Source organism: Lemur catta, chromosome 8 (assembly GCF_020740605.2).
Source record: "Lemur catta isolate mLemCat1 chromosome 8, mLemCat1.pri, whole genome shotgun sequence".
NCBI lineage: Eukaryota > Metazoa > Chordata > Mammalia > Primates > Lemuridae > Lemur > Lemur catta.
This window is the reverse complement of record NC_059135.1, coordinates 27,196,455-28,349,887: the sequence shown is the minus strand read 5'-3', so window position 1 is coordinate 28,349,887 and position 1,153,433 is coordinate 27,196,455. Positions and strand designations below refer to the sequence as shown.

The 1,153,433-nt window shown below is 37.8% G+C and overlaps 1 protein-coding gene and 1 non-coding gene across 2 annotated transcripts; both read left to right on the top strand.

Annotated features, from left to right (window-relative positions):
• The first annotated feature begins 76,323 nt into the window (after positions 1-76,323).
• LOC123644218 lies at positions 76,324-76,427 on the top strand. The gene has a single exon (XR_006737040.1). It is a non-coding gene; the product is annotated as a U6 spliceosomal RNA (small nuclear RNA).
• A 106,859-nt stretch (positions 76,428-183,286) lies between these two features.
• PARD3B (par-3 family cell polarity regulator beta) lies at positions 183,287-1,126,194 on the top strand. Its single transcript, XM_045558633.1, has 23 exons — positions 183,287-183,789; positions 309,352-309,453; positions 546,565-546,736; positions 616,854-616,963; positions 672,368-672,456; positions 680,558-680,644; positions 686,150-686,275; positions 688,480-688,838; positions 691,226-691,365; positions 692,496-692,624; positions 720,078-720,263; positions 736,673-736,843; positions 740,987-741,119; positions 747,971-748,073; positions 755,674-755,789; positions 789,412-789,456; positions 844,352-844,558; positions 845,299-845,536; positions 936,911-937,021; positions 975,761-976,063; positions 1,027,595-1,027,730; positions 1,070,915-1,070,994; positions 1,121,481-1,126,194. The coding sequence occupies exons 1-23, from the start codon at positions 183,670-183,672 to the stop codon at positions 1,121,836-1,121,838; spliced, it is 3,621 nt and encodes a 1,206-aa protein (XP_045414589.1). The 5' UTR covers positions 183,287-183,669; the 3' UTR covers positions 1,121,839-1,126,194.
• The last annotated feature ends 27,239 nt before the right edge of the window (positions 1,126,195-1,153,433 follow it).

Sequence of the window (1,153,433 nt, the reverse complement as noted above, 5' to 3'; positions counted from 1 at the left end):
CTTGGTACACAGTCAGTGCTCCATAGATGCATCTATCTGTTTTCTTTACTGAGTGCATTACCATGTGCCCAACATTCTTCTAGTGCTGGAGATTGCACAGAGAGCAGGACAGACAATCCCGGCCCACAGCAGGACACAGAGTGTGCCATCTGTGGATCCTGCGTGGCCAGTGGATGCGAAGGGCACGAAGCCCAGGAACTGAACCGAACTGAGAACTGTGTGGTGCAAGACAGTCTTCCACTGTTGTCCCCGATCCAATCTCCAGAAAGCCCTGCAAGAAGGAGAAGGAGACTGGCGGACAGATGCATCCAGGACGTGTGCACATGTGAGGCCACTCTGGGCTGGATGGTGTCCCCTCAGACCTCACTGTCTCAGGAAGGGCCCTAGGGAAGAGTTCAGGGATGAGGGAGGACATACAGTGGTTGCTGAAAGTCTAGCCCCCAGAAGCATTGTAAGCAAAGGGGGCAGAGGAGGCCTGGCCAGTGTCTCTCCAAAGCGGCCATGAGGAGGGAATTATGAACCACCAGGAGGCAGCTTACGAGACCAGGAGGTGAGCGCAAAATGACAGTGACAAAAGTTTATGAGGAAAGAAACACACTGTAAGTTTGTGGGTTCAAATGGAGCCATTGAACTGAAGCCTTTAGTAACTTTGGGAGGTGACAAATGCTTCCTTCCTCCAGGACCCTCGTGGTTCTCTCCCCCGCTCCAGGTCCAACATAAGGATCAGACACTATGAGGAACTGCAGCACCTTCTCACACACACACACATTCGTGAGTTCTTTTTTCCCCTCAAATTAAATATTATTGTTCCTGGTGCATTTGTATAACAACATTGCAACCTGTATGTGGTTGAATACTTATTTCTCACTTTGAACAGCCATGCTATGTTCATCTAAGTCCAAGAAAGGCAAATTTGAAGTTGTGCCTAGGAAAGCACTGACAGAAGACAGGAGACGTACAGAACAAAGCAGGGTTTAGGAAAAAGGACAATATTGGGGTGGGGGTGGTTTGTAAGACACGGCTCTCTTGCCCAGTTGGTATGGTGCCAAAGAAACCAAACCAAAACAAAAAGCCTTGGAGAGATGCCAGGAATGAGCAAAGACAAACCCAAACAAATAAACAACAACAACAAATCCCTACAATAAACAACAAGAAAACAAAGAAAAAAATGCTATCAGGTTGTATAAGAGAGGCCAGGCGTGTCTGTGAGATGCTCTGGAGAGAGCAGGCCACACCGGCTGCCCTGTCTTCCACCCCAAGGCAAGTCCGCACCTCCCAGAGCCCAGCAGGGGCCGGGGGAGGCAGCAGGGAGAAAAGAGTGGGTGATCTCCCATATTTGCAACTAGAATGCCCGCTCCATGAGAGCGGGGATCTTTGTCTCTCTTGTTCAGCGAGAACCACAAGTGCTCAGAACACTGCCTGGTACACAGCAGCCTCTCAAAAATCATTTGTTGAATGCATTTTGTCAGTTTCTAACATGACCGTATCATGCTTCCAACAGCTCACAAGTTTGGGATATGGGGCATGAATGTGTCATTTTCATAGGAGTAAACACTGTTTAAGGTTTCATTTCAAATGTGGGTTACGATTCCAGACTCTCACCGTAGTCAACACCTTTATACCTAACATTCGAGGGAAACACATCCAGGCCGCAAGGATGAGATTCTGTTTTACAGATTCTAGCGAGGCCCCACACCGGTGCTGATTATTATTACTTAACATTTAGAGTGGCCCAGTAGCAATGACAAAGCCCTTTTCCTCTGAGCCAACGACACACACGGGACTCTTTTGAGGGTCATGACAGAGGATGTCCCCTAGGGGGCAGTGTGTGCATATGTTTCAGCCGCGCCGGGCGAGCGCTTTATGGCCGCCGAGGTAATGGCGAAGGCAACAGGAGCTCTGGGGTCTCAGAAACAAATGCGCTCTATGAAGTTGTTTTAGGTAGAGCAGAATGAAGCCGGCCTGAAAGAATCGCGCCCTAGAGGAAAGCCTGGTGACACAGCAGAAAATTGGGGGATGGTACTTTTCAAGGCTCCAACCACCAAATAATTGCTTAAGGTTCAACACAGGAATCATTTGACATGCTCCTTAACATTTGCTAAAGGGTTTTTAATATTTTTATTTATTACCTTTTATGTCTCATGTTTCTGAAATCCATGCAGAATTATGTTTCATTTTCTTGTCTATTCTAGGTGGCAGTTCAAATTCAATTAAAGTTGACCAGTTTTAATTGAGTAATAATAATTGATACCATATTATTGGGTGATTGTAAGTTGCTAGTGTTTCACTTACATGATTTTAGTTAGTGCTTCCACATCGCCATGTGGCGAGGACTATTATTATTCTCATTTTATAGACGGGGAAACTGTGGCGTAGGGAGTTGACATAACTCACCCAGGATCGAAGCTTAAAAATCGGAGTCCAAGACTCATGCTCTTAATTATTTCACTCTTTCACCTTCTGAAGCAGTGCATCTCTAACTTTAATGCTAACACACATCACCTGGGGATCTTGTTAAAATGCAGATTGAGTCAATAGATCTGGTAGGGGCCTGAGAGCCTGCATGTCTAACGAGCTGCAGGTGATGCCAAAGCGCCTGTCCGTGGACCACATTTTGAGTAGCAAGAAACTTAAGAGAAGCATGTGTTGGGGTGGAGCGGGGTGTGATGTGCATGGCATAATCCCTACACTCAAGGTTATACCTGTGACTCAGGAGCCTGAGGCAGGAGGATCACTTGAAGCCAGGAGCTCCAGACAAGCTTGGGCAACATAGCAAGACCCTATCTCTAAAAAAAAATTTTTTTTTAAGTTAGCCAGGTGACACGTGCCTGCAGTCCCAGCTACGTGGAAGGATGAGGGGGGAGGATCACTTGAGCCCAGGAGTTCGAGGCTGTAGTGAGCTGTGATTGTGCCACTGCACTCCAGCCTGGCTGACAGCCATGACTGTGGGAACAGGAGGGAGGGACAGAATGAGGGAAGTGAGAATTTCAGTCATGACTGGAATTAGAAAGAAATGCATCTAAGGAAGCTCAGGCAAGCAGAGCTCTCAGCTGGCCGTAGACCTTAGAGAAAGGCCTCATGGAAGAGAGCTTGAGAAAAAGCATGAAAGACAGATGGGGTTTTGACCGTGGGTGGAGAAGGTTATTTCAGGGGGAAAAAATAGTTTAAACCAAAGTTCCAGAATATAACAATACAAAGCAAATTTGGGGATGAGCAGCGCATAGTCCTATTTTCCCTTCTGGATGCTGTATGGAAGTTATTCTGGAAGGCATGTTTTAGAGCAATGATTCTCAATCCATATTAAGAAATCACTTAAGGGGTGGAAAAAGATTTTGATGCTGGGGCCCCATCCGCAGAGATTTTGATTTCATTAGTCTGGGATGGAGCTGGGAATCCATATGTTCTAAAATCTCCTCATTTTGAACTAGATGATACGTATGTGCAGCCAGATTTGAGAAGCCACCACTCTAGAGCAATGATTGTCAAGTGTGCCGGTGGGGCCAGCAGGTCACCTGCGAACTTGTGGGAAGTGCAGATAGATTCTCAGGCCCCACCCTGAACCTCCTGAATCAGAAACTCTAGGGGCAGGGCCGAGAGAATCTCTGTGTTAACAAACCTTCTGGTGATTCTAATGCAAGCCAAAGTTTGAGAACCAATGATCTAGAGCCTTTGCTCCTCCCAGTGTGGCCCATGGGAAGCTGCTACACACAGAGAATCTCAGGCCTCCCCTCAGGGCTGTTGAATCAGAGCTGCAGTTTAACGAGATCCGCAGGTGATGGGTGTATGCACGTACGTTAAAGTTTGGGAAGCACATTGAATTTCAGGGTGAGAAATTTAACCTTTTTTGATAGTAATGGGGAGCAGCTGAAGGTTATAGAGGGTGGCATAACTGATTAGGGCTCCAGGAAGAACAATTTGAGAACTAAATATAAGATGGATTGAATACAACAGATCTTGCACAATATACCTTGTTTGATCCTGCAAGACTATCCTAGAAAGAAGTTCCAGAGAAAATCCACTTGCTGCTTAGACCTCCCCAGACCTTCTTTACCTATTCTTTCCTTCTTCTAGGCTCCAGCAGAGACCAGCACACTGGGACCTTGGATATAAGCCTGCATCACTGCTCGGGGCTCCTTTAATGGTGGAATCCTGCCAGACATTGATCCAACAGTGGGAGTTATCTCAGCAGTGCAACTGCACTCAGGCCTCAGTTCCAGCTTGTATAATATTTCTGATAATAAGAGAGCCTAAATGAAGCATCCTTTAAAAGGCCTTCACTGTTAATTTGGCACAGGGAAAAAAGCCAGCACATTATACTAGGTTTTCCAGTCATTCTGCCTGTGCTATATAGACTCTTTGAATAGATGTCCATAATGAGATTACTCAAAATGGAATTCATTACCTGACTTAAGATTTATTGCTTTTTAACTAGAAATATAAGGCTACACACACTCTGCTCCCGGAGTTGGCTGTGTGACCACTCCGCTTCTCCATTCCAGGATGGGTACGGGAAGACAGAGCACAGGAAATGCTAAGTGAGCGCAGGGGTCGCGGACAGTAAGAATGGAGCTAACAGCGTGGCTTCATTAGGACAGGTGCATTGGAGCCCCAGGACTCTGTTGCTAAGTTCTGCTTTCACAGTCTCACCGTGGGGATCACAGGCCAGTCCCTTCCCCGCTAGCATAATTGGAAAGACTCTAAGGGGCCCCGAAGTGCTGAAGTGCTGTAAATTAGCAGCGTTCAATTCTGATGAACATTAAAAGGAGTGTGCAGCTAATTCCTCTGCACATGCTGATCGCAAAGTCCTCCCACTGGGGGCTTTTGGCTTGGAGCTTTACAGGACCATTTGTTCTGCCTGGCTTCTCCACCAGGGCAAGGACCTCAAGGTGAGTTCATAGGCTTGGCTTCTCAGCACTGCATTTTAATCTGTATTTACCATCATCATATCTATTTTAATAAAACCTCTGGGGCATGACACGCCATTGAACACTGCACAAGACAGATAAGAGGGACAGGGCCCTGGTCTCATTGGCAGAGGGCAGCAATTGCATTCACAGGGGTAGTTTATCATGCTACCTGGTACCTTCCTGTCTGCCACGTGTCTTCCTAGGTCTTCATTTCTTTATGGGGCCACCTCCACTGCACTGGCAGGAGGAAAGTAAGGTCATGTCTACGCAGTCACCTCTTATGACCACTGTAACCACTGCCCATTCTATTTTCTCTGCCCTCTTTCTCCTTTCTTCCTCAAACACTCTCCCACGCACTGTAAAAATATTGCTGGTGGTGGCTGTCCATGAGATAATGTTAAATAGATGATACTTACATGGATAATAGGATAAAGTAAAACAGGACAGGCAAATTGATAATTGCAGATTAGGAGGAAATATAATCAGCAAACAAAACAAAAGCCAAATTCAGGAGGTAATAAGCATGATGTGTTAGAATTGTTACGAGAGATATTTTCATATACAAGGCTTTATCCCTGAGGTAAAACCCAAGCAGCTTCTTTATGTGCTGTGGAAGTGTATCTGAAATGGCACGTTCGATTCGTTTGCTTAAAGATTTCACATTTTAAAAGCAAAAGGAACTATTATTACAGAGATTTTTCTCCATTGCTTTAGGAGCTATCGGGGGAAAATGTCATCATGGGTTATACAATAATATTGCCCTGGACAATCGCAGGGCAAGCCACTAGCCTGAATTCTCACTATTATTTTAATTTGTATGTAAACCTTGTCAGACAAATATTTAGACATATTTTCAAAAATGCAAACTAATAGCCATCATCGTCTGATGTTCCTGAGACAAATATGACAATGACAATGTGTTTTTAAAGGCCATGTTTGCACTATCAACATAACGAGACCATGGCCCAGGCTGTCTGATAATTTCAGCTTTCATTTGGGCAATATGGGTCGTCACTAGGGTTACACTCTAGACAGATCTGATATCAGCTGTTTATAGAGTTAGAAAAAGTCACATTTTCCCCTTCTTGGTGAGTGCCAAACGTACAACTTTCTTTGTGTCCCACGATCTTCCAATCTTACACAGATTCCACCCCCAACACCAGCCCCCAAGCTTACTGCAGTGCTAGGGACGGGCCCACGTGGCACAGTTCCCCTGGCTTGAAGGCAAACGTTCACCATCAGGTAGATCTTCCCTAATATACTGAACGCCCATGAATATGGATTCTGTTAATGCCCAGGGGGGCGTATTTTACGACATGGCGTTTCTTTTAGAAAACTGTTCTGCTTTCTACCTCCTCATAAATTTGAGGCTCCTTGGAGACAGGATGGGTACTTTTGGAATCCCTAGTGAATTTTCAGTACTCTCCTGCTGAAATCTTAAAATAGAGGCCAATGAGTTCCCCACTTGCTCTTGTCTGGGCCACTGGCCTCCAGAATTATCAATATGATGCTCCCAAATGGCACATTTATTTTGTGAAATTATCGAACAGGAGACCTAAAATTGCTGATTTTTGTTATTGTTTGCTGATGTGGTTGTTCCTTCCTTGTAACATACCACAGAACAGAACCAAGACTCTTATCTGGAATAATTATTAATACAGTCATGCATGGCTTAACGACAGGGACATGTTCTGAGAAAGGCATCATTAGCCAATTTTGTCATTGCGTGAACATCATAGAGGGTACTTACACAAACCTAGATGGGGTAGCCTACTACACACCTAGACTGTGGTACAGTCCATTGCTCCTAGGCTACAAACCTGTGCAGCATGTTCTTGTACTGAATACTGTAGGCAACTGTAACACAGTGGTAAGTATCTGTGTATCTAAACATAGAAACGGTACAGTAAATATATGGATTATAATTTTATGGGACCACCATCATATATGCAGTCCATCATTGGCCAAAACGTTATGCAAGTGTACAACTGTATTAACTATCCATGGCTGGAATATGCTTAAATTGCAAAAATTGGCTCAAGATTGCATGGGATCACGCCTGTAATCCTAGCACTCTGGGAGGCCGAGGCAGGTGGGTCACTCGAGGTCAGGAGTTCGAGACCAGCCTGAGCAAGAGCCAGACCCCGTCTCTACTAAAAATTGAAAGAAATTATCTGGCCAACTAAAATATATATAGAAAAAATTAACCAGGCATGGTGGTGCATGCCTGTAGTCCCAGCTACCCGGGAGGCTGAGGCAGTAGGATCACTTAAGCCCAGGAGTTTGAGACTGCTGTGAGCTAGGCTGATGCCACGGCACTCACTCTAGCCTGGGCAACTGAGCGAGACTCTGTCTCAAAAAAAAAAAAAAAAAAGATTGTATGGGGAAAGGGCTGAAAGGATTTAACAAATTCCTAAAAGAGAAAACATCTTGTACACTACGTATCTTAAAAGTTTATGAAAACACAAATACACTTTTGCCAGATGACCATAGTTGCTAAAATGTCCACTCATTTTTTTATTACATAAACAAGTAATGACTCCTTTCTCACTATAAAAAATTAAAAGTTATATAAATTTATAGAGCAAAATTCGAAAGTTTGGAAGTCATTCCCACCCCCTTTCTCTATCTCCATCCTTTCTAAACTCTCATATCCTTTCCAGGAAAGTGGATGCTCCTTCCACTTCTTTTCCTGTAATTCTATAATATTCATGTACATATGTACAAATCTTTATAAAGTACAAATGGGATCGTACCACAATGGGATCGTCCCCCTCCGCCTTGTTCTGCAACTCATTTTGATCATTAAATATGACTTGAAGGTTTTTTCTGTGCCAGTACATATAGTACTACCTCATTCTCTTTAACAGATGCCCAGTGTTCCATATTAGGGATAATCATAGTTTATTTACATATTATTCTATATTATTATTACATTACTTATATATTGTTATATATATCATATATAAAATTTATATTATTATGATCTTATGTATTTTTCCTATTTCAAGCAAGTCTGAACATTCTGGAACCCATGTGCAGGCATGTCTTTAGGATGCATTTCTGGAGTAGAATTCCTTTTACAATTTTAATAACTACAGCCACTCCCCTTCCAAAAGGACTCCTCAGTGATACTGCAGTGATATTGCTGTATCCCCAGTGGTTTTGCAGGTTCACAGGCAGGGTACTATTTCGAATGTGTTCTCCAAGAGGCAGTAGACTCAGTACTTTGAAATGAAACAAACCTGAGTTTACATCTGAGGCAGTTCTGACAGTTGGCTTCCTGGGCAAGTGACTTAACCTCACAAAGCTTCAATTTCCTTGCCCACAAAATAAGGATAATATTACTGATCCTTGGGGGTTGTTGGGAGGATAAATGTGATAACATCTATAAAGCACCTGGCACATAGTAGGTGCCTGAGAAGCCATAGGCATTATTAATGAGTCCAGACATGACCTGAATTCCACAACTTGAGAGAAGGAATACAGTAACCAGCAGTGTGAAGACAGAGAAGCAATTTCTGGAGGAGAAAAATATTCAGATGAATATATATACACCAAATTTTGTTGGTTTTTAACTTCATTGGCATTTCTATCTCCTTATTAAAAATATCAGGCAGGCATGGTGGCATGTGCCTGTAGTCCCAGCTACTTGGGAGGCTGAGGTGGGACAATTGCTTGAACCCAGGGGTTCGAAGCCAGCCTGGGCAATATATTGAGACCCCATCTCTAAAAAACAAAGTATGAAAAGCCACTAATTTTATTTGCCTCTTCAATCTTTGATCTATGTCTGAATTTATAGTTTACTTCTGTATATTTTATATAATATAAAAGTTTATGCAAGGAGTTATGCTTTGTTAATTATATTTTTCCAAGTTAATATTAACTGCATTTTCTGAGCACACACTGATGCAGATATCCAATATAATTTATCACATGGTCCTGACTTAACTAAGAAAGTTCTCTTTCCCTGTCCCACCTCCTGTGGCATCTGTGGCCAGGTTTGTCTCTGCAACTGGCTCTTCCTCAGCTTCTTGGCTTTATATCATGGTGTGGTTGCTGGCACCAGTTGCCCTTCATATTTTGGGAGCCCTTCTAAGGGAAGACTTTTAGTTTTAAATTAACTGCTCTCATTTGATATCCTAATTTTCAGCTGTTGTAACAAAACTGTTCATGCACCTGATCACTCAGACTTTGATGGAAATATTTGTCATATCAGCCTAAGTAATAGCTAAGGCAGGACACTCATTTGTTGCCAGGAAATCATCTGGGACTTATAAATGAGGGATAGTTTCAAAGTCTCTGTGTCCAGTAATATCCCCATTGCCCTAAGCATATCTTACCTGTTTAATTCTTTTCTCTCTGCTGGCAGCTGACAGCCACAAAAGAGAAGCAGAGGCAAATAAAAAAGGGATACTTATGGGTAGCCCCTTTATTAAAAAATGGCTTCTCATGGTTTTAATAAGAAAGATACAGAAACAGTGCTGAAATTCAAAACCAGCAAAATGTGGACCAAGCAGACCTTTGGCAGAGGCTGGCATGGTGTAGAGAGGAGAATAGCAACGTCATTAAAACCCATTCTCTGTCCCCCTCCGCCTTGCCAGGTATGTGACCTTGGGAATGTTGCCTGACCTCTGTATACTCATTCCTCTCACCAGGAAAAACGAGGTTAGTTATAGTATCTACCTAATGAAGTCAATGTGAAGATTAAATGAGTTTCAAAAATACAAAGCACCTAGTGCCCCACACAAAGTAAGTGTTATAGACATATTGGCTACTGATATGAGAATTTAAGAGCGTAGGGTCCAGAACATGTACTCACCATCAAAATGGTTTTAACTGATCAACACTTAAGTGCACATTTAGTAATAATATTCATCGGGGGTCGAGCAGGTGGGAAGGGGGAGGGGGGATGGGTATATTCACACCTAATGGGTGTGGTGCGCACTGTCTGGGGGATGGACACGCTTGAAGCTCTGACTCGGGTAGGACAAGGGCAATATATGTAACCTAAACATTTATGCCCCCGTAATATGCTGAAATTTAAAAAATTAGAGAAAAAATAAATAAATAAAATAAAAGCAGTGATGGGAAAAAAAAAAAAAAAACAGAATAGGCTGCCTGAATTCAAACCCTGGATCTGCCACTTATGACCTACATGACCTTGAGCCTTAACCCTTCTGCATGTGCTTCCTCATGGGTTAAGTGGGAATGATCACAGTATGTCAGGGGATTCTTTTGAGAAGCAATGGATAATATTCACAGTGTTTGGCATTTAGAAAGTGTTCCTCATAAATATATTATCAATTCATATTATTTTTAGTAAACTATATTGCAAGGTATTTGTGCCATGTCCATAACAAATTCATTCTGGTATGAGTGGACCATGGATTTCTGCACTTTTTCTGCTTTTTGGTTTCTTGCAAAGTTCAGTTTTAAAATACATCGAGGTCCACAAAGCACTGTCTGGCAGCAAAGAATGCCATTCCTTGTTAATACATCATTATTCTATGGATGAGGCAACATGCAACCAGAGGACCTTGGGCCTCAGCCAGAGCCATCATTTCTGAAATAACAAATGGACCTAATTATAAGGCGGTTTTACCTAAAAGGTCAGCCTCTGCCATGTAACTGGAGGCTGGCATTATAGGAAGCTTCTAGTGTATTATATTGCACATCAATATTAACACGTGTTCTATTACTGCTATGTGAATGTTATTTAGAGGCCTTAGCTCTCCACTCTGTGTGCAAAATCATGCACATGCACACACACTCACACAAAGGCTTTTAGTGGGTGCTGGGACCAGTAGTCACCCCAAGTGCCATAATTCTGAAAGCTGACTTTGTTGCTTAGGGACTCTGATTTTGCAGGCTAGTTGCACCATTGAAATGAGTCCTTGCTGCTTGTAAGTCTTGTTCCATAATTTCATTTGGCTGAGGCAAGAGACAAGTACCTCATTTTAATTAGAATTTCAAGCAAACTGCATTATGTTGTTATGTGTTATTCCACAAGAATATACCACATCGAGGACAGCTGTTGATGGAGTAAAGCATCCTGTTTACTCTGCCTTGGAAATAAAAATCACTTTCATTCACTTCACAAGCACTCTCACTGTGCTGCTCCTAACTCATCCCATGGAACAAAAAGATGTACCCCGGAGCTCTTCAAGATAGTAAATGTGTTAAACAAGATGCTGGGTTATAATCCCAGGGCCCATGAAAATACGACGTCACCATGTCATTAGAGGGCAAATTGCACGTCCTAATCTGCTGTCTCTGCTGGCTTGCTGCAAATCACAGCACCCTCTGAGGGATCCACTTTCTGCCTGTTGCCCTGAGGAAGGTCCTAGATTGTGTTCAGGAAAAACGGAGGCTGTGCTGTTTCAGACCTGCAATTAAGTCCCTGCTGCTCTCAAACCAGTGAGTCCTTCCAAGTAGTAATCTAATTTATTTTTCCCATTTTCTAAGTAATGCCAGGGTAAGCGTGTTCATCATTTTAGACTCACTGATTCTAATTCCTAATTCAGACTTGTTTGTTCAGTAGAAGGTAAACAACCCCCAAGCTGTCACCCACCCTCATTTATTGAGAAAGAGAGAGTTTCAGTGGAAGAAGATAAATAGCATGTCAAACATGGTTTGGAGGGGCTGCAACTGAATAATTTCTAGTTTCCTATGTCTGTCTCCAGCTGTTGTGGCCCAGTGTGACTCTGGCAGCTGTGTGCTGGCTTGGCTGAGCTGCTATTTAGTCAAATCAGATCAATACTTGTAAGCATTTTTTTGATATAATAATCTCAGGCTTGTCCAAGAATTCACACATTGAACCACATGAGTAGAGATGACTGGTTTCCAGTTATCTGTCTGTGCATACAAGATCAGCTAGTTGATGCCTGTAATCCTAGGATCCCTTAGAAAATAAAAGGAAGGCTACATTTAAAGGACTGATAGATTCAGATAGCCCTGGGGATGAATCAATTCAATTTCATAAACATTTATTGGGTGCTACTATATACAAGGAAATGTAGGATATATAAAGTTCAGCAAGACATAGTCCCAGTTCTCAAGTATAATTTAATACAAGATTATAAAAACATCAGTAGTTAATTAATTATTATTTAGACTTGGCCTTGTTCCAAAAGGATTTAAGATATAAGAATACTTGTAAAAATACATATAACAGGTCAAAATGAAATAAAATATGATTATGTGAGAAGGGTTTAGGGAAAATTAAGGGTGGGGAAGTTCAAATGAAGCTAGAAGTGAAATTAGTTTGGAAAACTTAGACCATAAGAAATAATGCTTACCAGTGGTAGGGCATAAATTTGTCTCAGAGCTTTCTGGAAGCCTGCACAAAACCAGAAACAAAATTGATTTTTTATATGATTGACAATGTCTATGTTGATCTTGCTCAGGAAAAGGAGGGCTATACCAGATATGAAAATGATGATGACCTTTGTGTAAACACTGAAAATGCTAGATATTGGCTCTTGCAGACTACCCTGAAAATGTGATCTGATCATGGTCAATGAAACCCAAACAGAAGGATGCTGAGAAGCTCCTGGTTAAGGTTTTTCTCTCTGATATAAAGAGATGCTGAGGGCTGGGCGCCGTGGCTCATTCCTGTAATCCTAGCATTCTGGGAGGCCGAGGCGGGAGGATCACTTGAGGTTAGGAGTTCTAGACCAGCCTAAGCGAGAGCGAGACTGAGTCTCTACTGAAAAAAAATAAAAAAAATAAAAAAAAATAAAACAGAAAAAATTAGCCTGGCAACTAAAAATAGAAAAAAATAAATTAGCCGGGTGTGGTGGCAAGTGCCTATAGTTCCAACTACTTGGGAGGCTGACGCAGTAGAATAGCTTGAGCCCAGAAGTTTGAGGTTGCTGTGAGCTAGACTGACACCACAGCACTCTATCCCAGGCAACAGAGTCAGACTCTGTCTCAAAAAAACAAGAGATGCTGGGAGAAAAACTGCCTTTCCTGCCTCTGGATATGGTTGTAAGAAGACACATACCCTGAGGTATCTTCTGGCCAGGAGGGGATGAGCCTCTGGGCCAAGCCAATATGATGAGTGGGAAAGGAGGGCAGTTCTTTTATGAAGCCTCAGAAAAAATAAAAACTCAAATTTCTGCTCTAAAACTAAGATGGGCAAGAAAACTCATGCCAGAATCTAGGAGAAAAAATGATGCAAATTATAATGAAATAGAGCTGGATGAGAACTGTCTACTCAGGTTTCATAGAGATGGTCTTGCAAAGAGAAAGATATTTTCTTTGGCTGAGTCAGAAGCTGTGTGGTGTGACTGTGAAGTTAGCAGAGTCCTGTTGGCTCTACCCCTCCTTTCACCTCCTCCTTCCTCATCCATATTGAGAATGAAAACTGCGAACAACTGCATGTGTGAGAAGAAATGGACAGAGGTGGGAAGAGAAGCAACAGGGCAGATGAGCTGACAGGGAAATCTGTATAAGTAAAGTCTATAGGAGGAAACAGGTAGAAAATGATCATTGCAGCAGTACACACTCTCATTTTTTTTTTCAAGCACTAAGCCCATTTGGATATCAGAGAACCAGAAAGTAGATGATGGAGGAAACAACATCTTCATAGAGCAGTGGAACACTAAAAACTTGGAAAGAGACTGAGAATTAGACTAGAAGCTGTTCATGTCAACCTTCTCTCCAGCTTGAGATCTGAGAAGGGAGTTCAACCATAAAACCGCTAGGCAAAGAGAGGAATTCATGCACTCTATCGATAAACAAGAAATCCGGATATATTTATTCTTGTTCCAGAATGAGTAAAGATACTAGAAACGCAAATGAGACTTGTGAAAAAATAGTAGATCACAAACAAATGGAAACATGTGACTCAAAAGTAGGAGCTCATCTCTGAAAATGATGCATGGCAAGATTTAGAAGATATTATCAGGAAACCATTGGGGATCCTTAAAAGAATGCAGAAAGACAGGCCAGGCTGCTAGAAATCAGGAGTTTAAGGAGAAAGAAAGCTGAGATTAAAGGTGAGATTAAAATTCAAATCAGTGAAATTAACAAGGAATTCCAAAGATCTAAAAGGTGCTGAGACTCCCAGGTAAAGATGGAGCCTTGAACAAACATGCCTAATTTTGTTCCCTCCCCAAACCTTCATGAAACTACAATAGAGAGGGTTTTTTTTGTTTGTTTGTTTTTGGTTTGGTTTGATTCTAACATAGAAGACATCACAGGTAGAGAAAATGGAAGAGAAAATAGTGGCACAGTGTTGATGCTGGAAAGCAGACAATTAAGAAAACTGACTTACCATATCTGAGAAAGCCCAATCGTTAACTGTAGACAGAGAAAGCTGAGAACTAACCCAATTTATACCACAGACCCTCTCAGGTGACTCAGGAATTAGCACTAGTACTTCTAGAAGATAGGATGCAGGAGGGCAGGACAAAAAATTAGCAGGATTGAGAAAATTAAAAAGCAACTAGATCTCTATATTTTTCCCCCCTGCTCCCTTTCTGGATGCTGTCTCTTCTCCCAGCTGAAGCCTGGAGATTCATGTTATAAACAGGGTAAAACAGAAACTCTCTAGGCTTGAGAACAATGGAGAACCCTCAGGACAACGATGAAAACCCCCTCCGAAAAGAGGAGAGTTACAAACGTGTTTGCATACTGACTGTGGAGCAGCCTAGTAGCTTCTTCCATTGGCTCCCAGAACGCAGACCTTTATTTTCCAGGAAAGAGATGGATGAGTCTTCTCTAGGGGATATGACCATCCCATGGTGTTGAAAGCCCCCAAAATACAGTGGACTATCTGTCTCTGCTGGTGTCTCAACTTCAGATTCAACCAACTATGGACAGAAAATATTCAGGGGAAAAAAAACAATAAAAATAATGTAAATTAAAAAAACAGATACAGTATAACAACTATTTACATAGCATTTGCATTGTATTAGGTATTGTAAGTAATCTAGAGATGATTTAAAGTATGTGTGAGGATGTGCATAGATAATATGCAAACACTGTGTCATTTCATATAAGGGACTTGAGCATCCATGGATTTTGGTATCCACAGGGGTTCTGGAACCAATCCTCCCTTATACCAAGGAACCACTGTACCGCAATGGGGACAGTAAATGCTCTCCAGTGATTCATAGAGAACAGGCCATATCCAGGCACTCAGAGCTATGAGGCAGCCCCTTAGCCCCCCACTCTTAAATGTGAGCAAACAATCAAGCTTTTCCATAAATCCAAGAAAAGCAAGTAGTATCAAAGAAAAAGGATAAAACAAGAAAGAAAAAAAAGGGATGAAAAAGGCAATGTGCAAGGAGCAGAGAATATTTTAAAAATGTAAACTGTGATTAAGATCTTTTGAGATATGAAAGATTTGCATACATGAAACAAGAGCAGAATGTGCTAAAAATAGAACAAAGAAATAAAAACCCATAAAAGAGCCTTTGGAATAAAATGCACTGGAAAAATGCAATTCACATGAGTGGTAGGAAAAATCTGAATGATGTTGTGAAACTCTGAATCAGTCATATGAAAGGTAAACTTGAAAAGCTTTCCTGGGTTGCAGAAGCAAAATCAGAGAGATTTAAATAGCAGGCATAAGTTAGAAATGGAAGGTATATAATGGAGAGCAAACGCACCCATTGATGTTCTCAAAGGGGAGATCAGTGTAAATAGAAGAGAAAACAAACTGAAGCTAAGAAGAAAAAAAGCCTTTCTGAGCTGAAAAAAGCTCTGTACTTGCTGATTGAAAGCACCTACTGCATGGAAGCAAAACAAATTTTTAAAGACCCAAACCAAGGCACATCCTGGACAACTTTGAGAATTAAAAGAATGAAGGGGAAAATTTCTGATCCCCTTGGCAAATTAAATAAATAAAAATGAATACAAATAAGACTGGCTTCAAACATCTTTTCTGCAACTTGACATCAGAAGACAGTAGACTAATGTCTACAGAATTTTAAAGAGAAATGATTGTTATCTAAGAACTTTGTACTTGGCCAAATTTTGTGTGTGAAGGCAACAGAAGAAAGTATTCTCAAATGAGCAATATATCACTCACATGAACTTCCTGAAAAAAATTACTTGGAGCTGTAACTGTAATGTCTGAGAGAGAAAACAAAATCTTAAAAGTTTCAAAATCTGAAAAGAATTGCATAAAAGATCTGGCTGCAAACACTGAACCACTTAGAATTGACAGATATCCAAATTAATTTTTGTAAATGTGGTCATAAAAGTGGATGCCAATTTCAAAACTTATTTTCAAATTAGAAGGTATGTAATGGTTGGAAGGAAAAAAGGAAGAGAGAGGGAAGATGGAAGAAAAGGAAGGAAAGGAAGAGGTTGAGGGAGAGATCACTTTCATTTTGATTACATTAACAGTGACAAGAGAACTGGGAAGAGAAGGCTTAAACTACTGAGTTTAAGCACAACTTAAAATTGTGCTTTAAACTTAATAGTTGTAAAATTTTGTTGTACATTGGACTTTATGACACACCGATGACTGGCTTCTGTCTGCCCTCAGACATTGTCATTGAATTAGTATGGGCTCCAACTAAAAGTTCCTCTACTATTCCCAATGTGCAGCAACATTTGGAAACCACAGACTTAACTCTTTAAATAGGAAAAAGAAAAGATAGCAAGTAGATTTCAGCTTATGTTCCAGCCCTTGTTCATCAGCAATGACTGTCTGAGGGCTCTTTGAGGTCATGTGCGGCTCAGCAAGAAACTGCTCTGATCAATTTATATTGTCTTCAGGGGAAGAGGAGAGAATGACATCACACATTGGCCATCCCTGGGTTGAAGCAGATTTTGAAACTAAGGTAACAATTAGTGGATTAAGAAACAGGATAGATCCTTTCCAAAATATTAGAGGAGGTTAAAGTAAAAAAAAAAAAAAGGTATCATGTAGTAAAAAGCAGTAAACAAAAAAGTAAGCAAACAGGCATAGGGGGAAATCACAAAATAAGATGGCAAATTATGATCAGATATGTTAAGACTAGAAATGCAATTGGGAAAAATCTCTTTCATTAAAAGAGAATATATTGTATAAGAAGAGAAATCCATCTATGGGACATTTTCCAAAGACCTACCTGATACAAAATTACTAAATAAAAAGAATTAAATAATTAAAAAGTGGCTAAATATATTGGATAAATACATTAAGAAAGAATCCTAATACTAATAACAAATATAGTAAAAATTAAAGTAGAAATAATAAATGGGATAAAGATGTCCATTCAGAAAGGATGCTTCACAATGAATATAAAACTGTCATGAAATTTTATGCATCAGATAACATTATATCAAAATACAAAAAGTGAAATCTGCTATAAAGTAAGAGAAATGGACAGAAGTACAATATGAATGGGAAGCTTTAACATACCTCTTTCTCTTTTTGACAGCCTAATAAAAAATATAAATCAAAGTTTCTGTCATACAACCATAGAATATACCTTTTTTTCTAATACTAATAAAACATCTACTAAAAAATAAAGATCATGCATCAATAAAATTATAAAAAAACAAAAGTGTACAGTTCACACTCTGATTAGAAGGAACTCACTTATTGAATCAAGGAAAAAATTAACACTTTAATTTTTTCAAAATTAGAAATTAACAACAATAAGAATAGTATATATTATAAATGCCCTACAACTGGTGCAGCTATGAGAGGAATGTCATCATAATAGGAAAGTTTAGGTTGATACTGAGGCCCATAATGTTTTCATTATATGAATCCTGCCTATGTCTCTTATATTCCTTCTTCCAAAGAAAATGTCTCAGATTCAAATTCTACCCCTACAGCAGCACTGATATTTCTCTGTATTCTTCTTCATTTTGGATTTTTTTTACATTTTAAAATTTTGCTCTGTGAAAGCAATGTTAACAGAATGGGGAAAAAAAGCCACAGACTGGGAGAAAAATATTTGCAAAACATATGTCTGATAAAGGACTTGTGTCCAAAATATATAAAAACCTCTTAAAACTCAACATTAAGAAAGCAAACAACCCAATTAACAAATGGGCAAAAGATATGAAACAGATACTTCACCACAGAAGATATACAGATGGCCAATAAACATATCAAAAGATGCCCAACATCATTTATCATTAGGGAAATGCAAATTAAAATAAGAAATCCATACCAGGACATACTTATGGCTAAATGACTAAAATCCAAAAAACTAACAACCCAACTGCTGGTGAAGATGCAGAGTGACAAGAACTCTCATCCATTGCTAGTGGAAATCCAAAATGTACAGTTACTTTACAAGATAATTTGTCTGTTTCTTGCAAAGCTAAACGTAGTCTGAACCATACAACACAGCAATTATGCTCCTAGATATTTACCAACTGATTTGAAAACATATGTCCACATAAAAACCTGCATGCAAATGTTTATAGCAGCTTTATTTGTAATTGCCAAAAACTAGAAATAAGCAAAATGTCCTTCAATAGGTCAATTGATAAACAAACTGTGGAACACCCATACAATGAAATACTATTTGGTAATACAAAGTAATGAGCTATGAAGTCATGCAAAGCTATGGATGAATCTTAAAATGCAAATTCAAAGTGAAAGAAGCTGGCCTGAAAAAGGTTTTATATTATATGATTCCACTTATATGACAATTTTGAAAAGGTGAAACTACAGATATGGTAAACACATCGTTGGTTGCCCATGTTGCAGGGGGTGAATGCAGAAGGGTTGAATAGGTGAAACACAGGTGATTTTTGAAGGTGGTAAAACTATTTTGGATGATACTGTAATGGTAGATACATGGCATGATGCATTTGTCAAAACCCATAGAACTTTATAGCAAAAAAAAAGGAACCTTAATGTATATGAATTTAACAAAAAGGCTTCATTAGGCAGTTGGGGCATTCCAGAATGGAATGGAAAAAGAATCTAACTATATGTCAAAAGAACATAACTGCATTACAAATATGCGAAACAACCTCACTGAAGAGGGTAAGGGGAAAAGTTACTGACCTAAGTAACTCTGGAAATGAGCAGAGTCTGTAAGGCAAATGAAACTGCACAAAAACACTACACTCTAGTTGATAAAGTTGTTCCCCATGGAAGTATGGAACAATATACATGTATATTGGAATTGAACAATAAAAGTAAGTGGATGAAAGATGGTGGGAGCCAAGTTTCTCACTGTGGGAGTGGGGGGGGCGGTTCCAAGGAAGCAAAGGAAGGAGGCTAGACTAATCCATGTGGAAGTGGATTAGAGTTGGAGACATCAATATGAACTCCGACTGAGAGAATGAGAGAAATATTTATAGATATGTGTATATACATGAGTTAGTATACACACATGCATTATATTTATAGATATGGGGATATACATGAGTTAATATACACCCATCTATTTCCTTGCTCTGTCAGTTGAGAAGCACTAGAAACAATGACACCCTGGTAGCAATAAGCATACCTAGCACCCAGATTTAGTTTCTAACACCATTCTTCAATAAAAGGAACCAGGACTCCTTGGAGAAATGGCTAGGCTATGGCTGGCCTGAGAAAGGAAATTTACAAGATGGGTTCAGAGTATCTTACCGAGAAGGTAAAGAAGTGCTCAAACACAGTAATGGTGGCATGTCAGAGATACAGAGGGGCCAGTTGAAAGAAATCTCAATGGCCGAAACTGGAATAATTTTAGAGCAACAAAATAAATGAAGTAGTATTGGTTATAACCAATGGGGAAAGAGACAAATCTCCAATTCAGAATTCCAAATAATCTATGTACATATTCTGCTCCCAAGGAGGTGGGGTAAAAATCCACTTCCTAAGTGTAGGTTGTGTGTGGTGACTTTCCAACAAAGTGTACATTATGGGTGGGACGGGGAAAGAACAACTTTAAAGTGGAGAAACCTGACAAACACAGCCTCAGCGAGGCCATCAAGGTTAACATCAGCAGTGATAAGTTATGTGGCTAGAAAGTAGCCTTGCTAGGATGTGAAGAAAATGGCACTTTCTGAGTCTTCCTCCCTCAAACCCACATTCCAGTAATCATGAGAAAAACAGCAGATAATTCCATCTGAGGGAAATTCTACAAAATACCTGACCTGCACTCCTCAAAACTGTCAAGGTCATCAAGAACAAAGTCTGAGAATCTATCATAGGCAAGAGGAGCCTAAGGAGACATGATGACTAACTTCAGTGTGGTATCTTTCACGAGATCCTAGAACAAGAAAAGAACATTTGCTAAAAAGTAAAGAAATCTGAATAAAGTATGGGCTTTTAGTTAATGATATATCAATATTGGTTCGTGAATCATGACAAATGTCCCCGACTGAAGTTAGATGCCAATCGGAGTAGATGGGTGTGCAGTATATGGGAACTCTCTGTATTCACAACTTTTCCGTAAATCTAGATCCATTTAGAAATCTATTCTAAAATTAAAAGTTTATTTAAAAACCTTTAATAAGAACTAAAGTCTAAATATTTGTAGTGCAAAATCTCTAGATTCCATCACACTGATGTCACTTTGCTAGTGGTATCTGTCTTCTCTAGTGTTGCCTAACCACGGGCCAGAATGAACCCACTCAGAGCCTGGGCCCCACATGCCTGGCTCTGAACCTGAGCCAAATAGACTGAGAACCTCATTCCACCCATGTTGAATGTTTTCAACATTCCTTGCAGCATCAATCCTGAGTCTCCGAAAACTAAAACTAAAACCAGAAACTGCTGCTGTCCCAAAGTGCCTGCAATTGCTCCTCACCCCATTCCCTCCAATCAGACCCCTCAGACTTAGGCAGCAGCATGAATCAGACTCAATGGGACATGATGATCAGTTAATTTCCCCTATTGCTAGCTTCCTCCTTCTTCCCTGCTGGGAGCTTCCAGCATGCTGAGTAGCCTGGGCCAGGCTACTTATGACAAGAGTTGATTAACCAAATTAACCAAGCACTTTGCTTGTGCACATTTACTTCCTACTGTTTATTCTTTGGCCATTTTAGTGCTTGTAAACATACACCTAAGGCAGTAATAGCAACCAGCCCTGAGCCTTTGACATGGCACCATATAGCAAGGAGCACACATATGTATACTTGTCTATGTGTCCAAAAGGTCTGCAAGAAATTCCATTAAACTATTGATGGGTGATACCTCTGAGAGGAAGAAAGTGAGGGGGTAAGGAGAGAAATTTTGCTGCATTCTTGTATTTACTTTTTACTTACATCTATAGGTTTTTGTGGGGTTTTTTTTTTATACATTTCTACACAGAATTTTTTTTTACAATGAACACATAGCAGTTTTATAATTAAAAACAGAATTTGAATGGGGAAATGTACACTGTTAGCTAAAATTGTCAATGCTGACTTTTAAGAAAAAATGTTTCTATTATACAATGTGAATGGAATTCAAGGATTTTATTGGGGTTTCTTATTTCATTATGCCCAAAGGTAAAGGGTAATGGAAAACTGGTATAACCTACAAATAGGATCCTTCAGGGCTCAGAACTATACCAAGCAAAGAAACTAGGCAAGATAAGGTTTTGGCTAAAGGTAAGATGACGATGGACTAGACTATGGAGGAGGAAGGTCATAAATTGCACTCGTGGCATCAAGAGCTATAGCTTCTTCTATGCCATTTGCTGCTAGAGTGTTCAAAGACTTAATAATTCCATTCACTTTCACTTTTCTCTTTTCCCTTTGGATTAGGAGTTATCATTGTTTTTAGTATCTTTTTCCTTTCCTCCATACTATTATATATCAAGTATGTTGATATAATTATTTAATTTACTCCCTGGTTGAAGAAAAGAGTGAAGGAATCACAACAAAAGTACAAAAGAAATGCACATCTCAGGGAGATCATGGTTTTTGAAGGCAGTGGCCCGTTGACATGTCCTGTATATACATGTTGCCATTCGTGTGACTTTGGGTTGCTTCTTTGGAAAGTGTTTATGATTATGTGAGGGGTACTTCAGAATTATGTGTGGTGATGAAATATGTGTGCTCTGGGCAATCAAAGGGTAAGATAACAGAAAATGTGGGTGTTTCTTTCTAGATACGTATGAAATTCTAGAAAAGTCATATATCAAAAGTCAAAAGAAGTCATTTATTTCCTTTAAAGGAACTTTCCCAATCTATGGTGTTAGGGCCCCTTAGTAGTCAGGGTTCCATCCTGTGATCCTGTCCTTTTGGCCATAACTAACTGAAACAGACCTAATCCAGCTAATTAGATATGGTCAGGAGGGTAGAGTCATGAGACAAAAATACAGCTGCTGGGGACACACTTTTAAGGAACGGGCAAGGAATTGCTCAGTGACTGATCAGGAGTCTCCTAAATTATCTTTACAATCACAGTAGAAGATATTCAATGGTATATGGAAAGACCAATACAGAATTTTCATTTTCAAAAATATAAGAAAATGCAGCAGTAATGTAAATAATGATTTCAAGTTCTCCCAAAAAGAATGTCCATTTTAATGTATACCCATGTGTAATATACATAATATTTTTATAGCTCAAACAAATATATTAGCTATATATTAAAAAAATGGATTTCATACAGAAATAAACACAGAAAAGGACTAAATTTGGGAGGGTAAAAGAATATTTCCTTTTTTTGGTATTTGAACTTCAGTGAGATATAATTTAGATACAACAAAATGTACCCATGTTAGGTGTTTTATTTGATGCATTTTAACACATAAATATACCCATTTAATAATCTAAAACAATCAAGACAAAGCATTTCCATCACCCCCCAAAATGTATTTGTGCCCCACACCCCACCCTGGCCCCAAGCAACCTCTGAATCATTTTCTGTCTCTGTAAATTAGTTTTGAGTTTTCTAAAATTTCATACAGTCATATATTAGGTACTATCTTATGTTTGGCTTCTTTCCCTTAGCACAATGCTGTTGGAATTTGACCAGATTGCTGTATGTATCAATAATTATTTCTTTTTTATTGTTGGTTGGTATTCCATAGTAAGGCCATCATAATATGGTTTTCCTCCCCTCTATTGATGGGTTTCTGAATTATTTTAGTTATTGGTTATTATTTTTTAACAGCTGCTATGCACATAAGTTTGTAAGTCTTTGTATGGATATACTTTTTAAATTTTTCTAAGGTAAAACCTTAGAAGTAGAATTTCTAGGTTTTATGGTAAATGTATAGAAACTGCCAAGCTGTTTTCCAAAGTGTCTGTACTATTCTACATTCCTACCAGGATTTTATGAGTTTCAGTTGCTCCACATCTTTGATAACACTTGGTATGGCAGTCTTTTCAATTTTAGCCACTTTTAATGAGTGTGTAGAGGCACCACATTTTGCTTTTAATTAACATTTCCCTGATGACTAATGAAATAGATGCTTTTCATATGATTATTGTCCAGTCATTTATCTTCTTTTATAAAATGTAGGTTCAAATATTTTGCCCATTTTTTGTTGCATTGTCTTCTAATGATTGAATTGTAAGTGTTCTTTATATATTGTGGTTACAAGTTCTTTTTCAGATATACGTATTTCAAATATCAGCAACCAGTCCACAGCTTCTACTTTGACAATGCTTTCTTACGAAGAGCAAAAGATTTTAATATTAATAAAGATCAATTTATAAATATTTTCTTTTATGGCTAGTGTGTTTTGTGTCCTATTTAAGGAATCTTTGCTGATTCCAATGTTGCAAAATTTTTTGCCTATATTTTCTTCTAAAGTTTATAATTTTTAGGCATTATGTTTAGAAATATGATCCATTTAGAGTTAAACGGTAAAGGTGTGAGGAAGGGATCAAAGTCTATTTGTTTCCTTTAAGGACATCTTGTTTCCAGTGGTCAATCATTGTTTGAAAAGACTACTTTCCCCGTGGAATTACTTAGGCATCTTTGTCAAAAATCATGTGGGGGTCAAAATCTGTACTCTCCGGTAGCAGCCCAATTACAGAACGGGGGATGAACACAGAAAGAAACACACAGACACACGAAGACCCACAAAGACGGTACAAGACTGCAGCGCCGAAAAGCACTAGTCGCTTTATTTTTATACTCCTTTTGTCCAGCAGCTACTTTCTGGTACGTGACTATCTTTAGAGTCCTGAGGTGATATGTTCCATTTCTTATGGAAATTGCTCAAGGAAGGTAGACATTTGCATGTTAACCTTTGGACCTCATTACAGCGTGCAGGACAATGAGACATGCCTTGGCTTATGTGCAGGACCTAAGGCCCTTGGCTATTTTCCATAGGGAACAGTTTGTCTGTTCAATAGGCCATTGACCTCTAGCTCCAGGGAGCATTCAGCAGTCAATAGGGCGCGTCCAGACCTATTGACTTCTGGCATCAAGGAGTGTTCTGGACCTATTGACCTTTGGACCCAAGAAGCACGTCCAGCTTCCCTGACTCTGAGCTCAAGCCAATTCTTGCCCAGGGATGGTCCCTACACTCTCCATTCTGTGTTATTGATCTATATGTTTATTCTCACAACAGTATCACTGTGTCTTGATTACTTTAGCTTTATAATAAGTCAAGGAGTGTCCTCCAAATTTGCTCTTCCTTTTCAAAATTATTTTGGCTATTCTAGATCTTTGTATGTCAATATAAATTTTAGAATTAACTTGTCAGTTCTACATAAAACCCTGCTGGGATTTTGACTAGAGTTGCATTAGATGTAAAGATCAATTTAAAGGGAAATTTTTATTTGATCTTTGATATACTTCTACATTTATATTATGTTTTTAATTTCTCTCAGCAATGTTTTGTAGTTTTCAATGTACAGGTCTTACACATAATTTGTTAAATTTATGTCTAAGTATTTCATGTCCTTGATATTTTAATGGTATATTTTAGTTTTTTTCAGTTGTTTATTGATATATATATATATATATATATATAAATAGGAGTGATTTTAACATTGACTTTGTATACTGTGACCTTGATAAATCGACTTATTAGTTCTAGTTGCTTTTTTTAAGCTACTTTAGAATTTTCTATATACATGATCTGCAAATAAACAAGTTTTTTCACTCCTTTTCAAATCTGTATGCCTTTTATTTTTCTTGTCTTACTGCATTGGATAGGTCTCCTAGTACAACCCAAAATATAAGTGGTAATAGTAGACAATCTTGCCTTCTTCCTGATATAAGGGAAAAACATTTTATTTTATCACTAAGAGTGATATTTGCTCCCTTTTTTTGGTAGATGCCCTGTGTCATATTGAGAAAGTTTTATTCCCAACTTGCTACAAGATTTTATCAAGAAGCAGTATTGAGTTTTGCCAATTTTTTTTGTGCTTCTATTGAAAGGCTCATATGGGTTTTTTCCTTCTTATTTATTATGTTAATGGAGAATTGCATTATGGATTTTCAATGTTAAGCCAATCTTGCTTCCTGAGAATATCCTTATTTTGTCATAATTTACTTTGTAAATATTGCTTTTGCCCTATATCAAGAATAAGCCAAGGATACATACTGTAAGCCTTAGAGCAATCACTAAAAAAAGTAGAACAAAGAGGCTAAGAGAATAAGACAATAGTGGAGATAGCATTGGCTGTTGGAGCTATTTCTGTTTTTATCTTTCTCTGCTCTAGTACTTTGTCTTACAAGACAAAGCCCAGCTGCCTAATCCTGCCCAAACTCAAATCTCTTTAGAGTCTTTTTAATTTAGTAAGACCACTGAGGTCTGCTTGGATTTCCCCTCCCTGGGCCACCATCTAAAAAGTACCTTCACCTAGAAAGCCAGTGTGATTCTAGGGCTCTCCTTGTTTGTTTGCCTTCTATTATGGGTCACAGTCCTATATTGCCTATTCTTCAATGTCTGAAAATAGCTGAAAAAAATTCACCCTGCTTTCTATTAATAGTTGTTTACATTGGGAGGACAAGTCTGATATAGTAACTACAATATTGCCCCAAACAAAAATCATATTATAGTTATTTTTCCAGCAGTCCCCAACCTTTTTGGCACCAGGGACTGTTTTCATGGAAGACAATTTTTCTACAGGCTGGAGAGGGGGTGAATGGTTTTGGGATGATTCAAGAGCATTACATTTATTGTGCACTTTATTTCTATTATTACTACATTGTAATATACAATGAAATAATTATACAACTCACCGTAGGTTGGGGATCCCTGCTTTTAACAACATAGTTGTTCTACAAGTGTTAATGCACAAGTAGATAATATTAATACATAAGAAGGTAATGTTACTATAATCTGGACTATACCACATCAATAATTCAAACTCTTTTTTTTTTAACAAAGGTAATTTTTTTAAATGGCATGAAATTAACTATCTTTGCCCATATATTTGAGGCCTAGATATAAAAATAGGATAGGTGAAATGATGGCCTGATAGGAAAAGTTCAACTTTGGGTAAAGTTGGGTAGCCATCCTTTAAAAACCAGTAAAAAGAAAAATCCAGTTGAGAGAGGAAACATAAGTAAGCCAATTAAAAAAATATATACTAATTACTGAGAAACAGTGACAAAAGTGGTATATTTTAAAAGATAAAAGTAAAATAAAAGTTAACTACTTTGAAGCAAGTCATTGAGGGGAAGAAATGATGATCATTAGTCTGAGAACATTTAAGTACAGGTAGAGGAGTAGAGCCTCAGACCCCATCAGAACTTTTCTGGTTTAAGGATTCTATGATTAAAAACAAAAACTTTAAAAGCTATTACATTAATAGGCCTCATTTATAAGCCATAGACTAAAATATCGCCTATCAACATCCTGTTTCTTGTTTTTAAGAAAAGGAAAAGGAAAAGTCTTTCCTTCATTGTATAGTGCATTTATATCCTTGTGATATGTAATCAAGGGATATAAATGTAGATTGGACAGGAAATACCTTTTGTATGACATTATAAAATTACATTATTATAAATGCTACTTTACTTAGTTTAATATTTCCCATCTCATTAATTCTTCTCTATTTTCCCACATTTAAAGAAAAATAAGAAAGTAACTTTCTCCATAATTCTCTATGCCTTTAATTTTTACTTTTCTTACTTCTAAACAGCTATCAGCACAAAGCTAATGATGTGTGCTCTATCCTTAAAAGAGCAAAGAGTTAAATTAAAGACTATTTTACATTTATGCCTTGATTTATTCATTCTACAATCATTTTTTTTCAGCTGGGTCAGGAATGACAAATAGAGTTCATATTTAATGTCCTCTCCTAGTGACTGATAGTAGCTGATTGGAGCACTGTATTGAGAAGGAACATGCTTTTCTGGCTCAGCCAGATTGATTTTCAACTGAAGCCTGTTCCAGACAAAGAAGAAGGAAGCAGCACAAAGTTGAATTGCTATCTCCTCACGGTCACCATACTTGGTTCAAGGGAATGATGTATAAGACAAAATCCTATTCCTAAGACTAATGGGGAATAATTCTAGCAATAATGAGAACTATGGAAAAAAAATAGTGTATCAATCAGGGCTAGGTCAGAAAAGCCAAAATCAGCTCCAGGTATATCAAGTAGAAAAGGGTTTAACACAGGAGATTGGGTAATTATAGAACTATTGGAAAGGCTGGAGGAGAAGACCAGAGAAAGCCACCACCTAATCTCAGGTTTGCTATGAACTTTCAGCAAGTGAGGAAATTGCAAGAACTTTTGAGAAATGCTGGACTGGATCATAGCTGCCTACCATACTGAAATACGTGCTACTGAGCTCCAGAGAAGTCCAGTGATTCACCCAGAGTCACACATTTGGTAACAGAGCCAGGAATAGAACTCAGGTTTTACTATCAGTTTACCAATCTTTCTGCAATACAGCCTTATTTCTTCTCATTAAACTTGTACTGTCATTGTTCTGATATACATATTCATGTCTCTATCATGGTTTTGCTATGTCATTTCCTCTTAAGTCCTGGGCTTGTTTTTTACAAAAAAAATAAAAAGAAAACCCTGACTGTACTATTAAAAACTTTATAGGCCCTTCCAGAACTCTTACTTCTGGAAATTCCACCCTATACAAAATCAAATGTATTAACATGCATCTACTTTGTGGGTAAAAAAGTATAATTTTGCTTTTGAAATAATTTGGCTACAGATAACTAATTTAATTTGAGATTGGCTATGATTTCTTGGCAATCACTTTGTATAGTTGGAAATTCTTGTAAAGTGAGAAAAATTTAACCTTCAAATTGTTTTGAGTGTAATGAAATATTTAAGAGTAGTAAACATGACAATTAATGAAGTTGGCACAATGTTACATTTTGTAGATGTTTAAACATTTATGAAATTCAATCTTGCAGTTTTCTTTTTGGAACCAATGCTTTTTTTTTTTTTTTTTTAAGTCTCAAACACTAAATTCCAGCCTCTCTAGTGCTAGGTGGCAAAAATGGCCCAGGGCTCTGTATATTCCAGTCTTAGCTCCTGCTCTCTCTCTCTGGACATCACCAAAGACTGCTTTTGGAACAACTATGAGCCTCCATGTACACTGCTCACACTGAACAGAATGGCCTCCACTATTCCAAACTCTCCCAAGCCTGGTACACATTCGTCAAGGTTTACCCTCGCATCAGGTCTTTCTTAAATCCACCCACACCATCCACCTTTCTGTAGAGTTGACCCCTCCCCTTCGTCTATCATGGAAACTGTAAAGTTTGATTGAGAATATTTATTTACATATCTGCTTCTCTTCTCAAGACAGGAATAATTTGAATGTTGTAAATTTATTTTAGCACAGGTCTTCATTGCATCTGGAATACACTACTAAAACATCGTGCATTACTATAAATTCATTAAGTAGCATTCAAGCACCTTTTATGTTCAAGATGCTATAGGTGAGATCAAAGAAGTGTTTAATACCATTCTCATCTTCAGGACACTTCCAATTTTCCTTTAAGAGTTCTAACGTAGGAGATAAGAATGATAAATTTCATTCCTTAATTAATTTTGTCCCTAGACTCAAAATTCTGTCGGGATTGTTGTAAGTGTAAACATTGCTAGCTTATTTTCATATGGTTTCTTTTTAAAATTCAATATCCAAGAAATGTGTGGACAAAAGAATATGGTGAAGGAGTTAAATTATGTTATTGTGGCATATTGACTATTTAAGTTAACAACACTTGAAAAACAACAGGTGCAAAAAGATCACTTTGACTTCTGTGCTGTTTCTTGAAAGCAGAAGATGAAATTCTCACGTGAAAGATGCCCTCCCTACAAAAGAAAGATGCAACATGCTTACCCTCCAAGACGAGAAGTTGAAATGGAGAGATTAATCTACAGACCTTGTTAGAATAATATCTTTTAAGCCTTCCCACACGGTTTAGTTGCTTCTTCAAAACTACTCTTTGTCCAATTCAGTACGTAAGTAACTGACTCTACTTCTTTGGTTTTCATTTCTTTATGAGGGCTCCCATGCCACATAAAACTTATATTATGCTTTTCTCCTGTTAATCTGTTTTATGTCAATTTAATTCTCAGATTCAGCTGGGACCCTAAGAGGACGGAGATGGATTTTTTCCTGTCCCTACAATGGTACAATATGTTACATTCTAGTAGGTTCTAGAATATCAAAACATGTTGAGATACATAATTTTATTTGATTCATACAACCATGTGGCAAGAGCAGACCTGGTAATATCATCCCCACTTTGCAGATAAAGAAACAGAGGCTCCAGAGGCTAATAAAAGGCAGAGTCAGGTATTAGGTCAACATCCAAACCTAGCTTCACACTCGCACTACACACGTTGCCCCAGGTTCCAGAATGTTAAATTGAAGGCAGAATGGTTATAAATTAGCAAGTTGGATAATTCAGCAGTGAATGTAAATGAGAGTTATAAGATAAATGACATTTAGTGACATTAATTAACTGATTAAATTAAACCTGATATTTTAATCAGAATTTGTTTGTGCAAAGTGCTAGATAAAATGAAATGTAGTTTAACCTAGTTACTTTTCAAAATTCCAGTTACCATAACAACTTCTTGTGATTTCAATTAAAGGTGGTCTTTTCTTTATATTATTTTTAGAACTTTAGTTACCATAACAACCAGATGCCATGTGTTTGATCAGTTAAATCATTCCCAAAGAGTTAAAATATGGTGTTCTCTTGGAAACAATCAAAATATGATAAGTGGTGTGTCAGGAATTAATGCCCAAATGGCGACGCAGACTCAATTTTTCAAGGAGCTCACATGTGAAATAAAAGACCAATGAATCTTCCTCTGTATGTGGGCTTATGATGTTTCTCAGTTACAGAAATCAAAAAGAGATTATTTATCAATTGGAGGAAAGTGGAGATGTCAGGTTCTGGGGTAATATGAATTGTCAGAGCTACAAAGAGAAATGATGTAAATGATAAATTCATTTTCACTGGGTTTGGGGGCTTTGCTGGAAACAATATGACCAGGGCTTTGCCCAGGCTGGGGGTGGGGAGAGGACTCTGGAGTTATACAATAGGAAACGGCTCTGCCTTTCTGTGTTCATTTCCTCCCCCAGGCCTCTCCCCACAGAGGAGGATTTTTGAAGAAGTCTCTTCCTACCTTAAGAAACTGGTTTTCTAATATCTATGAGGAGAGCCACCACATACTAATGGGCTCTGCAGTTAGGAATCGGGAGCAAGAGAGCTCAGAAACAGAACATGGCAGACCAAGAAGATGACGGACAGACCCCGCGGAAGGGGCAAGCAGGGGACACCGCAGCCCAGGTGAGCAGGGCAGACAAGGCTGAGGGGCAGGGTAGGAAAACCAGCCTCACCTGGGGCCACATGTCCCTGGCAAGAAGTAAGAAGGCACGAGAAGTTAAAAATGCCGATGGCTGTCTACCTAAGATCATGTGAAAATACTTCTGACATATTGGGCCCAAATGCGGGGCAAAATCAAGTCAGGAAAGTTCTCTTGGTCTCGGAACCAAAGTCCTCACCTGTTTGTGTCTTGCTTTATTTGATGGGCAGCCATCCACTTGGAGGTGGTTGAGGACAAAAGACACATCTGGCTGCCCGGAGGGAGGGCCAGGTTGCCCATTAAGTGACAAATAACGATGGCCTCTCCCTGTTACCGCCCTCCAGCGCCTTCCCGCCCGCAGCCTGCGCAGACGGACAGACTGCCGGTGGGAGTCAGCCGCGGATTCCAGGTTTCACTGTAGTCCTCCTGCTTAATGAGGTTTCGGGAGGAGGAGGTGGAGGGGGATCGGTGTGTGCTCTTGTGGCTGGGGGTTATTTAATTAAAAAACAATAAAGCCGCCAGCTGCCGCTGGTTAACAATCTGGAACCTTCGTTTTCCTCCACCCGGACGTGAACAGACACAGAGAGATAAAGCCCCTCCGACCCGCCTGTGCGCTGAGGCTCTGTTGGGCCCCCAGATGGAACCGCCCCGTTTCTCCCCAAGCTCTCTGGCCGAAAACATCACTGTCAGGTAGATCTTGAGTTAAAGAGGCCCTCGCAGCCAAATGACATAAAGAAAACAGGCAAAAACCCTACCTATCCTCTTTCCTAGGTGGTTGCTTGGAGATTAAAAACGTGCCTCTGCAAATGGAGGCAGGGACTCTGATGCAGAAAATGGCCTTCCGGCTCTGGCTCCCGCTCCTCTGTGGCCCCCGACTGTGAGTGGAACCGGGGGGAGGGTCTCCCAGCTTCTCCTGGGAGGAGGATGGGTGCACGGCCTCCTGCGGGGGCGCCTCCCGGTCCTGAGTTTCCAAGGCTTGCCCATTTCTAATAATCGCCTGGGGAATTTGTTTTACAAAATGCAGCTTCTCATGCTCCTCCCTGGAGATTCTGAATGAATTATTCTCCATATCTGTATTTTTAACAAGGGCCTTAGTTGATTTGTGTGATCGGAAAAATTTGAGAAATTCTCTTTTGTCATTGCTTGTTGATGTGAGGGACTTAGCAGGGACTCAGAGAAGGGAAAAAAACAGAGTGTTTCTTCCATGGGGTTTGGACACAGTTCACAGTTACCCACAAAGGACCAAAGCCTGTCTGTGATTTTTACATTTAGCGGGATCCCCCATTTCCTAACACCTCTAACTCAGCTAGGGAGAGAGCAATGTAACAAAACTGCAGTGTGTGTTTCTAGGGGGTAAAAACTATGTCCTGATTAGGTGTGTCATCTTACAGCATTCTTATTTTCACCAGATGTGGCAGGATCCCTGGGGCAAATTATTGACACAGTATTGTGGGACTTATTGTGGGACTTAAACCAGGAACCCGCTCCCCAGCCCACCCCACCCCCGCCTTAATAATCAAGTTCACAACAGACTTCCAAGTTTCACTCCCTAGTAGGTGACAACCATCCCTTTTTGCCTGGAACTGTCTGGGTTTTAGCATGAAAATCCCATTCTGGGAAACCCCTCATTCCCCGGCAAACCAGGGCTTTGGTCACCCTACCTCTAGCATCAAGCTCACACTATTAATGCCCCTCTTGGAATTATTCAGTCTTTTTGCTGTTGTTGTCGTAGCCTAGGTGCACCATGAATTCCACAGAAAAGTTGTTCATCTTGGGATACTCAAGCCTCCCGTGTGCATTCTCTGCACCCCACTTAGCGCCCTGTCCCCAGTTTTCTCTTCTTTAGCACCTATCAATTGGCTGACGAGTCAGTTTCTTCCCTTCCCAGCTTCCAATCACCTTTTCCCCTGCCTAGTAGTCTCACATGCCTGAAAGCCCTGTATTCTCCAAATCAAGATGCTCCTATGACTTTTGCATGTCCTTTTAAGTCCACCAAGTAGGCTGGCCCAAGATTAAATCATCGTTGTAATTACATTTTATTTGTATTCCTAATGTACAATTTGCATGACAATTGCTTAGGCCTCAGTCAGATTGACTCTGATCTAATCCACATTTATTTGGGGAAAGGGAAAGAATAAGAGCAAAATACTGGGGGCCCCGGTCAGAAAAGCTGACTCCAGCTCCTGGCCTTGACATTTATAATCTTAGCAACCTTGGATCAATCAGTTTTGTTATATGAAAAATGGAGATGATGTTATGGGTTGAACTGCATTCTCCCCCGAGCCCCCACCAATTATGATATATGTTGAAGTCCTAACCTTCGGGACCTCAGAATCTGACCTCATATGGAGATAATTAGTTAAGTTAGGATGAGGCCATACTCACCTAACTCAATCTTCACCTGCAGTAGGCAGGCCCCTACTCCAAAATGACTGGTGTTCTTATAGAAAAGGGAAATTTGAAGACACATGCACGCAGGGAGAACACCATGTTAAGACTGGGGTTATATTGCCACAAGTCAAGAAATGATCAGAAGTCAGTGCCAGAAGGTAGGAGGAGAGGAATCTGGAAGGAACAGATCTTCCCTAGCGCCTGCAGAGGGAGCATGGCCCTGCCAACACCTTGATCTTGGACCTGTAGGCTCCAGACTGTGAGATTCCTCTTCTGAAATAAATTTCTGTTGTTTAAGCCATTCAGTTTGTGGCATTTCCTTTTGACAGCCCTGGCAAACTAATGCAGATAGTAAGACCTACTTCAGAGGATTTTTATGAGGATTAAATCTATAAGAATATTTCTATGAAAATACTTGGTAGGTACTTAGGAGTCATTAATGAATAATAGGAAAAATAACACAGAGGGAGCAGCGGTTACCAGGAAATGGCACACTTGGAGTTACAGCATCGGGGTTCAAACTCCGTTTTGGGCTCTGTTATAACTTACATAGCAACTACAAACCCCTCCACCTTTAATCTCTTTGATCTTCATTTCCTCATCTGTAAAATGGATATAATGGTACAAACTTCACAGGGTGGTTGTGATGATTAAATAAGAGAACACGTGAAAGTGCATCAACCAGCTGTATGGCTGGAGGCCACATGGCTTTTGTCTTTGCAATGTAGAAGGCACAAAAATCTAAGCCCCGTCTTCTCTCAGCGATTGCCCCCACCTTTGCCCCCTTAAGCCCTTGTCTGAGGCCAAGAGCTAAGAGAGCTGACAGATGGATGGAGCTTGAGATCCTGCCAACCCTTTGTGTGTGGGGGACGATGGGACCGTAAGGACGTCCCTTTTCTTTCTTCCTCCCTCCCCACCCCCAAGTCAAGAGCAAATTTCATGCTTCTTTCCTGAGGATCAAAAGAGCTATGACTCTGATAGTTAATGGTTTAAACCCCCTTTCCTTTCTTTTTCGGAAGAAACAATTTGATAGCTATAATTATTCCTGCAGACCCAATTTTTTTTCACAGGAATTAAATATGTGGTAGTATTTCAATAGATCAATGTGTTTGCTACACTATCAAAACCACTTTTTTTTCCTGCTCTGTTGAAGAAATGAACAATTGAGTGCCAGATTGCAGAACTGAGGTTTTGTTTAATATTTACTGCTAGCAGGCACATTCGTTCTTGAAAAAGCATAGAGCTGAGCCACTTACACCCAACAAAACCCATGACTGCAATTCTCACACAACCTTTCCCCAAGATTAGGCATATACATATTGAAATATTTGCTCCAAAATGAATATCTAAGGCCCTAAACTTTAAGTGTCCTTTTACTCAGTGACTCTATTGGTAGAAATTTATCTTAGGCAAATAAATATTCAAGTGCACAGATACGCAAAGATTTACATAACAAGTGTATTCAGTGGAGGCTATTTATAATTTTTTAAGCAAAACCTTAAATTCAATAACAGAGAATGGATTCAGTGAGGTATGGCTCATCTTATTAATTATATAGCATTATTGACCATTTAACTAAGTCTTTGTTGCTATGTTATGAAAGTACTAGTTAGTAACAGCATCAGATCCATAAGCAATTTGCCATCAATCAGTGTCTCTTCCCATGTTTTTCTATTTCCTACTGCTTCCTGGGCTGTTATAGAATCCATGCCATGGAATTCCCTGGAAGTGCCAACAATCTAATAGAAAATGGAAGCTATGAAGGGACACATTTCTTTTCTTGGCTTGGATTTTTCTCCAACAACTTCCATCTCATCAGTCAAGTGACATCTGCCTCAAAATGTTGCCATTAAATCACCAGGAAGAATTTTGCTGAGAACTTAATTGGAAATATCAATGCTGGCATTCCAACCCCTTTTTCAACACGATAAAAGTCCCCCTAAAAAAGCATCCATGTTGTACCTGTAAACCATGTCTCAAGAGGCCTGAGATTCCATCTGCTGGTGCGGCATATAATTTCTAGCTACAAATAGATCTTGTGTATACATAAGCATGGTTGGATACGAAGGGCTGGTTGAGCCTTGATACTTTAGCAAAATCAGTCAAGAAACAACAGATACCAACCTGGATACAAGTCGCTAAGGGGGTGGGGAAGGGAGTCAGAGAAATACAAGAAATGATTCATATCATTTATGGACTTGCAACCAAGTTGCAGATAAAAGGTATGTTAAGTACTTTTCTTTTTAAAGTTAGAGCCTTCTAATAGCTGTGTGTGACAGGTGCCAAATGTCCTGGGCATGTGCTATATTCTCAAATGCAGACATATGCCACTAGTTCCTACTACTAAATAAACCTAAGCAGTGGCTTCTCCTTGCTTTTTGAGCTTGAAATGGAGACAAAGTTTGAACAAGACTTGTTTATAATTGGTAGTCACACCAAATCAGAGTTTTTCAACCTTTGCACTGCTAACATTTTGGGACAGATAATTCTTTGTGGTGACAGGCTGTCCCATACATTGTAGGATGTTCAACAGTATCCCTGGCTTCTACTTACTGGATGCCAGTAGCTTCCTCCTAGTTGTGGCAACCAAAAAATGTCTCAAGACACTGCCACATGTCTTCTGGAAGGCAAAATTGCCCCTGATTGGAATCATTGCACTAGATTATTCTTATTTTGTCACATTGTGCTTTATCAATACAGTTAAGCTGGTGTGAACTAATTCCCTCCAGAATTTCCTCCCTTGTGTGGTTCCAGGTTAGCATTGACCAAAAGAGACATTTTGCATGAGATTTGGAGGTTAGAATGAAGCCTCAGCTGTTTCGTTTTGCTTGGAAGTTTGGTGCAGAGCCCTTGGCACTGTGGTAGCCCACGCACATTGTCACTGGTTTAATGGCTCACCCTGTTGGCATGGGTGGCACCCATGGGTGGCAGCCTGCACCAGTGCCTTCCAGTGAATACAGTCTAATCCCTATAATAAGTCCTTTATTCTCGGTCTTTCAGAGCAGCTTTGCTTCTCTGACTGAACCCTGACAGATATGCTTGTAAGTGGGGATTTCAGGCTATAATGATGTTTTACAGGAGACCTGTAAGACTTCCCAATATTTATTCCACCCCAGAGTTGAAGTCAATTTAAGCCAATGAGATGCAAGAAGAGGCTTGCTTAGGGATTCTGGAAATAAAAAGTCAGTCTATCTCTACCCAACTGAAAATAAACACAAAAGTATGCTGTACCAGTTGCTGCTGGCAGCCATCATGTGACCATGTGGGGAACCAGCTTTAGGATAAAGCTGATACCACTAACAGCAAAGCAAAAAGCCAAAAAGAACCTAGGTCTGAAAATATCTTTGAGCTGTGGAATCAATAAACCCTGAAGCATTCCCCACTTCTTAACTTCCTTTTGCATGAGATAATAAATTTCCCTATGGTTTTAAAAAAAAGTCTAGCAGGAATTGCTGTATTCTTGAAGTAGCTTTGGAGTCTGGTTTACACCTTGGATACAAATTATTCTCACATATTAAAGATGAATTTGACCTGATTGCCCTGAGATGAAGACTTCATTTCTTTTGCAAATGTGCTGTGCTCTAGTCACCTCAGAACTGGATGTCTGGATCATCTTACTTTGCGGCTTCTACCAATTTTGTTTGAGTCCTAGGTAGGTAGGAAGGGGAGTCAAGCCTCTCTTTTGGCCCCAAACTTCACATTCCTGAGTTAAAATCAAAGGACAAAAAAACTCAACAAGAACATTCTCCAGGAAATTCAGGCATGTGTGGTCTTGCTTCCATCTGGACCAGGATTCACCCGAAAGGTTTGGTCCTTCTCTAACCATGATCCATACCTAACAGTCCTGGGCCACCCACACCCAGCAGAAAACTAGCATGCAATAATAGAGGCTGCGCGGTAAACCCCTCCCTAGAGGATCTGGGCATCCTCCTCTCTGAGGCAATGCCTGTTGTCTGCTCTTGGATACAAAGAGTGGATGCCCTGCCCTTTGGATACTCAGTCCGTGGGGATAGTTGCATAAAATGGAAGAGCTGTGCAGGGGCTCAGAAGTTACCTCTGTCTCCAAGTGGATGGTGTGGCGACGAGGGCCCTGGATGGCCATTTACGGTTACTCCCTCTGCCTGGCACCTCTGCTTGAGGGCAGAACTGGCATGGCCCTCTGTAATGCCCTGGCCAAGAATGTTGGAATTAGTCAAACTAAGGCTCAAAGCCTTGTGCTTTGACCAGAAAGTGGGCATGTCGTGCATCCTCCTAAACCTCACTGTCTCATCAATGGAATGAGAATAAGAAAAACCTCTTATCATGCACAGCGCATGGTAGAAATGCAATAAATATCATTTCCTTTGCCTTCTCCTCTCCCACCTCCTCACTGCCTTAGCTGACCTCTCTGACTCATCACCGCCTCCTCCTGGGCATTCAGCAGATCCTGCAGCTTAGCTGGACGCTGGTCCTCCCTGCAGCTGCCCACACTATGACAGCTGGAGAAGCTCATATTAGGAAAAACCTACTGCCCAGGTTCAAGGCAAGCCACAAACACTTACTAGATCTGTAAGTAGAGGGAGACACAGAGCCCACGCAGCCAGAGTGTCACACTGCTCAGGGAAGAAATGGAGTTGTCAGGAAAGCTTGCTGCCATGCACCAGTGGTAGCTTCGCCACATATTCATGTCATGCCTGACTCTGGGCACCTAAGCCTTAATGTTTCAACTCCAGTCACACCAATGATTGTCAAGTTCGCTCATGGACTAATGGCTTGAAAGAAGTATAATATGAACATGGCTGGGATCCAGCAACCCAGAGCTTAATCCTGCGCTAGTGTTGATTAACTGTGTGACTTCAGATAAGCCATTTCAGCTCAGTTTCCTTCGGAACCTAATTGGGGGATTATCTCACACCATCTCAGATCCTGTATCATTTGAGGGCAGAGGTGGAATGAGCGCATTATGAAAAGTGCCCTCCTCTGGCCTGTTTTCAGGATTCAGTATCTTTTAGACCGGATAATCCCATGAAAGTCTTGGTTTCCCCAAGAGTCAAACAGAGTGTGTGTACTAACCCACGCCACTGAGGTGTAGACCATATTTGGTTAATTGAATATCATTATGTGCTTTGAAATTGTCTCTGCATTTCAAAAAGCCTGTTTCTTATTGAGAAAATGTATATTTATATAATTATTCAAAAAATGTGCTATAAGAAAGCAGCTGCCTTAAGAGTCTTTCTGCAGAGAAGCCAATTATTTGGGAATCGGGATGCATTCTGCCACTTGTGAAAAGAGACAAAAAAAAGAGAAAGACAGCGACGAGAGGCACAAATATATTGACAGATGAGAAGAATAAATGTTTTTGTTGCGTGCGCCGTGCAGAGGTGTCACACACACCAAATTATGACATAACTGTTGGAGTAATGGCTGCAGCTGTTGCCTTTGTAAAGTGATCCACAATACCCCACTCTAATAAGCACAGCAACATGTCCAAGTCACTTCACACAATGAGAACAGCCTAATCCCATGCCACGTGAGCTCTGTGCCAAACGTGGTCATATCACAGCAGTAGGATCAAGCCGGGAATAATCACATCCTTAGGAAAAAAATCCCCCGTGTAACACACTGAAATCCCTCTCAAACAAAGCAAGCATGCGAATCTGCTAGTGAACAGGAAAATTCCTTGATGAATTGCCAAGTAACGGTACAGGGTAAACATTCCATTTGTCGCCCCCATTTCCATGGGGTAATAACCATTAGAGTGAAAAATTGATGAACTAGGAAGATGCTGCTGAGCTGTATTCATTCATTCATTTATTCATTCATTGATTCAACAAATATTTCTTGAGCATATACTGTGTTCCAGGCACCAGGATATGCACTAGAAAGACAGTGGTGAGCTCAACGAGAGTGGTAAACATTGAATGAATAACAAAACAAATAATTAATTTACTGCAATTATGATAACTGCATTGAGAAAGAAGAACCAGGTACTGAGTGCAAATCAGTCTGTATTTTCTCTTTGGGAACAGGTTGAAATGTACAAGCTTGCAATCACTCTAAGCCTCCTTTGAATAACAAGAGACTTGGCAGTTAGTACCCAGAGAACTAGAAGTTCCATAGAGGATTTTAAAAATCATCTTTTAACATTTTATTTCATAACATGTTCCTGTCATTGAATATTCAAAATTTGGCAGTGAATGTGTCAGAACCATCTTCTCAATTCAGGAAGTGATAAGCACTTAAGGTAACTGCAGATATAGAACAATCCCCTTTAACACAGATAGGCATACACGTTCCTATATCTGAGTAGCGCATGTAACAGCCAAGATCATGGGCTCTGGAAACAGCTTGTCTGGATTCAAGTCTGTTTCCACCACTCACTAGCCGCAGATGTCAACTTACTTTAAACTCTCTGAGCCACAGTTGCCTCATCAGTAAGATGGGAATAATTCTATTACTTCTCTTACAGGGTTATTGTGAAGATTAGGTAATTAAACACACTCAAAGCATTTCAAATAGCACCTGGGTCATAACTAAATGCTACCTTAGTGTTGCAATTATTAGTATTACTTGAACCTAAATCTAGGACCTAGTACTGTAGCTGAATTATTATGTCCTCTCTAAATATTTTCTTATTATCTGGGAACCACTTAGACTTGGGTAGTTCCTTGATCTCAGTCCTGGATCTCTGCTTCTTCCAGATGTGAAAATCTCTTGACCCTTATACCACTGTTAACTGTTTTCATTTAATTAATCAAAACATGCTGCCAGATACATAGTCCATCCATGAGTGATCCTTTTCCTGCTTCTCAGGTTTTGTCAAGAATGGTTTAGCAAAACACACCATCTTTTGCATGGGCCAGTGGAGGTGCCCCAGGATATCTGCCATATCATCCTTTGAGAGTTAAAACTAAGCAGCAGACTGCAGCACCTAACTCCCCTGAACCTCACCCCTTTCCCGAGCCACATGGCTCTTTTCAAAGAATAGAAACAATTAGGAGGAACATGGGAAGGTCAAACATCAACATACACATCCTTTGTCCTTGGAGATTGCAGCCAGATATTTTAAGCCCCCAAAATGAAAGGAGAAATCTTAGAGAAATTCAGATAGATCACCAGTTATTTAGCCTTGAGCTTTCATTGTTCACAGAGGGTCAAGGACATCTTTGACATCTTGAAAGGCTGTTGGAACAGAAGATTGGATTTTGTGAGTGGATGAAAGAGAAAATTTTGCTGAGTTTTGATCATTTGTGTATTCCAAGTTCCTCCACACAAGCAGACTGTGAATGAAAACAACTCTAAGGATGTGCAAGTACTATGGTTAATTGTGTATGCAGTAAATACAATTTACTCCTGAAGAAACAGTTTGCTGTTTATTCACTGGGGGAAAAAAAACCCAACTTGATAACACTGACAGAACAGGAATACTGTGGATTAGGTTGAAGAAACATCCTCTCTAAAATGCTTTTGAAGGGACAAGTAAAAGCAATTTTATTTTTTCTTCCTTGGCAAATTCCCACTCCATTCCCTCATCTGCTCTCTCCTTTCTCTTTTTCTATTTCCTCTCAGCTTATCCTTCTGCTGTGTTGCAGACTTTTCCCAGAGAGAGTTATTCTGAGAGCATGTCAGCTAATTAATTATTTTTCAACATTATCGCTATACCTGACCTCTGGCCTCCTGGCAGCCCTACAAAATATCTGGCCGCCTTTCTCATTTACCCAAGAAAGATTCTGGGAGAAGGTGATTAATTGAAAAGTAGGGAAGACAATGTGGTCTTGAGAGAGACAGCATATCGAAACCATTCAGACTCAAGTTCTTGAGCCTGATGCTGCTTCCCTCCCATGGACAGAAGCCCTGTGGGAATCTGCCACATCTTCTGACTCAGCAGGAAGCCTCCTGTGAGGAAAGGTGGCAAGCGGAGACTGTTTCCCCTCTACTCCACTTGGCGCATGCTAACATCCACCTCTCCTCACTTTTACTCTTGGCTTTCCAAAAAAAAGGCCTGGTGTTGCCTGACAGGCACCATCTAGGCTGAGCAGGCTGGTGATGATTGGGGTGGATTCTTGCCCATTGCTGACACTGTAAATTCGTTCCACCTGATGTTCTGAAGGTCATGCCTGCTGCCTTCATTTGGTGATCAGAGACTTGTCTTCCAAAATATACCACCTTCCCTCTTGTCCTCCACCCATCTAGAAACATACATTCTTTCCATTTCTAGGGGTTTCTCTAATGCGGTGTGTTGTTCGACATTTTGCTATCCTGGTTTTCCATTTGATAAAATAATTGAAGTGATAGCAATGCTCCTTGGCATGGGGGAGGGTGGATAATTTCCTTTACAGGGATGAAAAATACAGCCTCAACCCCTCCAACTCACCACAAGTTATAGGAAGTGGTATCCTTTTCAGTGCAATGAAATTCTACCCACATTGGGGAATGATTGTCAGCAGCCACCAGCAATGGAAAAATAAAGAAGCTGGGTTGAACTTCATGTGTGCCTTTCAAGGCCACATGCTATAATAATGACAGTCTCTCTTTCTGTGGTGGGCCTGACACCGTGACCAAAACTCGTCACATGGATAAGGAGCTGGGACCATGTTTGCTGTGGACAAAATCTATCATAACCGTATCTCTTGCACATTCAGTGCATACTGACTCTACACACATGCCCAATCAGCCCAAATTAACTTGCACACACATGACACTCAGTGTCACAACAAACTGAGCATGTCAGTTGAAGCCATAAGGGGTCCACCCTTCAAAAATTCTGCCTTCCATGTCCACCCAGAGCAGGATGTTTCTCATTACAGAGTTATGAAATGGGAATCTTTCCTTTCTTATGAATAATAAATAGAATCTTGAAAACTAAAAAGAATATGATGGGATCCCATAAGTGGAGCTGACATTTAGTTAGCAGAAGTAAAATTATTTTTTTAAAAAAATCGGTATGCTTTGTGAAACTTCCCATATTTTAAATTCATTTGCAACAGATAATTAGCTCATATATTTAAATTAGCCTGCTGAATTTTATTCAGAAACTTTTAAAGGAGATCACATGCTATCTTACTCTTGCATTAGTTCAGCCACTAATATACTACACAAAGACAGCCCCTTCTCTCCTTAAAAGGCTATTTAGGACTCTGTTTTTAGCCAAGTGATGTGGATAGTTTTCGCTCAATGCCATGCACCATTTTTTCAGTGAATCTTTAACTTACCTGAGGGAGGAGACAGAAGATGAGAGGAGGAAGGACAGAAAGACAAGGGGCCAAGGGTACATTTGGAATCAGAAATTTTCATTTGGCTTCACCCTGATTGACTGTGGGTGACTTTTGGTGAGTGTGCATGGGCTCTTTTCTTCCTTGTCAAATGGGAATACCGCGTATGATGGGTAAGTCTTCCCAGGCAGGAATTCTTTTAGGAATGGAGGCATTAGCATGGAGAGGACATAAGAAGCACCGTATCTCCCGTTTAAGATCCAAAAATATACCACTTTTGGTGGTGGAGGGGCAGGGTAAATTTTCTTTATTTCGTTTAATGTATCAGAGCATTCCGTGTAGGAAAGGATCCGTCTCATTGAGGTGCTGGCCTCACCTTTCAGTCTTGCACTTGGTTGTAAGGTGCAGAGAAACTAATTATGGATTGTTAAAAATACCGGGGAATATTTTATTCACATTTAAAGGGGTCTTCTTTCCCCTTTTGTTTCTCTCCAGTGAGTTTCAGGTCCTTCTCTCTTCTTACCACATTTCGTTCCTTTATTTCAGTGCTTCTCTGTGCCCCATCACAGAGCTTGCCTTCTTTCCTTTTCTGCTTCTGGTCAGCCCTTCAGGAACCACCCCCCACCATAGCCCCCCCGGCTCAGATGAGGATGATCTTGCCGGCACATTTTCAGCAGGCGAGGCTCATCATGAGTATGTCTGTATCAAGGGAGGGAGGACCAGATTGTTTACTTTCTCAGAAGGCTAAACATCTCAGCTGGGAGTCCTTGACTATGCTTAAGGACACAGACAGAAAGGACAAAGGGCAGCAGAAAGTGCTCCTGCCACTGTGATTTGCATCTGAGTTCAATTCAACTCTGCTTTAAAGAGTCTCATTTGAATACACAGTACATTAGCTCCACTCCTGCGTCCTAGCCAATATGGGAAATACATTCATAGCTCAGTAACCTCTCCCCCACCTAGTCCAGACAGTTGGGGAGGGGGTGGGGAGGGGGATCCAGCAACTGCAGAGAAATTGTATTTCAAATGAATGTCTTTTCATCAACTGCTTATGTATCCTTCAGCTGCACTCTGATGTGAGATTTGCATATTTTTTTCCTCCTAATGGAAATAAATATAGGATGAAGATTTTGTTTTGTCCATTTAAAAATACTGCTTTGCCCTGTGTGCTTGAAGGCTTCTAAATATGTCATGGGAAGAAATGACTTGTTAGACTAAAGGAAATCATAAGAATTTTAGATGACATGTCTGCCATTATCATCTGTGTGAAGAACTCAGGCTACAAATCATCTCCACGATACTTTCTGGCAAAAAATTAATAAGTAGATTTATAATGTAAGGATATGTGAATTTAGTCATGTGAAAGACCACTGATCTAAACCAAATCAGCCTACGGAAAGCCCTAAATTATGCACAAGGCTGAAATGACATTAATGCACATTGTCTATTCCCTTTCTTTTCCATTTTCATGGAAATTCATATATACCCTGGGATCTTTGTATATATTTTCTTAACCCCTTGTCTTCTTTTAGCCTGAGAAAGCAAGAGGATAACTAAAGAATGAGTGTATTTATAAGGGTGATATTGTCAAATGTTTGAATACTGTCACAGTACTCTAGTTAGTGCCTATATATTTGAAATGTACTAATAACAAGGTAATAGTACTGACTTTTTTTTTAAGCAAACATACCAGAAGTAGTATATATAGCCCAGACTCTTACATATTGATGCTTTAAAAGTACACACCTTAGGAGGCTAAATTTTTGTCATTTTAGCTTTTAGTTTTCAACAGTAGTTTGTGTTTTGTTTTGTTGTAGCACCACAGTTGGAATTGCTAATAAAATCCATAGCATTTTCTATTGAATATCATTAATGGAGGAAAATTTTTGTCATTTGAGTGTGTTTGATTTTTGCAAATAGTCAAATATGTCTGGATCCAGGACAACTGGTGAATGAACAGCTAAGTGTTAGTTTAAGTAAGATTTTTTTATGTCTGTGAGCTTGGTTAATTTCCTGCAGAACACTGTAAGGTGTGGAAATACACACTTACTGTGCCTGGTAATCTCCCGTGCCATTAACCAAAGAACAGTAGCACTAGAAGAAAGAAACCTTAGAGGTTACAGAATTCAACCCCTTAATTGAGGGAAATAAAAAGGCCATAATGGTGAGATTTTACTTAAAATGATATGCAGGGTGTCCCAAAAGTCTCCATACAAAGGAAAAATTTTGTAAAATTTTGTAATGAATATTTTGTAAATAAGGGTACATTTAGCTACAATTTCCCATTTTCCCTGTATATGGCAACTTTTGGGACACCTTGTATTTTCTTGATTGTAGAAGTTTAAGTAATTACAATTTTGTTTAACTAGTAATTAAATATAGGGGACACTGGATCTCATTCATGTGTGTGTGTGTGTGGTCAGTATGATTATGTTTGTATTTGTAGGACATACTTTCAGAGTTTCTACCCAGCTCCCAACAAAGTCCCGTACTGTGGGACTGTCTTCCTCCGCACGACATCTGATCCTTTAGGTCACAGGTGTGAGACCCTGTCAGTACAGTGGGAGTGTGACACCTACCCTTGGAGATGTCTGATTGGACCAGCAGTAACACCTGACCCAGGGCAGTCCAATCAAATCCTCTCCTGGGACTTTTGAATTGGCTCTTAGGCAGTCTATGTGGCTGCAACTGTAACATAGAGAGTTGAGAATTAAAATTTTCTACATGATTTCATATGAACTGGAGATCCAAGAAAGTTTGTCTACAGAGAAAGAAAAAAGTTGTACAGGAGACTTAAAGAAAGATAAAAAATGAGATAAAGGAAGAGAGTATTGCCTGTACATCTGAAGGCTCTAGTTCCCAGTTAGAGTTCTTCTTGAAGTGTAAGTGTGTTACTGTACTTAGGTTCCTTAAGCAAACATTGCATCCTTAAACAAAATACTTAAAATGCTTATTTTTATTTATTAAGCTAGAATGACTTGATTTTGTTACTTTCAATCAACCATATTATAACCAATAGATTATGTATACATATTTTAACCCCTAAGAGGAAAGTGAACAAGCCAACTTTTCTCAGGAACCAAAGTTCTTTTCATGAGGACCTGAGGAGTTCTCTGAGAGAAACAGGAATGGGACAAAGGCTCAGGTCCTAGGCCAGGAGGTTTGAGTCACTTGCCAACTGCAGCTTTTCAGAGAATGCCAGGGGTGAGCAGGATGCCCTCTGATGTACGGGAGAGCTAAAGCATCTGGACCATGGCACGTTGATTGATGATTGTGGGAAAGGGATAACTTTGAGTGTGGCCCGCATGGTCCTATGCCCAGGTCCTTATCTGACACTGTCCCAGGGAAACTGAGAAAAGCAAATGTAACATTGTCATCCTGTATTCAACTCATTTAGCAGGAGTCCCTTCAATGCCTACAGTAGAAGATACAAATCCAAACTCTAAGCAGACAAATAAGGACCCTCACCCTTTTCTTCTAGCTCACCCAGCGTCATGTTTTATGATCTAAAACCACAACACTACCAGTATCCTCTTCCCCCACTATGTACCTCCGCAGCTTTGCACAAGTTCTTCCCTCTACTTGGAATGCCCATCACACTCCTCCTGCCCCCACTCCATCTTAACCTTCCACCCCCTCGGCCTAGAAAATTCCTGTTCAACTTTTTAAATCCTCTTCAAGAGTATTTGACTCTGGGACACCTTACCTGGCCTTTCTCTGTCTGGGATAGAGTTAATCCCCCATTTCTCTGCACTACTTTAGTACCTTATAAATACTTCCATTGGTATCCTGTATTGTACTCTATTGTAATAAGTTGTTTATGTGTTTTCTTCTCAGCTAAACAGTGAATAATGTGAAGGCAAGAACCACATCTTGCTCACTTTTGAATGTACAGCAGTAGGTGCTCGATTACTCATCTAGAGCAGATGCTCTGGTAGGTAACATCATGTATGTGTTCAATAAATATGGAAAGAAATTAGCTCAAATTGAATAAAGTCATTTTCCGAGGAAGTTCTAAGGTATTTGTTCTAGAATTGTCCCCTACTTTAGTGAAAGTAACTGTTGGAACTTCCCCAGGAGGTTCAGTAGATGTCACATGCAGGAGAGCTATTAAAGGCTATGCTGCTTGCCAGGGACTTTTCTGTATAAGGAGTTCTTACCAGTCCAGGGACCCATAATAGAGAATGAAAATGTCAATTATTTTTCCCTGATTTACCTAGCCCTCCTTAATATGACTAGAAGAGGTTTTGCATGGGCCCAAAATTTCAAAAACTTAATGAAGTAGTGACAATGTCTGATTTTTTTTCACCATTGTATACACAGCATCTAAATATAAACTAGGCAGCCAATAAATATGTGTTAAGAGAGAAATGGAAGGAGGGATTGGGGAGAGATGAGAGAGAAAAAGTAGAAGGAAGGAAAGACTTTATAAGGAAATTTAAAAATTACATAATAAACACTAAATTCACCCTTGAAAGAACCACATATAGCAAAATCACAGTTAAGTGTAAACACACAGAGCAAAACATAAATATTGTAAAATGCAATTCTGTTGTTTGCTATGCATCATTCCTTCAAGGCCTTGGAGATGGTCTTAGGTTAAGTGGTAGCATCAGGCTATGATCAAGATCACTGTGTGGTTCTACATCTCCAACCCAACTCCCTTCCTTAAAGACCTTGCTTTGGCATTGGTGATGTGTTGATTTCAAAAGCCTTTCAGTTACTCCACCTGAGTAACTGAACAGTCAGCCCGTAAGCTTCAGCCTTTCTTCCTCAAGAGTAGAAAGTTCAGTAATGTTAATTCTGTTACTCACACTATGGCTGGTTTATTCAAAGTTGTTCTTACCCCAAATTATGTAATGCTGGAGCAGTGGGAGTCCAGTAGAGTTTTATGTTTGTGTGAAAAAGCTCTCTTCCCTCAAAATATCTCCTGCCTTTGTACCAAAGGAGTGGTATAGATAGATATTCTTGGCTGCTGGAGCACATAGGCCCATGAAGAATATTTTTTGAGGCTGAGTGTATCCTCTTCATTAAAATTCTCTTTCTTCTATAATTGTTTCCTACCTTACTTTTGAATCTTACCTTGGCTTTGGCTCAATGGTTTAAAAGCAGCAACTGTTCAATAAAATGTTGCCATGAGGCTTTTCCAATTAAGAATTTTGTGGGGCTGGGTGCGGTGGCTCATGCCTATAATCCTAGCACTCTGGGAGGCCGAGGCGGGCGGATCACTAGAGCTCAGGAGTTCGAGACCAGCCTGAGCAAGAGTGAGACCCCGTCTCTACTAAAAATAGAAATAAATTATATGGACAGCTAAAAAAAAAAAATATATATATATATATATATAGAAAAAATTAGCCGGGCATGGTGGCACATGCCTGTAGTCCCAGCTACTCGGGAGGCTGAGGCAGAAGGATCACTTGAGTCCAGGAGTTTGAGGTTGCTGTGAGCTAGGATGATGCCACGGCACTCACTCTAGCCTGGGCAACTGAGTGAGACTCTGTCTCAAAAAAAAAAAAAAGAATTTTGTGGTAACTATAGATACATTAAATCATTAAATGAAATAATGGAAGATTTGAGCTAAAAAGATGATATGAAAGATAATCTAATATAAAACCTGTATTTTACAATTGACAATGCAGTCCTTGAGAAACTGAGGCACTTGCCTAAAAGCACACATGAAGCCAGAGGCAGAGCAAAGAGAAGAATTTTAATCATCTATCTTCCAGGTCAGGCGTTCTTTCTATAGTCTATCTAGAGAAAAGGTGAGTAAGGCCAAATATTACATGGCATGATAGTGAATGAGGCTAAGGTCAAGTCCTTCTGATACCTTAGACTGAAGAGAACTGAAGGCAAAAGGTAACACTGTTGTAAGGTGGTGAAGAGGAAGGTCTTTGAACTCCCGTTGGGATTCTCCATTTTAGGATTAGTTATGTGACCTTAAGAAAAATGTACATTTCTGATTCTCAGTGTTCTTTTTTACTAAAAGAGCATAATAAGGATGCCGACATCAGACATTTGTTGTGAAAACTAAATAGAAATGTACATAAGCAATTCTTAGCACAATGTCTGCACATAGTAAGTACTCAAGATCGCAGAGTCATATCTTAACACATTTAACTTTAGCTAATTCAGCTTGACATATGTCCTCAACAGATAAAGAAAAAGATAAATATCTATTTTATTTTTGCAGTCAGTAAATGAGTGTTTGACTTGTAGTGAGCATGAGCAGGGAGCTATGAGTTTGTAGGTTCCTGAGTCAGTGTCAGCCTCTGCATGCCTCTCATACCATGAGCATCTTCCTCCTCCCAGGAGATCTTTAAAGTATGCATTTGTTATACACCCAATCCTTTAAACATAAGCCAGCTACTTCATCTGGTGCACACATGAAGAAACACCAATCTGCTCTAATGATGGAAGGAAGAACAATGAGATGTGTTAGGCTGATGTAGAGCTGTGGGTTTTTTGGTGTTTCTGTTTTTGTTTTGTTTGTCTCTAGAATGACTCTCTAAGATACCAAAAAAGAATTTGATGAAATGTCATTTTTGCCTTAGGCTTTGACTTAATATTCTAAATCCTTCATTAGATACACTGGCACTTTAAATACCATCACTGTCATCATCATCATCATCAACATCATCTCCTCTAATGGCCATCGAAACTCTCTATTGTCAGTCTGAAAATCCCTTCTTTTGGCATTGTGCTCAGATTTCTCCCTAAAAGATTACATTTAGAGCATCTCCCTTCTTCACACATTGTGTGATCAGAACCATTCCTAGAACATCTTGGAGAGGAATTCAGCAAACAAGATTATGCAAAAAAAAAAAAAATCCATGGTGAACAAAATATCAAAGTGTTAAGTAAAGACCAGATCAGTTTTACTGACTTTTTCTTTCATATCAGATGCAAAATGCCTTGGCCTGACATTGGCGTTGCATTCCTGGGCCCCTCCCACTCTTCAGAGTGTACCCCCATATGTGTGATCCTTGAGAGCCCTTCATGTGATTGTGGAATCACAAGCTCAGCTCAGTTCAGACATTTATTCCGCAAATTGTATTATCTGTGCCAGGCACTATTCTAAGTGCTGGAGATAGCACAGTGCACAATCAGACGAGGTTTTTACCTCGCCTCTGTGGAGCTTGCATTTAAGTAGGGGAAACAGACAAAAAAGAAATAAATGAATCAAATATATAGTATGTCAGATGCATTAGACAAGGAGAATATGGGATTCTATAAGTGGAACTAAGAACTGAAATTTTAAATAGGGTGGTCAGGGAAAGTCTGATTAAGAAAGTGACAATTGAGCAAAGACCGGAAACAGTGAGGAAGGAAGCGATGGATGATCTGGGGGAAATCACCCCATGCAGAAGGCCCAGCAAGGGCACGTGGTCCAGGATGGGACCACGAAAAACAGCAGCTTTACTGCCAGAGAGGAAAGTGTCACGTAGGTGGAGGGCAATTCGGCCGCACCTGGCAGAATTGGCAATAATGAGGTGGATTCCTAGGAGAAGCAGCATCTGTATGGAGGTGATAGTACTGACAGAGAAAGTGAGAAGGAATACAAAACACCACTGAGTTTGTGGGAAACAGGAACCTCTTCTCACTTTTTTTGGCTCTTTCTGGTGATTAGAAAGCAGATGTCAGGCCAATGGCTAGAGCAAATAATTTCTGATCTGCACTTCGATTTCATAACAAGAAAACCATTAATTATTTCAATGACTAACAGAGCTCTTCTTTGTCCATATCACACCTGCTGTAAGATCAAAGTGTAGAGTAATAGGGCAAAGAGTCCAATTTAAAGATCTCAAGGCTTATATCAGCGAATTGGTTAGCACAGGCAAAGCTATGGCTGCCACTCAAGCTTCATTAAGCTGGTAAATGCCAAATTCCAGACATATGAGTGATATAGATTACAGCAATGGAGACCCAAACATCGTTCCAGACTTCTTTATAGGGCAAGAACTGTAGCATCCTTCTGATGACTACTCTTTCTTCTAGTTTTCAATCAAGAAATGCCAAAGATGTTGATAATGAAACTAACAGAATATCTAAAACAGAACTGCTATGCCCAGATGCTTGGTGTTGGATTGACATTATATAGTTACTTTACATTATTTGATAATAAAATATCCAGAATTCCAGGTAGGAGTGTCAGTCTACAGCACTGTCAAAAATTTTGAAGATATTTACAGTTTAAAGAATGCTACATTGTTCATTTTTGCTGAACATGATGCTGTAATTCCTTTTGAGCAATTCTCTTCCCTGACCCAGAAGATAAAAGAACACTGCTAAAAATTTTCTAGGGCAAACTTGTGAATTTGTGCATTGGAAGAGAGAAGGCAATAAGCATGAAGACAAACTTTATGTCGAAGAGGCAAGAGAAATCTAATGGAGTGGCCAAACCAATACTCTTAGCAGTGGCAGAGTGCAACGTTTTTCAAAATAGCTTTTCTCCAAAAATTGTTTGGAAATACTTATACCTCTGGATTTAATTTTCAGTTTATATAAAATGTCATTTGATAGAATTCTAAAATCTTATTTTATTTTATACATAATTTCTACTATGAAATAAAAAGAACTCTGCCTGCCTTCATTTCAGATTTGCTTAGGGTCACCTGTCTGTGTAGCCTCAGCCTCTCGTATGGGCAGCAACAATGCTGCAAAACTATTTTCCTAGCGTTAAAAAGTATCTCAAAATTCTCCATATTACTAATATTCTCTGATAGAATAGAAAAGGATATTAGTCAGAGTAGGCTAAACTATGATACGGTTACAAATAAATCCTAAAATCTTAGTGGCTGAATTGAATAAATATTTCTTTCTAGCTCACACCAAGTCCAATGTGTGTGAGGCAATCTTCTTTCGTCCTGTCTACACACCATCAGGCATGTGAGGCCTCCAAGATCACTATGACAGAGGAAGAGAGAGCTATAAAATCACGTGGAGGGATTCTACTTACATCCAACGGTCACCACCCAGTCACATGACCTCAACCTAACTACTAGGGAGGCTGGGAAGTCCAGAGGGGCATACGCCTAGCTCTGCCTAGCTCTGCCTCAGTCTGCTTCGCGGTAACTGTTAAAAGAAAAACTTTCGATAAATTGAATTTAACAGAGTTTAATTGAGCAAAGAATGATTTGCAAATTAGGCAGCCGTCAGAACCAGAAGAGGTTCAGAGAGCTCCAATTGCAATGTGGGCAGGCAGCAGTTATGGACAGAAGATGGAAGTGAGGCACAGAATACAGCTCCGCATTTTGCATTATTTGAGCACGGTCTGCAGTCGGCCACCTGTGGCTGACTGAAGCTCAGCTGCTGTGATTGGCTTAGATTCAGCTGTTTATTACAAAAGTATACTCCTGGTTAGGCTTTCAGTTAGGTTGCGGTTTTAACTACTAAGTTAGGTTGCATTTTTTTTTTTTTATTTTTATTGAATGTAGACACTTGAAGTACGGATGCAGATTTAAGCCAAATTTAGTTTAATTTAACATTTCCCAAAACCCCTTTGCTCCTCCCTCCCACACATAAAAGGTAGCGACTGCCTGCCCCCACGGAGAAGTAATCCCAAATCCACTGCATTCAGTTTAAAGTTCATGATCTCTGAGTGATACACATTAATCTCTATCAAGTCTCCTGTCCCATAGACTTACAAGCTTTAAAAAGATGAATGATCTGTCCCATCCAATGTGCAGTGGTGGAATGGATACAGAACCTCCACAGTAAATGCTCCTATTGAGCAAAGGGAGACAAAAAGTAATCACAGACCTGTAGTTCTGAAATCCCGCTGAACACATTTTAGAGACCCCTATCCTGGGCGAGGGCAGTTCTTTGATTAGCCCTGATTCTGTCCTCTAGGAGGGTCTTTTCTTATTTATCGTCTTTTTCGTCATGTCTGAAATGTGTGAGGAATCCTCTCCTCCTCCAGGCTGTATAACCTTTAACTCCTGCTTCTGCTTATGGAGGTTGGGGACCAAAGGCTGCTGTCTATATCAAAGTATCAAAGGCCTTTTATACTCCATGCTCATAGTTTTCTGTGGGGAACACCAGTCCCGCAAAACTTCAGTTGACTTTTGATCTCTTTGATTCCAGTCAGTTCTATGTGCTAATAAACACATCTAAATTTATCTTCTAGATATAGTTATCAAATATACTCTGTTTTCTTACCTCTATACCTGTTTCTTTCAACTTAATGGTGGCTACATTCATATTTCAAGTGTGGAGGGGAAGGTCACTCCTTTAAATGCCATCTGTGCTCAGAGTCACTTTATCCACGTTTTACTGGCTGTTTGCTGCTCAAAATCTTTAAAAATTCCACCTTTTATCTTTTGGAATCTAGAACCAGTGGGCTTTTCCAACTCTGCAATGCTTCAAGTTTCTGGACTTGATATCTGTTTGTAAATTTGTCAGTTATCTTCTGAACTTGTTTCCTCTATATCATACCTTGCCAAACACAGTAAGAGCCTACACACAATACTAACATGGTGTTTTCCAACCTTTTCCCCTAAAGATGTCAGCTCAGTAAGGACATGGTCCATCCTGCAAATGATTGCAGGTAGCAAATTTTCCAGATGTGCTCCCTCTGCATAACATGAATCAATTTTTTTTCCAGCCTCCATTATTAGTTTCTTCATTACCTACTGGCTACCTGCTAATCTAGTGCTACATACTGGTACCTTGAGTTTCAGGGCTAAAATAAAAAAGACAAAACCAAAAATTAAAAAAAAAAAAACACCCCAGTTTTCAGAATAGTCAATCTCCCAACTTTCAATGACATTAAAAAACAAAAATTATTTCCAGCTCACACAATGTGTAAAGCACTACAGGTAACGCTCCCCCATTTTATAGTTGTGTCATTTTGAGTACCTAGCTTCCAAGGTTGCTGAAGTTAGAGCCTAAAAGGGCTGGATAACCACACTGGAAAACTTTAGGGATGGGCTGGAGGTGGCTTCCATTATTTCAACTCATTCCTCATGGGCCAGCACCCCGGTTAATTGGCTCCAGCCTAACTGCAGGGAAGTTGGAAAACATCCTGGAACATATAGATTTAAGGACAGAGCACTCAGTCTGTCATATATATCCCAAAAGATATTATTAAGGTTTGATTGTTTGTTTGCTCTGAAACTCATGTTGAAACTTAATATCCACTATAGCACTATTGAGAGGTGGGCACTTCAAGAGGTGATTGAGTCATGAGGACTCCCCCTTCATGAATGGACTAATCCATTCACAGGTTAGTGGATTAATGGGTTATCGTGGGAGTGGGTAGCTTTTTAAGGGAAAGAGAGACCTGAGCTACATGCTCAGCCCCGTCACTATGTGATGCCCTGTGCCATCTCAGGATCCTTCCGAGTCCCTCACCAGGTGTGACCCCTTGACCTTGGACTTCTCAGCCTCCATAACTGTAAGAATTAATTATTTTTCTTTACATATTACTCAGTTTGGGGTTTTCTGTTGTAAGTAAAAGAAAACAGACTAATACAAATATCAAATCCAAAAGTACCCACAAAAGGAATATAAAGTTTTGGGCAAGTTACTCTACCATTAATTCTTTGTTTTCTCAATTGTAAAATGAGTTGAATTTTATTTGCTCAGCATGATTGTGAGGATTTAATACCATGACATATAAAGTCCTAGCATAATGCTTGATATAGAATGGCCTCTCCTAAAAAAGGTTTATACAAAGTCAATAGAGTGTTTCTAATTTGTGCTAGGTTTTATGGATATTCTTATTCAAGACTTAGTATTCTTTATAAAATAATCACAGGAAGCAGTTTTGACCATCAGGAGCCATGCAGGCTCCCTTTCAGAAGTTGGTTGATTGTAACCTTAGCATTAAGGTTTTAGTTTTTCTGTGGTGCTCTTGGCATTCCTTCTTGATATTGCTTTCAAAGGCTCTAATTTAAGTGTAGGTTTGATAACCACTAAAGGATGTGATGGGAAGGGCTGACCGGTGGGCCAGAAGGAATGATATTGTCTCTGGATTGGTTTTCCCCTAAGGAAGTACTTGGGATAAAGAATTCAGCACAATTAGTGCATTTGGGAGGTAATCTCAGGAAGCATGGTGAAGGAGTGGGAAACTGAGACAAGGAAGCAAGGAAAGGCAATGAAAGGTATGCTCATGATTGGGTTACCACTGTGGGCAACTGGAAGTTGCCTGGGACTTTCTAGGACACTGTAGAAGATACTTTATAATTGTCTCATCAGAGCTGGAAGAACCTGGGTGGTTATCCATCAGTTCCTGCCTCTCAGTGGTTAAGGTTCTTTCCTCAGTCCTTACTCTCCAGCACTCCGGCCTGCCTTGTGCACAGTGAGCATGCCAGGGACACCTACAGGCAGAAAGAGGCATGATGACGTCTGCATATCCCGTAAATACCTGCAGGTGACTTCTGGAGTAGGCCTGGGGGTGACAGCATGGAACCTGTGTTTCAAATAATTCTTCTGGGAATTTCTGAATCACTGGGCCCATGTATCCACAATTATTTATTATTAATAGCATTGCTTTTTATTATCACCAACTCTTGAGTATACCTTATAAATTGCAAATTATGATTTCCGACTAGGAATGAAAAAGTTATACATTAGAAAATTTGCTTATTTCCTAGTCCATTGTTACGTTCTCTCTCGGTACTAGGTTCTGTCATTCTTCTCCTTTGTGTTCTATATTTTATAAGTGCCATATTCTCTTTCTTTGGATGGAGGGTACGGAAGGGCCCAGGCCTGCCCAGCTGGTATGTTCGCCCATCTGGTGCAGGGGTGAGCCACTGAGGCTGTGAGTCCAGCATGTGGCTAACAACAGAACTCTCTAGCCTTTTGTGCATTTCCCTCATCCCCCAGCCTCAATGCCTCTTTCCTGTTTATCATTTTTATTATATTTTTAACTCATTTGTTTGCTTTTTTTTTTTTTTTTTTGGCTTAAAATGTATTCCTGGGTTAGAGTTCCCATTTTAATCTGAATTAAAAAGTTATACTCTTTATAACTCAAACAACAACATTTTGGCAGGAAGTTAGCAGAAACATATGGACCTCAGCATTTTGATGCCCAGACCAGCGTCTGCCAAAACATTTCTCTGCTGTCATATAGATAGCAGCGACGTTTGGGAGTGTGAGGGAATCATCCCGCAGAGCTGAGGCTGCGGATGCTGCTGCCTCACAGCCTTTGTGCCTCCTGAGGGACTTCTCACCCCCGACTAGGAGCATTTCAGGAGTGAGAGGGAGGTGGAGTCGGTCAACATGCCCTTCTGAAAGCCACACAAGCTCCAGGGAAGGTCCCTTAACTTCAGTGGCTCACAGACAGTGATAGGATGGCCAGGACAGGAATGGGGAGGGTATTGGTCAGAAAACAGAAACCACTCTATTTTTATTATTAATTATTATTATTTTATTATTAATTAATTATTATTAATTTTTGAAAATCTACAACCTTGATTTCATCAAATTTGTTTTCCCTCTACTGTTTTTAGGAAACTGATTATAGACAGCATTTAGAGGTTTGGGGAATATAACCTAGTGTTTTACTAGGTCTAAATAACCTACATAGGCCGGGCGCGGTGGCTCACGCCTGTAATCCTAGCTCTGGGAGGCCGAGGCGGGTGGATCGCTCAAGGTCAGGAGTTCGAGACCAGCCTGAGCAAGAGCGAGACCCCGTCTCTACTAAAAATAGAAAGAAATTATCTGGCCAACTAAAAATATATATACAAAAAAAATTAGCCGGGCATGGTGGCTCATGCCTGTAGTCCCAGCTACTCGGGAGGCTGAGGCAGTAGGATTGCTTAAGCCCAGGAGTCTGAGGTTGCTGTGAGCTAGGCTGATGCCACGGCACTCACTCTAGCCCGGGCAACAAAGTGAGACTCTGTCTCAAAAAAAATAAATAAAATAAATAAATAAATAAATAAATAACCTACATAGAACACATAGTTGGGCAAATCACCTACGTAATAACCTACAAAGAACACACAAATTACCTTTTGATGTACACATTCTCTGTTTGCCACCCTGGATCTGGGTTTTTACTTTTTAAATTTTTTTGTGGTCACAAATTATCCTTGTCTATTATCAATAATGTGAAAATATTAAAAGTGAATTCCTTTTACTAATACATAGTGTTATTATTAGAACATAAATCGGATGTCACATGATATCAAGAACTGTGCTTTCTTTTGAGTCTAGGGCTTTCTTTTCAACTTTACAGTAAAAGGATGAGAAATGTGCCCACTATGCTATGTCAAACAAGATAATGTGAGGCACTTTGTGGGGGGGACCATTAAACCCCCTTTCCTGCTGTTGTCGACACAGTACTAGTTATTCCTTATCAAAAGTTTACATTTCATTCATATGAAATGAATGTTCTGTTTTTTCTGTTTAGTTCTTCTCCTACTCTTACCTTTCATGCATTATTGGCAGTGCTCATAATCCTTGAGAACATTTTTTTTTTTTTTACTTTAAAATATTTCTTACTTGAGACTAATTTCAAATCAAATCCAGTGGTTGGGAGCAGGACTTTATTTCCCTAGAAACTCATGTTTCTTAGAAATGTGATCCATGAAGGCATGGAATGTGCCTTACTCTTTGTGTTTCTAATACCTAGCACAAAGCTTAGAATATAATAGGGTTCAGCCACCTTAATTCCTTGCTGATAGGGCAAACATATATTCATGAAATAAAGGAAAATTACTAGGTGTTCAATAAATGTTTGCTGGAACAATATTGACCCTGAGACTCTAAGACTACTTAACCCTCACTTATCATCAAAAAAAAAAAAAAAGACAATTTAATGCAAGGCACTGGTTGCACAGGTAATGTAAGAACTAAAAATCAAATAGGAGACAGTAAAGTAACCCAGAGTAGGAAGCCACTACCACCTAGGAGTGGAAGGGAAAAAGGGAAGGAAGAATTTCCAGAGCTCCATGGAAGTTGGAACCGTGATGGGCTTGTCCACTGAGACCTGGAGTCAGAGAAGAGACTCAGCGTCTGTCAGAGACACCTACTGAGCAGACAGGGGAAGAAACACCCTGGCTACCCTTCCTCCCATCCCTCGACTTTCTTCCAGGGCCTCACAGAATCAGAAGGCAGCAGACATGGGAGCCTGGGACACCAGCCTATAACATAGACCTGAGATGGATCTGAGCAAATAGGCCAGGACTGACTTGTGCAGGGTGGGAAGAATGAAATAGCTGGGATGGAACAAGCCATCCAACACTGCATTTTTTTTTTTCCACAAAAGTGGCATAGTTAACTTTATTGGACAATTTTTAAAGGAATTTTAAGACTTACTATTATTTTTAATATACATGTAGCAATTGTACATATTTATGGGGTCCAGTGTGATATTTCAATACATGTATACAATGTGTAATGATCAAATCAGAGCAATTAGCATATATATCACCTCAAACATTTATTTGTGTTGGGAACATTTAAAATAAAAATCCTTCTAGCTCTTTGAAAATATACAATAGAGAATCGTTAACTATAGTCACCCTACAATGCTATAGAACACTAGAACTTATTCCTCCTACCTAGCTGTAATTTTGCATTCATTAACCAACCTCTCCCTATCCCCTCCTCCCCTTACTTTTCGTGACTTCTAGTAACCGTTATTCCACTCTCTACTTCTATGAGATCAATTTTTTTAGTTTCCACATATGATGAATGAGAACACGCAGTATTTATCTTTCTGTGCCTAGCTTATTTCACTTAACATAATGTCCTCTAGGCTCATCTACGTTGCCACAAGTGACAGGATTTCATATTTTTTATGGCTGAATAGTAGTCCATTGTGTATATATATCACATTTTCTTTATCCATTCATCTGTTGATGGAAATTAGGTTGATTCCATATCATGGCTATTGTGAATAGTGCTGTAATAAACACAGAAATGCAGATATCTCTTTGTCATACTGATTCCTATCCATCAAATATATATTCAGTAGTGGAATTGCTGGATCATGTGGTAGTTCTCTTTTTAGTTTTTTAATGAATCTCCATCCTGTTTTCCATAGTGACTGTACTAATTTACGCTCCCACCAACAGTGTATGAGTTCCTTCTTCTCCACACCCTCCCCGGCATTTGTTATGTGTTGTCATTTTGATAACAGCCATGCTAACTGAAGTAAGATGATACCTCATTGTGGTTTTGATTTACATTTCCCTGGTGATTAGTGATGTTGAGCATTTTTTCACATACTTGTTAACTACTTGTATGTCTTCTTTCAAGAAATATCTCTGCAGACCATTTGCCCATTTTTTCCTCTGATTATTTGACTTTTTGTTTTGGTTTGGTTTTTTTGCTGCTGAGTTGTTTGAGTTCCTTATATGTTCTGGATATTAATCCCTTGATGTATAAATAGGTTACAAATAATTTCTCCCATTCTGCAGGTTGTCTCTTCAGTCTATTGATTGTTTACTTTGCTGTGCAGAAGACTCTGAGTTTGATATAGTCCTGCTTTGTCTATTTTGCTTTTATTGCCTGTGCTTTTGAAGTCTTGTACATAAAATCTTTGCCCAGAACAATGTGCTGAGACATTTCCCCTGTTTTCTTCTAGTAGTTTTATAGTCTCAAGTCTTACAATTGTCTTTATTCCATTTTGAATTGTTTTTTGCATTTGGTGAGAGATAGAGGTCTAGTTTTATTCTACTGCATGTGGATATCTAGTTGTCCCCACACCGTTTAATGAAGAGCCTATCCTTTCCCCAATTTATATTCTTGGTGCCTTTATCAAAAAGCAGTTGACTGTAAATAAGTGAATTTATTTTTGAGTTCCAAATTCTGTTCCTTTGGTTCATGTTTGCTTTTATGCCAGTATCATGCTATTTTGGTTATTGTAACTTTGAAGTATTAATATATTTTTAAGTTGGAAGTGTGACTCCAGCTTTGTTCTTTATGCTCAAGATCACTTGGGTTATTCGGGATCCTTTGTGGTTCCATACAACTTTTAGGATTGTTTTTTCTACTTCCGTGAAGAATGTCATTAGTATTTTGATAGGGAGTGCATTGAATCTGTAGATTACTTTGGGTAGTATGATCATTTCAATGTTAAGTCTTAAGACCCTTGAACATGAGATGTCTTTTCATTTTTTTGTGTCTTTTCACTTTTTCCATTTCCTCACCAGTGTTTTACAGTTTTTAATGTAGAGATCTTTCACTTCATTGGTTGTATTGATTCCCGGGTATTTAATTTTTTTTGGTAGTTATTGTAAATGAGGTTGATTTCTTGGTTTCTATTTCAGCTGGTTTGTTATTGACATATAGAAATGCTGATTTTTGTATGTTGGTTTTGTATCCTGCAACTTTACTGAATTTATTAGTTCTAAAAGTTTTCTAATGAGGACTTTAGGGTTTTTTTATACATGATCATTTCATCTGCCAACAGGGACAATTTGACTTTCTACTTTCAATTTGAATGCCCTTTATTTCTTTCCCCTGCCTAATTGTGTTGGCTAGGACTTCTAGTACTATGTTGAATAGGAGTGGTGAATGTGGGCATTCCTGTCTTGTTCCAGTTCTTAGAGGGAAGGTAAGATGTTAGCTATGGGTTTGTCATATATGGCCTTTGTTGTGTTGAGATAGATTCTTTCTATACCTAGTTTCTTGAGAGTTTTCATCATGAAGGACATTGAATCTTACCAAATGCTTTTTCTGTATCTAATGAAATGATTATATGGATTATGTCCATTTTGTTGATATAATGTATCATATTTACTGATTTGCTTATGTTGAACCATCCTTGCATCCCTGGAATAAATCCCATCTGGTCACGGTGTATCCTTTTTTAGATGTACTATTGGATTCAGTTTGCTGGTATTTTGTGGAGGACTTTTGCACCTCTGTTCATCTGGGATATTGATCTGTTGTTTTCTTTTTTTGTCATATCCTTGTCTGGTTTTGATATTAGTACAATAAGTAGTATTCCTTTAATTTTTTGGAATAATTTGAGAAGAATTGGTGTCAGTTCTTCTTCAAAAGTTTGGTAGAATTCAGCAGTGAAACCATCCAGTTCTTGGCTTTTCTTTTCTGGGATATTTTTTTTTTAACTGATTCACTGTCATTGCACATTATTGGTATAGTCAAGTTTTCTATTTCTTCCTGGTGAAATATTGGTAGGTTGCATGTGTCTGGGAATTTATCCATTTCCTCCAGGTTTTCCAATTTTTTGGCATATAGTTGTTCATAGTGGTTTCTAACAATCCTTTGTATTTATGTGGTATCAATTGTAATGCCTTCTTTTTTGTCTCTGGTTTTATTTATTTGGGTCTTCTCTCCTTTTATCTTATTTAGCCTAGTTAATGGTGTATCAATTTTATCTTTTGAAAAAACCGTTTGTTTCATTTATCTTTTGTATTATCTCCGTCTCAATTTTCTTTATTTCTGCTCTGATCTTTATTATTTCTTTACTTCTAATTTTGGGTTTGGTTTGTTCTTGATTTTTTACTTCCTAAATGTGCATTGTTAGATTGTTTATTTGAAATCTTTCTACTTTTTAGGAGTCTATTGCTATAAACTTCCCTCTTTGTACTACTTTTGTTGTATTACATAGGTTTTGGTATTTGTGTTTCTCTTTTCATTTATTTCAAGAAATTTTTTAATTTCCTCCTTAATTTCTTTATTGACCCATTGGTTCAGGAGCATGTTAATTTCTATGTATTTGTACAGTTCCCAAAGTTCTTCTTATTACTGATTCCTAGTTTTATTCCATTGTAGTCAGAAAAGATATTTGAAATGATATTGATTATTTAAAATTTGTTGAGACTTTATCTTAGTTTATTTTGTGTTGCTATAAAGGAATACCTGAGGCTGGGTGATTTATGAAGAAAAGAGATTTCTTTAGCTCACAATTCTGCAGGCTATACAATAAGCATGGCACTGGCATCTACTCATCTTCTCATGAGGGCTTTTGTGCTAAGTCAAAACATGGCAAAGAAGGTCAAAAGGAAAGTGTGTATATGCAAAGAAGTGGAGGTGCCAGGCTCTTTTTAACAGTAAGTTCTCATGGAAACTGATAGAGTGACAATTCACTCATTCCTGAGGGAGAGCATTAATCTACCCATGAGAGATCTGCCCCTATGTCCTAAACAACTCCCACTAGGCCCTACCACCCAAAACCACCACATTGGGGATTACATTTCAACATGAGATTTGATGGGGACAGACAAATCATATCTGACTCATAGCAGACATGTTTTGTAGCCTAACATATGCTCTAACCTGGGAATGCTCCATGTGTTAATGAGAAGGATGTGTGATTTTTGCAGCTGTTGGATGAAATGTTCTATAAATGGCTGTTAGGACCATTTGGTCTATGGTACAGTTTAAATATGTTGTTTCTTTCTTGATTTTGTATCCAGATGATCTGTCCAATTCTGAGAGTGGGGTGTTGTAATACCCAACTATTATTGTATTGGAGTCTGTCTCTCCCTTTGGATTTAATAATAATTGCTTTATATATGGATGCTCCAGTGTCGGGTGCATACATACTTACAATTGCTATATCTTCTTACTGAATTGATCCCTTTATCATTGTATAATGACCTTCATTGTCTCTTTTTATAATTTTTGACATATAGTCTATTTTGTTTGATATAAGCATAGCTACTCCTGCTCACTTTTGGTTTCCATTTGCATAGAATATCTTTTTCCATCCCTTAACTTTCAGTCTACGAGTGTCTTTACAGGTGAAGTGAGTTTCTTATACGCCACATATAGTTAGGTCTTGTTTATTTATTTATCTATTCAGCCATTGTATATCTTTCAGTTGGGAAATTTAGTCTGTTTATATTTAAGGTTTTTATTGTTAAATGAGGACTTACTCCTATCATTTTGTTAAATGTTTTCTGATTGGTTTCCATATCCTTTGTTCCTTTCTTCCTCTCTTATTGCTTATCTTTGTGATTTGGTAGTCTTCTGTAATGATAAGTTTTTATTCTTTTCTCTTTCTCATTTGTGTGTCTGCTCTACCAGTGAGTTTTACACTTTTGCATGTTTCCATGATGGTAGTTATCATCCTTTCACTTCCAGATATAGGACTCTCTTAAGCATTTCTTGTAAGGCTAATCTTGTGGTGAAAAATTCCCTCAGTTTTTGCTTCTCTAAGAAAGACTCTATTTCTCCTTTATTTCTGAAGGATGTCTTTTCTGGTTATAGTATTTTTGTCTGGCATTTTTTTTCTTTGAGTATATCATCCCATTGTCTCCTGGCCTGTAAGATTTTTGGTGAGAAATCTTGTGTCAGTCTAATGGAGATTCCCTCATATGTGAGGGGCTCTTACAACTTAACAACTGTCCCAAAGTTACTTCTAGGAATATTCTAGTGTGGTATTATGATACACACACACACACACACACATACACATGCATTGGTTTTCATCCACAGTTCCTGGCTCATAACTCTCATAGCCCTTGTTACAGTCTTTTGTTGTAATGTTGGGTGTTTTAGGCCTCAGGAGCAGGCCTCAGGAAACAGAATCTCTCTGGCCTCCCCTGCCTTTCTGATTTTGGGTCATAAGACCCTCATTCCAGAGAGAGTCTCACCCCATACCCTGAAGGCTAATTTTATCTCCACAGGGTTGTACATAAAAACCCAGGAGGGGCTCAGTGAGCTTCCAGAGGGCCAAACACGTGGAGGCAGAGAGGCACACGTGGAGGCAGACAAGAACAAGGTAAACAGGAACTCACCCACATGCCAGAAGGGTGGCACATCCCAGTTCCACAGGGACAGAAGCTCCTGTGCTCAGGACCCTTCCAGACCTTGCCCTATGTGTCTGTTCATCAGCTTTGTATCCTTTAAGATATCCTTTATAATATATAAATAATAAGCCAGCAAACATTAAGTAAATGTTTCCCTGAGTTCTGTGAGCCCTGCTCTACAAATTAATTGAACCCAAAGGAGGAGGTTAGGGGAACCCCCATTTGAAGCCAGTCTGTCAGAAGTTCTGGAAGTCTGGACTTGTGAGTGGTGGGAAGGAGGGGTCCATCTTGGGGACTGAGTCCTTAAGCTGTGGGACCTGATGTTATCTCCAGGTGGATAGTGTTGGAATTGAATTAGAGGACATCCAACTGGTGTCTACTACATGGTGTGTGCGGAAAACCTCCCATTTCATCACAGAAGTCTGTGTTGTTGATCGTTGTGGTGAGTTTAGAGGAGAGCATGGTTTGAGTGTTTTTCATAAACACCTAGTATGAAATATTTCTTGGCTCCTCTATTTCTCCACTGCTTGTTGTCTTCTATGTTGCATATTCATTCCTGGCCCCTCCCTCCTTGTGACAGAGAAACATGGACAGGTTCAGTCTCCATTTGCTAATTATAAAGCTACCATATTTTCTCCTTTAATTTGTGCCAACAATTTCTACCAGATATGTACCTAGGTAACAACCCTAAATTATACATTAGTAACCATTCAGCTATCTCAAACCCTCAGTATGATGATCTTGGTGCTGTTTTAGTTTTAGGCAGCTGGGATTGTAAGGGTCAATTATTATTAAGCTCAAAAGCAGAGACCAGCAAGTGGCAGAGGATAGTTCTTTGGGAAGGTTCAGCTTGTAGGTAGGGGAGCTCTAAGCTAAAATAAATTGGATGTAGAGAGTGCATGAGATGGAGTCCTTTCTACAAAGAGGCCCAAACTACAGGCCAATGCCTAGGTCATCAAAAACAGGACGTCTGATGTCAGGGAGTGTGGTGATAGAGTATCCCATAGGAACCACAACAAGACTGTTTATATACAATGACACCAGTCCACTGAGAATTGGGGAAGAACTCAAATATTATATCAAGGCCTAAAAAGCCCCAGACAAAAACCAAAAGAGGCAGTCACAGTCATCAGAGCAGAGAGCTCAGCTTTGAAGAGGGGACTTCATTCACTCACCCGTTAAGTAGGTGCCAACCAAACTACAGAGTCCAGAGACGCTAAAGCCAACTTGAGCTTGCCCCCAAGGTAGCTACAGTGTAACAGGGGAGGCCAGAAATAAACATGTAATTAAAATAAAGTGCAATAAATAACATACCAGGGGATGATGGGGGCATAAAAAGGGAGCATTCTAATTCCCAGGAAAAAGAAATAGTACATGAGAAGTTTCTTAGGCAAGAGAGAGCTTGGCTCACTTAGGGAAATAAAAATGGAAGTCATGACATTAGAGAGCTGAATCAGGGCTTGCCTCCTGAATGCTTTGGAAACTGTGTAATAAGATGTGTTTTCTTTTGCCCAAGGCCAGTGGGATGCTTTTGAAGGGTTTTAACTGGGGGAGGCACTCGAGCAAACGTGGCCTTAGAAAGATCATCCTAACAGCATGACAGATGATGGATTGGAGAGGAATCAGGTTAGAGGCAGGAGAGAAGTTAAGGGATTGTTTCAATAAATGGGCAAGAAATGAGAAAGCTCTGGAACCAGATATTAGCAGTGGGAATAGATGCAAGGGGTATACATAAGAGATTAATTAGTGACTGTTTGAAGATGGGTGTGGGAGAGAGTTAGGCTTATTTTCAGGATTGAGAACTTTTCAGGTAGTTCCATTCTCTAGTGTAGACAACACAAAAGATAAAGTCAGTTTTAGGTAGATTGGGTTTGAGCTGATGTGGAATGTTACAATTCAGATGGAGCTCCTGCTAGGCAACTAGGAGAAATATCTGAACTACTAGTAAATATTTTGGGAAATATTAGCATTGGTTTGGGCCACTGGAATGGAGAAATATCATCACTCAGGGAAGGCATTAGTGAGAAGAACATAGAAACTGAAACCATGGGGCATATCAACAACTAAGGTGATGGGAGAAGAGAATTGAGAAAGAAAGGCCAGGGAGAAAAGAGGGAAAAGTTCAGTGTCATGGGAATCAAGGGAGAAGAATTTCAAGAAGATTATAGTTAACATTGCCAAAATGTTGCCAGTGAGATAAGAGCTGAATTATTTCTGTTGATTTTGGCAAATGGAAGGTCATTGGTAATTGTTTCATTTACTCTGCACTACTGCACTAGTGGGAATTGGGCTATGTGGCTATGGGCAAGTAATTTAATAATAATCCCTACTTCACAGAGTTATTGTGAAGAGTAAATGAAATCTCTACCCATCTAAAAAGGACTTGTCCCTTTTTGGAATGTACTTCCCATAGACTTATTTACATACACAGTAAGTACTTTAGTATGTTTTCAAAAATTATGACCTCAGAGGAAAGATAGTCTTTTCAACAAATGGTGCTGGGGCAACTGGACATTCACATGCAAAAAAATGAACTTAAATGCAGACCTTACACCCTTCACAAAAATTAACTCAAAATGGATCATAGATCTATTGTAAAACACAAAACTATAAAACTCGTAGAAGACAACATAGGAGAAAACCTAGGTGACCTTGAGTATGGAGATGGCTTTTTAGATACAACATTGAAGATGTGATAAAAGAAAGAAATAATTAATAAGCTGGACTTTATTAAAATTTAAAAAAATATGCTCTACAAAAACACTGAGAAGAGAATGAGAAAACAAGCCATAGACCGGGAGAAAATATTTGGAAAAGACATCTGATAAAGCACTGTTATCCACAATATACAAAGAACTCTTAAAACTCAGTGGTAAGTATGTTAGTCTGTTTAGGTTGCTGTAACAGAATACCATAGACTGGATCTCTTACAAACAATAGAACTTCATTTCTCATAGTCTGGAGGCTGGGAAATCTAAGATCAAGGCACCAGAAGGTTTGGAGTCTGATAAGGGCCCATTTCCTGCTTCCTACATGCCCGTCTTCTCACTGTATTCTCACAGGGTGAAAGGAATGAGGACTCCATCTTCATGGCTCAATCATCTTACCTTCAAAGACCATCACATTGGTAATTAATTAGTTTTCAACATACAAATTTTAGGGGGACACAAACCTTCAGTCTATAGCAAAAAGAAAATGAACAATTTGTCTTAAAAATAGGCAAAAAGCTGAAAACATCCTCACCAAAGAAGATGCACAGATGGCAAATAAGCATATGAACAGACATTCAACATCATACGCCATTAGGGAGTTGCAAATTAAAACAATGAGATACCACTACATACCTATTAGACTGGCCAAAATCCAAAACACTGACAACACCAAATGCTGGTGAGGATGTGGGGCAACACGAACACTCATTCATTGCTGGTGAGAATGCAAAATGGGACAGCCACTTTGGAAGACAGTGGCACTTTCTTACAAAACTAAACATACCCTTACCATACAATCCAGCCATCACACTCCTTGGTATTTACTCACATAAGTTGAAAACTTATGTCCATACAAAACTCCACACAGATGTTTATAACAGCTTTATTCATGTTTGCCAAAAGTTGGAAGCAACCAAGATGTCCTTCGGTAGGATAAATAAACTGTGTTACATCCAGAAAATGGAATATTATTCAGTGCTAACAAGAAATGAACTATCAAGCCATGAAAACACATGGAGGAAACTTAAATGCATATTACTAAGTGAAAGAAGCCAACCTGAAAAGGATACATACTGTATGATTTTAATTATATGACATTCTGGAAAAAGCAAAACTACAGGGTCAGTAAACAGATCAGTGTTCAGGGCTTGGGAGAAAGGAGGAATGAATAGGCAGAGCATAGAGGATTTTTAGGGCAGTGAAACTATTCTGTACTTCAATAGTGGGTGCCTGTCATTACAGATTTGTCAAAACTCATAGAATGTACAACATCAAGAGTGAACACTAATATAAACTATGAACTTTAGTTGACAACGATGTTCCAATGTTGGTTCATAAATCATAACAAATGTACCACTATGGGATGGGATGTTGATAGTAAGGGAGGCTGAGGGGCATACAGAATAGGGGCTATACGGAAACTCTCTGTACTTTCTGTTCATTTTTCTATAAACCTAAAACTGCTCTAAAAATAAATCTATTACAAATAGGACTTTATTAAATTTAATTTTTCATTTTCACAATAGGAGCAATGATCTGTCAAAGTCTATACACTAACTGGAAGCAGAAACCTAGACAGCATATATCACATTTGGGAATTGCTCCAAACCATTTCCTGGATGACTCAGAAGGGCGATAGCTTTAAGTGGGGCCAGCAATTTTCCCAAAGTTTGGGAAAGCATTGCATATTTTAAGTATGACATTAGCTGAAGATCCCTTTACAGGTTGGTAAGCCTGATAAAACTGGGAACAAGGCCATGATTTTCACTATCTCTATTTTTATTCAACCTTGTACTTGAGGTTCTAGCCAGCATTATAAAGCAAAAAAAAAAAAAAAAAAAAAGAAAGAAAGAAAGAAAGAAATAGATAAATAGATATATATTAAAAAGACATAAAACTGTCTTTGTTTTCAGATGATATGATTGTGTACATAGAGAATCAAAAGGAAACTATAATCTATTAAAATAATATATTAAAATCACCAAATTGACCTATAGATTTAATATAATCCTAATTGAAATCCCAGCAATATTTACTTATGTTAATTGACAAGATAATTTTAAAATTTATATGACTGTGCACAGGACTTAGAATGGCTGAGACAATCTTGAAGGTGAAGGAATTTGCCATATGTGTACTGTCAGAGTTTAAAACTTTTTATAAAGCTATGCAATTAACACAGTGTGGTATTTGGATATGGATAGATAAATAGATCTATGGCACAAAATAGTCCAGAAATAGACTCACATGCTTTCAATCACTTGATTTTCAACAAAGGCCCCAATACATTTCAATGAAGAAAGAAAGGTCTTTTCAATAAACAATGCAGGAACAACAGGATATCCCTATAGGGACAAAATAAATTTATTATTTTATTCCATTTTAATTGGTTTATAGTTACATGCGGCTAGTGGCTATTGGTTTTGACAACAGACATCTAGAAGCAAGGGAAGGAGTCAGGAATCGATAGACAGCTCAAGGAGTACAAACATCATCTTGAAGGGCATCCATTTCGTAGGTATTTTGCTTGGTCTCTAAAAAATGGAAGGTTGCTTCCTGCTAGCCAGCAGGAGTGGGTCACCCTTGCTGGTCCAGAGAACTCAGCAGAATCTCCGGGCCTTGGCAGTGCTCAAACACCTCCACCTAGAAGTCCTCATCATAGGTTCAGGGTCCTGCTTTTAGTGTAAGAGACATTGAAGCTGTGAATTTACCTGTGAATTTTGTGATTCTACCACTCTTACACTTAAATCTTGGGACTGATTTTTAGCACAGCCTTCTGAAAGCAGAAGATGAGGATCTCTGTAAACACTATCATTGAGACATCCTGGCTTTCATACCATGCCCTGAATTGATAAATCACTGATCTGACTCTGTTAGTTTCTTTCCTCCTGTGGATGTTAGTAACAGCCAACTAATTGCCCAATCCTCATAATTACTCCTGCCCTCTATCTTTCAGACATTTAGGTATATTGTATACGCCAGTACATCTCCTTCCACATGTTCCCCATCTCAGTCCACCACAGGTGGAACCTAAGAAACCGTGATGCTATGCCATGCTGGAGGTAACATCACCCCATTTACCAGTAGTGGCAGCCATCCTCTCTCTCCAATCAGCAGCACTTTCTGAGTTTCTGCTTCTTATAACCACTCCTGGATCAAATTTCTTGGGCTGGGTTGCCCCCAAAAGCAGACCTGGAGACAAGGATTTGATTGCATTTGGTTTATTGGGGAATGATTCCAGGAGAGAGTGATAAAGTACTGTCAAAGCAAGACAGAAAAGGGTAGGAAGCCAATATAAGGTGTGTTAATAAGCAGGTTACCGTGGAGGGTAACTGGGGCTTAGTCCTGCTGGGACTCCTGGGAAATGGTGTGGAACACACCTCTGACTTGTCCTCCTACACTACTGACTGAGAGATACTCCCAGCGTGTTCTTGCCCTGTGCATAGGAGAAGGTAAAACTCTTAGGTGGAGAATTTCGGGTGCTTGCTGTCTTCATATTCAGGAATAGTGAGTGTTGAGGTGATGTGGGCAGAGCGTCAGCAACATCTGCTACATTGAATACATAAAAAAACCATGAGTCCGTTATGGTACATAAACATAGAGGGGTGGCCAAAGCAATAGAAGAAAAATCAAAATGAAACTCACACAACCTCCTTGGTTCCCCACTGGAGGTAACTTGTATATAATACTTCACTCTGAGACAACTTAGGGGAAGAATTTAACCTAACTTTTCTGTATGAACTGTATTTCAGGGCAATCAACCCTGGTTGATGTGGGAAAGGTCTTCTTTAAAGAGAAATTATGATTTTTTATCATCATTTTGTAGGGCTGAAATAACGTGAAGTCTTGCTTTAATGTACTTCAGGATAAAAAAGGAGGGATAGATGAAACAAGTGAGGGAAAATCTTGATAAATGTTGAATCTGGATTGAATCTGCTATGTGGAGTTTCACTACACTATTCTCTTTTTATATTTAAAATTTTTTACTAAAAGAGAGGAAGTCCTTTTCTTTTCCTACCCCCTCCAGCACTATCATTAGCCTTGGGTTGCATACACATTCTTAGAATCCTGGTTACCTATTATTAAGATAAACGAAGTTAAACTGCAAGTGACAGTTTTTTCCCTATGATTCAAGTTCCAAATTATGGAAACTGTGCCAGTTCCTGCTTTGATCACATTACAACTTTAAAGTTTCCCTAATAAATTGACCCACTTATATATTAATATAACTAATGCTTGTTATGAAATCTTGCACCTATACATACCTCATAGGTTTGTTGTGTGGATTTAAAAAGCAGTGAATATGGAGTTCTCATCAGAGTGTCTGGCACGTGGGAAAGGCACTAAGTGTAGACGTGTTTCTCGTCTTCTCCTTCCCTTCCCAAACCTAAGTAGGAAAAGCTCCTGTTAGTTCCTTCCCAATGTACATATATTACCCGAAATGACTACTGAGTTAACTCATGAGCACCCACAGCACATAAACAGTGTTTGGTCTATGAGATTAACTGCGCTGGTGTGTCTAAGATTTAGTTTCTATATTTGTCCTCCTCTTATTTACATTGAACTGCAGAACAATTCTCTTGTTGACCTGGAATGGCCTAATGTCTCATCCTCAAACAGGTTCCCCAGAGTATTCACAATTGTGTTGTTTCTACACACTGAGCTAAAAGCACAATAAGATCTCACTTCAAATTTTCTTAAAAGGAACTTAAAAATTATAGCTATAGAATATGGTATGATTCTTGAAAAAATCTAGCTTCATTTTTCCTCCTCTCAACTACATATACAATGTTTGATATTTTTTCCCTTGAAAAACTATTGATAATTACCCCTGTTTTGGTTATTGGAAACCCAGGGCCACAGTAAATTTCAATGGCAAAAGGTAGCTTATTGGTACATCGCTTCCCGTGGAAAACACGTTAAAAAAAAGGAAGGATTCCTATATATTTTGCTGATTTTCCGAGTAATACATATTTGTAGCTTTAAATATTTTGATGTTAGAGAAGGTTATGAATTATAATAGACAGTGAAGTTTCCCCCACAATCCCATTTTTCAGCATGAACCACAGTTTACAGTTACATGGCTTCTTCTAGACTTTTTATTTTACAAAGTACTTTCACATACTTTATCTCATTGAAACTTCACAACAGTAGTATTCAATTATAAATGTGAGATTGGGGAAATTGTTTTCCAGTGAACTTTAGTAACCTTCTCACAAAAGGGAGCTCCCATGACTGACTACCTTCTATTCACATTTTTGCAAACCTAGGCCGGGATTGATTTGCTGTGACCTTTCATGCTCAATTCATATAGCGAAGAGCGGATGGGGCCGTGGAGAGCAGAATGAATCCAAAGTCTGCTAAGCATTTTGGTTCTATCAGCTACAGCCTTAGCGAAACACAAAACATTTGCATGGGTAATAGATAAAGATGGATCAGTCTTCCAGAACACTCTAAACTGTGCTTCCTCGAGATCACTAACAAAGAAAGATGTGGGACTAGCCAGTCTAAACTGTGATACAATATTTAGTTCAAATTAAAGTGTGGTATTTCCTCCTATAGAAGTGGGTAGAGATAGACCTATGCCAATTACTGCTGGGTATAAAGAAGCAGCTCTCAAATTAATGGGATAAAACAAGTCCCCCCAGGCTAACAGCATAGTCTTGGCGTTAGCTGCTTAAATAGTGGGCTCTTTGTTCCAATATATCTTATAGATAAGATCTTGAAATCAAGTTTGGGTAGGGGAGGAGGTTTTAGAGTTGGTGTCTTAGGTGAATCTGGTCACCATATTTCTAGACTAAACTAATGGAAAGATAAGGACCTTGATTTCCAAGAGCCAAATCAACCTTATCTCTTGAATTAGTTTGTATGTAATGAATTGTTTATTTTGGCCAAGAAGTTGCTTCAACAACCCATGATGATGGCTCAGTACTAACCATGATTACATTTCTCTCCAAGGACAAACTCAAGGACCCTTACAATTTCTCAGTCTTCACCCATTTTCCAAATCAAAGTGTTTACTAGGTAACAACAAAATTGTTGTGGTAAATTGACCATCTTTATTATTGTAGCTTTAACGTTAGATGCTTGTTATGTTTCTCATAAAGTCTTTGGTCTCAACCTGAAGCAGGTGGAAGTGGTATGGCCACATAAGTGGATTTTATTCCCATGCAAACAAAAAGGCAGCAACAAGTCTCTGAGCTCCCATGCCTCTGAGCAAAATGCAGAGTGACTTGGAGTACTGTGACCTAGCTTGAAATGTTGTAATGGCCCTGATAGTGATTCATGTCCTCACAACACAAACAGCTATCTCTCTAACCTCTCACAGCTTGGGCGGAGCCTCCACCACAGAGCTGCCTTTGGTCGGCTCTGCTGGCTTTGATGATGAGACTCTGGCAGCCAGTCTAAGAGAAAAGGACATTCAGGGAATTTTAAGTGGTTTGGATCAGCAGTTGTCATGTACAATTGATGTTCATTTATATTTCACTAGCCAAAATCTAATGCTGCCCAAAATCGGGAAAGAAATATTTCAAATACTAATCAGACCCAATCTTGCTTTAATGTAAAAAATGAGCTGTCCTACCTTTTTTTAATCGTAGTCTCAGAAGGGAGATTTAATATTTCCTGACAGTGCTTTAAATACTTTGCTGTTCAGACTTCAATGAATCCACAATAATTATATCAGTTAAACCAGCTTGGCTTTTCTAAAGCTGTTTCGAGCTTAGGGTGCTTTTGAACTCCTTATTATGGCATTCACCCTTTGATATTAGGTTTAACAGAGAAAGGGGCAATACTCAAATGGATCGCCACTTAGCCATTTAACCCACTTACCTGTTAGTTGTTGTTTTTAATCTATTGATTCAGTGGTCTTCCCAGCCCCCTCTTTTCCAGGAAGTTTAATTACACAGAATCTAGGAGCCATATGCTATTCCCAGGGGAGAGTTTCAAGGAAGACCCAGTGGCTTTTAATTCTCAGAAGATCAAGCCATAAAGACTTCAGTAGATTATCATCAAGAACTGACTTAACATTTAGCGTCTAACTAAGCCTTTTATAGGAGCTTTTGTCATTTCTATAAAGGAGACTAAAAAAATTATCTTTGTTTTACAGATGGAGAAAATATATCAGTATATCATTGTTTAGGAATAGGGAGGGAGGTACCGGTTTCTTTAGGTAGAAATTAATTCTACCCATCCTTCATCATCCCCTAAAGAATATCCAACAATTTTGTCATAGTTTTGGCTTCAGTCAGTGTGCTCATTTTTCCTGAATCAAACTCTCCAGTAAAATGAGATCTTGATGTACTCTGTTGGCAATATACAGACTTCACCTCTACAAGCATTGAACAAACAAAATAGTGTAGTTGAGAATGATTTTTCTTCAGAAGAATGGCCAAAGAGCACTAAACGCGTTTTCATAAAGCCATTAAGCAAATGTAGGAATAAGAAGACTTCCTCTCTCTGTGGGTGTGTGTGGTGGGGCAGCTTAGCCCCCTGAGGAGCATGGTGGGCTAAGGAGAGGCATGGGCACGGCAGGTGGAGACCCTCTTCGTTTCTCCAGATAACCACTGAATCCCCAAATCAGAATCTGTCTTAGCTTCTTTGAAAGTATAAACGATGTCATTACAAACCAGTTATCACATCTGAGAATTCTTTGTTTTTTCATAATTTCCTATGTAAAAATAAATTAGAATTCATGGAGTGGATGCATATTAATAAAAGAAAAATTATCAAAGAGATGAATATAAATGGTTAAGAAATTAGAGCAGGCCTGATACAGACATGGCAGGGTCGAAATGGAGGAGGGATCATAACAAGACAAGGTTTGCTTTGAACTTTTAATCAACATTTATCATGTTTTCTCTTAGTTTTCTAATAACCAGCTTTGTTATTTTATATTCGACCACCTCTTATAAATCCAATCTTTATTATTTCATGCTGTTTTTTAACCTGCCTTACCCTATCTACATAGTTCTCCCAGATAAATATTAGTGACTAAATTTGTTATTTTTACTCTAAGTTGTAACATTTTTGATGATATTAATAGTCTAACTTACAAGAGGTTACCTTAAGGCGATAAGTTTGGACAGTTTGTAGGATTAACACCAAGCTGGGTTGCTATAGTGGTAAGAATTTCAAATTTAGGAGTCAGAGGATGCAAGGTCTACTTCTAATTTTGCCTTTTACTAATGACATGAACTAATTAATAGAATGTCTGTAATTTATACTTTCCCTATACTTTATAGGAAATATAAAATTATGTAAATGTCAGTTAGCTTAAGCCATACCCAAAGGGTGGTCATTTGCCCAAACCAAAAATTCACACCCTAGGTGTCATCATCTAGACAGAATTCTAATCAGAAAGCTCAGCCTCCAGAGGTGATTCAGCTATCTTAATCTCCCAACGCCACCAAAGTATTATTAATTAGCATAATGCATGTTTAAAAATAGGATTTCATTGGTAAAATTAATGGCTTGTCAATTAGCATTACGGATGCTAGAAATGGGGTTTAACTGGTGGAAATAGTGATATTAAAGACATGTGGATTATATAAAATATTCTAGACTCCCTCCCTGATTTCATAAACAGAATAAAAATGTAGAAAACCCTGTGTCCTGTACCTTTAGGGATATTATCTGGAGACTGATTTCCAGATTGTCCTGTGTCACCATTGACTTAGTACTCAGTGCTCGAATGGCCTGATATCTACTATAAGATTAATTGAACTCTGCCTTTAGGATATGATCGTATCTGCCTCAGGTGAACACTACATGCACCAGTGCAGTCAGAATACCTGAAAGGCCAAGAGCTAGAATTTTATCAAACTTATAGAATAGGTTATATGAGCTGTTTTGTGACTGTTTCCTAATAAATATATATCCGATTAATATACATCTTTATCTGTGGCCAAATTTGATCAGAAATTTATTTTCAATATAAACCAGTGAAGAGGTTGTGGGAGAAATAATTACTTATTGCACAATGCTAATTATCAGTGGTTACTGATATCAACAAAATAATCTTTGCAACATCATCCTTCATTCAGCATTTGATCTCTCTTTAGCCCCATCCCAGATATTCTTAATGTCACCCAGGTGCCTGTGGACAATTAAAGGATGATAAACTCAAAGATCTCCAAACTAAAGATCCAGAGGGCTTCAGTGTATGCACAGGACTCTCCTGAATTAGCAATCATTTTAGGATCCTGTGACTATTGCCTGGTCCTTTAGGAGTTCTATTCTCTCCAGGGAACTGAAGACACTGGAATATTTCTGATCAATACTTCCTGCTAAGTTTCTTTCATGGAGCCATGATCACACCCTTTGGTAATTGCCCATAAGAACAGAACACAGATATGGGTATCCAAAGGCCATGTCACAGATAGAGGCGATGGCGATGATGATGATGATGATGACTCTTAATACAATCTCCACATGACAAAAATCTGTTTCACCATGGGATTATGTTTGTTTGGCTGCACATAAAATAAAATTCAAGAAATATTGGCTTAAGACAATAAGGTTCTTTTCTTCATATGATAAATCTAGATTTGGGCAATCTGAAGCTCAGTGATGCCATCAGGGACCCAAGGTGTACCTTTCTGCTCTGTTATCATTTGTTCTTGGCTCTTGTCCTCACACTTTCGAGATGATGCAGCAACTACAGGCATACAAGGGGAAGCAGAGAGGAGAAAGGGCTTTCACAAAGTAAGGGTTTGTGTTTTTATTCAGGAAAGAAAGCTCTCTCCAGGGAATTCCACTTATATTACATTGGCCAGAATTTTGTCATCTCCCAGCTGCAAGTGGAGACAGAGTAATTTTAGCAGAGCACATGACCATCCTGAACAAAATGAAATTCTGGCATTTAGGGAGAAAGAAAATCAATATTGCTAGGCAACTAGTAGAGTTTACCATTCCTGCTATTCACCAGTCACTGTATCAGGTACTTTACATATCTGTCATCTATAACCTTGCACAGTAACAATTTTCCACATGATCCATTGAGGATCAAAGACTTTTAGTAACTTGCCTAGGAAAAGGGAAGATCCATTATTTTAATCCAGGTGAACATGACTAATAGTGATACAATAATAATAATAATAACAGTTAACATTGCCCCAGTGCTTGCCATGGTCAGGTATTCCTCTAGGTGCATTATGTGCATTGACTCATTTCCTACTCATAGAAACCTCTGAAGAAGGTGTTATTGTCTTCATTTATCAAATGAGGAAATCAAGGTTTAGGGAAGTTAAGGAACTTGCTGAGAATCACACAGGTTATAAGAGGTGATGCTCGAGTTTGAACCCAGTTCTGTGTGACTCCCCAGCTCTTGACCACTGTGCTACACCCGTCTGCTCAAACTGTGCACACTGCCAGCACCTCACTAGGGGTACCCAGCAACCAGGCCAATGGTCCAATACCCACCAGGCAGCCAATCAGTACTCCAAATCAGAGGGATTAAACACAGGGCCTGGGAATGGAAACTGAAGATTCAAGAAAATGAGAAGTGTCTGGCCGGCATCTAACCAGGTGCCAGAATACGCACTTAGCATTTTTTCTTGAGGCAGAGGGGCTTTTCCCCTACTTCAGTCTGTATTCTTGATGAAGTCACATGGAAATGTCTGTCACAGAAGATGACCACTGCTCATTGCCCACCCAACAATCATTCTCTAATTCTTCTTTATTAGCAGAACCTCCAGTTCACTAAGGGCAACATTAGTTACAATGACTCGCTTCACAGACTTCCTTGCCTCTAACGGGCAGCTATATGACACAAGGCTGGCCAATGACATTTAAGTAAGTACAGTCTTTTGGTTATTGTTTATGGCTAAAAGGAGATGAGCTCATACTCAATTTTGTGGCACATGTACTAAAGTTGGAATGATACAGAGATTAATATGGCCCTTGTACAAGAATGACACAAAAATTCACCAAGCATTCCATATTTTGTGCAGTTCTTGGAGGTCGTTTGACACTGAGGAAGCGAAACAGATGATGTGAGTCAGAGCACACTGTCTGGCGTCCAATATTGAAATTGAGATTTTCACTACAAAAGAATAAAAGGAAGGAAGGAAGAAAGGAAGGTAGGAAGGAAGGAAGGAAGAAAGGAAGGAAGGAAGGAAGATATATTTATATATATATGTGTGTGTGTATATATATGGCATGGGATGGGGGGCTAGAAAGAAGCTCAGGTGGCTCAAGCATTTGTCTTTGTCCTTTGTTCTTTCCTCTTCATCCAGCCTGAAATGCAGGTGTGATGTCTGGTGGAGCAGCAGCCATCTCATGAGCATGAAGATTATTGCATGACACTAAGGATGGCACACTGGAAAGACAAGCAACTTGGGTCACTGATAGCATTGTGAAGCCTCCATACCAGCCCAAGCTTGCCTACCTCTGGATTTAGTCAAGCCACCATAGTTGTTGTGTTGTTTTTGTTTTGTTGTTACATGAAGCTAAAATAATCCCTACTGATAAAGATGGCCTTGCTAGTCTTCCCTCTAATCATGTTAATTCACAGAATAGTCATCTTCAGCATAGGGCAAATCATTGCTATTGCCCCAGCTTCTACTGTATGGGGAACAAGGTGTGATATAAATTAGCCTGGAAATAGTGCTCATGGCTCTGGCACCTCACATTAAAGAAGGCCTCAGGTTAGAAACGTGACATTGTGGAAAGAGAATAGGCTTTGGCAAATCTAACCTTCGTGACTAGTTGTTTGACCTTGGACAATTTTTACTCACCCACTCTGAGCTTTAGCTTCCTTATCTCTAAAAGGAAGACTATAATATCTACCTTAACTATCTACTAAGAAGATAAAAAATAGATGTGTGTGAAATGCCTAACTCAAATGGTATGTATGTGTGGTTATTTTTCTTTCTTATGAATTTCCCTTTCTCACCTACACAAATGGAACAAATCCTCTCTCTCAATGCATCCCTCATGCTTCTTGTTATAATGTACTTTGGAAAACCACCTCCCCCTGGAGTTTGGCCTTGGTTTTCATTTTATCCAGATATTCTGTGGTTAAAAAAGTTGATGGGGAAGAGGGTGGGGAGAAGAGAAGAGGTCCGTAGGGTGAGCACCCTCGGCATGGATGGCTCTGCTCCCAGGCAGAAGAGAATTTACAAGAAGAGGGCAGGCAAACATCTCCCCACTTCTCAGAACTTCCATTTTTCCCACATGAAAAGGAGAACCAAGTTTGTTACCATCTCTTTAGATTCACAAAATATACCTGCATTTTTAATTAGGGTTTTCCTTGAGAGCTAAGTCTTCTGAGACATGCTCATGGAATAAAGTCATAATCATGTATAGTACGTATTTATAATACACACATATATACATACCACATACATATTTATGTATAACATTAGACTCTGTTACCATGGAAACTATTACAGTACTAACAAATTAAGCATTGTGACTCCACTGTAATATGAAATAAGAAATTCAAATGAAACACCAAGCATTTGTTTAAGCACAAATAGCTTTAGTAATTAAATACATAGAGACAATACAGAAAACCACAAATTAATATTTAGAAGTCTTTTCCAGTATGAAAGTCCGCTTTGATGTTGTTTTCCCCTTTTCCACTGCATTACATTACACATCTTTATAAATTAAGTTTGGCATTGGGTTAACATGAATAGATCTGCTACACTGGAGCCCTCACACACACAACAGCTCAGCTCTCATTCTAGATAGTCACACCTTCTATGGTCAGTGAGGAAGATTTTATGGCTCTTTTTATTATTCAGAAAGAGGACTTTTATAAAAGAAAGCTCAAATGTGAAGTTGGTCTTACATCCCCTGTTTCATTCAGACAATATGTAGAACTACCCCTGGGGTTTTGAATATATTAACATCCTTTCACAATTAACCCTAATGGGACAAGTGTAGCATTTTTCCAAGCAGATATATTCAAAGCTGAAAAATACATAGTGTTTAAATAGATCTCATTATATCAGCTACACCAAATCTCTCCTCTTTATATACAGAGGATTGTACCTCTCTTCACTGTCATGCAACATTAAAATAGGAAGGCATACACAAGGATGACATGGATTTGACAAAAAATTAATGATTTGTACATCACTTTAATGCTTCAAATCTGCAATTCATGTATGCTAATTAGTTCATAATGAGCTGTTGAAGAACAGAACTGTCATCCTGCTGCTTCACAGGTTTCTGGAAGCTCCAATTCAGCACAGGCTTGCCTGGTTGGCTGCTGGATTCTGGGCTATAACATGGCAGATCTATGATAGCATCCCCCCCCCCACACACACAATTGTTTCCCGGATGTGGTGCTTTAATCTATCAGAGTTATGATGGCATATCTCAAATAAGTGGTTCCTAGGTGCCGCAATACATACCGGGAGCAATAGCACAGGATCACTATATCTAAGTGATTGATTTCTGGGTTTTACGCTGTCAGGCTATACCTCAGAGGGCAGCTGTCAGCTTCCTAAATGTATGAAGTTGTATTATGCAGCGCATTTTGAAAATGTATGTACAACTTTTTTTTATTTACAGATAAAAAGGGCTGTAAAACTCAGAGCGAGGAAACAAAGGGGACTAGAAAGATCAGATATCTTTTCTTACTGTGAAACCATGTACGTCTCCCCACTGCAAGAGAAGCAGCTACCAGTCTCTTTTTCTGAGCTTTCCTTTGGTCTTTGCGCTGCGGAGACAAAGACAAAGGCTGTCACAACAGCGGGAGAGTGTGAGGCTGAGCTGTTTCACAAACCAAATAAAAACACCAGAACTTATCGGAAGCTGGGGGATTTGAAAACAAGTTGCTCTGTTTTTATTGGATAGCAAACTGATTTTCCCTGATTTCATGATAGAGGCTTGACCCAAAGTATTTCTCATATCACACCTGCTGATCTGTAAATCCAGCTTCTGCGCATGGCCAGAGTCAAGACGACACAAAGGAAACAAGAATGGAATTTGTTTTCAGGCTCAAAATAATCAGTTAGGTTCCTGATGGCTGAAATTTTTGTCTTGAAGACTCCAGAATGAAGATGCATTTATTTTTTAAAATGATTTTTCCACTGGAAAATGTGAACTAGAGATCATAATAGAAAAAGTGATCCAGGCCAGCCAGGAAAAAAATACTCCAAATGTAGTTGAACTATTGAAGGATTTTAGATATTAGAAATAGCCACTTTACAAATAGGCAAAATAATGGTGTGATAAAAGGGAGGCTAAAAGTACTCGAGTTAATAACGATTTTTGTTAAGACATTTATTTAAGGCCTTTAAGCAAGAATAGAGGACAAAATTTATGTTAATAAGAATTGGTACTTAATAAAGGTTGAATGAATGAAGTATGCTCTTCAAGTAATGCTGTGATTTTTGAAAGACATAAAATGACATTTCAACCTAGAGTCTGCACGTAGCTGTCAAGCCAGCAACAGGAAAGCGCATGTTCAAAGTAAGAACACTATTTTATCCACATTAACATTTGAATAATATTGTCTTGTGAAGAAAACCAAACCACAAATTTGAAGCTCCCTCCAATGGTTGGGTTACTCCCATTTGCAGATTTAACGTTGTGTTTTAGTAACCATTTAGGAGTGTGATGACTGGGTCATTTGGTAGACATATGCTTAGCCTTTTCAGAAACTGCCAATCTGTTTTCCAAAGTAGTTGTACCATTTTACATTCCCATCAGCAATTCATAGAAGGCCCAGTTCCTCTTCATCCTTGTGGATACTCGATGTGGCCACTCATTTTAATTTTAGGCATTCTAATAGGTATGTAATTATGTCTTACTGTGGTTTTAATTGCATTTACCTCAAGACTAAATGTTCAGCATCTTTTTTTCATTTCCTTATTTGTCATCCATTTATCTTCTTTGGTGAAGTGACTGTTTGAATCTGTTGCCCATTTTTTATTTGGGTTGTTTGTTTCCTTATTGTGTTTTAAGAGCTCCTTATATATTCTGGATACGGTCACCTATCAGATATATGAGGTGCAAATATTTTCTCTTAGTCTGTGTGAGTCTTCTTTATTTATTCTCATAGCACTATTTTTGCAGTCAAATGCTCTACCACTGAGCTATACCCCCTCTGCTACATAGCACTATTTTTGGAAGAGCAGAAGTCCTTATTTTTTATGAAGATTATATTGATATCAATGTAAATATATATCTTTTGGTGTCTTCTTTCTTCCTTTTCAGATCAGTCTGCCAGAATTTTATCTATTTTATTATCTTCTCAAAAAACAGATTTTGGGGCCGGGCATGGTGGCTCACGCCTGTAATCCCAGCACTCTGAGAGGCCGAGGCGGGCGAATCGTTTGAACTCAGGAGTTCGATACCAGCCTGAGCAAAAGTGAGACTCCGTCTCTACTAAAAATAGAAAGAAATTAGCCAAACAACTAAAAATAGAAAAAATTAGCCAGGCATGGTGGCGCATGCCTGTAGTCCCAGCTACTCAGGAGGCTGAGGCAGGAGGATCGCTTGAGCCCAGGAGTTTGAGGTTGCTGTGAGCTAAGCTGATGCCATGGCACTCTAGCCAGGGCAACAGAGTGAGACTCTTTTCTCAAAAAAAAAACAAAAAACAAAACAAAACAAAACAAAAAACACCAGATTTTGCTTCATTGCTTTTTATCCATTGTTTTTCTGTTTTGTATCTCATTGATTTCTGCTCTGATTTGTATTTTTCCTTTCATCTGCTTATTACACCTTTCATTTGCTCTTCTTTTTCTGCATGTTAAGGTGGACAGTGAGGTCATTGATTTTAGACCAAAGAGAAATGAAATGATATTTGCACCCAAAGACTTTTACACATATGTTTATAACAGCTTTACCTTTAATGACCCAAACCTGGAAACCACCGCCATGCTCATTAACAGGTGAATAAATGCATAATTGTTCCATGTTTACACAAAGGACTACTACTTGGCAATAAAAAGAGACAGATTATTACACAAACAATGCAATGCAATGTATCTAAAAATAATTATGCTAGTGAAAGAAGCCAAACAAAGAGAAAGCACACTATATGATTTTATTTATATAAAATGCAAAGTAACCTATAGTGACACAAAGCAGATTAAGAGTTGCTGGAGTAGGGAGGTATTCAACAGTAGCACCAGGAAACTTGGGTGGTGATAGATGTTTGCACTGAGTGTTTCATGGGTGTATATATATGTTAGAATTGATCAAATTTTATATTTTAAATATACGCAATTTACTGTATGTTAATTATACCTCAACAAAGCCCTTAAAAAAGTTCCATTATAAAAATGATAAAGACCACAAAAGAGAAGAAAATATGTGCAATAATTATATTATGACTCATATCTAGAATATGTAAAGAATTCTTACAACTTGATAATGATACAAATAACCCAATAAAACAATGGGCAAAATATTTCAACAGATTAAAAATATACACTAATAGCCAATCAGCCATGAAAAGATGCTTGAGATTATTAGGGAAAGCCAATTAAAACCACAATGAGATATCACAACACACCTACTAGGATAGCTAAAATTAAAAAGAGCAATAACACATGAAGCGTTGGTGAGGATGTGAAGGAGCTGGAATTTTTATCCACTGCTGGAGGTAGTATAAAATGACAAAAACCTCTCTGGAAAATTGTTTGACAATTTCTTTAATAATTAAATATATATTATTCCTAGGACCTAGCAATTTATCTCCTGGGTATGTACCCAAGAGAACTGAAAACACATGCCCAATAAATATATGAATATTCATGGAAGATTTATTCAAAATTGCTCAGACCTGGAAATAATTCCTCTCTTCCTTTGGGAACTCCAATTACACATATATTTGATATTTGAAGTTGTCCCTTGACTCACTGATACTCTGTTCACTTTAGTTTTCAATTTTTTCTCTCTGGATTTCATTGGATAGCTTCTATTGCTATGTCTTCAAATTTACTAATCTTTTTTTTCCCTCCAGTGTTTAATCTGCTATATTTTCCATCTTAGATATTGTAGCTTTCAACCCGAGAAGGTCTATTTTGGTCTTCCATGTCTCGAGTCATCATGTGCAAACTTTCCTCTAGCTTCTTGAACTTAAGGAATGCTGTAATAATAACTCTTTTAATGGCCTGTCTAATAATTCTATCATCTGTGCAATTCTTAGGTTAGTTTCCATTGATTGATTTTTGTCCTCATTATGAGTCATACTTTCCTGCTTCTAAATGCTAATTCAGAATGTTAATTCTGTTAATTGCTGAACAGATGTCAAACGTTGGGAATTTTACCTTTTTGGGTACTAGATATATTTGTATTCCTGTAAAATATTCTTAAGCTTTGTTCTGGGATGCATTTGAGTTATGGTTTGATCTTTAGAACTTGCTCTTCAGCTTTATTATGAGAGACTAGAGCAGCCTTTATTCTTGGGGTAACTTTGTCTCAATATGCAGCTAAGCCCTTCTGAGGGAATCTCCCTTGTGTCCATGAATTATGAGGGTTCCCACTCTGGCTGGTGGGAACAGGAACTATTCCTGGCTTTGTGTGAGTGCCTGGTACTGTCCCTTTAATCTTTTCAGAGAGTTCTTTACCCAGATCTGGATAGCGTCCTCTCCAACATGCTGGAATCAGTGCTCAGCTGGAGACTGAAGAGCTGAAAACTGAAGCAGGGCCCTCAGTAGATTCTGTTCTCTCCTCTTTGATTCTCTTCCCTGCAAACTCTAGCCACGCACACTCCCACCTCTTCCCCACTCCAGGAGACCACTGTACTCTGCACGGAACCCCACTCTCAGCTCCTCAGCCAGAGACTCTCTCCAGGCAGCAAACTGGGGCCATCGTAAGGTTTGCCGCATTTGTTTCCCATCACACAGAGCTCACTGCTTTTCATTGCTTGATGCCCACAGTCTTGCTAACCATTGTGCCATATATTTTATTCAGTTTTTCAGTGGTAATAATAAATTAAATATAACATCTGCTTTTCCAAGGAGCTCTCAATCTTGCAAAGAAGAAGGAATTTTACAAATAATACTTTGGGTTAAAAGAAGGCAGATGACAGGTTGAGATAAGTGGAGAAAGAGGGGTTAGGTATAGAAATGACCAATAGCTTCTGGTTTGAAAAAGAAAAGGGTATTGTGATAGGCAGAAGAATGCCCTCTGTCCCCCAGAGACATCTAAGTCCTAATCATGGAAACTGTGAATGTATCACCTTATAAGGCAAAACAGTCTTTGCAATGTGATTAAGTTAAGGATCTTGAGATGGGAGATTATCCTGGGTTATTCGGGTAGACCCAATGTAATCACAATGGTCTTTATAAGAGAAAGACAGAGGCAGGAGAGGCAGAGAAGGTGTGACAATGGAAACATAGATCAGAGTGTTGGGATGCAGACTGGAAGGTGGCCATGAGCCAAGAATTGAGGGCAACCTCAAGAAGCTGGAAAGGATAGGAAACATATTTTCCCTTAGAGCTTCCAGAAGGAACAGAGCCAAACTCTTGATTTTAGCTCAGGGAGACCCATTCTGTACTTCTAAACTCCAGAACTGTAAGACAATAAATTTGTGTTTCTTAAACCACTATTAAGTTGTGGTCTGTCACAGCAGCAATTGGAAGCTAACACAGGTATTGAATAGAAGGGCTGCTTGTTGCGGCTGTCCCAACACTAAGGTTGTGAGGGCAAACACTTCCCATCTGTAGGCTTCCTCAGAAAGTAGTGATCATCCTTCCCCTACTGGTGGATGGAGGACTAAATTCAAAATGTATGTCACCTGCAGTCAGCCTCTGTTGCTCTCATAAATGTCTGGGCTAAAATGATGGGTAGTTCTTGGGCAGGTCCTTATATTAATACCAACGCTGGATTCTTGGGAATCAGAAGAATGTCCTCAACCTGTACCCTAATCTCCAGAGGAACCCAAATTATGTAAGGGCTGAAGGGAGACAATGGCTTTAAAAGACCTGGAATTAGGAATTTTATAATATTTTTAGCACTCTAAAAGGAACACTCCCCTCCTCCTTGATAAAATTTAAGCCTATTCCTCAAATATTCTACCTGTGTTCGGAGACATGGGTCTGAATACTAAAAAAATAGGGGGGGGGTCAGCCTTAATTTCTTTTCAGCTTGATTTCTCTTTGCTTGAAGTAATATTTTAGTATTTATCCAGTGAACTTATCATGATGCCTGGGTACTTTTGTGCCCATCTTAGGTAAAGTCAAAATAGTTCTTTATTTAATGAAAATTTCTTAATAACTAGCATAAGTTGTCTGTACACAAACTCCAAGTAACTCTAGTCCTTTGTCCAGAGGATTGCATTAGAGGGTCAGCAGCCAGTGAGATAAAATGCAGAGAGCTGAGCAGCCTCCTTTCTGGCCTTGGTGGGAACAGAGACACGGGGTACATGGTTGTCACTTGGGTCATAAATGCTCTCTCTGCATGTGGGGATACGCACAGACAAGCAATGAGCTGAACATGCACATGCATTGTGTTGGAGGAGAACCTTGCTCCTGGCTAAATAGCAGAGTGCATTGTTGAGGCTAGTCCCAACTCAGCTGGCTTCTCTGTGAGAAGAGAATAATGCTCCACAGTCTCATATGTCCAGACAACGTGCTGTAAGTCCAGGCAGGGCTAGGTGGAGGAGACAATGGGCTTAACTATTGCGCCACTGTTTTTTGTTTTTAGTTTTTGGCCTTCTTTATAAGGTCCTTACAAGCCAAGACAAGATTTCAAAACAGACCAGATGAGACAAGAAGATGTTCATGAGCAGATTTAGGTTAAAGTGTCCTAAATCTGTTCAGCTAACTATTTTATTTACCAGATGGGCAATGTGTGTCTGCCTTGGTCTGCGTTCTGCTGCTGTAATGGAATACCACAGACTGAGTCATTCACAAAGAAAAGAAGTGTATTTGGCTTACAGTTCTGGAGGCTGAGAAGTCCAAGAGCATGGCACAGGCATCTGGTGGGGACCTTCTTACTGTATCATAACACGGCAGAAGGTGTCAGTGGCAAGGACGTGTACCCACTTAACACAGAGTAAATGGTGGCCAGATGTATCCCACTCCCACAATAACAGCATTAATCCATTCATGAGGGTGGGACCCTCATGACCTAATCACCTCATAAAATTTCCATCTCTCTACACTGGGGATTGCACTGGGGATTAAGTTACCAACACATGGACTTTGGCAGAACATGTTCAAACTATAACATGTCCACTTTCATTCAGTCTGTGTCTACATAGGATCAAGACAAATACAAAATTTTTTTTTAAATCAGATAATCAGTTTTTCCTTTCTTGACCAAATGATATCAAGGAATTGGTTTGGCTGAATTTCTTTTCTTTATTTTCATTTTTGTTGATTGGAAGAATTCACTCATTTCACTTATCTCAGAAAGTTTCCAGTTTGAAATGTATTCAGTATGCAGTTGTATTGTGTCTCTGATTTTAACACACACACACACATATTCCTTTTTTCATCTCTTCTTGCTATCTCCTAATCAGAGAGATTCCCGGCATGGCAGAGGTTAAAATGATGCTAGTATAATTTAGTTGCAATTATTCTAAATTTTTATGCTATCACCTGGCTCTCAGAATGCTGATATCAGGTTCTCCATTACGGAGTTGCCAAGGAAATAATGATGTTGAGGTTAGGAAAAGAGTTTGAAGAAATGTGGCTTATAGAAGCACAATAGGAACATAAATCTCTTAGAAGCCTGTGACCTAGACAATGCATGCTGATTCATGTGAATTCTGGAGTTTGTGAGGCAGGTGAGAACACTTTTAAAGCAAGAGGAGTTCAAGAGGATTTGCTCCTCTTGTTGATTAGCCAAAGAGAATTTAATGCAAGAAAACTTGAACAGAATTGGTGAATAACTGATTCATAGTTCAGGTGATTTCTTAGAACAATTTTGACCTGGGACTAGGAAACCCAGGTAGAACAAGCCCTCCTTCCTTAATGGATACAGAACCACAAAAGATGATCTAGTCTTAAGCTTGAAAGTGAAACTGAAAAAATAAATATTAGAAAAAAATATAAGCCATCTGTGTACAAGTGGCCTCAATGCTATTACTTTATCCAGCAAATGAATTATTTAGCACCTATTATGTACAAAGTACCTGCTAGCCAGTCAGAGAAGAGGAAAAGACAGACAAGGTTCCTATTCCTCATAGAGCTTGAAACCTTGGGAGAAGACAAATGTGGCAGGTTCAAGTATACTCCCCCAATACATCCACATCCCTAATCTCTAGAACCTAAGAATATGTTACCTGACACAGTAAGGGGGATTTTTGCGGATGTGATTAAATTAAGGATCATGACATGGAAAAATTACTCTGGATTACCCAGGTGGGCCCAATGTAATCACAAAGCATCCTTAAAAGAGGAAGGCAAGAGGCTCAGAGTCAGAGAAACAAGACATAACAAGGAAGCAGAGGCTGGGGTGGAGAGACGCTGGGCTGCCAGCTTTGAAGACGGAGAAAGGGGCCCCGAGCCAAGGAACATAGATGACCTTCAGCAGTTGGAAATGGCAAAAAACAGATTCTCTGCTAAAGCCTCCATGGGGAGCACACCTTGATTTTGACCCAGTGAAACTCATTTCAGATTTCTGATCTCCAGAACTGTAAGGTAACAAATTTATGTTGCTTTATTTAAGCTACTAAGTTTGTGGTAACTTCTTACAGCAGCAATAGGAAACTCATACAAAACTAAGCAAATAATCACTGCACACCCTGCATCACTGTGGCTGTGATGGTGCTATGAAGGGAGAGCAGAGAATGCTATTAGGAAACATAAAGGAGGCTCAGCCTAAAATGGGGGTGGGCCAGCCCCCCTCAATTTCTCCTCTTCCAGAGGAGACCTAGGAGTAAGCTGACCAGGAGAAGCTGGGAGTGCTGTGCTGCAGGCAGAAGAACAACCTTGGCAAGGCCCCAGGTGTCTAAAGGGATCTGGCCCCGTGGAGACTGGGAGAGAAGGCCGGGGTGGCTGCGGCACAGTGGGCAAGAGGACAGCAGCTGCAGAAACTTCAGGAAGGAAGCGATTCTGTAGGGCTCTGTGGACTGCAGAGATTTTAGACCTATCTAAGGGGAAGAGGGCAGCCACGGAAGGGCTGGTATAAGTGGGTGCCGAGAGCAGATTCACAGTGGTTTTAGATGATTACTCTGGCTGCTGGGCAAGGAGTGGATCTGGGGAGGGAAGAGCAGCTGAGGTGCCAGGTGAAGACTGTTGAATTTCTCAGAGCAAAGGCTGATCATGGGGATGATGCGATGGAGGGAAGCAGATCTATTTTGGAGGCAGAATCCACAGGACCCAGTCATTGACTGATGGAATCAATATTTCTTTTTTTTTTCAAGTTGCTAATTAGTATTCCGTTATGTGACTAAGTCAAAATATGTTTATCATTTCTCCTGTTGATGAGCATTTGGGTTTTGTCCAGTTCTTGGCTATTAAAAATAGCTTGGCTATCAGTATTCCTGTACAGCTCTTAGTATCAATATATACCTTTAGTTCTCTTGAGTAAATACCTCAGAGTGAAACTTCTGGGTCACAGGGGAGGTATACATTTCACCTTTTAAGAAACTGCCACACTGTTTTCTGCAGTGAAGATACCATTTCCCACTCCCTTTGGTGATTTATTGAACTGCGAGTATGGCAGGGAAAAGTCAAACATGGTCCCTCGAACCAAAGAACAATCTGTTGAGCTCTTTAAGCAGCTCCCTGTGTGTTGTGTGTTGAGGGAGACAAAGAGATGACAGGCCTGTTTGAAGATAAGGCCATAGGCCAATGAGCTCATCCTCTTGGAATCAGAATCTCTTGGTTCCTTGGGTAGAGGAGACAAAAAAAAGTCTCCTAAATTCGAAATTATCACCACACCATTCTGGGGAGCATTGAGATTTTTTCTTTTTATAAATCTTTCAAAAATCTTAATGTATGTAAATATATGATGTATAAGATATAACCAGTGTTCAGGCTACATTGCACAAAAATAATCAAGTCAAAATTTCAACCATTTCTCAACTTTTTTTCCTCTTTTTTGCCCCCTTCATTCAAACTGTGTAGTGAGAAGAACATAGGGCTTTAGGGTCAATTAAAACTCACTTGTAGACCTAGCTCCAGCTCTTACTTGCTGTGTGGCCTCAGGCAAGTTACTTGACCTCTCTGAGACATTTCCATTAATTTTCAAACTGAGTATAATAATACCTATTTTGTAAGACTGCTGTTAAGATGCTGAAAGTGATTTTTCTGTTGACTGCTTTTCTCTAAAAGTAAATCTCCTGTTATATGCACACAGCTTCAAATTCCTTATTGCTCCATCTGATAAAACTATAATTTTATGGTGGGCTTTTTTCTTTTTTTTTTTTTTTTTTGGTTTTGTATACATAAACTTTGCCTTGAGTGTACAGACCTGGTAGGATATTGACATTTAAAAAATAAAGACATAGTATCTTGCTAAACTGCAAAGATGCCATATTCTGTCGGTAGTATCCATGCATATACCCCAGGGATTGACCAACGGACATTTTCTGAACACAAACTACTCTCATTTCAGTAACTCTTTGTGTATCTTCAATACTTCTTTCCTTTCTTGTCTTCCCTTCAGTGTCCCCTCTTAGCCTATTTGCTGCCCAGAGACCTAGTCCATCTATTGAGATGATTATATGCTGCAATAAACATGGGAGTGCAGGTAGCTCTTTGATATACTGATTTCCTTTTCTCTGGACATATATTCAGTAGCGGGATTGCTGGATCATATGGTAGTTCTACTTTTAGTTTTTTGAGAAATGCTCATACTCTTTTCCAGAATTTCTGTACTAATTTACATTCCCATCAACAGCATATGAGTTCCCCTTTCTCCACATCCTCGCTAGCATTTTTTTTTTTTTTTTGCTTTTTGATAACAGCCATTCTGACTAGGGTGAGATGGTATCTCATTGTGGTTTTGATTTGCATTTCCCTGATGATTAGTTATGTTGAGCATTTTTTTCATATACTTGGCCATTTGTATGTCTTCTTCTGAGAAATGTCTATTTAGATCCCTTGCTCAGTTTTTAATCGGATTTTGTTGTTGTCGTTTGAGTTGTACTTGTACATTCTGGATATTAGTCCCTTGTCAGACGAATAGTTTGTAAATATTTTTTGTCATTCTACAGGTTGTCTCTTCACTCTTGTTTCCTTTGCTGCACAGAAGCTTTTTAGTTTGATAAAGTCCCATTTGTCTATTTTTGCTTTTGTTGGCTGTGCTTTTGAGGTCTTGTCTATAAAATCTTCGGCCAGACCAAATGTCCTGGAGCATTTCTTTTATGTTATTTTTAGTAGTTTTATAGTTTAGGGTCTTATATTTAGGTCTTTAATCCATTTTGAGTTGATTTTTTTTTTTTATACAGTGTGAGATAGAGGTCTGGTTTCATTCTTCTGCGCATGGATATCCAAGTTTCTCCCTACCATTTATTGAAGAGACTGTCCTTTCTCCAATGTGTGCTCTTGGCAACTTTGTTGAATATTGGTTGGCTAGATGTGGATTTATTTATAAGTTCTCTATTCTGTCTCATTGTTTTATATGTCTGTTTTTATGCCAATTCCATGCTGTTTTGGTTACTATACCTTTATATTATAGTATATTTTGAAATCAGATAGTATCGTGCCTCCAGCTGTGTTCTTTTTGCACAGGATTGTTTAGCTTTTTGGAGTCTTTTATGGTTCCACATGAATTTTAGGATTTTGTTTTCTGTTTCTGTGAATAATGTCATTGGTATTTTGATAGTGAAGATTGCTTTGGGTAGTATAGTCATTTTAAAAATATCCATAAGCATGAAATGTTTTTCCATTGGGGGGGTCCTCTTCAATTTCTTTCATCAGTGTTTTATAGTTTTCATGGCAGAAATCTTTCACTTCCTTGGTTAAATTTATTCTGAGCTATTGTGCCTTTTTTGTAGTTATTATAAAAGATAATGCTTTCTTGATTTCTTTCTCAGATACTTTGTTATTAGTGTATAGAAATGCTACTGATTTTTGTGTGTTGATTTTGGATCCTTCAACTTTACTGAATTTATTAGCTGTAAGAGGGTTTTTTTGGTGGTCTTTAGGTTTTTCTATATATAAGATCATATCATCTACAAACAGGGACAATTTGACTTCCTCTTTTCCAATTTGGATGCTCTTTATTTCTTTCTCTTGTCTGATTACTCTGGCTAGGAGTTGCAGTACTGTGTTGAATAAGAGTGATAAAAGTGGGCATCTTTATCTTATACCAGTTCTTAGAAGAAATATTTTCAGCTTTTCCCCACTCAGTATGATGTTAGCTGTGGGTTTTGCATACATGGTCTTTATTGTGTTGAGATATGTACCTTCTATATCCAACTGTTAAGAGTCTTTATCATGAAGGGATGTTGAATTTTATCAAATACTTTTTCTACATCTATTGAGATGATCATATGATTTCATGTGATTTTTGTCCTTCCTTCTGTTGATGTGATATATCATATGATTTGCATATGTTAAGCCATCCTTTCATTCCCTGCAATAAATCCTATTTGATAATGATGTTATTTGGGGGGTATTTTTGTTTTATTTTTGTTTTTGGTGTGCTGTTAGATTCAGTTTGCTAGTATTTTGTTGAGAATTTTTGCATCTATTATCATCAGGGATATTGGCCTGTAGATTTATTTTTTTGTTGTGTCTTTGTCTGGTTTTGGAACCTGGGTAATGCTGGCCTCTAAGAATAAGTTAGGAAAAACTCCCTCCTTTTCAATTTTTTGGAATAGTTTGAAAATTAGTGTTAGTTCTTCTTTAAAAGTTTGGTAGAATTAAGCCAGTAAAGCCATCCAGTCCTATTTTTTGGTTCTTTCTTTTCTTTCTTTTCTTTCTTTTCTTTCTTTTCTTTCTTTTCCTTCTTTTCTTTCTTTCTTTCTTTCTTTCTTTCTTTCTTTCTTTCTTTCTTTCTTTCTTTCTTTCTTTCTTTCTTTCTTTCTTTCTTCTTTTTTTTTTTACAATATCTATCTCTTTCTTGAATTTCTCATTCAGAACATGAATTTTCTTCCTGATTTCTTTGTATTGTATATCTGTGTTTTCCTGTATCTCACTGAGCTGCCTTAAGATTATTTTGAATTCCCTTTCAGGCATTTCATAGAATTTTTTTTTTCCTTTGGGGTTTGTTACTGGAGAATTATTATGTTCTTTTGGAGGTGTCTTGTTTCCTTGCTTTTTCATGTTTCCTCTGTCTCTCCATTGATATCTGCACATCTAGTGTAATACTTCTTCTGATAACATGGAGTAGTTTTCATAGGAAATGACTTTTTTCTGTAGCTCTATCTATAGTGTTGGTTGGGTACAGAGCTTTGGCTTTGGTTCTAGGTAGGCACAGTAGTGTAGTGTTCATATTTCTTTGGCTATAATCAGCATCAGCACTATCTGTGAGTTCCTCAGTGGCTTAGGCTGTGGTTGTTTGTGAAGGCTGTGGTGAGGCTTCATTGGGGACAGGGACACTGGGTGGGCCTGTTTTGGGCCCCCTGGGGACACATACAGGCACCAGGTGGGCAGGCCCTCAGGATACCTGGCAGTACATATGGGCATCAGTGGTGGCAAGAGCAGCCCAAGTGGGGTAGTCCTCAGTCCCCTGGGTGGTGTACATGGGTGTTGACAATGGCAACAGCAGCAGTAGGCTCAAGTGGGATCATCCTCAGGTTTCTAGGCAGCACATCGGGTCACCAGTGGTGGTGGTGGCAGCTCTGGGTGGGCTGGTCCTTGGGGCCTCGAGTGGTTCATGCAGGAACTGGCAATGGTAACAGGAGGCCCCGGGTGGGCCAGTCTTCAGGCCCTTGAACAGCACACATGGGCAGCAGTGGTGGCTAGCCCTGTAAGTGGGTTGGTTCTCAAGCATAAGTACCACTGAGGAGTGGTATGCTTGTAGACTTGTAGGGACCATATTTCACCACACCAAATAATAAGTTTGAACCTGAGATTCAAACTTCAGAAGAAGTTAATTGCTCTTAGAATATTTTATACAGGGAAACTGAGTCCCCAAGCTGTTAGTAGACGCTCATTCTCCCCTCTCCCCTGTGAGAAGAAGTCTTTTATTAAACTACACTGTGACATATTCTGTATGCCAACTCTCTCCTTTAGATTGTTCCCACGCCTATGTTAGCCTCCAAATTTGCAAGTTCAGGCAAAGGGCTCCCCTCTTCATCACTCATCACTCACTGAACAGAATCCTTTCTGTCACTTATCCCTCAAAGCCTCCCTCCAAAACAGAAAGTGTTCTAGTTAGGGATATCATCCAAAGTAGGATTTTGAGAGTTAAAGGGGGTGCCAACCAGAAAGGACACTAGGACAAACAGGCTTAAACTAGAACTGTCTCTAACAAACCAGGATGTGCAGCCACTGGTTTGGAAAGCTGAATTGATCTACATAGTTAAGTGATGAAGGAAGGACTGTGGAAGGCAGACAGACCCACTAGAATGAGAGCTGAATATATAGAACCTGAAGGCCAAGTAGACTATGAGTTCTGAGGAGTTTACAAGACAATGATGACCTTGAACAGCTTTGGCTTGTAAGGAAATTAGAGTAATATGGACAGGAGATGTTAAAAAATGCCTTGGTAAATTATAAATGTATTCATCTTTGATGGATTACTCTCTTACCTAAAGAGCAAGGGTTTTTGTATTTAGGATAGGGAGTATAGCAGGTTCAGTGATGGCTTCCCCCTAAAAATATGTCCACTCAGAACCTGTGAATATAAGTTTATTTTGAAAAGGGGTCTTTGCAGATGTAATTAAGGATCTCGAGATGAGATAATCTGGGATTATCTGGGTAAGCCCTAAATCCTATGGCAAGTGTCCTTCTAAGAGAAAGCCAGGAGAGGAGAAGGCTGTGTAAAGGCAGAGGCTGAGACTGGAGTTCTGCAGCCACAAACCAAGGAATGCCTGGAGCACCAGAAGCTGGAAAAGGCAAAAACAAACAAACCATAAGAAAAACTGTTCCTTAGAACCTTCAGAGGGAGTGGGGTCCTATCAACACCTTAACTTCAGACTTCTGGTCTCCAGAGAATAAATTTATATTGTTTTTAAGCCACCCAGTTTGGGATTACTTGTTACGCAGCCACAAGAAACCAATTTAGGGTGGAAGGTAGATTGAGCAGATAAATATAAGATGCTTGTTAAGTAGGTCTTCATGGGGGAGGCAATGAACATACAAGTGTGGAAAGATGGAACTGGGTATCAATGGGGTGAAACTCCAGCTAAGACCAGGCAGAGTGGAATCCAAGCACAGGGGGAAAAGAAGAAGAAAATGTCTACGAGGACAGCTCCTCTTGCAGGACCACTGCTAGGGTCACCCCAGGACAGCTTTCTCATGCTGCTTTCCATTATCCACCCAGTTTGAAAACAAAATCCAGTTAGATTAGGAGAGAACTACTTCCTTATCTCTCCTGCAGTTTCCATAAATACATGGCAACTTCTTCATTTAGTTCAGGCTCATTACCAGTAGAGCAAGCCACACAATTCAGTTCTTTTAATCATTTTTCTCATTATTTTTCATTCTCCGTTTTAGTTGTCTCATATTTCTTCACTTCTGTCAACTAGTCCCTTGGTTATACATTTTTCTTGTCATTCGCCTTGGAAAAACAAAACTAAACAGCATAATTAGTATTGCTTATATGAAAGATGTGACTTTTAGGGGAAAAAACGTTGCTATGCATTGCTGATTCATGTTGTAAACAGCTTTGAATCCTCTGAGTGTACTGGATTTTTGGTCCCCACAGGGCCCTTCATGGGATGCATAGGCGCTCTGACTGTCGAGAAATGGTGACTCAAGTGTGGTCGTAACAGAGCAATCTAGATGCAGGGGATGACCAAGGCCAGAGCTTGTGTTGTGGAGAGAAGCCCGTTTTTAGCTAATGCTCTAAAAACCGGGTACTTATGTTTAAATTTTTAAATCCAGGATTTTTACAGAGGACATTTATTCTGAAAAAAATGACAACTATCTGAAATATAATCTCTTTAATCCAGTAGCACTTGATGTTTGAGGATGATTTTCATCCGTGGAGTCTAAGAAAAAATATTTCATATCCTTGTTCTTGTGCTACACCCCCCAGCCTCAGGGGATCAAATCGCTAAGTTTGGCTCAAGATTAAAATTGCGTTTTGAATTGAGAGAGGTGGTGCAATGGGGGTGGTTAAAACCCTGGGTGTTATACTAAAATGATCTGTGTTTACAAGTGCAAATACTCGCCAGCTCCATGGCCTGGTCTGTGCAGCAACAGGGCTGTTGTAGGGATCAAATGAGAAAGTATGATATGTAAGTACCAGGCATATAGTAACTGCTCATTAAATATATTCGTGTTAACAAAACTAGGGTGGGATTTCCACACAGCACGGAGTGGAAATATATTTCTTTTCTCCTTTTGAAGTCATTCATGAATTTTATGGTTTAAGCAGTTCAGAAAAATTCAACTGGGGTCCCAGCCCCCTTTCTGAGCTCTACTCACAGCTTTCACAGCACATGGGGAGGCACATGGCTCTGCCCGCTCTGTGCCAGCCTTCGACTACAGGCTCCTGGCCGAGGATCCCAAGTGTGGCACACAGAGTCCAGTCTCTATAGGTACATGTGCAGCCAGCCTTATCTGAGTCCTTCCCTTCCTGGTGCAGACCCCAGGCCCTCCCAGGGCCCAGAACAGCTTGGCCTCCTGGTCTTTCAATTAAACCCCTTCAACCTGAGAAACACCTTCAGACAACCCAGCCCCATAGATTCAAGGGCCCAGACTTTGGAAAATAAAATTTCCTCAATTCTCTCCTGGATCCTGGGAAGCTTAGGCCACTGGACACAAATCCCTGGCCACCCTTCCAAAGGAGAGAAAGAGAAAACGCTGCTTATTCTTTCTCAAATGGCCTACAGCAGAGAAAACACAACTTGACTGGTGGTTTGTTTAGCCACAGTAGCATCCCGGTTTTCAACGGAGAGGCAGTATTACAAGGTACTTGTGAGCCTGGACCAGAAGGCTACCCTTTCAGGGTTCAAATCCCAATTCCCCACTTATTGGAAGTAAGTCACTAGAGTTCAGGTTGCCAGATAAAATGCAGGATGCCTAGTTATATTTGCATTTCAAATAAATAATTTTTATTATAAGTCCCAGATATTGAATACAATAGTTGGTTTGTTAGCAAGATTTGAGAGCAGATTATACATGGGACATGTTTTTACTAAAAAGATTATCAGTTGCAATTCTGAAATTCAAATTTAACTGGGCATTTGAAATTAACTGAGTATCTATCTCACACTGTTGTTATAAGGATTCAATGAATTAATATTTGTAAAGTGCTTAGAAGAGGACTGACAGTAAGAACTAATAAATAATTGTTAACTAAATGAATAATCCAACCAACCTTTTTTATCAAGCTGTCTATACATGCTTTACATAGACAACTGTACCTTATTCTACAAAAACACAATATTCGCAGTCTCTGAACAAGGTTAGAGAATAAGGGATTGGGTTCTGTCCCAGACACAGTGATTTCAACCATCTTCCCAGCCTCCCGTTTCCCTTCCCACAGTACCTCCTCTGTTAACTGAGACAATGACACACCCATCCCTCAGTCCTGCCCCTCCCTTACCCCAATGTCAGTGCACAGTGGAGTTTACACTGGCAGATGGTAGAGAAAGGGGATGGGAGGAGGGGAGGAAGGCCCCTAGCTGCATCCCTGATCCCTTGTCACCACTGCTCCCCTCCCACTTGCCCCTCGGATGAATGTCAGGCCCAGTCCCATCCCTCACTCATCCTGCCCCTCCCCAAACGACACACAAGCAGGAGAAGCTCACGCTGGACCAATGCCCATAGGGTCAACGCCTTTGTCTTCTTGTACAGAGTTTTAAAAGGGGGCGGGGAGTTGGAGGGTACACAAGGAAGAATGTGCAGTGGGAAGGGTGCTTTCTCCATTCAGGACACACTCCAGGGCTACATTTTTTCCAGTCAGGTGGTCATTTGTCACTAGCACACGAGCCTATTGTGAATCCACACCACGGCATCTTCTGCAAGAGCCTCCAAGCTCAGACAGATGAGCCTTCAAGGAACTTCTCTTTAGCTAATTGGGGTCACTTGGCTTCAGGAATGGAATCTGCTTTATTCTATATTTCTTGTTTTTCCTCACAGTGGGGAACTAGAACCTGAAAAAACTCTGGAATCAAAGACAGGAAGTCAAGAGAAAAGCCTAAGGGCTGAAAAGCAAGTGTCGCACCACTCGCTGGGTGGTCCGGCTGCGCCACAGGATAGCACATAGCATGAGGGCGGCCAAGGTTAAAAGGCATAAAAGGCAGTTAAGTGCCACCCCGGGAACAGGCCAGTGCATGACTCCAAGTCACTGAGAATAGACAAGGCACACAGCAGGCTCAGTATTTACTTAGCGCAAGAGAGGAGAGAGTGTGCACAGCGAGGTCCAGCCGCTTGCAGTGCGTCGGTCCCCAGTGGCCAGGGGGCCCACTCCGCGGCCACGAAGGCAGTGTGGCCGCACACACCCCCGTTGGTGCTGCAGTACAAGGACCCCACTCCTGCCCAGTACGTTGTGAGTGCAGAACGCTGGGGGCGCAAATGAGGGCCATTGGCGCATGCGCCGAAGCAGAACAAAGGAGCATGTGGTGGCCCTGAATAGAGGAAGGAGCTCTCGCTCAGGGCTCGCAGGTGGGCTCCCTGTCCCTTGGTAAAGAAGTGATCCCGGCCCAGCGCTCATTCTTAGATGGCCAAGCAGAGGGTCAAAACACCGAGTGCACAAAACTGACTTTCCCAATGAGAAACTAAACCTCCCAGGCAGAAGGAGAGAGTGAAACCGCTGGAAAAGAAGGAAAGCACGTGTCAGTTACTAAGTCCTCAAAAGATAAAGAGAAAGGACATTCAGACACATGCTGAGAAATTCAAATCAGTACGAGGTCTCAGCAGCCTTTTCTGTAACATGTGTGTCCCCAAACTCTAAAAGTCACCTTCAGCCTTTACTCCTCAGTCTCTGACCTGCTAGGAGACCCTTCCAAGTTGTAGGAGCCATTCAATGGCTGGTAGGTGACAGAGTTTCTGCCTTCTCAGCCCTGAATCTATGATCTCACTGACAGTGCTTCAGCAGGAAGGTGAGAGAGCATGGTGTCCCTGTGCTGCAGAAATGTGGCTGTCCTGGTGTTCCAGTTATTTATGGCTATATAACAAACCACCGCAAAACCTAGAAGCTCAAAAACAACATTTCATTCTCCTCAAAATTCTGCCGGCTGCCGGGGCAATACTGTTCCCTGTGGTGTCTGATGGTTGCAGTCATCTGGAAGGTCTACTAAACGCAGTGCTGCTGGTGGGGGACTTCAGTCTGAGATAGGGAACCAGCAGGCCCTGTTCAATAGTCATTAAGTCCCAAACCAAGGTCCCTGATAAAACAAGAGTTGGTGGAGAAACAATTAAAAACCAGATAAAACCCAGATGATCGTGAAAAATGACCTCAGATTACCCTCACTGCTCATTATATTCTTTCTATAACATATTAGCATACTAAAAGAAACTCTCACCAGCGCCATGACAGTTTGCAAATGCCATGTTAACTCCCAGAAGTTAATCTATATGGTTTAAAAAGATTAGGCCAGGCGCGGTGGCTCACGCCTGTAATCCTAGCTCTCTGGCAGGCCGAGGCGGGTGGATCGTTTGAGCTCAGGAGTTCGAGACCAGCCTGAGCAAGAGCGAGACCTCGTCTCTACTAAACATAGAAAGAGATTATACGGACGGCTAAAAATATATATAGAAAAAAAAATTAGCCGGGCATGGTGGCGCATGCCTGTAGTCCCAGCTACTCGGGAGGCTGAGGCAGTAGGATCGCTTAAGCCCAGGAGTCTGAGGTTGCTGTGAGCTAGGCTGATGCCATGGCACTCACTCTAGCCTGGCAACAGAGTGAGACTCTGTCTCAAAAAAAAAAAAAAAAAAAGATGAGGGACCCCTGGTTCGAGGAACTCACCACCCCTTTCCCAGAAATCTTACAAATAATCTTCCTTCCACTTAACATAATATTAAATAGAAAATATAAAATGAGACCCCAGAAACTCACAAGGTGCTACTCTCTGTTGCTCTGAGAGAGAGCTGCTGCTCTGCCTATGGAGCAAGACTTCCTTCTGTTTCTTTGTTCCATTCATAAACTTACTTTTGTTTTACTCTGTCGGATCACTCTTGAATTCTTTCTTGTCCAAAGCCAAGAACCCACTTGGCCTTTAGTCTGGACCCCAGTTTTGGGGTCTACTTTCCTAAATCAAGTCCTCTTCCACATGGGCCTCTCCACATGGCTGCTTGGGCAGCTCACAGCATGGTGGTTGGGTTCCAAAAGCAATGTTCCAAGAGTGAGGGTTCCAAGATGGAGAAAATAGAAACTTCTAGGCCAAGAACTGGGGCAATATCACTTTCATCATATTCAGCTGCTTAAAGTAGTTATACACTCATCCCAGAGTCAAACTGAGATAAGACTACACAAGGGCATGAATACCAAAAGCCATAGTTCATTGGGGGCCATCAAAGGAACAATCTACTACATCTATTTTTTAGGTTCTATAGTATTCCCAAAACTATACTGTTCAGGCATCTATTCATCTGAAAACATATTTATTGAGTACTTTCAATATTCAACTCACTATACTGTTTTTTTTTTTCGGGGAGGGGCTTGTTTCTACCTTTACTTAAAGGGCTCAGAGTTGAACAGACAGAACAAAAAGGCATACAAATTCCAGTGAAAGGCATAATAAGAACCATTGCTATTTACATAAATCAAAAAATAATAAGATTTAGTGGAGGGGAAAATTATTTTGAACTACATAATTATGGAACATTTTCATGGAAAATTGCTGGGAATGTACTTTAGAAATTGTAAACTACTATAAAAACTAGAAAATATTACCTTGTTGTTTTTTGATGTAAAATCATTGCCTCTTCAGAAGCTATATTTAGGGGTTTCTGTGTCCTCTATGTCTAGTGGGCTAATGCATTCACTTCTTAAGAACATACTGGTAAAGAGCTTGGGCCCTGGAGTCAGCTCATCTGAGTTAAAGTCCTAGATGTGTAACCTTGGACAAATTACTTAAACCTCTCCATGCCTCAATGTCATGACCTTAAGGTAGGGAAAATGTTAACATCTTCCTCGTAAGATTTTTGTGATTTAATGTGTATGAGGTGCTTAGCACGATGCCCGGCACATAAAAAATGCTCAATAAGTGTTAACTGTTGTTGATGATTGTGATGGGATGAATAGTGTCCCTACTCCAAAGATGTTCATATTCATAGCAACCTGTCACTATGTTACCTTACATGGCAACAGAGACTTTGCAGATGTGATTACGTTGAGGACCTTGAGATAGGAGGAAGTATCCTGAATTTCCTGGTGAGCCCAATGTAATGACAAGGGTCCTTATAAGAGGGAAGCAGGAGGATCAGAGAAGAAGATGTAACCATGAAAGCAAAGCCCGGAGTAATGGAAGGAAGAGGCCATGAGCCAAGGAATGCAGGCAGCCTGTAGACACCAGAAAAGTGAGAAACAGATTCTTCCCTATGGCTTTCAAAAGGACCAGTTCCTGCCTATCCATTTTGGACTTCTGACTTCTAGAACTATAAAGTAATAAATCCATGTTGTTTTAACCCACTAAATTTTTGCTAATCTGTTATAGCAGCAATAGGAAATGAACTCAATAATAAGGATGTTGATGCTGCTGCTATCTTCCACACACAATCAAGAAACAGAATCTAAACAACCTAGAGAAGTGTGTGTTCTCCAACCTTAGGGAGATCTATCAGGTAGGGAGCTTGATAAAAACTAAGTAACTTGTGCATTCGAGTCAATCATCCTGTCACAGTTGTTTTTCTTTAGATTTCTAAGCCACTAGTTCAAACATCAAAACAATGCTAACTACTTTGCATTTATATTTTATGACTTGTTTTTGATCATTTTCATCAATATTTTATCATGAAGTCATGAAAACTTTAATTATATGTTTTGTAAAAGTTTTCAGCATGCGTAAGTATGATTTTCGCATGCGTTGAGGCCATTTCAGGGTTCTTTTCCCCTTTGGAGTACATAGCTCTAAACATGTTATAGCAGGCAAGGGAAAGAAGTGTTCAACATGCCAAAATTACTAATAACTCATATCTCCAAAGCGCTTTACAGTTTACATAATTCTTTTGTCAACTTCATCTCATTTTATCCTGCAAACATTCTTGTGAGCAGGCAGACTAGACTTCTGGAGGTTGAGAATAAATTATGGAAGTAGTGTAGATAGTTAAGTGGTAGAGCCAGGTTTTAATGCAGGTGTCTTGATTCTAAATCAATATGCCTCAGAGATACCTTCAAAGATTTTCAGGAAAAATTTCAGGGACTTATCTGTTTGGAAAATAAGGTTGCCCATCTCTCTCTACTTCTTTCTTCCTCTGCTCATTTAAGAATGAAGGACCTAAAATGTTCCAAATGTGAAATATATGCATTACATCTTCCTGACTGTTGTGGTAAGTTCAGGTTTGAACATTGGTCCATTAAACCGTATATATTTCCATGATCCATGATTGGGGGTTGAGTACTAATTTTTTTTAACACTATCAATAGGAGACTTTGGAATATGAGTGGCAATTGTGAAGTGAGAGAAGGTAATACAACTTCTTGTCTAGTAGTCACTCTGTCAGAACAATTCTAAGTTCAATTTTAATTTAGTAAATTAAAACTCTAAAATGTTCGGTAAAACACTTGGCTGTGGACTTTCAGTATATTCCCCAGGAAGAAAATCTGATTTTAGGTCTTAGAGCTTTGGTTTTGTGAACAAAAGGAGATATTGATCACCGCTAAGAAAACTACAAGCAAAGTTGAAGATGTTTTGGGATTTTTTTTTTTTTTTTTTTTTACAACAATCCTTACTCAGCCTGTCATGTCATATCAGCTTTCGGAACAATTGTGGAGTTAGGGATTAAACAATAAAGAAATGCAGAGGGGCCTGAAGGGACCCTAAAAATCCTGGCACTAAAAGTAAACAGACTTGGAAACATTGCCACCAGAATATTGAGACAGCCTTAAGTAAAGGTGACAATAAAATCTCACCTCTTCCATGAAGCTTGTCCTTTGTTTTGGACCAGATATAACTTCTTCCAGTACCAAAGTTCTGTAACACCTAAGTTCTAGCACTTTTACAGCTGAAATAGGATTCTAGAAAGCATTTAAGGGAAATGAAAATCTAACCAGCAGCTGAATACAAAATCAAGGTTAATAAAATATAATAGTTTCACTATAAATTTGCAAAAACCAATTTGACAATACAATGAGAAAAATCTCACTCATAATAATAACCCAAGGTATAATATCTAGCAATAAATTTAACAGGAATGTAAGAATCTATGCAAGTAAAACTAAAAATCTACTGAAGGATATGAGGAAGATCTGAATAAATGGAGAGTTACACTATGTTCCTAGATAGAAATCATGAAAATTTAAAAGATTTCAATTCTTCCCAAAGGAATTCTTAAATTCAAAATAGTCTTAATCAAAATTCTACCTATTTTTATTGAATTTACCAAGCATGTTCTATAATTCATATAGAAATGAATATGAACAAAAATAACTAAGACTTATAAAAAAGAACCAAGAGAAGAGGCATTGCCTTAACAGATTGCAAAGCATACCATGAATCTATAGCCATTAAAATAGTGTAATTTTAACACAGTAATGTATTTTAAAAATTAGTGAGACAGTTCAAGAATAAAGAAAATCATGTATCTATGGGAATTTCATACATGATAAATGTGGTGTTCAAAATTAATGGATATAAATTATGATTGTATTCTTCAATAAGTAACAGAAACCTGAAAAATAGTAACTTGATCAAACAGGGATTTATTTTGCTCATATAACAAGATGCAGAAAATTGAAGCCCAGGGTTGTTGCAAGGCTGAGTAGATCTGCATTCCCTTCAGCTTTCTAATCCAACTCCTTTTTACAGAATCTTGCCTTCACCCTCAGCACCTTGTGGGCAGGTTGTTGCCCCTCCTTCTGTGGTACATCCCCATTTCAGGAAAAAAGAAAACGAAAAACAAGGAGAATGAGAATAGGTATTGAAAGCAGAACTGGGACTTCTGCTGCCATTCCATTGGTCATAACTGTTTCTTGCCATCACACTAGCTTCAAGAAAGGTTAGGGGACAGGTTGGAGGGAATGGTGGGGAGATGTTGTTCAAAGGATACAAAATTTCATTTACATAGGAGGAATAAGTTCAAGACATCTATTATATAGCATGGTGACTACAGTTAATAACAATGTATTGTATTCTTAAAAATTGCTAAGAGAGTAAATTTTAAGTGTTCCCATTACAAAAAAAATGATAAGTATGTGAGGTAATAATGATGGTAATTACCTGGATTTAGCTATTTCGCAACATATATATATTTCAAAACATGTTGTATGTGATTAATTTAGAAAAGTTTTTATTTGTCAATTAAAAAATTAAAAACGAAACATAGGACAAAAGGGATAAGACATGCAGATTCTTAGCTGAGCACAACGACATTATAAACAAATAGTAAGTTTTTCTTTTCTATCAAGAAAGGGAAACTGGCTGGGTAGGCATTTAGTTGTATTTGCCCCAGAGGGCTAGCTTCACAGGTGTGAGACCTATGCAGTCACACAGGCCTCCATGCTTGGTGTAATGCTCTTCTAATGCCATGTTGAAATTCTTAAACATTTTATCTTTGAACTTGTGTTTTATAAGTGAAGTCTAATGGAGCAATGGAGCATGTGCACGAGCAGAGGAGATATGGGCAATATGTCCGTTCCCTGGTCCTTGCTGCTCCATTTGCAATACTTTGCTCATATAATATGCATGGAGCATCCTGAGCTCATATAGTATTCATGGTGCTCCATGAATACTATATGAGCAAAGAATTCTGATGGACTCATGATGCATGGAAATTCCGTGAGATTCAAAACAAGTACAAGGTAAGAATCTTGTACATCTATAACTGAGTAAGTGGGGGTGCTGACAGCCCTGAGATGTGGTGCTTTCCATTCAAGCCAGAACTTACTTCAAATAGTGAATGAATGCGACAATGTTTAAGAAATACAAATGACTTAGGAAGCTTATCATCTCCTTTCTTACTCATGTTACTTTTCCCTGCATTAAGTAAACTCTTAAGCTTTTCAACTATGATTTCATAGATGAAAGGGAATAATAAAGAAACCCAAATTCCTTTTCCTGTCAGATTTTGTTATCAGTAAGCCAAAGGTAGAAAGTGTTGGTAGAATAGTCACGTATCAAAATGTGATATAAAACCAGCTAGGTTAGTTTTGTACGGTATTTTTACTGTTCTGGTAAGAATGAAATCTATATGAATGTATAAGCTATAAGACACAAATTGCACAATTTCAATGATTTCATATCCAAGTTATGCACAAGGCTATGAGCATATCCAGAACTATACACACAATAAGAAAAAACGTGAGAAGACCCCAAGCTTTCATCTTTAGTTAAGGAAATCTCTGTTGAGTCATTAGCTGACCATGAAAGTAACCAAGCAGAAACTTCAACAACTTTGATATGACAAAGAATATAGACGTACAGAATTAGTTCAGAAAAGTCACTAAACAAACAACTACTATTACTACAAAAAAAAAAATAGGCAACAACGAGAAATCCTGGGGAAGGAGGAGAATTTGATTTCCAGAATTGCCATATTACACTGTTTAAAATATCCAGGATTCAAAAAAGTTATGAAAAATTCAAAGAAAAAAGAAAATATGCCCTCTCCCCCATACACAAGAGTAAAAGCAATCAATAGAAACTATCCTTGAGGCAGCCCAGATGTTGGACTTACTAGACAAAGACTTCAAATCATCTATTTTAAATATGTTCAAATAAATAAAGAAACCTATGTCTAAAGAACTAAAGAAAAGTAGAATGATGTCTTACCAAATTGAGAATATCAATAAAGACATGGAAATTATTTAAAAAAGAACAAAATAGAAATTCTGCAGTTTAAAATTACAATAACTTAAAATTTCATTAGCGGAATTCTACAACAAATTTGAGCAGGCAGAAGAATCAGAAAGTTTGAAGATAGGTCAACATAAATGATCCAGTCTGAGGAATAGAAGGATAAAAAATGAAGAAAGATGAACAAAGCCCCAAAGACTTGTAAAACACCATCAAGCATACAAACATATGCATAATGGGAGTCCTAGAAGGAGAGGAGAGAGAGAAATGAGTAGAAATAATGGCTAAAAACTTCCCAAACTTGATGAAAAACATTAACTCACATCCAAGAAGCTCAATGAACTCCATGTAGGATAAATTCAAAGACATTCACACCTATACACATCATAATAAAATTTTCTAAAGATCAAGAAAAGGAAGAATCTTGAAAGTAGCAAGAAAGTAGTGACTCATCACATACAAGGAATAATAAAATTAATAGTGAATTTTTTTTATCAGAAACCGTGAAGGCCAGAAAACAATGAGACAACATATTCAAAATGCTGAGAGAAAAAGGGGTGCCAATGAAGAATTCCATATCAGGCAAAACTACCTTTTAAAAGATGAAGACATATTTAAGACATTCCCAGATAAACAAAAACTGAAACAGCATTAACATATTTTTTGTTTGCAACACTTTTTTTGTCCCGTGTGATTTAAAGGACAACTGCATAAAGCAAAAATTACAAATCTATGTTGATGAACACACAGGATATAAAGATGTAGCTTTTATGACAACAACAGTGCAAAGGAATTTTATAAAAATGAGTGTAATACAACAATAAAAGTTGTATTAATCCAAACTAGACAGCTTTAAATTAAGATGTTAATTGTAATCCCCAGGGCAACCACTAAGAAACTAACCCAAAAATATATAGTAAAGGAAATGACAAGGAAATTAGAATGGTGCATAAACAGTATTTAACACAAAAGAAGGCAGAAATGGAGAAATAGTGGAACAGAAAGACATGAGATACCTGGAAAACAACTAGAAAATTCCAGATGTAAAGCCTACCTTACAAATTATAGTAAATGTAAATGGAAAAAATATCCCTATCAAAAGGCAATGACTGGCAGAATTAATTTTAAAAATCATGATTCAACTATATCCTGTCTACTAGAGAGATACTTTAGATTCAAAGACACAAAAGGGTGAAAAGATATATCATACAACCACTCCAGAGAGCTGGAGTGGCTATACTAATATCAGACAAACTAGATTTGAAGACAAAAGTTATTACTGGAGATAAAGAAGGATATTTTATAATAACAAAAGAGTCACTTCATCACATCAACAATATATAACAATGAAAGCATATATACGTCTAACAGAGCCCCAAAATATATGAAGCAAAAACTAACAGAACTGAAGGGAGAAACAGGCAGTTCAACAATAATAATTGGAGATTTCAAAAATACCACTTGCAATAATGGATAGAACTAGACAGAAGATCAACAAATAAATAAAACACTTGAACAACACTATAAATCAACTAGACCTCATACACATCTATAGAAAACGCCACCCAACTGCAACAGAATAAATATTTTTCTCAAGTGCACATGGAACATTCTCTGTGAAAGGTCCTATATCAGGCCATAAAGCAAATCTCAATAAATTTAAAAGGATTTAAGTAAGACAAAGTATATTTCTCAACCACAATGGAATGAAATTAGAAATAAAAAACAGAAAAAAATTGGAAAATTTACAAATATGTGGAAATTAAACAACACATTCCCAATAAGCAAGGAGTCAAAGGATAAAAAATCACAAAAGAAATAAAATATTTTGAGATAAATGAAAATGAAAACAAATATACCAAAACTTACAGAATGCAGCTGAAGCAGTCAGGACTTACGCTCTCTCTGCATTGTTTGAACTCTGTAAGAATGCCCTCAAGTGCTATAATTTCAAGTTTCTGATCATCTTGTCAATTTCTTCATTTAACAGAGTCCCAGAAGCCCAGAAAAGTTGAACAATTCTCCCACAGTCACACCACTAGTCAGTGGAGACTCAGTGAAACCCAGGATTCCAAGTTCCTTCATTATTTGTGGGACCCATCAAACATCCCTTCACACTTCTCAGCAATTAATCTTTTCTTTACTGCCACAGACTACAGTTAATTGCACGTTTATTTTATCTAATCCACCAGACTATTAGCTCATAAAGTGTGAGGACTTCCTTGTATTTCTCAGGGGGCATTAGCACCATGCTCTGAGTAGCAATTCTGAAAACCCATGTTGGGCACCCATTATATCATAGGCATTGGCTAGGTGGTAAAGATACAAAGTGAAAAAGGCATGATCTCTACCATTGAGGAGGTTGGTCATGGTTCAGTAGGTCCTCAATAAATTCTTCACTGATTAATTAAATAAATTATGAAAACTACAACTGAACAGTCCCACCTACCTAACAGCACGTGAGATATTTACTGAAATACTCTAAAACAGCATGTTGAAAAGCTCAGCGTGAAGGAAGAGCTAACTAGACACCAACTTCTCCAATGATGTATTAAAACCGCTGATGACCATCCCAAAATTCACACTTTTCAGACCAAAAAAATCTAAAATAAGGACCAAGTAAAGCTTTTACCATACAGACAGGTGTTTTCCACCAACACATGAGATCATGTGCTTCCAAGTGAGTAGGTCTTGGGGGACACTCTCTGCATTTGAAGCAGTAAACTTAAAAGAGAGTTATTTTTAAAATATTGACAGCAGCAACGAGAAAACACATCCCTAGTTTAGAAGGTAAATTCAGTTATGGGTGCAGTGCTAAAACGCACACACAAAGGAAGAAACCGGTAAGACACAGATTGCACTGCAGACTGGATTGGTCAGGACTGGGCCTTTCTGAGCTCTGTTACCACAACACACACACACAAGTTCTGGTAGGAAGGATTGTGCCTGGCCTCTGCAGAGCTGGGAAACAAATTGTTTTTATTCTCCATGGGCAGTGAGTTTAGTCCTGCTGGAAAATGTAGCTCTGGGAAGACCCTGCACATTTGCTTTTGGAGTCACTCTGTCTGTTGATGCTTGAAGATCTCTTTAGCTAAGTAAGAAGAAAAGCTCAGTAGAAAAGGATGAAGGCTGGACGGACTGGAGAAGAGTTTCATGGGTAACGGGAGGTTTCAGAAAAGGGACGTAGAGTCAGTGAGTCATGGAGACACAGGGCCTAAAGAAGCATTTTCATTACCAAATTGGTGATGGCCCAAGTCACTGAATTCAGATTTTTTTAAATCTTAACTTAGTATGTACTTGTTAATGAACAGTTGGTGACTGTTTGAATCAGTATTGCATAGGTTATGCTGCCATTTTAAAAACTCAAATAGCGTAGTGGGTTAGGATAAGAAAGTTTTATATTTTGTTCATGGGACATGTCTCTCATGGGTTGGCAGAGAGAAGCCTCTGCCCATTGTAGTTGCTCAGAGGCCCCAGCTAATGGAGCTGCTACCACCTCAAACCCTGCTGGTCACCATGGGTCACCATGTCAGAGGAAAGCTTGCTCTGGAAGGTCTCTTTCTGGCAGTCACATGATCTGGCCCCAACGTACACACATTAGCTCCACTCACAACCCACTAGTCACATGCCTCCACCCAACTTCACAGGGGCAGGAAGTGCAAACCTCCCATGTGCCAGAAGGATCTGGTGAACATCATCAATGACTTTGATTATCACTACAATCAGTGATTATAGTGATAATCAAAGCAAAATAGAAATTCTGGCAGCTTTAGTAAACCTCCACCAAACTTTCAGCAATAAATATTTAAGCTTCTACTATGTGCCAGGCTCTGCATTACCATATTCCAGATATTTATCCCATTATTTTGTGGTTCTGCACTATCTCATCATTTCTAAGTCATCATTTATCTACTAGCAGGCAATTTGGAATCATAACTTCTGTGTCTCCATTGATTGCAGAAACCACCGTTTGCCTAAGCTGTGACTGCGTAATCAGTTCAACTGGAAATTGCAGGTGGAGTAATTTCAGAACAGGTTCTGCTATAATAGAATATCAGACTTAATATGATTCAAAGTTTAATGCCTATAAAGACAGGGTTACAAACTCAAATGCCTTCAGGGGACAGACAGGTAACATAACTGCATGAAGAGGCCAGTTGTAAGAGTTCAGGGATCGTGGGGGCCAAGCTGAACTGGCGAGGACATGGCCTGTCTAAACAAGGCAGAGTTTCTTCTCTGAATTCTTATGTCAAATCTCGATTTTGAATTTTGGCCAAAAAAAAAAAAATCTGTCTTTTAAAATTATACTTTATGAACCAAATAAAGCATATCATAAGCAAAATTTCAGCTGCAGGCTACCAATTTGCACCCTCTGCTGAAAAGGTTTGGGTTATTAACGTACATCCCACAAGGCTGATTATTTCCTGCCAGGCATCATGCTCACGTTTTAGGTAGCTGCTGGGTTAGGAATGGAAGGTGGATAGACGCCCCAGGTTGTGAGAGAGCATGTGGTGTTAGGATGGGGTTACAGGAAGAAATAAGTAGAGAATGCATGAGGCTTTCTTTGATGCACCAACAAACCTCCTATAGAAATATCATTCTAACAAATTTAAAGGATGCTTTTTAGGAATAGCTATTATCTCCTTTTAAACACAGGGAAAATTGAAATGCACATGCACATAAATTATGGCACCCAGTTACAGGTAATGCAGAGCCTATCATTAAATTTCAGTATTACTAAATTGCATTGTGGTAAATTTTAGTCTCATCCAATGGACTTCCTCAAGTTTTGCTTCAGCTCTGAGCTCCTTCTCAGAATATATGTGAGTATAGTTTAGCGGTTTCAGAACATAGACTATGGAGCCAAATCCACCCTTCACCGATGGTGTGATCTCAGGCAAGTTACTTAACTTCTCTCTACTTCAATGTCCTTATCATAAAAATGCGGATAATAACAGTATCTTCCCCTTTGATCCTTGCTATAAGGATCAAATGAGTCAATAATGCCTGTCAAGTGCTTAGAATCTTAACTGTTGCAAAGTAAATATTCAGTGAAAGTATTTTAAATTAGTTTCTTAACATTTTCTTATTAACTAGGAAAATTCCCTGCAGTGGTACTCTTGCCGGAGAGAAAATATTTTCATTCTTTTCCCAACAAACTCTGTCCTTGACCACGATTCTTTGAATATCATTCAAAGTCTTTGAAAATAGAGGAAGGTCTGTACAGCTGCAATAACATCTCCCCAGGACGGTCTTTCTTGTCTTGGGACTTTCATTTCCATGTCACAACATGGTTCTGGCCAGTACTTCACAGAGAGCCCAAATCTTGCTCCCTTTTCCCACACCCTACCCCTTAAACTCCCATCCCACACCCTGCCCCTCTGCAGACACTTCAGAATCTACTTGAGCACCATAGATGAATCATTTAACAAAGTAAACAATAATTTCTTCACAAGGGGACTCCTAGGGAATCTGTGGTGTTTTGACCATCTGTAGCCATGGAAACAACAGATGAAGCGTATGGGTCATTGGAATGCTTTTAACTCATGCTTCCTGTGGCAGAGACTACTAATTGCTTCTCAGTAGCCTTTCTCCCCTTCTTTTTTAGAAAGTTTTAGCCCAGCACATTGCTGCCCTACTAAAACATTTCCCTTGTAGTTTAATGTTGCCATGTGAAAGATTTGGCCAAAGAGATGTAAGCAGGAAGGCCGTGTGTGCCTTCCAGGAATGCTTCTTAAAGGGAGAGTACCAACGTTTCCTTCAACCTTTCCTCTATCATGGTACCCTGAATGCAGATATAATGGCTGGAGCACAGCAGCTATTTTAGACTATTAGGTTTAAATAATAGAAGGTATGAATGTATCTGTTAAAAAAAATCAGCAATTCTCAAAGTGTAAGCTAAAGACATGTAGAGAACAAAAGCTTGGTTTAGAAGGTCCCCAGAATCTTTCCTTTTCCAATCACTTATCTATATGAAGCCTAGAATTTTCTTCCTATACTTCAACCAAAACAAAATGTGCATTGCAACAGATTGCATGCAGTAGCAGATGTAACATTAAAATTGTCTTCTATTAAGCCAGATAGTGGATTTATAAAAAAGTAAAATAATGTTACTCTTCTCACTAATTGTTATTTTTAAATGAATTAAATAAATATGTTAAAAATCGCTCAGTTTTAATTTCTAATATGGTAACTCACATAAAGAAATGTTCTTTGGGGGCCTCAATGATTTTTAAGGGTACAAAAAGATCCTAAGACTAAAGAGCTTGAAGTCTGGTCTAGTTCCACGCTCTAGGAATAGCGGGGAGGTGAGCTACAAAGAAACTGAGTTAGTGTCAACTTCCTTCATGTGAGCAAAAATTAAACTTCTATTATGTGTAAGCCACTATCATCGCAGGTATTTCTATTATAGAAAGCCAAACTAATGTTTTTTTAACAGATACATTCATACCTTCTATTATTTGAGTTGAGACCATGGCTAAGAACACAACAAAGCAATGAAAGCTGAAGATGTTTTGTGAAACTCCCTTGGTTGAGAGCACTGGTTTAAGCAAGACAGCATGAAACACATAATCCTGGATGTTTTTAATGCCTGGAATGTTACAAATGTCTAAATGTAGGTTTGGCAGAAGCTCTGCACCTAGTTAGTCCTTCCTGACTCCATATCTAGTTTTAAGGGAACAGAACTGGCTTCGGTAGCCTGGTATTGCAGTAGCCAGAGTGGGAACAGGGAGGAGATTCCTTTGTGTCTGAGGACCAGGCTTTGTCACACGGCTGCTGGGATGCCCTTGGCAGAGCGCCTAAGATGGGGCCGGGCAGGGTGGAGCAGAGGCTGTGCCACTGGGAACGCTGCCCTCAATCTCCAAGGCACCTCCTCTGTGTTTCCTGCCTTCACAAAAGATACACAGGAACCTGGCAGCTGATCACTGCCAGGAAATAAGGGACACAGATTTTAGGGCTGTGGGAAAGGGGGACATGGAGCTTTCTCCCATTCTGAGCACAAGCCCAGAGAGAATTTGGAGGAAAGAATAGGGAAAGCTTCCTATGAGGTGAAACCACTTTCTGCACCAAAAAGAAGAGACTCTGGTCTGCCGTATAATGTGCACATGATGCCCCTTCCTAACAGAAGACCTGAGCAGTGGGCTGGACTTGTTGCAATTCACAGAGCTTCACCTAATCATTTCTGAAATTAAATTTTCTGCTAGAACTTAAACCTGATTTTTGTTGAACACTCAGTAGAGGTGGAGCAGAATTTTTCCCACGTTTGCAAGTCTGTTTTAAATCATAACTCTCTTGAGAATAATGTAGCAAATTTGCTTTCTTTCAAGGCCCACCTTAAAATACATCAAATTGCTGCATTTTCCTCCAGTCTAGATTTTCTTCACTTTCTTTATGTTGTAAAGAGATGACTGTTCTCTTCACCTCTGTGCCTCCAGCACCTGTAATGGCAGGACGCTGGGATAGGGCGGGAAATGCCCTTCTCTGTATGGTCTGTCATCAGCAAAAGGAGTCATCATTCTTCCACAGAGATACATTTTGTCACGTCCTTCAGTAAGTCTACTGGCCACAAGCAAATTCTTTGGAAGAAATTATGTAAATTGCAAAATGGCAGGAGTTAAATATCCAAATAATAAGTTTAATTAAGAGATTTTTTTCCCCAGAGGATGTAGTAACAGAAAAAGTGTATCAGTGGGAAGGTGTCTGAATTGTTTGGTTGTGAGAATGTACTTTGAAAATATATTTAAATGATTATTTTTTTTCCTCTGGCTCCCCATAAAGAAGGTTCTTTGCTCCAACTGAAATGAAGCTATCACACAAGAGTAGTGAAATGCATCATGGAAGTGTCTCTGAAGGACTCAACCAGAGAGACCTGTCCTTGTCCAAGTTGGGTGCATTCTACCAGGGTGTGCAGAGCCCCAAACTGGAGGGCCCACCTCCTCATTCTTCTGCAGCCTCTGAGCTGACTCTCAGATGGTGATGTTGGCTGTGTTGGGTTACATAGGTTGGTAACCCTGCAACCCCCAATGGATTCCTGGAATGTCCAGGACATAGATGTGGTGGATGGCAAAGACACTGTGTGTGTGTGTGTGTGTGTGTGTGTGTGTGTGTGTGTGTGTGTGTGTGTGTGTGTGTGTTCATTCCTGCATTGTGCAGTGGATTAGAGAGGAAGGACTCCTGGGTTAAATAAGGACAAGTCATTTTTCAGCCATACCCTTTGGAAAAAACTTCCAAATAAGTGCCCGGCATATAGTGGGCTCTCAGAATTGTTAAATAAGGGATGGAAAAGATCGTAGTAATAATGGTTGCAATCCAAAAGGAAACTCAGGTGTTTCCTCTTATGAATGAGGAACTAGAAGCCCAGAAAGGTTTAATGACTTGCCCAATGCCACACAACTAGTTAGTGGTGGCAGAGGCAGCCTAGAGCCTAATTCTCACGGCTCTTAGTGAGGGCTTATTTCCCTATACCACCTCACAAAAGTTAGCCAATAAACAATAAAACAAACCTGCCACGGCATTTTGAACACACTTTCTGTGTCCCTCTAGCTTTTATCCTCATTTATTAAAATTATCTATTGATCTATTTCCTCCACTAAATTATGAGCTCCTTAAAATAGAAACTCAGTGTAATTCATCTTTGCTTCCTCCGTGCCTAAACCAGTGCCTTACATGTAGTGGGCACTTAAGAACTTAAGAAGAAAATTTATATTTATTTTGAATTTGTCCTGACCATTCTTATAGCAAGCTGTACACTGGGAAGATCTATTAGTCAGGGTCAAGCCGAGGAAACGGAAACCATTCTACGTCTTTACAGGCAACATTTAATGTAGGGAATTGGCTACACAGTATGGAAGAGGTGAGAGGACACACAGGGGTGCTGAGGCACCTCAGAGAGTATTAACAACAGGAAGCCAGGGGGAGACTGGGAGGAGGTGGTGTTACTGGAGGTGTCTGATGGGAACTATTGCCGTGGAGAAAATGTTTATCCTGCAGGAACTGGAGCCATGGTGGAGATGGCCCAATTTGGTGATCCCATGAGAATGGAGAATGGACACCCTGGCTTTTCCCTCCCACTTCTTCTCCCTTATGAGTAATGGGAGAGGGGAAGGGGAGGTGGCCTCTGACAATGTGCTTGGCATATCATTTGCAACTAACATAACAGGAGTTTCTGAAGATCATCACTTCCCTTTGCACTAATTCAATATTCACCAAGTAGCCCTCACACCTCATACCTTAATTCTGTTTCCATGTAGTTAGCTCAACCAAAGGGGCGAAGAAACTTTCTTTTTAATAGCCGGTCAACGGATCCATAGGGCAGGGGAAAATGTCAATCAAAGCAACTTAATTTTGTAAGTTCAGCAGCTTCACTTGCTTTTCCCTCATTAAGAATGAGGCACTTAAAACTTTTTCGAGAAACACAAGTAAAGCATGTATTCTAGCACTACTATGTCCAACCTAGATGTCACCAAGAGGTGGGCCCTCGTGGCCTCCCAGGGAGAGTCATGGGGTGGCTTGCATTGTTCCACATTGGGGTCATCTTTCACATCTACATTTTTCCCCCTTTTTAAACAAAAAGATAGAAATAGATTTTGGCCCAGAGAAAGAAAATAAGATATCCTGGCCTAGACTTAGGAAAAATATAAAGAAATAAAAGGAGAGAGAACTAAAGATCCTTCTTGCTGAGATCTTACCTCCTGCTGTCTCCAGCAGTCCTGGCTGCATCCCTGAGAATGAGCTTCCAGAGAAAGAATCCCAGAGCAACTCCCCTTATTGCTGGACTCTCAGATATGTGCACAGTTAATTTGTTGATCTCAACGGTTGCAGCGGAAGCTGACAGATATTGACATTTGGAAAAAAAGCTACAGGCCAGATAAAATTGAGATTAAACCAGAGCAGCTCTGTGGGCCAAAGGTGCCCGTTTCCCCCAAGTCTGCCTGACAAACACACTGCATCAGCGCATGCGAGATGCTATCAAGGAACTATTGCTGGTGTTCTTAGGAATAACAATGGAGAAGGATAATAGGCCTAATTTTAAGAAATGTATGCAGAAGTATGTAAGGGTGAAGTGTTGATGGTATTTGCAATTTATTTGCAAGTGATTCAGCAAAAATATCATATATGTGCATATATACACATACATACAACAGTACGTGGTTAAGTGATACAAATATGAAAAATGTTAATAATTAGTAAATCTAGGGGATGAGTATAAGGAAGTTCTGTTCTCTCAAAGTTTTTATGTTTGAAATTTTTCATAATAAAAATCAGGGAAAAATTACTACTGTCCATTGGCAATTGTAGTTTTATCATCAACTGTTAGTATGGAATTATTTTATTATATAAGCCCATGTCTCTTGTATTTGGTACATTTGAACCAATCAGCTAGAGTCTAAGTGAGATAAAGAATTAACTTTTTAAATCTGATAAGCTTGAATGATTAAGCGTTTGACTAGAGTTGGCCATGATGAAGCAAGTATTAAAAACTTCCAAAATACTGTGACATTCCAACTACCCTTATATGAATACCTATCATACTGACTTTGATATAGGGCAGTATTCTCAGCTGTTCATTCATGCATTTAGCCTGTAAGCACCTGCTATCTGCCCTAGGAATGGGGAATAGGCACAGGCTACTCTCAAGAAGCTTCTGGACTATGGAAGAGATGAACATGGGAACGAACGTGGGCAGTGCCACCAGAGCAAAGATTCAAGCGAGCACAAGGAAAAACGAAGCAGCAGCCACTTCAACTGGCCATCAGGGGAGGGCCAGCAGACTGGACTCAGAAAGGGAACATATCAGTCAGGGTCCTGGCAAGAAAGACACAGCAGGCTTAAGAGGCGATAATGAAAGAGGGATTAATGAAGCGATGACTTAGAAAAGTGTGGGCAGGGTTAAGAAAACCAAGGATGGATGGCCCCCAATTGTGGGGACCCACTATAACCCCTAGGCCTAAAAGGGGCAAGAGGAAGGAGCACTACCAGAACTCAGAGAAAGCAACTGTGGCTTTTGGTAGAAGGATGTAGCCAACCTGCAGTGACCCAACAGGGAGGGAGCCAGGGGAATAAATACCTGACCCCGACTCCCTTCCACCCTCTCATCTCTCACAGATGCCTCCCACTGGCTACACCCAGCTGGAAGCCAGGGGACCAGAGAGCTCAGCTGATGCAGTCCCTAAAGTTCAGCCTCCAGAGCCAGAGGGCAGAGCAAGGGAGGGCAGGCTGAACAATGCTCTTTAGCTAAATGCATAATGCTAGAGATGGGCCTTGGAATAGGAGTAGGAGCAAAGAGGGTAGAGAGGTGTCCACTCTAGTAAAGCAAAGGGCATGCTAAGCAGAGGGAACAGCGTGAACGAAAACTGAAAGCAGCCTCATGTGGTCAGGAACAGCAGGCTTCTCGGAACCAGCTTTGACCTATGTTACCAGTAGGAGAAAATGCATTTGGTAGCTTCTCTTTCTAATCTACAGAATCGGTAGACTTCTCTCTCTCTCTCTCATGTACTCTTCCTTGGGGGTATATCTTTTACCATTTTGTCATTCTTATATATGCAACATAGACGAGTTTTAAATTTCTTGAGAACTGTGGTTGGCAGTTATTTTGAAAAGTTATTTTGACATGTTGGTACATGTGCTTTCTATTCTCCCCTGGATTTTAAGTTTCTTGAAGGCAGCAATGAGGTTGAACTTACCTTAGGATCTCATAGAGTGCTCTGCATATTGTAAATGATAATAAACGGTTAATGACTGATTCCTAGGCAAGGTTAGACCAGCATCCATGTTCTTAGCTCAGAGAAACTTAGCACTTATCAGAACTAATTGTGATTAACTATAGCACAACAGATTGAAGATTAATTTTTTTTTTTTTTTTGAGATGGAGTCTTGCTCTGTTGCCAGGGCTAGAGTGCCTGGCATCAGCCTAGCTCACAGCAACCTCAAACTCCTGGGCTCAAGCAATTCTTCTCCTGCCTCCGCCTCCCAAGTAGCTGGGATTACAGGCACACACCACCATGCTTGGCTACAAGATTAATTTTTAAATAAAAGTATCTTTGATAGTGGTTTCCAATCTGTTTAAATATGAAAATCTGAGTGTAGACTATTTCTTAGAGTCCATACTCATAGGCTTAATATACACTAATTAAATAATGACAAAAATTTGCCCTGAATCTACATACATTTATAATTTATTAACCAAAGCATTCACATTCATTCGAAAATAGTATGTATTATTTAGTAATCATTTAATGCTTAGGGTCCATAGGGGTCTTAGAACTCTTTACAATAATTCCATAGTTAAGACTCTTCCAATTGTAGGTAACAGATACTTCATTGAAATTAGCATAAGCAAAGAGAATTAATTAATAGCTGAGACATTCAAGAGGTGGCACCAGTTTTACATAAGGTACAATCCAGACATTCAAGTGATGTCACTATGCTTTGTCTCCATCTGTTCACTTTGCTTTCTTCTCTGTTGGCTTCATTCTTGAGCTAGTGGCAGAGATGGCCACAAGCAATTTCAGGGTTGCTCTGTCCTCATAGCCAGCCAGGAGAAAGAGCACAACCCCGTTTTCACTCAGCATCCATACTGGTCCCCCTTGTGGGCTTGTGTTGGCCCTGATTGAGTTAAATGCCTGTCCCTCGTCAACCCAAAACAGTCTCCAGGGAGAAAGAAACCTGATTTGTCAACCACGATCATGTGACAATCATGTGAGGGAGGGTGGGGTGAAGGTTTATCTGAGGCTGGACAACATGTGAAAAGCAAAAATGTTGGGCAGATTAAAAAGTAGCAGATGGGTGTTACTGCAATCCACAGGCTATGAATAATACCCCTCCCCCTTCTTTTCTTCCTTTTTCTTATTCATTCATTCATACAACTTTCTTGAACATTCATTATATGTCAGTTACTATAAGAAGAGTAACACAGCAGTGAACTATTAAGCCTAGTAGTATTTTATAATCCTTTGTTTTTGTTGTTGTTTGCAGTGATTCATATACTCTTGCAAAAATAATGACCTCTACTACAATTCTATATTTTATTTTACCTTTCCTGCATATCCATTTATCCAGCCAATATTTATTGAACAATTAAAATATGCCAGATAAAATGATGAATATGAATCCAAAATCTAAAAATTTTTTCATTTGCTACAATCTAAATTAAGGATTCTTTATTCTAAAACAGTGAATAACATTGCGATCACTCAAATTTACATTTCTACAGTTACCTGTTGATATCAGTGCTATTGCAGAAGAATTAATATAATTTCTGCCATAAGGAAAGTGAAAACAGTGATATTTATGTCCATTTTTAGTAACTTTGTGGTTTTTAAAAAAACATTCTCAGTTTCAAATAATATAAAATGCTTAATGGATTATTTTTAATTTTAAATAACTATCTTATACTTTTATCACAGTAATGAGAAGGTTTTAAAATAGGGTTATTTTTTACAGATATGAATTACATATTTTGTTCATAAGTATGAGTTATAGTATTTGAATTTTAATGTCTTCATATATTTTTTGAATTTATAGAAAAGACTGTACTCTGTTGACCTTTTTAATATTCTGCTCTCTCATTGGCTACCCATCCTAAACCTTTCTTCCATATTAGTAGGAGTTGTTTCAGGAGGAGGAGGAGTGGAAATGCCAGCCAGTCAGAAACCAGAATATTAAAAAGGTCAACATCATACAGTTTTCTGCTGTAATTCATAAAGACATTAAACATCCCATATTTCATCTCAGGACCAAGATTGTAACGAGAACAGAAAATGGCACAACATTAATTCATCTTCATGACAAATATTGTAATGAGAAAGGAAGTATACAAGCTACAAATATTTGGTTACCATTTTAAAAATATCTTATATCCTCTGTAATATAATGAGAGTAAATTTATACTTCCTAAAGGTGAATCTTCTCACTAAGTACTTACTACTTTGTAAATTAATAGGAATCCTGTGGGGGTATTCTGAAATTAGGCTTAATCCCCAAGAGAGCTACTAGTATCACTAGGTTAAAATAAAAAAATACAAAAGACATTCATTATAAAAATACAAATAAATACAGATTTTATTTTGGCTAACATTTCACTGTCATTAAAGTATTTGAACTAAGCTAATTATAATGTTTTCACTATTTTAAATGGTTACTCCATTACTATCCTATATCAACATAACTGCCAAATAAAGTAGGATGCCTTAGTGATTAGTTCTTCCATGTGCATTATATGACTAACAAGAAGAGAAAGAAGGGCTCCTACCTATATCCAAGCTTTGAGAGAACTCAGGCCATGAGTCAATTCAAGTCAAGTAGTAAGCTACTTGTTTCAATATAGTTTTGTATCTTTCTTTTTCTGTGTGTGTGTGTGTGTGTGTGTGTGTGTGTGTGTGTGTGTGAGAGAGAGAGAGAGAGAGAGAGAGAGAGAGAGAGAGAGAGAGGTGGGAAGCAGGAGAACCAAAGGGACATAGACTCCACCTGCAGTGGTTTGCCTGAAGGGACTGATTGTAGAAGTTTGAGCATGAATAAGAAACCAGCAAGGGGGTGGTTGCAGTCAGAAAGTAGCAACGGCAGACATCTCTCACTGTCTCTGGGCAAGGAAAGGAACGGTTGTTACCAGAGCCCATTAGGAGCTGAGCTCTGAATGAGGAGCTGGCAACAGGAACTATAGTTATGGAGAGGTAAGGCCATGGCTAAGCCATGGCACACAGCAGGGAGAGAACAGGGAAGTAATACCACCACCTCTCTCTTCCTGCCTCCCACTGGCTCCAGCCAGCTGTCAAGGAAGCCTGGGTGCCGGGGACACCAGGGTGGGTCTCCCTGGCTCAGAGCAGGGTAAAGAAGACAAAGGATGGCAGGGAACAAGTGGACAAGAAGCAACAGAGATGTTGAAGGGGGATTCTGGGGCGCTTTGCTGAGGTCTCACAGCAGAGTGGAAAGGAGCACACTGGGAGGAGAGAATGGCTGGAGGAGGACATGGCGATGGAGGTGGAGAGGATGAAGGACAGGAAATCGGACATAGGTCTGTATAGCATTTGGGTGAAGTTATTTCCCTTAGAACAGCATTTGGAAACCTGCCTTAAATGATGTTAAAAAAATAATAAACCTGCCAAACAACTGTATAGAATATCTCCTGGCACATTCATTTTGAAATGGGAGATGATGCTGACAGATCGCGAATGTCTGTCTTTGGTGTTTTGTTTCCTCTCTCTCTCTCTCATGAGATCTTGGGACCTTAAAAAATATACCCTATAAAATATGCCACTCCAAGTTTTTTTGATAGTCAACCAGATCTTGGTACAGTGAATCCAACAAGACCGTTGAGGGACTTGTTAACAAGAATGTAATCACTGCCTGCCTTTTTACCATAGCTTATTTACTACTAACAAATATCATCTTGTGATGCTAAAGAGTGCCTTTCACCCACTGGATCCTGGAGTGCTTTATGAACTAGGAATGCAGGAGTAGCTGAAATAGAGCTCTCTCTGGGGTGGAATAAGACAGCTGTTAGCCTTGCAAAAATGTTGCACAACAGCCTGAGTGTAAACCAGGGAAGGGTTCTCAATCTAATTGAAACTGCAAGAAGAATTTAAGTTGATGGACTAATTGCTGAGGCTGGCATTTATTCAAAAAACCAGGGCTTGTTTTTCTCAGGCAATGAGTGGCACAGCAACTTAGTTCCATTGAAAAGATCCTATTGCTTCCATTTAAGAGATGAGGAAACTGAAGTTCATAGGCACAAACTATGCTTTAGAGAATTGGACTGTAGTGCACGCCCTTTGAGTTTCTGGTTGCTATTTACCTTTTGAGCCACATAATAAACAGGGCATCAGCTACAAAGCAAAAACCAGGGTAAGAAAAGAGCACACCCATGGTGTGCACATTTTTGCAGAAATTGGACTATGCTGGGAGGGTCGCCATGCAATCCTGACTGGACTTGACCTTGCATAGTTCATAAACTTAGTCAAGTTCCAAGAGCTGGAGGTGATACAAATGCAAAACGCTTTTACGCCTTTAAGAAACAGCAGATCATGAGTCAATGAAACTTTAAACTGATTAGTTTGCAAGGGGTTCCTCTTGCCTAACACTTCTTTCATGCTGGAATGTCACATTAATTGGTTCTTAATTGAACAATGTGCTTCCAATTTTCAAAACCCAGCAGAGTATAAAACAGAAGTCAGACTCTTGCTCTTTGGAATAGAAAGTCATATGGGTAAAGATACAGTTCAGAAGGATTAAACTCTCATAGAGGTTGGAAGCTGTCACACAAGCACTTCTCCACTCAGTTCATAAGCTACAGCTCTTCAGGTTTTCAATTTTTACATGGAAAACAGTCTAATGCTACTTGTTTGGAGGAAAGTATGCTTCTGGAGTATAAGACGATGACTAAAACTTCCTCAGATACTTAATTTCTGGAAAACGGAGATCTCTAAATGTAGCTATGTGCCATATGTGGTTAATTGTCCATTTCCTCTGTAAATAAATAACATGATCTTAATTCGTGTATTTAGAATAAGCCACCATCGGAAGGTAGCTGGTTAATTCCTAGACACAGGAGTTTCTTATCTGCAATCAAATTTGGGCCAAAAGGTCTACTTTTCACCTGAAATTAAAAACTTGTTTGTTCATGTTCTCTCTTTGGAAATGTTCCATGTACAGGCAAGTTTATTTTTCAATTCTGAAGAAATATTATTTTTAAACAGAGGCTGTGTTCTGAATTCATATTATGTGAAAAGTCAGAGATGGAAGGAAAGTTGGATTCTTGCAACAAATCAACCTCAAAAAAAAAAAAAAACTTGTCAAGTCTCTGAGCTGTTCCCCCCCCTCCATATTGCAATGCCTTGGGGGGAAAATCAAGCAGAATTCCTCAGATCAAGATGCTTAAGAGTTAGATGTTTATTTTCTTTCAGTCTTTTCTGTATCATGCTTGCTCATCTTACAAATGAGAGATTTTTCTAATTCCGTGCTCAAACATGGATCATTCATCAAAATTGGGCTATTTCTGCCTCTTGCATCAGAAGTAGAAATTACAGTATTTCTCCCCCTTGCATCATAAAATAGGGTCTCATGAAGCACTTAGTTAGCAACTGATAATGCGATAGAGACTTTGCTGCTTGTTTCAGGGATGCACTGGTCCCCTGGTTATTGTAAAAGCAGATAGAAACGAGAAGAAATAGACCATGAGATAATGCCATTTTAACCACAATCTCTTTGATAATATTGTGTATGTTATAATGATATTAATAAGTTTTGAATTAGGATGCAGTGAAATTGTGATAAAACTCCCTCTATAGTATCAATAAATCAAATACAGCTATTTCTTCTCATTAATAAAGAATCCTTGTGGAATTACCTCCTTTATAAATAGATTCTAGAATAAAGGTCGGCCAAAGGTGTCTAAGGAACACAGAGTGATCTCAAGTGAGCTCCATCGGAGCACCCCCAGCCATGGAAGGCCTCTGACTCCCAATCCTCGTGGCACTTTACCACGCTGACACTCTGATCACACAGCTTCAAGCTAATTACTCTCACTCACGCAACACCCATCCCTTCTGCTCTAACAAGACCTCCTTAAACATCTCTGGGACCGAACCTGGCATCAGAAGCAAGCATGGCAGCAATGCTGCCACAAGAGATAAATGTCTCCCTGGGTACAAACTCAATAATAAGTAAAACATTTGACAAAGAAGAATGCCTTTGGTGGCCCTGCTCAATCTCTCTAAGAAATTGACACTGTAGAGTACAGGCACAAAATCCAGATAATGACAGCTACAAAAAGCTTTTGTAAGCAAAGTAATCAGGCCCGTGTCAGCTAGTCTCTCCTTTCATGCTCTCTTGCCTGGACAGTTGGTAAAATCTGATCAATGAGATATTTTTCAACACATCTATGACAAATCATCAATCAGTGCAAGGTGATATTCAGCAACCTTAAAAAATAAAAGGGTGAGAAAATGGCCCCTGGTTTGAGGCGAGCACTGCATACGGTAGATTAGGACTTCAGGGCCCTTTTGTCACCTACTGCTCATCCAGCAGGATTCAGTCACTCTTATGCAAGCAGCTGTGCTCAGCTCACTCCTGCCCTACATAGTGATGGCACCTGTATCTCTGGCTGCTTCTGAGAATGGGGAGGATCCAAAGCTCCCACTTTAGGTAAATTCTCCCAACCTCAGTTGCTTCATCTGTAAAATAGGGGTAAACAGTTACGGGTAGGATTTGTCATTATGCAATGCAACGAATGATTTGCTTCATCCATTCATTAATTTAGAAGTCTTTCACTTTCACTGTCTACAATGACCAGGCTCCATGTTGGCCACTATGAGCGACCATTACTGTGAGGTCCCTGATGAACACCAGGAGTTTGCTGCTAGAGGGAGGATAAGTCACACACCTGTCACTGCTAGAGGGGGTGATGAGTTCTATAGAATTAGTATAAAGCATGCAGGTGTTCCAAGAAGGAATAGAGCAGAAACTAAGAGGAATTTAGAGGCAGTGACATTTGAGCCTGGCCTCAAAGGAGGTGTAGAATTTAACTGTGTAGAGGTGGAAAGTGAACAATGCACGTGGAAGACACTGTGACAGACAGGCTCCTTGTTAAGATGCTCAGGACAGGTTAGCCCCAGGCAGTGTGGCCGGGCCATGCGCGGGAAGGTTATCAACAATGGATTTCCTGCTCTAACACTTACAAAGTGCTTATATACACTTACTTAGAGGGACAGTGTGGTAAGGAGGAGGAGAGGGAGACTCAAAAGCTGCAGTGCCCAGGTTCATATTCCAACTTGTCACTCATCAGCTGTATGGCTAGGGGAAATTATTTCAACTCTTTGTACCTCAATTCCCTCAGCTGTAAAATGGGTATAATTATAGTACCTACCCCATAGGGTTGTAATGGGGATGAAATGAATTAATCTATTTAAAACACCTAGAGTAGGGCCTACAACATAGGAAATGCTCAATAGATATTATTTTTTCTTTCTAATTCTCACACAGACCTGTGAGGGTAAGCGCTGCATGGCAAATGAGGAGTTAGTGTCGTTCAGAAACCACACAAGGGCCTGGCAGAGTTGGCAATAACAGCTAGTCCTCTATGTCCCAAATGTGTGCTTGATACATCCCAATGAGCCCAAAATGAGAGAAACTTCAGATACACTTGGAAACCACTAATGTTTCACACATAGCATGTGGTTCTCAACCAGGGACGGTTTTTCTCTCTCTCTCTCTCTCTCTCTCTCTCACACACACACACACACACACACACACACACATGCGTGCCACATTTGGCAATGTCTGGAGATGTTGGTTGTCATAATTAGGGGGCATCTAGTGAGTAGAGGTCAATTACGCTGCTAAAAACCTTGCAGTGCAGAGGACAGCCCTCCACAACAAAGAATTATCCAGCACAAAATTTCAACTGTGCTGAGTTGAGAAACCCTGACATAGGGCTAGCCCTCAAAGAGGCAGTCGTGTTTAAACACCTCAACAAGACTCCCTTTAGCATAAAATACTTTGCTGAAAACCATCAAAGCAAAGGGCAAGTCGTGGAGCCAGTAAAATAGCTAACTGTTGAATTTTTGAGAGTTTTCCTCTTGAAAAGAATGCCCGTGTTCATGAAAAATAAAAGCCTACTTCACAGTTTGGTAAAAGAAAAGAGAATCACCTGAAACCACTATCTACCAAAGAAAATTCTAAAAAGCAGTTCAGCTGCTGCAAGAGGCAAATAGCACATGCCTGCTGCCTGTAGTATTTAAAGCATCCAGCTTCTCATACACTCACACTCACGCACAGCTATATACATGTGTAGCCAAGAAAAATAAGTTATTCATTTCTAACTGCAGCTCAAGGCTACTTCAACTGTCAAAAATGCTGGGAAAAAAAATGTCTCCCTCTTTCCATAGTTAATCTTCGTTCACTCTGTAAATATCACTTATGCCGTTGACTGTCCTATGATTATACTTTTTCTCTTTAAATGACCATTAAATCAGGTGTAAAAGAGCCATTAATTTCTACTATAAATAGTCACAGACACTAAATACTTCACTGTTTGAATTAGTCACTAGTTTACGCAGATGAAATTCTCTTCGAAGCTATGGTTTTATGCCTTCTGTCAGCCACTCTCATCTTCCCCGGGTCCTGGGAACAATAACTCAGTTTCCAAACACATTAAATGTGTTGTAAATAGTACCAGCCTCCACAGCGCCACCTCGATGGACTGCTCGACCTCGTTGCGGTGTCATAAATTTGAACGCATGTAATAAAAGCTGCCACATCCAGCCAGATATTTTTGTTCAGAGACTTACCAGGCCGTTCAGAAAAGCACCTCACCTTGCTCGTTTTCCCCACTACCACCCCCAGCTTTGCTCCAGGAGACAGGCCATTATTGGATCTTAATAACAATAAGAGTTATAAAAACAGCATTTTAAACAGTTTAACACTTTCCAACTGTGTGAAACACCTTTAGGTACGTTATCATATTTGAGACTCACCACGATACTTTGAGCCTTGGAGTGGCAGCCGTCACAGAATTATCCCAATTTTGCAGATAAGAGAACCCGGTACTGTGTACTTAAGTCACGTGAAAATGGCTTCCGAGGCCCGAGGTCAGCCAAGAAGAGCAGGACATACGGGAGGGGCTCTCCGGTGGTGCGGAGGCTTAGTTGCATTCATCTGGTTTCCCCCTGAAGCAGAAGCTGAGACACAGATTTGAGTGGTCTGGAAGGTGATCCCAGGAAGTACCAGGAAGGGAGTAGGGAAATCAGGCAGGGAAGGGAGACGTAACGGGGTTACCCTGTGCACTGCGGGGGCTTGATGGCACTGGGGAACGGATCCACTTGCAAGTGGGGAAGCTGGAGTGCTAATCCTCCAACTCCTGCCCCTTATGGTCTGAAAACTGGTCTTTCCTTTGGGGGATAGTGGGGAGTAACTGGCTCCCTGTCCAGACTGAGAGAAAGCCCCCAGCGTTTCAGGTCCTTGTCTGAGGACACTATGACAAGCCAATGGAAGCAGAAGTGCCCAGGGGGGTGCTGACACCTTCTGTCTTCAAAGTCACCAATATCAGCTGTGCTGCTACAGTGCCAAACCTGCTCATGAGAGCACAGAGCTTAGCTCTCTTTCCTGTGCAACTTTGTCTGCAACAGCCTTGAGACTTTCATCTTTGAGTGGAAGCCCTCTCTCCTCTTACCTCTGAGGCTCACTCAGCACCTCCACATGCACTCCTCCCCCACTTCCCAGGGGAACATCTCTTCCTCTCTTCAAAGTTTCGTCTCGGATTATGGATTTACTCCAAAGCATGTATGACAGATAAACTGTCTCGCTTCTTAGGAGGCAAAGCAGATCAAAGTCTTAATCCACAGCAGTCTCCAAAGGTGGCACTAGGCCTTTATATTGTTTGGTTTGGCCCACCCAAAGTTTAAAATTTTATTAAACCAGCTGTCAAGTTTTTGAAATACTAAAGGATTTAACCTAAACATTGGACTTGGGCTCTTCTGCTGAGCTAGTAACCCCAACCCTTGTGAAGGTAAGCCAAGGACGTGCTGGAGTCAAGTGGAGGAGCCCACCTGGGCAGAGCCTTCTCCAGTCAGCCACATCCCGCCACCCCTGCACCCAGCCATCTTCACCCACTGCAGCCACCTGCCTGCTTCTATGGGCTTTTGAATTGATGATGCCTGACTTACATAGCACATTAGACAAGAGAGAGAAGATTCTTATAGGCCATTCGTTTCCTTTAGTTGTTATCCTCTGTCCATGTCCTTGAAATCACACTATCTAGTATGTAATTATTCTTGGCACTTACCTAACCTTCCAGCTCTGTAAGAAAGTAAGATTTTTCTTTTTTTTTTTTTTTTTGAGATCTTGGTAACCCAGGCCATTGTATAAACTTACATTTAATTTTCATTAGAATTTTCTTAGGTAGTGCTTGAACTTTAAATCCTATAAAGTGGAAGCAAATCTGTGTTTGAAACTGAAATTGCCAGAGGAAAGAACAAGGAAGACATTTAGATAATTTCATCTGGGCGTGCAAAGTCCTAGCAAGATCCAGCCTTCCATTATCTGCGAGTCGGGAGCCACCTGTTCCTCATGACTGTCTGATGGTTGGAATGAGAAGCTCTGAGTTTAATTAAGTTACGCGTGTGGGAGGAACATGCTTTGCAGCAGCAGTTAGATTATTAATGGACTCCTATATTGAAGTGTTCACATTTTTGAAAGGCTAATTACCATATAATTTTAGTTTTAAAATATTGCTTTGCCAAGGGTAGGAGTTGTGTCATGTGTTATTAAGTGGTAGGTTTTTTTTTTTCCTTTTCCAATCTTGAGGGAAATATTGGTTTGGTTATGGCAATCTTTAATGTCATTACTTCCCTTGCTTTCATACTTGATTAATCTAACTCCTGGAAAAGGGAAATATGCTCCCTGACTGTCAAGTACCAAAAAGCTACACTGAAGTTTCCTTGGATCTTCCTGATTTTTCTTATAAAGAAAGTCAAACTGCTTATTGATTGAGTAAACTCAGTTTCATGTTTGTCATTGCTACCTGAGACTCATGCTCTTATCAGCTGTACAATTTCAACATTTCTAGGGAAAGATTGAACAGGAAATTAAAGGTTCCAAGAGGTAGCTGTCTAATGAGCTCATTCTGAAATCTATTCTGATACTACTTGGTGATAGATGCACAAGTAGGGCTCTAGCTGATTGTAATGGGAATCACATGATTTTAAGATTCAACGACCTAATTTAGAGTCCTTGTGTTGGAGGCGGTGTTTACTGCATATTCCAAACCGAAATCAACACACATGCCTTCTATACATATATTCTCCCAAAGAAAATCATGGTCACCTCAGTGACATTTTACTTTTGCCAAATCAGAGAGAATAAACCTACAGAAAAGAAAATGAATAATAAGCAATTAGGATTTTTACATGCTCTGGGAGGAGCCCAAGGGAGAGATATTTTTCAGGCAGCACCTCTTCAGAGCAGCCTTCCACTGGGCCAAGACTAGTCCTGTAGCTGGTGGCTGTGATCAGCAAGGCTTATCAGCTTCCTCAAAGCTGCCCAGCAGCATCTTGAGACAGGCGCTGCAATAGTTGGCTGAGTACCTTGCAAGGAACCAAGGTACTCAATTTCCTCCCATTAAATTGCACTGTGTTTTATTTTTTTTTAAATCATTCTGCCTGATGGAAGTGACAGAACTAAGGAGAAAGACCTTGTGTGCCCTGGAAGATAACCAGTTTCCTAGGACAATCATGTCACTCTCTTGTCTAAAGATACACTTTCTCCTGTCCCATGGGTGGGAAAATTGACATGACAAATTCCTAGCAACAAGTTGAGATTCTGACATTTAATCCTTCGCATAGTTGGTTGTACTAAGTCCCATCATTGGGGGACCAGAGGATGCCCATAGAAACCAAAACAACATGAGGCATTCTCTTATGAGTATCCCAAGGGCAAGGGTGTTCCTGCATCTTTTATGAGCCTGTGGCAAAAGTCCAGTCCTGCATGGTCCCTTCTCTCCTCCTTCCTAACATGTTCTGACTGATAGAGAGAGCACACTTCTCCCTAAGCCATCAAGTGCCACACCACTCAGTGTCAAATCTACCCTACAGGCTTACCTCAACCAAATCTGCCCTTAATAATTGCTTAGATATTTTCAGTTCTAACTTGTGCTTATGAGTCAGCACTTCACCCTTGACTTACCCATATGTTTTATATTTTATTATTATAGTCCAATTCTCTGATGTCTCTAGCTTTAGCTGCTTACTTTCTAAGAGAGGAAGAAAAGAAAACTTCAACCACCTCTGTATATCTATTTGCAATATTATGAGGGGTGGAAAGAATATGGGGCAAGGGAACTGCCAGGACTGTACTTATAGGAATCGCCCAAGGCTGGTGACAATATGGTAGTGGAGAAAGGAAAACAGCTCTTGTTGAACACCAATGATGAACTAGACTCTGTGATCTGTTTCTACTTGGGCTTAAAGTTGTTTAGAGTTGGCCAAAGTTAAAGGTGAGTCCTTGACCATGAAAGAGAAGAAAGCCAGATGGCCCAGAAAGAAACTGAACTCAGAACTTTGTATACTAGAAAATATAGCTAGTATCTACAGCTAGAAACTCAGAGTGAGCAAAGTTGCTTGATTTACTCAAGCTGAAGACATATGCAAGTTAATGAAGTACGTGATGAAGCAGTTAGTGGCTTGGTATTAAGGTCTCTGGGATTTTTACTAGAGTTGCAGAGTTTGGGGGCACAGAAAGGGGAGGAAGAAGTGCTAAGTTTTAAAAGGCCTCCTAGTTCTCACACTGCCTCAGGCGGAGAGTGTTAGCTCTGAGGACTGTTTAGTTCACTCAGTCCTCAAGCTCTCCAAAATAAATTCCTCAATGGCTGGAACTTGGTGCTTGAGGGTCCTCTGGCTACCTTCCTCAGGCCTCAGGCTCCTGGGATCTGTGTGCAAAAGACTGTGGCATCCTATAATGACCTCCCAAGGTCCTTTCCTTTGAAGGGCAGGCACCCTCATGCCCAGCTTGAAGCCTTACAACCTATGGATCTCACTACAGAAAAGGTGATCTGGTTCTTCCTTTTTTGCTTCTTTCTGGTTTTAGAATTAGAGATCAATTGTTTGACATCATTTCTTCTCTTTCCTCATTTCCAATTCCACTCCCGTCCTGTTTGCTGTCTACAGCACCAGCGCGCATTATCTCTGTGCGAGGGCAGAGAGGCCCAGGTGCGCAGGGCAGGCTTGCTATGCCTGCTTGCGTGTGAGGATGATGGTATGTTCCACTTCTGACGGCAATTAGTCGGCATAAGCCTTGCCTTACGTGGCTAGCATGGAATCTCTTTTCCCCGGGGCAGTACTCTGTCGCCACCCAGAACACTCGGAGCTGCTAAGTAATGCCCTCCAACCCCCAGAAACTGAGAGGGAGCCGTGGCTCGCCTCCACTTGGCCCATCTCTGAGTTTGCCGTGAGCCAGGGGGATCCAGGTCGGAAGACAAGAGCCTTAGCTCCAGGTGCAAGGGTGTGGATGTTGGCAGGGTGAGACAGAGATGGGGTTAAAGAAGGTAGGAGATGTCTATCAGTTACGCATCACCGTGCGCTCTGGGGCGCCTCTGCCTTCGCAAACTCTGCTCCGTGCTCCTGGGACCTTTTTGCCTTACTCTCCCCTGAGGACGGTGCGTCCCCTACAGTCCCCTCAAGTGGAGGCTATTGTCCCCTTTTCCCCCTCACATGCCACTCATTAGGTCTTGTATCCCCATTGTGGAAAACTTCCAAACCATTTCTCTTCCTTCCCTCTTTTAAATTCTCAGTTCAGATGAAACTCAAGGCTGCCACGACCCCTCCTCAGCCGTTCGGCATCTCTGCCACCCCAACCCTCGCTGTCAGGGTCATAACTTAAATATGACCTAATTATGGTCATAAATTGATGGTCATCATTTAAATATCATAATTTAACCAATTCTCTATTGACTACGTACCATCTTAAAAAATACAAAAAAAAAAAAAAATGCAGCATCTGTGACCTCACATTCCCTGTCCTGCTGCTTCCTATTTCCCTGTTTTTCTTTTTACCCAAACTCCTCAAATGAGTTGCTGCACAAGCTGCATCTTTATCTTTATCTCTCATTCAGTCTTCACTTATCTTCAATCTGGCTTTGTTCTTCGCTGAAATTGTTTTGTTCCGGGTTACCAAATTCAATGACTATTTCTCTGACTTCATCTGGCTTGAATTCTCAGCAGCATTTCGTATAGATAATCACTTTCCCCCTCGTTTCCAAAACACCATACATCTATAGTTTTCTATCTACCAGTTTACCCCTATTCTGGAGCTTTCTCTACATACCTTTACTCCTTCAGAGTACTTGAGGTCCTCTTGTCCATCTACCCCCTGTCCCTAGATGAACTCATTCTGACCTTTGGCTTTAAATCCACATGATGATGGTCTCCAGATTTGTATTTCAAACACAGACTTCTCTGAACTCAGTATTTAACTGCCTGTTTAATGTCTTCACTTGGAGGTTAAATAGGAATCTCAATCTAGATTGAACACAGAGCTGATGATCCTCTTCCTCCTCCTCCTCCCTGAAGCATGTTCCTCCATCAAATTTCCCACCCCAGGAAAGAGCACCACCACCCACCCTTACTAAAGCCAAAATCCTAGGGATCACATTGATTCTTCTCTTTTAGCTGCCAGTCCATATCCAAGGCCTGTTAGTTTTACATGCAAACATACCCAAGCACAGTGCATCAAGCTGCCATGCTCCCTCACTCGGCCTGCCCCGGTAACCTCCTCTCCAGCCCATTTGCTTCAAGGAGCCAAACTGATCTCTTAAAAACGTAAATGGAATCATGTAGATCAGATGAGATCATTCTCCTGCTCATAACCTTCCTATGGCTTTTGCATGTAGAACAAAATCCAAATTATGTATGGTGGCCCCAAAGGTCCCACGAAAGCTGGCCAGGGCCTCCATTCCTGCCCTTCTTCCATTACCTCCAGCCCCAGGCACACTGGCCTCTCTTTATTCCTTCAACTGGCTGTTCCTTCTGTCTGGAATGCACTTCCTTTCACCTGGATGTTGCTGGCTCATTTGCATCCTTTAAATCATAGCCCAGTGTTACCACCTCAGAGAAGTCCTCCCTGATTACTCCCTCCCCCTTCCTGAACTTTCTCAACAGCACCCTGTTTATTGGCTTCACATGATGTATCACACTCTATCATCATCAAATGTATTTGTTTCCTTTTTATTTCTGTCTCCCCCACTGAGACATCAGCTCTAAGAGGGCAGGACCTATTTATGTCTTCTCTAGTGTTTAGGCACTGGCACAGTGGCTGGAATTTCCTGGAATATCAATAATTATTTGAAGACAAAATTATTTCCAAAACTATAAAACTACCAAAAGAATTTTCTTAAATATTCTGATTTTACCAAAAATCTTATAAATACTATGAACATATATTTTTCATCCTACTTAAAAAAATTTTTTTAAGGTGTCAAAATACTTAAGATTAGGACAAAAAATACATTCATTAGTCGTTCAAAATCTATGGATTTTGCTTTACTTCAAGGCTTCTTTTTTGGAAAATCCAAAATTCTACTTGTCTTACAAATTTATACAGATACTTTTTAATTTTTAAAACTCTTGGAATTTTTTCTAGTTTAATTATTTTTACATGCTTTGATGAAAGAAACCATTAAATAAAATTCTGGTATATTGTAGGCACATTATTTCTCCCCAAAATTTCAGAACTTTCAGGAAAAAAATCCTTTTGCGGGGTTGTATAACTGATAGTTCCAAATGCAAAATTTGTAGAAGTAACACACATGAGGCTGCATCTTGTCATCTGATGCGCATTTATTGTGGTCACGCATTAAGGTCTTTAACATTATTTTAAGGAAACAATATCTCTTCCATGATTATCATGGGCCGAATCACCACTTCCAACCGCTTTTTTCCTCCACTTCTGTGTCCATTCCCATAAAATGTGGTGTATTCTCCCCAGAGCTTTCTTAATGCAAAGCCATGTGTTCAAGTCCAGATAAATAAATCCCTGCCTCTTCACTGTTTCCTGTTTGTATCACAAAGCTCCCACTGACCGGCTGGCATGTATGCAGCCTCTGAAGGTTCTGGGTCTTGATTTAGTTTGCAGATTCTTAATTCATATGTATGATGCCACCGCTGTATATTATAGGGGCAGGGCCATCTCTTCTATAAATTATGAAATCTGTTGGAAAGCCTGATTGCCTGTTAGTGAATGTGAGCTCCCTGAACATTAATCCACACCAGGCTACAGTCAACAAAGTCCTGGCATCAAGCCAACCCACCAGCATTGGATCACTTTTGACTGCAAGTCAAGTCCACAGAGTTGGACAAGTGTGGCAGATGGATCGCAGAGTAGCCCACATGCCTCTGGTTAGATGCAAAGGACAGTGGTGACTTTAGACTGAGGAAACTCGAGAAAGATTCAGCAGAATATCTTCACGTAGACATTGACAACTGAGAAGCAGCAGCAAAAGCCAGATCTTTCTGGCGTAGAGGAATCAGAGATAGAGTGACAGAGACATCATGAAAGGGGGACAAGAGGCAAAACAGCTCCAGGTCTACAAAGCATAGGATCCAGGAGACAGAGAGTAGTTGAATGAAGACATGCAGATTGTGCACATCCGGCCTAGAGGAGTATGTATTCGTGTGTGTGTGTGTGTGTGTGTGTGTGTGTGTGTGTGTGTGTGTGGACACGCTTGCACACCTAACCAGAAACAAGGCCACCTTCTTTCCACACTCAACCCATTTGTCAGTGGTGTCATTATTTTTTGAAGTCCTTCATAAATCTTAGAATTACACTTTTTCATCTGCTATAAAATGAATGCATGACCTTTGCTTAAAAATAGTATCTATGCATATGTATATATGTACATGTATATATGTAAAGTTTTCCTAAAATACATAAGATTAGAAGATTAAAGTCTCCCAATACCATCCGCTTCCCAACCCGATTCCCTAGATGTAACCACCATGAACTAAAGATTCCATCAAGTTTTCTCTTATACTCTTTGAAGCATTTCTCAGGCTTCCCCTTTGTTCTCTTTTCCCAAGAAAACCAGCATGCTTTGAACTCATACCCTCATGAGTGAGGGGAGTAATTCTCTAGCCTCAACTTCTGCATTCACCACCCACCCAGCCAGTACCATACTGTTCTTCCTAGAGCACCATCCTCTCTCAGTAAGCCCCACTGACTCCCTGGTGCCTGCCACATTGAGTCCAGACCTCTGTCGTCCATCCTCACCCAGCCACACTCCCTACGTGGGTCTTCAAGCCAGCTGGGCCCATTCCCTACATTCATCTTATCCCTTCTTTCCTTGGGCTTGTGCCCATGTGGTTCCTCTACCTGGTACACCACTGAGATGCACTTCAGCCATCTTCCTCTCATCCCTTATTTGCTCATTTCTTTCCTTCCAATCCTCTACTGCCCACCTTATACCCTATTTTCTCTGTGAAATGTCCCTACTTCAGCCCAGCAGTCTCTCCTTTCCCTAAGTTCCTTTTGAGCCACGTGGTTTAGCATTCATTGTTGTCTAACTATTTTGAGAGTGTTAATCCTACCTCTTCCAATTGGAAAGAAATCTCTTGAGGTTGGAGAACTTGCCTTGATAAATCTGTTGGCCCCACAGAACCCAGGATCAAGTTGAACACATGGGAGATCTCAGTGCACAAATGCATAGGAAATGGCCAAAGTTTACTTTTCACTTAAATGCTCATCTCCCCATTATTTTGCATGTAGGACTGACTTTCACTTTCTTGGTTTTGGTTTATGACCTTATAATCATTCTCTTTTACATGGTCATTAAAATAGATGTAGAATTACTTTCAGGGCAAGGTGACTAACAGGCCTGGTAGATCAACTGCATCTTTCTTTTCAGGGCTAAGAATTTTTTTAAATGTGTCTTAGATATTTGGAAAGATACTTTTACTTTCAAAAAAATCAGCCTTTAGAGGCATATCAGGTAATTAAGTCCTACCTAAGGTTCGAGATCCCCTAGATTTTAACCTTGAACATTTAGCCCATATGCCATTTTAACAAATCATGAAACATATTATTTTTCTCATGTTAGCATAGAAGAAAATTTTGAAGGAAAGGGTAAATCTACTGGTGTATGGCATATGGAGGTTGAGATCGTACATGGATTTTCAGCATTAAGGCAGAACAAATGGACTGCAAGATTACAAAGAAAACAAATTCAGAGCAATAACCTTTTGAGAACTGCCAAATTGCTGGCAAGATGAAAACAGGGTTGCATTTGAGAAAATATGCAGTGTTGTACTTCTTGGATAAATGCACAGTACAGAGAAGTATATGTGTTTTCTTTCAAAACTCTATTTTTAATATTCATAATGACACCAACTGAAGAAAATGTGACTATATGTAGAACATCCAGTAAATGGTAAATGGTGGTGATGGTGAGGAGGTGGGGGAAATTAAATGGAAATAGAGGCTCTGGTGAACCAAGTGTATTTTTGAAATATCAAACAGACACATTCAGCCTGGATTCTGAAGATCACTATGCAGGGTGAGAAGAAAGTCGAAAATTTGCCCAGAAAAAGTCTGAAAGAAATCACAGCACATGGCAGGCTGGATTCTCAGCAGTGTAAAAGAAGGGAATATATGAAAGAAAATGTCTCTCTGCATATCATAAAAATAGCAAAATCTCCAGCATATGCTACTATTTTACTTTTTCATTTGGCAGACCATTTGTGACTCGTTTTGGGTGGGGTTGTTCTTGCATGTATGTTGCAGCCAAGTATGATGAATGCTCAGACTATTTTTCCTGACCTTACATGCATTTACTTCTCCTTTTGTTTTCCTCGTGTGCCTTATCCTCGTGTTTGCTTTCAGATGGGGTTCCCAGGCAGCTCCATACAGGATCATGTCAGAGATATGAGTAATTTCGTTTCCATAAAACTGATCCATTTCTGAAATGTGCTCCTTTATTTCGTTCACCTGCTTTTTCATACATGAGAGAGCGAGTTACAATGAGAATCTATGTAACATGAGAATTATAAAGAGGCAAACACATACTAATAAAGACTCAATTCTTATATCTATCCCTTTTTTCCAGGCTTTAAACAAACTAGACATATATGTTTTTCCACGGTTGCTGTCAGTGCATATATTATCTTGGGGTCTATTTTATTTTCAAGTTCATTTTTGCCACTCATATGTTTATACATATGAATAAAAGTCACATCCTTCTTATTTTTAATACCTGTTTGATGTTCTAGATTCTTAACATACCTTAGCTTGTTTAGCTCTTTCCCTTTTGTAGTGCATCTGAGTTATCAAATTTCCACTATTAATACACCAATGATACAAAGATCTTTGTAAGAGTCACTTATTTATTTCTTCCTTAGTTTATTTTCTTTGAGGTATTCTTCCTAAACTGGAATTCCTGCATGAAAGAGAAAAGAACTATCATTTAGAAGCTCTTATAACCTACTTCCACTTTTTTTCTCCAGAAAGCTTCAATTTGTTTTGCCAACAGCCATTGAAAGCATGTCTGCCTTCCCGTAACCCCTATAACATTGAGCTTTCTCACACTTATGCATTTTTGCTAATATGAGAAAGTCATGAATGACTTTTAATTCCTATCTCTCTAATTTCAGCAAATGTGATTTTTATATAATTATTTATTGAATTTATTTCTTCATGTACTCTCCGTTCATCCTTTTGAAAATTTATTATGTTAACTTATATATTTATGTGCATTCTTACACATTTTTGTCGTAGAGAATAGGGCTTGAAAGCATAGCTCTGGAGTCAAACTCCTGGAGTTGAATTCAGTCTGTGCCCCTTATTAGGTAGTAAACTGGGCAAGTTATGCAATCACTGTGCCTCAATATTCTCACCTGTAGAATGGTGATAATAATAGTACCCATCTCACAGAGTTTCTGTGACAATGAAATGTGTTAATGTATGTAAAGTGCTTAAAACAGTGGCTGGCACATTGTAAATTTATGTGTTTACTATTATAAATAAGTTTTAATTTTAAGTTTACAGCTTATTTCCCACTCTGTGACTTTATTTTTGGTATGTACTCTATGACATTATTTGAATATATGAATATACCCTTACAAATTTTTTTTAGAGACAGAGTTTCACTCTGCACCAGGCTGGAGTGCAGAGGTGTGATCATAGCACACTGTAACCTCAAACTCCTGGGCTCAAGCAATCCTATCTCACCCTCCCAAATAGGTAGGAGTACAGTTGTGCAATACCATACCTGGTTAATTTTTTTTTTTTATAGAGACAGGGTCTCCCTATGTGGCCCAGGCTGGCCTTGAACTCCTGGCCTCAAGCAATCCTTCCGCCCCAGCCTCTTAAAGTGCTACGATTACAGGTGTGAGTCACCACACGTGGCCTCCCAGTATGCCATTTTATTGCTAGGAAAAGTTTTGTTTTATTACAATCCTCTGATGATTTGGAGTTTGTTGACTCTACGGTATTAAAGTATAACTTTAAGTAGAGATAATACTGAAAATATTGAACAATTGCTTCATAAATCAATCAAAATATTTAACAATGGCAGGAATCAATCAACCAGAATAAGATACTCACTAATTAGAATAGAGCCCAACAAATCAGAACTCAATAGCAACCAGTAAGAATATATTGGCTAAATATCATTGCTGGACTCTAGTTAATTCTTTTCTGTACTGTTTGCGAATTGTTCTATTAACATGTATTTAATAGGAAATTCTTTCTGAAGCATGGTATTACTTCTGACTTGCAATATAGTCATTTCTCCTCCCAAAAGGGATATTTAGGTCATTTAACTATGTTCATATTAGCTGTCTTTTGCCATTCACTTTTAACTACTTAAAACATCTAGCTATAGTTAAGTATCATACTATTTGCAAAATAATGCCAGAAATAAGCAAAGTTCAGCTTGCTATGGAACCTTCCAAATGGAACACTTAATGCATACAAGCCATTAAAGTCACAAAATATGGATTCAGATATTGTCTTCATCATGTCAAAACCTTCTGATAAAATATGGGAAAGACATTGCTGGTTCCCTGTTTTTCACATGCTATAATAAATATTGAGATGGTTGGAATGAGCAGTTTGCTTGCCATTGTGTAGGCACAGCTACAGACTCTGGTTATCAAAAAGCATGTTGACAAGCAAATGGGACACACTCCACCAATTGGTACTGACAAAATTCTATCATTGCAAGTGCCTACTCGATTGCTATTTGCTATTTTTTTCTCAGAGAAGTGAAGGGATAGTTGCAAGCTGTCTCTTTGGCTTACGTATGGTTTGTACTCCCATTTCTTTTTCCACCTCTCAGATAGTTCTCAGGTTTTAATACCTGCTTCTTGCTAGCCAGGTCTGCTGAGCATAGTGCCCAGAAAACATTAAATTAAAAGAAGCTGCATTTACCAATCATATTAGCAAAGAGTCCAGGACTATATATTATGAGGAATATTATGATTTTATTCATCACATTTTCCCCTATTCTGTCTCTTCCCTTTTGATCTTTAATCAATGTGTTTCATTGTGGGCATGTTCTCATAACACCTTTGAACAAACCTGTAACTGACACAACATGGACCATACTGTCAGAGAGGCATCCCCAGGACTCTGAGAGGTAGACTGATAAAATCAGCACATGATGGGTAAGATCAGCTACATGGAAAAGGCAACTTGAGAGCTATGGCCCAGGTTAAAAGTAGCAAGATCAGGCCTTGGCATCAACCAGTCAATAGTGTTAACATTTTCTAAGAAAACATGTGTCAACACTATGGCATCAGCAGCTTGGAAACCCAGAAAATGAGTGTGAGAGGCAACGTTTTCAGAGTTGCTGTTAGTCATCTGGGAGGAGAGGCTCATTGATCAGTGTGTGAAAGTGCATTAGGTTCCCAAGGAGCAGAGGGAGTCTATTGGGTAAAAATAGGGATTAAGCCTGTGGTCAAATCCCAATTCCACCACTTGCTAGTGACAAATTCTTTACCCCTCTGGAGTTGTTTTCTCATCTGTAAAATGGGAATGATGATAATAATACTGACCTCCTGGATAATGAAATTAGTATGTAAAAACATTTAGAATGCTGCCTAACACATAAGGACTACAGAAGCTGATAATGAGTAAAGCCTGTAGGATGTGCCTAATATATCATAAGCACTCAGTACATGTTAGCTATTATTGCCTGATACCATTAATCATAAATATCATTCTGCTTTGATGACATAATCACAAAAGTGACCCTCTGATTATCAAGTGCCTTCCCATGTAGATTTGCCTAATGAGATAGGATGTGTGATCTGAGAAAATGACTATCCAGTTCGAGGAGGTGGCTTGAATTTTCATGGAAATTAATATTCTGGTGTATAAGCCATTTTGTTATGAGTCTGATTACTAGTACTCTTCTGAGGATTAGTAGTGCTCCTCTGAGGAAATGAAACGTTCTGCTGTTTGGAACTGCAACACTGAAAGCCTGACTTTGAATAGAAGTGAATCTATTAAGATCCTATCCCTTTGCAGGCTTCTGCCCAAGTGACAAGAAGACTACAACAAGTCATAATCATATCTTCAAGGATATTACTCATGAAATGAAACATGTTAAGCTTGCATGAGAAAGTTCTAACAGAGTCAAAAGGAGGTTAGTTGGTTTGTGTGCACATGCACCCTGTAGGCTAACACTTGGAGACCAGCAAAGTCTCAGGCCATACAAGAGTGTCTTTGAACCTGAGAATCAGATAAACATGCAGAATGACATGCAGTTAAAGTGCCTTCCCACTAGCATTAGTTGCTGCTCAAGAAATTGCTTATTCCAGCAAAAATGTTGTATCCACAAAAATGTACAGTGCTTTTTGTTCTATTAATACTACTTAAATAATTTATTTTGTTGTATCATTCATTATATTCACCAAATGGCAATAATTTGACAAGCATGGCACCCCATGGATGACAGAGGGTCCTATGAAAGGTCGCTGAGTCTGTTGGAGACTTGCCGGGATAGTGAGCTAGGCCTTGACTGAGACTTTTGCTGGCAATCCCCACTGGGCAGATATGTTTTCTATGGTTTTATTGGTTTAAAATTTAATAATTTTTCAGCATTTACTGCTTTGACAGGAAGCTCCCATTAGAAAAGAGAAAAGAAATAAAGATCTTTCCTCTTGCTTTAAATTGTAATACTTTTACAGAATGCTATTGTTCAAAACCAAATGCCAGGACAATGATGCTGTAGCTGGGTAAAAGCTGCTGGCTGAGCTCCAGGAAAAGGGATGAATGGCAACCGTAATCCTCACACCCACAGACCAGACCCATTTCTGAATAATAACAAAACAGCTCGAGGTGTTGAGGATACTGTCATGATCCAAAGAGTCAGAGTGATTCCTCGCCACATGTAAAGCAAAACCTGGCATTCCCACAAACCCTTGAAGACAGCTCACAGGTTCCCTACTGAATCTTTTTTCCCTCTAGATTAAACATCCATAAGTCATTCATCATTCCTCTTAAGAGATGATTTTGGGGTCCCATCTTCATCTTGATGATATTTGCTCAGAAGACCCTCTAAGAGGACCATATTCATTCAAAGGTTGTAATTTGGGGGGCTTGATTTTAATCCCAAAATATGGCTGGATAACCTACCTACATATCTCAACTTTAAAGCTGTTTTGAGCCTAGTCAGGAGCATATAAGAGCTGTGACATATTCTCAGCCTAAAACTGGATCCCGAGATCCAGAACATAGGGGATCTTGACTTCAGGAACCAAAGGGAGAGGGCTGTATCACTTTAGACTCACCCATCAGGGTTGTCAGGTCACTCCAGGAGGTCCTTAGAAAGGACCATGTGCTTGTATGACCCGACTTTGACAAAATAGTCAAAATTCCTCCATGAACCTGTCATTCTTGGAATACACCAAAGTCTTGTGAGCACTTTTTTAAAAGCTGTCAGAATACAGGAGTTAAACTTAGATGGTAATAAAAATAAGAAAGAATAATAAAACTGCCAACTCCTTTTTTCTCTCCAGGTTGTATTTAGGCAAAATTTTATTTGTTCTCTTATGGAAAGAGAAGAATGTCAGATTTAAGGGCCTAAGCCAACAAGAAACAGGGCATATTAATTGAAAGAATCATTGTAATCAAAGTTTGAGTACAAAATTACATCCTTCATAATTTTACACTTAAGTGAAGTGCATTTCAGTCCATGCCTGGGAAAGCCAGAGAATTTTCCTCATGTCTGACACATCAAATACCAATAACCCTGCCATGCAGTAACACAGCAGAGGGTTGGATGAGTTTGAAAGCTTTTTTTATTGTAGTGAATATGAGAATGTGAAAAATGCATTGTCACTCCATTTTGTGGGCATCTAGGTGTGGAATAATTGATCAACACTCCTGAAAGTGTGACTGGAAACAACAAAACACATGAAAAGAAATATTTCAATTCAAAAACAGCTAAATATCTATGCTTCAGAGTTAAAATATTATTGTCTAAAATATTATCTTACAAAATAAACATCAGCTAAATGAATCCAGGCACAATTTGATGAAAGTTATTATACTGTATGCATTTCTGACACAAACACAACAGAGTGTTAGGGTCAGAGACAAAGAAAACACTGATGTTTAATCATCTTAACACATTTTTTTTGGAAAGTTACTAGTAGATACAATCTAGATGTAAAATTCCTCATACCAGGACTGATTCATACAATAAGGGACAGAACTCAAAAATGAGTGAAGTGGGAGAAGGAGCCCCAGGAGTCTTCTCCTCTGGTGTGTGTATTACTCTAACATCAAGCGTTGTACAGCTGGTGTTTCAACTGGCCAGGATCAGGTATAATGGTTACCGGAATGTAAAAAAAGATGTGCAGATTCTCTGTGTCAAGCTAAATAGTCCTGAAGACAGTGTTCCTCTAAGTGGAGATCCAGGCTACCTACACCAGGATTCCAAAAGCCTATCAGACTCTCCCATCTCGGGACTGGATTCAGGCCCTCTTAACAAGCCCTCCAAGTGATTGTCCTGTACGCTACATCCTAAAGACATTAACCCTTAAAGGAATTGCACCTGGGACTTGGATTCAATTAGCCTTATGTAAATCAGCAGTTCACATTCCTGGCTGCACAACAGAATCACTTGGGGATGTTCAAGGCCACAACAACATGTTTGAACTTCATCCCTGGAGAGTCTAGTTTGGTTGGCCTAAGGTAAAGCCCAGGGAGCAGTAATTTTTTAAAGTTATTCTGAATAACATGAATACATGTTATTCTGATATATAACTAGGATTGAATGTTCCTAGCAGCATAGTCACAATAGACCAAAGGTGAAAATAACCCAAGTATCCATTACTAGATGAATGGACAAATAAAATGTGGTATATCCACACAATAGGATATTATTCAGCCATAGAAGGGAATGAAGTTCTTATATATGCTATAATATGGACAAAACTTTAAAAACTTATGCTAAGTAAAAAAGCCAGACACAAAAGGACAAATGTTGTATGATTTTACCTATACGAGGTATCTAAAATAGGCAAATTCATAGAGAGTAAAATAGAGATTAACGGGGGTTAGAGGGTGGAGAGACAGAGTTCTTGTTTAATGATTACAGTTTCTGTTTGGGGTGATGAAAAAGTTTTGGAAGCAGGTAGTGGTGACAGTTATCTGACATTGTGAATGTACTTAATGCCATGAGTTGTACATTTAAAAATGGTTATAATTGTAAACCTCATGTTATGTTTATTGTACCATAAAACTGTTTTTTAAAAAAAGACCAATATTTAATTTGCCCACCCAATCTCATCTCTCACCACCACCCCCATCCTTTGCTCCAGCCATAACATCGCACTGAATAACATGCAGCTTCCCTAAATGCACCATTTGGATCCACACGTCCATGTTTTCCCCACAAGCTGTTCTTCCTTTCTGCAAAGAACCTCCTTTGCCAAAGTCTCCTGGCAAGTACCAGATCATCCCTGAGGCAGTGGTGTTGTGGCTGCGTTAGAATCACCTGAGGAGCCTTTTAGACCTGGGACTGTCTGGGCCCCTCCCTATACCGATGAAATCAAGCTATTTCAGAAGTAGGAACTGAGAATCAGTAATTGTTTTAAAATGTTCCCTGGGTGATATCGATGTGCTAATGTGGTTAAGAACCACTTCTCTATTTGCTATTCAGTGTTGAGGCCTGCTGAACGGCAACCTTGCCATCATCTTGGGCTTCTTAGGAGCCCAGAAGCTCAGGACTCACTAGAGACTACTGACTCGAAATTAACATTGTAACAAGATTGCAGGTGATTTGTGTGCCCACGAAAGTTTGAAAAACATTGTTAAGTTTCATCTTAGGGCTTGAAGAAGCCTTCTCGAAGCCACTATAGCCAGTTGACCACTTGTGCCTAGAACACACTTCTATTTGTGTACTTCTTTCCTTGTACTAGGATTCTGAGATCTTGAAGTTGGGGACAATATTCTATGTTTATATCTTTAGTACCCAGCAGGGCATCTAGCTGCCATAAATAATTGAATTATGCAAAATTTGAAAATGCAACAGGCCATCATATAATTATCATTTCAAAGGTAAGGATAGCACTCTAAAAGTAAAAAAAAATAAATAAAGCATGACAGCAATAAAATAATTTACTTATGGAGCCACAATTCTGTTGCCAAGACCTTCAAACATGACGTGTCCAATCCCCACAGCAGCCGCACAGGGTAAAACATCATCATCTTCATTTTATACATGGAGTAATTAAAGCTCAGAGAAGAGAAAGAAGTTGGTCACACAGCTGATGCTTGGTGGAAATGAGACTGGCTCTATCTCTGTCTTATTTCACAGCCAGTTTTGCTGAGCTGCTTCTATAATAAAAAAACAAAAGGGCTCCCATGTCAGAACATCCTCAGCGGATCTTTGCTCTCTTTTCTGTTGTTCTCTTCACCTGTCCCTCCCATTTCTTCCTCCCACTTTGCCCCGTCGCTCTTTCTCCCTTCTCCTTTCTCTCAGTCTCTACTCGCCTCTCTCTCAATGACTTACCTTGTCCCTCCACAGGGATTGAAGTACATTTTGGACTCTTGTTTTAATTATCAAATGTATTTTCTTTTTCTAAAATCAAATATCAGGTCAGTTACATTTCTCAGTAGGTATTTTAGATTTCTTATAAGTCCTCTTCCAACTGGACTTGAAGTGGGTTATGGATTTTAAAATATAATTTGAAGGCAATTTTCATTGAAAGTAAGAAATTTCATTGTTGCTTCTCTTTGGATTTGTTTTGTGCAAAAGATAGAAATTATAAATCTGAATTCAGTTGCTTTTTGTTGAGAAATAGGGCCACATGGGTAACCCTTCTCTTTCGTTGCCCTTCAACAAAGCAAGGAGCCCTGCCCCACCTCTTTTGTCTCCCATGTGTCAAACACCAGAATGGATGGAAACATTAATTTAAGAAAATAAATGTTTTATTATTTAGCTAGATGTCATGTATAAATAACCATCCTCACAGAAAACTATAACAAATTATGCAATCCAGTTCCCACATTTTTCTTTTGAAAGTATTTTTTTAAACAGAGTATCTCAAAAACTTGCAAAGGAAAAACAATGGTAACATTAACCTAAGCAAAATGTCAAGACCAGAAAAAACCCAAATTTAATATAGAACAATAATTCCTTTGCTGGAATAGAATTTGAACAGAAAAGAAATAGCACTGTGATATATAGCCTAGTATACCCAAATAAAGATTACCATGATATTTTATGATAGCATTGTAAGGCCAAATGGAATAAAATTACTGCAGGGATAAGCCTCTACAATGTCAAAATAACAAATTAGCTATTATAATTCAAATCAAAACAGTAATTCATATGATGTACAGCGTCTTCTTTTTGACACCTTTGGGTGTCTTCTCACACTTCTTGTTGAGAGTGGTGCCCACTGTTAAAAGCTGAGCCTCACTGTAGAGTGACCGACTTGCCTGGTTTGCCTCAAACTTTCCTAGTTTTAGCTCTTACCCCTACCCCCAAAATCCCTCAGTCCCAAGCAAACTATGATGGTTGGTCATCCCATCTGGCAGTCATGTTTGTACCTGACCACACCCAGCTTCTCTGCATGCACATCCAAGGTGCTAGTCAGACTCACACTCAGTCAATAACAAGCTCTCTCCTGGTTATCCTTCCTTTTCTGCTTCTGATTTGAATCGAGGCTAGTGACAGCCAGGGCACTGCACAGTAGAGCAGGTTGTGTACTGCATTAGGACATCATATCTATGGGGGAACCATTCACATTGTCGTTGTTAGAATTTTTTTATGTTCATTCTGACATTTTTCTAGCAGTGAAGAGTCTTGTTGCTACAAAATCAATATATTATGACAATTTTCTGACTGATGGAATCAAAGTGTATTGAGGAAGGAAACCTATTTCTAATTGACATGTAAGTGCCATGTGGGCTGGTGGCAGCCCTGAGGCAACCTATTTGGTGAAATGCATTAGGGGAATCTGAGAAAGGCACTCTGAAGAGAAAAGGGAGGGTGAAGAAGTCATGCAACATAAGCAAAAGCCCATGTGTCTAAAGGCAGGGGAGTCTACCTTCACTCTTCCCTTCAGTCTTCCACTCCTGAAGACTGACCTCTTCCTTAGGAAGATATTCAGAGACTTTATAACAAAATCCTCTGCTTTGTTTAAATCACATTGAGTGGATTCTATAACTCAGAATCAACAGAGCTAATTCTATAATTTGTATCCAAAAGTCAAAGACACAGAAATAAAACAAAGATATCAGCTGACAAAATTGTGCATTTTATTAATTTTTTCTTGAAATGACTGGTGATTTCAATAAAAAGTTAATTTTCTTAGCACATTATTCCATATAGTCATAGCCTATGCAAAAAAATTTATTAGAGAAACTATAGCTGGGAAGAATATTTTGAGCATATATTGCTAATTATGTTTAGTGAAGGATAATAAAAATATCTGGGAATGCAGCATTAATAGTAAAGTACCCTTTGGATCTCTGTAAATACGCATTATTAAATCTTAGTAATCTAACAAATTCTGTATAAGAACTTGGCCTGATGGGTAAGGATGTTGTTACTGGCAGAGAGATTTAATATGAGCATCAAATTTGTTTATCTCTCTCTTTGAGTGATGGGCATATAATGCCATCCTTGAGATAGCGAAATAAAGGAAGTCTTCAATTAAACCTTTGATAAGAAATTGCAGAGTGCCCATGCACTTCAAATTCTTTTTATAATTACAAGCCTTGATACTTTCCAAAGCATATTATTTGTGCTCAATCATATGTAATAGCCAGAGTCCATCATGTGAAATGTAATTCAGTTGTGGGATTGTAAGGTTTCTGTGCTATAAAATACCTAATTATAATAATACTTTGTATTTCTAGAGGACTTTTCTTTAAAAGCAAGTTTAGAAAATTGTCTCGTTGCTCTGCACCTGGGAGATAGGTGCAGCACCAAATGTTGTGTGCAGGAAAGGGAGATGTTTCTAATATATTCCAGAGAAAGCCGCTCTTCAAACCTTTACTTACCAATATTACACACTCCGTAGCAAAACAAAATGAGCTCTGTGTCTCCCGGTATAATTGAAAAGCTTATTTTTAAATGCCATGTGTTGCTATCATTCATGCTGTGTTTTTAATGATTATCGCACATGCAAGCAAAATGCTATATTAGTTTTATACTCATGGAATTCCTGATTATCACAAACACATGCAACGAGAGACAGGAACAATATTAGGGTGCCAGAGATGGAAAGAATCTCAAAAAGTTCTCTAATCTAGCATCTCATCTTTAGGCACAGTTGAACGCAAGTCATTCAGAACATATGGTAGCATGTCCCTTTCAATTTAATAAGTATTTTATGGAGGTTCAAAATATGACCCATACTACAGAGAAAGTGCACGAACCTGAATCTGTCCCATCCATAAGGAATATACAATATTTTTACAAAGAGATGTATGATAAGTAGAAAAAAACATGGTATGTTAGTGTTGCATAACTTAGGATGGCATACTTGAGTGCTTCTCAAACATTATCATGCTTCAAAATCCCCTGGAGGTCTTGTTAAAACACAGATTAGTGGTCCCAGCCTTGTTTGTGATCTAGGAGGCCTGGAGTGGGACCCAAGAATTTGCATTTTCGACAATCCCACGTAATGCTGATGCTGCTGGTTCTCAGATCACACTTTGAGAACTGCTGCAGTAAACTATAGGGTTTAAAAACAAGTTTTGGAGTTCAAGTGTGGAGTTTGAATCTTGGCTTTGCTCCCCACTGGCTGGATAATCTTGAACAAGCTACTTATCTTTATTGCCTCAGTTCATTCACCTGTAAAACAGAAACAATAATAGTGCTTACCTCATGTGTTATTGTGGGCATTAACTGAGATAATACTTACAAAGCAATAGTGCAGTGCCTGGCACACAATAAATGCATAATAAATGTTCATTAATAATTCTATTTCATATCAGTAGCTCCCAAATACCAGTTCTCAGACCAGTATTGCTATGTGAAAAAATTAAAAATATATAAACATTAATAAAAGTCACAAAATGGTGTTTCTTAGGAACAATTTTCCTTTACCTGAGATAACATTCTTCATAATTTTTGGTGTTGAAATATATTTATAGTTGGCTCTCCAGCCAGGCATTTTCAACCAATTATGGATTGAAAAAATATATATATAAATATAATATAAATAATAATACAAATAAAAACAATGAAGTATGACAACTAGTTACACAGCATTTACATTGTACTAGGTATTATAAGTAATTTAGAGATGATTTAAAGTACACAGGAGGATGTGTATATGTTATATGCAAATACTACGCTGTTTTGTATCAGGGACTTGAGCATCCATGGATTTTGGTATTCTTGGGGTCCTGGCACCAGTCCTCTACGGATACCAAAGGACAACTGTACTTCTGTGAAAATCATGGTGAGGGGTATTGTCATTTGTTCATTCGACCGATAAAACCTTGCCGATACCATAACTGTTACCCTCTCCCACCATAATTTGAGGTTAAAATTGAAAAAAGTAAATAGAAGGAAGTTAGGATTGGGCCCTTCCTAAGAGGGCCACAGTGACTGTGTCATCCAGATTGTAGTACCAAGAGACCCACAAATCTCAGAAAGGGTTCAGGGTGCTCCTAGAAGGAGGATACTTGACTGTGGCAAGAATAGCAGTTGTGGGAAGGGAGAAGGAGAGCCACATGTAAAAATAGAGTGCACAAAACACAGTGCAGCTCTGTTCTACCCATTGGATACAGCAGAACAAGAACCCAAGAGATGCCTGGGAGTGGCCTCCCCACGACCTCCCCTAATAGGTCAGTATACAATGCAGCACACTCACCCGTGTTGCCACAGCAACTTTAACACAAATCTATCTTGAGAGCCAACCTGAGAAGCCAGGAACTCCTATCCTGACCACTTGACCGGTGGTTCTGCAGGAATTTAAAACTCAAAACTCAATCTATTCTGCTAGAATGCAAAGGCAGGTAGTCCCCCAGGCTTAGGGGATGAGCCCAGTGTGGCAGTCAAATCTTTCTGTCCTTGCTACACCGGCCCACAGCCCTGTCATCAGGCAAAACACACCTCAGCCATATGAGTCTGGCAAAAATAAAATAGAATATTTCTGTGAATATTTTGACTTGATTATTCTGGCCCTAATTAATACCTTTCTCATGCTATTACAGTAGAAAGAACAGTTCTAAGCAAAGATTTTGAAGAAATATCTTGTTAAGGACCATTCAAATCTGTTTGGGTGGAGGTCAGGGATGGAGAAATCAGGAAGATGGCAGATTCAGGAGTGGGGAAGAGGTAGGGACATCTTTGGGGCCCACTAATAGGTAGTAACCAATTGTTTTGATGATTCAATACTTCCATTTTGACATAAAAATGGCAAGCCAAATCAGCCACATTGAAAGGACCTGTTTTGAGATAGGCAGAGCCCCAGTGACTAGAGGCCATTGAAAAACATTTTATAGTTTGGATTCTTCCAAAAGCCAACCCTGAGACTAGGATCTAGATGCAAGTAGTTTATGTGGGAGGTAACTCCAGGAAGCACAGTGAAAGAGGGAGAAGTCAGACAAGGAAAGCCAATGAAAATGGGTTACTGCAATGGACAACTGAAGTTCAGTCCTGCTGAGGACCCACTGAGGAATTGTGTGGAACACAGCTCAGACCTGTCCTCACAGTTCTTGAGTTTGCACCCTTTATGGCAGGTGTAAGAGTGAGCCACACAGACCAACTGTAGCAGCAAGCCAATTAGCTGAGGGCCCAGTGTCCATGCCTTGAAATCCACCTCTAGCTTTGGGCTGGGCCCTGCCAATGACTGAATGGGGCTGGAACACTAAGGCAGACCTGTGCCTGAGAGACATGGGTCTCCTTCCTTGGCATCTTAGGCTCAAAGCTTGCTGACAGCTTTACTGACAGTTTATATGGCACCATGGTGCAGGATACGTCCACACAAGCTTCTCTTCATCTATTTCTCTCAAGGTCAGACTTGCCTCATGGCCTGACAGCTCCCCTACCCTTTTGGACCTCCCTTCCTCTTCTGTTTTATACAGTATTTCCCCTGTGTGTCCAGTTAATCCACTCTTGGTGTCTGCTTCTCAAAGGATACAGACTAAAAGATCCACGAGAACCATCCCTCCTTGGTGGAGGGTCGTTCCTGGAGGCATTCACTCCCCAGCACTTGCAGTCTGCTCCACTTACTGGCTCCACAAGCTCCCAGCATAAGCAGATGCCCCCAGGCAGAGAGATACAGGGAACCTCGTATGAGGCAACTGTCAGTTAGTGGCCCATGGTGAGCACAGAAGCAGGACATCCATAGTGACAATGTCTGTTACTAGCACTATGGTTTGGTTATCTGCTCAAGTATGGAAATAGATTGTTGTGCTCTATGAATATTTTCAGGAGACAAGGAAGGCTTTAGGCAATGACATTCCCAGACCTCTGTTGGGAAAAAAATAAATATTTTCAACAATTAGGGTTACTTTGCTTTTCCTTTTCCAAAGATTTGAAGGTTTATTTCATTCTCTTCCTACCATTTTTCTCATTATTCCCAATTTGATTAGTTGTTATTGATTAACATGGGAAGTGTTTCAAGTTCATAACAGTTATATCTTCTGGTAACAAAAAGATGTAAAAATACACTTTGAAGATGAGCTCTAAGCTTATAGTGTCTTATAGTAGGCACTCAATAGTGTTCGTTCCCTCCCTACTTAGTCCCCTGAAGATAAAGGACCATATGTATAATAGGTAAAATCCCTTGCATGGTTATAAACAGGATCAAAATGAGATAATTATGTGAAAGTACTGCTGTAAACTGTAAAGGGCAAATAAGAGTTACTCTGAGATCTTCGTAACTCATTAGTACACTGGATCAGATGCACCAGGGGTCAAGGCAAATCCTCAGAAGCAGGAAACCTGCAAAGAGGAAAAGCTTCCTAGAACTTGGTTAGCATATAATATGTCCTTCCAAATGTGTGTTCCACTCTATTAGCTTACTTTAAACACAACTTAAAGCTCCTTATGATATTCAGACAATAAAAGCAATTTTTAGCTATTGAGAAAACATTCTGTTCCATATGTCAGACGATGTACCATTTGTTGTAATTCCAGCATCCCTGAATATTCTACATTTATTTGTAATTTAATAGAATCAGTCTTCTGCCTTTGGGATATTATAAAGCAATTTCATGTGTACCATTAAAAATATAGTTGATATATTCTACAGACCGACTTAGCTGCAAATGTAGAGAAATTATTGATGCTGCATGGTAAAAATGAAGGAACATGAAACCTTGAGAAAAATGGAGAATCTAATTTAAAAGAATGGAAAAGGCAGAGATAAAATCAGGACAGTGACTGATCCAACACCATGCACTAATATATCTTTTATACTTTCTCTTCTTAAACTGAATAATAGAGGTAGGTCAGAATTTGCATTGGTGTGAATCACTCAGATGAGGAGATAGGAGGAAGGAGACACATATATTATCTGGTCAATTTTAGCAGATACAGTTCAATTGCTCAATGGTTCATTTGTCTTTTCTGAGCTAGATTTGAACAAAGGTGACCCTCAGAACTCGTTACAAGATCTTGTTATTTGGAAAATATTTTATTTTTGTGTTTTCTTGAGACAGCCTCAAAGATTAATGTCTAAAATAAACTCAGCTGTTGAAAAATTTTGAAGATACAATCAGAAAAGTAATTCAACATGTCCCCAATGCTTTTAACTCCAGTGATGAAATTCTAATCTGTAACAAACTTAGAAAAGAGCAACAACAATACTCTTGGGTTTCCATACCTCTTTATGTATGGCTTTCAGCTAACAATTTTAGCTGCAATTTCATCCAAGGCAAATTAAATTAAACTTCACTAGAATTCTGTAGGCATTTTTGTTCTCCTTCAATCATCCCAAGGAATGTAGTTGGTACAAATTAAAATATTAAAGATGTTGTAGATTTATCAGAACAATACAGTGTTATTTAAGCAAAATAAATAAATAAATAAAGTGGGGGAGAGAAAGGGTGCTTAACCAAGAGTCAGTGCCATTCCTGGCTCTGCTATTCTATTCAGTGGGTATGTAACCTTGCTTAGCCTCAACTTACTCAGTTGTAAAATGAGTTGTAAAATAAGGATTTGACTATCCTTGAGCTCTAAAATACTGTGTTCATGTACATTCATCTTCTCTTGTAATTGCTTGTTAACTTTTATCTATCTCATCTGTCTTACCACTAGACTCTTTTGTTCTTGTATCTAGCCCAATATCTATCATATAATAGGGACTCAATATATATTTGTTGACTGAATGAATAATCATATGTAAATAAATATAAATATCTCTCTTTGCTTACATGAACATGTTCACTGAGGATATGTTCCCTGGCCAGAATTGATAATTTTTCTAACAGATGCCCAATATGCCTATGACCTCGGGAAACATCATGAAAACATGAAGTAAAAGACATGTCTGGGTGTCTGAGTATTAGATCCTTTTCTTGCATACCTAATAAATTTAAGGGACAGATGGTGAAATAACATAATAATTGCATGCTTCCATATTTCTGGGACAGAAGTACTTCCTACTGAGCATAAATCCACAACACTTTAAAATTTGAAAGACTAGCTCACTTCACTGAATTCATCAAATATTTAGAAACAGTATAATATTACCCAGGAAAGGACTGTTTAGGTGCTACAACTTGAATGTTTAATTAGACATCTTGTTGTAACATCAGAATGTTGTGCTAATCCACCATGTGCTCTTTTGAAATAATGCATTGATAATGGGATTGAGCACTTCAGAGGAACTGCCAAATTTTATAACTGTCTATGGAAAATGACAATGAGGTTCCACAAAAACATATATCCTAAACTAAGAAAGAAAATGCTGATCATGTGCTAAATTAAAATATGTGGCCAAATTTGGAGGACACTTGTGCATTATGTAATTTTTGTCATTGAACATTAATGAGATAGCCTCATAGGAGGTATTAAAAGTGATAAAAATACTACTGGAGCTATCCCACCTAAAGACAGGGCAGTGAAACCATCCCATACTATAGTGCAATGGTGGATACATGACACTGTGCATTTGGCAAAACCCATACAACTATACAACACGAAAAGTGAGCCATGGACTTCAATTAAAAATGATGTATCAATATTGGCTCATCAATTGTAACAAATGTAGTGCACTAATTCAAGATGTTAATAATAGGAGAAATTGTAAGTGAGGGAGTATAAGGGAACTTGCTGTACCATCTGCTCAATTTTCTGTAAATCTAAAACTGCTCCAAATATAGTTCATTAATATTTTAAAAATACTGGGTCAAATGGTAGGTCTACTTATATCTGTTTAAGGTATCTCCAGATTGCTTTCCACAGAGGTTGCACTAGTTTGCAGTCCCACCAGCAGTGTATGAGTGTTCCTGTCTCTCCGCATCCATGCCAACATTTATTGTTATGGGACTTTTTGATAAAGGCCATTCTCACTGGAGTTAAGTGATATGTCATTGTGGTTTTGATTTGCATTTCCATGATGGAACCCATTCTACTAAATGAAGTATCCCAAGAATGGAAAAATAAGCACCACATGTACTCACCATCAAATTGGTTTCACTGATCATCACCTAAGAGCACATTTAGGAATAACATTAATCAGGTCTTGGGCAGATGTGGAAGGGGGAGAGGATGGGTGTATACATACATAATGAGTACAATACGCACTGTCTGGGGGATGGACATGCTTGAAGCTCTGACTCAGGGGGGTGGGAGGGCAAGGGCAATATGCGTAACCTAAACTTATGTACCCCCATAATATGCTGAAATAATAAAAAAAAATACTATTGGAGCTATTCCACCTAAAACCATCAACTCAGCAAATGGCTATATCAACTATGGGCAAAATGTTTCATTTATATCATGAGTGGTGGTTATACCCAAAGATGATGATGATTGAGGATGTGGTATTTTGATATGAAAACTTTTTTTTACTAGCTCCAGGCCTGGGATATAGAATACAAGAAGTATTTACAAAGTCCTACATAATCTTTAGGGAGAGGTCTTCTGATTTGGTACCTTATACTTAGCTCTACCAAATTCTAAATAACTAATGATGGGATAAGAAGAATATTCCCATAATGTCATATTGGCTGATACCTGGGAAGTTATATGATAAACAAAAAGCATAGTAATAAAACAAAATGTCAGAGAATACAAGAGCCAGAAGAAGCCAAGGAGATGACCCAGGTCAGCGTCCCCACCCCCTTCTTAAGTAAAGAAAAAAATAAGGCTGAAACATATGTCCTCTGTGACATGAATAGCCCTATGGAAAAAAAAATTTATCACTAGTCAAGTTATAGGGATACTTGAACTATTTTCAGAGCAGCAGATTAATATTTAACTTGTGAATACTGTGAAGTTTATGGGCAATTGCTTTTCCTTTTTCATCTAGCTGCAAGAACGCTCAGCACCAGATTTGTGGTGCAGTCCCAGCAAGTTTATAGGTTAAACCTTATTCCTGACTAATCTTGCTTTCTTATTCATCTGTGCAATTTTGGGACTTATTGCTATCTTGCTGCATTGAATGTGAGATGGGTGACCTTGAACAGTCCCTTTCCTAGCTCGACTTCTAACTCCCCTCACACCAGTCAGGGAGAAATGTGTGGGTTAGAATAAAACATTTAGAAAAATGGTGATCAAAGAGGAATTATTTTAGAATGGTGCTATGCATCCTAAACGACCTAGACAGAGGTCTGTGTAATCGTTCACCAGAATATGGCAAGTGTTTTTATCTTACAAGGAGTGAGATCAGAGTGACGTGAACTGAAGAATATGCACTCCTCTTGAAATTAAACAAGTGCACATTCTCCCAGGTGGTATACTGATGATCTATTGAGTAGAGAAGCAAAAGTGCTGTAACATCTATTTTTATATAATTTTTATTTAAGCTCTACTAATAATGTAATGCAAAGATGACCATGGCAACATCATTGGGTCAGTGAGACAAAAACTCTGCTATCCCAGAGGGTTTCATGAGGAATTCCCAGTAGGAAGACTGCAAATGTAGTCTGCATTCTTACTGCAGTTTACATGTGCTCCACTTATTCACTGGCTCTCACAAAAGCCACAACACCTATAATGTAGAGTCTCCTTAAGATTGACAAAGTAAAGACCCAATACAAATGTGACAAAGATATGAATCAGCATCTCACAGAACAGTAAAAGCCAAATGACAACAGAAATATAAAAAGAAGCTCAAAATTGCAAACAAGCCAGGAAAATGCAAATTAAACTAACAATGAGAAAGCGTGCATTGGTTTGACAAAAAAATAAAAAGAGCCATTACACCTTGGGCAAAAGAGTATTCTTATGCATTGCAAGTAGAAATGAGAACTGTTACAGGAAAGATACAGGAAATTATGCATAATATGATTCCACATTCATAAACCAACACCAAAAAAGCGTTCTCTATGTGGATATATTTAGTCCATATGAGTTTAGATGTATATGAGCACAGGGAGACATATGGAAGGACATGTGTACTGAATTGTTAACATGGATAACCTTTTGGGGTAAGGAGGTCTAATGTGGATAGAGTTGAAAGGAAGAGAAGGGGAATCCAAAAAGTGAGGAAAATAATTCATACTAAAAACAGCAAGTGTGACATGAACACATTGTGCATATGTGTATAATTTTACACAGAGGAACTAAAAATAAAGTGGAAAATAAACCCCCTAAAACTTCCAACAAGCTCTGTGACATTTGCTCTGGGGAATTCCCAGGGGGAGGGTACTCAAGAACAGGGCACCTTACCTCTGTGCCAATCCCAAGCAGCCAACACCTCCCAGAAGAGTGACCACCACCACCTCCATGGAAGGATGGCAGGATAGACCCTCACCTACATTACTGATCCATTGTATAAAAAGCAGTAAGTCCTTCTAGGATCGAGTTGGGGACATGAATGAGGAAATATTAATACATGAATAGTCCAGGCCACCAGTATAACTCCTACCACCCAACACCCACACCAAAATTGGGTTCTCATGCCACTGAATAATACTTAGTTGTAAAAGTCTATTGGGTTTTGTAGTCTAACCTGCCTTGCAGGGGCAATCATCTCTTCTAGAGTTTCCCTGAGAGTTACCACCATCTCCTCCTGGATATTCCAGTGCTGGCAGTACTAGGATCCTCCTAGACCTGCCTTCCCATGATTCTAGTTCTATCCTGTGGAGCCAAACAGAGCAAGTCCTCTCCCACTTCTGTGCTATAACTCTTTAAAGAGTTAAAAACAGAAAACTATATTCATTTATCTTTCTTTCTCTGAACTAAAGAACCCCGTATTCTCAAATGATGCTTCACTGGGCCTGAGTTCCAGCTGCTAGAGACCCTGGGTAGTGCTCTGGCTGCTAACATGCTTCTTAAAATGGGATCCACAGAACAGAACTGGGATTCCAGCTGTGGTCTGACCTGTCCAGAAAAGTGCAGGACCAGAATGACTCCGTTTCCATGAAAGCAGCCCAGGACAACACATTGATTCTTTTTTTTTTTTTTTTTTTTTGAAGAATCACATTGTTAGCTCAATTTGAACAGTGATCAATTCCAGTTATTTTAAAATTAATTGCTCCCATATTAAGAATTTAACTTGTGCAACTGATTTTAAGTATCTAGAACAGTAACTGTTTTAAACTTTTATTGATTTTGGCCTAGGATGCCAAACTGTCATGATCACTTCACTTATCAATTCTGCTATCTGTTCTATTAGCTGGTATATTGCTGCATGAGAAATCACCCCAAATTTTAGCAGCTTAAAACAACAATTAACATTTACAGTCTCACACAGTTTCTGTGGGTCAGGAAATTGAGAGCAGGCTGGCTGGTGGTTTTGGTGTATTGAAGACGTTGGCCAAGGCTTCAGTCGCCTGAAGACCTCACTATTGGCTGGAAAGAACCACTTCCAAGATGGCACACCCACATGACAGGAAAGTTGATGCTGGCTGTCGGCAGGAATTCTTAGGCCTTGTGGACCTCTCCATAGGGCTGACGGAGAGTCCTCCTATGTTGTGGCTGCTTCCCCCTTGTGCTATATACCAAGAGAAAGAGCTGGAAGGAAGATGCAGTGCCTTCCACGACTGTGTGACCAAAGCCGGTCACTGTTGCAAATTCTCTGGAGAGAATCAGCTCTGCCTTTTGAAGAAAGAGCGTCAAAGAATCGTGGACATATTTTAAAACCACAGCTATCTGATTTATCTACAGACTGAAAAAAGGAGGAGAAGAGTCAAAGAGCACTAAACAGGCTTGGGTTTGAATCCTGCCTCTACTACTTACTAGCTCTGTAACCTCAGAAAAATTATTGACTTTTCTGAGAGCCTAATTCTTTAACCATGAAATGAAAATAAATACATTGGGTTGTAGAGGCAGTTAAATTTGATGAAATACATTAAATGCCTAGTATTGTATCTGGAATATAGTAGGTGTTCACTAAACTGCTGCTATATCTGCACTCAGTTACTTGGTAGAGATGCCAAGAAGACAGAACACTGTGGTTTGAACAAAAGACCACCTTCTCACGTACCACAGGAGGTCGTGGGTACAGGAATGTGGGACCCTGTCTCTCTATGGCTGGAGGGCCGGGCATAAAGAAACAAAACACAAACCTGGTCATCCAGACTGGGAAGTGCAATCAAAGGTATCTGTTGGAGCCAGAGAAAAGGATATGCATTGAATTTACATACTGGGTAAATTTTGCATATATCAAGTAATTTATGCTTAAATCTTAAGTTTCCTTTAAACTTTTTACTGAAAAAATTATCTTTGAAAGAGGAGAATATTGAAAATCATCTATGTTCTTTAAACATATCAAAGAGTAGCATAAAGTGAATTTTTTAAAAATAACAAGTATTTTGTTATCTTTAGGACTCAGTAATAGACATAAGAGCTACTGTTAACCCTAAGCCAAATGAAACATTTGGTAGAGTAAGTTTCGTTTTCTTTCTTTTTTTTAATATGAAAAAACGTAAACAAAAGTGTTGAATAAAATATGTCAAAAAGAAAAATCAAAATTTAGATATTCTCTAGCTTGTTTTCCTAACTTTCATGCAGTGCTTTGCATTTTCAAGGTGTTAAACATGAACTAATTCTTACAACAGCCCGGGACATTGAAACTATTATCATCTCCATTTTACAGATGGAGAAGCTGAGACACCAAACCCGGCACGTCTCAGTTTAAGAGATTCGAATTTGGAATCCAGTGAGAAATGTAGCTTTTCTACTGCCATGTTGACTGGGAAGCTATTGTAATGTCAAGCATTGTAAAATAATTTTGTGTATTTCTAGCCACTTGACAAATGAAAATGAAGGTAATAACTCTTGTATGCTTTGCGATATCCAAACTTACAGGCCATTACCTAAAACTTCATCATCAGATTTATGAAGGCTTTCTTAAATCTGTGAAAATATATCTTGCGTTTCAACCTAGGTGAAAGTGCATTTACTTTCTTCTCTGCAAGACCGATTTTAAGAGTGTCCTAACCATCCTTAGGGGTTTGACAGAGACCTGCCAGTCCTCCCAGTTTTCGTACACTGTCTTTTATTCATTCACGGCTCGGCATTTACTGTGGTAACAGATCATCAAGTACTCATGACAATATTTGGGAGTTCACAGTTCAAGGCAGCAATGTGCTCTGAGTGATGGGGTTTACAATATCTACATGGTTATGATTACAAAATTGTGCATGGGCCAGGGAAAGAAAATAACCCAGCAGATTATATTTCAATGCACCCATTAGAGGATCAGCATGAGACACCATCAGCAGCAGAGGAATTCATCAACTTCATACGCACCCAAGCAGTGTTAAAAGCTTTAACTTTGCTAGAAATATAACAAGTAATAAAAACAGACAAGACCTGAAATGGTCTAATGGACCTAGCACAAATGTGGCAGAAGATTAACAGCTCTAAATTCTCAAGCATGGAAACTTTCTCCAACATTTAGTAAGCACTTTCTAGAAACTCAGGACCTTTCAGTATGAATATTTGTGACAGAATAAATAGGTCCCCGGATGGATAAACTTTCTTTGGTCTACGTGATCACACTGAGTTCATATTCTTAAAAACTGTGTTCAAGTTTTTACCTTAATGTACTGCTGTAAATCCTTTTAAATCCAGTTGTCACCTTTTTATCTACTATCAATGAAAATGTTTTCTTTCTTTTAGTCACACTTGTGTCTAGGGGTAATCTACCCAAGCCTTCCAGAACATTTGTTTTCTTTAAATTTTGTGACAACAGATTTGAAACATACAGAAAGGTAAACAGATGACATAAAAAATTCCATCTCACTCACCACCCAACTAAGAATTAATATATTGGTAGTACATTTGAAGCCATCTATAAACTCTTCCTCAAATGTACTCTACCCTTTTCTCTTTGCACTAATGTGTCTGCTGAGTTTGGGGTTTATCATTCCTAATGCCCAGCTAATATATAGTTAGTGAACATCTAGTGCATAGACACATTATATATATCTACTATATCTCTAAGCAATATTTACTAATATTTTACATATTTTTAAGCTTTATATGAATGGAAGAATTTAAGTGTGCTGTAAGTATGGCCATTGCAACTTGGTTTTCTTGTTCAGCATTATTTTTGTAAAACTCATCCCTGTGGATACCTGTGGCTCTAGTTCATTGATTTTCATCACTGTATAGTATTCCTTGGTATGGTGATATCACAATTTATTTATTCATTCCCCTAAAGATATTTTCTATAAAACAGCTGTGATTATCACATAAACTACAAGCCAATTTTTATAATTTTTTAGTGTGCATTAAAGTTATTGAAGGACAGTACACGGATATCAATGGGATGCATTTCCTAGTGGCAGACTATGAAACTCGCTCTGCCTGCTTTTGAAGATTTGTGGCTATACCATTTATTTTGCTAACCTTATGCAATTATCAGTTTTTAAACATATGGAATTATAAAAATTAAGGATATGTAATTATCAGTATTTTTATTATTACTATTGATATGATTTTTTTCTAAAATAGGTAGCCTATATATCTGCCAAGGCCAGCAGCATTGCCTTCTTCTTCTATGTGTTCTTAACAACCAATTCAGTGCCTTATTGTGTCCATGAACATTCCACGAGTGGTTCTCATTTGAGAGTAGAATTAATGCTTTGTTAGATACATTTCTATTAACCAAAGATTGCTATAGAAGGGGAAACTTCCTCTCCATAATGTAAACCTTAACAGGCATAACAACATGAAATATAAGACAGGAGTAGAACAAAGACCGAAGGGAAAAGAAAGTAGGTGAGTCATATATGTAGTCTGAATTCAGTTTTCTTTTAATACGTCAAACATTGGCAGTTATATTATTTTTCAATACATTAGTACAAAAACTGATAGTACTGTTGTAATCTGCCCTCTCTTAGGTGTTTCAAAGTTAAAACATAGGCTTTTGCAAGTGGCAAGGGAGTAGTTATATAAATACATAAAAAATGTTTAGGCAGAGAGAGAGAATAATCATAATTCTAATTCACAATAAATAACTTAAACAAGAGCAGTACAACTGATGCATAGCTACATAGCCATAAGTGATTCCTGTTCAACAAGTTACTCATTTGAAATAAAATGTATTTTCAATCAATAGATGAAGTGCACATTATCTTACAATGCCTCCGGGAGAACAAAGAAAAAAGTTGAAAGCAAGAATCGGCAACCCATGGCACATATGCTGATTGCTTCTGCCATACTTCTTTTCTATACTTTTTTAAACAAGATTTACATTATTTTATTTTGTGTAAATTAATTTTTCTTACAAAAATAATACATGATCATTTTGGAACATTTGAGCAATCTAAAAAAATGAGAAAGAAGAAAATAAAATTTCAATATTAATCTTATTTTTCACGTATAGCCACTGTTAATATTTTACTATATATGCATTTTATTATCTGTGCATATATAGTCATATTTAAATAAAACATGAATATATTATGGAGACTGTTTTATGACCTTTTTCACTAAGCAACACATCATGCATATTTTTCCACAGCACTATTCTTCTTTATCCTCAATTTTAATGGCTCCATATTATTCTATCATGTGGATGGTCCATAATTTATTTACAATGATTCCATTTTTGAACATTTGTTTCCAGTCTTTTACCCTTATCAGCAATGTTGTAGTAAGCATCCTTACTGATAAATCTTTCTATTCATCCATGATGATTCACCTAACATAAGTTCTTAGAAATGTGATAGCTCAGTCAAATGCTATATATATATGTATAATGTCTTTCTTATGTGCTGCCAAACTGTGACCCAAAAAGTTGTACCAATTTTTACTCTCACCATCACAGTTTGAGAAATCTCATTTCCTCAAACAATAGCTTTAATACATTTTATTAAGGACCTCAGGCCTTCACTACTCCCAGTATCCTTAGCCTTTGCCATGTGACCTTGCAGGGGCCTCCAGCTGTGGCTCTTCCTGACCTTGACCATGGGAATTTTCTTTGGCTGATGGAACTTCAGCAGTCGTGATGCATGAAGAGTCCTCAAAAGTGCCTCTGTGATTGGGCTTGCTCTCTTGTATTTCTGCTATTGCCTAGGCCAGCCCACTGGTCCCAGAAAGAGGATGAAAGGCACAGAAAGAAAGCACCCTCTAGCCAGCCACTGAGTCCAGCAGAGACCAGAAAATCAACTCAAGTGAGCCCAGTGGGGATCAGCCAACACTCAGCTGACCCAAAGACTTGTGAAAAATTATAAATTATTGGTTTATTTAGCCACTGAGTTTTGGGGGAGTTTGGTATGCAGCGATAGCTAACTGATACAGTTGCCAATGCTGCTCTCCCCACATATTTAACAGTTAAGATTTGGATAAAAGTTTACAGATTACGGAGTGTTTTCATTGAATTTTCTCATTTATTATTAACAGAATTTTACAGATCAGAAAACCAGAATTCAGAAAGGTTATGCTTTGCCCAAGCTCTCTCAGTTATTAAGCGGCAAAGTCAGGGTTTGAACAGAGATTGTATAACTATGCCCTTTTCTCTATTCCTAACTTTTTCTGTAAAGAACCAGATAATAAATGCTATAGGTTTTGCAGGAATATGGTCTCTTGTTGTGACTACTTAACTCTACCACTGTAGCACAAAAGCAGCCATAGACAATATATACACGAATGAGTGTGGCTATGTTCCGATAAAACTTTACTCACAAAAACTATCTTGGCTACCCCACCAGGAATATCTGTGGCTGGCACATTCACCCTTCAAGTCAATGGCTAGCATGCTTTCCATCAGTACTTTCCCCGTCATCAGTGCTCATCTGTATTATTCCCCATTGTCAGTACTAAGGAAGGTGCTAAAAGTATGTATACACACACACACAATATATATGTGTGTATGTATGTGCACATATATATGCACATACATATATATGCACATGTATATGTATACTGAGATTTCAAAGATTTGGAAGTGACAAAGATTCATCTTGTTCAATTTCATTTCAATTTCATTTGAAAACTGAAGCTACCAGGAAACCACAGTCAAAAAAACAACTGGCAATATACCTCCTTGAAAGCAATCACAGGTCGAAGGCCCAGTGCTGCAAAGGAGAGGATGGTTGGAAAAATGTATAAACGGCTGCTGGTCAATCATGAAAATAGAAAATAACCGAGCAGAATCCATCAAAATAGGCGATGTGTGAAAATGAGAATTTCCCAACTTGGTTCACAAAGGGGCGATTTGAAATGAAAACCCATGAATGCATGAATGAATGAATGAGTGATTGAAGAGGTGCTTAGGGAGCTAATGTCAACCCAACTCGATCTCAGTAAAGGTTAATTGAGACAAGGCAGCTGTCTCATCTGCTGGGGGGTGCAGCCCATATTGAGAGGCTTGGCAGCAGCAATATTAATATCTTGCACAATTTTAAAGTGATCAGAACCATTTTCAGTGATCTCTGGTTTTCAGAAGAATTCAGCCATAGGGCTGGATACACAATGTAGAATGGAGCAAGGAGTCATACTGAATTTTAGGATTGAATCCCAGCTCTATCACTTACTATTAATAGCTGCGTGACCTTGGCAACCCCACCCCCCCAGCCTCTATTAAAAAATATGGACACAATAATAGGTGCTACTATAAAAGTTTTTTTTTGTTCATTTGTTTTTGCAGATTAAAGGAGACAATGCACTTAATATGTTAGTACAGTCCCTGGTCATGTGGAAGAAATAGATAAATTAATAGCTATTCACTAAGATCAATGCTGGATAATGAGGATAAAATGCAATCCTTGACTTTGACGAACTCAAAGTCTAGTGGGAGACACAGATGCATAAATAGACAATAACTATAAAGTGTGAGAAGTGTCATATCAAGGATATTTATGAGGAATGCTGGAGAAAAAGAGAGGGGAAAATGACAAATTAACTATCTCTATTGAGAGTCAGAGGTACATGTGCCTCTGTGTGTGTTTTATTAGTATTAACACTGTTGTTGTTGAGTTACTACAGTAATAAATTACATTCACTATGCTGTAATCTCCTTGAGGGTAGAGATTAATGATCACCCTCACCCAGCACAGCCCTTGGGACTCAATCATGGTTTGATGAATATTTGTTGATTTATAGATTTTCTTAAAAGCAAATCTTTACTAAATTTTTTTACTAAAGAAAAATGTTAAAAATTATAATTCAAGAGGGAAAGCAACCTAGTTTCTGTTATCTTTATCATCATGTTCTACATTTTGAGGCTCCATTGGGTTTATCTGATGTTATCGTTGAGGGTTTTGGAATGAGTCAAATAAAAGTTTGCATTTCCATTTCAGCCCTAATTACTGATTTGAGACCTTGGGTGAGTGACTTAACCTCTAGGGAAACGTGTGTAAAATGATGTTCGGTTCCAGGCTTAAGAGCATTGGTTCTGCAGCCAGGCTTCCTGAGTCCAAATCCTGGCTTGCCATCAGTTAGGGGTGTGATCATGGACTACTTAGTTGGGGTTCTCCACAAAGCAGGTCCTTAAACAAGGACTTGGGTGCAGGTAGTCTATGTGGGGAGGTAGTCCCAAGAAGCACAAGTGAGCGAGTAGCAGGAGAGGGACTGGGAAGGAGAAAAGGTCCCCCAAAGTGTGCTAATGGGCAAGCTGCTGCTGGGGAGAACTGGGGTTCAGCTGTCCTGGCAGGAGTGTGAAGAACAGGCCTCAGAGTCATTCCACTAAGGGAAGAGAAAGTTGGGTATTCACGAGCTGACTTGTGAACTTTGTTGACTGAGAGTTGTCCCTGGGGTGTTGAAAGCCCCCGCTCTTCCAGGCTGCCCTGCTAAAGACCGAGCAAGCCCTCGTGGCTCTGGAGACAGCCCCGTGGCAGGGAGGCTAAGCAGCTGTGGCCACAGGAGGCAAGGAGCTGTCTTCTCACGGAAAACGTCCAGGGAAGCTGCAGGTGAGCTGCAGAAACAGGAGGCAGGGCATCGACAGTTCTCGCACAACTCTAGGCTCCATCTGCTTTTTTGTATGTGCATTAGAACACAAATAAAATCTACAAAGGAGATTTTACAAATGACAACTAAGTGCAATGCATGATCTTTGATTAGATCCAAGAGTTTTAAAAATACCGCTGTAAAGAACGTTATTGAGTTGAGGAAATTTGAATATGATCTGCATATTAGGTAACACTGTTGTATCAATATTACGTTTCTTAGGTAAGATAATGATATTGTGGCTATTTAGGAGAAAATCTTTGTTCCTCAGAAATACATGCTGAAGTATTTACAGGTAATGTGGATGATATTTGCAACTTGCTTCCAAATGTTTAAAAATATGTGTATACACATAGGCACATGGAAGAGAGAAACAAATATGATGAAATTTCAAAATTGGTGAATCTAGGTAAGAATATACAGGTATTCACTATACTATTCTTTTTGACTTTTACGTAGGCTGTAAAGTTTTCAAAATACAGTAGGAAAAATATAAAAAGTAGCATCTATCTCTGTCATTATTATTATTATTGTATTATAGTATTGTTTGTACAAATGAAAATTAAATGGCTTTACTAGCTCAGATTAAAGATAACAACCAAGGAGATTATTACAAAAACTGATTTCCATTGGGGTTTTACTTTCACCTCAGACGCTAGGGAGTCTAAGGATAGAGAAATGTGTCATTCTGGCATCTGATTTCATATTCATAACAATGCAAAAAATAGATTATGTCCTAAAATGATTGAGAAGCTATGGTTTGGTTGATGAACTAAAGATGATATAGAAGAGAAATCAAGCAACCATAAGGCCCTTAAATGTCTGGGAATAGTACATTTATTTTAATAGCACAAAATGGAAATCAATTCCAATTTCAACTGAAGAATATATATGTGTTGGAATTAAATGCTCTTAAAATGTTTACACCCCATTTTGGCTCTAAAAAGATGAAAAACATCAAGAAGACTATGTGATATAAGAACAGCTATATTAAAAAATAGGAATCCATCCTGCAGTACGAATTTTTTTAATTGGCACCATACAGCCCAACAAGATATATGCACCATAATAAACTAGAGATTAGAAAACTGAGAAATAAACAATAAAAATAAATCTCTCTAAAGATAAATTTTTTAAAGATGACAAAATATGGAATGCATATATTCAGATTCCCTTCTCTCAAGCTATGTTTGATGTTATTTTAAACTTTTCATTTGCTAACATGTACATGAAAACCTAAACACAAGATTGAAATTCTGATAGCAAACGTCCCCAGAGATATAACAGATCCCTAAACTTTTTTTACCTTTTAAATTTCCTAATCTTCAATCATCATGATATAATTTTTTGGTGTGCTTAATTATTGCTCATCAATCTTCTCTTCTGCATGATCTGGCTGAATGCAGCAAGAATGTTTGCAGAAAGGCACTCCCTCTGTCCCTCCCTCCTGCACATCCACCTGGCAGGGTATTAGCACACCATTCAGAGAACACAAGAAACACAGGGAAACATCAGCATAATTAAATGATGCCATCAGCCTCTGAAGTGTACTCCCAACTGTGCTGCTCCATATGAAAGAGCTTTTAAATATAGATCACCTAGGGGTCTCTTGTGCAAATCTAACTTTTCTTCCTTGCATTCCATCAAAAGAACTAAAATAGGATGTAGCATTTGGAAGGCAGAGACCCCAGTTGTTTCTCTTTATTTCAACAATTTTAAGCTCATTTTGCAAAAATATCCAGTACCACTTATGTCTACATGATGTTAATATCTGTATGGAAAGCAGAAAATTCATATAAATTAGTTGAAGAGTGAGTCTAATCATCTATTAGGAATCAAATATTTGATTTCTACCTTGAGCTAATAAAGTGTATTTTAATGCTAACCTCAAGCTACTGTGATGGCCCAGTTCTACCAAATCTTCCCTTTCCTGGCTTCCTTTACCTGTCAGATCCACAGTCTGCACCTGTGCCTCAAGCCAACAGATACATCAAGTATTTTTTGTAAGGGTAGATCTTTTGACTCCAGATTTCCTTTGGTTTTTAAGTGACTTGTGTTTTAATGTCAATAGATGACTTAGCTGCCTTCTTCATTCTTTTACTCCTCCTTTTATTGACTTTTCCTCCCTCTTTTTACCCCCTGGTTCTGTCCTCACACCTCTGTCTCTCTGCACTCATCCCGTCTAGTGTTATTTCCCTGGTGGTGACACACAATAACTGATATCCCCTCTTGCATTGTGTTCCTGATTTCAGGGCAAGCAGCTGAAGTGTGTGCCTTGTCATCTGATTCCTCTGCCACCGGCACAGACATTGGGACATAGGTCACAGTCTATGCCGTAGGAGGAGAGGAGTAGGAAGTAGTTCCATTCGACAGGAAGGGTAATAGCGGTTGGAATGTTTTCAGAGAAAGGGGTGGAGGTCTGTTGTATGGGGAGGAAAAGCATCTTCCCAGTGCATTTCATTTTTCTCATCCTATACTGACATGTTCAGTTGTCTGTCTCAGCCACGGTCTTGGCAGGAAACAGATGGCAAATTTAACAGGGGTAATTAAGAACAGTTTAGTGAAGGGACTGTCTACAAAGCTGTAGGTGTGGTTCAGGGAACTCAACAAGGGATGGTGAAGCTTGCTGGAGCCAGCAAAGAATGAGAAGCTATTACCACCCTAGGCCTAAAGAGGCGAGAGGAAGGAGCAGTTACTCATGTTGGGGAGACCTACAGCTGCAGGAGAGAGCCACCCACGGGAGCTGTGGTCTTTGTTACAAGGACTAAGCCAAATTAGAGTGACGCAAGAGAAAGAAGCCAAAAAAGCAACTGAGGAAATAAATACCCTGACCTCTTTTCTCTTCTCACCCTCCAACTTCCTACTGAGCCTCTGATTGGCCAACCCCAATAGGAAGCCAGAGGGCACTGAAGTTGATGCAGTCCATAGAGCACAGAAGCTTGGAGGACAGTGCAGGAGGGGCCAATATGTGCCACAATAACCAGGTTTTTATCAGTTTGACTTGTGTGTGCAGGTCCGTGCAATGATGTCGATGCCATGAAAATAATGATGAGGATGAGGAGAACAAATATGACGATAGTAGCAGTGTTGGTTGCAGTAGCAGCAATGATAGCACTTTACTTTCATAGAATACCTTACACTTTCATAGTGCTTCCACACAAACATCCCATTGGCCCCAGAAATAGAAGAACAAGCTATAAAGTATGTAGATTGCTTTGTGAATGATCATGTCTTGGTTTAATTGTTGGTCTAGTGGTTTGTATGTAGTGGGAATGTTTTATTAACTTAGTAATGGATGTTGAAAACCTACTATGTGCCAGGCTCTATGTTAGCTGTGAGTGACAGAAAGGGTCTGCTTCCTCTTGAACCCTACACCCTATACATAGCTTTGGATTTTAGACCACTTCCCTGGTGAGAGAAAGACCCGGCCCAGTCATAGCACCACCCAGAGCTACTGCTCAAACTTTGGGGTTCTGTATAAGTTCTGCAGGGATGCTACTGGGGCTGAGTGCACTTTATACCTTTGGACTCTGCCGTGACCCCTACTGGGTTTCTAGTTGGTCCTTGTTCTATCTTGCTTAATGTTGAATGATGAGAAACATGGAAACATCAAGTTAAAAGTAAATACAGCTATTGCAGTCTCATTTTAATCCCTGGAGAAGAATGATAACAGTATTGTTTTGTTTTCTGTGCTTTTAATTTGTTAAAGACCTATGATATCTCTCTGCTGAGGAAGTTTCTTGGGGAATTAAAGAGAACATGGGGCTTACAGCTAGAAGATCAGAGTCTTAAGACCCAGACTTGCCAGAGATTATCTTTTAGATGTTAGACAAGTCATTTGGTTTCTCTACAACCCCATTTCTTCATCTATAAAATTGGAATAGTAGTGTTAAGAGAGCAAGATTATTATGTGAATTAAATGAAGTAATACATACTGAATGAAAGCTTTTGTAAACTACAAAAACTGACTCAAATCTTAGTTTTTGTTATAAGACTTGGCTGGTAAATTCACTGAAATATAAAGATATTTTGCTGCCAAAAATTTGGATATTGAGAAAGATTCAATTACTTTTATTTTTCATCTAGATGTTTGGCATCATGCAAATATAACCACAAGAATACTTTTTAAAATTTCTGTGCAAATTAATTTTCCTGCAAATGAAGTGAATTCTGTATACAAAACAATTATTTCTCAGAGAGTTTGTCTGAACTTAATTGCTCTTTTTGATGAATTCAGCTATAGTGTCAGCCACAGGCTACTCGTTTTTGGGAATTCTGTCTTTTTTGTATTGTTAACCCAGACAATTTGGGCACATGCCTACCCCATCAATCTACCTCCTGCAGAATCCTCCAGAGGCAGTGCTTTCGGACTAACTAGGTATGAAGGTATGAATCCTGGCCCCACCACTTTCTAGCTGTGTGACCTTGAGAAAGTACTTAACTTCTCTGAGCCTTGATTTCCTCATCTGTAAAATGGAAGATAGTGTTGGTTATTCTATTGGGCCCTCACCCCCAAATAGAGCCCATACTTTATTCTCTGCCTGGGGAGTCCAACCCCTACAGATAGCTTCAGTGAGACTTACTTGGATTTAGTCAATGGCAGGTCAGCCTGTGGAAGAGAGAGGGCTTGGAGTATGTCTTAATCCTCTCCCTGCCTCTTAATACTGCCAGTGACCCCAGCCCTCCAAGACCAGCTCTGGTGGTGGCCATTTCTCCATGGTAGTGGCAATCACTGGGCTCCTATAACATTATTCTTCCCATTGCCCCTTCAGACCTAGTGCAGCTCACTCTTTTGCTAGTCCTTGATATCTCTCCATCCCTATTGGTTCCCTAACTCTGCCCACACACCTGTAAATCTCTTCACTAAACTGTCTTCGTGATTATATCTGCACATGCTTTCTGTGTCCTCCTGGGACCCTGACTGATACAGAGGTTGAATAACAACAGGTACTACCTAGGATTGTCAGTTGAGGATTTAGCAAATAGTATAGGTAGAGCCCTGAGAATAAGGAGAGTTAAGAGCTCCATAAACATTCACTATTGTCCTCCGGCTCTCCACCCATCCTTGAAACCCTGGTTTTCTGACTTGCTTTTTAGATATCCTCTGTTTTCTCCCCTTTACTCATGTCTACCCCTGCTCCTACCACCACCCAAGTCTAGTTTTCTAGACTGTCCAGTAGGGAGTTTGGACAAGAGCAAACATTCCTAAAAATAGTTTATTCACACTGTTAAACAAAACCAATCTAAAAAATTACCCACACAATTAGAAAATACATTGAGTGACCATATCATTAACTCCCATTCATGAATTATAGGTTTAGCATATGTTTACAGCAGAGTAATTTGAGGAGAAATAAACTAAAAACTAATTGTTAACCTGTTAACAGGAGATTCATCCTTTGTAAATCATAAAGGGAGGATTGGGCTGAGATAATAACACAGACTAGCAATAGCAATAGTGGTAAATTTCAGTTTGTCAGGTTAATTGAAGAGGCTCATAAAATTCCAATAAAGTCTAGTTTTAAAAACAGTTATTAGATCTTTGAGATTTTTCAGAAATGGATAAACAAATATGAAACTCTCATTTTGACAGAGTGTAAAATAGGCCTTTAAAAATTAGTGGAGAAATTTGGAACATTGCGTAGAAATAGAACCAAAATAACTTTTTTGAAAAAGCAAAGAGTGAATGTTTCAGTGAGATTATTTCCAAACCTAGAGTTGCATAATAGTAGGGATGACTTCCATAGAGACATTTTGGGACTGTGCCAATCTAGGAGTGGTTAATAAAACAGAGTCATCTCAAGCTAGGGGAGTGAGCGTTTGGAAGCCTGTGACTGGAGAACTGGGCTGTATTAGTCAGGGTTCTCCAGAGAAACAGAACCAGTAGGATGTATATAGATGTACTAATATAAGAGGAGATTTATTATGGGAATTGGCTCACACAATCACAGACACCAAGCAGTCCCATAATCTGCTGTCTGCAAACTGGAGAACCAGGAAGGCTGGTGGTATAACTCAGTCAGTTCAAAGGATGAAGAACCAGGGAAGCCAATGGTGTAACTCACAGTGTGAGGTCAAAGGCCTGAGAACCAGCAGGACTCCTAGTCTAAGTCCTGGAATCTGAAGGCCTGAGAACCAGGGGAAGGTAGATGTCCTGCTTAAGAAGAGAGAGAGAATTTCTTTCCTCTGCATTTTTGTTCCGTTGGGCTCTCAACAGGTTGAATGATGCCTACCCACATTGGTGAGTGTGGATCTTCTTTACTCAGTCTGCTGATTCAAATGCTAACCTCTTCCAGAAACACCCTCACAGACACAACCAGAAATAATGTTTCACCAGCTATCTGGGCATCTGTTAACCCAGTCAAGTTGACATATAAAATTAACCATCACATGGAGAAGTACTCATTTCTCTGAAGCACTAGCATGGGTGGCATAATCAGAACACGCAAAAGAGTCTAGCACCACAAGTATCTAGCCATCCAAGTAGAACCATAAACCGGGACTGCAATGCAGGATCTAGAAGAGATCTGCAAAGGGACACATCGAGGAAGCTGCCATGTCTGATCCTTGTTGACAAACTGTAACTCAGCACTGTACTGGAACAGAAAATGTAATTCCCAGACCTAGAAGGGTGTGGTGATGGCAGTGGTGAGATGACCACAGGCAGTCCCACAGATATACCACCAGGCACCATCCTTGTTACTTTACAACATTGTTTTATATAATCCTAACCAGAATTATATGCAGTAGGTATATTTATTCCCATTTTAGTGGGGTCAGAGAGATGTGGTAACTTATTCAAGATCATATAAAAAGACTCACATTTGTCTAGCTTTCCATGATAACATCCTTCTTCTCTATGTGAATTAAAAAAGGCCATGCTTGTTTTATCCTAAGAATGCTCCAAATTACCATTAATATAAGAACTAACATTTTCTATCATGGAAAATAAAGTATATGAGAATGATAAGTGGGATTAGGTTGAACGAGTTTTACAAATGAATGTCAAAGATTTACCAAGTTCTCTTTTTTCAGAGTAGTACTCACTGTGATCTCATACCTGGTAGTGGCTCAGAGTGCACAATAAATCTTACTCCCACAGTTGACTTAGGACTGAGTACCAGTGAAATAATACCTTGTCTTTCAGCTGCTAGAAAGTGATTTGGTTCTCCTAATGGAGAAAAGAAATGAATAAAAATTAGGGGAGCAGAAGCGAATGTTGAGAAGTCTAAGGCTGGGAATGAGTAGAGTGTTCTCTTAATCAGAACTAGAATTTTAATTCCACCTACTGACTCCAAGACCCACCCAAGCTGATTCCACTCAAGAATAGACTCAAACTCTGGGAATTGCCTCACAATTTATTCTTCCAGTACCAGAATTATTTTAAATAGAATGAACCTCCCCAAAATAGCTGCAAGCCTGACATTCATTCTCAAACTGTGTGTTTGAGATGCAGAGAAGAAAAAGGATGCCAATTTCTTCTTGATATTCACATAAATCTGAAAGTGGAAGTATGCAAAGGCTAAATGCAGGGTATAAACTTGCCAGGAAAGTAAATTAATTCACAAGAAAAACAGCAGGGTAGGAAGATAGAGGTTGAGAATCTGAGGGTCAGGATGGGGGTAAAGAGAAAATTTTAATGGCAAGAAGGAGCGGGAGAGGGAAGAGTGTACGAATCACAGTTACAGAGGAATTTCAGATACCAAGAGCTTCAAAAGGAAGCAGTTTTAAATGATATGAAGGTATAATGTATGCATGAGTGGGGAGGTGTCTGAGGTCAAGTTAAATTGAAGGCTGCCAGCAACAAGAAAACTCAGAAATGCTACGGGCAGGCCAGTGAATGTTGGTGGTGAAGTAACTGGATCCCATTGTTAATCAGGTCAATTACACTCATCTCAAGACACTCTGTTTTCTGATCACCCTAACTCTCTTTTCCATCCACCATGCTAATCCTTAGATCACTATAAGAGAAAACTGTACAATCATGCTGTATAACAATTTCCAGAGCATGAGTCTGTTCTTGAGTGGGCTCCCTTGGCAATGCAAGGCTCCTGAACTCCATTGAGTCCCTAGTCATCTTAGCAATCTTCAGGTGGTTAGTTCACTTCTTTATTCATAGCAATAGCTCTTTCAAACTCAAAGCCATCTACTCTTCACGCTGTCACCCTCATTCTCAATAGACAACCTCACTTCCAACCTCACAGAAAAAAATAGAGGCAACCAGGCAGGAACTGTCTTACAATTCTTCCTTTTTATATTCAGACTCATCCACTATTTTACGTGTCCTTACCTCTTTGCACTGATTGCTTAATCTAACCTCCTTCCAACTCCTCTTAAGAACTTGCTCAATGAGTTACACCCCCTGCTTGAATCAACAATACCTGCTTTTCTACTGGTTTCTTCCCCAGGGCCTATAAATGTGGGTAAGTGTACTCCACCTTGAAATGAATATTCCTTTGCCTATGACCACTTAAGCTGCCACCACATCTTGTTCTTTCTTCAACAGCCTCATGTTATGAAGCCTCACTTTCTCTATTCCTCACCAGCCATTCACTCCTGCAATTCACTGAAACATGCAACAATTATGACAACTAAAATCTGGTTTATGCAGCAATGACTCAACTGAAACTCTACGGAAAAGACCACTACCAATTTATCTGCCACATTCAGTCCTTGCCTTTCTTGTCCTTGTTAGATGTCTGTGACCACACTTCCCATTGGAATCCTTTCCCACATTAGCCTCAGAGGCATCCCGCTCTTCTTGATCTTCCTGTTCCCCTCGACCCATCTGTTCACAGGCTGCTTGGAGATTCTGCTCCCTCCTCCTTCCCTTTAAATGTTCTTGCTCCCTAGGATCCACCTGTAACCTTTCTCTCTTCTTGTTTTATACACTCCCTCATCAGTTGCACCAAATCCTGTGAATTCAACTACACCCATGATTCCAAAACCTACATCCAGCCCCAGTGTCTCCCTTGAGCCAATTTTCCCAATTGCCCATTAAACATTTTCATCCATCTGCCCTGTAAGCACTTCAAACTCAATACATTCAAAATAGAACTTATTAATTCCTCCTTTACCAGATCCTTCTACTTTGTAGAATTCCTCCCTAGAAAGGTAGAGAGGGAAGGAGGCTGAATAAAATGAGCAAATTAAGAGTCTTTGGCATGAGGAGCAGGAAGGGAGGAGACGAAAAAGGTTAATAAAAATTATAGCCAACACTTATTGTCTATTTCGTATGTCAGGCATTGAGTTAGGCAGTTTTCATAGATAACTTATTTATTGTCTTCTATGATTTTATAACAATCTCATGAGGTGGTGTGCTAAGGAAAATAATAGTCTCCTAAAGATATCCATGTCCTAACCCCTAGAACCTGACACAGCCCATGGACTTTGCACATGTGACTAAGTAAAGGATTTGAGATGAGAAGGTTACACTGGAATATCTGGATAGGCCCAATGTAACCAGAGGGTCTTTAATACAGGGAGGCAAAGGGTGAGAGTCCAGGAAAAGTGAAGATGGAAGCTGAAGTTGGAGTGATGTGGCCATGAGCTGAGGAATGTAGGTAGCCTCTAGAAGCTGCAAAAAGCAAGGAAGAGATCTTCCTCTAGCACCTCCAAAGGAAGGGAACTCTTCAACCAACTCCTTGATTTTAGCTCAGCAAGAACCATTTCAGACTTCTGACGTCCAGACTGTAAAATAATAAATTGATGTTGTTTTAAGCTACTAAGTTTGCAGTAATCTGGTACATCAGCATGTGAACCATTATTAGCCCCATTTATATACAAGCAAATTAAAGACTTAGGACTTAAATAACTGCTCTAAGGGCATACAACTAGTAAGTGTGGAGCTGGGATTCAAACTCAGGTAGTTTTGACTGGGCACCCCATGCTCTTAACAGCAATGCTATGTGCACTCAATGCCTGCAGGTCTAGGGAGGGCTGGATTTGTTCCCAAGATAGGGCCAGGGTGGGTTTGGTGTCTCTCTGAATTTCGAGCATTCTCACTAGCCAGTGTGCAAGCTAGAAACGTTGTACTCCTTTGTTCAGCAATCTTGATGAGGACTTTCTTGTGCTAGACGATGTGCCAGAGCCTAGAGACAGGAAATGAAAGCGTATGTGCCCTTGAGTCCTCTCTACCCCTCCTCCATAGTCAATGTTTCTCCTCTGGCCTGTTCTTCCAAATTATTTATGTCTCTACTATTGCATGGTTTATTACATTATTCTACATGACTGTGGTAAGCAAAGTTCAATGTTAGACTGGCTCTCTTCAGGAGTTGAGGACTCAGGGAGCTGGGCACGCTTATAACTGTGCTGGCAGAATATAATTTGGCAATATATTGTAAAACGTTTATGAAATGATATGCTCAGGAATCCCACTCCTAAAACCTTCTCCTTTGAAAACAATCAGATTAACATACACAAGCATTGATTTCAATATTACTCACAATAATAAAAAATTAGACATAATATAAATGTTAATGTTAATGGAATGTTGAAACAAATCTCAGTGTGAATACCAAGATGGAAATCCATGGAACTATTTTAAACAATAATTTTTTCAAATACTCTTTAGTGACATGGGGAAATATGGTATCATATTAAACATAAAAATCTGAACCCACAATTATGTAGATAATATGTTAAAAGTAGTTAGCTTTGGGTAATGGGATTATGGGTTTCTTTCATTTTATTTTATGTACTTCTCTGTATTTTTAAATTTTCTACATGAACTTATATTACCTTCATAATCAGGGTAAATGTTACAGAGGAATATGCTGATTATTCTGTTTGCCTTCCTAGGTCCTCGGCCTCCCTGCTCCCTGCCCCAGGAGAAGCTGACTTCCATGGTCAGCATCACCAGGACCTCCTTGCCCATGAGTCCAAACTGGATTTGGCCAAGAGGTTCAAGAAGGAGAATGGAGGAGAGAAGAAGAGAGAAGCTGGGCTTCTTCCAGTTCTAGTGCATTTCGTATCTCTAGAGCCTGGCATATTGGGTGGTGGCTGTGCCACTTCACCTGTGGCCACAGATCCTGTGGGATGGTGCCTTCCCACAGCTGTGGCCATCTCCAGGATCTGGCACCTTCCCTGAGGTCTTGCCTTCTCAGGCCTCCAGGCAGTAGGCTTCTTGCTTGTGAATCTCTGAACACTGTCCCTTGTTGGCTCCCTTCACCCCGCCCACACCTGCAAACTGTCTCCACATTAAACTCTTTTCAATTAACCCTTTGAGTGCACCATCTGTTTCCTGCCAGGTCCCTGACTGGTACGCTGTTTAAGGTGAACATATAACAGCTGCAGGAATGCTGACATGGTGGCATAAGCAGATTCCCAGTATTCAAAGAGCAGACGTGGTCACATGATGGCAGGATTATTGTCTGGGAAACAAGAGCCAAGTCTAGTTAAAGAGTGATTTGGTCAGAGACATTTTCAGGAAGAGGGTGAAGTTACCCAAAAGTCAGGATTCAGGAGGGGTAGACAGAGCATTGCAGAAGTTGAGTTTATAGCATCCCAAATACAAACTTTTTTAGTTCTGCAACTTCTAGTGGGAAATTTGAAGAGAGTAGGCCGACCATTTCAGTTCAGAGGATTTTTTTTTATTAGGCTTATGGACATGGAGGTGCATTCATGGGTGCAGCACCACTACCTTGCTAAGAGTTGTTTCAGGAATTTGCACTCGAGGCACAACACTGCAGAGTATCTTGCCATCTCCCTAGTGTTAGGTGAGTTTGCTTTAGGAGTAGCCCTCGGCCTCTGCTTCTTGCCCCTGTTCAAACTGGATGCCTTCTGCTGTACTGATCAAATACCTAACCCTCATTCTGAGCCAGGACCACTTTTGCTTTCTGAACCAGACCTTGGCATCCTGTCCTAGTTTTTAGTTTCCCTGCCTATAGGTTAGGCCAGGTGATAGACACACCTCTGCCAATGCACTTCCTCAAAGGTTGGACTTTGGCCTTGGAGTGTGAGCCCTTGTGCAAAGAGATTTGAGCAATAAAACCTTATATGGGCACAGCGTATTTTTTTTCCAGTGACTTTCAGCTCTATCCCATTTGAATTTTGATTTTTCCCACCAAGGTGAAGGTCATGGGCAAAAGGTGAGTGGCTGGGAAGCTGCCCCACAGCCAGGTTCAATTTCCTTAATGTCCCAAACTGGAAGATGTGGAGCGGTGTTTTCCTTGGCCAGAAAGTTGTGGGAATTTGCCTTAGGTAAGCAATTCCCTTATACGCCCACACAACAGAATGGTGTATTGTCTAGAGGTACTTTCCAGGGATTCTGTCAGGTAGTCACAGATACCAGGTCTTAGCCTGTATGTCTAGATATGAATCCTTTTCAGTGCCCTCCAATAATGAATTCAGTCTTGCAGAACTGGATCAAGCCAACTAAATGTACAAAATTTGAAGTATAAATCAGAAAGCACTGTTCTGAAGTCTTTTGTCTATGTCAATTCTCATATCAATCCTGCAAGTATGTAGGTTCTATTATTAATTCCCTGTAAGACAAGGAAATTGAGACAAAAAAAAAACCTTGCCCAAGACTTTATAGGTGGTAAGTGGCAGAACCCAGGTCGGGACCCCGGCATCCAGTGCAGTACCTGTGCTCTTTCCCCACGTGCCAGTCTTCAAGGCAGCACTGGGACTAGACATTCATGAAGTGGTGCTTTGATCACATATTTTCTCCCTGAGGCAACAGATGGAAATGTAACCTACATTCAAGATTACTTCGTGAATATTAAGTACAAACAAAGGGGAATTAGGTTTTCTTAATGAAGGGTTCTTCAGCTAAGAGTGCTTGAAAGATACTCTTCCCCCACTGAGGAAAGCATCAGCAGAAGGGATGACTGAACCTACTGGTGAGGGCACATTTTTCTTGGCCTGTGTTAGGGACTCACAGGCCGAGTTCCTGGTGTCCTCCTCTTGTTCCTCACTGTGCCACTCAGAGCGTTTTCTGTTAACCCTTTCTTCTCTTAGCTGTCTTAATGTTCATTTTCTTTGCAGTAGCTTTAAACATGCTAATTGCCAGGCTTTGACTGAAACTACTTTCTAATCTCTTGATTGCAACTTAATCTGGAAGCTCATTAGCCAGCACTTCCTGATTTATGATTCTGGGTTTGCTTTTATCGACTTTGGCCTCACCCTTTTGGGTTGATTTGCTGAGGTTAACTCTGAGTTCTGAGGTGCTTTTCTACCATTCTTAAGCTTCAAAATTGCCCCTTTCTAAAGCTGAATGTTTTACTGTTCTTTATCATGTTGGGAGAATTTCCCAAGTCCACAGGTATCAAGAGTGTCCCCCATTTGGGAATGGAAATGACATTTAGACCTTTGGTGTGTTATTTTATTCTTGTTGTTTTGTTCAAAGCTCCCTGAGATCAGTTGTACAGGGATGAAAGAAGTTTTCCTGGGGATGCTATGGAGAGGATGAGATAATATTCAAACTATGCAGCTCTTCTGTACCCAATAAAATATAGACAGAAGCAGCATGACTTCTTGAGTAATCTTGGAAGTGGCACTTTTTAAAACAAGGACTATGTTGATGTGACTGTTCTTAAGATTACTGAAAAAAATCTTAAAACAAAGAAATCTGAAAGCAAACCTTGATTTTCCACATTTTTTTCTCCACTGTTACCCACCACCAGTTTGGACCCAAGAAAACAAGCTCAGAAAGCAGACTCTCCAACTACCTATTCATAAATTTATGTCATTTGTAAATTGTTCATAAGTTTGAGACTGTTTATGTTCCATTCTGCCTAGCACTTGATTTTAGTTTAATCTTTTAAAAATAATAATATAAATAAATATTAACACTGAAGCAATGCTTAGGAAAAATAACAATGGAAATGCCAAATGGAGTATAAAAATAGTCCGTTCAGGTCAGTGGTCTTATTATAATGATGATACCAAGAGATATTTTGCATGAAAGCTTGGTTACTCTGTGCCACAAAAATTGACATCAAGAAAATAGGTAAAACATTTCAAACACCTGTAGCAGTCTTAATAGTCTGGGAAAGGTGTACCTGGTTCAACAATAATAAAGGGTTTTGTTATCTAGTGAAAGTCATGCGTATTGAGAGATCAAGCCACACCAGCAGCTTTGGAAATCTTTATCCTTCAAGCAAGCTTGATGGATGGAGCCAAATCTAGGATGGGTAAAATGACAAGAGGGGAAGGTCACAGTCTACACCACTGCACAGCTAGAAGGTACATCTCTCATGGTAAATGCTGCACCTCGGAGTCTGATTCTTGATTTTTTTTCATAATGCTCAATAGGATACAGAAAATAATAAATTATGTAAGAAAAAGTTAAAACAACAGTGTGCTGGACACATTCCTTATGCCCCTCCATATCAGATGTGGGAGAGTATGAGATTGGTATATTTATTCCTCTAGCTTCCTTCTTGCTATGTTGCTACAGATTGGCTGCATCTTCACCTGGGCTAATGTCCATGCTATGTCAGGTGGTCCTTCCCGTAACACTCTGCCTATGGGTGGTAACATCTCCCTGTCTTGCTAGCTCTGATGCATTGCACCTGCCATTGTTGAGGTGCCTAAAGCTGCCCACACCTGTAAGTGGTTCCTTTATTAAAGTCTCATCACTTAACTCAGTTCAAGTGGGCCATCTTGCTTTTTCTAGAAACCCGACTGATACCAATATTAAGACTAAAAGCTAATGGTTTAAGGTGAGGTAATTTGTAATGAAATGAGAAATAATTTTGAAAACTTAGCCAATTACACAGATGCACATTGATTTAGCCAAGAAAAGGTAAAGGAAGGATTTCCTCAAGATTGAATTTTTATTTTACCTCACAGAGAAGGATAAAAAAGATATTGGAACTAGAAGTAAAACCTTAGAAAAGAAGAATGAATTCATTGTTCATCTTAACTATAACTTAAAGAGAGGTTCAAAAATTTGGCCAGGCAAGCATTTTTTTTGAAAGTTCTTACTTGCAATCAGTGTCTTCAAGGCAAAACAGTAGAAATTTTCACTGCATATGACAAAATAGTTGAGAGTTGGGTAAAGAGAATTGATTCTGTGGATCACCACTCTTAGTTCTTAAATTTGATGAAAATTATAGACTTAGAAATAAAATAAAAATAAACAACACTCTCATCAGCCATCTTTCATCACTTAAAATATCCCTTGAGTAATTCCCTAAGGCATACATGAAACTTATGAGTGGATCAAAAACTCTCATTGGGCACATGTCAGAAGTGACATGACCTCACAGGAGAAAGACATTGAAATTTTCACCAACAGTAGTATGAAAATTTGTGCTAAATTTCCTCATGGCCACATTCTGGAGATCTCAGTCCTGGATATGACCTCCAGGAAAGCAGAAGTATTGCTTCTCTTGTTTACCACAGTATACCCTACAAGAGAATCTGACACACAGTAGTCACTTAATAAATATTTGCTGAACAACTGAATGGGTGTTTCCTCAGTGATTGCTCTGGGTTAGCTCATAGAGTTGTTTTGAGCTATTATGCAGTGATATCTACACTCCCATGCTTATCGCAACATTATTCATAATAGCCAAGATTCCGAATCAACCTAAGTGTCCATCAATGGATGAATGGATAAAGAAATTGTGGTTCATATACACAATGGAATATTACATAGCCACAAAAACAACAAAATCCTACCATTTGCAACAAAATGTTCTCTTTTACTACATTATTCTTTATCACACAGCCTGCTACTTATACCTTTCATTATACTTTATAATAATCTGCAAATATTTTGTTAATTTGTTTAGTGATTTGTTATCTGTCTTCCTCATTAGAGTCTAACCTTCATAATCACTTTGTGCTCTGTACATTGTAAGTGTTGAATAAATACTGTTGCATAAGAAAATGAATGGCAGATTGAATGAATTAAGCAGGGGCTTCTGTCTGTCTCCCAGGTCCTCTATATTCAACCAAACACAAATCTGATCATGTTACTGTTCTGCTTAAATGGTTCAATGGCTTCTCATTTTCTCATTTTCTGTAATAGTCATTTACACACTCAGTAAACTTTTTTTTTCAGATTTACGATGAATAAGGGTTCAGAATCTTACGTTTAAATTGAAACCGTAGGAATAGATAGAATGAGCACCTTAGCCGCACTTCCTGGCCCAATGGGTACAAAGCCTTCAGCCAATGTTGGTCAAATACCTGTAGTTTTAAATTCTTTTGCCAGGCAGACAGGGAAGTGAAGAATGTGCTGGACTATGAACCAGAGGATCTGGGTCCTGAATTTGGCTGCTTACGTGACTTCCTGAATACATAGTTTCCTCATCTATAAAATTAGTATATTATACCAAATAATCTTCAAGGCTCCTTTCAGCTCTGTAAATCTATGATTCACATGTACTAGACTGTATGTTCCAAGATTAATTTTTGAGTATCAAATGGAATAATATGTGGATTGTGAAGTGTAATTGGTAGTTTGGCTATGAGCCTGGTACCCTCATTATGGAGCTAGTTACACTTGATCTTCAGAAATTGTTGATGAGAAAGCCGATGTGTAGTTTCTATGTATCATTTGAATTGTTTCTTTTTAGAAGTAGTTTCAGGCCCAGTGAAAACAAGAAATGCTAGTAAATGGGATAAAGGTGGAGGAGGGCATTACATTTGCCTACTACGTGCTAGGTGCTTTATGTATGTTATCCCTTAAAATAGGGATATCATCCCATTTTACACAGAAAAGCAGTGTCACCTGCCAAAGATAACATAGCTGATAAGTGGCAGAATCCTTTGGAACATAGTTCAATCTAGCTCCAGTCTCCTAGTTCTGCCTGCAAGCATCCAGGGCCAAATCTCTCTCTACCTTCTGTCAGTTACATGAACTTGTTCACTTCTTCTCCAAGTAAAGCGATAAATGAGCAGCAGAAGGTGGCCTTAGGTAAAGGAAGAGAATTTAAAAGAGAACTCCTGATTACACGTTTACCTCAGTTCAGAAGTATCCTTGGATAACAGCTTGTTGGAGAGCATCCCTGGCCACTGCTGTTGGCCCCCTTCTTAATAGTCTGTTACCGAACAGACTATTAAGGTAAAACCTAGAGGTAAAAGGGCCTGGTGCTACCCTGAGTAGGGCCTATTCTTTGTGGTCAGCATTCATCAGCCCTTGGAAGCTTCAGAGAAGGAGATCACACAATGAGGGAAAACATCCAACAAATAATCAAAATCAACTCTCAATAAACATCATCAGAATAGTTTCCTTGCTTTCAGGGTTTTTTTAATTTTACTTTTTAAAGAGACTCATTTCATAATTCAGGTCCTTTTCAAAGTAAATCAAGGGAGGACAGTAGTTTACTCTGCAGAGGAGAATTCAGTATATATAGGTGTGATCAAGCTGTATCATTTTTGGGGACTTGTGAATCTTACAGGATTAGCATAAAGACGGGCCTTCCAAAAGGCTGGTGGCCCACAATACTCCCCTTAGGGTGTACAGCATTGTTATTTGTGCTTTAAGCTACGGAAACAGTTTTTTAAAAAGTCAACAAATGAATGTCATCAGGTATTTATAGACAAACATCTCCTAAGAATAAGCTGTTCTTGCCAAGTTAAACAATAACCCAAACTCTTTGCTTTTAAATTATGGAAGGAAAGAATGAAAAATCTTATCTAGTTTTCTCTTCTTTTATGAGATCACTCTGACACTTCTTTCAGAAGGAAGTTAAGAATATGATTTTTTTATACTAATGCCCCAAGGGCTTTAGAAACACAATTAACTTAATTAAATTGATTATTTATTGTGATAAATAGTGCTTCTTATAAATAATGCCTTCAAAGGTGAAGTTATGTTGCTTTAATAGTGCAAAACACGATAATAGAATATAGGTCTCCTACAGATTAAAAATTGTCATTATTTAATATACAACTGATAGTACCTGGCATTTTAGTTATACTTTCCACACACAAGACACGGCAGTTTAATAATATTGGTAGGAATTATTGTTCTTGGTATAACATTTCTTCACTGGCTACTCCAAAACTTGCTAAGCTCTTGGATAACAAAGGGGAAAATATCACATCACAGGCAATATTTATCCATCCAGTGTGCAAAACAAGAAAATGGAACCCAGGCTTAGAATACTCTAGTGTTACTCAATCATGGCAAATTATTTATTGTCTTCTTCCCCAGACATCCCATGGGGCATGAAATATTGATTTAGGAATTTGCTGCTCATGAATGACTGTGTGTTGCAACTGTGTTCTTTTATATCACTTTTTAATATATGATACATTGTTTCTATGCGTGTGGTAATGAGGCTGAATAACAAATTAAACCGGGTTGTTTAATAAACATGAAATGTAAACATTAAACTCTTCGTAATTACTAACTTAGGGTCATAAAAGTTCACTCTGTGGTGTGCATCAATGTCTACCTTCACCTATTCCTTCATCTCACGGTGGCGTGGCTTTGGCTGCATCCTATAAGGCCCGATTCCACTCTTCCTGTGAGTGGGATTGGGAGAGCCTGGGTGTTCTTCAAGGTGCACCTGGGGATTCTCAAAGCCAGGACATTGGGTGGAGGTTCTTGGGGAGGAGCTAAAGTTGGGCTGAGAGGGAGTTTCTGGCATAAAGAGGAGCAGGAGCTGTTCATGACCTAAGCAGAAGACAGTCTGGAGCAACTAAGAAAAAAAAAGCCATGAAATATGAAGGATAGCAACACACAAAGTTATTGCATCAGCTGAAAATCCTTACTCTGTACCATTCTACATGTCCATATAATACCCAATATTGAAAGAGAGGGTCACACATTGATGCCTAGCATTAGTATTTGTTTCTTTGATCTACTTATTTGGTACTTTCCATATAAAAAGCAGCAAAGCAGTTACTGGGAAGACTCTGGAGTCAGACTACTTGGGTTCTAAACCAGCCTCTGCTACTTTCTAAAAGTGTGATCTGAAGCAAATTTCTTACCCTCCCTTGGCCTCATCTCTAAAAGGAGAAAAGAGTACCTCTTTTGGGGAGAGTCTTCCTGAGAATGGAGACCACACTTAGGATCATAGAGCCAGCAGATGGAAAGAGATGGAGAGACCATGGTTTGAGCTCTTGCTTTCACCTTGATTCAATGTCGTGCCCTTTCCATCCTCTGATTTTATGAGGAAATCCATTCTGTCTTTGGTTTAAGTACAAATCAGTTTGCATTGGATTTGCAACCAAATTATACTGTCTAATACACACCTCTAAATCGACTTGGTTACATGATCCTCTTTGCCGCCATTAACTTTCTACATACACTTAGAAGACAATCGATACATATTTATTGAAGGTATGAATGAGCTAAGATTTATAAAAACTCTCAAAACCTATTTATTTGATTTCCTGTGCATTATCATACTATTCTAGGCAATTCAAGTTCAATTTAAGTGTGGTCCACATAGGAGCAAATCCTTTTGTAGAGAACCACGTGTTGTGGCCCTGAGGATCTTGTTGGATGAACTGGATTGCTAAGAAGGCAGCTTGGAGAAACCTGAGATTTAATTGGGAAGACCTGAGTTCTTTTCAACATAACTAACTCCGTGGTCTGCTCAGTCCCCTAATCCCCCTGAGCACCACTCTTTATGCACAAAATGGGAAGAATAATATCCACCTTACAGGATGGCTGTTAACCTCAAAGGAGCTCATTTATGTGAGAGCTAAGAATGATACAAATGGTATTTGTCGAAATTTTCTCAGATATCCTGATTTCAATTGCTGATGGATACACACCTGCCAAATTATGAGCCTAAGGGTGTTCAATTTTTCCCCCCTAATGATACGCACAACGGCAGTTACATTTCAGAAGGATATGTGTCGACACACGCGATCATATCTGGGTCTGGGGTGTGACTGTTGGCAGAATATTCAGTGTCCTTGTCTGGCGCGTTATCTCCAAGGTTCCCTTCAGCTCTGCCATCTCAGGGCTCCAGGGAGCAGCTGCAATGCTGTGCTTAAGGCAAGTTCCTAACAGGCCCTTTGGCCATCCCTGAATCTCAGTACCTGCCAGCCACCACTGCTCCATGGGGTGTATTTTTGGTGGGTGTGACCAGAAGCACCTGCTCCTGAGCTCTTTTTGAATCTTGCTCCAATCTCCTCATTTTAAAGGTGTAGCTCTGCAGTCTCCTAGCTAATCCCTCGTGTGTGCTGTATGAGATCCGGTTTCAAGCCCCGTGGGTAGCCCTCGGGTCCCGTTACAATTCCCCATAGCTCCAGGTGTATGCGTGCGAGAGGGAGAGCCAGGGAAAGGCCGGGCGAGGGCCCGAGGCTCCCGGGCTCCAATTACCAGCCCGCACAGCTGGCGCACCGCGACACTGAGTGCGCACGGGGCCGGGAGCGCCGCGGCCCCTTTAAGAGCCGGGCCCAGGCCAGCCCGGGCCGCGGGAGCCCAGAGCGCGGCGTGCCGCAGAGGAGTTGGGAGCCGGCGCAAAAGTTTCCTCCCAACTCCGGCCCCGCGCGCCGCCGCCGCCGCCCACTCCAGCCCGGGGCCTGGGGCCGGCCCTGCTGCTGCCGCCGCCGGGGTCAAGGCAGGGCCAGGCCGGGCCGGGCAGGCAGTTTCGCTTTGGCGGGCGCGGAGCAGCCGCCTCGGCCGGGCCAGAGGAGGAGGAGCCGGGCCGCGGAGCCGTAGCGTCCCGGGCCGCCGGCCACCTGGGAGGTAGCCCTTCCCGCTGCCGCCCTCTCCCCGGTTCCCACCCGACCGCAGCTGCCTGCCGGGTGCAAGGGGCGCCGCAGCGAGCCCCCAGGCCCGAGGGGGAGGCTGGGAGAGGCGCCCCGGGTCTCCGGGCCCACCCGCGCCGCGCGTCCCCCGAGGGTGGGGGCTGCGCCTGCGGGGCCAGACACCTGTTCGGCCTGGCCCGGCGTGGTCGCCTGGGGCCAGGATGAAAGTGACCGTGTGCTTCGGCCGGACTGGCATCGTGGTGCCCTGCAAGGATGGCCAGCTGCGCGTCCGGGAGCTCACCCAGCAGGCGCTGCAGCGGTACCTGAAGACCCGGGAGAAGGTGAGCGCGGCGCAGTGGGCGCGCAGGCGGGGCGGGAGCAGGGGGGCGCGGCTGCCGGGCGGGTGACCCGCGAGCGCCCCGAGGCCGAGGCACCTGCCAGGTGCCCCAAGGCCCCAGCGTCGGCGACGCTCAGGGGGCGCACAGCACGGGGAGACCATTAGGCACTGCCTGTGGCCACAACTTTCCTATATTGCTAATGTAAGTGACCTAGGTGTCTGGGCGTTTGTGGGCCTTGCCACTCGGAGTGGTGGGTGGAATGGCAGTATTGAAATCACTTGGGGAGCCCTAGAAATGCACAATCTGGGGCCCTAATCCAAGCCCACTGACTCAGAATCTGCTCTTTAACAAGGTCCCAGGTGATTGGAATGCCCATCAAAGCTTGAGAAGTACTGGTTTAGAGCTTGTTTGAGGGAACGTCTTAAAAGGTGCTGCTCACCTCAGGTGTGATTTGTAACCCGTTAAGGCCCGCCCCACTTCAGCTCCTGGGAGTTATAAAGTTGATTGGTGCCTGTAACACTGGGAAGTTATAACTGATGGGGCCTTTGGAGCTTCAACTCTGCAAGCTGTTCTCTCTCAGTGACGTGGGCAGGAACTCAGGTGGGAGGATGCTGTTTGCTTACACCAACTAGTCTACACTGAGTGTTTTCAGTTTAATGCCACACATTCTATGAGCATTTACTGTGTGTGGGCTGTGTCAGGTCCTGGGTGACTATTAAAATGGGAAAGTGGTCCCCAGCTCCACCGCAGAAGTCAAGAACAAGTAAAATTTAAGTGACAATTTTTTAAAAGCGTGCAATATATATTCAGCAAATTAATTGGACACCAGAAGTCATGTCAGGTACTTGGATAACATGTTCAACCTGTGACTTCCTCAGTGAAACCTTCAAATGAAGGCATTGAAAAACCACGTTTTAGTTTTTTTAATCCTTACATGCAACATTTTGTATGCCCCAAATCTTCCTCACGTGGTGCAAATTACAAACTCTTGTTTTGGACGCCCATGGTTCTCCTGCCCTGTGACTGTAGAAATAGTGGGTTGGCCAGTTTAGTGATTGGAAAAATGTAATTTGTAATTTCTTTTAAAGTCTTATACAGGCACTATAAACATGTAAAAGTGTAAAAGTAAGTTTGTTTCTTACGAATATATAGTTTAGGGATTTAAGAAAATACCTGCACTTTCTTTGCCTCCACTAAGAATTATTATACAGAAAAAAAATTGACTCTGTTGTGTCTGTTTCTTTGAACACTCAAGAACTGGAGAGTATGGTGAAAGGTCTATTAACATATTAAATATAATACCTAAAGTTGAACTCTTTACCGATGAAATTGAGCTACAGTAGGGAAAAAAAATTAAAGTGGCTTATAAAGTTATATGAGAATCTACTACAATTTTTTTTGCCATTGTTAGAATAGTTGTGCTGCTTATATCATGTAATTCAATCAAAAGTTGAGATTTAAACAACAATTGTCTTTGAAATCCTTTTTCACTAACTTTTGAAAGTGGGCTAAAGTTAATAGTAACATCACTCCAGACAAATTGTTGAAATAGATCTCATTGAAGGATTGTGTTACTGAGATGATTTACTTTTTAACTCATTATTAAAAATAATTGCCCTTAAATCTTGTACATTTAGAAGTTCAGTACAGAAAGCTGTCCAAGTAAAAGACATAAACTACAAGCTTGTAAGTAACATACAGAGAACTAACCATCTGATATTTAATGCACTGTAATTTGAGGTTAGAAGGTGTTAAAAAGCAATTGGTATTCTGGGCTGGAAGCATAACTTATAATATCACAGAATCCAAAGTGTAATTGCATTGACTAGTTTACTATTGTTACCAGACATTATATTTTTGTGTTTACATTTATATATTAGTGAACGTGACATTTAAAGGTCACCAACTTATAAATCCTCCCTCCCTCTTTTGGCTTTGAAAATTTCAATTTAAGAAGTGGCAAGTGATGTTTTTTCCCTTTCCCCAAATATTCTTTTCCCAGTTTCATTTTAAATAATATTGTAATCATAATAAGGCTTAACTAATATTAAATGGTATTCCTAATGGTAATAAAATGTCAAGAAATTGTGACAAATTTTATGCTTTTATGTGTTGAATTTTTTAAAAATGGGAAAAGACAAGAAATGGCAAAATTCAATTTGAAAAACAATTTGTAAAAAATTCACTTTCTGTAAATTAGCGGAAGAGATTTAAAAGGCTTGTTAAATCTGGACAGTAAGGTTTTAAGCCCTACATTCAATAATAATAGCAACTAACATGTATTGTGCTTACTCTGTGCAGGGACTATTTTAGAAGCTTTAAAATACTATGACTTGTAATTACAACAACCCCAGGATGTAGGTACTATTATCCCCATTTTATGGATTGGGGGGGAGAGGGACACAGTCATGAGTAAGTGGTAGAATGGGGATTTGAACCAAGGAGTTGTGACTTTAGATCCTTGCTCTCAGCCAATAACTACACAGCCTAGTACTGTAGGTTATTATGCATTGGAATTTACCCACCTTATTTATATTTTACAATTTTAAAGAGACAATTCTGTTTGCTAATTGCTTCAATACCATATCAACCTAACGATAGCAATTTTGTTTTTAGCATAGTGATGGGACATCCACAAGTTTATAGATTGTATCTTTACGATACATCTTTTATGGCGTAGGTCTACACATTATAGGGAGAGTTCTAATTTCTGAGGCATATATTGTAGGATTTGCAAATCGGGCATGAAAAGTATTCCTCAGTCTAATTACAAATGGAAAAATGGGCAAGAACTCTTAGATGTCCAGGTAGAGAGTGCTGTAAAGAAACAAGTTTGGTGGGAACATGAATGTAAGTTAAGTCTGTTTTTCTGTCTAATAATTCTAGTTGGGAGAAAGGTAGGCTTCAAGATTGAGGATGAAAGTTGAAATTTCTAAAGTTTAGAGGTAAGTGAAGCCCAAGGAGGCCATTCTAGATTTTGTGGACAGCATCTGAGAAGTAACCACCACCTGTTCAGAATAAACAAAGATAACTGGTATTTTTGGAATGTTAGGAACCAGCTAAATCAACAACAAATAAGGTCAGAAGTAGGTGAGATTCTGAAGATATAGGGAGAACTTTTGGGAAGGTTTTAATTATGTTCTGAAAAATGGAACTTTCAGGTTCCTGCCACTATTTGATGAATTCTATTGGAAAGGTGAATTGACTGAGGGGCAAGAACTGTGGGATCGCTTATCTTTGGATCCTAGTATTAATACTTTATCAATGTCCCAGGCTCTAAATCCAATTTAGTGAAGGTAGTTAGTGGAGAGATGACTGTTGTCTTAAGTGCTCATGGTGGGCATCATTGAGAAATTGGTCATCAAGATCCAGGTGACTGGATAATTGAGCCATATCCTTTGGGGGCTCTCAACCCTGGTTGAATATTAGTCACCTCCAATTTTAGCATTTAACATTTTAAACAATACAAATGCTTGGGTCCCTTTCTCAAAGATTCTCATTTAGTGGGTTTGGAGTGGGTCCTGGGCATAGATATTAAAGTACTCCAGGTATTCTAGTGCATAGCAAGGGCTGAGAAGCACTAATCTGCCCCACTAATCTTTTGATGTTGCCGAACTCATTGATTTTTAAACTGTTTTGGTGGCCGTTACTGTGTCTTAGATATCTACAGACCAACCTCTCATTAAGCAACTGTCCCTCTACACCTACCCTGAATGAATTCTTTTCATAGCAGGTACTTAAATAATTGATTAATGTGAACATTCATTTTTATATAAGCAGTTGTCCCTTGGTATCCATGGTGGAAACTGATTCCAGGACTTCCCTCGAATACTTCCTGCTCAAGTCCTTGAGATAAAATGGCATAATATTTACATATAACCTACATACATCTTCCTAGATACTTTATATGATCTCTTGATTATTTATAATACCTAATACAATGTAGATGCTATGTAAATAGTTGTTACACTGTATTGTTTTGGGAATAGTGACAAGAAAAAAGTCGGTGTTCAGGATATATGCAATTTTCTTTCCAAATATTTTTGATTTGTGGTTGATGTTAACCATGGATGCAGAACCTATGGATTCAGAGGGCCAAAGAAAGTGGCATATGTGTGTATGGTGAGGATGAAGTGAATAAGGGAAAGACTTATTTAGTAATGAGGATGTATAGTGGGTTCAGGGGTTCAAATGAAATGAGATAATAACATTAAGTCCATGGGATAATGGGCATGCTGGAATTGAAAAAGGTCAATTTGTGGATCTGACTATATATACTTTTTTTTTTTTAAGCAAAGAAACCTTTGATAGACTTTTCAAAATGAATATTTTCTGCATTCAGGTATTTTGAATAATTTGTTTTACAAGTTAAGACAACTTCCCAGAACTGGTAGTCTGGTAAGACTAACAACTCCATTCTCTGATTAATTGTGGGATCAGAATCTGAGAATTTGTGCAGTAGCAAAATCTGGTACGATAATATGTGGGAATAGCCTGAAGAAATAGGCTAGAACTCTTGAATTTCTGAACTTTTCAGCTTTTGATGCCTTGTTACAGAAATAGATTTCAAGGTTCTTATGTACATAAACCAGCCCAGACTGGATTCCTAAAATGCTTTTCAATTTATTGGGCACTGACTGACTTGAGTGCTGTATCTCCTCTCCAGTCCTCTCCTTCTAATGTGTGGACTAGATGCTCTTCGCAGCGTGTGGACGGAACTGACTCACCATCAGCACAGCACATGCTTCTAACTTGGGTTTGGTTCTGCTACTCAGTTTGCATTGAGCAGCCTCTACGTTTGCAAACAGAGGGTTCGTGGGGCCTGCTGTGACCCGCAGACATATTTTTGTAGGTCTGCACAGTGTTATATTTGGACTAGTTGTCAGTGTTTAAATATTTTGAGATTTTATGTAAAAATCCAGATTTCTATTTTCTTTTGGGGAAAGACAAATTGGAAGCTCTGACAATACAGACTTTCCCACATAGCAACCATCAGTTGGAGCTGAGACACCTGTTTTCTTTTAGAAGGAATTCATAATGCTCTACTCTCCATTATTGGTCTAGATTTTTCATGGCTAGAATGGTTTGCTGCTCCTTCTTGGCCCACTCTTCTCCTGGTACCAGAAATGAAGGATGTACATTCTTGGGCTGTTGTACTAAAGGTATAAACTGAGACAGATCTGGGCTTGCTCTACAGCCCAGCTGCGTTTTGTGTGTCTACATGGAGGATTTAAGATTTAAAGGCTCTCTCTACCACCTGAGGATATCAAAGAGAAAATGAAGATTCCTTTCTGATGGTAAAGTTCTCAACAGAATCGAGTAGTAATATCTATAAGAATGTCCAGTTAAGGACTGGTTGGGTTTTGGACTTTAGACCAGTGATTTCCAAAAGCAGCTGAGAGAAATCATCAGAGGAACATCAGACCTGAACTGTCCGTTAAGGAAGGCCATTTGTGATTATTTAAACGTAAGTTAAAGTTTAAAATTCAATCCTCAGTTGCACTAGGCACATTTCAAATACTTAACAGCCACATGTGTCTAGTGGCCCCTCATTGGGGAACACAGATATAGAACATTTCCTTCATCCCAGAAAGTTCTATTGGGCTATACTGCTTTAGCCTTTCCAAGAAAGGCCCAAAACTCTGAATTTTTTAAAATGGATTCTTGATGATTTTAATGATCAGAAAAGAGTCTCATAAAAATCTGGCAACACTGCTATTTGTCCAATTTCCTCAAAGGGAATCTATAACACAGAATTCCCTGGGGATGAATTCCTGCTTAACTAAGGCATTTGAGCACATGGCCCCAAGCTACAAATTAAGGCTATGGCTCCCAGCCTGACAGTTTCACGCAAGGCAATTAACTTAGACAACTAACTGCAGGCCCAACCCTGGTCAGCAAACCCTATGTGTAGGTCACTGGACTATATACACAGTGTGAGTGTGGGCTGGGTGGCAAGGGAAGAGAAAGTCCAGGGGCACAAACTCAAGTGCCTATCAGCCCGCCAAGCAAATGGCACCAATGCATTAAGCGGGCTGTAAGAGAAAATAAGAATAGGGTAAAAAAATCAAGGATGATAACAATGTATCCTCATCATTGATGAAGCAATAGACCATTTTCAGTGAAATTTAGATACTTCTCAACTATTAGAAATACCAAACATTTTAAGCACATGCCTCTTGGATCCCACACTGTCCTGGCTTCCTTCCCACCCTGCTGGTCATTCTCAGCCTCTTTGACTGGTTTCTTCCTTCTTCCCCCACCTCTCAGTGCTCGAGTGTCCCAGGACTCAGTTCTTAAACGTCTTGTTTCTCTCTACTTAGCCAGTAATACGGCTCTAGCCTATTTATATAGCTCCAGCCAAGATCTCTCCCCTGAACTCCCAACTCTGTATACAGCTGTCTCCTTGACACATTCCCTTAGAAGTCAGGTGGGCATCTTATGCTTACAGCATGCCCCCAAATTGAATTCTTGACTTTCCCTCTCCAGATCCACTTCTCCAATCTAACCATGTCCTGGCAACACCATTTAACAGCACCAGTTGTTCTGGTAAGAAATCCCTGTGATCACCCTTGACTGCTGTTTTTGTCTCATGATCTCCAATCAATCTGCAAATCTGGTTGACTCTGCTCTCACAATATAGTCAGAATCTGATCATGTCTCATCATCTTTCCTGTTAGTGTGCTGGGGCTTGTTTATTATTTTTTCTTTAGGTGGACTTTAGTTTCCCTGTTTCTGTCTCCTATACCCCATACTACAGTCTTTTCTTAATACAAAAGCTAGGGTGACATTTAAAATTTCAGTCAAGTCATGTCATTCTTCTACTCAGGATCCTCTAATGGCTCCCATCTCTCTTAGATGGACTACAAAGTGCTACACAATCTGGCTATCTGTGCAGAAGAGAGTGAACACGGTGGGCCTGGGACAGCTGTCCGTACAAAGGCCGACTTGCAAAGCTGGCCCCTCGCTGGCATCTGGGAACTTAGATTTGTGGAGGGTTCCCACTGTTCCCTGATTAATATGGCTCACTGTGCCAAAACTGTCTATGCAAGCAGTGTGGCTTATGCTGAACACCTCTTTCTCTGGGGGTCTGGAATTTTTGTTATTGCTAAGCAGAGGATGCCTGTGTGACCAGTCCCTAATAAAAACCTTGGGTGCTGAGTCTCGAATGAGTTTCCCTAGAAGGCAACATTTCACACATGTGGTCATAACTCATTGCTGGGGAAAGTAAGCAGGTCGTCTCCACTGGGGGAAAGATCCTTAGAAGCTTGGGCTTGGTTTCCTCCAGATTTCACCCCATATGCCTTTTCCTTTTGCTGATTTTGCTTTATATCCTTTCACTAACAAATTTTATCCATAAGTATGACTATATGCTGAGTCCCCTGAGTCCTCTTGGTGAATCATTGAACCTGGGTGGTCTTAGAGACCCTGACAGAGGATCTTTTACCTCTCTTACCTCATCTACCACTCACCTGTCTTTCACTGTGCTCCAGCCGCACCGATCTGTCTGCATGTTGTTCAGACATCCCAGACAGGCTCCCACCTCATGTGCTCTTTCTCTGCCTGAAATGTTTTCTTCCAGTTATCCTCCTGCCTGCTTCTCATGTTTCCATCTTAAATGATCATGTCCTTCTCTGGGAAGCCTTCCCAACCACCCTATTCATAATTATAACCCCTCCCATCACCCTCTCTATTCTTCCCTGCTTTAGTTCTAGCCACAGAACCTGTCCCTCCTTACTATTCTTATTTTACTGTATCGTCTACTCCCACTAGAATATTAAGTTCAATAAAGATAGCCTTTGGCTATTTTGTTCATTGCTGAGCCCCTAGCTCCTAGAAAAGTGCCAGGTACATAATAGTCTATTGATAAGCTCTTTGTCAAATAATTTTTATCATATGCCTGTCTGTTGCAGTTATTTCTGGCTGTATTACAGACCTCTCCAAGTGTATTAGCTTAAAATACCACCCAACAATATAATTGTGTAGGTCAGAAATTTGGACCAAGCACATGAAGGCTCAGTGTGATGTTTTCTAGGTCTGGGATGAAGGTAAACATGTGGGTGGAGGCCTGTGGGGAGAAGAGGGATAGTATTGTGGAAGGTTTCCCAAGGGTGGTTGTGGGAGGGAGTAGTAAGGAAATGAGGCAGGGTCAAAGCTCCAGAGTGAAGGAAGCAATCTGGGCAGGGCAGAGATAGTCTGATTTGCCTTTTTGTATCTATTGCCCTGGAGAATGGAGACAGGGAGCTGAGACCGGAGGTGGAGGAACTGGTCTAGGTCCTGCTATGGGAGTGGACATTAGACCTATTAAAGCAGCAGAAGAAATAAGCTTTGAGGTTTAGGAGGCAAAGTCATGTGACTTGGGGGTTGACTGTGTGTGGTAAGGGAAGTGTAGGTGGAATTGGGGGAGAGGGAGCTATCTAAGGTTTACATGTTCACTGACAGATACTCCAATAAGACATGGTCTGTGTCCTTAGAACCTGATAGGAGAGGTGGGAGATTGAGGACACATAAAAGGGTTGATGAAGAGTGTGAGGGCCTAGTGACATCGGCAGTCATGAGTTCTTAAAGATGCCAATCTTGTGCATCAATTATTTGGCATTGGATTAGAGCCTTGATTTAAGATTGGGATTTGAGGGCAGATGTAGAAGCAATCTAGTGTCCAGAAATAAAAGTTGTTAGACTAAGTTAATGTATAAACTATACCAGTGGCTTTTAGACTTTTCTGATAGAGTCGTGGTGGCTGGAAATCCCCAGTTCACCCCTCCAGACCCGCTCTGGGCCCTTCTCCAATCCCCTCTGTGACCCGGGCCCTGAGCAGCATGGACTCTCTTGCCCTCTGGCTTCTAGTTAGGCTCAGCCTTTGGGAAGCCCCAGCGAGAGGGCAGAGGGTGGCAGCTTCCTTCCTGCTGGGTCACTGCAGGCCGGCTGCATCCCTTCCTGTGGCCATGTTTCCTGTCGGGCAGCCCTCTTCACATGCTTGTCTCCTCTGCCCCAGTATCACTCCTTTCCCTGGCCCCCCGGGTCCTAGACTGTGGCACTGTCATGAGCACTACCCCTTGACAGTTTCCTGCTGAGATTTGGATTGATAAACACAGTAAGAAATTTGTTTTCCTCCACAACTAAGTACCCATAACACACACACACACACACACAGACACACGTACGGCTGAAACAAGTTTCATAGCAGTACTTACTGTTACTATAAATGATGCCTTCTGATTTTTAAAAATTCCATTTTGTTTTACTTTAAATAAAAAGGCAGTGGGACACAGTAAACTGATTTAACTGCCCACTGATGGGTTAGGACCCATATGTAGAAAACCACTGGAGTTACCTGATAATGTTTGGGGACACTGGATGGACCATCAGTTCAGGTGACTCTAGAAATCTCCATAGCACTAAGGTCTGATTATTTTATGAATCGAAATAAAGTGTAAGGCCAATGTTCAAGTCCTAAAATCAAGTATACATTATGTGTTTAAATGAATGTTTCTGTGGACTTTGATGTCAAAAGCTTGTATGTATCATCGAGCTAGGATTTGGATCATGAGACTCATGAATGGCTAGCACATGAGCTAGGCGTCATCTTGGCCCAGAAGTCCCTGTGACTTGAAAAAATCTTGGAGAAATTGAAAGACTTTAACTTGTCATCTCGTATTTCTTTCATCGTGACATAGTAGTAGTATTGGTAACTTTAAATATTAGGTCTGGATTACTTCCTTTTGTAGCACAGAGTGGGAAATGCAAGATGGATAAATCTTTGTCTCTGTATTTATAGGCACATTTATAGAGATTCAGTGGGCTTGAGTTTTGACAGCAGTGTTTGATCAGAAACATTTTCCCAGAACCTTAAAAAAAAAAAAAACAAAACAAAACAAAACAAAAACAAAACTAACTCCAGTTCAAATATTTCTAGTAAAAAAAAAAAAAAAAAATTGGGGAAAGGGTTGCTGTAACTAGATTTGCATTTCGATTTTTCTCCTTTTTGTTTCACATTTGTCAGTAGGTGAGGAAGGGCCATTTGGAAGTGTGACTATGGAAAGCGAGGGGTCCCTACTGTATTGCTATATTAGTCTTCTAGGGCTGCCGTGGCAAAGTACCACAAACCGGGTGACTTAAAACAAGAGAGATATATTTTCTCACAGCTCTGGATGCTGAGATTTCAAAATCAAGGTGTTTGCGGGGTCATGCCCTCTTAAAGCCTCTAAGCAAGTATCCTTTCTTGCTTTTTCCAGCTGTGGTAGCCCCAGGCATTTCTTAGCTTGTGGCAGCATAACTACAGTCCTTGCCTCTGTGTGTCTCTCTCTTTTCTTATTAGGACACCAACCCTACTGGATTAGGGCTCACCCTACTGACCTTATCTTAACTAGATTACTTGTATAAAGACCCATTTCTAAATAAGGTCACATTCATAGGTATGGGGGTGGGGGTTAGGATCTCACCATATCTTGTTTTGTGGGAGGACATAATCCAACCCACTATAATTGCCCTTCATCTGAATGCATTTTTTTCTTTTATAGTAAGAGACATTGGGAAAATTCTGTTGACTTCCCCATTGCCTTCTCCACGATGTTACTCTCGTTATTTCTCAAATTTTTCCTCCAAAATGGTCCACAGACAATTGCTTTCTGTTTTATTGAGAATTGAAGGTCTTAAGGTCTGATATCACTTATCTGTTACTTTTCCCACTTAAACATTTTGGGATCTGTGCCCTTATCGTCCTTTTCAGGTGACCCTTTTGAGAGACATGTGTGTCCTAAATTCCATCTCATGTCACATTCTTTGTGGTCTGCTTCATTAAGCATTGATTGAAACCCAGTGGCTTGTATGAATTGCATTCCTCTTCAGTCTATAATTAAGATCTCCATAGAGGTAGCTGGTGGGGTGTTTTTCAGCACCTTTCATGTGTCACACACAGCAGTCCCTTTCCTTCAGGCTTCACAGTCTACTTGGAGCAACATGTATACATGTTGAAAATGAAGGAACCAATACCCAGGTGCCAGATGAGTTCCCTGGGCATTCAGAAAGGGGAGAGCTCACAGTAGGCCGGAATAAATGGCCAATAGTGAAAAATGGATAGACTCTAGATAAAGGCAGGAAAGGAGGGAGGAGTGTGTCATGTGTCAGAGATACAGGAAATACTAATAGAAGCCTGGTAGAAGTCCTTAGTTTATTGGTCTCAGCACCCTTTTGCATTCATATTTTAGAAGACCTAAAAGAGCTTTTCATGTACATTATATCTATGTATATTTGCCACACTAGAAATGAGAACTGAGAAATTGAAGATATATTTAATTGATTTAAAATAACAATGAGTCCATTACAAGTTAAAATCACTTAATTTTATGAAAAATAACTATTTTCCAAAACAAAAGAAAAATGTAGTGAAGCATAGCACTGTATAACATATTTGCAAATCTCTTTAATTGACTGGCTTATTAGATAGCTGGATTCTTAAATCTGCATTCTCATTCAATCTGTTGCAGTGTTGTTTTGGTTGAAATATATGGAGAAAATCATGCCTCACACAGATACGTAGTTGGAAAAGGAAGATGGAGCATTTTAATAGCTTTGTCAGATAATTGTAGACATGCTTTTTGTAGATATACTACATGGAAATTCAGTAAGTGATAGTTTCTTTTTTTTTCTGAAAACATATTTATTATACCACACTTTCTCTGGGTCAGGAGTCTGGGCACCCCTTATCTGGGTTCTTTTCTTAGAATCTCACCAGCCTGCAATCAAGATGTCAGTTAGGCTGCATTCTCATCTGGAGGCTTGACTGGAAAAAATCTCCGAGCTCACTCAAATTGTTAGCAGAACTCATTCCTTGCAGTTGTAGGACTGAGGGCTCTGGCTTTTTGCTAGCTGCTAGCTGGAGGCCACCCTTAGCTCCTAGAGACCACTTTCCTTTCCTAGAGGTCACCTGCTGTTCCTTGTCATGTGGGCTTTCCCAGCCCAACTGCTGGCTTCATCAAGCCAGCAGGGAGTCTCTAGAGCACATCGGCTAGCAAGGTGGAGTGTTACGTGACATAACATAATCATGGGAATGACATCTCAACGTGGTTTCTTAAAGGTTAGTTAACGATATGGAGTCTGAAACCATACCAATGAGATTTTCATACTGTTATAATTTACTGGTTTGTGTTGTACTTTGACTAGGTCTATCCATACATGATTTTTTTAGCACCATATGTTGGTCATTTGGAAAATATCGGTTCACCGAGTTGTGCCAATCTTCCAAATGTTGACATGTTTCATTATACAATAGTGAGAGCCACATACATTAATATTACCACCGATTTTACCAGAAAAGTCTAAGTACTGGAGAGTTACCAAGTTCACAGTGGTGGATACAAATTTTGTAAAATTTTAATTTTTGCATTATCATCGATAACATATGCTGTCACTTGTTTTCCTTGAAGTGTCCAGGCTTATGTCATTCATTTTCAAGAAATGTCTGCCAAAACCTCAAGTATAAATAACCATAGTTTTTCTACCAGTCATTCTTTGAAGTGAAAATGGTGCTCCATGGAAAAACCAGTTAGTTCAGCTTGCAACTCAATCATACAAGTGCTTTTCCCTGAGGTGACCATTGTATTTCGGTAGGCAGCAGAAGTGCTTTATGTATACTTTCCATTTCTTCACACACATCAGAAATATGTCAAATCAAGGGTTAAGAGTTAATAAAATTTTACTTTTTTATCAAGGACATTCTTAAGTTGAATTGTTATCTTCTTTTTTTGTAAACTATCAATGAGTGGCAGTGAATAATACAATGAGCTGCTAGTATAGTTTAGTGTCACTGCCTCAATTTAAGCTAAGGCACCAGCAGTGCAAGTGTCAACATAGTAGTTCCAAGGATTAACCATGAGATTCCAAAAGCTATTTGACATGTTTACTATTCCAGCACCAGTGTTTGTCAGGCTTTCTCATTAAAAAATAAATTGGTATCAGCACCAATTAGTCATCTCATAACCTGTTTGGAAGGCAAAGGTACAGTTCTGCAGTTGGAATATTAACATGTTTGTAGCAGAATCTTTTATTTGAGAAGTTACTATGTCACTGGGAAGTAGCACTGCCATGTGTTTTTACTGACTTATCACTCAGCAGGCATTCAGCAATGTCAATTGTACAAAGCTTGCTTAGTGTCTCAGTTATGGTGTGTGCTTCTCCAGCTAATGCAATACGGTAGCTTATCCTGTAAGGTGTTTCAGTGGCTTTTTTACTTCTAGATTGAAAAACTGTAACAATGCTTGTCTTTTTAATGTTTTTATCGTGTCTGCATTTAAAAAATCCAATTTATTTTCCTTTAAATTCATAGTGATTAGTTTCAGAATGTTCTGCAACTTAATTATTTGAAAATCTTCTGTTGCAGAAGACATAAAGTAAATTACTAATATATATAAAGATAACTTTCATCATATTTCTGTTCAGTTACAGTTTTTCCCTAAATTTTTTGAGTAGATTATTCTCTTCCATGAATCAGAGACCTTTAATGTGTCAATTTTATCTTTTTTAGTATATTTAGGGACAGATAGAATAGCCTAAAGAAAAGCAGGGTAAGAAAGGATATTTTCTAATCCCCACTTTTTTATGTTGGATTTTTTCTCTTCAAATGTCCATAACATAAAATTTACCATTTTAATTATTTTTAAGTGTACATTTCAGTGGCATCAAGTACATTCACATTGTTGTGCAACCATCATCACCATTCATCTCTAGAACTTTTTCATCTTCCCAAACTGAAACTCCATGTCCATTAAAGAGTAATTCCCTATTTCCCGCTCCTCCAGAGTCTTGCAACCACCAACTTACTTTCTGTCTCTATGAATTGGACTACTCTGTTATCTCATAAGTGGAATCATATAATATGTGTCCTTTCGTGACTGCTTATTTCATTTAGCGTAATTTCTTTAAGGTTCATTTATGTTGTATCATGTATCAGAATTTCCTTTCAAGGTTGAATAATATTACATTGTATATACAACATTTTGTTTATCAATGATAACATTGGACATTTGGGTTACTTCTACCTTTTGGCTATTGGTAAATAGTGCTGCTGTGAAAATGTGTTTACAAACATCTGTTCTAGTCTCTGCTTTAAATTCTTTTAGGTGTATGCCCAGAAGTGGAATTGCTGGATTGTATAGTAATTCTATGTTTAATATTTTGAGGAACTACTGTACTATTTTCCACAGTGGTTGTACCATTTTACATTCCCATCATCCATGGACAAAGGTTTTAATTTATTTGTATCCCTGATGACAATTATTTTCCGGTTTTGTTTTTTTTTTTTTTTTTTTGATAATAGCCATCCTAGTAGGTGTGAAGTGTCTAGTCTCCTCTTTGGAACCAATGATCCATCTTAAACATAAAAACATTATAAATTTAGAATATTTTAGAATGAAATAGTGAATTTTAAATTTATAGTTTTTATAAAATTAAAATAGTTAGAAGAATTTTAAAGATTTAAAATATTATTGTAAGTTTGTGAAAGGGAAAATAACCTTTTAGAATTGGCGAAAAGTTTGGGTCTTGCCAGACCTCTTGAAAAGGTTTTGGGACTCAGGGTTTTATAGACCACTCTTGGAGAACTGCTTGTTGAATTATACTATTAAAAACATTTTTCAGGCACTATTTCCATAAGTGGGTAAATAGCTATGTCTTTTGATTTACAAATCTATTTAAGAACTTTGAACAGTTTTTTTACAATCTACACCAAAAGTTTTATTTAACAGCCACCAAAAAAGAAGTAACAAACCATTGCCATGGCATTGAAGTTAGGAAGGGAGAATGTTTTGTCAATGACTGGGAACCAATTTAGGACTGGCAACAGAAGGTAGGAATAAGTTGTACTTCTCAGAAATATTTTAAATCTGTTCTCTTAATATTTTTAAGATCATTTTAGGAGGGTTTTGTATCAGTCTTCAAGTTATCAGATTTCTCTGAAGCAACACTTACAACACTTATCTAAAACATTTCAAATGTATCGTTAGAAGACCAGTTGGTATTTGGGACATTCTACTATTAGTACGCTTAGAATAAGAAAACAGCAAAACAGTTTCCATTGGATTAGATCATTACAAGAAATGATTGAAATTTCGTTAATGAAAAAAATACAATGAGAGTTAGATGCATTATTTTACAACCCACATATATCATTAAAATGACATACCAAAAATTTAAAAGAGAATATTTATTTTTTCCACTCCAAATTGGGAGTGATGGTACTGAGGTCAGGGGCTGGCTCACCTTTTTTTATTTTGCCTGCACTGCACAGTTTATATATTTAGGCGTGCTTGAAAGGAGCTCTAAATATCACTAATTATCTCCATGTGTATCTCCATGTATAACTCATATCTTTTTTTCTTAAGAAACCAAAGGTTACAATCACTCATCTTTATTGTATGACATCTTTTTACTTTGATTTAGATGCGACTTAAAAACAATAGTGCCTTTAAGCTCTGATTTACAAAGAGTAGATTTATATAGTATAAATGTTTAAATATTATATATAATTGTCCACCTATAGGTTGAAATTACAAGATAAGGTGTGTAAAAGAGCAGTAACCATCAAATGATAGACATCCATGTGACTATTAGGAAACATGTCTGTTGTAATTGCATAAATTGAATAGCCTACATTCATGTATTCATAGCAGGCGGTCCTACGTGGTGCTACTTGGCATTCTTGGTTATGGCTGTTTCGTTTAGGTAGACAGTTGTATAATATATTTTAAAAGGTGAAAGATTTATATGCTCTGAAGAGAAACCAGAGTATATAATAAGATATTTTAGTGTATATTTTGTAACTAACAATTGAGAGAAATTTTAGTTTGTTCCATTTGGCTTTAACATCATGAGGTGTATATAATTGTGAGAATTGCTTTACGCTGTTTCAGGCAGTTATGATGAAAATCAGTTGGGGGTGGGGTGAGAGCGCTGTAAGAAAACCACATGGCTGTGCAAAAAGTGTGGAGGCAAATGCTTAATGTGGGGATTCCTCTGTGCACGTTGGGCTACTTGCTGCTATGGCCTCAGGGATCATGATGTTAAACACCATCGAGACAGTGCAAAACAAAACCTTTCTCCTGAGCATTCACCACCTATCTCCTCTTTGGACCTTGGGATATTGAGTGGAGATTTAAGTGTGGGGCAAAGTTTATAATGGGGCTGCAAGGACCTCAGGGTAGCGGTTCTGATGCCTGGAGTCTTGTCTGCTGATCAGTGCTGTTAGTCAAAATATTGTGGCCTTTTCTGGGAAGGCAAAGTCAGAAAGAAGATGAGATTTTTATGGATGAAGACTACAGAGCCAAAAATGTACAGTAAAGCTATGAGTTCAAATCGGTATGAGCAAGAGCTTTTTGTACTCTGAGTAAGGCAAGCCTTGCCGCCAAAGTGTCTGGTTTATTATTCCCAAGAGGTGGCACAGGCAAGAAGTATAAAGAATTTGGCTGTGTTTATGAAAGAGAGAGCTTTAAGTTCTAATGGGGTTGGACCATACCCCACCTTTAGGGTTGTTGTTGGGGAGACAAATATGTGGCTTCTTTGTGCTGCCTTCTGTGTTAGCCTGGCGAAGAACAGTGGGTGGGATGGAGCTTGGCAATTCTTTGTCCTTCTGGTCATGAGTATGTCCATCTAGCTAGAATAGGGGGCTTCATTTCTGAGGATAGGTAGTTGAGAACATTGTGGTTTGTGGGCCTCTCAGGAATATTGAGACTCTTACTTGCTAGGATAGGAGCTTTATTCCACAGGCGAGGGAAGGCAGTGATGATGACATGGTAAAAGCAGTCTTTTAGATTGCCCAGGAACCAGCATAAAGGATGGAACTGAAAATGGGAAAAACTGAAGATCAAACAGGTAAGCTGATTATAAATGAGCTTGCTTGTATTACACAGATTTAAATCTTGTATAAATCTTGCTTGTATTACACAGATTTCTGTGTACTCCATTTCTACTACTTCAGGCAATATTTAGAGTAGAAAAATCCACTAACAGCCTGGCTGGCAAAGAAAGTCAAATAGATCCATGTGGGGGTTTGGGAAAAGCACTGGACTTGGCATCTGGGACCTGGGGGATGGCCCCAGCTCTTTGAATATGAACTAGCTCTGAAACCGTGGGCAAGGCTCTTGAACTCTCAAGACCTCAGGCATGGAGTAGCTTATCTCTCAGGCTCATCCTGAGCCATAAAAATGTTTTTTAGTGTCTGATTTATTACTTTCAAGTACATTTCTAAGCACTAACCTCTACACGCTGCCAAGGAGTGGTCTTTTAGGGGCCTATTATGATGAAATATGATGAATAGATGACTCATTTGTAATTAACAGTGTGTATTTCCATGTAAACAATTTCTGAGCTGTAAGTTTGTCGTAATTTTCCCTCTTAAGTAGGGTTAAGCCCTTGAAATTTTGTTTGCATCTTTAATTTGTTTGGAAAATGAATTTTTCTGATATATATATCTCATCTCCCTAATTAGAATGTAACCTTCTTGAAAGCAAAATGGTTTGTTTTGTTCTGTTTGTTTGTTTTAATCCATTTTAATTCCTTAAGTAGCACTATGTACACAGAAAGCACTTAAAGTATATGAGTGAATGAGTAGCTGGAGCATACACTTTAGTTCAGATCAAATTATCATAAACTTTGAAATAATGTAACAGAAATTAATGAAGGTTTAGGTCCATGATATTTTATGACTGCACTGGGTTAACGTAATTATTATTGTTGGTAGCTACATGTATGTGTGACCGAAAAGGTCGGTCACAGTGAAATGCTACAGGAAAAATGGTGGGAGTGGACTCATAATCGTGTCACTTTTATTCTTTACACTGAAAGGAAAGATTTTTCCCGAGATGAGTCTTTGAGTAACTTCATGGATCCAGAACAGTGCCTTACAATAGGGGGAGGGGGGATCACAGAGTAAAGTCAGGAGTTCAGAAGTGATAGTGGAGAACAAAGCACTTTGTCAGTTTTCTGGCCAGAAAGAAGAAACACTTCTCTTGACTGGAGATGATTTCTGAGATGAAAGCCTTCTAAGATGTGGGGTGCCTGGCTTCTACATTTAGTTTCTGTAGGAGCCAGAGACAAGAGAGGATAAAAAAAGAAGCTTGAAGGAGAGTGGAGAGGAGGGGCATGCGGTGGTACTGTGAGGGGCCAAGGAGCAGGCGTTGTTGAGGAAAAGACCCAGGCTGGAAGGGCTCCTTATCCCGGGAGGAAGCCGCCCTCTGCCTATGTGAACAGCTCCCTAGACCTTCCTTATATTTTAACCAAGAACATTAATTGATGTTCATAAGGATAAATCTGGTCTGTAGTTAAAGGGAATGAGGCTACTTGACCTATGTTTTAAGACTTTGTGTCATAAGCCAGTTTCAAGAGATATTTAGATGCTTAATTGATTTATCAGAAATATTTTATAAACTAAGTACATATTTTTTCCTGATAGTAGCTTAGTTATTTGGCCCTCTGGGGAACTGAGCTTAATAGGTGAATACTCTCAATAGCTGTTTAAATTTTGTAAATAAAAATTATAAAGCCAGCTATTCATTCATGAAGCCAGTGTTCATGGGCTGGCAAATGTGTGTCAGCAACTTCAGCAGCCAGTGGAGATACAATAAAGATATTACATAGTTCCCACCCTGTCATAGTAAACCATAATTCTGACAGTACACATCACCTATGAGGCACCGTGTCTAAGAGAGGGCCGTTGGAAATGACCACTCTGCTTGGGGAGTTAGAATTTTAGGTCTCCTAGAAGAGATAAAACTTAAGACTTTTCTGCTGTCTTGAATTATTGACTCAAACATGGTCTATGGATGAAGGCACAAAGACCATGTGTCAACGTAGATGACTGAAGGCAGCCTAACTTGGCTGGTGGCTGTACCATTCCATCCATCTGCTCTTCCATTTGTAGCCCATGTCCTGCTGTACTGCATACTGATGTTGGAATGAGATGTAAGGGGCACTTTGAAATTGACTCAGGTCTCCATGCTCTGCAGTCTTCCTTCTTTCCTCATCTACACTAGTTTTCACGCTTGATATCTTTCCCGTTAGAATGTAAGCTTCTTTGTGGGCAAGATAACAATAGTGATATTGATGGGGATGATGGTGGTGACAACACCTAACATCCATTGAGTATTACTGAACACCAGACAGTGTGTATGCATGATCTCATCTGATGCCTACAGCCTCTGGAAGTGGGGTGGTGGTGGTTGTCATTGTCTCCTGCCTTAGCAATGATGTCATTGAGACTTAGAGAGGTTACATAACTCTCCTGTATCAGTCAGCAGCACCATGGAAGAGAGGGTCACTTATCTGTTCTTTTTTTTGTGGATGTGTCCATACAACTTGCATCCTTCCTCCCTGCCACATGCTTAGCTAGTACAGGTTTTTGTGGTAAGTACTTAATAAGTGACAGATTATGCTCTGTAGGGTGATTATGCTCTCTGGTTTCTCCTTGCTGTGACTGGCATGCTGTCAGAGTGCCCCACATACCTTCAGGTGCTAAGGCATTGAGACCCAGGCCACCATTTGTCCTCCAGCCTTGCCCTTCTGCCTTGTGTTTTGCCATCACTGGCTCCCTTCTTTTGCCAGAGTCTAGGGCTCAGCACTCCTCCTTGGCTTCTGCTCTTAGGCATCACTGCCTGCGTCACTGTTCTGTCACTGTGGCTTATTGCCAGGTCGTTGCTGCCACTGCTGACCATTCTGTTTACTCCTCTTTCTACTCTCTTGTAGTCTCCAATGTGTTTCAGCAGCCACTGCAAGAAGTTGACCAGCTGGACATTCATTTTGCTTGAACTGACCAGTCACTTAGTGTCAGAGCATCCTCCTATTCTTGGCCTTTCTTCTGGGCTTTATCTCTTGATGGCTGTGTGGGCTTAGGGCTGTTACTTTGCCTTCAGAGGTGGTGGTTTGTTTGGTCATTGTGCACAGCTGCCAACTTGGAGCTGTTTAAGAACCATGGTACCAGAAAGATGCTTCATTGCGTTAGTAACTGTTGATTAGAAACAAAACAATCTATTAATCTCCTAAAGCTTTATTTCCATTTCTGTGCTGTTTTTTTAAAAGAAATTATGACAAAGTTCTTTATGAAACCCAGCTAGCAGCTATCTCATACTTTATTCATAAGAAATTTTGCTTGAATACATGTATTTTTAACTCTGGTTTTGACAGAATGACTCTTCCCTCCAATGGGCAAATTGAATGTTTTCTCTATTGTATGGATACTTAATACCTATAAGAAGTTAAGACTCTTGGTTTTACAAAGTGGTCTGAGGTTCCACCCCTGGCATGGGGACATCTCAGTATGGAGAAGCAACATAACGCAGTTGTCATTTGTATGGGCTCTGGAGCAAGATTGCCCAGATTCAAATACAAGCTCTATCATATACCCCTTGTATGGTCTTGGGCAACTTATACTTACTGTGCCTCAGTTTCCTCATCTCTAAGCTGAAGTTATAAGGTTTCTATGTAAGACTAAATGAGGTCACATGCCTAAAGTGCTTAGATAGTGCTGGACACATACTACTTGCCTAAGTATGTCTTCAGTATAATTTATGTTTCTCAAGTAGACTTTGTTGAGACTCATGTTTCTCATGAGACTCAAGTAGAACAGGTCTCACTGTCGAGTCTATTACCAGTACCTATGTGGGACCCAACACATAGTTGCTACTCAGATGTTTGTTACCTCAGTACAGGAATGTATACGTTAACAGCAAACCCTTCACTAAATCTTTATTAGTTCTTTTTTTTTTTGATAAGCCACTCTTTATGGTATTTTATTTTTTAAAGCTATATAATCCTTTATTTTTAATTTTTATTTGTTTCAGAATATTATAAGGGTACAAATGTTTTGGTTATGTGGATTGCTTTTGGTACTGCTTGAGTCAAAGTTATAAGTGTGCCTATCACCCAGATAGTGTATGTTGTACCCCTTACATATGATTTCACCCATCCCCTCCTCCCCACTCCCACCTGCATGACTTCTGTTGTGTTTTACTTCCATATGTACACATGAGTGATTGCTTAGCTGATTGGTTAGTTCCAATTTAGTAGTGAGTACATGTGATGTTTTTCTATCCTGTGGCACTTCACTTAGGGGGATGGTCTCCAGTTCCATCCAGATTGTTGCAAAAGGTATTAATTTATATTTTTATGGCTGAGTAGTACTCCATGGTGTACATATACCATATTTTATTAATCCACTCATGAATTGATGGGCACTTGGGTTGATTCCACATCTTTGTGATTGTGGATGGTGCTGCAATAAACCTTTGAGTACAAGTGTCTTTAATAAAATGACTTTTTTCCTTTGGGTAAATACCCAGTAGTGAGATTACTGGATCAATTGGTAGGCCCACTTTTAGTTCTTTGAGGAATCTCCATACTGTTTTCCATAGAGGTTGCACTAGTTTGCAGTCTCACCAACAGTGTATAAGTGTTCCTTTCAGCATTCACGCCAGCATCAGTTGTTTTGGGATTTGTTGATAAAAGCCATTCTCACTGGGATTAAGCGATATCTCATTGTGGTTTTGATTTATACTTCTCTGATTAGTGACATTGAGCATTTTTTCATGTTTATTGGCCATTGCCTATCTTCTTTTGAAAAGTTTCTGTTCATGTCTTATGCCCACTTTTTAATGGGGGTGGTTTGATTTTTTTTTTTTTTTTTTTTTTTGCTGATTTGCTTGAGTTCTTTGTAGATTCTAGTTATCACCCCTTTATTGGATGTATAGCATGCAGATATTTTCTCCCATTCTGTAGGTTGTCTATTTGCTCTGTTGATTGTTTCCTTGGCTGTCCTTTTTAATTTAATCAAGTCCCATTTATTTATTTTGGTTGTTGCTGTGATTGTCCTTGGGGTCTTCTTGATAAGTTCTTTGTATAGGGCAATATCTAGAAGAGTTTTTCCAACATTTTCTTCTAGAATTCTTATGGTTTCATGTCTTAAATTTAAGTCTGTTATCCATCTTGAATTAATTTTTGTGAGAGGTGAGAGAGATGGATCCTGTTTCAGTCTTCTACATGTGGCTATCCAATTTTCCCAGCACCATTTATTGAATAAGGATTTTTTCCCCTGTATATATTGCTGTATCCTTGTCAAAAATCAGATGGCAATATGTGGATGGTTTTATATCTGTGTTCTCTATTCCATTGGTCTATGTCTCTATTTTTGTGCCAGTATCATGCTGTTTTTGTTACTGTAGCATTCCAGTGTAGCTTAAAGTCTGATAAAATGATGCCTCCAGATTTGTTCCCTTTGCTTAAGTTTGCTTTGGCTATTTGGGCTCTTTTCTGGTTCCTAACGAAGTGTAGATATTTTTTTCTGGATCTGTGAAAAATGGCATTGGTATTTTGATGGGGATTGCATTGAATCTGTAAATCACTTTGGGGGTAGTATGGACATTTTTAATAATGTTGATTCTGCTGATCCATGAGCATGATATGTTTTTCCAAAATAGGCATAGATGGAAATACTTCAAAATTATAAAAGCCATAGCCATATATGACAAACTGGCACCCAACATCATACCTAATGGGGAAAAGCTGAAAGCATTCCCACTCACAACTGGAACAAGGCAAGGATGTCCACTGTCACCACTTCTATTCAACATAGTATTGGAAGTCCTAGTCAGAGCAATCAGGCAAGAGAAGGAAATTAAGGGTATCCAAGTGGGTAAAGAGGAGAAGTCGAACTATTGCTCTTTGCTGATGATATGATCTTAGATCTAGAAAACCCCCAAAGATTCTGCCAAGAGACTCCTGGGATTGGTTGATAAATTCAGCAAAGTCTCAGTGTACAAAATCAATGTGCACAAATCAGTAGCATTCCCATGCACTTATAATAGTCAAGCTGAGAATCAAATCAAAGACTCAATACCTTTCACTGTAGCTACAAGGAAAATAAAATACCTAGGAATATATTTAGGTAAGGTGGTGAAAGATCTCTGCAAAGAGAAGTATGAATCACTGAGGGAGGAAACTTCATACTTCTTTAATTTTTTTTTTTAATTGAATACATTGTTCTTCTGAGCTCCAGTTCTCTATTCTTTGGATGACTCTGCTTTAGTTACTGGATTTTCATTGATTAATTATGATTAGTTTTTTGATGTTCTTTCTGGCTGCCATGGGAGCAGTCATTAGCCACAAGAAGACTCAGCAATTTCACAAGAACTGGTTTTTGGTTTTGAGTTGCCCACCAAATATAACTTAATCTAAGACAGTAGAATGCATGGTTTTATTATGATCTGTATGTTGTTAAATATGCATAATTTCTGAAATGATGGAAACAGTCATTCATTACTATGTCTCCTCATGCTATACTTCAGATGAATTTGTTCTTGGTTTTAAAGAGCATTCATTTAGCAATTGTGGTGAGCCCTTAAACTATTAATTGCATCTTGCCTTTTAAATTGTAGACATAAGACCACTTCTGTGAAAACCTAAGTTATATCATAAAGAATCTAAAATTATTTAAATAGTTGGAAAATGTGATATGTAGGCTTCCCTTTTAGTTCAAGGGAATGTGTAAATTATTAACCCTGTGAAACCCACTGATGCTAAGAAAGCAGTTCAAATTTTCATCTTCCATTTGGGTACTTGTCAATATGGCTGAACTGACATTTTCCTTTCCCTTGTTTGTAGGATGGCCTTAAGTTAGAAATGCTTTTGAATGACATGGTACTTGCCTCTGGTGTCATCTCTGTTGTAGATGCATGACCTTGCCTGCTTTCCTCCTGGCTCTCTGTGAGGCTCACCAGTGCCTCGGACAGCCAGGGCTGACTTTAGTGCAATGGCAGAGCCTGAGAATAGGTGTGCTTATCTGATTTAACACCTTATTCACCTGGTTAGTTCAGCTCCTGGTCTTGGGTGATTCCTGTTGTTTCTTGAGTAGAATCAGTCTTCACTGGCTGGTTAGAGAAAAGGCCCTGTGGAGATCCAAGTCTGTTATTCCTATCCTGTGATTTGATTGCTCAGGTGGTTCTGGCTCTTGCTATGGGGAGCCTTCATGCCTGACTCTTAGGTTCTGCCATGTTAATTGACTGTGTTATTCAAATATTGTATCCTTCTATTAAAAAGTTGACAGGTCATAAACCTCTTATCTCTTCCTTTTGGGAATCTCTTTATCCCCAACCTCTCTTATTTTAGAGTTACTGAAGTAGTGACTAGCATCTTGCAATTAATATCTCTGTCCTGACACCATTCTAGCCTTTGATCTGATTTTTAAATATTTGACTTGAATATTTGACTGCTTTAAAAGTTATACAGTAGCTTGAAGCACTCTAAAGAGAATGATTGGTAGGAACTTGCCTATCACCACTAGCACACTAGCAGCTGGAGTGCTGCTAGCTTTGAAAACAGGGCTACCTCAATCTTGGCTACACCAAAAGTTTCCACACAAGTCCCCTGGGGCATGATGTACATTTGAATGTGTCTCTGATCTAAGGAAAAAGTGGGGGGGGGGATGAGGGGAATGAGAGTTATATCTAAATTTACTTTTCATACAGCAGTATCTGTTTTGTAAATTAATGGATACCTGTATATTTTTGCAGCAAACTTCTTTTTCAATGAAAAACAGTGTTAACTCTTCATATCTGAAGCTGATGCAATAAGCTTATGGTTCTCAACGTGACAGCAGTGTGTGTTTGCATGCGTGAGTGTGGCTATATTATGTAATGGAATCACCGATTATGCTTTTCCACAATATACATGTCTAGTTTCTATCCCCTCCCACCCATTTGGTTTCCAAGGGGTGGTGGTGGGTGTTTCTGAGTCATTCACAAATCCTCATCTGCTTTCTCTTAGAGTGTATTTTGGCCACAGTCATGGGTGGGTGGTAGTAATCGGTCATGGATCATAATAACAAGAAATACAACTAATATACATTGAGCAATTATTCTGTGTCAGAAACTGCAGTGTTTTTTAATGGATATTTTTCTCTTATGCCAAATTAGGGCATCGGCTTCACAATTCTAATGTGATAATATCATTTTATAGGTGAGGAAACTGAGGCTTAGAGGTTAAGTGCCTAGTTCATGGTCACCCACCTGGCATGTAGCAAAGCCAAGTTCCATGCCCAGGACATATGGTTCATGCTGCACAACGACCCTGGGATAGAATGGGGATTTGAACTAGGTCTCCTGCCTCAATGTTTTCCTCTTTTCTCAGAGCTACATTGCCTTCAATTTTTGAAGAGTTTTTAATTTTTAAATGATGGTTAGCAAAGAGTGGCAATTTGCTTAGAACAGTGGCCCTCAAATGGGGGTGGTTTTGCCCCCTAGAACATTGTACAATGTCTGGAGACGTGTTTGGTTGTCACACTAGTGAGAGGATACTATTGGCATCTATTAGATCGAGACACTAGGGATGCTTCTAAGCATCCTACAATGCAGAGAACAACACCATCCACAACAAAATGTCAGTAATGTCCTAAAATGTCAGTAACGCTGAGATTGAGACACCCTAGTTTTTAAGAGTGTTTTGAGTTGTGCCTTTTCTCTTAGAGGAATCAATACCTTTAGTGTAAAGTTATCAAAAAAAAAATGTAGACTGCAGAGTAAAAGGGAAGAGGGGTAAAGCTGATACTTAAACTTACATAGAGAGGGTCTTGGCTCTGGTACTACTCATCTGTGAACTGGATTAGTTCTCATTTTAAAAACTCTGCTCTACATAGAGTCATAAGCTTACAAATTCCATGATAAAAGGCCTTTCACATTCTGGGACTCAGGAGAAGGATATCTTTAAGTCCATCCATATAGCTGGGTTTTGAGGTATTATGTAGAGTGTATCTCTGGGCATCTGTATGGTGAATACTTCTTTGTATATAATTTTTTTGTGTGGTGTACAAGAGTGATTTCATAAAAGATGACATCTGCCAGAATTCAGAATACAGCAGGTAATGTGCTTACCAAAGAGGTAAGAGCATGAGTAATTCTTGTCTCATGAGAAAGATATAAACTATAATAGTTTATTATAATGATGTAATATTTGGGTGCCTGATTTATCATCCTCCATCTCCAGTGATGCAAAACCTTAAGAACTAAAACAGGTCATAAATATTCTAAGCACATCTTTGAAGTCTGGACTTTTCCCCTAAGCAGTTAAAGGTGTCACCTTTGTTCTGTCAGTTTGCTGTTTGTGGATGTTTCCGTAGATCATGGTTAAGAACTTTACCTATGCACTGTATGGTGGGGTTTCTAGATGTTTATTCCATGAGAGAACTCATAATCTGGGAAGATGTGATTCATTCAGATAACAAGGCAGAAAGTGTTGAGCAAAACTGTAGACTCAGGATCATGTTAGCATTGAGATATCTCCTGTGTGCTGAGGGAAGGGCACCTGGGATAGGAAGGATTATCAGGGAAGAGGTGGTCTTTGAACTGGCTCTTGTTTTAAAAGAAACTTAAAAGTGGTCCAGGTTGAATACCAGCTTAGGCAGAAGTGTGACCTCCTTAGGGAAGGGTGAGGGAAGGGAGCTGGAAGGAAATTGTCATCAAAACAGTAATAATCACAGCTACCCTTTGTGAAGTACTACTCTGTAAAGCCACTACTCTAGAGGCTCTATGATATACTCATTTAATCCTCACTGCAATCTCATGGGGTTTGTATTATTTATCATAACTGTAATAGATAGGAAACTGGGGTCTAGCAAGGCCAGTGTGCTGTCCATGGCTCTTGTGGGTGATGGCAGCCCCTCGGGCCACAGTCCCTAGTGGTTAAAGTTTGATGGTTCCCAGCGTGCCCAGGGAGTGATATGAGCAGAGCTATTCTGTGGCAGGAGGAACACGACTCTGGGAGAAATGTCTTTGACACAACTTTTTAAAGAGAAGTAAGCTTGGGCTTCATTTAAGGAAACTGTCTCTGTTATGCTCAGTGTCGTGGGCATTCTTGGAAATGTTGTGACCTGGAAAATTGGAGAGGTATGATTTGAGTTGAACTAGCCAAAGTGATTAATTTGGGCACTTAAGTATGACTATGTAACTACAGATGAAACAAATGGTAATTATTACCACAAAGCTTCTCTCCAACAGAGAGTCAGGGTCAAGCCAATCTGGAATCTTTGGCTCTTTAGCAGTGAGAGTGGAACAACAGCTCATTCTCCCCTCTACTCATAGTAGACCCCGTTGTGCAGGAAGAGGTTGTGTTGTTTGCTTGACCATAATAGCTTAGATTACTGTACACTCATATCTTTCTTAGATTTTATACCTGTCCCCCCACCCTACCTTCATGACAATGAATTGAAGACTAGGATTTGGTTAGGACATTAACAAGTTAATAGTGTATCAAAAAGTGTTATTTATGTTTCCTTAAAAGTGAATCTTCTTTGAAGCTACTTTGTTGCAAGTAATGTATCTAATTTGACCTACTACTCAAAGAGAATTCAATTCCATTTCTTCCTTGTTCATTCATTCCTCAAGCATTTGTAGGAAGCCAGTCCTTGACCTGGAGAGGTTCATCGTCTAGACTCTGGAGGAGAAAACAGACATGGGAACCAATAAGTATAGCTGTGGGTGTGAAATGTGGAGAGCAGAAGGTAGAGCAAAATGTTTATGAGCCCCTAGAAGGAGGGAGTCCTTCAAGAGGGAGGGAGGGGGGAGTAGAAGGCAACTGGCAGTCCTGAGTTCTGGGACTGTTTTCTCTACTTTGTTCCATCCTCTGTCATGGTCTGACACCCTGCCCTTCATATCCATTTTTTTCCCCTCTCTCATCCAGAGTGGGTCTCCTGGGAAACCCTGGAAGATGGTCCCATCCCTTTGCCTTTTTTGTGAGGGCTCCTCCCTCTCCTTCCTCATCACTCATGCCCAGAGCCATACTCATTGCTCCACTACCTTTTTCTGATATTGATGATTTTCTTTAGCCTCTTCAGCCTTGCATTCTTACCTCATTTTTCTGTTATCTGACCCTAGCTGATCCTGTCACTTGTCACAGAGGTGGCCAGAAGCGTATGTGAAGCATATGAATGTATTGTACTGGAAAATAGATAGCAAATACATGCAAATAACCCCACTCAGCTGAGGGAGCAGTTTATTGTTCCTGGCATCACCTTGGGTTTGAGGTACACCTTCTTCCTAGGTGTTGTTTTGGAGTTCTTGCTTCCTTAAAAATACGCTGTATAAGTATTGTTCACATCTGGTCCTGTTAATTCATAGAATGTGGCAGGATCATGGGCTCCAGGGGTTTGAAAGGGCTCTATAAGAGAGGCTGTGATCTTGTCAAAGTCTATAATAACAATCTGACACATGGAATGAATCCCTTCCTTGGAAAGGAGTTGAGGGAATAGAATCATAAATTTGGAAGCAAAGATATCTTTGGTTAAAGTATATTTTTAAATTATAGTGCTCCTGTGGAACACAGGTGACATTTCTATCAGAAGAGTTTCAAATTTATGCAAGACTAGTTATTCTGCTTTGAAAAGCCTTATTTCCTTTGCTAACTATCAGATTGCATATTACAGTTATGAGTCCCTAGTTCTAATAAAATGCAAGCCAATAGATGTATTATACTACATTTTTGTCAAACCACTGACTATTACAGGTTCTATGCACAAGAAGTCTAACCTATTTTAAACCAATTAATTTAATTAGGAGACAGGTTTGGAGGAACAGAAAATTGCTTCTTGTTAGTTCTCTGACTGTGATTGTAGGATTGTACACTTTGTACATGCATGTCTGTTCTTTCTGAGGTCATCTAATTCTCCTAAAAGGGGTTTTAGACATTGAGTTGCATTTATAAGTAAATTACGTCTCTCTCTCTTTTTACCTTCTTAACTTTTTATTCCATAATCATTAAAGCCTTGCTGTGTTCTTGTTATGGTTTGAAAAATGCTTTGTAATTACCCGGTAACTAAAATGTTGAACTTGAATGGACATAAGGTTTTTTATTGTATTTTTTTTTAAAAAAAAACCTCCCTTGAGAAAGACAAAGTGATGGGGGAAAAGTGAATTCTGGTAGAAAAGTATAGAAAACATAAACTCTAGGTATGGTGAGGGGAGGAGTGGTAGATATTCCTGGGTCTCACAGTCCATGTCTTGAGGGTTCACTGTTTGCCAGGTTCCTTTATGTGGATTTGCCATATGTACCAGGGTTTGATATGGATTTACCCACTCAATGCCCACAAGAACCCTATGAGAGTAGTACTATTACTACTCCCATTTTAAGAATGCAAAAGCTTAGGCACAAAAATATTAGTTATCTTTCCCAGGGTTACCTAGCCAGTAAGTTGGATACTGAATTTGAATCCAGGCAGTCTGTGTACAGCCTGCACAGGTCTTGAGAACTAACTTGTTGTTCCCACCCAAATTTTAATCCTACTCTGCTACTTCCAACTGTGTGACCTTGGATGAAGTTATTTTAACTCCTCTGAGAATTTTTCCCAATTAGTAATTGGAGTTAATAACACTTACACTGTAGGGTTGTTGAGAGTCTTAGGTGATGCATGTAAGTGGTTTGAGATGTAGAAGGAGCTTGGTGAACATTGCCTTCTGGCCCTTCCATTTTCTGTCCTGTGGAAGTGGCAGTGACAGCCTGCAGCCTCTATTCTTCCCAGATGTCCCTGAGGTGTGAAGTACTTCTGAGAATTCTGAGCTCTGCACAGGTTGCTTGAACACACAGCCCACTCAACTAGATAATTTCTGAGGTTGCCTCTTGCTCTAATCTTTAGTAATGATCCCAAAGGGGGAAGTGTTACTTTCATAAATTCATGTCTATCTAGTTACATGTTGCAAAGTGTGGGACTGCCCTTGCAGTTGGTCTGTCTGCTTGTGTGTGTACACAGCCAGATAAAGCATGCTTTCCATATACTGGGGGGAAATTGCGTCTAGCACCCTTGACTTTTCTCTGAAGGAAAGATAAAAGTTTATCTCTTATCTTTGCTTTCTTTCTTGGGATTAGTTTTTTCTTGACTACAAAGAAGGACACAAGTTTGAGTGAAAACAGATTTTAGGTTTTTTCTTTCTTTCTTTCTTTTTTTTTTTTTTTGGACTATCATTTCTGGATCCCTTAAGAGTCATAAGAGTAAGATAACACAAACCTTAGGTGTCTCTTCTGCAGTGTGGTGTGAGGATTAATATGTGCACTTCAGAGCTTGAGTCAGGGTTGGGTTATGAAGTATCTCTCCTTCCCCGCTTTCTCCCATTCTGCCCTTGCATTCCCTCAACTAGTCAAGTTGATGTTTATGTTTTCTATACTTTTCTACCAGAATTCACTTTTCCCCCATCACTTTGTCTTTCTAGAGGGAGGTTTTTTTTAAAAAAAATACAATAAAAAACCTTATGTCCATTCAAGTTCAACATTTTAGTTACAGGGTAATTACAAAGCATTTTTCAAACCATAAAACCTCTAGGTGGTTGGAAGAAGGAAGGTTTTTATACAGCTGGAGACCAACATTTAACAGGGTATCTGAATGCTTACATAGATGTCATTTGCTTCATTAAAAAGCAACAGAGTGTATACCTGTGACATTTACTAATCCGTGGTGTGAGGACCACCTGCATGAGAATCTCGTGAGGTATTTATTAAATAGATTCCTGGCCCACCACAGATCCACATAATCAGACTTAGAGTTTAGAGTTTGTGGTTTAAAAATATTCTTATCATATGTTGATCAAAATTCTATTTGACGAGAAGCAGTCATACAAACTTATCGCATCATTTGACCTTGTTCAGATCTTGGTGTACACATTTTCAGGGCTAGTTTTCTCCCACCGTGGCTTATTGCTGCTGGTGAGGCCCTGCTGGCCAGAATTCCAGGTGACCTCATTGGTGAGCTGTGCTGGAAGTGGTAGGTGAGGTTGCCAGGGAGACCAAAGTTTAAGGGAGGTGAGGCTGTGGAGCAAGGCAAGGCTGCACCTAGGAATATATAGCTTATGGAATTAAATCCAGGGGAGAGGTGGTCTGTGCATAGAATTCAGCTATCTTAGGGATCAGAGGAGGGATGTGGGATTCAGGTGGGTAGAAGGCAGAGGCAGGAGGAGGAGGCTTTAATGATACAGGAATGGAGCTGAGGCTATAGAGCCAGATCTTGGACTAGGGAACTTTGGAACTAATTAATCTCAGCCATTTTCCTCAAAGTGTTTATAATATGACCTGCCAGTCTAGCTACTGGGAATTTGTTTGATAATTGAATATTTAGACATTGAGTATAATGCATTCCATGGGCTAAGTGTATATATTGATTACAAGTAAAGAGTAAAATTGAAGGTAGCTAGTAAGGGCACAGTAGAACTACTAAGAACAAACTGAGTTAATTTCTGGAAAGTACCCTTTACTACTCTAAACCTACTATCTTAGGAAATCCTAGAAAATACAAGAATACACAGGTGCATATTCTAGCATTTTAGTGCAGTGGTCCCCAGACTTTGCTGCACAAAGGAACCATCTGGGAATATTTAAAAAAAAAAAAAAAAAAAAGCCTGGCTTCTGCTCCTGGACATTCTGATTTAACTGCTGTGGGCTGTGATGTGCACATTGACATTTTAAATGCTTTCTAGTCCCTCATTTTACGGATGAGGAAATGCTGGTCTAGAAAGATTGTAAATTTTCCCAAGGTTATGTGGTTTAATTGCAGAGACAGTATTAAATAAACAAAGGTCTTCTGATTCTTAGCTCAGGGTCCAGAAACCATACCAGGCCTTAGAAACAAAGGGAATTTAAAACGGGGCATTGTCAACACAGGTGATGCAAGAGCTCAAAAGGCAAACTCAAAACGGTGAGGCAACCCAGAGACCAGCAACAGCAGGAAGCGCACACATCATCCCTGGGGCTGGAGGAGCAGGGAGTGTTTCTGGATCCCAGAAGCTGAAGCAGTCTTGGAGGGATCTAGGACCAACGTGGTGGTGGAGGGCGGTGCCTGGTGGGAGCTGGGACAGGCCAGAGGAGGGAACAGACCCGAGAACAAACCAGCAGTGACTTTCTAATGTGCTGGAGTCTTCTGTTGTTTGGAGCAGAACTCCATTTGGACACTGTGCTCCTTTAGGAGGGTCTCATGGGAATTTCTCAGTAGGGTGTAGGTAGGGGAGCATCTTTGTCTCCTTGTGCTGCTATAAAAAAAGTGGCACAGACTGGGTCATTTATAAAGAACAAATTTATTTCCTGCAGTTTTGGAGGCTGGGAAGTGCAAGACCAAGGCACTGGCAGGTTTGGTTGTTGAGTGAGGGCTGCATCCTTTGAATGGGAGAAACCATGTCCTTATGAGGTAGAAGGGCAAACAAGCTGAGTCAAGTGTTTCACAAAACCTTTTATGAGGGCCTTAATCCCATTCACCAGGACCTTGCTGATTGCTACCACATTGGCCATTAAGTTTCAACACCTGAATTTTGGAGGGGACACAGTCCAACCATAGCAGGGAGAAACCTGCCCCCTCTTGGAATAACCATATTAGAGCAGATAATTTCTTATATCCATTTTCATAAGTGGTTCGAAAGGTTTATAGACTAATACAGGTGTGCATATTTTCATTATTACCTTCTTTCTGTGACAATTCAGGTCCATATCTTTTTCCCATTCAACATGTTTCCATTTTCATAGCCTTTATGTTTAAAAAAAATACATAGGTTTAAAAAGACCTATTGTTAATGTTATCTGTGCTAAATCTTAAACGTTTGTTCCTTTGAGGACTAGTTACTTTCTAGATATATTGCCTAATGCCGGATGATCCCATGTATGCATATGAGATGATAGCCCTTGCTTTACTATATCACTTAAAGGCATTTTAAAAGAAAAATTACATTATAGTACAATGCATTTTATATGTTCTGCCTGATGGGCCAAGTACTTTGCACCCAGCGGAGCTGAGCCTTGTCAGCCTGCTGTTCTAACAGTAGCTCCCCTGTAGAGCACAGCATTCTTTAGACTTGGATAATGAGTCTGATGTCATAAAGGGAGCTTTATTAAAATAAATACAGTACCATATTTCCTTTCTAATGGCATTCTGATGAATCCCATCATAAATGCATACCTGACATTCTTTTAATCAATAGAGATAGCAAAGGGACTTCCCTGAAGGTGGCAAGGGTGTTTGCAACAGCATGTTCCCTCCCTGACACCAGTCTCCATGTTGGGTATTACTGTAAGTCATCATCTGAAGACCTATGTCTATTTTAACCTATTTCACTGAACTGCTGTGCGAGTAATTAAATACTAATGCTCGCCCCCGTTTTGAGGATGTAGCTCCTTAAACACAAAGAGATTAAATGTTGCCCCAAGGCTACCAGCAAGGGAGCTGTAGAGGCAGGGTTAGAATTGGTTTCTAATTTCTAGCCTTTTGCTTAAATTGCCAACTACAGGTCCCAGTAATGTGTTCTGACTTTATTTTCCTTCCGAATTAATCTGCAGTTAATGATAGCTTTCACAATCAAAAAGAACATGCAGGTCTCAAATTTATGACTTCCATAAATCTGTTACTTTCCAACATACCCACAAGGATAGTTTGCCAGGGATGCCTCTTGTGGCACATCTATTATCCTTTAGTTAATTGGACTGTTTTTAGTGTTGGGGAAATTTTATATTTTAGCATAACGTGTGAAATGTTAATGGTAAATATTAAATATAAATTTCAAACTTTAAACATTTTGTGCCATTACCTAATTTTAAAAATACATGTGACTAAAGCTGATGAATATGGCATGTTCCTAATGATTATTTTACTTTTAGGGCCTACTCCTTATAGCGAAATTATAGTGTAGAGAATATAATTTCTTCTTGTGGTATACATGGGTGCTGGATAATTGCACAAACCAGATCTTTCAGACTGTATAAATGCAATATAAAAATGGAATGGAAACATTCAGTATTAGGAAGCTGCTGACTCTTCATGTCCTGTAAAATTGTGTGCGTGCTTGTGTATAATTTTTTTTAAATATGGGAGGTATGCTAACGGGACTGTAGAGGATATGCCAGTAAGATAGAGAAGACATGACTTATATGGAAAAGCCAGAAAGCTCATTATAAGAGAGATGTTTATAGGACAAATCTTATCTTTTACAGGACATAAGGAAGATAAAAAGCTATTTTATGATGGTTAATTCTGCTCAGATTGCTGCATTATTTAAAACTGAGGGAATCTTTAAAAAATTTAATTTTCTATTTCCCATCTACCTTAATTACTTTTAGGGGGCTTTTATTCATTGTAGGCAATCAATTGCCCACAGATAAAGGGAATTGTTGGTAGACACTTTCACTTCGGAGCTCTTCTATAATCAAAATATGAAGACACTTGGATTGCTTTATGAGGACATTTAAATACAAGAAGTAGCTTTTTATGTTTTGGATTGAAAGCAAAGAAAGCCACTTCACTGATTCTAAATTCATTTGTAAAGCCTCAAATTACTGAAATTTAGTTCATTTAGCTCAAATATAACTGATCATTTTCTCCTTTGCTCTGAGGGACAAGAGCAGACCCTGGGCATCTCGGTTGGTTTTTTTATTTGCTCCTCCCCCTTTCATAATACTCTGAGGGAGAATGTGCATTAGAATTGTGGTATTGACTGAGGTAGAAAAAAACACGCCATTGCAAACCATGGTTTCTGACTTTGGGACACAGACCAGTTGTTTCTCACATTGATGCGTAGACTGGCTTCAGTGGGTTGGACCTGGACTTTTTTGGTCATGTCACATTTAAGGCTTTTTTAAGCAGAACAAGCTAAACAATATGCTGGAATTATAGGAACCTATTTATCATACATGAAATGAGATAAAGCTGGCCTGTAATAACACAGTGGGTTTTCTTAAATATTGAGGATGTAGAAACTCCTGGAGTAGGTAGGTAACCTGTGTATTGAATTCAAGGGCTGAATCCTAAGAGCTCATCTTGGGGAAGGTCCTCACCATCATTTAATAAGACTGGATTTTTTACTTCCTGCAAGAAAACTTACTTTCCCACTATTTTAAGTGCAAATACTTCCATTGGGCCTTTGGTTTCTTTTACAGTGTTTCAAAACACTACATCATTATATTTGGTAATTTCATTTACTTTGTGTAATTGTTCCTAATCTTTATTTTTAAATTAAACCTTATCCTAGAATACTTCAGTGAAAGGTGCTTTTATTTTTCTTTTGATATTTGTAATACTTTACAAGAAATCCCCATATTGCCTCGAAAAATGTATGCATTTAAAGAAAATATCCATTCCCTTTTTCCCCAAATGAAGAGCAGTCCCTGGAGAAATATTTTCTTTAGAGTCATAGCATTAAAATCGGAGGTTATATACATCAGTTCCCTTTTGATGCAGAAGTCTTTAGGCTTTGTTTTCTGGAGTACAGAGGGGGCTGGGCTATCTGTACTTCAATCTAAAATCCTGTATTCCTTCAACATCTCTCCCAAAATGTGGTTTCTAGATGGCCTTGGTTTTCTTTCTTAAGAGTTTTAGGATGCCACATTAAAAAACAAATGGCAGATGTGATTACAATTTTAATATGCCAAGACCCGATAAGTATTTATATAGAAGCTTTACCAGTGTGGTTAAGGGGCACCCATGCAAGTGAGACTAGTGGAGGCACAAGACAGAACTCTACCTCTCAAAGAGTTCCCTATAGTTGGAATGACAACACATGTTTATGTGATATAATTAGGACAGAATATAAGAGATCTGAGATTAGGTGGCAAAGCATATGTTACAAAATAAGTGCTAGAAGTAGAGTGGTTGGGAAATCAGAGGAAGGGAGAGGACAGAGCTGAACCTTGACAGATAGATGTTGGAGCAGGTGATCTGATTGAACAGTATTCATGTTGGAGAGTAGGAGTAATAAGATGCGCTAAATCAAATAGGACCAAGTAACCAAGAGGCTTCAAATGTCAATGTCCTGACTTTGAACTTGACACTGAAGTTGCCGGGGAGCTGGTGCAGGCTTTCTAGCACTGGTGAGACTGAATGACAGCAGGACTTAAGTCAGCATTATTCTGTTTGACTTGTCTAGAATGCCTTGCAATGGGAAGACAATAGAATCTAGAAGACCAAATATAGCAATTGCACATCATTCTATGCACGGAGGGCATATTTGATGAACCCAAAGAGGTCCACATTTGGATGGATGGAACAGAAGGAAAAGAAGATATGAAGACTCAAAAGACTGTTGGAAATTGGCAACGATAAGAGGTTTTGAAGCTAAGGTGATGAGGAGTTTCATTGTAGGTGGCATGGAAAATGTTGGTGCCATTGATAGAATTAGGGTAATTATTTTGTTGTCTATTTCAGAGCTGAAGTATAGAAATTTACTGGCCATATGCTTTTGGGCAAATCAACTTCTTTATATTAGAGTCTTCATGAAGGACTCATGTGGTCTACTTACCCTTAAGATTATGGCAAGGACCAAATGAAGTGAGAGATAGGAACATAACATTCAAAACAAAACAAAGTTTTTTTATAAGTGCAAAATGATATTTTTAAAGAAAGTGGGGTGGTATCAAATAGAGGAAATGTGTCTGATATGAAATTTGAGATAAAAGTGCTGTTACCCAGCTGTCTGGTAGTTTGGTTGCAAGGACTGAATGAGGCCCTCCAGATCATCTTTTACTCTTTGCCCCAAATCACCTTTCTAAAAACAAATCTGGACCTTTCCTTCTCAAAAACTTCCTTTTCTCCCCTGCTACTATCCATAGCATGAAACTCTACTCCCTGAGCAAGGCCTTTAGACCTACGGCCCCCAGTCCCCAGCCTGTGGACTGGTACTGGTCTGTGGCCTGTTAGGAACCAGGCCACACAGGAGGAGGTTAGTGGAGGGCCAGCCAGGGAAGCTTCATCTGTATTTATAGCAGCTCCCCATTGCTTGCATCACCACATAAGCTCCGCCTCTTGTCAGATCAACGGTGGCATCAGATTCTCATAGGGGCACAAACCCTAGTGTAAAGTGCACATGCGAGGGATCTAGGTTGCACGTTCCTTATGAGAATCTAATGCCTGATGATCTGAGGTGGTGATGCTAGCTCTGGGGAGTGGCTGCAAATACAGATTATCATTAGCAGAGAGGTTTGCACAATAAATGTAATGTGCTTGAATCATCCCAAAACCATCTGCCTGTGGAAAAATTGTCTTCCGTGAAACTGGTCCCTGGTGCCAAAAAGGTTGGGGATCATTGCTTTAGACCATTCATATTCTGGCACCAAAATACTTTTTTTTTTTTTTAAATCACATAATGAACATTACTAAATGCCCACTATATGCCAGGCATTGCATTGCATTCTGAAGATACAGAGATTAAGAAGCACAGTCTCTCCTCCCAAGGAGGTCATTGTCTGGTGGGAGGCACAGGTTAGCAAGTATGTGATGACACAGCCAGATATACAGGGTGCTGTGGAGAGGGAGGCATCTAATGCAGGCATCTTCTCTGAAGATACAGAGGTGGCAGAATACCAGGGAGGGCTTCCTAGAGGAGGTGCCCTCTGAGCTGAGTTTTGAAGTGGAAGTAGGTATCAGCCAGGGAAAGAGAAATGAAGGGTGGGGGCACAGAAGGGTGTCTAAGAGGGTGTGTTTAATCTCCTCTGAATCCTGTCATCCAACTATTGTTTCATAGAGAACTTCTGCCATGCTTAATTATCCTAAGCATGGGGGAATAAAGGCAGGGGGATGGTCCTGGACTGTGGGAGGAGGAGGAGGAAGGAAGACTAAAATCAGGACTCCCCCAGACGGGTATGGGCAGGGCAACCATATAACTTATTCAGACTGAGGCACTTTGGGGAGTAAGGAGGAGGTGCTGTTAGGTAGTTATGCCTGGACACAGGTGTAAACTGGGACTGTCCTGGGAAAATCAGCCTATTTGGTTGCCTTAGTTCTTTTGCTGTGGTCATGTTGTAGCGAGGCTGCTCCTGGCTCAAGGTTGGCCTGTGAGCTGTGTCTGCACACTCTTCCTGTAGGGATATTCTTAGGGATAGGCCCAGGAGCCAGCTCTGCAGAACAGCCTCCTTAGAAGAATGGGGGGGCTGTGAGCTGGGCGTTGAGCACCACCTCCCACCCCTGCAGGAGGGGCAGCAGCATGCCGGGTGGGTGGTGGTACAGGGGAGGCCCGGTGGGCAGTAAACCCAGCTAGTTTCAACAGTTAAGACAGGGCCTACTACGGTGATTGGGAGGGATGGGAAGTGGCTTCTAGAGAATTAGAGCCCTGGTTTCTAACCTGCAATTGTTTGATTGCTGTGCTGAGCAAATCTCTTCCCTCCTTGATCATTTCTCACATGTGAAATGGGAGGGATAGTGGATCTCTGCTTAGAGGGTGATTGTATCAGTCAGTTATGGCTGCTGTAATAAATATGTCGTTGGCTGGGTGCTTAAAATAACAAACATTTATTTCTCACAGTTCTGGAGGCTAGGAAGTCAAAGATCAAGGTGCCAGCAGATCCCATATCTGATGAGGGCCTGGTTCTGGGTTTGTAGATGGCCATCGTCCTCTCCCTGTGCCCTCATAGAGTGGAGGGGAGAACAGAGAGAGAGAGGAAGGGAGGGGGAAGCAAGCTTTCTCTGGTCTCTTCTTACAAGGGCACAAATTCTGTTATGAGGACCCCACCCTCATGACCTGATTACCTCCCAAAAGCTCTACCTCCTGATATCATTTCATTAGGGATTAGGGTTTCAAACTGTGAATTCTAGGGCAACACAAACATACAGTCCATAACAATGATCATAAGGGATGCTGTGCAAATAGACCCTATCCTTTCCAGAAGCTCTCCTTCATTGTTGACATGGGTGTTAATGCCGATGTTCAGTCATTAAGAATCCTTGCCCCGCTCTCTTCTGGGCATATGGTTAGTGATATTGAGACTTCCATGGCTGGGTTGGGAAGAAAGGAGCTGGAACACGTGGTGAAAGTCCTCTTTGTCTTGTGGCTGTTTCAGCAGCAAGAGAGACGACATTGCTCACAGCCAGAAGAAAAGAGACTGTCTCCAGGAAAATGTAGCTTATAATGCACAGAACTTTCTTTTACAAGGACTAGGACTCAGCCTTTTAAATAAAGTGTCCAAGTCTATGTATTATACATCTATATGTGTATTGAGAATTAGTCAAAATATCTGACCTTTGGCTCTTAGGAAGGACTGAATTGACATTCTTTCTTTCCCTATAAACCCGAGTATTGAGTGACAATAAGAATCAAAAGGTGTTTTCAATGTATATAACATAGAATAGGGTTTTGTTTTAAAGATGTGCAGTGAGACTTTTTCTATATGGTGGTTTTCATTAGCATTTTGTAATAAATTTAGGATCTCCCTTTTAAAAAGGGAAAAATTGCAATTTTAATAATAAGCACAGGTTGATTGCTTACTTTGTCCTTTATATTAAAATAAATGTTGCAATTACTGTGTATTAATACCCAGTAAACTATATTCCTTTTTCATCTGGAACTAAAAAAAATATTACTTCTAAGGAGGCATACACAATTTATCTTGGCAAATAAAATAATTCTAAGTGTGCATGTATATGTTTATTATGAAGCCATCTTTCAGAATACACCAAATGGAAGGAGAGAGAAGCTGATTGTCTTTTATTGTGGGGCTGACAGAATGTTTATTAATGGCCATGGATTTGAAATGAGCATCTCACTAAATGGAAGTCTTGGGCCAACCTCTGACCCTTTTGTTTTAAAGGTTTGAGAACAGATAATACGAAAGAATACCAGCTTTTTTCCAGATGGCTGCATGCCTGATGTTCCTTTATGTTTAGCTGTCATTCAAATATGAATGCCCAGTGATTATAAGTGTCTCTTTCTCTTTTCTGGACTGAAATGAAACCTTTTATGCATTGTGTGTTAAAACAGATTAACTGTTTGGCTCATCAGTAGGGAAATTAGAACAATAGCTGCCAACTGAATGGTATAGTCAACGCATGTCCTTTGGGGCTCAGGGCTAAGGTTCATAAGCAAATGGTGTGTCCAAGTGTCAGGGTTGCGAAGGACAGATGAGTTACAAGAAATAATTCTCCTGAATTTTAATTTTATAACTGTGTCTGGACAAGGGTAGTAGTATCTCTTATAAGCATGCAGGATTTGGATAAATTTTCCCAAACTTTTACATCCTTTTTAGTTTGCTTCATTAATAATTTCTTAGAGCACTGTTTTGAAAATGAATTAAAAATGTTGTTTGTATGTAATAACATGTTTTATCATAAAGGCATAATGTGGAATTACTTTATAATATTTTCCTAACTTTTAGTGTGCTAAAAGTGCCTTTTAAACATATATATTTCATAAAGTACCCATAATGGATAATTTGAATGTAATTTTTCTATTAACAATTTTATGATCTGAAATGGAAGTAAAGGTGGGCAATTATTAATATCATTTAGGTATGGCTGAAATGCAGATCTGCCTGGAGGGCAAGGGGGAAGGTGGTGACCCCTCAGTGACCTCTGCAGTAGAGGCAGTGTAGGAGATGGCTGGAGGCCATGGGTCTGGGGGCATCAGCCACATCCGTTTAAAGAAGCTAGAGTACTTCACAACATGCTGGAGCGACTGGCATTTTTAGCAGTGAGTAGCAAGGTGGCTGTCATTTTCCCTGGAAATCCATGAAATGAGTGAAGTATAGTATTCTTATGACCTAGTGGAAGAAAAAGAGCATGTCTGATCCATTTGTTTAACTCCTATTTAAAATGATTATTTTTGTAACAAAAGGTACTTATTTAGTGGTGTTTATAGAAAAGCCCAGAGGAAAGTCTACCATGAAATTGTTTTACACACCCAAAGATGAAAATAAGCATAAAATAATCAGGCTGGAAACAGTGGCTTATGCCTGTAATCCTAGCACTTTGCGAGGCTGAGGCTGGAGGATCACTTCGGGTCAGGAGTTTGAGACCAGCCTGAGCAACATGGCAAGACCCTGTCTTTACAAAAAATAGAAAAGGTAGTCAGACGTGGTGGCATGTGCCTGTTGTCCTGGCTACTCAGGAGACTGAACCAGGAGGAGCACTTGAGCCCAGGAGTTCCAGGTTGCAATGCACTAGGATCCTGTCATAGCACTGTAGCCTGGGGAACAGAGCAAGACCGTGTCTCAGGAAAACACCAAAAAACAAAAAATCTCGGCTATTCTATTCTTTTAACCTTATTTTCATAGAATATTTTTGATGTTTTAAGTTTTTTGTTCATACTTTTTTGGTGATTTTTGTCACTTATTTTTTATAACAGCTTTATTAAGAGATAATTCACATACCAAACAATTTAGCCATTTATAAATGTACAGTTCAGTGAATTTTATTATGTTCATAGCATTTACATCTATTGCTGCAATCAATTTCAGAACGTTTTCATTTATTACACCCCAAAGAAACCCCACTCCTCTTAGCTGTTACCCTCTAACCCTAGCCCCTGGCAACCACTAGTCTTTTGGCTTCTATAGAGTTATGTGTTGTAGATATGGCATATAAATGGAACTGCACAATCAATATGTGGTCTTTTGTGATTGGCTTCTTTTGGTTGACATACTATTTTGCAGTTTCAACCATGTTGTAGCATGTACCAGTACTTCATTCCTTTTTATGGCTGAATACTATTCTGTTGTGTGGATATACCATATTATGTTTATCCATTCACCTGTTGAGGGACATTTGGGTTGTTTTCACTGTATTTGTACCTTAGTTAAATATTCCATGGAAAACTTTTTAAAATTGTATATGATGTGGCTTCTATTAGATTTTAAAAGATTGATAAGCTTTTGATGTTTTCTGTAAGATTATGGTGACTACTTAAAAGAAAACTATGGAATCATGGGCTGCTATATCAGGTCTTGCATAAAATCCAGTAAAATTCTGTGGATTGCTTAGGATCTAAGCACTCTTAATGTTGACTGAGGCTCCCCAGTGTGGGAGAAGTGCTTCGCTTAGCAGTCGAGTATGAAGTGTTGAGGGGGATGGGTGTGGAGCTATGGTAGATGGGCTATAGTGTCTTGTAGTATCCTCCACAGCACCACATTGTGCCTAGCATGCAGTTGGTGCTCAATAAATGCTTGTTGTCTGAGCCCTTTATGTATAATTCCCCACCAGTTTCCCATCTTCAAAAGGACAATTTTTTAATAGTTTGCAAGCTCCCAATTCTCCCAAGACCAAATTAATGCCCTACAACTTAAATTAGACTGTTATCTTGGTAATAATTATAGTCCCAGAGTACTTAGTGGTTTGTAAATATTTTTATGTGGATTTATTTAATTTTTCTAGGTAAATTCTGGGTAGAGCAGAGAGTAATCTCATTTGCCAGAAAACTCAGGAATCAGAAATGATATCACTTGTACTTACCAGCAGGGTCAAACTTGACTCCAGGGCTTACAGCTGCAGAACTTGTGCTTGTTCTCAAATATCCTGCTGCTTACACACCTCTCTACCTCCGCCTTTATCTCCCTTTCCATTCTGCTAACCATGGCCAACATCCTCTACAACTTTAGTAGGAGCACCTGAGGGTTTTAGTGCACACACAACCCTACTGAAAACTTACAGCAAGGAGTTCCAAAGTCATGTCTTTGTTTCCTTGAATCCAAAACTCTCATAAATACCAACATTAATAGTGATTGTGACATTGTAAGATGCCACACAGGGTTCCATCAACTCTTGTGCCCTGCAACAAAAGTCCAGAACTGAATAAATGAAAAGGTGTCTAAGGTTAAGGAATTGCAGTAAAGCAGATAATGGGCAACAGCACTTTGCAAGGTTATCTTCCTTGATACTTGGGGGTGAGGTCAAATGCTAGTGCCAGAAGGTTCGACTCTTGATAGGCCGTTGCCTTGCCCTTTCACTCATTACCAAGTCTTCTCATGCATTTCAGTAAATATAGTATCTATCTATAATAGCATCTATCTAGCATGATGAATAAACAACGCATAATCCTTCTCTGGAGAGAACATACATTCTCACAATAGCAAAGAATTAAGATGATCATCACTCTAAGTAGGATGTGAAAGAAATTTAGAGAAGGAAAATGGTGACTGTGTGGAGAAATTGCCATGTTCAGGAATGTACTAAGGTCTTACATAGATTTAAGCCTTATAACCATCTTTTGAGGTAGGTATTTTTATCTCTGTCTTACAGGTGAGCACAAGCAAGGGGTAAGTTATTTTGCCCAAGATCAAACATCTAGCAAACGGTGGAGCCAGGCTGTGCCCAGGGTGTGAAACTCCAGCATTGCTACTTTGAATCTCAGTGCTGAATTGCCACCTGCAGTTGATCCTAATCATCCCTTTTCTGTCACAACTGAGTCCTGTGAATAGGCTTCCAAAGCGAAAGTAATGTTTTTTTTATTCTCCATTAGACAGCTGAATTGGTGGTTATTTTATTCTCTGAAAAGTAATGCATACCCTTTGGAGAAAAATTCAGAAAATAAAGTATAAAGAAGAAAATAAAAGATACTTGAAATCCTGCAATGTAAATATTACAGAATTTAAAAAAAAACATAGAAGCCTCAGTTATGATGGTGTTTGAAGTGGTTTGATCAGGTGCTTTCATTCACTTTCTAATGCTATCACTGTTTCTAAGTGCAAAAATCAGAATGTTGCCTCCAGTGACTTGGCTAGAGAAATGTCTACTCCTTAGGGTCCATGTGTCTACCTTAAGAAAGGGACTTGTTCTAAGAAGCTCCTTGAGTTGTTTGCAAGTGTGCCCTTTGTTTTGTAGGGTATTCAGATGCTGCTTCATTTCAGAAAAATCCCATTTGACCCTTGGTGTACCCGAGTTAGACCATGGCAATTCCTTTGTTTCTGTAGGAAATTTCACTCAGAATGCCTTAATGACTTAAGATGCCAAGAAGTCATCGATTCCTTCTATCATCTCCAAAGGACATCAGTCTCCTTCATCCCTATCCCATCCACTGCCCATCCTCCACTAGTTGGACTGGGGCAGTGGGAATGCTTCTCTGTCTAAACCATTGGTAGTGGACCTCATGATGCCACATGTTGAAGAAGTGAAAAATTGAGATGGGGTTTGGTGAGGGCTTTGACAGCGCTGGGCACTACAGGAAAGGGTGTGTTCCAGGCAGCGGTTAACGGTCTCACTCTTTTCCATCCTGTTCATTTTGCACCCCTCTTACCCCCCTTTCCCTCAATGCTGGTAAGATTACTGTCTGCATTTGCAGAACATTGGTGATGGGGAATGAAGATAGCATTGAAGGAAGTTCCAAAGTCATGTTTTTATTCAGTTGACATAACTGAAGAAGTTGGGAGAAAATAAATAAACAGTTTACAGATTACTAAGCATTATTGGTTGTTCATTAAGAAATGAGACATTTCTATATTTTAGCCAATTAAAAACAGAATTTTGTGAGGTTTAATTTTTTTCTCATTTTGGGGCTGAGGAAATGAAGATTCAGAGTCAGGTATGTTTGTATGAAGCTACACGAATAAAATTGAGGGTATAGTTTAAACATTTTATTCTTTATTTTTGTGTTATGTTTTGTAGTAAATTGAGCCTTGGTGAAAGTTGAGACTCTATTTTTAAAGGAAATGAGAGAATGCTGTGCTACTGGGCTCAGTTTGAATTCTCCAGTGAAACAAAGAAATAGGATTTTATTCATTCATTCAGCAAACTTCTTTTTTTTGAGCAACTAATTATTTGCAGGTGCTATGCTCGATGCTGCGAGGGAGACGTGCTCTGTCACCATGCAGCTTGCTGACTACTGGGTATGGAGACAATTAAGTAACAACAATATGGCACTGTAATGAGTCTTGTGATAAATTTTTGATAGAGAATGAGTTTAATAAAAAAATTTGAAATTATGAAATCATGAGATAAAGGAATATAATACCCTAGGTTGTTATTGTCTAATAACCATGATTTCTTCTTCTTTTCCTTTGAAAAAACTTTTCATTGTGAAAAATTTCAAACTTACACAAATGTAGTTAGAATAGATTATGAGTTCCCCTTCCCCTAAAAGTGTCCATCACCCAGCCCCGTAAATCAAACATTGGTCAATCTCCCCCCCATCATTTTTCTTTCATTCTTTTTTCTGTCTCGTTCCTATTTGTTTTTATTTTTGGAGATGCTGAGAGTGTTGGAGCAGGGCATTCTGTGTGATAATGGAGCCATGTTGAAAGTTATTTCCAAAATAATTTCTTGTATCCATTTTTATTTGACCAGTGCAGACACAAAAATGGCATGAATACATGGCTATTTTTTGAGTTGTTTAGCAAAAAGACAATAAAATGCTTGCCTGACTTCAGGGTTCAGGGATGAATGCTGCTGTTTGTAAAGGGATTTTCTTTTGCTGGTTTTAGAGGATTATGTTTGGTAGAAAAGTATATAGTGTGTTGGTTGGGGTCGGGGGAACACTTATGAGGTGCAAAAACAGAACACTCTCCAAATAATCTTTCAAGTAAGCTAAGCTTAACAAGAAAAATAATTGCAGGGAATATTTGTATCTGTGGTCTGTGTATATGTATAAAGACAGTGATTTCAGGCTTTTAGAGAATTAAGCTGGCTGCAGAGTTGGGTGTGGGAAATTTACTTGCCTAATTCATTGGCTTGGTTTTTGTGGTGCTCGTGATCTGTGATGAGGACATTGTATTCCATAATACTGTGTAATGCTTCCACAACTCATTCTGAGAATGCAATAATTTTTCTCATGTGGCAAGAGCTGATGCAGGTTTTTTCTGGTAGAGATCTGAACCATTAATGCCTATAGGATAAATAAGTGGTTCCCATGAATAAATTCTCACTAATAAATATGGCCCTTTAGAAAGTCTCCCGGTGTGCATGTTTTGTATCTATTGCTGAGAAGTGACCTCTGAAAATGCTTTTTTTGCTTATCTGTCCAAGCAAAGTGATGGAAACTACAGGAAACTCATATAAGTGATGTCAACTTAGCCCTAGAATATGGAAAGAAGGCAGTTATTTGCATAGGATTATACTGCTAACATGTGTGAAAGTGCTTTGCAAACTTATTTCACCTCTTAAACATCTTGAGAGAGGCAGGAGGGCAGGTGATATTGACCGTTTCTTACTCTTAAGTAAACAGTCTTGGGTGGGCCAATCAGCAGTGAGCCCAGACCAGAACTCTAGTCTTCTCCATTGTTAGCAAGAGTTGCTGTCCATAGTAGAGCCTAGTGCATTATAGGCACTTGGCAATTGAACAAAGGAGTGAGTGGAAATGTTCTAAATCAGCTTTTTGCAGAGTATGCCTTATAAATGCTTGGTATTATGAGGAGATCTTTGGAAAAGTGTTTTATGGAAAGATAAGTTTGAGAAATGTTAGTCTCTGGGAGAGTCACTGAAGGTTTAAACATGTCCTGCAGCAAAGAAATCACTTTACCTTTGTTTAATCTAGTGTTTAAAAGTAAATGATTGTACCTATCATAGCACATCTATTAATGTCCCATAGAATTACTGTTATAAGATTCTTTTGGAAACAGCTCCAAATGAATAGCTTTCTAGAGTACCCACCAAATTAAAAGTTAAACTCAGATCTTGACTTGCTGCTTTTATCTTACATTTATTTCTTTGGTTTTCACTTCGAAGCTGCAGCTATCATCTCTACGTTGATTTGGACTTTATATTTCCTGTCTTACCTGTTTCCTGGGTAGTTCTTTTATTTGTGCATTTACAAAACCAAATTTTTTTTTTCTCGTAAGAATAATACACGTTCAAGTTAGAAAACTTGGAAATTATAGATAGGCAAAATATGTAATCCTACCCATAATCCCACTATCAGAGATAACTATTATTCTTTTACATGTTTTACATATCCATTAAAACTCAGACTATGGAGCTAGACTGTCTGGGTTCAAATCCCAGCTTTTCATCTTACTGACTGTGTAATTTAGGGTACGATATTTAGCCTGAAGCCTCAATGTCCTTATCTGTAATAAAGGAATAATTATAATGCCTATATAATAGGGCTGTTGTGAGGATTAAATTGATGTTTGTGAAATGCTTAGAACAATACCTACCACATAGAATTTATATAAGAGCTAAATTAATTGTGTATATGAATACATGTGTGTATGTGCATATATCACAAAACTAAGTATTGTTGGATATCTAGGTTGTTACAAATTCTTCACAAATTTGTCATAAAACACTTGTCCCTGCAATTTTTTTGAGTAGCTGTCATTTCTTAAAGTAGAGCTACTGGATCAATGGATATGCATATTTTTCAAATTTTTGTTTAGTCTTTCTAGAGAACTTGGTAGGAGGTACAGTCAGTGCTGCTGATAGTCATGTTTGAGAATACTGTCTTTTTTTCTTTTTTGTCAATATGGAGGGTAAAACATTTTTCCCATTTAGAAGACATTACTAATAAAGTTAATTTCTGCTGTGTGGGTGAATTGGACATTTTTATTTCCCCTTCAGTTATTGGTATTTACAATTCAAAAGGAAAAAATATATATTTTTTCTTTTTGGGAGAACTCTTCCTATGTTAAGGATTTTAATTGCTTGTCATGTGTTGCCAATATCTCCTACCCTTAAACTCTCCTTTTCTCTTGTCCTATTTTTCCCATTTGCTTCATTCCACTGCCTGAATCTAAATTTCTCTGCCTGTTTTATGTTTTGCCGGTCTGGCTTCTAGTTTAAGTTAAGTGAACATTTATAAGACACCTTCACTAACACTCTATTATAAAAATTCTGCAGAGGTGCTATATATCAGTTGTTGAAGGCCATATTTAACAAATCTTTCCCAGTATTTCCCTTTCTTCTACTCCTCCCGGACTCTGGTATCCTCTGTTCTACTTCTTACTTCTATGAGATCACCTTCTTTAAAGCTTCCAAAAATGAGTGAGAACATGTGAAGTTTAACTTTCTGTTCCTGGATTTTTTCAATTAACATAATGTCTTCTAGCATAATGTTGCTGTGAATGCCAGGGTTTCATTCTTTTTTTGTGGTTGAATAGTATTCCATGGTGAATATATATTTTTTAAACATTCGTCTCTTGATGGACACTTGGGTTGATTCCATATCTTTGCTATTGGGAATAGTGTTGCAGTAAACATGGGGAATGCAGATATCTCTTTAATATACTGATTTCTTTTGATGAATCCCCAGTAGTGAGATTGCTGGATCATATGGTAGTTCTGTTTGTAGTTTTCTGAGGAACCTTCATACTATTCTCCACAGTGGCTGTACTAGTTTGCCTTCCTACCAACAGTGTAGAAGAGTTCTCTTTTTCTCTGTATCCTTACCAGCTTTTGCTATTTTTTTTTTTTGATAAGAGCCATTCTAACTGAAGTGAGATGATGTCTCATTGTAGTTTTAATTTGCATTTCCCTGATGATTTAGGGATGTTGAACATTTTTTCATGTATTTGTTGGCCATTACTGTGTCTTGTTTTGAGAAATGTCTGTTCAGATTATTTCTCCATTTTTTTGATCAGATTTTATTTTTTTGTATGTACTGTTGAGATGTTTGAGTTCCTTGTATATTCTGGATGTTAATCTCCTGTAAGATAACTAGTTTGTAAATATTTTCTCCCATTATGTAGGTTGTCTTTTCTTTCTGTTGATTGTTTCCTTTGCTGTGCAGAAGCTTTTTAGTTTGATGTAATCCCATCTGCTCGTTTTCGCATTTGTTGCTTGTGCTTTTAGGGTCTTATTCATAAAATCTTTTCCCAGACCAACATCTCAAAGTGTTTCTCCTATATTTTCTTCTAGTAGCGTTATAGTTTTGGGTCTTACATTTAGGTCTTTAATCCATTTTGAATTTGTTTTTGTATAGGATGAGAGATGAGAGTCTAGTTTCATTTTTATGTATATCCAGTTTTCCCAGCACTATTTATTGAAGGGACTGTCCTTTCCCCCATGAATGTTCTTGGCACCTTTGTTTAAAAAAACAAAGAAATCGGTTGACTGTAGATATGTGGATTAATTCCTGGGTTCTCCATTCTGTTCCCTTAGTCTATGTGTCTGTTTTTATGCCAGTACCATGCTTTGCAGTATATTTTGAAGTCTGCAAGTGTGATGCCTCCAGCTTTGTTCTTTTTGCTCTAGGACAATTTTCAAATGAAGTTTGTCTGGAGAAGAAATTTTTTTGAATTTCCTTTTTTGTGCTAGAACTGAAGTGATAAAGTTTCCATTTTTAAAAGTAACAGCTCATTCATATTTCATGCTTTTGTGACGTTGACCCAGTACTCTTTTCTTCATTGACCAGCTTCTCTCTACCATTTTATTTGTAAAGTGAGTTACATGGAATGTGAGACTCATAATATTAAATGATTGTGGTATGTAAGACTTATTGAGCTAGATAGTTGAATATTTCTGTCCAGTTGTTTAAGATTTTTTTCCTGAATAAATTTGTTAATGATGAACTTGAGGTTTTTGTTTGTTAACCCATTGTATAAGAATGGAGTGGAGAAATTTCTTTCAAGGACTGATCTTTAAGCACATTTCCTGGATATAGACCTTAAGACCTGTATTTTATAATAATGGAAGTAAAATATTTGATGCATTGAATCTTCTCATGCATATAACCTCGTTTTCTACTCCATTTATTTGATAATTGTTTCATCATTTCAGATTCAATTTGTAATAGCAATGAACATTCCTTAATATTTTTCTAATAAGGATTAGTTGGAGAGGTTAATATGGTCAGAAATTTAAAGAAGCCCAGAGTCATCTTAATGAGTGTCAGGTAATTAACCTACATGAATAGATTAAAAAAAATCAGGCAGGCACACTGATGGGTTTTCCTTTCAAGTTCAAATTTAGAACATCGTCTTTGCAGTGGTTAGGTCTTAAACATTAAATGGTGATTGCTATATTGTTTTTTAATATATAAAAAGCTTAATTGTGAAACCTTATTAGAATTCCTCATCAAATTTGATTAATTGAAGAATGATTATGAAATGTGATGAATTTTAAATTCTTATATGTAAATGATTTTTAAAAAAAATAAATAGGCTCCCCAAAATGAATTTCTTTATGAATCAGGAAGAAGTGCTTTAATATATACATCTCCTGTTACAAGGAAAAAATCATAGTGTAGAACTTAAGCAGTTATGAACTGCTTAATTTAGGCCTAAGAAACTTGCTGACAGTGATTGTCACTATTATCCTAGGAATACTATTGTTCAAGTCTAAATGACAATTTATGCTATTGGTCACTGTAAGAATAAAAGGCAAGTTCTGTAAGTAATCCTGAGTGGTTCAAAGGCAAGACTTTAGCTAAATTATTCAAGCAGGTGATGTTTATCATCTTAAGGAATTCTAGAAATTTATGGAACTCTGTTCCTTGTTTAACTCGTTACACTGAAGGTGGTATAAGCTATTTGTTTCTCTGGGCTTGTGAGAGGTAGTGTGCAGTTAGTTGCTGTCCTTTCTTCTGTGATCATGGCAATTTGAGACATGGAAGATGCTAAAACCCCAGAGAATCCTGGGTTTTGAACCTCTCATTGAAGGGAGTTATTTCTGGTCTAGGGTAGATAGTACCATCTTGGAGAACAAGAAAAGTCTGGATTCGTACCTCAGCACTGCCACTTGCTGCGTTTACTCCTTGAGCTTGAATATTCTGTTTTGCTCAGTGGGGCCACAAACAGCCCTCATCACATGGATAGAATAAATGACATATTGTTTGTGAAAGCACTTTTGCTAATCTGATAAATAATACAGATATCAGATGTTTTATTATTGCTTTCTGGGTAAAATGTCTCCTCTATCTCCTAGTTATGTCTCCTCCAAGTTAGACATACACATTTTGTTTGTCTCTTAGTTTTCAATCTTTTAATTCTGTTTTATTTCCACAAACTCTGCCCAAGGACTTTCTTAAATAATAGCACAAAGAAACAAGCAGGGAAAATCTGACTGATATTGAGTTCAAGAGGAGGCAGAATGTTCTTAGTTCTACACACACCATTTCTAATCTGTGGTTAGTAAAATGTCAGTTTAGGTCACTGTTGGTTTTAATCTGCATTGTGGCTTATTTCCTTGTTCCATTGGTCACCCATGTATCACTGACTCTCATTAGTGAGAGTGCCTGGTTTAAAAGAGGAATCAAATCAACACTCCTATTGTGTGAAGGGCTCTGTGCTGATTGTTGATGGTGGTGGGTGAGACACAAAGATACATAACATACAGACCACCCTTATACCGCTTACTATGGTTAGAAGATGGCATGTTACATAAGTGAGTTGTTGATATTCTAAGTCTCTCTCAACCACTCATTTGGTCATTTGGGTTTTATAAAAGCTGTTTCTTTAGCTATCCTGAAGATGGATAAGGAGCTATCTTTATGCCACTTTGTGTGGCCATATTGACCAACACAATTGTTTCCTTAGCAGATACTCAATAACTATTTTGAATCAAGTTGTAGAACCAGGATAAGTGAAATAAATCCCTCCCTACTTTTAGAAAAACAATTCACAAGGTAGGTATTACTGATGCTAGGTAATAGTATTTTTGAAACTCTAAAGAGAGCAAATTTACTTCTCTAAATTATACAACCGTGCGTTCCCTTATTTATCTTTTAAAGTGGTCCATAAAAGCCTTCCTGCTCAGCATAGGAACGATGAAAGTGCAGATGAAATAGTCTTTAAGTCTGAAAAGTTAAAAATACTGAATCCTTATCACATAACCTGAGGCATCTAATTTAATTTTCTTTATGCCTTTCTGACTCTGATTTTATTAAATTTGCGGTCTGTCAACCTCTTTCAGACTTTTCTTAATTTTTCTGTATCCGACTTTTTAATAGCACGACTTTGTATTAGACTTTGTTTTAGCTGTGGTTGTAATAATTTGTAGGTCATGATTAATTCACCAGTGTTATTTCAGGAATCCTCATAAAAAATGTTTCAGTGGTTATTGTTAATTTCTCTACTGGGGTAAGTTAAGTGCCAGAGGTAAAGTAATCTACAAAGTCAGTGGGAATTGTTTGGATCTCTGAGGACTATTGGGGACAGATACTGAAAACATTGAACATATACTCTCCAAACTTCAATGTTACTTTTCTTTAGATCAGAACATAGGACATTTTTTAATTGTCTTCATAATCATCTGTTATGGAAATGTAGAACCTTAATGTCTGTTAACTACAGGCTGATTAAAAACTCCACTTTACAGACTACACTTGATCCACTCCAACCACAGATTAATTTGGCAAAGGGGACTGAAAAGGGGCAAAGACCATGAACCATGCCACATGCCATGTAAACCCATCAGGACTATTGGAAGACTTCCTCCTGTAGGTGTGAAAGATCTTTGTTTATTTTCTGTCTGAATTTTCACTTTAGGAGACAACTTCACACCTTTCTAGGATAATCCCACTTGGGCGCAAGCCAACGTGATATCATCTGGGTCATTCAGCCTTCTCAGGTATTGCCTTTTATCTGATCCGTGACTACCTGGCACATAGTAGGTACTGTTTGCTGGGTGAATAATAAATACACATTGAAGAGTTTCACTTCACACTTGATGATGAGGCTGTGAGAGGACAGCTACTGAGACACTTACGTTTATTAATGACCTCATTTTCTAGTCTCTGAATGTTAACAGTGTTCAGGGAGAATGTTTGTCTTACAGGAAATAAAGCAGCCTGTTCTCCCGTGCATTTGACCTCCTGAGTGCTTTTCTTCACCACTGAGAATTGGACAATGGCAATGCTTTGTCATAGAAGGCCTGAGGGGTTATTAATATTCTTTAGGTTCCATTCTGGAATTGTTCAGATTAGAAAATAAGTTGTAATATTAGCTCAGTAAGAAAATACAACCTGTGTGGTGGTAGGTGTCCTAGCATATAAGCTAAGCTGCTAAGCTTTTTAAAAATTACATTTTCCCTTTAAACACTGTTTAACATCCAGTTGTTCCCATAGATACTTATAAAGCAGAAATAAAAATCTCCTGAAAGTCATATGCTTTAAATTGTTTCCAGAAACACTGAAATTTTAAAAATTTACTTTATGTATTTAAAATTTGTTGGACCAACATGATATACGTATACAGGTAACTTCAGATTTGTTGTTGTTGTTGGAGAAATACTATTTTATTCAGACCTGTTTTACTCAGGTTGTACCTGGAATCATCTCTGCAGTTTTGGGGAATCAAGCTAAAACAATTTTTTTTTTCCTTTTTCTAGGAAGGCTTTTTCATACCTTCTCTGTTCTTAAAGCAGTAGAATATTAATGGTTAACTAGAGCAGTGGCTTGCAAGCCTGGCTGCAGACCGGCAGCACCTGGGCACTCCTCCCTGCCATGGGCTCAGGACTTTGGCAACTTTTAAAAGTTGCCCAGGTGATCTGATGGCAGCCAGCGTGTAGAAAGACTGGAGAGAGGAGACAGGTAACAATGTAAGTTTCCTGTGAATTACTCATTTTGTGGTGAACCAGCCCTTTTGGTTCCATTTTTTTTTATCGTGTCTATAGTTTTGACTTTTAAAATTGAGTAAGAAATACTCAGGGTGGTGAGACTTGCTGAAAATGCCGTTTTTGGGCTCATATGCGTAGATTCTCATTGATTCCGGATGAAATAAGGTGCTGAGTGTCCTGAGTGATTTGATGTAGTTGGTTGTCTTCAAAGTTCCTTTAATAATCACTGTGTTCCAGTTATCTACTCCAGCGTAGTAAACTATCTTAAAACCCATTGGTTTAGGGTATCTACTTTATTATATCTCTCAGGCTTGTGGGTAAGGAATTTGGCACAGTTGGGATGGGGTATTCTTCTGTCCCACACAGTGTCAACTGGGGTCACTTGGTGATATTCAGCTGATGGCTGGTCTGGAGGGTCTAAGATGGCTTAATTGACATGTCTGGCACTTCAGTAGGGATGGCTGGGCCTGGCTAGGGCCCTTTCCATGTGTTCTTGGGGCTTTTGACAGAGCCTCTTAGCAAAGTTTTGTGTGCTACTTACAAGGTGGCTCAGGGCTCCTTTAAGAAAGCCAGGTGGAGCTGCAGGGCTTCTTCTGACCTAGTGTCAGAAGTTCCAGGGCATTGTTTCTGCCACAATCTATTTGTCAAACAAGTCTGAAGGAAAGCCTAAGTTCAAGGAGAGGAGAAATTAGACTTTCCCTCTAAATGAGAGTAGCAAAGAACTTGCAGCCATCTTTAAACTCCCACACACTAATGGGCAGGCACATTCTTATGACTGTATCACAAATTTCTGGATTATTTATTTATAGTTATTAGTTACTGCCTTAATATATGGACTCATTATCTTTTATCTGATTAGCTTTAGTGATTTCTAAAAGATTTATCTACCTACATACCAGTGTCTTTTATTCTTTGATCCATTTTATACATGGCAAAACTGATTTTTGTGAAGCACAATGCTGATTGTGGAACTCTCCTAAAACCGCAAATAGATTCCACCTCCTATTATAGAGGACTATTTAGATAGTGTCAAGTCCTACAGGGGGAAGTATAGTATAGTGGTTAATACCATAGACTCTAGAGTGAGGCTATCTGGCTTCAAGTCTTGGTCTTGCTACTTGTGTGTGACCTAGGGCAATGTACTCTATCCGCACCTTGGTTTTGTCATCTGTGTAATGGGAGTTTACAGTAGTCTCTACCTCAGTGGGTTGTCGTGAGAATTAAATGAAGAGCATATGCAATGCCCTTAAAAGTGTGTTGGGACAGTAATGGTGTTTTGCTATTGTTAATTTTTTTTATGGCAAAGCATTCAAGGCCTGTCATGAACTGTTGCACCCTGTATTTCCTGTAATCCATGCTGCAGCCTCCCTCAACTATCCCCTGTACCGTCTGCATGCTTTTTGTCTTTTACTCATGCTGTTGCCTCTCTATGGACAATGGAGTTCTCTCCCCTTCTCCTTTAGAAAGTGATATTAACACAAAGTGCTGTAGAGGGCTTTGAAAAGATAGAAACTGTAATTTTATACCTCATTTCACTGTTACACGTGGTCATGTTTTCTCTCTCCAACTCTATAGTTCTTGAGGGCAAGACCTGGGTCTGATTTTTGTTTTTGAGTTCCCCACACACATAGCACACACACAGTGCTTTAGATGTTGATGCTTAAAATTAGTTGTAGTATGAGTCAGGAAAGGCTAGATTATGCTGCAGTAATAATCTGAAAACCTCTGTGGCTTAAAGTCACAGTTTATTTGTCAGTCATGCTTAAGTCCATGATGAGTCAACGAAGGGAATCTGCTCATACAATATATCATTCAGGGCCCCAGGCTGGTGAAGGCTTCATCTTAAGACATGTTTCCATGATTTCAGAAGCAGGGAAAAGAGAAGTAGAAATCCATGCACTGGCTGTTTGAGCTTCTGCACAGAGAGACCCATGTTACCCACATTTCATTGGCCAGTTCCATGGCCAATGCACTTAATTTCAGGTAGGTGGATAACTGTGATTCTACCATGTGCTTGGAGCAAGAGAACCAACCATTTATGAACTAGCTCCAGCAGGTAACATAGATGACTCAATGGTCTCATTACCTATTGCCATAAGATGCTTATAGGTTACTAAGTCCACCCTGCCATAAAGATTTCAGCTGTGTGCACCTCATTATGTCATAGCATTCAGTTCAGTTGAGACTACATATATCCTTTATATCCCATTTGGAGGCTGTTCTACCCAAGGAAAGGAAAACAAAATTATGCAGTAGTAGTTATATTTGTCTGTATGGTTTTTCTTAGACATATGAAAGCCTCGAACATCCCCTCCACTTTTTCATGTATTTCCCTTTAAAGAAATTGTCTTCATTCCCCTTCCCTCCACTTTGGTTCTTGCTTTAAGGTAAAAACTGGTTAGCAGCATGTGAGATGTAAAACCGTAGCATCCCAGAACTACCACTAAGTTGACTGCAAGATAGAATCCTTGGCATAGTCACCAGGTTTCTGGGTTTTACCAAATTGAGCATGTTTAGTATTCAAAGTGATAATGATTTTTAGCAAACTGGAAAGATGCTCCATAAATGTGTGATAATGTTCAGTGGCTCAAAGTTTAAGGTACTAACCAAAAGGAAATTATAGGGACAGACTACTACATATATGAAAGATTAAATTCATTTAACAAAGGAATTTGGAAGATTTTTGTTTTATAGTATAACCTTTATGAAGGCTCACCACAGAAGTTTGCTTCACGGAGTTCTAAGAAATATAGATGTCTAGGGAAGTGAAGTAGACATAGGGTAATATGGGAATCGCTTACTACAGAAGGCAAATAAAGGATGGCAAATAAAGGACCTAGAGTCCTAATTGACTGAATATATCAGCAGAGTAGGGCTTCTGTTAAGTTTAAGTTGCCAACATTATGTGTTTAACTGGGCCTTGTGAGAACTGGAAAGCATTGCTTGTGTATCTGCTTGTCATTTTGTGAATGGACAAATACACAGAGGTCAAGAAAAGGGAGAGAATCTTTGAAAATAAATAAAATAGATTATATTGGTGGTAGCAAAGCATTTGGAAACAAAGAAATGAAGGATGTGGGGGTGGCTTAATGGCGAAGGTATCCAGCTGTTCTAAATCCCCAGAGAACTGGAGTTCAAGGTGTAGCCTCACATTCCTGTAGGAGACCTGTGTTGCAAGGCCTTCCTGAGAGCTGGATTAACTGTGAATAGGTTGCCTAGAGTTCTATTCCTTAGGAGTTTTACGGTGGCTGATCTAGATGACTGGAAGAATCAATCTGTTAATATAAGCTGTGATCCTGTTAAAGCCATGGCATTTATTAAGGATTTGGACCCTCTGACAATTTGGGCATTTGGAACCCTCTGTCTAGAAAGATGCACATGTGTATGCCACGCTGTGCTTAATTTTAAGTGTTCCATGGGACCCTCAGTTTAGAATCCTGGCAGAAAAAGCAAGGGAAAGTTTGCAAAATGGTTTGTATCCCCAGTAGTTAGCTACTTCATAAGTATCTGTGATGATAAAGAGCGGATGTATTGGTGGTTTTAGACAGGCAATAAGGGGGGATTTGTTTATTTTTAATTTTAGGCATTTTAAACAGCACATGCTTGTGGATTTAAAAACATTTGCTTTAACACAACACTAAATATTAGAAGGGGCAACGAAAGTTTACAGCAAAGCACATTTGTTTGGGGAGAAGGTTTCCATGGCTCTCCAGTAGCTGTTATATGTTTATATCCTCCCAAACTTTCACTCTGGCTTTTTTCCCAGGAAAGAAATGTCTGCCCTTTCCCATTCTTCTACCCTTAGTGTGTGTGGGTGGCTGTGCATCTCCATGGGGAGGGTAGCAGGAATAAAGCTGTGCAGAATGCTCCTTTGCTCCCACAATCTCAAGCCAAGTGAAATTCTTCTGAATTGGCTGGGTCTTATTTTCTCAGGGTTATGCTTGGAAGGAGACGAGATCAGGGTGTGATGTGTCCTGAAAGCAGAATCTCTTTGTTAGCACACATAAATCAGTTGGTTGATTCAGTGGATTTGGGGAGCGCTGGTAAACATTCATTGCCCAGGGATCTCAATTACCCAGGAAATACTCAGGATACCCAGATGGTAAATTATGGTGCTCTGCCTTTGGCAACACCTGCTTTCTTCACCTCCTCCCCCTCCTACCTGTGCATACAACACATGTGTGTTTGTGTGGTGATGACGTCGGGGAAGGTGAGGGGATTTCAGTCTTTAAGTTTCTCAGAGCAATGGAAGAATGGTAATAATGTGTACTGTGGTGTGGGTTAGAGAGAAGCCTCAAACCTGATTTAAAACGAAAGTATAGGACTATCTGCGTCCTCAGTTATCTGACTTTGTCTCTCTATATCATAAATAATTCTATTTATGACTGGAATTCCATATTATGGTTGTTCATGTAATATGCTGCTATATTGCTCTGGAGTTATACATCTTTTAAGATGTGCTGATTAAAAGTTATAACTTTACTCAGACTTTTGTTTCTAAAGTTAAGATGGGATATTTTAAAGGTATTTTCTTACCCCAGAGGCAGGGGATGCCTTTCCCAGTAGACTTTTGGATCTATTTAGTATGTTTTGATTTTTGAAATTAAGTCCTTGTAAGTATCAAATTAAAGCATAGTATATTCTAATGTCTTTTAATAAAAATCCCCAAATACTTTTCTGGATATTTTGTGGTTGGAAAATGGCATCTAGGAGGGATTAAAGTTTCATATTACCAAAGAATTATCAATCTGGGTTTTTTAGTTTATTGTGGCAAATATTAACAATGATTTTGCTAAGTAGCTTATCAGTATAATTGTGGCTTCTTGTTCCCTTGTCCTCTATAGAACCACTTTGATACATTAGTCTACTTCATGACAGGCTCTTCTCTCTGGATAGGAGAAACATCATCTCCCTACCACCCCTAAGCATTCCAAGAACAATACATGGCCAGTTGGTCCAATCAGTGTGACTGCTGTTTGACAATTTTAAGTATTATTTGCATAGCAATATTTCTGTCATACTCAATTGATACATGTTTGAAAAAATTCCCTAAGAGTTTTGAAGATCTCAAAGACATTTTACAATTTACACTGAAAATGGTTGTTCCAAAACTGCATTTTCTGCTTTTTAAAACCACTTCCCTGTTACCATTCCTCTAGCATCCTTCAGGGGGTAGGGTTAGCACCCTTTTGACAGAGTAATTCTGTAACCAGGGCAGGGAAGCCTTCAGTGAGAGCTTTCTTGTTCATACTTTGATGTTTTTTTGTAAACATAAAACATCATCTTTTTCTGGTTCCAAACCTGTTAGGGGAGTGGTTAACTCAGCATGAGTCCAAATGTAGCAGAGATGAAAGGAAATGGGTTAAGGAGACTTTATTCCTGGGGCCAGGTGAGAAGTAGCTAGTGTCATTCTGAATGTGCTACAGAAGAAGAAATCCTTGTAGCTCTCTTAGGATACCCATTTAGAAACATACTATTAAAATTTGCTACATAGTTAAAGCTGACGTTTTGAACCCTGTCTAAGAAAGTTAGGAAACCCTTGTCATGAATAATGCTATGTAGAGCAGCACATTAGGACTTCTACCTTTTATCTTGCTTTCAATTCTAATGTAGCATTCCATTCTGTCACTTTAGTTAAAATGTTACTTTGGAAGGCAGAGGTCATTTGGAGCTTGTTGTGTGGCATGTAAATAAAACTATTATAAAGTCTTTGTTTTAAAGTTACACTACCTCTCCCCTTCTTCCTCATCTCCTTTATAAGGTTTCTACCTTGCAGATTTTGAGCATGAATAGGATTATAATACATAAGTATAACAAATAAAATGAAGAAAATATGAGAGCAGTCCCATATTGTTTTTGCTGTATTCAGTTATAGATTAAATAGGACAATGTGGGCAATTATTTTAAAATATGCTAATCTACTTTTATAATGCCATTTGCATATATCACATAATATACAGAAAGGAAAAATATATAAAGGCAAGCTTGTAGGATATAGCAATGAATTGAATGGATCTTTGAAGGTTATGAGTCTGTTCAAGCCTATCGTTTAAAGCAGGAGTTTCAGATCATTTCAGGAGTTAGATAACTGGTGAAATAAACATCTATTGCATTTTAGACAATGAGAACTTTCTTATTTACAAATATTTGTGATATTCTGATTATTCTTGAAATAAGAGATCATCTTGGTCCATCTTCTGTTTCTTATTTATAGGGATATGTGCAGAGAAATACACACTATGTAGTAGTGAGATCTGTGGTACTAAGTGTTGTGGCGACACTGGGCTGCCCCTGCTTAGCAGTAGCTGGTGGTTGCCTAGACAGAATGTAGGCTGTCCATGGGCAGACCTTTGCTTGTACAAGAGAAGGTGACAGACAAACTGAGTTCTTTTGTGGTCTGTCTTGATCTTTAAACAACAGGAACAAGAGCAAACACTCTCTATAGCCCAAACACTCTCTGTAGTATAGGCCTATAGGCTGGATCAGCCTGGGGTCTCCTATTTGTGATCCCTGGTGAATCATTAGGGGGGCTATCTTTTCTTCCTAGTTATGTTTAGTTTACAACAAAAATTGGGCAGGAAATTTATTCACACAATTTACAAATTTATTTGATCATCTTAGATTTTCATAGGTTGGTTTGCTTTGTCAATAAATCATAACCTCCACATTTTCTTTGCACTTATCCATATATCTGGTAAATGTGTACCATTTATAAAGTTACATATGTATTCCCCTTTTTGTTATGTATTTCAAATTTCATTTTAAACTCATTGAAGTAAGGCATTTAAAATCATATGTATGACAAAGTTTTTAACAAACATCGGCAATTTCATGCCCCACCTCTACCTACTCTTTGGAGACAACCACTTTCAACTTCCTTAATTGTTTCTTATTTCTCAGCAATATGCTTAAGTGAATGTTGAAAATTTAAGACATTTTTCAATTGATCTATGATGGATAGCAGTTCTTTTTCATTCCTTCCTCCCAATTCACAGCCTCCAGGCTCCCTCCCCATTTGTCCTGCTTCATTCATTAAAAGTTTTGGTGCAGTCAATATTGTTTTCACATTAGTATGATGGTAACATATTGTTCAAAGCTGAGTCACACAGTATACTTGTAAAAATTTTTTGTTCTCTTGGTTTTAGTAGTGGTTTCATTTTGTTTGTTTAGTGATATCCTTTAAATATTTCTGACCTATCTGGGATGGATTTCTGGGATCTCAGATTTCTGGGAAAGGATTCTCAGGAGACATCTAGCTATATTATTTTTGACATTTACATCTGACAATGTCTATTCTTGACTCACACTTGATTGCCAAGGTTTGAAATTCAAGGTTGAGGTCATTCTGTTATAGAATTTTGAAGGCGGAGTGTGGTGTTCTCAGTTTTCAGTGTTAATGTTGGGAAGACTACCTTTTTACCAGCCTTGTACCTCTGAACCGCTCCATTCCCCCCTCCTCCACTCTTGGAAACTTCATGTGTATGGGTTTTTAAATAACTTATTGTGCTATGCATTTTATGCATTTATTAGAGCCTTTCAACTTGTGAACTCATCTTTCAGTTTTTGGAAATATTATTTCTTTATCTTTCCCTTGAACACACACACAATTTTTCAGTTGTCTTTTGGTTCTTCCGTTATTTTTCGTTTTGGACCTTCTGGAGTACTCTTCTAATTTTCTTATCTTTTTTTCCCCCACTTATTTTCCTCTTGTTTGTCTTTTTGTTCCATGCGGTGAGATATTCTAAGGTTTATCTTAACTTTCTATTGGCTTTAACTTCTACCTTCAAAATTTTTATTTCCAAGATCTCTTCATTGCTTTATGAATGTTTCTTTATTCTATTTAAACATAGCTATTGTTTATAGATGCAACATTTTCTCATCTCCCTGAGGATATTTGTTAAAGTCGTCTTGAATTTTCCTTTGCTATTTACACTATCTGTCTTTTCACAGGTTTATTTTATTTTTATTTATGTTGGTCTCTGACTTTCATGCCAGAAGATTTCCACAAATACCTGGTGAACTTTACCACCTGCTTATATTTGAGGGAATCTCTGTTCTGGCCTTATTGATTGGTGGTGGTTTTCCCTGTAGGGTCATTCTGTGTCCTTTTGGGCCCCCTAAATATCACTATTTATGCCTTTGGTTTTCTTTTTTTCTTCCACTTGTTCATATCTCTATACAGAAGCAGTTCTTAAACCTTTAGTCTCATGACCTCTTTGCACAATTAAAAATTATTGAGGACTTACCTTATAGACCAGTGCTGTTCAACAGAATTATAATGCAAATCAAAATTGCAAGCTACATATATAATTTAAAATTTTCTAGTAGGCATATTAAGATAAAAAGGTGAAATTAATAAATTTTATTTAGGCCAATAAATCCAAAGTATTGTTTCAAAATGTAATTAACATAAAAATCAAGATTTTTACATTCTTTTTTATATTGTCTTTGAAATCAAGTGTATATTTTACACTTCGGCATATCTCAATTCAAACTAGTCATATTTTAAGAGTTCAGCTGCATGTGACTAAGTCATTACCGTATGGACAGCAAAGCTATAAAGCTTTTGTTTACTTGGGTTATATCTACCAATGTTTGCTGTATTGGAAACTAAGACTGAGAAATTACGAAAATAATTACCTCATTTAAAAATAAAGTAAGAACCCACTACATGTTAATACAAATACTTCACTTTTATGTAAGATAACTGGGTTTCAAGACAAAATTTAATAAGAGTGGCATTGTTTCATATTTTTGCCAATTTCCTTAATGTCTTAATAGAAGATAGCAAGAGCCTCCTATCTGCCTTAGCATTCAGTCTATTGCAGTATGTTACTTTGCTTTAAGTATTGGAAGGAAATCTGACCCACACAGGTATGTAGTCATAAAAGGGAGGAATATTTTAATAGTATTTTCAGATAATTACAGATAGTCTCCTTTGATACTGTACCCAAACTTGACAAGAGGTGGTTTCTTAAAGGTTAGTTGTAATGCAGAATCTGAAATCATGTCAGTGAACTTTTCATTATGTTACTATGTTAAAATCCATTTGTCTTGTCCTTTTAATGAATCTTTTACTCATCCGTGGCTTTGTAACATTTTGTAACATGCATTGATCATTTGGAAAATACTGATTGAGTTATGCCAATCTTCCAAATATTGACACATTTCGTTATACAATATTAAAACACCACGTTTGCTTATATCACCATCAGTCTCATCAGAAAAATCTTTAAGGATGGGAAACTGTCAAGCTCATCATGGTGTATATAATTTACCCAAATCCTAACTTTTGCTTGAAAGTTTGAATTTTATTATTGGCAAAAAGCACTATCAGTGTTATCCTTGAAGTGACACACTCTCCGTGTTCATTCTTTAGAAAATGTCTGCCAAATACCCAAGTGTGAATAACTATGGTTTCTCTGTCAGTTTTTGAAGTGAAGGTGGTGTCCCATGAAAAAGCCATTGGTTCAGCTTGCCGTGCATCTTTTCCCTGAAGATAACTAGATAACTCTCATACTTCAGTATGCAGCGTAAAAGTGCTGTGTATGTACATCTCATTTTGCCTCATAGAATATTGAAAAGACATGTAATCAAAGGTTGAGACTCAATAAAGTAATTTTTACTGCTTCTTCTAGATCTTTAAGTGAAATCAGCATTTCAAACAACTGTGACTCTTGACAAAAATTAACTCAAAATGGTTCATAAACCTAAATGTAAAATGCAAAATTATAAAACTCCTAGAGCAGCGGTCTGCAACCTTTTTGGCACCAGAGACCAGTTTCATGGAAGACAATTTTTTCCATGGATTGGGGGTGCGGGGTGCAGGGGATGGTTTTGGGATGATTCAAGTGCATTACATTTATTGTGCAGTCAAACCTCTCTGCTGATGATGATCTGTACTTGCAGTTAGTTCCCGGCACTAGCATCACTGCCTCAGCTCCACTTCAGATCAACAGGCATTAGATCCTCATAAGGAGCATGCAACCTGAATCCCTCGAATGTGCAGTTTACAGTAGGGTTTGCACTGCTATGAGAATCTGATGCCACTGCTGATTTGACAGGAGACGGAGCTTATGTGATGATGCAAATGATGGGGAGTGGCTGTAAGTACACATGAAGCTTTGCTGGCTTGCAGACTCTGCTCACCTGCTGTGCAGCCCTGTTCCTAACAGGCCATAGACTGGTATTGGTCTGTGTGGCCCGGGGGTTAGGTACCGCAGTCCTAGAAGATAAGAGAAAATCTATATGACCCTGGGTTTGGCGATAACTTTTTAGGTATAGCATTGAAGGCATAATCCATGAAAAGAAGAACTGATAAACCTGGACTTCATTAAAATAAAAAACTTCTGTTATGTGAAAGGCACTGTCAAGAGAATGACAAGCCAAAGACTGGAAGAAAATATTTGTACAGATATCTGATAGAGGACTGTTATCTAAAAACATACAAAAATATTTTAGAATTCTCTAATAAACGGCTCATATTTTGATCATGTTGTTCAAAGATCTAACAAACTCCTCACCAAAGAAGACATAGATGGCAAATAAGCATATGAAAAGATGCTCCACATCGTGTCATCAGGGAAATGCAAATTAAAATGCGATACTACTTCACCCCTATTAGAATGGCCAAAAATCCAGAACATTGACAACACCAAATGCTGACTAGGATGTGGAGCAACATGAACTTTCATTCCTTGCTAGTGGGAGGGAAAATGGTACAGCCACTTTGGAACACAGTTTGGTGGTTTCTTACAAAACTAAACCTGCTTTTTTACCTTATGATCTAGCGATTGTGCTACTTGGTATTTATTCAAAGGAGTTGAAAACATGTACACACAAAAAGCTGCACATGCATGTTTATAGTAGCTTTATTCATAATTGCCAAAATTTGGAAGCAACCAAGATGCCCTTCAGTAGGTGAACAGATAAATAAACCATGGTACATTTAGGCAGTGGAATGTTACTCTGTAAATGAGAAGTCCTGCAGGTAGTGGTGTGTCTCTCACTGACAAGACATACTGTTTGAGCACAGTACTAACATTATATTTGGTCATCAGTGTTGAATATGTGCTAAGTTTTTTCTTTTAAACTTCATTATCTTTCCGTAAACTATTTGTTTTTATTTTATTTACTTGTTTATTTCCAGATATTTTACATTTATCCTTTTTTAAAAAATCATCTGCCATATTTTTTCTCTCCATAACCTTTAAGATTTCTCAAATATTCCATCCTCCTTCCCAAAATTCCTCTTTTGGAAAGTTTCAGTGCTATGTTCTCCATCCTTCTTGGAAAGCTTGTAGGGTTAGGGCTGTACCTGTAAATCCATACAGGTAAATGGTACCACCTGGAGCCTTCTGTAGACACCAACTGGCCTCTCCTGCTAATACTTTAATTTCAGTTGATTCTTCCAAGCCTCTTTAGCATGTGACTATAGATATACTTAAATCATAGAAGTGACTGTGAACCTTTTCTCTGCCTGCCAACTCTTCTTACTTCAAGATACAGTTCAGATGTCGTCTATTTTCTGATGCCTTTCCAGGAAGAAATCGGTCACACCCTCTTGAAGGCATGGGACTAAGTCTTTCTGGGGGAGATAGGCAGACCCAATCTGCATGCCCGTGTGAACCAAAGCAAGCAACTAGCATAAATGTGTATGCATTTGGAATGCTTTTCAACCTTTTTAACCATACAGTTTTACTTTTTCCAAAATTATTTCATGAACAGAGAAGACAGTGTTTTCTCATCCATTATCTATTTTTGCTGAAAACATTTTTTGTCTAAATTACAGCTCTTACTGAACCTTAATCATGTCTCAGAATTTTCACCTGGGATCACAAACTAGCCTAATAAGGACGCAGTGTGCCTTGAGTGCTGACACTGGAGTACCTGCAGTGGAAAGAACATGGACTCTGGGGTCACAAAGGCCTGGATTGAGTCTCAGCTTCCATATCCGTTCAATGATATTCTATTGGGTTGTAGTGATTAAAGTAAATGAATTAATATGGATAAAATGCTGCTGAGAATGCTTGAAACACTGATCACACCCTTAGTGGACATGGCCACAACTGGGAAGATGATGACAATGATGTCACTTGAAAGTTTGGGTCAGAAAAACTATCTCCTAGGAAAATTTCTATGGGTTAAAAACTCCTTTCTAATCAACTTTTTAAAAACAATAATACAGCTTAGGAGTAAGATATAAAGCTATTAATTTCCTAGCGTGATTTATTCATTAGAGTATTTCTTGCATTTCAGGTAGCTGGAGATACTAGACCCTTTTGACATGAGGGGGACTTAGGAAATGAGTACAACAGAGAGGAAAGAGAAGGTGGGGCCGAATCCCTTTAGTTTTATCTCTGGATATCTTGTGTTGTAGTCTTAGAATTTGTGTATGTGTTTAATTCCTACACATACGGCTTAATGTACTTGGGAATCTATTTTTTTCCTTTATTGTATACTTCTGAATTTTTTCTTTCTCTTATTTTGTGTTCATTTAGTAGTTATACAATCAATATTTTCCTGAAAAAGTAATTCTCTTTGTTTTCTCTTCTTCCAACTGCCTCTATGTTAGTGTTTTGGTTTCTCTTGCTCAGTACTTACTAAGATAATTCCTACCCTAAATCACCTGGATTTCACATCCCATTGGACCCTTTTGCTTTGAGAGAAACTTTCGTCCTCACACCTTTTTATTCCCTTGTACTGGGGGGCTGAATATTGGGTTTGTGGCTGTTCAGCCAGGCTGCAATGCTGAGGAGGGAGAAAGGTCAACTTTTGTACACGGCTTTGCATTCTAAAGGTGTGCTGTCCAGTAGCCTCCCTGCATGACTGCCGCTGAGCTCATGTCTTCAGGTTCTCCATGTAAGCTGAGGGATGGTCTCGAGACTATTAAATGGCAGGCATTTCATCATCGGCTCTTGGTGGCAGAATGCAGAGCTGTCCTTTTCTGGTTTACTCGTTTCTTTTTTTGCAAAAGTACAAAATGTCTTGAGCATATTTCAAGTATGTCGCTAGTTGTCACTAGTATCAAACAGATTTATAATGTGCTTCACAACAGGGTGAGTAACATGACAAAAATGAGAGCAAAAGGGCAGTTTACATAGGAACCATGGTGCTCAGAGTTGACTTATTGATAGGAGGAACAAGCCAAAATTCTTGATTATAGTAGTATTGCTGTATTTCCATGGTAAGTGCAAGCTACCAACAGAATATGACCATTCATTTCTCAGGCCAGGTGAACCAATCTTATTACCATGTCAGGCATGCCCTACACAAGCAATCTGGCTACCACCAAAAATTTATATACCCTTGAAGTCCTTAAATTGCTTCTAAAAACAATAAAAGCTAGTTATACTTTTGAGGCATTACCTTATAGAAATGGTCCAGTTTTGAGGTCTTAAGGTGAGAAAACCTACTTGTAGGTCCCTAAGCCTGAAGCAAGGAAAATCATCATGAAAAGACCCACTGTTTTAACTCTACAAGTGGCTTTCTCATTAGGTACTGGATTTAACTTGTTAAAAACCATTTTATTGAAGTCGGTTTGATGCACAAAAAGCTGTACGTATTTAATGTATACAACTTGATGTGTTTGGAGATAAGTATATATGCTTGAAACCATCACCACAGTCAGTGCCATAAATACATCTATCACCTCCAAAAGTTTCCTTTTACCCTCTTTATTATTTTTTTGTGATAAGAACACTTAAGATCTACCTCTTAGTAAAATTTGAAGTATACAATATAGTGTTGTTAACTACAGGCACTATGCTATACAGTATATCTGTAGGACTTACTCATCCTGCATAACGAAACTTTGTAACATTTGACCAGTACTTCATTTCCCCCTCCCCTTATCCCCTCATAGCAACCATTCCACTCTCTACTTGTGTAATAACACTCTTAAAACTTCCCTCTATCTGTGGCTTGCATGCCATTGCTAAATACTTGGTATGTATTGCTTAAGCAGCCCTGCCCTGTGGGGGTAACTGAAAGATTGACTGGTTGTGGGTATTCAATTAGGTGTGCTTTAAAAATTGGTGTGCAAAGATAATGTACTTTGATTTTCCATTAGATTAACGTAGAGGTTTTATATGATAATTGGATTAGTGTACTATTGATCAACTGATTTTTCCTGAGATACATCAGGATTATTAAAGGTGGAATTTGTATTTTAGGCTCACTTCTGTTTTTCATTTAGGGAAGATATTTCTGAGACTGACCTATGGAGAAGTGAGGCTTGATAAACTATGCTTTTCACTGAAGCTGTCAACAAAAAGTTTGATCACACTTTAGTAGTAATTTATTCATTTGGGTTTTAAAAGAGTTTACATATGTCTGAGTGCCATTGGGGCAAATCTACTGAACATCATGGAGCAAACAAAGGCATTTGATTAGGTTGCAGTGTTTCTGAAGAAAAACCTTTGTGCTGCTAGATCAAGCGTTTATTAGCTGTTTTCTGTTTTACACTCTGCGTTGGGAAGAGGATACACAGTGGAACGTGATAGTCTTCAGGGCTGAAGCCTCTGGAGGCTGTTCTGCATCAAATTTTTACATTTTGGTCACGTGTTATACTTAAAATTTTGCCAACTCATTCCTACTTTGTTTCTAAGAGATGATGTATTTTGAGACCCCACTTATAATTACATTTCAGATCTCAGTTGGCATATAACAGAACATTTTCCAGATTTTCAGATACCATTCTTGAAGATGGCTTTTTTTGGGTCAACTCCAAATTCTAAGTGGAATCTCCACATTTTTAACACTTATGTGACCAATGACTATTTTAAAAGCCCTGCCCTTGCTTGTCAGTATTATCTTTACCCTTTTGTGCCAGTCTGCAATTCCTGTTTTGTCTCATTTCCCTCCTATTTTAGCTAAAAGTATGTAAGCATTTTTAGAAGTGCATCTGTTTGTTAATTCCTTACAAATAGATTTCCATGAATGAAAAAAGAAAACCAGAAGGAAGCAGTGAGCTCTGATTTCATTTGGGCCCATGGCTAGATTTGCTTTAAGCCCGTGGGCACACCTGCAAAAGTCTATCTGCATGGTGGATTGAATTTTATTTTCATTTTTTAAAAGTCTCTAATATTTACTGCGGAAGAATGCTTACTGTCATGCAGAAGCCTTCCAGAACACTTGAGCTTCTATAAGTTCTTTGAACCCTTAAATGGGTGTACTTGTTTCTCCATCCCTCCCACCTGCCCATCCTATCTATGCCCATTCACTCTGCCTTTTCCTCCTTCCTCCCTCTCTCCCTTTCCCCTCAATCCCTCTGAAGAAATAGCTTAAAAACAGTCAACTCTGAAATTTTGGTTTAGCCATGAAAGGCTAGAAGTTGTATCCATTGACTCTGACAGGTCAAGTACTTGTAGAAGAAAAAGAGTCCTCTAAATGATTAGTAATTCTGATAAGGGGCACTTTTTTAATATAAAAAGCTGAGAAAGGGGCAGAAGACTGAGATAAACAGACTTAAAACTTGTAGAATGCCAGCAGTTGGCAACAATTGGCAACAATTTAGAAATAAGGAGGAAGAGTGTTTTATAGGATAGTCCAAGTTAGTTTTAGATACTAACCCCCAATGGCTTAACACAACCAAGGTTTACTTCTTGGTCACACTCAGTGTTCAGTGTGACTGGGGGGAGGACTCTACTTATTGTGGTCACTCAGGGACCCAGCGTGACGGAGCTCCATCTCCATGTTACCTTTCTAAACCCTGGAGCAGTAGTAAAAATGCTATAATGACTCATGTTCCCTCTCTTAAAAGCCACAGCCCAGAAGTAGCACACGTCATCTCTGCTCATGATTCATTGGCCAAACTAAGTGACAGTACTGTACCTTAACTTCAGAGGGGACAGGGAAGTGTGGTGCTATCAAAGTACTCAATCTTAACTTCAGAGGGGACAGGGAAGTGCGCTGGAAAGTAGTAGAACTGGAATATCTGTGAATAGGGCCAACATCTGCCGTATGTGGTATGCTAAAATATTGCCTGCTGGGGTAGAAGACATGAGAAGGTTTTAAAGCCAGGTCTAAACTCATGAGACAATTGTAAAGGCTAATGATAAAAAGCCATGTGTAAGTGGCACAACTGTATATTTAGCCCTGTATTACACATTAGCTATGCAGGGGAGTTTAAGCCCAGAATGCTTGGAGGAAACTGCATACTCCTAGCAATAATGGTGGCTGACTATGGCAAGGATCTCTATTTTGTTTATCCTACACTGCTAGGGGAACAGGGCTGGGAAGGGACGAATTTGAAAAACTTGTATAGGTTATTTGGAATGTCCCCTATGTTGACAGACTTTGATCCACGTTTACAGCACATTACATATGTAACAGTTTTAATTATTTAGAAATGTAAGTACCTGTGTTTCACTGTAATTTAAAAAATACTCTAGTGTTCTGCATATGAAAATAAGAATGCCAAACTTGTATGTACCTCTGTGCATTTTTCCCCCCTAGGGTTTGAAAAGAATTCCAACTACAATAGCACACCATAGTTATTCAATAAATATTTTAGTGACTAGATTACAAAAGAGACTGGTAATGCTCTAATCTAAAAGGATGTTGCATCTCAGGGGTAATTCAATCAGTAGCTATAGAAATATTCAAAGCTATAGGGGATATTAACCATCAAAAGGTTGATATTAGGAGGATAAAACTTGTACTAAAACAATGAAGGACATCCATGGATGTATATTCATTTTTCCTTTATGCTCAAGCTGGACAATGAGTAGTTTATTCAGTTTCTTCTGTGTATTTGTTCTTTCCTACCCTTTCAAACCTCTTGAGCACTATGCTTTAATAAATTCTAGAAACTTATCCTTTGCATAATGACATTTCTACTAAATAATGCAATCTAGTCCCAGATACCCAATTTATAATCTCTTGAATTAATTGTGACTGTGCTCAACATATTTTGGGAATGGAGTAGAATAAAATATTTTCTCTAATTTATCTAACTTTTCTTCATTTTATACATTTATTTATATATTTTTCTATCTATTTATAGATTGATTGATTGATGGACAAGATTTTGCTGTCACCCAGGCTGGGACTCCAGGGTTCAAGTGATCCTCCTGCCTCAGCCTCCTGAGTAGTTAGGACTACAGGCATGGGACACCGCGCCCAGCTAATTTTTTTTTTTTTTTTTTTAATTTTTTGCAGAGACAGAATCTCTGTGTTACATAGGCTAGTCTCAAACTCCTGGCCTCAAGAGATCCTCCTGCCTTGGCCTCCCACAGTGCTAGGATCGCAGGTGTGAGCCACTGCACCCAGCCCTCTTCATTTTTAAACAAACTGATATGTTTCACTTTGTAGTTCTATTCTGAACTATGGTAAAACACTCCTAGAAATCTTTTATCTAGTTTTTCCTAATTAGATTTATGTGGTCTGTCCCCATTACCTCAAATGAAGGCTTTCTTTGAGTCAATGAGAAGAGAGAAAACTGTTCGGTATTCAATCTAAATTAGCCATTATTTAATTTATTTGGGTAGATACAACTTATTTTGTGTAAACAGTGATGAGACCTTGAGTTGTTAAGGTTTGTCTCATGTTCACCTAGGTGGCTATCAATTACTTTCCCATTTGAAAGTATCACTTTGTACAACCGTTCTAATCTCCGTTCATCTCTTGCTACTTTATCAGGGAGAACTGGTTATTTCAACTCTGACGTAGGTTCTAGTGCTTCTTTCTCTAAAGGGGGTGGGGTGCAGAGCGTAAGAGTACACTTGCAGCTTCAAACATACAGTGATACTTTGCAAGGGAAATACTTAGTGACAGCCCAGTCTGGGACCCTGTGAAATACCCTGAGCAGGAACCCTTCAGTTTTTTAGCATCTAGCTTCCTAATTAGCTAGACAGGACAACTTGAGCATGCCTCTCATTTTCCTATCTTCCCAGGACAACATATGTGATACTAACTTGAAAGACTGGTCTAGCATATCTGTCAGTTGAAATCCTATTGTCCTTTCAAGGCCATTCATGTGCCACTTCTTCTATACAAAGCCCAATATCATTCTCTTATACCAAAGTGATCTCTTCTGTAAACTGCATGATACTCGTACTATCCCTGGCTGGCATTTGGTGTTGAGTATTTACAGTTCATCAAATGCACAGACAACCATGTACAACTCTTTCCCTCTATCAATCAGATATTCTAAACATAGCTCACATTTTTGAGCCTTTATATGTTATGGTTGTTAGATTAAGCATGTCACAAAGATTAACTCATTTAATCATTATAGGATTAGACCATAATATTTTATTATTTTACAATTTTTACTTATTCTATTAATATACTAATACTAATGTGACATAATATTTATAATGCATATTATATTTATTACATTGCTATTATTTCACAGATGACAAAACAGTTGTAAAGAGGTTAAGTTATTCAAGATGTATAGTAGTGTCCAGGCCAGATTTTGAATTCACATGACCCAACTCTTTAACCTTAAACCCTGTTTTAGGCTGAATCGTTATGTTCCTTATCCAAAGATTATGGCATACAGTAGATTTTTAATAAATGTGTATATTAGTGCTGGAACTTTAATGTATAATGAGGTAGTGGATAGAAAATCTGTAACTTAAGATTGAAATATGCACACATTCTGTTAAAGTAAGTAAATACATTATAGATACCTCTATGTTTGATTTTTTTCCCTTTATGGTTTATGCCTCTTCCATTTGCTTAGGAAATCCTTTCTCAGAGATGATTGACTATAAATTGAAAGTTGAATTCTGAATTGCTAGAATTCAAATTAGTGAGTTATTTTACTTATAATAGTGGCTTGTGGGTGTATTCTTAGGCAGCAATTCTTATTTTTTTAAACTCTTTATTTTGAAATAATTACAGATTCACAGAAAGTTTAAAAAAATCACAAGGAAGGGGGGGTTCTGTGTACCATTTACCCAGTTTTCTTCCATTGGTTGAGCCTTAAATAGTTGTAGTACAACATCAAAACCAGGAAATTGGCAACTGTATAAGGTATGGACATAGCTCTGTTGTTTTATCACCTGTGTAGAATCATGTGCTCACCAGCACCCACCACAGTCTCCCTCATGCTCCCCCTTTACAGTCATCTGTACCCTGCATCCCCCACTGTCCCCTTTTTCTTGCAATCAATAATCTTTTATTAATTTAAATATGTTGTGGAAATGGAATTATGTAGTATATGGTCTTTTGAGACTGGCTTATTTTTTGGCTTGGTTTTTTTTTTTTTGTTTTGCCTGGCATAGTGCTGTTGAGATATATTTAAGTTGTTACATGTATCAATAATTCATTCTTTTTTTTTCTTTTTTATTGTAAGAATACTTAACATGAAATTTACCCTCTGAATACATTTTTAAGTGTACAATACAGTAGTGTTAACTGTAGGCACAATATTGTATAGAAGATCTGTATAACTTACCTTGCGTAACCAAAACTTTATACCTATTGAATAGCAACTCCCCAATTTCCCCTTCCCCCAGCCCCTGACAGCCACCATTCCACTGTTTCTATGTGTTTGAGTACTTTAGGTCCCTCTTGTAAGTGGAATCTTACAGTATTTGTCCTCTGTGAATGGCTTCTTTCACTTAGCATAATGTCCACAAGGTTCATCCATTTTGTTGCATATGGCAGGATTTCTTTCTTTTTAAAGGCCGAATGAGATTCCATTGTATGTATTAAATATATACCTCATTTTCTTTATCCATTCATTTGTCAATGGACATTGCGTGAAAGGGTAACTTGGGGGTGGGAGAAAATACTCGAAAACCACATGTCTGGTAAGGGGTTATATCCAAAATATGTAAGGAACTCCTACAACTCAATAGCAAAAAACCCGAATAACCTGCTTTTAAAATGGGCAAAGGACTTGAATAGATATTTCTCCAAAGAAGACATACAGATGGCTAACAAGTATATGAGAAGATGCTCAATATCAAAACCACAGTGAGATGTCATCTCACACCTATTAGAATGGCTATCTAGAAAAACTATTAAATAAGTGTTGTTAAGGTTGTGAAGAGATTGGAATCCTGTATGCTGTTGGGGGGATGTAAGATAGTACAGCCACCATGGGAAATAGTATGGAGGTTCCTCAAAAATTAGAAATACCATATAATGCAGCAAATCATACTTCGGGGTATCTATTTAAAAGAATTTAAGTCAGGATCTTTCCACTCCCATGTTCATTGCAGCATTTTTCATAATAGCCAAGATATGGAAACAACCAAATTCTTTCTTTTTATTGCTAAAAAAGTATTCCATGGTATGGATGTACTATAGTTCATTTACCCATTCACCTGTTATAGGACATTTTTGTTTCTGGTTTTTGGTTATTACAAATAAAGCTGTTACAAATAATCATGTATAGGTTTTGTGTGGACAAATGCCAGTGTTTTCATTTCTCTGGGATACATGGCCAGGATGTGATCTCTGGGCCACATATTAAGTGCATCTTTAGTTTTTTTTTTTTTTTTTTTTAAACACAACTGTTTTTTAGAGTAGCTGTACCATTTTACATTCCCATCAGCAATGTGTATGAGATCCAGTGTCGCTATAATACATCCTCACCAGCATTTGCTATGGTCATTATTTTATTTTCTAGCAGGTCTAATAGCTGTGTAGTGACATCTCATTGTGACTTGAATTTACTTTTCCTGATGGCTAGTGATGAACATTTTTTCATGTGCTCATTTGCCTTTAGAAAAATCTTTCTTCATGTCTTTCACCCATTGTCAGTTGGACTTCATTTTTTACCATTGAGTTTTGAGAGTTCTTTATATGGTCTAGACATGAGTCCTTCGTCAGATACACAATTTGTAAATATGTTCTCTCACTCTGTTGCTTGTCTTTGCATCCTCATTTTTGTTTAAGTTAGAGAAGAATCCTCTTTCCAGGGCAATAGTTGTGGGATTCAAAAAAATGTTGAATGGTGCCATGTGTGCACGCCCTCTATTCTGTCAGAAATTAATGGAAAAGCTATGGCAAAGGAAAGAGTGCCATCTACTGAAGCTTGGGCATCCGTTCTTCATCACAATGACTCTAACCAGGGAGGGGCAAGGAGCGTGCTCCTTTAGGACATAGCTGGAGAGGGCCCATCCACCATTCACATAGAGAGCATTACTATTGCTACTAGGAGAAAACCACAACTGATCCCTACCAGGATGGGGGATTATTGTCGTCTTAGTACACTGTCTCTTGAAACATCAGCAATGAAGAAAATAAATAAAAGACTTGACATTGGTACTCAGCTGATTTCAGACATCTTGCCTGCCTCAGCTTTGTTCCTTCCAAGTAATTAAATCCCTCTGTCTAATTAAAGCAATACTTTGCTATTAGCTCTAGGTATATTTATAACACATGCCTTGAAATGACATTTGCAATGAAGACTGTTCTACCCTTTGTTTTTGAACAGGTTATTTTATAGATTTTAGCTTTTATTAAATCTGTGAAACACTGATTTCATAGAGGTTATTTTTTTCTACATATACCATCCTATAATGAAAATTCTCTTTTTGGAAGAAGTATGTGAGGATTTATTGTTATCATTTATAGCTATATTACCTTACTTTCCTGTACCTTTTTAATGTTGCAGAGACTATGAATATGCTTAAAATTACAGAATTTAAGTTGAAATTGGTTCAGAATGTTATTTTGAATTGCCATGGAGTTGAAAGTCCTAGTTTTTTTAATGTGAGGTGTAAGTGGCAGTGTTAACATTTCTTAGCATAAAGACAGTTTTTGGAAAAAATAAAGTATTAAAATTTTTGAGTTTTGTTTTATAGAACTACTTATAATTTAGCAAGTGAACAACTAGAAGTAGTAATCCTCATAGATGGACAATTTGGGTGAGTTTAGATAACTGGGCAGAAGATTTTTGAGATACCCTCATAGAGAGGAAGCCAATAGCATGTTACATGTTTGACACATCAGTTTTCTGCTAGTTACCATTTTCCCCCCAAAGTATTATAGGAAATATCATAAGAAAAAGTTTAAGAATATTCAGATATGAAGTCATTGCTTTTCTCTTTACTCTTCTTTTTTCATGAGTCTATTTACTAAGACACAATGTAACTTTGCTTTCACATTTGGCTGCTACTACTGTGATAAGTGTTTCCAGTAAAAATGTTTGGATTCCTCTTAGACTATTTGGAATACCCATGAATCTAAAGGAAATAGATATTTATGTGTTATTTGGATACAGGTAGAAGATAAATCTGATTTATGATTTTTTGCCCGTATATTAGAAGAACAAGCCTGAGTGAAAAAACAAACCTGTTAGAAATATGAAGCTCTGAAAGAAAACTTTAAAAATCTATGGTAAATATTTTTCCCCAACTCTGTTTTTGGATTCTTAAAAAAAAAAAATCCTCTTTCAAGTTTTTGATAAATCTAACTGAACTTTTTTATAATACTGAAATAAATTTTATGATAAATCCATGTTTCATTTTCTAGCTTCTCCCCCACCCCAAAACCCTCACTTTAGGAAGATGAGTTTTTACCCCGTGACATTTTCTATGAATTTTTTCAAAAGTAGAGCAAAATTAAAAGATTGTAAAGGAATACCCAGATACCCATACCTAGATTCTATTAACCCATCTTATATTTTGATGCATTTCAAAGTAAATTGGAAATATTTAGCATGTAAAACATTAACAGTTCAACATTGTGTACTATTTTAAATTGCTTTTAAATTTTCATAACAAATGTACAAATCTGTTATACACATTAGCAAAGATCTGACAAAAGTATATACGTTTGCAACCCAAACTGTCAAGTTAAAGAACATTACCATCACTCCAGACAATTTCTTCGTGCCCTTTTGCAATTGGTGTACTCACCTCCCAGAGACAAGTTTGCTTGTTCTAGAATTTCATATAAAAGGCATCATACAACACATACTGTTTTATGGCCTGGCTTCTTTCACACAGTTTAGTGTTTTTGAGATCCATCCATATCGTCCTGTGTGTCAGTAGTATCCTTAATTTTTATTCTTAAATATTATTTCCTTGCATGAATATATTATAGTTCATACATTTTCCTTATGATGGGCATCTGAAATTCCAGGCTCTTAATCTCAGGAAATGACTTTTTAAGACTGTGCAGTAGCATTTCATTTAAAACCATACTGCCTTATTATTTTTATATAGTTAACTGCAATTTTGAAAACTCTTTGATATTTGTATGTAAATTTTATAATCTGTATTTTTGTGTCTATGCCTAAACTTGGTTTTCTTGAGCAAAATTTTTGGACTCTAATTACTACTCTTTTGAAGACTGAAGGAAGTCCCTTGCTACCTCTCTTAGGAAGATTATCTGAGAAAATGCCACTGCAGAGTGTATGTATGATGTTTCCCATTATATTTTTAGAAAGAAATGTAAAGTTAGTGTTTTGTGGAACAGGTTCTGTCAGGGCAGTTCGTAGGCAAGTAGGATTAACAGTATTTTTGATAAAAATATCTCATATGCCATGAGGATGATGTATAAATGCATAAACATAAAGGGAGGGAGGGAGAACAACATGAAAATAACTCTTTTCAAGAGTTTTGATGTTTTTCTGCTGAGATTCTTCTCCTGCAATATCATAGTCATTTAATCAGCATTCTTCAATGGCCAAATAGCAACTGCACATAAACATATAACTAATTATATTCAGAACTTATCAGTGGCTTTACTTTTTGACCATCTGATACTTGAGGTTAGGGAAAGTTGAACTTATATAAAAACAATGTGTTAAAAATATTGTAAATGACTAAAACCTTGCCAGTATGCCTTTTCAGGCTACTAAGATCATCTATTTACTTGGGAGACTGCCATTGGACACTGTTCTTTAAAAGTTCGATTGTGCATTATGTGGATAGGGAATGAATGAATGAAGAACAATATCCTGACACCCTTCTGATCAGATTTGGGTGAAGAAGGAATAAATTTTATTATTTAAAATCATGTTTCTTGAGTATAATAGGAAAAATGCAAATGTGCTCTATAGAGTATTACAGTCGTAGAATATATGGTAAGTATGGCTAAGTATCTGCTTCACTAACACTACATGTTATTTGGAAAAGCTTGGAGGAGATAATGCCCAGTAAATATTCACACACAGTTCTGGAAGGATGTGCATCCCATTGCCTAAACTTGCTTCAGAAAGACCTCATGAGGTTGGATATCTTCCAAAGCTTTTACAGAAGAACAAAAGAGATGATCAAACTTGTAGCTACTCAACGGAAAGCAAGAAGAAAAGAATAAAATAATGACTTTGAAATCCTACAGAAAGCTTCAAAATGGAAAGATGATGCCCTTTGAAAATCTGTGAATAAGAGCAACAACAAAGTTAGCTTTCCACGAATTAGACATTTCTCCCCTGCCTGTTGCCTGGTTTACATTTTTACATATCATGTCCCTGCAAAGTGATTTGCTTTTCCCTGTTTGTGTGAGCTATTTTACTACTTCTACCCTTTGCTTGCGTTCTTGACTCCAGTTGGAAGCACACTTATGAATTCAGTCATTTTTCAAAACCTTGTTTAGGCATCACTTCCACAATCAAGTCACAGTGATTACTCTTTCCATTTCTTCAGAATTATTTTTCAATAGATTGATTCGTTTCTCTACCTCCTCTATATTATTTCTGTGCCTTCTAGATACTTTTATTCTCACGAATTACTGATCTCACTAGTTAGCAGTGTTGCAGTTTTAGTGACCATTGTTGTTGTGGTCAGTGGTAGTAGCAGTTGCAGCAGCAGCAGCAGCAATAGTTAACCTGTATGGTGCCACGTAGGGCCCAATGTGGCTTATAAGCTTTTTACACACAATATTAAATCTCACCACATCTGTATAATGTCAGTACTATTATTATGTATAATAATGTGTTTCATTGCCTGAACTGTAGTGATTTTGAATAATATTTTAGATTAAGCTAGTATGTTGTTAAAATTTCTCTCTGAAAAGAGCATATTAATTTATCCAATATTTCTTCTAAAGTTACATTCCAAACACTTTAGACTCTTTCCTGGTCATGTCAAAAAATATTTAACAAATACATCAAAAAATTCTTGATGTGTATGTAGCAGCATATATTGTAGAATATTTCTAAACCTGAGAATGAAGTTCTAGAGTCTAGAGTACATATGCTCCTAGTCTCTCTGTACCTGAAATAAAGAATTCTGCCATTGTTTACAATTTATGCTTTGAAACAAGAGCTTAAATTCTTGACCATACGATTGTAGAGATGATATAGATCAAACTTCATCTAATATTCCCTATCTTTTACATCTTCTTTATCCATCTTAGTCTGCATATGTATATTTTGTTTTGGTAAGAATTTAAATGTGTTAAAATAAGTTCCTGATATTGTAGGTTTAATCAACACTTTCATATATTTGCACGTGTATGTCTTTTAGCATATATTTATAATTTTTATTTTTAGCGGTAGGAAAGGTCATTAATTTTTTTGAACGTAGTAGAATGTGATGGGAAGTGTCCTATTCATTAATGTTCATATTTATATTAATATGTTAATGCTAGGTTTTCTTAGAGAAATTAACTTTTTTATTTTGGATGTAAAAATAATGATCACATTTTAAAAGTCTTCAGTGAAAGGAGGTTTATTTAGTTTCTACTATGGATAGAATAAAGTTGCAGTCTCCAACCCCTGGGCTGTGGACTGGCTGCAGAGCTCCACTCTCCCCCACCCCCACCCTGTAGAAAAATTGTCCTCCGTGAAACTTAAAAACCAGGGGTGGTGTGCACAGGAGGAGGTGCTGCCCTCCCCATTGCTCACATCACCACCTGAGCTCCACCTCCCCGTGTCTACCCCCAATCCCCTGTCCCATGGAAAAATTGTCTTCCATGAAACCGGTCCCTGGTGCCAAAAAGGTTGGGGGCCACTGGAATAAAGGATAAATGGGCATTTATGGTACCTAGAGAACTGTTTTAAATGGAAAAAAAATTGTATGTATTTATGGAGTACAGCATGATGTGTTAATATTTGTATACATTGTGAAATGGACAAATCAAGCTAATTAACATGTACATAACCTCTCATAGTAATTTTTTTGTGGTGAGAACCCTTAAAATCTACTTTTTAATAATTTTCAAGTATAGCATACATTTTTAACTATAGTCACCATGATGTGCAATAGATTGTCTTGAACTTATTTATCCTAACTGAAATTTTGTATCCTTTGATCAACATCTCCTTTGTCCTACCCCCATCATCATGACCATTCTACTCTGCTTCCATGAATTCAACGTTTTTAGATTCCACACATAAGTGTTATCATGTGGTATTTTGTCTTTCTGTGCCTGACTTAATGTAATTCAGGCTCATTCATGTTGCAAATGACAGGATTTTATTCTAAAGGCTGAATAGTATTCTACTGGGTATTCTATTTCATTCCATATATCCATATATACACACCACATTTTCTTTATCCATTCATCCATTGATGGAAACTTAGGCTGATTCTATAACTTGACTATTGTCAATAATGCTGTATTGGACATAGGCATGCACATATCTCCTAATTTCAGTCCCTTTGGCTATATACCCAGCAGTGGGATTGCTGGGTCATATGGTAGCTCTATTTTGAATGTTTTGTGGAAACTCCATACTGTTTAGCTAGAGGAATTTTTAAATAAAGTGTATTTTATAATTATGAACTTCAAACATACAGAAAAGTAGACAAAAGGACAGCATATCTCTGTATACTCAATATTCTACAAAAATAGTCAATTCCTAACCTTGCTTGTTTCATCAATATGAAACCCATACCCTCAACATCCCTGGCTCACTTGGAACCAAATCTCAGATGTCACATTTTCATAAATAAACATTTCTGTATGCATCTTTAAAAGATGAGAATTCTAAAAATACCACCATATCATCAAACCTAAAATCAATTAACAATTTAATATCATCAATTGGTAGGTCAAATTTCACTGATTGTTTTCACTACTTTCTTTTTAATATTCAGTTTTATTGAATCAGGATTCAGACAAGGCCTACAGGTTGCATTTGATTCATGTCTTTTAAGTCTCTCTCACATGAGTCTCCCACGCCTTCCTTTTTGGTCTTGCAATTTATCTGTTGAAGGCACAAGATCATTTGTCCTCTGGTCTCCAGAGTCTGTATTTGCTGATTGCATTCCATGGTGTTATTTAACATGTATTTCGGCTCTCTATATTTATTTGAATGGATATTTAGATCTAGAAGTGTAATCCAATATGTTTTGGAGGGAATATTTCCTAGCTGCTTTGTGTACTTCCAACAGGAATCACATAATGTAGTTATTTCTCTCTTTGGTATCAGTGGACATAGGTGATCATTGCCCAAATCCATTGTTTCATTAGGGGTTGGCAAAATGGTAACACTCACTCCATTATTATTTCTTCATTTACTAGCTAGAGTAGCTTTAAGGAGAAATTTTCATCAACTATTTGCCTACCCTGAGGGACAGGTGTAGAGGAAAGGAAAATTTAATACTCAATCCTTTCCCTTTTATGCTGGTTGATTCCTTAGATAAGTTGATTCCCTGGACTCCTCAGAGGTGACAACTGAGCATCTTTAAAAAAAAAAAATAAAAATGAATATAACATGTTTGGTGAATTTAACAATTATTCCCTTTTCTCAAGTTTCCCAATCCTTGAGCCTCTTTAAATTGGCAGGATCTCAACAGTATTTGATGGTGAATTTACTTTCTGCTATGAAATTTTCTAGGCTCATCTTATATTTTTCTGCCACAGACCAGGATCAGCTGCTTCTCCATGGAGCTCAGGTTTATTTCAGTGAAAAATGGTATTTTGAGAACCATGATTTGGGTGCAAGGAGAGATTTTTGTTACTGGATTTGTTATTGTGTCTAAGTCTTTTCAGTGGACACAGCTTAAAAATAATACATATGTATCTCTTGGGTTGTTACTGATATTTGGACTCAAAATTTAGGATTATATGGTTTTATTCAAGTTGATTTTTATATTTGCATTTCTTTAATTTATCTTGGTTCCTAAAGGATTACCTTGGTTGGTTTGGAAATAGTATCTGTTCTTCCTTAAGAGAGGTAGAACACTGATTAACAAATTTGGAAGCTACATGTGTTGAGAAGGAGCTTCAAATTCCCTCTCAGTGAAGGGCAGACATCTGGGCAGTGCTCCACAAGTCACATCACTATGGGGAGGTGTAAGAGACAAATCCTGGGATACCAAATAGAGGCCTGGCTCCGTCAATTTGATTTCCTTGTCTTGTAAAATGGGGGTAATATTAAAAAATAATCTACCTCCCAAGCTTTTTGTGGAAGATAATATAGGTGAAAATGCTTTGTAAATTATTAATGTATCATAATAGAAATCATTTCCCCATCTTATTAAAAAATAATCAGATAGTCTTTGAACCACTGGACTTTTGATTAGCTTTTTTCTCAAGATTTGTGTACTCTTGTAAGGCATATTTTTCTTTTTAAGTTGCTAGGATAGCCTTCCTAATTATCTTCTTTAATGAATCTTCTTCTCTATAGTTAAATGTATATGTTTAAAGCTTCTCTTGAGGCAAATACTCTTTGGCTTAAATATTTGTTTGGCTTAAATGTTAATTAAATATTTTATTTTAATTAATTTATAATGTTATAGGTATAGAAAAAAGGTTGAAAGTAGAGGGGATTTTTTTTTCCTTCAAAGCCTATTCCTTATTTTTAATGATGCCTTATTTCCCTTATCCACTGTCATGGTGTACTATAGACCCTAGAGTTGTACCTCTGGGTATGTATGTAACTATTTCCCTTTGGTAGGACCTAACCTCAGAGTGTACTGACTTTTTAACATGGCAACAAATGGCAAGTATAGGTCAGGTTATCCAGCTGGATACAACTATTATGTGTGTGGCTGTTCATCATCCTTATTTGGCTAAAAGGCCTTTCTTAGCTAAGACTCTAAAGGTCAGGGTTTTTTTTTTTTTTTATTATTCCTCTCTCTCTACAATTATTCTTTTCAAATCCTAAAAGAACAGGGTCCTTTACTATCTTGGCGCCATATATGCAATGTTTATATACTCAAAATCTAATAGAAAGATGGCGAGCATGTCCTTCCTAACTCCAGTGGTACCTCCTTGGCCCTGCCTTCAGGAGCACTGTTTTTATTAACTTTTTGCCATCTTGTGCTCTTATGGTCCTGAATTTAGTCTTTTCTCTAGTTTTATTGCCTTAGATTATTCCAGCCTAGATTTCTTGTGCTTGGGTTTCTTTCTAACTTTTCTTCTCATGTGTCAATGATAATTTTCTAAAACCTCATACTTTACTGTTTCACAACTATATTCTATCCCTTCCAGGAATTTGCAGTTGGTAGTGACTTTCTCTCTGCAGCCTGGGCTTTGAAAACCCCTGTACGATATCTTTGCATATGGATTTGCTGTGCTTATTTGCATTTTACCAGCAGTTGTGTTTATTCCTGTAAGGAGTTAAACATTGCTATTAAGTATTTCTAGTATGAAATAAGAACTATATTCCAAAATTTTGGGAAATAAGGGAAAACACATAATCTCATTATTCTTTCAGACTGTTATCGTTTATTTTCCCCATTTTGCCCTATCCCCATTAATTTTTGTACAGTTGTTCTAGAGTACATTTTTGTTTTCTGTTTTTACACTCATGCTCCAATAAACTAAGAGGATACTAGGAGAATTTTGCATGCCCTTTCATAGGATTTATAATTAACACTGAAAAATAAATTTTAATGGTTTATTGTATGCTCTCATGGTAAAATGTACTAATAGTTTTTAAAGATAGCTACATTAGTCAATGTTTTATGAAATCTTCAATTATTGCACTCCTGTCCCATTGTTAACAGTTCATTATATTTCCTTCTAGATTTTATATACCTCCGGATTTAATATACCTCTAGATTTAATATAACGATTAGCTTGAAGAATGCATGTTTAACTGTTTATGTATTAGACATGTACTAAATTCTATTAATATTTTCACTATCATAAATACTTATGGTGAAAATTTTTGTGGATGTAGATTTTTTGTATTTTAGCTTCTTTAGATTAGAATCCCAGAAGTAAAATGACTAGGTTAAAGTGATAATATTTTTATTACTCCTGATTTACATTTCTGGATCGCCTTCTATGAGTGTTGTAACCATAAATTGGTTACAGCTTTCTTTGTATAATCTCTCTTCCCCTCCACTCCCATGCACATTTGCTCATTTCTTTGTTGGGGGTTTAATATGTCCTTCAAGCTTCAAAACAGTTAAAGTCTCTCCTTTGGAAGGCCCTTTGGCTTCTGGAAAGGACACCACACCTTGTGCTGCAGTGGGGCGCATAGGGGAGAGATGCTGGATAGATGTGGGGTAACGGAAGAGCCTGGCAGGAGAGGTGAGGGCTGCGAGGGTGGCAAAGTAAAACTGAAATTGATTTTCCAGTTTCTTTTGGCGTTATCCCTGATAAGAAACTGTCTCTAAGATGTAAAAGTACCAGTGTCCTCTGTTAAGGAATAATAAACCTGTGACTAGATTTTAAAAACAATAAAGTTAGACCCCTAGCAATCAAACTGTGCATTTCTTATGGAAGAATTGGAAAAGCAACAAGAAATGTTCTCTAGGTTTATAAAGAACAGATTGTGACTTGTATACTTGACTGAAGATGTTGTAACCCGGTTTCATAGTCAGGAACCTACTGAATATTAGGCCGGTATGAAAGTAGTAGTTTATAATTCCCCAGAAAATCAGGAAAGAACTGGCATTGCCTAGCAACCCCACTTCATAGATAGCGTCTACTATTTTATGTTGTAGTCATTAGGTCCTATAGTGTTTGAATGAGTGAATGTGGCTATGTGCAGATAAAGAACCAGAGAACTATAATCTAGCACTGTGATATGGTGAATTGATTTTCACATGTTGAGTATTACTGCTCTCTGTAATACTGGCTTTAGCTGGCTTTAGCTAAGTGTAATTTTGTTATTTAGAGTAAACTGGACTTTGGAATGATATTGCTTTCAGCCATTCAAGACTGTAGTAAAAACATTTTATAGATCACCAATTAAAAAAGATACCTGGGATGTAAGGTTGAACCATTCCATTATTGTATGGGCTATGTCTTCAGAAACTATGACAAGATTTTTGGGGGGCTTTGAAATGACTATGCATTTATTGTACCTCATGTTTACTATGTATTAATGCTTTATCATATGATATTCAGCCTATAACCTGATGAAAATGACACATAGTTCATAACTGCCTATTTTGTAGAATTTCAGACCCCTTTGCAACTTGACAGAATCATCCTTTAATTCTAGGACTTACTTGGCCCTTCTTTATTAGGCCTTTGGTTTCTTCCCAGACCAGGTGTCCAGCCCTGACTTGGGGGCTCATTAGCTATATGTCCTGGGAAAAAGTGTCTTTTAAGTCTTCTGAGGCTGGTTTTATAATCAGTAAATACTAAATCTCAGTAAATCCCAGCCTGCTGGCACTGACAACTTTCCAACACTACCCTGGGAACTGCAGCTGGAGTGGGCAGGGGGCACCCAAGGACCAAGCTGTAGGGCCCAGAAGTTGGGGAAACAGCAGTTAGCAAATCCTTTTCTTTTGGGGGTAGAGGTTGGAGGAGAGCATTCCAAATACAGTCTTATGGTTCAAGTCTGATTCATATAAGCATTTATTGTGGAAGGTGGGGGAGAACATAAAGATGAGGATTTCTGGAATAAAATTTTTAGGAAAGCATGATTTTAATGAAAAAGAAAATAATTATTACTATAGTTATTATATAGCTTTTGTTCAGGTACTGAATCTGTACCAGGCACTGTCGTAAATACTGTTATCTGTACAGTTGACCCTGTGTATTCATGGGTTCTGTACCTGCATGTTCAACCAATTGTGGATAGAAAATACTTGGGGAAAAATTGGGTGGCTGCATCTGTATTTAATATGCACAGACTTTTTTGTCGTTAGTCTCTAAACAACATACTACACAACTATTTACATGGAATTTATATTAGGTATGACAAGCTAGAGATGGTTTCAAGTATATGGAAAGATGTGTATAGGTTATATGAAAATATGACACCATTTTACATCAGGGACTTCAGCATCTGTGGATTTTAATATCTGTCAGGCAATCTCCTGCAGATACTGAGGGATGACTGTAATCAAATTAATTCTGTCAATGATTTTTGAAAGATATGTACTGTTGTTATTTTTATTTATCAGATGAGAAAATTGATACTAGAGAATGTGTTGTTATGTATCGGCCCAGTGGTGGATATGAGATGGGGGCACAAGCTGTCTGAATCCAGGGCCTTCAGTTTAATTCAACCTGAGTTGTATGTCTTCTGCTTGTCCTTCCTGATGTATTCCTCACCCCGTTTCGTCACACCCATGTCCAGAAAGGGTGGTGACCCCTCAGGAAGCATCAGCAGGTTCCCTGGCTCTGGCATCCTGTGCTGCTCAGCCGTGGGAGGTGTCCTGACAGGGCACAAAGGGCAAAGGGGAAGAGTGGGAGGAGTAGTCATTGTCCTCCCTCCCTGCCGGCTCTGCTGCTATCTCTTTACCCAGGGCCACATCTCCTGTCAGGAATCCCTCTCCAGCATTCTAGTAACTACTCTCTTTCCTTGTCCCTTCAGACCAGGGGCAGAGGAAGTGGTAAATTTTTGCCGTGACTAGACCTGGCATATTGCATCGTCCCTTTTTGGTTTTCATAAGATTTGCCCACACTTTGTATAAATAGCCCCTTTATTAAATTGTCTTTAATAACCCAGTTGGAGTAGGCCATCTCTTCTTGCCAGGACCCTGACTGAGCTACTGGGTCACCTTCTTTGATAAGATGAGCCACACCAAGACAGCTGTTTGAATTTTTGTCAGTTAGTGAATGTTCATTAAGCATCTACAAAATGTGAGGCACTATGGTAGGGTAGCTAATGAAGCAAGAGCCATGGGCCTTGCCTGTGTGTGTGTGTGTGTATAGATACAGCTATCTAGGAAGAAAGTGCATTTAAAATGACAGTACAGGCAGCATGGGCTCAGTGCAGCATGAATACAGAGACCAGGGAGCTCTCTGTGGCCATCGGAAGGAAGGAGGAGCAGGCATTTGGTTGCAGCTTTTAAGGACTGATATGATTCAGTCCAAATAGAAGAAGGACTATGCAAAATGTTTTAAGGATAAAGAGAAGAAGAGTCTAGCTGGGGCTAAGGGTTCATGTGAGGGACTAGTGTGGAGAGGTGAGTTACATATTTACATTGAAAAGCACTTGGTCTTTTTGCAAAAAGTAAGATAAAACTATTTTATGCAAATTAGTGTTATATTTATAGTTCATGCTTATTGTAAATAAAAACTGGATCAAAGTAGTTAAAATGCCTATACTAGCCCTTTTTTGGAGAGGAAGTAGAGTCTCTTTGTGTGCCTGTTTACTCCGTATGTCAAGCCTGCAGTTGTGTTTGGACACACCATGGTTGTAATTCATGCTCTTGGTTTTAACAACACTTCCATATATAATTATCACTACTTTGTAATTACAGGAATAAAATCCATTCTTTGGGAACTATTCCAGTGTTTAGAATACTGAAAATAAGTGTGCTTAGTACCAGTTGTCACAATGATTTTTCCAATGTTTGAATTTCTAAGAAATCAGCTTCCATTGTACTTCAAAACAAAACTGATGTCTAATAAAATTCTCCTTTTAGGGATGGCAGTTCTTTGTAGAACCTGAAAAAGAAAACTTTAAATCAAAAAGAATATTCACAAAAAGACTTCTGTTCTTCTATTTAGAAATACTGAGAAGCAAGGAAGGAATCATAAAAGTACCTCAGGAAAAAAATAGCCTGGAGGCTTAGGGATATACTTTGCCTTGTTTAGAAATTAAGTTGGTTTAAACATAAACCTAACGGTGGGTGAGGCTTTAGGAGGGAACTTGTATGTATGGGACTGGCATCAGCCCATTTCATCCTCCGAACCTCTCTGTTGTGTATATAGAAAGCCATCTGTGATTCCACCTGAGCTTGTTTCTATTTGGGTATCTACTGATATGTGAGTTTCTGCAGCAGAGTCCACGTGGGCCCTGGCATGATGGCCCAGACTAAAGCCATTGGACCAAACCTGGAGGGGAGCAGTGGCACTAGAATATCAGAGCAGGCAACATGGTGCTCAGGTATGCTTTTCCCCGAGGCCATTGCATAAATTGGAAGTTGGTCAGTGTGTTTCTTTTTGTTAGCTGTGTACATAGGAATTTAATGATGTATACTTTTCCTAGTGATTTAAATGGACATCATCACAGGGAACATTGCCAGTTCAGCACCAAGATTACATAGAAAACTCTTTAGTGTTGGTGTCATGATACTAAGGACATTTCTGACTCCTGCCCATGGTGGCATAAGGACATCTATATGAGGCTGTCACTATCAAAACATGCATCATTTTATTAGGAGACTGAGAAATATATTCTACCTGGTGTAACAAAAAGGTCATCCCAGTATTCTTCTATAGAAGATATGATTACATCCTACCTGCCCACAGATGTCCAGGGATTCCTTGTAATGACTGCCCCAGCCCTGTCCTGGACTTTATCCCTCTTCTCCAAATGCTTGCTGGACATTATTGCTTGACTATCTCACCACCACCTCAGATACAGCTTGTCTAAAATAGAACTGGTTATCTTTCTGTGAATTTGCCTCCCTAGATAACTTGAAGTTGCAAAGGATACTGCTGATTGCCTACTTATTCAGGTTAGGAATTGCAAATTCTTTTGGATATATTCCCCAACAAAAGTTTATATGTAAAATGCTTGACATAAAACTCAAGGTTGGGGCCGGGCGCGGTGGCTCATGCCTGTAATCCTAGCCCTCTGGGAGGCCGAGGCGGGTGGATCGCTCGAGGTCAGGAGTTCAAGACCAGACTGAGCGAGACCCCGTCTCTACTAAAAATAGATATAAAAATTATCTGGACAACTAAAAATATATATAGAAAAAATTAGCTGGGCATGGTGGCGCATGCCTGTAGTCCCAGCTACTCGGGAGGCTGAGGCAGTAGGATCACTTAAGCCCAGGAGTTTGAGGTTGCTGTGAGCTAGGCTGACGCCACGGCACTCACTCTAGCCCGGGCAACAAAGTGAGACTCTGTCTCAAAAAAAAAAACAAAACTCAAGGTTGGTTACTAGTCCTCCCAAAGTTAACCTAAAGATACAACATTAAAAAAATAATTATAAAGCCTGACTAAGGGGAAGACGTGGAAGGCCTGTGAGTGTTGAATGTCTGGATGCTGGCGGACTACCACCCTTAAGTGGTCTTCCCGATCTCATGCCACCTGTGAGAATTCTCTGCTTTAGTAACAGTGACAGACTTGTTTGTCCTCTGCAGGGGACTTGTCCCTTTCTCCATGCCTTTGGTCACACATCCCATCCCACCTAGAATGCCTTGAATAGTTCTCCTTGCCCGGTGACCTTTGCCCACCCTTCAAACCCAGCCAAGTTACACCTCCTCTAAAGTTGAAATTATGTCTTTTGGATGCTCATTTTTCAAATGTCTTATGTTTTCATCTGGACACATTTCTCTACTTAGGTATGGGAAGTTTCTTGAGGACAGGGCCAATCATTTCTTTATTTTGCTACCCTGAGTGCATGGTACATATTCCAGCAAATAATCTTGGTTGAGTGTGTGTGTGCATGCACATGTACATCTCAGTCTTACTGATCACTTTACCTTCATGTGTGGTCCTGACAATCTTTTTTTATGTACCAAAATAGACTCTTATTAACATATTATTATGTTAACTGAAAGTGAAAAATAATTCCATTGACTGTTTTAACAATAAATGCAAAGTATGTTGTCTTCTTCAGAATTAGAAATTTTCCCCCAGTTAGGTGGTTAGAATAAGTTTAAATTCTAAAATATTTTAATTTGACATTAATACATACTAATTTATTGATAAAAAGTGTGTGTGTGTGTCCCATAGCATTATTCTTAGGGTAAAGTTTTTTCCCTTAAGAACAGACCATTTAAAAAATACTAGAATATACTGAGTACCAAATGAGGTTTGTTGTACATGGTACTGTAATTCATGGGAAGAGTTGGGTCTGCATGCATTTGCTATCATAGTCTCATGATAAACAAAATGCTCTTCAAAGAATTAGGGAATATAAACAACAGATCTGAAAAACCTTTTAAATATTGGGAACCAGTAAAATTATGTTTTTGCTCTTTGTTGCTGCTTCCCTAAGATAGAGATACTTGGTGAAAATTGTTGACCAAGCATATTTTTAAAATCTTGGGTGGTTTAGCAGGATTTATGCAGAAGTTCTGGTGCCTTTAGATTATTGAAAGAGTCGTAGAGAATTTTTATTTGATATTAAAGCCATGCGAATGTAAATGGAGAAAAGTCATTCTGTGTGTATTTGACAACCACCCATTCTGTCACTGAGGCTGAGATTCGAGCAAACTGAGCCTTACTCACTTCATTGGCTCTACAGTATTTGCTTCACTGTACTAAACAAACATTGGGGAAACCTCAGTTCCTGTGATATAAAATATGCAATTTCTCAAGCATGATAATTTATTAGAAAAAGAAAAAAAGATGAAGTGTGTTTATCGACAGTTCTGTGCAGAATTTAGACAATGACTTACATATTTTTTTAACTGATTCTTTTGGTAACTAAAATTATTTGAGAAAAATATTCATACCTTTATATTTTCTTCCTTAAGCAGTTCACTAATTATACAAAAGAAAAAAACATTTTCAGCTTCATGGGTTTCTTTGACAACAACCTGCACTTTTGCTTAGTGTGACATGTGAGTTAAGGAATTTATTAATACCTGTATATTCCAACTCTGGGACTCTTAAACTTCTGCTTGTGAATATTATTGTTCATCAGCCTACAAGTTAACAGTCAGCTTTTGGTGTTAACTCCCTCAGACTCATGTTAGTATTCCATTTTTCTGAGCATACTTTACTACCTAAGTTTTTCTTAAATCCTGACTAAATTATTTAGATGCAAAAATACAGAGTGATCATTGCACTTCTTTGGTTAACTAGAGTCAAATACATTGCACTAAACATCAAAAGAGGACAATTTCAAATTCCAGAAACATCTGAAGAAAATACTTTTCCCATGTTTTTTATTTGCTTTCTTGACATGGAAGCATAATATTTTTGATACTGTATCTGGATAATCAATGTCTTTTCATGGCTTTTTCAGTGAATTTTATTGTTAGATGTGACTGCAATAAAATTTCTCTCTTCCTTCTTCTCTAAGGATGCTTTCTGGTTTTAGCCAAAGCACTGATTTGTTTGTTAAATAGTCTACTTACCATTCTGGGTTTATTGGTATATTTGGTTTTTGTATAAGTTCCTTCATTTAAACATGTTTTAAAATAGGAGTTATGTCATACGTACATGCATAAAGCATGTGTAGTTTAAAGAAAAACTATAAATTATAAAGTGTACATCTCTATACCTGTATAACTACTTCCCTCGTCAAAAAATAGAATGTTGCTTGAGCACCAGGAGTTCTCAAGTAAGTGCTGCTGCTGAAATCTTCTTCCCCTACCGTAGAGGAATAGACACTATCCTGAATTTTGTGGTGGTTATTACTTGTTTTTTTATTTCTACCTAGATGTAGGACTCTAAACATTTTAGTTTTACGTGTTTTTTTGAACTGCATATGAATGTACTCGTACAGTATTTGTTGTCTGAATGCTTTCATTCAACAAGGTGAGATTCTTCCATGTTATGGCATGAAGCTGTAGTTTTTTAGTTTTCATAGTTATATGAAATTTTCTCATATTAATGTATGAAACTTATCCATTCTCTTGATGAGCATTTGTGTTGTTTCTAATTTGGGGCTATTGTGAACAAGGCTGCAATGAACATTCTCACACATGTACACCAATGGATTCATCAGGTTATACTCATCTTCAATTTCACCAGATAATGAAAATAGCTTTGCAAATTAGTTGTGCCAATTCACATTTCCATCATGAGATTTCTAGTTCCTCCACATCCTGGTCTACACTTAATGTCACAGGTGCTCCTTGACTTACAATGGATATATGTCCCAGTAAGCCCATTGTAAATTCAAAATATAGTAAGTTAAAAATACATTCAATATACATAACCTAGAGAACATCATAGCTTAGTCTAGCCTACTTTGAATGCTCTCAGAATATTTACATTAGTTTACAGCTGACAAAATTATCTAACACAAAGCCTATTTTATAAGAAAATGTTGAATATCTCATGTAAGAGTATCATATTACATAACACCAGCCTGGGAAAAGATCAAAATTCAAAGTACAATTTCAACTGAATGTATATTGCTTTCTCACCATCATAAAGTCAAAAATTGTAAGTCAAACCATCATAAGTTGAAAACTATTTGTATTATTATTTTTGCTATTTGGATGTGTGCGCAGTGGTATGTCATTGTAGTTTTAATTTGTATTTTCCAGGTAAACAGTAGGAGTTGACTACCTCTTCGTAGGTTTTTTGGCCATTTTTTTTTTATAGTTTTTTTTGTTCAAGTATTTTTCTATTGAATTGTCTGTTTTTTTTGTTTGAGTTCATTATGTTATTCTAGATTTCTGTCCTTAGGATATTGTTGTGTTAAACATGTATTCTCCTATTTTGTGCCTTGTTTATATTTTATGATGAGAGGTTTAGTTTAAATTTATCAGTGTCTTTTCTATGTGGTTTATACCTTTTCTAATTTGGAGATTTTTTTTTTCACTCCTTGTCATTTCTAATTCACTAAAAAAATGTTGGCTTCATATTAAGATGTGTGTAATAAAACTGGAAGAAAAATTGCATACTGCACTGTCTCTAAACTACCCTGGAGTGCTACACTATGATCATATTCAATATCCAATAGTAATTTGAATATATATTTTAGAAGTATAATTTAAATGTTTTTAAGGGCTGCAGTCCTCAGAATTTTCTTTAAGAGGAACAGGGATAGAAAATGCAATGGGAAATTAAATAAAATACATACATAGTGCTAAATTATATCTTTTTGAAGGGGTTAGAATGCCAAAATATTTAAAAGTTGTAAAACATTAAAAAGAACAAATATTGTAACTAATAAGAAGGCAGAAGATCTTACCTAAGGAAGATATTAAACTTTGGGTGCTAACACATAGCACTATAATATAAATCTGGAGTCTGCCTTCACATTACTTTGCCTTATTATTTATTAATATTTTGAGCTTTATATATGAGTATTAGTATTAATATAATTATACTTCTTGAAGGGTAGTTTTTGTGTGTATGTGGATAACGTGACTACCATTAGTATGACTGACTTTCTTATTAAATGTGCAGGAAAATGTGCCTCCTTAAGCTTCAAAGTGATTTTTGAGTTTATGCAGGTGTTTGGGAAAATGCTGCTGCTTCTTCAATTTTGAATGCATCTTTAAAATTACATTCACAACCATATAAACTATAGGTACTGAATACATTGGTCAATAATGATAATTTAATCTTTATAATTATTACAATTTACTTTTAAAATAAAATTTATTTAGGTATAATTCACATAGAATAAAATGCACCATTTTAAGTGTACCTTTTGAGTTTTAACAAATGTGTATATTTACAATATATCCATCATTGGATATCTACCAGTGGTATTCCTTTTTTGGATATACCACATTTCAGTTTCCAGTTTTTTGCTATTAATATAGGTGTTATGAATATTTATGCATAAATTTATTTTTAGATGTGTTTCATTTCTCTTGGGTAAATACTTAGTAGTGAAAATTATGGGTTGTATGGCAAGCATATATTTAGCTTTACAAGACAATTGTAGATCATTTTCCACAGTGGTTGTATCATTTTACATTCCCACCAGCAACGTATAGGCATTCTAGTTCCACATCCTTGCTGACACTTGTGATGTCAAGTGGTGTTGAACATGTTCTTCAAAGTGTTCAAATCTTTTGTCCATTGTTTTATTGGTCTGTTTGCCTTATTATTGAGTTTTGAGAGTTTTTTTAAAAATGTATTCTGGATACTAGTTTTTTTTGTCACACTGTTTTCCACGGATAACTTCAAAATTGTTGTAATGATCATGTCATTAGCAGTGTTTGCTTTCTTGTCTGTTTTGGATGTTGTGAGTCCTAAACCACCACTCCCCCAGAAAAGGTCTCATTTTTTTTACTCTTGTGTATGTGAGTGTGTTTGGGAAGATAAGAAAGAAAAATTGCCATTGCAAAAAAGAAGGCTGTTTTAACACTTTCAGTTAGATCTGCATTTGAAGTATGAAAGCCACTTGTTCAGTTGTAAATATGATGTGTTTTTGATGAACATCTGTCACAGCCATATGTTGCTTTATATGGCTTCCAAACTCTTAGCATAACCTCTCATGGTCTATTTCAGCTTTAGGTCAGTCTTAAAAAAAAATTATTGGATTATTCATTCAAGGGGACCTGATGTCTGGGACTAATTTGCCCTCATGCACTGGTTCTTAATTTTGGGAGAAAGTTTGAGAATCTGATGATAGGTACACATTCTCTCCCCAGATAAAATGTACATTTATGAATGTGCATATACACAGACAATTCAGGCCTTCATGAACCCCTGAAGCTCATTGAGGACCCCAGTTTACAAACCTCTGTAATAAATAATCCTCTTTGTGTCTTCATGGGCTACTATATCTTCACTGCATTTGAAGACCTAGCATTTCTTTATTGTATAGCCCTCTTTACCCAGTCTGCAGCAAAGTTCTGATGGGAGGTTAATTTTGTAAAATGTAGAGTTTTGAGAAAGAAAGGTGAGCATTTCCCTGAGACCCTACTTCTTGGCTAATTTATGGTGGGGGGGTACTTGCATTCCTCCAATTCCCTTCATGTAAGGAAGGCAAGGTGATGTATATATAGGCTGAGGAAAACTGTGAGAGCAAGAAAGTGTTATGGCAATCTAACATAGGTTCTTGAATAAAAGGGGTTAAATTCTAGCTTTGACCTGGAACCATAAACATGAGGATTTACTCCTAGTATTATGGGTGAATGGAGGCTTCCATTCCAGAGTATTCCTGAGTGAGGCTCCTTGAGTGCCCTCGTGGGTAACTCTGGTTATCCGGTAATGAAGAGCTCTGCTGGGGAGGAAAACTGAATGCAGTGGTGTTGGGTTATTCTGCCATTTTGGCTAATTCCAGGAGTTGCGCTTTCTACAAATAAGTTCTCCTGCCATGAGGACTAGGGCAGTGTGTTTTATATCCACATAGTGGGTTTTGTATTTCCCCTGAAGCATCGATAATGGGGAGTCAACTCTAAAAGGTAACTCTGAAGTTGAGATTTTAGGAGGGGCCTCTTGAGGGAAGTGATTTATAAGGAACTGGAACTTCAGTGTTGGTCATAAGCTCTTTTTTCTTTGGAGTTTTTATTTCAAAGGATAACAACCATTTGAATGGGAATAAATCCTTTTTTTGTTTATTTCTAGACACAGTGCCAAGTTTCTTGATGGAGACAAATTTATCCCCTAAAGAAACTAATTTCTGAAATGGTAGCTTTTTTTTTTATAGCCTCTGGTGGGCTAAGCAGACTATCCAATACATTGAGAACAGAACTCTTAGGGACCTGACACAAGATGATCTTGAAATGTATTGCTGTGGAATAGCAACTTCAAGGAAGCGAGACCCCCTTCTTTCCCTGAAATAATTAGATTTGTTGCTTTCACTCTTGGTTGTACACACTGTGGCTCTTATCCGAGAGTAGAAGGAGAAGCCTTATGACTCTAGAGACGTGTCATCCTTTCATTTGCTGGAAGTCACATCTCTTGCTGTTGATTCTTCCCTTAGTTCTGTAGCTAAATCCCTTGTCCAGTTACCAATAAGTATCTCCTTTTGGAGAACTTTGTTTTTAAGCAACACTATTACATTCTAGGCTGTAGATTGCTCAGTGCTTTAGTCAACTGATACCTCTCCCTAAAGTAAAGTACTAATGTGGCCTAAATTTCCTCCTTGTAGCTACATTCTTTTCTTTCCTCCCTCAGAACCTGCCTCTCTCTGCTCAACTCTGCCTGTCCTCCAGAAGATGACCCCTTAGTTACCTGAGTCCCCAGTTGCATTTTCTCCCTGCTGCTAACAAAATAGGAAAATCATTCTACCTTGCAGAAGCTTTTATTATTTAGAATATTTCCTGAAATTATGCTTCACTTGTTTATTTTGATTCAGTGTGTGTTAAATATCTACATATAATACATGTTGGGAAATACAAAGGTGAAGATGAATTGATCCTTGAGATCATGACCCAGGACGTGCCTATGTCTAGTAGTTCTATGATGTTATAAGCTCAAGCTGTGTGAACGTGTATTGTGGGAGTGCAGAAGAAGGTGTGTTTAAATCTGTTAGGGAGACTTAAAGGTCAGCATATATTATTACACACCTGCATAATAAAGCACTGCAAAAGTCAGTAGCTTAAAACAATGAGCACTTATTGTTCCTACCAGTCTGTGGATCAGCTGGGCTATTCTTCTGGTGTTGACTGTGTTTACTCATCTGCAGTGAGCCACAGGTTGGGAACTTATCTCTGCTGATCTTGTCTGGGCTCTTGCAGGTATGTAGGGATCAGCAGGCTGTAGGCTGATCTAGAATGGAGTCAGCTGGGAAGACTTCAGAGGTTTCTCCTCCCACAGCCAACTAGTCTGAGCTTTTTCTTATGGCAAGACAATATTCTAAACAGCAAGCAGAAGTGCTAAAGGCCTTTTGAGATCTAGGCTCAAAACTGGCACACTGTCATTTCTGCAGCATTCTCTTGGCTATAGCAAGCCACAAAGCCAGCCAATATTCAGAGAGGATGGAAATAGACTCCATCTTTTGATGGGAAGTACTGCAAAGTTGCAAGGCAAATGCTATGAGTACAGAAAGGGGAATAATTTGGACCATTTTTACAATCAATCTACCATCACACCATGAAGAAGATTACATTTGAATTAGGGCTTTAATAGGTAATTACACTTTCCAGAAGTGGAAAAGTGGGTAGGTAGAAGGCATTAAATATGGACATATGGAGAATTCAGATGATAAAAAATTATGTACAGTATGAGCAATTTAATTTCAAAGTTGTTCCTGGTACAGTAACTTGTTTTACTATCATTTTCAGATCTATTTCACTGTTTAAAGTTTTAGGGCTGAAAAGAGGATCTTGGGCCCATGTCTTAAAAATGAGGAAATACCTAGAAATGTTGCAACCCATGCAGTTCTTAAATCACGTTCTTGACAGAAGTAGAACTATTAACTCAGATCTCCTTTTCCATGGTGTTCTCCATAAGCACTATCCATGTTTCCAACTTTACTTTCTTGAAAGGTAGGGATGTTTCATGTACTCTCTTGATGTTACCTGCCTTCTTCATTGTAAATATTATTCCACAGTGTCTCTCTATCTCTCTCTGTGGGCACATCAGAAAGACTTATGCAAACAGTGAGGGAAAATGCCTAAACCTTCATGTACCACCTCTTTGTCATGTGAAGATTTTGATAAGCTTTACATGATTTAGATGGTAGTAGCCCCTAGGTTCTCTCACTCTGACATCTGTGCCTTTGTGTTTTAGGCACAGTTGTAGAGTTCTGAGGTCACAGCCTGAGCCATCAAGGATCAGATAAAGATGACTCTGGATACCCAGAGTGTGTGCCCTGGTCTTAGTAATTCTAGAACTGTTGCTTCTTGAGGAACAGGGTCAAATGTTTGTAGTAGACTTTGGTTGAGTTTTAGGCCATGTTCTGACCCACAGATTCCATTCCCTGCCCAGTCACTTTCTTCTCTTGTTAGGAATATAGCAAGATCTGGAGGGGAAAGAGAGGAAGCTACTCTGGGTGTGTTCCTTATTATCTCACGTCTGTTTATACTTAACTACCTACTAAGAATTGTGATTCATATTGTAATTTCTGCTGGAGAAACCATGGCAAGATGAAGAGAATTGGAACTGGATCGATAGCTTTATGAAGGCTGTGTGCTTAAATTCTTTTAAAGCCTGGCTTTTCTGAGCCATACATTTTCAGGTGACCATGTAAAATGAAAAAAAATGAAAGTATGATAACTCACATTCCTATGAATATTTGGGTGAAGATTATACTTAGAACAAATAGCAAAATGAATGAAAACACCTCTTCACTTAATTTTAAGTAGTGACTATGGTTATGATTTTTCTCCATTACGTTACTTTGGAGATGTATTTTGGTAAGCCATGGGTGCATGCCACTGAGACTTGAGGAGCTTGTCAAAATACTCTTCAATTTTAAGTAACTTTTAAAAAATTAAGAACTTTTTGTGAATATGTATGCACATTTGATTTTCATATTTCCTGTAGTTGGTGGGTGTTCAGACATTTTACTGACATCTCTTAGGTGCAAAACCCTGTGCTAGAAGCTGTGAATGATACAGTGAGGACTTAGACATGACCCAAACCCATCATCAGGTCAAGAAAGACAAATCTGCAGCTAATATCGAGTGCTCTACTATGGCAGATATTTTTTCTGATTGCAAGATGACATTAATTTTCCATTTTGCATTTGGGATATGCTAGAACTTTATATTTTGACCTTTATTCAAAGACACTTTGAAGACTAAAAGTTAAAAAAAAAAAAGAACTACCTTAGATCCTTCAAGTCAAACTATTGCCTGAGGGAACAGGCAAACTGAGTTGCTTTACATAATAAGTTAGGATTGAGTACCAGGTGTGGAGCTGCTTTATACATTTTCTTCCATGTTCTCATAGATGTATAAACTTCCCACCTTATTGGATTATGCAGCTTAAAGAACATAAAAAGGACTATTAATTATTGCCCCTAAATTTTTAAAACATCTCTTGGTCTTAGAAAATCAGAAGCCTGAACAAAAGATTCTAGGAAATGCTGTCTTCATTGTTTGCAGCCACCATGTAAGATACAAACCTCTTGTAAAAATTGGTGACCATTTCTTTTTGCCAATTACCTCAACATTGAGGGATGGGTTATACAACCTCCAGCACATGCATTCAACAATTTTTTTTTCTTTCCTTTTCAAACTTTGGAGAACTTAACATATAGATGCCATCTTTATGTATGAAATAGATTTCTAGAATTTATGGGTAAAGCTCACATGAATTTTAAATAATTTACATATATTTCTACTATGTCAGCTTCTAATATTAAAAATCTTACCCTGAGAGCCAACAAAAGTCATTATATTTAAGGATCCCAACTTTTATTTCCAGGGTGCAATCTGCTATTATCAATATGTCTGAGTATTTTATTCTTTCCTAATAACCTATGCAAAGAAATAGTCAAGTGCCCAATCAATCCCCGTGATCTTTGCAGACATTTAAAAGCTTATAGATATTAAAATGCACCATCTCGATTACATTTCTTTGGGGGTATACACAGCACATGTCTTTGTCCTTGAAAGTTTAAGTAGCCAGGCCAGCTAGCACATTGTTCCAGGTGTGTTAGCATTCCCTGCCTTATAAGAGCAGTCTAAATACGCTGATCTCAGGAAATGCTAACTCCTCAATTTGCATTCTTAGACATGTTTCTGCTTTATTGAGTGTTATCACATGCTCTTGACCTAAAGAGTAATCAATAGCAGAGATTTTAGCTTTCTGTTACTTAGTTGGAAGAATCTTAGTAATTTTAACATAATTGGACAATTGTGCTGTTTTCCATTACATTCAGATTTGGCTTCTGATGATAGCTCCAAAGATGTCATCTCTTTCTGTATTCTCGGCCTGCATTTTAAGGTGGCAGCACCAGTGAGAGGGGTGCCCTGAGATATTCTTGTATGAAGTAGCTGGCCAGGCTCTAGGGGGTTTCTAACTCAACTGCCAGTGGATCTGGACAGGGAAATCAAATGCCTTGTATGAGGTAGGCTGCATGACAGCAATAAGGAATAGTGTCAACTAGCCAAGTGTGAAAGACACACAAATCGTGGGGGGCGGGTTGGAGAGATGCCATGGGTCAGATCCAGTTGATTTCTATCATGCTGGAATGTAGGCCCACTTTTGACAGATTGCATGCCTTTTTTCCCTAAGATCTGGAAAGCCAGATTTCCATGCAAAACTTCTCACCTTAAAATACTATTCAGTTCAAACAAAACACTTCTGTGTGTCAAGCTGTGGTTAGTACTGTGATCCGGGCTTCCCCCTACACGTGGATGGTGGCATCTGAGACCATGCTCCAATATCATGTGAAGTACTTTCATGCATTATTTAACAGCAGCATTGAAATAACATTAATCTGTCTTTATAAACAATGGATGCTATTTACAAAAAAGATTACAATACAACTACATAGGTCCCAGCCAAACTTCCTTTTCACGCTAAACATAAAGTGGCAACATCTCTTAGGTGCTGTTTAATATAATTCTGGCAGTAATGCCATTCTCTTTCTAAGATGGGGACACTTTGAGCTAAACCTGTTTTGATTCTACCTGGCAGCCTCAGAGCAATGTGGTTCTACTTGAAAAGGCCCCTATAGATAACTCACCTCAACCATAAAGGTCCAAGCATGAGGCAGAGAGGTGTGAAGTGCTTGTTGATAGCTCTCAGTGAGGTCTCTACATGATGTATGTCCTTTTCATCTGTTTTCCTTAGGGAAAAAGCCACTCTACAAATGCTTATTGAGTAGTAGACCTTCTAAATTATATATGTCTATCCCCCATGTCATGTCCCTTGGTCTGAAGGTTTTCTCCTTCAATCGATAGTTTCCATTTCAACCATGTTTATTATTGCAATTAACCATCTCCTTCCAACTGCTCTTTGCAATGTTTTATGAAAACAACCCCAAGATACTTCCAAGTCTCCTAAAGAAAAATGTCCTGCCCACTCCAGCCCCAGCTATTAAACATTTAAAACAAATGAAGTTATTTATTGAGTATCTGTAGTTTGCCAGGGGATGTGCTAAGTTAAGGGGATGGCCTATGAAAATATAAGACATAGTAATGTGTGATCTTTTAAAATAGATGCTAATTTACTGTCATGTCAGTACTGTCTCTGGAAGGAGTTCAGATGATGTCTAATAAATCATCAGTGGACCAAGCCAACTTCTAGTTCTGCACTGACCTGTGTTCCACAGGGTTACAGAAGTGTATTTCTGAGGTGACTCCTGTATTAAATTTTGATCCTTTAATCAACTGGCAGCTTTTCCTGTTTGGTTATTCCTCTTACCTCCCATGAAATTATTTTTTGTTCATTTCCTTTTAGGAACATAACTCATTAACTACCACTAATAATGGCAATTGTATGATTCCTCAAGAAGGGTGCTATCAAAATCTAGTGGATCTTTCCTCTATATAATCTTAATTTTAAACTACTAATGAATGAATTTGTAGAACATGCAGTGCTGCTTTGTGAGTTATGCCAAAAATGGGGCATTAATTCCCAAGTTGAGTTAAAACCCTAATTATCTTTCTTGCCACAGCCTGAATACTTCCATATTGGGTGAGTGGTTGAGTATTGGTGCTTTGCCCAGGGAGCATTACCTGCTCATTGCCCCACTGTTCCTACAGGTCAGGACTCCTTTTAAGTCAGGCTAGCAGTTAGCAGTTATTCTCCCTGGTAAGAACTGGTATTTCCAAGGATGTTTCTGAGGCAGTCACTTCAATTTCAGTTATACATTTTTGTTACTCTCAGGAACAGGTAGTAATCCTTCCTCTTTCCCCATCTTACCCCCAAAAGAATGTCCCCCAAAAGATTACCCAGTGACATGAGTCACAGTCAGTGAGAGTGCTTAGCTTTGCTACCAGCCACGGTTCTGCTGCTGGTTGATTTTTCTGTTCTCCCCTTGCTTGCGTTTCCCACCTGCTAAGCCTGAAGGAGTGTGGGGAAGATGCTGCTGCTGTGTTGAAGGCTTTGGAGTCCCCCGGCCCACAGGAGTGAACCCCAGCTACAATGTACTTTCCCCTTTACAAATCTCAAAACCAGACATTTAGTATTCAAACCAACTATCTCACGACTAGATGTAGAATGACCTACTTCTGGTTGAGATAATCGGGCATTGTTTCCTCATCTCCATTTGGAACGTAGTACTCTGCTACAGGGGTTTTCAGACTTTTGTTCTCAGGGCCACTTTGCTCTCTGAAATCCTTGAGAAGCCCAGTGAGCTTACGTTTATGTGGTTTATGTTTATTAATATTTTGGATTAGACATTAAAACTGAGATATCTAAAATATTTAAAAATTTAGTTAAGAATAAACCCATTATGTGTTGACAAAATAAGATATTTTATAAATAACTATTTTCTTAAAAACATAAGCGAGGAATTGTTTTATGTTTTCATGATGTCTTTAATGTTTGATTTAATGGAAGACAGCTGGATTCTCATATCTCTGCATACAATCTGTTGTGATACGCTATTTTGGTTGATGTAATGAAAACTAGGCCTCACGCAGCTATGCAGTTGGAAGAGAAAGGATCATTTTAGTAGCCTTTTCAGGTAATTGTGGGTATTCCTCTCTAATGCTATACCATAACTTGAAAAATGTTAGTTTCTTTTTTTTTTTCCTTATTTAAAAAAATTTTTTTAGAGCTAGGATGTTGCTATGTTGTCCAGGGTAGTCTGGAATTCCTGGCCTGAAGTGATCCTCCCACCTTAGCCTCTCAAAGTGCTGGGAATAAGGACATGAGCCACCATGCCCAGCCAAAAAATGGTAGTTTCTTAAGGATTTCTTATAAGAAGAAAACTGAAATGATATCGATGAACTTTTTGTACTCTGATAAGTTAAAATACATTGGTCTATCTTGCATCTTGAGTGGATCTTTTACCTATATATGGTTTTGTAATATACATTTGCCCCTTGGAAAATGTTGGTAGATTGCATTGTACAGATATTCCAAATGTTGACACATTTTATTATATGATATCAGAATCATCCCATTCATTAATATTACCACCAATCTTTTGGGAAGCTATCAAGATCACAGTGGCAAATACAGGTTTGCCAAAATTCTAATTTTTATCTGGAAGTTGGAATATTATTACTGACAACAAATACTCTCAGTTGTTTTCCTTGAAGTGATAGGATTACTTTAATATCTGGCATTTTCTTGAAAATAAAGTCTGGAAAACCATAGTTTGTCTATCCGTCATTTGTGCAAGTAAAAATGGTGTTCCATGAAAATAACAGCTAGTTCAGCTTGCAACGTAATTGTACAAGTTCTTTTCCTTTGCAGAACCATCATAGATCAGAAGTGCTTTATGTATACTTCCTATTTTGTCACACAGAATATTAAAAATATGTAAATTCAAGGGTTGTGGTTTAATAAAATTTATAATTCTGACTGCTTCGTCAAAGGATTTCTAGAGGGAAACTGCTTGTTTTGTTTTTGACCTGGTGAATGGGTAGTGGTGACAAACGACTATAGAGTTTGGTGCCTCTGCCATTATTCATACTAAGACACCAGCAGTTTTTCCCATTGTCAGGGCAAATGACAACATAGTAGAGATAAGGCAAAGAACATCATAGTATTCTTATGGAAGTAATTTTGACCTTTTGGACCCCCTGAAAAGGTCTTGGAAACCTCAAAGAGTCTGTGGACCAACTTTGAGAACTGCTGCTCTGTTACATATGTTCTAAATTTCTAGTTTGCATTCTCAAATTTACCCTCATACTATGTATGACACTGTTATGTACCATCAAGACATGGGGATATGCTACTTTTCCTCCCTTATTGAAACACCAAAACTAAGCAAATAGATATCCTCACCTTTGCTGCATTTTAGTAATTCCTCATCCTAGTTTACTATGATAAGTAGGTTGGCATGAGCTTAATCCAGGCCGTAACCTTGGTTACCATTTTCCCCAGTCTGGTCGCACTTGTCAGGCCAGAGCTGGCTAACACATCCCCTTGTGCCCATCTCTTCCTGCCCTGCCTTTCTGATGTCATCTCCAGTCAGCTTTCTGAGGGTCCCCGTGGCTTATCTTGAGCTCTGCCTGGAGACATCCTTCCACTGAATTTATTACTGTGTTGGTGAGAATGTCCCCTGTCCCTTGGTTGCAGTGTCAGTGCTTAAAGGTATTTGCTGAAACTATTTCCATACTGTGAGATATGAATGTTAAGGTCAAACACCCTTCTGGAAGCTAAACTCATACCTATATTACTGATTTTTACCAAAAGAAGGAAATGATTACAATTATTAGTTAGCTTTGATTTTAAAATATAAGATGATATTGAGGGTAGATGGGTAGGGTGTGGAATATTTGATATGTGGGGTTGGACCTGGGCTTACAAACTCCCAGTGTGATGCCTCCACTTACCAGCTCTTTGATCTTACGTGAGGTGTGCTGTCTCTTTGCACCTTATTTTTCTTGTCTGTATGAGAGTGTTAATGTTAAAAGAAAGGTTGTAGGGAAGATTAATCTCATTTTGTAGATAGCAGCTACCACAATGTGTTGCACATAGTAGATAACTATTTTTAAAATTATAATTTATGAATTTGGTAATTAGACATTTACTGATTCTGGTTTTAGCTGTGATATACAGTTGCATTATTCTAGTGTGAAATTGTGCCCTCATGATTTAGAAAAGTGTTTTTTTGGCATATGTGCATTAGCTGAAGTTGTGAAACACATTTTTTAAGTGTATAAGTAATGGACAGCAGATGAGAAACAAAATGCAAGAAATCTTTTTTCAGTATCCAAACATGACAGTAAATAAACTCATGGTATTCAAAGAATAGGGCCCTTAATTGGATGGGATTTTTATTTGATTAATGATCTGAGGCTAATGTTGTGGCTTGGAAATCTTCTAACCCCATTACTGTCTAATAGCTTACATACACATTGGATAGTCATGCCAATGGATAGGTTTTATTCTGAGAATTTCCATTCTTAATTCAAATCCCCAAAGTAGATGACAAGGCAGAAAATATCTGGGGTGATAAAATTGCATATGGAATAAAGCATCAATTGCTTGTTCTCAGATATTAGTCTTTTTTTCAAGTAATGGAGAAATACCTATATTCTTTTCATCTGGGAGTCTCTATTGTGTTTGCGCATACCAAATGAACTGTAAAAGTTGTGGCCTGCAAATAGCATAAAGCAAATAAAATTCTTGCCAGCAGGGGCATAACTAAATGCTTGCCATTCTCTTTGAAAGTTAGTTATTTGTTGATCATTTGTCTAATGTATTGAATGCTGATTTTTTTTTTTTTTTCCTGTTTGACATGAGGGTGAATGGCAATGCATTGTATAAAAGCACTTATTATGAAAGGTTATTTTTATTTTCACATTTAAAAATTTATGCTGGGTTTTAAGGAACTTTTTCTTATAAAGCATATTTTTGGCTCTGGTAAAATCCATTCTGAAGAACTTGTAGGCAAATAGGTTTTGAGAACTTGGGCTCATTAGCAGGGTTTATTCCTTTGGCTATGTTTCCTGATAATAGTTCTGTTAGATATGTGAATGTCAAAGAGCAGCAGAAGTAGTCAGAATTTGTCTTGTGCTCATTAGTGAATGCATACGGGATGAGGTGCAATGAAGCAGGCTGAAGTCTACTCAGTGTCTTCTTACTCTCTCCTTTTCTTTCATCTTCTTCTTCACCGTGTTTATTGGGCATTAGTCTAAAAGTCTCGTGTATAGGAACTTTGACATACGTAAATATTTGAGGTAAGTATTTTCTGGGTTCAGTTGTAGAAAATCCATTGCTCTCATGAGGAAGACTGCAGAGAAAATACTTGTACTGATTTAGGAATGTTAAGAATTTTTTGGGGAGTGGCTCTTTAGAATCCTGCAGTGTGTTAATCATGTTTGTGGCTATGATTTTCTTGTATTTTTTGACTTTGTTCTTTTATCCAGGCTTTTAAAAATCTTTAGAAAGTACAAAATGTTCCCATTTTAGGGTTTTAAAAATGATTCAAATACATATATATGTAGTTATGAAAGGTGTTAGTATAGCCTCGAACAATAGGTTGTGGCTTTTGACCATATGAAAAGTGGGGTCCCTGCCTGGGAATGCCCCACCCTCCAGCTGTTTGGCTCCTATTAAAAGGGCTACAAGGGCTCTGCCAGAGGAACAAAGATGCTCTTCCTGGCATGGTTCTTCTGTGCCATCTGGTTCAGGGCTGTGGCCCCACAAGCAATGTCAGATTTTCTTACTTTAGAGGAAGTGAGCCACATTTTTCAACCAGTGGATGAAAAATTCCAATCATTACAATTATCCATGCCTATGGCCCCTTCCAATCTACACAGATCATTGAGTACTAACTCACTGGACCAAGACTCAGGAAAATTATGACATGATCTTGGCTCTGCCACTGGCCAGTTTTGTGACCTCAGGGCACATGCTTAATCTGGGCCTCTGTTTTCCCATCTGTAAAATGAAGTAATTAGGTGAAAGGCACTTTTTGATGAAACAGTCTGTGACTGCCAACTGATAATTTTCATATATAATCTCACAAGAAAGCCATGTTGCAAGGAAGTAGAAACTACTGGGATAAATGAGGTTTAGAACTGGTGTTGACTGGTTTGCTTCTTACCAAGTTTTAGAGGGCCTCAAAGGCATTGTGGAAATATATGTGTGATGTTGCAAACTTTAAAGAGTTTATGACTGTGTCTTGGTCTTCATACAGAGTGTGAAGTTGTTCACTAACTGTGGAATGATGAATAAATACTGCCTGGTGCCTATTGTTTCTATTTTCCTTTCTTGAACTTACTCTGGTCCTACCAGTTCTTACATTTACATATGATATTCTTTTCCATATGACAATCACCAGGAGTAATTGACTTTGCTGCTTGTTGAGCTCAAGGTGTCTTTATAATGCTGGATTGGGCTCTTGGGTGGAGGAGTAGAGGGAGTATGTTAAGATGAGGAAGGCATTGCCCCTGCACTTGAGAAAGAAACATATAAATGACTAATCATAGCACAATGAAATAACAGATATAATCACAATGTGAACAAGGTCATATGAGGGTGGGGTGGAAGAAGAAATTAGTTCTGATTGGAGGATTGGGGAGGATTCACACGTGAACTGAAGAGGTATCTGAGTTGAGCCTAGGGAGATTATAGCTAATATTAAAATATGGAAAAAAAGATAAAAGGTTTTTTTCAGGCAAAGGAGAGAGAAGGGTTTTTTGGATTGAAGCAGTAGTAGGACTTCTAAGTACATGACTATAGGAAGGATATGGAGTCTTTGGAGAAAAATGAGTAGATGTAGAGACCAATAGGTGTTTATTGTTTTAGTGTAGGCAAGAGATAAGGGTTAACTTGGCTAGAAGAATAATTGTGGAAGAAGAAAGGTGGACAGATATGCGGTAGATTTAGAAGATAGAATCAATAGAACTTGTGGATGGATTTCATATGGGGATGAGGGAGAAAGGGGTATAGATGAATCCTAGAGTTTTGGCTCACACAACTAGAAAAGTACTGCCATTCACTGAGAAAAGAAATACCTAGGGTATAGAATGTCATGCACTCAATTTTAGGCATGTAGGTTTAGGCATCTATGTGAGGATGTCAGCTTAGAGCTTGGTAATAAGTCATGGTAGAAATGTGTTTGGGAGCCATGGTGGTGGATGAGCTCACTGGAGAGAAGAGACAGACACGGAAAGGTAGAGTACTGTTTCTTGGACTGAATGAACATTGAGGGATTTGGACCTAAAAGCTGGGCAGAAGATGCTGATTGACAAAGGAAAGAGAGAATTGTGCATATGCACTTAATGGTATAAATACAAAGGGGAAAGCTAATATACAGGTGCTCATCTGGGAGAGAGGGTGAAGAAATACTGAGAAGGACACGGTAAGGCAAGACAATGGCAGAACGACTCTGTTGTTGACAAATGCTCAAATATTCTTTTTACCTCTAATTCGTCATATATTTTATCTTTTTTTGTCCCTAAATATTACCTCCATACATTTCACTTATAAATGTGTGTGTCCTAAGTCTGACCTCTCTTCTGAGCTCCAATCCCACATTTTTAGCTGCTTGTTAGATGTCTTTACCTGAATCACATATACACAAATACTAGACTCTTTCCACCTTCCCTTTCCCTCACCTATGCTTTTATCTTTGTTACAGATCTTATAATGGACTGTTACAGTCTTGAATTTATGTGTGTGCGTGCACAGCCGTCCCCACCACGTGAAATCACAAGTGGTGAAAAAAGGCAATGCTTTCATAGAATCCTTATATTCCCATTATGCCTTATGCTGGGCCTTTCATGTAATCATACTAAATAAAAGTTTGGCTCAAATCAGTATGTTGTTAACAAGTCACATAAATTTTTGGACTCTGCTTTTTACCATGTGAAAGACATAAAAATTTCAAAGACGAATAAGAAAAAGTATGGTTAATGAGGTGTATATAAAGAGAATTAAAACTTTGGTTATCCTTGTATGGAAAAAAGAAAGCAAGGGATCATTTGATGTCAAACCTCTGTATCCATTGTGAAAGGAGGTGTATAAAAATAAAAAAGCTGCTTTTCAAGTCTATGAAGTCTCATATTCATTATGGAGGCATTCTAATCACTGCCCCAATTTGAAAGGCCTGAATAAGCAGGATGGAGGAGAAATAGTTTGGTTGGAAATACTTTTTTTTTTTTTTTTTTTTGAGACAGAGTCGCGCTTTTGTTGCCCAGGCTAGAGTGAGTGCCATGGAGTCAGCCTAGCTCACAGCAACCTCAAACTCCTGGGCTTAAGCGATCCTTCTGCCTCAGCCTCCCGAGTAGCTGGGACTACAGGCATGCGCCACCATGCCCGGCTAATTTTTTGTATATATATTTTTAGTTGGCCAGATAATTTCTTTCTATTTTTAGTAGAGACGGGGTCTCACTCTTGCTTAGGCTGGTCTCGAACTCCTGAGCTCGAGTGATCCAACCTCGGCCTCTCAGAGTGCTAGGATTACAGGTGTGAGCCACCGCGCCCGGCCTTGGTTGGAAATATTTTCCCAGTGGTGAGCATGGCTCTGAAAGTCAAAGGGGCGGGCTGATACTGTCCACTGGCGACACTCGATTGGCCTTACTCAACTAGTATCTCTTCTGATTGGTTAGTACCTCTGTGCTTTAGGTTAGAAGTTATTGTTGAAATAAGCTTTTGGCTCACTTTGAATTCTTTTTGCCCCAATTACTTTAAATTTCATTTCAATTCTAACTTTTATATCTGTTTTGTATCCCTTGGACTGTTCTAAAACTAATGCTTTTCTTGGGTAAAATTCTGTAGAATGTCAAGCCACAAAGGTTGAATATGGCCCATTATTTCTTGAAGGTCGGGCTTCTAAATTAACACTGAAAGTTTCTGAAGATATTTTTTTACTTACATCATCAGCTTAATTTATCACCCTTTTCATTCCAAATATGTCTCTGAGATAGGTGTTCTAACACAGTGATTTTTATCTGTATTTAATTTGGAATGATTATTATAGCTGTTAAGATACCTTTTTCCAAAAAAAAAAAAAACCAATATATTATATCTGACCTTGTGGTAGGCAGAATAATGGCTTCCCAAAGATGTCTACTTCCTAATTCCTAGAACCTGTGTATATGTTATGTTACATGGCAAATGAGAATTAAGGCAACATATGAAATTAAGATTGCCCAGGTAGGGAGATTATCCTAACTAGCCTGTGGGCCCAGTGTAATCATAGGGTCCTTATATGTGGAAGAGGAAAGCAGAAGAGAAGATCAGTCTTGATTGTCCATTGTTGGTTTTGAAGATGGAGGGGGGTCCTGAGCCAAAGAATGTGGGCAGCCTCTAGGAGGTAGAAAAGGCAAAGTAACTGATTCTCCCCTGGAGCCTCCAAAAAGGAATTCAAGTCTACTGACACCTTGATTTTTGACCCAGTGAAACCCATGGCAGACTCCTGACCTATAGATTATAAGATAATAAACTTCCATTTTGTCAGTCCCTAAATTTGTAGGTAATTTGTTACAAGAGCTATAGGAAACTAGTAGAAATCTTATTTCTTGCTGTTTGGCTGTATGAATTTCTTACATCTCATATTCTAGATGCCAGAAATTTGTGATTTTTTTACTAGAAAAATTAGTCTAATTTTACTGTATGTGATCAAAGGCAACCATGGTCACTCTCATAAAGAATAATATTTCTTACCTATACAAAATTAGATAATTTGTTTTTATGGAATGTGATTATTTCCCTTCTTTTGAATATACATAAATATTATGAAAGTGTATTTTGGGATAATTTACCATATATTTTTGATATTGAGGTCAATTCTGATAGCTTACATATCAAAAGTAATGCAAAATAGCTTTGAGCAAACTAGACTATAAAAAGGAGAAATATGATGGGCCAGGTGCGGTGGCTCACACCTGTAGTCCTAGCATTCTGGGAGGCTGAGGTGGGAGGACTGCTTTTGAGCTCAGGAGTTCAAGACCAGCCTGAGCAAGAGCAAGACCCTGTTTCTATTCACATAGAAAAATTAGCTGGGCATTGTGGCTCACAGTCACAGCTACTCAGAAAGCTGAGGCAAGAGGATGGCTTAAGCCCAGGAGTTAGAGGTTGCAGTGAGCTGCGATGACACCACTGCACTTTACCCAGGGTGACAGAGTGAGACTCTGTCTTAAAAAAAAAAAAAAAAAAGTATGTATGAACATGCTCGATTGAATGCTTAGTAGTTATGGCATTAGCACTGTAAGGAATAATGAATAGTCATTTCCTATTTGGTTTGTTAGGGAACACTATTTCCTTGGTTGTGATTAATATCGATACTGTCTATTGGTTCCCACCTTTTGGAATCAAATTGTGGAGAAAGTACATTTGTCATTACAGAGAAGATATAAATGTCTTCAATTTGGATAATATAAAAGTAAAGGGAGAACTGACAGAAATGGGAGGGGAAAGGGCAGAAGGTGAGGCAGAGAGTAATGTAATGTCTGAGGAATGAAGAGGTGTTGTCTCTGGATGACAGAATAAAAAGTGTCATTTTAGGTTATTCATTAAAGATAAAGGTAACCACTAAATGAAATAAAAATATTTGAATAACTGTGTTAGGAAAAAGGATGGGAAAACTGGTGGACTCTAAATACACTAAGTTCCCATGAATGAGTTCAGAAAGTTGAAAGATGATTTCTGTAGTTGATCCATTCTGACAGAAATGCTTATTTAGAGAAAAGGTGTTAACTTTCAAGAAGACTAAAACAAATATCTTAAGAGTTGCCTGTGGAGAATACAGTTGGGTCACTCTTCTGTACCATTTAATTTTTTATAGTCAAAGTAATTCTTACATTACTTAGATTCTAAGTATTGCTGACAAACCATTACATAGTTTAAGGTAGATTGGCAAACTTTTTTTTTTTTTTTAATAAGGGCCCAGATAGTAAATATTTTAGCCTTTGCAAGGCATGTGATCTCTGTTGCAGTTACTGAACATGCTGTTACAGTGCCAAAGCAGCCAGCCATACACAATATTTAAATTAGCGAGCTTGGCTGTGTTCCATTAAACCTTTATTTACATAAACAGTGATAGGCAGGATTTGGCCCATGGACCAGTTTGCCAATTTCTGTTTTAAAGAGTCAAATAGTGCGAAAAGGCCCATAATAAAAACAGTGGTCAATTGGCACCCTCCTGCCCAAACCACTTCTGAGAAGCACTCCAAACACGTTAGTCATTTTTTTTTTTTGGTATTTTTCTCCATAAATATAAATAATTTATGAATCAAGGGACAGCAGTGCTTTTGTTTCTAAATAATTTGCTGCTATTCCTTGATTGACCAATTTTAGACATTATCTGTTTATATCCTGTTAAGATACTCGATGATACCAGCTTCTTGTTGCTTCTTCACCTTTTCTTCTCCTGATCTTACAAAATTATCATTGGAATATTTGTTTAAATATACATCAGTGTTATTATGACTGTGCAGACTTCGTTCACTCTTGAGCCAATAACTATGGTTGCTTCTTGTGCAAAATTTTTGATTTTCCTGGAGTTAATAATTTTATTGCCTAGTTTTCTTTGAATCTCACACTTTTTTTCCATTCCTTCTGATAGTTGTATAAAATGATTCTCACTGCAGTATTCCATAGAGTTAAAACCATCATCAACTCTATTGATTTTATTTTTTTTTCCTGATAATGTTGTTCCTGGATCCCTTTATTGTCCTGATCCAATCAGGGGTGATTGTTCCTTAAGCTTCTACATGGTTAGAGAACATTAATTGCTGTCCCTATCTGAGAATTCCCTTTTCATCTCTTCTGTGTTTGGTCCTCTGTTTCCTGGGTCCCTCATTTTGGTGGAGCATGTTCATCTGACCACCTGTGAGGTGTGGCTGGGGAGGAGGGTTGGTTGTAAGCCTGGCTTCTAACTTGCTGGGGTTGGGTGGGGTAGTAAGGTTGGTGTGTATAACCCTGTTTTCAATCTGTAGCCTTTTATATTCAGCCCTTCTCTGTGCCTGATGTCTTGGAGTCTGTACTTGCTCTAGTTCAACTTCTCCACAGATTGTCTCTTGCCTCTTGACAGGTGAAATGGTGGGGGGGACACCTACATAAGAGTTTCATCCTTCCCTGAAATTGTCAGGCAGTTTTCAAAATAATTTCTTAATGATGGTATATAATAGTTATATATATTTATAGTATACATGTGATGTTTTTGATACAAGCATACAATGTGTATTAATCAAATCAGGGTAATTAGAGTATGCATCATCTCAGATTTTTATCATTTCTTCATGTTAGGAACATTCCAATTCCACTCTTTTAGTTATTTGGAGGTATACCCTAACTTATTGTTGACTCTAGTGACTTTGTTGTGGTATCAAATACTCATTCTATCTAACTATATTTTTGCACCCATTATGTCAGGCAATTTTTTTTTTTTTTTTTTTTTTTTTTTTTTTTTTTTTGAGATACAGTCTCACTCTGTTACCCGGGCTAGAGTGCCATGGCGTCAGCCTAGCTCACAGCAACCTCAGACTCCTGGGCTCAGGCAATCCTCCTGCCTCAGCCTCCTGAGTAGCTGGGACTACAGGCATGTGCCACCATGCCCGGCTAATTTTTCTATATGTATTTTTAGCTGTCTGTATAATTTCTTGCTATGTTTTTTAGTAGAGATGGGGTCTCGCTCTTGCTCAGGCTGGTCTCGAACTCCAGAGCTCAAATGATCCACCCGCCTCGGCCTCCCAGAGTGCTAGGATTACAGGCGTGAGCCACCGTGCCCAGCCTCAATTTTTATTCACTATTTCCAGCCAACAACCTTCCTCAACCTTTCATGGTACCTGGTGTTCCAGGTTGGCTTGTCTTTCATGCTGGCTATCTCCATCAGCAGGTGCTCGAATTTGACCTTCCTTCTCCCTGAGAAGTCAGTACTTCTCTATCCATCCACTTTTTGCCTTTTATATTGTGCTTTGGTTGTAGATATCTCCTACTTTCATGAAGATGGAGTTTATAGTTGTTAAAATTTCCATGTTCAGGGATGATTTCCAGAGAAGAAGGAATGGGATTGTCTTAATGACTGTGAGCATGGGTGTGTGTTACCTGGTAAATTTTTTTAAATGAAAATTTTTCTATATCTGCAATTTGCAAAACAAGAATTGAACTTATTTTCTCATATAAAGTAAAACACCCACAGTCATCTCAGCTTTTGTATATTAATATGCATGAATGAATATGTACAAACATATATGAATATATGCAGCTGATATTATAATATAACTCAAAACATTTTTCTCAACATTTTGATTTTTTTCCTATAATTTTTGAAATTTTTCTTTGTAAAGTGAACTTTAAAACTATTTTTGTTGCTTGCCTCCTACACAATTGGCATTTCTGCTTGGTTGGGGCTTCCCTCCACTTTATAACTTATTGGTTATAATAATGGTAAAATGGTATAGTGACACCATAATTTCAGATAATACTATATAGTTTTCTGTGTCTTCATGTACATTCTCATTAGCTCTCATGAAGTAGGTAAGGTGTTGAGCCCAAGGGAAGCTGTATCGCAATTTATCAGTAGACAGGTTTCTAAAAAGTTTTAACTAATTGTTTTTGCAGTTTGACCTGCCTTTTCCCATGTAAATAATATTTAAATGGAAGTTGTTCTTGTCCGTAGAGGTCTGCTTTTCATATGTCAACATTTTTATTAATGTCAATGAATGTCAGTTATTATAATTATGAATCATAGCGAAGGCACTAGGTGTCAAGGGCAGATGGCTAGCGTAGCTAGAGTTTCTCAAACTTCGTGGTGGAGGATGACTTTGTTTTGCTTGTTCATCTATAACAAACAGATACTTTTATAAAACACAAAATCATGTACATGGGGATATTGCAACAATAAAAAATTGCCATTAGTATACAATTTTTAAAATGCTTACTTCCAGTTTCTGCATTTCTTTTATTGCAAATGAAAAACAGTCCCATGGACCACATTGCTCTACAGACTATGCTCACAGGCATAGAGAAAATTTGGGAAGAGCATTTTGTCCTAGCCAAAATTTTGACATACTAAAAACTTTCTTAGCATTCTGATACTTCTCTTTCTGGACCTTTTGCTCACTTCCTGTCAACTTTCTTCTCTCTAAACCTCAGAAGGTCTCTTTATCATCCTAAACTCTACCTCTTAGTTTTGAAGAATTACAAAGGATAATAGTAACCGTGGGCACTATTTATTGTACATCTATTGTAAGAAGAGTGCTGTGTCACATGTTGGGATTAAAATAGTATACAATTTAGAAGTGGCTCTGCCTTTGTTGAATTTAAGAGTCGGTTGCCAAGAAAGAAATACATGTGTGTATATATGCATGTGCCTGTACACTTGTATGTGAATGTATGTGAATATGTAATGAATTTCTCATACCCATAAAATGGGAGGGTAATGTTCCCATTTTATGAGTGGTAGAGCTTGGATTTCAATCTAGTCTTTCTGACTTTAAAGCTCACAGTTGTTTCACTAAACGCTTTCATTTTGGAGAGAGAGTAGGCTAAATTATCCTCTTTATGTAAGACATGCCAAGCCAAACCTGGTGTGTCTTAAATCGGCAGTTTGGAAGGCAGCACCTGAGATGTAAATAACACATAGAGCCTTTCTCCTGCCTTTCTGGAAATATTTTCACTTAAAAGAAAAGATACTTTAAAACATCTTTAATGATGATGTAAAACTAGTAACATTTTAGTTCATTTTGTAGTGTGAAGTAGAATTTTACTGGGTGTGGGGCAAGGTACTCTTGGCGAAGGTAGGGAGGTGCTTACTACCATTTGGTGTTTTTGCATCTCTGCCCCGTTTATTCAACCTAACAAGTGAGTTAGTTTTCCCACTCTCATAAGGGTTCCTCTCCTGAGCTTTGACTTATTTTATAACTGACTGCAAACGGACCTGCCCAAGGGCACAGCCATTTGTTAGATCTGATTCCCCCTCTCCAGCTGCCACTGCCTCGCCTCCTCACGTCTGTGCTCAAAGGTCACTTTTCCAGTGAGGCCTGGACTGACCTCCTATTTAAACATACAAGGTCCCTGCACTCCCCATCCTGCTCACTCTATTTTGTCTCCAAAATCACTTACTACTTACATATCATTTGATTCACTTATGTATTATGTTTGTTATTTATTATGTGTCTTCTCCCCTCACTGAAATTTAACCTTTATTCCTTCCAAGGGCTGGATTTTTATCCCGTATTTTTGTCCATAGGTGTAAGAACTCCACACATGTTGCATAAGTGACTGCCACTGTTGTGTAGTCCAGGGCGTTTCTACTTCTTCCATGCTGCTCTTTGGCTATATCAAAAGACCTAAATGATTCAAGCTTTCAGTTAGTATGAATGAAATGGCTCTCTGTTATAATGTGAGGTTCCCCCAACTTTGTTTTTCCTTTCTGATTCTCCTTGTATTGATTCATATGACAAATGCATAATGAATGTCAGAAGTAATTTTAGGTAGTGGGGATGTGGAAGTGAAGAAGATAAATGAAGTTTCTGAATCATGGAGATTATGTTCTAGTTGAGGGAGACCAAGCAATAAAAATTAACAAATAACTGAATAAAGTATTAATATAACATGATACTGACAGGGAATGAGCTTTAGACAGAGGTCAGGATGGTCTTCTCTAAGCAGAGGATACTTGAGTTCAGCTCTTCCTACTTCCTTTGCTATGTTTTCTGTGTTCTTTTTAGCTACACCTGTGATCCATCGGTAGCATTCTGGAGGAATGAACCTGTTGGGGAAACAACTAACAGTAGCAGGCAGTATTATTCCTAATCCTTTTCAAGATCAGTGACAGATAATCCCTTGCTATTGCTGTGACTGCCATGCTGCAAAGAAGTTTTATAAACAGTGACAGGACAGATAAAGTTGATGAGGTCTTTGTGTTTATCTTAGAGTTAACTTATTTTTAAAAACACTGCCACCAGTACCTCCTCTGCTGTAAATTAAAATTCTCCTTTCTATGTCTTGATCTCTTCAGTGATGGAGCCATAAAACTGTGTTCAAGGAAAGAGCTAGAGGCTATGGCTGTTACCTGTAGAATACTTAAAGCTTTCTTATTCGTTCATGTATGCGAAGACACACACAACTGGGAGATGGCATCTGTCGAAGGTGTATTCTTTGGAGTTAGTGTATAAAGATGTCAGCATTATAGCAGTAAGAAAGTTTGCATTTAATTGGCTGTATTAAGTAAAGTGTGAGTTGTATGAATTTGCATTCTCAAATTTATTCTTGTTAAAATTCATTTTGTAGTAGAATACTTTTTTAGGGTTTTATAATGGATGAATTATTTTAAAAATTAATAGCTCATTCTCTTTAGAGAGGTGGCTACTTCCATTCTTTGGCTGTAGGCTTTGCATTCCTTTGGACCACACAGGCTTCTAAAACCTTGGCATCCAGGGCTTTGCACTATAAAATTTCACTGGAAACAAATAATGGAAAACAGGATTAAGAAAATCAGCTGTTTTCTTTCAAATTATTTTGAATCATTGTATTTCAATATTATTAAATTAGTAATAGTGTAGTGTTTTGAAAGCCTTTCATACTGGGAATTTTTTTAATAGATGAATCAATTAAATACACTTAAAATTTTTGTTAATTTAAGACTTTTAATATCTAATTTTCCTGATATAACTTTAGTTTTACGATTATACTGTATTCTGAAGATTTATTATAAGGCTTGTACTTTTATGCATTTGAGAGTAAGCATTTAACTCTTAGATCTACAGGAAAACAAAATTTCCATATTCTTATAAAGAATTACACTGTACTGTGATGATCTAAGCGATAGATTTGAAAATAATTAAAATTTGTCCCTCATTTTTTTTAAAAAAAAAGCTCTGTCTAGGTATCTGGGCCTTTATTCTTCAAATAGCTTTAGATTAATCCCAAGATTGAAAAATGAACCATTAATGCCCTTTATATTATATAAAGAAAATTCCTGAGATTATGGTTACTTCACAAAGCTGAATGAAAGGTGATGTGGGGTGATTAACATTCTTTTTAATGTTTAGTTGATACATGAACTAGAAAGTGAAGTGTATACCTTGAGGCTTAAATATTTTTCTTTCTACTTGGAAAAAGGAATAAGTAATATTATCAAAACTTAGATTATGAGATAAAATAGAAAAATGTCCCTGGAATTGTTAGTGCTTTTATATTGAATTTATTTTTGTTTGGAATTATTCAGCATGGGCAAATGACTGCTTTCTTTATTGATTAACCTTTGTGGATTCTGGTTTCCGCTCTCTTACATGGGAGGGCTGTTCCAGGTGGTCTGTGAGCCAATGAATTCCTGCCAGTCTTTGAAGTCATGAATTGGGGTTGGGGGTGAAAGGAGAGTTGTTTTAGAGTGAGAAAATAGCCTATTCAAAAATAATGTTCTAATCAATATAAAATTCTGTGCTTTTTTTCTACCAGAGTAATTCTTTTATCTTGGAGATGAAAGAATTTTTCTTAAATTTGCTCAAAAATTAATGAATTTTCCGGTTACACACAAGACACTAGAAAAACTGATAGATTAAGTTATTATATGATGTTTTGCTTATAGACTACTGCTTGGAGATGCACAGTAATTGTGGTATCGGGCTGAACTGCCAAATCTATTATTCTTGTTGTACATCAGAGATTTCTTCTTTCAAGAGTTCAAAGCCCTAATAGTCTTCAAGGTTCTGGATACTGTAGGTCTGAGAGTTGGGAGAGATCTTCGGGATCATATAATTCCCACTTCTCCCTATTCTTATAGCATCCTTGAGATAAGGCTACCTAACTTTGCTTGACTTTTGACAGGAGTGGAGAGCTCCTGTTTTGTCACATAACACTCTTAGATAGCTCTTTTTGAAAGATCTTTCTTATGCCAAGCTTCAGTCTACTTCTCTACTGTCTGTGTAATGTTTTTAGAACAGCACAGAACAAACCAAATCTTTCTTGTATGTGGAAGCCATTTAATTTGACGGGAGATCTCATATGGTCATTTTACTTCTACAAATGTACTTGTAAAAAATCATCCAAAGAAAAAGAGGGGGATAAGAATTTGAATAGTAACTTGGGTGAGCAGTGAGCAATCCATCCCAGAGTAAGCATGAAATGAGAGACTCTGCTGTTAGCTCTGTGGCCTCAGTTCCCATGTGCTTATGGCAGTAAGTCTGTGTTTAACATAAAAATTTTTCATAGAACATGGTCTCCAACAGCATCCAGATACTTCATCTGGTGCTCAGCTGAAGAGACAATAAATAATATGTCCAATCCTGGATTAAAAACTAGTGTTGGCCTTATTGAGAAGACGTATGTTCGTTTCCAATATGGTGTCTCCCTAAGGGATTTTCAGGAATAATTTTAACAGTAAGTGATTTTTGCCTTACCTGGTAACTTTAAGAGCTCAGTGCTCTGTAAACTGTAATTCTATGTTTGAAATAGTAAAATGTTTCTCTTTGTATTTTCCAATTTAGACAAACCAAAATTAGTTGCACTCACTCATTACAGAGACATACTTCCATTTCTTTAACCTTTATGGTTACTGTCATATGGGTGTTCTCCAGTTGGTTTTAATGATCATCTCTTAAAATCTGACAAAATACTCTAAATGTTGTCTGACCACTTTGGCACAGAATGTAGTTATTACTTGCTCTGTTCTGACACAGTACTTCTTTTATCATACCCAAAGATGGCAATAATATTTTTAGCAGATTCATCACACAGTTGACTCATTAAAGCCTGTGGTCAACTAAGCCTCTCCTGTGGGTCTTAGAAGTTTTGAATAAGAGGTGGTTAGTTAGTTACACATTCTATTGGTAGGATAACCTGGCCTTCCCATCTTCTAAGGAAACTAGAATCTTATTCCGAACAGCTTTTTGGTGGTCATCAGTTGTTTATCTGTAGAGATGTCATGTGCAAAGGGAACCATTAGGTATTTCAGTTTGAAAAAAATATATTACATTTTTGGAAGCAGAAAAATTACTTTAATTTTTATGTAAACATCTCTGAAATATAACACACAGGAAAGTATGCAAATAAGTGTAAGGGAGCACACGGATCAAGAAATGTTAATGTTCAGATGCTGCCAATTTTCTAAAGTGATTGTAGACATTTACACATTCACCATCAGTATATTAGAATTCTGGCTGGGCACAGTGGCTCACACTTGTAATCCCAGAACTTTGGGAGGCTGAGGCAGGAGGATCGTTTGAGACTAGCCTGGGTAGCATAGCAAGACCTCTGTCTCTCCCAAAAAAAAAAAAAAAAATTATCACGGCATGATGGTGCACACCTGTAGTCCCAAATACTTGGGAGGCTGAGGTGGGAGGATCATTTGAGCCCAGTTCAAGGTTACAGTGAGCTGTGATCACACCACTGCTCTCCAGCCTGCGTGACAGAGCAGGACTTCATCTCAAACCACCCCCTGCCACCAAAAAATAAAACACAAAACAATAAAAGCTGATCCTAACCTTAATCAATTTTGAGCAAGATCAACATCATCACAATATTGTCTTTTAATCTATGATAGTCTTATTTTATTTCTCCAAATATTTTATAATTTTTAAAGCATAGAAGTTTTATATGTTTTAGACTTATCCTAAATATTTGATTTTTTTTAATGCTATTGTAAATGTTATTTTGAAAAATGTCATTTCTCTACTGGTTTTCTTTAGTTAATGGTTTACCTTATTTGCTAAGATTTTTTTAAGGTGAATTGGTAGTACATATTCTCAAATGCTTTTTCTGCATCCACTGTGATGATCATTTGATTTTTATCCTTTTTTATATTGTGAATAACTGTAGTTGATTGTTGAATTTTAAACCACTCTTGCATGACTGAAATAAATCTTACTTGGCTTTGATGTTTTGCCCTTTATGTATGTCGCTGAATTTGATTTACAAATGTTTAAGATTTTTACATATGTATCCAAGAGAGACTGGTTTATAATTTTCTTTCCTTATAATGTCTTTATAAGGTATTGGTTTCAAAATTATGCTATCTTCATACAAAGAGCTGGGAGAATTTTTCTAGTCTCTAGAAGTATTTGTATGAAAGATTGGTATTTCTTGTTCCTCAGATATTAGGAAGATTTTACCTGTGATGTCATCTGAGCCTGGAATTTTCTTTGTGAGGAGGCTTTTAAATAATAGTCAGTGTCTTTAATTGTTACTTTCTTATTAGTCCTAATTTCTATTTTTATTGTCCTGTTTTGGTAAGTTGTATTTTTCAAGAATTTGTTTACTTTATAAAAATTGTTAGGTGTATAGACCTAAAGTTTTTATAATATCCTCTTTTTAATATAAGATCTATAGTGGTATTGCTTGCCTTTTTTCATTCAGGGTATTGGAAATTTACGTTTTCTTTTTCTCTTAATGAGTCCTGATATTTATCAGTTTTATCAAGCTTTTCATAGAACCAACTTTAATTTTTATTTGTTGTATGTTTGTTTGTTTTTTTGTTGTTCATTTCTTTTTGCTCTTCATTTTCTTCCTTTTGTCCTTGGATTTGATTAGCTGTTCTTTTTCTAGCTTTTTGATTTTTAAATTTTTTTCTTGTTAATATATGCGGTAAAGGCCATAACTGACCTAATAAGCACAGCTTTAGCTGCATTCCACACATTTTTGTTATTTTAATCATTAAGTTAAAAGTATCTTCTTATTTCTTTAATTTTTCATCTATGGATTATTCAGAGCTGTATTTCCTAATTTTCAAGCAGTTGGGCATTTTCTAGATATCTTTCTGTGGTTGATTTACTGTGAGCACAGAGCATATTTTGCTAGATTCCAAACCGTTGAACTTTGGTACATGTTCTGTGTACACATATACGGAAGATGTTTTCCAATCTTTTTTGTTACATTCTATGTGTATGTATAGATATATAAATACAAGTTGTTAATTGTGTTAATAAGATTTATAGTTTCCTGATATTTTTGTTTCCTATCAAAAGTCTCCCAATATGTGTGTGGTGTTTTATTTTATTTTTTTTACAATCTATCCATTTCGATAGTATATGTATTGAAGTTGTGTTACTGGGTATGTACAGATGTAGAATTATTTTTTTTCTGTTGGATCGACCCTTTTATCATGAAATGTCCTATTTTATCTTTATTAAAACTTCTTTCTATAATGTCTCCTTTATCAGATTATTAGTATGGCTATACCAACTTTATTTTGATAGGCTCATAGATTGTTTAGATTTGGAAGTAAATTTATGTATGGACTTATTCACCCTCATTTAATACGTAATTAGAAGTTTATAATTCTATTGAATTTGGCAGCCTGAAAACCTTTGGTCTCATCCTAGATAACATAGTTGATCAAAATGGCCCAAGCCCGTGTCCCTGTCCTAGACTTTTCTCTTGAAGTTTGTACTTGGTTGATCTATTTTGGGAAGGTGAAGGCATGTTCTGAAGCTGGTTAGGGCTGGCTCGTAATAAGCTCTATATTCATTACTTGCTTTTCTGGCTTGATTCTTTCTCTTCAGGTGTCGGTGCTGCTCTGCTACACTTTGCGTAGGCTTTGTTTTCCAGAACCTTGTTTTCCCCTACACTGCTCTGTGGCTGACTGCCGAGACTCCTTTTCTCTGTCTGCCTCAGTCTGCAGACATGCTCTGTCACACTGTCATGCCCAGGTGTGTTATGAGGCATCTGATTTTCTTTTGGTCTTGGGTAGAGGGCAGAATGACCCCAGAAAATTATGATAAAAGTAGTTTTTATGTGAATGCACATTTTCATAATTGTCTATGCAATTTCTGATGCCTCAAACTCTCTCTCTAGTCTTAGCACTAAGACCTTTTCCCGCTGTTTCCCAAACCCTCAATTCTTTGATTATGAGGAATTAGATTTTAAAGGTTTCTCTAAGTCTCTCACTTGCCAAGCACTGGACACACACACTTATGTGAAAAATTGGGGGCCTTCTATCATCATTCCCTTGTGTCCTCTACATTTTGACCTCTCTGTGGTGCATTGTGCAAAAGGCCCATAGAATCCCCAGGCTCGCTAATGATGAAGCACCTGAGAACCAGAGTAACGGCAACTTGCCTGGGTCCGTGTGCTTATGTAAGGATAGAAATAGGTCTGATTCCTAGGTAATCGTGATTTGTACTAAGTTATTTAACGAAAAAATGTTTAAAAAACCTCACCTTGACTCTGGTGCTTATTTAGCTTCTGACGTTGGGTAAGTCAATTTGCCTACCCATGCCTTGGTTTTCTCATTTGTAAAATGAGTTAACTATTTCATGAGGCTATTTGAGGATAAATGAGTTAATCATATAAAACAAATAGTGCCTATAGTACTATGGCCCATAGTAAGGACTAAATAAAATATTTGCTATTTATGATGATAATGAAAATGGTGAAATCTCATTTTGTGGTTACATGCCACCAAATTTGTGACACAAATTCTACAAAGAAAATTCTACTTTCCTATTACTTTCCACTTTGTGGTTGTTCTTATGTTCTAGTGGGTAAGATTATTCTAGTAAAAACTTTAAGCCACCAAGAAACCAGTTGCGTTGCTGAGCCCTATAGTTGCCACTGCTAATTACATGCAGCCCTTCTTCAACCATTGGCCTTTCTTTTGCAGCACTCTCCTCACTTTGGGACCTTGCTGCCATTGTAGACTTTCTGTTTCCTTTCTTGCACCACACACATTTGGCTTAGAAACTGTGAAGTTTTCCCTTTCTGTTGATTATTGGCGTGATCTCAGTACTTGGTAGTCTTAGCATTATAGTATGTGGCTTGCCAGTCTACTGCTTTAGATATTGCAGATGGAAAATTATTGTTCTTCAACTCTTTGGTTAATATAAATTTTCAAAGGCATAGGGTCAAATTTCATGTCATCTACCCACAGTGAAGGTTATTTGTTGCAATTGCCTGCTTGGAACAATTTTTACATTTGATCATTAAAAGTACCCTATAACTGTCTTCTTCCTGTAATGCATATGTTTTTGTTTTAGGTTCCTTTTCCAATTCATCCTTGTAGACTAGTTTATTTTAGTTTTAAAAATGTCAGTAGCATTTAACTATGTATTTAAAAAAAACAGATACGATGTTGTCAGAAGTAGAGAAACCATATAGTGTTTTTCCGTACTTTAATGATCCTAGGAGTATAAGTAATAAGACTTATTGCATATCAAAATGAGCACACATGCTAGAGGTATTTTCAATATAATTTAAAAGTTATGTGTATTACAGATATTTGTGCAATATAAAGGTAAATTAAATGTCATGATTATGAAAAAATATAGTAAACTTTTCCAAGTGATTAATTGTGTGAACCAAGACACGTATGTGAACATCTTTTCATGTTTGACCAGTTTTATTTCCAATGGCAATAAAAACAAGTAAATGAGATGCAAAATGTTGACTGCAGTGTAGAAGCTGAAATTTTTACATGCATAAAAGAGTCAGGGCAAATTTATGGTCTTATGATAGCTATAAACTGCTAATATTGTATGCATTAATATATTCTTAAAGTGATCTATAGCACCATGGCCAAAATACCATGGGGACAAAATAGTAGTATGTACTGTGTTGATGGATTTCTATTTTTCCCTCTTGGACATATAAAATATTAACCCTGAGACTGATTTCATATGGCCTGTTTTTGTTCAAGGTTAGGTGTGTACCCATCATTAGCCTGTTCTTTTTAAAATGGCAGTATCAGTGCGGAATAGGGAGTTCAAATCACAAAGCCATTCTGTATTCTGACACCATGTTTTTCCCTTAAATTTTTTTTGTCAAATATGATTCCAAAATGTATCAAATTACTTCTTTTACTTAGCTCTATACTCTTTTGAATCAAATTAGAGAAAAATGTCTTAGTTTCAACTCCTGTGCCTTATTTTCCACAATGTCTTAGAACCCACCAGTGTGTACGAAGGAATATAAGTCACTTAACAACCACATCTTGCTTCCACCTGTTTGTTATTTTCTTTGCCACTGATCAGATCCTATCTTCTATTTTTTGAATTTTTCTATTTTAAATTAGGACTGTATGGTTTTCTTCTCTCTTTTTCTACCTCTAGACAGGAAGAGAGGTGTACTTATACTGCAGTTGTTAGGGGTAATTGTTGATCTCAGTCTTAGATGATAAAATCTGCTTTTACAAACTGAGTATAAGAAAAAAACGGACATGTCTGCTTTTAAGTGCAAATATGCGAAAAACTGTTTAGAATATGTTACTCCTTATAAACATGGTTAAAATCAATAGATTTCATCTTACAGAGCTATAACATATCAAAAACCAACTCAATGGAAGTCACAGAAATTAATTAAATTGAACTCCTTTCATAAGCAGGCTGTTTTTACAAGGAAAACATAATAGTCTAGATTTCAGTCAGAAGTTCTGGGTAGATGTGAAGAAATATGTTGCTTGTGGCATGGCCATAGCAAAAGGATTCTATTTTCAAAGATTGCTGAGGGAGATCTATATAGTCCAGTGGCCATTACATAGTGCTCTGTATATTTCCGGATCCTCCCTATTTGAAGTCTAGCCTCTCATACTTAGCTAGATTATACAAGAGGCTAGCACAATCACTTTGAGTTGGCAGAGATCTCTGGTTAAAGAATTTGAGTGGTGAATGTTCTTCGCTTTTCTTATCTGATTATACTTTCACTGCAGTCAGGCATTTAAAGTTTCTTAGTAAATCATTAGTGTTTCCACCTATAAACTTAGTATTAGACGCAAATGAAGCTCTTTTTATTTTACTTGGAATTAAATTTTAGGTGCTCTATAGAAAATTAATTTTGAAAATATATAAAGTCTAGCTAAGGAGAATTCCTTCAAATTATTTATTTATTTATTTATTTATTTATTTTTTAATTTCAGCTCATTATGGGGGTACAAAAGTTCAGGTTATATATATTGCCCATACTTTCAGGGATCATTTCTATAGTTGCTTCGAATTTTTTAAGACTATCACTTTGCCAAGTTACATTACTGGAAAGCCATGTACTTGGGCCACATTATAGTAGCCCTCCAAACAGATGCCTTAAAAGAATTATTATTTAATAATATGCCCTGACCTTTTATCAGGAGTCAGTTAAAGAGAAGACTATATGGCAACCATTTCTATTAGCTTTTGCAAAATTGCAATTGAATTCTATGGGTTATGTTAGTTCTTACCCTTATAAGATTAGTGTGGTAAATGCTTCGGGTTTTATCTTAGAAGGATTTCCATCTTTTTTTATGAACTGGTATCTGTTCCTTTGTTGTATGCTGAGTGCTTCATATGTCAAAAATTTCCCACTTTGAAATTTTTGGAGGGGCTTTCTAAGAACCACAAAACCAAACTGATGATAGCTCGGGTATTCTGGTAAAATCCTTACTAATGTTCTTTATTCATTGGTTCATGTTCTTGTTCCATTGTTACAATGGTTTACTTCCATATCTTTCCTAGAAATAGGAAATACATAAATAACTGAGCTAAATCATTTAATTCTAAATTCTAGTATCAGAATAAGCAGTTTTTAAAACTTAGCAGTTTTTTTTAAAACAATAGTTGAAAATCTCTTAAATTGCTACCCCACTTCAGTAAACTCCCTATTCAATGCAGATGACAGATAAGTTGCTGTCACTTCAGAAAACGGAAACCAAGGCTGGAGCTCTTACTGTGTATGTCATTGCAAATCTTAGAGTTTAGGATGCACAGAGATTTTAAAAAGGTAAAGAGGGTAGTGGTTACCCATTCCATTCATATATTCCGAAGTGATAGCTATTGTAATCACAGATTTCTGCCTTTTGGGTTTTTTTTCTACAGCTTTGGAATCTCAACTTGGACTTCTCTTCCCAGTTTCAGAAAATACTCTTGAGAAAATCTTTCTATTCCAGAGTATTCTTGGCTTGGTTGTAGGTTATAAAAAAAAAAAAATTCCATGAATATGTTTTTCAAGTTGCTGGGGCAATTTATTTTTGCATTGTAATGTATCTTCCAGGAAAATTGATGAAATATGTTTACTCTGATTCACTGATTTAAACAGGATAAAAATACTAAATATTTATCCAAATAAATAGATAACATTTGTTTTGGTGTTTAAAAATGTTATTACTGGAGCATATTGAATGAGTCAACTTTTTTCTTTAAATTTTATTTTACTTTTTTTCATAGATTGAGTCATGAAACTTGTTGTTTGTTCCACCATAGGATCCTGGTTACTGGGTGAAGATTCATCACTTGGAATACACAGATGGAGGAATCCTGGATCCTGATGATGTCTTGGCAGATGTTGTTGAAGACAAAGATAAGGTAGATAACTCTAAAAGTGTTCCCCTTTGTTTTCCTCTACTGAGCTGCATGTTTTCAAGAGATTGAAATCCTTAACAAACTCATGTGTCAATTACTATTAAAAGATAGCATCTGTTCAGGTTTCACCTGGACAGCCTGTAAGTAAATCAAAGTTCTTCATCAGATGTTTGGAAAAACTTTGTCAAGACTTGAGAATATGTTTGTGGTGGCCTAATTAGGAGATACTTCATTCTCAAGAGTTCCTGATAATGTCTTCATAAATCAGTGTCAGACACTGAGGCTGTCAGAGTTATCATTGCCTTTGCTGGCTCCGGAGTTGATTCCTAGTCCTTGCTAAATATTCAACTTAAATGCCTGAGGTTTGAATGTGTTTCAAAGTAGAGAAGACAATGGGGAGGAAAGTTACATGAAAGAACTATGGTGAAGATTTTTTTTTAAGTAGCTGGCAAACAACTATGTTGAGTGATAGTCTTGTGTTCATTGCTAAAGTAAAAGGCACTAAACTGAATATTTCAAACAGTTTGAACATATCCTGACACCTACCTGGGAATAATCCTATTGCAAATATCTTGTTTTAATGGGATTTTTCTTCTGATACTAAACTGAGAAAGGCGTAAAAGTAAACTATTCCGTTGTAATACACTGGATTATTGCTGTTAAGACACTTTTGTTAATACTACTTCTGTGTTGGGCACCTCTTATAAATGGCTAATGTGTTTGCCAAAATTGAACTGCAACTCTCTGGGAGAGATCCTTCCTTCTAAAGTTTCTTCTGGTGTGCATCTTTACATCCTTAGCATTGTTTGTGCTAGACTAATTCATATTTGTAAACATGTTTCTCTGTATTTTTTTACAATCTCAGGGGTGTGTGTGTATGTACATTTGTGTGTTTTAACTAACTGGACTGGAATATAAATAAGTGATTTATTGAACTCAGGTAAAATTTGCATTTTTCTTTTTCCATGAGATTTTTTCAGACTGTTCAAATTTACATTATTTTTTGCAGACATTCCATAGATTTATTTTTCATATTTTTGTCTGGAACTCAAACCTATTGTGTTTTACCATGTAATTAGCCATTTCATAACAACTTACCTCCCTGAATAGATTGTAAGCTCCTAGAGGACATGGACTAGAGGACTTTTATTTTTTTGTGTGCATTCCTCGTGTTAATAGTATCTGGTACAGTATCTTACACAAACTTGATTCTCAAAAATAATTTACTGAATTAGTGAAAAAAAGCATTATTTTCTATAGTTTGCTCTTGTATATAATTTGATGCACACTTTCTGTTTGTTCAGTTTGATCTCACGGTAATTAATGTTACTGACCTTCAGAACCCTGAAAGAGGGCTTTCACTTGTTTTTCCCTGTTTCACTTTCTTCTGCTTCCCTAGGACCATCTTCTTCCTTTGAAATATTCTAGATAGTGGAATTGTTCATTAATGAAGAAGGCAGTTTCTGTCTCAAATTTCATGGATGTCTAGTGTATTAAAATGAAAAGCTGAAAAATGGCAAGTTTAAGAAGGACCAGAAGAAAATGTCTCACCCCAGCCTCATCCAAGACTTCATTACAGGAAGGATGATTCCATGAATAGGGCCCAGGGAAATAATTTATCCTACAGAGCTCTTCCTTTTAGAGCATTCTTTTTAACTATCTCAGCAATGCACTTTATAACCATAATCCATTTACTAGACTCAGAAACAGCTGTATTATATGTAATCTCAGTTTTAATGGGACTCTACCATCATTACTAAATAAGGTAAAAAAAAAAAAAAGTGAGATAATCAGTTAAAATTCTAGCTGAGAATTAGTACTGTTTGGGTCCATCTTTAACTATTCTCTTAATGCACTTTAATGGTTCTACATGAAGCCTAATTGATATTGTTCTGCAGAGTTGATATGAATTTACACTTTTGATGTTGCCAGAAAAAAATCATACTGCCATTTCTTCTTTTTAAAAATAAGTGAAAAAGAATATTGCTTATTTTTCTGACATTCCCTCTGCAATCTAAGATCTCCTTATAGGTCATACGTCTAGTGTGGAAAGAAGGCCCTGCCAGACTTCCTTTTACCTTACTTTTTGTCAGATTAAGAAATAATTATAAGTGATGTTTTATGGATATTTAATGAAATATCAAATTCACCCAAGATCCTTTGAGGCAGTATTGAGTTCAGATAAAATAACAGTTGACCTATTTGCAAATTGGCTACCTAATAATCTTTTGCATTTAAAAGTATGGATAGAAAGCGAGGCATGGGTGGATACTCATAATCATTGTGCTAAAGCCAAAACAACAACTAGGAAAGACTCTCACTACAGGTGAGAAATGGCACTAAGGAACTGTTGATAGCCTATCTGCGAGGGGTGAGGCAAGAAAAACGGTAATTTAGAATCAGAGCATTGTAAGCTGAGGCCATTTAAGCAGGTGGAAAAGCCATCCAGCAAACTTCAGTAAAGGCTCAAACTAGAGGTTAAATGATATTTTACTTACAATGAGAGAAGAGTCTAATATTAATAGAATTTAGTCAGTTTTCTAAAGAAATGGCTTTAAAAACTTCTGGTACCAAAAGAGATTTGTCCTTGATCTTATCTAATTTTTTTTTTTGAGACAGTATCTCCCTGTGTTGCTGGGGCTAGAGTGCAGTGGTGTCATCATAGATTACTGCAACCTCAAACTCCTGGGCTCAAGCAATCCTCCTGCCTCACCTTCCTGAGTAGCTGGGCCCGTAGGAGTGCACCACCATGCCCAGCTATTTCTTCTGTTTTTTATAGAGATGGGGGTCTTGCTATGTTGCTCAGTCAGTCTTGAACTCCTGGGCTCACCTCTGCCTCCGAATGTACTAGGATTACAGGCATGAGCCACCGTACCCGGCCAGTTGCTTTGCCCAATGTAGTGCTTGGTGCATAAATGGTGTCTCTTTGGGAGTTGCTGGTTTTTTTTTTTTTTTTTTTTCCTAACTTGCTTTCCCATTAGGGCCCCTTCCAGAGGGAACAAGTTTTTGCTGTATTACATTATTTGTATCCTATAGTGTATCAAAATATCACTGGAACATCTTTGGAATTCTGCATTTTATGATAACCTGTACTTGTAGAAAATGTTGTGCTAAAACTTAGTAATTATCCAGTTATGACAATTAGTCTCGAGATTCTTCAGTTTTATGTATTAGTCTCACAATTCAAGATCTTTGGAATATCTAAGAATTATGCTATTGTCTCTTCTCGGGTTGCCAAAAGCCACTGACTTAGTTCTCCCAACAACAAGGTCACGTTTCATCGAGCACTAACAGGTCCAGAATGTCTTTGGCACTTACATATATTTCATTTTAAGCCATCTTTCAGACAGGAGCCATTATTACACCTATTTTTCATTTCAAGAACAGCCACAGAAATTTTAGGTAACTTGTGTGATCATACAGGGAGTAAATGGCAGAATCAAATTGTGGAACCTAGAATTTAAATTTTCTTACTCTATTTTTCTTCTATAATGTACCAAGCAGTGTGTTGGGTGTTTTTATCTATAATTTCTATTCATGAAAATTAATCAGTCATAAATAAGCATGAATTTTGTTTTTACACAGCTACCACCATTGCTAAGAGAAGATAGGTAATAGATCCAACCATGGAGTGTGACACAATTAATTCAGAATGAGTATGTCATACATACTTACTGCACTTCAATTCTCTTTGCCTACAGCCTGCATCTAATTTGTTGTAAAGACTTGTTAATTTGACTTCTTTTGCTTTCTCTTGCATCCCCTTTTCCTGGGACTCAGATTACTCAATTTAGATACGGTTTAATTCTAACTGGACTCTGTAGACTGGAATCTAAGCAGTTTATGCAGTTTCAAAGAAAAATAAATTCTGTATTCCAATAACTACTTTTCAGGTGGATTGGAGCATGTGCATAAATTATAGACTGTGCTGTCTTCAGCAGGCAGAAGAATGACTTCTCAAAAATGTCTTTTCCCTAGTCTCTAGAACCTGTGAATGTATGTGTTACGTGGCAAAAGAGTCTTTGTAGATGTGATTAAGGATCTTAACCATGGAGAGAATATTCTGGGTTATCTGGATGGGCCCAGTGTAATAATGAGGGTACTCATAAACGACAGAGGAAGGCAGGCGAGTCAATATTGGAAGGATACGGCATGAGACTCAACTGGCCAATGTTACCCTTGAAGATGGAGGAAGGTGCCACTAGCCAAAGAATGCTGGTGGCCTCTCGAAGCTGGAAAAGGCAAAGGAAGAAATTCTCCCCTTGAGCCGCCAGAAAGAACACAGCCCTGCTGACACCTTGATTTTAGCCCAGTGAGAACCATGTTGGATTTAGCTCCAGAACTGTAAGATAATAAATTTGTGATGTTTTAAGCCACTACGTGTGTGGTAAGTTGATCCAGCAACAATAGAACACTGATACACACTGCCTCTTATCCTATTTTAAACTTTTAAGGTGATGTTAGTCTTCTCAAGTTTCATACTAACTGGGCTTTTAAGATCCTTCAGGACAAGAGAAACGCCTTGTACTTCAGATCAGTTGGTTGCTCCTTGTATTCCTTCCAAAGTCCATCACAAATTGATTCTCAGTTTATTGGGTGAACCTTCACTCTTTGGGACTTGATCATTAAACATCTCAGTAGTTATGCTATTGTCGTGTATTGCATAGCAATCATTTGAAAGACACAGCCAAACATCTTTGTAATAGTCACTTACCAGTTTTTCAGTGTAGAATGTAAGGGCCCTCAGTCTAAAGACTAATTTTTAGTCAGCCACTGCAAAACTTAACATTAACCCACAGAGTTTTTTAATTGAACATGAGAACCTCTCAGTATTAAGCTTTCTAAATGACTGTTTTCCTTTTTAATTGTCATTTTCATTTTTTGGCTTGGTTGAAGATGACAATTGCAATGTCACACTGAAATATGACAATATGTAACTTCTATTATACCATGGCTGTAATCCAATTTATATTATTAAATATACAAAAGTAAAACTATTATGTAGTAAAGTAACATGAGAAGATGTGTCTCAGAGCATTACCTGTCATAGGGGCTCAGTTTGGAGAGATGCCAGTGGTTCTTGTGGGCTCCAATGAAGGGCAAGTTGACCTCTGGATCACATGTGATATCTGGTACTGAAGTATTACAATTTTAGTTCTGCTCTATCTCCTATTAATTATGTGTCCTTTGGCAAGTTTCTTCATCTCTATTAGCCTCGATTTCCCTGTTTGTAAAGTAATCGTGAAGTTTTTATCTTTTAGGGTCAGTGTGGGAAAACTATACAGGTAAATGATACTAAGCTTTTAGTATGGTATACACTAAGAACTCAAATACCAGCTGTTAATATTATGGTAGTGTTATTACTGTATTTTTTGCCTATGTGTTTTGATTCAGCCATTAGATGCTTTTAATTTAAGTGTTAAAACAAAAAAAACCTATTTTACTATACGCTTTAACTGTTTTTAACAAACCTTATTAAATTTGTTTAAATTGTTAAAATAGTTTTATAAGAAGATACTTGATTATGACAAAACATGTGGATTAATATATTATTTGAAAAATGAAACTGCCAGTATGATTAAATTTAAAATGAAATTCCTTTTAGTAGAACATATTGTTGGGTAATATAAGTAGCATTCAGGGATCTAATAGGGTTTTACAATGGAGAATAGTTTGCACAATGAATGAACTAGTGACCTAAAACCACTCTATCCTTAAGCCCAAATTGCTTTCTGAACACACTCTGTTGCCCTCTAGTGGAGTCCAGAGTTACCTAGGAGCCAGCTCACAGAAGCTACTTCCTGAATGTGAAGTATTTGGTTCTACTTCATTCCAAAGTAATTTTTACTATATTTTTAGTACAACTCTCAGACTCAAACATGGGTAGTAAAGCCTGAGTTTACGTATAGTTACCTGTGCTTTTCTGAGTCTTCTCTAAGAAAGGCCAAAGGGAATTTTCTGCATTTGTAAAACTCTGTATTTATTATTTATTTATGTTTTAAAATTTAGACTTCTTCCCATCTTCCTATTCACTGGTTGAAAGGTTAATGGCTGGTTGTGATGAAGTGTATAACTTTTTCAGTCTGTAGTTGAACAATTTATGAGGTATATTGTGTTTTTGCTGGGGAAGGCGAATGCTAAATTAAGTTAGACTATGTTAAAAAAATGTTGTGATTTATTTCATTTCTGAGCCCTCATTTTGTCATTAAGACTTCAATCGCAAGGTAAAGCACCCATTTTAAAACCCCATTTTTTTTTTTTAAACAGATCTGGATATGGTATTTCTGTTGTTTTTCCCTGAAAGTTTTACTTCGGTTCACAGATGTTGATATTATAAAAGCACATAGAGGAAGTTTGGAGAATGTTTCAGAAATAAATGCAGAGGCCCCCAAGGGACCAAAGGATTACCTTGGCTAAGAAATTTCATCTCAAACTTTTCAGAATCACTGTCTGCTTATAGAATTACGAAATTATAGAATCATAGTATTATAAAATCATAGACCCAAAAGAGACCTCAATAGTCATGTAGCTTAACCTCATCATCTTCCAAAAGAGGAAGTATCTGGCCCAGGAAGAGATGATAGGACTCCATGTCTGTGACAGATTTCTTTCCTCAATCTGTGCCTGCCTTCTCCCTAGGGTCTTGATACCATCTCATGCGAATCCAAACTGCTTATTTTCAAGTTGGCTTCCTCCCTTCGTCATCCTTACTTTTGTTCGTGGGGGTACCTTCTCCTAATCTTCCAGGCTTAAACGTGCAGTTAGTTTTAAAAACTTAGTTATTTAATAAAGCCAATTTATTCTTTCCTTTATCTTGTCCCATGGGTCATTTCCACAGTTAACAAATTTAAATGCATAATATTTCAGGCCAGGGTTACTGTAATTGATAAGGAATTGATCTTCTTGCCTTTAGTCTTTTCCTTGCCCCTCAACTGTTCTATGCCGTGAGTGCAGGCAGTATGGTTAAGAGCTCATATTCTGGAAGGCAAAACCAGTTCATTTTTTGGCTGTGTTACCTGTGTGGCTTTGATCAAGTTATTGAACCTCTTTGTACCTTAGGTTCCTCATGGGTAAGTGGAGCTAAAAATAGTGTTAATGTTATAAGTTAATACATTTAAAGTGTTTAGGACATTACCTGGCTTATGGTAAGTCACGGACAAGTGTTAGGTGGTATTATAATTAACATACTACCATTGATAATGTAGATTACATTAGCCAAAAGTATTGGTTACATTGTGTTACTCCTTCTAGTGTATACTGAATTGACTCCAAACCTCATAGCTAGACATTATACTCAGAGGCCTCAGAAGGCCCCAAAACTATCTTTCTCAAACTCAACTTTCTTAAATCTCAGTGCTAACAAAACTACTGTACTATTTTCTTATGTATCATGTACTTTCTTGCTCCATAGCTTTTTTTCCCTTAATGTTCCACTTGTCAGGTGTGTCCTTGCCCCCATTCTCTGCTTATCTAGGATTCAGCTTATACATTGAATTTTAGCTCCATTAGGAGAGGGTCTTTGTTTTGTTCACTGTATTCCCAGTGTCTGGAGCAGTGCCTGGCACTTCCTAGCTGGTCAAATAATTGTAGAGTGAATAAAGGAAATGTATGCTTTGAGATCTTGTGTAAGCCATTGAACCACTCTGAACTCCAGTTTTTATACTGGTGAAATGAGAGTGATAAAAGATCTTTCTCACAGTGTCATTGGGAAGCTTGAGAAGGTGTGTGTGAAAATGCAATAGAAATTATAAAGCACAATATATGTGTAAAGAATGTATTTATTCCTGCTGCTTAATTCTTATTGATCTTTTAAGATCCAGGTCCAATTGTATTTTTTTTCCTAGTCAATATTTGCAGATATCCCAATCTTAAGAGAATTCTGTGCCCTGAAATTTTATAGAAATGAAGTCGTCTCTTTTTCCTTTTTAAAATTTTATTGGTTAGTAACGTTTATCACTTACTATCTTGAAATTCTTCTTAAGAATTTTTTTTATGGTTTAGATTTTTTTTTTTTAATCCAGGGAGAGACACAGAAAAGTTTAACTTCTTAGTCTTAGTAGTTATATCTTCCAAATGTTTTGTATGCTCTTTTAGGACTGGGATGGACTTCTTACCTGTAGTTTGATTTTCATCAGTGATAGAGTGGAAATTAGAACTGAAGATTTTGAATTATCTACCTTTTTCTTCCACCAAACTATGTTGTCTCTTCTAAATAATTTATTAGGAGACATTTTGTAGGCATGTTTCAACCCCAGAGGAGCACTTTGAAATCAATATCTTTGTGACCTTACTATGGCAAAGACAAATGGTGTTGGGAGATGGCAACTTAAACTACAGTAATCTTGATGATGGCTCGTCATATGTGTTATCCCTGGTGCCTTCGGCAGTTTAATTGGTTGGTAACTGTAGTGTGTGTGGGTATGTGTGAATGAGAGAGAATCTGCACAGATGTTTGTGTGAGGGAAGGTGTATATGCTTGCCCAGTATGTGTGTGTTTATTGTGCACGTCAGTGATGCAAAGGTTTCATCAGCGGGAGCAAAGAAAAGACATTATCAAGCTTGGTGGTATTATTAATTTAGGTAAGCATTTGAGCACAGTGAAGAGCAAACCATAAGAAAATGTTTGAGATATATGTAAATTTTCAAGTTTGGTTGGAGGGAAAAAGCCAATAAAATTTGAGATTACAATAATGCTTGACTTAGAGCTAAAACTGTAATTCAAAAAAAGAATCAATGAACATTTTCATTTTTACAGCATGCCTTTTGCCATATGTTACATTACTGGACCCAGTTCTGCTGATTTTCTCTCTCACATCAGCTTCTTTTGAAACCATTTATATAGGCATATCTATGCCCCAGAGTTATGGGACCATAATTTTTTTTTTACATACATCTTTGTTTTACTTATGTAACTTACAATCTCATTATAATGTCTGAAATCACACCAAATGGAAAGCTACTTAAGCTGTAAAACATCCTCTTTTAAAAATTCAAATGATTATGAGTGCTAATTAGCCATCTGAGTCAGTCACTAATACCTGTGTGTTGATTGGATCAGATAGCATTCCACCAATACCTAGCAAGGAAGGTGTGAACCATAGTACAAGAACAAGTGCCTGAACTTCCCAAGATTCTGGAGCCTTGATAACATCTGTGTATGCATATTTGGTACCTACTGCTTCTTAATGATTAGCAGCAGGTTTTATAAAATGGGAGGGCTGCCTCTTTGAAAAGGTAGGTAGAAGAGGGGAGGGTGCCTCTGTCTTAGGATAGGAGAGGTCTCAAGTAATAAGGTGGGATGTTATGAAAAGAAAAGCAACTGACTACACGAGATCCCATGATTTAAGGGGAGGGAAAAAACAAAAATAGCAAAGGCCGACAGCAAGGATATTGCTCAGTACTGACAAATGATTCCTGAAACTTAAACAAGCAACTCTTTAGTTACTTGATAGATTCACCAAGAAGTGTTAGCTATTCAACAATTTAATGGGAGTAACCATATTTTAGACTTTTAATATTTTACTATGCTGGTTCTTTTATTTCTAGGACCTCAAGCTCACCTTATGTTATTAATTAGACACATTGTGAATCAAACAGACTTTTGGGGAAGCTCTTGGAATTTAATTGATGTTTATCACACTTCCATGTCTCAAACTCCTGAACTCAAGCCATCCTCCTACCTCAGCCTCCCAGAGTGCTGGGATTAGGTGTGAGTCACTGCTCCCAGCCACTGCTGTAACTTTTAAGAACTCTTTTTAGCTTCCCTTCTTTTGATGTCATGAATCAGTTTTGAAGGATGAAGTGACAACTTTCTTAACAATAAAGAAGAAAGCCTTCTTGCACAGACTTTAATCAAAGGAGTAAAAGAGCATAGAATAATCTCTTTGTTAAGCTCAACTACAAACATGTTACTATTGAAGCACACATATTTACACAATACTTAACTATAAATGGACCAGAAAGACTGCAAGAGAAATGATTTGAGATTATTCTAATAGCCCAATGATCTTAAATATGCATATATATGTTGAAGAATCTCGTAGTTCTTCATTGATAACAACGTTAGAACTTGATTTTGTAGACTGCTAGCTTATTGTGGCCACTGTATACCAGTTTGAAATAAACCGAGTATGATAGTATAATGAGGTGTTCTAAATAGCTCACCTTTTAAATGGAAATTTTGCAAAGTTCTTTGTTTACTTTGAGATGGAAGTTACCTAATGTTAAGACTGAAGAACCTGGAATGACAATTGAGAAGAAAGGGTTCAGAGAGAACCTACTAACTGCCCTCAAATATTTGAGTGATTATAGAACAGACAGGATAAATTCATTCATTGTTGCTCTAAGAAATTAGGCCAGTGAAGTTTTAAGGAAGTATATTTTAGCTCAGTATAATGAGTAGCTCCTCAGTGACACACATGCCGCTTTGTAATACATGAACTCTTAGTCATCGAGAGTACAAAGGTAGCAAGTGTTGAGCAAACATTTGCCAGGAATTCCTCTTAGGTTCTGGGTTTGATTAGAGATCTCTAAAGCCAGGTATCAGCCTATAAGACATACAAGGTATGTCCTGAAAGTATCCGGGCCATTTTTAATATGACAAGAATGGTTTGTGTGACGTCAGTGTAACCTGGCATCCAAGGAGAGTGGACTGGAATGTGCATGCGTGAACAATGACCACTTCCCTGTACTAGTCAATGGGGCACTGACCCCGTTGGGTGAGCATGCGTACTGTGTGGTTGTCACACTCTAAATGACTGAGCGAGTAGAATAACAAATCTGTGTCAAATTTAGTGTTAAGCTTGAGCAATCTTCCGTGGAAGCTATTTGGATGATTCAGAAGGCTTTCAGGTACAATGCAATGAGTGCGGTGCAAATAAAAGTGTGGCACAAACACTTCAAAGGTGATCAAGAATTTGTTGAAAGTCGTCCATGTTCTGGAAGGCCTGCAACAAGCAGAACATCTGAGAATGCTGAGTGTGTATTGGTTAGGTTAAGAGACTCTGGGAGAACTATACTGTCAGGTCCCAAGGTGACTACTTTGAATTGTGAAGATGTCATTGTCCTAAGTACAATGTTTCCTGTATCTTCTTCAGTAAACATCTCTACTTTTCGTATTATGTGGCTGGATACTTTCTGGACAGACCTCGTGCATCTCCATCTAGAAATATAGTGTTGGCTTATACAGTCAGTTGCAGCACAGTGTTGTTTGCTTACCCAGCATCCATTCTCCCCTGTCCCCTTTGTATTTTGGTAAGATATCTCTGCCATCAACATACAGTCCATATGGTTAAGTCCATATGACTGCTCACATCCAAGGGTGAGTCGGGTGGTCCTTCATCAGCGACTTTGTTCCTTGTGCCAGTGATTATTTTGGGAATGGTCTCATGGTTCAGTTTGTGCCAAAGATGCTCAAGGAGAGGTTTGCTGAGACCTTCTGGGAAAGATATTTTTTTCATCTTGCAGGAGATATTTCCTCCGAATTTTTTTTTTTTTTTAAGGTTAGCACCCCTGCAGCCGTCTACTTTCCAGCATGAGAAAAGAGTCAGACACGGGGAATCTCAGGAACATGGTGTCAAAGCCAGTGGATTTAGTCAACTCTCGAGTCCATCCTAACTCGGGAGCTCCAATTATATGAGCCATGTGTTTCTTTACATTTGAGTTTTTTTTTGTTTACTTTAAATGTAGTGTCCAGTTTCTTGATGTAAATAAGACTGCATCTAGTTGAAGAACCAACAGTTCTCAAAGATTAGGATCAAATGATTCTTCCAAAAAAAAATTAGGACAGCTAGATCAAAAACACATCCATGGGAAAAACGGCCTCTGTGTTCCTTTGTAAGGTGTAACACACTGACTTAACTACTTACATTTTAAATATCTAAAAAGGCTAAAAACAGAACCCTTTCTGATTGCCCAGTTCCTAGGATGTTGGTTGTCAACATATAATTTTTGAAAGAATAAGTGAAATAAATGCTGTGGTCACATAAATTGCCTTTGCACTGCCTGAGTCAAAGCTACAAGCATGCCCATCCCCCAGAGAGCATACACTGCATCCATTAAGTGTGAATTTACTCATCCCCTCCCCCTTCCCCCACCCAATCCCCAGTGAATGTTACTTCCATATGTGCACATGTAAGTGTTGGTTGATCAGTACAATTTAATGGTGAGTACATGTGGTGTTTATTTTTCCATTCTTGTGATATTTCACTTAGAAGAATGGGCTCTAGTTCCATCCTGGATAATACAAGAGGTATTAATTCACCATTTTTTATGGCTGAGTAGTACTCCATAGTCTACATATACCACATTTTATTAATCCACTCAAATATTGTTGGGCATTTGGGTTGTTTCCACATCTTTCAAATTGTGAATTGTGCTGCTGTAACCATTCAAGTGAGGATGTCTTTTTTTTGCCTTTGGGTCAATACCCAGAAGTGGGATTGAGGGATCAAATGGTAGGTTTAATTTTAATTCTTTGAGATATCTCCATACTCCTTTCCATAGGGATTGTACTAGTTTGCAGTCCCACCAGCAAGGTATGACTATTCCTATCTTTTCATATCTATTCCAACATGTTATGTTTTGGGAGTTTTTGATAAAAGCCATTCTCACTGCAGTTAAGTGATATTTTGTTGCAGTTTTGATTTGCATTTCCTTGATGATTAGAGATACTGAGCATTTCTTTATGTGTTTGGCCATTGGTGTATCTTTTTTTGAAAAGTTCCTGTTCACGTCCTTTGCCCACATTTTAATGGGGTGGTTTGATTCTTTTCTGGCTGATTTTCCTGATTTCTATATAGATTCTAGTTATCAGCCCTTTATTGGATGTATAGCATGCAAATATTTTCTCCCATTCTGTAGGTTGTCTATTTACGCTAATGATTGTTTCCTTGGCTATGCAGAAGCTTTTTAATTCTATCAGGTCCCATTTATTTATTTATTTTTGTTGTTACTGTGATTGCTTTTTGGGACTTCTTCATAAATTCCTTGCCTAGGCTGATGTCTGTATCAGTTTTTCCAGCATTTTCTTGTAGAACTTTTATGGTTTCATGCTTTATGTTTAAGTCTGTTATCCACCTTGAGTTGATTTTTGTAAGAGGTCTGGATCCTATTTCAGTCTTTTACATGTGGCTATCCACTTTTCCCAGCACCATTTATTGAACAGGGATTCTTTTTCCCAGTGTACCTTTTTGTCTGCTTTGTCAAAGATTAGATAGCAATATGAATATAGTTTTATATCTGGTTTCTCAGTTCTATTCTGTTGGTTTATGTCTCTGTTCTTGTGCCAATGCCATGCTGTTTTGGTTACTACAGCCTTGGAGTATAGCTTGAAGGTCTGGTAAATTTATGCCTCCCAATTTGTTCTTTTTGCTTAAGGTTGCTTTGGCTATACAGGGTCTACTCTGGTTCCATTCAAAATGTAGAATTATTTTCTCTAGATCTGGAAAAAAAATGATGTTGGTATTTTAATAGATATTGCACTGAATCTGGTAGATCACTTTGGGTATTATAGACATTTTAACAATGTTGATTCTGCCAATCCAAGAGCCATGGTATGGTTTTCCATCTGTTTACTTGAGCTTGTTTCAGTTGCATTTTTCTGTGACTCACAAACTAAAGTTTCCCAATTGTTACCCACTCTTAGAGAAGTTTTTGCTCCATTATTTTTGGGCTCCTCTTTATTCCCATATATTTTTTCTAACCTTTTTCAGTTCTGTACATTAATTTGAAAAGTTTTCTGAATTTTATTCATGGTTCTGCCAGGTTCCTTAGCTCCTTCCTTTCAGAAGTTTTTGAATTATTGGTGAAAGAATTAAGTCCCTTAAGATGTGTATGGGTAAAATGTGTATTCCAATTGTTTGGTTTGCGTGGCTTAGACTTAATAGGCAAGATTAATTTAAAATTTTTTTATTCACTGAGAAATATATCTTTTTATTTTAAAGTCTTCATTATCTATGACTGAGTTTTTCTTAGAAGAAATAATTCATGCTATTTATGCTATTTAATAGATTTATCATAAACTCTTTATTTCACTTATTCTTTCAAAAATTACATGTTGACAACCAACATTCTAGGAACTGGGCAATCAGAAAGGGTTCTATCTTTAGCCTTTTTAGACATTTAAAATGTAAGTAGTTAAGTCAGTGTGTTGTTTTACAAAGGAACACAGAGGCTGTTTTTCCCACGGATGTGTTTTTGATCTAGTTGTCCTAATTCTTGTTTTAACAACTTGGAATAAGCATTTGATCCTAACCTTTGAATTGTTGGTTCTTCAACTAGATGCAGTCTTATTTACATCAAGAAACTGTACACTATATTTAAAGTAAACAAATTTAAGGAAAAAATAAAAAGAAACCTCAGGCAGTTTAAGAAGTTTCCCAGAACTCAGAGTGAAGTATAATAATCTTTTCAATAATTCTCCAATGGCACGAGATAGTCATGTGGTATTACTCTAGTTCCCCTTTAGCAATGAAGAAGTTTTGTAATTATCAGAGATTTCCCAAATCATCTCAAAAAATAATGAAGCCTTTGACCTGACATACAGTTTTTCTCTTTCTACCCTCTACCCTAGTTATAGAGATGTCTAGGTATCCTTGGGGTAGCAAGGACAGCCCAGAGACCCCCATGGAGCCCTCAGCCCTAGATGGGGCCAGTTGGGGATTTTTCCTGTTCACCGAGGAAGTGGGAATGCTCATAGCTTAGACACTGGAAACATTTTTGTGATATAGTCAATACATTTCATACCCGAGTAATAAAAATGCAGTGTTCTTTTACACCACATTTAAGTCATGATCATTCTTTTCTGAAGTGGTTACATGGCATTCAAAATCAGAGTTCTTTGAACAAAGTGCAGACCTTGGCCCTCTCCCCTAACAAGATGTAGTTTTTTGGTGTATTTAGGAAGTTTGGTGGTTAAGAGAGTCCAAAAGGATTTGTAAGAACACTGTGTAGATGCTGGGGGTGGGAGGATGAATGTGATTGGTTAGAAAAGTAAGCAACTTGCAGATTAAATGTGCTGATGACTTAAAACCTACTGTGAGGAATGTCAAAATTAAAAAAAAAACAAATAATAATACAAATAAGAGGTGGTAGAAAAATGATAAAACAATATTGACATTTCCCTAGACTAAATGTGAAAGGCATAAATACTCAAACTATTTAGATGTCACTTTCACAAATGGAAACTTGTTTAAGGAAGTTAAATATTTAACTGCAATGATTGAACATAATGGATGAAATATTTTTCACTGAACAGAGATTTGAGTCTGAGATGAGTCTTGTACTCATTTATGTAATACATCAAAATATGGAATGCAGCTTCTGGTTGGCCAAGTTAAGTTTAAATTTAGTATCTTTTGTGTTTATATACACAAACAGAAAATTTATCAAGTTGGACTTTTCCAAGAAAATCTAGATTGAAAGCTCGTATATTTCTTGCTACTTTGATACTTGAAGTAAATATTTAAGTAAAAGTAGAATTTTAAAAACCCTCCTAAAGTATTATTCTTTAAATCTTTGTTGGAAATCAGAAGCTGAAAATAAATATTAGATTTATTGAAATGAACACGTATAAAAGTCTGTTTCCTGGTAACTTAATTTAACATATTGCTTTGATTTTTCGAAAGCTAAATGTTTTCTTCTTCAATGGAAAAATTGTTTTTTAAATTCAACTGTAGTATCTGATGGTCTAATGTTACCAAAAGTAAACATGAAAATTTGGAATTTAGAAATATTTTAAATTTTAGTTATAACTTTATTGGAAAATTTAATTTTTGTGCAGTTAAAATAATCACATCTGGACAGCATTTTGACAGGACACTATATATGAAATACCCTGTTTAAACTGTTATATGTTTATACTCTAAACACTATTTTGACTGGTATACTTTATATGAAATAACAACATGGATTTTTAAAAATTTGACAGTGTCTCCATATAAGGAAAGGAATGCAGCTCTAGATTGAATTTTTGACAATCTTTTATTGTGACATCTAGCTGATTAATACTTGATAAAAATTACTGTTTTATAATATCTCCTTTCACTGTCCGTTAGGTCTGGAGCTACAAGCATGCATAAAACCTGGCATCTGCTTTGTACTCCTCATCATTTACTTTGGGGCAATGCCAATATCTTGGTTATAGTGCTTAAAGTATAGTCTAAATGCTTTCAGAATTTCTCTAAGGCAAAAACTTTTTATATGTGACTCTCTTGTATTTGAGTGACACACAGCGTTAAAACAGTTTAAGAAAAGTGGTGGGACTGTACCTTTCTGTTTTTTACATTGTTTTCAAATTATTTAAAACTATTGCACTACTAAAAAAGTTAGTACCCATTACATTTCCAAAAATTTAAAATACAGTAAAATATTAAGAAGGATACCAAAATCATCTGTAATCACAAAAAGCAGAAGTAATTATTATTAAAAGTTTACCGTATAAATTTATTTTATATCTATTCAAACATAAATGTTAATATTTATATTTATAATGTTTAATACAAAATTAGTATAGTGACATGCTTTTCTTATATCATTTTGCTATGTGTTTATTCCTTGAAAGATGATTTTTTAATGTCTATGTTCCATTCTTGTTTGGGGATTTTTAGCTTTCTTCATTTGCTTTCTGTTTGAAAATTTTGCTATAATTCTGATAAATACTAGTTACTATAATTAAAATTTTAAAAGCAAGGTATGTTTTCAGTATGAAAATCTTGAGATGTTTTAGGGAAATGGCTTTGAACACTTTATAGCATAGAATTTCTGTCTTGAAAACTAAGTAAGTGATCATAATAGTGGAAATTACTAGGCTGGTTGCTTACCTAGATAGCAATAATATTAGTTATGATATCTGTTCTGGTATTGGAAGAAAAATTTCCATTTGTTTTATAAGATATCATTGGTAAATTATTAGCTGTAGTTTGTTTTAAAAACATATCTACCTTGAAATACATATATGAAAGGTTAAGGCAAATCTAACTTTTAAAAATCTTAAATGGATCTTATATTGAGTCTTATTTTGTTGTGAATTTTACTGTTTTCCTGCATTTTATTAATGCCACTGAATACCTTTTATTTGCCAATGGAAAGGAAGTGTGTTTGGAGGATGCCTTCTACTGAGGAAGCATTTTTAAGTATGAAAATTGTCATAGGATTGCAAGGTTGTAATTAGAATACTCTCCATGATTCTAATTAGAATTTACTTGACTTTATTGAGAGTTTATTAAGTTTAGGCACAGGGCTGAAAGGCATTATTTATATCATCATATTGAATATTTAGGATTACCCGGTGAGATAGAACTATTATCCCCATTTTACAGATGAGGAAACTAAGGCTTGGAGAACAGAATTAAGTAGTTTGCTCACTGTAACAGAGCCAGTATGTGACCAAGCTAGGAATCAAACCTAGTTCTGTCTGCAATACCAGCATTCTTAACCTCTGTGCTCAGACACAGAATTAGATTTTCTATCCTCGTGATAATTTTTTGGAACTCTACTGAACTGCCTCTGCACTGGCTCATGTAAAAGGTGTTTGTGCATGAGGCTGTATCCGTTAGGCAGTTTATGTACAGATAAGTAAGATGCCTCTTGTGAAAGAGATGGAGAAGGGGAGGGGTTAGACTGGGGAGTCAGAGGAAGTGATAACTAATTTCTTTCTGTTGCTTTATGCTCTTGTAAAAATACAAAAAAGGTTGTGGATTTCTTAACTTTTATGAAATGTTTTAATTTCTGTAGAGTTGCCATGCATTATTCAAGATTATAAAATGATTTGAATTTCAGGAGCAGACAGATTTTCTGATGAGGATTTCAAGCTGTGTAATTATGAAACCCATATAGGTTAAAAGTTCAGAACTCCGTTAGCTTAATCACTAAAAAATAACCAATTTATAAGCATGGCATTTCATTTTAGAGGGGTACAGTTACAATATCATTTCCTAGGGTCTGCCTGGACTCTGCCTCATGTCCCGCCACATACTGAGAATGTTCGTGACTGCACAGCACATAGCTTATCCTACATTACTTCATAATTTATGAAGAAAATTCATATTTTATGGTGGTAAATTGGATTCCATAATGTAAGACACATCTCTAGTAATTTCTTTAACAGTTTTCTTGGCTCCTTAAAAATTCAAGGAAGTTAATGAATGAGTGCCAAATATCAAAAAGGTTCATTGGAACCTGTTACATGGTGTCAGAGTATACATTTAGAAAATGAATTGTAAAATTCCTTCAGATATAGCATACATGTTTTAAAATAAAATATAAGGAAATTAATATTCAGTTATTGATAAAGTTTCTTTTTATTGTGGCAAAGTATATATAAAAAAGTTACCATCGTAACCATTTTTAAATGTAATACAGTTCAGTGGCATTAAGTACTTTCATGTTGTGTACCTATCACCACAATACATCATCCATTTCACTATAAGAATATTTTTTATTTTGAATAAAATAATGCAGGTATCATTGAGAATATGTTTGGATTTATAGAGATTTTTAGAACCTTTAGAGGTTTGACTTTTCAATAAATGTAAAAATGAACTTTGAAATTATAGCTCTTGTTACTTCAGGTAAAACACATGGCATCCTCTGATGTAACTGAAATCTTTGCTCAGCTATTGAAATACTGTCTGAGTCGTGTATTTTCTTTGGGATGAAAGGATAGGATATTGAGAGGAAAACCATATTCAAATAAAAACAATCTTCCTAAAGAACCATCTGAGGTGATTAGAGATACCATGCTCATCAAACAGTTAGAGATGGAAAATAAAATATGGTATTTATGAGATTTTTGACTGGCATGAAGATTTTAATGCATTTTATCTTGCTTTGCTAATCAAGGTGATTGAGATGCACTTGCCTGTTAAATAGAGCTTGTTCTTGGCTTTTGGTTGTCAGAGATTTACATTTATCTTCTCTTCATTTGAATGCTATATAAGCCCTCCCCTATGAATCTGAGAGGGTCACTTTTTTTTTTTTCCTAGAGTACTACTGTTATATGTTGAGAATTTTTTTTCCTAATGCTTAGAGAATGATAACAAAAAAGAATTTTTTATTGGGTTCATTTCATGCTTGGTAAGATTCCAACTGTCAAAACATTATAAAATTTTGAACCTAGAGGCACATTTCATCACCAGAGTACTAATTACTGCAGAGAACTGGAGCGAGTTATTATGTGGTAGTATTTATTAGAGCTGCCCAATTTTAATGTTTTTTGGACCAGAGACACTTAAATAAAAGGTTAAGCTGTTCTGGCACAAAAGGGGGAGGAGAAACTACACAGTGCATGCAACACCATCAGATATAGTTCAGGAAGGGTAGAATTAATTGAAAACTATGCACCTACCTCCACTAAGACTCAGCATCTTATTGTCAGTGATGAGCATGGCAGATGTAACTCAGTTTATTTTCTCTATGTTTAGTGTTGGGTCCCTGTTATGTGCTAGAAACTGGTGAAAAGAAGGAAGCATGAAAGTCAAGTGTCTCCCTTCATGGAACCTATGTTCTTGTGGGGAAAGAGACATTACAGCAGGTATATAAGACATGGAAAAGACCATGAACACAACCATAGCAGAGGCAAATTGGTTTCCCTGATCACCACCTAAGTGCACATTTGGGAATAACACCAATTGGGTATCGGGCAGAGGTGGGGAGGTGGGGGGGGGAGGGGATGGGTGTATACCTACATGATGAGTGCGATGCACACTGTCTGGGGAATGGACATGCTTGAAGCTCAGACTTGGGGCGGTGGGGGGGCATGGGCAATATATATAACCTGAACTTTTGTACCCCCATAATAAGGTGAACAAAAAAGTGAGTGGTTGGGGGAAAGAGGCATTTTAAATAAAGTAGTTAAAGGAAGCCTTCTGAGGATGTGACATTTGAGAATAGCAGTACAGGAATGTCATTTGAAATATTGATTATATAAAACTTTAAGCACAAAGATACCTTTCCAACAATTTTATAGTATGAAATATTTTAAAATGATTCAATAAAATTTATAAAATATAAAATGAAATAAAATAAGCTATGAAATAAGTAAAGTTCCATTTAAGAGATGTTTATTAAGTATTTATCATGTGCAAGGCACTGACTAGGTAGTAGACTAGGGAAGAGAAAAGATAAAGGGTGTCTCTATACTTGGAACAATGACAATTTTAGTGAGTCATTGTGGTTTGATAAGAGTAGGTGAACCGAGTATTCAGAAGCGATGAAGTGTGTGGGACACAGTAGGCACTTCTAGTTAGCCAAAGACATGTGTCAAGTGCATTATAAGGTAATTGTTTACAGTTTTGTTCCTTTTTCTCCATCCCTCTTCCCTCCCCAAGTGACATGAGGTCCTTCAGTGGTGATTGTATTTTTATTCTAAGCCCTCAGTTCATAATAGATGCTCAGTCAAGGCTCTTTCATTGATTAGGTGAATGGATGAGTCAAAGAAGACAGAAGATAGACCTTAAGCTTTCTTTTCTTCTTTTTAAGTATGGTTTTGAAGTAAAAGAGAGGGTAGCTTACATATGTCAGTAAGAGTGAAATTTATTTCACTTGAGACTGTGAAGAAATTTATCCAGGTTTGAGAAGAAAACAAGGGACAATGGTAAGGAAGAAGTCAAAATGCTAATAACTTGTAGAAGATAACTCCAAAAAATTACATGGGACGTGGTCACCAGCCTAGGTAGAGGCTGATCTTGAAAAATTCGGTATAGCATTTTTTCCTTTAAGAAAAGGAGAAAGAAAATAAGTGGGCTTGGATAGGTGATGACTTTTGAGTTGTAGAAAAGAGAAGTCTAGGGGTACTGATCTTTGTCACAGTTTTAGTGAAGGAAAAAGGCAGCCTATCTGAAATAAAGAGGAATTTGAAGCCCTTAAAGACAGATAGGTTTTAGAATTTGCAATTTTCCACATTTTAGAAAGGTAATAGATGCATTTACCATATACTAAGTAACACCCTCATATGGTCGAAGGCAAGTACTGTGTAATCATAGAATTAATATTTCTCTAGTGAAATACATGAATATTTATACTTAGTGGAATAAAGACAAGAAATAGCCTCCAGTCAATGGTCAATACAGTTTTTGCCAAATTTATAAGAAGTAGACACAGAAGAAAACCCTGGGTATTGGAATAATGGGTAAAGGATGTAACCCTGTGCGATTTACATTGCCTGTTTTTCTTTGCAGGGATAATTGAGATGAACCAAAGTGTTTACAATTTTAAAAGTAGCAGGATTTGGGGGGAGAGGGGAGCATTTGGGGTAGCTGCTGTGATGTCGGGGATGGCAGAGTGGTGTCCATGGAACCTCATCAGCATGTTCCGTGCGTTTCTGTACACTCGCCCTACACTTGCACACGTGCACTCTGACCCCCAGCAGCCCAAATGGAGATCTAGAGTGGATGAAGCCAGAGTGAGACTGCACGTTTATTTTTTTGTTATTACACGAAACCAAAATGTGTTCTCATAGCATTGAAAAGCTTAAATTGTGAGAATAGCATATGTTTTAAGATCTAAGGGTTCAGGAAGGTAGGAAGTTAATGATGTTTTTAGGAGACTTTTTAAGGAAGCCTTTGTTACAGCTTTTTGCTTTCATTATAATTCCTTATATGGCTTTCTTCTCCATAAATTGATATATTCTTGAAAACTTTCTTGATAATTTGTTTTTGTCCTAATGGCCAAGCAGTGTTTCTAGACATATCTAGTAGATGGTGAATGATTACATAAATTATAAATTGTTATAAGTGATTTTTTTTAATGACTAAATGAATTGTGTGTCTGTACACACAAACTTTTAGACTATGTTTTCTGAACAGGATTGTGATCCATTTCTCAATATTGTTACAATTTAACACATACAGAATTTCAGTATCTGTGGAGATTTGTGCTAGTAGACTTCGTATAATCTCAAGTGAATACAATATAAATGTGAAGTAATGACCACTTAACGTTTTAAAAAATAGTAATGGGAAAAATCAAATGGTTTTATGGGTTTAATCTTTTGGGCTTTCAATTTCGCTTTGAGTATATTCCATACTGAAGATTGTGAAGCTTCACTGAGAGGGGATTACCGAGAGACCCTGGAGTGGGAGTCTGGGGGAACGAGGGGACAATCTGAGAGATCCCTTGACAGATTTAGTCTCCTGGTCAGTGTCTCCCTGCTCAAAACTCCAGACCCACAATGATGAGGATATAACTCAAGGTTCAAGGTTGCCAAACTGGGAAGAGTTAGTTGTCTTTTGTAACTAGAGAAACCTGTTTGACTATGTACAAAACCAATTTTAATTGAAACAAATTTTAACCTGTATACTTGTGTTTTTGGCATACACGATTTGTGATTATGGAAGAATTAAATATCCTTCATATAGAAGAACTGCTATATATATAGAGCAAGCTACTTTGCTTTTGACATTACACATCATGAACTTAAACACTTTGGTTATCAGATTTCAGGAATGATCTTCTAATATTAGAATATAGACACAAATATATTTGGAAAAATATAAAAATCTTCATAAAACAAAAACATTTAGAGTTGATCAAACGACTATAATAGTGAAACAATATAATTGTATAGTAATGAAATCATGTAATTATATTGCCTTACCTGTATAAAATTCTCCAAAATATTTCCAATATTTTTAAGAACTTTATGTATTAGTCACATCGGATAGTTTCCATTTTTCTTTCTAGGGATTTACTTCCAAAGTCTAATGTAAAATGCTTGCTCATAGAATTGTTACTAGAGCAAGTTTATATGTTAAAATGTCTCCTCAAGGGCACAGTATATCCTTTTATGTTTCCAATATTGTTTTAGGTAAGAAACTATAGTCTTTTTCTGGTGGTATTCAAATATCATTACATTGATAGTCATAGTTCTATGGAAATCTTTGAAAAGATTCTTTTTTGGCATTGTACATATTGAACATAAAAGGAGGCTGAAACACAGTTGAAATATAAATAATGTTGTTTGGGGGCAGGCTACTTAGGGAATGGGTAAATAATAGGTTTGTTGCATTTCTTTTGCTATGTTTTATTCCTAAAATCTTACCCTGAGGAAAAAACTGTTTCCAGAGTTATAAGAGTGTTCTGAAATGCTTGGATAGTCCTCTTAATTTGATACAGTGTTCTGATAGAAGAATTCAAGAACATTTAGAATTCAAGAACATTTAGGTTTGCCCTTACATCATGTGAGTACCCAACAAAATATTTTCCACGTGGTGCAGAACGTATTACCATATTTTATGTGAGGAAAAAAGTGCCAAGAGGCAAAACATAAATGAAATTCTGCCTAATACAGATTTTCTGTGACTTTCAGGCCATCTACTGTGGTTCCAGAGTTAAATTTTCATATGTAAAAAGAACCAGCCTAAAGGATTTTACTGTTAACCTGTTTATATTTTATTCTACTTTATTTTCTCTTTTCTCCAATGACAGTATCTTACAATAATGCTACCTTCATTTATCTTTGAAGCTCAGCTACTGCTAAACAAGTGGACCATCTGCTTAGTGCCTGGTGAAGCAGATAACTTCTCCATGGTAGTGTCGTATTTGAGTTGTTCAGTTACTGAATACATATTTATATAGGTTGGGTCCCAATTTTCTGGGATTCAACACTGAAGCATCTTAAGGTAATTGAAATCAGACAAAATACAACAATTTCCAAGTTGGGATATTATGGAGTTGTAGGCTACTTTACTCTAAGGGTCATTATATTTTTGCATGCCCAGAATTTTATATTTGCTTTAGGATTAAGCACTTACTAATAAATAAAGTATTATTAACTTTAAAATGTTTTAAATGTTTAAATGATTGTGGAATAATAAGTATATTTTTAAAAAGTTTTATCTTTTTATATTTTGCCTTTTTAAAATTTCAGAATATTATGGGAGTACAAAGATTTTGGTTACATGAATTACTTTTGTACAGTTTGAGGCTAAATTATAAGTGTTTCCATCACCCATATGATGTGCATTGTACCCACTAGGTATGATTTCACCCATCTCCTCCTCCTCCTTCCCACCTGCATGATTTCCATTGAGTTTTACCTCCATATTCTTCTAGAATTTTTGTAGTTTTATGCCTTCTGTTTAAGTCTGTTATCCATCTTGAATTAATTTTTGTGAGTGGTTGAGAGATGCGGATCTATTTCAATCTTCTTCTATATGTGGCTGTCCAATTTTCCCAGAACCACTTATTGAATAGGGATTCTTTTGCCTATTTTATGTTTCTATCTGCTTTGTCAAAGATCAGATGGCAATGCGAGGATGGTTTTATATCTGGGTTCTCTGTCCTGATCCATTGGTTTATGTCTCTGTTCTTGTGCCAGTACCATGCTATTTTGGTTACTGTATTCTTGTAGTATAGCTTGAAGTCTGATAAAGTGATCCCTCCCAATTTGTTCTTTTTGCTTAAGTTTGTTTTGGCTATTTCAGGTCCTTTCTGGTTCCATACGAAGTACGAAGCATAGAATTTTTTCTAGATCTGCAAAAAATGATCTTGTTATTTAATGGCAGTTGCATTGAATCTGTAAATCACTTTGGGTAGTATAGGCATTTTAACAATGTTAATTCTGCCAATCCGTGAGCATGATATGTTTTTCCATTTGTTTACCTTGTATTTCCTTCCTCAGTGTTTCGTAGTTCCCTATAGAGGTCTTTTCCTTCCTTGGTTAAATATCTTCTTATGTATTTTATTTTCTTTATTGCTATTGTGAAAGGTATTGAGTGTTTGTCTTGATTCTCAGCTTGATTGTTGTTCATATATAGGAATGCTACTGATTTCTGTACATTGATTTTGTAACCTGAGACTTTGCTGAATTTATTTATCAATTCCAGGAGTCTCTTTGCAAAATCTTTGGGGTTTTCTAGATATAAGATCATATCATCAGCAAAGAGTGGTAGTTTGACTTCTTTCCGTATTTGGATACCCTTGATTTTCTTCTCTTGCCTGATTGCTCTGGCTAGGACTTCCAGCACTGTGTTGAATAGAAGTGTTGGCAGTGGACAACCTTGTGTGATTCCAGTTCCAAGCAGGAATGCTTTCAGTTTTTTTCCCGTTCAGTATGATGTTGGCTGTGGGTTTGTCGTGTATGGCTTTTATAATTTTGAGGTATGTTCGTCTGTGCCTATTTTGTTAAGAGTTCTTATCATAAGAGTGCTGAATTTTGTGAAATGCTTTTTCTGCATCTATTGAGAGAATCATATGGTCTTTGTTCTTCTGTTTTTGTGGTGAATCACATTTATAGATTTGCATGTGTTGGACCATCCTTGCATCTCTGGGAGGAAGCCCACTTGATCATGGTGGATTATTTTTTTCATGCGCAGCTGAATTTGGTTTACTAGGATTTTATTGAGTATTTTTACCTCTGTATTCATAAGGGATATCAGTATGTGGTTTTATTTTTTTGTTGTGTCCTTTCCTGGCTTTGGTATGAAGGTGATGTTGGCCTCATAGAATGAGTTGGAGAGGATTCCTTCATTCTCTGTGTTGTGAAATAATTTCTGCACTATAGGTTCCAGTTCTTTGTAGGTCTAGTAAAATTTGGCCTTGAAACCATCTCTTCTGGGACTTTGTTTTGTTGGGAGATTTTTTTATTACTGTTTAAATTTTGTTACTTGATATCAGTCTTTTCATGATTTCTGTTTCTTACTGATTAAGCCTAGGGAGGTTGTGCGTTTCAAAGAATTTGTCCATTTCCTCAGTGTTTTCAAATTTATGTGCATAGAGATTTGTATTCAGAGATCATATTTTGTATTTCTGCGGTATCAGTTGTAGTATCTTCTTTTTCATTTCTGATTGAGCTTATTTGGGTTCTTTTCTGTTTCTTGTTAGTCTGGCAAGAGGCCTGTCAATTTTATTTGTCTTTACAAAGAACCAACTTTTTGTTTCTTTAATCTTCTGAATAATTCTTTTGTTATCAATTTCATTTAGTTCTCTGACCTTATTTATTTATTTTTTCTGCTAGATTTGGGATTGGTTTGCTCTTTTCCATTTCCTTGAGATAATTCATTAGATTATTGGTTTGTGATTTTTCTGTCTTTTGGATGTAGGCATTTATGGCTATAAATTTTCCTCTTATGATTGTTTTTGCTGAATTTCACAGATTTGGATTTTGTGTCCCCTTTGTAATTTAGTTCAAAGAATCTTTTGATTTTCATCTTACTTTTGTCTTGACCCAATAATCATTCAGCAGTAGACAATTTCATGACTTTGTGTAGAGTTGAGTGTTTCTGCTGGAATTGATTTCTAATTTTATTCCACTGTGATCTGTGAAGATATATGGAATAATTTCTATTTTTTTAAGTTTGTTGAGACATGTTTTGCGGGCTAGGCATATGATCAGTCTTAGAGAATGTTCCCTGAGCTGATGAGAAGAACATATTCAGTGGTACGGGGCAAACCCCTACTTGATTTAAACAAAGTGATGAACAGCAGCATCATAATAGCCGGAGACTTCAGCACCCCCTGACAGACTGGGGCAGATCCTCCAAGCAGAAAATAAGCAAAGAAACAATGGAATTCGATGGAACTCTAGAACAAATGGGCCTAACAGACATTTACAGAACATCATTTTTTTGAACAGGCTAGAAATAATAATAATTAAATATTATTTAGCCTCATGAGGACAGCAGGCCTTTCTAAAAATAGAAAAAATAAAATGTTATTATCTATAGTTTTATTGACTTGTAGAGTGACTTGTTTAATACTTCTATTTCTTACATTAATATTAGATAAGATTTCCAAAACATTCTATTGTAAAAGTAATCAAGGTCTTCCTTCTTAAGTTGACTTAAATGTTCATTAATGGCAGTGTATATTCGGGAAAAGACTGTCCTGCTGGAAAGACATTTGATTCAAGTTCTTTTAGGCCCAAAATTTAGGATAATAGAAATCTATAAGCCCCTGGTTGACCTGAAAACACTGCCTAAGTAGATACAAATGTTGTTTCCATTATTTGGAAGGGGGAAAGATAATGGAAATCACATTGTACCCTACTCTTGAACATGCGCTGACACTGTGGCTATTAAAGCAAGTTCACATTCTTTGCCCTAGAAAGAAATTGTTTGACTAATATATATTTCGAGTTGTATTTGTTAGATTTTTGACAAACTGCCTTTGAAATCATGTGATGATATGTGAGGATGCTCATGCCATAGAGATTTAGATGTGGGTTCAAAGTCCTGGGTGCTTATTTAGGGCTCTGTCTACCAATAATAACTGGGTGGTTTTGACTGGATCCCTCAGTCTCCTTGAGCCTACCCCTTCCCTACCCTAATCTCCAAGGGGTTGGACTAGCTAGCATCACTGCTTCTCAGTTACTGATCTGAGGAGTGAGTGATTCCATTAGAAGAGCTTGGGGAGCTTATATAGATTCTTGTCCTGTTCTCTGGGGTGGGAGTCCTGGAAATCTGTATGGGGTCCTTTTCATTTTTTTGTTCTTCCCTCCCTTCCTCCTTCCCTTCCTTTCAATCTTGGTGTCTAGATTTTGTCGTCGTCCCTCTAACTGCTGTCAGTGACATAAGTGAAAACCCTTGAGCTGAAATGTAATAGTGGTTCTTCAAGTTCTAAATTGCTGGTCTGAGATTTTAGCCCAAAGAATGTTGAAACCAGAGTTGATAGTGATTTTGGTGAATGAAAAGGACCAGTAGAGGAGGATTTTTTTTTTTAACCTATTGCATATCCCTTTATTCAAAGCCTTTATAGAATCAAGCAATCATCTCTCTGAATTTTTTAATTTAATATTGATATTACAGTCATTATGATTATAATAGACAGCTTAACTGGTTTAATTTGTTCAATATGACTAGTTCTCAATATTTCCTTTAGGGCTAAAAATTATAGTATATTTTATATGTTCTGATAACTGGGCATAAACAATTACTTATTTGTTTTATAATACTGAGCCAGTCATTTAACACCTTGTGATTTTTCTCTTCTCCATGTATTTCCAAAATACTGATAATGTTTTTGTACAAAGCACTTTATAAAGAAAAATGATTGAGAGCTTTAAAAAAGACTCTAGATTGATTTTTATTGCCTTTTTCATAGTTCATTGTGTATGTGTATTACATACTAAATGATACATGAAATAGTAAAGTTTTTCTAATGAGGGTGATATTAATAACACCTAAGAGTTACTAAAATTATATGTAGGTAATGGATATATATGACCTCTGTATTCTGTCTTATAACTGCATGTGAGTCTACAATTATCTCAAGTATCTCAAAGAAAAAAGTTAAAAAAAATGCATTTGAAATGCATTACGCATTTTATCTCATTTAATTCTTGTAAAAACTCACTGAGGCAAGTACTCTTACTATCTCTACTCAGCAGGTGGGAAAATAGGTGCAGAGAGGTTAAGAAACTTCCAAGTTCTCGTAGTTACAAAATGGCAGAATTGGGGTTTTAATCCAAGGCACTCTGACTCCAGAACCCATGCCCTTAACACCTATGATTTGAGTAATGTAGACAAGATCAAAAAGCCTGTGGTTGGTGAGAAAATCACCACTCCTTGATCCCTGTTTTATGATGAATTTAGACCATAGAGCAAATTGTCTTTATCATTTTACAGAGGGTAGTTATACCATATCATTTATACATAATTTATATTATATATTCCCAAGTTATATTTATTAAAAGAAAATGATTATTAACAAAAATCATGAATTTATGTGTTCTACAAAGAAGATTTCAAAATTCTGGTTTAAAAATTGTCTTATGACTTTACTGCTTCATCAGAGCTTAACATTAACAGGACCAAGTTAGGCATTCTGACATTGTTAAAATGAAATAATAGGCAAATGACCTGGAAATTGAACGTAGAAGTATTAATAATTTCCATATTCTGTTCTTTTAAGGGAGACCCTTCAACTGAAGGACTTGGGGAAAAGATGGAATAAATGTTTTAGATTTGCTGAACCAGAGAATTTATAGAAGATTTAGGATACTGGGATAGGGAAGAATGAAATATATTTGGAGAAATAGAAGTGGCTTTATATAATGTTCATGACTCGCTACAGAAAAAGCCTTTTTGTGGGGTCGCATGGCAATTGAATTTTCTATGACAAGGAAGATAACATTTAAATAAAATTTGTCCTTTAATAATTTTTTATTAGCCATATACTCTATATAAAAGAATAACTAATGTGATTGATACATACAGCAATAGAAGAAAAATCATGTATCGTATATTTAGTACCCAGCTTAAAAAATAGAGTAAGACTTTCTAAATTTCCTATGTACTTCTCCCCAATTATACTGATCTTCCTCTCACCCTGAGGAGTTTACTATTATGCTACTTTGAATTATAGATTATTCCATATGTATATATCTCCAAATAATGTATTGAGTGTTATATGTGTTAGGCCTCTATGTATGTTGTTACTATATGTATTCTTCTGTGATTTGCCTTTTTCAGTCAATATATTTTTGATATTCATCCACATTCATGTATATAAGTTTGGCTCATACATTTCACTGCTATGGAGTGTTTGTACTATAACTATATTAGAATTTATTAATCCTGATTTATGCTTTTCCCTAATGATGAACATAGGGATATTTTTTCTGGTTTTTTTTTTTTTTCATTTTTTGTTTTTGAGGTAGAGTCTTGCTCTCTTGCACGGGCTAGAGTGCCATGACATGAGCCTAGCTCACAACAACCTCAAACTCTTGGGCTCAAGCAATTCTCCTGCTTCAGTCTCCTGAGTAGCTGGGACTACAGGTGTGTGCCACCACACCTAGCTGACTTTTTTCTATTTTTAGTTGCCGTGTTTAATTTCTTTCTATTTTTAGCAAAGACAGGGTCTCACTCTTGCTGAAGCTGGCCTTGAATTCCTGACCTCAAGGGATCCTCCTGCCTTGGCCTCCCAGAGTGCTAGGATTATAGGCATGAGCCCCACTGCACCCAGACTGTTTTATTTTTGAACATTGACATTTTGTCTTGAAGCACACAGGCAAGACTATATCTAGGTTATAAGTACAGGAAGAAATTTACTATCATAAATATTTTTTGAGATGAGTGTTTTCATCATTTACAAGACAATGCCAAGTTGTTTGCCAAATTCAGTGTGCCAGTTCCCATTGCCTATTTTTTTCCATATTATTATGGTGAAATATTCATAACATTTATCATTTTGAAATGTATCTGTGTTATGTGAGTCAGAATTCTCTTCCTTTTTTAAGGATAAATGATATTCCACTGTGTGTGTGTATTTATGTATGTGTATATATACATTTTATTTACCCATTCATCTATCAATGTTGTTCAAGGATTTTTCTTGTATTTTCTCTGCCCAGCCCTAGAATCAGTCATTTTTCCAAGAAGTTCTGGTTCCTTTTATTGGAGAATTGTATTTGGTAAGATCTAGGTGGCAGCTGTGCTCATTGCTGCTAGTGTTATTGTTTATAGGTCCTCTTAGTGTACAGAGGTAAGAAATATGTGTATGTTTATTAACACATGTATGTATGCACATTCATGTTTATTTAAAAATTTACCTGCCTGTGTATCTATTAAAATCCGTGTAGTTATACTGATATTTATGATTCCAATCCAGTATTGCTAGGTTACTTCTAGCTTTCCTTCTCTCCATAGTTATGCCTGATTTCTCTGACAGTGAGAAACCTGGCTGCGATTATCTGCAATGTATGTACTTGCTTATTTATAGCATATATACAATGTCATTTCAGATTTGCTCACCTATACCCTTGTAAACAAAATAAAACACCAAGTTTATTAACTATAGCATTTGTATACTTAAGTGCTCTTTTCAGATATAACCATAATATCCTTATTAGACCACAAAAATCCCCCAAGCCATCCTAAACATTATTAATATCCACTGTTCATATTCCACTATTTTGTCTTGCCATTTTTTCTAATTTTATTTGTATCAAAATTTAAATAAGGTCACTGACCTTTCTGATATTTAGTTATATGAGCTAATACATACTTTGCCTACATTAGGTTGGGTTTCTGTCACCTACAACCAAACTATCTGACAAAAGCAGTGTGATTATTCAGTTATCTTTGCCTTTCTATAATGAATAGTAGGAGGAACCTCTTCTGCCATAAGGAAATTATCTCAGAAGAGGAATACCAGATATGGTGAGAATATGTGCTAAAGTACTCCAGATTATTTGAGAACACCGCATTATAATATGTACTTATCTCTATGATATCAAATCATATGAAATTAAAGCTCTGATAACTTCATTTCTCACTGTAATTTACAAACACAAATCCCAGAATGAACTCGGGGCAAGTCCTCAGTGTCTACTACCTAATCACTTCGCTTGTGGATTCACCATTCACTTTCCAATTTGACAATATGTTATAGTGATGTGCTGTAATTTTCATTTTAAGCTATACAACAGAAATGATGTTACATTTAATGGCTGAATGGCTTTCATGTTACAATTAGAGGTATCCTAAGCAATGAGAGGTGACAAATTATCCTTTAAAAACAAAATTACAGGACACTCACAAAGAACCAGATTTTAAAAGGCTTACCAATAAGATATCCTTGAAGTGAATATAGAGTGTGCTTTTACTAATCTCTAATAAACTGTTTGTATTAAGGTTATATTTGCTTTTGAAAGGAGTGTTCTTTCGAAATCCTAATGTTCAGAGAGGGAGTGAAGAACTATTTCTGAGATAATGAAATAATTAAAATAGATTAGTTATTACTCAGTTATTAAATTTTAATTTAATATGGGATTCCTGTCTCTAATGAAGACTTTATATTTAATCTAGGTAAAGTTTAATTCCCTGTGGTATCGACAAATTTTAAGAACAAATTCTATTTTAAATGTGTTTTTAGAAACCATTAATTTTTCTAATGGCTAGATTCTTTTTCCTGTAGATTTCACCAGACAGGAATTTTTATATTCATTTTTTAAAAATCAGGTTGTTAGTCTATTTCAGTTTATTCAACTTTTTCTAAAGCAGATGCTGTTTTTCTTTCCGCTTCTGCTATTGTTGACTATGAAGCTAAGTATTTATTTTTGGAACTTGATCAATTAAAATGTAAATTATAAACCAAAACCACTTTCTTTTGTAACCAAATTTCTGTGTAAAACATATAGGAGGACCTTAGTCATGTCTCTCAGCTTGAAATTGGCAAAAGATTTTCAAAAAGAAGAGGGTCTTCTGTGGAAGAGGAAGGTCTTTGGAATGCTTGGCTCTTGGCAGCCTGGTTGAGGCATCTCAGCACCTGTTTTTACTCTCAAGACTTAAAGGATCATGGGTCTTCTCTAATACGGCATCAGTAAGTTTTTCCAACTTGTTTTCCATGTATACGCTCTCACCCTACTCCCTGCTTCATCACTCTGTTGAGATCTGGCTTTCATTCTTCCCTAGGCTCGAGAGCCTTGATGCTCACGGCTGACATTTCCCATGTGCTCCTTTCTGCCTCTGCTGCCAGGCGCCCTCCTGTACATCCTCCGTGAATCTGCCCCTGGTCAGGGTCCCATCCTCTGAGCTCCCATTCCACGGTGCATTGAGTTAAATTCAACCTGTTGTCTAGTTTTGTAATTATCTTCCTGCTCCACTAAAGCAGCATTCCTCAGTGTGAACCATCAGACTTGCCTGGCATGCAGATTCATGGGCCTCAACCCTGACCTACTCAAGCTCCATCTAAGGCAGTGAGACCATGGGTTTACATTTTTGACAAACACTCAAGAAAGTTTTTAAGCATACTAATATTTGAACATTACTCAAAAAGGTGGGGCCAGTTCTTAATTGTATCTGTATCTGAGTGCCTCCCATTCATTACGTGATCAGTAAATGCTTGTTAAATAAATATTAAACAAGATGTTGAGCCTTTTACCATGCCTAAGAGGTAATCATTGTCTCCAGTCTAGCTGCTATTGGCTCACTTATGTCTGGTACTGAATTAAGGGTGCAGTGCCTTGCTAACTCAGCGTGTGGGCCAGAGACCAGCAACACGAGCATCACTCAGAAATGCAGAATCCTGGGCCTTACTCTGGACCTACTAAATCAGAATCTACATTGTAACAAGAGCCCTAGTGATTTGTATGTACGTTAAAGTTTGAGAAACACCGGCTTAGAGAGCCTTCTTGGAATGTAATGGGCGAGATTTTAATCGACTAGACAAGGAGTGACTCTTCAATGAAAAAATGGAACTTTAAGAACTAAAGGATGTGCTTTGGAAGGTTGTGTTCTTTGAGGTTAAGGTAGTAGAAGTGAACTACATATAAAATTATGATGTGATACGGAAAAAGCATGTATGGATAAGGTTACCTGATGTCTTTATATTGAGGTAGGTTGGGAATGGGGTACTTGGCGGAGGTTTCATCCTTCCATATTTTCCTCCAGGATTTGCCACAATGGACGGTGTACCTCATTCCCTTAATTATTGCAGAGGGACCCAGTTAATGGAATTATAGGCTAAATAAGGTGATCTAAGATTTAGAAGCATAAAGTAAGTACTTTTGTGTAAAACTCAAACATCATTTAGCTCTGTAGGAAGTAGATTCAGAGGAACTTGAGGCTTGGTTACTCCAGTCTGAGAATTTTGCCTTGATATTAAAATATTTCTAACTTCTTTGAGTCTAATCAATGTGCCTTCATGAGTAAGTAATTAAAAATTGTTAACGACCTCCATAGGGTTTTCCTCATAATTGAATCAACTTGCAAATGCTAAGTAAGAAAATGCTGTAAGTCTTTGTTTTCTCTGCTTTTTAGAACTATCCTCCTATTTTTTTCCACCTTAATTCTGCTGTGTGAATAGATGAAAGCCTCTCTTTCCTCTTTTGATTTCATTTCAGCCAGTTTGGGGATCTGGTAGAGCTTTGTGTAGCATGGAGAGAAGGGAGGAATTGCATAGGGGCTGGAGAATGAGCAATCCAAAGGAATGATGAACAATTTAAATAAGCATAATATACTATTACAAAATGAATAGTGAGAACTGCAGCAACCCCTATGTCAAGTGAAGGCAGGTGAATAGGTAGCCAGAGAGCCAAACTGGGAACCGGACAAAGAACCTGAAGACAAAGGAAGTATCAGGGGAAATGGCCAGGGTGGTTGACATTGCAAAGATGGCATCTGTACCTTGGATGGCTGGCATGGCAGAAGCACAGATGTGGCTGTGTGTACGTCTGTCAGTCACTGACAACCAGGGAGGCGCAGCTTTAGCTCAGTGGTTGGTTCTCAGTTTGTATGCTCCATGGTTGCAGTGATTGACATTTGTGATGACAGTTCTGCTGAATCACCTCTGATAGAGCAGATTTGCATGTATCATACGTCTTTAAATGTTATGTGAAAGTTCTAATTATTGCTCTTTTTGTTTCAAGGAACAGTCTCACACTAGTTTGGGATATGTTATTATAACGATACACAGAAATTTCAGGGAATTCAACTGCAGAAAGGCAGGTGTCATGAGAAATGAAAGAAGGAAGGGGAATGTTATAAGGACCTGAAGCAATTATGCTCTCAGAGTTTGCATGGTGTTATTCAACTGTTTCTTTTTTTGGAAGGGAGGGTTCTATATTCTTTTTTTCTTTTTCTCTCTTGTTTCATGTCTCTTCCCTCCTCTTTGATCAGTTTTCATTTCTTACTGACCTGGCACGTGGCCTCTAACCTCAACATTGTCATGACTTACTAGGTTCAACATCTACCATTGACTGGCAATAGTCTGTTGTATCTTGGGTCAAGTTCAAAAGGGAGTGAGAAAAGTACCAGCTTGCTTTAGTTTATCTCTATAAGCCAAGCCAAACAAGCCCTTGGCTGCCTTTGAGAGATATGCATCCCTGAGCAATCAGTTGTGTTGAGTTTGAGGTAGGTCGTATGACATGTAAATCTGCTTCCTTCAGAGACTGAAGATAAATCAGGTAATAGCATATATGTATCATTGCATTGTAATCATGGTTACTTATGACATGTTTAGTTAACCAACATTTGTACAGCTTTGCCTCATTTTAAGTCACAGTTGGTGGGATTTGCAACCATGAATAAAATACACCTTGGGAGAATCTGTAATCCAGTTGTCAGACAATGGTTAATTAACCCAAACAGTTTATTTTTGAATAGTTTTGGAAACATAGTGTGTTTATATTAATAGTTTTTCATGATGCCGTTGAACTTCATTCTTAATATCTGGTCTCATTTTGTTAAAGAAATACTTCTAATGAAACTTTTCAAAAAGCACATCTTATAAATTATTTTAGTTGAAAGTATTTTGTTATAATAGTTATAATGGAGTAATTATTTCACAGCAAGCAAGGCTAATGGAGAATATTTTAGACTGAGGTATGTTTTCAAAGACTAGTGGATTAGCAAACAGTTGAGGAATCAGGGGCAAGTGCCTTCAAATGCTTGTCTCTTCATTTTTAAAATTAAAGCTGATACTTGAATAGACAGAAAATATGAGTGATGAAAATCTTTGATCATCTTAATAGTAGAAATCTTTAAAGTGCAAATTAACTGCTAATTTAATTCACTGTAATGCATTCACGTGAAGTGATGTGTCTTTACTTAAAAACTTGTAATTTTGATGAAAATATGTAGATTCTTAACCACGTGTAACCTTTTGGTTATTTCATCTTGCCTTTTCACATAGTTCTTACATGTTAGCAAACTTTTTTCATTAAAACATTTTTCATTATTATAAATTACACTACAACAGTAACTAAAGAGAAAGTAGAAGTACTACTGATACAGTTGCCTTTTTTAGAACCATGAATTTCAGAATGATACATACGTTAATTTTAATATGCTTCTGAATAGGTAAATATACTACCTTTTTAATAGAAGGTAAATTATAGGAAATAATTTGAAACTTTGAATATATAAAAACAACAGGTAAGCTAACTATTTAAATACTACTCTGTAGTTGTGAATAAATCTCAGGAAAAAAGTATCCATTCATATTCTTACCTCCCTGCTTTTTTGTGTGTTAAAATAGGAGTTGGTTTAAGTATTTGCCTCTTGAAGTTACTTCCTTTTCTTTCTTTCTTACTTCTTTTTTAATTTTTGAGATTTCTTTGTCAGTATCTGTAAGAGACACGTGGCCATGCTGTCTGTACAGGATTTTTATAAAGGTCTATTGAGAATACAGTCAACTCTTACTTAGCAGTAGATTAATTTATGTTTAATTATACTACAATAATAATAGACATTTTATTATTAAAATTTTAGATTAGTATGAGCCCCCAAAAATCCATATGTTAGATGGCATCTCTTGTTTAGAGTCACATGGTAACTGATAGGCCACTTTGGGTCTCTTGCCACATGGGGATTCCTGATGCTCTTGCCAGTCTGTTGTGTAGTTTTCATAGTCATGAAATACATCTATGGAACTGCATTTCAAGTGTGGGCTGTACAAATGGGACCCGTAGAATGATGTGGGGGCCTTTTAAAATTTAAATATGATAAAATAACTAAAACTAAAATACTGAAATCAAAGTGAAAACTGCATGTTGCTTAACATTCAAACAATAATTGAAGTCCAATCAATTGGAAAAAGTGTATCATTAAACAGCTTGCATTATAATATGTAAAAGGAATCAAATGGTTCATCATTGAGTATGAAGAAGGATAAATTGATATCTTTTGTATCTCATTGAGTTCTTGAGGCAGAAGACAAAAGCAAAAGGGAAAATTTTAACTTGAAAAAAATTGTCTAATGATCTTGATTAGACAATGCAGGTTTAGTACTGACAGCAGGCAGTTGGCACAAGAACCTTAGCTAGCATCCAGATGATTCAGAGTTGACCAGTCAAGATATTTCAGTGGTACCTTTTATATTGGGTTATGAAGTCAGCTGCTTTGACAGAGGCCAAATAACAGTGACTTAAACAAGACAGAATATTTATTTCTGTCCATGTAGAAGTCTGAGCGGCAGATAGTTTTGGGAGTGGAAACCAGGTATCCTGCTTTCAAAGGGTCTCATCATTCTACCATGCTTCAGCAGGGATTCTTACCCTTACACTAGACTCATATGGGGAGCATAAATGAATGGACTCTTGGGCACCACCCTAGATTAAATGATAATTGAATGAGAATGAATACTACCCCAAACCTACTGCATCAGAATCTGTGATCGTAACTTGGTTCTAAGATCTCACCTAGCTGCAAGGGAGGCTGGGAAAGATAAGTCTGTAGCTGCAAGCAAGTGTGCAACTAAAACTTAGTTGGTTTTATTGCTAAAAAGAACATATAATAGGTACTGAGGGATAAGTAGTTTTCCACCTGTGAATTAGAGTTTAAAGCCATTCAACAGTAATAATTTAAGGTTGTTTGGTAGTGAGAAGACAGTGATGGTGTATGAGGCTAGTTAGCATAAATAAAATTGGAAATACCTATAGGAGGCACATATTGAAGCCTGTAAGAGTCAAGGAAGTGGCTCAAGCCAGTGAAAAGCACCAAGTGTTCCAGAGATTGGGAGGGCTCTTTAAAGGGACAGCTCTACCAATCGTTGCTATATGGGAAAGCAGACTAAATTTTTATAGATCCAGTTAGAAATCTACATTTTCAGTGATATGTGAGCCAAATTTAGCATGTCTTTAAATTGGGTATGGATTAAGAGACACTTATTTATAAATTCTGACCTCAGTGTATGACACAATATTTAGAAGGCAGAGAGCATTTTTCTTGGTGTCTAGTTAATTCTCCTCAAAATTTATTCTAATATTGCAAATAGAAATTTGCTAAAAATGGCAAAGGTATTTTAACAGATAGTTGCCTTTTGGCCATTTTTAGTAAAATATGTGATTCTTTGGTATTTGTAAACTATTATACTTGAATTCATTTTACATTTTTTGGTGATACTTGTAGAACTCTTTGTGGATGAGATTTTAATGAAATAAGCATACAGATTTTGGACATTATTAGCAGCAATTTTGTGTTATTTATGACTCTGTCTACTTTATCTCCAGTTTTTTTAAGAGCTACCTCTATATAAAGAGGCACTTTGTAAACAATAAGAAACTATTCTGATATTTTAGTGCTTTGCACTGTGTCTGACACAAAAACAAATACTGAGTAGATATCTTTTTTAGATAATTATTAGTGTTTACATCCTAAGACAAGACATCTATATATCAGTGGAAAACCACAAATCAAAACTATTTTTAACATTTTTTCTCAATTTTTATGAATAGATTGAAATTTTATTTATTGACAAAATTAGATTAAGTTAGTAGTATTATAATTGAGTTATTAGTTATCTGTATTATACATTGAGTTATTAGTTGATAGAAAGTTAACTCTTCTGCTTAATTAGTGGAATGAAGTACAATTTGTCATGACTTTATAATGGTATAAAAATCAGTTTCTAAAAATCTCTAACTTGTATCTTGGGACTAGTTTATCTGGTCATACCTGGCTGCCTCAAGGAGAGAAATTGAGAATTAGCATAGAAAGGGGGATTGTTTCATCAAAATTTGGTAATAGAGGTGCAATTTTCATAAATGTCTCTGTTTCAACACTTTACCTGTCTCTGAGAAATGATTAGTTGATATTCTATATATAACCCTTTGGCTACTTCTTAATTTAGAAGAAAATATTTCTTAAGTAAGCTGTCTTAGTTTTCTTGAAAGAATTAACTTTAGTTGTTTTAGACTCATCTTTTCACTCTAACATAAACTTTTAGGTGCTGTTGAGTATTTTTAACAAAGTGTAAGTAGAATGGTTTTTAAGATGACTTAGCTATTGATAATGATTCAGTTTATTTTTTGTTAAGAAATGTATTAAAAATGAGACTGATATATTTATGGTAGATTCATAAATTATTCCAAATCAATTAATTTTTAGGTACAATACACATATTTTGTAAGATTTTATAATTTTTGGAAAAACTTAGCTTGATATTATGTTCCTGTGTAAACAAGAGATTAATCTGTATTCTTTCAAATTTGCCAAAAGACAAAAGGGAAGATTTTGTTATTCGGTTTATTGGATTTTTCTTTATTCTCTATGATACAAGTTTTATTAAATATTTTGAAGGGAGTTTCTTTGTTCTATGTTTGGCTTAGAGAATCTCAGTTTAAAACCACTTTCTTCTCTTTAGGGAAATCAAAAGTAGTCTTGTCGATTTTTATGATTGCAAATAGGCTAGGAAATCAGGAATGGATGAAGACGGTAGTATGGCAAGTCACTCACTAGAAGGGGAGTTGAGAAGGCAGAGAGGGGAAGGATATTGGAGTGACAAAGGTCATGGTAATTTTAGGAGAAAGTGGGCACAGTGACAATAAATTGAAGATTGACAAGGTAAGAGTTTTGAGGGAGACTAGCATAATTGTGATCGACATTGGTCTACGTAATTACTTACATGACTTGAGAGTAAATTACAAATTTCTTCTGGCAAGAAATAGTGATTTTTTTTTTCCTATGCAAGTCATAAATTTGCTGATTTTGAGTTCTTATATGCCTTATGGGCACAAAACAAGAACACGAAAAATGTTATTCTTCAAATTACTAAACTTACGTCTAATGTCTTCCTTCCTACTAAACTCTATATTTGTTCTTGGTCAGAAAACCCCATGTGTACTACTTTCAATGGAATGCTTGACGTTACCTTTGATATTTCAAAGCATTATACTCCATTGCCATTTACCTTTAAAGAGCAATAGCTATTGTTGCTTTCATTAAGGAAAGTTTGACTGGCAATCATTCATATTCTTCAAGTATTGTTGCTAATCAAAATCCTAATATTTAGCTTCTCTTCATCTCTTCTGCATTTTAGTTTGCCTTTTCCTTAGAAGATACTGCCAAAAAGTGTTTTAAAAACACAATGTCTCCACATCTTACGCTTGATTCAGACTGAAATCTTTTATGGATTTTATGCCCCACATGGAGCAATATTCAATAATATATTCACAGCAAGAATGTACTTTAGAATTAATAATTTGTGTCATTCATCCAGGTATTCCCTCACTATTAAATTATTGCTTTATTATTCTGTGTAAATTTGCTTTTCACTGTTTTGGGTGACCTCTGTCATCAGTGAATAGTTAATAATTCCCTTCCAGGAATTTCATCTGATTATAACATTTTGGGTTGAATAGGTGTGCTGTATAACTTGGAAGGTGGCCCTTTGATACTCAGTTTATTAATTGTTTATGGAGTATGTCTATTGGAGTGGAGTAGTAGGACACACAAAATAGTACAAAATTCTGTCCCTGTTTTCACAGTGCACATGATCTTACTGTGGAGACAAGGTGTACTTGAAAGTCAAATTATGTTTCTGAAGAAGTAATATAGGCTGCATATGCTGTTGAAGGGGAAAAAAATTACAGAGGATGGGTATGGGTTAACATAAGAGGAAGAGTAGTTGTAGAGAGCTGGGACTGATCCAATCTGTTTACAATTATTAGAATTTGGGCCAGCAGGCAGGACAAAAAGGAGTAGGAATTAGGGAAGTAATAATGTCATGAATAAAAACAGAGCGGGAGACTCAGTGGTTTGATGGAAATTTCTACACTGACTGATAGTGGAGAACAAATTTAAAAACAGTAGAGGAGATTGAATGTGATGAAAGACAAACCTAGGTTTTCTTCTTGGAGGTTTCCCTCTTTTGTTTGAATTATGCTTATTTGAATAATCCATTTCAAAATACCACTTATTCAGACAGGAGAGGGAACTCTTTGTAGGAATGAACAAGGTAGTTTGGCAGACATGATTAAGGATGTTACTTTTAAAGAATAAGGTATCATATTTGAAAGAGGCGTGATCTTTTCTTGGAGAAAGCAAGAGAAATTGCTTTGAACATATATGAAAATATATCTTAATGTTCCCAATTTAATAAATGTAAAATATGTTAATATAAAGACTAAAACATAACAATTTTACTTTTTTAATATGCTATAATTTGTTTAATTGGCTGCATTTTATTTTCCCTCTTAGTCATTTGAATTCTTTGGAATGCCTTGAAACTTAAAAAATACCTTGGAACTATAATCAAATAATAAGTTCTTCTTTTCCTTAATGGTGCCATTTGGTTTGACATCCACTAGCCATCTTCAGGATGTTAGAGTGTATGGAATTTACTTTATATAGTTTATATAGTCAACCAATCAGGTATTATGCATGGGTGAGTTTGAAGCTCTGGAATATATTTACCCAATATTTAGTAAACTGTTTGCCTTCCTTTATTAGGATATCCCTGTGAGAATTTAAAAAAACTGCCAGAAAATCAAAGAAATGCCCATGTGGCCACCTCTGTAAACTTGTGGGAGGTGATAGTAAGTGTTTCAAGGACAATTCTGACATGATCCCCAATGTCACATAGCCACTGACATCTGGGGAGTGACAGCAGCTGACAGACCCTGTTGGCACAGCAGAAATCAGAGATGGACTAGCTCAGTTGGAAGAAAATGTCATGCTGACTAGGAAGCTAAGAAGCAGAACGCAGCAGTGGCAGCCTGTGCAAACAGTGGCCATTAAAATTAACTAACAGACAGATTGAGTCCAGGGAGGGCTGCAGACCACCCATCAGTGGATCTGCCATAATGGTACACATGGAAGTTCTTTGCTGTCAGCAGTAGCTTCTCTCAGTAAAAGGGAAGAGATGTTTATGTTCGGTCTCATGCTTTTGTTGGATGGTGACAGGTAAGGAATGCACCTTTTGTTATAAACAGTAATGCAGCTTTAATGAGAATTTGACCTTGAAGATGAAGAATTGCTGAACCATCATTGAGTATTCACTTCAAACATATTCTCAGTTCAGTTGCTGGTTCAACTGCATTCACTGCTGCTCTCACACATTTTCAAGATGGCAGCTCGGAGGTGGAGTATGTTTTAGGGCAATGGAGTCAAGGCCTATGGACTGAAAATAAAATCATGGAGATATCATTTGCTTTTACTGTTTTATCATCTACACCTTAGCTGCTGAAAACCCCTGGAGAAAATCAAAATGAGCTATTTTAACTTGGCTGGCTTCCTCTGTATCCCCTTCCATGGTGATTCTAAAACCTTAAAGCCCTGGTTACAGCCCCAATCCCATCCCTACCTTTTTAACTCTTAGTTGATAATCCTCCTGGAAACCTTCCAGAAAAAACAAAGACCTTGAGGCATGAATAAACTTTCTCAGTTCCTCATCTTGTTGTCTACAAAATTTATTAATTTCTGCACCGGATATTTGGAATTGCTTCTCCTATGCAAGGCAAATTTTCCCACTTGCCCTTTCAGGTACATTTTGTTGCTTCTATCCTGAGACCTTTTAACTTTACATGGTCCCTTTCCCTCCAGTCTTCAGCCTCTCTCCTTCCCTGACTCATCTCAGTCCATACATATGAAGGCTCTACTTTTGGAAAGCAGGAAAAAACAAACCAACCTCCTTTATATCCTCCTTGTGTTCATTTCTCTGCAATTCCATAATCCTCTCCCCTTTCTTTTCTCAGACAAGTGTCTTAAATGAGTTGTTTCAAGGATAATGTGGTCTCATGTAACCCCTTCCCCATCCTACTGTTTCTACTCTTAAGAGTCATTGAAACTCCTTGGACGATTTGAGAAGTTTGCTAAGGAATAACTTAAGTATTGCATGGCAATGAGATCATTAGGACAGAACGAGTGGGGAGGGGTCAGACTACTAGGACCTTGACTAGCCAGCTAGGTAAGCTCACCTTTGGTGTTAAGTATTTTTTTGCTGTGTGTGTGTGTGTGTGTGTGTGTGTGTATGTGTTTCATTCTGTTTGAATGGCCATACCTAATGATTCAATAAGGGCATAGACTCACATGTTTAATGGGTTTCCAGCCGCTTAGAAATATTTTAAACTTAAAAATATTATCCAGAATTCCTGAGTCACTTATATAGGAAACTAAATATTGGTATAAGATTTCTAAGCACAGATAGGTCAAATGTTTTTACAGTGTTGGTTTTTCTATAATGTTACCATAGCAAATATGTGACTTATCTATGCAATGTGTTTATCCATTTATTTATGGTTTATACTCAACCTAGTTCCAGTGTTGAGTAAATGACTACATTATAACTTTACTACCATAGTGAACAATGATAAAGGAGAAGGAAATTCAGAAGAGGTTAAGGAAGACAAGGGCTTCCTAGGGTGGTGGAACATGATCAGCAATACAAGATGCAGGAAGGTGTGGTGCCTGTCTGGCCAGCCAGGGCAGTGTGATCTGACCCACAGGAGGACGCCTGGTTCCTCCCCTGACCTCCACACCCATTCAGACAGGGAAGTGCCTGAAGTTGGTGCAAAGTTGTGGAACGGGACAACAGGCTCTGGAGAAGAGACAATAGCGAGAAACAATTTGAACTCCCTGGTGCTCTGTGCTAGGACCACACTGGGTGTGGAAGAGACTGGTCTGAGTGGGCACTTCCTGTGACAGTGTGAGGGAGTTCGGAGACAGGCGCCTTGCCTCTTGCGGTCAGCGGCACCAGAACAAAGGAGGTGAATGCTGAAAGAGGGGCCCTACCCCTGGAAACCACTGAAGATTTGGCTGGCTTGGGGTAGGAGGGACAGAGAGAGCAGGACCTTCTACTGAACAGACATGAGACAGCAGGACAGAGATGCAGTGGGGGTAGCCAGTGGCTTGTTGGTTCAGTCTGCTGAACTGGCATCTGCCAACCCCTGAGCACTCGCCCCCAGTGCTGGCTCTTCATGGGTGGGTGGCCACCATTTTTGGGGTCCACAGCCTGGAGATGCTGTGGCACACTGCACTTTTGGGCAGCACCTCTCCCCCAGCCTGGGGGCTTTTCACAACAGGAAGGGTGGGCTTCGTCCTAGGAGATGGGGAAAAGCAAGAAGAGCCGCTTTCTCTGTATGGCTGGCATGAATCTGTGGGACTTTGGTACTAAAAAATAGTCTGCAATCTGTTGATTCACCTAGTTGAGCCAGTGTCGGTGGGTGAAGCTTGAGCACATCCCCCCACCTCAGCACTGGTGCTCTGCAGGGGGGGAGGCTGCCATCTGTGGGATCCCCAGATGCTGGGGCACACCATGGTCTTGGGCAACACCCCTGCCCCAGCCTGGTGACTTTTGAGCCTGGGTGTTGGGCCCTACCCTTGGAGGCAGGGAGAAGTGAGAAAAGCTGCTTTCTCTGTGCAACTGGTGTGAGTCTGCCGGGCTTTGGTACTAAGCAACAGGGGGCAGCCTGTTGATTGGGTCCACTGGACCGGGTTAGGTCATCTGATAACATAACTCTAGGGCTCACTCTCTGTGTCTGGGCAGCTGCCAGCTTTGGGGTTTGTGGACGGGGAAGGAAAATCCTGGCCAGAGTCCTCAGCAATTGCACCAATTGACCCCTCCCATCAGGAGCAGCCTCTCAAGTGGGGTGAAAGCGCCCTGAAAACCATATTAGTGGCTCTCCCTAGCAGCAGATCAAGCAACCATAGAAGTATACACACCAAGGCTTGCAGGCACCAGTTATGATCTGTCTTGCCCTTACCCCACCCAAAAGGGTAACAGGGTTCAAATAACCCTCAGGAGTGGCAAGACCCTTCCCAAAGATTGGAGCATTCGTATACCCCATCCTAGGGACCAGAGCCCAACACACAGGCACCAGATTATCTTGACAACTGGCTCCTCCATGCAGAATACAATCAACAACAGAGAGGGTAATCCTATAGCTTACCACAGTGCTTTCCATCTCAAGCTGTTAGAGGGTAGTGAAGTTATACAGAAATGCAATCCACCACCTGGGAGCTTAACCTGGGGGACAAAACTGTGACTAATCTCCATTGGCAAGAGGTGAAGATAACAGGTCAGAGGTAACCCAACTTGCTAAAATATCTCTAAGGCAATATAGGACCAGCATGCCTCTTCCCAGCACTGTCCTTTGGGGACTTGGAGATACAGCCATAAATCAGTCCTAGCACACCCAGTTCTTGACCAAGTAGCCTGATGAGAAAGAGTCAGCAAAAGAACACAGGAAACATGAAAGATCAGAGAGAAAAGTCACCCTCGACAACAGATACCAATTTAAATGAAATGATTAAAATGATGGAGGAAGAATTCTGAATATGGATTGTAAGAAAACTCAATGGAATTGAAGAGAAAATAGAAACCGAACACAAAGAAGCCACAAGAACAATATAGGAAATGAATGAAAAATTCTCTAAAGAAATTGAAATATTATGAACAAACCAAACAAATTCTGGAAGTGAGAGAAGCATTTAAGGAACTACAAAACACAGTGGAAATCCTTAAGAATAGAATGGATCATGCAGAGGAAAGAATCTCAGAGCTTGAAGATAATGCCTATGTGCTAAACAAATCAGATGAAGAAAAAGAACACAGAAGCAAGAGACAAGAACAAAATATACAAGAAATACAGGATTATGTAAAGAAACCAAATATAAGAATTACAGGCATCCCAGAGAAAGAAGAAGAAAATACACAAGGGCTGGAAAATCTATTTCTTGGAATACTGGAGGAAAATATGCTTGGCCTGACCAGAAATATAGATACCCAGAAATAAGAAGCACACAGAACTCCTGGGAGACTCAACATGAAAAGGCAATCACCACGTCACGTAGTTATTAGGCTGACCAAAATAAACACGAAAGAAGCAATCCTTCCAGCAGTAAGATGAAAACAGCCAGTAACCTACAAAGGAAAACCTATCAGACTAACTGCAGACTTCTCAACTGAAACCTTACAAACCAGAAGGGATTGGGCACCTATCCTCAATCTTCTAAAACAGAATAATGGGCAACCTAGAATTCTTTACCCAGCAAAACTAAGCCTCATCTATGAGGGAGAAATAAAGACTTTCCCAGACAAGCAATCACTGATGGAATTTGAGCAGACGAGACCTGCCCTGCCCTGCAGGAAGTACTGAGACCTGCATTATACACTGAACAGCACAATAGACCACCCACCAAAGTAAAATCACTCAAGAGTTAAGGTCTAAAACCCAGATTCCAAGATGGTTTGAGAGGTAAAACAAAACAATAAGATTTTATCCAACAATATGAATAGTAATCTACCCCAAATACCAATTCTCTCAATAAACATAAATGGCTTGAATTGTCCTCCAAAGAGACATAAACTGGCTGAGTGGAAAAAAATTCATAAGCCAAGTATCTTCTGTCTCCAGGAAACGCATCTAACCCACAAAGATGCTTTCAGACTCAAGGTCAAGGGTTGGAAAACAAACTTCCAGCCAAATGGAAACCAAAAGAAAGCAGGGGTAGCTATACTTATTTCAGATAACATAAACTTTAAAATAGAAAAAATAAAGAAAGACAAATATGGTCACTATATAATGGTGAAAGGAAAAAATCCAACAAGAAGACTTAACAATTCTTAGCATTTATGCACCCAACACAGGAGCACCCAGATACATAAAACAAACCCTGTTTGATCTAATAGCATGATAAACAGTAGGGCCTAGTTGCGGGGGATTTTTAACACCCTACTGACTGAACTGGACAGATCCTCCAAGCAGAAAATGAGCAAAGAAATAATGGACTTTAACAGAGCTCTACAACAAATGGGTCTAACAGACATCTACAGAACATTTCACCCAAATAAAGCTGAATATACATTCTTTCCATGAGCTCATGGCACTTTCTCCAAAATTGATAATATCCTAGGCCACAAATCAGATTTCAACAAATTAAAAAAATATATAAATTACACCATGTATCTTCTCAGACCACAGTGGTATAAAATTAGAGTTCAATTCCAACAGAAACACTCACCACTTCACAAAGAAATGAAAATTAAACAATCTATTGCTGAACGACACTTAGGTCAAGGAGGAGATCCAGATGGAAATCAAAAGATTCTTCAAACTACATGATAACAGGGACACAAGTTATCAATCTGTGGGATACAGCAAAAGCATTCCTGAGAGGAAAACTAATAGCATTAAATGCTCACATCCAACACACAGAAAGCTCAAAAATCAACAAACTAATGAACTGTCTCACGAAACTGGAAAAGGAAGAGCAAATTAATTCTAAACCTAGCAGAAGAAAAGAAATAACTAAGATCAGAGCAGACTAAATTGAGAATAAAAGAAATTATACAGAAGATCAGTAAAACCAAAAGTTGGTTTTTCAAAAAGATAAACAAAATTGATAGCCCTCTTGCTAGATCGACAAGAACTAGAAAGGAAAGGACTCTAATAAAGTCAATGAGAAATGAAAAAGGAGAGGTCACCACAGACATCATGGAAATACAAAACATTATCTTTGAATACTACAAAAATCTATATGCCCCAAAACTACAAAATGTGGAGGAAATGGACAAATTCTTGGAAACACGCAACCTCCCTCAATCAGGAGGAAATAGAATTCCTGAACAGACCAATATCAGGCACAGAAATTGGAGCATCAATAAAAATCTTCCAACAAGAAAAAGTCCTGGACCAGATGGGTTCACACCTGAATTTTACCAAACCTACGAAGAACTCATACTACAGAAATTATTCTACAACAGTGAGAAAGATTGGTATCCTTCTCAGCTCATTCTACGAAGCCAATATCACCTTGATAACAAAGCCAGGAAAGAATACAACAAAAAAGAAAACTATAGACCAATATCCCTCATGAATATAGATGCAAAAATGCTCAAAAAAATCTTAGCAAATTGAATCCAACAGCACGTCAAAAAATAATGCATCATGACCAGGTGGGCTTTATCCCAGAGATGCAAGGCTGGTTCAACATATGCAAATCTATAAATTCACTTCAACACATAAATAAAATCAAGAACAAAGAACATATAATTCTCTCAGTAGATGCAGAAAAAGCATTTGACAGAATCCACACCTTTATGGTCAAAACTCTTAACAAAATAGGCATAAACAGGACATACCTTAAAATTACTAAGGTGTTATATATGATAAACCCACAGCCAATATCATACTGAATGGGGTAAAATTGAAAATGTTCCCGCTTAAAACTGGAACCAGACAAGGTGGCCCACTATCTCCACTTCTATTCAACATAGTGCTGAAGTCCTTGCCAGAGCAATCAGATCAGAGGGGAATTAAGGGCATCCTAATGGGGGCAGAAGAGATCAAACTCTGACTCTTTGTGGACAATATGGTATTATATCGAGAAGACCCCAAGGATTCAACCAAGAGATTCCTGGAATTGATAAATAAATTCAGTAAAATCTCAGGATACAAAATGCACAGAAGTCAGTGGCATTCATATACACCAATAATAGTCAAGCTGAAAGTCAAATCAAAGACGCAACATCTTTCACAATAGCTTCAAAGAAAATTAAATATCTAGGAATATATTTAACAAAGGAGGTGAGAGACATATATAGGGAGAACTATATGAAACACTGAGAAAAGACATTGTAGAAGATGTAAACAGAAAACTCTACCATGCTCATGGATTGGCAAAATCAATATTGTTAAAATGTCCTTACTACCTAAAGTGATCCACAGAATCAATGCAGTCCCTATCAAAGTACCATCATCATTCCTTATGGATCTGGAAAAAATAATTCTATGCTTTGTATGGAACCAGAGAAAACTTCGTATAGCCAAAGCAATCTTGAGCAAAAAGAACAAATTGGGAGGCATCAGTCTACAAGACTTCAAGCTTTACTATGAGGCTATAGTAACCAAAACAGCATGGTACTGGCAGAAGAACAGAGATATAGACCTTTGAAACAGGACTGAGAACCCAGATATGAAACCATCCTCAGATTGTCATCTAATCTTTGACAAAGCAGACAAAAATATACATTGGGGAAAAGAATCTCTGTTCAATAAATGGTGCTGGGAAAACTGGGTAACCACCTCTCACCTCTCACAAAAATCAACTCAAAATGGATAACAGACTTAAACCTAAGACATCAAACCTTAAGAATTCTAGAAGAAATTTTTGGGAAAACTCTTACAGACATTGGCCTAAGCAAAGAATTTATGAATGAGACACCAAAAGCAATCAAAGCAGCAACAAAAATAAATAAATGGGACCTGATCAAATTAAAAAGCTTCTGCACAGCCAAGGAAACTATCATTGGAGCGAACAGACAACCTACATAACGGGAGAAAATATTTGCTTTCTACACATCAATAAAGGGCTGATAACAAGAATCTATATAGAACTTAAGATAATCAACAAGAAAAACTCAAATAGCCCCATCAATAAATGGACAAAGGACATGAACAGAAACTTTTCAAAAGAAGACAGAGTAATGGGCAGCAAACATACAAAAAAGTGCTCAACATCTCTAATCATTAGGGAAATGCAAATCAAAACCACAATGAGATAGCACTTCATTCAAAATGGCCTTTATCAAAAATTCCCAAAACAACAAATGCCAGTGTGCATGTAGAGAGATAGGAACACACTTACACTACTGGTGGGACTGCAAATTAGTACAACTCCTGTGGAAAATAATTTGGAAATGCCTCAAAGAGCTAAAAATAGAAATACCATTTGATCCAGCAATCCCACTACTAGGCATCTACCCAAAGGAAAAAAAGACATTCTGTATTAAAGACATCTGCACTGGAGTATTTATGGCAGCACAATTCACAATTGCAAAGATGTGGAAACAGCCCAAGTGCCCATCAATACATGAGTGGATTCATAAAATGTGGTATATGTATACTGTGGAATACTACTCAACTACAAAAAACAATGATGATCTATCACCTCTTATCTTATCCTGGATAGTGCTGGAGCCCATCCTTCGAAGTGAGGTATCGCAAGAATGGAAAAACAAGCACCATATATACTTGCCATCAAATTGGTACTAACTGATCAACACTAAGGTGCTCACATAGTAGTAATATTCATTGTGTGCCAGTCAGGTGGAAGTGGTGGAGGTGAGTAAACTCACAACTAATGGGGATGCAGCGCACTGTATGGGGGATGGGTACGCCTCTAGCCCTGGCTTGGGTGAGGCAAAGGCATTATTTGTAACCAAAATGTTTGTACCCCCATAATCTGAAATGAAAAAATGATGTAGGAAGAAAAAAACCTATACAAGTTCATGTGGAATATGCCACTGGGCTATGTTTGGAGCTTAACCAAGTGTAAAAAGTGTAGAGGCCAAGGCAGTAAGTATACACAATTTAATAAGTTTAGCTATGAAATATAAAGGAGGTGGATATTTGTTGGAATGAGCATTATCCCATAAAAGATTGTTACGTAGTACATATTTATACACTAAGACTTGCAAAGCATATTCACTTGCATTTTTCTCTTGAAGATCCTAGTAGGTAGGACTGTAAGATGGTTACTGTCATTCCCATTTTTCATACAGGTACTGTGCACTGACTGATTGTGCAACCTGGGCTGCCATTCCTGTTTTTCAAATGAGAAAAATCATTTTAAAGTAGTGAGTTGCATAAACCATGGAAGTAGAGATGGAGATTATCTTAAATTCACTCCTGTGATCTTTATGCTTTATCAGTTGGCTTCCCCTTTAATTTAAGGCTATTAGATAACAATTAAAGACAGAAAGAAAGGAACTTCTGAAGAATGCTGAGAGATACTGGGAAAGACAAAGTCCCTCAGTACAGAGGGGACAGTTTCTAGAACATGGTGGGGGGAGGATGTTACCCTTAAGGAAAAAGAATGATACTCACTCTGTTATTTCAGGAGAGGCTGACAGGTTGAATATAGGGTCTGAGATTTGGAATGTGTTAAGCAAAGAAAGAATCTTGGTGGGTATGTCTGAGGTGGGGACTCCTGGGTGGAACCTGACATAAAACCTTTGAACATTCTCTATTGATGGCGCAAAATAGTAAATTCGTTGAAAGTTTTGACTGGGTCTTCCACAGTCAGGCCACGGTGTATGTGTGCCTACTGTTCACCAATCTTCACAGATCATTGAAATATAAAAAGCAAATACTTGGCTCCTTCTACTGCCAGGTCATCCTCTACATTGATCCTGATGTCTCTCCAGAACTGGCTCTTACGGGATAAGGAACTTAAGAGATTTCCAAGCTCTCGCCTCGCCTTTGATTTTTGCCTGCCTCCTCAAGGAGAAGAGGCAAATTGTGCTTCTGTAGGTGTTAACTGGCTCCTCTTTCAGACTGTCCTTTCCATAATGCTAAAACTCAATCTGACAAACTACAGATGATAATCCATCTCACGGATGTTAAGGTATGTTTTTCAAATAGTGTAATCCTGAGATGTGATACCTAGCAGGCATCTTCTGTGTCTCAAAATGTTAATATTAACTATGTCAATAGCATATTTGTTATAGCTTTGCTTTTAAATTATCCTTTTTAGGTATTATTAAATTGTAAGTTCCCAAAAGATGAAAGGTACACTGTTCTATCATGTAGCAGAGCACCATTTAGGCATTTGGAAAATGCATTGATCTCATTTTTGAAAATACAAAAATACCCTGTTAAATTTTTTATTTCTATAATTTAAGAATGACCCACATTTAAAAAAAATTGTATATTTTGGACAATTTAACCCTTTTGGTAACTCCTTATTTTTTGTGTTCTTTTATTTTTAACTCTGAAAGAATGAATAAATTAAAAAACCAAATTAGTACTTGGTTCTGATTCCCATGATCATTGATTCCTTTTTTGCTTTTTCATTTTACATAATCATCACTTATTTTTTCCTCTCTAGTTACAGACTGTTTGAGGTGCAGAGGTGGGTGTGTGTGTATAGTAGCTATGCCTTGGGTTTTAAATGGTTAATTTCTGTAGCATAGTTATACTGCTCTGTAAGCATATTTCCTGTATGATTGCATTTTGTTATATATAGAAAAATTAGTATGTAGTTTTGCAAGACTCAAATTGATGTTAGAACTAAAAATGGAAGAGTACTTAGCTTTGTTTCTTAAACTTATGCCATCCTCCTAAAAGTAGTATTGTATAGAGATGCAGGGGTGAAAAAAAAAATAGTGGGACGGCCATTGTCTTTCAGAAGAAAAAATTGCATAGTGATATTCTGATAGGCTCTCATCAGAGAATAAAGAATGTAATCTCTGTATTAAACACAGATGGAATATTTCAGTCTGAGCTGTCATTGAAGAATCTCCACATTAGTTTGGATTGCACACCTTTGGGGCATGTATAAATAAAAGTGATGAAACCTCGTTGCTGAGCTGGAGTGCACAACATCCCTTTATCTGTGCCATCTGGTGTTACAGAAGATAGCAAATTCCTTTCTGCCATGATTTCTTTGGGATTTGGAGACATCTTTAGCATAGAATATATTTGGCCCAAGTCAGTCTTTGCCCAGATTTCAGTGACAATAGCTTGAAAAGAGAAATGGAATTCTAAGAGATTGGAAGTGTAGGGAGAGGCAGACAAGTTAGTTGACACACTGAGATATTCTGGAATGCTGTGGTTGATTACAAATATGGTACTTTGTAAGCCTCATTCCCTAGTGATGGCAAGCTGTTCCTAGTTTTTGCCATTTTTACTGTTGCTTGTAGCATAATAATAAACGATGCTCTGGTTCTTACTCATTGAAGCAATGAATGGTTGTTATTCTGCCTTAGGGCACTTACTTTATTGTGGATTCCAAAATTGGTTGATAGTGCTTTATCACCACTGACTCTATTTATCTAATTTAAGACCAATCAAAAGATTTATTGGCTGTTGCCTTGCAATAACCTGTGTTGCTTTATTGTCTATCACTGTTTGTGATTACAATGAAAACAAAGTTGGATTATATTTTATTAACAAAACAACATTCCTCCTATGAATTATGAATTTGTGATAGGTTTATAAATTATTTTTTAATTATTTCCCCAAATTGAGCTTAGCCTATGTAAAAAAAAAAAAAAAAAAAAAAAAAAAATCTAGACCAATTTAGGAGTTCATTTGTTACCCCAAATACCAACACAAGAGATGACTTCTCTCTGGATCAGTAGAGAACTATACTGGGAAGAACTCTGTAGAGTGCTCATTAATAGTATCACCTTTGGATTGATTGAGCTCAGGTTACAGTCATGAGAAATGTGAGTAAAATTTTTAACCAAAGAAAATTTGGAGCTCTTTGAGTTAAAATTGAATAAATTTAAATTATTTAAACTTGCATGTTAAATATACAATTATTTTTGTGGCCTAGCTGTAAAATACATTGTTTTTCTGAGTTCTTAAGGTAGTGCAGGAGGGTTAGAACCTCTTCTGACCAGCCTGGGTTGTAATTCAGCTCCACTGCTTTCTTAGCTCTGAGCACTTCAGCTGCATCACCTGAACTCCCTGATGCCCTTTTAAGTTCCACCAAAATTATTTCTTTCCATTTTCATTAGGGAAGAATAAGTTTAACCAGTAAGTTCTTTTCAGTCTTCACTTGCAGTGAGGTGGTTTGTTTTCTGTAAACATACTAATACAGCTATAACTCATCATCCTCTTTCCATGTAGAAAATAATTCTATTTTAAAATACGGTTTTCTGAATAAAAACATGAAAGTTTTTGTGTCTAGCAATGAATAATTGGTGAAAAACCAGGAGAACACTCTTTTCTTATTGGACATAAATTCACTTCATTGCCACTCATCAGCAGTCATGCAAAGGAGAAGGTATTGCTGGGTTCAGAAACCTGACTGTGATTCTTACACACTCTACCACTTAAAGGATCTACTTGGCAAAGAGCCAGCAAGAAGGTTGGGCTTTTTGGGGGGGGTGGGGTGCAGGCAGTGCTGGAAAAGCAGTCGTGGTAGGGAAGCAGCACAATTTTGCTCTAGCTATGGTTTTCTCTGGACATGATACTCTGGTTCTGGGCTGAAAACCACTGAGTGAACATTAATTTATTACTTTGCAATTTAGTCTAAGATTGCAGCATGTTCTTCACGAAAGAAGAAAATAGTGTTTGCTTTTTCTTTCTCTTTAGAGACTATTCTAGAGTAATTAGTAAAGCCTGAGAACGCATTTGGTTCTTTTTTATCTGATTCTAGTGGCGTGTCATCTTAATTATGGATATTTGGACTAGGTAAATATTGGTATTTGGATGCTCATCCTCACAGAGCTGAGTGAGGTTCATTGTGGGGTGGAATATTGGCAAAAATGCCTGATTTTATTACAAAAATCTTTTTCAATATAGGACCACCTAATTTCTGCCTTTTTGGCTGCACTTCCCAATTTTACGGGTCAAGTTGTACCCTGACTATGAGCATCACTGTCCTTTACATACCACCCCTAGCAGAGTGCCTACCATTATGGTACCTTACACAAAAATATTTTTTAAATGGATGTATGTTAAACATTCATTTAAAATGTTAAAGGAATTTATACAGGGAAGGTATAAGGTGAGCCTGAAGAATCTTGTTCCCTAATCTAGACGATGCTCTGTCTAATGAAATCACTTCAAAAGGAAACAGGAGCCAGCTTGCCAGTACTTGCACTGGTAAATTTTGAGCAGCAAAAGAAAATAAGACTATAATTGCAATATACTGAATAAATAAAAAACATTCAGTAAGTAGCAATATACATAATATGCAGCAATACCACCTACAATAGCATCATAAAACATGAAATATTAATATTAGGGATAAATTTTACAAAATATAGGAAAGATCTGTATATTGAAAACTACCCAACATTGCTGATAGAAACAAAAAAGTCTGACCTAAATAAATTAGGAGATATATAATTTTTATGGGTATGAAAACTATTGTTAAAATGCTCATCTTCCTCATTGATTATGTATAGATTTACTACAACCCCAACAAAACCCAGGAGGTAGGGTTTTTTTGGTAGAAATTGATCAGAATTGATAGAAACAGGTGTAAGCTGATTCTAAAATTTATATGGAAATATAATATGGATTTAGAATAGTGAAAAAATTTTTGGAAAACAAAATACCCCAAAGAGAACTTATAGTACCTGATTTCAAACTGCCTGTAAAACTATATAAGTAAAAGCAGTGTGGTACTGACATTAGGATAGAAAAATAAAATATCAATGACTTGAATAGAATCCCCAAATAAACCATATTTATATGGCCAATTAATTTTTGACAAAAATGTGAAGTAATTAAGTGGGGGAAAGGATAGTCAGGTCAGCAAATGGTGCTAGTAAAATTACATATGTATTGTGTATGCCAAAAAGGGGGAAATAATCTCTATATACAAAAAGTTACTTGAAATGAATCATAGACCCATAACATTTCTGTAAGTAAGCACTGGAGAAACTTTTTTTTTTTTTTTTTGCAATTTTGGGTTAGGCAAATATTTCTTACAACATACTTGAACCATAAAAGAAAAATATTGTTAAGCCACAGACTGGGAGAAAATATTTGGAAAACATATTCAATAAAGGACTAGTATCTAGCACACACATATAACTTATAATTTAACATAAGAAGATTCCCTGATTAAAATCTGGGCAAATTATTCAAACAGACATATTACCAAAGAAGTACAGATAGCTATGTGAAAAGGTGCACAGTAGTATCTCTAGTCATCAGAGAGAGGCAAATTAAAACTGCAGTGATACCACTACATCCACTGAAATAGCTAAAATGGAATGGACTGAAGGTAGCAAGAATTGGCAATGGTGCAGAGCAACTGGAACTCTCATACGCTGCCGGGTGATTTGGAATTCAGATTGGTACAATAACTTTGGAAGTATCTGACATTTTCTTAAGTTAAACCTATGCTTGCTCAGCCATTCCATTCTTAAGTATCTACCCAAAAGAAATGAAACATATGGTCACATAAATACCAGCATGTGAATGTTCATAGCAACTTTATTCATAATAGCCACAAACTGGAAACAATCCAAATGTCCAGCAACTGGTGGATAGAAGAGCAAATTGTGCTATTAAATCTATACAATGGAATTCTGCTCTATAAAATGGAACAACTATTTGTACATGCAGAAACATGGATGATTCTTAGAAGCATTTTGCAAAGTGAAAGAAGCCAGATCCAAGATACTATATACTATAATATGATTCTAGTAAATGAAATTCTTAAAGAGCAGAACTATAATGATACAAATTAGATTGGTGGTTCCTGGGGGTGAAATGAAGGAATTAACTGAAAACGTCTGGAGGGAACTTTTTGGGTGGTGGAAATGTTCTACATCCTGATTGTGGTGATGGTTGCACAACTTTATACATTTGTCAACACTCAAACTTTACCATTGAAATGGGTGAAGTTTATTATATGTAAATTAGTCCTCAATAAAACTTTTAAAAGTAAGACAATAGTGGTATTTGGGGAGGAAAAATAGGTGAGGGGGTGTGTGTTAAAACAATCACAAAAGAAAAAGGAAAACCTTCAGCAATCTGCCTGCTAATAAATTTAGGAGAAATTATACGATTTATAAGATCAACATTTTGAAAAGGCTTAAAGTAATCATTATTTAATCAAGAATCATCAATGACTGATAAAAACCATTTGGGGAAGTTAGAGAACAAGGTATTCACAAAGATTACACTTCAAAGTATTGACTGCTTTTAGTGAGTAAAATGTGCTTCAGAGTATACTCACGCTGGTTATCAAACTTCACGCTACTGCCGATTGACAACCTGACATCATGTGTTTATTAATGTGCATGCCTTTGAAATATTCTTGCCCAAATTAACCTTAAACCAAGCTAAAATCAAAGTCTAATTTTCAATTTACAGGAAATACAAGAGATAGAGGAATGAGTTTAATGACACCATAAGTAAATGATTGGCCAAATACTGAATGTAGGACATTCTACAAGGCTATTTATTAGACTGGACTCCTCAAAAAGTTATGTTACCAAAAAAAAAAAAAAAAAAAAAAAGGAAAGCTGGGGGAACTGTTCTAGATTTAGAGTCTAAAATATCATAACCAAATGCAACGTCTGAAACTTTATTGGATTGTTGTTGCGGGGGGGGGCGCGAATTATAAAAGACATTTTAGGGCAAGTAGAATAATTTGAAAATATGGATGGGCCATTAGGCAAAGTGCAATTTTGTTAATTGTTTTGGTGTGACAGTGGTATTGTGGTTATGAAGAGACTGTTCTTGTTAGGAGAAGCACAGTGTGGTATTATTTTGCCTACAACTTACTTTGATTCAGAAATAAATGAAAAGTCCATATCCACACATAGATAAAGCAACAATAGCAGAATATTGTTAAATCTAAGTGAAGGGTGTGAGACTATTTTATTTGGTCTTAATTTTTCTATGTGCTTAAAAATGTATTATAAAAAGTAGAAAAATAAAATCTGTACTCTTCCATGAAAGATAATTCTGAAAAGTAATATATCCCAAGAAACTCTGAAACTTTTTAGTTCTTAAGTGATATGGCCTCTTTTTCTCTCTTTTCTGAACATCAAATCCTTGGTTTCACTAAAAAATTGTGTTTCCTCATGGGGGAAAAATTTGAGTAGTACAGTTTTTTTGTGTGTCAGAGACTGAAGATCAACTGATTTTTAAATTGGTTTGGATTAATTCAAAAAGAAAATGCCTCTAGTTAAAACAAAGACTTAAAACTTTAAAAACTTATTTTTTATGTGGAACTGATGAGATTAGAGTCCAAGGCTCTAATGTATTAGATTTACACTGTTGCCTAACAAATTACCACAATTAGCATCTTAAAACAAGACCATTTAAGTAGCTAGGGGTTCTGTAGGACAGTAGTCTGTACAGAATGGACTGAGTTTCTCTGATTAGGGTCTCCCGAGGCCAGAATCATAGTATCAGTCAGACTGGTCTCGTATGTTGAGGCTCTGTTCTGAGGTCCCCGCATCTTACTGGCTGTTGACAAGGGGTTGTGCTCTAGAAGCAGAGGGCAGTTTTTTCTCATATGTGTCCTTTGTCTGCAAATCAGTATCAGTTTTCACACTTTATCTCTTGACTTCCCCTTCTGCTACCATCAGGAGAAAACTGTTTTTAAAGGGCTGGTGTAATTAGATTAGACCTACCACATAATGTCTATATAAGATCAACTGTACCATATAACAAAAGTAATTGTGGGGATGATATCTCAACATACACACAGGTTCCATGGGTACTCAAAGCGGAAGGATTATATAAGGGTGAGCATCACTGGAGATTATTCTTAGAATTCTGCCTAGTGATTTCTACGTTGTTTTCTGGGAGACGTTTTTTTTTTTTTGTAGTGATGAATTCATCATCTTTATTTTACCCTTTTTTTTTTTTATGATAAAGAGAAACAGAAGTCTGGACATCGTTAAAGGAAATATACAGTACCCTTCATATTTTTTTGTATTTCATACATATTGCCTGCATTTTAATTCTTTTTATATGTTTACCACATTTCTTATCAAATTGCTCTATATCAAATCAAGTCCAGCCATAACTTTTATGGCTAGCATGCTTCAGTTGCCTATTCCTGTTAACAAGACACCTCAACCTTAGTAGAATAGAACAAAAATCATTTTGTTATGCTCCTAGATTCTATGGTTCAGGAATTTAGAGAGGGCCTAACAACAATGACTTGTCTTGGTTTCTTAATGTCCTTGCTTGGGAAGGCTTCAGCAGCCAAGAGTGACTCAAAAAATTGGAACCTCAAATCCTCTGGAGACTTCTTTACTCTTATGTCTGTATCTGGGCTGGGATGGCTAAAAGGCTGGGCTCAGCTGGGACTCTCATCCACAGTGCCTGCATGCAGCCTCCTCGCATGTCTTGGGCTTCCTCAGAGCATGGTGACTTCAGGGCGCTCAGATTTCATACATGACAGCTTAAGGCTCCCGCTGCAACTGAAATGTTAATCTAAAAATCTTACATCACACTTTAAAAGCAACATATCCCAACATTATTTTCAATGTTTGATTTGTATATCTATCTTAGAGTATGTTCAGAAGTCCTAAGTTATGGTTTTATCTCCAGAGAAAAAGCAGTGATGACTTTGAAATCATGACTCTTGGATGTATGGAACAATAGGATTAAGTGATGCCAACACTCGAAGTCCAGAGGTCTCGGTGTGGTCCTTGGGCCACCAGTATCAGTATTACCTGAGAGCTTGTTATAAATGCATATTCTTATGTCTCACCCTAAATCTACTTCCTCAGACTCTGGGGCTGGGGTCCAGCAGTCTGTGTTTTAACAAGCCGTGCAGGGGATACTGATGCATGCTGAGCTTCAGAACCACTGTCTAAGGATTTGCTGTTGATCTTAGCACTCAACATACATTGTACTTTCTTATTCTTCTGAATAAATATTATTTTTATTTATGATAGGTACTTTTATGTATGTTAAATAGTTAGGCATTTTAACATATATGTGTATGTATATATCCACTTATTTTTCTGGATTTGTGTATTTTCAAAAACTGAGAATGTACTATCTCTGCCACTGTCCCCTCCAGATTTTGAGATAGAAATGAAGAAATAATAATAATAATAAATACAGAAGTAGATGAGGATGACATTCTGTGAAGCTGGAGAGAGATGGTCAAGGGGTGGGACGAAGGTGAGAAAGGGAGAGTAAGTGGGCAGAACCTTGGCATATAACTCGCTCTAGAAGCTCAGTTGAGAGCCTCATCAGGCCAGCTGAATGGGCATAGAGGGAAAGCTGAAGGTCTGGTTTTAATAAGGGCTGTTCCTTCCTTGGGATAGTGGGAGTGTGATCAACACCCTTTTCTCAGTTGTTTCTTTTCATTGTTATCTTTGCCTTTACCTCTGTGTAAACTCACTCCTGTAGTAAAATAAGATTACTGTAAACTCCTACAGTAAAATAAGATTACTTTTTTGATGATTACTCACTTGTCACTAATTTGATCTGCATTGCCATGAACTTGATTATAAAACTGTATTCTGTTATAGTACTGTAATGTAGGAGAGGGTTGTGATAGAAGACAGCTGCATTACTATGCTAGATTAAATGTGGAGGTGGTGTTGACGCAGAGAGCCATCAGTTGCTTTCTCCAAGGAACATTGTATCATTGTTTCAACAAGTAAAAGGTTTCATTTATATTGTTTCCACTTACAAAGCTTTTTCTCAGATTTTGTGCACACTCCCTATTTCGCAGTAGCTTGAAAACAACATGGCTCTGAGTAAGTTAAGCCTGTTTTAAAATTGTTCCTTTCTTTTTGGGGGGAATAATAATTATTAATAATTTCAGTATTATCTTTAAAATGCTATGTTTTTGTTTTATGTACCCACAGTAGATGCTTAGTAAATACTGGTTAAATGAATGAATATTAGCTTTGTTAATATTTTCTGAGAGAGCTACTTCTATGTTATAAAGGGGTTTGCTACTATTCTGGTTTGATTTTTGCATTATATTTTTTAGAGTTAAGTATTGATCTCTCTTTTGAAATTCTTAATTACATATGGATTTTTAAAGTTGATCTTTATTTTATGGTTCTTTGCTTTAAATGTTCCACTTAATTTTAAATGGGAAGGATTTAAAACAAGGTCTAACCTAAGAAAGACTACATGTACATATCTTGAAAAATGACCTGTTATAAACCTGTATTCTGTGGCATTTACGGGTAAGGTTTCTCATCACGTGCACATGGAAGAATAAACACTTGTTTTATTGCTTTAATGGTGTTGTCAAAAATAGCAAGAACTTCACCAGGCTTTTATACTAGCTGACTTACTTGGGTTTCTGACTTTCTTCTTATTACTTCTCCCCATAGCTCCCTGAGTGGCCTCTCAGGTTGTTTTCTCCTTACATTCCCTCACACTTCTGCCTTCCATGCAGCTCTCTTAGTTACTCTCAAAGGTCTGTCACTACTCAGAAATCAACTCTAAGGTTGATCTCAGACCATTCCCAGGCTTTATCTCCTTAACTCTGCTCAGCGGCTGGACACTGTGACATTTCAGGAGGGATAGTGTGGATGGGGCCACAGAGCAGGGAGCCCTAGTTTCCTTCATTGAGAGGTATTTCAACTCTTTGGTTGGTTGGGCGTAATAACAGCTAGGACTATCTGAAGCAAAACCCGACTTCAGAGTGTCCAACAGAACCGAGGGCAGGCAATCGTAAACCTGGGCCTGGTAAAAGGAGATGAAAAACTTCCCAGAAGCTAGATCTGGTCCTTTTTTTGTGTCTATATGTCTGCTCCATTATTTTCTCCACCTCTCAATTGATTCAGTAAAGATGGCTAAATGAGAGCAACTGGATTGTAAGATTATCTTCTTTCTCAAGACTAGACCTGACTGAATTAAGATCTTTGTATTGGAGAGTTAATCAGTTGGGCCCATGTTGGATCATATATTCCCTGCATCCAACAGTCCGTGGATAGGAGGTGGGGTTCACAGTAAAACACAAGGTGGGCCCTCAGTAACCTTGTTCCACTGCGAGGTCAGATCTATTCTGATTCAAGCAGGGTCAGAACAAACAAAACCCAGAATTTGTGGTTTTAATTGATACAAACCATTTTGAATTTTCCATCACATTTTCTTAATTCTTAATTGCCAATTTAGAACTGAGAATTCTTGTTTTTGAGGATGGGAGAGACAAGTGAATGCTTTTAATCAGTATGGAATAAGAAGCTAGGGAGGAAGCAGCTGACAGTATGTTTAAAAAAAAAAAAAAAAAGTTTAATGGCTGAAACAAGGTCTAAGAAGATTCAGGAAGAAAGAGATCCAGAGCCAGTCACATGTAGCTGTTGGCCTTGGACAGAAGAGATACATTGTTCTTTGAGACCAGGGAGTATAAACTTGATTTTGTGTCAGGGTTTGGAGAGTTGAGAAAGTTAATTCCTGAGAAGGAGGCAAGGCTTATCAGCTAAGGGATTGGGTAGGGACCTGGCAAAAAATGGTGAAGTTTATGGTAACTGAGGTGTGGAATGGAAGCATGAGTAAATTAAAGGATTTTTGAGGATGAGACTGAAGTTGAAAGTCCAAGATCTAGATCAAGAGGGACCACCACGACCCATTCTCCCCAGAACTTGGCACTTTCCTTTCAAGGATGGGAAACGCAGGTAATTAATTTAGGGTGGGACAGTCCAATCAGGTGCAGCAGGAAGGACTAAGGGAAAAGAGGCTGAGTAAAGAGAGTTGGCACATGAGAATGCAGAAGTGCTTGATTGTGGGGTCCAGTATGAGTAGGGTTAGAAATGAAGTCAGGGAGAGGGCAGAGCCCTGAAGAATAGGCAAGCTTGAAAGAACATGAAGGTCTTATTGTTCCAGGCTCACACTTTGTGATAGCAAGATGAAATTCCAGAGCTGATGGAATCTTCTTCATCATTTGTTGGAGGTAAACTTATTCTGGGCGATGCCAAGGTCTGAGTTATGGCCACTGAATTTTACAGTGATAGTCACTTCCTTGGAGAAGGTCAAGGAACTTGCATCTTGGGGCTCTTTAAGGGGCTGCCTACATGGATATTGGTAATAATAGCCAACTTTCCATGACCACCTATTCTGTTACCAGTTTTTGCATATATATTACTTCTAATGATTATAATAATCCTTAAGGTAGGTCATTCTTATTTTACTCATGAAGAAAGTTGAGCCAACTTAGTTCTGTACATGTTTATACAAATGATAAATCCTAGATATGGAATTTATATTCTGACATGTCTGATGCCAAAGCCAAGCACTGTTTACTCATTGAATTCCCCCCATGGACTTCCCAAGCCCCATCTTCTGGTTCTTGCATTTTCTCTCCATTCCTTTGTGCCTTTCTTCATTCTATAAAAGGATCTAAAACTAACAAAAATCATATAATTAACCAGTATTTTAAAAAATAAGTGAGAAATAATTGTAAGAGGTGAAAAAAACTTCATAAAAAATAAGATGTAATCAATGGTAGGTTAGTATGCAAACTTACGGTGCTAATCTTATCACATTTACTCGGTTTAGGCTGAAAAATTGGCTCTTAACATTTTAAGACCAAGCATGAAGGAAACAAACAAGTTACCCAATATGTAGGGTTGATAAGAGAAAAATTGAGAGTCCCTCAGAAGAACACTCCTCTCAGTACTGAGATGTAGGAATGACAGGGCTTGTGTAAGTGCAAAAGCAATCCTCATCAAGAACACCCTTTACAAACCATAGCAACACATTTTACTGAGTTTTTGCTGATGATATCTGTCAATGTAGGCAAAGTTAAATTAGCTCTGTGAGATTTAAAACAACATGGTTGAGTACAACTGCTCAATTAAAGAGAGGTCAGAATGTAGATAAAGCTAGCCAGATGCCAGATTTTTTTAAAGATTGGCAGATTAGATGATGACTGAAGATGGGTAGAAAATGTCACCTGGTAATAGCAGTAAGATGAGTTGATGTGGAATGATCTGAGATTTTAAATCAACTACTGTAATTTCGTCAACTGAAAATTCAACTCCTTCTTGAGCCTGAGTTAGGGTGACATCTGTGATATACTAGTACATCTAGTATATAGAGAAGTAGGATGGGAAGTCTGGGGGGATGAGAATGTATTCTGGAGTTGTTTTTTCTTTCTGTATTTGAGTACCTTTTTAATGAATCATGGGGAAATTGTTTCAGCTCACAACTTTAGGGCAGTGGTGGTACAAAGTTGGTGTGCATTTTAGTCGCTCAGAAACTTGTTAGAACACAGATTGCTGGGTCCCACCTCTAGAGTATCTCACTCAGTAGGTCTGGAGTAGGGCCTGAGAATTGCATTTCTAGCAAGTTCCCAAGTGGTGTTGATATGATAGCTGCTGGTCAGAGCCCACACTTTGAGAACCACTACTCTACATGTAGGGAATAAAATGAAGTTATAGAATAATTTAGAAATAACAGTCTAAACTAGAGGAAAACCCTAAATTTTTTTTTAAAAATTCATTTTCCCATGTGCTCGTTAGCAAGCTAATGATTGAAAGTAGGTCCAAAGGTAAATCTGACAGAACTTTCACTTTGTTGAGAAGGATAATTTGTTCCTAGCAAACTTGATCATTTATATGCTTATAATTTTGTGTTTTTGAGCCGACTCCTTTTCACTAATTTCAAAGGTAAATTTTATATAACCTATGCCAAACTCACAATTAATTGAAGTTGTAAGGTATTGCAGGGAGTTTTTATTTCCCCCCAAACTGATCTTTTAGTTATCTGAAGTGCAAAAGGACAAAGATTCTAGCCTCTATCTTTAGAATGGTTATACTACTGAGGGCCATTTGAATAAAAAACGAATAATTTCTTGATTAGCTACAGTGTTTTAAAACCATGGTTTTTAAGGGTATTGAAGGAGAGCACTCATTTTAATGACTTTATTTCCCAAGTATCAAAGGGCCTTACGTGTCAATTTTTTGGTTTAGGAGACTAATTTTGGTATAACAACACTCTTTTTATATAACATTGATCTGTGAGGAGTGCTTTGTAGATTTTTTGTTTCATTTTAAGGATATCTCACAATATTAGTAACTCGAACATTCTCAGTTCATAGACAATATGAGTGGTAAAATTAGATGACTGTTGTGGTTTACCAGTTTCTTCCAATTTGGCATCTCACTAATTTGAGTCAAAGCTAATGAGAGCATAAAATAAGCTTTCTCTTTTTTATTCCAAAAATAAAGCCACTCTGAAAACCTCGTTACAAACAAAAAAGAGCAGTGATGTGAATTACATTTTTCCTTGGTTCTTGATACAGTTTAGAAGATAACCCAAACAACTGTAAGAACATGCATTTATCTGAGAAAAGCATGTGGGTTAACTGTGCTTGACAAGGTTCTAATATTAATAGAATACTTTCTACGCAAATAGCTGGTAGTGATAGAGGAAGTTTCAGAACATAAATATTAATTTGTGTCCAGCTGATTGCCTCATACGGAGTGCTGGCGGCTCTGATTTTTCTTTTTTTAAACATTGTTTTAATGCCTAATAAGATAAAATTCTACATGTGGAAAATATTAAAGTAATTAAAAACATTTGGCTTTTTTGCATATATTTTCTAAAACTGACTATCTTGTTAACACTCACCTCTCTTGTCTCTAATTGGCTTGAAATGTGTGAAAGGAAAAGAGCTTTGATATGGAACTGTTTTACAAAGTATGGTTCAACTATGATACACGTAGAGGAGCTAATAGATGTAGCTTTGAAGAAGTTTGTGATGTCAATGTTTTTACGTAGGTGGCACAAGATTTAAATTAGTTATTGAGATGTAGCAGATTCTTAAGTTTTTCATGTTACCATTTGGAAATCTAAGCATTATCACTTTAGAGCTCTGAGTTGCTAAAAGATGATGCTCCAAAATCTGATACTGAAGAAATAATTTATTTCATTTCTTTATAATGTCTGTCATCTCATTTCCTAATATGAAGGAGGCCTATATTTAGTAACTTGCTTTCCTAAAGGCAGATAAATACTATCATTCCTCATTCCAGGTGTTCTATAGCTGGATTTTTTGTTTGACTTTCTTTAAAATTTTAAAAATTGAGAAAAAAATTTATATAATATCTGAATCAGAGTAAAATAATATAATTTAGGTAACTCCAACAAAGGCTTTACATTAAAAATATAGAGAGAGACCATCCTTGTTCTGCCATAGACAAACACTCAGGATATTGAGACAGCTCTTAACATTTTTTGAAGGTTGAATTTTACATAAAAACAAGGTTATATTGTATGCCTGTGGAAAAGTTAATATTCATTTCTTTCCTATCATCCTGTGAGCTTTATTAAAACTGCTACCACCTGTCAGCAAGAGGTAGAAGAGAATCATAATGAAAGGAATTGATACTGAAGTAAATTTCTGAAGGAAAATAGAAGCAGCCTAGTTTTTTGAATTGCAATATTTGGGGTCTCAGCTAATCAACATTGCAAAAGTTTGACATGGTTGAAAGTCTTAAGGGAAGCAGGCAGGGCCATATCTAAGTTCAATAGGGTCTGAAGCATAAAGAATTTTGGGGATTTTCTTTAAGAGAAAAAAAAAAAAAACATAAAAATACTTTGGAAATTTGCACAACCTCTAAGGGAAAGTGTTGGATTCCCTCCTAGGGCCCTCCTGGCAGGAGAAGCCCTTAAGCTTGAGCTTCTTTAACTTCAAGGTACTTACTGCCTTTTGGGCAAACTTCCTTCTAGATATGGGGCCTTCAAACTTCCTTCTAGATCTAGCCACATTTTTCAAACCCCCACTTGCAACTGAAAAAAGTTTCACTTCTGCAATAGAATTTCCACCTTTCCCTCTTCAGTCCTGATCTTCCAAATCATCTGCTTCTAACTCGAAATCTTAAAGTGAAACTTAACTTAGTAGGTATTTTTTAAATGGTCGATTATGAGTTGACCAAAATGTAGCACTTAACCAAAAGTGCTGAAAATTGAGAGAAACTGTGTCATGGATATGGTTGACAATTCATTGGATTTTTTTTTTCATGTTTTAATGTAGTATTAGGTTAACATACAAGCAAGCAAAGTATCTAAATCACATTCCTGAAGAAATGGAATCAGTGACTTACAAGTTAATGTTGTATGTTACAAAGTCTCCATAGGAGAACCATCTGTTGGAACAGCATATCCATAATTACAATATTGTCCATCAGATCTGTGATGTCAAGGACTATATGTCCATCTTACTAATCACAATGTCTAGTGTATCTTATTAGATATTTGCTTGGCAAGAAAGAGAAATATTGTGTCTAAAAAATGCAGCCTTTGGAACTTAAAATATTTAATAAGCATAATTACAACATATCAGAGTTATCTTCTCATACAAATCATAAAACATTTAGAAAATGTGCTAATTTAACATATTCAGAAAGAAAAATTACCTTTTAATGTATAGCCTTTACAGCTAGGCCCAATGCTTTTGACTATGTCGTTTACTAACTCTGTGCCATGGGGCAATCTTTACACTTCCATTTTCCCATCTATAAATAGGTTATTATGATGATTAAATGGTATAATAAACATGGGGTACTTGTTAAAGTGTCTAGCATATAGTAAGCACTCTCAAGTATTTACCTATTTCTGCAGCTGCTATTTGGCCATTATACAAGCACACGCCTGATAAATTCCTATTTTTCATGAATGAATGAAAACTGGCATCTTTATAAATTTGACTGTTTTCTCTTGTCAGGAAATGAGAACTGTAACCCAACCTATTTTCATTTTTGCCTCAGATATCAGTAAGCATAGAGCTAAATTCATTATTCCAATTGGTGTAATTTATGCAATTCAAGTCTTGGAACAACTAATGCTTTGTTTTCTTCAGTTGATCCCTATTTTCTTTGATACTTTAATTTCTAATTTTATGTCATCTCAATCCATAAATTACTGCCAAGCTTTTTGAAATGGGTGTAATTGATATAAAATGATTTATCTCCCATTCCCCATTAACATCTTTATTGTGTTCAGTTGCATGCAGTTCTCAGTGTGAGGTTGTAGACTCACTTGGAAAAGTGGTCTATCCTGCAAATAACTTAGGACCTTCCATAGTGCACTATGCAGGCTAATTTTATATGGTGCTCACATTTTGTGACACTAGTTTGAAGAATGAAATCTAAGTTGTCATTTGCTCGCTAAATGTATAAATTTAGAAAATGACATTTTTGGAAATCTTAAATTTGGGGTGACTATGTAAAACCAAAAGTCCTGTTCAGTATTTTAGAGCTAATGCCTATACTGATGGTATAAAACACAGTTTTATTAATACTCAGACCATTGGCTTGTTTATCATCTTGTAGTTTATATTCAAGAGTAAATTATCATTAAATGAGATTTTAGGTCTTTGAAAGTGAGAAATTTCCATTGAAACATGTGGCTAGTCATGTTTTTATTGCCTCAGATTTTGTAGGCTAGAAAATACTGTGTTTTTTTCAATCTCTTCACCTTTTCTTCTGCACTATAGCTAGGTGGTCCCAAATGTGTTGAAAAATTTCTAATGTATGGTATTATAAATGATTCATAATTTGAAGAGTCACAAAGTTCTTTGAATTTAAAAATACTGCATGTGGTTACTAGGAAAAATGCCCAATTCTATACTGGCTTGTCTATTATTTGCAACTTAGAACTGTTAAAGGATATTATAAACACACAAAAATACACAATCTGATAATGATATTTGACTGGAAAACCCATGGCCTAGTCCCAGCTGTGTCAATCAACAGCTATGTGATTTTGAGCAAAGAAGTTAACATCTCTGTGCCTTCACTATCTTATCTGTAAAATGGGTTAAATAGATCCACAAGACCCTCCTCAGCTCTAACAGCCTTTGATTCTATGGTCACAAAGCAGCATAAAAATCAAATAGTTTATTCAAAATCAAATGGTACAATATTATTAAGCATTGGTCCCTGGAATATATCCAGTGGTCAGGAATGAGGGGTCATGTTCTGCATAGTCTGAATTATACACTGGACATTGAATACAGTGAACAGTATCTATATTCTCATAGAACTTCTGTCCCATATTCTATGAGAGGGAATTAATAGTGAAGTTGACTACTATGTATGTGCTAAAAGCAAGCCTCCACCCACAGTTAGGGCTGTGCTGACTCAGATATCATGAAGTTACGAAGGCTTTCTCCTTGCCTGCTAGGATACTGGAAGTGAGGGTAACCTCTGGGAAACAATGCCACTGTGAGCCAATTTCAGTTCCATTGAGGGGAAAAATTGATTTGAGAACCTCAAAATGGGGTCAGTGGACTTCTATATTCCTCTAGGGTCCATCAAATACTGCACAGGTGGTTTGGTTGGTGGGGATAAAAAGAACATTGAGACAACTTTGCTCACATACATCCTACAAACTTGAAATGTTAATTATTAATTATGACAAGCTGTAAAACATGTAATTATGAATAATTATAATAGACAGTAGAGCCCATGATGGTTAAGAGAGGAAATTTAGAAACCAATTTCCCTGGGTTCAAATCTAGGCACTACCTCTCAATAAATAGCTAGGTGATTTTGAGCAAATTACTTAACTTCTTTGTGCCTCAGTTCATATAAAATAAGTGTAATAATGGTACATGTTTACAAAGTTGTTAAGATTAATACATTATTAAATGTAAAGCATGTAGAATAAAGTCTGACAGTATGTCCTTTGTAGGTGTTACCTAGTGTCATTACTGTTATTAAATTATTATTTTCACAGAAAATTTAATGTTTTTCATAATAGTATTGGGAATAGATTTGGGTACAAATAACTGAAAATCCTAAAATAACAATAAGTTAGCAGCTTATTTCTCTCGCATACATGAGAAGGAAATCCACAGGTAGGGAACGTCCTATGGTGTTAGGAACCGAGGCTGTTTCTGTTTTGTTTTGACCAGTTTCTGCAGGCTGCTTTCTTCTCAATTCCTCTTATTTCAATTCTAGCCAGAACAAAGGAGTCATAGAAGGGGCATGCCTCTCCCCTGTAAGCACAAGTTTCAGAGGTCGCATATGACCATTTGGTTTACATCTTACTGACCAGAACTTAATTATGAGGCCAGATGTTTCAAAGGAAGACATAAAATGTGCTGTTTAATCTGGGGGGCTATGTGATTAGTCCACAGTGGTGGTTTTATTGAGGATTAAAGAGAGAATATTGGGAAACAACTGACATCTATCCACAAATATCATTCCATTTGGAAGACTAGGTTTTCCTCAGTTTTCTCAATTAAGCTATTAATACAAGTTCTTTGCCAAAACATTTTATATTATTTGCGTATGATTTACATGTTTAAATATTCAATTTCTGTCATTACTGTTGTGTTATTTTAATTCCCTTACAAAAATGGATTGATGTCTCAAAAGTGAATAAATGGCAAATATAGAATTAAAATATTAGCAGTAGAACTCCAGTTCAGGCATTGAATTTAAACTGAGATAAGTTGGTAGAAGGAACTCTGCTAGTGCCATAATTTAGCAGAAGCTTCTCAATAACAAAACATGTGAATAGCAAGTCTGGCAGTGAATACCACTAATAACATTCAGATTTTACTGGACTGGAGATCCATTGACCTCTACTTCCCTGCTATGAAACTATCACGATAAGTCGCTTCAGTGTGAAATTGATGATTCCTTTTTCTCTAAAGGCAGAGATTAAAGCCCTAGAGACATCATTGAGAATTTCAATACTTTGTGTGACATAGTCACACTGTTACTGAGAAACTTGTCAACCAACCCAAACTCGAATGACAAATGTGTGTAGAGGGGAAGCAGATTAATTACTGGCAAAACCCCATTGTTAAAAGACACTTTTTGTTAAATGACACATCACATGTTAGTCACCATCAGTGTGTAAGAACAGTCACTATTGTGTGTTCTAACATTTTCTTCCCAGTGAGGCAAAAGAACTGAGGTGTAGAAACTGAACCACAGTTTAGAATATATGAAATATGTGTATTCGTTCATTCATTCAGCAAATATTTTTTCAGGCCTTCTCTCTATGCCCAAGAATTATTCTAGACATTGGAAATACAGCACTTACCAAAAGAAAAAAGCCCCTGCCCTTATAGAATTTATATTCTAACGAGAGAAACATTGGAAGACTTTTAGTACTATTTATCACTTAAGACCCTGTGCAACAGGGAAAGGGAGCGATTGCTGTGAGAGTTGTGGTGTAGACTGAACAAGGTGGATTGGGATCTATAGAAAGAGTGGAACAGTTTTTGCTGGGGGCAAGGGTAGCATTGCTGTTTAAGAATTTACCTGAATGCTTGTCTATCTTCTGCTATACTCCCACGAGCAGTTGCTAGTAGATATCTCCTGGTTATGACCGAGGGATAGAGAGAGTAGTGAAAATTGTGACTAGGATGGAATTGCAGTCACTGAGTTTATATCTTAGTGTGCTGGGTGGAGAAATAAATACAAGACGGCTTTCTCCCCACTGCTGCCCAGTGACAAGGCGCTTAAACAAGTTTATCTGAAAGATCGAATAAAAACATTTCTTCATGCGCAGTGGATTCGTATATTTATATTACTTTAAGTCACTTGCTCTGCTGGTATTTCTCTATGACATTTAGTGTCTTGAATAGCTCAGCCCTGTCTTTTCATGGCTGTATTATCACAGTGCTTAACATGGAGAGTAAGTTATCGGGGTTTTGAAGGAGACTAAATAGGGATGCAAATGGTTGTTACCAAGAATTTTATTTTCCCATTACTTGATGATTTCCTTTATTTGGATAAAAAATTGAATGGCATATTTAAAAATCAATACAAATGCTATAGCAGAATATGAAAATACATTTCTTTATATTGAAAGAAATGGTAAACCTATGTTTAAATGTGATGAATTTTTCAACTGAAAGTAGACATAAATGAGAAATCTCTCCATAATTCCCAGTCTGCACTTGCCTCAAATATCCTGAAATCTCTGAAAGAGCCACCAAACACTTGATGTCATTTCTAATGTCCTATAATGCTAAAGAAGGACTTTCTAATTTAGATGAGATTGAGTAAGAAGATAAACCGAATGGATATGGAATCCAATCATGTCAGGTAAAGATGTCTTAATGAAAGATTGCAAACAGCAAGTCATCTCTCACTGACATAAAATTATTATTAATTTTAAAACTTTTAATCTTTATTAAAAAATCCCAATGGCTCTTCTTTTAACAACAGATTGCTGTGTATGCTGAACACTTGTTAAATAGTCCACAGATCCCTTAAATTCTAGAAATACTACTTGAAGCAGAGGAACAGAAATAAGATACGTAAAGTGCAATATGATGAAATGAGAAAAATCAGAGTTGAGGATGTAAAACATTATGGAATTGTGGTGGGCCTAGATGCTGTTGAAATACTAAATATTAGGTTTATAAGTATTAACTGTTTTAATTATGTTGGGTAACAAACTACTTCAAAACTTAGTGGCTTAAAATGGCAACTAATTATCTCACAAACCTGTGGGTTGACTTGGTGCTTCTTTGTTGAGTTAGGCTGCGGTCAGCCTGGCTTAGCTGAGGCTACTTGTTCTTCCTCCACATGGTGTCTCATCCTCCAGGGCTTCTCCAAGTGGTCAGTCTCTCTCTAGTTGGACTTACTTTTGAAGCATGGCAGCTGGACACCAAGATGGAGGTGTTCCAACAGACAAGCCCCAAAGCCATAAGTACTTTGGCCCTTGGCTAAAGCAAATCATGTGCCCAAGCCCAAAGTCAATATAAGACATACACAGCTGCATGGATCCCCAGGGCATGTTTTGTTGGGATCCACCAATGAAACAGACTACCACAAGTTTGGAAAGGAAGAAGCCTTTGATTGAAATATTTATATTTCTGATCAAACCTGAAGAATTTAGTATCTTTTTTTTTTTTTTTTTGTATTTTGAGTTTGTCAAAAATTCTAATAAATAATAATACGAACAGTAAATTTTAGTTCATTCCCAGCACAGAATTTGGTATCTTGAGAAATGGCACAGGCTTACACTATGAAGATCCGATTAACTCTATGCATGTGAGAATCAGAACATTCTAAAGCAGTGGCTTTCAACTTTCACCACACATTAAAGCCACTTGGGGGAACACTGAAAATTCCAGATGCTTTAGATTGCATAGGCCAATTAAATCAATTTCTAGGGGTTGTCCCAGGTATCAGAATCTTTTAAGCCTCTTCAGCAGGATTCCAAAGTGCAGTCAAGGTTGAGAACCACTGTTCCAGGGGAATGTTTCTGAGACTGACTTGAGGAAGGACAGCCATGTCTTTTCTTGGCACCACTGTTAGGGATAGAATGCTCTGTTAGATGTGCATTGCACAAAGGATCGAAGATGGCGTGCATTGTGATTTTTTAATGGGGCTCCAAGGTTATGGTTTCTTCCAGTTGTTTCAAGAACAGCTTTTTCTTGAGATACCATCTCATATTTCTCCCCTCCTCAGAACCCTAAAATCGTTCAGTATTTTCTCAAGTGCCATTACAATATGTCTTATGGGTAGGTCTGATTTGAGTTCTTCAGCTTTTCATCTCTGATGTTCCTGTTTCCTATTCATGTCTCACGTAGACTTGTCTTCCTCCTATGTCCATCTTTGACTATCACTCCAAACTCTTCTTCCATTTTTCAGTCAGAGCAGAAGCCTTCCTAATGCCTACATTATAGAGTGGTTTTTCTGATTGTTTCTTCTTGCATTTTCCCAAAATAATTCTTCATGACCACACATTACTCAAATGATTTCTATAATTCAGCACATTTTTTGGTTCCTCTTTAGTACACAAGAATAAAATTTACAGGCATAGACTTATATCTGTGGTTGGCCATACTTTTTGTGATGTTAATTTATTTCAAATGTAATATATATGCCTGGTAAATTAAAACTTTCTCAAATAAGCATAAAATGAAAAGGAAATACGTTTCCATGGCCCACCCACAGTTTCATTTCATAGAAGAAACCATTAGTGCTTTCTTGTGTATCCTCTCAGAAAAGTTTTAGGCAAATAGAAGAATTATACATATTTTTAAATATATAGCTGTGGTTTTTAGCATAATATATTGTTTTGAACTTTTTAAAATTTTAATATATTTTGGAGATTTTTGTCATATCAGCTTTTTTATTCCATTATATTTCACTGTATGGTTATAACATAATTTATTTAAATGATCCCCCTTGTTAATGGTTACATTCTTTCTTAGTTAACTATTATTTCCAACATATATCTTCATGTAAATGTATAAATTATTGGCAGGGAAATTGCTGGGTCAAATAAATTTTGATAGCTGTTGCCAGAGAGGCTTCTAGTGAGATGGTGCTAATTTTATATTCTCACAATAATTTATAACATCTGTTTTCTTACATCCTCATATATACATGATTTTAACCAAATTTTTACTTTTTGCTTTAGGTTAGGCCTTTATTATCTCTTGTCTGATCTACTAGAATAATCTGTTTACCCTGTTTACTCTCTACAGACATTAGCAGAGTCTCACACACATGGAAGATTTCCTTTGAATGTTAGAATAATAGACTACTGAATTGTAGAGCAGATTCAAAAATTTCTTCTTCTGTTAGTGAGTTACAAATATTCAATATGATGTAAACACTCCATGGTATTACTTTGAAAATACACTCCATGATGAAATAAAAGCGGCCACATAGTCTGTACCAGGTATTATATAGTTTTAGAAAGCCTAACAAAGTACTAGAAATGATGCCCATTGGCACTTTTCACCTTAATGGGTTGTAACATATTTGAAGATTACATAAACTTTCATTAGAAAAAGTTATTTGGAGAGTTTATATACATGTAATTAATATTTCATTTTTGAACTGCGATGAAAACATCCTTCCTTGTATTGATTTTTGTGGGGATTTCCTCTTGTGTACAAACAATGGAATACATGACTAATGTAAAGTCTGACACATGCAGTACAATATTTAGGAAAGTCAAAAGAAATTATAGCTTATATAATGAAAAATGGGCATCAAGCAGTATTTTATTATCTAGTGATTAAAAAATCATGACTCTGTGAATCACATTTCATATCTTGCCCTGGTAGTTTTTCTTTTAATATATTGAAACTGTTTTATTAATGAGGAAGTTTTAACTTTTTCTGGAATCTTTTACTTTGAGGCAAATACAGTTTTCCTAGTTTGTTGTTAAACTAATCTCTCCTTCAAATATCTTGCCATTTTTTGAGAATGATGAAAGGTGAGGAAAGCTCTGTGTTCTTTAGAGTTTTAAAAAATATTTATTGGGGTATATTAATAGAAAATTATTTACTTCTAATGGGTGATAAATTTGTCTCCTTTTCAAAATGCATATTATCCATCATTGATGTAAGTGATTGATGTAATGTGGGATCATGAAACTGAAGGTTTCTAATCACATTCTTCCTATTTAGAAGTACTTAATTCTCTTCAAGGATGTTTATTTTTACCTGTTGCAGGGGAGCCTCTACATAGCTACCAAATTTATTGACTACTTTCTGTATTCCAGTATATATGCTAGGCATTTTACAAATGTTCTTTAATCTCACAAAAGCCCCATGTTATAAAGTGTTGCTACCACATTTTATGGCTGAAAAGAGTAAGCCTCCAGCAGAGTAAGTAACTTGGCCAGTGATGACACAAACTTGTCAGGGGCAGAGCTGGTATGCAAAGTTCACTGACCTCAAAGTTCACGATCATTGTATGGCCAAGAATGACTTTCATGGGATTGAATTTTGGCCAACAGATCAAGATTCTAAAGAATTCATTTTAGTGTTCCATTGCCTTTGGTAACCTTTAGCTTCATGATATTTCAGTAGCTAAAAATGAGAATAAGCACATTTTATGATCCTTATTAGAATATAGATCAGTCAAAAGCACACCAATTTCAGTCTCCTGGCTGAAAGAGTAGTCACCAAGATTAAGCTACCCGAGTTGAGAGCAGAGGCGGATATTTATAATGGTAAGTCACTGAATCAGGCCATTCAGTTGTGTGGCTTTTAAGGAATTAGATTCAAGAAAGTGAATTGAGTTGTGTGGCAAGTTCTGGGCTGCCTATATTTTCGCATTTATTAAATTCACCCATAATTTTCCTTTAATAAGGGGAGCTTGAATTTGTATGTAAGAATTACAAAAAATAGATTTTTCATAGTTTCTTTAAAAATGTAATTTCTTATGTCTTTAATTTATCACAGTTCAGATGTATGAGTATTACAATATAAAAAAAACTTTGCTTAAGTTTCTATTCATCTGGCCTTTTTATATTTAAAAAAAATTTCCCTTATTTCACTTTAATGAAAGACTATCAAACATGAGTTTTTCAGACAAGTAAATAGTTATAAGCCCTGTTTTAAACATAAATATAGCATATGGCATAGTTATAACATGCATTACATGTTGCCCTGGTGTTGTAATATCTACATGAGTCAAGCTTTCAATTTCAAAAATCATTTGTTTTCTCTTATGCTGCTGTGATGGATGTTGTCATTGTCTTTAATATCTGAGGGAAATGTCTCATCTTGCCATTGAGCTCTTAATTTTCTTTTTTAAAACATAAAGCAATGCTTATTTATTAAACAATAAAGATTTTCTAAAACTATATCAAATTCATAGAAATTCAAGAAGCAAGATTTATATTAAGGTAAAAGTAAATTTAATATTAAGCTTTAATTCATCTGTAGATAAATATTTACACTGAATTAGGGATAAGGTGGACATAGATTTTTTTTAAGATGTTAATTATAGCAAATGGAAGTTGGAGTTTTAATTTGTTTCTTTTAATTTGTTTCTTAGCCCAGGCAATGACTATTTTCTAATTGTTACTGTTTTCAATGTAATATATGCTTTCTTCAGTATGCTTGTTAGGGGACTTAGCTGTCAACTGTTCCTTTTTCTTTAGCTGAAAGTTAGTTCCCGCGCTAGCTCTTGTCTCTCATATAGTGCGACCCTATAGAATAGCTATATGCCTTCTTCCTAAATGTGCATCTCTTGTCGTGAGCTACCTGGGACATCACGCTCTGCAAACTGCTCTCCAATGTTGACAACACTGATGCTATTCTATCCAGTTAAATCTGATTTAGCTAAAATAAAGGGAAAGTATCCCCTACCTGAAGTTACCATGTACAGATTCAGTTTGCTTTGTGTTTGTTCTCTTAACTTAGTTTTGCAGATTAAAGGTTTGACTCTATCTGAATGCTCTATGTAAATGCATTTTTCAAGTCCAACACATAGGCAACATTCCCTAGATAAATCAGTTTTCTGGCTGGATTAGTAAAAGTCTTAAAACTCTTAAAAATATGGGAGCTCCAAGTAGTTTCCTTGAACTGGAGAACATGAATCTTGAAAAAAGTAAAATTGATGTTTAAAAGATGATAGCACTTTATGAACTTATTTTTTAAAAGGAAATAATAGTACATTTTTACTCTTCATAGTAGAAATTAATGATTGATGGATAGCCTGAGTTTTTTTCTTAAAGAATATTTCATGTGTACATAATGCCAGACAGTTGAGTTCTGAAGAAGATTTGGAGCACTATCAAGGATAATACCCCTGTTTAAATGTTGAGTCTCATGGACTTCACGAATATAGGTAATAATATGTACCACATCATTTACTCTTCAGTGAATATGCACTTTTATTGTGAAAAGATAATGTGTATCATTGTTGATTAGAACAACTTTTCCCCCCATGGTTATAGGATATAATAAAATTCTTAACCTGTATAATACTGAGAAAATGAATACTTGGTGTATACTTAATGATACTTTTCTCAAGACCAAGTTACTTTTACTGGCCAAGATGATTTCTTCACACTTTTGATAGATGTTTTACTAAGAGATTTTTTTTTAAACCTTGGAGAAATGGAGGAAAATACCATGCAACTGAATGTTAATATTGAACTTTACAGTGATATAAATTTGGGAAAGTTGGCTGAATTTGACATGCCAGGGTGGTGTGTTGTGTGTACTGTATAGTAATTTTTTAAATTTGAATTTGAAATATGTTTGAAAAGACATTTTGCAGCTGCATAGTTCCCTGAATCTTCTCTCATGTAACACTGGCTGGCTTCACTTGTTTGTATTATCTCCATGGCTCTTAGAATCATTTGAGTTTTTGACAGTGTTTTGTTTTAATCAATATAGGAAGAGCTGATGGATTTTTTTTCTTTTTTTTTTTGGTAATTCTAGTTAATATTCCAGTGAGATTTTGGGGGATGAGGGAAGGGATGAGGGGAGGTCATCTGGATCATTTTCTGGGTGACAGAAGTAAATGGAGATAACCAGCCAGTTATTTTTTAAATGAGCAAAATGAGTTTTGGTTAGTTGGGGGAAGAACCTACTCTGTAGTATTTAGCTGGCTTGACTATAGGGTAGAATAGAGGTAAGTTCATCTGCTCCTCTGGGTGGATGGTGATTGTGCAGTGGTTCTCAAAGTGTGGGTGCCAGGGCAGCATCAGCCTCTCCTGGGAACTTTTTTTGAAAAATAAGTATTCAGCCCCATCCAAGAAGTACTGAATCAGAAACTCTGGGCAGTGGAGACCCACAATCTGAGTTTTAACAAATCTTACATCACATTTCTATGTTCCCTAAAATTGGGGAATCATTGGTTTATTATTAATAAATCTATCACTGCAGTAAGATCAGTGGAATGGGGGGTGGTGTCCTTGGGATGAAGAAATCTGAGTTCTAGTCTTAACCTAGCCTCTTGTCAGTGGCGTAACCACAGCCCCTATATTTCCTTACTCCCTGATTGTAAAATGAGGAAGTTGTGTTCTTTGACTTTCTTCCAAATGATCCAAGGCATGAATAATTTTTTAAAATCTTTCAATTACATTATTTTTTCAAAACAGCCTATTTCTTTTTTCATTCGTCTCCTATTACTATACAATAAAATTTTTTTAAAGCAGGAAAGAAGTACCATGTAATTTTCCTTTATTTAAGGGGCCATTGGGAAAAAAAGTAGAGCATTTGTCAGGTGCCCTTAGGCTACAAACTAATAATGAAAGAAATGGCCCTGAATCTTCTTCTTAACACCTGTAGGCCTTGCCTTGGAAGACACTTGACAAGGACAGTTGAAATATTTAGTGGTACTTGATGTACTGGAGTATGAAACCAAGTGTAATTTAAGCAATTTAGAGCCCATTGAACTTGTCTAGCTAGTGCAATTGGTATAGGCAACAAATGGTTATGAAGGAAGCAGTTAATAGTAATGGTTTTCTGTGCTACTTGGCAGGTTTTGAAAATGAATGAATTATAAAATTTAACTCTCAATGCTAGCTTGTTTGTGATTTCTTCTCATAAACTTGATATTTATATTTGTATTGTTTTAACTTCTACATATCCTAAAATAATTCTATATATTTTAATTTGTATTATTGCCAGAAAAGACTATCAAATAATAGTTTATTAGGACAATGAAACAGAAGTAAAAGTTCTGCTTTATGTGATCAATACCTGAAAACACCTGGAAACATTTTTCTGCATCTCATTGTTTTATTTATTTGAAATAATATTTATCTGCTTAAAATAACCAGTACTTACCTGTTTCAGAAATACTTAATATTCTGATTATAAAAACAGTAACTATTATAGAAAATTCAAATATTACTGAGGTACACAAAAAAAAAATAAAAATGTCTTGGAATCCACTTCCCATTTTTGTCCAGTATACAAGGTAACCATTGTCACTGACATGAAGTCTGTTATAAATTCCTTTATTTTTTCTAATTTGCACTATTAAAATATTAGGATACTATGTTTTAATGTACTATTGTTATATTTTGTTTCATATTCACAAAGTTTGTTTTTTTGACAAGCAAATAGCTAGTATATTGGTGAAATTTTGAGTTTATATTCATCCTCATGAAAATGAAATGTGACACCAATACCATTAAAAATAAAAACCAAGAGGAATGAAAATAAAAAAATTTAAGGAAATAACCGGTAAATGAATTTGATTTGCCTCTAAAGCTTATGAAGCAGAAAGATGCTCTTTTTTTTTTTTTTTTTTTTTTTTTTTAACAAAAGGATTGATTGAAGTAAATGGTTTTTCAGATTTGGTTTAGAAATTGACTTAATGGTAATATTCCTGTAGGAAGGTCTGGACTGCAGTATGCTCTGTGTTGTTGCTTGTATCTTCAAAACAAGGTGGCAATGTCCCTTGAGAGTATACCAGATTAAATCTCTGAAATGATCACCATTCATTAGATAGGTCAACAAACATGTTTTTGCATATCTGCTATGAGTGTATGTAAATGTTTTAAGAAGTTTGTGTAACACTTTTATTTCCCTGCCCCTTTGTAGTAACAGATCCACTACTCATACCTACTCATGTTGCCTGGCACTTTCTAGAACCAGCTTGCACCGCCCTCCACCCCCCATACTCCTCCCAACCCCTACTTGCATTAACACCTGACAGGCACTTATCTCCCTGTCAGGAGTTTCTGTAGTTGTTTAGCCATTGACCAAGATGTTTAGAAAATTTTTAATCTCTTGTGCAATTTTGGCAAACAGCCTGAGCTCTGCTTTTCCTAACAAATAACTTGCAGATTGTTGTGTTTCTCTTGGGAGAAGGAGAAATGTCCAATCATAACAGAATTGAAATGATATAAATTAGGCTCATTGTTTAGCAAATCGCTGGTGTTAGGTAAGAATTGTAGATAAGAATAGCCTGGTCCCTCTTAAGGATCAGAGCAGGCATGTGTGCATGCACAAGGAAACCAGGCCTTTGTTAGTATCCCTTCTGGAATGGCTATTAAAGTAATTACAGTAATTTATAGATTTTTTTTCCCCCTTCCTTGTCAAAATGGGTTCCATTTTTTGTCTTTTGTCTTGAGTTCCTCATTTGGAGTGTGCGTGTGTTGGGTGGCACTTGTATGGTCTCTGTGAGCTATCTCACACTGAGGTGTGGTACTCACAGACACCCAGTGATGGCTTTGTCACCTTTGCTGTCAGGAAGCCCTGGCCCTTTGAGAATAATAAAAGAATTGGACTAGATAATACTGGATCTTGATGGTTAATTCTAGTTTGCCATGAACCTATTTAAAATTGCTGTGTTTGATTTAAAGAGATATTTTTTCTGATGTCTTTAAGAATATATCCATTTACACCTATGGATTTTATGATTATACATTGCTACATTTTTATGCCATTGATGCTCATGTATAAGAATGGAAATACTTCATGTGTATGACTTTGAGAGGGAGGCTTTAAAAATCTGTTGACCGAATAAGATAGTAAGTGCTCATTGTGCGAGACTTATAATTTTAGTATGCTAGAAAGATGAAAAGAATTTTATGCAGTAGTCTTTTTCTGTATTTGATTTGACAAAATAACTCAAATAGTTGCAAATCCCAAGCCTTCCTTTTAACAATTTATGCTTCTTTTACCTTGTTTTTGCATGAACAAATAAACGGTAAATTTTCTTTATAACAAGTTCATATTGAATGTGGAGATGAGGCAATTTCTAAATAAGCCTTGGTATTATTATTACTGACAACAGTAGTTAGTATTATTTATCTATAACTTAGTTTTGAATTTAATCAAAGGCGATGTTTACTCCTACAAGGACATTTCATAAGGCAGAAGAAGACATAGCATATGTTATTTACCCTCTTAAGCAGAGTCAGTGCTGAAAGAGTTAAGGTTTTCTTATTCTGGAGATCAAGCATTGTAACCACAGTAACCAATTTACTGTTATTTGCTTAGTCCTAGCAGAGAAGGAAAATCAGTGTTTGGAAAAAGTCTAATTCATAGACAAGTACAACTACAATTGATCCCAATATGTTAAGATTCTGAGGCATAATTAACTATTTGTGGTTTTAAGGCTTGTGGTTTTAATAGGATTATATTGCTTTTTATTTTTCAGGTGGTTTAACTCCTTGCAGCCACTCAAGTTTAATGTAAAGGAAGTGGAATATAGTTTATGGTTTGCATTTTCATAACAGAACAGTTGACAAGCATATTTTCAAGACAGCATAGACAGATAGAAGTTGGGATAAATAATAGAAAAATTAAATGTAAATTACAGAAACTTCAGTTTCTCCATAAAATTACAGTAATGGTGAATTTGTAAAAAACATGAATGGTAAATTTATGATTATTCCCATTGAAATGCAACAAATGGAAAATGATTGTATTTTGCATGATTTATATAAAACAATATGTGTCATAGCTATCTCTAAGAAATGTTGTGAAAAATGAATGGGCGTATGCTAGTTAGGGTAGTTTGGGTTGTTTGGAAGAAATATATTAATATCTTCAAATTTAATCTGTTCAAAGCCAATTCCTGTTCCTTCTCTGTTTTCTGCCTCACTTTGAATGCTTTATGGAAGAAGGAGATTTTATTGTTTAGACTTTACATATATGTCAGTGTTAAGATAATTTTCTGGGAAATTTTGGGATGATTGATATGGGTAGATTTATGAAGGATATATTTAAAAATAATCTTTGAAGTCTTTAACAAACTGGTAAAGGATGACTTTCTCTTTTAAAAGGTTTTACTGAATATTTTGCTTTACTTTGAAATATATCCGGAAGCCCAGTATTTCTTGTCATCTCCACTATAGCCGTGGGCAGTAGTCCAAGCCACCATCATCCCTCTGTTGGACCAGTGCAGTAGCCTCCTAACCTCTCACTCATGTCCTATGTCCCTGACTTTCTCTTTCCTTCCATGTTCCCCTCCCCCACCCCAGCTAGAAAGACCCTTCAAAAATATAAATCAAATCATGCCACACCGTGCTTAGAACCACCTGCTGGTTTTGCATCTCATTTAGAGTAGAATTAAGAGTACTTGTCATGGTGTGTACCGTGCCTTTCCCTGGCCTCATTTTTCATTCCTTTTCACTCCCTCCCTCAACTCTGGCCACACTAGCTTCCGTGCTGCACATTGGTACTGAAAGAAAGGTTGGCACTTGTCCCCTATGTCCCCGAGGCTGCATCACAAGGAGGACAAGTGGTTTGAGGAAAAGGAAAGAGAAGTTTATTAATTTGCCAGCAAATGAGGTGGAGGGTAGACTCTCGGCTCTCTCATCTTAAAGTACCAGCCTATCTATAAGCAGAAATACAGAGCTTTTAAAGGGAGTTTTCAGCTTCAGGCTGTGGCTGTTTAAGTGTAGCATCTCTGGTGGAGGCGGTCTCCTGACCTCTGCCAGGACAATTGTGTTGAGCCATCTCCTGTGGTACTAAGAAGAAAACACTTCCCTGCTCCTCTGATTACTGGCCTTGGGCAGGAATGCGGGTTTTAATTCCCAAAATTGGTCAGGGGGTTTTAAAGAGACAGCTTGTAAAACATTTTACCCTTTTTCAGGCTGTTACCTCTGTTAGACTTTGAACTTGTAGCTTCCCAAATTGGAGCTTGTGTTACCCTTGTTTTCTCAGCCTGGAAGGCTCTATTTTCAGATACCGAAAAGCGGCATGGTGTCTTCTGATTTCTGTCCAGAGGCCATGCTGTCAGAGGGGCCTTCCCTCATCATCCTGACTCAAATGGCACCTTCCTCCCTCTTTATCTAGTATACTGTTTTATTTTTCTTTGTTGTATTTTCACTCTCTGACATTATATTGTATATTTGTTTGTTGTCTTCTTTCTATGAGAATCCAAGCTCTGTGAGGATGAGGACTTTTAATTTTGTCCTCTGAATTGTCAGTACCTATATTTATGTAATAGTTGATATAATTGTTTAAAAAATGAAGATTCAAAGAACTAAGCTTTAGTAGGTATAGAAATCACATTTTCAAATAGGTGGTGAAGAGTAGGTTTAGGCTATAAGAGGAGGGAAGCGGTTGGGGCTCAGCAAATGCTGGTTATTTGAAATCCTTTTAGACCCTTGGTGAACACAGACGCCTGTGTTTCCTCTCCCACCTGTCTTTAAACCTTGCTCACCCTACTTTTTGATTGCTCTTTTCTTGGAATCACTTTTTAGAAAAATAATTTCTGATTTATAGCCTGAAAGACAGTAAGAATAACTTTGCATAAGCTCTACTATGAATATATTTACCATTTTATTATTATCATATATTTCTAAAATTCACCCATAGCCAGAATTTGCTCAATACACCTTCTATCTTCTTATATCTACTTCACTATTACTCTTCAGTTATTTACACTTAGATATAAAGGCTAAAAAGTGTACCTAATCCTTCCAATAAAAAATCATGGCATTCTCTATGCTTTTAAAAATCAGCAACTCTTTGTTTACAGTACTTTTAGGAAGAAATATTTCACTGAATGTTCTCGAGACACCAAGAAATGCCAACATATACCCTCAGAATGGATATTTCCTTTCTTCTTGTCAACAGAAATGCTTATTAACCTGAATGTCTGGATTGCAACAACCCTAAGGCCCTCATCTTCTTAATTTTATTTATTGAAAATGATTTTGTTGGATAACTTAAAAATCTGCTTGGAAAACACTAATAAAAAAGCCTCGTACAATATATGAGCTATCAGGAAATGAGGTATGCTGCATAAAAGCATTTTTTGGCTATCAGAAGTCTAAGCACTAACCTTGGATAGTTTCATAAAAAATTACATTATGGATATAGCTAATATTAATAATAAGTATAGGAATAATTAATGTTCATATGACAGAAACTATCCTGGGACTTCATGTAATCTTATCTCTCTTAATCCCAAAAACATTTTAGGAAATAAGTCTTCTTAACCTTATTTTGAGGAAATTAGGATTTAAGCTTACTTAACTTGTCCTTGGTTATGTATTAATAACTGCAGGTGGAGAAGCTAGGATTTGAATCCAGGAACTCCTGACTCTCAATCCCAAGATCTCAACATAAGGAAATCTCCAAGACTTTGCTTATGTTCACAATAAGGAGCCCATTTTCTCTATTATGATACAATGACACCCTCAGAGTCTATTAAAGCATGTAATCCTCTTCCTAAGCCTCCCCACTTTAAGCCCCAGATAGTGAGAAATTCTGCTTACTTGGCTGTCTCTTCTGGTTATTTCTTAGGGCTTCGGTTTCTGGCAGGTGCCCTCAATGTGTAGACTCCGTTAGCTCCCTGTCATCTGAGGAGAGAAATCAAATAAACAACATGGTTGAATTAGTAAGGCTAATTTGTTCTGTTTAACATCTTTCTGGCTTGCATGTTTCTCCACTTGGGAGAGGTTTTATGACAGCATATGAACGTCAGAATAAAGAGGAGCATTGTCATATTTAATTCTTCTATAGAAATTTACTTTTCTTTCACTTGTTTTTTCAGCAGGAACTCTGGAATTTCTGTGGCTTTGCTAGCTAGAAAAATCTGTCAGTAACCAAATAAATACATGGTGCGGTAATCTCTAATATACAATTCTGTTTTTATTTGGGCTTTTCTTTAAAAAAAAAAATTACTGAATGACACAATCTTTTGAAATTTTGCTGAAATGCTGAAATAATACTCTACAGATAGCAATTACAGTTCTTGGTAAGTTTTCTAGCTTTGGGACTAACATGAGTAAGTTGGAAGGGGAGTTGAAAGCCTGGAAAGTTTGTAAGAGTAGTTTGATAGGATGAGAAGCATTAATTGAGTAAGATCTTTAATATGAAGGTGATTTATTGAAAATAGATTGTGGATGAACTTGTTGGCCTCAGAGGTGAGGTAATAGAATAATTTCCTCTTTAAGTTACCTGTATGAACACAGAATTGGTTATTAGGAATGGAATATCTTTATCATTTTGTGGTAGTCTGCCTGCCAGTTGTGATAGTTTATTAGTTCTTAAGTTGGCAAGTGGACATTTTTAAAAAGCAGAATCGTGTGCAATATTTATGACTCCCTTTGCAAACATATTCCTTTCCCCCCCCAGACAGAACATAATTGTAAAACGTGGCCTTTTGTGTAATAAAACTTGGCTACCATTCTATACTTAGGGTTAGGGAAGTGGCTAGTTTGCCAGTCGTTGGCCTGAGCAGCCAACCACAGAGCCACAGTGGTAGGAATCTAAGTTGAACCAAAGGCACCAGATAGAGGATTGGAGAGATTTGGGGTGTTACAGTCAAGGAAAATAATGCCTCTTCTCTTCGCTCAAGGGAAGACATTCTAAGCCCAGGAGAAAAGGATTATGTTAATATTTAATTATGCTTGGGCTATGGCCCAGAGATCCCAAGGAAGGATGGCATCATGGGAGTGTAGGTAAAGTAGGAGTTGGTATGTGTGATATGGAAAAGGGAATGAGCAGATAATAATGCCCCTGAGAGAACAAGAAAGAAGTCAGCCGAAGAATTACATCTGAACCTTGCATGGTGTATCCTTGGCAGCAGCTTTGCCAAGTGGAGGTGATAAATAAACCTAATGATATGTTCATTTGTACTGTGGAAAAAGTTGACTTTCAAATTGGTGAAGACTATGAAGAATTAAAGTCCAGAAAAACAACTGTAAAAAGGTTTCACAGACATTATCACTTTACCCAGTAGTGACCACATAACTTTGATGCTTAGAAAGCATTTGAGATAACAGTAGACAGCTCATTTTTTCTTTGGAGCAAGAACTCATCTAAACATTTAAAGGCATTTGTACCATTTGACTAGCACCCAGGCCTCATGATTTCAGGCCAATATTCTTTCTACTGCGCAACTTTAATGTGTGTGTCGGGGCTGTGGCGGTGGGGCAGGTAGAGTGGACAGTAATGGAAGGAAACATGAAGGTTTATAGGCATTTAAAAGAATGTGACCATGTCTTGTTCTCTACCCTTGAAATCATCATCCTATTCTTTATATCCTGCCTCTTTGTGGTTTCATTGAAATTCAGAGTTGTGCAGAATATTTCTTGCCAAGTTGGATGTTACCGTGTTGTAACTTAATTCTGTTGATGCTTGAGAGCCATTGAACCTTTGGAAACTTGAAATAACTTAGTTACTTCTGTGTTCCAAGAAGAATAACACAGGCTGAAAGGCAGAGATTGAATTAGAATTGAGAGAGACTGTAGAGATGTTCAATATTTAGGACAAGTGCTAATAAAGACCCAAACCAAGGCAGTGACAGTGAACATGGAGAAGGGTAGTAAATCCAAGACATGATTTTGGGTAGAGTGTGCCAGTTTTGCCAAGTGGTTTACTTGGATGAGAGTGGTAAAGTGCAGTGTTGGGTGGAACTGAAATGTCTAACATGGTTAAGTCAGTTCCAGAAACCAGGAATAATTGCCCTGGTATCTTCCCCTTTCATCACCCACCAGCAACTCATTGTTGATGATGGTCCTGAAATATATCATGAATCCTCCTTGTTGCCTCTGCTGCCATCACTCTAGCCCAAGCTGCCATCTCCTCCCTGGACCCCTGCACTGTCTTAATGGATGTCCTGGCATCTGCTGTTCCGCCTTTCCATACGTTGTCCTTATGACAGCAACAGTGATCCTACCTGCACGTCTGATTTTGTCCCTCTCCTGCTTAATGTCCTGTTATGATTTATTGCTCCTAAAATTAAAACCAAAATCTTATATGTGATTTTTTTTCTCCCCCCTTAGAAATGCCTTCCTGAATACCATGGACCAGGCTTGTCCTCTTTCTTCCATACTTTACCTTCCTTATATAATGGTTTTAGTGAATCAGGCTCCATGAAAAGAGGGATTACTTCCATTTTTAAAAAAAATTGCTAAGTCCCCAGTGCCAGTTCCAGCTACACAGCCGCTGTTTAATAAATCTAATGTGGGCAAATGAATGACATTAAAAGAACTGAGATGAATTGGTCACATGGGTCATTGGGTACATTTAGTAAACTCTCTAGTAGTTCAGTTAGTAACCATTTCTTATATCTCTTAAGTGGGTGGTATAATGGCAAGTCATGTTTTAGTTGACAGTGTTTTTGGAGGACCAGAATAATATAGTCGAAGGTGGAACATTCTGATGATCTGATCGAAAAGTAAAATTCACAAATGCTAGAGAACTGGAGACTTAATGTGTCTGGTAGTTTTTGCCTTTTCTTATTTCCTACCACTACTGTATTAAAAAAGTGGAGTAACATCACAATAGAAATACCTCTTAAGGGAGCCAAGGGTCTTGTGGGTAATAAATAAGTGATGGGGTGGGTGGTATTTGAGTCCAGATTGATCTAGCTCCAAAACCTGGCCTTAGCCACCTGCCTATGGGGAGCAGATATCATGAAGTATGCAAAAATGTTCTGTACACTGTGAAACTCCAAGCAAAGTGCAATCTATTGTGTGCATGTGACTTATCCAGCTTATTCTTTCAAGTAACTCTAAACTGTATTTCATTGAATGGTAGAGAGGGAAATGGTGAATTTTGTATAAAAGGCAGCATTGAATGAATTGGGTTGAGCTGTTTTGTGAAGGCTTTATTGTGATTGTATGGCTGCATTTGGCAAGCAGAGAATTCTAATTTCCTCTGCTGTGAGACTCCCAAGGAGACATTTATATTAGTAATACTGAATTTGCAAACCTGCATTTTAAAATTTAGCTTTATTTGTATTCCATGTCTCTCTGGGAGGTGTTCAGTACATTATGAAATTCTGAGCTTTTACCTCCTGCTAAGGATTTGAGTTCTTAGCCTAATTAATCATTAAGTGTTGTCAGTCTATCATGATGTAGTTAATTATCAGAGAGAGTGTATGTGTTTCAGACAGTCATGACCCTTTCCTGGGTAACTATAGAAACCTTACCAGTACTAGTTATTATCTAAAATTATAGAATTTGGTTTTTAAAGCATTTTAGCCTTTGATAGTTATGGGCAAATAATTGGTTATCATCTAGAAAGAAGGAAAAGCTTGCATGAAACAGATTTTTAAATAATTTATACATAATAGAAATGTGTCCTAAATAATTTATAAATAACAGAAATGTGTTCTATAGAATATTTCTGACTATATCTTAAAAGGCTTTTTTCCCTTCACTAGTTTTATATATTTGTTACAGAGCTTTCTCACAAACATTCTTTTTTCTCCCCAAGAATGTTTACAACTATTCTAATACAAGTCAAGGGTAATTCCTAAGACTACCATTTGGTACAGTGATTTTACAGTGCATACAAGCCACATATCTGGGTGGAAAACAGATGAATTTGTGGGCTTATACATATCTGTGTACACATACAGACAATATTGACAATGCAAAGTCTCACTGGTGGATTTTTGAAGCCATAGCTCTTCAAAGACGCAGGAACAGAAGAAAAACATTTTCTCTTTTCTATTCTGAGAAATTCCATCTGAGAAAAGGGGAAAAAAAAAAGACATGTCATTGCACTTCTTAATAGGAAGCTCAGCAAGGATTACAGTCTGAATGGAGGTGACCGTCAATATGGAAAATGGAAATCTGCCATGTTTTGTACTATGCTTTGCACATCTTATTGTTCAGAACAGGTAAAATCCTCTTTGGAGAAGGCAGTGCTTGAAGTGAGTTTTCTGCTCTCATTGGTAGGATGGATTTTAGTGGTATGTAATGACCATAGTTTGCTTTTATGTTAAAACATATGAACAGCTTATTTATAGAGCAGGAGACACGTGATTCTTTCTTATTTTTGTGCATATTTCCTTGCAAGTAGTGACCAAAATTTGAATCTGCTTTTTAGCTCAATGCTAGGTTCTCGGGAATTTGAGTAGATGAATGACTTTTACATACAGTCACAGATAACATAATCAGAGTATCACAATATTGCTAAATAAAAATTTAAGGCCCAATTTAATTCTATTTTTAAAAATTATTTCAATAAAAGTATATGTGTAAACATCTGTACTTGATTTTAATCATTCTGTATTCCCATTTATACTGCACACGCTTAATTCATAGTTAATTTCCATGATTGACTCCATCACCGAATAAAACTAGCTTTTAGTGTTGATGTTTACTTTTCATATCAAAATATAAATTAAAGATTTTGGCAATAAGGATTCAGCCACTAAGTCAATGTACAACAATAGCAACAGTTGTTTTCCGTTGTTGAGCCTCTGCTAAAACACTAAAATATAATTTGTTTTTGACAGAAATGTGAGTAGCTACAGATATTAATGATGTCTTGGTTTGAAAAAGAGATGCTCTTTTAAAAGTTTCCAACCTTGTAGTAACTAAGTTCAATAGGTATGCATAATATATATACCTAGCCAGGACCTAATATTTGTTCTTTGTTGTTAATATATTCTTAGTATGATTTTGCTTTGATGAAACAAAGTGCTTAATAGGCTGTTTTGTTGTTACTGTGGCATTATAAATTGTATCATTTTAAATCCCTTACTATGTGCTTTTATTATCAAACTCTGCTCTTAATATTTATCTTTTTTTAACTCTACAAGTTTTCAAGCTAATTATGCCATTAAAAGTTTGCTTGATGAGAATCAATGAAAATTAAATCTCTTATTTAAAACAATGAAAGTCACAAATTTTGTGAGCTGAGAGCGTGTTAGACTCTGATATGGAGAGTGTAATGTCACTGATTTCCTTATGCCAGAATGTTGATCAGCCTAATTATCTAAGAATCTTCTGGTTCTCTGGCATGCTACAGCTGTGACTTTCCCTTTGTCTCTGAAATAACTATCCTCCACACTGCATATGCATGAGAGAATGTTTTTTTCATATTAGTAATTCACTTATGAGTTTCAATCCTTGTTAAAATGATACTGTTTGCTAAATATATATTAAGACACTCCTGGTTGTTTATCTGCTTGAATAAAGTCACTCTACTCAACCCTTTGTAAAATATTTTGAACCAGCTATATGAAAGTGAAACTTCAGTTGCACTGAATTATTTCTAATATTTTTGTAAAAATGCATTTTTCCACTATATGTTCCCAATTAGGCAATGCATTTTTTATCTCTTTTAACAATTTCTTTACCTTGTTTAGTTACCACCTTTAACTTGTTTATTGATATTTCTGATACAATATTTTGTTTCTATACTCTTGGTTGTTAATTGGACCCACATAAAATGCCGATCAGTTTAAATTTCATCTGACAAGAGGACAAGTACGTTGTCTAGATTTGTGATTCTTTACCACTTTAAAAAGTGCTTGTTTTTTGAAAATTCCTGTTCCACCTAACTAGGAGTATTTTCCTTTAATTTGAATTCAACAGGAAGATGTCTATGCCACAAACTCTACTTTTCGTGCTGAGCTGGTTTGTCAGTGAAAGAATTTTAACTGACTTGGCAACTTGATTTGTCTCTCAGAGGCTTCTGATCTGAGCTCCTCATGCAAGGGAGACAGTGAAGTCCAAAATATGCTTGTGACTTGATAGAAGGATCAAATCTGACCTGAGTGAAGAAACATGGTGTGATCATGTCTGTGTGTGTGTCAGGAAGAGTTTCTGTTGAGGCCTCTCTTCCTGGCTTATCGATAGTTGCCTTCTTGCTGTGTCTTCACATGGCTTCTTTTCTGTGCAGGTAGGGAAAGAGAAATCTTTGTGTCTCTTTCCTCTTCTCATAAGGGCACTAGTCCTATAAGATTTGGGTCCCTCCTCCTTTTCACCCCAATTAACCTTAATTACCTCCCTAAAGGCCCTATCTCCAAATACAGTTACTTTTGGAGGTTAGGGCTTCAATGTGGAATTTTGGGGGGGACACAATTCAGTCCATAACACAGTGCTAATACATATGAAGCACTTACTATGTGCCGAACATTCATTTAGGGATGACCTATTTTACAGAAGGGCAAACTGAGGTCCCAAGTGTCTCACCCAAGGTCACAGATAGTAAGGAGCACAGTTGGAGTTCAAACCCAGGCAGGCTGGCTTCGGAGTCTGTATTATCAGTTATTCAGCCTCTGTCATAGTAGTGACATATTTAGAGCTTTTCCTTGATAAATTTACTTAAGATCTAATCTCAGATGAGATTTCTTTTGGCTTTTTTGGGCATGATATAAAAATTGGTGTTCAGCTTTTTTTCCTTAGTAATTCATTTTTTACCTATTGTAGCAGTTAAGAGGGCAAAATCTAGCCTGAGTTTCTGGGTTCAAAAGTGTCTTTTTCTGGAAAATAGGGATAATAGAACTACCTTTTTGGAATGTTGTGATGATACAAAGAGAGAACACATATGAAGGGCTTAAAACATGGGCCTGGTGCACACTCATTGAGTGATTATTAAAGATAGAGCAGTAAATAAAGGATGATCTCAGGCAAAAGAGTTATCTTCCCTGCCTGCCTTAAGGAAGGCTGACCTTATGCTTTATTATAATTCTTACATGCCTGCTAACTAGTAGAAACACAGGCTTTCTTCACAGGATTTAAATGCTGTGTCAAACTTGCCAGTTAGGCAGATCTTTACAAAGTAATTTTTTTTTAACTTATTTTTCCTTAAATAACTTTGAAGATGTCAGGGGTGTACTTTTGTTTGTTTTTAACTTATAGATTATTGTGTTCTAATTAATTCAGAAGATCTTTATAAGCTGTAATCTTAAAGGACAACCTATGCCTTCCTGGTATAAGAAATAGTACACAAAATAGTATGTACTTGCCCAGTGCAGGAAAATGGCATGGAAACGTTCATATGGTGTGTAAAATGCTAGGGATGGAGAAACTAATTCTATTGTGGGATATTGGAAAGTATCAATAAGAAGAAAAATCATTGTTTTGAGTCCTAACGGTTGAGGTTATTGCCAAGTTCAGTGGTTGCTAGGTACAACTGGATTCATCCTTAGCTGTTTAAGGGGGGAAATAGGTGTTTATTGGCCAGTCAGGGTTTGCTTCTTGTTTCTGTTCTGAGCAACTTATTTGCAAATGTAACTTTGGTATCTAACCCATTTACAAATTGATATGATTATTTTTATGACTACTTATATATGACCCATCCTTTGTTGACTAAGGTGAGATTGCTTGTCAAATTAAAATTTTTTAGCACTGATTTAACATTTGGTTTATACTGCTTCAATAGCATTCTTGCTCAATGTCCACGTTGACTAATAAAATGTTTTTTCAGGACTTGGGGTAAAGGGTTCAGTCTGTGGCCATGAAAAAGATCCAAACTTTGGAGCTTACAAGAAAAACAAACTCCTAATCCTGGTCTAACAAATTAAACATTTAAGTATAGTAATCATAAAACTCTAACAATCAATAGTGGTAGGTAGTACATAAAACAAGTAACAAAACAAATACACTGAGAAAATACATACTGAGACTCTTAAAGTATGATCATGTCTTAGGTACTGCTCATACTAAACAAATTGTATTTCTAATGCTTAATCCGTTTTAACTAATAAGTTTCCATTAATCTATGTTGATTCCTTTACATCTCAAACACTTTTTTCATCAGTTGAACTTCTCTCTAACTTACCCATTTCCCTAGGAATTGTATAAATGCTTCTGTTCTCCATGTGATCTGGCCCCTATTTATCTCTTCAACATACTTTTTCCCCATCCTCTCCCTTGCACTCTAGATTTCCACCATATTGAGTTACACGCCAGGAGTTCCTGAGATGGGCCAGGCTCTCTTACCCCTGCACTTTGCTGTCTTGCCTTCCCCATGCCAAAGTTGGTAGGTCCTCCCCTTTCTGGACTCAGAAGTCAGGTATCCTTGCCATCCTTCCTTGACATGACACTTCAGGGCTAGACTGAAGTTCCTGATGTGCCATACCAAACCTACAAAAATGCTTGCCCTTCTCAGAACTCCTGTTGTAAAGGGTTATGTGTATTTGTCACTTTATTTAGACTACTAGACTGCTTTATTTTATCCCCGTCACTTTAGCCAGGGCTTCACGTGCAGGAGGCACTCAATAAATACATTTATATACATGTTAAATAAATCAGTAGTTTTTATTTTTACTTCTCCTTCCAAGCTGTTTTAATTATTGAACTGATAGGCAGAGTCTTCATTGGGTACCATTAATGTATCAAAATGTGTAGATGGATGGAACCAACAAATTGCTACTTTCTTAATTTGGGCATCACATGTATCATATGGGGAGCAGGTTATCCAAGTGACAACAGAAACTGGTATGACGTATGTGGTGACAGGTGCATTTAGGAAATTCAGGGTGTCTTTTACAGAGACTTAATTCCCTACTCTTTGAGTTCCTTTATTTTGGATTCTGTTGCTTTCCATAAAATGAGTCCCAGTCAAAGAAAGAATGGTTTTCTTGTGCTAAGGTGCTTCAAATGTACCTTCTGTTTATTTGCTTTTGGTCCTTTCCATGAATTACTGGAGCCCAGAGATCCACTGACCTGCTTGCACCTCAGACTCTATACAGTTGCCTGAATTTACTGCCATCTTCTTGGATGGCAATAAGCTAAACATTTGAAAAATTACTGCATTTCAGGGTACCAAAGTAGGTCACTGGAACTTAGTCTGGCTAGTAAGGTTTTTGTCCTGTTTTCCCTTGTCAGTGTTGCCCTGGGCTCCTTAGGATGGCTTTTCTTTTTTTTAAACTTAAAAAAATAATCTATATTGATTTTCTTTAGTGAGCAAATAAAAAAAACACCATCTCTAAAACAAGAGTTATTTCAGAGATGGTACATGACAGTCCCACCAATGCAATGAGAAACTGTATTCATCATGATATAGATGCTCTGAGGATCAAATACTGTGAAAATTGCAAGCATTTTGCTCCCATAATAAAGACAAAAAAATATCAATAACACTAAAAACCATTTGCCAGCCATGCACTCTGGAATGATTGTGACTTAGAGAGCTGCTTAGTTCTCTGGGCACATATGATATCAATGTTTTGTTTCTTTAGAGTCTAGATAAACTAAACATACTTATGTTTTTGTTAACATAGCTTTTTACATCATTTCATCTGAGTTGAAAGGAGAAATTCTCTTTCATGGCAGCCCAGGAGTTAATTAACACATCTCTTTGAATCTCTGTTAAGTGCTATTTAGGAACACTGCTTAACTCATAGTGCCGCCCCACATCCTTCGGCGGAGGAATTGCTTCACTTGGGACATCTTTGATTTGCTTCCTTGAGGCTGCCTTGGAGTTGACTCATGAAAGTGCCTGTTACTCTATTATTTCACTTTGTATCCTATCCCTCACCCAAATATTGTCAATCTTTTGTTACTTAGAGTGAAAATCTCCGTAAATGTCAGTGGGTGTTGATGCAGGGGCATGAAGAGGAGTGGTAGCTCCAGCCCCATTATGATATTGTATCTGTGAAATACATAGTATCAGCACCATTGCCATAGGAGGAAGCAATTCTGGAAGGCAATTGGTGACTCAGTTTCACCTAGTAATACTTGATCACTTCTTCCTAAATAGCATTTCTGGAGAGTAGATGCGATACTAGTAAGAGTAGGCCTCGTTTTCCCATGAACACATGAGGGAAGGTCTTTTTGCTGATCTCTCATTTTACTGTAGACAATTTGTTTTCAGGTATTAGGACTTTGGACCCTCAATATATTCTTTTAATTTATTTTTTGTAAATTTTAAAATATTAAGGGGTACAAATGTTTTTGTGCACATAGATAGCTTTTGTAATGCTTGAGTCATGGCTATAAGTGTGCCCATTACCCAAATAGTGTTCATTGTACCTGTGAGGTAGGTTTTCACCCACCCTTTCCTCCCCATCCCCTCCGATTGATTCCACTGAGTTTTGCTTCTCTCTATGCACATGTGTGCTCATCAGTTAGTTCCAATTTAATAGTACATGTGGTGTGTGTTTTTCCATTCTTGTGATACTTCACTTAGGATAATGGTTTTTAGTTCCATCTAAATTGTTCCAAAAGGCATTAATTCATCTTTTTTTATGGATGACTAGTACTCTGGGCTATACAGATACTGCATTTTGTTAATCCGCTCATAAATTGATGGGCACTTGGGTTGATACCACATCTTTGCAGTTGTGCTTTGTGCTACAGTAAACATTTGAGTGCAGGTCTCTTGATAAAATGGCTTCTTTTCCTTTGTAAAGATACCCAATAGTGGGATTGCTGGATTGAATGGTAGGTCTACTTATATTAATAATTCTTTGAGTAATCTCCATACTGTTTACTATTAATAATTTCAGTCCCTCCAACAGTGTGTAAGTGTTCCTTTCTCTCTGCATCCACACCAAAATCTATTGTTTTTGGACTTCTTAGCAAAAGCCATTCTAAAAGGGATAAGGTGATACCTGGCTGTGGTTTTAATTTATATTTCCCTGATGATTAGTGATGCTGAGCATTTTTAATGTTTATTGGCCATTAGTCTATCTTCTTTTGCAAAGCTTCTATTCATGTCTTTTGCCCACTTTTTAATGTTTATATATATATATATATATACATATATATATATATTGCTAATTTGTTTGAGTTCTTTGTAGATTCTGGGTATTAGCCATTTATCAGATACATAGTTTGTTAATACTTTCTCCTGTTGTCTATTTGCTCTGCTGATTGTTTCCTTAGCTGTGCAGCAGGTCATACTTGTCAAATGCTCCAGGCAGTGGGCAGGGCCCTGAAACTTACAGGTGAGTCCTTTTTCCCCACCAGAGCAAAGGTGGGTGGGGGAATGAGGCTGAGCAGGGCTGGGTGTCAGGTGGGCCTGCCCTCAGGCTTGACAAAAGCTGACATGGTAGCTTTATTGACAGGTTCGAAGCTCTGCTCCCAGGTTTCTGGGGAAGGTCACCAGGGAGGGGCTCAAGTGGCCCCACCAAGCCAGAAATTCTGCTTGTAGGAGCAGGGCCATCTGAGATTCGCAATGTGGCTTAGGTTTTGCTCTCCCACCACCCTCCCAGCTTCATGGTGTCTTTTCAGTGTCTGCTGGCAAGCAGGAGCTCAAACTAGCTGAGCTACCTAGCAGTGGTACTGCAGGCTGGCAGTTTCCCTGTCCCAGATCCTGTCCTGGGCTGACAGTGTGGCTTTCCTCTGGGGGGAGGGGTGCTCTGTGAGTGTGCTGCCATGGAGAACCCACGCTGCCCTCTCCTTTCAGCTGTTCCCATGCAGGCTCCCTTGCTTCCCAGGATTAGTTCACAAATCTCCCTCAGCAACATGATTGAGCCCTAGGGGTATGAGATCTGGCCTTCAAGCTTGTCCCTGGGTCCCTGAAGGATCAGTGCCTGACTGTGCCAGGGAGAAGCGTGCTGGTCCCAAGTTGCCTATGGGCTGCTCAAGCAGGTTTGGTGTCCCTCCACTTCAAGGCATTCTCCGCTCTGATGGAGTAGCAGTGCACACGGCACCAGGGAGGGCCGGTGCACAGGGAACTCAACAGTTCGAGCACCCCTTAGTCTCCTGTAGGTCTTTAAGAGAAAAGGTCTGAGCTCCACTCTCTGTGGAAGCCTCAGTGTGGTGGACGCACCAACAGAGGGAAAGCGACAGTTCCTGAGAACCCTGGCTCAATCGTCTCTCTCTGCACTCAGGGGTAGGGGAGGGGAAGGGGAGGAAAAGAGTCTGAATGGAGAAAAGCTAGCACTTTTGTTATTTCTGTCCCTCTCTCTGGAAGGCAGCCTGCCCAGAATGTCCAGGTTCTGGAGTCACTGCCCCCACCCACTGCCCGCTGTGGCTCCTGCAGTCTGGGTCAGAGTTGGGAAATGTTTGTGGGAATGAGCAAGATGAAAACTGAGGGGCTGAAGCTCCCTCGGGAGGACAGAGGTGCACAGTGGTTGGAGAAGCCATATGGCACCTGCCATCTCAGCTAGGGTCTGTCATGACAGGAAGGAGCCCCAAGGGGGCTGGTAGCCTTGTGCTTTGTCCTCAAGAAGCTCCCAGTTTACTGGTGGCAGCAGCTTTTGGGCTCATGAGGGTAGAAAGGCTCTCCAGCAGCTCAGGAGCCTGCTGACTGCCAGAGATGTGAGGGAGGGAGACCCCCCCCCACCCTTTTTGTTGGGCTCCAGGTTTCTCAGTGGTTCATCTCTACCAATATCTTGCTCCTTGTTCTGCTCCACAACTTCTTCCTGTGGAGTCTCTGGTAGGTTCTGGCACTTCCCCCTCAGAATTACACCGGATCTGTTTTTGTTTTTGTTTTTCTTTTTCATCCAAAACTTTTCCTTCTTTCTGAGATGATCTGGAGGTGGTTCTTGGTGTGCTCTTGGCCAAAGAATGACCAGACACACCAAAGTGTCAAGTCCAGACTATTACCTTGGAAAAATCACCAGCTGGGCCAATATAACAGAGTAACCCCTGGTAGGAAGCAATTTCACAGGAGTAGCTCTTTATTGTAGAACAGAACAGGCCTGTCTCCATGAATGGGGAGAGACTGGAACACTCTCTGGTCAGACATCTTGCCTTCAACCTTCAATATATTCTTAATTGGTAAAAATTATCTTCTAACACTTTTTCAAAGAGAAAACATATTTTTAAATTGTCAGTTGCCTTTAAGGGAAAAGAACTTTGGGGAGGACCCTCAACACCAACTTTATGAACAAGGTTGAATAATATATGGACAATTATAGTCTCTGTTCTCTCTCTCCCTCCTGTAGACCTTGGGTGGAGTGTCCCCTCCTCCAGTCCTCCATCCTAGCGGTATGGCTATTGAACTGGATTTATCCATTGATCCCACCAGACTGAGTACCTTGTAGCATCATGATTATCTATACAGTACCTGGTTTATATTAGATCTTTAATCTATGTTTTATGAATACATGTGTTTTCACAGTAACTCCTGAATGATTTGCGTGTCAAATCAGGTAGCAGTCATCTTTCAAAATGGATATGCTTATGAGAATTTCATGTGTCTGGCTGAATATCCACTTGCATTTTACTAGGTGTACTGGGACAGTAGAATACACATAGATCAATGGACTTTGTTACATAGGTAAGGCAAACACCCTAATCAGGGGAAGGTGGCTGAGATATGCTGATCCTTGTCAAAGAAAATAGCCACTGCCCTTAAGCCTGACGTTGTACTTGAGCAGAGTCTATAGGACATATTCTTCCTTTACAGCCCGCATTACTTTATAGGGACTGTTGAATTCCTTTGCTACAGACAGGGTAATAGAGCCCACATGGTACAAAATAATGACAAGTTAACTGTTACTCTATGCATTATTTTATCATGCACATAGTGGAATTCTTAGACTCAAATTCTTTTGAAGGTACTGTAAGCCATTCAGGTGCAGATGATCTTTTCTCATCTTAGATATTTTAGGTCAAATAAATGTAACAGTATTTGAATGCCCCATGATTTCTAATAAGATTTCTTTAAGACAGAAAACTGTGTGAACTCCTGGCAAGGAATTCTGGGTTCTAGCTGCAGACCTTCCACTAATTATTATATGATCCAGGACAAACTACTTAAAGGTACTGTCTACTGGTTTTGTCATCTAAATATTTAGGTGAGATGGTTGTAAAAATATGTAGGAGAAGGCAAGATGCATAAATTAGGCAGGTTAAAGAATTAACAAAATGATTAGGGATATATTTTTCAAACATAGAGGTCATAATATATTTGAAAGCATTTTGCGTAGTATTCTTATATAGTATTATATATATTGTATAATTTAATTGTAGAGCATTTCGCCTCATGAATTATAATTTTTTAGAATTTTAGACAAATTTGTTGTACGTTCACTTACATTTTTATCACTTGGCTCTGTTAAGCAGTTGTCATGTTCTATAAAGTATAATATAGTATTTGAGTAAGTGAAATGGTTTCTATTTCATGGCAAAGTATTAATCTTTGAAATACATTTTTAAGGTATTATAACAATTATTGCATCCATAATGTTGCAAAAATTAGATGTTTCATATTTATTTTAAATCCCTTAGAAGTTATAAAATACTTACTAGTCACATACATAAAAAAACTATATAACTCAGGAAATTGATGTCATGAAGATTTGATATTCTTCAATGAAGCCAGAACTACCAGGAAAGCCGTCAAACAGAATTCCACAATGTTTTCAAGTGAAAATTAAATGTTTAAACTTTAAAGTAACTTCCTAAATCTGGTCTATTTTTTCTTGGAATTTTGAGTCTATCACATTATTATTGTCAATATTAATTTTAGTGTTCCGTTTCCAAGAAACTGTGGCCTCCTCTAGTCCTTTACATAAATTCTCTAACTCGGTGAAGGTGAATTTTCAGTTTACTCATATTTTTGAAAAACAAAGTTCATGGAACAACTTAGACCTCTTGAGTTACATCTTTCTATTAGACGTCTATCTCAGGTTGGTTGTTTTGTAGTTGAAAACAAGGTGGTTGGTGGTGCTATTCCAAAAACTTCCCTTACAGTCTTGGGGCCTAGAGTTCTGCCTGGTATGTGTCATCAGGAGGGTTTGTTATAGTGTCTGTTCATTTGAAGTTAGTTAAGTCACAGCTCTGTTTTTAATAAACTAACAAAGTCTTTGAGTCATTAAATGAATCCAAGCATTGGGAATTATTTCATCTGCAGTAAAGTTCAGAGAAGAGATGAGGACCTGGTGTGTTATAAGAAGTCCTCTAGGTACTGATATTTACATTCTGGTGCTAGAGACAAAATGAATTTTCTAACAGGGGGGTGACAACACCTATTTGCAAAGCACCATCCAAGGGACTGGCAATTTAGTGTCTCTATAGGTGAAGCATCCTCCGAGATAACCAGTCACTATAGCAGGGAATGAGGTTTTCTTAAAGCCATGACCTCTAGGTGGTTGTTTTTGTTTCTTATTTTTTTATTTAGTATTTGTCAGTGTCCTGAAGGGTCTCTAGAAAATGGAAATATTGCCCTTAACTTTTATGACTTAAGTTTATCATGTAAAAGAAAATGCCTCTTTATCTTAGAATTGGAGCAACTAAAAAACTTTTCTTTAGTTTACTTAATGGTTGCTGAGAAGTTATGGACACTGGGTTACCATAGTAATCAAACTTCTCATTTGTCCCTTGAGCAGAGTGAAAATCACAGCAACTCACTCCAGATTTAGGTCTCATTTTCTATAGCATTGTTTTCTGTAAACAGTGTCTTATCTTATTGTATCAGTCCCCTCTTATTTATACTTATAAGCATAAAAAGGGAAATCCTTATTCATAATAATTCGTAAGAATTAAGAATTATTATGAATGATATACTTATTATTCATCTTAATCCTGTTACAGAGATAAGAAAATATTAACTGTTTACTAAGTGAATTTCTAAAATGTCTCTCACTTTTTATTTTGCTCTCAGAAAGAAGAGTTTTGGAGAACCAGAAGATTTTAGGAATAGAAAGAATCTTGGAAACAATTTTGGATAATGAGGCTTACTTTTCTATTGGAGAAAGTTTGACTCACTTTCACCTAAACTTAGGGTTTTCTTGGCAGTGGTAACCATAGATTACAGTTTTTTAACTACTTTTCCTGAAATGTTTCTTTTTGAATTACTTCACTGTTTTTTTAAAAGAAGGATCGTACCAGTAATCAAATTTTGCAAGAGTCAGAGCCATTATTTGATTAACCTTGTCTGCATACCTATTATTATGCCCATATGCTTGCAGCATAGAAAATGGAAATGCTTGATTATGATCCCAACATGGTTTTGCACTATTTCTGTGCCTATTTATTTATTAATCTGTATCACGTCTGCCCTTTAGAGCTGAGAAACTAGGAGATTTGAACTTGGATGCTTTTTAAAGTTCTTTAATGTTAATAATCACTGGTGGTGCCTTACGGTGCCTGAAATTTATTTTTATCACACTTACTAAAAAGCGTACAGGGATATGGGTTGAGAAAGAATGCCTGACTATATCTTTTACAGTTAACGGAAAAGTTCTTTGGAGCTCATACCCTTGGGAAACCTGATAATGAAAATCAGAAGGGTGTTAAAAATTTAATTTAGAAAGACTTCACCAATTTGGTAAATAGAAAAATTCTGAATAGTGAATCTGGTAGCAAATATACATTTATTAGGGTTTTGATTTGTTATGGATATGTGCTGAACTTTATGGGTAAAAGCACAAATATCAGAACATATTGTATTTCTTCTATCTTATATTTTTTCTTAAAGTACTTAAAATATTATCCGTTTGAACCTGCTTCACTGTTTTTGCTTGTTAAAGAATATGGCAATAATGGCTTTAAACTTGAAATCTTAAAATAAATCATTGGGGCCAGAGCTTTTATATATTTTATCAAGTTCTATATTGACCAAAGGACAATAATATGTCTGCTTTATTTTCATAGTGCTGTATCATAACGAAAACCAGACAAAGCTCTGAGTTTCCTTTTCAAATAAGGCTGATTTTTTTTAATAGCTAGAGAAACTGAAGAAGAAAAAAAGCTGGAATTTAGGATTTCCCAACATACAGTGACATATTCTATGTCCTCTAATGTCCATCCCTCTGCTCCCAACACCACCACCTGTACTCAAAACCTCCCCTCAAATACATGTGCTTTCAAATATTTTACCTGAAATATAAACTCAGTGCTATGACAAAGTCCTAGATTTTCTTAAGGGGTCAATTAGAAAAGTCCATGGTTTCTAATGCAGAGCGCGTACGACCCTGGTGTGTTTCAGCTAATTTCAATTCTTTCAGATGTCTCTATGAAGATTGCTTGATTACCACCTACATCTCTCTTAATCTGGGTTACTGAACATAATAATAAGGTTTTGTGTTTTTTTTTTAAGACCTATTCATCACTGGAATCTTCTAGCCACTTCACCAACAGCAGTGGCAAGCAGTATCACTAACTTTCTTTCAGAATTCTTTCTGACTGCTTTTTTATGCCCCCTGATTTTCCTGAGAATGAATAAGGAAGTAAGAAGGAATACCAGTTTTTGTTTAATCTGAAGTGAGCAAGAGAAGTCTTGAATAATAGCAGGGATAATTTTGACAGTGACTTGTATTTGCAAAATATATGAGGCTTCTTATATTCCACTTTTTGGTTTTTTTTCTCTTTGATGGAAACAAAATTTTAGTTTTATCCAGAACATTCATATTGTACCGGACTATTTCCTACTTCTTTTGTCATGTGAATGGCCTATCAATTCTTCACTACCTAATTTGATTTTTAAAGGTTTCTCACTTTCCTTGAAAATGAACAAACTCTTTAATTAGTCCTACATGCATTTTGGTTTTGTTTCAGTGATGATACAAATATACATACTTGTAGAATCATAAATCTGAAAGCTAGTCCTTTAAGTGAGAGTATTGAGAGAATCCTTTAAGGGAGAGTATCAAGTATTCCAGTCAGTTCTGTTGTCTTTTTAATATTTTCACTTATTATTGACCTCTTTTAGTATAAATCCCCCCTTAGTTCCTTTTTATTATTACACACATCAAAATAAATTTCTGGCTGGGCTTGGTGGCTCACACCTGGAATCTGAGCACTTTGGGAGGCCGAGGCATGAGGATTGCTTGAGGCCAGTTCAATATTGGCCTGAGCAAGAGCTGGTTTAAAAACGTCTCCGCTTTTGAAATCACCATGACAGTTCCAAGACAACCATATAAAGTATGAAAATGGAGGGGATCCAATTCTGGGAATTACTACCCAAATTCTTAGTAAAAGCCAACCCCTTAACCTTTAGTATTCCTCCTTTCTGTTAGTAAGATTTCAAAAGACCAAAAATCATTTTTTCCCAGGGCAGCTGCTCTTCTTTCGAGCCTGCCCGCTCTCCACTCTGACAGTGTACTTTTTTTTTTTTTTTTTTTTTTTTTTTTTAATGAAAGCAAAACAGTTGTCACTTGCTTGGCTTTTGTGGTACATCCTGGAATTCTTTTCCTGATCAGCAAGGACTTGGAAAAACCTCCACTAACACTTGGAAAACTTTTTGCGGTCAACATACTAACATGGTTAGTACAATGATTTCCAGTTGCTGGTCTGTTGTATTCAAATCCAGGTACTTTGTTTTGAATAAACATATGCCTCTGGCTATGTTATATTTAGATACATTTGCATCGTTACTAACATTGAACTATTCATTCAATTAAGAACTTTATACTATAGAATTTGAAGGTTTAATGGGAAAATAAACTGGTTTGTATATCATTAATAACAACTTACAAGGAGTTATAAGTTTTTTAAAGAAAAATATTGTTTTTGTTACAGGAATCCAGGTATAACATTCTATTCTATTTTATATTTAAATAGATTACTGAAATTCTCATATTTCATTGATGAACAAGTTTATTACCCCAAAGAAAGTGTAATAAGTTCAAAAACATTTCATATCATGAGGAGCTAAATGTGTCTTATTTTCTTTGGTTGTTTTGTTGTATTATACTGTTCTTATAAAGAAAAATTATTAAAATGCGTATTGTACCAGAAAAGTAGACCTGTAAATAATACTTACTGGAAAATTACATTAAAAGTGGTACAAAGAAGAGAGCTTGGACAAGTGCATTAAAAATTCTTTACTTATAAACAGATATCACTATTTTACTGCTCTCATAGCTTATTTGACTTCCCTTATTTGTGAAATAAATGTAAGCAGATAAGACATAATATGTATAAACATAGGAGACATAATGAATTTCTGAACTTTTTAAAATGAAGTTCATCGCCAAATCGGTGTTTCTATAACAGAAGACTTTTTATTAGAAGAATGCCGTTGGCCCAATGAGAATAGGAGAAATGCTCTGTATAATTTGAAATCACATTTCTGTAGGTGACTTAAAGGCCAAGGAGGCCATTTTAAAATTAATATAATTCTCTTGGAAGATACAGTCACATTCTAAGATATTGAAGTTATCTTCAATATTTCTATAAGAAATTAAGTTTTAACTCATAAAAACTCTTGCATGTTGGGTTGCATTACCAGTTTTATTTACACTGAAAGTAGTTTCTAGTTTCCTCTCCATTGTAGTGTCTGAGAGTGAAATGACCTGTTTGTACACTCATTTTGCAGAGTTGTGTGTCTCTTGCATGGATCTGTGAATTTGCACTTTGCATTTGTATTTATGGAGTTCTACCTGTGCCTCTTAATGCTCCTGAGGGGAAAATTGGAACTTTTTTGTCTGTTGCTATAACAGAAGGTTTTGAAGCACTTAGTATAGATTGCCCATTTTATTGCTTATTTACGTACTACGTCTTACTCTACTGGCTTGTATAGACCGTACAGTGTTTGAAGTCTTCATTTCATCTCCTATGGTGCCTAGCACAGTGTTTGGAGCGGGTGACAGAAATAAAAGTTGACTTGCAGATTTCTAAAGGACATAAAAGACCGTTCGAGCTGTGGAATTTGACTATGTATGCGAGGGATCCTTGGTGGCTTTCTAGGTTCCTGATGAAGAAGTATTGAGGTGACTGCTGAAACCGGGAGAGGACAGGGTGGGAAGGGATCAGAGTCTGATCTCTGGAATGTAATTGCACAGGATATAAGCAGCTAAAGAAGTTCTATTTGTCCACCAACATCAAAATATACTGTTGTTGACTCCTGCATTCCATTTCTGTTACTGTTGACGTTTTCTTCTTACTTCCCCTCTTAAGCAGTCTATGGGATTAATTTTAATAATAACTGTTGTCTCATCATTTAAATATGCATTTTAGTTCTGGTTCTTCCTTCATGCTTTCTCCTACCTAAATTGATACGGTTCTAAATATGTTTATTCCCTTTCTTTTTTGTCTTTAGTACTTTTCTGTAACATTTTCTTTTGTTTTGTTCTACCTAGGCATTAAATTGAAAGCCTCTAACTCTGCTTCATGCTGTTGCCTATTTTTTTCCTTTTCTTTTCTCTTTTTTTCTTTTCCTTTATATTTTTTGTCTCTGGTGCTCAATTGTGAGTATATAATTAATGTCGCTGAAGTGTAATCCAAAAATGGTTAAAATAGTGAATGGATATTAGAATGATATCAGATATGTTCTACTAGGCAGATATGTCACTAGCATTCATCAACCTCTTGGATAGATTGTGGAATGACTTTTTGGGCAAAACTTTCGAGTGATTTATGAATCCAAAAAGTAGAGTTAGAAGAATTAACTGGTAGTTGTTTCCTCATTAAGAGAACATGGAGTAAAAGAAATTGAATTTACTGCCTGGCTTTCATTTAAGAAATGCATGACCTTGAGAGTCTTATGTATTGTTCACCTATAATCCTCAGTTCCCATAGGAGTAAGTGGAAATGTTGGTTTAATCAGCTTATGAGAACAAATGAAAGTAGATATTAATTATTCAGTGATTTTTCATTTTGAAGATATAAAGTATTTATTAATGCAAACTATTTCTTTCTAAAGTAAGGTTTATGGAAACACTGAGCTTTTGGGATATTTGGAATTATATTGATCTGAAATGTGTTAGTGTAGTTTCAGTGATTCCTGTGGGGTTATTGTACAGTAATTACAATTTTAAGAAGTTCGTGTGTCTCAAAATGTTATCATTGCATACGTTAATGCTATTCTAAATGCAGTTGTAAAAAGAAATATGAGGAAAATTATTAAATAATTATCAGAATGAAGTTGAGTTAATAGGTGTGACATCCAATTATAACTTGCCCTAAGAGAAATATCGAGTGGAGGTTGAACATTTAAGCCTCAGCTAAGATCCATGCTTGTGCTAACTTAGACTAGCTAGTATTCATAAAGAGAAAAGAAATCTTTGTTATCGCCTGTTATTCATACCTTGGTATAATCTAGAACTTATATATGTGAATTGAACCATTAAATGGAAGATCACTCTTATTTTAAGATATTGCTATTTTCATGGAAGAGTGTGCTAAAGGGCATTTTAGGACATGTTAAATTAAGTATTCTAGAGTGAGTAGGTGAGAAGTTACAGACAAACAAATGGGGAAGGCAGAATGATCCATATGGTAATAGAGTTGGAGAGTCATGTTCAGCTTAATATAGCTATAGATTGAGATACACACATACTCATATAAACATGTATATACATATCTGTAAATATATATATACAGATATACCTCATTTTATTGTGGTTCACTTTATTGTGCTTTGCAGATACTGTGTTTTTTACGAATTGAAGTTTTGTGGCAACCCTGCATCTAGCAAGGCTATAGGTGCCGTTTTCCAGCATCATTTGCTCACTTCATGTCCCTGTATAACATTTTGGTACTTCTCACAATGTTGCATATTTTTTCATTATTATATCAGTCATGGTGATCTGATCAGTGGTCCTTGATGTTACTATTATAATTGTTTTGGGGTGCCATGAATCATGCCCTTGTAAGGCAAACTTAATAAATGTTGTGTATGTTCTGACTGCTCCACCAGCTGGCTGTTGTCCTGTCTCTCTCCCTTTCCTCAGGCCTATCTGTTCCATGAGACAACGATATTGCAATTAGGCCAATTAATAACTTTATAATGGCCTGTAAGTGTTCTAGTGAAAGGAAGAGTTGCATGTCTCTCACTTTAAATCAAAAGCTAGACATGATTAAGCTTAGTGAGGAAGGCATGTCAAAAGCCTAGACAGGCCAAAATCTAAGCCTCTTGTGCCAAACAGTTGGCCAAGTTGTGAATGCAAAGGAAAAATTCTTGAAGGAAATCAAAAGTGCTACTCCTGTGAACACACTAATGATAAGAAAGTGAAACAGCCTTATTGGTGATGTAGAGAAAGTTTTAGTGGTCTGGTTAGAAGATCAAACAAGCCACAACATTCTCTTAAGCCAAAGTTTAATCCAGAGCAAGGCCCTAATTCTCTTCAATTCTAAGAAGGCTAAGGCAGGTGAGGAAGCTGCATAAGAAAAGTTTGAAGGTAGCAGAGGTTGGCTCATAAGGTTTAAAGAAAGAAACTATCTCTATAACATAAAAATTCAAGGTGAAGCCAGGAAGTGCTGACATAGAAGCTGCAGGAAGTTATCCTGAAGATCTAGCTAAGATCATTGTTGAAGGTGGCTGCACTAAACATCAGATTTTCAATACAGATAAAGAAGATGCCATCTAGGACTTTCATAGCTAGAGAGAAGTCGTCAGTGCCCGGCTTCAAAGCTTCCAAGGACAGGCTGACTCTCTTGTTAGGGGCTAAAGCAGCTGGTGATTTTAAGTTGAAGCCAATCTCATTTACCATTCTGAAAATCCTAGGGCCCTTAAGAATTATGCCAAATCTACTCTGCCTGTGCTCTATAAATGGAACAACAAAGCCTGAATGACAACACATCTGTTTACAGCATGGTTGACTGAATATTTTAAGCCCACTGTTGAGACTTACTGCTCAGGAAAAAGATTCCTTTCCAAATATGACTGCTCATTGCCAATGCACCTGGTCATCCAAGATGAATGTTGTTTTCATGCCTGCTAACACAACATCTATTCTGCAGCTCATAAATCAAGGAGTAATTTTGACCTTCAATTATTATTTAGGAAATATATTTCATAAGGCTATAGCTGCCATAGATAGTGATTCCTTTGATGGATCTGGGCAAAGTGAATCAAAAACCTTCTGGAAATGATTCACCATTGCTAGATGCCATTAAGAACATTTGTGATTTGACCTCATGAGGGAGGTAAAAAAATCAACATTAACAGGAATTTGGAAGAAATTTATTGCAACCCTCATGGATGACTTTGAAAGGTTCAAGACTTCAGTGTAGGAAGTCACTGCAGATGTGGGGGAATAGCAAGAAAACTAGAATTAGAAGTGGAGGCTGAAGGTATGACTGAATTAAAAACTTTAATGGATGAGGAGTTGCTTTTTGCGGATGAGCAAAGAAAGTCGTTTCTTGAGAGGGAATCTACTCCTGGCGATGGTACCGTGAACATTGTTGCAATGACAGGAAAGGATTTACAAAGGATTTAGAATGTTCCATAAACTTAGTTGATAAAATGGTGACAGGGTTTGAGAAGATTGACTCCAATTTTGAAAGAAGTTGTACCGTAGATAAAATTATATCAAACAGCATCTCATGCTACGGAGATATCTTTCATGACAGGAAGAGTCAATTGATGCAGCAAACTTCATTGTTTTATTTTAAGAAATTGCCACAGCCACCACAGGCTTTAGCAACCACCACCCTGAATAGTTAGCAACCAGCACCATCAAGGCAAGACCCTCCATCAGCAAAAAGCTTATGACTCACTGAAGGCTCAAATGATCATTAGCATTTTTTAGCAATAAGATATTTTTAATTAAGGTAGGTACATTGTTTTTTAGACATAATGCTATTGTACACTTAATATACTACAATGTAGTATAAACAACTTTTCTATGTGCCAGGAAACCCCAAAATTCATGTGACTCTCTTTATTGCAATATTTTCTTTATTGTAGTGGTCTAGAACCGAACCTGCAATATCTCCCAGGTATACCTGTGTTCATTTGTTAGTTTGTGCACGTGTATTTCCTTGCTCTGAGAGCTGAGAGAGCATAGGAGCAGTGACACACCAATAGCAACAAGTACAACTAGCATTCAAAGGCTGATTTCTCATGCATGTTCTTATAAAAGGAACCAATACTTCTTAGAGAAATGACTAATTTTAGACTTGAAAATGGTAACGTAGAAGATGAGCCTGTGTCATCCTGTAGTGCCAGGAAGAAAAGTTTTTTTTAATGCTCAAAACCCCCATAATGATGGGAATATGTCAAAGGGACACAGGGGCCAAGCGAAAGGACTCTCAGTGGCTAAAGCTGAAAAACTTTGATCAAGAAAATAGATGTTTGGGGAGAATAACCCAAAGTAAAAATACAAAGAATCCATGAAGTCTATACTGACATAAATAAATTATTGAATAAATAAGTGGGATGAAGTACAATCTTCTATGTAGAAGAATTCCAAATAATTTATGTAGATACTCTGTCATCAAGGAAGTGAAGCATAATTCCATTCTCCTTAAATATGGGCTGTGCGTAGTGACTTTCTTCTAAAATGTACAATGTGAAAGAGGGGAAAAAGAATAACTTTACAATGGAGAAAACTGACACACACTTCTTCAGTCAAGTGATCAAGATTAACATTAACAGTGATACATCATGGTGACAGTACATACCCCCTTGATGTGACAGGATGGGAACAGCACTTTTTCTCTGTGATTTTTCTTTCAAAAACCCATAAACCCAGCCTGGTCATGAGCAAAGATTCAGACAAAGCCCAACATAAGTGGTATTGTACAAAACACCTGATCAGTGCTCCTCAAAATTGTCAAGATTGTCAAAAATAAGGCAAATCTATAAAACTCTCTTAGCCAAGGAAAGCCTAGAGAAAAATGACATCTAAATGTAATTTTTGATGGAATCCTGGACCAGAAATAGGACATTAGGTAAAAGTGAAGGAAATATGAATCAAGTAGAGACTTTAGTTGATATAATAATAGGTCAATATTGGTTCATTAATTGTGAAAAATATACCATGTGATGCAACATGTTAATAATAGGAGAAAATGAAATAGTACTATATGGATAATATTGTTCTATCTTCACATCTTTTTTGTAAATGTAAATATATTCTAAAATTTTTTAAAGTATTTAAAAAGTTTTGCCTTGTTTTAGCAGTTATCAGTTTATGGTGAAACAAAATGTATGCAGTGTACAAATGGACTTTAAAATTCCAATTAAATAGTAGATTTACTTCAATTCATTTTATATTTATATAATAAATGCCTTTCTCAAATTGTTGCACAATTTGTTCCCATTTATTTTGGGTTGAATGCAACACCCCCCACCTCTCCCTGTTGATGGTACTGAGTAAATACTGAGAGAGAAGAAATGGGAAAACAACTCATTAAAAATTGTCCCATGCTGTGTAATGTGGAACATATTTTTCCTGCTAACTTCCTTGATTGAGGACAAAATATTTAAGCTCTTGGATAGCCTTTTAGAGAATTATGTGCTATCATGGAGCTGCTTATTTGAAATAATCCTTTTAAAATACCAACTTCCATCATTTTTAAGGCAAAAGTATTAATTAGCTATTTATTTGTAAACTCTTCCCTTTGGCTTCATTCACTCTCAGCCTTGCTTTTTAAGATCCTCGACTGCTTCTGAAGGAATGGCAGTTATCAGGTTAGAAAGTTTGGGGCACATTTTAGGTTGCTCGTGTTTTCCCACAGTCAGCTTTTCCTCTCCTTTTATATTCACCTCTGTTCTTGTGCTATGGAATGATATCTTTGCAAATTGTTCTAGGAAAATCAGTTATCTTGTGCTCTTAACCAACTAATCATCAGCTGATGGTGTTGACAGTCTGCTAGACTGAGGCAAGTAAGAACCGTGCTCATGGGATTTGAAGTCGCTCATATATATTTATGCCTAAGGGATGTGGTTCTGGCCTAGCTGACTTTCCTCATAGATGCTTTGTCAATCATTAATGTGACTTGGTCACAACTACTTTGCCAGCTCTTTGGATGCACAAGTGGCAGCAACATTTCTGGTGAAGACCAAACAAATTTTATTCTCATCTGAGACTGTAGAGTTGCAGAGTGGCAACCACATGTGAGTCACACACCAAGTATAAGTGAAATTCTAAATTCCACATTCCCATGTCATTTCCTAACAGTTACCCACTGAAGTTTCTATAAGCTTGAGTGGAATACTTGAAAAATCTTAATCCAGATGCGAATACAGGAAGCCACTATTGGGAATGTGGTAGTTAGCGATGACCATGCTCATATAGTCTTTGCTCTTACTCTACCTAGTTTTTCAGTTGTTTCTGTTGTTGAATCACTTTCCTTTTTTCTGAACATCTTGTATACCTTAAGCGTGAGATTGGCTGCATGATGAAGCTATAGGGTCAGCCTCTTTCTGAAACTCATTCCCACTGTGCTAAAGTCCCCAAAGTGACTCCACTTGCAGTTTTATTGCTGTTTCTAAACTCCAGGCATTATAAGTCAAATGAGAACTTTAATTTGGGGGGAAGAGAGGAGCCTCTGAAATGACATTTTATGGTCTGATTATAACCTTGAAGAACATTATAAAGGTTGTGGGCAAAAGGAGCTGGCCCTTAACTCTTTCCATGCCTGGTCAGGCCTCTGGCTGAGGTTGCTGGGGTTATACCTCCATCGCTAGTGCTGCATGGTCTTGCAGTGGAGCCGGAGGCATTGGTATTCTTTGGAACTTAATACTCAGTGTCAAATATGGATTCAAGATAGGTGCAACTGAAGCCAATATTCTTCTCCAGCACTTGGTAGAGGCAGAGTGTCTAAGCTGCCAGTTGGATTAGGCTGGGTTTTAATGCCATTTAATGAGGCACCATTCATTGGCCTGTGACTACAATAATTTACATATAGAAGATACCCATATATTTATTGTTAGTCTTCTGACCAATATGTTAAAGAATTACCTATTATAGTTGTCATATTTCAAAAAATTTGTTAAAATATTGATAGGTAGTGTCATTTTTCCCTTGGAAATAGATTTTTTTATTCTTTAACCTATTTCTGCGTATATGTGAAAACATGGATAAAAATCAAGATAATTCCTTTCCTTTTGCTTTTGTTTACTTGGAAGTTCTATTCCCATTCCTTTTGGTTCTTGCCTTAAAATGTGAGGCTCCTTGAGTTTTCCAGTGAATGATTATGGATTTCTATTAGCTCAGAAAATAAAAACTAAAAAAAAGTAACTGTCATTGTTTGTGTAAAATTTCAATAAGACGACAATCCATATTCGTACTTGATGAAATATTGTCTACTGAATTAATGTTAGCAATCCAGCATTGGTGACAGTCTACTTCATTTTTGTACAGAGTTTTCAAATCAGTATAGCGATAGAAATGTATGAAATTATAATACATGGGGAACTTTTAATAATGGGAAAGAAGCCAGTGACAGAGGTGAGGATGTCTTCATGTATTACATGAAAATATTAATTTAATTGGTTTCCTTTAAAACTTTCGTAAAAATGGCAGTGATAGTTATAGAACTAGGAAAGCTAGTTCATGCTTAAAGAGATCTGGCCTTCTCTTTTGTTAATGAATGACTTCAAAGCTGAAATTTGCATTAAGAACATTAATGTGATAATTTTAAAAGTGTCCATTAGTCTAAGACTTTTAGGATAACAAACTAAATTCTAGTGAAGTTGACACATGTGGAAGAACCGTGGTAGATACTAGGAAAAAAGCAATCTGATCACAATAAAAATATGTTTTTGCTTGAAAATCTGTCAAGATGAATTTCAAGTACTTCCAAAAAATGCATGTTAAATGTGCTTTACTACAGCTTTGAAATAGATTAAACTTATATGCAAATTAATGCAAATCATGTGGCTTCAAGATTAAGTTTTGAAGAGCTATCTTCATTCCCTAGAGTAAATGGCTGCTGAATGAATGGATGCATAAATGTCTGACCGGCCGGCTGGCTGAATGAATGAATGAATCAGTTTTTCACTTTGGAAGCTGTTACATTTTCTTCTCTGCCAGAGACCCAAATTTTTGATCATGTTTAAAACAGAGTCTGGGAAGTGGGAGGTTGTAACTTCAAGATTAGTCTAATCGGTCTGATTCAACCCAGGGGAGGCCATCTGCCCCTGGTCCAGTGTAGAATCCCTGAACTGCAGTGCATATGAACCCCAGGGAGAGGATGCCATTCTCAGCATTCATTCATTGAGTACCTCCTGAGCATCTACTGGGAGCCAAACATTGTTTTAGATGCATCACCATTGACCTCTAAGCAGTAATTGCTATTATTTTTGCCACCCATTCTTTCCTGAAATTTCCTTTTCTCTTGGATTCTGCCAAATTTTATTCCTGTGCTTTTTTTCCTGCTTCTATAAAATTTGCTTCCTTTTCAATCTCCTTTTCTGACCTTGCTCTTGGAGTTCCCTGTGGCTCAGTTTTTGCCCTCTGTTCTTTCTCTGCTCCAGTGATTCTCAACTCTGGCTATGATCACAACCTCTAGGGTGAGGCCCCAAGCATAGTCAAATTTTAATAGCTCCATAAATAATTCTGATGCACAGCTGGAGTTGAGAGCTTTTTTTTCATACTGTAGTCCAGGGAATTGTTTGTGTCTCAAGACTTTACTTATGTCTCTGCTGATTAGTGTCATACCACTATCTCCTTTCACTTAAGTGCCTGTTCTGTGCCCCTGGCTAATCAAGAAGATATTTTTACTTAGAAATATCATTTCTCCACTTTATCTCCAAAATTCCTTACCTCCTTATTTTTATTTATTCTTTAATTCCAATCCAAAAATATTAATCTTTGGTCTTCTTTCTTTATTCAGTCTCTTTTGTACACTATGACTGAATTAACTCTCTGATGAGACTGGGATTACCTACTATTTTGCCCCAAACACTGTTGATTTGCTAGTGTTTACAGGGTCAAATTAAAGATTCTCTTATCATGGAATATAAAGCTTCAAAAATCTAGGCTCACAAGTCAGCTTCCTCACAGAACATCTGTTTCAGCATTTTGTAGAAGGGCCTGTGCATTCCAGCCTCCTGCATGAAGACTTTCCTGGCTTCTCCAAGCCATGGCTGCCTTACCCTTCTGCATCTTATTGATAATACTGTATAATGTGTTGAATCGTGTAATCATTTTGTTGAAGGTTGGCTATCACCTATAAGACAAAATCCTCACTGATCTTGTTCTGAAACATAACTGTGAATATGTACTCATATTCTTTTGTTTATCAAAAACATGTTTAATGAGTCAGGAAAGGTGATGAGAAGTAGTTATATGTTATAGCAGCAATGTAAGGAATGTTAAAAGCAGGCATAGCCTATTCTAAAATATTTTCTATAAGTTCATAGTCAAACAACATTTATTGAATGACTGTATGTGCTGTAAGGCTGGTGGCGGGCACCCCTCCCTTCCCTAATGGAAAAAGGAGCAGCCCACGAGACCTGCCAAGGACAATGCCTGCAAGGCCCAGCTAAGTTAAAGGATGACCACACCTGGATGGTTACCCGATAAGAGTCTCGGTTCCTGGAGTCCACACATACCACCGGCCCCTCATTTCTCAATACCTGCCCTAAAACTGCAAGGGACAATTCCTTGTTCTCCCCACCATAAATCTTCCTGCCAAAGAAACCCCTACGCCCATCCCTAAAAACATATATAAACCCACTCAGACTTCTGGGTGATGCGACTTTTCGGGTCTCTCTCCCCCCCTCCACCCGAAAATCTCGCCTGGGTCCCTCTCTTGGGACTCGTTACCCTCACCCAGGAGCGCCTCAATAAAGCCTCTTTACTTATCCCTTCCAGCTCTGCTCGTCTTTATTTCTCTGGCGCCAGCCAAATCCAAAAAACTTTACATTTGGTGCCGAGACCCGGGAGGGTGCTTTGACTTTCAGCTGTGCCGCCCCTCCCGTGGACTCCAGTCTTAAAACCTTACATGTGCCAGAAACTTATTTTTTCATATTATTTCATCTTTATAGTGTAATCCCAATTTTAAGATGAGAAGAATGAAGTCTAGCAACATTAGTCAGCTTTCTTCATATTACAGAAATGATTGGGATTCCAATTTAGGTCTTCAGAGTTCAAATCTGGTATTTTGTCTCTCTAATTCAGTAAATTCTTGGGGGGTGGGGGATTGCACCTTTTTATTTCATTAGCATTTTCCTTTCTTGAAATTCAGTGAACATGATAGGTAGACATTAAGGCGTTAATAAACAAATGAAGTGTGATAAGGATTATAGGATAAACTGGTTTCACCAGATCTTCCTCCAAGAGCCCTTCCACATTCAGCCTCAAGTAGAATGTCTGCCATTGGCCAGGCAGCATCTTTCAGCCTTGGATTTGTTAGAATTGTTTAATGCCTTGCTTGTAGGGAAGATGCTGAAAATATTCTAAAATTATTTGTGTTATATAATCATGCCTTTCAGTAATTCCTTGTAAATGATCCCATAATTGGGGAAGGGAAGAATTGAGGTAAATGGAATAATGTTTGTATAGTGAAAAGGTTTAATGTCAGTCAGCCTAGCATATGAATTTCCTAAGAAACTATTTTAATGAACTGGCATGTGAACCCTCCCATTGTTATTTGAAGATTCAGATTAATAAATGTTACAAGACCATGAAGACCAAGTTTGTTTCCTTCAAAGGGAGAGATGAGGTTTCCTACCACTGTCTCTCTGAAATAGGAAATGAAGCCAGTGTTCCTATGATGGCTGTTTTCTTGCTTGGAACAACTTCCTGTCCCAGTCTCCAGGGGACAGGAGACCATGGATCCTCTACAGCTAGAAAGAAAGGAGTTTAGCCCGAGGTGGGGAGAGCACTTAGGAAGATTGCTGTCCCATTAGGTCTCTGATCTATGTGTGAACTATATTTTCTAATTCGGATTTGGTGAGCAAATAGGCTGTAGAATAAAGGATTTAATTCCAGCTGTCTTTGCTGGAATATACCTATTATACTATAAAAAACAATGACTACTATTGTTATCTAAATAACTGAGTAAATTGAATGCTTATACTATTTCTATCAATTGAATGAATAATAGACTGTAGCTATAAAGACAACTGAATTCTGTTGTCTGAACACTCCTTCATTTCTGAAATTTAACCCAATAGCTTTGTTTTCTTAGATGCTATGCTATTTAAATTTTTTACTTGAACTTTACTAAGAATAGGAAAATTAGGAGTAGGAAGCCAAACTTCAAAGGGAAATGTAATTTTACTCTTCTAGCTACATTACTGAGATCAAAAGCACTTTAGAGGTGACCTAGGTGGCCATTACAAGTAATTGGAAAAGAAGTACAACTTCTTATTACTGCATCTAAAAATGAGGACAACATTCTTCAAATATCACAATTATATAAAAACTTGCAGAAACTCAATCCACATGTCTTAATTAGAAGCCAGTATAAAGACATTTCATTGTTTTAATAACTTGTGTTCAGATATAAAACTGTCCTTGTTTAAGCAGTCCTTAGCAGAAACATTAAAATCAAGTCTAGAGAAAAAGTAGAAGACAGTGATGTTCCAAAGATATATAAGAACAGAGTTTGATTACAATTAGAGGAAAACAGAATTTTTTTCACTCCCAGACTGAATCTGCTGAATTTAATTGGTTTATTTTTGTACATATTTGGCAGCTAAAGACTGAATTGTGTTTTAGACAAAAACCTTATTGTAGTGGCTCATTTGGTAGTTCCTACTTTGCACTAACGGGTCTTCCTAATTGACAGGGAGGTATTCCAATCAGCAGGGGTATATGAATTTTATGAAAGACGCTTTCAGATTTTTTGGGGCTACATTATCAATAAATTGTATTAAATGGGGTTTGTGACCCTGGGTCCATGGACTTCTGCATATATGCAGGTGCTAACTTGGAGAGCCGCGAGAAGGGGGTCCAATTATCATTTCACTGACCTTAAAAATGAGTAATTGTATTCTGGATTGTCTGGATGATTTTCTTAAATATACTTCCACAAGGTTTTAGGGTTCATGCTTGCTTTTGTGTTTAGAATCCATTATTTGTTAGTTGATTTTCCTGTATGGATAAGAATTAAATAATTGTTCAAATACAGAAAAGTTGAGGGGACAGCGAATCATCTCACGGTGCATACCTGGCCAGTCTATACCATGTTTGTGTTGCAGAGAATGGACATGGCACGATGAAGGAATGGCTGGACCAAAAGCATAGGGCTGTGGTATTTCATGCCATCCTTGGGTACAGCTAAGTGTGGGGAGCTGCACTGAAGGTGAGAAAAGATTGGTGAGGGAGACGGGTTGAGAGGCATCTGCAAGAGGAAGTGGGTTATGAGTTGTGAAGGGTGCATTGGGCTTGGACAGGGAGGAAATTCAAAGTCTCAGACAGGGCTGTGGCACAAGATTAGCTGTGATCCAGAAGTTGTGGGTTCCCCCCCACCCTCAGTGTAGTTAGTGCATTTCCTTTTCAGTGACATCTCCAACTGATAGTTATTAGTTGTCTTAAAAAAAATAACAGTTCTTAGTGATATGGAACAGTATGTTGGGCACCATAAAGAGAAAATGAACACCTGGTCCCTGTCATTAAAGAACCAATATGCTTTGAAACCAAAGAACTATACAGATGTAAGGTAGCATTATTAGAGTAGTAAAAGAGTAAAGCATTGTTCTAAGCAGGCAGTTAAACATACAGAAGAAGATTTAGAATAGTGAAAATACCCTCAAACTCCAGCTTGTTACCTAACAATGCTTTCATTTATTTTGAAAAATGGTGAATGCAAATGGCATGCCCTATTATGGTTTGATCATAAGCAATGTCATCCTTGCAAAAATGGACACCACACTATAGACAAATCTTGAAGAGTCCAACTATTCAGCATTTAAAGTACTTGGCAATACTCAGTGGTGTCTTCGAATGTTATAGCTGGAGAAACTTGTAGATAACCCAGCATTTTTCTCTCACAGTAGAGGACAAAGTCCCAGAAACATTAAAGAGTAGCTCCTTGTTACTCAACTGTTACAACAGCAGAGCTAGAGCTCCCAGTGAAGACTCCGCTTGCTACGCTAATATTGGTGGCGGTTTAATTTAACCCAGACATCCATTGGCTCATGCCCTTTCTGTATATAAACCCTTTCAATGTCTTACCATTTGCTTGGAATAAAATCCAGGACCTTTAACATGGCCCACAAGGCCTGAATGTCCTGGCCCTCCTTATCTCTCCAAATTCATTCCTGTCACTCTTCCACTGCTCCCATGCTTCAGGCAGGGAAGCCTTCTTTAACTTCCTCCAGCCCAAGAAACTCCCATGACAGGAATGTTCCACCTACTTCAGGCTGACCCTTATTCTTTACTTGGTGACATCTTTCTCCTCTCATGTACGGTATTTCTTTAGGAAGCACTTCTGCACTTCTTGACCTTTTGAACTAAATCCAGTCTCTCTACACTCAACACCGTTTTTCCTTTATGATAGCTCTTATTGTTCACATATTTGTATTTGCTTTACCTGTTTCCTGGACTGGTCTGTTATCTTCATGAGCAAATGTGTCAGTTTTGTTCCCTGACATACACTCAGTGCCCAGTGCAGAATAGAGGCTCAGTAAATAAATATTTACTGGTGTTTGGATAGGGGAGGAGGTGTTGAGAGTAAGATTCAGATAATCATTGGAAACGGAAGTAATTCTTCAGTTTGAAAGAATTCAATAATTGAGGCAAATATCTGCTAAAACAAGTTAGAATCCTATAGGGAAGGTACATTACAATAGCATTGGGCAAAATAGATGTAAGTGAGGATAATACTGTGTATGTTTGGTCATTACCAAAACATTAGAAGAAATATACTTTATTAAAATTTTTGAGTAGCATGCATATTTTTATTATTATCCTAATTAGAAGATCAAATAGTTGATTAAGAAGAATACATTTCCACAATAGAGAGGCATTTTGGGAAGTAATAGACTGTAGCTGGAAAAAGGAAAATAAGAGAGCTTGGCAAGAGGAGAGGAAATTTTTCCTATCACTATCCTTCTACAATACAGCAGCAGAGTGTTTATTAAACCAAAAGTGATCAAATCACTTTTACTGTGTCAGCGATGGGCTGAAAAAGGCACCTGCATTTCATGAATTGATGAGTAATTGTTTTTAGTCCTGATTCTAAGTACTCTGTTGATTGCAGTAGTGTGATGTGGCTGAAAAAGCACTAGGTTTAGAGCTAGAACACCTGGATTTGAGTCCTAGTGTCACCACTTACCTTGATCATTAGACCTGGGACAAGTCACTTAACCTCACTGAGGGTGATTTTGTTTATGAAATGGTACCCTGCAGGATTCTTGCATGTATCAAATCAGGTAATTACAGGAAAGATCTTGGAGTACTGGATGCAACACTAAAAAGAGCTTTTTGGAGATATATTTATGTTTGTTTCTAACTAATGCCCTTTGTGCCAATGAGGGAGCTACACCTTGCCCCCTGCTCTGGACAAGCTTACATTCTGTTTGGTGGATGATATGCACAATACAAGATGTATTTTGATGCAGAAGTTGTCATAATATATGCATGAAACAGCATAGTTTGGGAGTTTATAGATGTGGGAAAGATGACTCCTGACTGGGACATCAGTAAAGTATTTTTGGGAAGAGAGAGCATTTAATGTGGACCTTGAAGATGAGTGTCTGACGTTCCATTTCTTGTTGCATTGATCCTTCCTTGTTCTTCCTTCCTTCTCTCCTCATGCCGATCTTCTCTTCCCTTGTCTCCCCTTTCTTTATCCCAGTTCTATTTGCCACTCCCTTCCCTGTACTTATTTTGGGAAAGTGGTATGGTGGTTGGAAAGGGAGATTTATTGATTTAAAGTATGAGCAACAAGTTCAATACTGAAGTAAAATATAGACGGTTCCTGACTTAAAATGGGTTGACTTAATAATTTTTTGACTTTACAATGATGTGAAAGCAATACGCATTCAATGGAAACCGTACTTCAAATTACGAATTTTCTTTTCCCAGGCTAGCAATATATGGTATGATACTCTTACATGAGCTATTCGACACTTTATTATAAAATAGGTTTGTGTTCAGTGATTTTCCCCAACTGTACACTAATGTAAGTGTTGTGAGCACATTTAAGGTAGGTTAGGCTAAGCTATGGTATTCGGTAGGTTAGATGTATTAAATGCTTTTTTGACATATGATGGGTTTATGGGCATGTAACCCATCATAAATCAAGGAGTATCCGTGCTCCATTTACTGACACTATTTTTTAAAAAATTACTAAAAACTATCAAACCGTATCTGAAAATGAGATGAAAGGGATACATGCCTCAATGTAATCTGAAATTAGCTTTTAGTATGAATGAAACTTTTAGCTTCACTTACAACTTTGTATGATTTTCTTCTGTTGACCAATCAAAAGTAGTCTTGGGCTTGTATGGAATAATTAAATATATAGATACTATTGCATTTGTCAAGTGAGAAATAATGTATGGTGTTGTTTTATTGTGTTTTAGGGTAGAATATTTTTGCCTCTCGGAAATAAGAATTTTACATCTCTGCAAGTTAATCAGAAATGTAATTAGGTATGAGTTCCTTTTTACATGTAACTTAAGGATCAGATATAATACAATTATACATATCTCTCAAATACTTTTGAATTGTACTGTAGAGTAAAAACATATATGTGGATGAGTGCATATGTGTAAGCATGCATGTGTGTGCATGTACATGTACTTGTATGATCATGTAAAGAAAATACAATGGGAGATTTTTTTTTCCTGACAGGATATGGGTGATTTTTTTGTGTGTTTTTATCTTAGAGATTTTCTATAATGATTGTATACTTTATTATAGAAATGTTATAAAAATGAGTTTTCTATGCTGTAAAAACTAACAAAACTTAAAGAAAACTTATGCCCTTTGAAATGTAAGGACGTAACAGGAACAGTATCCCTCCCTTGTTTTTAAATCACACTTTTGACGCCCAGTGCGATGTTTCACCTTCAGTAACATAAGGCATTTAATTAACATCCAGTAGTGTGTGATTGGACCCCCCCATGTGACATACTTCCACATGAATTATTATAATGCAACTTACATTCTAGTAATAACGAATAATCCAGTAAATGTTTGTAATTATTAAGACTATATAAAAATCTTTTCCTCTTTATTTTTTAGATAGTAAATGGTTCAAAATGTACTTTTATAAGATGTCTCATCTGAATATATAGAGACATATTAGAGTTAAACATTGTTTACTATCTTCTAATAACTATGCTTGATTTCATTGACTTAAAGCATCCAAGAATTTTAAATGTGTGGATTTTCTTCTCATAAAAAAATAAATTATGGTCTCTCTAAAAGAGAACCTTACCTGAGCACATGTATCCAGCTTTGTAAGCTGATGAATTTGGTTCTCAGTAAGTTTGTAAAGAGGCTCTGCTGATACCTGATGATGAGAAACTCACTACTCTATGGAAAAGACCATACCCTAGCTGGGCAGCTCTTGCTCATTTAGAAATTTTTACCTGATTTCTGCTTCCTTGTAATTTCTACTTATTGGAAGTATTTTTCTTCTGGAATGCTAGTGGATAAGACTATTTCTTCTTTTGAGGGGATAACCCATCACGTATTTGCCATGTGTCCTATCTAGTTTTTCTTTCTAGGGCTTAGTCCCAACACCTCATCCCCAATTTGGTTTATTCAACAAAACCATCTGGAGGACTATGCTCTAAGCATTGGTGCTACTGAGAAAACAATGACATCATCAAGGACCTCGTAGTATAACAGGGGACAGACAGATACATATATAGGTAAAGTAAGTGCTAGTAAAGAGTCATTGACAAAGGCCTGTGAAAATAGTAAGATCCTAAAAACTAACATAGTGCAAAGCAAGGGGAGGCTTTTCAGAGAAGGTCATAGTCGATTTAGGTTTTGAGTCAAATAGGAATTTTCTTTCAGAGAAGCAGAGGGAAAGGCATGTTGTGCAGGGGCATTAATGATTAACGGGTACATATAGTTTGATAGAATAAATAGGACCTAGCGTTCAGTAGATTAGTAGAGTGATTATAGTTCACAATCACCTATTATATATTTCAAAATACCTGGAAGAAAGTAATTTGAATATTTCTAGCGTAAAGAAAACACAAATATTTAAGGTGATGGATATTACAATTACACTGAATTGCTCTTTGCAAATTATATGAATATATTAAATTATTACAAATTCTCTAAAATATGTACATCTATTATGTATCAATAAAGTAAAATTTTAAAAAAGAATACAATCATAAGACATTGAAAGGGCCTGACCCGTCCCACTGGGAAAAATTAAGGGTATCCTTCTCTGTTCACTATGTGTAGGTCATAATTTGAGGAAAGAGGAAAGAGTGTTTTAACCATTAAGTTAAAGTTGTATGCTGCCTACCTTTAGACACTGAAAGAAAACTAAATGTTGATTTGCCAGATCTATAGTTAATTTTTTCCTTCTGGGTTCCACTTAGTTTTTGATTTTAAGGAAGGAGCTGTTTGTCATAACTTCATGAGTTCAGCCCTGTTTTAGGTTTCCACTATTAGGTAAACTTAGTGTTTAGGGGGTATTTTAATAGTGGTGACTCTTTATGTTTATTTAGCTCATAGTTTTAGTAAGCACCAAGTTTGTGCTTTTACAATAGCATAATTTTCCATGGACAAGGTCAGTCAACTGTTAGCAACACACAAACCAGATCAATGTATCAGTTGTGTTAATACTTTTTCTATAGCATTGTATTGTAGACATTTTGTTGAAAGAATAAAAGTATTCTCTTATTTCTAGTAAGGTAATTTCAGGAGAACACCTAAGTATTATAAATGTAACTCAAACCTTTCCCGCTTATTAACTCTAGATTTTTCCATTTTGCTTTCAGAAATGCTTACCTTACACCTGTCCACAGCTCTGTGGTGACCTCCTGAGCGTGCTCCCTGCCTCAGTCTGACGTGGGTGTGCCGTATGAATTCTTAATTTCCTCTGTACTCTTCTAGAGAGCGAGAAACGATTTGTTTAACCTTTCTCTTCTCTGTACCCCACACTTCCTTGTATTTCTCACTCCCTCCATTTTTCTTGCAGCTTTTTTTGATCAATTTTGCATTCTCATTCTCAAGGTTAAAGTAGAAAGGGAGGAAAAAAACAAACCTGGTATGATCAACAAGAAGAACAATCATCCTAACAACCAGCAACGAAGTTCTTCATAAACAATAGCAGTTTTTGTTCAGGATATGGCTTTGAAAAGGGATTTGGAGTAGAAGTTGAAAGCTTGAATAGAAAGCTCTCACTGTCTATAATGCTGGGTGTCTGGTGCTTTTAATGTGTGAAGAGACCTGTTCCATTTGACAGTAAATATTTTAATGCCACTTACAAGATACATAAATGTTTTTCTTACAAGTGGTGTTCCTTTCCTCTGACTATGTAGTTCTCTTTCATCAGCCCAAAACCACATATGCAGGAAGTGAAGGGGTAAGGGCATTACATCCTTTTCTCCATCAGAACATCAAAACTTCTACAAGTTACATAATTTAATATTCTTAATATTGCCAAAACAAGTTTATATTATGTTACTTTGTAGTGATACTTTGAATCACATAACAATTATAGCTGTATAAAAATGAAAGGGTCAGAATTAAAGGGTCAGCAAAGCTTTAAAGATGTAGAAGCATTTTCAAATTCAGGATATTTGTGATAGCTCTGGAGAAATAACTTAATGACCTTAAAAATACTTATAGGGGAATTTTTTTGTAATGAAAAATTCTACTCTGAAGCCATTTTTTCCCATAAAAGATTAATATAGAGAACATGGGAATTGTCTCTACATCCCACTTTCACTTTTTTCCTACAAAATTGGTACATCATGGCATGTTTCCTGGCATTGCCATTGGTACTTTCTTGTTAGTAGTACCAGTACAAACTATTCCCCTTCATATAGTGGTTTAGAAGTTGCATAAAACATTTTCTCTTATGTTTAATTTTTTTTAAGTGTAGGTATTTTCAGTGTTTCCACCTCCATATTGCTTTTGATAATAATTTTCTTTGGATGAAAGTTACACACATATTGAATTAATGACCAAATGCTCAAAGGCTCTATCAGTGGCCGAATGGATCTTGAAAGTGGCGCAACTTCACTAGAGAGAAATGAATCAGTTAGAGAGTAGGGTGAGTCCATTGGTGTTACATGCATCAGACTTTTTTATTTCAGAGGTTTGAGTCCTTCAGATTTACACTATGTGCAATAACCAAATTTAGTACTTTAAAAATATTTCATAAAAATTTGCTTTTTCAGTATCTGTTTAATTTTTTAATGTAGTCCAAATAAAGATGGAGATAAAACTTCCATGTTTTTTGTAAATAAATACTATTTACAAAACTATCATAAAGACTTAATTGTGTAAGATTGGCTAAATGGAAAACCATACTTGATAAAATTTATGTAATAAAAATTTTAAATGTCCTATTCTGTCGGTATTCTCCTTTGAAGAATAGCACTTCCCACCTGACCACTCTTGGACTCAGAGATAGCTGTCATTATCTTCTTAGTTAATTTAAATTCTAGAAATGCAGTAATATCAAAAACATTTCTTCAGACATGTCCAGACAATATTTTTACTTACTGTTGGAAAGTTCTAAGTATATAGTCTACCGAAAGTTGTCAATCTGAGTTTTACAATTGCTAGCATACATGGAATAAATGGAACACTTAATCTCAATTGCTCACGTTGACATTGAGCTAGTCCTAGTAAGTATTGATTTGTTGCCCCTTGCAAATTGCCAACTTTAATATGAATATGAAAGTTGATTTTTAATAAGTGAATAAAATAATTGTATTTTTTTTCTCTATGGTCCTTAGAAAACAGCTTTCAACTCTCAGTAGAGTTGGAATAACTGAGATGACGAGTACAATAAGAGAACAAAATTGTATATATATTATAGGAAGAAAACAGATGTGTTTGTCCTATATAACAACAATAATAACTACACTATTGTCCCCTTATCCATGGTTTCATTTTCTGCAGTTTTAGTTGCCCACACTGAAAATAGGGGAGTACAGCACAGTAAGATATTTTGAGAGAGAGAGCACATACATAACTTTCATTGTAGTGTATTATTATTATTTATTATTAGTGTTAGTCTCTTACTCTGCTTAATTTTTAAATTAAACTGTAGCATAAATATGTATGTGTAGGAAAAATATAGTAGATAAAGGGTTTGGTACTATTTACAGTTTCAGGCATTTGCTGGGGATCTGGGAAAATACCACCTGCTGATAAGGGGAGATTATTATACTAGAATTTGATTCTTCAGTTATTTTTTCCAAATAGTGGACATTTTTGATTCTGTCACATTTTGCTCATGACCAGAACATTGACAAGGACAACACAAGGCAGCTTGTTCTGCAGCTCTATTTTCTTACCTTAAAGTTTCTGCTTGCTTCTTATTTTCCATTTGCACCTGATAAGGCTCTTTTCTTCTTATGTGATAGGTTGAATGCTGGGAGGATAACTAGTGCTTGAAAGCTCCAAAATAGAGCAGAGTGGAAAATTACAGTCTCAAAAGTATCCTTGAGGACGAAACCAAATAGAAGGTGCATGTCCACATTGAGAAAAGTTGTGCTAAAGCAAAATTAGCAGGTGTTTGAAAACATGGAGCACACATCCAAGAACAAAATGAAAAACTCCTGACATTCTAACAGTATGCCTTACTTACTAATCTTAGTTATTTGTAAAGCAAGACAATGCCATTATATGTCTTGTTGAGTTACAAATGCAACAAGTAGCATTCTAGAATGGTATCTTATTAGTGTCAGTGCCTGTTTGGGTGACACTGTGACTTGAATACATTGCTGTGACTTGAATACATTGCTGTTTAAATGATTTTGCTTCTGAAGATGCAAATCTTCAATCTCTACAGATTTTTATAAGATCTCTAGAATACTGGCTTTCCTTTGTTTTCTGATGAGGGCAAATTTCCTGTAGTTTATTTTTCCCCATTTCAGGTTAAAACAATGTTCTCTTTTCTTCTTCTACTCATGTTAACAGTTTCCTCAGCTGAACTTAAGACCTTTGGCTCTTTTAAATAGGCCATTGTATAAAATAAAAATTATCAACATTGTGACTTGGGCAGTGCAAAGGCAATATATGTAACCAAGACGTTTGTACTCCTGTAATATTCTGAAATAAAAAAGGACATTAAAAAAATAGAACAATTAAAAAAAGAAAAAAACATTGTATCACAGTAGTTAGCTAAATTTTTGAATAACTGAGTTTTGCTGTCAATACAATGTAAGAGATTAAAATAATATGAGAAAATTTTTTAACGTTGTAGGACTATGTGAAATAGAATTACCAACTCAATTTAGCTGATTTCAAGCGAGTACCACAATTCAGGTTGGTAATATTCCAGAAAGTTCAGCTTCCTGGTAGAAAATTAAATATCTGAAAAATTCCCAACCTAAAAATTATTTGAAAAATTTATTTTTATTGGGTTTTCTTATGTCAGAGTTTATCTCATATCAGGATATTGAGTTTGTGTGTATTTGTGTGTGTATGCTTGTATGTGTGCTTAATAGCAGTTATTTTTCAAAGCAATAGTCTTTCAAGCCCTTCTCTAATCTCTCTAGCATCTAAAATGAAGTGATATAGAACTCCCAGGTGGCCACTAAATATTAGATGTGTCCACACGAGCGTGGGTGTATAGGTGGTGGTGGGAAGAAGAAAAATGATTGTATAGAATTTATGTGCTTCAGAATTAAGGTGGTCTCAGCTGCTTTCATTTCCTTTAAAAAATACTATTTTCTCAAATGAGGAGGATTAAGTAAGCACCTTAAAAAAAAAAGAGCAATATATTGACAACATCTGATATGAAGAGTTATTGTAAAAGATAGGATCAGTGCTAGAAAAAGAATGGAGGGGGAAAATCAAATAATTAAGTTTCTTAAAATGTGCCTGAAAAATTATAGGGATTTTCCCATTTAAATTTATCTTTTAAAAATTCCCTAGAGGGAGGAGAATTGTTTCTGTTACAGCTTTAGGATTACTGAGCAAGTATCTGGAAAAGATGATTTGAAACAATGTATTTGTAAACTTTAAAACAGTTCAAATCTTTGTTTAAACCTGACTTCTGATGAAGAGAATTGCTCTGTGCAGCAGGCCTGCAGGGTGGACCCTTTCCCACTTTCCCCAGAGCTGATTCACTGACTTCTGTCTTAGCCCCTCAAAACTGTTGAACTCCTCAAAAGAAAGCTGAGTCATTAGCAAATATTATTATAGAATAGGGGATAATAGGTTATTTTACTAGACTTGGAAAAAGTTTCATCAGCTTCACATTCATGAGAGCTGTAGTTCTCAAACTTTAGGGTTCTTCAGAATTCCTTGAAGGGCTTATTCAAACATAGGTTTCTCAGCCCTGCTGGCAGTTTCTCATTCCGTGGGCCTGAGCTCTGGGGCCTGAAGATTTGCTTTTCTAACAGGTTTCTAGGTAAAGCTGATGCTGCTAGACCTGGGCCCAACACTTTGGGAATTTCTACACTAGTGAAAGCTTAGAGAAAAAAATGAGCAAGCCTTGGCCCAAAGTTTGGCATTCAGCTTTGCAGTTGGACAGATGAGGGCACTACCACTTACCATTCATCGCTAGATTCTGTGCCAGGTCTTAACATCCAGTCCTCCATCCAACTCTGCGAGGTAGTCATGGCATATCTATGTTGCAAAATAACCTGTACAGAACTTAGTTTCCTTGACATGCCCAAAATGTAAAGCCAGGAAAGCAGTCATATATGAATTTCAGCCTTTGTCTGTTTGGACCCGAAGTTTCACCTCCTTGCATCAAAGCATACTTATGTGCTTGTTCCCAAAGTGTCTCTATTTCCTCTTCTTTTTCATTTATATATGTTGTTGAGGGGATCTTGAAATTCCTTGTATTTTTACAAAGGAAAAATGTGATCGCCCAAATTACAGTCTGGCCTGAGAGCCTTCACTCTTGGGTAATATTAATTTTTTCAATAGTGATTTTCTGTATAAGTAATAATACAAAAATGTGATGAAAGAGGTGAATTCTGTCAAATGGTTTTAGTAAATTAACAGAGTAGACAGAAACTACTAGTTAGTAAGAAACAACTAGTGGGCAACTATGCAAGAAGAATAGAGATGTTGTCATGTCTAATCACAAATGAACCTTTCCTAAAGGAAGCTGTTACCTTTTAAATGCGTGCACTTGTGTTCGTTTTCATCCAAAGTGGTGTCAAGGAATTATGTAATTATTATTCCTGTACACCATTCCTAAGTGAGTTATTTACCCATTTATATCTAAGAGAGTAAATAATTCTAGTACCACCACAAGTAAATCACAGGTAGAAAAAAACTATAAAAGAGACTCATTCTTAGTAATGGATTATAGCCATTTAAAATTATTTGATTAGCAATATTAGTTTAGGAGATATAAAAATGCCAAATTTTATTATTTAAATATTTTATTAAAATAGTCTATGTGGAAATGCAACTTTATGAAATATTAAAAAAATTCTCATGGAGATGTCATTTTATTTATGTGTGTTATTAGATATACTAAATGCAAGTAAAAATTTTGGAATTAACCTGTGAGCATGTGGATAGCAGGGCCTGTGTGTTATATATTTTTTACAGCAAGTATGTAGTCATACATGGTATGTAGCATGTGACAGGAATCATTAAGTGTTTACTGAACAAATAATAAAGCATTGCTTCTGCTGAGTTATAGGTCTCTTCTTTTTAGCCCAGTTAACCTGTTAATTTTTTGTGGCATAAAACCTTTTATAAGGTGTTTGTTTCCAATAAGAACTTTAACAAGTATGTTGTAAGTTTCATTTTATTTGAAACATTTTTAATAACCTTACATTATTTATTTCCCCTTCTAGGTATATTTTAAAATCTGAAATTATTATATGCTTATATATGATTTTTTAGAGTTTGACTGCTACCTCTCTTACTTTTCCTCCCCCGCCCCCCACCACATTCCAGGTGAAATTATTAGGGGTAAAAGATACAAGATTTTCAAAATATCATCTCTCATAGAGTACATATCTTAAAACAGGAAAATGTATCATGCATGCTAAGGGTTACCTAAAGCTAAATGAGAGTTGAAAATGGAAGTATGTGTTGAATTGAAAGCCAATTTGGGAGAATGTAATAGAGTACAATCTGACAGTGTTAATGTTACCCTGAAAGAGAATAAACTAGAAGCCATAAAAAGTATATGTAGCCACCACTCATTATGATATACAATGTTCCTGCAACTTAAACAGAAGAAAGAAGAGGAAAATAACTAGTTTATATAAAGGTGTATATTCTGATGGTTGGTTAGAGATTTAACTTTCTGTCTTGAGCTTTATTATATAGAAAATCTTAACTTTAGATAGGTAAAATCTGTTATTTTTAGCAATGCTTGGCTGAGCATGATGGATTACACCTGTAATCCCAACATTTTGGGAGGCCAAGGCAGGAGGAACTCTTGAGGCCTGGAGTTGAAGACCAGCCTGGGCAACACAGGGAGACCTGGTCTCTAAAAAAAAATCAGGCATGATGGTGTATACCTGTAGTCTTAGTCACTTGGGCAGCTGAGGCAGGAGAATCACTTGAGCCCAGAAGTTCAAAGTTGCAGTGACCTATGATCCTGCCACTGCACTCCAGACTGGGTGACAGAATGAGACTGTCTCAAACAAATAAAACAAGCAAAAAGCACAACCACAAAAACAACAATGCTTATAAACATTGTATTTTCAAAAGAGCTTTATTATGGAAATCAATCAATATTAACTGGAAGTATACTTTAATATTTTACAGATTTTACTCAAAGAGTAAAAATTACATTGTAAGGGGTAGTAATAAAAATCTTTTTAAAATCTTGATGGTACTTGTTTATGTTTTATAATTTATGAAAACAAGGATTCTAAAGATTGTACATATGCATCGAATCTGATTTACTCTTTTGTGAAATAAGAGTATGACTGATTTCTTTCAATTTCGAGAACCTTGGATAGAAGACCTTTGCCTTTATATAGGTTACAAGTGAATAGACTCTGATTTCAGTTGATTTTATTTCATATAAAACCATAACCTTCACAACTACACATCAGTCTCAAAGTCCTTATAATGGCTCACTATTTAAAAATCATTTTTTCTCTAAACTATATTTATACATAAGTGATCTGAAAAATATCTTTAAGATTTTATTATCCTTCTCACCTGTAGAAATGATTGACATATGTGCCTATATAAAAGTGGAAAACATGTATATGATAAATCACCATGCATAGTAAAAAGACAAGAGACAGATTGGGAAAGAATATCTGTAGATTAGAAAAAGAATATTTAACAAAGGGTAAATATCTAGAATGTGGAGGAAAGTTCCTATAAATCCAAATGGAAAACAATAAAGAAAAGGGAAAAATGCAGAGGTTTTGAATAGTAAATTTATAGAAGAAAGGAGTGGCAAACATTGACAAGATGCTCATGCTCACTATTTATCTGGGAATTAGAAATTAAATCAAAGTAGTTTCCTGAGATTGGTAAAACTGATAAGGATTGATAATCTCCAGTGTTGGCTTTCTCATTCTGCTGTGGGGAAGTAGTTGTTCTTCACAAACCAGTTGCGGGAGTGACATTGATAAAGTCTTTTTGGTAGAGCAGTTTAGAGAGTAGCTTTCAGAACTAAAAATATATATATAACTTTTGATCACGCATTCAAATGCTAGATATCCGTTCTAGGGAAATATACAAGAATGTACACTGAAGAATTGTAATAGTTAAAAAAAAAAAAAAAAAGAAAATCCCTGATGTTCATTGGTAAGGATTGATTGTGCCCTCCCTCCAAATTCGTATGTTGAAGTCCTAATGCCTATGTGACTATAGTTGGAGGTAGGGCCTATAAAGAGCTAATTAAGATAAAATGAGGTCATCAGAGTGGAGTCCTGATATGATAGGGTTAGTGTCCTTATAAGGAGAGATACCAGAGACCTTATGCTCTGTCTCTTCCCCAACTGTGTGTGCACACAAGTGAGCACACAGTGAGATGGCAGCCAAAAGGCTTCATGTGCCAGATAATATTTCTTATACCACTGTCTTGTATGTATGGATGATATATTTTCTCCCTGTTGGATGAATACATTATCTCCTTGTTGACAAGAAATAATTCTTATGCCAGGAGATTGACTTTCTGAAATGTGTTCAGTTCCCTGAACCACAGGGAATATGCCAGTCCCCTCTTCCTCTCCAACTCATCCTGTGTAGGTGAAAGGAGGGAATTACAGAGTCACAGACATTGGGATCATTCTCTTCATATAAAACACACTGCATATTTTACAATAGTCATATTTTAAGCTTATTACTTTTATTATAAAACGTATATGCACAGTTTAATAATAAAATAAGCATTCCTGTGTAGTCGCCACACAAATTAAGGAATGGGTGATTCCTACATTTCTATATCCCTAAGTAATATTTAGGTAAATTTTTTTCTAGAGGGAAATTTATACTGGCTATTTTTCTGTAATTTGCTTTTTTCACTTGGCATTATTTTTAATCCAACCACATTGATATGAGTGGCTGCTGACTACCCATTGCCATTACTAAAGAGTTGGGGCTTTCAAATAGAAAACCGTACTGGAATCCACCATTAGAAATATATTTAAATTGCCAATCAGCATACATACACATGCAGAATTGAAACAATTGAAATTTCAGAGTAAGCTCGTCTAGACTCATGAACAAACTAGTTTAACATGCATAATTAACAAAATCTTGTATAGTAAATACAATAGCCTTAGTTTCACTTTCTACATTTTTAGTTACTTGTGGCTGGCCCTAAAATATTAACTGGAAAATTCCAGAAATAAACAATTCAGAGGTTTTTAATGGCATGCCATTCTGAGTAGCATGATGAAATCTTGCAGGTCCTGCCCAAGACATGAATTATCCCATCACGCAGCAGAGCTGTGCTGTATATGCCACCAACCCGTTAGTCACTTAGTAGCATTCTCGGTTATCAGTTTGACTGTGATGATGTTGTTAGTGCTTGTGTTCAAATCACTCTTGTTTTACTTAATAGTGGCTCCAAAGCACAAGAGTAGTTGCTGGCAATTGGGATATGCCAAAGAGAAATTGCCAAGTGCTTTAAGTGAAAAGACATGAAAAGAATAAAAGATATTCTATGCAATATTTTTTAAGATCTGATTGTTCTCTGTTTCTGCAGCCTCACAGTCTCATTCATAGTGCCTTGTGAATTTTTTTTTTTAAGCTTATGTCCTTTAGAACTGTGTGGGAATTATTTCAGAATATTTGTGGGTTTTGATTTTTTTTTTCAGATTTTTGGAATTAAAAGCCATCCATTAAGGAGGGATGAATTGAGATGTTACCTCCCTATTCCCACACCCTTTCACCTATTGCCAATGTCATGACTTTCCTGGTCTCTTCAGCCTGGTGGGTTTATTTTTCAACACTATTGCACTGAGGATATAGATTTTTTTAGTTTCCCAGTTCTTTTGAATATCTACTATGAATTTCTACTATAAACTCTTTACCTTTGATATTCTCTAGGCATTTTTTCCTTTCTCCTATATTCTGTGCAAATGAATAATGTCAAGATTACTAAATTTTGTCAGATACTCTCAAAAGTTGGCTGACGTGCTTGCTAACTTCCTAGGTCCCTCTTTCACTTTTATTTTAGCCTATGTAGTTTTTATGGTCTTTGATTCATAATGTTTTTCAATTTAAAAATTAAGTTATTTGACTTTGTTATGTTTATCATTCAGAGTTTCTTTCATCTTGCTAGAAGTCAAAGTTTCTAGCTTATCATTAACAATTTTAAAATCCATTTTTAAGGTTCTTTTTAAAGCTCTTGTTGAGATTCTTTAAGTTTTCTAATTTATCTCATGATTGTATCACTCTAGTTCTTTGATTTTAGAGGTTGCTTGGCTAAATAAATTGACTTTATGAAAATTCTTGCAACACATAATTTTAGGGAGGTAAAATGTCACAAATGAGAAGTAGTGGCTATTGGAAAAGACATCCATTGAGATTTAAGAATCAAATTTTGGGTCTATTAACCTTGACAGAATAATTAGAATGCTGTCATTTTTCAAGCAGATAGAGAAAATGAATACTCTAAAGGACATACAGTGTACTCAGAATCTCCTGAGAATTATGATTATTTCTAATTCACAAATTACTGTGTGCGTATTATTTAAAAATAGAAACTCTTTTGATAAATATGTTTGTAATTAAGACTTCTAAACTCAGCCACTCTGCATTGCTGTTTCAGCATATGACTAAGCTGCTTATTGACCTTCTTGCAACCTTTTAAATGAGAATAGTTTGAGGTGCTGGATTCTAACTAATATGAAAAAGATCTTGCCATTTAGGGAATAGTGAAGTGCTGACATCCTTGTAATCTAATTTCTGAACCTTCTTATGAAATTTAAATGTTAGTACAATGTTATCATCCCAAAACACTAATTTGAAGAATCTTTAAAAAACTAGATTTCCACACATCAGAGCTTCATAGGCATCTGATTAGTGATAGGTTAGTGACACATTACTTAGCATTTATAAGAAAGGGAAAAACCTCAGAAGAAGAAAGTTTTTCAAAACACTGTCCTGTGGTTTTTTTTTTTTTTTTCCTCCTAAATCCCTGACAGTGTATACTTAAGGCTAGAACCTATGTTTAAATTAACATTTAAAGTTTTTTTCAGCTTGCCTAAATAATCATGAAAAATTGGGAGTTAAATGAGTATATTCTCTTACAGAAAGATAAGCAAATTGTCATTTAGTGTTTCTGGAAGCAGTGGTGGTTTCTCATAATGGAGAGATTGAGAATTAGTGTGTAGTGAATGAAATAAATAAATCGGTATTTATCTTTCTAAAAACCGAATAGTTAATATATAGTAACATATATACACATATATCTGTGCATATGGCACGTGTTAGTCCAGGTCTCAGACAGTAGTTAATCCTGTCAAACAACTTGTATGGTTTGTCTTGGCAAAATTCCAGTATTTGGTGCTTACAGATTTGCTACTTGAAGCCTAGTTTATATTTTGTCTGTTTTGTTGAAAACACTGTGTGATGTAAGATTTGGGGGCATGATATTCCTGTTTTGTTACTTTTCTTCCTCTAATTTTCCTGCTAAATAAATATAAATGGGAAATGATCACCTTACAAATGAATTCATTCTTCCAGTAGAAAAGAAGTAATTGAAGCCATTGTGTTGCCTTGATATTTTGAAGAAAGTAAACCTTTCTGGGATAGCTGAAGTTTTCTATTTATTGTTACTGGGACTCACAGGCTTTTGAGAAGTGAACTAGGGTGAACTTTCTTAGTCAAAGTATATACATGCATGCATGATTAATAGGGTGAAAGTGATGAAAGCATGTAAAACACTGAAGTTACTACATTTGGTGATCCTAGCTCAGCAGGAAGTTGCTGATGAAAGTGTTGTGTCATAAGCTCATTGTATGTGCTTCATTCTAGTGGGCAGTGCTGGGAGGTATTCGTAGAGTCCCTGGCTCCTACTCGGGGGTATTACTCTTTTTCTAGGTTGAGCCACCACTGACCAAATGCTAAAGCACGTGACTGCCTGTGAGCTTGCATAGTTTGTGAGCTAGAGCAGGAAATGTGTTTCATGTATCTTTTATGTTTCACATAATGTCTTACAGTGCTCTACACTGGTATGTGCTGCCTCTATATTGGTAATTTGATCATAATGACTGTCTCCCAAATTGTACAGAATGCTGTGCAAGGAATCATATTGTTCCCATCTGGTGAAATAAGAGAAACAAATGCAGAAGTACTGTTGGTCTCCTGACTTCTACACTAAAGAGTTTAATTAGTCTTGCATTTGGTTACTAGATTGTGCTTATATTTCTGGTAGGAGTTTCTCTTAGACCTGAGAAAATGTTCCTAAGGTCAGAAAAACTTGAATATGGGAATGTTCTCAAATAGCATGTCAGTGTTTTCAGCCATTATAAAATGAAGCATAGTGACCTACCCTAGTTTATACCAGTGTGCTGCATTCTTTCCCATTTATTTTTTTAATCTTAGTGAAATACATACTTCCCTTTCTTCTTTTCCTTCTCAGTCACCAATAAATATTAGTGAACAAAAATAGAAAGTATTTCAAATCCACCTGCCTGTATGATTTTGCTATTTGTAAGCCCTGGAAGGGTGTGGTATGTAGTAATTATCTCCCCCTTCCCACTTCCATGCTAATCAAAGTGACTTTCCCCAAGGCTTTAGAAGTGATAGAATATCAGAAGGATATTAGAATGAATAGAATAGAATTAAACTACCTTCTTGCCAGCATGAGTGGTAAGCATTGTACCAAGCTAGTTTCCTAATTTAAAATTTATTTTATAGCGTTTTTTTTCCTAAAATTAACTTTAACAATGAGATCCCTTGGTAGTTATCATTTTGCTGTGACTATTAAATTGTATTTGAGTTTGCCATTAAATATTTTACACATATTAAATAGGTTAGAAAACTTGGCTTTATGTCGTTATTGATAAATGGATACATTGCAATAAAATGCCCATTAGCAACTGGCCGACATAATGATCTCAACACAAAGAATAAAAACACATGGACCTAGCATTTGTCTCTTTTTTTGATAGGTGGTTTTGATTGGTGAAACAATTTGAGTATGAGATGAAAAAAATGACAATAGTATTTTATAAGGGGCTGCTGTTTAACACATTTAGGATCTGTTTTATCCTACCTAATAGGTTTCTTGCAACAAGTTTTTCTTGGCAAAATCCGTTTGCCATTTTTGAGGCTATTTTCTTCAGTAGTGTTTAGCTGATTGCTCTGCTTTTAAATTCCAATGGAGTGCAGTACTCTTTAATTTCCATTATTGCCATTATGCAAAATACTGTATGCATATTTTTGTATGTGTATTTACATATATGTATACAGGTAATAATCCAGTTAAGTCTTACTGTAACTTATTAGGATAATACATAAAGGTAATTTCATAATAAAGCATATAATGACCATGTGTTGCCTTCTGTCCAATATTTTAAATGCCCTCTTTGTTAATAACAAAGAGAATTGTCATATTTTTTCCAGATATAAATTAGAATAATGTTATAAACATTGAGCAAACAATTTATGAGTTGATATTTAAATACTGGAAAAAAAATCTATACACAATAAGCTGCTTTAAGCAGTAGATTTCTAGAGATTAGAATATTTCCCAAGAGGCTGAGGCATCGTGCCTCTGGTCTCAGTCTTAATGTGCTCGAACGAAACATGCAATAATTCTGCAGAAATGCAATGCTCCAGAGTGTCTTGTTTCTTAATTATAAAAGTGGTTCTAATTATTCCATTTTAAGTGCTAACTTATTTAAGTTTTAAAGGCTCAGTAACTCATCCGAAATTTCTTCAGTTGAGACGGAATGGGGACTGTTGAATATTTGTTGTTTCTAATAAGATAAAGTATATAATAAAGGGGAACCCAGCACAATCTTATTTGATGCCTTAATAATAAAAGTTAACATTGTTGAAGTTTTTCTGACCCTAAGTCATTTTATGATGTTTCTCACTTCTTTGTCATTATTCTTAATGAAATATTGAAATAATGAAATATTAATATCTTGGAGTTCATTGTGTTTTTTAACTCATTATCAAAATGTGGACGAATTTGCTAGAAAGTGCTTCCTACTTTCTGCTCATTGGCATTATTTTTGGCATTCTATTTTTTGGAATCACATTTTTTTAACCACTGTCATCACGTGCATCCAATCATTCGTCACATTTTATCAAGTATTACTATATGCTAGGCCTGATTTGAGAAATACGTGTCACATAATTTTTAGAGTCTACAAGAAGGGACAATAGGGTATGTTACAGATTATGATACTATGTAAAACCTCCATAATAATGAAGTAGAATGGGGATTGTGGAATCAAAACAGAGGGCATCTCAGTCCTCTGAATCAGGGACATCATCTTGGTGGATAGCACATTTGGGCTGAGTTTTGAATACCAGTTTAGTGCTAGCTGGATGAAGCCTGGATGTGTGAAAATTAGGACAGAATGGCAGGCAGGTTTGGCACATTTGAGGCCAAGGGTTCAACAAACTACTGTCATCATTTGGTCTTTATGCAGAGCTCTGCTTGATTACACACAGCCAGACACAAAGAAACTGGCAATGAGAGTCGGTATTGGAACTTCGTGTGTACACAAGGTCAGAAAACTAAAGGACATGGTGACAGTCATAACAAATAACTAAATGAGTGATGAATTAACTTTGGAAACAACAAGAAAACTATTTGAGGATGTGTTCAGTCATTTTTTTCCCACAAATATTAACTGAGCTCTTTTTATGCACTAAGCATGTATGGTGCTAGAACCTGAGGAGACATCAGTGAACACAATATGATCCTTGCCCGCTTGGGCCTCAGTCTGGCAGAAGAAACACATTTTAATAAATCATTGCACAAATAGGTGTAATTACAAGTTGTGGTTAATGCTAGGTAGAAAAACTGAAGGATTTAAGAGACAGGAGATAGAAGGAGTCATCTTTAAGGTGGAGGTGGGGACCAAACTAGCATTTCTGCAGAAGGAATATTATGGCGAGGCCTGAAAGAAGAGATGAACATAGCAATGGAAGAATAAGGAGTAGAACATTTTTGGTAGTGAGAGGAGCATATATGCAAAGATCCTGGGCTAGAGCAGAGCTGGGAAGGTTCAAGATACTGAAAGAAACTCTATAAGAATGAAATAAAGCAGATGCAGGAACAAACGATACAAGAGTAAGCTCAGAGGGGTAGGTGGAAAAGAACTGAGAAGAGTCAAGAGCTGAAAAATGGAAGGAAGAAGGTGGGAACCAACTCTTTCAAGGTCTGTATGAGAGTGGTGCTGTTCAGTAGGAGCTTGGGGGAGCTTTTCCTCCTTGGATGCGGTAAGGAAGATGGCTAGGTAAGGAGGAAGTGATGACAGCTGTCTGTACTAGGAGTGTAGGTGAGAAGGAGAACATATCAAGAATTTTACTGAGAAAAGTGAAGGAATCTAGTTTGGAAGAAGGAGGATATAAGGGAAGCAAGGCAGTCCAGATGATCTATTGAAATATAGTGATAGCACAGAAAATATGGGTTTGCAATTAAAAATTCTGGGAGACTGTAATAATGGGGCCTTTATTTTTCTCCAAGGATGGGTGACTATTCCATAGGGAATGCACAGTGCTGGACACATAGCAAACATCCAATAGCTTTTAGAGTGGTTGATGTCTTGGTACATAGGGCCAAATGTCTCCCAAACATAGAATATACTATAGTTTTATTCAAAAATATTTTTTAAATGGGGATATTCATTTCTTTGTCATAAAGATAGGTACACTTCTAAGATTTCAGGTCTGGTCAAATGTAAATACAGTTGCGTGATATCCATGGTGGTACAATCAGATAACTTTTGTTCAACAATTTTCTCCTTCCTCCCCTCTGAAATTTTTAAATATTTATTTTAATTAACATAATTATATGTATTTATGGGGTACACAGTGCTTGTTTTTATCTATGTATAGAAAGATTCAATCAAACTAATATCTATCACCTCATCAATTTATCATCTTTTATAGTGAGAACATTAAAAATCTATTTAGCAATTTTGAAATATGCAATATAGTATTACTAATTGTGGTTACCAAGCAGTACAGAAGCTCACTAAAACTTATTCCGCTGGTCTAAATGAAACTTTGTAACCTTTGATCAACATTTTCCCTTTCCTCATTCCTCCTTCCCGCTGGTCCCATCCTCTGGTACACACCTTTCTACTCTCTGTTTTTATGAGATTGATTTTTTTTTTTAGATTCCACATGTAACTAACTGAGATCATGTGTTTGTCTTTCTGTACCTGGCTTATTTCACTTGCATAATGTGTCCCAGTCCTATCCCAAATGATAGTATTTCCTCCTTTTTAAGGTTGTGTAGTATTTCATTTTATATATGCATACCACATTTATTCATTCATCCCTCCATGGATGCTTAGGTTGCTTACCTTGGCTATTGTGAATAATGCTGAAATGAACATAGGAGTACAGAAGTCCCTTTGACATACTGATTTCAATTCCTTTGGATATATAGTCAGAAGTAGAATTGCTGGAGCATATGGTAATTCTATTTTTATATTTTTGAGGAGCCTCCATAGTATTTTCCAAAATGGTCACACTAATTTACATTCTCACTAACATTGTACAAAGGTCCCCTTTTATCCATCTCTTCACCAACACATATCATTCATCTTTTTGATAATAATCATTCTTACAGATGTGAGATGATATCTCATTGTGGTTTTAATTTGCATTTTCATGATGGTTAGGGATTTTGAGCATTATTTTCATATATCTATTGGTCATTCATATATCTTCTTTTGAAAAATATCTTTTCAGATCATTGGCTCATTTTGTAATTGGGTTTTCTTGCTATTGAGTTGTTTGAATTCTATATATTAATATATTTTGGATATTAGCCCCTTATCAGATGTATGGTTTGCAATATTTTCTCCCAATCTGGGGTTTGTCTCTTCACTCTATTGATTGTTTCCTTTGCTATGCAGAGGCTTCTTAGTTTGGTACAATCTCATTTGTATATTTTTGCTTTTATTTATATTATCTGTGCTTCTGGAGTCCTATCTATTAATAGTAAATCATTGGCCAGACAAATGTCATGGAGCTGTTCCCCTGTTTTCTTCTAGTTATGGTTTCAGGTTTTACATTAAGTCTTTTATTCATTTTGAGTTGATTCTTGTATATGGTTTGAGATAAATTTCATTCTTATGCATGTGAATAAACAGTTTCCCCAGAACCATTTATTGAAGAAACTATCCTTTCCCCATTGTGTGTTCTTGGCACCTTTGTCGAAAATTAATTGACCATACATACTTGGATTTATTTCTAGGCTTTTTATCCTATTCCATTGGTTGGTGTGTCTTTTTTTTATACCAGTACCATGCTATTTTGATTATAATAACTTTATAATATATATTGAAATCAGGGAGTGTGATGCTTACACCTTTTTCTTTTTGCTCAGGATTGCTTTGACTATTTTGCATCTTTTCTGGTTCCATATGCTCTTCCCCCATTTTAAATTTAAAAAGACTCCCTCTCATTACCAGTTATTGCAAAAGAGCCAGCAAAACTCAAAGTATTATCTATTTTTGCATCACTTTCAAATGGTGCATATAAATCCCCTGGTGAACTTTCAGTATCTTTTCTCAACTTTCCTCAGTTAATATCATTGGCCAGATTTATGAAGGCATGTCTTTCTTTAGCAGTTTGTGAATTTACCCCGTGCATTTCAGAGGAGAACCTCCATCAGAAAATAACTTGCTCTTAAGAATAAAGAGTATGTCAGTCTCTCAAGCTGTTGGTACCTTGATGAGTTGTTCTATGTGAAAGAGAGTGTAGGGAAAGGAAGATTACTTTCCTCACTTATCCCTAGGTTTATGCCTGGGGACCCTGTAACAAAAGACAAAGGAACACATATAAGTTTATTTAATGTAAGTCTTACATGATACAGGAGTCTTCATAAGGAAATAAAGACCTAAAGAAACAAGGAAACCTATGTATTTTTATGCTAAGTTTGGTTAAGAAGTTGATAGTTGTGGGAAAGTATTATTGACAACAGGAGTGGGAACTTATCAAGACCTGTTTGTTCAGTTTCCTCTCTGTGTCCCTGTGTCTTCAGACCTGAGAATGTTCCATTCCTCCGAGTGTAGGTCAAAAGAAACAAAGCAGCAAATATTTAGGATGAACAGGTAGAAAGATCTAATGTACAACATGAGGACTATAGATAAGAATAGTGTATTGCCTTTATATTTCTTGCTAAATGAGTAGCTTGTAGGTACTTTTGCCATGGGAGGAAAAATGGTTACCTATGTGAAATGATGGCTGTGTTAATTTGTTCCACTACAGTAACCATTTTACTATGTATGTGTATCTTATAACATCATGTTATATACCTTAAATACAAACAATAAAATTTATTTTAAAAAAACTTGATATATATAATCTCAATTAGAATTTTTAAAAATAATCTTATGTTTCAGAATATTTATGGCTTTTAACCTTTACAAAATTATGCATCATGCTAGTGTTTCTAATATTCATTTGGTTTTGCCTAAGTATTTGAGGAAAATGGAAAGTCTTAAAAGTCTCTTAAAAGAACATTTTTATTCCAAAATTTTAGTGAAATTGGAATGTGAAATCCTAGATGTAAATACTGTTTTAATATTATTTTTGTTAAAAATGATATGCTTCAAGGCAAAAAAAATTGGGATATAGAAGAGGAAGATTTAGCAGATCTATTGTGAAATTTTACTTAGTAATTTTCAGAAGTGTTAACTGTAACAAGTATGTACTGTTCCATTGAGAATAGAAATTTGATAAATCAAAACTAGAAAATTTTCATTACATTTTAGGAATAGAAAAGATGGTGTGTTTTTAGAAATTGATGAGAGTAGCCATCTGCCCCAACATCAAGATCTATGGTTTACAAAGCTAAAAGATTGATAGGAAATGTGGAGGTTAATACAGTTAAGAGCACCCCCTACCATTTATAAAGATCAGACATGCCTATGGAGTACATAACCATCTGTAGAGATTGGGAAGCCTCAGATGTTATGGCTTAAAAAATATGTATATTTTCTGACAGTTGGGTAGAATGATATCCTTTCTTATGAGTGAACTTGATTCCTGACATTCACTTAAATGCTGATTTAATTTTGGTGCTAGGATAGCAAAGGCTTCCAAATTTCATGGTAGTTGAGTTGTCCTGGGATTTTTGATGAGTGATTGGGAATAAAAAGGGCCTCCCTCTGGAGGCTGGGTGGAGATGGAGACATAAAATATATTCCCAGCAGTAACAAATCTAGAAAGAAAAGCCCTTGAGCATAATCTACAGCAAAGCCTGAAGCTCTCTTGCTTTAAGGAATTTCCTGGTGGCCTTAGGGAAGACATTAATGGAACTCTTTAGGCTTAACCTTGTTAAGAGACTGTTATGCAGCCTTTGTTGTTTCTACTTTAAAGTCAGGAATTTTAAGTAGATTAGAATGAAGAACAGTGCAGCATAAAGTTAACATTATACTGTTAATAACATTCAACTGAATTATTAATTCCTGCCAGAAGTTGCATTTAAAATAATCAGGATTAACTATAGAAATACAGATTGTTTTCTCCTTTCTGCTTCTTTATCTGAAGAATAATTTATTATAATTAAGAATACCTTATAAAAACAAAAAGGAAACACAGCTATAAAAACTTGTTATATTAATGACTGATTATATTAAGGTTCTATAGATGTCTAATTCCAAAGGAAATTGTTTTCATTCAAACTGTTGGGCTTTTTGTCCTCTTTAGAACCAGTCTGCTAGAGGATAGTGTTTGGGATGATTACCAAGAATGGTTAAAACTGGAAGGTGTTGGTTTGCTTGTTCTCTCTTCTGGTGAGAGAGCCATTTGAAACAGCATACAGGCAACATGGCCTGGACTCTGAAGCAGAGAGCCTGGCAGATGGTACTGCAGGGTGGAGAAACTGCTGGCAGATGGCATGGACTATTTGAGCAACAAAGAGACTTTTGGCTACCAATGCTAAGAGTTGGAAAGAGAGAAGACGACAGCTTCACCAGCGTTGCCAGCTTGTATACAGAAAACGTTTTGGCAGAACGGAGACTGATAAAAGATACTCAATTGTTAACTGCAGGGAAAGAGAGGAGTTGTTATTAAGTTTCCTAAGTGTGTTCCCTCTGGTGTGATTTGAACATAGTTTCTTATGGAAGAGCCCTTTAGAGATCATCTAAACCAACTATGGTGCGTACTCTTTCTGTTTTTATTACTGAAGATATACCTCTTTGAAACTTTATTTATGAAAAGTATTATACACGTTTCCTTTCTATAAGATTCAAAAAAATCTTTATTGACAGCTCCATTTCCCTAGTTTCATATTATATGACAAAAACATAGCTTTGTGTTGTACAGATTAGGACTGATTCTTGTTTTTCAAGTTATGCTGCCGTTTAGCCATGACTGGCATGCTAAAATAATGTGTGGTGAAGGTAGGCTAGTATGACATACAGACAGCAGACCTGTGCATTATTGTGCCACTGAATACTTAGGGGGCTATAGTCGTTACCACATGTATCATATTTGTTTAAGCATTTAGTTTCTAATGTTTTCATTGGTGGCTGCTACAATTTTTCTTCTGTGTCTTTTTCATCTATTGCTACCCAATATCTCTCCCTCCTTTGCCTCTTGTTAGGTATTGTGTTTCCAGAATTAATTAATTTCAATGACTTTAACCTAATAACCTTTATCCACAAGTAGCACTTTAAACTGAAATAAATAACTTGGTTGTTCTAAAATAATTAAAATATCAAGGAGAGTGTTAACAAAAATATTTAGGGATATTAAAATGAAATTTGTTTTTGTTAATTCTACACCAAGGAATAAAAATGAAATTTAAAGTGGAAACATGTTGATAGAAGTAGAAAAACCAATGCCAAATATATTCTTAAGAGTTATTTCTCCCCAGCCCACTAAAGTTTAAGTTCTTGGTATATCAATTATTCAGAAAACTGCTGAGGTTTTGGACATAACTGAAAATGCTACTGAATGGAGATCAAAAGCAATAAGTAAGTTCTTACTGGTGTCACTGGAGATACTCTCTGAGCGACCCAAACTACCATCATAATGACTATTTAACTTTTTAGAAGTCCTCTCAGTTTTTGGACTCTTTACCTTACATAGCTTTCTATCTTTGTGATCCAATCAATTCTTCTTAGTCTATAGAAGACTAGAAGCATCTGATTGGAATTAGAGGGCTGCAAGAGTGAAGCATGAAGATAAAAAGGCACAGACATAGCTTAAGATAAGAGGGAAGCCATAAAAATTATTCAATTACAGAAGAGTGAAGTGACAGCTTCAAGACTTCAAGGAAAAGAAACCTTATTTCAATAGACTGTCATTAAGACATCTAAAGGAAATTTCTCAAAAATAGCTAAAAGTTTTATCACCTAAAGACAATTTTCTAGAAAGGTCACTTGTTTATAAACTTTCGTTCCTTGTTGTATTACATAAAAAGTCTAATTCACATAATTGTTTTTACCACTAAATAATTGTCATAAGTTGGAAATTGTATTTAAAAATCTTTGCTTAGAGGGCTACGCCTTTATAGTCTACCTATGATATTTACTCCCAGAGATATTGTTTTCTGTTGTCCTCATCCTGACAGTGAAGGATGGTGGTGCTGGTGATATAGGGGAAACCACTGGGCCACACAAGCCTGGCAGCCCCCCCTTCTGCCTGAGCCTCAGGCAAGTCATCTCACTTTTTCTCTCTGGAACTCTTTTTTCTCACTTATAAAATAAGGGAGTTGGCTTTTAATGTCCTTTCTTTTTTATTTTTTACTGATCTCTGAAGCTTTTTCCTGTCACTCCATGGTATAATTTATAAAAAGAAAAAATTGGTATTGATATTGATTAGCATGTATGAATGGGTATTGATATTGATTAACATATGTGATATTGGCATAAATGAATAGCTTACATTGATTTAGCATACATGAATAGGAAAATTTGATATTGATATTGAATTGTATGCAGGATATTGATCCTGATTTGCTGCTTATTCCACATTTACAATGGACTTCTTTTTCTTTTAATGCCAGTTTCCTCCTCTGTGAAATGTGAGAGTTGGTTCAGCTAGATGAAATCTGTCAGATTGACACTGCATCAAAGACTGAAAGTTTTTTAGTTAAATTCATGATTCTTGTCCTTTTTTTTCTGTCCCCAAGAAACTTTCATTAGGACACTCAACATCTGCGCTTGTCACCAGAGTCCCACTCCTTCACCATCTCACTTTCCCTCTACCACTTGATTTCTTCCCCACTGTCATAAATTTTAAGTCTTTACACTATGGGATGAAACACATGGGGCCTTATTCATCAGTGCATCTCCAACTTCTAGCCAACTACTTGTGTAATGAATTAATGCAAATAACTCTAGCCATCCCTTGGCCCCCCAGTGCTTCATCTCCCACTTGGGACTCCATAGTCCCGTCACCTTCCTCACACTGGTGATGATTCCTACTTCGACTCCCTCATGACTCAAAACTACCACAGCCCTTTCTTGTGTCAATGCAGGAAACAGGGTGTAGGAAAACCCTCATTCTCATTGTCAGACACTAGGCATTCGGAATGATCATTTGTAATCCATTTTTTCCATAAAGGAATGTTTAAAATTGTTGTTAGCATTGGTATTTTAATAAAGATGCAGTGTGAGTTAGATAAACTTTTGTTGCCTGGCTAAGGAATGTAACCATTGTTTACGACACAGTAACATTTCTCTGGGAATATATATTCTGGGTTTCAAGTAACCTATTTGTAAATAAATTTTGGTGAAACAACCCAGTTATAATTTGAGAATGGAATTTAGGCCATACGTATAGAAAAGTATATTTGGATAAGTATGGATGCTGATGTAGATGAAATTTTCAGTGCCTCAAAGACAAGTTTTTCAGTGTGTGACAAAAGACGGCAGTACTTTCAAATCAGTCATTGGCTTTTCCCGTACGCACAGATTTTCATGTTAAGCAAAACCTTTCTGGAACACATCTACTACAAGAAAAAAATAAAGTAGAATTTTGTGAAAATTGAATTTGAATAAAGGCTTCATTATTACAAACTTTGCCAATCCTCACTGTTTATAATTCCAAAGAAATTTTCAGTGAATTATTTTCCTTTAAGCTGTCATCTGTGTTTTGATTTTCCTTGGGGTGCTGCTTTCATTTTGATAGTGCTTCACTGGGGAAATTGTTTGATAGCAAATAGACTGTTACCTATTCTGTTTTTATACCTCCACTTTTCTTTATCTTGAAGTCACCACCACCTTTTACCTGGAATCCTACAGTGCACTCCTAAGTGATTCCTGTGCTTCCATCTCTGCCCTGCCCCTGCCAAATCCACATATATATGGATGTCAAAGGGAGCTTTACAGTGTGTAACCCATTGTTTTATTTCTCAGATTAAACCCTCCAGCCATTGGCTTAGAGTAAAATATAAACTTCTTACCAGGGGCTTGAAAGACCCTAGATAACCTGGCGCTACTGACTTCTCTGAGCACAGCCTCCTCCTGACTCAGTGTGTCCCAGCAATATTGACTTTGCTATAGTGCTTGAACACCCAGAGTTCGTTCTTGCTACAAAACTTACGCACTTTTTTCTCCCTTGTTTGACTCCTAGAATCGTTCTTGTAAGTAGTACTTGCTTAGAATTAAAGTGTCTGCCCAAAGCCCTCCTATTCAAAGAGTCCTTCCCTAACCATCTTAATATTGGTCTACAATTAGACCCATCACTTTCATCATTCTCCATTATGTAACCATGTTTTGTTATCTCCCTGGAATTCATTACCATTTGAACTAATTTTATTTATGTGCTTAAGGTCTATCTGTGACTTTTGAATGTAATCTCTGAGACAAGAATATTGTCTGAATTGCTTACCACCATATCCCTGGTGCTTAAAGGAGTGTCTGGCACATTATAGACACTCAAATATATACGTGAGTGAATAAGCAGTTGGTTTGGATATTGGATTTTGATTACGTAAGTCAGGATTTCTCAGCCCGGGCACTCTTGACATTTTGGGCCAGATAATTCTTCACGGAGGAGGAGCTGTCTCGATAGAGTCCTGGCCTTTATGCACTAGATGCCAATGACACTCTCCCAATGTGTCAATAAAAAATTCCACCAGACATTGCCCCTGGTTGAGAAATACTGACACAGAAGAAGAATGAATCTCAGTATTAGTATATTCAAGTGGAAAAAGTAAAAAAGATGGAGGGAATTTGTTTTCAGCATTTATGAGCTGTGTGACCCTACACTCTTACTGCTTAATCTTTGAACCTTGGTTGTGAACTATTGGGAGGATTAAATGAAGCCCTTGTTTTCTGGACGGATCCTGCCCATGGCCAGCATTGGCCTTCCAAGCCCCCTCGCTCCCCACTCGTCCTTATCATATACCTTCAGTGAGGGCTTCCACTAGACACTGTGATGTCCTGTATAGCACTGAGGTTGTTTGAAATGCTCAGTGTTTCTTCTGTTTTTCTATTTTATTTCACTCTTGACTGATGATTACTTATATCCAATGGAGGAAGAATGAATTTCTAGATGGGTCGTGGTAGAGTGGTAATAGATCCAGGGAGTTCAAAATTCATTTCCACCATTTATTAACTATAGGACTCTATGTTCTTATTGCTTATTCTCTGTGAACTTTAATTGTGAGTTTTTGTGAGGTTTAAATGAAACAATGTAAGTGAAATACTAAGAGATGGGCATATACTTGGTGCTTAATAGCTGAGCTCTCATCCCTCCCTTTTCTTAAATTTCCCAAACTGTATGTACACACACATACACACATGTGTGCACACTTACATTTATCTAATTATTGAATATGCCAATCATATATTCGTCCAGAAAACACTGACTGGCCACCTACTTATTAGGTACCAGCACTGTTCTGGATTCTGGAATTGGAACAGTCAAAAAATAGAACCATCAATAGCAATTATTAACAGTGACTTTAGACTGTTATCTGAGTTGTATATGAGGTAAAAAAATATATATATTTGAAAATCATCCTACTCTATGAACATTCACTTTAGGGGTATAATCATTTGAACTACTGTATAGCTGAAAAAGAAAAGTTCTTGTGAAAACAGTGTTGCCCCACCATTTGAGGATTTGTTGATGTTTTTAGAAACAATATCAGAAGCCTAAACCTTTGATCTAATTAATTTTGAGTTTTTGACCTGACAAATCTGAATGATTTAGACATTTAGAAAAATGGCTTTTCAGTTTGATACTCCCTTCTGATTTACTGTACTTCTGAACACCCTCAACTCTCAAATTAGTGCTTAAGGTCTGCATTAGTGGCTAAATACATTTCTGTAGTGTTTAAAATTTTTTGTGTCTTCCAGTCTGAGAATATCTGGATTGGATGAATTTCCTCTCCGGGAGATGGGTGAAAATAACTTTTTGCAAAACATGACTGCATCATCCCTGAGCACCATTACAACATGCTTAATGGGCTGTAATAGTATTTTTACTACCTTACAACTTTAGCTCCCTTAACGTGTTTGAAGGTCTTTAAAATGCCCCTTTGAGCATTGTTCCATGAGCTTTGTGTCCCTTGAATAAATATTATACCCCTATTGACTTTTTAATTTTGAAATTTGATAACAGTAATGAAAGAGAAATCCCTGACCATTTTATATGTTTTGCCACTTCATTTCATATAGCTTCTTTCCCTTTCCAGGGATGTATTTAGCAGACGTTTGTCTGTTTTGAATGGGTGTTACTTAGTTGTTAAAAAAAAAAGAAAAATCCCACTACTTCCCTGTTAATCTTTAACTGTTCTTTAACTGTTGCTATGAGCTAAACTGGAAGAGATTGAAATGTTGAAACTGACTAACCTAGACCCTCTACCATCAGAAGTATAGAGGCATCCTTATGAACTAGGTCCCAGAGATGGATGGAGTGGGGCCTGAGGGGCTGAGTATTCCATGAGAAACATCCTAGATGCCGTCCTGTTTAACTGGGCGTGAAAACTGCCTCCATGTCTCACTCACTTCTGGGGTGGTGAAAGGCTTATGTGAATGACTTCGTAAAGGTTGCTACCAGGTGAGTCATTAGCTTTCTCCATGGCCTTGTCCATACTGGGCTCTATAAATATGTAGGGACTATACTTAATTGACAGTGAATCTGACACATTTAGTTGTGAAAAGTCAAACTATGTAGAAATGATACCTATTAGTACTATTGAGAATTTACAATGGTCCAAAGATAGTGTGCAGTGTTTTTAAGGTTTGTATGTCATTTAACCTTTATAACAATTCCACTAGGTTAATATTAGTGCTATTATTCATTTTATAAATGGGGGACAGATTTATAAATATTAAATAATTTACACACGGGCTCAGTGCCTGTAAATAGTGAAGCTGTGGTAGAAGGTCGTTGTATGTAATATATAAGGTTTAAAAATTACCTACTGTCATGCCTTAGTCATAGAATTTCAAAGCTAAAAAAACCTTAGAAATCATCCAGTCCACCAATATTTCAGATGATCAGGACTCTAAAACTCTGAGAATTTGAGTTTTCCTTCAAAATACCCTGATCAAGCTCTGCTACTTTAATGACTTCCTAGGAGGGTCTTTATTCTATTGAATTTTGTATTAATATCACTTTATTACAGTTATTATACATACTTTGGATTTAGGCAGATCATGAATGGAGTATGTTTAGTTGATAATTTAGAGTTTCTTAACCTGCTGAGTTGGGGAGGGTTCCATGGGGCAGGGATTGAGGTGGGGCTGGTCGAGTTGGGATCTATCCAGGCCTTGGCGTTTGTGGTGGAGATCCCATGCAATGGGTGATGAGATGGAAAGTGCATGTGACTTTGGTTGACATATTTAAAAAACAGCAATAGAGAATCAAACAGTATACCTCTCCATGCATCTATCTACAAAATAAGGTAAACCACCACAAGAAAGGTAAAGTGAGATGCTGCCTGTATCTGACCATTGTAATACAAACTTTTCAGGCTGCTTGATGTTGATGTCTTTTCTCTTTTTAAGGACTCTTGGTGCTACCAGTTATCTACTTTTTTGCACTGATCAAATGTGATTTGTGAAAGCAAGGAGGTGTTACATGATATGATTTTTATGGGGCTCTATATACCTATTGGAGATGACTCTTTTTGATCTCTTTGGTTTATTTCATTGTTTTCCAAACTTAAGTGTGGAATCCACTCAAGGAACATGTTAAAAGATTGTCACTTAAAAATTCTGGGGAGAAGGGGATGGGTAGATACATACATAATGAGAGCAGTGCACACCGTGTGGGGGATGGACACGCTTGAAGCTCTGACTCGGCAGGGGCAGGGGCAATATATGTAACCTAAACATTTGTACCCCCATAATATGCTGAAATAAAAAAAAATTCTGGGGTGGTGCCCAAGAGCGATCATTTGCTCCTCCTTACCTACCACCCCAGGAGATTTTGATATTTGAATTTTAACAGTACTTTAACGGGTATAGGTATGGGGTTACAAGGATTGTGCTTCTTATCTTTCTAAGAAAAAGATTCTTCTAAAGGTCCTTCATGTAAAAAAGAAATATTTAGCTTATTAAGCAACTGGCAGTTTCTTTTCTTTCTTTTCTTTTTTTTTTTTTTTCCTGCCAAATATAAAATTGGAGCCTTAGGGCTGCATTTATTTGTCTTTATAGAGACTATATTTAGGAATACCTAGAAACCTAAGAAAACAAAATATTCTGATGGCTTCTTTGATGCAGTATGAGGTTTTCTTTTTAATGTAGATAGTTTGTTTTTGTTGGCTGTGATTCTTTTTATCCAGTCTTGTAACCTTGGGCTGAGACATGGAGGTGCTGAATGTTTTTCTTCTCTAGGATCAGAGTAATGGAAATAGAGAAAACAAAACTATGTGGGTATTCAGTCTCATCTTTACTGTCGACTTCTTTGTAATCCCTTCCTTCTCAAGTGTTTTGGAATTATGTTTTAAAGATACATGTGTGGTGTTTTTAATGTTTAGTTCATAATTAAATATCAGAATACCCCTGTCTCCACGATGGCTGGAGGTAAATGATATCCAGTTGGTTCCCGGTTTTCTGTTCTTCTAGTCGTTGGTCAGCACAGTGTTTTCTGATAGAGCTACAACTAATACATGAGCCAGATGCAAAAGCCACTGCTGCCTCCTCCCCAGCGCCTTCCATACCTCCCTGTGCCAGCTGATGCAATAAGGCTTTTGTGTTCTGTGGATAGCCCCCCCTCCCATTTCTGTCTCTCTCTTTCTTCCTGTCTTTCCTAAGGCCCCCAAAATAAGCACTTTGGCTCTGGTGTCAGAGAAAGTCCCTTAGATAGAGAGGCAAGTAAACTAAAGTATGCTGTCAGGCTCCAAGCCAAATAAAGTGCTAAGCATGACAATTAATTGGACAACTACCAAAATACCTCTTACTGTAACTATAATTCAGAGTATTCTAGCTGAAGTTAAAAAAAATGATACTAATTAATTTGAATGTTTCTGAGAGTGCCCATCAAATGACTGTGCACTATTTGCATGCTAGGTTTTGGCATTGTGGGCAAGGGAAGAGACGGATGTTTAGTGAAGCTCTAGCCTTGTGTTAGGGATTTAATCCTCTCAACAAGCCAGGAGGTAGACAGTCACATCTCCATCTTATAGATGAGCAAAATGAAATGCTCGTGTAGGCATTTCAAGCTAGAGCTGTCCTGGTTGATTTAGGGTCATCTGATCACTTTACTAAATAAAACTGGAAGTGGCATACTCATGTTGAGGATTTTGTGAGAACAGCAAATAATTAAATATGCTCTTTATACTGAATAAAATTAACTTGGAAATTCCATTGCACTTCAATTGAATAAAAATAACACAAAAATGAGTTTTTAAAGTGAAGGAAGTATACATAGTATTTCCTTTGTGTCTTTTGAATATTTTATTTGGAATCTGGGCAGTTAAATTGGCTTAAATACCCATTTGCTTTGGTTTCAGGGATTTTTTAATGTTTGTTTTGAGTTCCTCAGCAACAGATGTTATTTAAAGAAATATGGCATTGCCTATCCATTATTAAAACTTTTAAAATTGTTTGAAAACATTTTTTAAAACATTATAATAAAGGATTTATGCTGCTTAATTTTGTTAATATCAAACGTAAACCCCACCTCTTCATGTTTTGATGTGTGATTTGATTTGAATTTACTTTGATAAATTCTGTTTTAAGTAGATGTTCTTTGGGTCTAATTTAGACCCTAAGTTATTTTCCTAGTTGGATTTTCATTAATTGCTTAGTATTTTATTGTTTATCTTTGTGTTTTCATGTTAAAGAGATATTTGTAGATTGTTCATAAATTGTAATTATCTTTTTAAATAAACCACTTTTGGGGGCTTTATGTAAATTTCCGTTTGATTTATTGTAGACTATAAACAACTCAGACTCCATTGTTTAAATAAAAAATACTAATCATGTCATATTTCTGCATCATATCCTGATTTATCTTTCAATTTTAACTTTAGAAGTGGCTTCCTCTTTGTTTTCCTGAGCTCAAGGCAGAATTCAGAACCCTTAGAACAATGTGAGACCGCAGAACATTTTCAATGGGAAAAAAAATGTTCAGTTCTACTCCCTTCTCACATTATTATCTGTTCTATTTTTTAAACATGAAGTGCTAGAAAAGTAAACAATAATGATATGAATGATTTCTTTCTTTAGAAAATCAACTGTCAATTAACTAATGAATATTCTTTTTAATCAGTGTTAATTGACAAATTTCCTGCACTTACAAACTCAGTGCTTGCATAATGGTTTCATTTTGACTCTTCCTGATTTCCCTTTTATGTTTTGGTAATCCTGTTGGGTGTAATTCTGTATTATTCCCTAAATTCCCGAGTCTGGAGCTAGATGGAGCTATGAGATCTTTTGTAAATGTATACAAGGCCTTCAAGTCTACTTGTGACAGTAGTAGACTAATGCCCACTTTTAAATTCCTCTTGTCCGCTTACTCTTAAAGAGAATGTGGACGAGAAAGTCTAGACTTTTAAAACAATCATTTAAGTGGACAGATAGTCATATAGCTCCCTATCATTTGTTACTGAGCAGCTCAAAAAACAAAAACTCCAGAAACCAAAACAGAGAAAATGCACACAGCTATAGATATGCCTGCCCTTAACGCTGTTAAAACCAGATGAAATGTTTTTTCATTAAAAATGTAATTATTTTTGTTTACTTTTCCAAAGGTTATAATTCTCTCAGAAATCCATAAAATACAGACAATGATGGAAAAAGGAGCATATGGCAATTGTTTCAGGACTCATCTGCCAAATTTTATACACACATATGTTTTATATATAGATATATACATAATATATGTAATATATTATGTATATAATTATAAGTGTGGAAAATATTTCACAAAAGTTTTGATTAAAATTTAGAGAGAAGTGACTTTCACGGTTTCCCTGTATATAGGGGCATTTAGTAGAAGGTCTCACCATTGAATCTTATTCGTGCCTACAAAACACTTTAGGAGGAAATGCTATTAGATTTTTGTGGGTTTTTCTGTTTGTTTTTTGCTCACCTTTTTATTGGGCCAGCTATCCAGTTTCCTTGGCTTGTTACTGGATGTGTTTACGTCCTAAGAAATATGCCCAGACTGTCTTACTGATGAATATCTGTTTGAAGTTGTTAAAGGTCATCTGCTTACTTCGAGAAACTACTTGTAATAAATCCCTTGATGTGATTCTCTAATTGGATTAACTTCAGCTTTATGCTATTCAGATATTTGGATAATCATGTGGATAATTTTCATTTACCTATTTGGCAGATACCGACTGAAATCAAATACTCACTTGAACTCCGCACTCTGTTTTGCTTTTTAAGTTACTTGCAGACTTTCACCTGTGTGTTTTACTGCAACTTGTACCTCTTTAAACATCTCTGTAGCGTCCCTTTATATTCTGTCCTTATTTGCTTCTCATATCTAAAGAGATGTAAACAGTATTTCAGATGGTTTCTAAAGGCAGTTAAGGGGGTGGTTTTTGGTTTGACTTTAATAAGCACTTCACCCTAAGAAAGTATTTATCTATTAATTAAATAAAAGATAAATTTTATAACAGTAATTATTATAATCATTATAAAATAACTAATAGGTAATTACTTAACAGATAAATAGATGGAGGTCTTACATCTGAAAGACCTCTGAGCAGCCAAAATATGCAAAAGAAGAGTTATGCACTAAAGCTTATATCCTTTACAGGCAGAATCTTTTTTTCTTGCTTTACTCACAATTTGGCCAGGCTTCATTGTCAGTGTCTTTTCCCAAAGAAGACTTGAGTGCCATTCAATCCTCTGTTTTAACAGGTAAGGAAGCTATACTGTAGCTCAAGGGTCCCAAGCCCCTGGTAGGAAATCATGCAGCTGGTAGAGTGGAAGATCTAGACTCAGTTGTCTGATTCTCTGTTCATTATTCATTTGCCCAAGCAGACACTCCACCACCCATCCACAGTACTTTCTTAAGCACATATTTTATGCCAGACACGCTTTAAGTTGCTGAGCATTTAATGGTAAACTGGATCTTTGAGGTTTGTGCATTGGTATAATCCAGATTCTTGTGAAAGGAGACAGACAGTAAATAAGTTGGAAAAAATAAAACAATACGAAACTGCAGTGTGATAATACAGGGGAAAACAGCATGATGTGTAACAAGAAACAACCCAAGGTAGGTTGCTTAAGGAATGTCTTCTGCAGAAGTCACACCTGAGTCCACATTGTGATTCTAGCAGCAAACAGGAGAAAGAAAAGATAGTAGGCAGCTGGCAGCGAGAGGAGAGGCAGGCTAATAGACAAGTAGAGCAGTCAGCATAAAATAAAACTGAGTGTAGGAGCTCTAGTATTAGGAGCATTAAATAGCCCCTTCTAACACAGATCTCTCTTAGGACAGCCCTGTATTACAAGACAGTGCTTTAATTGATGTTCACGATGATTAAAAGGAGTTATATAAAAAGAAGAGGTGGTATGTAAATTCTGTTTCAGAAAGTAAGTACTTGGAAACAGTTTGAGGAAAAGTAATAAATTTGAAATAGATGAGTTTACAGCTTAAAATGTGTAAAGAACCATTAGTAAAACGTTCACCTCAAAAGAATGCTACGATTTTGAAGATGATGGAGGGGGAGGCTTAAGTGCAACATTTGTATTTCCTAGTTTTTAAAAGGCATTCAATATATATGCATATACCAGAAGGGTAAAATGGTTTGTTATTTTTTTTAAATTGAGGCATAAATACAAAAGGTACGTATTTTAAGTGAACAGTTTCATGAGTTTTAATAAATGGAATCACATATGTAACCACCACTCCAATAAAGATGTAGAACTTTTCTGTTACTCCACTAAGTTGCCATGTTCCTCCATCCAGTTAGTTCTCCCTCACCCCCAGAGGCAATCGTTGCTCCATCACCCTAGCCTACTTCTAGAACTGCGTATGAATGGAAACATAGTTGATATGGGGGGTAGCTTATATCATTCAACATAATGTTTGTGAAATTTGTCTATCTTGTGTGCATCAGTGGTTTATTCCCTTTTTTAAATTTAGATATGGGTCTTGCCCTGTTGCTCAGGCTGACATGCAGTGGCCCAGTTATAGTTCACTGCAGCCCTGAACTCCTGGGCTCACGAGATCCTTCTGCCTCAGTTTCCAGAGTCTCTGGGGTTATAGGCATGAGCCACCGTGCCAACTTTATTCCTTTTATTTGCTGAATAATATTCCATTGTATGAATATACCACAGTTTATTCATTCTCCTCCTTAGCTATGCTAGAGGTCATGAAGTGATACCGTGTGGTGTTTTAAATTTACACCTCCTTATTGTTAATGATTTGGTCTTTTTATTATTTTTTAAAGTTTAGTCAATGTTTTCAACAATTTTACTAAGCTATAACTTATATACCATAAAGTTTGTTCATTTAAAGTGAGCAAATTGGTGGTTTGTGGTATATATACAGAGTTATGCAACTATCACCATAATCTAACATTAAAACAGTTTCGTTACCTCAAAAAGAAACCTTGTACCTATTAGCAGTCACTCCCCATTTCCAATCTATATATTTTTAAATGTTTTATAAGATTATATATTCTTTATCAAAGTCCTAGTAAATATCTCTGTTGGCTTTATGTCTATCCACTTAGAGCATAAAGATGGTACATTGCCTTCTAGTTCCATCTTTTCAAATTGCTTTGTGGAGCATCTTGGGAAAATCTTTAGATGGTGTCTACTAGCAGTGCTCTCAGACTTGAGTGTTCATGTAAATAACCTAGGGATCTTGCTGAAATGCAGATTCTATTTAGGTAGGTCTGGGGTGGGCCTGAGATTCTGTATTTCTAACCAGTTCCCACATGATGCCAGTGCTGCAGGTCTGTGAGACCAGTTTGAGTAGCTTGGTAAGAGATTTCGGCTGGCAATGTCTTAAAAGAGAGACAGTGTAACAAAGACTGTATTTATGTTGTAACTTTTTTATCTGATGATTTATATGCACATAAAGTTTTTGTTCTCAGAACAGTTCTTAATTCATTTTGCATTTTTGAAAAGTTCATCACGTCTCTGTTAGGTATGTAAAAAGGGGGAATAGACTTTAAGAGTTTTAAAGGTAGGATTAAGAGGAAGGCCCTAAAAATCTTATAGCATGTGATTAGTTTGTTGATAACTCACTAAGGACACTGCTGAAGAATGAACAAGAAACATATGTACAGAGAGAATCCTTTAGAGTCTCATTGGGGACCAGTCAACTATGACTAGGATTTCTTCAAAGCCCTCTGAAGGGTCTTTCCTAAATGTCTGGAACCACTCCTTCACTGGCTACTCCCAGTGCATTTTGGGGACCTGGGGTGAAGAGGGAATTGTACTCAGATTTGCAGACTGTGACAATGAAACTAGTGTTGAGCTATTGGCCCGGGTCTTTGGAAACTGAGCAGTGTATCCATTCCTATCTCAGGCAGTGGATTATTAGTTGAAAGACAAACAAAAAGGGCGTACTGTACTCAATAATTACATTGAAAACATTAAGTTTGGGTTTAATCTTTTGCCTCATAAAATGCAATAATCCAGGGGCTCATTTACAGAACGCTCTTTGCAAATATAATAGCTTTAACTGAATCAACGCTTGGTAAAAGCTATGTACCTTTAGTTTAAATGCAAATATTTTCTTAAAGTTAGCTATAAAGCACATTTTGTAGAGCAAATAAAATTTCTCTACTGTTCTTCATCATATAATTGGAGATATGTTTCTATAGACAAAACTATCCTTGGATTGAGTTGAAGAATTTTGATTTTATGCAAAAAATTTAGAAGTGACAGACACCCCATTCTACTCTAAGCCTTGGCAGACATGTAGGCCTAACAAATAAGAAATGCAAGAGAGACTATACATCTTGATTTTTTGTTTTTAGTTCTTTTAACAAGTTGGAGCTCTGCCTCAGAGAGCTGTTCCATCACATTCATTTGGAGGCCTCTTTTGAGACCCCCGGATACTCAGAATCTTGCTTCCTTGGAGTGGTTTTTCCCTCATGTCCAATTCTTATTAAATTTTAAGTTTTATTAAAGGATTAAATTTTACCAATAGGGGCCTCCGCCTTACATTGTCTGAAGTCTTGACTGAAAAGCCCTTAATTTGAAGATCCAGGTTAAGTATAATACATCAAAGCTCTCGACTATAGGAATTTTGATAGTTTATTTAAAGTGAAGTACAGTTGACCCTCGAACAACACAGGTTTGAACTGCATGGGTCCACTTACACAAGGATTTTTTTTTTCAGCCAAACATAGATGGAAAATATGGTACTCAGAGGGATGGAAACTTGCTTATACCGACAGCTGACTTTTCCTGTGCATGGATTTTGCAGGGCCACTGGCAGGACCTGAGTATGCACAGTGTTTGGTATAGGAAAGCACTCCCTCATACACTGGGAGACAATTGTATATAACTCTTACTGTCACTCTACCAAAGAATATCACCAAAGATGCCAGGATTCATGAGGGCTCAAGATACAATGACTTTGTGAATTGAAACAGAATAATTTTTTTAAGGAGTGAAGGAGCAGTAAATTAAAATTTATTTAGTAATGGTAAGGCAGCAAGTTTGCAGACAGGAGAACACTGTGTTTCTACTCAAGTCTAGCCAAATACTGTGTGTCAGTTTGGAAACGCCAGTTAGGAGCCCTACATTGTTGTTTTGTTCATTTCAGAAAGAACAGTTCTGGCTTCAGCAATTTAACTATGGCGGGTATGTTCTTAGAACTGAGTTACTTCCTCAGACTGAACATATTAAATTAGTTTCAATTTCCTGCCAAAATTTATAGACAGGTTGTAAATGAAAAAGCTGCCTCTGCTCTTCATTATCACTATGTATTATAGTTTTTTAAGTAAAAATGTTATTTTCTTTCACCTACTGTCAGATATTAAACTACAGAGGTATCCATCAACAGTTTTGTTGGCACTGTAAAGAAGAAAGTCCTATAACAGCACACCTGGCTTTGGTGTTATAGCATAGAGTTAGTGTTGCAAGGTGACTTTGATATGTCAGAAAAGCTAATTATGTCCCATCAAAGGACTGAAGAAATTGCCTTTTTTAATGAAAAGTATTTTATAGGAGGTGACAATGATCTTAGGCAAAGCAGTAAAACTGGATGTATAATTATATAAATTCTTTAAATTCTTATTAGATTTAGCTAATTGACATGTTACTGTCCAATAATACAGAAAAAAAAATTGTTAAACATAAAAACCAGAACAGTGATTTTAGACTATACAGATACAGTCTAATCTTAAATTGAGTCTCTGTCACCATTTTTTCTTCCAAATGCAGTTACCAGTTTTTTCTTAAAATTATTTATGGTCATGCATGTTTTTATTTTATGTTGAAACAAGAGTATGGCAGATTTTAATAAGAATTAACTATTAGTAATATATGTATGCTCCTTAAAATAAAAACACAATTTTCCTAGCTAAAGGTAATAAAGTGCTCAAATCTCTTTGCACTTTTATTGACACGTGTGTGAGTATACATACACATATGTGCACATGTCACATATATATGAATTTAATTTTTCTTTTGAGGAGCCATATCAAGGGGGAGCATGAAGTGAGTCCTGCTGTTTGGTATATTAGGATTAAGAGCAGAACTTTTTGTTGTTAGCTTTGACAGAATGTCTGTGATTATTAGTAATGTCTTTTTTTGGAAAATTGTAAATTATAGGAATGCTACACAGGAAGAAAGAAATGAAGCATGCAGTAGTTATTTAGGTTTACAAGATTGACAATGATTTTTTTTTTTCTTTACAGAAGGTTCAGTACTTAAAGCAGAAAGCTGTAATTGTTGTTTGCTTTAGATGCCCTTAGCTATTTGGGATGTGGAAAGATGTATGCTATAAATGTTTTATTCCTAGAATTGTCATCACTTCAAAATGGTTCAATTATAGCTGTTTTGTAGGAAAGGTGCATGAAGAAACAATTTCTGTCAGCATTCTGTAGTGATGACCATTCTGTTTTTTAAAAATTGCAAATGTAAAAGAAACAAGCCCATTTTTTGTTGCTGGACACATTACTGGACATGGAGCATTGTCCCCAAAGCTCCCTGTTTCTGCATCTCGGTGGAAGTCCAAGCAGGGGCTGCGACAGGGCAACCAGCACAGAGCAGTCGGTTTGGCGCTTGGGGCGAGAGAACCTCTCAGAGCATACTTAAGGCTGTCTGGATTTATGACACTGAAATGTTGTTTCAGTTACAGTGAATCATTAAGATATCAACTGAGCCAGGTCACAGAGCTCTGGCCTGTGAGTCAGGGAGTTGGGTTCTGGTGTTAATCCTCATCCTAACTCATGTTCAGTGACACTGGGAAAATCACTTCACCTCTCTGAGCATCTCAGGATAACATGGTCAGCTCTAAGAGCGCCTAGATTCTATGCCAATGTGACACTCACGTAGGATGGCAAAATAAAAGTGGGTCATTTATAGATTATTTTGGGAACCAAATACCTTACTGGATTGGGGGGGGCAGGGTAGAACAAGATTCTGAAATAACTTGATTGTTCACGGTGTGACTTTGTGAAACTATTAAAGATTGGCTATGATCAGCATTAAAGGTTTGAAGAATTGAACGTTTGGTTGGAGGTGGTTTGGCTTGTAAACTTTTGCCTAACCAATTTGTGTATTCACAGCCCATGTACTTCAACTTATTAGATTTGCAGAGCCTGGGTATCACTGAGTTTATTCTTCTTGCAAAGTGCTGAGTGGACTGGCCAAGAAAAGCCAGGTGCCAGCCTCCAGTCAGATTTAAATTGACTCTAACTGATGATTAGTAGAATTTCAGTGGGAAATAAAGGCAGGGTTCTTTTCACTTTGATTGTTTTATTAAGTGTGAAATAGCTAAGCATCCTTTTATATTGATCAGACATAATATGACTGTTCTGAAGGATGTACTTCTTTGATGTATCTGGATTGTGCCTCTCAAAGAGAAGAGATTGGATCCATGATTTTCTTTTCCAGACTGCCAACTTCTGATATGTGGAGATTGCTCTATAAAATGACCCTCTTTCTGAAAGATTGTTCTTACTTTTTTCAAAGGGGCTATCAAAGCTCAAGAAAAGAAAAAAAATTTGCTATAGATATTCTTAGAGAAAGTGTAGAAGAGTTGTTTGTGATTTAATGCAGTTTAGCATGTTAAACTTACCAGCTGTTTTTCCATCTCTGTCTTGGGCTGGTTGCCAGAAAGTTCCATACATATATATATATATGTATATATATATATATATAAAATTACATATGATATATATGTAACTGATACATAGAAAGTATGCACACATACACATGCAGTTTGAAATACAGCAGAGTATGTAAAATCTTTGTTATCTCCTAGCAATGTACAGCTGATGTGAGGCTGCACACAAATGACTTTCCCATGGACAGGATATCTGGTCTAACTACTTTAAAAAATTGCATTAACCCTATAGGGAGGCCTAGCTAACTAATACAATAATTATCTAGGAGTGGAGCCAACATCCTGCAATTATATTAGAACAAACGTGCTGCAGTGTTTCTGTTTATGTATGTCTCTTGGCATCTTGAATTAATATTTTATCATATTTCATTAAGAAAAAATCAGCCAGAGAAGCCTTGGAAAATAAGATCATTGGAATTACCTGGTGTATAAGATTAGGAAATTTCTATGAAACTTCTTCCATCTTGACAAAATAATTTAACACCACTGAAAGCAATTGATGTCTACCTCATATTTAAATAGAGGCAAGCATTTTCTTGAGGGCTGTGCTTTAGAAAAATATGACCGTATTAGATGTTATCTTTAGCTATTTATTTTTTTTAATTATTTTTTTCAAAGAATACCAATATCATTAATATGTACTTTTTGGTTGAGCAGTCTGTATGTGTTTGTATGTGTGTATCTGTGTCTATGTAAAATATCATTTTAAAAACTGTAATTATTTAAATCCTTTTTTTGGCTGAATACAGAGTATATTAACAAGGCTCAACATCTACAAGTTGGTAAATCTTGATTGATAGCTATTTCTTCAGCAGATTGCTGTATATTTTATGCATAATTTGATTATACATTGACAATGTAACTTTTGAAGTTTTGCTCAATAAAATTAGAAAACAGTGAGCAAGATTTAAGTTTTATTTTTTCTTTTAGGCCTGAAGGACTCACAATTGTTATTTTCATTGGTGGGGAAATTAGTTGTTTTAACTTGCATACCTCAATTTGAAAAATAAGAAAAACTGTTGAATTTGGTAGATTGTCTACAACAGGGGCATGCTGAAGCCAACTGTGAATGGGCTTCTTTAAAAAGCCAAAGTCCTGGTGGATTCCGGGCCAGGCTAACGGAGGAAGCTCAGAGGCTGTAGGCATCTCTGAGTAGTGGTTAAAAAAAAAAAGTGGATTGTTCAGAGCAAGAGTTTGTAACCGGGAGTCAGGACTACTGCTGTTAAGGGGCATGCATCTGTTGTCAACATCTTTTCCTCTCCCAGAACAATAAAGAAGTCCTTTTGCACTGTCCCTGTATTTCAAATGTTCTTGGGGGGACAAAGCTAGCCCAAGTCCCAAGAATTGGTGTCACTCTATGACTTTCACTTTTTGTAGGGCCAGTGGACAGCTGGCAGCCCTGACTGACGCATTGCCAAAGCACATTCTGGTATCAGGCAACACGAATGTCTTAGATTAAACTCACATGCATGCTTCCTTTTCCCTGTAGTGAGGGGTAGAGCAAGGCCTCTCCTGCACTGAAGCACAGAGCTGTAAATGGACTTTTGCTACCTTTGGAATACGATGACTAGAGTTTGTTTTAATTTCAAAACTTTGTGTAACAAGAAAAGCAGTTTTGTAAGTTTCCCATGTTTAAAAATCTGCACCATTCCTCTGTTTCCTGGAAGGACGAATCCAGCAAGAAATCTTTGTTGCCTGCCAATACTTTAGTCTCATTGTGTGCAGAGTTATCATTAAGTTTAGTGCTAAATTGCTTTAAATATTTTTTGTAGATTATGTCTTCTGTGTGGACAATAATCGGATAATCCTTCTATGATCCCCCTAAAATTTAGCATAATATTGGGTAATCTAGAGATGTCAATAAACTGCTTTACCACTGGATTGATTTGTGTTTTTGGCAAACGTCTGATTACAAAAAGCTTTAGTTGCAGATTGCCTCTTTTATTTACCTCCCTTCCTTCATTGTTCACAAAGGATTACTTAGCATATGGGTAATCAGACTCCTTGGAAACACATCTACATTGAAGGCTACTTGTTGGTTCTAAGGGCTCCAAACAGGGATTCTTGCTATAGGATCTTTTCAATGCTGTCACCTTGATTTAGAACCTTGCTAGTCAGCGCATAATGTATGCGTAGCATGTCATCACCTGTGAGATTATTGGAAATGCAAAATCTTGCCCCTCATCCTCAGCACTGACTTAGAAGCCTTTTGAGGGAGTGCAGGTGGTTGGGAATCTCCAAGTATTCTAAGCTACTATTGATAGAACTTCAGAGAGTTAACCTATAATACTATCAAATACAATTCAGGATGACTTTGGCAGTCCTGGTAGAATTTGGGGGTTATTCTAATCCCATTCTTTGTATCCCTTTACTGGGAAAAACAGGACTGGACTTTTCTATGAACAGAATGAGCTTCCCATGTTCTTGTATTTATTTTTATTTTTATTTTTGTTGATTTATTTTTTATTTCAGCATATTATGGGGGTACAAATGTTTAGGTTACATATATTGCCTTTGTCCCACCCGAGTCAGAGCTTCAAGCATGTCCATCCCCCACAGGGCATGCACTGCACCCATTAGGTGTGAATATGCTCATCCCCACCTACCTGACACCCAATGAATATTGCTACTAAATGTACACATAAGTGTTGATCAGTTAATACCAATTTGATGGTGAGCACATGTGTGCTTGTTTTTCTATTCTTGTGATACTTACCTTAGTAGAATGGGCTCCAACTCTATCCAGGATAATACAAGAGATGCTAGCTAGATCACCATTGTTTTTTGTGGCTAAGGAGTACTCCATGGTATACATATACCATATTTTGTTAATCCACCCATGTATTGATGGGCACTTGGGTTGTTTCCACATCTTTCCAATTGTGAGTTGTGCTGCTATAAACATTCTAGTGCAGATGTCTTTTTTCATAGAATGTCTTTTGTTCTTTTGGGTAGATGCCCAGTAATGCGATTGCTGGATCAAATGGTAGTTCTACTTTTAGCTATCTGCATATTACTTTCCACAGAAGTTGTACTAGTTCGCAGTCCTACCAGCAGTGTATGAGTGTTCCTATCTCTCCACATCCACGCCAACATTTGTTGTTTTGGGACTTTTCCGATAAAAGCCATTCTCACTGGAGTTAAGTGATATCTCATTGTGGTTTTGATTTGCATTTCCCTTATGATTAGAGACATTGAGCATTTTTTCATGTTTGTTAGCCATTAGTCTGTCTTCTTTTGAAAAGTTTCTGTTTATGTCCTTTGCCCACTTTTTAATGGGGGGGAGTTGATTTTTTCTTGCTGATTTTCTTGAGTTCTATATAGATTCTAGTTATCAACCCTTTATCAAATGTGTAGCATGCGAATATTTTCTCCCATTCAGTAGGTTGTTTGCTCGCGTAATAGTTTCCTTGGCTGTATAGAAACATTTTAATTTGATCATGTCCCATTTATTTATTTTTATTATTACTGTGATTGCTTTTGGGGTGTTCTTCATAAATTCTTTCCCTAGGCTAATGTCTATAAGAGTTTTTGTGCTGGGAAAATTGGATAGCCACATGTAGAAGACAAACAGGATCCACACCTCTCCCCTCTCACAAAAATCAACTCACGGTGGATAATAGACTTAAACCTAGGGCATGAAACTATAAGAATTCTAGAAGAAAATGTTGGAAAACATATGTTCTTTTACAGATACCTTGTAGTCCATGCCTAGAAACCATTCTTTAATTTTCTTCAGTCTGTTTTGAATATCATATGAGAATTTATGTATCTTCTCAGTATCTCTGTAAGTGCTAGTAAAAATGAAGTTTTCAAATGGTCATTGAATCACCATTGTTGTCATCATTACCTATTATATTGGCACTATAAAGTAGTAGGCTTTGGAAACAATTGTAACTGGGTTTCGATCCTGGACTTACTGCTTATGAGAACTATGCAGCCTTGAGCAAGTTACTTAATCTCTCTGAACCTTAGTATCTTCCAACTATAAAATGGGGCTATGAAACCAACTGTGTCCAATCTCTTTGCTTCACTTTGGTTTAAGACTTTACCAAAGAAGGTTTGAGAAGATGTAAATACATCACATGTACTATGTATCCAATAAAGGGTGGAAGTCATTACCATCTTTTCCTTCTTATTATTATCCTCACCAACACTTGGAGTCTCTAACAGTAACTATTGTTAATGTTTTTATTTTCCAAAATACTGTTGAGACCTAAATTGTTGTTTATTGTTTCATTTTTGATCAGTGATATGTTTTATGTATTCAGATACATGAACTACATTTTCTTTGTGGCAATAAAGACAAGTTAGTAGCTAAATCTTTCAAATCTAGGATTAAAAGGGAGGCTTCTCTACCTTAGGTAGTAGCAGATAGCAGATAGCTGAGAGCCCACTTAATCCTCAAAGACCATTGCAAATGAGATTACAGCTAATGAGAGAAGAGCCAATAGGATGAAAAATGTTAATATATTATTTCTACAAATTAAGAATGCAACTGTTGAATAAATGAAAGAGGCTCACTTTACTAAGGATAAATAGAAAATTTATAACTTGAATACTTTTAAATACAATCATGACTTTACAACCAATCAGGTTTTCTTTTTTAAATCTGTTGTGTTTTTTCAAAGAAATCATGAAACTGTAAATAGAATAGAAAATTTCCTTCTGGATAGCAGAGTGTTCTTAATAAACATAAGGCAAATGTGTGTGTGAGAATAAATTTTTTTTCCAGAGAACTAATATATATTGAACATCATTTATTCTGGTCACAGCACATGTTTTGCTTCATCCTCATGAAAGTCCTGTGAGGTACATTGTGTTATTCATATTTTAAAGATAAGAAAATCTTCTCAGATTAGTAAACTGGAACTTCATTCAAGATCTGTGCTTGCTCCACTTAGAGATTGACTGTTAAAAAGGACATAGAGATTGGAAACAATTTGTCTAACCTGATTATTAGTTGTAGAGGGTATATTTTAATGTGTTTCAGGTGTATAGTTGGTTGCATATGTGTCTGATTCCAAAGTTAAATTGTGAAAACCTTGAATATTCATTGACTCTTGTTTTATATCCCAAGTACAGTTTTGCATATTTTGTATTTGCTCAAGAAATGTTTGTGGAACAAATGCTGAATGAGCCACGCACTGTGTCTCAGAACTGACTGGTTCGTGTGCAAACAGCTTCTCAGCACGATGGTCATCACCAGAACAGGTTCACTTCTCCCAGATTCACTTTGCCATTTTCTAGGTGGTGATACCATGTGCTTGGTCACCTGCTGAGAAAAGCTTAATTGTAGATTGTTTTCCGTGGTTGTTTTCTGTCCACAATTTTGAGGCTTAATCAAATAATCCTTCAGGCTGCTTGAAAGCCTTCAATTTTGTTTACAAAACCCACAAAGCATTTGCCAAACTGAGCCAACTGTCAAAGAAGACAAGACTCGATCGTCTAATGAGTCTTCTCTGGTGGGTTGGTTCCATCTGCAGAGAAGGAGATATGAGAAGACAAGTCTCATCCTCCTGTTTGTCCGTGAACCAGAGTCAAAAATTAGGTTGTATGTTCCCAACCTATTTTTATGAGTTTCCATCATAAATCATGCCATCCATCATAACATAAGCATTTGGCCCCCATTATAAGACATCAAGAGAGCTGTCACTGTTGCTTTAGGACCAGTGTCTCTGGTAAATATTGAAAATGCTGTAAGATCTCATTTAATGAATTCCTGGGTGTTACCTGCCAGCACTTTGGGTCTTGATGTTTTATGAATTATTCTTTAGCCCATGTATTCTATCACATTTGACAGTTCTGATTAATGGTCTTTAGGCTGATGAATACTAGTTTTTAAACAAAGCAAAATACTCTATTATAAAGAAGGACCTGCTTGGATCAACTATAGGGATGCAGAATATGGATATTAAATCTATTTGAGATTGCTGTCTATGTACCATATGAAATTATACAAACAAATACTTTCTCTTTAATGTCAGGTAAGCCCCATAAAAATAATTTGGTTCATTTTGGGCTGGCTGGGACCACTAAAGAATAAAAATGTTTTCTGTGGACTGAGAATGATCTAGAGATGAGGACACTTGGGGATTCTTGTTCTTTGAAGGATTGTAAGACAGTTGGTCTGTTTAACATCAGGGCGTCATACAAAGGCAATTTTTTTTAGATGGGGCTTTAGCTTAATGACTGTGACTGCCTGGCAGTCACTACTGGTGTCTGGCAGGCAGTTGAAGTATTTTTCAAAGGCCCACAGGGTATGTATCATTACACTGAGCATTTTATGCAGCAAACCCATTGAGGAATTTTGACGTTGTTTTTTAAAATCAATTTTTAGTTCCATCTGTTCAAGAATAGGTAAACTGAATCTCTTTGATTCCTTTGTTTTTTGTTTAGGGAAAGTTATCTGTTCAATTGAGATGCATAGTAATTGGATTATATTACTGTAATTCATTTATTAACAGAGCATTAGAATCCACAGTAGTATGTTTCCATCTTAGAACCCACAAATTACCAATTAAACACAATCTTCTATTCCAAAACAATGTGATTATTTTTATTTAAGCCCATTTTGGAAGCCAAGTCACTCACCACCTGCATATATCTTTGTTTAAAAAGCATTAGTGGAATATTACTGAGACTGAAGCCATTACTTTTTTGTGATTTACACAAGGAAATAATGATAGCTGTTCATTCTTACAACAGCCCAACCATTTTGGGGATGTTCCTTCTGCATGTGGATAGTTATAGCAAGTTTTAAAAGCAAAACTCAAATTATACCACAGTAAAAATAAAATTAATTTACTTGAGAATGGTGGTAAACTACTGCTATAGGTGAGAATGCTATTTTCTGTAACAGTATTGATGGAGCACTATATGTGGCTCCATTTCATATCCTTTGGGGATTTTAGCAATTTAAAATCACATCCCTACCGTCAAGCAGAGTATAATGTAAGTGGAGACATAAAATGAACACACATGAAAAACTAAATAGTAATACAAGACAAACCTACAAGAGGCAAAAGACAAGACAGTGTATTCTGCAGTACCAAGATTTGGCACAGGCATTAGATAGTATGAGCTTATGGCAAAGGGCTCCCTATGGATTTGAGAAGCCAGAGATGCCTTCAGAGAGGAGATAAAATTAGAGTTGACTCTTGAGCAATACGTGAGAGCTCTTAAGGCTCCAACATTCCAACTGGGAGGGCAGGGAGGTCCATGGAATTGGGTGAAGGAGCAAGTTGAAAGGCAGGGAGGGTAGTGAGGAGGCTGGAATCAGAAGAGCAGAAGTGGAATGACAGATAGCAACAGGCACCAGCTTTGCAGGTAGGAGAGAAGCTCAAAAGTGTTGAAAAATCTATGCTTTTCTAGACATCTGTGTGGAAATAATCCACTAAACATTTGTGAGTGTGCAGTTAGATTCATAAACAGTAAAGCTGGTGGATACCAATCTTGAAGTGTTCCTGGCAGAGGAGATTGGGTGGCTGGGGCAGGAGGTGGTGAAACAGTGAGAAGTGCAGTGCACCAAGATGTTCTAGAGGAAGAGAGAAGACAGCAGTCAGAGGGCAGACAGAGCAGAGCGAGAGAGGGAGAATGTGCACCCACACTGTCTCACAAGCTGAAGGAATAGAGAGGGCCTTGAAGTTGGCATCAAAGGGGACATAAATGTGTTAGGTGTGCAGGGGCCGAGATGATGAGGTCTGAGAAAAGTACATTGGTCATGACAGCAGAAAGCTTTTGAGGATCCAGTAAAACAAAACAAAAGTTAGAGTAGGAGAGAATAGATATTATGTGAAACATTAAGGCTGGTAGATGTGGTAGATTCTATAAGCTAAAGAACTGTAGGTGATACTTTTAATAGGCTGTTTGTCCCCCAGATGCCCAAGGCCAGAAGAGGAATATTATGTGCTAGTGACAGGGTGATATAGTACAGGTGGTATTGCAGGACTCCCAGAGCTCAGTGCTTCACGTATCCATGATGTTCCAGCATTTTAGGGAAACTGAGTCAGTTGTGCTTCTTTTTCATTTTGCATCCCGGTTACTCTAGATTTGTTTTCTAGACCCATTAACTCTTCAGGGCTGTCCCAGTGCAGATCAGAGCATTCCAAATCCAGTGTTTCCCATTCCTTACACAAATATGGCTTGGCTCCTTCCAAAGGTCTTGTCTACTTCTCCTTTATCATCTCAATTCTTCTTACTTTCCTAAGAATTAAAGACATAAAAGGGTTTTATAGAGAATGCCATGTGGCAAACAAAGCAGTTCTGTCTTTCTGTCATATATAAAAGAGATCCTGACGTCTGCCACCTTCCTCAGTGGGCAATACCAACCACATAATTTGCAGGGCCCAGTGCAAAATGGAAATGTCGACCCATTGTTCTAAACTAATTAAGAAATTCAAAGCAACAACAAGGCATTAAACAAAGCAAAGCTTAGGACCCTCTTTGATTACACATTACTCTCCAAGCCAGCCCTGTCTATGGGACTGTCCAAGGCCAGCAAGATGGCAGTATCATTCTGGCATGTTAAGAAGAAACATGATACAAAGGAATACTATGAACATTTAAACAAAAAAGTGAATATTTGTTGGCTAAGATTCATTCATGATGTTAAATGATTTCCAACAGTCAGCAGGCTTGGCTGGGTATACCTTTTACAGGCATTCACGGTGTCAAAATATTTACTCTTATTTTTTACATCCAGTTCACTACTGATCCCACAAAGTAGGCACAGGTGGAGAAGAGAAAATTGAAGATATTAAGACTCTTTCAGAGCAACCCAACTGAAAGTCCCCTTTCACTAAACTAACAAATGTGTTTTCTAATAGCGACGTTCCTTCAAACTGGGAAGCATTCTATTTCAGTTACCCAGAATTGCTGAATCTGAAACCATCTGAATTATGTGATGTGTTTTTTCTTCCTATAGGAAGAGGTGTACAGTGTTTTTTTCCTGGAAGTTTAATTTTACTTCTGGTGTGTGTTCTGTGGGGCTATCCGTTTTATTGCAATTGAACTCAGTGCTTACTGGGTCTGCCTTGCCTTTTCCCTGTGCTGGCAGGTAGCACTCACCACACTGCAACCCACCTGGCCCCCAGCTGGCCCTCGAGGCACCGTGTTGATGGCACAGTGGTTACAGCGTGTGCAGGAAGGTATGCTTTGGTTCAAAATTGCATACATAGTGGGCATTTCACAAATATTTATTGACAAATACATAGAAGATAACTGAGATAAGTGATTTGGGGACGTTTTGTTCTTTCGTAAAACACCTTAATAGGAGAAAATAATTTTCAGTCACTAGTCAAGAAGTTTCATTTGCCTTCACATCTAACACTGATGAAATACGTGCTTCTGGCCAAAATGTGTGTACAGTAGACATATATTAAGTTCATTGGGTCATTATTTAAAGGAACAGTATGTTAATAGATTTCCTGTGTTCAGAGTACTATCATGGATTCCCCACTCCCCCTTATTGTCTTTGAGGATTTTTCTATAAATGAAATTAGCCGAAGGAAACCAGGAGACATGCTCCACCAAGAGTGTCACAAAGTGACAACTGAGATAGATACACACATGGCCTAAGGCCTGCTAGCTACAGGGAGGAGGCTGTCCCCACTTGCTCTACCGCCCATCCCATCCTCCCTTGCTCATTTTTATTAAGTGACAGCACGTTTTACTGCAGCTACTACAGCATCTTTGCTGTCTGGAGGATATTGTTTTTGATGCGGATGTTGTTTTGGATCTAAAACAAGTATGTCATTGATCCTTTTCAACAAGCAAGTGATACTATCTCTTGCCATCATCCACTGCCTCCACTAGGATATTCTAGGCATCTGTATCTAATTACCTGTGCAGCTAATTACCTCTTCCATGTTAAGCAGCAGCAGTAATCTCATTTCCCTTTCAAGTCCATTTTATGGCATCAAACTGTATTATATTCCCCTTTTAATGGCTGCTGACAAAATTACAGCAGCACCACCCAGGACTCCATGAGGAATCAGCTTGCCCATGACACAGCTGCACCTTGTGTGTTTTCTGTTGAGTCCTTTTCTTTTTTACAGTGTGTTATTAAATACCTATACATTTGAATCATCTCCCCCCATAGCTCCATTTGTTTGATTAGCATTACGATACTGTGACAAGACAGTATATCAGTAGTAATCGATCTGATTAGCATGGAGATGATATGAACACAGATTGTATTGATGTTTAATAGTGCAGGCATCCAGGTGCTGTAAACATTATAGATGTTTTCGTATGCTGTGTGCAAGGTCTCTGTAATGAAGACAGCAACCACAGCAGATTTTAGAGCTCGATGATTTATTTTCTGCCAAGTGCCACGGTGGGTCTTGCATAGTGTATGGCACTACTTTGCTGGATCTCACACCAAATGTTTTAATCAGTGTTCAAAATAATGCAAATATTTTCACTGGACGGATTCTAATATTGCTTTATTAAGAGATGCTTGCCACACTGCAGTAAAGAGCTGACTGCAATCTCATTGAAAACCAGCCACGTTCTTCTCTGAACTGTATTCTCAGGTTACTTTATTATTATAATGCATCCCATTTTTTTAAAAAGTCTGCTGGAATTTTGTGCGGCTCACCCTCTTTCCATTCAGACCACGTAATCAAGCTTAAATTTTAGCTATAGTATCCATTTTCCCTTTGATTAAATTTTTTTGCTAAGATCACTTATTGATCTGGACTTGCAGGTGAAGGAAGAATCAGCTGGCCACCATTTGGGAGCTGGCTCTTGGCAGCTTGTGATGAACAGAAGGGAGTCTCTGCCAAAGAACATTCTGTGTAAATTGATAGAACCTTTTGTTGGAATACAGTGGAGAGAGGAAATTCCTAGAAAAAGATCTTGCTTTGACATTAGCTGTTAATCTTGATATCTACATACCCCTATAAACTCTTTGTAAACTCAAAGAAGTGGAAGTGAAGAGGTTCCTTCTTTTGAGAAAAAATATTTAGAGGTTAAAGGTTTAACCATTTCATATTTACATAGTTTTATAGACTTCTAAATTTTCTATTAAGATTGTAACATCTAGCAATAAAAAAATAGAAGGTAAGAGTAGAAGAATCTAAACATGTTCCTGAGAGTTTTATCATCCTCATATGTGTGTATGCGTACATGTGTATACATAGACACACATGTATTATATGTACATATACACACATATGTGTAGTTCATACATTCCTGCACAGCTGCATATATATCTGCACACATCTGTGCATTTGTGTGTATTGTATTTATATTCTGGTATGTATGGGTCTTTTTTTCTCTCTCCCCTTTCCCTCTCATATTTCCTTCACTCCTATATCCCCTTCTTACACAGATAACTAATTCTAGAGCCAAACACAATTACTTATTTCTGAAAGGCACTATTTTCATTCATCCTCTTTTTCCTTTTCCTTGGAATCCCCACCCCACCCCCCTCAAACCCCCCATTGTCATCATGGCTGGAGAGCTACCATTTGCCAGCTAGTACTCAGCTCCAGATCCCCTTTGGGATGTTCTGATGTTCCTGAATTGGCCCATCCTCTGGGCCTCAATGGGTAGAACTTTCTTCTGAGCAGTCCTAGAGCTTTACACATGGCTTCTATCATGGTACTCCTGGCCATGTATTTTTGTGTCCATGCCTATTCACCTTGGAATTAGGAGTCCTTGAAGGCAGTAATTGATAATCCCCCATATATGTGTATGTGGCAGCTGGTGGAATGCTCAGCATTCATAGCTCAGTTGTTTATTTAACACATATGTACCCAGCACCGCATGAAACTTCTGTTGAGAGGAAGAGAGACAATTTAAACATAATTATGTAACAGGTGGTGATACATAGATAGAGAAAAGCAGAGAGGGTAGGGTAAGATGGGAAATGCTATCTTATATGGGGAGAAGTGGACGGTCTTGCTACAAAGGTGCAGTCAAGGTGTGGAGAGAACAGTGACTGCAAAGCCAGGAGACGAGAGCATGCTTTAACTCTTTCAGTGGTAGCAAAGGAACATCTGTGGCTGGAGCTGACCACGGAGAGCGTTGGAGGTGAAGTCAGATGGGTGCAGTGGGAGGAGGAAGATCTTACAGAGCACATGTGCCACAGTTAGGACTTGGAGTAAACTGGAGACTCGTTAGCTTAGACTGGAGAGTTTACTTTTAATAATAACTCTTTTCTATTCATAAGGGACAGTTTCAAGCACTGAGCTATCAATATGGTAGCCAATAGTCATGTGTGACTGATGAACACTTATAATTTGGCTACCCCAAATGGAGATATGTTATATGTAAAATATCCATCGGTTTTGAAGACTTGGTATAAAAACAGAGGGAAGAGAAATCATCTGATATATCCTGACAGTTACAGGGTCACTCTAGGTGCTGTACTGAGAACAGATACAGGGCTGGGAGATGTCAAACGGTTTGGATCAGGATGATACCAGTGGAAGTGAAGAGATGTGGTCAGGTTCTGGGTATATTGTGAAGACAGCCTCAAAAGGATTTAATGATAAATTAGATATGGGGAAATAAAAAAAAGAGAAGAAACAAAGGCAATTCTAAGAGTTTTGTCTGTGCAACTTACCAGAAAGTAGTCCCACTTTTACTAAGTTGAGGAAAACGGGTTGAGGGATTTGGGCTGGGGGAAGGGAGAATCAGTAAGTTGTTGCTCTATGTGTTAAGTTAGAGATAACAATTACAAATCTAGGCAAAGAGATTATTTGACAGGTAATTATAAAAGACTGGAGTTTATAGAAAAGATTCATATAGAGAAATAAATTTGAGCGTTTCAGCATAAAAGTGATTTTTAAATTATGAGGCTGGAAAAGGCCAGTTAGGGAGTCAGGGTAGGTCTGTGACATAGCCCAGGGACATTCCAATATCTAGGTGTCAAAGAAAGGTTGGGAAAATGAAGGAACTGGCAAAGGAGGAGAACCAGAACACAGTGATGTGTCCTCACAGACAAATGGAGAAAGTATTTAAAGAAGGGAATGATCAACTGTGTAAGATGAATAAGATGTGGACTGAGAAATGGCAACTGAATTTGGCAACTTGGAGGTCTTGCCCAGGAAAGCTGTTTCATTGAAATGGTGAGTATGAAAGTGGGGGCAGTGAGTAGAGTCAGCTCTTTTAAGGGGTTATGCTATAAAGTTGAGTAGAGAAATGGGAAGGTACTTGGAGAGGAATATAGAGTCAAAGGAGTGATTTGTATACTGTGGCACTGAATAACTGAATAAATGTCATTTGTACAATGGATCAATAAATCAGCAAATGGATATCCTTAAAGATTCTAAAGCTGTGCCGTCCAAAAGAAATAGCATGTGAGTCATATATGTAACTTTAGATTTTCTAGTAACCCCATTAAAATGTAAAAAGAGACAGGACAAATTATACATAAAATAATTTTGTTAAATATACATATATTACTTTAATATGTAATAAATATAAAAGTTGAGATAATGTGTGTTCTGTTTACATACTATAAGTTTTCAAAGTCAATGTGTATTTTAACTATTGCATATCTTAGGGTTAGCTACATTACATGTGCTGTGTTGAATAGCTCAGTTCTTGAGACTGTCCCTGGTAAGTAGAAAAAAGCTATTAAAAGTAAAGCAAAATAATTTTTATTAAATTATATATTCAAAGTTTATAATTTATGAGATTTGATGCAAAATGAAAAATTAAGGTTCAGTAGTTTGTTGCATTTATGTGATTACATAAGTTAAAGCTGTTTAAATAGAAAATATGACTGTGTCACTTTCAAAGACACTAAGGCCTTATCTTAAACTCTAGTTAAAAAAAAAAAAGTTAATTGCCATTGTAACTATGTGGTTTGCACTAAAATTTGAAGTGGGTTTAATGTTATTTATAACATTTATAAGGTTTTGGGTGATTTAAAGGGCATTAAGGGTTTTTTGATGAATTATACGTGTTGGTACTCAGAGATTAATGGTGTCCTTTGCAAAGAATGTGTGTATTCTACTTGAATCTGTTGAAATTGTAGTAATGGAATTGCATTTTTGCAAGGTTGTATGTTGTACAGACATTTTCTTTAAACAAATAGTTTGAGGTGAGGAAAAACAGAGAAAGGAGTGCAAGCTAGGGTTGGAATATGCTGAAACTCATTTTTAAGAACTATTAGAAAAATATGGTTCCAGCATGTTACAGTCACAGGCATTTTCATTTTTATTTTTTTTCCACTTAAATTTTTGTTGATGGCCAAGTCAAACATCTATGCCTCAGTTTCCTCATTAAAAAGAGATAATGTACTAAATGTTCCTTAAGATAGAATTCCATGATTCTCTGAAATGGAGGTTATTACAGTAAATTGCTAGTTTCTAGTAAATTATAACTGCTGAATACAAATGTTTTGCATCAATAATGAAAGCATTAAATAAAGAAATAAACACTGTAAAACTCAAATCCAGATGTTTACAAGTCACTCCTGGGTTGAGTTGTTTGTGTTTCAGGGATAGAAATTTAAAGTGGATTTCATGAAAATTAAATTTTTCAGGTTTTTTTTTTTATTTTTGAAATATGAAATTTATTTATAGACTACATAGATAAAATGAACTAAGGTGAATAAATAGTGCCTTCCAAAGATCAATAAATGCCCTTGGTGTATAAAAGAAGAGATTATCAAAAAGTATAAACTTGATTTGAAGAAATAAAAGATTTATTTTAAAAGGGAAAATAGGATTTATCCCTTTAAAAATAGAGAAAGACTAGAATTTTTGGGTTAAATATATTTTTCAGAAAGTAGAGGATTAAGGAGAAAGATTGAAAAAAGAAACAATTCAAGTATACATAGAGCAATGTGAAGGGAAGAATGTGTAAATGTGCATTTATGTTAGGAAAAATAAAGGAGCACGTTTAAAAATAGAACTTGCTTAGAGAAAAAAAAAATCTAGATTAGGAGGTGTAGTAGATTATAAAAGTAGTTTATTTTCCTTCCCTAGGCTCTATAGGGTTTTAGGATGATTTTTAAAAGGCTAATTTGAAACATCCTTTGCAATTTTAAACCAAAAGCTTTTTATGAAACTTAAAAAGAAGAAGCTTATTCTGTTTAATAACCATGCATATCTTTATAGTTTTACAATATCTAGCACATTGAAGTTCAAAATATAATTTAGATAATTCACAAAAAGAATGATGTTATAACCTAGCCAGTTAGTCTTTTTCAATCTGTCATGTATTTAAATGTTATGTATCAATGAGAGTTCTCAAATTCACATTTGTTTATTCTATAAACATACTATAACATAGTATTTTTGTAATAACAAGCTAAGAATATATATTTCTCACATTAGATTCTTTCCTGAACATTTACTATTTTATGTAAATAAGCTTATTCAAACTTAGAGAATTCCAAAAGAAAAGAACTAATATTAACTTTGCTTCATTGTGCTTTATCTTCAGGATATTTTATTCTCCTTAATCAGATTCTATATACGTATAATTCATTATCTCTACTTAAACTCACTTCTGACAGCTTTTTTACTATAGGAACTGAAAGAATACATTCATGAAAGTAAGCAGTAGGAAAGGAGTTAGAAATACTTAAAGGAAATAGTTCTCATGTTGGATAGGGGGCGGGGCCCACCTGAGAGCAATACTGACTTATTTTTTTAAACAGTACCTGAAAAGACAGATGGGACACAAACCAAGAACAGTTCTATTGATTTAGCTATGTACTATTCTCCTTAAATGAAATCTGAGCATAAATAGTCCTTTATGACTTTTCTTCAACCGTAAGCACTTTGGTTTTGGAATGTACAGACTGTCCACTCTAGCTTTGATTAAACCAAAGTTTTTCATTGTGTGACCTTTTGCATTGTATTCTCTGTACTTGTTTATTCTGTAAAATGGGAGTCTGCAAATGCTAGCTATTACTATTATTCATGACACTACTTGGGATCTTTAGCAAATGAGATAACTAGCTGTTAGGTTTAGTAAAGGAGAGTGGATTAGATGTCAGCAAAGTAAGGGACTTCTGCATTGAATCAACAGTGAAAATAAATGAGAGAAAGTTGGCCTTGGCCTCCATGTTGTGCTCCTGTTTCTGGTATACCAATATACCAAAGGTGGCATATTACCTACCCATGAAGTGCAGCTCAAGACCTCTGGAGTCAGGCTACCTGGGCTAGAATAGCACCTCTCCCAGCGGTGACACCTTGAGTATGTTTATCCTGTCTGTCTAAACTTTCATTAGATACATATGAAATGGAGGTGACTACACAGTTCCTGGCATGTTGTAAGAGCTTAATAAATATTAGCAATTAAAGTCATTATCAATGTTGTTTTTATTATTACTACCCAAACTATTTCTAAGAGAGACTAATCACAATGAAATTTAAGAGGCAATTACTGTGGACATATGTAAAACTCTGCAGTCTTATTAATTAGAAAGGCAGTTGAACAGTATCTGTTTGGCCGGGTCCAGTATACTAAATAAAGGTTATCTAATGTTATGACCTTTGTTAATATTATTATTTGTGGTGTCTAAGATCAAGGCACAGCCTAATTGTTTGGTGGTCATAAAATAAGAAAGACTTTCAACTTTTGTCTAAAAGTAAGATTGCTGCCTGGTATATATACGACCTCTAATACATCAAAATGAGTATATTAGTAGTTAATTGCATATATAGGGAAGAGAGAGGTTAGGAAGATTTTAGGAAGTGACAAATAATAAAGGGAAATTAATTGTATGTTACTATTATTAACATCCATACAATGTCATGGATGTTTTTTCTAAAGTTCTTTTTATTTTATTTTTGTAAATATTTTTAACAAGTAAATTTATAAGGTCTTCACAAGTTTATTTATAGATTAGTTCTCCAACCCTTGTTTCTCTGTGAGGTCTTTGACATATCAGGAGAATTTTGAGGTTTGTAAGGGACTGACTGGCGTGTTTGCATCTTTATTTTTTAAGTAGTTTCTCATTTAGACCTTAGTAAAATTGCCTTGAATCAAACTTTTGGAGGACTGAGTTGGTAAATAGTTGCATAAATATACTTCATGTATTTCAATTGTAAGCCATGATAAATATAGCACTATTAAACCTTTAGGTACCATTTCTTGAGAATTTAGGAGAACTGGAGAGATTACTGAAAGTAGAGAGCCACTGGGCTATACCCTAAAACTCTGATTTTTTTTAATTTAACTTTTTTGAGATAATGGTAGAATTGAATATGGTGTAAGAAATAATAAGGAAAGATCCTGTCTATTCTTTACCCAGTTCCCTCTACTTGTGACATCTTGTAAAACTATGCAATATTATCGCAAACAGGATGTTGACATTGATAAAGTCAAGATACAGAACAGTTCCATCACCACAAAGATTCCTTGTTAAAATTCTTATTTTTGATGGTTAAGTCACCTCAAAGGGATCAACTTAATACTGTGATTAGTTCAAAGAAGGAAGCCAGAAATTTATCAAGAGAACATTGATCATTGCTTTCTGCCTCTTAATTGGAATGTTGCGGTAGTCAATCAAGCAGCAGCCATGAACAGAGAACAAAAGATTGCTCCTAATATCCCTTTAAAGTAATAAAAACCCAACAATATCTGATTGACCTTGGTTGAGTCCACAAACAAAAGGTTTCTGTAGATAATAAAGGACTAAATGAAAAATGTAACTAAAAACCATTGACTAGTTTGGAATGGTGAAAAGTTCTGTAAATGGCTGGTAGTGATGGTTGCACAACATTGTAAATGTACTTAATGCCACTAAATTGTGCACTTAAAAATGGTTGAAATGGTAAATTTTATGTTATTTATATTTTACCACAGTAAAAACCACTGTAAAACAAATATTAACAATAACCACCATGGACTATTTCTTGTCCTTTAAGTTCAGTTCAGGAGCTGTGTTTTAAATAACTTTGCTCTTAAAATATTTATATTTTACATTGAAAGGGTTATTTTCTTTAAAGAGCTATTGGAAGTTTGAAGTATGCTTCAAGTGGTTCTGTAAATTAATCGATCAGTATTCTTGCTCCATGATCTTAGGGTTTAAATTTTAGGCTTAATGTACCGTTTATAAGGATCCAGCAATATCTTTTAAGTAGCTAGATGTTTTTTAAGTTGTATAAATAATGGTTTTCTATTTATTTCTACAGTTATCTCCTAAGTGTTTTTTTGGAAATGTTCTTTTTTTTCCCCAGGAACTTTAATAAGTTTGGTTCATCTCTTCCTAGTGTAGTTGAACAAAATGAAGTTATCTAGCCAGCAAGGGCTCCTAAAATTCTATGTGCTTTTTCCATTGCCTCTAGTTTCATGGTGGACCCACTGGTCACTAGACTGCCAGTCACTGTCCAGATCTCTTGGAAATGATTGCTGATGATGACACAAAGAACATTCCAGGGCATCCTCTGGTTGTAGCAAAGGTTTGAGATAGAGAACTCAAGGGCAGTAGAGCAGTGAATAGTGTGGATCATTGAAGTCTTTGAGTGAGAAGGTGATATTTGTAGGACTGGCATAAAACAAGAGAAGCCATTTTCTCTTGGGTCTTTATGGTACTTTAAAGTGAGTACTTATGTTTAAAAATGAGAAAGGTAGCCATTCTCTTAGCTTACCTGTAGAGCTGAAAAAACAATTGGGTAATGAGAGATGAAAGAGAGGTTTGAGTTTAGAACCAATTAGCAACAACATGAGTAAAATAGGCCTTTCTTATTACCCAAGTATGATGTAAGTGTATATATATATATAGTACTTTCCAATTCGTAATAAATGGAAGACCATGCAATGGCCCACATTTGGCATTTAAGCATCAAGTGTGTAGAAACATTGTATTATGTACATGAACTTCCAACCCTCTGTGGGCACTAATTCAGGCCTTAGGACATGTCATTTAATTACATTTTTAATGTATGTTGTTCTGTATAACTGCACATTGGCTAAAATCATTATAATGTGCTAAAACTTATCTCTTTGAAGCCTAACAATGTTGTTTATATTGATAACTTCTTGATATTATGAATCCTACAAACCAAGAATACTGTTAATTTTGCAGGCTAAACCTTCCTAATTGGTTCACAAATTTTCTGTTCTTTAATTTCCTGAAAAATTTCCTCATTCTCTTGTTGATCTGGAATAAAATGAAGAATTGTTATGATTCAGACTATCTTCATCTTTTCCTCTCTACCTTTTCATTAAAAAAAGAAGGCAATCATTTGCAGTGTCCTTTTATATGTAAATTTTATTTTGCCTCTAACCATCATTTAGCTTTGTAGAAGCTGAAGCTTTAAAAAGCTATGGCAAATAGAGGAGACTTACAGAGCTGTATTTTCAGCTTCTATAGAACCTTCTTTAAAATTAGGTGACCAACTTCTACTTGATGCCGAGATTATTCATTATGCTGTCAATGTATAATTATCTGTTGGTCTACTATTTGTAATCTCTCTGTGCTAAAGTATCCCGTTTACTATTGAATGCTACTTGAAAGAAAATTATTGATCTATACGACACATAAGAGTTTTGAAATCTTCCCATCAGAGTATATTGCACTTTTAGGATAAAAGAGGTTCTGATTTATTTTTTCACAAGTAACTCCCTTTATAGTTCTTTAAGTCCAGTTCAATTTTACTCTTTGTTAAAGTCTTTATTGCTTTCTTTTGTTAAGCCATTTCTGCATTCTACACATAGTTTAGGGTGGTTTTAGTAATTAAAATAATTTAGCTTTATTACAGCTTAACCAGTGATATTAAAATAACATAATCACTATTAAGCATGTTAATTCAAATATTGATCCTTAACATTTCTGACTGTTAACCATGTTGGAGGCCTGGCCGCAGACCTATATTCTGCATGTTTTTAAAAACTTTTACATTGAGAAGAAGCCATTGAAGGGTAAAAAAAAAAAAAAAAAAACAAAAACAAAAACTTTTAACTGCTATTAATACACTCCAAGTATCTACCATTCATTAACACTGGGGTTATTTATTTTTATTTATGGCTTCTTCCAAGGAACCTTATCAAATTCCTTCTAAAAACTTGTATAATTTGCATGCCATGGGTTATCATTCTATTTTATTTTAATTTTAAACATCTTTTGAGTTGAGAAATTTTCTAATGTTCGATTATACTATCTATAAATTATAGTTATGGAACTGTCTTTAATTTCAGCTTATTTTTTAGAAATCCTGGAATGTCCCTGAAAGGTTCTTTTTTTTTTTTATTTTCAATTAAGATTAGATGTTAAATATGTTATCTACTTTTCATTTTTAAAAGCACATAACTTGATCTTTTGTGTTTCATGACATTTATGTTCTTCATCTTTATTTTACTCAGAATTGATTTTGGGTCCATGCATGTGATGTTAAAAATCTTAAGATTTTTAAAGTTTATTATATGTAGCATGTGGGTAGTGTCACTGAATCACTTTTGTATTGCATTTGGCAGCTTGTTGATTTCTAATAAAATTAAAGACTTGGAGAGGCAGCATAGCTAAGTGAAAAGAGCACAGGTTTTGGAATAAGATAAATTTAGGCTGGAATCCTGGCTTCTCGTTTTCTTTCTTGATGTCCTTGGGAAAAATCACTTAAACTCTAAATTGCTGGGTTGTTATGAGAATTAAGGCAGATAACATAGAGAAATCCCCAATACATAGCAGTACTTAAATGTTTCCCCTCCTTCCCTTGAGTTCAACCAAGTGAAAGAGAAAGTAAACATCAGTAAGAAGCAACTAGAGCAGTTCCAGGACATGGCATTCTCAGCATTAGTTACCAAACTGTGTTGGAGAATGGATGTACTTGGTGATCCTTGGGGCCTGCCTTGGTGGGAGACGAGTGAAAAATGGGGAAAGGAGGATGAGAGAGTAGGGCTGCTGACCACCCACTCCCTGGTCTTCACTGGTATAGCCCTCTCTCCTATTTCTCTTTAAATGTGTTTCATAAATTGTGATTCACTCTAAGATTTGTATTGAAAGAAAAATGGCTTCAACCTTTAAACGTAAGATATTTAAGTGTCTAAATAAAAATATACTCTGAATCACTAAATGTAACTAATTTTAAAACTTTATACAGGATGTTTTAATACTAAAAAAAAAAAAAAAGTTTTCCCTCTGGCATGACTTTTCAGACAAGACTCAGATCTCTGCTGTAGATGAGGGGCTAACCAAGTGGTGGGCACAGTGAGAAAATGCTCGTAGGCATAGTGGACAGAAGAGGAGTCGGGGTGTTAACATTAGCTTTTATTAGGCATCTCTCCCTACTTGGGGTGCTCAAGTTGAGTGAAGTTAGCCCACAACTTAAACAGGTTAATAGGGAAAAATAAGGGCTCTTGAGTACTGGTAGCAGTCATCCAGCAGTTTTTAACATCTTAAAACATGCCTCGAATGAAAAGCAGTCAAGTTAATGGGAGGAGAAACCGAAGAGGATAAAATGTATAAGACTAAGATGTTCTTAGTTTAAGAAAATTAAAATTCAGACGCTTTTCAGAATGAAGTAGAAGGCAAAAGGAACAAAGGCAATAGGGACAGTTGTGGCCATTATTTTACTCTTGGCTGAAGTGATTCTGCTAAATAATGGCATATTAAAGCATTCCTGATTGCAGTTTGTGATTGATATAGCGCCACCTTTTATTCCTCACCTGGATTGGATAACTGGTTAAATACTTTTTTCTATGGGTTAACTTACAGGGGACAATGTATCATTTGGAAGTCATAGTAACTATTTGTCAAAAGGGTAAAATGAACCCTGTTCCTGTCTTCTCTGTGTATGATTCTGCTGGATGTCCTCTTCAGAATGCAACTCATTTAACTCAGAGTTTTCATGGTTTGAAATACCATAATAACGCTATCATCACATAAACAGTGAGATTTGTAGTTCGAATGCCAAAGCCCTTTTTCCTCCTTTGTTTTCCTCCTTTCATTGGTGTATATGTGTAAATGAATGAATATGGGGAAGAGAGAATTCTCCTCCCACGCCAGTTGTGTATGTGGGCAGTAGACCTTATTATTAACTAGAGAACACATGGTGTTTGGACTGTTATTGTTAATCATTTCTTTTGCTCAATGTGGCATCCAAGCTATAATTTCAGTGCCTTCCCTTATGTTGGTAATTTAGCAACCATTGTTCTATTTGATAACCACAGCTTGACAGATATATTAGCTGCCTAACTAATATTTGTAAAAGGAGTGAGTTCAAAATTTGTTGTCATATGTAGCCTGATTTCCAACCATGAAGGACACTTTCTTTGTAATGTGGTCACAAGTTGTATTTTTTCCAGCCTTAATTTTATGTTAAACATTTTATATTGGGTTATTTAATTGGCATTGTTTCCTAAACTCTTTGATTGAATTGAGATGCTCAGGATGATATCCTAGAGAATGTATGCTATTTACAGATAATGAAGATTCTTTGGAAACTTTAGCATTTCTCTGGAGAACTGGGTATATTAAAAAGTAGAAGCAAAGAGGCTATTTTTTAAGTGAAAAATATTTAAACTTTTTTTTAATCAGCTGAAGATTCACATTTAATCTTTCTTAACAATTAGGAAAATATCTTTGGAAGACTATAACTAGGTCTGTGACAGATGATCTAAATCCATAAGACCATGCTCTAGGTCTTGTCTTTAAAAGCTTAAATTTTAGTATACCTCCTACTTTGACATTTTCATTTGAATGTAAATTATATTAAACGATAAAATCCCTCTGGAGGAAAATTCCCAGTGCAGCTAATTTCTAGAGCACCCTGCTAATAATGCAGGTAAATTCATTTTTTTCAGGGAATTTCAGTGTGTTGCTCTTGACAGTAATGCAAGGCGTATTTTGGGCTCAGCCAAAGCCTTATTTTCATGGGATTCAGAGTTCAATTAGTGTCTGGTCATAAAATTGTGTCTTTTTATTGATATTGTAAGACTGTCTTGACTTACATTATTTCACAGGCTTGTTTTTATAAAGAGATTTTTAAAGTTTCCTTCTCTGTTTTTGACACCCATTGGATTCACTGCAAATTATATTGTTACCCAGCCTGTCTATCATAATAATTTAAAGAATTTTCTAAGCCCTGTGGTGGTATCCTATACCAAATTAGTTAAACAGATACAACCTCTTCCTTGAGTTTTTAATGTAAGAGAAAAATGATAGCAAAGGAAATAGTAAGGGAATTCAGAAATATGAATACATGTTAAGGCTTCTTAATTATTGAATTATAAAAATTTTGAGCTAAAAGGAAATCTAAATATACTCACGTATAATTATCACATATTGAAGATGAAATTGAATCCCATATAAATGAGTTGCCCAAATTCATACAAAAAACAAGTGGAAGAAATTAAACTAAAAGACCACATCTCTTCCTTGACCATTGTTCTTGTGCATAAGGCTTCCGGGATAGTAAAATATTAGCAATATCTTTAAAATTCTTCTACCAAATTGGAATAATTTTTTAAAAGGGGTATCTGGAGTTGAACATTGAGGGAAATCACTGCCATGCTTTTTTTGTACAAGATAAGTTACTTGAGCATTTGCATAATGTTCTACAAAAGGAAAAGTCTATGGGAAACAAAAGAATACAAGAGACTGGCTTAGGTACCAGAGAATTGAAATGGAAAAATGTTGTACTGGAGTCTAGACTCTGTTGGGCTAACTGCCATCCTTGTATAATTCTTGAATTCCCTGTGAACCAAATGAATTAAGGGAGCCTAAAAAAAGAATTGATGCCCAGTTGCTAATAAGGATACAAAAAGGTTATCTAAGAATAACTATTTAAACAGAATAATTTTTTCCTTTTTTTGTAGGTCTATTAGATTATTTGACCAAGGAGCTTCCATAACGATAGTTCCTTTGACATGGGTAAAAATGTATTAAAAATAAGTAATTAAATCTCATGAGATCTTATGGCCCAGATAAAGGCATGAATCTAGGTAACAAAGTAGTTGAGCAGATTCACACTTTCACTTGTGTTCTTTAGCAGAACTGGTTTCTGTTGCTTGTAACTAACTTAAGCCAAAAGGGAATTTATTACCAGAAGTTTAAGTATCTCAAGCATCTGGGTTCAGAGATCATGCAGTTAGAAATACACACAATCACACCTTAAAAAGTGGCGGGGCATTGTCATACACTTTTGTCAGGAATGTAAGTTGGTACAAATATTTGGGAAAGTAATCTGGCTGTATCTGTTAAAATTGAAACTGCGCATAATCTCATATAGAAATGACATGGTTAGGTATCCATTTGACAAAAATAAAGAAAAATTTTATAAAGATACACACATAGATGTTTATTGCAGCACTGTTGTGGTTCAAAGGGCAGTATAAATGCTCATTTATATCATTTGTATAAGAATGATTGGTGGTATAATATATGCTACATACTTGCTATTCATCCTTCTCAAAAAACGAGATAAATCTTTGTGTACTAATCTTGGAAAGTGTGCATTATAAATACAAATAAATATAGAGTACAGCAAAGATTCTAGAGCCAGATGACTTGAATTTGTGTGAGAGGTTTTCTACTTCTTTAAGTTCTATAAACTTACGGGCATTCCACTTAACTTGTCTGGACTTTGGTGTGCTCACCTGTAAGATGAGGATAATGAGTGTACCTACATGAAAGCTTATATAACCAGTTGTTAATGGTGATTAACAGGGTTGGCATGGGGTTCCTTGGTAAGTGGAAATCAGTTTTGGAAGGGGCTTTCACTTAGTTTTTATGATTTTTAAAAGTGGTAGGAATATGGGTGATTTTACTTTTGGAATAATCATTTTTGTTGCATATTCCAGTGTATGAATATGCCATAATTTACACAATATTTCCTTTTTGCTAGACATTTATATTTTTTAAACCATTTTTCTTATAGAAGGGAAGTCATTCCAAGTCGGAGAAACAACATGAACCAAGTGTAGAGGCAGGGCTGATCATGACCTATCTCATTGCTGGAGATGATGTATGAAAGGATTGAGTGTATAAGCTGTTTAGACTGTATAAGCTAATCAGGTCATGAGTGAGGAGGAGAATTGGTGAACATTTCTTCACTGACTGAAGAAGGCATTCCAAGTTAAATGTTCTTGGAAAGAAAGAGAATTGAAAGATATGACTGGTTGAAGAAAATGTGTAATAGTGACATGGGATGAAGAGAAAACAATTGAGGAATAGGTAAGAAAGAGGTTGAAAAGAGAAGCAAGTTTCCCCAGTATTTGAAGGTTCTTTAAGAGGTTGAGAATTTTTATTCTCTTCCTTAGTGTAATTGATAGCTGACCTAAGACCTTAAAAAGAACTGGACCCTGGTGGTCTTTATTTATATTCTTTAAAGTACAGAACTTTTTTTAGTGATGGAAAATAAAAGAAATTTGGGAAGCAGAAAGTTGAGAGGTAAGAAACTTGGGATAACCAAGTTAAAAGATATGTTGATTCTGTACTTTCAAATTAAAGGAAGGAGTGATCTAGATGGAGAAAAAGCAATTAAATATTGTCAGGATTGAAGGAATATCTGAAAAACAGAATAAAACATTTTGATGAGTCAGAAATGACCCTAAGATGTTTGGCTTCTGAGGGAGAAATTAATGTCTTGCCTATGCCTGTGAATCAGATCGCTGTAAGAATGCAATCTTTTTTCCCCTAGCCCAAGTCTTCCATAAAAGGGGTACAGAGCTAATAATTTGAGATTAAACAAAGGTGACAGTTTTAATAACAGTGTTATATTGCTCATAAATTATCACTTCATTTCATGGTATGTGTTAATATTTTTTCCCTCGTGTGTCTGTGAGCATTTCAAATACCACACGCATAGAGATGCTTGATATTCCCTTAATAAGTGAAGGAAGAAATGTGCAAACAAGTGCACAGACAAGACAGTGTGTGGGAGACAGCTGATTCCAGTTGTACTAGAGCAGGGAGAGGGATTATATGCTCAGGTGATTACAGGTTAAGAAGGAAGCTTAAATAATTCATTATGATCCTGTATGTGAAGTGCCCAGCCCAGTGCAAGGTACAGCATAAGCATTTGGTGCTTGGGAGCTGCAGTTATCATCATAGACATAAACATACTTGGCCTTACCATTATCAGTGTTGTTCACCTGACTACAAGGATTCTAGAGAACACCAATGGCCAGAACCCATGATATTACTTGGATTTTTAGTTTCTATATCATTTTGAGAGCCAAAAGCTCATCAATGCATCTTCAATAATTGGGAAAAGTTGTCTGTTTTAAATTTCCAAAGATTTCTCCATTTCAAAAAGGTAGAATGTTAGCAGAAATTTGCTTGTGGACTCAGAAGTTTTCTTTTTGGTTTGGAACAGTGCCTTACCATGATGCACTAAATGTGCATTTCAACCCTTGGTGTGTTTGTACCTTACGGCTGTGGTTCCCACCCCCTGGGCCTCTCGCTGACTGTTAGGGACCAGGCCACAGAGCTCTGCCGCTCCCCACCTCCTGCTGTGTGTGGAAAAATTGTCTTTCATGAAACTCAGGATCAGGGCTGTACAGCAGGATGTGAGCAAGCATATTTACAGCCACTCCCCGTCACACCCATCCCCACCTGAGCTCCGCCTCCACACACCCCCACCTCTCACCCCTGTGAAAAATTGTCTTACATGAAACTCGTCCCTGGTGCAAAACCTTTGGGGACTGCTGCTGGCTTATAGCATATGTGGCTGTTTGCCAAAGTCAGAAGAAAGTCACAATTAAGCACAGGACATCTCCTCATAGCAACTATTTATTTGCATATTTAGGGCAACAAAATAGAACATTTAACTATGTGAGGTGGTGAGTATGTTAATTGGCTTGTGGTTAGTTTTTCACCATGTATAAATAAATCAAAACATAATGTTGTAAACTATAAATATATATAATTTTTGTCAATTGTATCTCAATAAAGCTGGAAAAAATTTTAAAAATATGCCAAATATGCTCAAATAATATTTCAAATATGCACTTACAAAGTTAAAAAATATTTAAACAAACTAACATGTTATTAGATACGGTGGAAAATCTGCATAAATTTGTAGTTTAAAATGACAATTTGGGATCATAAAACATTTTAGAAATGCTTTCAGTATTCTGACTACTATTCCTTTGGGTTATTCGTTTCATTTTCTATCTGGAAGGGGCAGGTGGGCAATTTTGGTTTAAATGGTTTAGAAACAATATATGATCATTTCAAAGCAAATCAATAGATTAATATGCAGCATAAACATGGAAATTCAGAAGTGATGCTAATTCTTAGTTGTTACCATACATTTTGGGATAAAATTACTGGATGCTTTTAATCACATAATTTTATATCATTGAGTCTTCTCTACATTGCTTTAAAGGAATAACCCAATAAAATAAAGTATACTCCTGACCTGACATTACATGTTATGTTGTATTAAATGTTTATCAATTGTTTGTATCTTGATGATTCTTATGGTGATTTTGTGTGTTCAAAGATGATACCTCTTTTGGTATAAACATATACTTTAGTAACAGTTTTATCAAATTTTAAATGTGCAAAATATACAGATTTTAAATGCATTTCAAGCAGCAGATTTACTTTAAAGAGATATACTCATTAAGAACAACAAAGAATTGATCTTATAGTATGCTCAAAGTATGTTGGCCTTTTGATATTGAACAATTGGAAAGCTTATCAAATTGAACAGCAAGGAGAAAAATGTTGAAGTTTCATCTGGAAATAGCTAAAAAGATAAAAGTATATCAGAAACTATAAGGGATTGGTGAGGAATGTTTGAATTCTTCCTTTATTTATATCTCCAACGTTATTTAGATCCTATTTTTATTTCAGCTCATTTGTTCCCTACTTACATTTATCAGGATTCTTCTGTGTTCACCTGGCTAATCTGAATACTAACCATAACAAATAGATGTTTGGAAGCATTAAAGTGATGACTTTCAAAGGGGCTATTATCATTTATCATGGAAATGAATTCAGCCCACTGATACTAATTTAGCCTACAGGTAAAATGAGCATCATATGTTTATAAAATGAATTTTTCAAATGTTTAACTTTCTCAAAATAATGTTTCCTAAAGATACAATATTGCATTTATTATTATGTTCACAGGAGAGACTTTACCCCCAAATCCATGTTTAACTATTGTAGAAAGATGGTAATTTACAGATTGGTTCCTACAAATGTTCAATGGACAAAATTCCATTACCTGACATGGAAACATTCTGTTGTATCCCTCAAAGGTATATGTTCTCTGCATTTTAGCTCCATGATGATTCTGTGCTTTAGAATCAGATTCTCTGGGATTGAATCCTGGTACCACCATTTAAGAGCTTTGTGATGTTTCTTCAGTTTCCTCATCTGATGGCAGTACTGAATTATATTGAGAGGACTATGAGACAGTGCATGCAAATGTGTTTAATACCACACTTCCTGTGGTTCCCAAATGGTGAGCTTTAGTGCCCCGAGGTAGTACAGAAAACTCACGGAGACACCACACAGTGGTTTAAACTTCCATGAAACATCGCAAGGACGTCTAGCTCATGGGAGTTGAGTTTCAATATTAAATCTTACTTTATTCTCTTTGATATCCTCATATCTTTGCAAAACTAGGTTTTCATCAGTTGCTATGACAAAAAGCAAGTACTGTAACAGAGGGAATGGCCTGGGGGGAGAAAAAAAAAAAAACAGCAAAAATATTTTCTGTCTCTTTAAAACATCCCCCACTCCTTTTTGAGAGCTAAAACCTGCAGCTATGCCTTAGGCCAGTGGTTAGTTGGGGCAGGGTAAGTCTTTCCTTATTCGTGCAGCAAGAGATGGCCCTGCCCAACCTGATAAACGGAGGTTCTGAGTAAAGGTCAGGAGACTGTCTACAGCGGAGATGGAAAGATCAAAATCATCAACTGTAGTTGAACAATGACCTGAAGCTGAATGGCCACCCTTTGAAAGCTCTGTATTTCTGCTTATTAGGACGATGGCATTTCAGACAGGAGTCTCCAACCTCCTCCTTTGTTAGCAAAGTAACAAAATGTCTCTTTCCTTCCTCCTCAAACTGCTTGTCCTCATTCTTCTGATTTGGCCTTGTGGACAAGTGCTGAGCTTTTGGTAACAGTACCTTGTGACATCATCTTGGAACAGGAAGTGGTGTGTCTGGTTTAAAAAGTTTTGCAGTACCCAGTGGGGCCATACATTCTATTAGTAATTGCGGTTATTTAAGAATTAAGTAAAAATATGAATTTTTGTTCAATTTACGTGTGTAATTTTCCCAAATGGCTACTGAAGTGTTAGGTCCAGACAATTTAATTATTTATGTCCTATCTATTTAATGAACAAAACTGTTAAGTATTTCATTTGGTGCACAATGAAAAAATTACTGAGACACTGAAGGCACTACTAACCAAAAAAGTTGGGAACTTCTGGCTTAGCTGTAGCTCCTGCATACATGCCCTCGGTAAGGGTTGGTTGTTACAATTGGTGGTAGTGAGAGAAAGTCAGAAGTCACTTTCTTAAGTTTAACTGACATTCCTATGATCATCATTTTAACTTTTTTCTTCTTCTTTAATGACAGAGAGGGGAGACAGAGGAAGAGAGAATGACAGGAGGGAAGAAAATGAAATGAGTTAAATCTGCTGGTGGAAATTGGAACAGCTGACTAGAAGGGTAGAAATGAAAGCAACCTCCTTGAGGAGGAGTAGAGGAGCTGCTTCCTGCAGAAAGAAGAGGGAGCAGTTTGTCATGTAGGGATTTTTCAAAAGCCAGGGGAAGAAACCTCCTATAGACGCCACCTCCCCTCCATCCAGCCTGAAAAGCAGGAAACATGTGAATTGGTGGTAAATAGGTTAGTAACAGCTGTGCAGAGAGAAGGAAAGAAACCAAGGGAGGTTTGCAGGGCAGACAGTGGGGCAGGGTCAGAGCCTCCAGCAGGACTGTGGAGTGGCCAGTGTAGTGGTGCCCAGAGGCAGGGCACCAAGTGTGCCCAAGTGGAGAAGCTTCGGCACTACTGACCCACAGTGGCTGCCCAGCTGCTTGTGGCCCCTGCCCACAGCTGAGGAGGTCTGCCAAGGGAGTGATGGGACTGGGTTATAATTCTTAGAACTTGTGCCAGCTACCCTACCAGGAAGAAATATGAAAACAGAGGAGGAAGGGACGACCTTGAGATTCCACTTTATCACCTCATTTCCCTTACCTATTTGGGGTCTCTGGGTGAATTGGAGGGGTGGAGTTACTGAGAAAATTGTCCTGCTGTTAACCTGCACACTTAGTGTACCTCTAAGAGGATGGCTTGGGGAAACACTTGTCACATCTGGAAAACATTTCCTTAAGGGAAATAGAAAACATTGTTAGCTAATTCCTTTTAAATACTCCTATGTGAACATATATTCTTTTAGTTCCCTTATCTAGTCACTTTTTCTTCAAGTTATATCACTTTCTTTTCATTTCATCAAAAGACCTATTCTATACTTAATAAACTATCTAATTAATAAAATTTAATTTTAATTTTAGAAAAGTCCCCTCCCTAGAGAAGCTTTCCCCCCAATGAAGCTGTATTTCATTTTAAATTTATGATTAATTTCCATTATTCCTTTGGTAATAATTGTAATGCTAGAATTTGTTATGCATCATTTAAGGGATTTTTTTAATTAAGGATATTTTAATAGTCATTATTTTGCCATATAATTTCAGTTACAAATATGTGAAACATGCAATAAAATATATAACACTTTGAGGATAATATGTGGGAAAACGCCACTAACGTCTAGTTAAATAAATTAATACTACTTTCACCATGGAAAAACCTGCAAGTAAACATAAAGATGCTTTAGTGAGCTTAACTTTCTCAGAAATCACATATACTGAATCACATGTCTGAAATACGCTAAAAATATTTGAAACTTCCACAAAACTCCATCTTCAAGAGATTTTTGTCAAGTCGTTAGCTAATTTATACTCTCAAGTATAAAAACCACTAGGTTTTTCTGTGGTTTCATTGTCACTGATGCATATTAATGACATCAGACAAATAAAGTGCCTGTCGTAATTGCTTGTCTCAAAGCATTGTAAAAATCAAATATGGAATAATTAAAAATTCATTTGCGGTTTGCGGCTGTGAATTTGACTGCTGGAAGGTTGAGTCTGTGGGCCCATGAGTGTCCTTGATAGGTTTGCATGGTTGATTCCAAGTCCAGTAGCTGCCCCAATCATATTTTATAGATGGCTTCAGTCAAGGGAAAGTGGGATGCTTTGAAATACGGTGTGATAAATGTGCACACAGGCACAAATAGCTGTTGAAAATAACTGTTAAAATAACTGTTGACAGGACAGACAGTTGACTATTTATTTTCCAAGATAAAAAATTAGGGTCAGTGGCATATACCTATGCACTTTTCACTATTCATTGCAAAATACCTTCATTCGGATATAAGAACGTTTAATTCATTTGTGAAACAAATTTTATTTTGCTGATTATGCCACTTTTGTTAAAAATATATAATATGTGGTTATTTTGAACTTTATAGGTCCATTTTAGATTTAATTCCCTATTAATGCCTAATCATATATAGCATTTTCTTTTGTATTAACAGAATATAATAAAAAGATTCTCTGAAATGTAATATTTTAAAATCTCCTTGATTAACTCAAGAATGGATAAAGTAATGTAAAAACAGCTGAATTTTTATGGTAGCATATAAAATTTCAAATGTTACGGGGATTTATTAAAATTCACATTATTTTTCCTTGAGTACAATTGCATTTTAAGTGATAATCCAGAAGAGTTCATTTTTTTAAAAAAGGTGAATTAGAAAATATTTTCAGTTGTCTGAAGATGTAGATTTTTTATAATAGAAAGATTCTCTGTGGGGAAACTGTAATTAGAACTAATTTACCCATTTGTTCATGGAGTTCTCTTAATGCACATGGATGTCACATTCTTAATTATTTGTAATTTTTTGACCATTTACATAAATAATCCTTTTCAAATATGGCTAGGGCTTATGATACTAAGTCACTCTTCTGAGCTTGTAGCATATGAATTAAATTTCAGTTTATTCATTTATTTGACAATTGTTTATTAGGTGCCAGTGAGGTTTAAGGTATTTTTCTAGATACAGAAGTTGCATAGAACAGTGAACAAAACGAATAAAAATCCCTGTTCCCTTGGTTTTAACATCTTAGTGAGGGAATCCCTCTTTAAAAATAAAGAAGTAAATACATAGTGTGTTGTAGGGTAGTAAGTGCTTTGGAGTAATAGAGAGTAGGGAGGGGGAGGGTGGAGAGCCAGAGGAAGACAATTTAAAATAAGTCATCAGGGAAGGCTTTTCTTGGTGGCTGGGTGGATCAAATAGGGCCTTGTAGGATATTCTAAGAATGCTGGCTTTCATTTATAGTATGAGAAGCCATGGAAGGATTTTTAGCTGAGGAGTGACAAGATCTGACTGTATCTTGTGGGTGTGGGAGGTTGTACAGGGTGGAAGGTAGGAGCCAGTCAAGAAGTCTTAGCTGTAATTCAAGGAAGACACAATGGTGGGGCTTGTATTTTGGGTGTTCAGGACTTACTGACTTATTGGAGTGAGAGACAGAAAGCTAAGGACAGAAGCAAGATGTTTTTCCTGAGCAATTGGAGGTATGAGTTGATTGACTGAGCTTGGGCACTCTGTGGAAGCTGCAGATTTGGTGAATGCTATTGGGAGATTAGTTTTGGACATCTTGCAAATGAGTCTGAAATTTGGAATACCGAATTGGATTGAGATGTAAATTTGAGAGTTCCATTTCTATATAATCTTGGGAAAGAATACTAATGCTTTACATTGTGTTTCTAATTTGGATCAGAAGGGCATTAATTGACAGGGTAGCCAATTACAGGTATTTTTCTTTTATTCAGGGCACTTCACTTATTGTTCAAATGTAAGCTAATTGTTTCAGGGTCTGAAAAGGCTATTGGGGATTATTGTTATAAATGACTTGTGGGTACTGACTAATACAAGGTATTATTTTTCTTTAATAGTGAACTGTGGCAATAGTGATACTAAAAGTGTATTTTAATTCTTTTAATCCAACTGAATATTAGAATTAACAGTTTGGAATACTGACAGTTTTTTTCTTAGATTAGTTTATATAAGAGCTTGCTTTATTTGTTAAAGCAATTAAAATAAAGTTACTAAATTAAGAAAAGTTTGTAGTACCATATAGGCTGATATATATTTTTTATTAAGATTCGGTGGGCATTCTGACATGAGGAGAGAGTTTTTATGGAATGAAGTTAAACCAAGAAGAGATAAATGCTTACTTAAAGGTATAGAAGAAAATGTAAAATATGCACCTTCAAATTTCTCCTTTGAGAACATTCTTAATGTAAGAGGAAAGCTGTTGGATTTTAAACATTACAAACAGGCAACTTGTTTTTTAAACATCATAATGTTTGATAGTGTTCTCTCCTAAGGGAGAAATTTCTTTGCTAGACATGCTTTGAAACTTCACATAGAAAATGCTCTTTCACTTGCTTTTTGCTGAGGTATAAAATTTGCAAAGGTTGTGGAAAAATAATGTTTTTAAAGATCTGATATGCCATTTGTTCTTTCTGAAAAATTTTGTGATTTTTCTCTTTTGCCGGTTTAGTCATTTGTCCCAGTCTGAAGGGTGTTTAGCCATTGCCCATATCTGTCCAGTACCAAGCTCCCTATCTCTGGTGACTTTTTCTGGCTCTGTGATCTTTGAGACTTAGCATCCTTGGTCCTGTTACACCCAGTCGTTGTTTAAAGCCATTACTCATTACATCTCCACCCTATTCCTATTTTTTCAACATTTTGTTATGAACATTTTTAAATATATGGAAAAGTGGAAATAATTATACAGTGAAGACTCATCTACTTACAACCTAGATTTTACAATTAACATTTACTCCATTTGGTTTGTCACATGTCTGTTCATGTATCTGTTCCTGTAACCAACTTTCAATCCATCTTAGTTTGTGATGCATTTAAATAATTGCAGACATCAGTAAACTTCACCCTTAAATATTTTAGCATGCATATTATTAGCTACAGTTCTATATTGTTTATGGGTCTTTTTAAAGTAAAATTTACATATGACATTTACAAATCTCAAGTGTATCATTTGATGAGTTTTGACAGTGTATACACCTGTGTAATGCAAACCAATGTAACACAAGATATGAAATCACCACCACTTCAGAAAATAACCTTTCCCCAGCTAATCCCTGTCCCCCAAACTCCCAACAGCAACTGCTGTTTGGATAGCTTTCTACCATAGATTAGTTTTGCATGGCTTAGAACTTCATACTAGTGAAATTATATGGTATGTATTCATTTGTGGAAGTCTTTCACTCAGCATAATGTTTTTGAGATTTGCCCCTTGTTGGGTATATTTGTAATTAGCTCCTTTCTAATGCTGAATGATATTCCATTACATAAATATTCCACAGTTATTTATCTGGTCTCCTGTTAATGGATATTTGGGATATTGGATATTTCCAGTTTTGAGTTATTAATGCAATCAACATGACCTCCCCTTTAAAAAATACAACTCTTCTCTCATCTAATAGTCCTCTTCCCCTCAAGAGTCTTACCATTGACTCTTTTTTTGATACACAGTCTTGCTCCGTTGTCCGGCTAGAGTGCAGTGGTGTCATCATAGCTCACTGCAACCTCACACTCATGGGCTCAAGCAATCCTCCTGGGACTACAGGTGCTCACTACTATGCCCCACTTTGTATATAAGAAGAGGCTTTTCTTGAAGGCTTGAAATGAAAGCCTTTAGAGATCTTTTTGAGCCCTGGAATCTCTTCTTTCTCTTTGGCTGTCTCTTATAGGCAGTCGTTTACTTTCTAAAGGTCTTCCATTTAGGCAAGCATGTGAATTTTTCCTGCAGATGCTACTCCTTAGATTTTATTTATTCTCATATTCATATTAACTTTGGGATGATAGAAGATTGTTTTCCCTCATTTTGCATGTGATAAAGAAAAAGCCTTTTTTTGAAGTATGTGTGAAGAACAATTAGAGAGTTCCAGACAATTTTGTCTCATGTCCCTTTCAATTTAGAGCATGGCAAAACAAAAAGTCTTAAGGTTCCTGAAAGCCTCTACCTGAGACTGTGAATCTGGACTTGCTGATTTGAGCTTGAGCTTGATGTTACCTCTAGCAGTTAACTTTTATTAGAGAGTGCATGGATTTGCTAACCATTGGTATCAGAAGACTTCAGTTGGATTTTTGTGCTTCCCTTCTCAAAGTCTCCAAGAGGCCATGGAGGCCATTATGTGTCCTTTTGTCCAAATATGCTTTGTGACTAAGTAGCCCAAAGCTTAGTGCGTAGCAATGGCCTCATGCCCTGGAGTTTTACAGGTCTAAGTTTGAGGCCAGGAAGGAGGATCTCCACTGAAGGTGGTATAATATATCCTCTTAAGAAAAAATCCTTTCAAAGACCATTGTGGCTTACACCAAAGAATTATTGTATATGAATAAAAATAAGGCCAGGGATCCAATTTTTGCATTTGCTTTTCTCTTGCATTTTCAACTAATATTGTAGAGCATTTTATTTACTCAACCAGATTGACAAGATTATAAATGAGAGCTGTGTGTGGAAGCCTCTAATTTTTCATAAGTAAATGAATTAATTTATCATTGCTGTTGTGTTTTATTGCTGTCTCCATGCGAGACTGCCCTGCTCCTTTATTTCCCCTTTTGCCTTCTAAACATTGGATCCATGTCATCGTGTTTGACAGGTTTCTGATTCCCCTGTCAGATGCAATTTGGTGCTAATCACATTTCCTTTGCTCAGTGTCAATGATACAAGCCATGCATAATATTCCTATATGTCCACTCGCTCACTTGCAGTGCAGCTGGAATATCTTGGGCATTAATCTGATAGAATGCCACATTGAAATGCAAAAATGATGCTTGAGCACTAAGATAATGTGGTCAGGCAGATGTGCAATAGATAAGTGAGGCTAAACTGGTGATCTTTCCTAAGCTGTGAATTCTATTTCATTTCTGAATATCTCTTTACAAACCTGAGACTATGTAATCAGTGCTGGTTCATTAGACCTTCAGCATTTTTAATAGAATTCATTCATTGTCCCTATGTAAAGGAATGAGGATTATTTTTTCCATTAAAAAGAAGGTTATAGGTGGTTATTTTTAATGTTGAAAAGTCTTCCTGTCTAAGATCATGCACTCTTTCAAATGTATGAATGTAGCTAACACTCTAGAGAAATCTGTTTACAGCATAAGCCGATTTCTAGCCTAGATGAAGTCACAAACAATAGACCTTCCCTTGGATCATTTTAGACGAATATAAACAGAGTGTGATGGGAGGATTTGGGCAGATTTTGAAAGAAGGTGATTGTTGTTTATCTTTGAAGTCTAGATGTTATGACAATTAGAAAAGGAGGAGAAGTAGCATTAAAAAATAAGGAAAAACATGAAAAAAATCAGAGACATGGAAGGGCCTTGTTTCAGTGTTTATTCAGTGAAATAGCAGTTGTCTACTGTGGTGGTAAGAAACACTGGAAAAGCAATTCAGGAGCATGTGGGAAAAGGTCTTTATTTGGTTGACAAGAGGGAATCTTTTGAGCAAGGCTGTATCACGGTTATATTTGAATTTTAGAAAAAAATTTGATGATAGTATGGAAAGAGGACTAGAGACGGAACAAAAAGGGACATGAAATAGGGGATGCTGCAAAAGGCCAGCAAGAGATAAGGGCCCAGACTGGGACAGTGGCAGTAAAAAAAGACATGATGGACAGACACAAAAGGCATCACTAACTACAACCTATAGAGCTGTGTAGTTGGTGGGATGTGGCTGGGGCACGGAGGGGTGGGGAGTGGGCAAGGAGAAAAGGAATGGAAATATTTACTGAGTTTCTAGGGGAGGCAGAGTGCTATGAATTGTGAAAAGACCAACAGAGGTTTGGGTAGGGTGAGACAGTGTATTTTGCTTGGGTTATACTGAATTTGAGCTTCCCAGGGGACATCCAAATAATGAAGAATGGTGGTCAGGTGGTGGAGATATTTTGTGGCCATTTTCATTTTTGTACAATAAATAATAGAAATTATGGGAGTGGTTGCAGTTATTTTGGGGGGAAAGAGTATAAAGCAAGAAGAAGCCAGTTAAGTGATGAAACGTTGAGGGTATGGCTATACTTAAGGGAAAAATTGTACCAAAATGAACTGTGAGAAGACTGAAAGATAAAATTGGACAGAAAAAAGTTGTGTGGAAGCTGGTGTGAATACTTAGGCAAGAGGAGGACCTAGGCAGTACTGTTGAATTAAGAAATGCAGGAGGTGTTTCCTATTTAGGAATTATTTACTGAGTGTTTATCAAGCACTAGGCGGTTTCAAGGGAGTAAGAGAACTAGAAGTCATGTTGAATTTGGTTGAGGAGTGAATGAATGGTGTGGAATTGGAGGCTGCTCATTGTTAACAATTCGTTTGTAAAGGGGAAGAAGACAGATCATTGGGATTGCAGCTTGAAGGGCACATGAATACCTAAAATGTTTTTTTTTCCCCCAAATAAAGCATACATTTTCAATGGGCGGATATCAACCCCAAGAACGTTGGTTCTTAGAGGACAAAAATATCTTAACTATTATAATGCCGTGTCCCTCCAAAGTTCACCCTACCTGAGAAAATCTTAGTATTTAATTTCTCTTGTGTGTGTTTTTTTGGGGGGGGGGGGGCGGTTATCATATGGACAGCATTCGTTGAGTTCATGGAAGATACACAAACTACATACAAGATCAGTGTTACAAAACTACAGTGAATATACAGCTTAACTGTAGGACTTTCAAGCTATTGTTAGATCCTGAGAGGTGGCCTGTCTCTGCCTTATAGCTGCCATTGGCTGCCTTGTGGGTGTTGTTTATGTTTGATCTTCAGCGTTTTGTGTATAATTGGGCTTTGAAAATTAAAAAAGATTAGTTTGGTTTTTATTATTTTTAATGTTCAGCTCATTATGTCAAGTGGTGAAAAGAAAAAAAGTTAAAATTATTTTCTTGTACTTGTATCAAGCAAAAGTTTAAATTCACTAAAAATAAATTTAAAATATTTTTTTAATGGCTTTGTTTTTGCTAGCAATATAACAATTTTGAATGATTTTTAAAAATTTTTATTACATTGCTATTATGTATTTATGTGAATTGATTTTTATATGGAATTTGATGTTATAATTTATGTAAGAGATAAGTTTCATTAACAGTTCCTCAGCAAATAGTTGTAAAGGCAAGTTAAATGTTAATGACTTTTTAGTTAAATTTTTAACTTAAAAATATAGTCATTCTTAACCCTATAGTTACTCTTTATGTATAAAGCACAGATATACAATAAATACATCAACAGATATACACTATATGAAAGTTTCCTGTGGAGACAGCAATTAGGAAATCAATGTCTTAAAAGGCAGCTTGGGGAGAGATAATAGTGAAAAAAAGGTTGAAAAATACTGGGGTAGAGGAATCTTAATATTTGCTCAGTTTTTTATTCCTACTTCAATTGAAAAATTACTTATCTAAAATTTACTAAACAATATACCACTGATACTAACTTTACCAAAAAGAAAAAAAGAGAAGCCTACTTTTGTAGCACAGATACCTATAGAAGATACATATACTTTGATAATTTTTACGCCGAGTTAATTTTGATTTACTGAAAGTGATAGTCTCAATATCAAAGTTCAAATATCTGAAATTACAAGTCAAATTTTAAAGATATGAATTGATTTTCAGTATAATCTAGGATTTTCAGGTACTGTGGACATGTTATAAATGTGTTATTTGCCTTAGTGATATAGTACCTGATGCATGATATTGGAGGACAAAACTTATTAAACTCGGAGGGACTCTGTAAAAGCCACAACACAAAAGAGTAAAGCCACTGGCAGTGAAGTGGATCCTTGACCAATTAGATATCATGAGTCTTGTTTCAAAACAGTTAAAGGATAGAAAACGTGTGGTTTGACTATGCAACCAAAACAGCAATTCTGTTGAACATTAATCTGCAGAGAATTCTCAAAAGGGAGAAAGGTTACCCAGGGACAACCTAAAACAAAACTATTATGGCTTTCATTAGAGGGAAGATACTTTCTTCTTCAAGCTGTTATTAATAAAATGTTAAGAGAATGAAATCTTCCTATGTAATTGATAATGGAAGTTTGATAATTATGCTGGTAGCTGATTGTAGTTTGATTGGGTCTGAGTCTTTGTAAAATTTCAAACTATTATTCTCAAACAAGTAGGCATCAATTTCATAGATCATTTTCTTTTTTAAATTAAGGAAAAGTTAAAACCATATGTCTGCACAGCAATTCCATGCATTAAAATCTATCAAGATATCAATTAGTTACTGTTAAAGTTGTTAAAAGTCATCTGTGGATAGTGTATTGCAGGATTTGGCTCCATCTTAAGTATCTTCTGAAAATCTTTGTGAAAATAGTTATTCAACAGTATCAGTCCCTGCTGTGTGCATAGAATTTAATAATAGAAAGAGTGGAGATTTGAAAAAAGGAAACTTTGTCCCTGCTTTTGGGGAGCTTTAAATTTAATGAAAAAGTTAGAACGTACACACATCTAAAACTATTCACAAACTAAAATAAGTGAAAATGCAATGCAAATGATATGTGTAAGTGTTGAATTGGATTCACAGTAATGAAATGATCAGTGAGGTTAATAAAAGACAACTTTCTAGAAACTGAATATTGAGCAGGGTTTTCAATGAAGAGAACAGTGTAAATTGGAATAGCAAAAGAAAGAAACTCTGCCATGTATAAAATATATGTATATATAATTATATATATATATGTAGGTAGGTAAAGATATAAGAAAGCCCCAATACCTGATGCAGATGTGGGAATAGTAATCAGTTTTCTCTGAGTAGATAAGTAGGAAATCTTGGGAAGAAATGAAAATGGCAAAGTGTACTTACTTTGTCTAAGCCTTGGCAGCTAGAATCTTGAGATTAAATGGTGAATTTTATCTTTTCCTATGACGGTGGTGGGTATGAAGAAGAAAGAAATCACTTTTTATGATTTTACTGAATGCACTGTTTAACTCTGTAGTTGGGATTGAAACATCACCCCTCGTCACCAGCAGCCATCACCTCATTTGATGTGTAGTAGTCCTGTGTTTTGACATGTTAATTATAATAGAACTTCTTGATTCCATGCAACAAAAACTAAGTCTGATTACCTCAAACAACAAGAAACATATTGTAAAAACATGAGGGCTCCTAAAATCAAAAGGTGGCTGAGAACTGAGAGTTTAAGAATGGACAGTAATCAAGGCAAGGGGAGAAAGCAGGAGTTAATGCTGCTTGTTAGAGGGAATAACCTGGTCAGGATGCAATTTTGCAACAAGCAAATGCAAGTCTTTTCTAATCCTCCCGTCACTTCAGTGATACTCAAAATTCCATGAGATAGTATTGTCTGAGCTTGGGTGTCATTCCCACCCCTACATTACACCAGTCCAGAGAGAGAAGCAGTTTCCAGCACCTTTGGCTTTGGTACTGAGCAACGGGCACCTGGATTTGTCATCCAAGCAAGACCACACACAAGCTAATTCCCTAGAGAAAACCAGGGGATTGTTAGGAATGGGGAAGGGATGTTGCTTCGCCAAATGCATTATCTTTGCATCTTAGGTGGTTAGGAGTGGTTTATCCTGGAGTCCTTGACATCTAAAGCAGCAAATTATCATTTTATTCAAACTCTTATTATATCTATTAAGCAACTTCTTTTCTCCTAAAGAAGTTCCTAGGTGACATATTTCTCCAAGGAAAATAGCACACCCTTCCCCACTAAGAATAGAACCTGAACATTACTAATTAAGTCCCAATTCCAATTATGTTAATAAAACTGCTAAGGGATCACATAGCTAGAAGTCCCAGTACAGTTTTATACCATACATGCTCCTACAGAATCTCTTCACAACATGAGAACTCTGTGAAAAGACTTTGTTGTTTCTCTCTGAAGCAAACCAGGTCTTTGTAGGAATTTTGTAGTATCTTCACTTAATAATTATCTTCTTTGGACCATTGAGCCACTAAATTCCAAGGCATATCTTGGAGTCCCAGGATAGACTTTAAATAATCAATTGCATGGCATACTTTTCAGGCTAGTTTGAATATTATAAGAAAAATGATAAATACAAATACTTTTGCCATTCTTTTCGTAGTAAATACTAGTCTTTTGTATGCTAAAATGTATAAACTGTGACATCTAAACATAAGTGACTATCTATCTGTCTATAGATAGATAGATAGATATAATCTGTCACCTGAAAGCCAAGCTAACGTGGAAATGATTTCTGTCACTGGAAGGGGAGTAATTAATTCCAGTAATATGTTTGGAATTCTTTATTTCCACTGTTAAATTTAGAAAACTAATAGTATAATATAGCCAGAATTATTATTAGTGATCCAAAGAAAAATCCAAAAATGAGATTTAAAAAGAGGTTGAGTCTTCACTAGTATTTTAGAAAGGAATGTAAAGCCTCTTTAGGACTGAAGAGTAGTACATTTTTGGTGATACTGAAAGAATGAATAATTACAGAAGATGGAACAAGACTAATACAATGAACTGAATGCCTGTGCCCCCCACCCCAGTGCACATGCTGAAATCCTAACCCTCAAGGTGATGGTATTAAGGTGGGACCTTTGAGAAGGAGATTAGGTCATGAGGTCGTGAATAGGATTGGTGCCCTTATGCAAGAGATTTCAGAGAGATCTCCTGCCCTTCCCACCATGTGAAGATGCAGTGAGATGAATTGTCTGTGAACCAGAAAGTGGGCCCTCAGACACAGAAACTTCTGGCACCTTGATCGCAGACTTTTCCAGAACTGTGATAAATAAATTTGTTATTTGTTTGCTACCTAGTTTATGGTATTTTGTTATAGCAACCCAAATGAGCTGAGACAACTAATAATATAATTGTACTTATATTTTGAAAATGTACCTTTCTAGATGTTTTGAATTATCACCTTAAAAAATCATATACTAATGGTTTGGGTTGATACAGGAATCCATTCAATTACAGAGGAGTTATAAAGCACAAGATACTCAAAGGGACTTGGTAATGAGTCATAAGACTTTTTCTGTAGCCCATTACTTCTATTCCTTAATAAGAGCTACTAATCCATTGTAAACTATGTAGTTTAAAGCATTAATAATGGCATTTAGATAATATATATGCATTTTTAATTTAAGCATATATCTAGGAGTGAAAGCATCCATCATCTATTACTTAAAAAATCCTGTGTAATAAATTACCACAAAATTCAGTGACTTAAAACAGTAAGCATTTTCCATTGCTCATGAGTCCACACATTAGGTTTACTCACGTATCTGTGGGCAGTTTTAGGTCAGCTAGGAAGACCTAGCTCATACAGTTGGGAATTGACGGGCTGTTAGGAGGTTTAAGATGACCTTGGCTGGTTCACCTGGGCTCCCCTTCACGAGATCTTTTACCCTCCAGCAGACTAGTCCATGTTCTCACAGTAGTAGTGGAGTTCTAAGGGAGCAAGTAGACACACAGAAGGTCTCTAAAGGCCTAGGTTTGTAATGCCACAATATCAATTCCATTGGGTAAAATAAGTCAAAGTGAGCCTAGATTCAGGGAGTGGGGATATAAGACTCCACCTTTGATGAAATGAGCCTCAAAGCCACTTTGCAAAGGAAAGGGACACAAGAGGGGAATAATTAGGGCCATTTAAAAAATTTACCACAAAACATTTATAAAAGTATATGCCTAAAACTCTGAAATAGTTGCACAATATGAGTTGGTATTTTAAAAAAGTGGAATTCTAAATCATTTACAAGGCAATAAAGAAAACATTGCTTCTGGACCAGAGATTCATCAAAGATATCTTGGCCAATCTCATTTAATTACCATGGTTGGGTAAACATCTCAATGCAAAAAGGGAAAAAAGAAGAGTACTTTGCCTAACCTTATTATGGGGGGAGCTTTGGGCATATCAATTTGATGTTCCCTTCTGCTTCTTTCATAATTCTTTCTGAGAACCTGCCTTTAACTTTTGAATCTCACTCTGCCTTAAGAATAACAATGGTTAGAGTGGAAGGGCTGAGATTTTAACTGACCTAGTGAAAAACTAGAGCCCGTGAGGAGGGTCCTAGTCTTTCACCCATGCACTCACTGTGCCTTAGATGAAAATGTGCTGCTTTGGAATCAGAAATTAACCTGCACGATCTCTGCCCTGGGCACTCTTTTTTACAGGGAAGACATTTGAATTGTTTTCCCAATATCTGCAGATGGTCTTAACTCACTAAACCTCCACCATCCTGGTCAATACAGTTCCATGCAGCCAGTTTTCTTTATTAGAATTCTTTACTTTTTAGCATTTCAGAACTTAACCAAGAATATTTTCAATAGAATTGCATGGACTTCTGCCCAATATGCTTCTGAAAAGAATTTGCTGTTAATAAAATAGCACTTATGTATATTGTAGGTAGATGTGCTATTTGTGAATGTAGCTATAACATTTCTGGAATTTAGCAGCATAAAGGTCATTTTGTTAAACCAGTGAAATAATCTCATGGACACAGTAACACTTAATTGACAGTTAGTGCTAAAGATCTCCAGTAATCTAAACTTCAAACTTGCCAATATTAGTGACTTAAAGGATGGGTCAAGACAGCTCATTTTGGCCAGGTGCAGTGAGTGGCTCATGCCTGTAATCGTAGCACTCTGGGAGGCTGAGGTGGGAGGATTGCTTGAGCCTGGGGTGTTTGAGGTTGCTGTGAGCTAGGCTGATGCCAGGGCACTCTACCCAGGGTGACAGAGTGAGACTTTGTCCCAAATTAAAAAAAAAACAAAAACAAAAACTTATTTTTTATTATTTCACATTAAGAAAACAGCTTAATATTACTATCTTATACTTGGCTAAATACAATTTATAAATTGATAATAAAATAAGTTAGTAATGATAGATGGGAAAGTTAAGTACCAAAATGTAACAAATATTTTTGCATGCTTAAATTTTTATGAGGAATTTTTATTTCCAGCAACAGTGTGGCTGGGTAGCAATCTTTGAAGAAGATTCAATAAATCTGAATTGAATAAAAAATTATTTTCTTTTGGTTTATAGATTATGAGAAGATCAACTACATGAGAAGCTTATATAAATGTATTAGTTCTTTCCCAGTGAGGGAAGAATACATGTTCCCCAGCACTGGCTTTTAATCTTTAACAGAACTAGTGTGGCTTTCTTTTGAGCTCAAAGATACAGATCAAAACAAAACAGCTGAAAGAAATACAAAACACAAAGGAGATTCTCAAGTAGCTTCTTTTGCATAGATGGTCGTAAGTCTTAAGACAAGTTTGAACTGTTTTAAGTTGCCTTAGTACCCTTTAGTTAATTGTAATATTAAAGTCCCCGCCTAATGGGAAGTAGTGTGCATGGTTAAACCTGTATTGTAAGTAAATATACAATGATGCAGAGAGACAGCTCTACATCACTTGCCCGAAGGAAATTTTAGGCTCCACAAACCGGCAGGCAGTGCGAATCTTACTCTCTGAAGAACTGGCACTGCCCAGGAGTGAGTGCCAGGAGGATTCCTATCTTGACTAGGAATGAGAGCCCTGTGTAAGTAACCTCTTATAAACTCATCTAACTCACCAAGCTGGATTGGTGTCTGGGTCATTTGTTTGGTCTCTCGGCACCATCTCAGTTCGGAGGGCAGTTTTTCTATACCATCCTGGGATTTTCCTGAAACACTCAGGACATGGACATTTGGGAGAAAGTTCTTTTCTGTAGAATCCTGATAAAATAGAAAACGAAAACAAGTGTTGTTTTCATAATTTCGTGAGAAAAGACTTGGTTATTTTTTTTTTGTTCACTGTTTTAACCAATTCAGACGATTTAAATCTTTCTGAATCTAACTCCATTCCTTCTGTCATTATAGTAGCAGAATGACATTAACTTTTAATTTACTGAGAATATTGAGACTACCCAAGGTCCCCTTCCTTCAACATAAAAATCTTGGTATATTTTCACTTGCATCTATTTACTGTATCTAAGAAATATTCCTTCTCTTTGCCAAGCCCAACCCTTTTATTTATGTTTATAATCATAATCCTCTATCTTCTTGGTTCTCTGAAACTTTTGCTCAAACAATTACCTTTTTCTCTTTTACATTTTTGATTCTCCTCTGTATGAAGTCTATTCATCTACTTACAAACATGCTCAATTTTTCTTTATTCTGAAAAAAAATTCTTTTACATTCCATGTTGTATTTTTCTTTTGATTTTTCCATCTAAAATTCTGGAGTATAGTCATCCCTTGGTATTGCTGGGGTATCCCTGGGGGATTGATTTAAGGACCCTCTGCAGAAACCAGTAACAATGGATGCCCAAGCCCCTGATGTCAAATGGTGTAGCACTTGCATGTATGCACACCCTCCCATATACTCTAAATCATCTCTAGGTTATCTGTAATACCTAATACAATGTAAATGTCATGTAAATAGTTATACTGTGTTTTTAAAATGTGTACGTTTTTATTTTATTCTTTAGTTTTCCCTAATATTTTCTCTCGGAGGTTGGTTGAATAGATGTGGAATCCATGGATAAGGAGGGCTGACTGTATTTTGTACTCACCAACTCTATTTCATTACCACCTACTCTCTCCTTCATTCAGTAACCCAAACTTCAAGTTTCCTGACTGCCCTGCTCATTCACTACTTAATGGAAACCTCATTCTTAAATAACCAGTTACTGTATAGTGGCCAAATGCTGTGGCTTGTTTTTAAGGCTTTATAACCTTCAACCCATTTACCATGTTCTTTTTCTGAATCTCTGTTCTCTAATTGCTTCTGAGTTAAAGAGCTATGCAGTGCTACCCCTTGCTTGTTCAGACAATTCTGTCTTCACTGGCTGCCTGCAGTTCTCTTTATTCCTCTGCTAGATGAATAGCTTGTCTCATTTCTTCTGCTTTTGCTGTTGCTGTAAAACCTATCTGTAAACCGTGTTTAACACTTGAGTATACAGTTTATCTTTTCAACTTAATTATAAGGTCTTTAAGGGCACGGATGACATACGTTTTTGTCTTCCTGTTTTGCTTGCTTTCTTAAACAAGCAAAGTTCTCTAGGTTGATGTCACAGTCTTTGGGAGCAGTCCCATGTACTGGCTGGATGCTGATAGAAGGAATGGCTTAGCTTTAATCTAGAACCAAAGGAAAAATACATCCATCTTGATAGATTCTCAAGGACATTTATGCCATCAATTTAAGTATTTTGGAGATAAAGAAGTAGCACTCTTGAGTAGAGTTGCCTTACTTCAAATCCCACCTCCAACACTTATGAGCTACATATATGACCTCAGTCAAATTTCTTCACTATTTTAAGATCTAGTTTCCTTGTTTGTGAAATAGGGATGATCGTAGTGTGTACTGTTACTGTTTAACAAAATTATCCGTACAGAGCTCTTAGTATAGTGCCTGGCATATGGAAAGTACTCAATAAATGTTAGTAGATCAATTTTTTAAACTTATGTGTGTTTATTTTGGGATTTGGAGAAGGCTCATGTAATTGTAGCTTATTTCAAAATAATATATCACTGTGAGGGTTTTTTAAATAAGTTGAGTTTAGAAAACTTTAGGATATAAAATAGCCATAGTCTTTCTTATAATATGGGATATAATTTACTTTGAATCATATTCCTATATAAAAGCTTAGGAAGATTAAAAGGGGTTTTTTTTCCTCCTAAGTAAATATATATATATATATATACATATATATATATATATACATACATATATATATTTATTTATTTATTTATTTATTTATTTATTTATAGGCAAACTTTTGGGCTTTTGATGTCGTTTAAAGGCCTTTTAGATACTACACATCTGCTTCAGCTTCCGGACCTGTTATACTAGCCCTGTGACTTTGGTTAATTCACTTAAATTCTCTTTCAGCTACAAGTTACTGTTAAATAAAAACAAACAAAGGAGGGTAGTGGAGGAAGACAAGTTTAGATGCTAAATTTTCAAAATAGAAGAGTGAATTCGCACCTCATGTGGCATCTCTGAACACATGAATATGTTTCATACTCATAATCAGTGCTTTGTTTTTTAAAGTTGTTTGATTATGAGCAGTATTTAATTACACAGCTGCAAAAATCATAATGGCATTTGATGCTGGAGAGAGACAATCTGATACACGTATTTACCATCCCTTTATCTGAATTCACCAAATCCTAGTCTTTATCCTTTTAGGTCAAAAGGTAAGCTGCACATATGGTATTATCTTAGAGATCTTTTCATCATTCATGCTCTCAGTGGGGTACAGTGTAATGTGTATAGTATTTCAGTATAGAGAACTGACAAAGAAATGGTTCATTTAAGAAGTTTTTATGCCCCTTTAAAAATTATAACTCGAAGTATTTTTGAAGCTTGGGCTGGAAGCTTCTTGCCATGGTCTAGATTCTAATTCTAGGCAGTCTCATTCCCTGCACTTGATTATGTTTCATCTGTAAAATGCACTTAATATTCTGATTTTGTTTCTTTCTTTTTCCTTTAGAAAAAGAAATAGTCCTGTCAGGGTGGCAGTCTGCTCTGGGTTCTCAGTGTGCTCTGGGTGGAAGAATGACCAGACATGCCAAAGTGTCAGGTCCAGCCTGGTGGCGGACTATTATCCTAGTTCTTTGGCTCCTTGCTTGGAAAAAAAAAAAATCATAAGCAGGGCCAGTGCAACACAGTGACCACAAGCAGAAAGCAGTTTCACACAAGTAGCTTTTTATTATAAAATGAAACAGGTCTGTCTCCACGAGTACAGAGGGACTGACTGACTCTCTGTGAATTCTTGAGTTGTTTCCTTTTATTGGCCTGGTCCAGGGAAGGGCTTTTGGGGGATGTGGGATGTTACCAAATGATTAACAGGTGTTCTCAAGGTTGTATCTGCCTATGGCAGCTCCTTCTCTGAAAGCCCTGGGAGCAGCGGGGGATAAAGCACAATGTAGATTTAAGCTAATGACATAATAATTGGCCTTAGAATGCTCTATGTCACTTTCCAAATCCTATTATGCCTAGACTGAGGGATTACCAGATTGGTAAAGTGTTCCTTCCCCAGGTGTAGCAGTTGCTTGGGATAGGATTAAGGGTGGGACAACACCAAATGGAATGCCCGCCCTTAACCTTCTTCCCAGGTATGGGCGATTGCTTGAGCTAGGTAGCACCAAAGCAGGGCACCCTTGTCCCTAGAGGAGCTGGAGTTCCTAGCTATCTAACATTCCCACTTAAATTCCCCTAAAAAAAAATTGCCTTTAATGGTCTCTGTACAGTTTTAATCCTAAAAATTTATGTTGCTTATAAGCAGCTACCATTCCTCTGTAAAGTAGGTGAGATAAAATTCTTACTTTAAAGTATTGTATCCTTTCAGCATATGATAGTTACTTAGTGTTTGTTGAAGTGCGTTTGTTGATTGGAAAGGCAAAAGGAATATTCCTTTTTAAAAAATGGCAGAGGAGTATTGTGATCTAAAATAATTTAGTCAAGAAAAATGCATTTTTGATCAACTTAACATTCTTTGGAGGTAAATATGCTAAGCAGTTGGACAGCAGTATTGTATACTATTTATGATAAGTAAGGAAGCATGTTTGTCAAAGGAAAGATATGTTAAATAAACACACAAATAAAAACCATCTGGCCTTATCCTCAAAGAGGTGTGGTTAAACCTGGGCTCCTCATTTTTACGTTAGCCAATGACAACTCATTAAAGGGCCTACACTTCTTGTTTGTCAGGCTATCGATGCTGGCAGTGGTAACTCCAGGGTGATGCCGCTATTCCTGTGCCTAGTTTGTTTGGCTTGTGAAAAATTAATTGTACAGGGTTATGTATTATTCAATTACCCAGACTCTTAAATCCTGTCTGGCAAAGGTCAAGGCTCCCCAGGCTGTGAGAACCTCCAAGTGACCTCTGTCTCAGACCTCTTAGGGAAATTTTGGTGTGAAGGACTGATTGCTCTAAGGTGTCTGTAGGGACAACACTTGAAATAGTTTAAATGAGTAACTGTTTTCATCGTTAGCATTAATAGAATTTATAGGGCTCTGTGCACGTCCTGCATATCTGCCTGAAGTAAAATTACTTTCCAAGCTTTAGATAAATGAAACCTACCCAGAAAGTCTGAAGGAAGAGTAGAATATTGGCTGATGAAAATTGTGTATGGTTGTAGGGATCCAGAGCCACAATTAATTTACATTTGATTTTAATTGATGGCACTTGGATAGATCACAGGGACTTTAATTAAGAAATAAAAATGCAGGCAGATTAGAATATTGGTAATTGGAAATAGAAGAGATTTAACTAATGAAGTGTGACTTTATTAAATGTTTTGTTGATTTTATAGAAAATGCTATTAACAGTTATTTTTCTCTTAAAAGAAACAATGACATTTGGAGGATTTAGATTCTTTATTTAGAAATATGTGCTGTGTGTATTAGAAATAACGTTTGTGACTGTAAACCCCCAAATTGCTTTTAATGTTGTATATGGACTCCTAAGCTACTATGCTTTATTATAAGCTATCAGAGTTCATCTTTTAGTGACTTGTGGGTTCAAACCTACATTTAATAATTGGCCTTGCATTGTAAGTTTTCCAGTGTAGCTGCTGAAATCTTTTGCCTCTGCTCAGCATCTCACTTAGAGTTACTTCTCTCTTTTGTTGTGTCTCTAATATCTTAGCCTAAAATAAGTGTCAAAAATGACATAGAGTGTAATTTGCAGTATTACCTTTGCCATTTTGTATTACTCTCCCATATAATTACAGTTTACACAAAAATGTGTTTGATACTTCCTTGTAATCAGAATAATAATACCTTGTATTTATGCAGTCTTTCTCTTGTGACCTCAAAGCACTCTTGTTAATTGTGGTGGCATTCCTATGAGCAAAGCAGATGGTTGAAGAAAGGGAGGCTTAAGTGTAACCAGGTTAAATGACTTGCCTAGGGTACAGCCATAATCAGTGACATCCATGGGAAGGAAGCCAGGTCTCCTGATTCTGGACCAGTTTTCTATCTTCTGCATCAGGTTGTCTCAGAATGTTTTACTTGTGACATCTGTTTCCGTCATTGTCATGCTGTTAATTACTTAATATCATTTTACTGCAAGATTAGCTAAAGGGAACAGATAGACTCTGAGTGTTTAAAATTATGTTTAATGCAGCATGAGAGAAATAGTGACACCTTATGGGGAGGGTATGTAGATTAGTTTTATTGGATTTTGGTTGCTTGATGAACATTGCTATTAATAATTTTGGTAGGAGGGACACTGGGAGTTCATGCTTTACCTAAATGGTATTTTTTGAGTGATACTAATGCCTAGAAGTTACTGGTCTAGGTTTCAGATGTGCTTCTAATGAAGCAAAACATGATCAATTAGTCGATTACTCAGTGAAGTGTCCACTGAATTAACAGGTATGTGTCTTTATGCTCAGTTATCTGAATGTATAGTAAGGATTTTGAGGTTCAGTTAATATATATTTAAAACCTGCTTATCAAAATGCAGATAAAATTATAACCTATTCTCCATGCCTTTTTAAATTATTCTATTTCCCTTTACACATTGAGATGTGAAACTGGACCTTTTGTCTTGGACATTCCACATAGCAATCTTCTGAAAGAAAACCAAGTTTAGAAGCAAAGTGGGAACTGGGGTGGGTATTTGTTTGTTTGTTTATTTAGCTGTATTTAGGGGAAGGGCAAACGACTTGAAGGGTATATCCATCAAAGTTTTCCCATGATGTTTTGGTCTAATATATGTAACTCATTGATTTAATAATAGGAAGAACTGATTTAATTGTTCTGACCACAGATTTATTGACAATGAAGCATAATTTGGTGACCGGTAGATCTTATTATTTTTGCCCTCTTGCCCTTATTTAGAAAGCCTCATTTGTTATATGATGCTTGGTTCTAACCTGATACCGAGACTTTAGTCAGTCACTGTGATCCCACAGTTTCACTTTTTTCTTTTTCTCCATACTCACTCATTTTCATTCTTGTTTTCCCCACATTTTCTTTTTACCTTCCTCTGTCCTGTTCATATAAAATTACCTAGTCTCTAGTGTTAGAGATGTCTGAGAATGTGTTAAGAATGTAAAAAAAAAAAAAAAAAGACTTAGTTTTATCCTTTTGTTCTTATAAGTGGAAATAACTTTTTGTCAAGTATATCATGTATAACTCATATATATTAATTAAAAATAAGCTGCTTTCCCAGTCACAGGCCATACATTTAAACCATTGTATCCATAGTAACTTGAAGACTTATTTTGAATGGAGCTTTTAGCTTCTGTTTTAAAGTATCGTGGTTTTAAATACGAGCATTACTGTTAGTTTTGATAATTCCATGGTTATGGATATAGAATCATAGCTGATGGAAGGCTGCTGCAAGGCTTTCTCTTTTTATTTCCCAGAAAGAGCAATTAAAAGCAAATTTCAAATTATTTAATATTAATTGTGAGTGTACATTGTGGACTAGACTCTGGAAAGGCCCTAAGTATTTATAAACATGTACAAAAAGTAGGATTTTGCTCTCAGTATTCTTTGAAGATGATTCCAGATATTCTGTTTCACTGGCCTGTTTCCCAGCATGCTCCAGGAGAGGGCTTTTCTGGTGGTTGGGCCTGGAGTCCCGGAGCACAGCTTTACTCCGTGGGGGGTAAGGCCCTGGTGCTCTGGCTGCTACCTGAGCTTTCTCAGCGAGCCCTCTCCATGGGCCGCATGCCCTGTGGTCGGGGACTGGTCATCTGTGCAGCCCACATCTGTTCATTGTCTTTTTTAAATCTTTTTTCTCTGTTTCCATGATACTAAGACTATTTTATAAATTTTAAATCTTGGATCCCCACATAAATATCTAATAAATTCTAGTTCTCCTTTGTAATTACAAAATATGGATAGTTTCAGTTTTAAAGGGGTTCTCTTTGGGGAATCTGTCCTACTGAAAGGCAGCTTGGTTAGGAAATTTTAGTGTTGTACTCAAAATTGTAAAGTGTGGAGAAATTCTGGGAATCGAGTGCAGTGAGACGTACTCCGTGTGAGTCCTACACATGCCCTCAGGTCTTAGGACTGCTGTCATCATTGCCATCTCCCAAGGCAGAATAAAAAATATACCTAATATTTCTTGGAGTCGTGTCCATTTTTGGTTGACTGTCTGGCATCTAGATTTGTAATAAACTTTTAAATAGGAAATATCAAACACATGAGGAAAAAATCATTGTGTTCTCCCTTAATCTGAATGTCACATTTAGACAAAACTGGTAGGCATCAAATAGTTTCCCACTGCACCTAAAATGAAATCCACAGTCCCTCACCCAGCCCCTGTGGGCCAGCAGGGTCCGGCCCCTGCCTAGCTGGCTCACTGCATTCCAGCCACACTGGCTTTCTGTTTTTTCAACATGCCAAGGCCTGCCTTGTCCTAAAGCTTAAGCACATGGTGTTCCCTCTGCATGGACCCCCCCCCCCCCCCCCCCCCCGTTATCTGTCTTTCACTTTTCCAACTCCCTCAGTCTCATTAAATCATTCCCATAACTTCTTACACTTTTCCTTTATAGCACTTACGAAATTCTATAATTGTATACTTATCCCATGCCTGTCTTATTCACTAGACTAGTGCTTCTCAACTATGGCTGTGCATTAAAATCACCTAGGAAAATTTTAAAACATACCATTGCTCAATGTCCCCCTACACAAACTGAAGCAGAGTTGGAGCCTCATCATCAGTATTTTTTTTAGCCTTCCTTGGATGATTGTAATGTGCAGCTGGGGTTGAAAACCACTCGCCAAGGTCATCAGCAACAGAAAGGCAGAAATCTCGTCTGCTGACTTGCATCTACTCTGCCCCACTGTCTGGCACAGTGTCTCATGTGCAAGGGAGCTCCATACATATGTTTGGATGAATAAATGAACTCACAGCTAGTAAATGTGAGTTCTCTTGACTCAGATTATTTGTGGTACCTAGAAAAATACAAAGCCTCCCTGCTCTAGAACTATGCCATGTTCATATGGCTGGATGGTGTTAATATTTATAAAAAACCTTATCCATGGTAGTAGCTAGTGATACTCATTAGGACAATCAGTATTATCTGACATGATGTTCCTGAAAATGTGTCACTCACCTCTGAAATCATGGAGTCATTTTTTCTTCTATTTCTTACTCCTTTCTTCAAGTTAACTACTGTAGCAGTATGTTATTCCCACTCTAGGGGAAGTTTACAATATGCAAGATTCGTAACGTATTCATAAGGCCCCAACCAAATATATCACTACCTTCTCACCATAAACAAAGAATTTTTTAAAAGATTGTCTTTTTAAAATTTTCTTATTTTTTTCCTAAACCACTGTACCCTAGAAAGATTGTCCTTTTTTAAATACCTCACGTAAAAGGTATTAAACGCCAGATTCTTTCTCTGTTAACCCAGATGTAATAAAAAATGGGTGATATATTATTTCCAAAGGGAGATGACATTGTCCTTCAGAGGAATTGTTGAGCTATAAAGTAGATCACTTAGAAGGCAAGTGGTGAAATTTAGGACAATATGTGACAGAAGGCTTTTTATTCATGTCTAAGCTTAAATAAACTAAGGAAATAAGAGTAATCAAGAGATTATGCTGTAAAAATAAATGTCATATTCTATTCTGATATTAAAAGTTAACCTTTTGTGGTATGTACATTTCAGAAGTTAATCTACTTTAATAAGATTTCTTTTTTGTTATTCGTAAAGCTGCTGAAATTATCAAATTCAAATAGTACTTTATCACTTAAAAGCACATGTACTTACATTGTATAATGCAGTGCTTATGATATCCTTAAGAAATGAAGTGTTATAATCCCAGTATTATCCATATCTACGATTTAAGTGAATTTTATATTCAGGGCCTTGTGGCTTATTGCAAATAATTGATAAAGTATTTACTTCTTTAGGAAAACAATACCACTTACCAGAAATTCATAATACTCAAAAGTGTTTGCTATTTATTATGCCATTATTTCTCAATCGGAGTGTTTTTCTCAGGTCAGTGACTGGCCCCAAATGTACATAAATTACCGTTAAACTTGAGGTTTCCTGATATCTCCTGATAATAGCATACCTGCTATTTTTACCTCAGAAACAAATTGGTAACTTGAAGTATTATACATTTTTTTGCTGAGAGAGGAAAGACAAACATTACTTTTACACTGATCCTTTTAGAAAAATATTCATAGGAAAGCTTATTCTAGGCTGTGTGGAGAGTTTACTAGGCTCTGTGGGTATTTTTAATTTATAGCATAGTGCATTCAGCAGGTAACATAGGAAGATTCATGTTTTGGGAGAAGAGTTCAAAGTGCTTAGTGCCTTTTCCAGGTTAATCACCAGCCAATGGTAGGACAAAGAACTCTAGCTCCTCTCTCAGACATGTTGTTTCATGTTCACCTAAAATACCGTCCCCTCTTTCCTCCCTAAGAAATGTGGTAATATCATAGTAGTAGGTTGTGATTTGAGAGTAAAAAGGGTAAAAGGAAAAGGAGTGACAATTCTCTGGGGATGTACTGGGGTGTCCAGCCTGCAGAGTTGACAGGTGACTGCAGAAATACAGATTTTTTATCATGTTAATGAAGTAAGTTGAGAGGTTTTTTTTTTTTTTTAAACTCAGTTTCATTTAGAAGTTTTGCCTCTAGAATTGATTCCATTGTTCATATACATGAATACCATTGGGAAATTAGTCATACTGCTAGAAGGTACTACTTGGGAATTTTGGGAACAGTTCATTGGCTGTAGACTGAAATAGGTGGGACAATTTCAAGGCTAGCTCTGTTGTCCTAGTGGTTTTGACCACAGCTTGGAAATTAGATGTTAGGTCCGAGTTGCTGAGAACAGCCAGTTGATGTTCCATTAATACTGCCACCACATGTTCTAGGAGTGTCCCTGCTATATTTAAGCCATAGTATTAATACTCACTGACAAAGGAGCACCAGTGTCAATAAGATAGTGTCCTGAGCCTAAGGAACTTGTAATTTACTAGGAGTGAAGAGAAAAAATAACTATAGTGCAAGGAAAAGTGGAAGAGCTATAAAACATGTACTACTAGCAAATTCATTATCTCAAAGATAGTTGATTGAGAAGCCAAATGTTCACTGTCATAGGTTCTGTTCTCTCAATGTGGGAGAGTTAAAAACTAATGTCTTAGTCGCTGATATGCTTTGGGGTTTGTTATATGTTTATTTCCGTATGTTTAGCTTAGCCATAAAGTGTTTTTTTAATTGGTAACTTCGAAAGCTATACACGGTGGTCTATTTTAACACATTGACTGCCACACAAAAAAATCAAAAACTTTTCCTTGGGGCACAGTGAATTATTACAAAAATATAATAACTTCAAGTGTAATTTAAAGGTAAACATAAATAGAAAAATGAAATTTATTGACTTCTCATTTAATCCATGTTTTTAGAATTAAATTATCAACATTAATTGTAACAATAAGAACATCAACAAGATTTGAAGTATGCTAAACTCGGCCCCACTGTCAAAACTAGTGCGAGTTAAATACAACTCTCATGGCAGTTAAGGTGTTAAAGGAGATAACATTAAAATTCATCAAGATTTGCAAATTTAAATGTAAGACTTTAATATCGTACATTTCAAAGAATGCAAAAATATATTTAAAACTTTGTTCCTATTGCTAACCATAGAGTAAATTGCTCTGTTTTGGAAAGTTCTAACGCTTTAATCTATTGGGATGGTAATTCATGCCCTGAGAATATAATTAACAGCATTTCTATCAGTGACATGAAAGAGTTAATACACAAATACTTGGTGAAATTTTGTTTTGTTTTCCCCCTTAGACTTTTGTAGCAGGACAAAATTTACTTTTGCTGTAGCTGTACTTTCCTATGGAAATCAGGTTTTTTTAATGGGTAAATTAAAGCTCATTGTAGATTGCTCCAAGTAATACTGGAGTTCTTTGTGCTGTAGAGTTTGCAGTGTGGGTGTTTTAACCTTTGGTTCCATTTAAAGGAAATTATCCAGAAAGATTTATTCTCCTTTCAGTGGCATTTTTAGATGCTGTACATGATGAGCAAAGACAGTGCAGAGTGTTAAAGAAATAATTTGTGTTTCTTTGAAAAATAAATTTCTTTGGGTTTTTTAGAGTTTTCATTGCCTCATTCTGAGTGCATGTATTTTTAAAAATTATATTCTTGTGCATGTTCTAAATGTCAAAAATAACTACTGGGATATTTGGTCTAAAAGGGAGTACAGAACTTGAATTTAATCATTCCTAAATGCGTATCTTTAAGCTGGTTTTGTATAGTATTTATTCAAGGAATGTTCAACTGTTTAGATTCTTTTAATGTTTATTTCAGGTAACATTTAAATATGTGAAAAAATATAAGTGTAGTTAATCAGTAATTACTACTTTGTACAATTGAACTAAGATTTTTCAACATGTAAACCAGACTTCTTTAGGATATAATAAGCAAAGCAGTTCTGAGATATTTTTTACAAACCAATTGCTAAAATGAATAACTAAGACTAAAGAGCTTTTTGTTGTTGTTGGTTGAAGTTAAAACTATCTCTGGAAATGTTACTTTTACTTTCCTTGTTTTTATAGTAACGCTGCATTAAGATGTCAGGTCAAGGTATTTTTTTTCCTTCTCTCTCTGTTTTGATATTTCATTTGAGAGCCAATATTTCAAAAAAATGTAGTGATTTAGTACAAATTCCTTAGTTGCAGTCAGATAAATAAACCTTACCAGATTCTGTGAACTGATTTATTGATAGGACTGAGGGATTGCAAGCCTTTTAGAGAACATTTGAACATTTCTGAATTCTGAATTTTATTGAAGTTTTTCCCAAGAGAGAAACAAAGTGAGAGGAAAACCTCTTCTCTTTCCACAGACTCCGGGCATCTTAACAAAGCTTTAACTTTCTTTTTTTAAAGGTCAGTACAGGTATTAAAAAGAAAACAAAAACAGGACAAGTAGCTATATAACGTAGTGCTGGTCACCAGTGACTGATAATAGGAACAATCTTCTGCATGGCCGATTTTCTGTGATCCATGGTAATGAGATTCCAGAATGGCACAGATATTTAAAATACATAGAAAATTTCTAAACTTCTTTTTGTATAGTGATTTTGACTAATTTATAATCAAAGTTTATATCTTTTTTTTAAAAAAAGAGAAAAGGTTAAGACATATTTTGGGTAAATATACCTCTTTTTAAAATTACCCCTGGATTTTTAAAAAAATACTCTTAGAGATGTTCACAGATCCAAATAGCTTCTCTGCTTTTCTCAAACCTAAACATTTTCCATCCTAACAGGAAAGTGTTTGGAAAGAACCCATAGGTCCAGAGGATCTTTCTATGAGAAACAGGTTGGAGGTAGATTGTCTGTTGCACAAGGGGACCCAGGACCCCAGCAATGAGCTGTGTGCTGTGCCTTTTGTTGTGGAATGGTCAGTGGTACCCAGAGTTAGCAAGGGAGTTAATTTAGGGTCCTTTCCAGGCAGAACCTCTGGTCTCCTTGCCTGGTGGCTGTATGTGCTGGGTTTTTGGATCCTGCAAACTGCTCGTTAAGGGAAGTAAATGGTATGTGTCTGAGAAAACAAGCCATGATTACCCAGGGAAGGTTTCTTAAGTTACTCAGTTCAGAATATATTTTGTTTTTATTTTATTGGACTCCACATTGTTTGGGGGACCAATTAAGGAGCATAATAGAGGCTGTTTGGGGCAAGTAGAGGGAAAATCCATCCTCTTCTCTGTTGCCAGCCCTTGCTATCTGTCATGGATAAATCAAGAATACTGAGGTAACAGAGTTAACACCAGAAAATTAAGGTTTCAGAGAGAAAACTTAATAAAGTTAAAGCTGAAAGAATAAAATATTAAAGAGAAATTTGAACTGAATGCTAGCAATAAGTTTGTAATAGTGGAAAAGAGCGCTAGACATTCAAAATTCTATCACCTCAAGGAAACTAAGCGAAGAACAATTCAAATGCTTTATAAACCAAGATTAAAAAAAGAAAAAAAAGAAAAGGTGAAATGAGAAGATAATCTGAGCACAACAGAGAGAATGAAAGAAACTAGTGGCACAAATTCGAAATGAGGTACACTTAAGCAACCACCTGACTTTTTAGAAAGTCTCATAAGGAAATGCGCATAGGGACAAGGAGAAAGCAGGATGCATTTTTAAAGTAGTCCTCTGAAATGAGGCAGCTCCAGTGGCTGGGGGCTCCGGGAGGCTTTCAAGGCAGAGAGAGCTGAGCTGCGGAGAGTAAGGCCTGGCTATAGGCAGCCTCCTGTCAATGGCTCCTGTCCCCCACTCCCTTTAGGACACCTGAAATGGCAAGGAGATGTGCCCTTCACTAAATAGCAATCCATCAAGCTGCCAGCTGCTAACTTCCCCTCGCTGGCTCTGCACAGGCGTGAACACAGCTACAGCTGCCTCCGTCTCTTTGTGAAAGTCCTGTTTGAGGGGAAGGGCTCGCATTTTGCCTGGTGTTCTTCAGGTGTGTAGTTAAGACGACGCGCCTGGCTGACCAGTCCGTCATCTCATCAGCTATTTTATGACTTTATATTTTAATAATGCAACGGTTTAATCCAACATTGTTATTTTGCAATCAGTTACTTTTAACTTAAAAATAGTTGTGAGCCTTCTAAATTTAGAAAAGCTCTATTTTGCAAGGTCTGTTCTTTAGGCTGGTGGTAGAATGATTTGGCTGTAATCACAACTGACCTCACCCAATTACGACTACCCACCTGTCCTCACCCTTCCTCCATCACACCCCTCTCCCTTTCTCTCTCTTTCCAGCTCACACATGCGGCCTGTGTGGAGTAACACTGCCATTGCCCAAGAATTTTGGAGAGTGAGAGAAAAATTGCACAAAGTGCATTTGTTAGATTACTCAAATTTCAGGTGGCCAAACTGTGTATTTTAATCTTTTGATAGGGATATCCTGGGATAGGGCACCAAGGGATATCTGCATATGGTATACCAGGTTATGACGCATTCACAGAGTGTCTGTTTGCATCTTATCTTACTCTCAAAAAGATTTAAGGTGGCCTTTTTCATGGGGTTGTTATTAGGACAGAACAAGCATGAACACATTATCAGTCATAAAACCCAGTGCAAACACTAGAAACCATCCATGGGCAAGATGTAAGACGTTCAAGATCCTGCACTTGCTGTCTCTAATCTTTCAGTTCAGCCTTAGTTCCTCTGTTTCTTTTGCTCTCAACCTCCAGGGACCTACATTTCAAATATATCCAACTAGTTAGCTGGCATTTTGCAAGTAATGAATTTGCAATTTCCTATTCCCATGCCTTTGTTTGTGGTGTTTCTTCTGCTTTGAAGGGCTTCCCAATCCTGCTGTCCTGTGAAATCATGCTAATTAAGGCCCCATTAAACGGCATGTTCTCCTCTGTATCTTGCTTAATAGCTTTCCTACAAACAGACATGGAATGAATCTACCCTCCTCTTTCCTGGCTTGGTATTTTGCTCATTCATCTCTTCTATCACATCACAGTGCTTATATTGACTTGCATATTCATTTGCCCTTCTTATTACTGAATTGTTGGGTTCTTGAGATGGGGAGCTATATACTCTGTTCTTAACACAGTGCTAGGCATGTTATAAGCACTGAACGAACCTTCCTTGGCTGTAGGAATTGAAGTACTTCACCTAGTTTTTCATTCAGGGCTACTAAACATAATTTAGCTTTTCCTCACTCATTGAGATACAGTCAAGGCTGGGTTGAGTACTTAGGGTTCTATATCTGCTTTTGAGTTTTGCTCTATTTCCTTTTAGCTTCACTTCTCCTGTTTTGAATCCAGGAAATCTTCCATTTCTTTCAGGTTTTTTTTTTTTTTTCAATTGACTGTGGCCTGGAAATTTCATAATTGACCATCTTACAAGCTGTATGTAATTATAAGGAACATTGAGAAGATTTCTTTTGCTTCTGGGTCTAAGACTTGGGTCTAAAGCTTTGAATTTTTCTGGTTGCTTGACCTCTGAGCAAAGAGGTTATATTATTTAGGGTTTTCCAGAGAAATGGAACCAGTGGGCTGTGTGTGTGTGTGTGTGTGTGTGTGTGTGTGTGTGTGTGTGTAGATAATGGATAATAAGGACTTGGATCACATGATTATGGAGGCTGAGAAATCCCAAGATCTGCAGTCAGGAAGCGAGAGACCCAGTTGTGCCAATGTATGTTTCTAGTCCAAGTCCAAAGGCTTAAGAACTAGGGGAGCTAACAGTGTAAAGTCCAGTCCAGAAGCCCAGCAGGGTTGAGACCCAGGAAAAGCTGATGTTTCAGTCCAAGTCCGAAGGCTGGAGAAGACCAGTGCTACAGCTCATGCAGTCTGGCAGCAGAGACAGAATTCTTTCTTACTAAGCCTTTTTATTCTGTTCAGGTCTTCAATGGACTGGATGAGGCCCACCTACCCTGGGGAGGGTAATCTGCTTTACTCAGTCTGCTAATTCAAATATTAATCTCATCCAGAAACACCCTTCCAGACACACCCAGAGATAAGGTTAACTAAGTATCTGGGCACCAGTCAAGTTGATACGTAAAATTAACCATTACAGTGGCAGTGCTCTGCATGAGTATTTTGCTAATGATGCCAAACAGTTGACTTAAGGAAGGAAATCTGTCTATCGAGAGCATCACTTATTTTGCAAATGATAATGACTTATAGTCTTTTTGAGAAGTTGGAGTCTAGTCTCATTTTGAGAACTACATTTTATTCATAGAGTAAGTATAGAGTTTAAAGAACCCTAGGTATTCTAGGTAGACAAAGTACAGGAGTCTCAAATGATTTTAGGAGCTAGGAAAATTAGTATACGTGAAATATGTTGTTAATAGATATATGCCAAGCTAGTATGGTAGGAACTATGGTACATAGGAGGGCTTAAGATCTGTCTTAAAGGTATGACAATTCTTTTTTTTTTTTTTTTTTTTAAGCTGTAACTCTAAGCCTTTGACTAAGATCTTTTCCTTCTTTAGCTATTAACTAGCTAAGTGACTTTGGACATTTATTTAATTTTTCCAGGCCTCAGTTATTTGATTAAAGTAGATAGTTAATCTATATTCTCAAGATTCTGGCTGGGTGCAGTGGCTCACGCCTATAATCCTAGCACTCTGGGAGGCCGAGGTGGGTGGATCATTTGAGCTCAGGAGTTCGAGACCAGCCTGAGCAAGAGCAAGACCCCCATCTCTACTAAAAACATAGAAAGAACTTAGCTGGACATCTAAAAATATATATAGAAAAAATTAGATGGGCATGGTGGCGCATGCCTGTAGTCCCAGCTACTCAGGAGGCTGAGGCAGTAGAATTGCTTGAGCCCAGGAGTCTGAGGTTGCTGTGAGCTAGGCTGACGCCACGGCACTCTAGCCTGGGCAACAGAGTGAGACTCTGTCTCAAAACAAAAACAAAAACAAAAAAAGATTCTTTCCATACATTTTATATTCCAGCTAAGTTTGAGAGGTTATGAAATAACACCTTTGCTGACTTAAAGAGGTCTAACATGAATTCTAAAGGAAAATGACATGTTATCCTCTGAAGCAATACAATTCACCTTCCAGTGATGACATAATGAATATGTCTATTGTTTTGTAAAATTCAAGAGCAGGAATATCATAATCATATTTTTGTAGCAAAAACAACTTTGTACACTAATGTGCTTCATGATGTAATGTGACTAAATCTTTTCATAATTAGGTAGCAAGTCTCTACAGGTGTTGCCAGGTCTATATCTAACTATATATGTCCATGCTTTCTAAAGATCGAGGAATGCTTTCTGCTATAAAGTAGGATGATTTCTAATACATATGTGTTGGAGTGTGTTGATTTTTCTTGTTTAAAGGCTTTTCATATAGTTCTGAAGCCTTCAAACTATAATTTAAAGCAAGACAGGCTCTAAGGATTTATGGAGTCCATTTTCCCTTTGGCTAAAGCCCTCCATGGTCACAGACCACTAGATTTAAAAAGGCAGCCGAACCTGTCCAAAGACCAACATAAATTTTCAGAGGAAGGGAAAATGGTGGCTGCTTATTAAATTAGTGAGACTATAGTATTTAGCAGCTACAAATAAATGATGTTCTTCCCCCTTAAGTTAGAAGCCAGACGTTAGAGATGTGTGATATCGGACTCATATTTGTCAAGTTCAGCTACATTAGTTGAAAATAATTTGCATGTTACATCGTGCAGTTGCTTTAGACTTCCATTTGGATTTGACGAGATAAATGGGTTCACCTTTGCCAAAAAGTTCCCAGTTACGGGCACATTTAAAACAATTTTCCCCAGCACACAGAGACTGAAGACGAGCATTAAAAGAAAAAGGAAGCTGCTGTTTCACCAGACTCTTCTCCAGTCCCCCAGTATTTATGTTGTGGGGTTGTCTAAGTGCAGAACAGGCCTTTTCCATTGATTGCCTGTGCTCCCTTTCCTTTTGTCCTATTGATTCACAGAAATTATTTTAGTCCAGTAAAAATAGGGCTTTTTCTTTTGGTGATTCATAATATGAAACCATTTTCACTGACTTGAAGAGTTTGGGGAAGAAAACATGTTTATCCTTGACAGATCTTGGTATTTTTCCATGTCCCACAGGAACCTTTCCAACTCTTTTTTTTTTTTCTATAAAAACAAAATAAATTATAGGAATAGAGACTTTCTGAACTAAAGTTGATGAACTGTACCAATTTTCTAGAGTACTTCCTGAGAAAATGCTTTGCAGCATTTCCAGTCATGAAACTTGCATGAAAGGATACTACAGAGTGGCCAGGATCCTCACTCCCGTTTACTCCAAAGATGCCCTCGTGTAGGGGTCGCTGGGAGAATGTTCCCCTTGGCCCTCTGAAGGGTCGCTGAAAAGTTAATTTGCAAAAGGCAGACTAATTGGAGAAAAGGCATATAAATTTGTCCAATGTGTGTACACGGGAGCCTTGAGAGTGAAGCTGCAAATATACAGCAGAGATTGTCCATTTTTATGCTTAGGTTCAACAAAGTATATTCAGCTGTGAGAAATGTGATTGGACAAAAAGGATGTGATCTAATGCTAAGAGCCTGAGTGGGAAACCCAGCAAGGCCTCTCTGAGCATATGTTGCTTCTGGGTATGGGGCAGGACCCTCTCTGGAATGGGGAAGTCTCATGACCTACAGTCAAACAAGGTAGGTCAGATGATTAAAGCTGAGGGAAAGTTAGAGTAGTATTTTTGGGTTTTATGGCTGGCTTTGAGGAAAAGAGATTCTGATTTCTATGACCCACCTTGGGGAAGAGCGTTTCTAGCTTCTCTGGCTGGCCTCAGGGGAGGATGGGACTGAAAGACAGGAGGGCATGAGAAGGTCAGAGAAAAACTTTTGCTTCTGAGACCTTGATTTTGGGGTATTGTTTTTTGAGCCCCAATACTGTTATGAAATAACATTGTTGAAAACAGGTTATATTTGGAGCTATGTTTCCTTAACAGACTATGCTGTGTTTCTATGGAAATGGAACTTATTTCTTCTCACCCCAATATAGATGCCCTGTAGGTAAAAACTCCAGGTACAAAATGTGGCATGGATATTATGCTCTAATTAGTGTGTTTTTCTCCTCCTTGCATAAACACCAGTATCTTTGTTTTTCTTTTAATTTCTCATATGATACTTACCACCTGACATGGTGATATACTGACTAATAACATTATATTTAATAAATATGCATTCTGTTGAAAATGTCTATATTTTTCAGGTGTTAGTCTATTTAAGTTTTATAAATCAAGTCTATCTCATTAGTCAAATATTCAGTCAACTATTGGTCTGGACTGGAATTTACTTGGTCTCTTAAAGTTCACTTTGTGTTTTCTAATTAGAGCATAGTAGGGTAAATTCATTCATTAAATGCTCTCAAGCATTATTAAGTGCTCTCAAGATACCAAATATTGTCCAGGATACAAATTAAGCTTGATCTTAAAGGAGGAGTAGGACTTCTTATCAAAAATGGTAATGATGATAATTATAATAATAGCAATAAAGGATCACTTTGTGTCCAAGCACTCTAAATCATATCTCATGTAATACAACAACTTGAGAGGTAGACACAGAATAATGAGAAGGTACTGACATTTGACTGATAGCTTCTAATCTTGGCTTTATCACTTACTGGCCATGTAAACCATCTAATCTCTCATTGCCCCCCATTTTGAAGATATTGCTGGTAATTTCCTCCTAGGGCTAGTTGGAGAGATAGTTGAGATAATACAGTAAACATTCAAAAAATGTCCCAGCTGCTTTCCTTCTCCTTAGTGTATAGATGAAGAAATTGAAGCTCAGAAAAAGCTAAGTAATTTCCTTATATTTAGAAAGTGGTTTGAGACAGGATTTGAACTGAGACAATGTAGCTCTGGAGTCTAGGTTCCCAGCAATAAAAGATTCTAGAAAAGGAAGCCAGTAGCTGCAAAGGTGTGGAGGGTGGGAGGAGGCCAGCAGTGAAGAACACAGCTGTGTGGATACGGAGACATGAGGCTGAATTTGGTTTCAGGACACTTGTAGGGGACCTTCTGAGGCCTTTAAAAGAAACTGAGATGTTATCCCAGAGGCAACTTGGAATCAGTGGAAAATAACCTATTCTTCAGTTTTTTGCGTTTAAATGAAACGAAACATCACTGCATTTCCCTTTGACTATCTTCTAAGCCAGTATTACTGCATTTTCAGTGAATGAATATGAACTAGAAGTCCAAATGGCAGACTCCTCAAAGATGAGGGAGTTTCCAGAGGAGGTCTCACCAGGCACTAACTACTAAAGCCTTTTTCCCCCCATCCATAATCCAGGATCCAAGCACTGGCATTGTAGTTTCATACAACTGTCTTCTCAATGCCCTGGACTTATTTGACTCAGGGATTCTGACTCTAACTAGCAAAGCTCACTAGGACTTGAAGCAAATGTATAAATACTGCCAAGGAGACTAGCTATTTTATATCCACTAGCCAGCATATCTTCTCCCTGTTGAGAAACTGAGGTAGGAAGTCAAATTGTAATTAGAGATTGCTTGAGAAATAGGAAACCAGAGTAAGGGTAGAGAGTCACGCAATTGATTCAACAGGGCCATCTTCATGGGCAGTTGCTTAAGGTCCCATGCTCACGGGAGCCGCAGGCTTGGTTTGATCCTCTAATGTCACTGTCTTAAAGTTCTTAAAATTTTTTGAACAAGGCCTCCACATTTTTATTATTTACTGGGCCTCAGAAGTTATATACTCAGTCTAACATTTATGAATTTAATGGCAGCACCCATGTGCCCATCAACCATTTCATAGCAAGGGTATCTCTACTACTGGGACTGCAGACGTGTTTCTTAACCCAGTGGATCCCTTCAACTGGACAGTGTTTGAAATGGCCCTGCCAGCAAAGACACTGCAGACACCATTTTCCTGGTTTTTATTACTATCTCTTATCTCATTGGGATGCCTCTTCTTAAGGCTGTTTATTTAGTCAGTTATATATTGTTCTGGGTGTGTATATGTAAGTTCACTTTGTGTGTTTTTTAATCAGACCACCATTTGCTTATTTAATAGATTAACTGAGAGAATTCATGTTTTCTGATTCTTTGAGAAGAGTCTCACATGTACTTACATGTTGTAGATGAAATAAATACTAAGTTTGAAATTTACCTGAGAGTAGGATTAACTGGGAGAGCAGATTGGATGATAGAGTAGGACCAAAAGCATTTTGGTAAGATGGAGAAATGTAGCTAGAAACTTAGTAGTGATCACAGTGATAGAACAACCTTGGCAACTGTTCTGTCCAAGAAACAATGAAAAGACGACATGAGTGAGAGTCAAGGACACAAACACATACATACACCCTTTATCCACCTCTATCAATAGTCAGATGCTTTCTAGAGTTTAATCCTTGGCAATTTGATGGACAGGCAAATAGTTTCCAGGAAAGCCACTAAGATGATTGATGACTGGATAGTAGGGGTTTGTAGAAGAAAGCCTAAAAGATAATAAAATGTTTATTTTTTTTCTGGGGGACAAAAAACAGCTAATGGAATCTTAGAGTCTTCAAGCACATGAAAGATGGGTTTTTTTAATGAATTTTGTGAGTAGATTTTTCTCCATTTTAATAATGGGCTTGATTATGTAGAATTTCAACATAAAGAATTTACAGAAAATAGTGACAGACACTTGGATTATGCAGTCATTGAAACACTAGAATTCTACTTGTGCATATCTTTATTGTAATAGCTTTTATCCATCTGTATTTGTTTAGAATATGAATGTATGATTTAAAAACCAAAGGCCCATCAATCAAAACATTTCCCACCTGCTCTCTCTTAAGGGACTGTCAAAGTAGTAAATTAAATGAAACCAACATTGTTTTACTACTTGCCCATCATAAAATATTACTGGTTCCAGGTGAGTGCCTATTTACAAGGGACCTTTGAAGATTTAATAGCAGTTTTAAGTGAACGGAATACCATGTAATGAAAAATTTTACATTATAAACAAAATTGAAATGTAAACTGGCAAAAAATAAATTTGCAAAATGAAAAAAGAAAAACTCAATATATTTAAAGTGCTTATACATGTAAATAAGAAACACTAAAATTTAAATGGAAAAGAAGAGCAAGGGGTATGAACTCATTGAAGAAATAAAAATGGCTCATAAAATTATTTTCAATATTAAATAATTGAACTTTAAATGGTAGAATATAATTTTCTCTGCAAAGTTAGTGATGACTGAAAAAAATGATACCACTTAGTACTGGGACTATGCAAAGATAACCTGTTCTTTCATGTGTCTAGAATGGGAGATTGGCTAAATTATTCATGATATGACTGAATGTATTACAAAATATTCATTCATGAATTTTATTCATTTGGTTTTTACAGATTAAAATTAGGGAAAATTATATATAAGAAAATCATAATCTAAAATATCAGAAAACAAAATTGTACCTTATACAGTATGAATAAGTAACATTGATACAGATATATACACACACACACACACTACACAGAAAAGAAGACTGGCAGAAAAGCACCAAAGTCTGATGTGTTTAAAGTTTTGTGTTTTCTCTCTCTCTAACCCACAAACACATGCTACATACACAATTTGCTGGAGGGATTTGGGGGAGTTTACGATCCCCACATCTTGCCCACCCCCGACTTTTCTTTTTGCTTGGAAAACATAAATGCTGAAAATAGCAAAGCACAAAAGTAGCCCTTGGGTCTGGGAGTATAAGTGCAAGAACTGGCTTTAAAAACCCAATACTTGGCCAGGCGCGGTGGCTCACGCCTGTAATCCTAGCACTCTGGGAGGCCGAGGCGGGAGGATCGCTCAAGCTCAGCAGTTCGAGACCAGCCTGAGAAAGAGCGAGACCGCGTCTCTACTAAAAAACAGAAAGAAGTTATATGGACAGCTAAAAATATAAAAAATTTAAAAAACAGAAACAAACAAAAACCCAATACTGCTAGTGGTCACAGCAACCTGAGTTTTGGGGCCCAGTCCTAGCTTCAAAACTTGTGTTCCGATATTTGCTACAGGTCTGCTCAGTATGTCTCACTTTTTTAATTTAGAAATCAGTTTTTATGTCTACATAATAAAAATATATCTTAGGTGCTTTAGGAAGGCCTTTGGCACTAAATTTACAGCTAATTTGCAGAGACTATCTTTCTACAATTAGAGACAAGACCTAAAATGCACCTACTCCAGAAGAGGCAAAACATCACCTGTGACCGTGAGGAAGGAGTGAGGACTCCAGCCTTCTTGTCTTCAGGCCCCAATTAGTGAGGCATCATTCCATGTGAGTTTAATATGCCCACAATCATAATTACAAATCTTGACATTTAGATGCTCCCAAAGTCAACACCCATCCCAGCAGGGTTAGCCACATTATCACTAGTTAAGGATATGTAGAGCAATTAGAAGCTAAAGGAAAAGGTTAGCTCTACCACTCAGACAGGAGGAGTTCAGCAGCTAAACCCACCTGCAATTGCTGTGTTAATTTTTTTAATATCAGCTTCGAAGACTTGTCACCCAAGACAAGGAAGGTCTGAGTCTAAATGGAATATTTAAGAGAAGTGCTTCCTCATCCCTCAATCACGCTGCATGCTGACCTTTTCATAGGCTCCACCAGTTGCTCAGCTGTCATGAAATGCTGGAGAAGGTAGAACATCATTGGACCTGTCATGAGGTCAATCAGTTGAAGCTCAGGCCAATTTGCTAAATGTGTTTGTGCTAAAAGAGTCGGTTCCCTACCAGTCTGGTGAAATGTAGTACCAATTAATCACCAGCTAATTTTCAGGGGGTTGTGACCTTCCCTGTATTTGTAGTCCACTCACTGCTTTACCTGGCCTTAGGTGACCTGTGGCTCGGAATAAGAGGCCACCCCAGGAATATATGAAGCTGCCAAAACTTGTGTTTTAGGCTACCAAGGTGAAGGCCAGGGGACAGGTGTGCCCATTACACGTGTATCCGGCTAGCAGTGACCTATTTTAGTTCAAATGTTCTGTGTGGTTTATAAACCCTAAAGGTATTCATACAGCTCAAGTGCATGCAAAATGCCTGTCTTTGAAATTTTTAATGATATAGTAAGATCTCATTGTTTTTTCTATCAACCTATCAATTCTTTATCTATCTTAGAAGGTGGTGGCTTTGTCATCATTCTCTGCAAAGGTTTATTATCTGAGAGCTGTTGAGTTGTCTTAAAAGCAGAAAGGTTTCTTTTTTTCTTTTACAAAATAGGCTGCTGTATTTGTAGCCAAGTCTCATAAATTAAAATACTTGTCAAAATAAATGAATAGTATGTTTGTTATATTCATGACTTAAAATCACATTTGATTGCTTACTCATTAATCCACAAAATTAAGCAATACACCCTGGATTGCAGTCATTAGTACAAGTAAGCAGGGTTCTTCTAACAGTCAGATGTCATAGAGAACACTGTACAGTTGTGTTTGTTTCAAAACTAGGTATCTTCATCCACAAATTAGTTTTACAATTTCAAAAGGTTTCCTTTGGAAGAAAATCAAATGCATAGATGTAGTCCACAAGGATATAGGGTTGGAATCATACTATACTAAGTAGATATTAGATGGAGAAATTATAAAATGAAATTTCACATTGAACTTCAAGGATGGGCAGAAGCTATTTTGCCATGTGGAGGAACATACATGGTAATGGAGGTGACCTTTATTCCCAACAGGATGGAAAGTCAGGACACAGGGAGATGGCGTCCACATAAAAGTGTAAACATCTATATAACAGGCTTTGCTGTCCCTCTTGGATATGGCAGAAAATGTAGATCACTCACATACCTGAGGGACTTTTTTCTATGTGCCAAATGCCATACTAGGAGCTTGGAATATAAAGTCAGTTGTACTTTAGTTCTCTTATCTATAAAATGGGAATAACAGTGTATTGTCGTAGGATTTCTTATGAGTATGAAATAATGTATGGAAGCACTTAGAACAGTGCCTTATCTACTTATACAGTGAGGGCTACGTGAGTATTCATTAAGTATTTTTAATGATGTGACCCACAGTTTCAAGTAGCTTACAGTTTATATATAGACAGAGGCAAGTAAATCGGGGATTCTCATGCTGTGTGACAGGTGATGATACAGACATGGGTCCAGTACTATAGGAACACCACCGAGCCAGTGGAGCGCCTTGGATCATAGACTTGAACTTTATTTTGAAAGCCTTGATATAATATATGATGAAGAACTTGAAGCTGGACCAAGACTACGTCCAGATGTGTGTGATGGAAAGACTATTTTAGACTATTTTGGCAGTAGTGTTGTAAAGCAGAAAAAATAAAACTGAGCCAGATAAGTCATATTGAATGTGAGTGTTACAATATTGTCAATGTATGTAGTGCTTTATGATTTAAAAAATATTTTCCATATACTGTTATACATTTTTTAATGTTGGATATACTTCAGATAGAACATTATTTCAAAAATTCAGGTAAGATTGTGTAATTTAGTTAAAAATAATTTGAAGAAAAAGCTATGTGTGTGTGTCCATGGATTTCAAACATCCCGACTTGTCTTGTGTCTTCATTTTCATACACCCTCTCAAGAGCATCAAAGCCCTTGAGATTGGATAAAATTAACAAACTATCTAGTGATATGCTGGGTAAATGGCAAATGAAGCTACCCAGCAGGTTGGAATCATCTTTGAGAATTTTCCAGCCAATTCAACCTAAGTATTTTATTTTCCACCTTCTTCTGTGTCAGTTACTTTTATTATACACAATTCATGGACAGCAGGAATATTATTATTGATAAGGAAGGTATATTGAGTTTTTAAAATTTGTGACAGTTGTGTTATCCTGATGGTGCTCAAAACTTCTCCCATCTTCTGACCTGCTTGCTTTTTCCATAGTTGTCCCCCAGACACTCCTAGGATTAGGGCTTTGTGGCTGCTGCCTGACCCCCGTGGGTCCCTCTGCCCTGCCACTGCTATGGGGGGTGAAGGGTACAGAGGAAAGGGCTTCTTATGCTTCCCCTGAGCATATTACATACGAGTTGTAGATGTTGTTGTAGGAATGATGAGCTATTATCACTAAAGAAAAGAATACAGAAAAAACTCAGAATTCTTTCAGACTTGTCAAGTGATAGCATACCATCTTTGAAATTTTAATTCGACTCAGGAAAAATATGATTCAGTATAAAATGTCTTTAATGTATCGCTGGCTTCTTAACAACTTACCACATAATTTCAAAGAGGTAAATGTATATTTGGCTGAAATATGGGTGGCTTTTGAGTAGGCATATTTTTGTTATTATGAGACAATTTAAGCAGATGTTTTTAAAAAATGATAAGGATAAATAGGGTTTTTAGTACAGTTGAATAAATCATGTAATTTTCTTTAGGATGATGCTTAAAGCTGTGAAGTTTATAAAGGTCCCTGTTAAGGATTTTCAGTTTGAAGAGGAAATGAAAATAAGTTTATGTCATTTGCTGATTGTCGATTGAACTTTCTGAGAATCAGAGCTGTTGCGCCCTTGCTCTGAGGATGCTAGATATGATGCTTGCATCTGATGAAGATGCTAATGTGAGCCAGCTATTAATAATTTTTAAAATCTGGATTACATGCTTTTAGCTTGCTGTCAAGACCTTATGAAGGAAGATAACCTATTTTCAAACCTTTGTTTAAAGCGGAATAAAATTAGCTCACATATAGCCAATTGTCATTTAGTTACAAACAGATGCATACATTTAAATGAAATTCTGCAGTGTTTCACTCCTTTCCCAAAGGTGATAATGTGTTTTCCTCTACTTGTGAAATTGTTGTAATTTCACAGTCTTACTTAGATTTAATTGTGTTTAAGATTTGAGACAAATGATTCCAATTTTATTTTGTAGGACACTTTTTTCTTTGTCTTTTAATTTAGCTTGATAGTTGTTGGTAACATGGAATATTTAGGAAACAGTAAAAAAACAAAAAAAATTAGCGGTACATTAAGTTCAACAGTTTAACCCAAAGAACTCAATATGGCAAATAAGCCTTTCTTAGTGTAGTATGTTAGTTCAGTTGATGTGTAATTAAAATAGAGTCACATATTTCGCATTGTATTACCTAATAAAAAATGCTTTTATAAATACAGTTTATTGTGCTGTATAGCATTTGGATGATTCTTTTTTATTTTCTACATAGGCTAAAGATAATAGCATCAGATTGTAAAACTCAGGCTATAAAAGTGACAGAATGCTACAGGTTGACAACAGGATAAACCACACCATGAATACTGAGGGACTGCCATAAATGCACTTTATGGCATTTATTGTTAAAATATTTACTTGTCAGCACAGAAGCTAAAGGCGTTGGTATATTGCTCCCGGGTACTGTCGGCACAGAACAGACAGACCAGGCACTGCTAGGCAGAGGAGCAGTGCAGTGCTCTGTTGTCTCAGGGTTGTGTGTTTTTGTGTGATGAAGAACAAGGAAAAAAGAAAAGTGAAAATTACCTATTGGAGGTGTTTGATCTTGGCGCTTTCTGTGTTCCTCTGTCAATCCTGTGATGAAGAGATTAAAGAGAAACAACAAAGTAAAAGCAGAATAGGGATAAACAAGTCAAGTGGGACTCAGTCAGGAAGCCAGGGAACGAGCGCTGTGGTAGGAAAGAGAATGAAATTTACCCTCCCATCACCTACCAGGCTCTGTGCTTAAGCATTCGAGCGTGTTAGGGATGTTACCAAGAAAATTATTATTCCCCCCCCCCCCCCCCCGTCGATTCTCACTCCCCAAAACACACACGTGTACACATATGCCTTTGCTGGTGATATTGATCATAAGAATAGCCTTAGTGTTCGAGTATAAAAGCAGATCAGAGTCCTTGAAGGGATATTGATGGTGTGAAATTGCAGAGAACATGGCTGTCTGGATCAGAGATGTTACTTAGCGTCATGGGTTTTGTAAATTATCCAAAGTTCTTTTATTTCTTTTGGATCTTTGATTTTCTATTCTTTTGACTTTTACAATGTACAGAATGAGAAAAAGATGGAAATATATTCTAAAATGAGGTTTATGTATATCATTATTTTCTAGGAGAATCCTAGTTTCAGATGTTCCCTCCAGGATCCCCTTTGTGAAGTGGTGGGAGGGATTGATATGTGTTTAACAAAACTAGTGTCTGATCTTTGAATTGGGAACACCAATCAGCATTGGTAACTGCGATATAGTTATTGAAAATAATTCATAGATACCACACTAATGTGTCTATTTCCACATATTTTCCTAACTCCTATTTAAAAAGTTGGTGTGTCCCTGAGAAATGTCCTCCACTTGAACCTTTCCAACAGGGGTATGGAAATCATAAGATAAATATTACAAATCTTGCTGGTGCCTTAATTTTACTGGCAATTAGAGAGAAGATCTTTTCATATTGAAAAGAAATACAGAAAGCTGGTAGAGAATGTAAAATTGGCATGATTTTGTCAATTAAAGCTGGGCAGTGTTGAGCTATGACATGCCTCTTCAGGCTATGCCTCCACTTGCCCTGGAGTTTTATTCACTGCCTAAGCCACTTGAAGGGATACATCTATTTATAAAAGCTTCACAATAGATAAATCAAAGTGGTATATTGGAAGAAAGGTAGGCAGGGGAATGCCTGGGGCCAAACTACTAACCCTGCCCACCTCTCTGCTCTCCTTGTACCCTTACTTCAATGCTTCTTTTCCTTCAGTGACCAAATAAGCTGATTCTCCCTGTTAAAAGTCAGCCTGAAAAGGAAAGTGACATAATCTCCATTTTAGGAGTAAGACATGGCAGAAACAATTTCCCCCAGTGCTGAACAGAAAATGGGGAATTTCTGTGCTGTAATTTCAAAAGTAAAAACAACATTTATAATGGTGATAACTCTTTGAGCATCTTAAGGGTAACTATTGATCATTTATACACTTTCATTAATTTTTTTTTAAATTTAAATGTTTATTCTAAAGTCATGAACAATCTAAGTATTTTTTGTTGCTACATTAGGTTTTAGCCTCATAGTTCACTCATTTTTTTCAGTGAATATATATCGAGCACCTATTACAGCATATTCACTGTTCTAGCTGATGGGGATGCAGCAGTCAACAACAGACAAAAATCATGATCCTCTTGGAGCTTATATCCTAGTGGGGTGGGGAGACAGGCAACACATAAGACAAGGAAAAAGAGGACATTGAGAAAGTGATAAGTGCTATACAGAAAAATAAAAGAGGGAACATAGTGGGGGTGTTGCAAGTGAGTGTAGCCAGCGAAAGCCTGGCATTTGGGTGAAGATCTGAAAGGTCGAGGAGCAAGCCATGAAGCTGTCTGGTGGAAGACAGTTTGTGGCAGAGAGATCCTCAGATGCAAAGACCCTGAGGTGGGTACACAGACAGAAGTATATCTGGACAGAGTCCTGAGAACAAGGGAGAGAATAATCAGAACATGAGGTCAGAAATGTAATGGGGAGCCAGTGACCTTACTGCCCACTGCAGGGACTTGGGCTTTCTTCAAGCGAGGTGGGAAAGTATTACAGGAGTCCGAGAGGACAAACGGGAGACAGTTTGTTTTGGCAAGGTCACTCTGGCTGCTGTGTGGAACACAGAGGGAAGAAAGAAGGACACTAGTCAGGAGGCTGCTGAGTAACACATGGTAGCTGGGTCTGAAGTGATGAGAAGTTGTCAAAATCTGGTTGTTTTTTGAGATTTGTTTAAAAACTGAATGTGTGTGATGTATGAGAGATAGGGAGGGAGTAAAAGATTACTACAAGCTGTTTGGCCTGAGCAACTTGGAAGGATACATTACTATTAATTAAAATATAAAGAACTCTGGAAAGAGCTTTGGAAGATTGATTTTCAGTTTTTGACATGTTAGATTAGGCAATTGAGTATATGGGCCTGGAGTTAAAGAGGAAGGTCTGGGCTGTAGAATTAAATTTGGAATTGTTCAGCCTATAGTTATATGTAAGCCATGAGACAGATGACATCACTAAACAAATTTAGATATATGCTCCTTTAACACTTTTGAGACCAAATCCAGGAGATGAAGAACAATAAGCAAAAGGAAATTTAATAGAAGGCCCAGAGGATTAAAGAGAAAACCAAGAGCGTGTGATGTCCTGGAAGGCAAGTGCTGAAAGTAATTTGAGGAGGAGGCAATCATCAACTGTGTCTTGAAATCAAGCCAGAGGAGCAACTTTGGATTTAGCAATCTGGGGATTTTGATCTTGGTAAGAGCAGTTTCAGGGGAGTAGAGGAGTGAGAGTCTAACTAGAGTGGCTTTAGTAAAGAGCAAGAGAAGAGAGAGAGATTGGAAACTGCTATATGAGACAGTGTTTAAAAATTTTGTTTCAGAGGGAAGGCAGGAAATGGGGTGGGACCTGTAGTGGGAAGAGGGTCCTGAGGTTTTTGGTTTTGTTTGATGGCAGAACTAATAGCATCTTTACAGACTGTTCTTCCTATATGTGTCTGGGGACTAGATACCTAAATACTTACAGAGATCTGCAGTGACAAGAGTTTTGATCGGAAGTAAAGGCTGTTTGATCAGATCACTTTGGATTAGGGGTCTTTGGAAAATGCCAGTGCTGCACTGAGCATCTTGAGAGCACTGGCATCACAGAAGGAGGACAGAGGGCATGCCGGGAGATGGATGGGGCAGGGAAAGAACACACATTTGAATCAAGCATTGCCCATTTGCATTTTGCTTGGGGTTAGATTACTGCAGGCCCTCAAGTGTCAGTGAAAGTTCTTCCACGGTGCCACAGAAGTTTGCTCTAGGTGACACCTTAACACAAAAGCTTTTTAAATAGACTTTTTCTTTCATGTTTGCCTCATCTCTGTGGGAATGGTAACTTCAAATGAGTTTAGAAGCAATTGATTGGAAGTCATTTCCATGTACTAGATGCTTGGGAACCTGCATGCCTTCTGTTGAGGGACTAAAAGTGGTTTATGTTAATTAATGTGTCTCTGTAACACTGTCTTCTGGGAACTCTGCTACCCAGTAATGTAGGTGTTCTGATGAATCAAGTAATCTAGTTAACAAGGACCTACAACATATGACTTAAATAAATTACTAATGTTGAAAAACACATAAGTCTAGTATATTGTAGGTGTTGAGATGAAAACTGGATAGAGTCAGTCTCTCTAATCAGCCAGCACCTCTGGGTGCTAGTGACTGTTTGGGGACACAGATTCAGGAGCTTGGTCCTCTTCTTCCCTGGAGTAGAGACTTTATTTCATCCAGTGATCCAGATTAGGCTCTGCTGAGATAATTTCTGTGAATCATGGGATTGGGAAACAGTCTAAGCAATTAATTAAAGAGATTATGAGATTTGGGAAATGTCCAGGTATCACCATTTATCATCTGTGAGAAGAGTCATATGTTACTTGTATTTTCAAAAAGTGAAGTTCACATTCTTTAGGGCCGAACACCCTCATAGACGAAGTATAGATATTTTATAATGCAGCCTCTCTTTTTACATTTTTCACTGTGGAAACAGATACGGTGTGGTCTGAAACCTTGGGTTGGAAATTAAAAAGGCTGGATTTCAGTACCAGCTACCATTTAGTCTGTGACCTTGGGAAAGAAAATCTCGGTACTACTCTGTTCTCCCCTTTGATAAATAGTTGTAATATTGTTACTGCATGCAGTATAAGCTTATGTAGATATAATGTATGGAAAACAGTAAAGCACCTTAAGAAGAAAAGGTATAATGATTTGTTTTATGAGTTATCAATTTTAGGCTGTTGTATTATATTTCTGATTGATACTCTATTTTTTTCTTTTTTCCTCAATACTTAAGGTACATGGTTTACTCTGAGTTAAGTATGTAGCAAGTTATGACTCTTAACTTACACAACACTGTTCATAGTACCAATATATCACTGCCTTGTTGATTGGTATATTAAAATGAACATTACTATGTAATAATGTGTTAGAATTCACAACTATGCAAAGTTGAAGTTGTTATAATTATGGTGCAGAAATAGTGATAAAAAAATCACACTTCTACCACATTTTAAAAATTGATTTCATTCTCCTTTTCAGGATTTCAAGTGTTAAACTCTTCATTCTGGCCAAATGATTAGAAAGATATAGTTCTACTGATTATTTTTATACTAGAATAATCTTTCATTATTAATCCATTTAAGTCTTATCTCAAATCAGTTCATCAGTGCTACCAATTAAAAATAGAAAATGCATGTGCTCAATTTCAAGAATTAAAAATAATGCCTTGGGAGTAGCATTTCTTTTCTGTGGTGAGAGGATTGTTGGATTTTCCAATTAAAGAAGTCTCCATACTGGAAATGAGTAGTCAATTATGAAAATTATTTTTGAATAGCCAATTTGCATATCCCTAATTGTATTCATTTCTTTTGAAAGGCTGAACTTGGAGTTTATGATATTTTGATTGGTTAACCCTGCACTTCTGTTATTAATACTATTGCCAACAAGGTTCCCTTATGAATGGAGCTTTGAGAGTCTTTCCTGATAAATGTTTAAATAATAAGTAGGTTTGCTTTATTTAATGAATAAAAAATATCTAAAGATTTACTAGCAGTTTTCAAATCTATAAAGATTGCACTTTATTGGATTGACAGTAGCATCCCTAAACTGCCTGCTGCATGCACATTTGGACTTTCAGCTTATTTAGAAACATTTGAAGTTGCTCTGTGATGGTGATGTCTGCTGGCCAAAAATGCAGTTTCAGCAGTACTGCCTTCACTGTGGATACAGTAGTGTCTGCATGATTATTTGCATTTTTTAAATATATTTTACCCTTATTTTAATGAAAAATGACTTGAAATGGACAATTAAAAGTTTTTATATTAATGATAGGCATAGATTTCATGTGAAATAAAATTGAGATGAAGATGGGAATGAGGTTAAAAGTGCTAATGTTTAGTCTCCTTGTACTTAGCATTCTGTGGACTTCAATTAGTTGACATAGTCATGAAAAAAAAAGAAGAAAATTAAAAGCATGTACAAAAATAGGGTATCTATGTATACAAGAAACAAATTGCATTCAAGTGTACAGCCACTCTTTATATGTATGTATTTAGATTGTGTTTAGAAGGACAGATACAATTAGGGATTTCATAATGTGTTTTAGCTCTCTGAGACTGGAATGCCCCCTTGTCAACTTTTACATATTCAGCTTTCATTGTTGGAAACACTGTTAAAGAGATAATGGAGTTCTTTTAGGCATATTAGGTAAGGTGGTGAGGGGAAGAGGCAGCCATATCATTCCTTTAACAGAGTGAGCCAAAATTGGTCTTTATTTCAGGAACAAACTAAGTGAACAAACCATTTATTATTTCCTGGCCATGGTCCTTATAGACATAATATTATTGAAAAAAATAGGAGTTGTGGTACAGTAACATTAAAAGTTTGAAGAGGCCATTTTCTTTAAAAGCAAACGAAGATCACAATCAGCTAGATACAGTATCCATGTGATATGCGTGTCCTACAAAGTAATTAGTGTTGTTGGGTTTGTTTGTAGCTGATTGCTGTGTTTGAAGAACAAGAACCACTCCACAAGATTGAGAGCCCCAGTGGAAACCCTACAGATCGTCAAAGCCCAGATGCTTTTGAAACAGAAGTGGCTGCCCAACTGGCTGTGTTTAAACCAATTGGTGGGGAAATTGAAGTGACCCCTTCTGCTCTGAAACTAGGTATGTACTTTTTTAGTGGTATGCTTTTCACCTGATTGAAAATACATCATCTTGTTGACTATGTGGTGCTGCTTTTTTATGACTTTCATCCTGTTAATTTTTTAAAATGTGGATTCTCTTTTCTCTAAATTATTTTTGTATTACACATAGCTCTTTGCAGCTGGTGGTGCTCAGGTAAGTGGATGCAGTATTTTCTTGAACTGAAGGTGAATCTGAATTGCATGCCCTTGAAGTAACATAGGGGGAGTCAGACTGTAAGTGATGAGGTTTGCCTGTATCATATGAGGATCACTTTTTTAAAAAAGTTCTTGAAAAAAGTCATTTGGAAAAAGCTAAAGGTTATCAAAGAATCCAGCTTAAAAAGTAAAGGTCACTTTCTTTTCTTATCCTCCCTCTTTTTCTCCCTAGATTATATATCTCAGAGTTTGGGGAAAATATTTTGAAGTTGGTTTTGAAATTCTTTCCTGCTGATTTATTCAAATAAGAACAATTCATCTGGTGATTTTGCTCAGAATTCTTTTTCATTGTGTTTGTTTTAAAGGTGTTTGTGGAAAGAGAAAATAAACATTCTTCTAAAGTTTCAATTTACAACTCCAAAAAAAATGTCAGTTCTGGTGATACCTCCTAGAGATAAATTAAGGTCAGTTTAACAGCATGAAGTTTTTGAAAATCCACTAGTATTTTGATACTTAGAACAATTTTTATTCTTGAACCTTTGCACCACATTTTGAGACGGGTCAAAGCACCTGTTGTAGGTTAATTCTCAAGCTAGAAGAGCAGAGGTTTTTATCACTTTGCAAAGAGTATCTTATTCTTTTTAGAGCAAAGCGTATGCTTAAAATTGTAAAAATTGTACATAGTACCCATTTTTTCCCATTTGAAATAAATATATACTGAAAAGTTGATTTTTACATACTATAATACTGAATATCCATATTTTGTACTGATTTTCTGAAAAGCATTTGTAGTACCCCTTTTAAAAGAAGCCAAATGGAAATTAATGACCTATGTTCTTCATGGTTTTCTCTCTATCTTTTGGAACCAAGCTAGTGAAGCAGTCTGCTGGAACTCGGATGTCACAGGGCTTTGTGGCAGCTTCTCTTCATCTGAAGCCAGGCTTGTGGCTTCAGCAACCTTGCAGCCCCATCATTCATTTGCATAATGGATGCCTTTTTATCCATTATGCAAATAGTATGAGAGGAAAATTAGGCAATAAGGGATGACGAAAGGAGAAAATTGCTCTTGCTTGTTTTAATATTCTATTTATAAGCAAACACTGTGGTCTTCAAATGGCTGAACCAGAGGGTACCCCTGTGCCTGGAATTTATTTTTACCTTTCTCATATGGGCTTTGTCAGGGAAAAAGTTTAATTTTCTTCATATTTCTCACAATTTCTTTGTTGGACTGTCTTAGCAACATAATAATGCAAGATGAAAAATAAGCTGAGGTTCCCCTTTTTGAAAATGGGCTTCTGCTTCTTTAATACTTATTTTTGATATGATAGAGATAGAAAATAGTATTTCTTAAATGGAGACTACATGCCAGGCACTGACCTGAGGGCAGTGCACTAAGTAATCTAAATCCCTTACTCATAATGACTCATTTAAGCCTCATAATACTTAATTAGTTGGGTTTTATTATTTTCCTCTTTTTAAGAGTTGAGACATTAGCACAGAGAGGGTTAGTAACATCCAAAATCACACAGCTATTAAGTGACAGAGCCAGAATTTGAACCCCTGTTGGCTGCAGTGTCAGAAAATGTTTTGCCATCTTGCCTCTGATATGCTATTCATAAAACAGCAAATCAATTTGACTTTCCTGGAGTTTACTTTGTGAATATATACCAAAGCCCTTAAAACACTAAATTCCGTGGCCTACGATCCCATTTTACTTCACAACATAGATTAAATGATGAGAGTAGCTCTCTTTTAGTTGGTAAATGTTGCTTTCCAGCCATTCAACCTAAAACCTTGCCATCATCTCTGTTTTCTTCAGCCTCCCCCACTTCCGTCAGCTCTTCAGCTTCAGCCCAGAGCTTGGGCATCAATCAGACTGTTGCAGAGGCCTCAGAGTGGCCTCTTTCTCTGCTTTCCCCAAACCTGCTGTTGCCAGCACTGCCTTTCTGAATAACAAATCTGATTATATAACTCCCCGGCCTAACGCCCTTCAGTGGCTCCCCGTCACCCCGAGAACCATGTCCAAACTCGTTAGCAAGCTGATGCAGCTGGTTCCTCTGAATTAGCAGGAGGAATCTGGGAGGGATGAGTGATGGAAAAAATCATCCCCCACCCACCTTCATGGCTCTAGAAGATTGAGTAATTTTCATTTCTGGAACTTAAAAAGCAAAGAAAAAAACATATTTGTCAGGTTTTTCGGATAAGGAAGTTAAAGAAGGAAGCAACACAGCCCAGTCTATTTTCCTGTTGCTGGCCCCAGGGCAGGACGTGGTAATGGCTGGGCACCTCAGGGTGGGGGGATATGATATGGTGGGCAGTGGATACAGTGTTCATGCTCTTCTGGGAGTGGGACCTGGGTGTGCTGGCAGGCCCACCCTGAGGTCCTGCTAAGATGAAGAATGGGAGGGAGCAGTCAGGAGGAGTGGCACTTGTGTTCCAGCTGTTCATCATAGTGGGTTGCTCATAAAATGCCAACCACTGAGCCCCACCCTCCATCTCCGTTCCCCACTCAGCTCCCCTAGGACATCAGAACTGGTTCTGCTTATCACGAGGTTCATTCGCCCAGGCTGGTAAGGCAGAGAAATAGGGCTTAATTCTCACTCGTTTTCTTATTCTTAAAGCCCATTCAAGAAAATGGGGAATTTAATCCTTATCTGCTCACATGCTTTTCTTAATTAAGCAGACACAATTTAACAAATATTAGGAATCAAGACATTTTTATGATTACATCATCTTGATCGCCAACAATTTAGCTATTTCACTGGTATCTTAAATCAAAATATACTCAATGTTCAGTATAATTTTCACATTTCTTTTTCAAGCTCAAGATAACTATCAACAGTATTCTGTCAAAAACCAATAACCACCTTCCCCATATAATACATCCAGCAGTTGACCCCCTCCTATTCTCCATCTTCCAGTATGAAATATGTATGCGTGGTGGCATATGCATAAAATTCATATTCCCAGGATCTTCATGATCCAGCTGCTTCCTCTCTGCCCACTTTTATTGCTGGCCACTCTTCCACTGTCCCTGTAACTTGCAGCTATCGTGAACCAATTGCCATTCCAAATTTACCACTTTGTTCCAAATCTCTGTGCCTTTTCAGGTACTGTTCTCTTTTCATGGCTCACCCCTTTGTCTCTCGTCTACCTAATGAACTCATATGCACGTTTTAAGCCCAGGCTCAAAGACAACCTTGTTTGTGAAGCCTCCTCCAGGTCTTTGAGACAGTACAGTAAGTGTACAATAAATATATTGATGAATCCTTCACTCAACAATGAAGGGTTAGAAAGGTGAACAGTAGAAATCTTCTACCAACCTAAACAGGTTTAGTCTCATGCCCTATAAGCTAATGAAGTATATAATTTTAATTTGTAAGAGGAGTTTAAAGTCAAGTGAGCAACCACATAATTCCAACTTCATTCATCTAAATTATTTCCTACCATTTATTTTCTAATGGATTTTCTAATGGAATGCTAGATGACTGAGTTCTGCCTCAGCCCTAACTAGCAAATCATTCTAACCCTTTAAGATTCCATGTTTCTGAAATTGGCCACTGCCTTTTACCATCCAGCCTAGAGACTGCTAACCTAAGAGTCTATACTGAAGATGAGACATGGTGACCAGAACACCAGGTGGAATTACAAAGAATCAGATTCACAGAATCCATGTGTACTTGAAAACCACCTAGTTCAGGAATTTTCCAAGTCTTCTCCGTGGAACCCTATGGTTCTTCTGAACATGTTTTAGCGTTTCAGCAAATGTCTGATTGTAGTCAATTGATAAATAATATTTATTGAGCACTTAAGTTCTAGATGATATTCTAATTTGTTCATTCTCCATCTCTGAACAAATGGGATTGGCTATGATAGCAGGGAGGAAAGGCGTGCAGAAGCCTGTTAAGTAGGCTATAAACAGATTCCCTGTGCTTTTTAGAAGTCCTAAAGCAAAAAGACCTACCTCCACTCCAAAGAATCATGTACCCCTCAGAACAGATTTGTGAAATGCTGGTCTAGAAATACACAGTTTCACAGAATTTCATAAGTACTGATTATCTAGGGAATTGACATTTATCCTACAAAGGAGCAAACACAAGCTTAGAGTCAGTGTGTGCTCTGATGTAAAATAACTAGTTGGTTAAAGAGCTAGAATTGGAACCTACAACTCTTGGCTTCTAGCATAGTACTCTTTCCGTTGCATGACATTTTTTTGATTAATTGTAATTTCAATTATCCATGTCTTTTAAATACTATATGTGATAAAATAGCACCTCATATCCTTTTGGAATTGAAATAGAGTGTAAATTAATAAATAGATACCATGAATAGCTGTAAATCAAAAGCTAATGAGGGAACGAAGAGACCAGAAAAATGGAGGTGGAGAAAATTTCTTTTAAATCTTAAGTTTCAGAAATCAATTTGCTCCTGTCTTCTCATCCTGTATGTGTGTATGTCTGTACTTGCAGGTGTGTGCCTGTGTGTGTTTGGAGGAAAGTTTCACCAAAAGCAATATGCTAATGGGATCCCTAGGTGAATTTAAAATGATGTGGATATTTTTGTACCCTTTCCCCCCTGACTGTCCTATGCTGCTTTCTGACCTGACCTTCTACTGTTCTCTAAAAGGCACGATGTGGCCATTGCCTAGTCCTTGTCCCTTGAGAACCAGTGATATGGACCTGGTCCCAGACCCGTGTGCGTTTGATCTACCTGTGTGACCTAGACAGGTCATTTACCTCTCTCTATCAGGGCCAAATTTTTCCAAACAAAAAATAAATCCAGACACATTCTACAGAAGTGAATATTCAGAACTAAGGCCATCAAGGCCACTCACTGATGTGCCACCTCCGTATCTCCCTGGGCAACAGTTTCCTCATCTATGAAATAAGCCTTTCTGGCCCCAGTGGGCTATGATTGTCCAAGGAGTGTTTGATTAACACCTAGCTGAGTATGAATTCAATTCCGTGTCCCTGTCGATTTCCTCTTATGGCCCCAATTAATTGGTAGTCTTATTTTGTGCCTTTTGATAATTTTTGTGCTTCTTGATTAAAATTTGTAATTTTGGGTTCAAGCTTCCATGGGAAAATGTTTCTCGAGCTAAATTATTTTAGCGATGTAATTTAAATAGTGTTTCAGGATCTAAGAAGTACTTTAAATTTGGCTGTTGCCACTCTTGTGATCTGTATTACCTTGATGTAAAGCAATCTGATTAAAGTTTGGAGTTGAAGTGGTATTAGCTTTATTCTCCTCTTGTGTGTTAAACTTTGAAGATGAGTGACTTCCTATTTGAAAGTAATTCTTGTTTTTGAGACTTGAAAGCTGAAAGGTGCCTCAGATGCTTTATTGTTTCCATGTGTGTTTGTGCTTCTTCAAAACCGAAATGGAAATTATGATTGTATATTTGTTATAATGTAATTATTTTCAAAGCACTGAGTTCCCTTCTCTTTATTTCCAGTAGTTCTTAGAAAATATTGTGTAGTCATAGATTATTGTTGAAAATTGTGACCGTTTTCTATCTGATTTTGACTAATTTACTGCATAAAAGAAACATATGGGAACATTTTTCTCAATTTTTAACGAAACCAAATCCCTTTATGGCACAGATTTCGGGAAAACATAAAGAAGGGGGAATTTTATTCCTTTAATTAGGCTGCAATGTGTAAGTAGCTGCTGTGCCCATAATGCGAGTTTAAGTATTGGCATCTGATCCTAGACAAACACACTCACACCACACACATAGCAGAACTAAAGCTCAGGGTTGGTTTGTGCTTCTGATGGAGCCTTTGAATTCTGACTACAAAGCACATAAGCATGCAAGGGTTTCCTTGCTTTTGGGAGCTCTCTGCTGTAGGCTGTGAAACCCAGAGTTAAAATTATGAGGGAACTGAGGTCATTTGCTTGGATGAATCCATAAGTCATAATTTGGTCACTGAGTTTCATCCTATTTGTTTCCTGTTGAGGCAGATTATTATAAAGTTAGCAGCTATAGAATAGGTTTTCTTGCTTTTCTTTTTTCTTTCCTGGGAGTCTGGTATTTTTTTCCCATGCAGGCTTAGATGAATGATGTTGTAATTAGCTATGGTAACCTTGCAAGGCTACCATCAATCAGTCATAGCTATATAGTCAACAAAGCGTGTACATGCTTTCTGGTATGACGGTAACTAAATCAGGACTAAGGGGGTGACAGCATTTCTAAGCCATTTTGGGCACCATTTTTTTTTTGCTATTGTTGTTTTGGTTTTGCTATTTTCGTTTTTTTTTTCAGTGTAAGTGAAAAGTTGCTTTGGGGGAAAACGTCAGGTTATTCAATGAATGTTTAAAAATTGTTTAATACTTTGGAAAAGGGCCAGAGGTGCTAGTTAAATGGAAGAATAAAATCCATATCTAAAGACAAGCAGCTCCTAACAAACATTAAAAGGTAATTATCACATGGAAGTAATTTTGTTTGTGTTAAGTGAAGTACAGATATGAGTGATATTTTAAATATGCAGTTTTCAATATGTCTGGCATTTCCTCCTTTTGCAGATAAATGGTTGGTGTATATAGTCCTTATAGACAGTTGATAAGTTCATACCATTTTATAACAATAAAATGAGGTTTGAAAACATTCTATATTCTTATAAATGTCTTTTAAATGAGATATTGTTTAATTAAATTATATAATGTTACACTTCAGAAAAATAAAAATTACTACCATCATACAAAACTTCTGTTTTTATTTTTCTGTTTTATATCCAGTTAACCTTTGTAGTTTAAACTCATTTTTCTCCTACCTGCTTCAGTTATCCTTTTGCCTCTTTTTAAAAATTTTGTGTAATATATGTAATGGCTAAATTCTGTACCTACATTGGTACTAAGCTGGTGATACTCAAATAGAAGATTATTAAATGGAATTTACATTTAACCATTTAACTAAAAAGATAAGATTGTACATAAAAATCAACATTTCATTCTTGTTCTCTTCCAGCTGTATTTTCTAAGTTGATTATGTGACCTCTAAAAAAACACAGAGTTCACCATCTCCCCTTTGGCCTCTTACCAATGCTGGACCCACACTGAGACGGAGTCTGCAGATCCTCTAATAAACAAACGGAATGAAAGGTCACCTTTCCTACTGTTCACTTGATATTAGACCCCTGGGTTTTTAAGCCTCTCTTGCAGATTGCTTTTAATGGTAGATCCAGTGAAGCCATGTTTGCAGAGGCCTAGTCCCTAAGTAGTGAAAATATTTTCAGTGTTGCTGTCATATTCAGCTCCTTGTAGTTCCCTGGACCACTCATAAGATGATTTGCAGTTTGTCCTTTTAAGAAAAGAAGGAAAAGGAAGGGGAAAAAAAAAAAAACAACCACATGCACCTATGGCCTCCTCTTCCTCTTCCCCAACCCCCCACCGTGACAGCCCCTGTCTTCCTTTCTTGTAGCCCATCCCCAACTCATTCTCTTCTGTTTCAGGTACACTGAGGCAGCTCAGTCACAACCAAGCAGAATTGCCCTCTGTTCTCGAAATATAAGTGCTGCTTTTCAGAGCCTAATAGGGTTTAACGTGTCTATTACAAAATGCCTTTAAATTACTTATCTCTATTAAAAATTTGTTGGAGCTATGACTCAGATTTTTATTCATACATATTAATCTTTGTCACTATAAAAATAGATTATTACATTCTCTTACAAATTCCTGATCACACCTAAACAAATTATTTATAATAACCATGCTGATTTTCTTTTGCAGTTTGAAATTCAGCAGTCTGTCTTAACGATTTAATATATGGTAAAGCCCCTTTTGCACTGACAAAGTAAATATAAGGTTTCGCCTTTGAGATGTGTTTTTTCTTCTGTGTGTGATTTTTTTTCTTTCCGCCCAGATGGGCAGGCAAAAAAAAAAAAAGAAAGAAAATCCACTAATTTAATTATTTACAGAAGATCCATCTTAAGGACAAGTCACTCAGAGTTGGACACGCTTTTATGACTGGCTCAGGATTTTCTCATTTGCTTTATCTGATAAAGCCATATGATGAATTATGCCCCAATATACATACATTTGGTTATTTCCTTTTTCTGTACCCTATTTGAAATTTTACTAAGATCTTGATTTGGCCCAATGAAAGTAAGAAATACTGAAACAGCTTGATCTGTTCATTCTCACATCCCAGAGTGATAAGGAAAGGTGACAGCCTCTGCTTAGCAACTGCCATAAGAAAAGCTATCTCTCTTTTGTTTACCCTTTTTTAATGTTTTCCAGATAAAAGACTAGGACCTCACAGATATCACTACCACACCCTGTCAGTTTATCTTTGAAGCAATGCATCCATCATGTGGTACACAGAAAACAGTGCTCATTCTGGTTACTCATTGGCTTAATGGGACAATTTTGATAGCTATCACAAAATACAGGTAACCTTCTAAAAAATACCAGATTAAATTCTGATTACTGTTCCATATAAGTATGAGACTCTGTATTAAACTCCTCAAACCCCTTTACAGATAGAAAAAATTTGGAGCTTTGTATTTTTTTCAGTGTGTACAATTAGAAGAAAGGAAATTATGTGGTACGTCTTTTTATCTTTCTGTTTATATGGAAGGCTTGGCTATGGTTACTTAATGCATGTGTGTGGAATATGGTGTGAAAAAGGAACATGAGAAGTTCTGCCTTACTACAACCCACTTAAAATCATAACACTCGTATTAGGTGTTTTAAGATAATATTGGCTAAAATAAGTCATTACTTCGATGTCTATAATTTTAAACTATTGGAACGAATGGTGTTTCTGTATCTTTTTGCACTACTTGTACTAAACAATGGAACAGAGAGCAGCAAACTGAATGGCTTTGTGTCATCTGGTTCTATGTGATTGTGATGATCAATTAAACTCTACTTGTGTTTTTAAAATAAATAGACTTTCTACCCCAGAGATCTGAAAGCATTAGGCAAACTTCTTATTTTAGTCACAGTTCAGGAATAATGTCCTTTGACCTCACAACTGTAGCTTGGTGTTATAGTTAACTGCCCTTAGGCAGAAAGCTCAGCATTTGCATGGCTAACATCTGCTCTCTTTGGATGACTGGGCTTAGGAACATAGCTATGGAAATCAGTGTATCTGGTGCCAATGCTAGAGAAGATGGTGACGTGCCTGTCACTCACTTCAGTTAATCAATAATTATTTATTGATGGCCCCATAGATAAAAAGCACTATGCTGGGCTACCAGAGGAATATAAAGTAACACAGGTCATAAACTCATTCCTAAGCAGCTTGTAATCCAGTTGACTGAAAATAAATTGCTAGGTGAGTCTCTTAACTTGGTTAGGATTCCATTTTTATAATATGTAACTGTTATACATAGTGTAAAATTACAAAATATTGTAGTTGAAAAGGATCATACCTTATAATTCAGATGCTCACAAATTCTTCATGTATGTGCCATTAGTTATATGTGATCTCTCTCCATAGCTCATTTGATTGTTTGTCTTTTATTTGGGTCTTCAGTTGATGGAGAAGGTAGTATGAGGAAATAATAAAACTTCAAGGCCGGGCGTGGTGGCTCATGCCTGTAATCCTAGCACTCTGGGAGGCCGAGGCGGGTGGATCACTTGAGCTCAGGAGTTCGAGACCAGCCTGAGCAAGAGCGAGACCCCCGTCTCTACCAAAAATAGAAAGAAATTATCTGGCCAACTAAAAATATGTATAGAAAAAATTAGCCGGGCATGGTGGCGCATGCCTGTAGTCCCAGCTACTCGGGAGGCTGAGGCAGTAGGATCGCTTAAGCCCAGGAGTTTGAGGTTGCTGTGAGCTAGGCTGACGCCAGGGCACTCACTCTAGCCCGGGCAACAAAGCGACACTCTGTCTCAAAAAAAAAAAAAAAAAAACTTCAAGTTTTTAGCCTATTTGTGATTTTCCAGTCTTCGTTAACTCTCTAGTTTGGACAGTGTTAATTTCATCTTCTATTAGGCAATAAAAAAATAACTAAGATTCCAAGTCTTTCTACCACCACCACCAATAATGCCCTCTACTGCTCAAATGAGGTTTTCCAGGACCTAATGGGTTACCTATTTGTCCATCCATCCATTCATCCATCCTTCTCCATGAAGACACTCCAGTCAAATGTACTCTTTCAATTCTATACAGTGAATTTAGAGGTGAGACCTCTACACAGATGAGTTCAGAGAGCATACTGTTTAGAAGAATTTGTTGTGCCTAGACAGGAATTAGATGTCTGGACCTATTCCTTGTTTCCTTTTTGCTGAGCACTACATAAATTACTAATTGGACACCCAAGGGTGATCTTTTCTTCTCCAAAGCTGTCGGTTATACCTCAGCCTAATTTATTTGCCTGACACCAAGAGGTGTAAGAAAATTTCATTTTCAGTCCCTCTATTCTTCTGTCTCAAGCACCATTTCCCAGTTGAATATCTAAATTGTTTAAACATGATTGTCCTATATGTGAACTCCTCTACATTATGGGGTGGATTGAGAAGGAGCAGTTTGACCGTCTCAGAAGATGGACCTTTAAGAAGTTTGGAAAATGAGTTTTGTGTCTTTTCCCCTTTTCAGAAAATTCATCACCTTCAAAAACTTACTTAAAAATTAATTTTCTTTAGAGGACCATCCTTGACTGCCTATTATCTTATTTTTTTAAATGTTTAGCATTTGGTTAGAAATTGTCACCAAGTTGATTATAATGTTCTGTCATTATAAAAAGGTGAGGAGTTATGGTGAAGTTAGGCACATTTTTTATATAGAATTCATGTCGTCTTAAAATCAGGATTTTTTTCAATATTCAAAATATTTTACTTCATTTCTTCCCTGATTATCTTGATGAAGCAAGTAGGCAAGTCATTATTTCCAAAAGAAATAAGGGACGGGAAGCACGTAGATTATATAACGTTATATACTTACTGTTCAGCAGTATAGTGAATTAAGAGCACAAGCCCTTGACTCCAGCAAGACTACCTGGATCAAATATGGCTCTGCTACTTACAAGCTGTGTGATTGTAGGCAAGTTACTTAACCTCTCTGTGTCTGTTTCCTCATCTGTAAAACAAGGGTAATATTGGTAATGGTGTAATTGGATTATTATGAGCAAAACAAAATCATTCATATGTGTATGTAAATGTGAAACACTTAATAGTGCCTGCCACATAGTAGGTGTTAAATAAGTACTAGTCACTATTATTTTCATCATTATATTTATTATCGATCATTTGGAAGAAAAGATACTAAATCTCCTTTTGTTTATATAATTAATACTTTGATCTGGTCCTTTGTTCTATTTCCCACTTTCAGCCTATGAAACCAATTTAGATTTTGGTCATCTTATGCCTTCTTCTAAATCATAAAACTTAATTTTTGTTTTTCTTCTCTTCAAGCTTACAAGATAAATGACAAAATGGTTTATTGAAGCCAAAACAGTAGCCAGGGACATTAATCAGAATAATGTAATTGCTGCAAAGGTTTCAAATAATACCTTTGAACTTGTTTTTAGAGATTTGTAGAAGGGTGATTGCTTTGATCCTTTTTATCTTTATTGAACTCAAGTATTTACTTTTATGTCCTCACCCTGATTCGGCATATGGTTCATAAGAATTTTCTTTCGCTATCTGTAAGTGCATGCTGTCTGTGTTTGACAGTACCTTTACACAAGGGAGTAGGAATTTGTTCTTAATGTTGTTCCGCTCCCCCAGCTGAACTCAAATACTGTATCAGCCTGGGCGCCAACAGGAAACAGATGACACACTCAAAGGTGTAATTGAAAAGAATTTAATAGACTACAGATATTTATGAAAGTGAGGCACCCAAGTTCTGAAATGAGTGGGGAGCCCTTACCAGCCAAGGCCTGAAAGGGGAGAAATTTTTTACCAATCTGGAGAGAGCTGCAGATGTAGGGGAGAGGCCCTTGGAGCATCAGAACCTGCACGGCCGCTTTCCAAGCTGGAGCTGGAGGGGAGAGAGCAAAGGGGATAAACACCCCAATATCCCCTCTTCCAGCATTCTGATCTCCTGCTGCTCTTTCCTGATGACCAAGCTCAGGAGGCAGCCAGAGGGAAAATGCACTGAGCCTCTGAGTTAAAGGCAGCCTCCAGGGGGCCAGAACAGGGCTGGAAGCCTGGGGAGTGGCCCTGGAGAGTAATCATGGCAAATATCTAGTCTGTGTGTCTCTGAGGTGAGTTTTTTCTCTGGTGCTGATACAGATCAATACGCTTTTAAAATTAGCAAACAGTTGATTATCATCTATTAGGCATGAAGCTTCTTTGCTATTGCAATATAAAAATTAGTAAAATACAGTTTTTCCCTCAAGGTGTTCATAATTCAGTGCCAAAGTTCTTGTCCTTTTTTTTTTCTTTACGCAGACATGGCATCTGTGGTATGAATATGCCCAGTCCATCGCCGTGGTAGTCCTCGCCTTTGTGTAATGTTCCCGTTGTGCTGACTATAATGCTACTACCTTTGTGTCTCAATGAGTAAAGCTCATCCGCTTTCAGTGTGCAAAAAGTGGATTGAATGTACTTCTTTTTTGTCTTCTCCTTTCCCAATATTCATGAAAATGACAGTTTTATTGTAAAAATAAAGGGGGGGTGAGAAAGATTAATAAAATCACTGAAATGGGAGGAGGAGAAAATGGAAAGTGAATAAAAACAGATTAATAGATGACTCAGTCTTAAGACTGCCCTAAAGTAAAGCTTTTCTCCTTTTGGCATTGAGAGGTGGCCTGGGGTGGAGGTGGGCAGCCTGCCTACCTGCTTCCTGTGCATGCTTATTAAAATCAGACCTGTCAATGAACATGCATTATCATATTAACTACCTAATTCAGAGAGGTTTGTTCAGGAAAGACCCATGTATTGGCAGGAGCAACTGAAGCTACTTGTTCTTACTCAAATGAGTACATTCATATTCAGGAGTATGAATGAACAAACACAACTCACCACACATTAAATGAAAAACAACTCCTCAAAAGACGAGGCTAGAGTAGAATTGACAAGACAGCTTTAAAGATGAACAAAAAAGTTGGAGGAAACTACCTTATAAGATAGCAATATTTATACAATTATAGAAATAAATGAAGTGTGGTTTTGGCATGAGGACAGAACAATGGAATATAAATTCTAGCAATAGGGGACAGCAAGGAGGGTGTTAAAAAAAATCTAGCAATAGCACCTCACAGATATAGTCATTTGGATTGTCATATTTGGTACTGCTGTGCAATTCAATATCTATACAGAAGGAAAATGAATCGTAATCCCTACCTCATGCCATATCCAAAAATCAGTGCTAGACTGATTATAAATCTAAATGTAAAGGAATTAAAAAGAAAGGCAATGTATAGGAATATCTTCATAACTTGGAAGATAGGCTTGTTTCTCAGACAGGACACAAAAAGTTCTACCCATAGGAAAAATTTCGATAAATTGGATTATTTTAAATAAAGAACTTCTGTCCATTAAAAGAGTGACAAGAAAAGCCATAGACTCTGAGAAGAAATGTTAATACATATATCTGACAAAGGGCCATGTCTAGGGTATATAAAGAACTCTCAGAAGTCATAAGAGAAAAGCATCCAACTCAACAGAAAAGAACTCTAACCGGTACTTTATAAAAAAATATTTAAATGGCCAGTAAATATGTAAAAAGGTGTTCAACTTCGTTAATCATGACAGAAAGGCACATTAAAACCACTTGCAAATTTGAGCAACAAAATGAACAATGTAGCCTTGGTTTATAACCCAACATATAAAGAAAATATGCATGAGTCCATACTGATATAAATAAATGATTGCTTTAATACATATAGTTGCAGGGTGATAAATAATCCTTACAGAAGAATTTAAAATAATATATATACAGGTATTTCTTCCCCCTTGAGTATGGCCTGGACTTGATTCACTTCCAAGGAATAGAATATGGGGAAAAAAATAGTGAATTTACAGTGGAAAAACCTGGCAAACACTACTTGAAACCAAGTAGTCAAGATTATCATCACCAGGCATAAGTCAGCTGATGTCATGTGCCCTGATAATGATGTGTGGGGCATTTCACCTTAGTTGTATTCTTCCCCCAAATCCATAACCCCAGGCTAATCATGATGAAAACATCAGACAAGCCCAAACTGAGGGACAATTCTACAAAATACCTGACCAGTCTTCTTCTTTAACTGTCAAGGTCATGAACAGCCAGGAAAGACTGTGAGAAACTCACAGACCAGAGGAAACTAAGATGACTTGGTGACTAGATACAAAATACAGTGTGGTACCCTAAATTGGATCCTGGAACAGAAAAGAACATTAGTGGAAAAACTGATGAAATCTGATTAAATCTGTAGCTTTGTTAATAGTAATATGCCAATGCTGTAACTTATTAGTTTTGACATAACTTATATAAGATGTTAACATAGGGGAAACTTGACACTTCTTGTACTATCTTTGCAACTTTTCTATAAATTTGAAATCCAAAAGAAAAAGTGGTTAATTTTTGTTTAATGCAAGACCACTACTAATTCATTAGAAATTACTGAAATGAAAAAGACAATACCAGTTGTTGATGCTGTGAAGTAACTGAATCTCTCCTACATTTTTGGAAAACTGTTTAACAGTATCTGCTAAAAATCAAACTGTATGTGTCCTATGACTGTGCCATTCCAGTCCTTGGTAACGTAGGCAATTCTCAGCAGAAAGCAAATATTCATCAAAAACATAACAGCATCTCTATTCATATTAGTTCCATATTGGAAACAACCTAAATGCCCATCAATGTGTAAAATGATAAATTGTGGTATATTCACACAGTGGAATACTTCGCAAGAATGAGATTGAACTTACTACAACAACAGCAACAAAACCATAGAAGGATGTCCTAAAATAGAATGTGTAGGGATGTTAATTTCCATGTGTTCTACAGTGGCGTGAATTAGATCTCTGGATGAACATGGTGGGTCAAGCAGGCGTGGCTATTAAAGAAATAAAAATGACAATCTAAAATATATTCATTAAAAAATATTTATTGAACACTTAACTATATGTGAGGCACTTTTATAGGTGCTGGGAATATAGCAGTAAATAACAAAAAGTTACAAAAACTTTCTACTCTTCATTTAGTGTACATGCTGGTGGGAGGATACAAGCAGTAAACAAAATGAATTTTTTATGTAGTATGTTAGAAAGTGGTAAGAGTTTTGGGAGAACAGTGAAACAAGGTAAGGGATATGGGCTGTCTTATGATGAGGATGGGGGAGTCCATTTGAACAGACATTTGAAGAGGGAATGAGTAGTGCAGATTGGTTGGAGAATAGAGGAAAGGAATTATGTGTGTGTGTATGTACATATATAATTTTCTAATTACGTTATTAGCCACCAAAGTGTCAAAAATAGAAGTATTATAATAGACTTCCAGGAAGTTGAGCCTTTGAGCAGAAGGGAGAAAGCAGAATTTTAGGTTTTTTTACTTTTTATTTCCCTCTGCATGGTTTAAATTATTCCAGCAGTATGAATTGTTTGTAAGGTAACATTTTCAATGGGGGGCACATTAGGACACATGAGAGTGACATTATTAGAGAACCTTGAAACCACTCTAATTGAATTTTTGAAAGATAAATCATTTGCAAAATTTGGCACTTCTTATGGTGAGGAATGGCTTGGAGGAACCGCTCACCCTCTTTTCTTCAACTCCAGACCAAGTTCTGTGGCTCAGGAATGCATGTGACGGTGGCCAGCCCAGAACACGCTGTGCAGTTCCCTCAAATCCACCCCAAGTTAAGCACACAAGAACAGGGGCTTGGCAGTGTCTTGGCTGCCAGTTCAAAGTGATGATGGGTTTCCCTCTTGAATCCATGAAACAATGTACCCTTCATACCCTTCAAATTACTTTGCAGTGTCATTAAAGTGCTAACTCATATTTCACACCAGTACCGACTCACTCCACCACTCACAATCTCTAAGGTCAAGCTTAAAAATGTTAATTAGGTGTATGCCAAAACTGAAAAAAAAAAAATTCTAATTAAATCTTATTTAAATGAGTAAAGAACTATATCATTGCCCCTGGTTGATGTATAATAACTCAGCATTAAAAAGACTGTGCATTTATTCAGGACTTAAATTTAGTATAAACCTAAAAAGGATTTAGCCATTATATCTAATAAAAATTTATCTGTTTTATGAATTTGCAATATATTCCGTAGGACTTGTCTTTTTGTTTGAATTTACTTGAGAATATTTCAAATTGCATATACTTGAAAGGAGAATGAATGTAATTACCTAAATCTTGAACAACTAAAAATATGGCACACTAAGGCAGTGGTCCCCAGCCTTTTTGGCACCAGGGACCAGTTTCAAGGAAGACAATTTTTCCATGGACCAGGGGCATAGGGGGTGATTTTGGGATGATTCAAACACATTACATGTATTGTGCAGTTTATTTCTACTATTATTATATTGTAATATAGTGAAATAATTCTATAGCTCACCATAATGCAGAATCTAATGCCGCTGCTGATCTGACAGGAGGTGGAGCTCAGGTGGTGATGTGAGCAATGGGGAGAGGCTGTAAATGCAGATGAAGCTCTCTTGCCCACCCACACTAGTCACTCCCTCCTGTCGCACCAGTCCTCCTGGCCTGGGATTGGGGACTGCAGACCTAAGGTATACAAATAATCAGGGTACCCTTTGTTTTGGTTTTCCTGGATGATGTGGATAATTGCTTCCATTTTCTACCTGATTTAGTGTAAGTGGACACAGCTTGAGTATTTTTTAGGAGGCTGGTACTGGTATTTTCTTAGCAAAGTGACCTGAAGCTGAAAGGGTTGATACTGTGAAATATTGGTTCAGCCAGTGCAACTGGTGGTTGGGCCTGATAAATTTTAGACATTTTGTAAGAATTTCCTTATTTGGTAGTTTCATTCTGAAATAAATATTGGTGTTGTTAAATCTCGAGGAAATACTGTTGTGAAATCTTTACTGTGGTTTTAACCAACTGGGTGTATATTTTGAATTGATCCTCATAAAGTTTCAGACTGAGGCTTTAGTAAAGAATGCATCCAAAAATGTGCATGCAGACGGCAGGGGGAAGAGATAGTTAGTTCTCTTTAAGGAAAGTAATAAAACAAAACAAAATTTGTTGTTACTAAATTCAACTAATGAATTTAGTTGGTAATTCAGAGGAGGTACTTCAGCCTGTGTGGAGAAAACACTCAGGCATTTTATTACCTGTGAAGGAGTTACAAATACACCACCCTGGCATATTGACTATTTAGGTTAAAGGCACTTGAAAAACAATAGGTATAGAAAGATCACTCTGACCTTCATGCTGTTCCTTAAAAGCAGAAGGTAAAATTCCCATGTGAAAGATGCCCTCCTAATACGAGAAAGATACAACATCCTTATTTTCAGGAAGAAAAGTTGAAACCAAGAGAATTCTGCACAGATCTTGTTAAAATAACTCTTACCTTTTAAGCCTTTCCACATATTTTAGTTGTATTTTTGCAACTAAATAGTTGCAAATTACTATTCTTTGTCCAATTCAGTCTATAAGTAACTGGCTCTAACTGCTTCCTTGAGTCTTTATTTCCTTATGAGAGCTCTCGTGCATGTAAAACTTGTATTAAATAAATGTTTATGCCTTTCTCCTGTTGATCTGCTCTGTGTCAATTTAATTCTCAGATCCAGCCAGATCCTGAGAGAATGGAGGTGGAGTTTTGCTGTCCCATATCTATAAAGCATCTATATCAGAATTAAAACAATTTTCAAGATCCAAGAAAAATTTTACTATAGTTATTAATTTAGTGATCAAATTAGCAAGACAATTATAATAAAAGATACATTCCTCTTTAAAAGGACTCAATTTGCATTATTTGACAAAGTATTAATAGATCTTTGTTAAAACATTCATACTAGCCAGATTTGTCAGTCTTCTTATTAGCAGGTTGAGAATCATCAAAATAGTGTTCACATATAGTTTGGATGTGTAAATGCTGCTTCTTTGTCACTGAAATTGTTGGAGTTTCATATTGAGGAGAGAATGGACTTAGGATGGGGAAACACACAAGGGAAAATTTGGCAAATTGATTTCATGGAATTTCAGATACAGATCAGTGATAGCCAGGGTCCCTAGGAGAAACAGAAGTTTCCCTTCTGTACTTAATATATATAACATTAATGTTAAAGGTAAATGTGTGTGTAACAGATAAGCCACAAAGAGATATTACTGGATGTGTGAGTTGTCAGTTATTTTGGGAAGGGTTTAATTCAGTAGCAGGAAATGGAGAAGATGTGGTTAGGAAGAAAAGAACCATTTCTGCATTGTATGTCTGAGACTAGAATCCTCCTTTCCACTCACTTTAGGCACTTAAATGAGTTTAATGGTGTGGACACAAACTGAGAGCCCTGTGTAATTACTGAGCTAAAGTCTGGCAGAAGGAACGTAAAGGAGGCATGGAATGATCCTTAGGGGAAAGAATGACTGCTCACCTTTGTTCCACCCCCACCCCAGATGACTTCAATGTGTTTTAATTCACCAAGTGTTCAAGCAAATCATTCAATACAGCTCTGACCCTTACAAAAGCTTCTCTGTCACATTTGGCATATCTAATAATGCTTGTAGGCATTGCCCTAAATTCAATGGTAATATTCTAAGTTTCTAGGTTAAAGACTCCTGTTATCTTCCCTCCTTCTCTCCTCTCCTTTTCTCTTCCTTCTTCTCTTTCCTTTTTGCTTTTCCCTTCTTTTCTTACAACCTCCTTCCTTCCTTCCTTCCTCTTTTTACTTCCCCCCCTTTCGCCATCTTTCTCTACTTTCCTTCCTTTAAAAATTATGCATTATGACAGCGAGACTCTGTCTCAAAAAAAAAATTGAAAAAACTTAAAAATTATGCATTAAAGCCCAAACAGAAAAATTAGTGAACTCGTAATGCGCACCTAAGGAATGATAATCTATATGAACTTGGGCACCAAGTCTAAAAGCTTAAGTTGGCCGGGCACGGTGGCTCACGCCTGTAATCCTCGCACTCTGGGAGGCTGAGGCAGGTGGATTGTTTGAGCTCAGGAGTTCGAGACCAGCCTGAGCAAGAGCGAGACCCCGTCTCTACTAAAAATAGAAAGAAATTATATGGACAGTTAAAAATACATATAGAAAAAATTAGCCGGGCATGGTGGCACATGCCTGTAGTCCCAGCTACTCGGGAGGCTGAGGCAGGAGGATTGCTTGAGTCCAGGAGTTTGAGGTTGCTGTGAGCTAGGATGATGCCACGGCACTCACTCTAGCCTGGGCAACGGAGTGAGACTGTCTCAAAAAAAAAAAAAAAAAAAAAAAAAGCTTAAGTGGTAGAGTGTATACTATTGATATCAAAGGGGGGAATTTCTTATATGGGGGAGAAATGTTTCAGAATTGACTATCTATTAGAATGTGTGTAAACTCAAGAAAACATATACAGTTTAAGAATTTACTGCAAAAACAAAGAGAAGGAAATTTCACAATATTTTTGTTCTTGCCCTGCACCACAAACACGAACATGGCTGGAATTTGACAAAATGGATGGAGGGACCAGGCTTCGTTTGCGGGGAAGGTCTGGCAGGATTTGGAAGGTGTGTAAGAAGTAGACAAAGGAGGAGAAGAGAGGAAGCACCTGGATTGTATCGAAACAGGCTTAATTGGGCCCTATGCTAGAGATTGTCTTGGGTGTGGCAGATGTGTGTCATCTTTTGACTGGATTATTTTATTTAGCCCTGTCTGGGGCCATTGCTGACTGAAAGGAAACCTCAGGGCCTTCTATGTGTGTAAGTCAACAATTGTATCAAAAGTACACAGGGAATAACATATCAAAATAAGCTTTTGAATCATCCTTCTTTAAAACATGTCTACAGAACTATGAAGTATATGGACAAACAAATCAACCTTAAACTGTGATTTATCTCAGCACTGACAATTACTAATTTGTGATAATCAGTAAATCATAACCTCTCCTTGAGCTCTTAAATCCAGTTTTGTAATACATCAAACTAAACATAAACCCCTCAAAATGGTGACATTTCCTTTTTGTGTAGGGCTCAGCTATTTCTGAGTAAGAAGAAATCATCCAACAATTATTTATTATCTTTAGCAAGTTCATATTTCTAAAGCATGCAATTAATATTATCATATATGCTTATTATCATTCTGTGCTGATTTTTAAATTTCACAGGTCGAGATTCTTCAAAGTTTCTCAGTCTGTTCTGTGGAGTTTTAAAAATCTCTTTGGCAAAAATTCCTAATGTGATAGCAGCTAGAAGAATAATTGTCATTGGAATGACCTTTTCAGTGGATAATTTGACAGACACTTGATGGACAGCATTCTCCCATCTCTCAGCCAACCTTTCACTTCCTGCCATAAAATGCTGGAGCAAAATTGTAACTCAAGTGATAAGATTCTCAATAGTCATTTGTTGCATATCTCCCTCACAGCACTTTCTCAAATTTTGAAAGCTCTCATTCTTTTCAAGGTATTTTTCATTACCTGGAAAAAATGTTTCCTTTAGGGAGGTATTCTAAAACAATAGTACAGGTGCTGAATCAAATTTCCCAGGTGTGTAAGGGACTGTCTAAGGTTGCTGAATAGTATTCGTTTGGTGTATTGAACAGCACTCTAGTGTACCATAAGAGTTAACACAACTTCCAGAGGTGCCTTTCCTTACAACATGAGAATAGCTTTAACTTGGGAACAATGTGAACCATGAAGTACCCAGTTGAAATATCGTAAAAGAAAAAATAAAAGCACTTACTGGTAAAATGAAGACAATCAATTTGTGAATAAATGTGTTTTTAAAATGTGACTCTGGGGTGACATGCAAATTCAAAAGACTAATGTTTGCTGTGGGAATGAAATCATTTGGAAGATATTTTCTCTTGAATTCTGAAAGTATCACCAAAATGGAATGCTTGTTGATTGATAAATACGTACTTTCATTAAGAATATTTATTTTATTACCTTTGTCAAAGAAAAGTTTCTACAGTTTTGGGACACAAACTATAAAGGTGATACATGCTTATTTGGTTATGTGTTTCTCTGTCTTCCCCCCTTTCTGGAAGGAAGTCAGTAAACTCAAACCGTCATCTATTTTGTTGTATCTCTAGCCCCTGGAATATAGTGGTCAGTCAATACTTATTTTCAAAATGAATAAATACATGGATTGATTGAATTAACAAATCAAGCTCTAAATAGATGTTCATCTTTTTCTTTGGTATTTTTTTCAGTGTTCCAAGACTAAGGACTTTTCATTCAATCTTTTCAAGTTGGGACCCTTAGTCTTATTTCACGGCTTTTCATACAACAAAAGTGTTGCACATGTATTAGAAAAAGTTAGAAACGTTATCTACAATTCCCATATGGGGAGGTGGTTTCATTCCATTAGCTGCTTTCTGGGAGTTCATGGGTTTGTCACTCTGTTGATCCAGCTGACAGGTAGAATCCAAAAGGTGACATTTAAAAGGCTGAAAAGGAGAGGGGTTGTTGAAGTGCAAAGGAAAAATAGGGCTCAGGGAAAGAGGTGGTTTTATGAAAATATGTCCAAAGAGAGAAACACCTGGAGTCCCGTGAAGGGTCATCACCTCACAGAAGGAGGACGAGAATGTGAAAGGGGGTCTCTGGAGAAGTTCTGGAAAGAAAAAGGCTGCTCAAGAGATACAAAAGTGATAAAAGCCAAAGTCAAGCAAGACCGGACATCATAGGATTAGTACTTCATGCATGGCAGACCATGCTGTGTTACTAATATAATTTCAACATTTTGGGTCTATTGAAATCCCTCATGAAGAATAAACAGTGCCTTCATTTTCTCAAGAAATGAATTTGTGACCTGAATAACCATACATGACAGGATAAAAAAGAAGAACTTTGTTCAAGAATTTTAGATTTGGAAATTGTTCCTCATATCACACTCCTGAACTGAGTTTTCACTGACATTTACAATATGCAGAGGAAAAAGAGAAATCAGAGATATTTACAAAAAAAAAAAAAATGGTGCAGCCATGTTATAGGATGATAGTTAAAAGAAATGCTGTCCACTCCGTCACACACATACCGAAAGATTTAATTTGAATTCAAATTACCTGATAATTGTTTTTAACATCTGCATTGTTTGTATATGATCTTTCAAGGATTCTATGAAATAAACAACAGAAAAATGTATTATTCCATTTTACTGCATATAAAGAATCATGGCTAGAAGAGGACAGGAAAGTATAAGTCCCTGTACCACAAGTTACAACTCTTGACCTGTGGCCAGTTCTCCTGCAAGATTTAATCACCTGCCGTGTACCTTGCTTTATGATAGGGTTCAGGCATAAAAGAACCAATGGTAAACCTGCAAGGAACCAGAAGCAGATTCAATATAAGAAATTATTTTTTAACTATTAGATCTATCCAAGGTGAAAGTTTTTTTTTTTTTTTTAATTAAACAAAGACTATCAGGTGCTGTTTATGTTCTGGGCACTGGGTAACATAGTAGGCGTACAACAATGCACAAGATAACTGTGGTCTTTGCTGTCACCAAGCATACTGCCTATCACAGGAAGTAATAACATAAAGGGTTTAAGTGTAATGTTAAGGAAACTACAGGCTACAGTAGGAGCTCAGGGCAGGGTGCCCTAACCTAAGAAAGGAGCTTGGAAGGGGATGTTCATGAGAGATTTCTCAGAGGAAGTGAGGCATTGTCCAGGCAAGTAGAAGTGGAAAGAATATACCAGACAAAGTGAATAGCATTGTATGTTCAAGGAAATGAAAAAAACCAAGTATGACTGCCATAAAGAATGTAAGGTGGAGGCCGGGCGCGGTGGCTCACGCCTGTAATCCTAGCTCTGGGAGGCCGAGGCGGGTGGATCGCTCGAGGTCAGGAGTTCGAGACCAGCCTGAGCAAGAGTGAGACCCCGTCTCTACTAAAAATAGAAAGAAATTATCTGGCCAACTAAAAAATATATATACAAAAAAATTAGCCGGGCATGGTGGCTCATGCCTGTAGTCCCAGCTACTAGGGAGGCTGAGGCAGTAGGATCGCTTAAGCCCAGGAGTTTGAGGTTGCTGTGAGCTAGGCTGATGCCACGGCACTCACTCTAGCCCGGGCAACAAAGTGACACTCTGTCTCAAAAAAAAAAAAAAAAAGAATGTAAGGTGGAGAGAGAATTATGGTGAGATTTGGCTGGAAACTAGGAGAGAGAGAATTGTGGTGAGATTTGGCTGGAAACTAGGAGGGGACCAGATCTGGAATGAATTAATAGCCAAGGTAAGGCATTGGGACATTTTCCTGCATGCCATTGAACAGTTTTTATTTATGAAATACTGGATACAAGAGACTTTTCTAAAACCGTGTTAGGTATGAAAAAGTAGCAATGTAATGAGTGCCTGCATACATAGCACCTGGTTTGAGAAAAAGGATGTTACCACTATCTTTGAAGTCCCCTGTGAACCCCTTATAAATCCATCTATTTCACTTTCCTCTAGAATAATCATTCCTTTTCTTTTGCTTTTCTTTATACTTTTCCTGTATTTTTTTATATCTCTAAGGATTATATTGTTTAGTTTTGTGTGATTTTGAGCCTTACAAATGGAAGTGTACTGTAAAAATTCTTCTGCAACGTGCTTTTTCTTCTTAATATTTCATTCCTGTGGGGCATGATGTTGTTGAATGTAGCTGTTACCCATTCATTTCACTGCTGTGGAGTTTCCTTTTGATGGAAATTTTTGTTATTTCCAGGTTTTTGTTCTTACATGCAGCATGACTATAAACCTTCTCCATCCATTCTGGTGAGCATATGTAACAGTTTTCTCTGGGAAATATACGTGGGAATGAAATTGTTGGTTCATAGAGTATGTTTCTTTTCAAATATATTAGATAATGCCAAATTGCTTCCCACAGTAATTTTACTAATTTCTTTAAACCACTTAATGTAAAATAGAATTCCAGTTGATCCACATGGTCACCAAAACTTAACATAGCTAGATTTTTAAATTTTTCCAATTTTATGGATGTGAAATATTTCATTGTGATTGAGCTTAAGCATATTTTATTATATTAATTGACCATTCAGATTTTCTCTTCTGTGATATTTCTGTGAAGACTTATATTTTTCTACTTATTGATTTATAGAAATTTTTAAAAAAATGTTTTACTGGTAAAAAAAAAATACATTTATGCAGTGGGTGTGATATTTTGATGCATGCATACAATGTGTAAATGATCAATTCAGGGTCACTAGCATAGCCATAACCTCAAACATTTGTCATTTCTTTATGTTGAAAACATTGTAAATCTTTGTTTCTAACTGTTTTGAAATATACAATAAATCATTGTTAACTCTAGTTACCCTGCTATGCTTTTGAACACTGGAACTTATTCTAACTGTATGTTTGTACTCATTAACCAACCTGTTTTTTTTATCCTTCCCTGCTTCTCAGCCTTTGGTAACTATCATTCTACTCTCTGGTTTATAGGAATTCTTTATATATTCAGAACATTAATCATTTGAAGATTGTGTGTGTGTGTGTGTGTGTGTGTGTGTATATATATATATATATATATATATATATATATATATATATATATATATATATAAAAGATCTTGTACCACTTGGTGGTTTGCCTGTTCACTCATGTATGTCTTTTGATGAACAGGAATTCTTGATTTTAATAGAGTCAAATTATTCAAACTTTATGTTTGGATATTTTATTAATATAGAGAGAGACTCTTCTACTTCATGTAAAAACTTTACAATTTTGTCTGTTTAAAATTTTAATTTACCTAAGATAAATTTTTGGTTTGAGATAAGGGTGCAATTCCCCACCCCCCACAGATGGTCAGTTGGCTGGCACCATTTATTATAACGTCTGTCATTTCTTCAATGGGACACACAACTAGTTCTGTCAAATTCAAATTTCTTAATATTTCTGTGTCTGTTTCTGGATGCTCTAAACTATTTCATTTGTCATTCTGTCTATTCCTATGGTAATACTATGCTTGCTTAATTACTACAGCTTTGTAATAGTCCTTGATAATCTGCCAAGGCAGGTCTCCCATATTGTTCATCTTCAGGAATGGCTGGACAATTCTTTGCCTTTTGTTCTTCCACTTTAATTTTAGAACTGACCTGTCAAATTTCAGAAACAAAAGCCTGTGGGATGTTGTTTGGGATTGAACTGCAGCCATAGATTAGTTTGAGAAGAATTGGCATTCTTACAATATTGAGTCTTCAAACCAATGATCATACTATATCTTCTCTCCATTTATTTATGTCTTCTTTGCTGCCCTTCAGTAAAGCTTGATGATCTCTTCATAAAGTTCTTGCACTTCTTTGGATTTATTTCCAAATACTATTATGAAGAATATTACTAAAATGTTTTTATTCCGTTGCTGCCATTCAGAAATTCAATTTATTTATTATTTCTACGTATTATGGGGGTACAAATGTTTAGGTTACCTATGTTGCCTTTGCCCCCCCACTCCCCCCGAGTTAGAGCAATTGATTTTTTTAAGCCAGAAAATTTCCTAAAGACTTTTATGAACTCTAATAATTTATTTGGGTTTCTTCTATGGGTTTTACACCAACAGTCATATAATTTGTGATTAATGACTGCATTATTCTTTTCAGATTCTTTTATTTTTTCACTAATCCTCATACTCGTCTTTCTTGCCTTACTAGGCTAAGACCTCCAGTGCTGAGTAGAATTGGTGATAGCAGGTGATTTTATTCAGAATCCGAATGAGAACTTGCTCAACTTTTCACCCTTGATTTCAATTTTCCTGTGTATTTATATATAAATATATAATTTGGTTAGTTTATATTTATATATTTGTATATCATTTTCATGTTATTTATATTCATATAAACATCTTTGTCATTATAAAACATAAGTATATACTTATATGTTTAATATTTTTAGTTTTTATTTGTATATAGTGGGCATTTATATATATGGAAAAATAATAAAGGTTAAAAAGTTGAGTAAATTCTTATTTTCTTATTTAAGATTATGAATAAGATCACTTGATGTCACCATTTCAGTTTGGCACTGGAAGTTTTAATATAATAAGGCAAGAAAGACAAGTATAAAAGTTAGAAAATAAATGTAAGACTTTTTCTCCAGGTTAAGAAAATTTTGTGAATTTTTTGTCACTAAAAGTCTTTGGAGTGAATGACTGTTAAATTTGGACATTTTTTCCCCCATATCCACTAAGATGATTAAATGTTTTTCTCTTTTAATCTCCTAATATGGTAAATTGTATAAATGTTTTTCTCTTTTAATCTCCTAATATGGTAAATTGTATTAATTGATTTTTAAAATTTAAATCAAATGTACATTCCTGGGGTAATCCCAAATTCGCAATACAGTGTAATCTTTTTTTTTTTAATACATTGATGGGTTCAGTTTGTTTGCTAATGTTTTCTTTAGGATTCTGTATCTGTTTTTGAGTGAGGATTGTCATATAATTTCCAATGTTAGACCGCAAAGTTCTTTCCAATCCTAAAATGTGTTGGCTCTATAATCCATTATCTTTGCCATCATCATTTACCTCATTGCTACAAAAGTATGAAGGAAGGATGGGAGAAGGAATGAATGGCTGACGTTACCCTATTAAATGGAAGTATTTTTAAAAATGTGACACTCTCTTAAGAATGTTTTTTTTTTAAAAAATACTCAGAAATTTTAGGTTCCATACTTCATTAATTCATGAAACATTTACTACAAGTCTTAGTAACTTCTATAGGATGTACAAAGAAACTATTAAAATTAACTTTTGAACCTTGAACATCATCTTTTCTAGTCTCACCTGATAATAATGCCAAGTGCATCAAATCTTTTCTATCCACTCAAGATGAGAATGTTTTCCTTGTGATGTTTAAACTTAATTCCAGAGTCCCAATCCCACCGATAATCATTCTCCTTTTCCCCTATACATTAAAGTCACCTTCTTAATTGCTATAATATTCACAAGGATGCCAATGGAACTGGAGTACTCTCAGTTGAAGAATAGTATTGTAGATGATAAGGATAAAGTGGTATTGAGAACTACCCAATTTACTTCAGTGAATTCAATCTTTCTTAGGAGGCAAGTGGTACATGATATACATACCTGAACTTTTGGAGTGGTAAGGAAAATGTTTGGCATGCGTTGGGACCAGAGAAATTTTAACAGTTTATCTCAACAGAAAAATGATCTGTTTACTTATAGGATGCAATATAGACATTTCCAGTTCTTTTAGTCTAGGGTTTTGCAGAATTATTATCACTGAGAAATATAAGCACTGCTCAAGTCAAAGTATATCTTTTCTCTTGCTCTTTTTGCCTTTATGGAAAAACCGTGCATCTACTGGGGTAAATTGGACAGGCAGCTCTGTGCTCTGCTACTGAAACTTTTACCGGAACATTATCATATAAATCACTGACTGGCTAGAGTAGATGCCACATGCTGAAAGAGTTCTGGACAGTGCAACATTAACAATAAGCCCTTTCCTATCCTAATGGGACCAGTGCTGCAAAGCTTGATTTGCTACGTTAGGCTTGTTAAATTATGTTTTCAGTGCGACCATGGCCTTGTGTTTTATACCGAGTGAGCCTGCTCAGGTGTCACATATAAAACCTGTTGCTGATGTTTATTGAGTGTGTGTAGTGGTTGGGGGACTAGATAAGGTTTCTGCTGGTAGCTGATGTTAGAGAAGTAATTTTTCTTTCTTTGTTCTGGTTTTTATTAGATTTCCCTAAAAATTCCATGTTTGTTATATTATGTACTGTGTATGCCTAAGTGTGTGGCACAGTCACATAGAAAGTGAGCCCCCATTGTCCCAGTGAGCGTACAAAAGCTTTTAAGGAAATAGATGAAATAGCCAAAAGTCTACTTAAGTTTAATTGATTAACTTATTAAATATATACATTTTATAATCACATATGCAAAATTTGTTTGAGAAATATTGATCTTTTCCATGCTCACATTTGACAGATTGATTTGACTCAAATTTATCACGTGTGTCAGTGATATCAATGCCTTCCTATGACAGGAGCAGATTTTTTTTTAGTCTTTTATACTGATTTCCTGAGTATGTCATCCTTACTTCTATTTATATTGTTTGAGATACTGAACTTCTTAAATCTGTGCATTGATAGTGTCACTGGAAATTTTATCCTGAATCATCCTTTGCATAACATTAGGGTTGTTAGGGTAGTTTTTTGAAAAATTTGTTTGTTTTGTTTTTTGGTGTTGTAGGCCTAAGTTTGTGATTTCCAATAAGTTTATTACTTTTTCAGTGCTCTTTAAATGGATATCCAATACTTAGAATTGTGAGAACAAACCCCAGAGATACTAACTCTGTACTATTAAATTTCTTTGGTTCTTTCATTACTGATTCTTAGCCATTTGTTCAGCTATAGGCTGAACCCCAACAGCTTGGTGGCTGAAGATAACGGAATTCATTTCCTTTTCAGAGTCCATTGCAGATCCCAGTGGCTCTCCAGAACAGTCTCTACATGGTGACCTTGATCGAGGGTGACAGGCACTGTCACCTGTACCGGCAACATCCAGCATACCTGGCCTTTCTGGTTAGCATGTCAGGGCGATAGCTCTGAATGGTCTCACACAGCCAGTTAAAAACTTTGGCTCACAAGTGGCACATAGCACTTTTGCTGTTCACTCATTGATCAGAACTCATCAATGAAAATGGTACAGCAGCGTAACGTGCTCCTCCCTTGTGCTAGGGAGGAGAGAAATGATTGTGGGGCAAACACAAGGCTGTACAATACCCACAACTTGTATTGGTTGAAGGTCATTTCAGGCTGATGTGGACCTTACTAAACTAACAGTGAAACTCTCATCCCCAAGATGAGAGAAGCTTTCTAGTGTTGGGGATTAAATTGGGGAAAATGCTCTCACTTAGTACATCTCATATTACAGGATTGAATGAAGAAAGGGAAAAACACAAATACATTAAAATTTAACTGGGCTCCTTTATGCATTAAATTTTGGAAGAAATCTTGAGACAATCCTCTCCAACAAAAATATATTTACTCCATTTCCTAATGTAAGTGGCTACTAGTAACATTCATATTACTCATGTGAGTAGTTTAAAAACCCAACTGCTCATCAATTCCCTTAAAGCTTGTCAAGTTATGTGGTAGATGGCATTTATAAGGTGAAAGTATATTTTCCTAGCATACCAGCCAAACAAGTCATAAATAAGTGTTGGCCTTCTCTCAAGGAGCCCTGTCCCCACCTCCATGTAGACTGTAAACTACATTTAAAGAATAAAGTCTAAACCTTTAAACAGGTCACAGTCTGGCTCTGACATTTCAGACAGACCACATCACTGAATGGCCCCAGACCCTGTGCAGAACTTTCCAGCCCTGTTCCCTTATAATTCTTTCTTTAATGTGAAATATTTCCTCTTGCTACCCCCACTCAGCTTCCTCTGCCGCTGACATCTTTACCTAGAAGAAAGCATTTTGTTTTCCTAGGTCCAAATCAAATGCTTCCTTTTTCACAGAGTCCTCATTGAATCTCTTCTGCTGTCCTGAAGCAATGTGTCTTCTTCCTCCTGGTAGATTCAGTCACTTCCTGTCTCCAGCCACGTCTGCCTCAACAACGCTGCCCCAGCCTGTGGCCTCCCTGCCTCTGACTCCTCGAAGCCGGTCTTCTGCCTCCATCCTGGCTGCTCCACAGTCTATTCTTAACTTGCAACAAGAGCTGGTTCTTAAAATAAAGGTCAGATCAGGTCTTTCCTCTGCTCCAAACTGTCCAGTGGCTCCCCATTTCATTCAGAGTAAAAGCTAAATTTCTTACAGTGGGCAACTTATTTTTCTGTTGATGTGAGAAATTACCACAAATTTAGTGGCTTATTACAACAAAATGAATTAATTGTCTTACATTTGTAGTATCTCACTGGACCAAAAGGGTTGGCAAAAACAAACAAACAAAAAAAAAACAAAAGGGTTGGCAGGACTGGGTTCCTTTCTGGAGGCTTTAGGGGAGATTCCGGGGTGTTAACCGTTTCTCACAGAGGCTCCCTGCATTCCTCCACCCTGGCTCCCTTCCATCTTTAAAGCCAGCAATGGCCGGTTGAGTCTTTCTCATGCTACGTCATTCTGATATTGACTCTCTGTCCTCTCTCTTCCACGTTTAAAGAACCCTCGTGATTACATTGGACTGACCTAGGTAATCTAGGACAATGACAATCTTTCTCTCGCAAGGTCAGCTGATAAGCAGCCTTAATTCCATCTGCAATTTTAGTTTCCCCTTGCCATGTGTAACTATCATGACATATTCACAGGTTCCAGGAATTAGGACATGGACATTTGTCTGTGGGGGGTGTCATTGTTCTGCCTGTTGATTCAGCCCCTGTTACTTCTCTGACCTTATGCCCAGCTGCTTTTTCATATCCTCCCATGTGCTGGCTTTACTGGCCTCCTTGCTGTTGGTTACAAATGCCCCACACTCTCCCACCTTTGGGCTTTGCCCTGATGGTGTCACTCACCTGGAGACCCACATAACCGATTATTTCACCCCCTTCAAGCCTTTGCTCAGAAGTCACCTTCTCAGTGATGTCTGTCCTGACCACCATATTTAAAAATTACAGCCCACTCTCTGCTTTCTGTTTTTCCGTAGCACTTACCCATGTCTAAATAGTAAACAGTTTATCTTTATGTTTGTTGTCTGTAATGTAAGCTCTTGGAGAGCTCAGATTTCTGTCTGGTTTTTCCTCTGTTGTATCCCCAGCACCTTGAATAGTGTCCGGCATACAGTAGGCAAGCAATAAATACTTGTGTAATGAATGAATTCTTGAGAGAACTGTAAAGTGTTTTTTAACATAATTTTTTTGTGTGCATTATGTCTTTCCAATAGCCTCCATGGGGGGCAAGATAGGGCTTCTTTGGGGCTCTTCAAGGGTGTCTAGCTTGGGATCTGGATTGTTGAGGACACTTGGTGTTTGTTAAATGGAATTACTAAAGTGGGGTTCTGGGGAAAGGCATGAAGGCCTTTTCATTTTCTCAGTCTAGACAGTATTTCAGAAAGAGAAAAGGAGAGTTTCAGGCAGTTTCATAGTCAGTGTAATTCTGAGTCTGGGATAGGTTGGCAAAGCAGGGGAAGAATATCTGTATTCTTATTAAAAATTGGGATATCACTATATTGCTTCTTGAAATTACCCCCTCTAGGTCTTCAGCCCTGAGGGCTCTTTTGTTCTTGTCTCATGGAGGAAGCCATGGAAGAGAATATTTAATCACTCAGTGCATTGTCAGTATGGATGATGAGAAATATCCTGTATATTCTAGGCTGTGCTCTTGCTTCTGTGAGAGTTTTTCTTCCTCTGAGTAAATGAAGAGTGAGGAGTTGTGGAAGACCAGGTGTTACTTTTTTTTTTAGAAAAATAAGCTTTTGAGGTTTTGTTATAAAAATAAATGAAATCTGTATTTTATCATTTCAATTCAGGCCCTAAGCATGCACACTAGTTACCTTTCATAAAATGTTCTCACAATAATGCTATTTCAGTGGGCTTTGTAATGAAGCTTTGATTTGCATCGCTATTCTGAGAACTTTCTGACAATGGTAAGGTAATATTATGAAGGCAGAGGAAATGAAATGAAATGATGGTAATGCATGTCCATTGTGAAAAATGTTCAGTTGCCAAGGCAATGTCATATCAATAATATTTTCATAAATTAAATTAAGATACATGCAGCAAATAAATATTGCATTTCTCTTTATTATCACTTCAAATATGTGAGGGTAACTATTAGGATTAAAACCAGAAATTAGACATAAAGCATTTCAGCCTAAATGAGAGATGTGCTATTCATCGGTTCAACCTGATGTACTCTCAGGATTCTTGTCACGTTTATTTCAGGCTTTTCAATTTCTCCTCCTCAGTATACTCCACCAGTCTCTCTGCTATCCTCACTCTCATACTCTACTTCTCAAAGCAGAATTTCTGTTGAGAATTAGTGGGAGAGTCAGTATAATTTTATTAAACCTCACTTTCATACTGTATAACTAACCCTCTAGTTTTAAGTTCTGTTCTTTTTACAATCAAGTTGGTCTTTTCTCTCCCCCTTCTGCCCTCCCTCCCTCCCTTCCTCTTCCTCTCCCTTTCCCTCTTTCCCTCTCTTTCCCTCTCCCTCCCCTTTCCCTCTCTGTAGTATATACAGAGAAGAAAATAATACCAAGTACAAAGTATGGATTAAATCCAAATCTTATTATACTATACTGGGAAAATGATAGGAGGAGAAAAATGAGGGTGGTTGATATGAGAGAGTTTGAATCTTCATCTTCCGTTATTAGGAAAACAAAATAATGTCCCAAATTATAAAATAAATATCAAAAGGGCACAAGCATTCTATTTAGAAATAGGTCAACACTAGAAGAAACAACCAAAAGAATTGTGAATAATTGTCTAGAGAGTAGAAATTAAGGCTAGAACTATATTTTCTCATTAAACCTTTGAGATAATACTGAACTTTTTAAGCTTTGTACATTTTTATTAATAAAAATTTAAAAAACAAGACAATAGGAAAGGGTTAAGAGATACAAGGCAAACAAAGAAAATGATATTCATATGAGTGAAGGTGTAAAAGTAATAAATATGGTAGAGTGGGATATTAGGTGATAATAAAAGGCAAAATTTATACCCTCTCTGCCAAAAAAAATAACCTCAGAGACATAATAATCTTGAACTTGTATGTACTGAAAAACATAATGCCTTTTTAAATACATGTGAAGAGTTTAAACAACAAAAAAAAGAAGAAAAATAAAAAGAAGAGTAGAAGAAAGACTGGAACATCTCATGCTACTCCCGATCCTAGATTTTTTTTAAGGGATGAAACTTGGCATCAAATTTTGTGGCATATCGTAGTGTCAAGGAAAATCTTTCCTATCCAATTTATCACATGTTTGTGTGATAAGTCAAGCATTAAATAATGCATAATCTTGTGATACAGGAATGGCACAATTATTTTATAGGCACAGAGGGTTTTTTTGTTTTGGTTTTGGTTTTTTAGTTTTTTTTCATTGAAGGGAGTAGACTTTCACTTGAAAACCAGCTCTTCTAATGAGAAAGTTTCAGGCTTCCTTTAGCATAACTGTTTGATAAAAGTTATAAATTTACCCCCATAGCTTCAGAACAAATTTGCTTTTCTTCATTAAGGAAGCATGTCTTTCTCTGCTTTCAACTCCATTGACCTTTGACATTACTATTGATATTTTAGAAATGTATTTTTGATAAGTCATTTCTTACCTTCTGACTTCCACTTGATTTCTCTACTACCATATTTTACAATGCTGAACGATAAAAGCAAATCAGCTTTATATATCTTCAGACTAAATAAACTGAGAGATAAAAGAGATTTAAAGACTAACGTTAAGTATAGAACAGGGCAAAAAGTCTTTTTCTAGTAAATCAATTTAAGATTTCTAGAAAGGGTAATCAGAAAGTAAGAAGTTAGAATACCTTCTTGTAATAATATTCCACATACATTATTTCAGGTGATGGACATAATAGTTCCCATTTTAGAGATGACAGCTTTGTGTGTCCGAGAGGTCAAGTGATTTTTCAAGATATCATGGCTTCAAAGTAGCCAACATAGTTATTTTTACAGTCAAAAATCAAGTGCATGAGAAAAGTCTCAGAAATGAAAATTATCATCCAAGCTGTATTATGACTAATCATAATAAAGTAGGGATTTAGAGGGAAAAATAAAAATTAAAAATATTAAATGAAATAAAAGATGGTACCTGGCACGTAGTAAGGGGTACAAATATTTGCTAAATTTATTTATATACAACAAACAAATTTGCCACACCTTCCTTATTTTTGTACTATATAATTCTATGTATTGTAATTTTTCTTTTTAAAGAAGTGGAGACATTTGGAATATTCATAGTAAATAACATAAAATTGGTATTATCTAAATAGTTAACACTGTGAAATGACTATAGGCTGGAATGCTCTGTGACAGTGTTCTCAAAAAGTTTTGTAGAATAAATAAATTGATATTAAGTTTTAGAATATATTGACTTGGGGAAATATATTACCAAGAAAGTACACGCTTTATGATCACATTTGTATTCTAAAATAGAACTTAGAAGTATACACACCCAAAAATATGTTGTGCTTATGCTTTTAGTTGTGAGTCATGGATTACTGTAACATCCATTTTCTTCCTTTTGGTTACCAATATTTTTTACTTCTCCTACAATAGGCACATACTACCTAAAAATGTTTAAAGATGAGATGGAAAGGTGTAGAATTTGAATCTGAGTCCTTAAGTCCAAGTTAAATACTACTTTTCACTGGCTAGCCAGGCACTGCACTAAGCTGTTTATGTGCTGTATCTCACGTGTTCTTCACTACAACCTGTGAGGTAGGTATTAATTGTTCCCATATAGGGAAACTGAGAAAACTGAGGGGTTCTCTCTCGTATTTGAAAGCTTAATGTTAGTGAGCTAATATAGTAGTGTTTTTCTAAGATGTGATCTTAACCAATAGCACTGTCAACAACCTGAAAATATAGCAGGGGTAAGGGGGAAAGAGAGAAGGGAGAGGGTCAGAGATCACATTTTCCTTCATTATACTATCTTTCTAAAGTTAATTAATACATAACAATAAAAAATTCAATTAAAAATTTCCAATGGAAATGTAAGCATTCCCACAGTGTGGTCAGACGTGTTGCATCCTCCTCCTTCAGTCTGTATTGTTTGCCCACAGGTCTATACATAGCTGTAATACTGAGAGTTCCCTTTACCTTTCTTCTGGACTGAATTCTTTATTGAGATTTCTTATTTTCTCATTTCCATTTTATTTCCTCATTTTTGTAAATCTGACTTCTCAGTAGCTTTCTAAGAAACATTACATGAGAGCAGACACTTCTTGAGGTCTTGTATTTCTTTTTTTTTTCTTTTTTCATAGTATTACGGGGGTATAAATGTGTTGGTTACATGAATTGCTTTTGTGTCATTTGAGTCAAACTTATAAGTGTGTCCATTACCAAGGTAGTATGCACTGTACCTGTTAGGTGTGAACTTATCCCTCCCCCTCTCCTCCCTCCCACCTGCTTGGTTTCCACTGAGTTTTACTACCATATGTTAACATGAGTGTTGATCGATTAGTTCCAGTTTAATAGTGAGTACATGTGGTGTTTGCTTTTCCATTCTTGCAATACTTCACTCAGAAGAATGGTCTCCAGTTCCATCCAGGTTGTTACAAAGGATATTTGTTTACCTTTTTATGGCTAAGTAATACTCCATGGTATACATATGCCACATTTTATTAACCCAGTGATGTATCGATGGACATTCGGGTTGTTTCCACATCTTTGTGATTGTGAATTATGCTGCTATAAGCATTCAAGTGGAAGCGTGTTTTTTATAAAATGTCTTTTTTTTTTCGTTTGGGTAAATACCCAGTAGTGGGACTATTGGATCAAAGCAGAGGTCTGCTTTTAGTTCTTTGACGTATCTCCATACTTCTTTCCATAGGGGTTGTACTAGTTTGCAGTCCCACCAACAGTGTATAAATATAAATGTTCCTTTCTCTCTGCATCCACACCAGCATCTGTTGTTTTGGGACTTTTGAATAAAAGCCATTCTCACTGGAGTTAGGTGGTATCTCATTGTGATTTTGATTTGCATTTCCCTGATGATTGGAGATGTTGAGCATTCTTTATATGTTCATTGGCCATTAGTATAGTAACCAAAACAGCATGGTACTGGCACAAAAACAGAGACATAGACCTATGGATCAGAACAGAAAACCTAGATATAAAACCATCCTCTTATTGCCATTTGATCTTTGAAAAAGCAGACAAAAACATATACTGGGGAAACGAAACTCGATTCAATAAATGGTACTGGGAAAATTGGATAGCCACATGTGGAATACTGAAACAGGATTCACACCACTCACCACTCACAAAAATTAATTCATGATGGATAACAGACTTAAAACTAAGGTGTGAAACTATAAGATTCTAGAAGAGGTTGGAAAAACTCTTACAGATATCAGCCTAGGCAAAGAATTTATGAAGAGGACTCTAAGGGCAATTACAGCAACAACAAAAATAAATAAATGGGATCAGATCAAATTAAAAAGCTTCTGCACAGCCAAGGAAACAATCAATAGCATGAATAGACAACCTACAACCCTACGGGAGAAAATATTTACATGCTATACATCCGATAGAGGGCTAATAATCAGAATCTACAGAGAACTCAAGCAAATCAGCAAGAAAACATCAAACAACCCCATTAAAAGTGGGCAAAAGACATCAACAGAGGCCTTCTATTTCTAAGAAACTTTTTAGTTCTGCCATCATGCTTAATTCATAATTTGTCTGCATATATAATTCTATGCTAGAAATCTTTTTGCTTCTGAATTTTGAAGCTATTGCTTTGTTATCTTCCAGCCCTGAGTTTTGGGAAGTCTGCTGCTATTCTCTTTTTATATCCTGTGTACGGATGTTTTTTCCTTTTTGGAAACTTTTAGGATCTTCTTTTTATCCCCAGTGTTACAAAAATTCACAGTGGTATGCATTATCAAGTCTATATATTTTGGGGGTAGTTATATATACACGATATTTTACTTTTGTCTTCAATTTTCAATATTAGGACTTCAGTTATCTTCACATTGTCTTTGTTATTTCTGAGCTTCTTCCAATGATGATGATTATTTTTTTTTTATTTTAGGGGTTTTCCTTAATTATCTATTACCCTCAGCTATCTGTTTCTATTTAGGAAGGATTCTCTAAAAAATCTGATTATAGCTCTCTATATGTGGTTTGGTTGGGGGAGTGACACCCCCAAGCTGGTAGCACCCCTTTGGCTGCTTAGACAAAGATCCTGCCTTTTCACTGGGGGCTTCTGAATGTTGTTATCCTCATGCAGGCACAAAGCCGTCACCCCTGGGTTGTTTATATGTCTGCAATTCAAGTGCCAATGCTTATTTGCCTTCTTTGCCCCACTTTTGTTCATCTCTGTCATCTTCTAGTATTCATAATTGATAACTGTAGTTTAATTATTCAAAATAGTTATTTTGAGATGTTTGAAATTGTTTCCCCCCCTCGACTTGTGTATAAATGTCATTATCCCCAGTAAGGTTGTATAATTTTCAGCAGCAGAGAATACATTCTCTGCCTCCTTGTGTGCCCTGTGGTGTAGTGCAGAGTTTCTTAACCTTGGCACGATTCACATTTGTATGCTTCTTTGTTACTGAGAGGCTGTCATGTGCATTGGGCATTAGAGGATGTTTAGCAGTGCCCTCGGCCTCTATCCATTAGGTACTAGTAACACCGCCACCAGCACCCCCCGTCCCCCGACGTTTGCAACAACCAAAATGTCTCCAGTCATTGTCAGAGGCCCTGGGGTGGTGGTGCAGTCCCACTGGCATAGCGGAACTCACCTTAGGAAAAGAAGTGAGGTTAGCTGCCTGTCATTAGAGGTGGGGGCAGCATAGATTGAGAAGATTCAGCATTTTAATATTGCTGCAAGACTAGGAAATATGTAGGAACAAAGAGCAGAAATAAGAAAAAGTTCTGCACTGCATCTTGAGGGGTTACTGACAGCACTGTGAATCAGCACCTGCAGGTCCGTGGTCAGCTCAGAGGTTGAAAACCATTTTAAATGAGCAACTGCCGAAATACTGTGGGGCCAAGGGGTAGAGTTCCTGTTGGGAAGGTGGGAAAAGATGTGACCTGTACCGTCACAGTTGCAGTTCCACAGGCAATGGAAGTAAGCAGTGGAACAATTTAGACAGTTTGAGAACCAAGGTGTCACCCGACTGTGAAATTGGTGGACAGAGAGAGCATTTCATCTACCTTTTCATCTTTCAGTCTTTGTCTGTGAGTCTATAAATTCACTTTGCCAACAGCCCAGCTGCAGACTTAGCTATCTAAATTGTCCTGCTAACCAACTTCACTCCTGGAATTTGGAGAAGTCTTAGAAAAGTCTTCATATATTCATATTGGCATGCTGGTGCTTTAAATTAAGTGAAAATAAAAGCCAAGCCATACATTAAATAAAAATAAAAATAGCTTCATTTGTATGCTGTCACCAATATCAATTCAACTCCTTATGTCCTTTTCAAATAAGTCTTTGAAAGCCAGAAATTCCCTGACAGCTGGACTTGAACCACAGCTGCTTTAACCTCTCTGCAGGTGCAGGTAGCTTTCTGTCATTCTGCATTTGTGATTCTGGTGTCTGTCACGTGTACAGTTATTGAAGTCCACAGGGTAGAACTTTCTTCTTATCTGTAGTTCTCAGGTATAGAGCAGGAAGGAATAGCTACAACAAAGGGGGTGATATCTAATTCACCACTGGGATATCCCGGTGAGCTGAGGAGAAGGTGCCTGAGTAATGTTATTCATTAACATTTACTTCTAGGCTTTGGCAAATAATTTTACCTGTAAAGATGTTTAGCATGCTCTAAACCAATGTGCCCATGATTCAAATGATCTTGTTTTTAAAAAATCGCTATTCAACAAATATTCGATCATCCTTTCTGTGCCAAATGCTGTGCAAGGCATGGAGAATGTAGGGAACAGGGCACATACAGCCCCTGCTCTCATGCAGCTGGTAGTCTAGTGGGAGAGGCAGAATTTATTATAACAGACATATAAGTGCAAACTCTGCGAAGCACTACCGAGGTGAGAGTATTCAGAAAATGCAATTTAATTAGAGAGTTAGAGAAGTCCTCTGTAAAGAAGTGAAATTTAAGCTGAGTACATTTTAGGCAGAAGGAATGTTACTGTTATAAGGCTATACTGTAGCCTGCAAAGATTATCTTCTCTATGTCTCAAATAGTTGTGTATATTTTTAATTTAGTGCCTCACATTATACAGTTGATCTTTGAACAACATTCAGGTTAGGGTCATAGGCCCCCTGCACAGTTGAAAATCTGCATATAATTTTTGACTCCCTCAAAACAACTACTAATAGCCTTCTGTTGACCAGAACCTTTGCAAATAACATAAACAGTAAATTAACACATATTTTGTATGTCATGTATATTATACACTGTATTCTTATAATAAAGTAAGCTAGAGCAAAGAGAATGTTAAGAAAGTCATAAGGAAGAGAAAATATTCACTAAGTGAAAGTGGATCATCACAAAATCTTCATTCTTGTCATCTTCACATTGAGTAGGCTGAGGAGGAGACGGAAGAGGAGGGGTTGGTTTTGCTGTCTCAGGGTGGCAGAGGCGGACGAAAAGCCACCCAATAGGTGGACTCATGCAGTTCAAGCCTGTGTTATTCAAGAGTCAACTGTACCGACATGTTTACATGCCTTTCCCCTTGGCTGTGGAAACTGATTTCTAGAAGGTATAGGCTGTATCTTACTCATCTTGGTATAACCCAGTTTTGAGCTTTACAACAAGTAGGTGTTGGGTAATATTTGAGGAAGTGAGTGAGTAAATTTCTGAAATGATTGAGTGAATGAATGAATGAATGAATTGGAGGATGTAATAAAGGTTGTTGGTGTTTGCTGTGTCCTCCATATCCATACTCTCTCACTGTAGCTATCTCTTCTGTCTGCTCATCTTGTTCCTACGCAGTACAGTTTCTTGCCTAGTCTTGAATAAGTTGGCCCTATTTGAGGTCGCACGCTCAGCCTTCAGCACAGTGCCTGGTACGTAGCTGTTTGGTAAGTTATGGGTGAGTGGATGAAAGGAAGAAAGGGTTTATTTTCCTGATTGTGAGTTGTGTTATCTAAACCTGCTTGCTGACCTCTGAAACCCGCAGCCTTGCTTGCCTACCTAGATCATTTCTGTGCTCCGTCTGAGTGCCCTACTCCCAGCAATTACACTTAGTTTGTGTGGAAACGAAAAACGTGAAAAATTGTTTTTATCTCTCTAAAATAAACTTCAAAACTCTTTCTGTGCCTAAACCAAGCCCCCATCATCTTTCTTTAACACTACTGCAATAATTTCCACTTTCATTTCCCTGCAATCTTTTTTCCACAAAGCAGCTTAAATTATGTTTTAAAATATATGATGTAAATATAAAATATTAATGTAGAATTTAAAGTATTCTCTAAATCAGACCAGGGCACTTACCTGCTAAGAGCTGCAGTGGCCGCCTTTGGCACACAGAATGCAGTTTAATCCCTTCCCTGCCTACAACACTATCTTCCCTGACCCCTGCTCACCTCTGTTGGCCCATTTTGTGCCCTTTTCCCTCTTGTTGTTCATGCTCCAGCCACACTGGCCTTCTGTGCTTCACATACGCAACTCTCTTGCCCCTAGATGGGGAACTGCTCAGAGCAGAAACTCAGGAATTATTGGACACAAGAATGGCTATTTAATCTGCTGATTTTGAGGTGCAAATTTACCAATGGGATCATTTCTTTCCAAGGAAATTTTATGTGGAACCCCAACATATAAAGCAAATGAAAGTAGGATTACTCTGATTCCCACAGGAACGAGGATCTCCGAAACCTCTGGATCCCAAGACTACTTCTTAAAACATAGGTTTCCAGGGATCATGGCTTGCAAAGCATTGCTCAGGCCCAGTGGTGCCTGCCTGACTTCTGTATTTACTTTCTCTGGTTTCTTGGAACTTGGACCCCTGTCCTTTTAGGAATGTGCTTCCCAACCAGCCGAACTCCTGACTCTCTCCCATCTTAGCCTACCTTCTCACATGGCCAAACGTTCTGCTCTTGAAAAGTTAAAACAATCTAGATGGGAAGATGAGATGGCTATTTCTTGGGAAAAGTTAAGTAAAACATGGATATGATTAACTTTCAAATAATTCCTGTAACCACAGTAAGTATCTAGAGAAGCAAGAACTTCCTGGGGGTTAGAGAGAAACAGAAATAATGCATGGAGGTGTTGGGACTTGAGATGGGTCCCCATAAGTAGTAGGAAATAGTGAGAAATGATACAGGTCGTCTACTGTACATTTTGGCTTGACCAAAAGCTTGAAGGGAGTGGGACAGTTCTGAGGGTGCGACTTCAACAAAGCATGTAAAGGGATGAATGGTCTGCAGATAAGTATTGTAAGGTCACAAATGCCATGGGGAGCTGGGCCAGTGCCATCACACAGCCAGAACAATACGCCCTCACCAACAAATGCACACATAGTAGTTATTGTTGCCATAAATATCTGGTCCTCAGGAAAAATATATAATTCAGTGAACTAAAATTTTCTTTATTTTAGTTGCATTCCAGTTCTTGCCTCTGAGGGGTTATTGTGATGGGCCTCGGTCATCCCACCACCACTTCCCTGGTCCAGGACATGTGGGCAGAGGACTAAACTCATCTGTTATGAGTCAGTTTTTTACTGTTCACAGAGTAACCATTCCCTGACCAGATCCTGAGGTCATTTATCAAAGCCTCATATGCACTCATTGCTTTCTGCTTCTGAGAATGTCGGCCCCAGCCTGGATCACTCTCTTTTGAACAACATCCCAGGATTTTGCCTGGTTTTGCTCGCTGGTCACGAGTGCTCTCCCACTCACCTAGTGCTTCCTCCACCATCACCCATGTCAGTGACTTGCTTAATCACTTAATTTCTGCTTCATTTTTTGATAGCCTAAATGAAGTGGTCCTGACCTCTGCTGAATTGTCCTGTGTGGGTACTCTCCAAATCCTGACCTGGTCACTGGGTGACTAATGGAGAGATAGGGCCATTGACAGAAAGGATGAGGTCAAAGGGACCTAACAAGAGAGAAAAGATATGTGTAATTTACAACACAGTGGTGCAAGCAGAGGTGATATTTAGATAGTTTAGAGATGAGGGACTAGAACTCTAATTTGGGAATCTATGGTTTTTAATAAAACTGGAAGATAAAGTTCTTCCCTTAAATGTTTAGTGAGCATATGCTGTTGCAAGGGACTGTGCTAAGCATGGGAGTGCAAATGCTTACTTTCATGCCTTGAAGGCTTTCACTCTCTGGCATTGTACACAGACAGGTGTGGTATATCTGCATACATATATCCACCTATTTACCCGTAGCATAATTGTTTCCATTTAATATCCTGAATGTGAAATGTAGTAATTTAATCTTTGAAAGAAGGAAGGAAGGAAGTTAGGAGACCAACATTCTGCCACTTAGTAGTGCTATGACTGAGGCAACCTTTATGAATCTCAGTTTTCTGCAAACTGAGATCATTGGACCAGATAAAGTGTTTTCAACTGGTCTCCTGTGAAGTCAGGTGTTTTTTCAGGGATACCAGAAATGTTGGACTTTAAATGCTTTTAAAAAGTATAATAATAATTCTTGCACTTAAATGCATTATATACCCAAAATTTGCCTTATCAGCAGAGCCTCATTGTTCTTCACCGAAGGTTATAATTTAATATTACAAATTTAAGCTAAAGGTTCCAAATTTGACTTAGCTGTATAAGTAAAAAGCATGTGCTAATTAATAAAATATTGCTTTTGCCTGTTTTATTTACTGTTATTTCATGGGGTATTTTGCTTGGCCAATGAGTTTTGCTGTTAAAGTGATTTTCTTTATATATACATATATGTATATGTGAAAGTTTTTATTGATATAGTTGTACATATTTTGGGTACATTAATATTTTGATACTGTATGCAATACATAATGATCAAATCAGGGTAATCGGGATAGCCATCGTATCATTTATCTTTTTCTTGTGTTGAAAACATTATAAATCTCCTCTTTTAGGTATTTTGAAATATACAATAAATTATTAACTATAATTTCCCTACTGTACTATTGAATACTAGAACTTATTCCTTCCAGTTAACTGTATTTTGGTACCCCTTAACTAACTTCTTTTCCTCCCCCACTCCCTGCTTCCCTTCCCAGCCTCTGGTAATCACTGTTCTACTCTCTACCTCCATGAGATCCACTTAAGATGTTTTCATTACCAGCCTCCCCTGCAACACCTACTTCAGCTCTAAGTTGCTAGGACTTTTATAATTCATATATAATGGGGCGACTTTTACCTAAAGTCATCAGATTGAAAAGTTCTTTTTGATTTAACAGCCTACTGAGATGTAATTCATAACATGCAATTCACCCATTTAAAGTGTAGAAGTTAGTGGTTTTTAATATATTCACAGAATTGTACAATCATCACCACAATCAATTTTAGAACATTTTAACCAAGCCAAAAAGAAACATTGTACCCCTTAGCAACACTTTCCAATCTCCCTACTCCCTAGCCCAGCCTTAGGCAACAACTAACCTACTTTTTACCTCTTATAGATTTGCCTATTGTGGACATTCCCTTCGAACAGAATCATACAATACTGTACCTGGTGCATTGTGACTGGTTTCTTTCACTTAATGTTTTTGAGTTTCATCCATGTTGGAGCAAATGTCAGTATATCATTTCTTTTTACTGCCAAATAATCATTTTATAGATAGACCACATTTATTTATCTGTTCATTAGTTGATGGACATTTTTGTTATCACTTTTTAATATTATGAATAGTAATGTCAATATTTACAAATTTTTGTGTGTACGCATGTTTTTACTTCTTTTGAATTTATCCCTAGGAGTGGAATGAGTGGTATATACATATGTGGTATACAAGGGCTGTCTGGAAAGTATTCAGCCATTGTTAATATAATGAGAATGGTTTGCAGGACATTGGTGTAACCTGACAGCCAAAGCAAGTGGACTGGAATGTGCATGTGTGATAATGTTTCACTGTTCTAGTCAGTGGGGCGCTAGACACTGTTGAGTGAGCACGTGTACTGTGTGGCCATCGCATTCAAAATGACTGAGCCAGTAGGGCAACAAATCTGCATCAAATTTTTCATTAAGCTTGAACATTTCTCTGCAGAAACTATTCAGATGATTCAGAAAGCTTCTGGGGATGATGCAATGGGTGCAGTGCAAATAAACATGTGGCAAAAAGGCTTCAAAGATGTTCGAGAATCTATTGAAAGTGATCCATGTTCTGGAAGGCCTGCAACAGCCAGAACACCTGAGAATGTTGAATGTGTATGGGTTAGGTTAAGGGATGCTGGGAGAACTATTTGAGGTCCCAAGGTGCCTACTTTGCAGGGGACTGAGGCGTCATTGTCCTATATGCAATGTTTCTTGTATCATCTTCAATAAATATCTCCATTTTTCATATTACATGGGCTGGATGCCTTCCAGACAGACCTCATGTATAACCATATGGTAATTCTGTGGTTAATTATTTGGGCTGTTATCCAAAGCTGTGGCACCATGTTACATTCCCACCAGCAGTGTATTAAGGTTCCAGTTTCCCATATCCTCACCAACACTTGTTATTATCTTTTTTATTATAGCCATCCTGGTGGGTGTGAAGCGGTACCTCGTCGTGCTTTGGGTTTACATTTCCCTGAAGGTAGAATGCATGGTTCCTGAAACAATAGTGTTAGAGCAAAAGACAGAAACTTAGAGAAAGTCACAGAAGAGAGAAAAGGACCAAGGATGGAAAAGTAGGAGTCAGAGTTGGTTAGAGAGCTGGCCAATAGAATAGGTCATGGTAGGCAGAGCAAACCTCCAGTTAGCTCATTTGTCTGGATTATAGTCATGACACAAGCCTTAGTGGTCGTAAAGTTATTGGCCCTCTGGGAGGGCAGGGGTGTGTTTGTGTGTGGCTGATTCTCACACATCCAGTATTCCCAGGACAAAACTGTGTCTCAGTCTAATCTCAGTGGAGTTGAAGTAATGACTCTTACTACCCACCCTACAGGTATGGTCTTTTCTGCTACTCTGTCGCTGATTTTGAAGTTTCCTTCATTTAGAATGACTTTTCCTATTTTCTCCAGCCAAATCCCATCCTTAAGACTGGTGACATTGGGCTCACCTGCTCAGTACAAACTCTTCTGCCCTCTTGGACAACGTTGGTTAGCATGTTCCTTTTTAGCCCGTAAGAGGTTTTCATGGCTCAGCTTGGTACTGAGCGATAAAATTATCTTGCTTTGTTCACATTATTTTATGTGTGGCTTCAACTATCCCAAGGTGTTCCTTGAAGGGAAAGAAATGGGTTTATATTACTTGATATTACCTATAAAATTAGAAACATAATAGATGCTTAGTGTACATTTGTTTAATTAAAGTTTTATTCTTCAGTTTCCATCTAAACTCTTTTTGGGATTTCATAAATGCAGGCAGGATCTCATTGGCTTTGGGAAAAAATACCCTTCTTATAAATGCATTAATACAAAGGAAGGGGAAGAGTTTATATTTATATAAAATTTTTAAAATAAGTTTTTGGCAGGTCAGATTATACCCAGTAATTTAAAATTACATAATTTCTTGCGATCTATGCTTTTTATGTATATGTAGGAAAATTATCTTTGAAACTTTTGTGTGTTGTCCAAGTCAGATGGGGGGCATTGACTTAAGGGGGCATTTCCATCCAAATTTTAAAACCCTAGGACCGTGGGAGTGGGGCAGTTCACTTTTGGTATTCTGTTGCAAGTTGTCCTTAACATTACCCTTTTGGGCCATCGCACTCCACTCTGTCCTTAAACTCTCAATCTGAAATCAGAGATGTGCAAAGTCAAGCAAACAAGGCAAAGGTTAATGCAGGCAGGCTAATAGTAAACACATGGGAATCTTCAGCCTGAAGTGAGAGCCCACGGGAGGCCTTTTCTTCAGAGACCCAAGCCTAGGTGAACTGGAAATTTGACCAGGAAGGGACTCCCTGAGTGACCTTGCTGCTGAGCACCTCAGCTGAAAGGGTGGCAGGCAGACAGAGTTCAGAGAAAGGTGATGGGAAAAGGTGGTGCAGAGAAAGTACAGCTCCCTGTGTGTTACCTCAAAACTATGAATTTCTAACACAGCAAACAAAGCAAATCTGAATGCTTTCATGAACCCCGATAGATAGGTCTACGACTGGAAAGCTGTCCTGAAATGCACTAGTTCATGTAGTTTGGTAGAAATACATTCCTACCATCTGAATCCCAATTTTAAAACTCCCTTGAAGATTAGAGAACAGATTATGAGTAGCTGCAATGCAGAATAAAATAATGGTTTAGTTATTGTTATGAAATAATAATGTTTATTCTAAATGGTAAGCAAATTATTTATTGTAGATTTTCCTGACCCTGGGCAGTTATGGTGGTTCGTGTTTTAGAGCTGGCTTCTGAGCAGCTGCTCGGACAGCCTCTGGAAGTGGTGACTCTGGGCGGACTGATACACAGTGGAGCCAGAGTCCATGGGATTATTACTGGGCAAGCAGGAAGGGGCAATATTTATTAAGCACCTACTATGTTATAGGCATTGTGCTGGCTGCCTTATATACATTTACTTGTTCAATCTTTTCAATGACCTTTTGCCTTTTCTCTTAATTTTTATTTCAAATATGAAGAAACTGAGACCCCAGGAGGTTAAAAATCTTAGTCTAGTCATACATCAAATAAGTGGCAGAAACACAGGAAACCCAGGTCACTTTGATTCCATAGTGCTTGTTTTTTTTTTTTTTCCTATACTCTGCTATACAACCTTCATTGTAAGTGTGTCAAATTCTTCATGTCTGATCACACGCCTTTTGCTTTTATTCAGAGAAAAATAGAAAAGAAAATGCAAAAAATCCAAAATATCAAAAGTTACCTTTTCGAAGAGATTCAGTCCTTTATTTATATTACCCTTATTTCCATAATTTGCTCTTTTTAGTAATTATTTCATTTAGATTTAACAATATAAATGGATAACTCTAATGATTACATTCAGTTAAATTAAGCTGGTTATATTTTAAATGGTGTATTATTATGTCACAAAAAGTAAATATGTATTATATATCCTGTCTAATATTACCTGTCCATATTGCCTTCCATATATATTCTCTTTATGAAATAAAGATGCCAGTATATTCTCAAACCAATCCAATTTTAAACGTAATATCTATGACTGAATTCTAACAGAAATTAGAATTTGCCAGCCAACATTGAATTGGAAAATGCCTCCATTCAAAATTTCCTACGAATGATCTTTAGAAATGTATTTTAAATTTCATTCTAGCGAAACCAACTTAGAGTGAATCTTAATGGGCTAGAACAAAATAGATTTTGGATTGATTTTTCTCATAAAATATGCAAAGCTCTATTTTTAAATAGATTTTCTCCCTGCAATATTGCTCATTTTCTCTCTTTAGCAATGACTATGTCTACAACATTTCTTTTTCAGATGTTAGTTAGATTACAATGGAATTAATTTCTTAGAATTGCCAAAGTGGATGGAAAGTATAAAAAAGTCCAGATTCGAGACCATGCTAACTTCAAGCCAGCATTTTGTGTGTAGCTGTTCTCAATAATTATGTGCAAGTTTTACTGTGTAACCTGTCTTCAGGCTCTATTTTTCAGAATATGATTGTTCATTAAGCGATATAACCATGCACAATCTTCAAAAACTTGAATATTCTTTGTGGGGATTTTCCCCCTTACTCCACAAGTCTGCTGGGCAGACGGTGTACACCAGACAACATGTATGCAAGGCATCCCTCTACATCTTTCTCTTTTGCTTGCTTCTTGTTCGTTACAAAGATACATACTGTGCCAGGCACTAAGCTGGTTTCAACAGCTATTTACTTAGATTGTGTGAACTGGAGCTGAACTTGAACCCAATTAATAGCAACTGAACTTGAACAAACTGATATGAAATCATTACAGGCTCAGTTCCCTGGTCCATTATCCCTGAAGAGATCATCCGACAGCACTCCAGGTGCCTTTTCTATGCCAAATCTTGGTGCAGTGCCCAATCAGAAAGTGTCGGGGGGATTAGAAGTTCGGTTGCATCGGAGTTAGCTCATTACCACATTTGTGATCACTTTCACAGACAGGAGAGGTGGTGATCCCACTGGGCAGGATTGCAGAGAAGGCTTTGTTTTCAACACCATCTGGCACATGGTTGGCACTCATTAACACAGCACAATGTCGATTAAAATAATAATTGTACGCGGCAGCAATGCTGCTTAGACAGGTCCCCACCTTTGGCCTCCCAGCAATGAAAATGGAAGAAAGGGAAGGCTGAGGGGTTGCCTCTGCTAACTGTGGTCTCTGGGTTTGCATCTTTCTTCGTGCCCACACCTTCCTTTAATCAGCTCCTTTATTTTTTATTTTCATGTATGTATATATTTTTAGCAGCCCTGCCTCTTTATTCTTTTGGACTGGGAATATCATGAGCCTGACCCTTTTCCTTTTCCCAGCTCCCAAATACCCTAATTATGGTGTTCCAGCCATAGCATAGCTAGACTCCCTATCCTATACTGCAGCAAGGAAATATTTGCTTAAAGGAGATTCTATACAATGATATTTCTTTTGCAACTTGAATTAAATATAATTAAGAATCTTAGGCTTTTTCCCTTTAAAGGATACATTAATGAACTCATCCATGCAAGTGCTTAGTTAAGACTGATACTGTCCTTCCTTAAGAAAGAAGATAATGGATTTATATCAGCATCTTCATATATTTGGTAGCATCTACTTTGATTTGGTCACAGGAATCTCTTTTTGGAAGGCTGCACTATGTGTGCAGATAGGAGTGCAGGTTTTTGAAGGCAATTGCTTGGGTTTGAATCCTATTTTTACCATATACTAGGTGTGTGGCCAGGGGAAAATCACTTAACCATCTCTGGGTCTCCCTTTCCTTAGCTATTGCAATGCAGTGGTCATCTTTGAGCTGTAGAATCACTGTGAAAATTAACAAACACATAAAATGCTGAGAATAATGCCTAGTGCAGGGTGAGTTCTTGGTAAGGGTTAGCTATGAATCCTATATACCTCACCATTGTATTCTGCAAGGGCTTATTCTTCCTCAAGAATGTGCCTCATATCTATTTAATGTTCATTCCCAAGTGATAGGATTTACTAGATGTGTTGATGGAGATAGTGGTTAAGTGGATATTTGTTCAGATATGTCAATTAATTCTTTCTGGTAAGACACTATGATTTAATTCCTTGTCATGCTAGACCAAGGTCAGAAGAAACCATTTGATATGGGTAATTTCCCTATAGATATATAATAAATTCATACCATAATAATTAACGAAGCATATCATTTGTTTCCAGAGCAGATTATGCATATCTTATTCAAAAGAGATTAGTGGTATATTTCAGGCCCATAGGTAGGTGCTATACCAATGATTATGTTGTTTTCTCTGGAACCATAAACGGCATGCCCTCAGGCAACCTCATCATTTGTGTTTTGTGATGCTGAGCAAAACCAGAGTTTTTTATTCTGTTTGCCATGTGGTATGTGGAAAAAGCCTTCAAGAAACTGGCTTTCTGCAGGGGTGTCTACATATCATTCATTCCACCAAGAGAAGATGACAGACATTTGAGACGCGGAAGAAAGATTAAATGCATTCAGTTTAACTAGGGACACTAAAAAGGGCTGCATCTTTGTATTGCCTCTGTTTATCTTCTTTCCAGCAGTGGAATATTGAGCTTCCCCAGGCTGTGATTCAGGTATTAATGCCCAGTTTAGGTCAGGCAAGAGTGTGTTCGGTCTGTGACGCTTAGATAGCAAAGGCAAACTGCTCACGGCTATTAGTCAGGAGTTTCTGTATGCCAGTGATTGCATACTTGTGGCTCATAATCAGGGTGATTCACAGCAACCATTAGACATGTTTTCCTTTTGGACTGCTGTCATTGCCAAAAATGTCAGCCTTTCTCCCACAGACCTGCCCATATGACACACGTACAGCCCCCTTTGGTTGTGCTAGATGGCTTGCCACTAACGTCATGAGTAACTTCTATTATCTTAGAGGAGTTGTCTTTCACAGTGGATCCCTTGAAGAATAAATTGGAAGAAATAAATGTTGTTTCCTGTCTAAAGTGTTACTCTGGGACTGTTGACAAAATTTGTGCCACAGTGTTCTCTCGGGCAGTCTGGTTTCCAGATTTTGTGTTTTGATTTAACAATGCACATACTTGAGAATCAGCAAGGAGATGTCCTGTTATTGGTGTTTCTGTATCCATGAAGTTGGATCACTTATCTGAGTTCCCGCTGAGCAGATTTATGAAAAGCTGCAAGTTTCTCTGGTTTTAATATCAGCCTGGTTCTGAGGTCCAAGGCTGACTCCTATCCATATTTCTGTCCCACCCCTGGCCATGATCCCCTGACCTCTCAACACACATACACTTTGCACCTGATCTAATAAATTGAGTCAGCAACCTGTGTTGCTGATTTGTCAGTTAATTCTGTGTGTTCTGGTTCAGACCCACCTGTATCTCTACATGACTGCTCAACCTACACTTGTCCCAACTTCCTCTATTTTTTTCTTAATTTAACAAACATTCCTACAGCCCACAGTATGCTAGAGTCTGGACATACAGGAGGGAATAAGCAGACAGGATCTCCGTTCTCAAGAAGCTTCCATTCTGGTGACTGGAAGTTATATATGTAAACAAATGCACAGGAGTATCTCTGATGGCAACAATGCAATGAAGAAAATAAAACAAGATAAAGGAATAGAAAGTAACTGTGTTACGGCCACTCTGAGAGGAGAGGGAAAGGCAGAAGAACACCATAGACAGGGGGATCAGGTAGTGCAGAGACACTAGGGCAGTATGGGTGAGTTTGGAAAGACGGAGAGCCAGGAAGGAGACCAGCGTGGCTGGAGAGTAGTGGGCAAAGAGGAGAGGAGCCAGGTGGGAGAGAGACATACCAGATCACATAGAGTCTTTCTTTAAACTGTATTTTAAAATACTTAATTTACAGATAAGATTGTACATATTCTAGGTATACAAGGCAATGATTTGATCTATGTATACATTGTGTACTGATTACCAAAGTCAAATTAATTAACACATCCATCACCACCCTTAGTTGGCATTTGTGTGTTTATGTGGTGAGGATACTTAAAATCTCCCTTATCAAATTTCAAGTACACAATGTAGTAGTATTAGCTATAGTCACCATGCTGTACGTCAGATCCCCTGAACCCATCCATCTTACAACTGAGATTTTATGCCCTTGTACCAACATTTCATCATTTCCCCAACCGCCTCATCCCTGGCAACCACCGTTCTACTCTCTACTTCTGTGATTTTGACTTTTTTAGATTCCACATACAGTGAAATAAGACAGTATTTGTCTTTTTCTGTCTGGCTTATTTCACTTAGTGTAATGTCATCCCTGTTTATCCATGTTGTCGAAAATAGCAGAATTTCCTTCGTTCCTTGGCTGAATAGTATTTATTCCATTGTGTATGTTTACCACATTTCCTTTATCCATTCATCCATCAGTGGACACTTAGGTTATTTCTGTAATTTGGTTATTGTGAATAATGCCGCAATGAACTTGAGGGTGCAGATGTCTCTTTGAGATACAGACTTAATTTCCTTTGGCTATATTATCAAAAGTATATTGCTGAATTATACAGTAGTTATTAATTTCTACATTTTTAATTTTGGGGGGCACCTCCATACTGTTTTCTATAATGATTGTACCAATTTGCATTTTTAGCCTGTACAAAGATTTCCTTTTCTCCACAGCCTCACTGACAGCTAACACTTTTTATCACTTGTCTTTCTGATAACAGCCATTCTAACAGGGGTGAGGCAATATTGCATTGTGCTTTTGATTTGCATTTCCCTGATGATTAGTGATGTTGACCACTTTTCACATACCTGTTGGCCATTTGTATATTTTCTCTGTAAAAATGTCTATTCAGGTCCTCTGCTCATTTTTTAACAGGGTTATTTTTTTTTCTGTTGAGTTCTGTGAGTTCCTTATATATTGTGGATATTAATCCCTCATCAGATATATGGTTTACAAGTATTTTTTCCCAGTCCATCAGTTGCCTTTTCTTTTTTTAATTGATATATAATAATTATATATATATATATATATACACACACATTTATGGGGTACATGGTGATCTTTTGATACATACAATGTATAGTGATCAGATCAGGGTAATTAGCATATCCATCATCTTAAATATTTATCATTTCCTTATGTTGCAAAAATTTAACATCCCCTCTTCTAGCTATTTGAAAATATGTTATCATTAACTATAATCATCCCACAGTGCTATAGAACACTAGAACTTATTCCTCCTATCTAGCTGTAATTTTGTATCCTTTAACAATTCTCTCCCTGTCTCCTGTGTTTCCCCCTTCACTGTCTCTAGTAACCTCTGCTGTACTTCTTACTTCTATAGGATCACCTTTTTTTAAAAAACTTCCACGAGTGAGAACATGCGGTATTTCTTTCTTTTCCTGATTTATTTTGCTTAACATAATGTTTTCCATACTCATCCATGTTGCTGTGAGTGACAGAATTTCATTTTTAATGGCTAAATAGTATTCCATGGAGGATATATACCACATTTTCTTTATTCATTCATTTGTGGTTGGACATGTGGCTTGATTCCATATTTTGGCTATTGTGAAAAGTACTGTAATAAACATGGAAGTGCAGATATCTCTTTGATATACTGATTTCCTTTTCTTTGGATAAATGCCTAGTAGTGGGATTGCTGGATCATATGGTAGTTCTATTTACAGTTTTGTGAAGAACCTTCATACTGTCATTCATAGTGGCTGTGTGAGTTTACATTCTCACCAACAGTGTGGAAGAGTTTCCTTTTCTCTGCATCCTCGTCAGCATTTGGTATGTTTTGTTGTTTTGACAATAGCCTTCCTAACCTGGGTGAGATGATATCTCATTGGGGTTTTCATTTGCATTTCCTTGATGTTTCGTGATGTTGAACATTTTTTATATACCTCCTGAGAGATGTATATTCAGCTCATTTGCCCATTTTTAATCAGATTATTTCATTTTGCTGTTGAGATGTCTGAGTTCCTTGTATATTCTGGATATTAATCCTTGGTTAGATGAATAATTTACAAATATTTTTTTCCATCCTGCAAATTGTATCTTCACTCTGTTGAGTGTTTACTTTGATGTGCAGAAGCTTTACATTTTCATGTAGTTCTGCTGGTCTACTTTTGCTTCTATTGCCTATACTTTTGGTGTCATAGCCAAACAATCATTGCCAAGATCAATTTAAAGGAGATTTTCCCTGTGTTTTCTTCTAAGAGTTTTATAGTTTCAGATGCTACATTTAAACCTTTAATCCATTTTGAGTTAATTTTTGTATATGAAGTAGACAAGTGTTCAATTTCATTATTTTGGAGGGGGATATTTAGTTTTCTTAGCATTATTTATTTGGCTGTCCTGTCCTTACTGTGTATTCTTGGCACCTTTGTCAAGGATTAGTTGACCATATATGCGTGGGTTTATTTCTGGGCTCTTTGTTATGTTTCATTGGCCTGTGTGTCTGTTTTATGCCAATATCATACTGTTTTGATTACTATAGCTTTGCAGTATAGTTTGAAATCAGGATGTGTGATGACTCCAGCTTTGTTCTTTTTGCTCAAGATTACTTTGGGTATTTGGGGCCTTTTGTGCTTCCATATGAATTTAGGATTGTTTTTCCTATTCTTGTGAAAAATGGGTTGGAATTTTGATAGGGATTACATTGAAAATGTGGATTGCTTTGGGTGGTATGGAAATTTTAACAATATTCATTTTTCCACTCTATGAACATGAGCTATATTTATTTGTGCTTTCTTCATTTTTTTTCTTGAATGCCTTATAGTTTTCAGCATACAGATCTTTTATCTCCTTACATTAACAAAATGCAGGGTAAAAATCATATTCAATACATAAAAATCATTTTAATACATGCAGAAAAATTCAGTCTTTCATGATAAAAACTCTCAACAAATTATTTGACAAAATTCAATATCCTTTTATGATAAAAACTCTTCATAAATTAGGTATCGAAGGACTGTATCTCAACATAACAACGATTCTAACAAGCTCACAGGTAACATGAAAAGGTGAAAGTTTTTCCTCTGAGATCAGGAATAATATAGGGTGCCTAATTCTCAACATTTCTATTCAACATAGCACTAGAAGTTCTAGCCTGAGCAATTAGGCAAGAAAAGGGATATAAGGCATCCAAATTGAAAAAGAAGAAATTAAATTGTCTGTTTACAGATGACATGATTTGTTTTTATAGAAAACCCTAAGGACTCCACCAAGGAATTGTTAGAACGAATGAACAGAGTCAGTAAAGTTGCAGGATACAAAATCAACATACAAAAATCAGTTGTGTCTCTATACACTAAGAAGGAACTATCCTAAAAGAAAATTAAGACAATAATCCCTTTTACAATAGCATCAGAAAGAATACAATACTTAGGAATAAATCATATAAAATCTTATAGGTCTTGGTTAGAAATTGATTGTATTCTAGTGGAAATGGCCAGAACAAGGATTTGAAGCATGAGCAGGAAACTGCCAACATCTGACTTATCTTCTTTATCTGTTTCAGCCTCCTTGATTTAAGCATGATATCCATTCGAGATGACTGGCCCTATTTCAGCTTCTGCCTCATGTTCTGACATTAGCTTTAAAAATGTTCACAAATATGTGTGCACTGCTTTTCCTTACTTTTCTGTGTCTAAAATACAGACCAGTTTTATTTCAGATGTCAGAGCCTTTTTCCTCTATCCACCATAATTCATCACCACTCACAATCCCATCCTCCTGCAGGAGGCCTTTTTCAACTCCAACAGACAGAGACAGCCCCTCCTACCCCTATGGTGTCTTTGTGCCTAGCACCTCTCACTTCTTACCTGGTCCTGCAAGTCTCTTTCTTCTATGGGTTTGGAGTTCTTCTAGATATTCCTTTGTCTAGTTCATCTAAGTTTTCTCTAGCTTCTAACTTAGTTGCCCTAAACATAGCAGGGGATGGATGGATGGATGCATGGATGCATGGATATGTGAATACGCACTAAGACGTTAACTCCCGTATGAAGCCTTCTCCAACTGCTTGCTTCAATTATAATTCTCCTTCCTGCTCCTATAGCACATCCCGGTGACTGCTTAGACTCTTTAATAACATTGTCGTATGCATTATTGTGTACAAGTCAGTCTCTGTAGCACCCTTTGGGGGTCAAGGACTATGTCATAGTCATCTTTGTTTCCCCAGGATTTAACATAGTTGCTGGCACTGAGCAAGTTTCCAGTAAATGCCTGGGCAAAATAAATGTGAAACAGGACATAAAACTCCAAAAACAGAAGGACCGTGGAAGTAAATTATCAGACAGAACTCTGAGTTAGATGTGTTTCCTTAAGGAGTTTGTATAATAATTCCCCAGAGACTTCCCAAGCCAGTTGGGGGTTGCAAAACTATCAAGCGTCCTCCAGGAAAGCAGCTTTAGAACTTTTTCTCCCCAAAATGTTTCTGATTGAAACTCAAAGCCAGAAATAGATTTTTCATTGCAACCCCGTATATAACTGTTCTACAAAGCAGTGTATCTTTACTATGTAGCACAGTCTGACACTTCCTGTACTATCCATGGTCTAGAACACTGATTGTTACCCCTTACACTGATTTCAAGACTCACACCTAGAATCCGGATGCACTCTTATTTGTTGAATATCTGTATAAAACTAGCAGTAACCATACAGCAGCCAAATAAAACAAGCTATCATTGGCAAACAGAATTAGGTTGAGTACTGGGAACATCTCTGTAATTTAGAATTGAATTATTTGATGCTGAAAAGTTGCTGAGGGTAGGTCCATTTGTCATTTAGCCCACCATATCCAAATACAACATTGTGAATATTTTAGGTAAATGTGTTGCTTCCAAAATGAAACTGTGGGCCCACGGAGATATAGGGAACTTAACATTTCTTCTGCCAATATGTTGATATAAATATTGCTGTTGTTAAGCGTGTGCGAATAGCACAACTATTTCAGTCTTTTTATCTCTTTAAAACTAATTTAAATCTGAGCATTAAAAGACTGTTTGATACCATATGTTTGTTTTAGATAGGAAACAAAATCTATTCTAAACATAAGGGCTTATGAAATCTGTACTCTAAACATAAGGGCTTATGAAATTAGTATATAGGAGTGGAAGCTATGGTAGATTGTTTCGTGGACACAGATCCCTCCAATCTTAGCATGTGTGCCCCTTTGTAATGTGACTTTACTGCTCCTCCCATCCAGGGGGTGGGGTCTGTTTCCCCACCCCAGGCTAAAATGTGTTACTCATATGCTTTGCTGAGAATCCAGCATTTGCTGGATAGTAATTCTTTTTATTGTGGTGTGTAAGTCTAGTCTGAAATTTCTGATTTTTCCTTTTGAAGACCATTTAAAGGGTACTTTTGAAAGTGACCAGGGGCTCTGCACAAGGAGCATCACAAGGTTTTTGTGAAAATATTAGATAGACTTCAAGAACACAACTAAAGACTGTCACAAACTAGAAAGACACCCATCACACATCCTACTTAGCTGTGTACGTGAAAGGAACAAATTTTAAAAGATTTACCAATGTCACTGGCATGTCTGAGCATTCAACCTGTTTCATTTGGAGGCCCACACGCCTTATCTGTAAAAGCATCTCTGTGTCTGTGTTTTCCAGTCTAGATAGATAACATAGAAAGGGATGACCTAGGCAAGCACAGCACAAAGGCAGTTCTGATAGCATCCGAACTTCCATGTATAGCTTATAAGGGCAATTCCTCCTGTTCTATGTCAGCCTTTTTTGAAAACAGCACTATATATTGGTTTGCTTGCCCTGAGAAGACCTGAAAGATGAGATTATGATCCTTCATGTCAAATTAAAGAACGCTTGTCTCAGGAACTATTTAACAAGTTCAAAGGCTGGCAGATTTAGATACTTGGCCCTCTTATCAGCAGCTTCAATTTAATGTTTTTCATAGATGGTTGGTCTGTGTTGTTAAAGTTTGTTATCAGATTGCCTCTCAGCTTGGTAGGCTGTGCTTTAACTTGTTATTCTGTGACTTCTGTCAATATTGTCTATTCCATGCTATTCAGTTATCGTAAGTACTTACCTAGCATACTGCAGTACTTATGGATAATGAACTAGAATTATCATGGACTTGTGACATAGGCTAGATGAAACAGGTATTACCTTCAAGTAAATACACATATCATGGTCTGCTATAATTTGGTTTGTGCATAGGACCTGTGGGAAAAAATAATGATATAAACTTTCTTATTGTTAGAATCCCTTAAAAGAGTCATGGGTTTCCAATCTTTGGCTTATTCTTATTTGATTTATTTATAGTTGATAGAAACCCAGCCATTCCTGTTACCCTCAAAAATCAATTTATGCAAAATATTTTAAGGTATAACCAAATTCTATCTTCCCCATATTTAACATTAGCAGACCCTCCATGTACAAATGTTTTCCTCTTGTAAGTTAGAACTTTAATGCTGTTAGAAAGAGCAGTTTGCCTCTCCTTTTGAAGAATCATAGAAACACAATCTAGGGTTGGCATTAGCTCAAGTGGTTACTTCCTCACGCTGGACTTTCCATCCATCTCATCCCTGCGCTGGGGTTCGAGACCTGCAGGTGCTTTCTGACCCTTTTAAAAAAAAAAAAAAAACAGAAAGAGACAGAATCTAATTTTGTACCTGCGGCCTTTGGATTTTGATGCACATTGAAGTAGATGCCAGAAATTACATAGAAAAGTCAATAATAATCTGTGGATCATTGCCTTGCTATGTTGCCAAATGAATTAGTCTGCTGGGGTAATGTTCTCCAGCTTGTGTAATGGACCCATTTAGTAGCAAGACAGCAGCCGTATGAAACACCTGGGTGGTCCTCCAGGGTACTTTCAGGGGATCGGATTTCAGTTATCTAATGTGAGGCCACAAAAGCTTGGACAGCTGGGCCTGTGCCACATTGAGGACAGAACATGACCTCTCCCTACCAGATGTGTAATGTGAAAGGTGCCTGAGGTGAAAGCCAATCCTTGGGCTCTAGGAGCAAGCTATGGGTCAACAAGTGAGGTCTCAAGCCACAGTTGCAAATGTTGGAAAGTCTCAGTGCAGGAAAGAGTCAGATTTTCCTCTGGCACTTTCATTAGGCATGTTCCCTGCCAGAGAAGCCCACTTTGTGTGTTTTCTGGAATGAGCTTCAGCTGATTGACCCCAGTTTAGAATTTTAAGTGCTGTTAAGTAGAAACGATGTCTTCCACATCCATCAGAAGAAAGGGCCCAAGTGGCCCTTTGCTATTACGCAGAAAACAGCGTTTGGGATACATAGGCATTGGAATAAAAACCATCTTTTAAGTGTTCCTTAGAGATAACAGTTGCTCCACCACTCTTTTCCAGTCCTGCCAGTGACTTTGAATGATCCAATAAAACATAATGATCACACTCTGGGAGGCCGAGGCGGGTGGATGGCTCGAGCTCAGGAGTTCGAGACCAGCCTGAGCAAGAGCGAGACCCCGTCTCTACTAAAAATAGAAAAAAATTATCTGCCCAACTAAAATATATAGAAAAAAAAATTAGTCGGGCATGGTGGCGCATGCCTGTAGTCCCAGCTACTTGGGAGGCTGAGGCAGGAGGATTGCTTAAGCCCAGGAGTGTGAGGTTGCTGTGAGCTAGGCTGATGCCAAGGCACTCACTCTAGCCAGGGCAACAAAGCGACACTCTGTCTCAAAACAAACAAACAAACAAAAAAAAACATAATGATCAAAGGTTTCAAATGCAGCTGATAAATCATATATATTTGTGACCAGGATGCATTAAATTGACTTGTGGATGTTTCTCATCTATCATGAAGGACTTGGTGATTTGAATTTAGTACTTTGATGTTGCCAGTAATTGTTTGCAACTGCATCTCAATGGCCTGAAGGCATTGCTTATTTCTCCCTTTCTTTTCTTGCAAAGAGCTAGTGAAGTATTCTTTTATAGGCTATTCTGAACTCAGTGGGGGCTGTAGCCTAAAATTTAGGGCTAAAGAATGGTTCTAAAAACACATATCACAGACCAACATCACTGCCCTATTGAACTTCCCCAAATGTGTTCCATGCTGAGTCAAACAACTATCCCAAGTTCACACCCCCTCCACTGGATACCTACTAAGATTCACTTTATGTTTTTTACAAGGGAATTAATAACGAAACCATGGGAAAAAGATCCCTCCACTTACTCTTTTAGTCAAGACATTTCATATATTCATAAGCTACAGATACCTTTCTGAAATTCAATACTTGGGAAAAAATGCTGTGGATTGTCTACCTTGAGAAGCCTCACTGCTATTTGAATTATATTAAATTAAAACTCTCCCATTTTGAGGCCTTCTAGCAATGTTCTTCAAACCAGATTTCTTAGTCTTCTCAGTCACTTGGTCCCCTAGTCTTTTGGTTCATGCCTATTTTCTGGCTGAGCAAATTTATCAGTATTCACGTGTAGATGTCCATTTCTAGACTTAAAAACCTTGTGCCCATATGAGTCATCATTTTACACCACTATTATTTCATATATCTTCTACAGTTAAAAATTCTGTTTAAAATTCAGCTCATCCAAAGAATCTTTTCAGGTATACTCAACTATCATGCTTCTAGCTATTCCACAAGTTGCCACAAATCTAATGAATATAGATTAACCTCATAAATATCTAGGACTGTAAACTATAGACTGTAGAAAACTGGAAGACCAACTGACAGGGCAGTAGATTCCTTCAGAAAGCACAGTAATTGACAAGAGTGGAACCAGTATCTCAGAGCCTCTACTGGGATTGTTCAGCATCGGTGTTAATGACACTTTTATGCTCATTTACCATTAACTAACAAGGCTGATAACATATGCTGCATTAGTGTGAATAGTGTTTGTTTTAAAATAAATGTTGATGTTGAAGAAAAAAGTGTTAGGTGAAGGGAAACAAACCAGGCAATAGCAATTTATTTGCATATTAGGGGCATACAGCCTTTTCATGACCCCCAAAATTCCCTTGTCTGGAACATTTCAGATTCCAAAGGTTTCTGAACTTAGAGGTTGATTTTTGTGCCTGTAGCTCTATTGAGTTCAGCTCAGCATGCATCTGTTCAGTGCCCACTCTGCAAGGAATCCTAAGTGATTGATTGGCTAAGGTGAGTGGCCATCAGAGATCTTCCAGGGTAATATTGTTCCATCTTACTCCCCTCCCCATCACTTTCTCATATTCCCATTGAAGAACTTGTTTTATCCCAATCTTAAATGCCCATATTTATTTATATACTTTCTTATTATCTGTCTTCCCTCAACAATCCACAAACTCTTCAGGAACAAGACCTTTGTGTGTTCTATGCTGATGTAGCCAGAGTGCCTAGAAGACTGCCTGGCGTATTTTCGGCATTCAGTAAATATTTAATGGCTAAATTAAAAAGAGACAAGAAAAATCCTATATACATAAGACAAAGGAGGATATAACATCCTCTAAAAAGATACAGAAACAGATCTACATTTTGTGAGATTATAAATGTACAAAATTTGTAGAAAAGAACTAAAATACAAAAAATGTATATATAAACAAATTCTTATCTAGAATGTGAAAAATTCACAATTTACAAATTTAATAGTTGATATACTACAGATGTCATAAAAATGAAAATATTAATAACACTTAAAATATCTCTATTACTTTTTTCTCTATAATTTTGGCTGCCTATCCTTTAGTCATCTCTCCATATGTAATATTGTTAATAGATTGGATAAATGGATAATCCATTTTTTCCTCTAGCATGGGTAATCAAATGATTTCTATTTAAATAATATTTGGGATATGTAAACATGTGGCCTCACATACACATACTTGTAACTGTGAAACTGCTACAGATTTGTGTCTCAGTAGCATGGGAATTTTAATTGTGCTGCATTTTCAAGTATATTCTGGATAGGCGAGAACTTCCCATTTGTCAAGATGTCAATGGGAACTGAAATTATCAGCTTCTAATTTTATACATTTGCTGAGTGAAAGAATTTTGCATAGACTAGCTTCTGGCTTTGTATATTTGATATCTTGTGTGTCTTCCAGTGCCCACATACTTCCAGTGCTTGATGCATACGTAGCATAGTTATGTCATTTGGTCACCTGGCCCTGTACCTTTATGTCATGAAACTGGGTGAACTGGCACAGTGAGTGGATGTTGAGAACATGCTTAGATTACTCACCAGTATGGCCATAAGTTAACTATACATAGATGTGTCTGTAAACCACACAAAAATAGTCTACTATATTCAAAATAAATAGATCTCCAACTCAATTTCCCCTTCACTGCATCCCAGAAATCCTTTGGCCACTGCATTGTCACCCAACAGGAGAAAGAATATGTTGGATGGGACATGAGAGTTGAAAGAGATAGCAGGATTAACCTATTGCAATTAAAATATTTGATGTAGGTAAATATTATAAAATTATATAATCATGTGATCATGTTACTAAAGTTGCTCTGGGGATCATGTAAGGGCTCATGCAAATGAGGGGCCTTGAAGTTGTGTTCATTAGCTCTGTGGAAAATCTTTTATCTGGGTCTCCCAAAGAAGTAGAGATTGTTTATAACTATTGGGAGCAGACCTTAAAGGTGTGACAGGATTACAACCAACTACAGTATTAGAAAATGATAATTTAGAGGGCAGACGACGCAGGGCACTTTTGGGCAGTGGCAGGTGGTCCTGTTAGGCGTATACCACCTGGCAAAGAATGTAGTACAGGGTGTAACTAGAGAGGTAGGTTGGGGGGAAACCACTGAGATCCTTGATGTACACGTGTTGAAATCCTTCCCTTCACCTCTGTGGATTCAGGAGCTTTTGTATGGACTTATTAATTCAGGTATCTGTTTGTTTGTTCATGTTTTATTTTATTTTTTTTTTATAGTTTATGCCTTTCAAAGACCTGGACCTTTGCTTATACTGAACTTCCTCTGTGTCTTGTCATTGTTCTTAATATAACACTCAGGACCTAGCACATGTTTAAGACCTGGAATTAACTGACTTTAAGTAGCATGAGTAAATTGATATTGTAAAGTATTTTTAAACAATTTTAAAAATTGTAGATTTGTGTATATCAGCTGGATAAATATAAAAACTTCAATGGAATAGAAAGTGTGTGCTCTTAGGATTACGGCAATAAGACACTTCAAGTTGAAGGCACAGCCATCTTCAGAGAAAAGTTTAAGTCCCAATAAAAGTCAGTTAAAAACCCCTTCACTTGTTTTTATAGCACTGACACTCCAATTTAAGCAGCTTTCAAATGTGAAATGATGCTTTATAATGCATGGGCTTATTCATGTCCATTGTGTAGTCATTGACTATTCTGTGAATTACTTGCATTTGTTCTATCATGTGTTAAACAAATGTGGTTTTTGCAATCTGAAATGAAAGAAAAATGATACTAAATGTTAGTCAACTTGAACTTCCTTGCTCCTTTTATGGCAATACTGGGAGTCTCTTTTCTAATGGAGTGATATTTAAGATTAAAGTTTTTGAGCTGCTAGAATTTGGCTTGGTTTCTGTAGTGTGGTTTTTCCATCACAGTGTCTGAAAGCCTCTCACAGCTGCTGTGTTCATCACAGGCCAGGCACCAAACCGGGTCAGGCACTCCTGCGGCAAAAGCCATCTCTCCTCGGTACTTTGCCATAAATTGTGCTGCTATTGATATCATTACCAATTTTTTTATGGGTCTCCAGATTTCAGGGCCCTGCAGTTTGTTAGGCATCAGCTGAAAAGTCCTCTCTGATGCCCATAAAATCCACACAAAAAGAAAATCTAGTTGTCTCCAAAAACAAATGATGTACCACGTTCACTAGTCTTATTTTACTGAGGTATTGACAGGAGTAATAGGAATGCTGGCAAGGCAGGTAAATCATCTGCGAGAGAGACTGTGCACTGTGGGAGAGGAGTCAGCATGCCTTGACTAGTGTGTCGGGTGTCTTGCAGCATACACCCATGTGACCGTGGGTTGATGTTTGCCTCTTAGTGACTCAGTTTCCACTTGCCTTTCCTTTTATCTGTATCTTTCTACCAGAATCTATCTTTGTGCTGACGTCTTTAGACTAAAAGAATTGCTGCTGCATTAAAGAGATGTCATTCCTCTTATTTCCCTGCACTTACCCACGTACAGAATGTGACCCCGCAATAGAAAAGTGTCAAGTGAATAAAACTGAAATAGAAATCAAGTACAAAAGAGTAAGCACCTTAATTTCTTTGGGCTTCAATTTCCTCATTGGCTATATAAATCGTAGAACTACCTCTTTGCACATCTGGAATGGGACTTCAGTGTAGCCCCTCCTGCATGTTCATTTAGCCGAGGAGGGAAGGCTGGACTTGGAGGCGGAGGAGCTTCCTCAAGGTAACATAGTGCCAGAGCCCCCTTGAGGAGGCAGGCTTTCTGACCCACATCTCTCTGCACCCTATCTCTGGAGGACATACCCATATTTCAATGTCAAACTCATTCAACAAGTGTTCAAGTTTAAGATGAGCAGCATTGTCCTAGGTGCTGACTAGTTGCAGAGTCTATTAAGGAAATGTATTACATGAAGTCAAGATGCTGCCTATGCAGTCTTTCTATACTATTAATATGGATTACCTGGAAGATTATATTTCTTTCTCTCTTTTTACATTTACAAAAATTTTAGCCATTTACAATTTACTTTCATCATGAATGTGAAAGATTTACCAATTTAGGATGTACTTTAGTTCAGAACCTTTTGTTCCTGTTCATATTTATCTTGCTATCCTAAGTGTCAGCAGCAGTAAGAGGAGAGAGTGTTTTCTTTCTTCAAACTATCTAAGCGTTTGATAATTCAGTAGCACCAAAGGAATTTCTTAGTGCAAAGGAAAATTGAGAACCTGAAAAGACCAGCCCTTACCCTGCTTTGCACATAAACAGATTATCTTGTTAATCGCAGTTCCTTTCTTCATCTTCCCACTCTGCTTTTTCCTCTAGGCTCTCCTGCATGGCTTTACCAACCACTCATCATTCTAGATACTCTTTCTTTCTGAAAATTCTGGGAAAATATAAAATCCTGGCTTTTGCATTATTTTGCATGTGATGCCATTAATATACCTATACTTTAACTTCCTCTTTTCTTTTCCTTTGTTCACCTCATGGTTTGCCTCTACCCCCTGGTTTTGGAAGCCTGTATGATTTCCAGTATCAACTTCGTATTCATCTTTATGAATGCCCAATTGAAAATCTAGTCTTTGGTTTCTCACGCATATCAAGACATTTTAGATTAAAAGCCAATAATTCTAGCACTCAGTGGGCTGAAGCCAAGATTCATGTTTTCTCTGAAACAAATCATAGCAGTTGCCAAAACTTCCCTATTGTTCTTCCCCGAGCCAGAAAATTGAGAATGATTTTTAGGTGTCTGTTTTTGCTTCCTCTCGTTTGCCTTGTGTATGTTGTCAGTTGGTAAATTCTCCTGTGTCCTCTTCCAGTTTCTCTCTCCGTTTCTGCCCACGACTGCTGGCACCCCGTTCACTTTCTTCATGTTTCCTTCCAGCCCCTCTGCACACAGGGCTGCCTGGTTCTTACAGGATGTCTTATCAGCACTTTCACTGTGACCCCCTTCCCCCAGCTCTCCAGATGTCAGTCACCTTAGGATGAAATGGCACCAATATTGGTGACAGGCTGGCCTTCTGGTTTTGCTCAGGAGAAGCATTACCATCTTTAAATAAATAAATCCCTGCTGCTACTCACCGTGCAATTTAGAACATGTGCCTTTGTGACTTTTGATGTGGGGCTCATGTTTAAAACCACTGTTTGTTTTCCCTGCCACCTGCATCATATGTTATATGATTCTTCAGGACCTTTGTTTCGATCTCTGTAACTGCCTATCTTTCAGAACCTCCAAAACATAAATGACGTCACCTGTCATTTAAGCCAACTCCATCCCAACATATTCTCCAAATGTAGAGAAAATCTGAGAGAGAGAGAGAATGAATGTGTGTGTGTGATTTCTAACAGACAGAAACTTATATAGATCACACTTCTCATTGGTGTTGGCCATTATATCTTGCATGATTCATTCGTGTACCACTTTTACTCTTTACCTGATTTCTGCCTCTTTTAAAATTCTTTTCCTCAAACCCAATTAGGTAACCCTCTTCTGGGCTACTTTAGTGACATTTAAAAGGGACATTGGATAAGTAATTGTACCCCTTTGAGCACCAGTGTCACCATAATCAAAATGGTGAAGACTTGAGAATTAGAAGATTCACCATCATTCATAGACACCTGGGGACTGATGCCACTTTCTCTTCCCATGAGGATGTAGCTTTCCCAATGCTAATTGGCTCACAGCCTGTGAGAAGCTGATGAATCTAGCCATCTTCTTAAAGGTATGTACAGTGAGTGTTATGTTAGTTTTTCCTGAGTGTGACATAAGTCCTGAGTATAGATGGGAAGTGTTCTAGTAAGAATTGAGCTTTTCCTGATGTGACAAGACCCTATAGGATGTAGACACCAGCAAGCTACACACCCAGTCAGGGACTCTTCTGCTTCTGGCCCAAGTACCTCTTTCCATGGCTTCCTTGAAGTTTCAACCTGTCTGGCTAGATGGGAACTTTGTCCAGCTTACCGTGTGTGTGTGTTCATTGGTGTGAGTTCTCCAATAATCCATGCATAACCCACCTGGAACACTATACTGGTACCTACCTTTACTTGTACTGAAATGTTCCTTGTGCCCACATGTCCTTTTCTAAAAGATAAGCTGAGAGTAAGATGAACATCATTACTGTTCTTCTTAGTATCATCATCTGCCCCTTGTGTATGTCCTGGTGTGTAGTAGTCAAATATTTAACTGTGTGGAAAAACATCATGCAGTTGTATGAGACTTTTTGCTTTAAAGTACTTAACATCCCTATGTTATTTGGGCTTTGCCTCCAGTGTCTTTTACACCATGATTCCAAGGAATGCTGTTGTTCCTTGAGCTGAACTGAGGGCTTTTGCCTCTATAATCTAACAAGACTCTCAATTAACTGAAAATGACTAATGAATAGCAATTTTCCCCCATTTTTGAACTCTCTTCCTACCCCATCTTTTTTTTTTTTTAACGTCACTGTGGTTTATTGGAAAAATATAAAGTATAGGCTCCTGCATGTTTTTAAAACAAAATGAAAGAGATTAGAAACCAAGAATGCATATCCTCTTTAGAATAGAAACATACATTAGTTTTAACTAACAATTAGGCACTTAAAAATGTAAATGTAAGACAACATTTTAGAAGTATAAACTATAGTCACATTCCTAAATTCTTCCTGAAATGTTTTTACAAACACAAAAGCACAAGCTTGGAAAACATATTTCCAAACAGAGATAATTTCCTCTTTATAAAAGAAAAGAAACTGAATTAAATTCAATATGATAGACCGATGATTAAGGTACTGGTGGGTAGGAGAAAAGAGCTTCTGAAATGTACATATTTGATTAAAATATAAGCATTTGATAAAACCATTACAATACCATACGGTAGATATCAGAATGAAAAATAATAAGTCAGAAAAATAATGAATTCTATACTGAAAATTTCACTTTACAGCAAGGCACTTAACATATCAAAATGATACAGTAAATTTCCAAAAGAATGCAATTGGCTACCTCTCAAACCTTGTAATAATATTTCTCTTATGAATATACTATAACATAACCAGACATTTTGCAGCATTAATCATTGCATAGGAGGTAAATTAAATGATGAATTTCAGCTTGGCAACTAACTAGATTAGCTTATGTTCGTAGTTTTTTCTTTTTCTTTTACAGGACAGTTTAAAATAATTCCACAATAAAGCATTCTTCTCATTCATGATTCATTTAGAAATACAGCATAGTTAGATTAGTCAGTAATAAATCAGAGCTTATTAGGTGTGTATCTGTATAAAAACTTATCTTTGGGTCCATTTTTTTGTTAATGTTTTGACTTCTGTTGTAAGGTTGTATCTGGTTTAGTACAGAATTAGACTCTATTTACATATTATTATGAAAATTGACTTTCAGGAGTTCAACTTTTTGAGCAGATAACACTGTTCGCAACAAATAACAAATACTATTACCTTCTTTTTACTGCTGAGGGTGGATTTCCTGTAAGAAAATTGCATACCCAACAGTGCCATGCTCTGTGCATGGCTTAATTTATTTCTGCCTCCCATCAGTTGTGTTATGTGCTGTTATCCCCAAGGTTTAAATGTTGAGACTGAGTCACAGAACAGTCCAAGTCCAATGTCACAGGACCAACAAAGGTGAAGCTCAGTGTATTTATCTTGAAAATAAACTAGTCCTCTCCACTGTGCTGACACATGACAGAAGTGTTAGTGTCTGATCTCTCCTGTTAGGTTATAAGCTCCTTTACTGCAGAGGTTGTGTTTCATTGACTCCTCCCCACCTCCAACAGGAGGTTCCATAAAACTGTATGGAATTGTCTCCCTCTCATTTCCATTAGCTTTGCATGCAAAATATGACTTCTGCTCTACTGTATGTGCCAGCATTTGCCCAAATCATCTTCAGTACTTCTTATTCCTTGCCTTTTGTTGTACACTAGGACATATTTTTCTTATGTTTTCATATGTTTAAATCGGAACTCAGTCTCTTCCTGACAGTCACCTTCAAATGGAGTTTGGCAATTTAAAAATTCTAAGAAGGGTTGTTTAAAATTCTTGGAGATAACAGTTCATATTTAAAGATGCTCATTATTAATTTCAATATGGAATGATTTGCACTTGTTATTAACACATTAAGACAGCCAAAGAAAAATTAGAAGGTGACTCACCAGGAGACATTCAAGTGTGGAGTGCAGAAATGTAGAGAAGAAGAAAATTTATTCCTGATGAGCTGAGAGTATGTTTAAGAAAGATCTAGCCATCTTAAAGTTTGTTTTTAATGTTCCAAATAGCTGATACACTGGTACAAAACTATCGTCATCATATGGGAACGCACTATAATATTCTGGCATGTGGATTGAATATACAAACTTGAATACATGTTATTATAGAGTTATGTCTTAAATAATTTAGCATTCTGTTATTAAAACAGTAGATATTGACAATAAGTGAGGAGTCATAGGTATGTGTTATTAAAGTTGAAGGAAAATTATCTACTATGGCTTCTTTACGAAAAATTTATTACTCATTAAAAATCATGTCACATACTTTCTTTTTTTTTGTTTGAGACAGAGTCTCACTCTGTTGCCCGGGCTAGAGTACCGTGGCATCAGCCTTGCTCACAGCAACCTCAGACTCCTGGGCTCAAGCAATCCTACTGCCTCAGCCTCCCGAGTAGCTGGGACTACAGGCATGCACCACCATGCCCGGCTAATTTTTTCTATATATAGTATAATTTTCTTTCTATGTTTAGTAGAGACGGGGTCTCGCTCTTGCTCAGACTGGTCTTGAACTCCTGACCTTGAGGGATCCACCTGCCTCGGCCTCCCAGAGTGCTAGGATTACAGGCATGAGGCACCGTGCCCGGCCACATACTTTCTATATATTCATATATCTGTATATGACTCAGCTGAAAAACAAATTTGTCAGTCACTAAAATTTTCATTTCTGTGCCTCTAAATCAACTTTGTTTTTTGGTAATGAGAAAAATACCTTGGTGAACCATAATGTGTTTCCTTTTTGTTTGTTTTTTCCAATTCAAGATTGATTGTAGTGTACTAGCTTGGTTAAATGCTTGGAAACCATGTTTGTTTCATGGATTTTGCCCTATTTTCTTCTTGATTTTAAAAATAATGGGTTGCTTCTGAGTCTATTGCATTTTTATACTGACTTGTTCGTTTCATGTTACTGATAATTGAGAGGTTTAATCTGAAAGGAGCTTAGTCTTCAGATCACCTGAGGGAGGGAATAAAATTTTTTTTCTTAAGATTTTATGGTGATTTTTTTTGCTTCTACTCTTCTTGTTTTTTAAAAAAAAATGTTTCATTTAGAGAACAATTTCCAACCATACAATTATTGGTATGTCTGTTGCTTATGAAATTTTTGCGACAGAGAATGTGGGGAATAAATGATGTAGTGATGTCTACTAAAAAATAAATAAAGGAATGTGATCTTGGACTTTATAATGCCTTTTAGCATAGGTCTACATCCTAAGCATGTCAATTTCTTACTGTGAAAGAAGTTATTTTTTAAAAAAGCAACTTTTGTCTGGGCAAGTATAAAAAATACTAGCAATTCTATGCTTTGTACGGAATAAGAATGTTGAAGCACATATAAAAATCAGATTTTGTAAATAACTTACAAAATGGATGAAAAATGTTACTTGAACTACAATAGCTTGAGAGGGTTGGGGAATTATTTTCATATTGATATATGGGAAATTGCATTTCAACTGTTTTCCACTCTTTTCCCAAAAGTACACAAATAAAAAGTTAATTTTTATATGAGAGTGGTTTTTAAACCACAAGCATATTTTTTTGAGATTTTTCTCTGTAGTGGCCAATTTTGTATGAAACAAATTATTTTAGGCCTAATTACAATCAGAGTAGTTAGGCTACTAGCTCTGCTAAGGTTGAATTTTATTTGAACTTTCTAATAGTATGATCTTTTTTCAGAATTTAATAACTGACTCAAATATTTAATAGTGGAAGCTTTCATTAAATTAAAAAGAAATCAGGATATATTTTTAGAAGAACTAACTTACTTTATCAGTTCTATCTGCTTTAGGAGAAAAGGAAGAGAACAGAGCCAATTTCTTTGTGTACTTAAATAGACATTAATGCTATAACCCCAGCAAATAACATATTTCAGTATATATAAATATATATATATATATATATATATATATATATATATATATATATATATCATCGTTCAAAGATTTGGAAAGCACCAAATGGCAGTAATAACTATACTTCTGGCTCTACTGAATAGCAAAGTACACTGACTGTGTGAACCCCTTCATTCATCTGCTAGATTGTCATTCTTTTTAATACTCACATATATTTTCTATATCAGTTTTTAGATTGCACACTGTCAACTTTTGCATTACCTAACAGATTTTGATAAATACAATGGCTTATTTTGAAATGCAAGTGGGGAAAGATGAGAGCTAAAAGATTTTGTTTCCATATGTCATTCTATAAAAAGATGACAAAAGATCATTAAATGGATTAATTTACAAGCATCCTTAGAAATAGAATGTTTTTACATAAAAGCATGTTGTAAACCTTTTTAATTAAAATGCATTGTGCCCTGCACTGTGTTCCCACCAGGGTTCTTTTGACCTCTCTCCTTGTCCTTTGTCCTCCAGGTACTCCGCTGCTGGTGAGGAGAAGCAGTGACCCAGCGCCAGGCCCACCTGCTGATGCCCAGCCAAGCACTTCACACCCTGTTGGCCAGAGTCTGAAACCTGTCGTTCCGGTAGGTATCCTGCTGTTTGCATTTCTAATGAAAGATCAAAGTGCCTTACTCATAGACTAACTGGGACTTTGCAGTCTTAACTAAATTGATAATTAGAGATCTTTCCATACGATATATAGTATTAATTATAGTGATAGGTAGTATAACCTATTACTCATATATAGTTCTAGTGATAGCTATTTTATAGAGCACTGATTATGTGCCAAGCACTGTCTTAAATGCTTTCCATAAAGTCGTCCAGACTTCCACATCAAGGTAAGCACAAGTTTTTGTCTCCAGTTTACCGATAATGAAATTGAGGCAGAGGGAGGTTCAGCAATTTGTTTAAGGTCACATAGCTAATAAGTGCCAGAGCCAGGAACTTCACCCAGATGGTCTGGCTCCACAGTCCATGTTTTTAACCAGCACACTCTGCTGTTGCATTTACTTCATCCTCCTGCTTCATAGTACCCAAGGATAGAGCTTATATATTTTTGATGTGTTAACACAATGCTTTGCAAAGTCATACCATGGTGAATGGTTTCAAGCTCCCAATATTAAGGATATATTGTACCTGGATTGGATTTCTATAAATCAGCATTCAGACTGAAGAAAAATAAAATTATATACTAAAAGTACTTAAAACCAGATTTACTTATAACTGCTGTACTTATAACTGGTAGATTAAGTGGAGAATAATTACCTGAAGAGATGATAACCTCTTTCCATATAGGGCTGTGGGATCATTCTGCTAAATCCTCAGTTGCTTTGAAGAGCTGTAATTGTGGATAATCCTTTCAAATAGCCTGAGAGTTAGATTTTGGTTAATGGCTATGTATCATTGCAATAGGTGATCTTCAATAACATAACCATATCAAAAAGTTTCCTAAAAGCAAGGCATTTTCTTATTGTAAGTCTCCACTGTCTGTAGTGCCTTAAGAAAAAGAAAAGAACATCATTGTATGGATGTATAAGGATGCCAAATTAGTTAAACAGAGTCTCCTAGTTTGGTCTTATCAAGAAACAGTGTCAATGTGTATGAGATAGTAATCACTATACCACATCACTGGGTATTTACTAATAGATCTGTGGCAATATTTTGGCTTATTTATTTTCATAAGCAAGGAAGCAAGTGAATTGTACGTATTTTAGATGTAATGTTTTCTCGCTATCCTATCTAAAACTCTGTTCTTTTAAGGAAATATATTTAATGGAACATTAATAAAAATCAGGTGTGTGTGTTCTCCTTTAATATTAGTACAAACAAAATCAGTATGTGGTATGTGTGTGTGTTTTAAAAAACACACACACTGATTGAAACCATGCTAAACCTAATTATATTGGATTGGGGGGGAGAGAACTATTAAATGAGAGAAGAATTACATAAAAGAGGAAAACTACAATTTAGTGCTTATTTTTATGTCTATATATTCTGAAATGAGAGTGTGTCTGATTAATGTGTTGCTATTATTTGCATGCAGAAAATCTAGCAATGTTTATTTTCATGTTTCTATTTCTATCACTCTATGCTTAAAGCAACCAAATGGCATGAATATTGCTTTTCCTGGAAAAAATGATGGCTACTGTCTTTCTCATAGATTCTGTAGCCAAAATATAACATCAGTGAGTTCCAAGTTGGGGTGCAGGGACATATATCTAGCAAAGACGTATGTCATAATTCAGGAAGAAATGCTGGCACCAAAACCCTTGTACCTTACCCTTATGCAAGTTATCAAACATGGGCTGAATCTCTGTGTATCAACAGTAAAAAGGAAAGCATGTATTTGTTCCTTTCCTTATACTATTCTCTGTGGATAATAGAATACAGGCCTGAGACCTAAAGAGTAGTCTAGTCCCTGCCTTTGCATGGAACAGTGGCCTGTCTTAGGCTTCTCTTGCTTCAGTTGTAAAATAAAGTCCATGAATCCTTTTAAGGCTAACATTTCAAGGTATGGATGTTGTGCCTTATTTATCTTTCTTTATCTAGTGTCAAGTACATGGAACATGCTCAGCGTGTGTGCTTTGAGATTAGGAATGCAAGACACATATAAGTCTGGGGAAAGTCGTAGAAGTTCTTAGCAATTGTTAACTGGCTTACTAATTAATAATAATCTAACTCAGCAATTCTCTCTGTTCCCCCAAAAGAGTCTACCTGATAAATGTTTATCTGCTCCAAGGTATGGTTCACCCAATGAGACAAAGATAGTTGAACTTCCCTGTCATGCAAGTGTTAGTAAAGACAATTAGGTGTATCTGTTTTTACCTAGAAGAAAGATACATTTGTGTGTGTGTGTGTGTGTGTGTGTGTGTGTGTGTGTGTATGTATTATAACTTTAGTCACATATCCCTGTATATCCAAATTTGTGGACTATTTAGAACTATACTGGCCAGTATGGTGGCCACTAGCCACACGTGACTTGAAATGTATCTGATCCAAATGGAAATGTGTTTTAAGTGAGATTTTCACACTGGATTTCAAAGACTGAAGTGTGAAAAAATAATGTAAAAGGTCTCATAAATAATTGTTATATTGACTATATGTGGAAAAGATATACTCAGTATATTGGGTTGAATAAAATATTAAAGTTATTTTCCCATTTTTTAACATAGCTGCAAGAAAGCTTAAAATTACATTTGTGGTTCTTATTGGACAATGCAGCTCTAGACAGCAGTAAAATTGGCTATAGTGTTAATGCAATGGTTTGAGATCCATGGGGGAAGATCTTTGAGCTCCACATCATCTCTTGGGTGACAGTCTGGGTTTGCTCAGGGTAGTCCTGGTTTGTGCCTGTTGTCCTGGCATAACTGTTAATAGTGTCTTCACTAACTCTCAGAGGTGTCCATGTATGGATGATAAATTATATGTCACCCTACATGTAGCCTTATTGTCACTTTCATTGTTTGCTCATTGCTAAGAGAAGCAGCCTTTCAAGGAAACCATGGGAACATAACAACCACAACTGTTATATGAGCACACTGCAGAGGAGCTTCTGTGTGACAAGGATCTGGGCCCAGGAAGTGTGGCCTTGGAGATGTCATAGTTTTCTCCACCTAGAGAAAATGACCTAGTACTGCATAATTCTGCCTGATGTTTCCTCCACAACTTCAGCTGTACTATTCTTGATTCCTGTGATTTGATTAGTGATGATGAATGTGGGGAGTGTGTGATAATATAGCCATGTAGCAACTAATATGAAAAATAATTGCTTAAAAAGCCATGTTCAATTGCATTTCAGTCCAATATCCAAGGGGGGAAAAAAACAATCAAAATTTCCATCTCTTAAACAGAGTATTCACATGTAAGTAATTCACAGATGGCAGAGCCCCAAGTGGGTTATGTTCAATCATTCCCAAGAAATGAAACTTACTTATAACCCACAGCATAAGAAGCTGTAAGGATGAATATTTGACACATTTGATTATGTTGAAATATTGCCTTTACAACCACAGTTGATGACTGTTATTTTTAGTTGCACTTCATTAGGCTTACCATTGAGAGAAGGGTTTTCACTGATGCCCAGAGATATGTGTTTTTGAAAAGTTGGAAAAGTTATACTTATTTTCTGGCTGATTAAGTTATTACAAATTGGTTATTTAAGATGTACACTCTCAGGCATGTTGGAGTTTTAAAAAGGGCTTAAATTAGAAAAATCAAATTCTTTGCAAGCTTCAAATTCTGCATATATGGAGAAGGCACCAAAACTCAGTATTTGTTACTTAGAGTACCACCAGACTCACAGTGTGGAAATTTGTTTCCTTTCTTCCTCTTTTCATAAACCTACCCAGTTATCAGAATAGTACAATTATTAATGTGCAAACAGTAATGGCTGTTTCTCTTCCGAGATAATGGCAAATCCAGTTTTACTGACCGCTTTTGAATTAAAGAAAGAGAATCCTGGGAGCAGGGTATGCTCGTGAGAGTCTGCTTGTGGGCTGTCTTACCTTCCTTTCCTTGATTGTAACCTGGTGTTCTTGGCTCAAGGGCATGCCATAAAACTAGGTTCTTGAAATTGATGTTCCCAAACTTGCGGATGGAACAGAACTCTAAAACAGATGTGATTTTTTTTTCTTAATATCCGGTTAACTACCATGGTTGTTTTGTGTTTTAATGACTGTTTATAGTTTCCAATTTAACCCCTAAGGCAAATTGATCCTGCGGGGTGAGTAAATTAAAAAGTGGATTCCTGAAAATTATAATACTGTGGTTGTAATGACACTGTTCTAAAACCGTTATTTGTCTTGCATCACCAGAATAAAGAAAATTTTGATCTTTTAAAAATACATGTCTAAAATATATCCATTTTATTTCAGAATAAAAGCTGACAATATTTGGGGTTGTTGAATTGCAAGTTTGTGGATGGAATTTAGGGAGTCTGTTAACTCTGAATTTTTATGCCTTGGCATAGTGTAGGGGGGGGTATGTGTGTGTTGCATGAAAGAGACTATCACTCTTCAAATATTAAAACAAGAACAAAAAATCAAGAACCACTGTTTTGGAGGTTAGATTAAATAATTAGGGAAGCCACCAATTCCCAGAGGACAAAGAAGGATAGAGATTAAAGAAGTAAAGAATTATCACCTCCTCTCTGCAAATATGTATTAAATAATTAATGTTATTTGATCATATCATCACCTTTTTATGTAACATACAGTGTGTAAATTCAAGGTTTTAAGATGAATAGAAGTTTCTGAATTTCTCCATTAAAAGGCTAAAAATAACTCTTTAGTCAGTAGCAACATAATGGTTAGCAACTCTAAAATTGCAGGTAAAGGACTGGCTGTTGGAAGAAACCCTGAAGAAGTGGTTTCAGGTTGTCCTATGGGTTCTACTGGGACAAGAAGTGACATTGTTCTTTGAAGTTTGGAATATTTTATCAGCAAAGGTAGTGGCAGGTAATTATTCCCAGTGATTAGCAGCATTCTCTTTGTGTCTTGCATATAATACAGTATAGTATTGATTGGAGAAATTTCCCCCTTGTACATCACATATCTTCCCATGTATGTCCCATATGTTGAAATGATAGTCGATGTTGCTCCTGTATTAAACTTTCTCAGATCCATGGAAGAAATCATTTGCTTGAAATTTAAATAGCTTGGCTTTTTGGAGGAGGACTTTTGGTTGTGGGTTGCTGATTATCAAAGTCCAACATAAAACTTAATAAACATTCTGAATGACCAAATCATATTTTTCGATCCATTAGATAAACAATTAAGCAGATATAGAAATGCCAGAACAGAATAATTGTTGTAGACACCTATGTATATTAGAAGGAATGCTCTATCCATTGTCTTTCAATGAGGAGAGATGGATGCTGAAGAGCAAAAGGGAGGGAGAAATAGCATGTAATATATAATTGTATTATATAGAGATACTGAAGCTATAAAAGGTTTTTCTTTTTTTCTCCCCCCAACACAGTGATTTAATACTAGTTCTGGTGTTTGTAACTCCAGCTGTTCACGCTGTGTGCTGATAAGACCAGAGCTTGGAGACACATTGCAACAATGGTTTTCATATGGCTTTGTTTTTAAGAGATAAAGCTGCCATCCAATATTTCATGGGGCCAAATGTTTACTTAGTTTGGCAAGTTTAGACAGCTAGTTTTTGAAAAGCAGTGAGGCTTGTAAGACTCAAGTTCAGGGAAGGAAAAACCAGAAGCCCAATGTACTCTGCAACAGAGTTTTTCACCATATCTTGCAGAAGGTAGTGAAACAAATTTGGATTGTCTCAATGTCTGTACCGTAACTAAGCAAGGAAACTAGGAAATGTGCTCCCTGTTCAGGTGTATGCTCCTCTATTCTCCTTCGGTCTAGTCCAAAACTGGAAGTCTAACAGAAGGATCACTATTCAGAGGTCACTTTCAGATGTTAAAAGGTAACGATAACATGTCCTTTTATTGTTGTTTAGACTTGATCTGTGCATGATGAAAATTGAATGGGTTTTGCTTTCATGTTAAAATAAATGGACTGATCCCTTAAGTGTCCAAGCTTTCTGCACTGTACCCTCTGGGAAGCCTGAGACATGGGTCCTGTCCTCAAGAAACTTACACCATGGTTATGCAGACCAGATCTAAAGCAGTTAAACAACTCTAGACGTTTGCTAGCATGTGTTAGATGATCAAATTATACATTTTTAACAATCAGAATGAGTGTTTTTTGCCTCGAGTCTGCACTTTGGCTCTCTGCTCAGCCTCCCTAACCCCTGAAGTGAATTGCCATGTGTAGCATCTCTATTAGCTCTTATCTCCCTGAAATATAACTGCTGCTTTACATTGTCTGCATCTTTTCAAGACTGTGAGCTCTTCAGAGGCATGGGCTGGTGTATTCATTTTTGTATTCAAGCCCTCGGGCACAGTGCCTGACACATAAGCTATTACAATATATGACTGGACGATAAAAATCTTTATTTCTGAAATGGGCAAGATGAATTTGATCACAACTTCTAACCAAATTTAATTCCCGTTGTGAAGATCTGTATGTGTGTGTGTATGTATACTATACGTGCGTGTTTATATGTATATATGAATTGGATTGTGAAATTCTCTATTTAACATACCATTTTGTTCCTCAGATAGTTTCGGTTTATTATTATCTGCTTTTTATTACAATGTGTTACGTGTTTCTTGGTGTTGTCAAGGAGAGAGAGAGATGTTTAAACGTAAATTCCCCACTTGGAATTAAAATGTGGGTTATTGGCTGAGGTTAGCAGTTTGAATTGTGAAACCCTCTTCATCTTCTTACAATTCTAGCAATGACTTCAGCATAGGAATTGGGTCTGAGAAAGAATAGAAATTATAGGACGAGAACAAACCTTGATAATTCTAGATATGAACTACTATAAAACTTAATTTTGCAAATGACCCTAATATGCCAACAGAGAATAAAAACTAATATACAAGCAGTGGAGTCAATTATCTGGGTTCTGCCCCTTTGTCAACAAAACTGTGAGTTCTAGAATGCCATAAAGTTAGCAATCTTGGTGGTAGTTTTAGCTTTGTAATTTTCTAATAACTGTGTTCAAATGACTTGATTAGACTAGACATTTCTGGACAATTTCTTATATCTAATATATCTAAAAATTTCCCCTCTTAAATTTTCTTCCTATTCCATCTTCCTTAAGAAGATTTTCTGGTTTCAATTGGTTTGAAAGAAAATAAAAACATCCCTGGTATGTGAATTAATTAAAGAGTATGGGGACATTTACAAGGTGTTTCTTGGCAAAACATTAACAAACATCTCAATCTCGATTTAGCAGTGTGGGCAGATGTAATTTGACAGTGTTTTTTGAAATTTGGTAAAGATGATGTTTAAAGTAATTTTATTTCAAAGGTCAAGTCCTGTATCTGATTGCATCAATAACTCTATAACACTGAGAAAATTATTTAAATAGTGGATGATTTTCTCAGAAATTTTGTGTAACAGGAAATAATAAATAGAGAAAAATACGTGAACTCCAGTTGTTCTTATGGACTTAAACATCCTGGTGACTTCAAGGTTCCAGATGTGAATTATTAACTTGGTCATTATGAATTCAACTTTAAATTTTATTTTACTGTTTCAGTATACATAAATGTTCATGGGATGAGATTCTTTCCATCCAAAGCGCCACAAACCTGTTTATCAGTCAAGTGAATAATATAAAAAAATACTTTTTAAAAATATGCACAGACACAAAGGCAGCAGCATAAAAGCCTACATATGCATATATGTACCCTTTAATTCTTTAGGGGAGTGCCACTACCTAAATCTGAAGACTAATGTGCAAGTAGTCATGTTACTTTAAAGTGAAAGTCGAGGGTACAGGTTGTGTCTTCTATATTCCGAACTTCCATATGTACCTTCCATGTTGTGGACATATAGTTAAGATTGATGACGTGAAAGGAAAGGGTTAATGAGAGTTCATCTTGAGAAGAAGCAAGACAATTGGCATTGAGAGAAAAAGGAACACTTTCATGGTGTGATTCATAGAAATCTCTTCTGATGGGGGATTTTTTTTTTTTTTCTTTTCCTCACGACATAAACGCTTCTGAAGTACAAGTTTCATTTTGGTCTCTGCTTTCAAAATCTTGTCATAGAATGACATTGTACAGACATTTAAAAGACTTCTTTCTCAGGAGAGTGGCCCCTTTCCTAATAGCTCTGTTCTTTAAAACGGAATTCTGATTTAGATGCATCACATTTTAAAAGTAGCTACTGTGTGTGTTTTATGCTTGTGGAAATATGGAGCGTCCTCGTAAGCAGCATGAGAGCTTGTCACCATACCGCTTTTCATGTCTGATTAAATGATCATAGGGACATCTGGAGGGAGTTAGTTCTGAAGTAACTGGTGTGAGGCACTGGAGAATCCAAAGCCTTCTGACAGACTTAAGCCATTAAAAAAATTGCTACTTTTAGCAAATCTTTTTTAACTTGCAACTGGCTGAACATTTTCAGATTGACATAGCCCTGATATTTTCCAAATGATTTTTCAGACAGAACTCCCTACCTCTTAAGCAAAGAATGGGTAAGTAGCATTTGTTGCAAAAATCATAAAGGAATATCTCCCTGTAAAAGGAAAAGGTAGATACTTAAAGCATCTGAAATTGGAATTGATTGACTCGCTTAAAGAAATTGTTTCTTCTTTCTCTGCCTTTTATTTTAATCACTGTGTCAGTCTCTCAAGCTTTCTCAATTTTAACTTTTAAATAAAATATATTTGACATTCAGCTATGTTCTAATGAGGATCCAAAGATAAACAAATAGGCATCAAAACAATTGATATTGTTACAGTGCAATACCACATGTTTAGAACACCTATAAAATGTTCACCCATTTATCTAGTTAATTGTACTCAAATAGTCTCATAAAATATATACATTGTTTAAAGGTTGTATAATGTCCAGTGAGATTTTCCTAGTATGAAATGATTCTTTATTTTTTTCATGAATAAAATTATTATATATCTAATATATCTATATTTCTGAATATATTTACAAAACCTGACCCTATATACCTATACATATTTATCTCCTGCCTTGAAACCACTGACCATTCCCCATGCTTTCAGAATATATTTTAAATTTCTTGGTATAGCTTTTTTTTTCCCCTTTTATTCTTTTCTTTTTCCGTTGTTTTTTTTTTTTTTTGAGACAGGGTCTCTTTCTGTCACTTGAGCTAGAGTGCAGTGGTGTCATAGCTCACTGCAACCTGAAACTCCTGGGCTCCAGCTGTCTTCCTACTGCAGCCTCCCCAGTAGCTGGGGCCACCACGCCTGGCTAATGTTTCTGCATGGTGTCCCAAAAGTCGCCATACATAGGGAAAATGTGAAACTGTAGCTAAATGTACCTTTATTTACACAATATTCATTACAAAATTTTTCCTTCATATAGAGACTTTTGGAATACCCTGTATTTTTGGTAGAGATGGGGTCTTGCTCTTGCTCATACTCAGGCTAGTCTCAAACTCCTGACCTTAAGCAGTCCTCCTGCCTCAGCCTCCCAAAGTGCCAGGATTATAGGTGTGAGCCATTGTGCTCTGGCCTCCTTTTTTAAATTGTGGTAAAATATACATAATATTTACCATCTTATTCATTTTTAAGTGTATAGTTCAGTGGTATAAGTAAATTCACGTTGTGCATCTATCACTACTATCTCTAGGACTCTTCATCTTGCAGCCCTGAAACTCAGTACTCATTAAACAATAATTTCCTCCTTCCCCCAACCTCTGGAAACTACCATTCTACTTTTTTTCCCATGATTTTGACTATTCTAGATACCTCATATAAGTGGAATCATGCAGTATTTATCCTTTTGTGGCTGACTTATTTCACTTAATATAATGTCCTCAAGCTTCATCCATGTTGTAGCATATGTCAGAAATTAACTCAAATGAATCCTTCCTTTCTGAAGATGAATAATATTCCATTATATGTATATATGACATTTTGCTTATCCCTCCATCTGTCAATGGACACTTGGGTTGCTTTCAGATTTTTCCTATTGTGAACACTGCTGTCATGAACATGGGTGTGCAGATCTCTTCAAGACTCTGCTTCCAGTTATTTCAGGTATATACCCAGAAATAGAATTGCTGGATCATAAAGTTATGCTACTGTCCATTTCGTGAGGAACCACCAAATTGTTTTCTTCAGAGGTATACCATTTTACATTACCACCAACGGTGTAGAAGGATTTAAATTTTTCCACATCCTTGCCAACACTTGCCATTTTCTCTTTTGTTTTATTTATAGTAGCCATCCTAATGAGGATGATGAGATGTTTCATTGTGGTTTTCATTTGCATTTCCTTAATGGTTGGTGATGTTGAGCATTTTTTGAAGTCCTTGTTTGCCATTCATATATCTTCTTGGGAAAAATATCTTTTTACATCCTTTGTGTATTTTTGAATTGGGTTGCTTATTTTGTACTTGTTGAGTTTTTGGAGTTCTCTGGAGTTCTCTCTATATTCTGGATATTCATCCCTTATTAGATATGATTTGCAAATATTTTCTCCCTTTCTGTAGGTTGTTATTTCACTCTATTGTTTCCTTTGCACAAAAGTAATTTTCACGAAGTTCCGTTTGTCTGTTTTTTTGTTGCCCATGATTTTTGTGTCACATCCAAGAAATCATTGCCAAATCCAATGGTATAAAGATTATGCTCTGTTTTCTTCTAAGAGTTTTATAGTTTTAGCTCTTGCATGTAAGTCTTTGATTCATTTGAGTTAATTTCGGTACCTGGTGTTAGGTAAGGATCCAACTTCATTATTTTGCCTGTGAATATCCAGTTTCCCCAGCACCATTTGTTTAAAAGGCGATTCTTTCCCCATTAGATGGTCTTGGCACCATCTAATCATTTGAAAATCATTTGACTATATATGTGAGGGTTTATTTCTGAATTCTTGATATGGCATTTTACAACCTAATCCCAGCCTATATGCTTAGTTTTATCTCTAGTCACTCTGTGTGAAGCACCCTGTGTGTGCCACTTACAGTTTTTCACATGTGCAAAGAATGCTTCTGTGTGCCTTTGCCCAGCTGTTTCTTCTCCTGAACAAATGACAAATATATTTGTCCTCCTTTCTTCTGGTGAATGTCCAGCTATCCTTCAAAACCCAGTGCAATGGTCTCTTTACTAATCCTTACCTATACCCTCTCTGTTCCAGACAGAATATACCAGTCCTCCCCACCGCCGCCATGACATGCTGGAGTATCTCTATTATAATTTGTTCTACAAGTGGCCATGTCATACTACTCAGCATTCTTGGAGGGAGGGACTTTTCTCACTCAACTCCAAGTGATAGGATTTAACTTCAAATATGTCTAACTCCAAAGGGTAGACTCCTCATTCTACCACTCAGATCAAATGTAGCATTTGTCCTCATGATGCTACCATTGCTCAGATGCTTTGGGCAATCTTCCTTTGAAACTACCTTCAAAGCCAGTTTAAGAGTCCCCTCCTCCTTAAAAAAATCCATTTTATTGTTTTATAGTCACTCTATTTTTCCATCAAAAATGGTATTGTTTTATTTGATGCCAAAGTTTATATTATACAATTGGTCTCAAATGACTCTTTATGTAATTCAGATACCTCTATGAAGAAGAAAGATTTGCCACCATAAAATAATTTGATGCAGGCATTAAAGAAATTTATAGAGGAATGGATTCAGATGTGATTAAAGTGGCAAAGTTTTATAGCTATTCTTTGTTTATCCAGTTGTCTAGTGGTTAAGATAAATAAGTTTTATCCCTGACTTATCCATTGGCTCTTTGTCAGGTTTGGCAAGTATATTTTGTTCTCTGTCTGGAAGAAGAAGATTGTCTTCTATCTTGGTCACAGTGGAATTGCAAGGTTAATGCCTTTTATCTTGAGTATAGCATTTAGCAGACTGTGGGTGCTTAATATATGTTAATAATAGTGATGATAATGAATGTTGATAATTAAAGGTCTTTTATAATTACTAAATTTTCAATGTGTGTTAAATATAATTAAAGGGAAATGATTTAAATTAATATGCATGCATACAAAAGCTAGAGCTAGCCACAGCTTTTATTTTTAGCTTCTTAACTAACATCATGCATGTGAATGTCATATTAAGAAATTCAATTATAATGGCAGTGTCAGTAGGGTCATGTATGGAGAACCTATGCATGGTTCTAAGTCTGGCAACTAGAAAGGCATCTGTTTGAGTTGAAAAACATGGTCATGGGAAGCCACAAAGGACTTTTCTAATTGGAGCTTGAGCAAATGAAGTTGTGAATTGGACATCATTATTGTGATTTATGTCCATCATACTCCTATGAGCTCTACTGGGAAATATAGGTACTTTACTGTAAGCTGGACACCACCCCAGAAAACAGGTAACAAACAGATCTGCCTGGAAGGTTTGTAGGAAATGCAGGTGGAATAGAGGAAACAGTAATCATAAGTAATAACCCAGGAAATTCAGTTTGGAGATTCATTCTTTGAATTTAAATGCTCAGAGTTACTTAAGATTATTATTTCTTAAGGTATTTGAGTGGTAATGGGAATCGAAAGCCATGAGAGGCAGCAGGCTGAAGTTGTTAAGGGCTTGGACTCTAAACTTGACCCGGTTCAAATCTATTAATATTAATATTTTGGATTAGATATTAAAAGTGAGATAAGTAAAATATTTAAAAATTTAATTAAAAGTAAACCCATTCCATGTTGACAAAATAACATTATTTTACAAAATATAACTATTTTCTAAAACAAAAAGCATAAATGAGGAATGTAATGTTTTACATTTTCATAGATATCCATAGTTCTACCACTGATTAGGTGGTCAGTTTTTATTAAATATTTCCCTTCTTTTGGGTCCCACTTTTCCCATCTATAAAATGGTGATAATAATACTACTTACCTCATAGGGTAGTCCTGAGAAATCAACAAGTAATTATTTGTGAGAATTCTTAAACTACATGGTGAGCACTATATGTGTGTGTTAAATAAATACATGTGTTGGATTTGTACCATACATGAGGGGAAGAGCATAGGATAAGATAGCCTATAGAAAGAGGTCTGAGAGTAATCTTTTAAAAACTGAATCTGGTCAGGTTTAGCTTTAGTTTATGGAAGGCACTTAGCACACAGCTAGAAAAAAAAAATGTTGATTCCAAAGTCAAGCATTAAAATTGTGTTGTGTCTTTGCTTATAGAGACCATTGCAAGTTCTTTTCACTTAAAAACAAAAACTAATACCCTTCCGAAGACCAACCCTTAGGACAATATCTGACCTGCATCAGTGAATCCAGCCCTGGCTTTCCTCTCTTAATGTGAAATAGTTCTCTTCCTTGTAATCATTTTGGTTAAGTTGAAAACCTAGAAAGAAACATGAAAGTAGGGATTAAGCAGAACAGGGCAATTTCAAATGGTTGAAACCTGCCATCCCTTGAAATTTTGTAGAAGCCCCTTGCCTTTGTGTGTTTCCCCGTCCTGCTCCCCCTGTCTTGAATCACCTTCCTCACTTGTCTGCAGAGCAGATGCCTTCTCATTTGTTTAAGATAAGGCTGAAACATCATCTCCTTTTCTTATCGCTTTTCTGAAACCCTACTCCCAGGCAGAAGCATGGCACCTTGTCAGTAATATTTATAAAGTAATATATTATATGGCGTTTGTTGAGATCAAAATAAAAGTATGTGATTGGAGGAAGCACTATTTAATACAGGACCAAAATATCAGAGGTCAGAACAAGAGGCACATGGAGAACACACTATCGGTGCCTTCACATCACACACTTGTTCCCGGACTCAGATGTGCTCCGTGGTGCTCACAGAGCTGACTGTTCCCTTCTCAGCTCCTGCTTCCCCTCCTCCCCAGGAGTGTTTCATACTTCTGTCCCAAACGCTGGGGACATTCTCATTTATATATAGAGTGGAAGTGCACTGAGGGCAGGTAACGTGTGTTTTTAATCTTTGCAGCCCAGCACTTAGCATGTGGTAGGTATTTAATAACTGATAGGCTGACAGAATAAATGAATTAATGAATAAATAAAAGAAGCAGTGGATAAGCAAATGGAAAGAAAGAAAAAAATGAATTCTCAGATTGTGACAGGATAATCTTTCTGTAGAGAAAAGATTTTAAAGGCAGCATTTAAGAATAAAGTGGTTTTAAAGGTATAGTACATTTTTTATATTTTCTGCACTCACTTTTAAATAGTGAACAAATGGACTTGAATTCATTCAGCATGAAATTATTTATATCTAGTATCTATACCTATATAACAAAAAGAGCAGATATAGGCCTCTGGGAGTACTATGACATTTCTGCATTTTTAATATAGTTCAAACTCCATCTCTCCATGTCACTTCCCATCTTCTTTCATTTTAAACATGGTTACAATGGGGTGAGGGAGAGGATTTGTTTGGAAGTTATTATATTATTTATTAATCTAGTATATTTATATATCATTATTCAACTTCAGCCTCTGATCAGTGTTTTCGTAGCAATGTCAAATATATAATTTAATTACCTGTGTATATTTGGGATAGTAATTATAGAAACTACTAAAATGAACATTTGAAATAAAAATTTGGCATACCCATCACCTCAAATATTTATCTTTTCTTTGTGTTGGGAGCATTGCAATTCTACCCATTTTGAAATATGCAATAAATTATATACATGTATCAGAATATCACATATATTCCCAAAATATGTACGACAATGATAAATCAATGAAAAATACAAAATAAAGTACAAGAGAAATTACATGTTTTTTAAATAAAGTTGAAAATTGAGTTTTTCTGGATTTCTAAACGTCTTTTGATAAATAGATAAACTACAATTAGTCTTTGCAAGGACTAAAGGGTTCAGGTAGGAAAATGCTTAGGTGTTTGTCATGATTCAGGGCAGAGATAGCAAAGACCTGAATTACAGCATGTTCCTTTTATCCATGTGAACTCTGCAATTGATATAATGATAAGAACAAACACCCACAAGCACACTTATTTTGTGTCAGGCATTGTTCTAAATGCTTTAAATATGTTATTCTATGTAATCCTCATAACAACCCAGTGAGATACGTCCCATTTATATTCCCATTTTATTGATAAGGAAATGAGGCACATGAAGGTTAACTAAAGGTCATATTGTTCAATCATAAAGCTAATTTGGCAGAAATATTTAGGGAATAAAATTTATAGATCTAGATAAGGGAGTAGAACATACAAGAGATATCAAGAATAATTCCTGTGTTTCACATCTGGATAGTAAAGCAAGTGGGTGTTTTACCAACTGACATATAGAACTTAGGGTCCGTTTATAGGCAAAAGTACAGGGAGAGATGTTGGAAATGAAGGAAATGAGATTCTACATCTTGAACTCATCGATGACCTTATAAGAGCAGTTTCCGTAAAGGGAAGTGGAGTAAAGACTGTTTTGCTATTGGTTGAGAGGGAAATTGGAGACAAAGCGTTGGAAAAAGCCCTTATGAAATTTACAGTGACATTGAGGAGAACATGCACAGAGTTAAAATTTATAAACTAACAATTTAAGAACTCTTAACTTTAAGTGGCAAAAATACACCTTAAAATGGCTCAGAAAATGAACTTTTTTTTTTTTTTTTTTTTTTTTTTTGAGAATGGTACACATACTCCATAGGAGTATTTAACATCCATGTCTTGGAAAGTGAAAGATGCAGGATGCAGCTGGGCTTCAGGAAAAAGTGGAATCAGAGAAATTGGGAATTGCCTCCGGTTCACTCTTTCACAGATTTCATCACATTTACCTGTTTACCTAGAGGCCAGCTTCTTCCACATATGGAAAATATACATGGCTTCTAACAACTCTGGTTTTCCTAGCCACAAAGAGAAGCTAATTCTTTACTGGGCTTCAGGAAAGAAGTCTGATTGGCCCAGACTGCCCTTACCCAAGCTATGGCACTTTAGATCAGCCATGGCAATGGGAGAAGGAAGGAGTGGTCTGCAGACATTTGGTATATGATTCCAGTGGGGGAAGAACAGTTTCCACTATGGACAATACTGGGCAGGCTTTCCCAGAGATGTATGCCCAGAGTCAAGGGCACATATGAATAATCAATAATGGCAGTGAGTGCTGTAAGTTTAGAGAAGAACTCAGTGCTGGCCAGTCAAGGGGACTTCAGGGAGAAAGATGGCTTGATGTAGGCATTAAAGGAAGGGTAGGCATTTGATAAGCATGGTGAATTCAGGTGAATTCAGTGAGAAAATTCATAGCAACAAGGATATGTAAGTAGCGTTGGACAGAGGCAGACCTTTCTGGGCAGAATAGAAGAATTCTGAATGTACTGCTTCTTAAAAAGTAATCAAGAAACCACTTGCCCCAGAAACACAGGAGTGGTTTGCAGAACTGCCAGGTCCTGGACTACAACCCAGTCTGTTGAATCAGGATCTTTGAGAGTAGGGTCCAGGGAATCTTGATCTTAAACAAGTATCCTGGAGATTGATATGCAATCTCCAATGTAATGAGAGGAAAGTGTGAAATTAGGTTTTAAAAAAATGCTGGACCTAGCCTTTAGAGGGCAAAGCTGCCTGGGCACCAGGAGATAGGGTCAGCTATGTCAGCATTGGCACAGAAAGGGAATCTCTTAGAGACATAATCTTCATTAATTTATTCAAAGATGCTGTGGATAGAGTGAAAAGATCACAATATATATGACAAATTAATAAACACAGGAGTTGTGAAAAACAAGTGAACTGTAACATTTTGCATGAAATTGTGAAGTTGTAAAAACTGAAAAAAAAAAAAAAAAACAGCCCAAAACAAACAGTTAAAGTGGGTCATACTACTGTTAAAGAGGAGAGGAAAGGAGTGATGAAACACAAAGCAAAGGACTTTTTTGTTGCAGTGGAACAATTTTACATGGCCATAAAGATATCCTTACATAATACATAATTTAAAACATAAGCACATATTTTTATTCATTCCTGGGTGTGGTTTGTTTGCTGCCGCCAAAATTGATGTTGAAATTTAGTCCCTGATGTGGCAGTGTTGGGAGGTGGGACCTTGTGCAAGGTGTTTGTATCAAGGGGACAGATCCCTCATGAATGGCTTGGTGCCATTCTGGTGATAGTGAGTTCCCATGAGAGTGAATTGCCATACAACCAGAATGCTCCTTGGATTTGCTGTCTCTCTCTCTGCATGTTTCCACTTCCTCTGTGACCTTCTCCACCATGTTATGACGCAGCCCTGAAGCCCTCTCCAGAACCCAGTGCCATGCCCTTGAACTTCCCAGACTGCAAAACCATGAGCTAAATAAACCTGTTTTCTTTATAAACTACCCATTCTCAAGTATTCTGTTAAAGCAACAAAAAGAAGACTAAGACATTCCCTATTTGATAAATCATATCTAGTATCATCATCAGTCTCATTGAACAGGTAGACAAAATAACAACAACAACAAAACCTAACCATCTCCCCATTGAAAAGAATTGTGTCTTAGATGGGCCATGGAAGGAATAATTTAGGACACAGACTCTGTGTCTGTGTCTGAAAAAGTTAATGTATCTCAAGTAACTATTATTAACTGACATTCACTAAATGTTAAGAACAGACAAAATCTCCCCCACTCTGCCCAGTGCATATTTTTCCTATTCTCAATTGAAGGGATAAATCTTGATCTGATTGTGTTGAACAGAAAAAGCTGCCCTTTTAGCATTTCTTTGTCTGGCAAGAGTCGTAACATGTGGTTGCATGGTTAATATCACACTTGAAGAGAAAATGTTTCTGGTAAAGCAGTTAAGATAGGTGCTTTTTTCCAGAAAGTTAGTAATATTCTGACTCTCATGGAAGCCTGTATTGATAGAGAAATCAGTGAAGCAGAAAACTCTAAATCACAGATAATTCTGGTCATTTTTTACCTGAGTTAAGAATGCAATGTGTTCAATAGCAGCAAATATTTACTGTAGGCTGGTATCTGGGAAATCCACCTTCTGGTCTAAGCTTAGATACTAAATCCTGTTGCCTTGGAGAAGTTACTTTTCCAGGGACAGTTTCTTCACCTGTAAAATGAAAAAATCTCATAGTTAAAATAGGAGCTCTCATATGGTAATTGATGGGAATATGAATTGGTGTAACACGTTTGGATATCATCAGTAATCTTAATACTCAGTGTATGAATTTGTAATGAGGAAGTATGTTTTTCTACTTTTTATTTTTATTGTTTCTCTAGTTCTAAATCATCTAAATAACTCGTTTAAATTATTAAATTATTTAAATTATCATTTAAATAATCTTTATTGTCAGATTTCATCATCTTTTTCAAGTGGTCAAAAATACATGGAAAGAATTGGCTTGCAGCTGGTCCTTGATCACAGGCATGAGGGGAGGGGAGGTTGTACACCTGAACAAAACTGGGGGTTCTAACAGAAAGGGAAATATAATAACATGAAACTACCTCAATAGAAAACCAGCTCTCTTCTCTTTGGTCACCAAATATTTCTTTACATCCATTTTTTTTGTTCTGTTTTCTTTTTTAATATTTATTTTAGTTTCAGAGTATTACAGGGGTACAAATGCTTTGGTTACATGAACTGCCTTTGCACCATCCAAGTCAGAGATACAAGTGTGCCCATCCCCCAGACAGTATGCACAAATATTTTCTGCCATTCTGTAGCTTATCTGTTCACTCTTAAGGTAGTTTCCTTGGCTGTGCAGAAGCTTTTTAATTTGATCAGGTCCCATTTATTTATTTTTGTTGTTGCTGTGATTGCTTTTGGGTTCTCTTCATAAATTCTTTGCCTAGGCTGATGTCTATAAGAGTTTTTCCAACATTTTGTTCTAAGATTCTTATGGTTTCATGCCTTAGGTTTAAATCTGTTACCTATCATGAGTTGATTTTGGTGAGAGATGCAGATCCTGTTTCAGTCTTCTTCTACATGTGACTATCCAATTTATCAATTCTTTCAATAAATGTTAATGGCTTTAACTGCCCACTGAAGAGACATAGGCTGGCTGAATGGCTAAATACATACAAATATATACAAATTCATATGGATGAATGGGTAAATATATACAAATTGTACATATACAAATATCTGCTGTCTTCTGGAAACACATCCAACCCACAAGGATTCGTTCAGACTCAAGATGAAAAGATGAAAAATAATATTCCACACAAAGGGAAACCAGAGAAAGCTGGTGTAGCAGTTCTCATATCAGATAACTTAGTCTTCATATCAACAAAAGTAATGAAAGACAAAGATGGTCATTATATAATGGCAAAGGGAACCATTAAACGTGACATAACAATTTTAAATATTTACATACCCAACACAGGTGTACCCAGATTCATAAAACAAGTCCTACTTGATCTAAATAAAATGATAAACAACAACACTGTAATAACTGGAGACTTCAACACCCCTCTGACAGAACAGGACAGATCTTCCAAACAGAAAATAAACAAACAATGGACTTAAACAGAACTCTAGAATAAATAGGACTAACAGACAGTTACAGAACATTACCCCCAAAACCACTGGATATACATTCTTCTCATTCACTCATGAGACCTTCTCTAAGATTAACCACATCATAGGTCACAAAATATATCTCAACAAATTTAAAAAAATAAAAATTAGCCATTCATCTTTTCAGACCACAGTGGAATAAAATTGGAAATCACCTCCACCAGAAACACTCATCTCTACACAAAGTCATGGAAACTAAGCAACCTACTGCTGAATGATAGGTCAAGGAGGAAATTAAGATGGAAATCAAAAGATTCTTTGAACTAAATGATAAAGGAGACACAAGTTATCAAAATCTGTGGGACACAGCTAAAACAGTCCCGAGAGGAAAATTCATAGCCATAAATGCCTACATCCAGAAGACAGAAAGATTGTAAATCAACAAACTAATGAATCATCTCAAAGAACTGGAAAAGGATGAGCAAACCAATCCTAAACCCAGCAAAAGAAAAGAAATGACCAAGATCAGAGCAGAACTAAATGAAATTGGTAATAAAAGAACAATACAGAAGGTTAATGAAACAAAAAGTTGGTTCTCTGAAAAGATAAACAGAATTGACACACCTCTTGCTAGATTAACCAGAATCAGAAAAGAAAGAACTTTAATCTCAATCAGGAATGAAAAAGGAGAAATTACAACTGATACCATGGAAATATTAATACAAGATATCTTCTATGAATACTATAAAAATCTCTATGCACATGAACTTGAAAATATAGAGGAAATGGACAAATTCTTAGAAAAACACAGGCTCCCTAGGCTCAATCAGGAAGAAATAGAATTCCTGAACAGACGAATATCAAGTACTGAAACTGAAGCAACTATAAAAATCCTTCATTAAAAAAAGAAAAAGCCATGGACCAGATTGTTTCATACTTGAATTTTACCAGACCTATGAAGAAGAACAAGTACCTATCCTACAGAAATCATTCCACAACATCAAGAAGGAACAAATCCTCCCCAATGTGTTCTATGAAGCCAATTTCACCTTCATACCAAAGCCAGGAAAGGACTCAACGACAAAAGAAAACTACAGACCAATATCCCTTATGAATATAGATGTAAAAATTCTCAATAAAATCCTAGCAAACCTAATTCAGGTGCTTATCAAAAAATTAATCCACTAAGTGAAGTATCCTGAGAATGGAAAAATAAGCACCACATGTACTCACCATCAAATTGGTTTTAACTGATCAGCAGCAAAGTGCACATATAGGAATAATATTCATCGGGCATAGGGCAGATGGGAGTGGGGAAGAGGGATAGGTATATACATACATAATCAGTGTGATGCACACCATCTGGGGGATGGACATGCTTGAAGCTCTGACTTGGTGAGGGGGAAGGGAAATATATGTAACCTAAACATTTGTACCCCCAAAATATGCTGAAATAAAAAAAAATAAAAAAATAATCCATCATGACCAAGTGGGCTTCATCCTAGAGATACAGCAATGGTTCGACAAAAGTAAATCTATAAATGTAATTCACCACATAAATAGAAGTAAAAACAAAGACCACGTGATTCTCTCACTAGATGCAGAAAAAGCATTCAACAAAATTCAGCAACCTTTTGTGATAAGAACATTTAACAAAATAGGCATACATGGGACTTACCTCAAAATGATAAAAGCCATGTATGACAAACCCACAGCCAACATCATACTGAATGTAGAAAAATTTAAAACATTCCTGCTTAGAACTGTTGTGTTGTCTTATTCTGAACGCTAAGCATTTTTGATTATAGGTATTGGAAATGATTTCCTCAGTTTATAATTGTCTTTAACTTTATTTTTTATTACACATAGGTTTTAAATTTTTATGTTTATGCTTATCAGTTTTCTTTTCTTGTTACAGTGCATGTGTTTAAGGAAATTTCTGCAAAGTCATATTTTTTAGTTTTATTTATATTTTTGAGTTTTATTTTTATATTTGTCTTTAATTCACTTATCAATTTTAATTGGTGTGAATAGGGATTTTTATATTAATTATTACAGTACTATTTAAATAAGTTTTGTTTATCAGAGGATAATATTTCCCTTTTATCACCAACAGCAGTGTATTCCATCAATACATTTTCTGATGTGCAGCCTTCCGTGCATTTTTAGGGCCATCTATCCAGACGTCCTTGGCCATGATGCAGTCTGTTTTGTATATTGCTGAATTCAATTTGCTACTATTTTACTCATTACATTATTGTCTATGTAACTGAGATAGTTCTTTTTTTTTTTTTTTTTTTTTTTTTGAGACAGAGTCTCACTTTGTTACCCGGGCTAGAGTGAGTGCCGTGGCATCAGCCTAGCTCACAGCAACCTCAAACTCCTGGGCTTAAGCGATCCTACTGCCTCAGCCTCCCGAGTAGCTGGGACTACAGGCATGAGCCACCATGCCCGGCTAATTTTTTTTTTTTTTGTATATATATTTTTAGTTGGCCAGATAATTTCTTTCTATTTTTAGTAGAGACGAGGTCTCACTCTTGCTCAGGCTGGTCTCGAACTCCTGACCTCGAGCGATCCACTCGCCTCGGCCTCCCAGAGCTAGGATTACAGGCGTGAGCCACCGTGCCCGGCCAAACTGAGATAGTTCTGAATTTTTTTTATTGTTTGTTTTTTTATTCAGAATATTACGGAAGTACAAACATTTTGATTACATAATTTCCTCTTGTACAGTTTGAGTTCTGTATTTTTATTTCTTGCATTATCCTTGTTTGGTTATAGCTTTAAGGTTGATGCCTTACATACCCTATGTAAGCTTCACAAAATGAGTTGAGAAGCTTTTACTGTGTTTTCTCCCATTCTCTGAAGCAATTTGTATTTAGTATTGGAATTGTATTTTTTATAAACTCATCTATTCAGTCTGGGACTGTATGTATGTGTGTGTTTGGGGATGGAGCAGGGCTTATTCAGATCTTCTGTTTTGCCTAGATGAATTTCACTATGTTTCCAATTTTTTAAATGTCCAGAAATTTATTTATATTATCTTATGTTTTCAGATAATCTCTGCTTTATGTGTAGTTATCTTCTCCACTTATCCCCAGTATTGTTAATTTGTATATTTTTTTGTTTTTTTTAATTTTTTTCTTGCCTAATCTTATTGGAGATTTATCTATAGTATTAGTTTTTTAAAAATATTTTCAGTGAAACAGCTTTTGATTGGTTGATTGAATAGAATACCCTCTATTCATTATTTCTTTTTTATTAACTTCTGTTCTTATTTCCTTTATTCTATTTTAGTTTTAAATAGAGTTAGACTAGAGAAAGAATGAGGTTTTTCCTTTTGTTCCTTTTCTAGCTTCTTGTATACTTGTTTTCATTTTCTTGTTTTACATAAATGCACTTAAAATGTTTGTTTCTAATCAAAATATGGCTATTACTGTAGCTGTGTCCCCCAATTTTTGAGGCATAATATGTTCATTTGTTATTTGCTTCTCTTCCTCTTTACCCGATGAATTATTTGGCACATTTTAAAGTTTTGAACATATGATTCTGTACCCATTGCTAATTTAATTGCACTGTTTACAGATAAAGAGATTTATGTAATACTTATTTCTTGAAGTTGTCGTTATATTTTGTGATCTAGCATACGATTTTGTAAAAGTTCAATGTGTAACTTAAATGAATGCTTATGTCCTACCTTTTGTTGTCCAAATACTTCTATATATCTATTTTTTTTTTTCGGTTTGCCCTATCTGTCAGTTTCTGATAGAAATGTACTGAAGTTTCCCAGTATGACTATAGATTTTTCCCCTTTCTCTCTGTTTCAGACTTACAAATTTTATTTGTATTCTTTGCTCATTACTCATAAATTTTAGCATATGTACATTTTATTATTTTTCATGAAAAATTTGAAGTAGATTATAGATACTTTAATACAACAGGCAAAATTGACTGAAATAACTCTGGGGGCCTACCCTGTGTTGTCTGAAAAATAAACTAGCTCGGACCATGCTTTGCCTGAGAGAGAGGAGCTGCACTTAAACTCAGCTTCAAGGGGCCAGTGGCTCCCTGGCACCAGCAGCAGGCATAGCTAATTCCCACAGTCCTCAAAATCTCCCAAGGCAGAGGCAGCTGGTCTTTGCAGAGTACCTCAGTAAACAGCTGATACCTACACTCTACAGTGTCTGGTGCCAGACTGCTTATTTATTCCTTCACTAACAAAGCTACTCTCACACTCATCCTATAAATAGTGAGAGGAATAGTTGGTACAGGCCATGTTCTGTGATGCCCACCCATGGCATGTCCAGCAGAACACCCTGGTCCCTGCTCAGCCTTCCTTAGGGTCACAAGAATGATCAAGGAACCTACGATCTCTGTTCTTCCTGCCCCCAGCTTTAATTTCCCCAAGCCTGTTCCTTAACCCATTCCCTGTGCAATTGTGAAATCATCCTCAGCTCTGTTGTTCAGTAAGTGGTAACTACAAAAAGACCTTACTTAGAAGTCAGAAACCATGACATACAACCACTAAAACTTAAATATATATCTCAAAAAGTACAAATCTATTCCTGTATTGTAAATTTAACATTCTCATGCCTAATGAAATTAACAGTAATTTTTAATGTCATCTAATACTTAATTCATAATAGAATTTCCCTGGTTGTCATCCACCTGTTGTTTTAAATCAGAATTTAATCTAAGATCACACATTGCACTATCCTGCTATGATTTTTACATATATGTAATCTTTGTGCATGACAACAACTTGCAGAAAACCAGCCAGTTATCCTTGAGTGGGTCACTTTTTATGAATTTGATTGCTTCCTTGTGAAGTCATTTGGATTGTTCCTCTAGTCCCAGTAGGTTCTGTTAACTGGAAGTTGTATCTACAGGCTTGATTACATTTGAGTTAAGCATTTCTAGCAAGATTACATCATGAGTGATATGTACTTCTTATGTATCAGATCAAAAGACACATAATATCTCATTTGTTTTGTTTTGTTTTGTTTTTCACCATTAGTGACCTCAATTTGATTATTGGGTTAAGGTGGTGACAAGCTCGTCTCCCCATTGCAAACATGAGTTTGTTTTACTTGAAACCAGAAATAATCATTTGTGAGCTAATTTTGGCACTATGTCAAGTTATTGTCAATAGTTTTGATAACTGACAGTTCTATGCCAAAATAATAATTTCATTAACTTTTGCAATATAATAATTTTTAATTATTTCATTTCTTCCACATTTGCTAGCAATTTTTTATTACAGCGCTTTCCACAGCTTTCTATATCTGGGGTTATTTGATTACCCTGCAATATAGTGCATAATAGTAGTGTAGGAAAAATGCTTAATTTTTTGCTTTAAATGGCTAATTTTCAAGGTAAATAATTTGCTTCCTAGAAGTATCAAATGGTGACAAATGACTTTTATCTGGCTTCTTTCTTACCACTACGGATTCAGCCTTTCATGGACGTAGTATATTCCAATCACTTAGCCATCCTTTCTGATACCTTAGTTTTGGTGAATGACTACCTTCTGGGTTCTTGATACGATTGTATTAATTTTGACGAACCTCCTTGCTTTCCCAACATCATGGTCTACCTTCCTTGCCCCATATTTCGCATCAGTCTTCTCTCCAGAGATCTACGGAGAATGGTACAAAAGACCAAAATCTAGTCGTAGGTGTGTACCTTGTTCCTGAGAATACATTACTTCTACATCATACTCTGGCCATAATTAGAAAATATGTGAGTATATACATTTAAAATCTTGAGTTCAAATAAATAATTCAGTTTCAGCACTGAGTTTAATTTGACTTTCTAATTTCTTCTCTTTCACCCTGAAAGTCTTGATTGCTATTAACTTTAGCACACTTACTCATTTGATTTATCCTACAGTTTAAAAAGTTTCAAATAATAGCATTACTATTACTACAAACAATAAAAGATACATTGTCAAAGTGTTATGATCTAAAGTCATGTGAAATAAATCTTTTCACTTTGTGGTATACCATGTATGTGACACACATAATACATGTGTGTATATAGAGATACATACACACACATACTAATTTTTAAAATAAATTTCTATTATCCAAAATTTCTGTCTTCCTAAACATGACAGCCACTTTTGCACTCTCCACTGACTTGTTAGTCCTCTTGTGCTTCTTGTTGTTGTTGTCTATAGAAGTAAGTTTTATCTTTTTTCTAAAAACTCAAAACACTGGTCATTAATGTTTTAAATAGATTTATCAACCTGTTTGAACAATTTTTGTGCTGGTGTGGCTCATGTCTTCTTATGAATTGGCTTCTTAAAATATGCTGAAGTACTTAACTATTTCTATAAGAGAGAAAATATCAAAAATAAATGGTTTGAATTTCTGAAGATGGTTTTGATTTGCCATTTGCCCTAATTCTTGGATGATATCATAATTGGCTATAAAATTCTAGGTTTCCAGCTATTTTGCTATAAAGCATTAAAGATATTATTTCATTATCTGCAGCATCTATTGTTGATCAAATCTTATTGTCTTTCCTTGGTGGATATTGCATATTTTCTCTTCATTTTTGATGTTTTTCACTTTCAGTATGTTTTCTTTCTTTGATACTTGAGGTTTAATTTGAAACTGAGGACTCATGTCTTCTATTATGAAAATTTATCAGCTGTTATCTCTTCAGCATTTCCTCCCTTTTCTTCTTCTGGCATTCCTTCTAGATATTCCCTGAGACCACTCAACCTATTCTAGAGTCCAGGAAGTCCACGAGTTGGGCCCCACTTACCACTTTGTTTTTATTCAATTTTGAGGTTTACTATGATATTTTTTGTTGAGGCAAGCTTATCTTTAGGTTTCTGCTTTTTATACTTTATCTTTTTTTCCTGTATGTTTTAAGCAGCAGTGGCATTAAATTCTGACTTATTCTGCTACTTCTTCACTGGAAGTCACTAATGAAATTTTTTAAATGAAAGAAGTAAAATGAAATAAATTTCCAGTTTCTCTTTTATTGCAGAATGAATGCTGTGCATTATTAATGGACATAAAGCAAAGTCTTTTTAATTGTATAAGACTCCCATACTTTTGATCTTTATTAACATTTTAGCTATAAATCATGAATGCCTATTTATATTTCTTATAAACATTTGTAGTCTCACATAATAATGAACATTGCATTTTTAATTAATTTATCTTGTTATAAAGAAATAAGATCTAGCTTGCAGATAGTATTTCTGTCATTAATAAATCATAGATATTAAATAATATGTTCAAGAATTCTACATTAAAAGGCTGCCTACATTTTTATAAACTTGTTTGGATTTAATAATTAAAATAATTAGGCTACTTATTAAAGTATAAGAAGAGAAAATCAAATTTTATTTCATATTAATGGTTCACACACTAAACATTTTAAGGTCTAAATAACATGTTTTTTGTAAAAATTTTAAACAGGAAAATTGAACATAGGAAGAAACTAGCATCCTTCTCTGTAACTGCATTCATTTACAATTTTAAAAAATCATTCATGTTACTCACTATGGCCATATTTCTTTTCAGTTATACTAATTCTATTTACTAACAGTGATGGTACAGACATTTGAAAAACAATATCATCAGATAGATTAAAATTAAAATTTTGTGTATGAGAGTCAAACCATTAGCTCACTGAGGATAGAAATGTCCTGTTTTTCTCTGATGTTCTCAGCATTATGTGGTATATAGTAACTGCAGAAACTAAATTTCAGAAGGATTAAGTGATTTTCCTAAGTCCTGACTACTTTAATAAATTTTGAGATATCTTTTAAACATTTAAACTCTGTCTATGAAATTTAACACAAATATTATTAGCAAAAATCTAGTAGGTAGAAAATAAAGAACTAAGATTTAGTTTTCCTGGTTACTGTTCCTATCACTTTTCTATTGCCACAGAGTTGAGTAAACTGTTATTTTTATAAATAAAAATTGGCTGCTTTTTAATAAATTAAGTATAAAATAAAGTTATTTTCTTCCCCTTCTGTGTAAATAGCAGTTTTTCAGTAACTCAGGATGTGTTTTAAAAATCATCATCTTTTTACTTAAAGGTTGTGTTAGTCTATATAAAGAAGATCGGTTCTGGTGGTATCTTGCTGTGGTAAATTTTGAAAAGATGTCAAAAAACTTGTCTTACTTGCTTTGAAGTAAGAAACCAAGATAAAACTAAAATAAAATTAAAAGGAGCTTAGACAACATTTCATCTCATGCTATTTTGGGGAATGGGGGGAGTTCAAATGTATACAGTAACCTTGTGTCTTGGTAGTTAAGTCTGTAGACATTATCAAATCAATCTAAATTGAGTTAGCATATACGTGGTAGGCAGAAACTGGTAGAAATTAGTTTATCTTCCCCAGACTCTTTCTGTTTTCTTTGTACGAAGTAGGATAAACTCATTTTTAGACCTGATTAGGTTTCTTTGTTGCCTTTTTCCCCTTTCCCTAAAAGGGCAATGATTGTCTATATTTTGTTTGATTCACGTCAAGTGTTAGAACAGGAAACCATTAAAAAGCCCTAGGTACATGTATGACATCTGTAGCTATTATTGGAAAGATAAGTTGAATACAAAACCTGAAACATTTCCAAGTAAGGAATATGAACAATGATCTCTAATGTTTTTTAGTGTCAATGGTTATGAACAACAAATTAAAGCTGTAGGGATGATTCTCATAGTATACATACGTGTGAGTGACCTTGCCTAAAGATATTTCTCTTTATTTTATTAACATGGTGTGTAGAAAATGCACTTCAGTTCCATTAGAAAAACAGTAAGGTCGTTGCATGGCTAGTCTCAGGGGACATTTTAGGAGCTTGTTTGTTTTCAGTACCCATTGTTTCTTTTATTTAAATGTGCATTTTTCCTAGTTGGATACATTTATTCATAAAGCTCATTTATAAGCTTAGATCATATTCAGAATATTTGTATCAAAAATGCTTGACTTACATAGCACTTTCTGAAATAAATGCTTCTCTGCAAAATTTCTATTTGAATAAAAACAGAGACTTTTTCATTACAAAAAAAAATTTGAAATGACTTTCATTTCATTGACTTTTATGCTAGGAATTATATATATTATGTAATATATTTGCATATATCAAGGGTTTTCCACTCACTTGAACTCTTAAAAGATGCTAATCGGTGAGGGAATCATCTAATTCTCTCTGGAGGAATTTGAAAGCAGAATTTAGTATTAGTTTATGTAACAATTTAAGAAAAACTATCATATGTCATCTACTGCCTATTCCATTCAGGATAAAGAGCAACTTATCTTCATAGAAAATGGAGCTGACTTAGTTGCCCTGCCCTCTGTATCATTCCTGGTGAAAATACTGTGATCAGGTGAGCTCTTAGTAATCATGGCTGTCTGATGTGTCAAAGAGGTTTATTAAAACTCTGCAGCAGCTGTGGCATAGTAGAGGCCTCTCAATCATTGTGCATCAAAAAATCTACAAATTTTCAGAGTATGGCTTTTCTTTAAGCTGTAAATGGCATTACCCGAAGACCCAGGCTCTCCTTCTGTTTCATGTACACTCAAAAAAAAAAAAAAAGAATAAGCCAGCTTTCCAGTGTAATCCTTAATAATAACAATCTTCCAAGACTCCATATTTTCCCAGGTCATTTAGACAAATGTTACTCTACATCAAAATATAATTAAATGATACATTATCAGTTTAAATTGCATTTTTGGTGTATTGTTTTGGAATAATTGTGATTTATGGCACTGCTGACTGCTTTTATAATTGTCAAGTGTTCTATAGCTCATTGAATGTTTGTAACTTTGTTCTAGGGCCCAGAGGCAAAAATTGAAATGGGTACAATTTTATAAATCAAACTCATTAATAAATAATTTTTTCATTTTGACTCTGTAATAAAGAGAACCATATAGGATGGCCTTTTTAAAACATTGCTACTTATAATTTGATGTGGCTCTAAATGGATCATTGTATATAATATATTGTAATGAGACCATTCCTTCTGGCCCTATAGGTATTTTACACCAAATTTCACAGTCAAGTAGTCCAGATCAGTTAGAAAGTCAGACAGTGGATTTTATCTTATACTATTTCCTTCCGTAAATGGAGAAGCTCTGTGCTAGTAAACTTTCATTGGTGGAAAGATGAATTTTTGAGTACAATGGCTGAATGCTCCTGTATGAAAAATGTTTAAAATTACTATTCAGAAAGTACAAGTTAGCTCAATAACATTTTAACTCATCCTAAAAATAGAAAAGGAATATCCCAAACCATATATTAAGAAACATTCCTATACCCACGGGGTTAAAAGTGCAGCCTAGCTCTAAGAAAATGAGAAACTCCACCTCTTTTTTAAGTTGCAAAATTATTTCTATATTTACCATTTCTTTATAAGAAATAAATTAAAAGGTATTGGCCCTAGTTTCCTTACCTTTATGAGAATGCTTAATCGATGATTTTTCTGATATAATAGTGAAAATACCCAACACCTCCAAAAGTAACATTTTCCTTGACCTCTACAGTTAGACTTTTTTCATGAACACATACTTTTGCTCTGTATTGTGCCATTCAAACTATGGATCAAATTTTAATCATGATTCTAATCCTTATGCTTAAAAAAAACTAATATTCATCTAAAGTAAATATTTCTAAAATACCCCATGACAACAATGAACAGCTGCTTGTAATTATTTAAAGCTATGAAGTGATATAATAGTATTTTATTATAGGAAAACTTTCAATTGTTTGTATAATTAACAGTGAACCTCATAGTAATTAAATTTGTACAGTGTCCTGTGTTTTATGAGAAAACGTTTTTCTTTAAACCTTCAATTTTACCTAACTTCATAACACTGAATGCTTCTGTTTTTAATTGCTTTGTAAAGCTGTAAAAAAAAAAAGGGGGGTGAGGAGAATGAAAAAGTTTAAAAATTAAAAAAATGTAACTGTCAAATAGCTTAAGTTAGTTGAGATTTTTTTTTTCAGACAGTCTCAGGCTGTCCCCCTGGGTAGGGTGCCATGCCATCATCATTGCTCACTACAGCCTCAAACTTCTAGGCTCAAGCAACCCTCCTGCCTTGGCCTCCCACAGTGCTAGGATTGCAGGTGTGAGCCACTGGCCAGGCCTTACTTGAGTTTTTGAATATCCTAATCTGCAGCGCAGGTTTAAAGCTATCTCCTTAACCAAAATCTCAGTTGGCTGATTGTTGTGGTACATAACTAAATTCATGCAACTAACAAAATAACTGAAGCCAGTCAAAAATGTTGGTCACCAGTCCTTGAAACAATCCCATTAACTGGCTGTTGACTTCAAGAACATCTAAAACTTCTGACTAACATATTGTATCTTGTTATGTTAATTACCCTTTCCATATTTGGAACCATATCCTAGGGGATACAGATTGAGTTCCATATCATTTGCAGTACAATAAATGTTATTATAAATGTTAACATACTTCAAATTCAATAGATACAGTTTAGGGCTTCCCAAAGTGTGTTCCACAGATTTCTAGAACAGCGGTCCCCAACATTTTTGGCACCAGGGACTGGTTTCGTGGAAGACAATGTTTCCACCAGCCGGCAGAGGCGGGCATGAGATGGGACTGGAGGCGGAGCTCAGGGAGCGGTGCTGTATGTCCTGGTTCCTAACAGGCTGCACAGTCCACAGCCCGGGGTTCAGGATGTAGCTCTAGAAGATGATCCTGGGTAAAATAGGATTGGGAAATGCTACATACTATATTCCCTCCATTGGGTTCACAATATAGCAAATTAAAAATTCTGAGAAGTATTACATAAAGAAATTTATTTAATTTAAACTACTGTTTCCCAAATTTATTTGACCACAGGACCCTTTTTGCAAGCACCATCCACTAATATCCCATGGGAGACATTCTGAGAATTACTCATCATGTCACATCTCATTAATAGCAATAAAAGACAACCCTAAATCTAGTCCACCAATCACACATGGTTTGGTTAATTAATTATATACATTTTTTAATATTGAAATTTAGATTGACAAGTGAGTAAGGAAAAAGGGAAGAAAGAGTATTGTCATTTCTGAGAAATGTGTATAATCATTGTGCTTGAAAAGGCCCAAGAGCTGGGGAATTTGTCTTCCTTTGGGGCCTTGAACAAACTACAGAACTTGCTTGGCCTTATTTTGCTTGTTTATCAGTCCAGAGTGTCAGGCAGTCTTCCTTTGAGTTCTCAAGTTCCATGTCTCAAGGCTGAATTTCTGTTTCTTTTCTTTTCCATTTTTAAGACTCTGGGCCTGAGATAAAAGATAGATAACAACAATTCAGTCAATACCCTCTTTACAGTACTCTCTTAATATTTTGCTGACTGTTTGGTTGGACAGATCCAAGGATTCATCATTCTCTAGTTCTGTGAGTGATCTCTCTTACTTGAAGAAGCCAAAAATGAGGAGCCATTCTGTTCACCCCTTAAATCTTATTTTTAATGAAATGTATGTTTTCTGAGTAAATTGAAACCAGTTCAAAGATCTCTTAGAGAATGGGTGGGAGATGGTTGAGAGATAATAGAAATAAAGAAGTTTGGAATTAATATACCCTGGGGGATTCTTTGATTATAGAAAACAGGAACATCAAGGAATAACACTTATTGAAAAGAGATTGTTCAGTTGAATACCCACATTGTTAGTAATCACCTTCATAGCTTTTTATTTTCCTATTTAAACAATAAAAGAGAGTTGGCCATAGGAATTTTAGCATTTGGGTTTGAAAGTACATTTAGGAATAGGACACATGATAACTTACTCCAGTGACTCTTTTAATGGAAAGTAGTTATTTGCATTTGTCACAATTTAAACCTAATCATTAAAATTGTACCCTCTAATTCTTGACTTAACAATTAGAAATGACTTCATTGTGATTTTAATCCTGGATAATTAGTTAATATATGTATAACATACATGGCATTCCAAAAAGGCAATGTATGTAAATGAAGAATAAGGTATATTTTATTTATGAAAATGTGCTTTTCTATGGTTAAATGTTTAACCTGAACTAATTAGGAACCTTGAGGATTTTAGTTAACCAGCTAAGGCATTGACAACTATGAATGAGTATTCATAATTTAGCTTTATTCTTATATTAGATGTGACAGAGCAATTTAGTATTTTAGAGTCACTCTGTGGCTATTGCAGCATCATTCTTCATAATTCTTATTAATTGTGCAATTTTCCTTTTATGCTTTCAGGTGGAGAATATTTCTTTTCTAAAGATGGGCCAAAGATCCACTTTTTTTTTCTTAGTAATTCCCTCTCTCTACCACACGAATGAATGTTATACACAAGTATTATATCAAGATAGAAATTTAAAGTAAATGTGACTTCATTAATTTAAACTTGTATGTTGCTTAAATTCACATCTTTGTGGGGTTTTTTTAATCCATAGGGTAAGTGTGTTGATTGTAAAACATGTCTATAAAATCTTTGACACCATTTCCATCATGAGCTGGGGTCTACATCCTCTCTCCTTGAACTGGACTGGCATTAGTGAGCCACTTGTAACTAATAGCATGGAGCAGACATTGTGTGACTTCTGAGACTAGATCAGAAAAGCCCACACACATAGCTTCCACCTGATTCCCTAGGGCACTCACCCTGGGGAAAGCCAGCTGCTCTGTGAGAAGTTCCATTACTCTGAGTCCACCTAGCTGGAAAAGCCATATGCAGACAATCTGGTTGACAGCCACAGCAGAGCTCCTAGCTCCCAGCTACCATCCACCACTAGCTGAGCGAGTGAGCCCTGCTGGATGCCCAGAACTGTGGAGCCTTGACGGCAGCCCAAGCCTACAGAAACCCACTCAAGAGCTCCCCAGCTTAGCCCTTCTGGAATTCCTGACCCACAAAATCTGTGAGAAGTAAATATATAGATAAGTGCACATACGATTTTATACCACTCAGTTTTGGGATAATTTGCTATGCAGAAATAATAAGCAGAATAAGTAAGTTTGATAAATTGTGTAGGTCTGTCCTTACATGATATATTTTAAAAGATAAGCATGATATTTTAACGTTATTTCATCTCAAAGAGTTAAGACAATTATATTACCTGTGTCTTAGTCTGTTTGTGCTGCTATATATAGCAAAATACCTGAGACCAGGTAATTTATTTATTTATTTTATTATTATTTTTTTAACAGGCTAGATCTCATGGATGGGTAATTTATAAAGAACATAAATTTGCGTCTCACTTTATTGGAGCTGGGAAGTCTGAGCTCAAGGTGCCAGCAGATTTGATGCCTGGTGAGGGCTGCTTTTGGCTTCCAACATGGCAGCTTGTTGCTGTGTCCTTGTGGGGCAGAAGGTAGAAGGGCTAAAAAAAGAAAAAAGGGCAAAAAAGGCTTAGCTAGTTCCCTCTAGCCCTTTTGTAAGGTATTGATCCATTCATGAGGGCAGAGCTTTCATGACCTGTCAGTTCCCAAAGGCTACACTTCTTAATACTCTTGCTTTGGGAATTAAGTTTCAACACGAATTTTGGAGGGGAAACACACATTCAAGGGGACCATAGTACTTTCTGAGAACAATCCTTAGAAATTAGTGATATATTCTTCTAACTATATGTAAGTTATTGTGTGCTGATAATGTAAATCATACATTCATACTTCAAACCAAAAATATTTAATAATATTTATTAAATATGTAATAAATATTTAATATTTAATAATATTAATAATATGCTAACGTGAAAATCAGTGTGCTATAGAATTTAATTTCATTCTCATTGAATTATAAAATCACGGATAAGTTGCCTTAGTTTATATTCAAGGGTTCTAAGAGATTTTCTCTGCTCATACTTTACTGCCCAGAAATCAACTTTTTACCAGTAAGTTCAACTTGATGAGCAGTGGTATAAAATTTAGAACTCTTCAGACCCTTGCTCAGAGGCTCTTACTTATGTACATTTTAACTAGTATTTTTATTATAAAAGTAATATATGCACATGCTTAAAATTTAAATGATATTTTAAAAAAGTGAGAAATCAGCCTCCCTGCCTCCTATTCAGTTTCAGTCCCAAAGCAAACCACTGCTCACAGTTGCTGTTTTTACAGCTTTTAAGGTGGCTATAATGTAACTTCAAATTAACTTTTGTATGTATTCCCCTGTCTCCTTACTTGTCAACTTTGTGCAATATCGACTCTCAACTACTTGCTATCATAGACAAGGAATTTCATGGACCTACGTTAGCTCCCTCCTCCCTTTCACCTCCTCTACTTCCTGATTGTTACATATAATTTTCAGATTAATGGTTGCCTTCAGACTAATGGTTGCCTTTATAGCTTTAAATGATATACTTAAACATATATTTCTTGATTTACACACTCTAGCCAATATTTATTAGACCTTGATGTGAAAAAGGAAGGAATTAGAATAACTTTTCGTACATTTTTTTTTCTTGATTCACCACTCTATTTGTATGAGTTCGTTATTATTTTCATTTAAAAATCCTTGTGTATCCATTCTATTGTTGATGAGTATTTGAATTATTTCCACTTTGGGATTATCAATAATGCTGCTATGAGTATTCTTATACTTATTTTTGGTACATAGATGTATTATACAATTTTTTTAGGTTTATATAATTAGTTAAATGCAGTATGCATGATACCAAACAGTTTTTCAGATGGCGGTACTAAATTATACTGGCCCAGCAGTATGAGGGAGGAGGAGTTCCATACCCTTACCAATACTTGATGTCGTTTGTCTTTTTAACTTTGGCCATTCTGGGTAGGTATGTAGTGGTATCAAATTAGGTTAATTTATATTGCCTTGATGATTGATGAGGCTGAGCACCTTTTCATATGTTTATCAGCCATATGTTTACCTCCTTGTATGAAGCACTTATCTAAATAGGTCTCTTGTCCATATTTCTATTGGATTTCCTCCATCTCATCCTCTCTTTCGTTGCTTTGTGGATTTCCTTTATAGTAGGTCATTAAATATGAAATGACTGATTTCAAATCACAAGTGTAGTTTATTATATCTCAAACAAGAAGCAGTACAGTTAAAGTATGCGCCTAAAGTATCAACATAATTTTGCCATGGCATTTCCTTTATGTTAAAATATATTCTCTGTAAGAACCGTTTTATCACAAACCGTGTTGCAGGTACCTGTTGTGCCTTGGTCCTTTCACTCTATGTTATGTCTTGGATGACCAGTTGTTTTTAATGAGTCCAATTTATTAATCTTTTCCTTTATGGATAGTGCTTTTGTATCCTGTATAATGTCTTTCCCTACCCCCAAATCAGAACATATTCTTTGTTATTTTTGAGAAGCTTTATTATTTTTATCTTTCATTTTTTAATCTATAAAACATTTTAATTTCTTCATTGAAATTTTTAAACATATGCAAAAATAGATTAGTATAATGAACCCCATGTACCCATCAACTAGTTGCCATAATCAGGAACACCGTGCCATCTTGTTTAATCTGTCTTCCCTCTTTTCATTTTACTTTAATACTACAAAGAGATTTCCAGACATCATGGCCTTTATATGTAAATATTTCATTGTGCATCTCTAGCAGATAACAACTTTTAAACATAATCACCACACCATCATTACATATAACAAAACTAATAATTTTTTACATATCACCTGATACCCTATCCATATTAAAACTTCTTCAAATATCTCAAAAAAATTTAGAGAGTCAGTTTGTTTGCAATAGAATCTAAAATGTGCCCACACGTTGTATCTGTCCATTATGACTCTTAAGATTCTGATTTTATAATTGTCCTTCCTCCTATTTCCTTTTTAATTTTAATTCCTTTTAATTTTGAGAGAAACCAGATCATTTTTTTCTGTACAGAATCCTACACCCTGGAATTAGCAAATTGCTGCCTTGCGGTATCATTTGTTTCTTCGTTAGACCTAGAGGCTTAATGGATTCATGATCAGATCTTTTGGCAAGAATATTTTACAGGTGATGCTGTGAACTTCCTGTTTGTTTGAATCACGCTGTAAGGAACACGATGTCTTATTGGGGCACAGAGTTCAGGAGATAGCCACCTGATCCCTCCTTTATAAAACTCTCCATCAGTCTTTCATTTGATGCTGTTACCACCTATCACAGTCTTTATTTTTTAATGTAAACATTTAAGTTTTAAAATTTTGTTATTTATCATAGTTCTACATATTTCTAAATTTTCATTGTGATTTGCTCTTAGTATGTTACTTAGATAACATACTTAAAAAAATTTTTTTCCTGATATATGCGGGTGGGTTTTTTGCTTGTTTTTTGTGTTCTTATTGATTTTAACTTAATTATACCATGGTCAGAGAAAAACGTGTGTATTTATAATCTCTTCAGGGTTTATTCAGGTTGTTTTATGTCATATTACATGGTCATATTTTTTTCCTATATGTTCTTTATATGTCCTCATTTGCCTAAAAAAATGTTGGATGCTGATTTCTATGTCCACATAAATATTATACCAGACTTTACAGTGTTATACCAAATTTCACAGTTGTTTAAATACCTTATATCCTTTAGTCTTTAATAGCTATCAGTTATTGAGAGAACTATATTAAAATCTTCCATTATGATGGTGGATTTGCCAATCTCTTTATAATTGTATCAATATTTTATATTTGGAGGCTGTGTTGTTAGGTACATAGGTTGGTAATCATATCTTTCTCTGGATTGTTGTTTCTGTTATGTAATTAATGGCTTTTGTTTTTTTTTTTTTTTTTGGAGACAGAGTCTCATTCTGTCATCTGGGCTAGAGTACAGTGGCATCATCATAGCTCACTGCAACTTCAAACTCCTGGGCTCTGGTGATCCTCCTGCCTCACCCTCCTGAGTAGCTGGGACTACAGGTGTATTCCACCATGCCCAGCTAATTTTTCTATTTTTTGTAAAGACAGGGTCTCACTCTTGCTTAGGCTGGTCTCGAAGTCCTGGCCTGAAGCAGTCCTCCTGCCTCAGCCTCCCAGAGTGCTAGGATTACAGGCGTAAGCCACTGCTCCCAGCCATATGGCCTTTTAATTCCCTAATAATTTTTTTGACTTAGTCTGTTTTGTCTGATGTTAACATAATTGTACAGGTTGTTGTAGTTAGTGTATACTAATTTATCTGCTGCCCTTTAGCTTTAAAACTTTCAGTGTTATTGTGTATTAGATATGTCTCTTATCTAAAGATTTATCTTGATAAGAGACTTTCAGTTATCACTAGAATTTATTTTTTTAAAAACTGAGAATCTCTGCTTTTAATTAATCTTTCATTTTAAAAAGTGGAAAATATGTAGAACTTTTTTCTGAAAAAAGAATGTACTCTTATTCAAACAAAATAGTCTTAACCACAAATTAAGATTATTTTTGTATAAGAGAAATTATTACTATTACAAAATATTCCTCCATAATATATCATAGATTATCCATGATTATTTTTTACTTTAAGAATTGTCTACATTATCATTTATTTCTTCCACTTGACACATATTCTAAACAATGATAATTACCTTCTTTATACTTTTTCTCTTAAAATTAGCGTCACCTAACTATTTTAGGTATTTTCTATCAAATTTTAACCCTAAAATTTTTAATGCTATTTTTATATTCAGTATATATTTACATTTTAATTATATTTGAAGGTGTTTTATTTTTTGTATTCATACTAGGAATGAAATGTGACAATACATTTTTCACTATTTTCTGGTACTTATAAATGACTAGGTTGAACCGATGCAAATTATTATCATTCTGGTATATTATGCAAAACAATATATACTAAAGTAAGCTTTAAAATGTGGTCAGAATTGTCCGTTGCAGAAAGGAACCTGAAGAAAGGGCTGAGAAACAATGAAAGGTCAAGTTTAATACCTTCTTGGGCTTGTGATGATGCTGTTGTTAACATAGAACATCCTGCTTTACTGGTTGTATGGCTTTATTAGTAGGTGCAGATTACTAGCACTAGGTGTAGTTTCTGGCCCTTCAAATGAAGGGGAGCTAGTCTAATTAATTGTGGCATTTCTAATCTCAATTAATTTGTTATTTTGGTGAAGACTTCAATAAGCCCTGGTTTTTCCCGCAGGTGACAGTAAATATTACAGAAATAATGCACTTTACGACATCAGTATTGAAGTACAACTCTTTGGAAATCCATATAGTACAGACATAGTGACATAACAGGAATATTCTAAATGCGATCTCTTGTGGTGTCTTTACTTTCCGTGAAGATGTACATAGAATCTGAGAGGGAATGAACACATGGCTTATGTGGGAACAGTCTCAGAGGCCTCTCTTTGCATTTCCTCGGAAACTGAAACAATCAGTTGCACCTAGTTCTGCATAGCTTGAGTTGCTTCTACGTCAGTTCTGTTCCATTAAATACAATTTGAAAACATTAGTTACTCTGACCATATTTTGGTCATTAGATATTTTTTGTCATGTTTTTAAAGTAATTAATCTCTTGCTACTTTATATATTTTATGTCAGTGGAGGACATCTCTGGAGGCACTCCTAAAATATGGAGAGAGAAATCAGTCTCCACTCCGCATAGGGTCTGATGCAGTTATAAAAGAGAAGGAAAGGTGTAGGCCCAGCCTGTTGCTCCATCACCACTGTATAAGGACCTGGTAAATAAACCCGCAAGTGTGGGTGTGTCTCGTCTGCACATCCAGCCCCTATAAGGACTAGGGGATGAATCAAATTCTGCAATCCAGGGAATACAGCAATTCAATACCAGATGCTGAGGCCACTAAGCCATCCCTTCTGGCACATTGTAAAGCATGATGTTGTAAATACAGCAGATAATTGAAATTTAGATTTTAGATACGGGCATTGTTAGCAGCCCTCCTCTAGCTTTCATTGCTGAGAGTCTTAGAACTGTACTTAACAGTTTATATTAATGCAATTACTGTCAAAATTAATTAAGAATTTTTATGTTTTTTTAAACTCTTCTTTGATGAGGAGAGTATTAATAGTAAAAACAGAGGAAAAGTGTCTGAATTTAAAAGTATGTCCAAACTGAAAATGGAAAATATCCTGTATTTGGGGAAATAATATTTTGAGCTCCCTTTTTGATGTAAGTTTCAGCTTTAAACTAAACAAAAATCTTGTTCCTCCACTGATTAAAACTGTCATCCCTCTTTGTCCATCATATAATGTATTTTCCATAAATTAGCTGCTTTGTTTCTTCCTATTATACCAATTAAATTACAATGGTCCTTAGGCTTAAGTGGGTCATGGGACTTGGCTTTTTATAATTCTCACAGCCCCGTCGCTTATTATGAAAACCATGGCACATGCCATTTGATCTGTAAATTTGCTCTTCTTTTTCTTGCTGTCTTCAGTTTATGGACAAAAATGGTAATATTTTAGCAGGTTCTCTATACTCCATAAAACTTCTTTTTGTAATGAGATTATTTGAGTCATGAAGAAGGTAAAGTTAAGAATTTGTTGAAATGATACTGCTTTATTCAAAAGTAGATAGAAAAAAAGTAAAAAGTGATTTGAATGAGGCAATCAACCTGGAATTAATGTCACCATTTCATCAGAGTTAGTATTAGACATTTCAAATGGCAAAATGATATTACCAATAATAACATCATTAAAAAAAAAACAGCTCAATGAGATTTGAAGTGACACTGACCCCACCATAGCTATTCAGGGTAGGAACACACAGAACGGGTGTAGTTCCATTCCATATGGATATCATGTGTTGACCAGAAGTCACAGGAAAGAAATCCTTAAAGTGCATCTTCAAATGTGACATTGGAATCATAGTGACACCAGCATTAAGCCAATCATTGTAGTTCACAGCAATTGTAAATTGAGAGCTATTTTTGTGCAAAGGCATCCAGATGAATGTGATTCTAAGAACAGGTAAATGGCATCAGGCTGTAAAGAGCCTGCAAACCGAATGATGAGTTCATGCAATGAGGCTGTACCTCATGGGCACTTGCCAGTCTTTCCAGTAACAGACCCACACACTGAGAAGTCATCATTAGTGCCCCAGTGGAAACTGAGGATAATGATAGAAACATGCTTCGCGATGCATTTGACAACTATACAGAGTAAGTCCCTTTAGAAGGAAAGATGAAAATTTGACAGAGTTTGAGCTTAAATGAGGAAATCAATTAAGATAAGACAAGAAGTGTAGAGGCATGAGCACATGGAAGATTGGATTATTCAGGTGGATGAGAAGAAAATAAATAGATTGGTATATTGCTTTGTAAAATAATAGTGTAAAATGTCATATGCTGGATTTGGGGGATGACTGAATTGCTTTGAAAAATAATGGGGGAAAAAAACAGCCAATTTTGTTCATTTTCAAACTATTTGACCCTAACCACAAAAATGCAGAGGAAGAAAGCACCAAGTTGATTAAAAATTAACCCTTAAATTTCACTAATTTTTAGGTCAAAAGTCTGGAAACAGTGAGACAAATCCACATCACATAAAAAGGGTTACTGATTTCCATTCTCCTGTTTCTAATCCTTTTTATGTATTTCTGCCTTGTGGTCTCAACTTCTTTGTGTCAATAATATAGATTTATATGAATGCTGACTTCATAGTGCAAAGTATATGGAATGGTGCGAAACTTATGACTTTCATTTTCTATAAGTGCTGAATCCTTGTGTTTAGCCATAAAACATGTGCCACCCTGATGGGCACACCTGACTGGGGAGGGCAAGGTGGGAGGGCCACACATGGCATGCCTGGCTCTTTTCACTGTCCATGGTACTTCAGCCCATTGCTGTCTAGTAACTACCAGGCAATCATGCATTTCTGTTTCTTCTATCTGTTGAGATGACTTAACTGAGCTTTAAATCTCATTGATTCGCCATTTCCTGGAGGCAAGGGTTCATACTCTTTTTGCACCCAGTGGATGTCCTAACCATTACCCTTTCTGCATGCATGCATGCATTTCAGTCTTTAAGAAAGAATAAAAACCAAGCTTTTTCCTTTTTGCCGTATCTGTAATTGATCATTCCTCAGAACGTTGCCCACAGAAAATTAACCAATATATTTGATTATATAGAACTATTATTTTTGCTTCCTGTTGCCGTTCCCTCTGAAGAGCTGTTAAATGCTGTAATTTTAATCTGCTGTGATTGCCTCACAACTGAAGAGGTCATTTGCTGTATTTTGTAGAGGCACATCACCTGAGTGCCCTCAGCTACTGTAGAAGTATTTCCCTTGTAATAGGAAGAGAAGAGAGGCGTTTACATCACCACTCTGTTTAAAAACCCTTATCTGTCAGGAAGCATGCACTTTTCTGTACAACTCTGGGAGTTCATTAAAAGTGTGAGGTTGCATCACTGATTAGACATGGCCAAGGGCTTGGGGGATGGTGCTGTGGCAGGAACCTTAACAGAACTGGAATAAAATGAAAATCTCTATTTTGTTCAGACCAAGGGAAGGTTTGATTAGCAAGTTTTCTCCTTTTTCATTTGGGGGGCACTGTTTTGTTGTCTTATATAGTATTGAGTAAGTGATCTGTTACAGATTTGAATAATAACTGCTTCATATTTTTAATCATTTCTTTTATTTTCATCATGTATTAAAAATATAGTTCAGAAAACATTCAAGTTTATACAACAGTTTCTCTTTGGTTTGTTATTTCTGAAAACAGTTATGAAAAAGTGTGCTGGCCCTTCCTTTGGTAGGGAATGTGGTAGTACAGTCAGTCAGCTTCACAACCAGATGGCAGGTTGGGTAGCTTGGTTTGTCCACTCATTCATTCAATAAATATGAGTGTCCACTATAAACCAAGCTGATAAAAACTCAGGGAGACATCCCGAGGTGTTTTGACATGGCTTGCTCTTTTACAACTTTGTAAGCTAGAAGCCACGTCAATCTTAATGAGGATTTACTGAATGTAGGTACTGTGTTCTTGAAGTCTGTTGGAAGTGGAGGTGGGGGAGAGAGGGCAGTGATGCACGTGTTATGGGAGAAAGATGGGCCTGATGATTTGGGGAAGTTCTTTATGAAGCTGGTTTGTAGCTCTTATGCAAAAGCAATCAGAACTTGTAAACAGTCAATTTCATACTCTACCAGTTTTCATTGCTTATTTTTTTTGCCCTACATGGTTGCCCCACTACCTGAGCTCATTTGATCAATCTTGAGGAGATTCAAGGATTACTTCAGAGATGAAATTTGGATAAATCATCATTGTCTAATAGAAGCAGTTCTAAAAATGTAAATTAAGAAATCTGAATATAAAACCCCTTTGCTACTTCCGGTAATTTTAGTGATTGCCTGGACAGAGGTAGAGGAGGAAATTTAAGGATTAGAGGCTCAAGGTTGTCAATCCCAAAGTAGCCAACAAATGGAATAGAAGTCAAGAACATAAGATCTTTAGTCCTCACAGATTTAACTTTGAAACGTTATGTATACTGCATGTAAGCCAAAGGTCCAGAGCATGTAATAATCTGTAATTTTCCCACGTCACAGTGTGAATCACTTACATTGGGAGGTTCGTGAGCTGGAGTGATGTAAGGAGGTTCCGGAAGAGGTTGCAGTGTTGGCTGACAGATTTTGAAGGGGTGTTTGTATTGCACCTCTCACCTTTCTCCAGGTTCCCTGGGAAGTGGATGAGCAAGGTGGCCAGTGGGATATCCTCCCCACATCCATTCACGCTTTTCATCCTTAGCAGCCACCATCTGTCCTATTCAAATATTGTCCCATGTAGTGATCATGGTTCAAGAATATGTCTATGAAAACATTTATAATTTCTGTGCTACAAATCTCTTATGATTCTGTCAAAAGTACAGGCTTGGATTAGCAGCTAAGTATCAGTTCTTAACCTTGGGATTATAGTCAAGATTTTTGAGTTTAAAAATACCTGAAATTGTATGCAGAATTCTGTATGTATGTGCATATGTACATCTTTATTGGGAGAGGAACCATAACTATAATTAGTTTTGCAACTGCCTTGGATGGAGAATGATTCATGTCTGTTAGGCTCTTTGCTTATACCTGCTGTTACACATGGAAAGGGGTTGAGGTTGGAGGAAGAATAGCAGTGTTTGGGATGGCCAGTGCTCAGGTGAGTTGAATTATACAGCACACAAAGGGGAGCAGTGGAGAGGCTGTTCATTACCATCTTCTCTGGGGCCTGTTTGCTCCTCTCTCTCCAGAATGAGCTCTTTAAAGCAAATAGTGTATTTTTTCATCTCTGTATCTCCAGTGCTCAGCACAGTGCCTGGTGCAAAGGGAACCCTCAGTAAGAGTTTGTGACCTGAATGATTCCTGTTTTGCTCATGGATTTGCTAGTCCTGTTATTGCTCATTTAATGAAATCTTTTGATTGTCAAAAACATCTCTTTGTTGGGTAATGAGGACCTACTCAGAAACCCCTCTTGTGGCTTCCTATGTTTGTTTTTGCTTTTGGTTACAGAGTTTCTGAAACAGAAGGCCGGTAGAGGAAGAAAGTGCTGAGTGAGGTTAAGGTGTGAGATCCCTGTGGAAGGGGAAGGCACCCAGCTGGTAGTGAAAGATATGGCATGGGGGGATAAGTGAATTAAAATGATGGAACAGAAGGAAATGCTGACCAACGTGGGGACTGACAGGTGTAGACGATAAGCGGATGGTACAATAGGATGGTGCAGGTTCCAAAGGAGGAAATGGGAAATTTTAATCTAGAAGTAGCCCTAGGATAAAAGTTGGCAGCATAAACATCACATCTCACTTCATAGGGTAGCTGAGGAAGTGGTTTCCTTAGGGAAAGTCAGTTTTCACTTACATCAAGGTAGCAGAGACAATACCTGAAGAAATTCTTGAGTTTGTGGAGGAATTTCAGGGCATTCTTGAGAACAGCAGAGGGAGGAGGGTTTGGAGACATTTGGGAGGTGATGTGACATTGGAATCTGAGATGCTGAAAGAGGGAAAAACAATGGGAGAGAATGATTGTCCCAAGAGTTGTTTCTACCTTTAACCCATGATTGAGTCTGAAGAAATGAGATAGCTGGAAGAGGAGAGGAATGTTGAACAGGAGATTCAAAATGGGATTAGCTCTAATGGTGGGCCCTGCTCACAGTCCCAGCCTGATCAATAATCTCCCATCTGGAGGTTTCAGCATGGAAGGTTCCTTTCTCAGCAGGTAAGAGCCTGGCTGATTAACTTAAGCTTCCAGCAACTATAGAACCTAGGTGGTTTTAAATATTAGTTTAAATGTATTTTATAAATAATGAAAGTCATTTAAAATTACATTATAATAAATAAAATATAAGAGCATATATAAAGAAACATAACCAGCCAGGTACAAATCAGTATATTCTCTTTTACTGCAATTGTTTCAATCCATAAATAAAGATTAGCTTTCAATTGTACTTTAAATTCTCCTGCCAGAGATGCTGCTGGCAATGGTTCTAGCTAGCTTGCAGCTTTGAGTGCAAAGACAGTGTCATATTCATCTTTGAATCCCCCCCAGAGTCTAGCATAGTACTCTGCACATTGACTCTAGCATAATATTCTGTACATCATAAATATTTTTTCTATTGAACATTAACTGAGAGCCTTTAAGGAAAAGTAAAAGATTTCTTTACCTAGTAAACACCTTGGAAGTAGAATATCTGTTGCCTTTCAGGCCTGTGCTAAGTGACAGGGATATGAAGATGGATGAGATACACTTCCCACCTCCAGGATCTCAGAGCCAAGCCAGGCAGGCAGAACTATAAAGAAATCATTGCCTACCCTGAGATCAGTCCCAGGACAGAGCTCGTGCATGGCACGAGAGTGGGCCTGAGGAGGGAGAATGAGTCTGTGCAGAGCGCTCAGGGAGAGCATGGCTCATACTAAGTCAGGTGGGAAAGGACAGATGGATATTTGCCAGGCACACACAGTTGCTCTAGGTAGCTGGTATGTCCAGATACTTGTTGAGTATCTGCTCTATGCCAGGTACTATTCTAAGCTTTTCGGTCACACCAGTGAACACAACAGATAAAAACCACTGCCTTCTTGGAGCTTATGTTTTAACTATCAACTACTCAACCAATGAGATTATTTTAATGGGGCAGTGCTTATCCCCCCACCCCTCAAGAACCGTAAAGTTTTAAGTAGAAGACATTTGTATTTAAATAGAAATGCATAGTGGTTTCCTCATGTGATCAGAATATTCTGATCTGGCTATACCCAGTTTTGCAGAGAACCTCTAACTCTTCCTTGTGTTTTTATCCCTTTCCTTAAAAACAAACCCACCTTTTGTTGACTTCTACCCATGACTACTGTTCTCAGCAGTTCAGACCTCCGCATCTCATTTTAAGCTGTGTTTCCACACTGTGTAAGAACCCAAGATGGTACAGCCGGCTCTGGATCACACTATTTCTTCTCTTCATGCAGTTGTTTTTGCCTCTTCTGCTGTTTCTCATTCTTCCCATAAGTCATGATCAGGATTGCTTCAAGTGCATCTTAGATTGTCTGAGAAAATCCTCCCCCAAATTGTTTATTTTCAATAGGAGGTCTTACAAGCTAATGAAATCATTTTTGAAACCAGAATCTTCCAATAAAGGTGTCATGAAGTGAAATGCAAGAATGACAAAGTGAATGGCAAAATGATTGTGTGGAAAGATAAATGGAGGTCACAGGAGAGGAACAAGTGCGCAGGGCAAGGTGAGGGGAGTTTAGTTGGAGCTGGGTGAGAAGAGAGTAAAATGTTTACAGAACGTAGACAATAAGGAAGACCTTCTCAGGAAGACCTTGAACATGCCTTTTTCCTAAACTAAGATGCATTATAAATTTGGTTCTCCATCTGATCATTATAAACATTTTTCAACATAAACTTTTGGCTTCCTAAATTTTGAGAATGTTTTTTATAAAAATGTACTACTAAACTAAGCACACACAAATCAGTGTGCTTTTTTTCTTTTTTTCCTCCTTTATGAAATAGCTATGGAGTTGTTCTGTGGATTCAAAATTTTCTGCAGCATATTTTTGTAGGGAAGATTTTCATAGTGAAGACTAGCAGGGAAGCATGCCTCTGTAGCATAAGTGAAATGTGTGTGCAAATATAAACAATTCCTTAATAATGTGTTCTTTTATCTTTATTCTCTCTTAACCAGACCTGGCATTTGTATAGCTTTGCTTCAGTGTAAATGGGACATTTATTAGAGCCAAACTTGATTGGAATGTATTTCAGCCAGCAAAATGAAAGTGGTTAAGCTAGAAATGTTTTGTAATTGCTGAATTATCCCCACTTTCTCAAGTTGTTTTTTTTTTTTTAATATTTACCAGCTTTAGGTAATGGTTTATAGTTACAAATGAAGCCCATCAAACTGTTCATTTTGACAGATCTGGATACTACATATTTGAGAAGATGGTATAGTTTAAATAGAGATTAAATGAAAGAAGCAGATATTTATAACACCTTTGATCATATATTTTATGATGATAGCATGATCTGAAGCAGACTCTATAGAGACTGCTGTTTTGTTCAATGTCTTCATCCTTTCAGTAACAAACAACATTATCATTGAGCTTAAGCTGTTTTGATATATTTAGTGATCTAGAAAAACTAGGGGAAAATTAGCAGTAACTGGGTGGGGGAAATAATCCATTATAAATGGAAATCGTGATTGTAAACATGTTTATGTCAGTCTTGTATTTGAAAAAAATATTGTTTTCCACTCTCTTTTTAGCTCTTTTGAAATGTGTTACTTAAGTATGAGAAAAAAAACAATGAACATTAAAAGAGGGGCTGCAGAATTGCCTTGTTGAACTTCTGACCTACAATTCTGAAGATTTTAAGCAGCCTTTACTGGAACGTATTTGTGTGCAGAACAGCACGCCCATTGGTGTTGGCCTTATGTTGAGGGATTAGCAGAGCAAATGAAATGTTGCTCTCGACATCAATAGTGGTTTTCATTTTTGATACCTAGATGAGATTGCTTAATGTGTATAGTCCACTCAGATCTCACAAACAAAACCGAATCCCCCTTGCCCCACACCCTCTGCCTTTATTTTTAACTCACAGCAGTATTTTGACACCTGGTATCAGGTTTAGTCAAGGCTACTTTATAAATCTCTACCAAAAATAAGCAAAAGCAAACACAAATTTAAAAAAAAAAAACACAGCAGGTAAAATGTGTAAAAGGTATGTATTTTTGACACGCTTGAAGCTCTGATTGGGAGGGCAGGCTGGGGCAATATACATAACCTAAACTTTTGTACCCCCATAATATGCTGAAATAAAAAAAAAGAATTTAATTTAAAAATTTTCATTGTCTTTTCAAGTCTAAATCAGAATACTGGGAAATCTTAAAAATGAACACTGTGTATGTCGATTATTAGAAATGATAAGGAAAGGAAATAAGAAAAGATCATAGAAATATAAAAAGAAATATGGGTACAGAGGGAGAGTTTTAGTTTTATTTAAAGTACACTTGAAGCCATGGATTTGTTCCTCAAAAGTTATGTGGAAATCAGTATGTTAAGAAAAATATTAAAGTATATCTACTTATGAGAGTTTGCCTCTCAAGGGAAGCTTTCCAAGAAAATATTTGTTCAGGTCAATTCTCCTTATCTGCTGGAGAATTTTTATATACATGTTTCTTCATTTCGGGCTTACCTGCCTTAGTATTTGGTGTACCTTCACTAAATACTGTGACGTTGTATACCTGGAATGGGCCTTAGAAATCTTCTTGTCCCCATTTTACAGATAATGAAGTGAGGGCCAGAAGATTGTGTCTGGTAACCAGAGAAAGCAGTGATAGAACTTACACTGGAATCTGTGTCCCTTTGTCTTAGACCAGATCTTCTTTCACTTACTCTACCTTGGTCCTCACTCTTTTTAAATTTATTTTTAATGAACCTGTGAAAAACATTCAGCATCTCTTGGACTCATACCAGATGAAGAGAAGGTGTGGCCAACCCTGATTATGTTGATAATCAATGGGATTTAACCTACATAGCACACGATCCTCAACTGCAGGACCTCTGTAAAAACAGTCAGCTGGGAGTTGTTGACTCTTAGTGTATTTTATAAAATCCAGAACTGTTTAAACTCAGTCCAGTTTTATTCATATGCATTAAGGTAACTTATCTCCATGGCTTAGTGTGTGTGCGTGTGTGTGTCTATGCACATACATATGCATGCTTCCTGTCAGCCAATGTTTTGATCTAGCCATATAATAATGTTAATGGTTTTACCTGCTTCCAAGATTAGCAAGGGACAGAGCTAGTAGAGTATTTATGATCTAATTAATTGTGTCCCAGGAAAATAATTTTTTATTGTAAAAATGCAATAATTAGAGTACAACCTCTAGAATAATGAAACACTTGATAGTTTTTCATATAAACAGTTTCTCTTAATGTTTCATAATATGATATCTTTTCTTTATCCTGTTTGCCTAAATTCATTAACCAAGAAACATTACAAGGTAAATACAGCTAACGTGCTTGCACTGAAAACTAAATCTTAGGAGGCAGGGGTCCCAAGTGATATTGGTTCTTTCTTTGACACTCAGGTCCTTCTTGGACAAGACATTAATCTTTTTGTCCCTTCATATGTTCGTGTACAAAATTAGAATAGGAATGCCAAGAAATTACCTAGGATTGTCATGAATAAACATCGAGTCATATGTGAAATAGTTTGAGGTCTTTGAAAGAAAGGCAAAGTATATTCAAGACATTATTATAGTTTTTGTTAATGTCATTGATAGAAAAAAAGGATCCACAAAATGTTTAATGAGGTCAGCATTCATTAAGTCAGTAACTATCATGGTACACAGAAAGAACACTGAATTGAGAATCAAGAATCCTAGATTCTGGCTTTGTCACTGTCACAACATGAAAAAGGGGATAGTTTCACCTTTCTGGGTCTGCATTTCCTTAGCTATAAAATGAGTGAACTAGACTAGCTCATCAGCACCATTCCTTCTAGGGTTCATTAATATTGTTTAGGATTTTGCTTATGTCTCAGATCTGCATTAGTTAATATAAAGCTATAAAGTAGGTTTTCAAAGTGATTCCTGGACTAGCAGCATCAGAAACTTGCTAGAAATGAGGAGTGTCAGGCCTCACCCTTGACCTACTGCATCAGAACTGCAAGAGTGGGCACATCAATCTGGTTTTTCACAAGGCTCCAGGTGATTCTTCTGTTCCATGCTGAAGTTTGAGAACTACTGGTAGAAGTAAAAAAAAAAAAAAGAATAAAGCACAGTTCTTAAATAGCTTATAATTTAGCACTTTTTAAATCTCTAATTGTCTTGCCAATTTCTGGATATATAGGTATAAATCTAATGGTGTATATGTGTGTGTGTGTAATAAATTATATACATGTCAGTTGCTAAGACTGAAACAGTTAGGAATGGTATCCATGAAGTCAACTGAAAGATTTCCCATGGCAAGGCATTGCCCAAGGCATGAAAAGTATGTATTAGGTCAAGTTTGAATAACAGTGCTAGACAATCAAAATGCATGTTAATTTCATGTGTGCTTATCAAATGCAGTTTGTTTTTACTTTAGCACAGATGTTTTTGTTCTAAAAAGTAAAAACAAATATTCTGAAATTATGCCCAGAATTTTAATTTTAAAATTTACATTATGTTTATTTATGAGTACCAGGCACATAACCTCATGTTCAAATCTTCTCTGTATAATTTTTCTATTACACTCATTCTGAAATTCATATGCAATTTCAAAAGAAATTTGTAGTTGATTTTTCTGAATGCAAATCTTGTTTTAAAATGCACCTGAGTATTTGAAACGTAACTCAGTTGCAGTTAAAATTTTGTGGGCAAATGCTTTCAAATATGGCAAAAATGCGTTAAGGGGGAAGAATCATGGCAATATATGATTACCCGTAAGTCAAAGAGAGATATCTATTGATAGATGGGACATCTATTTTACTTCTCATCTAAGAGATGAAAAGCTGAGCTGTAAAACTGTTTTTAATTTTGTTTCGTGCTATGGTCGACCAGGGAAGTGCAATGAGAATTTGGTAATGAAGTGAGGATTTTCTTCCAAAAAGTTTTATGAGTGTGTTAAGTTTCTTTTGAAACGAATGATGCTTTATAATGAATACACATTCCTATGTGAAATCAGCGACTTGCACCAACTGTGACATATGAAATGATAGCCTGGTGCCAGTGTCAAGATCATCCCTGGAGAAAGGGTTGCCCTCCTGGTACTTGGCCCTTTTCGTCCAGCCTGTGAGCACTTGCAGTTGTTAGCGCTAGTGCTAACTAAATGTAAACACCTTTACTTTCCAGCTGCTGCTAATTGGTGTGGGAATATTTATGTAAGTGTTGATTTTAAAGCTAAAAATAGTGTGGTGATGTTTAAATCCAACTCATTCTGGCTGTCAGAAATGCTCCCGTGATCCTGAAAGTGTTGCTAAAAATGTTCACTTTTTAAAAATTGTAGTAATTAAACTTGTCTGTTGTGAGAGCCCCACATGATAGGCTCCCTACTCCGATAAAAGAGGTAAAGGACAAGCTTCTTAAAGGTCTCCTCCCAGTTGGCAAGACACGATCTCCTGCTGAACTTTATTAGAGAGCGAAGGACTGTAATGTGGGCAAAAGAGGAGACAAATTTTGAAACAGCTTTATACCTTATATTCCATGCAGCTGATCATATCCCTGTATCCTAAGTTAACATTAAAAATAGCAATTGTAATAATTTTATTAATAAAATTAAATATAGGTCTTTCAAACTTGTGTTTTTTAGAGGCGAGGTTGGGAATTTGAAATCACATAATTAATATTTCTCAAACCTGAAGTTGAAGAAATAGGGTGGCTGTTCAGCACCAGTTGTTCATACTTCTAGTTCTTTATAATCAGGGTTATTTTTGCCCCTTTCCTTCCAAATTTTAAAGTCATAATTTTCCAGATTTTTCTCAAAGTTATTAAAATGAGCTATGAGAAAAAAATACCATTTTAATTTTTAGACATATAATTTCATGACTTTTTATTTCACCATGTAAGTTAGTGAAGGAAAAGCCTAAGTCCTCTTAACTTACTGCTTGTCGATTACTTTGTAATTTTTAGAAAAAGTGTTTTTATGTACCCCGTTAAGAGAGAAGCTGCCTTTGTCCATAAGTATTAAAGCACTGCATTGCTACGGTGTTGCTGAAGTCAATTTAAAATTGGGTTTATGTCCTTGTAGCAGGCCTTAAACATCTGTCTGCCTGCCCCATCTCTAGAGACTGTCAAGGAATACTGTTGCTGCAATATATGGAAATGGTTTTGCCAAGTGACAAACACTCCTCATTAGTTGAGGGGATAAACTATGGTTACTACCTCTTTTTGATACCTGTGGCAAGGCAGAGAGTTTTTGATGCTGCCTTAAAAATAGTAGAACATCTGTCTTGGACATAGAAATCCACGAATGTGTGTTCTTTTTGAAGTCTGTGGTTACTGACATGGTTTCTCCAAAGGCTCAGAATTACCCTTTAGCATATTATCACATTGTAGTTGGCCCAACATTACTTTCATATTCTAATTGACATTTCCATATATTCAGAGCATTAAGTGTGTTGTTGATGTAAATTAAACCTTTTCCTGCCTTATAATTAGAAGAAAAACTCCTTTTTAACATTCTATAATCTTGATTTGAACATACGCACAGGAAAGTATGTTATTTTCCTACTTTGGTTAAGGATCAACAAGAAAGTTCCACTTAGAGTAGGGAGCAAAGAGACAACAGTAGTTAAAACTTTATAGCAAATATCCCCATGTTTTTCTTTGACATCCTGAGGATATTTATTCATGCAGAATACAAAACCAAAAAGAATATTTATCTTAATTAACTGCCACCGTTAACTGTTCATGGATTAGAAGACTTTATATTGTTAAGATGGTAATACTCTCCAAATTTATCTATAAATTCAGTGTGATTATGCCTATCAAAAACCCAGCTGGGTTTTTTTGCAGATATTGACAAGCTGATTCTAAAATTAACATGGAAATATAAGAGACCCAGAGTAGGGTCTTTCAAAACAATCTTGAAAAAGAAGAATAAATTTGGAGGACTTACACATCCTTATCTCAAAACTTAATACAAAGCTACAATAATCAAGACTGTGTAGTAATTGCATGAGAATAGACATATAGATTAATGGAATAGAATTGAGAGTCCAGAAATAAACCTTTACATTTTTGGTCAGTTGATTTTCTTATAAAGGTGTCAAGACAATTCAATAAGGAAAGAATAATCTTTCCAACAAAGGATGCTGGCAAAACTAGATAATGTGCAAAGAATGAATCTGAATCCCTACCTCACGCCATATACATAAATTAACTCAACATGATCATAGGCCTAAATGTAAAAGCTAACACTATAAAACTTTTAGAAGGAAACATAGGTGTAAATCTTTGCAGCCTTGTATTAGGCAACATTTCTTAGATACAATACCAAAACCACAAACAATAAAATAAAAAATAAATTGGACTTCATTAAAATTAAAAACTTTTATGCTTTAAGGGGCACATCAAAAAGTGAAAACAACCCACAGAATGGGAAAGAATATTTGCAAATCATATATTTGACAAGAAATTTGTATACAGAATATTTAAAGACTTCTTTACAAGTCAATAATAAAAAGAAAAATAATTAGACATTTCTCTAAAGATATACAAATGGCCAATAATCACATGAAAAGAAGCTCAACATCAGTAATCATTACAGAAATGCAAATCAAAACTACGATGAGATTTCACTTTCTACCCACTAGGATGGCTAAAATAAAAAATTAAAATTAAAAAAAAAGGAAAATAACAAGTGTTGGTAAGAATATGGAGAAACTGGAACTATCATATATTGCCAATAAGAATGTCAAATTGTGCAGACACTTTGAAAATAGAGTAGCAGTTCCTCAGAATGTTACACACAGTTACCTACCATATACCCAACAATTCCACTCCTCAGTATATATCTAAGAGAGTTGAAAACATATTCACACAAGAACTTGTACACAAATGTTCATAGGAACATTATTCATAAGAGCCAAAAGTGGAAACAACCCAGATGTGCACCAGCTGATAAATGCGTAAACCAAATATGGTATATTCATAAAATGGAATATTATGGGGAATAAAATAGTGATATATGCTACAACATGATTGAGCTTTGAAAACATTATTCTAAGCGAAAGAAGCCACATGTCTTATGATTCTGTTTATATGAACTGTTCAAAATAAGCAAATCCTTACAGACAGAAAGTAGATTAATGATTAGCAGGGGCTTTGGGGGAGGAGAGGATGGGGAGTGACTGCTAATGGGTACGGGGTTTCTTTTTGGGGTGATGACCATGTTCTAACATTGGGTGGTGATGGTTGCAAAACCCTGTGAATATACTGAAAACCACTGAATTGTAGCCTTTAAAATGGGAAATCTTATGTGAATTATATCTCAATAAAGCTGTTGTAAGAAAAAATAAATGGATCTTAAAGCCCCAAGCAATTCTTTAGATGGTTGTGGCTGCATCTCTCTCTGGCAAGTGTCTTGGCTGAAACCTCATAAGGGATCCAACCCTAGAACTGTCCAGTTAAGCCACTTCTAAATCTCTGACTCACAGAAACTATGAGAGATAATAAATGTTTATTTTTTAATCCATTAAGTTTTGGGATAATTTATTATATGTTAGAAGACTAATACAATGAATTTTGTGTGTTATGTGCTTGATATATAGAAAACTAGACACAATTTTACTCCTGTGTAAAAGAGACAGATAAGAAAGTTAATGATTTGGGTATAAATGAGGTCATCAAATATCCTGACATATATAATAGTCACAGGTTCAAATATTTTGTTACATTTATTTACCTAAGCAATTTTGTAACCTGCCCAACTCTGTCTCCTTTTATCGGTAAGAATATATCAAGCCCTTCATAATAATATGAATGTTTGAAAGGTTTTCAGACATTAACCTTTTAAGATTTGTACCTTAAACCTGTGAAGTGTTCTTCAGGCTTATGAATTTTCTTCCCTTTGTTTATATGGAGAGGAGAAACATAAAAAACAAATCTAGTATAGAACAAATCTTTCAAAACATCACTAACCCTTACCTCTGAACCATTGCTGCTCAGTCTAAAAGTGAGGGACATTTTTCACTCAATTCACTACAACAAAGTGCTTCAGTTGCAGCTCTGTGTCTTATTCAAGATATTAACCTAATTTCCTTATTCCAGTCTCTTAAGCTCATCTATTGTCTTACTGTCTTTGTTAGAATAATTCAGATCCATGAAAGCTCTGTTTTATAGGTCTGTTTTTTGCTAACGAGTCTTTCTTCCTGTGGTTTGTTGCTTCAATGAAACCAAAGTTTATGACTATTTATTTGTGACTGCTGCTGAAGAGTGAGGTGTCCACAGAATTAACTATTAAGGAACTGCTCCAAGGCATAACAGGGAACCAATGTCTTCCATAAAGAAGGATCAGCATCAGAATCCATCTTATCCTCTACTTCTCTGGGTAACAGCCAACTCAGCTATGTCCCTATCCTGGAGTGCAGGACCTCTCTGACCCTCTTAGGTCTCTGCAGTGGAAGCATGTTTACTATTTTAGAAATTAAATGGTCAATTTTAGTTTCTCCCTGGGTAGATCATCCTCAGAATCAAGTTTTATGACAAAGTAAGCACTCTGGATTTCTTCTTCCTGCAGTGTTGCTGCTACACTTTTGACAGAAATGACTTTGCCAGGCAACATTTTTTCATGGATTTTGCTTGTGTTATATTTTAGTGTCAGGATGGGGGGGTGCAAGCAAGTGCAGTGCATTAAAGCTAATATTAATATATCACCACCTGTCACTGGAGCCTCCCTTTTGGTATTCCTTTTCCTTGCTGGTTTGAAACACTCAATCCCAGAAGCCTATGGTTGAGTAGCAGGAAGCTAAATGATGTATTCCAAAGCTCTTAACACATTGCCTTGTGTAGATGGCCCATTTGAGTATTTCAGAAACCAAATGGGAGAGAAAAGAACATTGAAAGCACTGAAAAGATTAACACCTGTTTCCAGTCTTCAAAGAAATTGGAGCATACTGTATATATCCAGAGTAAAATCATTTACTCTTTCATGTTGAAACATTTTATTTAGATTTTCAGTTCAATATGTAAGGCACCCACATGCTTATGGGTTTGTTTCACTGCAGGATTCCATGCAGAACTTGGAAGACAGAGAAGTTATGAATGGTGTACAGACAGAACTACAAACATCGCCCAAAATTAAGGATGCATTGAGGTATTCTCTTAATGAAAATAAGAATATTTTATTTATTTCCATTTGATGTTTGTTTCTTTAATAGTTTATAATTGTTCTTATTTTACAAGAAATATCAAGATAAATAGAATCCCGGAGAGAAATATGTCCCAACTCTAACATTAATTACTTAATTACTCTTTTTTTTTTCCGTTTTCTTCCTAAAATGTGAGAACTTACTGACATGTATACAAATGATCCTCAGTCCTTCCAATACTCTGCTGCAACCAGGATTTCTTAATTGCTTTTTCTTCTCTTCCAACAACAGTTTAAAGTGAACATTTCAGAGTTCATTTTGGTTGAGTGGTTTACTTTGACTTTTGCTCTTTGAATACTGCTGTGTATTATGTTTTAACAATCTTGCAATATTTTGCTTGCTGTATATAAAATGAATCCTCTCTGTCAACCAGCAATTTTCATGTTTTTAATGACAGTAACTCATTTGAAGTCATTTACTCTTATGCTTACCAGTACTTCCTTTGGTTTGCACTGATTTCCAGTTCAGCTCTAGGTACTAACTGGGTTCAGATCCCAGCTCTGCTGCGTACTAGTGCTATTAGCTTAGATAAGTTACTCATCTCTCTTTGCCTTAGTTTCTGGTCTGCAAAATGGAAATACTAAAACCTTTTTCAGAGGGTTACTGTAAAGATTAAATGAGTTAATATTTATAAAACACTTTGAACAGTGTTTGAATCAGAAGTCCTGTATTTGTTGTTGTTGCTATTATTGTCATCATCTCTATTGTTGTCACCATTATCATTTTGTTTTAGTTGTTTCGATTTGGAAGAAGGAAAATAATTTTGAGTTTAATAGATAGTTGGCTTCAGCATTGAGTGAAGCTGCTGAGGTTGATATTCATTTGTTCAGTCTGTATATTCCTTTCATTAAGTCAGTTACTAATTGGTGCCAAGCAATTTGCATGAAATAGGTGATCATGCTTTATCACACAGCTGTAGTGTATAGATTCTCCTCTACCTTATAATTTATAGCCATATGACCATAATTATGCTTTACTTAGATTGTTTCTTTGATTAAGGAGTTGCTCAGTATTACAGATTTGGTACAGAAAATCTTCAAGGCACTGTCTTTTCAGAAGCTTGATAAGATTGTTTTCAGAGGTAGAAACAATGAGTCTTATACTCTTATTCTATTTGCCTTTAATTTTGTTTTTTTAATGTTAGCCTTTTCCAAAGTTTGCTAATATCTTGGCCAAATGCTTTGTGGATAGCCGTCATAAAGTAAACAATTGGTTTTTGTTTGCATGAACAAATTATAATAGCTAGCTTCCTCCACATACAGGGAATTCAGATAAATAGAGCATAGGAATTTAAAAATATATGTATTTTCTTTAATTAAAATATGTGCATTATATATGTGCAATTTTACTATCAGAACAGCTTTTGGCATGAATGTTATTATTACCTTCAGTAGGTTGAAGAATAGCAATTCAGAGCAATTAAATGACAGCTGCTGACTTAATCTATACCCACCACTCTTGTCTACAAATCCATTGATTCAAACATTTCCTACGGTGTGCCTTCCCTGACTTCTTGGTGTTTTTATTTCATGCTGCATGTCCAAGGCTAGGAAATGTCATGTAGTGTGTGCCAGTCTAGGAGAAGCACAGCTGAAATCAATTTGAGGTGAAATTCAGAAAATAGAGTGAGTGCAAACTCCCAGCACTTGCAGACTCTGTAGTGGAAGAGGATGAGCACAGTCGTAGCATCACAGAATGTATAACTGGCGGGGGAAACCTTGTGGATGAAGGACATTGGTTTTAGCTGATATGAGATGATAAAAAACAGTTAAAGAGAAATTTGGAGGCCACTTACAGCTGAATTGCATGGTCAGTGTTCTCCTGGGGTGCAGGGGATATGATATCCCATGAAACACGGCCTATGCACAGGACTTTTGGAAAACTTCCACACAGGTGGCATAGAAATTGTGTAAGCTATCGGCAAAGTCCATCTCAAACTGTCTTTAACCTGTTTCATTCCCATAATTATTGCGCAAACGTTTGTTACCTCTCAGCCAGACTATTGCAATAACTTACTAATTCCTCTCTCAAATATCAATCTCTCTTTATCCTAATTGATCCCACATATTACTATTGGATAAAATTTTCTAAACTCCAACATTTATCAAACCATTTCTTAGTTCTGAAACCTTTGGATTTAGGTAAGTCCTGGACTTGAACACTGGCTCTGTCGCTTCTTCTCTGTGCAATCTTGGACTAATTATGTAACCTCTTTAAAATGTTTTCCTCATAGGAAAATAGGTATCATTGTCACCTAGATTAATTGTGAAGATTAAATGAGATATAGGCAACTGACTTAGCACAATGTTAAATTAAAGGCTGGATGAACATTAATTGCTGTTGCCATTATCGTTGCCGTTGTTACACATTTTACAGTTTGTTGTAACTATTTGTCATTCTCTCAAACAAGATGTAAATCCTCCAAAGGATCCCTGGCACCTAATATAGGTTTTAAAATGTAATGGGGGCATATTTGAGTGAATGACTGAATGGGTATAACACATTGTTCCATAAATCATAAGCATAACTATTAACTGCTCACCTATTATTAATGCAAACATCTTTCTTTGAAGAAAATTAACATTTCTCCAAATAGTCTTACAATGCACATCTCTTAGGAAGCATCCCTCAATTTGCTTTGATCTTAAAAAGACAATAAAGCAAAAGAGTTCTCTTGACTGGCTTTCTTAAAAGAATTACACTTTGAGCTTCTCTTTCAGTAGCAAGCGATATGTGCTAAAGTCCTTCACTTCATCCCTAATTCCTATCTCCTTTCTGGCCCCACCTTATCTGTGGACTCCCGCTTTCCCAAATGAGCCTCCTTCAGACTTGCCTTTTGTTCTAGGCTTCAAACTGCCATCATGTTTTATCCTATCTTCTCCTTTGCCTATGTTATCCATTCATTTGGCAAATTATTTGCAGAGCCCACCTCAAAATATTTTGAACCTTTCCATGTGTTTTCATACTTTATTCCTATAATTATTGTTCAAGCCTGTATTTATTTATCTCAGCTAGATTATTGCAATAATTTACTAACTCTTGCCTCGAGTACCAATCTCGCCCTTATCTTTTCCTTTTCTAATTGATCCCACCCACATATTTCTGCATAAATATTTCTAAACTACAGTATTTATCACACTGTTCCTTAGTTCTAAAACCTTTAATGACTTTATTTCCTCCAAATTAAATATATATTTTCCAGCCTGGAATTTGACATACCACTATGAAATTTGATCTCAAGCAAATGGTTCAGTCATCTTCTACACACACCACCTTTCTCTTCCTCTCTTCCTCCTCCTCTACCTCCTCTTCCTCCCCCTCTTCTTACTCCTCCTTCTTTCTTTTCTTTCTTCTCCTCCCTCTCCCCTTCCCTCCTTTTCTCTCTCTCACTATAGTATCACAGCCAATCTCTCTGTCCACAAACCATGCTGGTGCAATATCTCCGTGCAGATGGCTTTCTCTCCTGCACAAGCCCTTTCTACCCACGCCCCTACCACCTACCTTTTCTGATGGAAAATGCATTTCTTCATAGTCCCATCTCAGATGCCACCTTCTTCAGGGAGACTTTCCTCATCCCAGCTTCTCTTCCTGGTTCTGTATCCTTTTCCTCTGAATCACATCAGTAGGTGCCTTTGCTTTGAAATTGACATGTGAAAGTGGTTAGAAACTCCTGCTGTGGAGTGCAGTGAATCCCAATTTGAGTCCTGATTTTACCTTATATGAATGGCACAATGTTGGACAAATTATTAACCTCTCTAAACATCAGTTTACGTTTCCCTAAGATGGAAGTGATATGAATGTTTACTGTATAGATTTGATATGAGTACATGGTATGAGGCCCAGAAGACAATTAGCACATTGCCTCCCTAATAGTAACTTGCATTTATTGAGAATATACTATAATTACTACTACTGTCATTATTCTATTGCTTTGTATTATTTTTTATTACCTGTATCAACCCCTCCCCTAGATTGTGAACACCTCAAGCATTGGTCTTTGTTTTTTTCCTTGCAGTACTTCCCCATTGAAATGACTCAATACTTGTTGAATTCAAGTGAAGTAAGTGAATCTCACTGCCACCAACAGCAAATTCTTTGTTAGATTTTTACTCAGGACATTCACATTGGCAAGACATTTCACCATCAAGTAGAGTTCAGGGACATCTGCACACTCTTCCTGGTGGTTTCCCTCTGCAGTATGTCTGTGGATTAGTCCTCGAAGAACACCTTCTATCCATTTGTTATAGTTCTTTGTCTTCTCTCCCCTGCCCCATGTCAATAATGTAATCATGAAGAAACTGTGTTCCACGATACTACAGTACTTAAGAATTTTTTTTAAGTCTTACTGAGAAATCCAATAGAAAAAAATGGGAGCACTTGAGATAGATTATTCCCTTTTAATCCACAAGCTTGTTTATTTCCTTAGAAAGTTCTATTATAATAATCATACCAATAGCTGACCTTTGGAATATGCCAGATATATGTGTAATGTCTACATGTTATGATCTTTATCTTTCTCATTAAAGCCAACAACTCTATTAGGGAAATCCCTAATCTCATTGTACAAGTGAGGAAACTAAGGCTTTAGATTTTAAAGTACTGACTCAGATGCCTGACTCAAAGTCAGTACTGGGATATACTTTCTCTTTAATTACATATGCAAGTCATGATTTCTTTCTGAAATAAAGTATCTCCCCCTATAGCTCCTATAGCTCAACAAGTGGCCCACCACTGAGTTGAATAATCGTAATGTTAGAAATGCTGTCCATTTGCCATGGGTAAAGAAATTAGACCTACAAACATCTGCAGCTTCTGTTGTATTTTCTCCCTCAAGCCTGAAGTCTTTTTTTCTGGATGGAAACCAAATGAAGCATTTTACCATCCAGCTCTAGCAGAGTCGTCATCCGGACTGGCAGTCTCATTTTTAACCATGGATTCTGTAGCTTCACCCATAGTTTTGTCCAAAACTTAGATCGGTAGCAGCTGGTTCCAGTGATTATTTGAATCAATTTTGTCAATTGGATCTTAGAGCATTTAGCTTGCTTAATATTAGTCCACCTAATGCTTTATAATTATCTGCTTGTTTTAGTATGTCTTAGAAAGTCATATGAAGATAGCTGTTTTTATCTTAGTGAAATCGTTCCACTTTTCTTCTGTGTATAACTGAAATATTTTTCCTTTACCCCACATAGTTCATTTTTTGTCTGTTTTTCATAAGTAACTGCCAATCCCTTTTCCATTGCTAGAATATCCTTTCTACCTCATTTTCTAATATTTTCCATTTTTAATCCTTCTCCAGCTTATCTCCTGACTACTGTACTGTCTTCCACAACACACATGTGTGTGTGTCCTGCTCACTGGTCCCTAAACTGTGCTCTGGAGTTTGTCTAAACAAATAGCATTAATAGCCTGTTTTCACACCTTTGTAAACTCTTACTTTATGAGATATGTATTCAAATAATTGTGTCCAGTACTACTTGCTGTGTTTATAGTCCAGGAAGGGTATGTATATAGAGATCTTTGCAGAACCCTGTCAAGTATTTATAATACTGTGGGGTTTTTTTTTCCTTTAAAATAAAAATACGTGAACTGATCTATGAGACATCCTTTTTCAAATGCTCTTCTTTCCATCTTGAAACAAATAATGGGTAACATTTTGTAAAGCACATAATAAGATATGGTCAATGTAAAAATTATAATACTTACCTTTATTAAATAGATTTAATTTTCTGTAAGTGCTTGTGTATTACAGTCAGTAAAACTGAAAGTCTTTTATGCTTTTATCTGGAATAGTAATATTTTTATGATAATAATTTAATACTTGTCAAAAATCATTCTAGCCAAAGCATTGTGACTATTGTGTGTCACATAATGGTAGAATAAAAGTTTTCTCTGAAATACTAAAAAAAGAATCTTATCAAGTAGAAATAAAATTTAAAAACTGCATCCTCCCAAATTTTTTAGTGTTTTTAAACAAGATAGGTTATTTCAATAAATCATAAGATTGACTTTCTGAAGTAAATGTAAAAATACAGGATTGGTAGTTATTGAAGAATAGGTGTCAGTATGATACATAGAATTTATTTTGTTTTATAGGAGGGGTTTTGAGTGGGGTTAAAGAAATATTTGCAAGATGAAAAAATAATGAGAATCCATAAAAGCCATCCTAAAAATTCTAAGCTGAAATCTTGAAGTCTACACTAGACTAAACATTCATATTCCAAAAGCCCCTGTAAAAATACATGTGGGTGCTATCTATCAGCATGTGGATACTTGATACATTTATTAGAAAAGATTTGTGTTATGCTTTCGGTGCAAAACTATAAAAATACATTACAAAAGTAAAGAGAGTAATATTTTAATGGCTAAACAAGATTTGAATCTCTGTTTTTAAAAGTCTTTAAATCAATATTATAAACAGAATGTAAAAGCTTTAGGTTTAGTCTTTCTCAAATGCCTAAAAATGCACTATAAATATGTTATATAAAAATTATTGCCTTTTGGTTCCACTAAGAGCCATACAACTTTCTCTGCCCACCAAGCGTTTTATATTCAGAATTTATAATACATACCTATATATGACGATCTATGTACATACATTCATATAAATGTCCATAGCCTCACACATATAGAGAAGAATCATTTCCTCCTATATTGTCACTCTAAAATTTGTTTTTGTTTTTAACTTTTATTCTAGTCCTCTGCTTAGCTGAACAAGCTTTAAGTATATTAACAATATCTGGGAAAAATATTTGAAATTTATTATCAGATTTGAAATTCCATCATATTTCACAAATGCTGGAAACTGATGTGCTTTTTTTTTTGCATTTCCTAATGATAATAGGCTTGCAAAGAAAACACATTAAAAATAAGCCTAATCCACTGATGAGAATATATTTAATGTATTTATTTTAGATTGCTGATAATTTGGAGAACACTTCATGCAGAGTGAATTCATCAGGCATCTTGCTTTCTTAATGCTGTTCACAACTTTACAGCAAGGAGCCAAAATTTCACCATTTTCTATTTGGAGCAGAAACGCATTTGTAGCAGCTGTAGCTCTTAATTTGACATCTAGTTTCAGGTCATTTTCATGTAAATAGGAAACAATAGAGAACTGCTTACAATTTCCATAACAGGGATGTTTTCTTCAACTTTATCATTTTCCTCTGGCAATTATTTTCTCTCTCTGGGATTAAAGGAGCCAATAATTGTTCACGGTTATTATTTTTTATCTTTATGAAAACTTGTTAGTTCCACTCTTTATTACTCAAAAGCTCCCAGTGCCTTCTATATATATTTCAGTCATACACACTACCCATTAATATTTCTAGCTCATCCTTTCCTTAATCTGGGATAGGTTAGGCGGGTCGGGCTTTCTATTTCTTTCTATAATACATTTTCTCCAGGCTTTGCAACCTCTTTTTCTACCTTTAAAAAAAAAAACCCAGGAGGTAAAAATTTGGAATTGTTCTATTGAATGAATACAACTGATGTCTTATTGAAAAGCAAGTTTAAGTTTTGACTTACATTGGTTTGAACATGCCCACATGTATTACCAACTGTGACTTCATAACCATATAAAATATAATTCTGTGTTTTTTCTAATAAGTATTTTATTTTTCTTCTGTTCCAGAAAAAAAAAAAAAGCCTGCTTTATTCTTAAGCATAGATTTGCTTACTTCCATGTTTTTTATGATCTGTACAGTAATTGTCAAGTGTGTCTCAATGGGGAAAAATTTTATTTTTGTGTACTTTTAAAATATGTTGATTTATGCAGATTAAGTTAAGTAGGAAGTTATTTTTGTAGGTAGTTATTTTCATTTGTTCCTTTTCTAGGAGTAAAAAGAAATCAGATAGTCTTTCAAACATTTTATTTCCTGGCTCTTGGGAACCTACCAGCAAATCATGTGCTCCTTTGACTTCATCTCTGCTGTTGAAGTTACATTAGTGGGTAATCCTGAGGGGGGTGTGTATGTGTGTTTAATGTGCCTCATCTGGTTTTTAGCAGACACTCATCTGTGCTCTTATTTTTTTCTGCCCCAGTGATATGACAAGAACAGTGGAGATTTCTGGGGAAGGAGGCCCATTGGGAATACATGTAGTGCCCTTCTTTTCATTTTTGAGTGGAAGGTAAGATGTTTTCCTTGTTTCAGAAGCTCATGCTAATGAAAACCCTGATTTCAGCTCCTTTTCCCACATATTTTTCAGAAGAGAATTATGTGTATATTCTGTTACTCAGACGGATACCTCAGGATATACTTTTGTTGGCCACTTATGTGTTAGAAACAAAATAAAATCATTTACTTTACGATGTAATGAAAAAGAAAAAAAATCAATTACAGTTTCTCCATTTATAATTAATTATTAAATACTTTCTTAAAGTATCCTTGTCAGTGACACATAGTGAAAAGAATTCATGGCAAACATTTTAACATAGTGTTAGACAAATGTCACAACTGAATTTTTTAATATTCCAGAATGTACTTCACCAAGTATATTGATATTCCTCAGGTATGTTGAATTTAGAATAATAAGTATTCAAACTTTTTAAGTAGCTATATTGGGAGCCGTATATGATGATTTTAGCTATAGAAGCAAAATGTCATCATGCTATATAATTTTTACTAAAATAAAATTTAGTCAATTAAAAAGAATTTACCACTTCCTTTTGGAATTTTTAAGACATTGTATTTCTAAATCAATATTAGTCAACGGTAATTTAGATTATGTCAGCATTTCTTGGAATTCACATCTATTTCACTGGATATAAAACTTTTTTCCTTGATGGAAATTAAAGTATGTGCCTCACACTTTAATATTAACACTATTATAACAATGTTACAGAACTAGTTTTAGATATTAGGTCACTTTTCAATATGATGACCGCCTTTAACACTAAATTGATATTGATGAGTTGTCAGAAACTTAAAATCAGTTTTTGATTCATATGACATGATTTTAATTAGTTTACCAAATTTATTTTCTTAAATGCATCATTGAAAAGGCAGAATGCTTTATTTTAGCTTAAGGTATCAAAGACTGGAAAAATCAACTGATTTTCCCAAGGTCATATAAAATCCAGATCTCTTGACTTGTCCTCACTCCATTGTTCTTTCTAGAACTAAAATTTTCCCAAAGGTTATATAGTATTAATTTACTGGTTCTGAATATTTATTCAGTTCAGTCTGCCCTATAGCAGGAAGAACAGATTCAGTCATGGTATTTTGGTTGGCATCATATTCAGCAGGTAGCCATCTGCTACCTGTAATTGCAAAGTCATCACCTTTTTTTTTCCTGCAAATAACATCTGATGCCAAGCTCTTGTTAGAATGAACGTTCCCTAAAAAGAAATGAACCGAAAAGCTAGTGGCTCTTATTGTCTCATTTCCTGTATGTGTTAATAAGCGTGTTTATAAATGTTATGGGTTATGGCACAGGACAAACTGAGGTTGTTTTTGATAGACAGGGTGAATATTTACTCAGTTGTCATGAGAAATTCTAATGGCTTTTGGCAGAAGAATACTGATACAGCTTTGTGAAATACCAGAGCAGTTAAATTACCAGGCTCTTTAGTTTAATGAAGCTGGAATGGAACACAAGATCTTCCCAATTTCCCAAAATGAGAAAATATACAATGTGACAGTCACCATACTTCATTTTCAGTAGTTAGGAAAAGAAGCTCACTTCAAATGAGGGAAATACACTGGACTTCATGGATTTCCTCCTTTCTCCTTCCTGGTTTTGATCCCTAGCATAAGCCTTATAGAATAGTAGAAAGAGTATTGGACTTGGATTCAGAACAATTGGATTTGAATCCCAGTGTTCCTTTTTATAATCTTGAGCAAGTCCCCTAAACTTGCTTCTTGTGAATACCTACTATACATCAAGGTTATGGGGATTAAATGACATTAAAAATATGAAAGATCCTTGTAAAACACAAAATGTATGAATGTGTAAATCATCAGTGTGATGATTATTTTGGCTAAAACAAAAAAGCCTGATTGAGAAATGAAGTTTTGTAAGTTCATGGTCACCTGTTCAGTAACTTGCTGAAATAGTTCTATTACTTTTTTTGCAATCCACTAGTATTATAGAAAAGAAATTTAATTAAAAAACATTAAAAATAATATGGAAGTGGAGACATGAGCCAATAAAAGTTAAGAAGTGTAATGAGTACAGGCTGAAACAGCACACTTAACTCAACCCATGTGTCTAGATGCAACTGCATATAGAGCATGTCAGACAAGTGTCTGACTTCATGTTGCCATATGGTTTCACTGTGTGAACACAGGGGCTTAGTTAAGGTCATAGTGGTATACTTTGCTGTTAATTTCCTTCCATTTATTGGTTTGTGTCATTATTTTAAATTAGAATTTACATTTAATTCTTTACTAAGATTACTGTAATTGGCTTTGCCTCCAAAGTATTTTTTATTTTTTTCTTTAAAAAAAAAATGCTGCCACACCTGTTGTTGAATAAGAAACCTAATCTAAGTTAGGACATCCTGAGTAGAATATAGTGGCTGCTGTACTAGATAAAGTCTCAATGAATTCATTAAATACCATAGCACAGGGGTGTTGAATTGAATGCAGCTTGTATTGGGGGCCATTGGCTTTCCCAGTAAAAACCAAAGCAAAATAAGCATACAAAAAACTAAGTTCTTGGAAGTAAAAAGCAACTTAATGTTGTTCATTTTTTAATCTGTGGGGTTTTTAGAATTAAAAACATGAAATCTAATTTTTTTTGGTAAAGATAGCATGATATACCTTAATTTTATAGTAAAGACAGCTAAACATGAGAGAGAAAGAGAAATGATGAGTGAAGACTGACATAGAATGTGAGAAGAGGAGATATTGAGACCAAAATGCTAATCTGATAGAGTAGCTGGAACTGTGTGATACTATGGGAGGAATAGGAAAGGGGGCAAGGAGAAGGTATTGGTGCCTAAATGATTATTAGAAGAGCAAGAATTGTTACCCCTCTTAATCTGCAAGGCTGTGTATTTCAGCATCCTTTATCACTGCTCATTAATGCAAATTAACTGGTTAGTCTTGGCCTACAACTCCTCAGCAGCATTAATCTTTAAATTCTGTGAGTCTTGCTCTCAAATGAGACAGCTACCACAGCCTGCCAGTTTGGGGCAAAGAGGATAATGAGATATTGTTTTCTGAGCCTTTTCATGGTGGGTTGGATGAACCCAAACTGGAGAGACTCCATCCCTTCCATGGAATAGAGAGGGCAGGAGAGGTTCGTTGCCAGCGACCAAACTAATCAGTCAGTTTTACATTTTACCAAAATTACCTCTGACACATGGGTTTTACAGTTGGGCTTATTCTGTCAATAAATTTTTCATGGAAAGTTAGGTTATTTAGATCAGTGAGGTTCACATAGCATACTCCAGCTGTAATATGCCAGCTAAATTGCAACCCAGTGGCCTGAAAGAATTAATTCATCTCCCAAAATGTGAAATTAAATCCTAGGGAGTAACATTACATGACTGATGATGTACTGAATTAAATTAAAGGAAGACTTGAATGCTTGTTAAAAAAAATATCACTTACATAAACTAGTTTATAGCCACATGTGAGCCTCCTAATGGATCATGTTATTGTGAATCCACCATAACAAAAATCCAAAATGCGAACTCTTAGAAGGCTGTTTAATTTAGGGAAAAAAAAACACAATTTTGATCTATTTTTATATGTCAAATAGTTTGATTTTTAATATTATGAGATTAAGGTAACACAGAATATGTTTGATTAATTTGCAAACCTACTAGAACTAGTAAAGCATGAGACCTCACCACACACCACACACTTGAGCCGCCTTGCAGGAGATAACATGACCATTTGCTGTTCTCTCCTGCTGTAGCGCACTGTGTTCGTTTAATGTTCTTGAAGTAGAGACCTAAATATCACTGCATGTGCCTTTCCTGTTTATGTCTTGAGATGACGTGAGCTCATTAAATAAACTGAGGCCCTGGAGAGGTAGAAGCTCGTTGACTTTGTGGCTACTCCAAAGAAGAGGACTGCCTTCTCCAACACTTTCATTGTAGACTGCCCTTTTTCCGTGGTGGACCCTATTACCCACATACAAATGTGCTCATATTTTATTTAGATTTGAAATTCAAGGCAGAGGTACTATGTAATAGCACAGAGGGTTTCTATACAAAAGAATGACAAGGTGGAAAAACAAGGGGATTGGGAAGGAGGAGATCACAGTTTCTCCACGCCTAGCAGACTCCTCTCCGAGGATATGTCTTTCTTACTCTGGGACCCGGCTAGGACCTTGTCATGTCACAAGAATGGAAATCCCTCAAATGAGAAATAGCTAAAATATACATGTTCCATTTCTTTGATTTTTGGTGCTTGTGTGTATATATATATATCCTGTTGTGGCCTCCTGGGATCCTTCTTGCTCTTCTCAGAAGCTTTGGGGCTTTGGGTGGGAAAGGGGAGGTCCTTTAGGCAGGAGAGATGGTCTATTCTGGGCTACTTTAAGTATTTTAGGGACAAGCCAAAGTACAAATAAATACATAAAGGTCTTAAACAGTTCAGTGTGTGTGTGTGTGTGTGTGTGTGTGTGTGTGTGTGTGTACACACACATACAAACACATATATAACATATCTATATTTTAATTCTTAGAGCTATAGTTTTCTTTCTCCTTTCCTTCTTTTCCAACCCTCCTGACTCTAAGCCACAGCCATAAAAATCCAGGAGCCCCTTATTATCCTCTCCAAATCCAGCTTCTTGGTTGAAATTTCAGACATTTCCCAAAGCCCTGCCTTGATCATGTCACTGCCTTGCTCAGAAGCAGTAGGTGGTGGGTACTCTGCTCCAGCTCTGTCACATTAAGTTCATTGGCTGTTGTGCAAAGCCCCTTTCTGTGGCACTGGTCTCCCATCCCATACTGGCTTTCAAATCCTGCGCCGTCTCCAGTTTTTGAGCTTTAACTGTACCCTCAACCTATACTAACCAATTTACCTGGTCCTGGTCCTATGGCTTTATCTCTCATGCTCCTTCATCCTAAGCACATAGAAAACACCCAACACATACTTGATTCGGTGGCACTCACTAATGGGACTGAACTTCTTTCTAAGTAATATGATCTGAGCTTAACTGTTCGTTTACTTCTTAAAATGCAAATTATTTGAAGAGGTATTAAGACTGCAAAAAATTCCTGTGAATACATAATCCTTTCCCGCTACTAAACATCAGGTCACCACTTTGGCACTAACTCAGGCTTACAGTCAGCTGTGATGTCCTTCTCCAAACTACAACTCTTTGGTGTCCTCAACTCTGCTAAGCTATACTAATCTTTTCTAAGTTTACTGCAAGCATGAGAAATGGAGTCACAGATTAATGTTCTCTGAGTTGGTATTTATGAATATTTGTCTTTAAGGGCTTTTTCTCTTTTCATGAGTTGTTTTCTTTTCTTTTCTTTTTTTTCTTTTCTTTTCTTTTCTTTTTTTTTTTTTTGGAGTAAGGATTTAAATAACAAAGAGTTGCCTGAATATGAAGCATGATTCCTTTCATAAATAGAAATCAATACTTATTTCTGTGTAGTTGCAAGTGGAGAAATAATTAGCATATTATTATTCAGTAATTTTATTTCAACCTATATTTTGCATTTAGGATTCTAGGACTCTTCATCCGAGGCATTGAAGAAAACAGCAGGTCCAAGCGGGAGGGACTATTTCATGAAAATGAATGTATCGTAAAAATCAACAATGTGGATCTTGTAGACAAAACCTTTTCTCAGTAAGCATTTTTCCATTTTTTTATTTACTTTATTGATCCCAAGAATGGTTATAATCATTACTGAACTCATTATGATCAAAATTATAGGTAGAATTTCTGGTCAGTTCCCTTTGAATGACCCCAGGACGTCCATTTTCAAATGCATCTTATGTTTTAGCATACTCCAAGGTGCCCCACACACACATCTCTGACAACTCTGAGAACGGTAAACCACAGAATATAGCAAGCCTTCCTGCCTGGTTGTCTTCCTGGGGCACCGATGGATGGGTTTGTTTTTCTTGGGCTATGGGTCAGTTAGACTGGTATTTAATGGCTCTTTTCACAGACTGTTAGTTCAGCTTATTAATTAATTTACTTGACGTCAGGAGTCTTCCTTAACCTGAAAAATCTGTTAGCGGTGTCTGTGAGGACTCACCGAGTAATAAAAACAAATAGAAAAAAATTAAAATGTTCTCCCTCAAGAAATCATCTCTCTGCATGTGAAAATGTTATGGGAATAGCTTCCTGTACTTAAGAATTAGAGGATACATTAGTCTGATGCATATATATCTTTAAAAGGTATGTTGGCATTGCAGCAAAATTCTGGAACAAGTACTGATACTCCTTAGTGAGCATCACCAGCCTGTCTTGTTTCTCACCAAAAGAATTCCTAACGCATATTCTCTCTGGGCATTAGTTGCCAATATGGAGATGGGGATGGAGATGGAGAAGGGAATGAGGGTTGTGTGTAGAGGGAAAGTAGGCACTGGCTGCTTAAATGTGGAAAGAAACGAAGCTTTTAAAGAATCTATTTTATTGAAATAATGATAGATAAATTATAATTATTATTAGTGATGATGTTATTTATATATACTATTGTGCTTTTTACAAGGACTTGATAGGTATGCAAGGCAGACATTATCACTCCTATTTTACAGAGCTAGAAATTGAGGCTTATAAAAATTGAGCATGGTGTAGAAACTGATTCCCAGTCAAGCCAAAATAACATAGTGGAACTGGCCAGAGGGGCTGGATGGCCCATGTGAAATCTTTTCCCCTAACCATGAGAAGAATTAAGCACTTCAGAAAGGGGGATGGTGTGTAGGGAATTGGGAGCCCAGAGAGCAGTTGGGATTATGATTAGTTATTATTTGGTGTGGCTGCTAGTGACAGAGACCTTAAATAAAGGTAGCTTAACTTAAGATTATTTTTTTCCTAAAGAAAAATCAGCGTGGAAGTGGGCAGTCCACAGTGTGGCAGCTCCACAGTCATCAGCGAATCAAGCATCTTTGTCTCTCTGCCTTGCCAGTCATGGGACCACTATCTTTAAGTTGAATTGTGGTCACAAGATGGCTGCTGTGTTCCCTTCATGACTTCTGAGTTTCTAGAAATAGGAGGACAAGAAAAGTTTCTGCCTTCCAGCTGAGCAGGCCTCTTTGAAAGAGCTTTTCCTTTAACTCCTCCACTTACATTTCATTGGCGAGAAAGACTGGGACAATAGTTGTTTTACCTAGGCACAAGGTACATAAAAGGCCTAAGGAAGAAGGGGAGAAAAAGCAGCAGGAAATCTAAGAACACAAAGTACTAGGATAGAAAAGTAGAAAATACAGGTACTCTGTGACAGAATAACACGAAAAGTGCTTGTTGGATTGACAATCCACTGGGACATTTAGGCACAGCCAAAGCACCTACCAAAATGTTTCTATGAGGACACATTAGTGTCAGAATTGAGCTTCTGTAACACAACCTATGAGAGAAGATCTATACTTCAGAAGGAAGTCCTAAAAGGAACTTAACTAATAATCTGATCCAAAATATTAAATGATTTTTCCCAACTATAATTAGTTTGCTTTTCATATTAATATTTATTTCAGTAATCAGTTAGATTTTCAGATTTAGAAACATAAAAGCTGTGGGTCATTGGACAGGTTAGTCTCTCTGAGCCTCAACTTTCTCATTTGTAAAATGAAAGCTAATTATACTTACCTACCATGCTTGTTAAGATTAAATGAGAATCATGGATGGTAATAAGTGCAGAGGCACCTAGTGGGCAGGTAGTAAGTGGTAACTAGCATGCACTTAGCAGAGTCATGCTGGCAGCAATATTAATAGTGTCTCGTATGCTTATGCTACTGTGCTACTCCTGGTTGCCACCATGCCATGGTACTTTAGAAGTGGTGCTCTGCAACACGGTATCATTGGACATTTATTAACTCTCTTTCAAGGGCTCAAGATGTCTTCCGTCAGGCAATGAAGTCTCCAAGTGTGGTCCTCCATGTGCTTCCACCTCAAAACCGTGAACAGTATGAAAAATCAGTCATTGGACCTCTTAACATTTTTGGTAACAATGATGGCGTTTTGAAAACAAAGGTGCCACCTCCTGTTCATGTAAAATCTGGACTAAAGACAGTTAATCTCACAGGAACAAATAGTCCTGAAGCAGATGCATCAACTTCTCTGCAACAAAACAAGAGTCCCCGAGTACCAAGACTTGGAAGAAAACCATCCTCTCCCTCACTCTCCCCTCTCATGGGATTTGGCAGCAAGAAAAATGCAAAGAAAATTAAGATTGACCTAAAGAAAGGTAATTATTAAATTATGCTTAACAGCATTCTATTATTGTAACATGTAAAATTGGTTAAGAGAAATGCATTAAGGCTAATTTAGTTAATTCTCCCTTCATTTAATTGTATCAAAGAATAGATTTAAGTGTATACTTAGGTAACTTAAATTTCTTGAAATTGTACTTTCTTATTCTTTTTCTTCTGTAGAGTATAGATTATTTGAAACAAGAAAATAATAAAGACATGATGGGGAATGGAAAAAATCATTGCAAACTCGATAGTAACAGCAATATTGTGTTACAACATAATGCTAAATAGGCACTAAAATTTAGTTTTTCCTGTTTTGAGCAACAATTAGTGATTTTTGAAGCAGTCAGCCCTTAGCCAAGTCTAAAAAACATATTGTCTCTTTAAGACAGTGGAATAATAGCAAAAACTTTAATCCTCAGAAAGCAAATGTATAATGATCATTAATTTCACTGATTCAACATTGCATACATTTTCCAAAACGTACGTAATTTGAAAAGCATATACAATCTTTCCTTTCTTCATTTTTTCTAACTTTTCTATTTCAAGCACAGATCAGTGAGAACAGGCCATGTGTGTACATGCATATTTATGCAACATTATGTACATACACATAAGCATTCATATGCTTCTGTGCTTTTGTTCATTTTGTAACCTCTGCCTGATATTCCCTTCCCCCGTTGCACCCTTCTGACATTCTGTGTTTTTCAAGATAATTCAAAGAAACTGAGATCCCATAGATTCTTTTCTGAATAAATAGAGAATTTAAGGTCACAAGGTAGTTTTGGAATACCTATTCACATATAAGATATTTCAAAAACAAATAATATGTATCTTTAATTAGGATATGGAAATGATTCTGAAAAGATTCTCTGATCAAAATTTCATTCACCTATAAGAATTCTATCCTGGGAAGAAAATGTACTGACTAGAAGGCACTATATTCCAGTGTGCTTACCAACTAGGTTTTTTATTTAAATGCATCAGTTGTGTTTTTTGTACAAATTATCCAGCTATGTGTAAGACACAAATTTAGATGCTTTGAGGATAGAAAATAAATCAGACATAGAATCACCTTAAAAATCCATCAGAAAGCCTTGAATGCAAAAATGAAGAATATGACATCACAGCTATACTTTGAGAAGATTAATCTGACAGCAAAAAGATATACTGAAGAAGAGAACACACAACAAAGGATCAGTAAAGGGTGCATGGCATCTGTCTGAATGTGGAAATATAATATGGATGCCTTAATAGATGACCGGTTGTAGGAAGGAAGAAAGAGAAGAATTACAGTTATTGCTGAGGTTTTCAGCCAGAGCAACTTGCATAATGGAGATGTCATTGCTAGAAACTAGAATCTTAAGTAGATGAGGATATTTGAAAAGGTCAGGATCTGGATGAGAGAAGGGTGGGGTATGTAGTCACATTTGAAATATGCGTGGCCATATCTTAGGAGGCTGACATCAGAAAGAGATCTTAAGACCAAACTAAGAGATTTAGGTTGCTCCCATAGGGAGATAGTAGTTTGAGCCAGGAGCTGGCCAAGGTGGGGGGAGTCTAGAGGACAGATTGGTCCAGCATAGATCTTTGAGGAACATCTGTGGCTACAGGGGAGGACAGTGGGTAAGAAAAAGAGTGATGGATGTGATGTGATCAGAGAGGTAGGGAAATAATCAGAAAATAAGGACATGAAAAGCAAGAAAGGAGTGAAGTTCAATAAAATTATTGGTGGGAAGTGTCAAGGGGGAAAGAATGTCAAATGTCAAGAATATGGTCATGGGCAGGTCACTGGTGATGGAAGCATGACGAAGCAGTAAGATTGAAGTAAGGGTCTTTAGGGTAGTGAAATCTGAGCGTATCTTCAGACCCAGTGAAAAACACACTAGAAGGGAGAAATTGGAGATGCCAGAGAGCAGGACGGGAGCAGCAAGACTCCTGCCTCCGGGACGATGGGAGGCAGCAGTGCTAGGAATCAAGACACGCTGGAGCAGTGAGGCAGGTTGGCTGCCACGGAGAGGCTGACAAAACTCACGTCACGTGGCCCTTTGCTTCTCAGGAAGGTATGAAGTCAGGTCATGGTTTACTGAGAAATCAGTCTCCTGGGCAAATGGACATCATGCATTTCTCCTAGAACCTGAGTAACCAAAGTGTGACACATCTGTATCGGCCATGAATATACTTTGATACCATCATGGCCTGTCAGAAACTATAATCTGTATTTGAAACCGGAATAACTGAAGCGTATTTAAAATCTCCTGGAATGTGAATGTTTTGCTTATTTTATATTAGTCTAAATTAGGTAGAGTTTACTGTAAGATTGACTATTACATTACTCATGCTCAAAGTGACTATACGTTTTCCTGTTCTTATACGCTAGGCCCTGAAGGACTGGGTTTCACTGTGGTTACCAGAGACTCTTCCATACATGGTCCTGGTCCCATTTTTGTAAAAAACATTTTACCAAAAGGAGCAGCAATAAAAGATGGACGCCTGCAATCAGGGGACAGAATTTTGGAGGTAAGAATTGGAATTAATATCTTCCATAAAATATTTCTTGGCATTTAAATAAATATATCAACATATATTAACATTTATATTTTGAGTATATTGAAAATTATTACCCATAGACAAGACAAGGACTTTAAGTATAGAACTAGTTAATGAGTAGCTTGACTTTGTAAGTTCCCACTCAGGTCAGTGATGTAGGGCCAAATAATCATGAAAACTTTTCCCTGCTGTCTTTTTCTTACTTCCACCTCTTCGGGTTCCTGAGAAATTTGGATTGAATCTAGGAGTTCATCATACATTCAGTTGGGGCTAAGAATTTCAAAGTCACATCCAAGCCTTTGTAACAGTTCTCTTCAACTTTTGCCAGATGGGCCAGTGCATCTCTGTTGATCTGTGCCTGGTCCAGAGCTGCACCGTCTGTGCTAGGCTAGCAGTGGAAACACCCATAAGGAACTTTGCATAGAGATGGTATTTGGGATACCCAAGGCAAGAGGGTTATTATTTTTCCGTTTACTTTTGTTTGAGAGCATTGTATTCATGAATACATATTGTTAATTTACCTTTGAAGAAATCATCTTCATTGAAAGCAACATTATAGCTTTTTATGTTGTTCTAGATCATGAAAGAAGATGTAGCAAATGACTAATGTAGCTCCAAATTAGAACTTTTGATAATCTGTGATAATCTGGTGCCTATAATTTTCTAAACATAGGGAAAATCATAACATGTGTCAGCAGACTCATGTATCTGGAGGAATTTGCCACGTGATAATGGTTCACTTCTGCTTGTTGTATTGGGCAGAAAATGGTTGCAGGTATAAGCATTTGAAATTTGCTTCCTACCTATTTGAAGAATCATTTCCCGGTATTAGTTTGATTTTCCCCTCATAACAATGTGATGTCTTAGGAAAAGCCAGTGATACTAATTACTGACTTTCTGAGTTTGGCCAGCATTGTAACTACGATGGTCGGTACATTATTGGAAACATGGTCGGTTTTCACCTGTGTGTTTAGTTTTCATCTTTTCAGAGCTTCACTGATCATGGGAGCCTATTTGCTGCTTACTTTCAAAAACCATCGAGGGTAGAAGAAGACAGCAAGTGTTGTAATTGTTGCTGTTCCTGTGATTTCATTCGTTAGGTAAACGGAAGAGACGTTACTGGGCGAACGCAGGAAGAGCTCGTGGCCATGCTCAGGAGCACCAAGCAAGGAGAGACGGCATCACTGGTTATCGCCCGTCAGGAAGGAAATTTTCTGCCCCGAGAGCTGGTAATATTTGGATCTCAGTCTCACTGAATTTTCAATGCAGAGTATAATGCCCAATGAATTCATAATAGCTGAGAAATGAGTTCTAAATCACAGGCTTCGTTTGTAAAGTTGAGGTACACTGGGAATATTTTACCCAATTTGGGATATCATACTTTTAGGGCACTGATGTAATAACTAGTTGGGTATATGTAAACAGTGCTTCTGGGGCACAAAATCAAGCACCCTTTAACAATAAATGACTACTGAACAGTATTCAGCTAATTCAATAAAATATACATTGAGTATGTGCTATATGCCAAGCCCTATGCAAAGCACAGTCAGCAAAATAATTCATGGATCTACTTTAATGGAGTTTACCATCTAAGAGGAAATAAAAATATAACCAAGTATTCTAAATTGTTCTGAAGATAATGAAGGGAAACCTCAGACTGCTACAGTAATATAAAACAAGGGAATTTAACCTATTCTTGAGGGTTGAGATAGGCATCTTGAGGAAGAGGATTTCAAAAGTCTTATTAGAAACATACACCCTTTGACCCACTAACAATAATCTGTCCTAAACTGATGGGAATGATGTGGAAAAAATTTGTGTCCATTGATTTTTTTTTTCCCTAAAGTCCTACCTATTGTTGTGATGTATTGGGCGCTGTACAACCATATGATATTGGTTAAATGAATAACTAGATAGCTCCACAGTGAAATATAATAAGTGCCTAAAATAGTCTCTGTGACAAGTTGAGAACATGAGAAAATGTTTATAATATAATTTTAAGTAAAAAAGTAGGGTATAAAATTACGTATGCAGTATGATCAAATTACATTAAAAAACTTTAAAAAAAAACTGGAAGGAAAGGTATCTGGAATGTTGGGGTTATGAGAGATCTTCCTTTTCTCGTTTTTTTTACAATAAATATTACTTTATTGAAATGCTATGCTTTTAAGAAGGCTATGGAAAATTCAAAAGGGCTTTATGGCTAAAAACAAAGGGAAACAAATATAATAAAAGGACTCCAAATTACCCCTTGTTTGTTATTTTCTTTGAATTTGTCTAAGAAATGACAAAGGAACATAGGTAACACAATAGAATAGTTTTGTAGAGTTAGGTCATCAAAACAGTGAGGGTTAATTGAGAGAATTGTGGATATTTACCTTGAAAAAAAGAAAGTTTAGGAGATATAATTGTTATCAAATATGTAGAGAGTTATTGTAGGATTGGAAAGTAGACTCAATCTGTTTCTTTGGACAGTTTATATCCATTAGTCTACTTATGCATTAAGTCAACTGATAATTTACTGAGTATCCTCTGTGTACAAAGTTGGAGGTTGTAGAGATGCAAAAGTAATCGAGACTCATTTCATGCCCTCATTGAGCTTATACTAAAACAAATGATTCAAAGAGGGCAATGGTGTAAGAACATTCCAACTATTGGACCTGTCCAAGAAGGAAATTGGTTATGCAGAATATTCAAACTGAGCTGCCTCACACCTGTCAGTGTCGCTCCAGAAAACAGTTCTCCCATTGAGGTTAGATAAGACCTCTCAGATACCTCTCATATTCTGATCCTACTGCTCTCTTCCATGTGTTTATGTTCATGTGTGAGTGTACAGCCTTCCTGAACCAGCTCTTTTATACATTAATTCTCCTTAGTACTGGCCAGAAGACTCCCTTCCCTTCACATTTCTTTGGCATGGAATTTCCTTTGTGTCTTACCTTCTCTTTCCCAACATCTTGTCAATTTTTCCCCTTGCTCTGTTGTAGGGAAGATCTGTAGAAAAAATAGGGAAGGGAAGAAAAAGGAGTAACGTAAGCCATAAAGATAATAGCTCCCACCTCCTTTCCCATGCGGACTCCTCCATACCTAAGCATTCTGGAACGCAGAATCTAAACATCTGTCTCATCTCCTCACAGAAGCTCCTCACACTTCCTGAAGAGAAACGCCACAGAAACATGAAGTCTAGATTTTGTTTTCTCTAAGATACAGATGGGTTTTTCTCTCAATCCTTTGTTTATCCACAGACTTTGGTCTTTGTCTACAAGGGTCAAAGTGAAAGAAACAATAAAAAAGGGGCAGCATGTGCATGTGGCAAGAAGCCTTTTCATTTCTTGCACCGTTCTTCAGTGGCTAGAAATAAAACTCTCAGAAAACCTCAGTGGGACTATGTGCTTATTTCAGGGATAGGAGAACAAAGAAAGAAGTTTTGACTGTGTATTCTGGAGGAAATAAAACCCTGCACAGAAAGAGAAACATTTCAGCCAGCCCCTGTGCATGTGAAAGAACCTAATGACAGAGCCCCCAGCTGGGAACTTAAAGCCTCATGAGCCCCAGTTTCCATCTACTAGTCCTTATACCCCTCTCCCATATGTCTTCTGGAATTCCTTACTCCATGGCTGCTTCCTTCCTCCTAGAAGCTTTGTCCCTTCCCTTAGGTAAGGGGGAAAGGGATGCTGATCTTATCCCAGTTTAAAACTTTGAATGAATTTCCCGTCAAAGATAATTACATCTGGAAGTTAGCAAGTGGAATAACACTTAACCTTGTCTCTGGAATTCAACCCCCAGAACTCAACTTCTGTATCCACCACTTACTAGCTGTGTGATCCTAGGGCAGATCACAAAGTCATTCCAAGGCTCAGTTTCCTCATCTGTATCATAAGGATTGTTGTGAGGATTAAAAGAGAAAATACCTGCAAAGCTCTGAGCATAGTTTCTGGCCAATTGTAAGTTCTCAATATACAGTAGCTATAATTATTTCTTCTAGCACATTACCCCCACTTCTACAGTTACAATACTATACTTTAAATATATTAAGAGGTAAATGGATTTTATACAGGCTTCCCTGGGACTACTGTTTGTGAACAATGATGTTTTCTTTTTTATTATCTTAAAATGTATTCTGGGATCCAAAATACTGAATCAACCAAATTCATAAGTGAGGCAGCTATATATATTATTTCACTCTCATTTAATGGAATTTCGTGAAATTTGCTTTCTGTCCTAGAAATGACATCATAGGCTGAGCCCACTAGGGAACATATTAAATTAATTGTGCAACTATGAGATGATGTTGCAAAGAAATTATTTGTTTTCATTGTTTTTAGTTTTATACAAAATTTAGAGGGCATATGGTTAGTATTCATTCTTTTAGAACTTTCTGGGAAATACCTAGATTCTCAAAAACAATCGACAGTCCACCATCCAAATATGTGGAATATACTTTGTAACCACAGCAAAGCAAGGGTCTTTAAAGCTTATAAGCACCTAAGTCATGTGAACCCAGAATCTTTGTTTTGGGAAAATAGTGAATAGTATTCTTTTTACAGCCCAAATGCCTGCCTTGAGTGCTAAGGAGCAAGACCCATGCAGGAAGTTTAAAGAGAGGTCATGTTCGGCATGCACTGCACTATTTCAGTGGGAATTACTTCGTGGTGTGGCATGCGCTGCACTATTTGAAAGGGCAAAATGAAGAACAGTGTATTATGTGATACATCTTTGTGTTTTCCTTTCAAAAAATCGAAGGTGGTATCACTTTGGTCTCTTCCCCCTTATCATGATTGATGTACACACTTGACTTTCCATTGAAAATCTGGCAGGATGAAGGAAGGACAGCACTTCCTGCTTTTGTCTTGTTCTATCTCTTTTGAAGACAACAAACTATGTTTATTGTTTTCCTGTTCTGAGAAACTGTCCTCTCCCTTTTGTTAAGCTCTGCTATTTCATGAGCTCTCTACTTTCTTAACTGCACTGCACTGCCTGTTTTCTAACAGCTAAATCTTCCTTACTTCCTTGTTATCATTAGCTTCTTGTAAAGTCTTAACACTTACAGCCAAGGGAGCATGTGGTCAGCAGTTATACAGGAAGTCCCAATATAGGATCGTCTCTTGGATGTGACCCTCTGCCATTCCGAAGGCCATAGCGTCCATTTCCTGGTTGTTTCTCCTGACCTGCCACCTAAAAGAACTGTGCTGAACTCTTGTATTTGCTGGTCCCTGTCCTTCCTCCTGAGCAATTGATAGCATCACAAGTTTAGCTGCACATTTAGCCAACCTTCTTCCTGTCTGTGGCAAGCTGGGTTGAAAATCAAATGAGAGGAGTTTATGTAATAACATCATAACTATTTAGCTGTTTTTAGTATCTTTACCAAAAGAACTGTGCTTCAAAGGTAGTCTTTCCAGAATCCCAGTCTGGAAGATCCTTTGATGTCGGAACATTTTTGCAGAAGGTACTTTGAGATTAGTGTTGGTGATAGAACTGGAAGGTGAAACTGCTGTGTCTGCATCTGCACTTGAAATGAAAACTATGCTGCTTAATGGGTGGTTTGTTTGGTCTGTTCTTTAAGAGACATGGCCTACAAGTTCTTTTCTATTCCTGATACCTGAAATTCTTTTTTTCTTATGCAAAGTGTCAGATAAAGCCATCTTTCCACTTGAGAAAGATCCTGAAAAAATTGAAGGTTTTCTATTAATTTCATGCCTTCATTTCTTTAAGAGCCAGAGAGAAAGAGACTGTTATTTGCCATATATGTGTGTGTGCATGTATGTGCATCTTCTTTCATTTATTGGGGAGAAAGGAATATTCTGCCATTTCTTTGTTAACTTCTTTAACGTTTCATTTTCTGACCTGCTGCCTTATCTTTAAATTATCCTGAAAATCACAGCAACCCCTGGTGGGTAAAACGAGCTGAGAAAAATTTCAAATGTGTTTATAATTTCTACCTGCCAAGTTTGCCTGCTATTAAATGCTGGCCTCTGCAAGTGAGATTAACTATATTTCAAGCAGGCAAGTTTCTCCTGCCTGGCATGATTGAGAACCAAAAGTTAGCCATGTTTGTCATGCTGATTTGACCTTCACTTAGGAATATTGCTTTTGCCGAGAAAAAATGATGCACACACATGTGGAGACTCCCTTAATAGTTGCTGAGCTTAGTGTATTCCAACACTACCATATTTACCTGTCTCTGTGACTACTTTACCAAATGAGATATGGTTCCAACTCGTTCATGGTTTATCTTATTATTAAGTAAAAAATTCACATTGCCAAATGTCAGGTTATTTAACATCATAAATTATGGAAGAATTTTGGTTTGAAATCTTAGATGAACCTCATTTAACTGATATATTATTTCATTCCCTTTGGCTATTTGATTCAAATGATTCCATGCTTAATTAACCAAGATACTTAAGGAAGAATGAATATTATAGCAGTTATTTGTGGGTAAGTAGCAGAAATTGAAGGATAATTTCAGAATGATTTTTCTGCCTAAACCGAAGTGCAAGAGTTATGCTTTGGAATTTAAATAATCATGCAAAAACTAAAATGCACTGCTATATTTTATGTATTTTCCCAGTAACACAGTTCCAGTGTCTTTAAGATGAAGTCCTTGGTGTAAGATACAGTTTCTATTTCAGCTTCTCTCTACAATAATTTCCATTTTCTTCTTACTGCATTTTTATTCAACCAATATGTACTGAATCTTAGTCAAGGCTTTGCACCATGAAATTCCAGAGATCAATAAGATATGTTCCTATCCTTACAAAGCTTCCAGCCCATAAAAAAAAAAAAGAGTGATGAGTAGATTGAATTATGCAAATAAAGTGTTGTAGGGATTTAAAGTATATTAGGAACCAAGAAAACCTTCAAAACCATATAACAGCATTTGAGAAGGGACTTGTTGATTCAATAGGATTTCAAAATGCAGATCTAGATGGGGGAAGGAGAAATACCATCTTCAATCACTCAGAGATTAGAAAGTACAAAATACATCAAGGAGATAGTAGGCAGCCCAACTTGACAGATTACTGAGCAAGGGACTAACATGAGAAGCAGTGTTATTTAGAATAAACTTGGAGGGGCAAAGAGATGTTGGGATATCTACTGAAAGCTTGTTGTAATTCACTAGAGGGTATTGGTAAGGAGCTTAGAATCTGGAATCAGTTAGACTTGGGTTGAATCTTGACTCTGCCACTTAATGACTGAATGGCCTTGATGAAGTTACCTCCCTGAGGCTCCATTCCGCATCCCTAACACGAGGATTAGATTAGTGTCTACCCAAGAGACTTTGTTAGGGTTAAATGAGATACATGTAAAATGTCTATAATAGGGCATATAGGATGGGATTCAACAAATGTTTTTTGTTATTATCATCACTGCTCATCTGAATGAGAGATCATAAGTGTGCAGGTTAGGGTTTCCCACCTGTTAGGAATGGAGAAGAGAGATGGAGGTAGAAAACTTTGGCTTTGGCAACTGATAGATTTGAGATTAATGGAGTGAGAAATATCAATAATTCCAAAGTTTTATGTTTGGATGTCTTGTGATATCATTGACAGAAGGATAAGCTGGTTTGTTTTTATCCTAGAGTTTTATTCCTTTCACGGATCCCAAATTGTTTTATGGGCCAGTGATCCTCAGCGTTTTTTCTTCCTCCAACTTTCCAGCCATTTAATACTCTTTCACCTGTTAAGCATTACTAACGCCCTCTCCTTGGGAAATGTTTGTAAGGAGCCTGGCCTCTGCCTCGGTCATCCCTCCCCTCCGCTTTCCCTTACAGCAACTTAAGATAGATATCTCCCTACAGGTCGCTTCCTTGGGCAGAGCCTCCCTCAGGCCCAGGTCTGGCTTATGGAGCCCCACTTAGTTTTCATCCATATTCAGGGCTCCCCTTAGCTAGCCCCTGAATCACACAATGTTAAAAGTTCCCCATTAGACCTTACGAACTATAGAGAAGTAGACATTAAGACCCCATGTTTGGGAGTCGTTGGCCTGGATGTGCCAGCCTGCTTTCAGTGCCTCAATTTCCTCATTTGTTAAATGAAAATAAAAACAACACCTACAATGCAGGGTTGTGTAAGAAATAGCTGAGCACAGCTGGTAACATACAGTGAGTGCCAAATAGTGTTTTTAACGCCTGTTGTTACTTTCTGTGCCTGGAGTGTATGTGCTCAGTAAATATTTGTCAACTGAATTGAATGAAAGCTACACGTTACTGAAGCTAATGATATAGACAGCTGGAGCAGGTATTGGTAAAAGAGCTAGTACTGCTAATCTGTATTTAATCTGCATTCAGTATATTATCTATTCTGTATAATTATTATAAACGAAATAAAAAAATATACAGGGATTTTCTCAGATTTCTAATTCCAGCTACATAAGACAGTGAAGGTTAGGATAGTTAGTTTTGAATGTAAATGTCAATTTAGGTGGTTTAAGTTATTATGAAGACATTTGCACAATCTAGTTGTAGTTTACTTGTAAAGGCATATAAAAGCAGGAAGTATCATTACTTTATATTTTGAAATGTTAGAGGTGTTTTTACAAAGTTAAAAATATTTAAAAGTATTATTAAATGCTTCATTTTGGGCTACAATAATTTGTTAGAACTCTGGTTCTCAAAGTGGTCTCAGACCAGGAGTCTCAGAGCAGCACCACCTGGGAACTCGTCAGACATGCAGATTCTCAGGCTCCCTTTAGAACTACTGAATCAGAAAATCTGGAGATGGGGCTTTTAGGGATCCATGTCACTGCAAGCATTCCAGGTGACTCTGATGCCCCCTCAGGTTTGAGAGCCATTGGAATAGTGGTTTCATCATAAAGAACAGAAAGCCTGTAGCATAACTTAGTGGCTGTAACCAACTAGCTTCAGTGACCACATTTTCAACTTTATCTCTCCTATTCTGTGAACAATTTCTTGTTCTGTGGAAAATACTCTGTGAAAATGTCAAGCCCAATTGAGCTGTGCCTTTTTGGCCACGTGCCCCTCATTTTGGCAAAGGGCCAGTTCTGAGTGCAATGCAGTTACCCAACTGGACTACACCTGATTCATTTAGGCACGCTCAGTTGTACTTGACTTTTTCAGGCCCAACTCGATTGTGCTTTAAGATTCCCACAGTCGATTTGATTCTGCTCAAAATTTGTTATGTGCCGCTTTGTAGCTTGTAGATTCAGAGGTATGCCAATGGGAAGTACCATGGAGAGGCTTGGAAGATTGGGTTACTGTTACTTGTTTGCAGTTATGCCTGTTGCCCTTCTTCCCTTCTCCTTCTCTCCTCCATGGGATGTTGGGGGGGTGGGTAAGGTGTGTTCCGTTGACTCCTTCCATGGACCGTCTTCCAGTCTTCCACCATACACTATTCCACTGTGGTGGAATTCATGTCAGAGGTTTCAGAGCTCCCGAGAAAGGGATCCTTTCTTACTTGTACAACTCAGTTATACTTTGTTTCCCTTCATCTCATGTTAAAGATAAGAAAAATGAGGCACAAAGACATTGCCCCTTACCAAAGTTCACATTGTTTGTCAAAATCAGAAATATTTTTTAAGCAAGACTTCCTCCTCACTGGGGTAAACGCTGTACCTTCCCCGCCTTGTGCTGTGCCCTGAGAGACTGGGCCCTTAATCTTGGCCGGCGTTTTGAATATGTTCAATAACCCACAAGGCTGAGGGATTAATAGTCATTTGCTACTCCCTGAGAAGTACTTACACCTGAAAGAATTTTACTGAACCCTTGTCAGCAAGATCTAGTCTTGATCAAATCGATGATGATAAATGCTCTGGTTCAGCATTATTAAAACAGATGTAGGAAGTGCAGGCCATCCTGCCAGGTTGTATGGCTTGCAGGTGCCAGAGTGTAAATACTTAATGGCTTTTATCACAAGACTGGTTTTGTTGGAGACTAGAAGGTAGTAGAAGGAGGACTGTCCTATGCTGTAAAGAAGCACTCATGACATTGCAGAAGATTGGGGCCTAATTATGTTGTCTTGCAAAGTTAACAATGAAGAACCATGAGATTCGGCCCTATTTTCATCATGCAAGACATATGTCTTATTAGTGGCCACAATGGCCATGATTAGGCTTCCAGAGGCTAGGAAAAAAGAAGAATATTCTGAATATTCACGTTTAAACAGCTCAGATAAAGTAATATTGTGACCAACCACTGACTATATCCTTCTTGTCATCCAGTTAACCAAATGTTCCCAGTAATTTATGCCAGCTGTTGATATGGAGCAGCTGGGCAAGAAGTGGGTTACAGAACTCAAGGGATGACCTTGATTTGCTTAATTGCCTCTATGCCTGTGATCAGTACATTTGCTAAGGTACATTTGGTGTAAGATAAGGAAATGTGTTCATTTTGTAAAGGATATTTAAAGATTAGGAAAAAAAATACTGCCTTAATTGATTATGGTTGACTTTTCCAGCTGTTATCAAAGTAAATACCATACATGTGAAGCTGCTGCTGCAGTCCATTTCATTTTGAAAGTATACATAGAGGTCTGAACATGTTTTATCTGCCTGTTTTTCCAGGAAAAATGTGTGATCTTTATCATTAAAGAATATCAACTTAAGATCACTATTTTTTTTTTCCTAAGGGCTGGTAAAACAGAGATAGACACTTAAATAACAATCTGTTGCTACTTACCTCCTCCCATGCCCCGTCCCCAAAGATTCTCTGGGCAATGACTTTTAAATATATTCTCATTATTTTTAATGAGTGTGCAGAACATATGATGCATAATGCACCAGCAGATAGGTGCCCTATTACTGAACTTGTCAGATACAATAAAACATTGCAGGGGTTAAGATGCATTTTTCTTTAAGATATTATAATTATTTAAATTAAGATGCCCAAGTACCAATCACATACTATTTATTTCTTGTTGCTGCCTGAAAGAAGCCCCACCACAGTCCCAGTTCTCGCTTAAAAAAAGAATGTTTTATCACAAATGTTAAAAAGACAAAAGAACATCTAATATTGTTATGTCTCTTTAAGTTTACCCTTCTTTAAATCTGTCTCCATGGCAGGATATTCAATTATAAACGAGTTCAATTATGTTTCCTGGCCACTTATTGAGTTATATGAAGGACTTTTATCACCTAGTTTTTCCATAATTAATTCTTTGCGTTTCTTAGAGGCTTAGGACCTAAGTAAGGATTAACAGCTTGAAATGTTGTTTCAGTTTTCCTGTACTTCCTTTTTCTCTCCTTTTCCTTCCTCTCTTCTTTTCTTTCCTCTCTCACTTCTGACCTCTCATCCTGCCTTTCTGGAAGCAAATAACACTCTGTATATTATCTCTCAATCACAGAATATATTTATTTCTACTTTACATTAAAGGGGTAAGTTGTGATGAAGGTAATAGTACATTACGTACATTAAATTACATTAAAATGCCATACGGTAATGAAGATGGAGGTAATGGTAGTAGAATGGAGAGAAATATCAGCTCCAAGAATGGCAAAGCCCTTTTGCTAGTCATTCATTCCATAAATACTGTAGCCTGTGGCTCCCGGCTTATGGAGCAGTTTGCCTCAGCACCCTGCAGGTGAGTTACAGACTTTCAGCCTGGCTTGAAAGGGCCAATCTTCTCCCTTCTCTCTTTCCCAGCAGCTATGTATTTCATCTTTAGACCCTTGACTTCCCCCGGGAGGAGAAAAACAAACAGAAACAAATGAACAAAAACAAACCTACCCAAAATGGCAAAACACAAGAATGTCCAACCAAAATATCTTATTCATGATTTACTTTCACTCCATCTTCCTGAAACCAAATGCTTCTCTTCCATTATACTCAAAGAGAGGTTGATGTTCAAGAGAATTGTCTTTTGGGCCTCCATTTCCCTCTTTCTCTGGATTTCACAATGGAGATAACAGGACTCAGTTGTTCAATAAATATTTACTGAACACCTACTATTCCCAGTTTAGCTGATCAAATATTTATTGAATGTTTATTTCTGCTAGATGCTGTGCCATGCATTGGGTATTCTAAAATGTACTGAAACATGATCCCTGAACTCCAGGAGCTTGTAGACAATGCTAAGTGCTATTAGAGAAACAATTTAAGAACATGGTGTGGTACCTGTCATCTGTGGGAAAAGCTAATAGAAGGAAAATAGTCGCATATCGTTAAGGAAGCTGAGCGGTTAACGGTGAGCTAGCAGTTATAAAAAGGAAGAAATCAAAGTCCTTTAAAAGTCAAAGGACTTTAAAATCATGAAAGATTTTATTTACGATGTATTATAGAACTCTGGTTGGGCCCTAGATAAGTTCAAAGAAGGAGAAGAAAATCTTCTAAAAATTTGGAGAATGAATGAATTCAAACACCTTTCCAAAAGCAGGAAAGGAAACTGAGGAAAGAGAAAAAGAAGAGTAGAAAGAAATAGTTTGTTTGTAGTGATAATATTGTTGGCTACTTTTGCTATCTTTGCAAGTCTGTAACAAGACCCTTTCCAGAGATAATATACAAAGTCCATCAAATGTGAATTTAACATTTAATTGATATCCTCTTTTACAAGTTCTATGCTTTAGTTATCTATTGCTGTTTAACAAACCACCCCATAATTTTAAGTTTTAAAATGTTGATTTATTATTTCTCATAGTGGTGGTGTGAATGGTTCCTCTGCTGGTTTTATTTGGGCTTATTCACCTGGAGCATCTGCTGGGCTGGAAGGCCAAGGTGGGCCTTGCTTACATGTCTGTCAATTGATGCTGGCTGTCAAGTGGGACACCTTGGTCCTCTGTCATGTGTCTTCTCACCCTCTGGAAGGCTAGTCCGGTGTCCTCACATGGCATTCTCAGGACAGCAGAAGTTGCAAGAGGTCCTGAGGCTTAGCTTCGGAAGTGTCACATCTGCCTCAGCCACTTGGTCAAAGCAAGTCATGAGGCCAGTCGAGATGTAAGGAATAGGCAAACAGATTCCCTGTTTGGATGGAAAGAGCGGCAAAGTCACATTTCAAGGAGATGTAATTTGCTGGGGGCCAATATTATTGTAATCTTCCATGTTAGATTAGGGAAATTGGAAAGTACACTGTTCTATAACAGAGTGAGTATTGGTCAGGGATGTAAGCTTGGAGTTACTGGCCCAGGACTGCCACTAGATGTTGAGTTTGGAGTGATCATTTAATTTTCTTGGGTCTTATTTCCATTCACAAAATTTTTCTTGGGTGCTTTCTTTATGCAAATACAGTGTTAGAAATACAAAATTGTATGAGGCATGCTCCTTTATCCTACTTTGTTGTTTAAGCAACATTTTTGACCTTGAGATATACAAAAATTTCTTTCCCTATGCTGGATACCTCTCTCCCTTGGTGAGGGATATGCTTTTCTTTCTTCTTCCACCCCATGTAGAGATTTACTCTTCTAAACACCCACAGTCTGAATTGGGGTTCGGGAGTAGGAGTTGGATTATGCAGATAGTGATAAACTAATAAATATTAAAATTAAATTACCAAAAAAATTTAATTTGATAGTAAACAAAGAGAAGAATTTCCTTATCTATAAAAAGGAGGGAATTAAATTAAGTAGTCTAAGATCCCTTTCTATTCCAAAATACTACTCTCTGAATTTCTGTGCATCAAATCTTGGCATGACACTCTGCACAGACAGTGCCTGAATTATGAATGATCTGTATATATGAATGGGCAGCAGGAATACTCCTTGGAGTGTTTGTCTATTCCACAGTTCAGATGCCTGGGGAGCATTTGACCTAAAGAGTGACTTCTTTTAAGTGAGTGTAGAGATAACAAATTGCCAACAGATATCTTTCTTATGGCCACCTCTTTGGCCTCTGCCATGGCAACGCTTGTTGCCATAGCAGTAGGCACAGATGGAGCCCATCCTCCCACCCTCTACTGATGCCACCACTGCTGTGGGTACCATAAGGGACTTCACTCCCATAGCCAGCTCAGAAGGAAATGTGTTCCTTGTTTCCTAATTTGGAAATTTAGGTGCATTTTCCCATAGAACATTGTTAGATATAACACATCCAATAAAATATAAATTATTGCTTACTGATTTGTTTTGGAGATACCATTGAGTAGACAAACCCTGCTGACAAGGAGAAACCTAGGGAAAATTTACCAGTATTTCTTTTGAAGGAAAAAAAGGTTCAAATTGCAAGCACCAAGTTTACAGACAACTTATGGCATGCAACCTGTTTTCTAACTAGAAATTGCCTTGTCTGTACCCGCAGTCATTGTCTATGTAAAGCTTGTTTCCATTACACATAAGAAAAAGGAATGAATTACAAATATTATTCATTAAGGTTTTGGCCATCTTTAATGTAGAAAAAAAATCTATGGATTCTGGATTCTTCTATTAGAAAAATATGACTAAATCAACACTAACAACTTGTTGAAAACTTGGCAGGTATTTTCTTTGTAATTATTAATGCAAGCCACCTCAATTCCTCTTTGGTACTAGCCATGTTGACAATAAATTATATAAATAAATATTAATGCAATTATTAACTTGATAATTTTATGTGCTATGTAGGCATGCAAGAAAATTAAACAATGATGAAGGCTGCTGAGTTTGTTCATGTTTGGGATATACATAACAGTGACTTATTTGCTATATCATAAAGAGATAGAAATACCCTAGATCGAGCTTTGTCTTCCACTGCATAACTGAGTATGACTGTAAAAAAAAATGTACATAATTTTTCTTGGTGGTTAAGTTAATAACATGTCACTATTATTTGTGTACTTCCAAAACAGAAACCAAATCATGTGTGTCTTAGCTGGAAAGAAAGTAAAGGCACAAAGCTACAAACAAGCTAGTGGCTTACTTTTTAAAAAGCCAAGCCTTTGTTGTCAGATAGCAGTTCAGAGGTCCTCTTTAACCTGTAGGGTTTCTTGCTGAAAAGAATAGTGATCGCATGTAAATGTCTTCCTTCCTTTGCAAACCTTTGAAAATATAACCCAAAGATTGTGCTGCCTCTGCTCTGTGCTCTCAATAGCTCTCAAGGGAGTTGGCATCTCTTATCAGAAGCGGGCAGCCAGGCAAGGGGCAGCCAGCACATTGAGAGGCCAGGGCAGTGCACTGGTCAAGGCCACTGTGCAGGTAGTGAAAGGCCTCTTGCTGTGTTAAACAAATGCGGTTTCCTTCCTGGCTTCTGCAGGAGCTAATTTTGTTTTTCACTTCTCTTCTGGTATAAGAACAATAAGGATGTATAAGGCCATTCTGCCTGTGAGGAGATGTGCATTAGATTATCATAAATCCAGAGATAAAAAGCGCAGTGGTCAATGAGAATAAGGCATTCTTGGATGAAATAAAAGGTTTAATTGAAAGTACAGTCCCAGGGGAGACAGATGATTGAGCATGGTATTGAGTAGATGTTAATTATCATAGTCAAGAGAGTGAAGAAAATAAAAGGAAGACCATTCCATTTTTTTTTAAGTTTCTAAATCTGTTTCTTTTTTAAGAGAATGTGGGAGATCGTCCTAATAGGATGCTAGGAAAAAATGAGTTTTGCTCATACCAGTGTTCTTAGAACACTATTAATGTTTCTTAGGAAGTTGCAGTGAATTTTCTACTACTACAGATATTTTTGTTAAAAGATCTAGACAAAGTAAAAACTATATTGAATGCTAAATAATAGTTTTAAATAGATTTATTGCATATTGTGTTGGTTTATAACGTATTAGTAAATGATTTGCACTTATTCATAAGTTTAGAATTTTTTTATTCTTTGGTTATCTCAGCTTTTTACTTTATAGGTTGGGTTTTTCTTCTACAATTTAGCAGGAAAAAAAAGTTGTAGAGGCATCTAAACATATGGTCCTCATTAAACATAGACCACTTGCTTTGTATCACTAAAATATGGCTGCCTTTGTAAATCACACATATTTGTTTAGCCAATGCCTTACTTTTGATGTGGCTAAAATAATGGGATGAACTCTACATCGACAGAGACAAAGGCTGAGATCAAGAACTGCCTTAACAAGAAAATAATTGGTCAGGTGTCTCTTTTACCAGCCATTAACATATGTGAATTATGAGTTTGATTCTTCTTTCAGGTCAAATAGAGTATAAAGAATATTCTGGATTATCTATACCTAATGTGCAATGGTTTTGAAAGGACAAAGACTGGAAGATACTGACCATATGAAGAGTGTTTTACTTGATGCTTGTTCACAAACTGCTGCTCAACTCCTTTATTAAAAAAAAAAAAAAAAACAAAACACCAACTGTCAAAGCAACTTAGTTTGCTTTTCAGTTTTATTTAGAACAAATGAATTTGCTCACTAAGTGAATTTAAACTTTTCAACCAATTGTTTAGGTGTTGATGTAGACATAGTCTTAGTTTTAAATGTGAAAAATTGCTTTTTGGGGGGGGTTAATTTGAACAGGGTAGTTGCCAAATAGTACCAGCTGTCATAATAAAGTGGAAGTGAATGACAGATTTACTCCACCCCATATCAAAACTCAAGAGAGGATATGGTGATCAGCTGAGCCAAAGTAAATGTGAGCTCTTAGAAACATTTGCAAGCTATTTTCTTGTATAGCTCAGCTTTTCATGGGCACCAAAGTGCAAACAGGTTATGATTCTGCTTAGCACTATTATAGCAATGGAAAAAGGGGGTCACTCTGTTGCTGTAGATATCCCAGATATATTACCTAATTTCCCAAAATACCATTTGATGATGGTGATGGTGCTGATAGTGAATCTTGTTTCCTACCAAACATGGTTACCAGCCTGTAAGATGGTCGGTATTACAAAATGGTGAAACTTAATTAGCAGTTTCTGAATTATTTTTTAATATTAATGAACACATGGCCCATACTGAGCTCAAATGGAAGAAATAACTGAAGGAAAACTTGTCAACAATGTTCCTTAAATAGCATGTACCATACATACACTTGTTCTTAGGCATTCATTGGGATGGGGCTGGTGGCATGAACGTAAAAGTGGAGCGGACCCTGGTGCCTTTGAAGTCCTTAAAGATTTATATAATAAATAATAATAATATAACATGATTAGTGCTATACTTTAATTATATAGAGAGTACTACGAAGACCTAGATGAGTGCCCAACCACAGAGAGTGGGTGGCAATTAAGGTGGGCTTGATGAATAAGAGTCTGCCAGTCAGTGGCACAGTGGGGCAAGGGGTGAGCATGAATTTTAGTCAGAATACCATCTAAAAAGTAATGTAAGATATATGTAAAATTTGATTAATTTCAGTTCCCATTAACAAACATGCTAGAAAGTTTAGAAGTATTAAAAACAATGATTTCTGTTAAGATGCAAGACATAGCTGTCACTTTTTGGGGGGCAGGAGGGGCCTTTTAATGTTACTATTTCAAAAGGGCATTGTAGAAGAGAAGTGCCACAAAGAAAAAAAATTTATGAAGTCATCCCCAAGTACTTATTAGATGCATGCATGCATTTTGCCGGATGCTAAACAGGATTCAAAGTTGAATTAAACATAATTTCTGCCCTTGATGAGATCACAGTGGTATAGCAGAGTTAAGACAGCCAAGCTGGCAAATAATTATAAGTGGAAAAAAAGAGACGAGAGTCATCAGAGTGGGGAAAAGAAAGTAAAATGAGAGCTCCAAGAAGAGCACATTGTTTCTCCGCTGATAAAATCAGGAAATACTTTAAAGAAGAGGTGGCTTATATGCTGAGACATAAAGTTAGGGTATTTGGAAATATTACTCAAAGAGGTCTTTATTCTATTACACTCTCACTGTGAAATTTCTTTTGAGTAGAAAATAATGTCTGCACTTACCAAGTGCAGATATACACACGCATACATATGAAATGAAGATTCTTTCCTTATGTATGATTTCGTTAAATATCATAAAAATTGTAGGTCTGTGCCGTCGGGAAAATGCTTGACTAAAAAGATTCATCCACTCATTGTGTCTTCCTTTTTCATGTGTCAGCAAGTAAAAATGGAGCTGTGATGGATTAATTAAAAAAAATTAATTCCTCAGGCATGAACTGAACTGAGATAGTTCTTGTTTAGTCTTTGAAGCATACTTGACTTTGTTGGAAAATGAAGATCCCATTAGTTCAAGGAATAAAGAAGTCCTGTTCAACCTACATCTAGCAAAATATTGATTGGAACTGTGCTGAACTTTTAAACTTCTTGTAATTACACACTGATTTTACAGGAATTAAGACCATAGAAATTGCTCCCATACCCTGTCCTGCTTTCTCATACATATAACAGCATGAGAGGGGAACATTAGGAAGATGAATACCAAGGAAGAATAATATGAAGTAAAGGCAATATTCAGTAGCCCAAGCCAATTATTAATATTTAAGGATCTGGAGCAACCTGAACAATCCTCAAGAACCTGGCATGAGCAGTATGGGGGATGTAGAGGAGGAATCTTCCCAAATCCAGGCTACGTATTTCTTTACCTTGAGAAAGTATCACAGACCTAGAAGCCACTCTGAGGTTCAGACTATGGAATGAATATATGTTCAAATACAAAATCTAACACCCAAAATAAGGGAAAGACATGATTCAGAGAAAGGTAAATCTTATTTTGTATCTTAATCCTTGATATCACCTATCTGCCCCACCCCTACCCCAAAATACTCTCCCCAGTTGGTGGATGGGATTACTAGTTTCAATTCTTCACTTCCAGATAATAACATTATACAGCCATACTCTTGGCATGGCCCCATGGTATTTGGAGAGTACTTTTCTGATTATAGCATGTGGATCTGGCCATGTGAATCCATTTGGCAAATGAGATGTTAGCAGATGTTATGTGAGCAAATACTTGAAAGGTACTTTCATTTTTGCTTCCTTTTATCATGTGATAAACATGTTTCAGGTGTCCAGTAGTCCAAGGAAAATTGGAGCTATGTGGAGCAGACATATACCTAATTCATAGCTTGGCGGGAAGCCTACCCAAGCCCAGCCTAGATCAGCCAAACCCCAGCCAACCTGCAGATATGTGAGCCAGTTATAAATACTTTATTGTACATATCACAATTTTGGGATGGTTTGTTATGCAGCATTTCTGTGACAATAGCCAACTGATACATTTATTCACTTTTCCCCACGAATTAACTTTGAATAGATTTCTCCTCACCCTTCAATTTGTTTATGGCATGATGAAAGGAAGATACATTCACATTTTAATTTTGATGGGTTTTCATCCTCTGTGAGACCTAAATGACTTCTATTTTATTGTCAGTTTTATCTGACAATTAATTTTAACAGAGTAATTGATTTAATTATTAAGATAGAAGGCAAATTATATGTTTCCATCTATAAATGGCATGTTATGTATATGCTAAGAACATTTTCATTACAATAGTAAACATGTACTGTGAATTTTAAATGGTTGTTACCCACTGAGATTTCTCAATCCCTATTTGGAATTTAGAATTATTTGTCATTAATAGCATACTAAAGGGGATTGGTTTCCAGCTGGAATCACATTAGATGCAGTTCAGACCTCAGAGAAAAGCATGGGGTAAAAATGGCTATGTTTTCATCATTTTATTTTCTTATAAGCCTTAACCAATAAACAAAAACTGCCCCCTCCCACTCCTACAAAAATATTACTTTTTTGAGGCTGTGGTAGTACTGTTACTACATGGTAGCATAATTTAATAATTGTTACTCTCTGAGCCTTAAAGTGGAAGAACATTTGGGTCCTCTAGGGAAAATGAAGGTGACTAAGATGTAATCCCTGCCTTTAAAATTCTTGATTTGAGAAGAAAGCTGCATCATCTTTACTAAGAGAGTCATTGTACTCTAGATAATGGAACGTATACTTACAATGGAGGTTGCTATGTAGAACATTCTCATACTTCTGCCCTATTGGTTTAAGATTTCTTTTCTGTAACTATGGCATTCCATAATATCTCAGCAAAAATGACCTATAATTCTTTAACTATCTACAGAAATTTCCCAATCCAAAATTCAAAAAATAAAAAAGAAGAAAGAAAGAAAATAAATTTCTCATAAGAAAACTAAACATCATTTATTCCCCTTTATGGCATAAGGACTCCTTAATTTTAGAAGCTTCAGGATATACTTACTGTTCTGCACCTTTCTGGCATGAGACTGTACTTTCCTTCTGACTCTGTTGTTACTAGTGCTGATTGTGAAATAAGTCGTGTACACAAAAATGTGATGCAGAACTAATGGAACTGGACGGTTTAGCCATGGGGCTCTGTGGTATGTCTCAGACGTTGGTGACCTGCAAGACTTCTCTCTGGAGACTTCTCTGTTCTCTGCTCCATTCTGTCTTGCCAGTCTTCCCCCATGTCCTCCAATGCAGTATTTCTCTAAATGTATGGTAGGGAACACTTCCTGTGATATGCTTCATGCGTATCAGGTAAATTAGGGAAACCTTGCATACTCTATCCCCCTCTCAAAAACTCTGAATATGTATTAACTTTTTATATAGTCTCTGAGGAGTCTAAAATGAAACCTTTTCCTCAGAACTTTTTACCATAGAAAGCCTAATTTTTCCCCCACATGACTGTGAACCTGTGTATTAGACATTAGATCCATCTAAGTCTTAGAGGGAGCCAGTTTGGTTGGCTTAGTTGGGTTGGGAAGACAGCCCAAGTTGGACATAGCCTTAGTCCAGACCCCCACAAGAAGCACCAGCAGCCTGCGGCCGGGGTGAGAGGTACGGGATCAGAGGTACCTCCAAGTCAGCCAGTGCCACCCCTGCTTTGTGAGCGGGGCGGCTGGGCTGTAGGTGAAGCAGGCACCATAGCTGGTGTGCTCGCTTCACTGAGATGCTGGGTGGTGGCATTTACGTCTCACTTTTGTCGTTGATGCTGTACTGTCTTTTAAAGACATGAAGCGGGGGTTGCCTGGCATGTAAAGTATTTGTGATGGTGAAGATATTGCAGGTATTTCACCTAAGAACCCAGCTTCCCAAATGGGCTGCTCCTCTTAGAAATCGGGCTCATCATGCTTCCTTTCTAGGTCATTAAATTATTATGACAGTCGTATTGTTTGTTCTTAAATCTGATATTCATACAAAAGCATGTATTCTTATATTTTAACAACTAAATTATTGTATGTAAAATATTTAATACATTTCTTTTTTTTTTTTTTGAGACAGAGTCTCGCTGTGTCGCCTGGGCCAGAGTGAGTGCCGTGGCGTCAGCCTAGCTCACAGCAACCTCAAACTCCTGGGCTCAAGCGATCCTACTGCCTCAGCCTCCCCAGTAGCTGGGACTACAGGCATGCACCACCATGCCCGGCTAATTTTTTCTATATATATATTTCAGGTGGCCAGATAATTTCTTTCTATTTTTAGTAGAGATGGGGGTCTCACTTTTGCTGAGGCTGGTCTTGAACTCCTGACCTCGAACAATCCACCCGCCTCGGCCTCCCAGAGTGCTAGGATTACAGGCATGAGCCACCGTGCCCGGCCACATTTCTAATCAGGTTTCTCTAATCTACTTTTAATAGCAAAGAGTAAAAAAGCGAAAGAGATCTATTGTTTGTCAATATTAACAAACCAGGTTCTGGTTTTATAAAAATCCATGCTGTCTGAATTATAGAATATCTATTTCCATTACTTTTCATGATATGCAATATTATGTTCACTTTAATCTTTATCTGAAAAGGAAAAAAATTGCCAGTGTCACTGAACCATTGAATTTTCTGATCTTTCAAGTTTATATACTGTATTTGACGAGGAGGAAGTTGCCACAGGAATCTTAACTCTGACTTGCTTTACTTTTGTTAGTTTTAACCTCTGGTTTAATACTGCATTAAGGTACTTTTATATTGAACAGACAGTAAAGAATGGCCATTTTCTGACGTTTGTTTTCTGGTATTAGATTAATCTCCCTTACTTAAAGAAAATTGTTTTTTGATAAGTTCAGTCAGAGATCAGCTCTTGCATTAGTATTAATAGTTCCCTCCCTCCCTCCCTTTTTGGGGGAATAGGTTTTTAAAAACATGAAAAAGTGTCTCAATTACAAATAATTTCTAGAATTTTCTTCATTCAGATCTATGGTTAAAAGTCATTTGAAATGAATGAATATGCACTTTGGGAGATCACTTAAGGACGTATATTTAAAATATTGACATTATTGAGTTAACTGTAATCTACGTTTTGATTCTTTTCTTCCATTGAAAGTAAATGCCAGTGTTGTTTACATTTAACTCTCTGAAACTTTCCTGCTATTTATGGCCACATTATTAACTTACATTTTTCTTTTCTTTATGATTGATGTATAATGTTGAATTTTGGGTTAATTCTCAATAACTTAGAGTATGATTTAGATTTGACTTTTTTTTAATTATTCATTAGCCCTACAATCTCTGATTCTTGTTTGAGATTTTCTGTTTTCCAGAGGGCAAAATACTTTAAAAGATCATCTGCCTTCTTATAAATCACCAAGATTTCTGCTGATTTCATTTATATATTAGCAATAGCGAGAGAAAAAGTTCTTTATAATTTATTAAAATAACCATCTTTAGACCACCTTTTGCCTTGGCATGTGCCTGCTCATCTCTAATCTTTTTCTTTTCTTTACTCTCTGAAAAGTACAGTAGGAAATAAAATACCTCCCTGCTGTTGGAATGAGCCTCTGATCCCCACTCTAGGATGATATCCACACTCTGAATTTTATATAATCCAATTGGCCAAAAACCTTTCATGCTTATTATAACTACCCAGTGGTTTTTCAGAAGATTAAATAATTTCAGAAAATTAAGCATCTTGCAGGTGCCTTATCCTTTCATTGTTGTGAAAATTTGTTTAGCTATATAACAGAAGTTTCAACACTTTAAATTCCTTAGAATTTACTTAGGAAAAAGTTAACAATGTTTAAGCTTATTATAAAATATCCTGGAAGAATTGCTAGGTATGGCTTTTGCTTTATATATAAAAAACTTATTTTTTTTTGAAGCCCTTTTGTTTGAGTTTTGGTAATTGACAAAATGATTGCACATGAAACATAACTCTTGCATAAAGTAAGCTGCTCACAACACAGACTATTTACACATTTGGGAGGCAAGGCGAAAGACATCGCGAGCTTGCTTGTGCTGAGCCGAGAGTATGGCATTTAATGAAATGAGGGCCATAAAAGGTTCAGCATGGATGCTTTCAGGTTTGACCTGGGCTTCTGGGAAATTGAACGGTGGCCCTGTGGACTGGTGGATTCCCCCAGGCTTTGAAAGGCTGGGTTATTGCCACTTACATGAGTGAATCAAGTACTGCTTTGCAGTACAAGACATCTGTGATTCTAGAGATGGTCCTATTTGGAACACTCAAGCTAATAATATGGATGCCTCCCCAGTCATCCACCTTCCTGCTTCTCTTTCCTCCACTCACACCAAGTAATTACTTTTTATATTTGTTTTATAAAAATCATTAGTATGTCTCACAAGGCCTACATAGAGTCTCTGTTTCCGCTTTCCTATTCATAAACTCTATTTTTTCCTCTCCAGATAAAACTTCAAATAAAATAGGAAGGCCCCCATGTTGCTCAATAATTTTTTTTTTTTTGCCAGTTACGTTCTATGTAGACTGGCCATTTCACATTACAGTGTTTAGTACATAGTAGGTGCTTGATAAAACTTCCTTGAATGACTGTGGTATGCAAAGAGTGACTGTTTTCACTCAGGCCAGAACAGACCAGTCTCATCTCTGAATTCCAGCTGTGACAGGTTATTCATTATGCTTGGAAGTAGAAATAGCATTACAGAGAAAAAATGAGAGAATGGTGAAAAAGAAGGAAAAATAACTGTATGGGAGGGAGAAGGGGAAAAATACATATATATAAATTAGGATCATATCAAATCAACAGCTGTAGAAACTTGAAAGTTTGTGTAAAAGAGAAGAATGGGTTAGGGCCAGAGTTGGATAGGATAAGGCATTATCAATGGCTTATAAAAATTAGGATAGAAAAGGAAATTAACATTTTACTCTTCACCATTGGTTTTACTTTTTTTATTTTATTAATAAAAATAATGCCTATACATACATGATTGCAGTGCTTTCCAAAATGAAAACTCTGACCCATTATTAGGTTATGAAATCAGCTTGGGTTGTGACCAAATTTTAAAAAAGAAAATAAAATAGCATGGAAAGTACCAGAATTAATTGCACTTTGGGTGAGTATCGTCTCTTGAAACTTGTTTGTGTGTGTATGTATATGTGTGCACACACATGTATGTGTGTGTGTGTGTGTGTGTGTATGGATCAGTGGATGAATGGATAGACAATGTGACTTTGGTTACTGGATGACAGTGCTTCCCCAACTTGATGAAATATACCATGAATATTGCTGTTTGTAATGTTCACTTGTAATTTGAAGTACCTGATAGAATTTAAAACCATGAACAGGCCCATGTCTATCATGAATTAGCCATGACACATCTTGGTGTCTTCACTGAGAATTTGATGGTGAAGGTGAGCTGGGTTATAGCCTCTCTCCTAGGAGCAGGAAGTATGGTATCAAAAGGAAAGTTGGACTAGGTTACTTTTAAGGTTCCTTATGACCTTTTAGCCTTAACCTCAATGTTCCTTATTCCTGTGATAGTATATGCTTTTTATAATTACTTTTAATGTAAAAATTAATTTATATGAACAATTTAATTAATGAAATTTCGAGTCAAATATGCCAACAATTTATTTATTTGCTTACAATTTTACAAATACAGATTTGTACATGTATATACATATAGATACACACAGGCACATACTGTTGGATACTCATATAAATCGATTCATTCATTCAACAAATCTTTATCCAGTGCCTATTTTGAATCTGATACTGCTTTAGGCACTAGCAACACATCAATGTAAAAAAATTAGAACAAGATAAAAGTCCCTGCATTCAAGAGACATTATTAAAAAAAATAAGCAAGTATATAGTGTGTGATAAATGCTGTGGGGAAAAACAAAACTAGACAATGGACCTAGGCAGGGTACTATTGGGAGGGCACTAAAGCAATCTGAAATTGGATGGTCACCAAAGACCTCACTAACGTGTTGATGTTTGAACAGAAATTGGAGGAGGTAAGGGAATGAGGTGTGCAGAAATCTTGGAAAGGCACATTCAAAGCAGAGGGGAGAGGTGTACGGATTTTATTGAAGAAAAGAAAGAAGGCCAATGTGGTCAGTGCAAGATGAGTAGGTGTGCTCAGAGAGGAGAGTCGGGGTGCTCAACTTCGGAAATTTCTAGCATATTGTAAGGGCTTTGGCTTTTTCTCTGAATGAGGTGAAAAGTTACTAAAACGTTTTGAGTATTTGTTTTAATAAGACCACGCTAGCTGCTATACTAAGAAATAGTCTGAAGATGAGAAAAATGGAAGCAAAGGGAGCAGAGAGGAGGGGGCTCTCACAAATAGTATCAGGCGCAGGTGGTAGGATTCTGGGTACACTGTTAAGTAGAGCTGATGGGAGATGCCGATGGCCTGGATGTGGAATGTGATGAGATAAGGGAGTCAACAATGATATTGAGGTCTCTGGGTTGAATGTCTTAGACTCTTAGAATAGCATGGAAAGAGCCCTTGTCTAAAAGACGGAAGCCAGGGAGGGTCCAGGGTCTGGATGTGCCACTGCCATTAGGTTTGTCATATCACTAAGGTCTTGCACTGGGGGCACTTGCAAGTACTTTATACCCTTTTCCATTCTGCTAGAAAATGTCATCTAGCAAGATGTGAGTTTAATTTTCAGAGGTGCTGTTTGAACCAAGATTATTGGAGGGAGGCATTCAGCATATTGATTTTTTTTCTTTTTTTTACATTAGGTAAGGGGACATTTATTTCTAACAGAGGAAATGGCTATATTAACTACTATAATGGCTTCCTTTACCATTGGGAAGTTTGCTATTATTAGAGAGCATTAATTATGGCCTGAGCCTGGTACAGGTTCAAGAAAGATATGAAACATAACTATAGTTGGGTAGAAAATGTAAATGGCGTGATATCTTACTGTCATTGTAGGAATCTGTCCTGGAATTTCTTGAAGGTATGTCAAGTTGTGGTGACCCACAAAAGTTGGGCTACAGGGATACAGTATAGTAGTTAAGAATGGTGGAGTTGAACTCATAGAAGCAGAGAGTAGAATGGTGGTTCCCAGAGGTTGGAGAGGATTCGGGAAATGTTGGTCAAAGGATACAAAATGTCACTTAGGAGGAATAAGTTCAAGAGATCTATTGTACTACATAGTGACTATAATTAACATTGTACTGTATACTTAAAAATCACTGAGAGTAGATTTTTAAGTGTTCTCAACACACACATAAAAATGATAAGTATGTAAGGTAAGGCATATGTTAATCTCAATTTAGCTAGTATACAACATATAAAGTTTAAAATACCGTGTTGTACTACATACATAGTTACAATTTTGATTTTTCAATTAAAAATTAAAAAATAATACACTCCTCATCATGATTTATCCATAGATAATATACCTTACAATTCAATACTTTTGTCAAAAATGAATGTAGAATAATATAGAACATGAAAATGTAGTAGACAACTCAGAACTCTTCAACAAAAAAAAAGTGAGAGAGAGTCTGACATAGGAACCATGCTGCCTGGGCCACACAAGCTTCAACATTGGCAAGTTTTGTAGACTGTAAACATGATACTTACCTGCTATGCACCTCAGTTTACTCATCTGTAAAATAGGCATGAGAATAAACCTCATAGGATTGTTGGGAAAAGTAAGTATATAATATGTGTGAAGCACTTAGAACAGAAGCACTCAATCATTATTAGGCCCTAGCTTATTGTTTTTGTTGTATTTTTAGCTCTAGGATACCAGGGACTTAAAAAAGATAAATTAAGTTTCTAAAGAAAAGATAACCATAATGCCAACTGATCTCTATTTTTTTCTACCACTTACATAATAAATGAAAGGTGTTAGTACAAATAGTGGTTGTCAGTCTTACTAGGAATTAAACAGAATTGCCAAAAGAAAAATGATTTGATCATAGAATGAAGTAGATTGAAAATATTACTAAAGCAAAACTCATTCTTGTCTCTTTGTCTCTGGTAGATAAAAGCCAGAGAAGCTTTCTAGTTTTTCTCTTAAAATGCTGTTCACAAACTTATAGTAAAAACAGTTATTCTTTAATTTATACTTTAATTCAGTGGGACTTTATTAGACTGAAATTAACCAAATCCCAGAGATTCCTAGAAACATGAATGATTAGGAAATGTTATGGATTCTAAATTGGGCATTTTGGAAGACAAATATGAAGGCAAATCATTTACATTTAGTACTAAACTCTGGCATTCCAATGGAAAAAAGACAGCTAGTTTGAATCAAATAATGGGGTTTGTTTCTTAGATAATAACATAATGAGTTAGTTCAAAGTGCTAATGTGTAATATGTTTATTAAATTAAGCAATAAAGTTTCATTTCTTTGAACAACCTATTATCAAAATCTTTACAGCTAACTTCATTGGCAATGAAATTAAATGAAGGAACTGTTTCTTTTAAAAGTTAGAGGGGGGTTTTCTCTGTTTTGGGAGGAGTTGAAAATGCCTTGTCAAATGATCTGGCTATGATCAGACCCTTAATCCTGTTTTAATTATAGGTTCTTTGCTACTTCTGATTTTATGGTTATGTGACTGACATTCAGACATTCATAGTAATTTTTTTAAATATGTAATTTTACATAAGAGTCCCTTCAAAGTGACCTTAAGATGAGAGTCTCTAGACATAATTATAGGGAGAAAAGAACTACTGACCTAGAATGAGTTGATAGTTTCCAGGGATATCTCATTTTCAAATTTTTCGGTTATATACTATGGCAGAGTTTCACATTTCTGCAAGCTTGAGAGGAATGTAGAAGGGATACCTACAAAGATTATCATGTGTACAGCACTTGTCTATTCCCACTACTGTATACTTGAAAACACTGGGGACCAAATATGATTAACCACATACTTCTTTCTGGAGACCTGAACCCTAAATATGTTTTTTTACCGCCATACTCACTGTATCTCTTAAAAGCAGTATGCTTGTGGCCAGGTGTCATTTGTCAAAGATGACATGAATATTTGTTGTGCATGATCATTTTTGTTTGGGTTCAAAAATTGAATGGCAGTGAATTATACTACCCAAAAATGCAGGCATAAAGCATGAGTTTTGACAAAGTGAAATTTAATTCAATGATATCCATTATAAATCACATAGTTCTAATTTTAAGATAACATTTTGTTTTTTCAGTACTGTGTCCTATCAACGGTCTTTACCAATTGCATTGCTTCCATGGCAAACAATCATGTTTTAAATTATATAAGCCAAATATTTTCCCGAAATTTTAAGACATTTCTATACTAAGCTGTGTTTCTTCATCTCAAATGAAGATGTTGAGATTACGTTATCTCTAAGATCTCTTCTGATACCTAAGATTCCCAAAGTCTAATGTCTAGCTTCTTTAATCATGGTGAATATTCTGCTGAATTTCCAAATGCTTACGGGATATTTCAAATTGCTTGACTCTGCTTTGCCAAATGATCCTCTCTGCTGACCATTACCAATAATTATTCCCTGAGATCTCCTCACTCCCACCCTCCTCACAGATGTGATGGTGGCCCCTTGCAGAGAAAAGACCACCAGCCTTTGCCTGCCAGGAGCAGGACTGTAGCTGTTGGAGGTCCAGTCATCCTCTAACATCTGTGTTTGCATCTGTGTTTGGTCATCTGAGAGTGTGAAATATTAATCTCCTTTCCTCTCTTCATTCTTTCCATCTGCGTATCCCCAACAGAAAGGAGAACCCGACTGCTATGCACTCTCCCTAGAGACAACCGAGCAACTCACCTTTGAGATTCCCCTGAATGATTCAGGCTCTGCTGGCCTTGGGGTGAGCTTGAAAGGGAACAAATCCCGGGAAACTGGAACAGACTTGGGAATTTTTATCAAATCCATCATCCATGGAGGTGCTGCTTTTAAGGTGGGTAGGAATGATGTTGGCATGTTCGGGAGAAGGTACTGGAGATCTGGCTGTTGTGCTTGGGGCTGGATGGAGAAAGTGTCTGAAGCCTCGAGACCGCTGAGGCTTTCCTGCCAGATGTAGGAAATGTGTGTGTGGACAGATCTGGCTGTTTTTGTACCTTAAATGGTTAATTTTACTTCCTAGAAATAGTTCTTATAAATCCATGATTATTAACATTCTTTTTTTCATTCTTTTTGTTACTCCATTAGTATTCCTCTGAATTTGTAACTTGAGAGAGTTGAGTCTAAAAGCACACAATCAGAAAACTAAAAACAAGTAAACATAAAGGGAGCAAATAAAACAATTGTGTGTGCAAGAGTGAAAGCTCAATGGAACCTGAGAGTGATTTTAGTATAAATTAAATGTCATTTATCACATTTTATATACTTGAAGCTAATCATGGTGCCCAGGATGCATATTTGCTTTTGAACACTTGGAGAAACTTACATGTTTGCAAAAAAAAAAAAAAAAAAGGGAAGATCATGTTTCTGTTCTTTCACCTTGGGGCAGGTAGTATGTTAATAGCTATTACCATAGTGTAATGGTTAACCAGATGGGCTGTGTTCAAATCCAGCTTGCCACTTGCTAGCTGTGAGAAAAATGTGGGCCAGGAACTTGACCAGCTGTCTCCAATTTCCTCATCTGTACAATGAGGATAATAAATAATACCTATTTCACAGGGTTCTAAGGATTAAATAAATTAATGCACACATGTGATGAAAGTAGTCAAGTGATCATAGAGGGAGGATACGTGTTTGCACTTCTCATCACCATCATCATCATCTGATACCCTGCAAGGAAACTTCTTGAGTTTGAATTCTGCCTTAGCTACTCTTCCCCTCTGTGGGCAAGTTGCTCATTCTCGATATGCCTCAGTTTCCTCACTTGTAAAATTAGTCGTGCTTACCTCCTGTGCTGTTAAGACTAAAAGAAACAATATATATAAAGCGTTTAGCACAGCACCCGTAATAACCTTCCAGTCTTTTCACACTTACCTTTCCACTTTTGTTTCAGACGCAGACACCGAGCTAATGTCTTTTTCCTTGGGAAATAAATGCATTTTGGATAGACAACTCTTTAATTCATTCCTTGGTTCAGTTAGCTTTTGTTGCATAAATAACAAAATTTCAATAATATGTATCCGATAAACCTTTATTTCTCTCATGGCTCTGTGCAAAGCAGCTGGGGCCAGGGAGGACTCTGATTCAGGCTGGTGTCCCTTTATCATACTGTAAGTCTACAGATCTGAGTGGACTGCACATATTTCATCTACTCTTTGGACCAGCAGGCTAGCTGGAGTGTGTCCCTCTCATGCCATGAGGTATCAGAGGGCCAGCAGCAAAGGAGGAATCCCCTTAATGCCTGGGTTCTGAACTGGCACACTGCCACTCTATGCATAGGCCATTGGCCATAGCAAGTCATATGGCTGAGTCCAAGGTCAAGCAGTAGAAAAATACACTCCACCCACAGTGAAGCTATGGCAAAGGTGTGAGTGCAGACAGAATGGTGAAGAATTGAAGCCAATCATTCCATCCATACAACACCCCAACCTGGCTCAGAAATACAGAACCAGGAGCAAAAGGGAAACAATAGTAACAATGATAGCAACTAACGTGTCTTGTGCTTAGTATGTGATAAATGTTTTAAGTGTATTCTTTAATTTTTTTCTTCACATTCACATTGGATTATTTTCGTGCCATTTTATCAAAGGCGAAATTACAAATTAGAGGGTTTAGTGCCTCTCCTCTGGTCATACAGACAGGGATTGCTTAAACTAAGATTTGAATGCAGGCAGTCTGACTCTCGAGGCTGTGCTATGCTGCACTAAGATGAAGGCCCTTTCACATCATTCATTCATATTTCTAGAAAGCAGGGTCCATTGCCCTGAGGTTGTCTTGTATCACACTCTCATCCTTAGCCACGCCATCTAAACATGTGCCATGTTTGAGGATGAGTCTTTGGCCACTACCTTCTGGATACTACCTTGATATTATTCTTCTTATTCCTAATGACAGCTCTATTTGCAGAATTTATTCCAAGTAAAATTGAAACTGAGATGACTTTTTGGAAATTAAAAGCAAACATCTTAGCTTTTTTATGGGCAATAACTTAAGTTCAAGAAGATATTGGCGGGCAGGTTTAATATGTATATCCATGTTTGTGTAAGTAAACATCTCCTTACCTAAGCAGTTTCGAACAGTCCTCTTTCTTGCAGAAAGATTTCACTTTCCATTTATGTAAATTTCTTTCCTGACACTGGTCTGCTGAGTCAGACAATCACACCATTAAAAACCACTGGACAGCATATTTATAGGGGATCTTAAGCAGTAAGAGGCATCAGTCATGAATTTAGCCCCGTGAATGTTTAGTATCCATTTGTCTTGTTTGCCTTTTGCAGTGTAAAGGGTAGATGCCTGTGCTTTGCTCTCAAGAAATCCGATTAACCAGGGGGAAAAAAAAAAAAGTATTTTTCCATTCTCTTTCTGCTGTTCCAATAATCTACTATTACTCCTCAGAAAATTGCCACCTGTCCTATGATTCAGGATTATGTCTTACAAAAATTGTTTTGAGCCTTTGTTCCTGTCCCTGTTGTGAGGATACAAATGTAACAGACTACAATGTCCCTGGGGCAGAGGGGAGAGAGATAAGCCCTGGGAACATCCACCTTAGCATCTGGCCCTAAGTCTTATTCGAGATCAACAAAATAATCTTTTTACCAGAGCACAATGTTTTTCTCCTAGCCCTTCTTACTGCTAATTAGTTCTCAAGGTGTTTTTCCCTTTAGGAAAGGTTGATTTTTTGAAAACTAAACTACTTTGAAAAGTATGGCCAAATTCTTCCTGTGAATTCTGTGGGCCGTATTCCTCTGGGGGCTTCCGTTGGTATAAACACAAATAGGCGACTTCTTGCCAGATGTGAAACCCCTGAATGAATGACTGTGGCTGTAACGGTAGGGCCTCTTTTTGTTTTTCCCTTCCCTCTCAGGCTGCTGCTTCCTATCATTTCATCTCTTGTTGGAGTTATTTCTAATAGAGATGTAAATCTCTGTTTGAAAATGAGAGCATCCAGCTACTCTAGAAAGCCCTCTTTGGAAGTTAGTCCCTGACTCATTCTAAGGGCAAACCGAACAATATTTTTAACCTACTCAGAATTATCCAAATCCTTAATCTCATGTTGAGATTGAATTTCAAGTCTGCATATTAAGATATAAAGCCCAGAAACTCTCCTTTGTATGTATCAGGTCACAACACTGTGATTGCAGGCTGACTTGTCACATGGAGCTCTTGCTAGGCCTCTCTGAAGCATAACTCTTAGCTGTGCCTGTTAGTGTACAAAGTGGCCACTGACCATAACAGCAAACTACTACTCCTTTAGACAGTTAATGCTAATACGGCTAGGCAAGAGCATGTGTACACGTTCGTGCTCTCATTTTAGTTTCTGTCATTCTTCCTGAGCATTTGCCCCTGAGGTACAGTGTAATTGCTTCTAGAAATAAAATATACTAGATACAAGTATATGTGTTAACTTCTCTTGAATGGAAAACTATGATTAGAATGAAATTATGATGTCCGAAAGGATGACTTTCTAAAATTTTGCTTTTGTGGTTGGAATTTAAAGTGACTATGGTGGTGGTGTTGCTGTTAGGGCGCTGACTCAGGGGGATGGGCCGGACACGGACAATGTATGTAACCTGAGGTTTTGTACCCCCATGAAGAGCTGAAATTAAAAAAAAAAAACAAAAAAAAACAGTGTTTGTGTTGCCATCAGAAAAAATACCTTTAGAAAAATATTTCCCTTTCCCCAAACCCACATAAAAATTTGCTTTTTATTTTTTTCCAGGGAAGCACAAAGTTTCAATGTGATCATTCACCTTAGATATTTTTACGTTCATTTGCTAAACATTTTGAACCCATTTGGTTTGAGATCAGTGGCTTTCCTTTGCTTTGCTTTTGATATACAAAATTAACTAAAAAATTTTAGTTAATTTTAGTATAATTAGTAGATGCATTTTTGCATCTCAAACTGCTTATTTCCTACCTTAAAGAATCACCTTTGGAAAAGGTATATACATTAATAACTAGAATAGTGATAGTTTTTAAAAGTTAGATAAGATATTAATACACTGTAGTAAGAATAAAAATCCCATGGAATCTGTTGTATTAGTTCTGAATGACATTTTTTATTTGAATATGCTGACGTTGGGAGTGGAATGTGTCCTAATGAAACCTTGAAATAATAAGATAAAAATTAAAATTTAAAGGCAATTTTTGCTAAGGGAAATTTGTCATATATTAGGTAGATTGTTTAAGGGCTCTTAAATAGAATGAATTTAAGAGTATCTGTTATTCTCCAGAAAATTAATTAGCCAGGTTTGTGCTTAATAAATACTACTTGATGATGATGAAATTAAATGAAAGAAAAATGCCTGACATAGCTAATTGCAAATGCATGTACTCAGAATATGAAATAGACATAATTTAAGTAATTTGATTCTTGTGTGCTCAGGAAATTTGGGATGCTCCTTTTGAAAGAGGCAGAATTTCATAATCTACACTATATATTAAGGGGTAAAAGAAAGAATTTTAACTAATACAGCAATCCCAATATTTTACAATGACTAAACTCTGAATTTTTGGAGAATATGCAGAGGAACATAGTATCCAGGAACATCGCACTTGATCCTGAATCTCCATGTCTCTTTGTAACACAGAACATTTAACAACATCCAAACGACTTAACAGGAGTCCAGTAGGAGTTCCCAGTGTGAATAATTTCCACCTCCGTCTTTGCTGGTATCTATAAATCATGTGGTGGATCTATAATTAATGAATTCAAAGGAAGATAAAAGGGACAGCTTTTTAAGAAACACTAATGTTAAATGATTTCTTCAACCCTCCATTTTTCTTAAAATTGATAACAGTTTCTACGAGTGGGAGAACCTTGAGAATCCTTCCTGGTAGTCATTATCTTCTAAGCTTTTACTCCTGACAAAAGGACCAGATAGTCTGGGTGTGTCGAAACTCCATTGCAAATTCTCAAGTGTGAGAAGCCAAACACAACCATTTTATCCCTAACCATAAAGATGTGATACATTTTATGGACAACTAAAAGCAGAAACTTTGCCTGGAAAAATTCATAAATTCATAATCACTGTATACCCAATAAGAATTTTACCTTAAAAAAGAAAATTACCAACTTAAACATTAGAAAAATATATTTTTAACCAATTTCTATTATTTAAGAAAAAAGTTGAAGGTGTTAACATATGTTAACTCATATAGTCAGGATGATCATTTACGAATTTTCTACAGCAATAACTACTTTATAAAATATAATATAACATTAGTTTTAGAATCTCACAATAGCCAGGCATCACGGCATGCACCTGTAGTCCCAGCTACTTAGAGGCTAAGGCAAGATGATCACTTGTGCTCAGTAGTTTGTGAATAGCCACTGTGCTGTAGCCTGGGCAACATAGCCAGACCTGTCTCTTGAAAAAAAAATCGCACAATACCAGGATCTATCATTTCTTTTCTTGCCAGTCTGTATTGCTTTTGCATTTTTATTTTATGCATGGAAATGTACATAAGAAATAAACTTACATGTATATTATGCTGACTAAAATTTTGGAACTTTACATTATTTTGAAGTGTATTTTGGACTCTATGATTGTCTCAGTGGGCTTGAAAAAATATGAGAGTTGGTAGTCCTAATGAAAAAGGAAATTATAATCTACAAATATTAATATAGCATGCTGATGATGCTTTGACTCTGAAAATAAGTACCCTTCCCCTAATAAGCTATGTTCATCTTCATTATGGGTATTTGTAGACCATGTATGTGTGTGTGTGTGTGTATGTGTGTGTGTGTGTATATATAGATAATATATATGCTGAGTTTATACTGCAGTTAGAGTTCTAGCACTCTGGTTTATACCCATTTTTCTGGTGACTGATTTTAAGGAATCTTTGCACAAACAAGTTCACAGTGTATAAAAAGACAAGAAGTAAATTCATAAGATAATTTTTAATAAATTGAAAAGGCCTCTGAGATTCTAATCTGGTTAGGCATTTGTGCAGAATCTTCTTAATTCATATATAATACATATGCCTTAACAAGCTTTTCTTTTATCTGGTTTTCTAGGCCAAAGTAAATTATGAGCAGAAAATCAGGAAGGAGACAGGAAAGGATGGAGAAGAAACTAAAATGACAGGAAACAATAAAAGTGCAAAACAAGCACAGAATTTTATTACTGCATAGTGGACCAGAGAATATTTTTGATGATTCTAAATCAGTGCTTCTTAGACTTTCTTGCCAAGAAAATTGTAAGATTCAATATGGCTGTAGTAAAGTCCATAAGTTGTAATATATTTTTTATGCTCCGTATTTTTTTAGGAATTTAAAATGAAGCAGATTAATATGTTTTGAAAGTATTATATCAGAATGGTTTTATGTATGCCCTGATGGTCTAAAAAGTATCCCTCAGTTATCTAAAGAAGAAAAAAAAGAATGTATCATATGCCACAGATGATATTCTGCTGGGACTTCACTGGTTTGCTACATAGAACTGGAATGATACTCTTAAGATGATAACTGGACTAGATAAATACCTTTAAATTTTGACAATAGCTAAACAAGTGGAGATAGAGCCAGTACACAGAAAGTAAGCTTTACTTTTAGAATTCTAAAGGTTCTCTGAGTATTTGCTGGCACATCTAAGCCAACCTGTGCTCATGAATCTCTCATAGTTATAATTTCTAAATTAAACAATGTGTTCATTGTAGATGAAACTTACACCAGATCCAAAGCACCTTGCAGAAGGATTTTTCAAGTGACTCACTTTAGCAAGCACTTCCTGAACATCTACAGTGAGTTAGGTGGTGTATAATAGACTGGACTCAGAAAACTTAAAATCACCCATCCCACAGTCTAGGAAGCTAGCAGCATAATAAATTAAGTATATAAACAACACCAATATGATAGGGGCTATGCTAGACAAATGTGAGAAGTCTCATGGGTGTTGAGGTGATGGAGCAGTAATTCTGCCTGGGGCAAACCCTAGGAAAGGAAGGCAGTTGCTGAGCCTTCCTTTGAAGGATAAGTAGAAAGTCAACAGGTGAGCAGGAATGCAAAGAATATTTTGGACAGAAGGAAGAATGTGGGTAAAGTCACCATGGTATATAAACCAGAATACAGTCTGTTGTTCCTGGAAAATAGGACTCTTATTTGGGAAGAATGGCCCTCCTCATGTAAGCTGAAAATGTGTTAGAGTAGATGATGTAAAACATATGCTATTAATAACTTCTTTGTTTTAAAAACTACTGTAAAAATCTTGATTCATTCTTGTCCTTTCGTTACTTTTTTTTTTAATTTCAGAGTATTACAGGGGTACACACACTTTGGTTACATAAATTGCCTTTGTACCACTCAACAAGCATGCCCATCCCCCACACCCCCCACAGTGTGCACCGTTAGGTGTGGATTTAAGTTTTTAAATGAAGTTAAATGACTTCAATCTGGACTACAGGGTTCTTTCATAAGGTGAAGTTTTTTGTTTGTTTATTTGTTTTTTAATTTTTTTTTTTTTTCCAAAAAATACGATAGGCAGATGTTGTCATGGAGTGATTTTGGGGCCTTGAGAAGGATTTCTTGAGGACAGTCTTCTACTTCAATCAGGTGGTGTCTTGCCTAGGGTCCCATCCTGCTCCAGGGAAAGTCTGTTCTTCAATCTGAAGTCAAGCTTTGAGGTTTAGGGCTCTGAATGTTGATAATATCCCAGGAGGCCTAACCAAGGACCCTGTTAGAAGCATTTCGAGGCAGGAATCAACATCTTGTCACGATTAATCCTCTCAATACCCTGTACTAATGTGGACTGGCCTTGGGAAAACCAGCCTGCTGTCTCATACTTCTCTCATATCCCGCAGAGGCTACTTCTTTGCCTTGGCTTTCTTACTCTCCCCTCTGTATTCATTATAACTTTAGAGATAAAGGGGGGCCTCACAAAAATTTGGCCAAGATAAATGGATTAAGCCATGCAGTGTCACCAGTAATCGTGGCGGAGGTAGTACCCAAGCACCACTGAGTACCACAGGGGCTGAACTACAAGGTCACTGGATACCCTGGAAGTCATACATATGCTTTAGAGAACATATGGAATATCCTACATGAGAAAGTGACAACCACTCGCTATAAAGAATTATCTCAGGCCTGGCGCGGTGGCTCACACCTGTAATCCTAGCACTCTGGGAGGCTGAGGCGGGTGGATCGCTCGAGGTCAGGAGTTTGAGACCAGCCTGAGCAAGAGCGAGACCCTGTCTCTACTAAAAATAGAAAGAAATTATCTGGCCAACTAAAATATATATAGAGAAAAAAAAATTAGCTCGACATGGTGGCGCATGCCTGTAGTCACAGCTACTCAGGAGGCTGAGGCAGTAGGATTGCTTAAGCCCAGGAGTTTGAGGTTGCTGTGAGCTAGGCTGACACCACGGCACTCACTCTAGCCTGGGCAACAAGTGAGACTCTGTCTCAAAAAAAAAAAAAAAAAAAGAATTATCTCAAATGTACAACAACCCTGGTGCAAATATTTGTTTTTAAGAAATGAGAATCTGTAGCTTTTATTAGATTCCCAAAGGGGTCTAAGAGCCCATAAAGGCTAAGCATTACTAGCAAAGTAGTTGAAAATGTGTAATCCAGATTGATCCAGGCCTAGTTCAAATTGGCTTTTAGAAACATGACTTGCAACAATCCATGCAATCTCTCTGAGCCTCAATTTCTTCTTTTATAAAATAGAGGCAATAGTCTCAAATGTATCAGGTTGCTGTAAGAAGTAAATTATCTAGTGCATCTAAAGGGCTTGGCACAATGACTGCACATAGTAGAAACTCATTAAATAAGTATTGTATGAGCTTAATTTTGTCCTTTATTTTCTATTTCTGGTTAATCTAGTGAGAGGACTATCAATTTTGTTTATCTTTTCAAAGAACCAACATTTTGTTTCATTAATCTTCTGTATTTTTTAAAAATTTTTCATTTAGTTCTGCTCTGACCTTAGTTCTTTCTTTTCTTCTGCTGGGTTTGGGTTTAGTTTGTTTTTCCTTTTGTAGTTCCTTGAGATGATTCATCAGATTGTTGATTTGTGATCTTTTTGATGTAGGCATTTAAGGCTATGAATTTTTCCCTTAGGACTGCTTTTGCTGAATCCCACAGATTTTGATAACTTGTGTCCCTTTTGTCATTTAGTTAGAGGAATCTTTTGATTTCCACTGTTATTTCCTTCTTGACCCAATAATTATTCAGTAGTAGGTTTTTTAATTTCCATGACTTTGTATAGAATGGAGCATTTCTGTTGGAGTTGATTTCTAATTTTAAGCTCTAAGCTCAATCAGAAATGAAAAAGGAGATATTACAACTGATACCACAGAAATATAAAATATCATCTGTGAATACTAAAAAATCTCTATGCACATAAACTTGAAAATGTTGAGGAAATGGATAAATTCCTGGAAACACACAACCTCCTGAGGCTCAATCAGGAAGAAATGGAACCCCTGAATAGGCCAGTTACGAGCAATGGAATTGAAGCAGCAATAAAAAAATCTTCCAACAAAAAAATGTCCCAGACCACATGGTTTCACACCTCAATTCTATCAAGACCTACAAAGAAGAATTGATACCCATACTGCAGAAATTATTTCATAACATTGACAAGGAAGGAATCCTCCCCAACTGATTCTATGAAGCCAGTATCACCTTGATACCTAAGCCAGGAAACGATACAACAAAAAAGAAAACTATAGACCATTATCTCTTATGAATATACATGCAAAAATTCTCAGTAAAATTCTAGCAAATGAAATTCAGCAGCACATCAAAAAAAATAATAATAATAATCCACTGTGACCAAGAGGACTTCAGCCCAGGGATGCAAGAATGGTTTAGGATATGTAATCCATAAATGTGATTCACCACATAAACAGAAGCTAAAACAAAGACCATACGATCATCTCAATAGATGCAGAAAAAGCATTTGATAAAATTCAACATCCTTTTATGATAAAACTCTTAACAAAATAGGCATAGATGAAACATACTTCAAAATTATAAAATTCATATATGACAGACCCACAGCCAACATCATACTGAATGGGGAAAAGTTGAAAGAATTCCCACTCAGAACTGGAACAAGACAAGGATACCCATTGTCACCACTTCTATTCAACATAGTACTATAAGTCCTAGCCACAGCAACCAGGCAAGACAAGGAAATTAAGGATATCCAAATAAGGAAAGAGGATGTCAAACTATTGCTCTTTGCTTATGATATGATCTTATGTCTAGAAAACCCCAAAGATTCTGCCAAGAGACTCCTGGAATTCATAGAAAAATTCAGCAAAGTCTCAGCCTACACAATCAATGTACAAAGATCAGTAGCATTCCTATTCACCAACAACAGTCAAGCTGAGAATCAAATCAGAGACTCAATACCTTTCACAATAGCTACAAAGAAAATAAAATACTTATGAATATATTTAAGCAAGGAGGTGAAAGATCTCTACAAAGAGAACTATGAATCACTGAGGATGGAAACTGCAGATGATGTGAACAAAAGGAAAAGCATATCATGCTCATGTATTGGCAAAATCATCATTGTTAAAATGTTCATACTACCCAAAGTGATTTACAGATTCAGTGCAATCCTCATCAAAATACCAACATCATTTTTTGCAGATCTAGAAAAAAATAATTCTATGCTTCATTTGGATCCAGAAAAGAGCCCCAATAGCCAAATCAGCCTTAAGCAAAAGGAAGAAATCTGAAGGCATCATTTTACCAGACTTTAAGCTATACTAAAAGGCTATATAGTAACCAAAATAGCATGGTACTGGCACATAAATAGAAACATAGACCAGTGGAACAGAACAGAGAACCCAGATATAAAGCCATCCACATATTGCTATCTGATCTTGGACAAAGTAGACAGCCATATACACTGGAGAAAAGAAATCCCTATTAAATGGTGCTGGGAAAATTGTATAGCCACATATAGAAGATTGAAACAGGATCCATCTCTCATCTCTCACAAAAATTAATTCAAGATGGATAACATACTTAAATCTAAGACATTAAACTATAAGAATTCTAGAAGAAAATAATTGAAAAAACTCTTGTAGATATTGGCCTAGGAAAAGAATTTATGAGGAAGACCCCATGGGCAACCACAGTAACAACAAAAATAAATAAATGGGACTTGATTGAATTAAAAGGCTTCTTAATAGCCAAGGAAACCATCAACAGAGCAAATAGACAACCTGGAGAATAGGAGAAAATATTTACCTACTATACATCCAAAACAGGGATGATAACCAAAATCTACAAAGAACTCAAGTAAATCAGCAAGAAAAAAATTAAACAACTCCATAAAAAAGTGGGCGAAAGACATGAACAGAAGCTTTTCAAAAGAAGATAAACTAATGGCCAATAAACATATTAAAAAATGCTCACCATCACTAATCATCAGAGAAATACAAATCAAAATCATAATGAGATATCACCCCAGTAAGAATGGCAAAGTCCTAAAATGATAGATGCTGGCGTGTATACAGAGAGAAAGAAACACTTACACACTGTTGGTGGGATCGCAAACTAGTGCAACCTCTGTGAAAAATAGTATGGCGATCCCTCAAAGAACTAAAAGTAGACTTACCATTTGATCCAGCAATCCTACTACAGAAACAAATTATTATGTTTTTCGTTTTATCAAAAAAAACACTTGCACTAGAATGTTCATTGCAACACAGATCACAATCACAAAGATGTGGAATCAACCCAAGTGCCATCATGAGTGGATTGATAAAATGTGGTATATGTATACAATGGAGTACTACTCAGCCATAAAAAGGAATGAATTAGTACCTTTTGCAACAACCTGGACAGGACTAGAGACCATTCTCCTAAGTGAAGTATCACAAGAATGGAAAAACAAACACCACATGTACTATTAATTTGAAACTAACGAATCAACACTCATGCACAGATGGAAGGTAAAAACTCAATGAGAATCATGTAGAAGGGAGTGGGGAGGAGGGAATGGGTGAAATCATACCTAATGGGTACAATGTATACTATCTGGGTGATGGGCACACTTATAACTTTGACTCAAGCAATACAGAAGCAATCCATGTAACCAAAACATTTGTACCCCCGTATTATTCTGAAACAAACAAAAAAATTATTGTCATTAGTGCCATTAGTAATCTCTAGAACCCTGATTTTAGAAGCAATATAGTATAATGGATACATAGCCTTAACTTTAGAGACAAAGAGCTCTGGCCATGCCAGAACGCTTTGACAAATTACTTAATTTCTCTGAGCCTCCATCTCTACATCTCTTAAATAGCAGAGAGTAGTGTTAATAGTAGAGTTTCTTACATGGTGGTTGTAAGAAATGAATGAGCAAATGTGTGCAAAAGATTTGCACAAGGACTGGCCTATATTACATGTTCAGTACAAGGGAGATGTAATGTAATACTCTAAATATCTTGAATCCTAGTCCATTGTGTTTCCTACTATGATAAAACTGGTTTGGGCTGATAAGCTTTGAAACCGTCTCAGGACATAGACAAGACTTAACCTCATGCCAATTTCTGTTTGTCCTGAAGTGCCCTGAGGAAGTTATTTTTTTATCTCTAGTCTGTTCTCCTTATTCTATTTTTCCTTCTATTTGGGAATCTCCTTGACTCCTTTCTACCTTGAGGATGGACAGAGTTGGTTATGAGGGGTGCCAGAGGTGGGAAGCATAGTTAAGGTTTTTTTGCTTAGGGTTCTAATGTAAGGAAGGTAGGAAAGAAAAGAATTTCTTTTTTTTCTGTGACAAATGTAAGCATGAGCCAGATGAAGTAAATATCCTAGAATTACTAAGTAACATCTTTGGATAGTTGAATTCACTTATGTGAATTTAGTTGAGGGTTAATATTCTCATGCCTATGTGCTTACTTAAACATAATATTCATAGAAAAAAATAAAACCATAAAAAGCTAATTTTCTTGATCAAAATTATTCCAGAGTAAAGTGGACATCCACAATTTTGAGAGATATTTGATGAGTTTGAATGATGGGCTCTTCACTGAGTCGACTTCCTTTTAGGTCAAGACTAGACATAGACTAGTCTTGCATGGACATATAGTTAGGTAGATAGTCGGCTTTTTTTTTCTCCTCCAGGTTGCTCCCTTGCTTTGCCATCCCCTGCACAGTGTCCTGTCTCCACATCTGTTGTGTGTCTCTGATGTCATATAGTGTTCTCTTCCAGGAGATGTCTGGTCACATACTGTACTCTCTGGTTTTGAAAGTCTTTTCTTGAAGATTACTGCTTTAGGGACTAGTCATAAGACAGAATGGTTTAGTGAATGCTTTAGTAGAATTCAGGACTTGGGCTATTCTGTTCCAACTCTGACCTTAACTAGCTGAGCAAGTCCTAATATATGTGGAAGTGCCTTCTCTTACTTAGGTGTTCAGTAAATGGTTTTCATCCTCTTTGGGCATCACATTATTCATCTCTAAGCAGAAGAGGTTGGATGAGATGACCTCTAAGGACCTTTTCAGCTCTAAATTCTGTGATTATATTCTAAATGTTCGAACAACATGGTGCTTACTGGCATCACCATTAATGAAATTACCCATCATTTATCTTACAAAGAAAGAGTACACACTAATAGCAGCAAACCAGCCAAGCCTGGAAATGAGCGTGCGTGGATTTTTATCGTGCCCACAACTCTCTGGTGACGCTTGTGATGAATGGGAATGTCTTTGAAAAAAAAATTCCAGCTGCTCTGGCGTGACCTGACCTGTCTTTTAGTTTGGGACTTGGTTACAGTAAACATGTCCTACTTCAATGTAATTCTCCATGCTTGAGACTTAGAATGTAGCTGAAAATAAAAGTTTGTGCTTAATAGCTGTTGATAAGAGACTTTACAAAAAACATTGTCATATCTGCTTATCTCTCAATCTACCGCTTCACTCTGACCTTGCCTCAAACTCACGGAGAAGGTTCCCAAGAGGTTACCAGGTGGGATGTCTCTAGGCTTTCATTCCTTTCCTCTCTAGAGGTACCCGTAAAGCTGCTGCTGCTTGTCATGGTGGACGAGGTGTCCTGCCAGGACTAAACACCACAATCTGAACACTAGACCTCATTTCCTGTTAACAGGATTAGGACCCTGATCAAACTCTTCTGGTTCTTCCTTCTCTTTAAAAACCACTAAAAAGATGTTTAGTGACAAGATTCAGCCCAGTACTCCTCCTTTCACTATATGACTGAATAGAACAGCATAATTTCTCCAGTCATATCTCATTTCACATAACTAAACCATTAGGTTGTTTTTGTTTTATCCCATTTTATGTAGTCTTAATCTTATTCTTTTATGTGCCTCATTCAAAATTGGATAACAGAAATAAAGAGATTTCTTTCTTGTTGGGCCTTTCCTGTAAATCTCATTTCTAGACTTGCTCCAAATTAGGGTAAAGGTTAAGTGAAGTGGGAAAACAAGGAGAAGGCAGGGGACATTAAGCTGTGCTGAGGCAGTCCACTTAAACAGTTTACACCTCCGATTTTACGCCCTTATCTATTGATCTCATCGCCTTGTGATCTCCATTTCTTGGAGTAGGCGTGTCCTCCTTTGGGTGGCCTCTGCAGTCCCGCGTGGCCAACACCCTCTCCAGCAGGTGGCATGTGCCATGCCTCCATGAGGCGTTAGCTCTCCTCTGGAGCTGCAGCTCTCACCGCCGTCTCTGTTTTCTCTGCTGTCAGCAGAGGGACTTCCTCTGACCATCTGCTGTTGCATGAGTCCAACTCTATCAACCTGTCCACAGGCTTTCTCTCCCAAAGCTGTATGGTTGGTTTCTGTTGTTCATTGTGTATGTCTGGTTATCTCATTTCTTAGGAAGGGTTTTTCTTTTACATTTCATTCTGTTGATTTGACCGTGAATCCCAGATTCTTCTCACCACAAGAATTCTTTAATATTTTCTTTTCTCTCTTTTGGTGTTGCACAACTGTAGTCTAGAGACAAGTAACAGGGGGAATTGTAGTAGAAAAACAAAAGAGCCAAGATTCATGGATGCCAAACTTAAGTCAGTTTTACCTTTGACTTGGTTTTGTGACCTAAAGCAAGTTATATCACTTCCCTGCCTTGGTTTCCTTTTCTAAGTAAAATGTTTATGAAAACATGAATCTACTTAAATTCTTGGGTTCTGTGAGACTCCCTAGAGATAATTTATGGAAGAATTCTCTGGAAGGGTAGACTGTTATATTAATACAGTTTTTACTGTTCTTTCTGTTAAATTTATCAGCAGCAAGAGCAGTGTGATAACATTCCTAACTCATCTGTGCCTCATAGCAAGAACTTCCTACCTGAGTGTAACATATGTATAGGGCATGTCCCCAGTCTGATTGTCAACGTTTTAAGCATCTTTCCTCCCATGCTACACATTGGGGAAATGCATAGTGGTCCCCTTAAGTCCTTGCAAGGGCAGAGCTGGCATCCCGGTTTTTTAGCTACTGCTGGAGACCCCAGCCTATGACGGACTTCTTGCTGAAGATGATTAGTGCCTCGAAGTGACTTAGACCAGATTTAGACCTAGAGGCTGCCTATTCTTATGCCGAGGTTCTTTGTACTTTGTAGTAAGTGATGTTTCTTCCTGGAGATGCTGGGTGAAAGAATTCGTCAGTCAGAGCTTCCCCCTAAAAGCTTGACAATCCCTTTGTCAAGCGTTTCTGCCAAAAGATATCAAGTCAAATTGGTCCTTTTCTACACACCTCTGTGTTCTCTTTCAGACTAGCAACTTTGTAGTTATGTTAGAGAAAATTACGTGAGGATTTTTCTTAGCACTGTTCAGTAGAGCTAGCAATGATATCTGGGAGACACATTGCTACTGTCAAGTACACAGCATCTAAGCATGATGTCTCTCTGTGCCTGAAAATGCAAACCCTCATTTCGAGAGATGTGACTACCTCCTTTCATTTCCAAATCCCCTTCCCTTGAGTCAGCAACATGGTCCCTGCCAGAGCAAACGGCAGAATCAGGCTAGATTAGCATGCTTGCCAAGGATTTAGGTAAGAGACATTATACAAATGTCTAAATTATTGCTGCTCAGGACTCCAAGGTTTCTAAAAAATACTTTCACACGATTCATTATTAGTATTTGTAACTGTTTGATAAACTCCAGAACCTTTTTCTGCCATGAAAAGTAAATCGTTTCTAATAGCTGAATTTTTTTCTTTTTTCGTTTTTAAACTTGAACTTTTTCCCCTGAAACAGCCACATGTCATCACCATGCTTTTCTCTGTTTAATATTGTTTTTCTTTCCTCTCTGGTAGGATGGTCGTCTGCGAATGAATGACCAGCTGATTGCAGTTAACGGGGAATCACTTTTGGGAAAGTCCAACCACGAAGCTATGGAAACACTTAGGCGATCCATGTCCATGGAAGGAAACATACGAGGGATGATTCAGTTGGTGATTCTGAGGAGGCCAGAGAGACCAATGGAGGTGATTCAAACCTTGATTTTCCTCAGCAAATTGCCCAAGGGCCACCAGAATATGCAAATTTCCATTACTAGTATGGTAGCCAGAGTCATATTGATTCTCCAGTTGGGAAAATATGCCCCAGAAGGGCTTTGACGGATTTATGTGTGGAACAGGTGGTTGTATATTTTAGGTATAAAGAGAAGGTGTAAAAATGTGCATATAAAGCAAGTCATTTATCATATGTAACAGGTCCATACTTTCTAGTTTTTTTCCCCAAAAAACTCTAAGAACTCTGGTCTTATTCATAAACATCTTTATGTAGTTTTTGGTTGATATGCTAGCAGTATTCATGCCATAGAAAGTTCCTAATCAGATGTGTATGATGTTTAATGTGAAGAGCATTATAATGCAATCAGCTCTCTGTATTCTCCCCCATGACCTGCACATAAATAATATAGACCTGAGACTTAAAAGCTGCTTGATCATGTTATTAAATAAGTGGAAGTCTTATTTTTTGAATTTTTTTATGATTTCTTTATGGATTTTGTTTTACATGTCAAATATTTTCACTTACACATGAAGTGTAAGCATGGAATATTCTTGAATGCTAATATCCCTAAACATTTCACTTACATATAAATAATAAATATAAAATTTCCTAAAATATTTTCTTTTTTATATGTAGAATAATTATTAAATGCTCCTAAAATTATTTTAGGTAAAGATAAGAAAACTTAAAAGTGCTAAAAGTTAAGCAAAACATCAGCAAATCACACATTATGACATCAGGATATTCTGTTCTCTAAGGGTAAATTATGTTTGTGTGATACAATAATATGCAAAGTAAAAATAGAATACTATTAAAAACACTAATATTAAAATTAGTTTTAACAAGAAGTTCAACTTAAGAATGTAGAAAACAAAAGTTTTATCAAATTAAACAAGAGTAGATGGTAATGGGGCTCATCATAGTTAAAACCTCGGGCTCTGGAGTTTTGAATTGCTTTGGTTAAAATACTAGGTTTGCTGTTTCCTGACTATGTAACTATATACATAGTTTGAGTGCTCAGTATTTATAGATGACAGATACTGTTGTCTGTTTTATCTCTTAATGCATCCTCATTCCCAAGCATAGAGTAGACAATTAATAAATATAGTTGAATGAATGAAAATGTTGTATCTGAGACCTACTTCATCTGAGAAAGTAAACTTGAGTAGTAAAGTTACAAGCTGTATCTTCTTTTGTTATATTATCAGCTATTGGAAAGGAGTAACTGTACCTTTTATACTCTTCTATACATAACCTTGTAGATGTTAAATAAATGTAAATTGGCCAATTACTGGAGACTAAATGTAATGAACAAACTCATTTCCAACATTTGCGTCTGCTTAAGTGACAGAGTCTGCCATGAATATTTAATGGGCTTTACTTGTGTACATATGCCCTTATCTACTGCATCCTACCCTAAGAGAATCGGCCCCATCTGGTTTAATTTGGTTCTTACTCCAGAGCCCTAGGACTCTATGAAACCGCCTATTGGAGACAGTTGGACAGATAGCCTATGAGCACCCTAGTCATCCCTTCTGCACATCTGCATATTACATCTCCCTTAAGGTTTCTTTAACAAAGATGCCTCCACTAATAGAAAAGTCTGGTATAGACACTGCTATAATGGACCATCTCCACTCAAGATAGCAAAATTTAAACAAAAATTTAAACCAAAAAAAAAAAGAAATGAATATGGTTCTAAAAGCTTTAGCTAAGCTCCCACCTCTGATCTTCCCTGACTTATGTCTTTATCTAAAATATGTGTGGATGCTAATGGATAGGTGTTAGAATCGATACACTTTACCATTTGTATTCCTCTTCGCTGCGGGTATTTTCCTTTTAATTCTCACACTCTGGGGCAGATTGACATTATTCCATCAGAAGAAAATACTAAACTTGCAGTTTGTTGCCCATTCTCAGAAGTGTCTTGTTAACATAGATCACCAGGGAATCAATCGGGAATGAGAACTGGGGCAAAAAGCAATTTCTATGAGGACATTTAAACAAGATCCATTTTTAGTTTCCCTAATATTTACATGCTTTCCATGGGGAATGAGCTGGCACTTGACTCTCAGCTATTGAGAATCTCTGCGGTACCCGTGAAGATTAAAGAGCATTATTTCTTATAAAGACAGCAGACTAATGTACAGCTTATCTTCATTAAATTGAAAAAAAAAATGCAGCTATTTCATCTCCCAAATCTGTATTTTACTATGTCAAAGCATATATTGTGTACTCTTTTTTTTGGTGTATTCTCCTGTAGAACAACAATCACCCTCCAGTACAATAAAAAGTGTCATAACCTAGAAAAAGGTCTCAGCACTGTTGACACGTTCAGGCAAATCAATTAGTCAGATTTGGCAAGAATACCAAAATGGCTTCTTGAACGTTATATTGATATTAAAAAAAATTGAAGAAGCTACTTAAGAAAAGTCAAAATATATAGTTGTTGGAGGTTTTTTCCCACATTACCCAGATGTACAAGATATGTAAACAGTTTTGATGAGGACCTCGTGAAGAATACATAATGAGCCCTTGATTGAATCAAAATCGTTTTAAACAGAAACATATTTTTCAGAGGATGAGCTTGAGGTTCAATTGTAATTCTATTTGAGCCTAGAGACTTGGTATTAAAAAATGGGTTATGACCTGATTTTGTTTTTCTCTTCCCCCAAACATTTCCCTCCCTGCTGCCGGCTCATCTTGGTAGAAGCAGAATATGTTTAAAAACCCATTATATTTTTTATTGGCTGGGACACTAATGGAGGGTTCCACGACAGCTCTATTTTACAGGCTGAATACTTTAATTAGGCTGGTTACTGATCAGTTGTTGGGATATCGATTGTGTCATTTATCAAAGAGCTGGGAAAGCAGAAAAAAAAATTTCTGTTCCTGTTGTTATTTTTAAATCAAAACACAGGACTGTGCATGGCCAGTCCTACCTCTCCTGTCTGCTAGGGCTCCAGCTTTAATTTAGGAGTAGCTTGCCTCCTATATTAGGGTCGCTTTGACTGGCAGCACAGAAGCAAAGGGTAACACGTTGGTGTGGGAGAAGTGTTACCAGCCTTGACAAAAAGCTAAAGGACCTTTTACCACTGAGATCATTTTAATTATTAAGAATGCCTAAACTAAATGTTTTAAATATTTTGTTTAAGTAGCTAGACATTGAATTTTTATAACTAAAGAGGAAAATATAAATCAAATGCACTGTTTTCACCAAATGCTTTTCTCAGAAGGAAAGAGCTCTAGGGGTCAGATCTGTGTTCCTGTGTGCAGTGTGTTTCTTTCACAAATGATCGAGGGAACAGTCATGAGATGGCTTCCAAATTATTTACTTCATTAAAATCTGTTAGGGAGACAAATAATATCAGCCAGAGCAAAACCCAGCTCTCTGTGCCTCAATCTCTTGAAAAACTAGATAGAGTTCTCTATAATCAACCCCCACCTATTACCCCTTCAGCACCTGTAGAAGATGGCTTTTGGGCATCTTAATCTGGATACAGCAGTTTTGAATTTGTTTACAGTTTGCAAAAATCAAAATAGGAAGGGCAAGTATGGGAAAAAAGAAAAAAAAAAACCTCAGGAGAACCACTGTCTGGCATTGTCACAGCAGTTTGGTTTAGCTCCTGGCCAAAAGACCTAGTGTCTGCAGGCGGACACACTCATGACATTTCAGTGGCAAACCTGCTTGGGTTCTGACTTGTCCTAGAGCATATGCACTTAGTCGCAGAGAGAGAGAGGAACCAGCTGGTTGGCAGAGAAACACCCTTGGCATGAACTGTGTTCTTGTGTTGACACTGCCACAAGCTGCACTCCCAGATGGAAGAAAATCTGCAAGAAGCCAGTTGTAAGTGGGGGGAAAATAATAAAGTTAATCCTCTTTTGTGTTGGCTATCAGCACTCCTAATCCTTAGCACCACATCGTCAGTATTTTTTATTTCATACTCAAAGATGTTTTAACTGATAGGGCCATTTTGATTATCCACAGTTGAGAACTTATGTGTAATAGACTCTTGAAAGGCTATTCATAAATTGATCATTCTTTCGCTTTGCTTCAATTGACCAAGTTGGAACATATTAAAGAAGCAAATGTGATTTTTATTTTTATCCCTTAGGAGCCCGCAGAGTGTGGGGCATTTTCCAAGCCATGCTTTGAGAACTGTCAAAACGCTGTAACCACCTCCAGGCGAAATGATAATAGTACACTGCATCCATTTGGCACTTACAGTCCACAAGACAAACAGAAAGGTAAGAATCTAACCATTTTCACCCACTGCAAATGGAGCGAGAAAATGCAAAAGTGCCTTTTTTATTAAAAAAAAGAAAGAAAAAAGGAACAAAGGGGAGTTAATTAGACTAAGTGCAGTTACTCAGAGTCGTGAACACTGAGAGATGGTGGGAGAACTGACTCAGACTTGTGAATCAGATTCCTGGCAAAGCCTCCAGTTTAAGTGACAGTTTCCATGCTTGCTGCCCCAAACATGGAGGGTTATGTGTAAAACAAACCGTGACAGGAGAATCAAAGATGGCAAACTGTTATTTTTTAAAGCCTTTTAATATTGGAAGTTACTAAGTGTAAATAACTACTAAACTAAAGAAATGTATGGACTTGTATTAAACCATAAAATGGTCATAGCACAATTCACAGATTAATGCTTGATTCTAAGATGAGTGTGGTAAATAGGTAAATATCATGGCCTCAAACAGTCATGTGACATTTGGAATATTCTTGTTATTGTCTTGCTACACTGTCTTTCCCTTATTATCTGGTAAGGATCACATTTCTAGAAGACTCTAGATGTAAAAAAACCTGAGTTTTCTTGTTTTTCAAAAATTATACTTCAGGTCGCCAAGAAAATTATTTTATCTGCCTGTATGTCTCTGCTTTAATAACTTTCATTTTTTATATTGCAAAAACAATACATATTGTAGAAAGTTTAGAGGAAAGCAATAAAAAGAAAATTTAATGTTACTCATACTTCTATCAAATATCCTAATCAATAACATTTTTATATGTATTATTCAAGTCTTTTCTTCATGCAAATATGTGTACATAAAATGAAATGAAAATGAAATATACTGTATGTAATGTTTAGGAAATTGCTCTTTTAATTAATAGCATGTTAAGAGCATCTTACTTTGTCACTGAATATTCTTCTACAACATAATATTCAGTAACTGCATAGTAGTCTATTGAACAGACTATATATTATGCTATATACTATGTAATCAATTCCTTATATTTTGGACATTTAAGATGTTACCAAAATTTGACTATATGGGAACAAGTTCCACACTTTGAGGTTACTCCTACAGAACAGACTTATACATCTGAGGTTGCTCTAGAATTAAATTGTCTCATCAGAATGGGATGTTGTTTTTTCCTCAGAATTCCTCCATTTTAGTGAGAGTAGTAGCAACAGCTGTTACCGTTTATTAAGTGTTTACTGTCTGTTAGATACTGTGTTAAGCAATTTGCATGCACACTCAAAGTGGGTAATATTATTATCTTCATTTTACAGATGAAGAACTAGAAAGTCAAAGAAGAGTAAATAATTTTTCCAAGACTGCATGCTTGATACATGCAGAGTCTGGATTCAATTCATGTCTCTCTGACATAAATTCATCTCCTAAACTATAGCATAGTTGCATTGACTGACTTACATTGGGCTCTTGAATCTATTGAAGCCCTTTTACCTAATAGTAAGAATGTCCATTAGAAGCTGACTTGACTTTTTATCTAGATAAAGAAATAGCATGGTTTTTTTTTTTGTCTTAAAAGTTTTCTTGACAGAGTAAAATCTCCTTCTGAGACTTTAAATCACAATAGCAAGAGAGTCTGGGGAAAGAACAGCAAGTTTTCTAAAGAATAGAACAGACTTTTTTCAACTATGTCCTTATTATGATCATATATGTTGACATCTATATCAAAATATCTAGCCTTTATGTAATTTGATTGGAACTTAATTCTCAAGCAACATGTGGTCCCGTGACTAAGTTTAGTATTTTGTTCCTAATCACACCAGTGACATCCAAGGGAACATTGAGCACTTTACCTCCTATCTTGTTTTATTTTCAATATCTATAAAATACAGTCATGTACCATATGGAACAGATGTATGATGGTAGTCCCATAAGGTTATAATGGAACTGAAAAATTCCTATTTCCTAGTAATTGCTGTACTATACTTTCTTATCATAATTTTAGAGTGTACTCCATTTACTTACCAAAAAAAAAAAAAGAAGAAGAAGAAGAAAATAGTTAACTGTAAAATAGCCTCAGGGTGGTATTCCTGAAGAAGGCATTATAATCACAGGAGATGAAGTGAATACATACATGTGAAGTGAATACATACATGTTATTGCCCCTGAAGACTTTCCCAGGGGACAAGATGTGGCGGTAGAAGACAGTAACACTGATGATCCTGACCCTGTGTATGCCTAAGCTAGGGTGGATCTGTGTCTTAGTTTTTCCAAAAAGTTTTAAAAAATAAATAAATAAATAATTTTAAAAATAGAAAAAAGCTTATAGAATAAGGATATGAAGAAAGAAAATATTTTTGTACAGTTAATACAAAATATTTTAAGCTGTTTTATTAAAAAGTCAAAAGGGTATAAGTAAAAATGTTACAATAAGCTAAGTTAAATTGATTATTGAAGAAAGAAACAAATTTTCATAAATGTAGTATAACTTAACTGTCCAGTATTTATAAAGTCTGCAATAGCACACAGTAATGTCCTAGAGCTGTTCAGACTCACTCACCACTCACTCCACTGACTCACCCAGAGTCCTGGCTCCCACTCAGTCCTGCAAGCTCCCTTCGTGATAAGTACCCTTTATAGGTGTACCATTTTCTATGTTTTATGTCATGTTTTTACTGTGCCTTTTCTATATGTAGACATATTTAAATACAGAAATACTTACCATTGTGTTACAATTGCTTACTGTATTCAGTAACATGCTGTGTAGGTTTTTAGTGTAGGAGCAATAGGCTATATACCTCATAGGCTAGGTGTGTAGTAGGTTATACCCTCTAGGTTTGTGTAAGTACATTCTATGATGTTTACACAATAAAGAAATCGCCTAAGGATGCATTTCTCAGAATATACCCCCAACATTAAGCGATGAGTGACTTCTTTTGATACACAGCATATTTTTAGAGGACACTGAGGTACTCAGATAAATGGGGCAATATCTCTTCCAAGGCTAAAATAATGACACTATAGAACTAGTTAAGGATACATCCAGAAAAATTTTTAAATAATAAAATCACTCAAAGCACACACTAAAAATAAAATTTAGTAATAATTGGGAAGGTCAGTAGAACGTTCAGACTTTGTATCTCTCCTGAACAAATACAGTCCTTTGGGTGTAAGTGACCACAGGCAACCACTGGGAGATTTTGTCTGTTCTCTTTCTTCTGAGACATAGATCCAGGTAGAACAATTTTTATACCAATTAAAAAAACTACCAATTACCTAAAAGGTTCCGGTTTTAATTCCTTCTCCACCTCGATTTTCCAAGTTGAAATAAAAAATCCATTTCCTTTAAGAAGTGTCCACTAAACCTTATTTTTTTTAAAAGTGGAAAAAGTCTATTATTATATCTTTGTGGATCTGTGCTATAGTACTAGATTATAAGAATTATGCCTATGAAAACAAAGACTCATTAAATTTTAATTGTTAGAGTCCAGTAGATGAGGTTTTCTTACTTTTTATATAAGCCTATTGATTTAGAGAAAAAATAATTTAACAGAATTTATAAACACTATGCTATAAAAGAATGTCGTATTCATCACCTCTTTGTAATATTAATAACATTTTACATTTTGAAAACTATTGGGAGTTCCTGAGTTTCAGATGCATGTAAGGTGGTAACAGGCCCCTAAGACTAATAAAACCTGAGTGTTAACTCACCACTAGCAATATTTTTTAAGGACCTCCTTTAGAAAAACAAGATTAACTTGACAAAATGTAATGTCTAGTGAGGAGAGGAACTGTTAGAGCCAAAACATTAATATTTCTTTTCTTCCCTTTGTCCTTTCCTTTGTATATTTAAAAATCCAATGTTGATATTCTGTGTTCCATCTATTTTTGTAATAATAGTACAAACCACCCACAGTTCTTGGTTATTTTATTTTATATTTTTATTCCTGTCAAGCTGTTACACAGAAAAGACATTTTTAGAACTAATGTTTGTAGAAATTGTAACACCAGTAAATTCACATTTGTGTTGAAGAATTGCTAGCAATGCCTGTAGTGAAATAAGTGCGGTGCTCTGAGATGGTAATAAGGATGGAGGTTGTGTCCCAGGGGTTTACTATGAAACCCTATTAAGCATTTGGATGGTAGTGAAGTGCCCCAACACTGTACTTTCTGAGGAGTCTTGCCGGCAGATCTTACCCCAGGCGGGTGATGCTCAACTCCGATTTGCTATTACCTCTCCTTTCACTGCCCTCCTCCCCTTCTGTCATCTTCTCCTGCTTCCCCTGCCACCTTGCCTTTAGCTCAAGTGTACCCTGTCACCCACTGCCCCCAAGTCTGAGTTAGACTCCACCCCCTGAAGGTAGGCTTTTATCCCTACCTCACTTCAAATGTTTTGGTTCTGTGTCTTGTCCCCCTTGATCTGTGTTCCCTGGAGTTCTTTGTGGAGACACAAATAGTATAATTATTCCTAATGCGTATCATCCTGGGAACCAGCATGCATCTCCCCTCTATGGCATGGAAGGCCTTACCTCTGGAATGGTGATCAGAGATTGAATTATACCTTTCAGTTTGACTAATATTTATTGGATACCTCTATTCTGCAGAATACACTATCAGGCGTGCAGAGATAAAAGCAATACCACCATTGCCCTCAAGAGTAGTCTGAAGCAGGGGTTAGCAAATTTTGTCCTCAGAAAGCCAGATAGTAAATATTTCAGACTTGGTGATAGGATCTCTTTCACAACTCAATTCTTCCATGGTAGTACAGAACAGCCATAGACAACATATAAACCAGTAGATGTGGCCGTATTCAGTAAAACTTTACTTACAAAGCCAGGTAGCTGGCTGGTTTGGGGCTAGGGCCATAGCTTGCTGGCCCATTCAGTGATTAAGGGAGCCAGGTACCTTCCATTGGTGGCTGGGCCATCTTCTACCACCTCCTTACCTGGCTTTGGGGTGGTAGTTGGGGAAAGGGGGAGGAGAGTGGAGAAGGTGCACCCTCTCTCTTAACCCCTGAGAGTGAAATGCCATTTTCATACCAGCTCACATTCCTTTGGCAAGAGCTAGTCTGGGGACAAAGGAGGCTGAAGAATGGTATCTAGCTATGTGCCCAGGAAGAGAGGAAGGGTACCTCCATATCAGACTGGTCCCAGGAGCAGAGCTTGGAGTAGGTCCTTGCCTGGCGTATTCATTAGGCCTCACTAGAGAAACAACCAATAAGATGTTTGTGTGTAGGGGGGAATGTTTATGAATAGATTTATTATAAAGAATTGGCTCACAGAATTATGGAGGCAAGCAAGTCCCAAGATCTGCAGGATGAGTCAGCAAGCTGGAAACCTAGAAGAGCTGATGGTGTAGTTTGAGTCCAAAGACCTGAGAACCGGTAAAGCTAATGGTACAATTCCAGTCTGAAGGCTGGCAGGCTTGAGACCCAGGAAGAGCCAATGTTTCAGTTCAAATCTAAAGGCAGAAAAAAGCTGATGTCCCATTTCAAAGGCACTCAGGCGAGAGGAATTCTCTCTTACTCAGGAGAGGGTCAGCCTTTTTGTTCTATTCATGCTTTCAACCCATTGGATGAATGTGCCCACCCACATCTGGCAAGAGTAATCTGCTATATTCAGTCTGTCTACTGACTTAAATGTTAATCTCATCCAAAACATCCTCACAGAAACTTCCAGAAACATATCTAGGTATCCTGTATTCCAGTCAGGTTGACATATAAAATTAACCAGGTCACCTGGCATGTGGACAAGTCAAAGCAGGTTCTGTTTCCAGCAGCAGATCCTCAAGGAAAGAGATTTTTCTCTTATTCTCTCAATCAGGGACAAATAGGGCCCACACTTTACCAAACATCTCACTGTGAGAGACACACAGTAGAACTTATGATTTTTGGACTAATAATTCTTTCCATTTACTTAACACTTTGCATGTATAAATCACTGCTTGACTATGTACCATCTCATTTAATCCTCATACTCCTCCAATGAAGGTCTTTTTATTGCTACTTTATAGATTTAAAAACTGAGGCTTGGAGAAGTTGAGTAATTTGCCTAAGTTCACACAGCAATAGGGTTGGAAACTTGGCAGTCTTGCTCCAAACACCACACCCTTGCCTGAGATGATCTGTAATGCTTTTCATATATTAGTTAATATTGTCATTAATTATGAACATAAAATGAAATAATGTGTATAATGCTTAGCGCAAGGTGTGGTAGACAATAAGATCTTAACAAACCTTTTTATTAATTGTAGTGATATTCAGCGCACATATCTATTTTTCTAGGACAGAATAGACTGCAAAAATATACATTTTTGGTAGGTGGGAAAATGAGGATTCAGACCCAAGTCTTTTGCTCACAAGGCCTTAAACCCAGGTGTCTCCACTGTAGAACAGATGTAAAAAGAGTGTTTTTTTTTATCCTCTACTATGTCTAAATAATGAGTAGATATACTATATCTTGTGATTTTTTAAGTTTCTTTTTCCATTGAGACAAATGCCTAAATCACCACATAATCCAGAGTATTCATTACAGAGTCTTGTTTACAAAAACGTTAAGGCATAAAAGAGATGACTTCATTAATCTTCCACAAATCACAGGTAATGAGTACGTGTCAGCCTTCCGTTTGTGGGAGAAGGTAGTCGAGATGCATGGACTTGATTTGCCAGGGGTTGCCAGCAGGTCACCAGTGTAAAAACATATTAGCAGCCTTAGCTTTCCTCGTACAAGCTGCATTAGTTCTCATAAGAAACCTTCAGTTCCGCATGAGGACTTATTTATTTCAAGGCTGGTTTATGTGTTGGTTAGAATCGTGTGTGAGAGACGGCAACCAAAGCAGACACTGAATGGTGCTGCCTCGACCTGACCACAGCTCCATTCCTCCTGTCTTCACAGACCTATTGCTTCCCGCTGACGGGTGGGCTGAGAGCGAAGTACCACCTTCCCCACCACCACCACATCCTGGTCTGGAGTTGGGCCTTGAAGATTACAGCCACAGGTATTGAAAAAATGATATATCGTAAATGTTCCCCGTTATTGTTTTTCTGGGGAAACTTGGCAACCTTATTTTAACTCTATTTCTTTCCAGAATGGAAACCTTATAGTACCTATAATTCCTGTCCCGTGAAAGCATCTCATGGTGAATAGCTTAGATTGTTCATATTTTGCTTCCTAGAATTTGTTAAGATTCATGTCGTATTATTAAAATATTTAAGAAAATGGTTGAATTTTCTTTCATCAGTTTAAAAACTAGAGCTGTGGAGCTCAAAGAAAAGTTATATGGGAAAGTACAAAACACAACTAAGAAAACATAAAGCTTAGGTTTTTCTTTCTATTTGTAATTGGCAAACCCTAAAGGTATTTTAAAAATAGATGTTCCAAGAAAGTTAATGGAATATAGAAACTAAAGCAACACCATACATAATCTAAAATATTGAAAAGGGTACCCAATATTATATCCAGTCTGTAATAGAAACTAAAAAATCAATAAGTTTTAGAATCACACAAGCATGAGGAGAGAGATTTACTAAGCATACATACTATTTGACTAGTGGAATTCATAGATTTTGTTCTTCTGATGAGTTTTAAAAATCATTAAATTGTCCCTTTGCTATTTTCTGTATTTATTATGGCTGTTAAAAACCGTGTATTTTATTCCATTCTATGTCCCATGGTAATCCTGTGAAATTTCTTCATTTTTCTTGCAGCAATGCTAGTGTCATTCCTATTATGCTTTTTAATACAATCTGCTAAAAATAAAGCAGCACAACCAGAGTATAGCTAACTCTATTAGACGGAAGCTTACCTATACTTTGCCATCTCTGGTTCTTATATTTTTGAAGTCAGTTATCTTATTAAACTACAATTTCATGAACTAGATTGATAATCATAATAATGTTCTTGATCAGTATCTCTGGAGATTTCTTGAAAGAAAAGGTGGATATATTTAATTTTGTTCATTCATTTCCATTGCTCGCCTCAATCCTGAACCGATAATGACAATTGGGTGGCATAAAAAAATCTATTTTAAAAATAATTTCATTTGTTCTGCTTTACTGTTTATCTTGTGTGTATGTGCACAACCGTGGGGATGGTGTAAAGATGAATCAGATATAAACACTGCCTTCAAGCAGCTGGTAGGCTGGCAGCTGGACTCATGGGACAGCTAGAACATAAGGCACTAGCCCAGAAGGTGTAGATAAAATGCTCTGGGCTTCTGAGGCAGAGGAGAATGCTTCCAGATAGAGGAATCGAGGAACGTGCAATGGTAAAAGTGTCATTCTTGCTGAATTCATGAATAGGGGGTGGACATGAGATGAGCCCAGGAAGAATTTCAGAGAGAGAGGGAAGGACAGAAGAAACAGCATGGAGGTGGGAAAGTGATTGATTTGCACAACTTGCGGCTGATCAGCCAAATGATAAAGCCCAGAGTGCAAGGATAGGTACACAGACTTCCTTTGGTAGATAAGAAATCTTATTGTAGGGTTTTAGCAGACAATAGATGTGATAAAACCTGGAGTTTTCTTGTGTATAATGTGAATTGGGTAAATGGAAGACGGTTGATATCAACCGGCAGCCAGAGACTCTCTGGGGCCTCCTGGGGCACTTGTGGTCAGAGGTACCGAGGACCCGAGGACCGGTGCAGGGGAGGATGGGAGAAGCACTCAGATGAGAGGCCTGCAGATGAGAGAGGTGCTTCAGAGATCATTGCAGAGCTAGAATTACTGGGATTTAACAAATGCCTTTTGGCGTCTTCAACGACTCCACAGATTTCTTCTCTTCCCTTTTCTGCAAAGCACATTCCTCTGTGATTTGGGCGGGGGGTGGGAGCCTATATTGGTCCTCACTACTGTAAATCTTCATTACATGGTATGAATGAGTAGCTTCCATTTTCTTTCACCCTCCTTCTCCCTAAAGGCCTCTGTTCTCACCGTTTGACTAGAACTGCTTTCTTTTAATCGTCAACAGTAATCTCCTTTCAGTCAAAAGTATAACATTTTCTCAGACTTTATTCTTCTTTTCCACTCTGCAGTATTTGGTTATTAAGGCATTCATTCACTCACCCATTCAAAAGTATTTCTGGACCTCTGAGCCTGACACTGTAGAAGGAACTCAAATGGATTGGAAAACACCCCTGCCTGCAAGAAATATGGCGTCCTCTTGAGGAGACAGACACACGGATAATTAGAATGCAGCCTGCTAAGCATTAGATACAAAGTGCCATGGAAGCCCAGAGGAATGAGCCACTAACTGTACCTGCAAGTGTCAAGGAAAGAGAGCTGTGTTTAAGGGGTTTCTTCGAGTATGGAAAAGAGCTCACTAGGCAGAGAAGTGGTGGGAAGGGCAATTTAGGTTAGGAAAACCAAGTGATGGGAGAGGGGAATGCATTGTGAGTTCGGTGTAGCTGAAGCTTATGGTATCTAAGGGAAAAATCAAGGGGAAGGGCTTTGTCTGCCATGCTGCATGAATGCCTGCTTCTCCAGGGAGCCTGGGGATGATGATACCAGGCTGAGAGGTTTCAGTTATGGAGGATAGTGTAGCGGTCCCCAACCTTTTTGGCACCAGGGACCGGTTGTTTCATGGAAAACAATTTTTCCATGGACCTGGAGGGGGAGACGGGGATGGTTTCGAGATGATTCAAGTGCATTACATTTGTTGTGCAGTCAGACCTCTCTGCTAATGATAATCTGTGTTTGCAGCCACTCCCTGGCGCTAGCATCACCACCTCAACTCCACCTCAGGTCGTCAGGCATTAGATTCTCACAAGGCGGTTGCAACCTGGATACCTCAAATGTGCAGTTTACAGTAGGGTTCCTGCTCCTTAGAGAATCTAATGCCGCCATTGATCTGACAGGAGGCAGAGCCTATGTGATGATGCGAGCGATGGGGAGTGGCTGTAAGTACAGATGAAGCTTTGCTTGCTGGCCCGCTGCTTACCTCCTGCTGTGCAGCCAGGTTCCTACAGGCCTGGGGGTTGGGGCCTGCAGTAATAGTGGATGGAGGAAGCCTCCGTAGATGAGAAGGCCAGTTGGACTTGGAACTAACAAGAGACGAGCAGGGCGGGATGGAGGGAGCCTGGGTGGAGAAGAAAGGACAGAGACATTTTGAAATGGAAGGAATAAGTCTTAAGCCTTGAAACTCTCCCTCTCCTGGGATCCTGTGACCTGCACCATCCTGCAAGCTGCTGCGTTGCCTAGGTGACCAGAAGCAGCAGGGTTTGGATGTGTGAAAGTTGGGATGGAGGAAGGATTGGAAAGGAGCCAGGAGGGTTGAGCAAGGGAGGCTGTCCTGTGTTTCAAAACAAATGTAAAAGCCTTCTAAGCGGAAAGAGAAGGGGCGCTGGAGGGGTGGAGCCGAGTCTTAAAAAACAGAGAACTGCTATTGCATGAGGAAGGAAAAACAAATTGGATCAAACTTAATGCCTGTACAAAATGAAATCAGGAAATTGCTGAACCCCTTTGTACTATTATGTCAATGATTATTAGAGAAAAGTTTAGAATATGTATATCTAAATAAATAAATATAAGGGAAATATTTTTTTTACCGTGAGATCTCAGGGAGAGTTGAAGGCAGATCAACAGCAGAAAGAATATAATGAGTGTTACTAACAGTTTAGGAAACAATTGCTTATTTCCTACATGTTCACATTTTCTTTCTCTCCCTCCCTCTCTCCCTCCTTTCTTACCTTCTTCCTTCCCTCTCGCCCTCTGTCCCTGTCTCTTTATTTCACACACATACCTGCATTTACTCTCACTCATAGTAGCCAGTTGTTGGAGGCAATCTATGGACACCTGAGGCTTCAGACATAATTTTTTTGGCATGCCTCTCAAAATCTCCATCCCCTGCTTTCTTACTTCAGACAGTTCTCCTTGAACATTCATTGCTGGCTCTTCTGTGTCTTTCACATTCCTGGTTTGTCACTGTAGTCAGGACACTGGCATAGGTTTCATGCTACCCTTATTTATTCATTAGGCAGCATAATTTGACATTGAGTATCGTTTCTATCTGGTAGATTCCTTGGTTGTTCATGCTGAAAACACGGCCTTTATCTAAGACGTGTCTTTGGCCTGCTGTCAGCTTCCAGCTTCCCACAGCCCCACTGCAGCCCACTCAGCCATGAGCACATACTAGCTCCCTTCAAAATTAAAATGTCAGATTTTATAGTTAATCATTGTGTTACCCTCTCACGCCAAACACTTTCAGTATGTAGCATACAATGACTAACCATTTTATTTGTCAAACTTACATCTCTAAAATATTTTCACATGAACTAATTCAATACTACACTCACTCATTATTTCAGTGCACTGTATGTTCACATTGGCTCTGATCCCATAATGTCTTATGTTACACTCACTTCTCTCCTTAAATATCTGCCAGTCTGGTATCAGCCTTATTTTGCCTTATTTCCATTTCATACCACAGCAAGAGAGGGACCCTTTTAGTGAAGGTTTCAAAGTATGCAGTTGGTCACAATCAAAATAATGATAACACACACACTCATATGTAGCTCATGACCAATTTAATGGACATGTATAAATATTTGTTATATGTACAAAGTACCTTTTTATTTCTTTGATCATTCTTGATTATATCCCAACATTTGTATAAAAATTCACTTTATTTGGACAGATACTAAGTTGATGTTACTATAGCAAGCGGCTTTGCACCTTACTTTTTAAATGAGAATTGGGATCATTTTTACCCAGGAGTTGGAGAAAATTTGAGTCTTATTCCTAATTTGTCAACTAATGCCTATTTTGGTAAGACATCTAAGACAATGAATTGTGTTCACCAATACATTATTCAGCTGGGTAGATTCCCATAGTCTGCCTTAAGCAGAGCACTTTAAATGCAGTGTGATCTATGTTTTAATGAGGAATATTCATGTTGATCCTAAACCTACTCCCTGGAGGCTTTCATCATAAGGTATGTCATCTGCCTTATTAACTATTTGGTTTTCTTTTATTCCGTGATGTACACCACTCTGCTGAAACAGAAAACTAACCTAAAATGTAAACTCCCTAAGGGTGTGTGAGCAAATCTGCACCACAAAAGGGAAAGGCTTGATTTTTGTGAATTCGGGATCAGCAGCAACTGTGTTCCAGGCTGACGACCATCTTAGCCAAAGCTTGTAGTTCGGGTCCTGGCTTTGCCCCCGGCCATCTGTATGACCTTGGAACATCAGTCCTCTTCTTTGAGCCCCAGGATCTTATCTAAAAGATGGGGTGACCTTTAATCCCTTCCAGCTCTTAAATTTTTTGATTCTATAAAGGCCATGAGTCTTTCTGACACTAAACCCACGTCATCGCTAGAGATCAAAGGATGAAAAACTAAGTGCAAATAAAGGTCGAATAACACATTGAAAGGCAAGTGCTTCCAAAACACCAGGGCTCAGGGAGAAGCTCATGTTCATACTAGTATCTCAAAATTCCTTAAAATGGGCTGAAAACAATCAGTATTGCTGTGAGGCCAGGCCAGTGTCAGTAACACTAAGCAGGTCAAGGATTTTTGTTCACAGTTGGCATGCTTTGCCATCACCGGGTACCACATCTAATACCCTTTGCACCTCAGGAGCTTCATGTATTGAGAATGTACCAGACAACAGGAAAGAAGCCAAAAAGAGCAGTATAACTGTAAAAGAATGGATTTAAACTTCGTGATAAATGTTTATGAAAACATATAGAATCTTTCCATTGGAGAGTGCCTCAGGCCCTCAAAGAACACTCTAACCTACAGAAATAAAGAAAAGGATTATCAATAGCTCAGGTTGATTAAGCTCTTATTATGTGTAAGGCACTTTTCTTGATATTTGACATATATTAATTTATTCCTTACAAAAGTTTAATAGTGTAAATTCTATTACTGTCCATTTTATGGATGAGGAAACTAAGGCCACACACCCTGACATGTCCCTTCAAAGCCCAGGCCCCTAACCATCACACCACATGACCTTTCTAAATGCAAGGGGAGCAGGGCCAGGGCTCCTAGTCACAGGCCTACTGAGGGTCTGACGGAAACGAGATGGCAAAGCAACTGTTTTACAGCACAGGTAACTGGAAAAGCTCAGAAACATTATGCATTTGGGAAGCAAAAACAGGTCTTCATCTGCTTATTTGTTAACTAAAAAGGCTTCTATAGCACTTCCTCTATGCCAGACACTAACCTCCTTACTTTGCAAATATTAACTCATTCTGTCCTCTTAACAACCTTTTGAGGTAGAGAGTGTAGTTATGCTCATTTCATACATAAGGAAACAGAAGCACAGACAGGCCCAGTAACTCGCCCAGGTGACATAGCTGGTAAGTGCCAGTGCGAGGATTTGGAATGGGACAGACCCACTTGGCATCGGTACTCTCGAGCTCCCTGCTGCCTGTCGTGCGTGGGCACTTCCTCAGTCTACCCACTGTATTGTAGTAATGAAGGTTCATTTATTCATTCGGAATATTCTTATTGCTACATATTAATTTTAATATTGCTGCAAGACAATATTAAATATGCATGACTGATGAGTTTCAAGAAAAGATTAAACTTATTTTGGTATGATTAGTTTAAAAGTCAAGATTCCTATGTACATTTTATAAGGATTCTCATTCAAAATAGTTATTTTGTTGTTATTGTTTTGCTATTTAAAGTATCAAATTTCAGCTGTTTGAAAAACTGAGCTTCAGTACGTTCAGATTTCCTAAGCATATTTGATTTGAATTTTCACTGTATTTGAGATTAGGATTGCAGTTATGTTGAGATGGGCCACCATATTTCCTTTCCAAACAGAGGAGAATACCAAAGGAGAAAGTGGCTATAATTTAATTTATTAAAAGTATTTTAATATAATTTGTTCCTAGATCAAGAAATGAGCCATTTTCTGTAATTCCCATATATAATCCCTTCCAACCTTAAGCAAAATAAACATTCAGCAGAAAGAAAATTCTTTCAAATTGACTACAAATACTAAGAAGCCTGTAACAGGCATTTGATGTATCTTGTGTCTAAGTTGTCAACTGTGCTTTTCCTGTTATTTCCTTTTGGTATTATTGATGAGCAGACTATCTGCTAAGCATTAACACTTTTAGAAAATAGAACTAAATAAAGTAGAAAACCAAACTCCTACAGCCATCGGTCACTCAACAGGATGGTTTTCTCTAAAGGATACAGCGCTTTCACTTGTTTTTACAGGAAGGGCATGCTTAGCCCACAGAAATCTCTTAACCTGCTGTTGGGCTTTGCTAATATCTGGTGACATTCTTGGAAGTGCTAGTGCTTCCCAGGCTCTCCTTACCCACTTGAAGTTATGTAGTGTACAGCAGGATCCCAATTAGCAGAAATCAGTGAAGAGTAAAACACGATATTACTCAGAGAATATTTTATTTAAATTGTACAGTGTGATAAAATACATGAAAACAGAGTTGCTATGTCTCATAAAAGAAACCTGAGATTTAAGAATTAGTTTAAAATACATGGTTTGGAAGCTGCAGAGAGAGTGATGAGCGGCTGTGCTCAGGGTGAGATCTGCCTTCCCCCGTCCCCCAACACACACCTTTTTATGAAGAGATTTTATTTTAAATCTTCTAAGTACAGTGTATGGCTTCCTTCCACAGCTCTGGGGTGGATTCAGCAGTATTTTTTCCAGATCAGCACATCAACTTCAGATCTGTGACACCGGCCAGGCAGCCTGAATCAATTAATCTGAAAGCCTCGAAGAGCATGGACCTTGGTAAGCAAGGGTGAGGTGACATCCAGGTCATCTCTCCAGCCTCAGCCCATCTATCTTCCCAAATGTCCTGGTTTTGTTCCTTTAACTCAAACATCAGGGAGCAAGGTCTGCAGAAGGCTGGAGGAAGGGATAGTAGCCATCCCCTCTTCCTACCTCCTCTCACACGTTTCATTGTAATTACCCCTTTGGTAAAAGAAAGAGAAATGATTTATTTTTATAAAGTGATCGATAAACTGTCCTCCTTTTACAGGTCAGAAAAACACAATTCCTTCTGGAGGGTCTGAATTCCATAAGCATCTTTAACTCATCTGCTTTTGTGTTTGCTCTCTCACCTCTGCTAGTGCATTTCCATTCCTTGTGGGCATACCTGTGGCAGAGCCTGGGAGGAGCATGTGGTTAAACAAATCCTCTCCCATGGTGCCATCCTTCTCTTTGGTGGACAGGGAGGGATGGCAGCAATGGAGAAGACTCACCTCTTTAAATGCCCATCCCCCAAATCCTGTGATGCTGGAGGGAAGAAGGGTCCCTTGGGCTTGCCAGATCGAGGGTATGTCACGGTACCTGCGTCTATGCCTGAACAATCTCATTGAGGTTCTGAGTGCCACAGGGAATTTCTGGGTGACTATCGGCTACCAAGGCAGAGCAAGAGCCCCTGTCAACTGTGTATATAAGCCCTGGGACATGGGACCCTGGAAGACATCTCAGATACCCAAGAAAATCACTGCCCTCCCATGGGCTCTTAGAGTGCTATTAGAGAAAAGTGTGGATGCAAAATAAATTCTCAGCAAAATATTCATTGCTTCTTGAAGGCTCAGAGGCCAAGATCTGCAATTGTATTTTCTCGAAGCATGTTATATATTTCATTAGTAGCAACAAGAAAATAAAATAATCAAAACTGTATGCTTTACCAAACAAACTGATAGATAGCGCTTATCTGTTACTCATTTACAGGAGTTCAGGAAAATGCTCAATCATGATGGAACAAGAGAAATTGATTTTATTTTGTATAAATGAACTAAATCACTGGGATGCATTTGCTGTAATCACCTATACTGAGAGACAGATAGAAAACCTTAACAAGGAAGCTGTCTTGAGCACTGGTCAGAAAGGGTATTTTCTCAAGCATGAAACTTTGACAAACCAAAGGAACAGTGTGTGACAGTGACATAAGTTATTACTAATAATTTAAGGAGCAGTTCATTTTTATAGAGTGCTTGATAAACATTTCCTGTTCTGTCTCCCCAATTTCTCTATAAAGAAGATGAATGCCTAAAAACTACTCTTATTTTTGATGGGAGAAATATATTACTGTTTTCCTCACTTAATTAAAAAGAAAAGAGCAGCCAGTATTATGGTTCTAGAAAAATCTCTGCAAAAGAAAATAAAATAGCCTACATTTTAATTTAAGAGAGGACAAATATCAAATCTGTAAAATGTAAAATCTAAGACATGTCCAGAAACAGAATTTCTGTTTATATTTTTTGTTACTGAAAACTTTATTTTTGAGAAGTTTTCTCTTTTAAAGTGAAATAATTCTTGAAAAATATATAGAGTTAGCAGTCATCCATTGCATCTTATTGTATATATACCATAAATGACAACCATAATAGTAATGTTTGTTCAATTTACAATATTGGGCAGGTCATGGGCTCTTTTCTTCAGGACACAAGTACCAAAGTAAAAGCATTGGCTAAAACATACCATACAGCAGAAGTACTCAATAAAGTGCTGTAAAAACATTTTTAGAGTAACCCCAAGTTTGGTCCCTTCCAGGAAGTGCCAATTTAAAGCTAATAGTCTTGCAGAAGGCCCTGAGCTTCAGCATTCCAGGAGCATTCTGAACCTTCTCCCCAGAACAGTCTAATGAATGAGCTTAATAAATGTGTTGACATTCTCAGTGAATTAACTCAGGTAATACCCCAATGGTAAACATTTGAAAGTGTATTTTCTATTTGATTAGAGGAATGGAATATTGTGTGTAGTTTATTTCTCTATCTAGTACTGGGCCAATGTCAGAAATTAATTTATTTGCTAAAAAGGTGGGTGACTCTGTTTATAAAAATAATACTCCCAGCAGGATTAAGATCCATTCTTTAAAAAGTTTTAAAATATCCTAAAGTATTTAGGTTGAATTCCAAATTAGTGCTATTTGACTATTTTTGACCTGGAAAAACAGTTTCATTTGGTTCAAGATAAAAAAGATAAAACCTCCTATTTGTTGGGTAATTAATTTGTCTTGGCTATTCCTCCTGTAGAAAGCCTGTAGGATTCTTCAAAGGTTAATGGGCCGCGTCGGCATCATATTTATTTTTCTTTCATTCTTGCTACTGAGTCTAAGCTAGTATTTTAACTTACATATCAATGAGTCATTGTTCCCACGTTCAAACTATTTTAAAGGTGAGTAGGTTCCATTTACTTATTTTCGCTTATGTTTCCAAACACAGACAGTTCTTATTATGAAAAATAGAGCCTCCTCATCCCCATCCCTTTTACGTATTCGCCAGAAACAAACATGGTTTAAAAGTAGTTTGCTGTATATCTGTTGAGAAAGTACCTATTTCCTTCCCCATCTGTGTACGTGCCTAAGTCACATGTTGTTTCTTGGTAATATTTGCGCGGTGTTATAGTAATGAATGTTGATTTACAGTTTAAATTTTCTCTTCCTCTTTTGATGAAATGTGGGCTTGATTGAGAGTTTCGTTTTTTGTTGTAGCAGGATTTCGGGCTTCATTTGTATTTCTTATTTTTCGATTTCCTTATTTCTATCCTTTGCCAGTGTTGCCATTTACTAATTCTTTTTCTCTTTCATTTTTAGAACTTTGTTATATATGTTGCAAATAATTTCTTGCAATCTATTTATCGATCTTTTTAGTTTGATTGTGATATCATTTACCATTAAAAAAGATTCATCTGATAGTCAAATACGTTCATCTTTTCTTCTTTTCTGACATTTGAGTTTTCTGTTTACTTCATTTATTTTTTTTTCTGGTAACTTTAAAGACCTTTTTTAAATGTTTAGCAATCTATGATATATTTTTATCCATGGGGTATGACATGGGAGAATTTTTCTCCACATAAATAGGCAAATTATTAACAGCATTTATTGACTTTTCCATTCTTTCCCTATTAATTTGAAATGCAGTCACACTGAATACTAAATTCCCATATATACGTACATGAGTGAGTTTCTAGACATGCTATTCTGTCGATATATTAGTCTGTCCCAAGCCAGGGTCGCCCTTTTTAAATTATCATGCTGTTACTTTGTATTTTGATTATAGTATAATCTTCCTCTGATTTTTCTTATTTTGTAAAATTTCTTTGGCTCTTTATATGCATTTATTCTTCCACATAAACTGTAGAATTAGCTAATCAAAATGAGTTTAAAGATTAAACATGAATGCTTCTGCGTGTGTGTGTGTGTTTGACCATTAATTATAATGTTTACTATTGGTTTCTGATAGAAACATTTTATCAAGCTAACTATTGATAAGTTTCTTTGTATTCCTGGCTTCCTAAAAGATTTTTTATTACTTCTTTTATTTTTTTAAAATCGGGAATGGATGTTGAATTTTGTTATTTTAAGAACCTATACAAGGTGATGATGCATATTTTGCTCTTTATTAACAAAATATAAGTGAGTTAATTAATAGATTCCCCAATAGTGAATCCTCGATTCCTTTTGTATGACTAAATGTATCTCTTCACTTGAAAAGATGCCCATTTGATTAACTATAGAGATATATGAAACCTTCCTGAAATGGGTAACACATTATCTCTGTGCTCTAAAATGCAGGTGTACAACTCTGATTACAGTTTTACTCAGTGGCACTAATTCCTATAAATCCATTATAGATTTTTTTTTTTTTTTTTGAGACTGCTTTGCCTCAGAATATTGTGGATACTTTTACTGGCATGCATATGGTCACATTTAAGTTAGATCAGAAGTGATTAAAATGATGAATAAAAGGAAATTTATTTTAAATAATTGGGTGTAACTATGCTTATTCAAAGGGGTTAGGGTGTCACTTAAGAGACTGGGTAGATACTTCTGGGTTTTCCACAAAATCAATCTTTTCCTACTAATTGTAGGCTTTTCTCTATTTATTTTAATTACCAGAATTACTATGTTCAGTCTGGATCCCTTTAATTTGTTCATAATTGAGCTTGTGTGGGTGTTGAGTTGGAAGCTCTCAGGAGCTGAATAACACAGCTGCCTCTTTGGCCTTTGGCATAGGGTTTTCCCCCAAAGAGCTGCCCTTGTTGGCAGTGTGCCAGGGAGTTACATTCAAAGACTTTTTGATGAAGCATAAAAATCTTTAATTTCCAGGCTTGGTGTTTTATGACCCCATAATACTGTTTAAGAATTAGTCTGAATTATTCAAGGGGCAGCACTTCAGTATTTTGGCCCCTTTGTTGACCTGATCTGTAGCCCCATTCAAAGTTAAGTTTCAAGTGCTATTTTCCACAAGACCTTTTTTTTTTAGTGTTTTCACTCCTGTTTCAAATTGGCCTTGCACTCCCATTTCAGAAGAGTGTCCTGTAACACAGTTAGGAGAAGGGTGAGGGCAGTGCAGATGGGAGAAGCTGGCCAGCTGTCCTGCCTCTGCTCAATGAGAGGAAATGAGCCTAAAGTGATGCATGAGGCATTTAGAAGAAATTTTAGGAAGTTTCCTGATGACGAAGATTGTTAACATTCCATGTCTTGTAGTCTCTTAAAAAGTGCATGTGTCTTGAATAACTCTCCCTAAAATCAAGACAAGAAATAGACTGGCTGATTTCCTTTCAAGATCTGTGATTTAGCAGTTTTGTCTTCCGTTAGTTGCTTGTCCTGATTTCTTTTTTTTAGTTGAAAAAATGTTTCTACACGCCCCCAACTGAAGTAAATTATAAATCAACTGATTTCTCACATCTACAAAGGTAAATATTTGGGATAAATTTTGAATATAACCTTTTCATATATGTCAGATATTTCTCTTAGTAGTTTGGCATCTCTAATATCAGATCAAAGATGGGCATAAAAAGGTTAATTAACTCTACTGCTTGAGACTTTTAAAAATACTTTTTGTATAGTGAGGTGCTTCTATATGCATTCTTGATAATAAGACAAATATCCTGAAGACCAAATACACAGGAAAATTTTTATAAAATTGTATGTTCTAGTAACTGATGCTCATTTATCTCCCTATATATATTATTTTAATATAAATTATATTTATATCTGTGGATCTTCTTTGGTGTCCATCAATAAGTAAACCTCTGAAGATGGGAAAAGCTGAGTCAAGTACTACTATTCTGGATACAACTTAGACTTTAAAGGAAAAACACCTGTTAGATAAAACAATTAATGATTGGTAACACTAAAAGAAAGTATCTACTTACCTTGTATAATAGACAAGGAAGAGTCCAAAGATGAAGTCAGATGTATGCCCTAAGCTTTAGGAAGTCAAAATTAAGGAATTACAGAGGATGTTTATTCATTCATAAACAAATGTTTATTGAGTGCCTACTGTGTGCCAGGAAGTGCATTAAACACTGGGGATTTAATAAGTAAATGAGAGAAATGGTGCTTGCTGCATGTACCTAGATTGAAGCCCTAACAGGAAAGGAAAACTTAAGAGCTAAAGAAAGATTTCCCAAAGGGAATTCTGACATTATGATAATAACTTAGGAAGAAAAGGGAGAGGCATCTGAAGACACTAGTGTGGCTGCTTTAGGAACTCCCTGATAACCTTGCCTATGTTGAAAAGAGGAAGAGAGAAGCAAATGGTAAAAAAAAAAAAAAAAGGAAAAAACCAGTGAAAAAAAGGAAAAAACCTTATATCTAAAAGAATAAATGCAGGTAGAGCTAAATAGCTGCATAAGATGAGACTTGCAAAACCAAATAAGAGCTTGACTGCCAAGCTATTTTTAAAGCATAAAAAAGAGTGTGAAGTAGCCTATTGTTTAACACACCTAACAGATGTCAGGTGGAAAGCAGAGCCACCCAGTTCCTGTGTTAATTTTATCTTCATGCACACAGTGATGCTTGAAGTGGGAAAGCATGGCTGCCAGGGAATGGAACTCTGGACAATTTTGTCCCTGTACACTGAAAGGATTGTAATTATAAAGTGACTGTCCTGATCATTAGAAATCATGAAGAGTAGGCCTCACACTGGAAGACAGGAAGCAAATTACCCATTTTCACAAAGATGATGAATTCCAGAAACGACTAGTGATCTCAGTGCTGATCCTCAGAAAATTTCCATGTTTGTGAAATGGAAAAAAAAAAAAAGTGGTGGTCACCAGCAGTCTCCATGGAATCCTTGAAATTACTGGTATCTCCTTTCTTTTTTGATAGGATTTCTAGACTGGTAAATCAGGGAAATTTTATAAATATAGGTCATATTGATTTTTATAGAGGTATTTCAGTTTGTTTTCTGATTGAGACTTATGAGTCAAAATACACACTAGTGTAGATAAAACAATAAAATGCCCTTTCCTGAAATGTGCTAATTAATGGCTCATTGTCACCTTGAAGGAAATTAAATAACGTACACTGTAAGACTATACTTGGATCCTCTAATTGTGTACTAATAAAACTCAACAGAATTTGATGAAGACTGGATGTGTATAATTTGTATGAAGACATGAAAGGCATTCTTACCAAATTTCAGGAGACATTGTCTCAGAGAATTGAGCAATATGTTAGATTAACAAAGTTGGCATTCGAATGATTTCTCCAGAATTGAAGAAGATAGAATTTAACAAAGAATAATGCATTCATCCAACAAGCATTTATTGGATACTTACTGTATGCCAAGAAATATCCCAGGCACATAAGATGAACGTTGCAATCTTACGGGGTTTTCATTCTCATTGTGTAAATAGATGGCAAAGTTGCACACTGTGAATAAATAATAAAATTTCAGATGATAGAGATTCAGATAGAAAATGATTTCTCTAAAGCTGAATGCAGGTAAAGACGAAGACTGAGGGGACTGGAAGTTATTTTAAATAGAATGTTGTTGAAAGATAAAGGGAAGGTCCTAAAGTCAGGTTTTAAAAAAAAATGAGTTGTGCAAGTATAGGATTTGGGAGAGTTGACATGGTAACAACTCTTGAGAAGTCCCCTGGGTTTTAGCTGCTTGCCTGACATAGTCACCCCCCAAATGTAGTTCTGTGTTACCAGATCAAGGAAGATAACAGCTCCACTTATCCTGCCCTGGTCATAACCCATTTACAGTGCTGTATTTAATTCTGGGTACTATAATAGATACAAAGACAGTATAAAATGCACCCAGATATTGGTGAGAGGCCTTGAAACCATGTCCCATGAAGCATAGTTGAAAGAAAGTAAGATATTATACCTGGAAGAGAGATGATTTAAGAGACATAGGAGAACTGCTCTCACATATTTTCATGGCTAATATTGAAAAACTAAAATCTGTTTAAAATTGAATCTGTACCCCAAACGTATCAAGCAATGAGAACCACTTCAGAAGATAATCAAGTTTATAAGCTTTGAAATCTAGAAAGATGATAGTGATGGAAAACTGAATTCTGGTTTGTAGTATGTGTGAAAGGAAAAAGCATATAAATTAAAGCAGGCTATGAAGACTAGAAGCAGAATTACCAGAATTGTGGAAAAGGGACCATCATGTACTTTTCAGCGTCTGATAAGGAATTCAGGTTCATTTTATTTTTTGTTGCTGTTTCTTAATATGTTCATACAGTTAAAACAACCACTCAGGTTATAATTGAAGTGGAACGAATAGATGAAAACAAGTTGAGTTTAGAGCAATTGCATGTCACAGCTTACGCTAAATTCTTAGAGTAACATCTCTAGTGAGGAAAGATTTCATACACAGTTCATAGCACCTCCATCCAAAGCAGGCCTCTTTCAAAAAGTTAAGAAAATCAACATATGGATTAAATAAAATTTAAGAAATGTTTTAGACAATTGCTACAGTTAAAAATTAATTATAGACTATCAATATTAACTGAAATGTAGACATATAGATCACTTCACATTTATGATATAACTAGATTATTATTTTAAATACATCACAATAAGGCAGATTCTGTTTAAAATTAGTTAAAATAACTATTTGGGAAGCAAAGGTGGAAAAATGGTTCTCTATGTCAAAAACATGCTTCTAAGTCCATATATATATATATATATATATATATATATATATCCTTTCTTCCTGTTTTATTTTTTACATTCCCTGAGCAATATATTTTCAAGAAGAACTTGACTTTGTGTTACTATGATTATTAATTGGAAAACAATGCCTTTTGTGTATAGATTGTATTTTTATGCTGCTCTCTACGTTTCTAGACTGGTCTGAAAGTTATGGCATATTCCAGTTCATCCCTGGCATACCTCCTCCAATGAAGAAATTCTCACAAATGCCTTAAACACAGTTGACTCCTTTATCATTTGGTAAATGAATCAGTGAAGTGCAATTCTCTCCTATGCCCCCACCTGAAAAAAAAATATCTTTGAAGCAAGGATCATCCCTCTCATATAAAAACACTTCACCTGATGCCTAGCACATAAGGCATTCAGTGTTGTTATTAGTAATAGTACCCATCACCGAGAGGGTAATAGTAGTAGTATTAGAGGTGAGCCTCCACATCTGCACGTTTTTCTTGTAGTTGGTGGTTGACTTGGATAGTCAATATAAGTACATTCTCCTCAAGTATCATGAAATACTGGAAAAAACATTACCTATGGATTTCATAAGTATATCCTTCATTCAATCATGGGATCACAAATGATCTCAAATGTTGCTATGCTGTTTTTCACTCAGATTATATTTTCTCAAGCCAGGGGATTAGTTTGTAGAATATGTAGTTAATTTAAAATTTCAGTGTCTGAAAAAGAAATCCAATCTTCTATTTTCCCACAAGAAATACAAAGAAAATCTATAAAGTTTGGAAATGTTTATAGCTGAACCTTAACCAATGACGTTCTGCCGGTAACAGACTCAGGCAGATTTTTATTAAATTGACCTCTGTGTATTTAGAACATTATCTGTGCTCTGATGAGAAATTTTGATCAATGGAAAAACTGCCTTATCCTTTAAAACTTAAATATTCTGGCCTCGTCTTAAAGGTTGGATTAGTGCGTGATGTATTATACTTTCTTCCTTATATTCCGTACCTCAATTGAGTCTCTACATCTAAGATTCTAAGCCTTTTGAATAAAGCCAATATGAACTTTTTCTTCTCACTTGCCTTTGTTTCCTAAGCCATTGTTCATATTTAAATGAAATTCTGTGTTCTTTTTAAAAGAACTTTTGTATTAATATAAGAACATCTTCATAAAAATATGAAGCTAAGGAAACTATTCAAAGAATGGAACAAAATACTTTAATTCTCCTTGCAAATGTGAACCAAATCCATTTTAGTCATTTTGAAGTGAGTTTCATTAGGTGAAAATAATATATATAATATACAATTAAATATTAGTATAATAAATGTAATATATGTTAAGTGAATTTTACAGTTTCATAATTATAATGTCAACTTCTGATACTCTGAATGATAAAAATTTGTTATTAGCAATTCTTTATGCAAAGATTAAAGCTACTGTAAGGAGATACACCTGTCTCATTGTTAGGTGCAGTAGTTGCAGTTTATTCTTGAAAAAGAAAAACATCTTTAGTCTTGAATATTTTTATTCTCATGTATACATATCTATATTCTTCTAATTTTTTCCCAAAAGTAATTATACCAAACATCCTTTTAAATTTGTTTTAACAGTGTAACCTAAACATTATTCTCTGTTTCTTTGCTTGTACATCATTATCTTTTAATTGTAAAGTTTACTGTTGAATAAGTGTAACATGATTCACTTGCCTAATATTATGTTATTTGTCATAAATGTTGTTTCCAGTTCTTCACTCTTAGAAATAGCAATGCAAATCGAGCCTGCTAGTACATCAGCCTTTATAAACAATCATGATTATTTTATCATTGTAATTTCTATAAGTATAACTCCCTGGCCAGATGATATATTAAAGCTTTAAGGCTTTTGATTCATATGACCAGTTGCCCTGTGGAAAAGCAATTTTGCTCCTATCAGCAGTATATGGAAGATTCTGAGTGTCATTATTTTTTTTTCATTTTTGCCAATGTTATAGACTTAAAAGGAGTATTTTTATCTTTTAAAACTACTCTGTGGTTAAACATTTTTTGTCTATTTACGTATTTTCTTTGAATTATCTGAGCATTTCCTTTATAAGGCTGAAAAGTTCAAAATTAAATATCACTTTTTGGAAGTACAATGTTATTCTACATTAAAGATCAAATTTCAGCCATTGCTCACAGGGGAAAATAGATATTTTGCTTTCACTTTGTTACTCCAAAGTATAAATTAATTAATACATTTGTGTCATTCATTAAATGTTTAGAAAAATGTCTAAACATGAACCAGGGGCAGAGTCAGAATTCAGACTAATTTATAACACAAACTGCTTAATCTGGGGCAAGTCAATTAATCTTTTTAAAAATAATTTATGTTTAGTTCTTCATTCGAAATCCCCAAAGCTACAAGACTTCGTAAATGCAGCAGTTCTGGCTGCTTTAGAGCACATTAGTACAAAGACTGACATCACAGTGAACACCAGCTTGGCTTTTATAAATAAGACTGAAAAATTGTCCATTGCTTAAAAATACAATTTCAATTTTATGTAAAATTCATCCATCCTTCTATTTCCCCCTTCATTCATTCATTTATTAAGCAAATATTTGTTGGGTGCTTCCTCTGTGCCAGGTAATGTTCTGAATATCTGAGACATCAGTGATGACAGCAATATCTTGTTTCTGCAGCTTACCCTTCCTTAGTGGAAATATTCCCATGTACAGAGTTTGAGAGATTAGGTGTGTAAATGGTAATAATAAGTGAATAAAGAACTGGCAGGATCACCAGTGGGACAAACATAACTCGTACAAACTGTAGAAAGAGGAAACATGACTGGAAAGGCTAATGTTTCAATACCCACTTGGCTTCCAGTGCTCATAAGAAAAGGTAACTAGGAACTCTATCCAATGAAGGTATAAAAATTAAAGTGAAAATTAAAATAGAGATCAAATTGGAAATTGACTAATCAAGAGTGATGGTTTTAAGTGAGCTGGGACTAAGCTGGTCTACTCTCAACTGATCCAGGAACTAACTGGCATAATCCCCAATCCCCAAGCACTTCAGAATTGTCTTGAAAGAATCGTGAGAGCCTGCAAAGGTGCACCCGTGTACCATGGAATTGGAAAACATTTAGCCCGTTTTCAAAATTGGGAGAATATTATCGCAGCACCCTAATTGAGTGAAAATGAGTCACATCAGAGATTTTTTTTCTTTCCATCTTTAATAAATCAGTAGATGCCACGTAAATAATCTCAGTGCTTTCTCTATACTCAGAAAGGGCAGAGGAAAATCACCATGGCCCAGTCCTCTGGGCAACTTTATCAAAGATTGAAGAATATGTTACTGTAAACATAGATCTCCACAAAAATGTAGTTGAAACTTAACAGATTGAAGGTCTGGAGTTCCTAGCCTCAAGAGATACTCCTGCCTGGCCTCCCAAAGTGCTAGGATTACAGGCATGAACCACTGTGCCTGGCCAAAACTCATTCCCTTCTTAGGGCCTTTATACTTGTTGCTTTTGTTTGTTTTTGTTTTGGAGAAGGGGGCATCTCTCTATGTTGTCCAGGCTGGTCTGGAACTTCTGGGCTCAGGTGATCCCCCTGCCTAAGCCTCTAGGGTAGCCGGGATTACTTGTGTGCACCACTGTATCTGCCTGTTCCTTTTGTCTGGACTGATTTTTACCCTCAGAGTAGCTTCCTCATTTCATTGAGGTTTTTGTTCAAATGTCATCTCCTGAGGGGTCTTCCCTGACCACACTACCTAGAGTAAGCCATTTCCTACCTCTATTTATCTGTTTTTTTTTCTTCATAGCATTTTATACCACTTGATTTTCTCTGTTTTTGTGTTTATTTCTGTCTTCCCACCAGGATGTAAATTCTCTGGTTGAGGACAAGTATATTGATTTGTTTATATTTGTTCATTACTGTATCCCCAGAGTACAAGATGTGTCTAACACTTAATAGGTATCCAAACATTTGCCGAATGAATGAATGAACTTGTGAACAAGTGTATCCTTTTTGGTTTTTGTTTGCTTGGATTGCTCTCAACCTTTCGTGTGTTTTATGTCCATCGCCAGGCTTCGAGAGTCTCCAAGATATAATATATGCAGCACTTCCCAGGTACATTGGCTCACAGAAACTTCGAGCACAGACCATCTCATAGGTCTAGTCCTCTGAGGAATGTCCTTGGCAAAGAAGATATGAGTACGCTTGTCAGGTTTAAAGGTGACATGCAGCAGCCAGCGTAGGGTGAGGAAGGACTGCCAACAAGCTGGGAGATGTGGAGCAATGCTGTGAAGGGAGGTGCAACCTCAGAGAATCTCCAGGGTAGAGAAGTGTCCATAGCCACCAAACAATAATGTTTCAATACCCACAAGTAGGAATTAACTGAGAGCAGCATGAACGAACAAGGCTGCAAGTAACCACGCAGAAATTCACCATGGACTGTGCAGACAGAATGTCACTGAGTGCACTGCGGTACACCTCCGCAAGAATGGCGCTCATGTGGTGAAATAACCTCTAAGATGTCACTGAGTGTCTGGGGCCAGAAACTACTGACTCTCCTTTACATATGGCAAAAAAGATCAACTTTCTCAGTCCCAAATTCAAGCTCCAATGCTCATTAATCTAGAGTATTAAGAGGATAAGCATTAGTAGTAAATGTAATTGGTTTTTGAGCACTTGCTATATGCCAGGCGCAATTGTTTTTGCACAGTAATTCTATAGCTATTTTACAGACGGTGTAATCAGGGCTTAAAGAGCTTGACTTGTGTGCAGTTTCACAGCTAGTGAGTTGTGGAGTCAGGATTTGAACTCAGGCACATTTCATTTTGATGGCTGGGCTCCAAGCCATTATGGCCTTCTGTTTCAAATGAGGCTTATTAATTTCCCATCCAGTCTTAACTCTACAAATAGAAGACCCATTCTCTCTTCTCTCCTTTTAAAATTCTATCTGATATTCAGGATCCATTCAAGTCTTGCCTGCTTTAGGTGGCTGTCGTTTTTTTCCAGCTCTTGTTCTGAATTCCTAAGGCAATGACAATTAGTATTACTAATTTTAGCACAGAATTACATCCTCTTTTGGGTACCCACTGAGAATTTTTTCCCATTCCCATCAGATTGCAAGCCCCTAAAGGGTCGTACCTTATGGGTCTTGGACACCTCACCTCCCCACTTAGTGCGCATAATGTAGGTGCCCTGTAAATCCAAGATGGATGGGTGAACGGATAGTGTCAGAGCAGTCTGGCTGCAATCTCAGGAACTCTATTGATCTCGATGATTGATTTCACTGATCTTGCTAAGTAGTCGGGTTTCCCTTTCCTACATCAAAAGATTGAATGAATAAAAGTGGAAACAAAGGATTAAATGACGTGTGAAAAAAATACAAATGTTTGGTTTGAGTAGAAAAATAGAATAGGGATAAAGATATTTTAGAAGGGTGCAGAGTGTTGCACTACACTCATGTTCACGTAACTCAACTAGTTTTGTTTGTTTGAGAGGGAGGTGTTTGGGAAAGGCTCATAAAGATGCGTATGTTTAAGGAAGGAATCAAACACTGGAAATACAGAAGGCCAAAGGCTTCAATTTCATTAAATGAAGAAGAATGAAAGTGGTTGTTTAAAACTTGAGGAAAAGGGCTGTGTGCTTTATTTCCTAATTGGAGGAATCTATGAATAAATTAGGCAATCACTTGACATAATTGATTTAGATCACGTGAATTCACTTGCACCACCAGAGGGTAAATTAGATCAAATTGTTTGTGGTCTCGTCTAGTCTTCTGTTCCTCACTGAAGTTCTTTTTCCCTTTGTATTCCTCTAGATCTTCCTTTTGTTATTGTTTTTACATCTGAAGTATGGATTTTTATATTATTTAGTTTTAATAAATAAGTTTTTCCTTTTGATTATAGAATTAGAGTTGAAGATAAAATTTCTGTAATAAAAAAGTCTTTGTGCTTATTTATTAATCTCATTTTTCATAAATCTGTTTGCACAGGAATAACATTGTGCATAAACCTAGTGCCATAGGAATTATATTCAAAACATGCTTGAACTGCTTGCTTTTACCTGAAGCAACATGAAATTGAATTACATTAGTATAGAGCAATTTGGCATGTCAGTTGTGGCAAATATTGTGTAAGCTGAATATTTAGAGATTTTGTTCACCTGGGGTCACACAGTATTAGTTGTCATGACAAATATCCTGAAGTGATACCAAAAAAAATCCTGAATCAAAGAAGACAATTGACTTGAAATAAATTGAAAATATTCCAAATGGTTTAAATACACGATTCAGGCTCATCAATATAGCTTCATAATTTATGCAAATTTTCATCCACAAAGCAATTTTTGTATTTAGGTTTAATCACATAACTTAATAATGCAAGTAAAGTCTATTTACTACAGCCTCATATGCTAAGACAACTGAAGAATGTTAAAAGGCCCTGTGTTCATGGTTTCCAGTGTAGCTACTTGATGTCGATGGATGTGTGAGTTAACTCTAATATGGGCTAAATTAACTAGCCTTTTAGATATCTGAAACTGTATCCCTTTAAAAAATAGTACTACTTAAATGGCTTATCCATGACCAACCCTAATTTAGAGATGTTGTTATATTGAAAATGTGGTCACAAAGTCGTTAAGGGCAAGAATTTCTAAAGGCAACTCCATCTAATTGTCCACCCTGCTGGGAAAACTGATGATATGCTTCATCCTTATGGATTGGGAATATCATATCCCTAAAAGAAGTTAACAGTCTTAAACTGTTGTTCAATATGTCATTACCTTGTACTTTTCTAGGTGTATTTTTGAAGGTTCATTTTGGAAAAAAAAAAAAAATGCTCGTATATAAGAAAAATACTTAGAGAAACTTCTTTGAATAAAAAGAGAAAATAGTTTTTCTTAAATTGGAGAAGAGATTTACTATGGATAATATTAGTATATTTAAAACTAAGAAATGATCCTAAGTGTTCACTTTGGATTACATTGTTCCCTTTTTTTTTTTTTTTTTTTTTTTTACTTCAGTAACATCCTGAAAAGTTAATTGATTTGGAAACTCCAGCATTCTTAAAATAGGATTAAGAAACATTACTTTAATAATCACTCCCTATTATCCATATGTTCTTTGTTGTTCAAGAGAATAAAAGGATAATTATAAAATACTTGACAAAGGATTAACATCCTTAATATATGAAGAGCTCTTACAAATAATGGGAAAACAAATATTTCAGTATAATATTGGAAAACATTGGCAACTACTGAAATAGCCATGCTTATTGGGTATTTAAGTAGACACTACTATCAGGCAAAGTGGTAATGGTATAAGGAACCTTAATACTATTTTTATCTTCTACCAAGTAAGTCCACTTCGAGGAATTAGCCCACAAAAAAAAAAAAAGAAAAAATTTCAAAGATTTGACCAAGATTTAAGTATAAGGATTTTTCATTGTAGTGAACTTAATTTTCTAGCATTTAGAGGATTAGTAAAATAGTAAAATACTAATCTAACAGATATAATATACTATTATGTAACTAATCAAAATCTTCAAACTATTTAATGAAATGAGAAATATTAATGATAAAATATCAGTTGAAAGAAGCAAGGTATGCAATTATATTAGTGTGTATGTATATGTGCATGTTTATGTCTATATGTAGTCATGTGCTGCATGTTTCAGTCAACACACTACATGTATGATGATAGTCCCATAAGATCATAATATACTATATTTTTACTGTACCTTTTCAATGTTTAGATATGTTTATATACACAAATACCATTGTGTTTCAGTTGCCTATAATATTCAGTACAGTAACATGCTGTACAGGTTTATAGCCTAAGAGTAATACCATATACCCTAGGTGTGCAGGTGTAGTAGGTTATACCATCAGGTTTGTATAAGCACATGCTGTGATGTTCATGCAATGACAAAATCACCTAAGGACACATTTCTGAGAATATATCCCTGTCGTTGTTATGCATGACTTACAAATAATGGAAGGAAATTCAGTAAAATGTTAATTTGGTTTTCTTTCAGTGAAGTGACATGTATAATTTTTATCTTATTTATACATTCCTGCATATTTCAAACCTTTACCACAAGTGTATATTATAATTAGAATAAAATCAATTGGCAATACAAGAATAAATTTAAAACAGAATAAAAAAGCAGAATCTTGTCCATGTTGGAAATAAATGGGGATATTTAACTACAAGAAGGATGAAAGGGGTGTAGAGTGTATTGGCTGAGTTCATATCATTGAGGATATCATTGAGGGCTATCACCTGAAAGGAGAGGATAAGAATATTTATGGTACAGAATGATGATATGCTTGTTAAGAGATTTCAGGTCAATGCAGAAAGTTACTCTTTACCAGTTAAAATGATATTAGCTAAGAGCACATTCCCCTGCAATGCTCGGAGAACCCTACTAACACTGGTGTAATAAACAGGGATTCATTTGTCTTACATAACTTGAAATCTGAATAAGGCCAGTTCAGTGGCTCAACGAATCCATCAGAGACCTAGGCTCTTTCTCTTCTTCCATTCTTCCATTCTTGACTTTCTGGCTTGCGTTTGCCAATTTTGTTACTTTGGAGTGTTCAGGTAGCTATTGTATCTTCAGCAATCATGTCCATGTTCAGGGAGAAAAAAAAAAAAAAGGTAGCAGAAGTCAAAAGGGTGTATCAACATTCTTCCCTTAATCAGGAAATCCAATATTGTCTAAAAAGTGCTGCCCAGCAAATTTCTCCTCTTATTTCATTGGCCAGGATTATCACATGTCACATACCATCTAGCCAGAAAGTAGCTGGGGAGTAAGCAGCTAGGAAGAATTGGGTTGTTGGTGGTGACATTGGGTCAGTCAAACTGCAGTGTCTGCTGTAGCCATACTGTACATCTCTAAGTTCTGGTCACTGCATGTATGCAGAAGTGCACAGAGAGCCTCATGAAGTAGACACAATTTCTGAGTTCCTTTAGATCTTAATCCTTAGAGACTATTATTCTAATCTTAATTTGTTAGAATTGTACAATCAGTAGAAAAGTAAGAGCAATGTCCTGATTCTCTATCTGCAGTCAAAGTCAAGCTTGACCAATTCTACTGAGGCCGGGGCAGAGGATAAGAAGTTGGAGTTGCTTGGAAGAACTGTAGTACCATTTTCAAACCAGGGATTCAGTGAAGGAATAAGAATGTAGGAAGGAAAGAGACACCCAGATGGAAAAAAAAATAACAAATTATTATTTTTTTTCTTTCTTCTTAATGACTCTCTGGTTTTAAGCTTTATATGTTTATGTCTTAAACTCCTGAAACAGTTCTTCTAGTTGAAGCAGGCAAGAATTTATTTTTCTTATTAGTCACTATATGCACAAGGCCCACAGCCTATAAGCTTTACAAAAACCCTACTAAATTATGTGAGACATGAACAATATGATTGGCTCTAATGCATGAAAATACAACCCTGAATTTGAAGGATATTTATCCCTGAAATGTAACCTTATACAAATTTTATTAAATACTGCACTTAGAATTCATTTAAAAATATCATTACATTTGTAAACAGTTTGTATTTTGGGATCTATTTTTACAACTCATAAGAATTTCTAAGTATGCACAGAGATTACTAAAAAAATCAGTCAACTTTTAATTAAATGAATAACTCATGGCCAAATAATTTTAAGTGAATTTTAAAAATCCCTTTCAAATTTTTACAGCAAAAATTTTTTTTCATGGAGTGAGGGGCAGGAGAGAATAGTAGGAGGAAATACATCATGGGTATATATATATAGCCCATTGTTTTTACTTTTTCTCTTCCATGGTCAGTAGCCTCTGAGATGGCCAAAGAAATCCCTGGTCTAAGGAAAAAAGATTAAAATAATTGCTGCCTATGAGGTCACTTTTGACTCTAGGTCTAGCAACTGTCCCTTTTTCCAATTAATGTTTTCTATTAGCTCAACCCTGTTTTACATTCTTAATATACCTCAATAACTTCCAAAAAGATAGTGGATATTTAATATGTATGTATGATGGCCTGTTCTGCAAAAAGAAGCCTGATTTAAGTGAGCTTATCTAATAGAGCAGTATAAAATATCAGATGAGTTCACTAGAGTGTGTGCAGATCTTTGTGCCTCCCATTTCAGTGAATGGTTGTGTGCTCTGAGTTGAAGAGACAGCACATAAACCCCCAAAGTTAATAACCTCTAATAAACAATGAGTCTGGATGACAACTTTTCAAAATCTATTACACACTACTAGCCCTGGTTTTGCACAGTTTGCATATTAAACAGATGATAGTAGATTCTGGGCAGAAATATAGACAGTATTATGTACTTCAATTCATGCCAGAAGAGAAATCTTTTGATAGCACTTATTGTAGCCAAGAACAGAAGCAGCTATGCAATCCCCAGCCAGAAAGCCGGTGCCAAAATTAATTCATGCAAGAATAAAATGGGTTGGCACCTTACCGTAAAGTCTATAAGCTCTAGGAGAAATGCACGGGAAAATCCTGGGTAGTTTGGGTTAATAGGTCTTTAGATTTATAATTCCATTCTGGGCTGGCCAGTTAACATGACAGTAAGAAACACTGTTGAATGGTCAGAGTATATTTCACCCAGCCAGCCATCTCACAAGCACAGGCAAAAGTGCCGTGAAGAGAGCAGGGATGGTTTTCAGTAATATAAGTCATGCACATGATTTGGATATAGCAGACTTGCTTGTCAAATTTGTAGCAGAAACATAGCTTGGTGAGTTAGCTAATAACATTGGATGACAGAATCAGGCTTCAAAAAGGCCTCAAAAGGGAGAACTGGTGAGTAGCAATTCAGAAGATTAAATTTAATAGGGATAAATGTAAATTCCTGTATTTGGGTTCAAAAAATGAAGCAACTGCCTCCTGTCTTATTCCCATCCAATTTATTTTCCACGCTGCAGCCTGGGTGATCTTTTTAAAACACAAATCGGATCATGTCACTTCCTTGCTAAAAATCCCATAACAACATCCCATTGCCCTGGGGATAAAGACAAAACTCATTAATGTGGTTTTCAAGATCCTCCATGACTGGCCCCTTCCTTTCTTCTCCACCTGTTCTCTCACCAGCCCACCTCTCATGCAGAGCCTTTGGCCATATGCAAGATCTTTGGTTTCTTTGTGTCAGGCTGCATTTAGGCTTTCATGTTTCCTCTGTCCAAAACACATCTTCAGTACTTCTTATACATCTCCTGGAAGGACCAAGCCATAGACTACATTTAGTCTGCTAATTACCTATTTTCAAGGTTCTCTGACCATCTTTTTATTAAACAAGTATGTTTTGAGTGCCTACTATATGCCAGGCACTGCTCTAGGCCCCAGAGACAAAACAGTGAACAAAGCAAAGCCCATGTCCACACGGAGCTTGTGTTTCAGTGGGGAAAACACCAGGCAGTGGTAAGTGCTTTGAAGAAACAAGGAGCAAGTTGTGGAGACAGTGATGGAGAGTCAGGGCTGGGATGCCCTCCCTGATGATGTGACCTTCTTAGAGACATGATCACAGGAGGGCAGTGAGCTACATGGCTGTTTGGGAGAACAGCATAGAGCAGGGGGAAGAGCATGTTCCAAAGCCCTGAAGAGGGGTGTGGTTCACATGTGTGAGGACCTGCTGTGAGAGCAGAATGGGGGGAGCCCACTGAGCGAGGGGCAGAGCCGTGCAGCATGGAGTTGGAGAGGCCACCAGTGGGCTGCCTACGCAGGGCTTGGAAGCTGTGGGAAGCCTTTGGATTTTCTTCTAGATGTGGTTGGAAGCTATCGGGAGGCTTTGAGCAAGGGACTGTTGTGGTAAGATTTTTGTATTGGTTTGGTTTATATTTTACAATGATCACATGTAGCTTTCATGTGGAAAATAGACCATAGTGAGTAAATGCAGAATCCCAAAGATCAGTCTGGAATTATTACATCTGTCAAGGTGACAGCTGTATAGTTTGCTAATACTTTTCACACTGTTTGTGGTTATTTGTACATTAGAAGCCCTGCTGGTGCAGGGCTTGGGACTACTTTGCTTACTTTTGCAACACCAGTGCCTAGCATGGTGCCTGACATACCGCTGGCTCTCCTAAGATATTTGCCAGACAAAGATGACGTGGTTTAACAGGAGTTAGTATAAAAAAGGACTCCCAGGTTTTAGCTAACTGCACACAGTTGAGGAGCCAGCAGTAGCCCAGTTTGGCTGCCAAGAAAACTAATGCAGTCTTAGGTGGCATTAAAAAAGCTTTGGGATGGGGAGAGGGAATGAAGGAGAGATGTGGGTCCCAAAGCACTCCATGCTGCTTCTGCTACGTCCAGACTGTGGACTTGACCCTACGCCATTTCTCCCTTCTATCTTCTTTCTCTAATAATGGCATCTTTCAATCACAAGGCCACATACTTTGGATTTATCTGTAGTTCTCTGTTGCTTCATTCCCATGTGCAAGCAATAAATTCTCCATGTCACTCAGATCTCTCTCTCTTTTTTCCCCTTTTTGACTGCTCTGACACCATCTGAATGGTAGTCCATGCTTTTCTTGGTAACAATTTCCAGGTGTATGAAGTTCCAAACAACTTATGACAACTTTACTACTTATTTCTGAGAGCACCAACGATAATTTTTAAGAGACATCATGAGTTCTGTCGTATAGTTTTATATGAAATTATACTTTTATAGATAGTGGTGAGTAGTAGAAATATATGTAGTTCTTGACCGCAAAGCCATTAGCAAAATCTTATTTCTTGTATTCACATAGTAGAAGGAATTTGTGCTTTGAAGTCAAGAACCCTTCAGATTCCAGCTATTCCATCTATTCCATTTGCAAACTTTATGACATAAAGATCAGTTCTTTCCTCAGTTCCTTCCTCTGTAAAATGAGGATAATAATGCCAAGCTCAAAGACTTTTTGTAAGGCTTAAATGAGATAACATATATTGAAATGCTTACCAGCATTGCTGACACATAAGTTGGTAATTTTAGTTTCCTTCCTCTTTATCCCTGTTTAAAAAGGAGTCACTAGATAATGTGAAAATATACTTTATAGTGGAATTAGAAGTATGTTTTTCATTGCTTATGAGTGAATAATGGTTGGTTGTTACATGACTTACAGGTAGCCTGTGCGCCTTTTGTGTGTGTGTGTGGTTTAAGCAGTATCAATTTCATGCTGATAACAGAAATATTTCTCAAAGGCCTTGGAATCATGGGGGTTTTTATTGTTTGAGTAGTAGAAATAATCTAACCCTGGTAGATCCCTGAAATGAACAGAGAAAGTTTTCATAGAGGGATTTTTTTTTTATTTCAGCATATTACAGGGGTACAAATGTTTAGGTTACATATATTGCCTTTGCCCCACGCGAGTCAGAGCTACAAATGTGTCCATCCCCCAGATGGTGATCACCACACCCATTAGGTATGAATATGCCTGACACCCGATGAATGTTACTACCACATGTGCACATAAGTGTTGTTCAGTTAATACCAATTTGATGGTGAGTGCATGTGGTGCTTGTTTTTCCATTCTTGTGATACTTCAGTTAATAGAATGGGCTCCAGTGCTATCCAGGATAATACAAGAGATGCTAGATAGCCATTGTTTTTTTGTGGCTGAGTAAGTACTCCATGGTATACATATATCACATTTTATTAATCCACTCATGTGTTGATGGGCACTTGGGTTGTTTCCACATCTTTGCTATTGTGAATTGTGCTGCTGTGCAGATGTCTTTTTTATAGAATGTCTTTTGTTCCTTTGGGTAGATGGCCAGTAATGGGATTGCTGGATCAAACGGTAGTTCTACTTTTAGCTCTTTGAAGTATCTCCATATTACTTTCCACAGAGGTTGTACTAGTTTGCAGTCCCACCAGCATTCTATGAGTGTTCCTGTCTCTCCACATCCATGCCAACATTTGTTGTTTTGGGACTTTTCGATAAAAGCCATTCTCACTGGAGTTAAGTGATATCTCATTGTGATTTTGATTTGCGTTTCCCTGATGATTAGAGATGTTGAGCATTTTTTCATGTTTTTTGGCCATTTGTCTTCTTTTGAAAAGTTTCTGTTCATGTCCTTTGCCCACTTTTTAATGGGGTTGTTTGATTTTGTCTTGCTGATTTTCCTGAGTTCTATGTAGATCCTAGTTGTCAGCCCTTTATCAGATGTGTAGCATGCAAATATTTTCTCCGATTCTGCAGGTAGTCTGTTTGCTCTCATGATAGTTTCACACAATAGCAACAAAGAAATTAAAATACCTAGGAATATATTTATCTAGGAGGGATCTTACACAAGTAGTCCTTCCCTTGTCACAGATGGAAAAAAATGAAGCAAAGACTGACTAGAACTTTTGTAAACTGTGACTGTTTATCACGTAAAGATGAAGAAAATACTATATTTGCCATCACTGAGGTTGCCCACAACTCAACATAATATGGAGTAGAGAGCAGCAATATGCTTGGAGACAAAGCTAAAGCATTCTGGGGTAGCGTGGGGGTTACACAAATGGAGAGAACATTCTTGAAAGACGTGGTCCCAGGAGGAGTAATAGTAGAGTATTTATACAGGTGAATTTTGAGCCATTTCCAGCAAAGGTTAAAGACATATGGGAAGAAACCCAGAATCATTGTATATGATTTCATTAAAAGGTGAATAGAAGACAATGTAATGGGAAAGGTAAAAAGGGTTCAAATCTTGAATACAAAGCTAAGGAGACTATATTATTCTTCAGGCAGTAGAATATTAGTGAAGGTTTTGGATAGCTTAGAAAAATGATGAAAGTAATATTGAGCATGAGTTAATGTTGATGTGGTAAACAAGATGTGTAGTAGAATTGGGGAGACCAAGGTCGCTCAAGAACAAGTTGGAAGCAATTGCAAACACTCAGCCATGGACTGGTGAAAGCCTTGGGTCCAGTTATAAGAATTTGTGGAAGGGAGACTTGACAGCTAGCCATCTGTGACTGTTGTTTGTTCATGAAGACGGCACATATGCTGTCAGGACAAGGGAACGGCCCTGAGCCTTGACGTGGTTTCCTTTCAGTCTACAAGTTAGCTGCATTTTCCTTGTTGTCCTGTATTCAAATAAACAAAACTTTTCTCTTTTCAGCATCGATCTCATAATAACCTTGTATAGGAAAGAAGCAGGTGATGACACCTCCAAAGAACATCACCCTCAGTCACTGGTCATGTTCTCAGCTCAGTGTCCTCTCCATTATGTTTTAAGACTCTAGCAGTCTTAGGGCCATTCGTTCTGTGATTTAGGATAGGCTGTAGTTACATGGGCAGAGAGGTTCCAATATATTAACTATTTGTAAATTTATTCCAGAGAAATGTAAAAACTGTACTATGAAACTTGTTATAAAATTTATATCATAATTTTCATTCACTGAGTCATGAAGATGGAGCTGAGAGTTCAGGGGAAGCAAGGTGGTTAGAGTGGACAGAGCAGTGTACCAGAGCAGAGAGAGCTGCACAGAGAGAGAACTCAGATATACTTAGCGAGTTTCCGTTAAGTGGTACACAGAGTATTGACCAGAACATGCATGTGAGAAAACTACCAAGGCTGGCCCTAAACGATCCAGGAAACAGTACCCAGAGCACATACAGGACTGGGAATAATGTCTGTTCCCACCAATAAGATTGGAAAAATCTCTTCATTCATAGGACATTGGATAAGGTATGCATAAGGACATTGACTGTGAGGTAGGGCATAATCAGCCTACAGTGAATGCTACCATAGTCCTGTCTGACAAATCTTAAAAGCAAGACCCCAGAAGATCAGCTCTTTCCAAGTAACTCAGCTGTGTCTCAAAGATTTTTTTTTTAATTATAGGAACATAAAAATATCAAGCATTCGAGTCTTCTATAGCCTTACTGATTTTTTTTGTCTACTTGTTCTATCAATTATTGAGAGAGATTGTTTAAATCTTCAACTGTTTCCCTTGTTCTTCTATGAATTTTTGTCTCATAAATTTTGAAGCACTATTACCAGGTGCATAAACATTTAGAATTATATTGTCTTGATGATTTGGCTCTGCTATCACTATGAAATAACACAGCAGCCAAATATATATTCTTTTCAAGTGCACATAGAACATTTAACAGGATAGACCATATTCTGGACTATAAAACAAGTCTCAAAAGTTTTTAAAGGATGTAAGTCGTACAATGTAGATTCTGTCACTATAGTGGAATTAAATTAGAATTCAATAATGGAACTGTGGATATCTACAAATATTCTTAAAATAATACACTTTTCAATAGCACATGGATCAAAGGAGAAACCAAGAGAAATTAGAAAATATTTGAACTGGATGAAAATAACACTAGCTATCAAAATTTGTGGAATAAAAAAAATTGTCAGTTACCACTAAGAGGATAATTTATAGCACTGAACTATATTAGACAAGGAAGAAAGGTCTCAAATAAATGACTTTAGCTTTTACTTTAACAAAATAGATAAAGAAGAATACAGTAGTCCCCACTTATCCATGAGGGATACATTCCAAGACCCCCAGTGGTTAGCTGAAACCTCAGATAGTAAAAAACTACGTACACCATACACCACAGTTGATCTGATAATCAAGATGGCTGCTAAGTGACTAAGGGGCAGATGGCATATACGTCATGGACACGCTGGACAAAGGAATGGTTCGCATCTTGGATTCTATGAAGCAGGGTGGCACAACGTTTTACATGCTACTTAGAGTGGTTCACATTTTACAACTTATGAATTATTTCTGGAATTTTCCATTTAATATTTCAAACACAGTGGGAAACTGAAGCCACAGATAGTGAACACAGATAAGTGGGACTACTGTAAATTTAACCCAAATTAAGCATAAGAAGAGAAATAATAAGAATCAGAGCAGAAATTAATGAGCTGGAAAGAAAATTGAGAAAATCATTGAAACCAAAGGATACTTTTTGGATAAGGTCAATAAAAATGATAAACCATTAGCCAGACTGATCAGTGTAAAAGACAAGACACATGAATATTATCAGGATTGAGAGAGGGACATCTCTACAGATTTTACAGATGTTAAACGGTTAATAAGGCAATATTATGCACAGTAAATTTGAGAACTAAGATGTCATGGACAAATTTCTTAAAAGATTCAAACTGGAAAACTCATGCAAGAAAATATAGTCTGACTAGCCTTGTATGTATTAAAGAAGTTGAATTATAGTTAATACTTTCCACAAAGGAAACTCCAGGTCCAGATGGATTTACTGGTGAATTCTAAGTGTTTTATAGGAAGAAATAATAACAATTCTACAGAAACTCTTCCAGATAAATAAAGAAGGAGGCAGAATACTCTCCGAACTCAGTCTATGAAGCCATCATTACTCAGATACTAAAACCAGACAAGGACTTCAGAAAAAAGAAAACTTTGGCCAGGCACAGTGGCTCACGCCTGTAATTCTAGCATTCTGGGAGGCTGAGGCAGGAGGATCACTTGAGCCCAGGAGTTTGAGGTTGCTATGAGCTAGGTTGATGCCATGGCACTCTAGCCTAGGCAACAGAGCGAGACTGTCTCAAAAAAATGAAAAAAAAAAAAAAATGAAAACTTTGGGTTCCTATCCTTCATGAACTGCTATAAAATTCTATTTTAAAATTTAGCAAATTGAACCCATCAATATATAAAAAGATAATATTTCATGACCAGCAGGGCTTCATGTAATGTTGATTTCACATTTGAAATCAATCAGTGTAAGTCACATATTAACAGACTAAAAAGGAAAAGCCATGTGGTCACATCAGTGGGCACACAAAAAGAACCTAATGTCATTTAATGAAAGATAAAAATTTTAAAGAATATTATTTGGGGTCAAATTTGTGATATAATTATAAAGAAAAGCAAGAGAATTATAAAGTAGAAAATTCAGGATTGTGAGGAGAGAAAGGAATGATACTGGATTAAAACAAAATAATTTTCTTAAAGTAGTTGATACACAGTGTTTTATTGTTGTCCTATATGCCTTACACATGTAAGTATTTTTAGCTCTTTAGTATTTCATAAAAGCAATTTTTAAAGCTAGCATTTTTGTTGGCTTTTTTCTGAAATTATATAACAGAAAGGCATTTATTTACTCTATTTACAGCTTTGGAAACTCATAACATTTGCATATTGAAAGGAGAGCTTTTTTTTTTTTTACCAAGTATTCAATTTTTTTAAGAAATGCAATGTGTTTTTTCTATAAACAGAGGAAACTCAATTTCAAGTGTGATACCATGTGAAGAACAACACTGTGATTAGTGTCAACAAGCCAAAACAATAGATAGGAACTAATACACAAGTCATTAGTCACATATAACTCAGTCATTAGAGAAAGACAACAAAGTGTGACTAGCCTAACAATCATATGTTTTTTCTACATTTCTATAGTTCACTACTCAAAATATAAGTGAATTTATATTTATTCCAAACAATTCTATCGTGTTTTGGTCTTTATTTAGACCTGTCCAAGAATTAGACCCCAATCACCTTCTCCTACCCCTTCCTTGCCAGGAACTTGTCTGAAAATTTGCCGGAAGAATTTTACAATGTTTATATATGTTTATGCTACATCATTTCTATAATTATATAGGTACCACAGTGAACAATTATTCATTAGTCTAGAATACTTTGTTGAATGGACATATCCGAATTGCTATTCTTTCTTTACTCTTACACATAGTACATTCACTCGCTCAGGGGACATTAATGTGTACCTAAGGGGTGATAGGCATGATTCTAGGCTAAAATGGAAAAACAAGACATATTCCCTGCAAAGATATTCATAGTTTAGTGGGAAACAGACCCATATGCAAGTAAGTGAGATATTTACAAATTATTTTGGTCCCTAATCTCGGCCTGGAGACCTAGAGAAGATGACATTTGAATGTGACCTTAGAGCATGTTTGCCAAGCAAGAGAGTGGATGAATTTTCATTACAATCCAGAAGGAATAGTATGTGCTATTTGTATATCGTACCAACTTATGAAGTTGCATGGCCTATTTAAAAACATACTTCCGATGTGCTGGAGTGTAGAGAATTTGGCAGAAGTGGTGAGATGTGAGACAATCTTAATCTATTTTTGAGCACCTACTTCTGCTAGGTTGCATGGTAAGTTTTTACATCCTGTTAAGTTGTCTCATCCTGTGGGGCATTATCTACATTTTACAAGTTCAGTAAGCTTGAAAAAGATTCAGTAATTAGTTCACACTCATACATGTAATTAGCCTCGGAATCCACGTCCCTTTGACAGCAAAAGTTGTGTTCTTCCCTCCTTTTCATGCTACTCCCTTCTCATGACTAAGGGTGTCCCAGGGCATAAAAGTTGTCTTTGCTCCTCTCAAATCGATTGGTTCAAATACTCACCGAAAACCTTTATCATCTTTGTGAACCCTCATGTCTGTCTGACCTTCCACTGTTCCTAAAGCATGCCCTTTTTTCTCTATTAAACTATTTAACACATCTTATTGTGTCAAATATATTATTTGTTTGTGTCTTCTCAGACCACAGGGTTGACTATCTGATTCTTTTGAGAAAGATGGTGTTTATTGAATGGTTAAATCAATTCATGAATGTATGAAGGGAATGATCTGTTTTTTCCAATACTCTTCAATGAGCTAAAGACAATAGTATGAGAACATATGAAAAGTATTAAATTTTTCCAACTTCCGATTTAAGACTTTTTAAAGCAGATAGAGAAAGAAAGGGAATTTTAAAGTGATCACTGAAGAGTTGTGAACATATGGATAGCTGGATAATTCTGAGGGGAATGGGTCCCTCATTTTTACCCTGTGTCACCATGGCCAAGAGATAGATGCCTTATAATATTGGAAGAAAACATCAGCTGCTGAGTTCTGATTAGCATATTGTCAGAGCAGCAGCACATCCGGACGGAGCACAGTGCTTTCGGGGAAGCTTGCTAAGATAGATGAATGTTTGCACTATTATTTTGTACTAATTTCCTAACCCCTTTTTCAGCAAAAGCCTTGTTTTGTTTTTTATAGGGTTGTGTGGGTTTTTTTCCCCCCAAGAGATGAAAGAATTTTTTAACACATAAAAATTCACAGTGATGAAAACTCAAAAAATTCTCCCTAAGGAGAAACAGTATGCCAAATAGTCATTGACATAAGAAAACACTATAAATTAATGCAGTAATAGTTCATGGTTGCTAAGGAGGGTACTTAATTTACAACTTAAAACAGGTTTGCATTCCTTAGAATCTGGAAATCAATCAGTTGCACAGAAATTGATCTGTTAAAAGAGAGGAAAATTGATTCTTAATATTGGCAGCCACATCAATTTTTTTTAAAGTTCTGAAGGAACAACTCTTGGAAACAAATTTATTAACCATTAAGGAAATACTTGATATTTAGTTTCCTAGCAAACTCTCCAAAGAGAAGTATTTATGGTCTCATTAGAAGATAAATTTTTATTGTGCCAAACATCAACTTCAAAATTGTAGTCTCTATTATGTCAAAGATATGAAAATCAAAACTTAAATGAAATGGACCTATATTAATATGTAAAAGAGCAGCATTGCATCACAGAGTGCTACTTTGCATCAAAGTATCTCAATATGAAGTAGTGGGAATCTGAACACATTTGCATATTCCTTATTTGTGACATAGTGTTGGCATTCTCAAAAAGAATAACTGTAGCTGATGGCAATGTTTATCTGAAGAGATTTGTGCATGTTAGCAATATACCATCTTCTGTCAGCATAAGAAGAGCATCTGGGCCCCATTAACTCACCAAATCTGCCACTGTTCTGCAAATTTTTATTAAGCAAGTGCAGTCCCTAATAGTCACTTATGTCATAGAATGCGTATCAAATGCTGTCAATAAGCAAGGGGATTGTTTTCCCCCAGTGAGAATGCATTTGAAGGGTATAAGAAGGTTTGACAAAAGAATAAAACACTTTAAGTGATCACTATATTAATATAAACGTGCCCTACTGGGAAGCCAATGCCTGTAAGTATTATGTGCACTTTAATGTTTGCCACTAACAAGTTCTCAGAGCGCCATCTTTTTCACGTATTTTTCTTCTCTCAATTCTGACAGTGAACCTGGTTGAAATTAAATGAAAAGACACAGTCTGTTTATCCACGCACTTTATAAAAAGGTGCCATTGGCGTCAGGCCGTTCTAATTAGCTTCAAAGGCCGCCCACAACCAGAGAACTAGAAACATGGGCCATCAGGCTGCTGCGTGTCCCAAACAAGCCTTCCGGAATCAGAGGACACACCAGGAAATTAACAAGTATCCAAGCCAAAGAGTGTCCTCTCTGTTAAGCACCTTATGGTAATTAAATCAAATAATGTTCATCAATCTTCTGTTGAATGTCAGAAAGCATAAGGTTAATATGGAAATCCTATTATCTAAATAAAACCTGGGAAATCTCAAGAGCAGCAAGTCCATGGTGCCCTCTAAGTAGGTGATAATGGTTACAATAAAAGCATATATGAATTACATCTTCAGAAAGACTCAACATTTCATTGATATTTCTTCAATTACTGTAACATCCCCTTAAGATCATCAAGAGCAAGTAGTACCAGTCCTTGGGTAAAACTTAAGAATAAGTAAAGGGAATGTAATAGGCTCTAAAACCTTAGAAAGAAAAGAAAAGAAAAGAAAAATCTGTCATCAGAAGCAGAAGGAAGTTAAGCTTTTGTTCCATCAACACTCTCTTGCTTGATGCTTTTAGTACTTAACTATTTTGAACCATTTTGGAATGGAAGACCTTTCCCACACCAGGTCCCTTCATTTTTCCATCTCTTGTAAATAAGTCCTTTGTTTAAAATGACGCATCTGTCATAATTCATATCGCTACCATTCCAATCACTGTGCTATCTAAATATTATGTAGTGAAAGTACTAGACTTAAGCTCTTGCCCCAAGAGATAACTTTAATAGTAGCTCTAAGGTAATGTGAGTTATAAAGGAAGTTGGGTATTAATTATAACACTTGCCATTTAAAAAAAACACAACTTGATGGCATGTGTAATTTTACCTCATTTTCTCATTTGCTACTGTTATTTAAATTGCTTCTCAGCACTAAGCATGTGTATAAAAGATGATTGTTCCAAATTTAACCTTTTAAATAAAATGTATTATATTAATTAAGTCATTACAGCTCCCTCTCTTTTCTATTATGTTTATTCATTTCTCTTCTGTCCTAAAGATAGACATCTGTGTCAGTGAATATTTTGGAGGAAGACCTTTAATTTTTATGCCTATCACCCATTTGGATTTTCTACACTGTTTTTTAAAATAGTTTATATTAGTGTTCTAGAGAATTTCAAATTGTCAATTAAAATAATGATAAGTATTCCTACTAGAAATAATAGACATTATTCAGCCAAAAAGTTAAGAAGGTACCTTGTTAAACCTAATTTGGCTGGGAAATTTGCAAGTACTGAAATCAGCTTAGATTTAATTTAAAAAAAAAAAAAAAGACCAAAACAACAAAAGCCTTACCTTTGTATGAATCCCTTTTTCAGAATAACTATACATAATAAGTCTATATAGCCTAGTGTGTTTTCTTTGCCTTTCTTCCACTACAAGATGAACTAGGAGCCAGATAAAGCAGGAGCAGGAGGTAATATCTGCTGTGGGTGTGGAATGATCCATGAGATAACAATGTAGAAGTACCTAGCACCCTGCAGAAGCATGATATGTTCTCAATTATTTTCTCCTTCTATTTCTTTATAATCCTGAGCAAGTGGAATCATAAACACCACAACCATCGTCAAATTCACCACCTTTACCGCTCTCACAGCTTCCATTTATGAAAAGTTTTCATTTATTGAGGATTATGTATCTGGAACTGTGCTAAATGTTTTTGTGCATTTCTTTCATTTAGCTGCCACAACTCCCTTCATACTGTTTTTATTCCTATGTTTTATATGGGGAAACTAAGATTAAAAAGTTTAGTAACTTGCCTGGTAACGCTGGCATTTAACCCACATCTGTGTCATTATTAGCTATCATATTATTCTGTCTTTCTCTTTTGTTTCTCATTAATGATAATGACAACAGTTAATATGTATTAAGTATTTACTATATGATCTTCTAAGTAGTTTGCATATACTTATACATGTCGTCATCATCACAAACCGATGAGGTAAGCAATATTATCCCCATTTTATGTATGATGAGATGGAGGCACAGAAAGTTAAAATAACTTGCACAAAGTTTCCCAGCAAGGATTCTAGTGCAGAAAGATGATTTTTCATCCGTGAAATGGGAAAGACTATAGCTTGAACCTATTAGAATTGTAGATTTCCAAACATGTTAAACAAAATTATAGCTAATGCTTGTTAATATTGGTCACCACAGGAATATTTCTATTAATAGCATATATTAAAAAAAAGATAATTTTCTAGCAGATAGGTGTTTATGTGTTTTCTTATATTTCAATTGGTCATTCTTCAAATTTTCAGATAGTAACTCTTCTTTGACTCTTATCACAAGTATAATGGAGTGATTAAGAGTGTCAGGTTTAATTTCTGGCTCTTTCATTTAGGAAGTGTGTGTCAGTTTCTTTCTCTGTAGCATAAGGATAACAGTAATAATATCTATCTTTCCAGGTCATCATGAGGATTAAATGAATTGGTAAATACAAAGTGCATAGAACCTGCATATTATAAGTGCTCAAGACATATGAGCTTCTGTTGTTATTTTTAATCATTATCATTGTTTTTCAGTATTTTCCTACTCATACTGTAGACTCCGCTGTAAGTGTTTTTAGGCCTGAGAAAGAATTTGGCTCACAATCGGTGCCTGGTAAACATTGTCTGACTTACTTCGCAACTGGAAATGAAGCAAAAAGTCTTACAAGATTTTTAAGCCATTGAGAACAGGATAATCACAGACATGCTTCTATCTAGACAATGAAGAAATAGACAGCTGAGGCAAGGAGGGCCAGGTGGCAGTGGGAAGACCGCGTAGAGTAACTGGGTCAGTTCAATATGACTGGATGTTGTGGGCAGACGGAGAGGGACGTGTTAGTCTGAGACCAACCTAGTGTTTGGAAAATGGAGTAGAACCTCCTTCTAAGGAAGTTTTCTCTCACCTTGCTTCAACCCTTGAGCACCTGAGTTTTATAGATTAACATAGGCGGTGGCACATGGTAAATAATGACCAGCTTTTGTCAAATATTAAAGTAGTAATCCAGGCAGAGACACTTAAGGATTAATAACTTTGCATGTATGCTCGTGAAGGATATTGATTAGTAGATTTCATACAGTGTCTTTTCCTGATACTATATCAGGGTAGTACTAGCCTCATAGAATGGGTCGGGAAATCCTCCCTCCTCTATTTTCTGGTAGAGCTTCTGTAGAATCGGTATTACTTCTTCCTTAAACATTTGGTAGAATTCACCAGGAAGCCATCTGGACCTAGAATTTTCTTTGTGGGAAAGTTTTCCTTACTCATTTTTTAAAAAGGTAACTATAGGGCTATGCATATTATCTATTTCTTCTTATATAAGCTTTGGTAATTTGTGCCTTTTAAAAATGCATCCATTTCATCAGATCTGTGTTGATCTAGGATTCATTTTTCCCCACTATTGAGACAAGACCCTTCTTCATATTCTACCTCATGCCCCCGGATTATGAAGTTTTCTACTGCAGCTGCTGGGAATAGGCACTATTCCTAGCCCTGTGTGGACTTCAGATACTTTTCCTTTCTACTTTTGCGTGGTTCTTTGCCAGGGCTTGAGTAATTTCCTCACACACATGTGATCATCAGTATTTAACTGAATACAGATTCTCTGAGGCTATCAGAGAATTCTGTATCGCTCTCTCCTCTCTGAGTCTCTGCCCTGCAAACTCCATCTGCCTTGGCCTCCCTGGACATCCAGGACCATGTCCTTAAGTCAGGGACATCATGGGTTCTGTGTGTGGGTCCCCATCCCTGTGCAGCTGCCCGGAAACTTTCTCCAGACAGTAAGCTGGGGCAATTGTAGGGCTCACCTCATTTGTTCTCCGTCTCTGGGGAGTCATTGTCGGCTGATGTCTAATCAGTTGAATGCCTTTGTTTCATGTTTTGTCTATTTTTTTTAAATTGTTTCAGGGGGGATTACAAATCTGTTCTTTTTACTCCATTTTAACCAGATACAAAGTCTAATCCTTAAGTATTGAATATATATATTGTTGTTATACTCAAAGAGTTTTTATTGTATTAATATATCATACATCTCTAGTTCCATGAATTTAGTTTCTCCTCTTTTAAACACGTAAGCAACAACCCAGGTAAAAGAACTGAAAATATTTAAAATTAAGAGAAAATGATCTTATATTTATAGATCTAATAAACATATATTTCTTCATAGTTGCCTTTAAAATGTCTAGTAAAAATCAGGTACCCCAGCATAGGTTAGGAGAAAAAAACTTCCTCAAATCATTGCCAGTAAAAGATTTAATTTATTGTGAATCTATATTAATTTATTGTTCAAAAAATGTCTGATTTACAAGCAGATCTGATCCTTGTCTCTTTTATTTCTTCTCCTCAGTGCCAGATGAAAGCAAAGTTCATTCATTGGCTGGACAAAAATCGGGTAAGATATTCCTTGTAACTGACTTTATTTTCCCTCTTCCTGGAAATCACTGGCTGTGTTTTAGTAGCAGTTGGAACCTGTTTCTATCCACTATTCACTGAAAGGCTTTCTAATTAATACATGAGATGTCTCTGACTTCCACAAAGATGAATTATTGCTTGGCTGTGTGTATGGTGGCATAATGTATGCTGACTCAAAATGTTTGGGAGGAAAGAATAAAGGTTTCCCAAAAAATAATTATAAAACCAAAACTCTTAAACCTATCTTCCAGCTGAACACTTAAAAAAAGTTGTAAATAAAACCCAGGAAAGTTTGAAATTCTTTCCCATGCTGACTTTCACATTAAAGCAGCAGGACAAAGAATTCCAGGGTAAGAAAGACGTGGACATTTCTTTCTCCTGGAGAAGGAATAGGCCAGGCACGGTGACTCACGCCTGTGATCCTAGCACTCTGGGAGGCCAGGGTAGGAGGATAGCTTGAGCTCAGGAATTTGAGACCAGCCTGAGCAAGAGCGAGATCCCCTCTACCTAAAACAGAAAAATTAGCCAGGTGTCATGACACACGCCTGTAGTCCCAGCTACCAGGGAGGCTGAGGTGGGAGGATTGCTTGAGCCCAGGACTTTGTGGTTGTTGTGAGCTACAATGACACCACAGCACTCTACCCGGGATGACAAAGTGAGACTCTGTCTCAAAAGAAAGAAAGAAAGAAAGAATGATCTTTTTGCCTGTCATCAAAAAGGATTGTGTCAGAGATGACTGTATTATCTTTCTTTAGACTCATGAATGAACCCTCTGGAGGTTCCCTAGGAAGTCCCCAGGATAGTGAGGAAGTCTCCTTGCTCTTTTTCTATTACATACAAGGTACCTTCACTCCTAAAGCGAACCTGCAGTAGCCTGCCTTCTCCTTCATCATCATGTATTCACATTAGTTGAGAACATTTAAAGCTACTAAGTTAGTAAATAATTCAGAAATCCATTTCTTCTAAGTGTACATTATTTTGGGGGGAAAATACCCATTTTACTCTTAGAATTGCCACTGCAAACAACAGAAGGGTTATGGTTTGTTAGCATCCCTCTGTTTCTGAAACAAAGAAGTCTCTCCCGTCGCCGAGCATCTCCTGTGTTTATGTGCCAATTATGTTTTCAGCAGTATGTGGCCTCAATGCCTCATTACCTCCATCATGTTCCAGGGCGAGATTATGATTTTTTTTTTCTTTTCTTCTTTCTCCAGATTCTCTAGTGATAGAAGCAGGGAAGGGCTGGTTCACAACTCTTAGATTTTCTTTTTTTTTTTTTCCTGTTCCTCCTAATAAAGAGTCTAAGAGGTTAGATCGCTGTGAGAGAAAAGATGTCTGTGGGCATGATAAATTGTGGCATGCTGCTTGTTCCCATCTTCTGCGTCCATTAAACTCTCCACCACTGGAAATATTTTTAGGAGCCTGAGAAGGAAGTTCTCATGACCAAGGAACCCCAAGGATAGCCTATGTTATTTTCATCTTAAATGAATCATACTGCTTTTAGTTCTCTCACATATATTAATACCCGAAGATTAAAGCCTTTTTTTTAATGCACTGGGAGAGGCTTCAAGGTAAAAAGTTGAAGTGATTTGATTTTTTCAGAATGTTTATCAATTTGGTTTTTGAAAATGAGCAAATAATAAGCTTTCTGGCTTTTGTCAGGAAAGTCAAATCTTGCTCTACTCTGAATTTAACAAATGACTGTTAGCGGGTAATTAAAAGTTATTGTCACTCTTTTTAAATGAGAACATTGTCAAGTTTAATATTAATATATTTCTGTAATATTTTAGGTAAATTTGAATGATCTGTTATGTAGTATAATATAAAAATATTAATAAAGAACTACTCTAAGTATAAAATTTGAAGTAAAAACCTTCCAAAATTAAAAAATAAAAGTCAAAAAAGGCAGAATTTTAATTCTGTCAGGCAGGTTCATTGTAAAATCCACATGGTGACTTCACTTTAGCTAGTAGATAGAAGTAATTCCAGAAGTCTTTATATCACATCAAGCGCACTGTATAAATACATTTGATGTTTTAAAGATTTCTGTTACTGCTATTCCAACATTTATTATACTTCATATTTGTAAATATTTTTATATTCTATCACTGCAAAATTAAGTTTTTCATTGGGCATCTGTGGAAATGATGAAAAGCAACCAAAACCTGGGTAACTTTGAAGCAAAAGTGGCATGCAATGAAGAGGGCCAGTCACCTAAAATTATATATTCTAGAGTTACATTAAATGAGAGTGTCCTGTAAAACATAAGAGACATTTGTGAGAAAACACAGAGCAGCGTTAAAGAAAAATATGCAACTAAGGTTATAAATTTATACAATCCAAGAATATACCCTTCCCCAAGTTTATATTTATTTTTTGGAAAATGAGTCTTGAGTTATAATGCTCCTCAGGAACTCATCCCTCACATCAAATGTCAAGTGTATTGCATTTATGTAGAAGAATTTCTTCTTGTTACTATCGTTGTTGCTGCTGCTGGTGGTGGTAGCAGTAGAGAATTAAAGGTCCTCTTGATTCTGACAATCTCTTTCAGTTACAAAATCATTTTAAAAATTCACCTAATATATAACTATAGTCAGAATCCGCTACAGGCAGTCTGCGGCCACTAAGCAAGTTGCCAGGTTGTATTTTAATTTGTAAAAATTCTGAGATTCATACTTGTCTTACCAGTGTTAAAAGGGATCACTCAACCTCTGTTTGTTGTAATATCCATTCTTTCCGAGATCCTTTCTTCAGAATATTTAGGTAAAAACATAATTTTTTATGTGCTAGGAAGAAAGAGTATCTCTCTGTCTTTAATTATACAAATGTGGGCAACTTTTATACTATCCAAGACCAACAGAAAGTTAAATTAAATTGTGTGTGCTGACCTAACTCTGTCATCCATCCTCTTATTTGAGATGATATTCAACATTTTAATAAATTCATATGAGTTAAAATTTCTTCTGAGTCAGCTACTTAGTGTGTAAAGAGCCATTTCATGCCAAGTTCCATCTGTTGGTCTGGCTTGGGTACCTCCCAAATTTGTGACAAAAATTTTGGCACCCTTTGCTTGGCTTAATCTTTAAATGGTTGATTCCTTAGAGCTCAGATCAAATCAAAAGCCCAGGTAAGATAAATCTCTCTAAAATTTTTGGCCCAAAATGTAGCATTCCCCTCACCCCTTCTGGAATCAATCCAGTATTCTTGAGACTCCTCTAGTGACCTGTTTCTGGGGCTTCCCCTGACAGTACGTTGCATCTCATTATCCTGGCAAGGAAGACAGCAGGATGACTACACTGTTTCTAATCTTGTGGAGTCCTGCTCCACATATGAGAGGTGTGTATGTCTATGGAATGGTGAGACCTTCCTAGAGAACTTATAAATTATCTTTCATTTGTCTCCTTTAAGGAAAATCACAAGTTTCAGAGAGCATTGGAAAGCCAAAAATGTCTTTACCTATTTCTCTGTCTCACTAATTGAATTCTGACAAAATTCAAATCCTAGCAATGTATGAAGGGAAAAAAAAACCCAGAAAGGTGTATATTTTAAACAATAAAACCATTTTTTAAAATGCCAGATCTTCTTAGGGAACATTAGAATCCAGAGAAAATGACATCAAATTTGACATTGCTTGTATTATTATTATTAGGTTTTAACTTTGGGTATCCTCAGAATCATAAAGTAATTCTGAGAAGAAATCCTTTCTTATTTTTTTTCTATATACTGAACCAATGAACTGACAATGAAACCAATAGTTTAATGCTCCCTCTGCATTCAGACAGAAGGGGCTTATAAAGTTTACTTTTTTTTTTTTTTTAGTATCATCATCTTCTTTTTCTTTTTTGTTTTGATTTACTGCTTGGAACTGTTTTAATATGTATTGACTGTCTGCAGAGATCTTTGCTGACCCAGCTCTTTAAGATGATGCAGTACTGTAGAAAGCCGATGAGTTCTTCTTTATGAGCTCTGACATATTAATTAGCAAAATGGACTAAAAAGCTTTACTATTTCTGTTTTAATTTCTTATATTCTCAAACACCTGTCTATATAGCTGTAAAACAGGCAAGTCTGTGAAAGTAATGGTTGGCAGTAAGTCCAGACCTTTTCTGAGACAAGTTTATCAATTAATGAGCAAGTACTCATTAAAAACCTAGGGGGATATTTCTGTGTGAGGTGTCTTGCAGCCACCAAGTATGGTTGATATCCTAACACTGTTTACTGATGAAGAAACTGAAGCTCAGGGCATGTGAATACTTGTTCTCTCAACTGGTAACTAGTGGGGTTAGGATATGCACCTAGATCTTGTGTGGTAGAACTTATGCTTTGGGGCAATTCATGTTCCATCAGCATGTATCTAATGCCCCACAGTCCCAGTAACTGAGAATATAGGAGAAGACACAGTCCTTATGTGACTGACACACACATATCAAGATATCCACTGAATCCCATATACCTTTTATAGCCTCCACCAGCTGAACAAGGAATAGAATAGCTGTAATTTCTCCAACAAACTTCTGTCATTCAGTCACTATGAGAAGGGCACCTAATCTCTTTATGCTTGCCTTTGTTTCCTTGCGTGCGTGTATGCATGCGTATATGTGTGTGAATGTGTGGGCCAAGTAGAGAGATGTATGAGAGAGAAGATGTGCATGTGACGTGTATAAATTACAGCTAAGGTTCACCTGCATATGATGTATATCCTTATAGTCAGGGCTGAAAGTTTAATATGCGAGTCGCTACTTTGGCAGAACTTTACATTCTGTTCTAAATGCAATGTGTATAAATTCCAACTAGAATGTTCTAATGTGGCCTAAGAAATTTCTGGATCCTCGCAAAAGTATAGAGCTTTTAAAAACATAAGGTGATTGGATAGTCACTTTAATAAAACAACGAGTTATTAAATGAGGTTTCATAAATTTTGTTGACTCAGCATTCTATGCTTTTTTAGAATATCAAAATTAAAATATGCATTTAGATTTTGGGAGACAACCGTGGTCATTTTTTATATTTGAGTCTTCTAATTGGTTTGCCATCTTTGTGACTTTTTGTGGTTGTTGTTGATGAGAAACTAAAAGTTTAAAGTTAGTGGTTAGTGGACTTGAATTCTGTTTCTTCCCTCATCAATTGGTTAAGATATTATAGCATGGTTATTCATTTGGATAAACATCTTTATTGAGAACTTTCTAAGCTTTTGTCATTTGTTATGTTGGATGACTATGGCTTTAGACACTTGAAATGTGTACATTTCCCACATGCTCCAGCTTTAGTTTACATTTCCATGGGATTCAGGAAGTTATCATAAAAAAAATCATGATATGTTCAGGGTTCTTCCTATATAAACTTACTTGGGAAGAAACCTTGGTATTTCCTACATTGAAAAAAATTATTGAATAATGTGGTCTCTAAAATTCAATGAATCAAACTGAATTAGAAACAAATATTCAACTTTTTAATAAGATTTTTTACTACTTATATATAAATATTGAGAAGATTTGGGTATCTCTGAAATTCATGGGAGTAAATAAAGAGACATCATATTTTTCCAAATCAAATTTCACAATAAATTATTTTAGTTCTACTCATGTTTATTAAATGCCCACTCTGTGGCAGCTGTTGTGTTAAGTGCTAGAGATACGAAGTGAAATAAGACATGTCCCCTGCCTTAGAAAAATTATCTGTATTGTGGTAAGGGAGAAAGAATAAAAATGCCTAATTCAATATTGATTTGGTACCTTCATGCTGAAGAATTCCATGCAGAACTATTGCTTGGTTCTACTTGGGATTGGGGATGGATGTCATGTTTCAGAATAGAAGTGCTTCCATAGCAGGAGCTGGAAGCTAAATATCAATAGAAGTCTGAGATATAGGAACAGTCAATGAGCTCACATATTTCAGGCATATGGAAAGTTATGCAAACATGAAACATCATGGTGTATTCAAGAAACTTTAAGCAATTCAGTGTGGCAGAAGTACAAATGGAGAATGATAAGATACCAGGTTGAGCAAGTCCACAGAGGTTAGACCATGGGGGTCTCCTACCAAATGAAAGAGTGTAATTTTATCTTACATCCTCAGAAAATGTAAACAAATTAAGGAAGAGTGGTCACTTTTATTTTCGAGTCAAAGCAATCTCTTGGCTGTGGGAACTTGAAGGGAGCCTCCCAAAAATGCAAAGAAACTATTGTGATAGTCCAGATAAGAGATGATATGGGCATAAATTTAAGTTATTAGCAATAGGACTGGAAAGAAAAATAAGATATATTTAAGCAATAGAGCCTTGAGGCTTTTTCTTGGTTTTTTTCTATTAGTATTAAATTTAGTGGGTGAGTAAAAAAGAGGATCCAATTTGATTGTCATTGTATCAGTCAGCTATTGCTACAATTATGTTGCCTAATAAAAGCAACAGTAAACATTTACTTCTTGATCACATATTTTTAGGGGAACTGGGATTTGCTGAACTCAGTGTTTGCATTTAGCTCCAACCTACAAGTTAGGACCAGATTTTCTGCATGTGTCTTTTATCCTCCTTGACCAGTGGTTTCCTGAGGCATGTACTTTTGATAAGAATGAGAAGATGGAGACAGGGTAAATGGAGAGAAAAGCTGTAACCATGTGCCAGAGCCTTCACGCGGTAAGTGAAGTGATGGCAAAAGCAGTAGGGGCAAGGCTACATGGGCACAGAGGGAAGGGTGGCAGGCTGGCAGGAGCTGTGGAGGAGTAGGGACTGCCTGTGGGTGAAGTGAGAAATAAGGAGGAGTTGGGTCCCCACCCAACCCTGACCTGCATGATATGGATATGAGGGCTGCCAGGGAAGCAGAATTCTTAGAGAAGAGCTAGATGTCAATGAAGGCAAAAGAGTGGGGAGATTTTCAGAGATGAGGTTGAAAGTGAAAAATACATTGTCAACTGTGGAAGGAAAGTTGGACCTAATAAGGCCAGGTGGAACAGCCTGGGGTGGAGGGGAAAGGTGGGACTGTGAGTCACACTGGAAGATGTACAGATGGTGTGAGGCCGACAGCACAGGAAGAACAGAAGACTACATCTCCTATCTTGGAAGTGACGAGGATGGCAGTTGTGATGGGCCTGGTTTGTGCAGATGGCTGGCTCTGCAGTTGCCAAGAGAATTCGTCCCAACTCTTTTGGTGAATAGAGAAAAGGCTTGGTCCAGTTTAGACTCAGTGGTAGCCTGGATGAATTATTTCTTATAAAGGTCTCCTGTCTCTGATGAATATGAAGATAAAGAATTTGCAGGGGAAAATGGTCCCAAGGTTACAGAAGTTTGAGAAGGTGCCTGATTTTCAATAGGTTTAGAATTTGAGAGGTGACTTCAGCTGGAGTGAGTTTCAGTAGACAGGAGAAGAAAAAACAAAAAACAGCATGAAGTGGCTTGAGGAGGAATGGGAAGTGGAAACCAGCTAGGATGATGTTTACAGAAACCTAATAGTAAGAGAAAGGGGAGAGAAATATATCTAGAGAAGATAAGAAAAGTTGTTCTTATTCTGTTTTATGTTATTAATGAGAAACACTAAACCGTGCTTATAGACTGAAAGAAAGGTATTTGTCAGAGAAGGGAGAAACAGGAAAGGGGAAATTGTTAAAGGAATAGGATTAAGAATATAGTTTTGTATTAATAGTAGTTGACATTGGAGAGGAAAAGCCTAGATTGTAGGGAGAGTGGTAGGGAATGCCTGTGTTACAGGTAAATTTGTAGGTAGAGGGGGTAAGAAATTACAGATGTGCATTAACATCTGAATTTTTTGGATAATATCAAGTCTGTACATAATGATACTATAGTGTTGGCCAACAGGCTGTCCAAGAAAATAAGAAACACTATAGATAATACATAACCTGTGTTGGGATATGTTTAAGTCATTGAAACAAAATAGGAAGGAAAACTATGAAATATATACTTCACACACACTACACTCGAGGATTGGATTACAGATGAGCTACAGTTTTCCCGCACACTAAAATGTTTCTTATCTCTTGCAATTAGATTTCCAATTATCTACTTATGGTGGAATTATAGATGTTAGGGCTAAAATGAAGCATTATGTAATCTCTGGTAAAACCAGCTTATTTCAAAGAGTAGACTGAGGCCAAGATGGGTAAGTGACCCTCACCAAAGGCCCAGCTGCTGAGCAGCAGAACTGAGGCTCAGGTCTGTTGACTTCTATGTCAGCAATCTCTTACTTTGTGAACTTCATAGCTACTAGTTTTGCCTGTTTTAAGAACCTAAACTGTCATTAAAATCTTCAAAATTTTCCCAAACTCACCCATGGATTATAGAAAGATAGATTTTTTTGGGGCAGCACTAAGTAATTTTTCCTTTAAACTTCTCCCGCTAAAACTCACCAGAATTGAAAAGGCTTCTAAATACAAAATGTCTGTATTTTGCTGAAAATTTTTACAGAGTTTGTACCAAAGTCTATTTATAATTGCTATTCATTATACTTTTTACTTTTATTATGGTGTTATCTTTCTTTCTTCCTTTAAACATACAGGCACAGAAGAAATTATGTTATTCTGAGTTTTCATAGAATTTGTTGATATGGCATATTTTGGTACACATTTGTCCCTTTGACCTTTTATATTGATATTTACATTATAAAACTTAATAGCAAAACTCTTTATTATCCTGTCTCTCATTATTCATAATTTGACAGTTTGGAGATAAAGTTTACTATGCTTAAGTGGGCATTGGTTTAGAAAATTTATAGTTTCTAAAATTTGTTGAATTGTTTGAATAAGCAAAAGATAGTTTTATAAGGAGAAGAGGGTATTTCTGTGTATGTCAAATTCTCTCAATGTGGTTGAACTCTCAAACTTCACTATCCATGGAGAATATGTGTCTTATATGTTTAGAAAACAATGGTTTGGAACTGACAATTCTAATTGTGCTTCTAAATGCCAGAGTGAACATCTATAGTAAAAAATGTTATTAAATGATTACATGATGGTTGATAGATACAAACTGAATGTTTGACATCAAAACTTGCTGTAGGCTGAGCTGTCTGCACCCAATGTGGATTAGCCTTGCAGCTGGAGAGATGCAAAAGTAGGAGCCCCAGAAAGCAGCGAGCAACTTAAAAATCATACTAAAATGCCATCAGCAATCAGAATATTATTATATAAATTTGAATTTACCTTGGGTAAAAACAAATCATTTTGAAGTTCTGTTTGATTTTTCTTCAATTCTGGGGAAGGGCACACTTATAACTTTGATTCAAATGGTAAAAAAGCAATTTATGTAACCAAAATGTTTGTTACCCTGTAACATTCTGAAATTTTAAAAAAAAGTCATTTTGAAAACATAGTAACTAAATATTAGCCTATAATTTGAGCATCAGTTCTGCCCTTTTTCCTTTATATTTAGGCTCCATCACTTAACTTTTTGCAATGAGAATATTCCAATAAAATCATTAAACTCTATACCTACTACCTTTAAATAATGACAGCCTAATTTATAAAAATTAGATTTGGAAAAGGATAGAAAGTTTTTCGGTTCGTATCTAATTATTTTAGAAAGATTTACACTGAGACGGTGAATTTAAAAATCACTCTTCTAAAGGAAGGTATGTGTAAATTAATTGTAGAGACAAAACAAGGTAACAAACAGACCTGAGACACTCTGATTCCAATGACCTGGAGAGAAGTTATAAGCTACCTACTTGTGAAGTCTTCTATTTTAAACTTCTGTGGAAAATCTAGTCTGCCAGTGTTCACTGAATGGCTCAGTGGTTTAAATCTTAAGTTTCCTCAACTAAAAATTAGCCAACATATAATATTGGAAGTACCAATTAAAAGCCCAACCTGGGAAATCTAAAGATGACCTCTTACGTAGAATTCCCAACCTATGTTGAATGATATAAAACTGAAATTTGATTTTTAAAATCTGATGAAGGTATAATATTGCCAACTAATAGTGAGAAATATTTGAAAATGTATTGGTTTTGATAACATTGGTATAACTTTATATTAGGTGAGTTGTGTGTGTGTATACATACATGAGTTTCCTAAATGAGTTGAATACTGTTTTGGGGGGGTGCAGGGGGGTGAGAGGAAGGGAAGCATTAAAAGCTGTATATTTCAAGAAGGATATTGCCTCCTTACAATATGTTCATTTCTTCCTACATTTAGGCTCCATTAAGGTGCCAAATTTCAATATCTTTAACAAGTCCTACCATGCCCTCTGTCACCTCGTTGTGACCTGCATTTTTAGCCCCTGTCACCCTCTTCCCCACCTCATCAGCCTCATCTGTCTATAGGTTCCCAACTCGCGGCTACACAGTTAGGGTCTGACCATATTGTGCTTGTTCATGCCTCAGCCCCGGCTGAGCCCTCTCCAGGCCCTGCCTCCCCGAGAAACCTTCTCCAGCTTCCTCAGGCAGAGGTCTCTTCTGGTGCCGAGTCTTGTTTGACTTCAGATATCTCTGGGCTCTGTATACATTTTAAGTTCTCTCATGCTTTCTTGCCCCAACTCATACTTCTGCTCCAGAGCCCATCAACCCTTGCAAGTGACAGAGGGAAAAAACCCAGTTTTTTCTAATCTCACACTTTCAACATGGAATACTCAGCACAGCACAGAACACTTCACCTCTAGTAACAAAATGTGTGGGTTTTTCCCCCACACACACACTGACCAGTTCTCCAGCTGACAGCAATTGGGTGTCGTATAATTCAGTTCAATTCTAACACTGTCTACCTGGAGATAGAGTGAGACCCCACAGGTCAAGGGCACAGTTCCACAAGACTTCCCCCACTTCAGATGGCAGTTGCTAGTCTCAGGTTGTGATCTGTACTTCTGACCAACCAGCTATAATTTGGGGTTCCCTTGACTCCCTCCTTGGGTCCAATTGATTTTCTAGAGCAGTTCACAGAATTCAGGGAAATACTTGACTTATGCTTACCCATTTATTATAAAGGACATTACAAAGGATATTGATGAACAACCAGATGGAAGAGATGCATAGGACAAGGTATGTGGGGAGGGTCCGTGCCCTCTCTGGGCATACCACCCTTCAGGCACCTCCTTGCTTTCAGCAATCCAGAAGCTCTCCAAACCCTGTCCATTTGGTATATTATGGAGGCTTTATTGAGTAGGCGAGATTGATGACATCATTGGCCATTGGTGATCAACTCAACTTTCAGCCCTTTTTCCCTCCCAGTTGGTCATGCAGTAGGACTGAAAGTTCTAACCCTCTAATCACTTGGTTGACTTCCCAGGGGAGCCAGTCCCCCTACCCTACCCCACCTATACTGAGGCTACTCCAAGGCCCTCAGCCTTGAGTCCTCTCATAAGCATGCAAAAAGATACATCATTTCGAGATTCCAAAGATTTTAGGAGCTGAGTGTCAGGAAATGAGAAGAAGATCAAATGTATATTTCTTGTTTTATATCACAGTCCCTAAGATCTCTCTCAGGCCGTTTCTTCAGTCTCTTTTGATCAGTAGTCGTGACTCCCTTATACCAATAATATTCCCGAGGCCCACTTTTTTTCATACGGGAAGGAGAACCCCCCTGTTATCTACTGCATTAAGGTAAAGCAATGACAACTCATGTATTAAGCCAGTATTAATTGAATAGCCACCTATGTCAGACTCTGTGCCAGGTACTACAAATACAAAGTTGTATAGAGTATGGATTCTGCCCCTGAGGTTCTCACAGTTTAGCAGCAACAACAGGAGTGCCAACAGGAAAATACCATGCACTTGTCTATAAATGCAAATGCATAGAAAAAGTAACAGTGGTTACTTTTATTGAGAGGAGGAAGATTAAGGTTGGGGACTTGGGGGTCAAAGGGACCTTCTGCTTTTTGTGTAGCATTTGAATGTTTACATCCAGACTATTTAATGTACTAATTAGATAATTTATAGATTAAAAAATAAAAACATTTTAAACATAAAGCATCACATGGTGAATCTAGTAATAAATGTTGTACAAATGGGAGGATTTACCATGAGGATTGGTACAGATTATGTGCAGAAAAAAGGACTACAGGAAAAGGGGTATCTTCTAGTTTCTGGGAAGGAGATGAAAGGCTGAATCCCTGGGTCATACTGGGCATCTATTTGGAGACGTATTTCAGAAGAAAAAGGAATGGAGAAAGGCTTAACCATGAGACCCTTCATTTATGGGTTGCTGGAAAAAGAGCCATAATGAAAATGTACTTAGGAATATTAAACCCCCTGTCAATTTTTGGTATCCTAGAGGGCAGGAACTTAGTCTCGTAATTTATTTAATAAGGCACCTATGTGATGCCATGTACAAAAAAGGTTCTTTTTTTAGAGGTTCATGATGCCCAACTATATCCAATAAAAGCAGACTTATAATAAGAAGGCTAATGAAGAATATGTAAAAATGAAAGCAAATTACTTTTTACAGCCTGGATTACTTTTCCTTGCTAAAATAAGCAAATGCAAATTCATTCCCACGCTACTGATAATTAGAAAGCACGCACCCACACAAAACAACTTACAAATTCCACCCCATCAAAACAGAACAAAGCCATTCAAAGTTACCTTTTGAACAAAAACCCTTTTATTAACCAGTCAATTAAAAAAATGTGGATAATTTTTTTTTAACTGGGAAAACCAAACCAAAAAATAAATAAAGCCAGTAGTTTTAGTTTTGTAAAATACTATGATATGCCATCACTGAGTTGTTGGAGATATTAAGAAATATTGGCATCAAACTATAGATGGAGGCATTTTACTTGATGTACTAACAGGCCTTGGAGAAAATGCTACTGTTGGTTGATTTGGTCTCTGGTGGCTCGTGACCCATTTTAAGTGGTTATATGAGCTAACATTTTTTATTTAAAAAAATTATGTATTTATATTAATGTGTATTAATACAATACTGGTTTTCCATTTACAGTACTGCTACATGTTTCTTGTAAATAAAACTTTTTTTTCAAGACAGTCTCACTCTGTCACCCCAGCTGGAGTGCAGTCATGTCATCATAGCTCACAGCAACCTCAAACTCCTGGGCTCAAGCCATCCTCCTGCCTCAACCTCCCGAGTAGCTGGGACTATAAGTGCACGCTACCATGCCTGGCTAATTTTTCTGTGTTTTTGAGAGACGAGGTCTCACTCTTGCTCAGGCTGGTCTTGAACTCCTGACCTCAAGTGATCCTCCTGTTTCGGCCTCCCAGAATGCTAGGATTACAGGTGTGAGCCACTGTACTTGGCCAAGTAAAACTTTTATGTAACAAGTATGAGTTATTTTAAAGAAAAATGTAAGGAAATAACAGTATAAAATGCTATGTGAACATGACAAAAAAATGTGAGGTGGTAACACAAATCAAAGTGTAAGGAACACTGATCAGTTCTATAAGTTTCCACCAGCATTCCCATAGTTTCTGTCATCATGTTTCTTTGCAAAGTTGAGAGAATCTTAGTTTGAGAAATGTGTCTCCACTCTGAGACCTTCAGGATATGTAGTGCTGACCCCACATTCTGGTCCCATTTCCTGTTTGTAGTCAAGTGTCTTCGATTATGGTTAAACACTGGCTTGTTCAGTGAAACAAATGTCTAAAGCTTCACCTGTTCCTTACTATGGATTTCTCAGTCAAGTCTAACTTGAGTTATATTTTCAAATACATTCCCCCAACAGGCCGTTTCAATGGAGAAGGAAATGTGACAGATGCAGTGGTGTACCTCCATGTGGGCCTTGGAAGTCTTACCAGATACACAGGCAGCCTTGACTTTCCACTTTCTTAAGCCCTCACGTTAATCCTGCAGGAAATGAGGTTGATTCCATGGGAATACATTTGAAAGCTTTACTTCCCACCCTTACCCAAGCCACTGTTGCCTGGAGAATGGCAGTAGTCTCCTAACTGGCCCATCCTCTTCTACACTTTCTACAGTTCCATTCTCCAAAGGGAACTTTGGAAAACATGGATTAAATCATGTCCCTCAAACACTTAAAATCTTGTGATGGCTTCCCATTATTCCTGAAAAATAATCCAGATTTCTTACCATGGTCCACAAAGCCAAGCCTCATCTGCCCTGCCTACCTCTCCCGCCTTGTCCCTATTGCTTCCACCTCCTTCAGGACACTTGGCCAGTGTTGCCTGTTTTCTGTCTCTTAAACATGCCAGCTGTTCTCTCTCCAGGCACCTTACCACATGCATTCTGCCTGCTCAGAATGGTCTCCCCTCCCACTTCATGTGTCTGATTCCCTCTGATTCAGTTCTCAGGTCAAATGTTCGTTCTTCAAAGATACCTTCCCTGACCACCCCACCTAACATAGCAAACAAGAAGCCAGTTGCTCTCTTTATTTTCTTATAGCACTTATCACAGTCTATGTAAATATATGTGAGTGTTTCCATATGTATTTAAATATATCCTCTACTGTGTAAGTCTTCTACCTCCAGAATGTGAGCTCCATCGGGCGGAGATGTTCCCCTAGTTCCAACAGCAATGTCTGACACACAGGCATCCTTTATTCAGTATTTGCTAAGTCTTATTTCTTGATATGTGTTTTTGCATATTTTTACTTTCAAATTTTCATGTTCTTATGCTTTATCTGTTTGTCTTGTACTAGCTAATAGCTGGATTGTGTTTTAATATTCAGTCTGATAATCTGAATTATAATTGGGGTTTAACACATTTACATTTATTGTGATTACTGACATATTTAGATTTATGTTTATTATTTTATATTTGGACCACTTTTTGATGCTTTTCTTTCTTGTCATTGTAGGATGAATTGCTTTTTTTTTTGAGACAGAGTCTTGCTCTGTTGCCTGGGCTAGAGTGAGTGCCATGGAGTCAGCCTAGCTCACAGCAACCTCAAACTCCTGGGCTTAAGCGATCCTACTGCCTCAGCCTCCCAAGTAGCTGGGACTACAGGCATGCGGCACCATGCCCGGCTAATTTTTTTCTATATATAATTTTAGTTGGCCAGACAATTTCTTTCTATTTTTAGTAGAGACAGGGTCTCGCTCTTGCTCAGGCTGGTCTCGAACTCCTGACCTCGAGTGATCCGCCCACCTTGACCTCCCAGAGTGCTAGGATTATAGGCGTGAGCCACCATGCCCGGCCTGAATTGCTTTTTTTAATTCCATTTTTTCTTATACTAATTTGATAATTATATACTATATTTTATCATGCATATTTAAGAAAATCTAAAATTAGTCCATACTTAATCCTTCTCCCAAACAATACAAGGAACTGAGATCACTTTAGCTTTCCTTACTTCCTTCCAATTTTTATACTATTTCCCATTTTGTTTTTTTTCTTATTTTTTGATCCCATAAATTCTATATTAATTTTTATGTTTTATACATTCAACATTTGTTCAAAGATACCTACGTATTTACCAGTTTCTTTTCTTACCATTTTTCTTTGCATCTCAGACCTTCCCTCTGGAGTCTTTTCCCTTCTTCCTGAATTATGCCCTTCAGACATTCTTTTAATGATACCCTATTGATTACACTGTTTCATTTCTCAGAAAATGTCTTTTTCATGACAACTAGTTTGTTGAGTATATAATGTTGGGCTCACAGATATTTGAAGATGTTGTTCTGTGTCTTATGACTTCTACTGTGAAAAGTCAGCCATCAGACTAATTGGCATTTCTTTATCTTTGATCTGTGTTTTCTCTCCAGATACTCTTAAATGCTCTTTGTCTTTGTGAAACTACTAGAGTCTAGTTTTGTTGCAGATTTTTTTACATTATCCTTTTTGGTATATGGTGGGCCTCCTACGGCCATATATTAATGTTTTCATCATTTCTGGGATATTATATCTGTTAGTGTGCCTTTTGCCCATTCTGTCCTCCCCCTATGGAACCCTTATTATGTTAGTAAGACTGTTTAGTAGATATGTTAGACCGTACTTTCTCAGCCGTGTCTGTTAAATCCCCTTTCATATTTGTCTCCTTGACTCTGCACTCTGTTCTGAGTACAGGGTGAATATCCCTTCTCTGAAATTCTTGAGACTATAAGTATTTTGGATTTCAAATTTTCCCAGATATTGGAATATTTGCATATACATAATGAGATATTTTGGGGATGGGACCTGAGTCTAAACAAAAAAAATTCACTTATGTTTATATATACCTTATCCACATAGACTGAAAGTAATTTTATACAATATTTTTAATAATTTTGTTCATGAAACAAAGTTTGTGTATATTAAACCATCAGAAAGGAAAGGTGGGGCCAGGCGTGGTGGCTCACGCCTGTAATCCTAGCACTCTGGGAGGCCCTCCTCGGCCTCGCTCGAGGTCAGGAGTTCGAGACCAGCCTGAGCAAGAGTGAGACCCCGTCTCTACTAAAAATAGAAAGAAATTATCTGGCCAACTAAAATATATATAGAAAAAATTAGCTGGGCATGGTGCCGCATGCCTGTAGTCCCAGCTACTTGGGAGGCTGAGGCAGTAGGATCGCTTAAGCCCAGGAGTTTGAGGTTGCTGTGAGCTAGGCTGATACCACGGCACTCACTCTAGCCCGGGCAACAAAGTGACACTCTGTCTCAAAAAAAAAAAAAAAAAAAAAGTAAGGAAAGGTGTTCTCTTAGCTACCCATGTGGACAATCTGTGGTTATTTGTCATCGTCATAATTCCTGACTCTGAATCTATATGCCACCAATAAATAATCATTTTCTTACACTTATTCACACATAAATAAGTAACAGTAAAAAATATGACATGTCATTAATACAGTGAAAAATAATGCGTTCAGGGTAACTAAGCAGCACAGTAGCATCACCAGAATACCTGGATCAGTAGTTAAACAACAGCAAAAGCAAGCAAAGGCATATGAGGGAATTTTCCACTTATAGCATCATGTCAGTGTTCAAAAAGTATTAAATTTGGGGGCATTTTGGACTTCAGATTTTTGGAATAGAGATGCTCAACTTGCACTAATTTTTGCAGACTTATCTTCTAGCACCAATTCAGTATCTAAATCTCTTCCATGTTTCTGCTGACTCTAATTCATGATGATTTTTTCTTTATGCATTTGGTAATTTCTGTTTGGGAGGTTATATCTGGTTAACTTTAATGCATGAGCATCCTGTGGATCCTGATTTGCCTGTGCTTTTCCCCAGAAAGGATTTAGATTTGCTTCTTCTCAGGTACTAACCTGGGATCACTTTTGTGTAATTTCTTGGCTGACAGTTTAATTGATTGGGAGAAAATGAATTTGATTTAATACCTCTAAGAAGTCAGTCTTCTGGTTGTGAATTCTCAAAGGAATATTATTAATATTAATCTCAGTGATTATTATTTTTTATTGTTGTTTTTCCTATCTAGAGCCAGAGACAAGACAGATTTTCTTGGACTGACTTTGCTTAGGGAAGCATATTTGGGGGATGGGGTTTTCATCCCACTCTTCTACTAAGGTTGTAGGTTTTTTGCAAGTCACTGCTTTAACTCTCCTACTTTTGACCTTGACTCCCTGATCCTCCATGATACCACCATTGCATCAGCCCTTGCCCCCAGGCTCCAGATTCCCAGTATCAGCATTTACCTGAAAGGTAGTCTCAAACTCCAAGTCTGATTACCTACCATCATTCACTCATGGTTTTTCACTTGTTTCCTTTCTGTTTGTTGAAGGGCTTTACCTAGGGATTTTCCTTTATTTCCTATGAACAAATCAATGCATTTACATGTATATTTATTGTAATTTATCCAGGGTCTATTTATATTTTATCAGGATTTTGAGAATTGATATATTATTGGAAGCACAAGTCCAGAGTCCAATAATTGTTTGTTAAATTAAATAATGAATGAATGATTATAAAGGGCTGAATTCAAATAAACCATTGGGCTTAATGCAGGTTACAGCACACATGAAGCCAGACATGGTTGTATTTCACTGAATTTGAATCATTTTTGACAAGACAAACCAACTTAAAATGCTCCTTAGAAATACATGGAAAGCCATATGACAGAGAACAAAGTGAAAGATGATGTCCATAATATGCTGAGAAAATTTGAAATGGAAAATTCCCTTCAGTAAGAAACCACATAATAAAAAGTTCTAGTTATATATGTAGTTACAAGCTATGGTTTATTACTCTGTCTAGAGATTCTTATAATGATTCATTGTTATAGGAAGAAATAAAATAGGGTTCACAGAGGAGCTTTTATCAGATTATAATGTGCCCTGTCATAAAATGGGGAAGAAGAGGCTTATCTGGCTATTTGTCTCCACTGCCCGTATGGACCATGGATCAGATACTGATTTAGAATTCCTTTTGAACCTCTGGAATGCTCTTCCGAGTGAATTTCTTGTATTACCACACTCAAATAGTAGTGCATGAGAAGGCTATTTAATAAGTCCTTTAGGTACTTAAAGCAAATCAAAACCAGTACTGTTTATTCTGACAAAAGCCGTCCTCTCATATGTTCTTCTTTTTGCACCAAATGATCATTGGTTTTGTCATCTTTCTGAAATCTAGAAATCCCATAACTTTTGCAGAATTTTTGTGTAATATACAAGTCATGCATGACTCACATTACCATGGAGTAGGTGGTATGATTGGCTGAGGGAATGGACAAGAGAATTTGGATGAAGACAGCTCATAGTCATATTACTAAAGGAGCTGCCTTTGCCGTTGGAGTCAACAAGAGCTAGGGAAACCCCATTATTTCTCTAGGATACTACCTTAGTCGGCTTTGGTAAAACAGATGATGTGCCAGTTGCCTATTGTGGCTGAAGCAATCAGTAGGCTTTTATTTTTCTTCTTTTCTTGGTGCCTCTTTATCCTTTGTTTCTATGAATTAGAATTTCTGGGCATCGTGTCCAGGACTGGCATTGTACACACAATACCCTTGGCTCTAAGGAGGTCGTAAATTTGGATCATTTCCCAGATTATACATCTGCCCCTCTAGCTTGCATTTCAGAGCATATGGCAATGGCAGAGGGGGCAGATTAGAAACCATCTCTGCATTGCTTAGAAAGCATAAGAAAGAAGAAGCACCTTTTTAAATGGCCATAAAGTTGTCACTTGAATGTTAAAAGAAACTATTTTCCTGTGAATTGTCTTTGGTGAGTTAAAATGCATTGCATGCATTGCAGTCACAGAAGCCACACTAAGTACTATGTAGCTGAATGCACAACAGGAAAAATCCTGACCTCTGTTGTTAAGGAACTCACATCATCTGAAATGACTACAGCAACACCTGCAAGGAGGGACACCTTGGTATGATCCATGTATTGCTTTATATTGTATTCATTTTTCAGTGCTGACAAATAATTTTCCTTACAAATTATATTTCTGTGCGCAAATACTTACTGGAGCAATCAGTTCCTTTCAGAGAATATCAGCCATTAGGGCTTCTTCTGAAATGCAGGCATTTAAAAGTCCGGAAACTAAGCATAGAATGCTACCAAAAGGCAACATAGGACCAGGTTGAGGCCCAAGGTACTACTGTGAAGGTAATTCCTTATGAATCTGGAGAAATATCAAGAGTAAGAAGAGGTGAAGGAAAAGAGGTGGATATTAGAGGAAAAGATGTATCATGCCCTTTCCTAAGCTCGTTTTGGATCTACCCTCCCACTATTTTTTTCAGAGCCTTGTTCAATCAAGTAATGGCTCTTTCTCTTCTCTCTTCATATTCTTCCTCTTTATTGGCTCCTTCCTTTAATCCAAGGAGGGATAATCAAAGTGAAAAATTGCTAGTGGGGCAGAAACAGTGGGAGTATATAGAAGTGGGGAGGAACATAAGCAGGGGAGGTCTAAGCAAAAGCAGTGGATAATATTATAATAAGTGCAGATAGGAACTGTGTCCTGGAAGTTCTGTTTTCCTTGCTAAAGAGTTTCACTTCATCATTTAAATATCATCTTAAAATGAAAATCAGACCGTGTCATTTCCATTCTTAGAAACTTTCAACGTGAAACAAGTAGATATCCATATGCAAAAAAATAAAAATAAAAACTTCCATCTATACCTTATACCATATAAGAAATTAATTCAGAATGGTTCACAGATCTAAATCTAAGAGCTAAGATTATAAAACTTCTCAAAAACAAACAGGTGAAATTTTAGTTACAGTGCATTAAGCAGAACTTCTTGGAACACAAAAACCATGAAGCATACACACAAAAAAATCAACAAATTGGCTTATCAAAATTAAAAATGTTTAGTCTTAAAAGTTACTGTTGAAAGCCAAGTGCGGTAGCACATGCCTGTAATCCCAGCTACTTAGGAGGCTGAGGCAGGAGAATCCTTGAGCCTCAGAGTTTGAGCCCAGCGTGGGCAACATGGTAAGAACCATCCATTAAAAGAAAGAAAAAAAAATTTTTAAAACCTACTGTTGAGAAAATAGAAAGGTGAGTCACAGACTGAAAATATTTCAAAACCACATATCCAACAAAGGTTGTATGTATAAAATATATAAAAGTTCTGGACTCAAGGGAACATCAATATTTAAGGATAAGCAAAGAGCCAGGTAGACTACTAAATTATTTGAGATAAGAAGTAATGAGAGGTTGAAGAAGATTGTTAGACTAGGATAGAAATGATAAATGTATTATAAAAAATGTTGCAGAGACAGGTGGATAGGACTTGACAGTTTCTTCTATTTGGGGACAAGAGACCCAAAGATGACCTGAGACTTTTAGGCTTGAAGATCAGAAGAAAGGTGGTGGGTGACTTTAATAGAAAAAAAGAACCATGAAGAAAAGCCAAGTTGTGAGGACGAGGCATTTGAAAATATGAGTCTGGAACTCCAGAGAGATCAGTCAAGGTTAGCAGTATGGATTTAGAAGCCATCTGCATAGAGGTGATAGTTGAATCTCGGATTTGTCCAAAAGATTGTACAGATTAAATTAAGTAATAATTCTTTAAAGGAGTTAGCAGCCATTAATTTATTTGGTTAACTAAAAGCCTAAGATGAAGGCAAAGGCAGTTAGTAGAGTTAATGATCAATCTCATTTTTACTATTATCATGTTCACTGGTTTGAAACAACTAGAATTTTTCTCTGAAAATTAGCCCCTATGTGGAAATACAAAGTTTCTAGCAATTGCAAATTGGATACCAAGTTAAATCAATTTATATATTTATATTCATAGGGGATCTTAAATACACAAATGAGATCTTTGTTCAAGTTTTTAATTATTAGTGGGATACGAGTGCATAGAAGTCATGCAATGAAGTTTGCACTGAGTTTGTGAATACAATCTTATGTTTTCTTTTAAAATGCAATTATATGCTTATTTATCATATTAGTTGTCTATTTTAATCAACTGACAAAAGTCAGCTTAAATACATATTTCCACTTAGTAAAAATAAATGTTAAATAAATGATAATATGTTCTTCCTGTGGTAGATACTGATATAAAATATACCATTTTCTCTTTTTTTCCAGTTTTATCTTCAGATTAGTAGATGAATTTTCTTACTATTTGAAAATACTTTTTTTGCACACATACATATAAGTTACAGGTTTGCAAAAAGTGACTTCATTCTGCCTACTGTAAACAGATAATTCATGTTACATGTATATAAGATCATAAATTTTAGTTTGCATACTCCTTATGCTTATTTTTGTTGGCATTAATGCTGAAATTTTCACAAAAATTACTTTAAGCTTTGCTGTCCTCAGAACAACCAGGAAGAAGCATCAACAGTGAAACTGAATGGATATAGCACCAATAGCTTACTTTAAGATAAATTAATACTTCAGTGTTTTAGGCACTGACTAGCTGGTTCTGTACTATCAGTCTCACTGTTGTGGACATAGAGTTCATCACATTGTTGTGTGTAAGATATGCTTACAATAGCCGTAGACAAAGCAAAGCCTTCCAAGAAAAAGCATAAAATGTCTGTCTATTCGTACATGGCCTTTGGGGAAGATTGAAGTGGTATGTACACAAGAGGTGCTTTCAAGATGGAAGATCTGAGAATCAATCTCTAAATATTAGTAACAATCTGGGATATTTAGTTTTGAAATTAATGTGAAGGGCTCTGCAGCTTCTTTTCCTTGAGTTTTTGATGTGCTGATGTAATTTTGACATTGGTTCTCTAGCTACAAATGGAATAATTTCTGATACGTGTGGATTAAGGTGAAATCTCGGGTACTTTTTTATTTTCTACTTTCAATATTGCTGCTAATATATTGAAACTTCACCAAAGAGATGTTCAATGTAATATATTTTGATGTCACTTTTAATTGTTTTATTTTCAAAAAGGGGAAAAATCTTTTCTTAGAAAATGTTAGTAAAATGGGAGATATTTTTATTTTTTGAATTAATATTCAGTGCTCTTTTCAACCTTTGATACTAATTATAGTAGGTGCAAGTCCCATGCTACCATAGCAAAGTTAAAAGATTACTCAAATCTTGGGAGTTTTCAGAAGTGAATTTTATCAGATACATATTTTTAAAATTAAACAGACTATCAAGCAGAGCTTAGGAATCCTCTGTTCATACAGATTTTTTTTTTATCATTTTAGTGCTTTGCTGTGATATAAAATGTAAATCTTGAGAGAAGGGCTTTTGATTTTTATTAAAAGCAAATTTCACATCCTATATAAGGCATCAATCAGAAAGATCATTAGGTACATCATACTAAAAAGTTAAAATGTTTCTTATACTGAGATTATCCCACTATATCCTTGAAAATACGTAGCTTCTTATCAGAATATGCTTTGCCTTTTAGACTTCCATTTCAAGGTAGAAAAAGTAATTTTTGACTAAGTGTCTATTGATTTAATGTCTTGCAGACCCACCAAATAGAGTTTATCCAAGACTAAAATGCAGTTATCTCTAGAATAAATTTTGGCAGCTGAAATGGAATTTGGCAACTGTTTAACTGGACACAGAAAAATCACTGAATTTAGAACAAGAAGTAAAGTGAACACTGTTTGATTTAATTCAAGATGCAGCAATATTTTAAGGAGACATAATAATCAGATGGCAACTCAATATAATAAATAAACTAAAATGAATTCAGTCTTCTAGCTCCTAACTCCGTGCAAACATTATAGGTCAAAAATATAATTATCCAAGTCTTAATTGGAGTCATAGCAACTTGTTGCTTGATAATTTCCCTGTAGGTACATGTGCTAACATACAGTACTGAGAGTTACTGAGAAGTACTTAGCTTAGTGCCCAGAACAGTGTAAGTACTCAGGCAATAGTAGCTATTACTAGAGTTTTTGTTGCTATTTTCTGTTCCATCCTTGTGTCTCTCTTCACCTTTCTCCCTTATTTCATTCACTGACTAATTTCAAGAAACATATTTTGGTTTTACTATATTTGAACTACTGATTCTATTGTTTTGGCAGTAAGATGGTTCTTTTCAATATTTGGTTCCTTTTTCAGCCATCCTTGAGAAAATAAAAAGAGATGGGAAAAGGTGGTGTTTTTGCTGACTCATCTTGGACCTGTGGTTTTCAGAGTCAGGTTGAAGGAATATAAGTGATTTTCAATGAGACATGGCACTTTTCAGGCTTGTTAGTGTATTGCCCTCACAGTCATGGCTGTGAAAAGTATTTTCAACAAAAAGAATCTTATCCACAATCTTAATGACACTAAAGAAGAAGAAAAAAGGTATTCCTCTCACAAAATTTAGAATATCTGCAGTTATTTTTCCAGAGTTTTGTTTTGGTTTGGTTTAGTTTGCTTTTTTTTTTTTTTTACTAAAACCCAAGCTAGTCTACCCATGCAAACCTTGGATTTATTTTCAAAGGGGAGGAATCATTCTAAACTCCCCTTTTTCCTTATTTTTCTTTTCTATCCCTAATGCTATTTCTCCTTCTTAGCCAACACTGGTAACAGACTCGTTTAACGTTGACATAGTTTTACAAATTATGACATAAAGGAGTGATTCTTGACTTCTTGCTGTGTCCTGATATTATGTGAGGTACTGTAAGGATCCAAAAAATTAAAAGGTCTAGTTTTTAGAGAGTGTAAAACTTATGCATATGAAGTAATTAAGAACCAGTGATTTATAAATACAAAACTCTGAAATAAAAAATGCCAGATTGTGTGACACAGACAACAGGGCAACAGGGCTTAGAGACTGGAGAGATCAGCGTGGGCTGTATTCATCAAGGAAGGATTTGGCTGGTGCTTTGGAAGGATTGGTTGGATTTGGATCACTATAGAGGAGAGGGAAAGGCACCCCAGGCAGCAGGGAGAGCAAAAGCAAGCTCAGAAGCAGAAATGTCATGCAAATGTCATGGTATGCCCTAATTTTAATGATTCCACAGTCCTATGCGGTGACTTTGATCTCATTGTAATTTATATCAGCAGCAAAGGATTCCAGTTTAGTAGCTGGCTTCATTTAGAGAGAAGGGAGATAAAAGAGTGAATATTGAATAAATACATTCAGCAAATAATTATAGCAAATAAAAAATAGGAAATTTTAGTTTCTAGCTATTTTAAGCATGTTATTCAGTCTAGGGCTTGGTTGTAAGAAGACAAAATTCTTAGGGCATCATAAAGAACCTCACACATTTAAGATAACTAACCTAATCTCCAAACCAGAGGAAGGATGTTTTTCTTAATACTGTAATAAAAAAGGCTCCCGCCATATTTTATACGGCACCAGCTCGGTGGGTTATTAATCAAACTCCTAGGCTACACTTCAGGCCTGCTCTCATCCCAGGTCCTTTAGTGAGTGAGCCCTTGTGAACATAGCCATCATTCAACTCCTTGCCTTCTCCAGTGAGAAAGAATGCTGACACCGAATGTCTGCGAGTCAATGGCAAGAACTCATTAATACTGTGCCAAAGTAGGAACTGCTGATCAACGGGGATTTGATCACCAAGTAAATTAGAGGTTGTGCATCACAATGTCTTGTGACAAACATGCATTAGTAAGAGTAAATAAGCATGAAGACAGACCGATTAAGCTCTGCTCATATAATTGGTTCTTGAAAACACTTCATTCTAATATGTTAGGAGAAAAATGAGCATTAACTTGGAAATCAAATCGACTCTGTTACAACACCCAACAAAAGAATTGTTCAGGGTTTGAGGTAAAAGTTCCTGGCAGAAGCCAGTATTGATTCAGATGACTGGTCAGCACTCTTAAGATGTACTTTTATGGGCGTTAAAAATCCACTGGGAAACTAAGAGAAAATTGAGTTTCAAGAAGTACATAGAAAAATTTGATTCGAAATCAAGTGGAAAATATCCTAATGCCACTAGTGTTATGAGGCAGTCATTTACAGACAAAATGTAAAAATACAGGTCTGGAAGTAGTATTTTAAAATTTTTACTTCTGAGATATATGACCAGTCCAAAATAATTAAAGTATAGTTTTGAGGAAAATAGTGGCAATTCGACAAAAGAGAAGACCTCTCAACTCTTTGGGGAAAGTATTGAAATGAATGAAGGTTTTATGTGGTGATGATTGGAATAGAAGTAGGAGAAAAAGAAAGTGCCTCATTTTAACAACATCATTAATGAAGTGATAAGAAACTGTCTTAGAAATTGCTGTATTCATGGACTAGAATTTTCAAAAGGAAGAAAATATTATATTCTTGAATAAAAGATGCACTCAGGTATGAATTGCCAAGCAAGTGGTTCACTCTATTCATAAAATAAATATAAATTATCCAGTTTCCAAAAACCTGTGAGGCTGCAAGAATGGGTATTATTCCATTTTATAGATGCACAAATTGAGATATAGGGGCAAACAGTAAGGAACATCGTCTGCATCTGAGCCTAGGTCACTTTAAATATTTTTTAACATATAGATGATTCAAAACTCTTAGAATTTTTGCATTTGACTTCCTATAAACAAAGTAGATAAATTCTTCCCTAACTGGAAACTTATTATAATTATATAAATCATAAAAATTAAGTTCTCAGTGATTGAAGGTGTTTGGGTATTTTACTTAAAACTTTTTGGGACTTAATCCTATGGAAATAGTGACATACTCATAACTAAATAGTCTTCTTTCAAATTGTTTCCCAATTTCAATTTTGTTTTCTTATTGGTAGCATAGTACAATCATGATAAAGGAAGCCAGGAGGCTTTTTCAAGTAATTGCTCAGGAGTAAGGAAAGAGAAAGCAGTGTGGGCATCTTGTTAGAATTTCCAAGGACTTTTATATTCAGAAATTTCATTGATTTTTTTTTTTAAGTTCCTTCAGGGGCAGTTAAGCTCCTGGGCTACTGATTCTCAATAACCACACTCATATCTCACCAAGAAAAAAAAAAAAAGCATTACTCTGTGACAAGGCATAATTAGTAATTTCCCGCTGAACTGTAATAGTCATTTTAGCTGTCAGAAATATGTTTTTCCTAGTAATAAAATTCACTTGCAAAAACAAATTAAGATCTGAAGGGTACTTACCAAGTTGAGCAAGCAAGCGGTATCATATAAACCTAAAAGGCAGTTATATTTTTCCCCCCTGTTGGGAATGCATCATAGACTCAGTATTTTCCAGGGATTCCTCCTGATACTTTTGCCAATATTCTAACTCACCAATATTAGTATAACATATAATTTTGTCCCTAAAATACAGCAAATAATAACCATAAGGGACATCTTCAGCCCCTTCAGACAATATTGCTCTAGATACGGGACTAAATTAATTCATAACACTGTGTCAGTTAGGATGCTCTAGGCTACAGATAACAGAAAGCCCTGCCATTCATAACAAAGGAGTAGAGGTCATGTTTCTCACATAGTAAGTAGTCTGGAAATGAGCACCTGCCAGCAGGGAAAAGAAGGAAGGAGAGTTCAGTGGATATCAGATTGGTTGTGTCTCTGATTCTCTTGGCTTCTTCCGCTTGATCATCTTGTGGCAGCTCTGGGCTTAAGGCCTGGGGTCAAAACAGGAAGAGGTAAATGGAGGGAAAGGATAGTGCCAGTAGAAGCTAAGGCCTTCCCCCAGAAGGCTCCAGTGTACTTCCACACACATTACATTGCCTGGAATTGGCTCATTGCCAATCCTGGCAGCAAAGGCTAGGAAGTGAGCACATATTTGATTTTCTAAGGCTGGGGGTGGTGAAGGAAGAAGGTGGCTGGGATGGGGGTGGGATAACCAACCAATAGTGACTGCCATGCCACAAAAAATAACAAATTCTGCCACTAAAATGAACTTGACCCATTTAGTACATTACCCCATTACAGTTGCAGTATTTAGCATGAGCTTAGTTGCAGCTTACCTTAAAAAATCACTTAAAGAGAATTTCTATATTGAAATTCTATAATTTCTATATATCCAAACATAAGCAGAAAAAAATCATACTCCCAAATATTTCAGAAACTGGACCTTGTTCCAGGTGTACTTTCTGCAAAGTGATATAAATTCAGGCCTCAGCAAAATATTGGATTGCTGTCAGACAAAGTCCTTCAGAGTCACTTGAAAATATATGAAACCCCAATGTGGAATATTTGCTGCAGTGGGTGGTGGTGGGACACATTCATAATCCTTGTTGGGAGGATTTCATTCACTAGAAAAATGATACTGGTAAGTAATAGCAATTGCTCAACTTTTAATTATTCACATATAAGTAAATATGCCATACAGACACACACTTATGTGTCTAAGATTTCTGATCCACCTGAGATAACTTTTACCCTACATTGACAATCTCGGCCCAAAGCAGAAATATTTGCTCTTTTAGAAAGCTTGTGAACTTACCAAAATGTACAGTTGCTAATCATCATTTTGATATTTGGAAATAACTCACAGATCCTAATTATAGTTGCCTGTTATTTCATTCAAGAGCCCCCAAATGTAGACCAAGATGTCCAGGTTAGAAACCACTATTCTCAACTTTCCACTGATGTTCCCATATTGCTTTTGAAAGAAAACATATAGGACTTAAAAGTTATGTTTAATCCTAAATTAGCTATATTTTAACAGCATAATTGGCCTCCTGTACTAAAATTAGTAAAAGATGCTCTGTTTTGTCATATTCTCTGAATGAAAGGTAAAAAGCTTGACTCCTATAAAATTTTGCTTAATTTGATTGCTTAAATTAAGTATGGCAATATATAATGCTACCACTTTGTTATACATTTCTGTAGTTCTGTTTCAGATCATCTGTCCCCTCATTCCTATAATCATTTTCCCCATAATTATATTTGTATTTGATAGACCATACTTGCCAAAAATAAATAGCACTAATAGCTAGTATTAAAATGTGTGGATTTTAGCATATTGCATATTAGGACTATTAAATACTTATGGTTACTCGTTTTAGCAATTAGGATGTGTTTGGCTGCAAGTAACAGACAATCAAGAACAGTGGTTTCCCTGAAAAAGGGTTTATTTTTCTCAGGCATCGAGAAGGGCAGAGGCAGGCAGGCCAGGGTTGATACAGATGTTTAAACAAGTCGTCAAGTCACCAGACTCCGGGATTTCTGTCCCTGTATCCATACCATGTAGCTTCCAACCTCATGTTTGCAGGATGGCTGGTGCCCCTCCCTTTGCTAGACAGGAAAAAGGAGGATAGGTGAAGAGCAAAAGACATAAGACATACTGGGTTATTCTGCCCCTTTTACCTAGAAACCCATAGCTTTCCAGAAACTTAACTTCAGAAGCTTCATGCACATGTTATTATTCAAAACCATGACATGGTAAACCAAAACTGCATGAATATCAGGGGAGATGAATATTTTTAACTAATGTTGCTACTCTAAACAAAATTAGAATTTTTTTAGAAAGAAGAAAGTGAAAATAGATTGTAGATAGAGTAGTTGTATACGAGACAGATGTGTTAGCCAAATCAAAGTTGTCCCCTTTATTTTACACTAGTTTTTTTCCCTAGATTTAACTTAAAACGCCTGAAGTCATTGGAAATAAAGTAGTTTCCCAATGTAGACACTGAAAATTATCTGTAAACTAGTTCGGTGTTCTCTGAACAGCAACTAACACGTACATTGCAGGAATTTAATGAATATTAAATTAAATTGTGTTGATTGCTTCAATGTTTTTCCTTAACCTAAATTCTCACTTTAACAATTGCAGCTAACTATTCATATATACAATCAACTCTCAATTACCAAAGGGTGAATACTCTGAATTCCTATTGTAGAAAATCCAGCTGTATATTTCTTCATTGCACTGTGACCCAGTGGAAGTTTTCCCTCCTTTGTTAATCTGAGAGTGAACTCTGCTGCTCCTCCTAACACGGCAAGGCTAGAGCAGAAGCAGATTTGAGTTTCCTCTCTCCAGTCAGGTCAGCTACCTTGGAGGGCCTTTCCTTCTATGGACTCGCTCCTCCCTCAGTAAAGGTGTAAAGCATGCTGGCAATTATCAAAAGGAGCAGCAACTTTGGGGCCAGTCTTCTCGATCTTGACCATGAATCAAGGTGAGAAATATTGAGTACAAATATAAGATGGATTTGCCCAAGAGTTCACCAACTCCTCCTAAATCAGCTCTTCATTTTCTTGTTTGAAATGTCATGAATTTACCATGTGGAAGACACTCCATTTCTTTATTCCATCAGTCATGTATTCATTTAAGAAATACCTGTTAAATTCCTACTGTGTGCTGCATACCATGCTGCTCTCATAATGTATGTAGTCACATTGTATACTGCAGTGAAATTGAATAATATTTGTAAACATAGTTAGAAAGACATTTTACTTTCATAAGTCACCTACGATCTTTAATTTTTATTATTAACAAGCCCACTAGCTTGTTCATAACAGCTCTGTGGTGGGGTGAGGGCTGTGTAGACTGCATGTGAATCGTGTCAGTGGTTCTTCAGGGCTTGCACAGCACACAACCCAGGTGGGTCTATGTAGTTACTCTGGTTACTTTATTGCTCTTTTAAGGACTGGCTCCTGGTTTGTGTTACCCATATTACCAGCTCACATCATCTAGATCTGTACACATATAGGTTTTTAAAACAATTAGTCAGTTTCCCCTTATATATATCTGAATCTTAGATAATTACTATTGCCTTTAATTTTCATAAATATTATAATCTCTCAAGAACTTTTAATACCTATATTTTTTTATTTCAGCATATTATGGGGCTACAAATATTTAGGTTACGTATATTGCCTTTGCCCCACCAGAGTCAGAGCTTCATACGTGTCCATTCCCCAGATAGTGCACACCGCATCCATTTTATTTTCTTTATTTTTTTATGAATAGACATGTTTACATCCTTTCATTATAGTATATTGGTATTAGGATATTCTATATACTTTAAACTTAGAAAATTTGTAAGAGTAATTGGCCAACTGATTTCATTCCCTGATATATAAAGGAAAATTCTCCATGCTTCAACTGCTTTTAGAACCTTAATATTGCAATTACTTTTAATATTACTGAGAAAAAAAACCTGTACTCATCTTGTTCACCCTAGTAATAAGTTTTTGTAATACTTATTATTGAACATTAATTATTAAACATAATAAATATTATAAAATGTGTGGTGTATCACACTTTTTTATTAATACCCCCTTATATTCCTTAGTTTACACAGTGTACTTTCAGATTGATGATTTTTAAAAAAAAATTTCTACTTAGTTTCTATCTGAACTTGTTTAGGAATTTATGTCAGTTTATCTTTGACTTTTTCAGTGTATCTTTTACTAAATCCAGTATTTGTCTTCAATTAGCAAAATTTGCAAAATTTATTATACAATTTTTAAGTTCTCTACAGAAATCATTATCTTACTTTACAGAGGATCCATAGCATTTTTCTCCTCTTGGCTTATGATCAAGTTGTCTATAATATGTATGTCTTAATATTACCTTTGCATTTTAAACTATTCAAAAATCTATGGTAAAATACAGAATTGTCATTTTACTTAATATTCTTTCTTCAGGCAATTCCCATATTTATCATTTCCTTAATTTTTATTATCATTTATTATAAAGTGGCATGTGGCTTTGAAGGGCTTTTAGTTTTATTCTTTGAAGGGCTTTTAGTTTTATTCTTGACTTGCTTCTAGATTTCTAGTGGTTTGCATATCTTTTGCGTACACGTTTAAACATAAAAGGTAAAAAAAAAAAATGAGTAAGGCTTGCTGACTATGGGGTGATTGCAGACTGCTTGAGAAGGAAGTGAATAAAGAGGTAATATATAATCACAAATCAAACCAAGGCCCACTGTTAGGCTTCTTTCAGTGCCCTGTTGAAAAGGAAAAAAAAATCTCTTGAGTTTCACAGATTAGCAATAACTTCCTTGTATTTACCATGCACTGAAAATACAATTAACAGTGTGTATGGGGAGAAGAAAGATAATGAAAAGAGAAATTAGTCTCTGAAAAGCACATTCTAAGGAGGTCATGAAATACAAGTTCATGTGCTTTATCTCAAAATATTTATTTAAGAAATTCAGCTATAAAAATCAAGAGCTGCCTGCCTCTTTAGATTACCCAAAAGTGGTGATTATGACTTTATAATAGCACAAAAAAATCTGAGGTCTTTGCTTTTAATTCTGAATTCTATATTTTATCAATTGAAAATAGAGAGCTGTAGATGACAAGTTCAATTAGATGTCCTAATGAGAGAAAATAAGTTTAGAAGGGATCTTTTCATATCGATACAATTGTTCAAATGCTAATACAGATTTCTCTTAATGGTTATGCGAGTGATGTTTGCATTAATCGAAAGCAGAAGCCTAATCTCAGGTGTGTTAGTGATATTGTCATTATTTAGTCTGAGAAACTGATTAAGAGATAGTCTTAATATGAGTAACTGTGGTTATTGCCTTCATTGAAGTTTTCTCCTTCTGAAATTTGTAATGTATGCAATGAATTAAATACAGATGCATTAATTGCTAACACAGGAACAAGGAACAAAAGAGAGGGGCAGTGGAAATGTGGATGGGAGTGCATTCAGCAGCCTCCCCCCTTTCCTATTGCTTCCTTTTGTAGTGAGCCAGCAGGTGTCTGGAGCTCAGAGAGCCTTGGCAAACAACCTAGAGAGCAAAGGTGCCTTCCGAAAAGGTAGCTAGATCTCCAAGACCTCCAGTTCCTTGGTATTTATACAGCATTTATGGTATTTCCCTTTTTCTTTTCTTATTCATCCTTGGTAGAAGAAAGGACAAGTAGACCTGGTGAAAAGCTTCACCAAGAAAAGGCTTTCTGAGAGAATTTTTAGAAAGACAAAAAAGTCAGGGCAAAGCATTACTGTGAAGGAGGTGAGGGAAGAAGAGGATTAGCAGTAAGGAGCAAGGCGGGGCCTTCGGTGGGTGGGAGAGGGAGGCAGTGCCCGCCATCATACGAGTGGCCCTTCTTGGGATACTGGAGAGCATCTCTTATGGGGAGGTAAGAGGAGCTCCAAAGTGTGGCTTGGAGCAGGTGTCGGTCAACACCCATACAGAAACTCTTGGCTTCATATGAAATCTATGAGAGGAGATGCCCAAGGGACTCCTACTGTTAGGGAATTTGTCATCCTGGTGGAGACTCATAGACTGGTGGTCATACCTGGGTTTGAGTCCTGGCTCCATATAACTGGCTTTCTGTGTGGCCCTTGGTCATTTTGAGCCTCAGCTTCTTTAGTTTTAAAATATGGATAATAAATAGTACCAACCCCATACATGGGAATGGGTTTAGAGGAGCTGCATAGAATAGCTGGCACTGTTTAAGGCACTCAGGACAGACTCCACATGTTAGTTGTTATACTTGAGTGATCCCCATATTTGTAACAACAGGGATACAATTAAATAAGAATCCATGCTGTTAAGGAATCAAGGAGGGGTGGTCTTCTAGATTACAGTCAGGAAGGTTCAATTAATCAGTCAAATAATAAATAATCATTGGGGGTCCACTCTGCTGGGCTTTGATACAAAGGTGGCCATCACTTCATCCCTGCCTTCGAAGAGCTTGGAGTTAGTAAGGAAGACAGATGTATACACAATGTGCAGAACGATGAGTGCTGCACTGGAGCTGTCGTGTTACATGGTGATTTAGGCCACTGAACCTGGAGGCAGAGTGCTTGGATTCAAATCCCATCTCTGTTGTTTACTAGCTGTGTGACCTTGGACAAGGTATTTAACCTCTCTGTGGCCAAGTTTCCATCTATATAAATGATAGTAATAATGACACTCACATCCAAGAGTTGTGGGGAAGATTCAACTTGTGAGTACTGTTCAGTATAGTGCTTAGAACAGTGTATGGCCCTTGATAAATGCTAGCCATTATTACATTGTGGTAATAGACCTGACAGCTCTCCCTCCCTTCTTCCTTTTTTGACATAGCCGTGGTTAGGAAAGGGTTCCTGGTGGAAGTGGTGTCTAAGAAACTAAAGTTGAGCAAGAGCTGGCCAGTGAAGAGAGCAGAAAACAGAATCCCAGAAAGAGAGATGGCATATGCGGAGACCCAAAGGAGAGAGGGACCTGTCATCTTTGAAGTGTACCAATTAGTTCATAATGGTTAGAATTTGGAATACGTGGGGAAGAAGATGGGTGAGAGAGGCCAGATGAAGAAGTCCTTTGTAAACCATCCTAAGGCATTTGGACTTTCTCCTGAAAGCAAAGGGGAGCCCTAAAGTAGTAATTTGATCAGACGATCAAAAATCCTGGAAACAGATGTCCAGAGGGAGAAGGTGAATAAATAAAGACAGCACTGAGTTAAGGGTTAAGCCTTGGGGAAGGCCGCATTTGGGGAAAGGAGAAGGAAAGGGCACTGGTAAAGGAGGCTGGGAAGACATGGCTGTATTATGAGAAGAACCAGGTAGCACCATGCTTGGACGCAGAGGGAGGATAGGATTTCAAATAGGAAGGGTTAAGCAAAGGTATCGAGTGCTGGGAAGAGATCAAACAAAATAAGGACTGAGAAAAGTTTATTGGTTCTGGCAATTAGGAGGCAATTGGTGACCTTGGAGCATTAGGGAAGCCTTGGAGCTGGAAACCATATGGCCAAGGAGAAAGCAGACTCCCTGGATGACACCTCTGTGTTCCCCAACTTGGCAGTAAAAGAAAGGGAAGAATAGAAGTTAGAGAAGCTGCAGGGTCTTTTGAATAGGAGAGACCCAAGGGGTGATTTCAGTGAAGAGAGGATTTCAAGATGCTAAGAGATGGAGAGCACTGGACCGCGGATAGGCTTGGAAGGGGCAAGGGCCCCTCGGACATGACACTAAGACAGGATGGATGCAGGGACAGAGAGCATTTGGGGTTAAGAAAGGAGAAAATGGGGGACTTTTTTAAGGTCTGAGAATGAGAGGAAATACACAGCAGTAGGAGACTTGCTGTTATGGAAGGTTTTGAGTTAGCTGCTGTAGGAGAGGCTTTAGGGGCTTAATGGGAACTGAATTAAACAATTGCTGAGCACCCATGAGACAAAGTTTTGCCTCTTCCACAATAAATTAATGAATTTAATTTTTCTACAGGTCTCCTGTAATGGAATGAAAAATTTTGCCCACTTAATTCCTTATGAAACTTCAATTTAATTCTAATACAGAACATTTCAGAAAGCTATTGAACTGTACAAAACAGTTGTTCACCCTCCAATCTCTTTGATTATGCTAACTTTTCCTTAAAATTCAACTTTACCTTTCAAAAGAATTGCCAAAATAAGTGGTAGAGTTGCCAGTGCTGCTTCTCCTTCCACTTCCAATATTGGTTACATTTCAGAATTCTTTACTCCTTGAAATGTTTCGTGTGGATTTTGCAAAACACTGGACACTATAGCCTTTATAACCACATGTGCAGGAACTGTACCTCACTCATGTTCCTGCTATTTTCAATGCCTCTGATGTTAACTAACCCCACCGGAGGACTCATCCTATTCATATATTTCATCTGTGACTAGCTTTCCTCATTAGATTCTTCCATATTTTCAGAGTTTTGCCTTGTTAATTACATACATTTGCCATAATTTCACAATGGCATTATTAAAGCATTAGATTGTCCAAAGGGCAAGCTAAATGGATGTCTTATCATTTGGAACAGAATTTCTCCTTAAATCACTGCTTTTATTTATTATTTATGAAGTTTAGACCTTAGCATTGCTTCAGTCCCAATTTGGAGTCATCCCCTAAAACTCTGAAAAGCTTATTCTAAATCACTTCGTGGTGTGCAGGACCCTCCAAGGGGAGAGGGTGCTTTCCATGGCTCAGCCATTTCAGCAAAGGGACATCATTTCCTTAGGAAGAACCCTCACTTGGAGAATATTCTCCATTTTCTAACACAGTCAAACCAAACCAAAGAGAAGCACATTCTGGGAAGTAAGCTTTCCAGTGTTTCTGACCATAAAGCTGGGTTTCTGAAATCCAAGATTATCCCCACAGGGAGCCTAAAGACAGCCTGAAGCTACAAAAAAGAAGTGTCCCTATTTTACCTGTGATGTCTATAAATTGTGAAAACTTATTTTCATTCAAGTCATACTTTGTGCTGAACCATGAAAAGCAAAACTACATTTAAAATTTTAAACCAAAAGCTATTAGAGAAGGGTAAAGAGTCTCTTTGTGTTAGGATTTCTTCCATCTGAACAGATGAATAGCAGTTGCCATGCCTGACATAAATAGCTCTCATATAATACCTTTCAGGGGAAAAAAATGGCTTTAGGACCAAATACAGTTACTACTCCTTTTCCCCATGCATGAACTTTGGAACAGAAAAATGACATTAACAGATTATTAAACAATTTGTCACCAAAGAAAAGTAGATTGTATTTTTATGCCTTGGATAATTTTAAGCTAGGAAAAAAATCATGAAAGGGATAGTCTTTACTTACCCTGCTTTCAAAGTTCACTAATTTTTCTCTTTTCAATGTACTTCACAATTGCTCTTGGTTTTCAGACTTGTGACTTTGTTGATTATTGCAGATGGTTTAATTTTCACTCTGAAATCTAGATTAAGTTTCAGGGTTCAGCATGGGAGAAAGGAACTATTGAAAAACCTTTTTTCTTTTCTTTTTTCCTAGGGGAGTGTTTTGGTTGTCAGAGAATATCAAATTCCAAAGTCAGTCTTGTAAATAAGTATCAGAAAATCTGTTGTCTTCCCAGGCCAGCCTGTGTTTGTCCTATTTATGTATTTGTAGTAAAGTAATCTACAAGTGGTTCCCTGATAAAGTTAACACTTAGTTAATTACCAAAAGCCTTGACATATCCTATAATTGCCACTTGGCTAACAAACATTTGATACTTGTCTAGGGTAGAATTTGTTGAGACCTAAAGAAGCAAGGTCTTGATGGATGGGGAACAAACCAAATAAATACAGTATTTTATGTTCTTTTAATTCAGGGCCAAGTGGATTTGGATGAAGTGTTTATTTAGTTTGCTGGCTGTTTCAAGATGCTGTGGCGTATTGATTCCTTTTATTACTAGCAGCCGTTTAACCTGACCTCTTCCAGATCCAGTATTTTAAAAGCCATAAATTTTAACTTTACTTATGAGCAAAGGCTGAAACGCCGTGAAAGCCTTTTTATTAGTTGAGCTCCACCATTCCTGATGCTCTTGTGTCACCCATGGCAACAATATTTAGGACTTCTTAAATTAGAGTGGCTGCTAGGCTGCTGGGAGGGGCAAAGGCAGCTATAAAATGAAGTCATAAACATTTCGAGGGTATAGGATGTCATGATGCTATGGCAGACAGGTGCAGGAGAGAAGGGGCGGGCCTAAAGACAAAAGGGTTGGGGTTGATCATGTTAAATAAGCATTTACTTTAGCATCTCCAATACTGAATACTATTTGAAAAAGAGGAACAGAGTACCAAGTATGCAGAGAGCAGGGTGGAGCCCGAGACCAACTCTGGAGACCCGTCGTGCATGCTTTCCCTGTCTCAAGGTCACAGGCACACCCTTAATCTCTGGAATTATAACAAACCAAGAAATCCACTTTTTTCCTAAGCTGTGAAAATATATGTTTCACATCATAGACTGATTTGTATGAGATCTCAGAGAGACTTTCTAGAATGTCAGCACTTAACTTTTCTAAGATCCCTTAACCTGTGTGCAGAGGGCAGACAACTGTTTTGTGTCAATCAGCAAATCAAAACCATTTCATCTCCACATAGCCCAGTAAAATGAAATTCCTGGCAGTTGTATACACCAAAAGGGCCTATTTTTCCATTAAAAAAGAAGCAAAGGAAATATTATATATTAGTTTACCCCTGCAAGGTATGAGGAGGTAAGAATGCCTCATATTTGAAGTTGAGGACAAAAAGAAACCAATTCTACTTGTGTGGCTTCCTGAATTTAACTTATATACATCAATAGCTATGGTCCACTTTGTAGAAAATTTCTCATCCATTTTTTAATTATCAAAACTGTTTGTTTAAACAAATTTTCTTTTCTCAACCCTAGCCCTCTTTTTATTTGATCATGCAGCAAAACTCTAATACAGCATTAGGGAGCTTAGAAAAGCAAAGAATTATCATTTCACCAGTGGAGAAAAATCCAAGATGTAAAAGGGAAAAATGTGAAATAATGTAAATAAAAACACACAACAAAAGAGCAATATTGAATGAGGAGATTTTCCCCCCATCGTCACTTTGTATTTCTTTGCAAAGAAATTTAATCCAAAATGATATATGTTTTGGCTTGGATTGTGATTTTACCTTCCTGGTCTCTTTCTTTTCATTCTTGATACTTGTCGGCTTAGGAATCCTTATACTACCTATTGCCAGAAACTCTGCCCCAGTGTTTTAAGGAGCCAGTTATTCTTATAATTGAAGTGATGCTTACAAGTTGACCCTTTAATATTTATCTCCTCTTTGGGTATTTTAGTGACTTAAATTTTTAAAAAATTAAATTTCTTGCTGTTACAATTAAATTGTTTTCCCAAATCATGTTTCTTAAATTGCTAATTTTTCTAATTTGAAAAAGAATAAATCAGATATAAAACAACATCAGAATATTACCATCTTTCAGTTAAAAAGAAAATGCCTAAACTCAGTTCATATAGGTCCCGCACTGCCCAAATCATTGTTTGGTTTTCATCTTAAAACCAAAGCCATCAGAGTATAAGAATCCTTACATGACTGTGGCCAGAGACTTCTGCCCTAGTATCTTAAGAAGCCAGGTATTCTTATTAATTCAGTCCCCTAAATGCAATTCAGTTCACTAAACGCAGCAAAATGTTTACCATGTTTTCTCTTTCTACAGCCTTATCTGAACACTTTTATTGTCGAAACTGTCATCTGATCAATATTCTATATCATACTCCTTTTTAATAACCATGTGTCCAGCTTTAACATTTTTTAATTGTAGTATTAATGAAATGTACATAACATAAAATTTAACATCTTAATCATTTTAAGTGAATAGTTGTGTTAAATGTGTTCACATTGTTGCACACCCAACTTTTAACATACCAGATATTCTAATAAATTACCCTCTTCCCTGCAGTAAGCCAGTGGCCTTTCCATCCAGAATAGCTGCTGAATTTGATGGTCTTGGGCAGAATGTTCCCCTCTATACCCACAAGAGGGAAAGCAGTTCCTACCTTGGGGAAGTTACTCAGATTTCTAGAAAAACTTTCTGTAGGGTTGGCTGTCATGGTGTGAATTAAAAGGTTATGTCAGAGGTTAAACTATGCAATTAAATCAAGAAAGCAGATTATTCTAGTAGCTGACATTAACTTTTGAAAAGAGACAGGATTAGCTGTACTTAGTCACATATAAACTGCACAAAGCGAACAATGGGAAAAAAATTATTTCACCAAGTACTTCCTTTGAAAGAAAATCGTTCCATCTCGCACCTCTAATTTTGCAGCTTAATTCTGTTACTTCACGTGGCTCATTATCCCTTCCCAGATTTGCACACAGTGACTGATGCATTGTGACGGGTTGTTTTTGTTTCTCTGCTTTAAAAAATATTCCCTCCCTCCCTAAATAATTATCTGCAAATTAACCTTTTCTCTTACTGGAATATTTGTTGGAATAGAAAACAGAAAATAGAAATGTGTAAGCAAGACTCTTTAGACAGGAGATAAATTCTTTGAGGCCACGAGGGTATCATTTATTAAATGACTGCCACAGTCCACTAAATGGGCCCCTTTTGACCCGAAAGAGTTAATGCTCTGTTGAAAGTGTCTGGGTTGTCCCCAGCTTTACTCCCTTGGAAGGCTCTGACCCATTAAAGCCAGTAATAATAATAATAGAAAACAATCCTGCTATGCCTCCATTACTCTGAAACTGTTAATGGTATCCTAATGTTTTTTATTCTTTTAGTGTAACTGAAAACTGACATTCTGCTCAGCTAAAATTTCAAATGTAGTATTTTTTTTTTCATTGCCATTTTTACATGCCATGAAGGATGCTGAGTAAGGAATAAGACAGAGGCTTATAATTGGTCTTTTAAATCATCATAAACATTTATTTCCCCCCCCATGGCTATATCTAGTGCCAATAACTCAGGCATCAGATGATGGGAAAAACTATTTAATGATGCATCACAAGCTCCTTCCTAAATTCTTACCCAGAACAAGGCAGGGAATATAAAAATATGGCATATTGCTCAAAAGTTGATTTTAAAATAAGAACAAAAACAGTTCTTCTTTGTGGGAGTATTAGCAGTGAACCAAGTGTTCCTTTCTTTTTTTGATATCAGTGCTTTTTAGAAAAGCCTTATGTTGTTATATTTGTATTATAATTAATTATTGAAAGGAAAATAGGGCTCTACAATGCTTGGGGCAAAACTGGGGCTTCTGTTTTGGGAGGCTGACATCTATAAAAGGCAGATAATGATACTGCCCCCTTTGTGGGCTGTCTAGAGCCTGCAAAGCATTTGGCACGGAGCCTGTCACATAGTAAGTTCTAAATGAAAATTAGAACTTCATTGTTGTTGAATCAAAATAAAATACCCATCCCAATTTGTAGTATGGAGGCAATGCACACTTAGGCAATCGAATTGTACCTAAGTCGAATCGAATGGTACAGTTAGAAAGCCCCACAGTGCTTATGTCTGCAATGATGAACAAGTGTATTTTTTCAGTGACTGTGTTTGGACCCAGGGTCACAGACTTCAGAGGCCTCCTGTTGCCAGTGGGGTTCATCAGGAGCCTGCTCCTCTGGCCTCTAGGGTCCCTCTTGGTCTCTCCCTGTTCTCTGTCCATCCTCACCCTGAAGTCTGCAGCCAGCAGGAGCACTCCGCACCAGTGGGCGCACTTGTGGGCTCGCCGCCCCCAGCAGGCTGCCGCTCTCCCTGCTCACCCACTGTCTGCAGGGCCGTCGCTGTGTGACGCTGCCTGATTTTCGGGGCTCCATTTCAGCCCAGAATCATCTTTTCTTCCCCTGACTCTCTCCTCTCCCTTGGTATCTTGCCATATCCCACCTTGTTTGGGGATGCTCTTGAGTTCTGTGTTTTGACCCTCATATAGATGACTCTCATGTAGACTCTCTTATTTCTTTTTTTTTTTTTTTTTTTTTTTTGAGACAGAGTCTCGCTTTGTTGCCCGGGCTAGAGTGAATGCCGTGGCATCAGCCTAGCTCATAGCAACCTCAAACTCCTGGGCTTCAGCGATCCTTCTGCCTCAGCCTCCTGGGTAGCTGGGACTACAGGCATGCGCCACCATGCCTGGCTAATTTTTTCTATATATATTTTAGTTGGCCAGATAATTTCTTTCTGTTTTTTGCTCTTGCTCAGGCTGGTCTCGAACTCCTGACCTTGAGCGATCCACCTGCCTCGACCTCCCAGAGTGCTAGGATTATAGGCGTGAGCCACCGCGCCCAGCCCTCTCTTATTTCTTGAGAGCAGGTGTTCACAGAGAGGTTACCCAATGTCATCTTTGATGAACTGAATCCAGCGTCTGTGACAGATATGGGGGAAAACACCTCCTTTTTTCTTATTAATACATAGCAGCATATGACATGTATATAGAGTGCATTGCAGCTTTACAGATGTTTTGTACACGTATAATTTCATCTGCTCATAGCAGAATTTTGTGAGATTGGGGTTACTATTAACTTAAATGAGTGACCTTATCTGTGCCTCAATTTCTTCACCTATGAAATGGGGATGACATTAGCATATACTTCATATAATTAAGTAAGTTAATGTATGTAAACGTATTCAGAACATGCCTGGTACAGGTAGCTGCTGCTAATTTTATCATCATCATTACCATTGATATTATGTTTTTCATTCCACTTTTACTGATGTAGAAACCGAAGCCGACAGAGGTAAAATGACTTGCCTGGAGGCCACGTGTTTCAATTCCAAGTCCACGCTAAGGATGCCTCCTACATCAGATCTTTGTTGCAACATACCCTAGACTGCTGTTAGCCCGTCATTTCCTTAAAGTAAATTTACAGAAAAGTGTCTAATTTGTGATTTGTTCAGAAATTCCTGTGAAAGAGAAATTTGAGACAGACACAGCAGTACAACACACACCCTTCTGCAGAAGCAGCCACCTCCTTCCTGTGCGGCAGGTCTCTCTCCCCCCAAACGCGATGTCTCTGCTGAATAGCCATGAGATTATATGGGTGCAATAGGCCCTAAAAGTGATGTCAGGTTCACTCTCATATCTCTAAAATCCAGAACAACAGATTTAATTAGTGTAATTGTAGATAGGTTGTTTGAACCCCTGGTCAACCATAGCAAGAATTGATTTTACTTCTCTTTTGAAAGCCATTCCATTTTGCTAAATTGTCTAACAATTGGTAGTATGTCTATAGTTATTACTAATGATCTAGAGAATGGTCCTCTCTTCACAAAGGAGTCATGGGTCAAGCTGAGGAGATCAATTTAATAAAACTCTTCTCAATATGGGGGAATTTGTCACTCTGAAAACCCACTCAGTAACAGACAAGAACATGACTGTCTATAAGCCGGTGTCAGGTACACGTCTCACTGGTGTGGTCAGCCCGGTACTCACGATCCCTTCACCAATAATCTTCCCTGCTCCCTAAGTGTCCGTCCCATCTGAGAAGCAACCACTGGTAGTAATACGGATTGTTAAATGGGTGAGAGATTGGAGAAAAGGGTATTAAGGCAAGACACTAGGTTACAGTAGAAGGAAACCAATTTCAAAGTAGCTTTTGCAAGGAAGATAATTTGTTGACTCATACAACTAAGAATCTACACAGAGATATAGCTGGATCCAGGGTCTCAGGGTCAACAGTGCTCTCTCTCTCAGTTCTGGTTCCTCTCTGGGACTTCATTCTGATGGGGAAGAAGATGGCTGCCCACAGCTGCAGGCCTGTCCTCCCAGGTAGCAAAGAAGATGACTGACTAGTCACTCTACCAGGGTTAGTTCTAGTTAGTCCTGTTTGAAGCAGTAGCCTATCATCACTAACCAGGGGGAAGAAATACACTAACTAGTTGTGCCTGGGTCACAGGCACACTGAATTAGAGTTGGAGAGGCGTAGTACCCCAAGGAAAATCAGGATGCTCATTCCAGATGTAATAGTGGATACAGGCTAGGAAAAAAAAAGAATAGATATCAACAGCAGGGGCAATAAAAGTGACACTTTAGGATAACTGGAAAGTTGTGACACTCTTCCTGTTTCTCCATGAGTTTCTCTGAGGTAGAGTAAAGCAGTATTTTCACATACCCTGAAGTTTTAGTACAATCCAGTGAGAATTTCGGTACAAGAAAGAAGGATCATAGACTTCCCAGAGGGGAGGTTATTAATGGAAATATCACCTTCTTGTAACCTTGTTTCCCGCTGGCAAGGACTCCTCAGGCTGAGTTATAGGGAAACTCCAGCGTGTTGTCAGATTTCACAACAACATTAAGTGGTACTTCCTTTTCATATTTGCCACATCATTTATTTTGTGTGTCCCCATGTTATTAGTTTTACTGCCCATTAATCATTATATATTGCAAAATAAAGTGTGCTTAAGAGGACATAGCAAAGGGTCTGGCCGTGACAGTTACAACTAAGCCATGCCAGGAGGAAGTCTGGGGGTGACAGGCAGCGCCTCCTGTCCTGTCCACTCAGAGATGCTCAACCATGAGCACCTCTTGGCTCCCAAGTGGACTAGGACATGCTTCTGTACCCTTTTCCTTCTCGTCAAAGAAAGACCAGGGGAAAGTAGTTCTGTTCATTGTGAGGACAGATGACTAACCACACTAAAAGTGTTTTTTGGAGAAATTAGAAAAAATTACTTTACAAAAGCCTGAAGTTGAAATTTTAAACAGGAAAACAGTAAAGAGCTAGGTATTTTATTAGCAGTGAGTTCCATTGCTATAAAATATACCAGTCTCCCTTCTCTTTAATTTATCATGTATACTTCTTCCTTATTATCGTTCAAAATACCAATATTATCAAGCTATTCCTGTGGTGAAAAACTTAATGGCTTCCTATTGTCCCCTGGGTTATGTCTTGCCTTCTTAGCCAGATTTCAAGGCCCTTCATATCTTACTTTATCCTCTCATCCATGTTTATTTTCCACCAATCCCCAGCACAGTTGTTTTCCTCTGCTAGTCATTCCATCCTCCCTGCATCCCCACCACCCAGTAGACATGTCTGGACTTTTCCTCATGCTTTTCCCCTTTTGTGTGCCCACCTCTTATTTTTATTATCTATGTTCAATCCATCTTCAAGGACAAGTCCCACATCATTCATGAAGCCTCATTCAGTGACTCAGAATCTCACTGTTCTTTCTTTTCTCTGGACTTCCATACACCTAAACTACTCTGGCCCTTAAGTGTGCTGTATGTCAGCATTCTTCATGGATTGTTTGCAGAGATACCTACAGGCCAAGGATCCCAAAAGTCCATGACCTTGTTTGAGTTGGAATTTTGTTGTTGGTGTCATGGGTAGGTTTGAGGGAGAAGAGTCACTGGACTGGTAAAAGAAATGAACCAGATCTTGATTGCTGTCCCAGACGTGGTTATTCTCATCAAATGATTTTTGGCATTTTGTTTCCTTATGAAAAATGTCTTGGCAAGAAAGAAACAAGCTTTTTGGGGGCTATTGATAGAAGCAAAGGGGATAGAAGATAATTTGAAAAGCAAAGAGGAATCTAAGAGCAAAAAAAGTAGAAGTTTTGAATGAAGCATAAAAATTCAAAGCTAGTGATGACCCTGGCCCACAAGGTATGGCTGTGGAAACAGAAATTCTCTTGGCATGCTGTTGGTTGTAGAGAATCCTCCTAAGGAGTGTAAATTTTGTTAGTCAAAAAGACCATAATGGTAAGAGGTGACATTTACTAAATATTTACTGTGTGCCAGGTGTCATATTCAAAGCTGTGCATCATATAATCTTTCAGCTATCCTATGAGGGACATGTTCTCATCTCTGTTATATAGATGAGGAAATTGAGGCACAGAGAGGTAAGATCCAGACCGTCACCCAGGGTACCACAGCTAGGGACACGCACCTGCTATGGTCTGGATGTGTTTCCCAGGACCTGAGTAAAAACAACTAATGGTAATATGGTATTGGAAACTTAGTCCCCTGTGAGGCAGTGTTGAGAGGTCGGACATTTGGGAGATGATTGGATCATGAGGGTTGAGCCCTCATGAATGGATTTATGGATTAATGGATTGATGGGTTATTGATGGAGTAGTTATGAGAATACGTCTGCTATAAAAGCCAGTTTGGCTGTCACTTATGAGCTGCTTCACCATGTCTATGCGCTGCACTGCCTCAGGACTGTGCAGAGTCCCCATGAACAAGAAGGCCCTCACTGGACCCCTAGATCTTAGACTTCCCAGCCTCTGGAACTGTAAGAAATAAATTTCTTTTCTTTATAAATTACCCAATCTCAGATAGTCAGCTATAGCAACAGAAAATGGACTAGGAGTCCAAGATGTCTGAAGCCAGGACATCTTGTAATAGCAGTTGCTTTAAATATTAAATTATTAGTGGATGCTGAAGAGGCAATTAATTGGTGGAGTGAAGAGATAACATGGCCACCATTAGAAATATGACCCCAGAGAAATCCAGGAATTTGTACAAACATTTTTTGTTTTCTAAAATTCAGAGACCGCTTTTGTCCTCAGATGGATCCTTCTTGAACTTTAAGGGTCTGCTGTACATTCTTTGGTGTTATTACTTCATGTGTGTTCATCTTTGCACATGGATTAGAACATTTTTTGAGTAAAGTAGGTGTTTAATCTTTTATTTTTGAGGCAGCAAAGAAAATGGAAGGAACTTTAGCTTTCTCCAGGAAAGCCTCATGTGGCATCTGAGTAGCTTTGCCAAGTCAGTAGGATGGCATTTCCTTGTCTGCACACTCAGGGAACTAAAAAGAGGAATTGGAAGAGAGTTGAGTATTTGATCTGAAATTTACATAAGATATATTACTGAAGCATTTCCTCTCAGAAATGTAAAAGGAAATCACAAAATACCATTGGAAATTCTCTAAATTCACCATACAGTAGAGAATACAAAATTATTGTTTCAACAGATAGCCATTTCTTCAGTCAAACACCAGATGAAGTATATGGCTTGTATTTAAGGATTGACACATTCCCATAGACTAAATGTTTGTGTCCCCCCAAAATTCATATATTGAAATCCTAACTAATGGAGGTGGGGCCTTTGGAAAGTGATTAGGTCATATTGCTGGAGTCCTCATGAATGGGACTAGTACCCTTATCCCAGGGAGACTCCAGGGAGTGCCCTCACTCCTTCCACCATGTGAGGGTGTGACAAGAAGATGGCCATCAGTGAACTAGGAAATAAACCCTCAATAGACACTGAATCTGCCTGTGCCTTGATCTTGGACTTCCCAGCCTCTAGAACTGTGAGAAATAAATTTCTGTTTTTTATGAGCCAGTTTATGGAATTTTGTTATAGCAGCCCAAATGGACTAAGACAGAAATTGGTACAAAGAAGTAGGATGCTACTGTAACAGATACCTAAAAATGTGGAGGCAACTTTGGCATTAGGTAATGGGTAGGGGTTAACAGAATTTTGAAGAGCATGCTAGAAAAAGCCTACATTACCATGAATAGACTTTTAAAGGTGATTCTGGTGAGGGCTCCTCAAAAGAGGAGAGCTGCAGAGAAAGCCTCAATCTTCTTAGAGAATACCCAAGTAATCCTGAATAGAATGTTGGTAGAAATATGGATGGTAAAGGAGATTCTGATGAGATCTCAGATGGAAATGAGGAACATGTTGTTGGAAACTGGAGGAGAGGCCATCCTTGATATAAAGTGGCAAAGAACTTGCCTGTATAGTGTTCATGTTCTAGTGTTTTAAGGAAGGTAGAACTTGCAAGTGATGAAATTGGATATTTAGCTGATGCTATTTCTAAGCAAAGTGTCAAAGGCACAGCCTGGCTTTTCCTGACTGCTAACAGCATATAGTAAAATGCAAAAGAGAGAAATTACTTAAATATGGAATTGTCAATCAAAAAGGAAGCAGAACTTAACGATTTAGGTAATTCTCAGCCTATCCATATTGAAAAGAATGAGAAAGCCCATTTGGGAGAGAACACTAAGGGTGTGGTCAAGCAGCTGTTTGATAGGGAGATTAATATGGATCAGCCATTCAACAGAAGCCAGGAACTATTCTCCAAGACAAGGGAAGAATGACCCTGAAGGTAATTCAGAGGTCATCGGGGCTGCCCTTCCCACCACAGGCCCAGAGTGCAAGCACCCTGGAGGTTTCAGAGGAAGGGCTGCCAGTTCCTGCAGGACCTCAGCACATGGCCCAGCACAGCCAAACACCACAGGTTCTGCTCCCTATGTTCCAGTGCCAAATTCCTAGGCTGCCCCAGGTGCAGCTCCAAAGGGACCTAGTACAGCATGGGCCACAACGGCCACCCCTCCAAAGGGCAGAGGTGCCAGCTTCTGGTGGCATCCACACATTGCCATCTCTGCTAGTATGTAGCCCTCATGAGTGGGATTAATGCTCTTATGAAAGAGAGTTCTCTCACACCTTCCACCATGTGAGGACACCATGAGAAGATGGTCATCTATGGACTGTGAAGCAGGCCCTCACCAGAGGCCAGATCTGTTGGTGCCTTGATCTTGAACTTCTCAGCCTCTAGAACTGTGAGAAATTTCTGTTGTTTATAAGGCATCTAGTCCATGCTGTTTTTGTTATAGAAGCCCAAACTCAGGCACATGTGAAAAATATGAATCTTGAAACACAAGAATCATACTCAGTGTGGTGAGATGTTCACAGCGTGAGAGGCATGCAAAGACCCACCGAGAACAGTTCATTTCTCCAAGCTGCTCTGTCCGAGACACACACTCTCTCTAGGCACACTCACTGAGGGATGGGGAATGAAATTGCTCTCATTGAGTTGCTTCTATCCTGCCCTTCTTCTCACCTTCTTTCAAGCATTCTCTCATGATGAACATGCATGTGAATTTGGGTTGATTAGTTGTGTGTGATATCATCTCACTTTGCACAGGAATGAATTTGGTAAACTATAAAGCCACAGGAAATGTCAGTTAGCTGTTACACATATCTTCCATTCCTCTTAGGACCAAGCACAGTTCTGAGCCACAAAAAATACTCAGTAAACACTCATTGATAGCTGACTTGATTTTGGCTTGACATTTTGGCATTAGATTGACACCTTGCTTAAAGTATATCTATAAAGAAATTGTTACTCATATTAACATAAAACTGAAAAACCTCACTTCCTAGCAGTTCTGTAAATAACTCAGTAATTGAGAATTTGAAGGCTCTTTTTTTTTTTTCCAGGTACAGTTAGGCATAAAAGGGAGAGAAATACACAAAAAATATAAAAATTTCATCTGACTTTAAAAAATACAAGAGCCCAGTCTATACAACATGTAAAAATATTTTCATGTGGGAACCCTCCAAGAAATCAATCACACTTTGACCTTTTGGTTATGCTAATGGTTTTTGAAGAAAGTTATCACAATTCTTTATACTTTATTTTGAGAGTACTGTAGTGTACAACCCACATGAAGATATAAGCCATTCAACAATCAAAAGCAGAAGAAAGAGGTTTTGTTATAGCAAGACATACAAAGAGGAAATGGTAAAAGGAATGGGGGGGAAATCGTTGCAATGGTCTGTGTTCAGAATGAAAAGCCTGTTACCCAGATATAAAAGGAGGAACTGGAAGACACATAAAGGTGTTCTTGGCAGCAGGTAAAAATAAGACTAAAGTGCACATGAGGTGGACATGGCAGAAAAGATTAATATTACAGAAAGAGGTGAGGCGAAAGGAACAATTAATGTAGAAAGAAAGGCAAAATATAGAGATTAATGAATAATTATAGGTAGGGTAGAAATTATTCAATCCTTGAAAGTGGTGCAAAAGAACCTAAGGGCTGTATTAACAAAGAATATGGTGCTGTATGGGAACTTTGAGAAAGTGTGGCCATTGTGGGGTGTGTTTCTCCAGGAAGAACTTTGTTCAGCCTCACAGCACTGACGAAAGAGACATCCAAGTGTGGATGTCCAACTATCCTTTACCTTCCTGTTCCTTTATTCCTACAGCAAATATTTATTTAGTATACTCCTTGCTGAGGATACAAAAATCAACAAGGATAAGAAAACGTAGGTGGCATCTATTGGTCCTATTTCACAGGTGGGAAAGTTTGCCACTGTAGTCGGTTTTTTGACCTTCAGATCAGTCTGTTTTTTTAACTTATTTAAATAATAAAAGTGGTGTTTTCCTTTAAGTAGCCACATTTCCCTTCCAGAGACCAATGCTATTTACCTAATTTTTCAATCTATTATCTTGAATGCAGATTTATTTTTGTTTGTTTTTTAATTCAGGAGAGTTTTTCTAAGGCAGAACGATGAAAACAAAAGATTAAAATAAACTGGTCTATTGGAAATGGGGTTGTCTGAGATCTTCAGTTTCCTTAACAGACTCTACTGACAGATATGGTTATATATCTTTTAGAAATAGTTTACCCACCAAGTTGAACCATAGATTCTCTTTTCTTACTTGCAAGATAGAGAAGAAAAGAAAAAGAAAAGTATCATGAGAATATTTTTGGTATAATGAATTCACTATTCATTATATTTTGTGGACATAATATGAATCCAGAAAAGAAACCCCAACATGGCATTAAATTTGGACTTTTAGTTTATAAAAGAAAGAATTTTTACTATGGAAAATAAACATGTAAAACAGTACTTGACGAACATTTGAAGACATTTGGAGGGCCACGTCCATACTCATAATCAAGAAATTTGTTTACTCACGTAATCTTCCTATATTTTCTCTGGATTTTTTCCCTTTGAAATAAAAAGTGTTCAAAGGCAGGGGTAGGGGAGATTATGCAAATGTATGAATCATAATGAGAAGTTCATTATTGAACATTTTGACATGAATTTCAGGAAATGATAAAAGACCCTGGGATTTACGAGACTTAAAAGAAAAAAATTCTGCTCTTGGAGAACTTGGAAATTGCCAGTAAAGAGCTGAGACCCGAATGACAGCAGATAATGTAAAGCCAGATTGCATTATGCCCTTGATAATGAATAGGAAACGGGACACTGTGATAAGCTTGGAATGATGATCAATATTTGGAATACTGAGATAGGCAAGAAGGTAATTAGGCCCATTATGGACACAGTTAGCACAGATAACATAATTTGGGAAATTATACATTTGGATACTATGGAGAATTTTTTTTTTTAAAGGCTAATGGATTTGCAATGATATCTATTAAAGCACATAAGACATTTTGCCTGTAGGGAATCTACTAAAAAAATAAAATGTACAAAAATTTCAGTAAGTATAATCTAAAATGAGAAGACAAAGTAAAATATGTTGGAGAATAAAGTGGTATTGTGACTTCCTGCTTGGAATTCATAATAATTTTTTATTCAAAGAGTTTTATAGCTATTAATTTCACATCACAACTCCCCATGAAGCAGGTAAGGCATTTCTATTGTGTTTGCCCAAGTTCACTGCTCGTAATAAGGCAAAGACCAAATTGATACTAAAAGCAAGCTATCTTGACAAATTCCCAGCCTTCTCAGGTTTCATGCTGTGACCCCTGAATAGCATTACAATAATTTTGATCCCTAATTTACTACTGGGCACAATCCCTTTATTTTTTTTAGGAGGGACTCTAACTTAATTAATTTTCGCTAAGTGCCTTGAGGGCCATTGATGTTATTGAAATGTACAAATTAATACATCATTTATTGTTAATTTATCATAAGTATTTGTTAATTAGAAGTTTCTATAATTAGAAAAACTTGCCACATATCTGTAAGTGAACACCTTCCCCAAAATAATTTCTTATTTTTTAATATGGGATGTATTGGAAGCAATTTCATCAATAATGGAAGATCCAATTACTGGTCTTCTGGATTAAGGCATTCTTTTATTGTGAGATTTTAATGCTAGAGTGTGAAGTTCAAACATTGCCAATTAAATCTCAGACTAATTAAGTGATTATAGCCTAAGGGGAAGGGCAACCAAGACTCTACTATTAATCTTCCCAAGAATAGCCTCCCTGTATGTGATGAACAGATGAATATATATACCTTATTTCAAAAGAAGAAATGTAAGCAGTTGTTTGACATGAAACCGGTGTAATTTTTGAATAAAAAGGATAGTATTTCTTTAGAAGTCCTTTTCAGCTTTTTGTGGAAGGCATTGTCATATTTAAGAATGCAATGATGGATTGAATCAAATCAATTGCTTTGGGACTTCACTCAGTCAAATGTTTAGAGGTGGCACAAAAGTGACAGTGACAATAATTATCACCAATGCTTTATGAGCAGGCACTATGTGCCAGGTACTCTTTTATGCTTGTCTTAGCATCATTTTACAGATAAGAAAACTAAGGCACAGAGAGTTTAATAACTCAAGAAGTAATTGGCACAGTGGGGAGAGTTTGAATATACACAGCCTCCTTTTAATGGTTCACTGTTAACCACTACCTTCTAGAAAGCTTTTTCTCTATTATCCTAATCAGTTGCCTGTTGAGAACCAACAGCAGTCCTCACCTGTAGGGGAGGGGCAGGAGTCCAAGACTGAGTCCAAGAAACTGAGGCCCACATCCAGACAATCCTCCCTTTAGGAAGGACGTTCTGTTCCCTGGTATGTTGAAATGGGGCATTCTACCTAGAAGGCTGGGGTAGCAGTTTCTAAGTATTTTCAGAATCTGTTTCCAAGGAGCCCCTCTCCACCTAGATGGTAGTGCTCTATGGGGCCTCTCGCCACCTTTCTCATGCCCAAGGGAGAAATGGTGGGCATTTCTCCTGGCACAACTCTTTTAAATCTTTAGTCTTGGGGTGTCTGTGTGCATCCACACTGTTTTTCTGGATGGAAGGGAATAGTGGATGTATCTGAGGATTGGTGGGTCCAGAAGACATGACCTTGAATTTCCCTCTGCTCCGTATGGGGAAAGCTTCCTGGACCAAGTCAAGCCAATCCTTCGTTTGGGAACAGATGGACTCTTCAAAAGTGCTACAACACCTTGTTTTTAAAAAATTATTTCAGTGGTATGGGGCTGTAATTTTAAGAGAAAATTTGTCACATGATATGAAGAATATTTTTATTAGACCACCTTGAGAATAATTTTTATCAAAATCTTACAAGATCCTTCTTTTAGCACCCTTGATAATTATTATTTGTTTCATGAAGTTAGTCTATGTCAAGTTCATGTCTGGGATGGAAAGGTAAGTTCAAATAGATGTTAGAGAATATGGTCACAGGATACGAAATCATACGTTAAAAAATAAAGCCTTGCTACTAGAGTTTGGGGAAAGATTTATTCCTTGGCATTTGCAACTAACTTAGGCTGGCCTGGAAATCATTGAACAGTCATATTCAGATTGTTTCTGTAGATGCTCAAAATGGGACAAGTAAATGCTCAAATTTGGACAAGGTCCATCCCATGACTGATGACATGTGGTGTTCAGAGATCACTCTCTCAGACAATTGTTTAAAGTCAACCACAGCCAATACCACATCAGCTACAGATGAAAATGTGAACAGTTATCATATTTTGGGATGACCTCAATGGGATTGAGTGACTGAGGTTTTGATTTTGATAAATTACTCTCTTCGAAGAGATCTCTGCTTTCCATGGAAGCCTAGAAAAAAAATATGATTTGTGTAAATGGTGAGGCTAGAAGTTGACAGTGAATCATCCCATTCTAAAAGCTGTAAAATTTCCTACACAACATCAACCTAAACTGAAATTGGTGAGAGTAGGAGTAGAGAAGAGGGATTGAATGTGACAATTTGTTGTACTCCACGCAATCTTTACATGAGAAGGTGTTTTATTTGGAATATTCTGTTGGAATTTAACACCAATGCCCGTCAATTGACATAAAAATCCCTCTGCAGCTGGTAACCTGGACCTTCTGTCAGAAGCGAGAACTTGTGGAACCCTGGTGAAGGTGCTTGACAGAGCCCCCAGTTCAGTCATTTCACTGCACTTGTAAGTCCTTGTAAGGACTTTCCTGCTTTGGGGTTCTCTTCTCTAACACCAGTCTCTCTTCTATTACTGCATCCTGTTTATTCCCCAGGAATAAATAGAACATTTTTTTCCAAGCCTGAAAACCCTTGGGTCCACATTTACAACCTAGAACTCATCTGCCCTTTTGGCTTTTAATTTTACAGTGTATTACATTGAATAGAGCTAGGCTGTAGTGCTGCCCAACGTCAATTGGTACTTCTGATTTGTGCCTTCTGTTTATAAAAAAGTGAATTAATTGCCAGCTCTATTAATCCTGCAAAATCCATGAATCCCTAATATTCAGTTTGCTTAGAATGAATAACAGTGTATTTGTTCCTTCTCCTTTGACTTCTTGCTGAGCTTTAGATGAGCTCCTTTTAGACAGTATGCTTTATATCTTGGATGACTTATTCACTTTCATGTTCCTTGGAATTTATTGCTAAAGGTTGACATGAATGCTTACAGTTTGGGCTCTAATATAATCTCCTGGATGGCAATTAATAAATAAAAGATGGTTACTTTTTTTGGTTGACAGAGGATCTAGTCTTTCTCACATAGTTTTCATCTTCATGTTTTCCCCAAACTTCATGTCAGACATCCCTAGGGGTTGATGGTGTAAAATATTTTCTGTAAACTTCAAAGCTTTTACGGTTGCTTCAATACTCCTAAACCTCTATGTTGCCTTTTGTTTTCTTGTCAGAAATGATCTTATTCAATTTCTGTTTCTTCAACTACCTTCCTTCCTGGGAATATAAGAAATATGCCTTTTTCTGTATTTAATAGTAACATACATATCCTCAGTATTTATGACTTGCAAGTAACACCTGAAATTTGTCCCCAAAATTTCTTATAATCTTTTTGGCTTAGTCTTATCTCTGTTGCATTTACTGAATATGCACTGTCACCTGTAAAAAGCAGTGTTTATTGCCATCATGTATATTGTTCAAAGTGCAAAATTACCTCCTGTAATGTTAATGATGAAACTCGAAAGCAACATCCAGTTTTTGTAGTTTGCCTTCTTGACTAGGCTCCTGTGCTAACCTAGACAGATTTTCTTATTTTAGAGATGAGGGATATGTAGGCCAGTTCAAGTAGCTTGACCATAATCAAGGAGAGGGTAGAGACCAAATACACCTTCAGGCAGTAAAGCATATGGCAGAGCCGAAACACCGCAGTCAGGCTCTCTCGGGTCAGTTTGCAGTTTGGGTGCTTATTAAGTGTCTAACGTTAGACAAGTTATGTTGCTGCTCTGTACCTGAATTTCTTCATCTGTTAAACGAGGCTAATGGTAGTAGTGCCAGTAGGACAACTGCAAGGATTATAGTAAGTTCATATAGGTGAAGCACGGAGAATAGTGCTTGGCACAGACTCCGTGCTTTGTTAGCTAGTAGCATTATAGCCATTATTTTGACTATTTTTAACATGTTCAGGACATCTGGGAGGGTGTGTATTACTATTTAACTTTATGTGGGTGTATATATATTAGGCCTTTGTTGTACTTCTTTTGTATTCCTGGTGTTACCTAATACTGTGTTAACCAATGAGTAGCAGTGTTCATAGCAGTGGTAGTAGTAGAAGCAAAAATGGTGATGGTAATAAAAGGTAATGCCATTTTCTGAGCCCTACCATGTGCCAGGCATTGAAGTAGGTACTTTGTGTACATAATCCTTAATTTTTACTCAATCTATATCTGTTGAAGAACTGCGCAGTAGTTTATTTCCAGAAATGCCTGTGTAGCTCCTTCACGACAATATTCTCCTTTGTAACTGCAGAGGGCCATGAGCCTTAGCCCTGGTGGAGAAGCTTTGATTGTGGACACAAGAGCCCTGATGGAATTTCTTCCATCTTTAAAAATAATCCTTGTGCTGCTAATATTTATACAGCCTAATCCTGTTATTGGTAATTGGGAGAAAGGCTGGAGGTGGGAACGGGGTCAAGGAATGGGGGAGAGGGACAGCCACAGGGCTAGGCAAACCGTGCAAATGAAAGACACTGCATGTCAGAAAGCAGATTATGAAAATTCGCGTATGGGTCGTTTTTTCAGTTTTATAATTTTATGTCATATGTAAAGGTTGCCCTTTTTCTAAATACCCAAATAGGAATACATTCAGAACAACAGCAATGACACAGAAAAGTTTTTTTCTTTCTTGCTTCACTTTATTTATTGATTGATTAAATAAATTGCATTTACCACACGTTAATAGCCACTAGGGTAAGATAAAGTGTTTAATCACAAAATCACAATCACTTCAATGTTCTTTGATTTCCATGCACAGTATGTTCCTTAATAATCATATAAGCAACCATGAAAATAATAAAAGCTATAATGTGTGGGAGTGCCCAGGATGGGTACTAGAAAGGAAGCACTTATTATGTTAGGTGCTGTGTGTGTTTGTGTGTATGTGTATGCATGTACATGTATGTATATATACTCTCATACATAATCATTCACACACATGTAATCTCTATAGATAGCTACAACCTTTCAGAATCATGCATGTACATATAGACATATGTACATATAAATTTCTATATGTAACATATGTTGTCATTTTAACTCTTACCACAACTTTAGAAAAGGAAACTGAGGCTCAGAGAAGTCAAGCCACTTGCTTGAGATTTACAAAAGGTGGCAAACCTGAGTTTGACTCCAACTCCCACCAACTTAACACCCCCTTTTTAAGATGCCGAAACAGAAATATTCTTAGAACAACAAGCATTTTCATTATGTCACACGGCCCGTTAGGAGAAGAGTGACCTTTTACCCTTTCTTTTCCAGAATCTCCAAGCAAAGATTTTGGTCCCACTCTGGGTTTGAAAAAGTCCAGTTCCTTGGAGAGTCTGCAGACCGCTGTGGCCGAGGTCAGGAAGAATGAACTTCCCTTCCACAGGCCCCGACCACACATGGTTCGGGGCCGAGGCTGCAACGAGAGCTTCAGAGCAGCCATAGACAAATCTTATGATGGACCCGAAGAATTAGAAGCTGGTAGGGTGATAATGTTTCCTTAAATGATTTCTTCATCTCATTATTATCTGCAAATCATAAGCAAGAATGTGTGCTTAACTACAGAGAAAAAATGATTTAGGGATCACAATTATAGTTTTGATATTAAAAGTAATTCATTTCCTGATATGTTTTGCCCTTTGGCTTAATGAACATGGAATTGGAGAACGCGATATGCAATTTATTTTACAGTGCAATGCTAAAGAAATGTTCTCCCTCACTTTTCTACAAGGAACAACTGTCATTTACCCTTAGGGTAGGAGCACTAAGTGTGCGTTTCTTGACATTCTCATTGGAGTCATTAGAGGCAGCATCAATCCAGGACTCTGACTGCATTAATTGGGTAGAAGCACTTGGGTTACATTTGTACTCAAAAACCTCTCCTCCAAGTAAATTCGCCCTGTTTGTTTCCCAGCATGTGGGCTTTCTGGGCTGATCAAGGTTAACAAGCCAGCTTTCAGGGAGATTGGTGCCTCCCCATATAGCAAGCCTTTCACACTACTAAGCCAACCAGCCGCCCCCCGCCCCCCGCCCCCATCAACCTTGCTTGAAGTAACCAGATTTAAGCAGTCGTATCTTCAAAGGGTGCAAGGACCTACACGGAAGGGCAGAACTCGGGAGTGCTTTTATTCATTCTTCTGTATTTTACATTTTTAGCTTTTCTTTATATACTAACCGCAAGCGCCCCAAACATGCGTATTGATTATTTTTTCTCTGTGCAGACGGGTTGTCTGATAAGAGCTCTCATTCTGGCCATGGAGCTCTGAATTGTGAATCTGCCCCTCAGGGGAACTCTGAGCTAGAGGACATGGAAAATAAAGCCAGAAAAGTCAAAAAAACGAAAGAGAAGGAGAAGAAAAAGGAAAAGAGCAAGTTGAAAGTCAAGGAGAAAAAGCGCAAGGAGGAGAATGAAGACCCAGAAAGGAAAATGAAGAAGAAGGGATTTGGTGCCATGCTGAGGTAGGGGCCTGCTTTGACAGCAATGTTGAGTTTGTTCTTTCTTTTTGTTTCTTCTGGTGAAATCAATCTTTTGTGTGTACTCAGAAAAAAGTGCAAGTTTTCCCTATTTTCAGCTAAATGCATAAAAATCTAAACTGTGAATGTGCTTGTTCCTTTTCTGTAGAGGCAGAGGAGCCCTTTTGGGTAGCTCCTGAAGCTTCGGTGATGCCAGGACATTGTATAAGTCTCTTGTCACAGGAAGGCCAGTGCTTGGTGGAGGCATGGGCAGTGCGTGCGTGCAGTGTTTAGTTGCAAGGTGTTATGCGGATAAATGAAATGCTGCTTCCATCAGCACAGGGAAAGCGAGAGGCGAGGGAGGCCTGCCTGTTAGCTATGGAACGCCTCCTTTGAATCAGAGGAGGCAAGGTAGATGAACCTCAGCCCCCATGACCCTAGGTGTGCAGTGGCCAAGCCTTTGGGCACATCAGTTTTTACCTACAGAGGCACCACAATGTAGTGGAGATGTCACAGGGTCTGGGGTCAGATGCCCCTGGTCTGAATCCACAACCCTCTGCACACCTTGCTGAGCTTCCCTGAGCCTCACTTTCCTCACTTTTAAAGCAAGGCCAGCACACCGGCTCTACTAACCCAGCGAGGCTGTGAGATGGCATTTTGTGTGGCGCGGATGCCTCAAGTAGGCTGGCAGAGCAGGGTGCGGCCAGAAACAGCTTTGTTTCTTCTCCCACTTCTACTTTTAAATATGCACCAGTAACTCTGCCTTCTCCACACCTTGATGCTGTCTCAGCTTTCTGGCTCATAGCTTTCTGGTCACTTTCAGGTAATAAAACAACCTGTTTGTCATGGGCTAAAACATTCAATGCAATGTAAATCAAAACTTTCTTCCTCCCTGCCCCTCAGACATAGCAGTGTGGTGGGGGCAGGAGTCTACCTCCTCCTACCTCTTGGTCCTTGGAACCAGGGGATGAGGAAGGGCAATATTAAATGGGATGGAGTTTTACTTAACTGGTGTATCTGCTATAATCTGGCCATCGGGGAACCTTTGTGGGCCACATTTGTGGATTTTTCAGGGGGCCCCGTACGGTACCAGTCACAAATGTAAGAGATTCATTTCCCCAACAGCCTCTTACCCTTAGCCTCTGACCTCAGACAACACACCCCTGGAGTCTCCTCAGCCCAGCTGGTAGACTTCTTGGATGGTGGCAGTTTGAGATGGCTCTAGCCTAACCTACTGCTGCAGCGTCTGCTTGGCTCACTGGAATTACTGTTCTGGCCCCTCCCAATGCCCCTCCAGAGGATGCAAGTGCAGCTTGTGCCGTCCTGCTGTCCCGCTTCCTCCTCACCCTGCCCTAGGGATGCTCCACCCAGCCTCGAATCTTCAGACCTCTCCAGGGCGAGTCAAGCAGCGGCTTTGGGCCCCTCCATCCTAGGGGCATGTGTCAAACTTTCCCAGTAATGCACTCATGCATGGAGAAGGGAGGGTCAGTGCATTTTTGCAAGTCACAAAGCGAACAGGTAGGAAGTAGGTGACAGTCTCCTTTTATACAACCATCTCCAAATTCTCTGAGGGGTTTTCTTATAGCCACCTCACTTACTTTGTTGGGGGTGGGAGGCAGAGGACCCCTTTCCATTACTTTCCTTACTCTTATAATTTCTCATCAAATCAGTTGATCTCTATAGTTCTATTCCACGGGCTGAAGGTGAATGATGGGAGATGGGAGTTGAGGGGCCAGCTTGGCCACTCTTATGAAACCCTTAGGAGATTATCTCTCTTAAGAATGCTGGGTGGTATTTGTTACCAGTTGTTCTCAGTTTGGAGCCTTCAGCTAAAATTTCCAGGCAGAAAGAAAAGTTCCATTCCATAAGTTTACAAGGAAATATTTTGGAAACTGCAAAGTGACATCTGGGGGATACAAACAGTACCGACACGGGGGAGCCTTCCCATTATATTCCCAGTGCTTGTAGAGTGCTAGGCCAGCGTCCTCATGCTCAAAACCTCAGGAGTAATGTTGTCCCTGGAAATATTGTCCCTGGCTGTGCTCCTCTATCACCTGGGCGGAGGTTACCCTACTAGGCCTGACGTCATAGTAGTCATCTGACTATTAAATAACAAAATTTCAACAAACTGAGTTTTAAAGATCTAATTGACTTTTATTAGTGATTCATAAATAGGTCAGCATCCCATGTGCAGAATAAAAGGGCTCTTCAGTAGGCTAAGCAGGGGATACGGGCTTTATAGGCTGAAGAAAGCAGAACAAGAAGCAGAAAGTAAAATGGTCATTTCAAAATTACTTTCCTTATAGGGCTACAGTAAGGGAGATTATCATTCCAGCTCAGGTTGACTGGGCCTCTTTGGATTGGTTGCTGTAAATCTCCTGTTTTATGGAAAACTGGCCCATTTCTAAGTTCAGTTTGAATACATGGCACCTAACAAGAGTGACTTCTTTTTAGTTTGCTCTTGTCTGCTGTGGCCTAGAGCAGGAGCTCAATCCAAAATAATGGCTTCCCATACATTTTATTTAATGTGACTTTTAGCCTAGTAAATGCCAGATGGGAACAAACCTCTCAACAGCCATTGGTTTGTTTTTCCTGATGGTCTCTATAGACTCTGTCTTTGCATCTGCCATATTGCATATTAAACTTGCCCTTATTCTAGGTAATAATTATGATTGCCAGGATTTATGAGATGTGAGTTAGGCATCTTGATAATAATGACAACATACAATTGCAATATATTTAGATGAGAATTTTGTCTTTGAAGTGATGAAATTGAGAGGTTAAAAGTATAGGCGCTGCATGGACTTCTGAGTTCGATCCTGGCTCCTTTAATTTCTACCTAAGTAACACTAAGAAAAGTATTTAACCTTTTTTTTTTGCCTCAGTTTCATTATCCGAACCATGTGATAATAATAGATTCTACCATTCTTCTGAGAATTATATTTTATTACATATAATATGCTTAGAACTGTGCCTGGCAAGTCATAAACACTTAATACATGTTAATTATTATAGTAAACATAGTAATGACCCCCTGAATACATGCATGTCTCAATCACCAGTGCTTGTGTGGATGTCATATTACATGGCAAAGGAGAATTAAGGTTGCAGATGGAAGTTGCTGATCAGCTGACCTTAAGATAAGGTGATTATCCTGGATTTTCCCCAGTGGGCCCAATGTAATCACAAGGGGCCTTGAAAGTAGAAGAGGAAAAGGTGACCGTGGAAGTAAGGTACAGAAAAATGTATTCCTGCTGGCTGTGAAGATGGAGGGGGAGGTGACCATGAGCCAAGGGATGTGGGCAGCCTCTAGAGGCTGGACAGGGAAAGGGGTTGGATTCCCAGTGGAGACCATCCAGAAATCAATACAGCTTGCTAACCTCTTAATTTTAGCTTAGTTGTGTTGTTTAAGCTACTACGTTTGTGGTATTTTTTTACAGCATCAACAGAAAACTAATATAGTTATTATCATACTTATTATTACTACTTTTACAATATTATAGTCATTTATAAGGAAAAGTTTCCTCTCCCCTCTAAGGTGTTAAAGAACAATGCTATAAAAAAAGATTTAACTAAAATAGTCTATAAATATAAAAACTGTGAAAGCTTCACATATCCCATTTTCTAGAATATTACTAAATTAAACCTTAACTTTATATTTTATTTCAGATGATTTGATTTGGCAGGTTCATACTTCATTGCCCATGATACAGTGCCAGCTTCTCCCTTTATTGTCCAATATACTCTGTATTTTCCTACAGTAGAAATCACAGGACCTGGATCATTTAGACACCTTATACCTTTTGAGTTTTGTTTCCTTCCACTATTTTAGCAAAATTAAGATCTGAAAGGTGGTGCTTGATTTTATCTTCAGGGTAAAAATAGCAACTGTTTTCCATAGCCTTTTGCATCTGAGTTTGTGAGCATATTGGAGTCGCTGCTACATGCACGTTTTCAACAACAAAGAACAAAAAGCTGTTACCATTAGCCAACAGATTTTGCTTTAATTCTCATCTGTTGCTCAGATGCTATTGACTTAGTTTCTTTCTTATTTAAAAAAGATTGATTGCTTTAAGGTTCTCTTGGAGTTAGATATGTGGTTTAAATATGTATTATTTTTTCCATTCTCTGCATTTCTCTGGCATTCTCCTGAAGATAGGGTTTTGGTATAGGTTGTGCAGTTGGACCACATAGAATGGCATCTGGCCAAGGGAGTGAGTGAAGACTTGAATTCTGCCTCCCTCTGCTCACCAAGCCTTGCCTCATGAAGTGTGAATGTGTTAGCAGTGGCCTTTTTCTTGCTTGTAAAACACTAAGTGTTTGTGCTTTTCTGATATTAGCTGGTCCGTTCATGTTGATTATATGTAGTAGTACAGTTTAGCTCACTTGTTAATTTAACCTATTCTTGATCCTTTTGAAAAAATTTTGGGGATCCCTTTAATGCCTGTCTTTATACACGTTATCTAGTTCCAATATGCCTATACTTTTTGTTGATTTCAGCATTATCTACTTGCATGATTCAAGTGTGGCTCTTACACAGGCTTTGAATTGTTTTGGAAAAATATGCAGCTCAAGAACTTACCAGCTTTGATAGTTTCCCTGTAGGCTCTGTTTACCTGCTGCTGAAAGAGAGCTTCAGAGGATCAAGGTGCTTACATTGTTTTCATCACATGTTTGACTTCTGTATGCATTGTGCTCTTCATGGCATTGTCCTGCAGAAAGACTGTCCCTGGCTCCTTTCAGCCTAAGGGTGAAGCTCAAAGCCCTTCAGTAGACAAGTTCATTGCTATAAGCCCTGTGCTACCTTCCTGGGCCTAGCAGATACTGTCTAGGCACTGAAGACAAATATTCTTTGGCTAAAAAAATCTTGCCCTGTCTAGAGTGCAAAACCCAGAGATTAGTTCCCGATTTCCTAGTTACTTGATAACCTTGTGAGTCCTTATGTTCATTAAACTAAAGTCTGTCACAGATCTGTGTTTAAAATCCATTTTTTTAATGTAATAGCTGCTGTTGTCTCCTCTTAATATTATAGGATACTCACTTCAGAAACCTTTGAACTGTCAACTTGTTTTAGACACTGAATGGAAAGCCTTAATGTGGTTCATTTGTCTACCTTTCCTGGGATTTGATCCTTAAAGGAATTATGCCTAGTAAACTCCCTTTTAATAGAGTAACAAAGAACAAAGTGCAAAACTTTCTAAAATCTTCATCTTTGTTTTTATAATTTGTTTGCCTATATTCATTTGATTAGTGACATTTATTGAATGTCTCATCCTTGCCAAACACATTCATAACTGGTCTTTCATTTATTCAGCAATATTTGTTAAAGTCCTATTTTGTATCACGTGCTGTTCTAGGCATTGGTAATACGGCAGTGAAGTCCTTCCTGTGTTTACAGGACTTTTCCTGTCTTAATAAAGGAAAGGAAAATCAAAGGTTTTTGGATTTCTTATGTCGAGTTTAAAACAAAAACAAGCAAAATATTACATAAGCATGTGAACTCTTTGTAACCATGGATTTCCCATGGAGTGATGGGGCATTTACCTAGATGCCTCAGGGACAAACCAGTATCCGGTCAGTACCCTGTCAGCTTGAGAGTCAATGGTCAACTTACACGGTACCAAACAATACATCCAGGCCATGGCTCTCATGGAATTATTTTCCAGTGAAGGAGAGAGAATAAATAACTGACCAAAATAATTGAGATTATTTTAGATTGTAGTAGGTGCTATGAAGAAGGTAAAGTCAGAAAAGGTAGTGTCCCTCACTCTTGGTATAATAGAGTGTACACTGCCCAAGCTACATTGAATTTTTAGCAGACGTGTTATTAGAGCTTAGCACACTATGGTACTAAAGCCAAATCACTATATACTTCCTTTTTTTCTTCTTTTTTGCAGCATATGAATGTGGGAAGGTTATTTTTAAACCAACTTCACATAAAGCTATAACAAAAATCTCACTCAAACTTTGTTTTAGTACATAAAGCCTTATTATACCTGAAGTAAACATTCTAAAGTATGTGGACAGTAATATTAATGGCGAACTTCATTTATAGCTGCTTGTATCAACTCAATTCCTCCTAGCCTATTGGTTGGGTATTTTTTGTTTCTTCTTAACTCAGGTAACGTAGGTATACCTCAAAGATTCACTGGTTCAGTTTCTACATCATGGAGCATTAGAAAAACCTAAATCATGAAAATGGAAGACAAAGGTATTTTTAAAAATCTAGAGGCGTCATCTTTTTGTTTCTAAGCTTTGCAAATGCTAAGGCATATATGTTTACTTAGTTTCGTACTAAAATATACTATGTATTTTAAACTATGGGAACTCTATATAAAGACATCCTGCTGTTAATTGTTTTAAAAAGAACACTCCTACATACACACACACACACACACCCCTCACACGCCACACCCCCACACCCCCATACACACATCCTCCACCAATACCACTAACGACACAGCCATCACCACCACCGAATTAGTGCTGAACCTAGTAAAAAATCTGTCCCTTACAAGCTCTGTGGCCTTCCCTAATCCCTTTGAGTTTCACTCTTCTTCTCATCAGTAAACTGCAGATGATAACACATGCTCTCCAACTTGTGAAGTTTAAGTTAATTCATGTAAGCAGAGCTATCAGTGGAGTGACTGTTTCCATAGACATTACTTCTTTTTATTTATTTACTTACTTTTAATTGACAAGCAAAAACTGTATATATTTATGGTATACAACATGATGTTTTGATATTTGTATACATTGTGGAATGGCTAAATCAAGCTATTTAACATATACATTACCTCACACACTTACCATTTTTTGGTATGGTGAGAGCACTTAAAATCTACACCTCTAGCAAGTTTCAAGTATAAAATATATTATTATTAATTGTAGTCACCATGGTATACAATAGATCACTTGAATTTATTCCTCCTATCTAAGTAAAATTTTGTGTCCTTTAACCATCATCTCCCCAGTCCACCTCCCACCCCCGGGTGGTCATCATTCTACTTCCTGTTTCTATTAGCTTGACTTTTTTATACTCCATGTATTAGTGAGGTCATGCGGTACTTGTCTTTCTGTGCCCAGACTTAACATAATGTCCTCCAGGTTTATCCACGTTGTTGCAAATGACAGGACTTCCTTATTTTTAAAGGCTGAGTAGTATTCCATTGTGTATATATACCACATTTTTTAATCCATTTGTCTGTTGGTGGACACTTAGGTTGATTCCACGCCTTGGCTGTTGTGAATAATGATGCAGTAAACATGCAGATACCTTTTAAACATACTAATGTCATTTCCTTTGGCTATATACTCACCAATGGGATTGCTATTTTTAACTTTTTGAGGAACCTCTGTACTGTTTTGCATAATGGCTGTTGCATTTACATTCCTACCAACCGTGTACAAGGTTCCCTTTCTTCACATCCTCACCAACACTTATCTTTTGTCTTTTTGATAATCACCATTCTAACAGATTAAAGATGGCATCTCATTATGGTTTTAATTTGCATTTCCCTGATGACTGGTGAAGTTGAGCATTTTTCATATACCTGCTGGCCATTTGTACGTCTTCTCTTAAGAAGTGATAGACGTTACTTCTTGTCTTCCCCCTATGGCTCCACTCCAGACAGCCAAGACCATTAGATATTACCTTTGTCTCAAGCAAGATACACTTGGAACCTACTAACTTTCTCTTTGAGTTTTTAATTTTCCACTAATTGCTGTTTTGTAACTCAGCCGGGCATGATGCTTATCCTTTAGTCTGGACAATTTTGCATAATGAACTGCAAGGAGAAATGACATAGCTAAAATCACTCAAGTCATTTATATTTTATAAGCTTTGGATCAGCCCTTTCTAAAGGTAACCAAGAACTATTTTCAAACATTACTTAATCACTTGGTGGAAGGCAAAGCTTTCTGTTCCAGAATACAAACAGAAAATGGGCTCAAATGGAGAAAACAGTTGTTTGGTGTTTTTTGTTTTGTTTTTTGCTCGTTCCATTCTTTCTTCATATATTTCAGCCCAGAGAGTGTGGATGGGTTTTGGACTTGACATTCTTAATGCATGGCTCATAGTTATTTCATCAGGCTGCCCTGAAGTTGTCCTATAATATATTACCCATAGAGATACATTTTGACTTGATTTTCAAATTAGGTTAGAAAGAGACTGAATACTTAAATCACCAGGGAACATGACATTTGTCATACATTTCTCCTCTTTACCTTGATTCCATAACAGCTGTTACAGGTCCTGTGTACAGTAAATGTAATGTGGCTTTAGCCTGTCATTACCTCTTTCCAGATAGTGGCTGTAAAATGCCTGGATATCCCTTCAACTTTATGGGTATGAAGGGTAACTGAGCTAATGTAGCCAGGCCAATGAAATTTTAACAAGCATTTCCCCAAAGGCAAAAGGCCAACAACAGGCTAGAGTTAAGGTGCTCTGCTTCATGAAGCAGAGGCCAGTTTGAAATATGAAATTTCAGATGAAAAATGAAAGGCAAAGTAGGTCAAAGTTCTTAATTCAGCTTCAAGCTAGATATATAAATACATTGACAGTAGAGAGCCTTACAGATCAGGGTAAAATGGCTGCATATATTCAGCCTAAGAGAAATATATGACCATGGCAAAAATAAATAAATTTGCATGTCAGAAGCTACTGTGGGTGCAGCCATCCATCATTCTCCGTGGCTGCCCATGATTACAGCGGAAAAGAAATAGGTGCTAAAACACATTGGAATTGAATTAGGCTCAATTTTTGTCTCTTTGGTAACTCTGAATTTTCTCTCCTCAGCCCATCTTAAATTATTTACTTTCTCCTTCACAACATGAGCCATGAATATTTTGTTTCTTCATTTTGTTAATTTGCCAATTTTCCTTTGAGCTAAGTGCCCTAGCAATTTTAATTTTTCATTTGGGTTGGAAAGAGCAATGACCCTTTTTTTCATTATTACTATCACAGGCCTGGGCTCAGAATACTACTTTTTATGACCAGCAGTGTTGAGCCCATAATGGAATTGCAAAGTAGAGAGTGTAATATACCGATATTGACTCGCATTAAACCCAGTGGTGTGATAGCCGATAATATTTAGATATTTATGGGTTATACATCCTTGCTTTTGTTGGTTTGCAACTAAGCACCAGAGAGGAAAATTAGAACCATAATATGGATAGATTGTGAACATGAGGATGTAAAGAAGTGAGAGAGAGCTCTCTGTGAATAGGGCAAGTGATATAAAATGATGGAGATTGATGCAAGTGTGATAACTAAAAAGTTAAGTGTAGATTAAATTTGGATCAAACACATTTAGGTTTGTTTGGTCGGCATTTATTTCTTAACTGAAAGAGGACCTGGAGACAGATGGGCCACTCGTCTGACGGGCTAAGTACAAAGACAAATGAACTGCCGCAGTGCCCAGCGTGCAGAGTTTGCTTGGTATCTGACTTTAATAATTTTTTTTCAGCTGTCAAGCGTGTCTGCAAATGTTTGTTTATCATTCTGTTTTTTGAGTCTGTGTTCGTGGAGGGGCGAGGGACATGGATGGAGTTAATTAGTATGAACACATAAAGATACTTTGTTTTCAAAATCATTTTAAGATGTGATTGCTGGTTGTCGCCTTCCCCTCCTACCGTATGTAATCTCCATAACTCTGTAGCTCTGTTTATGGCTGTCCAAAGCAGTAAGATGATTTTCGTCATAGTTATCACAATAAAAAATGATCACAGGGTGTCAACCAAAACGCTTATTTGTTTGATTAGGGTTCTCTTCTCTTAATATGCATGCACAAGTCCCATTAACGTTAATGTGAATTACAAAGAGCCCTGAAGAAGAATAGACCTTTTTATCTCATTGCTTTCCTTGGATAATGAGGTTTAGATTTGTTAACAGATCAGAACAAAAGTCCAGTGGAAAAAAATATGGGCTTAACTTTTAAAGAAATTGATATGCTAAAAAGAACTTTCCTAGGCACTAAAATAGAAGATACACATTAATAAATAAAGTTCATTAGCATTTAAGGTGAAATATAACTATTTAAGATGCTGGATTAATAAAATGTAAAAGACTTCCTAATGGACCCATTTGCATACTCATATTAAATAACTAATAAAATATATTAAGAACAGTTTTATTCATATACATGTAAACACTCATAAGTTCCTAGTGGAACTGTATTTGCCTAATTTGCTTTCTTCCATGTCCAGCAGAATGTCATGTCCTGGTGGGATATTTACTTAATACTATTAGATAGTGACATGTATAGATTTAGTAATTTGCTTGGGGGGGAAATGGAATCAGTTCTTTATTCAGCACCTTTTATCTGAGAACGACAATGTAATTTACTAACATTCATCTTCAAGATGCATGGAGAGGAATGTGGCAAATAGTAGCTTTGCGTTGCAGATAATAAAGAAGGAGACACTGGCAGGCTTCCTGGAGCCAGGCTTTGAACTGATGGTGATACCAAGACCCCTCTTGATTATTGCTGCCATTGTGTTAGCATCTAAAAATGCATTGACACCAGCCATACTTCTGTGTATACGTTCATACACCCCGTAGAGCCCACGCTTCTTTTTGCCACTGGATTTTCCTGTCTTAGGGCAACATCACAACAGTGATTTAATAACATGAGATGGTTCAAAATTAAGTGAGGAGACTTGAATCTTTGGCATAGTAACTATAACTGTTTTCCTCAGAATAAGAAAGAGTCTTCCCAGAACAATTAAAAACAGATACACAAATTGAAAAATGGATAGGAGATATACAAATACTGTTGGATTGCACATCCAGGACTGTTATCTCAACCATGCTAAATAATATCCACCAGGAATTTGGAGACAGTCCAGTTTTGCCTCTCCAGCTATCTGCTGATCAATTCCCGCATGGTGGCCCTGTCTTAACCTCACCTTCAATATGTCTGAAATCTGATTCATAATCCACCCATCTAAGCCACCAGCTCATCCTGACTTTCCCAATTCTGTCTGAGGCACTTCCAGGAATCCTCTGATGTCCAGGGTACCTCCCCCATCCCATCCCATCCTTCCTTCAACCAACAACCCTGCTGATTTTTGCAAAATACTGTCTCTCACATCAGGGCCCTCTTTTCCGTTTTCATTGTCACCATTGTAATTCAATTTCTTATTGATAACTAGATTATTTCAATAGCTTCCCAGCTGATTTGCATGCTTTCTTCATTTCCTCATTCCAGTTCATTCTAGGCATACCTATAAATCATTTATTTAGTTAGTTATTAGATATTTAACAAACACTTTCTACACTAAAATGCAATATAACCTAGTAGCAATAAGAGCAGATATTCTCAAATCATTCTACTTAGGTTCAAATCCCAGCTCCACTTTTTCCTAGCTGCCAGTCCTTCAGCAGCTACTTAACCACTCTGTGCCTCAATTTCCTCTCTAGTGAAATTAGAATAATAATAGCATCTACCTAATAAAGTTGCTATGAGACTAAATAAGATGATGTATGAAAAATGCCTGACACACAGTGAGTTCTTAAAATACAATCCGTTAGTAGTATTCTGCTCTAGGATGAGATGTTTCCCAGTTACCTAGTGGTTCTCAAAGTCCAGCTATCCCCTGGAATCATCTACAGATCTCATTAAAATATAGATTCCTGGGCTGCCTCATCAGAAATTCTAATTCACTAGGTTTGGCATGAGGCCTGGGAATCTCTGATGACTCTAACGCAGTCAGGCCCAGGGACTTCCATAAAATTTGATCTAGTTTAGCACTCAGTACCCTCTGTCTTCTCGTCCTGATTTCTTGTCTGTCATTTTTTTTTTACTATTCCTCTCTACAAACTCTCCACTCAAACCAGATAGTCTATTCACTGTTACCCCAAAACAAGCTTTGTGAAGCCCTCATGTGGCACCCTATCTTAGAGTGGCCTTCCTCCTCTTCTCTCTCCAAGTCCTGCCAGGTTTCTGAAGGCCACCTTAAGCCCCATCTCCTCTATTTATTCTTCTTTCATCTGCATTTCTCTTTCTCATTGAAATTCTTTCTTATAGTAGTGAGTTTTCCCATTGAGTACTTCCTACAGGCCAGCTTGGTTTTTAGTGTGTGTTTTACCTGTCTGTCTCATGCCCTCAACAGGACTGTAAATTCCTTTAAGCAAACGGACCTCATCTACAGCACCGTCCACAGTGTTGGCCCTTAGTAAGCCTTTGCTGAGGGACTAACTGGCTTGTATGGTGTGCTAATTGGAGTAGACTTATTTGGATATTAATGTCTTGTGCCCTTTAGTCATTCTAGATAATAGTATTGAAAATAATGAAAAGAGTGGAAGGGGTTCAAAGATAAGAAAGAGGATGAACTGCATTGGGAGTTAATTTTTTTTTTAATTTCTGCTTAAAGAAAAGGTTGAAGGATGAGTTAACTGGTAACAGTAACCAGCTGTTCTCTATTTCCACTGAGGACAGTGCTAGCGAAAATGGGCCAAAATCACTATCAGAAAAAATGAGGTTAGCTATAAAAAAAGAAGATAGTTGTTAAGCACTGGAATGAGGTTTCTGAACAGGTTGTAGCATTGACCTCCCTGAAGTACTTTAAAAGTAGGAAGGATATATATTCATCTAAAATGATATGAAAAAAAATTTCTAATCAGTTCATTGTCTTAATATCTATTAAACACTACTCTGGGGAAATCCAGAAAAAATATACAACATGATCCCCTTACTTAAACCACTATCTAATTAAGATGACCCATAAATATGAAATTATTAGCACTGAAAATAGGATTCAAAATTCAGAGCTAAATCGTGAGGTTATGACCATAATTGCAGTTTGAATTCAGATGTGTATCCTCCAGTGTTTCTCTACCTCTCCACCCCTAAAAAAACCTACTCCAGGCCTTTTTTTTTAATAAATGGATTTTCAATGTCCCAAGTACATTTCTAGGTAGAACAATCTCCAATGTTTTCTGAAATATGTTACTCAGTACTATTGAGCAAAACAGCTGCTAAGTACACAAAAAGCATGGTGTGATAATTATGAAACCAATCTTTTACTTTTTTCCTGATTTTGTCTTTCATTCATTCAACAAATATTGATTACCTAATAAGTGCCAGTCCTAGTACTTGGTTGGGAGATACCACAGTGAACAAATCAGGTGTGTTTTCATCATACTCAAAGTCTGATACCCACAACATTTCCTCAAAGTGTGGTGGGCCATACAGGTTCCCATACTCAAGTGATGTAACTGAAACATCCCTGAATGACATGAACTATGGATAAAACACTTGCACTGTACTTGGTAGAAATACTGAATAGTGAGATGTGTTGATATCTAACCTTAGTTCTATAACTGCCTTTTTCTTGAATGAAAATTGTTCTTTGCTTGGGATTTGCATACATTTTATCCACTTGCAATGTATATATAAATTATCATATGGTCATCAGTTACTTGATCATTGGCTGAAACTGATTATAGGGTAGATATGTCTATGGGCTAAAATAGAGGAGGGTTGATTAGCTGAAAAGTCAGCTTCACAAGGTGAAATGGCTCTGAATTTGGGGAAATAGCCTAAGACAATTAACATTTAAGTTGCCAAAATGGAAAATTTGGCCTTTAAGCATATTCACACTCAGTGTGTCCTTTTGTCTGAATTAGGATGATAGGGTGACCAACTTATCCCAGTTTGAGCCCTGAAAATCTCTTCCCCTGGGAAACTCCTCAGTTTTAAGTGAATCAAGACAGCTGATCACCATGTTCTGTATTCCTGGTTTCATCTGATCCTTCTCTCTCCCTCCTCCCCTCCCCACAGTTTGCTTATATGCTACTATATAGTCATAAAAATTCTCTGAAAAAAAAATAAAAAGTATTTTAATGCTACAAATTTTAAAAACCTATACTGCAAGTTAAATATATATATAAAATAGTGGCTGGTATAAAAGAAAACTTCAGTGAACTCTACTATTATTTTAGTTTTTTGTGCTGGCTTTAACCTGAGCTGCTATCTATTCTCCTAAGGCTTTCTTGGTTTTAGAAAAAGCCACATAGCTCTGGAAATCAAAGTAGAAATGTTTCAACAGAGAATTACTAAAAGCAGCACCCCACTTGCCAACAAAAGAATCCTTAAAAATATTATATAATTCAAAACTCAAGAAAGAAAGAGCTGGAAGAAACATCGACCAGAAATAATGGTTGCAACTTTGATCGCAGACAAACTCACCAGTGAACAGTAAAAACCCTAATTCTGGGGCTTTTGGTATTAGTTCCTCCCATTGATAGGTTTCTTCTCCCCCAGGGACTATAATTTTCCACTTTAAATTTGAACTCTAGTCAATGTATAGTAGAAAATCAATATCATAGATTTGTTCTGCTTTCCTTGTACCTCCTAGAATTTTTAAAGTATGGGAAGGAACAGCTTTTATGATGAAGATGGACTGTAAAATAAAAGGGAGGACTTTAACCAATTCCCTAGAACTTTGACCCAGACCCTCTATACCAGACTACAATGTCATCTTCCCTTCTCTGTCTCTGCCATGCCTTCGTTATTCCATCTCTACTAGGTTGTTGAATGTCTAGAATGATATGATTACTAACACACTTTTGGAAAGAATCCTTGGCAAGTTAATTAGAACTTGCTGTCAGAATATTTTCCCTGTTTATCCTGTCTTCTCTCTTTAATTTTGCTTTGCTACTTTCAGTTACAACTTTTTTCCCTATATTGTGACTTGGGGTGAGAGAAGTAGAGAGAGAAACTCACAAAAAACTAAAGAGTAATCCAAAAGCCTGGGCATTTAACAATCATACAGATGATAGTCCTTGCATTGTTAAAAGTAAGCAAAGATTCCAAAGAATTTTTCCAACAAATGCAGACATGAAAACATGGTAGGTCATTCTCATTCCCTGTGCTGGTCGACCTCCCTTTCCTGAGAGCTGCAATCCTTTGGTGAGCCTTCTAACCCCAGCTCATCCAGCACCTTCTGCCTCAACAAGCTGAGGCCACACTTCATTGGCCAGGCCTGATTACTCTAGACTGGCATTAGAGCTGGTCTGGATCATTGTGGTATTTGCCACTGGTTTTGTAATCACCTGGAGTATAGAAACCATGTCTTGGGCACTCTTGTGTTGTCACCAGTACCTCTGACTTTTCCACATTTTCCCTTCCTGTGGCTTCCTCTCCTATCTTCTCATAAATGTAACCCAATTTTCAGGTTCCTACTGGCCCTGGCTTCCTGAACTAAATACAAAGATAGATTGACTATCAATAGTCTCTCCCCTGACCCTGGTCAGCTTGGTATAAGTGCTTTCCACATCCGGCATCTGGCAGCCCAAGTACAGAATTCAGTAAACCTATGGAGCTCTGAGCAACCACTCCTTTTACACAAAACCTCACTACTGGGTTGTCTTCTACTCTGGGGTCTGGCCCCAGTAGCATTGCTCAGAATCCTCAGTCCTGTGTAAGCCCTGGGTTGAACCCCATCTTCTTAGACTAGAGCACTGCTGTAGTGGAACTTGCTTGTTTCTGACAGGTCACATCCAAAACAGATCTATCTCCGGCCCCATACATCCAACGTAGCAGGGCTTCTTTCCTTGAACTTCATGTATCTTATCTGACTTTCGAGTCTTTTGTCTGTCATTTGCTTTCCTTACTGCCATGGTCTGTGTAGCTGATGGAATATGCCTGGATGGACCACTTCCAGACTACCTGGCTGACCTCTGTAAGTCAGCCTCTGTGCTTTTGTGTGATCTCCCTAGCCATTTCTCATCCTGGTTAGTGGGATCTGTCCAGTCCCCTTCCCCAGTGATCGTACAGTGTAGGGCATGTCTGGCACCAAATTGGCTATTGCTCACTGCTTTGCTCACAGTGTACATTCAACAATGCAGTGCTGAGCTAAACCTTGATCTAAGAAATTCATTCTAGAAACAATTAACAATCAGTGTCTACTTAACAGATGCTTCCATGGGCTAACAAGGTACTCAAATGACAATTCATGTTTTTACCTTGTAGTTGTTTTTTTACCCAAAATATTTATTTTGGAAAAAGTCAGGTATTAATCTAAAAGAGAGGAACAAGTCCTTTGAACACTGGTTTTTCTGCCAGAAAGAACTCTCTTAATTTTGGAAATATGAATTAGAATGTACTGATGAGCTATGCTTTTTAGTTTTGCATTTTAAGTGTTAAACTTTAACTGTCTATCATATTTTATTCCATAAGAGATATATCAGCATAAAGGGAAATAGTGGTAGGTTATAGGATGTAATAGAAATTCTAATACACTGTTTAACAATAATATGGCAGGCAGATACCATTTTAATCAGTATTGTCATTAACAGCTATCAGTAGAGGGGATAAGATGTTCTTGTCTTTGTGAATTATGATTTATGGCTGGCACAGCAGTCACGCTGAAGTATATTTATTTTACAATACAGAGACATTGATTAAATGTGCATGGCATCTCAAATACAGTTGACATTTTAAGTCAAAATTATTACAGACGCGCAACCATTCATTTAAGCTGTTGTTTTAAAAAATGTGCCTCAACTGATTGTTAATGGAAGAAAGTCTAGCTGGGCCAACATTTCGATAAGTTATTCCTTTATTTTACTGGTGTACATACATTGGGGAAAAGCTGCCTCCTTTAGACAGTTATATCATTTCACTGTGTCTGGTGGTTACGCACTAAAGAGAAAAATAGTCCCTTAAATATACTCACTTTCAGGTTCCAGGTCCCTCAGAAAGCACTCTCTTATTAGGATAAAATTATTTTTTGGTTCTCTTCCCATAGTTCCCCATAGTTCCCCCCACTTTCTCTGAGAAATCTTGCCTTCTAGCCTACCAACCTGCTTAGGAAGTAAGTCTTAAATAATTGATGATAACTGCAGCTGGAACATTCATAGAGTTTAGGGATGATGGTTTTTATAATGCATGTTGCCAGTAGACCAGCACCTTTAAACAACGTGTTTGAGTATTGATTGCTTATTTAGAAGATTGAAGCCAATAGTAATTGTGTCTGATAGTATACTTACATACCGTATCTACAAATTCTTTGATCCATTTTCTCATTTATGTCTTTTTAACCTCAGAACTTACTTAGATTTTGTACACTTTTTTATTATGAAATAATTTTAGACTTATAGAAAAAGTTACAAAAAATAGTACAAAGAATTTCTTCATACCTTTCACCCAGATTCCTCAGATGTTAACATTTTACCAAATTAGCTCTAGCTCATCCTCTCTCTTTCTCCTCTCCATATGGATTTGTATGTACAGATACATGCATGCGTGTATTTTTTTTCTTAAAAACTTGAGAGTAGTTGCCACATGATGTCCTTTTATCCCTAAATGTGCTTTGGCTAGGGCCATGTCATTTACTGGATCATTTTATCCTATGTTTGAGAAAAGTAATGAGCTGGCCTCAATTCAACTTCAAATTAACAAAATTAGAAATTACAAAATGAGGAAGGCAATGATTTCAAATATGACCACAAGTCAAGAAAACCAGTATGTGTTATTCTTTTATTTTTGTGGGGTCATGTTATCACCATCTAATCCAAAAACCTAAATTACATCAGCATTGACTCCTGATCAATGAGTACACATTTTCAAGAGTGAGATGTATTTCTTTGACAATTAATGAAACTTCGAAAGTGAGACCTCTGCAGATAGGTGCAAATGTCTCATCCTTGTGTTGAAGCCTCATTAACCATTGAATTTAGTGCAGTGTGCTTGAATGAGATGGGGAATAGGAAAATGTCCTGCTTGTTACTGTTAAAATAGTGCTGCAGAAAGATCCTTAGAAATCGAATACCATCTTTTTTTTCAGACTTGTTATCTTTTCTATTTTGCTGCAAATGATTTATTGATAAGACTGGAGGGAGGGCTAGGGAAGCCATACCGGTCTTTGATCACCTTAGAGCTTTTCTTTTAAATATCTGTTCAGCTAAAAACACATTTTGAAAACAAAAGTGTACAAAGATGAATGTATTAGGATGGTTATAGTGGAATTAAGTTTATCTAAGTAATTTATAATTTGCCTAATCAGGAAGAGAGATCTGGAGAAATATAGTCTACTCTGCCAGTCTTTTTAATTACATTTGTTAGAAATTCAAGGTGCTTTGTATCAGAGAGGCCACTCTAAGTCAAGCCCTTGTGGCTTGAGAGAGAAGATGAAATACAGTAATATAGGTTAGGTGTGGCTGGTAGAGGGTGTGGGGTACACATCTGTTAAGGATCAGTATTTAAATCCCCAATTCCCCAAACATTCATACCAGCTTTTATAAAAAAAATAAAGCAGCAGTATCCAAGTATGTTCCTTACCATAGGCCTGTCCCTAAATTATATGAATGTGATGATAACAACACTCTTACACACATGACCACATATTGTTGAATTTGTCCATGTGGCTAACTGAAGGTAGTTTGATTCTGGGTAAAACAAAAAAAGTATGAAATAGTGTAAACACTCTATAGAATCTTTTTCTTCCTTCTGGGTTTGATTCTGGGTAAAACAAAAAAAGTATGAAATAGTGTAAACACTCTATAGAATCTTTTTCTTCCTTCTGCGTGACAGGATTTAATTAGTCAGAGCTGCTGAAATCTCTTCTGTTGTTGGAAGTTGAGTATGTCTTTGAATGTCTATGCCCCAGATATCCTCCATGGGAAAGATAATACAAGTGTATGGTGTACTTTGAAACTTTTAGCCAAAAGGAGACAGTGGATTTCTCTGTGTGTTGTTACGTCATTATTAACATCTCTTTTTAACTTGGTTAAAATTAAGTTGGTAGAGAGCATTATAATTATTTTGAGAATGTTGTTATATCATTATTTCCTACCCTATAGGTTAACTAAATGCTATCAAGGTTAATGGTAAAGACAATTTCTAGAAAGCAAATATTATTGTCCTTTTATTTGGAGAATCCACTTGCAATGACACAGTATTTATGAAGCACATGTAGAGTTAAACGTCTAAGGCGCAGTCCTGGGACTATCTAAGAATTATGTACAGAATTTTAACTATAAATGAGTATGTATATATTTATGGATAAAGAATCCATAATTCCCTTCTAATTCTCAAAGGGGTCTGTGAGTAAAAAGAAGTTAAGAACTATTTCACAATGGAACCCCACCTCTGCAGGGCCATCTATAGTCTCATGTAAGTGGCTGATGTTCTTATTTCAACTCTCTGACTCCTTTCATCAACGTATCCAACAATTAGCCCTGAAGGATACACTCTTTTTCACTGGAGTAAGACTGTAACCTTCTGTGGAAGGAATAATGAGTCGTAGAGTGTCCATCTCATGTCTCAGGGAGCTCCTCAGGACAGCCCCTGGTTTGGAGACAGGTGCAGTGTCGTGGGCACCATAGACGGGTGTTTGTTAAAGATCCTGTCCTTTATAGTACTCCATCAAGTACAAACCAAACATAGCCCTTCTCAACCAAGAATCATGTACTTTTTTAGTGGTGACCTTCTGTGTTTATGTTTACCAATATTCTTTTCGGGACATCCTCAATGCTGAGATTTTTCTCTCAGACCAAGGAAATGTCAAGTATGTTTAGATGGCTGCTTGAGTATCATACCCCTAGGACTGTATCACACACCTTCTTCTTTTGTCAGGGTCTTTACTGTGTCTAATAGACCTAGGCTGTAATATCATACCTGGCTATTAGCTGTTGCTATATCACATACTGTGCTCCAAAATGAAAAAAATTATTTAGTTTAGGATTCAAGAATCTCTAAAATAACTTCTAGCAATTTTTCAGTTCTGTATATTTAACATTTTTAACATAAATGTATTTAAAGTAAGAAGTAGCTATATTAAACTAAAAAAAATGTATAAAGTTTACTAATATAATTTCAGGGTTATAGATAAATTATGCCTAGCCTTGTAGAGCAATGCTTGTTTTTATTAAAACAAAAAAAAACCTGATACTTCTTCAAAAAACAAGGAGGGTCCTATTTGATAAAAATCACTGTTCAAGAAAGTAACAGTAATTTCCCTTCTTGAAAAGGCAGGCAATTAGAGATATAAGTGGAGTTGCAGGTTAATGTATTAACTTTCTCTTTAACATTAGCAATGTTTAAAAATTATTTCATTTCCACCTAGATCACTTCCTCCTTCTTGACACTATTCCAGCTGTCATATTCTGTGATATTGTTCTCTCAGAGTATTCCTGTTAGCTTTCTCTCTTTTTCTTTCTCTCTCTCCCGCCCCCTTCCCCTCTCCCTCTCCCATGTCAACTATAAACCAGACTCCACTCAAGCTCTGGAACCATATACACAACATTTACTCAACAATTTTCCCAGATGTTCCATAAGTACCCCAAACTCAGCCTGTACATTATAGGATTAATTTTGCCTGTCTACCCTTACTAAGGCTATCCGGGAAGTCAAGAGGGCTATACATCATTTTCCCTCACCCCACAAAACCAATCCATTACCAAGTTCTACAAATTCTACTTTCTAAGAATCTAAATTCTTTCTCTCTGTCTTCACTGCACTTCCTTAGTTCACATTCTCCTCATTTCTCCCCAGATTAAAGCAATGGCCTTCTGAGTAGTGTTGACTTTCTCTTCTGACCTACCCAGTGCGATGCTGCCCATTTGACCTTTGCCAGCATAAATCTGATCTCCTGCCAAAATTTTTGCAGTGGCTTTACAGTTCCTTGAAGTGCTTAGATTTCTGAGGTGTCATACAATGATCCATCTTTATTCTTTCATGCAGCCATAGATAAGTACATGCAGTTATCATAATGCACCATGAGAGTATTAAGCCTGTCAATGCCTTGGGCTTTTCCTGTTCCCTGTGAGTAAATGCCCAGGCTTCAAAACATACTATCCCCCTGGCCAACTCTTAGTTGTGCTTAAATGCTGGGTTCAAGCATCACCTCTCTGGAAAGCCTTGCTGACAACAATTCTCTCCTCAGTACTGGCAAGAGTGGTGACTAATACCATCCCATTATTTTGAGTAATTAGACATCCTGTCCAGGATTGAGACAAGAAAGTTTACTGGTGTCAATTTAGAGGTATCTGGCTATAAAGAAGATTGTTGAATTTCATAGTCCATTATTTCATTTTTCTTATAATTATGAGAGCAAATAAACACAAATATATAATGTCATCTTAGACTCCATTAATGTGAAAATCATGTACTATTTTATTAAGCTTTAAGTCTGTGGGAATAGGATCTGTGCAGACTGCCTAATTTGTTGATTTGCATGTGAAGTATATCATTCCCAGTGGGTGGCAGAAACTGATTTGGCATGTGGTTTATAAGCTTTGAGAGGATAACTGGTGTTAGTTCCTGCTGCTGTAACAAAATGGATTTGGCCTTTATTAGAGCTCCTATTTGCAAATTATTATTAAAAACTGTATGCTGGAGATATGAGAGTGCTTTGCAAAGATGGATGCATTTTATGTAGCATAGTAAGAAACAGTGATACTATGTCTTAATGACATTTTATATTCTGCCAATGTACCCAGCCACAACTTCCTCAACTGCATAATCTAAAGTAAACAAAAATCATATTCCATTAGAGACATAATTTGACAATTGAATTTTTTTGGTGAACTTTTGGCATCCATTGAAAGAATTGGCTCCAACCTCAGAGTTGGGGGTTAATCTTTTTAGGGCATCATTGCCTGGGAAGTGGAAGAAAGAGATGACCAAGTCAAGCTATAGGAATAAAAGCATTATCTCTAAGAGCTAGAATGAGGGAGTTACTCAACAGTAACCATTTCTTTGACCACTTTTTATGCAATTGTAAAGAAACAGAAAGGATATTATCATATTGAGGAAAGTTGAAAAAAAATTACTAACAATCCCAGAATGCTGAGGCTTGGTATAATTAAATGATGTAGCATTTTACCTTTGTAATTTAGTAATTCCCTGAAGTCTCAGGTCAAATCTATGCAGAAGAATATCAAATACCCTAATGTTGAGAATATTTACTGTCTCATCCACCTGGTTTGGAAATGGGCTTTTCATTAAGAGAAGTAATTAGTACATTCTTGTACAGTAGCAAATACTTAGTAAGATAACTAGCATGTAGCAAGACAGAATAAAAATCAATGTAATCAGAGCAGACAAATGCTTCTAATAATACCTAAAAACCCTCAAGCCCTAGGTGTTCTCTTCAATGATTTTTAATTTTTTTTTTTTTTTGCTAAAGTATTCTCTATTTCTGATACCAAATAGTTCTCTAATATAAGGTCTTTAACTTTCAACGTATCGGTCTGATCATGAGAACACCCAGCTCTGTCTGTGTGTGCTTAAGGAGCTGATGAAAATTTCCTTTAAAGATCTTCAGCATATACATGGCTGCTATTGTCTGACATTGGCATCCCACAATTAAGCTGGTGGAAAGATATAGCACTGCTGTGATCTTGCCTATTTCTCTCCAAAACCTTTAAATATTGAGCCTATAATTTGTACCTATCTATTCCATTCCCCCACTTTTATGAAGATAAGGCTATAAATTGCAGCTTCCTATTTTTACAGCAAATGGGGACATTCCTACTCCTAATACTGCCTAAGACTGTGCCAATCTCTGGGACATTTTAGAGGTGGTAATAATAACTAACAGTCTTCTATTATAATGCTTATTGCTTTGTAGGTACTGATCCTGTTCTGAGTTCTCTACATTTGTTAGTTCATTTAATCCTTGCAGTGATCCTGTGAAGTTATTATATCCATTTTACAAATTTAGCAACAGAGACATAGAAAGGATGACTTGCCATGGGCACATCTAGATTCTTAATGGGCAGAATTGCCAGAATTTGACCCTAGAAATCTGGTTCCATACTCCTTCCACATTTTACTGTTTGGCTCTTCGCTAGCTGGGTAAACTTGGGCAATTTAAAGCTACTCAACAGCTCAGTATCCTTGTATCTGTGTCCACAAATCAAAAAATAAAATAAAAAGAGACAGAGAAAAATAAGCTCTACCTCACAGGATTGTAGTGAGAATTAAATGGTACAATGTATGTAAAGTGCTTAACTCAGTGACTGATATATAGTAAAGTATTTATGTTAGCTGTTCTTTTTCTTATTATTACTATTATATGGTCAATAAAAGTCAGATGAGGGAATTAATTCATAAGGAGACATAACTCAGAATCACTAAGTTGATCATTCAAGGCTGCATTTTTTTTTCTGTTAAGAAGCTCATTTAGAAAGACTGGATCTAGTAGTTTAGCTTGGATTCTCTTCTTAAAGCATTATGAGTAGGGATCAGTTGCATGCCTTCTTCATTAGACTAAAGAAAAAGCTATTATAATAACAAAAGATTAAATTTCTGTTAAAGCAATTATACCACCAAATTAGAAATTTAAAAGAACGTATAGATGATCCATGGAACATTATAAATTCTCAAATCTCCCAATATTTCCAAAGCATCCACTATAAGAAGAGTAGAAGACAAACCCCTTTTATCATGTTTCAATACTCATGCCCTGCTTTTCTCTTCATTGCATTATGCGATTGACATGATACCATTATCTCTTATTGTCACCTTCACCTTGTAAGCTTTAGATGCTGCTAATGTTATGGTAATAACTGCTACAGTTTGCAATTTTCAGTTGTATTAGACCTTGATTCACTTTTTTAGCTACCTTGTGTAACCATCACTGATTTTTCTTATACATAATAAGTACCTTAATGATTTTCATAAATAAATATTGCTGTGAAATTATCAGAGCAGGAAAATCAATATTAGAAAATTTCTTATGCGAACAATAACAAAAATGGAATAATATTAAAGTAATTGTCAATATTCAAAATTTAAATGTATTAGTTATTTTGAAACTAGTGTTAGAAATTTCATGATTTAAAACTTGCTAGAGGGGACAAGATGGCTGACTAGAGACATCGCTCGTCAGACCGTCGGGAGAGCAGACAGGAATTCTGACAGAGGGAGGAGAAGAGATGCAGAGTGGGTGTGGATCAGAGAGAGAGGTGCCAGAGCCTGTGCAGTTCTCACGGAGAAAAACTGCCTAGCACAGCAGGTGGAAGATAAAGGAAAAAAGATATTGGCAAGGATCAAACCCAGAGAGGCTCCAAGCCCAGTGAAAGGGTAAGTGGGGATCCCCCTCGCCCTTTCGCAAGCGTTCGGCAGCCAGCCGAAGTTTCTTGGAGGCTTTTCCACCCCCATGAACCCAGGCACGGGGTAAACATGGTATAGTGGGGAGAACTTGTGTGATCCTGAAGCTTGGACACTCCATGCAAGGCTCCACTCCAGCGAAAGTGTCACAAGAGACCGGAGAGCCAGCTTTCTTCTATTCTGATGTTTCCTTCCCTACCCCTCCGCCACCCACTGCTACTGAGAAAGCAGTTTGGGCTGAGAATTAGGCAAGTGGCTGCCCCCCCACAGTGGGTGCATGGTATAGGCTGAGGCTTCCACTGAAAGTGGGAAACACACCTTTCCATTTGGGGGCCTGCGTGCAGTGGATCCAGGATGTCCGAGTTTGGAACTTCTTCCCTGAAGGCATTTTGTGGAGTCACACGCCAGTGGGTCAGGCAAGCAGGCCAGACCCTGTACCTCCTGGACTGGAGCAGGTTGCTGCAGACACAGGGAAGGTCTGTGAGGCGGACTCAGGTGGTGAGGAAGCCCACATGGACAGAACTGACAGTAGAATCCTGTGGGGTTCTGAGATGTGGCGAGCTAGGAGAGTACCCACCGCCCCATACCTGCAGGAAATTCGCCCTGTTTGATTAGGGTGGCTTCTACGACAAGGAAGAGCCCACCCCTGGGAGCCATAGAAGGCTGACCAGGAGCAGTGGCCCTCACCCATCCATTCCAAGTGAGAGAGCAGTTTGTGCTGAAAAGTTTGCAAGCAGCTGCCACTCTCCAGCAGGGGTGTACCCAGACTGAGGCATCCAAAGAGTGAGGCCCACACCTCTTACTCTGTGGACTTGCAGTAGACCAAGGATGCCCAATTTGGGAGTTCCCTGCTGACTGGCATTTCTTGGAGACACATGCTATCGGGGGGAGAGGGGAGAGCTAGACAATCAGATTGTGAATCTCCAACTACCCCGTCTCCACAAGCAGACATCCTGGCTGGGTAGGGCCACTTCAGCCCCTGCCTGGTGGCTTTCCCCAGAAGCTGGGAGCAAACCTTTGAACCCTGCCAAAAACCTACTTTACCAGCTTTTGTGGAGCCTGAGGGCAAGCCCACCCAACCCAACCCAGCCCTGCCCTGCCCTACCTCACTCCCCCACCTGCCTCTGCTGTGGCAGAGCATTAGGACTCACCTGGAAGTTCCAGGGTCCCACCTACCAACTGGGGCATTCGAGTGCTCCTCCAGAGGGACTAGAGCCAGTCATAGAAACAACACTGCAGCCTGTTCCTTCTGGCAAACATCACCTGCTGATAGGGAAGTCAATTTGCATAGTGCTTTACAACATTTACTGACTCAGTCATACAGGGTGAGGTCGTTTCTCAGCTACAAGCACCACCTACCATCTCAGTGATTTAACTGGGTGTACCATTACAATTCACATTGCTAAGAAGACCAAAGGGCTGGGGATAGAGAAAGGATTTCAAAGGCCTCCATCCTCTCTCATCAAAGAGAGACAGGAAATCTGCCCACACACATAACTCCATACTGCTACAGCCTACCAACAACTAGCAACTAAGTAAACCATCAAACTAAGGATATCCATAACTAACGCATCTATCTAGAACCTAGATTGCCATCAAAGCACCCACAAACCAAGCCAAAGGTTCTTACCCAACATATGCTACAAACACCCCCATACAAGTCAATTGGGGAGAGGGAAGCCCCATCTAAACAAAAGAAAATCCAAAATTAAGAACCAACAACTGCTCCAGATGAGAAGGAATCAGCATAAGAACTCCAGAAGTATGATAAATCGGAACAAAAGGTCTCCCCGCAAAGGGAACACCAGCCCTCTAGCAATGGATACTAACCAAAATGAAAATACTGAAATGACAGATAAAGAATTCCAAATATGGATTATAAGGAAGCTCTATGAAATCCAAGAGAAAATGGAAAACCAACTCAAAGAAACCATAAAATCAATTCAGGAAATGAATGAAAGAATTCACTAAAGAGATCAACATATTAAAGAAAAAGCAAATAGAACTTCTGGAAATGAAAATTTCATTTAAGGAAATACAAAATACAGTGGAAATTTTTAAGAATAGATTAGACCAGACAGAAGAAAGAATCTCAGAGCTTGAAGACAACTCTTTAAGTTTAAATCAGTCAGTCAAAAATAATGAACAGAGAATTAAGAGGAATGAACAAAGCCTATGAGAAATATGGGATTATGTAAAATAGCCAAATATAAGAATCATAGGCATCCCTGAGGGTGAATAAGAAAACATACAGGAGCTGATAACTCCATTAAAAGGTGGGCAAAAGACATGAACAGAAGCTTCTCAAAAGAAGATAGAAAAATGGCTAATAAACATGAAAAAATGTTCAATGGGAAATGGAAATTAAAGCCATAATGAGATATCACCGAACTCCCAGTGAGAATGGCCTTTATTAAAAAGTCCAAAAACATTAGATGCTGGTGTGGATGCAGAGAGAAAGGAACGCTTATACACTCTTGGTGGGACTGCAAATTAGTACAACCTCTATGGAAAACAGTATGGAGAATCCTCAAAGATCTAAAAGTTGACCTGCCATTTGATCCAGCAATCCCGCTACTGGGTATTTACCCAAAGGAAAAGAAGTCATTTTACCAAAAAGACACCTGCACTCGAATGTTTATTGCAGCCCAATTCACAATTGCAAAGATGGGGAATCAACACAAGTGCCCATCAATTCATGAGTGGATTAACAAAATGTGGTATATGAACACCATGGAATGCTACTCAGCCATAAAGAAGGATGACTAAATGCCTTTTGCAACAATTTGGATGGAACTGGAGACCATTATTTTAAGTAAAGTGTCTAAGGATTGGAAAAATAGACACCACATATACTCACTATTAAATTGGAACTAACCGATGAGCACCCATGTACATAGAGGGAAGTTTACTCAACAGAACTCAACAGAAATCAACCAGGGGGGTGAAGGGAGGAGGGGACAGGTGAAAACCTAACAAACAGGTATAATGAACAATATCTGGATGACGGGCACTCTTATAACCATGCCTCTAGCATTATAAAAGCAATCCATGTAACCAAAAATATTTGTACCCCATAATACTTTGAAATAAAAAGAAAAGTTGCTAGTTCATATTTCTTTTAAAATTTTGCTATACTTTAAAAAAATGTAGCCCCCTCTTTTAAAATTAAAAATAATAATACATCTGGGATTACCACAGAACTTGTTTTCAGAATACCTTCTTATATTTCACACAAAGCGTCCTTTGTAATTGGATATTATATAATATCAGATTATTGAAGGGACTGTATCACACATCCACTAAAAGGCCAGAGTGTTGTGTTTTTATTTGTTTTGGTTAAATGTGCGCTAAAGATTCATCTGGTATTAGTACTAGGAAGTAGCACAGCAGACTGTGAACTAGAACATCTTTTCTCAAACCTTTTGCTCAATGCATTTCTACTACTAATCAAAATCCTACAGTCCACCTCCTCTAGGATATTAAATCTTTACTAAATACCTATTGGCAAATTTCCTCCATTTCTCATTGCCCCTTGCATAGAGGGAATGGCGTCCCCTTCTCTGGCACGCCATTCATTCACCTGATAAATATATGCTGAGCACCAGGTGTGCCCAGGCACTGGGTACAGTGATCAGTGGGATCTTACCCTCAGAGAACTTAAAATATAGTAACTTGTCACTGATGCCCTTAGATCATTAGTTATTTTCCATGTACCTGTGTCTTAGACAGAGCAAAAGCTACAGTTTAGAATTATTTTACTTTCTGTATATCTTTCACCTAGCAAGCGCTGGAGGCACATGTAGTTGAATGAGTGAAGGAGCTCACCATCCAGGGAGAAGAACAGTCACATGTGGGGCTTAGATTAGACATTGTCCCGTGCCCTTGTGCTAGTTTCTTAGTTCAGACAGTGGATGACTTTAAAATAAGATGAAATATATTGTTTTACCACGTACCACAAAGAATTCTTGGAAGGAAACTGCAGCCCTGGTTCGTCTTTGTCCATCTGGGTTATGACTGTGAAAATAAGAGTAATGACAGAGTTGAACAGACTTTCATATGTTAAGAAGCAACATGCAGTGGGCTGGAGTTTTGAGACAGAATTAAGGGCACCTCTCATGAGAATTTACATCCTCAGAAGATTGGGGAAATATGCATAAGAAATAATCTTTAAAATACAAAGATTTTATGAAAATACTAGAATTAGTGGGTGTTAAGACTCCTGCTAGCCTGTGCTTTCAAGAATAGCCGGCTTCCAAGGAGCCTGCCTGGCACCATTTGATCCAGTCTCCTTGCTCCAGTTAACCCAGAATACAACAGGGCACAGGCTGGAGGCAATGATAGACCTAACTCTGTACCTCCAAGGAATCCCAGCCTGTGTGTTGGCTTATTTTCACTGGTTTGCTCACAGGGGAGTTTCAGAAGGCATTTTGGGAGGCTACATTGTAGCCCTTTGGCTTTCATTCAAAGGACTATGATTTCAATTTATGACAAGCAATCAGTCAAGATTTTTGTTTTAAAATAAACCTACATGACCTACAAGGAAGTAGTGTTAGAGGTGGGACAGTTCTTAAAACTGGAATTTCTAAACATTTGGGCATTACTCCCAAGATAGCCTAGAGCAGGAAAGGTTAGAGAAAGGGGAGGCAGGAAGAAAAGAGTTGGGTCTTAATTTCTAAACTATGAAAGGGTTCCTTAATCTTTTTTTCCCAAATAAGACATAGTTTTATTAAGAGCCATTCATGGACAAACCAAGACCAAAGCCAGTGACTTCTCTCGAATGGTGTGATTATTTCTTCCTCTCTCTTCCTCTATGGAGAAGAAACAGGAGAGAGGAAGAGAGAGATAAGCGTGCAGTCTCTGACATGCTTTAGTGTTGTCACGAATGCAGCCTCCCACCACCCCCACTGAGTGTATAGACACATACACAGACAGATGTGTGCACACATATTTACATACCTGCAAGCAAATGTGCGCATACACATATACAGAGACACACAGTGGTACATATGTGAATACAAATATATTCGCACATCCATGTGCACGGAAGCACACATGCACCTGTATTAAACACACACCCATGTACAGTTGACAGATCAGATCTTAGTGTTCCTGAGCTCTTAAACCCATGAGCAGGCAGTAGGAGTTTTCCTAGAAACATAAGCCAGAAACTCTCCTGGCAGCCTCATCTGGGCTAGGGTGGAAGTGCCGAGTTCCCACAGGGCCTTCCCACCTTCTTTTCTGTTCTTAGAAAATGCTGTGTTGGTGTCATTGTAACATAAAAGATGGCATTTTCTGTGGGCCCTCTCTCAGCCTCCAACTTTGCTTACCTTTTTAGCTAACACCTTTTTCTTGTATCATCTTAGCTACTTTATAGAAGTGAATGTGTGGTACATGTGTATATGTGGTGACTGTCTTCCTCTTTTGTAATTTGTGATGATAACAGTCTGTACTCATAAACTGTGTTTCTCCATAACTTCTAAAGTGGAGCTGGTGTCTTAACGAGAGGAGCTGAAGATGGACAGCTCCAATTTAACTGAGGATTCTCCCCAAACCCCTTGTGTGGGAGAAAGAGAGAAGGAAGAAGGAAGGGAGAAAATAAGGAGGTAAGAGGGAAGGAGAGGGGTTTTTGAGCCAGAAGAGGGAGAAATAAAAGGAGAAATGAGGAAAAACCAGGGGAAAAATGGAAAAAGAAAACAAAGCAAATCTTTGTGGCCCTCCACTCTTTACCATTCTCTACCCTTGAAGGTTTTGGGGGGGAGGTTAGGAAGTGGGGAGCATTCAGTACTGCTTCCCACCTCCTCCCCTTCCTCCGGTCACAACCATCAAAGAGGGGAAGACGGCCAAGGGAGCCCGCCTTTACCCCCTTGCCCTAAACCATAGTGGCCACCTTTCATGGCAAGCTCACAGTGTGCAAGGTACCTGGTGAGGGAATTGAAATTTTTTTTCTCCAGTCTTCCCCACAAGCCTGGACAAGGAGAATATTATTATCCACGTTTTATATACGAGGAAACCGAGGCTTAGAGAAGGTTAGTGATTTGTTCCTTAGCTGTTCTATAGGCAATGTTTTATATTTTATTGTTTTATTTAGAAAATTCTACTTAAGTAGTAATAGAAATGAATAATTAATAGAAATGAATAATAATTTGTTTTACTTGCAAAGTAAAACAAAGCGAAAGTATTTTATTTAGTAGAAGACTTTTATGAAAGCACATACTGCCTCAGATAAACAAAAAAGAAGAGGGGCTGAGTCCTTGGGGTAGGTGAGGAAAAGCCACGGGAAGAACATTCTGCAGTTGCACTGTCCAGTGTGGTAGCCACTAACCACACATGGCCTTTGAGCTCTTGAATGTGACAGGTCTGAACTGAGGTATACTGGAAGAGTAAAGTACACAGTTGATTTCAAAAAGTTAGTATAAAAAAGAACGTAAAATATCTCAACAATTTTTCTATTGATTGTATGTTGAAATTATATCTTAGGTATACTGTGTTAAATAAAATATATTGTTAAAATTAATTTCATTTGTTTCTTTTTACTTTTTTAATGTGTCTAATAGAAAATTAAAAATTGTCTGTGTGGCTCATAGGCCATAACTTTCCAAACTGGGTTCCTAATGACCCCAGACTTCTTCCCAGTGTGGCAGCCAGAGACCAAGATGTCTGGGCACAGTCAATTCCATCAGAGAAATACCTCTTTTTTTTGTTTATCAAATAGGTTTCTGATTATTGACTTCTTCGAAGGAAAGAATTTGTAGCAAAAATGCTTGATAACTCTAGTCTTAGAATATTTTCCATCCACTGTGAAGATGGAGAACGAGAAGAACAAACTCAAACGCCTGCCTCTCTTCCTCCCTATCACTGTACCCAATGCATTAACAAGAGGGGCTACTAGATCATTCTGTGATTCCCCATAAGATGGTGGTGGACTTCTTTTCTTCTTTGTTATTCTGGTATGTCAGGAGTTCATCAAAGGTTTGTTACTGACATTTTACCCCTTTTCTGTAAGTTGCAGAAACGTATTTGTGAAAGGGAATGTCTTTTAAGTATTCCTAATTGATAGCATGGAGGGCCAAGTTACAGATGGTCTTTATTAGGCATTCCTTTTCTTCTGGAAAATGTAGACCTCTTTTCCCTACCCCCTTACCGACAGTGATTGGAGAATGATTGAGTGGTCTCTTGTGGAAATATGTATTTACCTATGTAAAGATCAGTTTCAACTCAGCACATTCTTCTTTAACCAGTGAACTAACCTGTAACCTCTAAGGGGTGTTGACGGCTCTTCAGATCATAACTGTGTGTGTGTGTGTGCATGTGTATGCGTGCACATACCTGCATGCACACCCACATTCACATGTATTTTTTTTAAACAATCCAACTGCTAATTTAGAGAAGAACTTTTTAAGCTACTTTGTAGATTTTTATTTTCTTGAGAATAAATAATAATCCTGGCCATTTGAATCACTCATCCCCTCCAAAAATTCAGCACATGGTCACACACCTGAATGTGCAAGGTGAATTCAATTTGAGGGTGATAGAGTTGAGCAGAGGAAAGAACAAGTCCATGTTGTGAAAAAGCCATTGATTTCCCTGACACTAATTGCATCCAAAAATAACAATGTAATCTCAAAGGGTATTTGTATATGTTTGTTGTCTGAGCATAGCTATAGGAACCCAAGAAAGAGAACAGTTTCCTGATTGGAATAGAACAACCTCTGCTTTTTGAAGTCTTATAATGTTTCTTTCCCTATGACTTTTCCATTTTGTCCTCCAAAAAAGCCTGTTGAGTTTTCTCTGATGAGTTTTTTATGTTTTATGAAAAGGAGACGTTCTGATGTGAGAAAGTTTGCTTATTGTTAGTTGAATTCATTTTCCATCCTGCAAAATGTTAATCCATACATCACTCCAGAGTGAAGGACGGAGTGTAAGTGAGAACAAACTGGATCAAGTAATTCTTTCCTCATGTGGTTTTTACCTCGGGCAGATGTGCATACTTGGTGATATAACATAATTGACACGTTCCTCCCTCAAATATGGGTTTTATACATTTCTCCATGATCAAAAAGAAAAGAATTCTATCTTGAAGTTACCGATGAAGCATATATTTTACCATCCTTTTATAGCCATCTGAAGTTTTAGATGAGGAACAAGCTGATAGTTTATGCTCCTTCCTCCCTCCCTTTCTTCCTTTCCAAAATACCAACAGCTCTAGATGCCAGTAGGATTATGGATATAAATAAGACCCTCCCTTGGAATTTACAATCTGTGTAGTTTTCATCCAATCTGAATAGAAGCCTTACTAGCCATGCCAATTCCAAATAGTTATGCCTGCCCCATCTTTGAGACATGATGGGAAGTTTTGGGAACAGACAGCAAATGTCTATCATGTCTGCTGGTGCTTGTTCATACCCAAAGCTTAACATCATGCTCTCTGGGAAAGTCCCTGTTCCCAGGGACTTACTGTGGTAGTGGTAGGATTTTCAGGCATGTTATTAGTCTTTACTGGGTGTGTGTGTTTAGCATATAACATGACTATAAGTCCTATGCACCATGTGAATCATAGTGCCTTTGTGTTCCACCAGGGTGCAGTGGGCACCAGGAGGCAGGAGATGTGGGTTCTAAACTTGGCTTTTCCACCAACATGTTGAGTCTCATAACTTCTGAGATTTAGAGATGTCATATTTGTAACTAGCTTAAATTTGGTTATCATAATAATTTTAAACCCTATGTATCTTGGGTTCTAAACCCTATGTATATCTAGGCAAAATATGGTCACCAGAGTATATAACAGCATGGTGATCCCTAAACCTCATCCTACCTCTAAAGCTGAATTCTGCGCCCATCTTTTTGATTAAGAGTATTTCTTGAAAAACCAGCGTAAGTAATTTTAGACAATTTCCTATGAGTAGAGATATATGTGGAATGTAGATTGTGATTACTACACCATTTGACCATGAATTCACTTTTCATCTGCAAGTTAAAGTACAGTTATTTTTGGAGGCTTTTGCCTTAAAGACTGTAGAAAGCCTGTGCTCAAAGTGAGCAAACTCGAATTATTACATTGGACCTAGAATCTCTGATCTTGTCTCCCAGAAGGCAACATTTATGCTACTTTGCTTGAGTTTCTTCCTCCTTCCCTCTCTATTTCTTCTCTATGCCTGCCTTTAATCCACTTAAATTAATAATTTGGTGTACAATTACCAATCTTTGGCTCTCAATGTAAGAGATGGTCAGGTCTAGTTGCTGACTTCTGCAGCCTGATGAATTTGGGAAGCTTTCATTCATTCATTCATTCCCCAAACATTTGCTAAGTGACTCTTATTTCCTGGGAAATATTAATTAATGAGCCATAGTCCTTGCTCTTAACTTATTTTATGATGGAAAAGGTAAACAATAAGCAAGTAATTATGTTACAGTGCATAGTAACCATTAAGAAGAGAGTAACGTGTGGAGGGGCCCTAAATCCCTCAGTTGGGTGAAGAAAAATGACCACTTATAAGACCAAAGTTGCAAATTTAGGGCTAGATGCAAAATTAGGGCTGAGTTCAGCTTACTGGGTAGCCATTTTGTCAGTATCTTAAGGACTGATTTTAGGTTTGGCTCGCTCTTTTATAGAACATTTTCTTTTCTGCCTACCATAAAAAAAATTAATCTAACCTAACCTTTTCTAATTTAACCTAACTGATGTCATCTTTTCAAAAAGCCTTCTTTAGCTTCTTTGTGACTGCTTTAGTCTTTGCCCAGACAGTGGTTTCCTAATTGAATAACCTGTACAGACAATTCCAAATTTAAAAGAAATTCAACCAAATACATTATTCACAGTGCAAACACCAATAACACCTTTTAGCAACACAGTCTGGTGAAGTTGTGTCTGTTTAAAGCTGCCTTTGTGACTTGAGGCTTGTTTGAGCTAATAAGCAATAATAATTTTTGGATGCTGAACATGATTCCCAATTTTGGTATACTTGCATCTTTTGAGTGCTTCTCTGTGTTTAAAGTTCCTGAGTGAATGTACATAGATGTATTTTGAAGACTTTCCTAGATAACTGTCTCAATTCCAACTCAATATTTATATCTGTTATAAAGTATATACACTTAGAAAAATGTTTTGGCAACAGTTAATGTTTTCATTGACTATAAATCATTTATAATATTTAGGTGGAGTTTGGTTAAATTTGAAATGCCTAAGTCGATCTACTCTATTCTCTTTGACTTGTTGGTAAAAAGAGTTTACTCTGCTAAGAGGACTGATACTACTTAAAGGTCATTTTGGTTTACATATTAAATATTTCATTCACTCTCAGTTTTTCTAGGGTGATCATTTGAAAATGCCCTATACTATTACTTTCAAGTTAAATGTGGTTATTTTCTGTATTAGTGCTTAAGTACTGTATAATCATAACTAACTTTCTTTTTGTAAATGAGGTTAACAAGTGCCTATGTAAAAAATAGCCAGTTTATGACATTCGGGTTCATTTATTTTGGATATAATTATCAAATCAGTGTTCTACTTTTTTCTTCAAGTAACAAAACGCATTGTGAGGGGTTTTTTGGCATATTATATATGATGGGGAGAGGTTGTAGGGTTCTCCCCTACACATTACAGCATCCACCCAAAGAGCTAGAAAGAAGGCTCTGTTGTACAATTAGTGTCTTGGTCTTAAATCCAAACTTTCCTCTCAATATGTGCTTATGGATGTTCTAACTCATTTTTTGTTTGTTTCTACTTTGTCATCTGCTCCCATTCTTTTAGATTACTTTCATTTCCAGTTAAATTTTTAAACTCCAGATACATAGAGAATATTGCCTGGGAAAACATAAATTTATTTATATCATATCTAGTTCTGGAAATAGTGGTGATATATACGGTAACTTCTCAGTGCTTCCCATGTCACAATTTAACTAGCTTTGACTTTGACTGGGATTTAGCAAACCTACTTTGGATAATCCATTTCACAGTTTTGTGTCTCAATGTTATCATACAGCTAATCAGTTAATAGTAATTACTCCTGCCTAATTCACAAGAATTCTGGAAGGATGTATAATAATATAATATTTTGCCATGGAATTTGTCTCTGATAAGGAAGAAACCATGACAAAATCTATCCAAGTGGGAATGGAATTCTCCAGACCTAACTTCTAAATAGCTGATCTTTGTTGAATCGTAGTCAGTTTCCAGACAGCTTTGTGTCCCAGAGGACAGGAGGACATGGGGGGAAGCTCTACAGCCAGGCCAGCATTAGACCTCTCCTTTATTTTAGGTATTGCACAAGGAAGCAACCACAACAAATTGAACAGGTGTTTCTGAGAAAATAAATCAGAAAAGAGTCCAGCAATTGGCGGGCAGAAGGAGATAAAATTTAACTAATACTACTCTATACAGGCATATATCTCTGGTGGCTTCTAGTAACATGTAAAATTTATAAAATTAACTTGAAGTTTATTGAACACCATTTTGCTTCAAGTTGCTTCACTGAAATAATCAAACTTGAAGCATTTCTTGACACAATAATCATAACTTCCATTTATAATAGGGTGTTTTTCACTTTTTGTCAGTTCATCATCTAAGTATCTTAAGGCTAATATTAGTCCATTTTACCACTGAGGAAAATAAGGTTTTTGTTGTAGTAAAGTCATCAACACAAAACTAGGAATAGAATTAGAATTATTAAACCAAGATTAAAAAATATGAAACTATGAATTAATTCTTAAAAGGACAATTTTAATAGGATCAAATGGCTTCGCAAATATAATTGATGTGACTCAGATAGAGGTTGTGCTGGTTTGGCCTTAGATGGTTTACTTCTAGGAGGCTGAAAGTGTGTTCTGGGCAGCAGTGGCTGGTGACTCGTTAGAAATCATCTCAGAACCCACCCCAGGCTTACTGAATTAGAATTTGATAACTGGTTTTAACCAGTTCCCCCCAAATGATTCACATGAAATTAAAGTTTGAGAGGTGTTGGTTTGGTTAAATGTAAGCTTAATTTTAGTCAGTGGTGTGGTATGTCTGCCAAGAAAAATTCCATGAGCCTAACCTGAGTTAAGAATCACATGGTTTCCAGAGGGAGATGGTAACTGAACTTCCTGTCCTGCTCACTTTGTTCAGCTGTGGGCACTATAAACTACAAGAATATGCATCAGGGACACAGGCTAGGGTGGTGAAGTAGCTCAAGCCAATTTCCTAGAAGGAATAACTGAAGAAACTAGAAACATTTGACCTAGAGAAGAGAAAACAGGGGAGCTGTGAAAGCTGTGTGCAAGTGTTCCAAGGGCTGTCCCTTGCAAGAGGGGTGAGTAGGAGGCAGAGTAAAAGCACTTCATAGAGACAATATATAGGGAGATGTGTCTTTGCTTAATGTAAAGATGAACTTTGAAAGAACTACATGTGTCCTAAAATGGATCTTCTTTGCACTCTGAATAGAGAGTTATATTGTTGGAGGTTTTCAGGTAGAAACTAGAAAACCATTGATTGGAATACGTCCTTTTGCTGAATGCTGTCAAAGCACTTTGTCACATTGTGTTGTATAATTACAGACATGTGTCACTTAACAAGGGGATATCTTCTGAGACATGCATCATTTGGTGATTGCATCACTGTGCAAACATAGTAGAGTATACTCACACAAACCTAGATGGTATAGCCTACTACACACATAGGCTATTGCTTCTACGCCACAAACCTGCATAGCATGTTACTGTGCTGAATACTGCAGGCATTTATAACACAATGGTATTTGTATATTTAAACAAATCTTAACATCCCTTCATGATAAAAGCTCTCAACAAATTAGGTATAGAAGAAATGTACCTCAACATAATAAAGGCTCTATGTGATAAACCTACAGCTAGCATTGTACTGAATGGGGAAAATCTGCAAGCCTTTCCACTGAGAGCTGGAATAAGACCACGATTCCCACTTTCACCACTCTTATTCAACATAGTACTGAAAGTCCTAGCCAGAGCCATTAGGCAAGAGAAAGAAAAGGTGTCCAAATTGGAAAAGAGGAAATCAAATTGTTCCTTTTCGCAGGTGATGTGATCTTATATGTAAAAAAAACCTAAAGACTCCACCAAAAAACTCTTAGAACTGATTGAATTCAGTAAAGTTGCAGGATACAAAATCAACAAAAACAAAAATCAGTTGCATTTCTATATACCAGTAACAAACTAGCTGAAAAGAAATAAAAAAAGCAATCTCGTTTGCAATAGTTGCAAAAGAAAAAATACCTAGGAATAAATTTAACTAAGGAGGTGAAAGACCTCTATAATGAAAACTATAAAACATTAATGAAAGAAATTGAAGAGGACATACAAAAAATGGAAAGACATCCCATGCTCATGGATTAGAAGAATTGATATTGTTAAAATGACCATATTACCTAAAATAGTATACATATTCTATGTATTCCCTGTAAAAATATTAATACCAATGACATTCTTCACAGAAATAGACATAAAAGTCTAAAATCTGTATGGAACCACAAGAGAACCCTGAATAGCCAAAGCAATCCTGAGCAAAAAGGACAAAGCTGGAGATATCACACTACCTGCCTTCAAATATACTACAAATCTATAGCAACCAAAGCAGCATGGTATTGGTATATAAACAGACATATAGGCCAATAGAACAGAATAGAGAACCCAGAAATAAATTCAGCTATTTACAGACAACTGATTTTTGACAAAGGTCCCAAGAACATACATTGGTGAAAGGGCATACTCTTCAATAAATGGTGCTGGAAAAACTGGATATCTCTATGCAGAAGAATGAAATTAGACCCCTATCTCTTACCATACACAAAAATAACCTCAAAATAGATTAAAAAATAAATAAATAAATGTAAGATCCAAAACTGTACTACTGCTTGAAGAAAACATAGGGAAAATGCTTCAGCACAGTGGTCTAGGCAAAGATTTTATACCTAAGATTTCAAAAGCATGGGCAACAAAAGCAAAAATGGACAAATGGTACTATATCAGGCTAAAAAGCTTCTGTGTAGCAAAGGAAACAATCAACAGAGTGAAGAGACAACCTAGAATAGGAGAAAACATTTGCAAACAATTTATCTAGCAATGGACTAAAATCCAGAATATACAAGAAGCTCAAATAATTCAACAGCAAAAAACCAAATCCAATTAAAAAATGGACAAACAAACCTAATAGAAATTTCTCAAAAGAATACATAGAAATGGCCAATTATATGAAAAAATGCTTGACATCACTAATTACCAGTGAAATGCAAATCAAAACCACAATGAGATATTATCTCACCCCAGTTAGAATGTCTATTATCAAAAAGACAAAAAATAACAGATGCTGGCAAGAATGTGGAGAAAAGGGCACTCTTATACACTGTTGGTGGCAATGTAAATGAGTACAGCCATTATGGGAAATAGTATGGTGGTTTCTCTAAAAATAGGAATACCATACTATCTAGCAATTTCACTACTATTTATCCAAAAGGGAAATCAGTATATCTAAGCAATATCTGTACCCCCATGTTCATTGCAGTGTTGTTCACAATAGCTAACATACAGAATCAACCTAAATGTGCATTAACAGATGAATAGATAAAATATGGCGTTATACACAATGGACTACTATTCAGCCATAAAAAAGAATGAAATCCTGTCATTCATGGCAACATAGATGAGCCTGGGGAATGTTGTGCTAAGTGAAATAAATCAGGCAGAAAGATAAATACTACATGTTATCACTCATGGGAGCTAAAAGAGTTTTGAGCTCACAGAGGTGAGAGAAGAACTGTGGATATTAGAGGCTGGGAAGGGTAGGGAGAAGAGGAGGATGGGAAGAGATTGGTTAATGGATACAAAATTACAGCTAGATAGGAAGATTGAATGCTGGCGTTCTGTAGTACTATAGGGTGAATGTGGTTAATGATAATTTATTATATATTTTCAGAAAGCTATAGGACAGGATTTTGAATATCCAAACCACAAAGGAATGATAAATGTTTGAAATGATGGATATGTTAATTACTCTGATTTGATTATTATGCATTGCATACACATATTGAAATATCACTCTGTAGCCGTAAGTACATATAATTATTACATGTCAACTAAAAATAAAAGGGGAAAAACAAATACAGAAAAGGTACAGTAAAAATATGGAGTTATAGTCTAATGGGACCACTGTCATGTATGTGGTCTCTAGTTGACCAGAATAGTGTTGCATATGACTGTATTTCTGTAATTTAAAAAATTATTCTTTGTTCCATCTGGGCACAGGACTGTGTCTATTTTATTCACTGACTGTTGTATCCCCAGCTTCTACCACAGTGTCTGACAGAAAAATGGTTTTTTCTGTATGACAAAGAAAGGAAAGAATAGATGGGAGAGGAGATTGAATTCATTAGTATATTTAATTAATATTTACTGATTGTCTTTGATATGCAGGCACTCTGTTAGGCATTAGAGAGGCATAAGTGAACAAAGCAGATTAATATCCCATCCCTGAAATTTTATTTTTCCATGAGTTAAGTAGCTCTAAGGACCTATAAGTAGTCCATACGGAAGGACAGCAAAGAACACGAATCAGATGTCTGTCTACTGTCTCTGAAGAAGTTAACACCTCCAAGACACCTCCAGGACCAACCAGACCAACATGAAGCTTGTAGAAGTTGAGATAAAATGGAGACCTCACTTCTTTATTTTAAAATTACCTTGAATATCAAGTTAAAACTCTTCACATGCTGTAAGGCTGGTGAAAGGCTAAGACAGATTATTACAACTTTGGTGACTACAAGACCCCAAATGGGAACAGCATGAGGTAGGGCAACATATGCAGCTATATTACCAGAGAATTTCTGAGATTCTCTGATTTCAGTGTCAGTGTTTGATTTTGTGATTTCCTTTAATTACAGCATGGTATTTTTGGTTATATTTTAGTATTTGATATTAGAACTGTGTTTGAGCTAAAAATGTTTCCTGAAGTATATTATTTTACCTGAGTTACTATGCTCTTTGAACCTTATTCCATCCAGGTGCCAACATTTTTTTTTTCTCATCACCATGCATCTTTGACTTTATAATGTAAGTTGGTGAGAAAACGGGATTCATTTAACAGAAAATTGCTTTCCACAATCTTTTCTGGAATCTCTTTTGTCTGTTACCCGGGCGATATCTATATTATTACTTTGTCCTCAAAAGCTTTTACCAATTTGGCAACACAGAATGACTAAATCTCTTTTCCTTTATCTGGCTTTTCATTAGGAGGGAAACTCCCAAAATTCATTTCTGTCAGCCTTTTCTTCAATGCTAAATCTTGTATGTCTCAAGTCTATTTATAATAAATATCCTCATTATGACTAAGGTCATTTTAGTTCTCTGTATTAATTCAGTTTCTAATGAAAGCAATGCCAAATGACCGAACGGATGAAGCTCCGTCTCCACTCCCCTCCACCCCCAGGGAAGCTTTCCCATCAAATATCTCCTAATTGCCCTCAGTGAATCAGCTTCATGCTCAGGCTTATCTCTGGCACCTTCCCCGGCTTTCTGCTGATAGCCAATAACATGCACTCCAAGCATGAAGGGGACAAAAATGGTGTGACTCTCAGAAAGCCAGCCTTAGAGTGGAGTTAGGGAGTTGTTTAGATTCTTTACTTCATGGTTCCGACGTGATTTATTTTAACCAATTTGCCTTCAGAGATGGTTTGCTATCGTTGCTTCAAACGTATAACTCCAGGTCCTACAGGGACACTTGTACTCCTTCCTCCAATTGTTTCTGCTGCCTTACACATAGGGTCTATGTTAGGACATCTTGTATTAATCAGCCTTCAGTGGTAACTTTAGGCAAGTAATATAAGCACTTTCTCTGACCATCTGTAAAATTAAGTCATAACCACAAAGCATCTGACACATTTCTTATGAAAGCACCATCCAGCCACCTTGGCCTGGCTTGTAGCTGTGGAGAACAGCGTGCTTATGTCTAAGCCCTCTGCCATGTGTTTTCTTTTCTGTCTCTGTGCCCCCTGCCTTCCTTACCGCCCTTACATCTTCTCCTTCTCTCCTTAAACAGTTTTCCTCCACCCTCACCCCCAGGCCTGACCCTACTCCACACCTGCTCTGGCCCCATTTAATGCAGGATGTTTTAATATACTGTGCACATGGAAGAAAAAGGAAATTGAAGTTGCCAGCCATGAACTTTTTTTTCTTTTCTTCCCTTTTAAGTAGAGGAAGAGTAGAGCCAACAGTAAGGAGGCTATTTTCTTTGTGGCAGCAGAAAAGTGGTGGGGGGTTAGGGAAAGAACACTTAGGAAATTAGAGCTTCCAGCAGATACATGGTGTTTGATCTTTTAATGGTATTGCCGCTGGGCCTAGTATATTTTTTATCCTGGGAGATGGTGAGAAATCCAAGCTTTGGGGATGGGAAATGTGTTAGTTGGTTTTTATGTTGTGTTATAACACAGAGAAGACCACAGAGACTAAAAGCTGTGGAACTGTCCAAGGAAATAGACATGGGGGCGCAGTGATAGGGAGTGAATGAGACACACAGACACATATTAAATAAGGACGTACTAGTGACACCCTGAAGACAGGGGAGAAGCAAACAGGCCTCACGCTGGAGAGAGAAGGATGATGCATCAGTGAAATAACCTCAATGCTTTAGCCTTCTTGTGCTGTACTGACTGTGAGCAACTCGCGATCAACGTGGGGCGTCGCCTCCTTGGTGTCACTATGGACAAGGAACTTAGGCAAACCCCGCCTGTCCCAGGTGGTCCTTGCTTTGTATGTCTGACTCCAGCCCTTCTCTGTGGGCATTCCCAGCAATGCTGAATATACTCTCCAGTGCCTCAGTTGACAAGTCAGCATTTCTGATTCTCATCCAGTGACAAGTCCTAGGAGCCACCCGTTCTGTTTCTACAGTGTTGCCACCACGGTGTTTCCCAGTAGTATCTGGGTATTAATTTGAAAATCTTAGGGCATTTTTGCCCTCACTCAAGCTAATTGGACTATATGTAAAATTGTGTGGGTGTAGCGGGGGCAGAATGCCAAAGAACAAACATAAAGAAATGTTCTAAATTCTGGGGATATATTAGAAAAGTTCACATCCGAAAGTGGAATAACAAGGAATTTTATCTTTTAACTCTTCTTCCCTCTTTATGACATTTAACTTTTGTTTGATTTTTACATTCAAAAAGAATAATTCTTAGTACATTTTTGCAAAACTACCAATGAGAGCTAGCGTAAGCATGGAGCTGAAAACAAATGGTGTGGTTGTGTAGGAAAAAATAGTGGTATCTTTTTCTCACCTATTCCATGCTGCCAAGTGTCACCTTCTCCCCCCATCTCCTCAGGAGCCTAGAGGATTTGATGTAGAAAGGCTCTGGGTTCAGAGAAACAGAACACAAGAGAAAGTGGGGTTGGACTGAAATCAGGGAATCAAATACTAGCCCCAGTATACTCCCTTCAGAGAATTCTTTTCTGGAGAAACTGAATAGTCATAGAGAAAAGAGCTACAGATATTAATAGTGGGAAAATATCCAACAATACACCTGGCTCACCACCCAGTTATGCTATAGTGGAGCTTGTTAATTAACAAGATCTATCTATGTCCATAGAAAGCCTAATTAACCGCTTAGTGACACACATTAACATATTCAAAAATAACCATGGATCACCAGATATTTGAGGAATTACTCTCACATGAAATAGACTAAAATGAAAAAATAAACAGATACATGAATTAAGAGGAAAAAGAGACAATGCACAAGGTCAAAGAAGTCATCAGGTAGTTATGATCAGAAAGAAAAGATATTTTATCTTTGAAACAAGAACTAGATGCTATAGTAAAAGAACAATCAAGATTATTAAGAAAACTTAATAGTAGGATTAGAAAATGAAGCTGGGGAACCCTCCTAGAAAGTAGAACAAAAGGAGAAACATGGACAATAGTAAAGAAAAGTGAAGGTTATTAGGAGTTCATGCCAAGATGTCCAACCTCCAAGGGATTAGGAATTTCAAAAAGGGAGAACAGAAAAAGGGGAGTAAAAGAAAGAGGGTTCCCAGCACAATTAAGACATATCCTTTTAAGACCACCAAGATATCCTTTTAAGACCACCAAGAATAAAGAAAAGATTCCTAAAATTTCTGGAGAGGAAAAAACAAAAACAGGTTGCATAAAAGGGTGATCAGGAATAAAAATGATGTTGAACTTCTCAACAGCGACACTGGAAACTGGAAGCCAATGGTGAAATGCCTTCAAAAGTATGTGGAAGTAATTTTCAGCTTAAAATTATTAGCCAAATATCGATCAAATATAAGGGTAAACTAAAAACATTATCATACACAAGGAGTCAAAATATTTCTTTCTCATGCATCCATTCTCAGGATTTGCTGGAATATATGCTTTACCAGGTACAGGAGTGTGAATTGAGAGTGGATGTCAGGTCCAGAAAGCAAGGATCCAACCCAGGAGGGTAGAAAAGGAATACTAAAAACTACAGGGAAGAAAAGTCCAGCCTAGCAGCTGAGTATGTGGGCTCAGCTGGAGCAAGTCTTCAGAGGGACACAGAGAGATAGGCAAAGCCTCTGGGAAGGATAGCTCCAGGGAAAGGAGTAGAACTGACAAATTTTCGTATGCAATGGTAGTGTTGGAATAACCAGAAAGAATTCATAACAATATGTATAAAAACTATGCAAACTTTAAAAAGAGGAAACTATTTCATTCCATGAGGGAAAAATGAACAAGAAAGAAAAATGATCATTAGTATACTACTTGGCTCAGCACTGAGCAATGTTTCCTGAGTATTAATAATATAAGCATCAAATTAAATATTACAGTTGACCCTTGAACAACACAAGTTTGGATTGCATGGGCCCATGAATATGTGGATTTTTTTTTTTTTTTCAGTAAGTACAGCCATCCCCCAATATGGGAATGTTCTGCATCAGCAACCAAGCTCAGATCAAAATTATTTGCAGGATGTGAAACCTGCATATAAGGACTGTCTTTTCATATCCTTGAGTTCCACAGGTCAACTGTGAGACTTGAGTAGGCATGGATTTTGGTATCTGCTGGTGGTCTCAGAACCAGTTCCCCATGGATACTGAGGGTGGACGGTAATTTAAGCAAAACTTGTGGCAGAACTGTATTACGAGTACAAGAGTACGTAAGAGGATGAGGAACATCAGATAGCTAAATCTTTATTTACCATGATAGAACACTGATGATTAAAGTTTATTAAGAAGTGACATTATATAAGCTCATTTTCTGGAAGAATGGGTATCAGCTAAAAGATTTCAACATGGTTGCCTAAAGGAAGCAGTCCTTAGAGTGGGCTGGAGAGATAACACCTTTAGTACGTTATAACATTTAAAATTATGAACTATGTGCATGAACTATTTTTGTGGAATCATTCTTTTTCAAAACCGAAAATAATTTTTCTTACATTAAAAATGTGACATAAGTTCAGATTCCTGGCTTTTCCTAGAAAATTAGACCCCCTGGCCCCCTTGGAACCATATCCAGCAATATAGCTTGCCTCATTTAGCGGAAGCACATGCTCTCCAACTTGCCATAGTCTCTACCTTGCCCCACTGTCTCCCTGCAACTGAGACCCAGGTATTATTGAGCATTGTGATTATTCAATCCTTTTACTTTTGGCAGATTTTAGAAAAAAGGGAAATAATTTTGTGCTCATGCCTCCATCCAAATGGGGACAATAAAAGAGATTCCAAGAGAATTTTGTGCTTCCCCCAGCTTGCTGTACTAAGTAACCTTCCCAGCTTCTAAAGCATTTAAATTTTCTGCCTGAAGTCTTTGATGATATAGTACAAGCTTTTGTTAGCTCCAAAATGAGCACAAAGTCCATCCTTTGTACAGTCACCTTTTTATAAGAAGTTTTATAAACTTTGTCACCCTGCAGCTATTTCTTCTCCAGATTACTGTCTCCAAAGACTTCATTTTTCATTTCTGTGATCACACCCACTCACTCTCGGCCTTCTCCACATTTTCTCTCTCTCCACACAGTAAGGGCCTGATCAATGAGGAATGACTATCTGCTGATTACTTCACAGCTCTCTCCCACTTTATTTCAGTTCCTGCATCCTGGTGTACTGCTTCCTTTCAAAATAGCACCATTATCCTGATGGCTAATGCTCGGTGGGTGGCCTTCTGTGACTCCTGTGTATTTTTCTACCGTGGTCGAACACAGTGAATACATTTCCATCTTGTATTCATGCACTTGGGTTTTTCTTCCTTAAGTGCATTGCCTTCCACTTCCACTTATTTCCATTAAATGTCATAGTCCTTATTCAAAAACACTTTTCCAAATTGGTCAAAGTAGGTTTTAATTTTCCTACTGCTGTCAAAGGTGCCTGTTACCTCTTCAAATTGTTGTAATTATCACACTTTATAATAATGCTATTTTGTCATTCAAATCATTGGTTCAAAAATGAAATTATATAGACTCCTTGGCCAATCTCTATAAACATTAATAAGTGCCCAGCTCAAGATAACCAGTGAGCCATTGAAAATTATGGTTTAAAAAAAAAAAAACTTTGGGTAAAATAACTACTTAAAGTTGTTTGCCTGAATTAAGTATAATCTGTAACTTATTTATAAGTAAACATGGTTAAGCCAACTCATATAAGAACATTCAGGATATAAAAATTTATGCTGTTTGGTAGCCTGAGAAATACAAATTCCAAATAATCTGAAATAAGAAGCTATGATATAATTTTGGGAGGGCAAGAACCAAAAAATACTACCATAACACAAGAGGGAAAGTGGATCAGGAAGAACCCTAAGGGTATTTTACATTAGAGCACTTTGTATAAATATCATGAAAGTGGGAGGATTAATGAAAGATACTTTCATCAAAATTTAGCATAATCTGAGAAACAAACAAGCTTTCCATTTCATTCGATGTCTTAGCGAACATACTAATATTTGAGTTATTTGTCTCTATCTTAATATTTGTCTGTTGCCTGTGATGCAGGAAGAGTTAGGGAGTATAGGTGGGTAATGGTAATCAGAGTTTGCCAGTTGGGTCCTCCAGGAAGTAGTAGCTAAGGCGAAGTAGGAGGGCAAGAGGTTAATTGAGGGGGCACCACCTGGGAAAGATGAAAAAGGGAGGAAGCAGGATTGGACAGGGAGACCCTCCAACCAGAGAGCAAATCTGCAAAGTCTTGGCCAACTGAACCAGAGCTCCAGAGCGAAGATTGCCTGTTAGAGGAGCCCCATGCTGGGCGGAAACAGCCAGGCCCCAGTACATACACTGTGCTCAGTTACTGACTGGGGGCTGCCTGGGAAGAGTGTGGCCTCAAGTCAAAAGGTGAGGAGGATCCTAAAGGCAATAAGTAATAGCCAGAGGCTTTCAGCTACATCTACATTCCTTGAAGCTGAATGGCAGGTTCTTTCTTAAAGGGAAATACAAGCAGTGTATCTTCATCCCTTGCACGTAGAACACTTTTCTTATTGTAGAGATGATTTTGACGTTCTTATCCCCTGTTCTCAATGTCTCACCAACACATGAAAAATCCATTTTGTACCAACGTCATAGTCACAGGAGAGATGAAACTCTTAATGCCTGAAGTAACTCCCAAGTGTTGAAGGAGTAAGACAAACATGTACAAGATGAGGAGGGGCAGGAAAGAGAACAGAGCTGGGTAGGAAAGAGACTTAAACATTTCCCCTAACTGAATATGAAAAGGACGTGACAGGTAGATGATCAAAGACTCAGATGTGGGCAAAATATCAATTCCCCATTCATTACACAAAATGATGGCATTTGCCTATTTGAAAGTGGTTAGCTTCAGGATTCTGAAAATAGTGGAGAGAGTAGATAGGGAATTTTAATTCTGCAGAATAAGTCCTGGTTTTGAGAGACATACATGTTCTTTAGTTCTCAAAAAACTGAATCTTGCCTTTGGATTTTTTCATTTAACTGAAAGACTATAGCAGATAGATAAGGGAGATTTTTATTTTAGAGTGGAATAAATACAAAATAGTGGAAAGCAAAGGATAATAAAAAAGTTCTTAGATGGTGTTACAAAATGACTTGAATTCTGGGAAATCAAAACAACTTGAAAAGAGAAATTCAGGTAAAATAAGAAAAAATATATACAGAGATAGAGTGTAATCTTAGCATTGATACTGTATATATACTGGCTCATTACCCACTGCATCAAAGATCATAATGTGTTTATTATGTCATTTACTAAATGATAGCTATTTCCTGAACAACTGGCCTCTCCTGCACATCCTTGTATTCTGTCCTTTGCTAATAACGATGCCTGCACTTTGGGGCAGAAAGATAGAAAAAGATAGTTGGAAAGGATCTGCAGGAAATAAGAGAAATTGGTAATCTCTTTAGTGTTACTTTACACTATTACATTGGCTGTTTGTATGGGGAATGCAAAATGTATCGTAGGTGCTACAACTAAATCTTCAAGGTAGAACCTAAAAAAGTGAGGGGGAAAAAAATACCAAAACCAGCCATTTTATATGTAATCTCCCTTGATCTATACTTAGCCTGCCTCTCTAAGTTCTCCTGGCATGAGATAGGTCTGCTGTGGTCAGACAGTAAATAGCATCCAGTTTGTTGTTTCTTGTTGCTTCAATAACTTTTTTTTCAAAGCAAATAAATTGTGGAGAGAAATCCACTTCCCCACATGACCCAACCATCACTACAACACAGAATTTCTTAAAGCAAACTTAAAAAAGGAAATATGTGGCTATTAATTATTCATTTACATTTAAGAATTTCTTCCATTAGCATTTTCCAGGGATAAGAACTGAAGATACAATTAAACTTTAAAATAAAAATTGAAGTTTAATTAATGAGTAGGTAGCACACAGATACTTGATATCTTCCCAATCATGAAATAAAATGTTATGAAGGAAATATTTTAGCCAAAAAGGAGGAAAATGTATCTTTTTTTTAAAAAAAAAAAAAAAAAAGAAGAGAGGGGAAAGAGAAGAGATATTATGTTCCAGGGTATTTTATTTGATTATATCACTTGATGGAGTGCAGACCTGTTTGAGTTCTTTTACCCAGAGTGTAAACACACAATAAACATGCCCCCAAAGTCCCCAAGCCAACACCAAGCAGCCAGTGGTTTTGGCTGAGATAGGCCCCTGGTTTGTGGTGGTTCAGCGGGCTTGGCTCCCCTTCAGCCCTGTCCCAACATCTGAATGTTTCTTTAGTTAGATCAGTAGTCTTTGTATGCCTCTATTATATCAGAAAGACCTGGCTTTCTGGATTGGCTTATAAAGATTTGGGTTTAGGTTAAAAGCACATCACAGGCAAACATGTGTTGAACATTATTCTGTGTGTAGACTTTGAAGAGCCTCCCAGGTATACGTAGGATTTGGTATGATGAGGAGATGAATTCAATTCAAGGTACTCAATCTTATTGCCAATCTTTTTCAATAAGAAACCATCTCCTTGGTTTGCACATCTGTGTTTGATAACGTGGGAGAATGTCTTTGATTAGACTCTCAGAGTAATCATTCAAAGGCAACTCTCTCCTCTGCTTTGCTGCATCTCATAATGTTAGATTTCATACATTAGTGATGCACTGATTGCACTGAAATAATATTGGCTTCATGAGAGAGGATAATCTTGTTCAAAATATAACTCTCCCTCCCTCCCCAAAGTGCTGTTATTTTTGTGTCAGATTCCCCTCCACCACCGCTTTCACAGGCACTTCCCAAAATACTATTTTCTTTTTTGTTTCTTTTCCTTTATTGTCTTTTTATAACTTTTAGTCATGTTTTTTACGGTACCTTAATAACCTGAGGCAAAGTCACAAGTGGCCTTCTCTAAGTCACTTTTACTTCTCTGTAACGCTAATGGCAGTGGAAGGAGAGAGGTCTCTGGATTGTCCCCCAAAATACTGGTTTATATATTTCCACAGTATTTTTAATATTTCTAGGAATCAAAATCTCTGACTTTGTGTTAAAGTATACATGCTGTCTATATTTGGTTTCTGCAATGACTTGTCTCTAGCATTTAGAAAGTATGCTTTCTGACCTTTCTCTTTTTTTCAATTATTATTTATAGTTAATGACTTTCAAGTTACATTAAACACTATTTTACACATTGGCAGTTAGTACTTCTATTAAATTTTATTAATTGTACATCAAATCAATGCTAAAAGCAACTTTTAAAAAATTTATATTCTTGGTTCAATCTTCCTGTTTTCTCTTCAAACTAAGTAAAGTTCTTTTATTTGGTATTGTTTTCCAAAGATAAATATTTTCTGGAATAAAATATATAGTTTAAATGGAAAGAGTGGAAACCGCTATTAGGACAATGGTTGTTAAATATTATTCGCTCTTGCTTTGCTCTCTCCCTGTCCCATTTGTGATGTGAAATTAAATGCTGGTATATCTTTGAAACCAGGATTTTTGATAAGACCCTTCTTTTGAGGAGTTGCATCAGTGATGAATCTCTTAATCCTAGTTGGTCACAGCCTCTTTTCCTTGTCTATCAATCTAGATAGATTGAGCCCAGATCTTCTCCTTCTGGCAAGGAATGGTGAGTTTTCAGAAAACTGTGAAAGGATTTTGCCAACTGTGCCTGGTGCTGAGTGGCAACATAAGCAATTTGGGCGAGAGTGAGGGAGGAGGCAGGAAGCTGCAGTAGAGACTTAGGAGATTTCAAGAAATGAGAATCCAGCTGACCAAATGAGAAGGCTCCATGGGCAGGAGCAGCTGGGCACCAGAACTCCAACACAGGAGCAATTGCCTTGGAAACTAAAGGGGATCATTCCATTCCTAGTGATATTTTCTGATTCTTTATATGGTTTTAATTCTAGAATTGGTTAATATAGCTCTATAAGTAAGCTTGGTTGCTAACCTATTACCAGATTATCAAAATAAGTGAAGTATAGGGCAGAAATAAGAGAAAACGTTAGTTTCCAGAGAGCAGAGGCTCCCCTTAAAGAGGTATATGGAGGCTTCTATTGGATCAATTTGTATACATAGCATCCCAATGTCTTTCTGTCAAACTGCCTGCCTCCCAGGTATACACATATTGCTGTGGAAACACAACCAAAGCCAACTATTTCAAAGAAAACCATTCTTTATGGAGTAGTAAGCTCTTTTATAGGACTGAAATAGATGTGGAGAATTTTGAGATGAATAGTCTTACAGCTGCTAAATTCTACCCAGTTTGCTCTCATTACACAGATATCCACAAGATCCTTGGATTTTGTGTGCATATAAAGATGGTGTTTGTAATTGAGCTTAGTGCTTTTTGTAGGGTTGGTATATTATAGGTTTCCCTCATAACGATAACAGAATCTTATAGCAAGTGAACATGGAGAAGTGAATATCTAAACCATGTGTGAAGGAGGGAAAAAAAAGAAACATAGTAGAGCTTTTCTTTGCACTGTACAGTTATGGATTATCTTTGCTGGCTGGATATTCATTTCAGATTTTTGTGGTTTCTCGTGTCCTGGATTATGGGGACTCTTGTAAATGGGTTTCATATGGTAGCTGGTGACCCTGAAGGACTCAATTTTTAAGATAATTAACTTCACAGTTCTAAGTCAGATCCATGCCAGTCACAGAGTGAAGTAATTTTTATTCAGTTTTCTAGGGTTTTATTAGATTGGTTAATGCCTATAGGAAAAGAGACTATTTGCTTTGATTTACCTCTGTATCCATCTTCACTCAAATATCTCACAAGAAATACAAGGACACAAGAGCAACCATTTGAGATCAGATACACAGGCAGTATTTGGTCTCTGTTATGCCGCCACAGGACTCTTGAAGTTCTTTTGATGTGAGACGTTGGAGATGCACTCGCATCACCAGACTTCCGTAGCCTTGCATTCCACTCACCCCCTCGTGCTTCGCACCTAAGGTGCACTCGGACCTTTGCTGCCAGGAGCCAGCCCTCTGTCGTTTTCAGCCTCTGCCTTGTTCCTGTGGCTGCTGATTCATCTATTTTCACTGCTGTGGTGGAAACCACTTCACATTTCATCGTATCATTCAGCAGTGCCCTATTATGATAGAAAAGAGCAACCTTCCACATCATACAGAGGAAAAAAATCAATTTTTCATCTTTCTGTTTTTTAAAAACCTCCCCAAAATGTTTTAAGATGAGAATCAGAACAGAATGTGCCTACTCTCAAAGCAATAGGTTTTCTCTAAGCAATCTAATAAGGATTTGTCTAGACTAGCATCCTTGGGGAATTTATCTACAGATGTCTTTAACTCGTTACTATGTCCAGCCTGTGCCACCACTTGAGAGTAATGTATTCCACAAATTAACTATAAAGGAAAGAAATGAAGAGGACCAGAAGGAACAAATGCAAAAGAAGAAGTACAAATGTGCTCCTCGATAGAGCAACACTTGTTATAGTTTGTGCAGAAAGCCTTTCTCGAACACATCCCCAGCCCCACTCCTGCCTTGGACAGGTTACGCCTCTTGTCTGCTCTTACAGCACATGAGCAAACCTCTATGGAACAAATTGTCACAGAATGTTGTAGCGTCCTCATCTTTGTTCCTCCAGCAGGAAGCACAGTTTCTGGAATATGCTGGGTATCCAGTGAACTCCTGGAAGAAATGGCCTATCTTTGTATCTTAAGGACTCTAGGTGATTACTTGGTACATAGAAGGAGTGCAATAAATGCTTCGTCAAAGAAGTAAATTGGATAAAATAAACTTTAGAGTTGTTAAGAATCTTGGTGGTGTGACTGAAACCTTTTGTTTCATGAATGAGAAGATTGGTGCCTAAAGAGGTGGGGTCATCCGCCCATCATCCCATTGCTAGAATTAAAACCAATTTTAATGTGGTGATTTACAGCTCAATGTTCTTTTCACTCCAAATTGGTAGCTGCCTGTTGTTTGCTGGCATTGTAGAAATAAAACCGTAGTGAAACTTACTAAAATAATATCATATGTGTAAAGCACTCTACAGATTACAAAGCATTTTAATAAGCGCTATCTGATTTGTTTCTTGTGTTATCTCAACGAGGGTAATAGGAAAGATGGTACTCTTGTTTCATAGACGCTGAAATTCAGAGAAACTAAGTGACTTGCCCAGAGTTTAGGACTCAAATCCTTATTTCCTGATGAGGATTCATTTTCTGATGCTGTGAGAGTGAACTGATAATTCCAAGGGGAATGTATCTCAGATTACAAAGACTTTACCATCCAAAAAAAATATTAGAACTGAACAGGAAACTTTCCACAACATTCTAAAAATTGAAGCTTATGCAAGATTGGATTGGCTGTGAATTTGGAATGGGAGGTAAGCCCAGGGTGTTATAGGATGTTAATCTCCTGGGATGGAATGAGGGCAAGTAAGATGAAAACTTTTTAAATGAAAAAAAAAAAAAAAAAAAACAGAGAATAAGGACATGGTTAAGAAATAATAGGTTTGTGTGATCAGGCTTCAAAACAGAGGATCCATCCTTTGATTTAAAATAAAATAGGCCTTTGTTTATTGTTCTTGGAAAGAGACTTCTCATTGGTGTGTCTCACCTTCCCACTGGCCAAGAGCTGCCCTTTCATTATACCTCAAGAGTAGAGAGCTGGCTTCATGGATGTGTAGCCTGCACAGTCAGAAGGGCCCATGGAAGTGCTCTGCCCTTGGATTAATTCTCTGTTGTTACTGTCTTGAAAATCTTTATGATTTTTGAGCAATAGGCCCTATGTTTTCATTTTTCAGTGGGCCCCACGAAATGATGTAGCCAGTTCTGGTTAAGAGACTGAGGCTTTGCCAAACTTTTTTCTAATTGTGTGGGAGTTTTTCCTTCTTGGCAAGTGATTAATCCTTCAGGATAAAAAAAAAAAATCTTTGAACCTTGATGCATACTTCCTATAAAATAAAAACTAGAGAAGTTTGCAAAGGTAGTAACAGAAATGAAAATTTAGCAAAAAATTATAAGGCTATGGTGATCCTTTTAAATCTGTGGTCCCCAAACCCTAGGCTGGGAACTGGTACTGGTCCGTGGCCTGTTAGGGACTGGGCCGCACAGCAGGAGGTGAGTGGTGGGCAAATGAGAGAAGCTTCATCTGTATAAATAGCTGCTCCCCATCACTCATATCACCACCTGAGCTCCGCCTCCTGTCAGATCAGCAGTGGCATTAGATTCTCACAGAAGCACAAACCCTACTGTAAACTGTGCATGCAAGGGATCTAGGTTGCACGCTCCTTATGAGAATCTAATGCCTAATCATCTGAGGGGGAGCTGAGGAGGTGATGCTAGCACTTGGGGAGTGGCTGCAGATACAGATTATCATTAGCAGAGAGGTTTGACTGCACAGAGACCATACTAAGTCAATTGCTTGCAGACTCATATCAAAACCCTATCAGTGGCAAGTGACAATGTAATAATAATAGCAGTAAAGTGCACAATATATGTAATGTGCTTGATTCATCCTGAAACCAACTCCCCTCCTCTCCCCGCAGTCTGTGGAAAAATTGTCTTCCATGAAACCAGTCCCTAGTGCCAAAAAGGTTGGGAACCACTGTTTTAAATGTTTTTGCCCTATGATCAAGTTAAATATTGTTTATTTATGGTCAACAAATAATCATGTACCAAGAATTAGGATTTTTGAAATGAACAATTGAAAGCCTTTTCCTGAATCTTTGCATGTTGCTTCAACTGTATAGGGTAAGTGATCACTCTTTTCATATTGTGATTGTGACTGACCAATCCTGAGAACTTGATGTGGGTGAAAATGTTATTTTTCTTGTAATAATTTACATACGTACTCAGAAATTTCAGAAGGCTAGTGTGACATCGGTAAGAGGCCCTAAGCAAGCCATGGCCTTCTTGCCCAGTGCCTGAAAGTTCTTTCTGCTGCGCCTCCTGCTGTCCTTTGATAAAGGTTTCTTTATCCAACTTTATATTGTTCCTCAGTTTATCTAGCAATGGTTTGACAAAGAAGTTGAAGAAGATTGAAAGTTGTTTGTATATATGGTATTTGCATTTTATGCATTTAATAGTATCTATTAATAAGGATAATAGAGAAAATGCTTATTCAGATTATTTTAAAAATTGATTTAGATATTATCCTTCATTGAGAAGCTCTGCTGAGTGTACATATAAAAAGTACATCATTCCATTAGCAATAAACACAATAAACTTTTGGGTAAAAAATATTCTCTTCCTCTAGACTCAGACTTTAAAAGTGTTTCTTACTTGAGTAATAATTGTATGTCTGCTTTCCACCTCTGCCTCACTGTGATCTTTTCTGTTCCAGCCTCTTTTAATACTGATTGTGGACCAACATATGTTTATCTATTCACTAATTCCCTAATAAAACAATGAAAAGTGTTGAGTACCTGCTGAATGTTAAGTATGGTGTGGGAGGAAGAGGGAAGGACATTTTTTCCTATTCAAGCATAATTAGTCCTGAATAGTTCCCTAGGAGTTGCAGGGCTATGTGTTCATGCTTCTTTGATGTTACTGACACATTTTGAGGACAGGAGTAGTCTTACACACTTTGGATGGGGTGTTGGGCACAGAGTAAACTCCATAAAAACTTTCTGGGTTGAATTCAGTTTGGAAGACAAGAAGAGTTACTGCCTGGCTTATAGACAATAAGAATCCAAAGGATGTGAGTTAGGGAAGAGAAAGGGCTAACATGGGCACAGACTTGTGTTAGATAAGTGGATGAACTTGCTTAAGTGAATGAAACCAGAAGATTATTTTACCAGGGTCTGTGATGCAGAGAAAAAGAAAGACAAATACCGAAAGAGAGTAGAAATTTTAAGTGCATAAAGTGAAGGATTCTGAATTTCAGATGGAAAGTTTTAGCTAGGGAAATGAAAGAGAATACTTGAGAGTTTCGTGAAAAAATAAAGGATAGGGTGTAATTATGCAGACTGCTCTAAAGTCAAACAGAGAAGGGAGAGTGTGCATCTTCAGTACTTATTAGAGATTTAAGGAGGGACTCCAGGGCTTAATGTTCCTCTTCTGCCAAAGATATTAGAAAGTCCACAGTAACATTAAAGCAGAAGAAACAGAGGTAAAATGAGAACCCATAGGTATAGCAATGTCATTGAAAGATGACACAGTAATTGAATCTTTGGATTTGGAGGGATCTAAATAACTGTCAGCATTCCCACACCTGGCTGAACTGCAGAATCACCTGGTGAATTTTTGAAAGCTAGAGATTCTAACATCCCTCACCTCACATATGAATCTTTCAAAGATGGAAAGGAGGTGAGTTTGATGTAAGCTGTTCTTAGTGAGCCCTTTTTAGTCCCTAGCAATTACCCCATTCTTACTCTTTCTCTCCTGAGTTTCTATAAATTATCCATTTAATTATTCATCCAGCAACTGGAAATTCGCTGATTTCAAAATGTGTACATCCTCCCCCCAACCGCTGCTACCCTTTTATTAATAAAAATCAGGACCTTAGCCTAGGTCTTCTGCACCTCCCTCATTTTCCGGGATTGCTCAGAGATGCCACAGGAGTTGTACAGTCACATCTGTGAGTTCCTTCAGGGAACTCTGATAAGATTCATTTGGGCCTAGAGACATGAACTCATAAAAGAGCTAGATGCTCCCTTTTAGTTTTATCACCTCTCTCAGGCTCCAGTTCCTTCTTAATCTGTTGTTTTGTGGCTTCATCTGATGATCATTCTCATTGATAGGGAAGATGGGAGCCAACAGAATGCTAACAGTTTCTGTTCTCTTACTGTCATCTGCTAATACTATAATATCTGCCCCAAGGGGGCTGTGAATCATTCCTTGCATTCACTCTAAACATACGTTAACAATTCCTTTTATTGTCCTCTGCATTTTTCTCAAGCTTGAGCTTTTCCTCAGATTTAACCCCTCCTGACACTATTCTTACCCAGTGCTCTTTTGTATTGGTTTTAGATCATGTGCTTTCCCTGTCTTTTGTATCACTCCTATTTCCTCAGTCACATGCATTCTTTACATTCCTACCACTTCTATTGCATTTTAACTCATCTACATAGTTGTCAACATTTTATTGTTGAATGCCTTACTTCTGCCTTAAGCCATCTCTTTTTCATAGACTTTGGTCATAGGACCATATCATTTTTTCTTCTAAATGTTTAGAAGAACATTTCTTCTAAATGTTGGGAAGTATGGTCTGTAGCACAGCCTACTTCAAATTTGTAAATATTTCTGGGTCCTCCCTAGACCTGTGGAATCAGAACCTCTGGGCATAGCTCTGCGAAATCTGGGAATTAGTAAATTTGTAATGTTTGGGAATGACTCTGCCCAGCATTTCTTTCCCTGACTCTTATGAACACCAAGTACCACTTCTCTCAAGGTTTCTATCACTGTAGCTTTGCTTTATTGGTCCAGAATAATAGCTCCTCTCATTAATCTCTCTAACTTCTGCAAGATTAAATTGTCAGCAAGTTAATAATTCATCTGTTGTTCTGCTTCTGGGAGAGAACAACTTTTGAAAATAACTTGAATTTCTCTAAGTACTACTATATCTTGCCTCCACAATAATAATAATGAAATATATAAAGGAAATATCATGCACGCGCTCCGGCTGGCTAGGTTGTCTGTAATATATTTCCATTAGAGTCATACAATCCGTTTTGGTTTTGTTCCCTTTTTTTTTTTTTTTAGACTGAATGCAAAGAGTTGGGTGAACAATAATCCCCAGTTCGTAGCTTTGTCCTCATTTGCCTGCACAAAACCCTTTCTTTGTTTGATTCCCCCTGTAATCCCAAATCCATACTCCTCTTCTCCTCCACGTATACCGTCTTAAAGTGTTTGGGATATATCCACAGATAGAGTTGTTTTGTATACATAGTTTTAATTCACAGAAATGATATTCTGCTCTAAATATCATTGTTTCTTTTTTCCAAGTTGTTAACATCTATTCCACATAATTCTATTCTAATCTAGTTTGTTCCTTTAATTATATAGTGTGTATATAGTATATTTTACTTCTATATCCCCTAGTGATAGAATCTACTTGGCTTCCAACTACTGTTAACCACACGATGACAGTAAGAAACACCCTCACATATACCGTGTAATGGACCTGAGGAAGTTTCTTTGGCTTAGAATCATGGGAGCCATAGAATATATGTGTTCCTTCTTTACTGCTGCAAGAATAGCATAATAGATAAATTAGAATAAATTCATATTTTCTTTACTTTCTTTAATGCTGCCAGTTTGCACCCCAAAATTACAGTATTGATATACATTTCTGTCACCAATGCACAAACATTACCACCTCCCAAGGTCTTTCCCGATATTTGGCATTATCCACCTTTCCCATTTTTGTCATTGTAATGCATATCGATTTATATTTCATTCTTTTTATATGGATTTGCCCCATTGCTAATAAGTTTGCTATCTTTTTATGTGCTTATTAACTTTAGCACTTCTCATTCTGTAAATTCTTATGTATATCCTGTGTCTACTTTTTGTTGGATTTCTTATTCTTTCTTTCTTTTTTTTTTTTAATTTCAAAATGTTACAGGGGTACAAATGTTTTTGGTTACATGGATCACTTTTGTAAATGTTTGAGTCATGGGTATAAATGTGTGCCCATCAACCAAATAGTGTCCATTATACCTATTAGGCAGATTATTTATTCTTTGAGTTTTCCTTTTTCCTTATCAATTTGCACTCTTTTATGAAATTTGTCAATGGTGTATCTCTGCAGTCCTCAACTCCCGGCCACGGCCCAGTACCAGTCTGTGGCCTATTAGGAAATGAGCCATGCATCACCACCAGAGCTCTGCACCACACCCCCACGCCCATGGCACCCCACCCCTGCCCCCCTGTTCTGTGGAAAAATTGTCTTCCATGAAAGCGGTCCCTGGTGCCAAAAAGGTTGGGGATCGCTGGATCTCATAAAGCAGAAGAGTTTAATTTTATAGTAGTCAAATCCATATTATTTTCATTAGATTTGGTTACACTTTGGGCTTTTAGGATCTTAAATTTTCTTCCATTCCTAGATCACAAGAATACTTACTTTCCTACAATTTTTTCTATTAACTTGATAGGTTTACCTTTCTGATTTCTCTCTTTAATCCACTTACACTCCATTTTATCATATAATAGAGAGATGTAGAAAGCAAAGCGTTCTTTCTTCTTTTCCTTTTCTTTCTTTTTTTTTTTAAGACAGGGTCTTGCTCTCTTGCCCAGGCTGGAGTGCTGCAGCATGATCATAGCTCACTGCAGCCTCAAACTCCCAGGCTCAAGCAATCCTCCCACTTTAGCCCCCCAAGTAGCTGGGACTACAGGCACACACCACCATGACTAGCTAATTGTTTTTATTTTTCGTAGCGATGGGGTCTCACTGTACTGCCCAGGCTGGTCTTAAACTCTTGCCTCAAGTGATCCTCCCACCTCAACCTCCCAAAGTGCTGGGTTTACAGATGTGAGCCACCATGCCCAGCATTTTTTCTTTATATAGTGAGGGAATGTTTCCAACACCAGCCATCAAACAACATATTCATTCCCCTGAGGATTGCTGTGCCTTGGGGAGGGCATGCAGTGCAGTGGTCAGGCACATGGGCTCTGGGTCCTGGCTGCCCGGGTCTGAATCCCAGCTCTGCCACACGCTACCTTTGTGGCGACTGGTAATCATCACTTAACAGTGCTCCAAGTCTCAATGGGATGTTCAGAGGAGGAAATGAGGTGCTCTGTGTTCCAAACACATTGAAAGCACTCAGTTGTTTCTTTTTTTTTGTAATTTATCAAATTCTTCTATATATATGGGTCTGTTCAGTTCTTCATCTCTCTACTCAGTTTCATTGGTGTCTTTATATTTTTCTTGAGCCAGTGTCTGTGATGATAATGTTTTTTTGTTTTGTTTTTCTTTTCTTTTTTCTTTTTTGAGACAGGGTCCCCCCCCCCCCCCTCTCTCTCTCTCTCTCTCTCTCTCTCTCTGCCTCTCTGGCAAGAGGGCAGTGGCATCATCATAGCTCACAGCAACCTTAAACTCCTGGGCTCAAGTGATCCTCCTGCCTCAGCCTCCTGAGTAGCTGGGACTATAGTCGTGAGCCACCAGACCCAGCTAATTTTTCTATTTTTTTGTAGAGATGGGGTCTCACTCTTGCTCAAGGCTGGTCTCGAGCTCCTGGCCTTAAGCAATCCTCCTGCCTCGGCCTCCTAAAGTGTTAGGATTACAGGTGTGAGCCACTGTGCCAAGCTTAACTATGCCTTTATATTATAATATGCCTTATATGCTTTCCTTGTTCCTTTTTCTTCCCTCTTTCTTCACTCTTCCAACCCAGGATCACCTGCTGAATTTTGCAGATTGAAATTGTTGATTTTTCCATGTTTCCTGAGTTGAACATAACTTGGAGGAGTGGCATAGGGAGGGGAAAAAAGAACCTGGAGGAAACTAATGCATAAAGCAGAGTGGCAATGCAGTTTATTTACAATGAGATATATAACTACCAAGCAGACCCAGTTTTCTGGAGTACATGCACATTCTTCTCTGCAGGAGAGTATATTTGGAAAGCCATGTCAGGGTCAGAAGCTCATGCAACCAGAGTAGAAGGTAGATGGAAAATCTAATATCATCATACCATGCAGCTGAAAACAGCCTATAGTGGACTACTTCCCACTCCGGCCCCCCTCTTGCATAGGTCTCAGCAGAATACTATGTTTCTTACACATTCTCTTTTCAGATTTATCAATATCATTGATTAAGCCTAGACCATCTTCCTACATTCCAGGCACACCTTGATTCAGTTCCTTGACCCTGAGTTTCATCCTGCCTCTTAAGGTAACATCTTAAGAAAGCTAATCTCATCCAGTGTGGGTGAGTTTTACTCATCTAACTAGGAGGACAACAATTTTTCCAAGTTTAAGAGACAACCTCCGTTTTGCTTCTCTCCGTGCCATACCTTGTGGCTACACAGGATCGGCTTTACAATTTTATCTGGCTACTTTTCACTCTCTCCTTTAAAGTCCTCTCTGGCCAACAAGCTCCTCCTGAACACATTCTTTCTGATCCACGTTACTTGCCTCTACCCTGCTCATCTTCCCCAGCCCCAGCTCACCTCTGCCCCCTCCCCAGGCATGGAACTAATCGTCCAGTGTCTTAAATTAGTGCCTGTTTTTGTTGGCTCTTGAGTGTCTCAGAGTTGGAGGGACAAAGAGTTGTGATCTTTAGAGTAATCTTGTTTTAGGTTCAAACAACTGGACCTTTTTCTGAATCCATTTAAACCCATTCGCTATGGACAACCGTTGTCTAACCTATGGCCCAGGGCATGTTTGCAGCATCAAATTTTATTTCCAAAGATTCTTGCTAGAAGAAGCCGGTGACAATGAAAAGTAGTCAATGCTGATTCAGGTATTTTATATCAATTGTTTTTCTGACTTGACACACAAAATTGAGTCACAGCATTAAATATAGGTATTATTATACAATTAATGTCAGAACAAAATAATAGCCTGGTTTATTTTGATTTTCATGTTTCCATTGTACTTATAGCTATTTATTTATATTGTTCAATCATAACTTATTTTGACTTCATGTTCAATAGGTTCTACAACAAATTTACAGTTAAATAACATTATGTGTCTCATCTCAATCAGTCATACTGCTATAATTCAGGTAAACAGACAATAATGAAGTAGACAGGGCTCAGAATGTGTGTTCTGTTCCTCAGAGAGCATCTTGAGAGGCCCACATCATAAATGAAAATGCGCCAGTCCTCTTTGTTATTTTTCTATACCATCTGAATTTGGAAATGTATAATCTCCTACATAGTCTAACAGAATAACAAGGGTCTGTAATCTTAATCGCACTTGCTTTTAACTTGTCCAAGTGATCACCTTCATTAGCTTGTACTAGCTAGTTTATGTGACATAAATTCTGCACGATTGGTCAGAATGAATTATTATTATATTTTGGCAATGAGAAAATGGAGGGCGGCGGGGTGGGAATTAATGTCCTAAGGTTACAGAGTGCTGAAATGAGAAGCCAGCTCTCCTGACTTCTCCCCTCCTCTCCCTCTACACGATATCCCTGCTGATGGAGCTCTTCTCTCAGAAAATGCTGTGATTCCCAAGGACTGCAGGGCCACATTCATGACAGCATTAGAGAGATCTAGAGCACCCTTCCACGTAGATACACGTGGGTGAAGTAGGCTTCCACCAAGTGCTGCATTTCGGGGAATCAGGAAGTCTCCCTACCCCTTGCCAAAGCTGCAGCACTTCACATTCCCACGGGACCCTCTCCCTTGCAGCAGGGCGCTGACAGCTGTTAAAACGCTGTGTTCTCTGCCATACCGAACTCAGGAAGTCACCAGCAACAGCAAACATCGTGATTCTTGTTATGCCATGAGCTTACCTCGAGCCCAGATGGGGCCCCAGGGACTAGAAACCAGAGCCTAACAAAAGGCAGGGCATCACAAAACTTCCAGAACAGAAAACTGTCCCCAGAAGAGCAACCACAGTGGAGTGTCTGGAAGCCTGAGGCAGCAGCAGGAGGGCGAGCTTTGGAAAGCAGGGCCTTACCCACTAATTCCACAGCTTTTCCAAGGCCAGTCCCTTTATGTGCCAGGATCTACCAAAATAAAGAGTAAGATAAGCGTCAGCAAATTGAATGACTTAAGACATACTGAACATTTAGCGTAGTGCCTGAACCGACTTCGTGTTCAGTAGGTTCTAGCGCACAGTGAATCCTCAATGTGAGTTACAAATATCTACTTGCAAGAAAGAAAGCGGTACAGAGGGGTGTAATTGCAAAAGACCCGGCACAGACATCAGAATTCACTCTTGGAAAAAAGACACAGGAAAGGCTGAGGAGTAGAATGTGTCTCTTTTCTGGAGCCTCTTTTCCTGCCATCTCCCGTGTGTTGTGAACACAACGTAGGCACCATGGGAAGCCCTGTGAGAGGAGGACTGACCCATCAGATGCACCTGTCAGTTCTAAAATGATGTCTGAATAAGGAATTCTTAGAGATCTTCAAGTAAATCAACCAGAGAGTGACAAAATATGGAAGAGTATTTTGCATTCATCTAATGACTTTATTCCAGGAGTAAAGACACTCAGTGTTCAAAGCTAAATAAACTTCAGACCAAGCTTCAAGATTCTGAAGTCCCACCGGTTAGTGATTTCCTTTATGAACTTCCTAGAGAACCACTCATTTTCAGGATCTCCTCCTCTTGCATCTCTTTTCTGTTAGTCATGACGTAAATAAGAGACCTGACATTCCCCAGTGTACTGTTTTCTTTGTTCCCTATTGTTCAAGACAAGAAATTACATCTGAGTCCTCCTTGTTACAGGCGACAAACAGCATTTGTTTTGCATTTTGATGCAGTCAGATTCTCAGGTTCCAGCTTGTCCAGCAGGGTTGGACTGGGTTGGTTAATCTCCCAGACTATAATCCTCCCATCTTTTATTTGTGTGGAAGCTCAAGGTATTAGCCCTCTCAAAATTGCAAAGACTCATTTTGTTCACAACTCTTGAGTATCGTCTTACAAGGCAGAGTGTGATTTTTATTGCCAGCTGGAGTATGCTTAAATGAAGTGTGTGGATGCCTCAAGAGGGGCCACAAATTCCCACAACACTTAACATGGGCTCTGGTAACAAAGACACTTAACAGCTAGGTAAGAATGTCAAGTGGCTCTGGCTACGATGGTGGAGGCCTACAATTAGTTTAATTACAATACCTCCTCACACGTAATAATTTCTCAAGAAGCATGGGAGGTTGCTCACTCCTGTGGCAGTTTTTAAGTCTTTTTCACCCCAAGGCCTCTCTTAGATCTGCTGCAGCCCAGCAGGTTGTAACATTCCTTCTGCCACATAGTCCGCAGCATCGAATCAGATAAGGATCTGCTTTCTTCCTTTCTCTCTACCCTCCAAATAGCACATCAGGGCTGTATTTGCCCAAAAACTTTTTTTTTTTAAATCTACAGGAAAGAAAAAAAAAAAACAAGATCATTTACAAAAAACTTATCTTAATGATAGTTTGCTTCCCTTAAATGTATCTTCTTTGGGGACTTAATCTTTGTGCCCAGGCGTGTTTGGGACAACAGCTGGCATTTATCTTTCTAGAAGGAATGGCTTTCGAAGCACAATGTGGTGTTATTCATGTCATTTGTTATTTTCCTTTTCTTATTTGCACTGATATATTTAAGATAGGTTTTGGATGAATACATTAATAAGCTCTGTTGAAGAAAAATGATACTTGGCTATATTGCCCACACATGTGAATCTCAAAGTGCTAATTCAGTAGTGTTTGAAGTAGGATCTTTCTGGTCAATTTGGAGAAGGATAGAGGTAAAGTGAACACGGAACAGTCACCTCTTGTACCCAGTAGAAAGTAGTCAGTGACAAAATCAGCCAAGGCAAGAAATTATCTATCCATTCTTCCTATCCATCTATCCATCTATCTATATTTGTATAGGCTGGAACTCTGTGGATTCCTTTAAACTAATGTTTTTCTTTCCTCTTTATATTCAACTTAGGAAACATTAAAATTAGTTTTACATTCCATAAGCACCCATACACCGATGGAAAGTGGAGACAGCCCATAGTTTTTTGTTCAGAGGAGTTAGAATTTTAAATTTTTCCTGAGTAACCTCCGTAGACTAATAATCAAGTGTTGACTCAACTCTCAAATTTGCCGGGCAGTGCTTAAGTGGACAGAGGTGGAGAATTTCCTCCTTGTATTCGATGACAACCTAATGTTTTGTTCTCTCAGTGGTTATTACAGCAGATTATATTTATGAAGTGTCTTCTTCTGACGAGTTTAAAATATTCTGTAATTGACTGCATTTTATGTGTGGGGACCCAGAGGAATAGAAATGTCACATCGTGACTGAGGGACAGAGTTAATGCCAGAACACAGCTCTCTTAACTTCCAGGGTATTGCTTTATCTTGTCATGCTGCCTGTCAGCATACAGATGACACTCAAATCTGTCTCCTCTCAATCCTAAAGTCACACATTTTTTTCTTTTTTAACTGTGACTGAACCTCGGTGGACAGAGCAGCCAGGATACCTGGCGCTCAGTCACCAACCATCCGAACTCTGCTTCCTTTGAAGTTCTGTCTCTGCACCTGGAGGCATGTGAGGTGGCCCTCGGGCCATGTGCTTTCCTGCTAATAACTGGTTGCTGCTGTACTACCAAAGGTGTCAGCAGCAATAACTCGGCCTGACTTCTAGTTGCTGCCACGGATCCCTCAAGGGTGCGGAAGGTGAATCATCACACTCAGGTCTGGGAAGCTGTAAAAACAAAACCTGTGGTAAACAAGCCCCAATACCTGTCTGCCAAGAAGTCTGAGTTCTTCTAAAGTTCCTGCTCAGTGAAATCAGTGGCTTCTAGAAAGAAGCCTCTAAAACCTCCGCTGATACTCTCACGTGGCACCTTGTGTCTTCACGAGTGATTACAGCTGTATAAAACTTGTAAAATTTGGAGACATTTAAAAAGAGTGCCATAACGATGATTATACCGCTTTAAAATTAATCATTTAGGACATGCAATATTTAAAGTTGAAGATGCCAAGGTCACTCAGTCCCGAGAAGAGAAAGCTAAGAGGAAATCCAGTGCTCCCTTGCTGGTGGTGTTGGGGTGGAGCGTTACACTGTAAGGAATGACAATCAGATGGCCGTCCTCCTCTAAGTGAGAGGAAGGGAGTGGAAGGAAATGGGTTTAAACTAAAGCATACGGGATTTAAGTTAGATAAAAGAAAGAATTTCCTGACAATAAGATTCTTAAGCCCTGGAGTGGATTATCAAGAGAAGTTTGGGAATCTCCTTATCTGGAGACCTTTAAAAACAGTATAGATTCCCATCTGTCTGGAATGGTTTAGAACAGACAGCCCTAAAAGCTTCTCCATGGATAAGATTATCTTTTAAGGTTCTTTCTAGCCCCATGATAAACAAGGGGAGTTGAAAGTATTAGCAAATGGCCCATCAGTAAACATCGCAGGGGCAGAAACCACCCTGGCCCTCCAGATAACCGGCCTCTTACCAGCGACCTGGGCTTGTCCTGAGACCTGCCAGGAAGCTTCCTAAGAAACCCAGCTTTTCTTCCCAGTTTGTTGTTCTGCTATTTATTTTTATGGGGTGTTTCTTATGTGTAGACTGTTTGAGTTTATGTAGGTAAATCTCTTGATCCTTTCCCTTTTCATACCTTTTGTGGTTTTAATGCTAAAATGTTAACAAATTATTTTAGTGTTATGAAATGATTTATAAATTCATAAGGATGGTCACTGTGGTATGTATTTACATTAGCAAAAAACTGGAAACAACCTGAATATTCAACGCTAAGGATTGGCCACAGTAAGTGTGATATGTCCCTATGATGAAATATGGTAGAGCTATTAAAATTCAAAATTTTGAAGAACATTTACTTACCTGGAGAATTGCTTTAAATGGTGGGGAAAAAAGCATATGCAACTATATCCATGGCATGATTCCAACTGTCTTTATACAAGAAAATAAAAGTATAAGAATGGAATATACCAATACTGGTGGGATATTGGTGGTAGAATAACAAGGGATTTTGTATTTTCATTTGAAACTTTTCTGAAACTTTTTTATAATGTATATGAATATCTCACATTATCAGGCTTAAAGTTATGAAATAAATTCAAATCTAAAAAACAGTCACATACCAGCAGGTACAAAACTAGCATTACCATTGTGATCTTACCATTAATTACCCCTCTGCTATTTCAAAGGTTATTTGTAAAACATGAGACTGTTAGGCATGTCATTGCCCTCAGAGGGGCACTGTGTCTACTTTGTGATGCACGTTATGTACCTGTTCTCAATTTAGGGGAACCTGAGGGGAGGGGGGGATGTCATAACATTGAAGAGCTCTCGTAACTCTTCTCTGTCATCTGTCCTCATCCTGACTCGGGGAATGAATCAGAAGTTCATGTGCTTCCTAGCCCACACTTCAGTTCTTTCTCCTGGCAAAACACTCTAAAATGTAAGTTCCTGTGTTGTTAAGTTTGATGAGACTGTTGCATATTTCAAGTGTATACACAGCTTTGCCTGCTCAACACTAGCCCTCTCTTCTGTGGCTGCAGGAGAAATTAGGTGGTTTAAAGGTACTATTAAAGACCGTGCAACCACCCACTCACAGGACTGTGTGACACACATTAGTAATAACATGTGCACCCTATATTGGAATTGATCATGGACAGTTTGTGAGTTTGGATTTTACTCAATATCCGGTTCTACCTTTACCTACACCTGCCCTCCAGGCCCTGCTCACCACCCTTACTCTTCCAATTCAGACATTGGCACTCTCTCCCCAGGACTAGTGCCATGGGCTCCTGCCTGGTCTACCCACACCCTGCGTCTTTACCCCGTGGTCCATCTTCCAGTGACAGCAAGAACGATCTGTCTCACATGCTGGTACCTATCTCACTGGTCACCCCCCCCTCCCCGGCAGCTCACCTCACACGTGGGATGAGATGGAGACTCCAGACAGGCTGTGGGCCTCTCCGTGGTCTGAGTCCTGTCTGCTTGTCTCACCACAACTTCAATTTATTCTCCAGTTGCAAATTCTGTTTCTTTAGTCTATAACTATCCTTTGAAAATGGGGTTGAAGTAAAATTTCTTCTCATTTTCCAAGACCCTGATCAAGTTCCCCACTCCATCCTGTGAAGGCTTCTTTGACTTACACAAGGAAAGTTCAGTGCTCCCATCCTCCCCCATTACAGACAATCACAGTGTAATTACTCGTTTGTATAACAACCTCCATCCTGGGATAAGGAGCTCTTTAAGGGCTTAACTTTTACATCCTCGTTGCCTTGTACAGAGCCTGCAACATATTAGCTGAAAAGTAAAATTTCCTTGTTGAATTAATACATTAACTAATAAAATGGCCTGGCATAAAATAGAAATTATATGCTTTTAAGATAACAGGCAATAACTGGGCTCTGATCATTAGCTGGCAGCAAGTCACACCCTAGACTTCACTTCCCTTGGCTCATGGCTCCTCCTAGAGACTTTGTCCCCTGAGCCCCTCCCTGCTGGACTGCTCCCAAGAACATCTTTTCCCAGTTCCCCAAGGATGTACCTTCAGAATGACATGGGGACCCTTGCAAACAAGGAAGGGGTCCATAGGGAGAGCAAAACGGAAGACACTTAGTCATTTTTTACCTTGCTCACTAGTTGTCTTAATGATGTGGTGAAAATAGAGGAATATGTTGTTTTCTAGAAGAGCAGCTCCCAAACTAATCAAATTTTCAAAAATGGGAGGTCATAATAAGGCAACCAAGTTTTTATTTCATCAAGTAAAAGCATAAACAAACAAACCCCTCATCAGCTAGAGCCATTGTTTTGTAAAGAAAAGCACATTTAAGTATTAACAGAATAGGAAGTATGTAATTGCAGAATGTAGGAGAATCCTTTAAACATATGGAATGAGATTTTCATGAAGCAAAGTTATATTTCTTTTTCCCACTGTGTTGCTATTTGGAGAACACGTATCTTGGCCCAGTGCAGGACAACATGCAATGTGTACCTCTCAAGGAAAAGGGGCCGGCCTGCCAAGAGCAGGACCGTGAAAGGACGGGGGTGGGGGGGGGGCAAGGAATGTCTCTGCACCACTCACAAGTGACCTTGTGGAACCACCAATTGCCAGGAGGAAGACAAAACTCACTCTGTCCTCCTCCTGACGTTTCCACTGCTAAGAATTGCTCTTGGATTAAGTAGGAAGAACCTATATCTTGAAAGCTGAAGTCAAGCTGTTATTTAAGAATTTCTGTAATAAAAGTATCGACAGATGACAGTAGTACTTTTAACTTTGAGGAAAAGAGCACTTTAAGTGCATTCTGTCATCTTGGTTATGCACTGAAATCTGTCAATCGTGGAGTGGGTGGGAAGGTAATGTTTGCCTTGGCATGGCAGCCGTCAACTTAAAAATAATTATGACCGTGTGCGGTTTGTCATTTGTTGATTTTAGCTGTGGGTGGTCCACAACAGTCCATATTTCTTGTGCATGTCATTTCAGCCACAAGTACCCCTCAAGGGGCAGCTGTGGGCACCTCAGTATGATAGAGCCCCAGCGACCAACTTTTGTGATGTTGCTTGGCTTCTGTTGGTACCGTCTCCCACCGACATCAAGTGCTCGACATCCTTGGTCACAGACCAATGTTTCGGTGATTTTTATTCTCATAATTGAAAATCATCTCAGAAAAGTAGGAATCTGTCTCATTGTTCATATTAGGTAAGTTTCGTTTTGAGAGAAAAATGAATATTCAGTTTTAATACCTCTAACGTGGAATCATTTAAAAAATATCAGTGAAAGTGCAAGTAGTTCAGCCTTTAGCCTGGCATTGTACATTTTAACACATCTATATATTCAAGTCAGATAAATTACCACACACAATGACGCTTGTTCTGTATGGGGCCTACTTTCTCCGGTGGATGAATTTACCAAATACAGCAGGGGGACAGCTTCTTCCAAGTTTTGAGCGATGGTCTATAGAATCCAAAAAGCAACTTTGTCAGCGGCAGATTGTGATATTGTCCTCAGTGTTTATGTTTAGTGATTGGTCACTGCATTGATGTGAAATTAGGAAATTGGCATCAGAGGCTGGAGAGTTTTCTGACTTGTGTACGTATCCATATACTTCAGGTTTACCCCTGGAGAAAATAACCTGTAGTCAGAGCATCAGCATTTGAAGTTTTCCTTTGAAGATCCTGGAGATCATCTTCTCGAAAGCTTAAACTTCACTGTAACCCAGTCATTTAAGCTGTGGGATGGGGCACTTTATTAAGACATAATCACATGCCATATAATTCACCCATTTAAAGTGTACAGTTCAGTGCCTCTTAGTATATTCACAGATTTGTGCAAGCCTCACCGTAATCAATTTTAGGATATTTTATCACCCCCAAAAGAAACTTGATATCCTCCTTAAGCAGTCATTCCCCACATACACCAATCCCCACACCCGAGCCTTAGACAACCACTTATCTATTTCCTGTCTCTATTTATTCTATATATTTAATATAAATGAAATTATATACCATGTTTCATGGGAACTGTCTTTCACTTAGCATAGTATTTTCAAGGTTCATCCATGTTGTAACATGTATCAGTACTTCATCACTTTATTGCCAAATAGTATTCTATTGTATGCATAAATACCACATTTTATTTATCCATTCATCCTTTGATGGACATTTGGGTTGTTTCCACATTTTGTCTATTATGAATATTAATGCCATGAATATTCGTATACAAATTTTTGTGCAAATGTATGTTTTTATTTTCTTGGATATATACCTAGGAGTGGAATTGCTAGGTTATGTAGTAACTCTATGTTTAACATTTTGAAAAACTGCAAAATTGTTTTCCAAAGTGACTATGCCTTTTTACTTTTCCACCAGCAGGGTGTTAAGGCTCTAATTTCTCCACATCCTCACCAACTCATGTTATTATCTCTCTTTTTGATTATAGCCACCCTAGTAATTTTGAAGTGGTGGGTATCTCATTGTGGTTTAGATTTACATTTCCCGTGTGACTAATGATTTTGAATATTTTTTTTCCTGTGCTAGTTGAAAATAGGTATATCTTCTTTGAGAAAATATCTATTCACATCCCAGTCATTTAATTTTAAGACTTCCTTTCAAATATGAATAAATTTCAAAGGTAAGGAATTGGAAATGAGGAATGTAGGAAAAAATGAGGAAAGAATTGGGTTTATATAAAATTTCCTCCCTTTTCTGATATTTTTGCCTATCGAATAACTCAATATTTATTTCTTACCCATATTGGATAAAATTTAAAAGATTTTTTGAAAACATGATTATCTCTGCCTTTTAATATTAAAAAAATGTAGAGGCTTGCTTTATTTGTTTTTCTTTCTGAATGAAATCCTTTTTTAGAGGGACCCAGTTGCTGTGTGATACGGAGAGAGAGATGGTCAGTTCTAGATACTTGAAGTAGGAGACTGTTGGAAAATGCCAGAGAGAAGAACACAAGGGCCTGCTAGAAGGCACTGACAGCTGGAAAGAATCGAGAGAGAAAGAGAGAACCCCTACGTGTCTATTAGAGGACTGGCTCTACACTGCAGTGAGCTGCAAAGGAGGAAGAAGAGGTGTAGAGAATCAGATAAATTCTGTTTTTGCTTGAATTTGAGAAGTTTCAGGACACACTGATGGAGGGGTCTTGTTTTTAGGTAGTAGATTAAAATGGAGAGATTGAGAAATAAGCCCTTTTAAACATTAAGAAGGAAGAGGCAGAAATGAAGTCACCTTTGTCCTGCCAGCAATGTTTCCGGAAGTGTGGAATGCTAGACGGTGCTCAGCTGCAGCAAACTGACCAAGAGTAGGATCCGAAAATGGACCTTAGCAAGAGGGTTTTACGAAAGTTCTTTGATATTAAACCCAAACATTCATAACAACTGCTTACTGTTTTCTGTATGCTGGGCACAGTTCCAAGCACTTCACCATCGACTATCTCATTTAACTTTCCACAATCCTGTGATGTATTTTCTATAATTATCTCCACTTCACAGATGAGAAAACAGGTTTGGATGACTGAGGAACATGGAAGGCCACCAGGTCCTCAGAGATAGCCGGGGATGAAAGCAGGCAGAGGCCACAACACACGCATGGCCTCACCACACTGAGTAGCGGGTCAGAGGGTATGCAGGACTTGAGGAAACAGAGACAGCAAGTGTTGACATCCCTTCCAAGACTTGGTGGGTGGGGTGACACAGGCTAGGGGAGCAGTCAATTACCACGCCTAGGAAGGATAGAAGTTGCTTGGGCTGTCTTGATGTCTGAGAACTGGGGAGAGATTGGGGAGGGACAGAGGCTAGCTTTGGTTATCTGCTGGCTGCTGTAGGTGGCTGATGTGCTCAAGTACTGAATGCTGCCGAGAGGGAGGTGCTGTGAAATCTGGAATCACTGCCACGGGAAATGTAAACGAAAGCTGTGGAAGAAAAAGTAAAATTACTACTGGGTAGTCCCGAGGCAGGAGAAGATGAATTGGAGGTTGGATATAGGTGGCTACAGCAGTATCAGTGTGGTGGAGGGTCTGGCAGAATAGCTGTAAAGGAAAGAAAGTCGGTGGCTTCAGTGAAAGGGAGTGGAGGTTTGTTGACTTATTTGTGTTATTTTTTAACAAGGCTGGAAGAACAAGCTGTTTAAGTAGCAAAGTGGATGCAGGAAAATGCTGGAAGAACCTCCAGGCCTAGAGTTGATAATGGTAGCTAATTTTAATTGAGCATTAAATGATGTATTGGACCTGTTTTATACACTTTGCAAGTCTATGAGATAAGAACTATGTAAGACTTAAATGGGAGAATACACATCTCCCGTGTGTAAGGACCACCAGCAAAGCCAAGTGTCAGTTAAAATATTGCAGGAAAGGTTTTAGCGAAGAGAAAAGAAATTCAATATTAGAGTTAGAAGAAAAAGAGTGGGTAGTCCATAGGTCAGTGTTTCCCATACTCACCTGAACTAGGTTTCAGCTGGGGTCCCTGGTAAAAATACAGATTCTGATTCTGGAAATTCTGATCTGAAGTGTGAGTGAGCCCTGCAATCATTGTCAAATAAGCTCCTCATGAATGTAGTTGCCGGGTCAGGAACTGGGTGAGCAGAAGAGGATTTTGGAAATGAGGGTGGATGAGAGGGAGAGCAGGGGGAGAGCCAGTACCTGGCTGAGCCTAAAAGGATGGGAGGGGATCCTCTGTCCTCTGCTCAGAGGGAGGGCTCCAAGTCTCTGGTCTGGCAGAAGCCCACCAGGGGACTGGAGACTGGTCCTCACCCCGCCAACTCCAGCAGCCGAGTGGGGTCTCCTGGCTTGCGTCTTTCACAGATGACATGAGAGCCCATGGAACTTTGAGTCTCTCTAATCAGTTTTGATGTCAAGGTCAGGCATCCCAATGGTGTAATCCAGTCAGAGGGTCAAAATATGTCCTTATCATAATCATCACCGTCACCCTCTAAAAACAACATATACCTGCGGGCAGACATCTAAAATCCTTTGCTGGGGGAATTAAGGGTCCACCACACTCTCACAGTTATAACAGATTTAAAATGCAAGAGCCAGAAAGAGAGGATGCATTGAAATTCATTCACAGTACAGTGTATCCATCAATCAACCAGTGTAAACCGCAGATCTCAGTGCCCTGAACAGGCAGTCTGAACAAAGGGATTCGAGCCCACTGGAGCCCTGGGTACTGGGTATCTGGTGTCAGCCACCTCCCCACGGGAAAGAGAGGTGGAAGGGCAACAGGAAGAAGGTTTTGAGTATGCATAATTTTTCTTCATTTTACTTAAGAAGGCCCAAGGCTGGGCTGTTTACATTCAGAACAGAAAAGCCAAATGAGAGCTCCATGCTGGGGTGTTCTGCTGGCAGAGCTCACCCAGGTGCAGCTTCTCGGGAGTGCAGCTGCAGCGTGTTTGCAGGGCTGGAAGTTAGTAGAAAAAACACATGATTAGAGAAAAAAAAAAAAGGAGAAAAGAACTGTCTTTGGGTACTTTGAAAGCAGCTGCTGATAGACTCTAGTGAAGGGTTATCAGTGGATCCCTTCAAAGTCTTGAAGCAGGAAGCCATGAAAGAACTTCTGAGAAAAAATATGGAGGGGAGTTTGAGAGGGCTAAGTACCGATTTTCATAGACTTTGATTGAAAAATTGTAGTGAATTTGAAGCATATGAGCAACGGTGGTTCTCAAAGGCTCCATAATTCAGCTAGTTGACTACAAATTCACTGAACCACTTCTGGTGTTACTTCAAATCCCTGCCACCACCAAAAATGTTAGAGGCAATCAAATACACAATTCTAATTTATGGATGCTGTATTGACAGACAGATTCCTCTTCCTGGAGCTTCATGAGTTGGGCCTCCAGTGAATCTGGGCATTTGAAAAACGTTACTAAGTGAAGTCTGTGCATGCACGCCGAATCTGTAGGGATGCATTCAGAATGTACCCAAGTTTCATGATTATGGTGAAGTCTAATATTTTAAAATTGGGGTTTTTTTTAAAGCAAACACAGACTCTGATTTTAACAGGTATACTGGCAAAGAGAAGATTTCAACTATTATTTTAGACTGTAATTTAAAAATACAGTTTCACCAATGACTTCCATATTATCCCACACTCTGTAGCAAACTGTGGCTGATTCTCTGCTTACTGTGCACAATCCTAGAAATTGGCAAAGAAGAAAAGGGGCAGCATCTTATATCCCTGCAATGATTTAACTTAGCAGTTATTAGAGGGAGAGCTCATATTATTTGGCTCCTTTTACTTAAAAAAAAATATGTGGACATCTATTTACCTATGGTACATGGTACTCACAGCATTCAAAATTAAATTTTTGTCAAAACAACGAGTGCTGTTCCCACTTGTCTTCTTCAGTCCTTACTAGTCAAAATCAAGTGTTCCATAGTAGATCTGCTAATTACAGATGGCCCTAAGTAGTAACTTCCTCAAAGGGCTATGCTCAAAGTAGTAATGCCAAAGCCTTGGAAGATTGCCTTTCATGACCTTGACACTTTCAAATGTAGTGGTCAGTTACTTTGTAAAATGTTCTTCAATTTGGATTTTTCTGATGATTTATCATGATTAGACTGAGGTCATGCATTTTGGGCTAGAATACTGCAGAAGTGATGTGCCTTTCTTAGGGGATGCATAGTATCAATACATCTTATAACTGGTGATGTTGATCTTGATCACTAAGGATGTCTGCTGGGTCGCTTCACTGTAAAGTTACTATTTTCCCCTTTGTAATTAATAAATATCTCGGGGGAAATATTTTGAGACTATGCAAATACATTGTTTGTCCTCAGATTTTCACCCACCTCTTTTAGCATCCATTGGTGGTTCTTGTCGGTGGTAGTTGTTACTGTGGTGTGTCAGTGGTGCTTTCCTGTTTCACTCATTCTTTCTACATTCATTAATTGGAATTCTTCTCTAAGGAAGAGCTGTCCTTTCTACCCCTACTAATTTGTTTATTCAGTTATTTATATCATTATAGACTGATGGATATTTATTTTAGTCTATGTGCTATAATCTGGTCCTATCATTGTTTAGTTTTTTGCTTAAATTGTTTCAGCTTTGACATTGGGAGCTCTTTTAGGATAGCTCCTCTTCCCCTTTAACTTGTCCAGACTGTTTTTCAGAATTTTCTCCCTTTTTGGCACTGTGAGATGCTGTAGGTTTATCTCATACTTTCCCCACCACAACCCAGGAATTGACCACTCTTCCAAGGAGGCCTGATTCCTTTCATTGCAGAATCCTATTCAGAAACCAAGATCTGGGCTCAAGGGGTACTCATTGCTTGGGTATCATTGCTTCTGGACCCTCTCAGCAGACAGAACTTGGAGATGCTGTAAATATAGATATACATATAGACTAACCCATGCATACACATATCTATATTTACTTCTAAATCTATCTGTATGCATATTAGAAAAACATGAGTTTGTACTGATAATTCCACTTCTAATACAACACCATAGTGTTCATTTTAGCTTCTTCCCTCTTTCCTTATTTGTAACTTCATACAGTAAGAAAGCTGGCTCTCATTATCTACAACATATTTACTTATTTGTTCAACCCTAATATATTCCTAAAGTTGTTTCAGAATCACTAACCCATACCCTTGTACTAACCAGAGTACAGTCTTTGTATACAATTTTTCTTCCTTTGGCCTTATAGTATTGCGTCAAAATACTGTTTTCCGATGTTACTTAGGTTAGTTCTTTTCTTCCCCAAGCCCTTCATGTGGTTATGTTAGTTATTTGTAGTATAATTAAGTTCATTTGTTACAGTTATATTCCCATTTGGGGTTTCCCCCATCTTGGTTGATTGTTTTTAATGTACATGTGGTAAAATTCACTCTTTGTTGTTCACAGTTCTGTGGGTTTTGGCAAGTGCAAAGAGCCATGTATCCATGGTCATGATACAGAGCAGTTCCAACCCCAAATCTTCCCCACCCTCCCTACCCCTGACCATCTCTAATCCCTGCAGTTTCATCTTTTCCAATATGTCAGAAATGGAATCAGATAATATGTAGCCTTTTCGGTATGGCTTCTTTCATTGGCAAAATGCACGTGAGTTTCATCTATATTGTTGTGTGAGTAGTATACCACTGTATGGATGTGTACAATTTGTGATGCTTGCCCATGCATCTGATGTTTATATTCATAAAATTGCCCGCTGGATTGATACTTGTTGGATTGCTTCTTGGGACTCTGAAACTGTGACCTGAAACTGTGATTTTTATCTTTCTTTACCACGTTTCATCTTATTTACTTTGGTTATTTGCTACAACCATCAATCATTTTAACATTCCAAGGAGGGTTAGAACCGACCCTTAATTATTTTTGGTAAGATTGACAGAGAGAGTATGGATAATTGAAATCTTCACATAATCCATAAGCCTTGTAATAGCTACTTCTTCTTCCCCCAACTACTTAAAGGTAGCAAAATTGACTCATTTTAAGTTTTATATCCTTTCCCTTCCTTTACTCATCCTCTGGTAGAAGCACTAATGAGTCCTCAGGTGACCATAAAAATGGAAAGACAGAGAAAAGGGGAAAGCACAGGATGTAAGTAATCTACATAGTAGATAAAAAGCCTCTGAGTCACTGAGAATTGATTGCCCTCTAGTAAAATAGATCTGAGCAGGGATTATGTGCCTTTGACTTATTTTTGATTTCCATGTAATGCTTGGTACTTGTTGATTCAATGACTTATGGTCAGTCCTAAAAGTCCACCTAAAATAATATATTCCTACTCAGAAAATACCAACCTCCCAGCTCTGTTGTCCTTCCCAGCTATCTATATGCTGTTCACTACAAAGCAGGAGGTTAATTTGTGGTACTGGGAGAACTTTAATTGCATTAAAGCAGGTATTTGTAAATTACAACCATGGATACGTACACCTGATAGTCTTTTGGTAATCTGTGCACTCCTAGAAATTATGTATACTAATGTAATTATATAGATTCCCTTTCCTGGGAGGGAGAACCATAGTTTCAATCAGATGTCAAAAATGTAAAACAAAATTAGCCAGCAAGATCATCTACATGACTCCTCTAATATTGACCTGGTGACTATACCCTGTTTCTGAGAGATGTTCCTTTGGACTCAAGAAGCATTCACTAGACCATAAATTCCTTAAGAGAAAATATTGAATTTTTTTTAAATATCTCTAGCACCTAACACAGAGACTGATTTCAAATAGGTGTTTAATAAATACTTTCTGAATTAATTCAATATTTTTAGGCTACTGATAGGACTTTGTAGTCTACTGATACAGTAAGAAATCTGATTAGCTTATGTAATTTATGGGATACGTAATTTAGTTTGCAGGAAACCATAAGGTTTGTCATAACATGTATTAGTTAATTAACTAATAAATCACCAAATGCTAGTGACTTTATACAGTATTCTTTCTAGTACTTTTTATATTCACACCATGTGCCTTCCTTTCCTAAATCCCTGCAGTCTGCAGTGGTAAGAAATAGGAATATATTGTCGCCTCTCTATGTTGCTACGTAAGGGAGGGAGAGTTCGACTGATTTGAAAAGACGACTATGCAGTATGAAATCTTGACAAAAATGTTTTATTTTAGTGTTTTAAACTTTGGATACAAAGTCTAAACTGCAAAACTGTGTTATTATGTAGAATTGACTGTTCTGGCTCTGTTTATTTATAAATTCCTATAAAGGGCTTTCTGAAGAAAACACTGGTAATTCATATGTTGGGTATTCAAAAAAATGGACTCAGCCTGAGCTTTGGAAGCCTGGTGTGATCCTACTTCATCTACAAAGTGGTACCCAATGACCCTAACCCACACTAATCTCTCTTTTATATCAGATGATGGTAGCATGTCCCTGTTTTGTGCATGTCAGTTCTGAACCCTCCACTTCAACATTAGCTGAGGGCTAAGCCAGTAGGTAGCAATCAATAAAAAGCTCACTGAATTATACTTATTTAAGGTAGCTATATTAATTAAAATGCATATATACATATATATAAATATGTAGGTACTTAGATAGACCAACATTTTGCAAACTGAAATCCCACGGACTGAATTTGGCTCATCTACACCTTTTGTCTGGGTCAAAGACTATTATTTTTTTTTTAACCTGAACCAATATTTAAAAATCAAGGTATTCTGCAATATCTTTTTAGACTTTTAAGACTCTAGATTTGTAATCTAGGGTTTTATAAAACTAGAATCATGTCTTTCACCTGTGAAAATGTTCCACACAACTGGCATTGAGCTGTTTTTCTGGGAAAATTGATGGATTTATGCTGCTCTGTCCACATATTCTTGGCAAGGGCCCTTTTGACCACTGGCACGTATTTGTAAGACTGTCTGAGGTTGGGAGTAGAGCCTGTGGTTATGGAATAGGTCCAAGTTAACTGGCCCACACAGGGGAGCCAACCCGTGACCTTGAGCCCATTACCACAGGGTTCTAACCAATTGAGCTAAATAATTGAGTAATTGTTTCTTAGCAATCTGATCGAATCAGATGGTATATAATAAGAGTCTGTCTATGAACAAGGGTGACGATGTCAGTGAACAAGGGAGCTCAAGATAATGGAAAAGTTATCAAGTCCTCAGATTAGTTGGCGTATTATATTTGGCCAAGTAGTCACTAAATTGGACTTTGCTATTATAGCTAATTGCATTTCTGGGGCAATTGGAACTTACAAAAAAACTAAACTTTTATTGACTAGGGTTTCTTTTGAAAGATTCAGAATTTTTGGTTAATAATTGACAACATATGTACAAACAGTTGGAGAACATAGAGGGATGGAAAGAACTTTGTACTGAATTGAGGGATTTAAGTCTCTGGTCCCAACTACTAGTGTGACCTTAGGCAGGTCCCTTGACTTTCTGAGCTTTGGGAGGGATTAGATAAACATCATCTCAAAGATCCCTACAGCCCTAAGAAATTTTCTATAACTCCATGATTTTTGAACAAATAAAAACATTTTGCATACAAATTTCTTTATATCTTAATAACTAAAAATGAAAATGGATTATTTTTCACAGAGGTAGATAATTAAATAAACAATATTTCAAAAGCACTTACTGAACAAACTTATTTTTGATATATATTGACGCTTGCATAAAATCAATATATAATATGCACAATTTCACACAGAAATCCAATGTAAATCTAATACATAAATAAATACATAAACCATAGTTTTATGTATTACGGTTGGTTCTTAATCACATTTTGCATTTCAAAGCACTTATGAATCACCCTAAAAATTTTGCCTTTTTATGAAATAAGCATTGTTTTAGATGCAACATATTAATGAATTGCTTTGTAATTATTATTCATGAATGTTCAGATTTGGATCCATTGATATGGCCTTTTTAGAACTGCCTCTCCTCCCCTAACTTGCTAAATTTACATTAAGTACTTTAAGCTCAGGCATTCCTTACCAAATTGTTCATTTTTCTGGTTCTTCTTTCTTTTCTTTCTTACTAATACACTCAAATATTACTTTTATAGAACTGAGATAATGGTTGGATTTATTGTTCTTTTATCCAGACTGACTCTTCCGTCACTGAATTGACTGGATTAGTGAGCACACAGAGCTCAGTAAGATGGGTCCTGGAGAGTTTTAGGGTTGGTATAAAATGAATGACAACAGCTTAGTTACACTTGAAAGAATATATTGGCTTGGGTTTCCAAATAACCTTCCAAAATGAAAAACACAAATACTGTGGGTTTCTACAGAATCAAATATGACTGTAATGTTTGTAAAAAAGATTAGTTATTGGAAGTCACTTCAATATTAGGTGGTGAAGTTTAGAAATACTAAAAATGGGGAGACCAGAAGCATTAAATCCAAAGCCAAATACAGGTTGCAGATGCTGTGGGTGCTGGTTGCCAGTCCCACCGCCATATGAGTTACGCAGCTGGTGCACCCTGCACCGGCCCTCCAGAGCCATTTGGAGACCCAGGCTGCCATCGTGGCAGATTGTGGGACACCTCTGTCATCTAAATAAGCACATAGCTGGGAAAAAGTTTTTAATATCATTTTTTTATTTGATATCATACAAACTTGATTTGATTTTTAAAAATAGCCCCAGAGATAAAGAAACACCCTCTGATAAATTTACTTGGTTGAGAATCACCCACATTTTTTTTAAAGATATGTTCACCCAAGACCCCATCTGGAATGTTCCACTCAGAGACTTAGACCTTTGATTTATGTAATTATATGCTTTATAGGATGGTGCATTTCATTATATATACACAGAATTCCTAGCCTTGGTTTCTTTTGTTATTCTGTGAGAACACTGGCAGCCATTTTGAACTATAAAGCAGCATCAGGAAACCGCAGGAATTATTCATCTGTGGTACTGAAGAAAGGAAAAATTAGCCGTGGGTACAGGAAAGGGAGGAACAAGAAAATATACTTACATAGCAGAATAGTAGTTTCACAGTCTGGTGGACAAGCAAATAGGAGCCTGATGCTTTGGACAGACTATAAATCAATTTCTGATTTCTTTGGTCAAATTGTAAATCATCACTGTGCAAAGCTACGACACATTTCCAGGTGAAGGCAGTACTTTTGTGATTGTGTGTTATTTGTAATAGCTCTTTCTGAATTACAGGTGATTAGAAAACCTTGTCAGAAATCAAGTTGTTTTTGCTGTTGTTTAACCCCAGATATATTTGCTCTAGATGTTAGACTGCTGGAGAATGGGATTATATCTACTTTTGTAAAACTATATTAAAATCCCATGGGAAATCTTCTATGAAAAAGTAACTGTCTTTTGTCCAGGCCCCTCTGGACAAAGGGGAGCACTGCTGAACAGAGCAATCCCTGAGTGATGGTCACTCTAGGCTGAGCTCCTTTGATATAAGGTGTTGTAGCACCTGTAGGATTCCTAGAATATTCAGTTTGCAGATGGTAACTTTATCTTACTCATAGGTCCCAAATTTCTAAACTTCAAGGAGAAGCCAAGGAAAGGGGCGGGGGGCAGTTCTAAACTTCTAAAAAATGAGTGGAGACCCTTGTGGGCAACACAGACTTGACAAATTTCCTGAGACTTGTGACTTTTTGGCCCTAGAAGAGTTAAAGTATGTAGAATTTCATTTGAGACATTCAGGATATAAATATTTCTTTCCTCTCAGCCTATTTGTAGTTGAGAATCAATTCCATTTTATGGCCTCATCTTCAAGGACTTATAGAATAAAAAGGGATATTAGTTTACTTTAAATCTAAGATAAAATAAAATCTGATCCCTTGCCTTACAAACTAAGTTAGGGCTTGTATATATATATTTTTTAATTACCACTTTCTCCAAAAGAACTCTTCCATGAAAGAGTACAGATGGAGGTATCATTATTTAGAATTCTTTTAAGGGCAGGATGAAATCTAATGACAAAGATGAGTAATGTCAAAACTTTAGAAAGTGCAGCAACTACCTCACACATATGTTTTTTTGAAACCTAAGATTAAGGAGGCCATAATTTTTGAAACTCTGAAATTAAAGGTCTGAGATAGATACCATTGTTTTTAATAGAGACATCTTGCAGATTAATCATCCTTAATGATGGCTTTGGGTTTAAACTTCATTCTAGAATTTGGCCTGGCATTTTTGAAAACAGAGTGTTTGTACAACATGAAAGAACTGGTCATCATGAGGTATAAAGCTAAGGTGACCCAGTGCCCCTGTGGCACTGGGAATGCTAGGTGCTCGTTACCTCTATTTGGTAACAGTCTGTTACCCGTTTGGTCTTGCTGTGGCTGTAGACATGCTGGGCTGTGGCTAGCTTGTAATTACCACATCCAAACCAAGCTAGTATGGTGATTTGTGGGTTCATAGGGAATGTATCTTCTAGCTTGGGCGCTTTATGGTGAAATAACATGATAAGTTAGGAGGCACCATTGATTCCTTCTTCTAGGATAAAGAATGTACAAAGAGAAGAAAATGGGTATCTTCCCTGGTATCCTAACCCCACACTTAATTCAGTTCAACAATAAATGTTGGATTTTTACTATGCATCAGGCACTAAGAATGAGGGTAGAAACTAAATTTAACTAATTTACTGTATTCTTAGCACCTATTGGAGGATCTGGTACAAAGAAGGTGTTTGACAAGCATTTAAGTATTTGTTGAATGAATACATGAATCTATGCGTGTATAAACAACAAAAATATATAGCGATCCAGCCCTTGAGGAGCTCACAGTTAAGCAAAGATTAAAATGATGCCCTACCTTCTATACAGCTGCTAACATCAGCACAAACCCTCCTCATCTCCACACTCTTTCCCTGAACAGACTTTCCATCCAATCTCCACACACGTTTGTTTTGTTTAGTGAAAATGTCATATACATCATAAAATTAAATATAAGTTTTAGTGAATTGAGACAGACATTTCAGAAATTAACCCCCAATAGTTCTTCCTTATTCAAAAATTTTACTTTTATAGGAAAAAGAAGTCTAAGAACCAAAGTTGAGAGCTTTCACCTTTTAAGAACAGTTTCAAACTTAGTATCACTTGTTAAGAATCAATATAAGAACTCTTTTCCATTGTTTAAAGCTCTCTTACCAACTCTTTCATGCATTAATTATTTTGCTTCTTTTGTATTTATACAATAAATGCTTGACAAAAAAGCCACATAATTTAAGATTTTTATGGCACAATGGAAAAATTTCTTACCCCCAGGGGTAAAAAATTTCTGTGATGTTCTCATTGTCTTTTCAAGGAAAATCTTATATACTAATAAGAGGAAGAAAATGAAAGGGGGGGGAAAAAGCCCTAGTATAACTAATTTATGTGATATGCAGAAGGTTTAGAATATATAGAACATAAAAGAACATTACGTGAGCTATAGAGGGTTAATGCTGTGTGTTCTTAATTTTAAATTTCAGATAAATATGATTTCAGCTTTGATCCTACACGGACTAATTCTTTTGTCACTCAACTAATTAATTCAGTATGCTAGAGAAAAGATGCTAATTTGGGCATCAAAGAAGTGATAATTTTTTTTGTTTAATCAGAGTTGTAAAGATAAGTTTTACTCCCATTAGACTGGGTCTGGAACTCAGTCATTTTATTCTGATTTAGTACAAATGAATTCCATAGCAAATGTGCCCTGTTTCTCTTAACATCTGAAGACGGAGCAGTAGGGTTCAGTTCCTTTGCATAGTCATTATTAAAAAAAATGAGTCATTTCTTCATATTGTCCATTTGTTCTTTACACATAACAAGGTAGTCTCCATCATCTTTTCTTTCTGATAATGGAGTATTATCTATATAAATTGCATGCATAGTAATTTGTGCTGTGGCATGTAAGTTGTATTTGATGTCGTATTTAGAGACTACAGATGAGGCCTCCAGCTGCCACAGCACTTTCAGTTAGCCTTCCCTGGGTTTGACTTGTTTGACATGAGTCAGTTTTTCCCTTTCCAGGCAGTTTGCTCTGTGAATGGGGAGTTCAGAGCTATTTCCTATGGGGACCATTTCCTTCTGCAGGATCAGTCTGTGGTCAGTGTGGAGTGAGCCGGGGCAGGCTGGGCATGGGAAGGAGAAGACACCGTGCAACCTCCCACAGCTGATAGAAGAAAATTTAGAAGTCAGGTGTGATTTGGTCTCAAAACACTCTTTCCGTTCCTAGTTTTCCAGTTTCCGGGGCAAAGGAGGTAGAGAAAAGGGAAGGGAAGAGGAAGAAGGGGATGCTGCGGGCGCACGAAAGGGAAGGGAGGATCTGGCTGCTGGCTGAAGTCTGAATTCCAGGCGTGGGATCTGTTCAAGTCGCTACTGGGGTTTTACGCACAGGCCATCAGTTGTGTCTGTTTACTCAACCAGCCTTCAGAAAAGCCCAAAGATCCACTTAAAAATAATGATAATAAAAAGGAAAAGACATACATTCTACTGCTTTGAAAGTAAGTAAACATTTAATAAAAAGAAAAGCCTCTTTAACTATTAAGAAAACATAAAAATGCAAGAAGACCTGTTTCTGTAGTGCTCCTGTTAAATATATTTCCCAGAAATCATAAGCATTTTAGTCTGAGCCACTAAGTGCTTGCGATTTGCCCTCCATGTTTTGAAGCCAGTAAGAGTGTATGAAAGCAATTAATCAAAGTTCACTGAGCTCCTGAAGAGTATTTCTTCTTCTGGAAAGCAGAGGGATAAAATAACTTAAAACTCAGTGTGGTAGTGACAGTTAATAGGCTTTTTAGAGTCCCTGTGTGGATCTGAAAATCATACCTTATTAGTATCTTTATCTTTCTTGCTCACTCATTCATGCTTATTTTTACTTAATTTTAATTTGGGCCTGTTTTTCGTAAGTTTTCCTTTTTTATTTTTTTCTTAACAGAGTGCTGCTTTAATAACCTCAGAGTAGAGTTTTTATTTGCTACCAAAATGCTCAGTAAAAGCAACTGCCCAGTGTCTCACAAATCCCTTAACTGATTCCTACAAATCATCCTTTCAGAGGCCCTTTGTTCTGTTTGTTTGTTTTTAGGAATATTGCTTATTGGGGATGTGTGTTTTGCTTTACTTTCTGGACCCTCTAGAATTCTTTTCAATGTATCCAGTATTTCCAAATCTATTGCATTTCCTAGCCCCTCAGCATAGGAAAAGCAAATTAGCTCAAGGATTCCCAGCCGCTGAATTTAGCCAGAGAGCTGCTTAAGGCTCTACCCCACAGATGTGTTATCCACTTAGGCAGAAATCGTAGAATGTCATAGGACCTCCCTGCTTTTTAATCTTAAGAACAAACATCAACCTATTTGAGATCTGAAGACTCCCTGCTTTGGAATGAAAAGTTTCCGTGATCACCAATTTAGGAATCACATCGTAGGAATGAGCGATAACATAGAGAAAAGTAGCTGCTTAAGGTAGGCGATGTTGGCTTTCAAGGGCATGGTAGATAAAGACATCAGTGGCATTAAACAGGATTGTTGCTTTCACATAGCTGGTCATCATCTTGGAAACTTATAAACTTACCCAAAATAAATGTCTAAACTATATACCAGAAATTAAAATTTTAGTTAGAATCTTAATTCCAGGGTCTCAACTGCCTTTTAACCCAGTTAGGGTTAATAAGAAAGAATTTTAATATTGAGTTTTTCTTCAGTTATTAAAGCACCAACTCACTCAGTTTCTACTTGTGTACACATCCTATAAAGCAAACCCCTGTCTACCTTTCCATGCCATGGAGTGGACTTTGTGGACTTACAGAGTTTAAAATATGGCACTGCTGTGGTGAAAAGTACACTGGATTTTGTAGCTTTTCTCCCTCACTCTCCTTAAAAGTCACAGGCATTCACCACAGCAGCAAAATTAAAATATTTTCCCTTCTTCATCAAGATTAGTTTGCAGCAAACACAAATCTGTTCATTATTCTATCAATAATATTAACATAAAAGTAGGTAATGCCCTTGGGTACCCAAAAAAGGGGGAATGGGGATGGGAACTCTGGTCAATTTTCACTGAATTTTTATCGGATTCATTAGCTCTCAAATACAGTGGGAACCAGGTGAAGTAAACAAGGAAAGACCTTTATGACATAAATTTTAGAGAGAAGCAATAGCTGAAGTGCAAAAAACCATATGACATTACAATACATGGAAGCTAATTTCATGAGCATATGCATATGCTAATTCAGAACGCAGTTTAGAATACATCAGACAACAGAAACCTTTTATGGGTGGATTTCAGAATAAACTATGAAAATAATAGTCAAAGGCCTGTGAACTTCTCTGCCCCCATATTGTGCTTGAGCTATTTCAAACTGTATAATTTATGAAATGATAAGGAACTATCATGCCTAATTTGTAAGGCAGCTACTTGCGGAGTGGACGAACCATTATCCAAGTCCAGAAAACACTATGACTGAGGTCTGTGCTTTTTCACATCCAAGATTGTTTCATAGATGTATGACTTTAATATTAGTGGTGACTGGATTTTGTAGTCTTTTCCAAAAGCATCATTGACACCCAAAGACATTTCCTGATTGTAGGAGGAGAAATATATACTTTGTTTCAAACTTCTCAGCTGTCTTTGGATTCATCATAGCTCCCAGCTAATTTGAAACAAGAGTGAATGAAGTTTTTCCTTGCCTGACTGTTTAGGCCTCATAGGCCATCACTGAGGATTGCTTTTATATAGTGTGTGCACTAAGTGGAAGTGGAAGGGTCGATGGTAATAACTGCATAAACTGCCCAGTGGGATCCAAGAGAAAAATTGTAGATAGACAGAAGTGAACAGAATTAAGTAGTGAATTAAATGAGAGACTAGACATGAAAAAAGCCAAAGGTAGAACTACACATATTGTGAATTTGAATCATCCATCAGTGTATGTATTGGAGTCTGGGAGGAATTTAAAAGTCATCATTATCTACAAAACCCAAAGAAAGAAATAGAAGAAAATATTTGCTGAGGAATTAGTAGGTAGCTACTAAGAATGATATCAACGTCTTTATCATATAGAAAACAATGGGATACCAGTGGCTTGTTTAGTTAGTTGGGTTGAGGGGTTAGATATTTACCTGACAATTGACGTTGTTAATGGTTAAATTCAACATGCATAGTCTAGTGTGATGTGTAGTGGTTGCTCGGTAATGAGTGAATAAATGAGCAAAACATTATCAAATTCCACTTTCCCAGATGGCTGTTTAGAGTCTTTCTACCTGGGCAAAATTAGTGAGGTTTGTTTTGGGTGTTTTTCTATAACTCTGTCTGAGGTTCTTGTGTACCTTGTATAATTCAATCTCCTTTGATTTCTTAAATTGTACAAAGAAATCTCATTTTGTAGATAGGAACCATTTTACTTATACATGTTGCATCATATTAGCTGATAAATTAGGTGTCTGGGACACCCTCACTCCTCTTTATCAACTCTGTAAACGAACTGGTTTCCTCTCCTTCATGCTGATTTTCCTGAGTCTCCTGTCTCCCATCTAAGGCTTGTCTCCCCAGAGGTGCTGTACATCTCTGTCCTCTTCCCTTAGCAAGAACTTTATTCTCCTAATACCAATATCCATAGGAGCCTTATTCAGAAGAGCCAAAACGTAGAAACAACCCAAATGTCCATCAGTGGATGAGTGGATAAACAAAATATGGTTATGTACACAATGGAATATTACTCAGCCTTAAAAAGGAATGAAATTCTGATATATGCTACAACATAGATAAACCTTGAAGACCTTACTCTAACTGAAATAAGCCAGATACAAAAGGACAAATATTGTACGATTCCATTTATATGAAATCTCTAGAATAGTCAAATTCATAGAGACAGAAAGTAGAATAGTGGTTACCAGGGGCTAGAGGAAGGGGTGAGTGGGGAGTTTATTGATTTGGGTACAGAGTTTCAGTTGGAGATAGTGAAAAATTCCAGAGATGGATAGTGTGTTGGTTACACAACAGGGTGAATATACTTAATGCCACTGAACTACATACTTAAAAACAGTTAAAATGGTAAATTTTATTTATGTATATTTTACCACATAAAAAAGACAAGAAGTTTATTCTTCTCTTTCCTCCATCTCCAACATCTCACTCTCTCTGGGGGTTTGGTTTTTTTTTTTTTTTCTATCAGCAAATAAAAGTTCTCTGGTATAAGCCAAATTGAAACCTCCTTCTTCAGCATTCCACACCTCCGGCTGCCGCCCTCCCAGCCAACTTTTTGAAATGGTTGCAGAGACACACACTTTTATATTCATATACTTACCTGCCATTCACTCTTACAATCACGCCCCTTTGACTTCTGCTCATGCCACTCTGCTGTCCCTTGCTTTGAATGGCTTTATGTTGCCAAATCCGGTGAACGCTCTTCAGTCCTCACCTAGCTGGACTCTGAGAAGGGTTCCTGGCCATTGACCACATCCTCCTTACACTCTTCTCAGAGTCTCTTGTGACCACGCTCTTCTGATTTTCTTCCTGTCTGGCTGACTGTTCTTTCTCTGTCTCTTTTGTCCACCACCACCTCCTTCCTGTATCCAACCTTTAAATGTCACAGTTCCTTAGGACCTGGGCGTGGGCACTTGGATGTCCCAAAGGCAGACTGAAACAATCGTGATGTAAATTGCATTTTCGCTACATCTCCATCGGCTCACCATTTCTAAATCACTCTCCCATCTCTGGTCCAAGCCACCATCCTCTCTCACCCACACTTCTGCAGTCATCCCCAGCCAACTTTACTGGTTTTATTTACTGTCCTGCTTTTACTTGTCGTTGGTTATTTCAGCAATCAGAATAGTCTTTTAGAAATACCTACACATTGTATTACTTCTGCTCAAATGATTTGGTTACTCCTGTTTCCCTGCTACCAACTCCTGAAATCTGCCAATTTCTTCACCTGGCTTCTCTGTGCCTCGAATGACTAAGCGATGACTGCAGACCAAACCCCAAGCTTCCCTAAGACCTGTGCTCGTGGCTTTTCTGCCCACATCCTGGCAGCGTCTCTCCTCTGCTCTCCTGGCTTCTGCCACCCTGGCCTTCCTTCACTGCTTGGAATGCACCAGCCAAGCCGTGTCCTTGGCACGTGCTGTTTCTTCTACCCACAAGGCTTTTCTTCCACTCTTTGCTTGTCTGGAACCTCTCACTCTTATATTCTCAGCTTAAATGCCATTTCTTCACTGAGGCCTTCCCCAATCTATCAATTCTCTATTATTGTCTCTCTCCTAGCATCCTTCATAGCACTTTTCACAATTGACGATTACATGTTTATACTTGTTTGGTGACTCTCCTCAGTAAGAATGTAAATTCCATGAGGATAAGGTGTGGTTTTGTATTACAACATAATATCAATTTATATCAAGTGCTTATGACACTATCCAATACATAGTAGATGCCTAATAAATATTTTTTTAAATAAAGAAAAAAAAAAAAGAAAGACAGAAAGAGAAACAAAGAAAGTTTTCCATGAAGCTATTTCATATAACCTCTATGGAAATAAACGGAAAAGTGGACAGGTAATTCATGAACATCTAAATTTACATAAAGGGTATGTTGAAAGGTGATTTTTCCACTTTACAAAAAGATCCATCATAAGATTCTTTAAACAGGCTTCCCAGGTACATGTAAAATAAGATTTTATTGATTAAAACCATATGTTTGCACAGAAATTTTCAGGAAAATATCTTTTATATAAAACAAGGTTGACCTCTAAGCAATTTCCTTAAGGCACCTAGCCCAGAATGGCCAACGCTCAAATTTCTAAGGTAACAGATAATGGGAGGCCTGGAATGCAATGGATATTTGAAACCCTAGAATGCAAAGCAGTAATTTTAGCCATACGGGGTCCTCATGACTTTTCTCACAAAAATAGCTAGTGGGGAGATAAACCACCCTGACCTCTCTTTCTATATCTCAGTGAAAGTAAGGGTGGCTGTGAAATGACCCCCAAAAAGACTGCTATGGGAGGGAAAACAAAGGCTTATGAAAGTCACCAAATTGATGCTTTCCTCCTAACTTCCTCCACCCTCACTACCACCACCACTGATAATTAAGCTGTCTGATTGCAAAACTGGAAAAAGAATTCAGTGTGTTAATAAATAAAATGCAATTAACTTCTCTGGGTCTCAATTTCCTTGTCTTAACAACATGAGAGTCCTTTTGAAGATTACCGTTTTATAATGCTGTTCTCGAACCTACCCAAACTTTATAAATAGGGTAATTTGTAATCGTTTTCTCTAATAAAATGAGTTTCACAGCTATTTCTGCCCTTCTTACTGGAAACTTTAATAAAGGATCATGAACTCTAAGTCAAAACATTAATAATATCTGTGGAACTGGTTGATTTGACTATTATTGACAATTCTTCCTAAGAAAATACTTTGCAGAATTTACTTAAAACTAACATTTTCTTTACCAGACATACTCCACTATGATGGAAGCATAGTAAGCTATTCTTTGACTGCAGTACAAATAAGACATTTTAGCTGCCAGAAGGAAAGATGATTTATTTGGTGTGGTAATAAAGATCAAGGTAGACTTGGGAATGGGTTAGTTTTGCCCTTCAAAAACAAGACACTTTCATCTCAGAAAATCCAAAGCTTCCAAGTTTAGAAGAAAATATGTGGGACATGGAAAAAAAATTAGCCTAGTAGCTATAAAGCTTTTGGCAATGTTTTTGCCCTCATCAACTTCCTGAAGCATGATTTCTGCCCTGATTTCCCAAAATTTTGAATATTTTGCCCAACTACTACTATATGTATGATATTTTGAGGGAAAATTATCTATCTAAGTGATATACTAAGGCATTAACTTATCACATAAACATACTTAGAGTAATCAGGCTGATCCTAAGACTCTTCTGCATGGATCTGGAATGCTAAAGAACATCTTAATGGAAATATGATTTACGTATCTCCTGCTTTGTAGGCTAAAGAGAGGTCTTGTATATCAGCAAATCTGAATTGTATTTCAAAATTAATGTTCTTATATTTTTGCCTGTATTTTTTCTCTCTTCCCTACTTCTATAAGTGATATAAGGTCATTTCTTCAGTTTAAAAAAAGGAATAGATTCAGAAAGGGGGGAAAGGAAAGAGAGAAATAGACCTGAAAAAGGACTGGGGAATAATGGGGTTAGAACTGACAGTTGGTCAGCTGGGGTCCCCAAAACTAGACTGGATACAATAAGAAAATTGCAGTAGTAGAGGTAGCTGGAGAGATGGCAATGGGGAGAGAGAAAGTTCAGGAAAGAAGACTTGCTAATTGAAATTGGCAACTGAGAATTATGCAGAAGAGTCAAGACTGGAGGCTTCTCTGGAAAGCAACATGTAGTCTGTACTGTGATGGCAGCACAATTGTGAATATTTGCAATGCCATCTTCAGATGTGATACTCAGAGCTGCCACTGGACTGACAGCCTCTGCTATGCATTGAAACACAATCCAGAAAGGCACAAATATATACGCATTTTATGGAATTCCAAAGAAGACAGAAACATGAGCTTATTTTGTGATTTATTATTCTGGTTGCTTAGAGCACAGGACTTTCTTCAAAATGGATATGTCAAGTCCTCGTGTGAGGAGATCCTGATTTCCTGTGTATATGTTGGGAGGAGATGGAGGTGGGAGGAGGGGATCAAGACCAGCCTGAGCATGTGGAATTTGAAAAATCTCCCCAGGTTATTTAGATAGATGGATGGATGGATGGAGGGAGGGATGGATGGCGAGAGAGATAAGGCTAGAGCTATATACATACATACATACACACACATATACATGGTTAAAATTTAGTACTGTTCAGTAACAAAACAAGGAATAAATGGGATTTCCATAGATTTAAGAGGAATCTTTTACCTTAAGTGAACAATATGCATAATTGCGTGACTTTTTTCCCAGATTATTAGTAGAGCATCAGGTTGTTTTCTTTCTTCATGTGTGCTGGTACTAAAACCATGAAATATTGCATCTGGAGAAAATGTCTATTGGGAAAAATGCCTGTCATATAAGAATATGTCTTAGTAATAATTTAATTGCATCTTCTTTTTTTTTATTTCAAATGTGCAGCTTTCACTTTCCTAAAAGTGCTAAGGAGACACGGTGTTCTTGTAAGGCATCATAATTGCCACTGTGCACATTTAACTACAGGTATGCCAGGCAGCCTGGAGTGCTCAGAGCACACTAACCGGGGCCGCCTTGGGAAGCGGGGCCTACGCTAGAGAGTGAGTGTGCGTGAAGGCAGGAGTGCAGGGGAGGCCCCGACGGATTCTAGACTCAGCCCTGCATGGCCCTGTTGGGAGGTCTGGTCAAAGCTCAAAGCCTCTCAGAGCTTTTGGTTCTTCGTTGGTAAAATGAAAGTGTTGAACTGAGTGTTCTGTGAGGTCCCTGTGGCACTATCATTATATAATCCCATGAGTTTAACCTTAAATGTCAATGACACTAGAGCGCGGGAAGCCTTTTTAAAAGATTGTTCAATTTCTAGTTATATATTAATGCTAATCATTCAGTTTTTCGCTCTCTATTGAATTAATGCTTCAACATTTTGACTATCTGTCTGTCTTCCTATCTACCTAAATAACCTGGTGAGACTTTCAAATTACACATGCTCAGGCTGGTCTTCTTCCTACCAACACATATACAGGGCATCAGAATCTCCTCACACCAGGACCTGACGTGTAAATTTTGAAGAAAGTCCTTTACTCTAAGCAACCAGAATAATAGAAGAATCACAAATCCGGCCCATGTTTCTGTCATCTTCAGAATTCCATAAAAGCATATGATATTTTGCTTGATGCATAACAAATAGGTAAAAAGAAGGGAAAAAAGAAAGAAGAGGGAAAAAGGGAAATTCAGTAACCATTATGTTTCTGCTTTTGTTATCTTATTTTACTTACATTTAATGCAAAACTGTCTTATATTACTTAGAATAAAGAATTGTGGCTTTTAATGAGTTTATCCCAGAAACATCTTACCTTTACCACAAAAACAACATGATTATTAACTAACACCTCTTCCTGCTTGTTCCACCAGGTTTGGAAAGAAGAAAGAGGATAAGGGTGAGAAGAGTGAGCAGAAAGCTACTCTGAAGCGCGGTGGTCTGAGAGAAGAGGAGCTCGAGAGAATGAAAGAAGAGCGTGAAAGGTAAGCAGACATGCAAAGGCCGTTATTTTGTTTGAGCCCATGGTCTGTGTTTAATTTGGATTTTGCAACAATCAACTGGAGAAATTTTATTTTAAGAAGCACAGAGGTCGACTGATCCAAAAGGAAAGGCATCTGTTACAAAAGGAATCTCTCTTTCTGGGGAATTTTCATTATATTTAGAGAAGAAATTAACTTCATATTTTTATTATATTAGTACTTATAATTCCATAAGGCACTACCCCCAGTTTTGAATAGAACAATGCATATTTTCTCTATGGTTTAAATGATGAGTTTTTTTTAAATAGAAAAGTCATTTTGATATTGGTGTTTAGAACTTTCAAATTCCCATAGTCTGTTCCTAATTTTTGTCAAGCCATGGTATGCCTTCTTAATTTTATTCTGCTCAATCCGTTTAGATACTGTAATTTGAGAAGTACATGTCCTTCATTTTAAAAAGCCACTGTCTTTTATTAAGCTATCAGCAAGCTGAAAAGTATGTTGTCCATCTGTTAAAGGGCCGGATTCGTTTGCTGAAATCATGACAGTTTGCAAGGGCTGAGTTCTCCTGTTTGAGGAGCTTAATGTTCCATTTGGACAAGAGGTCCTTCACATATCTTTGATGTTAACTCTGGCACTTATCCGAAGTGGATGTGTAAATGTCTGATTTTCAAACATGTAATTGAATATTCATATTTCTCCTGAAAATTCTTTGCCTTCACAACTGAACGGAGCTTGGAGAAAGGCTGAGATTATGACAAAACTAGCACATAATTTTAAGTATTTGATTCTGACTTCATCATATAGGTAGTTAGATTTGTGTAACCTTCCACTTGCTTATTAGTTACATTAGTTCTTATGGTTTTTATGGAGTCAGTTCTTATTTTATTACTGTAGGATGCTTACTAAGAAATCATATCTATTCATTCTGTTTTCTAGCACGCAGCAGTCTAAGAGTATCTACTGTTAACCTTTGACCCCTATCTTGTAGGCTATTCCCGTTGAGAAGGCTGACTTATCCCTCCCTATAGCAAGGGGAGAAAAGCTATTTAGTCCTTTCTCATTTTTGAGAGGTTGATAAGCTCAGTTCTAAGGTCACTGGAGCAGTTAAAAGGAAATCAAGTGTTTTACATTGTTGTTGACTGTTCACCTGGCAGAGCTACCCCAAAGACAAGACAGATATTCTCCATCATAACCCAAGATTCAGTAATCCTGTAATGTGAAACGTAATTCAGGCTAAGATTTTAATGCAGATATTGGCAAAGACATCTGGGAGATGAGCCATCGTAGATCTTCGCGCCTCCTTGACTTCTCTTACTGAGGTTCAGCCTGCCTCGTCTTCAGGAAGCTGAGCTGTTTGCTAGAATGCAGACTTGACAATTTTTGTAGCTCTGTGCTTGCTTGGGATGGGGGCAAAAAAAACCTCTTAGTAGCCGGGGAACTGTATGCCAGCTAGAAAATTGATAACCCATAAAATAAGGTGGGTTGTCTTTAAGCAAGAGTTCATTTCCTTTCTGGTTTTGCCTTTAGGAAGCAGGTGCCTGAGGGAGTTTTGTTCTTAAAAGCAGGGCTGTAAATTCACCTCAGCTGGCTATATAGGCTTCAGGTCCAATTTTCTTAAAATATGTCTGGTCAAAATAGTGAAAGAACTGTACTATTTAGCCTTCATTTAGGCCACTTCCCACACATGAACACATAAAACATCTTGATATGGGTTTCCTAGAGACAACACTGTCTCAATCATGTGCTGGGGGAAGACACTGGGGAGTTGATTTTATGGTTGGGTGCTGCAGAATTAATGACCAAGGGCATGTCAGCAGCCCAGGGGCTGAGGGCCATGGATGGTGGAGGTGGAGGCTGAACATCTGGCATTGCTCCCAACCCTCAAGCCCCAATCCTTGGCTCTCCATCCATAGGAAACCAATTCACAGCCTTAAAGAACTCAGCAAGTGTATCACTCTTCATGGTTTGGCAATGGAAAAAAAAACATAGAATAAAATGAGAAATAGTGATCAAAGCGATTGTTGTCCTTTTTTCCTGATGCATTTCGAAATTTGTTTCCTTGACATGATTCGAGGCATCCTATAGCTTACTTGTTTCATCCTAGCGGTCATATGTATAATAACAGTTTTTCATTAACATATCCCTTTTGCAAAGTATTTAAAGCACTTAAATAAAATATATACCATACAGTGCTGGAGCCAGCTTGTACCAGCTTATAAGAACCAATTGTTAAACTTTCAAAAATTTTGCAACCTGGTGGTTATACCATTGGTAGTTTGAAATTGCCATGGTGTGAGTATTTACAATGTAGTAATTGGCAAATGCAATAAATTGGATTTTATTTTTTTCAAAGAGCCAGCTTACCAGAACACCACTGCAAGTCTATAACAACTATCTTTAGTGCATATTCAGGAAGCAATTATCAAAAGTAAAGGCAGGAAAAAAATAACCAAATCGAGCCACATGACTTATGGCAGTGCTTCCCAAAATGTGGTCCATGGACCACCTGCATCAGAGTAAATCATCAGAGGACCATGTTAAAAATGCAGATTTCTTAGCCCCATACCAGACTTGCACAATCAAAATCTTGGGAGTTGGAGCCCAGGAAACTGTGTTTAATAGGTAAGCTCAAGGTGATTTTTCAGCATTCTAGAGTCTGAGAACCGCTGACCTAGAGGGACAGGATTTGGCTGGAACATTATGAAAAATATTACACAGATTTTTTTTTCCCAAGAGGACTGAGTGTGACCCAATCTACAAATATTGTCTTCTTTCCTCATGTGCCCTCTCTGAAGCAACCTTTCTTCCTGGCACACTCTTTTGTAAACACACGAGGAACCCTAGCCAGTGCTCACTCACCTGAGGAAATTTGGGTCACTCGCCCCCAGCACCCGTTGTGCACACAGAACTTACAAAAGCAATATCAGTTCATTAAGAAAATTTTGAGAACATAAAAACTTATAAAGAAGACTATTAAAACCATATATAATTTTACCATAATCCCATAACTACTATTAATATTTTCATGATCTTTTTTCTATGCATATATAGTCAGCCCTCCTTATGAGTAGGTTCCACATCCATGGATTCAACCAACTGCAGATTGAAAATACTCAGAAAAAAAATTCCACAAAGTTCCAAAAAGCAAAACTTGAATTTGCTGCACACTGCGTACTACACTGAATCCATGTGAGTGAAGTGATGTGCAGGCATTATATTAGGTATTATAAGTAATCTAGAGGTGATTTAAAGCATATGGGAGGACATACATAGGTTATTTGCAAATATTACCCCATTTCATATCAGAGACTTGAGCATCTGTGGATTTTTTTTTATCTATGGGGTGCCCTAGAACCAATCCTCCCATCTGATACCAAGGGATAACTGTATTTTCTTTGAAAACTTGATATCTATACTGTTTATATAACATCTTGCTTTTTTCACAGCATTAGATTGTGAACATTTACCCATGTCATTAATATTTTAAAAACACGTCATTTTGATCACTGCCTAATATTCTGTGTGATCAATATTCAATAAATCATTTATCTTACATTATCAAAAATTTAGTCTGTTTCCATTTTTCACTGTATCAAATAATACTTGGATGGATATCCAGGTACAAAAATTCTTATATATTACCTTTTAAATCATATAATTCCTATTAAAGAGTCAATTTTCTTATAATTATTTTACCCTAAGGATTAATGTAACCCCACCTGTAAATTTTAGGATTATATTATCCCTCCCTATTTATAGCATTATTTTTCTGATGATTTTTATATCTCATTTTAATTTACCTACATATCTAATTTCTGATATAGGTCTGTTTTGATGCTATATACGAATAGTTTATTCATAGCTACACCTATGAAAAGGTCAAAAAAAACCGTAAAAGGTGGGTTGGGTTACCAGATTAGATTGGAGGTTATTGGGAGGTGGGGACTCAAAAAAAGATAGATTACAGGAATGCAGAGTCTAGAACAGTGGTTCCTAATGGAAGGGGGCAGTTTTGCCCCCCAAGAGATATTTGGCTATGTCTGGAGACATTTTTTATTGTCATAACTGCAGTGGGTGGGGGGTACTGCCTTGTTCTGCATAGAAACCAGGAATGTGGCTAAATATCCTACAACGTACAGGACAGCCCTCTCTCCCAACAATGAATTATCCAACCCAAAATATCAATAGTGCAGCGTTTGAGAAGCCCTGTTCTAATCTCCAGACTTCAGAAAGAGCAAGAATACTCTCCTAGATATCAGAACTGCATAGTCTGGTGTCCTCCTGTGGATATGCAGAGAAATAGATATTAGATGACATAACCCTAGAAGGATTATTTAGCTATTTGAGAATTGTACCCAAAGATTGCTGATGAATGATGAATATTCTACCAACATAAGCTTGCAAGAATAAAATTTTCCTCAAAAGTTTATTTTTAACCATGGCCTGCTGAGCACTGGCATTAGCAAGGGTGACTTGTTGATCTGATTGAGAATGCCAGGAAACCGTGGGGGTTGATAATATTTAATACATCCGATGACAGAATCATCTGGAACAATGGACTGAATTAAATATAAAAAAAGTTAATAGAAATAAATGTAAAGTCTTGTGTTTAGGTCCAAAAATGAACTGTGCAAACACAGGATGTGGAAGGTTTGACTTAATACCAAATCCATGAAAAATCTGCCTGATGGTTTCAGTTGAGGGTAAGATTAGCATGAGTCAACATGCAGATACGCCTGCCAAAAACATAATCTGGTCCTAAGCTACATTACTAGAAGTGCATGTACAGAATGAAGGGAGAAACAATAATTCCTATCTTACACTGCTCAGATCGCACCTGGAATATCCTGTGCCTCTCTCTCATACAGAGAATGGGGACAATAAATCCATGTGTTATGAAAAATGTTGAAGGACCTGGGGACATGTAGCTTACAGAGTCAGGACCTCACTGATTTCACTTGCTTGAAGAACTGTCACATAGAGGAGAGATTAGATTTGTTTCATAGCATCCATTTTATTCTATTCTATTATACTTTATCAATCTATTTGCTTATTTATCCACTCATTTATTTTCTTTATTATTTATTTTCTTATGTATTTTACTTTCTTATTTATCTCTTGAAGATACTAATTGAGCATTATTTTAAGAGAGGTAGCCTTCAGCTAAATAGAAAAGAAAGCATCATAAAAATTTGAGTACATTATGGGACAATGAATGAGTTTGACAACACTGGAAATGTCCAATAAGAAGCTCATGACTACATTTAGAAACGATTAATTCATTAGGTAAATGTTGGACTAGATCATAGTTTTATAAACTTCAATCACTGCTATATTTCCTTTATTGTCTCAATTATATTTATACACATTCAAATAAATAAAATGTTATATAAAAGCCATGTAAGTTAGCTCATGTAATTAAGTACATTAAGCCACATGCCATCTAAAATCCTCTTGTGTATTTTCAATGCTACATTTGTCCTTAGATGATCTCTAGGATCCTTCCCAGATGTTAGAGTCTGAGAAATATCTAAATTCCTAAGGATGGACACATTTACTTTGAATTTTCTGGAGCAACCTTTCTTGAACTTACTTGAATTCTTGGCCATTGGTTCATGGTAGTGTATACACCATTCTTATCTGAGTGTTATAAAACCAAGTTTCTTGCTCAAGATTGTGTAGTAGGATTTTCTTTGTCTCATATTTGATTTCCTGAGCTTATGATGTGTCCCCTCCTGACACAAATCAAGCAGTTCTATTGCAGTGAAGCCCTGCATTAAATAAACTCATCATTTTGTTTATGCTTCAGTGAGACTGGCCATAATAAAACATTAGTTTCAAAGGCCTATGTCCATTGCTAAAAGTATGAACCTAATATTATAGTCAAAGATTATTTCTCCTAGGATCTTCTATCAAGCTAAACTAAATTAGTGTTTTCCACACATTCAGGTTATGTAAATTAGTATCAAGAGCCAAAAGCAAGAGATTATCTTAACATGTCAGTGAATCTGGTTTTTTTGTTGTTTTTAATTCTAAGACCTAAGTTTGTAACCTTATGCAAAACATAAAATTAATCAGATTCTTGAACCAAGAAAGTACCTAACTAAAAACTCATATTATTAATACGGTCTCAAAATTCAGGTGGAGATTTGTTAAAGGAAAATATCCCACCCACCCCCATCCCCACCCCTGCCCACTAATTTAGGATTATTGTACTGAGAAAAATATCTTCACTGACACCAAACCTGTCTTCCATTAAAGTCCCAAATTACTGACCCTGAAATAAAATTTCACCAAATGAAACTTCTTACTAGAATTGGAGAAAAAATTTTAATAACATATGAGTTATATGCTCGAAAATCTTCTATTACTCTTAAACCATGTCAGAATTTATTTTGCAGGAAGCTCATTTGTTGTATTAATTAAACATTGCTTTTGTCAGTTTTATTAGAATCTTAGCAGGATAAATGAGGAGATGGGATGGGAAAAAAGAGCCAACCTCTCCAGCTTCAGCACTGAGAAGTATGAAAACATATGGCTCTTGTTTTCAACAACTAGCCTGAACGGAATGTCTAAGTGAGAGTGAAGCTAAGACTTAGGAAAGTTAATCGGTTTCAGTGTCTGAATTCAAGGTTCTTAGTTTTCTTTCCTTTTGGGAAGCCTTCCAAGAACAGCAGAGGCTTCTCCCTTGCCTTATCAGCTGAGCTGCTTGTGGCCTGTTCCCTTAGTTTAAATCAATACATGTGTTTTTGATATTTGGCAAACCAAGATTTAATTATGCAGCTGCAAGTTCCCCACATAAACGAAATGCATCTTAGAGATATAAAAACATTCAGAAACCATTTATAGTTTGAGAATTCAAGTGGGTGAAAATCTATTCCCAACCTCTCAGCATTTTATTTAATTACAGAGGATTTTTATGTTACTGGAAATTGAAATGAAAACCAGAATAAGGCTAGAGTTTATCCAACATTTGTTCATATTGAAAAATGATGATGCTTATTATAGTCTAAGAAGGAAAAGGAAAGTTATTACATTCTGAATTAATATTTTGGTTGTAACCTACATACATATAACACTCCTAAATACATAGAGCAACAAATGAATTGATAGGATTTTGTCCTTATTGTATGCTAAAAAGTGCATATTTTATTAAAGAAACCTTCTGGTTGATTTCTTTAATTTGCCAAGTGACTCGATAATTAATTATTTACCGAACTTAAACTTTGGCACTATTTAAACTGTCGAAAACACCCCTGTTTTTGGCGTGATTACATACAGATGATTAATTCAGAATGGTTTTACTCATCACTGAATACCCCTGTCTTTTGCAGTAGAATTTGCTAGGTCTTGTGGTTTGGGCAAAATAAAATGCTGGAACGATTCCCAGTTTTAATAGTCCCAATTTATTATTACTACTGAACCCTGATCAGATCATGGACTGGATTATATCCCAATTTTTCAAAATGCCCCAATTTATGGCTCCCTTAGAATCCTGATAAAAATGTGTATTTAAAAGAGGCTTTGGTTGGCTAAAAAAGATCCATTTAATTACTTTTAGATGCTTACAAGATCATCACTGCATGGAAGTCATGAAAACTCTTACTAGATGGTGTTTCTCAGGACAAGGTCATGTTCTCATTTTATGCTGACAGAAAGAAGCGATCATATTTCTGTTTTCCATAGTACTAACCATCTCAGTGAATGAAAAGAGATTTGCTATATCCCAGTGATTACTGTTGAGGGAAGAATAAGCTTCCTTCCTAGAATAAGGATTAAACACAGAGAGAACACAAACACAATGGCATAGTGACCATATACCCCCACTAACCCTTTGTTCAGGGGCCATCTTTCAAATTTTACCTCTAATTTGGGGAGGGAGGTAAGAGGGTGAGACATGGGGGGGGTGCAGGTGCCTTGGATATCTATGCATTTATTTGATCTTTGTAACACCTATATTCTGAGAAATGCTTGCAGTCACCAACAAAACTTGGCACATTACTATATTCCTATAGACAAGAGATGGGAATACCTATATCCTAATGCCATGCCAGCATTTTTTATGAGCCAAAATCCTTTTATGGAACTTGAATCAATGTTAGAAGTGCTGTATTAGCAACTACTTGTCAGCCAAGCTGGATTAATACATAAAATGAATCACTGACTAGCATGCTTTCTTTCCAACAGCTATGCAAACTTCTATAAAGTACACCAGCTCTTTAAAAATTGTTTTAAAAAAATACTCTCATATTCATATACCCTGGGGTAACATAGTACTTTACTGTATACAGTTGTAGTGCTATTGAAAAGGAATTATACTGAATTACCTGAAGTGATTCCACAGAAATGTTTAGAGTATCTGATCTGATAAAAATTTGGAAAGAAATTTTAAATTTTGTTGATCCAGGATATTTGGGTTTAGTATACACATAGTAAATAAATATATATATTCAGTATAATCCACAAACTATTGTAATTCACTGGATTTTATGCCAATCAGAGATACCCAATCTGTCCCTCAGAGATACAGGTTGAGTATCTCTTATCCAAAATGCTTGGGACTGTAAGTGTTTCAGATTTTTTTTGTCATTTTAAAGCGTATTTTAATAAATTCCAATAATCTGAAATGTAAAATGCTCCAATGAGCTTTTCCTTTGAGCATTATGTCAGCACTCAAAAAGTTGCAGATTTTGGAGCATTTCAGATTTTGGATTTTCAGATTTGGGATACTCAGCCTGTACCAATACATTTGTTTTAATGGAGATTATGTACAGCAGTAGCAGAATTTGAAAAGAGCATTTTCCATGAATGCTTTTGGGGGGCTAAGCTGGGTAGAAAGCCGTTTGGTGACTAGAATTTAGAAATGCGAGATCCCATTTTATCACTTGTTTTCATGGTTTGGATACAGTACTTTCAAGGTTGTATTCTTATAGTCCCTCTTTTTATTATCATGAAATAAAATGGTAATAATAATACTTAAAGACCTCAATCTTATACATTTTGTTTGGATAAGATGCTTTTTAACTCCTAAGTCCTTTAGAAGAAAAAAATTGAATAAATAAAACTTAAGTGAATCCAGAATATTTACTGTGGACTCGTTTGAGGCTGGACAATGTACTAGTAACCTTAATTTATTAAAAGTGCTCTCAAATGTGTGGACATATCAAATAATATTTTCTGGAATTTTTAAAGTATTCATCTTCTTTCCTTATTTGAACACATGTTGTGTCCTATTTTGGAAAGCTTCCATGACAACACATCCACTCTGCAGGCCATGGGTAGTTTTTGTTCACATAGGTTGGCAAACGCTATACAATTTGAAAGGATGCACAACCTGTTGTCTTCTGGAATCTGCTTTTTCCCCTTCATATCCTTTATGTAGAAATCTTAACCTAGGCCTGTGATTTACAAACACCCAACTTTGGCTATGCTTTTTCCACATTTCCTGGGCAGCTGTTTAGATCAGTGATTCTCAACTTGGGGTGATTTTGTCCCTAGGGAGCATTTGACAATGTCTGAAGATATTTTTAGTTGTCACACTGTGGGGAAGGTGCTACTGGAATTTAGTAGGTAGAGAACAAGGATGTTTGTCAACATCCTATAATGCATAGGACAGCCCCCACAACGAAGAATTATCTGGCCAAAGATGTGAGTTGTGCCAAGGTTTAGAAACCCTATTTTAGATAGATAGATAGATAGATAGGTAGGTAGGTAGATAATATAGATATAAATAGAAACATACTATAGATATTTAGTAGACCTATAGCTGAACCTGAGGATATGCATTTTGAAACCATTTCTCAAGTGATTGTCATTTATAGCCATGTTTGGGACCAACTGATCTAGGTCATGGCCCAGGGGAGGCATGTGGCCAGACAGGAAGATTACAAGGCCCGGAGTAGGTTAAAGACCTGACTGTGCATGAACACACTGTCAAGCTACTTCACTGCTTCAAGCCTCAGTGTTCTCATCTGTTAAATAAGAAGTCTGTCTTTCAGATTGTTGTGACAATTAAAAGTGACATTTATGAAGTAAGCGCCTGGTTCAGCCTAGATACTCGATTTTATTTTCTGACCTGCTTTGGGAATTAAAGCCCCAAGATATCCCATTCAGTAGCCTTTGGGAACTTAGAATGCTCTGAGACACATCATCTGTGAAAGTTGCTGAATTGGATCCTGTTATGATAAAGAAGGCCAACTTGAGTGCAGACTTTGCCCAGCTGGGAGTCATGCCAGATACTTCCATTCAAGAAGCTTCTCCGCATTTCTTATTGATCACCGGTTGCTCCTCAAGCATAGTGAGCTTGGCATGAGACGGCAGCACAGTAGTGGGGAGTGTTGGCTGCAGCCAGTGCTTGGCAGCATGGAAACACGTTCAAGGAGAAGGAACACAAATGGCATGGGTTACTGCCAGCCCCTCCAAGTCCATGGGGCGTGTGACTGCAGAAAACACTTGTAACCACAGTCATTAAATTCACAAAATCCTCACATTTGCATGTCTATTATAAGCATTACATTAAAGGGGTGGTAACTCTAGTCTGCTAATATTTTGAATCCAGTCTTCGGTGGAAACTGAATGAAAAAGCGTCCTTTTCTTCCCCTTCTACTCTCTCCCACCTACCTGTCTTTGCCCTGGAGTTTAATTATTTAACGATGTTACAGTGTGATTTCAGATTGCTGTCTGAAGGAACCTGACCTGTTTCCCAGGCTCAAACTCCTGCCTCTTTCTGCTTTGTGTGCTTTGTTTGATTTCAGTATTGAGAGTTAAAGAGGTTGGAGTGCTTTGGGCTGTGGCATAAAAGTTTGATGCTCCAAGAAATCACTGAAAAGTTGTCCTCTCCACCCTGCCCTTATGAAACAGCAATAACAATTGGCTGTTTAGATGAAAGATAAGTATTCATGTTCTTGGAGGAACTTAAATGTGTAATAATCTGTGAAATTATGGTTTCTTGAAGCAGAGATTATTAAATATGACAGGTTGGAGATGAGTCATAATAGCTTTGATCAAAGTCATTCCTCTCTCTTAAATTTTCAGTGGCTCTCTGTTGCCTATTGCATACCATCCAAACTTGTTGGCTTAACGTGTCTGACTGTAACCCAACTTTCTAATCATAATTTCTGTTCCTCACCAATATATGACCCCTGTGCCTAGCCAGTCTGGAATGTTCACACTTTTTAAGATGGCCATAACACTTTCCAATCTCTGTGCTATTCTGAATACCATTTCCCCTGTCTGGAATGCCCTCCTCCAGACTGGGTTGGTCTGAATCAGTGGAAATCCAGTGAAGCCTCATTTCCTCCATTATACCTTCCCAAACTACCTAAGTTGGAAGAAATTCTTCCATATATACCCTGGGTCAATTTACTTAATTGTGCTAACCTTCAATTTCTTTAATGCAAAATGTATATATAACCATCATAGTAATGTTTTCAGGATTAAATGAGACACTAAGGTGAAGCATTCTGAATAGAGCCAGGCACAAAGATGGTCAATAAATGGTGAGCTTACTATTTTTCTTAGTCTTTATTTGAAAGAAAAGGAACATTAATATCAAACAGTATTGGGTTTGAAGCCTGGCTCTTTGCTGTACTAGCTGTGTGATGGTGCATGTTTTACTGAAACTTTCTGAGCCTAAGCTTGCTCATTTGGGGGTTGCGGGGAAAGGAGAAATAATGTCTAGGCTTCAGTTTCTATGAAATTTACCTTAAGATGAAATACTTAAGGTACATAGAACTAATTGGCACATAGTAGACACACATTGTTATTACTATTGTTATTTTTCTGCCTTGAATTATAGATGTTTGTAGTTGCAAACATGCCTTCTCTCCTTGAGTAGCTTGCAATTTTCTTGGGGTTAGGACCATGTTGTAATCATTTTTCTATTTCTCTCAGCATCTAATATATTACGTTTCACAGAATAGGCACTCAATAAGTAGTTGTTGAATAATGGATGAATGAATGAATGAACAAATATAAAACCACACTGATTTTAATTTTATTTTTCAAGTGAATAATTGCTAGAATGGAACTAAGAAGCAGAATAGGCTAAATCAATGGTTGACAAAGCTATATAGTATAGAGAAGTAAGACTTTCCCCCAGGCTATGAAATGGTGTCAAGAAACATGCAGTCATTTGTAACTGGCAGGAGGACAGTGGAAATGGATCACTGAAGCATAGTGGCCAGTCTATAGGACTATCAACACTTGCTTCCGTGTCACTGAACCAGACCCTGAGAGACAAGACCTTAAGGCAAATGAAATTGATCCACTTCACAAACAAATGAAAATGCTATGGGCTTAGAGAGTGGTGGTGGTGTTTTGGTTTTTTTGTTTGTTTGTTTTTTATGAGACACAGTCTTACTCCGTTGCCCGGGCTAGAGTGCCATGGTGTCAGCCTTGCTCACAGCAACCCCAGACTCCTGGGCTCAGGCAATCCTCCTGCCTCAGCCTCCCGAGTAGCTGGGACTACAGGCATGCGCCACCATGCCCAGCTAATTTTTCTATATATATTTTTAGCTGTCCAAATAATTTCTTTCTATGTTTAGTAGAGACGGGGTCTCGCTCTTGCTCAGGCTGGTCTCGAACTCCTGAGCTCAAATGATCCGCCCGCCTCGGCCTCTCAGAGTGCTAGGATTACAGGCATGAGCCACCGCGCCCAGCCTTGGTTTGTTTTTTAACTGGACTTTGGCCCCCATCCTCTTTCACTGGCTTAAATTTAACCAGTTGAAATTATTTTTAAGTACCACTCATTTTAACCTTTTAAAATGAAAGATTTGGCTTTTTAGGGAAAATTGAATCTGACTATGTGGATGAGACACACTGTCCTTGGCTTATTCTTTGTCAAATGAGGATCTTTTTCTGTGCTGTATGTTGAGCCCAGTGAGTCAGAATTCATGGTTATATTTCAGGGGGTGAGCATAAAAAAACTAATGTAAATGGAGGATCATGAAAAATAGCAACTGCCATTTGAAATGTACCAGATTCCATAGAGCTCCACTCTCTCAGGGAGGCAATATTGCTAAACTCTTAGTCCATAATTAGGAGTCCACATTACCATTAAATTAGAGCCTTTGTCTTATAAAATATTCCTTATATACACCGTCCTGCAATTTCATGTCTTTTCTTCATGTCTAGATCCTAATTCTCTTGAAGCATAGATTATAACTTCTACTTGTTTTATTCCCTTACATCTCAGTAGAGAGAAGATATTTAGTAAAGTCCTAGTGGATTTAAAAGTGTAAAACAATATAAGATTTTTGAATAAGTTATATAATTTTAAAAATTGACAATGTTTTAGTAATTAGTGGGAAAATAATAACTATGTATTAAAAAATCTTGTCAAAAATTTTTGCCTACTTTTGCAAGTATAGAGCCCTGTTCAAAAATTACCTTGATTATAATAGTAAGCACCAGTGTTAGAAAGTGAAAAAACAAATGAGTAAATGGGGAATTGCTTAGACAAATCATTTTTAAAATAATAGTGAACTGTATTATTGACAGTATCAACAGCTAATTAAAAATTCTATTAGTGAAGATGTAAAAGATGGCACATTTCCAGTTCAGATTGACGCTGAGGACATAGATGTAATTGATATTTGTTCAATAATCCTAAAATGTTTCACAGTCTCTAATAGAGGCTATGATAGCCAGAGAAAGTTTCAAGTGCTAAAAATATATATATATTCTAGGCACTTAAAGATATTTTCAGATCAAAAACTGCATCTTTGCAAAAAAAAAAAAGTATAAGGTTTTAGTTGAATGAACATCAAAGGATATTTTAATAGGTTGACTTTAAGAAAAAAAATCACTGAGTCAAGATAATGTGTGGTGTAATTCATATGTTTTTAATCTGGTTATGGTGGATGTAATAGAAAGTCAAAAGAGGATAATTTGCTAGTTGAACTTTTAAGTTTCAGAGCTGCATTTTGTAATGGTCACGTAAATGAATGCATATTGAAAAAATCTACAATGACCATTAAATATTCCACTTCGGTAAAACAAGATCATAGCTTTAACAGAATGCTTCAAAATTATAGTTTCCTGCTCTTGACATTATTAAATCCAAATTGAATATAGGATTTTTTTTACACAGTAGATTAAAAATTGGTATAATAATTCTTCTAGTTTTAACAATCAATTCTATTCTCAGTAATTACGGGTTTATCTCACCAATTTCAAAGGATGGACAAGTAAGGCCTAACAGAGAAAAGTATTAAATGAAACCAGAACATTTTACAAAATGTTAAGAAATGGATACCTAATTCTTGAGGAAGCATAATTCTTCATTTCCCAGCAAACAAAAATCCCATGCCAAGAAAATCAACATTAGGCTAAAATATTTCCTTCCCCAAATGTGTATATGACTTAAGATAAAAATGGATGCTGAATAGCTGAATATTATCGGTGACCAACTTATACATCAATTGATAAATATTCAGAGCAAGTAAATATACTCTACTGAAGCTAGTCATTCAGTCCTCATTGATCAATCTAAAATAACCTCCTACAGATATCAATTACTTTGGTGCACACTACTCTTGCTCACATAAACTTGACTCAGCCTGAGTTCAAAGAAATTTTTTTTAAAAAAATTGTGACATAATAAACTAATATGATGTGTGAGCCAACATGGGAATTCAAGTTCTCAAAGATACAGAGATTTCGCTTCTAAGCAGGAGAGAGAAACACATTTTACTAAAAGCATGCCAATTACGACAGGAAATTTGAGGAAGAACTCCAACTATCACAGATTAAAACTAAAATATGTAGTATGTTTTTACAACTTCTCCAGGGCATTTGAAAACATACAAAACTATACAGACATGTTTATGATTCTATTTACACATTCATATGTACATTGCCTTATAAATCAGATGACATAGGAGAGGAATTTTTTTTCATCCAAAGGAATATGAGAAACAATTTCAAGCACAGACTAGCTGAGGAATACTTTAGCTTTATTTTATTACTTTGTGGCATCTGAGGGCATCTTTCTGGGATGAAGAAAGCTTAGCTGTCTTAAAGTACTTCTGTTTGTGGGAATGTCTTTAATGATATGTCCATGAGTGCGGCTGAGTGTGTGTGTGCATTTGTGTGTAAGATAGTTAACACAGACAGACAATATACATGTAGGCTTAACAGGGCCTGCCTGGTACTATACTACTAAGTCCCCTCATGAATATTTAATTAACTATTCCTTGATGGATTGAGAAAGTAGCATTTTAAGTTTAAATGAATGATTATACACTACCTGCTTTCATGCTGTACAAAAGGATACTGATGTACAGAATTAGATACTTGGAGAAAGAGGGAAATGTTGAAAAGAAATGAAGAGGAATGTTGGGGTGGGCAGATTGGAATACCGTGGGGAAGGCAACACTCCGTCTTGCGTCCTTCCTCATCCCTGAAATTCTGCTGAAGCCCTGGGCCTGTAGACGAGCAGCATGCACGGAAGCGGATATATTAATTTTCTAAAAAGAAAATAGTTGGCTGCTCAAATAGTTAAGGCAACATGCTAATAGTATTAATATAAAAACTATACCCCTTTACGGACAATTGATGCATTAAAAAGAATCACTTAAGTACCCACTGTGGTGCAAGTACTGTGATAGATGCTAAGGACTCATTGTTTTAAAGGAGAAAGAAGGTTTCTTTGTCATGAAACAATTTGTAATTCTCACGAGCAGCCACAAACTATACCTCCACCCACAGGTGAACATCTAAAAATATATTCTCTTGGACAAAGGCCTTCAAGCTGACGGAACAAATGAACACTTATTTTCAGGAGGAACACCTGAGAGGGCACTGGAGCATAGAGCAGGCATGTCATCTTCCTATACAAAAGGTAGCATGTTCCATCTCATAGTTTACTGAACGAAGCTCTTTGCATCTCGTCCTCATAGCCCCCAGCCTGGAGCCTTCCTTGGAAGATCAGTAGAGCCCTCTTTACCTTTCACTGAAGGACAGAAATGTTCCTGAATCTGCTCTACGTTTAACAGTCATAGGCGCATTTCAGACGGGACCTCCTCCCAAGGCTGGCCTTCTCTGGGGAACCCTACCGAGGCCTCTCTTGCATGCTACTCACTTTGTGTGCATTTGAAAAATCTAACAAGCACGTGTCTTCCTAATTGCCGGTACTCCTTGGATAAAGTATCACTAATCCTCACCCTCTTGTGTTCTCTTATGTCTTTTTTTTCCCCCCTTTTCATATTTCTCATATGAAAGGTCACTTTACTTGGTCAGTATTCAGTTGACTAGTTCCCAAATTCAGTCCTAAAAGCTTGCAAGAAAGATCTGTATTTTGATGAATTTTAGTAATTTGGATCATCTGAAGAAATAAGAGAATATATTTTAGGTCCCTGGATCTTTTTCTTTGAGATACGCTGTCACACATTTGAATCTGAGGTTAAATTGAAGTTATATGAAATTTTTCCACTTAGAGGATTTGGGTAGATACTAAAAAACGCTAAAAAAATACTTTTTGCAGTGATTCACTTTTGACTTCTTAACTATTTTTGACCTGAACTCTTCAATAAATCAGCAAACATTAGTTGAGCAGCTGAGCACTTGGGGGAAATGGAAAGATCCGTAAAACATAACCTAGTCCCTGCCCTCAACAAGTTCATGGTTAAGAGGGAGAAGAGAGGCCGGGCGCAGTGGCTGACACCTGTAATCCTAGCACTCTGGGAGGCCGAGGCAGGTGGATCGCTCGAGGTCAGGAGTTCGAGACCAGCCTCAGCAAGAGTGAGACCCCGTCTCTACTAAAAATAGAAAGAAATTATTTGGACAGCTAAAAATCTATATAGAAAAAATTAGCCGGGCATGGTGGTGCATGCCTGTAGTCCCAGCTACTTGGGAGGCTGAGGCAGTAGGATTGTTTAAGCCCAGGAGTCTGAGGTTGCTGTGAGCTAGGCTGACGCCACGGCACTCACTCTAGCCCGGGCAACAGAGCAAGACTCTGTCTCAAAAAAAATAAAAGAAGAGGGAGAAGAGAGACCAATACACAAATAATTATAATAAAGCTAAACTGTAATAAATGCTGTAGTGGAGTTTTAAAATGCTATATGATCACAGAGAAAGCAGCCATGAAAAAAGTGTTATAGCTGGGACAATAGAACAGACTTCTTTACCATCCAATATTTCTACACACTTGCAATGAAATCATTAAATTCAATTATAAAGTACAATTTAACACTGCAGCAAATTAAAAGAGACTTTTAAAAATTTAAATTCTTAATCCCATGAATAATATATGGTATTTTTGCTACTAACCAGAGAAGAATTTTAGACTCAGGGAAAAGTTTCATTTGAAATTTAAGGGATTTTCCAAGCAATCAGGGTGCTTTCTATTTTAATTTCTTTCTCTAAAGCTGACAGGATACAGCTGAAAAGTTTAGGGCAAAACTTTTGGGAAAATAGCATTTAGTTGAGTCAGGCCGATAACTTTGGGTCATAAATTTATATTACTGAAGGTCTAGTCTGCAAACAAATTGAAGATATCTTTAAACATTTTAACTATGAACTGAAATTTTAGAAGTCTAAAAAGTTTTGCCAAAATATTTCTACAGATAGGTGGGTTACATACTATCCATCTGTATTTAGTACTATGTGCTTCCAATATATATGCTAACATAGCACCATAATCAGAAAAGGTGGAGCAAACTGAATCATCATTATAGTTTTAAAAAACTGAAGAAGCCAACTGGGGTGAACAAAAGCCAATTTTTTTCCCATCCATTGCCATGGATATGGGGGACCCCAGACCACCTGAAAAAGCAAGTTACATATTCCACACAGTTCACTTACACTTCAAACTTTCTCAAGTTAGTAACTATACCAAAACGTCATGATTCGGGGCTCAACTAACCAGATTATTTTATAATTCTCTTGTGAACACTCTACAAGTAAGGGGGAAAAAGGGAGTGGAGAATCAGGAGAAAATAAGACACACTCCCCAGTGCCAGGCACATGGTGGGCACTCGGGAAACGTAGGTTTAATGAAAGAGGTTCGCTCACAGCTACTATTCGGTTACTCCATTGTGACTCCTCAGTATCTCGAGTGTTACAGGATGAAAATTGGAGCTGAGAAGGATGATCTTCAAGTGATGTCCCTCACTCTTTAAAAAAAAAAAATTCTCTGTAGTAAGTTCAGTTAGGACAAATTAGAGGATTAGTGTTTTAGAAAGATGTGCAACCGAGAGATCCAAACCAAAAGCATTTGCTGCTTTACTCTCAATCAAGTAGAAAATTCAATTAACCACAGCACACCTGGTCCCCTGAGCATTCTGACCAATCCAGGTTATATAGCCTTTATTAAAAGCATCTACTCTCTGTCTGGGGTTCCAAGTGGAATTGTGAAGGAGCTAAAAGGAACTGTTTATATCCTTTTCAAGAGCTACTAGCTGTGTGCACACGTGAAGATTGTGTGTCTCTCCTCTCTGCTCCCTCACTGCATCTGCGCAGACATCAATAATTGTTACTATTATTGCTAACCGTTGTTATTTATGTGCCAGCCTTACTCTTCTAATAGCTTTAGTTGTATTAAGTCATTTAGCCTTCTCCCTTTGGGGTACATACCATTATATTTCTCATTTACAGGTGACAGAGAGGTCAAATAATATGTCTGTGGTCACAGAATTAGAAAGTGACAGAGCTCAGTTTCCATCCCAGGCTGTCTGGCTTCCCCATTTCTGAAACAGCGGAGTATTAGCATATCCATCACCAGCTGCTGGTCTACTCTGAAAAAGGCTTTGCTTCAGTGGAACTGCATGGGTGAGGATGCTGCCTCCCATGAAGATCTTAAGGCAGAAATATAAATGTAAATTTTGCTCATTAAAACCATAATTAATTTATTGAAAGTGAATTGTTATTATTTCAGGGACGAATGCATATTGGAATATGCTGATTATTTTAATGAACCAAGAGCCTCTTCTGGGAAACTTCCACTGTATTATTTGCAAGCAGGTCACTGTAGATTTTCTAAGAGGGGGAATAAAAAGATTGCTGCTCATTTTCAAGTTTTGCTTTATTAAAAATGCAAAAGAAAATGTGTGCTGTATAATGTATTTGGGGAGATGATAAGAAGATATATTTGTTTAGGAAAGGCCTGACATCATCTGTTTTAAGCCCACAATTCTCCTTCTAGGTAGTCATTTCTTGTGCTACAGATATCAGCTGCCAGGACCAGTTTGCGTAGGTGTTGCACCCACAGTAATGTCTCCAGTGAAATTGTCATTTGACATTTGGAGCCATTCATTTGGGTTCCTTCTCCTATGTTCTGCAGAAAACATTTTTAATCTCCTCAAGACACATACTGAGAAAGCTTTTTCTCTTTGTATGACATAGGGTGTGAGGTGTGACTGTTCGTATTTCCATGTTGCAATAAAGATCAACAAAGACACATTGACCTAGACTCTGAAAGAAAATAGGTGAGACCTAAATAGGAGAGACCTAAATGCTTCTATTTAGGTCTCATCATCAATTCCATTCATTCATAATTGGTATCAGTTGCCTACTGCTATTGTAACAAATTACCACGAACTTGGTGGCTTAAAACAGCACAAATTTATTCTCTTAAAATTTTGGAGGCCAAAATTCTGAAATTAGTTTCATTGGGCTAAATTCAAGGTGCCAACTGGGATGATTCCTGCTGCAGGCTCCATTTCATTGCCTGTCACTTGGCTGTCTGTACCCCTGGCTTGTGGCTTCTTCCTCCATCTTCAAAGTGCCTCTCTCCAGTCTCTACTTCGGTTGTCTCTTGGCCTTCTCTCTCAGACCCTGCCTCCTCTGTTTCCATCGTCACATTACTGAGTGTCTGCCATGTGCCAGGCACTGTGCTAGTTGCTAGGATTACATCAACAGACAAGGCAAATAAGGTGCCTGCTCTCACAAAGCTTACATTCTTGTAAACGAACAGATAAAATGAAAAAAATAAAATAAAATAATGATAGAAGTATGAAGAAAATAAAATAGAACAATGTGATAGGAAGATGGTACTGGCAAGGATGTCTGAGGTAACAGGATTTATATCTCAGTGATGAGCCAGCCACAAGAAGAGGGTTCCAGGCAGAAAGAACAGCAGGTACTAATCAAGCCTGAGGCAATGGAAACCACATGACTGGAGTTTAATAACTTAGGAGAGGGTGGCCTAAGACAGTCACAGAGGAGGCAATGACTAAGTGTGTAACCTCTCGGGTCATAATAAGGAGCTTGGATCATTTCTAAGTGTTAAAGGAAGACATGGAAATGTTATAAACAGAGAAGCACTTAAAAATTTACTCTTTAAAACTGCAGTCCCCAACCCCCAGGCTGCAGACGGGTACCAGTCCATGGCCTGTTGGGGACCTGGCCACACGGCAGGAGGTGAGCGGTGGGTGAGCAAGCAAAGCTTCATCTGAATTTACAGCTGCTCCCCATCACTCGCCATCCCCCTGCCCCAGTCCGTGGAAAAATTGTTTTCCATGAAACCTGCCTCTGGTGCCAAAAAGTTTGAAGAACACTGCTTTAAAAGATCACCCAGGCTGCTACTTAAAGAATAGATCCTTCCTAAAGGGAGTATCTAGCCATACCCTTCCTCCCTTTTACAAAGCATGCTTCTTCACTGCTATTAGATAGAGCCTGAGTAAGATCTAAATCTTGGGTAGTTATGAAGGTAACTGAAGGATGTTGCCCCACATCTTAAAACTTGGACCACTGCAGTACCCTGCTACCCACAATAAAAAAATGCCAGTCCTTCCCTTCTTTCCAACACTTTGCAGATCCTTCAGCAATTTGTGGTTCAAATAAGAGGCAAACCAAGCCTCTTTTCAAATGTTGAGAGATTTCCTATACTAATTGTAGACAAAACCAGGGGAAAGGGCCACTAGGTAGACCAAGGAATAGGAAGCCATCTGAGTAACAGAATGCTGAGGTCAGAACTGAGAATAAGCCCTGGAAAGACTATGCCTAGCATATGACGGTTGGTCTTCATGCAGAAACAAATGAGGGTAGATCAGACTTTAGACTTCCATGTACAAACACTCGTTGCCTGTCATATCTAATAAAATATCCTCATTGTAGTTCTCGAGCCCATCCACATGTACCAAGCATGTGGTCCTTTATAAAACCTCCCTCATACCTCCACTGCACCCAGGTTTGAACATGGTGGTCATGGTAGAACATTTCTCCTCAACATCCAGTGGGGCAGGAATGGGGTCATGCCTGGTAGTTGTCCTGTTCCCTAATTGCCCAACAACTCTTTGGCAGAATCTCCATAGCCACAGGTAATATCTTCTGGATTAACCTTGTTGGACCTTCTCTGATGGCTGCATAATGGTGATCATCTAAGGCAATTGTTGGCCTTTTCTATGCTCCGTCCTCAGTGTGTGCATATTGGTAGAGGGATGAGGGCCAGACAACAAGGATGCTCACCTTAGGCTTGGACCTGTCATGGAAGGCCCTATCACTACCCTTTTGGACGTAGGAGGGGACCTTTGTTGGCAGATTTGATGGGCAAGTCGGTGATACTTCCATCTGGCACTCACTGTCCCCTGTCCCTTTCACATAGCCTAGTGCAGTTCTAAATACACAGTGAACACTCAACGAATGCTGGAGTCAAGCCAAATTGGCTGACAGGCTCAGCCTGGTTTTGCCATGTGTTTGGACTTGTGAGAATATTCTATATGGTTTCTCCAAGACAAAGTCACATCTTCAAAAGTCAAAAATGGCAATTCTAATAAGCACCATAGAGTGGTTGGATAAAATATTTTTGCCGACCTGTTTGCAGTCTCCTGTACGAATAGGATCAGAGGGAAAAGACTATACTTTCTGCTTCTCTTTAACTCTTCATGATTCAGGGAATGTGACTTTTCAGAATGTCAGTGCCCTTCACCTGTGGGCTAGATGGAAAGGTTAGGTGCGAAGGGCCCGTGTTTGTCCCTGTCTCAGCTACAGTCGTGGTTCCACACCTAAGGCAGTTTCTCCCAGCCCTGTGGAGGTTGGTGGTACACCCAGAGCTCTTCACAATGCCAGAATTCTTTTAAAGAAGATGCTGTGTAACCTGGGGATGGATGTCCAGGGCCTCGGGAAGTCTGGCACTTGCTGCAAAGAGAACAAAGGAAATGGAGCAGCCTAGGCTGTGTGGACAGCCACTGTCCCCTTGCTTCAGCACATTTTTAGGTGAGTAAGCTCTTAGAGAGGAAGATCAAAGTGTCCAGGAGAGCACTGGCCAGGTGTGAAATTCCAGGTGACAAAATGAAAGGAAAAGAAGGGTTTGAATAGAAAAGAAAGGAAATGTAGCTAGTTTCCTTTTATTCTCTTTATTTTTCCTGTTTCCTCCCCAGGAAGTTTTTGTAGACTCACAGTACTCCAAACAGTCAACAGAAGGGGTTTATCCTCATTCTTTCCAATATGATGACAAGCACTGCCATGTTGAAGGCCTGTCATTTATTTTTGAAATACAACCCTTGGCAGTCCCTAGGATTAAGGAGTGTTGTATTCCAGAAAATTTTAATACAGAAAACTTGGTTTCCCCTCTGCTTCTAACAGGACTACAAAGAGTGGGTACATGTAAACTGGGGGGAAATAAAAAAATAAAGGCTATTTCTTGCCACATACAAATGTCAATGACAATAAAAATAAAGCACATCAATACGTTATGAACTTTATCCAACTGCCAGAGCTTGCTCAGGGGCAGATTCGTATCGTTCTTTTCTTCACTGTCACTTTGGCCAGCAGCCTGGGAACATCTTTTAGTGTCTTCAATGCTTAATGACAGCTTTTGTAGGGGCACTGTCTGTGGGATTGCTATAAGGGAATTAGGCATTATCAGACAATATCCTAAGCACTCTGTAGGTTGTTCCCCTCATACCCCGCCCCTCCTTGGGACTCATTTTCCAAGGAAACTAAAGATGTTTACTAAGCATTTCTGATAAATTTGTCCACGTTATGAGAATACAAATTATAGGAACTCAGTGCATTAGCAGTGAGGAAAGTTTAATGGGCCTGGGAAAGGTATAAATTTAAGAAAAATGTAAATTGCAATAATAGGAGAGTCTTCACTGAATGGCAGTTTTCTTGAAATGGTCACATTTAGTAGCAGTGGGAAGATAGTAAGGAATCTTGCCATTTGAGGTTGTAAAGAAAAAAATGCAACTCATAGACAGGAACTGTAAATGACTACCATGATTTTAGAATATGAAATAGACTCAGCATCAAATAAATAAAAATGATTCGGTATGGGAAATTTGGCTAAGGTTGGTTCTGGGCCATATGGGATATAGAAATCTTTTCTGTGGTCAGAACCAGTTAATCTCCCATGATTCTCCAGAATTATAATGTTCTGAGACCACACCTGACTCTCAGAGGTTTCCCAAACTCAATTGCCTTGACCTACTTTAATGAGCATTTAGGATTTGGACAAAAAGAGCATCAACATGCCCTTTGCCCCATGACCTCTGGTAAACCATGGACTATTCAAACACAATGTCCACATATTGGATTTTGCAAACCATGAAGGACTCAATATGTTGTTTGCACAAAAAAGAAAAACATGAAGAGAGAACCAATTAACAACATTAAAGAATTTGCATGTCAGTTTTATAGAATATCCAATTTACTAAACAGAAATGTATTTATTTATTAATTATAAGAAAAATGATAAATTATCCCATCAATCTAGTTTCCTCACCATGTCAGTTCTGGTTTAGGCTGACAAGAAAAATGGACGGTACAAACGGGGATCATTTAGAAACTATTTAATATTATAGACACCTGGACAGGAATGAGGAAAGGGTGAAAACTATTAATGCAATTAAACTAACTGAAAAGATGAAACATTGATCACAAAGATTGCATATAACACTGTATTGGCTGGCCGGTGTAATGATTTTAATAATAATAATGATAATAATAAAAAGCTCTAATTGTTCCTGACCAGGTATAGCTTGCAGGTTTGAAACTGCATGGGTAAGGAAGAGCTAGCTGAAGAAACAGCCTGTTCTCCGGAACAAAGGATAATTGTAGTGACCTAATTGCAGCTTCTATTATAAAAGCAGAAATAATAGCCAAATTATCTCCACTGTCAAACAAGAAAGCTGTACAGCAGGTAGTTTATAATCTCTTTTAATGATACTACTTCTTTTACACCATAGCTTTCCCCAGAAAACCTTTTCTGACCTCGTCTATCACCACGCTAGGTAGCAAACCTCCTCTTGTACTGTCTATCTCTTCATCTCTGACTCTGCCATTTGGGCTCACAGAGTAGCAGCAAAGAGCACTGGTCAAGTCAGAACTGTACTGTTGATACATTCTGCGTGAGACAAAATTAATCAAGAAATGCAAAAATAACAAAATTTTGTCAAGCTTTTGATGGAAAACTATATGAAATACTCATCAATAATTTCTAAACTAGAATCATAAAAGGGAAATGAGAAACTCAAAAAATATATATGCAACTTATAACACAAAGTGCTAATATTGCTACTATACAAAGGTCTTTGAAGAATCGAGGGGGAAAATGACCAACAATCTGATAGAAAAATCAGCAAAAGATAGGGACAGCTCAGAGAAGAGGAAATGAAAATGGCTCTTAAGCATATGAAAAGATCCTCAGCATCACATAATAAGAGATAGGCTAATTAAAACTTCACTGAAATATGACTTTGCACCTATGCTTATCAAATTCCCCAAAGTTCGACGATGAGCTCTGTTGGTGAGACTGTAAGGAAATAGGCGTCCTCCTACATTCCAGGTGGCACTGCAAAATCAAACAAATATGGAAGAAAATTTGTAAACTAGAAACAATATGTGTGTGTTTCTCTCTGAGCCAGCAGTCCTACTTGTATGAATTCATCCCAAAGCCACGATGGTAAAAATAGGAACTAACTTTTGCACAAGATAGTTCATCATGACATTATTTGTAATAGCAAAAGATTGGAAATACCCAAATGTCCAAGGATGTGTAACTTATTAAATAAAGAAAAGCATGTTCACACAGTAGCATACTATAAAGCTTTAAACAAATGAGAAATATCTCTGTTCACTAACATGGAGTGCTCTTCTGGATGTTGCTAAGTGAAAAAAGCAAAGTATAGAAAAATATGTGCAGTATGCTGCCGTTTGTGTAAAAAGGGATATAAATATATAACCATGTTTGTCTTAAAATTAAAAAGTATATTTATATTGCTTAGGATGGAGAAGACAGAGATAAAAGCCACATAACTATACTTTGTTATATTTGAAATTGGAAAAATACACGTTACATATTTAACAAATAAAATTAAAGAAAAAGAAAAGCAAACCCTAAAAATTGTAAACAAACCAAAATGAATAAATGTAACTGTAAAACAAATTGGTCACTTAGGAAAAAGGATTACTTCAAATGACATTAGAACACAATATTTTGACTATACATATTTAGTGTAATATATTTTAACAAAAATTAGAACTGTGAGTACATCTTAAGCCTCAGTAGTCTAACTTGGTAATTGTTACGGTCTGAATGTTTGTGTCCCCCCGAAAGTTATAGTTGAAACCTAATTACCAATGTGATAGTATTAGGAAGTGGGGCTTTGGGGGTGATTAGATCGTGAGGGCAGATCCCTTATGAAGGGGATACTAATGAAAAAGAACCCAGAGATCTCCCTCATCCTTTCCTCCATGTGAGGACACAGTGAGATGCCAGCAGTCTGCACTCTAGAAGAAAGCCTTCGCCAGAACCCAACCACGCTGGCACCCTGATCTCAGACTTCCCAGTCTCCAGAACTCTGAGAAATAAATTTCTATTATTTATAAGCTACCCAGTCTATGGTATTTTGTTATAGCAGCCCAAATGGACTAAGACAATAATATTGGTATTATTATTCTAAAACCAGATATATTTAAAATCATATATATGATAATATAAATAAATAATTATATCAGTGTTAAGATTTTTCACTTAAAGGAAAAAGAAACATAAAATTTTTTAAAAGTTAAGTAAAAATTCTGTAATGTTAAATTAGAATCAGAAATATCGGTGTAAATTTGTGGGGTTTTTTGCAAAAATATGTGTTTCCTAGATTTATCTAGAGACAAGGCAAGAAGCAGTGATAAATCAACGACAGTGAGCACTCCTAGAGCTTAAACTGTGGTCTGTAGATATAGTTCCCCTCTAAAAAGAAAGTAGTCCTTGGAGGAATGGCTGCTTCCAAATTAGGAACATGAGATACTCAACATGAACCTGGCACCACTTGTTTGTCAGAAAGCAAGGAAGCTACCAAAGGCAAATCGGTCAAGTCAAAGGGACAAAGGAGCCAATGTAAAGCCTCTCTGTTGAGTAAATATGGACGATGGGTGCAATAAAAAAGAATAAGGAATGCAATTGATTGAAAATCCTAGATATGTGTTATGTACATATATTCTATCTTATAGATTTATGTAAAACATAAATTAATAATTATGTTCACCATATCTCATCCCCCCCAAAAAAAGTCTCTAACAGTTCATTTGTTACCATTGGAAGTATCTAGGGCACTAACTCTTTACTGTGAGAATCAGCAATTAAAAAGAAAGAATTAAGCATTTATTCTGACTTCCTTGTGCTAAATGTATTTCAGCCTTATCAAAATACCAAAATTGTTGAGAGAAACTTTTTCTTTACAGAAGAATTTCACCTGACAAATTGGACCCACACATGTCAAACCTGAGTTGTTCAAGGGTCAACTGTATGTTTGGGGGGCCACCATTCAACCAACTACAGTGCTCTTTTCCAAAAAGCTGAACCTGAATCTAAGCCTCTAGCTACACTGCCTGATACGGTCAACACGAGTCACATGTAGCTATTTAAATTAATTAAAATTAAAATTAACATTTTTTTACCTTACACTAGCCACATTTCAAGTGCTCAGTGGCCACATGTGGCTGCTGGATTAGGTAGCCCAGATATAGCACATTCCATCATCACAAAAAGTCCTATTGGAAAGCACTGCTGTAGAAGCTACCTTTCATAAACAGTAGATTTGGGGGATGGAGGAATATGTTCAATTACCTCACAAAAAAGTAAACAAACAAATGCAGCTCATGGGACCAACTACAAAATAATCAATCTGGTTTCTGAAACAATTCAATGATGTGGGGGAAAAAAGGAAAATGAGTACAGTTCTATACATTTAATGAGGCTTAAGAGATAAACAAATTTAATGTGTGGACAGTTTTTAGTAGCTGATTCAAATAAATCCATTGGGAGAGACAGACTTTTTTAGGCATTTGGAGAAATTTGTTTATGGGCTAAGGGTGTTAAATGATATCAAGGAAGAATTGTTAATTTTTAAGTGGGATAATGACATAATAAAACATGATATTTTGATATGCTTTCTGAAGTATGAAGGGGATGAATGACTAGGATTTGCTTTGAAAATTTTTAGTAAAAATTAACAGAAAAATAGATTTAAAATGTGGCAAAATCTTGATAATTATTGAATACAGAACTTGGTGATAGGTGTATGGTGGCCCGTTGTACAATTATCTCTACTTTTCAGTATCTGAAAGTTTTCTTTAAATTTTTAAAATTTTAGATTTTTAGATGTTTAGATTATTTATAGTCTAACATAAACAAAAGGAATGTTAACATTGACATTAAACATCTTGGTAGAGTTCAAGAATCCAATTCCTACCATTTAGTATATGTGAGCTCCCAAAGTGCTGCACCTCTCTGAACCTCAGGTTCCTCATCTATAAAGTTGAAACTTGCATAGATTTTGAGAATTGAGTTATATAATCACAGGAAAATATATCACACATATTATTAGTGTCAGTTCTTCTTGTTAGATAGATGACATACTGGATAGGATGGGCTCTTGTGTGCAGCAAAACTTTCCTATTTTAGGGTATTTGAAGGACAGTCTTAATTATAGAATTTTGTTTTTAATCCAGTTTTATTTTTAGCCCATGGATCCAACTACTTCTTACCATCTCCACTGCTGTACCTTCATGGAAGCCACTACCCTCTCTTACCCAGATTATTGCAATAACCCCCTAACTGGTCTCTATAACTCTTCTCTTACTCAGCACCCCACCACCTTCAGTCTGTTCTCAACATAGCCATAGAAGAGATATCTTCCCAAGTGAGTCAAACCATATCACTTCATTGCTTCCTGTTGGCTTCCTACCTCACTGAGAGGAAAAGCCAGAGTCTTTTTTTTTTTTTTTCTTGAGACAGAGTCTCGCTCTGTTGCCCGGGCTAGAGTGAGTGCCGTGGCGTCAGCCTAGCTCACAGCAACCTCAAACTCCTGGGCTTAAGCGATCCTACTGCCTCAGCCTCCCGAGTAGCTGGGACTACAGGCATGCGCCACCATGCCCGGCTAATTTTTTCTATATATATTTTTTAGTTGGCCAGATAATTTCTTTCTATTTTTAGTAGAGACGGGGTCTCGCTCTTGCTCAGGCTGGTCTTGAACTCCTGAGCTCAAACGATCCGCCTGCCTCGGCCTCCCAGAGTGCTAGAATTACAGGCGTGAGCCACCGCACCCGGCCAAGCCAGAGTCTTTATTGCAGATGTCAGGCCCTACATGGTCTAGGTCCTCATTTCATCTGTGGCCTCCTCTGTCTTCTCCCTCCCTCATACTGACCTCCTTGTTGTTTTTAGGACTTACCTGCCTCAGGGCCTTTGCACCTGCTATCCCCTGCCTGGAATACTCTTCCCTAGTTATCTGTGGAGTTTAACTCTTTTCTTCTTCAAGCCTTGCTTTTTACAGGCTTAGTGATGCCTTTCCTTACCACACCACACATTTAAAAGTATAACTTCCCCCTCAACTCTTACCATCTTTCTCTGTTTTATTTTCCTCTATACTACTTATTAAAAACATATTTTTGAAATTTTAGATATTTTTTTTTGTTTCCCCTCTCCTGTAAGAATATAAATTCCACAAGGGCAAGGATACATGCGCACTACTCAATCCCTAGCATCAACAATGAAACCCAAAAAAGAGAAAAACCAAACTAAAATATGCAGGTGCTCAATGAATAGTTGTTGAATGATGGATGTAGAAGCTTGTAATAGACGTAAAACAAGTTACCTGGTCTTCAGAGGATATATTTATGGGTCAGTTAGAATGATTTGCATTTATCAACATAAATAGCTGGCCTATAAATTGGCACTTTGGAGGAGCACTTTGGAAGTGTTTAAATTGCTTGAGAAGGGGTATGTTTTCTTAATCAGTTTAAATATTTTCCCAGCAATCACATTCTGTTAATTTGTATGAGAACTAATTTTAGGTAATGTATTAAAAAGAGACAGAATTATAAATAAGTAAATTTAGTATTAATATAAATTTGTTAGATTTTATCACATGACTTTTAAAAGGTATAAATCACACAATCAGCATTTTTTGCCTTTATTTTTCTTTTTGTATTTTAAGTTCTTTTTAAATTGAGGTTTAATTTACACATAGTAAAATGCTCAGATCTGAATAAACAGAAGAATATTCTCTATTCTATATTAATGTATATCAAGATACAGAACATTTCTATCACCTGAGAATGTTCCCTTATGCCTTTTTCCATTCATAAGTAAAAGCCTGATCTAGGGTTTCCTATAATGGAATTATATATTAAATCCTTTGTTGTATCTGGCTTCTATCACTAAGCATGATAATTTTAAGATTCACCCTTATTGTTATTTCAGTAGTTTATTTCTTGTTATTTCTGATTTATATTCTTTTGCATGTATATACCATAGTTTGATTATCCATTCTCCTGTTGATAGACATCTGAGTTATGTCCGTTTTTTGCTATGATAAATAAAGCTGCTATGGAACAGTCTTCAAGGAGTTTTGTAGACATAATGTTGTCATTTCTCTTGTGTAAGTACCTGAGAGGTGAATTTCTACGTTGTAACGTTGGTGTATGTTTAGTTTTTAAAAACTCCTAGGCCTTTTCCCAAAGGAATTATGCCATTTCATACTTCCACTAGCAATGTATGAAGGTTCTGGCTGCTCCATATCTTTTCCAACGTTTGGTATTGTCATTCTTTTGCACTTTAGTAAGGACATCTCACTGTGGTTTTAATTTGCATTTCCCTGATGATTTATGATGCAGTTTTTCAATTGCCTATTGGCAATTCTAAATTGTCTTTTATAAACTATTTGTTTAGGGTCTTTTGCCTAGTTCTAGTTTTAAAAATACCCGGTTTTTCTTTGCAAGTATATTTTTATACTTTTTATTCAAATCCTTTGTTAGAATGTGTGTTGCAAATATTTTCTCTCCTTCACCCACCATTTTCTCAATGCTTTGTGATAAGAGGATTTCAATTTTGGTGAAGTCCAGTTTACCAGATTTTTTTTTCTTATGGTTTGTGCTTTCTGTGTCCTCTCTAAGCAACATTTGCCTGCCCCAAAGTTGTGAAGATATTCTCCTCTATTTTATTTTAGCAGCTTTATTGTTTTATCCTTATGGTCAGACCTATTTTCCATCTTGCATTGTTTTTTGTTATGGTATAAGGTAGGAGCCAAGGTTCTTGTTTCCCTTACAGACATCCAGTTTTTCCAGCACCACTTGAAGAGATTTTCCTGTCTTAATTGAGTTGTTTTGACACCTTTATTATAAATATTTTCACAAATATTTATGGATCTGTTACTGGACTCTGTCTTCTGATCCATTGATGTTATTTGTCTGACCCTTGGCTTGATTACTGAAGCTTTATAGTAAGTTTTGAAGTCAGTAGTATATGTCTTCCAATTTTATCCTTATTTTTCAAAGTTATTTTGACTATTCTTGGCCCTTTAACTTTGCAAATAAATTTTAAAATCATATGTTTAATTTTTAGAAAATAAGCCTGCTAGGAATTTGATTGGGATGACATTTAACCTGTAGAATAATTTGGATGAATTGACATCTTAATATTGAGTTATTTTAAGTCGTATTGTTTTCTTGATTTTATTATCTAAATTCTCACTATTAGTATGTAGAAATACAAGTGATTTTTTATATTCAACTTGTAACCTACCATAATAATAATAAAAACTGTAATTCAAGAAAACTACTCTGACATAAAAAATATACCTAAAAGTACATATTGAAAGAGCTATCAACTCAGAATGACCTTTCTAGTAAGATTAGTGGACTTTAAAGAAAAGCAAATAAAATACTTTGACCAGATAAGCAAAAAAAGCAAGTTGCTTATAAGTAATTTATAAAAGAAATAAACTTAGATTATTATCAAAATTTTCAATAGCAACACTTTGTCATAAAAAAATGGAGTCACACATTTAAAATATTGAAGGAAAAAAGGTGTGCCAAAATTTTATATCCAGTAAAACTGGCTTTCCAATATAAATGGCATACTGTTATCAATTCAAGAAATAATGTCCTTGGCCAGACACTGTGGCTCACACCTGTAATCTCAGCACTTTGGGAGGCCAAAGTGGGAGAATCACTTGAGGCCAGGAATTAGATACCAGCCTGAGCAACATAGGGAGATTCTGTCTCTCAGGAAAAAAAAAAAATTTAAAAAATGAAAATACTGTCCCCATGAATTCTTCCTGAGGGATCTAATAGATGACTATATATTCATTGACATAGAATTGTTGGTCCTTGTTAAATATACATTTATTTTTATAAATTATATAGTTACTTGTAGAGCTAGGATTAAATAAGAGTTGAATAGAAGTATAGTATGTAGCTATACTATATACTTTAACAACATAGGTATAGTACAACTAGAAAAATGGATAGTGGGAAGAGCATATGAAAAATTTAACTATTTTTAATAATTATATTGTTGGTAGTAGTATTGGTATTGGTATTTTGAAACTTCATATGTGTAATACAGAGTAAGGCAAGTTGTAATCATGAGGTATAGCATTCTCTGTGTCTTGGGAAGCAGAATTATGAATGTAGAAGAAAGGACATACAAATGTACAGGAGTATAGAAGCAGCTGTGATGAGGAAAGAACTTATAGAGACCTTCTAAGTTACCTGGCAAAGGTCTATTTTTCAACCTCAGTGATAGTTACAAACATGTTTGTTTTATAAAAGTTCCCTAAATCAAAGATTTGTTTTGTATGAATTTCTATATCTTTGTTTCATTTGATATTAAAATGTTAAAATAATAAAGAAAGATACAATAGGATTTACCTCACAAAAAGTTTGAATAGTAGGCAAAACTATGTTATATAAACCTTATAGAAATTTGCTAATAACATTTATTAAATGTGTTCCTTTTGTAGAGGAGCTGTAGGAGGATAACTCAAACCAGTCTGTTTCTACCATGTCAGACTTAAACCCCACATTAACTAAACCATCCATTGCCATGCCCAGGACTTGTGTCCCTCTGACTGGACAGCTACACACCATTTCCACAACCTGGATCAAGGTTGACAAGTTCCTTCAAAGCCCAGTTCATGTGACGTTGCCTGCATGAGTCTTCCTCAAAATCCCTAAGCTGAATTGACTCCTACCCTGTATACATGCAGTATCTTTTCCCATTGAATTATAATTGCCTATTTATGTCTCCCCAGGAATGAATCAGAGACTCAGTATTGTTCTTTTTTATACTTCTAGTACACAGTATAATATCAGTAAATATTGAATAAATTAATCAGTCAACCAAAAATTAGTAGAAAGAAAACTCACATGACACACTCAAGGAGCGTATAGTCTGATTAGAAGCAGCATATCTAGAATGAATCAATAAAAGCTTTTTACTTTGTTTTGATTTTTACAAAGTAATATATAACAATTACAGATTAATAGAGAATTTATGGCTCCATGGCTTGAAGAGGAGATGAAGAATTGTTGAGGTCATTTTGGAGCTGTATATGAGTAAGTTTAGTACTTACGCTAGAGAAAACTACAGTCAAATTTTGATAACTAGAAAATGTATACTCTTGGCAAAAGCAGTTGATTTGAAGGGACTAACCAAAAGTTCAATGAAGAGTAATTTAAGAAAACTGTCATAACTGAGTTGACAATGGAGTCATGACAAATCAGGTTTGTAAGACAAAGGATGCCTGCTGGTGCAGGGTATTTAATGTTTTTGGAAAAGGTTTGATTCACTAAACCTTATAGTTAAGAATTTTTTATATTTTTAAAATTTTTAAAATTATCTTAAAAATATATAAAAATTGAAATAGTATATAAGGTATAAAGGCAACCTCTAATTCCACTTTCTAGAGGCAACCACTGTTATGATTTTTTTGTGTATCCTTCCAGACATTTTCTATGTATATGCAAGAATATATTCACTCATCATATAAATATTTATATATACAGTACACTTACCTATGTGAATATCTTATTTACTTTTAGCATAGGAACAATATGACCCTGCTTTTTACAGCTGTATAATGCTACTTTTATAGTAAATTTGATATAATTTTATTTATATTATATATCTTTTCAAAATTATTTTACATTATAATTTAGACTGTTTTTCACTTTTATAATAGTGCTTAGTATGTTTTTCTTTTTGATCATATCTGGGATTTTTTAGTTATAATAAAGAAATTTCTTCCATTTATATTTATTGTTATAACAAATTTGGTCAACTTTTTTTTGCTCTCTTTTTTACTACTTCCTCTGTTTTTTATTTTCTACTATATGGTCGGGGTTTGTTTTATGTATCTCTCCCCTGCTGATAATTTGTTCTTTTAATACTTTCTTCATAATTATATTTAATATTAATATATTTAGATCTCTGTTTCTTGATGTATCAACTTCTGACAGTAAATACTGATGCCTACTTTATAAGATGAGGAAATAAATATAGTTGAGTGATAGTGCTATCTCCTAAATTACTTCCTTATTGACTTCTGATTTCCATTAGTATTATTTTTATATTTCCAGAGTTTATAATTTTTTGGTAATTATTTCCACAGATGTTTAATTTTAGTTTTATATTTAAATGAATGTATTGCTCACCTCCATACATGTCATACCAAAGCTTCAACAGTGCCTTAGTCCATTTTTGTTGCTGAAATAAAAAGCCAAGACTGAGTAATTTATAAAGAACTTTATTTTCTCATAGTTCAGGAAGCTGGAAAGTCCAAAATCAAAGCACTAGCAGGTTCCGTGTCTAGTGAATGCCTGTTGCCCATAGATGGCGCTGTCTAGGTGTCCTCATATGGTGCAAAAGTGAAGAGCAAAGATGGCCCTAAGCTACTTCCCTCCAGCCCTTATATAAAACGCTAATCCAGGCCTGGCGTGGTGGCTCACGCCTGTAATCCTAGCACTCTGGGAGGCCGAGGCGGGTGGATCACTCGAGGTCAGGAGTTCGAGACCAGCCTGAGCAACAGTGAGACCCCGTCTCACTCTACTAAAAATAGAAATAAATTATCTGGCCAACTAAAAATATATATAGAAAAAATTAGCCAGGCATGGTGGCGCATGCCTGTAGTCCCAGCTACTCGGGAGGCTGAGGCAGTAGGATCGCTTAAGCCCAGGAGTTTGAGGTTGCTGTGAGCTAGGCTGACGCCACGGCACTCACTCTAGCCCGGGCAACAGAGCGAGACTCTGTCTCAAAAAAAAAGCAAAAACAAAAACACTAATCCATTCATGGGGGCAGAGCCCTCATGACTTAATCACCTCCCAAAAGGCCCCACCTCTCAATACCACCACAATGGAGATTAAGTTCCAACACATGAATTTTGGAGGACTTAAGACCATAGCAACCAGGTTAAATTCTTCATTTTAATGTAGTTCTTGGTTGGCTGTTTTTCATTATCAATAAATTTTTCAAGATTGGTCAACAAATGTGAAATTCCCTCTGTGTTTTTAAAGTCTAAGAGTGTTTTTCTGTTGTCTTTATTTATGTTTGAGATCAGATGCATTTGCCTGAATTTGTAGATTGATTAATTTTTCTCCTTGAAACACTTATGCTTACTACATACAATAAGGTCCAATATTTTCTTTTATTGTATTTAATTTTCTTAAATGCTTGTATGACCCATCAAATTAATATAGGGTTCTACAGTACTTGAAATTAAAAAATATATATGTGCTGAAATGTAGTGTTAAATGATGTGGGTACAGTGGTCACCAGCGGTTTTGATTCTGCATATTCTCTCAAAATTCTTGACAGATTTGCTGTGTGCACTGCCTTAGGAGCTTATTTTCTATGCCTGCCATTTTGAGAGAGCTCATTATCCTGATGAGATCAACCTGCTTCTTAGTGGAGTCTCCTAGATTATAGGCTTTATTTTGATGAGTTTGGGTTTACTTATCTCTGTCCTGCTAATTTTATCTATCAGATACAAAGCAGGTTCATACTTCTCTCTTCCCTTCATTTCATCTCCATGAAGTTTCTTCAAGGTAGGAGATTTGCTCCAAGAAAATATATCTCTTTTAGCCTCTCCTCCATTCTAAAGTTGGATCCTCACAAAGATTTACCTTAAAATTCCAGGGTCCTGCTCCTGTTCTCAGACTCTCTTTTTCAAAGTAAAAGTTTATTGTCTGTGCTCTTCTAGACTTCCTCCTTTATTTTCAGTGCAATGTATACCCTGCTGGAGATGTAGGCATATATCAACTCTTGGTATACTTCCCCTTTGGGGCTGAGTCCAAATTTCATTGCAAGTCATGATGTTATGGCCTCTTTCTAATTGCATTGTAGAAGGAATTTTCTTCCCAATTTCTCAATTGTTTGTTGAGAGTTTCAGGAAGGAAGGGAGAGTAACCATACTTTTACTCCATCCGTTGTTGCAATCCCTTGTTAGAGATCATTGATCTGACAGATATGATAGAAATGCTCTTTTAGGATGATTGTTCTAGCAGCCTTTTAAGGTATAGATTAAAGTGGGATGAGATGACATGCCAAAAACTCTTAGAATAATCTAGACCAACACAGTTCAATAGAACTTTCCGCAATAATGGAATTTGTCTATATCTACACTGTCCAATATAGTAGTCATTAGCCACATGTAGCTATTGAGCACTTGAAATATGGTTTGTGAAACTGAGAAGCTAATTTGATTTGATTTTAATTAATTCAAATTTAAACTTATAGAGCCACATATGGTTAATGGCCACCATATTGGACAATGCAGACCTAAACAATATAAAAGCCTGAATACTAGTAGACTGCAGCTGAAGAAATAGAAATAATAGAGGACATTTAAGAGGTGTTGTGGAAAAAAGAAATAACAGTGTTTTCAAAAGAGAACAGAGAAAGGGGAGCTTTAAACAATTGAAAGGCAGTGTGCTTGGGAGAATGGGGAAACTGGGAGTACCATCAAATATAGAAGGATATATTTTGAAAAATAGATATTTTTAACAGATTGAGTTCCCAGTGGTAAGGAGACCTCAAAGTGGAAATAATTATAAACAATTAGAATTCTCATACTGAATTGGGGTGAAGGTGGAGGTGAAAGCCACAAAAAAAAAAATCATTTTTCTTGGCATTTCTCTGTTGAGTCTCATCTGCCTCCATGCACCTCTTTTCAGAGATTGTCTTATCCTCCCTGACATAGAGAAACCCTGATATATGGCATAATAATGATGGTTCAGAGAAATTACTGTTTCACCTACTGAGTGATTAATATGAAATTAGTTCCTGAAACACTCAGTGGTGCAGAGAGAATCAAGGAGGAATTTGGTTTTGTTTTAGAAAGGAAAAACACAAGATAAAATACTGCTTGGCATACATGTAGTACTTTTCATCTGAGCATCTCTACATACTCAGCAAATTTAATTAATGAGAAAACCTCTAAGAAAGAGAAGTGATGAAATAAGGAACACAGATACCAGTGTTCTGTTTCTGTGATTTTTAAATCAAGCTCGGTGTTTTTCTCTTCCATTAATGCACAAGTGTAGCCCCATGCGGCAGCCAGGAGATATTCATCTTTCTGCTGAATGATTTCTCTTGAAGGCATCTTACTTAGGAGGGATAGTAACCGTGCAGAACCCCACCCCCTAACTTTATTGATGTCCTTTGCTCTATTTGCAATGGAAATCCATCCCTATCGTCGGCATGCAGCAAGCTTCCTCTGATAATCGAGTCTGCACTGTCCCTGGAAAGATTGCTTTGTTGAAGAACGGAGCAGGTTATCTTCTTTATCAAAAATTACTCAAAACAAACATCCATAAATCTAGGACTAACATACACTGAAAGGGGACAGGCAAGGCCCCTTAACGGATACCCTACTGTGTAATCTTCCTTTCATCTTCATTCAGAATTCCTTGGAGATTCAGGCCGCTTTATGCAAAAATATAAATTTTGCTAATTACTTATGAGTAGGGTACATGGTTTGGCCTAGTCAAAAGAGATATGCAATAATGTATCTTGGCTTTTATTTTCATCTGTTGTAACTTGAGGATAGATGCTGGGTTTTTGCTTGTTTGTTTTTTTGTCCTATGCCTCCTTTTTTTGTTGTTTATTTTTTTTCACTTTTTTTCTCCCCTCCCCAACTTCTTTTATCCTCCTCTTAAAAAAAATAAAAATAAAAATGCTGTTCTACCAAAAGAGAAAATACCTTGAAAAATCGTGGCTTCTGAAGATTTTTACAAAGGGTTTGATGTTTTGTAAAATAAAACTAGCTGCCATTGTGAAAACAGCTGTTTTTGTTTGAAGGGGAGAAGCTACTGAGGGGTTTCAGTTTTTGATTTTTAACTCATCCAGGCCTTCCATAGATATCTCCAGTCACATATGGATCTTTCATTTCTAGCCCACGGCCCTCTTATATCCTCTGGTCCCAGGACTTCAGGTTCGTCCTCATCCTTTCTTGAGTATCTTCTTTTAGCCACCTGAGCCAGCATCGTCTTATTCATCCTGTACACAGTGCACCTTGTTTGCCCCGTGACATGAGATTTACATTCTTTCCTCATTAGTGCTGAGACCTCCTAATGCCATCAAGATCACCATTGTCCAGTACGGTACCATGGTGACCTTTCCATTTTAATACATAACAGGGATTTGAGAAGAGCTAATTTAACACTTTCCAGATTAAATGTCAAATTCTCAAAATTCAGATGGATTTGGAATCTACCTAAGTATATTTTTCTGCTCCCATTCCCAGTAGTCTGCACAGTGGCACTGATTAGCAGGAGCATTTTGTAATATCACTTAAGGCTTCAGCGCTGTGGAGTTCTGCCAGTAATGGTGTTTAATTCACTTATATGTGCCGATTCATCTCTGTCAGGAACCTATTAATTTCTTCACTATTTTACCCTGTCTCTAGCCCCGATATAATGAGACACGATGATCCACATTTGTGTAACCAAAAAACTTAGAGTCTCTTATAAATTACCCCTGATGCCACTGCTTTTAGTGACCAGAAAGCCTCTGTATTTCTTTTTCATATTTAAATCAATTTTTGCAAGCTCTTTTCTTTAGAAGAATACACTGGAACTCTAGTGCACTAAATAGTGAAGTCATAGAAAACTGTAAGATTTTAATGGGCTCTTTAACATGCATCCCTGTCCCAAGAATGACTTCCATAATATCACTTCAAAGATGCAGTGTTTCCACAAACACAGCCCATTCGTGGGGAGGGAATATTAATGAAAATCAGCCTCTGACATTGCTCTCAGCCCAGACATCAGTGGGCAAGATGTGTCAAAATACCTATAACATTGCTACCGAACTAAAGACCCTATAACAAATAAAGGCATAAACGGTCAGAGGTATGAAAGTAACCTCACTATGCTGTTGGCATCTCTGCATGGTGGGATCTTGAGTAAATGGGAAAATGACAGCTAAGTGACTAGGAAGAGTTAAAAGATTCAGTAGAATATTCCATTGTTTTAGTGGATAAAACTAACATACGTCTCTGCTATTTGTTTTGTGTTTTTCAGGATTGGAGCAAAACATCAGGAGCTAAGGGAAAAGCAGGCAAGAGGTCTTGTTGATTATGCTACTGGCGCAATCGGATCAGTGCATGACATGGACGATGATGAAATGGACCCCAATTATGCCAGAGTGAACCACTTTCGGGAATCATGTGCATCAGCAAATGTCTTTAGGTCTCCATCTCCTCCTAGGGCTGGCCCATTTGGTTACCCTCGGGATGGCCGTCCACTGTCTCCAGAGAGAGACCACTTAGAGGGTCTCTATGCCAAGGTCAACAAGCCATACCATCTACCGGCTCCAGTTGACAGGTAATATAACTTAGTGAAAGATGAATGTAGTTTTAATTCAGTAAGTTTCAAATCATCTCTACTGCTGAAGCAGATAAAAACATGTCCTTCAATCTGGTAAAACTGAAATGATGTGGTACCCTAGACAACTGCTATTCTTTGACCTACCGTTAAGGTATCCACCGTCAAAAATAAAACAGTAGCCAGTTATAAGGTGGCATGAATGAATAGTAGTCATAGAGTTCATGGTGCAACAGGGAGCAATTTTTGAAGGAATATTGCGACAGAGAACTAATGGTGAAAGCTTTGAAGGGATATTGTCCTTTCTCCTAAAAGCCCCACTGTAAAATTCAGGAAGATTGCATGGCACTTGGAGGTGGGCGTCAGAGAAGAGAAAATGATGACTTCCAAGTAGGTGTAATTGACGTGTAATTATAGACAGCTGTGGAGGAGCAAGGGGCTTTGAAAAGCCAGAGTGGGATTTTGTACTCAAGGAAAATGTGACCGTGTATAGATATTCATGGATGATCAGAGGTAGAAAAGGAGATAATCTTGGCAATAGGAGTTTGATGAAGTAGAGAAAGATAAGAGGTGACAAGGCCAAGGATCTTTAGGTTTAGCAGCTGAGGAAAGAGATAATAGGACCATCTGTCAGTACAATTGAAGTAGGTAGGGAACAAGAGGTTCTAACCCCACCCCCTGCCAAAGGTAAAATGCCTCATCCTTTGAAAGACTGATGCAAGAGAGTTTTAGTCAATATACACTGTTAGGTGACCCTTGGAATTGCACATGCAAGAAATGGATTGACTGACCTTGGTCTGATCTGACTGTAGCTTGAAGTGTTGAGGGAAGAGGTGGGGAGGAAGGGTGGCAGGCTCAAAGAGCTCTCATTCTCTATGAAAAAAAGACTTGTTTCCCAGATTTCTTAGGGTTCTGACAACCACCTAGTCCCTATTAGTAACCAGCCTTTGTGTGATAGCATGATATATTGCATATGTTTACCGTTTACATTTCCCCAGCTGGGTGATATTATGCACTTTCAATTAGGTTGGGGAGAGGAAGGGAAATCATGGCATTTTTATGCAGACTGTAAAGTGTAGCTTCACAAGACTGATTACCTTTCAGAGCCTTTCCAATAACCAAGTGGAAAGGAAGGAGCAATTTTTAATCCTTACTGTCAAGCTTCCAGGTTGATAATATTAAAGAAAGATGGTCAAGTTTTTCTTTGGGACAAAATGAAAATATAAATTCTTATGACTGTGATACAGCCATAATAACTAAACTGCTAATTCAAAGAATTGATTAAGAGTTGGACTTTTTCTCGCCTTCATATAGAGTGGAATTTTATCATGTAAATAATAACACCAGGCATGAGCCTCTTTTGGCCCAGACCATAGTCAATCTTCCTTTCCCTTCCTCAGATAGGTCTTCATAGCAGGCCCCTTTGCATATTCCACAGCTAGAATCCCAGCACGGAGGAACTGTTTCTAGGAACCTCCCCAGCCAGAATTTCCCAATACTAATTCCATGGAAATAAATATGAAGCATTTTATTTAAAAAGGTTCATGAGTCAAATACATATGGGGGATTTTGGGTTAAGCCACAAGGAACAAGTTTCCTTACTGCTGTCTTCTTATGCCCAAGACACTACCGTGCATTCTACACCTCAAAGAGGACTATACAGCAACTCAACAGCCAAAACTCAGCATCCTCCACATTTTTGTCACCTAAAGCTTATCTCCCTCCCACCCCCCACCCTTATCTTATGGTTATTCTTTGAAACACTGTTTAGGAAAATCTATACTAAGCTAATTTTCACCCATGTAAGATTTGGCCAAGAAGGACATTTCTTAGGATAATCTTAACTCTAGCCACTATAAAATGATATCAAGAAAAAATAATTATTTACTGCCCAGTCCAGACATATGTGTAAGTAATAGAGTCTTCCTTTTGTCTCTGACCCCTTTTTACTAATAAATGGTCTAAAGCTGCTTTCAGTAGAGTTTAAGACTGTTGTCATATTTTCAGATAGCAGATCAAAGTGTGACCCTTTACACTCAGAATTGTCTTTATTCTGCTCTTTTAATGATATTTAAAGACTACTTTTCTCCTTGTTCTTTAAGTCTTCGAGCAAGCAGATTTTGTCTTGGCTCATAGTGAGCATTCGATAATGTTAGCTATTATCATTATTACTATCGTTATTATTATCATTACTATTACTCTCCTTTATCAATGAAATTATGAACTTTCCTAATGTGCCTGGGCTCAGATCAGTCTAAGAAGAGTTGCTATGACAGTTTCCCTAGCAGTGTGCAAAAACAGAAACTATGAATCCTAAACCTACCGTATCTAGAATCAGAGGGCACTGCTATTCATCCATCCATCTGTTCGGTCCTTCACTCATTCAGTATTTATTTGGCACCTAATGTGTTCTCAAGAGAAGATACATAGATGACTAAGATATCGTCTCAGTCCAGAGAAGGTCATATTCTAGTCAGTAGGGGACCAGCACATGTGGAAATGGACAATTACAATATAATATAAATAGAAGAAAAGGAAGCTTTTTTCCCCCTAACTCTGCCTATGCTAGTCAGGAAAGGCCTCCAAAAGGAGATGATGTTGGACATGGCTATGGAAGGATTAGTAAAAATGGACCAGATGCAATAAGGAAATTGTTTTCCTTACAGAATAATGAAGCATGTAGAAGGGCTTCTGCTGGAGAAGCTCAGAAGCACCCAGACGCGGAGTGTGGGCAGGAATGAAGGTGATAGGAAAGGAGGTTGCAGAGCAGGTCGGAGTCAGGTGGTGAAGGAATAGGTTGCATCATACGTTGCTACTTACTGCTCGGGAATTGCTGTTTGGCAATCTGTGTTAAGAAGGGTTCCGAAGCTATGCCTGAATAGGGGTGTCCTGGGCTCCAGAAGGCTCAGTGGAAGCCTGTGTGCAGTGGGTATTGATATATTTGCCAATCCTGTGGACAATGGGAGCCATTCATGCGCCACAACTGGGGGATGAGCTGATAGATTTGTATTTAGGGAAAATGGTTCTTCCAGCTTGATGACAGATGAAGAGGAAGGTGGTTAGACTGTGAGACAAACTGAGAGAAGATTACAGTAGTAAGAGATGACAAGGGTCTGGAATACAAGAATGGCACTGGAGACAGGAGAAAATAGGAAGCAGGTCAAAACCTTATTTTAAAACTAAGAGAAAGATGATTAGGAGATACCACAGATGTGAGGCTTTCAAATGCATGAAAGAGGTCAACAGAATAAAGACTAAAAAGAGGGATTTGGGTTTGGCCACTGAAAGGTCATCAGTTAATTTAGAAAAGTTTCAGAGGAGAGGAAGCACAGAGGGGGAATAATAACAAGTTGAAGATTGCTTAGGAGGTGAGAAATTAGACAGTGAGCTCTTGGTGGTAAAGAGAGAGCAAAGTTGTGGGATGGAAAAGGTTACAACTCTGAAGTTCCTTCTGTGGCAGCATTTCAGAGCTAACAAGGGAATTTAGAGACTGTCCAGAATAACCATCTCATAATATTATTGCAGAAACTGAAGCCCAGAGAAGTTAAGTGACTTGCCCAAGGTCACACAGCATGGAGTCAGGACTTTATTCTAAATCTATGTCATGCAGTCTTCTTCTCATTATCCCACACTGTTATATAGACCACACTCTCATTTCCTAGTTCAGGAAACCAGTACCCACATAGGTAGAGTGGCATCCATTTCAGTCCCAACATGTAAGAGTAGGTTAAATCATGAGTTTTGGGACAAAGCTGATCTGAGTCCAGTCTTCCTTCAGATACTAACATGTGGCCCTCAGTGAAATGAGTTTCCCAAGATGCCATTTCTCATTTTCAATCATATAATTCAACACATACTTAGTGAGTATCTGCTAAGGGCCAAGACCTGAGTTCAGTGCTGTATTCATCAGGGAGCCTGGGGAGGAGGGGTACGTTCCCCCCCTCCGGTATGAGCTTGTAGTTCAGTGGCGATACAGTGATCTAAACACGCAATGACAACACAGTGTGCGAAGTGCTGCCCTAGGGCGTGTGCAGAGTAATAGCTGGGCTGTTGGTTCGGAGGCACAGGGAGCAGCACGGGGGAAAGCCGAGCAGGGAGGAAGCACGGTGTGTAGAGGGACTGACAGGAGCTCAGTACAATTTGAGTGAGAGGCAAATGGAAAGAGATGACGTGGGAGGGTCTCAAACATGACCAAGGGCAGATGAGAGACCCTTGGCTGGCTTTGGTGGGGAGTTTGGACTTGATCTTGAGAGAGGCAGGGCAGGGGCAGGGAGGGACTCACCGAGGGCGTAAACAGGAGACACAGTCCTGGAATTCAATAGGCGTTTAGATGACACAGGCAGCTTGTCCTCACCTCCTTATCTATAAAGTGGGGATTATAATAACAGCACATGTTGTGATGGTTAAATATGAATTTACATTTTGCATTTTTTGTATCTCCATATAAAACATACCCTATTTGTCTGTATATCTCTATCTCACAGGAACGTATCATATGTGAGTTGCAACCTTCTAATAGGGGCAACTTCCTTCTCATACCTCCTTGCTCCACAAGAGTTGGCACCAAATCTTTAGCCGTTCTAAGAAAAAAAAATAACTTATAAAGAATTCATCTGCAGATGATAGTGGTTAAAAAACCATCTCTACCACCACAACATGAGACATAGGGCTGGATTCTCACAGTGCTGGTTTCTCACAGTGCTGGTTTTCCAGGGTTTGAACATGGAGTAAGTTAAGTCCTGTGCCCAGAGCCTGACAGCTCCTTGGGGTTTGTAACACATTAGTCTTCCACTGCAATGTTAGTATTTAAAGGGCTCCCACAATAATGAACATGGCAACTTTATGTCTGGATGAGGACAGAAAAGTTCCAACTGGGAGAACTAGGAGACCCACATGGCACTCGATGTAATTGCGGTTTTGCATTAGTCTGTGGGATTACTGGACATTCTTTTCTAGAGGCGGCAAAGGTGTTTGATCACACACCCTGTCAGTAAAAATGTCTTTAGGTGTCACCCCCACAAAATATGTGTATTTGTTTCTCAGTGATATACACTAATGTAGATATTATAAAACATATACCAAATACAGAAATTAATAAAAGGATGAGACTTTGAAAAATCACAACATAAGTAGTGGTTCTAATATTTTTTTCCTCCCTGCAAGTGAGGTTTATACAGCCCCTTTTGTATACCACTGGTATCAACTTTAGGCTTTGCAGGCGTAGGGACCCTGCCTGCTTTTGCTCCCCTTTATCTCCTCAGTTCCAAGGGCAGTCTGTTCTCAGTAAATGTTTTTGGAATGATGAGTGAAGGAATGGTTTAACAGAATCTTAGGGTCAGATAGGACCTTCAGTGATCAAGCCTCCTATCCCACTTAGGAGGCATCTTCTCCACAAAATCCCTCATGAGGTGTCGCTTGACCCATGTTGGGATACTTGCAGTGACAAAAATTCATAGAGCATCTTTTTTCACTTTGGGGTCACTCCAAGTGACATAGAAATGCCCACTTTTTATCCACATGAACACTGTCTCCATGTAACATTTACCATAGATCCTGGGTCAACCTACCTGGACACAGAATGTAAGCCTCATTAGTAGCCCTTCAGATATTCGAAGTGACTGCTGTGATCACCTTCATTAACAAACATATATTGAACTCCAGGCACGTGGTAGGCTCTGTGCTCATTGCTGGCCTTCACAAGGATGCAGGAAACATGGCACATAACCTTGAGAAGTTCACTGTATAATCAATGATTTTCTTCAGTATAAACTCCCCCAGCTGTTTCAGTCCTTTCTTATGTTATAATTCACACCTGTAGTCCTCTGGTAGCCCTTTTCTGAATGCATACACTCAAGGCTGTTGAGTCTGTGATCGCTGTGTTGAGCGTGGCAGGCAGAACTGGGTGCCATATATGAGATATGGTCAGAAAACCACAGAAACCAAGGGGATTCTTGTATCCTTTACATTTGTTAATGCGGTCTAAACTTTTACACCAGTCAAACTAAAGCATCTATTTGTTTTTCACTTGAGTTGCTATCAAGCCAGATTCCCCAATATACTGTACAGTTACAAAAGCCAACATTTGTACAATGATTTTTCAAAAATATGGGATATTCTCTTTATCCAAGCTAAATATTTACTTGTTAGGTTTAGCCCATTGTTGTAGCCAATAAAGACATTTTAAAGTATTGATTTTTGTGCTCCAATATATTAGCTATCTTTCCTAGGTTATATCATCCTCATATTTCATCACGGTGGACTCATTCATGTCATTGATAAGATCATTGATCAATGTCAAGTACAATCCCTGCAACTCATCACTTGAGACCTCCATTAATTAACACTCTTTGGAATCTTCAGTTAGCTATTAATCTAGTCTGCTATTATCTAGTCTGCATTCTCTGGTTCATCTGTGAGCTTATCTTAATGATATTGAGGTACACCCTGTTTGTGAAAATCCCTTGATTTACCAGTCTGGTAACCCTGACAAGAAAGGGAATCACTTGTTCTTTGGTGAATCCTAGAGATCACTTTTTTCCTTCTTGGTATTCATAAATAATGTGTCCATTTAGGCTTAACTATACAAAATGAGACTTTCTGTGGTCCAAGGTAATAGGAGACATTTAGTATTTGCTTACTAACTTCTTACTCATTGACCAACATTTAGCAGCTGTGAAATTAAAGTGGCAAACAGCACATAGCTCCTCAATACTCCAGTTAAGTGGCCTTGACTTCCCAGCATGTATCCACGAATGTTTGTAGGAAACTTTTATTAGGCATCTGTTGTATTCCATAGGTCATACAAAGAAGTTTAGAAACAATCTTGCTCTCAAGGAATTCACTCAGATAGCTGAAACTATCTCATAAACAAATAATTATCATATAATTGAATTCCATTAGAATAAAGGTACATACAGATATATTGTAAAAATTATGAAATTGCAAATGCATTCAATTTGGAAAAGACCTAAGACTATGGATGGATCTTTCCAAGATCTTGGTTCAAATGCATTAATTTTTAAAAATCTCAGATTCTTCACTGTAAAATAAGAGCGAGAGTATATCTGCTCTCCTCTGGATTGTGAATTAAATGAAATTATGCCAGTGCATGGCTCAATAAATGTCAACTATTACTATTTAGGAAGGTTATTGGACCACATATTATTAGGCTATATTATATATTATTTGGATATATATTGAGAAGGTTATTGAACTAAATATAACTGTTTAGGAAGTTTATTGATTATATCTAGCTGTTGATTCTTAAAATCATAGGTTTAGGAACCTGCTAGATTCCATCTGTCCCGTGGTCACATATTTAATGGTTAATTCCTAACTGTAGCCATAACTCCTGCCAGTGTGCTGCAATCATCAGAAACAAAAAGTAGAACAGAAAACCAAGTGAGCAGATAAAAAACAAGAAAACTAAATAATGGTTCAGATTCTGCTAGATCAATCATATCATCTGCATAAGTAAAAAGCATAGTTATTACACACCAAGCTATTTTGGCAATTTTTAAAAAACCATAACTCATTAGATGTCCCTAAGCTTGTCATCGGAACTAAGGCTATATTCCTACCATGTCACTTGAGTGTCCATTTGGTTCGTTGGGCTAAATAATTGTCCACAGAGTAGGTTAGCCCAGTTTCTATGGATCCCAGAAGAGCTGTCAGTAACAACAGTGTGTCAAGTCAGATCCTATTTGGTTATAAACAACAGAAAACCCAACTATGTCTTACCCATTAAAGAATTTAGGTGGCTCTGACCTCATAAATTGACCCCTTTTCCTCTTCCTTTTTGCCTTCCCCAGTGGTCAGGCCCCTTCCTTGTGTTGCATCATGATTCCAATATGGCTGCTGCAGCTCTGGGCTTCACGTCCACCTTCCAGGGAGAAAGGAGGAGAAAGGGGAAAATGGCCAGTGAATATGCTAGTCAAGTTCATCCCTGTGGAAAGATTTCCCAGAAGGTCCCAACAACTTCTCATTGGCAAAAATTGTATTAAAAGGTCACTCTAGTTGCAAGAGAATGTTGAGAAATAGTATTTTATCTTTCCAGTAAACAAAGTCAAAGGGGAAAGGAATTGTGAGTGGCTTTTAGGGAGTCACTCCATGGAATCCATCACAAACAGATGGATTACCTCTAGATGACTTATCTCTCCCTTTTTTTTCACTTCCCTTTAATAATGCAGAAGTTATAGATTAATGCTACATAGCTCTTTTGTCAAGTATATTCTTATCAACTCTCTGTGGGAGGCTATCCTTATTATGTTGACCCTCTTTTATAGCTCAGACCAAAATATTTCCATCTGAATAAAGGCTAATCTCACTTAACTAAGGCAACTGGGGACGTACATTCTTAGTTTTCACGACCACTGAAAAAGTATGTTTTGGGAAATTCTAAGATTAGGGCAATAAAGGATAGGAAAAATGTTAACAGGAGAGCTTTGTAGCTATGTGAACAGCTGGGTGTGAACATATTTTGTGCTGTTGGGGCAATGTAGGATAACTGATATCTCTTCACCACAACAGTGGATTTCTGAGATCCGGCATTTCATTGAGCCACAGCTTTGTCATGGACAGTTCATGCCTCTGTTAGTGTTCGTCCCTAGTCTCTTTCTCTCTAGTGAGTTTTCCAGTTAATTTTATTTTAGTTTAACAGCATTTTAGCTCTCACCTCTGACTCATGACTTTGTGAGGCTGCGTGTAGGGACTTGAATAGTGAATACAGTAGATTACTTAGAGATGTGTTTTTTAGTTTCTACAGAGCCAAAGTGATCTCATTTGGGTTTGGGAATCCCAGTGATAAATGTCATTTCCATAGAGAGTTAACTCATCAGTTGAACAAAGCAATCAGATTTTTTTTCTTAGAACATATTACCATCAATTTTTAAGTGACTTTTAAACAATAATGAGAAATCTCTTAATGAAAGAATCTCTATGACCAGATAAGTGCTAATAGTAACTGATATACCATTAACTCTCCGTTCCTCCATCCCCTCTCTTTAAAACTTGATGTTCTCATTAATTTTTTTTTCCATCTTCTGAGAGCCCTCCTCTTGGGACTATGTTAGTTATGTCTGCATAAGTTGTCAGCATCCAGGGGTGACAAATGTAGACAATCTTCTCCTTTATTATGCATGAGCTAGGCAAGGAGGGTTGGTATTCAGTAACCATCCATTTCCTAGACATCTGCCCCCCATCCTCAACCACCGGTAGTAAAGTGGGCACATTTGAGGAGTGTTTGCCGAAGGGTTACCCTGATTTCTTAAAGCTGTCATTTAAGCGTTGACTTGAATATTTTTCAAACAAATGATCTGATCCTTAGGATATATTCATCTAACTAACTGTGTACTAAGTAAGAGGAGGTTAGAGAAGAGGTACAGAATTTCTTCATTTAGATATAAAATAACACAAAGAGAATGGAGCAGAATATAGAGTTTCCTGCCCTCCAGAAGGATAAGCTGAAAAACTTGGAATAGTAATGATGATATACTATGATAAGGGTGAGCCAGAGATGCTTAAATGCAGATCTGGGGGGAGTCAAAGAAGGCTCCTTGAAAGATTCGCTATTATGACCTAAAGAACAAGTAGAAATTGAGTGGGCAGAAGAGAATGCAGAAAGCCCCACAGAGAAAACATGGTGCATTTAGGGAACTACATATATTAGAATTGCTGGCATATAGTGTGTAAGTTAGGGCCAGCTGGAAGCCAGAGATGAAAGTCAGCACAGGCCTTGTTGTTAAAGGCCAAACAATCTAAGATAAAGCATTTAGACTGTAGCCCAAGGGTAACAGGGAACTCTTGAAGTGGGTTTGGCACGTTCAGATTTGTGCTTTAGAAAGATGACAGAAATCCTGTGGAGTAGGAATCTATTTCACAAATGAGAAACTGGAGGCTCAGAGAAATTAAGAAACTTACCTATGGTGACACAGGTAATAAGTTGGCAGAGCCAGAGTCTCAACCCAGGTCTTACTCCAAAACCCATGCATGAGCTTCCAGCTATGCTAGAGTTTTTCAAACTGCAGGGTGGTAACCTATTAGAACATCTTGAAATCAATTTAGTGGGATCAACCAACATTTTTTAACAAAATAGGAGGTTAAAGAATAGAAAAGAGCATTGCATAGATTATAATAAGTACAAGCACTATTTTGTATTTATGTTTCAGCTATGTATGTATGTAAAATGTATACATGTATATACATATATAAGGTATATATGGAGCTGAGTACTGGGACATGGTGCAAAATGCCTTTCTTACTGTTTATTGCAGTCAAAAATGTTGGAAGCCACTAAGTAGGTGCAAAGAGCATGCATGCTGCTCCTGACTTGTCAAACATTCCTCCCTCCCTCATTCATTCATTCATCCATTCATTCCATTAAAAATATTAGATGTCTATTATGGGCAAAGCACCCTACTCCAGGCCATGGGGATACAAAGACATATTAGAAGCCTTGGGCTTTGACCTACTTCTCTGTAGTAGTACTAGATTTGTGTTGATCTACCACACTTACTGCAGGCCTCCTGTGACCTGTGGTTTGCATTAATCTCTTAGGCTAAGCCACATACCTTTTCACTACACAATCTTTGCAGATGCTAAGGACAGATTCCAAAGTGCCCTCTTTATAATTCCTGTATTTAATGCAATGTGTAATCAAGAATAGGCCATTGTTAGGTCAATTGCTTTCCTGTATTTACCTTTTCAAACAATAAATAATCAGTGGGATGAGAAAAGGTAGTAAAAGGTAGTTTTAATGTTAGTTCTCATAAATATCCAACATCTTAAAGAGATGTGTTAATATTTATATGCGGTGGAATAGCCTCTCCTCAGGAGAGCTGACTGAGGATTGGTAGGAACCCAAACAGAAATAGAATTCGGCAGCCATTGTTTTTCACAGACTTTCAATCAATCCTGAGCAAGCACTCCAGATTCCCTTGGACTTGGCCGTGACTCAGTCTCTCACTTTCCAAATTGTCAAGACTCTAAGAGGGATATTCTCTTCAATGCAGATACAGTGGATTTTCTATGTCAAGGGCAGGGGGAGGCCTGGGTTCAAACCATGCCCTTCCTTAAAGGAAAGCCTGACTGGATATACTTGTGCCTCTCCCTCTACCAGTTACTCCATGAAGAACCAAACCCAGGGGAGGCCAGTCGGGTCACATCCACACTTAACACCAAGAGCATAAAGCCTAGTTGTGTCTTACAGGGAAAGTTAGTCTTTAAAGTCGAACACAAGGCAAGAATAACTCACAGTAAAAATTATCCTTGAAAATCCCTTAAACCACCCTTTAAGTGTAGTGTGTATGGTACTGTGTACAGTATTTATATTAATTATTATTTACATTATGGTTTAAGAGCCAGAAGATAGACCAAAGGAAGACAAAGAAGGAAAATCTGTATATGAGAAACAGCATAGCAGTGAAGAGGGCAGATTCTAAAGCCAAACCTCCTTGTTTTGAGGCCTGGCTTTACCATTCAGTATAGCTGTGTGACTTGAGCAAATTTCTTACCTTCTCTCTGGCTCAGTTGCCACATCTATAAAATGGGCATAATCACAGTACCTGCATTAGAGTGTTGTTACAAGGATTTAACTGAGTTTATATATGTAAGCAAAAAACAGCAGCTGGCAGTTAATAAGCATCATTTAAGTTTAAGCTATTACTAATATATGCTGATGTCTGCCATTTACACCATTCTGCCATTAAGATTGCTATTAATTCCCTAGTACTGAACTGAAGTTGAGTGAAGAATTACAGAATGTTCTTACTCCTCTACTTACCTGTAGTAGATTTTTTTTTTCAATTTGGATGGACATTTCCTGCCAACATAACCTCATGTATTTTTATTGACTTTTTCTATACCATCCAGTTATAGTTATTAATATTATATATAATCGTAGTTATACACAGTTACATAGTTACAGTTATTTTTTAACTTTTTATTTTGAAAGTTGTATAGCATCATTGGAAGTTGCAAATGTAATATGAAGAAGTCCTTCATAATTTTATCCAGGTATAATCCCATCTTACAAAATTATAGTATGATATTAAAACCAGGAGTTTGACATTGGTACAAAGCTGTCCATAGTTCTATGCCGTTTTATCACGTAGGTGGATCCATGTAAATAGCCATTTGTGTAATCCTGATGCAGAACTATTTCCTTCACCACAAAGACATCCCTCATGGTACCTCTTTATAATCACATGCCCTCCTCCATCCCTAACTCTTGACAATCACTAATCCGTTTTCCACCTCTGTAATTCTGCCATTTCTAGAATGTTCTATAAATGGAATCACATAAATAGGGAAGAATGTGAGCTTTTGAGATTGGCTTTTTTCAGATTGGCTTAATGCCCTGAGATCCATGCAAGTTGTGGGTATGACTAGTTCATTTCTTTTTATTGCTGAGTAATATTCCATGGTATGAATGTACCACAATTTATTTAACTGTTCACCTATTGAGGGACATTTTGGTTGTTTCCAATTTATGGCTACTACAAATAGAGCTGCTATAAACAATCACCTACAGGTTTTTGCATGAACATAAATTATATGTCTCCCATTCTTATCTGTATGCTTTTTACTTCCTTTTCTTGCCTCATTGTGCTGGCTAGAACTTCCGGCACTATGTTGGAAATCATTCAGTCTCACAGTTAAATGTAATTTTGCTGTAGGTTTTTGTAGCTGTCTTTTATCAAGTTGGGGAAGTTTTCCTTAATTCCTAGTGTTCTGAGAGTTTTTATCATAAATCGGTGTTGAGTTTTGTCAAGTGCTATTTCCATTTCAATTTCTGTAATCATGGGATTTTTCATCTTTAGCTTGTTAATAGTTTACATTTATCACTTTTCAAACATTGAACTAGCCTTACATCTCTGGGAAAAAAACCATTTGGTCATTAGTATATAATTATTTTTATATATTACTTAATTCTATTTGCAAATATTTTGATAATTTTAGCATCTATATTAATGAGGAATATTGGCCTGTAGTTGTTTTTTTTTTTTTTTTTTTTTTTTTTTTTGGTGCCATCTTTGGTTTTGATACCAGGGTAATACTGATTTCATTGAGTGAGTAGGAAATGTTGCCTCCTCTTCTTTTTTTGGAAGGGATTATGTAGAACTGATATTAATTCTTCATTAAACATTTGGTAGAATTCTCCAGTGAAACCATCTGGGCCTAGAGATTTCATTTTTGGGATGTTTTTAATTATGAATTCAATGTCCTTAATAATTATAAGGCTATTCAAATTATATCATACCATATGAGTTGTAGTTTTTCCTTTTTCAGGAGTTGATCCATTTCCTCTAGGTTATCAAATTCATGTGTGTAGAGTTGTTCATAATACTCCCTTAGTATTGCATAGATCTGATATTCTCTTATTGATCTACAGGTTCTGTAGTGATATCCTCTGTTTCAGTCTTGATATTTGTGATTTTTATCTTCTCTTTTTTGTCAGTCTTATTGGTTTTAGGCTATGTTTTCATGTATCTTAAATCTATATATGTTTTGAACCAAATGATATACTGTAATTACTGTTTCATATGGTAAATATTCATTTATTTTACATTGCTTTTTCTCTTTATTTTTTAAAAAATATCTTTGTTTCCATCTGGAACACTTTTCCTTTTTTTCTTAATAATTTCCTTTAGTTCTTGCCTGCAATGTGTCAAATTCTCCCAGTTTTTGTTTTAAAATGTTTTTATTTCATCTTTGTTTTGTAGGGATATTTTATCTGGGTGTATAGCTATCAGGGTCTTCTACTTTTAACATTTTAAAGATATCATTTCATTGTTTTCTGGCTTGCAATATTTTTATAAAGTCTATTGTCAGACTACTGTTACTCCTTGGAAGATACTGGTTGAGTATCCCAACTGGCCAGTTTATAACACAGATATTCCAAAATTCAGGAAAATCTGAAATCCGAAACACTGCTGGTCCCAAGCATTTCGGATAAAGTATATTCAACCTGTGATGTATCTTTTTTTTTTTAATTGCTTTGAAGTTTTTCTCTTTGTCTTTGTTTTCAGCAATTTTAATATGATATGTCCCTGTGTGTTTGTGGTGTTTAAATCTGGTTACAATTTGCAGAGCTTGAATCTGTAGTGTAATGTCTTTTATCTGCTTTGAAAAATTCTCAGCTGGTGGTGGCCCTTCAAATATTGTTTCTGTCTTATCCTTTTCTTCCCTCTCTCTCTCTCTCTCTCTCTCTCTGTCTTACCTGCCTTCCCACCTTCCACTTCTCCCTCCCTCCATTCTGGGAACCCAATAAAAAAAATCAGACCTTTTTGTACACATTCCTTACTCTCTGTTCTGTTTTCATTTTTTCTCTGTGTTTCAGTTTCTTATTTTTTAATGTTTTGTCTCCCAGTTTACTACTCTTGCCTTCTGCTGTGTCCAATCTTCTATTAAACCTATCTGTTGAGCTCTTAATTTTAGTTATTGTAATTTTCAGTTTTAGATGTCCATTTGTTTGTTTTACCCTGAGAGTCTACTTCTCTGATGAAATTCTCCATCTTATCATCATTTTTCTTGAATAAATTAATTATAGTTATTTTAAGAACCATGTCTAATAATGTCAATATCTGCATTAGCTGTGGGTCTATTCATATCGCTTGATTTTCTACTTGGTTTTTAGTCATTTGGTCTTATCTCCTGGTATGCATAATAATTTTGATCAAATGCTAGACATAGTCCTTGAAAAACTGTAGAAATAATCTCAGGCTGATGTTATCTTTCTCCAGAGGATATTAGTGTTGCTTTCCGTCAGGCAGTTAGAGTAGGGGCGTGTTGCCCTAATCCAGTCTGATTGAAATGGCTAGAAGCTGGGTTTTAGTTGTTGTGAGCAGTGGCCTATTAATAATTTACTCTTACTGCTATGGTATAGCCTTCCTGTGATCCTAACTGGAAGTTTGGGTTATTTGCTAGGGTCCTTGTTTCTAAGCAGGCCCTGAACTCCAATTTTTATCTTCCCAGCCCAACAAGAATGTCAGAATCCCTGTTCAGCCTCCAAGTCTACAAGCACTGCAGTCTGCTCATTTGATTAGCATTTGAGACCGTGCCACTTATGAATTAGCAAATGACTTAGAGAGAAAAGTGCCGCAGAATATTAGTCTCCATTCAATGCGCTTACCTCTGCCTACTCTTCAGAATCACTCCTGGCCTCTCAAGTCTTGGCTGCCTTGGAAATTCTCCAGTGCCTTCAAGCAGTTAGGCTTTAGGGTTTTTGTTGTTTTTATTTTTTTTTTTCTTTAAATTTTTCTAGCTTTTCTGGTTATTCTCGTGAGAATGAGAATGCAATAAGCTCTTCCATCATTACCAAAAAATGGAAATCCATGATCTTTTTTAATGTTAAGTGTTCATAACATTAATGTATGGTTAATAGACTTTGTTGTTAGAAGGAATGCAAGAACTAATATATATGAAAGTAACATGTGTAGGGCCTGGTACCTAGTAGGCACCTCTGGATGATTTTACATTTGAATTTAAATGTACCCTGTTTTTGGAAAAGTTGTAGAAATTGGTCATTAGCATTCAATTTTTTCACATTGGTCTTTCTTGTTGAGGCCCTACAGAGCAGTGTCAGCTGTCATGCTCTTGAGTGTTTGCTGATGAACCTTACGTCAGTCACATGCCTAAAGGCTACCTGTTCCCATCACATTCCCACTCAGAGACCCTTCACCATGTCAGGGACGACCTTCAGCAAGAGGAAGGACAGGTTGGTTTCTTTCTCTGGCAGCTCACACCTCAGTGTCCTTGCACAGAGAAGAACTAATCTGGTGGAGCTCAGCTTCAGCCCTTTCTCTCATTCTCTGCTTTCCCGAGTGTTCTGCCACTGCTTTCCCCTCATGGCAGCTTTGTTCCAGCTGGAATCCAGCCTCTTTCTCCTGGCAGTGAGGCCAGTGTTGGTGGAAGGTAGCAGGGATCTTACAAATTGGTTTATCTGGGTACTTATGTGAGTGGAAACTGAGAAATGCCAAGAAAAAACAGCAGAACTAGATGTAAGTGTTTCAGAAGTGAGGGACATTACAATACCAAAGACGTGGACTCACTTAATTCCAGTTTAGAGTCTGGAAAACAACTTTTTGGAGTCTGTGTGATTTCCAAGTCTGCCAACTAATTCACTTGAAAACATAAAAAATGTAGAGCAATAGACTTCAATAGTAATCTTCAGACCATTGGAGTTTAAATGCAGCTTTAAGGATGTGCAGTCCATAAATTTCCTTTTGGGTCATTTTTTTTCTGAGAGAATATTTCTCTTAACTTAGCTATATTAGTTCAAGGATTCCAGAATCTCCTTAGATGTAGGTTTTATGATCTGGAAACATAATTATTTAGGAGAATTTTCAAGACTAAGGATGTTGATGGTGATGATGACAGCTAATATTAATAATAGTATTCATTGAATATTGAATATGTCCAGCATTGAAACATTCTATTAATACATGCATATTATCTCTTGAGCGGTGTCTATTTATTACGTCTCTTGAGGTTATCATCTCTCTCCATGTGGTAAATAACATGGAGTTTGAAGCTGGGCATAAATCCTAACTCCACTGACTCTGTTACCCTTGGCCACATGATGTAACATCTTTAAGCCTCTCTTTCTTCATGACTAGAATGAAGATGATACTGTGTTTCATAGGATTCTTGCAGGCTTGAGTGAGTTAATGCATGTTAAACCTCTAGCACAATGGCTGGTTCATATTGTGTGCCCAGCAAATTTTAGCCATTTTTTCTCACTGTTCTATGATTATTGGTTGAGATGCCCTCGACCAGACCAGTCAGGTAGAGAATTTAGAGAACAGAAAGATCTAAAAATATAAGAAGAGGGTATTGCAGGAACCACTGATGATGTACCGTGAACCAACTGAGTTTCCAGGCCTGGCCTTAGAAAACATGGCTCTTTAATACTCATTTGAATTCCATAAAGTATACCAAATGAATGAATCTCTACTCATTCAACAATTATTTTTTGAGTGAGATGTGGACACAGTCCTTTCTTTCATGGAACTTAATATCTATTAGAGAAGACAAATATTAAATACTTAATTATAAGTACTCCTTGAGTACTATCGAGGAGAAGTCCAGGGTGTTGTAAACATATTTGACATTATGGAGGATGAAGGAAAGAGTCGCTGAGAAAGTGACATCTAAGTTGAGACTGGAAGAGTCAGTAGTTAGTCACAAGAATTGGGGTGGTGGAAGGGGCACGAAAAGCATTCCAGGCAGAAGAGCAGCATGGGGGAATGCCCTGGTGTGGAAAGGAGCTTGGCAGGTATGAAGAAATGAAAGAAGGTCCCCTTACCAACACTAAGCAGATAATAAGGAACAGAGGCTTAGTAACTGGATGAGTTAGTTCATCTGCCTGGTACCTTTCTTTTCTTGGTGGACCAAGAGGTGTGCCCTAGCACAGATTGCCATATAGAAGAGGTTCCCCATTCTTTCCAGCACCACATCTCAGGGTACCCATCATTCTCAAGCTATCTAGGGACATGCACCTCCTAGCTCTCAGAGATCAAACCTATTTCCCTCCCTATCACTTATTCTCAGGGCTAGGGGTCCCTTATTAATCTGATAAATGTTTGTTCCTGCAGTTGAAGGTCAACTTGTAATGGTTCTAGGTAATTGTTCCCAAACTTGAGCATGAATCAGAATCACCTGGAGAACCTGTTAAACCACAGATCCTTGGACCCTTCCCACCCCCAGAGATTCTGATTCAATACACCTGGGACAGAGCCCTACAATTTGCATTTCTCACAAGCTGCCACATGATACTCTCGCTGTTGGCCTGGGGTCCATACTTGGCAAATCACTAATTTAAGGTGTCTTTCTTCTTTCAGCAGTTTAATAGCCACCATTAGTTCCTTAACTCAAAGAAAAATATTCTGGAGGGGCCCAAAAGAGGAAGTACCAGAGACTTTGTGAGTAACTGCTATAGTGGCCTAATGGAATGAACCTCTTTCTGGGAATGACTTATATTAAACATCTATCTTTTCAGTACTTAGCACATAGTGGGTACCAAATACGTGTTTGAAAGAATCACAGAATGGATCTAGCTTAGTGACTTAAGAGGTAGGTTTTACACATTATTCTTTGGAAAGCTCTCGTGATTCCTTTCAGGCTGAAAGGCCTTCTAGGAGAATAAATTATTGTCATTCTCTTGGAATCCAGCCCCAGAAATTGCAGAGTCAAGATATGCTTGTATTTTAAGTACTTACTTGGATTAAAAGCTGAATTGCTAACAGGATTACAAAATGCCAAGTTTGCTGAGTCTCAAATTGTTTATGCACATGTTTGGTTCAAATTTCTTTCATCAATCAGTACGTTTCTGTTTCTAATTACAGTCTTAATGTTTTTTTGACACCTGCACGTGCATTCTCCGTGTAAACCAGCTCCAGTAATTTGCACAGGTATAATACTGCTGAAATGAGGCTCTTAACCACCAGTATGTCACCTACACCACATGTCTAAGGAATTCGGGGGTGTTGTGCCTTAATTCACATTGTGATTCAGAAAACAGTCTGCTATTTTTCCCATTTTCACTCCCATAGTGTTGTGAAACATCTTAATAAACACTCTAACAATTTTCCTCATTCTATGCACATGGAGTTTTAGTAGATGATGCAATATAATTTTCATTTGTGATTATTTATGTTTGTCCTTGGAATTTCTGTATTTAGATAAAAGAAAAAGAAAAACACTCAAGATTACCATAATTCTCCAAAATATAATGTGTGCAATCTGAAAGTATATTACTACCACCGATCAAATTGATTGCAGACTCACAGTCTAGTCCCTGAAGTTTGGAGCTGCTTTTGATGTGAGCCATCCATCAAATCTCAGATGTGACTTACTCAGTGGCTTGTGGGTCAAAGTCTTCCATGTATTGTGATGAACCAACCTGAACAATTCTGTGCCCAGTTCTTAGGTTGGACCTTGACCCTAGCTGACACCTGTAAAATTGCAAGTGACTTCCCTGTAGGCTGTAATAATCAGAGTCCTAGTTAGAGAAAATGTCATTTCAGCATCATCTGAGAATTACTTTTTTTGCCCTGAATATCCATCCCTCTCTGCCCACTTATTTGGTTTGAAATGATTGACCTAATTGGGGTCAACCACCAAAAAAGGATGTGCTACTGATTTTGTCATTTCTGAATGCCCAGTACTAAAGAATATCTTGATGATGACATCAATTAGTCTTCCTTAAAAGTTGGAGAGTTTGAACAGTAGATCCAAAATATTGCAAGAGTGTACTCTGTTGGGGGAACTCAGCCAAGGTGAGGAACGTGTCCACGTGTGTATCAAGTAGCCGTGGTCTGGCCAGGCACTGCCTTGGGGCCCTTCAAAAGGCAGCAGAATGATGTTAGTGTTAACATTTCACTGCGCATTAATTCTTTTAAAAAAAAAAACCTGTCATTTAATTTTAAATGCTAATATGCACATGGTTAATTAAGAAGCCAAAATTGGCTATAAGCTTGGTGAGCTCTGAGAACGGGGAGAGAGATCATTACGCTTCTGCTCATGGTTAGCTATTTGTGAACCAGCTGATAATGTGCAAAATTAAGATTTCGTAAGTGGCATTTTAAATGAATGGTTAATGGCTGAAGATTAATTAAACAGTCAGAGTTGCTGAAGAAAAGCTGTTAAAAATTATGTTTATAGGCCAGTCACTTGCACACTGAAACTGAAATCCTGATAGATTGTGGCCTTTGTGTTTACCGAGAGCGCATTTTAAGGAAGCGGCCTTCTTGAGGAAGAAAAGCCACCCTTCTCCACACGCCATGCAGCTGTGGCAGTAGCCTTAGGGACTTTCCTTTGGAGTAAAAGCTACCAAGTAGGAAAATGGACTAGAAAAGTGTTTTATTGAAGGGGTCTTCACTAAAACCTTCATCCCAGGTAACCAGGCATGTTTTATTCCCTACCTGTGTGCAGCAGAGTTCTAAGTTAGAGTAGGCAGAACCCAGGGGATTTTTAAGAAACTACTCTGTAATTCTGTAAAAGAAAGAATTGCAGTATGTTGTTTTCAACCTGTAGCAGATACTTCTTAAGTCTGAAACTGCTAGCCCTGTTGGTGGTGGAAACATGGATTTTGTGCATCTGGCTCTAGCATAGATTGGTTCCTTGGGGAAAGGTTTGCCTTTATATTCAGCACTGTGCTTCATGCATAGGAGGTGCTATAAAAATATTTTTAAAACTTGCTTGTCATAGCTTAACTCAATAAATATTAAATAAATCAATGAATGAGCTACCTAAAAGTTGGTCAGTAGAATATCAAAGGCTCTTTTAAATGCCTTTCCATCTGTCCAACAAATGACCACCCTCCTTCTCTCCTGCACCAGGTAGTATATTAATATATGGCTGTATCCCAGCCCCTGGGATACAGAGTCTAGTCAGGGGGACACAGTCATGTCAGCAAGTAAATCACAGCCGTAGTAAGTATTGTTACAGCAGCCAGAGAGAAGAGTAGCAATCTCAGGATGGGGGATAGTCAGAAGTGTATTTTGCTATCATTTGCAAAGAAATTAATTCTATCAACTGTGAAAAAAATTAGCATTCAAATTTATTTTTTCTTTTTGAGTTCATTTAGTTCAATGCCCTGCTTCTAGATAGAAGACCCAAATCATACGTACCAGACAGTTGTGTCTCTTCTTTAAAAGTTCCCTAGAGATGGAGATCCTTCAGCCTCCCTTGGTAGCCTGTTGCAGTGTTTAATCACCCTTCTAATCAAGAAGTTAATCCTATTTCCTCTTCTCTAGCCTTCTTTGGGTTAGTGGAACCTGTAAAACACCCATGGGACCCCTTGGAAACCTTCAGAAGTTAATTAGTCAACACTGGGCTGCCCCAGGTTCAACAGTGTGACTTGTAATGGTGAGGTTCTGTAACTGCGTAATAGTAATGGCATGATTTTGCTACATCTCAAATCAAAAGTTTTCTTCCTGATCTAAAGGGAAGGAGAGCAATTTATTTTAGCATGTTTTAGAAGTTGTCTTGTTATATTTTAATCTATATGTTTAGGAAGTACAACTGAAGTTTGACCTAATGTCATATAACTCAGAAACCAAACTGCAGTGTTTTGATAAGAAATAAAATTAAGGATTAATTAATTATTAATAGCAAACACTAAAATGTTATTGAGAATTTGCTATTGCTAGGCATTTGCTAATTGCTTTGCATGTATCATTTAATCCCCCAGACAACCTGATCAAGTGGGACAATTAATACTCCCAAGGTACAAATGAGGAAACAGTTGTAGAGAGGGTAGGAACCCGGTCTGAAGTTACTGGGTGGGCCAGGATTTGTACCTATTTAGCCTGAATCCAGAACCTAGACACTTAACCACTATGCTATGTTAACTATCGTATTCATTTTTAAAAAACTGTGTTTCTTTCTCTAAAATTCTATTTCACTGTCTGAATTTCCCCCCCATGTGTATAAAGTCCAAATCTATAAACTTTCCTCATGGAAAGTAACAGCGCTCTGCTGAATAATAGTCCCCAGGTCAACGTCAGCTCTTGCTGTGATGACGGGCACTTGAGTGGTAAATACATTCTACTTTAAGAAAGGCAGTAGCAATTCACTTTAGAAAAACTGATAATTCAAAGCTTTTCCATTTTGGTGAAAACAGAATGATGCAAAAGGAAAGAAAATAGGTACTTAGGGGAGAAAACCTGCCCTATTGAAGGAAGAGGATAAAAATCTCCTGTTTGCAGATGTCAGAAGCGTCTGGGGAGCAGCGATGTCCACTAATTGCCGCTAAAAGCTGCATTAATTGACCAGTGATGGCTTGAAAGCCGCCCCTACCCAGGGTCCCTAACACTCCAGTGCTCTTTTCATAAGGAGAGTGAGAGCCAGAGGAGGTCAGCTTCCATGGGGTTCTCCATACAGAAGAACAGCTGTGATAGAGAAGTGTATTTCTACAGAGGAAAATTTAGCTTTTCAAACCCATGCATTCAAATCACCTGGGGATTTGTTAAAATGCAGATTTTGGTTCCAAAGGTCTGGGATGGCACCTGGGGTTCTGCATTTCTAACTAGCTCCCAGGTGACACACTGCTGGCCCAGGGACCACACTGTGCTTAGCAAGGGTTTAGACTAGGGTAAGGCAGTGCTTAATCATTATTGATTTGTAAAAAATCATTTTAAAATAAATATATGCAGCAAATCTTTTTATAACCTTCCAAAATCTCAGCTGTCATTTCCTCATATTGGTGAGATTTGTGAGAAATCTCATTCCTATACTGGCCAGAATATTCTTGGTACTGCTAGTTCTGTTTCCTGGAAAAGAGAGTATGGCTTTTGGGGGGCTCTTATTTGTATTATAAATGCTGCTGTCTACATCAGTGTCCACGCCTTGACCTCTTGTTGCACCCAGATAAGTCTCATGCTCTGTCTCCACAGTTGAATAGGAAAATTTTAATTTCTTTCCCCAAGCACTACTACAAACCTGCCAAGAGAAGTTTTATCAATACAAATAAGCAATCCATTTTTCCCACCATACCACATTCAATTAAGAGTCTCAGTGGCTCAATTTAGTCCATCATTTTATTTAAAGTCAATTATGTTAAAATGATGTACTTTACCCTAATATGTGTGGCTTTATATTATTTTAATTAAAAACTGTCTTAACATCTCTGATAAAGGGTATCATCCTCATTGAGCTGTATCCTAAACAAGCACAAAGATTTATAGAGTACATTGACAGTTTTGTTTGAATGCCGGTAGATTAAATTATTTAATCCTTTTTTTGAATACAACAACAAAAAGTTGTCACCACTAGAACTATTCATACAGCCAAAAGAGAAAACCAAATTTTTTCTGTAGGGCTTGGGCTGCAGATCGGTGTATTTATTAATTATGTGAAATCCCACTGAATTACAATAAATAGGATGTTCTCAATTAATGAGACTTTCTTCTCTTTGTAGGAAACATTCAAAATCTAGAACAGAACCACTACACCCAGCTTGATGTTACAACAGTGGCACTTTTAGACTTCAGGGTAGCTTTATCCAATAGAAATATATAATGCAAACAACATATGTAATTTAAAAATTTTAACCAGCTCATTTTAAAAAGTTGAATTAATTTTGTAATATATTTTATTTAACACAATATATGCAAAGTACATTTGCAAGATGTGTTCAAAATAATCATTATAGAGCTATTTTACATTCTTTTTCTCATAATGGGTCTTTGAAATCGGGTGTGTATTTTACACTTACAGCACATCTCAATTTGGACTAGCTACATTTCAAGTGTTCAGTAGCCACATGTGGCTATTGGCTGCCATATTGGACAGCACAGAATCCTTTCAGCAAACTCCCAATGGTGACTGATGCCTCAGTCTGATGTTTTTCAGATACTGGAGTCTAGGGTAATGGGAGGACCCTCTCATTTTATGCTAGCTCCTGTGGCAGAATACTTTTCCTTCTGTGAAACTGCAAAGTGCCACTAGACAAGAACCACTGTCCCTTCTCGTGCAGAGTTTGCAGGTTAGGGTAAGAAAAAGACATGTAAACAACCCATTCCCACTCCAGGAAACAGACAAATCTGTCAGTCTTACCTTTTCCATATCTAGACAAATGTTCCCCACCTTAGGTTCCAGCTGCTGCACAGTAAGATAACCTCCAAATGGGCTGAGCCAGATCTGAGTTCATCCCAGATCTGTCCTTGCTTTGCCTGGAAGGAAGACAGAGCCAGTGATCTAGCTCAGATTAAAAAGCTTCGTTCTACCCTAGACATAAGGGAACAAATTCTGGTCATCAGATATAGAGTATGTGTAGTCCCTCCATATCAAGGCTCAACAACCGACTCATGCACATGTGTGACTAATTTACACAGTATAATAACAATGTGATTTGCATTAACTGCAACACTTTCCTTCCTTACCAGTAGGTATTTCACTGTTCTCGCCAGGAATAATGAGAGGTGGTGCCATAGATCAGAGCCTTCTCTTTCCTTAGATTACACTCTTATTCTCAATAAACTGATTATCTTCTCAAGATCTCATGTCTCTAGAAGGTGTGATGTAATGATAGACTTGGCCCTCACTTTATGAATTCTCATTTATAATTACAAGCCTTTCTTGCCTAGTATTGCTGCTTTTTTGTGCCTGAGACATCTCAGTATAGAGTACCATTATCTACCTAGTTGCTCAAGCCACAATCTGGGAGTCCTTCTGGAGGCCTCTGCCTCCTTTAGCCACATACCAGGACTCTTTCTCAGGACCATCCAAGGCAGTGGCCAGCATTGGTTCTCAGGTCTCTCCATTGCATTTCCCCAGTGAGCATCAGATACTTCTCGTTGGGTCCAGCATTCCTTGAACATGCATTTTGATCCCTTGTGCTTTCCCTTTGGCATGCTGCACTGATCTGGACTGGGCCCAATTTGGAATGCTGCAGTGACTGCATTAGAGAACATTGCCTTGTGCTCCCTATATGCACTTCTTTAACAAATCCCTCTCAAATTACATTTCTATTTGGCTCTCTTTTTGCTAAAGCTCTTGCCATCCTCCCAATTCTTTGAGGACCCCAACTTTAGCTGCATGATTCAAGACCATTGTTGTAATTGATCATAGTGCCATTTTTCCCTATGCCTGTTTTTCTGAGTTAAGCTCTATGTGTTGTTCAGGATTTGGCTCAGACATCCCATCCCTTAGTGATGCTCACTAAGCTTTGTGTGTAGGCTTCTACACGAGAACGATCGTGGTATATTAGAATTGACTGGTACTTGTTTGTTTCCTCTATCAGATCTTATAGCAAGTACTTTATTTGCAATCCTAGCACAGTTTCTAAGGCACTGGGTCTTCAGTAAATATATATTGAATCCAAGTGACACCACCCTTAGCTGCGTGACTTTAAGATGACACAACTTGCTGGTCACATTCTGGGACTGGCCAATCTCCCCAGTTGTATGACTTGCCTGGCCTCCTGGTTAACACAGCTTCCTTCTCCTTGCCTTGTCCTTCTGTTCTACTCTGATTCTTTGGTTTCAGTGATCCCACTCATTTCTCCTGGTCCTTGGTTCTCACCACTTGGACAATGTATCCTATTCCTGTTCTGCCAGGAAGCACCTCCTACCCAAATAACCCTAAATGAAGGCCTTCCACGGAGCATAACAGGTCACTGTTTCCTCCTCCATCTAGTCTCTGCTTCAAAAGCTTCCTAAGGGCGTAAGGTAGTATGTCCTGTTCAAAAGCTATAGTCAGTCCAATCTAACCGCTACAGTAATAGAAAAGGCTCTGCTTGGATAATCTCACTGCTACTGTGACATTCCAGATGTGGGATACTCAATATCCAGAATGTAACGTAGAAGTGGTAGAAATATTGTTTAAAATTAACATTGAACTTATTTTCTTTTAGATTTTCTAGAATTTGCTTTCCTCATTTTTTAATATTTGACCCTTACTTGCTTGTCTCCAGAATCTGGGCACATCTCCCATTGTCTATAATCTCAGCAATACTGTCTATGCTTCTAGGGGCACACCTTCAAGCTCTTTCAGTACCGTAGATGCAATCTGTAAGTACAGCAGCCAGAATGCCTTTAAAGCATTTTCTCTCTCCCTCTCACCATCCTTTTCTTTTCTGCCTTTCCTTGATGGATATGTCAGGTGAGTCACTTAATGTCTCTGTGCATCTTTCCTCATCTACAAAGACAGGAGGGTGGAACTAAGTGATCTCAGCATTTCTTTCCAGCTCCAAAATTATATGGTTCTGTGATTCTTTAATGGAAGTAAAATAGGAGTTCAGGTTGCTCTGCCTTTTCTCTGGTCTTGTTGACATGTCAGAGCATCCCCTCCCAGCAGTGGCCTATCCTTTCTTGTTCCTCTTCAAAGTAATTTTAACAATTAAATAAAAAATAAACCTTTAACATCATTACCATTTGTTTCACAACCCCCTTATCTCCCAATGAGCTTTGCCGACTGTCTTCCTACCTCTTCACCAACTTCTTCATTAATCTCAGCACCCGTGGATCCACTCTCAGACTCCCTCTGCTCACCCCTGCAGGAGTATTTAATCCTAACCCTAGATTTCAGGAATCAGAACATTTGACCCAAATCTCCCTAAACTCTCACATTAGAAATCTCTTTTGTCCATTCAGGTAGTCCTATCCTTGGGTAATGAGAACTTGAGTTATAATATTGGTAAAAAGCTTTTTGTGTATATGTATGTGTGTGTGTATATATGTGTGTGTGTGCATGTCCTTTGTGATTTTTCCTTTACTCTAATTTAATATAAAAATTTGTAATTGTTCCATTATAAATTTATTTGTTTTTGTAGAAATGTTACTTTTAAAAAAAGATTAAAGAGAATCTTATTCATTTGATAATAATATCAAAAGCAGTAAAGAAGGAGCAAGGCTCTTGGAATAAAAGAATGCAAGCAGGTCACTCTCAGTATTTCTAGGGCAACCTCATCCCCCACTTAGGTCCTCTGGCCTAGAATCTACTGACAATTTATAAAATGCAATGAATTTTCAAGCAAATGTGGCCCTTGCCCTGTAGGAGTTTATAGGATCCTTTGTGAGACAAGGTGGAGAAAGTCATGTTTGAGTCTATATTAAATATTGTGAAAAATTATATGGAGTTTATAATAGAATCATAGGGAAACTCTTAAATAGCGCCCTATGATAGACAGGTAGGCATGGAAATATTCTTTAAAACAAAGTCTGTTGTGGTTTTTCAAGCCCAGGAATGATGTATATCAGACATCAGAAGGGAGAGTTGATCCTCGTAGTCTGACATTTGACAAGTTCCAAGTTGTATCCTTGCTCATACCCTTTAATTCAGAGACTGGCAGTGTTGTTCAGTTTTGTCTATGTAGGTGGATTCATGTTGAAGTCTGTTGTCAAAGTGGTTTCAAATATTAGGAGTGACCTGAAAAGTCTCAGGGTAAAGTTTCCCCAATTTATCTGTGAATCCATAGATAAACACATAGCTTACCATTTTCTAATCAGTTTTATGTAACCAGAGCTAGTTTTTCATATTGATACATCTGTATCTCTTTTTCTGTATACATCTTTTTCTTAAGTAAAGACATTGGCTTAGCCAGAAAAGACATGATCAGTGAAAATCTACTTTTATTTTCTAAATTAAAAAAATAATAACTTGAGAAACTTGCTAGAAAAATGCTTTAGCCATCAACTGGACAAAACTATAACATTCAAAGTAACCTATCATATTGTCCATTTATGTGCCACGTGACATGAAACTCTATTTTGATCGGGACTGTCACAGATAATTTCTTCAATAAAATACATCTAGGGACAGCTTTCAAATGGAGTTGTCACATTTTGTTTAGCAGGTCGGAGACTCTATTGTTGTCAGACCCTGTTTGCAAAAGCATCGCTAACCCAGTGGTACACAGTCCTAGAGAAGAGGATATCATCACTCAACTTTCTTGGAACAAAAACGAGCAAGGCTGGTCTCTGTCTGCACTCAGTGTGTTTGAGGGCTCTTTTGTTTAACTGGGCTTCCCTCTAGCCAACAATGCTTTTATAGTCTTGGGATTAGATTTCTTTCTCCTGTGTTGGTTTTTGAATGCTGTAAATAAATTAATGCATATTGTTACTCTCTGAAGGTAACACAGGATATATAAACCATATACATTTGAATTGTCTATTCAACTCATGAAGTCATGGAAAGTTAAGAAGGAAAAGTAAACCTTCTCTGGATTTATATATACATACACATACATACACACTTGCTCTTTATACCTTTCAAAGTTGTCCTAGATTTTTAAGATTAGAGCCAAGATGTTCTTTTTCAAGAATTAGTAAAGTAATATAGATTAATTTTTGTCTATTGCTAAAACTGGGGCATTTTCTTTTTAGTGCACTTAGGGGCCATCATACTGGGTTTTACAGTAATAAATAATATGTATACTATGTGATGATATATAGTAGTAATTTATATCATTAAAGGGGCCCCAAAAAAGTTGTCAATTTCTGTGTTTGTCCCTCTCAGGACTTTAAGTTCCCAAGGAATAACAATTCTTTATTCTTAAAACTTACTTAATGCTTAATTCCCAGAAACAGAAGTCAAGTAGGGCAAAATAGGATGCCCAGAAATGGTCCTCAGTGCTCTCATGTTGTATAGAACGCCGTTTGAAACCCTGTTGTCCACAACTTTAAGTGTATAAAATAGTGGGGAAGGCCGGCTCTAGACATCCTTTCCAGTCCTCGGGTTCCGTGGTTTTGAGAAGTGAGAAGGGAGACAAATGAGCATTTGGGCAATGTATACAGGAGGAAAAAGGGCATTGAGTAGTCACTTGGATTACAGAAGTAATGGTAAATGGTGACCAATGAATGAATGAATAAATGGATAAATGGAAAGAAAATAAAATATAAGAAAAAATGGCCAAAAACGAAAGTTGAAGTGGCCCATTTGAGGGAGAAGCTTAGCAATTTTACAAATGTCGGCAACTCCTTAAGAAGCTTAGGAAAGAGAGTTCCAGGTTAGGAAGTCTCCCATGATCGTTTGCCCACCGTACTGTCCCCATATAGTCCTCCCGCTGTGGTTAGCTGCCACAATAATTTTTAGCTGCTGTACCTCCATAAACTTCCCTTTTCCCGTTACTAAAAAGGGGACTGCTTTCATAAAGTTAGCGTACTACTCATCACAGTATTCTGCCTTTCAAATCACAGGTTAATTTTTCCTGGATCAGTTGAGAAAAAATACAAACAAAATTCTATTTATGACTCAGACGACCAATGAAGTAATGAGATTCTGTGTTATGGTAGCTGTCACATCTTGTCTCAGCCCTGTTGTGTCTAAATGTTAGCTCTCTTATTAAGCTCCATTAGAGGATTTTACAATACCAAATTGTTTATATGCTACTGGTTTTCTGCTGCCTGACAGTAGGGCATGTTTCACTCATTAACGTGGGTGATATCTTACACTGTCGGAAAGAGCTGAAATAAAAATCAACAGGAAGGTGGCATGCGCTAACTGAAATGCTTCCTCACTGTATGTTTCCCAAGATAAGGCTTTGTGTGTGCGTGTATGTTTGTGTATATATATGTTTTGTGTGTATATATGTAATATATATATAACATATATATTACACATATATATGTTTTAAGTTTGCAATTCAGCCTATCATCTTATGAATGGGGAGATAAGCTTTTCTTTGTTAAATTTAAATGACCTTCACTGTACACCATCAAATTATACTTTTGTAAACCTAATCTTCAACCACACTTATCTTCCCCATGAAAGCCTTCTTGCTATGTTAAATTTAGAGTAATTCATATTTGTAGCTTTCCTTATGGATTACAAAGCACTTTCACTACATGTTCCCATTTCATCTTTATCACAACCGGGTAATGAGGGAAGATAAGGAAGCTGAGTGTGATAGAAGAGAAAGCTTTCCTAAAGTTACTCAGTTGACAAACACAGGTACCAAGTTTCTACCCCAATGTGACTAGTTCTAGCTCTAATACTATATGCCTTCTTTTTATATTTCTGTTATTTAAAGATATACTTTTATTTTCCCAATTTTCTCTGAGTATTTTCTATTAAATTTAATAACCAAATAGTTAAGGAAGAAAAAAAATCACCAATTATTCCACAATTCCGTTGTCTACTATTAACATTTTAGGGTATTTTCATTCAGTTTTTTTCTATATATATCACTGTATATAAAATATATCCTTTGTATATGTGTATAGTATTCACACATATAATGTTTCTATGCATATATAAATTTTGGTATCTTGCCTTTTTACCATGGTATTGTGATCTTTTCCTATGCCAATTAATCTTTTTGAAACCATCACTTTTAATGGTTGCATAGAACATTATTGTATAACTATACCTTAATTTATGTAATCTTTCCCTTAATGCTGGACATTTAGAGACATTACCTTCTGCAAAGCACCTTTATAACATATTTTGCTGCACAGCTCAGATTATTTCCTTAAGATTCCTAGACTATAAATGATGCAGAAAAGGCTTGAAACATATTGCTAACAATTTTCTAAAAAATCGAAACAAATAATGCTTCCACCAGCAGTGCAGCAGAGAGCTCATTTCACCCCATTACTGACAACCTTGAATATTATCCCTTTTCCCCTTTTTAACCTTTACTAATTTGACTGGTAAAAAATAGTACTTTATCATTTTTCTTCGAACTTTTTAGCTTACTAGTGAGGTTAAGCATTTTTATAGAAGCTCATTCCTGTTCCAAATTACCACTGGAAGTTTTCATTTTGCCTCAGCCCTGATTCATTACCAGGAGCAATAGTTTTTGGAATCAACTTCTGTTTCCTTCCACAAAAAAATCTATGTGTATTTATCAAGACATATTTGGATGCAGGCTTTTACACCCCTCTTGAGAAAAATGAATGATTATACACCTGGGTCTTTTATGCCCTGAACTAAGCTATATCAATTTGGATCTTGTTTTAATTGACTCACCCTTCCCTTATTAGAATAGCATGCCTTTGAGTAGGCAGTATTAGAAAAATAAGACCCTCACAGTAGATAGTGAGAGAAATGTCACATCAGGATCCGGACATTGCTATGACAACCCAGGCCCCATCTATCACCACTCCCATCAGCATGTGCTGCAAAGGAAACCCCTTTGCAGTGTTTAATCTGAGAATTTTAATATTAAATACATATTTGACATTGAAAGCTCACACCTTATTTGCTATTGTCAGGCTTAGTTGATAGACAGCTAAGTCAGTCTCTTTTTATAATCCATTTCTGAAATGAAACTATAAATTTTGAAGCTGGGCTTCATCATTGCAGGGAGCAAAGCTTTTCTAGCCTATTGTTGAAATATAACATTTTATAGGATTTATGAGGTCCAGATTCAGGAAGATCATTTGCCAAGCACTTAAGGCTGGTTTTGCTGCCCTTTGCTTTTCTTCCCCCTGCGAATACATAAGGGCGGGGGGAGCCATTAGAAAAGAAAAATTATGAAGAAGAACTTACTTGATTCAATGCAAATGTCAAAGAAAGAAAAAGTCCTGAACGTTTCGCGTGAGGAGCATTGACTACACAAGGCTGCTCTTTGGTGACAGGCGTCCTGTTTGCTTCTGCAAATGAAGTGGGCATCATATTTGTTTTGGTAGTCAGTGGAAGCCTCTGATTTGCAGCAATGTTTTGAATTTATGCTCATAATACAAGTCCTCTCCAATATGCTTCCAGGATTCTTTTTGAAATTCCATGATATGACAAGCTCTGTGATTTGGTCATATTCCATTTAGCATGTTTTATTGCTGTTAATTTTACACAAGAAAATAGATTCTCTGAAACTTGTGATCACAGTAGCTGTCAAGTGGTCGAAAATGAAGAAAACCACCAGACAGTGTCAGATTTATTAAATGCTCTAGAAGTACAAAATTAATGCAGCTCTTTGTCTTTGAAAGGTTCAGTGTCCACAAGCTGGATTTATCCTAATGGGCAAGTGGTGGAGAGAACAATCGTCAATTAGCTATCTCTTTAGCCAGACTACACGTTGGAACGCATGTAGGGTGAGCCACCAGTGCACCTAGGCAGACCTCCAATTTGTTCATTTTGACTGCAAATGACTTAATTTAACATTTTTCTAACAAATGCATTAAGTAGAATGGTGAAGTTTCCTTTTTTCAGTTTTTTTCTTAGAAGAATCACCAGTGAAAAACCACATTAAGTAGGTTTCTCACTCCATTTGTTTTCAATCACCACCCTTAATGCATGAATTTCTGAGTAGCCGTTACTCTTCCAAGCCCTAAGCTGTAGCAGTGAAATGTGGAATGGAAAGTTCTGATGCTATATCTGTTGGGTCTCTAGTGGGTTTGAAAAATGTTTTATATGCATGGCATGATTATTCCTGTGCTGGATATACCTGTGGTCCTTAGTTTTTTCTCTTCTTTTTTTCTTTTTTTTTTTTTCCCCCAGCATGAATGAATTTTGCAGTATCCTCTTATAAGACTTTACAGTATGCAAAAGATTTTGAAAATCAAGTTTTGGTTACCACATGAACCATCTCTATTTTCCTACAAGACATAGAAATCATTTATCAAACTTATTAACAGTAATTTCACCTACTGATATTTTTTGTTTCATGTGTGTGTGTGTGTGTGTGTGTGTGGTTACAGCACTATCATTTTTTCCTCAAAAATACTAGCTTTTCACCTTAGGTATTCTGGTGGTATAATGAAAATATCTGTTGCTTGATTATGGCAATGGGGTTTTCACATTTCTTTATATTTGGGGGTGGATTTCAAGTTGGTTTTATGTGACAATGCACTTCAAACAGGATTCAGTAACTATATATCTGGCTTTGTGTTGTTCAAATTGCAGTGATTCAAGCCTTAGCATGAAGCTCCAATGTGGAACTTAGTCCTGAACTCTGCAGATGTTTACTTTTGTACTTGAGCTGCATGTCCTTCTTTATATAACAAGGAATATGCTTCAGGTTATTTTGTAATTAGTTATCTAAAATATTTTATGAGCAGATAATCATACTGACTCTGAATCTGGCTTGTATAATTCTACAGCAACTCTGTGAATATTCTCTCTGGTACAGAGTAGAGGATGTATGTGGAAGTATTCCTCCTAAATTTTTTATAGGTTCTCTCCCTTTGCCATTCTAGTTGCTGTCTCCCACAAAATTTGAGTCATACCTCAACTGTACAAATCCTCCTTTAATGTTCAGTTGCCCTGAAGTGTGCAGTTGTGGAATATGTCTAAATGTCTCCTATGAAGAAATTGGAGGCATTGGTTTTAACAAAAGCAATAAAATGGCCACAACTGAAAAGCATTCTAGAGGTAAACAGATGTCTTTCCTTACTGGCGAACCCTTGCTCTGTTAAAAAAAGAAAAAAAAAAGAAAAAAAAATTTAGCCCATGATTTAGCCTCTCTTTCTTGCTCTCGTGTCTAGTGAAGTCAAAAGGAAGGAGTTTGATTTTTTTTTTTAGTAGTCCCTAAGATTTCATTCAGTACAGAGCCCTCAATATGGGAAGTATATATAGTTCACCACCCTGAATTTTACCATAGTCAAACTATGATTGCATTCACAAGAAGGTGAGAGTGTTCATAAAACAGACAGAAAGAGAAATCATGTACATGGAGAAGGCTTCTTGGTTTCTTTGGGGAAAGTTGCATAATTTGTTTCTCGAACCTTGGCACAAAGACCAACATCCCACATGCAGTAGGCACTCAGTGAATTTCTTTTGGAAATAGGTGATTGATTGGTCTTCAGCGCCATTAACACTCCAACCGGGGACCAGACCTATTGACACAGAGCAAGGAGAGGTTTAATTCGGGAAGCCCCACTCCACCTCACCCAACCCCCACCAGGATGTCAAGGCCCTCACTTCTGCAGCTCTCCCTCCTGGTATTACCACTTGTCCACAGAGCACTAACTGGCATGCAGGTGAATGCTGTCTAATGGAAAGAGACATCCAGCAGCATCTGTATTTTAACGGAGATCAAAACCTTAGCTAAACTTAAGGTTGAATTTCTGGCATCAGCCTGGAAGCAATGGGTGGGCGCCAGGGGCTTCGCAATTACCCTGAAAACCTGTCATATGCCCTTCCTCCCTATCCATATGTCCCTTTACTAGGCCCAACCCACTGAAAATGTTGAGAGCAAAATGTTAGTTGCTGGATTCTAAATTAACCTGGAGCAAAAGGCTGAGTGGGTTTTCATGATTTTCTTTGTCTTTCACTGCGTGGACTTCATAGGCAGCAAGCATATCTTATTCCTAACATCATAGTCCATTCTCTTTTACCCAGAGCTGGACTTGACTTAACAATAAGGAGAATCCTTTTGATTTTACTGGCCATGGAGTGTTACATTTCCATTTGGCAGTTCTCCCTTTAGCCCCGCTCAAGATTTCAGCCACCTCGGCACAGTGCTAGAAGGTGATATGCTTATTAGAAAACTTTACTAATCAGAGTAGAGTGCTATTTGGCAGTTAGATTCTAATGAGGATGAAAAGCTAAATTTAATTCAAAGCTAAAGGTCAGCAAATGGTGCTAGCCTACCTTCTTTTAAAGCCTGTGAGCTTGGACGTTCTCATGGTTTCCGGACAGTTTCATCTAAAAGTGTGCATGCTATATTTAGTATGAAATAGCATGGAAAAGGTTTCTTATAACACTGTTTCAGCACACATATATTCCATGAGCATTAATAAGCCAAGCACATTACTGCTTGACTAGACAATTCTTATGGGAGCTGATGGCACCGAGATGTTACAGCAATTGCTGGCTGAAAACAGAAGGCCATTAGCACATGTTGCAATGGAGAGAACTTCAAAAATTTGTAGAAAATTTTTCTTAAAGAGTAAACTATCTGCAATACGTGGAAATGGCAGAGTAGCTCGCACAAAGCCATTAGGGATGTATTTTTTTGGTATTCAGCTTATGTGCCTGGGAAAGAAAAATAGGAAAAGGAAATCATTCTGCAAGCAACAGCTAAAGGTACAGTTGAGTGGTGGTGGCCCTATACCCTCTCCCGTAGACATCCCCGAACCCCTGCACATCCCTCCTTTGTCCCTCTGTAGCACCATCATTTCCTCCTTTTCCTTTCCACTCCTCATTCTCTGCACACTTTCTTAAATGTCCTTCTTATTTTCAACTTCCACAAAAACTTGTTTATTGAGCACATCCTAGGTGAGGGTACTGTGCCAAGTTCTACAGAACATATAAAAATAATTAAACTGCCCCTATCACTCAGCCATTAATGGGGATTAGAGAAAGATTTAAAATACATAAAACATGTAGATGATCACAATGCCACAAAGAGGAAGGAAAGGGACATGATATACGTACAAAGTGCCGCGGGGATTCCAAGGCAGGAAAGACTGCTCTCCGCCAGGACAGCACATGTCTGAATTCATCTGTTTCTCTGCAGCCTCACGACCACCACCTAGGCCAGTCCACCATCACCTCTCAGCTGTCCTTCTGCAATAACCTCTATCCTGTCTTCTACAAGAAAGCCAGAGTTGTATTCTGAAAACTTAAATTAGGCCATGTCACTTCCTGGCTTACAATCTTGAATCTCCTAACATCAACTCATCTCACTCAGTGTCACATTCAAAGGTATTCCCAGGTCCTGTAAGGCCCATGGGATCCCAGACTTGCCTGTCTCTTCCCACTTTATCCTGTGAGCATTAGGCTCCAGCCGCATGGACTGTCTTTCTGTTCCTTTTATTTGTGATACTCATTCCCTCTTTAGGGCTTTAGAAATAGGTGTTTTCTCTTTCTAGAATGCTCTTTGTGGAGATGCTTCTGAATGGTTCCTTCTTGTAATTCAGACCTTAGTTTAAAAGAGAGGGGCCTTTCTTGACTTCTCAGTCTAAAGTAGCCCCCCAGGAACACTCTTCCCACCATATTGTTTTTTAAGTCCCTGGTGTTACTTACCAATGTGTGAGACTTTTCTCCATTGGTTTGTGTATTGTCTACTCCTCCGACCCCGCTAGAACATGAGGCCCATGTGGTTAAGGACCTGTTGTATCTTGTACTACCCCTCTATGCCCAGGACCTAGTGGTGCTCAATAAATATTTGCTAAGTGAATACAAGGCTCTTGAGGAATTCACAGCTGGAGAGTCATGCCTTTAGTTAATGTGCCAGCCCCTGACACTGGAAACACAGCTGTGAGCACAACCTAGCAGGTCCCTGCTCGCAACACCTTCTATCCTTGTGGAGGGAGGTAGGCAGACAAAGATAAGTGAACTGATAGATAAATGAAGATGATACATTCCGTGATCAGGGCCACAGAGGAAATTAACAGGCTTGCTGGAGGGAGTGTCTTGAAGGGTTTGCTCTTTGAAGGGTCCTCTGACCAGGGAGAGGGAAGGGAACATGCCTGGAGCACCTGGAGGCAGCAGTTAGACTCCTGGGACTGCGACAAGCTTGGGCTGTTCAAAGAATGGGGGAAAGTGAGAAAGCAGCGGAGTGAGCACAGCAGAGGAGTGAGCAAGGAGGAGGAGGAGAGGGACACAGGCCAGTTCAGTGAAGAGAGGGCCATGCTGACTGTAGGGAATGGTTTGACAATTGATCTAAACGTGATGACAAGGCAGTGGATATTTTTAAATAACTGATATAATTGTAACTATATTTTTTTTAAATGAGAAGAAAGAATTACAGGTGAAAGAGGTAATGCAAGCAAAGGCATGGAGTGGGGTGTCGGGAAACTGAGGAGAAGTTTAGAGAACAATAGAAGTTTCCCTGGAGACTAGACTGCGAGTGGGAGGAGAGAGGGAGGCTGGGGTGGCATCAGCAATGGGAAGAGTGCAAAGGGGTTATTGTGGCACAGTGTCCCGTGAGCAGAGCACACCCTGGGAAGGCTGACGTGGGAAAGAATCAGGGTGAAGGAGGCAGGAGCGCACAGTCGAGGCGCCATGCTGTTACGGTGGTGCAGGCAAGGAGTGTGCGAACCGGCTCCGGGGAGAAGGAATGCAGGGAGGGCACCGTGCTAGAGGTACATGGTTGCAACTGATGGAATGTACAATGCACTGGAGAAAAGAAGTGAACAATAATATGAAATAATGTAATATTGACAACACAGCAGTAGCTTATTTATTGAGTCCTTACTATGTGAGGCACCATTCTGTGTTACATAGTAACTCACTTAAACGCTCAAAACAGCCCTAGGAGGTTTTACTGTCATTGCCCTCATTTCACAGATGGGGTGGTCATGGGACTGCCCCAGGTGAGGAGGCAGAAAGTGGCAGAACCAGGACTGGACCCCGGCAGTCTGGCTGCAGAACCTGTGCTCCAAATGATGATGGTTGTCTCAGTCTTTGACAAGCTTGGAGAAGCAATTAAAAGCCAGGGAAATAGGAGGGAAAGAAGATAGTAACGGAAACGTGAGAAGGTTGTTTCTGGACAAGCTGAGTGAGTGTAAGCCGTTGGTTCATTTCAGGTACAAATGTGGAACAAGGGTTGAGTGTGATTCTTGGAGCTCCCATGAGACATCGCCACTAGCGATGTGTGTCCTCGAGCAGGCAGGCTCTGTTAAGGGCTGGCCCCCTGTGAGGTGCTCCAGGGATCCATTCATTGAGTGGATGGAGGAGTAAATGGGTGAATGTGAGAAGGAATATGATAATCAAAGCGTTAGGAGTAAACAGTATCTCCCAGAGTGAAAATGTAGATGAGAATCTTAGTGAAGGCCTGTGTTTAGAGAATGGTGAAAGGGACAGTGAAGGAAACAGAAGGTGATTGAAGAAGTAGGAAGGCAACAGAGCAGGGAGACCTGCCAGGAGGGTGGCTGTCCCACATCCAGTCCTGCAGAGGTTAGCAAGGGTGTGTGGGGTGATTTTAGCCGTGGAGAAGGTACAAACCAGATTGTCATCAGCCCAAAAGAGAGATGATGATAGAAGACAGCAGAGGGTTGTTTTTAAAAGTTTGGTAAAAGGGGAAGGAGAAGAGAAACAGGAAGACTTGCAGAGGGTTAGGGGCTCCTGGGCAGTAACACTTCACAAAGGGCCTTGGATTGCTCCTGAGAGAAGAGAATGAAGAACAGTGTCTCTTGGGGCTTTCATGGAATGGAATGTGTGTGTCTGTACCTGTGCAGACAAGAGCAGCGGGGGCCCGATCTGCACAACAGCAAGGTTGCCTAAGACAAGCCTCTGGCTCCCCAGATTCAGGGCCAGGCCTGGCAGAAACTCTTGCAGGGTGGGTACAGGGGATAACAGCTAGTTGCATTAATTTGGTAACATCCTAATTTAGATGAAGGTAGAAAGTACTGACATCATTATGCTGCTGATTTTGTAGGGAAGCAAGACTTATTTCTCCACTGACAAGAATTTGTGGCATTCAGCAGCTGTTTTATTTTATTTTATAAAAAAAAAGGCTCCCTCCACCCCCTTCTTCAGATTCTCTGGCCTTACATCTGTCTTCCCAGCTGTGAGCTGCTGAATTCCAGGGTGCAAAACCCAGGGAGACAAGTGGGAGGGGCGTACACGTAATGATTATACGCTGCTTAAGTGTAAATCTTGGTTCATTGTGTGTCCACGGGCACATGCCTTCAAATTCAAGTGTGCGCCTCTCTCTCTCCTTTTCAATATCTGTCTGTAAACCTTGATGGGATTAAGCGTATGTCTTAATAAATATTTTGTTTGCTGTATTCCCATTAATATTCATAGGGAATGGAGCACTTTGGGTTTTGTGATTTCTAATAAACATTGATGGTGTTACTAGTTTGTACTGAGTATTCAGTATGCTCCATCAAAATGGCAGCTCTAATTAGGTTCCTTGAATTAGCTAATGGATTTTGAGAAAGATAGCTTAGAAAGCTCTTACAGCTGTCCAAGATATCCCTGCCATGGCAGAAAGACAAAAGGCCCCTGGAAGCTACAGACTTCAGAGCTTTAGAAATGCAGCTGACAGTTAAAAAGATAAATTACATTCATATTTTTCTACTGAAAGTCCTAATACTGAATTAATGTTATTCCTGTAGTGAGCATCCATTAAGCAGCTCATTTTATTATAAGGATGCATTTTGACCATTAGCTCTTTTTCTTCAGTCCCTCCCCCCTCCCCACTCTCCTTTTTCTCCCTCCAATTCCCTAGATATTTTGGACACAGTATTAAAAAGCGTCTTTGAAGAAGAGGAAATTATTCCTTTTTTTTTTTTTCAGTCAGGTTATAGATTTAGAAGCTCTCTTAGATATACAGTAAATATTCAGTTTTTTTAAAAAAGATAAGGTAAATAATATATAAAGAATAACAGTGGTTCAATTTAAGCCTTGTGGGGAGATTTTGAAGGGGGGGGAAATGCTTCTAGCTAGGGGACAGTGGGCTTGTTTACACTTGGATAAGAGATGATTCTGTTGTAGAACAGGAGCGATCTCCAATAAAACATGTTACCTCCTTTCATCTGAATGTGGAATGCACACAATGATGCAATGCCATTCCACCTTTTCTGCACCTTCGCTTCCTAAGAACAAGTTTGTTTGTTTCTTTTTAACAAATAATGAACTACTGACATCTAAATGACTATACTTCATATATCTGCAAATAGGGAGGAAAAAAATAGTTGCCAGTGGAATGGATAATAATAAAGTTCATGGCAAAATAGCAGAATTCAGGAGACAAAAGATAGTCACCCAAAAGCTCCTTTTAGTTGGATATGTGAGTACTCATTAATTCTATAACTGGCTCTACATAACTTTTTGCTTTCAGTTTATCCACTTAGAAAACTAATACCTGGTACTTTTTAATCTAAAAAGTTATATTTCTCTAGTAACACAGTAAAATCCTTTAGGGAAATGGTTCCTGGGTCATTAACTTTCCACTGTCCAAATTCTGTTTTCCTCATTTGAGCCTTTGTAGTCCCTCTGCTCTCCCAGTCCTGCCTGCCTTTTGGCCTTTTTTCTCCTCATTAGTACCTTTCCCAAACAAGGGGCTGGGCAAGGCAAAGAATGTGAAACTTAAGTCAATTAATTGGGGCATTATTTACAGCTCTGGGAAAACACTTGTTGGGAAAGAAACCAAAGTGGTTGGTTTAAATGAGATTTTTCAAAATCATCTGTAGTGTTTATTTTTTTCATGCTCTTCCAAACCTCCTATTTCTACAGATAATTGAGAGCCAAATAAAATATTGTTGCTAATAAAGCTGTTGGAATTAGGGGAATAAAGCTGTTGGAACTAGAGGAAAAAATAAGAAAGAATAGTGTTGATGCAACGTATAGATTACAGATCAGACAGCTGCTTTGCCTCAGGATGATAAAAATAAAATGGAAAAGCATTGTTATGTGAAGTACCAAAAGAAAAAAAGGATACTCAGTTATTCCCCACACATGACTTCACCATGATGGATAAAAGGCATAATTGACATCATGTTTATTGAAACAACTAGCAACTGTCACGCTGTCGAAAGGCTACTGGAAGCTGGAGGAAGGCATGTTTTTTATTCATTTTCACTGTGGGTTATTTATAGAGTTAGTCGTCAGCAGCAGAGTGCCTAATTTTCTTCTTTGATATTCCAAGACTCATTCACTTTTCAGATCAAGAAGACAGCTACAAATTGCTCCATGGCAGATACTTGGGTGTCACCCCTACCTCCCCTGAATGGGGCAGTGGCTATTTATTCATTAAGACTGTGGGACTGCTTTCTCTTAAAGTGCCAGTGAAAATAAAGGTCTTTGTCAACCCATAGTGGGTTGGTTTCATTTGTTTTGTTTTGTTTTAACTTTTTGCCCTCTGATTTGGCAGCCAGGGCCCTGTTCCTAATGGGAAATTTATCACTATATTAATGATGTGTCGTGCTTCATCACCAGTTACTATTACTAGCTCAGCAAGAGTTCTAGTTATAGAAAATGTTCAGTTTTCAAACTGTAAGAAAGTCTCCCATGTCCCATTGCCTTCATGTGCAGTGGCCCTCAGGCACAGTATCCAACAGGTAGGGAAACAGAAGGTGACTTTTGCCGATGATTTAATCAACCACTTAGCTTGAACTATGTGCACACACAAGAAATCATCAAACATATAGGTGCAAGCAAAGCCCATAGAGGTCAACTGGTTCCTCCCACAGGTTACAATATGTGGAGTTAGAGAGAATAAGGTTCTCCCAAAGATTGTCTGAATATAAAGCGTAACTCCAATGACAGTGCTGGCCTATTTGAAATCCCCCGCTGAGCCCACATCATCTCCCGGATGCCATTCAAGTCCCACCAGCAGCGTTCTCAGGGTTTCCCCACCCTCTCCCCAGCCTGACTATGTGCCCTTTCCGTGGGGTGCTCCTTCCACCTGACATGCCCAGACACCCCCTCCTTAGCCTCGTCTCCCTCCCTTTGTGAGCCCTTTCCTGACCTCCCCAAGCAAGTTAATTACCCTCTCCTCTGAGCTACTGCAGGACTTCATTATACTTCATACTTCCTCATGATAATTGCCACATTGCACTGTCATTATTTATTTATATCTCCACCCCCTCCCCACTCGACTGTGAAATCCCTGAGGATCAGGTCTGGGTCTTAATCACCTTTACACCCCCCAGGCCAGGGACACAGCAATATTTAAGAATAAGTAAGGTTTAAATAAATGTACACATCAGAAAACTTTCAGAGGGTTATTGCAGAGCAGTTGGTGCTGTAAGTCTGATACTAGTTTATTGTTTTCTATTCTATTCTGAAGAGAAAGTTGGCATTCCCTTAGCTAGGGTTTGTTAAGAATCTGAACACCTTTTACAAAGAGCTGCAACAGTCCGTAGGAGATGATAATATAAACTGTCTTCTATGCCGTAAATCCCTGCTGTCAGAAGGTCAGCATGAGGTTAGGGGGTTGCTAGAGCTCACTTTACATTCAGGCAAATGAGAGCTGTGGGATGTTCTTAGATTTAACACCCTTTGGGACTTAAGTAGATGTTAACTTTTTCTGCAGCTCTTTGGATTTGAGAATCCATTTGGACTGGGTAGTTGTTATAACCTTATTTAAAATCTCAGAATGGCTCAGTATACATGCATGTGGATGTAAAAGAAATAAAAAGAATGTAGGTGATATCCAAACATTATTAATAAATGATTAGACCTATTGGATGTAATTGCTTTAATTCTATTCATATCAGAATACTGCATATAGAATTCTGTGTTTATTATAGAGTATGATTTAACATCATATGTGATCGTTAAGATCTGCCCCATAGTCACATACCTATGTGACCCAGCCATCCCTTCTGGGTGTTTGGACAATTTGTTATGTGTATATATATATATATTGTGTGTATATATATATATATATAGTATATATATATATATATATATTTACAAAGGGATGCAAAGGTAAGGACTAGTTTATATATCATGTATTTAGATTGCTTTGTCTTTTAACATCTAGGATTGAGCCACTAATCACAATCTTTAGCTTCTTTCGATTGAAAAATTTGTTCTCCTTTTCTTAAAAAACATTTTTTTTCTTTGCACTTTTGTTGTCTTCCCAATCTTCTCCCTTGGGAGGGGAGAAAAAGCCTTGTTGTGTGAGAAATTACTATTTTAACCTATGACATTTTTTTATATTTTTCACTTTTTACTATGCACTATCCTGACTGTCCTCTCCTGACTGACATAATCCTCTAAATTAAAAAAAAAAAAATCCATGCAATAAATCATTTAGAATCTCCTTGTTTTCCTTTAAAATTATATAGTCAATTAGAGCTTATTTCCTTATTATCTAAAAGGAAAGGTTAGGTGTCCAGCTGTTGGTAGTCAGTGGCCTTTGATGGTATTCTATGATCTCTTGGGAGAAGAGAGAACTTCAATGTTGTTTCCTCTGAGGAAGAGGGAATTTCATGGAGGCCAAGGAAATTCCCAAGGTTTCATGGCCTGTAGCCCACAAAGGCTTATTTTTCCCAGAATTGACCCTCAAAGTTTAATCCACATGTAAATGTCAGCTATGTATTCTTAAAACTCAAGCTGTGTTTGATTTAAGCCTAGAAGATAATAATTTTATCTTTGCAGTTCCTGCAGTTGTTGGTGAGAATTTCCTTGAGAAGGGTGTGCATGTGTGTGTATACATATGCATATTATCATTAATTTGCTCAAGAACCATATAAACAATAACATTTTATTTCTCCTGAAACCATCTCTTCTTCAGTTCAAAAATGTGATTAATAGTCAAAATAATACAAGCTTTGTAGGTTTCCTCCATTTACCTTTTTGATCAATATTTTGCTAATTTTAGTTTGGACCGTAAAATCCTTTAAGAAAACCTATAGTATTCCAAGTGGAGTCATGTCTTAAACAGGCTAGTTTCTAAAGTCATCACGAGACAAAATTGTGTATAGTCAAAATTAAGCTTGAGAAACACTTGAGGAGAATGCTATGTGGGACCCTACCTATAATCTCCCAGTAACCCCACCCCCTGATGTTTCTTTTAGCACTGCAGTAGGTGGCTATTTCCTTGGTTGAGCACCAGCTAAAGAAGTTGGCTAGCATATACAAGGCCATGTTGTACAAGGAATATGTATCTTTAAACACTGAAATCATGTTCAACAAAACATAAAACTTACATTATGAAAGGTGCTTAGTAACTGACACTGACTGAGAGAAACACACTCAGCTCATGTCCAGGGACATATGTTCATTAAACGGAATGGCCGATGGAAACACTGTCACTGCTTACATTGCTATTCTGCCCCCAAGCCCCCGGTTTTGTCTGAGTTCAAATATTTGGTGTATCAATTAAATGCAGTGTGATGCAATGTCACTATATTTCAACCCTGTATGAACAGCTGTATCTACATGAATTATAATATAGGGCATGGTTTATTTATCATCTTTAACAGAAGACACAGTGGATGCACAGTTGCAAATTGGCCCATATCTATTTTTCTTTGCATCTATGAATGCTTGTTTTACAAAGACGTAGACTAAAAATGAAGGGATAATTTTGCTGCCATCCAGTGTGAACTTTTCAACTATATTTTAAAATCTTTCTTTTTTAAGAAACAAAAATTACCATATGAAACCCTCGATAAATGCCTTCTGTGACACCCACATACTTTATATTGTTCATAAAATTTGCAAAATGCCTTGAGACAATATGTATCATACGCTTATACCTAACTGAAGTGTCCAGCATTTGTGTAAATTATTTAAGGCTAAAAAATATTGCACTGTATTCGAGGAACTTTATTAGAATACTATTCAAAGTATGAATAACTCAAATGGGTATTTTATGACTAATGGCAAAACTGGCTTCTAAAACTTGAACACAGTCAAGAGGTCATTATCAGAGGTACAGTATCAGAATAATGCAGTTATCTGGTGACTTGAAGCTGGGAATAATAACTTGGGTGTTGTCGAATTGCGAGTCACACTGTCAGTGTCCTCCTAAGGAATTTCTACCTTTGCTAGAAATGGAACTAGAGAAGTGGAATGTTCTGATTAGAGAGCAGTCTTGCATTGTCTCCAGTGATGAAGAGCAAAGCTAGAGCAGTGCCTTCTATCAGAAGAGGAGATGACGCTGATCTGGTGGCAATTCTCAGTCACAACAGTCAATCACCTGGGAGAAAACCACCCTGCACGACTCAATGAGATTACTTTCAGTGGTTCATGGTGTGCGTGGAAATGCTTACCATTTCAAAAGTGCCAAGGGAAGGGAGCCTTTATTTCTTTATGCTCCACCGCTATGACTTGATTCACTGGGGTCAAGGTCCAGTCCAGGGTTAAGATTTCCAAGACAAATCTTCAAGCTATGGGAGTCAGAGGGTCAGTTCACCATGCTAGGGATGGAAATACCAAGACAAGGATCTCAAAGGAAGCAGATGCTGCAAGCAGAAAGCACGTTGAGAAAGACAAAAGGTCAGACTCAGGTTACCATGGCAAAGTCAGGAGCCCAGGTAAGCCAAATCACATTGTCAGATTGTCATATCTAGGTCAAAATGCCACAGGCAGCATCAGGAGGGCTGGGGGAAGGACCACTGTTCAGAATTATAGACTGAGCTCATAGATCCTTGTGCTTTACAGTTTGCTTCTTCCTCATGACCCTAACTTACATGTCAGCCTCTCTCAACCAGTTTTGCAACTTCCCCCCAGGATCCTGACATAAGGAGTATTTTTGTTGAACCCTTGGAAATTTATACAAAGGCACACTTTTCAAAGTTATATATTAGCATAGAGCATAGTTCTTCTCTCAGATTCTGCCACTAATTTGCTACCTGACATAAAATAGTCTGTTAAAGTGCCCAAACATTGTTTGCTCTCCTACTAAGAAGAGGACTAATGTCAGAGATAATTGACAAAAGTAGTCCTAGAAATAAAAGGAGATTCTAGATGTGAAAAGTTTGTCTGTTATTCATCCTTTCTCTAAATTCATTATTCTTAATGTAGAGATTTATAGGCAGTCATAGTAAGTAAAGGCCTCTTAAATTAGAGTAATTGTTTTAATCAATGAGATAACTTAAATCTGGTAGAAATTAAATATGCATATAAGCAAAGGCATATCCTTGTTATTGGGGGACATTTTTGGCAAAAATAACTGAAAATAGGAGCCACCATCATAAATAGTGGTGGTGAATTTGGGAAGAAATTAGAAGCATCCCCAACATGTTGTCCGTGGGTAGTCAGCTGTGAGTCCTAAAGTTTCACTGGACCACACAGTGAAAAATCTTATTTGTCAAATCACCTTTGAAAAGAATAGATATTCTTTATAAGAAATTGGGAGCAGGGAAAAGGTAGGGAATTTACATAATCCCAATTTTAAATGAATATTTATACTGGATAATTTTCAAAGCTGTTCAGGACTAAAATATCATTTGACAAAGTCTATGAATTAAGCCCCCTTAAAAGCAATTATTTATTATTAAGTTTCTTTAATATATATATGGGCACACTATATAAATGTATTTTCATTATGGGATATTAAATCTATAGGGTATTTGTGTAAGTGCTGTTGGGACTATAGATGCTGTAAATCTTAAATGCTCGTAAACTAGTGATCCTAAGTGCATGTAGGACTCTCTGAAAATTTTTCTTTGACAGAAATCTTTATCACCAACAGAAAATAAGTGACAGTTGTGTTCATGAATATCTGTCTTCAGTTGAATATTCTTTTACAGAAGTTTTTCTGGGATTTAAAGAAAAATTAGGAAAATGAGAGTGCATGTAGCCGGTTACGTTTTACCATATTATTTAGAATGCAAATGTCACAGAAGCTCAGGTATTTTAAAAGCTCTGTTTCACTTTGAAAAAAAAAAAATCTGCCCTATTTTCTAAGGTGAAAGTATACTACTGCCAAATTTTAAATTTAAAACTAGGATAAATTTTAGCTCCTTACATGCAAAAAAACAGAAACAAACAACCCTCCCCCTAGGGGATGGGGGAAGACAAGAAAAGAATAGGATCTTGGAATTCTTAAAGGGTGCAAAAGTGTTTTTCTTCATTCCATATCTTCACACCCTTTTTGAGAAAACCATTGAAATTCCACCCTTTTGTAAGAATAGAAAGATTAGTACCATACTTACATAATTAAAAATTTTAAAGGAAACATCAAAATAACATTTTGGAGTAACTTCGTAAAAAAAATTAAAGAATCTATCAAACACTAAACTCAAAAACTCTCTATCCTACTGATTATTGTTGACATGCGTGCATCTAATTTAAAGAGTTTTATTTAGTGAGTTCATAAGGATTATCACATCCAGACAGGAATATTCCTGTTAAGGTTCCATTCTCTAAAGGCTATTTCTTAACTGAATCATCAAATCTGGACACCAGATTTGGCACGAGGCTGGTACCTACAAATGCCCACTGCTCACCAAAGGCAAACCCCTCTCATTCAGAAGGAAGAGCAAGAGGCTCCCTGTCAACACAAACATAGAAACAGCTGTTTGGAATTAACTATATACAGTTGAGCCCCGGTGGAGGTGTATGTATTTCCACACATGCCCACTTACACATACACACCAAGTAATCACAAATAATCCACAAGCCCAAACGTGGGCCAGGTTTGGTGACAGTGACCAGCTCCCTGTCATTCAGTTAGTGGTGAACTTTCCCAGCAGCAGCACTGGCAGCCTCTCCATCCTGGTCCTCATCCAGAGGTTGTCTCTCATGTGGGATCTTTGTCATATGTGGATTCTCTTTTGCACCCCATTCAGTTTTATAAGAGCTCCCCACATAAGCCTGTTAGAGATGTAATATTAATTGCCAGAAATCTCCGTCTGCAGTTGCTCCAACATCATTCTTTAATGAATACAGACTTCATTGCGTGTATTTCTATTACTTTGGTTACCTCTATTTCTATTTTTATTGCAAAGATCTGTGCAAATAAAAGAATATCAAAAGGTATGGCTGTAAATGTGCTCTGCTAAATTCCCTCTGCCTTGAAATGCCTGTGAACTGCAGCTACAAAATGCCTGCTGCATTTTAATGCCTTTCTTGTAAGGCAACACGATATGGTAGAAACAACCCTGGTTTGGAGTCACAAAGATCGTGGCCCATCATTCACCAGCTGTGTCACTTAACATCTCTGAGCCTCAGTGTACTTATCTGTAAAACGTCAATAACAACGTCATCCTCACAGATTTCATTGAGGACTGAAGGAGATGAAGTATGTAAAGCACAAATACTATCTTTAGGACACCCTAAGAAGTCAATGAATGTTAGTTTTCTTCGGCCTGCAGCAGGAACGGGAGACAACTAAAGCACACACTAAAGAGCACTCATAAAGTCCTACAACTGAGGTAGTTATAAACTAGGAAGAATGGAAGAATAAGGCCAGATTCCAAAGGGGCAGATAATGCCTTAGTGTGATGTTCATTACACATGGGAATTTATTACTATAGGTGGCTAAGAAGAAAATGACATGGTTTCTGAAATCCGTTACAACTTCAAGCTCTGTCCAGCTCTACAGTGTTCTAAGAAGGGCTGTTTAACTATACATCTGCCTTTAAAAGCATAGGCAGTATAATTTATAAAAAAGTCATTATAACGTAAATCTGTTTTGTACTGCTTGAATTAATTTAACATAACATTTTAACACTTTGAAAGTGTAAGACTGGCGTTGATTACCTACATATGGATACAGCTGTAATGCGAACTTTTTGTAAGAATGGGCAGGCTTTACTTCATCAGTGAACAAATAATACAAAAAGCCTGATTTTCTAACTAGCAACATGGAGATGGGGTGTTTGATATGGTTGCAATAGTTTTTGAGTTACGACATTATCTGATGTCACTTCTGAAGCTATCGGGCCAAAGACTCCCTAGAATCTGTACTGCTAAGTTCCAAAAAGCCAGGAAAATAGAACAGATGGCATGTAAATAGAGAAGGAGACTGAGAATCCTTAAAAACTAAGTCTTGTAGGCTAGCCTTAACTTGCATTCTGGTTCAATATATTGCTAGAGGAAGCAGTCTCTAAGATATAAATAAGATGGAGGAAGAGAAGCAGTTTGGAAGGTAGTAAGCTATGGTGGAAAGAGTAGTCTTTGAAGTCGGCAAACTTTGTTAATCATCTGTTTGCTATGAGCCTCATCTTCTTCATATTTATTGGACAGAATAGTAAAACCTATCCTTCAATATTCTTTTGAGGCTTTGAGATTTTTATAGTACCTATTACACAGGACTTGTAAATAAGCTCAACCCAAGTGCCAGCTCCTGTAGATTTGTAGTGGCTGAAGTTCTGGGTTGAGAAAAATTCTGAGGCTATGTCTGGGATCATTGGGAAAGAATGCTGTAATTGATTAGTGATGTCTGTTCTGAGCACAAAGTAGACTAAGGAAAAGTCTATATTAATATATCTACTAGATAAATGTTCTATAAATTACAACTATTGTGATGATTGCTATTATTACAAAGGTTTCTGTATGTCCCTCTTCAAATTGCTATATTTTTACATCTTCAACATAAAATGAAATCAATTTCTTTCATTATAATAGTAGCACATATAATTTTTATTAATTTACAGGTAAACTTGAAGGTAAACTTATGTGTATTATCTGCTGAGAATGGCTTAAAATCAGAAATCAGAATGTGATATTCCTAAATTTAGTATATAAAACACCTACTTGGAAAAAAATCTGATACAGTTAAAGGTAGAGTGAGTGCTGGAGAGGGAAAAAGAGAGATGATATTGAGATGTAGCCTCAGGTTATCACGAAAGGTTTGCATGGTGTTCCATATTTTTTAAAAATATTCACACAGGGGAGAAGATACAGCATGCTTTGCCCTTCAATGGTCCATGACTTTCTGGACTTTTTTCTTGTTTTTTCTCTGGGGCCAGATTTCTTTTCTGGATAAAGAGTCTTGTTCCTGTAAGCCATAGGGGATTTTCTGAATCCTGAACAGCTGATTTTGTATTCTTGCCCCATTCCCTTATTTGAGAACAGCAATCTGATCAAACCCATATTTTTAAATTTATGTATTTATAGACATATGGAAGAATAGTTTACAGTCTGAGTATGATTTTTTTTCCACTACAAATGGAGGAAAATTGTTTTTTTTTTTTTTTTTAAAGTGCCTTATCAGTTTTTTTTTCTTTATTACTGATGACTTCATTCTACTTGAATTCAATGCTTCGGTTTCTTTGGGATAAACTAATAGATTATGTATGCGATGTTTGCACCATGTTGATTGAACTCATCTGGCAAGTTTGAACGCAGCTCATGAATTTCTGTAATCGGCAGAAGCCAATGCGTTGGATACAGACACCGTGGTCATCTCATATTACTCAGGAGCGAGGGAAGCTGTTTCAAAATAGACTGTGCTGCCTTTCCTGCCTGCCCATGGTTCAGAAAAGCTTATCAAGCCTTTTAGCTTTTTCTTTATCTTTTTTAAGTGCTCAAAGACAACTTTTATTTTAAGAAATATATCATACAGAGTGTAAGAGAGTATATAGACACTGGAGACTCAAAAGGGGAAGGACAGGGAAAGGAATGAAAAATTACCTGTTGGATACAGTGTACACTATTCAGGTGCTGGGTACACTAAAAGCCCAGACATTGCCACTATATAATATAATCCATATAACAAAATTCCATTTATACCCCCTAAATCTATTGAACTAAAACTTAATTAAATGTCACAAAGAATTAGAATTATTTTGAGAGTTTTAGAATACATATTGAAGAACAATAAAAGTATGTGGACACTCAGGATTTGTCTTTTCTGAATGGCAGGCATGAGCTGCGGAAGGTCTGCAGAGGACTCTGGAAGCCCAGAGCCCTGTGCCAACTGCAGTCAGAGCAGTCGCGTAAGCACGCGTGGGCACAGGCCTGCAGCCCCGCTTTCAATTAACTTGCCATCTCGTTTGGGAAGAATGCTTTTCCTCCAAAAGGTGTTTACTCACCATTTTCTTTTTAGAGTCTTCAAGCGTAATTTTAAAATATTATAACAAAATAGATGACCTCTTTCTAATGCTTTTAGATATCTCATTTTATCAGGTATCTCATTTAAACTAAAACTCAACTGTAATAATTGGAGATCTTTTTGACATACGAGGCTCTCCACACTGAGCCCTGCTTACCTTTCCAAGCCTCACCTGTCCCTCTTCCCCTGCTCCTATATACCCGATATACTACAGCCGTGATTCTCACATATCCATGAAACATGAGTGTTGGTATGATTAATAAGCTGCTACCACTGAATTAAAGTACCAAAATTTGCAAATGATATACTTTTGTCAGTTATTAGAGTGAATTCAAAATATCCCTAAACCACAGTCACCAGCACGCACTTTATTCTAATTGAGTTTCTCCACGAGAGAGGAAAGGAGGGGGCATATATCACCTGGTATGTGTGTGAGGCAGGACAAAAGAAGTTGAGGGTTTCTGCTTGCCCAAACTGACTGACTTGCCTGTCCCCAAAGTAAGATGCTTTCTCATGGCTGTGCTTTGCCCTGCCCTTCCCTCTACCTGGAATACCCTCATCTCACCTGTGCAGCTGTTGAGCTCCTATGCATCCTTCAAGGCCCCCCTGCCGGGCCTTCTGTGATCCTCCATGGCCCCGCTCTCACCCTGCCAAAGCTTCAGCACTCTGTGTTCCCATGATCCCTATGCAAATCTCTGTTGTGGGCACCTAACAGAGAGGATTGTCATCTTTTATGATCCCTTCCAGGGGTGGGGAACCTGTGGCCTCAAAGCCTCATGTGGACCTCCAGATCCCCCAGTGCAGCCCCTCGGCCAAATCCAAACTTCACAAAGCAAATCCCTTTATTAAAATTTGGGTTCAGTCAAAAGGCCACACCCAAGGATCCAGAAGGCCACAAATGGCCCCACGGCCACAGGTTCCCCACCCCTGCACAGGGAATGTTCATTCTTACATTCCTAGATCTTAACATAAGATCTGGCTGGGGCACTCAGTTATGCCTCAGATGAACCAGGGAAGCTGAAGGCTGTTCAGACCTGCCTATCATTCTCCTCTTGCTTCCTGGCCCTGAGTTATATTGCATGATATCGGTGCTATTGAAATGATCTTAACAAACTGATGCAAGCTAAAAGGGAGCTACTAGCTAAGGAGGTGTTGGGAGGATCAGTCTCTGGAGAAGCTGTAATTCCCAAGAAGAAGCAGTGGCTAAAGAAGAGGGGAGAACCTGGAACAAGCACATTCTGCCATCACGCAGCTTCCCTCACCCCTCTGTGACTCTTTGGCATGACTTTCACCTTCTTTTCTTTACCTGTGCCCTGACTGCACTCATATGTTGACAGGTATCCCCAACCCCGCTCTTCCAAAATTCACGAGTCTCACTGAAATAACACTGGCACGTGAGAACCCTGTCTCACATCCAAACTTTGGGCCAAACAACTGGAACTTTGTCCCAAATAGGCAACACTTATGTGAGAAAATGAGATATCCACATTAACATTTAACAAAACTCTGCATGTATGATTGTAAGAAAAAAGTGATGGGTCTTTTAATTGCTCTAAAAGGTCAGGACTTTCTCTTACCTTCTCTTTCAAAAGGCATTTATTAATCCCAAGTCAGATGTTTTGACCTTGGGGGCTAAAGGTAGGCATGTAAGGACCATTTTTTTGTTCATTTTTATTACTGATGTCACCGTTTTCCTAGCATATTTGAATTACAGGCCTTTTAATAAGATCCAAAAGTAACTTCAAGGATTATGTACACTGCGTGACTGTTTGTTTGGTTATATTCTATAGCGTCCGTCCCGTGGCTGGGAGCACCGACCGCATCCAGAAGTTGCGGAAGGAGTATTATCAGGCTCGGAGGGAAGGCTTCCCTTTATACGAAGACGATGAAGGAAGAGCAAGGCCGTCTGATTATGACCTTCTCTGGGTAAGCCCATGCCTGATTCCAATCATTGGGTTCCTCTTTATTAAGATAGTTCAGAGCAAAAGAACATGGTCAAGAATGTTCTATACATATCAGATTATATTTAGGTTTCTTAGGTTTCATAGATCTGAACATTATTCAAACCACAGCCATCTTCTCCCACAGAAATTGTTTACATAAATCAAACCACACTAATGCACAGTAGTTCCTTCTAATTGCTCTCATACTTCCTGTTGTATACTGACTAGGTGGGGGGGAACAGAAATTAGCTACTTTAAAAGGGACAGAGAATCTCTGTCACCGTCCACTGAGTCTTGATCTTTATCTCAGACATTTGGGACAGCATTAACAGACTTTGCAACATAAGCCATCTCTCCTTTGGAAAATGGTTATTAGACGTAAATTTTCAGAAGAGTTATTGTCAGAGATATCAATTGTTTGTTTATTACATCTGAGCACTTCACATTCTGCTGATCTTACCAGTATACTAGGATGGCTTTGTTTTGAGATAAGGGCAGTTTTTGTATTAAAGGATTCTTTTTGCCAAATCCTTCAATGTTCAGAGAACAGAAAAGAATAATGTGACCACTGAAGAGATACTCTCTGGGTATTTTCAGGGTAGCATGAAAATACTCTTGTTGTTTTCAAGAAGGCAAGTCTGTGCCTGCAAAACACACTTAACTCTTGAGCGTCCACAAAAATGGCCCAGAGGAGGGTGCGTAGAGTTGGATGAAATGTTTGTGTCCGATTCGTAGAACAGTGTGGACACGGAGCTGGTGCTCCACAAACGTTAGCTCTCGTCACTGACACCATTCCTGGAGCAGAGCTGAGCGTGGTAATATAGTCATGTCCTTGCTGTAATTCGGTTCTCCCTCACCCTCCTTGATGATGCTGCTGCCTTCTACTACAGTTTTTAGTGCTGTTCTGAGAACCAGGTAAGGGGCTGTGTTATCCCCGGTGCCCATTAAAGACAGCAGATCCTTTGAAAGGCAAATGTATGAAAGGGAAGTTTCCTCTTCTGAGTTTCACACTCATGTTTATGCTCACAAAGTCAGGCTGGGGAGAGTCGAGTCCAGGGACTGAGCTGATTCCCTCGAGTTTTCACACCTACGCTGGGGCTTGTCATAAATGACGCTTACACTGGGGCTTGAAAATCAATCTCAGGACCCACCACTGTTGGGCAGAGCAACTGAAACTCTTCAGCCCAGGACATTCCTCCTTGTATAATGAAGTTTAAAAACATTAATCAGAAGTGCACAGTGAGGACTGGCAATCTCAAACCAAGTGGCTTCAACCTCTGGAGAAAGACACCCTGAGACTGTGGATCAGAACAAAGAGCTATGTACTGGTTTTATTACAGATGTTAGGATTAAACAGAATGATACTTACAGTGATGGGAAAACTCGTCTCTTAGACTCTCAGTAGCAAAGGAGAAGGATTTCCACAGAATAACAGATTAGATAACTATTCCACTTCATTTCAAAGTTGATCAAGATTGATTTACTGCCTCTGACAAGAGACTTGAGCGGCTTGTTAAGTAAGGCTCGGCTCCCTCAATAAACCAAACAAGCAGTAAAACAAAGGAAAGTTATTTCCACTGTAACCAAAACAGAACACCATATCCAATGTTCCGAAAAGTGTTCCACCTCAAAACCACTATGAATTCCTATGAGCAAAATAAGACAAATAAATTTAGATTAAGTTATTTTGACCTTATTTTATATGATATCCTTACATCAAGCTAAAAGGATGAAGATGCTTAACCTTCATGAGACTTAAAGTTTCCTCTGACCCTCACCAGACCTGAACGAGATAACTATACCCTTGGGTGCTCCCTTTTTTAATGATTCTATTTTTATGCCAAGTAAACGTGTAACCAGACCATCCAGTGAGTAAAGAAGTATCTCTGTTATAATTTGTGTTTTCCCATGCTCCGGTGTGTTGAGCTTTGCCAAAAGTGACTGATTTTATGTTTCCCAGACAATTGGGGTCTAAGACTTCCCAAAGGGATGCTTGGGAAATGCACTGTCATAAAAGACGAGTGTTCTCTGTGATTGCCTGGGATACTCCAAACCAGGGATTAGAATCTCAGCATCCTTCCTCTCCTCTCCCCAAGCCAAGGAAAAACACTAGTATCTTTTGTTCAACATAGGCCTGAGAAATTACACCATTGGCTTGCTACTTTTGGTGAGATCTAGGAAAGCAAGTTTAGAAAGTTAACATTTCATTCCTGTCAGGCAGCCAGACCCAACAAGGCCGCTTTTATGAGATTGTGGTTCCTAGGTAGGTAGGTCTTCGGCATCACCACGGGGGCACTTGTTAAAATCAGGTTGACAGTTCCATGAAGGGGAGTGGGGGGGTCAGGAGAGGCCCCCACTGGCTTCTGCAGGTGCTCTCTAGGATTCTGCGCACAATTCTAAAAATAAGGCACTGACTCTGATCAGTGAACACCAAAGCAGTCCAGCTTCTCTAACAAAACCATTGTAGGGACCAGCATCATCCATCAGACATACATTCATGACCTTAGAACTCCCCGAGTCCAGGACTGCAGATTGAGGGAATTGACAGATGTTTCCTGAGTCATCCTATACTCAGGAACTTCTGAACTGTTGAGAAGGAAGTTAGGAAGGTAAGTTACCTAACAACTACTTTTAAACTAGTTTAAAAATAGGCCAGAAAGAATGAAAGTATGCTCACAAAAGTGTTCAAAGCCAAAATAATGAAAGTAATCACTTGAAAGGTCACAAGGGTCTATGAATATTTTTAAAAAAATTTTTTTTTCAATGGGACTAATATTTTTTCTTTGGCCTGACTCAGACTTTCTAGATCTTCCCAGGCCAGCTTGTCTGTTGTTTTCTGCCAGTATGACACCTGCCTGGTGGCCTGGAGCCTAAGACCTCTCTCACTGCTCCCTTAGGCTCTTAACTTGCTTTCTCCTCTCTTCTCTCCCCTTCCCTCCTCTCTTTTCTTTGTATCCTATCAATTTTAACAAATATTTGCTCAATTTTGGCATAGACCAGGTGCTGGTAACAAGAATATGACATTGTTTCTGCCTTGGAGTAACTTGTGCTCCAGCCAGGAATACAGATATCTAAGCCCAAACAAAATAGAAGAATAATATGTGTGATAAATTCTATAGTATAGAGAGGTATTAGCTTCTGTACGAACTCAAAGAGAGCAATGAATTCTGCTGGAGGCAGGGTGCACCCTTAGTTGGAGACGAGTGATGGGAAGGCTGTAGAGATGATTTGAGAATTGCCTGAGAGGACATATTTTGTTCTTTCTTCTCTCAAATTTGGTGGATTTTTTTTTTCTTTTTCAAAGGAGCTCCTGATTTATTCACTTCATTTGTTTTAAAATAAATGACTACACACAGATTTGTAAGGTTTGTCAATATGGCCCTGAGACCTGAGGAATCTCTTCAGCTGGTCTGTTTTGTAGCTGTTTTCCCATTTCACCTCTGCAAAACAGTAAAGAACAAGTTGAAAGAATTTCAATAGCTGCAAGTGAAACAGACTGGCGAGTTTTTATAGGCCCAATTAAGTAAGCAAGATATGCTAGCTGTGAAGTGTTAATATTTGCCAAAAGAAAACATAATACCTGTTATCTGCTGGTATTTTATTTTTTGTAAGGCTTGTTAAGGCTGTCACAGTCCTCTGGCAAAGAGCTGCTTTTTTTATTAGCAGATAAAGATTATCTGTGTATTTAACAGTAACATGAATACTCTGGAAGTAATTTCAGAAAGAGAATGGCTCTGAAGTTTTTTAAAAAGTACTAGCACCTTTATGATTGTCTTTTTCAAGAGCTGTATAGCATGTATCACTATCCCTCCACCTTTTTTTTTTTTTTTAAAGATCTTTGGCTAAATAAGACTGTTTATCTATGAAAGAGGTTTATAGACACATGGATGGGAAGGAGAACAAGTTTGTTTATATATGGAAAAAAGTGGGAGTTAAAACATCTTAAACTAGCACAGTATGCTAGTTTCCACTGCCATAAAAAAAACATGGTTCTACATCTTTCTGGCAGAGGGGATTGGCTCAGGTAGATCACGGTTGGAACAAAGAGCTTGTTGGGTGAATAAATGCAAACATTCTGAAAGATTTGTTCACCCTGTTATGAAGATGGTGTAGGAGCCAACTTAAAGAAACATACTTGGCAGCTGATCTGGACAACGAAAGACAAATCCAGTGAATTCTGCACTCAGAGGAAAGGGAAAACATGATGCTGAGATCATGCTAACCATCTTAAGACAAGGATTTGAGATGGAATGTGCAATAGCCAAACAAGTGCAGAAACTATCAGAAGGTTTTTTCTAAACACAAGGAGATAAAAGCATGAGCTCCTGCTGTCATTGGTCCAATACCAGAATTGAGATTTATGAGTATTTTCCTTGACTACATCTTAAAGGCATCTGATGGAAACTAAGGACACTGAGGAAAAATTCTAGATTAGTCAGTGGCTCTTATATTGCAAAGAATAGAAACCTAATTCAAACCAGCCATTAGGAGTCTCTTTCTTTATCTCTCAGCTTTGCTATTCTCTCTGCAGGCACCATTCTCAAGGGGCTCCCCCGTATGGAGAAAAAATAGCCATGGGCAGCTCCAACACAACTCTGTGGAAAAGACAGTCTCATTCCCAGTAGATCCAGAAAAAAATCCTAGAACTAATATTGAGTACAGTGTTCAATGGCTTGATTGGCTCAGCCTGGGTCACATGTCCACTTCTGAACCAACCCTCATGGCCAGAAAGATGTAGTACTCTTATTGGCTAGAACTAGGTCCCAAGGCCACCCCTGTAACCAGAAAGTGAGTCAAGTCTACCCAAACTCCATAAATAAGTATAGGTGAGAAGATAGTCCCCAGAGGAAAATCCAGGTGCTATTAACAGTGAAAGGGAAAATGGATGCTAGGCACATTTAGGAGTTGTCTACTACAACTTCAAATTCTAATAACCAGATAAACTTCCTTCATCTTGTTAGATTTTCAAAAAAATAAAAAGAAAAAAATTTTCCATTCCTGTGTTTGCCTGCTTATCATTTGAAAGAATAGATCGATTATCAATCTGAAATTTGCTACCATTGTTTTTGCTATGTAAAAAGAGAAAGAAAATTTATTTTTGTCTATTGGTTCAGTATCTTTGAACTATCCCAGAAGCCCAGATTATTTCACTGAGTTATTCATGAGAAGTTACCAGACCTTTGACTTTTTATTTACATAGGCAAGTGACATTTTAGTTCACTTCAGCCTAGGAATTCACCACAGGAGAAGCAATAGAATTCTTTGACTGGACTAAAGGTGCTCTTTCTTTAGGTGGAATGGCTCTGTCTGTATCCTCATAGATTATTGTCTTGTGACAAGCACAAATTCTGTTCTTAAAAGCTTTAAAAGGTGGGGTGGGGTAAAGAAAGAGTCATCGAATGGATGTATCCAGAGACTGCTGTAGTTTGGCTGTTATTATACAGTAATCAACCCCTTCTCATTGAGGAGCCCTCTTGAGCTCCATAAACAGTTCCCTCCCAGTGGCTGATTTCATCAACAGATCAGTGTTTGCCCTGATTCTGTGAAAACTGAACTGAGAACCATACCAAGGCAGAGAAAAAGAAGAAAGAAAACTGTGTCTATGAGGTAGGTGGGTTTTAGAAAGCCCTGAAGTTTGATTGAACTTTGATATTGGTAAAATATTGAATGCCACTTGAAGAGTTAGAATTTGCTCCCCTAGATTTTAGGAAGTAGAGAAAAATTGAGGAAAGAAGAGGACAAAAATGAAGATTTTTTTTTTTTTTTTTGGTGGGTGGCTTTAGCCTTTTTATATTTCAATGTAGCTTTTATAGAAACTTGTTGTTATAGAAGCTATGTGGGAGAAGACCTGGACTATAAAACATAGGAGTGAATTTCTAGTTTTTACACATAGCATAAATCATTTTGAAAGGAGGCAACATGTTTACAAGCCATCCCCAACATAGAAATAAACTATGTTCCAGAAGCCTATTTAGAAGTTGGCAATTTGGAACTACGAATGGATTTTCCCATAGGAAAAAAATATATATATTATTGGTTGTTAGGAGCCCAAACCAGCCTACAAAAACCCACTAAAATCTAGTAACCTTGCACTAATCACAGAACAATAACCTAGGAGCAGGAACAAGGAGCCAACTGAGCCAGGGGAGGAGGATATTCTCTTTTTCCCTCTTTCCTGGGCACATTTTTGAAATATTCTCTAGGCCCTTCCCGCCTACAGGTCTTTAAGTCTGTCCCCCCAGGTTTCCTGACCCTGAATTGCCCCCACCTCTCCATCATGGCACCCCACTTAAGCCCACCCTTCCCCCCAAAGTGTTTGGGAGTAAAAGTTACCTCTCTGCCCCATCCCCCAATGAAGCTACCATTCTCTCTGTGCAGTTCATCTCAGCAATACTTTCGGGCACAAATAACCTGACCCATAAAGGTTGATGGGGAAGTCTAGGAGGAGGGATGAGGACAGGGGCTAATGGAATCTACTCCTGGAATGAGACTGTTAGGCCTGTTCCTGATGCCTTGTTGCCACCACAGCAGCCTGTGCTTTCTCCAGCACGTCTTTTTTCATGTGCGGACCCCAAGCTTCCCCAGATCTCCCTGCCTGACTGGCTTCCTATGAGCAGCGAGCTGATCCTGGGAGTACCACTGATTTCTCCAGTAAAAGGCCCTCACTTCCTCCAAAGGAAGCCTCTTGTTTCTGAGTCTGCTCCCTGTGGCCCATGGGGCCAGTTGCTACAACCTGCATGGGCACAACTCCTCATCAGCCCTGTCTGAATATCTGCCCTGAAGACAGCTACTCTAAACTACTCCTGTCTTCTCATGCTGTCTTTTGAAACACACAGATGTCCTGAGTTTTAGAACTAGTAATTTAGCAGGTATAGAAAGCTTTTCAGAATAGCATGTGAGACCGTGGACTCCAGCTAGACTGTCTGAGTTCACATCAGGCTATACGACTTATTCACTGGGTAAATTTGGGCAATTTATTTTACCTCTCTGTCTCTTTTGAAAGTGAGATAATAGTACTATCTCATAGAAGTATTGTGACACATACACAATTACATGTAAAGCACATTACATGGTATCTAAAGCATGTAGGAAGTGTCAGTCAACGTGAGGAATTTTTAAATGGTGCACACATACGGAGGTGTTTGGAATGATATATTCCATTGGCTGGACAACCCTTCTATCTTAGTCGTTATTGGAGCTCCTTAACCTCTTTGGTGATTCCAAAGTCCTGGTACATTACACAGCACACAAAGCCTTGTGGGAGGCCTTCCAGTCCTGCTCACTGTGGTTACTTCTGAGATGTCACTTAAGGTAGTGGCTGTCAGGCTTAGCTGTCAAGCACTTTTGGCAAATTCCATTGGTCCAAAGGTCAATATCTATTTCCCTCTCTCCCACACACATACTTTTCCTTTAAGTGTATTCTTTTCATCCTTGACCCCAGGGGCACACCTAATCTCTTTAATGAGCTTATGCTAAAATCAAAGACCAGAAGAAAGTTGACTTCAAGCAGCTTCTGCTTTCAGCCCTGCAAAAACCCTGAAGCAAAGAAATACCAGGGTTCAGTTAAGGGTTTAAAATAAGAAGGAAGGCAGAATACAAAGAGAATGTATACAAATTATTTACTCTATTAATTATACTAAACCAGATTTTAATAACAATGACCTTATGTATTCAGTGCTGACTCTATCTTATATAAACTATTCCACACAATGACTCTGTGAGGTAGGGTATCTTTAATCCTGTTTTACAGATGAGAAAACTAAGGTTCTAAGACCTTGCTCTACGGCCACAAGATCATTAGCAAAGCTGATTTTCAAATCAGTACTAACTCCCAGTAGAAAGAGAAAGAAAGAAAGCTCCTGTGGCCAGTTCTTAATATAAGATATATAAGATATCTTAATATAATATAAGATATATAAAAGAGGGAATGTGTGAGTATGCATTTGTAAGCATTATGAAAACTGTTTTCTTTTTTTGATGAACTACTCTTTAATTATCACTCTTAATTTGTTTTTGAAACCAATAATATTGTACCAAAACCAAAGTTTGGTGTTTCATCAGTTCTCTTTATAGGTCTAAATGAAATCATTCTTTTTATGCTGTAATCAAATAAGGTACCCATATCTGGCTCAAACCCGAGCCTAAATAGCAAAAAGCAGAAAAAGAAAGTTCAGAACCACATTATTTTTCCATAGTATGTCAAAAAACCCTTTGCTATACTTACATTAGAGTGAAAAAGAACTCTTTCTGCTTCTAATGAGCAATTAATTCCAGTTCAGGATGTCGAGTTTAGAATAGGTTAAGTTCCCCCAAACCACAACCGTTTGTGTTGGATCATAGTTAAAACCCAGAATTCCAACTTTTACAATAATAACATTCTTTTCTTCTACTGCAATGGGAGAAATGACCATTTTATGTAATATAAGAAAAACCATAGCAGAAACTCCTATGAATTCCAGATTTCTTAAACTGTTCTCAAAGCTGTTTAAAATCAGTTGGGTGCAATTTATTTTAGCAGAGCTTACATGTCCTAAAATAAACTCTGGGTACTAAATTAAAAAATGAAGATGTTTGGAGTAGAAGATATGAAAATCCATCTAACTGGTATTTACAGCACGCATATCTCTTAAACTTGACAACAATTAGAACTCCATGTAAGCCATGTTTGTGTTCAGACACTGTGGCCCATGGTATCCTCCTCCCACAGCTTCCTCATCGTAACTAACCAATCAGGTCTCTGTGGTGGCCATCTTGTTCCTTCAGTTTCAGGAAATTTTTGACCCAGAGTTATTCTGAGATTTAACATCATTTGGTTCTTATTAAGTAGGAACTAGTCTGGTGTTGTGCTGGGAAAAAGAAAATTCACAGAAAGCTCTCCTCTGAATCTACGGGAAGAACACTTGAATCAAAGAAAACCCTGAAATGAGAATAATCACTACAGCAGTATTAGAATTGCTACTCTCCACAAAAAGAATGACCACTTTTGAATACAATTGTAATGACACATCACATACTAGAGCCTGCGACTTTACAGTCCTCCTGTGAATCTCATTAATTTGTCTGTGTTTCATTCTGAGCCTTGAAGTCACAGTGCTAATTTTCAGAGTGTTTATGAGAAAGTACAAAAGTTGATACTTCTGAATTTCAGCTAGGCTGACAGGAAAACTTTCCATTTATTCGAGTAAATGATCTAAGAAGAAAGGATATAATGTTGTTGTTATAAACCATTGGGAAATAGTTTCTCTTCTACATTCAAGATAAGACTTTTGTGAAGCAATGGAGTATTTGGGTTTTATGTCCATGAAGCTTTCTCCAAATGGTTTAGTTCATTCTGTGCCATCTCTCACTGAGCCTGTTCCCAGACATAGCTCCATTCCCTAGGCAGCAAAGCCTCAGTACATGAGGGAAATATATTTTCTGCAATTGTTCGTCCCTTTGTTGGTTTATTCATTCAGTGAATACTCAGTAATTTATGAATGCATAGGAAAGTGTACATCAAGCTTTGCATCATAAACACTTAGCTACAAGGAAAGAAAACCTGACTCGGGGAGGGGCATGTGTGTGTATGTGTGTGTGTAAGGATATTAATGTTTTGAAGTTTCTCCTTCAGAGAAACAGTAGGAAATGTTGTATAAGAAAGACATTTCCCATCGTGATCTGATGTGTTGTCTTTAATGAACCTTCTGGCTTACTCTATAATAACAGATACCCTCAAACCATGTGGAGACACCTCCATTTTTCAGTTTTGTTTTCCCATCATCACTAATTGCCACAGTCACAGATTGTTTCTGAGTAGCAAATCTATTTTAATTTTCTATATCTATCAGCTCCTTATTTTTCCGTCATTTATTCAGTATGGACCAGGTTTCCTGTTTTCCATGCAATTCCCTTTATAGTAATTTGCTAGGTTTAAATTCCCAGGCAGCACTTCAGCAGCAATGTGCTGTGTGTGTGTGTGTGTGTGTGTGTGTGTGTGTGTGTGTGTGTGGTTGTAAAGGAATCAGAGACTCATGTTTCAGAAGGAGAAATCATGGTCTTACAATTAATGTGAATGATGTCAGGAAGAAATCTTTTAGAATAGTACTTAAATTGGCGATCGGAAAAAAAAATGCTATGAGAGTTTAGTTAGGAGTTTGTGGTTTGTGTGTGGCTCTATAACTATTTTGATATTTCTCAATTTCAGAAAGAGGATCACGTTCTTCTTTCTATATGTAGATACATGTATATATAAAGTTAAAAAATCTAGTCCATAAATATATGATGATGGAAGCATGGGGGCAGGGAGAAGATGACAAGCAAACAGGAAAGAACTGACATTTTGTTTCAAGCATTCAGTATCTTCCTTTAATTCATTCATAAATTTATCAAAAATTTTAATACCTTCCCATTTAGAAACTCTTAAGACTTTCCTAACTTCCTTGAAGATTTTATCTCTAAAATAAGAAGAAAACCTGTTGCTATTCCTTCATTCATTAAGGAAAAGAATGAACTCGTGTTCATTTATGTTGTGTCACTTTGGCCCCAAGACTGGAGAACAAAATTTCAAAGTGTGCAGTTGCTTAGTCCTACATTCATTTATTAATTAATTTGCTAGACCTTTATTCAGTGGCCACTTAGTGCCAGACATTTACTTGACTCTGAGGATTCAAAAGTGAATAAGGAGTTCACGTCTAGTGGGAAAGGCAGACAGGAAGCATAATTTCAAATATAATGAGATATTTAGGAGTAGTTGTACAGAAAGAAATTGATAAGTGAATGCATAGGAAAGAGAGACTAAGCAAGAATTAACGAGATAGATACGCTTTTATCCCTGTGAAGTTTTCCCTTGTGTGTTCCGCCTTTCCTTTTGTCTGCGTTTAAGGCCGTCTGCCTCCAAGTAAGCTACTATATCTAAAACGATTGCCCTTTGTAATTTCAAAATGAATATCAAGTGGCTTTTATCATATGTTCCATGATGATACTTTTCTTTAGGCCCAACCTCTCGTGTTGAGGATGTGAGCATTTGTACGTCACATCTGTCCCGATTACTGACCAAGATCAGCCCTAGATGGTAGTTTTTCAAACTGTGTTTCCCAACTTACTAGATGATGATAAAATCAGTTAGTTAGTCACTATTGTCATTTCTAAATGATTTTGAATAGAATATATCAGAGGGCAAGGCAGGCAGTAAATATGAGGTATTGGTAAAATTTTTGTTTCATAGTCAGTGAGTGTACACACACACATATGTGTGGGGTCATCATGTAAACTATACATCTTCCTGGGTTATGATTTTAAAAGGCTGAAAAAACTCTGGTTTAGACTTTAAGTTCTATATGTGGTCGTTCACAATTTCATTTAAAAGAACTCACATGGTATTTGTGAGTCCCTCACTAGGGACTTAAAACATTTTTGAATAGATATTGTTGAATAAATCCTACCTGAAACACATAATGAGTGACATATATTTTGCTTTTCTTAATTATATCTACATATCAATACAGATAGATAGCAATGGGTAAGTCTATTCAAGATAGATGTAGACTAATTAATTTTAGTCTAACAGCCAATGGTTTATGTAGCTCTTAAATAAACATATTGAAAGAGTTTACAGTTATACAGCCAGAAATATTTCATAGACCATGTGGGTATACTTGGCATAATCCAGGCTTTCTTATTTTCCTGAAAATTACTATTTTTTTCTTTTATTTTATGTTTAAAATTTTTTTATCCTAAAATACATGCTCACTCTATAAAATTTAGGTAATTGGTAAAAGTGTTAAAATGAAAATGTAAATTATTTATTATCTGACCGCACAAGAAATGAACACTGTTTATGTTTTGGAGTATTTTCTTTTGTACAAACACACACACACATACATGTATATCACATGTACTAATTAAATTGGGATACTTCTGAATGTGCTGTTACTTGTACCACTTTTGTTCACTTTCTGTTATGCTGTGAGCATTTCCCATGCTGTTAACTATTCTTCAAAAATATGAAGTTAATGGTTCATTAATGCACAGATTTTCTAAAAAGGATATGAAGTAATTGGTTAATTACTATTAGACACTAAGTTGTTTTCATCATTTCTTATAAATAATGATATAATAATTAGCCTTTTAAATAAATCTTTGTATTCTTATTAGTTCTTCACCATAAATCATATGAGATAATAATTGTTTAGTATAAGGCCATGAATTTTTTTTTTAATTTGGTACAAATTACTCAACTGCCCCTAGGAAAGTTAAGTAAGTGTATATTCTCCCCAGCGGCATTAATACATTCCACAAATATTAATGGTCTGTTTTATACATGTTTTATAGTAGCCCTGTTAAAATGGAATGTTTTTATTTTTCCTAGGTTTTACCAATTTGATAGCAAATATCAATTATTTTGTTTTCATTTCACTTCTTAATTACAACTGAGATTGAGTATTTCACAAGTTTATTGGCCATGTATTAATATATTTGTTCTTTTTATGAATTTTCTATTTTTTCTGTCACAGTGTTTGCCTCTTTTGCTCCTAACTTATAAATTTTCTTAACATGGAAGGAATATTAAGCCTTTACTGGCAAATATCATTCAGAGTTTTTTCCAACTTTATCAATAGGCTCTTAACTTTTTGATGCTAGAGAGGGAGAGAAGCTTTTATTTTTGTGTAAACAAACCAGGGATATTTATTACTTTTTTGAAATGGCATTTAAACATCTGTTAAGATGATCATATGATTTTTTCTTCTTTTTCTAATGATGTGAGAATTTATATTAATACAGATTCTAATATGGAATAGACCTTGCAGTTCTGAAAAAATAAATCTATGCTCAAATGCTATCTATTATATTCTTTTAAGATAGACTTGAGTATGGATTGCTATTATTTCATTTGTGATTTTGTACCTTACTTGTAAGTAAAATTAATATCTAGGTTTTTTGTTCATTTTTTCCTAACTGTAGGTGTTTGATATAAAAGGGTTATGTTCAAATTACCTTTGTAAAGTGATCTGGTTAGCCTTACACCTGTTTCTATGCTTTGTGACAATTTCTATAAGGTAGGAATTAGCTCTTTGTAAAGATTTAAAATAACTCATCCGTAAAAACATCTAGCTTTGTGTTTTCTTGTAGGTAATTCTTTGACACCTTTTTCAACTTTTCCAATAGATACAGATCTTTGGAAAAGAAGGTATTTTCTCCTTTAGTGAATTTTGGAAATTTGCTATCTTTTTCTATAAAATTATCTATTTCATTGAGATTTTTAATCTTTTAGTATGTTTTATTTTTTTAACCATATATTTAACAATTCCATTTTTTTGTTTTCTAATACATTTATTTTTACTTCATTAATTATTATTTTCTTTCCTTAAAAAGAGAGGAACCAAACCTACTTTTTAAATTATTTAGCTACTTATTTCATTTACTTTTTAGTAATATTTAATAACAATATAATTTAAGGCAATGAATTTGCTTTTGAACTTAGTTTAGGTATAATTCCAGGAATGGTAATATGTTAATGTTTTTCTCATTGTGTTATTCTAGGTATTTTAAAATTAAAGACCTTATTTTTCTGTTAACCAAGAGTGATTTTTATGATCATTATTTTACTTATTAAGGAGTTAGGTTTTTTCATTTAAAATTTTGTTGTTAGTATATAGTTTTACTGCTTTGTAGTCAAGAGGACTCCTGTAATTTTGCCTTGTGGCATTTATTAAAAGTTGATGTAATATGTGTTAACTTTTGTCATTTAAAAATTAAAATTAATTAAATTAAAAATAATGATTATTTATTATTTAATGAATATTTATTGAGTGCCTATTATTTTCCAGACACTCTTAAGGCACTGGAGATAGAGCAAAGAGAAAAAACAGACAAAATTTCTGCCCTGTGGTACTTACATACTAGTAGATAATAAACATAAATGTGTACCATCTTTCCTCAAGTGTAAGTCAGCATAGATTGTTATACACACATAAATTTAATAACAGGTTTTCAGGAGATGAACAAAAAAGGGAACACCACTACATTCAATGTAAACTTTTATAAAAAGGCATCCCAGTTTCTCAAATGTTTGAAAAATGTATTTCCTAACTGTGAAAATATCATAAAATAACCTTACCAATTATATAGTTTCTGACATGTATATATTTATGTATCACCTTCGTGATCTTTCCAAGACAGATGGACATAGGTTAAAGTTTCCATATACTGTTTTCTTTCTGAGGCCTTATAGCATCACTTTTTTTCCTAGATCTATCTCTTATAAAAGGTGGAATTGTGCTATTTGATTCATTCTGAGACTTTTTCTTCCAAAGAAATGTTTACTTCATTTCTATCTGTTATGATGACTGGCATTCTTGTTCTTTCTGTCATTTTGTTTTACTTTTTTTCTGCTTTATATACTTTTCAGTTTTCTATTTCTTACCCCCATGAACTGTATTTTCTCTGATTTTTTTTTTGTTAGTAATTTCAATCATACTGGCTTTATAGAAAACATTCTTTAACCTATTTTCTCCATCAACATCAAAAATAATCTCTATTGAGTTCCTTCCATGTCAAAGAAACAAAGTAACGTGACTGTATGCTATCACACCTTTCCCTCACACTTTTTAACCTGTGGTATTTGAGATACAGTCATGTTTCTAAAGAAGAATATATAGCTCTTTTTAAAAAATATTTTTAATGCAGCATGCTCCTGTCATCCAGAGAGTACATGCAGTGTCTAATGCCAGTCCTTCTCTGCTCTGACATCTCCACTGTTGAGTTCTTTATCCCCAGTCATCTAGGTGAGCCGGCTTACCTTTGTGAATGATTTCACTTCAGGAAGTATCTACAGCTAGTATATTTCTAAATCCTTGAAATCTGATAATATCCTTTATATATAAATCTCAACACTTATAACAATGTCTAGGGGTTTGAGGTACATGATAAATACTTGTTGAATGAATGACTTGCCTGGGTTTTTCCCTGAAAATTCGATCATCTTTTGTTTTTTAATGTTAGTGAAGGAGATATTCGAGACTCACCTAACTTTTCTTTCTTAGTAAGTAACCTGTTTCTCTACCTAGATTTTAGGGGATTCTGTATTTATGATATTTATATTTTTCACCCAAATTTCTCTGGGTGTTGGTCTCTTTTCATTCATTTTCCAAAGTCCTTTTTGAGTCCTTTCTGTTGGTTTCTTTCTGTTTTCTTACTTGAAAGCTCCTTAAACAAAAGAGTTGATATTCCCTTGGTTCTCACCACCTTGCACCTGAATGTTTGTAGAGGGGTCCCCTCAGACTGGCTGATGGAAATTCACACCTGTTTTGAGGTCTGGCAGCTGGAGAGGACAGGAAGGGGGTCAGAATCCTGAGCGATACCTGGAGGGGAACTTCGTTTCTGCCTAGTTTCTCAGACAGTTTGGCTAAAGCCACTGAACAAGGGGTGAGCTTTCTGGGCCCTGAGCTCTGTGCGGCCCCACCCTCTCATCCTGCAGTACCTGTGGCTGTGTCCACCCTTCATCTTCATGCTATTGCCATCAAATCAGGAGACACAGTACTCTCCGTCTCTTTGATTGCTTTTCCCCTGCTGTAGCCACATGGAGAACCTTAGACCTTCCAGGTGTGCTGTTTAGAGAATTCTCCTACTCCCAACATAAGAAAAAACCCCAATGTTAATTTCCTTATCAGTTCCATAACCTCTGCTCTAGTCTCATGCCTGAAATGAAAGTGTTAGCCTTCTCCATCTGCTCCACAGGAATGGCACCATTTCTAGCAGACATTCCTCAGTGCCTAGCACTGGGGCAGGTGTCACCTATTATTTATGCGGTTGGTCATTTCAGCCAGAATCTGCTCTCGTTGCCATTGGATTCAGACTTAAACTTCTCCAGAACATGGGGTTTCTTAATGATGAGCCATAGCAAGATCCAGGACAGTTTTATTGCATCACAAAGGCCATTTTCCTAGCTGCAGCTTTCTTACTCACACGCAGTAAAGCAATGCATATCCAATGGTGTGACTGGAAAATATTAGGGCTTTCTTACCCTCCTATACTATTAACTCCTAATTTTTCTTTAAATGGTCTTGGAAAAGTGAGACATGGTGTGTAAAACTTCCAAATTGATTCCGTTAACCATTCCGAGGTTTGGACCTTTGCAAAACATACTAACAAAGTGAGTTTCTGGTTACACATCACCATAACTTCAGTAGGGCTAAGCTGAAAAGCCCACAGAAATGCAGATGATTAAGAATTTTTTGGTTTTGTTTTTATGTTTATGTTGAAGATATGAAAAATAATTAGAATGTAATGCTGGGCATTATGTATGCACAGTTACCTATGAATATATAAAGATTTTATTTTCTCTGTTAAGCTGCATTGTTGTATTATTAAAGATGAAGAATAAAGTTCCTGCTATAGACATAGAGATGCTGGTTGCATGGCTTTATTAGCTCCTAGAGTGAGATCTATAGTGTGGACGTTAATCTAATAACAGAATCGTATTTATAATACAGTAATTCTCACTGGGCATTCAGAACAGGTGTGCATGACCCCCCGGCATTATCGAAGGCTTATCCTCTCTCACGTTGAACTAATATTTGCCCTTATTTTGGAGACAACTCCAGTTCAACGAGAATTTCAAAAAAGGGCCTGTCTTGCTCGCTGCTCCTCCAACCCCTTCACTTTTGCAGATATGATTATGTGGGTTCTCCCTATGGTTCTGTGGTCTGTATACAGTCCCCAGAAAGTGCAGGAAAATTTGAGGCATCCTTTTTCAAAAGTTCTCTTACAACCAATCCAGTCCTACTCTGATTTTTATCCTTCCTCTCAGGGTCTGGAGTCCACCTCCTTATGGATATCAGACATCCACTGAGGCTGCTGTCTCTGGTACCCCCAGAACACAAGGGTTATAGTTCCTCCTGGAATTCCCTGATCTGCATTGGTCACCCATCTGAACTTCACTCAACTGCTTGATGCTTGTCATGGGTAGTCTTGCACATAGGTTCTGTTCCACAATTTGGTCTAATTTCTCCTTTCCTCTCAGATCCATCTTCTTATCTTTGTCCCTCAGTGTACTCATAGTCACACGTGGGCATCTGCTGTGGGCTGTGGCTGTGCGCTTCTTACCCGCCCACATGCAGCTATCCCCGGTCTGGCCCATTCAACTGCTGCCCCGATATCTGGTGGTGGCAGAACCTTGCCTTCAAAATCAAAAGCTCATTCCAATATTGCAAGGTAGAGTTTTATGAAGAGTGGTTGCTTTTATGGCCCCTGTGGTAAGCACATGCACCCAGAAATAAGCCAGTCAAAAAGCCTTCAAGAGCTTCCCAGCTTGATAGCAAGTTTAGCGTTGATGTCAAACTGCTCATCTTTGTGTACAGCAATTACTGCCTGGCCACATTTCCTTTTTTCGGAAACAAACATGATAGTTGCCACACTTGAAATTACTACCTTTTCTAGTTCTAGTGAGGAAGATAATATAAGATGCTGAATTAATTGACATGGAACAATTTTAAACTTAACAAGATTACCACTTCACTTCTGCTTAGTACTTTGTCTTTAACAATTCTTGCATTTTTGTATAGTTTCTAACTCTTGAGGTATGCAACACCCAAAGCACAACTTTGCTGCCTGTATTCCCTACTGTTTAGAAATGGCCTCTGGGGTGGCAGCCAGTGAGGGAGACCAATCTTCATCAATAATGGGTAATGATTTAAAAATAATTTAAAATGATTTTTGTACTCATATATCTATGCCTCCTTTTCAGGTAAATTCTGTCTGGGGACACAAGTGGTCACTGAGACTCCACTTGGCTTTCAGATGGTGAAGAAGTCAAATGAGAGGTTTGCAGCTATAAATAAAATAGCGCAAGCATGGAAACACCATCAGACACAGCAAGTGTAACTATAATGAAAGTTACCTTGAACAAATCAGTTCCCAGGATGGCATTCATTTCTTATTGATAAATATGCTTGATGCAATGAAATACAGCTTCCAGAAAGATAATGGAGCAGATAATTAAACAATCTATTTGGAAACATAAACACATACACATACACACTGCAGGGAACATTGGTTAGCACAAATCTTGTCAGTACAACCTAATGTCCTTCTGTAGAACAATGCCTGGCCTCTGACAAGGGGAAAAAAAAATAGAAGAGCTATTTTTGACCATAGTAAGGTTTTTTTTTGTTTTTGTTTTTTTTTTTTAATTCTTTGGTACGTGACCAATATCAGTAAAGGAGAAAAGAGCTTGGCCTTTACTTCTTTTATACAGGTGGACTGTCATTCGGGGATGCTGGTAAAACAAGTCATTAATGTTCTGTTTCAGTTGGTGGCAGCATACTAAGTAGCCTTCTCTGTGGTGATAACTGACCAGGGCAATTAAAGATGTGGCCACCTCAGGTCTCCTCTGCCACAGAAAACGTTCCTGAGGCCAGCCGTCAGCCCCCGCTGCTTCTGTTTCAGTGTCTAAGGGCAGGTGAAGAACATGGCCTTCATCACAGTCTGTTCCAACCTCCACCTCCGCCTCCTTCTCTCCATTCGGCATCCCATAGTGCCATTCTTGTGGGGGATACGTACTTGATAAATGCCTGTTGAATTATGCAGCGTTGTCTCTAGGTCTCCCTCTGGAAAAGGAGGAGGATCAAGACCCTTCCATACTCATCTTCAGAGTAACATAGACGTTTCCCCAGAGGTGAAGTCTAGTCCCCTCTACTATATAGCCTAGTCCTTATCTCACTGCCTTTTTCAAGTAGCTGATGACATCTGCATGATGCAATCAGAGATGGGTTGGTTGCCTTTGAGAAGTGACTCATGGTCCTTGATATACAGAGATCCTCCCTCATCCCAAGTCCCTTGCAAGCAGCCAACTACTACAGGTACCAGCCAGTGGTCTACACAAGTGATCCAGAAGGTAGGTTAGACAGCGGTCCCATTAGCCGTCCTAGTAGGAGGTGTTATGCTCACATCTCATGTATCTACACAGTCATAATAACCTCCCTCATGAAGCCTTCCCCAACTGCTCCTGCAACATCACCCTCTCCCTGATAGTGCTTCTCCACCACTTCCTGTCTGTACCAGGAAGTAACAAAACTTAATCACATCCTATCTAGTACCAGCAAGCAACTTATTCAAGAATTTATATACATTTGAGGCTTACATTGTACCCAACCTCAGGCTGACTGCTTTACTACCCCTTAGCAAATGCTTGCCAAATTGAACTCTCGATGGCCCAAATTGGTAAACTGAGGCAGAGTCATCTAGAAATCTCCAAAGACAAAGCATATACCTATTGACACTGTCCTGTGTTTTCATCTTCAGCCTCTTCTCTCCATTGTCAGGGATGACACAAACTTAAATACTCAACAGATTTGCATAAAGAGGAATGCCAGCTATAGGTCACTGCTAACATTTTCTTTTGCAACAAAAGTTAATTTGGTTAGTGTCTGACAATGTTCCAAGTAGCTGACTACCTGCCATGCTGGCAATTACACCTATAGGATGAGCATCTCATTCAAATATTTTTATAGATTAAGTTAATTTATGTTCATGGATTTTGAAAGAATAGATATGGATATAGATATGACCCTGCTTGAGCATTAAAAAAAGTTAACTTCCAACATATTTTAATGCAAATGTTACCTTTGTAAGTGGAGGACCTGAAAAGAAAGTGTTTCCATAGTAACCTAAGGGCACACATAACTGTTTATCGTAACTCCTCCAGGAAGAGAGCCCGGCATGGACTGGGGATCTGCTTTGATGTCTGCTGAAAGAAAACAGCTGACAGCACTGGGTGAGAAAATGGTTAGAAGATCCCCCTGTATTTGTAGTTAATTTAGAAAATGAACTTTCATAATGAACTGCTAAAATACACACTTGAAACAACCAGATGATCCGTCAAGATATTTTTAAAAACGTAATTTGTCAAGTGTGACAACTGAGGCATCAAATTAAGAGAAACAGATTGGAGATGAGTTCTTACAACAGGAATTTCCCACCATTTTACCCATTTCTTTTTGTGTGTGTCCTCTGTGTTCTTCTCTAGGAATCACTAGGCCTTTCAAAGATCGTAGATTGATTGATTGATTTTTTTTTCCTTTTTACCTGAGAAAATGTTTCGTAAAAGGTGCCCTTCAGGAATTGAGACTCTACATTGTGAAGATATCACCAAAAAGGAACATATTGATTAACCTTCACTTTCTCTACTGACATGGCTGTTTGAGTTGGTGGCTTTTTGGATGTGCCATTAGCTAGAAATGAGTTTGACATCCCCAAGCCACTATATAGTTATTTTCCCGTTGTTTTTTTTTTTTTTTAACGGATGTAGCATCTAGTTAAAGAAAAACTTGTCTATGAGGGTTTTCTTTTTCTTTTCTTTTTTTTTTTTTTAAGGGTCATTAGAGTGGGGAACAGATGCACACAGTTTTGAGAAGTATTTCTTTGAAGCACCATTTTAGAGTCAGCTAACTGACAGGTCCCTGCCCATGGGCTCTGGTGTGGACCTAGAGCAGAGGCACTGGCTACAATTACCCATCTGGTATCCATCTGGTAGCACGAATGAAAGATAATAACAGATCACAGAGAAACTCTACCAACTGCCAGGTTGGTATAAGCAGGCAAAGAAAGGTGCCACCCAACAGCACTGTGAGGAATAAGAAATGTTGTCCGTAGGGTATGCACATTTCCACTGCAAGATGCAAAAGAAAGGCACACAAGAGCATATGGGAAGTGCTGCGTGCACCTAACCTTACAGCTGCAACGTGTTACGTATTAAACCAAGGCTCTCTGCCACATTTAAGTTGTTAGTAAAGTTTGGAGAAAATGTATTATCCTAATATGCTTGCGACCTGTCTTTCACTACCCATACCCACCCACAACAGGGTTAACCAGACTTGAAGACTTTGGATAAGGAGTAGGTACCAGCATCATAAGTGCATTGATTTAATTTACATTAGATGCTACTAAGTGGCATGAAAGTAATGCCACTTTACAGTAGTCAGCTCAATTGTAGCAAAAATAAGGGTTTTGTAGTTGCTGTAAAATAATTTAAACATTATTAACTCGTTAATTTCTTTTTTTTATTCTCTCCTTTTCTGTTGTGCCTTCTTCCTTCCAGAATGCAGTGTGCTCTAAGCCATGCAGCTAAGAGTTCAGAATCCTAACAGCCAGAGATTTGCCATCTTCAGGCAACAACCTCCCCTTCTGAGGAGCCAGAGATAGAGATTTTAGAAAGAGACAAAGAGTCTTTGGCCTTCGGGTGGTTAGAGGATAAGAGCTAACTTGGATTCCTTTTTTTGTTTCATAATCTCCCACAAAATTTTTCACATACTTCAACCGAGAAATAAAGCAATGAAAAATATCTTTCTGAATTGGCCATACAGAGACCCATGTTGAACAATTCAAGAAGATGAAATGGGGAAGAAAGAAAGGTTGACTCTAGGGGCACAAATCACCTGGATAAGAATTGTCAAAGTAATTATTAATATATAGTGCAGCACCACCAGAAAATGCTAGTATGGAGGTGAGTGGAAGAAGAGATGTCAAAGGAGAGAGGTTATAATCTGAAACGTAAGATTTCAATATCTGTATGTAGACTGACCTTTGCAAAAGAATTTACGGAAAGCAAAAATAAACTTAAGCCTGATTGTATGTGGGAGAACAAAAGTGCATACTCTGTGCAAGAAGATATAATATTGTAAATTCACTTGCTTTTCTTCTTCAACTTGTGGGAGGGACTCAAGTTCTTTCACCATAATTTATACTAATTAGTCTTTCCACTTAAATCAAGAGGGGAACAGCAAATGTGGCCATTGATGGTCTGCTCCTCATTAGAGACAATTAAGAGTTAGAAGAACAAAAACACATCGTAGGATTAATGATGAGAAAAGCCACCCAGAGAGAGAAACACAAAGCAGGAAGTGTGATCTTACGGAGCTGGACAAAGGAAACTGATAGCCTTCAAGATCAGAGGCTCTTGGAGCTAAGGTCTAAACAGCGTCTAAAGTCAAATCGTCTGTGCATGCAAGCCTTCCCTTGCTGTATTCTCATCTGTATTTTTCATATCTCCTGTCGTATTGCATTTATTAAGAAATGTTCTCACATTCTAAATCCAATTCATTAGTTTCCCTCCATGGATAAGAGGGATGGCATTACTGATGAGAGAAAAATAAGTAGTAAGCTAATCAGCGTTGGTAAATTCCAGTCTTGCACATTATTGTCATTGAAGCTTTAACCAGTATTCAGACAGGGCACCAAGACACGGCAGAGGGACTGGATGAGAAATGTCCTAATACCACTCTGGGACCCCTGCTGCTTGTATCATTTCATCCTTTCCCAAAGGGAGAGGGAGGAGATGTGGGAACATTTAATTGCCTTATAAACTGATTGACAAATTGGCGATCTGATGCATGTGGATGATCCGTTTTGCGAAATGGCTCAGACGCTGCTAACAGTTCATCAACAGCCGTGATTTGCACACCCTCACAGAGTTATTATAGAGAAGCGGAAGGATGGGTTGATTATTATCTTTCCTTCTTTCAGCTTTTTTTCCCCTTGAATGTTTTCCTCACCTCCAGGGAAATGCATTCTAGCAGCGTGAACACCACTGTTAATCAACACTTGTAGCAATAATCAGTGAGTGAAAAATGGTGACCAGAATCTGCGAATGCACTGGCATAACTGTCTTCTGAGTCCTCCTTTGTGATCATGCCTTGGCATCCTAACATGGATAATTTATACAAAATTAATGTTGGCACCTTCTGAGGTGCAAAGATTTATAGAAGCAGTGCTTACTGCTTCATCCATTGAAAAAGAGAAATAGTTTCTGGTCGTGATGAGTAATATTTTAGAGCCTTTAAAAATATTCTTGCTATCTTCATGTTTCTTTGTGTTATGTTTAGCCGGCTAGTCCCTTCACTTTTTTTTTTTTTTTTTTTGAGACAGAGTCTCACTTTGTTGCCCGGGCTAGAGTGAGTGCCGTGGCATCAGCCTAGCTCACAGCAACCTCAGACTCCTGGGCTTAAGCGATCCTACTGCCTCAGCCTCCCGAGTAGCTGGGACTACAGGCATGCGCCACCATGCCCGGCTAATTTTTTTGTATATATATTTTTAGTTGGCCAGATAATTTCTTTCTATTTTTAGTAGAGACGGGGTCTCACTCTTGCTCAGGCTGGTCTCGAACTCCTGATCTCGAGCGATCCACCCGCCTCGGCCTCCCAGAGCTAGGATTACAGGCGTGAGCCACCGCGCCCGGCCAAGTCCCTTCACTTTTGAACATGGGTGTCATAGAAGGCAAAACTGTCATAAGTCCTTGGTTCCAGTTTTCCCAGACTTTTACCAGGAGGGGGTATGAAAGACAGTCAAAAATTCAAAAAGTGCTCAAGTCCCAAGATGCTTCTGATAGCTGACTGTTGTTATTGGCAATGCAGAAAAAAAAAAAAATAGGTACTGGAGTGGCAAAATGCCGTTGCTAGCCACACCTGACAGAGGGTAGTTGTCTAAATAAATAGTGTGATTTGGGGCTAGTGATGAAATTATACACAAGTGAAACGATTTTTAAAATTTGGTTGCCACTTCCATTCCACAAAGCTACATATTAATTCACACCATCCTATGATAAGGAGAGCAAATTCTGAGATGATAACACATTAAAAATTTTCCTGAAACTTCACTAAGTTGGAATGGGTTCGCTTGGAGCCTAAAGAAGGTCACTAAGGCATGGGACCACATCTTTAAAAAGAGTGACAGACCAGGACTCATAGAAGCGTATGACACCAGCCCCTTCTCAGAGGATCGTTCCTGTCATTAAAATCAATGCAACTTAATTAAAGCAAATTATAGATAGATACATCTATAAATAAGATATTAAAGTGTGCTGCTGAATATGATAATTGCTGCATATTTAGCAATCAGTGTGTGTGTTCTGCTTTTGCCAGGAGGAATTTCTTTCAGTGGAATCAATGGAGCTTTATTAAAAACCATCCAAATTAGAGGGAGAAATGATGAGTGTTATAATAACACAAAATCACTGTTTCAACTTTCACTGCAAAGAAAGGAAAGCAAAATATGTCCATCCCTCTTTTTTCACTCAAGGAAAATATTAGACATATTCTCTTTAAGATGTGGATATTTTGAATTTATAAATTTTAATTTTTGTATTCTCCTCTCCCAAAGGAAGGTGGAGGGAAAATAACGATCATAAATAAAACAATTTATCAGTGGGACTGGTGTGCAGAACACCCCAGTGCCTGGATTCACCACTTTATACCTTGATGGAAGACAAATAAATGCAGTCCCTCCTCCAAACAGAGCTTTATGATGGCTTATTTTACTCTCCTAAACCACCAGACTTGTGTGTGAAAGTTTTCATGGGTTAATTCAAAATAATGAATGTGGAAAACAAAAACTCATTTTTATCACCTTCCTACTTCTCTCACTACCTTACCCCTGTCATCTTTTGTCATAAATCACGATTAAACTTGAGGCAAAAATGACATCTTTTTTTCTAAGCTAATTTTAAAATACAAATTTAAAAAAATTATCACTCAATTGAAAAATCAGTAACAGAAAACATAAGGGTTAATTAACTCACCCCCATGCGATCAGATTCTCAAATATATGAAAATACATACTAAACTTACAGAAACACAAAGAGTTCAATGTAAAATGTTCTAAGAGATGGAAATATAATCACCAGGTAGCCAGCCACCTCAAACAGAGACAAGTAAAGGCATTATGAAGACATCTTACATTGACTCACTGTGTGTGCATTTATTGTCTGTCTCTGGAAAGGGAAGAGAAAAGGAAAGAGAACAATGAAAAAACAAAAGAAATGGAAAGTAACAAAAGGAGACATGCATGTTTAGAGAAGTGATTTATAACTATTTCACTTAATCAAATGTTTATTTGTTGAAGGTATTCCAGGCACTGCTCTAGGTGCTAGGGAAAGAAAACAAAGTCCCTGTTCTCATGGAATTTGTTTGTGAAAAGAGATGGATAATGAGCAAGCAAAGAGTAAAACTTGGGCTGTGCTAATGCCCACAAAGAAATATAAAGCTGGACTAAGGGGCTGGAGCACGATGCTGGGCAAGGCACACTGTTTTGTGTAAGGTAGTCAGGGAGGGCTCCTTGGAAGAGGAGACATTCAAGCAGAGACATGAGTGAGACATATGACTCTGTGGAGAGTAGGCATTGCAGGGCAGATGGAAGCTGGAGCACGCAGGCTTCTGCACTGGTAGAGCAGCACGCTTGGCAAGCTGGAGGGGCAGAGAGGAGTGAGAGCAAGTGGGTCAGGGGACCAACGCCAGAGAGGTGGCTGGGTCAGAAATGCGGAGTCTTTTTGTGTCCACTCTATTTAACCATTCTCACTCATAGTTGTTACTTCTAATTTTCTGAGATGTGTAGGCAATGTATAACACTCATGCTTAGAAAACAATAAAAAGGGTTAGCATTTGTTGTAGCTCGCTATGTTTTTTCTAAAGGCCAACTCTAGAGAGTGATTTTTCAGGAGAGAAAGCCGATGATTTCATTCCAGACTGCCAACGCTGGAGGCTCTTATATTCACAAATTTGTTCAAAATTGGGACACACGAGTTTTCCACTCTATAGGGGGATGTACACAGACTAGCGTGGAGTTCCTCCATGCATATCTCTTAGCTCTGTGTCTACTGTGCAGACATATTGCCCCATAATCAAATCCGCTCTGCTGCCTTCCAGTGTTCCTACAGGCAGTACCATGGCCTATTTCCACCCATGCACTCTGCAGTAATGGAAAGAGGATGTAGCTACTGTCCCTTATCACGTACGTCACAGACATCCGAGCCCTGGCTTTCCTTCAGCACATTCTCCATCCCCATATAACTGTCCCTCAAGAGTTGGCCCAGCCAACAGATAAAGAAAGGGAGCAGAGTCATGGTCCCCAGATTCCTTATTTAGATACTTTTTCCATGCTGAATGAAAATGTCATTGGACATTTCAAAACTAAACCATACTTGGAGATTTGTACCAATGGTAGTTTGCAACTATGTCATTGGATATGGGAAGACAACATGGCCAGTGTTGCTCATTATAATCTGTGAGTGAGTATTCTGATCAAACTTCACACAGTAATAGTACCATTATTGGAGTATTTGTGGCATAATAAGAAATATCAATATATTTAATTCTGAAATCTCTGAAAATATTGATCTAATAGATCTCTTTAATTCATACTATTTAAATAATAGCCCGCTCAAAGAATAGAGTGTTTGAAGACGTTATCCAGTAGAAGCTTTTCCATCCTTGCCAGGTCGTGAGCTGCTTCCACCACCTTTATACTTTCCTCTGTTTGTACGCGGTGGCTCTGGGGTGCCTGCTGCTTTGCTGCGTCTCCTCAGGCAGCCCTCCGTGTTAAGGATCGCTGATTTTGAGGACTCACAGAAATTACTAATTAGAAACACATTGAAGTGTTGGGTCATTTTCTTTGGGACTTTACTAGCAGAGAATTATACCCCAAATTGCATTTCCTGGTATTTTCTCCTTGCTGATTGTAAACATGCCAGTGGTGCTGTATTGTATTCACCCACAATACAGGGTAGGATTGAGAAGTAAAGTGGATCAGTCTAATAAAAATGTGGCAGCAGGCCTAATGAATATTGGAGTGAATCTAAAAACCTTTAATAAGCTCACTCTCTTTTTGTTGTCTTTTTGCAGTTTAGTTTTCATGAATATCTGGGCAATTGGGGGCCTCTAACAGTATTAACTGTTGGCAGTATTTGAATTCTCCTTGAGAGAGAATGACAGGGTGGAAGAAGTGTGTGGTGTCTGCTGAGTTGTGTGCCATTGAATTCAGCTGTAGGCTGTGTAGAATTTTAATTTTTTAAAAAATGACTTGGTTAATTTTTTTTTTTTTTAGACAGGGTATTGTTCTGTCACCCAGGCTGGAGTGCAGTGGCACAATCATAGCTCACTGCAGCCTTGAATTCCTGGACTCAAGTGATGCTCCTGCCTCAGCCTCCCAAAGTGCTGAGATTGTAGGCATGAGCCACTGTGCCCTGCCGATGTGGCTAACTTTTGAACCACATGCTCCTATGTTCCCAGGAATAGAGTGAAAGAGGTTCTATTCCTAGTCCTTCCAAAACATTGCATTCTCCTGCTCCTACTCACTTGAGTTTTGCGGCTCTTTGAATTATGGTGTTTGATCTCTGTTCCTGAGGAAAGATGATTCTACCCATTCTTTGTTTGGATGGGTTGTTCCCAGTGTTTGACCCTCAAATTGAAAATGATGTTTCCCCTGTGAACATCATAAGTTTAAATTCAGTGGTCTTTATCTGGTCAGTAACCCACTTGTGGATTGCTAGTATAATTTATGCGGTTGTGCTTGTCTGCAAATTAAGAGTGAGTTTCACATGGCCCTTAGGGAAGATGTTCAGAGAGACCTGTCCCCTAGACTGTGTTGGGCCAATTGACAGATTCAGAGTGTAGCTCTGTCTACTTCCTTCCAAGTGACTTGGATTAATACCAGTGTTATTTTCCATACCAAAGCCCAATTACATGATGGAAGATTTTTAGTAATTGGGCCCTTTGGATTTTAAATCCTCTCAGGTCAGGGCCCCTGAGGATAGCCTTCAGTGGGAAAGACTCGGGGCTTCGAGCAGAAGGTAAATCTGATTTATAGATGGACATGGCATTACATCTGTCACAAATACATTATGAATGGGCGTTGTACATTTTCTAACATATAAATCAGCTCCCCCTGGGAAATTATCCCTCAACCTAATGGATTACACCATAAGAAGTTCTTTACAATATTCATCCTAAATTTTCACTTTTCTTAATTCATTACATTGATAAGTAGAGATCCTCTTTTGCCTACATCTTAAGGATGTTGAGTGTATTGGGCTAATGTTTGTCAGTCTCACAATTCTCCAACTGAGCCCCCTAAAGCAGTGCAAAACAATACTAGATAACAAATAGGTGTTGGTTTCTGCTCAGCATTTATACTATGCTGGGACAGAGCGGGCTGGGGGGAACCTGCGGCCTCGGGGCCACGTGTGGCCTTCTGCATCCTTGAGTACAGCCTTTGGACAGAATCCAGATTTTACAGAACCAATTCTTTTAATAAAGGGATTTGTTCTGTGAAGTTTGTATTGGGTCGAGGGGCCGCACTTGGGGATCCAGAGGGCCACATGTGGCCCCGAGGCTGCGGGTTCCCCACGCCTGCTGGCTCTCCTTAAACATGGGAAATCATCTAAATAGCACTCAACTGGAATTTCAGTGGCTTAATTGCCAAAGTTGAGATTTTGCCTCTTTGCTTAGACAGAATCATGTGGAGTGTTGCTTTCTGTTTCCTTCCTCTGTTTCCCCTGTCTGCTGACCTCTTGCTACATGGTGGTTCCCCTTCAGACGCTGTATCTTTGCTCGTCTGGAGGAACTGTACCTGGACAGGCATCTCCCTGAGCACAGAAGCTGAGGATGTTTCAGACTTGGAAACACAATGAAGGTGCCTCCCGCCACACTGCAGAGCTACATGTGTGGATCACACTCATTTAGGACACCACCCTCCCTATGGACTGCAGTAGACTATAGCAGAATGGCTGAGGTCACTAGGTAGAGGTGGACTCACTCTCTACCCATGCCCAGAACCCATTGTGCCCTGGGAGGAGACCCAGCTGTCATCCTCCCCCCATGCAGCCACGAAGACAACACACATGTAGTCCTGATACTTACATTTGATTACGAACAGTTATGTTGTAATAAAATGTACACTTCACATCTGCACTGTTACATTCCCAAATCACACTGAATACTGTTTCTTGACTCCATTCAGTGGAAGGAACATTCCCACATGAATGGAAGCATTGCATTCAGTTTCTGACAGCGTCTTGAGGTAGGCCAGCTAGGTTAGAACAAATCTGTTTTATGTGAGTAGTTTAGGATTATGTGTTTCTCTGCTTGCCTATGCTGTATCTCACCTTCAGGATTACTTTTTTCATTTAGTTGATGTTTTATTCTTTTAATTATTTATTGAGCATGTAATATGTGTTGGACAAGAAATGTTACAAAGATGAATAAAACAGGATAATTTGTTCTCAAAGCGCTCATGATCCAACAGAGAAGGAAAAACAACTCATCGTAAGATAACACTCTAGGTAATTATTATTTTAAAAGGTATCCTGTAGGCTCTCAGAAAATAGGAAGTGAATAGCTGTGTCTAACGGGTTTCCCAGAGGACCTGGTAGTGGAAGAGAAGGGGAAAGGAAAAAGCTTGAAGGAACGTAAGGATGTGCCAGGGTGCGTGGGAGTCAGGGAAGGACTCAGGGTCGAGAAGGGCATGTGTAGGTACATCAGGATGAAGTAGCAGCAGATGAGGCTGGAAAGATGGTGACAATAACAACAGTGGATTCTGAAAGGCTTAGATGTCATGTTCAAGAATTCAGACTTTTTCCTAGGCATTGAGTAGTTTCTGTGAGGAGCAGTAGGATGAGTATATGTACGTGTGTGCATACATACACAAATATGCACACACGTCATTCTTTTAAATGTCACATCATTCCAGCCACTCATCCTGTAAATATAAAGTGCAGAAAAGAGGCTCTTTCAAAGAGAAAGTAAGTGTTCTCTCTCTTCCCCTCCCTCTCTGTCTGCCTCTTCTTTCTCTCCCTCCTCATTCTCTTTCCTGGTACTGTTTTGGGGACAGTAACACTGAAGACACTTCCATTTGCTCTGTATCTTAGCCAGGGCTGGTCAGAGGTTCATCAGAATGAATCCTACAGGGCAAGGAAGAAGTTCTCTCCAAGTATTTTCCTCATCAAAGGGCAAGTTCAATGTAACTGCAACCACAGTAGTAAGAACTAAGGTTTACTGAACATATAAGTAGACTCTGTGTGTGACATGTAGTATGTGGTTTGCAAGCATCACATCTTTTACTCCTCACAAACATCTGACATAGGTGCTATTATTCCATTTTACAGGTGAGAGAAATGAGGCTCAAAAGTTACCTTGCTCAGAGTGACAGTCAGTCAGTGGTGGAGCCGGCATTCAAACCCAGACGGTGTGTTCTAAATAAGTCCTCTTAACCACCACGCCACACTGTGTGCAGGCCCCAGACCACAGCCTCTTGGGTTCAGTTAGAAACTTTTCATGCAGATGCTAGTTAGAACTAATTCATGCTGGAATCAGACATGCATTAGCAATGATGGTGCTTTTTAGACTTGTCACACCCACCCTCCTTGCCGTGCCTCTCTCTTTGAGCAAGACAGTCTTATAAGTAATTTACAACACCTGCCTTTCTCCTGGTCAGGGTGGCCGTGCAGGTGGAGTCAGATAAAGTATGAGAATATACTTTGATCATTGCAAAACTATTCGTGTATATAACATCTGATGATATGTTATCCATTCTGTATGTATGTAGGAACTAGACAGCACACGTAAAAGCAGGACAGGTATTTTGAAAATTGGTATTGGCCCCTTAGGGGTCACCGTCCTCTCTCGGGCAGGGATGTGCACAGCCCCGCCACACCCACGGGCCGGGGTCCAGCAGCCTCCGAGCCCCGGCCAGCCCTTGCTGAGAACTCTGTCCTCTCCTCAGCGGCCGCCCAGCTCCTCAGCACGTGGCAGCGCAGCTTTCACAGCTGATGACCAGCTGTTTTGTTATTTTAACAATGGCTATTAAAGCCCACACGCAAGGATTATTTCTGTATTATTTCTTCGGTAACTTAGGAACCTGGTTTTCAGCTAATCAGATCACTGAACACACTCTTCAAACCCGAACCCACCCCTCCCCCAGGTCACTGCACAGAGCAGCGGCTTCCTGCTCAAGTGGCATCTTCAGATCTCCACCAGGTGGACTTCACAGAGCAGGCCAAGTACGGGTAGCCGTGACTCAGGTGAAGTTTTTTCAAAGCCATCTTAGGCAAAGAAAAATGAGGCTTTGATGTAGCCTTTTACTAGTTCGAAGGCAACTCAGGAACAGAGGGGAAAAGACTCCCAGCAGTGGTCTCCTTATATCCAAACTTTCTTCATTTTAGTGTCACTGTTTAGCTTGGGGGAAGTCCAGGAGAGGATTCCTAGAAACCCAATTAGGCACGGACTCTGTGTCGTCCTCCGCAGCGTGTGACTGTTGCTGCACCTTCATACTATATCCATTTTTCAGCTCATATGAGAAACTTGGGCTGAATTTTGTTGTTGTTGTTGCTCTCTGTATATTTGCATAATTTTATATCCTGAGTAAAGTTCCTGATTTTGCACCAGCATAATAAAAAAACAGTGTGAATTGGCAGGTTTGAGGTTATGATTTGCAGCTGGTCTAGCACTTCCTCTTACTGGAAGCTTCAGCTTAAAATATTTTACAATTATCATATTTCACAGGACCTGAGCTTATATTGGCATCTGCTCATCTTTTGGTTTTGCTTTTTAAAAAATACTCTTTTCACATTTATTTTTTTGTAGATGAATTATCCAACACCGTCTTTTTATATACTGTTTTCTTCTTGGTATAAATTCATATGGTCAGTGCTTTGAAATCAAAGCACCAAGGTCCAATTGGCATGATAACAGTCAACATGATGAGCCCTTTGGACAGTTTTTGGAGATTAAAACAATGACAAAGCAAATGCAACCCAGGGGTACAGCAAGATCTCTCACCACCCCTTTCACCCATTGTCATTATTTTGATTAAAAGGTGTACAGAAGCCACGGTGATTTTTCAGGATGCAAAAATTATTGCAGAAACTTCCTCTATTAATGGAAATTATTAAAGGATAGAAATGGTGCTCGAGCAGCAAGAACGACATTAATTATGCGAAAAGCAGTCATATCTGGCAGTTGGCAAGCATGCATTATTCTTCAGCAGTCTTCCATGGGTTTGTGTCCAGCCTGCATTAGAAATCTAAAAGCTTTTTATTTTGGCAAAGTTTTCATAGCACTTGGACTTCCAGCATCTAGATAAAAGACAATTTGGAAGGAAATTATGTTGGTGAAATTGAAGAATTCAGTAATGAGTTCTGTGTAGATGAATCAATGCCCAATTAAATGATTATATCAAATCTGAGTTTAAATGTTGACTTAAAATAATCACATTTTAAAGACTTTGAAAATAAGATGCTATATATACATCTAATCAGAAGAGCAAAGTCTGTATTACCCACTGTGGTGGAGGAATGGAGTGTTCTGATTGATCCAAGAGTTTGATTAATGGAGAGAAATTTAGGACAGGTATTACCTATATGCTAAGATTTAGAATAGATTGCAATACTTCTATTTTAAAGGGGGTGGGGAACCTGTGGCTTTCTGATTTCAAGATTATTTTTTTAACCACCAAAGGAGGCATCATCTTTCTCTGCTGCTCCCCTTATAATAAAATGATGTGTTCTGTAAAGTTTGGATTCAGTCAAAAGATCGCACTTAAGGACCTAGAAAGCCACATGTGGCCTTAAGGTTCCCCACCCCCTAGATATTTTCACATAACCCATTCTCTTTTCAACTTTTCTCTGCTTCTCTGGTTTTTTTCTGTTTCCCTACCTATAGCCCTTTTCCCAGGCTCCTTTCTCGGTTTGTCAGTGTTTAATACTCACACCACCTTCTATAGAATCTGTTCTTCTTATTCACTACTGTTCCCACCTGTTTTTGTCGCTTCACAGCAATGAATACAAACAATCGGACCAACATACATTCATTGCTTCATTCATTCACTCAAGCAGCATTCACTAAGCCCTCGCCACGTTTACAGCACTAACCTGACCGTGGGAAGAGCTACCAAAACCAAAGAAATGGACAGCCTGCCATAGGCACAAAAATGCATGTTCAGGATCCATAAAATTCCCGATAAGATAGATAAGATCATGGAATATATATGAAAGAGGAAAGATAAAGCTGGAAAGTTAGGTTGCTGTGGGTTGCTAAAGGCCTTGAATACCAGACTAAGAGGTTGAATTTTATTTGCTAGTTAATAGAAAATTATGGAAGAGTGGGTGTGAGTGTGGGTGTGGGTTTGGTTTTTCAAACCAGATTTTGACACAAGAACATCAGTTTTCACAGTGACATCTGTTTAGTTCTTCTTTCTCCTCATCTTTTTTCATCCACCTAGAACTTGAACTCAGCTGCTACAGTAGTCATAAAATAATTTGGTTGCTATAAATTTGGGGAAAATGCCTGTCTGATTCTAGCATGAATGGTAGATGGGTATGGTAACTTTGTGAATCACATAGGTACTTCTTAGTGAGGTAGCCATTCTGATTAACAGTGGATATGCCCAGTGTGTTCAGTAATTCATCCTATTGAATTGGGTTCCCCTCCAAGCCTACTGTTATTTTGAACTTACAGGAATCTTCTCTCACTCTAAGCAATTGTCTAATTCAGGTTCTTAATGGTTTTGATTTATACTCCAGATCTAAGCTTAAATCTAAATTGTAAGAATGGTTATAGTTTATTTTTTATTTTTTAAGGGATGTAAAAAAATCAGGACTATGTAAACAAAAGGAAAGTGGCAGTCTTAATAAGGCATTGCCATAGAACAGAGGGTCTTGAGGGTAATGTTCCCTTAAAACATTTTGATAACCTGTGTTCTACTGTTTAACAAGTATAGCTACAAAACCTAGCTAGCCATCATGGAATCCGATTGATTCTTTCTGTTAACTTCCACTGAGTAGATATTTGAGACTTCTCTTTCATTGACTTGGTAAATATTAATGACCACAGTGATATGCCAGGCCTTGAGAATGCAAGGGTGCAAAAAGGAGGCATTGTCTTAACGCTCATGAACCTTATAGTCTGGGGTCTTATGTAAACCAAATTAACAGACTGACACCATGGATGAATAACTGGGAAAAAAGGTACATAATATAGGCTGTCATTTTTTATAAAACGTAACTCTTTATTAGGAATTACTCTTGCTATACCAAAAAAAAATCAACATATGTACATATATTAATGCCTCCAGCTATATGAAATAAACATCGCTAGGCCACTGGAGTTCAGTAACATGACTGTGATGACCATAAACACATTTGGAATGCTTGCAGACAGCCACAGTTTCACATATTCCATCCCACTGCCATCATAGGTTCAGCTGAACTTTCAGGTCTTCTGTCTCAGTTCTTCATTTAGGAAATAGAGTGACAGTGACTGTAATGATCACTGACAACATATGAGGCAGCACTGTGAGTGAGGGAAGTGTTGCTTTGGGGTCAGACACATCTCAGTTCAAATCCTGGCTTTGCCATGGGATGACCCTTAGGCGAGTCTCTTAACTCTCTCTGAATTCTCATTTCCTCACGTGTGCAATGAGGCAGAGATAGAAATGGCAGCATTGATTATAACTCATGATGCTGACTGTAGAGTGTTCTAGAGAGTCCTTTCTTTCTGGTAACTGTAAATGGAAGTGACCAGAACATGCCCACTAACTGAAATAGAAAAAAAGAAACATTCTGAAAAGCTGAAAATCTTATATATGTGTTTAGTCTTTATAAATGAGAGTATATTTAAAATATGCTAGAGAGGTTAGTCAATGAATATCCTTTATAGGACTTATCAGTTAAAAGGAAGAGTATCAATTCATAAGAAATAATATGAACTATTATGTCATTTAAAATTTGGACATATTTGAAGGATTAGCTTTGTTTCTTTTGGGATGAGTAAAGAACACTGTCACAGAGTACAATAAAATAAAATAGCAAGGAATAAATGACTCACGTGATACATTTAAGAAACAATTAGAAACCAAATTCAATAAGTACTAGATATTAGTATCTAGTGATTAGTTTCACTAAGACGCTACCAAATTCCCGTTTACTCTGCTCCTGGAAAATATAGGACAGGTGACAGATATCTTAGGAAATGCTTTCTCTAATACCCCTTTTTCATCTTTTCATCAGACCTTTGTCTTTTTTCAAGTATGAGTTTACATTTTAGCCAGTGTTACAATATCTTTATTTGTAGGTAGACAGATGGGGGAAAGGAAATGAGGAGTGATGTCTGGCTCTTTAATTAAAGACGTAGAGCCAGAGTTTGCTCTTCAAGCTTATTGGCAAGGCACATATGCACACATGCACATACACACACATACACAAAGTGCATCTGATAGATGAAGCCAAATTTGTAAAATTGTATCCACAATCATAGTTTCTATGGTAACTGTATCTTGGGCCCAGACACAAACAGAGCTGGCAGGAGATGTCTGATTTTATTTTCTGCGAAGACAATCATAACAGAGATAGTTCAGGTTATTAAGATGCCATGGCCCTGAGTACATATGGCTAGGACTTGGATGGCGCTAGCATGAGATTTCATGCTTAAATCCCAATAAATACTTTATAATTTCATAATGTTGCAGATTACTTTGATCTCTCTTTGTCATTCAGCTATAAAATCATTATGTACCTACATACAGTTACTGTGTTAAGGAGGCGTAAGTGGTCAACACAAATGTAGAAACTGTCCAAGATAAGTTTTGTAAATGTGCGAAAGTGAGAAGAGACTTCAAAGATGTTTGTTTTAACTCTGACATGTTACAAGAGAGGAAAATGTAGGCTCAGAATGGTTAAAAGACTTACCCAAGAGTTATTTTTAAAATATTTTATTTGCTGTATTTGCTAAACTGGCAGATGTTCTAGGCTGGTCTATAAGCTGAATACCCAGTTATTTGACAAAATTACTGAAATCAAATTAGAGAAAACAAACACTTTAGAAATAATGGTCTGAATGACTATGTGTTCTTTTGCCTCTCTGGATAGCATATTTGCAAATATGTAGCGCAGGCATAATATATTAATACTACACATTGCCAAAGAGAAATAATTAACCTATTTTGAATAGTTTCTTTTGGTTTAAATAGATCTGTTACCCTTAGTTCCCTTTCAAACGTAGCATTTCAACAGATTATCTTAATAGTAGAAGATACTGAAAGCCAAGTTTATAACTTTTTACAAGTTTTCATTGTGTTGATTCCTTTAAACATCTTCCAGCCAAATCTATAACTAGGTAAAAGCAATGGAATTAGAAGAAAGCTTTTGGAAATGTGGAACACTGCTCAAAAATGTCTGTCATGATACCAACTTGAAATGAAAGACACGTTTCCTAAAACGGCATCTAAATTTTTATACTTTGCATCTTAATCTTATGATGTGTCTGGCAGCATGAAACTCATTTTTTTTTTGTAATGGATCTGAGTAAGACATATTTGTAAATGAGGATGTTATATTTAGGTGAATAAGCCATGTTGCAACTTTGTACGGCCTTTCCATCATAACAGCTTTTAAATTTCCTTGGGAAAGCTGGCTTATAGGACATGAATTACATCGGGAAAAATGTGTCCTAACTAACTATAGAAGCTGAAAAACATGTTGATTTTGAATTGTTTCCGCTTTTTATCATCAGAGCCATTTGCAGAAAATCATGTGTGATTTATTCTTTTATTTTTAATGAATTGTTAAAAAATATTTGAAAAGGCATTATATCTTCTCCTCTGCCATTAATCTGCAAATAGGGAAAATACGGAGGTTAAATGGCCTCTTTAGGATATTGTTTTGTGAAACTGCTGATTCTAGCAATGCCAGGCCAGAAATACATACTAATGTAAGAAACCCTGAATGTAAGCCACAAGCTCCTGGCTTTTATAGAGAAAAGACTAATAGCTTTATTTTAACAAGGCTCTTAACACCCCAGCCGGCAGCAGGCATCTAGTGAATGAAATTGGGAGAACTCCCATGGACTAAAAGCATTTTATTTCAACTTTCCTTCCAAACACCAAGCCCTCCTGATAGGCTTGTCACAGGCTGTCATAATCCAGCCAAAGAGGGTCACCTAGTGCAAGGCGCACCAAGGTATGAGCTCTTCAAGTTGTTTTGAATAAGCTCTCTGAAGTTTCGGTTTCTAAGCTGTATCAGCGAGAGAAAGATAAATATGCCCTAAATCCAGGCGTAAGTTCTAACGTTACACTGTTGTATAAAAGGATAGGTTTTTGTTATGGCTTAAGTCAAGATTGTTTCTATCAGACCTATATTTAGGTCATTACACTAAAAAAAAAACAACCCTGCACGATACCAAGTAAGATAAAGGGATTTAAAAAAAATTAATTGGATGGAAGCTGCTGACCTTATTTTTTTGTGATGAGGGAAATTACCTAATAAGGAGTTCTTCAAGCAGGAACATTTCTGGGTCTCGTTGAGCACAGAGCAAAGTGAGCAATAAGCTTATAAATGCCTGTGCCTGTTTTCTCTCCCCTCACTCCCTCCTCAAGTGTCTGACTTCCTCAGGACTTAACCACAACTTCTCATAATTAGCTTCCCTGTGGCAACCCTCTGCGATTTCCTACCCTCCATTTACAGCTATTTTCAAGAATATTTGTACCCAATATTGCCACATTTCTAATCAGGTTATTAAAGATTGATCAAATTACAGGAGTACATTATCATAAATTATGATTTATCCATAAAATGAGATATAGCCATTAAAATTCATAAAATTCATATTTTTGGAATATGTTTAATAACATAGGAAAATGCCATTAATAAATAGATGAGACAAACCCTATATGCCATTAAAATGTGTATAATATATTTATAAATGTTAACAGAGATCATCTTTGGGCGGTTTTCCACAATAATCATTTAAGGAAGAAAAACTGGTTAAATCTGTTTTTTAAAATAATAGAACACAAATTTATTCCCATCATTTCCATTAACTTACAATGTGTCCCTGAGGGTGAGGACTGTTTCTCATCTCTCTATATCTTAGAGTACTTTGCATTTTACTCTACTTAGAAGATATTAACAAATGTTAACTTCCTTGCAAGTATTAATCCCATTTTGTGAGCATGACAGCATAGACAGTACAACCAGTGGTTGTTTATTTATTAGAAAACTATAAAGGTTTTCAGCATCGTAGAGTCTGGCTTTCTCTCCCTATCAATCCACTGAAATCACTCTCAGTAAAGCACCAACCACCATCTCTTTGCCAATTCCAACATATACTTTTGCAGACCTTATATTCATCACTGTTCAGTTGCAGAGAACAATATCTACTCTAGCTTGTTTAAGCAGAAAAAAACATTTTACACCATAGTAACGGGTTTATTGAATCCTAAGGAAGGTAAAAGAAACAAATTCTTAGGTAAACTTTCAGGAATGATTTTCCAAGCCCCGCTACAGAACTGAGCTACCAACAGAGCTGCTGCCACTTCTATACTGGAAGCTTTAGCTCCAGAGCCACAGAATGCCTATATGAGGAGCTACCATGGTTAGGAAGGTGTCACCTCTACTTCGACCAGCTCCAAAACCAGCTATAAAAGCTCCTCTCCACCACAAAAACTCACAATGGTAAGTCTTCTAAAGCTGCCACAGGAAAACCAAACACACCTTTCAGTCATTCTTGCCAGAATAAACAGTGGCAGAGTAGCTACTGCCCCAATTCCATCTCCCAAATGTTAGGGCCTGATTAAATCACAGCTAGGACGTGGGCTGCAAGGGAATTCTGAGTAAGGTAGTTTTTAGCCTTCCAGGCTCTGTAATTCAGGGTGACGCTTGACCAGAAGGTAAGATTGGGTAAAGTGCACTAACACACCACATACACCACAGTCCTTGTCTTACTAAAAGTTTTTACTACCTTTGACACTGTTGACCATTCCCTCCTTCACGGAATTCTTTCCTCTTGATTTCCATGGTAACATGCTCTCCTGGTTCTCTTCTGGACCAACTACTTTTTCTCAGACTTTCTCCAGGGTTTGAGTTTTTTGCCTGCATTATACATGATAGTGTTCCTGAGAATATCATTGGTGTTCTCCTATCTTGTCATTGCATCTCTTTTCTTCTGTTTTGTCTCTGTAGACTGTTGCTGGACATTTTTCCCCAAGCTTTCAGGTGCCATCTATATGCTGAATGTTTCCCAATTCTACATCTTAGTCCAGACTTTTCTGCTGAGTTGTAACCTTCATGCTCAATTATCTATCAGACATGTTCATCAGATGTCCCGACTGAAGCTCAATATGGCTAAGTATTCCCTTTTCCCACCCCTACTCCTAAATTTGTTCTTCCTTTATTCCCTTCTTAGTGACTATTACCAAATTCACCTAGTTGCTAAGCTCGGAAACTTGGGCATTATTCTAAACACATTCTTCCTTTAATCCACAGTCCATCCTATTGATCCTACTGCCTTACCACCCCTATGACACTCTCTTGTCTTCACCCTTTGAAAACCCCCTAGTTTAGGCCCTTACCTTCTCGGGCTCAGACCTTCACTAGAACTTCCACGCTGTGGTAATCATAATCTTAATAACTACAAAACTCCTAGAAGATAACATGTGAGAAAATATAGATGACCTAGGGCTTGGTAATGACTTTTTAGAGATAATACCAAAGGCATGATCCATGAAAGAAAGAATTAATAAGCTGTACTTCATTACAATAAAAAAATTTCTGCTCTACAAAAGACACCATCAAGGGAATGAGGAAACATGCTGCAGGCTGGGAGAAAAAGGTTGCAAAAGATACATCTGATAAAGGACCATTACCCAAAATATACAAAGAACTCTTAAAACTAAACAATAAGAATATAAACAACCCAATTAAAAAAATGGTCCAAAGACCTTAATAAATACCTCACTAAAGAAGATATGCATGTGAAAAGATTCTCCACATCATATGTTACTAGGGGAAAATGCAAATGAAAGCAACAATGAGATACCACTACACACCTATTAGAATGGCCAAAATTGGGAACACTGATACCACCAAATGCTGAAAAAGATGTAGAGCAACAGAAACTCTCATTCATTGCTGGTGAGAATTCAAAATAAGACACCCACTTTGGAAAACAGTTTGGTGTTTTCTTACAAAATTAAACATAGCCTTACCATATGATCCAGCAATCACTCTCCTTGGTTATTCACCCAGCGAAGTTGAAAACTTCCACACTAGCAGTGACCTCATTGTACTGTAATTGTCTGATGTTTACAACAGCTTTTTTTTTTAATAATTCCCTCAAATTTGAGGCAACTAAGATGTCCTTTAGTAGGTGAATGAATAAATAAACTGTGGTACATCCAGATACTGGAATATTACTCAGCCATAGAAAAAAGTATGAGCTACCAAGCCATGAAAAAGTGTGATGGAAACTTAAATACATATTACTAAGTGAAAAGAGTAAATCTGAAAAGGCTACATATTGTATGATTTCAACTATATGACATTCTAGAAGTGATAATAAAGATAATAAAAACATCAGTAGATACCAGGAGGTTGGAGGGATGGAGGGATGAATAGAGCACAGAGGTTTACGGACAGTGAATATATGCTATATGATACTATAATGATGAATATGTGTCCTTATACATTTGTCCAAACCCCTTAAAAATCTACAACTCCAAGAAAGAGCCCTGATGTCAGCTATGGACTTTGGGTGATCATGATGTGTCAGTGTAGGTTCATCAGTTGTAACAATTGTACCACGTTGGTGCAGGATGTTGATAGTTGGGGAGGCTTTGCAGGTGTTGGGGTGGGAATGTATAAGAAATCTATGTACCTCCCTCTTAATTTTGTTGTGAATCAAAAAAAATAGTCTATTAAAAAATTTCAGTGGTGGTAGTAATCATAGCCATAATAGTAGCACCCGCAGTGCTGTTACTAGTTAAAAATATGTTTTTCTTCATTCCCTGTGTTTCTGTCTTATCAAAATCTTGACATTCCCTGAAAATACAGTGCTTTTTTTTATGCCCCCATGTTGTTTCACTTTTGTTCTCTCTGGTTAGAATGCCTTCTCCTCCACACTTAGCCCCCAGAAAAACTCCTCCTCATTCATATTCCGGTCTTAGATGAAGCTTCAACACCCATATGAAGCTGTCTTCAACTCCCCCAGGTGGACTGTGGTATCTGTTCCTACAGACTCCCACTGCCTCCTTCCTCACACTTCCACACCAGCAGTGATCTCATCGTACCATAATTGTTTGCAGGCCTGTTTCCTCCAGAAGAAGGGCTGGATTTCTTCATTGCTTTGAATACAGTGCCTAACTGAGTGACTGTATGAGTGATGTCGTGACACTAACAGAGAAGCACGCATATCTGTGCACAGTTGGTGAAGAAGAGAGTCATGTAAGCATGCTGCCCGTCTCTGAAGCCTGGCCCAAGCTCTGGTACTTCCATGAGTTTTTCGTAACAACCCCAGGCAGTATGTGTGTTATTGCTGGTCACATCCTGAGCGGCACTTGATCATACAGCATCCTATGTCATTCTTTCATATCTAATACTTGTTTTTCCAATAAGACAGAAAGTTCCTTAAGGATAAAGGTCATCTTACCTTCCCTAGCGCCTAGGATGCTGGCAGGTGACTCACCAGAACCGCACCGGGCAGGCGGTGGAGCTCTCCTCAAGGCAGCAGCATGTTGGCTGCCTCCATCGCCAGGCTGGGCCAGCTCTGGACACCAGTGCTGAAGCTGTCAACCTGGAGCTTTATGGCTACAAGAAAAAGATTAGTGATCAACACCTAGAGCCATGCTAGGGGTACATAAACATGGAGTTTTTCCAAACAACTACAATTAATAAGTGGCAATATAGTTCTGGTATTCACAGGAATTCTTCCTCTATAAGAAATGGTTTAAAAACAAAACAAACCTTATATAGGGGTGGCTGAGGACATTACTTCTCTCCTTCACTGCTTCTTTTTCTTTGGTAGAAAGGTCAGTGGTTTAAATCAAAGCTTTTGTCTTAATGCTAAGAATTCTCAATCTGTCTGTCTATAGTTGCTTTAAAGTTTGCGTGTGCAGTCTTCGTCCTGACCTAGGCTGTGCCCTGGACTGTTGCCCTCTCAGATAACTCCAGCTACTCCTCTACTTGTGTTCCATGTATTGATGGAATGTAAAGAGGTTTTATAGGACACACTTGAAAGATCCTCCCACAATAATTTAACTCCAAGAATAGTCTTTCTCATTCTAAATGCATGTGTATATTTGCTTTGCAACATCTCTCCCTGCACCCTCAGCCCACACACACCCCCTGCACAAGCTGGAAGGGTGGTTTTGTGGAGAGCTGGGCCTTTCTGTAAGGAGAAACTGACTTGCAAGTTGTTTAGTACAACCTAGAAAACATTTTCCCTGCTGACCGTGACACTGCCACTTTCTGTGTTTACTAGCAAACTCTCCTCCTCTCCACCCAACCGTAACAGTCCAAGTTTTCTACTTGCCCTTTCCATGCCGATTGTGGGAGGGCTACCCCAGCACAAAAGCAAGTGCATGAGTTATCCACAATACCACGTGTGTTGATGCACACAGGTAAGGAATCAAACAAGTACTCTCAAATACCTGTTAGTCTTCATCCCACTTTAGTTGGTATGATAGATACAGAGGGATAAAATATAAACTTTTCGTTCAAGAAACAAACACGCTTCATGGAGAACCTATTGGGCCAGTCACTGCCTTTCAGGATCTCAGAGGCTGATGGAACACATTCTGGGAGGTGAACATAGGAAGCACATAGAAAGGGAAAAAACAGAGACCAACACTAGAGAGAAAACAAGTTCATCACTCTGTGTGGTCTTTCATAAGGGAGAGAAAGAGCTAAGTGAGGTTCGGGTGATCAGGGAGGGAGTAGACAGTGGGTTGTCACCAACCCTTGTTGGTATAAAAAGATTTCACAGAAAAGGTGATTTTAAAAATGTGGTCCTCACAGCTGAAAGAAGCCTATTATAGCATGATGACTAAATGTAACATGGTGTACTGGATGGGATCCTAGGAACAAAAAAAAAGATGTTAGGTAAAAATGTGAATAAACTGTAAAGTCCAGTTTAAAATAATGTATTATTGTTATACAATATTGATGTATTGATTGTAAGAAATGTACCATACTAGTGTAAGATAGTAATAATAGGGAAATTAGGTATGGGATAAGTGAGAACTCTTTATATTATCTGCTCAATTTTTCTGTAAATTTAAAACTTGTCTAAAAACAAAAGTCTATTTGCAAAGAAAAAGAAAATGGCCTTACAGCCTCCAGAATACCCCTGGCGTGGGGACGTGAAAGAGTCAGTTTGACAATGACCCATATTTGAAAAAAGTGACTGTGTAGTTAAACGCTGTGTTTGCGGCTTGGTCCTCAATTCCCGTAGTGAGGTGGGGTCCTCGCTTGCTTTCCCATGGTTGATTTTTGGCAGGCGGCAGCAGCAGCGTTTGTGCACTGATTATAATTTTGAGCCGCATTGTCAGTAACCAGCATGTATAATGGATCTTCATCTCTAATTACTTTTCTCTCCGCAGGTGTCTGGAAAGGGCCCTGATGGGAACACGCACAGCCTCCGCCCCGAGGGAATGGAGAGACAGTACGCGTCCTTACCCAGGTGGGTCACCCAGGGGTCTCCCATCTCCAGCTCACCCACAAATGAAGTCTTTAGAGAAGTCTACATGAAATGGAAACCTGGCTTTGAAATAGGGAATATGTTATAATTTTGCCTGACTGCCGTCTGCTGCAGCCCGCGTGCCATCTTCACAACTGTGCTAATAATTGAAACACTTGTGGGTTATTTTTTAAGCGGAGAAAATAGTATATCATTGCAATTGAACATGTCAGCTAGAATATTGGATACTAAATGGAAATCCTAAGCCATTGCTATAAAAATGGTATTGAACATCCTGCACCAAGCTTAGAGACAATAAAATAGTAAATCGTCTGTCCTAGAAGTCACCCATGAGGAAGGGCGGGCCAACCTTAAGTTTGGAGGTTTGTGTGGGTGTTAAAAAGCAGGAGAGAAATATGCACTTGGGAAGGTGTTCTTTGCTTGATTTAGAATCTGACCGTGTTCTCAAGGCAGCAAGCAAATAGTGCTGAGAGGCACAGACCCAGAGGGGGAAAGAAACAACTGCGTGGGAAAAGTTTGCTTGGCCATTCTGTCCTAACATGATCCACTCGTGCTGTAACTAGACACCCCTGAAAATGAGATACAGTTCTCTAAAGTGTGTGCTCTTATCTGTGAGATGAAGAGTAATTTTAGTCTGCTATCAGTAGCACATGACAAAGAGGAAACTTTTCCAAGATTACATACAGTCCAGCTACTATGGGAGTTAGATGAGAGGAGTGTGAGAATTAGTGAGTTCAAAAAAGAAACAAAAAAAGGTTAATGCCAGCCAGAAAACTGTAATGTTGCCGAATATCGCCATTTAAAGGGGTGGGGGGAGGACCCCAAGTAGCTCTTTCTTGTCATCAAAGCCGAGCTGTGAAAGTGCTAACTCAAGAGTTGGAGTTACTGTTTTGAGTTGCATGTGGGCTGTACTTCTGTGTGTGAACTTACAGAAATAACATCCTGAACATTACAACAGGCATAGCCTAAGTAGTGCTTATAAATAGTATGTTAATTTTCAAAACTAACAAAATCTCAAATCTAGCAGGGAACCAATTTTTAACAGGATACCCAAAATACAATAGTTTAAAAGCTTTTGTACAACTATATTTTATTTATATCTGTTTTCTTTTTTTTAAAATCTGTTATCTCATGGTTTTTCTTATCCATGATTTCTTTCCTGTGCCTATTTTGCCTGGCCTAATACAGCTGGCACTCCATATCCTGGAGTTCCACATCCATGGGTTTAACCAACCTTGGATCGAAAATATCCCCCCCCAAAAAAAGAGTGGATGGTTGTGTGGGTAGTGAACATGTACAGACTTTTTCCTGGTCATTATTCCCTAAACAATGCAGCTTAACAACTATTTACGTAGTATTTACAATATATTAGGTAATCCTAGTAATCTAGAGATGATATAAATTATATGGGAAGATGTGCATAGGTTATATGCAAATATTACACCATTTTATGTGAGATACTTGAGTATCTGTGGACTTTGGTGTGAGGGGGGAGGTTCTGGAACCAATCCCTCATGGATGCTGAGGGACGGCTGTATTTTGTTTTTACTTTAAAAATGGAAGTACTTTCCAAAATTTGTTTTAAATATATGATTTCCGTTTTCACTGTTGAAGAGTAGGGAAATTATGGTTAAGGCAGATGGAAAGTAGTATGTTCTTATGAGATGGGGGAAAAAAAGGAAAACTGGAAACAGTTTAATGTCTTCCTGGCCAACTTGCACTCAGAGTGCAGAAATGGATTTTTTTGTACAAATCAAAAGCACAGAAATAGCATTTCAAATTCTGTAAATTTGACTCGTCCATTCATTCCCCATATATCTAGTGATCACCTACCATATATCAGGCCCTGTGAATCTGGAAACTGGAGACACTCTCTCAGTCCATCCCTAGGACTCTACTGCGTGGTAAAGGAGGCATGCAAATCAATCTTTTATGGTAGTGCAACAAATGCTTCTATTTGTAATTATTAATATAAATTCCTCTGAATTTCCAACTCCTCATTATTTTTACTAATAAGCCCTGAAATGCTCAATCATGGCTGACTCTAAACAAGTCTATTTTAGGATTAAACACTGTGGAGGGGGTTTTCTGACAAAGGTAACACATTTATGCTGTTTGTGCCTCTGGAGCCATCATCACGATGTATAAATTGACAAAACCCTGCCTGCCCCAATACTATAACCGTCACTGGAAGGGAAGCATCTCAGACTGGAAATAATTTTGGCAAAAAGTCCACTCACACACACAGTGCAGCAGTGATTAGCTGCCCGTGCAGACAGACTTTTATTGCTACCTGGTAATCAGAAGTAGCCATGGTGGAGCGTCAACCGGACTCAGACAAATGCATGAGCCATCCTGGCACTGGCTTTTAAATGGGGGGTGCTCTACCTCAATATCTAAGGAGGACGTGAGAAGCCCCTTCCCAGGCAGTGCCACCCAGTGCTGGGATGGGGGTGGGGTTTCATTTCACCCTACAAGGTGTAGATTGCAGAGGCCAGGGGCTGCACTGCTGGCTTCTGAAAGGTTTGCACGTTCAGGCCCCAGTGCCAATGACATTTACCCTGGTTTTCTTATCTTACCCCACCCCCACGGAGATTTTATTGTCCACTTAATTGTATCACCCCAGCTCTGCTGCTGTCTCCCTTGCCAGGAGGGGAGGCGAGCACCTCTCTGTAGGCACCAGACTCCCCCCTACCTTTTGTCACAGAGGCAGGAAGCTTTAAAATATTTATGGAGTTAAATTTTTAATTCAAAATAGGAATAATTCTATCTATAGGAAGTCGGTGTCCAACCTTATAGGGGATTTAATATGCTACTGACTGTTTGGCTCCTGTGTTGTTTGTGAAGAGCATCACAGGACTTTTTAAGGTAAACTCAATACCGTAGATTTATATGCCAAATTTGGAGCCACTGACGGGGGGAGGGGGGGGTGGCTTGGTTGCCCCGGGGTGCGTGGAGTGGGTGAGAAGCCCTGGCCAAGGGGCACCCTCCTATGCTTTCATGGAACCTGTCATCTTTAAAGTAGGCCCATGCAGCCTGCTGCCAGGCTAAATGACACTTCACCAAATAAAGCCAGAGCACTGGCCAGCGCAGGAAAAAGACAATTCCCAGCACTGGGTAGTTGCGAGGTTGCCTAAGGCTAAGGGCTAAGTGATGTTAAGTGTTATTGTTAAGCAATGTTAAATCTTCTGCCTTGCAAGAAAAATGACTTTATTTCTTTTCTCCTGAGGGTGCTGTTTTGGAAAGCAGAGTGTGGTTGTAATACAACCTCGTTAGCAAACACCAGGCCTGTACCTGGGCCAATGTTTTACCTGCCCGTCCAGCCCCCATTATCTTTCTTTCTTTTCTTTTCTTTTTTTCCTTTTTTTCCTTTCTTTCTTTCAATAGTAAACACAATAAAATTAGCATTCCCCTGTCTTTGCCTGATGCAAATTATTACTCACCCTAGGTAAGTAGGGAAGTGAACATTTCCCAGGCTGCTGTAATGTGTGAATGTCGTGCACATATTTCTGCAAATGGCTCCTTTTTCATTCCTGCCTGCTGGCCCCTCTCAATCCTCCCAGGCCCCATCCTGATTTTGCAGGCCCCATACGGGCAGTCCCTTCAGCAGCGAACTCTCCGCTCTACTGTCGCGGGCCTCCCTCATTCCCACCTGGCCCATCCCTGGCCCCGTGGGATCCCATTATCCCCCTCTCTGCAGATGGCTCAGTGCATCAGCACATTATGTTGCTCCTCCGGGCTTGTAACCCAGTGCGGAGTCCTAAGGAGTGAGCAAAAAGGTACCGCATCTCTTCTGCGGTCCTGCTTGCATGGGCAGCGAGAGGTTGCAGGAACAACTCATAAAACTGCATTCATGGGTTCCGCTGTAGCATTCACATCACACCGCGCCAGCTGGGCCCTGCCGCCGGCCGGCATTCCTCTGAATTCCTCTGAGTCGTGTTGTCGACTCCCCTGACTGTCCCACAGTGGCCATTCCAACTCTTTTCTACTCCTGTAAAGTTCTGCGAAGATGACTCAGCTCCCCAAGCCCAGTCTCTGGAGATGACCTCACTTCCTTTCCTTTACGACCTCGAGGCCTTCAACCTTAGCCCCTCACCTTCTCCCTGCTGCTCAGACTCGGGAGCCTTCGGTCACACACACTTCCCAGGGGCACACAGGCAGGGCCTGAGCTCGGAGTCGGGCCAGGACCACAGCCCCAGCCTGGTCACTCACCACCTGTGTGGCCTCGGGCAGTGATCTATTGCCCCAGGCTCTGTCTTCTAATCTGCAAATCGGGGCCTATATCCCGGCCTCCATATAGTGCTGCTGCGAGTATTAAATACAATAATATAAACAAAACCCTCAGCGAAGAGCCTGCCTGACATACTGGAAGGATTTTTTTATTGTTAGCTCTTTTTTATTTATCTCTGGGGAAGAAGTGTATCTTTCTCTAATGAGGCAAATCCACACAGCAGAGCTTATCCTCACTGGCTTCTTGGGGACCGTGCACCACCGACTACCCCTCTCTGGCTGCTTGAGGGCCTCCTGGCAGTTGCTTTCCTCCCCCTGCCTGCTGTTGTAAATGGACAGCGGCAGCGGCACGTTGGCGAGAGGCCCGCCCACTGTGTGGAGACGAGGAGAACCAGCACCTGTGTGAAGATGTGCTGGGAGCGCTGGCTGAGGCCGAGGGATTAGCCAGCTCTGGGGAGGGACCGGTGGTCCAGATGTCAAGACAAGAGAATAAAGCAAACATATGTGATCTGAGCTATAAGCCGGGCTAACGGACAAGCTAGGAGACAGCGATTCTGACAGAGCAGTTCATATAACAGCTGCAGGATGCTGACTTGGGTCTGCGCAAGACTTGGGCACAGAGCTAGGATTGCCCCAGGAGTGGGGGCCATATCCAGAGCGAGTTACCCAGGTCAGCGGAGAAGGTGCTCTAGCTCCCAGAGAAGGCATGGTGCAGGCGCAGCACCCCATCCACTGGTGGACGGAGCTCCAGACACAGTGCTGAGATGCTCCTATCGGCTCAGGCTGGAGCAGTGCTGAACACACAGCTGCCAGGACTCATAGCTGAGCAGGGCTCGCGTGGGAGGGCTGCCCCATGGACTTCCCTCTTGTCCATCAGAGAAAAACAAAGACTTTCCCTCAACTCTCCTTTTCCCATATTTTTTAGGAAAAAGAGGCCTTTACTTGTTGATTCTATTTCCACTTAACCCATTCGCACAGCAGCCTCTTGCCCCAGGCTTCTGGCCACACCACTGATAATTCTGCCTGATTCTGCTTCCATCCCTTTCCTTTGTGTAGATTCTCTCTGAGCAGTCGCCTACAGTCCTGCAAATTCTATTCTCATCACTATGATGATGGTTCTAGAAGTACCTGACTAACCTTCATATCTCACTCTAGTGACCCCAGTTACAGCTGCCCATTGGTCACATCCGTCCTTCTGCCTCCAAGATACATCAGAGTCCCCATGCCAAAACCCGGGTCATCTTTCTTTGGGTCTTCTTCCATTGAACTTCTGTGATAATAGTTATTACTGGAATACCTTTTCGATGCTGCTGGAAACACCCTGGAATTAAGTTATAATTCTCTACTGCCCCTTTCCACTAGCATGGATTATAAATTCCTTGAAATTTGTTTTATACTCGTTATTTTTACATTTGCCACCAGAACCTAACATAGGGCCGTATATATAGTAGGTTCTTAATACATCGGTATACCGATGAAAATAGATTTGTTTTCATACAAGTAAGTTATGGGAAAGAAAAATTCCCATAGTAAAATTCAATGGAAATCAAACAGGTAGGAGGGGGAGGTGGGGATGGGTAAATTTACACCCAACAAGTACAATGCACACTATATGGGTGATACACACTCTTATAACTTTGACTCAAAGCAATTCATGAAACCGAAACGTTTGTACCCCCATCATATTCTGAAATTTAAAAAAAAATAAATCTTCCCAGGATTTCTTGACAGTTTGTTTTAGGGTACTGTTTTCCAATATAAGTAATGATTTTTCCGTGAGAATGTCTCTTTTCCCTGAAATCAATAGAAGTATAGACTTCTAAAGAGTTAATCTTGATTGAGCACTTACTATGTGCTGGGCACTGTTCTAAAGACTTTGCATCTACTGACTGACTTAATGTTCATAGCAGCAGTGTGACTTAATAGCATCCTGATAATTATCCCCATTTCATAGGCAAGGGTACAGGTATGTAAAGATTAAGTCAAATTGCCCATCAACAGCTAAAAAACAGCAGAGCTGGGATTTGAACCCAAGCAGTCTGGCAGTGAGTCTGTTCAGTTATCCACCGCAGCAAGGTTAGGAAACTCAGCATCAGAGCCGTGCTCTGCGATTATCATACTCCCTGGTAGTACTTGCTCACCTGTTTGTCTTTCTCTCTAAACTGTAAGTGCCTTTGAGGACAGGGACTGTGTCTTATTCATCTTTGTATATGACACAGAACATTACTAATATACAGGTTAAGTAATGCCTTTCAACCATCTCTGTAATGCTGTCATAAAATCAATTCTTTTTCCTTCCCTTGGGTCCTTCATTTGAAATATGAACAGTTTAATGCGCAATTGCTAGATGAACATTAAGCAATATGCTTTGCCTACCAAAAAGAGAATCCTGTTTTGTTAGAACACTCCTGAGAATTGAAAAAATGGTGTCTGCAAATTGGTACTTTGGTTCTTTAAGATTAAGAATGATATCTACCCAGAAGAAAACAGATCACAATAAATTTTCTGGTGGAGAGCTACATGAACACTGCCATGGAGAGAAAGACTCCTTTTCCTGAGACTGATGAGGGACAAAGGCCTGCTCAGGCTGTATTCAACTTGCAGTCCTGGTGTTACATAAGTTACGTGGGAGAAGAAAACGTCTCTCTGAACATCCTAAGCAGCTTTCAGCTTGGCTGTGTAACAGGAAGCAGCATGCTAGGGCTTATTTCAGATAGAAAGAGCAACTTTAGAAGGAGCAAACAGCTTATGCTTGCTTCCTAGGAACCCAAAATAAATTGGCTTTCTAAGTATATTCCAAGTGTTTTTGTATTGGGTAGGATTGTATTCAGAGCAGAAGAACACGACATCAGAGCACACTTCCACTTCAACCTTTCAGTTGGTTTCAGCCTTCTTGTCTACATAGGCCCATCCTCAGGAAAACTCCAATCACAAGTGCATGGCTAAGTTTGAAGCTTGCAACATGCACACTATCTACTACGTTATATTATCCCCAAAGCATTTTGACTGGGTGTCCTCTGTATCCTTTTCTGTCATTTACCTTGCTTCTTAAAGGCACTCTCCATCTCAGATTTCTCTTGTTCTCTTCTCCAGTGAACATCTGCTGTGCTCGCTGCTCTTGAATTTTCCTTTGCCAATCTTGCATTATTTTATAGCACTTGCTAAGCAGATGGCAGTGACATTCGAGTTCAGCAAAGATTTCCAGCAATGCCACAGCACTGGTCTTTGACTGAAGCTAATCTAGATAGTAATTAGATGAATTCGGTGAAAACTTGAGCAATCAGAATAGTAGGGGTGTGTGTGTGTGTCTGTCTGTCTGTCTGTCTGTCTGGGTGTGGGTAGGGGTTTGGCTGTCTGAGTCTATAGACATTAACGAAGTCTCCACGCTGCCTGAGTACTTCTCTCTGCCACAGGCCAGCTTGTCAAATAAGATGCTTCATGAGGATACATGTACTTCTGCCTGCTGCGTGGCAGCCAGTGGAATGTTCTACCAGAGGTTTAGGCTGTTTCTGCTACAAGTACTTCTTCTCCTCAAGCCCTCAGACAACGGCCTGTTGCACGTCATCTATTCCAGATACTGTATTCTAGATACTGTGAATCGTGGCCAGTTCTCTGACGCCTTCCTGGTGGTGCAACTTTGTCTGTCTGAAGGACCGTCCTCTCCGTGAAAAGCCGCCTTTCTGTGGCTGAGAAGTGCTGCTCTGACTTTGCAGGAACACTAAGATGAGCTGAAGAAATTGTCTAGATCATATCTTCCACATGCACATGTGATAGGGTTTAATGCCTTTGAAAATCAATGAAGCTCTTTTACACCAGCAAATTAAGCTTTCTTATCCTTTCTCCTCAGCTTCCTTATGTTGAAAATCCAGTGTCTCGCTCCACTTCCAAGTAGAGACAGCTGCCTGTTTGACTGGCCCTCTGACACCACCTCAGTCTCAGTGCTGAGGACAAAATGATGAATTAGCGGCGATTTAATTCTTTGTGAGATTAAGATGTGTCCACTGTCAACTCAAACTTCCTGAAAATGCAGAAAGCCCTCGCATGTAATACCACTTTAAGATGCCAAACAGCTGGGATCAGGGGTTAATGCTACTGCCATATCATTTTTATGTCACTTAGTTCCTCAGATAAAAGTCCATTTTAATCAAACTTTTCATCATTTCCTCATAGCCAATATATCCTTGATGCCAGTTAGAATATTTGATATTAATTATTCAGTCGAAGGCCTCCATTATGAGTTTAGTTAGAATATTAGTGATTTAAAACATGTTAAAACCCATTACAGTACTGATGTCCCCAAAGTCGTTTTAACTGAATCTTGATGGACCACATATATTAAATTCCATAGATCTTTTTCTCTCATTTTCCATAGAAAATTCTAAACTGGTACGTGTTTGTTGGCTAAGTACTCTTTTCAGAGGAAGAGTATGCGCCTGCTGTTTCAAGAGTTGCAAATCGGACATTACCTTGGGCTTGAAATACATGAAGCTTGATAAGCTGACTTCCATGTTTTCCCTCCTGCACATATTTAAACAAGTTACATAGCATGTGTTTCTAATCTCTCCAGCCAAAAGGAAAGAAGGATGTTTTGTACCTAGGCATTTGTATAATTTAAAGTATTGCTCTCTCATTTCTCGTATTCTTTGGTAGTTCTTGATGTTTTCCTGTTTGACTGCCATTCTGCCATCTGCCTCCAAGTGCTCGTTGCCCTAGAATTATGGTAGTGATTTTCGACAGTGCTCCACTGTTCTGCACCAACCACACTCTCATTCTGCACCTGCCGCCCCGTCTTCGGTATAACTCTAGCCACTTGCACTGCCCCTTGGCCCAAGTTCCTGGGTTTGCTATACACAGGCATCCTATTATCAACCTACTACAGGCAGCGACCCTATGAATAAACCAAGTGTGTTAATTTACTATGATTTCTTATTTCTATGTTTGAGGCCTGTGCTTTGTGATCATTTAAAATCACACTACATCACTGAAACTTGTAAGCACCTTGGATAAAAAGTTAGTGCCTCACCAAATGCATGAATATGTGATATTTTTCAATGAGAATAATTAACAGTGAAATCACTGGATTTATTTCCCATTTTTATGTACTAAAATCTACATGAAAATTGTTTCAAAGATGTCATGTTTATTCCTAAACTAGTCAATTGTATTTACAAATCAAACTAAGAAAATTCAGGCGGGGGATGGTACCTGCTGTGTCTCTGCTCTCCATGCCTTGTCTCGCTGTACCCTCACCATCCAGCTGGGCAGTCGTCATTGTGATGCTCCTTGAATAAAAGGGAAAATTCATTCTCCAAGTGACACAGTCAAAATCAGAATCCAGACCCAGGTCTTTCTGGTTTTCACAGCCTTTTTTGTTTCAAACTTCCCCACACCATCAAGGCTGACAAGGGAAGGAGAGGTGGGGATATGTCACCTTTTTTCTTGAGTAACATGCGTTTGTGGGACAGAAGATGCCTTGACCACATTAAAAATGTATCCATGTTCCTTATGAATGTCTTTTAGGGTTCCAAAGAAAATGGGAAATGTTGGAACCTGCCCTGCAGGTTATGAAACAGTAGTAAAGTATAAATAGTAGGAAATTTATGGGAAAAAAAGAAAAATAGTTTTGAATCATGTAGTTTTTATTCTTATATCACTATAATGAATTTTCCATAAGTAAAAACCAGATAGCTACATTTCCCTTACAACAATTATTCTGTTCCTATTGGGAGGATAAACAGGGATGTGAGTGGCTCCCCCTAGGGCTGTGCAGGACACAGCTGCATGTATGCCACGTGCCACCAGGTCCCCAGCCCCCAGAACAACTCTGCACTGTTCTCCCACAGAACACTTGGAATCGGGCATGGGGGAAGGAGCCAGCATTTGTTGAGTCTTTATTACGCTCGAAGAACTACGGTGGATACTTTGAATATGTCACCTCATTTATTTCTTATAACAATCTTGAAATAAATATTATTATCCCTATTTTATGGATGATGAACCTGAGGCTTGGAGATGCAAAGTGGTGTGACTGAGGCTGCACACAGAACAGGTGGCACCTTTTCGATTCAGTCCAGTCGTTTCTACCTCTGAAACCTCTGGGCTGTCCCCTCCATCACCTTGTCCTGTACGAGGCTGGCTGGAAACAGGTCGGAAGGGAAGCATTCAGTGACCATCCTTTCCTGAGGCAGCCCTCACTGTCCCCATCCCACCCTAAGTCACTGCAGTGTATATTAAAATGAACAAACCCCTTAGAGGCATAGGCATTCAAAATTACTAAGAAAGCAACCATTGAACCACAGAGCTCCCCTGTCACCCAGGGGCGTGATCATAGCTCACTGTAACCTTGAACTCCTGGGCTCAAGTGCTCCTCCTGCCTCAGCCTTCTGAGTACCCCCTTAGCAATTTAAACACCCACTTCCCTCCAGCTGAAATATCTTTTAAATGGCACTTTTTAAAAAAAGACTGCCTCTGTATTATGCTAGTGGGTTAAAAATGTATATATACCAGTTGGTTCCACTTCAGCAATTTTTGTAGCCAGGAAAGTATTGTTGGTTCTTCCACAGTATAGTTCTGGCAGATCCTCAGGGGACGTGGCCGAGATGTGAATGCCAGGTAACTGGAGGAGGATCGCTTCTACTGACTCTGCTGCTTCAAGTCCAGGGAAAAGAGCTTTGGCAGTGAACTATCCTGGTGGTGCCACATGAGCCCATCTGTGCCCTGGATCTCATGTGACACAGGCCCCAACGACCCCCCTCCTTGTGCCAGGAAACCCGTGGTCCAGCTCCGTTATTTCCAGCAAAGGCAAACATTTGTGGTACAAATGCGAGAAGGGTTGGTACAGAAAGAGCAGCCTCCAGAACGTGTTCCTGTGTATATTCCAAGTCTTCAATTAAGCCTAGATAGAAGTGGTTGGGGCTTGTCCCAATAGAGGGTTGTCCCACTCGACAATCAGCAGAACTGACCTTTAAGGCTGAACGTGGAGTGACATGTTAAATATGTAGGAACCTGGCAATTCTCGTTGGCCAGTCTCCACCAACAACACGCTCGGAGGCATCATTAGTCCCCTTTCAACTTGGCCATTGCTTGCAAGTGAAGACAGGGTGGTGACTGCTCAGATAAGGTTTCTGCCCACAAACTGCTCACATGAAGCTCAGGCCAAGGCAGACCCATTTCCAGAAATGATAGTGTGTGACAGCCTGGTTTTTTACAAGGTACTGGAAAGAGCTGTAATTGTTACAGCAGAAGTTTAAGATGGAAAATAAGCATGTTGAGCTATTTTGAGAAGGAATTTGCCACAGTGAAGTTTTTTTTTTTTTTTCTGGAAACAGTCATATAAAATCAGAATGGAGTTTGTATCAGGCTTCTTGGTCACTTTCCACTGATGTGTCGGTGCCTTGACAATTTATGCTAAATGGTCCAGACTGTGCAACAAACACCCTTTTACAGTTTTGTCCGACATCAAAATCAAGTCCATATAGAAGACAGAGCTTCTAGCCAATGTTTTATATGAGTGATTTCCGGATGTGCTGCCTGTCACGTGGCCAGATAATGTGATGACTGCCTTCTGTGGGTCGGTTATAAACAAGTCACTTACGTTACCATCTTGTCAACAGCTTGAATTCCTCAGCTCGTCCTTTTGCTGGTCACTGCTTTCATATCTAATTAAAAGCAAAAAGGTCAATCAAAGCTATCTGTGCAACTTTATTAGCCTTAAAGAGATGGGCTAGGAAAAAGTCATCTCCCCTTCCTTATTTCTACATTCAGCCACTAATTACTGATGACCTACTGAGTCCAGTACACTCTGTAGGCGGTGGGGGTAGCATGATAAGCCCCCCAACACACAGTCTCTGTCCTGTGGAGCTCAGGACCTAGTGGAGAAGATAGTAATTAGGCAGTCACAAAGCATAAAACGTAAAGTCACAGCTCTGCCCATGACAAGAAAGAAAAGATATGTGAATCGAGAAAATACAATATGAAATGGGACCAAATCAAGGGAGGGAAGGAGACATGAGTTATGATCTGAAGGAGATTAGAGAAGAAACAAGGACTATTCGGGCAGAGAGAAGAACAGGTGCAGAGGCCCTGCGGTGGGAGAGAGCACAGTGAGCAGAGGCCGGGAGAAGCTGTGTGGCTGCAAGAGGTGAGCAGGAGCGGTAGGTGAAAGTCAGCCCACGGGTGGTCAAGTTCAGGATGTTCGTATTTATTCAAAGACTAATTGGAAACCTTTGATGGGTGGTAAGCAGAAAGAGGACATGATCAGATTTGTGTTTCAATTATTTTTTTTAGCTGCAGGGTAGAGAAGAGTTTGGAAGGAGGCTGGAGTGGCTGCGGACCAGGTCAGAGGCTTCTGCTGTAGTTCAGGAGAAAGATGTTTGTAGTGAATACAAAGGTGGTGGTGATGATAGCAGAATTGGAGAAAGATGGTTGAAAAAACTGACAGAACTGATGATGGATGGATTGCATGTGGGGTGTGGGGGAAAGTGAAGCCAGGTGTCGAGAGGAAATCCACACACAGCAGCACGGGCGATGGTGCTCCCCAGGAGAGAAAGGCCGAGAGAGGACGAGGTGGGGGGACTATGAGTCTGGGCTGGGCCGTGTTAGACTCGAGGCACCTTTTGGACTTCCAGAAGGAGACCACTGAAATGTGCAGTAGAGGCAGCTCAGCATGGATGGGAATTACAGATGCTGATCCAGGATGTTAGACAAATGTGTATTCATGACAGCTGAGCCAAAGACCCCAGGGCACATCAGGAGTGATGATGTAATAAACCACAGTCTTGTACCCGGAAAATAGAAACAGAGGCAGGTTGACAATGCAAATTGCAAAGGCCTGGGCACCGTTCGGAGGTTGTGACATGTCTTCACTGCTTGTAAGGACAACAAAGCCTTATCTATCACTGTCTGTGTAATTTCATTCTGGAAATGATATTTTTCTCAAGTAGGAAAAAAATGGTGACTTAATATCATCTGGCATTCTGTGACTAAGCATAGCTCTGACCCCGTAAAGTGTAAGCATACGGGTAGGAAGAAACCATAGATATCATTTTGGTATCTGTACTGTACTTATAAAATTTAACATCGCCATTCTTCGTAAGTATGCACTAAAATATTTAAGGATAAAGAGGCACAAATATCCAGATTACTCTCAGATGGTTCAGGAAATACCAGCTTGTATATATAATATGTATGTATGTATGTGCATATATGTATAGAGAGAGAAAGAGGGAGGATGGAGAAGTGAACAGAATGGAAGAAAAAAGAATGAATGATAAAGTAAATGGGACAAAATGGAAAGAATCAGTAAATTGGGATAAAGGATATAGGGAGTTCCTTGTACTATTTTTGGAATAGCAACAATAATAACAAAGAATAGTGGAAATTCTCATAGTTTTTAGTACAAATTCAACAGCAAAAGGAGTCCCCGTTTTGGTGTCTTAGGCTGGATTTTCTCCCAGAAGCAGACTGTGAGACAAGGATTTAAGTGCAAAATTTTTTTTAGTGGGGAAGCAATCCCAGGAAGCACTGGGGGGAGTGAGGAAGGGAAGGGAAGAAGGCCAGTACAGAGTGCATTTATGCATTAATGAGCAGGTCACTGCTGTGTTGGGGCACGGGGGCAGGTTTATCAGTTCTGCTAGGGCCTGCTAGAGATGGTACGAAATGCACTCACACCTTGTCTTACCTGAGAGGCAAGAATGCAGAGGTATTTATTTTTCGGTCCCATCCGTCACTGGCTTAGGGTTGCTCCTGAGGTGCCAACTCCACAGCACTTCTGCCTGTCTAGGGCACTGGTGACAGAAAGCCTCAAGCCAGGAAGCACAAATACTTGGAGTGAGGACCACAGTGGACATAAGTGATGAGGAGATAAAGTGTGCACACGGCAGTGCTGTGACAGCTAGTGAGTGTGAAGGCCCAGGGTCAAAGCAGATCAGTCCTGCTTGCCTTTCATACGAGAAAAATATGCAATTAGGGAGTAGCCCAGACAGTCTTGATGCCTCCGCTTTGCCATTGCAGGTGCTCTGTGAATTGGTCGTGTCTTGGATGGAGCACAGTGAATACCGATTGCCTCAACAGGGCCGCCCAAGAGAATGACTCTAGAAGAATATATTTCTGGTTTCTCTTTGTTTTGCTCAAATATGCAGTTTATAAAAATAAAGTAAGGTCTTTGACAAGTTCATATTCTGTCCAGCCCATGCTCAAAACATCACTGAAATATAGCAGCACCTCTGGGACACCCCTGGAATTATGGAAAGCCTCGGGAAAATGGAAATGTGGTACTGAGGTGCCTAACCCAAGCATGCCCATTAATGATGACAGAGGTTTGGGTGTCTGCAGTGACTTTACCTTTGATGACTATAAATGCACACAAGGTAAAGTTTTGCATGGATTTCAACATGCTACCTTTGCTTCAATTAACAACAGTAGGAACTTAGCCAAATTCAAGGATTAGTCTCATGGCCCTGGTCGTGTGGCTCCTGCAGTCTGCACAGGGTCCCTTTAGCATTAGGCTTTATGCTAAGATACAGTATTATATCCATGAAGCCTATAAAATTGGATCAATCATATCCAGTTCAATTAAGATGCTTAGGCTCATCTTCTTAGAACAAAAAGTATATGTCATAAGTCAAGCAGGCTACAGGATAAATTCCTAGCATGTAATTACCAGGTCAAAGAATATGAATATTTTTGAAGTTCCTGATATAAATTGCCAGATTGACCTCCAAAAAGGTTGTACCAATATACACCCCCGCCAGCACTGAGTATAAGTCATTTTTTAAAATCTGTGTCAATGTAATAGATAAAAAAGTAACAATTATGACCACAAACTGTTTTAATTTATAATTTCTTCACTCATAGGAGGCTGAAGGTTTCTCATACGTTCATTAGAATTTATATGTCTTTCAGTTTTTGTAGCTTTTCTGTTTGCATATCATTTCTGTCCAGGTGTTGGTCTTTTCCTTCTTTATTTACTAGAGCTCTTCATATATTAAAGACATTAACACTTTGTCATATTTTAAATTAATTTAACTGATGGTGAATAGAAATTTATAATTTTTACATTTTAAATATTTAATCTTTCACCTTATGATTTTTTTGCTTTTATATGCAAAAGATTATCTTTCATCATGAAATTAATATCCATATGTTCTAATTATTTTATAATTCCATTTAACTTGGTACTTCTGCGGCAGGAACACTTTGAACACACATGTCATCCCAAGCAGTAATGTACTTTCATGACGGTTTCAAGCAGTATCAACTGTGATATCGTTATTGTGTAACCGTAAAGAATACACAGTGGTCTAGACACCCATGTTAAATGCCTTCAGGCAAACATTGGGGAAGATAATCGGCGCAGTTTATTGGCGCGCATCAACCAGAGTCAATTTACATCTTGCTGTCACTGGAGTGATGCCGTGTGTCAGGATACCAAGTGTCCTGAGGAATTCTGACCTGGACCCTTGGAATGTGATGGAGCACCAGGTCCTCAGTGTCCGGGGAATAGTCAGGCTTACCCAGATGGGCTTCTTTCTCAAGGTGGTACTTCCTCTTGCAAAATATGTGCTCTCCTTGACCTCCTGCCAGCTGATGTTTCCTTCTGCAGCACGAGCAGGATGTACCTGTTGAACTGACACACATGCCCCACATCTCCCGCAATATGCATTCCTGTCATCCACAGATCTGGTTGATAGAACTCTGAGTGTGCTACTCAAACACAGCATGTATATGACCGGGAGTTGCTCTTTTAATTTCTGTGAGAAAGAGATAGAGATTTGCTGGAAGGAGACTTGTCTTGAGATAGTATATGTGTTAATTTGGCTAACCCCAAAGGAAATATGAGAGAAGGGGTTCTTAATCTGGGGTCCATGCATATCTGAATTGATATTGATTGGTTCCAGGGGATCCTCAAATTCTCTGAAATTACATGCCAGATTTTTCATGAATAATATTTTGCACATATCCCTGGGGGAAAGGGTGAGTGAGAGAGTTTTGTGAACCAATAAATTTCAGACTTACTGAATTAGAGGGATTTACTATAAACCCTTTCGAAAGGGGTCATTTTTTTAAATCCTCACATTATGATTCCTATGTGGCTAGTATTTTTTTTTTCCAACAGAACAACAATGACTTCATAGAGATTATTGCATTTGTAAAAATTTATTAGAAGAAAATATCCATACAGTAGCTCACGGTGTGGAAGGGTGTCTTTAATATCAGAGCAAATGTAATACTTTTAGCAAGAAACCTTATTATGGCCTACCTTTCAGCACCACACAGCGTAGTGTGTGCTTATATACTTCTACTCTGGATGATGCTGTTTGGTCTGCTTTTAAAGAGAACAAAACTTCCCCGCACAGAAATCCTGGAAAGCAGGTCGAGTGGCATCACACCCTCGGCTGCATGGTCGCCCCCGGCCCCCTATCACTCCCACCTGCACCGGGGAGCACAGAACCTGCTCGAGTTTCAGAGGCCAGGTTTGTGTGTCCACCCGCGCTACCTAAAGAAGGATTTGCTCTCTTCCCTGCTTTTGAAAACTAACAACCTGTTCTCATTCCCAGAAAGCAGAGAGGGAAAGGAAGTGCTCACAAGAGTAAGCAGGCAGCAGCCTCCAGCAGAGCAAAAAGTGCTGTGTCGACCCGCTGTAAATTATGTCAGCTTAAAACCCCTGGAAATGCAAAGAAAGTAAAATATGAATGTTAGACCATAGCCACCCCTGCCATATACAATTTAGATAAATAATCCATTTAATGTGGGTAGGATATTATAATACAGTTGTTCATGTGCCACTGGCAACAGTTTGTATCTGAAAAGAATAGAGACGTCAGCTGCTGGTGGGGACAACTGTATTTTATTCATTTTTATTCCCCAAAGCCAGTGTCCTCAAACCAAACACTGATCAATGGCTACAGATTTTAAGGGCTGCTATACTTTTGTCTCATAATATGGATTTGTGGCCTAATCTGGCCTTTTTTTGACCTTTTTGCCTAATGGTGGGATATTAATAAGAGAAAGATGGTTACATAAAACGTCCTCTGAATGGGAATTTTTTTTTTACACGTGAGTAATTTCAGGTGGCTAAAGATGGAGTGAGCTAACGTGAGAGTAACAAGCTGCTCACTGTCTCAGCCAAATTAGACTTAATGCTGAAAGGCATTCTTACTTAAGAAGTCAAGAAGGCCGGGGGGTCACACCGTCAGGCCATGGAGTGCAGCTGTCGGACCACCTTTTGCAGTCTCCAAGGGAGCAACCAAAGAAAACCCAGCAAAGAAAATATCTCAAAGAATCAACAGGGAGAGTCAAACAAAAATAACCAGATGTCCCAGAAGGCTCTATTGGTATTATGAAGAAGGCTAGAGCAGGACTAACAGGGTTTGGATTTTATCAACCTTCCTAATAAAAGTCACTTGGCTTTCCATCGAGAAGAGCAGTTGGTACAATATGGAAAGGTTTTAAAGACCATTAATTTCTTGAAATGAAACAGCTGGCCTTATTGGCTATTAAATAATGAGCCAGATTCTCCCCAGTGCCTAAGTCACTCTCTGGTAGTAAATTAGGCATTTAGGGAGGCACATTAACTCTTTAAGAAGATTAGAGTTCGATTTAGTGCACTTCATGCATAGGAGGAAAGTTACAGGGTATCTGGCTGAAGCCAAGCAAAGAAAGGGTGGGGACAAGGTGGGCTTTGACGGCAGGAAGGAAACCCGGGACTGTGTTACCTGGGCAGCTCAGGTGAGCAGAGGACATTTGAGAAGTTGAGTTTTTGAATGATATTCCATCTACTGTTCCAAAGTTGGACAGGATTGTGAAGGTAGAGTTGACACTTCATTTATCAATTCATTAATTTAGTAAACTTTTAGTTAAATAATACTATTTATTAATAGCTGGCACTGCACTAGGCACAGAGGAGATATTCTTTAATAAAACACAATCAGTAAAACACAATCTCTGATGGTCTGGTTAGAGAGTAGAGGAGAAACAAGTAGATGATTGTGATAGAGCAGAGTAGCTGCTAAAATTTTATATGTGTACATTGCATGTGAGGTGAGGAAGTGGCAAGATATGTAGCACTTGTGCAATATGCTAGGGAATTTGAGTCTACCAGAAGGCTTCGGCCATCAGAGGCCTTTAAACTTGGGAATGGTTCGGTCAGATTTGCACTGTAGAAAAAAAATCCTTGATAATTTCATGGAGAGTGAACTGGTGGGACAAGACTGGAATCAGGGAGGTCAATGTGAACCTGTTGATGTAATCCCTATGGAAGGTGCTGAGAGCCCGGAGTGAGGGTGTAAGCAGGAGGGCCAGGAAGGGAAGAGATGTCTGTGCCGTGAAGGAGGTGAACTGACCTGAGTTGATGCTGATTAGACGTGCATATCGAGGGGAAGGTGGCAAAGACAACTCTGGAGTCCAGGGCGGGGGCAGTGGGGGGATGAGGTGCCGTTGTCCTTGGCGGATGAGCAAGGATGGCATGCAAGGCTCGGTGGGAAGGCAGCGTGACCGTTCTGGGCCCTGGAGTGTGATGAGATGGCACACAGAGAACTGGAAGTCATCTCTGTGAACCACCTGAGAAGATTTGAAAAGTAGGTACAAAAAGGAAACTTAGATTTATAAAACTGCATAATTCCTAGAATTTAAACTGAATCCCTGAAACAGTATTTTGCTGTATTTGGTTTTTCTGGCAGAGAAAGGGATTTCAAATATGCAGATGTCTCCAAATTGAGGCTCTATCACTGCTCACCATTAAGAGTATTCATGCGATGGGAAAATAACAAATAGGAAATAATCATCTCTAAAAAAAGCCAACTCTTTTCCTACCAGGAATATCCATACTTAATAAAGCATCAAGAATGAAAATCAGGAAATTTATATTCCATGAGAAGTGGAAAACTGCACAGGTTGCAGACTAGACAAATTAACGGTTCTTTCTCTGTTAGCACTTAAAATCCACACCATGGTTTATCTCTGTGGTATGAGGTGAAACGTGCCAACAAATTGGCTTAGACGATGCAAGTATCTAGAAATATGGAAGAAATTATATATTGGAGGAAAAAGGAGAAAGTCTCATGTATTGAAAGGTGCTGAAAACTTCACCACAGAATAGCAAAAACGTCCTTAAAGATAAAACACTTATTTCGGAATTTCAGAAACCACAGTTAACAATACAAGATACTCTATGCAGCAAAAGTTGTTTTTAGAAAGAAAAGTGAAATCGAAGTTTACTAAACCAGTAACCCTCATAGCAACTCCATGGTGAGAACTTCATTCTTTAGGAATGTGAAAAGCATACAATTAAAAGGATGGAGAGTTCATGGATTGCCTAAAGAGAACTCAGCAAAGGGAGACAACAGACAGGATTAAACATGTCGCTCCATGTTTTATGCAAGTCAAGGTGTCATCTGGTGCCAGTCGCAGCACGGTTCCAGGAAGAGGTTTCCAGGTAAATGGGCCCAGTCTACGTTCCATGTGAGCATTGTTGTTCACAGGCTCCAGCTGGATGTGTCTATTAACAGGCTACAAACTGTAGTGCCCGTTGCTCCTCTAGAATAATTCCAAAAAAATCTATACCAGCAGTGGTTGTTTATGTCATCCATTCTTCTCAGATGCACTGGTCATTTCTGGTAGTAAATATCCACATTTTCTAGCATTTGCAGGAATCGGTAAAGACTCATGACTCAACACTCTAACTGGGGGCAACTTCACATCACATTAACAGGCTGCCTGAACATTTAACAGGAGACAAAGCCTTTCCCTTCACAGGGTTTAAAATGGGAATTCCTGGATTAAATGTATACGATAATATCTTCTTCTCTGTGTTGATAAGGTGGAGGGCTAGAGAGCAGGGAGGAACAAGGAGCTGCAAAGGGCAGAAGCCACTGAGGACTAAAAACAGAGATGCTACACCAAAGGCAGCATATAGGGACTTAAAAATAGAAGCTGTGGCTTCCTCTGTCCTGCAAAGAAAGGCTCATCATGTCCTTCCTCAGGGGCCCTTCTCACAAGCACCCTTAGTGGACAGGGGGAGAAAGCCACCAGCTGCCTCTTTAACTGTTTGTTGGCTCTAGCACAGCAAGATTTGTGTGTTTGTTTGTTTATTTACTTGAGCAGTTTTGGGTTCACAACAAATTTGAGAGGAAGGTACAGAGATTTCTTATCAACCCCCTATCCCCACACATGCATAGCCTCCTCTGTTATCAACATCTCGCACCAGAGTGGTACAGTTGTTTCAAGTGATGCATCATAATCACCCAAAATCCATAGTTGACATTCGTGTTCTCTCTTGATGTTGTACATTCTATGGGTTTGGACAAATGCATAATAACACATATCCAGCATTATATTAATAGTATCATACAGAGTATTTTCACTGTACTAAAATTCCTCTGTGCTCTGCCTATTCACCCCCTACCCCCACCCCAACCCCGGGCAACCACTGATCTTTTTACTGTCTCCATAGTTCTGCCTTTTCCAGAATGTCAGGTAGTTGGAATCATACAGCCTTTTTTGGATTGGCTTCTTTCACTTTGTAATATACATTTAAGGTTCCTCCATGTCCTTTTTGGCTTCAATAGCTCATTTCTTTCTAAGGCTGAATAATATTCCAGTGTCTGGGTATACCATAGTTTGTTTATTTATTCATTCACTTACTAAAGGACATCTTAGTTGCCTCCAGGTTTGGGCAATTATGAATATAGCTGCTGTGAACATCTGTGAGCAGGTTTTTGTGCAGACAGGAGTTTTCAACTCTTTTGGGTAAATACCAAGGAATGTGATTGCTGGACCATATGGTGAGACTATATGTAGTTTTGCAAGAAACCACAAAACTGTCTTCCAGAGTGACTGTACCACTTCTAATTGCCACCAGAAATGCACGATAGTCCCTGTTGCTCCACATCCTTTTCAGTATTTGGTGTTGTCAGTGTTCCCAATTGTGGCCATTCCAATAGGTTCATAGTTGTATCTGATTGTTGTTTTAAGTTGCATTTCCTTGGTGACATATGATGTAGAGCATCTTTCATATGCTTATTTACTATCTGTATATCTTCTTTGGTGAGGTGTCTTTTAAGGTCTTTGGCCCATATTTTAATTAGCTTGTTTGTTATTGTAGAGTTTTAAGTGTTCCTTGTGTATTTTGGATAACAGTCCTTTATCAGATGTGTCTTTTGCAAATATGTTCTCCCAGTCTGTGGCTTCTCTTTTCAGTCTCTTGACATTTTCTTTCACAGAGCAGAAGTCCTTAATTTTAATAAAGTTTAGCTTATCAATTCATGGATTGTCCCTTTGGTATATCTAAAAACTTATCACCCAAGTCTGGTCATCTAGGTTTTCTCCTATTTTATCTTCTGGGAGATTTATGGTTTTGCATTTTACATCTAGATCTGTAAGCCATTTTGTTTGAGTTAACTTTTGTGAAGATTATAAAGTCTGTGTCTAGATTCATTTTTTCACATGTGAATGTCCAGTTGTTCTAGCATCATTGGCTGAAAAGACTCTCTTTTCTCCATGGTATTGCCTTTGGTCCTTCATCAATGGTCAATTGACTATATTTTTATGGTTCTGTTTCTGGGTTCTCTATTCTGTTCGACTGATCTATTTATCTGTTCTTTCACCAATACCACAATGTCATGATTACTCTAGCTTTATAGTAAACCTTGAAGTTGGGCAGTGTCAATTCTCCAAGCTTGTTCTCCTTCAATATTTTGTTGGCTATTCTTGGTCTTTTGCCTTTGCACATAAACTTTAGAATCAGTTTGTCAATATCCACAAAATAACTTTCTGGAATTTTGATTGTGATTGCATTGAATCTATAGATCAAGCTGGGAAGAACTGACATCTTGACAATATTGAGTCTTTCTATCCACGAACATGGGATATCTCTCCATTTATTTAGTTCTTTGGTTTCTTCATCAGAATTGTGTAGTTTTCCTCATAGATCTTGTACATCTTTTTAAATTTATACGTAAGTATTCCATTTGGGGGATGCTAATGTAAATGGTATTGTGTTTTTCATTTCAGTTCCACTTGTTTGTTGCTGGTAAACAGAAAAGTGATTGACTTTTATATATTTACCTTGTCTCGTGTGGCCTTACAACTATTGCTTATTAGTTACAGGAATTTTTTTGTCAATTCTTTCAGATTTTTCTACATAGATGATCATGTCACCTGCAAACAAAGACAGTTTTATTTTTTCCTTTCCAACTTTTATAACTGCCTTTTGTTTCTTTTTCTTGTCCTACTGCATGAACTAGGACTTGAGTGCATTTTTGAGTTTCTGTTTGACATTTCAAACACCAGCCAAACAATAGCCATCACGGCCTATACAGGCAAATGTTTGAGGAAAATATTTTTCTTCATTTTTAGCCTTAAAAAATGTGGCACAAAATGGGGAAAAAACTGTAAATAGGTACTAATTCAGGAAAAAAATGATGCACAGTGGGTGATAGGTGAATTATAAAAGAGAAAGCAAATGTGCATGGATTTTATATTCAAGTGCCATCTGGTCCAAATTTCCAAATAAAAATGTATGTATAAGTGAGAACAAAGAATAAAAGCAGAGTAAGTAGGTAACATATTTAAATACTTCCACAAGGATAGCTTAAAAATGCATAATGTTGGCAAAGTTTTTTTCTTTCCCCTGAGATGAAAAACACTGTGGAAATATTTCTTTTAAGGAGATCTTTGCTATGTTAACATTGTCTCCAAGAGTGTTCAAGTCTCTGTGCTCTTGACAAATGATTTCATGCAATTAGGTTTTGATGTTCCTGGGCAACTTCCTGAGTATTTGGCCTATCTTGTGGATTGGTTCAGAACCACCCATTGCTTTCCAAAGAAAGATGTTTGTTGATTTTGTGGATATGTGTTTCTGGAGCATTGATAAGAATAACACTGTTAGGACAGCTTAGGCTGCAGGTTTATACCTAAACATTCTGCTTTGGTGGAGAGAATGCAGATGCCACCTCACTGCACTGTTCTCTGCATCAATGTCTATTTACTCTGTAGCAACTTGTAGCCAGTCTCTCACCAGGAATATTCACCAGGGCCCTGTTCCATTGGCCACCCAGCAACTGCTCTTCCACTGGTGAGCCCCAACAGCTGCCCTGGGAATGTACTTTCTGTACACTCCACTCCTCTCCCATCCTCTTCTTACCTTGACAGATGTTACCTGCATTAGATCAGGTAAACTTCTATATGTTGATTGACTGTAGATAAACTCTAAGTAACAATGTAGTAGCTAGAGTTTAACTAATACCGTGTCATTCAAAGCAAGAGTTTTATATCCCTTGTCAATGCTATAACCATGTGCACTTAAAGAACAAGATCCCACCCTAAAAAGCCAGACCATCCTCTTGCACATGTTGGTGACATTTAAGAAGTTAAGAGAGGCACATCTATAACCCTTATAATTACCTTGGCACCTGTATAAGAAAACTACACTTAAATTATAGAAAAAGTACACAAGCAGATGAAGTTTTGTCTACTATAAAACATAAATAAAATATACATCCTTATAAGATAGATTAAGTAATAAAAGCTAGAAAAATAAGAATGCAGGATAAAAGTAAAATCATACAAAAACCTGTATCATTATGATGGCCCCAAATCCACCTTTCAAGCTGACCATGTTACATCTGGATTCTACTGTTATGTAAAAATTATGTGATTGAACTTTGTAGAAAGTCAAAATCTATGTCATTCTTGCATAGGTTCTTGCATTGACATGTCCTGTCAAATTATCTTTGGGTTTTTTTCACGCATTTTTAGCTTATCTCCCCAACCAGAAAGTATCAGCTTTTTGAGGGTGAGGACCATGTCTTACAGTTTAAGACTTTTCTCTATCCTCTGTAGTACCTAGCTAGATAGTAGATACTTAGTAAATATTTGGTTTTTAAAATTGATTATAATGAGCTATGTTATAATAAAGTTTATCTACTGTAAAACCACAAGTAATATAATAAAGAACTAAATCAGTAAAATATAAAAATGTAAATACTCCCATAGAACAGATTCTTAAAGCTGTAAGAAAATACATTTCTCTTCCTAGCGTTCTGATTGTTTATTTTTGTGGGCCCTGAATTCTCTTTTCAAAACAGAAATGAGAGTGATTCAGAACCTGCATTTTGGAAGTGAAAATGGGTGGGGTGAGGATAGTAAAGTTAAGGAATTAACAGAAAAATCTGAGTGGCCCCTATGAGGGGGAAAAAAGTCATTGTGGCATCGCCAGTTTTTCTTGGCCATCTTGTCCTTCTCCTCTGAGATAAGATCTCCTCTGTGACCCAGAGGTACTTTTCCATTATCAGTTTGAGAATTCTAATAAATAAGTGAAAGGGCAGAGTCCCCAAAGGGGTTTCTTTGTGCAGATAGGGAAGGCAGCTGTGGCTGTGAACCAGCGTGGGCCAGAGGCTGCCAAGCTATTGGGACGTTGTGCGAATGGATGACAGTTTTAATTTCACTCCCCTGCAGAGGTGGTACCCAGCCAGCACTACTTCAAACCAATTTTGCGAATCGCATTTTGTGGCTGAAAATTGGTTTACTGCAACTCATCCCATTTTGGAGACCAAACTTCCTAGTTTAAGGTGGTGCCTTTGCTGAGGTGGGACAACTAAAGAATGATTTTCTTTTCTCTAATTGAAATGACAGCATATTCCTTCACAGATTAATTTTAAATTACCCATGTTTATAGCCTTTAATCAGGATGATAAAAACAGCACAGATAATTTTCTACACTATTCTTTTAATTTTTTTAGACTAATAATAGCCGATTAGCTCTTTCCACTTAGAGCCTCATATAGCAGTTTTATTCCAAGCACACTACCTTGGACTGTTGATCATTGTATTCTTAATTATTTTTCAACTTAATTTTGTTTCATGTTAAAGTAAGTGAGGAATAACGTTTAAATTATATATTTCACTGAGATTCTGTCTGTGAACTTAAAGATGATACTTTCATAAAGAGATCTGTCCCTGGATTATATCTCACACTGAAATAAGGGCTTTCTTCCTGGAAGAAATATTTCTTAAAAATGAGTACTTGCAAGAAGTGTTCATCTGTGAACTTTTACCAATTAGAAATGGCTCCATACTTAAGACTCTTTAATAATGTCTGTTAAGCAGCATTTAGCTCATTTTTATAACACATTCAGGTTTGGTGATTTATATTAAACATTAAACGTAATAAATTTAGATCTTTTTTCAAGTATGAGGCGCAGCATCTCTGAATCACCCGTTTTAGCAGAGTGCCCCGGGAAGGTCCAGTCTCTCGCTATCATTCATGCCCATAATAAAACAGGCTTCTCCTGTCTCTTCTTTGACTTCTGTAATAATGGAATGACATGTGCGTGGTGACGCTGTAACAGGAGGGCATATTGATATGGCTTCGTGGCTAGGACTCAGGGTCCACGACCAGAGGGCAGGTTGAGAACATGCATCAGTGACTTGCTGTCTCAAATTTGGCACCCAAAGCTATGCTAATGCCTATTTTTAATTACACAAATATTCAAGGAATCAGTTTCAGTGCGTAAAAAAATGGTGGTTTTATATGTCTCACTCTAGAGTTTTTAAAAGAATTAATCACAAAGAATGAAACTTTGAAACACAAATGGATTTCTTAATGATAGTCATATAAGAGAGATTTAAAACCGTCCTATATTTCACCCATCCCACAGATGGTTGTTCCATTCTTCATTTGTCGAATCATGAGAAGGCACAAGACACTAAAATACCTTGGAAAAAAGCTACTCTTGTCGATGAAACAATAATTATAATAGCCTTCTTTAGAATTACCATGACAAATTTAACTATAAATTATTCTATTTCATACTGACAGTGACTTGTAATATAAAGTAAGTTTTGACTACAATCTGAGTATAAAGTACCTGGATACTTTTGGAAATGTGTGTCTTTGAGAAAATGCTCACATTTCAAGTATTTGAATAGGGTTGAGCATTAACGAATGCTTTCGATTAAAGACACCTGAGCAGTCTAAAAAATTTCATTTGATTTTCTTAGATTAGAAAGATGGTGGAAGAAGGCACAGCTCCACTTTTCAAGCACATGAAGGTTATCTCCTTGAGACAGCTTTGGTGGATTGGGTTTGGAGCTAGTCCAAGACTGCCTGCTGTGGCCTGGCCTCCAGGTGGGGAGCCTGGTCCTGCTGTCTTCATTTCTGGTTGCCACTTGGAAATAACTAGATGAGAAGGCATGGATTAGCCAGCCCAAATCCCTCCCTCCTGCAGTCAGTCCTCAATCTCCGACGGCCTGTTTCTATAGCCTGCATGTATATTGCGAGTGTCCTGGACCTTGGGGTGCATTTCTCATAAAAATGATACACTGTCCAGTGAGCAGATTGCCAGGCCAGCACAAACCTGTTTAGTTCATTACATAATTGACATGCTGTCCATGTGAAAATTGTTTTAAAATTATCGTAGCTGTGGGACATCGGCTGACACACCTGCCCCAGCAGGGGCATTTTCTATAGATAATAGACTCAGGGTCAGTCACAACCTCTTGCCTCGACACACTAGAGTCCAGTACAGAAATTAAAAGTAATGAAGGAAAGCTGAATGAAAAAATATTACTTGTAAGAGTACCATTACAATGCTGGTAATGAAAGCAAAAAAATAAAATAATATTGCATAAATAATCAAGTTTCATCTATTTTAATAATTGTGCTTGAGAAAAAGCAGGTTTAGTTAGAGGAGGAGGAGCAAAGGGCTGGAAACTGTGGTTGAGCTTCTTGAGGAGGCATCTGGCCACTCTCCACGTCCGTGACTTTGGTTCCCTTGGGATATATATTTTTCTAATTCTTTACACTAGATTATCAAATATTTTTGTCAGTGGAACAAAGAGCAAATGGAACCAGGAGAAACAAGGAGAGCTTTTCTTGCATGTCTAAGCAGGGGTGGGAGAGGCAGAGGGAGGAGAGAGGGGCTGGTCAGGAAGGGGTGTTGGCTCTGCTGGAGGTGACTGAGGAGTGGGTCAGTGACACTCAGGGGACAGCCGAGTGTGCTCAGCTCTCTTGCCACTGATGCAGACGAGGGAAAAAAGAAGGGACGAGGAAGAAATATTCCATCCCACAGCTCCCTGTGACAGCTGGGCTGTTGAATTGGCCATTGCCAGGGTAGGAGGGAAAGGAAGAGAGAATGGGTGATTGTGGAGGTGAATACCTCATTGTATAGAAACATAATTTAATTGTTACAAAAGTGTGTGAAATTGATTGTTCTTGATTCGGGGAGTATGTATACAGGACAGAAAATGCACAGTATATGCTCCTCATGTATTCTTTTTGTGAAACGAGAGAGCACTGCAGGTGGCTTTGAGCCTGAATTTAACCAGTTCTCAGGTAATGCCTGTGTCGTGAGCTTGAACGTCTGCAGGGAATAGATTGCAGAATCAGAGCTGCTCACATTTGATTCCTGAACTCAGACAACCCTAAGCTAAGACACTAAAAGGACATTTTCAAATATTATGTCTTTGAAACCTGATTTCGTAAGTACTTAGGAAAATGCTCAGAGGTTAAAAATTACAAGCAGTTAATCACGATTGAAAATAATTCTTTGTAGGCCTGCACTATCCAATATGGTAGCCATGACCACGCGGGGCTCTCAAACACTTAAATGTGACTAGTCCTCATTGTGAATACTTTAAATGTAAAATACACACCAGGTTCCAAGACTTTCTACCAGAAAAAAGAATGTTAAATATCAATTATTTCTATATTGATTACATGTTGAAATGATAATACTTTGGATATATTGGGTTAGAAAAATAAATTACTAAAATTAGTTTCATTTTTCTTTTGAATGTGGGTACTAGAAAATTTTAAATGATGTATGTGACTTGCATTCTTTTCTGTTGGACAGCACTGCTGCAGACCCCTGAGCAAAAAGGCTCCATATATATATATCGGTGGTAGCTTCCGCTGAATTGCCCTGCTGTAAGTTTGAAGGGCACACATTCAACCTAAGCCTTCTTTTTTGGAGGACACTTTTTTCCCCTTAAATTGTGCATAATACCAGGCACACCTGGATTTCTGGATAATTGCACCCACAAGTGGCTACATGCAGACACAATTAGGTGCTTGCAACTTGTTTGAAGGCACAGGTGTCTAATTGCGCCCACAAATGGCCATTTGGCAGGCACTGCTCATTGTGCACACAGCTGATTATGGGCAGAAAATGGCACCAGCCAAAAAGGAGGCCTGGGTGGTGGAGGCATGAAAACAGGTCCTTCCAAACCCCACAGCCATGGTGTGATTCCTTGCTCTCTTCTGGATGGTTATTTTTCGTGGAATGCCTGCTTAGGTGTTTATGGCAAGAGGCATATTTGGAATGCGTAGGCTGCAAGATGAAGATGTGTATCCCCCATCTCACAGAGTAAATGCTGTCTTGGGCTTTTAAGTGAATTGGGGCTAACAAAACCCACATTGTCAACCTGAGTAGCCTTAAAGTGGATTCCACCCTGCTGGGACCGGCTGTTTATAATAGCAAAAAATGATGGAGTGTGTGTGAGAGAGTCCCCAGGGACCCTTTGGTAAATAGTAGTTTTTAAAGGGTTAATCCAACCTAATGAATCATTTAGTGGGGATGAGAAGGCAGGAATGGTAGCCTGGAGAAGAAGCCACAGGCATTTATTTAAATGGGAGCAGTCGGGAAGGAGGCGGCCAGCTGTAAGGCAGGAGGTGTCGGTGCAGGTCACATCTCCAGGCAGGGAGTAATTGATATCCCCAGCTCTGCTAACAGCTGAAACAACAAAGCTGGACATGGAAACACGTTCACTTACACAGATTTCAATGTCCAGAGGAAATGTGGGGAGACACATAGGGCCTGCATGTTCAACTTTTAGGGCAAGTGTGGGGAATAAGGAGTCAGCTGTTTCTCCCCCTTCATATTTCAGGAAGGACTTTGAAGTAGTTTTCGGTAGCTTTGTCATCTCTTGCAGAAAGAAAGCCTAATCAGCACTGTTGATCCTAAGTATCAACCCTCAGGCCACAGCAGGCTTGGCGGTCATGGGAATCCACATCTTTTGTTCATCAGAGCAGCCTGGGTACACCATAAACCGATGGTCCGGGCATTGCTTTCTGAGTTCTAGGAAGGCCAAGGGTGCCTTGGACAATGTTAGGGAATTCGAACCACAACAGCTTGTCTTGGTTTTTCCAAAGCAGAAAGAAAGAGTTTCTCCTAATGAGGGATGGCTTTAGTAGTGTGTATTTATTTGCAATATAAGTTCATGATTTACCCACCTTGACAAATTCTCTCTCTGTCTTGGATCTTCATATCCCTTTGTGTCTGCCCTTTATTTATGATGATAGCCGCCTATTCTCGAATGGCAATGCTATTGTAATAAATCTCCATAAAAAGCCAATTCTCAGTTCAAGTTACTGCAAGCTGGTGATGAGGAAGACAGCCTGAAAACACATATTGACTGTCCTCTGTTAGAGACTCTGTGACAGGCTCAGCTCAGAACTTCTTTCATTTTGACTGGACTGCAGCTCAACCTAATGTCAACTTACCATAATTCTTTTATGTGGAAGGCTATTATTTCATTATGATTTTCTCTCTTGTCACCTAATATCCAAATAGTGTTCTGTTGGGGAGAGATTACTGGAGAATTTTCTTCATCTTGGATATTTCATTCTGCACCACCTTCTTTCCTTCTTTATTTCAAAGGGGCAGTGGAAAATGTTCTGTTTCCTGTAATTAACCTTCTTTATGCATAGCCTTGAGCTATACATAGAAAAAATATATATATAATTTATTTATGAGTTTGACATAAGGATAAAAATGATTTAGATTTCATAATTTTATAAATTTTAAGTCACAATTTTCCAGTACTTGATGAATTACCTAGTATCTGATGCCCAGTTATTGAAGACAATTTAGCACTGAAAGGGACTAGCATAGGATAAATTGTTTTCTGCTGTTTGAAGTCAGTTTCAAATTTTCAGTCTTGGCCAGGTGTCCCTGTACTTTCTTATTATTTAAAAAAAATTTTTTTTCCACAAGGTGTAATCTTTGATACCAAGTGTATGGTAGCAATTGTGAGGCTTTGCCCCTTGTCTATTTCAAATTTCTCATAACAACCTGCACTGTGAATTTCTTGAGTCTTTCTTCCACGAAGCCAAAAGCAAACAACTGTGCCAACACATCCACGTCATCCTTTGGTCTCAAGAAGTGAACCTCACAGTGCTGTGTCCCAAGTGCCACATTTATAATCACGGTTGACCAGAAAACCCACATTACTATCAGGTGCCTTGTGGACTCTAGTGTCTGATGCTAATATAGAAATTTTAGGTCTCAAAGAGCCAATGCGGTATGAATGAGCCGTTGACTCTTGAGAAATCACAGAAGTCACTGGTCAAGAAGTAAATGTCTATTCTTATGAATTGTTTTCATTTCTTTCAAACCACAATCCTATTTTCAGAGTTTTTCGGAAGAAGCTACTCTAATTGAAAAGTATTCAAAAGGCCTATTCTTCAGATTCCCAGTGACCACAGTCAGCACTAGAATATATCACATTTAGAACTGGTGACTATCATACCATCCGTATTTAGTAAGCCACTGCTCCAGGGTCCTCACAATAACACCATGGCCATCAGAAATAGTTTATACTCTTTTCCAAATTTCTGACATGTAAGAAATGCAGTAATTACCAGAAGCTTCTGGCACCTCGTGTTGGCATTGGCTTTGGCTTTAATTTCTCTCTGTGGCTTTCCCTTTCCCTACTGTAGGCAGAGCTGCTGAGGGAGAGTTTATATTTCAAGCAAGCACTCAGGTATTGGGCTATTCTAGTTGGGTTTTTGCTTTTTATTGATTTGGATTTTTTAAATCTTCTTCTATCATGAACCCTAGCCCTGACAAATGGATAAAATAAAACTGCTAGTCTTCATCAAATGGAAAAAAGTTACTGGGTTATTTTTTTCCTCCCTTTTTCTACCCCCTTCTCTTTTCCCAGTTTCTCATTTATAGCCGTACTTCGCAGAGAGAGGCAGCAGATGCACTAGAAGTGGGATGAAAATAAGAGTGGATTTATGACACAGGAAGCAAAGGCTGTAAGTCCCTAAAGGGCAGGGCCTTAAGGGCAGAGTTTTGTCTTCTCACCACTGCATCCTCAGCCTCATATAGTACCTGGCACATAGTAGACATTCGACTGAACTCTAAGGTGGAAAAAGAAATGAAGGCAAAAACATAGAAAGAAATATACAACTGAGGGGGGAAAAATCCCAGACAATTCACTGTGAAGATGCTGGAAAGAACAGTTCTCTATTTTCAATCATACTGGGTTTAAGGGACTCTAATTGAGTCATGAAAATTCTTTCATTGAAAGCAAATTATTTTTTGGCACTTTGTCTTTTTGTAAAAAAAAAAAAGTTTTGTCTAACATAAATGCACAAAGCAATGGAATAATTGTGATTGAGATGACATGGCATGTTTTCCAAGTTTCAATTTTCAATAGTTTGTATCTATCCCAGAGAATTCTTTCCAAAGCTCAAATTTCTCATTTTTGTTATTCATCCAGACCTGGATTTTTTTAAAAATACATTCAGTAATTTTTATCAACATGAGTGATTGGAGTTTTTCCAGAGAAGTAATGATTTTTTTTCAAGTATGAGATCGTAGACGTGCTCATGTCGGGGTGTGTATATGTTATCTTCTGTGGAGTTATGGAATGCTCAGTTTTAAGGGTTGGCAAAGAAAAAGGCTCAATGAACAAAGTAGAATTAAGAGTCACCCATATCCTTCATTCTGATGGTGGTTCAGATGTGTACATTTGTAAAACCTCATGGAACTGAACACCTAAAATGGATACATTTATTGTATGTAAATTATACCTCAATAAATTCTTTAAAAATCAAAGAAAATAAAAGCCCATATTTATCTGGGCTTTACTTGCCAAGGCATATCATGGCAGAGCTCAAGTTCTTGGGAAATCTTACACTGCTGTGGCCCTTGCTGTTCCCTGGCAAATTCCGATGCTCAGAGACCCCTAGGATGCCCTGCCTGCTACACTTTCAAAAGCCCAGGAGAGAACCCAGGCAAGGCTGGCCTTTTGTGCTGCTCCTTAGAAACAAGCTTCCATGTTCTTAGGCCATGGAATGATCTGTTTGCCATTCAAATAAACATCTTGAGCCTATGACTCTTTTTATAAAATCAGTATGCCACATGCTGAGATTACGATCTCACAGAAGGCAGGCTCTGCAGAGCCTCGTTCCCACCGCAGCTCCAGACCCCGTCCCAGCTCAGATGGTGCCTATGAACAAGAGAGACGCAGACAGAGATGAGGAGCTGATAAAGGCTGCATGTCTCTGTGGCTGCAAGAGAAGTGTCCAACGGGAAGGTCATTTTGGTACCTTCCTTTTTATTCAATCCCTCGGGTCCGAGAAGGCAGGAATTTTTCTGGCTTGTTTTTATATTTACAGAGCTAATTGCAAATTATTTGTACGCTCACATTGTTGCCACCTACTGGAGAATTGCTGGGGGACTAGAGTTTGGGATGAATCACTTTCTCAGAGGTGGACTAACACAACTGCACATGTAGTTATCAAAGTGACTTATAGGTGCGGACATGTGAGCCTAGAGGAAGATTGTCAGGAAGCAAAAGTCCTTCAGTCACCCTCCTACACTCTACGCCTCTTCTATTTTCCTACCCAAGACCCTCTTTATCACAGGTGAAAGAGGAAATTATTCTAGGCCTTTTGCTTTTCACCTCCACACTGGAGATGTTGAGAGCTGTGCCAAGCTGGGGCAACATGAGCCACAACGAAGCTTTTCTCTCCCCTGGCAGCTTCCAAAGTGAATGACCATCTGCCCTTTCTAAGTAGTTTCTCATACAATACTTATTTTCATGCTAGTAGGCAACTTCCTCTACATGCAAACAATAGGTAATGTTCTCTCTACATATTATTCAAATATTTTTATACATCCAATACAGAAAAAAAATCTATTCCAAATATAACTGAAAAAGAAGTCCAAGGGTAGACTTATCTCCAGGTTCAGCTGTCCAGGAACTCAGAGAAGCACCTGGCTTCCTCTTCCTGTCTCTGACCGTGGCCTTGTGCCGGTTTTGTTCTCAACACTTCCACCGTGATGTCAAGATGGCTGCTGGCAGAGCCAGGCTTATCTCCCATCTTCTCGGCCACTCCAACCCATTCTGTCATTTTACCATATCCAACAAAAGCCCTAGAATTGTCTCAGGTTGCTTTTATTGCAGTATGCGCTTAACCGTGCACAATCACTGCACCCACTGGGGTGTGGGGTGGAACGTTATGATCAATGAAGTCTGGGTCACATGTCCCCTGCTGAGTCCAGGGTGGCGTCACTCCACCTGAACCACATGGTCTGAAAGTGGGGATGGGAGGATTCCCAATAGAACGGAACGCTGTCACCAGGATAAGATAGGACAGATACTGAGCAGGCAAAAGCAGCAACTTTCCACTATCCCAACTCTGATCACAAGGGAAAAAGGAAGAGAGAATTAAGGATGAAGAAGAAAAGTAGAAACTCTTGTCACATACTCACAAGAAGTTACCAAACCCCTAAGAAATTATCTGTCAGACCAATGCACCAAACCATTCTCTGCTTCTACGTCTGATTGTCATTTGACCCACAAGCTTCCTCCAATAAATATGGCCCAGTGTTTTATCCATCCAGATAATCCCATATAAAGGAATAAGACAAGAGAGACAAGAGTTATGTTCCTTCTGAGACCATGATGGTCTTTGGCTGCTGCCCAACTTCCTCTGGGTTTACATGCATCTAAAACTCATTTTATAGCTGCACATGTAATTGTGTTTGTCTTTCTCTGGGATATGAACAATCAAAAATCTAAGTCCTCCAGCAGTTCTCTAAGAGGTGACATCAGTGTGGACCCACAAATAAGCAGCAATTAGAAATCAGACATACAGATATAACTAGGAAAAGAAAAAAAAGAATAACTGTTTAGAGAGAGCATACATATTTCTCTTTTTAAATTTTTAATTATGGGTACATAATAGTTGTACATCTTTATAGCCTACATGTGATGTTTTGATAAAGGCATATAATGTGAATTAATCAAATCAGAGTAATTGGGGTATCTATCACGAGAGTGTACATTTTAGTGTATTCTGTATGAGTTTTTTTAATGAACATAGTCCATAAATTTTGGGAAAGTGGTGATAACTTGCTTCGTTCCATCTGGAGGAAGCAGATTTTTAGAGAAGAAAAGGCTTCTAAACATCTTTGAATATTTGAAAGACTGAGAAAAGCACATAGGAAGCTATGGAATCAAGAATAAGAAAATAAAAAGTTGGAGCAGGGAGAATAATAGTAACAGCCGCTCACACCATCAGTCACTCACACCATGCCCAGGCACTGTGCTAAGTGCTGTACAGATATTCTCATTTAACCCTCGTAACTAGTCAATGGAAGCAAATAACTGTTACTCTCCTCATTTGACAGATGAGGAAACTGAGACTGTATTATAGAGGGTAAGCAACTTACCCAAAGTCAAATGTTTATTAACTGGAAACTCAGAACCGTTTGCTCCTAACCTCCCTGCTGTTTCACCTTGTGATGCTCATGGCAGGGTCTGTGTTAATGGACAAGAGTGCTCAGCTCAAGGTTGGCTGAGACCTGGACACAGACACAGGAGCAGCGGATCAGGAGAGGCATGAGAAAACAGAGTTCTGGAGGTTCAGGCCATCAGAGAAAGGGAAGTCTATCCAGTTTGGACAAAAATCCAAGGTCCCCAATAGGCAGAGAGGAGCACAGCCTGAGAAGGAATCTCACAAAAAACAAAGGCAAAGATTCTATTGGCATCATGAAGGTCCCGCAGCGAATGAAGACGCCCAGCCATGGACATTAAGATTCAAAGCTAGGCCCTCATTCCTGGAAGGATTTCAGTGGGTGGGGCAAAAGCCCAGGACTGGAGAAAGTGGAGGGGTAAAATACTACTGCAATTACTACTATCTTATAACTGAATAGGGCTTTGTCACTTACACCGTGGTTTTCCCACATTTCTCTAATTTGATCTTCTCCCAACAACCCTAAGAGCTTGGCATTATAATCCTCACTTTTGAGTGCAGAAAATAAATACAGAGAAATTTCTCAGTGCAAGCCAGTGGCAGAGCTGGAACTTGAGCCCAGGTGTTTTGACGTGGAGCCCAGAGCTCTTGTTTGCTGTAGAGGGGCTGAGCCAAGCATCAAGGCTGAGTAGCTCACTGGAACTGGTGTCTGCCATGGGAGCTCGGTCATTAGGCAACAAGCAGAGTGGCAGTTGCTGGGGGAGAAGGATATGAGGCTGAAACCCAAACGAGCACTCATTTAAAGAAAAAGAGTACTGCTTTTTTTCCTGTGGCAAGAATCTCCAGACAGCATTCACTAATATGCTTTCTATTGAGTGTCTACCATGTGCCAGGCACTGGTGGAGGGGTTGACAGTGAACTCAGTAATAGTCCTTACTGTCACAAAGCTCACAGTTTATTGGGGACACCCAAGAGAACACAGTGATCAGTGAATCCATACAGGCAGAATTTTTCCTATGCAAGTATAACATCTACATGATATTGAAGATTTTTCATGATCTTATAGAATCTTAACATACAAATTTAAATCAATCATGACATAATTTTCTGACATTACTGACATTTCTCAATAAGCTCATAGGAGGGGCATCTGATTCAGAAATGAAGGATCAGGAAGAAGTGACATCAGGGACAAGTACAGTTTGACAAAACAAGCACACTTCCCTTGGCCTCCAAGCTTTTCCACCAGCATCCTACAGCTTTTCAATGGCCTCATTTATATTCTCTCTGCTTGCCCAAATCCAACTCTTCTTTCAAGATTCCCTTAAGGCAGTGGTTCCCCAGCCTTTTTGGCACTAGGGACCAGTTTCATGGAAGACAATTTTCCACTGACACCAATGGCAGCCGAGGGAGTGGGGGGTGAGGGTCCGGGCCCAGGGATTGGGGACCACAGCCTTAAAGCACTCCCCTCATCAGAAACCTTACCTGCAGCAGATAACCCATGGCAGTCACTTAGCATTGAGCATATATGCCCTGTTTTGTCTCTCATCTCTGTCTGCCCAGCTAGCTGGTGATGGGATTGTCACTGAGCTCATACCTGTTTTAGATGCTTGATATTTTGGGGTTTGTTTATCACTGTCACCAACCAAGGAGTAAGGTGGCCCTCTAAGTCAGGGTAACATTAGCAGTTTAATTTATCCAGTTTTAGAACTATAGAGGAAAGATGAGAAAATTATTCTTTAAGCATTTGATTTTCCAAAGCAATTCTGATTGCCTATCCCTGACAAATGAAATGTTGCCCCAAAGCCATTTTTTCTGCCAGAAAAAGTCCTAGAGAAGAACAAGAAGATTTAAATTTAGTTATTTTTCCCTATCTTTATCATCCATGTTACTATTTTTTAAATGGTGGTGATGAAGGTAATTAATAATTTAATTCATTTTGTTTTTGGTTGTGGTTGGTTTTTTTTAACCCCAACTGAGTGTGTTCCACATTTACAAATGATTATAAGACTGCTAAAATTTCAATGAGTGTTTTTCAGCTTCTGGTTTTGCCAAATTGTAGTTCACTAAACTACACTTCAATTAATCAACTAAGTAGAAAATTCCCCAATGGGATGTTAGTGAAGGATAAGTATGTTATAAATAAAACAATTAAAGGGCTAGTTCACACCTCATCAAATTGCTTAACAACCTGATAACAGTTAACTACATACATTCCTCATAAAAATGCAGGGAACGGGGAGGTAAATTAGACTCCACCTTTTCTGAAGTGGGACACATTTACCTTTTAACTGAGTTCTGTTACTACCCTGCCAAGAGCCGGGGTAAAAATCCCACAATATTACCTTTTTGGCCATGGAAATACCTGCATAATGCCTCTCCGTGAAGCTTGTGAATTCTGATCCAGAAATCCCATCAGGTAAGGCAAGTTCCCCTTCCTAATTGCAACCTCTGAGACACAAGAGTAATATAAGATCTTGGATTCGTCTTATCCCAACTTTCCTCCAGTATGCTTTCACCCATATCATTTCATTCACTCTTGTGAGAAGAAAAACACGTATTACTTTACAGATGGAGAAACCAAGACACAGATAAGTGAGGAGGTCCAGTCAGGGTCACCCTTGCAGAGGTCAGGCTGAAGGGCAGCAACGTGAGCTGAGGTCATCTGGGACTGGAGCCTGTGTGGTTCCTGGCAGGGCCATGAAATTGTAACCTCCAACAACTCACTGGAGGCCACCTGTTCTAATGCCTTCATGTCCCAGAGTTGAAGATAAGGCGTGGGAAATTAAAATGACTTGTCTGAAACTTCCCAGGATATGACCCCCATCTCTGGAGTTCCTATGCAAGGTACCTTGTCCCTGTTGCAGCAATCTCTAGCACTGAGCTATTTATGGGGTATTTATTTTTAAAGATTTAAAGGTGGACCAGATAGGGTGATAGAAATTTTAATCTGCCTCCTAGAACACTTTCACTCTTTAAACTGGGGAGTTTGGATAGCACACACCTATTTGTGGAAGATGCAAACTGAATTCAATGATGAAGGCATCTAGAGGGTGAGGTTCATTCACCTGGGGCAGGGACTGCAAACTTGAGTGTGGTTTCAGCTGCTGGTGGCCTCAAAGGAAGGCAAGTCCTGAATTTAAGGCTGAATTTTTATGTAACCACCTTCTATTTTCAAGTGTCAGCAACTAGCTGAAATTTTTAAAAACACAGTGCAAGCCTGTGTGTGTGTGTGTGTGTGTGTGTGTGTGTGTGTGTGTGTGTGTAAAATGGGCCTGTGGGTTGCTGCCTCTGTTAGAGGATTTTCTACACTGGCACCCATCGGTGTGGAGGAGGACATACAGGGGCCTCATCACTCAGCCATTGTTTGGATTTGTTTTACTTGCTCATTTTAGGTCGTTGGGCAGTCATCTTAGACTCCATATAGAAGATCCAATTTTATTTTATTTTTTTAAATGACTGTGATGTCAAGTTCAGTAAGTATTGAGGACCTTAGTGTGATTGGTCCTTTTGTTTGTTTGCTTTTTCTTGTTTAGTTCCCATCGCAACACTGCGAGGGGAGGAAAGGCATTCCTAATATTTCTACTTTACATAGGAGGTCATTGAGGGTTAGAAAAAGCTAAGTCACCCGGATCACATTTCTATGAAGTGCCTTGCACAATCCAAGCCCAATCTTCTGCCTCTGAGTTGCGCGCTGCCCCCTCTATACTGATGTGTCCTGAGGAACTGGAAACTGTGAGCGCATCTGCTCACCCTATAGAGCAAATGAGGTCAAGTTCTAAAACAGGCTGGCAGGTTTTAAAGCCCGTGGTCCCTAAGGCAAAGGGAGAACCTCAAATTCCATCTTTCTGAAGTTCAAAATCGAGTTGGCATGGGGCAAATGGTAAATAACGTTTTATTTGGTAATGGCTCTTTAGTTTTAAATCACTTCAGCATTTACTTTTAATTAATTTCTTTAAATTAGATGACTCATACTTGTAAATATTTGCTTTTCCATGATAAGCTTTTATTTAAATTATTAAAGCAGCAGCTCTGTGACTGATTTTAAGAATTGAGGTTGCTGCTATACTGATAGTAGAATGCATATGATAAGAAAAGGGAAAATCATTTCATATTGGGACATAAACCAGCACCAAATATGGCTGGGAGCGAAGCAGCATTCAAAGAAATAGAAGAGAGGGTGAACTTTCAGTTTTCTTTGACTTGTTCAAGGAATAAATCAATAAATCAGGGAGTTAGAGAACAAACGTAGGATGAAATAACATCTGAAGGAGCTCACTCACAATAAAAGCTTGTCTTGCTCTCTTTTTTAAAAGCACTCATCAATGGCTCTGGACCCACATATTAGTTTGCTAAAAGGAATTGAGGTAGGCAGAGGAGGGGGTTGTGGAAAGGCTCAGGACGGAACTGTACAAGAACATTAGAGACAAAAAAGAAGTGATGAGAGCAGGGTAATTACACAGCCCCAATCAGTTTGGGCTATTACAAGCCTTGATTTGCTAGCTGTTCCATTTTAACCAGCATCAAAGGCAAGTATAGAACTCGGAAAAGGTAGGCTGAGAGGCTATATTACAGCAGAAGGAGAAATGACAAAGAATGCTCTAATTTCAATAAAGGAAGATTTGGACATAAAATGTTTTTAATGACGTTAATAACCAGTCTTTGCCAACCATGTAATGATCAGTCAGGGTATGAAGAGACCAAGGCAGGGCGGGCGGAGCTCGGCACGAGTCCTCAGTACCTAAGAATCTCGTAATAACTTTTATTATTTGTTGAAAATCATCTCGACAATACAGTTCAGTAACCTTTGTGCTATAAATCCATTTCATCTGCAAAAATGAAAGCCGAATAGAATGTGATATTATACAGAATCTCTCCCGCTGCCGCTCTCTGCATAGCACTCTGCCAAATAATGAGCTGCATTCTGGATGGGAGGGCCCAGGGGAGCCAACAGTGGAGCCTTGGATGTGCCCACCGGGCCCAGTTTGGGGCTTTGGAACCTACTTGGCACAGACTGAGATGAAGGCTGAGAATTACTCTCCATACTTTGGTGAAAATTATCATGGGGTGCTTAGATTTCACGTCACAGTTAATAGAGAGAGGGCAAAAGCACTTCCATTTATTATCTGGTGGAAATTGGGGAATGGGTCCATTGTGTTGATACTGAGCATTAGGGAGGTTCTTAGAATAATAGTCCCCCAAATGCACCCAGTGATATTTGTGGCTGACTGGCATATTATAATCCAAACTCCCCCAAAGCGAGCTCAGTACTCCTAATCTTTACATTGGTCTCCAACCTGTTCTTTTTTCAACTACCTTATCCCAATTACACTGCTAACTTGTTCATTTCTTAAGACAGTAAGTGAACCCAGAGGTTTGTGAAATATGTTAGTTACAGAAACCTCGCTTAGTTTTATATGTTTAAGAGGAAAAGATTACCCAATTTGAAAAAAAAGGCTCATAGCAGATCCCACATGGAGGCACATGCAAAAAGCTCTTGCCAATTAGGCTGTCGGTATTTAAACTTGAGGCCGTCACATCCAAAAACTGTCAGTGTTCATACAGTTTCCAAGAGAAGACAAAACTCACCTGTCTGTAGAAGTTGCGCCATGTTTTCATGTGAGAGTAAGTGTGATGTGCTTGAAATTTCTTCAGAGTTGGTGGCAACTGGCTAGATGGTTATAAAAAGCAACTATTCTTATGCCAATTCTGTAATTCTGGGCTGTTGAACTGCCCTTTTGTGAAGGTGACCTACAATTCCACCTGCCTGTCTGTGAGTCCTAATATACTGTTGCTATTGGAATGGTCCAGTTGAAAAGGGATTTGAGCCTAAAGTAAGACCATAGCAGTGAGGGTGGACAGCCACGAACAGCTAAGAGAACATTTGCTAGAACCTGACGTCTGGCTGGAGTGGGGATGAGACAGGAGTCTAGATTTCTGGTGGACTACATGGTTCATATCATTCTCCAAGGGGACCCTTAGAGGAGCAGCAGGTTTGGGGAGATGTGATTGTTTAATTTTGTACTCGAAAGGTTTGAGGTACCTAGGGAACCTCCAAATAGAGCTGTCCCACAAGTAATTAACATCACCCCCCCTCCCCACTCCAAATCCTACCAAATAAAAATACATCCTTTAATCCTTCCTCTCCTCCCCCTGGTGTCCAAGGCCCTCCACGGTCAGGCTCCAGACAGCCTCTCCAGATAGACCTTCTGCTTCTCACCCACCCACTCTTCACAAGCCAGCATCGCGAGAACATCTCTGATTCTAGTACACCCTCCAAGGTTTTTAGCTCTGTGTCTTGCTCCTGTTGTTTGTATCTTCAGATGCCCAGGCCAGCTGACCTACTCTTATATTCCAGATTCTTTGAAGAACAGGTTACATGTCTTAGGAACCCCCATAGCTACCGTGTGATTCCTTAAATCATGGTGCCAGCTCCATCCACATCAGAATCATCTGGGCACTTGTGAGAAATGTGGGTTCCCAGTCCCCTTTCAGACCAACCTGTCTCTGGGGTTGGAGCCCCAGAATCTGCATTTTTTTATAAGCACTTCATTGATTTGTAATGACACCAACATATAAGGTATTGGACCTGACCACACAGATATGTTAGGATTTTCATAAAAAGTACCAGGAAACTTTGTTTTCCCCAAGGAAAGGCAATTCCAGGTCTCCGAATAAAACTTCCCACATGGAATTCTGTCCGTGCTCTTTGGCTTTCTGCCAGCACTATCAGCAGTTTCAGCCTCTTGGGCTGCTAAAAGCCAAAGTACCCATTGCAAAAAAAAATGAAAAACCCCAAAAATATGAAAACAAAAAACAAACCAAAAAAAACCTTCTTTTTTACCCATTAGATTCTTTTAAAAAAAAATGGGTTTTTAAATATGAACCAATTGATTTCATCTGGTGCCAATACGCACACTGTGAGCAGGTAAGAAGCAAGTGAGGCCAGAGAGGCTGCACGGTCTGGCTTAGTGGTCAAGCATGTGGCCCCTGGGTCTGCCTGCTGGGCTTGAACTGGGCCTCGCCACTTCCTGTGTGACTTTGGTCAAGTTACTTAACTTCACTGTTCCTCAGTTTCCTCATCTGCTAACCTGCCTTGTAACGTTGTTATGAGGATAAATAGGTTAACATGGAGAAAGTGCATAGGATGGAGCCTCGCTTGCTGCTAGCGCTCGGGAAAGTGCTGCTGTGCTCCTGCTCTGCCGGCTTTGGGCTTTTGCAGTTCTAAATGCGACGTTTGAAGCTCGCTTCTGAGCCCATCAAGTACATGGCGCTCTTCCCAGCACTTACATTTCTGCTTCTGAGTTTCAGAGTAAGACAGTTGCGGTGGCAGGATTCTCCGGTGTCTTAATGGAATCATGCTATGGAGCCCTCTCCAAACACACACGCACACCCACACGCATGAAGATGGAAATATTTAAGACTCCTTCACTGTACTCCTCGCCCTTGGTGAAGAGGGACTCTAATGGTCTAATGATTGTAGGTAGTTTACATCAAAATCTTCCCATTGCACAGGCTTTAGAAATTAATGGCAGGGGAGAGGGGTCAGGTAAAGATGTGGCAGTGATATATGAATATCTTCTCTAAAAATTGTATGAATTACTCTAAAAACGTATATAATTTAAAATAGATCAGGGAAAAGCAAACTTCACAGTGTATTTTACCCCCAATGTGTTCTGTCTCCAGCTGGCAGCCTTGGACTGGAAACTGTGTAGTGGTTCCTATGGGGCAGGGGAAATAGCCTTTGGAATTCAGGACCCTCTAGAACCTGTTGCCCCCATCCCAGCCCACCCCGAAGTTTGACCTTGGAATTGAACCACTGTGTCTTGCGCGAAAATCGAATGAAATCTACAGTGTTTAGATATTGAAATTCCAGGGCCACTGTTACAATAGAAAGATGATTTAAGTGGCCTATCCAGTTATGATTTGTTCCTTTGGTTGCCGTTCTCTTTAAATAAAATCTCTTCTGTGGTTAAAAAAAACCATAGGGTTATTATTAATACATGCAGGTATCATTCAAATGAATTTCACCACTGTTTTTGTGGCCAGTCAGGATACCTTTTACTTTCCATAAGATTTCCTTCTGCTCTTCATACGTTTTTTATCCTTTCTCGTTGTCCTCAGCACCCACATTAGAAACCTCTCCCCCACTCATATTTTAGCAGGACCATTTTTAGGAAATACTCCCCACCACCCAATAGAATGAAATACTCTTAAAGGCCATTTTGCAGATAATGTCTGTTAAACTGCTAAACAGAATCCAAAACTCATTGCACATGCAGTTTATTAATACTGCATTCTTGTATTTGTGGTCATTGCCCGAAAAAACAAAAGAAGGAATTAAATGTGGGCAATCAAAATTATATTTGTTTTAAATTATTTTAGAAATGTCTTCTGAACACTCCGTCATTATCATTTCTTCTTCATTTTCTTTGCCAACATTTCCTTGGTGTGCACAAGGGCCGGCTGCATCTGCTGATGCACTCTCTTCGCATTCCGGCTCTTTGCAAAGAGCAAGAGCCCTCTTCTCATAACGCAATGGGAAATGTGAGTGATGAAAGTGGATTTTTTGTGTGTAATCATTTCTATAGTGTAGGCCATCAAATGATCATTATATTTTATGATTCTGCAAAATCTGCCGAAATCAAAGCTATATAACATGCATTGCAGAGGGCTCTGCTAATCCCTGCCGACCGCATTCGTGCCTAGACCAAGGATGAAGGCCTGGTTACTGGAAACCTGACACTGAAGGAATTCTAAACACAGACTAGAAGCATCTCTGTCCACATAGCATGGATGACTCAAGTATTGTAGTTTGCACTGATATTTTTTTTTAACTTTGCAGTAGAAGACCCAGAAAAGAAAGCACCGACACTAGCTCAGCCACTAAATAATCAATGTGTGGTGTGCTCAGGGATAGCCTGGCTTTGCCAGACATTGACTTTCTGCCAGTGAGTACAAGCACCTCTCTTAGACAGCTCCAGGAGTTTTATATCATGTTATTTCTTCCCATTCACACACCAAATTTGGTCACAGTCAGTTATTCCCAAAAAAGGAAACCCATAAGGGCTACCTTAGAAGTTGAAAACTTGTCTTTGCTTTGGCTGCTAATAGCACACATAGTATTATATAGAAATTAAGGGAACAAGATGCTGCCCTTTGGAAGCTTTTTATAAGTGCAAAATCCAGTGCTTATGCTTAAATTGGACATTCTCACCTTAGCTCATAATTTCTTTATGGTTTTCACGCTTTCTACTGCATGCCTTGTTCCTTCGCCTGCTGAACTCACCCCCTCTCAAAACAAACTCACTTCTAGTCACTGATGTGTCTGTCTGAATTATTTTCCCCTCTGTGACTCTTCAACTTTGTCTATTCTTCCACCTCCTAGAAGGAGCTCACTGGGTGAGATACAGAGGTGGTTCTTAAACTCAGCCTTCAGACACATAGGTGAATCACGACCAGCTCTGTCGTGTAAGGGTTTGTCACTGGTATCTGAAGAACTGAAGGTTACAAATGATTTCTTTTAATAAATTGTAGCAGACTCAAGTTTTCCCACTTCATAATGTCAGTCCCACTCATTTTAATTCCCTTATTCTTTCTTGAATGGGAGGAAACAGTGTTGAGTTACTTGCAGGTGGTAAAGAAGCTTGCATAATCCTGGCTTCTCCTGCTCTTGGGCACAGGTAGCTTATATGAAAGTCATCCATCATGGATATTCTTGTGGAGAAAAGGCTGGGAAGCACTGGGACAGGGGCAAACTGGACATGCCCTCGACCTCTGGTTTCTGTTCATCATCCCTCAAGCCCAGGTCCTGGACTTGAAACTGTGGTAATCACACCTGGGCTTGGGCATTGTCTCCGTAAGACCCCATATTTGAAACCATGTAGACTGTATTTTGAAACACACGCATTAAGATGTTCCTAGATATTGTGTCCATGACAGAAACAAAGAAAATTTCTTTGCTGGACCATCATAAAAACAGTCCTTAACTGACTCTGGAATAAATACACTTAACCTGCACTTAGTAAACCCAGCTTCCAGTGAATTTGAGTGAGGATAGCTGTCAATTTCCTAAGCACCCATTGGTCATGCTGAGCTCACTGGTAAGTCAAGGCAATTAAATTCCAGTCCAAGATGTAGTGAGGACCTATTGTGTTTCAAGCACTATGTAAGGCAACAGAGATAAGACAGGATAGTCTCATTCTTGGTGGCCAGTACAAATATAATAATCTCTACCCTGATAAAGTTTGCAACCATTCTATGTTGAACCCAATCCAGCCCTTTACTGAGGCCACCATCCCCCCACCTCCTTCCCTCTTCCAAAACTAGAAATCACTCTGACCTCAACCACTGTCAATCCTGGCTCCCAGGGAGAATCCACTTCTCCTCTTATTCCCACCTCCAGCTCCTACTCACATCTGATCCTCTGGTCCCTGTTGTGTGTTTGTGGGCTCTCTCTTTACTTTAAACTCTCTTGAACAAATTCAACATACATTTATGGAGCACCCATGATGTGTAAAGTCCTGTGTTAAGCTCCAAGGGAGATCATTAGATATACAAGACTCAGTTCCTTCCTTCAAGATGCCCGTCCTCCAATACATTATATAACTAGCCACGTGGCAAGGTGAAAGACAGATGAGGTGAGAATGACCAGCTGTGGTGAGCGCAGAGGAAAGAGATTTTTTTTGCAATTGGGGGTGATGGTGCAGAGATGGGAGGATTCAGACTTGCTCATGCTCCCTCATCTGTAAGTGTAGCCTCCTTATTCCTAGTGAAAAATTTGCCAATGACTCCCTACTCCCAATACCGAACCCTTTCCCTATACAGAATTATCTTAGCACATATGTATAAGATAAAGACCACTGGTACCCAGGGCTGGCTATCTGACAAGATTAGCCTCTGATTTCCAGCCCCTTTTTTCTTAATGAAAAATAATGGCATACTGAGATGGCAGAAGGAAGAAAACTTTATATAGAGAAAGCGATCCTTACTGTTTCTTTACATGTAAATAACATATAGCTCTGTTGTGTTCAGGCTTAACAGTTAACATTCATTATTGCATGTATCTATGTGATTGAAAACTGCATACCTGAGATAGTCCTATGAGTTTTCCAAGCAAAACTTGAATCCTTCTGGCCTCTGGAAATGGGCCTAATCAGAAATAAAATAAAGCAAAAATTTAAAATTAGAGGTATTTTCATGACCAGTCTCTCAAAGAGTTATATTATAAATAAAACAAATACAGGCTTGTTTCTCTTTCCTTACATAAATAATGGTTTCTGAGCGAGATTCTAAATTGAAATTTTTTTTAAGAAAAATAATAACACATACAAATAAAACTCATGAGGTCACATGAAAAATGAATGGTCTTAAAATACTGATATGTTTGCTATTTCAATCCTTGTTTTAATCAGAATCTCCTTAAGAAGCTGCCCCTGGATTTCTCAGGGTTGACTCAAAACACGCAGCACCAGTCACTGTGCTATGCATTGGTTAGGCCCCAGAAATGACTTGTTTTGTGCTTTCCTGCAAACACTAAATTTCACACAAATAAAGAGGCTCTGAAAAGGGAAACTCAACATTAACTCCCTCTTCTCCTCCTCTGTCAAGTTCTGTAGTTAATGAGGAGGGGTTTATTTTCTCTGTTTAAAAATTGTTCTTTTAGCTGGGGGCACTGCTCATGTCTATACTCCCAGCTCCTTGGGAGATTAAGGCAGGAGAATCACTTGAGGCCAGGAGTCAGGATCAGCCTGGACAACATAGCAAGACCCCATCTCTGGAACAAAAAATTAATAAAATAAGCCAGGCGTGGTAGCACATATCTGTAGTACCAACTACTTGGGAACCCGAGGCAGGAGGATCGCTTGAGCCCAAGAGTAAGACCCTATCTTGAAAAAAAAAAGAAAAATATGTTCTTTTAAACATGTGCACATGTATGCACACACATATGTACACATGTGATAATCAAAAGAATTTAGAAGTTATTCTGGCAAAAGTCTGTAGAAAATGCTCAGTTTTGAGCAAAAGTTATAAACAACAGCCACATACCACCCCTTAAAAGAAAGAAAAATTCTTCTAGCATGCTTTGAACCTTAAACAGTGTTTTTATAGGCCAACTCATTGTTTTTCTTCTCTCTGAAAAATTAAAACGATAACTGTTATGATGAGTTCTGCAGAAAAAGACAATTTCCATGATTTCATTTCTTGACAAAGAGCAGCTACTTCACTTGGTTTCTGCCACATGTAAGCAAACTCCCAGACATAAAATCTCCCCTCAGAGGAATCAATATGGGGCCACAAAACTATCTTGAGGTCTGCCCTGTCTGACCACGGAAAACCTCCTTCCTCCTCCCTGGGAGAGCTGGACATGCCAGAGGGGCGAGGTGTGGGAGGAGAGATAGTGACCGTCCCCTACGTGCGTGAAGCTCACGCTGTTGTGGAGTCTCTCAGGGTGGCTTCTGCCCCCTCACCACTAGCTCTGGATTGCCTGTCCAAAAATATAAAAAAACAAGGAGTGCCTGTCTTTTATAATGTTCTGTTTTAAAAGAGAGAAATCTCTGGGGAGAGAACAGGACCCTAAAAGTCCAAGGCCTGGAATTCCTCCTTTCTCTCTTTCCATTTTAAACAGGAAACATTCACGCTAAGAGAGTCCGGAGGGAGCGTTGGTTGTATGTTCATTTTAAGGCAGATAATGTTTGTGTGTTGCAAATGTCAGTGATTTATCCTAAGGGCTTTAAATGAGTGCAGAAAAACCACATGTTTTACTTCATGCAGAGAAATATCTTCAGTGGATTTTGAGAGAAAGCATAGGTTAAGAATTTTTTTTAAGTGCATCGGAAATCTCCAACATGAACCAAAAAGAAATAGAAATGAGCATGGTGGGGTGGAGGGGACTTTAAAAATTCTTGTGATAAAAGATATAATGAATGCTGGAAGTTTTCTAAATCAAAAATGTAATTCTAAAGGAAAGGGAAGGTGAAATCCAGATCCTTGATTTCCTGTGGCTGGAGTGACAGACTATGCATTTATGCTCTATTTGTCATGGGCAATTTAAAATAGAGCAAACTGCATTGAATAATAGCAGCTGATGCCATAATAACTTGTATGCAAACAATTTAATTTTTTTGAATCTGAAAACTCTCACTATCTAAATTATCCCAAGCTCAAGGAGCTATCTTTCATTATTATATATAGCCAAATTAAGACAAAAAAGTAGAGAGAATTCTATTGTTTATCCTTATGGATGTGTCCACAAGCTGCTTTCCACGTGTACCCAAGCTTGGAGCTTGTCAAATTTTCACTGATTTGGGCAACTTACAGAGCTGTTTTAACATCCAGCTCCACAGATTACAGGGTGATTTTGACCCTCATTGACAGTGCTTGATTAACCACAGACACTGTATTCTTACAGCCCTGTCATTTCTTTCAAGTGTCATAGCAGTTTGTACTCTGACACTGGAAAGATTTTCCTTAATTATTATTGTTGCTGTTTTCCTTTTAAAAAAATTATAAAAGGGGGAGTGGTAAAAAATGGGAAGGATCTGGAGCCAGTGGTGGTGGTAAATGTGTGCACAGAAGGTTTATGGGATTTTAAGAGCTGTAAACAGAACTCATCTGTTTAACCCCAGGCTAGATAAGATGCAGTCATCTGCACATTGTTTAGAGACGTATTGCTTCTGTTACGGCAAATGGATCAGAAGATGCTTGTTGTCTTTAGGAGAGAGATCAGACGGGGCCACTTCTGTTAGTGTTTATTTTTGCCCTGGATGTTTCTAGGTGCCTACCCATTGCGCAGCGCAACTTACAGCTGGTTTGGTTTATCCCCACTCTGCTACTGGCCTGGTGGTACTTCCTAACTTTGCAGTAGAATTAATTACATCAAAGCCCTAGGTGGGTAATTCCCAGCTCTATGTTGGGACTTTTCTAAGAACTACAGAGAGTGGGGGCGCACATGAACCCACACAGGGATGTGGCAGCAGCCAACCAGAGTTAGACCAAGACTGCAGCCCATTGGAAGAGCACTTCACAGATCTAGAAGGGAAGTGAGTGCAATACATGGGGACTTCCTGACTGCAAATAACCTGTACATTTCCACCAGCATGTCTGAAACAGGCTTTGTGGAAGCCTGTCCTGGACAGGAGGGTAGGAAAGCGAGGGGTCTGATGATCACAGCCTTAAAAGAGCTAAACTCCAATAAACAAGTGATAAGGAAATTGGTACAGATAATTGAGGTACTACTATGCCAAAAACCTAATATAGGTAGCACTGGCTTTGAGATCAGGTGGTAAGTGACAATGAAACTGTTATATGAGGTTAGAAAAATGAGGGTCCATTTTATGTAGTAGTAATATATTTGGCAAAAAATGTTGCCCATGATAATTTGGAGACAGAAAATCTACCTAATGAACTTGTGAATTTAGGCAAGCAGGTTTCAGGCTAGAATATTTTAAAAAATGAGTAGGCTTTTGCTAGGTGTATTTATAAGGTTCTACAAAAAACAGACAAGCTCAGCAAGAGCTGAATGGTTTGCAAACAGGCTTGAAAGGACATATAGTGAGCCCTGAAATGTTGCGCTTTGCTGGGCAGGAAAATAAAATTGTTTCTTATTTCTAGACTTGCCAGTCAGTAAAACATCATCAAATTAAGGTAAAACCTGTGGGCAAAAATCAAGCCATGTATATAATATGTAAATATCTATCATAATGTCTGACACCTAGGAGGCAATTAATAAATTTAAGATCTTCCTTATAACGGGACTGGTGTCACGCAGTAGAATATTACATATCAGTTAAAATTAATGCACTAGATCCTAAATGTATCAACATGGATAAAATTCAAAAATATAATGCTGAGTGACAAAAGTAAACTACAAAACACATTCTAGACTATGATATTTATTAAAATTGTAAAACATAAACTTGGTGTATGTTGCTTATGGATACACACATATGTAAAAATGTGCTAAGGTACATTTGCACACAGCAACTTCAGAATAGTAGTTAATTCTAACATGAAAAGGAAGAGAAAGGATAGGGCTTTAGGTGTACCTGTAACATTTTATTCCTTTACAAAAATACCAGATGAAAACAATATGGCAGAATGTTACTACTGTTAAATACAGGAGGTGGGTTCATGGGTATCATTGAAACTGGTTCACTTTCCTGTGTTTTTGAAATATTCATAATTAAAACTAAAAATAATACTAAATGGACAGGAACAAAAAGCATTCCTTTTAATACACCGCTTCAGGCTAGTTATTCATGGGTGAAAAATAATATAATATTTAAATATTAAATTATGTATTTTGCTACTTGGGAAAAAAAGAGAGCCAAGCTCATTGCCTTGGTTAGGAACCTAGTTTGGCTACTCTAATAGAGGCCACCAGAAGGGGGTGTAAACAAGACAGAAGTGTATCTGCCTCGCGTGTCCCAATCTGCGTGTGGGCAGCCCTGGTTGACAGGGTGGCAGTGTGGTTTCAAGGACCCAGGCTCTTGCCTCCTTGCCGCCTTTGCCTTCCTCAGCACACGCTTTCCCCTTGTGGTCTAAGGTGGTATTCCAGCAGCCAACAGGGAGAAGAGAAGGTAAGAAAGATCCCCTGTCGTCTTTTTAAGGGCACACGTCGCTTCTGCTCACGTGCCATCGGCCAAGGCCCAGTCAGTGGCCGCACCCAACCACGCGGGACTGTGGCCTGCCGCTGGGCCCCGGCTCTGCCGCGACTGACACGTGTCTCTCCTTCTCGTTGCAGGGGAGGGCCAGCGGATCCTGCAGACTACCTGGCCGCAGCAGCCCGAGGGCTCTACAAGGAAAGGGAGCTGCCCTATTACCCCGGGGCTCACCCCGTGCACCCTCCCAAAGGGAGCTACCCACGCCCCCCAGATCTGAGGGTGGCAGATCTCCGGTATCCTCAGTATTACCCACCCCCGCCAGCCCCCAAGCACAAAGGACCCTTCCGGCAAGACGTCCCACCTTCCCCTCCTCAGCACCAAAGAGTGCCGGCCTATCAGGAAATGGGCAGAGCAGGGCCCCGGGGCGGCAGCCCGGACCAGTACCCCTACCGACCCCAGGACCCCCGGCAGAAGAACCCCATGACTGCGGCCGTATAGCTGATCGCCCAGGCCAGCCCAGCCCAGAGAGGAAGACGTCGAACGCCACCTTTGCCCTTTCTAGACCTCAACGCCTTCTACCTGTGCAGAATTCTCCATGGTACAAATTAGCTTTTTCCCACTGAGATTGCAGCCCTTGACTGCTAATCAGAGGGAAAGAGAAAGGGCAGGGGGGTTGGGGGGTGAAAAATCAGAAGGAAGAGGAAGAAAGGGGCCATAAAAACAATGCTACCTGATATTCGAAAGGCTTTCAGAATTTTTCAACTCAGTGAGAGTGGCAGCCGAACAAGCGGCTAGCAGTGGAGCCAGACTGCACAGTGCCTCCCGGCCGGGGAACCTGTGCCCACGTGCCCACGCGCACACACCCCCACACACAAGTGGCAGGACAGAGAGGCCGTGTCTGCTGCATCCAGGTGGCAGCAACCCATTCAAGGCTCGGCCTCAGCTGCTTATTAGAGCTTCTAAGTCAGAGGAGTGGCAGAGTAGACAGACTGGGATGTAGGCATCTTAAGTGAGTATAGGGTTTTTTTTTTATTATTGAGAAAAAAAAAAACAACAGCAAACATGACGAGTGATCTCCTTGAAATTTTTTATACCCGAAGGAAGACTGCATTTCCTTATTTGGAGAATTTCTCAGGTTCCTGATACCACTCGTGATGTAAACATTACACATTTCCTTGCTTTTGATATAAAAGTCAGTGCAATGTGAATGCAGTATTAGTGTCTTGGGAGAATGTGCAAAGCTAGTCAGAGCTTCCAGGAGGAAGGAATATAGCCCGAGAATCAGGGTGATCAGGTTAAGAGGGGTGAACCTCCGGTGGTCCTCACCTTCCTTCCTCCCGGGTCCCAGGCATAGAGATATCTGGTTTCAGAGTCAGCCCCAAATCTCCTGCCCGTAATTATTTTAACTGGGGCCTCTACTTTAAGGCTCCCACTTGAGAGCTAAAGTGTACTTGGGAAAAATAGAGCCCCCTGGGCAGGTCGCACAGGAAGCAGTGCCCTAGAGAAGCCAGTTCCAGACTCGGTGCCAGACAGTACCCATCTGCACGCAGGACAGTGAGGAGCTGACCGTGGCCTTTGGAAATTGATGGCCAGCAGATCGTAGAAGGAAGTGAAAGATGGTGTGTGTGTGTGTGTGTTTTGTTTTCAAACACGTGTGACTACCAATATGGAGAATGGAAGATTAAAAATGCTTTCTGGAAAGTTTGATAAGGAAGGAAAAAAAAATGGAGAGGAAGGGAAAAGAGGCATAAGACTAAATCATTCTGCATCTGCTATTTCATTAACAAAAGTCAGGGCAAGGCCAAGGTCTCCAACTGGGAAAGGATGGTCTTATGGCTGTGAAAAGCTGAAACCCCACCTTCTAAGTAGAACAAACCCATGGCAATTTCTTTGGAGCTTTGCAGCTGTTTTTCACAAGAACAAAACATCTGAAATTTACAACCTGACCCAAATGAGAATATAAGCAAAAGACTGAAAAACAGCAAAACCTGAGCATCAGTCTGAATTGCTCAGTGACTCTTGAAATACATTAAGTCTTTTCACATTCCTCCTTCATTCCCTCCCAAAAAAGTCTTGAGTTCAATTTAGATATATTCTGGCTGAGATTAGAATACCTCTAACTGACAGGGTTTAATAAATTATAGTATTATTAAATATATAGAGCATCCATCTAGCACAGTTTAGTCTTATTTTTTTAATTTAAAATAGAGTTGTGTTACCAAGAAATGATGCAACTGCTAGTTTTAGATGTAAATAGTGTTATTTACTGGACTTCAAGAGATAATCATTTTCCAAACTATAATTTACTATGACCCTCTTGAGAATAGACTATCAAGTTGGTTTTTGTCCTCTGTCATCTCTCTTAAGTCAGGCACCTTTAGGTTGTTTGCAGTTTGTTCAAAAAGGTTGAGGATCTTAGGTCCTGCTCACCTGAAGGGAGTGCAGGTGAGCTGTAGGGTTTCCCTGCCAACATGCTGACTGCTACCTTCCCCTCAAGCTAAATAAACTTCAAAGAAGAAAATGAGAAGATGAGAGAAATGTAACTTGTTTTGAAGCATTAAAAATCAGCTCTTCAGCATGTTCCCTATTTTAACCAAATTTCTGTAGACTTCTAAACATAACCAAGCCAGAAGGCTCCTCTGGATCAGGCTAGACCACTTGAGGGGTGGCCAGGGATGGGATGTAGAACTGTGTGCTTTGGAGGAGTGGCCCTTGCGGAAAGGATGCCCTTGTTTTCACCTGCAGTGTTGCCATCTCACGGGCATCTTACAGTGAGCTGCTGCAAAGCATGGTTTTGTGTTGTATACACAGTCAATAACATAGCTGCTAATCTGGAGGAGCAGCCAGTGATGTGAAGGCACTATTGAAGTGAACAAGAAATAGATTATAGCAGTTTTCTTTTCTTGCTTGAAATATAACTCACGCTCCATTTGATCCTACCCTAAAGAAGCGAACATTACATTTGTGACAGAGGCTCCATCAAGCCAAGCAAAAATTAAGAACAGCTCCAATGTAAGCTTTATAAATGCCTGTGTGCTAACCTTCCAATTGTCACCACCCAGAAGTTACAGGTCTCTTTCCCAGTATTTAGAACAGGTTGTTTAGAGTATTTAGAAGACCAGGATATAATCAATAGATGCCCAGGAGCAAGAAATCATTCCCTGCTTATTTACGGCCTTGGGAAAACTCAATCAGGTGTCCCTTACAGCTCACAACGCTAATAGCCCCCCTGGAATAGAGAGACACATTGAGCTGTGATACACACCCGATCAACATACACCCGCCCGGCTGCAGATCTGACTGCTGAGTCATTTGGGCCTTGAGATGAGGTTTGGCCTCAAGTCACTAGATATTTTAAGGAGCCCTATTTTTCTCCTGTTTTCCAATAGAGATGAAAGAGCAGATCATTGAAAACTTTTAGATGCCGGAGAATTCAGTCCTCTGCAAGGGAAACAAACACAACATCTCATTAATCCATTCTGTCGTTGAGCTGTGGCACTATCACTCTTGGTATGGTATTGTTTCCGCATAATACCAAATCAGTGGATGAAAGGCAAGCTCACAAACAACTCTTAAATCATAGTAGCAAGCAGAAATTCGGAAAAAAATTATTCGGAAGTTCTTCGTTCTTAGATTTTTAGGTATACATGTGTTGACCCCCAAGGGATAGCATGGAGCAAAAATCTTACAATCAAGAGCATAGTAGGGACCCACAGACTTACTGTCACCCATGGAGGAAGCCCTGTGCACATCTCCTGACAGATTGGAGGTTTCACTGTAGCTGTATAGTTTACTGTCAACTAAATAAAATTAAAACATGAGTCATTATCCCTTCCAAGGATTCATGAAATTTTTGAACTAAAGCTGTCTTTTGAAGGAAATCCACCTAACAACTCTGGGAGGATCATGAAGCTCATTTCTCTTTTCCCTGGTATACGTAGAGATCAAGCCTATAAAAAATATTCATTTCCCCTACCTGTAACCACAGCATTCATTTTTGTTGGAGGAACGTTGTAGCATTTCAGGAGGGTAGAGAGATCTGGAGAGTTCGGTATGTAATGTGTGCTGTACAATTCCCATCAGCATTAAAGTCTGAAATCCACAATGAATGGCCTTCTAATTGGTGTTAAATTGGGTAGACACCCTACTGCTTCCTGAGTCCATGAGCAACAGAAAGTCTGGATTTCGTGCAATTAGGCAGGAGGGAGTTGGATTCAGAAACAGCTCCACTAGTATTTTGCTGCACTCCCAGTTCGTGTCGACTTAGGTGGAAACGATGCCACAGTGAGACCAGAAAGAGGGGTCTACATAAGATATTCCTACAAAGTCACCTTTCCGATAAAAAGGAAGAAAGGAGGATATCTAAAATAAGCCTAGAATCTCACATGCAGTTATAACTTCTAAGTGAAACCCTTTCTCCCTCATGTCCTTAAATAGTCACAGAATCACACACAAGCTGACTTTTAAAGACAAGCTCGGCTACCAAGCTGGGAGTGGGAAGTGAATCAACCCCAAAGGCTCTTTTAGCCTGTCTCCCGACTCTTCCAGAAAGTGTTCTCCTGTTCCATCTGCAGTGCTGTTTACTACTGGAACATAAAACAAAACCTGTTGTTTGTACCATCACTTTTTCTAGTGTTTCCTGTGCTTTTATGATACCAAGTCTGTTCATAAGTTCTGAAGATAAATTATGTGAAATCATATTTTGGCATATGGGGGTGGAGAATGAATTCTTTACAAACTTTTTAAGATGATCTCATTTGTACCACAGAAAACATTTTGGATGTTGTTATATATGAGTACATAAATTTTTCTTGTTTTATTTTGCATTAAAATAAAGCTTTATTCAGTCAGTAAGACATCAGAGTCTTGGTTTTTACCCATTGCAGGGTTGTTTTAGGATCTGATGAATTAATAGGTGGGCCTGGGCCTGCTCGCCCTTGAATAGCAACATCCGAAAACAGCAGTGGGGCCAAGGACGGAAGCAAAGAGCAGCAGTTGCACGCCAGCCTCCCTGGGAAGCAGATGCTGAGACGGAGATTCTCAAGCAGGATGTTTAGTGTGCACGTGGGTTCCACGCCTAAGAAGCGGAAGCCGCGCTGCGGTGCACTCCCGGCTGAGGCCTCAGCCAACCCCACAGAACTGTTGAAGTCTGGAGCAACAATGGCCCTTCAGATGTATCCCAAATTGGGATGAGGAAGCTGGGCCTTTATGCCACTGTGGTGATCAGTGGATAGGGGCTACCTCTGGAAAGAGGAAAGACCTAGAGCTGGGCAGTTTCTTTCAGTTGAGGCAATTGCCAACGAGGACTGACAGTGGGGGCCATCTTTGGGACATACTCACAACAGCTGGGAAAATAGTCCAATTTTTTATATACTATTATTTTTACTTTCTGATACGAAAACAGTCCATTCTTGAAATGGCATCTGAGCAGTCCATCACGGCATCCACAACAACACCCACTGGTACCTCTCCTGCTGGGATCACTCTTACCTTGTCTACAGAAAGTTCTTGAGACCATCCCTGTCTTTCCCAAAGTCCCTTATTCCCTGGCTTATTGGGAACTCCCCATATTTAGGGCAGGCTCCTCTGCAGCCAAGGTTTCAGCTGCCACCTCTATACTGACTTCTCGGGCTCAGCTCTGTCCCCTGAGCTCATGCATTTCCACTTTTTGACTGGACGTTCCCATTTGGATGTCCACAGACCCTTTCAACTTAACATGCTCAAATTGAAAACAAGCTTTCTCCAAAGAAACCTGCTCCTCACAATTTTCTCCTGGCCAAAATGTGGACCATATACACAGTTACACAGCAGAAACCTGGAAATTATCCTGGATTTCCCATTCATAACTCTGTCCCTTGCTCCACCTACTCCCATATAACAAGATGGAAGACCAACGTTCTGTCCTGCAATTCGGTAAAATACGTTCATGCTTCCTGATACTGTGACATGCGCCAGCACTGCCTCATAACTTCTCACCCAGCCTCTTCAATAGCCTTCCATGTGATCTCCCCACCTCCAGCCTTGTACTCGCCAGTCTACCTCTCTGCTATGCAACCCTGCCTCCTGCTTTTGTAAATAAAATTTGGGGTTATCTTTGTTTGTTGGGTTTTGGTTTTTTTGAGACAGGGTCTCACTCTGTCACCCAGGCTGGAGTGCAGTGGTGTCATCATAGCTCACTGCAACCTCAAACTCTGGGCTCAAGCGATCCTCCTACCTCAGTCACCCAAAGTGCTGGGATTACAGGCACGAACCACCTTGCCCAGCCTGTAAATAAACTTTTATTGGAACACATACACACTCATTCATTTATGTAATTATCTACAGCTCCTTCACACTACAACACCAATCCCTGCTCTATAATCCTGCCAGAGGAATTTTTCTGAAATAAAGATCTGACCACCTTACTCTTCTAGAAGCAGCATAGTCATATTGAAAGAACATTGGCTTTGAAAACAAGCAGACATGGACTTAAAACAAAGTTCAACAACTGATTAGTTGCATAATCTTGGGTCAAATATTAATACTTGTCTCTCTAGCATCATTAGTGAAATGGAACTGCTCTTCACCTTAAAGAGTTTTTTTGAGAATTAACTCACATGGCATGTACAGCTGCATTCCAATAATGTCAATTCATTCAATGTCATTTCATTCAGTGTCATTTCATTATAACATTGAGGAGAAAAAAGATTGATTCCTACCCGGGGCCACTGTCTATGTGGAGTTTGCACATTCTCCTCATGTCCTCTGGTCTCCTCCCACATCCTTAAGATGTGCCTGTTAGGTTCATTGGCATGTCTACACGGTCCCAGTCTGAGTGGGGGGGGGGAGGTCTCAGCACATCCTGCAATAAAATAGCATCACATCCAGGGCTGGTTCCTGCCTTGTGCCCAGAGCTGCTGGGAGAGGTTCCAGCCCCCCACAACCCTGAACTGGAATAAGTGGGTTGGAAAATGAATACAAATTATTGTAAAATAAAAATTCATAATTACATGATAATCACACCAATGGACAACAATAAACAATGTGGTCTGAAAGCACTCAGCAAACCTGCCTCATTTGTGATTATTTTCAAACTTCGTGGGGGTAGAAGGTGCTCCTTGCAATTTTTGTTTTGCAAATGTTCATTCTTTGATTTAAACCACTCCCTCTATGACCATCATCACCATTTCACCAAAAACTGGGTAAATAATTATTTTTATTAATCCTTCTTAAATGTATGCATAGCACACATTTATTTTAGTGTTTAATATGTTTAGTTAATATGCTAAAGTGTTTTGGTCTTCATTTAGAAGTTTGGTGATGTTTTTGTGACCAGAAATGCATCATGGGAACTTAATCTTGTTTATATCAATCAGCCTATGGTAAAATTGATTTCGTTATACATCACTTCACTTAACGTCACAGTTTCCAAAAACCCATTGAGAGTGTTAAGTAAGGACTTACTGTGTGGAAGTGCTGGTGCCAGCTGGTACCAGCTCCCAAGAGCCAACTGTATGCATCTCTTTCCAACTCTACATTCAGAGATATGGTGTCGGTAGCTTGTGTGGGCCATGCTGGGATTATTTACAACACAGGAATTGGCATACCCAACAAACCAGGGTGTTTTTTCTTCTCTCTGGAGAGCCAGTTGTTAAACATTTATCAGGACACCATGATAATAACATACCTAGCAGTCAAGGAAAATTAATCCCTGCTCCCATTCACACACACACACACACACACAAACTCCTTAAAACCTTTCTGTGGCTCCCTACTCCTTATAGCTTAAAGTCAGAAGTCCAAAGCCCTTCAAAATCAGTCCCCTGTGCCTCTCCCTCTCCAACTTTTACTGCACCTAGTTTTGCATCTTGTGCTACTGTCATTTCAAATTGCTTTTACCTATTTAACCCAAACATGCATTCTCACAGTCCTGTGCCCTGGCAGTATTCGATGAGCACAGCAGCCCCCTCTTGGAATGCCCTCCCGCCCTCCTTGTTCTGTCCCATGGATCCTCACTCATCACACAAGTCCCAGATGCAGCATTTGTTTCTACGTGAAGCCTCAAAGGCAGAGACTGGAGATGGGCTCCCTCCCGTCTTTCGTGTAGCAGGACTCACTGCAGGCTGGAGGCTCTAATGCTGGGGAACACATTGTGACGATCTCCTCACGGTGCGGGTTCCCTGTGAGGCCCTGCTTCCACCAAACAGACCAAAAACACTGAAAGATGGAACTGAGGGCTCGGCATGCTTCTCCTGCAGACACAGTAGCAGAGGCATTTGCTGTTACTGCAGGAGTGTCCAGGCTCTGGCTTCCTGGGGTCAATGCCGTGTGACAGTTACCCACTGTGTTAGCTATGGATCCCAGCTGGTGCAATGGGATTCTGTTGTCCAGAGTTGGGGCACTGGTTTTTTGAATCCTTCACTTTTTTTTAATTGTCAACTTAATTGAGATATAATCCACAAGCCATACAATTTGCTTACTTAAAATGTACAAACTTATGGTTTTTAGTATGTTCACAGAACTATGCAACCATGACCACAATCAATTTTAGAACATTTTCAGCATCCAATAAAGGAACTCCACAATCATTAGTGGTCATTCCCCATTTCTCTCTCCCCATTCCCTCCCCCTCCACCCCCCTGCCCCAGGCAATCACTTGTCTAGTTTCTGTTTCTATATATTTGCCTATTCTGGAATCATCCTAAGTGCCTCTCAACAGATGAATAGGTAAAGAAAATATGGTATACATGCACAATGGAATACTATTCAGCCATTAAAAAGAACAAAATCCTGTCGTTTGCACCAACATGGATGAAACTGGAGGACGTTATGCAAAGTGAAATAAACCAGACACAGAAAGACAAATACTACATGTTCTCACTTATATGTGGAATCTAACAACGTTTATCTTATAGACGGAGAGAGTAGAATGGTAGTTACCAGAGGCTTGGGTGGTTAGGGGGTGGGGGGATAGGGAGAGGTTGGTCAAAGAATATATAATCACAGTTAGAAGGAAGTAATAATAATAATAAATTGTCCAGAATCTCTGACTTTCTGATCATTGCAAAGGTAGCAACTTTCTCAGTGGGCCAGCTCTGTAATGTTTTTCTGAGACCTGTTTCTGGAAGCATCACCTACAGCCTGCTCCTCCAGCCCTTCCAACAATTTTGCAAACACCTAACTCCCCACATTAAATTCCTTGCTGTTTGAACTTTCTAGAAGGGGCTCAGTTATCTGCAACTATACTGACCAAGACTCCTTCCACACCCCTCCTCCCGAGGCAGTAGAATTGGTAATTCCATCTTGTACGTTCCCAAGACACTTTCTGCAGATTCTCACTAAAACTTTTATTACCCGTATTACAATAATTAGTTTCCACGTCTGTGTGGCCTTCTAAGGTGTATCTTATTTGTCACACATTGCCTAGCTCTGACTGTATGCTCAAGAAATATTTGTTGAATTCATTTGAATGAAGAAATGAGGTGTGAGGATTCTTTTCCTGAATTGCCACACTGCTGACATTCCACCTCCAAGCTCAAACTGTAAATCTCAAAGTCCTGTCGTTAAAGATCGCCTGGTATTATTCTTGAGGTGAAAGGTGTTAGCTCACGTGGGCAGGCCAGATTCTAATTTAAAACACCAAGAACCAGGCCAGGAGATTGTAAATGCAATGGGTAATGCATTATTTAGAGAGTAAAGAGAGACTTGAGCAGAGAGAAAATGTATTACTTACAACCTACTAAGATGGAAATACTTTTAGTGACAGATGATTACTATTATTACTGTATAACTCCTTGGATTTTAGGCAAGTGCTTTGCAATCACTTGCATTACCAGTTCCTTTCAACAACTGTAGATGGTGAGTTAAAATGATTCCCTGACTTTCCATAAAGAAACTGAGTCCTGCATACAATGGTACTAAAATAGAGATTTTATGAAAGCTATTTAGATATATCCAAAGAAACAGAGATGACTTTGTAAGTGTCTTGGCGACTGAGATTTCTTTGTTAATGCCAACGGTTATTCTAACTAATTATTGCTTACTTTGTACATGCTTAATGTTTCATGATCACAGTAATTTTCACTTCTCATACAAAGAACATCAGGTTCATATTTAATTTACAGCTGAAGAAACTGAGGCACGATGAAGCCAAGCAGGCAGTGCAAGGCTACTCAGGGAGGACAGAAAGCTGAACTTCCTTTATTCATTAAGTATTTTTTGAAAACCTACTGTCCTCTGGGCATTCTGTGCCAGCTCCTGGGTGGGCTTTCTGCTTTGCAATGTGTGGGTGGAGGTTGCATTAAAAGATTCATCCTTAGCTTGTGGCCAGTGTGCCTCAGACCTGTGCCTTCCTTCACTGGACTGTCAGAGGGCAAGGGTCATGGTTAAAGATGACCCATGTCCTCTGAAAGTGAGAGAGAGATACATCAGGTGTCACCATTTTAAGAACCATTTTAAAGATCATCCTTTCAACTTGAACTTCATTTGGCTTATTGTAACCAACCCTCCCCACACGAGTAAAAACACCTAAGTTTGCTGCCTAATAATGAATGTGTGACATCATAAAAAATGTAGTTTCAACTGGACCCTAACAACCCATGACTCAAGCTAATAAGAAGTAGGAAAATAAAATAGCATTTAATTATAGCCCAACAGATAATTCTATCAAACATTGCAAAACGCTGTAGAGGATCCCAGACAGAGACAAGCCTTGGATTCTACCCTCAAGGACCCAAGAGGTGAGTAGAAGAGAAAAATGTGTTCACAAAGAGCCAACCTCAGGCTGAATGGGATCAGTGCTTGAGGGAGATAGTACTCTCCGCCCAGGAAGCCCGTGAGAGAAAGGCTGACTTTTGACTTTGGGTGTAGACAGAAGCAGAAAGGTCTAAGGAAGACACAACATCTGAAATACCCTTAAAGGATGGAAGGATGTAAACAGGCCAAGCAAGGGCATTGGCTCTCCAGATAGAGGACACAACGCAAGTGTCTGCATGGAGACAGGAACTCCCCAAAAATGTGTAACTGCAAGGTGAGGGGTGGGGTTGTAGTTTAATAATAATAATAGCTAATATTTATTCAGTGCTTAGTAAGTGCCAGATACTAGTCCAAATATTTTTCATGATTTATCCCATTTAATCTTCAAACTCTATGAGACCACAGAGCCTTAAATGAATTAAGTAACTTGCCCTTGGAATTTCAGATCCAACGAGAGCGAGTTACTTAGGGACTCTGCGCACTTATTTAGGTACTTGGAAAAATCGCTCATACAAATGGGTGTTTAAGTAAAACTGGCCAGATGAAAATACACTGCTATGGGAACTGGAAAAACTCAATGAATCTTTTACTAGAAAAAGAAAGGGCCTAATACTTATTGAGTGTACAGGAGCTACGCCAGTTACTTTCCCTACGTTTATCTCTTTTCCTCTTCACACCAATAAGATGGACATTATCCCTATTTTACAGACGAGAAGACTGAGGCTCAAGGAGAATAAGAACTAGCTGTGGCTGATAAAATGGCAGCTCTGATCTCACATTCAGCTGGGAGTCCGCAGCCTCTGCTCTTCTTGCTACGCCAATGAATAAAGGAGATTAAAAGCAAATCTCAGTGTAATTTCTTTTCATTCTTCACAGCGTACATGTGATTACTATTTAAAGTGTGTGCAATGTTGAAGACGATTCAGAACGTGTAAATGCAGATTTTGACATTTTGATTCAAGAAACAGGCAGCCTTGTGTTAGTTCCACTATATATTAAATTATAATCTATGTAGACAGCCGTTTTGAAAGGTATCCAGGCAAATAAGTTGTACTTTTGGCTGAAGTCAGACAGGTAGATGAAACTTTGATGACTTAATTCCCCCAACTATTAAAGGGATAATCAAACCAGGACCCTGACTTGGAGAGAGGCTGCCAGAAAATTTATTAAGAGCAGTAAAGTGCAGGGCCATAATTTCAACAAGTTATCTTGCTTCTCTGGCTAATTGTTTTCCAAGGTTTCCCAGCTCAGAACCATTCAGCATTCTTATCACCTGGGAAATGTGCGCGCTCCTTGGGATATTTTCCAGCGTGCAGCCACCTCTGTCCTCCAGTCGCGGCTGTATTTTTGCTCAGAGAGCTGTCGATTAGATTTAAGAGCCTCCCCAGCCCCGCGATGTGCTGTCTTGCCGATCCTCAGGGAGCGCTGTGGTGTGGCCCTCTGATTTATGGAAAGCGCAGCTCAAACCCAGCCCCGTGCTTTATTAAAACAGCTTTTAGTCATATTACACCTTCCCAGCTCCCAGGCACCCACCAGCTCCGCCACCCAGGAGTCAAAACCCCTTTGATAAGCAACATCCCGGGGATTGGAAAGTGGGGACCTTGTTTGTCCCCTCCCACCCTCTTGCCTCCCCACACCCACCCCCAGGTGTGAGGTGGCGGGGCAGGGGCGATGGAGCCCCAGGCACAGCCCTGCTCTCCAGGCAGCCTTTCAATTTCCTTTTTTTTTTTTTTCTGACCCTCTCTTGACCTTCTCTGTGTGACAGTGTTTGGCCTGGAGCTGTGCCTCTTCACGGTGACTTTTTTCCATCCAGGCTTTAAAGGAGAAGCCTCAGGGAGGTGTGGCCACGCTGCTTTGGGACACACTTTCAAAGGCGCCTGCTCTTAGGCTGTGTTCTACAAAATCAGGCTGGAGGATGCCAGCCCCTGGCAGAGGACACAGTAGATCAACGGGCATTTCTGTATCTGCAGGTGAACTGACTGTCAATAGGTGTCAGGTGTGCCAAACCAGACATTGTCCCATAACCTGGATCTTTGCCTCTGCTGATGTGTCACGCCCTCCCCCAACACACCAACCAGGCCCTTGCACTGTAAGGCTGGGGTGGGGAAACTCGAATATTCTTGCCGCCGGTGCCAGCCATCGTCCATTGAGAAGCAGTGAGGTCCTTCCCAGGGACCTGGCTTCAGGACATCTCCATCCTTCCTTAGTGGTTTCCCCAGCTCCCTCTACAGCCTTCACCAAGACTTTACTCCTCTCGGTCACTGGGATCCCACACCATCTCTCTGCCCAGTGAACTCGCTGGAGCAGGGTTGATAAACTGAGGCACGTTGGGCCAAGGTTGACAAATGATAGCTGTCAGAGGCACCCCCCGCCCCCCCCACCCCGAGTTCTCCATGGGGGATGAGGCACCCACAGTCAGGCATTAGGGGGATGGGTAAGAGTGGCTCTTGCTTGACAAACTGGGACCCAGCTAGTTACTGACCATCTCTTAACCTCAGCCACCTGTCTTCACAGTGGTGTCACCATGCTGGGCTCACGGGCTGATGTGAAGACTACAAGAAGCATTTAGTACATCACCCGATGGAGGCTCTATGTTATTTATCATTATTAGTCCTGATTTTCACAAAGAATCTAATTTTAGGTGGTACTTAAATAGTACATAATCACTCTGAAAAAGCTATTTCCGATAATCTACTTTGGTCAAGAAGAAAGAATTTGTCAGGTGCTACTGTGTCTTCAACACTGCTCTAAAACTTGCTAATCCCTTTTACTAACAGAGAACACTCCTTAGCTTGAATTTTTTGCAGGTTCTAGCTTGAATTTAATAACATTGTTTTGCTTTCTTTATAGTAATTGTATGATTGTCCTCTCAGGAAAAAAATGATTCTGGTTTTTTTCCGACTTACAGTAGTAACAAAAGTATTCATTAAAAATAAAGTTATTTAGGTAAATATTAAGTAAATGGTGGTATTGATGAATATGGTAACAGTCACAGCGTGGTAGGAAAATGAAGTTTAGAAATGCTGTGCTAAGTCATGGAGAAGTGCCCCAGGGCCCTCTGGAGGATGTGAGCTGTCTGGATGTCCAGGGTGAACTAAAGAGGAATGACATGAGGCCAGGATGCTCTGAGACAGAGACTCTCCCAGACGATGGAAGTTTCCCCCAGGGGTGATCTTGCCTGGCCCCCACCCCTCCTTGCTCCTGGCTGGGATCCACCACCTGCCCGAGGACCCTTTTCTTACTCTCCCACCCCGGCAGTGGTGACTATAGAAGCATTGGCTGATTCTCCTGGAAGAGCCAGAGACAAACCAGGCTGTGCCCAAGTATGAAGAGCATCACATGGAAGCGTTTTCCCCCCAGAGCCTTAGAATTACATGAGCGTTAAGGCCGGCCTCAAAGTTCATCTGGTCTAGTGTTTTTCAAACATGTTTCGACCTTGGCCCATGCTAAGACATGCAGTTCACATCTCAACCTATTAAGTACATTTATGAATAAAAATAAATTTCATACCATAGTACTACCTTGCATATAATTCATTCTTCTCTATTTTATTCCATTTCATTTTTCTTATTCTGCTCAAGATCCCATAAAATGATTCTGTGACCCGTATGAATTGCAACCCGCAACAAGAAAAAATTTGACCTCATCCGATTCCTTCATTTCGTAGATGAAGAATGTAAGACCCAGAAAATGGCATGAATTACTATCACCCAGTTAACAACATCACAGCCAAAACTAGAACTCTGGCCTTGGGACTCTGAGTAAAATGCTCTTTCCCCTATACTGCACCATGAAAGGAAGAATTCACACCAGAAACTGAGGAAAGACCAATATAAAATAAGTCAGTGTCAGTTACTGATTAAGGAAAAAAATTGGAAAAGTCAGACGTATGATCCAAGGGTCTAAAGAGCTAGTCATTTTTGTTAGAAAATGAAGTTTCACCTGGTAATTAGATAAGGCTCACTAGAATCCCAAAGCCTAGAAAAGGTTCAAAGATGCTGAATCCCAGCTCAATAAACACATGTGAAGTTGAATTGAATCCACTCATGAGCCTGAGTCTAGTGACGGTGGACATATAGCCTAGCCCCATCTGGCCCAGACTCCGCTACGAAGAGAAAACAACTCCCCAAAGCTGAAGTCCTTAAGGAACGCTGGAAATGTCAGTGGTTTTTGTCTTTTTTTTTCCTTGGTGAAGGTCTTTCTTAGTTTCACCCCCAACTTCCAAGGTCTCTGTGCTAGTTTGCTAGGGCTGCCAAAACAAAGCGCCGTAAACTAGGCAGCATAAAACAGAAATCTACTCTCTCTCAATACTGGAGGCTAGAAGTCAAAAAACCAGGTGTCAGCAGCTTTGGTTCCTTACAGAGGCTCTTAGAGAGAATCTGTTCCATATATCTCTCCTAGCTTCTGGTAGTTTCCAGCCATCCTTGGCGTTCCTTGGCTTATAAACTCATCATTCCAATCTCTGCCTGCATTGTCATATGGTGTTCTATTTGTGTGTCTCTGTGTCCAAATTTCCCTCTTCTTACAAGGATATTAGGCATTGGATTAGGGCCCATCCTAATCCAATGTGACCTCATTTTAACCTAATTATATCTGCGAAGACCCTATTTCCAAGTAAGGTCACATTCACAGACACCAGGGATTAGGACTTTTTTTTTTTTAGAGACAAGATCTTGCTCTGTCACCCAGGCTGAAGTGCAGTGGCACAATCATAGATCACTACAGCTTCCAACTCCTGGGTTCACGCAATCCTCCCACTTCAGCCACCCAAGTAGCTGAGACTACAAGCGTGTGCCACCAAGCCTAGCTAGTTTTTTTTAGAGATGGGTCTTGCTATGTTGCTCAGGCTGGTTTCAAACTCCTGGTCTCAAGTGATCCTCCTGCCTCAGCCTCCCAAAGCGGGATTATAGGCATAAGCCACTGTGCCCAGCCTTTGAGCATCTCTTTTGTGTGGATACAATTCAACCCACAGTGCATGTAATGTCCAGAAGCTCTCCCCTATCTCTGCTCCTCTGTCAGCTCCCCATCAAAATCTTTGCCCAGCGTGCAGCTAAGACTCGTGCACACTGAATTCCCAATGACTGCCTGTGCTACTGCCTTCCCATAGTCCACTTTTTTTCCTTCTTTATTGAAAAGATTACAATTTCCTGGGGGACTGGGTAAAAGTGAGCAAGGGATGGGGACAATGTGTGTCTGCCCGTGCAGATGCTTCATTATATGAAATCAAAATACTTGCTTTTCCAGACTCTCCTTCTACGTAGGAAAAGACATAGCTCCCTGTTCTGGCCTATGAGAAATAAGTAGATGCGGCTGGGGATTTCCAAGAACTGTTCACTTTTCCGATACATGTAGCACACCTTCCTCCTTCTCCCTTACTTCCTTGCTCTTTGCTGCCTGGAACTTGGGCGTGATAGCTAGAAGCACAACAGCCAACTTGTAACCATGAGGCAATAAGCATGAAGACATGAGGGCAAAACCCAACATGCTAAGGATGATGAGGCAAAGATAACACTCAAAATAACCAACAGTTATTGAAAATTTAATATGCACCAGGCATGGCTCTCACACATTAAATGTATTAACTCGCTCCATCAATCCTATTAGCTGAGCATATTATTATCACCATTTGTACAGGATGAAACTTGTGGAAACCTAGGCATTGGGCTGCAGGGTCCATGCTATTAAGCAGCACAGAGAGAGTCTGGGGTCCTGCTGGCAGCAATGAGCTGCTATATATCTCCTTTTTATTTAAAATAATAAACTAGCATCGTTAGGGGTTTCCATTACTTGCAGCTGATTTCATTCTTGGCTGACACTCTGATATTACCTTGTGGCTCATCAAAAGGATTAAATGAGAAAATATATGTCTGTGGATGGAGACAAACAATAACAATCAGTTAATAGTGTATAAAACAGCAGATTCTCAACAAATAATTGGCTTTAATGTTTAACCATTCTAAGAAGCAAAATAATTAAATCAATAATGTAGTAGGTAGAATAATAGCCTCCCAAAGATGTTCTCTTCCTAATCCCAGGAACCTGTGAATATGTTATGTTACACAGCAAAAGGCACTTTGTAGATATGATTAAGGCTAAGGACCTTGAGATGGGAGGATTATTTTGGATTATCTGAATGGGCCCACTCTAACCACAGGAGTCCTTAAAACAGAGAACCTTTCCCGACTGCACTGAAAGGCATCCGATGGCAGAAGTTCAGAGAGATGGCCTCCTGAGAAAGATCCAATGCTCTGGCGCTGGTCTGAGCTGTAGGAGTCTAAGCGCGAGGACCTAGGAGAGGCATCTAGCAGGAGACAGCAAGAAAATGGAGACTTCAGTCCTACAGCCACATGGGATTGAATTCTGCCAGTACCTGATTAAACAAGAAAATGGATTCTTTCTTAGAGCCCACGGAAAGGAGCACGTCCCTGCCAGCACCCCGAGTTTATGAGACCCAGGCTGGACTTCCGACCTACAGAACGGTGAGATAATCAATGTGTGTTGTTTAAGCCACTGAGTTTGTGGTAATTTCTTACAGCAGCAATAGAAAACTGATACAAACAATAATGCTATTTCAGAAATCACCTGGAGGGTTCACTTAGGGGCTTTAAAGAAGCTGAGTAGCTGCATACCAAGGCCACTAAGAGTCCCACCCTGGTATGAAATCATGAAGATTTTCAGTGTAAAGTTTTCTTGCTTGGTGGTATAACTGACTGTGTTCTGATGTCATGTGCAGGGTTAACCTGGTATGCAACTCAAGGGGCGCCATTCTCGTAGCTCCAGACATGCCATTTATACAGAATGGAACATGAACAGTGCCCCCTACAGTTGTGCAATGCAACAGCCTGCTAGTTAGGGGGGGTCACGTAGGAGCACAGTGAGATTACTGGCTAGAGCTTGGAGCGCCAGGGATAAGCGGGCTCAGTGTCTGCAAAGGGATTCTGCAGCCAGCCTCTCTGAAAAGCACCTGGCTTGCAGTCCGGTGATTTTGGTATTTGATAATGAGTGCAAAATGCCATTCTAATGTCAAAAACTCCATTTAAAAAGAGAGTGTAAAGGAAAGCTTCGTGGGTTTCCCTTTCTCAGCTGAACCTCTACAGTCAGATAAGCTGGGGTCAATGCGGACCTTGTGTGGCCCAGTTGCTCTGTCTTGGTTAATGAGGAGCACACTCTTTTTAGCAAGCCAGTCAGGTTTAAATCCAAAGGTTAAATTGAGGACAAAGTTGACTCTCAGGTGACAAGGATCTGTACTTTGAATCAAAATTTGGTGAAAGAAATATTCCAGATCTTGAGCAATGCCTGTCCATTTTTTCATTTTCTTCCTGCAGAAGGTATATTCTTCTAATTAGAGATTTAGAAATGCACTGAAGTCCCGTTACCTGCAGGGATGCAGATTACAGGGCTGGTTTGTTAAACATGGTTACATCTGCTGACAAGAAACCAGTTATGTAAAGATGTGAGAAATGGAAATGCTGCACCAATTTTCCAGAACAAAATCTGCCTCTAAAGAGGTGTAACTTCATGCAAAATATGCTTCATCATTTGAATAACAAAATAAGATAAGCAAAAAATAATAATAATAATAAGACTTCTCAAAGAGAGTCTGCATTCAGGTTGCAGTTAGTACAAGCAATGTGATGAATATTTCTGATGCTATATTTAAAATGTTTTGTGAGAATATAATACATTTTAGAAATGAAGCTGACATAATGCCAGAGACTTTGTTTTAGAGACTATCAAATAAGTTTCCAGGCAGGTTTTTCTCTTTCTTATGGATTCCTAAAGGTAATGGCAAAAGCTGCCATTAAAATTCATTAGGTGAAAAGTAAACTTATATTACAAGTGATGACATTCTCCTCTAAATTGTGAGACCTATTAGGGAGACACGCTTGTCTGCCAAACTCTATCTATGGTGTCTGCTTCTCTTTAAACAATTCCTTTGCATTCCAATCTAAGGAATGTTCCTTCAATGTTAGATTTCTTTCATGCCCCAGCTATCACACAGGTCATGCCATGAACTGTCCTGAGATGCTTCTCAACTTTTCAAATCAGGATGCTGAGGCTGCAAGGAAATGCTTGTGTTCCAAGCATCAAGGTCAGAAAAATTACTTAAGGATAATAGGAGAAGGTGTCTTATGTGCACACTTCCTAAGGCCTGCAACAGCAATTCATTCATCTGAAAAGAATTCCTGAGAGTTTCCCTTACAGCCCATGGAAGAGCCCCTGCAAAAGCGCTCTTTGGTTTCAAGGCAATTTGAGAGCAGCAGAGACACTGGTAAATCAGTGCATCTCTGGCCCTGATTGCTTTCTCCCTAGACGCTGTTCTCTTGCCATCTGGCCCCTTCTCGCCACACCTTGCCGCCGATTAGATCAAGAGGAGAATAGAAAGTGGCCGAACCTCATTCACTAATGCAGTTACCCCTTCTGTTACAGACTGAATGTTTGTGTCTCTCCCAAATTCACATGTTGAAGCCCTAACCCCCAGTGTGATGCTATTTGGAAGTGTGGCCTTTGGGAGGTAATTAGGTTTAGATGAGGTCATAAGGGTGCGGACCCCATGGGAGGATTAGTGTCTTTATTTTTTTGTTGTTGTTGTTTTGTTGTGGGGTTTTTGTTTGTTTTTTAACCCCCTAGGAATGTGAAAGGATCACTGTCTTTATAAGAAGAGAAAGACAGTCCAGGTAGCTCTCCCTCTCTCTCTCTCTCTCTCTCTCTCTCTCTCTCTCTCTCTCTCTCCCTCTCTCCCTCTCTCCCTCCCCCTCTGCCGTGTGAGGACACAGTAGGAAGGTGGCCATCTGCAAGCTAGGAAGAGGATCCTTGCCAGGAACCTAATCTGCTGGCACCCTGGTCTTAGACTTCCCAGCCTCCAGAGCTGTGAGAAATAAATGTCTGTTGTTCGTCACCCCAGTCCATGGTATTTTGTTACAGCAACCCAAGCTGGCTAAGACACCCCCTCATCCACAAAGTGTGGCATGATACTTTCTTCTTTATGAATTACTTCATCTATGGTTATTTCTTTTAAACGCTAGCGCTATGACAATCTGCAGAGTGTTGTAGGGTGTTTGGCAGTTTGACAAAACAAAAATTCTGCGGGTCAGAATTTTTCTCGAAACATAGAGCTGGCACAGGAAAAAAAAAGCAGGCCCTAAACTGACCTGCTCTCCTCGTGGAAAAGCCAATTTCAGGCCATTCCCCAAAACCCAGCTGCACCAGGAGCTGCAGGCAAGGAAATGGAACAGACTCCTTGCATCTTCACCTCCCAGCTCTTCCCCCTGCCACGTGGCTGAGGGAAACTCCATCACCTTGGCGAGGGCAAGTGGACAGGAAAAGTCAGCACTGCTCAGTCAGACAGGCCTGGATTCAAATCCCTGCTCTACCACCAACTAGTTGTGTGACCTTGAACAAATTAGTGAGCCTCTCTGAGACACAGTGTCCTCGTTTATAAGGTGGTGGTGATAATTCCTGCCTCACAAGCTGTTTAAGAAGATAAATAAGACACCTGTGGAGACATCCCTAGCACAGCACCCAGCCAGGTTCCTTCTCACTGCCCCTACCTCCTGGCCTCTGTCAAGAGTGAAGTAGGAACCCCCAGAGATAGGGGTGTCACCTCCTCCTGCATTACCCACGCTCACTCTTCCCCAGGCTCTACCTGAGTGTGAGGCTGTGTTCCAAGAGTTCGCAGTGGCAGAGCTAAAAAGCCTTGAGAGCCGACCTCCCCTGAGGAAGAACCCGACATTCATGGTGGAACATTGACAGGATGACCACTGCCTGAGACTTAGCTCTGGAGAAAGTGGCACCAACCTATACTACACTAAAGGGAACAGGAGTTGGTCAAGCCAACTGACAACCAAAAGGCTCATAAACTAAGTTTTTTTCATATCTTCAGAAAACAGAAAGTTGAATATGGGTAAATCATTCTTGCAACCCAGAGCTTAAAGATAGCACTTAGTTTTCTCCCCACTGAGGCTGTTGAGAAGTTTGGGCCCTTGGTATCAGCGTCATACTAGAAATGAACTTGATTTATAATCTATTCATAAGCCTGCTCTGAATCTGTTCCCCTCAGAACCTCTAGCAATAAAAAATAATAATAATTATAATAAAAATCCAGGGAGGGTGAAGCAATTGAACGTACTTCATTATCTTGGATTTTACACTTCTTGTTTGCTGGCTCAATAAGGGATGCTACAGTCTTTTATGATATTAATCTTTTATGATATCCTTTTTATTGCACTGGATGGTAGGGGAATTACCCCCAAATTAATAAAGACCATATGCTGGATTTTGATTAGAGATCACTTTGGAATAATGATTGATCTGGTTTGAGAGTGAGAATAGACTTTTTTTTCCTTTTTCTTTTTTTTAATCATATGCCTTTCAGAGTCCCTCTGGCCTCCTTTCCTCTGCCACCCTTGCCTTTCTGTGCAAAACCAGGGTAAAGAAAAGGTCTTATAAATCTCTGGTGTATATATTTGTTACCAAAAATTGCATGGTAATCTGACCTATCAGTCCATCCAACACCATTTCTATTGCACTGGGGATAGTAGTAACAGCATTTCCATGGTTGTGTCTGAATGTATCTGGTGACAGATACATGTGATGAGCTTGATCCTCTGAGCATGTGATATGAGGCATTGGAAGGGACCTGTTCTGAGAAACTCTAGGGAAAGTGGAAAATTCTCCTATGTGAAGAGCAAACTTTCCTGGTTAGCATAACCTGTTCTCCGTGGAAAGCCAGGGAAAGACTCCCTACTTGTCAGCCCCAACCCATCTAGAGGGTGTTTTCAACATTTGACAATGTTTTTTTCAACAACATGAATAATTAACACCTAACAACAACCAAGATGGTCCATCTTTGAAAATCCCTTTTTTACTCCTGACTTTAGAGTTGCTCCAACTGTGGAGCACATAAAAATCACCTGGGAAACTTGTTAAAACTGGTAAGTCCCAAGCACTTCTCCAAAGATGCAGGTTTACTAGGTCTGGGGTTGGGCCCAGGAATCTGCATTTTTAACACACAGATGAGGTGATTCTGATATAAATGGACTAAAGACCACCCTTGAAGAAACCGTAATGAGAACTTTCAAAAGTTCTTATCTTAGTTGTATTTAAAACCATTGTCTTTGGAATAAAACATTACTAAGTTCAAATCCCAGCTTTGCCACATAGCAGCTGTATGATCCTGGGCAATTTACTTAACTACTCTAAGGCTCAGTTTTCTAACCTGGAGAATAAAGATAATAATAAAATAGTAATACCTACATCATACAGTTAGTATTTAATGAAATACTATATAAATGATATTTAGCCCTGGACCCGGTAACTATAAGCATCCCATATATAGGTAGCTATTCCCAAAGAAAACTGCTTCAAAGAAGGGAGCCATCAAAAAGTTAGCTACTGTATTTTTGTTAAGTTGATTTTCTATAACAAACAATGGAAATAAACCAAGAGGAACATTGACCGTGAAAAGAGGTGGAGATTTGGAGAAAGTGAAGGGTAACCAATGATGCACTAGTGATAGTAAGAGAATGTGAAAAGGTGGTAGAGTGGGAAAGTGCTAGAGTAAGCAGGGAGGTGTCCAAATTTCACAACTCTTCTCAGTTGTCTTCTGAGTAGCTGTGTCACGTTAGGTGGAAATATAATTTAGTCATCGTCTTTATTTGAAGATTAAGTGTGGTTTAAGGAGATGTGTATGGGTGCCAAGTAGACCGTGGGATAGACCGTGATAGCTTTGTGATGTGTTACCCTGGTGAGGCTACAGCCTCCATCTGTTCAATTAAATACTAATCCAGGTGCTGCTGGCAAATGTAACTTAAGTCCCTCATCAGTTGATTTTAAATTAGAGATTGTCCTGATGGACCTGGATTAATCAGTTAGAAGGCTTGAACAGCAGGCTGGGGTGTTCCTTAGTGAAAAAAGAGATTCCTGCCTGTGGACAATAGCTTCAGCCTGTGCCTGTGGGCTCTAGCCTGCCCATGATCTCCCCTTCCTAATGGTCTGCCCTACAGACTTTGAACTTGCTTAGCCAGCCCTGTAACTGTGTAAACTAATACCCTGTACTAAATACACACACACACACACACACACACACACACACACATTTCACATAGATAGATGTTAGATACATATACTACATATAGGGATCAACCCATATGTAATCTACCTATTTATCTTTCTACGTAGCCCCTACTTGCTCTACTTTTCTAGTTGGACCTAACTTATACATCATCTCTTTACCTGGTCCATGTGATAGAAGCAGGATTCAGAGTAGAATTAAATTACATGACCTATAAATAGGCCCCCTCTGTCTCAGCCCCTTTGCAGCCACTGCCAAGCCAGCATCTAACAGGAGAGACAATAAATGTGTCTCTGCAGAAGCACAGGGATGATGTTTAAAAGGATATTCTGTTTTCACCCTTAAAGTGACTATTTTTTTAGAAGTGGCCTTACAGAACAACAGCTGGGAATTCTGTGCTAAGTACCGAAGAAACAACAGTGCCTTGGATTTTTAAAGCTCTATCCCTCAGTAATTCAAAGAGATTTTATCCTAATATAACACTGGAAATATCTCTGTGAGTGGGTTAAGGGCAGGCATTATTAGTCTTCACCTTAGAGGTAAAGAAACTAAAGTTCAGAAGAGGGATGAACAGTCCTTGAAAGTACTCAGCAAGTCACCAAGTGAGACCACAACAGAACCTGGGAAAGTTAATTCCAAAACTCGAACCTTGTTTATCACCTGATTTGCTCTGTTTGCTCTGTGTGTGTGTGTGTGTGTGTGTGTGTGTGTGTGTAGGTGGGTGGACGGTTTTTTGTGGGTTTTTTTGCATGGTCAAATGATCAGTTTCTATGTCACATGATTTGTGAAGGTAAAGTAAATGTAAAGTTAAAAAAAATTTCCTTGAGGAATGTTCAAAAAGAGAGAGTGCTCACAGACAATAGATTTTAAAGAGAAAAATACAAGTGGATATAATTAAAATGTTGAAGAAGTGTAGCAGCTAAAAGAAAGTTTTTCAATACACTGTGGAGTTAAAAAACAGTTAATGTCTTACTACAATTATGCTTCCATTTTTTGTTTCTAAAATGCAAAGGGAAAATGTCTGAAAGAACATACATCAAAATGTTAAGAGTAAATTATAGGTGAATTTCATCTTGTCTTTGCTTCTCTGTCTTTTCTCAATTTCTCTATCAAGCATGTGTTACTTGTATTTTTAATGTTTTTTTTTTTAAACAAATGTTCTACTTTCTTGTGGTGTTTATCACTCTATTGAGGTTAAGAGAAAGAACAGTTGGACTTGAGGACCTCAGACTTCAACTACTTGAGTGTGCCCAAGAGTCAGCCGGCAATAAATGCTAATTCCTGGACTCCCCGTCCCCCACCTACCCCAACCTCTTTTGATGGAAGAGATCTAGAAAAAGCCTCAAAATCTACATTTCTAACAAGTTCCCAAAGTGACTCTTTTACGGCCAATCCAGGGAGAACGGCTCTTTGAGAAAAGCTGTGACGTGCACTGCTTCTTATTGGGGAGAAGTCTCCTGTATGGTTCCAAAATGCCCCAATGTATCGAATATGGGCAAATATAGGAAAATCAAATGCCACCTCCTATGCCTCCAGACAACTACAAGCATTTTTAACTCTTCCTGTAACCTCAGGCCACAACTCCTCACTTCTACACCTCAACATTTGTGCCAACACATTTGCTATCCAAAATGTGGCCACAACCAGCAGCCGTAATATCCCCTGGGGGCCGGTTAGAAATTCTGAATCTCATACACACACACACACACACACACACACACACACACAAGCCCAACCCAGACCTACTGAATCACAAACTACATTCTAACAGGATTCAGAAGCACTGGACTGGAAGACCTGCAGACACTAGAAACAACCAGAAAGCAATCCCTACTTGCAAACTCCCCACCCAGCCCCCTCCTCAGAATCCCCTGGGAGCAGATTCTCAGTGGGTGTGTCTGGCCAGTGCTCTTTGCCCACCCATGGCAAGCCTTGGGGAGCCCATCCCTGGCTCTGGGGTGTGAAGGCAGGTCAAGGACATCCTTCCTGGGTTAGATAGTCTGCTGTCTTTGTCTCAGGCCAGCCAACTTCCTCCTGCGGCCTTCCTCACCCCACCAGCCAGGGACCCAGAGCCTCAGTACGCTCTTCAAAGCACTGCCCTGTGACTGAGCAGGGGGTGGGCTCGGTCCATTCATTTCCCAAGCCCCCTCCCTCCCGCATCCGGGAAAAACTCAGACAGTTTAAGTCATCCTTATCATCATACTAATAAATGTGGCAGTGTGCGGGCTTAAACACAGGAAAAGACCAAGACAAAAAGGAAAAACAAAAACAAACTCCCCTCCACCCCCACCCCCCCACACACTCTTCAGTCTCTGCAAAGCCGGATATTTCTTTTTCTTGCCTAGCAGGATATGGCATCTCCGGCATATTTTTTCCCTCCTATTTGTGCTCTTTTCTCCTTTCCTTTTTAAATAGACACATTTCAAATGTCAGTGGGTGATAGCAGGGCCAAGTCAAAACGGATTCAGGAGACCAAGTAGCTAAAGGGTTTGATCTTTGCAGTCGCTTCTTCCAGGGAGGCCCGGGGAGAGTGCCCACTGCAGGGGGAGCTCCTGACAGGCTCAGGTGGGCATTTATTGTGCAAACGTGCACGCTCTCCTCACTGTCCCCTTCCCCGCGTCCCAGAGGGGATGAAAAAGAAAAGAAGCAGAGGTTAAGTGAGGGAGACGATAAAAGAGGAGAGAGTTCTTATCTAAAATCAGAATGATTGACATTGAGTGGCAGGTCTGTGGCCAGTTTTCATCTTTTTTTACACCTTCCTCCAAAACTCCCAAGAGGGAGACTTAGCCAAATTGGTCCCCACCTTTGCAAGTCCACCAAATGGAAATGAGACTGCAAACACCCCCATCTCCCTGCCCCCAGAGGGGCGAGGCTGATCAGGTGTCCTCTCAGAGGGGCTGAATGTCCAGGGACGTCTCATATTTTAGCTGAGTAGTTCAGACTTACTTGCCTAATGCCTTACTGAATCTTGTCATCACAGCAGCCAAGGAAGAATTATATCTGCATGCCGCGTGGAGCAATAAATCCCGGGGCCGAGTTCTCAGTCCTCCCATATTTCAAGGCAGGGAAGCTTCTTTCTACAAGGCTGTTAATAACAAAAGTGACTATATAAGGAAGGGGAAAGTTTGTGTCTGCCGTTGGCCCCTGCACAAATCCGTCTTGGGGACAGAAGAGAGAGTTTGGGGCACAATGTTTTCATGGGATACACAGCTGGCATGGGACTGTGCTCCACCAGAGTCGCCTGGAGAATAGGTTCCTGTGTCCCCGACTGAATGTAAACAGGAGGTGCCTCTTTGTTTTCTAGAAGAGGCTGCACGGCCCTCCAGTTTTAAAATAGCCATGGGAATCATCCCAGCCTGATGGCACAGGGGGCTTGGGGTGGAAACTAGAGGAAGAGGAGGGAAGAGGACAACCAGGCCGGAGGTTTAAAATGGAAACAAGATGGAATTGAGATGACGTCAGCATCTGAGGAAAAGGCTGGGACTTCTTGGGAAGAGCAGTGAGTCGCCCCAGGTGAGCCAGTCCAGAAAGCTGGACAGGAAGAAACGTCTGGTGTGACTCAGGCCGGCCTTCCCCAGATCCCGGATGGAGCCCAAGAGAGGCTCTGCCATGCCGAACGCAGTCCCGACCTGTTTGCTGTCCCCAAGGCCTCCCCCTCCTCCTCTCCATCAGTAAACACTGTCTTGTTCTTCAAGATGCTCATCAAATTTTACTGCCTCTTCAAAACCTTTCCTATTTCCCCCATACAAGCTGGTTGTTCCCTCCTCTGCGTTCCCGAAGCCTTCTGTTAGACTCAGAGCACACATCGCTCCCTGGGGAGGCTGAAAGAGCAGGCTCTGGAGCTGGTCTGGTTTCAAGCCCTGACTACTCGCTTACAAGCTACGCAACCCTGCGCAAGTTTAGTAACTTCTCCGTGCATCAACCGTAAAATGGGACTAACACTAGGACCTACCTCACGGGGTTGCTGTGAGGATTGAATGAGTTTCTATATATTATAAAAAGAGCTTAGAATAATGTCTTGTACATAGTAAGCACTTGACAAATATTATCATTATTACGTGGTTTATAGTCTACCATCATATCAGTACACTCCCAGTGGAGGAGGCTAAGTCTTCTTTATTCAGCATTGTTAATGGCAAGCACAGTGTCTGACACACAGTGGCACTAAATAAATTGTTCAGTAAATGAAAGAATGTTGTAATTTCTTGGAACCTCAATTCTCATAGAAAAGTACTTACTTTACACTAAAAATAAAATGGTGTACTTACTGTTGCATTTAGAAAGATACAGCCTGAATCTATAGTGTCTGATGGTGGGCACAAGGAGGGACACAGGGGGCTGCAAAGACCAAGGTCCCACAGAGACTGAGCTGCCATGTGCGGCCCTACCTTCCACCTGGGGGTTGATGCAGAGGGAGGCCCGGAAGGTGGTCTACCAGCGGCCCTTAAAGTAGATTTCTTGTAACACTAGTTCCATGAAAAAAGTTTCTATGGTCAACTTTAACTTTCCCAGACATTGCCAAATTGCTCTCCAAAATAGGTTTAACCAATCTACACTCTTGCCACATTGTTGGAGAAATGCAACTCTGCAACTTCTTTAGCACTTAGAAATCCCATGATTTTTTTTAAGTCAGAAAGGCAGAAATAAAATGCTATATTCCCCCTTTGCCCTACTCCAGGTAATTCACAATGCCAAAGTCTCTGGACGGCCCCAGTTGCCAAAGACAGCATAAGAAAGAAAAGAGGAAAAAAGGAAGGAAGGAAAGGAGGAGGAAAGATGGGGAGGGGGGAGGGAGAAAGGAAGGAACAAGGGATGAGAGGAGAGGAAAGCAGAGCAGGGCAAAGGATTGGAGGGAGAGGATAAACCAACAAACAAGCAAAGCACAGGAGGAAAAGAAAGGGAAAAAAATGTGTTTAGCCTTGCTTAACCTGGTGTTTTCCAACTTTATTTGACCATGAAATCATTTTCCCCTCATATGATGTATTATGAGTCCACTAAATTATGTGGTGTTCCAAGGAACACACTTCGGGAAATTCTGCATCACATCAACATTCTTTGTTTTTCCTTACATTTGTTGTAAAAAAAAAAAAAGTGGAATATATTTATTTTATCTTATGGAGTGTGTGCACACTTGTGTATGTAGCTTCAGATCACTTAGCTCAAATTCTCACAACTGTGTGCTAAATTTTCTCATAACAACTGCTCAGTTAAGTATCAGGTACTGACCAGTTTACATTAAAGTGTGAAATGCATAAAACACATTAATTAATGTTTCTGCATGCCCCATTTATTCTGTGTATAGGCTGTTTTCCAGGTTAACTATTTAATTAAAACCTTCTGTACTGACCAGGGGTGCCCCTCCTTAAAATGTTTGCTTAGCCTGGGAGAGCCGACCTCAGTGGATCCGGGCTATCTACTCCCACTCTCAAACTGCATGACCTCTCTAGGCCACTGTCCCTGCAGGGGTAAGATGTAGAACCAGATAATCTCTCGGGCCTACTCATCGTCAACATGGATATTTCAAAATCCTTGCCATAGAAAACCCAACCAAAACCATGCCTCCTCTCTGTGATCTAAATATTAGACTTGTAAAATGTGAACAGGTTTAATTTCCTAAAAGCCTCTAATCAAGACCAAAACCTTTTACTTAAACAATTAGAAAACAATTAGCTGGGGGAATAAAAACAATTTTAATTTGCTAAATGGGCTTCCTCCCACCCAATAGATACGGACAAGAGCCTAACTAATGCTTCTGACCACACGGAAACCACACGGGTATCGCTGAGTCTGTGGATAGAGGCGCAGGTTGGCTCGATTTTCTATTAGGGAAGTGAAAGGCGCTCACATTAACCTCAGCCATTTGCGGTGATTCATGTTTAAACATATTCCTAACGTTTGCAATGCTTAGTGCTTCCTACTCATTGATCTAGCCTGATGCCCAAGCACAGGTGGATCTTGCACAAGCCTAAAGCCGTGCACACCTTCGTCATCCTCTCTCTCACCACCATGGATTTATGAGCCCATGCTCAAGATGGTGAGCTCTCTGAGCACAGTTCTGAGCCCATGTGAGATGCCCAATAAATGCCCTTTATAATTAATCAAATGTGGACAGGCACGGTGGCTCATGCCTGTAATCCTAGCACTTTGGGAGGTGAGGTGGAAGGATTGCTTGAAGCTAGGAGTTCAAGACCAGCCTGAGCAACATAGTGACACCCAGTCTGTACAAAAAATAAAAAATTATTTAGACGTGGAGGTGTGTGCCTCTAGTCCCAGCTACTCGGGAGGCTGAGGGAGGAGGATGGCTTGAGGCCAGGAGTTTGAGGTTGCAGTGAGCTATGATGACACCACTGCACTCTAGCCTGGATGACAGAGAGAGACCATGTCCCAAAACAAACAAATAAAAATTAATAAAATGTGAGAGCATCTGGCCCCAAATTCCCAGTAGATTCTAGCTAGAAAATGTCTTTATTTTATATGATCTTCAAAGAGATCAATAAGCAAAGCTTCCATTTCCACCACTACTCCAAAGCAGTATATAGAGCTCATTTAATACATTGCTCTTATTAAATAGGAAGTAATTTTTTTCAATTTATAACAAAAAAGTGGAGCAATCTTCATTTCAGAAGTTCTTTCACACCAGTTCCTTTCATTTTTTGGTTCTCCTTTCCTTATCCTCTTTGACATACACATATTTTAATCTCTAGCAAGTTATTTCATCCCTCTGGTTCTTAGTTTTCCATTTACAAAGCAACACAAAGATTTGCAGCATCTCAATTTTAGAAGCTCTTTTTGTTTGTCTTCCCTTATCCTCTCAAAATACATGTATTTTCATCTTGGGCAATTTCCTCACCTCTCTGAGCGGCAGCTTTCTCTTTTGTGAAATGAGAAGGACAGATGCTCTGAGCATCCTTCAAACTGTATGTAACAGAGTGTGCTGGAGTGACTTCACATGCATGAAGTTGGGGCTTCAACATATATAATATATGGTAGGGGTGGGGGGACGGAGAATTCCGCCCATAACAGGGCATCTGCCAATTTTTCTTTTTTTCCCCTTTTCTTCTTGTTTTCTTCCCATCTTTAGCTTTTCTAAAATTTTCCTCCCCCTTTCCTCCTCCCTGGCCCGCACGACAGGTTTGGCCCAAGGAGGGTCAGGAGGCTGGGGTCTGGATCCAGCCCACCTGGGTGTGAGGAGAGCTCTGTGGCTGCCCGGGCGTGTGCCCTGTGGCAAACCTCTGAGGCCCTTTAAGCCAGTTTCCTCCTTCACAAAATGTAGGTGATAACGGCAGTACCCATCTCACAGAGCCACTGGAAGATTCCGTGGCTTTGGTGACGCTCAGGTGAAGTGGTCAGAACAGTGTCAAGTGATGAATGAGAACAGTGTCTGGCTCAGTAAATGTTGGCTTTTATCATTTAGTTTGTGAGGACATGACTGTTGGGCTGGCCACTGAGAAGCCCACTTGCATGAGGAGAGGTTCATGAGAAATCTGGGTTGCAGGAGGCTGGGATGGGACGGGAGGAGGACTCTGAGGTGGGGAGGACAGCCAAATGCTCACGCCAGGACAGTCAGTCCCAGAGGGGGCCGTACAGAGTAAGGGTGCGGTCGGCAATGGAGCCTGAGGGACACACAGCTGCTTTGGGGCTACTTTGGGTGACAAACCACAACCCAGAGCGAGGAACAGGGAGGTGTTCCTGGTGCTTCTGCATAGAACACAGAATTGCTTTTGTGCAGGGAGGCTGGAGGAGAACCCAGCAGAGCTTGGACAGCACAGGCATGGGAAGGGACACAGCAGACAGCTCTGTCTGCACAGACATCAGCTTTCCCAGCAGGACTCCAGCCCAGGCGTGGTGCTAAGGAACTACTTAAGGGTGGACTTCACCAGCTGGACAGAAGCTGTATGGACACAGGCCATGGGTGAAAGTGAGAGAGATGCTCTTTGGCGTCTCCCTGACTTTAGAGAGGGAATTTTGCACAATGCTGAAGTCCTCCATCATACAGCTGAGGGAGCATGGGCCAGTGAAATCTGGGTGGTTAAATCCTGTGGCCCAGGGGTGTGTGCAGATCCGTAAGGCCTAGGGCATGTCTGGTAGTACACAAACTCAAGTAGCACTTAGGGGTAAGGAGTTAGCTGGACCCTGAACTAGAAGCACATCAGCACATGAGCTGCATCTAAACTAGAGCCTTCACCATCTGAACCACAGCAATCAATTTTCTGAACCAAATACCAGGACACTTCATGGATGGCTGATGAAGCCAGCTGAAGAACGGAGCTTGAAATTGTGGCCAAATCAGCTTGCTAACATTACAGCCCTGAATTAGATGTAGGCAGTGACATGAGGCTAAGGTGTTCCCCCTACCAGACCTCATCCCGGGTCACAAACTCAAACGCTTATGGGCTCATGGTGTGGCTGTGTGAAGTGTACAAGAGTGTAAGAAGATCACGAGCAGCAGTGGGTAGATTTAGGGTCTGGGAGACACTGGGTGGGGGCTGGAGTTTGGGCTTAGAAAACAAGAAGGCCCCCGCCCCATCCAAAGGTGGCAGTTCCTCCTCCACTCCCGCAATTGTTGGCAAGCAGGAATGCAGGGCTAGCTACTGGCCAGGCTCCTGAATTAGGATTATTTTTGAAATGTGAAATCTGATTGTTAAATGATGACACAGAATTCAATCTTAAATACCACGTGAACGTCACATAGCCCATCTGAGGCCTGCCAGCTGCAGCCCTATTTTACAGAAACTAAGTAATGGGTTGAGAATGGGTAGATTTCAGGGATCTTGGAAAGCCAAGCACCAAGGCCTTATCTCCCTCGGGTGAGGACAGAGGAAAGAGAGGTAGATTTCCTGCACAATACACAGGGAGGAGTCCAGGGAGACTGGGGGATCTGAGAGATTACTTTGCGGCCCCAAGTGCCGGAACTATAGCCCTCGATCTATAAATACAGGGGCATAGAAGAGTTTAGGCAAGAGGGAGATCTTGCCAGAGTCTGCCTTGTTCTCCAGGCTCACACCCTGTATTGTCCTCAGTCCACTCAAATGCACAAGAAGGGGCAAACCCAGAAGCTAAGTGAGTCACCAGTGTGAGGACCGTCCTTCCTGTCCTTGCTTCCCTTCTGCTCCCTCGCCCTGGCTAATCGTTTCCTGCTCCGTTCTGCGCAGCCCCACAGGCGGCACTGTGCAGCTAACGCCCATCCATCTGGAACTAGCTGTTCCCAGCCCCAGCTCAAAAGGCCTTTCATCCACTCATTATCCCTCCACCAAAACCTCACCCGGGAAGAGACTTCAAAGTGCCA

What these genes read in the sequence shown, in the direction of transcription:
- PARD3B (XM_045558633.1), top strand. Translation starts at nt 183,670, where the DNA reads ATGAAAGTGACCGTGTGCTTCGGCCGGACTGGCATCGTGGTGCCCTGC. An exon ending in ATGGAGGTGCTGCTTTTAAG is followed by an intron (nt 720,264 to 736,672) that starts GTGGGTAGGAAT and finishes CCTCTCTGGTAG; the next exon opens with GATGGTCGTCTGCGAATGAA. An exon ending in CTTGAAGATTACAGCCACAG is followed by an intron (nt 748,074 to 755,673) that starts GTATTGAAAAAA and finishes TTCCTTCCACAG; the next exon opens with CTCTGGGGTGGATTCAGCAG.